Genomic DNA, 1153433 nt, shown 5'->3' on the forward strand with positions numbered 1-1153433 from the left:
TATGCATCTTTATAGAACAGTGTTTTCTATGAATCATCATTTACACTAAAACACACAATTACAAAGATTGTTTAAACATATTTTGATTGGCAATACAATGTGAACTGTATAGGGCTATATACATTGTCAGTAGGTACACGTTTAATTTTCCTACATGAATAGTACGGAAGTTAATCCATCTATGACAGTTCAATTACTGTATTTCTTCTCTTAATGAATACCTACATTTGTATGTAACAGCAATTGAGAAAAACAGAAATGCATTACTTTGAGCAATCCCATACCTGTTCCTTAAACTCAATACACTTTGTAGTTGCCAGTAATCATCTGGCGGCAGTCACTTCAATGGAATTCAAACATTGGCAAACAACGGATTTGGCTTTTTTGTAGGCATAGGATAGCCATTTACCAGGCACTGTCATAATGGGACTACCTGACCATAAGAAACAACAGCTAGAACATGGCATGATTATCTAGGCATACGAGTGCCTGGCATATGCCTATCTAAAACCTATGCACAAGCCAAAACTGTTGTGTTTGTCAATGTTTGTTTAGACCGGACTTCAGTGCAAGGAACATATATAAATCAAGTGGCTGAAGGCACACTTGTTTAAGTTTTTTTTTAAAAACCTGTAGCTGCTATTAAACCATTAACTATTATCTATCAGCACACTATTAAGAAATAACACTGACAGGCCAACATTTGATGTTACTGCTTGATAGAGCTAGATCAATGACATCGCAGGAGGATGAGTATTGGGTAGGGAAGGGAGGAGCTGGTAGTGAGTGAGAATGCCCAGGGGCACCAAAATGGCCTTGGGCAGTCAATAGGTTGTAAATGACTAAGCCACACCCTCACATTCTGTGTCCCTCCTCACATGTCTTCTCCTTCCCAGCTTTACTCGAATGCAGTACTTTCGGCTTATAAGCACCACCTAATAGCCAAAGTTAAAACTATGGTACATGCAAAGCTTGGTGGTTAGGTGTCCTTCTGGTCATCGCCCCTCTGTTGTTCTGGTGAGTCACTCTCCTCGGTCCTTGGCTCCCTTGGGGGTTGCTCCTCTGGTCCACCCCTTGTCTGGCCCTTGATTCCCTTGTGGCTGGTGAGTCAATTTAAAAATAAACTGAAGCAAAATGCTTCAATTCTCTGTGCACTGTTTCTGTTTGAAGTGCACTTTGAAAGCCTCAAGTTCCCACTCTTGCATGGCGTGTCAATGCAATCAAGTATGACATTGATTTTAGAAAGATAGGGTAACAACAGCCGCTTCAAAATTCCCATACCCCCCCTAACTGAAAATACACAATGTCACGCAACATGTGCACTGAAAAAACAGAGCTTACAAAATAGAACACACACCATTTGGATGCACGTATATGAACCAACTTGCCCTAAACACCACACAAAGCCCCCCCACTCCTTAATCCCCCCTCTGACAGACCCACTGCCAACCACACAAACATGTACCTTAGAAACCTGGAGTGCACATTACCTATTGTTCCAGAGTGCTCACAAAACAAGAAGGCGGTGCACAAGGGAGTGCTTAAGGGGGGAGGGGAAGGTTCCAGTGGTAAAAGAGTGATTGCAGAAATCAGACAAGGCTGGAGCAAGGGTGTTGATGTGGTCCTTCATGGTTTTTTAGGAGCTGAGGAGCACCTGCATTGACAAGACTTTCATAGATCGGACGTGTCTATAAACATTGTCGGGAAGGAACAGGGGTAGGAAAGAGGAGTTACGGCTGGAGAGAGGCCTGGAATGGTAGAGGGAGAGTAAGAGGAGCTAGAGGAAGAGAGAGAGGACTGGATGTCCTGAGTTTTAGTGGTGAAATGAGATGCCCAAGCCCTGCAAAGGGCCTGGGAGGAAACAGGAGAGGTAGAGACTGCAGCAGGAAAGGCCACTTCCTTGCAGATTTAAAAAAAGTTCAGCTGAGTAGTTAGAGGGTGCCGAGATGCGAGCTTGGATGTAGGCTCTCTTCTTGGAGAAGACAGATAGCCGATAGAATAGCCGTTAGAGAAGATAGGGGAGACAGACAGCACCATAGAGGGTGTGGGACAGAGAGTAAGGGGAGGGTCACACGCTTGGGGCAGACAGGAGGGAGGCACACAGGGGATCACACATAATACAGGAGGCAACAAGTACGTACACCATAGAACAAGAACACTGGAGCCTTGCAGGGCCCTAGCGTGAGTGGAGAAAACAGTGAAGGCAAAGAAATGTACACTACAATGGTACTCAAGGGCATGAGAATGTACGCATAATGCAATGTAAAGTAATAATGCAATGGTAACCCTACAAAACAAAATACGTAAACACTGGTAATCCAAGGACACCTGGAAGTAGGAAGAAATGGAAGCAATGCAGTGGAATGACAATACAAAAAGCACAGTATGAAAGGGAGTGGAATGCAGAGACACAAGCAGGGAACAATACACTGGTTGCGGCTCAGGGGAGCCTGAAGAGGAAAAAGAGAAGGGGAAACAGGCCTGAGTTACGTGGGAAGCACCGCATAGAGGGATGAGCAAGGCTGGGGGAGCGTGGACAAGTTACGTGGGGAGCAACGCAGAGAGGTATGCGCTAGGCCAGTGGACCGGGGGCGTTGCATGGGGAGCACCGCTAAGAGGGCTGCACAAGGCCGGGGGAGCGGGGACATGTTACGTGGGAAGCAGCACAGAGAGGGATGCGCTAGGCCAGTGGAGCGGGGGCAGTTGTGTGTGGAGCAACACTGAGAAGGATGCGCTAGTTCGGGGGAGTGGGGACAGGTTGCGTTGGGACAAAGATGGTGCGAAGACAGAGGAGCTGGGCCTAACTTGCAAGCGAACGCATCTGGTGCGAAGACGGGGGGGACTGGGCCTAAGTTGTGAGGGAACGCATCTGGCATGAGGACAGGGGGAACGGGCTCTAAGTTGCGAAGGTAGTGAGCATTGGGGGAAGGGAGAAGGGCAGACATGCAGGCGGGGGAAGCAGGGAACAGTTGCAGGGGGACAACGCATGTGCAAGAAGAGAGTGGGATGGATGTGCAAGGTTAGGGAGTTGCATGGCGTGCAATGCTACTCACCCTCCCCACACCTTCTTACCTTGTGGACGCAGGTGGAGGGTGAAATCGTCCATGCTCACAATCTGTGCCGCTACCCCATCACCGCCTAACACCTGTATCGCACAGCACTGCCCCGTGACCTGCGAGGGCTTAGCCACAGAGGGTCCGATCCTCAGTTCTTAAAGGCTCAGCAGCGTAGAAAGTTGTGTTGCATACCACGTGTCATCAGGCAGCGTCTCCTGCGTACCTGCATCATACAACACGGTGGCTTGTCCTGCGAGGACTTTGCTGCAGAGAGTCCGATCCTCGGCTCTTAAAGGCTCGGGAGAGTGGAAAGTTGTGTTGCGTGCTACGCGTCGTTGGCCAACGTCTCCTGCGTACCTGCATCGCACAACACCGCAGCCTTGTCCTGCGAGGGCTTTATCGTAGAGGGTTCAATCTTCAGTACTTAAAGGCTCGGGAGCGCGGAAAGTTGTGTTGCCTGCTACGTGTTGTCAGACAGCGTCTCCTGCATACCTGCGTCACCCAGCACTGCAGCCTTGTCCTGCAAGGGCTTTGCACAAAGGATCCGATCCTCGGTTCTTAAAGGCTAGGGAACGTGGAAAATTGTGTTGCATGCTACGTGTCATCGGGCAGCGTCTCCTGCGTGCCTGTGTCGCACAACACTGCAGCCTTGTCCTGCAAGGGCTGTAGATTAGTTTCTTCCTACTCATTAAATCTGTCCCATTGCAAGGGTGTCATTTTTTCAAATAGTGTGATTAAGTTCACATTATTTGAAATAAGGACTCCAATGTTTGGCGTTATTAAATCGTTTACAAGGATCACACACTTTGGTTAAACAGTGGCGCAGGGATTTTAACCCACTGTGCAAATTTGACCACACATCTTCCAAGCTTTACTTGGTACAACTATTTGAGTTTTGGATTTCAAGGCCTACAACAATACTGTCTTATAGAGTTACTTTCATACATTATAAAACCACATGACAGCATGTAAATCCTTAGAGGAACATGTTAAGCAACATTTTGGCATCTGAATTGTAAACTATAAGTCCCAGAATGCAAGATAACGCAAACCTGAAAACTCTATTTAATCTCACTGTACTTTAAGTGATTTAAGGCACGCAATAAAATAAACTGTGTACTAAACTCGGGTGTGGAGATTCTTTGTTACAAACAACCAGCTCGTCGCTATCCGAAGCATGCACGGAACGAATGAAACGCAGGCTAATTACCATAGGATGCATCTTGAGGTGTATACAACCGGCTGCGTTGTCAACGGAGACCAGGCGCCAGTGATGTTGGATAGATCTGTGTTTCGCTCGCAGATACACTACTGAGAGCGGCCATGTTGCGTTGGGAGCCATACGCCGGTAGCGGGAAAGTACGCCCGCTGGTTGCCAGGTGACCACTTCGTGGCAATAACAAACGTGGAGTGAAGAATCGGGGTGAAAGCTGGGCCTGGGGCTGGGCTATACACAACACCACCAGGTAAGCGCGAGGTATAGGAACCGCAGCTGTCGGGAAGCGCCAGACCGTGATTCCTGGGCGAGAGAACATTCGCCCCACCCCAAAAGCACAGAAGGCAGCAGTACCCAGACATAGATGCGTAGGTCCGCCCACGCATTCGGTAATTAAGAAGAAGAAGAAGACTCCAGCATAGCAGGATACATTATGCTTTCTGTCTTTGCCTGCCTCAGTGTTTTGCAAATAACATGAAAGACTTAACTTTACTAAAACGAGGGCAAACTGTATTCTCAAAAGTAAGACGTCTTTCTGGAGAATGTCTAGCCAGCACTGCAAACTGAACTGTTCGTAAAAGCTTTCAGGCATGACAGAATGGCACATTATTTTGTTTTTTTTATAGCACTTTTAATGCACTTTAATTATTCCCACATTTTGAAGAAAGCAAGCTCACAAAATAATTCTCGAATAGCAGTTAGAGACAGCTTTATTGTCTTTCAAGACAACCGAGCAACTTGTTTACTCTATCGGAACAATCTCACAAAAACCTCACCCACCCACCAGACCTCCACATGTTTAGATCGTGTTCTGTGACGCAACAAAACCAACCAAGATTCTTCTAAAAAGAATCAGGGGCACAAGACCGAAACTTGGGAGATGGGGGTGCCGTGTCGTGTCACGGTAATTGGTAGGAGAGGGCTACCTTAAAATGTTACACGATTAGTGGTTAACGATCAGTTTGTATAGTGCCCCATTCCCGTTGTCCCAAAGCAATATTTTTCTCAACTAGTGTCAAATTAACAACCAATGGTGCAATGTAATACCCATTGTGCCAGTGACATTGCCCAACAACATGATGGGTTTTAAATACAAAATGCACATTTTGATGGAAACTGCCAGCATGCTATTGTTGTGTTGTGGTGCATGGTTGCAATAGTCAGATGTTAGTTATTGATGGGTATTCAGCTGCATTGTAGTATAATCCTTTATAGGACATGAGTGTTGCTACAGTTGCTGTGGCTTGGAGGTGTCGGTGGTCAGTCAGAAGGGAGGTCCCAGGAAACTTGACTAGATACTGTGGTCACTGAAGTTGTGTCATGGCAGTGTGTCACCTGACATAGCATTCCCTAGCCTAAAAATACATCTCTTCACACAACCTCAGCAGCAAAACAACATTGATTCCACAATGGAACGTACAGCAATCAAAGACAAATCTCTACACTAAATTGCACAAACCCCACACTAACCCACCAAACGTACACTAACACAACCCTCCACACTCCATAAACACCACTCTGATAGATGCAACAGTCAACAACACAATGTCCGTTTGCAACCTGGAGTGGCAATTAACTGCTGTATAGAACTCGCAAAATAGCTTACCTGTACACACTTTCTTATTGCTTAAGATGTGCACACATCAACATTGCAACAAAGCATCATTGTCCTAAACTGTTAGTCCCCTCCCCTAGTCAAAATATCCTAAATCTCCCAAAAATTGAAAAAGAGTGAAGTGTTTCTTTGAAAAATACGCAAATATATAGTAAACCAACCCAACAATATGTAAATAATCATAGAAACATGTTGAGCCAAAAGGTTTTCATTGTACCTTTTATTTTCTGCATCCTGAATAAAATGCTACAAGTCCCAGGATGCAAAGTTGATAGACTGAAAAATAAATCTCCTTTTGTAAAGCACTGTGCTTTCAGGACTCTAACAAATGGGGGGGGGGGAGTCCTTTTACTTAAAAATGTAAATTGCACAGAGAAGACTGGCTACGTTTGCCCTTACATGCAAATGGGTCCCCTGCATGAAAGTGTGTTACATTGTGACTATGGAGTGCAAAACAAAGGTGTAAATGCAGGTATAATCTCACCTGTGCGCCTTTGTTTTTTTTGCTTTGTAGTGCAAATTGGGTAAATGCCATTTGCCATTTATGAATGGCAGGCATTGTTTGCAATGGATTTCTTTTGAATCTGCTAAGCTTTCGGCTGGTGTAAAAAGCAGGCAGATTCCAAAGCATTTGCACTTGCATGAAAATGTCATGCTTGCATAAATATTTGTCCCTTTGTATGACAGAGAAGGGGGTTGGTGAAAAAGGCAGTTCCGTTCCATGCCCCAACTCCTACCGGCACAACCTGTTCCCTCCAATCCTTGACCATAAGGAGCTGTTGGCTCCTTTCTTAACCTACTTAGTCAATGCCTCTTTTAGGGATAATCATGTTCCCGAGGTAATTAAAAAAATCACTATCACTCCATTCCCGAAAAAATCCCACATTAGCACTTTAGAACCCAGTAACCTGAGACCTATCACAAATTGCCAATTCTTCCTAAAAATCCTTGACAAATTTGCTACCACTCAGTTCCAGTCTTTCGTGGAATCTAATGGAACCCTACACAATCGACAATCTGGCTTTAGCCCTGCCTTCAGTACTGAGACTGCTCTGATCGATCTCCAGACTCAAATACTAGGGATTATGGATAGAGGAAAGGCCGGGTTGCTGATCCTATTAGACCTCTCCACGACTTTCGATGTTACTGATCATGACCATCTACTTCACCGCCTAAAAGACACAGGCCTCTGTTCCAACGAGTCCTCAAAATGGCCTCAATCCTTTCTGTCCAACGAGAATCCAGAATTCATTGGGGGTTAGAATACTCCCCTGCAGTGTCTATCCACTGTGGTGTGTCCTAAGGTGCTTCCATCTCCCCTTTGTTATTCAATCTTTACATCAGATCTCGCTGTGCCCTCCTCGACAAGCTGGGTGTCATTTTTACAAATTATGCCGATGACACCCAGATTGTCCTGGAACTCACAGGGGACTATGCCACAGATGCTAAAACTCTATCCAACATTTGCGACCACATTGATTGATGGATGTCAGAGAATTGGTTGCGCCTGAATAGTACTAAGACAGAGCTTGTGATCTTCAGCTCCAAACAGGCGAGGGGATAAAATGCCCGCAGATTACAGCGGTTATCTGCTAAAAGACAACAACATCAAGATGCAACAAAAAGTCAAAACTCTTAGGGTCCAATTGGAAGCATCCTTTAATGCAGATGCTCGCACATTTTATGTGAAACACGCATGCAATTATCACCTTCGCCTCTTAAAGGAAATCGGCCCCTATATATCCGAGTGCAACAGCACTACAATTGCAAGAGCGACCATTTTGACGAAACCTGTCTACTGTTTTTCTCTCCTTTATCGGAGTCTCCAGCTCCAACATATCAAAATGTCATGTAATTCAGAACGACACAGTCAGAATTGTGACAAATACTCTCAGAAGATCTCACATCTCAGATCACAGGCAGCGTTTGCATTGGTTACCGATGAAGGAGCAGATTGCTTTTAAAGTTGGTTCTATGGTTCATCGATGCCTCTTTGGCTTTTCCCCTGTATATCTTAAATCCCTGGCTCAGCCTTACCTACCTGCTAGATCCCTCCGCTCTTCAGGGTGGGGACTGATTCAAAGCCCAACAGTGAAATGCACCAGAGGTTGTAGTAGATCCTTCCCAGTTAAAGCTGCAAGCCTCTGGAATTACTTACCTCACGCTCTTAGACTCAACCCTGACTTTCTATCCTTTCGGAAGGCCTTAAAAACCCTTCGATTTAACTGACTGACGTCTGCCTGAGTAATTCCTTAGGGTCTTTCCTGTTGCGTTTTTAGTGTTTCTCGTCTCCTGTGTCTATGTTGCGCCTTGAAGCCTGCGGGCTAGTGGTGCATTACAAATACACACATAATAAATAAATGCCCCCTCTCCACCATACAAAATAATGAATGGTGTGGCATAAAAACGTGCGTAATACCTTTTTATGTATACCTTTTTAGACATGCTTTATATGTTATATCATATTGAAACTGACCACCACTACCTTAAAAAAAATTGTGTTAAAAGGTCACCTGGTATAGCAAATGTTTGTCACAAACTTTCAGCTTGCTGTAGTACATGATGTTATGTACATTTGATACCCACATAAAAGAAAAATCCTTTTTTGTATGTCAAGGCAGTGGATATCTTGGGTATGAACTAATCTTTAAAAGGGAGCTTTATTGTTGTATTCAATTTTATTGTATTGGAAGCAGACACTTATTTGCTGGTCATCCCGAGCTGCATGGGTATTTCAGTTGGAAATGCCCCATCGCAGGCCAATTGCCCAAAAAGTCATGCCTAAGAAAGTTACTGCTGGAACTTTCCTTTCGCGCTGACTTGGACTCCATTCATCTTCTGCATTTTGTCCTGTTCATGATGACTCTGAAGGTCAGCAGCTCCCTTCAGGAATTACCCAGAATTTCATGGAAGGGGGCAATGGAGTGGAATGGTTGGTTCCAAATTGCCCTCCCTCAACTGTCTGATTCGTAAAAGATAGGTAGACAAATCCGTCGTTTATGCAGATACCACCTGACCTGATCCTCATGCCGAATGTTTTGCCATATAAATATTTGTCAGTTGTCAAGGGCAATTTAGAGGAATTCTGGGCAATTTTGAGACGTGAATCGGAAGTCACAAAAATGGCTCAAATCTGTCTGCAATTCCTCAAAATAGCTCCTGCCTACTGGCAAATCTTTTTATTTTATTGTTTAACAAAGAAAATGACGTGACATAGAATGTGCAGTGTTTTTGATTAAGGTCCGTGGAAAGAAGAGGATGTAACGTGATAAAGCATAGAGGCGCACTCGGGGAGGGGAGGGAGGGACCATCTCCTATTGCATGCCAAGCCCCAAACTTGCACCCATCCTTTCTCTTACTAAGGCACCACAGGGAGGGGTGGGGTCACAAAAACAGTGTTTTTCAGTTCAAACTGAGGACACACTTTTTCTTCCTTTGGCAGTTTACCAGGGTTTATCGGATTCAACTTAAAACTGGAAACCCCAATCATATTTGAGCCATTAATGTTATGTTATCGAATTTATTAAGCGCAACGATCACCCAAGGGAAACTTGTCGGTAGAGACCAAAAGTAATCGGCAAAGAAAGGGTCAAATCTGATTTTCAAAAAAGAAGTCTTCAGGGAGCAGCGAAAGGGAAAATGATTATCCATTGTGCAAAGAAAAAAAAAGGGATGGAGTTCCAAGCCTTTGCTGCAGCAATGGAAGATGCACGGCCCCCAAGCTGTGGACACATTACGTTAAATGAAACACTTTGCAAGGATAACATTTATGGTTTAACAGATTGAACTTGTGCTTCATTGCACGGAACTCAACATAACATAAAATAGACACACTTGATGCATTTTGTGTTTGATTCGGGATATGCATATGAAAGTAAAAACAAATAAAGCGTACGTTATTAAAATGTATGATTAGCAAGTCCAATTTATATTAAACTCTATTGCCTTGGGCCAAGCATGTCACAAGCAAATTGAATACATTATAATATTTGATTCGAAGTATGTGCCTAAGCATTAAAACACGGTAAGACATCCATCATAGTAATAATCCCAACATCACCAGTCTATAGATTGTATCTCAGGTTCCTTGCCGATAAACATCTTCTCAGCCAGGCCCAATGGATGTATTTGGCCACATAGTAAGCCTCATTATTATTGTGCGCTAGTTTGCACATTACCATGGCGTCTTGCATGCTACGCATGTTATGCTGATTTTTAGATTGGTTTAAGATACTGATTTCTAAGATCTCTATAGGTTGGGCAGAGAAGTACAAAACGGTCTGTTGTCTCCTCTTTCTCCACAGGCTGGGCATGTGCTGCACTGTGGTTGTTTCCATGTTCTTGTGAACACTGCAACACTCAAAGTACCCTTTCTGAATTTGATGTACAACGAGCCAGCTAAATAAAATAAATAAAATCTACTCCCTCATCCAGAACTGGATGACAACGAACAGTCATTGCCTGAATGGTGAAAAGACGGAGATCCATATTGTTGGATCCCCAGCCCGACTAAAAAAAAAAAAAATTGCCCCAAGACTACACCGCCATTGATATAGATGGCATCCCTATCCCCATCTCGAACCAAGTAAAAACATTAGGGGTTTATCTTGACTCTAGCCTCACCATGAGCAAACACATCAACTTTCTTGCATCCTCCACAGCCTACACAGCCAAACTTATTTCCCTCTGCCGCCAGTTTCTCTCAACACAGAACTGTATCACACTCGCCAGAGCACTCATCATGTCTAAGTTAGACTACTGTAATATACTTTTTTTTTTTTTTTGTTTTTTAGGCACTACAAAGAAAAACCTGACCAAACTACAATTATTACAAAATAAAGCCCTCAGAGCAGCCCTAGATATAAAAAAAAAAAGGGGACCATATCTCACAGGTGAGGAGAGACGTATACTGGCTACCGATTCAAGCCAAAATTCTGCATGAAACTCTCACTACGACACATAGGGGCATTTTGGGTGATGCGTTTATCTATCTTAATGAGTGGCTCATGCGTAAAACTCCTATCAGGGTCCTGAGATCCAACACTAGTACTTGTTTGTCCCTCGCTTCAAGAACTCGAGAACTGGTGACTCCAGCTTTACTATCGCAGCCCCCAGGATTTGGAATTCTCACCCAACAAACATTAGTAATGAAATATCCCACACCCAATTCAAGAAACCTTTAAAAACCTGGCCATTCAATACATTCTAAGTCCTCTGTTTGAACCCAGTACACAATCACTGTACTGTTAAATGTTTCTGCTGTGTGTGTGTGTGTGTGTGTGTGTGTGTGTGTGTGTGTGTGTGTGTGTGTATATATATATATGTGTTTCTCCACAACTGTACCCTTTGATCTGTATTACCCCAGTTTGTTATGTATATAGGCTATTTTTCACACTGCGCTAATTTTTTGCCTTGTAGTGAAGATTTTTTTCCTTTTTTCATATTGGATCTATCATTGTACTAAATATGTATCTTCCTTCCTTAACAAATGCAACAAATAAAATAAATGGGGGTGAAACAAGATCCAGATACTCCTCATTACTGAAATCCACTTTGCATAACCAATTACAGGGTTGTTTTGATGGTCTAGCACATGATATCTCCAGCTTGGTTTTATACAAAATTATTGAACCTTTTTTTGACTAAACTGAGCTTATGGCCCTTGGAAACGTGCATCTGTTACTGGATGGGATTACAGTGGAATAATTCACCAGACCAACTCAAGAAGATAGCAAGTTTCTGTTTTATTAACAATTATCTAAAACAGGCAGGTTACAACTAACATCAACGGACGTACGCTCATTCTCTCTGTGATTTCCACATGAAATACAATTATATACTTTCTTTGTGCGTCAGAATGACATAATGCAACGTGGCAATAGTGAAAAACCTATCAAAGGTTGGGATTGGTTAAGGGACACCTCCTATATGATTGTATATCTAGGAGCTAGGTTTGTTATTGGCTGTCGGACATCTGGTGGACAACTTATGACTACCTTTTCATATGTGTCATTTAAGAAAACTTAGTTACAGTGTTTCATTGGTTTCTCAAACTTTAAGGTCCTTTGTTATATGGACTAATACAATTGGTTTGTAACGCTTGTGCCTTGTCAGGAGCAATCGATTCAATCAGAAGCACATAAGCCAAGACCCAGGTGCAAGTAGATAGGACTGCCCTACCACCCAATTAGACCAACATCTCATCAGCCATGCCTTCTGCCATGAAATTCTCTTTGTACTTTGCCTTGCAGAGTATTCTTGTCCTAGGACTGCAACGGGAGTGAGGGCACTTGCTATCCTGTTTGGAATTCCAAGTTCAAGCCCTATTTTCAGCCTCGACTCACGTGACGAGAGACCACGATTCTGTTCATTCTGCAAGCTTTTAAATGGTTTAATGATTTAAGACTTGGCATTTTCTGTGTTCTTTCTTGCACCGTAACGTGAGAGGATTCATACTCCACACACATATGCCTCTTCAGCGTAGATAGCTGACCTCGACTTCTCATTTCGACTTCAGGCCAGACAGCCTACTAACGCAGCTCCAATAACCTGGTGTTCTACTGCGAGACAATCTTTCCTTTTCTCTTCCTGTTCTTTGGCTTGATTATTTCATGATACCAATGTCCAGTTTCTGCACAATGGTGGCTCCGCCTGCATTCTATTCACTAGCTAGCCTATACAATAATGTGATCTATCTTGCGTTTCAGCATATGTACATTCATTACACTTCTGATTTCTGCAGCACTTTCTAATGTGTAATCTTGTTCTTTTACAAGGTTATTAAGGTTCACTTAATTCGTTACTTTGTCGTTTCTTCTCTAGGATTCATACTTTGTCTTCATTCAGTATTTCAGGACTTTGTGCACACTTTCCTATGATGTCATCAGTCCATTTTCTTAGCTCTTTCGTATATTCCATCAGGGGTCTCCTCCTGCAGGCATCAACTGAAGAGTTCATTCAATATGGTTGTCTTAATGGATACTGTCTTCCCGTACTCGATGAGGTATTGGTACAATAGCTGGTGTTAGACAGAGCATGGTCTTATGTCTCCAATACAGGTGAGGTAGGGGGGTAGGATCTCCATGTCTTCTCCTCTACATTCCCCCATCTGGTTGAGTTCTTGACCATCTCCTCAGGTTTTCCTGCTTCTTTAATCTTCTCTTGGAAAAAGAGTTTCTTTGGTATCTATATCTTCGACACCCCCCTCAGGGTGCTTGCATTTTTGATGTGTTCATCCACACTCCAGGTCATGTAATTGCATTCTCCCCTTGGGGTACAGAAGAACCAACATCTCGCTTAATCTTTATGATCTTTTGGGTACAGAAATGTCATTCCTTCAGGTGCCACAATACTTGCTTTTATGTGGTTTCTAATGGTACTTTCAGTCTGCGTGTTGTCCTCCGTTTCATCCTTCACATTGATCGTCATCTTCATTCCCACTGCTTTCTTTGCTGTTTTCTGCCATTGTCTTATTATCCTTATAACACAGAATCCGAACATTATCATCACAAATATTGCTCCAAGGAACGAACACATTTGCCATCCAGTTGGGAATCCATGCAAACAGAAATGAGAACCAATCGTCATCTCCAATAGCTTCTGTCTCCTCTTCCATTTTCGTGTGCAGTTTTTTCAACATAGTTATAGCATCCATCAGAGTGCCGTTCTCACCGTAATGGGATGGTATGAAAGTACTGTCAGAAGGCCCGACCTTCGTGCAAACACCTCCTTCCATTTTAATTTCAAAATATTTTTATTGGCATTACATCAGTGTCATTTCCCCCCCTTTCTGAATTTCCATCGCCTTTCCACAATTCCAAAACATATTCGATTGATTTTTGAAAAGAGACAGCAAACAAAACAACAACATATAACAAACGTGAACTGTCTTCATGTTTAAACGATTGTAGTGTCTACATTGCTTTGGGTCAAATTGGTGGCCTGTCCATATCCCTTTAGATGGGGGGCGGGTAGGGTTAACGTTCTTCCCCCTTTGTGTCGCATCTCCCTCCTTTCTTCTTTGAGCCTTGCGCCTCCTGTGGCTATACGCCGCTTACCCTTCTCATAAGTTCACGGGGGCATATCATCAGACGGTAGGAACATGTCTCTCACCACGGCTTTCCATGCCTCAAATTTAGCATTAATGTCCCCCACACCCCTGACGATCCCAGTGCCCCAAGCTTCTGTCTCGGTGCCGTCCATCGCGCCATCTCCCTTTTCCATCTTGCGTATTGTGGGCCTTTTTTTGACTTCCACGACATTGCTATCTCTCTTTTTGCCAGTACGCATGCCATATCCATCACCCGTACAATGTGTTTTATTTTGCTTAGCCTGGGGTACGTGCCCAGCAGACATTCTTTCATTGTCCACTCATATCTGCTTACTCCGCCCCTCTCGCATGCCTGTTTGATGTTAGCCCAGAGAATGCCCACTTTTGCGCACCCCCAGAACATGTGTATTAGGCCTGCTTCATCATTGGTGCACCATGGGCAGTGCGCTTCCGCTTTGCGTTTAAAGCTTGCTACCCTTTTTGGGATCATATACGTTCTATATAGGACATTTGTTTGGATTAGTCTGAACCTGGCATTTCTGGACACCGCTTTTGGGTATTTCAGAGCTCTCTCCCATTCATTGTCCGAAATCTCTTCGCCAATGTCTGTTTCCCATTTGGTCTTTACTGTGGCGCCCCGGGGGTTGGGCCTATCATTTAGTTGCGTGTAGATTGTCGACACTGGCCTCCACCCGTCACTCAGATTGTACATTTCTGTAACTAGAGGGGTCGTTGTTGGCTCCTCTGGCCAGTCGATCCATCTCACCTTAGCCTAATGTTTAAGCTTCTGGTACCATAGGAATTGCCCCATGGGTAGGCCCTCTTTCTCATGCAGTGATTCCAGCTCTCTGAATTCCCCATCCTCGTACATGTCTCCCCAGGCGTATATACCCAGTCCTTCCCATTGCCTGAGTGTGTTAATATCAGCTGGTGCCATTCTCATGTCTGCCATTATTGGCGTTTCAGGGGAGTAAAGGTTCTTCGAGTGTGTGATGGTTTTAACTCTTTCCCATACTAGTCTGCCCAGTTTAGCCAATGGGAGTGCTCTGCCGGCGCGATCCGGAGGCGCCCATATTATTTCTTTGAGGTGTATAGGTTTGATGAGATCGCTCAGTAGGCCGGTTTCGTTGGTGACTTCATCCGACAACCATTTGGTGACATGACTTAAGTTGGGCTGCCAAATAGTACCTTTCAAAGTCCGGGAGCTGTATGCCCCCTGCATCATGCGGAAGGGTTAGATTATTCAATGCCAGCCTGTGATGTGCCTTTCCCCATATGAAGTCTCTAATCTGGGCGTCTAATTTTCGGAAAAAGGGTGGTCTGATGTAGTGACAGATGGTCTGGAAGAAGTATAGGTATGGTGGCAGCATAATCATCTTTGCTATCCATGCCCTTTCCATCATTGAGAGCGGTAGCCTAGACCAGAATTTCATTGAGTTGTGAAGCCCCTGAGTTACCGTCAGTGTGTTTTGCTCGTGTGTGAGTTCAGGTGTATGTCTGATCTTGACCCTCAGGTATTTGAACATGTCCGGCTGCCACTTTATCCCAACTTGGGGTAGGTTGTCTACTCCCACCTCCCTCAAACCCGCCAGTGGAAACATGCAGGATTTCTGTCTGCTAAAATGTATCCCCGAATAACGTGCAAAGTTGTCTAGCACTTCCAAGATTGTGGGGGCATTGTTTTTTGGGTCTCTCAGATAGTTCAGGACATTGTCCGCATATAGTGAGATAATATGGTGCCCCCTACCCACTCGTATTCTAGCGTCCCAGAATTGCTTCCTAATGTAAATTGCAATTGGCTCCAACCCCAAAATATAGAGCATGGGAGACAGGGGGCAGCCCTGTCTGGTGCCTCTTTGTATGTTCCAGGCTCCTGAATCCCATTTGCCCGTCTTCACTCTGGCTGTGGTATCATTATACAGTATCTTGACCCAGCGCACAAATCCCTCCTCGAATGCCGAACTCCCTTAGCACCTCTATCAGCCACTCCCAGTAGATGGAGTTGAATGCCTTTATGGCGTCTAATGACATCACTGCCATATGCTCCTGGCCTCCCTCTGTGTGTGCTATAATGTGCTGTAGTCTACGCAAATTGGCAGATGTGTTGCGGCCGGGCACAAAGCCATTCTGGTCCTCGTGTACCAGGCTTCCTATCACTTTGGAAAATTTCTTGGCCAGTATGGTGGTCAGTATCTTACTGTCATAGTTTAGCATTGCTATTGGTCGGTAAGAATCGCATTCTTCGGGTGGTTTGTGTGGTTTGGGTATCGGGACTATTAGCGTCTCTCTCTCGGCACTTGGGTGTCATGTGCATATAATGTGGAGTAGAAGTCAGCGAATGTGGTGTTTATGGAGTGCTGGGTTGTTGTCATGTCTCTTATTGTGGTCACTGGGTGTTTAGGGTGCTCTCGCTTACATAGCCAGGCCAGTAGCCTACCTGGTTTGTCACCGTTTATGTGTGTTCTGGTGGTACGTGTTGTGTAGTCAAATTTTGCTAGCCGTCCCCACGCCTGGTGTCAATTTGTCCGTGCCTCCTGCAAATGCTCCTCTTCCTCTCTAGTTCCCGAGCTATTAACTTCCCCCTGCCTTATTTCTTCCTCCCTCTCCTCCAGCTCCCTCTTCAACATTTTCCTGATTCCCGTAGTCCCGGCTATAACCTCTCCCCTCGTTACCACCTTCAGGGCCTCCCACACCGTGCTCCAGCGCCCCACACTGCCACTGTTAGTGGTGACATACTCTACCAATTTTTCTCCCAGTTCCTCTTTAAATATTGGGTCCGTCAGTGCCTCCGTGGGCATACGCCATAACGGGATAGGGGGTCTAGGGCCCTTCAATGCCCAGTGCATTAACAGGGGGGAGTGGTCTGAGATCGATCTGCCCATGTATTGTATTGATTCTACCTGAGCTAGGTGTGTTTTGCCTATAAACATGTAGTCAATTCTCGTATGGAGGTTATGTGGGGAGGAGTAGTATGAGTATCCTCTGTCTGTGGGGTGGTGTTCCCTCCAGACGTCCACAAGGTCTAGTTGTTCCAGCAGGTTGTTCAATGCCCTGGAGGGTCTGTCCGCTCGCTTCTGCGTGGGTTCGGATCTGTCTAGGTTCAAGTCCCTCACACAGTTGAGATCCCCATCCCATATGTAAAGGCCGTCTGTGTCCCGCCAGTTTCATCTGCAGCCTTTCAAGGTAGGGCGGAATACCATGGTTTGGAAAATACGTGTTGACTATGCAGATCTCTACTTGCTCAAGCACTCCCCACAGTATCAAATACCTCCCGTCTGTGTCCGCTTCACTTCCCATCATCTGAAAGGGCACCTCAGGGTTGATCCAAGTGTACACTCCCCTAGCAAATTTGGAATATGGTGCCCCCTGTCCCTAACCCCCCCAGTACTCCTGCAGCCTAGACTGGTCCTCCACTGAGAGGTGCAATGTCTACTTTCTTCCTGCGAAGATAGGACCTGATCCTTTTCCGGCGTAGGTATGACCCCAACCCTCTCACACTCCAAGTTAGTACTCTAAGTTGCATTGCCATGCTTAGGGCGTCCACCTCCGGGGCTCTGTTTCCTTCCCGCCCTCTCACCTCCTTTCTTGCATCCTCGATTTGTTGGCCACCTTTCCCTACTCCTCGTTCTGCATGAAGACTGTAGTGTCAAACTGAAACTGCTGCGACAACGAACGCAGCTTAAACAGTTGCGCCCAGCAACTACACAACCGATGTTGTGCTCGGGTGCCTCCACACTCTCTAGCCCCTTCCGGGGCATCCAGCGTGGACTTGGATGTGCCAGCAACAGGCTGGCGTCTGTCATTCCGACGGTTGGGGCGTTGTACGCAGAGCGGTATTTGAGCTCCTCTCGGCCGTCTGTTAAGAGCACTTGTGGTTCTCTCCCAATAATTCGTTGTGCTTCCATTGGCAGCCTAGTTGTTAACGTCACTTCCATGCCCTTGTGTCTGTCTATCAGATTTCATCATTTCGGGGATCGTTGTCTTGGCCATCCGCTAAGTTGTTATGCTCTAGCCACATATTTGCCGCCGCTGGGGTTTCTAGGAATATGGCCCGCCCTTTATGGATTATCTTCAGCCGAGAGGGGTAAAGCAGCATGTACTTTAAGTACCGCAGCCTCGCTTTAATCGGGATGAAGGAGTTTCTGGCTCGTTGCACCTTTTGTGTATAGTCAGGATATATGGCTATCTTGCAATCTCCCCGCTCTATTAACCCGCCTTCTCTCGAGTGCCTGAGTATAATCTCTCTGTCCTGAAAATTGAGAATCTTAGCTATCATCAGCCCGGGGTGCGAGCCCGGTGGCAGTTTCTTCTGGAGGGCCCGGTGTGCTCTCTCCACTGCGAATCCCTGTGAGAGCTTGTCCGCGCCTATCTCTTGTTGCAGTAGGGACTCTACGTATCTTTTCGGGTTCATTCCTTCGGTCCCTTCGGGGATACCGACCAGTCTAACATTACATCTCCTGGCCCTCCCTTCTGCTTCTTCAGCTCTTGCCTCCCACATTGCCACCTTCCTCTCCAGTTCCCCCACTTTGGTCTTCAATTCAGTCATGGCCTCTGCAGTTTCTGCCACTCCAGTTTCTGTCACCGCCACTCTCTCCGCAAGGTTCCGTGCATCTTGCCTCATGAGCTGCATATCTGCTTTCATTTCATCGATTTTCGTTTCTATGGAGGTCCTTAGAGCAGCAATGGCCTCTAACACTTGCCCATCTTTGTTGTCCATTTCTGGTTCTCTTTGTGCCTCTGTTTCCGGCACGTTTCTTTGCGTTGCGGCCGTTGTTTTCTGTGCCACAAACGCGTCCATTGTCGTCATTTTCACTTTACCGCTGTCCTTGGCAGATGGCATGCTTGTGTTGGGCTTTCCTGGGTCAGGGGGTACCAAGTTCTCTGAATGCGCTACTCCTTCCACTTCCTGTCTGGGTGTGGTGCCACCCCATGTCCCCCATTCCTGCTGTCGACGGTTTTGTGTCGTTTGCGAGTCCCGATCCGTGCCTCTGGACTCGCCTTGCCACTTCTCTCACCAGTCCTCTTTCCCGGCTTCCCTCAAGTGTTGGCCTTTTCCTGTGTGCGGTTTCCAATTTGCAGCCCCTACGAATGGCACAGCGATTGATCGGGGATCGTCTGGTTCCCGCTTGTTCCAGACTTTTCACACCTGCTCCTCAGCCCTTACTGGCTGCTGGTGGTGTTCCTGGGTTCTCTAATCTGCCGAATATCGTCCCCCCAGTTTTGCGACCAGTGCTCCTCTCACTCCTCTGGGCACTAGGCCTATCAGGCCGCTTGATAGCCCTGTGGTTCAGGTGCTGCACAGTTGTGGCGTGCTGTGATGTGTCTATAATAGTTCTGCAATTGGCCCCACCACCGGCCCTGCTCCCTTGTGTTGGTGCTTCGTTGCCCTGAGTGGTGCTGTGGGTTGTTTCTTACCCCGCTTGTCCGGAGTCCGAAGTGCCCCTCTGCCTCCCTGCTCGGCTGGGTCAATGGCCCCAGGGTTGTCCCAGCGTGCTTCTGGATGCCGTCTCCTCCTCCCCGGGTGCCCGTTCCTTGCCGGGGTCTCCGGTCGTGCTAGATCCTGTGGTTGTGATACCTGCGGTGCTTCGGGGTTTCGCCTTCCTCCTCTGTCCTTCCTTCCTAGCGTCCCCCGATGGCAGGATCTCCGGTTGCACCGTGCTTCTATGCGTCAGTGTCTTGCCCCCTGCTCACAGGGCCCGCAGTCGCTGCTGGTCCTCCCACTGGGCTCCTGGCGCGGCGTCTGCTCCGGTTCCTCTCCTCCACCTTATTACGCTTCTCTGCTGCGCGTCCTTGGGCGCTGCTTCGACCCCGGAGGCCTCTCCACTTCGGTCTCCTTCGCTGCGCTAGCCTTCGCGTCACCTCCGTTCCGTGGTCCCCGCTCGGCTTCACCTGCGGGTTCTGCCGGCTGACTCCGCTGATGTTCGGTCCGGCCTCCGATCTGCCTCCACAGCCGTTGGTCCCAATCCAAGAGGTTCTCCCGTAGGCCGGGGCCTATTTCCGTCGCTGGAGCAGTCTGTTCTGGGGCCGGTCCAGTCTCCGTGCCCTTCCCCCTCCTTCCTCCTAGCTCGCGTCCGTCGCTGCCATCTTGTGCCGTCCAGGGGGGACTCGTTTCTCAGGTCTTACTGTGTCTTTCAGCATCCGATTTCTGCCAGTCCCAACACGATTCTGCTGTGGGTCGTTTTATCTTCCCGGTGGTGCGATTCTTGCCACTTATAGCTCGTTTTCTGTCTTGCTGGAGGATCAGTACTCAGGATTGCGGCCGGAGCTCAATGCCCTGCTTCCTCACTCCATGCGTGCCAGACCACGCCCCAACACCTCCTTCCATTGCTGTAATCATGTCAAGGACATACCTGCTTTGGAGGGTCATTAACGTTATGACCCTCGACTCTTCCTTTATGGCATTAAGTCCTTTTATAGTGGCATTGATTGTCTGTAACACCGCCCTCTGGTGATCTGCAACCACTTGGCATTCACTACTGCTTGGAGTCCAGGCATAAATATATATCATTATCATAGCAGTCTTGCTGCACAACTTGTGTTCATCCGGAATCTCATTGTAATCTTATATTGATTTAGCTGAGAAATAATTCTCTCTATCCGCTGGAGTGCAAGTGACCTCCTTTTTTTCAGGTGCTCATCCACTTTTCGAAATCCCCCGATATCTGGGGAATCACCAAGGCTGGAACATGGATGAGTACAATGGAACGCACTACTTTCCAGTTCCTAGGCAACTTCATATATGCTCTGGATCCACAGGCCCGATATGGATCCATTAGGACAGCAGTCCCTCTCCTCATTTCTGGGATATCAATTATGTTTGTGCACCCTTTATTCTCTCCAACTCAGACTTTACCTTTGCTTCGAAAGCACATTGTTGCATTAGTCAATGGGACTAAAGCCATTGGTCCTGATTCATCATCCACCCATGTCGGCAGTTCAGCGTTCTTGGCCCATGACTTTACGCACTCATTGTTCACTTTCTGCACCTCGTGCACTGTTTCCTTCCTTAGTAGATGAGCTGCACAGGACAGCATCCCATCTTCCCATCCTGTGGTCGTAATCACTCATTCATAGATTAACAGCCGTGAGCGCTCGCAGCATCCAGGCATTCTAGTATTTTCAGTTTTGCCAGAACAATTTATCCTCTTCATTTCTTCGATTATTACTTTTGTCTTGTCCCATAGAAGGATACACAAGCATCTTGTCTGTCCATCCAGGATTATTTTTGCCATTTGCTTTGTCTTGATATAATCCTCCTGGTATGGGAATGTCTGTCTTGATCGCCATTGCAGGGTTGCCAAGCTCCCTTGGAACAGTCCTTCGCGTCATGTGTCGGTATCCCTTTTGAAATGAATGTTCTTACTGTACTCATGACATAGGGGATGAGAGAGCAGACATAACAACTCTCATCAGATGCACTCTTAACCATCTTTTCCATATGTTGTTACCACATATTAATCCCCAAGTGAGCTGAATTATCAATATAGGTATTTATCGCCGGGTTATCTTCTCCTGAATCCCTCTTATGTCGTATGACATGCCCAAATAGGTCAAAGAAATTATCATCATTTGTACTTGTACTGGAAAAAAGCATGTGTTGTGTTTTCAATTGAAACATGAAATTGATTTAAGATACATAAAGAGGAAAAGAAAGCACATGCACAGTCTCGGGAGGATAGCTCGGGGGCAACGTGCTCGCCTTGGAAGCAAGACGACACGGAGCACCACAGGTTCGATTCCCCGGGTCCGCGCTTAGAAACCTCTGGATATTAAGCGCATTATAAATAACCTATTATAGCGTATCATCATGCATAACGGTTGAGACAAACATATTGTGTGCCACACCATTTCTTGTTGATTTGCTAGCCTTCTTGCAACTGCATTTTAATGCATGTACTCTAATCACATTCGTAGTTGCACAATCTGCTTGATTATTGCAATCAAAAGCCTCCTTATAAATGGGCTATTCTTTGGATTTTGGAGAAAGGTGTGAATATTAACATCTCTCTCCTAACAAGGGTAGTGTATGAATGAAGTATAAACACAAACTGTAACCACAACCCTATGTGTGTCACTATCGGCACGTGTCATGTGTTATTTTTGCAATACTTCTCAAAACGAATCTGGGTATTTATCTCTCAGTTTTTAATAAGGAATTGGTGCTTGGGCAAAGTGCCAATATGATTTTACTTTTTAAAAGAATCTTTAAAAAGTATGATTTTAAGCCTCCCTGCTAGTATTTTAAGGAGTATCCAATGAATTCCAGTTCAAAAGAAATGTTTTTTAATTACACACTGCTTTATCGTCGTCCTTGGTCCTCGATCACACGCAGTAATTCTTCTTCTTGTCTTGCTTCCCAATCAACGGTTACCAGAGGGAGGTTCTCACCTCTGTAGCTTTTTATGCCACCCAAATGTAACCACGCTCCTATTCCAGACACCCTAACTGCAGTAGGGGAAACTTCCGCTACTTGATATGGTCCATTGAACCTTGGGTCATGCCATCTGCGTGTAAAGTTTTTGAAAAGCACTTCATCTCCAACATACAACGTTGGTGGTGGCAATAATTCACTTGGATCAGTTACTGGGCCGTCCTCTTCCATGTTCCGCAACCCACCCCTCCGATGCTTGACTTGATCTGAAATGAAAGAAACACTGGTAGTCATACATGTCAAATAATCATGCATCTCGTCACCTAGAGTCGGCGCTACACTCTGTGCATCACTTCTAACTCTTACTAATTCATGATGGTCTGAACCTGGCTGATTTTGAAGGGCATACAATACTAGGGGTTAGGCAATATAGCCATCCCTTTTTCAAACTTAATCTAATGTTTCTATTCTTCTTTGAGGAGCCCCTTAAGCCTCTCACATATTACATTTGCTTGTGGGTGATGAGCAGAAGAAAAGAAAGGCTTTATGTCCAATAAAAGCCCTATTTGTTCAAATAGCTCATTGACAAAGTGAGGCCCATTATCGGACCTTAATACTTTGCCCACACCCCATCTCGGAAATACCTTGCGCACTTAGAACTTCGCTATGCAGGTGGCATCAGAATGTGTACAAGGACCGGCTTCGATCCATCGTGAAAAGGGACACACTACCACCAATTGATACCTATAACCTTTACATGTCTGCAGCATATCATCTTAGTCAAGCTTCTGACGCACGATGCAATTCACAATGAGCTGTGCAATGTGCTCCAATAGATTGGGAACAAACCAGTCCTCTCCAATAGTGGCAGCAATACTTTCTCGGGCTATATGCACAGGGTAATGCAGCTGCTCAAGTGTGACTTTTAGTAAAGCTGCTGGCATCACTGGCTTTCCAGTGCTTTCCTGTCTCCATAGTGCTTCTGTGGGGGATAAAGAACATCCCCTATGTCTCCATAGCTCCTGCTCTCCTTGTGGGGCTCTTCCGTCTATCTCTGTAGTTGCGTAATTGACAGCATATTCCACCCCTCTCGTACCAACAAGCTTCTATTTGATACTTCTTTAACATTTTCAGTTTCGAAACTCAAAATTTCTGAGGCATACACATTCTTTTAGCTTCTAAATCTGAGTCTTCATTTCCTTGAGTAATAAAGTCTGTTTGTTTAGTATGTGCTGCACATTCTACAACTGCTATGGCCACTGGGAGTTGTAGTGCCTTAATGAGCCTGTCCAATGAAGACGCATGTTGCACTATGTGTACCGTTGACGTCACATAGGCAGAGTCACTGTATACCGTCCGTTCCTTATCATTGTGTTTCTCGAGTGCAACAACAAAGGGCTACCAATTCTGCTGCCTGTGCTGCAGAATAGGATGGTATGGTAGTCTTGCACTCGCCACTACCTCAAATTCACCATTTTATCTTTATCTTACAACTTCAGATCATGTATGCCTCTCTCCACTAGTCTGATCGATTTTCGACGACCCATAAATTTAAAGAATCTCCCACCCGCTAAAGCATTTTCTTTCACACGTGGTATATCGTCATAAAATTCAACGTAGTTAGTACAATCGTGTACATGATCACTTTCTTCTATAGGTTCAGCTGCAAACGTGGCTGGGTTCACTATTTTACATCTCACAATTTTATAGCTGGATTAGAAATCATTACTTCATATGCAGATGCTCTTTGTGTCCTCAATGTACTTTTGGGTTTCTCTAAAATGGCAAATAATGCATACTTCACACACAGTGTCATTGCACAGCCCATAGTAATACTTGTGAACCTCTCGATCGCAAATTCAGCAGCAGCCAAAGATTGTTTGCATGGAAAATGTCGTCTTATAACTGGATCTAAAATCCCATTGTAATACGCCAAAGGTTTATATCCTAGTGTTGTTCTTTGTGCGAGTACTGCTATCATTACTGATCTATGGTGTGTGAAAACAAACAAAACTCTTCCCTATAATTGGGAATTCCTAAAACTGAAGCTGTACACATTTCTCTTTTTAATTCCTCAAATCCTTCCTCCATGTTCAGTCCATTCTATCTTTTCATTACCAACTTGTGCTTGCAAAAGTGGTTTTGTGTATGTGCTGTAGACAAACACCCAGGCCCTACAATATTGCATAGGCCCGGGAATTGCTGCATTTGCCTCACTGTGTTTGGCTTTGGTGTTTTCATGATAACCACAGCTCTCTCAGGTGTCACTTTCATTCCTTCATGTACAATTAACTCTCCTATATACAACAACTCTTCCTAGCAATACTGTAATTTATCCTTATCTACTTTGTATCCCTTGCCTGCCAATACAGACACTAACCGAACAGAGTCCTGCCTACATTCATCCTCTGTTTCAGTACGGATTATTATGTCATCTACGTACTGAATTACTGTACTTTTCAGTTCAATAGCACCTAAATCCATCTGTAGGACCCTATTAAAAACCGACGGGACTCACAGTACCCCAAGGCAAACGAGTATGTTTCAGTCTTTTTTATCTGAACATAAAGGAAGTAAGGTCTTGTGAGTCTTTGTGCAATGGGATCTAGAAAAATAGATTTTTCAAATGGATCACCGTGAAATACCTCAACTGGGATGCTACACAATATTGTCGCAGGGATTCGGAGCTAATGGAAATTCTGCTTCCACTATCTGATTAAGAGGGCGCAGGACCTGGATAAATCTCTACAACCCCCCTTTTGATTTCTTAGTTGGATACATCGCAGTATTGCATGAGGAGTCCGATGGCACTAGGATGCCCTGTTTCATCAACGCTGAGGAAGTCTTAAATATGCCGCCTTCATCAGCTTCTCAGGACATGGGGTATCTAGGCCAAGCAGGCACAGGGACCGATGTCTGGGCATGCCAGTCCCACTCGGGCTGACGATAGGTGATGGCTGGAAGGTTTAGAATGAATCTTAATCGCTGACATTACTCTGGGCAACCTTCCAGACCATCGTTCTTCACCTGCCAAGCCATTACAAAAGGGGGAAGATCATGTGCAAATCAGGCTTGATCCCACTGCCTAAACATAAACATGGCTCCTTCTCCTATCCATGTGAGTGCTCTGCATCCCATCCCAAGTATCTAGTGCTTAACAGATGATCATCCACTCTTTTTATATCCTGTCCTACTTTGTGTTTTCTTATTTTAGAAAATCTGCCTAATACGTGTCCGATTATTCATTTATTTTCATTAAAATGACTAAGGGTTAAATGAGTAATATCATGATGTGATAATTGAGGTAAAGGCTTGTAAAGCAGCAGCTTTTATTTGTATTCTTTTTGTATGTTCCCTTCCAGGCGGATCAAGGATTCTGGCTGATCTTTTTAATAGGTTTGTATGAAAAAGCTAGCTCACTTGATGTATTAGCAACCCAAAAGAAACCATCTGTAAAGTGAGAAAAGGGAACACATGCAGGCCCTTTTTAAAAAAAGATCAATACACTGTAGTAGAATCTGTATTACCTACATTGAAAATGAACTGAATTAACTTCTTTTGTTAGAAAATAACTGTCAGAAAATCATTAATTGAAAAGCTCATTTGTTTGAAAAAGCTGTTTATTGAATTTTAGTAATCCTGCCCGGTTCCATGTCTTTATAATGAACACCTAAACACCAAAATACCTTCAGTGAAAGAAAAATAACGAAAGAATTTTGCGTGTTTTTCTCTTTTTAATTTTGGGTAGGGGGGTCACCCCAAGCCCTCTGTTTCCCCGCTTTGCTATCGCCCTTCAATCCCCCCCACCCTTTTTAATACCTTACCCCGCCCCCATATATACTTTTACCAAACATTCAACATTTGTTTTCGTTATTTATTTTTCACTGAAAAAGCTATTTATTTATTTTCGTTACAAATGCTGTATACCATCCTGCCCAATGTGCTCAACCCCTCCAGATTATACACTGCAATATTTCCAGTCTCTTATCCTTACTCCAGCATACCATTTAATGGTTCCATAATACAAAGCAGAAAATATATTACATTTTAAATTTTGCTCAATATACATGCTGGATTAGGAATTGCAATGAAATGTTAAGATAATTTGTTTTTTAGTCAAAAATTCAATATGCACAATAATTCCAATTAAACAAAATTACAAAACGTGCCTATTTTTACTCATTGAAAAAAAGAGAGATTGTAGAATTGTATGCACTGTAAGTGTGCACTGGAGCTGAGAAAGGGGAAAAGGGAATGGTCAGTGCATTGCAAAAAGATGAATTTAGGGGAAGCACCTGTACTTGCAAAGACTCTGCTTTGAGCTGTGTGTATAGATTTTTCTATCCCTTTTACTTAGGTTTTCCTCATTTGTTTTTTAACAATGACCTCCTAACATGTATTTCTATGGCCCATCAAATATATTAGGCCAAAAAGAGATTGTTAGTTCATCACAAGCTGCCAACACAAAACAGGTAGATCTGTATTCCCTTGTTGTGATAATCAGTTTAATACAGAAAGTATTTTATTATATTATTTTATTTACAAAGGTGAATGCTAACCAAATTATATGTGAAATAGAATGTCTTTGTAGTGCTATGGTAACTCTCTTCGCTGTAACTATATTCTAAGATGTTATTTCTTTACATTTTCCTCTTGACAGAACTAAGATGCAAGCTAGCCCGATCTACATCCCTTCGGAGTCGATGGATGCAGATGCATACCAGCAGCCCATGTAAGGTCTTAATCAGCTATAAATAGTGCATTTTCCTTTCTAAATTGTGATACTATTTTTATACTGACATAGACACTTTTCTGAAGGAATAATCTTTTCTACTTCTTTCTGTAGATTTGGATGTTATAGACCGGTCTCATTTACAAAGGTTACCAATGTGTTAGTGCGGAGTGAGGGAGCAGCACGAAGCTCAACCTCCATATTATTATACAAGACCACTGTTTAAGCGCCTGCTCTTGCATATTCATTAGTCGTTAATCCCAACAATGGATTCCATCTGGGGAAAACAGGATCGCAGGACAGACCTTAAAGAGCTAGTAATTGGGTAGGATTTCCTTCTATGAAGAGGTTATTTTTGAAAGGTGGGAAAAAAAATATAATGAAACCGTGTTAATTGTAGACATGAACACAGCTGCTCTGCAGCTGATGGCCACACAGGAATCCCTATTGAGCACGATTTACCCCAGCAATGCACGTATGCCACATTAAAAATATCTGAACTATATTGGGGCCATGGAGTGAATAACAGCTCATTGAATGATCTTCTTGCTGCTCAGATTTGAGTTCAACTTGAAGGAACTAGTTTGAATCCTGAAAGGGTTTTCTCAGTCTTTCATGCTTCGGAAATGCAAAATTAAATTCCTTTCAATTGGATAATATTTGTTATTTACAAAGTTTGATTTGAAAAAAAATATTTTGCGCTGTTATTTACAAAGTTATGAAATGCAGAACCATGTAAAGCACATTGGTATTTTTAATCATGGATGTGAGGGCCTTGTCTCTTTTGTCTAGACCTAGTTGTCCCTCCTTTACCCCGGAGTCCCTGCTCCCCAGGTGAGTATCTACATAACAGTAACCCCTGCTCCATAAGTGCTGCCTATCTCACTTTGATGGCCTAAAGACAAATGCCATATTTATTTAATTCCCTTAAGTACTTCCTAGGAGTGACGTACACTACTTCCCAGGTTAGTTCTAGGGATTGTGGTGGAGCCTTCCATGCGCTTCAGCCTGCTCAGTCTTCCCCTCTAATGCCCTGATAATACTCTCTCTCTATGTCCTTCTTTCCTTCTCTCCCTCTCCCATTCTCCTCCTACTGTCCTCCCTCCAACTCTAACCACCTTTTCTCTCTCTCCCTCTCTCTGCTACATCATTTGTCCCTGCGATATATCTCTCACTCACCTTCCTCCACCCTGTGATTTTACTTCTGTCTATTCCCTCTCCTTCAATTACACCTCCAGGTCCCTCTATGCTCCTCCCATTACAACACTATCACTAATCTCCCCACATCCCACTACTCTCTCCTCTCTTCACTAACACTACTTTCTCTATGCTACTACTACTCCACGCCCGATTTCCTCAATCACCTCCCTTTCACCCCTCATTCACTCCCTAATATTTCCCTACCCCTCGCACTCACACACACCTTGCACTCACATTACAGTATCACTTTACCTCACCTTCTCTGCAAATCTTCTCCACACTCCTTTCCACCATCCTTCCTCCTTCTGGTCTCTTGGTCTGTCACCTTCTCCTCCTCTGACTTCACCCAAACAACCCACACGTTCCAGTTTCCTGTCCGTCATTATTATTCCTTCCGACATTGACCAAAATGGCTTCATGAAAAGCGAGTACAGTCCCAGCTCTGAAAGCTCCCATCAACAACAAATAAACTGTTGTTGGCTGAACCAGTTTGGTGGTGGGGGCAATGAATGGGAACATGCCTCATAGAAGCGTTAGAGCTGCTGCTCTAATATTATTATTATTCCATGTCCCAATATAGCAACCAAGATGATGTGGACTGCTTTCTAGACAGAGGACCTGGCCTGTGTGCCTAAGATGTATTTGGACAGCGGTCCATGGAGCATTGGCGCACCATCCTGTCCAGGATCCTAGTGAAGCAATCAACTGTGATGAATAGCTGCAGCTACCTGAATAGATGATTGTTCCTGTACACCGGGAGCCAGGCTGCAACATAGAGAAGGATGCTGTGGTCTTGGTGGTCGACCACAGAAGGCTGCATCCTTTCCTTGGGTGCTCAGGTGCGGACCCATATTGGTGAAATGGCCCATGGGGTGCGTAAGAGCTGTGGCTGCTGATGCCAACCCAGTCGGGCTAGCCTAGCAGGGAATTTCTTCACCCCGCTGATTAGAGTTGGAAGTCTGCAGCTCAGGTTAACAGATTTTGTCCCACTGGCCCGCAGGAGCTAAAGTGTTCCACTGGGATTTCTGGTGCAACTGCTACGTTTACAAAGGTAATCTTAGTGAGTGCTTCAGCACCAGTACACTGTGGGAGGTAGCATACTTAAATGTTGTGATCTTGGAGCAATCAAAAAGCCCATGAGTAACTGAATAGACATTTAAAAGGTGATCTATCCAGCCTGCTATTATTAGTGTATTGTAGTCGTGTTCTGGGGTTCAATTATGGCCTAGTTCGAGACAATTGACAACACTGCACATGCTAGAGCTCTCTATGTTCAGTGGCAGCACTGTGCATGTTGAAAAGAAAGGCCACTAAAAAGGGAACACTCTAAGCAACACCTGAAATCAAAGTTGCCCCCTCCTGAGATGGGTGATGACCACTCAATACACCTAAGTGGGGGCGTGGACTCTTCCAGCCTGCAAGAGCACTCAACAGTGACCACCTCTGCGGAATCCCCAGTGCCCCAAACCAAGCAGGATTTGTTTGCTTATATGGCATCCTTCAAAGAGGACATTGGTCAGACAATTGTTGAAATGTATGTGATCCTCAAAGCAATCAATAAAAGTTCGGACAAGTTGAACCATGAAATGGCTCCCCCCTTCTCCTGTGTCGATGAAAATTAAATTGCAGTGAAGGAATTGAAGGCTGGACTGGACGACAAATTGCAAGTTCCAATAGAAGCTTGGGAAATGGCTTCAAATGGACTTGAGGATTTAGAAAACTGTCATAGGTGTTAGAAACTGTGCCTCAAGGGTCTAATCAAAGGGACACAATTCTAAGATCTGGGCTGAGTTTAACACTTTTTTTATCCACATTGATCCTGATGAAAAAATGACCGCCCACCCAAGTAATGGCCAGAGCAAAGTGAGTGTCCCTCGCTGTGAGCGGCAGTGCTATTAACGGCCCAGTCAGCCCCCTCCAAATATCATATCACCAACGGTACCTGCACAGTTGACACAAAGGTGTTAAGGACGCTGTAAATTTAAAAAAAGGAACAGACCTGATGCAGAGGTTCCATGAAGCCGCTCCATGAAGCCGCTGCACCTGAGAAGTCCATTTTCTTAGTTGATGACGAGGAAGTCATCAAGGAAGAAAGGGGACGTAACGACTGCAGTGTTTCCATGCCTGTGTAAGGTCTGTTTTTAAAATTTAAAAAATCTAAGTGCCGTTAGGACCTGCATGTGAGTTACCCAGGTACTAAAGGTGTGGCGGAATTAGCGAATGGTTGGGGGCCGGCCGAGCAGAATCTGCAGGCTTCTACCATAGAATGCATTCCCCTTCCTGAGTTTCCTGATTAATTGGTGCCCCCCCTACAGGATGCTAATGAAGTTCGCTGCTTGTACAACTAAGGAGAGAATTCTTAGCAAAGCTCCAGGCATGCAAACAATTTATTTTCAGGGTCAGTTATTACCATTGTTCCATGCTATCTTTCCAGTTACTCTTCAAAAAATATTGGCATTCCGAACTCATTACTAAGAAATTAAGGTCAGCTAAAACGAGGGATTGGATTTTTCTGTTTACACTAACTTTCTCCTGGGAGAATAAGGCATAAACGGTCACAATGGTGATGGACACTGAACAGATCATGGGACCAATGAGCAAAGAGCCACTCCAGCGAGCGGTGGCATCTCAAAATGGATCAGATTTGGTCTGTCAGAGAGGGAAACTAGAGGTGAGAAACCCTTTCCCCATTCCAGATCATCTGTGATCCTAGATTTAATGTCTGTCTTCTTGGTGCATAACTCACTTACCCAAAATAGAAGATGAAGACTAAAAAGCACTCTTTATAAGATGTCTGTTTAGTATGACCTCACTTATAAGTGCTGTACATGTAATTTGGCTGTTGGGATTGTCACATGTCAGCTTAGTATGGGTCTCTGAAGTTGCAATCATCATCACTTGGCAGCTAAGCATGTTCATTGGAAGCATTTCCACAAGAATTCTTGGCCCTTCCCATACCTAGGAGAAAGTATACAAAGATGTATTTGTTTTGACAACAGTTTGAGTATGTTTGCTACTTGCTGGTGTGGATGAATTGTATGGAGTAGTGGGAAGCAAATGTGCAGACTCCTTATTCCATAAAGAAAACTTCACTATTAGTCAGGCAATGTGGGTAAAAAAAGCACCTACTTTTCTTAGGTTCATTGAAGAGATTCACATTTAATTTTAGGGTACCAAATACACCTCAAAAGAATATCTGCCTATTAAAGTTGCTTAGAAATATGAATATAGACGCCCTGTATTCAGCAAAAACCTTTTGTCAATGGAGATACGCATAGGCTTGTCTTTAAAATATTTCCCAATAAGGGCTTTTACTGCATATAAACCTAAAACAGAGGTCTAGAAGCATCTCGGTTGTTACTGAATCCCAACATACTTACAGGGAAGGTCACTTTATCGTCCCGAATTGTCAACTGAATGTAGAAATCTAGTCAAACGCTACAGTGCAGGGGGGGCCAGACGTGATGGCTTCCTGAGCCGCCTTCTCCCTCTCCAGGCATAAGCACATGGCAAAACACTTGATCTGAAGATAACGTTACATTAGTTACGCTTTGGATTAAGGCGCTATATAAATAACACCTCATTATCATTAATCTGACCATAGGTTTTTGTTCCAGAGGTTTTGGGGGTCCCGCCAGTGAAGTATGGAGTAAAACCTCAGCCTCACACCCAATAAATGAGACTATCTAAGAATCTCGCCTGACCGAGACACAGCAAACTTAAAATGGCGGCCTCCCGTTCTGGACTGCCTTGACTAAGAAAGACAAGTAATTGGCACTTGCAGCGGACCCATCGGAGGGAGTGGGCGGATTCGGGCTCCCCTCAGGCAGGCTCCCCCCACAACATCAGGCTTGTGCCGCCGGTTCGGAGACTGTAACAGCTCAGAGTTCACGCATAGCGCATGAACAATGGAGAGGGCTGGAGTCTTGTCTCCGCGCATCCACCATGGGCTCCGCTGCACGCAGCACAATTCCCCGAATGAGTTAGCTGGAACCGGAGCGCTGCAGGGATCGCCACTGACTGGTAAACACTGACTAGAAGCTTTTGATATCCGCTTTATAAGACCCCATAAGATATACACCAACTTTTTCTTGTGGCGTAATGTCGATCCTGTTCTGAATGTTCCTGATGGGCAGGAGTTAGCCTCAAAGCTAAGCCGGCACAGCGAGAGGTGCGGTGTGAACACAGAACCCATGCTTTCCAGAGTGCAATGTTCCCTTCCTGTCCACTCTCTGTTCTACCTACAAACACACCAACAGATTGAATACTCCATCGGGGACGACCACGGAAGTAGCATGCCTAAAGCGTCCCTTTCACGCCTAAAGCGTCCCTTTCACGCTCAGTCTCGCAAAGGTGTCCGCCCAACATACCTGACCTCTTTTGGATCTCCCAACAGACGCGCTGTTTTCTCCCCCACTGAGGCTCTGCATGCAGTAGAAGCCGATGGATCCACAATCACAGACATTGCGAGAGTTGCGTCACAAGATTCATTACAAAATCCTAAATTAGGATCGACATTGCAAGCACTGCACGACTCGGCACTGGTGCGAGAGGAAGTCAATACACTGTTTCCCGCCTTAGCAATCTGCACCTCAATTCATCACCCCTCAGAAGGCAATGACTCACAAACACAGTGCTGGTGGCGCTAGGGGCGGGAGTGAATCCGGCGCAGGCGCTTGAGGTCCACAAGCAAGAAGCACAACCAGAATAACGTGAGGGCTGGTTCCATAAAATACAGTGGTGTAGACAGGAACTCCATCCCGCTGACTCTCAACTGCAACTTTAAGGGGCATGGCAGCCCCCCACTAGACATTACAGTGGAAACCTGGGCTGGACTTAGAAACCTCTGTCCTGGAAATATTTGTTCTCAACAAGAACCTGAATCTTAAACCAACGCCGTATCCCAGCCCCAGTTGGCAGAGCTGGATCCACATACTCTTTCCAAGTTGCGTTCATTTGGCTATACTCCAAGGAACGTGGAACAAGAAGAGGTTCAGAGCTCCTCAGAAATTCCCGGGAATGACCGAGACAGTTCTACTAAATCGGATATCCGCCTTCTGCTTGGTGAGATCCGCTCAATCAAATCGAGCCTCACAGAAACTGTCTCGGACCTATAAACAAGAATGGCCAAAGTCGAGGATCGTGTGGAAGCGGTAGAGAATTACCAACATTCCCGTGACATAACAGCAATGAATTATGAGGACAGATTCCAAGACCTGGTGCAGAAACTTGACGACTTAGAGATTCAGGAACGAAGGACAAATATTTGCATTATGGGCCTAATTGAGAGACAAGATGAAACGGTTTTGGACGAAATGTCTGAAGAAAAATTACCGACCCCCACCAAAAGACCTAAAACACACACCACAAAATCTAACTACCAAAAGAACTTTTCGTGGTATGTGTTTAGGTGGTTTGGTGGGGTGGGTATGCGGCTGGGGGTGTCCCCCACAACACTCCGCTCACTACAGTGAGTGGGGGTTGCGGGGGACACTCCGCCCCCCCCCCCTGCAGTCCCCCACCAAAAAAAGAAGCTAGGGGCTGCGGGGGTGTCCCCAGCAACAACCGCTCACTATACTATACAGTATACAGTATAGTGAGCGGGTGTTGCTGGGGACACCCCTGCAGCTGGCCAGAAAAAAAGAAAAGGACCCTGCGGCACCGGTTCCCGATCACGGAAGTGAACGGGAACCGGCACTGCAGGGACACAGCACGAAGGAAGGAAAGGTAAGTAGGGTGGTGGGGGTATGTTGGGGGTGTGTTGTGGGTGTATGTATGTATGTATGTATGGTTTTCAGTAGGATGTTCACATGGGAAATGTACGAACATTTGTAGTGTGTACATTTCCCATGCAAACATTTCTGTCACGGAATTTTCCGCGATGGAAAAATCACGTAGATCCAATGAAACGCCAGTCGGCCTGGAGAACAGAGTAAAGGCACTAGTAGCATCCCTTTTTGACAACGCAACGCCTCCCGACTTGTTTTTCGATAGAGGCCACAGAGCGGGGGGGCCCCCCCCAAAGGCCCGAGGTCCACTCTCGTAAAGTGCCACTACTACAAGCAGAAGCAAGAAATTTTACAGAGAGCAAGGGAAAAGGAACCCCTAACCTTTGAGGGGTCCAGTGCGAGACTCTTTCAGGATCTCTCCGGCACCCCGTTGAACATGAGGAGGGGTTGCCACCCCCTTACAGCTTGGTTGCAGGAACGAGGGATTTGTTACCGATGGGGACACCCCTTCTCTTTGAGCTTTAAGCAGGAGGGGGAAAGCTATCCAGTGACCTCGGAGGAAGAGCCCTGGAGCATCTGCAAGCAGGCACGATGAACCCCTACGGAGACCAAGCCAGGATACCCACGGGCCCGTTGCAGAAAAACATTTCCATGTCACCCAGGAAGGGCTGTGCTCCTGGAAAATGGAAATGCAAACGACTCAAAACACCCTGAAATATGTCGCTCCTTTCGTTCCTCTTCTTCTGTAAGTCAGCGGGAATATGACGAAACTGGGGAGCGGTCGCTTTGATGTGAGGGGCAGTCTTGCCCTATATGAAGACCGAAAAAGTTGTCAGTAATGTGACTCTAAGCATACTGCCATCGTTTTCTTTTTGTTATCATGAGAAAATGTAAGTTTGTTACGAAATTTCACTGTATTTTGTTTTTGCTGTGTTAGTAGCTCCTAATATTTGACTGGAGAGATGCCCTTGATGCTTGGCCCTATTTTTCCTTTGAGGGCATCTCCATTGTTGGAAAATGCTGGTTACGGCCTCTTCTGAAGGGCTAAGTGGGATTCTCATCTAAAGGGAGGAAAATCATGATGCCACACCATGGCATTCTCGCATCCAGTTTGCCACTACACTAGTTCAGTGTAACGCTCACCTGACTCCCTCGGAGGCGCTGCTCTAGTTTAGGTTGCTGTGGCCTCTTTGAGCGTGATGCGCAGAACTCGGAACACCGACTGAACAGGACCCTCAAATCTTGTTTGTCTGGCCCGTAGGAATATCCTTCTGCAGATGAGAAAGGGGATTAACAGTCTGCAGAATAGTGTGCTTGCTCCCCCCTTCCCCCCTTCGTTCTTCTCTAACTTCCTCCGAAATCCCCGGTTGAAGCTCACCTTATGGTTTGAAAGGATGAACTCTCCATCCTTCTTCTGGTGCAGGGGCGCGTGTTTGTCCAGTTACTTCACTGGTTTTCAGAATGGCGCTGGCAAAATCCACTTGACTTTTCCGAGCGGAAAGCCGTAAGTATGAAGATTACAAAAGTTCAAGTGTTGAGCCTCCTTTTCTGTTGCCTTCCTAACCTGTGATCTGTCCTTTATTTCAGGTGCAGAATGAAGGCGATGCGTTGAGGGATTGAATTGCCGATGGTAAACTCAGGTGAGTTAGCGATGGGGGCGATCCCTCTTAATGTCTTTATATTCCCCCAGTAATGTCTTTTGTCCTTTCCCCATAGGGGCCGGGGTGCGGTACCTGCCAACGAAGCGGCGCCGACCCGAAATGAGGAATGGTCCACCAACAGAAGACCGGTAAGTGTTATGGCGGAAAATTAGGCTTTCCTCATATGTTCCTTCTGCTCACCTTTTGTCTCTTCTTCTCTCCCCTAGGCGCAGAGATGTGGGGACCGGTGCAGACAGTCGCGGTGGAGCCAGAAGAACTCCCGAGGACAGGTGAGTGAAGCGCGGCGCTGCAGCGAGCAACGCGGTGCTTTTAAATGAAAGTCTTTTCTCAGGAACGGTGGCGTGAAGGTTCCGGATGCAGGTAAGAAGTCTGATAAAATTCTTGGTTTTCACCTTTCTCTTCTCTTCTTTCCTTACAGGTGTTCCAGGATCGAGGCGGGCGTGGCTGGAGACCAGATGCAGGAGCAGACACGGTGAGCGTTCAGCTGCTTGGATGCAGAACAACGCGAAGCGTGAGCTACTGTCTGGGTGTGGCTTAAATAGCCCCCAAAGTAGTTCCAGGTAAGTATCCTTCCCTGGCCACGCCCGAGTGGCAAAATAGTCCCAATGAAAAAATAGTCCCTTTCAGGTCTCAGGGAGGCCTGAATCTTGCAGCATGGTCTGCATCAGGTAAGTGCACAAAACACCTTCCTTTATGAGCCTGGCGCCTATGGTGCCAGGACAGAGGCCAAAGAGCCCCTATAAGGGGCCGCTGGGCTTTTACCCGAGGGCATGATGCCTGCTCCCGGGGGTGCTGGGCCTGGCGCTCCGGGGGTAGGCATCATGGCATTCAGCCACTCTTCAAACATGGAGTTACCACATACTCTCAAGTACTTGTCTTTAGCGGGGTTACACAGCAGCGAAGCACATCCCAACATGATGCTACCTGATGGCATAACATTTGGGTCCCTTCATGTTAAGGGCCTCAATTCGCCGCATTAACGTTCTATGTTGGCACGTCAATTCAAATTATCGAAATTGGACATCCTGTTTGTCCAGGAAATGAAATATGCTGAAGGGAAGGAAAGCAAAATACTGAGTAGAGACATTGGAGACATGGTATGGACCTCAGGACCTGGGAAGAAAGGTGGTGTTGGTACCCTGTGTAGGAAATTGCAGGGCCTCCAAATAGAGCACATATACAGGCGTAGCCAGGGTAGGTTTGTAGCCTTGAAGGGAGCACTGAGATCGCGCACGATCACCTTATGCTCTGCTTATGCCCCAAATCAGAATCTGTCCCAGTTTAGTGAATCCCTACTCGAATTCCTGGAGGGTTGGCGGGAGGCTACACTTGTATGTGGAGGAGACCCCAGTGTTGTAGCAGACCCCAATTGACACTGGGATTCAATGACACTTAATGCTTGCCCACCAAACGGTCTTCAAGGGGAAAGATTCTTGAGCCAGCTGAGGGAACACCATCTGCTGGTGGACAGTACAACCGAATGACAAAGCTTTTACCTTTTACTCCCCTCCACATGGTATGTACTCGTGAATAGATTATTTACTTGTGGCGGCGGAAAGCGAGCACTTGATAGTCCATGCAACCATAGAGATAGTAGCATGGTCAGACCACGAACTGTGCAAGTTAGATCTCGATCTGGGCCCCCCCCATAACGCAGAACGGAGATGGGTATGCAATGACTACCTTTGCAGAGATCCCATATTCAAAGATACACTTACAGAAGCAATTAAGGATTATTTCGACATAAACGGCACAGGTGACCTGCCATTGACCACAGTTTGGGAAGTGGGGAATGCCACGATAAGAGGGATCCTAATATCAGAAGGTGCTCACAGCAAAAAAATTATGTTAAGAAGAGGAGGAGCTGAAAACTGAGATTGCGCAGCGTGAACAGAGACTCTAAGCACACCCAGAGGAGGAAGACCCAGTCCTGGATCACATCAGAGTGCTTCAGAAAGAACTGAATAACATCTGGCATGGAAGGGCCCTGACACAATTGAGGCATTTAAATCAGGAATGTTATGAAAAAGGCAGTAAGACCCACACCATGCTGGCCAATCACTTGCGTAAACAGAGAGCAGACAGGGCAATATATAAAATTAAGAACGAGCAGCTATTCAGGAGGCCTTGCTTCCGACTCTCAAACCAGAGGCGAGAGAGGGACTAGAGTCCCCGATCACTAATGAGGAAGTGGAGGAGGCCATTAAAAGCCTAAAGCCGAGCGCTCCAGTGTTACGCTCACCTGGCTCCCACAGAGGCGTCGATCTGAACTGGACAGCTGCGGTCTCCACCAATGTGACGCGTAGGGCCGAGATGACGGACTGGACTGGCCCACCTAGCTTCGTTTGCTTGGCCCGTAGGAATATTCTTCTGTAAATGGAGAAAGGGAATTAACCACCCGTGGGGTTGAGCGTAACTCCCCCCCACCCCCCGCTGTGCTCCCCACAGATCACCTTTGATGTCCCCTCATATAGTCTTACCTGATGGTTTGAAAAGATGAGCTCTCCATCCTGCAGTGAGCGCAGGGGCGCGTTGATAACCAGTTGCTTCACTGGCTCAAAGGAATTGGTGAGTTCCAGAACAATATTCACTCCGAAAAGTATGTAGTTCGTAAGAGTTCACATGTCTGACTTTCACTCTTGTCCGATTCCTTGCAGTTTGCAGCTTGACCCCAGCGAAGAGTTCCTCGTGGTAGCTGACAAAGTTCAGGTAAGGATTTGGCTTCTCCTACACAGTTCAATAAAATAAGGCCAGAATGTAACCTGTGGCTTGCTCCCTTATTCAGGTGTGGAGAGAAAATATGAAGTTCAGGGAATAATGCCTCTGGCGGTAAAATTAGGTAAGTCTATTGTGGTGAGAAGAGTTCCCATTGTTTGTCCCTTCGTCTCACCTTGTTGTCCTTTTGTTCCCCTTAGGGGCCAGGGTACGGCGAGGATGCAATGGAGACTGTGCCGACCCGTGAAGAGGAATAGTACCCCCGGCGGTAATCAGGTAAGTCTATGGGGGTAGTTACTATTGCCTCTGTTTATTCCCTTGGATCACCTTTGCTGTTCTTGTGTTCCCCTTATGTGCCAGAGTGCGGCGGGAACATGCAGAAGGATGCAGTGGATCTTGAGGATACTGCAAAGGCCGGTAAATTCAGCGCGGCGCTGCAGCAGGCATGGCGCATGTAAAATGATTTTCTTCCAGCTCGAAGGCGCGGTGGATCCGGAATTCAGGTAAGGATCGAAGGTTTTGCTCTTATTCTAACCTCTTCTCCTTCTGTTTCTCCCATTTTCTAGGAGCTGCAGACTCGAGGCGGGCGTGGCCGAAGACTGGATGCAGGTTTGCAGACACGGTGAGCGTTACGCTGCTGGATGCAGAATAACGCGAAGTGTGTGCTGCTCTTCAGGCGTGGTTTAAATAGCCGCCAAAAGTCCCAGGTAAGTATTCCTCCCCAGCCCCACCCGAGTAAAAAATAGTGCCTAGGTAAAATAGTCCCTTCCAAGCCTCATTTGGCTTGGAGCTCTGCAGCATGGTCTGCATCAGATAAGTTCTACTCTATGAGCCTGGTGCCTATGGCGCCCGGACCGCACCCAAACAGCCCCTAGCAGGGGTTTTTGGGCTTGCTCAAAATAACTTGATGCCTGCTTCCGGGGTTGCTGGACCTGGTCTGGTTCCCCGGGGGTAGGCATCATGACATCCAGGCAGGTCCTCCACACGCTTCTATAAACTCTTCCGCCCTCAATTGGTGGCCCCTCTGACCCGCCTCTTCAACTCATTTGCGGCCTCTGGCACAGTCACCCCATCGATTCAGGAGTCCATTACTGTTTTGATTCTTAAGCCTGGAAAGGATCCCCTTGGAGAATAGTTCATATAGACCCATCTCCTTGTTGAACTTGGATGCCAACATCTACTCGAAGGTCCTGGCCAACCGCCTTTCCCCCTATCCTCCCGAACATTATAGACCCAGACCAGACTGGGTTTATCCTCCACAGATCAACGAAGGACAACATCCGCAGGGCTCTAGACCTAATAGAGGTCGCCAGTCAGGACTCTCAGCAACTAGCCCTGATCGCTCTAGACACAACTAAGCTTTCGATAAAGTAGACTGGCCATATCTGTCCCTCGCCCTAGCGGCCTTTGGCTTCGGACCAACCTTCATGCGGATGACCCTGGCAAACTACCAGGCCCCGAGGACCCGGCTGAGAGTCAATGGCCGCCTGTCGGACCCGATCTCTCACATGCGGCACGCAACAGGGATGCCCGCTATCCCCCTTGCTCTTCACTCTGGCCATGGAACCGTTGGGCCAGCGAGTTCGCCGGGACCCCCTGATCTCTGGCCCGAGGATCGGCACCACCCAACACAAAATCGCCCTCTACGCGGAAGATGTGCTGCTGACCATCACAAATATCAAAGACTCCATGAGGGCAGCCCTGGCGGAAATTGGGGCCTTCGGGAGGGTCTCGGGTTTCGCTATTAACTTCCACAAATCGTCTGCCCTCGGAGTGGGCCTGCCCCCAGGCGAAAGAGAAGCCCTACAGAACCTCAGCCCGCTCCAATTGAGCACCCAAGCGATGCCGTACCCAGGGGTCCAGATCCCCGCTGACCCTGCAAAGATCTACCAGGCCAACTTCCCCCCACTTTTTGCGGAATTGGAAAAGGACTTGACCCGCTGGCAGACACAGGAGATCTCGCTGCTGGGGCGCATAACAACAAGCAAAATGAACCTCCTTCCCCGCTTCCTTTACGCGTGCGCTGCCCTCCCAACCACAATCCCCCTTCCCCCTCTGCAACGGCTCCAGAGGAAAATCATTGGCTTTATTTGGAAGGGCAAGAAAGCACGGATCCCTCGGAGAACGATGATGGCTAGCACGAAACTGGGAGGGCTGGGGGTGCCGGACCTTCAGAAATACCACATTGCAGCGCAGCTAGCCCAATTTCAAGCTTGGGATCTCGCCTCCGATCGCCCGAAATGGGTGGAGACCGAACAATCTCACCTCCCTCTCCCCCTCCGCTTCCTCCCGTTCATTCCCGCCGCAGCTGGCCTGGGGTGCTGACTGCCACGAGACAATCGTTGAAGGCATGGGAGTGGGCCCGCAGACGTGGGGGTATCCCTGGAACCTTCAGTGCATCCTCCCCGATTTTTCTCAACCCCGCTTTCACCCTGGGAGCTCGTCCGCAGAACTTTAGGAACTGGGTTGCAGGAGGCCTCGAAACTCTGGGGCAGCTCTTTGAAGGGGGCGCTCCCCTCACCTTTGAACAATGCAAAGCGACCTTCCAGGTAACAAAGGCAGATAGATTCACCTATGCCCAACTGAGGCACTGGTGCACTCGCCCCCAAACTCGAGCTGCCGCAACAAGACCCCTGGAGCTCATGATAAAAGACCTGCCTGCTCGGGGAAAGATCTCGGCTCTCTACAAACTACTGCAGGATGATCCCCTTCGCTCCAGGCCCTCCTACATGGCCCAATGACAGTCGGACCTGGGTCATGCGATCGAAGACCACACATGGGTAGACGTCTGGACTAGAACACGTACTGTGTTTCGGTGCATTACCAACCGGGAAAGCGCCCATAAACTCCTGCTGCATTGGTATTACCCCCCCCCCCATGCCTCCATCACTCCCAGCGTGCCTTGGACCCCCACTGCTGGCGCCTATGTGGCTCCCCGGGTTCCTACTTCCACGTGTGGTGGACTTGCCCTAGAGTAAGCGAATTTTGGACCCAATGCCTGGCCACCATTCGAGAGATCACTCAAGTTGAAATCCCTCTAACGCCTGAGCAGATCTCATATCCGAGAACAGGGAGGAGAGCGGCGCTGATTTCCCAATTCTTATTGGCTGCCAAAATCACAGTGACTCGCACCTGGAAGTCCGCGGAGTGTCCCCTGATGACCCTGTGGTGGCTTAAACTATGGGATATTCTGATAGCCGAAAAGGTCACGGCAGCCAAAACGGGACTGCTCCATCGATTTGCTGACATTTGGGCCCCAGTTTTGGACTACGACCGGAACTACCCGGCCCTGACCTTCAAACCACGCTTGATTGCCCGGGCCCTCTGTTCGATGGGAGAGGGCTCCCCGCCTGCTCAGGCCGAATGAGGTGTGTACTGTCACTGACCTGGGAACTTGGGGCTGGGGTTTCGGACTCCTCTGCCTGATATGCTTGTGAGATTTAATCTCTGTTAATGTCTTTGTTTCCTGTGCGCTAAGTTATTAATAAACAAATAAAAAAATTAAGAACGAGCAGGGAATAATGCTGACTGACCCCCGTGAAATCACTGACTGTTTCTCGCGATTCTACACCAGATTCTACACTGCTGAGAGAAACGGGTCAGACTCAGACATTGGAGAATTATTTATTTGGCCTGCCCTGCCCCCAATAGCGCAAGACCACCTAAACATGCTGAATGCCCCGATTTTGTCTGAAGAGGTTCAGAGTGCCATCTGCCACCTTAAAGCAGGCACGGCACCAGGACAGGATGGGTTCACACCAGCCTTCTATTAAGCTAACTGCAATGCCCTGACCCCTTATCTGACTAAATTTTTCAACTCGATTTTAGATTCAGGCAATGCCCCCCTGTCATTTGCCGAATCAAGAATAGTCGTAATTCTGAAGGACGGGAAAGATGGTTCAGAGTGTGCGTTGTACCGTCCAATTTCACTAATAAATGTGGATGCTAAACTCTACACCAGTATTCTGGTCTCCCGCCTAGCCCAGGTCCTCCCCCAACAAGTCCACACTGATCAGGTTGGCTATATAAGAGGCAGGCAAGGAGCAGATATCTTTCGTAAAACATTAGACCTTATGGCTGACCCCGATGATCATGATGACTGCCCCATCTTGATGTTCATTGATGCCGAGAAGGCATTTGATCGCGTTCAATGGCCCTTCTTAAACGCAGTTCTGAAATGGACAGGCCTGGGCATGGTATGGTCTCTGGGCGCACGAGCATTGTATCTCAACGTGTCAGCCAAAGTCCTTGTTAATGGCATCGCTTCTAGCTCCTTTGACCTAACCCGGGGCACAAGGCAGGGCTGCCTGCTCTCCCCCTTTTTGTATGTCCTAGTAATTGAACCCTTTGCGCAGAAAGTGAGATCCAATTCCCGAATTCAGGGTATCATAAGGGAGGGGGGAGAATATAAACTTCCAATGTACACGGATGATATTCTAACATACCTCACACATCCATTAGATTCTGTTCCCACACTCTTTATAAACCATGCAGGAGTATGGATTGCTCTAATTTGAGGAAGACAATAGGGCTACCCCTCCGGTCAACCTCTCACCCCAGCTTATAGCAAAGTGGGGTTTTCAACTACAAACGGAAGCTATTAGATACCTGGAGGTGGAGATCATGTCCATTTTAGCCAACTTGTTCGACGCAAACTACGTGCCCCTGTGGAACACTGTCAAAACAGACCTGAATAGATGGTCCAAGCTCCCCCTGTCCTGGACTGTGAGATTCACCTCAATTAAAATGAATGTTCTCCCTAGGTTCTTATTCCTCTTTCAGTCCCTTCCGGTTGTGGTCCCCGAAACCTTTCTAGTAGAAGTCAAGCGCTCACTGCTGGCTTTCCTGTGGGCAGACTCGAGACCTACAATTCCATATGCGACATTGATCCTGCCAAAGGACAAAGGAGGCATGGGATTCCCAGATCTTCCTGAATACTATAGGGCCTCCCAATTCCAAATTCTCTCAGATCACCTGTGGGAAAAACCCGGTGAATCAATGGGTCGCCTTAGAAAACATTCTTTGCTCCATTCACAATGGGTGAATGGTTGTGGGTTCCATGCCCCTCTAACACCCGATCTTGACTGTACTCTGGTCGTTATGGCTTCCCACGCATTCCATGAAAGGAGTTACAACGTGGCCTTCCCCTTCTTAGCTGCATTTGGTCTCCCCCCCGCCCCCAATACGCAATCACCTGAGTGAAGTACTCCGCTTCCAACCTCTATATGAAGAAGGTAGTTAGGGCTGGGCAAATGTGGAGGAAAGGGACCTATATTTCTAAAGAGAAGCTAGAAGAAGCGTTGCATGGTATCATGATAGCACCCTTACTTTACCTCCAACTGAAGAGTATCCTGCGAGACCCACGCTGAGGCAATTCCCTATGCTGTCCATCTGAAAAGCTCCTAGGAGTAAATCGAGGTTCAAGGGGACTGGTAGTGGAAATATATAATGCACTCCTCACTAGGGGCCACCTGGCACATCCCTCTTCTGAAATTAAATGGGATACTGATCTAGAATTCCACATCCAGCAAGATAAGTGGAAGGTCCTACGCAAAGCTGTGTGGAGCTACTCAATATCCATGCAATATAAAATGCACAATGTAAAATTATTGATGAGATGGCAATACACCCCTCAACGGTTATCCAAAATGTTCCCGGGGACCTCACCCCCCCCCCCACGTTCTGTTGGAGGGGATGGGGTGAGGTATGCGATTATTGGCATCAATGGTGGAAATGTTGCAAAAGTTCAGGTCTACTGGAAGAGGTGTTGGGGTGGATTTGAGCTATAGATGGTATTAATAGACCACTCTCTCCACTGTTGGTACTGTTTGGCATCGAGCTAGAGGGAGAGGATTCATACGCACCACTCGCATGTACCCGGAATCTACTGTTAGCAGCGAGAGTTGGCTTAACAATCAAATGGAAAAGTAACTCTTTACCTACAAAAAGAGAATCGATCACAAAGGCCTACTCCATATATGCGATGGAAAGTCTCCGCCCTGCAAGACTCCCGCTCGCACATAGAGGATCTGGATCCCCTTTACAGAATACTACGAATCATTGAAATGAGCAAACCAGCATTGTATATTGAGGCATTTAGAGCTGCCCACTACAAGTCCTAGCAGCTCCTATTCAGACCCTACACTCTGACTCCAACAAGAGGACAGGCGGTATTTGTCGGATGTGAGCTGGGTTTTTTGTTGTAAAGAGTGGATGCATCGGCAAAATAACTGTGGACAGTGAACTTTCTCAAGCTAAATTGAACTCCCATGTGATGAATGGGGAAGGGAGAGGGAATGGGTAAGGGTGAAACAAATTGAAAAGACGTAACAAAAATGGTTTTACAGTTTTTTAGCACTGTTCATTTAACATGCCTTGTGACCTTCACTGTGATTTTAACATGTGTTCGATGTCACTGTACCTTTTGCCGTGAAACCAATAAAAAATTATATTTAAAAAAAAAGCCACAGTGCACGCGCCTAATAATGCTCAAAATATATATTTTTCGAATTTTTCTCCCAAATATTCAAAACCTCATCACGTGCCTTTTAACTGGGGACTTTAATTTGGTTTTAGACTAAGAATTGGGCAATTTTTGTAAGGAACACTGAGGTCGTGGCCAAGCCCCTAAAGCTGCAATTGGGGCCTGGGAGGAAATGGGACTGCAACATGTTTCATGAAAAGACAGATTTACCTGTAAGGACGTCATGTTCTACTTGCATGTCCACAATTCTTAATCTCAAATTTACCTTGTGATAAATGATGAACTGATACGTTATGTCTCAAAGAATTCTCAGATAGGCCGTATGCTGCTTTCTGGCCATGGCACTCTTTACTTTGAAGTCAAGATCGGTTGATCCGGGAAAAGACCAAAGGAATGAAAGCTACCACCATGACAGTTGCATGATTCAACGTGAAATGGAAGATTGTATTAAAAATGTTTTCTCTAGATCCTGTGCGAGGGACGAGTGAAGATATCAGATAAGATGCTTTTAAAGCTGTCTTAACAGAGCATTTCATTGAGAAGCGACAAGACTTAATAAAACAGAGGCAAGTAGTAGGAAGACCTCATCAAGTAAATGGCTGTTTTATAACAAAAACACAAGTAAACTGGCTCATGTAAAAATTATCAGCAGTTGTTGGTTGTGAAAAAGCTTCAGGAATGCCAGAGGAATAAGGCAGATAGTGTGCCTTTTGGTCATAAATGTAACAAATTAGGAAACAAAACTAACATTTTATTCACCTTTCAACTGAAGGCTTCGATTGGGGCAGAAAGGGAGATCTGATTTGAAATGAAACAGGAAAACTGAAATTGTTAAGGGGATTTCTATTCCAAACTGTACTCCTGATGGAGTTTAAAACTCCTGAGGTTGGATCGGGCAATCTGAGATCGTTTGGAGACCTCAATTACCAAAGAATATATCATATCAGGAATTGGGGAACTAAAAGTAAATAAGCCCATGCAGTTGCATTCTTTAGTTCTTTAAACTCTTTCAGAAACATATGCATGCACCTATGACCTCTTTATTTATTCCATAAAGAACCTGGGGCTGTTTATGTAAATGTATGAGGAAGCAAAAATGTGCATTTTACCCAAGCTAGGGTAAATACACGTCCTTATGTTTTTCATACAAGCCGATTGCCCTCCTCAAAATATAGGCCGATAGATTTCAGAACCTGTTACCCACACTGGATGAGGACGATCATTGTGGTAGTGTTTCGAATATGCAGACCACCAATAATGTTAGGAACATAGTTTACCTGATATCATCACCCAGAGGTGGAAATATCCTAGCAGCACTTATCACGTTGGATGAGGACAAGGTGTTTAACCAGGTAGAGTAGGGCTTTCTCAGAGAAATGTTATCTAAATTTGGCTTGGGACATAGTTTCCAAAAGGCAACAAAGGCTATTTATGGGAGACCCATGGCTTGGGTTCCAGTTAGTAGTTTGTTGTTGGAACCATTTGCTTTATCATGAAGGTATCCGCCAGGAGTGCCCATCTATCGTTCTCCTTACTATTCACTCTAATAGTTAAACTTTTGGCCCAGAGACTGCAAAACAATCTCGACATATAATATGGATGGAAAGATTACAAGACCGTGTCTGGTTTGAGAAGGTCAGCAATCTGACTTGTTAAGAGAGGATAGGGACCCCTCTGAGCCTGTATGTGCTTGGTCAGTGCCACTGTGAATCATCCCATACAACTTGATAAAGATACTGGCTAACATAGACATTTTAAATGTACAGTAGCTGCTTAATTATTTTGCTTTTTAGTTTCTTGTTTCTCTCCTTACAGAGCACCTGCCAACATTGTTTTCGGTCTATTCTTTTTAACTGAAAAGTCTCCGCTTTTACAACAGGCCTGTGCACATTGCATGACACTCGCATTCTGTTTTTGTTAAAAAAAAGTCTTTCCTTCATGGCTTTTACAAATGGCATTACAATACTGTAAAATTCTCCATTGATATTTCTAGACAACTATTTAACAATTCTTGACAGTTTCTCCTTTTCATTACCATCAAGTTCTCCTGTACCTTCATAGCATTTGCAATACTCGTGCAGGTACAGTTCAGAACACGTTTTATAAGAATAATCGCACAAAAGATTCCAACCCGTGCTACTAGTGGCATCCAGATTCCATGCAATATGGATGTTCTCAAGGGCCCCTGTGATCAGAAAAGACAATCTCATGAGTACGAGCCTCAGGCTATATTACCCTGTGTAGGGTAGGGGCTGTTTTATGGCTATGAGAGGTAATGACTCCTATGTTGCTCTTGTGAACAACAATGCACATGCAACATTCATAAGCAAGTAAGGACCATACTCTTCCAGGGAAGGCTAGTATGGTATCCAAAGTCAAAGGTTCTGTAGAACCATAGTATTCAAGTCTACCTGTTCACTGCTCATCAGGGCCAGAGATATGTCAATAGCAACTTTCTCTAAGAGCCCACAGATTTGATCTCTGTTTAGCTTAATATCTAACCAGGGTGACATTTAGCCCATACCTTTGGCAATCTTGTTCCACCCAGAATGTATCTTATGTCATGGACACGTAGCATTGTGCAGTAATATCAAATGTAAAGCCAAATGTAACCAATATGAAAGGAACCTGACCAAAAGGCTGGAAGCCAATTGTAGGCATATTTTCCACGAATAAAATGTTTAATTTCATTTATAATGTAATTGGTTAATTAAAACTTTAAACACTTATACAATTACAACAAACATCTTATCAATTTATATTTCATATAACAATTTCAAATCCCAAATATAAAATCCATATTGGACTTAACACTTATACAAATATTAATACAAATATAAAAATCTTAGCAATTCGAATTTCATTTCATATATCAATTTCATTTCACAGATGCGAAATCAATATAACACCTAAACAAAGACATCAGACCTATCATATCAAATTGTCATTTCATATAACCATTTCATAACAATTTAATATCTGGAATATAAATATAAAACCAGTCTTTCTAAAGCCTAATACTCCATTGTTCTCATCAAAAGAGTCTAAAAGAGTTTCACACCATAATCCTAATTTACATTTGCAATAGTGCTATCCGGCAAATCTTCCAATTATCTTAACATTTTATTCCATATATAAAAGGCCACACCAATATACATGTTACGCTCACCTGGTTCCCACAGGGGCGTCGATCGGACCCGGACAGCTGCGGTCTCCACCAACGTGATGCGTAGTGAAGAGATGACAGTCTGGACTGGCCCGCCTAATCTTGTCTGCTGGACTCGTAGAAGTACTCTCCTTATGTTTTTAAATGATCAGCTCTCCATCCTGCATGGCATGCAGGGGCACGTAGATACCAGTTACTTCACTGGTTTGAAGGTAATGGAGGAGTTCCGGAGGAATATTGACTCCAGTGTCTATAAAGTTCAAAGAGTTCAATATGTCCGATGTTCACTCTTGTTCCATTCCCTCGTTAGGTTGCAGCTGGGTCCAAAAGAATATTGCCTGGAGGCAGCTGATGGCGTTCAGGTAAGAGTCTGTATTACTAAACACTGTCCGGTAAAAGTTGCATGAGTTTAACTTGCTGTTTTCTCTCCCTTTTATAGGTGCGGCATAGAAAGATGCGGCGAATTAAAGGATAATACCTCCGGTGGTAAAGCAGGTAAGCCTATGGTGGCAAAGAGATTGTCTTTGTCAGTTTTCTCGGCTCACCTTGTTATTCCTTTTGTTCTCCCCCCAGGTGCTGGGTTTCGACGAAGAAAATGATGGAGGCAGCGCCGAGTTGAAAGATGTGGTGGACTGGTGAGTATAACGCGGCGCTGCTGCTGGTGAAGCGACGCGTGCTGAAATAATGTCCTTTCCAGGCTCGGAGATGTGCTGGGTCCGGAATCAGTTAAGGAATCAAATAATGTCCGTTATCTAACCTCTTCTCCTTTCTTTTCCTTTTGTCTAGGAGCTCCGGATTCGAGGCGGGCGTGGCAGAAGACTGGATGCTGACTTGCAGACACGGTGAGCGTTACGCTGCTGGATGCAGAATAACACGAAGCACGAGCTGCTGTTCGGGCGTGGTTTAAATAGCCTGCAAAGTAGTCCCAGGTAAGAAGTTCCCCAGAACCACACCCGAGTAAAAAATAGTCCCTGTAATAAAATAGTCCCATCCAGGCCTCACGTTGGCTTGGACTCATTTGCAGCATGGTCTGCATAAGGGAAGTAAAGTCGATGAGCCTGGCGCCTATGGCGCCAGGACTGATTTCTATGATGAGCCTGGCGCCTAAGGGGCTGTTGGGGTTTTAATGAATATCTGGATGCCTGCTCCCGGGGCTGATGGACCCGATCCGGATGCCCGGGAGTAGGCATCATGACAGCACTACCCCCTCCTCCCTAACCCCACCCACCTCAAGCACCCCCCCCCACGCACCCCACCCCACCGCCTCAGGCCCCTCCTAAAGTTGTTCTTCCCCTTGGCCCTGGCTTGTCTGGGAAGTCCCGATGGAATTTTTCCACCAATCGAGGATCATGAACGTGGTCACTAGGTTCCCATGACCTTTCTTGTGGTCCGTAACCCTTCCAGTCGATTAAATAAAAAAGTCTTGATTTTAACCATTTTAGAGTCCAGGATGTTTTTTACCTCGAATTCAGGTTCTCCATCTATTAGGATGGGGTCAGGTGGTTTGGTTAATCTTGTCCCGGGTTGAACTGGTTTTAGAAGTGAAACATGAAAGACAGGATGAATCCGCATATTAGAGGGTAATTCTAATTTGACGGCCACCAGGTTGATAATGGCCTTAATGGTGTAAGGTCCCAAATATCTAGGATTAAAAGTCTGAGTGCCTTTTAGAGGTATATGTCTCATAGCCAGCCAAACTTGGTCTTCGATTCGATATGGTGGGGTCTCACTTCTATGTTGATCAGCATTTTTCGTGTATTTCTCTTTTGCTTGTTTCAAATGTTTTGTTGCCTCTTTAAAAGCTTGTGTAATAGTAGAATGCAGATGAGTTACTGCCGGCATTTCTAAATGCTGGGGCGAATCGAGTTCTGAGGTTTGAGGATGATGTCCATATATGGTATAAAAGGGGCTTTGTCCGGTTCCTGAATGTACAGAGTCATTGTATGCGTATTCAGAAATCCATAAAATGTCCTTCCAATTACTTTCGGTTTGGTGGAGCATACAACGTAGGTATTGTTCAAGAGTCTTGTTGGTTCTCTCCGTCTGACCATCGGTTTAGGGATGGTGACTGGTTGATAACCTTACGTCGATTTGTGCCAATTGACAACACTTCTGCCAAAATTGCGAAATGAACTGACTACCTCGGTCAGAGATCAATACGGAAGGAAATCCATGTATTCGAACAATATTTTTGAGAAATTCCTTGGCCAAGATTGAAGCAGAAGGTAATCCTTTTAAAGGAATAAAGTGGGCCATCTTTGAAAACAAGATCCACAATAACTAGCATGGTGTTGAATCCATTACATGGTGGTAGATCTGTAATAAAGTCTAAATACAAAGTGTGCCATGGTGTGGGTGGAATATCTAAAGGTTGTAAAAGACCAGCTGGTTTCTTCTTTTGACTTTTGTTCTGGGCGCAGATGCCACAAGACAGTACAAATGACTTTACATCTTTTCGCCAGGTGGGACACCAGAATTGTCTTTTAATTTTAACTTCCGTTTTTGCAATACCTGGGTGCCCTTCCATCAGAGCTTTATGGTAATTGGAGATGACTTGTTCTTGTAGTTCCTTGTGTGGTAGAAATAGACGCCCTTGATAGTAAGGTAGGTCATTGACCACTGAATAATCTGGGCCCTTTTTAACCCAGTCCTGCAGGGCTGCTGAATCGAAAAGTTGTTGGATCTTTAAATGAATATCTTCTAAGGTCTGTAGAATAGTTATCCCAAGAATTCTTTGTTCAGGAATTATTATTTTTTTAAAAAAAATAATTTTATTAATTTTCCAACACAACCAACAATACAAACCAAACACGCAGTGCAATCCACAATCCTTACATTTAACATCAATTGATCATTGTTCACTGCTCCCCTCCCCCCCCCCCCCTCCGTGAGCCCGTTTGTTCTTCACGCCCAGTATCTACCGCACATGGATGGGCTTCATTATCGTCAGATTCCTCTGAATCTAGCGTTGTTCCAAATAGGCCAGATATCAATGTTTTCCATGCCATCAGGGTACCCATTTCCTCCTCCCCAGTCGTACAACTTGCCTCTTGCCACACCACCGTTTCAGCCCCCACCCATTTCTGTAAGTCCTTCCACCACACCTCCACCCGTGGCTTGTGACACTTTTTTCCATCCCATGGCTATTCTTCGTTTTGCAAGCACGTACGCTAAGTCTTTCAATTTTCCAACATGTTTCAGCTTCCGAGGCCTGGGGAACCCTCCCAACAGACAGGCCCAGGCCGTATCAACGGCAAGCGTGACCCCTCTCTCTGCTAACTTTTGTGCAACTTCTCTTTAGAAACCCTCAATCATTGGGCACGGCCAGAACATATGTGTCATATCAGCGTTCTCTTCATCACACTTAGGGCACGCCTGTCTTCCGGCATTCCGGAATTTAGATATCCTCAGCGGGGTCATGTACGCTCTGTGTGTTACATACAACTGTACTGGCTGCAATCTGGCATTCCTAGATACTTTCTTATGGTATCCCAAGGCCCTCTCCCACATCCCATCCTCCATTTGGGCTCCCACCTCCGTTTCCCAATCCAATCTCAAATTGCGTCAATTCTCTCCCAACCTTAGTCATTACCATCTCGTATATTCTAGAGATTTCATGCCCCCCTTCAGATATGTCATATATTACCCCCATGATGGCGTCCGGCTCCTCCGCCAAAATTGTCTCAGGCCACGTTATCCGAATCTTCCGCACCAACCTGTGATACGTGACGTATTGGCCCCCATGTAGTCCCATCTCCTCCCCAAGTCCCTCAAACTCCTTAATGGCCCCCTCACGCCATATATCTCCCAACGTTACTAGTCCAACTGACTCCCAATAGGTTCTGATAATCACCCTCAGTTGCTCATCTCCCCCCGTCAAAGCAACCAGTGGCACATGCGGAGAACACGGAAGCGGATCTCCCATCATTATACATGCTCGTCGCCACATTCTCCACCCAAGCCTCATCATCCCCGGATACTCCTTTATTACCAACTCAGGCAACCAGATCATTTCTTTCAGGTAAAACGGGGCACAGTCATGCCCGAACAATCTAAGTTCCGGGGTCTCTTCATCGGAGAGCCACTTGGCCACGAATTGCAATTGACTCGCTATATAATAGGCCTCAAAATTAGGTAGCTTGACACCCCCTTTTTCATAAAAGTTCTGCAACTTCCAGAGCGCTACTCTATTCCGGGTACCATGCCACAAAAAGTCTCTACACACCCCATTTAGTTTAACAAAAAAGCTCTTAGGAATCATGTGTGGAATATTGCTAAAATAATGCAGGAGCCTAGGCAAAACCACCATCTTAAGCATCGCTCCCCGTCCCATCATCGCTAAGGGCAACTTCTCCCAAAAACTCATGCATTTGCGGATTTTCTCAACGGCCATCTCGGTGTTACGCCTGTGGTCCTCCTCCACCGTATGGCACACATCTATTCCCAGGTAGCGGAAAGAACTTACAGTCCATGGCACCTGCAACACCGGTAACCTTTCCACGGGTATTCCTCTGTAGCTGCCCAACGGGAAAATGCTCGATTTTTGGGGGTTCACTGCTATACCAGACAATCTCGCATACCTACCCATCACCTCCAGAATATACTGCAGGTTTTCTTCCGGGTATCTCAAATATAATAGCAAATCATCTGCATACAGGGATATCAGGTGCCGTTCCCCCCCCAACCTCGATACCTATTTCATCATATTGCTGCCTCAGGTACAGCGCCAGAGGTTCCAGAGCCAAAATGTACAACATCGGGGACCGGGGCACCCCTGTCTAGTGCCCCTGTTGAGTTGCCATCTCTCCGATATCACTGTACCCGTCCGCACTCTGGCCAATGGTGCACTATACAGCATCTCCGCCCATCTAATGTACCCCGGCCCCATTCCGTACTCTCCCAAAACCGCCAGCAGCCACGCCCATCTGACCAAATCGAAGGCTTTCACCGCGTCTAACGACACGATTGCCATCTCACCATCATTGTCACATCCCCATTCGATCACCCGATGGAGTCGCCTGTGGTTGTGAGTGATGTTCCTGTCCGGGACATAGCCTGTTTGGTCCGGGTGGATCAACTTGCTTATTACTTTCCGCAATCTATTCGCCAGGACAGCCGTTAATATCTTGCTGTCCTGGTTCAACATCGACAACGGCCTGTACGATCCGCATCTGTGCCCAGGCTTGTCGGGCTTAGGGAGCGGTATTATAATCGCCTCTCTGAGCGAGTCCGGCAACCGTCCCACCTCAAACGCCTCATTGAGCATTTCCAACATTGGGGGGAGCACTTCCGCCCCACATGCTTTATAAAATTTACTAGGTAATCCGTCTGCTCCCGGGGTCTTACTAGTGGGTAGCTGCCTAACCACCTCCTCCAACTCCTCTAGCGTAATTGGAGCATCTAGTGCTTCTCTTTCTTCTATGCTTATTTTGGGCAACTCGATGTCTTGTAAAGTTTCCAACATTTCGTCCCGGCTCCCTCCTCCTCCATCCCCGTATAACTCTCTATAGTAGTCTGCAAATTCCCTATTTACTCCCTCTTGGGTATCTGCACCACCCCGTCTTCTCTAGTTATTGTCCTAATCGGGGGTCTTGGGGTTTCACTTTTATATAGCCACGCCAAGAGACGGCCCGTTTTGTCTCCTCCCGCATGTTGTCTCTCAATGTACTTTTTATAATTGAGATTACAGAGCCTCTCCCAGTATTCCGTGCATTGTTGCTGTAGCTTAAGCACTAGCTCGGTGTCCATGCACTCGCTTTTTAGTTCTATCTCTAACTCGCCTTCCACTCTTTGTAAATCGGCCAGAACCCATCCTGCAGGCCTTTCGATTTAGCAATGGCCACACCCCGCACCACCACCTTGAATGCCTCCCACAGTGTCCCCGCCGAGTCAACGCTGCCTGTATTCATCTCAAAATAACTAATGATTTCTCTCTTACATCTTCGCGAAAAGCCGGGTCCTTGAGCGCCTCCGCATGGAGGCGCCACGTCGAGATCCGTGCTCTAGGGCGGCCGTATTGCCACCCCACCACCAAAGGCGAGTGATCTGATGGGACTCTCGCTTTGTATTCTATGCAAGAGATTTCTGTCATCACATCCGACGTGGCAAAGACATAATCAAGTCTGGTGTGCAGCTGTTGTGGGGCCGAGTAGTGAGAATATTGCCTCTCGTTAGGGTGCTTAGTTCTCCACACATCTACCAGCCCAAAGTCATCTAACAACGCCTGCAATGCCTGAGCCGCTGGGGCAGGCCTGACCATCTTGTCATCTGACCTATCCACTACAGGGTTCAGCACACAATTGAAATCCCCTCCCCAAATCACTGCGCCACCCACGCACCAGCTCCGGCTGGTGCACATAGCCCAGAAGTACTCTGCCGTATTGTGGTTGGGGGCGTACGTGTTTACCACGTACACCTCCTTATTCTCCACCATCCCTCTCACCATGGCCAAACGCCCCTCAGTATCCACCGATTCCTGCCTCAGCTGAAACGGGACGTGTGGTGCCACCCATACCAGCACACGTCTAGCATAGGCCGAGTATGTGGACCCCACTACAGTACCTTTCCACTTTCTCCTCACCAACTCCAGTTTATCCCGGGTCAAATGCGTTTCTTGTAATAACGCGATGTCTATTTTCTGTCTTTTCAGATACAGCATGACCTTATTCCGTTTTAGGTAACTATTGAGTCCCCTGACATTCCACGTCAGTATCTTAAGCTCCCCCATGGTTCATCAATACCCCTCTCATTTCCAACCGCTCCCATCCTCTTACGCAATCCAGATACAATGCTAGGGCTAGTCCCTTTAGGCTCGCGATTAAACTCAAACTCCCCAACACTATATACACACCAAACTCCCCCTCTAATTACCCTCCCCCCCTTACGTCCCTTCCCCTTCAACACCTTCCCCAACTGTTGCCCAGCTCCATCCCTGGATCTCAGGCACCCCCACATCTAGCCCTGTCTGATACGCTCAGAGCTCAGTAGGGTGAAGTCGCCCTAGCGGCTACTTAACTATTGATACTACACGGGGGTGTGAGGACTAGCCCTGAAAGGCTCCTTCTTAAAGCAACAGCAATAGTGCAAACCATGCATTATCTGCTCCACTCCAAGCCCGTCTACGAACAGGCCACTTCAGTGACTATAATCAAGTCCCATAGTCTCAAGCAACCCCATCTTTGATCACTGTTTACTTATCTCCTTCGCCTCTTCCTTCCGCTTGAACGTCTGGCTCCTGGGGGCAGCCCAGCGTATCTAACCATCCCATGGCTTCCTCCGGAGTGTCGAAAAAGAAAGTTCTGTTTTTATGAAAGACCTTCAGTTTTGCTGGGTAAAGTAGTATATATTTCTGCCCCGCCTCTCTGTCTCCTCTTAACCACCCCAAAGTTCATTCGGTTCCTCTGCACCATCAGGGTGTAGTCCGGGTAGGCTGTTATTTTAGCCTCCCCTCGCTCGATTGTTCCACCTTTGCGAAAATATTCCAGAATCCTCTCCCGGTCCCTGTAGTTGAGGATCTTGGCAATCACTGGCCTGGGCGGGTTGCCTGGCGGCGGCCTCCTCGTCAGTGCCCTGTGCGCCCGCTCCACAGCGAATCCCTGCGTCAAAACTCCTCCAGTGATCTCCTGTAACAGCATGTTTTCAATAAACTCCGTGGGGTTGCGGCCCTCTGCTCCCTCTGGTATGCCCACAATGCGAATGTTGTTCCTTCGGGCACGCCCTTCCGCTTCCTCCGCTCTGCTCTCTAGGTTGCCCACTCTTTGCACCAGGGCATGCAGTTCTGATTTGTGTGTGGTGCAGTCCGCCGTATTCGATCTCCCTTCTTTCTCCAGGCTCTCTGTGCGCTCCGACAGGGACCTCCCATCCTGTCGAAGTAGATTCACCTCCTCGTGCACTTCATCGACCTTAAGGTCCAACACAGTTTTTAAATCGGCCACTACTATTTCAAGCTTGGCCTCCCAGGATGCTTTCAGATCTGCTTTCAGCTCCGCAATTGCGGCAAGAACCTCTTGATTTGGACTCACGGTGGCCATGCCACCTGCAGACGGCTTATCTTTGCTCCTAACACTTTCCGGGCCCGTCTGTGTTTTGGCGAAATCGTCTAGCGTTGGTTGCTTCACTTTCTGTCTGAGAGACTTGTTAGACATGCCGCAACAGCCGTATTGCGTGGGTCCACCCACTTCTACTGCTTCACAATCAGGGGGAGAAGGGCACCCTTTCCATTTCAGTGTCCAACGTCCTATCCAAGCATGGGGGGCCACAAAACCTCAAAGCTCCACCAAACTTCTCCGCTCCACACTCTCCCAGTCGTCGTACACCTCGGCATGCAATGTGTCTCTAGTTTCCTTTCGTAGGAGTCTCGGACTCGCCCATTTCCACCTACTGTCTGAAAGCGGTGGTGCGTCCTCTCGTACAGTGCGCCCACACCCCTGTCACATAGTCCCAGAGTGGCGGTCCGTAGCTGACTTTCGTGTCTGAGGGGACCCTCACACACACGTTCTTTTGCGCAATGGATTGTGTTCTCCCACGTAGTTGGAAAGAGAAATTTCTTCGCAGGGGTACTTCCTGTCACTTGTCCCACGTGTCGCCAAAGCAATTATGCCGCTCAAAGTGCCCGCGTACTGTTCGGGATTGTAAGGCACTACTTAGTGTGCCTTTTGATTGCAGCACAGCATATTACTCTCTGTGTCCTGGTACTTTAATCTGCGCCGGCGACTGTGCAAAGTACTGCTCCTTACCCTGGGACACCACCTCAGGTGTCATTAGTGCGCAACTCCCATCCATACACTGGCTGTGCGCGGGTGACCCCCGGCTGTCGCACTCCCCAAGGACCTCTTGTTGTGCCCGTCGGTCTTTCTCCTCATTCAGCGTTGGCCTTGTCACTCCCTCGTTCCATGCCTGTATGCTGGGCTCCCATGCTCTGCATCTCCACGATAGTGTGAAGTCGGAGCGCGCGTCAGGGCTCTCCGCTACTGTGTCCTCCAGCACGGGCAATGACTGTTTTTTCCCCCCTGGCTTCACTCTGCAGTCCGGACTGCCTCTCGCAACACTGTAACAAAGCGGTGGAGCGTGGTGCCGGAGCGCTACTGTACGCGCGTCGCAGGGGCTAGCTGTAGACTAAATGTATCCTACTTCGGATACATTGCATTTCTCCAAGTTAATTCACTCAACTTGCTCTTCACCGCACCGCGGACACCGCTCAACTTCAGCTCCTCTTCTCAGTGTCCCTCTCTGCCCGTGGGCATCCACCATGTCTCCTCTCCCGTCACCATGCCGATCCTGCTTCTAAAAAGTCTCACGACTTCTGCCACACGCTTCCGACCGCAGGAAGGCAATTCCAGGCTTCTCACGCTCCGACCGCCGTCAGTCCATGCGCATATATTCTCGGTTTTCCATAAACGTAATACGCTGTGTAAATATGGTAATGGCACCCTGTCACGCTGCGGGTGTACGGAACCTGTCTGGCGCATATGTCCACATCCGGAGCACCGCCTTGTCCTTCCAGTCCGCTGTGGTCATCTCACAACTCCTCGGTCAGCCGTTTCCTTTGTCCTCGCTGTCGGGCGGCCATCTTGCCTTCTTCTATCCGGCTCACGATTTCTTCTTCTTCTTATGGGATTAACTTCTTCGCGGCGCGACCGCGGTCCCTGCAAACTTCAGCAGATACAGCCGCTCTGCTCATAAGTCCGCGCCTGGAATTATAAGCATCTACAAGCATTTATTCATGCATTTTCAGCACAGGATCAATGCAGGATCAAGGGAGCTCCTCCAGCGCACGTCTCTTCACATGGCCTTCTTGGCCACGCCCCCTGTTCAGGAATTATAGGCACCGGTTCCGGGTTTGAATATGCTTCTCCCATCCCAATTCTGGATAAAGCGTCTGCCTTACTATTCTTACAACCTGGTCGATAAGTGATCACGAAATCGAATTCGGCAAGGAATAAGGCCCATCGAAGTTGATGCGATGATTGGGCCTTGGCTGTTTTTAAATACTGCAAGTTCCTGTGATCGGTGATTACAGTAATGGTATGCCTGGCACCGAGAAGATAATGCCGCCAAGCCTTGAAGGCGGATTTGATGGTTAACAACTCTTTATCGGTAACCGCATAGTTTAATTCGGGGGCCGAAAATTTTCTGGACCAAAATGCTACTGGATGAAGTTGACCGGTTTCCGGATCCTTCTGGTTTCCGGATCCTTCTGGGACAGGACAGCCCCCATGGCTAAACTGGATGCATCGGTTTCAACTAGGTATGGGAGCTCGGGGCGTGGATGCTTTAAGACAGGTGCCGACGTGAATTTCAATTTCAGTTCTTGGAAGGCTTTTTCAGCCTCTTCGGTCCACAAGAAGCGTTTGTTTTTTCGCAAAAGTGCTGTGATGGGGTGTACAACATATGAGAAGTCGGGAATAAATCTGCGGTAGAAATTGGCAAATCCAAGCATGCTTTGCACCCCTTTAACTGAACTGGGTGATGGCCACTTGAGAATTGCGTCCACCTTTCGAGAGTCCATTCGGACTCCTTTTGGAGTCAGGATAAATCCAAGGAATTCAACTTCTGTAGCATGAAAAACACATTTTTCCAATTTTGCATATAACTTGTGCTGGTGTATTTTCTCAAGGACTGCACAAACGTGCTTAACATGGTCTGATTCTGAGGAGGAGTACACTAGAATATCGTCTATGTATACGACAACACAGACGTCAATGAGTTCATGAAGGACATCGTTCATAAAATACTGGAAGGCTGCTGGTGCATTGCACAACCCGAAGGGCATCACCTGATATTCGAATAATCCGTACTTGGTGCGAAAAGCGGTCTTCCATTCGTCGCCCTTCTTTACACGTACCAGATGATATGCCCCTCTGAGATCTAATTTAGTGTAGATGCAAGCATCCTTTACTTGGTCTAGTAGTTCCGGGATCAGAGGCAATGGATATCGGTTCTTCACCGTGATCTGGTTTAATGTGCGGTAGTCAATGCACGTTCTGAGGTCACCTTCCTTTTTGGGCACGAAGAATAAAGCTGAAGATGCGGGGGACTTAGATGGACGAATGAAGCCATTAGCAAGGTATTGGTCCAAGTATTGTCGTAGGTGACGGTTTTCGGGTTCCGTAAGGGCGTAGATCCTACTGTATGGAGGTTGTGCACCGGGTATGAGGTTGATTTGACAATCGTATGATCTATGAGGTGGTAAGGTGTTTGCCTGTTCTTTTTGGAAAACATCCTGGAATTCTTGATATTCCTGAGGTAACTGCATGACTGGATTAGCGACTGTGGCCAGGCTTTTGTTCAAGGTTTTTTCCGGGTAACAGGTGTGTGCACACTCAGGGAAGGTTACTCTCTTCTCTCGCCAATCAATACAAGGATTGTGTTTCCAACCAAGGTATCCCCAGTATTTGGAACTGCGGGGCTTTGATTAAGTCAAACACAATAGTCTCTCGATGCCCATCTTGACCCAACAGTGTCATCTCTGTGGTGGAATGAGTTACAGGCCCAGAGGAAATTTCAGTTCCATCGACTGTGGTGATAACATCCGAAGTGGTCTTTTTGCAGAGAGGTAGATTCACCCTAGAAGCCAATTCGTGGTCCACATAGTTTCCTACGGCCCAGCTATCAATGTATGCCCTAACTGCGTGCATACGTGATGGCTGCCTTGGATCAATAAGGACCATTGGTATGATTAGGTGCGAGGTCTGAGTGTCCTTCTTTAAGCTCTGCAAGCGGACCTCTACGCTTGTCGGGCGTGGTCGTTTCCCGAATCAGGCTCTGTTTGAGTTCTATCAGCAACTCCAACTACTTTCTTGGACGGTTTTATAGGGCAATCCCATAGAAAATGTCCTGAGGGCCCCACAGTACAGACACAACTGCATCTGTCGTCTCCTTTCTCTTTCTTTTGAGTTAAGGGTCCCTTAAACCCCCCCCCCCCGATCTGCATTGGTTCTGATGCATCTGTTCCTTTGGGAGTAACATTGGGTTTAACCAATACCCGATTCTCGAACTTGGCTCAATCAGCTTTTCTATTCTGAAGTCAGTGGTCTAGCTGGACCACTAAGTCTTTATATTCTGCGCAATCCTGAGGTGGGTTCACAACTTGGGCCAAAACATCTTTGAGTTCACCCCGAAGTCCACGATGAAATAATGTAATTCGCTTTACCTCTGGCCGTCTGGTTTCCACCACCAACCTATTGAAGGTTGCGATGTAAATTAGCAGGTCCTGGTTTCCTTGTCGTAGGGACAGAAGTTCGTTATCCAGGGCCTGTCCCTGTGAATGTCTGGCGAATAGTCTTTCCATGCTCAATTGAAAACCCTGAAAATCCCGAAGAAGAGGGTCATCCTGGTTGACTAATCGAATTGACCAATCCGCTGCGCTGCCACTAAGGTATGACAGTACAAAGGCTACTTTGGCTTGGTCGTTTGGAAAAGCTTCTGGTCTGCATAAAAAGTGCAAGCGGCATTGGTTCATGAACACGGCGAACCTTTTCGGGTCCCCAGCAAAGCGTTTGGGTGGAGCTAAAGGAATGCTCCCTGGTAGAACCACTTGCACAGGGCTGCTTGATGAAACGGGGGGTTGAAGTACCCCCAAGTCTAGGTAGTGGTGTTTGCCCGGCTTGGTTTTGCAGCAGTTGTCTGTCAAGATCATCAGTGCGCTCCTTTGACACAATCAGTTCTCTCCTGAGGGCATTAGTTTCTTGGCGCGCAGAGTGCACTTCTGCCCTAAATTCTCCTAACAATTGGGCTAGTTGGTCGGTTTCTGAGGTCTCCATTACGCTCGGGTGGGGATTTGTAGATAGGCTTCGTGTTCTGTTACGCTTACCTGGTTCCCACAGGGGCGTCGATCGGACCCGGACAGCTGCAGTCTCCACCAACGTGATGCGTAGTGAAGAGATAACAGTCTGGACTGGCTCGCCTAATCTTGTCTGCTGGACTCGTAGAAGTATTCTCCTTATGTTTTTAAATGATGAGCTCTCCATCCTGCATGGCATGCAGGGGCGCGTAGATACCAGTTACTTCACTGGTTTGAAGGTACTGGAGGAGTTCCGGAGGAATATTGACTCCAGTGTCTATAAAGTTCAAAGAGTTCAATATGTCCGATGTTCACTCTTGTTCCATTCCCTCGTTGGGTTGCAGCTGGGTCCAAAAGAATATTGCCTGGAGGCAGCTGATGGCGTTCAGGTAAGAGTCTGTATTACCAAACACTGTCCGGTAAAAGTTGCATGAGTTTAACTTGCTGTTTTCTCTCCCTTTTATAGGTGCGGCATAGAAAGATCCGGCGAATTAAAGGATAATACCTCAGGTGGTAAAGCAGGTAAGCCTATGGTGGCAAAGAGATTGACTTTGTCAGTTTTCTCAGCTCACCTTGTTATTCCTTTTGTTTTCCCCCCAGGTGCTGGGTTTCGACGAAGAAAATGATGGAGGCAGCGCCGAGTTGAAAGATGTGGTGGACTGGCGAGTATAACGCGGCGCTGCTGCTGGCGAAGCGACGCGTGCTGAAATAATGTCCTTTCCAAGCTCGGAGATGTGCTGGGTCCGGAATCGGGTAAGGAATCAAATAATGTCCGTGGTCTAACCTCTTGTCCTTTCTTTTCCTTTTGTCTAGGGGCTCCGGATTCGAGGCGGGCGTGGCAGAAGACTGGATGCTGACTTGCAGACACGGTGAGCATTACACTGCTGGATGCAGAATAACACGAAGCACGAGCTGCTGTTCGGGCGTGGTTTAAATAGCCTGCAAAGTAGTCCCAGGTAAGAAGTTCCCCAGAACCACACCCAAGTAAAAAATAGTCCCTGTAATAAAATAGTCCCATCCAGGCCTCACGTTGGCTTGGACTCATTTGCAGCATGGTCTGCATAAGGTAAGTAAAGTCGATGAGCCTGGCGCCTATGGCGCCAGGACTGATTTCTATGATGAGCATGGCGCCTAAGGCGCCAGGACTGAATCCAAACAGCCCCCAGCCGGGGCTGTTGGGGTTTTAATGAGTATCTGGATGCCTGCTCCCGGGGCTGATGGACTCGATCTGGATGCCCGGGGGTAGGCATCATGACAATACATCAGTGGATCTGCCGCATAAATACTTGACCAAAATTGGTCTGATGCTACCATCCTACGATTGCAAGTAAGATCTTTATACCCTCAGTGATACAATTCAAGCAATTTCTCACCATCAGTTAGGAGGTGTCTAATTGTTTCAATCTCCTTTTGACACAACCTACCTTTTTTTCTTGGTATTCCAACCAACAACATATTCGAAGCATGGTAGTATGTTAAATGTCAGCTGTATAATAAATCTAGAAAAGTCACGATTTCGTACCTTCCATAAATAACTACAGGGTTTAGATACTGCAGTGCCCTGTAAACTATATACCTCAGATCGTCGTTTCTTTCCAAGCAGCTCTAGATTTTTACAAAGGTCTCACCGGTTAGCCTTTCTCGTCATGATTTTTAAAAAAAAACTGTTTTCTTCTCATTCATTAGGCAGCTTCATATTTATATCACTTAAGAAGTTAGAGATGTATCAGTCAAATCTTTCACAGCCATATTAATAGACTTCTGTTCAACCATACCTCTAACATTTCAGTAGGCTATGTTCATTATCAATTGGCAACATAATTTTTATGTTGAACTTGCAGCACTTAATTTTCCATTGGGTGGTGAGGGATTGGAGCCCGAGTTCACTTCTTATAGCCTCTATAGGAATAGATTTTGCTAAACATTAAAGCAGTTCTCGCCATAATTTCCCTTCTACTTGGCCTAAATCTACCAAACATCTACCTGCCAGAGTTTCTAACGCATAAAAAGCCCCTGAACGATACAACTCTTATAAATCTCTGACCGCCCTTAGAGACCATATAAGATTGCATCACATTCCATTTTTTTGTTACTTTATTTTCAGTCATCTCATGACAAAAGTTGCGGGGAGGATTATCCTTACCTAACATACCCAAATAAGGGTATATTTCTACCACCTCAATCGGCTGAGATTCAATTTTCCATTTTCGTTTCAATTTTTCTTTTTCATTTTCCTGCTGCTCCCAAAAATCACAATCTTAGTTTTCGCTACATTAATACTGATATTATTCTCAATGGCATACACCTGCAGCTCATCTAAGGGTCTCTGTAAACCAATAGGAGTTTTATCCATCAATACTGTGTCGTCTGCGTATGAAATCCAGCTGATAAGGTGTTCTCTGATCTTCGGTGGATGATTATTAATATTCTCCAGCCTATCGCCGATGTCTGGAACATACAAATTATACAGGACAGGTGATGTGACACAGCCTTGCCTAACGTCCAAATTGATGATAATGGGTTGCGATGTATTTACCCCTTTATTCAAACAGATGGTAACTGTAGTGTTAATATACATTTCTCTTAACAAATGCAACACAAAGGAGCTAATTTTCCATTTTGCTAACTTACTCCACAGTCTCTCTCTAATGACACAATCAAAAGCTCTTGAGAAATCTATAAAACAAATCTATAAATTCCTATCTTTATTCTTCCGTGTTTCAGCGATAACATAATTTAGTGCCACCATGTTATCTAATGTACTAAACCCTGTTCTGAATCCCGTTTGGCAAGGTGATAGCGGCTTATTTCTGTTACTCCAATCTCTTATAATTTGCAACAAAACAGAGCAAAAGATTTTGCAGCTTGAATCTGCCATCGCCAATAAGCGATGATTATTTGGGCAGCTTCTATTTCCTTTTTAATGGATTGGGATAAAAATGGCTTTACGCCAACTCTCTGGGATTTGCCCACTTTTCCATATACATGTATAATATTCCAGCAAGATCTGTGCCCACCTCAAAGGGTTACGTTTAATGACTATGTTAGCCAATTTATCCGATCCTGGGGTTCACGAAGCTTTCATCTTCTTTATAATATTAAAAATATCCTCAATACGGAAGAGAAAGGTCCTATTCGTTCCATCGAGTCTAATCTCTCTGGTATTTTCCGGTCTATTTTCTATATAACAGTGTGGATATGAATTTAATCCATTCCTCCATAGAAATTGTATTAATGTCTGAATCTATTTCTTCTATAAGGTATTGACGATATAAATACCAATATTTTTTGGAGTCATGAGTGCGACATAAGGTTAAAATCATTCTCCAATTTGCGTTATTTATATCCCACCTATGGACCCTGAGCCAGTTTGTATATTTCGTACGAAAGCTTGCTGTAGTTTCCTCGTTTATATATATATATATAATCTTTCTTAATTGTATTAATGTCCATCTTAAGCCTCTTCTTCCTTTCATCTATCTGGCTATCGTACATGTTCTTGTGTTTTTTTTTGTTTTTTTTTTCCCCCGTCCTGTGTGTCAGGGTAATTTTACTATTTATTCTCTGTAAAATCCCCATTAAATTGCCAATAGTTTTTAAGCCATTACAGGCAATCTCCTGACCATCTTTATTTAAAATATCAAACATCTCATCAAATTTATTTAAGTTTTTATCTGTTCGACATAACCTTTTGGAAGACCCATTAACTTGGATATTCATCCTTTCACCTTTTTATATCCTTCCTGGCTTGGCTGCCATATAAGCAAATTTCAATATTTTATGATCACTGAGTGAATTAATTTTGATAAACCAGTATTTACGAACATGTAATTGAGTCTATAGCTCACCTTTCCATTAGACCACGTTGTATGGGTATCACCCTTATTATCTGGTTCTAAAAAGGATAAGCCCCAACTCTGTAAATTATTCAGCCAAGCTATCCCACTAGTGATCTGGCTAAAATGCTTTTGATCCATACCCATATTCCCTAGCACTAATGGTGGGACTATATCAAAAACGACACACCTTATCTCCCACTCTTCCATTTTTTCCCAAAGATGCACCACAATAGGAATTAAGATCACCTACCAACATGACCAAGGCTTTAGGGGATTCCATCGACCAGCCCTCGATAGAATCTGTGACAATCTTTCCCACCTCCTCAATACAACTCCCCCCCCCCCCCCCCTGGTCGGGAGTGTACATTTATCAAAAGTATCTCCTCTCGATCAACCAAATTCCCAATAATAACACACATAACATAATCCGACATACCAAATTTTCCATAATCTCTAATAGTGAGTAGACATTTGACACCAACACAGAGTCCTCCCATGGGGCGAACCCTCTCTCCAGCTATTGCAGGTTTTTTCATAATATCATAACCCTCCATGACTATTGGCCCCCTTACCCACGTCCTCCTGGAGTGCAAGAACATCACTACTTTTTAGTAATAGAGTGCCTTCTTTCAGAAAAAAAAGCGATAACCTCTGCTATTCCATGAGACGAAGGTAAGGCCAGTATTTGGTTCATTATCTCGGTAGACTGGTAGATAAAATATGTACCATAAATCGTATAGCCAGACCTGGTGAAAAAGAAACCTGCATCTAAAAAGACCAGGACACCTTTGCTTGAAATGTTCCTTGAGGTTAATCGGGTTCAATCTCATTCACGAATGTTGTCCATACATTGGGTACCATTGTTAGAATAAAAGAGGCGAACCTTAGATTGAAAGGCCAATCTAACAGTAGCCTGTTTCTTATGCAATTGAGAGGGTGGAGGGAAATGTTTTTGTTTAGTGATGCCGCACTGAGAGCCATGTCCATCGCAGTCCTTAGGACTTCAAACTCAGCTGTAAATCTCAAGTCAATACCGAAGTCCCCCTAATCGAAGGGGAGAGGTGCCATCAGAAATCCATTGTCTATATCAACGCGCAGATGTGCGTGGACGCAGCAGTCTGGTACGTTCTGGAGGCAGGCGTACAGCCAGGTAGAAAGTAGATAAATGATTCTGTTGTCAAGCCACAGATGAATGTCCGTTTCTTTGGGCTTAAGACAAGCAGTCTCAAATGTAACGGAAATCAATACTGGAAAGACAGCAATGAGATGAAGGGAAGCCATGTTGTGTAGTCGGATCCACTCAGTCAATTTTCAGTGTGCAAGATAAAAGTTCTCAACATTTTGCGGATCAGCAGCAGCAGTTCCTCATAGTGCACAAAAGATCATACAGGGAAAATACCATCCCACCAATATGAATAATGACAGGGCTAGTCATCGGAGGTAGTCATCTGGGGGTACGAGCAACAGTGCATTAGACTTGGGATCGGCCAGTATTACTGAAAACTGTGCAGAACTACAAGTAGGAGAATTCCAATAGCCAACAGAATTAGTGGTACAAAAATGTTGTCGAAATGTGGTTGAAACGGCATGAGCAGAGTTCTTTTTACAGCTCTTTCTCCTTTCTGTGGCATCTTGATCGGCATCTACAAAGACCATGATGTAAGTATGTGCTGTGCCTGCCTTCTGGCAAAATAGTCAAATCGTTCAAATTCACAGCAGTAATGCCAGCAGTTGCTTCCCAAGACGAGGACAGAGGTTATGCCTGTGCAAGGCTGTTGTCTCTGCACATCGAGCAGGGATGCGCTGGTGTTCAAACTCTTAATGTAAAGATGACGTTACTGGAGATGACATTAACACTGCAGCTGAAGTTCGTGTCAGGCCTGATCTGAGAGCTGGTCAGCAACCAGCTGAGGAGATGCGGCCACTGTAGCAGGCATCAGTGGCAGAACTGTTCTGGGCTCAGTGGGCTGGTGAGATGCAGCCACTGAAGCATGTTTCTTAAGTAAGCAGTGAGACTTCAGGAGATTGCTTCTGGAGCACCTGAGCCTCGGGCAGTGTTGAAATAGACGTGCACACAGAAGCTTGGACCCACAATGAATGTCCTTGCCACCTCACCACAGTTTTCATAGTCGGTGGCACTTGACTAGAAGGTTAGAAGCCGACTTCCTCTGGTGCATTCGGGTGTAGATCCAGTCACCAGGCGTTCATGACGGGCAGTACTTCTTTCATCTTAAAGTGCAAGTTAATAAAAGGTTTCATCAAAGATCTACAGTCATTTAGGATGTGTTTGTACACGGAGCAAGTGGAGTGTGTGTGGCCATATGCATAGGGGGCTCTGTCAGGATGTGATGTGGTGAAAACCCATGTTTGTAGTTAGCATTATTTTGAATATGAAGTAGTGCAAGTGGCAATTATTCAGACCAGCTGAGACCAGTTCCTGAATAATTCTTTGACAATCGCATCTTAATTTCGGGGGTACAGGTTATGAGTTACAAGCTAAAAAGAAACCCAGGCATCACTCACCAATGGCTATTGCTATTGCAACATGTGGCTTACTCAATTGTAAAACTAGGCACTGTACATCTGAAAGGTATGAATGAGTCTTTGCAACTTAATTGTTTTATTTAATATGTTACACTGATCTTGTATTAACACCTATACGTTAATGATATTTAGCAGTATTATTATTTGTGTTTAATGTAGCATACATTATTATTACACGTAGGGTTACTATTACCGAATTATATCTTTGAATATTTACTTGCATCCCCTAAGTTAACTATTGGTGACACTATGGAGCTCATTTTCCATGGGGCGTAACATGAATGATTGGCGTAAAAGCCATGAGTAGGGCTGTAATGCCTTTCATTCATGTCGGGCACCATTTTCAAGCATTTGTATGCTCCAGCATTTGCCCAAGCATGGATTTTCATGCCGGTGCAAATGCTTGAGATGCCTATGTTTTCCACCTACTTTATTCTCCAGCAAAAAGCAGGTGGACCCCACAGGAATCCATCGTAAGCACTGACTGCCATGTTCTCATGGCAGTCAACATTAACAATTGAACTTTAATGGTGTCTGACATGCTCACGTGTCGGACAGCGTTTAATTTCAGGTGTGAAGACTGCCTACCATGGACGCAAGATAAGCAGCCTTCACAATGCAAGCATGTCAGACATCATTTAATTTCAATTGTGAGCGCGCCTGCCATCCGAGCACCCACAATTAAAAGTAAATGCAGCATGCCGGTTAGCACTTACTCACTTTACATAGTGCAAATGATGAAAATTAGGTGAGTGGGAGCCACCTATGTTAAAGTTAACGTAACGTCTGCCTACCTTCAAATTACATTACGCTGCAAAATGAGCTCCTATGTGTAATTCTATTATGTGTATGTCATGTGTTCCTACATTTCTTTTCTTTTTCATTTTTTTTTTATAGTTCAAGGTACATTCATTCCATAAGTGTATCATGCGCGCGCACCTAATATAATGTCATACATTTTCAATTGCTGGCTTATCCTGTACTAGGCAGGTGCATAATATCATTGTGTACAGAATGGGAGCAGTTTCTGACAGTGTAGGGACATTTTTTGGGCCTGCATCCTGGGTTATTATGTCTTGCCTTTTATGTCTGTGCTACTAAAGCGTGCAATACTATTAGTAGTTCGTGTTGTGACAAGTCCGGCATCCTGGCCTTGTCATGCAGGGATAAGAGCCCCTCTTGTCAGGGGGGTGGAGAAATAGGGGGAAAGCCACGGCCCGTCCAACTGCTAAATTGGACAGTGGTGACCAAGGACATAACAGGGAGCCATACCGATCCTTCCCCAAAGATGTCACCAGGAGACTGGGTGAAACCAAAGCCCGGAACATGAAAAGGAACTCTTGCCATCATTCCAGTTGCTCTGCAATCCTGTGCTGAGAAAATTGATGCAGCTTAGCCCTCTTCTTTTGGCTTTTACTACACACAAACGCCCCGGGATGCAAAGACAGAGCCAGATTGTCCGGGGAGAGCAATCCAATCTTGGTAGAGAGCAGGGAATATATGAAGAGAATAAGTAGCAGAAGGTGTTGGTTATTCGCGTGAGGTCAGAGGTAGAGGTGGAGGACGACGAAGAGACCAGCAGGAGAGAGGAAGGTGCGGTGGACTGTGGAGGTGATTTATGAAAAATGTAAGATATTGGTTAATGTGAGTGTGTGTTAGTGTGGCATGTTGGTATGACAGATAGTGTAAGGGGTGATTGTGAAACAACTGAGTCCTGGCTGAAAGGGACCTGCAGGAAGGAGTAAGGCTGTCGAGAAGGAAGTAGGAGTGTGCAGAGGGAGTAGGAGCATGGAGAAGGGAGTGGGTGCATTGAGGAGGGAGTAGTAGTGTGGAGGAAGGAGCAGTGGTAGTAATAAGAGGAGCAACATTATAGGGTGGAAGACCTGGTAGGAGGGAAACGCAGAATGAATAGGACACTTGATGGATGAGCAAGACAAGGGACAGAGAGTTTAGAATAGGAATGGGAAAGGTGAGAGTGAGCACGATCGAAGGGCCCCGAATGCAACAGGGTAATCGCAGGGCACTAACCCAATTCTGATTAGAACACTAACCCTTGAATAGTGTTTGGCGAGCTAGGAAGTCCCTGAAGGAGCTTAGAGAGATTGAGCCAACCGCCTTTAGGTCGTCATCGCAGCTCATGCATGTTGCAACACACTTGGTAGCACTAATCGGGAGTTAAGGATGCCAGGGCTAGTTTGGAGTTTGAAGAGACTGGATGCCTTTAGGCCCCCAAAACCTTTAATAAATAATCTCGAACCTCCTCTGAGACTGGGTGGTATGCTTGATTCATCTATGACAGTGTCTGATTAAATATACAAGCATAAAGAACCTGACATTTGGAATTTGAACAGTCTCTGATAGCTATACTAGTTCTTGTGGAGACAAGATTATATGGTTGAATTTCCACCATTTTGTTTGTATTTGTATTTATTTGATTTCTAAAGCGCTTTACGCCAAAGCACTGGACTTTACATTAATAAGATATGATGACAATTCAAAAGCTAGAAAGAACAGTAAAATGAAAGCAAGACAAATATAAACCTGAAAAGAAGAAATGTAGAGATGATCCAGTTTAGCTGTAAAAATGAAGACTTCGCAAATGAAGCTAAATTTGCCAGACAGTAAGTTTAAATTAAAATGGATAAAAAGGAGGACATGGAAGGAAAGACATGGGAGTCAATGATGAAAACAGCATCACAATAACAGCAAGAGATGAGGGGCAGATGTTGAGAAGTCAGTCTGGACAGCAGTAAGATGCTAGGACAGAAAATGGAGGGCCGCTCCAACAGACTGCCCTACATCTTCATTAGTCATTAGGGTACTATTTTCAACATTTCCGGACTCCCCATCACTCCCCAGAGTCCAATACAGCTGCACAGTCCGCTATGGTTGCAGCAGCTGTTGCCAGGTCACGCTCCACATGGCAAAGGCAGCAACTCCAAGACCTCCACAGGGGCCCCTGTCAACCAGCAAAGGACTACAAGCCAACTGACAATCACAGCAGTGCCCCGAACCGTAACACGGAGCACTGGCTGGGCACACATGGGCGAGGCATAGACACCACTCCGAACTGGAACCAAACCCCACCATAACTCACCCAGGACAATGGAGGTTCTGTGTCCAGCACAGCACAGGTCTGACCGGTTCCATGGCACTACGCCGGCTACTCCGTCGAGGCCACCATTGCATCGCCCACGGCCATCAGCCACCATCTGCCAGCAGCCGCTGACGACCATGCCGCACTGTGGAGGCACCTCCGCTTCCTCCCTTGTTAGATCTGGTATGTAGATGTTCATGTACGGTTTGTGCTTGGATCTGTACCCCCATTTTCTTGTTTAAAGACCTTTATTGGAAAATTGTATGTATATGTTTTAAGTCATGTTTCCCCAATGTTTTGTATTAGCATTGAATTATGGGTAAAAGGTCTATGGAGGCTGCCATTTTCTTCGGCCTTAGTCTAGAAGGTTCCTCCAGGGGAGTCATGGGTAATACCTAGGGCTACAAATATGTTGCTGTTTTTTCAAGAACCCTTTGTGTGTTTGGCTGTGTCCAACACGGTTTGGATTGGGAAGTCGTTACCCAGCTGCAGTGAGTTGTATAATTAACTTGCTTTCTTTTCACTGCTATGCTGCTCTTAGTCTTTGTTAAAGCAGTCCTGTTGCACTAGGTATAACATTATTTTAGCCTAAGTTTAAGTATACTGTTAGGTTACATTTGGTATCATGCTTGATTTGTGGGGGGCAGTGTCTTTCCCACTTGAATGTGTGCCACTGCTAAATTATGTCTTGCCATTTCTTGATTTGGAGTAATTGCAGTGAAGTCCTGTATGAAACGTGCTTCTTCAGCGTTGTACGAGTTCAAACACCCAGTTGGCACACTTCTTCTGATAGTGGGACATACCTACAAATGTACAGTTGTGAGCTTTAACTTGAAGGCACATTGATACATTGCACTGTGTTTGGTGCGTTCTATCTTGGGTAACATGTACTTCAATTTTTAATCATGAATGTATCCTTAGTGATATGGCTGTTTGTGTTATTACAGATACTTCTGGTTTCCGGCTTCTTTCGAATATGCACCCCTCTGCCTCAATTGCACATACAATACAATACAGCTAGTAAGAGATGAGACCTTGTTGAATCATGTATGCCTATGTGCACACCGGGTGGATCCTTTTTACAAGTTTGTGTACATGTGTAAAGAAATACCCAGTGATCTATAATTTCTCTATTCTTCTATTGTGAAGTCTTCCTATGTTTAGTGATATGTGTATACTTTGAGGTCCATTTTTAAGAATGTGTACACTATAATGTATTGTTTCCACCTGTCTTTCTTTGGTTTTTTATCCATCAACTTTTTATACATCATTTTGTATGAATATTTTGACGTTTTTGCACTTTGGGTCGTCCTCCTTCGGAATCGACGCATATAATCCCATAAAGGACCATTTGGTTGGACCTTTTCAATGATGTGTTTTCACATAATTATATAAAGTGATATAATAATATGTTACCATCATTTGTTTTATACCACAGCATGTTTTAAATTGCCTTATTTTTTGTGACTTGATGCCTTAATTCATTAGGTTTGTTTTACCAATTAATCTGTTAGAATGCTATGTTTGTTGCACTATTGATCAATGTGTACAGTAGATCCATTGTGTTCTTTTACATTTTGTTAAAAATAAATGATACTTATTAAATCATGAATTGAGTAGTCCATGTCAGAGGTCAAGTCCTAAAGGAGGGGTCTTATTAACATACGCAATAGGATGCGACGTTACCGGAAATGAGCATATCAACTTGAAATATGCACATTTCATTCAGCTGACTTTGCATAGCCATACAAATTGCACAGGACGAATGGCATTTGCCTTTTTTTTTTTTAAAATGTTTCAGTTTAAGTTTAAACTTTTCATTTTATCTTATTACAATTATTTTGTTTTAAAACTTCATTTTCGTCAATTCATGTTTACAATTCTATCAAGGATCTTCTTCCAAAAATGAAAGATTATGTAAGTCATTCGTTTCTCCACCCCTGCCAGTATCCAGGCCTTTCATAAAATCAACACACACAAAAAACCAAGAGAAGATATTTTCTTGTACTAGTGTTTTGAACACGTTATAAGGTGTGCATGTTTTAAACAGCAAGAATCAATGACATTTTTTCCCCTGGAACATGCAGTCCCGAAATGTGACATTTCACCTTTTAGTTGTATGTGATCATCAGCTTATTTGGTACAGTGGTGAAGTGCCCAGCCTGCAAACCTGGCGACCACGGTTCAAATCCTATGGACAGGGTACATTTAGTCAAAATAAGACCGCCAATGCTTCTCATTTTATACAGAGCTTCTATAATAACCAGGGGGGCGTCTTCCACCCACTGAAGAAAGTGGGTGGACGGTATCCACCTGCATTTACCCTCGACCTGATCCCTGGTCCATTTTCTGAGTGGACAAACCTGAAGCTTGTGCAGTGGAGCTACCATTGATGGTTGTTGCTGGCATTTGCTGCTGGTTGTTGTTTATTCTCAAAACTCTTCTATTCTCTACCTCTTTGCCTCCCTTGCTTATTTTTCTCACTGCCGCTGAGACTGGCAGCCTGCTCCTTCATGAGTCTTACCAGGCCCTCTGCCCAGTCGACACAAGCATCCCCCCACCTCCTCAGCACTGCCCTCTGGGCCCCCAGCCGGGCTGCTGTTCATCTCTCCCCTTGGGACACCTCCGCCCTAGCTCTAAGCCAGTGGGTTCCTTCCCTCCCTTCCCTCTCTGCTGCACTTCTCATCACTGCACTTGCACATCCAAATGTCAAATGGCCTAGTAGGGCTGCAATTGTTTATTTGCTGTTTTTGCTATTGTTTATTTATTCCTGTGTTCCCTCCCCACTTGTGTCCTGTGGCGCCTGGAAACACCATTTTCTTTTATAGGCGCCTTACAAATGCTCAATAAATAAAATAAATGTGTATTTTGGTACTGCCATTAAGTGCTGTGAAGGCATCATGAAGTAGACACAGACAACAGGTTCAAGTTTGGTTCACAATGGTTTTATTAACTTAAAAAGGAGGATGGACTAAGGGCTAACTTGCCCTATGCTAAAGTGGGATTTTTCTACCTAAAGAAAACTAAGGATAATCTGTGTCAGTAAATCCAAAGCAAATGTATGTCTGTGTCCAAAACTTATACTTGCCCTCACAACGAACTCTAAATAATGTGTAGGGATGTCCGCATTAAAATGTGTAGTGTTCAAAGCTTCTTACAGCTCTTGTCTTGTAAACAGCTTTCCCGTCCCCAAGATCAAAACAGTTCACAAGATCTGGCACGCCTCATCTCCTCCTTTCCCCCCAACTTCCAGTATTATGCAAACGATACACAACACTTTTTCAAACTTCCTGCTGACCCCCTTGCACCTTCCATTATCCCTGACTGCCTTTCTGCCATCCAGTCCTGGTGCACCTCCAATGATCTCTGCCTCAACGCCTGTAATACAGACATCCTTCGGGACCTCTGTCTTCCCTTCACTCTGGTCTTCCTCCATGGGCTCTCCCCCTGCTCCTTCTTCTGAAGCCATAAACCTTGGAGTCATCTTCAACTCCTCTCTCTCTCCTTCCTCCGTCACACTCAGGACATTGCCATGAAGTCCCACTTTAGCTCTTCCTTCTCAAAGGAAATCTCCCTATTCTCACTTTCCCCCAGAGGCTCAATGTTACCCGAGCCCGGGTTGTCTCTAGGCTTCACTACTGCAATAGCCTCCTCCTGAATCTACCTTCTTCCACTCTGCAACCGCTCCAGCTAATCCAGAATAGGGCAGCAAGACTTATCCTTGGCCTTAAACCCAGGGACGCATCTCCCCTGCCCTAAAAAGTCTTCACAGGCTCCCGGTTATTGCAAGGATTCCATTCAAATCCCTCTGCATCATCTGCAAGGCTGTCTGGGCCCGGGGACCACACTATCTTTAACTTTATCTTACTAAATACTCTCCCTCCAGACCTTTACATTCCTCAGGTAGCAACTCTTTGTGTGTAAAGCGTTTTGCTAAACAGAGGGAAGAAAGTTGATCTCTTTCCTCAGCTGGATCCCTCCTATGGAACCGCCTCCCCCTCCTTCTGTGCCTTGAGCATGACTTTCCTAAATCCAGTAAGCTCCTTAAGATTTTCCTCTTTACCTCCTCTTTCCCATATTCTCTTATCTGCTAATCTCACAGTTGCTGTGATTGGTGTCCTGGGCTTTTATGCATCCTTGGGGGGGGGGGGGGGGGGGGCCTGACCTCCCACACCAAATCGCCCAAGCTTCTGTCTACTCTCAGCACTTGCCTCGGCACACGCTCCACCCTGGAGGCTCGCACTTACACCCAACACGGCTCCAGGCTGTGTAGCACTCACCACAACATGCACTTCATCTGTTGCTCACCCACGAGCACAGATACTCAAGCACCTACCCCCTCTGCACTCTCCCTTGCTGCACTTGCACTTTCTGAATACTCACAAGGCATAGTAGGTTCTTCCTTTTTCCTTTATACCTCCACTATATTTTAATATGTTGTGTTTTTTATTGTGTTTCACTCCCTTGTTCCCTCCATTTGCCCTGTGGGCGCTTTGAAACAGTATTTACTTGTATAAGCGCCTAACAAGCGAACAATAAATAAATAAATAAATAAAATGTATAAGACGTTGAGGTTCCCTTCCCCAAGAGTTTAAATCTTCCAGCTTTTTCCAAAAACAACACAGTTCCTTGGGACACTTCCCAGCTCTTTTGATATTAGTTCTTTTCACTAGTTCACATAGGCAGTTCAGTGTCTTAAATTCAAAATCACATAAGAGGTTGTTGAAACGCACAATCTTCTTTATGGATACTTTCAGTGGCTTCTCCATACAGGGGGGGGCACTTGGTCTAGGTGCAGTTGCCGAACCATGTGGTCCACCCATTACAGGTCACTCAACATTACCCCTTTATTGGCTGCTTTCCATCAACAATATTTCCATACGCTTCTCTCACACTCTTCTGACACTGTACCATGGCTTGGTTGTTGACCACGCACTTGCTACACCTAGTTGTATTCTCCTGGCTCTTGCCAATGCAGGTTTCCTCATAACAATGCAGTTCCTTGCATTCTTTTGGATTAGGCCAATACTTTTGTTCTCATACCATACCCTTCTAGGTATTCTCTTGACTTTTATTTCAGATAACACAGTTCGGGTTATCCGCTAATGTCACCACCTTTCTTTCACTGCACTCATGAGTGCTCAAAACTTGCTTTTGCTCTGTTCGGCATTCAATAACAGTTTGTTCAGTATACAAAAGTACTTGTAATTGCTCCAAAAGTACTGCTAATGACTTTCACTTCATTCAGTATCCAAAAGTGCATATTCGCCTGCCAGTCCGGTGTTTCCCAAACTCACTGGTCGGAGCTTATGGCGCTGTGAGGTCGAGCCTTTTCCATGCGGCACCTCGCTTCCACTCCTAGCGGCTTTTTGTGGTTTTTCTCCTCACCAATGCTGCAGTTCAGGATTTTTGTGACAGCTTCGTTCGGTCATGCCGGTCTCCCTCTTGTGGTCTGCTACCGGCCTCCAGCGTTCCTTAGCTTTGCTGCTTTCTGCTGCATAAACTCTGCATCTGTAAACGGGTCTTGAGCGGTCTGCTTGCCACACCGCTGATCTGGAGTTGATTTCCCAGCTACTCCCTCTCCCTCCAGAGCTGACTGCATTTCCAGAAGGATGTTGGCTTTTAAAGTTCCCACCACCATGATGAGTGCAGGAAAAACTAGACTGCTCACCATTACAATAGTGGTTCTACCTTACTCGTGCTGTCATCCTCCTCGTCCCAGAATACAGCTGAGGCGGAAATGTGTCTGTATTAACAAAATGAGGATTTGTCTTCCTAGTTGGTCTCCTCCTCGTCCCAGTGTTGAGCTGGGGTTTCTTGGGGGATGTTTGGAGGGAAGAACAGGGAAAACGCTGACAATAGCCTACAAAGGCTTAAATACATCCTGAACCATAGTTCATAACATCCTTGGTTGCCTATTGGCCTGCTGGACATTCTGTTGTATATTACAATTACATGAACATAATGATACTGAAAATAGTGCATAAACCACTTACTCAATGCAGTACAGACTAATAGTAGTACAGACTAAAAGTAAAGGTATTCTGGATTGATGAAACAATATTGTCCTTTTTTATGTAGTTAAGAGCTGAGCAGGCCAGCAGGTCTGTGCATACAATTCATGCAACACAGAGCCTAGAAAAAAAATGCTTGCAATTGTAAAGCACTGGGCCTGCTGGCATTGGCACTTTTTCATGCCAGGGACAGCAGAGAAAGTGCCAGGGTTTACAAGACGAATGTGAGGGGTGGCAGTTGATAACGCTGGAAACCCCTTAATGATGTTCATGCATTGAAGTAGTGTGTATATCTCCTTCAAGATGTTAGGGAGAATTCTCTCTTTAGGCTGAATTTCCTAACCCAGTGAGTCCCCCAGCAGCTTTGCTGGATTTCTGGAGTTTGTTTTTTTCTCCCGCCAAGAGTGAGACTCTCTTTCTCCCACTCTTTGACATGATTTATGGTGTTCCTTTGACTGTTAATGTGTTTTATGGGCTATGGGGTCCTTTACTCCATAGGGTCTCATGTGTTTTTACTATGTGTGTTACACAGCACCCTTCGTGCAGTGACACAGGGGTGTCATAGTGACACCCCACCATAGACTCCATACCCTGGGACTGACTACTGTCTCCCAGGGCATGTAAAGTCACCACTGGCTTTACTAGTCCCAAATTATTAACAGAAACCGGTACAAACCATCATATTGTGGACGTACTGGTCGGGGCAATTCGATTGCCCCGCGGTCTGTTAGTCGAGGGGGTACGTCTCCGTCCCCTCTGATCGAGTTTTGGCTGGTGGCAGTGGATACTACTTTTTATATTCGACCGCGTATAAATCCCTATGGGATTTTCCCATTGTTCGAGGCTACCAACTTTAATTATTTAATTCTCATAGCCTCGAACATACCGCCGGTTTATTTATTTAATATTAATTCGCCGGTTGGTATTTTTTGCCAGGACTCGATTCTAAAATGGCGTTTGTGTTCTCTTCTGTGACTCCAACCCAAGTCGAGCCCTTTGTTCCACTTTTTGGCGGGCTTCTCCACAGAAGCCTCCAAAAGTGGTGCCACTGTGTCTGGGTACCACAGGGGGTGTGGGAGAGGGTTTAGGCACCCTGGACTGAGTTACCTTGGTAACTCAAGTCGCACTCTTGTGTGATTGGCCCAATTGGTGAGCCGGCCGGCTCACCCCTTAGCATGTTTGATTGACAGCTAGGCTGAGTGAATGGGGGTGTGCTGCATAAAAGCAGGGCTTTGGGGACTGGAACTTCAGAAGTCGCCACAGGACCTGAGAATCCGACGAGGGAGAAGCTGAGCCGACCTACCACGACGACACCACCGGTGGAGCCCTGCGGAACCGACTCACCACTTCCCGCCGACAGAGAAGATCTCCCGGCTGGAGAGGGTTCTTCCCCTGACTGGTGGGCACAACCAGTTTACCTTCTTTTCCTCGCATCCCAGGACGTCTTGTGGTCGAATTGCCCGTGCCCAGCACCCCTGCAACCGGATAGCCACTTACCACTGGACCGCGAATAAAAGGACCGCTCCTTTTACCTGAGAACTCTGCGGCTGGTTTCTTCCCTGGCAGTGCAACAGACTCCTGTCTTCCTCCCCGACGAGATCCTCTCTTACCCTGGATGAAGCACCGACTTGCATCCGCTGCCAGGAACAACTGCTCCCGCTGGAGCTTTCTCACCACTTTAAGGTACCGTGTCCGCCAGGCCTCCCTTTCTAAAGATTGCTACAAGGTAATAATAATCCCTTAACCTTCTGGACTGGGCTGGCCGCCTTGACCATCTAACTGGTCCCTTTCTTTGGTCCAGCTCTTTCTGAACCTTTTCAAGACTTTTTGTGCACTTCAACCGTGTGACCTTGGACACATTTCGTTCTGATCCTCTTAAAGTGGATCCGGCCTTCTGAACTTTAACTTCACGGTTTTACTTTGCCTTCCTCTCTTGTTGTGTTCTTGTGAAGGTGTTGGGATCTGTTTCAATTTATACTCTGCTTTTCTCTCCCTTTTTAAAACAAATTATTAGAGTGCCATCTGCGTTAAGCGCTCACCGCTGTCTGAAAATAAGTGGGGCTTTACTTAAGAATTGTCTAGTAGTCTTTTAAGGGAGTGTATATCTTTTAGTGACCGTGTTTTTGAACTGCTTAACATTAGTGCCTGTGTGTTTTACTAGATGTGGTTTTAAATAAATAATTATATCTCTTTTACACCAAGCTCTGGTCAGTGTTTACTTGTTCTACTGTGTTCTTTTGACCTATTGTTAATACTCTGTATACTGCCCAACTCTTCTTGAGGGAAGTCTGACTGCTCAGCCACAGCTACCAAGTGAATCTGTGTGGTACAGACTGCTACCCAGTGGGTTTACTGCCAAACACCTGTAGTCTTAAATCTTTTGCAGTGGTCCCAGAGGGAACTGCACAGGTTTCTGCCTAACACAAGATATGGTGAGGCAGAGCAGAAATCGGTGGGTATTAGAGTTCCTTCAAAGTAACGATCAGGCAGCTATGAGCGAGAGAAGTGTTACAGGAATCGCAGTAGTTTGACAACTCAACATGATGGTAAGTGAAGGGCAACATTTTCCCTATTAGACACGTCAACAATTCTAGGAATTTGGAGATAGATCCCACATATTACATGCTTGCAAATTGATGGATATTCATGAGTAAAATGTCACTCATCTACTAGAAGATGGGGAAAGGTAATTGCCCAGCATCCATTTTCTGAAATTTTTCCTCAGCCAATGTTGTCCCTTTCTTTCACATGTCATTTGTATCCGATGGGCAAAGAGGTTGCCTACAATTCAGTGATCTTGGTGCATAACCATAACTTGTGTGCATGAATAGCTGGTATGCCATGTATTTTACAACAAAAGGATCTTCTTTTAGGCCGGTTTCCTAAATCTGCAGTAATATAACAATGTTAAACGAGGAGCTAGACGGTATAAATAGCAGTAGAAAAACCTACATGCTATCCTTTTTTAAAACCTGATTGGAACTGCACATTTTTAATCTGGACAATTTGTGATGAGTTCAAAGACTCTTTTAAACAAACTTCAATCTGTTGATTTCACAAACAATACAACATTCTCTTAAAGCCTCATGTCTCATCAAATAACAGTCTTTGATACATGTTGCTGTCACCCTGTTGGCTTAAGTAGTATCGGATTCTTAAAGCAAAATAATAATTGTTTCCCTTTGCTAGGCCACAAACGGCAAATACACCTTCCCTTGAAAATCCAGAGGATTCTGTGGATGATAGTACATCACGAGAAAGCTGGCGTGATAACAAGAAACCAAGACAAAAAGCCCTGTATTTGGACAATGATTCAGCTCCTGAGCACAGATTATCTCACACATTGCAACTTGTAGAAGAACTTATTAAGGAAAAAGAGGTAATTTTGAAACCTAAAATGTTTTACTACAACTCCTTTCATGTGTCTCAGCTTGTTTCCTCAACTGCCTGCACATTGAAACGCTTGTGTATAGGCGCGTTACAAATGCCATATCATATCATATAACATGTAGCCAATCGATGTGGGTTACACAAAGAAAACCTCTGGCACTCTGAGCAAACTGGGAGATGAATGCCACAAAGCCTAATCATTTGTCTAGGTCCCCAGTTTGTTAGAGGTGTAGCAACTGTATTCTGGTATGTCTACGTGACATGGTCTACTTCCTTTGAGAAAATTAATTTCCAAGAGCATTCTGAGGCATTTTGTGTATACTTAGCTCATTTTGTCATAGGGCTGATCTCATTGACCCACAAAACAGTCAAATCTTTTCAGGGTATATTTAAGGAATGTGAATGATCTACATTTAATAAAATGCATGTCTGGGGGTTAGGCTCCCAGGCACTGAGTGTTTATTTTATGTATTGGCATTTCACCAAAAGTTTGTTTTTTGGCCACTTGAAAGAACAATGAAGATTACCCAGACTAGATGAGCTCTGAGAGTCTATATTCTATTAGAGATCTGGAGGAAAGCAGTATGCTTCATTGTCTTTATTGCCACTCATTAGCTACACAATCAAAGATCATTTAATGCTTCAAACAAACCACATCTCCCTGCATCCTAGCATGCTTGATAAGTCCCAAGAAACCCTGCATTTCCTGTAGCATTGAATGCTTAGCCCATCTGGTCTCTTTCCCTGTTATATATGTTATTTCCTGCCCTCCTCCTTTTTATTTAACACTAATTTATTGTCAGCGTCTGTCCATCTAAAGTGTAAACCTTTGCTTCCAACTTCTGCTCCAAATGGCTCCAACTTCAGATTATTGATTCCTCTTCTGGTCTGTACCTGAAAAAGATTAATCATGGCTTAGCGAGGGTCTAAGTGCAACATAACGATTGCCTCAGTGCTATCGCATTACGACAAAATTTAAAAAAATGTGCACTTAGATTATGGGATAGATAATGCTTGCCTCTGTTTCTTTAATACCACTAAGACTTCCTAAACGTATATTGTCTGGGTAATCTTTATTGTATATCGAAAATGGATGCAAGCATTATGCCCGTTCAAAGCTTAACTCCCTCCAAACCTGCTACATACTACACATGAAGAGACCTTCTCCATTGGTCCAAAATAAGACTTTCTAAACGTTGCACTAGATGGCCAGTTGCCAAGTTTCATGATGGTCTCCAAAGGGGCACCATTCATGAAGGCTTTAGATGCCATAGAATCCCTTGCTGGATGTGCTCCGAATGCAGTCAAGTCTATGCCAGCTCATTTCATAACCTCTTGCATCCAGCTCTCTGGAGTTGGCGATAATACTTTTCTGTACTGTTTCCTCCAGCTGTGACATTCCTGCTAGCCTATGGCCTTGAGTTTGACTATGCTTTCTTCAGTGGTGTTACCAACTGTGACACTCCTGCCAGCCTACAGACGCGAGTGTGACTCCTTCAACCAACAAGCCATACAAAGTTGAGGTTTAGCTGAAACATGTGGATATGAAATGCATCTAGAATTAGACTTGGTGCATATAACTACTAGAAAGGTCACCCCTTCAAGGACAAAAGACCTATGCGTCACCTCAGTACACGGAGGTCTGAAATTTTTCTACATGATACTAAGCAGTTACATCACTAGTTTTCAGAACAACTGTGCAATAGACCAAACCTTGTTATGTGACCAACTGTCAAACAGCCGAAAAACTAAATCCACATCCCCAAGGATTGAATATCTTGCTTTGGGCAGCTTCACCAGTGTTATGCCTTTCGCTAGCCTGTAGACCGTGACATGCTCCCCTATTGACTTCCCATCAACCACATTGTGTCCGGCTGAATTTGCAGTCCTATACACTCCTATCTTATTGAACACTTTCCCTTCCTGCATAAAATACGCCAAAAGATAAAGTAGTCGGAAGATTAAGATATATCAGAAGATTAAGCATCGATACTTCAGGTGCAGAAATTGGTTGTAGCTCCCTCTCCGAACACCATATCTCCCATCTAAACAAGGCCTTCCAGTAACCCCTAGCTGTTGAGGATGCCCAGGAGTCTTGGATGAGTCTAGAAGCTGCTTCTGAAATGCATGCCATTCTCCAGCGTTCCCCAAATCTTTGCACCCCAGCAGGGTTTGTTTGCCCTGCTCTGTGGTACCATTTCTTGGATCGAAGTATCCTGAGATATCTTCGGCCAGTATCTGACTGATATCTCGCCCGCCTCCCAATCCAAGGGTAAGTGTACAAAAACCTTAGTTACTCTGCGTGACTTTTCTGTCCAATGATGGCCTCCTATGCGTCCCCCTCTTCTGGGAAAGATGGTCTCATGTTTATTCTGTCTCTCTCCTGCAGGATTCAGCAGCAGAGAGGGGGCCTGAGGCAAAACTAAGGGGAAATCCATAGAAAGTTCCAGAACTACTGGATCCCATGCTTGCATAGTTCACCAAGGGGCTATAACCACCTGTTAAACTTTCTCCCTCCTTATCTTCGACAGGCCTCTGGGGATCATCGCAAATGTGGGTAAAGTATACACCTGCAAACCACTTCAAATTTGGATGAAAGCATTGGTTTCCTTAGTCTCTGGATAGCCCCTCCAACTGAAAAACTGGGATAGTTGCTTGTTCAGCTTGGAAGCAAAGAGATCCACTTGTAGCGTCCCTGCAGCACATAAGGCTTCCCTTTACGAAACGCTCTGTTTCAGTTTCCAGGCTGCTTCAGGCTCTGGATATTTGAAATCAAGCACTTGCCCGACTCTGCCCTTGGTCCAGCAAGAGGCACCATGCGGGTTGACAAAAACTAGTATCCCGCCCTGAAGGAGGACACACCGTTCGAAATGCATCGGCTCGGGCGTCTGCTAGTTGAAGATTTAAATAATAAAAAATGTGGCTGAATATTCGAACAAATGCAGTGATCATTATTTGATGCAACCTAAATAGGTTGAATAGAGAAAGAACATTATAAAATGTACTACTTGGGATCAAATATAGCTGTAGTTTTCAATACAAAATGGGCGTCTCCAAGCCCATTGAGAGACTCGCTGAGCAACATTTGCCTGTGTTCCAGGAGCACCTAGTTTCCAGTCTCTGTAGTCCTGAAGGTTACTCAAATTCCAATCAGCAACTGTGTTCAAAATTCTGGGTAGGTGTTCTGCAGTGACTGACAGTTTCATTTTAGGCAGAAACTGCAGAATTCTTTCGTAAGCATTTTGGACTTTGTGTCCCTGAAGTGGTTGATGCTCATTATGCAAGACTATTTTGTTCTTGAGCAAGGATCGTATTGTGAATGACTTGGTGAAAACGTTCTAAAGAATGTACGTGTTGTAAGAGGATTCAATTCAGCACTACAGCTAAGTTAACGCCTAGTCTAGAATACTGAATGAAAACCCTTATTGATATATCTTTAGGTCCAGTTCATGCGTTCTGGATGACTACCCCTATATAACACCCCTCTCTTGGAATCCCCCTGACCCCACTGAGCCAAGAAGTAGTTCTGTTTTGCAAGTTAAAAGGTTTATTTGATAATTTAAAATATATATATATCACACTTTATAATAAATTAATAATTGAATAGCACACTTAATCTGAGATGATAAAGATCAACAACGGAGAATCTGGCACTAGCACACTTCTTATAATCAATAAGGAGTTGACATGAAATGGATAAGGTAGCACACTGGTAAATAGGTACAGAAGTATAATGTGGTAGAGAATGCTTTATAGGGTTCAAGGAAATGCAAGGTTGAATGAATGAAATGCAGTATAGAAAATACTCAATAAGATTTCAACAAAACAATGTAATCACTTTTCTCTGGCTATTCACTCCCCCCCTCTTTATGCAATGCAAGGGAATGGGAGGAAAGCACACAGTTCTCAGAAATGCAATCAATGTAATCAGTTCAATCCCCCCCAAGCTTAGACAACAGAAGTTTAAAACACAGATAGGAGTTTTGAAAACACAGGCCCAAATGCTTTGATATGTGCTAGCAATGGATGAGAAATATGCTGGAAATGCTTTTAATTCCCTTTCAGAGGTTCAGGGTGAGTGGTATCTAGTTAATATTAGTCCAGGCTCACACTGGCAATGATGCAGGGATAGTTAGCAGGTTAAACGAATTTCTGGCAAATGGAAGGCAAGCAGCAGCAGTTTTTACATGTGAAGAAATTTGCAAATCGCGGTAAAATTCGCGGATGCGCCGAGCGCTATTACAGAGGAACCACAAGGACTATCTCTATCGTTTTGGGGTCCTAGGAAAGCCTAGGATCTCAGCTTCAAAATGGAAGTTACTGCAAGTCTCTAGCACAAACGGTTGCGGAGATATGAGCGATTTAGTAGAGGTCGTTTTTAGTTTTGCAAATTTTAAACGCAACACTTTTTCAGCTTTAAAAATGATGGCAGAATAACACAATTTCTAAGCTGCAGTTCTACTTAGATTAAAATAGGATTGAATTATATTATTTTAACTAAGAGATTGGTTCTGCACAGTTTTCTAGGTACTCACACTATATTCTTGAGTGAAATGGGCCTCATCACGGATCTGGTCAGGGTTTTAGACTGGACTCTGGTCTGGTCTGGTCTGGCCTCTGCACTTCACAGTGATCTGGGTCAGCTCTCTCTGCTGGTCTGGGTCTCTCTGGGTACAGCACTGCTTTCTCTCTGGTCTGGTCTCTTAGTTCTGGATAGATTGAAGTCTCTAGTTTGGCTCTCTGGAGGTTTGATGGAGGTAAAGTCTGGATCTCTGGATGTTGTATGGTCCGGCAGAGCGCGTTGCAGCAAATGGAATTGAAGGTCCCTATCTGTCCTGTCTGTCTGCTTTTATGTGTTTAGAATGTGGGTGTGTTCTAGCATCACTGACCCTACCTCTCTCTCAGCTTCTAATTGGTCAAACTTCCATTTATCATTTGATTGGGGAATGAACTGTGAGTCAGAGTGATGTCATTTTACAGCCTGCAGAAAGTCCACTCCTCCTGTCAACTTACACACAAATCTAGATTTGAAACAAATACATATTTGCAGAGGTACATATTGTTTTAGAATCATATGCACCCATCATGCATTACAGGAGGTATCCCCTGTTCAAATTCTGCTCTTCCTGGGAGCTTGCATTCAGAAATGGCACATATTTCACTTTTTAACTGATTTTGCAATTTCTGACATTGACCCAACTTTACATACATGTGCGCAGGGAGTACGGACATTAACTGATGAAGTTTCAGATTTTTAACATGCATACAGTTAGAGTAATATCCATTTTTCCGCTAAAACCCCCCTGAACATACCACCGGTTCTAAAAACCTCTTAAACTGTGGGCAGAAAAATCACAAGAATTATGGTATCATTTATAAAATTTTCACATGTCCGCTCTATGAATGATCCATCTTTTTAAAGTTATGTTCTGGCTCCAAAGGGGTGTGGTTTACCCTCAGCACAAGATTGAATTTCTGGTTTTTCCAGTTCTGCCAAGCCAGCTTGCTCTCACAGGCAGTGCTCCTCCCCTTTCCTCAGGAGGAAGCCACTTTTTACGACCATTTACGACTCCTGCCAATAAAACCTTTGCCTGAGCCAGGACAGGGCTTTGTTCATTTTCCTGCAGAGCACAGGTAATTCAATTATCAGATAGATGGCATATCCTTAGTGTGAGCAGCAAAAGGGCAGCTAGGCCTGGGAACACAGCTGTGACTCAAGTTTCACTCCTGATGGGGGTAGTTGCCAGGCAGAATTCAGTTCCTTAAGCCAGGTTTCAGATAAAATGTCACTTTTTGTTCCCCAGTTTCTGCATTCAAATAAAACTAAACATTTTCACATATGCAGCTAGAAGGCTGATTCTAAGTTTAAAACTATGACATTTAAACAATTTCAACCTATGTGACACTCAAAAGTAGGTCACTCAGTCAATTTGAACATTTAGATTTGTAGTGTCTTTCAGTCCAAATTTACTTAAACTGCTGACTCCATAGCAGTTTTGTTATAAGCATTGTTCTGGGCTCTTCATTTCCCAGATTTTGTAGGCACACAACACTCCATTCTACCAAATGTCTGCTGGTGTCCAGTGAGTTTTTAGATGTGTTGCAATGTTTAAAATAGACAGTTTGAGCCTGCCTTCAGAGAAACACAGGGTGGTTTTAAACTGCCGGCTTTTGGATAGTGGTGAGTACTGGTACTGCACCCATTTTTGGGATTTAAGAAAATAAATTCCCAACAGTTATGGGTTTGCTTTTGGCAATCAGCATTGCCATTCCCAATGGTTTCAGACTACTGTGTGGGTAGTCCAATGGTGGTTTTAGGCAGTGTCCTTCTGTGCCCATAACATCGGCAAAAATGAGTGGCAGCCTATTCTTCATGCATTTCCCTGTGCATTTTCTGGGAAGCTCTGGCCATCATGAGGTTTTCCATGTCAGTACTGCACAGTTTTGAGGTAGGGCTCGGATGCATGGGTAAATACATCCCACAAGCCCCCCTCTTGCGATGGCCATTCTATTTCACGAATGGGACTCGCAAGACCTGGGATGTTTCCTCATCTTCTTCCAATAGATGGCACAGTTCAGCATCTTTTCCTCCATCCGGTCGGATCGATCGGTTCTCCTCGCCGGTCCTGATGGGAGTATTGGGCGGTCCACTGGGCCCATTGGATCTTCGTTCCCGGTCTCCGGATCGCCCTCCTTGGCCAGTCTCAAGGTCTTCTTTCTCCTAGGACGACAAAGGAAGAGCGGCAATACCTATTCATAGACGTTTTTCCACCACCGTTGAGATAGTGGGGCAGCATATGCATTTCATCATCACGAAACATTACATTCTTATTTTGAAAAAAAAAACAGTATAACTAAGAGACAGTTTCATGCAAATCACAGTATTTTAGAGACTAGATGTGGTATGTTTTATGATTGGAACTGAATTAGTCTGAGACAGTACCCGCTAGGATTCCAGAGGATTCCTCCAGTTGTTGCAGAGCGTGCCTGGGATGGCAACATTTCAACTGGTTTATGTGGACCCACTTGTCTTCCCCCGCTGCCAAAGGACCTTTGGGGATGTGGATTTTGTAGGCCACAGGGGAGATCTTGTCGATGATCTCAAAGGGTCCCTTCCATGTAGGCAAAAATTTGCGCTGCTTGGCCTGGTTCCTTTGGAAGTTGTATAGATAGACCCGGTCCCCCACCTGATATTCCTTCCTGGAAGTTTTCAGGTCATAATGGGTCTTCATGCTATCAGCTGATCTTTCTAGATTCCGCTGAGCGTAAGCAAAAGCATGTTGGAGGTGTTTCCTTAAATTCTCCACATACTCATGAGTAGTGGAGGCATTTATCAGTGTCTGCTCTTGGGTCCTGTAGAGCAAATGCTGAGGAAGCACCATCTTGCGCCCAGTCATCAACTCAAATGGTGACATTTTGGTTGCAGATGAAGGGGTAGATCTGATAGCCATTAGGACCAGAGGTAATCGGATATCCCAACTTGGCCCAGAATCTGCCACAAACTTCTTTAATATGCTCACAATGGTTCGGTTATATCTCTCTACTGCCCCAGAAGAAGCTGGCCGATAAGCAATATGCAACTTCCTCTTGACCCCCAGTATCTCCCACATCTTTGTCATTACTTCACTGGTGAAGTGGCTACCTCTGTCTGACTCAATCCTTTGAGGTAGACCAAAACGGGAAAAGATGTGGTTAATCCTCAAGGCAGCTGCCGTTTCTGCCTTGCAGTTTGGGGCTGGGAGACATTCCACCCACTTGGTGAACAAGCATGTCACAGTCAACATGTACTTATTCCCCCTAGCCGAGCGAATCACAGGGCCTACAAAGTCGATTTGTAAATCTGACCATGGCAGTGTCATCCCCCTCTTTTGGAGAGGCGCACAGTGTGTGAGGGATGATGGCTGAAACTGTGCACACACAAGACACCCCTTCAAGTATTGGTCGAGGTCCTGCCCCATGTGTGGCCAGTATGCAACCTCTCTTAAGATTTCCAATGTTGTGTGAAATCCCCTATGACCGGCGGTGGCCGCATCATGGGCGTGACTTAACATCAGGCTTCGGAATGAGGTAGGAACCACCCACTGATCGTGGCCAGCTTTGGATTTCCTTACCAACAAACCGTCTTGGATCCGGAACATTTTTGGACATTTCATCAACACTCTTAGGTCCTCTTTCCCAATGTAATCGGTATCCGTCAGGGGAAAGTTCTCAGGGTCCTCAAGGTGCTGGTAAAATTTACCAATTATTGGATCCCCCTTCTGAGCAGTAATCAAATCAGCATCAGGGGTCTCCTTACTCCATTGTGCAATTGAAAGGTCGTTGTGAGCATTTGTCTGGGACCTAGTGATGGCAGTGACCTGGATTTCCCCCAACAGGGACTCAATCTCAATTAGATCCCCTTGGATGGCCCCGGTTTTGGCCAGCTGATCAGCTAAGTAATTTCCAGTTTTGTCTGGTCCCTCTACTTTGGAATGACCCTTGATCTTTTTCCAATAGATGGTCATCTCATTCGATGTGACCAGATCATCAATGTTTTGGATCAACTTCCCATGTTTCAAGGGTTTGTTGTTAGCACATAACATGCCTCTGGTTTTCCAATTAACCAGGTGCTCCACGAACCCGTTCCGTACATAATCCGAATCTGTGATTATGACCAGTTCGTGGAGTTGATGTTGGACAGCAGTGAGGATGGCCTGATGCACAGCCATCAATTCTGCCACCTGACTACTTCGGGGACCAATTTTGTATCCAGCGGAGGGTTCTGGGGACTCATTCTCCCATGCATTCCCTACGCCAGCCACCAGTTCTTTCTCCCCGTCGTTGTCAACATGGTAAGAGCATCCATCCACATAGACAGTGGGCATTCCCTCACACTTGTCTTCTTCAAATACTTTGTGTGGGGAATTAAGGTATGCCTCCATGTTGTCCTTTATTTTTAGACTTTCGTCCTCGAGACAGTTTTCTCTGGCTCAATCATGCAAGTCAGCCAGACCTTGCGCGAGGGGACTCTTCTTGTTTTGGCCATATCTGACCTCCACAGGAAAGCCTTGCATTGACAGAATCCAGGAAGTAATTCGGGAATTACTCACATTTCCGGCCCGGATTCTGTCACTTTGGAGATATTGCAGAGGCTGGTGTGGAGTCTCCACTATGATGTGTTCCCCCTGGATAAACGGGCGGTAATTCTTCAATGCCCACACCGTTGCCAGGAGTGCCTTCTCACAATCGTTTAATTTTTCCTCCACAGAGGATAAAGTTTTGCTCGCATAGGAGATTACTTTATTGACCTTGTCATGCTTTTGATATAATACTGCCGTCAAGCACGCATTAGAGAACCCTGTCTCCAGGAAGAACTCCTTGTTTCTGACAGGGTAAGCTAGGCAGGGCGCTTGTGAGAGGCTTCTTTTGAGTTGTTTTACTGCCTCGGATTGTTCTGGACCCCATTCCCACTTGACCCTCCCCATTCAGGAGATGAATCAGGGGTCTGGTGATCTCTGCGTAGCCCTCAATGAACTTTCTGCTGTAATTAGTCAGTCCAAGGAGGCTCCTTAGTTCCCGCAGAGTTGTGGGGTCTTTCAGTTTCTGAAGTGCTTCCACTTTCTTTTCCTGGGGACAGAGACCCTGAGGAGTAATCTCATGCCCCAAGAAATTAACACGGGTTCTACACCACTGTGCTTTCTGAAAGGAAAGTTTTGCTCCGGCGGCCCTCAACTGTGTCAGAACATAACGGATCTCCGCTATGTGTTCCTCCACAGATGAACTTTTGATGAGGACATCATCTACATAAGCCAGGTTACCCCTCGCACCCAGGTCGGGCATGGCCTTATGTAGGAAAATGTTGAATTCATTGCCGGAGTTGAGGTATCCGAAGGGAGTCCGGGTCCATGTGTACTGCTGGCCCCCAAAGGTAAAAGCCAGTTTGTATTGGTCCTCCCTACTGACAGGCACGGTCCAGTATCCATTGGTCAGGTCTATTGCAGTGAATACCTGTGACCCCTGAATCTGGGCCAGCCCTTGGTCAATGTAGGGAAGAGGCCATCGGGAAGTATGGACCCGTTTGTTGAGCTCCCTGAGGTCGGCGCAGAGTCTCCACTGGCCGTTTGGCTTCAATATTCCCAGCACCGGATTATTGAAGGTGCTGTGGACGGGACGGATTATTCCCCGGGACTCAAGGTTCTTAATTATTTCGGTAAGGGACTCCATTGATGCGAGAGGCAAGCGATATTGCTTCACAAACACAGGAGTCATGCCAGGGTCCGTGGGGATTGTTGTTGTGTGGATGTCAGTGCGACCACAGTCATATGAGTCTACCGCAAAGAGATCTTGGAAATCCAAGAAAACTTGTTTCAACTTTTGCTTTTGTTCCAGAGTCACACAGGCATCAGCTAGGTTGACTCTCTCTTCCACCATCTGCCTGAAGCCTGGAAAGACTTCTGGTTTGGCTATCTCCGCGGCCTCCTCCAGCTGGGTGGAGAAGTCCCTGGTCAGAGTGCTGATTTGGACCGGAGGCTTCAGGTGGGAAAGGCAGCCCTCATGGACCTGGAAAATCACCTCATCCCTCCTGAAGTCACACGTCACATCTTCCTTCCCATAAGGGCAGGAAGTGTACACCAGGAAGTTCCCCCCATGCCGGGTAAAAATCCTGTCTGGTGTTGTATTGTCCTCACTGTCACTGTCAAAACAGTCCTTGGGGATTGGTCCTAACAGTTCATTTACTAAGTCGATGGAAAAATGTCGGTCATCAACCGCCATTCCAATAATGGTGCCTGCGGCTAGAGTAATACTCTTTAAGTCGCTGTTATCCACCTCTATTGGAATGGTGTCATGTTCTATGTTGACTAGTGGTGTTGGGTTTACCCCCAACCCTTGCTGTTGGAGAGAAGCATTTAGATGTATGTAAGCATCAGGGTTTTTCAACTCTTGTCCCCTTTTAACTTTCACTTCCAGGGAGAATTGTCGGGTCCTTTCTGGGATGGTGACTTCCTCTTTGATCTGAATTTCAACTGCATAAGGTAGCAATTGAGCTGACCTAAATGCTTTTTCTGGATCATCAAAGCCCATGGGATTATCCGCTAATCGGGACCAAGCTTTGAAGTTTATTAGGTCCAAACTAATGGCAAAGCGATTGAGAATGTCACTGCCTAAGTAAAAGGCGGCAGTGACGTCTCGCACGACCCAACAATTGTGGACTATGCTCTTGTTGCCAATGGAGATTTTGAGCATACACCTGCTTGGCAGGAGATGTTTGGAATTAGGTGCTTCCAGGTCCATTTCCCATTTGTCTATCAGTTTGAAGGTGGGAATGGCTGGATCTTTTGGGAGTTGGCGGAACATGGCTTCGCTGATGAAGCTCTTACCGTTGTTCACACACACTCGAGCGAGAACAGAGTCCTTCCCCTCATTTAACTGAACAGGGATGAACAACTGCTCTCCAATTTGCTGAATATCAGCCAGGCTCTGAGCTGATTTCACATCTTTCTGGACTATAGGAGTGGGAGTTTCAGATTGTGGATGAGTATAGAATTTCAGGGTGTTTCCTTCCAGTGTGGAATACCACCTTAAACTGGAAGGAAGGTTGATTTTCAGAAATAGAGAGGACCCCCCATCACCAGTCTGTTGTCCTACTGCTATTACTGTCACGTCTGGAATTTGGTTGTTCTGGAAGTGAAATTCTACTTGGTCAGATTTTTGTTCAACCATGTGGCAGGTGCCGTTTAAACTAACATGGTTGACACTCTGTTTTAATTTTATTGGTCGGCTAGTCTGGGTCCAGAGGACCTTGTTTACACAATCTATTAGGGGTGACAACCTTCTCAGGAGGTCATTCCCTAGTAAACAAGGGGTGCCCTCCGGGGTCACAACTATGACCGGGTGTTTCAGCTTGTGTCGCCCAATTTTAATGTCCAAGTCTGCAGTCCCCTCAACGGGAATTTCCTTCCCGTCAAAGTTCTGTAGTTGTCCCGGAAGAGAGGTGAGAGGAATTTGGTAATTCTCTCCCCTTCCTGCATTCAGTTCGTCAAAAGCCCTTCTGGACAGAAGGGTAGCTTGAGATCCAGTGTCCACCAGTGCCGAGATTGTACCCTGCCCCTGTACTTGTACCGGGGCATAATATCTTCCCTCCTTCTCCTCAAGGGGGCACAGATAATGTACATTTTTGGACAACTGGTGGGCTAACTTTCTGGTTTTGGACATCGATAGCGAAGAGATTTGGGCAGAATTCTGTGGAGAGTCTTGGGAATCTGAAAGAAACAGTTGGCAACTGGAGATCAGAGCCATTGTGGGTTCCCCTGGCTCCGGTTCCGGGCCGCCCCCCCCTTTTTGGAGGCAGTCACCAGGATGGGTTTGAACCAGGGGATTTTCTTGCTGTTGGTTCTGGGATGAGATGGTGGGCGGCGGTAGCTCAGTCTCCACATCTCCCCAGTCTGGATTTGCATCCCTAGGGACCCATTTTTCTTTGGGAGGAGTTCCCCCCTCTCTGAAGGAGAAGATCCTTTTCCCAGGATCCTCTGAGGATCCCTCTCCCTCAAATTGGAAGACCTGTACCTCCTCCTCAAACTGAGTCTGTTTGGGTCTTTTGTTTCTCCCACCCCCCCTCTGCTCCTTAGGGGGCAGACTTTCAGGGGCAAGAGATTTCGTTTCCGGTTCCTGGGTTTCCAGGGGCTGTTTACAAGTGAGGAAGGAAGCTTCCTCCAAGGCTTTACACCCCCCTTCCCTTTGTGCCTCCTCCCTGGGAACCGGTGTGTTATCGGGGTGCTGCCCCCGTCATTGTTCTGGAGCACCAGGTCCAGAGTTGGGTGCGTTCTGCGCCGGCACGCCCATCTGAGGGTTCTGCTGAGCCCTCAGTATGTGACCCAGGTCCCGCGCCATGTTTTGAACCTGGCGCTCTAACTGGGAAACCCGCTCAGGCTGATACGGGGCCCTGTTTTCTCCCCTGGGCTGATCCCGGGAAGGGTAGCTGTCCCTCCTCTGGTGATACCCCGGGTTGGGAAGATTTGGGTACCCCTCCACCCTTGGCCTCCCCTCTCCCGGATTCAGTGGTCTGGGCTCAGGGAATTGGGGAAAGAAGGATGGATGGTTTTGGGGCTGAAAGTCGGGTGGATATCTGGGGAAAAAGATCTGCCCAGGGTTTGGTAAATTTCTGCCCTCCTGTGGGAAGTTTGGAGGGAAGTTCCCTGGGTTACGTGCTTGGCTGGATCCCCCCCCTTGGGCTGGAGGAGTCCACACATAACCCAGGATGGGTCGATTTCCCTTGTAACGGGGACTTACATAATCCGGAGAGCGAGGGACCCCATTTGTGGGGCTGCCTCCTTGGCTCCCGGTCTGTGACTGGCCCGAGGACCTTCTGGGCCTAGCATTATTAGGTGCAGGTAGGTTTTTAGGCCCCCCCATCTCCAAATCCAAAACGGGGGTGACCTTTACCTCTGCCACCTTGGCAGCAGCAGGGGTGCTGTTGGCTTTGGGGTTTTTCTGGGCATTACTTTTGCTATCTATCGGTTTCTGCACCTCATAGATCCGGGTAGCCTCTTCAATGACCCAGTCTAAAGATCTTTTCTCGTGAAAATCCCTCACGAGCTGGGTCATGATATATTTGGGCAAGGCATGGAAAAACGTATTAATAAATTCCCTGCTATCCGTGCGCACCCTTCTTGTGGTCTGTGCAAAAGCACGCTTTAACTCCTGCACAAATTCTTGTGGGGCCTGATCCTCCCCACATTGCAAATTGTAGGCTGCCTTGCGAGCCTCTTGAGGATTTCTGTGAACAGAAAAATGTTTCAGGATGGCCGCCTTATATGTGGACCATCTTAAATGATTTTGGTCCTCCAGCCCCGCAAAGAAACTGGAGTATTCCGGGTAGAATGTCCACTTTACATATTGAATACAGCTTTGGCTGTCCTTCAAATGGAAAGTCTCCATCATTTGTTCAAACAACTCTAAGTGCTCCCAAACAGAATACTTAGCGTTCTTATGGTAAGGCGTGATGACGCTCCTGATCGCCTTAATCTGCTTTAAGGGGTCCTTAAGCAAGGCCCTTTTTGCCTTATTGGCCTTTTTGGTTCGGGTAACCCTTGTCCATTCTTCCTCGGACTCAGAGGCACTGCTCCCAGAGGTTCCCGTCTGTTCTTCCAGGTTTTCCCGGATTCTGCGAGCCTGGGAATGGCTGGCAGAATGTGGGGACCTGGTCTCCTGTGTCCTGCGCAGTTCAGAGGAGTCTTCAGATTCCTCCTTGCTGCCAGGATTTGATGGGTACCCCCTCCACTGACCTAACTGGGCAGAGGTTTTCAGGATGCCCTTAATGGGCCTACTCTCCTGGGGTTCCCCATTGAACTGTACTGTACTTGGGTGCCCATACCCGGATGCCCACCCCTCCATTCCTGAGTGGTACTGGCCTATGAGCCCCATACTCTTAGCTGGATAGTAATCTGCCATCCCTGCAGCCCTGTGCTTATGTGCGCCAGGGGACATGGGGGTGGCAGAGTCCAGGGACTGAGAGGTATGAGGGCCTCTGGTACTAGTGCTCCTGAGGTTATGCTCCGGAGTTTCCCTTTCCCAGCGAACCTCATCTCTATCCGCCCCTGCTCCCTGTTGCAATGCAAGAGCCTGCATTTGTGCTTTCAGTTCCTCTGTTAAGGCCTTACTCGACTCTATCAGTCTCTCCTGCATCGCTACCTGTTGTTGGAGCCTATCATTGTGTTGGCAGAGAGCCTCATTCTCTCTCTGTGCTTCCTGATTGGTCCTGGAGTACTGGGCCAGTCTTTGCTGCAGGATGGTTACCTCCTGGGCAATGTCCCTATTGGCCTGCTCCTTTCTTGCCAAAGCCTCTTCCACCCTCCTGGTGTGCTCTAACAAGTTCTGATTTTCTTTTTGGAGGTCACCCAGCCCCTGGAGGGACAGGTGATTTTCTTCCATTTTCCTTTTTAAATGGCAGACTTCCTGGCCTATGGCGTCTCTTTCCTGACTAAGAGCCTGCATTTGTGCCGCCAGGTCGTCCCTCTGCCTTTGGAAGGCACCAGCATTCTGGCGCTCCTGATCAAACTCTGCCTGGGTATCCAGGTCTTTCAGAATTAGTTTGTTGCTCTCTGCCTTCACTCTATCTAGGTGGCCTTGCAGGGTGACTACCTGCTCAGCACATACCCTGTTGAAGTCCAGTTGTTGCTCCAGCTTTTTCTGGTTTTGCAGTAGGGAGTCCAAACCTTCTTGGTATTCCTTCTGCAAGGCCAGAAATCTGGTATCCTGTTCTACCTTTTCCTGTTGCAGCACATCCATATCCTTCTTTATTTTAATGATGTGCTGCCTACTATCATCTTCTGACTCCTGGCTCCTCTGCAGCCTCTGCTCAGAAGAGACCAGGTCAGATTGGACCTTCTCTAACGCCATCTGTTGCCTATTTGCCAGATTTTGGCTTTCAGCACATCTATCCTGCATGTCTCCCATATATAGGTACAGGTATGCTGCTATCCTGGCAATCTTATTGTGTTCCTCTTTGGCTTTAGGAGCCATATATAGTTCACTCAGGGCCACATGTAAGGGACCCTGATCGCTATATATATCTGACCCTGTTTCAGTGACCTGTTGTGTGATGGCCTGCAACCACACATCCTGGCCCTGTTCGGTCCATTCACCTCTCACAAATAGCTTATGCAAGAGGTGCTCTCTGGCTATTTTCATGTCTACTAAGGTCGTCATTCTAGAGATTGGTCTCTGTCCTGACTTACAGAAGTTTGTATTTTATTTTTGCAGAACAGAACTTTTCTTGGAGTGTCCCTTTTGAGGAATGCTTCACAGCGTAATGCAGCGTGGTGATCCGACCGGATGTATGTATCCCGTCAGTTAGCACACTGTATTAAGCTGCACAAGTGGTAAATCTAACCCAACGTCTCGGCTCGAGCCCCCAATTTGTAAGAGGATTCAATTCAGCACTACAGCTAAGTTAACGCCTAGTCTAGAATACTGAATGAAAACCCTTATTGATATATCTTTAGGTCCAGTTCATGCGTTCTGGATGACTACCCCTATATAACACCCCTCTCTTGGAATCCCCCTGACCCCACTGAGCCAAGAAGTAGTTCTGTTTTGCAAGTTAAAAGGTTTATTTGATAATTTAAAATATATATATATCACACTTTATAATAAATTAATAATTGAATAGCACACTTAATCTGAGATGATAAAGATCAACAACGGAGAATCTGGCACTAGCACACTTCTTATAATCAATAAGGAGTTGACATGAAATGGATAAGGTAGCACACTGGTAAATAGGTACAGAAGTATAATGTGGTAGAGAATGCTTTATAGGGTTCAAGGAAATGCAAGGTTGAATGAATGAAATGCAGTATAGAAAATACTCAATATGATTTCAACAAAACAATGTAATCACTTTTCTCTGGCTATTCACTCCCCCCCTCTTTATGCAATGCAAGGGAATGGGAGGAAAGCACACAGTTCTCAGAAATGCAATCAATGTAATCAGTTCAATCCCCCCCAAGCTTAGACAACAGAAGTTTAAAACACAGATAGGAGTTTTGAAAACACAGGCCCAAATGCTTTGATATGTGCTAGCAATGGATGAGAAATATGCTGGAAATGCTTTTAATTCCCTTTCAGAGGTTCAGGGTGAGTGGTATCTAGTTAATATTAGTCCAGGCTCACACTGGCAATGATGCAGGGATAGTTAGCAGGTTAAACGAATTTCTGGCAAATGGAAGGCAAGCAGCAGCAGTTTTTACATGTGAAGAAATTTGCAAATCGCGGTAAAATTCGCGGATGCGCCGAGCGCTATTACAGAGGAACCACAAGGACTATCTCTATCGTTTTGGGGTCCTAGGAAAGCCTAGGATCTCAGCTTCAAAATGAAAGTTACTGCAAGTCTCTAGCACAAACGGTTGCGGAGATATGAGCGATTTAGTAGAGGTCGTTTTTAGTTTTGCAAATTTTAAACGCAACACTTTTTCAGCTTTAAAAATGATGGCAGAATAACACAATTTCTAAGCTGCAGTTCTACTTAGATTAAAATAGGATTGAATTATATTATTTTAACTAAGAGATTGGTTCTGCACAGTTTTCTAGGTACTCACACTATATTCTTGAGTGAAATGGGCCTCATCACGGATCTGGTCAGGGTTTTAGACTGGACTCTGGTCTGGTCTGGCCTCTGCACTTCACAGTGATCTGGGTCAGCTCTCTCTGCTGGTCTGGGTCTCTCTGGGTACAGCACTGCTTTCTCTCTGGTCTGGTCTCTTAGTTCTGGATAGATTGAAGTCTCTAGTTTGGCTCTCTGGAGGTTTGATGGAGGTGAAGTCTGGATCTCTGGATGTTGTATGGTCCGGCAGAGCGCGTTGCAGCAAATGGAATTGAAGGTCCCTATCTGTCCTGTCTGTCTGCTTTTATGTGTTTAGAATGTGGGTGTGTTCTAGCATCACTGACCCTACCTCTCTCTCAGCTTCTAATTGGTCAAACTTCCATTTATCATTTGATTGGGGAATGAACTGTGAGTCAGAGTGATGTCATTTTACAGCCTGCAGAAAGTCCACTCCTCCTGTCAACTTACACACAAATCTAGATTTGAAACAAATACATATTTGCAGAGGTACATATTGTTTTAGAATCATATGCACCCATCATGCATTACAGGAGGTATCCCCTGTTCAAACTCTGCTCTTCCTGGGAGCTTGCATTCAGAAATGGCACATATTTCACTTTTTAACTGATTTTGCAATTTCTGACATTGACCCAACTTTACATACATGTGCGCAGGGAGTACGGACATTAACTGATGAAGTTTCAGATTTTTAACATGCATACAGTTAGAGTAATATCCATTTTTCCGCTAAAACCCCCCTGAACATACCACCGGTTCTAAAAACCTCTTAAACTGTGGGCAGAAAAATCACAAGAATTATGGTATCATTTATAAAATTTTCACTTGTCCGCTCTATGAATGATCCATCTTTTTAAAGTTATGTTCTGGCTCCAAAGGGGTGTGGTTTACCCTCAGCACAAGATTGAATTTCTGGTTTTTCCAGTTCTGCCAAGCCAGCTTGCTCTCACAGGCAGTGCTCCTCCCCTTTCCTCAGGAGGAAGCCACTTTTTACGACCATTTACGACTCCTGCCAATAAAACCTTTGCCTGAGCCAGGACAGGGCTTTGTTCACTTTCCTGCAGAGCACAGGTAATTCAATTATCAGATAGATGGCATATCCTTAGTGTGAGCAGCAAAAGGGCAGCTAGGCCTGGGAACACAGCTGTGACTCAAGTTTCACTCCTGATGGGGGTAGTTGCCAGGCAGAATTCAGTTCCTTAAGCCAGGTTTCAGATAAAATGTCACTTTTTGTTCCCCAGTTTCTGCATTCAAATAAAACTAAACATTTTCACATATGCAGCTAGAAGGCTGATTCTAAGTTTAAAACTATGACATTTAAACAATTTCAACCTATGTGACACTCAAAAGTAGGTCACTCAGTCAATTTGAACATTTAGATTTGTAGTGTCTTTCAGTCCAAATTTACTTAAACTGCTGACTCCATAGCAGTTTTGTTATAAGCATTGTTCTGGGCTCTTCATTTCCCAGATTTTGTAGGCACACAACACTCCATTCTACCAAATGTCTGCTGGTGTCCAGTGAGTTTTTAGATGTGTTGCAATGTTTAAAATAGACAGTTTGAGCCTGCCTTCAGAGAAACACAGGGTGGTTTTAAACTGCCGGCTTTTGGATAGTGGTGAGTACTGGTACTGCACCCATTTTTGGGATTTAAGAAAATGAATTCCCAACAGTTATGGGTTTGCTTTTGGCAATCAGCATTGCCATTCCCAATGGTTTCAGACTACTGTGTGGGTAGTCCAATGGTGGTTTTAGGCAGTGTCCTTCTGTGCCCATAACATCGGCAAAAATGAGTGGCAGCCTATTCTTCATGCATTTCCCTGTGCATTTTCTGGGAAGCTCTGGCCATCATGAGGTTTTCCATGTCAGTACTGCACAGTTTTGAGGTAGGGCTCGGATGCATGGGTAAATACATCCCACAGTGTAGATCTAGTTCCTTCGCCCACCACCGCCCATATGTAGAGATTGTAACGCATGTTGTGCCCCATCCAGTCCTGCTGGCATCTGACTTTGCCACTATGTCTGCAACATTGCTGAAACCACTGGATGTGGTGATGATCCAGATCCGAATCCATTTCTGATATTGAAACCTATTCACCATCTCTACTCCCCCTCTTCCTTACTAGTATCTAATGTAGTGTAAAATCACCATACAACAATAATCCAATCGCAAGGTAGGTTGGAAACCATCTTTAATGGCAGTCGGTAAAGCAGCATACAACCAATCCATGGAACAGGACACAAAACCAACATACAAACTGTATACGGCGCCGCCACAACCTCCCCCACCCCCCTTCTAACACAGGTCATCTATGGAAAGGGTGAGTCATGCAACTTTTGATGACAACAATATACAATGTATTGAGGTGGTTACAGCCTTTTACTACATAATTCTCATACTCTGGTCAACAAGCATCAGTGAGGTTCTCATACCTTGGCAAATAGGTTTTGCAGCATGCATATACGACTACAGTTTTCACATAGCTCATGCAGTGCCTGGCCCATCTAGTCTTGCTAATTCTGCATGCTGAAGCCACATCGACGGGGGACGGGGGGGAGGGTCAGTGATCTAAAACACGCTTGGTTGTGCCAAACAGGAAACACGTTAGAAGCAAGCAGACTACAAAGCAGGGCTGCTTCTCGCAGCGTACCGGGTGTACATTTTGGTTAGGACATGTGCACCACTACAGTTGTTGGCAGTAAAGCACAATTTATCATGGTAGCTGTTTGTAGGGTTTTGCGCGGGCCCCGTAAACCGCGTAGGACGATTATCACGCGGGAGCCGGGCTTCGTGCAACTCTCTTTATTCTGTGCCCAACAGGAACTGACCCAACATCCCCCAGCCCCCTCCCTAGCCCAACGTCACTTCCCCTTGTCAGGGGAAATAAGACTGCAACGGCGGCCTGCCCACACAACGATGTGGGCGGGCTGCAGAGCCCTCAGGAACAACCTGACATCTCCCCCCTTTTTAGCAACCGAGGTGCTTTCTCCTCCTCACTCCATTTCTTCTACGAGTCTGTGGGGTTTGAAGCGGCTTCTCTGGGGTCGACCACTGTGACCAGGCGTCCGCTCGGCCAGGCCCTGGGGTGACGAAATGTCCTCACCTTCTAAGGCCTTCTCTCCTCTACGTAATAGCTGTCCTGAATGTGGTCGTCCTCACTGTCTACTTCTCTGTCCTGTACGTCCTCCATGTGATACCTCTTGGGTTTGAAGTACGACACATTTCGAGTGACGGAGGATTGGTCGGTTCTCTGGGCCGTGATCATCGTCCCTTTCTTGTGCGTGACCGTCAGCGGTTCCGGTGCAAACGTGGCATCCTCCTTGCGTTGCTTGGGTTGCCGCAACCACACTTGGTTTCCCAGTTCCACGTTCAACTCCTGTGCCTTTCTTTTGTGCTCAGCGTTGTTCTTCATTTTGGCTTTGGCTGTGTCGTCCTCGTGTCTGGCCTCCTGTTCCAGGGGCGTGGCCACTGCCGAGTGTGTGTCTTCCGGCAACCGTGTCTGGATTGGTCTGCGAAACATCAAGTCGGCTGGGCATATGCCCGTCGTGCTATGAGGGGTGTGACGATAGTCCTTGAGGAACTGATAGAGTGCTTGTTCGAATGGTTTATGGAGGATGGTCGCTATTTTGCAGGGTTCTTTTGATGTTGGCCATGAACCTCTCCACCATCCCGTTGGCCTGTGGCCATCTCGGAGTTATCTTCCGATGGCGGAATCCCATATATCTCGCGAAGTTCTCGAAGTCCGTGCTCATGAACGGCGCTCCGTTGTCGGATTTTATGATCCTGGGTATTCCGTATGTGGACAAAATGCGGTCCAGTACAGGGATGACACTGGAGGCTGCGGTGCTGTCTACAATTTGTGCGTCCGGGAATCTGGAGTGTTCATCTATTAGCACTAACACATAGGTGCCATTTCTGAGAGGTCCAAAGAAGTCCACCGCCAGTTCTTCCCATACGTGTTTCGGTAGTGGCGACATGTGGAGTGGGTTTGGGTGCGGAGGCGTTGCTACCTGCGCACACGTCGTGCATTGTCCTATCATTTCCTCCACCATCGTGTCCAGCCTGGGGAACCACACTTTTTCCCTTAGTAGTCTCTTGGTGGCAACCACTCCTCGGTGGCTTTCATGTGCTACTTGGATTGTTCTGGTGCGCAGTGACTTCGGGAGGAGTACTTTGCACCCTTTTAATATTACGTGATCGTCGACAATGGAGAGTTCGTCCCCGACATGGTCTATTTGTTTGATATCTTCTTGGATCTCTTCCGATTCGTGCTGCGCCTGTTGCCGCATGTGTGCCCTTCTGTCTTCCTGTATGCAGTGTCGCACAATTCGTAGAGCCGGGTCTTGTTCTGAATGTGCTATGATGTCTGTCCACCCCACTGGTAAGGTTTGCAAGTGGTGGACAACGTAATTGAGATATTCATCGGCGATGGATGGTTGAGGGTTGGCAGGGCCAGTCGGGTGGCGCGACAGATAGTCCCGCTGGGTTGTCTTCTTTTCCAGGCCGGTGTTTGCTGATGAACTTATAGTCCTGCAAGCGTAAACCCCGTCGGGCTATTCTTGGCGGCATTCTTGACTTGGGGTCTCCGTAGATTGTAAGCAGTGCCTGGTGGTCAGTAATGATGGTGAACTCCTTGCCATACACGAACAGGTGGAAGTACTCGCATGCCCATACCACCGCTAGGCTCTCCTTTTCGGCCTGGGAGTAGGCTTGTTCTGTCGGGGTTAGGCTCCTGCTGGCGTATGCGACTATGTATACTTTTGCGGGTTCATGTGGGTCAATTTGTGTTACTATGGCACCCAGACCGACGGGGCTGGCGTCCACGATTACCTTGGTGCGTCTTTTGGCGTCATAGTAGGCCATGTCCTCCGCCCTCGAAATGGTATCTCGTATCGCCTCAAAAGCTTTCTGGCAATCTGTGGACCATGTGTAGGGTTGGTCGTTGCACGTTAGAAGGCGCAGCGGGTTGCTGATGGTTGCGTAGTCCTTTAGGTATCTGGAGCAATAACTGGCCAGTCCCAGGAAGGATCGAAGCTCCGTCGTGTTCGTCGGGGGTGCAGCTGAGTTGAGCGCCGCGACTTTCTCCGGGTCTGGTCGCATCCCTTTGTCGGAGAATATGTGGCCGAAGAACCTCAGTGAGCCTTTCCCGAACTCGCATTTGGCCTTGAGTGTTAGTCCGGCCTCTTGCAGTACCGCACACACTCTGTGGAGAGCTGTGTCGTGCTCTTCTTTAGTCTTTCCAAATACGAGGACGTCGTCCGAGTAGTTCAGGCAGTTGGGCACGTGTTTGATGACTCGGTGTATTTCCTCTTGGAAGATTTCGGCTGCGGAGGATATCCCGAAGCTGAGCCGTTTATACTGGAATAAACCCAGGTGTGTAACGAATGTCGTGATGTATCTGGATTCGGGAGCGATCTCAATTTGATGATAACCTTTCGTGAGGTCCAATTTGGAGAAAACCTGTGCCCCGTGGAGGAGGTGTATCATGTCAGTGATCCTGGGCGCCTGATGCCTTTCCCTTTCAATGGCCACGTTGGCTCTCCTCATGTCGACAGACAGGCGTATCGATCCGTCCGGTGACTTTTTGGGGACGGGAACGATGGGGGACACCCATGGGGTGGGCCCCGAGACTGGTTCAATGACGTTGAGCTTAATTAGCTTGTCTAGCGCCTCTTCGACCTGGTGTTGTATGTTTACCGGAATGCCCCGATAGTGCTGAGCTACAGGCGGTACCCTCGGGTTTATATGCAGCTGTACCTTTCGATGTTTCAGTTTTCCTAGGCCTTTGAACAGCTTGGGGAATGTCTGTTCAATGGCGTCCGGTCTGGCGAAGTATTTATGGGCCATGAGCTGATATAATATGTGCACCAAACCCATCTCGACGGTGGTCTTAAAGCTGAGGATGCACCCGCTGTTGGCTTCCGTCTTCAGGATGTGTAGCGGGATCTTTGCCGCGTGCGATTTGTGCACGCACCATGCGGATATTGTCCCTTTGCAGGGTAGCGGGGTTGTAGCTCCGTAAGGGTATATGTCCACTGACGCCTTTCGTATCTTTGGGGGGGTTGGTGAGTGAGTTGTATGCCTGTTCACTTATTATGTTGACTGTCGCCCCCGTATCAATGAGGAATTCCAGAGGTGTGTTGTTGACTTGTAAGATGAGCGTCGGACTGTGTTGGGTGGCTGTGGCGTTGTTGAGTGCCCACACGTACCCGTTTTTTCGTTGATCGTCCTCTAACGACTGAGATTCACTGCCTGATGGGGATCTCATCTCAATGTACCGGACGAACCGTCTTCTTTGTGATCGCCTTGATCCGTCGGATGGCCTTCTGTCGTCTCTGGCGTAGGAGCTTCTTCGAGGTTTTTCTTCTCTCCAGGGTCCCGTCTGTTCTTCTTTTCCTCTCCCTGCTGGTGGGCTGTGTCGCGAGCTTCTGCTTCTCTCCGGTTGTCTCGGTCTGCTGGGTCCTGGTCCCGGCGGATTCTTGCAGACTGCTCTGTAGTGGTCCATTCTGCCACAGGCGGCGCACTTTTGTCCTACTGCTGGGCAGTCACCCACGTGTGGATACTCGAACCCGCATCTGTAGCACGTGGCGTCTGTGCCTTTCCCTCCCAGTGAGGGCGCAGCATATAGTCTGTTAATCGTGTCTGCATTCAGTGTCGGGTGTTGAATGGTGACCTTGCCTAGGCTGTCAAGCTGCGACTCAACTGCGGCTTCCATCCTGGCAAGTGCGAGGATTTCCTCGAGGGACCTTTGTTTCTGGAGCAGCTGCTTCCTGAAGGGCTGCGAGATGCAGCCGGCTATGACTTGGGATCGTAGAGCCTCGTCATTTGCGTACTTATGGAATTCATAGTACTTTAGCTTGATGCGTAGGCGCATCACAAAGTTATCGAGTGACTCTCCTTTTTCCTGTCTAGTAGCATGAAAGACATGGCGCTCGTAGTCAATGTTTGTATGGGGCGTGAAGTATTCTGATAGTTTCCCATGCAGTTCTCCATAGGTGACCATGTCTACGTTCATCAGTTCGCCTGCGATGTCCCTGACAGCGGGGCCTACTGTCATGGATAAGGTGTTTTTAAGCATCGCGTCATCGGTTAAGCCGATTGCCCCCGTGTAGAATTTAAAATCCCTGAGCCATATGACCCATCTGGGCCCTAGGTTGGAGGTGTCCCTGACATCGAATGGGCCCGGTAAGGGTAAGTTCTGTGAGGCGGTACCTGATGTTGGTGCCTGTTGGAGGCCATCAGCCACGGCTCCAGCTCCGTCAGAAGTGGAAGCTACTGGGCTTGCTGGGGCCGACATGTCCGCTGTGGCTGTAGTGCTCCGGTGGATGCCTGGCGCGCCTCTGCAGTCCCTTGTCGTGCTGTGCTGTAGCCCTCAGCAGTCCCTTGTCGTGCTGTGCTGTAGCCCTCAGCACGTGTTGGTGGTATGCAGCACCTTCGCGGGCTGTCGTGTGCCTTTTTTTTTTTTTTTTTTTTTTTTTCTGTTGCCTGGGTTCCTGGGTCTTCGTGGGGCCTCCCGCTGCAGGTTGATGTGAGAGGGGGGGGGCGGGACCAGCGCCCGCACCTGCCTGCGGGTCAGCCGTGTTCGCCTCTTAGAGCGCAAACGCGCCCACGTGGTGCATACGAAGGGCCGCTTCCTTCCTCGGCACTCCGTGCCTGCGGCTGATCCGGCGGGACCCCATTCACGTGAGGAGCGCCGACGCGCCACGCTGCTCGACCGCGGACCTCCGTGACTCACCCGGGCCTCCGGGGCAGAGGTGCGCCAACGCGCTGCCCCCGCTCGCCTGCTGGCCTCCTATTGATACGAGTGGGTACGATGTACCCCTCGTCGCCAGTTGTAGGGTTTTGCGCGGGCCCCGTAAACCACGTAGGACGATTATCACGCGGGAGCCGGGCTTCGCGCAACTCTCTTTATTCTGTGCCCAACAGGAACTGACCCAGCATTACAGCAGAGAGACCCCTCGCTCCCAGCCTGCATGTAGTAGTGGGGTGTGCTGGAAACTGTACGGAGTGTGCCTCTTCCCTGGTGGTGGAATGGGACAGGGCGCAGGTGCTGCAGGGGTTTGCAGTTGTAAGATGTGTGAGAGTGCCCTGCTGCCTGAGTTTAATTAATTATGTAGGCAGATATACTGGGTGGAAGAAAGCAGACCAACCTAGCACTCTAGAGGTATTTGTGCTGCTCCGAGTATTGGACACCTGTAAAAAAAACAGGCTTGGGTAGGCCTGCTCAATCGGGCATCATGCTGGATCTGCTCTTTGGGGTTAGAACATCTTTCCTATAGTGGAACTGTGCCACCCACTGGTGATCTTCACGCTCAAACACCACAAAGGAGATGCACAGGAAGAAAACGCTGGTGGCCTGGTCTTAAAAGTGCTATACTGCATCTGAATCAGTCAAGAGGGTATGTCAAGCAATACTGGGGCCCCAAGTTAAAAACCCTTCATAGTTAAAGGTACTGTCGCTGACTGGAGCACCCCTTAGGCATTTGTTGAGTTTTGAGAGAAACGGTCTTCTCTCAGTCTTCCTTGCAAATTTGGTCCTGAGGTTTAATGTGCGATTAGATTGAGGCGAGGAGACATACAAAGTTAATATGTGTAACCCATGTTATGCTTATATGGTCTATGTGTACATCATAGCTAAACTAGGCACTTCACTATTGAGGGTGCTTACCACAAGCTCACTATTGTGGCCCAAAGTCTACCTGGAAAATACATATTTTCTGCTCAGGACTACAGCAGACTTATTTGGTGTGGTGTGTTTGTTAGGGCTCTTCGCTCACCCAGTCACCCAGTCACCCTGTTACACCGCTTTTGCTCCAGGGTCAACAACAATGCCCATCATGAACTCTGGTTGTAGCCCACTCCTTTTAACATCGTATACTGCATGGTGTCCTAGTCAGCCTATATCCTCCCTCTAACTGATGTGGTGGTGGGAAGTTGGAGTGTTCCCTTCCCTTGCCTCTTGGCAAGAGCCTAGCTGTCATGCCAGGGCAAAATAAACTTTAGCTATGTATACCTCAGATATTCTTCAATACTGGTTCTTAAAACGACCATAGTTCCCATCTCACTTGGACTGTAAGTTGGTGGTCACCAGAATCTAAATTATAATGGCCACAAATTCGGCTTGCATATTCTTTTCTGTACTATTTATTAATGAATATGTCCACTATTTCTCTAAATTCATCCTATTCCTTCAACAGGTTATTTGGCCTTATTAATTATCAGTAAAGGATCTGTCATGGCCACAGGCCCCAGAACACAAAAAACACACCATCTAGTGACTGGGGCAATGGGTCACTTGACTCACTTATGTCCCTTTGGGACTCCTAAACACAGGGGCCCCGGCTGGAGTCAGTCCTGGTGCCTTTGGCGCCAGGCTCATATAGAGATTGATTGATTTAATTATTTAATTAGTGCTTTATACCAAGGCGCTGATGTCAGAAGGAACACTATTTCAGTGCAGGAGTGCTTTTATTTTACAAGAACTTTCCAGGTTCTGCAAGCCTTTATTCCAGAGAACATCCCCATGTGCTGACTCATCGGGCGTGGCTCCCTAGGCCTGGTCTTCAGGTGCTGACTCCTCGGGTGTGGCAGGGCGTGGCAGCAGGCAGGCCAGAGCTACTGGGCTTTGCCGCGAAGAAGACTATATAAACCCACCGATCCCTCAAGCAAACGCTTTGCGTTACTTTGCACCTCCATGCAACGTGACGCTCACCGTCGCCTGGACCAGCTACTTACCTTGTCATCCTGCAACAACAGCATCCTTACCTGGACCCTGGCTCAGATCTCACGGCAAGGCTTCATCTTCTTGGCAGATCCCGAATCGATGCCGCAGCACCTGCGCTCTCTGTCCCACGAAGTCGAGTCCTGAAACGAAAAAAGAAGACAAGAAAAGGTTAGCACTCCTGAAAACACCCAACGCAGGGTCGCGCTGCATTTAAAACCCAACGCGCACCCTAATGCACCATTAAAGGCTACTTACCAGCTATCAGACATCTCAGTCCCGCTCCTCTGTACCGCCGGCTCCGCTGCTTCTACCGCAGCTACCGCCAGCACCACTACACCACCTGCAAGAGGAGAGAGCAGAGAAAAGAGATCTTACATACACAGGACAGAGAACGAACTTTACAAACACAATGACAACAGTCGGAAGACAAGTGGGTAAGTGGAAGCAATGAAACACTTACCTACAAGAGAAGTGGACTGGTCGCAGCTGGCCACATTCAGGGAGAAGAGGTCTGGAGAAGGGGTCAGGGACCACAGGCTGCATACTCATACGACCCCCCCTTATATTCACGCAGGAACCGCACTGCTCATCACCGCAGTTCCCCACACAGACGCAGAGGGAGGAACAGACAAGAGGAGTTTCATCCCTGGGAGGGCTGCGACCGTGCCTAAGAGACCAGGTGAGCGTAACAGGATCTCTCGCATTGTTGACAAATGTTTCACCCTTAGTTAAGAAGGGTAATCCTAACATGGACGCCTTCTTTTCTGTTCCTAGAGAGATGCTGCACTTTATAGGCACCCCTTCGATGTTTCCCAACAATTTCCTCCTACACCATTGAGCTGTCAGGAGAAATAGTTTTGCCACCACATCACTTAATTGTGTGAGCATGTGCTGGATCTCTGCCAAGTGATCTACCATAGCTGCAGATTTAATCAGGACATAATCAACATAAGTTAAATCTCCCCCTCTGAGACATATGGCATTACCTTGTAGGGACAAATGTAGAACTTGTTCCCACTATTGATGTACCCAGAAGGAATTATTTTTGTAATATTTGCCAAGTGTTAATACCATTTGCACTTGTGTTCCCCTTCCTTAAGTCAGCAAACAGTCTCCATTATCTACTTGTTGGGCTCTAGGATACCCAGTACATGTATGTTGCTGTAGGGCATTGGGTGTTATGGGCAGAACGAGTAGTAAGCACAATGATGTAGTTCTCAAGAAGAACAAGTTTATTTGCTCAACCAAAACAGAAGAAGTGTTCTTTAAAATGAATAATCAGCAAAAATATTTTCTCTTATGAAGTTCCTGGTATTATCTCGTCCTGGCCCACTCAAATCTGTAATGAAACACTCTGGTCTTTGTCTTTGGGTTGTGGGTTGTTGGGGTTCCTCTATCCATTTCAAGAGCATTTGTGATAAAGGCCCTCTTGGGCCAACACTTCACATTTTTGTCAGAGTCTAATGCTCTCTTCCTGAGGTTTGAGATAGAGGTCAATCTTTCCCAATACCCGTCTACTTCAACAGGATTTCTGGTACACGCTTGTGTAGGTCTCTGTCAGCTGACTACCTCCCAGTCCTAGGATCTATGACTACCCCTGTTCTTCATTGAGATTACACCATCTTGAACTTCCTCTCACTGCTGAAGTCCTGTCTGAACTGATTTGGTCCACCAGAACCGCCCTGGTCTCTCTGACTAGTTTGGATGCCTGCTCTCCTGCCGCTTGCCTTTTACATCTGTTCTCCCATAGCTTCTCCTCTGTCCCACTCACCAGATGGTAATGGGTTTCTCCTTATTCCATTCCCTCATTGACTCCTCTTCAAACAATTCTCCCCCTTGAACCTCCACGATTCTCCTTTCCTGTCTCCTCAACAACTCTCCCCCAGATGCTAACCATTTCCTTCCACCCTCCTCAACAAGCCCTCCTCCCACCTCTTCATTAAATCTCTCTTCAGTTGCTGGCAATTCGCCTGGAATATAACTCCCAACCTCCAAAAGACTCTTCCCAGATCTCCTCTCAGAAAACCAATAGCTCACCCATCTTGTCCAAACACCTTCATTCAACTCCTTCATGAACAACCCATACTCTTGGACTGAACAATCCGTATAGTCTGCTCTCCCCTTCTTTGGATGGTGCTCTGATGTATATGTTAAACCTGCACAGTGTGGGTTGGGCTGGTCTGTGATTGGGCCATGTACCTGTGGGCAGGTGGGCTTAAAGAAGGTTAGCTTGAACGTATATCGAGGTCTACTGCCATCTTGGATTTACAAACTGCCCTATACTAGACATGTGGGTCTTTCCCATCCCTCTGGAGTTCTGCTGACATTGCCTGCTTTGAATTGGGCCTTTCTGTTATTTTTATTATTCTATAGTTATTATTTATTTTATTTTCTGGGTATTTGTAAAGCGCCTATACAGGAAATGGTGTTTCAAGGTGCCACAAGACAAAAAAGTGCAGGGGGTACAGGGGAGCAAACAACAATAATGGTCCTACTAGGCCTTATGTCATCGGGATCATGTAAGTAAAAAGAAGTGCAGGGGGAGGGCAGTGAGGGGAGTGCCGGTCAGGTAGAACGGGAAATGCTAGAGTGGGGAGCAGAGTGGTGGCATACAAGTGCAGGGGGAGGAAGGAGGCCCCTAGGGCTAGGAAAGTACTAAGGGGAGGCCAGGTGGGTAAGTGCCAGGGAATGCAGAGAGTGAGGACCACATGCTAAATGCGAGGACTGGGGTGGACCAGGCTCAGTAGGGAGGCACACCCGCCAGGCTAATCGGGGGGGGGGGGGACAGGACGGGCAAGTTCAGGTTATGGGGAAGGAGTCAGGGAGACTGGGGTAGACTGGGCAAGGAGGGCATGGTGCCCTGTTTGACTCAGAAGGGACCAGGCAGCTAGTCAATGCGGCAGAGGGGGCATTAGCAGGGGTGAGGGAAGGAAGAAGAGAAACAGAGGGTCTTGAGAAGCTTCTGGAAACTTAAGGAGATCCGGCTGAAGTTTGAGAGGGGCAGGGAGGCCATTCCAGAGGAAGGCTCCTGCCAAGGATCCCCCCCACCCCACTCTCTGCTTTGAAACGTGTCTGATCTGCAGAGAGTTGGAGGTAGAGGATGGAAGGGCTCTAGCAGGGAGGTATGTATGGAGAGACAGTTGGATGTAGTAGGGTCCCAGGCCCCGGAAAGCCTTGTGAATGATTCAGAGGGTCTTGAACTTAACCCTCACAGCCACTGGGAGCCAGTGGAGATATTCTAGGGCTGGAGAGATGCAGTCCCTGGGTTTGAGGCCAGGGATAAGTCTTGCAGTCCTATTCTGGATTAGTTGAAGGGGGAGAAGGGAGGATAAAGGTAGATTGAGGAAGAGGCTGTTGCAGTAGTCCAGGTTAGGGAGGACCAGAGCTCTGGAGACACTGAGTTTCTGGGGGAAGGTGAGGAAAGGGAGAATGCATCTGAGGAGGTGCAGCTGAAAGTGGTCGTTCTTGGCAAGGCCCGCAATGTGATGAGAGAGAGGAGTCGAGGTCTTTAGCCTTAGAAGTGGCTGAGCGGAATGGTCCCATGGACGGCGGCCAGAGAGTAGGAGGCAAGGAGGGAGCAGGGGTCCCAATGAGAAGGGTCTCCGTCTTACTGGCATTAAGGTAGAGATCATTAGCAGTGCAGCACCATGCCCGAATAGCAGTCAGACAGTCAGGAATGAGAGAGGAAGAAGAGGAGGAAGTAGAACAAAGCTTGACTGAGAGATGCTTGTCGTCCGCATAACACTGGAAGTGAAGAGAGAAGGTCAAAATCAGATGGGCCATAGAGGCAAGGTTGATGTTGAAGAGCCACAGCGAGAGGATAAGAACCCTGAGGGATGCCATGGTGGAGAGTTTGGTGGAGGAGAGGGCCCAATTGAACCTGGGAAGGTCACTCGGATAGGAAGGAGGACAACTAATCCAGTGCCAGCTCCGTGACGCCAAAGGTATCACAGAGCCAATTTATAAGAGTTACATGATTGACCTTGTCAAAGGCAGAGGAAAGATCGAGGAGGATGTAGGGAGAGTTGGAATCCAGATTTGAGAGCAAGTCTTCACAGGTGTTCAGGAAAACAATGTCTGTGCCTCTGGTTGCTCTGAAGCCAGGCCGGTGGTCTTGGAGACAACCACCGGCTTCAGTGTGGTGGGTCAGTTGAGGGATGATCCGCTTCCTCAAGCGTTTCCCCAGGAAGGGGGTAATGGAGATAGGGTGGTAGTGGGCCAGGCAGGAAGGGTCGGCAGAATGCTTTTTTAGTAGAGGATGCATAGGGGAGTACCTGTAGTGTAGTGGGAAGTAGCCAGTGGCAAAGAAGTGATTGCAGAAATCAGCCAAGGCTGGAGCAAGGGAGGCAATGTTGTCCTTGATAGTTCTGGAGGAGCAGGGGAGCACCTGTTTGGAGAAGACATTCATAGAGAGGACTTGTTTAGAGACCTCATGTAGTGCTATGGGTGAGAAGGAGGAGTATAAGAGGGAGGGGCAGAGGGGGGCTAAGGGAGGCCTAGAAGTGTGTGAAGGAGGAGGGAGGGGAGTAGAGGAGAGTCCTGGATTTTGGTTGTGAAGTGGGAGGCCAGTTTAGAGCAGCGGGCGTGGGATGGCAGAGGAGAATTGGAGACGGCAGTAGGATTGGCGAGTTCCTTGCAGATTTTGAACAGATTAGCCGAGTTGTTGGTGGCCCTGGAAATGCAGTCTTTGATATGGGCGCTCTTCTTCGAGTGGATGGAGAGTCTGTATTGCCTTTGGAGGAGGCAGCAGGCCAGTCTGTCAGTGAATGTGCTTGAAGCCAGCCACTGTTGCGCTCACCTGGCTCCCACAGGGGCGTCGTTCGGACCCGGACAGCTGCGGTCTCCACCCACATGATGCGTAGTGCAGCGATGACTGACTGGATCTGCCCTCCTAATCTTGTCTGCTTAAACCGTAGAAATATTCTCCTGCAAGTGGAGAGATGGATTTAGCCACTTGTGGATTCAAGTGATGGCACCCCCACAGTCCTCCCCAACTAATCACCTCCGAAATGCCCTCACAGCAATCTCACCTTATATTCTTGAAAGATGAGCTCTCCATCCTGCGTGGACTTGCAGGGGCGCGTCGATTCCAGTTACTTCACTGGTTTGACGGTTCGGGAGAGTTCCGGAGAGTATTGACTCTGAGGTTCCTGGTGAGGACCAGTAAGTATTAAGTTCATAGAGTTCAATATGTCTGATGTTCACTCTTGTTCCCCCCCTTCCTTTCTTGTCTTGCAGCTGGCTCCTGAAAAGATGCTCTTGTGGCAGCTGGTGGCGCTCAGGTAAGAGTCTGTATTACCCGGCACTGTCCGGTAAATGTTGCACGTGGAAAACGTGTTGTTTTTGTCTCTCTTTACAGATGCGGCACGTGAAAATATGGAGAATCACAAAAGGATGCCTCCGGTGGTAAATCGGGCAAGTCTAGGGTGGTAAAATTATATTTGTTGGTTCCCTCGGCTCACCTTGTGGTTTTCTTTTGTCTCCTAGGTGCCGAAGTTCGGCGAAGAAATGATGGAGGTGGCGCCGACCCGAAGGATGCTGTGAAGACTGGTGAGTATGGCGCGGCACTGCAGCTGGAGGTGCGGCACGTGCAGAAATGATGTTCTTTCCAGGTCCGGAGATGAGATGGATCCAGAATCAGGTGAGGAATAGTAATAAGTTAGTTTTCTAACCTTGTCCCTTTCTTTCCTCTTTGTTTTAGGAGCTCCGGATTCGAGGCGGGCGTGGCAGAAGACTGGATGCAGGCTGCAGGCATGGTGAGCGTTACGCTGCTGGATGCAGAATAACGCGAAGCGTGTGTTGCTGGTCGGGCGTGGTTTAAATAGCCTCAAAAGTAGTCCCAGGTAAGAAGTCCCTAGAACCACACCCGAGTAAAAAATAGTCCCTGTAGAAAAATAGTCCCTTTCAGGCTTCATGTTGGATTGGAGTCATTTGCAGCATGGTCTGCCTGAGGTAAGTAATGACTATGAGCCTGGCGCCTAAGGCGCCAGGACTGATTTCTACTATGAGCCTGGCGCCAGGACTGAACCCAGATAGCCCCTAGCCGGGGCTGCTGAGGTTTTACTAAATGTCTAGATGCCTGCTCCCGGGGCTGATGGGCTTGGTTCGGATGCCTGGGGGTAGGCATCATGACAGCCACTTCCGTTCAGCAACTCTGCACTTGCGTTTCAGAGAGGCTTGGTCTGAATCATACTAGGTATTGTGCTAGGGGGCAGGATTCATGTGGATCCTCATGACAGGAAAATGAATGTCCAGGGTGTTGGAGATGGAGAGGTGAAGATTAGCAAGGACTGTGTCAGTGTGAGAGTCAGTGGCTGGTGTGGGAGGGGGAATTAAAGTGGTGACAAAGGCAGCATCTGACACACAATTCATCGGTCGAATGACGGAGAAGGAGACTGGCAGTGCAGGTGGAGGCTTAGCCGGGGGACCCAAGAGATCCAGATGAGAGGACAGAAAAGCATGGTCAGGCCAGGAGAGCGTTGTAATGAGAGGGTTGGAGATGTGGATGTCTGCCGAGATGAGATCCAAGGTGTGTCTGGCTGAGTGGCTAAGACCGGAGGGTAGAATGGTGAGGGAAAGAGAGTGACAGAGGCTGCATAAGAGTCCAGTGGCCGCATCAGGAGAGTCAAGGTAAATCTGGAAATCTGAGGTGGAGAAGCTTGTTGTTGAAGGCCAGGAAAGATGAGGACAGACCACTCCAAAAGGGAGTGGGAGACTGGACCAGGTGTCCTGTAGATGGCGGTGAGAATTAGTGAGAGGATAGGAAAGACACCAAACCTGCAGACAAAGCATTCGAAGGAAGAGTAGGACTGAGTGGGTATGATAGTAGCCGGGACCCAATCATGGAAGATCAGGGCAACTCCGCATCCAGACCGGTTAGGCCTGGGCTTAGAGAGGATCTTGTAGCTCTTAGGGAGGAGTGGGTCAAAAACAGTGACAGATCTGGCAGCCAATCAGGTCTCAGTGAGAGCGAGGACGTCAAAGTCTTCAAGGAGGTGACAGATGGAGGGAGAGGGCAGAGAGATGGAAGGGGGGAGAGAGAGGCAGAGAAACTGCACAATGCATGATGAACTCACCAGACGGCCCTGCAGCAAGACAGCCGCGGGTGCATAATGTCACACAGGTCACCAAAACGAGGAAGGAAGGCAACTCAGGAGGGATGAACACTTCTCTGGAAAAAAGGAAAATGCCTTAAATCACCAGTAAGAAGGCGCTTCTTGTGATTGCATTGTTATGGCAACTTAAAGCTCAAGGGGCTGCGTTTGCTGGAACTGAGCCGAGCTGCTGAGTAGGCATTTACAGATTCATGTCCTGCTGATAATCCTCCATATACCAATTGAGTCGTTTCTTTATACTTGTGTTGCAGTGATACTTGGACACAAGCTTTGCTGCATTGATAACAGTACCTCTTGCCAATCAGTTGGCCAGATCTTATTTGCTCAGTTACTATATGCTTGTCTAATTTTTCCTTTTACACTTATCAATGTGAGCACATTTGACGAACGTTGCCTAGGTCACTTAGTCTCCCCGCACGCTTCACAGCTCCACTGTAGCTGTCTCCTGCATTAGGGGTTTTGCTGTCACACAGCTGAGTGCTTTAAAACTATAGAGGGAAGAACACAGTGAGGGAAGCAGAGAAAAAGGCATCTTGGAGCTAATCGGGGCAGGCAAGGGTGGGACAGCGTGTAAATCAAAATTCAGAAACTCGTTTGATAAGATATGGAAGCTGTTTGGCGTGAATGCACTGTTAATCATGTGGAAATGGTAACTTTGTAATCCCTTCAATGCTAGCGGAGCAGGAGAACAGTACGTGTTTGTTTTTGTCTGTTCGCGTGTCAGCAACATTGTTTCATTTCCCACTCACCAATATATTCTGAAAGTTGCAACTATATTTCCTTAAAGAGAAAGGCAATAATGTCAATGCTGAGTGTTTGTGTCTAGCTAGTGAATTGGAAGTGCTTTCTAGGTGTACCAAATTGTAAGGGTTGAGGTCACTTCAATAGGTTTAGTCCTGACCACATTTACATGAGGGTCATTGCTGTTGGTGGGTGTGCCCCTGTGACTGCCCAACCTTAATATGCACCAGTGGGGGTTGATTTGGGGGTCCCCCATATAACTCCTCCAGGTATAGCATTCACTTCGTTGGGTGGCTTTTGTATCCCACCCTGTTAGTCTCCATAGTCTGGGATGATATGACATTTATAGCGCTCCTATACATAAGCGTTTCATGGCGCGACGAGGCAAGGGGGGGACAAGACGACGATTTTACTAGGCCTTGTTACATTGAGATTGCGCAAGTCCAGGGTAGAGGGAAGGGAAACGTGCCTTGGAAGGGGAGTGGGAGCAAATGCAAGACAAAGGGTCAAAACCTCTAAAGCAAGAAGTGCAGCCAGCAGGTGGCAGTGCAGGGGTAAGTGCACAAAACAAGTGTTCGATAAGTCCAGGTAGGGGGACTGTAGGGTTGCAGATACAGCCCCAAGTGCAGGGTTGCCAGGAGGCAGTGCAGGTGTGCAACTCGGAGGTCAGGGACCTGGGCCCGTGGTTCAGAGGGTAGCCAGGTAACCAGTGCAGTACAAGACTGGCGATCAGCAGGGAAGAGTAAGAGAGAAGGCCGAAGCAAAGAGGAAAGTCTTGAGCAGCTTCCGATATCGGAGATGGTTCTGCTCGAGTTTCAGAGATGCAGGGAAGCTGTTCCAGAGGAAGGCGATGGCCGAAGAGAGATCTGCCCCCAACTCGTTGCTTGGAAAAGCGACTGACCCTTGGTCAGGTAGAGGAGCGAAGCACTTGAGTAAGAAGATACTGCCAAAGAGAAAGCTGCAGATATTTTGGTCCCAGGCCCCAGAAGGCCTTGTGGACCATGCAAAGGGTCTAGTACCAGTGAGACTTCATCACACAGGCAAAACACTCTTCTACATTTTAATTATCTTTACCAAGGATTTTAAAGATGGAAAGAATAGTTGATATTGATTAAAAAACACTGGTTCCATCTCGAAATCCATTGGAACAGTGGTGATTTCATAGAAATGGAAAGGTGTCAAAATTTCAAGTGCGTGCTTTGAGTGGTCTCTGCATTTAGCAAGTGGGTGGAGGCACATCCGCTTAAAGATTGCATGGCAATGAGCACAGCAAAGGTGATGTTAAAAGAATACTTCTTCCGTTTTGGCCTGCCACGTGTCATATGGTGAGATAACGGCCCGTATTTTATTGCGGCCATGACATTACAAATTTGTGCAGGTCTCCAGATTGATAAACTATTCCATTCGGCCAGACACCCGATGAGTGCTGGTCTTGTTGAGCGCCAGAACGGTATTTTGAAGAATAAAATTAGCAAAATATGCTCAGGGAGTCAGCTGAAGTGGCCTGATGCGCTGCCATTAGCTTTGCTGTGCATGCGAATGTCTGTACAGGCAAGGACTGGGCTCTCCCCATACGAAATCGTAATGGGGAGACCTGCGAATGTTTGGAGAGCTCCACAGCCTAAACGTCTAAATGAAATTGAATACCCTTTGCTCAGCACTTATTGTAAACTGTTAACTCAGAAATTGCGTTTGATTCATCAGCAGGTGCAGGAGGCTCTTCCTGTCAGATATACTAGCCTGGGACATTGTCTGCAGCCTGGAGACTAGGTGCTGAATAAGAATTTCGAGCTGAAGTCCTCACTGGCACTGAGGTGGAAGGGCCCGAACCAGGTCCTGCTGGCAACACAGACTGCAGTCCGAGTGGATGGTCGCAAGACGTGGATCCATGCGGCGCATACGAAAAGAATTCCATTCCCTTTGAAAGAGCTGCCTGATCCAAATGCTGAGAAAGAAACAGCTGCACTCGATCGAAAAGACACGATTGCCAGTTCTCTGCCAGAAGTGCTTCTTAAGCCCGAGGACAGGCCTGGGGAGATTGGAACACGGATCAAAGGGCCAAAGGTGCCTCAGCCTTGCCCGACGACTGTTGCATCATCACCCATTGCATTGCAGGCTGACACAAAGCCTGTTACTGGAAATGGAAATGCATTATTCATTGATCAGACACTACCTGGAGCAATCGGGTACAACCTACTTTCTCAAAGTCGGAAGTGATCTGATCTGCGTGTTTGTTTTGCCTCCATTCCCAACACGGATGAATTGGGAATCAGAGGCCTAGGGAAGTGGAGCGTGGGAGCTGTATCAATCTGCATCAAATTGAAAGCTCTGGAACGCGGCTTCCCGGTGCTACCTTGAACAAAAATAATAATAAAAGGAATGGCCAATGCGAGCCCGAGTGGACAAACGGGGAGGCATATGGTACCAACACAACTGATGCTTGCTGTAACGTTTTTGGAGCACTGTGCAGAGTCACAATAAGCTAGCTACTCCTTTATCAAGCAGGCTAACGAGAACTGGTCTAGACGCTTTGCTGCTTAAACGTGTGCTGCTTTGAAGAAATTATTTGCGACAAACATTGCCGAGATAAGGATTGCAGACAATGCCTATACTTACTCCCGTTCCCTCCTATACCAACGCTGATGATGTTGTCATAGAGACTGAGACTAAAATAAAAAAATACCTAGAAGAATTTGCTGTAGGAAACATATGTTAATAATTATGACATTACTTTGCATTCTGATTACACTAATCCCAATATTTTGGTATTTGGAAGCTGTGCATCCTTTAAGAAAATTTTTGCCTGCTACTAATGCTCCTGCCACAAACAGTCTGGTACATGTGCTCTCTTACACTCTCCCTCCATTATAAGAGAGACGCAGAACAGGCTATGACATTAACACATTGCTTTTGATTATGAATATGACTCACACTATCCTGTATAGAACAAATTGTTGGGTCTGCTCCCATTTACCCCAGCATGGTGGAAAAGGAATGGGTTGGTACGTACAGCCATTACCCCTTAATACGGCATGTTATGCATCCTTGAGTGCATTATTCTTTGGGAAATGGAATAAGAGTGATACAGGCCAATTGGATAGAACAAACATAGATGAGTTTGAAAGAGTGGTAATGGAACCAGTAGGTTGTTCCATATTTAACAGGGCAAGAATAATAAAACCAGTGATAAGACCAGTAGATAGACTCTTTGTGCCTTATAAATCATCTGTAATCACTTTCCACGTGAATCCAGTAGGAAACAAGGACGTTGTGCACCCCTCCTATACTATCAATTATAGTCCACGAACTGACCCATTCCTTTACGAAAGCGAGGTTCTTATTCAGTAGTAACATTCACTAGATGCATGAATATTGCAGTACTTGAGAAAAACGAAGAACCAATATATGTAGGTGATCCTGTTTATTTTATAAGTGGAGAACAAGCTTATCCCTGGTTGCCTAGAAATTGTGGAGGGTCCTGTTACTTTAGGATCCCTTTCCCTGCTGTATTCCTTTTCAGATCGAGGCCACTGCGGGAGGACATAGCAAAGTAATTTATCCCATTCTGGGGGCAAGCCATAAATTCATGGAATATAAGAAAACTGTTCAGGGCGTTAGAAAAAACGATAAATGGAACAACCGATATATTATATAACATGACATTAGAAGAAAAGGCAGTTAGATTAATGACACTTCAAAATAGAATGGCTCTTGATATAATCTTGGCCGATCGTGGAGGTGTGTGTAAAATTGTGGGGTCAGCGTGCTGTGTATTTGTAAGTGACTCCTCCCCTACGATTTTTGAAGTGATCAATAAATCGCTCCCGCTTGACGACTTCCAGACGCGGTTGAAGACCGTGAATTGCAGGAAGACTGCGAAGCGGAACGAACACGGAGTAACGTACCCCTGGAAAAACCTGTGAGTAGCAGCCGAATGGTGCCGCAGAGGAATCCCTGTTAAATACTGTGACGGATGGAAGCGTATGAAGTGAACGCGTGAAGAACATGTCTGGTCCCACTGTGTAGACGCTCACCTGGAGGCCAAAGCGAACAGCTCGCTCAAGAAGTAAAGGGACCAACACCCGAGGTAAACATATATGACTGTGGAGGACGCCAGAGTGTCACGGCTTGTGTGTTTCTCCTTACCGCTGAAGATACGAGCGAAGAGTCAAACGAAGGGGAGGGGACAAAGAGCAGAGTGAGACCCGACTTGCCTAAAAATAACAATTACAGAACTTTGGGAGGTGAGGAGGTCACGAGAATTATATATATAAAAGGTGGTAGTTCAAGAACAGTGAGTGGTTAGGAGAGGAGGTCAAGTTACACGAAGGAAGATCTTTCAGCCCATAATACAGACTGTTTGAACTGTATCCCTACTAGCCTGAAAGGACTATCACTCTAGAAGAAAAGTCGCTGGGAATCAGATCCCACTTAAAGGAAGTGAACAGAAGCACATGAAGATGCTTTGTGAAGGGAGAAAGACAGAGTGAGTCGAACTGAATAAACAAAGCAAAAAACCTTAAAAAGGCAAAGACTTACTTGGAGAGCAAGAAAAGTGGAAAGAGAAGGACTGAAGAAATTCGCAAGTGGACTATAGAGGAGAAGTGTAGAAACACAGAAAGGAGCAGAACTGTATGAATATTAAAGAAAGTAATAACTTACCTCGAACATTCCAGAGTGAACTTCCAGAATCGACATTCCCAGAGGCGCAGCTTGAAGACGTATCCTTTATCTGAGAATATAAAATAGAAAAAGAAGCTGTTAATAAAGAATTGGGTACTACTTTTATCCCCAAACAAAAAAATACTTTCTGTCTCAGTCTTTTATTTAATCTCAAAGTGCATCTCTGCTACAATTTTGGTGTCAGAGTGGGATAAAGGGAACACCATGGAAGAACTCATTAAGACACTGAGTGAGGGGCAGCAACTACTCCAACAAGCCTTACAGCTACAAAATCAACAAGCACAAGCTGATAGACAAGCGTTTCAGCAAGCGATTCAAGTCCAACAGGCCCAATTATTGGAGGCGACGGCCCTACGCAGACATGCTCAAGTCCCCGCATCAGTTCTTCAAAAATACTCCGTCGGAGAGGACCCAGCTCATTTTTTTGTTCATTTTGATCGAATAGCGCGGAATGCGCAATGGCCTAATGAAAGCTGGTGCCACTACATTGCGCCGCTCATGACAGGCGATATGCAAAGTGCCTACCAGGCAGCTAACCCCACGGGAGAGAAGATATGGAAATGAAGAGAGTGGTCCTAGAACGCTTGGGACATGATGAGGAGGCCTATAGGCTAATGTTTTGTGAGATCAAGTTGCAACCAGAAGAGACACCCCGACAGCTGTTTTATCGGGTTAAAGAATTGGGAGATAAGTGGTTGCAGACCCCGAATACCACAGTACCGGAAATGAGTGAAAAAATTGTCATGGAACAGTTAATTGAAGCCCTACCCATCCCTATGCAACGCTGGGTCCGTCAACATCATCGACCCAGCCTTGTGGAGGCAGTTAACATTGCCTCGGCTTATCAGAAGGCCGGACAGGGACGCTCCATGAATTATGTGTCCGCCAATAAGCCAAATATTACCTTAAATAATTCCTCCGCCAAAAACTTAGGCCCATCGAGATGGCCCAACTCAATGCTCAGGAAAACCGAGTGGGAACCCACCAGAGTACGACCAAGTAGTGAAAGTCCCGCCGGAATACGAGCACCAAGTGGGGTTCCAAAAGGAATACAGTGATTTGAGTGTGGGGAATGGGGGCACTTGGCGAGAATGTGCCCAAAAAGAGTCAAAACAGAACCTATGGACGTGGGAAATATGGAAGTAATCAAGGAAGGAGAAGCATCTGACCCAGCCATCGGGACAAGATCCCACTATTCCTATACATGTGAAGCGGAGGTCGATGGTAAACCAACGAGAGCTATGATAGATACTGGCAGCTTACAAACAGTTGTAAGTACTGAACTGGTAGGTGATGTGCAGCTCTTAGAAAAGAAGATTCCTATTCGCTGTGTTCATGGGGACGTGAGGTCTTATCCTACCAAAGAAATAAATGTAAAGGTGGCGGGAGAACAGCTGGAGGTCAGGGCCGCTGTAATGCCGATATTGCCAGAGCCACTTCTGATTGGGTCCGATGTACCGAAATTTACCAAGATACTGAAGAAAGTCGAGGAAAGTTGGTTACAAGATGCGCCTTTTGCTCACCAGGAAATTACACCAACCTTTACAAAAGAAAAGAAAACTAGAGCCACTATACGGAGGATGAAGAAAAACTGAGGGGCAAGAAATGTTTGTCCGATGGTGGTCGATTGGAAAATCGATGAAGGTGGGGATAGTTTTCGCACGGCCCAGGAACTGGATACATTATTGCCAAATGCTAGGGCAAGTGTTTGTGACGAAATATCAGGAAGGGGACCTTTCTTTATTAAAGAGAAGGGTCTGTACTATCGATACAGTAAAGATGCAAATGACGCTGTTACCAAACAATTATTAGTACCTAGCAAATACTTTCAAACCGTCATGGAAGTTGCACATGTACAGGTGGGCGAAGGACATTTGGGAACAGAGAAAACTGTCCAGAAAATCCTAGGGAGGTTTTACTGGCTAGGAATATATGCACAAGTAACGCGTTTCTGCCAGGCTTGCCCCGAGTGTCAGAAAATAAATCGAGCAAATGTAAAAAAAGCTCCGCTCCAACCCATGCCAATCGTGTGTGAACCCTTTAGTAGAATTGGGATGGATATTGTTGGGCCTTTAGAACCATCTTCCAGAGGACATAAATATATCCTAGTGGTCGTGGATTATGCAACTAGTATCCAGAGGCTTTTCTTCTTAGATCTACCAGCGCACAAAACATTTGTGACGTATTGATACCTTTCATCGAATCAATTAATAAAGAGATCCAAGAAATGTTGGAATTGGGGGTGATAGAACCCTCCAATAGTGAGTGGTCATCACCTATAGTTTTGGTCCCAAAAGCCAATGGAACAACTCGTTTTTGCTTAGATTTCAGGAAACTGAATGAGATCTCAAAATTCGACGCCTATCCTATGCCTCGGATCGAGGATTTACTTGATAAACTCGGAAAGGCCAAGTTTCTAATGACCATCGATCTAACGAAAGGGTATTGGCAGATACCGCTCCATCCAAAGGATAAAGAAAAAACTGCCTTTGCCTCTCCCTCGGGATTGTTTCAATTTACAGTCTTACCTTTTGGGTTACATAGGGCACCTGCAACGTTCCAAAGGCTGATGAACTCAATTATTAGAGGGCATGAAGGTTATGTTGGAGCTTATCTGGACAATATTATTGTTTTTAGTCAAACATGGGGTGATCACCTTGTACATCTGGAGGTTGTACTACGACTACTACAAAACTCAGGACTACATGTAAATCCTCAAGTCTTTCATGGCGAATTTTCATACAAAATATTTGGGGTATTTTGTTGGACAGGGCATCATAAAGAAATTGGTGGCTATAAAGAACTTACAATTTCCAGTAACACCCAGACAAGTGAGGGCTTTCCTGGGTTTTATTGGTTATTACAGAAGGTTCATACCTCACTTTTCCACGTTGGCTACACCTCTGACAAATCTTTTAAAGTCTTCTGCACCCCCCAGGAAAGAGTGGTGTACACCAGAAACGGAAAGGGCTTTTAACGACTTGAAAAATGCTCTTTCAGAAAAAGCAATTCTTCATTGCCCAGATTTCTCCGCACCATTCTATTTACATACAGATGCATCGGGTACGGGCCTTGGAGCGGTGCTATTCCAGAACATGGGGGAAGATGAAAGACCTGTGGTATTTATAAGTAGGAAGCTACTTCCCCACGAGATACATTATGCCACAATCGAAAAGGAATGCCTGGCTGTTAAGTGGGCTATAGAGGCTTTACGATATTATCTGTTAGGTCGAGAGTTCACGTTAGTGACCGACCATGCTCCTTTGGTATGGTTGGCTCGCAATAAGGACACCAATCCCAGGGTGCTTAGATGGTTTCTGGCACTTCAACCTTTTACCTTCAAGACCATCCATCTGCCTGGGAAACTGTTAGCTCAAGCAGATTTTCTATCACGCAACACTGCCCTTCCCGAGCGTAAGGGCCTAGAAGAGAGGGTGTGTAATGAATCCATTGTCGGAAACACAAGGGATGCACAATCAGAAACTGGCTCTGACAATACCAGAATATGCACGGCAACAAAGAGTTAAGAATAGCGATCAGCTGGAAGGGGATAATTGACAGCTATAACTACCAATCACTGGCAAGGATTCGTTTGTTGACTTTGTTGTGTTTTTCCTGTCGTTGCTAGGAGACGTGTGTGGGGGAGAACGAGAACGACGGTTACACATGGGCATATTGAGAAGCCTGAAGAGACGAAGCTCTTGTGTTAAGGAAGTTGCGAAGTTACGCGTAGCCAAGTTATTTTTTGTTTAATTAAAGTTGAAGCGAACGTTGTCGCTAGCTCGGAGAGCCGATCCTCCTTTGATGTGGGCGGAGATAAGGGAGAGCGGCATCGCTCCCGCTTGACGACTTACAGACGCGGTTGAAGACCGTGAATTGCAGGAAGACTGCGAAGCGGAACGAACACGGAGTAACGTACCCCTGGGAAAACCTGTGAGTAGCAGCCGAATGGTGCCGCAGAGGAATCCCCGTTAAATGCTGCATTTAGGTGAACCCTTTTGGTCGACTGTACCTGCTTGCACATGCCATTTTAGCCTTCCTGTGAATTCAGCATTTAGGTGAACCCTCTTGCTTGCACATGCCATTTTAGCCTTCCTGTGAATGCTGCATTTAGGTGAACCCTTTTGGTCGACTGTACCTGCTTGCACATGCCATTTTAGCCTTCCTGTGAATTCTGCATTTAGGTGAACTCTTCTGGTCGACTGTACCTGCTTGCACATGCCATTTTAGCCTTCCTGTGAATTCTGCATTTAGGTGAACCCTTCTGGTCGACTGTACCTGCTTGCACATGCCATCTTAGCCTTCCTGTGAATTCTGCATTTAGGTGAACCCTTTTGGTCTACGGCACCTCCTTGCACATGCATTCTGCATCTACTCACGCACCCACCTTGCCAGACTAGCTGAACCATTGCCTTTGAGCCTCCGGCGCTACTTGTACTTGTATTCACCTAGCAAACTGTACGCGGTCCAGTGCAGAACCCCCCCACATACCTTCCAGTGTTCCCCCGCTCCACTGCACAGACGGTTAGGACACTTGGCTTATGATATGCGGCCACTGCCATCTGCCAGCCACCTAATTCTTGCTACCTTAGCAGGGCTTACCATGGCCACATTGCTCTGCCCCCCCCAACCCTAGGACTGCTAAGACTAACCACTGTCACGCCACCACACTCTCTCTCACTATGCCCCTCAGCAACCCATACCTTAATGACCCCGCCTTATGGCTCCAACACTTTGCCACGAAACCTACACCTAATCAACCATGCACGCTCCAAGTCAGGAATCTCAGACTGGGATCCAGATTACCCCATGCCCCTCGTGTCGCGAGCACCCAGCACACTCACAACACTCTTACCATACAGAACATACCAGCCTCCCCATGCACCCTCTCTGCCAAAGAACTCAAGGGCGCCCTCATCAATGCCAGATCTATCACGGCCCACGCGTTGGACATTTCCGACCTTATCACCACTCAAAACCTTGACTTCTTAGCCATTACGGAAACTTGGCTACATGCTGCCTCTGGCCCACTCCTTGCCCTCGCAATCCCCATTGGTTACTCTATCATTAGAGCTGACCGTCAAACTACATCTAAAGGAAGTGGAGTCGTATTTATACACAGAAATAACATTACACTTAGAACCATCCCCAACACTGAGCTCAGTTCCGCAGAATCCCTCTCTGTGAAACTCACCCTATCTTCAACTAACACTGCCACCATCCACCTTATCTACAGACCCCCAGGACCACTTGGCTCTTTCACAGACGAGATCACGGCCATTCTGACCGTCAATACCAAACCCAACTCGAAGGTACTGCTACTAGGCGACCTTAACTTGGGCCTTCTCGACACTAAGGATCACTTGGCCTCTGAAGTAGCTAGCACATTAGCTAATCTAGGCTTCCAACAACACATTGACGAACCCACCCATATTAAGGGCAGGATGCTTGATTGGATTACCGACCTTAACTGCAATACATCTATAAGTTCCAACCTTGCCTGCGCCTGGTCCGACCATCATATTATCATCTTCCACTTACCAGCGACCAACCCCCATACTGCACCCACCATAGCTCCAGCCATCCCTACTAGGAACAAAAAAGACATCACTAAGGACAAACTCCTCCCTCTCATCCTTCCCCTCCTGAACAAATGCGTGTCCCAACACAACGACCCCACAGCTCTAGTAGACATCTTCAATCAAACACTGCTTAATGCCATTGACAATATAGCACCACTCAAATTACGGAAAGCCAAACAACAGGCCCACTTGAACTCTTGGTTCACACCGCAGCTAAGAATTCTACGCAAAGAAAAATGTAAGGCTGAATCACTTTGGAGGAGTCGCCCTTGTGACCTCAACAAAGAGCGCCTTATCATTATTACCCATAACTACAAAGAAGCGATTCTACAAGCCAAAAAGGAGAACTATAACCAACGCATCGTTCAAGCGGAATCCAACACTAAGGAATTATTTAAAATCCTTAAAGAACTGGAATCACCATCCCCTGCACCTGACACTTGCACTAAAGACAGCAAATGGTGCAATAACATCCAAAACGCCCTCCTCACCAAAATTACCACTTTGCAATCCAAAATTAACGCCAAACAAAACACCCTACTCACCAACCCCCCCCCCCCCCACCAAACCTTCTTATACTCAGACGGCCCCATTTACTCACACTCCTTTTAGTTTCACCCCACTCACCATCCTCGAGGTCGAAAATATCATCCGCAATCTAAAACCTTCTAACTGCCAAGGAGACTCCTGCCCAGCACCCATCATCAAGGAAGCAGCACATGACCTTGCTCCCTTTATCACTGCCTTCATTAACTCCTCTTTCCTAACAGGCACGGTACCTAACAACTTAAAGGACGCATGGGTCATCCCCCTCCCTCCTAAAAAAACCGACTCTAGACCCTGAAATACCTACTAACTATAGACCTATCACCACTGTACCGTTCCTCCTTAAAATACTCGACAGAGCAGCTTATCTGCAGATTCAGAATTACTTAGAAACCAATAACCTCCTCGGCTAAAGACAATCTGGCTTCAGACCTAAGCACAGGACTGAAACAGCTTTACTTGATCTCAAAACTCAAATTGATGACCTTAAAGACAACGGTAAATTGGCCCTTTTACTACTTCTGGATCTATCAGCTGCCTTTGATTTGGTCAATCACCAAATACTATGCAGGCATCTGAAGTCAGCGGCCCACTTCTCTGACAATGCATCCAACTGGATCAAGTCATTCCTTGACAATAGGCATATGAGAGTTTTCTCTCCTAACGCATCGGCCGATCCCACATCAGTCCCGTGTGGAGTTCCCAACTCTCTACAATGTCTTCACCAAATCTTTATTTGACGTGCTTCACTATCTGGGTGTCACCTACCTACACCAATTACGCGGATGACACCCAGATACTCATACCCATCACTGGTGACAACATTGCTGATTCCAAAGCCCTCAATGACATTTACCTTGTCATACAGGCTTGGATGGCCCAGCATGAATTGTGCCTCAACGATGACAAGACTGAGCTTCTCATCTTAGGCTCACAACAGAGACTTAACAAACTAAGTCACCTATTTGGCTCCTTCTACATTGATGGCAATCTGATTAAGGTATCCAAAGACACCAAAACTCTGGGTATATACTTGGACGCCTCCCTGACACTAGACAAAGTAATGCGGTGGCCTCCGCATCTGCTTAAACATGCAAATTGATCTCAGCCTGCCGACCTGTCCGCACGGCCCAGAACTGCATCACGCTGGCCAGGACCCTGGTCATGTCTAAATTGGACTACTGCAATGCATTGTACCAGGGTACCAACCAGGGTAATCTTAATAAACTCCAGACGACCCAAAATAATGCCATCAGAGCAGCCCTCAACATCCCCCGATCTGCCCACATTTCAGAAACCAGGAAGAACCTCAACTGGCTCTCTGTCGCCCAAAGGATCTCCCTGAAAGCACTTCCCTGTCCTGGCAGCCAAGCTCTGGAACACAGTACCACTTTTGATCAGAACCCTACCCTCATTCAACCAATTCAAACACAAAGCCAAGTTGTGGTTAGTTACCTCCCATTAACGACTGCTCCTCCTTACCGACTGGGCCTCCGGGACCCCACTTGCACTGTTGTTTGATGCCTGATTTGTAACGTCCTCGGCGTACGTGTTGCAATTTGTCTGGACTGCTTTGATGATATGTAATGTACTGCTCCCTTACTTGTAAATATAATGTAACTACCTTACGATGATATGCGCCCGGTTGCCCTTGGGCCTGGCTTTGCGCTATATAAATAAAATAAATACAAAAATAAATACAAAAATACAAATACTGTGACGGATGGAAGCGTATGAAGTGAACGCGTGAAGAACGTGTCTGGTCCCACTGTGTAGATGCTCGCCTGGAGGCCAAAGCGAACAACTCGCTCAAGAAGTAAAGGGACCAACACCCGAGGTAAACATATATGACTGTGGAGGACGCCAGAGTGTCACGGCTTGTGTGTTTCTCCTTACCGCTGAAGATACGAGCGAAGAGTCAAACGAAGGGGAGGGGCCAAAGAGCAGAGTGCGACCCGACTTGCCTAAAAAATAACAATTACAGAACTTTGGGAGGTGAGGAGGTCACGAGAATTATATATATAAAAGGTGGTAGTTCAAGAACAGTGAGTGGTTAGGAGAGGAGGATATGTTACACGAAGGAAGATCTTTCAGCCCATAATACAGACTGTTTGAACTGTATCCCTACTAGCCTGAAAGGACTATCGCAATAGGAGAAAAGTCGCTGGGAATCAGATCCCACTTAAAGGAAGTGAACAGAAGCACATGAAGATGCTTTGTGAAGGGAGAAAGACAAACAGAGTGAGTCGAACTGAATAAACAAAGCAAAAAACCTTAAAAAGGCAAAGACTTACTTGGAGAGCAAGAAAAGTGGAAAGAGAAGGACTAAAGAAATTCGCAAGTGGACTATAGAGGAGAAGTGTAGAAACACAGAAAGGAGCAGAACTGTATGAATATTAAAGAAAGTAATAACTTACCTCGAACATTCCAGAGTGAACTTCCAGAATCGACATTCCCAGAGGCGCAGCTTGAAGACGTATCCTTTATCTGAGAGTATAAAATAGAAAAAGAAGCCGTTAATAAAGAATTGGGTACTACTTTTATCCCCAAACAAAAAAATACTTTCTGTCTGTCTTTTATTTAATCTCAAAGTGCATCTCCGCTACACAGAGATTTTGTGTCAACAAATGGGCAAGACTCAGTGAATGGACCTAGAGTTATGAGTACTGGCTGTGACAAAGGACTAATTTGGGTACCTGCAAACCCTACTGAAACATTATTTTGCCCTGACAGTGGTATATCTGGAACCAGTTGATGGTCAATTGAACATTTCTGTGCACCTGTGTCCACTAGAAAAGTGTGCTCCCTATTCCCAACCTTCATTTCTATCTACGGCCCTTTCTGGTCTACAGGAATAGACACTGGTTCCAACCCCTATCTTGGGCTGTCCTAGTAAAATGATACATCATCAGATGTAAAGTCGCCAGAATAGTATGCATTGGCCTGATTATCGAAAACATTTCCATCTCCTGTACTATTCTGCTGCTGCTAGTTCTGGTTGTTTTAGCTTTGTGGTGCTCTCATGTTTCTATTCTGTCCTTGTGTCCCGGGGGACCTCCAGTCTGTCTTCTCGGGAAACCCCCACTCCTATTTTGTATCTGCGGGCAGTGTGCTTGCCAATGGCCTTCTTGTCTACAATAGGCACATTGATTACGTCCAATCTGACCCCCGTGCATGCTGGAAAAGTTCCCTCTTGTTTGTGCGTTCCCGCCACCTCTGTTATTGTTTGCTACTTGTTGCATCAATACCCTTGTTTTCAGATTCCCTTTGCCCCTTATTTCTTTCTCCTTCTCTGCATTTACTCTATTCTCATAATATTGGGCCATGTGTAACACTTCGCTCTGCGATTTTGCCTGCCATGCACTCTCAGATGTCATTATTACATTTTTAATTTTCGGTGACAACCCTCGTACACACTTATCAACAAACCACCTCTTCCCGGGTTCAGTACTCAAATCTTGGCCACTAAAAGCTGCGAATACTTCTTCAAATCGATTGAAATAGTCAGTAGCCGGTTCACCTTTACCTTGTACGCAAGCCGTTAATTTATCCCAGACAATTCGTTTTTCAGGTATTAATTTTTAATTTCTGTACTATTCGTGCTGGTAAGGCTAACTGTCACGACACTCGCCCAAAACCCCCTCTGGCAAACCCATTGGCCAGTTGGAGTCAGGACTCTGGCCTCTAGAGCCTGGCATCCTCTTCAAAAGCCCTCACGGGGCCAGTCCTGGCGCCTATGGCACCAGGCTCATGCACCATAAAAAACAATGTGCTTGGGAACTACTTTATTGTATTGTCAGCCAACATGGAGGCATCCACATAGCTTGGTTCCTAAAATCATACAGGGGTGGAGGGAGGATACTTACCCCAGTCGGTCAGTCTTGAACACAGTCCTCCTGTATTTTCAGGCAGAACCTTCCCCGCAGACCACATCCTCTTTTGCTCATTGCTGACTGTCTATCCGTGATTCAGGATTGGTGTGCCTCCAACGATCTCTGCCTTAATGCCAATAACACTGAGATCCTTCTCATTGGGACCCCTGCTTCTGCTGCTTACCCCCCTCTCACTCTGGCCACCCTCATAGGTCCCTCTTCCTTTGCCTTCCTGTGAGGCAAAAAATCTTGGTGTCATCTTCGACTCCATTCTCTCCTTCTCTCCGCACATCACAGACCTTGCCAAGAAGGCCCACTACCAGCTGCACCTCCTTAGAGGTATTCCTCCTTTTCTCACTTTCCCCTAGAAGCTCACTGTCCCCAGAGCCCGAGTTCTCTCTAGGCTGGACTACTGAAACAGCCCCTTTCACAATCTGCAAGGATCAAGTTCAAGACCCTCTGCATCGTCCACAAGGCTTTCTGGGGCTGGGGCCGGACTACATCCAACTCTCTCTTCCAAAATTCATTCCTTGATCGAGCCCTTCGCTCAGCTACCTCAAACTCTCTGAGGGTCAGACACATCTCCAGGCAGAGAGTGGGGGGCGGGGGGCAGTTCTCTCTCCACTGCAGGTGCCTCCCTCTGGAATGGCATCCCCTCTGAAACTTGAGCCGCAACACCTGAAATTCCTTTTTCTCCTCTGCTTGCTCTCTTTCTCTCTCGCCCGCTGACCTACCTGTCTGCTGCGCGGACTAGTTTCTTGGCTACCCTCAGATCAGTCTCCCAGCACTGCCTCCGGGCATACCATGCACTTTGGAGCTGTAACTGTTACCCTACAGTCCCCTGCCTCCTTGCACTTATCCATAGCAGTGCTGCACTTACTCCGAGCAATGCTGGCCTGATTGCACTTGCCCCTTCCCTCTCCCTGGCACTTCCCCTTGCTCCCTTCACCCTGCACTTAGTGTTGTCACACTTGCACAATCTGAATGACACAAAGCCTAGTAAAATCGTTTATCTTGTCCTCCCTATGTCTTCCCTCCCTTGTCTTGTTGCGCCTAGAAACACTTGTGTACAAGCACATTATAAACGACATATCATATCATAATCGCTACTCGAATATTGTCATGGGTCTGATGGCCCGGTATTAATCCTGTTTGATCTGCATGGATTATATGTGGAAGAATGGAGTTTAAACAGTTTCCTGATATTTTCGAATAGATTTAGGCCTCATCATTTAAAATGGCTGTTGACCTATAAGATTCACAATGTGAGGAGCTTCACCAGCAATGTGAAGTTCGTATCACTCATTGATGGGGTGGTTTCTCTGGTCCTTATAAAACTATTAAGTGATACTAGTTGTAGCAGTGTTGAAAACTGTTAATAGAAAAGAGCTGCACACCCATCTGACCCAAGGCCAATATTTATCTAAACATGATTCCCAACTCTTACTGTACATCTAGTGTGGCGAAAAAAAAGAAGAAACATCTTGGGATATAATATCTTTGATTTGGCCAGATCAGAATAATGGAGGTAGCCTTCATTGTCTGAAAGTTTATCAACTCTATTTCTAACTAAGTGTGTTATGAAATATATATGCAAGGAGGTTTGTGGCTTTATTTTATGCATTAAAATAAAACTATTTATTTCTAAGAAGTTTGAATGAAATCTCTCATTTCCAAATCGTGTTTAGCTCTGGTCTCGCAGATTGCAAGAGTGTTTACGTTTTCCTAGAGGCAGTGGCTTTGCATTAGGATTCAAATTCTGATACTAATTTCTCAATTTCATTTTGCTTAGTTGTAAGAATCTTCTGTTTTTGTGTGACCATGCTAATTAGTCCCAAATATTTCCTATAGAGGTGAATCATCAACATTCTCAATAAAGTACTGCTTGATTCTTCAGCTAACGGAATCTCTGATGGATGGATTTCGAAGCAATGAGGTATTCATGTACCAATAAAAACCATTGTGGGAATAGGTACCCTCTAGGGCCAGATAGTTACCAGGGCATGATCTGATACCGATTGTAGTTCTATTAAAGTGAAAGTAGTTAATGGTATAAGGGATTGCAATACTAAAAAATAATCAATACGAGAGAATCCCTGATGCACATGTGAGAAGTATGTGTAATGCCCTCTAGAGGAATTTAGCTGTTGCCATATCTGTGAGGTGCATATCAGATATCGCATCCGGTGTTCGACGTTTAAGAGGACTGTGTCTGAGATCTATCTTACTCAGGCTGCAGAGATGTATTAAAATCCCTCCCTATTATCAATTCCCCTTTTTATTCTAAGCTTTTCCCTCCGATAAATAATTTTTAAAAACTGTTGTTTTTGATTAGGCCCACGAATAGCGACGATGAAGAGGTGATTGGCCCTGCACTGAAGCTTAATCCCCAACATTCTGCCCTGGTCATCTTTTTTACACCCTTCTTTTGGAAGTTCAACTGATAGTTTATCAAGATGATATGTGATATGATATGGCATTTGTAACGCGCCTATACACAAGTGTTTCAAGGCTCGATGAGAGAAGGGAGCGGAAACAGAGGGAAGACGGACAACAATCCTACTAGGCCAGGTGTTATTCAGATCACGCAAGTGCATGAGAAGTGGGAAGTGGGAAAGTGCAAGGGGAAAGGGGGAAGGGACAGTGCATGACATGGGATAATTGAATAAATAAAACAATAAGTAAAAGTACGGCCAGCAGGTGGCAAGTGCAGACATCCGGTATCAAGTGCTGGTAGTGGGACTGTAGGGGTACAGAACAGACCCAAGGTGTGAGGGTTGCCAGGAAGGCAGTGCAGGAGTGCAACTGGTGGGGGACGGGACCTGGGCCCGAGATCAGAAGATGGCCAGGTAACCAGTGCAGTTTCAGTTTGAGCCAGAAAGTCAGCATGGGAGAGGAGGAGAAAAAGCAGAAGCAAAGAGAAAGGTTTTGAGGTGCTCCCGGAACCGGAGATGATACTCCTCAAGTTTCAGGGAGGCTGGGCCAGAGGGAGGCCCCAGTCAAAGAAAGAGATCTACCACCAACTCGTTGCTTGGAGAAGCGACTGACCCTGAGGGAGTTGGAGGCGGATGAGCGAAGAGCTCAAGAAGGAAGATATTTAGGAAGAGAGAGTTGAAGGTATTGAGGCCTCAGGCTCCAGAAGGCCTTGTGGACAATGCAGAGCGTTTTTAACTTAATCCTCGCAGCCACTGGGAGCCAATGGAAAGATTTCAGTTCTGGAGAGATACGATCCCTGGGCTTGAGGCCAAGGACAAGTCTCGCAGTCCTGTTCTGGATGTGTTGCAGAGGGCGGAGAGTAGAAGCAGGCAGATTTAGAAAGAGGCTGTTGCAGTAGTCCAGCCTAGAGAGAACCAGAGCTCTGGAGACAATGAGATTCTACTGGAAGGAGAGGAAAGGAAAGATGGGCATGGCAGCCTTCTTATCCAAAACAATGGTGTGGGAGGCATTTTGATTGAGGGCGCAAATAGTCCTCCTTTAAGAAGTTGCTTTCTTGCTGCAGGGTTTTAATGGCTCATTTTTCCCTCAATTGATGTAACAAGCTCTTCTGCTTCACTGGGAAATTAAGGCCCTGAACGTACAAGGAAACTATATTTTAAGGTCTGTTACAACCAGTCAGGATATCCTAGATTAGTCCATAGACAATGAACATAATGACCTGGTACTGCAGTTTTCCCCTACGTACAGAGCTGAAGCGAATGTCAAAAAGTAGGTGGCAAGCTTGAGGTTGACCAAATCTGGACGTATGATATATCAAGAAGCAAATCTTAAGATGTGCTGGAAGGTTGCCACAAGTCTGGGAGTACCTTTTAATCTTTGTGAAAAGCAAAGATATGCAGCACCAGCCTAGTTATGTTGAATGAAGTCGAAGCAAACTATTCTTCATAATGAACCATACCGAGCAAATGCATAAATAACCCATGTCTCATTGATTTGCATTGTGCAAATAAAGACATTTGAACCCCGAGAGGGGAACATATGAGAGTAATAATTTTTCAGGGAGCAAGATCTTTGGATGCACATGACAAGAAACTGTTGCTAAAGAACTTTAATGAACAACCCAAATCAATTAAAATATTATTTCAAACGTAAATGTCAGTGAGCTGCCAGGTCAGTCGCAGCCGACACGTTTGGGGCGTTGCAGAGAATCTGTGTGCACTTGTCTGTTCATGGAAGGTCTCCTGAGCTAGCAGCACCTCTGCAGTCAGTATATTTGTTGTGAGTAGTATTGCAAAGTCTTAGTTGCTTCTGGGGTCTCAGGCAGGGATATGTTGGTTGATGGAATGTCCAGAGTGTCGAGTGTGCTCGTAGCATAGAACGGCTCTGATAAAAAAACGGCTTTGATGGGGAAACCCCCCCCCCCCCCTTTTAGGAAAAAAATGCTTTTTTGTTGCAGCTAAGCAGTGAATGGCTTCATGAGGATACTAGAGCAGAGAAATATTGTCGGAGTGCTTGGCGAGTGCTGTTCTGCTGAGGACTCTGTCTTGCCTCGCAACTCTCGCTAACCACTTGATTGCTATACTGAAAAGCTGTGTTACCCGTGACTTCACATCATTTGACTCTGGTATGCTGAACATCCCTTTCATAAAACTGTTGGCATTGACTTTTAAAACATCCTCAAACTAATACGCTGTTTATTATCCTTTTGTGCTCTCAGGCCCCGCCTCCAATCCCAGCAGCCCTACAAAAATCGGACCTGCGCGCATTGGGAGTGCTTTGCGAATGCTATTCTGCTGTTCAGCTGAGCAGCAGTCGGCTCTCGCAATGCGCTGCATTCTGCTTATTTTCCCCCCTTCTGATCACCTATTGTGCCAGGTTTACTCTCATGCCCTTCTATACGCTCAAGACAGCAATGCCCTCAAACGCTGATAAACTCTCGGGAATTACACGCTCCACTTTTTCCAATGACGTAGAACTTGGTGAAACAAGATCCAAAAACAATAACAAATCAAACAAAGGCATACGCACCAAGTCTGTGGGGTCTGACATTAGACAATTTTGCCCATCCACCACGAGGGTGCAGCTGACGCAACTTTTAACGGCCCAAAGCTCAGAACCCCCCCACACGAGCTTCCAACGATCGAGTAAAAGAACGTTGCTCAACTTTGAGCTTTCCACCGTCACCTGCGGTTCTTACCCGTGATGTCGGGACAAGCCTGCAAATATCGGATGAGGACCTTTTAGCGCATCAGACTCAGGGGTTATCATCCTCCAATCTGATACCTGAAGCGACATGCCACCATCTGATTGACCCAGAAGCATCAATATTACCAACTAAGACTGATACCCTGGTTCATGCTTTAGATAACATGGGCATTCCAGTAATATACTCTCAAATAGTTAAAAAAGAAAAACTCTAAATAAATATGCATTAGAACTACCTCTAGAAGTGATCATGAATTCGAGTGACAAACTTAAGTCTTCCTCATCTCATGAAACGTCTATTGAAAATGTCACCTCTAATCAATACGGTATTAGAAACCTTACTTGCTTCAGCTAAACTCCACAAGTCTGATCTGCCTCAATCTCACATTATGTATCCGAGATCCTCTAACCCAATATCATCTGCTATCTCCTTTATTAGACCTACCCCGAGGCCATCGTTTGGTTTAAAACATTTACGCATTCCCACTTAGGAAATTACACTAGCTGCTATGAATAATGGGATTTTCAGCCTAACAAAAATGTATGAGCATCTGGAAAAGAAAATCGACCAGAATACTCTGCGATTAAATGCCATAACCTCCCAATTTGACCATATATTTGCAGAATTAAATCCGCAAAATTTGAGACTGCAAGAAATTTGCGACAGTCCCTCTTTGACAAAATCTTTGGATATATCGCCACATAAGGCATTAATACCCACTACGACCCTCGGGGTACATCACACTGCTCACACTGGTCACTGATGTTGCTGCCTATGCTAATGTTATAACATTTGAGCCCTCTAATTCAACATCTGCAGAACGCAAAAAAAACATACAACATGAAATTGAGCCTGTTGGCGAAATCACTATCGCAGAAATATAAACAACTATTGTGGAACTTGAAGTAACACAAGAACCTATATTTGAAGTAATCTTAAATTTAAGATGCAAAAGAAAAGTTAAGCAGGCAAAAGTTGTGGATGGTCAAAAGAAAACGAAAAAGCAATCAGCAAATAAAAAGTCAATCATTACAGGGGCCAAAAAATTCATCAATGGTTTAACTACCCCTCCTCCACTCTCGTCCCGCAAATCCTGTGACAAAATTGTTCCCATTACAATATCTGAACAGGGAACCCAGGACCTAGCTACTAAAATCTCATCTGGCATCAACGCCCCTTTTTCCTTGAAGACACCTATATTACAGGAACAAGAGGCAAGTGATTTGATGAATTATTCAACTTACTCAATCACTTCCTTACCCAAAGTTAGAGATGTACATACTCCCAAACATGACATCTCTGCTGATATATAACGAAATCACTCATGTATAATCCGAGCACGGAAAATGCCCCTTTTTTACATTAGAACAAAGAAGTTCGAACTTTCCTAAAAACAAGTGCGATAATATCCAGTTAAAAGCACTCAATTCCACGAAATATCCTAATAGGGAACACAGACATACTGACCACGCAGCTACAACCATAGCTATATCCCCTCATCAAGACAAGCTAAAGAATGGTGATATCACCTTAAAATTATCTGATACACTAATTCTAACAATAAGATAGATGTACTAGAGATTCTTATTCCAATCGAACAACGATATTGGCCCTCTTTAGAAAAATTACTAATCTAAAATCAATCCAAACACAGGACTTGAATCCCTTTACATCAACAAGAGTAGAATGATGGATACAGTAACTCTATTAGTTCCTTCACAAATTGTGAAACGAATCATTTTGAATGAAAAAGATAGATTATATAAAAAAGGATTTAATCTTATATTTAAAGTACAAGATATGACAACAAAAATATGAGGGAGCAAACTACTGAGAAAGCGTCCTCACAGTCTGATCAAGAACACAAGCTTCTACTTGTTAACTGCCAAGGATCTACAGGTCAGCTTAAAAGAGAAGTCTATTCTGAATACGATCCCCAATCTTCTAAAGAAACAAAATGGTCATGGCTCCAAAAAGCTGTCAAAAAAACTAATCGCAAACATAATGAATAGTGACTAATCCTTTGCTTCACACAATGAGAATGGTGCTATGGAACACCAGAGGCTTCTCACATCTTATGCATCCAATAGAGCTCATCCTCTAGATTTGTATGATCTCATTCTTCTTCAGAGAACATGGATTACCACCCAGCCCATATGGGCCAAATATGAAGTATGCTGGGTACCCGCAATAAAACCATCTAAAGGGAGACCCATGGCTGGCCTTCTTGCAGCTTTAAGATTAGACTCTGGTGGCAAACTTTCACCATGGTTGTCCCCTCACCCGTGTATACAGCTCCTTAAATTAGAGCTCAGTAATATTTTGCATCTGCTGGCCCTGCGCACCGCCATCCTCATTGTGTATTGGAACCCTGTCATATTAGCCAATGATGATTTTTTGGATCATGTAACTTTGATGCTTGATGTTTTAGCAAATGAATCGTACTTCTATACGACAATAATTGTGGGAGATCTAAATATAAGATGTCTCTCTTTAAATGACACATTACTTACACCCAAAGCCACCAGGTGGAGGAATTTGATGGCCGAAAGGAATTTGCCCTTACTTAATGGAACTATTGAAGGTGATACTCCTCCTTGTCCAACCTGGAAGAGAAACCAATCCTATGCAATACTTGATTATGTATTTATGTCAACTTGCTCAATAAATTGTGTTGCAAAATTCACCATCATTCCTACTGAAGACAGTGATCACAATAGATTAGAAACTATTTGGATTAAAAACTCATGTCCCTTGACACTGCACTATAAACCGGCCCTACAATTGTCTGAGGGAAGAAATTTAATTAAATGGACAATTCGTAAATTAAACAATCTACTGGACAAATTGCTTGAAGCAACCCCCTCCATAGATTCCCCCAATTGTTAGCAAGAATTATATACTAACACTCTATCCATTTTTCTACAAAAATCAGGTCCCGACTATCGTTCAACTTATCGCCCATCGAGTAGTCATGATCCTGACATTAGAAACACAAAAATGAAGATGAGACATGATTTAAAAAACATAAAAGCCGTTTCTTACTTGGAGTATATGAAAAAAGGCTGCCAATATTCGTACAATTTATACAAATGTTCTAATCCAACACAAAATTCTTAAGACACAAAAAGCTTATGAAAAAATGATCGAAGCACTAACGACTAAATCTAGTGCTCAAATATGGAACCTTCTTTTTTTTTAAACTTCAATTTTTATTCAGGTTTACAAAACAGTATTTGAACGTTCCCAAACCTCCCCCACCTCCATACCCCACCACCCCAACTTGTGCCCACCCCCCGACCCCGTGTCCAAACCAAGTTTGTTGATCCGGGAGACTCTTAACGTCCTCTCCCAATCTATGAATGTGATGCAGCTAGTGCCCGTAACTCCTATAGGCCTGAAGCCGCCTTGCCCCGGGTACCAGGCATCCCTGTCCTTTGTAGCACAGCTCTCGGTCTGATTCGCCCCGTTGAGTCTGAGTTCCCCATCCAAGATTCAATGGACCTCCCATCCCCAGGATTGTTGTACTCCAAACCAGTTCGTGAGGAACGAGCCAGTGTCATTGTTCACCATGGCAGTCAGTTTGTCCATCACAAACATGTTTTTTACCTTCTTCATCCAATCTTCCTTGGAAGGGGGCTCCAGGCTTTTCCATTTTTGTGCGAGGGCTACTCTACCCGCCCCCAACATTGTCTCCCACATCCTTGGGTATCGGTGTACTTCCGTTTCCTCCGGGGAGAGGCCCAGTACATCGTCAGGGGATTTAGAGGTAAGAGTTCCTCTATCACTTCCGCCATCCAGTCCCTCACTGACCCCCAGTACACTTGAGCCTTTGGACAGTGCCACCACATATGGCTCTTGGAGCCTACTTGACCACATCCCCTCGGGCACAACGGGGACACCGCCGGGAACATCTTAGATACTTTCACTTGGTCCGTATGCCACCCCTGCAGTACCTTGAAATTGTGTTCCATATCGGCGGTGAATAGGTTCCTGTGGAAGGCAATTTTGAATATTCTGGACCAGGAGTCCTCTGAAATCTCCTCTCCCGCCAGATCATTCCAGAATTTACGAAAGTTTCTCCTTCCCTGCAGGTCGTACGTGTTGAGGATTTTATACTTGCAAGATACTGCCCCCTTCCTCGAGGTCGCCGTATCTATGAGCTTCTCAAAAGGCGTTAACTGTCTACTCAGGTTGGGACCCCATGACTGGTCACATAGAATGCCCTTTAGGCGGAGGTACTCGAAGATGGATAGGGATCCCTGGCCGAGCGCGTCCCTTAGTTCCTCATAAGGCAGGAATTCACCCTCCCTGAACATCTGCCCCACCCACTCCAATCCCTTATCCGACCAGGCTTGGGAGGACCTTAACCCTTTACTACCCAGGTTGAGGGGGTGGCCCCAGAGGGAGGTCATCGGGGACAGCCATGTAGTGAGGTGCGCTGTCTGAGGCCCTTCCTTCCAAATGTCCCAGAGAACCCCCAAGGTCGGGTGGGTTTTCAAATGACTCGGGATTGTTCTTCGTGGAGCCCACAAAAGGTTGCGGACCTTCAGGGGGTGGGTGTCCATATCCTCCAGGTACGACCAGTACGTCCCCATTCCTTCCTTCATGTGTTCCAAGAATACCCGCAGCTGGGCAGCACGGAAGTACAGGTGGAAGTCCGGCAACTCAAATCCTCCCTCCCTTGGCAGCGTCAGCGTGGTCTTCCTGGTCCTCGGGGTTTTCCCCTGCCATATGAAGTCCTGGGTAGCGTTCTGTAGAACCCTGAAAGCCTGCTCTGGGACATTGGTTGGAAGGGCTGTAAAAAGGTATAAGAGTCGTGGCAATACGTTAATTTGAACCGCAGTCATCCTGCCATACCAAGAGAGGATCATCCTCCCCGCACCTCCTGAGATCTGATGTGATCCCTGTTATTATGGGGTCGTAGTTCGCAGTGGCCAGTTTAGTTAGATCCCGTGTGAGGAGAACCCCCAGGTATTGTATTTCAGCCTTCCCTATTTCAATTCCATGCAGCCTGTCTAAGGGGTCTAGCACCGGTCCCAGGGTCTCATAGGGAGCAGGACCAATTTCGAGGCGTTGACTTTCAGGCCCGAGAAGCGTCCGAACTCAGTCACCAGGTCCAGCAGAGGGAGGAGCGAGGAGCTAGGGTCTACCAGGTAGACCAGAATGTCATCTGCAAATAGGAAGAGTTTAAATTCCACCTCCCCCCTGTTGATCCCCTTAATTCCTGGATGTGATCTGATCGCTATAACCAAGGCCTCTATCGTGAGGACGTATATCAGAGGGGAGAGGGGGCACCCCTGTCTTCCCCCTCGAGAGAGAGGGGGAAGGCATATGTCAACTCCCCATTCACTTGGACCCTTGCCGTGGAAGCTCTGTAAAGGGCCGTTACCCAGCTCATAATGTGGGCCCCGAAACCCATCTTCCTCAGGAGGAGATCCATATACCGCCATTCGACCCTGTCGAACGCTTTCTCCGAATCTAAGGAGAGGACACTTGCGTTAAGCTCCGACTGTTGCGCGAAGTGGAATAGATCTATGGTCTTACGTATGTTATCCGAACCCTGCCTCCCTCTGATGAAGCCCACCTGATCCCCATGGACTAACTTCGGCAGTATTCCCTCCATCCGCCTCCCCACCACCTTGGCCAGAATCTTAACGTCGATATTTAGCAATGATATGGGGCGGTAAGATGCACACTCTGCGGGGTCCCTCCCCTCCTTAGGTAACACCGCGATGATAGCCCTCATCATGGATTTGGGGAGAGCTACCCCCTCTAGCACGGAGTTGAAAACCCTCACCAAGTAGGGGATTAAGGAGGATCGGAATCTTTTGTAAAAGTAAACGGAAAACCCGTCATCCCCGGGGGAGGTTCCCACTTTCATCCCACCTATCGCCTTGTCCACCTCTTCCTCGGTCACTGGCCCCTCCAGACCCTCGGACATCTCCCTAGACAAAGCAGGGAGTTGGATTGAGTTCAAGAAATCTTCTATCGGTGCAGTTCCCCGTCATATTCGGATGAATACAGGGTCTCATAATATCGGCAAAAGGCCTTTCCAATATGGGAAGACTCGCAACCCAGGGTTCCCTGAGCGTCCCTCACTTCCCTCACCATTCTGCTCCTCTGGACCTCCCTCAGCTTCCAGGCCAGGATCCTGTCCGCTTTGTCCCCTTTTTCGTAATACTTTTGCTTGACCATCTGAAGACTTCTCTCCGTTTTGTGGAGAAGTAAGTCCTTTAGCTGGAGCCTGTAATCCTCCAGGGCGGTCAGACGGTCGCGCTCCGGCTCCCGGTCCCCGGCTGGAGTCGGGCGATTTTTTTTCCCGCAGGGTCTTCTCCTGTGCCTCTCTCATCCTTTTTACCGATGCACCCTTTTCGATAAGAACACCCCGTAGAGTCGCCTTAAAGGCGTCCCAAAGCGTATGTGTGCCCACTTCCCCATTGTGGTTTAGCTCAAAGAATTCTCTGTTATGGCGTCAGCAATCTCTTGGGCGTGAACCTCGTCCTTTAATAAGGCATCATTGCATTTCCAATGGCCTCTGCGTTCTTTATGCCATCCCCCCGATATTGTGACCCCCACCATTTCATGGTCCGACCAGGGTACGGGATCGACCCTGTAGCCTGCAACATACGGGCAAAGGGCTTCGTCCACCAAAATATAATTATCTTTGAAAACGAGGCATGGATGGCTGAGTAATACGTAAAAGAGGGGATTCCTGTTCTGGAGGGAGTCTACCAGGCCCAGCTCTTCATTCACCCTCAGGAAGGTTCGCGCCGTGGACACATCCGCGGGTCTGGGTTTCTGGGGGCCCACCCGCTTCCTATCCAAAGATGGGTCCAGCACCATATTGAAATCCCCCCCCCCTACCACCAACATGCCCCGTACAAATAGGTTAAGCTTCTCCTTTACCTCCTCCAAGAATTGGGCCTGGCCCTCATTTGGACCATACACCACTGCCAGGATCAGGGGGGATCCTTGTAAGGTGCCCCTCACCAATAGAAAACGACCCTCAGGTTCCTGCAGGGTGGCTTCGCTAGTGAAGCGGACACCCCTGGCGACCAGGATAGCCACCCCTCTTTTCTTCCCCTTGTGGGATGCATGGAAAACCTCCCCTATGCCCCCCCTCTCATTTTGGGTTCCTTCCCCCGCGCCCAGTGTGTCTCTTGCAAAAACAGCAGGTCTAACTTTGCCCTCCCGAATTCTCGTCAAACCAGGGACCTCTTGGTGGGGGTGTTCAAGCCCTGCATATTCAGGGTGCCCACTCCCAGGGCCGGTTGGCTATCAGCCATAATCTAGTTCACCAGATCTTTTGGGCACCTGCTTAGCATCACTATTCCCTTTTCGCTCCCTTAGTCTCACTGTTTGGACATTATTTGGACCTTCCCCAAACCCCTGCCCCAACAATAAACCCCCAACTAACTTCGTCAACCCCTCCCCCCTCCCTGGCGTCCAGCCAATTAGTTCCGCCATTCCTGGCATTAGGCCGGACCACCAGACTGCCCTTCCCGATCGGGCACTCGTATCCAAGCTCTTTGTTATGAGCCCCCCTCTGTTTCTTCCCCACCGTCGCCCCCATCTTACTTGCTGCTCTGGGGGAATCTTTATTCATCCGGACCATCATTGCGTCGGATCCCGCCCCTCAAGTGGACGAGTCACCCCGATCCACAGTCCTCTGAGTCCTTGCGCTCCCCCTCCCTCACAGACAGTGGGGTATTTAGCTTCCTGTATTTTCTAGAGCCGGTTTTCCTCCTCCTGGACCCAGGGCGGTCCGAGGGTCCCTCCCCAATCGCAGCCGGGCCCACCGGCCCTCTTCTGGGGGTAGGCTCCGTCACGTAATCCTGAATGGCCCCTTTTATGTCCTCATCTGTGATTAACGATGTCCGTTGGCCGATGTATTCGAAGGTCAAGGAGAATGGGTACCCCCATCTGTAGTGCACCCTTTTATCCTTCAACAGTTGCGTGAGGGGGCGGCACATTCTCCGCTTCGCCAAGGTGTAGACGGAGAGGTCTTGAAATATTGAGATCTCTGCGTTGTTGTAGGAAATCACCCCCACTTTCCTTGCCTCCTCCAAGACCTTTGCCTTATCTGTATAATAGTGAAATCGTGCGAGGATCGAGCGGGGGCCCCCCCGCCCTTCCGCCCGCTCTGTGCACATGATCAAATGTCAGCTCCGTGGTCATCTCTTCAGCGAAAAGGAGGGTGATTATGTCTCGCACTACACAGATTAAGTCTCTCTCCGTTTCCCCCTCCACCTCGGGAACCCCAAAAAGTCTAAGATTGTTCCTCCTTTCCCTATTTTCGTAGTCGTCCATTTGTCTGGCCTTTTCTTCGTCCCTCTTTTCCAGGGCCGCCAGCCGCATATCCATTAGCACCTCCTGCGTAGCTGAGTTCGACTGATTGGTCTGCACCTGCAAGAGTCTGTCTTCCATCTTGTCCACTTTTTCCAGTTTCTGTGCAATTTCTGATCGCATATCCCGGATCTCCTGGTGTATGGTTGCAAATCCCCTCTCCATGGCTGCTGAGGAAAGAGTCGGGGCTTCCGAATGGGCCATGCTCCCGTGGTTTATAGGGTCCTCGTTGTTGTCACCAGCCCCCTCGTATCGAAAGGTTTGCAGGGTCTCCCGCCAGTTCATACGGGCATTTCACGTATCTGCTTTGTTGACCACCACTGGCTCAGGGCCAAAGGGAATGCCCCCCGGGGCCAAGTGACGGGAGCCAGAGTACGACCCGCAGATGGGCCCGTACGGCGGGAGGGGACCTTCAAGCGGGCACACGCCCCACCAGGACTGGATGGGGTCCTCACACCCGGGTCTATCTCCTTGTCCTGTTAAATCCTGGGGGACTGCAGGCGGGCACACGCCCTGCGAACTAACGCAGGGGCCTCCACCTGCCAGATGTGAGCGCCAGTTGATTCTGTTGGCTTGGCGGCGTTGCTCCTCGGTTTCTCGCCGTCGTCTGTCTCCTCCTCGGGCACAGGCCTCGAGAGGCCCGTGGGCCTTTCACTGGGGGGGGGGTAGAGGGCCACCCTGCCGCCCCGGGCGTCGCTTCGTCTCCGGTCCCGCCGCAGCCAGTTCTCCTCACCGGGGGGGTTTGTGGGACACGTGCCCAGGCTCTACCGCTATGGGAGCCCCGTCCGCGGTGCTTCTGTCCGCTCACAGGCCCGCCCGGAGGCGCGTTCTCGTCCTGCTTCGGGACCGATGTCCCAGGTCTCCGTGTCTTCCCGCGGTGGCGGGCGAAGGGCTCTCCGTGTGGGCCCAACACTCCGATGAGAGTGCCCCGCCCTGCCGGGCAACACCCACGCTTGCGGGTCCGCGGCCGCGGGGATCGCCCTTCCAGGCCCTCCCTTCGCTCTGTCACCTTGGGCCGTGAAGCCCGTTCTCCGACTTCCCGTTGCCCCCGAAGTCCGCTCTTTCGAGCAAAGGCGACTCGGGGGGGGTCCAGCAACCGATCCGACACTGCGTTGCCGCTGGGGGAGTCGGGGGGGGGGGGGGGGGCTCAATCCCCTTCAACGGCCTGTGTCGACGGAAGTGCAATGCTCAGGCTGCCATCACCTGCGTGCCCCCTGGTGGCCTCCCTGGAACCTTCTTAAAGAAGGCGCAAAAACAGGAACAGCTTTGCTTCTATTGAACGCAATAGGCAAGCAAGAATGGGTTAATCATTTCACCGCTCTATTTGCGGATCCCTATGTACCCCACTTTGCCCACCAACAAAGCAGCAATTATGCAGCTAATTTAGAAATGTATATTTTAGACAATTATATGCAAATCAAAAAACTAAGCTCGTTGAGAATACCAGGAACCGATGGGGTATCTAATGCAACCATAAAAGCACATCCGGATCAATGGTCCCAAATATTGCATGTGATATTACAAAACATAGCATGAACAGGTGCCATACCATCTTCATGGATATTGATTCCTATTTTTAAAAAGGGAAGATTGGACCAAGCCAACTAATTATAGACCATTTGCACTTCTAGATATGCCAGGGAAAATGTTCGCGAGACTACCACTTGGAGGCTTAACCAAATGGCTAAAGACAAATAACATACTAGACCCTTATCAATCTGGTTTCCTTAATGGATTGGGCACAGCTCCCAATCTGCTCTTAGTAAATAAACAACCATTATATATCGCATTTATAGACTTCAAACAAGCGTTTGATTCAATCTCTCACACTTTACTATGGAAGAAACTGAGAATAGCTGGTCCCCCCCCCCCTACATATTGAATCTGTTAAATCAGTTCTATTCTGAAACAACCATTCCAGTGAAGTTAAAGAGCAAAGTTCTGTTATCCCGTCATATCGGCACTTCTCGTGGACTTAAGCAAGGTTGCATTCTTGCATCCACTTTGTGAATGTCTTTGATGTAGAAATTAAACAAACACCTTGCTTCAGTGAGGACTTTTCCACCTAGAATGAGCATGCATCCAATAGCATGGCTGCTCTATGCTGATGACCTTATATTAGTATATCAAACCCCTACCCCCTTACATTCTAAAATTCTAACCCACCAAAGTGAAAAATAGAAAATCAAGTTTTGTATGGTCTATCAGTACAACCTCATTAATAAGCTTACATGAATACAAATAGCTAGGTTTAAACATAAATGATAAGCTGACCGTCAAACTACATCTAAAGGAAGTGGAGTCGTATTTATACACAGAAATAACATTACACTTAGAACCATCCCCAACACTGAGCTCAGTTCCGCAGAATCCCTCTCTGTGAAACTCACCCTATCTTCAACTAACACTGCCACCATCCACCTTATCTACAGACCCCCAGGACCACTTGGCTCTTTCACAGACGAGATCACGGCCATTCTGACCGTCAATACCAAACCCAACTCGAAGGTACTGCTACTAGGCGACCTTAACTTGGGCCTTCTCGACACTAAGGATCACTTGGCCTCTGAAGTAGCTAGCACATTAGCTAATCTAGGCTTCCAACAACACATTGACAAACCCACCCATATTAAGGGCAGGATGCTTGATTGGATTACCGACCTTAACTGCAATACATCTATAAGTTCCAACCTTGCCTGCGCCTGGTCCGACCATCATATTATCATCTTCCACTTACCAGCGACCAACCCCCATACTGCACCCACCATAGCTCCAGCCATCCCTACTAGGAACAAAAAAGACATCACTAAGGACAAACTCTTCCCTCTCATCCTTCCCCTCCTGAACAAATGCGTGTCCCAACACAACAACCCCACAGCTCTAGTAGACATCTTCAATCAAACACTGCTTAATGCCATTGACAATATAGCACCACTCAAATTACGGAAAGCCAAACAACAGGCCCACTTGAACTCTTGGTTCACACCGCAGCTAAGAATTCTACGCAAAGAAAAACGTAAGGCTGAATCACTTTGGAGGAGTCGCCCTTGTGACCTCAACAAAGAGCGCCTTATCATTACTACCCATAACTACAAAGAAGCGATTCTACAAGCCAAAAAGGAGAACTATAACCAACGCATCGTTCAAGCGGAATCCAACACTAAGGAATTATTTAAAATCCTTAAAGAACTGGAATCACCATCCCCTGCACCTGACACTTGCACTAAAGACAGCAAATGGTGCAATAACATCCAAAACGCCCTCCTCACCAAAATTACCACTTTGCAATCCAAAATTAACGCCAAACAAAACACCCTACTCACCAACCCCCCCCCCCACCAAACCTTCTTATACTCCGACGGCCCCATTTACTCACACTCCTTTTAGTTTCACCCCACTCACCATCCTCGAGGTCGAAAATATCATCCGCAATCTAAAACCTTCTAACTGCCAAGGAGACTCCTGCCCAGCACCCATCATCAAGGAAGCAGCACATGACCTTGCTCCCTTTATCACTGCCTTCATTAACTCCTCTTTCCTAACAGGCACGGTACCTAACAACTTAAAGGACGCATGGGTCATCCCCCTCCCTCCTAAAAAAACCGACTCTAGACCCTGAAATACCTACTAACTATAGACCTATCACCACTGTACCGTTCCTCCTTAAAATACTCGACAGAGCAGCTTATCTGCAGATTCAGAAATACTTAGAAACCAATAACCTCCTCGGCTAAAGACAATCTGGCTTCAGACCTAAGCACGGGACTGAAACAGCTTTACTTGATCTCAAAACTCAAATTGATGACCTTAAAGACAACGGTAAATTGGCCCTTTTACTACTTCTGGATCTATCAGCTGCCTTTGATTTGGTCAATCACCAAATACTATGCAGGCATCTGAAGTCAGCGGCCCACTTCTCTGACAATGCATCCAACTGGATCAAGTCATTCCTTGACAATAGGCATATGAGAGTTTTCTCTCCTAACGCATCGGCCGATCCCACATCAGTCCCGTGTGGAGTTCCCAACTCTCTACAATGTCTTCACCAAATCTTTATTTGACGTGCTTCACTATCTGGGTGTCACCTACCTACACCAATTACGCCGATGACACCCAGATACTCATACCCATCACTGGTGACAACATTGCTGATTCCAAAGCCCTCAATGACATTTACCTTGTCATACAGGCTTGGATGGCCCAGCATGAATTGTGCCTCAACGATGACAAGACTGAGCTTCTCATCTTAGGCTCACAACAGAGACTTAACAAACTAAGTCACCTATTTGGCTCCTTCTACATTGATGGCAATCTGATTAAGGTATCCAAAGACACCAAAACTCTGGGTATATACTTGGACGCCTCCCTGACACTAGACAAAGTAATGCGGTGGCCTCCGCATCTGCTTAAACATGCAAATTGATCTCAGCCTGCCGCCCTTTCCGCACGGCCCAGAACTGCATCACGCTGGCCAGGACCCTGGTCATGTCTAAATTGGACTACTGCAATGCATTGTACCAGGGTACCAACCAGGGTAATCTTAATAAACTCCAGACGACCCAAAATAATGCCATCAGAGCAGCCCTCAACATCCCCCGATCTGCCCACATTTCAGAAACCAGGAAGAACCTCAACTGGCTCTCTGTCGCCCAAAGGATCTCCCTGAAAGCACTTCCCTGTCCTGGCAGCCAAGCTCTGGAACACAGTACCACTTTTGATCAGAACCCTACCCTCATTCAACCAATTCAAACACAAAGCCAAGTTGTGGTTAGTTACCTCTCATTAACGACTGCTCCTCCTTACCGACTGGGCCTCCGGGACCCCACTTGCACTGTTGTTTGATGCCTGATTTGTAACGTCCTCGGCGTACGTGTTGCAATTTGTCTGGACTGCTTTGATGATATGTAATGTACTGCTCCCTTACTTGTAAATATAATGTAACTACCTTACGATGATATGCGCCCGGTTGCCCTTGGGCCTGGCTTTGCGCTATATAAATAAAATAAATACAAAAATAAATACAAAAATACAAATACTGTGACGGATGGAAGCGTATGAAGTGAACGCGTGAAGAACGTGTCTGGTCCCACTGTGTAGATGCTCGCCTGGAGGCCAAAGCGAACAACTCGCTCAAGAAGTAAAGGGACCAACACCCGAGGTAAACATATATGACTGTGGAGGACGCCAGAGTGTCACGGCTTGTGTGTTTCTCCTTACCGCTGAAGATACGAGCGAAGAGTCAAACGAATGGGAGGGGCCAAAGAGCAGAGTGCGACCCGACTTGCCTAAAAAATAACAATTACAGAACTTTGGGAGGTGAGGAGGTCACGAGAATTATATATATAAAAGGTGGTAGTTCAAGAACAGTGAGTGGTTAGGAGAGGAGGATATGTTACACGAAGGAAGATCTTTCAGCCCATAATACAGACTGTTTGAACTGTATCCCTACTAGCCTGAAAGGACTATCGCAATAGGAGAAAAGTCGCTGGGAATCAGATCCCACTTAAAGGAAGTGAACAGAAGCACATGAAGATGCTTTGTGAAGGGAGAAAGACAAACAGAGTGAGTCGAACTGAATAAACAAAGCAAAAAACCTTAAAAAGGCAAAGACTTACTTGGAGAGCAAGAAAAGTGGAAAGAGAAGGACTAAAGAAATTCGCAAGTGGACTATAGAGGAGAAGTGTAGAAACACAGAAAGGAGCAGAACTGTATGAATATTAAAGAAAGTAATAACTTACCTCGAACATTCCAGAGTGAACTTCCAGAATCGACATTCCCAGAGGCGCAGCTTGAAGACGTATCCTTTATCTGAGAGTATAAAATAGAAAAAGAAGCCGTTAATAAAGAATTGGGTACTACTTTTATCCCCAAACAAAAAAATACTTTCTGTCTGTCTTTTATTTAATCTCAAAGTGCATCTCCGCTACACAGAGATTTTGTGTCAACAAATGGGCAAGACTCAGTGAATGGACCTAGAGTTATGAGTACTGGCTGTGACAAAGGACTAATTTGGGTACCTGCAAACCCTACTGAAACATTATTTTGCCCTGACAGTGGTATATCTGGAACCAGTTGATGGTCAATTGAACATTTCTGTGCACCTGTGTCCACTAGAAAAGTGTGCTCCCTATTCCCAACCTTCATTTCTATCTACGGCCCTTTCTGGTCTACAGGAATAGACACTGGTTCCAACCCCTATCTTGGGCTGTCCTAGTAAAATGATACATCATCAGATGTAAAGTCGCCAGAATAGTATGCATTGGCCTGATTATCGAAAACATTTCCATCTCCTGTACTATTCTGCTGCTGCTAGTTCTGGTTGTTTTAGCTTTGTGGTGCTCTCATGTTTCTATTCTGTCCTTGTGTCCCGGGGGACCTCCAGTCTGTCTTCTCGGAAAACCCCCACTCCTATTTTGTATCTGCGGGCAGTGTGCTTGCCAATGGCCTTCTTGTCTACAATAGGCACATTGATTACGTCCAATCTGACCCCCGTGCATGCTGGAAAAGTTCCCTCTTGTTTGTGCGTTCCCGCCACCTCTGTTATTGTTTGCTACTTGTTGCATCAATACCCTTGTTTTCAGATTCCCTTTGCCCCTTATTTCTTTCTCCTTCTCTGCATTTACTCTATTCTCATAATATTGGGCCATGTGTAACACTTCGCTCTGCGATTTTGCCTGCCATGCACTCTCAGATGTCATTATTACATTTTTAATTTTCGGTGACAACCCTCGTACACACTTATCAACAAACCACCTCTTCCCGGGTTCAGTACTCAAATCTTGGCCACTAAAAGCTGCGAATACTTCTTCAAATCGATTGAAATAGTCAGTAGCCGGTTCACCTTCACCTTTACCTTGTACGCAAGCCGTTAATTTATCCCAGACAATTCGTTTTTCAGGTATTAATTTTTAATTTCTGTACTATTCGTGCTGGTAAGGCTAACTGTCACGACACTCGCCCAAAACCCCCTCTGGCAAACCCATTGGCCAGTTGGAGTCAGGACCCGGGCCTCTAGAGCCTGGCATCCTCTTCAAAAGCCCTCACGGGGCCAGTCCTGGCGCCTATGGCACCAGGCTCATGCACCATAAAAAACAATGTGCTTGGGAACTACTTTATTGTATTGTCAGCCAACATGGAGGCATCCACATAGCTTGGTTCCTAAAATCATACAGGGGTGGAGGGAGGATACTTACCCCAGTCGGTCAGTCTTGAACACAGTCCTCCTGTATTTTCAGGCAGAACCTTCCCCGCAGACCACATCCTCTTTTGCTCATTGCTGACTGTCTATCCGTGATTCAGGATTGGTGTGCCTCCAACGATCTCTGCCTTAATGCCAATAACACTGAGATCCTTCTCATTGGGACCCCTGCTTCTGCTGCTTACCCCCCTCTCACTCTGGCCACCCTCATAGGTCCCTCTTCCTTTGCCTTCCTGTGAGGCAAAAAATCTTGGTGTCATCTTCGACTCCATTCTCTCCTTCTCTCCGCACATCACAGACCTTGCCAAGAAGGCCCACTACCAGCTGCACCTCCTTAGAGGTATTCCTCCTTTTCTCACTTTCCCCTAGAAGCTCACTGTCCCCAGAGCCCGAGTTCTCTCTAGGCTGGACTACTGAAACAGCCCCTTTCACAATCTGCAAGGATCAAGTTCAAGACCCTCTGCATCGTCCACAAGGCTTTCTGGGGCTGGGGCCGGACTACATCCAACTCTCTCTTCCAAAATTCATTCCTTGATCGAGCCCTTCGCTCAGCTACCTCAAACTCTCTGAGGGTCAGACACATCTCCAGGCAGAGAGTGGGGGGCGGGGGGCAGTTCTCTCTCCACTGCAGGTGCCTCCCTCTGGAATGGCATCCCCTCTGAAACTTGAGCCGCAACACCTGAAATTCCTTTTTCTCCTCTGCTTGCTCTCTTTCTCTCTCGCCCGCTGACCTACCTGTCTGCTGCGCGGACTAGTTTCTTGGCTACCCTCAGATCAGTCTCCCAGCACTGCCTCCGGGCATACCATGCACTTTGGAGCTGTAACTGTTACCCTACAGTCCCCTGCCTCCTTGCACTTATCCATAGCAGTGCTGCACTTACTCCGAGCAATGCTGGCCTGATTGCACTTGCCCCTTCCCTCTCCCTGGCACTTCCCCTTGCTCCCTTCACCCTGCACTTAGTGTTGTCACACTTGCACAATCTGAATGACACAAAGCCTAGTAAAATCGTTTATCTTGTCCTCCCTATGTCTTCCCTCCCTTGTCTTGTTGCGCCTAGAAACACTTGTGTACAAGCACATTATAAACGACATATCATATCATAATCGCTACTCGAATATTGTCATGGGTCTGATGGCCCGGTATTAATCCTGTTTGATCTGCATGGATTATATGTGGAAGAATGGAGTTTAAACAGTTTCCTGATATTTTCGAATAGATTTAGGCCTCATCATTTAAAATGGCTGTTGACCTATAAGATTCACAATGTGAGGAGCTTCACCAGCAATGTGAAGTTCGTATCACTCATTGATGGGGTGGTTTCTCTGGTCCTTATAAAACTATTAAGTGATACTAGTTGTAGCAGTGTTGAAAACTGTTAATAGAAAAGAGCTGCACACCCATCTGACCCAAGGCCAATATTTATCTAAACATGATTCCCAACTCTTACTGTACATCTAGTGTGGCGAAAAAAAAGAAGAAACATCTTGGGATATAATATCTTTGATTTGGCCAGATCAGAATAATGGAGGTAGCCTTCATTGTCTGAAAGTTTATCAACTCTATTTCTAACTAAGTGTGTTATGAAATATATATGCAAGGAGGTTTGTGGCTTTATTTTATGCATTAAAATAAAACTATTTATTTCTAAGAAGTTTGAATGAAATCTCTCATTTCCAAATCGTGTTTAGCTCTGGTCTCGCAGATTGCAAGAGTGTTTACGTTTTCCTAGAGGCAGTGGCTTTGCATTAGGATTCAAATTCTGATACTAATTTCTCAATTTCATTTTGCTTAGTTGTAAGAATCTTCTGTTTTTGTGTGACCATGCTAATTAGTCCCAAATATTTCCTATAGAGGTGAATCATCAACATTCTCAATAAAGTACTGCTTGATTCTTCAGCTAACGGAATCTCTGATGGATGGATTTCGAAGCAATGAGGTATTCATGTACCAATAAAAACCATTGTGGGAATAGGTACCCTCTAGGGCCAGATAGTTACCAGGGCATGATCTGATACCGATTGTAGTTCTATTAAAGTGAAAGTAGTTAATGGTATAAGGGATTGCAATACTAAAAAATAATCAATACGAGAGAATCCCTGATGCACATGTGAGAAGTATGTGTAATGCCCTCTAGAGGAATTTAGCTGTTGCCATATCTGTGAGGTGCATATCAGATATCGCATCCGGTGTTCGACGTTTAAGAGGACTGTGTCTGAGATCTATCTTACTCAGGCTGCAGAGATGTATTAAAATCCCTCCCTATTATCAATTCCCCTTTTTATTCTAAGCTTTTCCCTCCGATAAATAATTTTTAAAAACTGTTGTTTTTGATTAGGCCCACGAATAGCGACGATGAAGAGGTGATTGGCCCTGCACTGAAGCTTAATCCCCAACATTCTGCCCTGGTCATCTTTTTTACACCCTTCTTTTGGAAGTTCAACTGATCGTTTATCAAGATGATATGTGATATGATATGGCATTTGTAACGCGCCTATACACAAGTGTTTCAAGGCTCGATGAGACAAGGGAGCGGAAACAGAGGGAAGACGGACAACAATCCTACTAGGCCAGGTGTTATTCAGATCACGCAAGTGCATGAGAAGTGGGAAGTGGGAAAGTGCAAGGGGAAAGGGGGAAGGGACAGTGCATGACATGGGATAATTGAATAAATAAAACAATAAGTAAAAGTACGGCCAGCAGGTGGCAAGTGCAGACATCCGGTATCAAGTGCTGGTAGTGGGACTGTAGGGGTACAGAACAGACCCAAGGTGTGAGGGTTGCCAGGAAGGCAGTGCAGGAGTGCAACTGGTGGGGGACGGGACCTGGGCCCGAGATCAGAAGATGGCCAGGTAACCAGTGCAGTTTCAGTTTGAGCCAGAAAGTCAGCATGGGAGAGGAGGAGAAAAAGCAGAAGCAAAGAGAAAGGTTTTGAGGTGCTCCCGGAACCGGAGATGATACTCCTCAAGTTTCAGGGAGGCTGGGCCAGAGGGAGGCCCCAGTCAAAGAAAGAGATCTACCACCAACTCGTTGCTTGGAGAAGCGACTGACCCTGAGGGAGTTGGAGGCGGATGAGCGAAGAGCTCAAGAAGGAAGATATTTAGGAAGAGAGAGTTGAAGGTATTGAGGCCTCAGGCTCCAGAAGGCCTTGTGGACAATGCAGAGCGTTTTTAACTTAATCCTCGCAGCCACTGGGAGCCAATGGAAAGATTTCAGTTCTGGAGAGATACGATCCCTGGGCTTGAGGCCAAGGACAAGTCTCGCAGTCCTGTTCTGGATGTGTTGCAGAGGGCGGAGAGTAGAAGCGGGCAGATTTAGAAAGAGGCTGTTGCAGTAGTCCAGCCTAGAGAGAACCAGAGCTCTGGAGACAATGAGATTCTACTGGAAGGAGAGGAAAGGAAAGATGGGCATGGCAGCCTTCTTATCCAAAACAATGGTGTGGGAGGCATTTTGATTGAGGGCGCAAATAGTCCTCCTTTAAGAAGTTGCTTTCTTGCTGCAGGGTTTTAATGGCTCATTTTTCCCTCAATTGATGTAACAAGCTCTTCTGCTTCACTGGGAAATTAAGGCCTTGAACGTACAAGGAAACTATATTTTAAGGTCTGTTACAACCAGTCAGGATATCCTAGATTAGTCCATAGACAATGAACATAATGACCTGGTACTGCAGTTTTCCCCTACGTACAGAGCTGAAGCGAATGTCAAAAAGTAGGTGGCAAGCTTGAGGTTGACCAAATCTGGACGTATGATATATCAAGAAGCAAATCTTAAGATGTGCTGGAAGGTTGCCACAAGTCTGGGAGTACCTTTTAATCTTTGTGAAAAGCAAAGATATGCAGCACCAGCCTAGTTATGTTGAATGAAGTCGAAGCAAACTATTCTTCATAATGAACCATACCCAGCAAATGCATAAATAACCCATGTCTCATTGATTTGCATTGTGCAAATAAAGACATTTGAACCCCGAGAGGGGAACATATGAGAGTAATAATTTTTCAGGGAGCAAGATCTTTGGATGCACATGACAAGAAACTGTTGCTAAAGAACTTTAATGAACAACCCAAATCAATTAAAATATTATTTCAAACGTAAATGTCAGTGAGCTGCCAGGTCAGTCGCAGCCGACACGTTTGGGGCGTTGCAGAGAATCTGTGTGCACTTGTCTGTTCATGGAAGGTCTCCTGAGCTAGCAGCACCTCTGCAGTCAGTATATTTGTTGTGAGTAGTATTGCAAAGTCTTAGTTGCTTCTGGGGTCTCAGGCAGGGATATGTTGGTTGATGGAATGTCCAGAGTGTCGAGTGTGCTCGTAGCATAGAACGGCTCTGATAAAAAAACGGCCTTGATGGGGAAACCCCCCCCCCCTTTTAGGAAAAAAATGCTTTTTTGTTGCAGCTAAGCAGTGAATGGCTTCATGAGGATACTAGAGCAGAGAAATATTGTCGGAGTGCTTGGCGAGTGCTGTTCTGCTGAGGACTCTGTCTTGCCTCGCAACTCTCGCTAACCACTTGATTGCTATACTGAAAAGCTGTGTTACCCGTGACTTCACATCATTTGACTCTGGTATGCTGAACATCCCTTTCATAAAACTGTTGGCATTGACTTTTAAAACATCCTCAAACTAATACGCTGTTTATTATCCTTTTGTGCTCTCAGGCCCCGCCTCCAATCCCAGCAGCCCTACAAAAATCGGACCTGCGCGCATTGGGAGTGCTTTGCGAATGCTATTCTGCTGTTCAGCTGAGCAGCAGTCGGCTCTCGCAATGCGCTGCATTCTGCTTATTTTCCCCCCTTCTGATCACCTATTGTGCCAGGTTTACTCTCATGCCCTTCTATACGCTCAAGACAGCAATGCCCTCAAACGCTGATAAACTCTCGGGAATTACACGCTCCACTTTTTCCAATGACGTAGAACTTGGTGAAACAAGATCCAAAAACAATAACAAATCAAACAAAGGCATACGCACCAAGTCTGTGGGGTCTGACATTAGACAATTTTGCCCATCCACCACGAGGGTGCAGCTGACGCAACTTTTAACGGCCCAAAGCTCAGAACCCCCCCCACACGAGCTTCCAACGATCGAGTAAAAGAACGTTGCTCAACTTTGAGCTTTCCACCGTCACCTGCGGTTCTTACCCGTGATGTCGGGACAAGCCTGCAAATATCGGATGAGGACCTTTTAGCGCATCAGACTCAGGGGTTATCATCCTCCAATCTGATACCTGAAGCGACATGCCACCATCTGATTGACCCAGAAGCATCAATATTACCAACTAAGACTGATACCCTGGTTCATGCTTTAGATAACATGGGCATTCCAGTAATATACTCTCAAATAGTTAAAAAAGAAAAACTCTAAATAAATATGCATTAGAACTACCTCTAGAAGTGATCATGAATTCGAGTGACAAACTTAAGTCTTCCTCATCTCATGAAACATCTATTGAAAATGTCACCTCTAATCAATACGATATTAGAAACCCAACTTGCTTCAGCTAAACTCCACAAGTCTGATCTGCCTCAATCTCACATTATGTATCCGAGATCCTCTAACCCAATATCATCTGCTATCTCCTTTATTAGACCTACCCCGAGGCCATCGTTTGGTTTAAAACATTTACGCATTCCCACTTAGGAAATTACACTAGCTGCTATGAATAATGGGATTTTCAGCCTAACAAAAATGTATGAGCATCTGGAAAAGAAAATCGACCAGAATACTCTGCGATTAAATGCCATAACCTCCCAATTTGACCATATATTTGCAGAATTAAATCCGCAAAATTTGAGACTGCAAGAAATTTGCGACAGTCCCTCTTTGACAAAATCTTTGGATATATCGCCACATAAGGCATTAATACCCACTACGACCCTCGGGGTACATCACACTGCTCACACTGGTCACTGATGTTGCTGCCTATGCTAATGTTATAACATTTGAGCCCTCTAATTCAACATCTGCAGAACGCAAAAAAACCATACAACATGAAATTGAGCCTGTTGGCGAAATCACTATCGCAGAAATATAAACAACTATTGTGGAACTTGAAGTAACACAAGAACCTATATTTGAAGTAATCTTAAATTTAAGATGCAAAAGAAAAGTTAAGCAGGCAAAAGTTGTGGATGGTCAAAAGAAAACGAAAAAGCAATCAGCAAATAAAAAGTCAATCATTACAGGGGCCAAAAAATTCATCAATGGTTTAACTACCCCTCCTCCACTCTCGTCCCGCAAATCCTGTGACAAAATTGTTCCCATTACAATATCTGAACAGGGAACCCAGGACCTAGCTACTAAAATCTCATCTGGCATCAACGCCACTTTTTCCTTGAAGACACCTATATTACAGGAACAAGAGGCAAGTGATTTGATGAATTATTCAACTTACTCAATCACTTCCTTACCCAAAGTTAGAGATGTACATACTCCCAAACATGACATCTCTGCTGATATATAACGAAATCACTCATGTATAATCCGAGCACGGAAAATGCCCCTTTTTTACATTAGAACAAAGAAGTTCGAACTTTCCTAAAAACAAGTGCGATAATATCCAGTTAAAAGCACTCCATTCCACGAAATATCCTAATAGGGAACACAGACATACTGACCACGCAGCTACAACCATAGCTATATCCCCTCATCAAGACAAGCTAAAGAATGGTGATATCACCTTAAAATTATCTGATACACTAATTCTAACAATAAGATAGATGTACTAGAGATTCTTATTCCAATCGAACAACGATATTGGCCCTCTTTAGAAAAATTACTAATCTAAAATCAATCCAAACACAGGACTTGAATCCCTTTACATCAACAAGAGTAGAATGATGGATACAGTAACTCTATTAGTTCCTTCACAAATTGTGAAACGAATCATTTTGAATGAAAAAGATAGATTATATAAAAAAGGATTTAATCTTATATTTAAAGTACAAGATATGACAACAAAAATATGAGGGAGCAAACTACTGAGAAAGCGTCCTCACAGTCTGATCAAGAAAACAAGCTTCTACTTGTTAACTGCCAAGGATCTACAGGTCAGCTTAAAAGAGAAGTCTATTCTGAATACGATCCCCAATCTTCTAAAGAAACAAAATGGTCATGGCTCCAAAAAGCTGTCAAAAAAACTAATCGCAAACATAATGAATAGTGACTAACCCTTTGCTTCACACAATGAGAATGGTGCTATGGAACACCAGAGGCTTCTCACATCTTATGCATCCAATAGAGCTCATCCTCTAGATTTGTATGATCTCATTCTTCTTCAGAGAACATGGATTACCACCCAGCCCATATGGGCCAAATATGAAGTATGCTGGGTACCCGCAATAAAACCATCTAAAGGGAGACCCATGGCTGGCCTTCTTGCAGCTTTAAGATTAGACTCTGGTGGCAAACTTTCACCATGGTTGTCCCCTCACCCGTGTATACAGCTCCTTAAATTAGAGCTCAGTAATATTTTGCATCTGCTGGCCCTGCGCACCGCCATCCTCATAGATGCAATAGAAAACGACCCTCAGGTTCCTGCAGGGTGGCTTCGCTAGTGAAGCGGACACCCCTGGCGACCAGGATAGCCACCCCTCTTTTCTTCCCCTTGTGGGATGCATGGAAAACCTCCCCTATGCCCCCCCTCTCATTTTGGGTTCCTTCCCCCGCGCCCAGTGTGTCTCTTGCAAAAACAGCAGGTCTAACTTTGCCCTCCCGAATTCTCGTCAAACCAGGGACCTCTTGGTGGGGGTGTTCAAGCCCTGCATATTCAGGGTGCCCACTCCCAGGGCCGGTTGGCTATCAGCCATAATCTAGATCTTTTGGGCACCTGCTTAGCATCACTATTCCCTTTTCGCTCCCTTAGTCTCACTGTTTGGACATTATTTGGACCTTCCCCAAACCCCTGCCCCAACAATAAACCCCCAACTAACTTCGTCAACCCCTCCCCCCTCCCTGGCGTCCAGCCAATTAGTTCCGCCATTCCTGGCATTAGGCCGGACCACCAGACTGCCCTTCCCGATCGGGCACTCGTATCCAAGCTCTTTGTTATGAGCCCCCCTCTGTTTCTTCCCCACCGTCGCCCCCATCTTACTTGCTGCTCTGGGGGAATCTTTATTCATCCGGACCATCATTGCGTCGGATCCCGCCCCTCAAGTGGACGAGTCACCCCGATCCACAGTCCTCTGAGTCCTTGCGCTCCCCCTCCCTCACAGACAGTGGGGTATTTAGCTTCCTGTATTTTCTAGAGCCGGTTTTCCTCCTCCTGGACCCAGGGCGGTCCGAGGGTCCCTCCCCAATCGCAGCCGGGCCCACCGGCCCTCTTCTGGGGGTAGGCTCCGTCACGTAATCCTGAATGGCCCCTTTTATGTCCTCATCTGTGATTGACGATGTCCGTTGGCCGATGTATTCGAAGGTCAAGGAGAATGGGTACCCCCATCTGTAGTGCACCCTTTTATCCTTCAACAGTTGCGTGAGGGGGCGGCACATTCTCCGCTTCGCCAAGGTGTAGACGGAGAGGTCTTGAAATATTGAGATCTCTGCGTTGTTGTAGGAAATCACCCCCACTTTCCTTGCCTCCTCCAAGACCTTTGCCTTATCTGTATAATAGTGAAATCGTGCGAGGATCGAGCGGGGGCCCCCCCGCCCTTCCGCCCGCTCTGTGCACATGATCAAATGTCAGCTCCGTGGTCATCTCTTCAGCGAAAAGGAGGGTGATTATGTCTCGCACTACACAGATTAAGTCTCTCTCCGTTTCCCCCTCCACCTCGGGAACCCCAAAAAGTCTAAGATTGTTCCTCCTTTCCCTATTTTCGTAGTCGTCCATTTGTCTGGCCTTTTCTTCGTCCCTCTTTTCCAGGGCCGCCAGCCGCATATCCATTAGCACCTCCTGCATAGCTGAGTTCGACTGATTGGTCTGCACCTGCAAGAGTCTGTCTTCCATCTTGTCCACTTTTTCCAGTTTCTGTGCAATTTCTGATCGCATATCCCGGATCTCCTGGTGTATGGTTGCAAATCCCCTCTCCATGGCTGCTGAGGAAAGAGTCGGGGCTTCCGAACGGGCCATGCTCCCGTGGTTTATAGGGTCCTCGTTGTTGTCACCAGCCCCCTCGTATCGAAAGGTTTGCAGGGTCTCCCGCCAGTTCATACGGGCATTTCACGTATCTGCTTTGTTGACCACCACTGGCTCAGGGCCAAAGGGAATGCCCCCCGGGGCCAAGTGACGGGAGCCAGAGTACGACCCGCAGATGGGCCCGTACGGCGGGAGGGGACCTTCAAGCGGGCACACGCCCCACCAGGACTGGATGGGATCCTCACACCCGGGTCTATCTCCTTGTCCTGTTAAATCCTGGGGGACTGCAGGCGGGCACACGCCCTGCGAACTAACGCAGGGGCCTCCACCTGCCAGATGTGAGCGCCAGTTGATTCTGTTGGCTTGGCGGCGTTGCTCCTCGGTTTCTCGCCGTCGTCTGTCTCCTCCTCGGGCACAGGCCTCGAGAGGCCCGTGGGCCTTTCACTGGGGGGGGGGGTAGAGGGCCACCCTCCCGCCCCGGGCGTCGCCTCGTCTCCGGTCCCGCCGCAGCCAGTTCTCCTCACCGGGGGGGTTTGTGGGACACGTGCCCAGGCTCTACCGCTATGGGAGCCCCGTCCGCGGTGCTTCTGTCCGCTCACGGGCCCGCCCGGAGGCGCGTTCTCGTCCTGCTTCGGGACCGATGTCCCAGGTCTCCGTGTCTTCCCGCGGTGGCGGGCGAAGGGCTCTCCGTGTGGGCCCAACACTCCGATGAGAGTGCCCCGCCCTGCCGGGCAACACCCACGCTTGCGGGTCCGCGGCCGCGGGGATCGCCCTTCCAGGCCCTCCCTTCGCTCTGTCACCTTGGGCCGTGAAGCCCGTTCTCCGACTTCCCGTTGCCCCCGAAGTCCGCTCTTTCGAGCAAAGGCGACTCGGGGGGGGGGTCCAGCAACCGATCCGACACTGCGTTGCCACTGGGGGAGTCCGGGGGGGGCTCAATCCCCTTCAACGGCCTGCGTCGACGGAAGTGCAACGCTCAGGCTGCCATCACCTGCGTGCCCCCTGGTGGCCTCCCTGGAATCTTCTTAAAGAAGGCGCAAAAACAGGAACAGCTTTGCTTCTATTGAACGCAATAGGCAAGCAAGAATGGGTTAATCATTTCACCGCTCTATTTGCGGATCCCTATGTACCCCACTTTGCCCACCAACAAAGCAGCAATTATGCAGCTAATTTAGAAATGTATATTTTAGACAATTATATGCAAATCAAAAAACTAAGCTCGTTGAGAATACCAGGAACCGATGGGGTATCTAATGCAACCATAAAAGCACATCCGGATCAATGGTCCCAAATATTGCATGTGATATTACAAAACATAGCATGAACAGGTGCCATACCATCTTCATGGATATTGATTCCTATTTTTAAAAAGGGAAGATTGGACCAAGCCAACTAATTATAGACCATTTGCACTTCTAGATATGCCAGGGAAAATGTTCCCGAGACTACCACTTGGAGGCTTAACCAAATGGCTAAAGACAAATAACATACTAGACCCTTATCAATCTGGTTTCCTTAATGGATTGGGCACAGCTCCCAATCTGCTCATAGTAAATAAACAACCATTATATATCGCATTTATAGACTTCAAACAAGCGTTTGATTCAATCTCTCACACTTTACTATGGAAGAAACTGAGAATAGCTGGTTCCCCCCCCCCCCCTACATATTGAATCTGTTAAATCAGTTCTATTCTGAAACAACCATTCCAGTGAAGTTAAAGAGCAAAGTTCTGTTATCCCGTCATATCGGCACTTCTCGTGGACTTAAGCAAGGTTGCATTCTTGCATCCACTTTGTGAATGTCTTTGATGTAGAAATTAAACAAACACCTTGCTTCAGTGAGGACTTTTCCACCTAGAATGAGCATGCATCCAATAGCATGGCTGCTCTATGCTGATGACCTTATATTAGTATATCAAACCCCTACCCCCTTACATTCTAAAATTCTAACCCACCAAAGTGAAAAATAGAAAATCAAGTTTTGTATGGTCTATCAGTACAACCTCATTAATAAGCTTACATGAATACAAATAGCTAGGTTTAAACATAAATGATAATAAATCTGATGCATCCTATACGGCCGAGATGAAATACAAATTGCAATCTCTGTGCTCACAAGCAAAAGTGGTTCATCATAAATATGGCAAGTTCTCCTGCATACTCCTTTTGACATTTTATAAGTGTAAGTAATTCCTTCATTAACATATGGTGCTCAATCCAAATTCCCGGAAAACCAGCCATACTGGGAATATCTAGAAGGCTTATTTTGGAAAACAATACTACCCTTGCCTAACAGTTTTCCAATGCAGTTATCCGCTTTGAGTTAGGTCTGACTTCATTAAAGGCAGTTGTATGCTGGAAAGACACTTTAAGATCAACTGTTCTATCATTCATTTCACACGCCATCGATAGCAAATCTAACGATATGATCAATAAATGGAAAGACAATTGCATAGTAAATTTGGAGAAAGCTGGCATAGATAAATCTAGATTGATATTGAATCCTGACCGTGCCAAGCAAACGTTTTGGTATAATGATTGGGCCGACACAGAGATAAAATGTAAGCAGTACAAAATCTTTAAATCTGGGATATTTACTCCAAAAATGATCAATCAAATCCCAAATTATTTACAAAGATTTCCTGATCCAATATGTTGCATGCAAATAATGAGGGTTCCCTTCAGTCTCTGGCCGACAAGAGCTCTAATAGCAATGAGGTCTAAAGAGAGCGACCTTATAACCGCTTGCAGATTCTGCAATCTAGAGGCACAGGTGGAAACTTTAGAACATATATTGGTGCATTGCCATGTGCTTTCTAGCTTAAGGAAATGCATTTTATTTTTCATAAATGTTTTTGCGATTATCGCATCCCTAATGCCTACCGCAATTTGGCTTATGATTCTGAATGCTCAATACGTCTCTCTAAGTATTGATAAAATTAACTTTCTTCAAAAACTAAGCTTGTAAAATTGATGTGCAGTCTGAAGCATGAACATCATGACAGCCAACCAGAGAAGTAACAAAATGTATAGTAAATAGTAAAGAATGAATGAGTTTTTACCTTGTAAAAGAAAAATTTGTGATGGTAATGCTCTTGAGAAATATGTACTGTGTATCTATATTAGTTTATTATTTTGCAAAGTTTTTATTTGAAATGTTTTTAATATTTAAAAAGTTGTAATTCCAACTAAAACAAATTAAATAAATAAAAAAAAGAAATGAGAAAGCTGAGCTGTTCCATGTTTAAAAACAATGCACAGGAAACTGAACTGGAGGAGGGCAAGTAACGAAAGCCAACAGAGGGATGGGAGAGGTGGAGAAATGTAGGAATGGGGCAAAAGCAAGTGAAAAAGATGAATGGCAGAATTAAAGACCACATTCCAAATGCGCAGCACATTTATGGGTGTCAAACGTCTGAATCAAACATATTGTAAAATAAACTATACTTTTTGTAAGCACATGCATCCACAATAATTGGGAGCACGTGCAATGCTACATGATATCAGGCCTCAAAATCTGTTCCGCCATTAGCTAATTCTAATTGACTCTTGATGCGTAAGACATTTTGTGTGGTGTGTTTGTGGAGAAATGAGGGGGCAAATGACTGTATGCCTGGCTAGTAGATTGAAACTGGAAATGATTTCCCCTTGATAACATGATGCTCCTGAATGATGTATTCAACCACAAATGAGAACTGTATGGATATGTTCATTGCAGTTTGCCCAAAGACCTACATTATGTTCACATGTTTACATTATGCCTTCATATTTTCCATGGATTCATTTTCCAAAGATGCGTAATACTTTCTGTTGATATTGCCTTTAGATTCTTGAAGCAAACAAGGAATTGATCCGGTGTGTAGCTCTCACTAGAATAATCTATGGAGATGGACACTGGAGGCTTGCACAGTCCTATGCAAATCTTGCACATGGCTACCTTACTCTCAGAGGTACTTTCCAAAGACTACGTTTAAAGCAGATCGGTGATTGAAAATGATATACATTGTTAAAGGTCTATGTATGTTTCAATCTGCGGCTGCGCTATTTAATATTGTTTCTGTAACATTAAGTATAGTGAGACACAGCTTACCACTTTATCTTGTGCACAGCAGAATTTTCAACAATACAGGATATTCTCTTTCTCTCAGTTCTGGTCTATTTTTCCACTATAAGACCTGTTTGCCTCATTAAAGCCTCAACACAAATCACCAAAACAAACTACTCACTCTTTATCTTTGCCCTTCGAGGTCAGATTGCATTGAAATACGAGAGGAGAGACTGGTTCAGTATTAAGAATGTTGAGGAAGGTTATCATTAGGAAGCATATTGTTATCCAGTGATGTATGATAACCCAAATGCATTGTGACATATTAACTACAACCGAGGAAATAGATTGACTCTCAGTGCTCATGTTGATAGTCCTGTAACCATGCCTGTTACTCTTAATGTAGAGCCAAACATTCCCTCGTCTATTGGCAACTTAAGTAGGTCATCTGAGATGGACCACATATCTAACAACGTAGAGGGTAATGGAAGGAATGGCGGACATAGAGCAGGTCGGCACATATTGGGTCATTATTGGAGGTGACTTTAATGCTGCATTGCAACGGTCCAAATAACTCTCTGATGGACTTCAACAAGGGAGATTCTCTTAATGTAAGTGCGCCTATAAATAGGTCTAAGGCAATGTAGAACTGCATTAGACTGCCTATGGATGGCTGACGCACCATTAAGAACCTAGACACTACTCGCATGTGTACAACATGCTCTTAAACTAAGAAATGATCTGATGAATTTGTGGCATAATTGGATTTTATTTCTTTTAATATCGGTGTGACCCAATATTTGCATCTCTTCTGGATATTATTGTAGTTTTTAAAATGTTTTTACTAACACTTTTGTCTTTTATACCTTGTTGTGCTCTGGTGTTATTTATATGCATTTACTTTGATGGATATTTTCCAAATAAAGTTCTTTGACTGACTGATATATTAGGAAAAGATACTTGGAATTATAAGTGGATAACTGGGTGAGAGGAATGATGAGAATAAAAGGATTTGGCTGTCCTCAGCGAATATCTGGTAGCAGAAGGCAAATTAGCAGATTATTATGCAGAGCAAGGATTTTTAAATTGTGAAAAAGAGGAGGCAAAGGACTGAATCTTGTAGAACTGCTTCTGGGCTGGGAGTAGTGGCATAGGAGAAGCCTAAGCAACAGAAAACACATTAGTGGCAATTAAACGAGTTGAAAATCAAGAAGGGGCCTAGAAATAAATGTATTCATTCTTGTAGAACTTTATAGCAAGGATATCCTATGTCAATTACCCCCTCAATTTTGTGATTCCAGCCTTCTGCAAGATTTTCAAAATGGCACTTGTGGCCATGTTCTCTTCACCACTTGAGATTCTAACAAAGGCATTAAGCAATTCAAAATTATGTATAAAGTGACTTAGCCATACAGTTTTAGTTCTGCTCAATGCCGGGCAGTTCAGCACAATATGTTCTCTATTTTGTAACACCCCTTTCTTGTTACACAGAGCACAACCAATTTGTAGCTCCCTATTCCCAGTTCTAATCACCCGTAGGGAGTACATTTAATCTGTATCTTAGGAACTGTATGGACCAGCGGGAATTTGGGAATCTTTGCCCATAATTTCAGAATAGATCCACGAGGCTTGTCGAGTGGTGATAAACCGTGGTCAAGTTTATACTGTCTCATCCTATTGATGATTAATATTCAGTCATTCCTTAACAGCAGCTTCTTCACGTTGTTCGGATAACTCATAAGGTCTCCAGCTGATGACTATTTAGGATACCGTCAGATCTTTTTCTGAAGTTCATCACGTCACCATGTGAGTAAGAGTGCAGAATACTAGCCAAGTCTTCATACAAGCAATCCCTCATAGGCACCAAAAGCCATATGTAAAACGAAAGGTTCCTCCAATCCAATAGACTGCTGAAAGAGGTTAGAGCCAAAACAAACCTTAGTGCCACAATGGGCACACAGTCCAGTAAACCTAATTCTTGCTTCCAGACCGTTGACTTGATCTTATTGTTGTTCAGCAAGTGCAATTTTTGGTTAACAGGTGTGACCCTGGCACTCCAGAACCATTAAGGTCAACATTTACTCTCTCGCTCCAGCCTTGGCCGATCCCTGAAACCACTCTTTCGCCACTGGAGTCTTCCCCTCTCCCCTCAAGCAGTCCCTTGTGCACCCCCTTCTAAAATTCTAAAAATACTTCTGGTGACTCTTCCAATCTGGCAAACTATCGCCCAATCTCTATCAATCCTTTCCTGAGGAATTGGCTATCTCCCAGCTATCCCACCACACTGAAGTTGTTGGTTGTCTCCATGACCAACACTGTGGCTTCAGAGCAGTCAGAGGCACGGAAACTGCTTTCCTGAACACCCATGAAGATTTGCTCTCTAACCTTGACACTAACTCTCCCTGTGTCCTCATTCTCCTTGACCTCTCATCTGCTTTTGACACAGTGAACCACAACATCCTGATCACCCGCCTCCGAGATGCCCTGTGCATCACAGATCATGCTCTGGCGTGACTATCCTCTTTCCTCTTGGACCAACCATGCCAGGTTAAACTTGGGCCCTTTCTCTCCTCCTTTCTCTCCTTGTGGGTGAACCCCATATTTTTTGCAAACTTGTAAAATCTCTGTCCATTGAAGGGTGACCCATTGTCCACCTTGACTGAGTCTGGGATGCCCCACTCACTGAATACCTCATCTATGACCCCAGCATCTTGGCAAAACTATGTGGATGAGGTGTGCTTGGTGATGTGGAACCTGGAGAAGTCGTCCACTATTACTAGTAAGTAGTTGCCAGGTTCAAGTCATCAGTAAAATTCCATTGCGACTCCTTGCCACACCTTCTCGGGTATCTGTGTCGGTTGCATGGGGAGTGGCGGGTCATTTCTCGTTGCACATTGACATGGTAGGCAGCTCCTTATTACATCTTCCACCATTGTGTCAATGAGTGGAAACCATTCCGATCTTGTCGGAATTGGCTCTTTGATGCTTCTACGCCCTTTTGACCCTTGTGTGCTAGCTTCACCAACTCCCCCCTGGGATGACGATGTGGCATCCTCTTATCAGCGAAACTGCCAGTTCTGAACTAATCTTTGCCATGCGTTCCATCTCCCGTCTGTTAACCCCTTCCTGATGACGCAACAGTTTTTTGTAGTCTCTCCATTTGTTGGAGGTGGAGAGTTATTTGGTCCACCTGGTGGACTGGTCAGCCTGTGTTGCTCTGGCCAGGTCCTCGTTGGTGATAGCGGGTGGCAGGGCCTTTTCCATCACATAATACAGATATTCTGTATCACCTTCCCTCAGCGGCACAGTTTCTGTCGCTGGGTGTCTCGACATAGTCAGCCGGGTTGATGTCTCCCCAGGTTTGTGCATGATGGTGTAATCGGATTCTTGGAGGCGAATGCCTAATCTCTCGATCCTGGGTGGCATCTTGGTTCTTGGATTCCCAATTAATGACACTAGAGCTTGATGATCTGTCACAAGGGTGAACCTCTTCTTGATCACAAAGTGATGGAAGTATTTGAAGGCTCACACTGCGGCAGGCTCTCTTTCTCCGCCTGGGAGTATGCGCTCTCTGTTGGGGTTAGGGATCTGCTTGCGTATGCCACAAAACAGCTTATTGTGTCTCCGGTCTCTCCCGTTGAGCCAGGATGGCCCCTAGACCCACCGGGCCGGCATCGAGTACTAGTTCCGTGTGCCACAGGGGGTTGAAATATGACAGGTGTGTGGCACTTGCTAACTCCGACTTGATTGTGTCAAACGCTTTCTGGCAGTCGTGGAACCATCAGAATGACTCGTCTTTCTTCAAGTCTCAACAGCTTGGTGGTGACAGCGTATCTCTGCAGGTATCCGGCACAGTACCCAGCTATCCCCAGAAAGGATCCGAGTTTCCCACGTGAGTGGGTTCTTGCAGTTCATTAATGGCGCACACTTTGTCCGGGTCAGGTTGCATCCCTTTTCCTGATAAAATGTGGCCATAAAATCTCAATTTGTCCTTGCTGATATTGCATTACTCATAGTACAGGGTCTGCCCTGCCTCTTTCAAGATGGTGGACACGCTCCTGAGTGCCTGGTCTTACCTCTCGGGTTGTGCCGTACACTACGATGTCGTCGGAGTAGTTGAAGCTAGCTTGACCGGGAGGAGCAGGTGTCTATTGGTCTACTGAAAGATCTCTGCGGCCGAAGATATTCCAAAGTTCAGCCGCTTGTATCGATAAAAGGCCATCACGAGTGGCAAACATTGTTATCCCCTTGCAGTTGGGGTGTTGTTCCAGCTGCTGGTACCCCTGGTTGAGGTCTAGTTTTGAAAATGTTGTGGCACAGTTCAGGTTCACAATCATGTCCTACATTTTCAGGCCTGGGTGTCGTTCTCTTTCAATAGTGGTGTTCGCCACCCTCATGTCGACACAGAGCTGAAGTGTGTTTCTTTCCTTGGGCACCACGACTAGGGGCGAGATCTACTGCGTGGCCTCTGCCGCGGCCTCTATAATTTCATTGTGCAATATCTGTTGCAGTTCTCGTGATATAGCTTGGTTATAAGTCAAAGGATCGAAAACATAGGATCGAATGCCAAAAGGGCGAATCAAAAGGACCTAAAACCAAAGGGGTCCCCCAAACCCCTGTTTTTTTGGTAAAAACCACTTTTTTTGACAAAACGAAAACCCCCAAAAATATGTATTTAAAAAAAATAAAAATTCGGCCCTTTTGTTTTAGGTCAAATTGCGTCGACCCTTTGGCATTCGATCCTTTGGTATTTCATCCTTTAACTGGACACCATATAGCTTCCTGCAGGTGGAACCCTACTCGTCTTTGATGTTGCAGGACCGGCCTGACTTGCTCATTGATGTGTAGGCGTATGACTGTCTTTCAGTTTCCCTAGTCCCTTAACAAGTTCAGGAATTGCTTCCTTGAGCATTTCCTTTTTGACCTGGGAGCCCTTTAGGTGACATATGGATTTGTTGCTGTATTGATCTCTGCTGCATATTACTACTTCGTTGTCCCGGAATTTGATATCTATCAGGTAGAGTACTTTTGCTGTGCGGTAGCTGAGTAGGCATTTTCCTCTTCTTCCTCTTGTCCAACTCCATCCTGTAACTCTTTAGTGTCCTTCACTTTCCCTCGCAACAGGCCCGCAATTATAAACACTGATAATAGTCACAGGAGTAGAAGAACAGAGTGGTGATGTTAATTGCTCAGTTCCCACCCAGTTTCTAATCACCCACTCTTTGTGCAGTATTTTGCAATATATAACAATGTAGCAATAGAGAGAGGCTGCACTCTTTGATGTCGAAAATTGATTCTGACCCCTGGGTTTCATCTGTCCTCATCGTCTCTCTCCCTTGGGTGCAGTTAAGGACAAGCGGTTTGCAAGAATGTTTGGGGACACTCTAGCTCTTACATCGATGCAGAGCTGAAGGGAGGGGCTAATGCCTTGCTGCAGTCAAACCATTCACTCAGCTGCGGCAAGAAGAAGACAGTTTATCAGATAATGCACTAAGTGATTGTTTTCAAATGAATGCAGTTTCCTTGCCCAACTGCTCATACTGCTGCTAGGGTGTTCAACTGACAGTGGTTACCTTAATTGTCTTGCAGTGATTTCCGACTCCCAGCCAAACTCACAGAATCCGTCTTCTCTGCTCCCAAACTGCTTTTCCAGTGCTTCGCGAGCTAGCCAGGGGTGTTTTCTCTCCAGACCCCTCCTTACCCCAATGGAGATGAAAAAATGACTGATACAGGAACATGGGAGACACAGAATCAATGTGCACACTGCTAAACAACTGCTTTTCCAGCGCAATGCTTTTATTCCAAGAGGTGGCAAATGAGATGTCTGGCACTTACATTCCAGGACTATGTCCAGGAAGCCAGGGAAAGTAGCAAGACAGCTGGGGAAGTGCCATTTCAGTGGAGTACTTTCTTCGGAAACCAAATTGAAGGGGGTCACAAAGGTTGTTAGGAACATTGTAGGCTGTGTTCTTGCTAGGTTGAACACCAGACATTCCTGGTATTTGTAGTAGTGAAAGGGAGGAGGGAACCATGTTGCTACTTGGCTGACACATTTATCTTTTACTAGCTGTCCCCGGCCACGCGTTGCTGTGGCTCAGTCTAGTGAAATGGAAAAGAAAGAAAAGAGTGCACGTTTGTAATATGTTTAATTTCACAATGCTTGTGGGTAGTTTTTAATGGCTCTGGTGGTTCTCCAAGTTGAGGCAGTTTAATTTTCACGGTGGCGCAACACATTACTTTCGTTTCTCCATTAAATTTCACAGCCTTCCAATAAGGACACACTTCAGTCATGGTGCCGATGAGAACATGGCGGCTCAAACTATAATCATCAGCTGGGTTGTACCGGAATGCAAGGCGATTGTAATCGCGTGATAGCTGAGCACATAGTCGTGTTTGATGCTGATCTGCTGTTTCCGTTGACGTCTTTGTTCGAAGCAGATCTGAAACTGCAGAACACGATCGCTGTGCTCGCAACCGTGCATCCTAAAGTCTGGCTGCACGTCGCTCTGCTGCTTCCTCGGCACGTATTTGAGCCAGCGTGTGTTGCTTTTATGTCCAACAGATGGTGCTGGTTTGCAGTAAAATGTTTAGTATAACGTGGGTTGCTTTTACGTCCAACAGATGTCGCTGTTTTTCAGAAAAAGCATGTTTTACCTGTCACAGGTGTGACATCTATGTATAGTAGGTATATGAAAACACGCGCCGATTCGGATGCAATGTTGTGTCAAAATTTCAAAGCAATCGGTGAAGAACTTTCAGAGATTTAAGATTTTGAACAAACTAACATTTACATTTTATTTATATAGATATAGATGGGTGGGGCCATTCGAGTGCCCTCTTCTTACAATTGGGTGGTCATTATCAAAATCAGAGCAGTTGGAGGATATACATAAGAAGTATATGTGCTTACACTCTCCAAATCTATTGAACAGGAGGGTTTGAAGCCCAGTCATTAGAGATACAGGCATCTACCCCTAATTGTCCTCTCACTTCTAAGTCCTCCCAACACCCCACCTCAGGCATTCTCAGTAAGTTGAGTAAACATTCAGAAGACAAAAGAATGTGTCCCAAAATAAAAGTCGAGAGATGCTGAGTATCAACGTAACAGCCCTGTGGAGATCACTATGTCAAAGATCATCCGGATCAGAGTAGGAGACGGGAGTGATTGCATGAGACTGCTGGCTAGTCCCATGTGCAAAACATTTCCTTGTCTTAATTGATGCTGATGTGGAGGCAATCAGTGGCAAAATGGACATGTACACCGTGGGAGGCCGTGGGTAGGCTTATTATTGACTTTCTCTAGTGCAGCCATTGACCTGATTTTGGAGAATTTAGTGTTGGCAATTGTAACACAGTGTTTCAAATGACACATACAACAAGACTCTAGTGTGTGATGATTTGTTTTTTCAGGATGGTTGTCAGCTTCTCATGGTTTTGAGTGTTTTCACACCATGATACAGTCTCTCCTGGCTGTTTGCCTGCTCACACCTCTGATTTGCTGCCTTCGTTATTTAGTACCTAGTCCAATCCACCTGGTCAGTCTACACAAGTTGTTGTCCATGCACAGCAGACAAAGCCATTATAGCTTGTCTTCTTGTAGGTGTAAGGCCTTGCCCTCACCTTCATTCCTCTCTTGCTCTGCCTCTTCCTTGGCCAAAGCGTTTGCTATACTCCTTTCTCTAAGGGCAGGGACCTGCAGCCTGCAACCCAGCAGATATTTTGGAATGCAGCTGTCACAATCCCTCACCATTAACTATGTTGGCTTAGGTTGCTGGGAGTTGTAGAGCAAATAATCTGGAGGTTGCAGACCTCTACTGGTGGGTCTGAACCTCTGTCGTTTCTCTCTCCTTCCTCATTTGGACCAGATACTCTCACCTCTTGTCATCTTTGTATTATATATTGTTCCTTTAGGTTTAGACCCCTCTTCATTCTCCAGGATGCTTTTCCTTTCAAACTCTTCATATTCTAGTCACTTTCTTCCTCAGTCTTTTGAACATGGAGCATTCTGGGTCTCAGTTTTCATTCCTTTTCCCTCCTGTTCCAATAATCTTTTCTCCCACAGAGGGTTCTTCTTTGGTTCCCCTCGTTTCATCACCTTCCCTTTCTTCACGGGGTGTGCGTTTGATGTCTTCTACCTTTCTGTAAAAGTTTCTTTCCTTCCCTCGTTCTCTTGCCTATCTTCTAAGTTATCGTCCTTTTTGTTCCTCTTTCCATTGAGTTCTACTTTAGTTTCTCCAACTCCTCTTGTTTTCCCTCACCTCACCATCCCTTTCTATTCTTTCTGCTGTCCTTCTGGTACTCCAGCTCTCCATCCTTTTGCTTCTACAAACTTCTTTCTCCCTTTTTGCTCCTGCTTTTATTTTTCCTCCGTCTTTGCTTTGTCTTGTCCTTCCTCCACAACTTTATCCCTCATCTTCCTTGTTTCGGGTATGGCTCTGTACTTGTTTCACTCCTATATTTTTTGCAATATCCCTCTGTATTCCTTTCTCTTCCTCCATTCTTGTCCCTTCACTTTCTTGTCCTCGTGTCCTCCTTTGTTTTGAATCCCACTTCTCTCCTTGTCTACTTCACTGTTTTCCCTCTCAATTTTCCTTTTACTCACTTCTCTCATGGTTCATTTTCCCCTCTCCTCCCCTGGCCTGCAGCCCCCCTCCCTTCCACTGCTCATCTTGCCTCGCTTCTTGGTTCCTCCCACTCCTTCCTTCTCTTCTTCATTCCTCCACTCCACGTTCTCCCTTCCTCTTTCTTCACTCTGCTTCCTTCTCTCCCTCTCTTCACAGTGCCCATGTTCCCCTTCCTTTTCTTTTGCTCAGCGTTCTTTTTTCTTTCCTCCCACTCTGCCACAGTTCTCCCCTCTCCTTTCCCTTCTCTCATTCCGCTACATTCATTAACCTTCCTGCCGTTGTCCCTTTGAGTGTACCACTCTCTCTCACTTAGGCGCTAGAGTTGGCCCCTTGTCTCTCCTATTAGGCTAACCCAGTTTGCCTTCACTGTATCGTCTGCACCTGCCTCCAACTACAGGGATCGAGATTATTGCCAGACAGGCTGATCCTGTGTCCATGGGAACTCTTGAACAGATGCGGCCTAGCACAGCCACTCATCTTAAGGTTTCATTTTGGGAGTTAGTCATCCTAGATCACTGAAACCCAAACAGGGATGTTTCCTGGCTCAGCTAGGAACCCCTCTATATACAACTCCCTTTGACTTCTACACATGGGCCCTTGAGGAGCAGCATTGCATATACCGGCGGCCAGAACCCTTCCTCTTCCTGCAGCCTCCACAGCTATTGCAGGACCCCCCAGCCAGGTTCACCCTTTAGGCCCACACATTTGAACCCCTTGCACTACCTCTTCTTGCGTTTTATTACACCACCTGCCTTCCGATGTACCCATCCCACCCTTTTTGCATGAGTCGCCTTACTTTCTACCATTGCTCAGAGACCTGAAAAAGAACATTTCTCCATATTTATTTCCCCTTCTGTGATTGTACAATGCAATGGAAACTTAGCAAAGCGGCATGGAGACAAAGGGATGGCCACTTAAAAGGTTTGTGACATTAAGAGTAGTAAAGAAGAATATGTTCCCAGTGCAAACCAGAGAGGTGGCCACTTGACTAAGCCATTCCCAACCACCTGTCCGAATAATGATTAGACCAACCTGACAGTCCTAGAACTCCTAGCGGTCATAGGGGCCACTGTATGGATTAGGAAAAAGAAGCTGGTAAATGTTTTTTCCATGCTTCCTACATCTTGATCCTTCTCTTAACATCAAAGATTCGGAAAGTGCCCTAGAAACATGAAAAACAATTTTGGGGAATGGATAGACTTGTTTAGTCAGATGCATAATACGATGCCCGCAGAGTGACAGTAGTGGAAGCCTGTCCCCATCCCAGATCATATCATTCTGAGCTAGTTTATTTCCTTAAAGAAATAATTAGAAGCAGTTCCTTGGCTCGTGACACTTAGCTCTTATTCTCCTTCCTCTCTTTTACCCTCAGCCTTTCCTCTTGCATCACCACCTGTTCTCTCCGCAATTCATCACTGGATATCACTCCCAGCCTCCAGCTCATCGTCCCCTTTTCCATCTCATTTCGTTCTTACCTGATTGCCTTACCCTTCCTTACAATCGCGATGTCAGGGCCCTCTTTCACAATTACCTCAAACGTTGACAGTTTATTACATCTTCTGCATCGATGGTCAACCAGTGAAAAGCCCTATACTGCATGGAACTATCCCATCTATTCTTTCAGCCCTCTCCACAAAGTACAGAGTATACTCTATGCCACCCGCCCCCTTCCTCCATACTATTAGGAGTTCATGTGTGCAGGAAAAATCACGCAAATTTGATTGGATAATTCCTGAGAAATTACACACAGTCACATGTCTACAGGCACCATCCCCAGCCTCACCCCACCAGTCCTTTTCTTTGCAACAGCCCTACTTAAGCTGAGTAAAGACGGTTTTATGCAGGGCTTGTGCTGTGAGATGCAGGTGCCCACTGCAGACAATCACTTGCTCTGCCTGAAATGCCTGGTCTGGGAGCATTGGTGGAACCGCTTCTGGTATATCAACACTTTGTTGGTGGATTCCCTCACTTGTTGGCTCCAGAAGTGGGAAGAGCTCTTCTCAAAGCCTCCTCCTCCATGACTTCCTGGAGACAAAGGAACACAAGGTACCTCAGCCAGGGGATTCCTTTTCTGGAGTCTCTTCCTCCTGGGGTGGTTGCTTTGAATCTTTGCCTACTAGAGATTGTTCCGATGTTCCCTGTTCAGAGGCTAATTCTGGGGGCAACCCGGAAGTTCTCCATTCAAGTACTAAATCAGGACAAAAACCATGCTAGTGCTTGAGAATCCCTCCTAAAGGGCTAAAAATAAAGGGGCTAATCCTCAGACTCCTCCCAAGCTGGAGAAAACACTCATTGAACTTAGAAGGATCGGTAGCTGGAATGCATTCTTTGTTGTTTGTTTGTGCCTCGTTATGTGTGCGTCCGTAAGCCCTCGGGTACCTGGAGCGTGTTAGAATTTAAAGTAAACGGGGTCACATCAGGTAAAGTTATGTTAAGCACAACAACTGCGATTCAGGAAGCTCCAGGGCCCGCAAGCCTTTGAGTTATGAGGGAGGAGGACCTCATGAGGGAGGCTTTGCCTACATCTAATCAGTGTTTCAACCCTTTTTCGCTCCAAAGGTGCAGTGGTCGGCATCTACCAGAATGTCATCCCACATTGAACTCCCACCCTACTTTTCGCCACTTGCATTTTCCAACCTATGGCTGACAAGGGGGCTGGACACTGGTGTGGGTCCCATTGTGGCAGGCTTCCTGGGGTCACCCTCCTCCACAGCAGGCTTCTTCAGAGGATAGATTGTTTGTTACATTTCAGGGGCTCATGCAGTCTAGGGAGATACTGCTTCCATAACCAGCAGTTCCATGTCATCACCACCAACAACACAGGGGTCCAGCCATCACCTTCTCCCACCTCTCTGTCTTCCTATTTCAACTTGGATGCTTTGCCCCACTTGGTTTATGGGGGGCCAGAGACATCCACCTATGTGAATGGGATGATGCATCCACCAGCATCACCACTGAAATACCCACTGCTTTTCCACATAGCCCAAGGATGACCAAACTAAGTACTGACAGAGTCCAAGATCCGTGTCTGACAGCGCTTTCCTGTCATACCAGGAAGAAGGAAGTATCAAGAAGTAAAAAGATACAAGATAAGAGGCTAGAGCTTGAGGAGAGTCTAGAACTCGAGGATAAAGAAGACAAAATTACAGAATAGAAACAACAAAGGCAAGAGACTGAGTACACAGGAGCAATAAAGTACAAATTGAGTAAAGAGAAATGTTTGCTTACCTGGATGTTGTATCTGCAATTGCAGGGAGCCACCTTTAGAACGACTTTAAGGGAAGACGACGAGTGACGACACGGGGGGACAAGGGAGGAAGAGGAGGATCTGCTAGAGCCTGCGACAGAAAGTGGAAAGGGAGAATAAAAAATGTTTCTCGACGCTGTGGCTCCGTTGGTCTTAGTGTGCATATGGATCTCTGGGTACATACACTTACGTCTCATCCTTCTGGTGTGACACTAGGTAAAACAACTGGCGAAGAGCCTCCCTTACACCGCTGCTCCTTGGTTGCAAGAGGTAAAAAATGTTGGTTAGTGTTATTTCACAAAGCTTCAGACTATTAATGCTTATTTCTACAAATGCTTACCTGGACCCCTGCAAGCATCTTCCTTCACTGCTACGGCCTCGTTACAAAAGAAAAGAAGAGACTTGTTAGAGATTTTGTCAATAATGGCCTAAGAACTATAAATTGTGGAAGCGACGGATGAAACCCTGATGGGCCCCCCTGATACTGGTCCTAGTGCTAGGTAACCACTGGGTGGGAAGGTGGCATGGAAACTACACCCTAATTACCATTTTGGTTATTCACAGAGACACTATTGAAAATATGTGGGCCCCTACATGCTAACCCTTTAGGGAAAAGAACCCTACACAAAATAATAAACCCATTTTCTCTGTGGTGCACTCTTTCCCTCTGTTTCTAATCAGTGGGTGGATGATGGCACAGATGAGTAGGGGATTGGACTTTGTGCTTGTAACGTCCCTGGACACCATAGGAACAGGTAGGCCTTTACAGAACGACTCGCCCATGAAACGCGGCTTCCCTGGACACCATGCATCATTCTGTAGGACAAGGGTTAGCAGACCTCTTACAGGATCTGCATACAGATTTACAGGCCACTGAAGCGAAAACAAATGCTTAATGCCAGGATATAATGGTAGATAGGGATGCCACAAACACGATAGCAGCAAGATTGGATGTCTTACAGGCACGATGAACTCTCAGATTTTTGATGCTCAGGACGTAGTTCAGGTGCAACATGCCCTGCCCCCACACCCTTATTCATAGTCACTCGCACACCATTTCCTTTGGCACCGACTGAGGGGTTTTATGGGGATTCCCTATACAATGGCACTTTCGAGAACCAATGCTAATTGCACTTCATGTGTAAGCCCAACACCTTCCCAAAATATTCCGCCAAAGTGGATTTCCTGCTTTCCTATCTAGGAGGAAATGCTGCATCATGTTCTGTACCTTAGGCAAGAGACGGGACCCAGTATTGCAGAACGATCAGCGGTTTAAATAAGAGTTCAAAAAACTGTTTTCCCCAAAGACTTATGCTGAAGCCTTGGATAATGAATTGTTAGGGCTAAAACAGGAAACTCAAGACCTCCTTACATACAGCACCACCTTCAAGTGTCTAATAGTAGAAACAGGTGGCTTGAAGAGAAATGTACATTTTACCGGGGCCTAAGACCCGAACTTAAGGATGTTCTGACACAAGTAGTAAACCCACCAAAAGTGCTGTGTACGTGGACTTGGTAGTACGTGTGCATCATCTCCAGGAGCAAAAGGGTGATCAGAGGTGAAAACTGTCATATTTGTCTCCCTCCCCAAATGACACCACTGGTTACTAGATCAAGTAAGAATGGGCCTGAACCAATACACATAGGATCGGTAGGAGGGCCATTGACCAAGGAATAAGTTGAAAAGAGGTGCACCCAGCAATTTTCTGTGTACTGTGGTCGTCCAGGAAATTCGATCAGAGAATGCCCAGCTCGGCCCAAATGATTCAGAAAGACACTGAGGGCTACTGATGATGTGTCAATGCCTCCACCTACAGAAACCTGAAAGGCCTGGCAGTTCCTGAGATGAACACGCCACTTCATGGGCAGTCCGCGTCTCCTCTTGAAAGACAAAAAGACTATAAAGACTTAACTTTACAGGCAATTCTTGCATCTTCCACTGGGTGAACCCAGGCTGCAGTTGGGTATATTGATTGTCGATCCACTGGTAACTATATGGAACAGATTTACGCCACTAACCTTGGTGTACCAAGCGTTTCTAAGGAGAGACCACAAGAAGTTTGTTCCGTGGGCAGCACCGGCTGACATTCGGACCGGTTAGATACTGCACAGAGCCATTGTGGTTGCAATGTTTAGATGGGCCCATGGAAACTGTGGTCTTCGATCTGATTCATGTACCACGATTCATGGTTAGGCAGGCATTACACCACACTTTCATGGAGGCATTGCACCCTATTGTTAACCTCATCAAGCTGTTTGCAGGACTGTTATCCATGAGTCATTCACAGAAAAATTGCTTGTTAGCCTACAGTGCTACATACAATCCAGAATTAGGATCCATTGATGGTCTCTCTCCAAGATTTCAGGAATGTGTCTTCATCAAAGTAATGGCAAATACTTTATTCCCCCACCGGCCAAACGACTGCCACGTAGATCTTGTACCAGGCACACAGGTGCCCTGCAGTTGTGTATACGCACTCACGGAACCAGAAGATGAGCATGTGAGGGAGTATCTATAGGAATGCCTTGCAAATGGGTTTATTCGGCCATCCAGCTATCCTGTGGCCTCGCCATTTTTCTTTGCATAGATTATCCTGTGCTGAATAAAATAACAATCAAGAACAGGTACCCCTTTCCCCTGATATCGATTATCCTCGATCATGTAAAGAAAGCTACGATCTATAACAAGTTGGATCATCGTGGAGCGTATCACCTGGTAATAGGGAAGGCTGGTGACAGACGGACGACAACCTTTCTGGACCAAGTACGGACTCAATGAATACCAGATGATGTCTTTCTGGCTGTGCAATGCAGCCGTGATGGTGCAATATTTGTTCCATGAGATCCTGCGCGAGCTATTGGACGTATGCACCATCGTCTATATTGATGATATTCTGTTTTTTTTCCCAAAGCAGAACAAAAGAACATGTATACCATGTGAGAGCAGTATCGACCCAGCTCCTTAAATACAGACTTTTTGCCAAATTGGAGAAGTGTAGTTTCCATGTCCAACAAGTGAAATTCCTGGTCTTTATCCTAACTCACAAGGGCGTTACCATGGATATGATAGGTTATTTATAACGCACTTAATACCCAGAGGTTTCTAAGCGCAGACCCGGGGATCGAACCTGTGTTGCTCTGTGATGTCTTGCTTCCAAGGCAAGCATGTTGCCGCTGAGCTATCCTCCTGAGACAAAGGAAGGGGAATCTCTCCAATAATGGACTACCCCAATGACAGTGAAAGAAATTAAATGTTTCTTGGGATTTGCAAATTTTTGCCGGCATTTTGTCACATACTTCTGAGCATTGGATAGCCCCACCACCGAACTGCTTAAGAAAGAGAAAAAGTTCAGTTGGTCAACATAGGCAGAAAAAGCCTTTCAAAGGTTAAAGGAGAAATTTGCATCAGCCCCAATGTTGAATCATGAGCTGCATAGTTGAAGTGGATACCTCTAGCGTGGCCGTGGGGATGGTCCTATCACAAAGAGACCCACAGCCAATCACCTACACACAATGGTGCTTTTGTAAAAAAAAAGTTCACTGCAGCCAAATTAAATTAGACAATCACGTAGTTGGAAAGGATGCCAATAAAGGCTGCCTTCAAGAAATTGAGGCATTACTTACTTGGGTCCAGGCATATCATGAGCATCCTGCCGGCCACCATAACCTCCAGTTCCTGTGATCTGCGAGAGCTCTCCCAGCACGCCAAATGCGATGGATGCTTATTGTTTCGGAATATGATTTTGTCATCACCTTTCGACCCAGAGTTAAAAATGGAAAAGCTGACCACCTCATCTGGGGATGGGCCTTCGACGTGGAAGAATAAAGGAAGAACCCTCTACCAATCATCCACACAGTGCGGTGTCCAGATTCTGGATATCTTTTTGTACCTCCTTAGGAAGGGACCTATAACTATCCACAGCCTCTCACCCACCAACTGATTGCCAAACTGAAATAACCAATCAGTCCCTGGAACTGTTTTTGTGGTGCCATTCTACACAGAGCGATCAAGAATGGGCAAGAGTGCTATGGGCAGCAGAGTTTGCATTTAGCAATTCTCTTCATGTGTCTATGGGATACTCTCCACTTTTTTTGCCTCTGGTGATTACACCCAAAAGCTGCCAACCTAGACTCATTCGAAGACTTCCCGCTTCCTGCAGTATCCGTTCATCATACCCGATTGAAGACGGTCCTAAAAGAGGTCAAGGAAAATGTCCAACAAGCTACACACTCCTACAAGAGAGAGGCTGATGCACACCGATGTCCTACGGAAACCCTTTTAGCCGGGAATCCAAATATGGCTTTTTACCAAGCACCTACATCTCCAAAGCCCATGTATATTAAAGCCACAATTTATAGGGCCATACCTTGTTGACACAGTGCTAGGTACCACAAGAATGTGACCCTAGTATACAAATTTGTGGAAAACAAATTAACCTTTAGACACGTAAATGATGTTTTTGTGACATAGGGTTAAACTAACTTTCAGAAAAATTATTTTAATAAATAAAATGAACACAAAAGCATCAAATGACAAACATTACATTGCTGTGAACATATATAAGCACAAAGAAAAAACCTCTTGTGTTTCTCACTGAAAATATATTGCAACATATTCAAAATAGGAACAGTTGTATATTTCTCCAACACTAATGTGTTTGTTCGGATTCCAATGCCATTGCTACGGGCTGTAACTATCAAGCTCAAGTTACCAGCCTCGTTCCGAATCCACCCAGTATTCCTTTACTAAAAGGAGCACATTGTAAGCTGCAAACTGAAACAATTTCAGCAACAGACATCCCCGATAGAAAACCACAATCTCATCCATATCTTCCATCAAAAGAATTAAGGAAACCCCAAGCCTGAGGGAGAGAATTCTTGGGGTTTGGTGGGGGCGGGAATACTGCCACGGCCATCATCACCATAGGGGTACCAGCCATCACCTCATGAACCTCCTAGGCCTTCTACATGCACTCGGGCGCTTTGCCCCACAGGTTTTATGGGGGCCCAAAAGCATACACCTAGGTGAATGGAGACAACGCATCCACCACCATAACCACGCCAATCTTCACCACTTTCCTACGGCGCCCAATGATGACCAAATATTAGTGCTGGCAGGGAGTGGCAGTTTATATAAGGCCATGCCTTGCAGTAGTCGGTGCCAATCGTTCTGGGTTACTGAAAAGAGAAGGCCTTACCTGGAACTTCTTTGCCACATCTGTATATTTTCAGCCCTGCTTTCAGAGTCCCTGCTCCAGCGTATTCTGTATCGCATTTCCTGTCATCCTGGAGGAAGGAAGCAGCAAGAAGAAGAAAAAAGACAGGAGGCTAGAGCTCGAGGAGAGGCTTGAGCACGAGCAGAAAGAAGACAAGAATACAGAAAAGAAATGACAAAGGCAAGAGACTGTGTGTATAAAGGAGGAATAAAACACAAATTGAGTAAAGAGAAACGTTTGCTTACCTGTAACAGCCTCTTTGACGCTGCAGCTGCTTGGCTGCAAGAGTGAAAAGAGGCTGATTAGTCTTATTTTGAAAGACTTCAGACTAATAACACTTATTACTGCGTATGCCTACCTTGGACACCTGGAACGATCTTCCTTCACCGTCCCAAGAAAAAAAAGAGTGGTTAAAGATTTTGTCAACACCGGTCTAAGAACTATACAGGAGCGACGTTGATAGACAGCAATAGAAGGAAATCCATGTTGGGCTTTACCAATCCTGATCGGTCATAGTAAGTTCAACTCTCAGATAGGACATGTTCTTCAGGGTAAGTAACTACGGGTGTGGTAAGGTAGCACGGAATCAATACACTAGTTACCTTTTTGGCTCTTCAGAGACACCACTGAAGCTAGTTGGATCCCTATACACTCACCCTTTGGGGAAAAGAACTCCACACAGAGAGATGCACCCCACTCCTCTGTGGTGCACTCTTTCCCTTTGTTCCTATTCCGTAGGCGGAGGATGGCACGGAGGAGAAGGGGATTGGACTTAGTATATCCATGACATCCCTAGAAGCCACAGGAACAGGTAGACCTTTGCATTACCATTGTGCATATGGCCACCTCTTTAACCACAACCGTAGCATTGCTGGTGATGACCGCTTCTTTGAGGGGTCTTCCCTGTCCCAGTGTTGCGTCCCAGTGGTTTCATAGTAGGGGTCAACAGCAGCTGTCCCAGGGCAACCATCTCCTCTGGCAGCTCCTTCTTTCCCATCAGATTCTCGTTTGACAGATGCCAACTTGGGGATCCCAGGGTTATTTTGGACAAGGAATTCACATCTTCAGCAAGAGGATATCTTGAAAAGGTTGCAGGGCTGCTTGAGTTCCTGGATATTTCTATGCCTTAAAGTACTCGGCCTAAAAACTGGGGTGCAGACCGCCATGTTATCCTCTTGCACTGAAGAAAGATCGGAAATTCTGATGCCGAAAGATGTCATGACAGAAGCCCTCAAGCGTTGGCAAAAGCCTCATTCAGGATCTGTAGTTAGTAGAAAGGTAGACGGGAGATACAAGCCTCTGCCATATGAATCCTCTTTCCTGGCCTCCCGTCCTTCAACTCTGTCCTTAGTGGTGTCCATGGGCACTATCTAGTCTAAATCTGTACCACGTACTACAGCAGCTTCAGTTTTGGGGAAAAACAAGAACTTCTTCATTCCTTTGGATGCAAGGTTTCTCAGAAGATGGCCTTGCAGCTCTGACAGTCTAATTGCTTGGCCCTCTTAACAGCTGCCAACCGGAGGCTTTGCCAGGAACTGTCAGATTATGAAAACCTTCTTCCCAAGGATAAACAGGAGGCATTCATCTAGAGCTGGCAGAGGCAAGTTGATCAAGATCTCTTATAAGCGTTTGCCGACCATCTAGCCACCTCCGCACAGGGTATTGCTGTGGGAGTAGAGAAGAGGCATCAGGCCTATCGATGGCCACCAACTTTGTCTCTAATGTCCTGGAAAAAATGATGGACCTTTCTTTTGAGGGCACTCATCTACTGATGAAGAATGGCAAAATTAGAAAACCTGCACCAAACGGATAAGGCTCTTGGCGTGTTAGCTAAAGCATCACATAAGCCCTTTTCCGCACCCAGTGTTCTTCAGAAGCCAGGTTGCGTTTCTTTGGAGGTTTCCAAGTGAGGCGGGCAAGGGAAGCTGACCATTCTCTCTTTCAACTCAGGAAGAAGCAATAGACTGGTTTGCCCTCATTTATCTCTGGTGAGGAGAGAATCTCAACCCTTCTGGAGAAATGTAAAGTCCTCACTGCTGGGTCTCCTGAACCCTGCTCCGTGAATCTGGAGAATTAGTCTTCATTGGCATCTTCTCAAAGGCTAACCTTTCAGGGGTTCTTGTGAGACATTTTTCCAAGGTCTTTCCCATGGAGGACAGGGAGCAGGACTTGATCAGTGCATGCACTTCCTTTCTGAACAACGTCTGGTGGTTTTAGATACTCCTGGGTCTTATGGCATCTTGCTACTGCATCTTGCGGTACAACTAGCTGGCATCTGTCTGGACTTAAGCCTTTCACTCACAGTCAAAATCAATGTGCTGGAACTTCAAGCCGTTTTCAATGCCTTGAAAGCCTTCCTCTCGATCATCGGAGGCTATTTCGTTCAGCTACTGACAGATAATACAACAGCTGTGTTTTCCCTGAGCAAGCGCGAAGATTTATTTATTTATTACATTTGATTAAACTCCCGAACCCTGTGGTGTCACAGCGTAGGTCTGCTAGTTTGCTTTAGCATTCAATTCCCAGTTATCTGTGGTTCCTTCACAAAGACTCTTGCTTGTCACCATTTAGGTCGCCCTGGTCTAGTGTCATGATGCCTACCCCCGGGCCTCAGGACCAAGGCCCTCAGCTCCGGGAGCAGGCATCCAGACATTTGTTTAAACCTCAGCAGCCCCGGCTAGGGGCTGTCTGGGTTGAGTCCTGGCGCCTTAGGCGCCAAGCTCATCATAGAAATCAGGCCTGGCGCCATATGCGCCAGGCTCATAGACTTTACCTACCTGATGCAGACCATGCTGCAAAAGAGTCCAAGCCTACATGAGGCCTGGATGGGACTATTTTGTTACAGGGACTATTTTTTACTCTGGCGTGGCTCTAGGGAACTTCTTACCTGGAACTACTTTGGAGGCTATTTAAACCACATCCGAACAGCAGCACATGCTTCGCGTTATTCTGCATTCAGCAGCGTGACGCTCACCGTGCCTGCAGCCAGCATCCAGTCTTCTGCCATGCCCGCGTGCCTGCAGCCAGCATCCAGTCTTCTGCCACGCCCGCCTCAAATCCGGAGCTCCTAGAATAAAGAAGAAGAAAAGGACAAGGTTAGAAAACAAACTTATTTCAAATTCCTCACCTAATTCCGGAACCATTTCATCTCCGGACCTGGAAAGTACATCAGTCCTGCACGTGTCGCTTCACCAGCTCCAGCACGGCGCCATACTCACCAGTTCTCACAGCATCTTTCGATCCGGCACTGTGTCCATCATTTCTTCGCCATAATCCGGCACCTAGGGGACACAAGAAAAAACAAGGTGAGCCAAGGGAATCAACCAATACAACCTCTTACCACCATAGACTTACCTGATATACCACCGGCGGTATTATTCCATAACTCTCCACATTTTCATATGCCGCATCTGTAAAGCGGGAGAAAAACAACACGTTAACGCATGCAATAGTTACCGGACAGCGTTGGGTAACACAGACTCTTAACTGAACGCCAGCAGCAGCTACGAGACCTTCTTCTCACGAACTCAGTTGCATCTTAAGGAAGGAAGGGGACAAGAGTGAACATCGGGCACATTGACTCTTTGAACTTGATACTTACCAATCCCGCCAGGGACTTCACAGTCAATACTTACCGGAACTCTCCCAACGCCTTCAAACCAGTGAAGTAACTGGTATCTACGCGCCCCTGCAAGACACGCAGGATGGAGAGCTCATCTTTTACGAACATAAGGTGAGGTTACTAAGGGGATATTGGAGGTGATTAGTGGGGGAGGCCATCACTAAAACCCACAGGTGGTTAATCCCTGTCTCCACTTGCAGGAAAATACTTCTTTGGGTCCAGCAGACAAGACTAGGCGGGCCAGTCCAGACAGTCATCTCTGCACTACGCATCACGTTGAAGGAGACCGCAGCTGTCCGGGTCCGATCGACACCCCTGTGGGGTCCAGGTGGGCGTAACAGAATGCAAAGCCTCTCTACAAATACCCACCCGGGTGTTATGGAAACCTCGGAAACCGACCAACTGGCCCAATTATTGGGGATACTTAGGGCGGAAGCACATGCCGCTCGCCAAGAGGCTAATGCCCTCAGGAGAGAACTGATTGTCTCAAAAGAGCGCACGGATGATCTGGCTAGGCAACTACTGCAAAACCAAGCTGGGCAAACGCCCCTACCTGTATGTGGGGGAAACCCAAACCCCGTTTCATCAAGCAATCCTGTGCAAGTGGTTTTACCAGGAAATATTCCGTCAGCTCCACCCGAACGCTTTGCTGGGGACCCTGAAAGGTTCACCGTGTTAATGAACCAATGCCGCTTGCACTTTTTATGCAGACCGGGAGCCTTTCCAAATGACCAAGCCAAAGTAGCCTTTGTATTGTCATATCTTAGAGGCAGCGCAGCGGATTGGTCCTTTCCATTAGTCAACCAGGATGATCCTCTTCTCCGGGATTTTCAGGGTTTTCAAAGGAGCATGGAAAAACTATTCGCCAGACACTCACAGGGTCAAGCCCTGGACAACAAACTTTTATCCTTACGACAAGGTAACCAGGATCTGCTAACCTATATTGCAACCTTCAATAGGTTGGTGGTGGAAACCGGGTGGCCGGAGGAAAAACGAATTACATTGTTTCATCGTGGACTTCGGGGAGAACTCAAAGATGTCTTGGCTCAAGTTGTGAACCCACCTCAGGATTGCACATAATTTATAGACTTAGTGGTCCAGCTAGACCACCGACTTCAGAACCGAAAGACTGATCGAGCTAAGTTCGAGAACCGGGTATTGGTTAAACCCAACGTTGCCCCCAAAGGAACAGATGCAACTGAACCTATGGAGATCGGGCGGTGTTAAAGGACCCTTAACTCAAAAGGAAAGAGAAAGAAGACGACAGATGCAGTTTTGTCTGTACTGTGGAACCTCAGGACATTTTCTACAGGATTGCCCTACAAAACCACCCAAGAAGGTGGTAGGAGTTGCTGATAAAAGCCACATAGAGCCTGATTCGGGAAACGACCATGCCCGACAAGCGTAGAGGTCCGCTTGCCGAGCTTAAAGAAGGACACTCAGACCTCGCATCTGATCATCACAATGGTCCTACTTGATCCCAGGCAGACATCACGTATGCATGCAGTAAGGGCATACATAGATAGCGGGGTCGTAGGAAACTATATGGACCACAAATTGGTGTCAAGGATGAATCTACCTCTTTGCAAAAAGACCACTTTGGATGTCATCACCACAGTTGATGGAACTGAGATTGCCTCAGGGCCTGTAACTCATTCTACTACAGAGATGACACTGTTGAGTCAAGATGGGCATCGAGAGACTATTGCGTTTGATCTAATCAAAGCCCCACAGTTCCAGATAATACTGGGGATGCCATGGTTGGAAACACATAATCCATGTATAGGTTGGCGAGAGAAGAGAATAACCTTCCCGGATTGTGCACACACCCGTTACCCGGAGAAAACTTTGAACAAAGGCCTGGCTACTGTCGTTAACCCAATCGTGCAGTTACCTCAGGAATACCAAGAATTTCAGGATGTTTTTCAAAAAGAACAGGCCAATACATTACCTCCTCACAGATCATACAATTGTCAAATCGACCTCCTACCCGGTGCACAACCCCCATGCAGTAGAATCTACGCCCTCACGGAACCTAAAAATCGTCACCTACGGCAATACTTGGACCAATACCTTGCTAATGGCTTTATTCGTCCTTCCAAGTCTTCTGCATCCTCAGCTTTATTCTTCGTGCCAAAAAAGGAAGGTGACCTTAGAACGTGCATAGATTACCGCGCATTAAATCAGATTACGGTAAAGTAAAAAACCAATACCCATTGCCTCTGATCCCCGAATTACTAGACCAAGTAAAGGATGCTCATATCTACACTAAGTTAGATCTCCGAGGGGCATATCATCTGGTACATGTCAAGAAAGGCGACGAATGGAAGACTGCCTTTCGCACCAAGTACGGATTATTCGAATATCAGGTGATGCCCTTCGGGTTGTGCAATGCACCAGCAGCCTTCCAGTATTTTTTGAACAATGTCCTTCGTGAACTCATTGACGTCTGTGTCGTCGTATACATAGATGATATTCTAGTGTACTCCTCCTCAGAATCAGACCATGTTAAGCACGTGCGTGCAGTCCTTGAGAAACTACGCCAGCACAAGTTATATGCAAAATTGGAAAAATGTGTTTTTCATGCTACAGAAGTTGAATTTCTTGGATTTATCCTGACTCCAAAAGGAGTCCGAATGGACTCTCGAAAGGTGGACGCAATTCTCAAGTGGCCATCACCCAGTTCAGTCAAAGGGGTACAAAGCATGCTCGGATTTGCTAATTTCTAATTTCTACCGCAGATTCATTCCGGACTTCTCCCATGTTGTACACCCCATCACAGCACTTTTGCGAAAAAACAAATGCTTCTTGTGGACCGAAGAGGCTGAAAAGGCCTTCCAAGAGCTGAAAGCAAAATTGACATCAGCACCTGTCTTAAAGCATCCACGCCCTGAGCTTCCATACATAGTAGAAACTGATGCATCCAGTTTAGCCATGGGAGCTGTCCTGTCCCAGAATGATCCTGAAACCGGTCAACTTCACACAGTAGCGTTTTGGTCCAGAAAGTTCTCAGCACCTGAGTTAAACTATGCGGTTACCGGTAAAGAGCTATTAGCCATCAAATCCGCCTTTAAGGCTTGGCGGCACTATCTTCTTGGTGCCAGGCATACTATTACCGTAATCACAGATCACCGGAACCTGCAATATCTAAAAACAGCCAAAGCCCAATCATTGCGACAACTTCGATGGGCATTGTACTTTGCCGAATTCGATTTCGTGATCACTTATCGACCAGGCTGCAAAAATGGCAAAGCAGATGCCTTATCCCGAATAGGGATGGGAGAGGCATATGCAAATCCGGAACCGGTGCCAATAATTCCCGAGCAAAGAATTCTTGGCATAACTACTCTACAGACACTAGAAGATATTAATTCAAAAATCCAAAAACTCTTCGATCCAGCAACCCTGCAGGACTGGGTAAAGAAAGGCCCGGACTACTCAGTCGTCAATGACCTACCTTACTATCAAGCACGACTATTTCTACCACACAAGGAAATACAAGAACTAGTCATTTCCAATTACCATGACACCCCGATGGAAGGGCACCCAGGTATCGCAAAAACTGAAGCGAAAATTAAGAGACAGTTCTGGTGGCCCACTTGGCGAAAAGATGTAAAGTCATTTGTGAGGTCTTGTGGCATTTGCGCCCAAAACAAAAGCCAGAAGAAAAAACCCGCTGGCCTTTTGCAACCTTTGGATATTCCACCTACACCATGGCACACCTCTTCTTTAGACTTTATTACAGATCTACCTCCATGTAATGGATTTAACACCATCCTAGTTATTGTGGATCTTTTTTCCAAGATGGCCCACTTTATTCCTTTAAAGGGGTTACCTTCTGCTTCGATTCTGGCCAAGGAGTTCCTCAAACATTGTTCGATTACACGGATTCCCTTCCGTATTGGTTTCTGACCGAGGTAGTCAATTTATCTCGCATTTTTGGAAGAAATGTTGTCAACTGGCACAAATCGACGTGAGGCTATCAACAAGTCACCATCCCCAGACCGATGGTCAGACGGAAAGGACCAACCAGACCCTTGAACAGTACTTACGCTGCATGCTACACCAGACCGAAAGCAATTGGAAAGATATTTTATGGATTTCCGAGTACGCATACAATAACTCTGTACATTCAGGAACCGGACAAAGCCCTTTTTATACCATATATGGACATCACCCTCGAACCTCAGAACTCGATTCGCCTCAGCACTTAGAAATGCCCGTAGTTAGTCATTTGCACTCTACTATTACACAAGCCTTTAAGGAAGCCACAGAACATTTGAAACAAGCAAAAGAGAAATACAAGAAAAATGCTGATCAACATAGAAGTGAAACTCCACAATACCAGATTGGGGATCAAGTTTGGCTGGCTACAAAACATATAACTCTGAAAGGAACTCAGACTTTTAATCCTAGATATTTGGGACCTTACACCATGAAGGCCATTATCAACCCGCTGGGCGTCAAATTGGAATTACCCTCTAACATGCAAATTCATCCTGTCTTTGATGTTTCACTTTTAAAACCAGTTCAACCAGGGACAAGATTAACCAAACCACCTGACCCCATCTTGATAGATGGAGAACCTGAATTCGAGGTAAAAAATATCCTGGACTCCAAGATGATTAAATCAAAACTTTTTTATTTGATCGATTGGAAGGGCTACGGACCACAAGAAAGATCATGGGAGCCTAGCGACCACGTTCATGCACCTCGGTTGGTGAAAAGATTCCATCGGAACTTCCCAGACAAACCGGGGCCAGGGGGAAGAACAACTTTAGGAAGGGCCTTGGGGGGGGGGGGGAGTGATGTCATGATGCCTACCCCCTGGCATCAGGACCAAAGCCCTCAGCTCCGGGAGCAGGCATCCAGACATTTGTTTAAACCTCAGCAGCCCCGGCTAGGGGCTGTCTGGGTTCAGTCCTGGCGCCTTAGGCGCCAGGCTCATCACGGAAATCAGGCCTGGCGCCAGGCTACTTTAATTACCTGATGCAGACCATGCTGCAAAAGAGTCCAAGCCTACATGAGGCCTGGATGGGACTATTTTGTTACAGGGACTATTTTTTACTCGGGCGTGGCTCTAGGGAACTTATTACCTGGAACTACTTTGGAGGCTATTTAAACCACACCCGAACAGCAGCACATGCTTCGCGTTATTCTGCATCCAGCAGCGTGACGCTCACCGTGCCTGCAGCCAGCATCCAGTCTTCTGCCACGCCCGCGTGCCTGCAGCCAGCATCCAGTCTTCTGCCACGCCCGCCTCGAATCCGGAGCTCCTAGAATAAAGAAGAAGAAAAGGACAAGGTTAGAAAACAAGCTTATTTCAAATTCCTCACCTAATTCCGGAACCATTTCATCTCCGGACCTGGAAAGTACATCAGTCCTGCACGCGTCGCTTCGCCAGCTCCAGCACGGCGCCATACTCACCAGTTCTCACAGCATCTTTCGATCCGGCACTGTCTCCATCATTTCTTCGACGTAATCCGGCACCTAGGGGACACAAGAAAAAACAAGGTGAGCCAAGGGAATCAACCAATACAACCTCTTACCACCATAGACTTACCTGATTTACCACCGGCGGTATTATTCCATAACTCTCCACATTTTCATATGCCGCATCTGTAAAGAGGGAGAAAAACAACATGTTAACGCATACAATAGTTACCGGACAGCGTTGGGTAACACAGACTCTTACCTGAACGCCAGCAGCAGCTACGAGACCTTCTTCTCACGAACTCAGTTGCAACTTAAGGAAGGAAGGGGACAAGAGTGAACATCGGGCACATTGAACTCTTTGAACTTGATACTTACCAATCCCGCCAGGGACTTCACAGTCAATACTTACCGGAACTCTCCCAACACCTTCAAACCAGTGAAGTAACTGGTATCTACGCGCCCCTGCAAGACACGCAGGATGGAGAGCTCATCTTTTACGAACATAAGGTGAGTTTACTAAGGGGATACCGGAGGTGATTAGTGGGGGAGAGCGAGAACAGTTGGGAGGCCATCACTAAAACCCACAGATGGTTAATCCCTGTCTCCACTTGCAGGAAAATACTTCTTTGGGTCCAGCAGACAAGACTAGGCGGGCCAGTCCAGACAGTCATCTCTGCACTACGCATCACGTTGAAGGAGACCGCAGCTGTCCGGGTCCGATCGACACCCCTGTGGGGGTCCAGGTGAGCGTAACATCTAGGTGGAGTTGTCAGACCACACCGTCTACCCATCACAGGTAGCACAACCATAAGTTCCCCCTTGTTTAACTCATTCACAGCCTCTTCCGCTTCTGAGTTTTCACACTTATATTCTTTTTAATACACGCTTGTACATCAGTATTTTGCTTTTTCCATAAACATACAGGTTTTCTCCATACCGTTTATCAACCCTTTCCAACACAAACGCTTTCCTACACCGAGACAAACAACGGACCAACACCCGGGCTGTTTACCTGACATGTCCCAATACAAGGGTCAGGCAGAGTCCGGAAATTGACTGTAACCACACACACCTGATGGACCTTTACCTTCAGAGCACAAGAGCACACTACGAGCAAGGCCAGCCGCATGAGGCAGCAGCTATTGCAAACCGGCAGTTCATACAGAGACGAAAGGTAGTGAGACTCGAAAGGCTGACAAGGAGGGACGTGCCCTTGCCCTTTTCAACCCAGACCCGCAAAGCCTCAGTGAGAGGGATCAGAAGACCGGGATTTACAGCTGGTGTGTGGCAGATGTCAATGGTGCACGGGGGCCACCCATGCTGATAACCCAGGCAGGGAGGCATGCTGGCTACCATGGTACCGTCCTTGACTCCAAAGACAAACGCCAGGCAGTTCAAAACAGCCGGTGAGTCGGAGAGAGCTGATAGTAGGCTGGATTGTGTTGAGCTGAAAGTTGCAACCAGCAACATATTGTGATTGCAAGGACTTGTGAACAAAGGACCTGTGTGTGTTTGAAATTTGGGAAAGCGCAGTGAAGGGCCAGCTACAGAGAGTGATCAGGTAACGCAAGAGTGCTCATTCAAAGGACTCTGGCTGGCCCCTTTTGTGAAACTACAAGTACCAGGAAGCCTTAGGAGAGGCTGACGTGAGGTGTCAGTGGTCCTACAAGGGTCATGTCAAATCACTTGTAAAATGGAAAGTCTCTGATCCGTTGCCGAGTGAGAGCTAGGGGAAGGGAACCCCTGCTTTCTGATGATATTGTGAATATTGTGTTAGCTTTCCCCTTGGCATCCCTCCGTCGGGTTCACATAGCCATTCTAACTAGAGTGAATTGCATACTGTGATAAAGCAAGGTGGACTGTGTATCTAGCAAATGTGAACCCGGCTGAGGGATGACTGTGAATCAGGGGTGAAGCATAAAACACCCGAGAACATGGTGCTGACAAAAGTTAACCCGACCGAGGGATGTCCACAGTGAATGATTGTTGAACTTGTGATTGAAGGGCCAGCATGAACCCGACAGAGGGAGACCAATACTGAGAAAAGGATTGAAACCCGGCAGAGGGGGATCCTAAATTGAAGGATAATCCGCCAATGTGGAAGACCTATTGAAGGAACTTTGTTGTTTTGTTAATTGACAAGATGCCACTAGGAATGCCTTATTATTATTTGATGGTCGTAGCTTGCTCACATCTTAGATTTAGGTTTAGATTAGGCATTTATCTCACCCATTATACAGTTTAATAAACACCCTTGAACTGTGATCACTTGTCTGTCTATTCTTGATACCATACCTTCCTTATACTTGGGGGCACTCGGGTGTTTCTGTGTCCTCTGACCCTCACCGGCTCTTCGTGTCTCCATTGCAGCAGTGTTAAGAGTGAGACTTCTTGAGGCAGCGGTGGTGATGAGGCAGATAAGTTCCTTTATTAAGTTACTTCAGGTTACAGTAGGAACTAGGACAGGAGCAGAGAGGTAAGCCCCACTGGCTCCCACCACCCAGGCAACATGGTATTAACTGCCGTGTATGGAAAACTCACTTATTTGCCGAACATTTTTCCACTCGTACAACATTCTACATGTGACATCACTTTCAGTCCCTGACATCATTCACTTCCTGCACTCTCTCAAGACAAGACATAACACATCTCCTTCACGCATACAAGAGCACAGCAAAAACAGGACTGAACACACCTCCTCCCGTTCATTCTCTCTCTCTCTCTCTCTGTCTCTCTCTCAACTCTTTGCATTCATCGCTGCCACAGATTAATCTTGGGGCTGCCACACCCAAGTACTAATGTGCCCACCGAGGGCCAATACGCCAGACCACCTGTTACCCCTCGCTGCCACCTCTAAGCACAACTGTCCAAGGACCCTCCACCCAGGTGATCCTCCCTCGCTTGTCCGCCTACAGGGTCGGAATCCAAAAGCGATGGCCCGTCCCTGGCCACCTGAGTAGAAGATCCCTGGGGAGTAGTTATGAGATTATCTTCAGGTTTCTCACACTTCCTATCACAAACAGATTCAGATACACACTATACAAGTGGTCCCACTCACTCAGTCATTCACAGAAGTGGAGGAAGAAAGGGCAGTTATTGGCTTGGTTCCTGATGATCTAGAGAAAATCTAGACATAATCATGGCTGCTTAAAGCTTTTCTACTAGGGCTCAAGTGTAAATGGTCTTGGTTTTGTTACTGGTACTTCAATAGGCAGATCATCCCTTTGTTCTGTGGGCTAGGTTCTGTCCTCACCTTTATATCTGACTTAGCAGCTTCACGAATTTCTGTCAAATGTTGTCGTACGTTGATGAGAACTCCTCCCTTTCGAACTCCTCCCTCTCTAACGCAGAGGTGAGGCAGCACTTTGAGGGGTTTAAATAGTTGTTCCCTACTCATCCCGATCTGAGGTTCTCATCCATACTGGGGCTTCAGTATCATTCTCACTGCTCTTGCATATTAGCCACTTGATCCATAGCCACTGTGGACATTAGTTTCTTGTCCTGTAAGGTTTCATTTTTGGTAGCCGTTACTTCGGCACACATGATCTGTGATATTCAGGCCCTCTCAGCCACCAAGCCATGTAGCACATTCCACAAGGACAAAATGGTCCTGCCAACCCATCCTTCATCTTATCCCCAAGATCTTGTCGGATTTCCACATCAACCTGGAGATCTCTTCTCCATTCCATCTTCCGAGTGGGGAAAGGGTTTTGTACAATTTAGGAATTTGCTGGGCTCTCTAGTTCTATCTGGGCATGACCTCTGAGTTTTGGTCAGTGGAGAGGCTTTTTGTTCTCTCTGGAAGCCAATCTCCTGGCCAGATGGTGCCTAGGTCCTCCAGAACCAGGTGGATAGTGTCTTTCATTTCCGAAAGTTACAAGTGCCAGGGGTTGACATCTTCAGAAGGCCTACATAAGCATGTGGTTAGAGCAAAGGCAGCGTCATTGGCCTTCAAGAGAGATGTTCCTTGGGGTCTTGTTCTCAACTTTCTGCTGATACTACTCGTTGGACTCCAGTTTTCAAGCTGAGGACAGGTTCAGGCAACAGGTACCCCTGAACCTCTTTGGTTAGTCAGTTTTATGTCCGCCTTCTGCTTCATGGGTGTCTATCTTTTGTAAACTCCCATGGGAATGGAGGAAGGGGTGCTGGATATCATTGTAAGTAAACGTTACTCACCATAGCGACTACTTTACACCTAGTTCATAGTCCATCTTTCTCAATACACCCACCCACCTTCACCGCTAAACTAAACATCAGTCAGGTACTGCCTAGGAAATGGAAAAGGACTTGCAGGCTGAGGCTGGGTGTGGCTCCTGAAGGACGTTGACTGGGTGCAAATTAAATTTGGGGGATTTTTATTTCTTCCTAAACATTACTCTGGTCTTGTCACTGTGCTTAGGAACTCCCATTAGTATGGAGGAAAGAGGACTATGGGCTAAGCACACAGTAGTCACTACGGTACATGCACCTCCCATAAGCTCTCACAATTCTCACAGAGGGTGGAACTCAAGACAAAACTACAACTTGAATGCAGCCTTCTCATATAGATCAACCCCATATCTCAGATTTGCAAAAGTGAGCAGGGGAGCAGACAATCAGTTTACTAAGAATGTGTGCTGAATCTCTGGTAAAGGCTGATATTCTGAATAAGCTATTAACTGCTCTGGCACTCCTCTGCTACTGCGCCTCACTCACCCTCAGTGCCTCCACTGCTTCCCTTCAACACTCCTTCCTCCCCACCACCTCAATACCACCTGGTCTGCGCTTGCCCCAAATGTAAACCCCTGACCTACATGGAACCTTGGCTGTTGCTACATCTCCATTTTGGCCTGGCCATGGAAATAGAATAGAAACTCTGAGAGATGTGTGATGAATCAGAGGTGATCATCCCAAATTCCCTGGCCTTGGCCCCTTCACATTTGGACAGGGAAAGGCAGACACTTGATGATCCTGACCCTGGGGTGGTATTCTGCTGAAGGATCACATGGGAGGTCAATCAGGTCAGGAGAATTGGAAGAACCCTCTAAACCACTTCTTGACCCTACGATCTTCATGGCCTACTGCAAATTCAAAATATGTGATAGAAAAGGAGAATAGGAATGTTGGGGACTTCAAGTTCTAGAATGCCATAGGTGTGGGATCGAAAAGAGGAGTTTAGAGGCACAGAACTGCAATACGCAGTCTAGTGTTCTGAACAATCTACACTTGAGCAGCAATTTTGACTATTTAAATCCCCCTCCTGTGCAGATGGAAGGAAGTAGTAGTAGTAATAGCAGCAGAAGACGGTATCTGTGGCTGTGTATGCAGCAGGGGGAGAATAAATACTCCTGCACTACCTGCCTATGGCGGTTAATGGTGCTGAGACAGTCATGAGCCAAAGAAGCCCAAGTTGCAGAGGTTGTACAGCGGGAAGTGCTGCAGTAATGAGTTATCCCGTGGGAAAGGGGTGCTCTCCGCACTCTGTGTCTGTCTCCAATGGCTGGTGAGCACCGGGACGTGAGAGGAGTGATGAGGGCTCCTGCTCGAGAAGGTGCAAGTCACGAGAGTGTAACCGGAGCTCTCAAAAGCTCCAAAGCTCAGGAGCAGAAGCGGCAGCAGAAGCAAAAGATACGGACGTTCAGGGAAAACACGTTGCGTTGTCCTCTGACAGGTGACACTGGGGCGCTTCGTTTTAAACCGCTAACCGCTTGCCAATCTTGTGAATGCCAAACTAATTAAAAGAAATGTTTTGGCCTAAAGATTATATAAAAAGGAAATAAAAGGAGAACATGTTTAACTACTTAGGAAAAGAACGATATTTAAGAAAGGCTGCAATTACAGTTACCCAAGGACAGAGGGGGTGCTATTTAAACCCCAATATAACCACCATTGGCAAACCAAAGCAGGGGCAATACCAAACCAGAACTACAACCAGCATTGCTAAAGTAAAGCAGGGGCAATCTATAAGACAGATAACAACCAGCATTGCCTAAGCCAAAGAAGAAGAATTGGAAGAAAGGGGGAAACAGTTTTCTTGGAGAGAGAAACTTAATTAAGAGCCACAATCCACAATTATTTGGTGCAATAGTGGAAACCCAAAGGTGGCAGGAATGTAGCCCTTCTTGTAGGGAATATCAAGGGTGAGAGGAGCATTTGCATCATTGCATTTGTCCAATTAAACAGTGGAACAAACAGCATCAATGAGTGTTGCATTCTTAAGGAAGAAGTTGTGAATCTTATTGTTGTTGAAAGTCAAAAGGCTTCACTGATGTTTTGAAGTAGCACACCACAGAGTACTTGTAGTGTTGATAGATTGATCCTGGCAGGAGAGTACACCAGGAAAGGGATTGTTAGTGATAGTCCTAGCAGGTTAGTGAACCAGGAAGAAGACATTGAAATACTCCATTGTGGTGAAAAGTTGTGGTGGAAAGAAAGTGGCAATGCCACAAATATGTTTGATGAACTGTGGTATCCTGACAAAACATGACTGTGTATAAAGAAGAAATGTGTAGTAATTGTCTTCTCCGGAGTAGAGAAATCCTATATGTATCTATATTTTTTTCTCCAAAAAAGCAATCTGCATTAATAAAACAAGCTTCTAAGATGCAAATTACTTCAGCTATTTAAAAAAAGATTATACACGCACGAGTCAGAGTATCATTTTATTTGGAAGATTCATGGTATTTTTCCCATTCAAAGATGGCTGCTAGCTCTGGCTTGTTTCCAGGGAGCTTCCTTGGAGACATTCATCCAAGATGGATGCCTCCATGGAAGAGCTCAGAGCTCAGAGTTCTGAGATAGGCAGGAATGGGTGGGATTAGCCATAGGGATTGGCATGGCTAGGGGCAGAGAATGGGAGGGATTGAATACCCAAACAACACCAAATACACTGTGTATCGCTCACCAAATACCAGGCTGTGTAGATGGGCACCCTCAGACCTGACCTTTACCCTGTTACCTGCTGAGTACCATAGGACTCACCCGTCTATGGATGATCTTTAATTTGTTCATGGGCCCACTGGGATGGCTTCTTGACAACCAAGACATCTTGCTACATCAGCACATGGATAACATAAACTTCTCCCATGACCGCGTCCAGAAATACTGTGCCACCATTCATTCATGGATGGCAAGGGCATACAAAACTCAACCCAACCAAAATCTAATTCATGCTCCTCGGCCACACCTCCAAACAGCACACCATCCAGGGGTGGCTGAACGAGATGCAACTGGGCGGCTTCAAACCTGTTAAGGATTTCAATCAGGCAATACACCCAGGTCTCGCCTAGCATGTAGTGCGCAAATGAAATACTATTTATTGTGGCTAAAGGTTCCGTTTTCTGAGTGATATACCATTCATATCACACCCTTCTAAAAATACCCCCCACGTCGCAGTGGACTAGGAATCAGGCTGGTTGGTAAAGGTAAATATTTATTTATTATTTAAAATTCAAATCACGCATATGTTTTAATATATATGGGGCAGCAATCGCCAATGTGGTGACAACACAAATCAGAAAAATAGGCAAGCAATTGAATTCACTTTTGAGCAGCACAGAAGATAAAACACAGGGGAAACAGTTTTGGTTTGTGAAAACAGATAGCATTTAAGTTAAGATTTCCCCTGCCAAGTTCTTAATTTGCAAAAGAGCAGTTCTACACAGATGTAACTAAACAGTAGGTATTTAGGAATGAAGAACAGTGTATATAAAGTTTGAATGCAATCTTCCCTCCCCAAACAAGAGAGAAAAGCGTTTTTGGAAATTTACACTTTTAAAATGACAGTTGAAAAATGGCTTTGTGAAACAATGAAAAGTGTGCAAAAATCCTTAAATTGATATAAATTCCTATGAGAGCAACACTGAACAGGTCCTAGCAAACATAAGCTACCATATGAGCAACAATACACACTTTAAATCTGAATAGAAGTTAAGGAAATACTTTGAATGAGAAAGCACATGTGTAAAACTTTTGCAAAATGCGAATTCGCGCTTAATTTCCGCTATGTGATTTTTAATAAAAACGGTCAAATACTCTGTTTCACAATGCGGTTTTTAGTTGTGGATGTAGCTACAGGTCTGAGGTTTAAGTGAGCGATGGAATTAAGTCTCTAGCTATAAAAATTGAAGAAGTTGAATGATAGGTGTTTTTGAAAATAAAGACGTGAAAATGAAAACAAATCAGTTTTTCCAATGACAATTATGCTGTAAACTAGGGTATTCAGGCTGGTTACCAGTTTGAAACACAGTAAGCCCCAGAGTGGTCCGCGGAAACCAACCCCAGCACCTCCGTGTCTTCCTTGGAGGACTCAGTCGGATTACCCGTTGGATGATTTTTAAGGGTTTGGGATTTTCACAGGACAACCGGATTTCCAAGAAATTATCACTAGCGCAAGAAATCAAAGCAAGGTTTCAAGACTGGTGTGGCACTATTACAAGTTCTTAGGTTCAAGAGAGGATGGATTGAGATTGGGGTAGGACAAGGCAAATATGCTATGGGTGACTATGATTCCTGTTTATACTTACCGTCCACTGTAAATTAAGATTGGACCGTCAGGTTCTGGTCATCACAGATCGGTCTACAGGCAGCAGGGCACTTCTGGCAGGATGGTCAGCTGGGCGGTTCTGGTCAATTGGACTGCACCTCAGATTGGGTTGGATTGGATTGGCCTTTATGCTCACTGGACCCTGTAGATTAGCAAAATGGCGAGTTACAGCGGGCAAGCCTTAATGGTAGCAAGCCAGACTAATTCCCTGAAGTTTTTTTGGGATGGTTTCAGGATGTGGGCCTAGCTGAAAAGAGTTCAGCAAATGCAGAGGTCTGGGTTTTGCAAAGTAGTCTGGATCAGGACAAGATGAAGAATTCTGGAACAGAATGAAGAAGTCCGGAACAAAGCGCTGCACGGTAATCAGGATGTAGTCCGGAATCAGTCTGTGTCTGTGTGTTCTGAGGTTCCCATATTTATCATGCCAAGTTTCATCACTTAGTTTATGGTAGGGGCAGAATTATAGTCCACACCCACTTGGCTGTGAGTGGTCAAATGCTCTTGCCTTTTTCTGGTTGGAAGCCAGAAAGAGCTGTCATATTGTATGATGTGACTTGGGAACTCCCACAGTGATTTGGACCAAAACTTAACTTTTCCACAAATACACATTTCTATAACTATGCCCGCTAATAAAATCGGACACATGCATTACATATTTTATGGGTTACATTTACCTCCAACCCCTACATCAGTGAGAGCTGGCTTTTTCTTTCTGTGGAATTTTGTTAATTTTAATCATAAAAATTGGACCTAACCATTCCTAATTCAGTACATATCTGTGCAATCACCACTAGAATACGAGTATACAATATTAGACCTGCAACATTAATCGTTTTGGCACAATCGGTGTTTCTTTATAACTTTTTTTCCTTATGTAGTCAGGGTTCAATCATGTCTTCAAAGAAAGAGCATAACATTAGATTTACAACCACCAACTTTTAGATGTATCCTCCTTCATGTGGCAAAGTGAAAGATATTTAAAGCTTAATTACAAATAGGCATTTAAACACAAATTCTTTCAGCAGTTTTTTTTACTTTCCTTTCACTGCCAAAAGCTGTCAAATTCCTTTGATCAGAGTGGGGGTCCAGAGGGAAGTTTCCTGCCCCTCCCCTGTGGAGGTGAGTATTCAAGGCTTGCCATTGTCTTTGCTTGTGCCACAGACGAAAAGTCTGATGAGGTCCTTTGTTCTGAGTATGCAAAACCTCCCCACAGCAATTAAACCTTCCGGCCAGCAGAGACGTGTTACCCATTCCCAGGCTGAGGCTGTCAGAGCAGAATTCAATAGTTGATTAGCTCCAGACTGGGTTTCAACTTTAAGTTACCTACATCTTTCATTACAACATATAACTTGAACACAGTTTGTAGGTGGATTTTGACATTTTAGCAATTCTTTTGACATTTCTGACAGAATTAGGCCTTTCAACAAAACATGCTTTTAAACAGGCGATGTTGCACTTTCTTCATGGAAAAAGCACATTTAAAATCTTTTACATCAGATTTCCCTCTGCAGCACACACATTTTATTCAGCATTATTTCTGTCCTTGAGTGCTGGAATTTGTCTGCAGTCTGGATGTGTGTATCCAGCCTTTGGTTGGAGTTCCTGACTGCACAGTTGAACTTGTTACATACTGCCATTTTTAGCACATTTTTCTTGTGGAACTGAAAACAATATTGCTGGGCTGACTTTTTCATGAAATACATGTCTTAGCTGCTGTCAGTCAATGAGGTCCGGCACCTCTGAGCCCCCTGGATGATCTGTAATCCTTTTAATTTCAATGATTCACTGGTAAATGAATGGATCTAGCGCCAAAACAGCACTTTGAAGGTTGCAAAACTGCATTTTAAAAGGCATTTTCGGTTTTAAGCCCAATTCTGTGGCCTTGCTTCATGATGAATGGAACAAAGCCCACTGGCATGCTCCTGCAGGGAGAATTCTGTATTCACCCCCACATTGACTGTGTGTGGCAAGGGTGTACAGCCTTTTGTGATTGTAACCCATACGCAGTTTTGCAGATTTTTGCATGCTCAGGGGTTAGCGCATCCATTTTTGGCTGTTTCTTTCCCCATTTGTAAATTGATGCAGTGTGGCATATCCGAAGGGGTCAAAATATCCCACAAACCCCAACTTGACCCATCTGCTAAATCCTTCAGGTTCATCATGGACAACATCTCCTTTCAGCACATCAACAGGAAAGCACAAGTGGTGTGGTCCCCTGCCATGCCGCTCCGCAGGGTTAAGTCCTTTCTCCCATCCTAAGAATTTCAGACTATGGTACAGGCACTTGTAATTGCACCCATTGATATGGATACGCCTTCCTCACCTACTCCACAGCCCACCTTATCACTGGTTATAAAATCAGGACCACTGTAACGCTCACCTGATTCCCACGGAGGCGCAGGTCTGGCTTAGAGTGCTGGTGCTTCTTCAATGGTGAAGCGCAGGACACTGAAGATGGACAGGAAGGGCCCCTCTACTCTGGCTTCTCTGGCTCGCAGGAATATTCCCCTGTGCGTGAAAAGGGAGTATTACCTACTGACTGAGTTATGCTCAAGCCTCCCACTCTCTTCCAACCCTCCACGATACCCTTCCACGATTCCCCGTGAAGTCTCACCTTAGGGTCAGGAAGGATGAGCTTTCCATCCTGCTTCTGATATAGCAGTATGGTCTGCATCAGGTAAGTGCACATAAAAACACTTGAACACATGTCTAGCTTTATGAGCCTGGCGCCTAAGGCGCCAGGACAGGGGTCCAACATGAGCCTGGCGCCTAAGGTGCCAGGACTGCGTCCAAAGGGCCCCAGCTTGGGCCCGCTGGCACTCCCCTGGGGGAAATGATGCCTGCCTCTGGGGTTGCTGGGTCGGACCTGGCTCCTTGGAAGTAGGCATCATGACAACCACTCCAAGGCTCCTGCAGTTCAGGAAAGGATTGAAAACCATTCTCTTCATGGAATTCCTAGGTGCAATTAAGGTTGCTTCATTGTAAACGGACCTGCTCCTTGAACTCTAGTTTAGTGCTAGGCTCTTTCTGGAAATATCAGAACACTCTATCCGTTATAATGAATATGGTCCTTCTTTGCTGCAGCCGCTCCCTTCTAACTGGGTCTCTCAAAGTGGCCAGTGGAAGGATGAAGGGCTAAGATCTGCCCAGAGGAATTCTGACCATTCACATGCCGGATACACATCCATTTCTTATTTTATTTATTTATTGTTTGCTTGTCAGGCGCTTATACAATAAGAATATACTGTTTCAAAGCGCCCACAGGGGAGGGAGAGTGGGAAATACATTACAACACGAGAGGAGGGGAAAAGAGGGAGGGGGACAAACCTACTATGACTTGTGAGTTTCCGAACGTGCAAGTGCAGAAAAGGGAGAGGGAAAGAGGGGCATGTGCTGGGGAGTTCTAGCCCATGGGAGAGCCATGGACGAAGTGCTGGGAATGTTGAGTGCTACACAGATTGGGCTGTGGGAGGTGTAAGTGATGTGAGTCTCCAGAGCGGAGGGGAAAAGAGGGAGGGGGACAGGTGGAGTGCAACTCACAGCTATTCTAAAGACAAACCGCTTGTGCACCATGCAGCTCTAATGCCCAAGCAATCTCGTTTACAGAACTATGTAATGATGTTCTGTAATGTGGCATTAGGACCACCCTCAAGAATGCCCTGTCCAGGGCCAACAAAGCTGTTACCCACAAGGACCTGCAAACCTCTCACAAAAGTGATAACCTCTTATTAAAATGTTTTTTTCTGGCTTAGCCTCTAACAATTGGCCTGACAAAATGAAAGAAGGGCGTTCGAACAAACTTGGTACATGAAAATGAGTGCAGACAGAGAATAACGATTGCACTGACAGCAAATAAGGTCTGTGGTAGAAGTAGGCAGGGAATTGTGAAGGCCCAGCACCCTTGCGTGGTTGCCCATATGCATTGGCATTGGGGATTGCCAGTTAAGGAGAACTCTGCATGTCAATTTAGTGCTACTGGCAGACCCATCCACAGGTTTCTTTGAAATGAAATCCCTCAAGGCCTTACGTTCCAAACGACAGACTCTGATTTCGGAAGCCGAGGTTACTTATTACACAACCAACGTTATGGCAGACTCTAAGGGAGCAAAGCGTTTTTACATTAGTCAAACAATGCTCAAGCTCCACAGCAGACCGATAGGTACCACAATCCCAGGTTTTGGGGCTATCAACACATTCTTTATGAACAAGTTTGTGAAAATCGGGCTCCACAATGATCCAAATTTGTGATCCCCTCTATATTCTATACCACCATCAGCCATTTAACCTTGGACCGAATTCTCTCCCCTTACTTCCTAGAAACTCTTGAATACTCTCACATCCTTAAAACCGACATGCTACACTGACTGTATCCTCCCGGCTACCATCCTTAAAAAATGTACTGGTCCTGCCTTAACATCTCTTTTTAGGATAGTCAATGCCTTCCACAGCAAGGGTACATTCCCATCATAAGTCCTGCAAACGGGGCTAATTTGCTGACCCTGGAAAGTGTCACCCTCAACCCAAAAGGCGTAGCAAATTACAGCTTAACACCAGGATCCCTTTTATTGGCAAAGTCATTGAGAATGTAGTGTGAGAAACCTGAGGGTAGATCTCGGAGTCCCTCATTCAGGTAGCCAGGGACGGGCTGGCGCTCACAGATCCCAACCCTGGGGGTGGACGAGAGAGGGAGGATCACCTGGGTAGCAGAGCCCGGGGTTACGCTTTGGGGGGGGGGGGGGAGGTGGGGAAATATCCAAGGTGAGTCGCAGTATTATGCTGAAGATAGGGCAAGGAAGTCTAGCTTCCTGAAGCTTTTAAAGGATGCTCGAATTCATCCTCCCTTTCACCTAAAAGAGCTCCCTTACTCAAATCCAACGAACCCTCCGTATCTGATAGATACCCTAGGAACCCAAACCCTGTTGCACTGAAAACCCACAATTCCCAGAATCCTTGCTTTCCTAGTTTGCACCCAAATACTCCCCATCCTTCACATCCACGTCCTTCTGGTTATTCTTTTCCAAACACCCAGTCTACTAGGACAAAACGCTACCGGTCCCACAATCCCCCTTGTTTATTTCAAAATAGTAATCCCGGTCATTCCCGTCTCTCATAAATCCTATCAATCTCACCCTTCTAAGTTTATCAAACCCCCTGGTACAAAAGATATAATTCCATATGACACCTTTTCACCATCCTACCACACAGAACATTTAGAAACTCTGCCTCTCCCCTTTTCCGACACCAACACTTTCTCCTGATATAAAAGACGACTAACCCTAAAACTGTTTACCAGACATGTCCCAATCCAAGTGTCAGGCAAAGTCCGGGTGCTGACCTGAATCACATACACCGACGGCCCTTTCTTTTCCTCACAGGGATAAAAGGTGCAGCACACAACGAGCAAGGCAGATGGCATGATGTGAGAGCTAACTCAGCAGAGGAGTTCAAGAGGAGGAGAAAGACGGCGCAGGCGGAGAGGTTGCCAAGGAGAGAAGTGACCTTGCCCTTTCCGACCAAGGTCTGTGAATCCTCCATAGAAGGAATCCTAAAACCGTAAACAATAGCCAGCGTGTATTGCAGCAGATGTCTGTTATGCAAGACCCTCCTCCGCTGATAACCAAGCCAGGGAAGGAAGCTGGTCTCAGAGATGTCAACCTTGACTCCAAAGATAAAGAAAGGCAGGTGGAGCCAAGGGGAGAATCGATAAGAAACCGAACTACGTTGGTCAAAAAGTAGCCACCGGCTAATTTGAACATTGAAAGAATTAAAGTTATGAACAATTGATGAAAGAGGGGGAAAACCAAAGGAACAGAGACGCCCGGCAACACGTGGGTGCTCATGCATGAAACTCTGGGCGATTACCCGATGGTAAGAAACTACCGTAACCAGGAGCCCTTGGGAAGAGGCGAAAAGAGGTCAAAGTGGTCATACAGGGGTCTTGTAAAATCCTCTGAACTGTCGAAAGTGTTTGACCGACAGATGATTATGAAGCTAAGGGAAGTGAATCCTGCATGGTGAAATCAGTATATGAACAGTATGTTTCATAAAAGTTTGGCAAGAGTGAACCTGGCAGAGGGTTGCTTACAAAAAGGGGCAAAGTCCCGAAGCACAGTGAACTGTTTGTAGAAGTTGGCGAAAGTGAACCCGGCAGAGGGAAGCCAACAACCAGAATGGTGTGTTGATCAAAGTGAAACCGATCAGGGGGTGTCTATAATGAACTGTCTGTAAAAGTTGGCGAGAGTGAACCTGGGAGAGGGAAGCAGACAATCCGGGACAAAGCCCGAAGAACTGTTTAAAAAGGCATTGAGATTTGTGAAAGTACGAAAAGCCACAGTGAACCTGAAGGAGGGAGGCGAATGTCTGAGAGGGGTCCGAGCCCGAAAGAGGGAGATCAGGGGTGTAAAATTATCACCCAAAGTTCATTGAAAAAGGCACTGTTCGGTTGATTGGTTGAATACGAGTTGTGAAGGGCCAACGCCCGGAAGAGGGGGACCCTGGGGTGAAGCCATCACCCAAAGTATACCTGGAACTGAACTTTTTGTTTGTTGGATACATCAGGCCTCGAAAGCAAGAGACTTTTGTTAAAAGTGACTTTACCATCGAAGAACCTGATAGCTGGAACGGAACTGTCAGCTGATGCTGAGAAAGCTTGAGCGTGTACTGTGCTAGCTGGAACGGAATTGTCGGCTCGCGCTGGAAAAGTTCAACCATGTGCTGGGCTCAGAAGTCGCATCTTGTCCCGTGCTGAAAACGTGGGGAAGGGAGACGCCTGCAATCACATGCAGACTTATTATTTGAGAACAGTTCTTTCTTTATTGAAACCCTATCCCACAATCTTTCTGTAATTAGTTGTAAGGACTTGGCAATATGTGTTTCTTAGCATAGGCCCTTTTATTTGACACAACGCCACTAGGACTGCCTTATTTTTCATTTGATGGTCGATGGTTGCTCCTGTGATTAGGTTAGGCGTTTTTCCACCCTGCTTTTCATTGTTCAATAAACACCCTTAAACTGTATTCACTTGTGTCTCTTTACTGTTGCCACCATGGGTACCTTACAGTAGTAATCAACTACTTACAAAAATCAAGCAACTCAGTCTTATCAAGTATTACCAATCGGTGTTCCACTCCAAATGCAGCACTGAAACAGCCACCATCTAGGTGGTAGACGGTACCCTTCAGATTATCGATAAAGGGCACTTGTGCCTGTTAGTCCTCCTGGACCGCTCAGCTGCGTTCAACACGGTCGACCATCATGCACAGTGCACCGTTTTTGTACACAGGGATGGGCTTCACTGGCACTGTCCTCAAATGGTTCACATTCTACCTATCTGGCAGTCACCAGGCTGTCCAGATGGGCTTCCTCAAGTCTGAATGTCACCCCATCACCTGGGGAGTCGCTCAGAGTTTAATTCTCTGCCTGGTCATCATTAACCTCTATATGAAACTGTTGGGCTCACTCTTAGACAGCTCGAACATCACGATACACCAGTGCACAGATGATACACAGTTGAACGAAAAGATCAAGGACTCGCAGGATATTGCTTGCCTTTGCTAATGCCTTTGAATAATTTAAAGTTTATTCCCACCAAAGCTCAATCTGGCCACCCCTCCAAGCCAGAACACATTCAAAGGTGGCCGGATGATATACAGGTTCGACCCTCATTTCGCCCACTCAGCAAAATCCCTATGTTTCTTTGTAGATAACAATCTATCCTCTCAACGACACAATGCAATAAAGCTTGAATGACTGCAATCAAATCTTTGTTCTCTGTAAGATCAAGCCCCTCCTCCTGCCACATAACTTCCAAACTGTGGTGCAGGCCCTAGATATCCATATCAACAGGCGTAACACCCTCCTTGCAGGGCTTGCGGCTGCTCGCCTGGCCCCACAAAATGGCCCACCATGCTGCGGCTCGCCTCATTATCCGCTCTAGGAAAATTGGACCACATCAACGACACATTTTTGCGAATTATACAGGCTCCCCTTTTCAGAAGGGATCTTGCTCAAAACTGCTTGCTACACCTACACAGCAACCACTGCCAGTATGCTGACCTACCTGACGACTAAACTAAAAACAATGAGCAGCACACGGTCCTCTCACAGTAAGAGACCTCGTTCTTTAAGGCTATATTCTATACCTGCCAATTCTAAATCCTTTCCTCTTTTTTTGGAACCTTACACGTGGAAGGAGATCCATTAGCCTCCCTTGACCTTCAGGATGCTTGCTTTCCTATACTCATCCAGAAAGAACTTCAGGAAGTCTTGAAGATGACCATAAATTATTGAGACTGCCCGTGCAAATGCCTTCCTTTTGGCCTCAATGCTACTCTAAGAGTATTACACAAGATGGGAGCAGTCTCATCTCAATGCTGTCACATCTCTGGCTTCAGGGGGTTGGTGTATTTACTTACCTTGATTGTCATTGGTGAATCTGAGCCACCACCAGGTCTTCGTCTGGACACGCGTCGGGACCTGTGTGACATACTGTTTGTTCTGGGGTTTCAATAAATCCTCTTGGTCACTGGCACAAAGAATTTGTTTTTTGGGCGCTGTTCTGAATAGATGTTGAGGTTTGTCTTTTCCTCTTTGGGAAAAAAATTGTATTCAAGAAATAATCATGTTTTTCAAGGACAAATCCAGGATGAAAGCGATTTTACACCAAAACATTCTAGTTCTCCTGGCTCCTTGTGGTGCCCTTGTCTAGCATCATAATATGAGACAGTAAGTTTTAGTTGCCTGTTAAATAGTATCTTCAAGAGACCAAACGTGCTTCTGAGGGTGTCTCTGCAGCTTCTGCATGTTCGCCAATGATGGACTTGGGAGAAGAACCTTCTTATGGAGGCAAATTTTCAAATAAAATAGTTCAGTTAACAATGATGACAGATGCTATTGAGTGCGGTTGAAGACCACACTGCATTTACCCAGAGGTTTCACTTAAGTGCACTGTGTGTGCTTGAGAACAAAAATCACAAAACTGTGTTGAAACTAAAGGTAATTTTTCTAGCCATGAAAGCTTTTTTCTTGTTCTTCGATGCAAAGGTTGTGCAATTTCAAGTACAGACAACACCCTATACTTTTCTTATCTGAACAAGCAGGTTGGCCTTTTTTCTCATTCTTCATTTTTGTGTGGCTTTTCAGTTCAGATCTGATACTGGGCCTTTGGGCGCATGAATTTCCTGCAACTTTTCTTGTCCAAGATGTAATCAACACAGCAGCAGACAGTCCTCTACAACATTCTCCTTGCGATCAGGAACTGAATCACAACTTGGCTTCTAGTAAAGATGCTTTATTCCTTTTCTTACATCTAAATAATTCACATAATTGTTCAGAAGGTCAGGCTCAGCTGGGATGCTGCAATGATTCTGGGTACTCCAAATTGGCTGTCCCATTTCTGGTATTTGGGTCTGCTTCTCTTGTGGAGTGTTTTGTCTGGCTCAACTATTTCGGGGAATGGGTTCCTACCACCACTAAACCTAAGGTTTAGTCCCTGAGGTGCTTGATTCATCTTATGAAAGGATTTCTGGAACAAACGATGGACACAATTATGTGTACGGCATTTGTCTTTGAATATGAAAAGCTATTCTTTATCTGGTTCAATAGACCACATTATGTCTTACATGTCCTGTTTGGCATACAAATTGATTCTTGTAAAGATTATTTGTCAGTATTCTGGCATAGTTGAGCAAGCGTTGCGAGAAACCTTAGGGTATTCACACTCCTACTCCCCTGGGATCCTCTGCGCAGGTGGACAGGGAAAGCCCATTGCTTATGGATCCTGACCCTGGGGGTGGAAAAGCGAGGGAGGATCACCTTGGTGGAGGGTCCTTGAAGATTGGGAGTGGCGAAACCCTTGGGGCGAGACCTGGTACCCCGCTTTTTCCATTGATGACCAACCTAACCCTCCTCCAACCTTTATGGGCTATTATAAGCCAGTGCCCCTCATGTTTCCACGCATGACATTTGACAGTACTGGGACGAGGAAGAGGTGACTAGGAGTTAGGCACACTAATATGCAGCTACACCACTTTAGTACTGAGACGAGGAAGAGGGCCTTGAGGAGTACCATTGCAAATACCAGGTATGTCTTATTAATAAACCAAACTATAGTCGGGCAATTAAGAGAAAGGACTCACATCTGCAACCCCTTTACACAACTCGGGTGTATCAAAGAGGTGTGGGCAGGAAGGTGAAAGGAGAGAGGGAGACGCTGATGGGAGCCGTGGTGGGCCGTTCTGCAGCCATAGAAGCACACTGAGGACCGAAGCAGCTGAGGGTCCGGCCAAGTGTAAAGTGGGAGCAGGAGCTCTGTGATGCAAAAGCGCGGCAAAGAAAGGAGCCCAGATGAGGTGTCATCCTTCATTCCATCCAAAGGACTGCCCATTCTCCTGTGGCGATGCAAGATCGCAAGAGTGTCGTGAGGGGCGGAGAAAGACCCCCTGGATGGAAGCCACCAAGTTTGCGGCCAGTGCGATATAGAAAAAGACTCCAAGGTGAGCCGGTGAGTTTCCCAGACCGAAAAACCCGGTGTTACTGTAACCAAGAGTCTCATGGTGTGAACCGCTATTATTAATGAGGCCAGACACTTGTACAATGTGGCTGTGTGCCTTATTAAAGGAACAAGCACGTATTTGAAATTCTTCGAACGTTATGAATCCTTCCTTCTGAACCAATTGACGTGTTGATGAAGTGATCGCAAGCCTTAAAAAGAAACATTTTCGAAAGTCTTCAACCAAGGAATGAAAGTACTGAAAATGAATGCATATTGAATAACGAAGTAAAAGGGAAATTTCACATTCAAGTAAACCAGTAAAATGCTGAACGCAAGTTGCACAACGAAGTTGAAGAAAAGCAGTAAAACGTTGAATACTGAGTGTATGTTGCACAACGAATTAACTCCGAAGTGAATGTATATTGAATACCTAACTAAAAGGGAAATGTAGCATTGAAGCAAACCAGTAAAACGCTGAATACTGAGTGCATGTTGCACAATGAATGAACTAAAATCTTGAAGCGGAATATAATTAAGAAACCTTAGACTGCATTAAACCCTGAACTGCACATGAATTATACTGCTGCATTTGAATAATACTGAATGATTGTTGCACAAGGAAGAAAGCCCAAACAGCGAACCTTAATAAGTGACTACAAGGTGCCAAGGCTACCATTTGGAAAGGGGTGGTTGGCACATGGTGGCAGAGCCACAAGGCGGTTAAGGAGAAACCAGAGGAGCCCAAGAGCACACCCTATGTTCAGAAACCAATAAAGGGAATCAAGTAAAAGTAACTTGGTGCACAGGAGTATGCACCAAGGAACCTGTGTGAGACATTGAAGTCTTGGGGAAGGGAACCCTGAGACTTGGCAGGTTTATATGTGTTGTCTTGGGATTGGAGTCTCACGACCCCCTTTCTTTGAATTGTTTTATTTGAAAATTGGGGGAAGGAAACCCCAGGAGTGATTCTGAACTACAATACTTTGCACTGGAGAAAGGTACACTTCAAGACTCTTTCATGCAACTTGCTTATGCTTGGGGAAGTGGAGCTGGGTGAAAGCTGTGAGCTGGAAGAAGCTCAGAACTTTGAGTTAAACACAGTTTCTTTTGACTTTGACATCCCTACACATTTGTTTGTTCTAGTTGTGAGGTTTTGGACACAGACGGACTATTAAGTTTAACTGTTTGACTCAGACTTTCCTTAGTTATGTTCAGGTAGGGAAATCCCACCCTTCAACCATCCTGACATTTAAGTTAATGACTATCTTTTGTTTGTACTTTTTAAAATTTATTTCTAAACATCTTTTTATTGGCATTTTGATTTATTACAATAAACAAGATGACTCGCCGACCCACTGCTTCCCCCCTGCATCCCCAATCCACTCACTCCCTCCCACCCCCAAGTGAATGTCAAGATGTGCGTGTCTGAAATGCACTTTGATTAATGGCCAAATGTTGCAGCTTGTGAGGGCAATTGTAGTCTTCATGTAGGAAGGACTGCACTAGCTCCCAATCGTTGGAGAATTTAGCTTGGTCCTCCTGTATCGAGTACGTGGTCCATTCCATGGAAACAAAGTTCCAAACCTTGACAAACCAGTCTCGTGGGTGAGGAGGTTGAATTTTAAGTCTGTTGTCTGTGTCTTGCTTCATGATGCCTTCACAGTTTGATAACATTTTTATTTTTTATATACACAATAAACCTCATTTCAATGGGTGGGTCAATTGCATCCTCCAGTTAGAGATCATCCACGTGCTTAGTGGGACTTTGAATTATGTTTTAGATTTTCTCATGAAGAAGATTTTTGTCCCTATTGAGGTTTCTTCTGCCAGGGGAGATAGCGGTTTGAAGCCTCTATCTTCCCATTTAACATAATCAAAGTTCTTTTTGCAGGCTCTATCCTTCCATTTAACAAAATGGAAGACATTTCACAGTCTTCTATTCTGCAAAATCTGTGTCAACGATCATTCCTTCCTTGGTTCATCCCCAAAGCCTTTTAGATTTCCTTTTAAACCAAGAGCCTGTCTTACTCGTGGTTCAGCCTGGGCCTCATCCGAAGGAGGCACGGCATTGTGTAGGTCGGATATTCTTATTGTTACTCATGATGCTGTTTCAGATGGGCATCATGCCACCAAGGCTTCCCTTCCCAGGCATATTGTATCCTGTTTACCTTACGCTTACATTTTGTATGGTGTTTTTCGTTTTCTGAGACACTTCATGCACTTTCTGCCAGATCCAAAACAGCACCTGTAGCTTTTCAGAGGCATTTTCCCATCTTAGCGATCTGCACAGTGGCAACATGGACGACGACCCACGTCTTTTGTTTGCATTACTCACTGGGTGTCTCCTCCAGACAGGGTGCTTCTTTTTGCTAGGAAATTCTGATCGATCGATTGTGATGCTTCTTGGCATATGTTGTCACCTCCCATTCAGTTTTTATATTCTGTTTATTTGTCACAACACATTGAGAAGGAGGGGAAGTGCAGGGCCTAAGAGTCATTCTTTGTTATCTTTAGTGTGATTCTTTGTAGCTCTCCTTCCCTCATAACTCCTGTCTTGCCATACTGCTATCGCTTTGTGAATATCCCATTGTTATTATGTTAGTTCTCGGTGTAATAATTATGGAACTGGCGAATTGGGTATTTTGGGCACTATACATAGGTCGCAAGGGCGGGGGGCAGCTTCTGCTCATGGGTATAGGGATTTCCATGCTGCCCTAGTTGATCAAGTTGTTGATGGGGGTTTGCAGTAATCGCCAAAGTACCACTAGCTCTCACCGGACTGTCAGTTTGTTCCACTGCTAAGTTGAAAGCCCTTTTGATTAAAGTTCATTCCTCCCTAACTGGCTCAACAGTGTATCCGTGGTCCCTGGTCTAGAACAGCTATTTATAGTGAAAAACATATATTTTTACTTAGAAAATGCCTGGCGCGCTCTTCATGTGCCGTTGCACGACCTAAAAAAAAAGGCCTTGGTTTCTGGGCTGTTACCACCTGGGAAAGCCTGCCTTTGGAGGTGTTATTGCTTAAGTAGGCTGACCAGGTTTCCGTGGTCCCAAGTAAACTTGCAAATGTATCAGCAGCGTTGCTGGTAGACAGGTGCATCTATAATCCTGCCAAAGGGCCCTTACAGAGTAAGCTCAGTAACTATATCTCTCTCTATAGGTAATTCAATCGCTTCTCATTTCTCAAGCTGGGAACACTTGTTTCTTTTCAACCGAAAAGATAAGATGGAGGCCATAGGCGTAACTAAAGCCTAATTTGAAGCAAGTAGCCTGCACCTGTCTCTCGTCTTTGTAGATGGTGAGCACTTAAAGCTTAGAGATTTCAGGATTATTTACATTGTCTGAATGGTTTCAATGACTTGGAACTCACCAAGCCATTTCAAAAGACACAACACCACACAAACACGAAAGGATAGGCCTTGCCAAAACAAAAAGCCATAGATTCTGGCCATCGTCCACACCTTACAAAAAAACATGAAAATAAGCAGTTGCAATGTGTTACTATGCAGTCTATGTTGCTAATTAAAAAGTGTCTGCACACAGGCATGTCTAAAGAGTGACATTAGCAATTGACATGCATTTGAATATTTTTATTAAGAAAACCTCCCAAGTACAAATACTGGCGCTCCAAGCTTTTGATGCAGCCACAGAGAAGACGCGTCCACCAACAAATGAGAGCTCGGTCCAGGGAATTCGGATGGTCAGAGGGGTTTGAGAGTGGAGTGGTCGTAGATGGGTTATAGGGAAGAAATTTAGCCTTAAGATATTCAGCCCCCTGTTTGTAGAAGGCTTTATGCACAATGCAAAGTGACTTGAACACCACCCTCTTCTTAACCGGAAGCCAGTGCAGTTGACGGAGAATAGGAGACATGTGAGCACTATGGGGGGCGAGGGGGTGGATGACAGCTCTGGAAGCCATGAAGTCGGCGTAATAGATAGGCAGGTTGTGCCAAATAGAGCACATTGCAGTAGTCAATGCTACTCGTTACCGAAGAAGAGTCTACAGGAGCATGAAAATGTGCAGGGATATAAGGAAGAACCGTACAGAGGACCATCAGCTTAAAATGACTGGATTTGCAAATTGCTGATATCTGGTTGGACATTGATAAGGTGTTAGAAATGTTTTAACACCTAGATCCTTCACCAAGGAGACAGGAGAAGGAAAAGGGCCCAAACTGGAGGGCCAAAACTCAGAGGTCCAGTACTGTGAAGGATCTGTTGTACCAACAACCAGTACCTCCGTTTTATCAGCGTTTCCTGGACATCCATTCACCCACATCCTCCAAGCAGCCCCTAAGCGGGGCGGCAGTATCGAAGCAGAAGAGATCGAGCCAAAGGAGAATCTGTGTGTCGTCGGCATAGGAGTAGCATAGGAATACATGAGCCTGGATGATACCAAGAAGAGGCTGAATGTAATCGTTGAAGAGAATAAGGGGATATTGCAGAGCCTTGAGGGGCTCCGCCCGACAGAGGGGTAGGTTTGGATTTCAAAGGGGGCAAGGAGACCGATTGGGATCGTCCTGAGAGGAAGGAGGTGAACCACCTTATCACTGAGCCAGACAGGCCAGCAGAGGAGAGGCGGGCGACTAGGGTGGGGTGGTCAACGGTGTCAAAGGCAGATGATAGATCCAAAAAGATCATTGCTTCAACCCCACTCTGGTCCACCAGCTGTGTAAGATCATCCACCACCGCCACAAGCACTGACTCAGTTCTTCTACCAGGGCAAAACCCAGACTGGAAGGGATTGAAAAAGTGAGACGTTTTTAGAAAATCACCAAGAAGTGGGGACATTAGAGATTCAAGTACCTTCACAGTGAACGGGAGAAGAGAAATGGGACGATAATTCGAGAGGACTACGGGTCCAGGGACGGCTTCTTTAGTAGGGGAATCACCAGAGTGTGTTTTTGATCATTAGGGATATGACCCGAGGCCAGGGAGTCATTAATTAACTGTTAATCAATGTTAAGTTATCCTCTTTTGCAGGTCTCCCCGCTCAGGCTGCTCAGCACGCGGAATCTGCCAAGGAAATCCTGCTGAATGGGCTTGACATGTCGAAATCTGATGAGGAAAAACAAGCAATATTAGGAACTTTGGTGACACTGTACTACACTTTAGGTGCAGCCCACCTGATTCAAAACAAATATCCTTTAATGTTTCATATGCCTACTTACTGATTTTGTGTGTGTTTGTGTGTGTGGGGAGGGAGGGATGGATGGATGGATGGAGGGAGTGAGAGAGCGGGAGATAAGGAGGGAGGGAGGGTGCTTGCTAATTTCACTGGGTGTCCTGATCTAAAAGGACGTCAACATTGCAAATTAGCACCCTGAGTTCATGAGAGTTGAGCAGGATTCAGTCCTTTTGGCCAATATTCCCCAGTATGGCTAACATTCCTGATGGCTCTAAGCAATCCGATCGCCAATAAGTTGTCTTCCACCTAAACCCCACTGCCCCCATTTACTAGAGTGTCATCACATTCGCTATTCCAGCTGCCTCCTCTTTGCACACCACCATTCCGCCTTCCAGCTCTCCCTCGATGTGCAAGAAAGGGAGAATGGGCTTCAGTTGCACTTACACTGAGCATCAGTTGCTCCACAACCTTGTTGTAACGGTTTTTATATACATATATAAACCGACCATAACTTTCTTGGTGTTGTGAAAACATGGCCAAAAGCTCCAAACCACAAGGTTGTCAGGACTATTCTGCACTGATGATCCCTAATCAGGGTGAAACCAGGTATGCAGTTGTCCTGACAGCCTTGCAAAATGTCTGTTTTGGGTTGATTAAGCTATGTATAAAATACCACTGCCCTCCTAGACAAAGACAATTTCCTGGAGAACAAGGTTTGCATTTGAGAAAATGTACATACCCACAATGCCTTGCTGTTGTGGCTCAGAACTGGAGGTGAACTTTGTGTGACTTGGCTCAAATGAACATTCCTACTTTAACATTTCGGGTTAAAGTATTTTTTTTCAAACCTTTTTAAACCCCTCATAACTTTCTTGGTGTTGTGAAAACATGGGGAAATGCTCCAACCACAAGGCTGGTTGTCCTGACAGCCTTGCAAAATGGCTGTCTTGGGTTGATTGGGCTATGTATAAAATAGCACTGCTGACAATTTCCAGGAGAAAACGATTTGCATTTGAGGTAATTTGCATACCCACAATGCCTTGCTGCTGTGGCTCAGAACTGGAGGTGAGCTTCCAGCGATGGCTACTAGGTGGGTTTTGGAATGTGACTTGGCTCAAATGAACTTTCCTGATATATATTTGTGTTTGTTAAGTAGGAGCACAGCCTAACACTATGCCCAACAGCTGGGTATTAATAGCGTCACTGCCCCATCTCTCGGGCAATGCTTGCAGTGCTCAGAGTCCTTCACATGCACTCTTGATTCAGTCTGGGCTATGCGCTTAGCCCCAGGCACATAACTCCCTGTATTGCCTATTGGCACTGGAATTAACACTGTATACTGGTTATTGACTGGCTTGCCGTCAATTAGAATGCAACCAGTAACTGCTGGTATTGGCTGCATTCTGAACGCTCTGACCCGGCTTGTGATTTAATGACCAGAAACTTCTTTTAACAGAAACAAGGATTGGAGGAGATTTAACAGGAAAAAAGAGGGGAGCATGTTGTTGGTAATGTATGCAGATCGTGATAAAGAAGCTTGAATTTGAAGAATGGGATACTTGATCTGATAAACTGTATGCTCATTGATGAAGAAAGACCAGCAAATCCGTATGGCAAAGGGAAGGAATCGGTCAGATAATCTGGGGATTTAAAGTAACCCGGACCATCATTCACTCAATCCCATTTCTAGCAATAGTAACCAACCCACCATGTGAAAATGTACAAGAGGAATATGTTGGCACGCTTGGTTAGAATACATTTCTGTAGATTATATAGATTTGAAATAAAATAAAGCCATGAGTGACCCATTTTGCATTACGTATTTTATTTTACCGCTGCTTGCCAATAAAATTATGTTCTAATTAGCATGTTGGAATTTTCCTTGATAATAAAACTGGCAGAGAATCTCTTCACAACCTTCAGAAAGTGGAGAAAATTTTGGAAGAGCTGCAGACATTGGATGGCGGAAAAGCAGTAGTGTTGAAAATCTCTGAGAAGGATCTTGCTCTCGCGCTAGGGAGGTAAATATGCATTTATGTTCCGTTATCCACCCAGCTCCCTTTTCCATCATCTCTAATCAACTGGTGTAAAGGGACACTCAACGGAATAACTCTAAACACAACACTAGTTGAATAATTATATACTTCACTGCCATATATTGATATGCTTTAATTTTGAAGTGCTGCAAACAAAATAAAAAAAACACTCGTGGCATCATCGAATTTCACTTTGTCTTCTCGGTGAAGCCCATCCAGCAGACTAACTACATTCAAGACAATTTGGGGCCCGCATTTATATTATTATAGTGTTATAGCAACACTGTAGTTAAGATTGTACCAACTTTGCAAAGGAAGCTGAGGAAACGTTTACCCTGCACCATGTTACCTCCTCCGTGCAAGTTCACCAGATTCGGCAATACACTAGACTGGCCTTGTCTGGACACTCATGGAAAGTCTGCTGAGGTTTCATGAACATTTTGCATTGGCTTTCCATAAAGGCTCAGTAAACCATTTCGGAATGCGTGTGTTCAAATTTTCACTTTCAATTTTGGAGATGTTCAGCACATACCAAGCCCTTACCTGGAACTGGTTCATGTCGTAAACAAGTTTCAAAATTAGATCGACCAAACTAGAGATATATTCACTTTTGAAAATCAAAGCATTTATATATTTGTGCCTGTAGTACGTCTTTAGTGGCAGCAAAATATGCTTACTCCCTCTGCTACATCAGCACATGATCCACTTCATCCTTGAGCCCACTGCTAGTAGACAAATTGTAGCATCATGTCCAGAATTACTATTCATCATTTGTACATCATCTATTTCATTCAGTTAGGTGAAAAAAACATAAAGTTGCATGACCTTCGCAATCGACATTCTTCGTCCACACATCATTCTTCTCATCCACTACTACCACATAAAGGAAAAGAAAAAACAGAAATGTAGCATTGTGTCCGGCATCACCTAATATCCCCCATCTCAAATTACTGGTACCACATCAAAGGAAAGGCGTGATATCAGAACGCAGCTTCAGGTTCTCTCACAAATCTGAATGCAGGTATTCGGGTGGGTCATTAGATCGTGCTCTGGAAATGTGCACAAATGACATGCGGCTCCTTTTCAGCTCCTGATACTTCCTTCCTGCCACTATGGGCAATATTTAGGCGGTGGCGTGTTTCTCTGCCTTATCCAGCTCTCACAATCTCCTACTTGGGGTACGTTCCCCTCACCAAAACATCCCCCTTTTCCCGGTTTCAGATGTTGGTCTTCTTCCTATTGGAGAATCTTGATGAATAATGCAACTTATTATTTCATAATTTATTCATTTATTTCAAAATCACTAGTCTTTGGGCTTTTTATGTATTTATTTGAAGTCTCTGGTTTAACATAAAATGTGCATTATCTTGGCTCACCACCATCTTTGATTTCCATTTCATGTTTGCGCTGGTAGTGCGCACAGAGGATCTAACCTCTACGATCTTACCAGCACATGCATTGGAAATTAACAATGCTTGTTGACACAGATTTGATTTATTCTCCACTTTTGGGCATTTTTCACACCCGCGTTGAGCCAAAACACATACCAGGCATTTTTATTTTCAATCTGTGGGGTCTTGAGAGGGGATCACCAATCTGTAACAAGGTAGGACTTGCGAGAGTGGCATTGCCAACAGTCATCTTTCTATGGCGAAGATCCCTTTCAAGGGTAGTACAATGATTCTGCTTAATGTGTGAAGTTTCTGCCCGATGACTGGAGTGTGGTATTGCAAGACAGGGGACACCTTCCTCGCTGCCCTGGGGCCCTTGGGCCAGCATAACTTAGCGGGTAACAGCCCTTAGCCCCCCATGACATTGTCACACTACCGAATCAACATTCATCATTCACATATCAGTCACATCCACTGCTTGCACATCAAAGAGGCGAGTAACAGAAATGTTGCATTACGCTTGGAATAATCATTCAGCGCCATCAGTGACGGAGTAGGCGTACAGGATTAAAGGATAGGAAATGTCCTGTGAGTGTTTGCATGGATGGATGGATGGATGGATGGATGAATGGGTGGGCAAATTGGCTGATATGTGAATGGATAGCTGGGCAAATGGATGGATGGATGGATAGATGGCTGGGCAAATGGACGGACGTATGGTTGGCTGGGAAAATGGATACATAAAAGGATGGATGTGCAAATGTATCGATTGATGGATGGCCTGGCAAAGGGATAGCTCGGCAAATTGATGGAGGTGGGTATGGACAAATACATGGATTGGTGCATAGGCAGGCACATATATGGATGTATAAGCTTGAAAATGGATGGATGCATATGTAGGCAGGTGGATATATGGATCGGCAGGAACGTGGCTGAATAGATAGGTCGGCACTTGGATGAATGGGTACGCAGGTACACAGATTTTTTTTTTTAAAACAATTTTTAATATTTTGTTAACACTCCAAACATTACAAACATTGAGGACATCCACATTTAAGTTTCACATCATTATATTTACATGTTGAACGTTTCGGTCCTCCCCCCTCCTCCGCCCCCTTAACTCGAGCCCCTGCTTCCATGTCACTGTCTTACTTGTCTCCAGGCGTGTCTACCTCAATTAACTCTCCTGTGTTGTCATCACTTAGGTCGGCCTGGGAGGGTCCCACCATCGAGGCCACCAGTTGTCTCCATGCTATCAGTGATCCTGCTTCCTCTTCCCCCCCATACTAATTGCTTCGTACCAAGCTGCCGTTTCTGCATCTGCCCACTTCATGAGGTCTGCCCACCACATCTCAATTCTAGGTCGTTGGGCTGCCTTCGAGCACATTGCAATTCTCCGTTTGGCCAGGATGTAGGCCAGATCTTTCATCTTACTGATGTGCTTCAGGTTGCGTGGTCCAGCAAAACACCCCAGCATGCATGCCCAAACTGACTCCACCTCCAGTGTGATCCTTTTTTCCGCTAGGCGTGTCTTCACCTCTGTCCAGAATCTACCCACCTCCAGGCAAGCCCAAAACATGTGTAACATCCCAGCTTCCCCCTCCCCACACCTTGGGCATTTCTGTGCCCCGAGCCTCCAAACCTGGCGATTTTTCTGGGGGTCATGTATGCCCTATGAGTAACATATAACTGAATCTGCTGTAACCTCACGTTTCGGGACACCTTGTTACGATACCTTTGAGCGGTAGGCAGGCACACAGTTGAATTGATAAGCAGTCGCATGGATGAATAAATGGTCTGTGCAGAAGGGGGAAGCAGATGCTAGATGCATGGGCGGATTGATGGGCACATGGATGGATGAATGAGTGCATGAATGAATGGATGGGCGGGTGACTGGATTGGCAGATGGGGGGGCCGATGGCTTGATGGATGGGCAAATAGCTATATGGATGGATGGGCAGATTGACAGATGAGTGGACGGTTGGATAGATGGGTGGATGGATGAACGGATTTGTGGATGAATGGATGGACAGATGGATCGATCAATGGACAGGTAGATGCCTGGACAGGTGGGTGAATGAGGTGGATAGAGGAATGAACAGGCATATAGATGGAACACCAGCAATCAATGTTAATCATTGCTAGCACATCATAGAGAAAAGTAGAAAACATAAAGTAGCATTAAAAGAGAAGAGAAACTGAAATATAGCATTACATTCAGAATCACCATTCCATATCATCAGTAATTGAGTGATAGACATCTAGACTGGCAGACAGGCACGCTGGCTGGACGAATTCGGCAGGTTCATTGATAGATGGATTTATCTATAGAATGAAGGGTGGACAGGCAGGTTATGATGAATGGATGTATTTTTGGCTAGATGGACAAGCAGATGGATCAAGTGGATAGATAGATGGAGGGCAGGCAGATAGATGGAGCACCGTACATCATCCTTTTCAATCCTTGTTGGCACATCAAAGAGATGAAGAGAAATCACAAAGTAGCATTACATCCTAAATCAACATTTGCCATCACAAGAGAAGAGAAACAGAAACATAGCATTACACTATGAATCACCATTCTGTTTCATCAGTGACTGATGCATAGTTAGCAAGGCAGACCAGATGGATGGATGGATGGATGGACAGACAGATGGGCAGTTTTCAAGAATGGGTGATGGGTTGATTGACTGGACGGTGAGGGTTACTTGTCCCACTGCCTTTACAACAATGAAGGGAAGCTGTACATATCTCTAAAAGTGCTATGAGGAAACCATAAGGCCCAGGGTATCTAACATACACACAACACAAATACCAAGGGCCAGATTATCTAACACTTGCATGGGTGCCAACAATTCAGAAAATGCCCATGGCGCCAGTTTATGTAAATGGCCCTCTGACATATTGAAGCTTCAACTGCGTCACGCAAGTAATCTGCTAATTCTGTGGTGAGGTGTTTACGAGTGTGGCTGCTCAGTGGACTGTTCACTGGCTGCTAAGATGTGCATCAATTCTTCTGTGAATCATTTCGAGAGTCAGCTTTTATTTCTGGTCACTTTCACCCTGACCGCATCCAAAACATGATATAGTACCACTTGGTGATTAACTGCTTTAAGGGTATGTGCATGGATATAAAAGTGTGTGTGTGTGTGTGTATGTATATATATTTCTGAGGCTTGTGGAATCTGCTTAGATCACATGCTGTGCATAGGCCGACATCTAGTGGAAGCTGCGGAGTATTACAGTTTGTTTTTCGAAAATCGAAAAAGGGCGTCGACACAGGGCGTGCCAGTAATACTATCCCTAGTGTGACGTCCACTGTACCCATGATCCCTCACGCGTCTAGGATCCCCAGATTGTTTTTTTCCGCCATTCTGGTCGGAAGCACTTCATCGGAGTTCCCTGGCTTTGCCATATTTACACTTAAAACTAATTCTAATTTGCCCCGTTTTGTCACCCTTACGTCGACCAGCATCTCGACGCCGAACCGGGGAGGAGATCAACGTCGAAACCCGACGGATTGGGCCTTGAGGCTTCCGCCTCGGCTCGGGCCTGGGCCGCTGGCCTCGGCCCTACAAGTAGGGAGAGTGGGGGGTGGTACACTTCCACACTCGGTTATAGACACCTTCTTACCTACACACACTTGCCCGCTGCCCACAGGCGCGTATGGAGGGTACGCCCTTTCAGTTTTGCCCCAAGTGTAATAAGAAATACCCTTGGGTAGATAAGCACGCTACGTGCAACCTTTGCCTGCCCAGAGACCACCCCGAGGCGGGTTGCAGGGCCTGTAGCAGGTTTAAGACCAAAACTCTTAAGGACCGCTCCACCAAGCGTTGGGCCCACCACGCCAAGCTAGCAGCTATGGAGGCGGAGGGTACCTTCAGCGACGGCCCACGGGGAAGGGGGTAAGCAACAAAGGAAACAACCCTTGCAATCCCCCACAACAATAGAACTGACTTCCCCGTCCAAGTCTTCTCAGGGACAGTCCATAGAGAGTTCCAGCAGGGTCACCCCAAGCTCAAAACTCTGGTCATGCGAGGACATTGCCAGAGTAATGTCAAGGATGTCCTCCTTAGCAAATTTCTTCGAAAGACACCCTGACCAACTACTAGCTTTAAACCCTCAGGAATCTTCTCCCTCAGGTTCAAGGGACCCTATCTCTTCAAATAAAAGGCCCCGGGTCGAGACACCATTAAAGGCTTCAGACCCCTTTGAGGTCCAACCCTATTCTTGCCTTTTCCCTACAGGCCAAGGAGACTCTTCCCTTATAGAGGGCCAGGATTTTGAGACACCAGAAGATCTCGCAGTGTCAGATTATTACGGGGAGGACGAAGACGAGGATGAGCCAGAAAATAGCCCAGATATTTTCAGAATGGACTCACCAGTCGAAAGGGAAGCCCCAGTGTCTGATTCCCCAATAGATAATCAGCCCCTCCTGAATGAACTGCTCTCTCGGGCAGCTAACCACTTCCACATAGACACACAAGGTGTCCAAGAAGAGAGGGACTTCGCGGAGGAACTAATAGGGGAAAGGAAGACAGTAGCCCAGACCATTCCCATCCTGAAATCTATTCAACGCAGAATAGCACCATCCCTTGTCAACCCAAACCTGACAAGACCTGTAAACCCGAGAGTAGAGAAGCTGTTTAAAGCAGCCCAGTCGGACCCTCTATATATTAGAGGCCAACTTAAGCCAGACTCTCTAGTCGTAACTAACACCCGCAAGAGAGCTGGAACCCCATTATCTTCCTCGGAGGCTCCCCCCGACAAGGAAAGTAAGAAACTCTATGGTTTTGGTAGAAAAGTAGCTTCCACGGCAGCCTACCAAACCAGAATCGCGAATTCCACCACACTGTTGGCCAGCTACAACTGCCATCAGTGGGAAGAAGTGGCAGCACTAATAGATTCCGCTCCCGAACCCCTTAAGAGCCAGCTATCTCGCATTTGTGCAGAGGGAAGAAACGTCTCAGGCTGCATTTTAAAAGCAACTTTAGACGCCGCAGACAATGCGGGTAGAATTATAGCAGAGGGGACTGTCATCAAAAGACATGCTTGGTTGAGGCAGTCGGGATTCAGAGCAGAAACACAAGCTGCACTCTTAGACAAACCAGTGGAAAGTGATCTCCTGTTTGGAAAGGCAGTCGAGGACGCACTAAAAAACGCTAAGGAGGAATTCAACACCCTCAAATCCCTTGGCCAGTTAACTACAAAACCACCTAACCAAAGAGGGAACGGCAATTTTCGTCGCCCCCGCGGCCAAAATTCCAATAGAGGAAATAGCTATTCCCACACCCAGGGTACACAGTGGAACACCAACTCACAACAGTCTACCCAGGGGTATGGTAGGGCTAGTAGAAGAGGACGTGGTAGAGGCAGAGGCAGCCCCAGTAAAGGAGGCGGCACGCCTCCACCAAAGCAGTGACGCTCATTTCAGGGTCCCTTCCCATGCAACCCCAGTAGGGGGACGAATATCCAGCTTCACCCAGGCATGGGAAGGGATAACATCCGACAGATGGGTGCTGTCGACGGTATCCAAGGGGTACTGTATAGAACTACTGCAACGTCCCCGAAACCACCCTCCAAGACAAAAAGTCCACTCTTTAGAACATCAAAAGATCCTCCTCGAGGAAATCTACAATCTGCTCCTAAAGGACGCGATAGAACTCGTCCCAGGACACCAGGTAAACAAGGGTATCTATTCAACTTACTTCCTTGTGCCAAAGAAAGATTTAACAATGCGCCCAGTATTGGACTTACGGCCTGCCAACAAATATGTCAAGCCCCTAAAATTCCGTATGACCACGCTACAAGAGGTAATCCCACTCCTAAAAAAGGGGGATTACATGGCAACCTTGGATATGAAAGATGCCTATTTTCATATTTCCATGCTCCCGGCGCACAGAAAATACTTGCGCTTCAAGGTGGACAGTCGCCACTACCAATTCAAGGTACTGCCCTTCGGGATAGCTTCAGCACCAAGGGTATTCACCAAGGTACTGGCGGTGGCAGCTGCACACCTATGCAGGGAGGCAATCCCAGTGTACCCTTATCTAGACGACTGGCTCATAACGGGGGAAACCCCAGGAATCTGCAGATCAAACATTCAGAGGACTATCGACCTCCTCCACGAATTAGGCTTCTCTATCAACGAGAAGAAGTCAAGTCTGGTGCCAAGCACCTCAAAACAGTTTCTAGGAGCTATCCTAGATACTCAGAGAGAATTGACCTTCCCTTCGGAAGAAAGAATTCGGAATATACTTCTGCAAATTCCGCATTATCAGTCAGGTCAACAGATAACAGTACGCAAAGCTATGCGGTTACTGGGCATGATGGCGTCATGCATTTACCTGGTCCCCCACGCGCGTCTGCGCATGCGTCCCATGCAGGAATGGTTGGCGAAACAGTGGTCTCAGGCAAGTGGTCAGTGGGACGATCTAGTGGTCGTTTCGCCAACACTCGTACAGAGCCTACACTGGTGGACAAGAGAGAATCTCGCAAAGGGGAAACCCTTTTACGATCCCGAAGTACAGGCAGTGGTTACTACAGATGCATGCCTGACTGGGTGGGGAGCTCACCATCTCCACCACACAGCTCAGGGTCTCTGGTCTCACTCAGTAGCCAAGAACCACATCAATCTGCTAGAGCTTCTGGCAGTATTCCGAGCGCTGCAGGCGTTCGAGCCCCATCTACTGAACTTGTCGGTGCAGATCAGGACGGACAGCACGACAGCCATGTTCTATCTGAACAAGCAAGGAGGGACTCGTTCGCCAAATCTGTCCAAGCTTGCCCAGAAAATATGGATATGGGCACTCAGACGGAACATCTTCCTGTCATCGCAACATGTTCCAGGGGAGCTCAATTCCCTAGCGGATGCTCTAAGCAGAGACCCCCTCCCAGAAGAACACGAATGGGTCCTTCACAGAGACGTAGTAGAAGATCTCTTCTCTCAGTGGGGTTTCCCCACTATAGACCTATTCGCCACAAGCGAAAACAAACAATGCCCAGGATTTGCATCCAGGTTCCCCCAAACGGACTCCCAGGGGAATGCCCTGTGGATGAACTGGTCAGGGATGTTTGCGTACGCTTTTCCACCAACTCCTCATCAGGAAGGTGGTGTACAAGATGAACAAGGAATCGATGACGCTCATCCTAGTTGCTCCCATGTGGGCGAGACAACCATGGTTTCCACACCTACGCAGGATGGCGGTGTGCGAGCCCATCAGACTCCCAGCCTGGTACAACCTTCTGTCCCAGCAACAAGGTCAAACACTGCATCAGGAACCCAACTCTATGAACCTAGCAGCATGGCTCCTGAAGTCATAGAGTTTGGACATCTCAAATTACCACAGAGGTGTATGGACATTCTAAAAGAGTCCAGGAAACCAAATACAAGACACTGTTACTTTGACAAGTGGAAAAGATTCGTTATCTGGTGCCAGAATAAACAAATCAACCCGGTTGATTGCACTCCTTCCAACGTTGTAACATACATGCTCTACCTGCTGGATGCAGGGTTGGTTTTTAACTCTCTGAAAGTACACCTGGCAGCCCTCTCGGCTTACACCACATCCCATAACAAGGTCTCGTGGTGGAAAGTACCAGTGGTTAAAGCCTTCATGGAAGGAGTAAAGAGACTTCACCCTCCTATTTCGAACCCACCGCCAGGATGGGACCTCAACGTGGTGCTAGCTAAGCTCATGGGGCCCCCCTTCGAACCCATGCATAAAAGTAGCCTCAAACACCTGACTTATAAAACGGCCTTCTTAGTAGCCATTACCTCCATAAGAAGGGTCAGTGAAATTCAGGCTCTGTCAGTGCAAGATCCTTTCTTTACTATCCACAAGGACAAACTGGTTTTACGCACACACCCTAGGTTCTCACCAAAATTCATATCCAAGTTCCATGTAAACCAGTCCATCGAGCTTCCGGCTTTCTTCCAAAACCCACAAAGCTCGGCTGAGGTGAAACTACACACCCTAGATGTGCGTAGGGCGGTCTTATACTATGTGAATAAAACCAGACCGCTAAGGAAAACAGATCAACTGTTTGTCTCCGTAGCTACAGGCAGAGAAGGGGATCGCGTCTCTAAGGGCGCTATCTCTAAGTGGATTATCAACTGTATACAGCTGTGTTACTCTCTTTCTAAAAAGACTCTGCCGTTTACACCAAGGGCCCACTCTACTAGAGGCATTGGGGCCACTCTGGCTTTCATTGCAAATGTTCCCCTCGACACCATTTGCAAAGCAGCTACTTGGAGCTCTATTCACACTTTTACTCAGCATTACTGCATTGACACTCATTCCAAGACAGATACACAAGTGGGACAAGCGGTTCTAAGACACCTGTTTGCTCATGACCCTTCTCACATCCCACCTCCTTCTTCTGGTACTGCTCGCTAATCTATGCATAGCATGTGATCTAAGCAGATTCCACAAGCCTCAGAAGGGATACATTACTCACCGTAATCGTATTTCTGATGCTTGTATCTGCTTAGATTCACATGCGACCCACCCTTCCTCCCCTCCGAGAGAAGGCGCATGGTTGCTTGTAGTCTTACCTTTCTGTCTATCTGCTTGGACTATCTGTACTCACGCTACTCCTCATGCTACCTCATGTCAGGAAAAACACAATCTGGCGATCCTAGACGCGTGAGGGATCATGGGTACAGTGGACGTCACACTAGGGATAGTATTACTGGCACGCCCTGTGTCGACGCCCTTTTTCGATTTTCGAAAAACAAACTGTAATACTCCGCAGCTTCCACTAGATGTCGGCCTATGCACAGCATGTGAATCTAAGCAGATACAAGCATCAGAAATACGATTACGGTGAGTAATGTATCCCATATATATCTCAAAAAACATTATTAAAGGGATGTTATGGTTAAGTTGTGCTACTAAAAATCTATCAAATTCAGTGGACATTTTTTTGTTAAAGGGACATTATGGTTACAAGTAAAACCGAAAAAACCCTGAAATACTCTAGTTATGGTAAGCTAAGCAACCATAACTCGCCCCACCACTATGCACTGCTAAGACTAATACCCATTATATCAAAGATGACATCACAAATGGCATTCATGACATCTCTGATGACATCACATGTCTGGCTACCCTTTCTTTGTAGTTCACTAACTTATCTAGGGAAGGTGGTTTTCTTTAGTGACAGAAAGTAAAAATGCAAAAGGTACTATGTTTGTAGACCTTTCTCTTCTCATATGTACTTACACTACTTTCTCCAGCATGGGGTCTGGCATGGATTCACATGCTCATGAATATTCCCCGTCGTCAGGCTGGGAATCATCGGTAAAGAAAAAATCGGTATCAGTTTCGTTTCTGATCTGTCTTTCGTAGTAGTAACCAATCACTGATCTCTGCGTCATACTGACCACAGCCAATGACTGCCCTCTACCTAAGCCCCGCCTCTGGCAGCCATCTTCAGGTTTTTACCGCACGTTCAAGTGTTGGGATCCTCGTGCTATTGCTCTCGAGCGTTAGTGCTATTTTTTCACGTTTTTTCTCAAAAAACGTCTATTTTTCGGTCAAAAGAGCCTCAAGCTCCACCGTTTCTTCATCTGATCAACGGGGACCCGTGTCGGATTAGTCTACGCCCCTCAAGGGTGAAGATTTCATCGAGCCACGCTTTTGGAGGACTCCAGAAGTTTCTCAGGCCCATCTCGGACATGGCCCAGGAGAAGGGAAGCTCGACGCCCGGAAAGCTGTTCAGGGTCTGCCCTGGATGCCAGCTTCAGAATGTCTTTAAGGAGGACGAACACTCCCTTTGTCTTTACTGCCTACATGAGGACAAGACGCACGTGGAGAAGGACTGTGCGTTTTGCGGCAATATGTCGGAGCGGACCATGAAGGACCGCCATCAACGTCTCGCCAACTGGCTGGAAGGGAAGAGCCCGTCAGGCGAGAAGAAGAAGAAGAAGTCCGAGCAGTCTTCTAAGACCTTTGAGGACGCCCCGGCGACGGGGGTCCAACACAAGGCCAAGCACCGCGAGACCGCTGGCACCGGGAGCGCCGAACGGTCGGGCTCTACGGGCGCCAGGCAGGGCGCATCCTCCCCGGCGCCATCAACCACGAGCCAACGCTCTGGTTCGGGTAAGAGGAAGGCCGAGCACCCGGCAAAGCTCCTGGAGAGACCCCGGTCGAGCTCGAAGGCCCCATCGGAGGGGGAGCGAGGCAGTGACCCTCCCCCCAAGGAGAAGGCGGTGAGCGCACCTAAGGTGGTGAAAGCCTTAATCCATCCGGCCAAGGCCTCTATCGAGACAGTCGCGGCGGCCCTGGCTCAGCCTGTGGAGGCTACACCAGTGGTGGCGACCTCGGGGGCTCAGAGTCTCCCTGCCACCGTGGAGGGAGTCCTCTTTTATGCCCATCGACAGGACCCCCGTGAAACCTCCGATGGAGAAGAAAAAGGGGGGGCAGGAGGTCGTCGTGGATTCGGCCTCAACCTCTGAGGAAGAGCTGATCGAAGTCTTAAGCCACGGCGTTGGCATGGAAGAAGACCAGCCCGTCGGGAGGGATCCCGACGTAGGAGACGACGATAACTTCGAGGGTGCCGACGGGGCCCCTAACCGCCCGTCGGACTCCCCTCAACCAGTGCTGCAAGACAACTCGGCGGCCATTTTGTTGGCTATACAGTCCTTATGCTCGGAGATAAGGACGAGACTGCCGTTACCACCAGCGGAGGAACTGCTCCCGACGGGGGACCCGGAGCCAGGCCCTTCTGGGAGCCCCCCCCCCTAAGAGAAGAAGGATTCATCCTCCACCTCCTTTTCAGCCATCGCGCCCTGTTCAGCCCTCCTCCTCCTCCCCGTCCACGACCCGTGGGGATGATACGGGGACTGACACGGCCACGAGGGGTACGGACGACGAGGTTTACGACGAGGATCTGCCGTCGTGACCTCCCACCCGGGCTTCCCCGCCCGACGAGATTGGATCGTTTCACTCCATGATCGCCAGGGCATCCGAGCTTTTCCAGCTCTGCCCAGAAGAGAAGAAGAAGGAAGGTTTCCTTTATCAACGGCGCGAGGCCAAGAGGAAGACGGTCCTCTCTGTACCTCTACTGGACGATATTTGGGATGAGGGCCTCGCCCTCCTCAAGAACCCATCCACGACGCCGGCTAGAAGGGATCGGTACGAGAAGAAGTACCGGGTCCCGGACGCGGCCCCCCTGTGCCTTCGGGCACAGCCGACCCCGGACTCGGTCGTCTCTGCGGCGGCCAGGAAGAAAGCGGGGGGGCGCGGCCTCTACGTCGACCTCCCCGCCAGACGGCGAGGGAAAGAAATTAGATACAATGGGACGCAGAGTCATCTCGTCTGCAGCGACGACGATTAAGGGGGCCAACGCCTTGGCTATCGTAGCCCGCTACGACAGGGAGTTGTGGTACAAACTGGCCCCCCTGCTGGACTTCCTACCGGACGACAAGAGGGCGGAAGCCCTAGAGATCTTGCAGGAAGGAGAGGTGGCGTCGGACCACGCCATTACGATTGCGACGGACATCGCTGACACTGGATTTCGCCATTTGGGCAACGGCATGTGCCTTAGGCGGCGTGGATGGCTCAAGGCTACTGACTTCCGTCAGGATGTGCAGACCATAGTCTTGGACATGCCGTTCGACGGAAACAACCTGTTTGGGAAAACAGTGGACGATTCCCTTCAAGCCATCAAGGCAGACACGGAGACGGCCCGGGCTCTTGGGGTTCTCCAGCAACGGCGGCCGCCCTTTCGGAGCGGCGGCGACAAACAGGGTGCCTCCAAAGGTTCCGGCGGCGGATTTTCCACCTACCGTCAAGCGGCCCGTTCGTCGTCGCAAGAAGCTTACAGGGGACGAGGCAAGTCAGGCGGACCCCGCCGTCGTCGCCAAGGAGGACAAGGCGGCAAAGCCTCGTCGAAGCAGGACTGAACCGGCCGTGGGGTCGGGCCCCCACCGAAGCACCCCGGTGGGAGGCCGGCTGGCGAGCTTCGTCAGCGTGTGGGTGTCCATCTCCACCGACCGTTGGATGCTGGACGCCCTAGCCCAGGGTCACGCGCTCGAGTTTCTAAAGAGGTGCCCGCGCGTCCCCCCAGTGGCCAGGAAAGAACATCACGTCCCTCAACTTCTCTTGGAGGTAAAGGCGATGCTCAAGAAGGGCGCCATCGAGCTCGTCCCAAAGAGGCTTCGGGGCTCCGGAGTTTACTCAAGATACTTCCTCGTGAAGAAGAAGACGGGAGGATGGCGTCCCATCCTGGACCTACGACGACTGAACAAATTCATCAAGGCACAGAAGTTCCGGATGCTCACCCTCCAACACGTCCTGGGTCAGCTGGAGGAGGGCGATTTCCTGTCGTTGTTGGATTTGGAGGATGCCTACTTCCATATTCCCATCCTAAAGGGACACCGAAAGTTTCTCAGGTTCGTGGTCCAAGGACGTCACCATCAGTTCAGAGCCCTTCCCTTCGGGCTGAGGTCGGCACCCAGGGTGTTCACCAAGTGCCTCGCACCGGTGGCGGCGCAGCTGCGCCGAGAGGGGATCCACGTCTACCCCTACCTGGACGACTGGCTCATCCGAGCGAAGATGAAGGAGCTCGCCGTGGAGCACACGGCAAGGACCGTCCAACTTCTCACGGACCTGGGATTCTCCATAAACTACGCCAAGTCCCACCTGGTGCCCGCGCAAGACGCACTGTTTCTGGGAGCGAAGCTCGACACAGTGTCGCTTCTGGCCTCTCTGTCGGAGGAAAGGACGAGGGCCATCTTGGGCAAGGTGCAGCGGATGCTGGTTGCGGACGCGGCCAGAGTGAGGTCCATCAAGTCCCTCCTTGGAATGATGTCTTCTTGCATTTACCTCATCCGCCTGTGCAGGCTCCGGATGCGCCCGTTGTAGGAGTTCCTGGACGCGCGCTAGATCCAGACGACGGGTAGCTTCGAGGAGAGGATCACACTCGATGAGAGTTTCCGACGAGCGATCCGGTGGTGGGGCACCCACGCGCATCTGACGGCGGGCATGGACTTCCAGACCCCCGGCCACCAGGAGACAGTGACCACGGATGCCTCCCTGGAAGGGTGGGGAGCACACACCGAAAATCTGCACGCGAGAGGCCTTTGACTCCTGACGGAGAAGTCCCTCCATATCAACCTCCTGGAGCTCCGTGCAGTGTTTTGGGCCCTCAGGTCCTTTCTTCCGTCCCTCAAGGGCAAGGTGGTGAGGATCTTCACCGACAACACCACCACCATGTTCTACATCAGGAAACAGGGCGGAACCAGGTCCCCAGCCCTGTCCAAGGAGGCGCAGGATCTGTGGCATTGGGCCGTCGCCCAAGGGATGTTTCTGGTGCCGTTTCATCTGGCAGGGATAAAAAACACCATCGCCGACTCACTCAGCAGGGAGCTGCGCTCGTGCCACGAGTGGGAACTACGACAGGATCTAGTGGACCGCCTCTTCCGACGGTGGGGGCACACCCCAGATCGATCTGTTCGCGACGGCGACGAACTCCAAGTGCCGGAGGTTCGCCAGCAGGTTTCCCTAGCCGAGGAGCATTGGCGATGCTTTCTCGTTCCCCTGGGAGGGCCTGTTTCTATATGCGTTCCCTCCATTGCCATTGCTGATCCGGCTCATCTACCAGCTCAAGAGGTCACGGTGCAGGATGATCGTCGTCGCACCTGCGTGGCCGAGGCAGATATGGTTCCCGGACCTTCTGGACTTGTCAGCGTCCCCGTCAATCAAGCTGCCATTGGATGCGGATCTTCTCTCCAGGGAAGGAGGCACCATCCTCCATCACGACCCGAAGTCGCTGAACTTGCAGGCCTGGCTCCTGCAGCGTTAGTGTTTGGAGGATACGACATACCGGCCGACTGCAGAGAGGTTCTTGCAAAGGCCAGGGCGCCCTCAACTCTTAAATGCTACGGACACAAATGGAAGAGGTTCTCTGTCTGGTGCCACGCACAGAAGATTAACCCTCTACGGATTACGGCTCCCCAAGTACTGCCGTACCTACTGACGCTGGCCAAAGCTGGACTGGCGCACGCGTCCATCAAGATTCATCTTGCTGCGATCTCCCGATGCACCAGAACCACGGGGCGGACGTCTTTGTGGTCTCATCGTCTGGTGAAAGAGTTCATGAAGGGACTGTTCAGATCGTTCCCGCCAGTGAAGGCTCCGGCCCCGGCGTGGGAGCTCAACATGGTGCTGACCAAGCTTATGGGACCTCCGTTCGAGCCTCTGCACTCGGCTCCGTTGAAGTTCTTGTGGAAAACAGCGTTTCTTGTGGCCATCACCTCCGCACGACGGGTGGGAGAGATCCAGGCCCTTTCCTGCAAGGCCCAGTACTTGACTTTTCACGACACGAGGGTAGTGCTCAGGACGCACCCCTCCTTCATGCCCAAGGTGCCGTCGGACTTCCACCTCAACGAACCCTTGGCGTTGCCTGTTTTCTTCCCGTCGACTTCGTCGCCGACTGAAAGGACTTTGCACTCGCTGGATGGGGCTAGAGCGCTGAAGTTCTACGTGGACCGCACAAAGTGTTTTCGGAAGACATCACAACTCTTTGTGAACTTTGGACCTGTCAATCAGGGGAAGGCTCTCTCGAAGGCTTCCATTTCCAGATGGCTCTCCGGCTGTATCATGTACTGTCATCGGTTGGCAAACCGACCGCTGCCTGGCCGTCCGAGAGCCCATTCCACCAGAGCGATCGCAGCTACCACGGCGTTCCTATCTGGTGTGCCCTTGCTGGACATCTGCAGGGCTGCTACGTGGAGGTCGACGCACACCTTCACGAAATTCTACTGCGTCGATCGGGATTCCTGGGAGGAGTCCAGGGTCGGCCAAGCAGTGCTGCGCAACCTGTTCGCCTAAGGTGAGCCTGGTGAGGAGGTAAGAATTGCTTAATGTTGAGCCTTTGCCACCTCCCGTGGTTGTGCATGTGTGTACTGCTATGTATTCTTTATTCATGAGCATGTGACTCAATGCCAGACCCCATGCTGGAGAAGGAACAAGTTACTTACCTGTAACTGTTGTTCTCCAGCATGGGTCTGGCATGGATTCACATGCGAACCCTCCCGCCTACCCCTCTGCGGCTCTTCACTTGGTCATACTGCCACTTCACGTGCTCCCAAATCTGAAGATGGCTGCCAGAGGCGGGGCTTAGGTAGAGGGCAGTCATTGTTTGTGGTCAATATGACGCAGAGATCATGTGATTGGTTACTACTACGAAAGACAGATCAGAAACGAAACTGATACTGATTTTTTTTTTACCGAGGATTCCCAGCCTGACGACGGGGAATATTCATGAGCATGTGAATCCATGCCAGACCCATGCTGGAGAACAACACTTACAGGTAAGTAACTTGTTCCTTCCTTAGAATCCACTCACATCATACAATACATATACATTGGGGAAGAAGCAGCCTTGAGACACATCAATCATGTCTGTGCATAAACAAACACTTTCTGGTAATGTTGCTGTTTTTTATCGCTTACTTTACTTTCCCTGTATATGCTCTGTGGTCTCTTTGTTTTGTGTGTAGTAGTACAATTATGAAGTAAGGGAGGTATGTTGGGTACTTATTAAATGTGTCCCAGTGCACAAAACTCTGAAACGAAAGGATTCATCATTTTACTATCCAACATAGTGAGGTTTCCAATATTGCAGCTCTATGGCGCATGATGCACAGAATGCCTACATTTGTATAGGAGTTTGTTCATGTATTGGAATGAAGTCAGTAGCACAATGGTGTTTATAGCAAAGCATTACCTAATGAACTAGTTGGCACATGATACTACCTCCAACGATTGCTTGAGGTTTTTCTACCAACATTATAATGACAATCGCTTGTAGAGGCTGTGCATAAAAACTAAATGCACATGTGATGTCATCAGTGATGTCATGAATGATATGTGTGATGTCATCTTTGATGTCGTGGGTATTACTCTTGGCAATGCACGGTGGTGGGGTGAGTTATGGTTGCTTAGCTTACCATACCTGGCGAATTTCAGGGGTTTTTCGGTTTTAGTTGTAACCATAACATCCCTTTTAACAACGTTTTTTCACTGAACTTGATACGTTTTTAGTAGCGCAACTTAACCATAACGTCCCTTTAACAATGTTTGTTAGTGAATTTCATAGGTTTTTAGTAGGGAACAGTAACAGGAACATTGCTATAGCATAGTGTTGGCAGTAAAGGTGGTATGTTTCTAGTACCGCACCTTCAACATAACGTCCCCTTAAGAACATTTTGTCGGTGATAGCTTGTCCGCCGTCCTCATGAACTTGTGGAAAGGCCAAATTCCCCTGTGTATGTATCCATTTGGGCTACCCCTTCCCTTGCCTAATAGTGTCGTTGTATATGACAAATTAAAGGTGTACATGTTAAGTGTTGGTGAGACTGTGCATGGTGTTTCTTTTTTTGTTAACAAAGCATGGTGATTCTGTGTCGCAAATTATTAGCCGAGATAGCTGCAGGTAAGCAACGTGGAAGTTTCCTAAGCAGACTGCACCAGGTGGGCGTATCTGGAATCACAATGCATTTTATCCGTAGGGCTGCAGTACTGGCCGCAGGGCCGCAAGTGCGGAAGCACTTTTAATAGTTTGTGGGAGCGCACATCTATCCATTGTACAACTATGTCCATGCTTAGGACATTCTCTGTATGCTGGTAAGAACGCCCCTGTCGCCAGCCCTACAGATACATATGGTAGTCTACTGCATTTTAAGTACTCCGCACGACTACGTAGGTTGTTCTGCAAACCTACCAATTTGTCCCTGCACCACGCCTGCCTGTATGAGGCCCACTTCAAAACGAGTAACCGCAACCGCAAGTGTACGCTGGGCATGCTAAATGTCACAATAGTTTGTTCGATGGGCTGCGGCCTTTCCATGACCCGTGAAACAGACACACCGTGTCTGCACTAAGCACTGTGCCGAAAAAAGTGTGAAGGGTTCGCCTGCGGGTCGTACAGTTGGAGATAACGTGAACTGCAGGTGTGACAGTTTGTAGTGATTCTGCAAAATGGCAAAGCTGTTGCGGCTTGGTCACCAAAATAGTAGTGCATGAAGTGCGTAAGCAGCACATTCTTCGAAGAGCAAACAATATTACTGTTGCTTAAAACAGTACTGTAGCTGCATGGGTCGCGCTTACGAATTACCTTCCTCCTGCACGTATTGAACCTGCGTTTCTCCTTGTAAGCATTCTTCTATTTCATAAATCAGTTATGTCAGTGCATCCTAGTCCTACAGCTAATGGCATACCATGAAGTGTCTGTACCGCATGGGACGAGAAGAGCAATGCAAGCATAAGAGGCCAGTGGGCAGGGTACTACCCTGCCAAAAATGCAGTAGGGTAATTTCATGTACAGCATTCTCCACATAGGCTGCGGCCCACAACATGGACACTCCTGTACAGCACCGGAGCTTTACAACACCCTTGTAGAGACCATATGCTGCGCTAAGGACCCTTATCTGCAAAAAAAGGCATTGCAAAGTGCATGTACTGGTACGCAGTACTCTACAGAGGGAAGTTACTTTGAAGTGCTTGGGTATACTCTGTCCGGGAGAATGTGAATGAGTGGCATCTATTGAAGTGAGGGCCATCCAACATTTTCCTCTCTGCATGTCCCCCTCTAGGTGCTGGCCCTTTCATACTGGCCGTTGCCTTTCGTTCCTTCGGTGGCGTGTGTTACAAGACCAAAAGAAATAGAAATGCAAAGGAAAAGGAAAAAAGCTAAGTAAACAAAGCTCTTTTCAGAGTTCAACAATGGAAGTGGCAATGAAGGGAGGCAGGGCGCTGCGCATCATATACCCTCCAAAGATTATGCGCTAAATAAGTCGAGCCGGGGTACTGTGGAAAACACTGCCGTGGAATCTGGTACAAATGCCTCGCTGTTAAGAGATTGTTGTGAGTGTGGCAATGCGGTTTCAAGAGCTGAAGTGCGCAACACCTTCCACAAACTTTCCTCCTATACTTCCAAAAAGGGCAACAATGCAATTTATGTAGGGCGTGCAAAATCAGAAATGCCGTAATGTTAAGAGGAATGCTATTTGTGGTGAAAAATCTTTGTGCTGTGAAACGTCAGATTCCCATTTGTAAAGTACAACATTGGCACAAGTTGTAAAAAGGCACAAATAGACTTCTTCGTAAAGTACCACGCTTTCTCCATTTTCGGACCAAATTAATAATAACGCAGCAACATGGGTGTCTGCGTAGTGGCATCAAAATTTATGCAGGAGATCAAACAGATGCATGACCTGGCCAAGCGCCTCCTTCAGTGCAAATGGCACTGAAAATTGTGTTACATGTTCTGTAATTTTCTCTCCACAATGAAGAACAATAATATGGTTGTGATCGCGTGTCACCAAAGTGTCACACAGACGAACCAAAATCAATCACTTTATTGTAGGTATTCCATACGCGTACAAATCCACATAATACAATCCACAATGACCACACTGTTTTCCATTCACTGTTAATCAATGTATTTAAAACTCACCCACAAAGCATACGCTGTGACTCATGCAACACACAGGCATAAGAGCACCCTCTGCATTTCGCTCGACAAATACAGTGTACCACAGTCTGTGCATGCCATTCACACCCAGAAACCGTATTTACCGATCCCGTGTTCTCCACAGGCCCAATGCTATGGCCGCCATCTACAAAAGGGGCGTATGTCACACGTACAACCCTGCAACTGCCACGATGTCTGCAGACTTTTCGAGCTGTGTGCGCGTGGGAGTGGGGCAATACATTTCAACCAGGGTAGGGCACCTCATCAGTAGTGGCGGCTCTGAAAAGAGCCTTTATTTTTTTGAAAGGTGCTTCCTTAGAAACACAATTTTTTTGTGATTTTTATAAGTATTTTTCTGTTTTGTACTTGAGCTCACATGCTTTTACAGTAAGGTCTTCAGTGCAGCCTGTATAATGGAAAACAAAATGATTGCCACTGGTCGACAAAGAAATTCCATTAGCATTGAAAAGGTGTATATAGCGAGACCCAATGTTGTCGTTCTCACAGGAGAACATCCCAGCAGCACTCAAGAAGTTGCACACGCTTAGTTTGATTAGAACCCTTCTGACCTCTGGCTGGTGACAACAATCGTTGGAATAGTCCCATACTATTCGTGGTGGGATACATGAGAAAAGCACTTTGGTAGTGGGAAACATGCACTTCACTGCTTTCATCAACTTCTTGAGTTGACGGTACACATGGGAACAAGGCATGGAACCCAAATGGAATGCTCCATAATGCACGATCACAGCATACACAGTTGCAAAAGTGCCCACTCGTCGACATTCTCCAATGAGACCGCCGAAATTGCGCACATCGCCAAGCACCACAAAGCGTCCACTGCTTCCAAGTCGAAATCACAATGAAAGCCTTTTTCAACAGCATACTGGAACAGATCTTCCACAAACACATCACCGACTACCAACACAATGCATCTGTCCATCTCAGCCTGCCACCCTCACTGCACAGAGTAATGGAACAAAACGTTGCCGCCCTTTCCTGTGATGCACACCCCGAGCACCTGATTGGACAAATCCCACTGTCCCATTCCCATTTGACAACTTGATGAGAAGAGAACAATGTGGCACGTGCGTTTTCCCAAAAAATCACTACGGCCGCGCCCCAGCAATGCATGAGTAGTCCTTCTTCCCTTGACACTACTATTGCTCCACCACTACCTCATTCGCTACTATTCAATCGTAACACAGGCATCCACCAATCGCATCCAAGCCACCATCATGCAACCGTGTCACTCCTGTACAACACTTCACTTGTATCGTTACACATTCACACTGCAAGTGTCGTGCCTTTCCAAAGCACGTCCCCTACAAAGTTCAGTAAATGTATGCACGATTTCTCCATCCGCATGCATCAACATGCCCACCCACAATGTGGGATGTGTAATCCTGACAGTACCACGGAATCCGCTACCTTTTCTTGATATTGAAGGGTGAGGGGGAAGCAATTTCAAGCAGGGTAGGGGATTGGATCTTCCAGCGTGGGTGTGAACTGTTTTTTTGTTGTGTTTTGTTTGTTACGTGCTTGGGAGCAATTTTTTTTCTCTTTATAACTGTTTGTTTACCTCTCCTCACAAATTACTCATGGTCTTTTGGAAGAATTATTCTTTATTTATTTTTTTCTGCTCAACACTTCTTGCACAGTGTAAAAGAAAATGGCATTGCCAATGGCGCTCAAATAAATGCCATTTCTACGAAACCACTGGATATTTTGCGACCTCATGATCTCATAGTGGGTGGCGAACATCCCAGCAGTCTGCATACATTTGCACATTCTTCTGTTTACAACACACCTTCCGACCTGTGGCTGTGGACAAATTACACCGGCATGGTTCTATACTCCTCGTGGTGTTATGCATGAGTAGACAACCTTGGCAGTAGGAAAAATATGCATCACTGCGTTCAGCAACCTCTTCAGGTAACGGATTAAACGTCCACACGACATGTAACCCAAATGTAGACTCCATAATGCACCACGATGTTCCTGGCGGAGGCCACATATCTGCAAAGGCGAACCACTCCACCGAAACTGCATGCATACTGACAGCCCCAGAGAGCATCCACTCCTTCCAACCCCAAATTACCAGCAACGCTGATTTGCACACAACTGTGCAAATGGCACACAAAGGTATCACCGATGATAAACACTGTGCATCTCTCCAGCTCTACCAACCTCACGACACAGTAGTGGCCAAGAAAGATACCGCCCCTTCCTGTCAACCACACCTTAAACACCTGATTGCCTAATTCCCACAGTTCCATTTCCATCCCCACCATGCTCATAATGGAGGGATGTGGCATGTGCGCTTACCCAGCTACCTCAAGGGCCACACCCCAGTAAATGAGACACACTACTTTTTCTCTTTCCACTGGCATTTTTCCAGCACTCCCTCATTGGGTGCTGTGAAAGTTTCACACACACATGCACCAACCATATACAAAAGCTCTGCATTGCACACTAGCATTTCTGTACACCATTCCATATTTACCCTTCAACACTCTCAATACATGTTACGTTTGCTTCCAAAGCACCTCCACCAGAACCTTCTGCTAAACCATCCACGATTTCAGCATCCACAAAGATTGTGCGCGACACCCAGCACACCTTTGGCCATGCACACATCAGTGTAGGCCTTGCCCACGCCCAGCACAGCACTATGGATCCATGCATGCGACCATGTGGGCAGCTAACATTATCCACAAACGTAACATATGTAGTGGCACTTCCACCCAACTCCCCCACACCATAACACAGCCATCCACCAAAACATATCACTGTTAGCAGAATCCACAAACATGCCACAGCTTCCACCGCCCCTAACCCTGCCATTCACAAACTATTGTGTCACTGCCAACCTACCCAGACCGTCTTCACAACATAGGATGTACTACAACAAATCTGCACTTATCACAGTAATCAAGCCCATATAAGCTGCACTTCAACCATACCCTCTTCCATACTCACATTACACAAACACTTCACCCTGTGGGCACATTGCACAACTTCTCACTGCACCATCTCCAGTCGTACATCAAATACTGTAGCATATTCCAACTATCACCTCAACCATGGAAAGAACAATGCACATTTCTGCTGCTGTTGCACGTGCTCAATGTGCTCCACAACCATCTCCAAAGATCACCACCCTCTAACTGATGCAGAGTCAAAAAGGCATTACTGCCGTGGGTGTGCTCAATCCCTAGGCTCTTGAGTGCATAGCCTATGGCCCAGGGCCTTCGGCCATGCACCCAATAGTCTAGGCCTTCAACACATCCACCGCAACGTAATGCCACCATGCATGTCATCATGTCACCAACTACTACAATCCACATACACACCACTGCCACCAGCACCCCTACCCAACCTGCACACCACAATGGAGCCATGCAGGGAAAAATGCAACAGTTACCATAATCTACAAACAAAGCGCTATCTCTGCAACCCTGTGCACTTTCCTTCACCTACTGTGGTCTTACCCACTTCCATTCACAAACTATTGTGTCACTCCCAACCTAACCACATAATGTTCACAACATTGGCCCTACTCCAACCACTGTGCACAGACAAGACTATGCAAGCACTACCCTCTACCTAATACAGAGTCAAACATGCATTGCTGCAGTGGGGGTGCACCCAATAGTCTAGTCCTTCAACACACCCACCGCAACATAATGCACACATGCATGCCACCATGTGCCCTATTACCGCACTCCACCCACATAGCACAGCCACCCGTGCTCCCACCCAAACTAGGTCTTGTGCAATTCACTCCCCTTCTCAAAATCACCTGCCACCACTGCCATACTTACCCACATTCCGTGAACAAAAAGATGTAGGAGTTTTTACGTTTTAAAAAGAAATTTACATAACAATGACATCACGAGAAAATACAAAACATACACTGTTGGCACCATTGAAGCATTCTAAAATGTACAACCCATCAAACAGCGCAACATGAAATGATGTTCAAATGTTACACATTTGAACATTTACATACATTTACATACATTTCTGCATGGTAAGTTAACACCAAATTAAATTACTTAACTTTGCAGAAGGTAATCACACAGAGCTGGTAGGCAACCTTTGCCACTGCTCTGTAGCAGCAGGCTGGCCAATGCATATGTATTGCTGCAGTACAACTTCAGCACTGAATGACATGGAGGCTGATACCCCCCTCAAGCTGATAGGCAGATGCTGTGTGATGATGGTACGCTCTGCCACTTGCCTTCACTGGTAGTTCATTACCACGGAAAGAGGTTGCCACAAACGGGTCACTGCACAAGCTATCGACCCTTTACGACAGCTGCCTCCATTCAGCACACAAGGCAGCCGCCTGTCGAGGTACCTGCCAATTGGCGCTGAACAGACACAAATACTGCAGGCACACCTCTGTCTTCTTCCACCTCATTACATATGTCACATAAACCACTTCTCACTCCCCCACCCTTTCCATCCCTTCTGACCACCAACACATAGCTATGGTATATTTCCCAGTTCCTTTTAGCGCCGCTCTGGTTTCTGATACACAATGGCGGTGGTTCCTGAAATCTTTGACGCACAGCACGCTTCCCTCCAGCCAACCAACGGCCGCGTCCAATGTTCGCCGACAGCATGGCATACCGCAGGCCAATGACACTTCGATCCGCGGAGCGAACAGGGAAATGGGTCCGCGGAGCAGACACAGATATCACTAATTTTTTGGGATGTACATTTCAGTCTGTAAGTGATTTCAATCCGGCACACACCCAAGTCAAGCCCGGCATGTAGTGCACAATTGAAACCCTTATTTATTTTTATCTATATGTTCAATATTCTGAACGATATACCACTCATATCACACCCTTCTCCTGGAACCCCCCCGGTCACACTCAACAAGGAATTGGGATAGTTTGCAAAGGTAAATATTTATTTATCTATTTAGAAATATAATCACAATATATTTTAATAGGTAAACAACAATCGCCAATGGGTTGACAGAACACTGAATAGTATCTTTAATAAACTAGGAATCAAGTAATGAGCACAAAAACAAATGCAGCACATAAAATAATACTTTTGTGTTGGTTTGGAACAGATAGCACTATGGTTAGAGGTTCCCCCTGCAACACCCCTCAACCCCCCAATAGGCAATGTAAAGAGATGGGAGGAGAGAGCAGGTATTCAGGAATAGCACAAATCAAACAGAATATCAGTCCCACCTTCCCCCTTCAAACACAAGAGAAAAACGGAATTGACTTTTCAGCTGTCAGAATGGCTTTGAAATTGTCTTTGGAATTGACTGAGCAAAAACACTAAATGTGGTTAAAACTACTTAAATTATTATAAATTCCTATGGGAGCCGCTTTGAACAGTTGCAAACAATCACAAGCAATGATTTAGGCAGAAGAAAACTTTTGAAATATCAAAGTCCAAGTGGGAAATAAATTAAAGCTATTTCACACGTGTAAAATTTCTCAGAATGTAAAAACGTGGCAAACTTTTCCTTATGCGATATTCGCAATAACGGGAGAATCACACTGTTTCTATGTATAGCTAAGGATGTTAGGTACAAGTAGGAGTTGATATTTCGCTTCTATCATAAAAATTGAGGGAGTTATAGAGGTTTTGGTGAGAGTCGTTTTTGCAAAATAGGCGCGAGAATGGAAAACAGAAATGCACTTTGAAGATGACCGATGGGTTTGCTTACACTAGATTATGACTATGAAAAAGAGGATGCCACACATGAATCTCCACAGTTACGTGGCCAGTGTAACCCTTCACGTGGTGGATACTCAAATTCTTTCTGGGTTTCACTTTAGTTTACTCAAAATAACTAATGACTTATGATTTTATAAAACAAATGAGAAAAATCAGCGCAAGAAAGGTTCTGACAATACTATGATTCTGAATTTACAGATAGGATGAGTTGAGATTGGGATCATACAATGCAGAAATATTAGGGTCACTTTTCTTCCTATTAATACTTACAAAATAAGATATTAAATTGGACCGTCAGTTCTGGTCATGGATTGGATCTGGTCTAGGAAGAAAAGCACATCAGGAACGGGGTTGGATCAGCTAGGCCGGTCACCGGATTTGCACAGGATCTGCCCTTCTTGTTTGTGGGTAGTTCAATCAGCTGGATAGCAAGTTCCTCAGGCAAGCCTAGTGGTAGCAAGCCAGAGAATTTCAGAATACTAATTCAAAAGGCCTTCTCACACCACAGCGCTTCACGGGTTTGCAAGAATAAATTTGAGGATTAGGCCATGCAGAAAGTCAATAGTTCTCTACTGCTTGCAAGAGTCTTGGCATCTGGATCTGGAAGGATGCTGGATCAAAGTGCTTCACCGGAATCAGGAAAGTGAGTGAATCGGTACATCCCTGTGCGTCCCTATGTGTTGTCAGTTGTCTCTATTTATCATTTCAAATGACATCACAAAAAGGGTGTATGGGCCGGCCTAGCTAAGCTTGCCCCTGTGCTCTGGGATTGGATCAAAACTTCATCTCCGCCTTGCATTTGAGTGATTGGATCAAGGCCGGATGATGTCACATTTTATGGTTTGCTTTACAGTTCTTAGAAACCTCCCTTTAGCTACTGGTCTCAAAATCGTATTTTATACTAAATACACATTTTTACATTGGTCACCCAAATCACACACAGAGATTCCATATTTTATGTAGCATCTGTTCCTCAAAACCCTACATCTGTGGGATCTTGTCTCAACTTTCTACAGAATTTTGTTCTTTTTGCTATGAACACAATTTCCAAACTTTATGCAAATGTTCACAAATGTGTGTGTTTAACATAGGGATGTGTGTAAATTTTCACAATTCTAGGATTAATACATCTCACATAAACCACATATATTTCCATTCCTGCCCAGAACATGTCACACAGTTCCACCGCCTCTTCAAACGTGCAGCCAAAAATGATATTAACAACTCTTTTCTTTTTTCTATTTTTCACCACTTTGAATCACAAATTATGAGTCTCTGAAAATTGTTCATTGTTCATGCTTAACAGCAAATGGTCGCTTGGCTCCACCCCTTTGTCTCTCCTGGGAGTCCAGGAGCATCCCCTCCTTGGGGAAGTTCCTTCCAGGAACCATTTACGACCCTCTCCCACCTCCGCTTCCTGGGCTGAAGGGCCTGCTATTGTTCATTCTCTTTCTGTAGACAAAAGTCTGGGTTAACCCACACTTATCATCTCCCCGTGAGTTTCAGCTGAGAGAATTTCCCTCCCCCTGGGAGAAACCTGTTTGTCCACTTCCAAAGGGTTGCAGCTCAGCCGCCAAGCTAATTTATTCTTAATTAAAGATCTAGGAGAAACCAAACTTTTTGCAGGCACATTTTTGAGTTTCAATTTCAAAGTGCTGCTTCTCCCTCTGCACTCTCTTTGCTGGTCATGGAGCCCACTGGCACATTTTCTGCAGTGTGTGCTCCATTCCACCACACATGCACCATGGGTGTCTGGTTGTGCATCCATCTTTTTGTGTGCTTGGAAACGCGGGTTTTGTAGGTTTTTGGCATGCACAAGAGTTTTGCTGCCATTGTTGCAGTTTCTTGCACCATACTATCGGAGTAATGCTGCATAGGATAGTGGAGTTGGTCAATACATCTCAAGTCCTTTGCAACAAAACTACTGGTCGGATTTCTGCCACACACACACAAGCATGCTTTCTGACCCAAGCCCCCGCTCCTGCCGCAAACCTGGAGCAAATCCATCCAGTTGTTCGGCCTGTAGTCATGCGCAAAGTTTTTTTTCCCCATTCAGTCTATGGAAAAAAAATATTTTGTGTACCCCACCCTATAACTTTGCCCCCTTCCCCCCGCACGAAACCTCACCCAACTTGGCAAAGAAATTCAGATTTGTAATTTTTTTTTTAAGTGTTATTTTCAATTTGATCAATCTCAAAACCAAGAGGTGCTTTTAGTTTGTTCTAAATTGATATTGTACCCGGTATAATCCCCCATACGGGTTCCTCTATTCTTGTTGTAAGTCATTCCGATTAGCCCACTCTCAGTTCCATGGTATTTTTTTATTTTGTTTTGTTTGGGGTGCCTACGAACCAAATTCAGTCAGCTGGACCCTGATACTTTAGACAAACACATCTGCCTGCCTATATGCACAACCTGAGACATAAAAATCAAATCTTAAATGTAAATAGGCGACTACTCCACCGACAACACAGTACTCAACAATATTTATTCCATTATCCAAGAATGGATGGCCAAACATGGCCTCTGCCTCAACGACAAGACCGAGCTTATTCTCCTAGGCTCCCAATCCAGACTCCACAACCTCGACAAACTTTACCAGACATTCACCATTGACGGCAACAACATTTCTGTCTCCAACAGCGTTAAAACTCTTGGGATTTACCTTGACTCCTCCCTTACACTGCCAAGACAAATCAACACCATCTCACCCGCCACCGCTTACACATCAAAGCTCATCAATGCCAGCAGACCTTACCTCGGACCTCTAATTGCACTACTTTAGCCAGAGCACTAGTACTCTCTAAAGTAGACTACTACAATGCTCTCTACTTGGGCACCAGCAAAAAGAACATCAAAAAGCTTCGTTATCCAAAATAACGCACTAAGAGCAGCACTGAACATACCCAAACATAAGCACATCTCTGATGCTAGACGCTCCTCAATGGCTATCCATACCTCAGAGAATCGAATATAAAACACTCTCTCTCGCACACAAATGTTTATCTAACGAAGCACCTAGATACCTCTCGGACAACTTCATGCACCACACCCCATCTCGCCCAACCAGATCAGCCCAAACACATTGCTTAAATATCCCCAAATTTAAGCTCCGAAAAGCAGGCGGCACATGCTTCCCTGTGCTTGCCGCTAAACTCTGGAACTCACTACCAGCCGATCTGATATCCACCATCCTTTCACCGCTTCAGACACAACGCCAAAACATGGCTATTAGCCAAAGAAGCCCAAAACGCCAACTTTTTACCAGACAAATGTACATACTGCCTGTATAATCTGTACACTTACAAAACCTTGTAAATACTTTAGTAATGCTTATTTACTGACCCTGTTTGTAATATTTTGGCTACTTTGTAACCATGCCAAGCGCCTTGATGCCCCAGGGCCAGGTGGTGCTATATAAATAATAAACTAAACTAAATGGACAGCTGTAAATGTAACTCACTTGTTAAACCTACTTGTAGGAAATGCAAAGCTGCAGCTAATTCAATGGTTTGTGTGCCTAACAAGTGAGGCTGCTCAGTGGACTGTTTAATGGCTACTGAGATGTCGTTCAGCTCAGCCCCACTTTATTCTGAGGGTGATAACAAAAAGGGGTGTCTTTTAGTGCTACTTTATTTCTCCCACCTGCAAAGGCAGGTGTCTGTTTTCCATTAACATGTTGCATGAAAGATACCAATCGAAGCTGATGAGCTATACAGTCAAGTGACGAAATAGTAGACAAGGTTGAAGCCCTGACTTCCCTATTCAACTAAAGTGTATGATTCATTGCAAATCGTTAAATCTCACTGTGCCTTATACATTACACATGTATTTTCTCTTGGCTTACTTATGGCAACCTTTTATAATAAAACTTGCCAAGATGCCCATGAGTAACAAAGATGTATGCTTTCTGTGGTGTCACTAACCATGATGTCAATGAAGATGTGCATAGGCAGAAGGATAAATGCAGTATTCAGGATTCAGCGTAGTGTGGAAGAAGTGGGAACAACATATTTATAGGCAACATATTTATATGGTGCTGAGGGATGCTGTATGTAATTATTTAACATTCTTTGTCAAGTTGCTTTACTATTCTGCATACTTTGCAAGTAAGTTCTATGAAACTGTATTGCTATAGATATTGAAAGAAAAAACTTAAATACTAGTACCTACTAGAGTTCTGAAGGTATGTAGTGAAGTTTCTAAATGGCAGTATGGGCATTAGAACCCTTACCCACCCTTAGAAGATATTAGGCTAGGGGCTAATGCACCATAAGCAGCGAGAAGTGTCTATTCTATAAGATAGACTAATGTACTTGGACTGAATTCATTGATCAAAGTGAGGTCTAATGTAGTGCAATGCCTCTCTTAAGCTTAAGTAGTTGTTTGTTTGAGGGCACCTATCTATAAAAAGGTTAAGAGAAGTACTCTACTGCGCTCTTCGATTTTTGCAGAAGAACATGATGCCTGTAGTTGATATAATCAAAATGTTAGAGACATTTATCAGGTGTGCAATATCATAGGTGTTGAGATCAAACTTTTACTTGAGAGGAAACTGGGGGACACCATCAGTGACTTTGGCCCTTCACCTTACGGAATGTCTGCCACTTGGCAAACAAAGGACTGTTGAAGAGAAGTTTCATCCATTTTGCTCAACAATGCATGAAAAATTGCAGTGTTGTATAGAAACATCCCAGCAGCAAACAAGGCTCTGAACACCTCTTTGTGATATGCCGCCCAAGTGCTTGGCCCCTTCCGCAAAGAAGACTTTGAAAAACATGAGTTAGTTTGTCTTCGCTTTAATGACTCTAAGGCTTTATGCACCCAGTTCAGTGCATATTTGGAAGAGCCTCTGCCTCAGACTTTTCGTCTCCAGGTACGGCAGTATTGGGTGGTAAAGCAGCAACAGTGGGCAGATTTAGCAGTTTGCATGTTGTGTTCTGGCTTTGCCAGTCTCCAGTGCAAAAATTGAATCGTTTTTTCTAAAATCAAATGTTTAATGGGAAGGAAAGAAAGGGCAATGACGGGAAAAGAAGCATTGAAAAAGTACTGCATGATTTATTACAATAAGTTTGACGTATAAAAATGTCACACACTGGTGCCCAACACATTCCCCTTTACTGTCACGGAAGTACATCTGTGTTTAGAACACTTTGGGCTTCATTATGAGTTTGGCTGCAATTCGGCGATAAATCCGCACAATTACCATCAAATTTGTGTATCATTAACTTCACTCTGACCCATGCCGTTACCACGGGATTATGAGTGGAAGGTTTTTTAAATCTCCCTTTTTGGAGCCCATAGGACTCATGGGTATTTTGGCAGAATTACTGTGAATAATTGATCGACAGTATTTCTGCAGATTTTTGGAAGAAAAGTGGAGGATTTAGCCCCAGCTTTTACCTGGGCGTGAATCCCTCACTTTTCCTCCAAACTCACTGCACTGCCGAACTCGGAATGAGGCCATTTGTCCACCATTACGCATTCTCATAACTTAACTGAGACCCTGATGCCAGGAGAACAGTGTGTAAGTCCTGTTGTCTTCTATGCCTCAGTACGCACACATTAACCTTTGAACGAAAATACTGCAACATGTTTCTGCTTGATAATTTTGCATTCTGTAATAATTCTTCCTTTGTAATTATAATTGGTTATTTATAACACGCTTAATAGCCAGAGGTTTCTAAGCACGGACCCAGGGATCGAACCTGTGTTGCTTGTCGTCTTCTTGCTTCCAAGGTGAGCGTATTGCCCGAGATATCCTCCCGATACTGTTGGACTCTATACCATTTCTGTGCCAAAAGAAAACGATAAAGGAATATGTTCTGTGCACTAAAAATAAGGGGAAATGGGAAAACGCGTATTCTGGTATTTTTTTAAAACAACTACTCTATTGTATTTCAGAGTGGTATGGTCCCACTTTTTGCCCTGTAGTAAACCAGTTAGTAGGGGTTTCTGTTTGTTTAATATTTATATTTCGCACCAAACCCTGAGGTAGCTGGGCGCTTGAGAAACTTGGGGTTACATACATGAAAAGGCAGAGACGTACACTCGGGCGTGAGTACAATAAATAAGTGGGACCCTGGTTACATAAAGGTCAGAGGAAGCAATGTATAACAGCAGAATGGTTACATACAATGAGTCAATATCCTAGATATTCAGTGAGCAAATAACAATGAAGAAGATCTTAGTTGTGAGCGGAGAGCCTGTTTTTTATACTTGCTTTGAAGGAGAGGAAGGAAGGTCCCTGTCTGAGAGGGATGGGGATGGAGTTCCAGCGTTACATGATTCTGTTATACATGCTGTGCTGCCTGGGTAACTGGCTCTTAAGAGTGCTGTAACATTGAGGGTGCCATGCTGGATGGTATAGAGTTCCAGTTATATAGGCCCCTGTAGCAGGCTGTTATGCTGCTTCATAATTCCACGGCCGATTTAAAATGTAGGAAGTATTTCATCTGGCAGCAGAGGTTAACAGATCTTTTAGCAATAATTATGGGACTTCAGTTTATATATGTTCTGATTCTTTGTGGTGAGAATGTCGTCTTAATCCTTCTGCCAGTCCATGCACTTCAGACGACGTCTTCACAAGATGTCTTAATTGAGATTACTCCTCAGAGCAGCTGATAAGTGGGCCAGGTTCCAATCCAGGGTGGCGAGACCTGTGTCTTTGGGTGGCATTGCCTTTCCGTTGTTGAAGAGCCGACAGCCTCGTCCTATCTGGTATGACAGGACTGAGTGAACACATATGGTTTGATTCCACACACTTTTATTGTATGCTCTATTTTCTAGAGAAAGTATTGGATGTACACCTATAAGATTAGGGTAAATCCTATAACCACATAGTGATTGCTCTAAACAAACAATGGTCAGGATGGGTCAACACAAAGTTCTTCCAGGCATCCAACGCTGTAGATCTTTCAACAATCAAGTTTAAAACCCAGACCTATAGGTCCTGATTTCTTTGCTCAGACAATGTGTTTATTTTTTAAATGTTGGTATAAGTCTGGGGAAATCTTTGCTATGGAGAAAATCACTTTTCTATTCACAGATTAACTTAAAAAATGTAATGCAATCGAGTCCCCATTTAGTGAATAATGCTGCAATGGTGACGGCCAACTTCCCAAACCCATTCACTAAAACAGGCCTCCATTTGTAGAAGGACCCAATCAAAACAGACCCTGGTCAAAGAGAACACAGTATTATGTAGATTTCTTTTTGCAAGGTATCGCGTGCTGGTTTACAGTTAATTTATTTTCACTCTTATTCATATGATTGTTTTCTGTTGTAATTTGGTTTCTAATACAAAATGAAAATAAAGTTGACAACAAAAAGACACTGGCCCTCATTACGAGTATGGCAGAGCAGTAAACAAGTGTCGGTAACGGAATCACTGCCACTTTTACTGCTCCGCCACATTCTAAGTTTGGCCCTGGAGTGGAGGGTTTACTTCCAGTATCATGCTGGAGGTAAATCTTCCAACTTTCTGCTTAAATATCTGCAAAATCGGCAGAATTACCGCTGGTAGTAATTCCACCTAAATAATGGCGTCCTATCGACTCCAAAAAATTGAGACTAACTCAGCCTACCACCACTTGTAATCGGGCAGTAAATCTGCTGGACCAAGTGGCGGCAATGGTAATTCCATTTGGCGGCATTCCGGTGGATTTACTGCAGGGATACCTCCAATCTCATAAAGAAGCCCAATGTATATCCATAAAACAATATTCCAACCAGGTGGCCAGCACACAGTATCAAAATCAGAAAACTTCACAAATCCTTAGCCCCCAGGCTAACCTAATCTACAAAGTAAGTGTTTTAAGATTTGGCCAACTAAGGGGTTCTTAAGCCCATATTTCAGAAGTCTATCCATAATCCATCAACTCAAAAATCCAAACAGTACCTTCTGGGAAGGCTCTGTTTTGGGTCATTCGCAGTACAGACTCCCCTCAATCTCCCTGCATTCGCCTCACGTCTAGAAGATCTCCCTCAAGTATCTGGGTCACTGGTTCATTGTCTCATGCTCCTTCTATGAAGGTTCCGTTAGGATCACAACAGCTCACTCCTAGACCTTGGCTTAACTTCATGTTCACAACTGGTCCCTCCTGGACTTTGGCATCTCTCAGTATTCATAAGTGGTCTTCCTGTTTCAGGGTTCACAGCTGGGTCTTTGTGGAGCTTGGTTTCTCTCAGGATTCACAATTATCCTTCCCTGAACCTTGTTTTCTCTCAGGAATTCCCCTTGTTCGTTCCCAGACCTTGCTTTTTCTCAAGAGTCTCAACTGGTCATTCTTGCACCTTTGTTTCTCCCAGGATACGCAACTGGTTCTTACTGAACCGTAGCTTCTTCCAGGATTCACAACTGGTCCCTCCTGTACCTTGGTTTCTTGTAGGTGTTGGTTCTTGGGTTCAATAGGTTTTCTTCCCCATATGTCGGGTCCTTTTCATGCAGTTAATGTTCTAATGCACTCCTGCCAGTGGTCTTCTGTTTAATACCCCACAGGGCCTGCAGTTGGTAGACCTATTCGCTTGAGCCTCCATTCCCCCAAGGATTTGAGAGGTGTTCCACAATCACCTTGGTTGCTTTGTCCTTTCAGGCTCTCAGGAATTGTCTTGTCTCCCTTTTTCAGCCCTCCTCCAGTGTACTAGTTTCCCCTTCCATGTGGTGAGGTTGCGCAGTGTTCCATTTTTATTTATTTATTTATTTTTTTTATTGTAAGACTTCAGTTCGGTAAATAAATAACAAACTTTTGTTAGTGTTTTATCATCCTTGACTTGAATTTTGAATTTACGCAAGTTCATGAATTGTTGTCCACTGAAGGATACAGGCGATCTGGGTGTTCGACAGGCTTGCCGTAGTTTGTGAAATTTAGTCGAGAGACTCAGCATTTAGAGGTTCAATTCACAAGATCCTATCAAGAAAGTTGATTAGACTGCATGACAACTTAATTTTTTGGCCGGCTACAACGAGCTCCGACCAATCTGATGCATCGTACATTCGTGGTTTATAAGTTCCCAAATGCAGTTCCCGCTGGATGGTCAGGGCAGGACTTTCAGTTATTAAATGTTTTAGAGTCTCGATTTTTCCTGATTCACAGAATCTGCAAAAGTTGTCAGATGTTTCCTTATTTCGACGAATCCAGAGCATTTCTTTTGTGTATAAAGCGTTTAACCTAAATCGTAGAAACTGAGATCTGTGATGGCGTGTTCAGTAGATATTTTGGTTGATTATGTAATTTCAAAGATCCGATAGAGGCTGGAAGAACGGTTTTAAGATTTAGTCGGTGCTCATTGTTTGAAATCCAATCCCAGAGTGCTAACTTTTTTTTTGGCATATTGTGGACGTTGAAGTAGTTCTTCTTGACTTATGTTAGCAGCGTCCATTATCACTTCTAATTTTAGTTTCCAGGCTCAAAAGATATTTGATTGCATCGATTCATTTCTAATATTAAAGATAGCAAATGCTGGAATTTGAGAGCCGAGATAAAGATTTCCATACAATGGTCTAATGGAGGGAATTTATTGCCGATTCGTGTCTCAGGGCCATCATTGAGATGTACTGAGGAAGCCTCAAAGCACGTCTCCAAAAATGTCCCTCTAATCATTGCCATAGATGGTAATCAAGATTCCAACCTGAGTCTGCGCCAAATGCAATTGTAGCAATGAATTTCTGAAGATAAAACATCAAGATTGGAGTAATAGAACATTTTGCATATTCTTTGTTAATCTTTGCGCCTTGTAGGCCCAATTTGGTTGATTTATTTATAAGATAAGTGATCATGGTGTTTCACAGATCGAATCGTTAAAGATTATTCCCAGATATCTAATCGATCTTACAGTACTTAGACAATTTTTTTCAATTGACCTTTTGAACTTTTTGTCTTTGTTTGAAAATCCGGTTCCAATACACATGATCTTTGTTTTTTCTGGGTTTAGAGTCAACTCGTTTGTGTGAAGAAAGTCATTGAGACGAGTCAAAAGGTGTTGCAGACCGATTTGGGTTCGATCAATCAACACTGTCATCGGCGTAAACAAGACAATTAATTGAAGTACCATTTATCTTCGGAGAAAAGCAGTGGGCTGAAGCCAACCATGTGGGCAAGTCCGCTATAGGTCCGCAGCCAAGGGACAACCTTGTTTGACTCCCTTAAACGTTGGTATAGGCGGAGTCAAGTCGCCTTGATTATTCACTCATATTTGAATGGTTGTATTAGTATGAAGGGCTTTGATGGGCCCTAAGAGTTTGACAGGACATTTCCACAATAGGAGTTTAACCCATAGTTTTTCACGGTTGATGGCATGAAACGCCTGGCGCAAGTCTACAAATGCGAAGAATATTTTTGCCTTAGACTCCACAGAATATTCAGTAGAGTGAGATTTACTTCTACACCTACTTTCGCCGTAAAGCCAGTTTGACGAGAATCTGTTAGGTTTGCTTCAGTTGCCCATGCCACCAAATTCTGACGAAGATAGGAACCATAGATATTCCCAATATCAAGTAAGGCTATAGGACGGTAATTATCTGGATCGTCTCTCCGCCCTTTTTCATAGATCGGTACCACAATTGCTTTTAGCCATGAAGAAGGAATAATCATGCTCTGTGATACCTTCTTGAAGAGACAATCAATGAATTTGGCCCATTGTTCTTTGTGTAATTTTAACATGATTTAGAAATTAAGTTTGGGCCTGCTGCTCTCAAGCTTTTTCATTTTTGGATGGCAAATTCAATATCCTTACTTGATGGAGTTATGTCCCATGCTGTCGCAGAAAGTTGCATTTTTTCCGGAACTTTGTGATTTGGATTCTCATATACTGATGTAAAATATTCAACCTAAGTCCCACTGTGGATTTCATTTGAGATGAAAGGTATGGCTTTTGAGGAACCATTGTTTAGAATCACCCAGATGGTGCTCGTATTTTTGGTGATCAACAACTTGAGCATGATTTCAGCACGATTTTGTTCACTTATCACAGCGTGAGATCTGAGCCAGTGTCGGTATTGCTGGCGTCTTTCACTTTTTTTGAGGTGAGATGCGGAAGGCACTTTGGCTTCTTTATCAGGCGTAGATCTTTTCTTAGAGCATTTTTAGCCTGCGCAATGTCATAACTAAACCGATTCGTAGGTGAATGACCTGATGTTCTAAAGTTAGCGCGTGTGGTCATGAAGTCTGTTAACAAGGGAGAATATTCAACATTAGTTGTTTGAGTAAGGCAACGGCACAATTTCTGAATAGAAGTGCCATTTGTCAAACGGTTTCCAGCTGTAGTAGTTGATAATGGGACATTGTATCTATCAGGTGGTTTGCCTCCTTCAAGTTCGCAGACTAGACGTAGCAAGCCGCGATCGCTATTTTCCATTGGAATGATGTGAAGCGAGACCACTCTTTCAAAGAGGTTTTGTGAGGCCCAAAAGTAGTCAAGATGTTTCTGCTGTGGAAGCCTCTCCAAGTTTGTTTGCAAGGCTGGTCTCCCTTGGTGTTTCCATTGACCATAAAGCAGTTCCTTGATGCAAGAGCTTGTGACCAGATGTGGCCTCTTATAGCTACTCCAGTCTTAGGTAGCTGAACATTTGTGTGGTTTTCAGAATTGTATTTGAACCAACTACAGTTAAGATCACCACAAATTAGTACCGATAAATTGGTGTGAGACAATATGGATTCATCAATTAGGTTTGTTACTGAATCAATAAAAGAGTTTGATGTGATCATTGCGGAATTCCAATATCCGTTGACCAATAATAGATGGAATGTCACGGTTGTGTTGGGGGGAATCAAGTTGTAGCAGAATTCCTTGCACAAACGGATTTGGATTAAATGAGGCAATCGGAGTCAGCCAGTTGTGAATTTTCCATAGAATGATTAAACCTGAAAAAGGACGGCCTCTCTCGTTTTTTCCTGCAGGATTTAAGAAGGTGACGAAACCGTTGCGTGACGGTGGAGCACGTAACTAGATTTTTTGTAAACCAATTGCAAGAACACCATCTGTTGATTCTGTAAAGTTATTGAATAAGTGTGTGAATCTGCGTGTGTTCCATGACAACACTGACTGTTCAGTGAAGGTCTGTGTCAGTCGTGGTTAGTGGCAAAGATCATGGGAGGATTGATTGCCTTGTCTGCGTCCACCCACTTTTTCCTGCGGTCCAAAGCCTTGCCAAGCTCCCTGAGAAAGAGTCAGCGATTTTCGCAGAGTAGCACTTCGATGTTGGTTCGCTGCTTCATCATTGATGTCAAGAGAAGGAAATTGATCGTTATGAGTGGTTAATTCAGGTTTCAAAGTAATATCGAAACCGAAAACTAATAACTCTTCGATCGCATGGACTAACAGGTTTTTTACTGCTGAGGAGCTGATGTGCAGCAGTACCTGGTCAGAGGTTATCTCTGTTGGGTATTCCACAATTTTAATATCATCAGACAAGATAGCTCGTAATTCAGGTATGCAAGCAAATAATTTCAAAACGTTTGCTCTGTTTAAGTTGACCTTGTCATCAGTCTGAATATTTTGTAAGCAGAGTTTCTTAAGCTCGAGATTTTGTTTGAACTAACGTTGCCATGTACTCTTGATCGAAAATGAACTTCCTTTTGTCGATGATTCAAAGTTTGTTTTGGATTGAGCTTGAGGCTTAGAGTTAAAGGTTGAGGCAGTGGTGCTTTGCTGTTCCGCTTGATTAAGACATCACAACTTTGATTGTCTGCTGAAGGAACTGATGAAAACTTCCGCCTTTCATCTCGTGGTAGAGGACCTCCAAGATCATGGTTATTTGTAGGAATATCAGGTAAGTCGTCTGCTTCAACCGAGTAGGTTGACAGATCACATAAGTCAACAAGATCGCCAGCAATAGAGCTAGAGATACTTTTTTCGTTGGACTCTAGGCAACAACGTTTTGTCGAGGGCTTGTTTGGTTGAAGAGACTTTTCTTTGGCCACGTTAGGCTCATGGGCTGTCTCTGAGACATTCCGGGTTCGGCCTGTGGTGCGATCAAAAAGGCCTGGTTTTTTTGGCATAGTGATGTTTCTTATACATTTGTTTCGACTTTTGCTGAACGTTCTTTTGAGGTTTATTTTTTAGTCCTTGCAATTGTGCCTTTTTGTCAGCTTTTTGCGGCACCAATGCGTTTTCAGTCGTTTGAATGGTTTTTGCAGGGCCACCAAAGATGTCAAACGAGTTTTGCGGGCCGCTGTGTTGCTTAGAACTTTCAGCGTGTGCCTGAAGCTGAATGGAGCACGGCTCCCTTGACAGGACTTGAGCGGGTGCTAAAATGACCTTGGGGGGGCAAAGAGATGCCTGTCGCAGTGACACTTGGCGGTGCGCCACTCTTGCTTGTCAGCCCCAAGACTTTATTGCTTGATGCAGCAGCGGAGTTCCAGATAGTATGTGAAGCATCATGGAGTATTACAGGATGGGTTGAAGAGGGCAAAAGCTGTGGCTCAATGGGTCTAGCGGCACTAAAGTGAGACTGGGGGCTGGGAGACCCTCCTGCATCAGTGACTGGGGCAGCTTGTAGTATGTCCGTCTTTTTTTCGCGAGTGACATTTTTTCACGTTCAGTGCACTGTCTAAAGAAGGCCTTCAATTAATGTGTCATTTTGACAGTGATGCCGAGCGGCCAAGCCACTCAAACGATCGTGCCAACGAGTGGAGGTCTATGCATCCCTTTCAATTCTCGCTTGCAGAACTCCAGTGAAAAGTTCAAGGCTTTCAATTTTTTGGACTAAATCACGCAACATTGCGCCTTGATCAATGATGGCTCCATTCAAGGATTCATACAATTTTGTGAAGGGGAGAAGGGCAATTGAGGAGGCTGCTAATACATTGCTGTGAAGCTGAGTGAGGGCTTTTACAGAGAGGCTCACCTGCGGGGCAGAGGCGGCAGAGGAAACATTTCCAATTGATGAGGAATGCGTGCAATCCAAATTGAACGGTAAAGGAGTTAAAGAAAGATTTCTGGATTGCACGGGGACCTCTGCCTCCATCTGGAGGCTTTGTGAACTGACATGTGGGATACTTGCCTTTACTAACTGAAGAGATGGGTCTTTTATCGATGAATGAATTAATTGAGACTTGAGCTCAACTACACGTTGAAGTCGTCGTGCTCTAGCAATTGAGCTTCAATCTGCATTGCCGGAACGTGAGACTGGAGTTTGGAGGCTGGATTGTGCAATCAAAGGTTTTGGGATGTCAGGGATTGGTACTGAGAGATCAGGAAGACGCAAAGCTGTCGCCACTAATGTGTCGAACTCGTTTGAAATTAGAGGTCTGGTTTCCATTTTGTCGACAATCTTAGTCAGCTCGACTGTGGCGACGCTTTGGGTCATGGACCCCTGCTTTGTTGGAGACTGCAGAGTGTTGCTTGAATAAGTAATTATAGCACAATCAGATGGCCTTTTTGCCGTGAAGTTATTTATTGAAAGTTGATCTTCAATGCTTGGCAGGCTCATTAATTCCACATCGCTGACGACTAATGAAGAAATTGTTGGGAACGATGAAATGACCGGAGGTGGTGATGTTACCAACGTCGGGCTTCCATAATATAAAAGGAACACAAAAGTTGATTCAGCAGGCGCTGCACCGCGCTGAGTGTCTGAGGCCGCTGGGGACGTTGTTAGAGTGGTCGTCCTAGATGTTGGCTCGATCAAAGGAGGCGAAGCCAGTGAGTGCGTGAAGACTGTGCTAGGAAGCAGAAGAGGAAGCTGGTGCTCAGAAAAAGAAGGTAAGGAGGCGGTTGTCACGGCGTCGGAGCCCAAGTTCATCGAGAATCCATCATTGCCCGACCTAGACTGCCTTTGCTGAATTTGTTGAACCAATTGATAAACTGCACAGTCAATAGCAATGGAGTGTTCTGGCACGAGATGGGAGCCTGCGATTTCAGGGACAGACGGTTCCGTTTCATCTGGGCAGGGCAGCAACTCGGCATGATTTTCATGGATTTCGTGCAGATCAAGGATTATTGAAGAATGCGTGGAAGGGAATGGAACTAAAGGCAAAACAAGTGGAGATTGACTGGCACACTTGCTTCCCTTAAGCTCCTCCGTACCTTTCATGGCGGTCCACGGTTGATCATCCGCCGATGTTGCAGAGTTTTCTTTCGGGTCTGGGGGCCTTCTGTAGTTAAGGTCATTTGCACGATTGGCAGAAACAATGGCAAGCAGAGTGAGGCAGTGAGCAGCGGGCGGAGGAGCGGACTGGGGCAGACTGGGACTCTGCACCTGGACTCCGCTCCGCGCAGAAATGAAGTATTTAAACAAAGGTTTAATGAAGAAAGAAACAGGACTGACACGTAGTGCAGCTCCTCTTGCCACAAACAAATCCAAGAGACTGGGGCAGACTGGGACTCTGCACCTGGACTTCCTTTCTTTTAGACACTCCCTGTATCAAGGGTCATAGACAGGCATGGCGGCTTCCTCTGGGACCGTCCCCTCTACTGGCTTTATGCACCCTATGCTAGAAAGGGGTTCCTGAAGGCTCTCCTGAGTGGTTATTTCCCATTTGGTTTTGTCTCCTTGTAGAGGATTAGTTACGTATTCCCTTTACTTCCTTCAACTATCCTCATTAGCAATTTTTTGGTCAAAACTCGACATTGGTTTATTACTTGATTAGCGTTAATCAGCGCCAGCAAAGTGTCAAGAGTGGGTTAGGTTGCACCACCTGGAATTTACATTCAGTCTTTTTGGCGATTTCACAGCCCCTCCCTTCTACTGTTATCCACTTTGCTGTCCACATTGTGATAAGTCCTGTTCACAACTGGTCCCTCGTGGACCTAGACTTCAGGCAGGATTAACAAATTGACTTTCCCAGTGGTCGAAGTGCACTAAAAGAAGTGGTGGAACTATGTTGCCTGCTGGCCTGTCCCCGTTCCCCACAAACCCCATCACCATGCCCCCTCCCATGCACAATACAAACACATGCGCCTGCTGTTTAAGGGAATGACCAGTGCAACCTCTCAAACTTCCTACACTTTTATTTTACAACTAAACCATTCCGGAATGGTTTCTTTTTAAAATAAAATTATGGGAATAGTAAAACTTAATAATAAAATGTAGAGGAGCACCGCTTCCAATCGCCTGGCCCACCTCGACCACTGGTCTTTCCCAGACCTTGGTTTCTCTCAGGGTTTGCAACTGGTCTTCCAGGACCTTAGACTCTTGCAGGTTTGGATAGTCTGATTGAATACATATTTCTCTCTCCCTTTTTGTGGTCCTTTTCAGGTAGTCAATATTGTAATGCCCTCCTGCCAGGGGCTGAGGTCTTCTGCTGAATACCTCCTAGCTAATGCAGGTCTAAGGTCTAATGGCTTGAGCTTACAGTTCTTTCAGGGATTCGAGAGTTACTCACAATCACCTTGGTTGCCTTATTTCCAGGCATTCGGAATAATGTATTTGATAATTGCCTACAATGGCACACATGGTCAGCAAGTAGCTGAGGGTGTGTTGAGCCACCGTTCCACAGGAAACCGAAAGGCACAGGTAAGGGCCAGAGTTCGAGAACTTAGGTGTGGTGGGAAAGGATTAAACTAGCCACAGATCAGCCATCAAAAGGAGGATTGTTTGCTTAAGAGAGACACAAGGGTTGCACCTATTACCAGGGTTCTTCTGATAGACAAGGGCAGCACTGGTATCCTTATGCTGTTGGATCTAAGCGCGGCTTTCGACTTGGTAGATCACCAACTCCTGCAGGAAGCACTGGCTAAAAAAGAAAAAGTTGGTGGCACGCCTAAGGCGCTGGAGTGGTTAGCATCATTTTTGAAAGACAGGAGTGCTAAGATCCACTGGGATGACTCATTCTCTGAGGCCGCCCCTATCTTGTTTGCTGTCCTCCAGGTTGCTAGCCTGTCACCGCTGCTATTTAATTTATATATGAGAAGTCTATGCAAGCTCCTGGAACAAATCGGTGTGTTCTTTACTAACTACGCCGATGACACGCAGATCATTTTTGAACTCAAGGGAGAATACAGCATCGACAGGTTTATCGCATTATTGACATTTGGATGAAACATCATTGGATGTGTCTTAATAATGCGAAAACCGAACTGATGATTTTTGGGACGCAACAGGCCAGATCCAAGTTAGGGACAGAATACCAGACCTTTCATTTCAAAAAGGCTAAAATCCCAGTGGTCCCCCACGTAAAATCCCTAGGGATGGTGTGGAAGCATCAGTAGGATCTACCTGCAAAAAAACCATGCCTACTACATGCGTTTTATGAGAGCCATAAGGCCATTTATTAATGAAGCGAATGCAGCAACTATAGCAAGAGCGGTCATTCTGTCATGCCTCGACTACGGTAACGCCTTACTGATAGGAGCCACGAAGAGGGATATACAAAAGTGCCAGGTCATGCAAAATGACGCAGTTCGAGCTACCAAGAGAATCAAAAAAAGGGAGTATGTGACTATGGGGAGAAGGTCTCTTCACTGGCGAAGAGTGGAAGAGAGAGTACACTTTAAGGCGATGACCATAGTTCACAGATGTCTGTATGGAGAAGCCCCGAGATATTTTAAGAAGCAATTTTCTTTGTACCTGCCTCAAAGACACCTTAGATCAGAGGAAAAGGCTTATCTGAATATTCTAGAGCTAAACGGGTGCAAGGGCGGGAGAAATCTTTCCCAGTGAAGGCAGCAAAATGCTGGAACAAATTGCCACTAACTCTACGACTAGAAGAGAACTACCGGAGTTTCAGGAAATCGTTGAAAACCCACCTCTTCCAATGATAACCTCATTATCTTTCCAGAGACTGCCCTCTACAGCACATAATATTAAGCGCACTGAATTACCCCGGACACTCCCATGCCCTGATGCCTGCGGGCTATCGGCGCGTTATAAACAAACACATAACCTAACATACCATAACAAGCTGATGGGATGGAGCACAGCTTTGGGGCCTAAAGGAGGCTTCTGTAGTCGGTGTAATCGCGGTGTTAGCAGGGGAGGAAGAGGTCAATGCATGTTTCTCCTCCATCCCAACAATGAAGATGGAGAAATAACCTATATCTTTGCATGTTAAGCCAAGGCATCAGATGGGTTCACCAGCGAAAGCCATAAGATGCTGCATCCCTGCCTACTGTATTGTGAATTGAAAATGGAAACAAACCTTGATACTAGCAGAACAGAAAGATCGTTGGATGATTATTTTTCTGCACCAAATGACAAGAGTTCACAAAGTCCACTCATTCGCCATTAAAGGGAAAGCAGTGAAAATACTAAACTTGGGAGCATCCTTGTGAAAACTATTTGGAATGCGGCCTAATTAAAGTGGCTTTCCAGCTCCTTACTTGTCCAGTGGAACATTCTCACTCAAACAAGAGAGAGCAGATGATAAAATAAAATTCGGGCGGAGGAAGTATCTGTCCTCCTCGGGAATACACCACTAATATTCTCAACACTCCAATCTTTCCTGACAAAGAAGTAAAAAGTCTCTCAAACGTTCCCTTTCAAAGGAAATATTTCCCAATCAGTTTAATAATGATTGCCTCAGACTAATTACTGATACTTAGACAGTGATGGAAGGCCAAAAGTATTGCACCAGTGTTTGAAACATGTCTCCTTCCCACTGTAAATAATACCACAGCTCTACAACACAAAGATTCAGGTAAAAGGCTTGAGCAAAGCAAGGGCGGTGGGAAGTTATCGCCTGGCACAGCCTGCTTTGGAAGGCCTTATTGCCATAAGCAACCGTGGCAAGAGTTTGGAGGCTACTTGCAAACCGTTTCTTTCATGAAATAAATAAGAGCTTGCAAATCTTCATTCATAAAAGAAAAAGAATGCTCAATTTAAGATGGAAAACGAGCTCAAATAAGGGAGCCCTTTTTCCATCTCTTAACAGCCCACATCTGGCAATCTGGCAGAGGAGACACCGATCCAGTAAGTGCATTGGGCCTCATTCTAAGTTTGCTGGTATCCTGGTGGAAACCCCACCAGGATACCAGCAAACGGATTTACCGTCACTGCAACTTGGTCCGACGGAATTATCGCTGGATTACAAGTGGCGGTAAGGGAGGTAAATCCCCATTCCATGGGGGTATTTGCCTCGATTACCAGCACCGGCAATACCAGTGCCAGTAATACAGGCTGTTTTTGCCTGTAAGGCACCTGACTTAACTTCAGCCCTGGGCTGGAGGTAAATCAGGTGCTCCACCGGCAAACACATGGTTGGCGGGTGCGGTAACGTTATTACTGGCACGTTATTACCTCCAGCCGAATTATAATGAGTAAGTAAAAAGTGTGGCGGAATGGGACGTATGAAAGACAGGAGATGTGTGGGCAGGTATAAGTGGGGAGCAGTTGGAGAGTAGGTCACATAAGCACAGCTCGGATTAGCATCCAGCTGTCTGCCAGCATCAGTGAGGCAGCACAATATGCAAGTTTTCACCTGTAGTTAAAGACCGCTTCTGAATTTCATACATGGCTCCCCCAATGTAGCAAGTTGCTAATAGAAAATGCAAACATGGTGGTGCCGACTGATAGCAGGGGAGACAGTGAGATACTCCATAGTGGCAGTTAAAATTTTAGAAGCAGCTTTGAAAATGATTACATCTCAAACGACGTCTGTCCAAAAGGTTGACTAAGCGGCTGCCCCCCACTTGACTAACTAGCAGAAAACTAGTGGGAAATAACAAATCCTGGTCTCCCGGACTCTAAGACATTCCATCACTTTTTCTACTCCTCGCCATTTTTCTACACGCCCTTTTACAAAGATGCTGCACAAATTGATAAGGTCCTTGTAAAAATCTTTTAGATTATAAACAAGAATTTAAAAAAAAAACAATTGCAAACACTGCTTCCTTTGTAGTCTTACAATTGTTCAGGATCCTCTAACATATTTTCGAAATTTATCAAAAACAGTATCACAAATATAAGTCAGCACGTGTCATTGTTTACTTGCCTTATATAGTTCCATTTAAAGTACATCTTATTTTGTGGTGTGAAGAAGTCGCCTGTCTTTATTATGGGGCTCGGTCAGCGTGGTGTAAGACCTTTGTATGGGTTTGCATCTGGAGTTGAACTCTATTTCCCAGTGTAACTTGCGGCGCTTAGGCATGATACTTTTTTCCGGCCGACACAGACATTAAATGGCCTTGACAGGAAACCTGTTTAGGCCCGTTTGTGGCCGGTGTGACGGTTGGCGGGAGACGCTGCCCAGGTGCTGTTGGATTTTTATTACCATTTGAATTTTGACACTTGGATTACTACTTGGTGTTTTACCTGCTTGTATACTGCTCGGTGGTTTCACATTATGACCAGTATTATGTATGACAGTAACACGCCGTTTGGCCTGATCCACTCGCTCCATGTGGTTGGTAGAATACGTGAGGTGGGGATCCAGGGGAATTATGGCTCCAATCCTAGAATTCAAATATCCCATCACGTCTTTCCTTCAAAGCTGCCAAATTGAACGTTAGATCGGCAGTGGCGCATGTTATCCATATACTTGATTTCATTGAGGAATTTGAGCTGGATATTTCGGTACAACGTTCATTCATCCACAGTTGTTTTTTTGATGTGTTTTTTGATGAGATTTTATTCTCGAAAAATAAATCGACAAATATATTGGGGCGTGGTGGGTAAGGGTATGTAAGGGGTGGGGGAATAGAGTTAAACTGCTAGGGGAGGAGGCTTGGGGGAGGGGGGAAACATCTATCCATGAATGAACATAGAACCGGATATTTTCTTTATAACAGAGACATGGTTTAAGCACACCTCCCATGCACTGTCACATTGTTTACTCCCAGAGGGATACTCATTCCAATTAATTAACCGCCCTACTACGAGAGGCGAAGCGATAGCATGAAAATCTCCCATTTTGAATCATTAAAATGGGAGGACAATACAGATTGGCCACCTGTTTTATGGGTCTCGCCTAGTAGCTCATTAAAACTATTGTCTGATTATAGGCTGCCAGGCTTGCTGGTTATTTATTGGAAAAGTTAGACCTATATTTTACGGTTTTATGTGATTTTACAAAAATCATTTTCAGAGAGGTATTTTAGAACGAAACATTTATAACGATATTCTCTGGAATGTTTTCATTAAAAAATCGCTGGAAACCAGATATTACAACTACAGGAAGTAAGTACAACGATTATCTCTGTTTCGGCGATTTAATTACTTGGCTGGATTACTGATCAGGGTCAGACTCCAATGGATTATGGGAAATCTTGGAGAATCATGATTTGACACCTCCAGTAGTATCACCATTATATACACATGGTCATTGCTTAGATTTGCAAGGGAATCTCGGTGACCAATATATTCCCAGTATCTCGGTCTGATCGTTAAGTGAGGTTGTTATGCAGAATAAGGACAAAGACAAACTTCCTAGTTCCAAATGCATGACAGTTTTTCGTAAGCCTAAAGTCTTAGAAAAAATATCAGGGCCTGATTTGAGGAGAGGCTTAGCCTCCTTCAACACCTCACTTAGAGGTGTTGATTTTTTTTTTCTTTTTAGCAAGGTGCAGTTATCATGGATAACATCTGTTCTGTGATTGCCCCACTTAGGCCAAAAACATCTATAGAGCCACCAAACGGATGTGGAGAAAATATAGGACTCCTGATTGGGCGATTAAGGTCGAATTGGACTTAAAAGAATATAAAGTAATTGAGGAATGGAGGGAGGGCTCACTAATTTGCGGGGGTGACTTTAATGTAGCTATAGATCGTGCATGTGACTGGCACTCGGCTCGACCAAATTCCCTCCCCCCAAGCACGCTCCAGGGCGACAGACTCGCAACTCAGCTTAGGGAACATCATTTAATAGACACCTGGCGGGTGACCCATCCAGGGGAAAAAGCCTTTACTTTTTATTCACCACCACATCACTCCTTCTCCAGGATAGATTACCTATTACTGGGAGCGGAAAATGAGGGCGACATCTTAAACACATCCATCCAAATTGTAGCCTGGTCAGACCACGACTTGTGTTGTCTAGAATTGGACCTGGGCCCACTCCCACCCCTGGATCGCCGGTGGAGATGTAACGACCTGCTATGCAGAGACCCAATTTTCATGGACTTCCTCTCGGAAGCCATCACAGAATTTTTTGACATCAACGACACTAACGGTATGTCACTGAACACAGTGTGGGAAGCGGGTAAAGCCACAATAAGGGGCATTCTTATATCAGAGGGAGCCGCCAAAAAGAGACTCCGGCTACTCAGGGAGAAAAAACTTAAGGAAGAAATTACCCGACTAGAACGCTCCCTTAGGGATCTCCCCACCAGTGATACTGAAACAGAAATGAAAATTAGAAAAATGAGAGAGGAATTAAAAGATATATGGAAAGGCAAAGCCCTCATCCAAATTAAATACCTTAAACAGAAGTTCTACGAAAAGGGGGACAAAGCGCACACCATGCTAGCGAACAGACTCCGCAAACAAAGGGCAGATAGGGCAGTTTATAAAGTAAACAACGAACAGGGCTCTCCGCTTACAAATTCCCAAGACATAGTGTCTCGCTTCTCCGATTTTTACGCAGACCTATACACTGCTGAGACTGATGGCACCTCCCCCGACATCAAAGAATACTTAACCAATATGTCACGCCCTCTCATCACGGAAGAGCACCTAGAAATGCTAAATGCCCCAATCTCCGCAACAGAGGTGCAGGGAGCGATTTCAGCCCTCAAGGCGGGCTCAGCCCCAGGACAGGATGGTTTCACGCCAGCCTTTTATAAGAGAAACGGCAGCACACTAGCACCCTTTCTCGCCAAACTATTCACTTCCATCTTAGAATCTGGCAAGGCTCCCGACTCCTTCACTGAATCCATCATTATAGTTATCCCCAAAGAAGGTAAAGATCCCACAGAGTGTTCATCATATCGACCGATCTCGCTCATAAATGTAGACGCAAAGATTTACTCCAGCATACTGGCCGCCCGCCTAGCCCAGATTCTCCCGCAACAAATCCACACCGACCAGGTAGGGTATGTAAGAGGCCGGCAAGGGGCAGACAACGTTAGAAAAACCCTAGACCTCATGGCAACTCTCCGAGAGGCCGGTAAGGACCCCCTCCTGTTATCAGTAGACGCCGAAAAGGCTTTTGATCGTGTAGAGTGGCCCTTTTTGACAGCTGTTTTAGAATGGGTGGGGCTGGGACCAGCATGGACACAAGGAGCGAAAGCACTATACCGATCTGCCAGGGCCAAAGTATCGATTAATGGCATCTCGTCACGAACCTTCAACCTTACTCGAGGTACAAGACAAGGCTGTCCACTCTCCCCTCTCATTTATGCCCTGGTCATTGAACCCTTTGCCCAAGCCATCAGGTCCAACCCAATCATTAGAGGAATCCCGAGAGGCAGTAGGGAATACAAACTGGCTATGTTTGCCGACGATATCCTGTTGTATCTAACTGAACCCACCACTTCTATTCCTGCCTTTTTCCAAGAGTTGTCACGATACAGTCCCCTATCGGGCTTCCGGGTCAATCTACAAAAAACCATAGCGGTCCCCTTGAAAGACAATGCCGACTTAGCATTGCGCCTAGAGACAGATTGGAACTTTAAGGTGCAAACCGACCTGGTCCGCTACCTAGGGGTTAATATAACGGTCTCCCTGCCAGACCTTTTTGATGCTAATTACACACCTCTGTGGGTAGCCATTCAAAAAGACATCTCCAGATGGTGCAAACTCTCCATGTCATGGGCGGCGCGTTTTACTGCCATCAAAATGAACATACTCCCACGTTTTCTTTTTTTATTTCAGTCCCTCCCAGTCATTGTCCCCGATTCCTTCCTGACAGAAGTAAAGCGCATACTATTAAGATTCCTATGGGCAGACAAACGAGCAAGGATCCCGTACTCCACACTTATCCAACCCAAAGAGATGGGGGGCATGAGCTTTCCAGACTTGGGAGAATATTATAGAGCGTCACAACTCCGTATACTCCCGGATCACTTGTGGGAAAACCCAGAGAAACAATGGGTGGCAATAGAGAATGACATCTTTGATCCGGTCACCCTGGGAGAGTGGTTGTGGGTCCCGAGATCAGCCATGACACAAAGGATTAAACAACACCCCATTCTGAAGGTATTATGGTCTCTTTGGCGCCCATCCCGAGCCATGCAGGGAATCACAACGTGGCCCTCTCCTTTAAGTTGCATCTGGTCTCCACCAATCCAAAACTCATTGAGAGCAGTCCAGCAGTCACAGTCTTGGTATGAGGCAGGTTTGAGTCGAGCTGGACAGCTCTGGAAAAATGAGGTGTTCACAACCCGGGAAGAATTACAGGCTGACTTGCAGGGTACAAGTGTCTCCCTTTTATCCTTCCTTCAGCTGCGAAGTGCCATGCATGACCCAAGGTGGGGTAACTTGTTAAAGCATCCCTTGACGCCATTCGAGCAGATTTTAAGCTCCCCCCAAACATCGAGAGGCCTGGTATCAAAATTGTACAGAGCACTAGTCACGAGGGGTCACAGTCCACGCCCACCCTCAGAGGCGAAATGGGAAACCGACCTATCTATGGAAACCCAAGGGGAAGTATGGAAGGGAATATACAGGGCGGTGTGGTCATCATCGGTCTCCATGCAATACAAAATGCACAATGTGCGATTACTGATGAGGTGGCATTACACTCCCCTCCGCCTGTCCAAAATGTTTCCCGGGACATCTCCCTACTGCTGGAGGGGCTGTGGAGAGCAATGTGACTACTGGCACCAGTGGTGGGGTTGCGACAGAGTCCAAGTGTACTGGCGGGAAGTGCTGGGCTGGATTCGAGACATAGATGGGATCCCCAGAAACCCAACGCCCACACTAGTTTTGTTTGGGATAGAGTCGGAAGATGACGAAACATACGAATCCCTAATGTACTTACCACGCAATCTCCTATTAGCAGCCCGAGTGTGCCTGACCGTAAAATGGAAATCGAGAATCCTTCCATCGAAAAGAGAATGGTTAATAAAGGCCCACGCTATATATGAAATGGAAAGCCTAACGGCAGCAATAAATGAATCTCGCAGAAACATCGAAATGATTTGGTTGCCCTTCCTTGAATACTACACGACATATTGGGAGCCCACAGACTAGTAACACTTGCTTATCATCTCAGCCAAGCAAAGGAACCAGGGCAATCCCCCACGCCGCTGGGCGATTGCATACTTTAAACCCTGTGTGGGCTTGCCCTCTTCTTGCAGTAGCAACTTGCAGTGCCCTAGCAATGCTGCAATGCCCAAAGTGGTCACGATTTTTCGTTTAGAGTTGTGTACAAAGCGATAATGTCGAGTGGAGGGGGGGAGGGGGGAGGCAGGGGAGGGAGTGGGAGGGGATTTAGAAACACAGGACCAAAGTTTATCATCGCTTTGCACTTCTCCCTTCTCTATGTTCCTTATATATATGTTGTATGAAAATAATACAAGGGATCCTTTTTCTTTTGTTGAAGTGACCAATACTGTAATGGTCCTGTTGTTGAAAATGATAATGAAAATAAAAACATGTTTAAAAAAAAAAAAGAATATAAAGTACCTATTTTTAAGGCCAAATCAGAATATTTTTAAATAAAAGGTTCGAGGCATTGAAAAATTACTCTAGAGAATTATTCTCTGTAATTGCTAACTTTGTTTGGCCAAACAATGTGTCATCGGTTAGGGAATCGTCACTTAAGCAGGCCTACTCCCATGTTCATTTTTTAACAAAATCAAATTAACTCAGAAACTCATCTCTCTCTCTGAACAAGCAACAGGCTTCAGACTTAGGACCCAGTAATTCTGATCAGGGAACTCTGATGGTGGTGGACTTGATTCGCAGTGGCATGCCTTTTTGATTTTAAACCTGCCCGGAGGATACTCTTCTTGCTTTGTTAAAGGCTCTTAAACCCACAAATGGATCACTTTTGTATCAGCCTGCATGTACTGCAAAACGTCTGGTGGCAGATGTTGCCCCATTTATGACTCATTTGTAAATGAGTCTTTAGCTCAAGGCTCAGTCCCTGTTGGACCTGCAAAAGTACATTTTTCACCTCTTTTCAAAAGATCAAACCTTTATCCAGACAATTTGCAAAACTACTGTCCGGTTGCAGGCCTGACAAACTTTTAGAGAAATTTGCCATGGCCCAATTGCAGGATTATGTCAAACTGGATCCTCTGCCCTAAATTTGGGACAGAGACTGTGCTTATCTTGGGATGAACTCTTCTGAGTTTCAGATTAAGTGGAACTGTCACTACTCGTAATGCTGAATCTCCCTGCAGTGTTCAATATGGTGTATCACTGTATCCTTATTAAATGACTACGGGAAATAGGAAATGTTTCCGCTGGAGCAATTGAATGATTTACCTTCTTTCCATCAGGGCATAAACAACGTGTGAGGGCAGAAGGTTACCTTTCAGACCTCCTTCCTCAGGACTGTGGAGTCCCTCAAGGGTCTTTCGTTTCCTCATTGTTATATAACCTATATCTACATCCTTTAATGGACATCTTGCGGAAGCATAAGGTCTGTTTTCAGTCTTATGCGGATGATATACAGGGGTTCATTAGACCGGGCAACGTGAAAGAGTCTTTTTCTAGGGTAGGACTCTGTCTAGAGGAAGTCCGTAGTTGGATGCCCACTAATTGACTCATACTTAATCTGAACAAATTGGAGGTTGCTTTGTTTGGACCTTAACACCTGAGATGTCCTCCCTCTCCATTTTTCCTCGGATCTGAGCTGAAGTTTGTTTCCAAGATCAAGAATCTTGGTTGCATATGATAAAATAACCTGAACAATGAAGTCCAAATTGGGGCCAATGTACAGGCCATTTTCTACTTTTTGCGACGCCTGTGGCATGTTCTCCCTTTCATTCCTATAAAGAACTATGCGGCAGTGGTGGGTGCTCTAGTAAACTCACAGCTAGATTATTGTAACAGCTTCCTAGCTAGTACTCCGGCCAAACAAATCAACTAACTCCAGAAGGCCGAGAATGTTGTGGTCAGATTGGTGTTCGGAGTAAGCAAGTCTTCAACTATTTCAGGGCTGCGCCGCTCCCTCCACTGGCTGGCAGTGGAGGATAGGATCAACTTCAAGAATTTGTGTATGATATACAATTGTCTGAATAACCTGCCCCTTTCCTACCTGACGGAGAAGTTGGGCCTATATCAACCAAACCATGCCCATTCGATCTGGGGACAAGCTGCTCTTGTCCATTCCCATCTCCTCCTGTGTATATAGAGGAGACCACAGATTTTCTGTGTATGTACCAAAGATATTGAATAATCTTCCATGAGAGATCAGAAACATTTAGTTTTTCTCCCAGTTTCGTAAAGTGGTTAAAACTCACCTTTTTAAATAAGAGAGGTGGATTTTGATAAGTACTACCTTGATAAGCTATCCTGAAATCATGTACCTTCCTTTGGTTCTTTGTGTCAACTGCCCCTAAATACGATTACGTTTTTGTTTTTGCGTTATACAACCCTCTATCAATCAACCATGCCCTGAGCATAAGACTGATAATTACTATGGCCTGCAGGTCCTTTGTCCTATCACTTTAAGAAATCCACAGCAAGAAACGGATAAGACCCAGGAAGTAATTTGTGTCCATTCACGCATATGCAGGGACACTGACTGGGGATATGCAAGTCGCAGACTGAATAGCTGTATATGTTAGTCACCGCACTAGGAGAGCACCCCTCTTACACATTGTAGGCAGGGAGCAGGAGAAGTGGCATCCCACAAAGTGCAGCTTCCTTAAGCAGGCCTTTCTTTGTGCAAGTGCAGAATAGGAAAACAAGATGGCAGACAGCGGGAGGAAGCGACAGAAATGCCACAATCTTGTTAGCCAAACTCAATCACAGTGCAAAGGTCAGAAACACACCAGGCACCAGAGGGTGGTCCCTGGGGGAGGGGGCCAGACCTCTTTGTAAGAAAAGAGTCCTGACTGAAGGGTGTAGGGTGTCTTTGTAGAAGGCTGGAGAAAAAGGAGCAGAGAGAGTTGGAGCGGAAAGCAGCAGGTTGAGGAGAGTTGTCCAAAGAGCAAGAGGTGGATAGGAGGGAAGTTAGGAAGACTAAGGAGGAAGTAGGTGAGAGAAGTAAGAAGTTGGAACACCAGGAAGAGTCAGAAGGGGGAATGTGGGAGTTATAGGTTGGAACATAACATAAGTAAGAGAGAGGAGGCGATGAGGGAAAGTGATGATGTTCGAGGCAACAGAAGGAGTGAGGAAGGGGACCTTTGGGATGGAGGAGTAAGGAGATAAATACCATGATGAAAGTGGAGGTGGAGGAGAATTATATGGAGGAGGTTGGAGTGAACATCATGAAGAATGGGAAACAAAAGAGAGAAGCTGGAGAAGTGGGCGTGTCAGGTCCTGAATGAATTTAGGTTGTTGGGGTGAGAAAGGCGAACCCATAGTCTGGGTGAGAGGTTGGAGGAATGAGCACATGTTGGAGCATAGAGGAGGTACAGGTAAAGATGGTAGTAAGGTGAGGGACAAGTAGAGTTTGCCATTGGAGCATGTGGAGAGAAGTCGATGAGGGGAGTGATAGAAGGGTGCTAGAGCAGTATCCTACTAAAATAAACCTTAAGAAGGACACTATACTATCAACAAACTGGTCGAGGATTCCTGCTGTATTGGCCTCTTAAACCTTTAAACTAAAATCCTTTGGATCATCTTTATTCTGAACTCAATTGGTATTCTATCAAGTAACAAACATCCTTTGCACAACAAAGCCTCCCTTCATCCTTTTGCAGATTATGGAATCATTTTACTGCAACAAACCTGGCTTGTGAAGCCTTTGTTTCTTCAAGTCTTTCCAACATTTCTTAAGCCTGCGAAAGTACCTGAAGGAAGACCTTGTGGAAGACTGGGTCTAGCTGTGGCTATTGATAGACATTAAGTCCCGGGAGTAGTGGTGACTACTGATAGTGATGGAGAACTGGCAGTAAAAAGGCTCTCCTTTAAAAATTGTGTTTTCAGACCTAAGTGACCATGCTTTTTAAACATGCACTTTATTATCACAGAGAAATTCATGTGAAAGAGTGGAACACCCTTCGTTGTGATAACTTTGTCAGGGAAAAACGGGTGAATATGCAGCTATCATGCAGCTATAGAGAACTTTTCTAATCTTTTAACTATTTAATTGACACTCTGAGTGACCTTACTAATATGATCCGGTCAATAGATGCTAAATATTTGTATGAAAGATAGGGGGCCTTAAAAAAAAAAAAAAATTTTAAAAAGGGCAGACGGGGCAAAACTGAGAAACCTTTTTTCTTTCTCCAAGGAAGTTTGCCTAGCGTTCCTAAGGAAAAAAAAAAAGAGTGCCCCGACAATATCATAAATTCACTGAAAGCCAAGGATTTCAAATGCATTTAAAAGACTACCAATATACACTACATACCCTGTCCTCAAAGAATTCTGTAAGCATTTGGAACCTTTGCAACATTATAATGGATTATAGAGTATGAGTAGAGGGATTGTAAACGGCGTGTGGCTGGGTGTCCTCCATTTGCGATTAGAAATACGCAGAAGAAACAAAGTTCATACTCAAAAATCCTAACTCTAAAAATGAATTCATTGTTTGAAGATTTTAGAAATATTTTGCTAGCAAAATCTGATACTTCGACAAATAATTTTGTTGACGTAAATTATTCTACACTGCAGAGTTTGGGTGTGGATCTGGCCATGCTCCTTGCAAACCCAGTCAGAGTGAAAAATAAACTCTGATTGGTATTGGGGTACCAAACACAACCATATTCAAACATAGGTATTAGTCATAGAATATGTCTGTTTGATAAAACGCAGGAATACGCTGTGTAGACGAGGTCCCAAATACAGCCCGCACTCCAACCACCCATTTTGACGTACCAGGAACGTTCACACCGAAATATGTGATGTACAATGAGCAAATAAACCAGCAGAGAACCGTAGTGGGACTCTGCCCAATGCCCATCAGAAGAACAATGGTTATTGAAGTACCAGTACCAAGGAAACCATGGACATTAAGATATCCATTGAGGAAACCCTACCAACAAATGAAATGAAATGAAGATAGTCTAAATACAGTCCCTGAAGAAACCAAAAACGTCTTAATGGAAGACGAATGGTGACATCACAAGAACTCGGACTGACTCACAATATAGAATAAATGACAACCAGAGAATGACGTAAAGAGACGAAATGCCATGAATAAGGATATTGTGAACCTAAAGTGAAAGGACAATGTCAAATGTAAGAAGCTTAAGCTGTAAGCATGACGAAGATATTCAACCAGTTTACACATGTACATATGCTTGGAACCGCAAGAAAGCAAAGAGAACCGTGTGGCTTGCTATGCTTAGTAGCCACTATACATACTCTACCTCAAAAGAAGAATGTTTTAGAAGTGTATTTCCACTTTGCACAAGAAGCAGAATCAACCCAAGGTTACTAAAGGCCACCCGAGGAAAGATTCATATTTAGCAAAATCAAGAATAGACGGCAGAAACGAAACTCTGCAGAGGCACCTCGTGCCAGAAAAGCCAAGGTCGTATCATTAGAAGAGACGAACAATAGCTACAATTAATTGAAACTAAGAACAGAATATCCTGCTTTTGAAAGGTCAAAATAAGAGGATGAGGCAGGTGGTGGGTGAAACAAAAATCAAATACACAAATTATGTGGAAAAGAGGCAAATTCACAGTGTCTGAATCATGTGACCAGCCGAGCAAGAAGCGAGAGTTTCACACCTACGCATGTCAGCAGGCCAGGTGAAGATATCAGAAGTTTTCCAGACAGGAGATGCAGTCTCGAGGCCAACCACAGTGAAATAATTGACACATAGCTACTAAAGTGATGATTGATTGTAAGAATAGTTGAAGGAAGGCTGGGGAGCCAAGGGGCACCCCGCACCTGGCCGACCATTCTGCGTGCTGCTAAGCAAAGTGGAAAAGTATGCTTGGGGTTGGTGCCAACCCAATCACAATGGACCAAGTATTCTAGGGTGCTATAGTTGGTAGTACCAATAGGACGTCGTACTTGTAGTGACGTCTGCAGTAGCCATTTTGAAGGAAGGGCTTAAATGCCCACCTGACAGTGTTTACCCAATCCCCTCACTCTGTTACCATATACAGATATAGTACCTATATTAAAGTTACCTTTCCTGAACCAATAGAATTGCATGCCAATTTTTGAGTGTTACACGTCAATGATGATGAGTTTTCAGTTTAAATGTTATGATTTTTATGAAGTTCGTTGAGTTGAAGTGAGAAGGAAGATCGCGCCACTGCTGATATTCTTAACTCCCTGTTTTTTGTACTTGTCATTAAACGGACTCCCCCTGCCAAACCGTTGAGTTGTCATTATTGATTTGGTGTTGGAGTATTAATCTGCACCCCCATCCATCTCCAGGGTGCTGCTATCTTGTGTGCTTCTGGGCAAACCCCAACTCTATGGGCCGGTTGGCGGTCCCGGAGCACAGCTCGTTAGATTTTCTTGTAACAAAATTCACACAATGTATATGAGAATTTACAGCTGTACTTGTATGGGTGTATATCAGGTCATCAGGTTTCCTTGCTTGTAGCGCTATTTAGATTTGTATCACAATTGAATGGTTTTCTAGATAACTTCTTGTAATGTTTTTTTAAAAATGTTTTTTTATACTTTTGTCTTTTATTCTCTTTTTACAACATTGATGTAAGAATGAATTTGAGAAAACGTACGCATATGAGTACGTACAAGATTTTAGAGATGATTATAGGCAGAACATCTAAACACGAGTATACCAATGTATTGTAAGTAGAAATGTGTGAATTATTTAGTATATAGTACAATTTTTGGGATATTTTATTAAATGTATGTAGAACAATAGGTATTAGCCTACTTGTTCGAAAAATATTTGACCTTTTACTTTTGACCGACTTTTGATCATTTTCTTGGTTTTAATTAATTAAATATATATATGGGTTGGGGTAAGGGAATAGAGGGGGGCTAGCAAGGGGTCTCCTCCCGTATTTTCGACCAAAAAACAACCAAAAACAATTTGGTCAAATCTGAAAAGGTCAAATATTTTCGAACAAGTAGACCTAAACCGAATAATATGTTATGTAAGGATTTTATTGTTGTTAAACCAATACACACAAAAAAGAAAGTGGCCTAGTAGATAGTAGAACCAGGACCATAAGGCATAGAGAGGGGAAGATACCCAGAATCAAGCTTGTGGCAATTGTGTAGGGGGCTCCTGTGTGGTTAGAGCTGTGGGTCTTTCATAAACTGTGGTCCAATCCAACCTACTGCTTCAGGAGACTGTCCCGCAACCAATAAGACTGATGGGGAGAATTCAAGGAAGCAGCAAGAACAGGAAAAAAGTGTGGGGTCACCCCGGGAGGAGCCTAGAAGATCATTTGGGGAACTTAATAGAACGTTTTGTAGAACCAAGAGAAATAATGTTGTAAAACTCCCCAATAAATAATCCCTTATGACTTTATTTATGTCATAAGGGATTTATGTGGTTTGTTTTTGTGGTACCTACTCACATTCATGGCAGCATGTACAGGATGAAGCATATCTAGTAAGACAAAGAGGTACATTGTGGTAGGCTAATTTAAATGTGATCCTCTTCTTTGCGAGCTTTATGATTCTGACATGTGCAAACTACTTGTATCTGTTGTGATTGCTATTTACAGCAATAGCCTACACATGAGTATGTAGGGTCTTCCGTTTGGATGAGGGCTCACAGGGTGGTGAAACACAGTAGTATACAGAGAATCTCTTCTTCTTTTTTATTTAGGGCAAGTGTACTGCAAAACAAGCTGAATTCGGCTGCAAGTTATTTTGAGAAAGTTATTGATTATGTGATTATGACTGAAGGAGATAGCACACCAGAGCTGGTAACCATTTATCAGGAGATGGCAAAAGCTGAACAATCGCGGAGCAAGCATGACCGTGCCATTGAGCATTTATTGCAGGTATGTGCAATCATTTGCGCTTTGCATGAATTTGGTGGCCATTGTGATAAACTTTCACAAAGTGCAGATTTGGTCATTTCACCTTTGTAATCAAAATGTTCTTAGAACATCCATTATCCCATTCAGATGTCATCTGTTTTGGAACATTATCAGTTTCCAAGCGTATGAAAACTTTGAGAGAAGTCTGACATCTAGACATATGGTGTATAATCCTGGGTATTCATTTTCTCAAAAAAGTAAAGTTCTAGTCGTCACTTCTTGAGCTACACTCCACATTACTAAAACATGAAATCAGGTAATTATTCGTCAGGCAGAAATTATGTTTCTTGTGAGATATAAATCCTGTTATGATTTTTCCTGAGTTGTTTTTACTCCAATAATGTATCACTTGCTTCACACCACTTGATTTGGCAAATTTTCTAATTACTATTTCTTGATTGGGTTAGATGCAATATGTTAAATATCCTTTACTATCATGGAATGCACTGAATATTGGATTTAAATATTCATGTTACAGATGATCTGTACCACTGATTCTAAAATCTTAGCAAACATACTGGCTGATAAATTGGAACGCTTGATGACTGCTTTAATGCTTTCAGATCATACATGCCTTGTACTTGCCACGAATACAGCTCAAAATGTATAACAGGGTGTTGATGTAGAGCCTGCAGTGGCCATTCTAGATGCAAAAAGGGTGATTAATGCCGTAAATTGGGGCTGGTCACATAAAGACATTACTAAAATGGGACTTGGCAACGGTTTGATTGAATAGGCATAATAGTTGTAAGCATCTCCTGCACTTTACATGCACACGAACAGAGACATATCAGGCATATTTTATTTCCACCAAAGCAACAGAAAGGTCTTTCTTTTCTCACCCTCATTTACAGTAGCTTTCCTTCATACTTTTGGGAGGTCCTGCTAAGCGGTGGCGGGTCCAGAGCCTTCTCACTGCAGAGAATGCGTCCCCTTTAAATTCGCATGCAGAGGCTGAACAAAGCATGCATGTGCACTGCGCTGCCGCTTGCATCCACTCCAAACTCCTTCTACTAAAACCGTTTTTCCACATTGGACAGGTCAGGCTTCTGACGTGCAGTATTTTTTCTTTAACCTTTTATTTCACAAAGCAGGTTTTACTGTGTGTATTTTCTTTTGTGGTGCCATGGGATTCTTGGTGGTTAACCCTCATTCATGTTGTTTGGATGTCTGGGTTCTGATCACTGTTAGGACTCCTGTGCTCTCCCTGACACCCTTTCTATTAAGTTGTTGCGCTCTTAGCAACTTCTCAGGTGGGTAGAACTCTCCAGTTCCCCAACAGATCTCCTCATAATCATTGTTGTATCAATGGCCAAAGTAGGTAAAGTTTTATTGCCTTCCACACCCAATCAGGCCATTCCTTTTTGGGAATCGACTTAGCCAGGAGGACCAGTACTGGGTCTGGCATGGTTAGCCACTGCATTACCCGGGAAAACCCCAGACTTCTTTGCCTGCTGGGACTGGTGCTTGCACCAAAGTCCTCTCAGGGTGTGTGACTGGGCGTCATCCTCTTGGGGGATTACACTGGGATTTTTCATGCACACACATCATTTGTCATGGAGGTTTTCCTATCATACATTAACTTTTTTTAAATGTTTCGCTTCATCTTCCCTGGTCCTCATACTAATTTCCTTTCGGCAAGTTTTTAGGCTGTTGCAAAATCCCTCAAAAATATAGCCCAAAAGTATTGGCACACATCTTTTTAATGTTATTAACAGATATAAGAATATGATTGATTGATATTTTATTTCTATTGCGCTCGTACCCAAGTGTTTCAGAGCGCGAAAAATATACAAACAGAACATTGAATTCATGATTGCGTATAATCTGTTTGCAGGGAGGACAGGAATGCTTCAAACAAATGGCATAGTACCTATCAAAGTTGGAAGGCCTATTTAAAAGGACCAGACTGTACAAGCAGGACATGTTCAATGCTGACCAGTCATCTAAACAATAGAAGGGTTGAGATTGTGCAACCCGAAGAGGGTGCAATAGCTAGATTATACCCCGGAAATGGGGCAATAGATTGTAAGGCTCTGATGAGGACAGAGCACAGTTTTCCTGGCAAACTTAAGAATTGGCAGGAGAATTTTTGTATCACCAAATCTCATACCAACGTGCTTGAGTTGGTTAGGAAAATATGAGCCCATGACTAAGTTCCACAGATTTATTCTGAGGAACGAAACATGTTGGTCAGATAAAGTAGGACTGTGTCTGTCTACCTGTTTAAAGATACAGTTGCATTGTTTGCATATCTAGGAGATGGGGTGAGATGCAATTTGTTATTGCATGGCAACACTTCATGTTTGCACTTTATGGTCCTTGTAGTGTAACGTTTTAATATATTTAAATGTATGTGATTTAGGATATTTATGGTTTTATAGATTTGTGCAATAGATATCTCAGGTTTAGCTCTTTGGTGATCATAATAATTATAAACCTTGTGTGAGTAATAAAGACTAGAAGTTGGATTTAATCATTCCTGCTTATCTGTATTTTTACCCTATTGGCACTAGTAGTACAGGAGGTTTTTTGTTCTTAGATGCATCTTGGAGAACCTGGTCCCGAACTGCTCCAAACTGTGACTTCTGGACTGCTACAGATTTAGGGTGAATCAGACTTTAACCTGAGTTAGAAGAGTCTCATTAGGACTGCAATGAGGGTGGCCAAAAGAGACCTGGCAGCGGGGTAGGGTAGCCCAACCCCTCCTAACATTACTACTTGGCGACAGGGCATGGACCAATGCTGCAAGGTGGAATGTAGAGTATTTCAGGAGAGAGGCTGCCCCCAAAAGCACCAGAAGCTATGGGCAAATGGCTAGCGGCCTACTGATCTTGGATGGGGCTGACGGAAGCAGTTAGTGGTGTGTACAAGAGGGTGTGATGCGGTTCTCCAGCTCCGGCGACCCTTGGTGGGGTAGAGGTTTCGGATGGGGGGGAAAAGGTAACATGCCCTGCATGTTGATGAAGTTATGAAATCTGGATTCCTACTTGACTTGTAACTTTTATTTTTTAGGGTCTTGGTATATGTGTGCTATGAAATTTCAAATCAATAAAAGTAGTTTAATTAATAAAAAATGTGCAACACTGCCTTACTCACCTGGACGTCCCTGGCACCTGTACCAGCACTGGCAGCTCCTCCCGTGGCAGGAGGCAGCAAGGATATGACCCGCGGGGGCAGCCTGGTGTTCGGTCTGGCTGTGCCTTGGAGGAAGCCTCCCCCCCAGCCTACGGCAGGTACCGCCGAGCGTCCCTGGATACACTGTGACACGGGAGCCTGAGCATTGGCCCATAAAAGCCAGTGCAGGGCTAGAGGCCGGTGCGTCTTAACGCTCCCTACCAGCTCTGCAGTTTTTCCCAGTCCTGACTGTTCTTGTGCTTCTCTTGTCTCCTCCCTGTCCAGCTTGCCTTGGTTCTCCATCTCCCCTTTTTCCTTGTCCTGCCTAATCTTCTAGCCCTCATTCGTGACTCCAGTCTCTGCTTGGTTTCTCCTATTGTTTTTCTGCCTGCCTTCTCGCTCTTGTTTCGACTGCCTCATCTTGGGATCTGATGATCTGCAAGCGGCTTCTGACATTTTCTGATATCTACTGCACTCTGTCAATTCGAAGCACTGTCCCAGTGCCAAATAAATACAGGGGACATCACATGGCAAAAACAGAAGTTGGCTTAACCACAACAATATTTTTATCCCACAAGAGGAGGAGTTTGTGCATCACAAGATTTACCCCAACTGTCTTTACCTTTCTCTAGGCTCGCTCTCTGTCACAGCGTTAACCACAAGCTCCGGTGTAGGGCAGAATAGCAAGATTTCTTGAGTCATGTGAGCAGATTACCTCACAACAGTAGGTGATGCAGATAGTCTATCTCTGAGACTGTCTCAATGTAGAAAGTTCCATCACATAAATTGGAAAGGGCTTCTAGTTAGGTTATTCATGGTGCCAAAGATAGTTCATAGATTTTGTACCATTATGAATTTTCACTGTTGAAGAAACATCTGAGCTAGGACACATTCAAGATGGTCACACCGGCACATATCTTAAAGACTGTAGCAGAAGGGCTAGATGATCTCTCTAAGATGTCCTCCAAGATGTCTCATTCTATCTACCCATCAAGGTTGATGGTACAACAGACAATGTAAAGCCAAATTATTGGTTTGGAGTCATTATTATATATCACAAAAAAGGGTCAGTGGATTAGGTTCTATAGAATGCACCTATAAAGTAGGTTGTCCAAGTGTTGCCATCCGTAATCCTTCTCACTCTCCCCTGAGACAGGTGGCCTTCCATGTGGGCCCTTTTTTTTCTTGGCAAGTTTTAGTGTCGTTAATACCATATCTTGAACTTGCCAGTATGTTTTATGTGTCCATCTGGGCTTCCGGAATACAAAGCAATACCACCTTTGGTGCCTTAAATCATCTTGACAGATGTTGAGCATCAGATTCTGAGAGAATACATTTCTACAGCTGGCCTACAGTGTGGGGATCTGTAGTGTGCACCAACAGAGTAGGTTGAACAAGGATTGCCATCCTAAGTTTGTCTCCCTCTCAGCTAAGCAGGGCGGCCTTCCTCATGATAAAGAATCACTTTTTTTCTTGGTATATTTTAGGGTCCTTCCTGTTTTTATCTTGAACTTGTTAAGATATTGTTCGGGTCCATCTAGATAGGGTCCATCTAAACTGTGGAATACCTGCCACTACCACACTGGCTGTCTTGATCACCTTGACAGAGGCTGTGCATCAATCTCTGTGAGAAATAATGTGCCTAATCTGTATAGGTTTGTTTATGTCACCCGATTGTTTTGTCTCCTGCACATTGTCACTTTAATTCAACCTTTCCCCTCCTTGCTAATTTACAGTCATTTCCAATTGGACGAATCCTGTAATATTTGTGTTTGAGCCATGATGCACATTGTTCTTTGAGCTTATTTGTATTATGTAAATGTCACTTGAGAATTAGCTAACAAGACTGTCTTGTGGCTTCTTGCCGTGAAGGGGAATGGTTCAGAAGATGGACCCTAGTATATGACGGTGGAAATTATTTGCCATGTCTAGCAGTGAATGATGGTGATTCTAGTCATTGTTCAGTGGGTACTTTCTACAAGGATCATGCCATATGATTCTTAAGAAGGGCACCTCTGTGTTGACGACACTCTTCTATCCTCTTGAACTATAGAAATAATAGTGTATGGCATTAAAAACCTTTGAAATTCAGTAAAAAAACTTTATTGAATGGACATTATTACTGTCTGTCGTGTGTCTTTTTCAGCATTCACCAGCCGGTAGGTAGTTTTAGCCCCACCAAACGTGCGGCACCCGAGACAGGACTGCCCTCTTAACTGGTGTTTTCTTCTCTAACTGTTTCTGGGTTATGCACATCATGCCCTTAAAAAATTCTATATAGATATAGTTACATTTACCTATAAATAAACATGTACCTCAGTGAAAAACCTTTGTTTAAGAGATGCTATGGTTGCAGCACAAAACAACAAAAACCATCAAATTCAAAAGTTTGCTCCTAAAGGAAACATAACTCCTCACCATTGTAAAAGAACCATAACGCGCTGTTATGAAAGATTTCCATTTCATGTGTAATTTTCCCTCCAGTTGTGAACCCCCAACTTTTTGCTTAGTTTAAACATCATAGTCTGACTTTACCAGAGGAGCACTGGAAACTGACATGCCCTTAAAAACAGTCAGTACTGGGAGACTTTGTTTCACTTAGTCCTTGCAATTGTTGCAACTTTTCTGCAACATGTTACAAGTGCACAAAGTACAGTACAGTACAGTGTGCTTGGGTCCCCTAGTCATTTCAAAGGGCCATAAACACTCTCAAGGGATTTTTTTCAGAGAAGTGTGGATGTGCCTTGGACAGGACTGGTGGCAGCTTATCTTTTCATGTATTTTTAACCCTTTCCAGCCATGCAAACCACGTTAAGCGCGTTTGGCACGAATAGGTGGCCTGGCTCCCAAATGGCCATGCCACAAGTTTCTTTGTCCTGTCCTTTGGCCATCTTGCTCCTTCACCTTCCCCAGGTCGAGTCGACCCGGGTCAGTCCTTATTTGGTCATGCATTTTCCCACAAGGCGCTCAGCTTTCACAGGCTTTTGCAGGTTTTGTGTGTGCTCCCCCAGGATGTGGGCTGGACTCTCTAGTTGCAATCCATATCCTGGGTGCCAGAGAGTCTGGTGTGCTCTGAATGCCTGAGAACAGCGTGGTCTGTGATTGGTCCACATATGGTGTGCTGTATGTGAGCAGATCTTCCATTGGGTCCTCTTAGTTTTGGCGCGAAGGAGATTCTGGATAAGAGAAGGCCCCAAACAGCCATACCATGTCCATCTCTGGAGTTCTCACTGAACGAAGGATAGGATCCAAGTATCCTGAAACTATGAAGCCGATTCGAGAAACCGCTGGTGACTCGGTGGAAGGTTGGGCACCCTGAGCCCGCTGTCGTCCCACTGGACCCCTCTGCATCTGATTGAACTAGAAGGCCTGCGGAGACGCTTCGACCCATTGGAATAGTGGGACTATTCTCTGCACCTTCATCAAACCCTGCAAGTAAGCCTTCTCGGAAGTGTCCCTGGGCCAACCAGTGGGCTGACCAGCTTGCGCAGGACCTTTGCTCTGTCTCCGCCGCCGTTTCGAGGAAGGCCCTCGAAACTTGGTATCCTGTAAGCTCTGTGTTCACGGCACTCACACTGAATTTCATACACTTGGCGTTCCCAGGTTGGAGTAAAGAGAGGGAGCCCGAACTGAAGTACACGTGGTTACTGTGTCGCCCAGCAGTGGTGACGCACTTTGCAGGTGCAATGCTGCTGTGCCCCTCTTGCCCCTGAAGCCTGCAGTGATACTGGCCTGATCCATCCACCAGGAGCGGAGAAATCACCACTGTCCCATTTGGGAATCAATGCTGCAGCTTCGCCGCTGAAAGCCGCAGAGTCGCAGAAATTGTCGCATTTGAACCTGCAACTGCTCTACTGCAGAAGTTTGGTCCGGAGTGCGCCAAGGGGCAGTGAGTACTAATGACCCTTACCGGTGGCCCCTAGCGCATCCATCCATTTTTACAGACGAGTGGCCCCGGAGGGCCCCTCTCCTTTCCACTGCTAGTGCAAACTAGCGTACTATTCTCAACTCTTGGAACCTGTTCTGCCCTGTTGGGGAGACCCTCCTTGAATAGTGGGAACCTATTCTGCCTCACCTCTTCTGCCTTCCTGAGCTGCTACAGACCCTACAAGAGACCCCGTTTCTCCCATCTGCACGACCACGTGCGCCAGCATTGCAAGTACATTTGAGCAATAGGCTCCCCTATTCTTGGGGACTGGACTGCCTTTCGGTTAGGATTTTGATTTCTGCAGAGCTGCCTAAAGACTCTTTGAACTACCTGCTTCCTTCCCTTTTGTAGGTTGTGGACCTATTTCCTGCATTTAACCCTCTAGGCCACTTGGTCTTGTATATATGTATTATGATAGGATTGTGTTGGCTTGTTAGTGTTACTGTGTGTTGAACTTCAAAGGCCTTGAATAAATGTATTGTATTTTTAATATATAAACCTGACTGGGAGTGATTTGTAAGTGTCCTTTACTCTGTGTGCTCATTGAGGTCTTTCATTCACCCTCACCCCTCCTGAAACCTAGTCTTGACTGCCGCCAATGTTACCTTTATTGGTCTGGCTTGTCCAGAAGGTTACCCTGTTCCAAGAAACTAGGCTGGCCTTCTGAACCTCTGCCCACCAGGTCAGAGTTCAGAAATCCATCTTAACACCCGCCCACCACCATGTACTGCTGATGATGCTATGTATGACAACACAGATGGCATGCACATACCCACAGTTCGTACATGACATGAGCAGCAAAAAGACATAAAGAAATACAGTAGTATCCCAAACAGGTTGGGGTAATTTTAGAGTAGCCATGAGGCTCAACACCAAAAATAGTCCAAATAACCCTTAACAAGCTGTTTTTTTTTTATTTAAGAAAGATCACTTCACATACCAAGGAGGATAACATTTTCATGAAAAATACTGATACTGAATGCAGATATTGAGGACCGAACACTGTGGCCCTGTTTATAAGTTTACCTGTACCGGCAAACAGCACTTACTGTCTCCGCCACCCGATATCCCAGTATTACGAGCTGCGGTGTGCTGGTAAGTTCCAATTGAGACTCCATGGGATGGGGTAGGATTTCCTGAAACATTGGTATCGTTACTAATGGTGCCGGTGATTTAGGCATTTGTTTGCCGCTAGGGGCCTGAACCCCTGGCAGGTTAGGCCTGCCAGGAGGTCCGTGGCCCCCACCAGCAAAGTTGAAGTGTGCCGGTACGGGAAAAATGCTGCAGCAGGAAATACTGTTAAGGCCCTTAATATCCTTTTGTGAATAACTGCCCAAAGAACCCACCAACTCCATTGCACCAACCTTCAACCTAATGGTCAACAGAACTTAGTCGCCAATACCATGGACTTCATAGCCCCCCTTTGGTCCAACCACAGCCAAAGCTTGTCTTGGTGGTCTTTTTAACCCACAGTAACAAACAAGACCACAACACACAGACACTGGACACATTTATGAGATAAAGTGAATGTACTATGTTTGCCAATCAACTGTCCCAGTACAATATGTGCTGCCACACACTAACTCTCCAGGAGACATACTACACTCCCTCCACACTGATATTCTTCAAACCACGGACCAGGTCACTCTGTTGAAAAACTCTCAGCTACAAGAAAGAACAAAGATGGTTTAATCTCGCCAGAATACAATATATTTAAAATTCATTTGTGTTACAGTAAAACTCGGATGATTTGAATGGACTCAGTCTTGATTTATGTATGAAAAACTCTTGCAGGTGTGATGGGAGTTGTGGCTTTCAAGCAATTTGTTTTTCCTAAATGTTATTTTATTCCTTTCATATATTTTAGGCCCATTCAATTGCCATAGCGTTATACAATAAAGCCAGCGTGGAGGCAGCTGAGGCTGGGTTACTGTTGGCAAAGGCATATGCAGTTTCTGGAAATTATGACGGTACGTAAAGGCGAGAATTGATGATTTTTGCTTATAGTGATTCTTGCAATAGACTAAAATACCTTTTTGCTTTTTTCTAACCAAGGAAAGGTGCTTATAAAAGCCAGGATTTTGGAATTCATGTTAATGACATTAAACCTTTGAATACATAAGAATGTATTTATGTTCTATAAAAGTGTGCTTATTTTTCCATAGGTAATATATATAACTTTCAATTTCTGGAAATTGAATAAAAAAGTTCCAGGGGACACCCCAGTGTACAATTGGTTTCGCCCCAACATAAGTATTTTGTGGTCGAGCAATCAAACGGTTAATGGGCGTCATTCCAGACATCCAACATTGTCTGTTGTCTCAGACCAATGGATCGTTAGAAGTCTTAAAAAGCAGCCAACATAAACTAGGGTGGGAGTAAGGCTTACAGCACAGGCTAACCAAATTGCCATTGAGAAGGTCCAAGGAAGACACAAATCGATAGACAAGTTGCTTCAGCCCTAATCTAGGGGAAGCCATAATCTTCATTCCAAGTGTCCTATCTACAACAATTCATTTTCAAGGGACAACCTCAAGGAATCTTATTTATCACAGTTCCTTTGGGGTAATCTAGGTCCACCACTCTCTGTAAGCATTGCAGGTTAAGGTTGTTCTTCCTGGATTTTGATCGCTATCGATGACGATGGATTTATTTCATACCTGTTCTGGGTGGAATTTCGGACCATAAGAACCCTTGAGCCAAGAGAAGATATGGTCCGGGGAGACAACTCCTCTCCATGGCATACTGACTCATTTTCCTCACAACACTTTTCCCCTCGTGGCTTTTGTCATCTCCACCAGAATCCAGACTATGGGTCACAGTTAGCTTCTTTTTCTCTCTCTTGCGATTTCCAGGCTCCTGGTCCTGCCAATGTCAAGCACTGCCCCCTTGCTTTCCACATGTTCAGGCCCACTGGTTTAACCATATGCCTCCGAGCACCCCTGGCAACCTTTGCCCCTCGGCTTGGCCAGTGTTGGGTTCTTGTTTTGGACCTCCTCAACCACTCTGGCCTTCCTCCCTCTGCAACTTTTCCCTGACCCAAAATACCTTTCTCTCTCTCTCTCTCTAGCTCTTCAGGCCAAGTCTCTATCTGGAGGTCTAACAAGCTATGCTCACCTCACATAGCTTCCCTCTCCAGGCATGGGTGGTGTTTGTTCTCTCCACTTCACTGTCCCCATTGATCTGCGGCGGCCTGCTGTTTCCCCTATGTTTGTCTTTGTGGACTCGTGATATGCGGGTGATACCTTTAAACTGTGCTTGCTCTGCACTTCTCTCCTTCGCACACTTTAAATTTAAATCACAATTGCGGACCATAGTCTCGTCTGGCAATTTTCAACCCACAAGCCTCCTCTCTCAGCAATGCCTTGGGGGTTGTACCCAAATGTACAAATATGAATCTGTGAATTTCACGGTATGAGGAAGGGTTTCAGCAGGCCATGATACAAGGCTGTGCACTTATGCGAATTCCTAGGAGATTCTCCATACCCTGCCTTTGGGATCAAGATTGCTGAGGGGGCACTTTCCCTGATTAGTGTCCCCCTTAATCCCGTCCTCTGCCCTCCATTGTAACTTTGTCACAGTGTTTGCTCAAAAGTCACATTTACCATTCTTGTTCCAGTGGTAGGAGATTTAAAGTGACCCGGCAGAAGTGGCTGGTCAGCTTGTGCCCTGAATGAATGAACAAGAACAAGAACAAGAACAGGAGAGGAGGACTAAGAAAAGGAGGCAAAGCAAAAACAGGATTAAAGCAAAATTAAAATACAATCCGCATACCAACCAAACATGGGAAAATCCACATTTCTGGTGGCAGGTGACCCTTGAAGAAAATAACATACACTCATTTATAAAGAAAGCAAATGACAAGTAGTAATGAGCGCTCATGACAATTAGGTGCTTGGGAATCTGCATACAACTGGACAATGCCCATGTCACTGAAACAAATTACTCGCTTGGTTAAGTTAACATAGACATCTTTTTGGCTGCGATTAATGACCAACTTCAGGTCAAATCAATCTATTATTTTCGAGTTAAGTATTTTTTATTACATTTTTTTAAAGTAACAATCGGATACAAACATGGCAATATATACGATTTAATTTGAAAGATAAAACATGCATATTTAACGATAATACTCCATCTACTCTAACTATAACACTCATAACATATTCATGAATAACAAGAATGAGGAGCAGTGCTTTGCTACCATAAATTGAGTGTAGAGCAGTAGATTAAAACTTTGTGTATTATAATCCAGATATAATTAAGAGTGGTGTACTCAGGATCCGGTGGCAAGCGAGGAGTGAAACAGGAAGAAGAAAAATGGGTGCTAAGTAGGAAATGGAAAGGAGTGAACATAAGTGCAAGAGGGAGAGATGTTTAAGGCAGGCAATCGTGGTTTTTTTATGGTTCCTAGTTAGATGTGGCCTAGAAGTGGGTCCTTATATCATTGATAACACCCAAGCACCTGTAAACAGGATATAATAACCTAGTATCTGGGATTGGGCGGGCAGACAGTCGGATTTCTTGAAACACAGGCTGCATTCTGCGGTAAAGATAGAAATACATGGAAGCTGTTGGCTTCTCTGCCCCACTGTGCCTACTCCGTGTGATCCTGGCCCCACTCAATCCCCCAACTCACACAAAATAAAGAAATAAAATATGTTTTATAGGGTGCTAATGGACATAATTCCTATTCTAGCAATTGGGTGCTAACTGTCTATCGCCCTTGTTAATGGCCCAAACAAGCTCGGGCAACTAGCTATTACCACCTGGTTCAGCCCACCACAGAAGACCTGTCTAAAGCATAGACATGCATAGCAAACATATTCCATAACACAAAATTTTGAAATTCAGGACATCAGCCTCGGAGAGATTGTGCTTGGCTTCCAACACAGCTGCGCATTCCGCTGTGATCTGGGAGGCCCTTGCTCAAGACCAATTCCTGCAGCCTCCTCCTTGTTGCCCAGGCCTCTTCAAACCCCCCCCCTTTGGGCAGGGAAGAAAAAGGCATTCATTACAAGTATGGCAGAGTGGTAAAAAAGTGGCGGTCACAGTATTACCGCCACTTTAAACGCTCCGCCATATTCCGAGTTTGGCCTTGGAGTAGAGGATTTACCTCCATGTTGGAGGTAAATCCTCCAATATTCTGCTGAAAAATCAGCAAAATTGACGGAATTACAGCCGGTGATAATTCCGCCTAAATCCCCTTGGAGTCCTATGGACTCCAAAAATGGGGACTAACTCCACCTGCCACCACTTGTAATCGGGTGGCAAATCCGCTGGGCCAGGTGGCGGTAACAGTAATTCCATTTGCAGTATTCAGGCGGATTTACTGCCGGAATACCGCCAAACTCATAATGAGGGCCAAAGTCCTAAGATGTCCTGTGCAAGAAGATTTGCTTAAACAATGCCCTTCACCTCAGACAGGCAAATGCTGAAGTGATCATAGCCCTCGGTAAAGCAAAATGTTTTAAGCAGATTGCAGAGATTGCCCAGGCCCTTCCTGTAAAAATGAGAGGCTAGTACCTCGCTGGTTTGTCACCTAGTAGCTCATGATATTTTGGACACGGCAGATGAACATGTAGATACTGTTGCTGGCGGCATGTGCCTCAGTTTAGATGTACACACAGGGGCCTGACTTTGAGGAGCTAAATTGATTTAGGAGGTACAGGACAAGGTAACAGCCCTTCCATTTGTCAAGTTTCCCTTTTCACCTCACCACAAAATATTATTCAAAGAAAAGGCCCTCGCTTTCACAAGGAAATCATTATCAATCATCACAGAACCCCCTCTAAAGTCTTCTTCCTTCTCTAGTCAGAAGAATGACTGCCAGAGCCCTCCAGGGTTTCCGGGGCCACCAGGGTAGAGACTAGGAGCATGTGGCAAAGTCTCCTGATTTATTATGGCGATAGTAGGCTGACCAAGGGAGTCGGGTAGCTTGGCAACCTAGCTGATGGGCCCTAGGACAGTATGGGGAGGATTTCTTGGACCCTCCCACATTTTCTTCACCGCTTAGTAATAGTCAGTCACATGGAACACAAAGCACTGGGACTTTAAAAATGTGCCCTGTGAACCTGGATCCAAGGCAAAGAACTATTTTTTGTCTGTTGAATCCAACCATTAATATGGCACAAGTGCCTCTAGCCAAATCCGACTCTGGGAGAACTCTCTCTTGAGGAGCTGTTAACTAGGGTTTGTTGGACCCGCTGCCTCTCCACTGAGTCCCAGCTGGTAGCACATGTGCAAGGCTCGCTCATTATCCAAAACCAACATGGCGGACCCACCATGTGAAAGGCCACAGAGAACTCATGCACACAAGGAGAATCATTGGCTGTCATTTGTCTATCAGATAACTACAGATACCAAGTTCCCCATGCCAAACCTGCACACCGGAACCATGTAGGCAGATGACCATTCCAGGCGGTAGACCTAAGAGAGCACAAGGCATAAGATGAATTAACCAACCTCATTAACCAACCTCTTCGCAGAACCAACATCCACACACAGCCATTTCCTATCAGGAACATGATTGGACCAAGAGGGGGGAGTCTGGCCACTATAAGTCAGCAGGGATTTGTTCATTTGTAATAGGTTGGAGAGGCAGAAGGTGCAGCTTTGGAGGAGGCTTGAGAAAGGAGCAACAATAGGTGTAGCAAGAGCCCAGGATTTGAGAGGTGGAACTGGAGAAGGAGGCAAGGCATGAGTGAGAGAAGGCCAATGATGGGAGCTGGTGAGAGGAATCGAGACTGGGAGAAAGGACTTGAAAGGAGAAAGGAGGTTGGATCTCTTTGATGATAATCAAAGAGAAGAGAAAGCAGTGAATAGAAGCATATTAAGAAGGAGAATTGGAACATGACGTGAGACTAACAGTTCAAGAGAAGGGGTCAATAAGGATCACCAGGAGTAAGGTGCCCAGGTGGGTAAAGAAAGGAGGAGGAGCTTCCAAAAGGGATTATGAAGAAGGCATAGACATAAGATAGGTAAAGCAAGGTAACAAGAGATCAATTTGCTAAAGGTGGTTAAGAAAGGAGAAGGCATTATTGGAGTAAGGACTGAATAAGGCGAGTGGAGAACCAAAGTACAATCAGGAGGGATGGAGAGTGAATTGGATCCGAAGAAGGAGGAGAGAGAGAGTGACAGAAGTAGGGAGTAGAGAAGTGTCTAGTGGGGTGAAGAAGAGAGAAATATCAGAGACAGTAAGGAGCGGAAAGGAAAATACAGAAATCGGGAGAATCGGGACGGGTTTATGTCTATATCCAACACAGGGGGTGGCTATTCCTCTTCCTGGCCACATGCTTTGGGTGCTTCCCCTATCCCAATGGCGGTTGTAAAGAACTTGGGTGTTCATCTGTCTTCATCGCTCTCTATGGCTGCCCAGTTTACTTCTGTCTGTAAAGCTGGTCATTTTCATCTAAAGGTTCTCCGCAAGGTACTGCCTTTTTTGCCAAGGTATTTGCGGCCTTTGATCGTTGCCTCTCTTGTTCTTAACCATATTGATTATTGCCACTCTCGGTTTTTAGCCCAGCCTCACTATCTATTGCGCCGGTTGCAATTACTTCAAAATCTAGCAGCTCGGATTGCCACTAACACCTCCAATGGGGCCCATATCACTGCAGTGCTCATGTCTTTACACTGGCTGCCTGTGGATAAGAGGGTTGAAATCAAGCCCCTTCGTTTGGTACATCAAGCTTACTACCGCCAAGGGGTTGAATGCTTACAGGATACGTTTGTTCCTTATCTCCCAGGGCACACCCTTTGTTCTGGCAATGCTTGCCCGATTTCTGTTCCGTGTTTTCGGGTATCCAGGATTGGAGGCTGTGCATTCTCGATGGCTGCTATCAAGTTGTGGAATGCTCTGCCACTTGTTCTTAGATGCACGGACAATCACTGAAGTACAGACGCTCATTGAAAACACTGTTATCTTAGATGCAGGGTTATTGGCCCCAGCTCTGCGTGTGGTTGTTCATGCACCAAGAGACCTTCAGGTGGATGTGCGCTCTATACATTTGTATAACATAACATATTCATCTTGTTGACCCCAACTGCTTGCCCCCTGCTATTATCTATGAGCAGTTGCATATTGGTCGACCTATGCAACTGCTCATCCCTCATAAATCTAATCCCTACCCTTTCCCTTATACCTTTTTCCCCCTCTACCCCAATACCTTCCCTGTGTTTTTCTTTTCAGAGGGCACCCCCCGCTCTCCCATTTTCTATGCCCTATTACTCCACCCGGACACCACTCCCCAGCTAACCCTGTGCTGCACCACCCCCTGTTTTCCCTGTTTCACCTTTGTAGTTACCTACCCTCCTACCTGCTCAGTTTCCCCCGCCATCCCCAGCCCTGTAGTCCCCTCACCACCTTACAAGCATAACCCCACCATGCATTCCCCCAACCCTCTTCCCACCTTACACGCACAGGCCCCACCGTGCATTCACCCCAATCCTTCTCACCTCAGCCCTCTCCTCACCTTGTAAGGTGGGGCCTTGCTCTTCATTATGTGGTAAAACAGTTGGACGTGGCAACCTCTTTAAAGGCTCAACCAGTCCAAACTGGTGTCAATTTAATGACAAGCTCTTACAGCAACAAGCAGTTGGGATCAGGCAATAGACCCAGTACCTTAGGAAGTAGTGTGGAGGGAGGAGATAATACATAAGGAGTTTATGGAGAGTGTGGAGTAGTACTGTGAGTAAGAGATTAGTAACAACATTGTGGAAAGTGGAGGAAAGTACTTTAAGAAGGACAAGTTAGCTGTAGACAGTAAGAGAAGTGGCAGTGGATGCTGGTGAGATGACATGCAGGTGTTCTGTAAGGGCAGCTGTGAGAAACTTGTTGGTGTCTCACTTACTAGTCCCCAGGGATCTCTCATCCAGGTGGCCAGGACACGGCCATCGCTATTATATCCAGTTCCTGGGGGTGGACCAGTGCGGGAGGATCACCTGGATGGGAGGTCCTCGGGGAGTGGAAGAGGGACACCGACGGGTGAGATGCGGTATCCCCCTTCTTCTAACACCTTTTCCCCATCCTACCAATTAGGATACTTAGAAACTGTACCCTCCACCCCCTTTCCGACATGAACACTTTGCACAGTACGAAAGACAAGAGGAATTAACCACCCGTGGAATTGAGTGTCAACCCACCTTCCCCACTCCCGTTGTCTTCCCACAGATCACTCTTGATGTCCCCTCCTTAGTCTCACCTGATGGTTTGGAAGGAAGAGCTCTCCATCCTGCGTCGACCGCAGGGGCGCGTTGATGACCAGTTACTTCACTGGCGTAGAGTAATTGGTGAGTTCCAGTATTGACTCTAAAGTCCAATTGTTCATAAGAGTTCAAATGTCTGATCTTCACTCTGTCCGATTCCTTGCAGGTTGCCGATTAATCCACTCGAAGATTTCCAAATGGCAGATTCAGGTAAGTCTATTGTGGTTTCCCCTTAGGGGCCGGGGTACGGCGATGAAGCAGAGTTGACTGTGCCGACCCGAGATGAGGTGAGACCCCCGTGGTAAATCAGGTAAGTTTTGTGGGGGATAACTGGTATTGTCTTTGCTTTCTCCCCTTAGGGGCTGGGGTACGGCGATGAAGCAGTTTTGGCTGTGCGGACCCGAGATGAGGTGAGTACCTCCCGTGGTAAATCAGGTAAGTCCTTGGGGGTAGCTTGTATAGCCTTAGAGAGTCCCCTTGCTCACCTTGCTGTCTTTGTCTCCTTAGGTGTCGGAGGGCGGCCGCGAGATGGAGAGAGCGTGATGGAGTGCTGAAGTACCGCCAAGCAGGTGAGTTCAGCGCAGCGGCGTAGGAATGCGAAGCAATGCTTCAAAGACTTCTGTCTTTCAGTTCCATGGCGAAATGGATCAGGATTCAGGTAAGGATTAAAGTTAAAACTCCTGTTCTAACCTTTATCCTTCTTTTCTTCTTGTTTCAGGAGTCCCAGGACTGAAGCGGGCGTGGCTGAAGACTGGAGCTGCTGAAAACACGGTGAGCGTTACGCTGCAGCAAGCAGAATAACGCGAAGCACGTATGGCTGTCCGGGCGTGGTTTAAATAGCCTTGGAAGAAGATCCAGGTAAGTATTCTTCCACAGCCCCACCCAAGTAACAAATAGTCCCTTCAGTAAAATAGTCCCTCCTAAGCCTCATTTGGCTTGAGTCTTCATGCAGCATGGTCTGCCTCAGGTGAGTATGCAGCATGGTCTGCTTCAGGTAAGTTCTCAATAATGAGCCTGGCGCCCATGGCGCCAGGACTGACTTTATCTTTATGAGCCTGGCGCCATAGGCGCCAGGAATGCACCCAAACAGCCCCTAACTGGGGCTTTTGGGCATGCTCCAAGTGGCATGATGCCTGCTTCCGGGGCTGCTGGGACTGGTCTGGTCTTCCGGGGGCAGGCATCATGACAGCACTCCCCCTCAAGGCCCCTCCTAAAGTCGTTCTCCCCCTTGGTCGTGGTTTGTCTGGAAATTCCCGATGGAACCTCTTCACTAAACGACCTTTCCTGCGGACCATAACCTTTCCAGTCAATTAGGTAAAAGAGTTTTGATCTCACTCTTTTTGAGTCCAAAATATTCTTGACTTCGAACTCGGGCTCCCTGTCTATGAGGATAGGTTCAGGTGGAGTGGTTAGCCTAGTTCCTGGTTCCACTGGCTTCAAAAGAGACACGTGGAAGACGGGATGGATTCGCATATGAGCAGGTAGGTCCAACTTGACGGCCACTGGGTTAATAATTGCCTTGACAGAAAAAGTTCCCAAATACCTGGGGTTAAAGGTCCGAGTCCCCTTGAGTGCTAAGTGTTTAGTGGCTAACCATACTTGGTCACTTATTTGGTATTGAGGAGCTTCACTTCTGTGCTGATCCGCATCCTTTTTGTATTTTTCCTTCGCCTTTTGCAAATGGCTGGTTGCTTCTTTAAAGGCTTGAGATGGTAGCGTGGAGATGGTCCGCTGCGGGCATCTCTAAATGCTGGGGTGAGTCCAAATCCGAGGTTCGAGGATGGTGCCCATAAATGGTAAAAAAGGGACTTTGTCTAGTTCCTGAGTGTACGGAATTATTGTACGCATACTCTGCGATCCACAGAATGTCTTTCCAATTCCCCTCAGACTGATGTAGCATACAACGGAGGTACTGTTCAAGAGTCTGGTTGGTCCTCTCCGTTTGACCGTCGGTCTGAGGGTGGTGACTGGTCGAAAGCCTAACATCAATCTGTGCCAGTTGGCAGCCTTTCCTCCAAAAATGTGAAATGAATTGACTGCCCCGATCTGAAATTAACACTGAAGGAAAGCCATGCAGGCGGACAACATTTTCAAGGAATTCCTAGGCCAGGATTGAAGCTGAAGGTATCCCTTTTAAAGGAATGAAGTGAGCCATTTTAGAAAAAAGATCTACAATTACTAGAATGGTATTGTAACCTTGGTATGGGGGTAGATCCGTGATAGTCCAATGACAAGGTATGCCAAGGGGTAGGTGGTATGTCTAATGGTTGCAATAATCCAGCAGGTTTTTTCTTTTGCCCTTTATTTTGTGCGCAAATGCCACAAGACATGACAAATGACTTGACATCCTTTCGCCAGGTGGGCCACCAAAATTGCTTCCTAATTTTAGCTTCGGTTTTTGCAATACCTGGATGCCCTTCTATTAAGGTGTCATGGTAATGGGAAATGACAAGTTCCTGTAGTTCTTTTTGCGGTAAAAATAGCCGGCCTTGGTAATAAGGTAAATCATCGATGACGGAGTACTCTGGACCTTTCTTTGCCCAGTCCTGTAGGGCAACGGAATCAAAGAGTTGGTGGATCTTGTTTTGAATGTCCTCCAGTGTGTATATGGATGTCAGGCCAAGGATTCTCTGTTCCGGAATTATGGGTACGGGTTCTAAAGTTATTTCTGCTTCTCCCATTCCAATCCGGGACAAGGCGTCTGCTTTACCATTCTTACAACCTGGTCGATAGGTTATTACAAAATCAAACTCGGCGAAGAACAATGCCCAACAGAGTTGGCGCGAAGATTGGGCTTTGGCTGTCTTTAGGTATTGTAAGTTGCGGTGATCGGTGATGACCGTGATGGTATGTCTGGCACCCAGTAGATAGTGCCGCCAAGCCTTGAAGGCGGACTTGATGGCCAGCAGCTCCTTGTCGGTTATGGCATAGTTTAATTCGGGGGCTGAAAATTTTCTTGACCAAAACGCCACTGGGTGAAGCTGGTTAGTTTCGGGATCCTTTTGGGAAAGGACTGCTCCCATGGCTAAACTGGATGCATCTGTTTCCACTATGTAGGGAAGCTCGGGGCGCGGGTGTCTGAATATGGGAGCAGATGTGAATTTAGCTTTTAACTCTTGGAAGGCGTTCTCGGCTTCCTCTGTCCACACAAAGCGTTTGTTTTTTCGCAATAGCGTTGCAATGGGATGTACAATGTGCGAGAAGTCCGGGATAAACCTGCAGTAGAAATTGGCAAAGCCAAGCATGCTTTGAACTCCTTTGATTGAACTTGGCGAAGGCCAATTAAGAATGGCATTCACTTTTCGTGTATCCATCCGGTCCAGGTAAGTATTCTTCCACAGCCCCACCCAAGTAACAAATAGTCCCTTCAGTAAAATAGTCCCTCCTAAGCCTCATTTGGCTTGAGTCTTCATGCAGCATGGTTTGCCTCAGGTGAGTATGCAGCATGGTCTGCTTCAGGTAAGTTATCAATAATGAGCCTGGCGCCATAGGCGCCAGGACTGCACCCAAACAGCCCCTAACTGGGGCTTTTGGGCATGCTCCAAGTGGCATGATGCCTGCTTCCGGGGCTGCTGGGCCTGGTCTGGTCTTCCGGGGGCAGGCATCATGACACATGTCCCAACACAAGGGTCGGGCAAAGTCAGGCAATCAACCGGAATCACACACACCTGCTGGCCCTTTCCCTTCCCCACAGAGATAAAAGGTGGAGCATGAGTGCACACTACGAGCAAGGTAAACCACACAAGGAGATGGCTATCCAAGCACGGCAGTTCAAGAAGAGCAGAAAGGCGGCGTCAACCGAAGGGGCGACAAGGACAGAAGCGACCTTGCCTTTTTAGATCTCAGCCAGCGAAGCCTCCCTGAAAGGAATCGTAAGACCACGAACAATAGCCAGCGTGTGTTGTAGCAGATGTCAACAGTACACAGAGCCATCCCACGTTAATAATCAGGACAGAGAGAGACGCCTGCTACCATGGTACTGACCTTGACTCCAGACGAAAGGAAAACCAAGCAGTTCATCACAGCCGGTGAGTGGTGGGTGCGCACTCGGGAGACTCTGGTTCATTCCCCTTGCTGTTGAAACTAATGAAACCAGAACGCCGTAGGAGAGCCACAAGAAAAGGTCAAAGGGGTCATACAGGGGTCTAGCAAAATCCTCTCTACAGTCGAAAGTCTTTGACTGGCAAACCATTGGAAAACTAAGGGAAGTGATTCTCGCATAGTGAGAAAGTAAAAAAGAACTGTAAGATTGGCAAGAGGGAACCTGGCAGAGGGAGGTCCACAGTTAGCTGTTTAAAAAGACATTAAAACTTGTGAATACAAAAGGTGAAATTATCTTTGAATACAAACCATAGTGAACCCGACAGAGGGGAGGCTGGCATTCGAGAGGGGTCTGAACCCGGAAGAGGGGTGCCCAGGGGTGAAAAGCTTTACCCATCGATATGTGAATGTAACAGAGAATTTTTTTTTTTTAAAAGGTCGTAGTTAACCCGACGGAGGGAGGCAGATATTTGAGAAGCGTCTGAGCCTAGAAGAGGGGAATCCGGAAGTGAAAAACTCCCCCCTATCAATAGTCATGGATTCTCACTGCAACAGGATGAGTTTTTGGCTAAAAGGCACATGCTAGACTGAAGGAATAGACATGTGTTGTCTGCTATTCAAATGAATTGTTTTGAATTTCATTTTGGATTCTAGGTCTAGCAGAAGCTTGTAAACAACCCAGTCTAGTGAGACCTTTTTGTATGTTTAGTTGTTTGGGTTTTTTCTCTTTGTTTTTTAACTGCTTCTGCTAGACCTAGAAGCCAAAATAAAATTCAAAGCAAGTCATTTGAATAGCAGACGGCACATGTCTACTCCTTCGGTCTAGCAGATCTCTGTCTTCGGCTGGGGCCTCCCTCTGGAACAGCCTCCCTGCCACTCTAAAACTTGAGAAGAACCATCTCCGGTTCCGGATGTACCCCAAGACCTTCCTCTTTTCTTCTGCCTTAAACCTAGCACTTGCAAATTGCTGGCTGTGTTACCATTGTTTGTTGCCTTTATTATTTATTTATTGTTATTTATCTGTTTCTCCTCTGCTTTGCACTTTTCCCCTCCCCCTTCTCCCATGCACTTTTCCCCTCCCCCTTCTCCCATGCACTTGCGCGTTCTCAATGTCACTGGGGCTAGTAAGATCGATGTTTTGTTCTCCCCTGTTCCCCTCCCCTCCCTTGTCGCGCTCTGAAACACTTGTGTACGAGCACGATAGAAATAAAATATCAATCAATCAATCATTTGCCCTTTAGCCAAAAACTCATCCTGTTACAGTGAGAATCCATGACTATTGATAGGGCGAGTGCTTCACTTCTAGCTGTCCCGCCACTTACTGTGATAGTTCCCACCAAGCACCCACAAACCTTATTGTTCACACCCTTCAGTATAGACCAAGAACTACCTCTCATTGCTATATATGTGGGAATACTCGAACGGGAAACATGACTGGAGCACTACAGATCACTGTTGCCGAGAAGCTGGAGACAAGCTCTAGTGTTCATAGGTGTTTGACAAGCACTGGGACATTTAAAAGGATTACACGTGACCAATGGAGGAGACAAGTCACAATTCCCAACTCCAGTCGAGGAACCTGGAGGAAGCAGACAGTCACTCTGGAGGAGATGGCTCGAAGAGACAGTGTTCTTGGAAAGCCTGACCGGAAGGCAGTCCCATGGAAGCATTGGGAGCAAGAGAAGCCAAGAAGTAGCCACAGGAACCTTAGAGCAGGAGAAACGCCAGCCACTGCCGATGATAGGGGAGAGGAAACGGAGCGAGCTGCAATAAGCTCTGTAGATGCCGAACGAAGCAGTGAGCCTGTAGCAGGGAGCTGGGACACCGGGGTGCTTTTTGTAGAGCATTGTGTAAGAAAGACAAAGCCCTAAACAAGAGAAAGCAAACCTGCAGTAGGGATTTGAGACACTGGGGCAAAAGTATATAACTAATGAATATGAGAACTGGTTGTGGACCCGATATCTGGAGAAAAGAGAAAACAGTCTGACAATTGATATAACGAGAACGGGATTATGAGTATACAAACCAAAGCCAAGTTTGCAAGTGTGTAAAGTGAATCACATGAACAGCCCTGGCAGGAGAGTATACCAGGCAAAGCCAAGTTTGCAAGTGTGTAAAGTGAAGCACATGAAAAGCCCTGGCAGGAGACTACAGCAGGCAAAGTTAAGTTTACAAGTGAGACAGTTTTATCAAAGAAGGAAGCCCTGGCAGGAGACTACAGCAGGCAAAGTTAAGTTTACAAGTGAGACAGTTTTATCAAAGAAGGAAGCCCTGGCAGGAGAGTGTATCAGGCAGAGTTAAGTGTAAATAGAGAATCCTAAGGAAGACCCATATCTTTAAGACTTGGAATGATTTTGAATGTAAAAGCCTGGCAGGAAATCATACCAGGTGATCTGCGAGTCTGGGACTCGCACCCAAGTTGCAAGACTGTGAAAATGGAATCACGAGGAAGATGCATACCCTTACATTCTGAATTGTTTAAATTGTTTGTGTTGTGCAAAGAAACCTGGGGGAAGGGAGACATCCCCTGGAACTGTGAACCTTGAACAGTACCTATTTGTGTTGTAGTTATCCAGTTTTCCTTTGAACCTGAGCATTTGTACAATTTCAAGGCCAATGACAATACCCGTAGCACATTATAGTTATTTTCCATAAGGATGGAGGAAAGGGTCTCTGGACTAGAATTATAACAGTCACTAGGGTGAGTAACTTTGTACATTTCTGCATGTATTAATACTCACTTTGTTAGTATGCTCAGTGCAGATCAGTGGGAAGTTTGTTTTCTGCGACACTCTTTCACAAAGTGCTCTTTGGACTCACCACAGAGCATCAAAGTATTTGTGGAAAAGAAGCAGGTAATTATTCCTTTCTTTTGATGCAGCACCGGCCAGGTGACTTGTTTCTAAATCACAGAACCACAATGGTGCCCTTCCTTGTGCCCTGGTACTTGCTTGGATTAATACCCATGCTTGTTTGGAGGTGCCAGAGGGGACTAAATCATGGCCTAACACAGCGGGTTGCGCTGAGCCTCTGCTACTTTGTGCGGTCACTATCCTTTGGCTGAGGTGTCAGAGGAAATAGTCTACTCATTAGGTCTATGAACCCGCTTCGAGCACTTGTTCATTAAAGAAACTGCCCTAATTGGCTACCAGCCGAAGGGTCATTCACGATTGTGACGATTCTTGTTATTGACAGGCTGTCATCACCAAACTTGCCACAGACGTGGAAACGCAAGAAGGCTTCAGAACATTCAGCATCCTTAGTGGGAGCTCCAAGTCCTCTTGCAGACTTCTTTGCAGCTAAGGAGAACAGCAATTGTCCCCTGAATGTGACAAGTAGGGGTATATATCTAGGTGATGCTTTTCTGCTTTACGCCTTCCACCATACTTTCACCATACCCCTCTCACCATATCCCTCTCACAGCCCAAATTGTCCACAATCTGAACCACTGAAAGTGCTACATGAGGCCGATATTGCCAAAATAACTCAGCATAGTTTGTCTATCAGACCTGCTGCACTTGTAATATCCTGAGTTACCAAGTGGTGAAATGCATGTAATGGCCTAATATTGTTTTTACTGTGTTTCTTACCCTGCTTTGGACGTAATGTGTTTCTTTTCACTCTTGCGTGAAAACCCTTTAAACTAATGAGTTCTACAGATCTCAAATTCCTTTCCAGGAAAATGTGTTCTGGTTGTTTTCACTCCAGCCGACAGATTAGGGGAATTACACGTTCTTTCCGCTGTAAGCATTCTTTCTGAATTGATTTATTTTTCTTTCGAGAAAACAAAATTGAACTTGTCACTCCATACCAAGTTATTACTGTCAAGCTACTGTTTCTCAGGTAGGTTTGGTGTGCAATGGAATCTCTTATGTATCGAGAAAAGGGCACAGGATATAGGAGTAAAATAATGTTGCCATTAGTAACTGCTGTACTCCTATTGCTAGTCTCCTTTGCTTCATACAGCCTGTGAAAACCAGAGGTTGTTTCACAACCTAGTCCCCGGGGATCATGTACTCAGGTGGCTAGGGAAAGGCCATCGCTGGTGGATGCCGACTCTTATTTTAGGGGAAACTACAACTTCCATAATTCCCCCCCACCTTGTCATGACAAAAGGACTGCACCAAAGAAGATGAGGAATGAGGATAGGATTACTCCCCCCCCCCCCCCCGACTTGCATTGGCCCTGTCCCAGTAATGAGGCCAAGCAGAGTCCGGCATGTAACTCTAAAAATGTACACCTGCCACTTATTAGCACTCCCTTTGAAGATAAAAGGTGGCGCGCACAGGCACACTTTGACCGAGGCTGGGTACGAGAAGGAACAATCTTACGAGGCTGATGCGAACCAGTCTGTGGAAGGTGGAAGGCCAACGGGCTGACAGACAGTTGAGAGGATCAAGAGAAAGCCAGGCATTGTTTCCATGCTTTCGGGAGGCCGTGAGCATTCGAAGAGTAGAGCCGAGCGAGCGGAGGAAAGAAACATTCAAGTTGCCAGAAAGCAGCCCGCGACCCGCACCAGGAGCAGAAGAGGCGTTGGTAGTGGTCTTTAACTGCAGGAAAGAGATGAAAGAAATCCAATTAACATAGCCGGTAAATTATCGAGGGAAACAAGTCTGGTTGATGTTAAAGGGAAAGTGACTGCAATTTTGAAAGTTGATGGTTGCATGTGTGCCGATAAAACGCGGATGAAGAGCACAATTGTTGAAAGATGAGAATACGAAGTAGCAGAGTGGCCCTTCGAAATGAAGTTGCCCTTTCGACAGTCTCTGTGAAATGTTATGAATTTTGAAAGATATTGCAAGTGGAGATGAAAGGGAACCGCGATAAGGAAAGAAAGTTGAATAAGAGGAAAGTGACATTTGTGAACTGTGAAATATGCCAAGAGGGCAAAAGTAAAATATAAGAATTTTGGAAAAAGGCCAAGAAGGCAAATTAAAGAGAATAAGAACTATGAATAGGCACTACAAGTACCAAGAGGCAATTGGTGTTGAATATGAACTTTGAAACTAAAAGAGAATAAGAACGACAAATACCAAGAGGTCTTGGTATTACAAATTCACTTTCGAAAAGGCCAAGAAAGCAGAGTAAAGAGAGTGAGAATCATAAGTAATAAGAAATATTGGTGCCACAAGATGTTATTGATTATGAATTGAAGCACTGTTGAACGAGAAGTCAAGTGGTCATGCACAGGTCTACATAAATTCCTTGCAGTCTCGAAAGCCTTCGACAGTGAAAAGATATATGAAATAACGTGGGCAAGGGAACTCCCACGAAGCAGAGACGGGCTCGAGCCCGGCAGGGGGACGTCTGTGCAGAACTGTGAGAAATTGAGAATATTCTAACTGAGTATTGGTGGCAAGGCGGGCGAAGGCTAAAGAAGTGATTGAATTACCAGACGTTGAAAGCCTAAGATTGAACTGTTGAATTGTACCAGTAAGTCAAAGTATGCAAGACTGGCAGAACTGTCTCATCTACCCATCCTTATTTTTTTTAGAGACTCTAGACCCCGTGGGGTTGAACCTGGGGAAGGGAGTTGGTGCTGAAGCCATTCTGACATTTCCTTTTGAGACACTATTTTCATTTTGTATTCCTTTAACACATTTTGTTATTCTAAGAAGGAGGGCAAGGTTAGGTTTTCTTAGTATAGGCCTTTTTATTTTGCCCAGACAGACTTGAACATGATCCAGTCCCACCTCCTTCCTGGTGACTTCATTTCCGTAAGTATGGAGTCAAGGGAACTGTTGAGTAGGTATTGGCATAATTGACCTAAAAACATTTGACCACTTTTTTTGACCTTTTTTTTCAGTCAAATTTAATTAAATATATATATGGGAGTGGGTAAGGGTATAGATTAGGTTGAGGAGAAGTGGGGGATTTGCAGGGGTTAAAAAAAGGTCAAATAAATGCAATCAAATAGACCCAAACAGTTGACTGAGTACATTAGCCACTACAATGAGTAACATTTTCTTTTTTGTTATACTAAAGAAACTAAGAATATTTTAGAGCACACTCATCTTATGTGCATTTGATTTAGATGTTGACATTGTTAGAACCAGAGACTTCCTACTCAAATACCAGTAGCCCATAGACAAATGTGCTTAAATGAACAACCATTTATCTCTGTTAACTTCCACCCATACCGATTAAGCACACAATTTGTGAGTGTCAAACTATAAACTGTCTTGCTTTAGGGTGAAAACACTTTACTAAGCCTGGAAATTAAATGTGGTAGATTGACCCCACCTAAGCATTTCCATAACTTCAGCTTTCTGAATGCTGTTCTGGGTTACTTGTTACCCCAAAAGAAAGTACTGAGGATAGCATCTAATTTAACAATAAATTAATTAAGCCAAGCAATGGGTTACCTAGCCATCCCAGATAACACAAACAGAAATGTCATAGTTTAAACAGTGCCTAGACTTCCACACAAGGATATTTCTATAACAGAGACAATTTTCTAGTGATATCTTTGATGTTATCTTTTAGGGCGGTAGTGATGAGCTTTGGAATCTAATAGCGTGTAAAGAGAACCCCAAGCAGAGCCTACTTTTGTATAGAAACTTTCTCGCTGCACAGCGTTAGCCTCTTGTTCTAATATGTGATAGCTAAGGATTTTGCTGAAGGGTGAGCGATCCAGTGTTTAATCTGGTAATATCCCATGCGGTCAGCCGTTGTTATGCCAAAGTCGTCTCAGCATTCTTGCAACAATTGAATCCAGTCATCTTTAGTCTCGACATCCCCCTTTCCACCACCCTGCAATGGTGGGAATTCTGGATTATAATAATTAGTAGTTAAGGGGAAAGGGGAAGGTAGTCAGCGTTGATCCAAGACCTGACATATCGCTCCCGTGACTTTGCTTATGTAAACATTTTCAGGTCTGTTTCCTGTCTAACCAAATCATGCTACATAGGGGACGACTTTGCCATTAAAATACTGTTCTAAGTTGAGCTGTCTCATGCTACTTTTTAAACTTGGCACAGGCTAAACCGCCCCTGTTCTTGGGTGATTTCAGAAGTTTACTAGAGATGCAAGGTATTTTTTCCTGTCCATATGATGTAAGCACGCTCTTGTCCAACTGGGTGAAAAAGGAGGTAGGCACTGAGACTGTGGGGCTTGGCACAGATACAGGATCGAAGGAAGAATATGAATTTTAAGGTATGCCACTCTACCATCCATGATATTTCGTGGGGCAACCATGAATCAGCTGCAGGAGAGGTACATTGTGCCTCATTCCGAGTATGGCGCTGTGTAAAAAGAATGTGGTAAAGCAGTGGTACCAGTGCATTACTGCATTACCGTACAGCAGGTTTCGCAGTGAGCTGGTGGATTTTCCAGCAAATGGACGGAGGTAAATCCACCTCATTACTGCCATAAATCAGCAGAATTGTCAAAATTACTACCAGCATTAATTCTGCTGAAAACCTTGTAAGGCAGCGGTGGCAGTAATTCCATTTAGTGGTATTCTGCCAGATTTATCTTCGGAATACTGCCAATTTGAGGGCCATAGGTTTGGTGAGGGCTAGCAGATATGCATCTTATGTATTGTTTCCCTGAATAGAATTCCCTTTGTAACCAGATGATTTCTAATGTTTATTGCCAGAGGTTCAATGCTGATGACAAAAAGATAGAGATGGGGAACAGCCCTGTTTTTCCCCTAGCTATTGAAAAAATATCGTATATGCCTCCATTTAACCTCAGCGCTGTAAGAGGGGCAGCATGGCAGGCCTTTATTCTATTAATACAATTTTCCCCAATCCACATCACTTGCATTGTGGAAAAAACAAAGGATCATTCAACTAGATCGAATACCTTCTCAGCATTGAGACAGACCAGGAAGGCGGGGAAGCGCTTTATGGTGCATTTCTCGATTAGGTGAATGACCCTTCTGATATTGTCAAATTGCCTGCCCTTATTGAAACCTGGTTGGCCATTGTGTATTAAGTCTGGCATTACACTTTCTATCCCTTTTTGCCAATATTTTGGTTTTCTGTTTTATATCTGTGTTCATCAAGTCTGTATGATAGTCGATGTGCTGAGCTTTCCAAGTAAGCCTTGCCTGGTTTAGCAGTTATCCTAGATTCCCCCATAGAGCTTGAAAACGATCCTGAATTTAGGAAAGAATTGAAGAATGATTTAATTTTGGGGATCAAAAGGAGAGCATATGTTTTATAGAAGAGTCCCATTAATCCATCTGGACCCAGGGCTTTTTGGGGATTTAGGGATTTAATCACCACTCGGATCTCTTCATCATCAATGGGGGAATCTAATTATTCAGCTTGGGAATAGGCGAGGTATGGCACCAAGGACGTTTAGATAAAGGAGTTGTTGCTCAGTAACCAGGGATTCAGAGGACTGTAAGTCCTTATAGAATTGAACTAATTCCACCCTGATTTCGGGATCCGTTGTGTCAACATGGCCATTTTGGCTTTAATCTCTTAATATGTTGCTTTGCCCTATGTCCCCTTATTCTGATGGTAGATAGTAATCAGCGCAATTACATTTAATATAGTCATGTTGGCGTAATGCTTGCTCTACTTTTTTAACCCTTAGTAGGTCAAGTTGACCCCCTGACTGCCGGTAACCTCCTCAAACCTCATTCATTAACACCCCTACGAAAAACGAGTCTGTCACTTCTTTTCTGCAGATAAGGATATTGTTTCCCCCTGATTGTTGCGTTAAAGGCATCCCATTTATTAGCTTGCTGGTATCAAGGGGTAAATTGTGACTAATCATTCTCCTATCCTTGTGGAGTTCTAGGTTAATCGTGGTCTGAAAGGATATTTGACCTATGTGTGAGCTTTCGACTGAGGCCAGAGCTGATGAAGTAGCTATCCGAGAATAATTGTGGTGGACAGATAATAAAAAGATGTAATCCTTTTCGCTAGGTTGCATCTGCCACCAGATGTCTTTTAATCACATATCTTCTATTTTTCATTTACTCATTTTGATGTATCCCTTGATCCCCATTAGGAGTGAGAGGATCTGTCAGCTTTCGGGTCCCATGCCAGGTTAAAGTCTCTGCATATGGCTCTTTCATCATCCAACAACATCCACCCTTTTCGCCTATATTCCATATCCTCACTTGGCTTTTCTGTTTTTGGGCTGGGTGCATGTCTGATTCTCACACTCTCCAACTCTCCAACACGGTGTTCCCCGGGGCTCGGTATTTGGTCCACTTCTATTCTCTCTCTGCACTAGTCCTCTTTCTAAACTTATTTCTTTTTTCAATCTTTCATCTCACTTTTAAGCAGACAACTCCCAAATATTCCTTTCTTTTTCTGCTTTGTCGGACAGTCTCCATGGCAATAGCTGCAGTCCATCACTGGATACATACTGATTTCCTTCACATGAATCAGTCAGAAACTGAGCTTCTTCCCTTTCCAAGCTCAGCGTTTTCTCTTTTGTTCTTCCCATCTGATATCATATTCCACCTGCTCTTCTTCCTTTCACTCTTCTACGCTAGAAAACAGTGTTATTGTCGAGTCCTCCCTTTATTTTTCTGGCCACATGTCTGCTACTGCTTTTACCTGACGTTATCACCTCTATAATATTTGTCAAGCGTGTCCCTTCCTTTCCTTTCACACAACCAAATATATTCTCTTCTCTGTGATCTTTTCCCTGCCTCTCATCTTGCCCCTCTCTGCTCAGTCTTTAATTCTGCCATTCCTCTAAGGTCCATACCTTACCTGCTCGGACTTCTATCACCCCTCACTTACAATCTGCTTCTCTCCTCTCTTTTAATAATTGTCTTTTATTCCATTTTCTCTGTTTTGTATACAAATGTATCTGCAGCCTTGACCCATCTTTCCTTGCCTCTCTTATCTCTCTTTATACCCCTTCCCGTTTTTTGTTCTAAATATATTCATCTTCTCACTGTCCCGAAAAGTCCATTGTGCCCCTTCTCGATTCCACTCTTTTCCCCTTCTTGCTCCAAAACTATGGAACTCTCCCACTCCGTAGAGCAATGTCGCTCTTTCTTTTCCATACTCTCTTAAACCGTTATTTACTTTCTACATCACCCAATGCCTAATCTTTTGTTGTTACCTGATTGATTTATCTCTTCATTTATTGTATCGTTTTACTTTATTGTACAGCACTTTGGTGAAAGCGCTCTAGGAATTCAATCAATACAAATCAGCCACAAAAGTTTCCAAAGGGTCTAGCACATCTGTTAGGAAGTTTTCCTGATCAGTATTGGGTGCACAAATATTTGCCAGGGTAATCTTCACCCCCTCCAACCACCCATTGATGAGTAGACACCCTCCTTTTGTATCAGCTATACGGTCTGCAATCTGTAATAGACTATCTCTCCATAGTGCTCTTATTACTCTGACCGTGGAGTGTAGAATGTGCGAGTAACTCTTGTTATTGAATCTGTGGGTCACTAGTATGTCTGTCTCTTGAGGTTAACAACCTGAGGATTTTCTGGAGAGCGTTACTGCCATATCTTTTTTCACTTTAAGAGGGACGAGGCCCCTTACATTAAGTGATAGGAAGGATGCCATGTCTCAGTTAAGTGTTTCTTTCCTCAGATACATGTATCCCCTTCACCCATCTACTGAAGCCATCAATATCATAATTTGTACCCTGTGGGCTAACTCCAGAGGGATTGTTTGGTATTGGGTTTGTCCCGGTCATACACATCCTGGCTCTCATCATGGTGTGTGTTTAAGTCATAAATAGTGAGAACAAAAAAAGAGGTAAAGCTAAAGCTTATGTAGGGCTAATGCAGGGCTTATCTAGGTCGAAGGCACAATGAAACCTGTAAACAGGACCGCACACGCAAGGAAAAAGTGCCCTATAGCAATAATCATCAATTAGATTCAGAGAGACATCTAATATTTGCTTTTTCTTTGTTGAAATTTATTGTAATTTACATTTTTTCAAAGAAACAACCACATTGTAAATATAAATGATTAAGACACAGTCCTAATGACAATTGCTGAATTGTCCATTATGTCTGCTGGGGGAGATCCACTCCATAAGTGTTGTCAATCTCCCTGCTTCGTAAATTTCATCTTCTCTCTAATCGGATCATCTCCTTTGCCTCAGTCGCTCCGTTCTGTCTCACCTGATGTTTTATAGATGGAGGTCGTGCTCCCCCTTTTGGGGGGTTTCAGCCCGACCATGAAGACACTGAACAGATGAGGTTCTCCAGCGAGAATAAACCTCTTTTTCTGACTCAGATTCTTCACCTGTCCTACAAGCAGGATCCCTATCAGAGCGGCTCTGTACACTCAGGGGAGCCAGGTGTTCTCTTCCATCTTTCAGGTACAGCTCGGGGTGGTTTCTGGCAGCAAGAGAAAGAGCCACCCCTAGCTTCAGGTTCAGTCTGCAGGGCCTCTTTGGTGCTCTGGGAGGAAATCCGGCTCCTTTGCTGATCCTGTGTCTGGATCTTGGAGGTCAGCCTACTTCTTTCCTGTTAAGCTCGGGTTGGGAACCGTGTTGGCCGCTACCATCTTGTGGTCATCTTCCTCACTGAGAGTTTTTAGTGCTCCTGCACGCTTGCCCTCTCATGCTTCTATGCATGCAGGTGGTCCTGGAGGCGATCTAGGGGGTGAAGTCCATACATTTTGGGGCTTTACTGCTGCTCACTGGAGCTTGCACACCCCCCCCCTCTCTGAGGATTTGAGACCCCACTGTAATGCCTTAGAGTGGAAGGATTCTCCTGGAAAGAGTGCTGTGATAGCACCCCTATTTCTAACTCATATTGGTGGTTCTTCTCCCCCAAGCAGGATCTCTAGCAGAGCAATTAGGTTCACCAAGGAGGTTGGGTGTTCCCTTCCACTTTTCAGGCACAGAGTATGGCTGGTTCCCCCCCACAAATGGGAGACCCACCTTTGCCTCAGGTTTACTTCTCAGGGCCACCTCAATTTTCTTCCTTTGCAAATATTTTGATCTGCATTCTTTCCTTTCTGGCTTAGGTTGGATCTCATCTTAGGCTTCCATTATCATGCAATCATCTTACTCGCCTATATTGGAGTCCTCTGTACCCCTGCCTTGCTTGTTTTCTCACATTTCTCTGCCTGCAGAGGGTCCAGGATACATTTAGGATGGGGGTCCATATATTTCAAGCAGCAGTGAGGGTTTGAGGGGATTTAAAGCATTAATGCGTCCGAGGGGCGGAGTGGGGCACGTGTCTGCACCTTACTCCATTGGTGTTATATCACGTCCCCAGGTTCTGATATTTGAAGACCATAAAGAAGGGCAGTATGTAACCTGCTAATTAAAAAAAAAAATAGTAAACGGCGGTCAAACTTATAATGAAAATAAATTGGAGAAGTCAAACCTGAGCTGGACTAGTTAAGGTTTGACTACATGTAGTCTCTGTTGCAGTGTATTCAGGAACAGTTTATAGTACACTAGTATCAGGGTGAAGGTACTGGTCAATTACAACCCTTCTGCACTAAACATTATTATAAATGTATTAAATAATCACATTACATTGATATCAATTCATCATTCATACATCATTCCTAAAACCAAATACAGAAATTGATATGCAAAACACCTTATTCAAAATACCCCATAAAAGCCATAATTAAGTGCTCACGTGACTCTTCTCACCCCTCTGGGTACTGTAAGGAAGGAATGATATCAACAGTAAGACAAGACAGACACAAGTGACCACAGATCAAGGGGGTTTATTGAACTTCAATTGGGTTTTAAAAAGGGCTATGTAATCCTAAATCTAAAGATGGGAGCAAGCTACGACCATCAAATAATAACGCAGTCCTCATAGTGTCTTATCAAAATAAAAGGGCCTATACTAATAAACCTATTGCCAATCCTTACCTCTAAATACAAATAGTGTGGGAAACAATGTTATGCAAAAGAAAAGTGTTCAAGAAATGATATGTCAGGAGATTCAAGCCGTTGGCTTCCTTCCCCACATTTGGAGCTTAACACAGTCTCTGGCTTCTCTAGCACGAGTGTGCAGTTCAAAACTTCAACATCATTGCCTTCTGTTCCAAAGTCTCTTTGCTGTCCAAAGCCTCTTCTTTCGGAGGGCCTTGTACAACAAACAAATAACAAGTTCCTTTCCTTCCAGGATTCTTCTACGCACACTTTTCTCAGGTGATTTACTGTTCTCCTTGGATCCCCCTTCACCGGGCTCAGCTCCATTTTAACACAAAGTTCAGATTTTCACATATAGACAACTTTCTTAGGATTTCCACGTATCAAATTTCTCTGACGATTCACGGTTCACACCAGATCCCCCTCTGCCGAGCCCAGATCCCTTCTAACACAAAATCTTCAATCAGTCTCCCTCTGCTGGGCTCAGACCAATTTATCTATTGTAATACAAACTTGCTTTAACCCAAAGCTTTCAATTGATCTCCCTCTGTCAGGCTCGGACCAACTTCCTCTACTTTGTCATTAACTTTCTTAACTGTATCAACATAGAAGACTTTCGATTGTGCACAGGATTTGGCTTGACCCATTGCAGGACCACTTCGATTCACAATCCTTTGCCACTCTTTCACTTTTGTCAACTCTCAGCTGGACACCTTACAAAGACCTTCGATTGAGCATGCATGCGGTGACGGACCACTCTGTCAAAGGTATTGGATATCTTGGTTTTAAAGTTCAATCATTCATCTGCAGTTCAACTTTACTCGCATTGGTTATCATATGCGTTTCATACAATGTTCGTTCCCGCACTTGCCATACAATGTTGCTGCTTGCAACCTTGGTTTCAACATAGACCGGTCTTGTATCTGTCTCCCCAACTCGCCGGCTGTGTTAATTTTCACTGACACTGCTTTTTTGTTGGAGCCAAGGACAGTACAACGTCAGCGGACGATTCTCCCTGCCTTCATTATCGACACGGGAGGGCCCTGGGTACTTCCGACACACAATGCAGGATTCCTCATCCCGGTTTCCTGGTCTTACGCTTTCTATTCTTGAGGCTTCATGAAAGTAACGGGTCCTTGTCGAAAAGGTCAAGGGAACTTCCCTCCTTGTGATCCCCTTTGGTTGTTCCGTCTTTCTCCTCGTGTTAAACTGCCATCTTGGAACTGCTGTTTCCTCCTGTGCTTTGCCTTGCTCCGAGTGCGCTCTCGTGCTCCATGTGGGGGAAGTTCAATGTAAGTCAAGTGTGCGTGGTGGTCAGTAATGGCCTGACCCTGCCTAACCATTGTATTGGGACACCAAAGGTATACAGCTCGGGTGTTAGTCTGTTTTTGTCTCATAGAGGGCTGTCCGTGACAAAGTGTTTCTGTTGTGAAAGAGGGGGGGTTGAGTTCCTAAGTATGCTACCTGGTTGGATGGGCTAAAGGTATTACAAGGAAGGGGATACTGTGTCTCACCATCCGATGTCCCACTCCCCGAAGGCACCTTCCCCAGGTTATCCCCCCGCACTGGTCCACCCCCAGGAACTGGATCCAAAAGCTATGGCTGTGTCCTGGCCACCTGGATGACAGATCCCTGGGGACTAGTGGGTGAGATACCTTTTGGTTTCTCACGGTACACTATCTGTCTCCAAAACTACAGATCAGGCAGTTTAATCTGGGTTGTGCAGGACTCAGTTAAATATTAATGTTCGCTTTTTATTCTTAACATGTTTCTGTTCATGTGCCCTTTAACAGTGAACATTTTTCAGGAGCTCTTCTGTGGGTCACAAGTTAATCCAGTTCTTGAACTTCTAAAAAAAACCCTTCCTTCAAAAACTATTCCCTGTCACTGCAAAAAAGACAAATGACCAACGACCAATTAGGTCTTTATGCTAATAATTCAAAAAAGGGGCTCTCTATTCCCCCTTCGATACTAACTCTATTAGCTATTGTAAAAATGTTTCGCCGTCTATTTGCTAGATCTGTGTTTGAATCACTGTAAACTCCCTTGGGATCTCCCCACCTATTGAAACAATACACATAAAAATGTGTATTAGACTCTATCTCAGGTTTGACTTTGCACCTTTCACCACACTCCTCACCTCCATACTCACCCCAACTTGGGATTCAAGAGATTTTCAATTTTGTATGTTATGCCCCGACCCTCATAGCCGGGGTCTGGACTTTATTGTAGTGCTAGGATTAGTTGCCTTTGATTTGAGATCTGCGGATAGAACACACAACATACTAGCAGGTATTCATTATTCAGCCTCAGTTTGTTGCCTAGATCAATAGCTATCCTCTGTGATGTGATTTAATTGACTCACCTACAACACCCTCTGAATATACCATACAAACAGGGTGCAGCTCTCCATGTCCATCTACAATTAGAAAATGGCTCTCAGGAATCCTTCTCTCTTCCATCTATTCTCATTCATAATGTACATCCAGTTCCATCAGTCCCTCGAGTTAGTTCAATACATTTCAAATACTGATTCACTCGGGTTTTCACAATAACTTCCCTTCCAATGGGAACTATGGTATCATCGATACACAGTGCTGGGGATGCCCTCTTTCAAACTTGGTGTTCACTTGCACACCTTTTGTCTGTTAAAGAAACAAACGCGCAATAACTGAAGCATCACGTCTTCACTTAATAAGGTAAAACGCACCCCTTGCGTTTTACATCTCGTTCTACCCGCCTCTATGTTTAAGGCGGTTCCCTTACCCTTTCGTCGCAGTGAACTCTGCATCACGTCCACATTAGTCTGTAAAGAAATGGTATACATTGATAATAATGAATTGACAATAACAAATTACTTTAGTACCGAACCTTAAATAACGAAGAAATATCACATTTTTGGGGGAAAGTTTATATGGCGGTGGGGTAACAGATTAAAAAGGGGTCAGGGGGTTGGGGTGGTGTAATAACGCAAGGGAAACAAGATGATGTTTGGGCCCCCACCCCAAATTGAAAGAAGAAAAAGCTATATTTTTTCATTATTTGAAATTCTTTATTAATGAATTAGTTATTATCACATGGAACCAAAGGAACAAATGTGTCGTCCATATAAGGCTCTTAAATAAATTGTATGTCAGGAAAAGGCTCACCTCCTTTAGCGAAATACCGGCGGCCATCTTTAAACAGATATGCACCTTCCATTTCCAACCTGTTCTTCCAAACTCTTAACTGTGACTGTTGTAATGAAACAAATTCAGCCATTTCCACTCACATCCATTTGTGTAGTGATGTAGAATACTTCTAGGACCATATAAACAACTAGCTTAGATGTACAATTTACAAACGGCTGCCTGCCCCTTCGTGTCTGTCATAGGCTCTTAAAAGCTTACCCCTATTGACGAAATGGCGGTGGGCATCTTTTAACAGATATGCTCCATGCATTTCCAATCGCTGTTATTCCAATCTCTAAACTGGGGCTGTCGGAACGAAACAAATTTAGCCATTTCCACTCACATCTATTGTGGTTTTAATGATGTACAGTATCAACACCTAACACAAATATCATATTTACTAACGGCTGCCTGCCCCCTTGGTGTCAGGAACTTCTAACACGGAGTGTCTTTCTCTATTCTCAATGTATCATGCGGTGTCATCTTCTCTTACCCTGGTATGTTTTGCAGAGAGCAAAACATTCTTTCATCATGGTTAAGATGGTGCTTTAACTTTTATTTTAGACAAGACTGTTATACCATGTATTATATAGATTTCACTTTATCTTGTGCCACTCAACCTCCTCATTGAGGCCTCTCTTATCACTTTGTGTTAGGAATATCAGTTCTTGTTCTCTCATCAGTTTAATCTTCCTATCTTTTAAGTTATTCTGTATTTTCTGTAGCACCACCCATGGTTCTTTTCCACAAAGTGTTTCACCATGGGGTGCTCGTTCAGTCCGGTTCTTAAAACCTCTGGGTATTGAACGCGTTATAAATATTTTTTTTTTTCGGTTGCTAACCAACTCCAGAGGCTTCCCTTTGTTAGTGATAATGGCTATTTCATTTGAACGTGCTGTTTATAGCCCAAAACCTCTGAAAATGGTCCAGTCTGTGCCATGAATCGTGGTACTGATTTATTGGAATTATTAATGTAAGCTAGAATATCAATAACACACACTGGCAGTTCTATTGCCCTAACACAAATTAGAACACCATTGGTTTACTCATCCTAGTATGTTCAGGAAGTAGGACAAGAGCGCTCTATGGCCTACGTTTGCTATGTGATTTACTAATTCCCTGAAATATGAACCCAGACTGTGACAATCTAGAGCTTTCCTGAGTTAGTGTCATCCCACTTGGCCTTTCTGTCATCAAGGGCCATCACTGCTCATTTTTTTCTCTGGGTATTTATCATTTGATGAAACCTGTTTAGTCGGCTTGTATCCTAAGGAGCACTTTTTACAGGCTAGTTGCTAGAATTGCTGGAATTTTTGCAAAGACGTTGGACTCACTGTTAAATAGGATGATGGGACAAAAATATGTATTGGGCATCATGCCCTTGCTTCGTTTGGCGATTACCAAGATGATGGATTCGAAAATACTACCTCCTGTGGGGCTCCCATCAATACAATTGGTGCATAATGTTAGTAGTCTTGATGCTAGCACATCTTTAAAAGTGTCGAAGAAATGAATAGTAGATGCCATCTTGACCCGGAACTTTCCCTTTGCTAGGACATCAGGATGCAATTGGGACTTAATTTAGGGCGAAGCAGAATGCTAAGGTCAAAACTTAATTTTCCAAGAGATTTCGCCTTTCTCCAACCACAAACATCAACTCTCTCATCCCCTGCATGAATAAACATGTTTTTAAGGTTATAATTATTGGGCATTTTGTTACAAATTGCATCAAAAATGCCCTTGTTAGGAAATACTTTATTATTCTCTGGCTCTTTCTGTATTTTGGAAGGGCTCCCTCTCCTCATCTCGTTCCCTTACTTAGTGCTGTGAGTTCTTAGGGGGTGGAGGGATCTACTCAGTGGTAGGGCGATTTACCCAATAGCTAGAACTTATGGTGTTTTGGGAATTTATCTTGGAGTAGCTGCTGCCTCAGACACAACAGGAGGCCATTCCATAGAAGCTGGGCAGTGGTGGTCAGTCTCTTACCTCTGCTGCAGGTTTTCCTAATATTTTACTGCTGATGCGCCTTTAAGGTCTCCCAGAGGTGTAGAGTTTGAACAATCACTTAGGTAATCAGCACCAGATTTGTTGAGGGCCTTGTGAATTAGACATATGGCCGTGTTGGCGATTTTCTGATCAAGTGTGAGCAAATTCAGGGATTCCAGGCTGGAGGAGATGTGGTCTCATTTTTTCACCTTGCAGATCAGACTGGTGGCCCGGTCCTTTTTTTATTACAGTTTCTTGATCAGGAATGTAGATATGCCTGCTAAGATGCTGTTAACAGTATTCCAGGGGAGATAGTATTTGAACTTAAACCGATTAATTTCTATGTGTGAATTCCAAGATGTGAGTAATGTTTTTATTTGGTAAATTTTGAAGCTGCCCTTTCCACTTGTAGCATTTACATGAGGTTCCAAGGAAAGCGGGCGCGGGGGGAGTCATGTTGGGTTCCTTGTCAGCAGCGTGGGCTTGGGATGGTGCACATAGCCTTTTGACCATTAGAAATGTGTCAGTAAAAAGTTCTCGAGTTCAAATGTAATTACTTGTGTTTTGTCTCCACTTAATCAAAGATGGCTCTCTGTCATAAACTCAAAGATGAGGGCAATGTACTGTGGGGTCGAGTTGAGTAGAGCAGTGTCCGAATTCAGTGAGTGGGGATTTGGAAATCATAGACCTAACATTGAAACACGGAATGTAAGGAGTCCCAGAGAGAGGCCAATGGCTACACGTAGCTGTTGAATAGCCATGGGTTGCGGGGGTGGGGGGGAGCTGATCTTTGGGGCAAACCACAGGGTTGTGGGACATATTTTGATGTGGAATCTCAGCTGCCCAAGAGAGCAGCCATTGATCAGAGCTGTGTGTGTTTTTGAAAAGTTAAATTATTGGCTGGGTTGATAATGCAGCGCTGGGCCTGCATATTTTTGCATCTAGTACATAATATTAAGGTATTTGCTACCTGCACCTTTTTTTTAAATCAGTTCTATGTTTCGCTAAAGTGTTGCTGGAATTACCCTCCCAAGTGCATAAGGAAGTGTGAATTTAATCGACTACTTTATATCCCCAAGCTCATTGGAAGGGTCACTAACAGCTTTCGCCTCTAACTTAGTCCTCTGTCTCATTTATGCAAGCTTTAACCTGAATCATTTCAAGAAGGAATTTACAAAGATCTTCGCTGTCACATTTAAACATTTAAAAATATCTTGGCCTTTATAATAAACATGAATAGTTGGCTAGGGATGTGGTTTACTGGATGTGATACCAAGACCTGATTGTGAGCTTGTATGTTGTTTGCAGTGGAACATATTTGCTACCCCATGCACGCCTAAAAGCTGTTCATTTGAGAGATGCTAATGCACTCCAGTTTTTTTCTTTGCATTCTGGGACATGTAGGCCTGGAATTATAATGGAGAATGCCAATCTGCAATTCCCATAATGTAAAACAAAACAGGACTGAATGGGCATCTGCAAAATGGCAGGGGAGTATTGGGCTGCATGCTACTGATAACAAGCATTGGCAAAACCAACACTTTGGCTTTTGTGTAAACTGATATCTTCCCTCTTCAGGCACTGCCATAAAGTTACTATCTGGCCATAAGAAGACAGCAGCAGGCCAATGGTGCTAGTACCTGGACATATAATGGCAGTGCTTGGCAAATGCCCATTCAGTGCCAAATACAAGAGCCAAAGTGTTGTCTTTGCCAGTGCTTGCTTATAAAATGGCTTCAAGGAACAGAGACAAGGGCACACATATTGCTTCTAAATCAAGTTGCTAAAGGCACACTTTGTTAAGGCAGTTCTGTTACACGTGGCGCTGGTTTATCTGGCTTACAGCAATAATTAAGCTATTTACTTTCAAAAAGGTGCTCAGAAAGCACAGAACTAATAGCCATTACTCATAATGCCTTTCCACAATATCATCCCACAATACCTTCAACATACTGCAAAAGAATTGCAGACCAGGACCAGAATATTTGCATGCAATGTGCAACATCCAAGGTACTTACTGTACCTTTATCATGTGCAGAGATATCTATAATCTTGCAATGTTTGTACTTTGACCTTGCACTGTTATCTTCATGTCTATTACTGGAGAAATCATCTCCCCTTCTGATCTGTTATTTGCGTGGCAGTGCCTAAATTGGGTTTAAGGGGTGGGTCATGATGGTGGCACCTAAACATGCAAGGCTGTACCTTAGATATGATGACTGTATCATTCATAAAGGCGATTGGGGGTCATTACAAGTCTGCCAGTCCAGAAATATGGGTGCCGGTAGCAGCGTACCGGCACCCTTTCTGGACCGTCAGATTACAACTGTGCCTTCCGGGGCCATTGCGCGCAGCAGGCCTGACCTTGCCGGGTGCAACTGCCCCAGTAGGCACAGTTGTCAAGGAAGCACCAGCACCATTACTAACGGTGCTGGTGCTTCCGAGTCCCCATTACCGTAGAATTCTGTGGGGCTCTATGGGAACGGGGACTAATATTTTCTGCTGCCTAATATCCCGGGCAGCCGGGACTTGTACATTCCCAGTGGCACCGGGATCTCAGGTGGCGGAAACGGTGTTACAGTCCGGCAGCATTAGATGACATTACTGGGGCAATTGAGGGTGCCCTTAGTATACTATGGCAGCACATTGACATGTATTGCTGTACCTGAGATTTAGGGCCTCATTACACGGACGGCGGTAAGGGTTAACGGTCACCGTTAATGGCAACGGTGACCGCTAACCCTTACCGCCGTACTACGAGGTCCCTTTGCGGATTGGAGGATTTAACGCCTGCTTCTTGCAGGCGTTAAAATCCAACCCGCTAAGGGACCTCGGAGCTAATTACGGCACCGCAAAATTGCGGTGCCGTAATTAGCACCTTCCCCAGTCCCATAGAGCCCTATGGGGCAGAAATGGGAAGGGCAATGGCGGAAAGGGGATTTACCGCCCCTCCAACCTTGGAATGGGGCGGTAAATCCCCTTTCCGCCAAGGCGGTGCCGGTATTTTACCGGCATGAGCCATGGCGCTAAAAGCGCCATGGCTCACCGCCTACCGTGTAATGAGGCCCACAGTGACTGACGGGTATACGAAGAACTAACTAGCATTATATCATAATGCTATGGTATATGAGAAAACACTTAGCATATGATGCATCACTTGGACATGTATTTCTCTGAATTACGTATGTCTATTGCGAACATAAGAGGCTTTATCTGGCATAGGATTGCATTGCTTCAGTTTCTGAAGTTGCACTTTATTACCGCTGCACCTGGACATCTGATACTAGATCTCATTACAAGTAAGACGGTGCAAAAAGTTGGAGATAAACCTTACTGCCAACAATCAGCAAAATCAGCCAAAATCCAAATCGAATCCTATGGATTGAGGATTAATTCTGCTCCACCACCAGTTATAATCCTGCAGTAAATCCGCATGATCAAGTGGTGGTAACAATAATCGAATTTGGTGGTAATTCAGAGGATTCACTGCTGTAACAAGGCCTGCCCCAGGCCTTGTCGGGGGAGGGAGGGAGCCAACCCCCAAACCCTCCCAGGGAGCCAGAATATACACAGTGAGGCCCCCTACTTAGCAGGCCAGAAGGCAGTGGCATGGGAGCCACAGCGGGTCACCCCTGTATCTCTGGAGGCACCGACACTGCAAGGAGGGACGATGGAGGCCAGACTGCTCAAGTCGGCCCAGCACAGAAGCAGCCTGTGTAACACAGGCCAATAAGGCTGCCAGTGGGACACCAGTGGTGCGGGTCAGGACACGGCCTCCTCAGTGTGGGAGAAGGAGGGGGTGATAGCACAATCTTCAAGGACCCGGTAGGAGGCCTGCGAGTCAACATGGCCTCAGGAGGACGACTGCGGTTGCAGCAGTAAGATGCTGCCGGAGCCCACTCACATGAAACCACTAAACCACCAAAGACTTTTACTGATTAGAAAAAAAGGCGTTTAGGAAGGCCACACCAATAGGTAACTCACTTGCTGGCCAGGGATATCATTATTAAAGGGCCTGTAGTAGAGGTGGAGTAGTAGTAGTAGTAGTAGTAGTAGTGCAAAGGAGTGGTATAGATGCTTCAGTAGTGAGAAGTAGAAGTGGAGTGGTGGTAAGAGCAGAAAGATAGTAGTAGCAGAGAGGAGATGCAGTAGTAGTGAGAGAGAGGGGATAGATGTAAACAAGGAGGGAGTACTAGGGTGGTAGTTGGTGGTGGAGGTAGTAGCGAGTGGAGGAATATAGAAATGAAGAAGTGAGAAAGAAATTAACACCAAAGGGTGAAGGTAGGAAGGAAGAGAGATAGCCCCGTGGTGTGGAGCCAACATGGCACATCATTGTAGGAAGGCATGGTGTGGTTGGGCATACGTGGTGAAAGAGTCAGACCGCTTAAGTGAAGGCGCCATCCCAAACCCCACCCCCTCTTAGAAGCGGGTTTAGGTAAGGGAATGTTTTGAAAATCCTAAGGGAGTCAGTTAGCTGTTGCCACAGGCAAGCCACTTCAAGTGTAAAACCAAGCTACAGACAGTAGGCATTACCGAGCCCTAGAACTATCCAGGGTTACGCACACCGGGGCAAGGGTGATGGTAGCCCAAGGGAGCTGAAGCAATGAGGGGCGGCACTAGTGCCAAACTTAACCAATAATTCGGTAGACCCTAAAGATCTATATTTTTTCAAATTTATTTACATACACATTCAGGCACTTGAGGCTTTGCATATCATAGTCCATCACATCTAAAAACAAACACAATTTAAAACAGTGCATGCTTCATAGCTACACACTTAAAAAGAGCTAGTTTAAAATATGCCTTCAGACAGGTGGCTAAGAATGTTCAAACATAAATCATAAAACTTCATGTCAAAAATGTAATTTACATCATCTCCTTTTAAAAGTTTATCCCACATTTCCTCACCATATTCAAGATCATAGGAGTTATGATATGCCTTCAAATTTTTCAGACGTTGATTCAAGCTCTCGCACTAGCATAAAATGTGTTACGCAGTTTTAATTTTTTAAACGCCACATAATCAACACCATCGATAAGATCTTATTATTACACATTTTGCTCCAACTATTTCTAAGGTTTCTGTCTTGTTAAACTTAAATAATAACAGCTGATCAGTTTGCCATCAGGAAATGCTGACACATTTTTAGGGATATCGGGACGTCCTAACCAGTATTGTATAAAATTGCCACTATTGCTCTTTGTGGCCAAATACACCATATGACGGTCTTTACCTCATGAAGAAATCACATTCTTCAATTGGCGTTTAGTTCTCGCATGAGGTTGGTTAACCCATTCCTCTACATCATCTTTGCGCATTTAGTATAGATAAGTCTAAGATATCTCAGCACAGAATGTTTGTCCCCATTCCCCATTCCACTAAACACTCTTATTAAGTCAACAATTGTACTGTCATTATTCAAGGCGTACAATTTAGCATACAACATTGCGACCTTACATTCCAACAAATCTACGCGCATCATATTTTGTTCTAATATTATATATTCACACAGGAGTGATTTAGGCATTCTGAACAGAATTTTTAGAAGTGTCCCTTTAATCTATTCAGTTCCTGAGTACATTTTTTCCCCCATATTTCTGCACCATAAAGGAGACAGGGAATGACTTTGGCGGAATACAATAATAAGACAGACCGTTTGTGCACAAATGAAGTGATTTGGTGCCATAGTTATGTTCATGCACTTAGATTTGGTCTCTAGCCATTGTTGCTTCCAGCTCAACTTATGATCTACTACAATGCCCAAGTATTTGTAGCATTCAACCCTTTCAATCAACTGTCCAGCGATAGTCCATCTCACATTAACAATATTTTGATTCTTATTTTTCCCTGTAAATGCAATGATTTTTGTATTTGTATTTATTTTATTTATATAGCGCAAAGCCGGGCCCAAGGGCAACCGGGCGCATATCATAGTAAGGCAGTTACATTATGTTTACAAGTAAGGGAGCAGTACATTACATATCATCATAGCAGTTCCGACAAATTGCAACACGAAAGCCGTGGACGTTACAAATCAGGCATCAAACACCAGTGCAAGTGGGGTCCCAGAGGCCCAGTCGGTAAGGAGGAGCAGTTGTTAGTGGGAGGTTACTAACCAGAGCTTGGCTTTGTGTTTGAATTGGTTGAATGAAGGTAGGGTTCTGATCAAAAGTGGTACGGTGTTCCAGAACTTGGCTGCCAAGACAGGGAAGCTGTTGCCTCCAGCAGATTGAAGCTTAAATCTGGGGATCGCTAGACCTTGGTGTTGTGCAGATCTGAGTGCTCGTGCTGGTGTATAACGAGTGAAGCGCGAGACTAGGTATGACGGAGACTGGTGGTTGACGCATTTGTAGGTGAGGGCAAGTGGTTTCAGGGAGATCCTTTAGGCGACTGAGAGCCAGTTGAGGTTCTTCCTGGTTTCTGAAATGTGGGCAGATCGGGGGATGTTGAGGGCTGCTCTGATGGCATTATTTTGGGTCGTCTGGAGTTTATTAAGATTACCCTGGTTGGTGCCCTGGTACAATGCATTGCAGTAGTCCAATTTAGACATGACCAGGGTCCTGGCCAGGGTGATGCAGTTCTGGACCGTGAGGAAAGGGCGGCAGGCTGAGATCAATTTGCATGTGTAAGCAGACGCGGGGGCCACCGCATTAGTTTGTCTAGTGAGTGTCAGGGAGACGTCCACGTATATACCCATAGTTTTGGTGTCTTTGGATACCTTAATCAGATTGCCATCAATGTTGAAGGAGCCAAATAGGTGACTTAGTTTGTTAAGTCTCTGTTGTGAGCCTAAGATGAGAAGCTCAGTCTTGTCATCGTTGAGGCACAATTCATGCTGGGCCATCCAAGCCTGTATGACAAGGTAAATGTCATTAAGGGCTTTGGAATCAGCAATGTAGTCACCAGTGATGGGTATGAGTATCTGGGCGTCATCCGCGTAATTAGTGTAGGTGACACCCAGATAGTCAAGCACGTCAAATAAAGGTTTGGTGAAGACATTGTAAAGAGTTGGGGAGACATAAGAGCCCTGCGGAACTCCACACGGGACTGATGTGGGATCGGCTGATGCGGTGGGAGAGAAAACTTTCATATGCCTATTGTCAAGGAATGACTTAATCCAGTTGGATGCATTGTCAGAGAAGTGGGCCGCTGACTTCAGAGGCCTGCATAGTATTTGGTGATTGACCAAGTCAAAGGCAGCTGATAGATCCAGAAGTAGTAAAAGGGCCAATTTACCGTTGTCTTTAAGGTCATCAATTTGAGTTTTGAGATCAAGTAGAGCTTTTTCAGTCCCATGCTTAGGTCTGAAGCCAGATTGTCTTGAGCCGAGGAGGTTATTGGTTTCTAAGTAATTCTGAATCTGCAGATAAGCTGCTCTGTCGAGTATTTTAAGGAGGAACGGTACAGTGGTAATAGGTCTATAGTTAGTTGGTATTTCAGGGTCTAGAGTCGTTTTTTTTAGGAGGGGGATAACCCATGCATCCTTTAAGTTGTTAGGTACCGTGCCTGTTAGGAATGAGGAGTTAATGAAGGCAGTTATAAATGGAGCAAGGTCATGTGCTGCTTTCTTGATGATGGGTGCTGGGCAGGAATCTCCTTGGCAGTTAGAAGGTTTTAGATTGCGAATGATATTTTCGACCTTGAGGATGGTGAGTGGGGTGAAACTAAAAGGAGTGTGAGTAAAAGAGGCTGTCGGAGTATAAGAAGGTTTGGTGGGGGGGTTGGTGAGTAGGGTGCTTTGTTTGGCGTTAATTTTAGCTTGCAAAGTGGTAATTTTGGTGAGGAGGGCGTTTTGGATGTTATTGCACCATTTGCTGTCTTTAGTGCAAGTGTCAGGCGCAGGGGATGGTGATTCCAATTCTTTAAGGATTTTAAATAATTCCTTAGTGTTGGATTCCGCTTGAACGATGTGTTGGTTATAGTTCTCCTTTTTGGCTTGTAGAATCGCTTCTTTGTAGTTATGGGTAGTAATAAGGCGCTCTTTGTTGAGGTCGCAAGGGTGATTCCTCCAAAGTGATTCAGCCTTACGTTTTTCTTTGCGTAGAATTCTTAGCTGTGGTGTGAACCAAGAGTTCAAGTGGGCCTGTTGTCTGGCTTTCTGTAATTTGAGTGGTGCTATATTGTCAATGGCATTAAGCAGTGTTTGATTGAAGATGTCTACTAGAACTGTGGGGTCGTTGTGTTGGGACACGCATTTGTTCAGGATAGGAAGGATGAGAGGGAGGAGTTTATCCTTAGTGATGTCTTTTTTGTTCCTAGTAGGAATGGCTGGAGCTATGGTGGGTGCAGTATGGGGGTTGGTCGCTGGTAAGTGGAAGATGATAATATGATGGTCGGACCAGGCGCAGGCAAGGTTGGAACTTATAGATGTGTTGCAGTTAAGGTCGGTAATCCAATCAAGCGTCCTGCCCTTAATATGGGTAGGTTCGTCAATGCGTTGTGGTAGCTACTTCGGAGGCCAAGTGATCCTTAGTGTCGAGAAGGCCCAAGTTGAGGTCGCCTAGTAGCAGTACCTTCGAGTTGGGTTTGGTATTGACGGTCAGAATGGCTGTGATCTCGTCTGTGAAACAGCCAAATGGTCCTGGGGGTCTGTAGATAAGGTGGATGGTGGCAGTGTTAGTTGAAGATAGGGTGAGTTTCACATAGAGGGATTCTGCGGAACTGAGCTCAATGTTGGGGATGGTTCTAAGTGTAATGTTATTTCTGTGTATAAATGCAACTCCACCTCCTTTAGATGTAGTTTGGCGGTCCGCTCTAGTGATAGAGTAACCGATGGGGATTGCGAGGGCAAGGAGTGGGCCAGAGGCAGCATGTAGCCAAGTTTCCGTAATGGCTAAGAAGTCAAGGTTTTGAGTGGTGATAAGGTCGGAAATGTCCAACGCGTGGGCCGTGATAGATCTGGCATTGATGAGGGCGCCCTTGATTTCTTTGGCAGAGAGGGTGCATGGGGAGGGTGGTATGTTCTGTATGGCGAGAGTGTTGTGAGTGTGCTGGGTTCTCGCGCCACGAGGGGCATGGGGTAATCTAGATCCCAGTCTGAGATTCCTGACTTGGAGCGTGCATGGGTGATTGGGTGTAGGTTTGGTGGCAAAGTGTTGGAGCCATAGGGCAGGGTCATTAAGGTATGGGTTGCTGAGGGGCATAATGAGAGAGTGTGTGGTGGTGTGACAGTGGTTGGTCTTAGCTGTCCTAGGGGTGGGGGGGCAGAGCAATGTGGCAATGGTAAGCCCTGCTATGGTAGCAAGAATTAGGTGGCTGGCAGATGGCAGTGGCCGCATATCGTAAGCCAAGTGTCCTAACCGTCTGTGCAATGGAGCGGGGGAACACTGGAAGGTATGTGGGGGGGGGTTCTGCACTGGACCGCGTACAGTTTGCTAGGTGAATACATGTACAAGTAGCACTGGAGGCTCAAAGGCAATGGTTCAGCTAGTCTAGCAAAGGTGGGTACATGAGCAAATGCAATCAGAGACTCGCGGCAGACGTTCAGCTAGTCTGGCAAGGTAGGTGCGTGAGTAGATGCCGAATGCATGTGCAAACAGGTACAGTCGACCAAAAGGGTTCACCTAAATGCAGAGTTCACAGTAGTGCTAAAATGGCAAGTGCAAGCAAGTACAGTCGACCAAAAGGGTTCACCTAAATGCAGAGTTCACAGTAAGGCTAAAATGGCATGTGCAAGCAGGAACAGTCGACCAAAAGGGTTCACCTAAATGCAGAGTTCACAGTAAGGCTAAAATGGCATGTGCAAGCAGGTGCAGTCGACCAAAAGGGTTCACCTAAATGCAGAGTTCACAGTAAGGCTAAAATGGCATGTGCAAGCAGGTGCAGTCGACCAAAAGGGTTCACCTAAATGCAGAGTTCACAGTAAGGCTAAAATGGCATGTGCAAGCAGGTGCAGTCGACCAAAAGGGTTCACCTAAAAGCAGGATTCATAGGTAGGCTAAAATGGCCTGTGCAAGCAGGTACAGTCGACCAAAAGGGTTCACCTAAATGCAAAGTATACACGTGATGCTGAGATTGCACACGAAAGGCAGGTATAAGATAGTTATGGTGTCAACATTTTGGTTATGGATCAGCAGGTAGAGGCGTGCACATGAGTGTTTGGTTGCCGTGTTTTTAGCACTAGCGCTTGGCATATAAAGGCGGCAGCGCAGTTAAAAATCAAGGCTAGCAAATTAGAAGTAGTGTAGAGAGTCTTACAGTTCGTATTGCAGAGGTCCAGGGGTCCAGGCTCTGGGCTTTTCCGGCTCCTGACAGGCTCCGGACAGAAGTAGCCTTATGGTGTGTGCCTTAGGGGAGGGCCGGCTTGTCGCCTGCCGGCGCGGGATTGGAGGGATAAGGGCAAAGGTGCCCAATCAGGCGAAGGGGCAGGTCTTGGCCGGAATCTGGGCCAATTCAAGGAATGAAGCTGTGTAGAGACCACTCGCGGCCATCTTGGAGTGGCGGATGCCTCGTGGCATTCAATGGTGCCTCTCCTCAAGGTGCAGGCAGCGCCGTGCAGGCGGTGCAGGGAGGCAATTCAAATAATTGCTGGCAGTCAAGAAGTACGCGTCGTAAATGTTGTGCCAATGGAACGGATCCGTGTTGCCGAGCACATCAGTGCAAGGACCGGATCCTAAATATAGGGCCGATTGCCCGGGGCCCTACCTTGCATCCGGATGATGCCCAGGTCCTCCTGGTGGCAGGGGGCTGCTCCAGCAGACGAGGGTCTCCTCTTCCTCCTTTGTCTTGCTGAGATTCATTTTGAGCCCATTTTCAAATGCGAATTGTTCCAATGCTGCTAATTTCAGTTGTGATCCCATCGGGGTATAATCGAGTAATAACCGGTCATCTGCATAACCGAGCCACCCAATTTTTAACAATTCGTATTTTATATCATTGGCAACGGTGGCATTCAAAATTGCTAAATCTGCTAGGTATACATTAAACAGGGTAGAAGCCAATATGCAACACTGTTTTAAAGCCTCTACAAGTCGGGATCATATCAGTAACTTTACCTTCTCCATCTAGCCTAAATCTCAGAGGCATTAGAATAGAGCAACCTGATCATGTGAAGCAGCCACTGTGGAATACCCCATCACTTGAGTTAATTCCACAGTTTATTTCTACTAAGGATGTTATCGAAGAAGGCACTAAAGTCTATAAATGCGCCATAGACTGGGAGCTGCTGCTTCTGCCATGCATATTCCATCACAGATACCAGAATGGTTATGTTATGCACAGTGGAAGACATTTTTGCGAAAACCAGATTGATTGGGAGGAAGAATATGGTTTTCAGTGATCCACTGATTTAATTCCTGCAATAGAACCCTAGCAAAAACCTTGGTCGGAATGGCTAGCATAGCTAGCATATGGTAATTACTGGGGTCCTTCCAGCTCCCTTTTTTGTGAATAGGTAAAATAACGTTCTCTCTCCAGGTTTTGGAAACTTGCACAAATGTACCTATCCATTGAAACAAAAGATGTAACGTGAGTGCCCAAAATATTGGGGAGAGCCTAATTAACGCATTACAGGTGCCATCTGGGCCGACTACTCTAGAAGTTGGAAGTGCTTGAATCATCAGTGAAAGATCATCAACTGAGTTCTGCCTAATCCATGGGTCCACAGAGTTCACGCATACCTAATCTATTATATCTTGTGCTCCCAAAGTCTTGCCTACATGCATAAACCAGTCATGTTCTGAAAGACTATTAATTGGCAAGGCCTTTTTTTGTTTTTTTGTTAGCGTTAACGACTTCCCAGATACCTTGGTTGTTTTTTACTCTAGCAGAAAAAGCCAGTGAGCACCAAACTTCATTGGCCACGAGACAGCTAATCTACCACGGCAGTTCATGAGGAGGAGAAAGGTGGCAAATATCGGGAGGCTAACAAGGAGAAAACCGACCTTGCCCTTTTCGATGCAGACCCACAAAACATCCACACAAGGAATGGTAAGACCGAGAACAATAGCCCACGCGTGTTGCAGCAGATGTCAACGGTACACAGAGCGTTCCTACACTGATAAGCAGGAGCGAGGGAAGCTCCTGCTACCGTGGTACCGCCTTGACTCCAGATGCAAGGAAAGTTCATCACAACCGGTGAGTCGAAAGAAGAGGCCGATAAGAACCGAACTGTGCTAAGCTAAACCCACAAAGTTGCATAATGAGATAAGTAAAACAGAGACTTTGAAACAGTAAATTGTTAAGGGGGGGGAAGACTGGCTGCAGGGGGGACCTGCACCACGTGGGTGCTGCTTTGAGAAACTCTGTAGGAGAGCCGCCAAGATAGCTCAAAGTGGTCATACAGGAGGTCAAGCAAAATCCCTGTACAGTCGAAGCCTATGACCTAAGAACTGTAGAGAAAGTAAGGGAATTGAATCCTATCTCGTGAGAAAGCAAGGGAAGAATCCTGCAAACATTGAAAGTAAAAGCAAAGGAGCAATGGCAAGAGTGACCCCGGCAGAGGGAGGCTGATACCCGAAAGGGATTAGCGCCCAGAAGAGGGGGATCCAGAGGTGAAGAGCAATCACCTAAAGTGCAATACGAAAGGAACTTTTGTTATTTGTTTTTGTAAACCTATTAGGCCTGTGAAACCAGGAGACCCAACCACTGAAGGCCCTCTTATTGATAGGAACTGTTTTGGAGATCAAAGCCCGGAAGAGGGAGATCCTGTAACGCTCACCTGACTCCCACGGAGGCGCTGGCCTGGTTCGCACTGCTGTGACCTCTTCTAAGGTGATGCGCAGGGTTCGGAAGACGGACTGGACCGGGCCCCCAAATCTGGCTTGTCTGGCTCGCAGAAGTATCCTTCTGTAGGCGAAAATAGGGGATTAACCGTCTGCGGGGTAATGCAATCGGCCTCCCACTTTCCCCTCACCCTCCTCGAAACCCTTCTGTGATTCCTCATAGCGTCTCACCTTAGGGTCTGGAAGGACGAGCTCTCCATCCTGCTTCTGATGCAGGGGCGCGTTGGTATCCAGTTACTTCACTGGATTTTCGGATTGGTGAGAACCAAACTTGCTTGGCTTCCAGGTAAGTTTTTTATAAGAGGTTCCCCTTGTGTCCATGCATTAATGTACTAATGCTAGTGTCTTTTTCCCCATAGGGGCCGGGGTACGGAATGCCGGGGAACAGGCACCGACCCGAGATGAGAGGTGAAATCCTTGTAGAAATCAGGTAAGTCTTTAATGAGCGTTTTTTGGTAATGTCTTTTCATTCGCTCATTAACACTGATGTCTCTTTTTCCCCTTAGGGGCCGGGGTCCGGAAATGCCAGGATGCGGCGCGGACCCGAAATGGAGAGGGAATTAATCAACAGGTAAGTCTTAACATGGAGATTTAGCTTTCCTTATTCCCTTCTCTCTCACCTTTTGTTCTGGTCTTTTTCTCCCTAGGCGCTGGGGCGTGACTGCGAATCCGGATGATCGCTGCTGAACATGGAGGCGCCCTGTAAAGGTGAGTGGAATGCGGCGATCGACGCAATGAGCTTTTAAATAAGTCTTCCTTTTCAGGATTGTCGGCGAGATGTCTCCGGGATGCGGTTTTAGCAGGTAAGGACTTTTCCTTCTTCTGTTCTCTTCTTCTCTTCCTTTGCAGGTGATCCAGGATGCTGGCAGGCGTGGCAGAAGTCAGGATGCAGGAGCAGACACGGTGAGCGTCCAGCTGCTAGATGCAGAACAACGCGAAGCACGTGTGGCTGTTCGGGTGGGGTTTAAATAGCCTTGGAAGAAGTTCAGGTATGTATCCTTCCTCCAATCAGGTATGCATCCTTCCCCGACCACGCCCGGATGGTAAATTAGTCCCACAGGTAAAGTAGTTCCTTTCAGGCCTCAAGGAGGCCGGGATCCTGCAGCATGGTCTGCATCAGGTAAGTGCACCCAAGCACTCCCATAATGAGCCTGGCGCCTATGACGCCAGGACTGATGTCTTTTATGAGCCTGGCGCCATAGGCGCCAGGACACTGTCCAAAGGGCCCCTATATGGGGTTGCTGGGTCCTTCCTTGGGGACTGGATGTCCGCTTTCGGGGACGCAGGGCTTGAACCGGCTCCCCGGGAGCGGGCATCATGACAGATCCAGGGGCTGAAAAAGCTATCACCCAATAACACGAGGAACAAGGATCTGCACCCAGAAGAGGGGAATCCAGGGCTGAATGATTATCACCCTAATCAAGAGCCATAGTGAACCCAGCAGAGGGAGGCTGAGATTCGAGAGGGGTCTGCGCCCAGAAGAGGGGGACCCAGGGTTGAGACCACCACCCAATGAACATTTGAACTGAATTTATTTTATTTGTTATTTTCCAATCCTCGAAGGCAAGCCACTTTCTTAAGAAAAGTGACTTGTCCATCAAGGTTCCTGGGGCGCTGAGACAGAACTGTCATCTTGTGCTGGGAGAGCTCGAGAGTGTGCTGTGCTCCAAAATCCCACCTTACCCCATGATTAAAACGTGGGGAAGGGAGACCCTAGCTACCGCATCCTGACATATTATTTGTGAACACTTATTTCTTTTCTTGAAAACTATTCCACACCCTTTTTGTATTAGTTTTAAGGATTGGCAATAGGTTTTCTTAGTATAGACCCTTTTTATTTGACACAACCCGCTAGGACTGCCTTATTTTTCATTTGATGGTCAAGGCTTGCTCCCATCTTAGATTTAGATTTAGATTAGGAGTTTCTCCAACCTGCATACAGTTTAATAAACACCCTTGAACTGTGATCACTTGTGTCTGCCTTTACTTTTGCCACCATGAGATCCTTACAGAAACAAGCCTTCCAAGCTTTGAATCCTGACGGAAAAGCCCTGTATGGTCAGCTGAAACAAGGTATTTTGGAGCAGTTCGGCCAGGATCAAAAACACTATATATAGGATGTGGTTCAGGCACGTGAGACTACAAGAAGGTGAGACACCAAGACAAATGTATTACAGAATCTGCATTTTGCTAGATAAGTGGTTGATTAATAAGACCCTTTAAGAAGTGAAAGAGGTGTTTGTCCTCGAGCAGTTTGTCGAGTCTCTTCCACCCTACCTGCAGAAGGCCATTTGGCAACTTCATGAGCCCACCTTAGAGGAAGCTATCTAAACTGCCAATGCCTATCAGATGGCTAAGACCACAAGGGAGACTGGGACCACTCCAAGGAAAGCCTTGGAAATTCAACCATCTTCTCAGCTGCATGAAGATGAAGACAGCACCCTAACGAGGAGACCACCTTGAATGTGTAACCCTTTTGGGGGCATCCCGACACAGGACGGTAACCCCAGACGAGCTGCGACCACCCAGTCTTGTTCCAGGACCTGCACCTATCTATTGTTTTGCCTGCGAGACACCTGGGCATCTAGCCAGGTTCTGTTCAGAAAAAACTAAGGACGAACCAATGGAGATCGGTGTCCTTCAAGACACTTGACCAGTGTGTACGGTTTCAAGAATGGGGCCCCGCTCCCAGAGGCTGATCCAGAATACTTGGGCAGAACAAGGCGCATGGGTCATATACACCACTGGAGAGATGAACGTCCAATTCCACATCCCAGTAAGCGTACAAGGAATCTCTTTCACGGCCCTCTTAGATTCTGGAAGCAAAAGAACAGTAATTAGGTCTGATCTACTCCTACCCGAAGATCAACAGTTTAATTACCTAAACCGAATCATCTGTGTTCATGGGGACGCAGATCTCGACCCCCAAGCCACATTTTACCTCCCGATGCTCGGGAGGGATTTGACCATACCAGCCATTGGCATGGCCGGCCTCCCTGAACAAATATGGATTGCGACAGACTTTCCCTTATTTAGCCTGTGTCTCCAGGAAAGCCAGAAAAGACAAAATGCGCAAAAAGAAATAGTAGCTCAAACAAACAAAATAAAACTCCCCAAAACCAGCCCCCAGACCCATAGGAAATATAGAAGAGAAGCAGGGACAGGTGACCTGGGTAGACAGCTGCAAAGAAAGGGTGGAGGTATGTGACAAGTCCTGCCCCATGCCTTGTAAGGGGAGTGAAGAGCCCGACCCCAAACATCCACTCAGGGTGCCAGAATGTCTGCGGACAGGCCCCCTCAGCACCCCTCCTTACCAGGAGAGAAGGTGGCTGAACGGGAGCCACAGTGGAACATCCCTGCAGAGAAGGAGGAACCGGTGCCGCAATGAGGGGCGATGAAGGCTGGGCCGCCAAAGTCGGCCTGACACAGAAGCAGCCTGTGCAACCCAGGCTGGCAAGGCTGGCAAGGCAGCCAGCGGGACACCGGCAAGGCAGCCCCCTCAACATGGGAGGAGAGGGGAGTGACACCACAATTCACGAGGATGCCGCTGAAAGACCTTGAGTCAACACAGCCTCAGGAGGAGGAGCATGGCTCCAGCATCACAATGCTGCTCTAGCACAAGATGGAACCACTAAATGGGCTCATCAGCCCTTTTGAGCTTTCTCAAGCCCTTCCCCTGTCATACCTCTTGGAGACAGGTAAGTCATTGACAGGGAGAGCTGGCCACTCCTAGAAGGGGATGAGCTATTTCAAACATAAGTTGGGAGTTGTCTGTGGTGGGTTGTATTTGGGTACGAATAGGAGGTGGAGGAGGATGTCGAAGAGCCCAGAGGAGGAGAGTGTGGATGTAATGTGGAGGTTGTTGAGAGAGGTCGTCTGTGAAGTGGTTGTGTGTGAGAGTGAAGAGTATAGTAGTGGTATAGTAGGAGTAGAGAGACATGGTCTAGTGGTTGTAAGTGGAGGTTGTGGTAGCAGGAGTAATAGAGTAGTAGTGGGAGTGAGAAGTGGTAATAGCAGTAGGGGGAGTAGTAGCAGTGCAAAGGGGTAGTGCAGAGGCAGCAACAGTGAGAAGTGGAGAAGTTATAGTGGCAAGGAAACAAAGTATAATAAAGTGAAGGGTGAGGTGGAAATGCGCTTTACACCATAACAGTAAGGCACATTGATAAAATTGTTGATGCTTTAATTGAGACAGGAACAGCCGACACGTGTTTCGACACACAGGTCGTCCTCAAGGCTGGGTAACTTTTGTAAACCCAAAACCAAATGCAAGTTGTCACGTAACAAAACAGAATTGAATATGGTCAAAGACATCAACAATTATTGACAAATCAAGATATAGATCCAAAATAATACAACAAACAGTATTAAAGGTCATACACATTACACATGAAAAATAATTGTTTCACATAATAAACAGAAAAAGCCATAACATATGAGGTGTTGTTTGGACACAATGAAGCAACAAAATATATATTGAAAAAGATATATATATATTAGCATACCATGTACCCGGGTTGGAGAGTGGAACAAGGGAAGCGAAGACAGTTGCAGGGATAAGGAAACAATATGATAAAACAAAAGAAATATAATGAATAATGGTGTATACGGTTGTGTAACCCTCAAGTATAATATCATATGTTAGGAGCTTACTGTAAATATGCATCATGAAATATATAGTGTGGGGTAGCTGAAGAAACCCCATGTGGTGCACAGATCACCAGAGCCACCACTCGTGCAAAGCAAGCACCAATCACCTTTATAGCAGTAGTGTTCATGGCTACAAAAACCACTCAAATCAAAAAAATATAGCCCTTCAAAGTCAGGTGGAACAAAAGGCGTGGACCGAACTGCCCCAGATCCAGTGTAAGCATGCATGCCAATTAAATTAGGAAAACGCTTACCAAACGTAAATCAATTGTATTAATGTATTCTTGAACGCACTCCCTGTGCAGGTAACCAAAATCGTTTAATATGAGGAACCAAGTCATAAGTCAGGACAAATCAAGAATTAGCATATTGGACAATAACATGATGAAACCACATACCTAGTGGAGCGTCAGAGTATTCAGATAGGGAGCTGGTAACCCGTATCAAAAAGTGGACGCCACAGTGGCAGTATCAAGTATATAACCTGTAGAAAATTAATATTATCATCACTTAACAAAAGGAGCCTGATAACAACAGAGTATAGACCACGGATGAATATGTTATAGCACAGAAAAAGAGAAAGAAGAAGGAGCGGAATCCGCAGCAAACTTACTCGTTAAATCGAGCGATCAATTATAAAAGGGAAATCCCAGAAAGCAAACATCCTGGTGGCGTTAGTTAGATAAATACTGCCACGTACGTCACATTAGTGACGTAGGCGGCGTCGTACGAGGAATACGTTGCATCGGTGACGTCATAGGTAAACCAATACGTGGCGCGTGAAAGTGCCGTGGAAAACGTTGCATCGATGACATCATGGGTAAACAACCATTACATGGTGCGTGAAAGTAAAACGTATACAATTGAGATAGCAAGTACACTAATTCATCCACTGATAAAATCTGTGTGCCATAGGTATATATAGAAAGGAAATACCCAAAACATACTCGGTGAGTGCACCAAAATGATGGCAAAGAAAACGATCCAAAAGAGGAGGGAGCACATGTTACTGGAATAATGCGCGATTAACAATTAGACAAGTTGAAGTGCCAAAGCATATTAAACATTGGTTACATATTAATATAATGGGAAAACCAGATAGCAAAAGGAATGACAAAAATTAAATGACATAGAAACAGGAGAAGAGACATTGTATGAGACAAAATAATAGGTGCCAATGCTTGCAAGCAGGAGCAGAGGGGGCTCCGGTGTAGTGCAACCAAACAACTGCTATGGCTTATGCTTAGTTAAGCGGCCCCATTTATAATGGACACTAGTGTGAATAGAGGAAAAATTGAGTCTACCCCTCAGTTAAATAAAGCGTCATATTACAGTAAAACAGACATCTCATGGTCAGTGTTGAGGCCTCGTGTTGTACATCGTAATAAGCAAATATGTTTAGCCTCCATTTGGCATAGTTTAAGTCGGAGGTTGCCAAGGAAACAAAGTAGTAGCAAGAGAGAGGAGAGAGTTAACCCAGGAGGGATTAGTAGGGCGGTTGTTGCAGTAGAGGTAGTAGTGAGTGGAAGAATATTGAAAGGAAGAAGTGAGAAAGAAAGTAAGATCAAAGGGTGGAGTTTGGAAGGCTTAGTGTAGCATTGGAAAGATAGCAGCATAGTGGGGAGGAGCCCAACATGGAAAATAAGTGTAGAAGGGCAAAGTGTGGTTGGGCAAACATGGTCAGACTGCATTAGTGAAGGCCCCATCCTGAACCCCCCGCCCCTCCTCCTAGAACACTATGCAGGGTTAGATAATGGAAAGTTTGGAAGATCCAGAGGGAGTCAGCTAGCCATCGCTTCAGGGAAGCCACCTCAAGATTAAGGCCAAGATACAGACAGTAGTGTACCAATCACTAGAATTAATCAGGGTTATTGACGCTTGGGCTAGGGTGCTGGCAGCCCAAAGGAGACCATGCAGCAAGGGACGACTCTTGCTCCAAATGTCCCCAAGAACCCGGTAAACCCTAAAAATCTTCAACAAAAACCTACAGCCATTCTGTCTGTATTGGACTGACAAGTCAGAGTGGTTATTTGTGGCAGACCCTGTAACGCCACCAAACTCGTAATGAAGTTCACTGTACCTTGGACACAGTGACTGACTCTGCCAGCAAATGAGGCATTAACTGACATAGAATGGAAGCCGTAGAGCATTTAAGATTTGTGACTGCACTTGCCATGTTTTTGGTATTACCTAGACATGCTAGGCATATTAAGGCTATACATGGTATATCAGGTTATTACTGGCATTAGACAACAGGGGATTGATGGCAGTGCTGGCATACGCAGGAAGTGCTGCAGACTCGAGCTGCTTGTACCCCTGGCATATCATGACCATACGGTTGGTGACTAAAATCTTTTGTCTGCTTTTGTAGGCGTTTGTTATTTTATCAACTTCCATCTTTTTTTTATTCTTTAGCATCTAAGATACAAACTTCTATGATATCATCAGTGCGAAAAGACCATCTTGTGTTACTTTTTGTGATGTAAGCAGGGGAACAGGTTGTGTGATGCCATTTTCTGTGAGGTCCTCATTGGTTGAATGATGTCACTTCCACTATGGCTGGCATTTTGGTGAATTGGTGTCCCTGTCCTCTTTCTTTGCTTAATGTAATTTGTCATTTGGATTCATAACGCGGCACTGACGGAATCAACTGCATCAAGGCGCGAGACACTGCAAACTGCTGTTACTAAATAACCTGTTAGCCAAACAGCCAGAACTTGATAGCTTTGCGAAACTGAAGAAAATGATCCATCTCACAGATATTTTGAAGAACAGAATTCCATAATACTAAGGTCGCTATAGAAAACCTGTAATTCCATAATACTAAGGCCGCTATAGAAAACCTGTAGTCACCTCTGTGAATACACTTTGATACCGGAATCACCAGAAACATCTTATCTTTAGAGTGTAGAGATCTCAATGGTGTGTACATATGGATTTTTTTATTTTTTAGATAAGATGGGGCTAATCCATGCAGACATTTGAAGGTTAGGCAGAGAATCTTGAAGTCAATCCAGCTTCTCACCGGCAGCCAGTAAAGAGCTCCACAAATACTTACAATGGTCCATTTCTACATCATTATCAGATTAAGCCACCTGGCTTGCCTGTCAATTACTCTGGATTCATGTGACCTGTGATAACAGGCTTCAAATGGAGAGACCATGCTGACTCCAACTGTGTGGGGTCTGGATGGTTGTTGGTATCAGTGAGTATGTCACTCAGTCTATTCAAATAGACAATTCTGTTCATGAAGCAATGTTCAGCTTTCGTTGGAGTATTTCCCCACTAAGGAAGGTCTGAGCATCAGCAAGAGGTAACGAGAAATGCCAAGCTGGCATCATCAAGCTTCTGAGATAGGGCCATCACCTCTTGACTCATCCCACTTCACAGTGCTTCTTTCTATTCTTCCTATACTCTCTATTGACCATATGTCCATTTACACCCTCTTCCTTGCCTCCTACCTGATTATCCCCTATCTCCTGGGGATCTTCTAACTATTAGCACTTTCTACTACACCAGCACTTAGATGTACTTGAGGCACTTCTCGACCACCAACAACTGTTAGATGACCATCTGTTAACCTCAAATCTGCCACACTTGGCCCGGAGAAACATTCTCTGACCTGTGCCTCGTGTCCACTCTGAATCTCTATGTACTGTATGCTCCCTTAACTTATATCGCAATCAATCCCCTGTGTACCTATGCTCTTCCCCCAACTCTCAGCCATTTAATGTAACCCCAAAGTGTTCTTCCCCAATTGTAGTGCCTGTCTTCCTTTCTCCCTCAGTGCTTTAAAGCGACACCCTGATGAGTTTTTCATTTCTGCATGCATTAAGAACCATAGTTCAGTCTTATTTTTTACAGTTGGACAGAGTGCGCAGATATGGATAGGATGGAAGATGACCATTTGAGGAACAAAGCCCATGTGGGAAGCTTATTCTGAGACGACTTACCCTAAGTATTTAACCAGAGAACATTAGAAAATAAACATAAATTCAAACGCAGTGAAATTAAAACATTTCCAGAAAGAGAGGGTGGCGGAGGGAGAGAGTACTTCTTTTGAGTGCCAAGGAAATTGTGAAAGTGGAAGAATGTGTTTTGAGGTCAATTTATGCAACGTCTGAGCAGAGAACCATAATGCAAAAGCTGAAGTCACAAAAGGATTATGTTCTGCTCCATTTTTTAGGTGCTATTATTTGATAACATTGTAAGCCGAAAATACACAGGTTTTATAAACTATAAGTACTTTGATGAGGCTATTTCATAAGTTAACAGGACTACATTTTTTAACAAAATCTTCAAGTTTACCATCTCACCTGTTGAAAAGGCAGTGTTTGTCTTTCTCATTTTAGATGCTGCAGAAATGTATTTTGCAGAGAGTCTAAGAGCATACCAGGCAGCTTTGGGACCAGATGAGTCTGAGACACTCAACACTTTGGTGGAATACAGCAAATGGCTGGTGCAAATTGGAAGAAATCAGGTAAGTTGTAAGATGTAATTGTATGCATATTTAGCTATCTTGTTTCCCCGAAAAAGTGTTGCTATTGGGATCAAAACCTCCCCATTAGCCTCATAGATTACGCAGGTCCTGCCTCTTTACATTTCCCACGTGTGAATGTAGAACTCACTGGCTGTCGTATATATTTACTTCTCTACGGATGTCTGTGCATTGGGGAGTCTGCATGTGCACAGACATCCCATTGAGGGCCGGATTCCCTTCTCATCCCCTCCTATTCTTAAAAGGTTGCGACCGGAAACGAGAAGCGGAGCAGCATGAGTGGTTCAGGATTTGGAACCATTTAATGCTCAGTTCAGTGTTTTGAAAAATGAAATGAGCACCTAACCCAGTGTGCATTATGCACTGAGTGATTTAAGCATAGAACCCTTTTTATCACAGAGATAGTTTGTTAAATATAAATATATTTGGTAAATTCTTATGTTCCGAAATTCCTTTTTGGTTTTTTGGTTTTATGCAAAGCAGCCAAGAACCCTTCACCTTTCTCAGTTGGGTATTTCAAAAGAGTACAGTAGGCGTGTTTGAGCTTGTCCATCTTGAAATTATAAAATTCTATCGGAAAATAATATATATGATTATTCTGGTTTTTGATAACATACTTTGAGAATATTATACTTATTCTACTGAGCAATCATTGCAAATGAGCATTGCAACATTTAAAAAAAATAACCAGTTTCAATGTTAGTAGAATGAAATTATTTCTTTTTTTTTATGTAGTTGTATTTAATTTTGTCTCGTATTACAATACACAGAACAAAGTTTGGGAGGCCCCAACATTGTACAGCCATGCGCATAAGTACATATTTCTAATATTTGGAGACCGCACCGAGGGTCCTCGCCATCTTGGGGTGGGGGAGGCCTGAAAACGAACCACTTGGACAGTCACATTGCAATTTAGCTCCTATAATTTGTTTGTTTATTCATTTATTATGTGCACCAGACCCAGGGCGCCGCAGTCAAGGTTATGCAAGGCTTAAGTTAAACACAGTTACAGAGTTAAACATGGTTACACAGTGTGGCAAGAGAAGGTGTATATATACAGGGTTACACAGGTTAAGCAGGGTTACACAGTATTACAGGAGAAGGTATATATACATGGCAATATTTTGACAAATTAATAAATACTTATGAGAACACATAACTGATATGGGTAGCTACATAAGTATATACAGACAATGGTCCAATAGGGCCAGGGGGGTCTGTAGATGAGGTGGATTGTGAAGGTCTGGGAGTTAGATAGGGGAAGTTTAACTGTAAGCACTTCACATAAATCGGTCACTAGTTGAGGTGTGATCCTCATAGCTAGGTTGGATTTTGCGATGATGGCCCTGCCTCCGCCACGCATCTTGTCCCTATCCTGTCTCAATATGGTATAGCCATCAGGGATTGCTAATGAGAGTAGGGGTCCTGCTGCTTCATGCAGCCAGAACTCTGTAATAGCAAGAAAGTCCAGGTTCTCAGTCATTATGAGGTCAGAGATATCAGCGGCATGAGCAGTCAAGGATCTGGCATTTATTTACGCTGCTTTGAGAGGGAGGGCCATTACTGTTGTATGAGTGCAAATAGGTTTTGTTTTAGAAATAAGGGATCTCGACCTCGTAGTATTGTGGGTGTTGATATTGTCCTTCTGATTATTGGTTTTTCTGTAAACTGTGTGTAGCGATCTTGCGAGAGGTTCAAAAAGTCTAGTTAGTCTCGATCTGAGTCTTCAGTTTCTACAGGCTAGGCTACAAGGATTACTTTGAGGTAGGCTTGTTAAGCTCAGTGCAGGGTGATCGATATTACTTGGATTGTCTAGAGGTCTGTTGCCAGTTTTAGTGGGGCTCGTTCTTTAGCTGTTGGGTGGCTAACAAGACGTGATAGTAGGTGATAAGCAGGAGTTAAAATGGCGCTAAGACTATCGATTATAGTGTGCATGTTGTACTATAACTAGGATGATGCCATACACTAGGTTAGGCTGCAGGCCACTGGATCGTTTCTTTAAAAAAAAAGAGGCTAGATGCCCTTTGTCTAGATAAGGCACACAGTAGTCACTAGTACAGTTAATGCACACAGTGTTCACTAATGCAATTAATACAAATAGGCCAGTTCTGTTTATCTCTGTAGGGCACACAGGGCAATTAGTCACTAGTGCAATTAATACAGGTAGGCTAGTTCCAATTATTTAGATAGGGCACACATGGCACATAGGGCACACAGTAGTCACTGATGTAATTAATACAAATAGGCTAGTTCCATTTCACTGGATAGGGAACACATAGCACATAGGGCACACAGTAGTCGATGTAATTAATACAAATAGGCTAGTTCCATTTTGAATAGATGGGTACACAAGGCATATAGTAGTCACTAATGCAGTTAGTACAGGTAGGCTACTTCCCTTTGTCTAGATTGGGCTCACAATGATTGTTAGTGCCATTGGTGTAAAAAGGCTGGTTCTAATGTCTAGATAAACTAGGCAGTAGCGCAATGTTGATTGCAAGCTGTTGTTAAAAAAAAAAGCTTGGATTGTAATAGCAGTTGAGCATCTGCTGACCGATGGGCATATGAAGCGTGTGCTGATGATTTTCACTAGAGGGTAGACATCGTGGTATTACAGTGAAGAACTTGCAAGGTGCTTTAGCATAAGGGGCACATTCAATGAGCAGCAATAAAACGAGTGAGGGTTATTTCCAGAAATATGAAAGTTACACATACTTAGAAATGCATTAGGCTGGTAATTAAAATAATCAGGTTTGCAGTGTTCCCACCGATAAAGGTGTAGCAGCAATGGTGTGGCCAGTGCATGTACTCACATAGATTAGCAGATCAGTACTTGAGAGACCGGTCAGTCGTGTCGCATTACCAATGTTCTGCAGGCTGATATGTCCGGTAGATGTTGCAAGGATATCGGGTAGCAGGGCTGGGCGCTCCCGGAGCAAACAGGGCAGTATGCCTTTATAGAGGCCTTGAATGAGGCTGCCGGCGGACGTGAGTGTTAATATCAAACACAAACATTCATTGCTAGGTAACAAGGCAGACGCATAGCCTCGTTTTCAGGCCGCATCGCGCCCGACATTTTGGAATCCTAATTTGACGGCACGTGCAATCCCGAATGCCGCTAGAACCATAAAATTAAGGGAATCTTGGTATGCTACACAGGCACGGTGTGCAGGCTGATGCCCATGCAGGGCAGGGGAGAATTCCTTCATCGATGCTGGGGTCCTGATGGTCAGCGATGCCCACGAGGCTGGATCCTGGAGAATGTGTGGGCTCCTGCCCTCTCCAGAATGGTGGTTCTGTGAGAAGGGGCAAACGGGCCGTAGGCCTTATAGAGGCCTTGAGTGTGGCCGCCGGCTCTTCCACCTGCCGGCGGAAGTGAGTGTTGATATCAAACACAAACACTCGTTGCTAGGTAAGAAGGCAGACGCATAGCCTTGTTTTCAGGCCGCATTGCGCCAGATATCTTGGAATCCTAATTTGTCGGTGCATGCAGTCCCAAATCCAGCTAGAAGCATAACATTATGGGAATCTTGGCGCTACACAGGCACGGTGTGCAGGCTTATGCCCATGCAGGGCAGGGGAGAATTCCTTCGTTGATGCTGACGCTGCTGGGGTCCTGGTGGTCGGCAATGTCCACGAGGCTGGATCCTGGAGAATGTGGGGGCTCCTGCCCTCTCCACAACAGTGGTGCTGTGCTTTACCGAGGGAAAGATGAAGTAAACAATAAATCTGTTAACTAAAGGGAGATCAACACATCCTGTCTGTTTCCCATTATTTAGATAATTAGAGGTCCCCACTCTGCCCTTTCAGAACGGGCTCAGTGCTACCGTTTCACAATTTACCCCACTCCTCAGGAATCAACTAAGTGTTCTAACTCTCCACCTACCTAACCAACCCACCAATGACCCTCCACCGCCTCAAATGTCCCAGGAGCATCGCTGGTGCATTTTCATAGAAACACTTGTGTGCAGGCATGTTATAAATGACTTATATCTTATCATACACGCCCTCATTACTGTCAACCCCACCCGCTAATACCATAGATTGGCACCAAGGATGTAGCGTTTACCTCTAAATTAAGAACTCCTTCTCTGTCCAAAAACCTCTGTTGGTCGAGCCTGGCCCTTCGTAAAGCCCATCATCCACCCTGCAGAATTTCCTCCAAAAATTGAACAAACTCTTATTAATTCTAATCACGTGTCACTACGACAACTGGACATTCCCATATCAAGAGATAAACCCATTCCATATGCCCTTGTCTCAACCACCCATCATTGTCCGCCACCAGCTGCACACTTCAGGTCTTGTCACCGGCTCTAGGCCCCTCTCCGGGGATCAATTTCAGAAGTTGCTCTTCTCCTTCAGCATCTCAAAAGATGTATTCATTTTCTTTCTGTGTCACTCTTTCCTTTGCCCCCCGGTCCAGCAACTACTTCTTTAAAGCTTTTAATCTATTTCTTCACTTCTCCGTCACTGGCGCCAGGCCCAGGAAAAAGAATCCTCTGCTGGTTGTACTCAGTTTCCCTTAGCCTTTGTCGCTGCAAAAATTCTCTCTGTCACGTTCATCCGAGACTTTAACAGTTCCGTCTTCCCCAACCTAGGGGGCATCTTAATTCAATAGCATTTGCCAACATATATGGGGTCCTCATCTGTGTTCAAGTCTAGGAGTTGGGGGATCCAGGTAGCTTCAAAGGCCACCAGGTCCTCACCCTCAACGCCAGGGGGAAGTCCTATGATCCTGATTTGCTTTGCTCGGGCCACGTTCTCCAGATACTCCAATCTGTTTCCCTGATTTCAGCCTCCAGGTCTTTCCCCAGTTGTTTCACCACTGGGAGCGTTTGTGCACACCGCTGCTCCCCTTCATTAGTTCTCTGTTCCAGGGGAGACATGCAAAATTATAACTGTGCCACCTTCTCTGCCATCTGGACAAAATTACTCTCTAGACGAGTGATTGATTTTTCAATTCTTCCCAAAGCTGCGATCACCAGGTCTCGTGTAGGGAAAGATTGCCTAGATTCTTCTAGCCCTTCGTGCCTGCTAGTGGAGCTCCGGGACATACAAAAGTCTGAGTCGGTGGGTTTCTTCTTCTCCAGCATTGGATCTTTCATGGATTCACATGCTTTGAATATTCCTTGCCGAAAGACTGGGAATCCTCTGTAACATTTTATTACAGGGTATAATAGAACTTTAAGCTCACTTTAGTAGCCAATCCATGTCCTTTTGGGTGCATTCTGCGTCAGCCAATGGGACGTCGAGTGACAAACCCCACCCAGGAGGCCCTCTTTAGATTCTATCCGCACATTGTGCTGAGGGGTCCTCCAGGCTATCTCTCCGGGAGGAAAAAGGCCAGAATCCAACATATTTCTTCACAGCTCGGAAAAAAATGCCTTCACAACTTTATGAAAACAAACAAATAAGTGCTCTTAACTTTCCCATATAGAAGAAAAACAGCAAGCTATTTTCAAGACATGCCAGTCAAGTGTAATTAAAAAATGTATATGAGGGAGACAAGATGCTGAATGCACATACTGTCTATATCCAACTCACATCCAGGAAAGTTTTGTGAAATTTGTGGCACTTTTAGCACAAAAACTTTCAAGGATAGAAAAAGGAGACTAGCTCTTTGGCTGAATGAGGGCAGGTACCCTCCTTCAGAGGCTGAATTCTCTAGAAGTGTGGCCGAGGACAAATCAGACAGGCCAAAAACCCATAAAATGGCCTGGTCAGAGTAGAGAATATCATCGTCTTCTGTGACCTTTAAAAGGAAAAAGGAAGGAAAAACAGAAAATTCCATCTGTCCATGACCTTGCAGATGAGAAACCCATCGAGGACGGGAGCTATGACGGAATCCACTGTCAGAGCTCTTTTAAAGAGCGCAACGGTCCTTGCCGTCGCCTGAAAACGACAGCCGACGGCACCACGATCGTCGACAACATACTCATCAACGACGGCTGTTAAAGCATAGTCGTCAGCTTCGTCATCATCGACGACCATTAAACTGTCGTCGTCGACTGGAAAACATGCAAAATCATTGTCAATAACAATATCGTAAACACATCCATCAACGACAACCATGCCCTCCAAGATCTCGTCGGCTGCTTCCCCGACAATGGTACCATCCACGAAAAGCCAAACATCGACGGCAGCATTGACGGTACATGGAAAGTCGCCTACACCTTTCCTGTCCACGCCGTCAACAGGGGGTGCCCCGAACAAGGAAATTAAAGCATCCTTGTCCATTGGAACGCAGAAAATATCGAAAATCAAGAAAACTGAAGGGGAATTGGAAAAATTAAGACACAAGCACAGGTCTGGAGGCAAACACATACCAGAAAAAAGGGGAAAAAAGCCAATGGTAAACTCTTCACCTGCACAACAAGGCCTGATAGTCCTTAAAATACCTGTCAGGCACCTGCACTCACCCAGTGTCGTAGACAACCGGGCCACAATACCAGGAAATGGGGAACCATCTTCACCTCAACCACCCGAGGGAAACGGTGATCATCCTATAGCATCCAAAGGCCCAGTCCTGTCTGCAATCTCGTCAATTCCTCCAGAACAGATACTGGAGCACCATATTGATTCAGAATTTGAACAGGGATACTCACCCCAGTCATCTGAGGGAGACCAATATTCGTCACGGGAAGAAACCGTGAAACCAAGGTTACAGGAGTTACCGGAACAGACACCAGCGCCCAACCGCCCCTTCAAAGCCAAGAGAACCGTTGCTCAACCCACAGTCCCTGTTATCGGTACAGGTTTTATCTACTCTCCAGTCTCTACTTCAACAACTGGATACTAGGCTACCAGTGAACCAACTCCACCCAAAGGCATTCAGTGACGCACCTTCAGGAGAATCCCACAGGTCTGACAGAACAGTAATAGGCCAGGTCAATGAACCAAGCATACAACCTCACCACAAAGGCTGCCTATCAAGCCTATGAGGCACACACAACTGAACAGGACCAGCAGCTCCACTAGAACACGAGAGGCTTCTACAAGGCCACAACATTCCCCATACAGTCAGGAAGAAGGAGATCTCCAATCCTCTACCATGGACGATGAGGGAGACCATAGTGGCACCTCTACCTCAAAATCACCACAGCTACATACCTTGGAGGGTCTAAACCAAGACTCAGAAGAACTGTTGCGTCAGTCTCCAGCTGAAGACATAACAGCATCCCACAATACAGTCCAAAAGGCTTGTGAAGAATTTGGCCTAATACCATTGGAGCAGAAAAGAGATTGTTTCCTGTTTGATTTAATGCTCAAGCTCATAGAGGCAGTAATGTCAACTCCCATTCTAGGCCATGTTTGGGAAGAAGGGCTGTTGCTTATGAAGAAACCCTTGTCGGAACCGACATTAAAAGGCTGCTTAGAGACAAAACTTAAAGTGCCTGAGGTATCCCCGAAATGCCTTGCATCCCAAACAACCCCCCACTCAGAATGCATAAAATCTAGTGTGCAAGGATGGCTCCGCTATTATAGTACTTGCCAGAAGATAAAAGAAAGCAGGCCCTAGACCTCCTGTGAGAAGGAGAAGACACCTCCAATCATGTAATTAATCAACATAGCATTCGACATTGCAGGAACAGGGTTTTAACAAATCAATAACTGCGTCATGCTATGAAGACAGGCATGGTTATAGTGCACATATTTCAGGGCAGATGTTCAGTCAAAGGTACTAGACTGTAACACTCACAAGGTATCCACGGGGATGCCACCCCATCTGGCTGGACTGCTTCTGACCTTGGACCCTCTCCCTTGGACTCTTGTTCGTTTGAGGACCAGGTCTTGGTTTTTGGTATGGTGCGCTCTCCGTCCTGCTGTTCTGTGCAGGGGTGCGTTGTGGTTGGGCGCGTCGCAACCTAGTTGCTTCACTGGTGCGGGCCCCTCAGAGTCCAGACCAGCTGCGACTCAGTTCGTCAGGTAAGTCTGCTGTTTTGACAGCTTGTCCTTTATTTGTAATTGCCCCTATTAATGTCTTAAATTCTTTTTTAGGTGCCGAAGGAGTTCTGGAGATGCTGTGCTGGCTGGGGCTGTGCACAAGATGGTAAGTGAAAGCGCGGAGCGCGGCGCTATGTGCTTTTCTTGTGCTAACCTGTTTGTTGTCCCTTTCTTGCAGGGCGCCGTGAAGTTCCGGACTGTATGTTGCCGAGAAGATGGAGAGCAGTGAGTAAGGTGTTGTTCGAACCGCCTTCTAGCGCTTATGCGTGTTGAACAGCCTTGTCTTTCTTCTTGCAGGTCGTTGAAAGGCCCGAAATGGACGTGGACCAAAATGACAAGTCAAATTCAGGTAAGCGTGCGCCTTTTGTTTGTTTTTTAAATGTGAAGAATAAACGCTTACTAATGCTGCTTCTCTATTCTCCCCATGTAGCAGCTTCCAAGAGAGAGAGAGAGAGCTAGCGTTCGCCGTGATGCTGGATGTTCAGGATTCTGGAGCGGATGACAGAAGCAGGGCTCACTAATAGGTAACCGAATACTAACGGTGTTCTTGTTTTCTTGTTCTTGCAGGTATCGGGCCCGGAATGCAGAGGAAGATCTGACAGACCATGGTTAGCGTCACGCTGCGACCAGCAGAGTAACGCAAAGCGTGTTCTCCAGCTTGGGCGTGGCTTATATAGCCTGCAGGTATCCCAGGTGCCCCCAGGCCTGACCACACCCTAAATGCTAGACCACATGGCTGAGTTCTGGAACTGAGCCATGCGGGGGCATCCATGTTGTAAAAATGCCATTGTGAGTTCCAGTTTTCCCATTTCCCATATGAGCCTAGCACCAAAGGCACCAGGACTGACTCCAAGAGAGTCTTGGGGGACATGATGGGGCCCTTGGGGCCATGATGGAAGACCGTGGTGCAGCCCATGTGGCCTGACTGCCAGGGCCAGGGGTCGGGGAGACCAACTGTTCAGTCCCAAAATTGATGATGCCCTTAAAGCTATAAAAACGGACACAGATACAGCGAGATCACTTACCACACTAACAGTGAAATGCAGTTTTCGCTCCTTCCGAGGAGCCTTAGTTCGTTCCACAGCAACAAACGGAGACTGAAAGGGATACCAGAAGGGAACCTCATATTCACATTTACTACCAGGGGTATCGCCAGGCATACCCATACAAACAAAAAGACTAAAAGCAAGCTCCAAGAAGGCGACAAACAACATCCGCCTCTAGGGGCAGGTAGGCAGCAAAAACATCGGCCAGTTGCACCCACGGTCCAACTGTAGCAACTGGGGGCAACTTGCAATACCAACTACAGCAGTGGCAACAGTTAACCACAGAAAAATGGGTGTTAGACATCATACAAAGTGAACACGTCATAGAATTCAATAGAAACCCCCCTCCGATGCCCCCAATATTACAACACAGCTGCACTTGAACATCTTAAGTGGAAAAACTACTCATAGAGAAGGCAATAAAAAAAAAGTTGTGAAGTATCAGAGGGGCAAGAGCACCTACTCAAGATTCTTAAAAACCAGACGACTCATGGAGACCAATTCTGGACCTAAGAAGTCAAACAAAAGTTCAAAATTGTCAACTTGACAGATGTCATAAAGTCGATTAAAGGAGGGTGACTACCTAACATCACTGGATCTCAAAGATGCAGATTTTCACATTCCCATTCGCAAAAGCCACAGAAAGTTCCTAAGATGTGTTGTGGGCACAAATCACTATCAATTCAAAGTCCTCCTGTTTGGTCTTCGCTCAGCACCAAAAACATTCACAAAATGTCTAGCCCCAATAGCCGCATCGTTCAGGAGAAAAGGATATCATGTGTATCCATATCTCGACTAGTGGTTTGTATGAGCACCATCGCACCGGGCAGCGAAAATAGCGATCCAGCAGGTGTCCAACACCCTCTTACGCCTTGGATGCACAATAAATTCAAGCAAACACGCTAGTGTTCCTAGGGGCACAGTTGAACACCAACCAGGGCCAAGTAAGTCCCTCTTTAGAGAGAGCAGCATCCCTACCCCATCTAGTCATGAAATTCTACCCAGGTGCCAAGATCACAGTCAGAACCTTCATGCAACTCTTAGGCACCATGTCATCCTGCATTCCCCTAATACAACATTGCAGGTTGCAAATGAGACCGCTACAAGAATTCGTAGCGGATCGGTGGTCCCAGCTAACGGGAACATGGAATGACAAGCTGACAGTACCAAAGTCACTCAGACAGCTTGCAGAGGTGGCTCACGCCATCTCACATCACCAAAGGAGTCCCATTCAGGGATCCTCCCTTTCAGGAAACTCTAATCACGGATGCCTCACTAACAGGATGGGGCGTGCATATGATATGGCATTTATAACGTGCCTGTACACAATTACACGTGAAAAACAGTTATCAGTAAAGAGCTTTTTGTTCCTGACCGAGACCTAACTCCACTTCAACATACTGGAGCTAAAGGCAGTAGCGCATGCCCTTCAATCATTCCAACCAGTGCTCAAAGACAAAGTGGGGCGAGTGTTCACGTTAACAGGACCACAATGATGTGCGAAAACAGGGGGGCACGAGTTCAAGGGAACTCTCCAGTAAAGCCCAACAGTTGTGTTACTGGCCATCTAAAACAATATGCAACTACAAGCATTTCACCTTCGGGGAAGGAAAACGCAACTGCAGATCAACTGTACAGAGTCAACGACCAGTCACACGAATGGCAACTGGCGGACAGGAAGCTCTAACAAGTGGGGAACCCCGACCATCGATTAGTTTGCCACATGGCAGAAAACGAAAAGGCCACTGTTCGCGAGCAGATAGCCACACCATCGATCGTAAGGGGATGCCTTCACAATGTCATGGGAAGGAATATTCACGCATGCGTTCCCTCGACCGCCAGTCATACACAAGGTCCTGCGAATTATTGCGACATACAAATGCACAGTCATTCTCATAGCGCCAACATGGACTAGACAACCGTGGTTCTCAGAGCTTCTTCACCTGTCCCAGGACTGTCGAATCCCTCTGGGTCAAGACCCCGACCTGCTGACTATGTGCAACCAGCAGTTATGACAACACAACCCAGGGGTGCTCAACTTAAAGGCCTGGCTCTTGACTTCAATGAGTTTGGACAAGTCCCACTCACACAGGAAGGTGAAGGTAGAGGGCCCAAGAAGGGAGGCCAGAATGAGAGATGGAAAGCGGGAGCAGGGGTACCAATGAAAAGGAACTCAGTCTTACTGGCAATAAGGAAGAGACCATTTGAGGTGCAATAATCCTGAATGGCGGATTGACACTCAGGAATGAGAGGGGGGGGAGAGGAGGCTGAATGGATAGCCTGAAAGAGAGCCGAGTGTCATCTGCACAAGACTTAGTTAGAAATGAAGGTATAGATGAAGTGGCCCATATCCTAGTTGCAGAGAAAAAAGTACATAATACGGTTAATAATGGTGTAGACTTTTTGCACATATTAAATTGAGAATATGGTGTACATTGAGTATAAAGCTATATAAAGTGGCAGAGCAGATAACATTTGACTCTAAGGAAAACAATAGTAAAAGTTGACTAACTGTTAGTTGGAAGAGCAGATGAGACGATTAGGCAAGCAATGAAAAAAGTGGATAGATGGCGATATCCCTAGTCAATTTCAGAGATGTTTTATTGGTCACTTCCACCGTTTTTATAAAGACTTCCAGATGTGGTTGTGTATGTGAATGTGTGACGTGTTTGTCACTGAAGTTTCACATGAAAATTCAATGTTAATGAAAAACAAGCAAAAAAACAGCCATGTTAGAAAAATCTATTGTGGAAAGACCAGATTAATCGGGGAAATATTAAACAAATTCTCAAGAACACATGTAAAGAGCATGCCATGTTAAAGTATAATTAAAATATAGTTTGGTAAAGACATTTGTACATAATATAAGGTGATTAAATAAAAATCGACTAATGAGTTAGTTATTTTATGGCAGCATAAGTACCTGCTGTAAATTTGTGGAGTATTGGCAAATACCTGAACAGAACTCAAAAAAATCAGGAAGACTCAAAAAGAAATGGAAGGACACGAAAGAAACTCCAATGCTGTTTGATCAGAAAAGGCTTTGTTTACATTTATGAGGAAAGAGGTGCCTTGGCATTTCCATGGAGACACGTCAGTAGATGGCGCACACAATACGTTCACATGAGACTTGCATTGGCGTTGTGAACAGGGGCATAAGCGTATAGTGGTGTCAGCTTGAGGGGTGGGTGATATGATTTAGTGCTGCAAGGGCACTTGAACGTAGGGCGATGGATCATCAGATAAGATTTCCATTAAATGGCGGTGCCCAGGTAGCCGTTTTAGCTGGTATAATAGTGAGGAAAACTAAGGTAAGGTGCATAGGAAATATTTGTAAAGATGGATCGATATACGATCGAAAACAAATGCCTGATCGATTGGGACAGTAACATTTCTGAGCAAACTACCCCTTTAACTGCTGTGGCAATCTGTTCAAAGCATGTGAATCCATGAAAGATCCAATGCTGGAGAAGGAGTATGTTACTTACCTGTAACTCCTGTTCTCCAACATTGGTATCTTTCATGGATTCCCTGGCGCCCACCTACCCCCCCCTAAGGGAGCAAGGCTGCATTACGCCAATTCTCATCCCACTGGGGTTAGAATCAGAACATGGCCTCCCGGGTGGGGCTTGTCACTTGACATCCCATTGACTGATGCAGAATACACCCAAATGGACATAGATTGGCTACTAACGTGAGCTTAAAAGCTCTATTGTAAGCTATAATAAAATGTTAGAGGATTCCTAGTCTGGCAGGGAATATTCAAAACATGTGTCTCCATGAAAGATACCAATGCTGAAGAACAGGATTTACAGGTAAGTAACATACTCGTTCCTGTCCCCATTGTGGGTACCACCCTCACACCTCTTGGTGAATTCAAGTCATCTATTCGGGACTTCTGTTCTCTTCCTTAAACATCCAGGTAGTGTTCTGACTCCACAGCACTCTTTCTGGAAAAGGTCCTGGGTTGATCACTCCTAAGCACCACAGCGGGCATCAGCAGGCATAGATATCATCACAGGGCCTCCTGAAGAAATAGCAGAGAAACATGTGTGCTTTCAGTCCCCACTGGCACACAGAGGCGGCTTACAAGCTCACCGGTGAAATCAACTGTTCTCCTCGGGTCGTCAGAGGGAGCTGCACCAGCATGGCACAGCTCACTGGTCTCCACCAGGCGGGGTCAGCAATCGTTATGCAGGCCAGCCAGCAGGGACGGCATTTGGGGGTTGCCAGAGATCGCAACTGTGACCTCTAAGTTCTCCCTTGCGACCTCTGTGGTCACCCTTGTGACCTCTAGAAGAAAAAGAGGAAAAAAAGGGATTTTTTTTCTTTTTTTTTTTTGGGTAACGTAAGCTCATGGGCTGTGGCCAGCACCAGCCGGCTCTTTAGTTCTGGAGTGGCTGGCTTTCTTGTTAAAGCCACTTTAAAAAAAGAAGAAAAAGAAGAAAGGAGTGACACAAGTCTAACACTTTCAGCACTGACCCTAAATAAAAAAGATTAGGAATACCAAATAATGTGTCTTTCTGGAATTCTATACAATAATTGCTAGACTCATTAAAGGTTTATTTCAGGCACACTTCAGGGGGTGAGTCACTGATTTAGTCTGTTCTTAAACGCCCCAACTCGGCCTTTAATCCTTGTGAGGTTGATAAATGAGTACCAACACAGGTTGGGTGATATTGGGTGTATATTTTTTCTATATAAAGCACTTAAGCGTAAGTGCTATATAATAACACATCATTATCATTTGGTCGTGGACGTCTGCTTGCATTCACATTAATTTGGTAATATGGACCTATATACACTGATCTTAACGATACATATGGCGATCCATTCTTGTATATGAAATGTACATCACATTATAGCGATATCGTAACCACATTTTTTCTATTGTACAATGCTATGTGATAGCACTTCCTGTTTTGTTAACGGTGAAAGGTTGCGTTCCATCACATCCCACGATGTCACTTTGGGGTGGGGTCAAATTACATCACTTCCTGTGATATCACCAGGGGGGTCAAGGGTCGTGTGATGTCACTTCCGCTACCCCTGGCATTTTGGTGAAATGACGTCCCTGCCAGCCGCCAATGTTCTCCCCCATCTGTGCCTCTCACAATAACAGCTGCTGAATCTCCTGAGGTGTTCCCTGATGCAGAGTCAGTGGGGCTTCGATGTGTCTGTGACCTCCTTTGCCCGGTCAGACCCTTCCGTCCACCATTTTGGTCAGCAAGGTCCATCTAATGCAGAGCACAATTCCAGCATTTAAACCTCTGACGAGGTGAGAAATCCCCGGCCTGCTCAGACCCTGGCACCATCTGGGTGTGGGTGCTCACTATCTCTGGTCTCAGCAGACGTTCCTAAGCAATGTAGAAGGTCCTCACAACTCCTGTATTGGCGAGCTCCCAGACTAACCATCCGCCATGTTCCAGCACTTGGCCACGCCTCTGGTCACTTTTTTTTTTTATAGTTACCATTTTGTCTCTCAATATGCCCTTCCTTCTTGGAAAGGGTTGCCCTTAAATTTAAACCAATGATACATTTTGTCTATGGCAATGTTTAAGTTTCATTGCTGGTCCTGGATTAGTTGGTAGTGCTGGTGAACCTTTGCATTTGTTACAGTATTCACTCCACTATACAAACACTAATAATTAATGGACAATAGAAAATAACAATTGTAGACCTTCCAAACTTCTGCTCTAATCCCTATAAAGCTTTGCCAATCCCCCTGCACAAAGTGTATCCAAATCCTGCCCACCTCACCCCATATGGACAATGCACCCTCAGTGTGATTGTGACATTCCTGCACATATGTCTTCAAATACCAGGCCAGTCTGCATCTCAGGGGTGCAACTTTCGCTGCTCCTCCCATTATACTTTTAACCATGAAAAACAATGCCCCAACCCCACAAGGGATCTGTGTTTTTTGTCCGGTAGTGTCAGTATGGGCTGAGGCGACTCTAACAAACACGTACTTGGCAAAGTGACTCAGTCACAGAAAGAGAGGTAACGAGAGACAAAGAGAGGTAGGGAAATAGAGTGGCACAGAACAGTGTGAGAAGGAGGGAGTAGAGGTGAAGAGCGAAAGGGAGATTGGGAAAGAGACTGAGCTGGCATATGATGTGCTGGACACAGCTAGCATGTGTGTAAATGGGTTGGAGTCCTCCAGTGCAATCCTTACTGTAGCCTGTGTAATAGGACTACATTTACCTACCACCCAGTTGCTCCCAACACTTCTCATACCCCTCCACACCTTACTGTACAAATATTGAAGGACTCTATAGGTCTACTTATCCTGCATAATTATTGACAAATGACTTGTTTACATTTTCTGGGAAGATACTAGGGAATGTTGCCTATTTACATCTCCAGGTCCATATGGAGCAACAACATCTTCTTTGGTTGTATCATTATGTATTTATTCATCAGCACTTTACGGAACATGCCCTTAAACAGCAGGCCATGTGTTTAGGGGTCCGTTTTGCGTGTCGGAGGGGGCTTGGTGATGGGGTTTGTGGGGACCTGGGCAGGCCAGCGGGGAACATAGTTCAACTACTTCTTTTCGTACACTTCGACCACTGGCTGAAGATTGAGCTGGTCCTCAATTTCCTTGCAACTGGCACCTACCAGCAAACTGTGGGCATTTCCTTTTCATTTGTGCTGGGGCTGGTGCTGGAAGCACTCCTGCACCATGTCTTATGCCAAATCTCCCAGCCCATTACCCCGGCACAGATTAATGACACAAAGGCACATTTCTACGCAGCAACCCATCTGCCCAATGTAATTGCTGCTCTGGTCTGCACCCATGTGGCGTTGTTGGCCCCCAGGCATCCGAAGAGGCATACCACAACAGGAAGCAGTATCACTCCATGAATGTCCAGGTCACCTCCGATGCCGACTTCATGATCACACACTGCTGTGCCTGCTGCCCGGTTTCCGCACATATTTCTATGGTCCTGCGAAACAGTACACTGCCTGTGCACATGGAGAGCCATAGAGGCCACATACTGGGTGAGTACACATGCCATCACACAAACTGATCTTGCAGCACTATTGAAATGCTATGTGAAAGGGGGTGTGAGGGCTTTTTCCACAACTCATCAATGCATTCCCTGTCAAGGCCCTGTACATGCAGGACCTGCCCTCTCAACCCGCACATGACAGCCACTAACTCACAGAACTAGGCCATGCAGGACAATGCAGTAGTATGTTTGTGATGCATATTTCCCAAACAAGTAAACAATACACACACAGAGTTCTGCAGGAACCATAATGCAAGGAAACACTTACCTACACATCGAATGTCACAGTTCAACACTGAACAAAGACTATGCAACACTGGCAGAAAGTAATGCCATGTCATTTGGTAACCATGAATGTGAAGCCATAATGCAAGGAATGCGAGGCTGCAAACATGCACAGGAACAACTAATCACCCACCAGGGCACCTGCATGATAGCAACGCACAGACCCAATACAATCAACATGCACTCTACAATGCCAATCTCAGACCATGAAAGTGACTGTGACACCCCCATATCCGTCGCCTGCTACTGAGACCACAACATTCTATGATCCCCACCGGCATTCCCAGCCTGTGATGCATGACCAGACCACAGCAACGACCAAGCACCAGAATCCCACATGGTGAGGCTAACCCTTTGCTGCATCCAGCCCCCATCGATGCCAGCAGCACCCTAATCGCCAGTTTCGCTGCATTTTGACTATTTACTGTGCATTTGCACACTACGCCATACAATCCGTTTAATTCTGTCCACATTTCCGGCCTGATGCCAAAATGGCGGGCGCAACGCTGCCCCGAAACGAGGCTGCAACTAGTTGCTAAGCAACTAGCATTCCCTTTAGCCAATCGTCACCGCCGGCATTCGGAAGAAGGCCAAGGAAAAAGGCCCTGTTTCGCCCCAGGGTGCTACGGCCTACTGCTACGACGTTGTTGAGACCCTATAGACTGTATAGAGCCTCTCTCTATCAACGGCATCCTGGACACACGATCCCTCATCAGAATATATTGTCTAACGTATGTGAGTAACACCACACAACGCCTGTCCACGTGCTATTCTCTGTTCGCCATCATGAGACTCAGACCTACCAGACCGTGTCTACGATACAGGTTTGCAGGACAATATTTGAAACTCACTTCTGCACTGCATGTTACGTTGCCTGCCCAAACCCGCTTGCAGGTCCATTTGAGGTGCCTAACTATCCTACCTGACCTATGCATGACGTCCCGACCACCCAGGTAGACCCATCAGCCTCCCGTGCGTGCACTGCTTGCTCACCTACTAACTATACGTTCTTCAAGACTTCTGCATATCATGCTTTGACTAGATGGCCTATTAGCCCACCCGTGCCAGGCATCCCATTATGATAACACCACATTATCGCTTCCATGCTGAATTGTGAGGCGATATAGCACTCTCCCTTCGTTCCTTGCTAACTGCTTCACGCTGTGCCCAGCTAGCCAAATTTCTGCTATTGTTCTGACACAGACTGCTGCGTGCCTCTTGTCCTCACGCGAATTGCGTTACATTTTGCCTTGTAATTGTGTGATTCTGTATGCAGTCTACCAGTTTCAGCGCCGCTGCGACATACCGCTTCTCACCCCTATGATCATTTGTGAATGATGAACTATGTTATGCCTAGCTTGTCAACTAATACCATAGTGCTTGACTGCTTCTTACCAGCACCCCCTGCAAACTGTTTTGTACTTTGCCATTGTGATTTTTGACACACTGCACCCAGCTTTTAGCGCTGTTGTGATTGACTGCATTTCACCTCAATGTTCCCTTTTGAATGTTATATTCTGCTACGCTATGCCCATTTAGCCTTCATTTTAATTCCATTGACCTCACTGTGATTTGTGACCTGCCCCATTCACCCTGCTTTGCATCCTACCAGCTCGTCCAATTCAAAAGATCCATCACTCATGAGCCCCAGATAGCACCCCATATTGATCGGTATTAGACTCAACCGAGCCTCCCTGTGCTATACTCGACTGTGTCCAACCAGCTTGATACTGCCCAGTCACCCATATCCACCTAGGAGGACCCATGCCAAACTGTTCAGGATCTCTCTTCTAGCCTGGCCCCTGGAGGCCTACTCTAATGCAGACACCTACCCTCCTCATGGCAGCTTTTCACAGAGTCACCCCAACATGGCTTCAATCCTCCCGCTCCTCCAATCCATCGCGCCCACAAACCTCCTCCCACCACTCCAAGCCAATAACTGCCTCACTCCCTCTATCAACTCTCATCAAAGTAACACTACCGCAAACCTACTTAGCCCCCATGAATGGATCCATCTGTACGCTACCCCCCTACACCCAGGGTCCTATGCCCCATTAACATTAGGAACTGGAGACTAGGTTCTCACTTCACCACTCATATGCAGTCCTCTAGGTTGCCATCCCATTCTTCAAAATACACCTCTAGATCTAGAGTGCACACCTTTGCCACGGCGCCCCCAGTATCCTCAGAGATACTCAATCAGCCCATCCCCACCATCACCCACACGAGAAATCCATCAGACACTGATTCACCAAGCTTGCACAATCCAAGCACTGCAGCAATGCCACCCACCATCAAAGGGGCGTTGATAAATGCACGCTCTCTAGTTGCCCATGCTCCTAACATTACAGACCTTATCTCTGAAAACAGCCTCCATTTCCTGGCCATCACAGAAACTTGGCTCCATCAGGAGGCGAGCCCTGCCCTCGCCCTAGCCCTCCCAGAGGGTTACACGATTATCAGAGCTGACAGAAACTCAGGCAGAGGAGGAGGTCTCGCCATTTATAGCTAGAACCATTTGAGCCTTGGAGATACTACACTCACTAGCAAACCTTCAGCAGAACTTCTCTCTGCTAAATTGACACTAACAGCCACTCAAACGATCCTCCTACACCTAGTCTACCGACCCCCACTCCCCATCTCCTCCTTTGAGGAAGACATCACAGGCCTCTTATCTTCAAATACAAAACTAGGCTCCCACATCATATGCCTTGTATGCCAAGGGTCGCACACCAGACTGGCTATCTGACCTGAACTGCTCCATACAAATTCTTCAGAACGAACCCATCGCCTGGACAGACCACCACTACATATCCTTTGCCATTCAGGGAACTGCACCTCCTAGTCCTACCATTGCTCCCCCTTCACTTTCCAGGAACACCCGTAACATAATTCTGGCCAATCTACACCCACTAATCAACAACATCTTGGATGATACCAACTACAAAAACCTATATCCCACTGAATTAGTCGATCTCTATAATACAACTCTGGAGTCCGCCCTGAACAGCATTGCTCCGGTCAAACTAAAAAAAGCCAAAGCAGCCGCCCACCTCAATAACTGGTTCACACCAGAACTTAAAATATTGAGGAACCTAAGAAAGAGCAGCAGAATCCACTTGATGTAAAGCACCCACCACTCAAAACAAGACACTGTTCGCCACTGCAGCAGCCACCTACAAATCCGCCATGCTCACCACCAAAAAATAAATCTATAACAGAATCCTCAAAGCCAAATCTAGGACTAAGGAGCTATTCAGCATCCTAAGGGAACTGGATCCCCACTCCGCCCTCATCGGACTGTACAAAAGATGCTGCCAGGCGCGTTGCTAGGGGGGGGGGGCTAAAGGGGCTATAGCCCCTGTTCTTTTGGTTGTAGCCCCAGATAGAATCTCAGGAGCTACAGCCAAAAGACTAGCTAGCCCCCAGTCCCAACAGTTCCGACATCAGCTTAGCCCCGGGTCTTTTCCAGACCTAGCAACTCCCCTGGATGCTGCCTGGTGCTCCAAAATTCCACAAGCCCTAGAGGACAAAATAGCTTCTCTCCAAACTAAAATAGTAGCCAAGATGAATAGCCTTGCAAACAGCTCACTCGATAAAGTCCTGCCTAAGCTTCAACTCCCTCAGTGCCCGCCATTTTCATTCTCCCCAGTCACACCCAGGGAAGTGGAAGACCTCATCAATGGCCTTAAGCCTTCAAGATGCCAAGGAGACATATGTCCGGCTCCTTTTATCAAGGATTGTGCCAAGGAATCATCTCCTTTTATCGCCACAATGATAAACTCCTCCGTCAAGACCAATCTCGTCCGCAAAAACCTCAAGGAGGCCTGGGTCATGCCTCTCCTAAAAAAGCCCAATCTAGACCCGAACACACAAATGAACTATAGGCCAATCACTACCGTCCCGTTACTCTTAAAAATTCTGAACAGAGTTGCCTACCTGCAAATCCAGAAACACCTAGAGGACAACAATCTACTTGGTCTACGGCAATCAGGTTTTCGGCCTAGGCATGGCACTGAGACCGCCCTCCTGGATCTGAAAATACAGATGGATGAGACGAGAGACAAAGAAAAAGTTGGCCTTCCTCCTCGTTAGACCTCTCCGCTGCATTTGACCTGGTTGATCACCAGATCCTCACTGAAAACTTAAACCCTGCAGCAGCCTTTTCCACGAACGCTTCCTCCTGGATTAAATCTTTATTATCTAACCGCACCACCAGAGTCTTCTCGCCTTCTGCATCCGCAGCCCCAATCCCTATCCTCTACGGGGTACCCCAAGGATCATGTATATCCCCAACATTATACAACATCTTTACGAAGCTCCTATTCGACCGCCTTGATAAAATGGGTGTCATCTACACTTACTACGCAGATGACACCCAGGTTCTCATCACGCTGTCAGGACACTACGCTGATGATACAGGCATGGATGGCAGCACATAGCCTCTGCCTTAATGATGAAAAAACAGAGCTCCTGATTGTAGGCACCCAAGCTCGCCTCAACAAACTTGACCCACAGTATATGTCTTTCAACATTGATGGAAACACAATCAAATTTGCGAAAGAGATAAAAATGTTAGGCGTCTACCTCGATTCTACCAAGTGAGCGCCATTGCCTCATCTACAGCTTACACAAACAAGCTAATCAATGTCTGTAAATCTTATTTATCCCCTACCAGCTGCATGACATTAGCTAGAGCTCTAGCACTCTCCAAATTAGATTACTGCAACACGCTCTTCTCAGGAACCTCCAAATTGAATCTTAACAGGCTACAAGTCTTACAAAACAATTCCTTAAGATCCACTCTAAACATCCCCGGATCCAGCCACATCTCCAGCCACAGACAAAATTCTAACTGGCTCCCAGTGCGTGACAGAATCTCACTTTGCACTCTGGCAATCACCCACAAATGTATCTCCAATGCCGCACCTAAATACCTTTCAGACAAGTTCTCACTACACCAAGCTACCAGACCTACCAGATCGTCTCACAGTTCCCAGATTCAACCTCAAAACTGCAGGCGGAGCCAGCTTCCTTGTACAAGCTGCCAACCGATGGAACTCGCTACCCCCCACCATCAGACTGGAACCACCCTTCAATGCCTTCAAAACCAGCATCAAACTCTGGCTTACTGACATGCCTAATAACTGATGACCCCTAGCAATCCTGCATCACAGCCTCATTGTTCTGTTAGTATTCCTGTGTTCTCATCCTAATTGTATTTATTTGATGGCTTTACCACTATGTAACCTAGGTCAACCCTTTCGCCATTGCTATGTATATCCTCTTATGTAATTATGCCTTTGTCTGTAACATTTTAAGTTCTCCAGCGCCCAGTTACCTAGGGGTTAGGTGCGCGATACAAATAATAAACAAAAACAAAAACAGAAGATGGTGGAGAGACACTCCAGGACTTCAGAGAAAAGGCCCTAGTCTTTTCTTTCAACTGCACCAGGGAATGTCCGTATGTTTTACACCCCTGGGGAAATGTAAGAGGTACTTAAATTAAGTAAAAACCTGAGCTCCAAGGATCCGACAAATATTTAAAAGGAGCCCAGGATTAAACAAGAATACAAAAAGCTAATTTTGTATTTATTTTATTTGCATTGTGCACCCAGGCCAGCGGCATCTGGGCGTATAGCTTCATAGTGTACATGGTTACAATAGCAGACATTACAGGAAATGCAGGGTGACCAATGTCAGCATGAAGGCAACAATATACAAAGGTTACAGTAGGCATAATACATATGTACATTGAGGGAGTTACAGGATACAGTCTCATAAGGTTATATACAGGTGGGGTGTTCAGAGTGTAATGGTATGATGGTAAGAGTAAGAGTTAGGCTTGTGTAGGGGCATGGTCCTGGGCAATAAAATGAATCTACAGTTGAAGCAATAGCCCAACTGGCCAACAAAAAGAGAGCCTAAGCACAGGAGGAACAAAGTGAAAAAGACCCTGCCAGCCAATCCTGTAAGCAGGGCTTTCCACCAATCGGCACCCAACAGGATGAGGAGTCTGGCTATAAGAGCAGAGTCAGTTCATTCTGAACTTATCTCAGTCAGGGATAGGTTCCCTGTACTTCTCTCTAGAAGCTGCTGCATGAAGAGGATCCATATCCCGAATGAGGAGTTGCTGCTTGGGTGAAGGGGCCTGTACTGCCCTGGAGCACTGCCTGCCTGGAAGCTGCCTGTAGAGCCTGGAGGAAGGATTGACCCTATGGGAAGAAGGAGAGTACCCCTACATCCTCACCTAAGGCAGAAAGGGTGGAAGAGCTGAACTGCCTGAGAAGCCTAAGAAGGGGCTAAGGAGACTAGCTGATCCAGCGGGAAGAAGGAGAGTACCACTGCAGCCCACCTAAGTCAGAAGGGTGGATGAACTGAACTACCTGAGGAGCCGAAGATGGAGAGTACCCCTAGAGACAGAAAGGTGAAAGAGCTGACTTGCCCGATTAGCCTGGAAAGAATCTAAGGACTAACCTTGCTAAGATTCTTGTAAAGAGAGACCAGGACAGAAGCAGGGCCCCCGAGAGGTAGTGAGGCTAAAGCAAAGATCCCCTGAAGAGGAGCAGGACAACAATCGAGATCCCCTGAGGACATGAGGGGCAAAGAATAGAGAAGGAAGATAGACTCCTGAAGGAAAGGGGAATCACGCTGAGGAAGAGAGAGGACAAATAATAGAGAACCAAAGCACAGGACCCAGCTGATCCCTCACCTAAGAGGCCCTGCACCTAAAAGGCAACCACAGGTCCCAGTTTGAGTGGTTTGCATAAGCAGCCCTGGTGTCTGTCTGAGGAAACCGTAAGAGAAAACCTCTTTTGAATTGCCAGTCCTTAGTTATTTAGGGTAGGACTTTTAAGTCAGATATGCTACACTCAATACTTTTCAACTGAGGGAAGGACTCCTATTCTTCATTGCACAATTTGATTGAGCTATTCTGACAACTCACTTTCAAGGAACTTTTGATTCAGAAAACTTTTATTTAAAGTTAAAGGATTAGTTGTGACAGCAAGTTTACATTAGGGGTTTTAGCACCTTTTTACTTAATAGGTGAAGTACACCTTCAGTATGTGTTACTCACTCAGGGGTGGACTTCTAAAGCATTTACGTTTGAACATTTTGCTTTATTCTTTAAACCCTGTTTTGGTTATAACTGATAAATAAAGTCATTTTTTGTAAAAAGACCCAAAGTCTGAGACCCTTCTGTTTGCCATGTCATCGCACACATCAAAGGGTGCAAATCGATGTGTGCCAATGGCAGCATCTGGCTCCTCGAGCACAACCACATGGTCTGGCTGTGAAGTGGCGATTTCAGCTGGCAGGGGTCCAGCACCTGCAGCTCTGTGCATTGTGCGGCCATCAGGTGCAGTGTCAGCAGGCACATGTGCACTGCTGGTGGTTGGGCCAACTGGCATAGTGCTTCCTGGCCCCGGCCCTGGTGCCTCGCTCCTGCCCTTTCTCCTGCTTTTCCAATTGCTAGGTTGGGTAGGGGTGGAGGTTGCTGTGGCTGCACCAATGGCCCTACCATGGGACATAGATGGGCCCGCATCCTCCTCCTGAGTTGAATGTGAACCCGCTGGGTGGACGATGACATGCTGTAAGTCATCATGCTACATGGTGGAAGGTTATCATACACACATGTTGTTTGATGGGCAGGGTCGATTGCAGGCCAATGTATGTGGCTAATGCAAGGTGGGGGAAGCGTCTGCTGAGGGTGTAACTTCATATGCATGAGCTCTTTGCCTGTTGGGTTGCCGATGTGGCCTGTACATGCAGTTGTGCTGGGGGTTCACTTTGGCACACACGGGTGCTGCTCATCATTGCATGGGCTAACATGCAAATTCCTATCAGTGCATGGATATGTGTACATCCGCCCACTTTCCATTTTCCTATTAATGTGGTGGTATTACCTTTGGACGCATTAGCATGTGGTTGCACATTCCCCTGCACATCGAAACCATCTATACTGAGGGACACTTGCATTGGCGGGTCATTTGCCAGTGCATTTTCATGGGAGGGGATACATTCATACTCACCAGCTTCGGCTTGACTGTTGGCTCCGACCTCGCACTCCCAACAACCTCCACCCCTTCCATATGGAGGATGCCGCTTACCTTTTCCTCCCATGGATCAGGACAAGGAGTGTTTCGACAGGAGGCTGCAGACGCTGGCCTTGAGGTAGTCCCACATTTTAGAGCAGTCCTTGCTGTCCCCTGGGACTGTGCCCACTGCCACAACCTTATAATGTATACTGGCCCAGATGGCAGCCCTCCTCTAGCCAGATGTCTTCCTGTGCCTTGAGCTATACAGCTCTTCAGCATGGGCTACAACCTCATCTGTGAGGACCTGCAGCTCAGCCTCACTAAACTGTTGCTTCTGCAGCCTAATATATAGCCTATTCCCTTTGGCTTTGTCCTGTGACATCTTCTGTCTTGCTTCTGGGTACTGATGACAATGGTAAATGGGGGATTCAGAGCGGATTTGATTTTTAGAGATGGCCGCTGCCGTGCTTCACATTCTGGTGCTAATGCTATTTCTGCCGGTAGTAATTCAACCGGCTGTAATTCTGCCAGCGATATTTCCACCAGCGGAATTAGTGCTGAATGTGGCAGCGGTAACAGTAATTCTGCTGATTCCAGGTGGAATTACCATCCGGAAATCATTTACGGCTGGAATTCCTTTGGGCAGAGTTACTGTTGCCACCAATGGGGTGTGTGCGCTCCCGACAACTTGTAATATGGTAGCAATTCCACCGGACACGATGGCGGTAACAGTAATTCCGTTGAGGCACAATTACTGACGTATTACCACCCAACTCGTAGTGAGTGCAATTGTATCTTGCAGTGAATCACTTCATGGGCTGTGGGGCCTGTCGTGAGGTGACGGGCAGTGGGCCACTGGGCTTGCTTTGCGGAGTGTAGTTTGTCCTTGGCCGTTGACCCCTCATCCTTGTCGTCCTGTGGGGGCATGTGTAGTTGGCGGTACGACTAGATGATTGGTGTCTGCCACCCAGAACAGAAGTGATCTCACTTATTCCTTGCATAAAACTGGACCAACTACATTAGAAATTGGCATATGATTGTGGAGTAGTTGGGGCTCATGACAGAATCATATTATAATGCTTTGCAATATTTTGTTCATTGGTTTGCAAATGGAGGTAGAGATATTGTTACTAACCTAATAGCTCCACTGGAGCTTTTGAGCTTGCCCCTCACTGGTAACGCGGATTGCACTGCCTTACGTCCACATGTTAGTACCCTCTTGGATGCGTGAATTAGGGCTGTTAAATTTCTAGAACACAAGAAATATACAATTTAAAATGTTCCTTCATGGAACAAGAATTTATTCTCTTGTGATTTGCATCAACTCCATGCAGCTAAGAACAGAAACCAGCATTTTCCCTGCACAATTGGTCAGTTGTATGAGGGCAGGATATATTTTTTTTTCAGGCGTCTGTCACCAATGACTATTGGGACTTGGTTCTTTTCTGCAATATGCAAGATGCGTTGCAAGTTTAGAAACATTTGGCCAGGTTTTCCACAGGACCTGAAACACATGAAATAAACAATGTTATCAATAACTTCATGGAAGGTGATAAATATAGCCGATTGTTGTATAAGGCATATTTCCCTACTAATTGTAGAGCACTATGGTATAAACATATGAGGTGAAAGAGCGATTTGGGTGAATCTTTGGAGGATGTTGTGTGGACCAGGGTTTGCTTGAACACTAAGAAGTTATCTAGGAATAAGGGGTTCAAGCTGATTCTGCAAGTATATTTAACTCCAGCCAGACTACATGAAATTGATTTGTTATGTTACTTTGCATTTATATAGTGCCTTATGTACCATTGGTATGATCTCAAGGTGCTGGTAGGTTGAACGCCCTCGGGAACCGTAGTTCAAGTCAGGGGGGGGGGGAGGAGGAGGAGGAGGAGGAGGAGGAGGAGGAGGAGGAGGAGGGAGAAAAAAAAAACACACACACACACACACATACACACACCAGGTGTGGCACTTGTATGATAGCTGCTTCTTAACGGTAGGTGAGGTGGTTGGGAGATCAGGAGAGTGTGTTCGTTCTGGCAGGGTGATACCAGTCTGATTCTGGCTGCGTTAGGCCTGAGGAGAACGCCTAGACTGGCTGGTGTCCAACCATCTGTGTTTATTTAGGATGATGTGGGTTATGTGGCAGGTGTTGGTATGAGAACAGCTATACCGAATGTGTCATAGTATCGCTGTGTTTTTAGTTGAGTGGTGGTGTATAGAAGAAAGTAAGCGTGGTGATGTGATATGGTGGTTTTCAGTAGGTGCTTGAGGTCGGGCGCCTTCATGCTCCATGCATTCCGTTCATTCTAACCGTTCCATGCTCTTTAACTGTTCCGTGTACTACAGCCGATCCATGCACTCCAGCCATTCTTGCACATTGTCCATTCCATGCCCTCTATCTTTTCCATGTATTACATCCATCACATGTACTCCCACAGATCTATGCACTCCATCTGTTCAATCAGTTCCATGCACTTCGTCCCTTCAGCCCGCTTCATCCGTTCCACCTGCTTCATCCGATCTATCCGCTTCATTGTTCGCACAGTTCGTCCGCTCCGCACAATTCGTCCACTTCGCACTCTTCCTCCGCTCCACACTCTTCCTCCGCTCCACACTCTTCCTCCACTCTGCACTCTTCCTCCACTCCGCACTCTTCCTCCGCTCTGCACTCTTCCTCCGCTCCGCACTCTTCGTCCGCTTTACCCACGCCAACTGTCCCACGCACTCCATCCGTCCCACGCACTCCATCTGTCCCATGCGCTTGATTCATCTATTCCATTTGTTCCTTTCATTCCATGCACTTTGTCATTTCATGCCATCTATCCATTCCATGCACTCTGTCTATTCCTTGCCCTCCACCTGTATCATGTACTTCTCCTTTCCATCCTCTCGTCCACTTTATTCCACTCATCTACTTCGTTCCTCGTCTATTTCATTTATTTCATCCATTTCCTTAATTTCATCGACTTCATTGTTTTCATCTACTTCACTTGTTCTATTCAATTTATCCATTTTAGTTTACATTAGTGGTTATTCGTTTTCGATTTCTCGCTTGGATCATGCTGCTGGATTGTTATTTATGATAATGCAGCTTTGGGTTAAGAACATTGATTGCTGTTATCGAGTTTTGAGTTAAGAGTCGATTTTAGGGGGAAGAGCCATGTTTTCAGTAATTTGCCTAAAGGCATGAGGTCCTCGGTGAGTCGGATTTGGGGTGGAAGTGCGTTCCACAGATTGGGGGGCCAGGGCTGAGAATGATGATCCACCTAACCTGACTGAGTTGGTTTTTGGTATGATTAGGAGACCGGCAGAGTTTGATCTTAGAGTGCATTGAGGTTGGTAGGGTTTTAGTTTGTCTTGAAGATATTGAGGTCTGATTTTTATGCATTGCTCGGTGAGAGTTGCATAAGGTTTTGAAGTTCACCCTTCGGGCAGCCGGAAGCCAGTGCAGAGTTTTGAGGGCTGGGGAGATATGATTTCTTAGGCCTAGTGCTAGTAGCAGTTTGGCAGCGGCGTTTTGTGCTCTTTGTAGTTTAGTCAGTTGGTACGCGTGGACTCTGAGGTAGAGGGGGTTAGCATAGTCTAGTCTTGACATAACAATTAATTGGACCGCGGAGAGCCTGTTGGGAAAGGAGAGGTATGGAAAAATGTGCCTAAGGGTTTTTAGGTGGTAGTGGCAGGACTTGGAGATGTTGTTGACTTGGAGCGAGGGGGGTTAGGTCTGAGTCTAGGGTGCATCTAAGGTTTTTTACTGAGTTTGATGGTGTCGGGGAATTGCCCATGGCAGATGGCCAAGGTAGCGGGTGCTGAAGAAGTTTGGTGTTGCCACATACCATGATTTCAGTTTTGGATGGATTTAGCAAGAGGTGGTTTGTGGTCATCCAGTGATCTATGTCGAGGAGGCAGGAAGCCAGGTCGGGTTGACAGTTGGGTATAGAATTCAGGAGTTTTAGGATTAGTTGTGTGTCATCGGCGTAGTTGTAGCACAGGATATTGTGCAAGCGGATGATTCGTGGGATGGTTGACATATAGAGGTTAAACAGGAGGGCCGATAGGCATGTTCCTTGTGGAACTCCAGTGTTGACTGGTCGGGCGTGGAAAGCATAGGTGGAGAGTAGGGTTATTTGGTTCCTACTGTCGAGGAAGGATGCTATCCATTTCAGAGTGTTTCCACGGATTCCCAGGGAGTGGAGGCGGTCAAGGAGGATTGAGTGGTTGATTGTGTCGAAGGCGGCAGATGGATCAAGAAGGATTAGTACGGCGCATCCCGCAGAATCAGCCGTGTTTTTAAGTTCATCCCAGATTGAGGATAGAGTGGTTTTGGTTCCGTGTCGGGCTCTGAAACCTGATTGAGCGGGGTCTAGGAGATTGTTGGCTTCGACAAAGGCATTTAGTTGGGAGTAGGTGGTTTGGTCAATGAGTTTGGCAACTGGTGTTTGAGATGGAGCGGTAGTTATGGGCTCGAGAGGGTCGAGGGTAGTTTTTTTTTTTTTTTTTTTTTTAGAAGAGGCTTGGCACGAGCCGTTTTGAATGCATCGGGAGAAAATTCTTGAGGAGAGGGAGTCGTTTATGATGGTTCTTTCGTGTTCTCCTGCGCAGGTAGATGCGAACATTTCTTTGAGGGTTGTGGTTGGGCAGGGGTCCAGCGGGGAGCCGGATGGTTTGCGGGCAGAGAGAAGTTTGAGAAATTGGTCAATTGATATTGGAATGAAGGAGTCGAAAGTCGGTTGGGTAGCAGTTGCAGGCGGTGGGATGGCAGGAACGGTGGGTGGATTGTCTGGGTGTAAGAGAGCTAGTCTGTTAGAGAGTTTGTTCTTTCGAGAGCTGTGGTGTAAAAGTGTAGAGAGAGTGAGTCGCACAGTGATTGTGATGGGGTGGGAAGGGTGGTGGTACATGATGGTTTGGTGAATTCGGCGATCATTTTGTGAAGTTCTTTGCTGGGGTTTTTACAGTTTAGGATTCTGGGGTTGTAAAGGGTTTTTTTGGTTTCCTGATTTCGGCCTTGTAGTGTCGAAGGTGCCGGGCCAAGGTGGATCTGCTCAGGGCTGTTTTGTCTTTCCGCCATTTGCGTTCTAGGGATTTATATACCTGTTTAGTGGTCTTCAGTTCTAGTGTGAACCATCTAGGAAAAAGGCCATGGCGAGGTGATGGTTTGCAAGAGGGGGTGAGCGGGATTAGTGAGGTGTTGAGCCATGAGTCAAAGGCGTCGGAGGTTAGGAGTTCATTGGGTAGGCGGGTGGGGGGAGGAGCTTGAAGGAGTGCATCCGCTACGTCAGGAAGAATTTTTTGTTTCTTCCAGCATTTGCGTAGATTCAGAGGTTCTGGTTCGGGTAAGGGGAGCGGGTTGGGTGAGCGAATGGCAAAAGAAACAATTAAGTGATCGGACCAGGTGATAAGGGCGGAAAGATTTAGATGCATCAGGTTGTGGGAGCTGAAGATGGCATCAAGTGTGTGTCCTTTATAGTGAGTCAGCCCATTTATGTGGGTATGGAGGTTAATCGCGTCTAGGTCGTCAACCAGAGAGTGGGTCATAGGGTTGGTGGGGAGGTCCAGCCAAATGTGGAAGTCTCCTGGCAGAGTCCGGTTGGGATGGTTTAGTTGGAGGGTGGCAATAGAGTCGCAGAGGTTGTTTGAGAATTGTCTATCATAGCCAGGGGGTCTGTAGATGATTAGGAAGCTGTAGGAGAACGAAGGGGGAAGGGATAGTTTTACGAGGAGAGATTCGTAGGAGGGAATGGATGGCTGGTTGTCGATGATGGAGGCGTGGAAGTGAGACTTGAAGACGTTTGCTATTCCTCCTCCTCTAGAGGGACGGTTCAGTGGGATGAGGGAATAGTATGGTGGGAAGGCTTCATTGGCAATAGTGGCGAAGTCGTCCGAGAACCAGGTTTCCTTGATAAAGACGAGGTCCGGTTTGTCAGATTCGAGGAGGTTAAAGATGCTGTCTGTTTTTTGCTACAGATCCGGCATTAAAAAGGATGCAATTTACTTCGGAACAGGAGGATGATGGGGGAGTTGCAGAGGTGGGGGGTGGGGGATGGGAAGAGTAGGCGGGCAGTTGAGTTGCTGGGCAGGGGTTGGACTGGAGTGACGGGATGATTGGATTTAGTTCGGAGGATTTGAAGGTGGGGTGCTGGGGGTTAGGAGTTTCAGTTGTGGTCGGTGAGAATTCGAGAGAGAGGGGTTTCGGGGGGGGAGGGTGGTGATGACAGAGATTGAGAGGATGAGGAGGTGGGTCAAGACAGGAGTGGTGATGAGTACTGAGAGATTGAGGGAGACCAAGTAAGTTTTCTCTTCAGTGTTTTTGTTGCGGTTGGTGTGTGAGAAAGTGTAGGGGCGTCGGAGGGGGAAAGGGAGGCGGCTACTGTTCTTGCCAGGGCGAGGCGTGCAATTTTTAGGGAGGGGAAGGAGTGGGGTCGGAGGGGGATGATGGTGGGAGTTGATGAGGGGAGTGGGGGGTGGATGGTGGGTGTGCTTGGGAGGCTAGGCAGGCCGTTAGACGGGGGAGCGGGTATGATGATAGTAGGTGGGTGGGAGGAGGGGATGGAAGTAGCAGTGGTTTTAGGATGGTTGGCTCACCATCGTGCCCCTCTGACTTGGTGTTTGGATAGGTGACGGGAAGGGGATGTGGTGGAGGGCAGGATGGTTTGGGGGAGGTTGGGATGGGAGGTAGGGCAGGCGGGAATGGAGGCGGCACGAGAGGGTCATTTTCAGCGGACATTGGTGGGTTGGGTCGACTCATGGTTTGGATTAGTTTGAACTGTGTTATAGTTGGCATTGGATGATTTCTTTCACACCATCGCACTTCAACTATACCACCGGATGTTAGTTGTATACCCTCTCTATGATTAACTGTACTATCTTTACTGATAATTCGCGCTTTTTAAATTCAACTATACCACCGGGTGAGATTATTGGGTACATGAAATGTGTTCCCCAGTTGCAATTTTTGTCCTGTGTCCTTTTTACATATGTGGTTGGACTGCATTTATTTACAAAAATTCTGTTTGAGGTGTTGGAATGTTTGGCAACATTTTCAGTGAGTCAATTGGTTCCTTCTATAAAGTTTTGTTTGCTTGGTTTAATGCCTTTCAGGAAATACGGGAGATTAATTGCTAAATGTATAAATCTGGTCCTGGGTCTTGCAAAAATGCGGATAACGATGCACCGAAAGTCTTCTAACAATGTGAATATATTTGGGTGGTATGCTGATAAGCGATAGGCTGGGGCAGAATGTGACCGTTCTATACGAAAATCAAAGAATAAGGTGATGATAATCAAATTCATTCAATATGGTATATTTTCTTACTGAACTTGGAGCATTACTCTGAATGTGCCCACCATGATGATTTTACGTTGATCCGTTATGTTATGGAATTACTATGTTAATTTTTGTGCATACTCCTTTTGTGTTTATAACTCACTGGATGTAATAGTTTAGTGATGGTTAGACAGCAGGGGTCACACTTATTTTGATTTACTTGTATCTACTTTGTGTTGTTTATACTCTGTGGTGTGGGTGGTGGGTTCTGTTAAGTGCATTGATGTTGAGGTGCAATCTATAATCATTTATTGAATATTCCTTTGTGAATTTAAAAAAAAAAGACTGAAATATGAAAAATAGCATTTCATATAACTATATACTTACAAGTTGGGGACCAGAAAGTATGACCACATTTCTCCCATCCATTAATTTTGTTGGTTATCATTTGAATCAAGTATTCAATTTAAGTTGTTGTCACAATGAGGTTGTACTAGAACACTCATAGAATAAGTTAATCACTGGGTTTTATATAAGCAAAGAGTGGGTGCAAGCAGTGAGAATCAACAAAAGCACAATACTCTTCTGGGTAGTGGCTGCCCAACATTGGAATACCCTCACACCACCTGTTGGAGCTGAAACTTCCTTCTGGACATTACAGAAATCCCTCAAAATGTTGCTCTTCTCACAAGGCCTGTAACTCAACTAGTACCTTAACCATGTGTCCACAACACATTCCCTAAGTCTTCCTATGCTTACTGCCTTTTGACTGTATCATATGTATTTTCTCTGCCTTTCTGATCTCCTAATTCGCGCTTTCTGTAACCAGCGCCTTGATGCCTCCGGGTTTGGTGCACTATACATATTTCAAAATAAAGAAAATCTCACCCCCCTGGATGGCATCACAGTTTTTTTTCTTGCTTGAAGATCCTGAGATCTGTAGTCCCCCTCCTAAAAGCTTCAAGGTGCAAGTTGGTTTATGTTATGTTATTTTGCATTTATATAGCGCCTTATAAACCATTGGTATGGTCTGAAGGCGCTGGTAGGTTGAACGCCCTTGGGAACCGAAGTTCAGATCAGTAGAGAGAGTAGAGAGAGTCAAAGGTGCATGTATGCACCGGGTATGTGTGCAACTCGTGCGATATCCGTGTAGAAGCTGCTTCTTAGCGGTAGGTGTGGTGGTTGAGAGGTCAGGAGAATGTGTTAGTTCAGGCAGATTTTATCCAGAACGGCTGCGGCTGCGTTAGGCCTGAGGAGAACGCCTGGCTGGGGGGGTGTGAGACCAGCAGTGTCAACTTAGAATGATGTGGAGTGAGCGGCGGATGTTGGTATGAGAACAGATATACCGAATGGTGTCATAGTATCTCTGTGTTCTAGTTGAGTGGTGATGTAAAGGAGAGAGTAAGCATAGTGGTGTGATATGATGAGTTATATGCTCATTCAAACGTTCTTTGCATTCTAAACCATACTATATACGTCACGCAATTTTATGCGTTCCAGTCCGTACCGTGGACACTCCAGTCTGGTTCAATACACTCTGGTCCGCCCTGCGTGGTCTAGTCTGCTCCGCGCATGCGCTCTTGTCCGCCACATGGCTGTCCACTTGTCCGCACCACGCATGCCCTCTTGTCTGCCTCAGGCATGCACTCCTGACAGCTTCATGCTCTACGCATTTAGTAGCTCAACGTACTCATCCATTCTACGCACTCATCAGTACTGGATGCGTCCGTGCTCGTAGGTTCTATGTACTCGTCGGCTCTACGCGATGCATCAGTTCACTCTGGGCACTCGATCGCTCCAATCACTCGTTCGCTCCAGGTACTCATCCGCTTTATGCTCTCACGCGTGCTATGCGTTTACCTGTTTTACGCACTTACCCCCTCTGCGCACTCATTCCTCTACGCACGCACCCCCTCTACGCACGCACCCCCTCTACGCACGCACCCCCTCTACGCACGCACCCCCTCTACGCACTCACCCCCTCTACGCACTCACCCCCTCTACGCACTCACCCTCTCTAGGCATTCATCCACTCCGCGCACTTAACCGTTCCACGCACTCATCCTCTCTGCACTCATCCGTTTTAATCACTCATGATTTTCATGCATCCAGCAGTAGTATCTTGTTCTATATATTCATCTCTACACTCACCTGTCTTATACCTTCATTTACTCTGAATATACATCCACTTCATATATTCATCCGTTCCATATGCCTAACCGCTCCATACTCCCTTTGGCTTCATACACCTAAGCTCTCCATACACCGATCTGCTGGCTGCATACACCTAACCGCTCCATACACCCATGCGTTCTATGCACCCATCCGCTCTATATAGCCATCTGCTCCATACACCATCCGTTCCATGCACACATCCGCTCCATATATCCATCCGCTCCATACACCCATCCGCTGTATACGCCCAACCGCTCTATGCACCCATCCATTCCATATATCCATCCGCTCCATATATCCATCCGCTCCATATATCCATCCGCTCCATACACCCATCCGCTGTATACGCCCAACTGCTCCAGGCACCCATCCGTTCCATACACCCATCGGTACCATACACCCATCTGTTCCATATACCCCCCCGCTCCATGCATTCATCCGCTCCATGCATTCATCCGCTCCATGCATTCATCCGCTCCATGCATTCATCCGCTCCATGCACTCATCCGCTCCATGCACTCATCCGCTCCATGCACTCATCGTTTCCATGCACTCATCCGTTTCCATGCACTCATCCGTTTCCATGCACTCATCCGTTTCCATGCACTCATCCGTTTCCATGCACTCATCCGTTTCCATGCACTCATCTGTTTCCATGCACTCATCTGTTTCCATGCACTCATCTGTTTCCATGCACTCATCTGCTCCATGCACTCATCCGCTCCATGCACTCATCCGCTCTATACACCCATCCGCTCTATACACCCATGCATTCTATACATCCATGCGTTCCATTCCACTGTCCGTTCCAAACATTCGTCCGCTGCATACACTCATCTGCTGCATACACTCATCCGTTCTATACACTGATCCATTCCCTACACTCATCCTCTCCCTACACTCATCCTCTCCCTACACTCGTCCCCTCCCTACACTCGTCCCCTCCCTTCACTCGTCCCCTCCCTACACTTGTCCACTCCCTACACTTGTCCACTCCCTACACTTATCCGGTCCATACCCTCATTCACATCCTACACTCATTCACTCCATACATTCGCCAGGTCTATACAATCGTCTGCTCAGGCGATAACACACTCTCCGCACTTCCGCATTCATCAGCTTTCCAGATTCGTTGGCTCTAGTTACTCATCCGCTCCACATTCTCATCTGTTCTACACACTCAACCTGTTTTCACTCATCCGTTCTGCACATTCATCCGGTTTGCGCATTCTTGCATTCTACTCGCTTCTCTCAAATTTACGCTCTCATCCGCGTTACGCAATCACCCCTTCTACGCACTCACCCTATGCATACACCCCCCCTGGGCACACACCCCCTTTGCGCACACACCCCTTATGTGAACTCCAACTGCTCCTAGTGGATACACTTGCAACAAAAAGAAGAAATTCATACAACAAAACTTGTCGGGATGGAATTACCTGACATCAGTGATACCTAGTCTAAAAGACCTTCTTTCCTTAGTCCATGATCTCTTACCTAGTCTAAATCCATAAACTGTGTCCATTGACGGATCAGTGTTCATCAAGTCATCTACTCTCTCGGGGGTGGTGGGTGTTTATAATGCCCAACACACTCCTTTGTCTTTGTCCTTTTATTGCATCTTGCACTGTGAGATGGTCTCTGGGTTGCTGTTGTACCTCTCATGTCTTCAGGGGATTCTCTTTACTGTAGTTCCTTCTCTTGCCCTAGGAGACCTATCTTTGTGTGTTGGAAAGATATTTTTACGCCTGTCAGGGTACTTGGAGAGGGTAGTGTTCCCTCTCCCTCATCTATGTTTGCAGAGACTTCTTTATTTGTGTTGGTGGCCTTGCTACTCCCATCAGGATCTGGACCAGTCCTCCCAGCTCACCGCTCTCACTGAGCCAGCCTTTAGGCCCAGGTCAATAGGTCATTTACTATGTATAATCCATCCCATCAAGCTGGTTTCTCACCACTTGCGTATCCAACTCCTTTTCATATTCCCTCTTTTATGTGGACCATCTTGCTTGGCCAACACATGTTCTGCTTCACTTCCTCTCCTGCTTTTCCTTTGTTCGTAAACTGTCCCTTTTGGCTTGGCCAGCTCAGGTCCTCCTGTATCCCTCCTCCTTTCAGGGTCTGGCCCTCTTGGCTTGGCCAACATAGGTTTTTCAACTCTGAATCTCCTCCTCTCCCTTCTCTGTCTGCAACACCTCTCCCTTGCTGGAACCTTAACATCCACCATAACAGCTTACAAGTAAGGCAGTGTCTACCTCCCTTTATTCAGGCGTTGATTAGTCAGCGGCAATAAGGTGACATGATTTTTTCAATGGCCATTTTACCACGGTCTTGTTCTGGGTTCTTGCTTTTCACGCACAAAAATGTAAATTAACTTCAGAATAGACATATTGACTATTGTAAGTAGGCCACAGTGGAATTTCTTTGGCAAACAAAGAAAAATGACCGTATTTTCTTACTTGATTGAAGAATCAAGGATAAAAAATGGTGGCTAATTTTCGCACTGTAATCTGAAAGGTATTTGTACTATGCTGGTGCTTCCACGTACTTTTGTTTTTAAGCGCCCATTTAATGCATTATTTGCATGCGAGTGTGTTGGGTGCTTGAAAAGTGTCCTTTTCACTACGACTTTTAAAGTGCCAATGAATGCACTTCACGGGTGTTCTTATTGTAGGCTGTATATTTTGCAACATCATTTTGTATTCACAGGCCTTGCACCTGTATTTATTATTTCAAATTAAACAATATTCACATATCTCTGCCTCCCATTTTCCCACTCTATAATGGACCTCTTTACAATTTTGGTGGTATCTTGGCAGTAAATCTGCTGAGATACCACCAAATGGTATCGTAACCACCACTTGGTCTGGCTGAATTACTGCCGGATTACAAGCAAGCAGCGTTAGTCCCCATTTGCTGAAGTCCATAGGATTTGGCCTTTTTTGGCTTTAAAGCATTCTGCTGGATGTTTTTCCTCCGCCTTGCATCCAAACCCGTAGTTTGGTGGTGTGGTAATGCGGAGGTAATGCAGTGGTAACTCTGTTTCCACTGCATTACCGAAATTCCCTTCCGCCAGCCGCGTAAGTGAAATCTTTAAGATTTAGATCTGTTTTGCCACAATCTGCCATTCCGCCACCCATGCATATCGAACAGAGCGGCACAAGGTTTCTTGTGCCGCTGCGCGAACCTAGCACGAATCAAACAAAAACCTGTGTGAAGTTTCTCGTGCTACTGTGCCAACCATGCAAAAATTGAAAAAAGCAGCACAGTGTCTTGTGCTGCTGCATGAAACTACCACGGACCGAGAAAGACCTGCGTGTAGTTTCTCGGGTCGCAAACCTAACACAGATAAAAAAAGACATGCACAAAGTTTCTCGTGTCGCTGTTGAGCACCTATCATGAATCAAAAAACTATGCACATTTTCTTGTTGCACTGCGCAAAACTACCACGGTTCGGAAAAGACGACACAAAGTTTTGCGTTTAGTAGCACGGAACTAGTATCGATGGAAAAAAAAGACCTGTGCGAAGGTTCTCGTTGCACTACACGAAACTAACATGGAAACGAAACACCACGCTCTGCCTCTGCGCAAAACCGCACAACACTGGGCGAACTTTCTGTGACGGGGACCGTAATGCTGATTTTGCTGAACGGGTGGACGGGGATTCCAATGCGGATTACGCTCTTTTCACTTCGCGGGGGAAGCTTTCACTCACACCTGGTCATGGTAAGGTAAATGTATGGAGATTAGAAGAGAAACTCTCCCCTCCTCTTCAACACATGTTCAGTTTGTCTTCGGCTTTCTGTAGGCTCCATCCATTTGTTCCCAAAATACCTTTTCTATTCTACCAAAAATGATATCAAGAATTGAAGGCCGTGAATGTGTGAAACTTTGTTTACCCACTGCCTTGTTGTAGCTTTCTTTGTGCTGCACATGGGTGCAACATTCACTAACTTCATATAGATTACCCTGTGATGAAAACCAATTGATATGCTTCAGGCTTGAGCTCTGTATATTTCATTGCTAGTCTTATGCAATTGCGCCTTATCAAACAAGTGTGTATTGAGCGTGTGTGCACTATTACTAGGCTTCTTACTGTGCACTTCTGTGGTCAAAATTGAAGTGGATTTGCATCAGAAGTTTCCAGCCCTGTGCTTTTATGCATGTGTTTGTGCATGAGTTCAACAATCTGTGTTTCGTTTTATTCGCCCTTGTAGTGAAAAAAAAGAAATAATATTGCAGTGTTCTGTAATTCGCAGTGAATAAGTACCCGTGTACTTATACATAAACATCCATATACCTTAAAGAATGTTACCAGTATTGTTTGTCATCTCATGATTCATGCTTCATCTCATGCTTCTATGTCCACTGTCAATTGTTTATAAAAAAAATGCTGGGTTGTGCTGTGATAAAAGCACTATACAAAGGCCCTCTGAGACTCAATTTAACTTTCGAGCAGTAACAGATGCTGAATTTTTAGTCATTATTAAAAAAACTGGAGCCGACCAATTGCAAAGGGGACTTGTGTCCAGATAAAGTTATTAAAGCGTGTACTCCTACACTGATCGGGGGCCTAACTTGGGAGGATAGCTCAGGGGCAATGCGCCTGCCTTGGAAGCAAGACAACATGGAGCAGCACAGGTTCGATCCCCAGGTCTGCGCTTAGAAACGTCTGGGTATTAAGTGCGTTATTATAAATAACCAATTACAACTAAATTTGTTAATGCCTCTTTTGTGGGAAACCATGTTCCAAATTAAATCAAAAGTGCATGGATTACCCCATTACAGAAAAAATCAGGTCTTTGTCGCTTTGAACTGACTAATCACAGACCTATGACGAATACTCCTGTTTTTATAGAAAATGTTCGACTGTGTGGTATATTTACAGATTTTAGAATTTCTGAATAATCAGAACATTTTCATAGAGGGCAATCTGGTTTTAGACAGGGACACGGCACAGAGACTGCACTGTTGGATTTAAAGTCTAGCCTCCTGTGGGTCATGGATGACAGACAAACAGCCATCCTTGTCTATTAGACCTGTCTGCGGCCTTCGACCTGTGGATCATGCTTTGCTGCTTCGCTCCTCTACCTCCCTCAGGGGCAGTCGTTTTTCAAAGAAACGAGCTGGGGGTAGATCTGTCTTCAGCTGGGGCCTCCCTCTGGAACAGCCTCCCTGCCACTCTAAGACAGGTATCTGTTTCTCCTCTGCTTCGCACTTTCCACTTCTCCCCCCTTCCATACACTTTTACCCTCCCATGCACTTGCGCGTTCTCAATGTCACTGGGCCTAGTAAAATCACTGTTCTGTTCTCCCCTGTTCCCCGCCCTTGCCTTGTCGCGCTCTGAAACACTTGTGTAGGAGCGCTATAGAAATAAAATATCAATATCAATACCAGGTTGAAGGAAATGGCTGCATTTTTGTATGCAGCCGGCGATTGGATAGGGTCATTTCTTTAAAACAGACTCTGTAGGGTTTGTAGTGACATTGCTGAAGCAAAGTCAACATTTATGATATCTTTTCTGTCCCACTTTTTAATCTGCTGGAAGAAAATAGTATAGGATTTACAAATTATGCCGATGACACAATGGGCCTAATTACGACTCCAGCGGTAATACTGCCGGTGCTACTGGCGGGTTGCTGCCGCACTCGTTATAGTTACCGTCGGCAACTAACTGGTGCCACGTCCCGGTGGACCGGGAACTAAGTGCTGGTAAAATATTGTTCCCCATTCCCATAGGAATCGGAACACGGAAGCACCAACACCTATGTTAACTGTGCTGGTGCTTCCGTGACTGGTCTGCCTACCATGGCCACTGTGCTCGGCAGGGTCAGACCTTTCGGGCACAGCGTTTCCAGCAGGCAGACCTGTAATATGCCGGACCGGAAACAACTGTGCCAGTAAGCCTACCAGCACCGTTGTTTCCGGACCTGCAGGGTGTATATGAGCCCTAATGTCTCCCTTGATTGGGAAGTTGGGATATACCAAGGACATTCCCTTTGATGCCACAAAGCTTGCCGGGTTGTTTGTTTTGACTCCATGCTGTGTTGCCAGGGCATGGTGGAAGAGCCCACCCCCATCAATACAAGTTTGGCTGCGTGACACTGCATTGTGGCATTATATGGAACACCCGTTTAGGCACCATTATCGTCCACACCTATTGAAATTTGGATTCCCTATACAAACGTTTTGTTGAGCAGGTCCTCCTCAAATGAAATCTGACATCTCTCTGTGGCATCCATTTTGGTTGTTGCTATGCGTAAGGTACCATGAAGTAATATTGTTATATATAGATGCTTGTTAATGTCCAAATTATTACCACATAGCATGTTGGCTGACCCAAAGCCCCAGGAAGTGATATTTCACTGGCATACTGTGAATTACCTCATCCCCTGTTGTTATGATGTTATTGATTACTATTCAATAAAAAGAGTTGGGGGCTGGGAGGGAGAAACAAAGATGTTATGCAATATGATTCATTTGGCAAATCACCAGTGAGATGCTGAGAAAGCATTTGATAGAGTAGAATAGAAGTAAATGGAAAAAGTTCTAGAACGGATGGGCTTAGGACCTGTAATGTGCAGAAAGTTTATGACCCTCTCTGACCCTCTCTGACAAGCCTAAAACGTAGGTCATAGTCCATGAAACCTCATCAAAATATTTCTGTCTGAGGTCAGTTAATGAAACCTCATCAGGATATTTCTATATAACTAGAGGCACGAGACAGGGGTTCCCACTTTCTTCAATTTAGTACTTACTCTCCTTCGAACATCTACAGATGTACATTAGAGAGAATCAATATATTCAAGGCATACATGTTAAAATCACGAATCCAGACAGATCCGTTCCTGCTCTCATGTCTGTGATCGAGGAATATGGGCACATTGCTGAATATAATGCAAATTTGGAGAAAATAGACCCTGAATGACTCTCGTATTTGCTCATAGCACATGCATCTGGTTATCTTTTGGGAAGGGAAGGAATTAAAAAATTTAAAACTTAGGCCTGCCCTCCACCCCAATACTTAAGGCAACACGTAAACTGAATATATACAGAAAATCACTGGAGGTCCAAACGCTTCTAGACCACTGATTCCCCCTAAGGCTCCCATGGTGGAGCCTTCCTGAGTCCATTAAAGGAGTTATAGCCCCTACAATCCTGTATATAATGGCACTGCTGCAGTTCCCATCTTTTTTCACACATTGACAGAATTCTAAATAATTTCCTCTGGCAATCCAAGAAACCATGCATTAAACTTTCCATCCCACCGATAGGGAAAAAAAAGACGGAGTGTACGGGGTGTACGATTTCCAAATTTTTAGGACTCATAGGGCATTCCTCATGATGCAAGCCACTATATGGGGTCCTTTTGCACCAGATCAATATTCACCTTAATGTGTGAGTGTAGAGGTAGCAGAGGTTCACTCTCCACTGCTAAATACACTTTTTCATACCAAGCACCTAGTGCACTCTTCAAGATCTGGTGATTCTAGCTACCATTGAGACGTTTAGTGCATTGGGAAACAGAGTCCGGGCTCCACAGCGAAGTCATTGCATGTCTCTCTCTAGCGCAATTCGCTCTCACAAATAGGTGGTAGGCCATTTTGTTGGAAGTCCTGGGTTGACAGATATTCTTTGTCTTTATGCCTATGGTGTAAATCAGATGGAGATTAAGAAGTTTAACATTTCAAAGTTGGATTACTCCAACTTCAAAATTGAGAGCTCAATTTTGTATTACATGCAATTTAGGAGCACCTTGACAGTTGCAACGAAAAAGAAGAAATGTTCCTTCCCAGTGCATTGTAAAACAGGCCCCATCACAGACGAAAATATCTAGCAAACAATGAAGTCTTCCGGTTGGTATACAATCCTCAGAACTAAGAACCTCTTCTCATAAAGTTCCTGCAATGGGAAATTTAATCGAGCCATAAACTGTATGACCATTAATGGGCAGTATTAAAGGTGGGGGCGGGGTGGATATAAGTTTCTAATTTCACACCATACACAAAGAATGTTCTGAGTGGGATCCAGACTACTTTGTACATCGCACAGATGTACAAGCTTTAGGTTGCCCTCCAGAGACAAATGCTGGTTCTGTGTTACCGAAACACTGACCTTACAACATGTATTGTTCTTGTGGGACTTGCTGCAGAGCACTGGGGTGCGGCATGTAAAGTGATTAGTGCTGTATTTAACTTTGAGACGCCTCTTACGTGGTTAATCGATCACTGTGGCCTGGGTGGCTCTACATAAGCCACCCAGTGAAGATTGCATCAAGCTTTTATATTTATTTCTCACCGTCATTGGTAATTGGAAAAACATAAGCGGAATCAATGAGATCTCTTGGTGGGACCTAATTTGTCACAAAAGAGCAATGGAGTGTCCACATGAGGCGGGCGTAGATCTCAGATCACCAGACAGTAGGTCATTTTGGGCACCCATTACAGAATTTCTCTTCGGTGGAGCATCTCACTGGCCTCTGCAAGATGAACCTGCAGTAAATAGTTCCCTGATTGGATCCATGCCGATGTGGTGCAGTGGGCTCTGGCGATATAACAGGACGTCAAAGGAGGATGGTAAATACTACAGTGATCTAGGCATGATATGGAGGAGTTACCGAAAATATTGAACAATTGTGAAACTTAAATATTTAATGTTGAATGTTGAATATTGAGTATGTATATCGAATATTTGCATGATGGGACTAACAAAATAATAAATTAATGTTTGGAAATAATGGGCAAATGTGCTTGTGAAACCGTATTACGAATTGAAGAGATAGGTGTTAATGAACTGATGATTTGAGGAAGTGATGAACGTGATGAGCTAAAGCTAGCCTCATACATGGGATGTTGCATGTATATGTTATCCACCCTAATACACCCCTCCAACTTAGTACCTCCTTACCCACTGTAAGGAAGGCATGGTCTCAAACAGTCAAGACAGACACAAGTGATCTCAGTTCAAGGGTGTTTTTAAAAAAATGTTGTTGCATTTACAGTTTACAAAAAACCATACACAACAAAATACAAAAAAAAAGAAAAGAAATGAAGACATAAAATACTGTTCAACAAGAAACATCTTCTAAAATCAGAGAAAAACAAACATTAAAATACAAGAAAGACTTCAGTTTACAAAATGTTATGTTTCCAATGCTAATTTTTTCTTATTCAACTCAGAAATTAAAACTATAAGAAAGCGATTCAAAGATATAACCAAAGAAATAGCAGTGCCCTACATAAAATGAAATGAAAACAAATTTCTAGACACCTCTGAGCAATCAATTGTGTTGTCCTTGAAAAACCTAGTTTGCTCTTTATCAAAGAACGTACACTCAACTACCAGGTGTTTCAGGGTTTCACGGGTGTTGCTTAGCCCACAAAACCTACAGTCCTTATCCGGTGCATTTGACTCATCCAGCCTATTCGTGCTGTTCCAACTCTTAACTTTCTGATAAACAGGTAGTTGATTAAACCTGAAATGCATGAAATTCATACGTATTACAGAGCAGGGAAACTTTTGAATATATAGAGGCAGACATTCCCTAGCATGTGTAAACCTAGAATATTCCACAAAGCTTGCATACGAATAAATACAATCGATCGTCTCAGCCCAGTCAGACCTGAACAGAATCTTTTTAACATGCCCCAGCCTAAGAATCAAATCCTCTTCAGATGCACAGATATATACCAACACAGAGCACATCCGTTCATTAAGCTCGCACAACGATGGTACAGATCCTGCTATCATAGCAACCTTAAGATTCTCGTGAAGGGAATTTTTAGGTGGAGCAATTATTCTTCTCCATACATACCGTGCCTTTAATGACACCAGACACAACTCGTGTCTAATGGCATTCGGGATAGCCATAGAGAGACCAAGTACATGCTTCCAAAATATCCCCTGAATAGTATTCAAAAGGTCACCCATATTCTGGTAGCAAAGGTCAAGTCTGTAAAGGATAGTTGCCTCAAATTTGGCTAAATAATATCGTCTCAGGGGAAGTAAAGAAAATGTACATACTTTCTGCTTTAAGAACATCATATGAGCAGTGAGTTTCTTGACTTTATCATTCAAGATGGATTTCCAATAATCAATACTAACCCTGTTAGCCAAATGATATCCCAGATAGATTACAGTCTTGACCTGCTCCACAATATCAGTTCCCATAGTCCAAGAATATTGTATGTCCTTGTTTCTTCTTGATAGAACCAGGACTTTAGATTCAAAGCATTAGGGAACAGATTATTTTCCACCGCATATTCATGGAAAAGCTGCATCTTATCTCTAAGACCTCGCGGGGTTCTATCGAACAGTATGAAATCGTCCAGAGAGGACTTCCACTCCAACCTAACACTCCCCAACCTTGCCGGTGCAATGGAGAGACCCTGCCACAGTCCCTCAGAATCGCACGTATATAGGTTGAAGAGCGTAGGGGCCAGAGTACATCCTTGCTTAACACCTGTATAGGTAGGTATCTCAGAAGAGAGAACACCATCTTCAAATAATCGTACACAGGTAGATGTTTTAGAGTGCAGTAAAGCAATCCGCTGGACCATCTTACGAGAAATGTCCAAAGAGCAGTTTATACCAAAGCCTAGATCTTATTACCCCATTGAAGGCACTAATCATATCTAACGAAGCCAGATAGACATCCTCAACATGGGAATGATGGACATAGTGTCTGAGATGAGAAAGAATAGATGCATTTAAAGAAGTACCAAGCTCAGCACGTAACCCAACCTGAAACCTACTTAAAAGGTTACGTTCCCAAATAACACAATTGAGGTCCCTTAACAGCAGAATAGAAAAAACCTTGCTAGTTGCATCCGTTAGGGCTATTGGACGGTAGTTGGACAGATCAAGTTTAGCGCCTTTTTAAAAATAGGTACAATGATTGATTTAGACCAGGAAGCAGGCATTGTATGAGACAAAAAGATGTGGTCGAACATAGATTTTAATAGCTTGACCCAAGTTACAGGATCTTCTTTACAAAACACAGGGGGGAATGCCATCAGGACCAGGGGCCCTAGATGCTTTAAGTCGGGCAATCGCCCAAGCTATATCCTCCTTGCTCCAATTGCAAAGTCCCTTCACAGGAGAGCCCAAATCAAAATCATCCAAAGCTCCAAAAGCCTCATGTAAGGCATGTTTCTTAGTGTAAAAGGAGACCCAAGAAGCAGAGTCTATGGGGCAATACTCACTCTCTTTAACATTCCCCAACAGCCTGTTAACCGTAGACCAAAAATGGCCATCTTTAGCCTTGCACAGAAGCTCCAACATGTTTTGATGGCAAAGAAAATATGCATCCATCCTAAGGGATTTGACGTAGTTCTTATGCCTCAAGATAATCGCACGTTTGAGTTTCCCATAGTCAAAGGGTTTTAATCCATCTTTTCTCAGAGGGTCAAGTTCCTTTCTTTTGCGGGCCTTGTTCAAGGGTGTTTATTGAACTTCAGTGGGTTGGTTGAACGCCTTTCTAACCTAAATCTAAGGATGAGAGCAAGCTGCGACCATCAAATAATAACGCAGTCCTAGTCGAGTCTCTCAAAATAAAAGGGCCTATACTAATAAATCTATTGCCAATAATTACTTCTAATTACAAAAGGGTGTGGGACAATAATGTATGCAACAAAGAAAAGTGTTCAAGAAATAATATATCAGGATGGTGGAACAGTTGGCTTCCCTTCCCCACGTTTTCAGCACGTGGCAGGGTGACACGTTTGAGCTTTGTACACACTATGGCTTCTCTGCCACAAGTACACAGTTCAAAGCATAGATATCAGGGCATTCAGCTAAAGTCTTTTACAAGAACAGTTCATTACTGCAGAGGGCCTGTCGTAACAAACAATTATCAAAGTTCCATTCATATCAGGACCTTCACATGCACAAGTTCTCGCTTCCAGTATTTATCATGGGTCTCCCTCCTTCAGGCCTGGACCCCTTTGTACCACAATGTTTACTATTGGCCTCCCTCGTTCGGGCTTGGACCATGGATCCCCCTCGTTCGGGCTTAGATCCTCTTGATATCAAAATCAAAGACTTTCGAATGTGTGATGGCTTTTGCTTCATTGCAGGACCACTTTGATTCACTTCACACAATATTATCATCAATTCTTTGGCTTTCGATTCTCTTTGCAGGATACCTTACAGAGACCTTTGATTGAGCACACTCTCGGTGCCGGACTGCTCTCTTAATGGTATCGTATCTTTCCTTTTCTATTTCAAACATTCATCAGCAGTTTAGCTTAACTCGCATCTTTCATCACACGTGTTTAACAATGTTAGTTCCAGCGCTTGTTCTACAATGTTGCTGCTTGCAACCTTGACTTCAACACAGACCGTTCTTGCATCGGTCTCCTCACTGGCTGTGTTGATCTCTCTGATGTTTCTTTGTTCTTGGAGCCAAGGACGATACCCTGGCAGCTGCTGCTCCTCACCACCTTGGTCGGTTGCGCGGAAGGACCTTTGTATCTCTGACACACAATGCAGGATTCTTCAGTCTGGTTTACTGGCCTTATGCTTTCTGCTTTGAAGGTTTCTTGAAAGTAATGGTTCCTTGCCGAAAAGGTCATGGGTATTTCCCTCCTTGCAAACCCTTCTTGGTTTCCCGTCTTTCTCCCCACGTTCAGCTGCCGAATTGAGTGCACGAGAGCACACTCTGAGCAAGGCAAAGCACACGAAGGAACAGCAGTTTCGAGAGAACAGCTGAACAAGAGAAGAAAAAAGGCAAAACAGAAGGGGATCGCAAGGAGGGAAATTCCCTTGACCTTTTTCGACAAGGAACCGTTACTTTCCGAAGCTCGCCTTCAAGGGAATTTAACGAAATGAGTTACAGGCAAGAACACTACTACCTCAAGGGATACTACAACCATAACAAGAGAGCAAAGACCTAGGGAATTTCTTTTTGAATTTCAAGCGATTAGCCGAACAATTAAGATGGAAAGAGAATCTAAATTTTTTTATTATTTAGGGCCTCTGCTGAAAGGTGAGCTACAGACCACCTACCAGCTACTTAACCTTGCCCAGGGGCCTACCTTTACATCCATAAATGTGGTGCTTCTAAAAAGGGTAGGGCAAACCTGTAATTTCTACCGGCAACAATTAAGGGCCATTAGACTCAACCCCGGGGAAACCCTTTTTGAATTAGGAGAACAAATTAAAAATACAGTCGCCCTCTGGATTAACAAAACAATGGAAGAATTGGTAGAAATATTTACTCTACAGCAATTCACTAATTCTTTACCACCCTTTTTACAAAAGGCAGTACTACAACTGAATCTGCCCACCCTAATCATGGCCTGCTTCTGTCTTGCTTATTGCCATCAAAACCGAAGAAGGTATTTGCGCTCAGGCATGGGCAATGCCCAATGAATTTTTACAATTGATCAAGCTAAAAGTTCACAATGAAACTTACGGTTTAATAAATGTGTATTGGAATCCGGTGGGAATATTGGACGGTTGTTTCCTTAAATCTCTGGGTGATTTTATGTAGTCTCATTGCAATGGACACAACCAAATCTCGAATTATAATCGCATAAGACTTTAATTTAGACTGCACAATTGAACAGCCTTCTATTTATAACCCACGATTGGAAAAATGGGCAGCATTTGTGTCCTCAAACAACCTGATTAGATTGAATGGTGCCTTCTCGACCGATATTCCCCACCATCCAACGTGGCATTGTGGTGGAAGTGCTTCGACGATTAACTTTATTTACGTGAACACGCATATGTTTCAAAGTGTTACTAAGTTTTGTTTTGTGGAAAACACATAGTGATCATAATCAACTCGTAACCCATTGGCAATCTACTCATGTCTCACCTACTGTACAAGTAAACCACTTGAGTGAAAAATCTGTTGGTAAACAACAGCGGTAACTGGCTATGATGGTCGGCGAAATCTCTAACATTGCTAAAAGATCAGTTGGTCTATCACGCTCGTATAGAGTGTTTTGATCTGCAGCCATGTTACTCTGACATGCTACAACATTTCCAAGGGGTTAGTTCTAGCAAAGTTGTACGCAGGTGTCATTTGCAGCGTCCTAAGCTACATGTGTATGACGCGGCTACTAGAGCCCAAAATACATAATACCATTAGCAGTTAAGAGAGCAGCCTATAAATTGTCATCTAAAGAGAGAGAGAGCACCTGTCTTGGTTCATATTAATGCAACATATAAAAATTGGCTTAGATCAACTAGAACGCAAAGATTGCAACATGATGGTGAACATATGCTGTCTGCAGTGCAGTCTAAAAATCTTGCTCTGACCTAGTCCTTGCTTAATCAGTCAACACACTATTCGCAAGATATTATGCAAGCAAATAATGTCACCGAACAAGATTGGAGTTCCCACTTCCGCGAGCGCTATGCGGCACCTCAGAATACTGTTGTCCACCTCCCATATGATCTGGGGCCCTTCTATCAAAAGTTTGACCTAGAGGATATTCTATTCTACATAAATAAGACCAGTAAAACAGGGGTGTGTGGTCCCAACGGTTTATCTAATAGAACACTTAAACATCCTGAGTTATGGTCCAAGATACTGTTTCAAATATTTACGTTAATTAATACCACTCAAACTCTTCCAGTATCGTGGACACATTCTTTAATTGTCCCGATTTATAAAAAAAAAAAGGTGACTGTTCACGTCCATCTAGTTACAGACCAATTGCGTTATTAGACGCCCCGGGAAAAATCTTCACCAGACTGTTGCTGAGACATTTTAAGGAATGGACTTGCACTAACCAGCTGCATGACCCGTTTCAAACTGGCTTTGTGGCTGGCTTGGGTACTAGTCCCAATCTGATGGTCCTGAACATGGTCAAATTAAAATATGCAACAAAGAATCAAGTGCTCTATATAGCATATATAGACTTTCAATCAGCATTTGATTCCATTCATCAGAACATCTTGTACCATAAATGTATCCAGCCAACTGTCCTCCCACTTTTCTTTCCTTGATTATGTGATTTCATACTAACACCACAGTCCAAGTAAGGTTAACTTTGCTGGGTAAACTCACTGCTAAATTGCATACATTTTGAGGGGTCAAGCAGGCATGCATATTGGCATCATCAATCTTTAACTTCTTCTTGCTTGACCTTGGTTTGATTTACGGTCTGTTCAGTGTGATCCATCCAAACTGGGGAAACACAACATTTCTCATCTTCTTTACGCTGATGACCTTATTCTTCTATCCCAAACTCCATCAGGATTACAGCTGTTGCTCAATAAGTTGAATGAGTATGTGTTGAGCAACAATTTGATTATTAATTTGCTCAAAACACAGATCATGGTGTGTGTCCCTCACATTAATACTAAATCCAAAGAGTACAAGTGGCATCTGCAAAACACGTCTTTCTAAAGTGTCACAGTATAGATACTTGTAATTAAAGTTTGCAGTGTTCACGTCTAATAAAATTAATGAACTTGACAGAGATAACAAACTTCAAACATTAATATGTCAAGCAAAAATTCTAAAAGGAAAATTTTGGAAGTTTACGTTGACTCACATAATGACCTTCTACCAACAAAAGGTCATTCCTACATCATTGTATGGAACTGACTGTCTTCTTCCCTTAAATACAAACTGGTCAAAACTAGAATCTCGGTTCTGGAAAGACCTTTTGATATTGCCTAGATCTGTGCCGCTGCCGCTTATTAGGCATGAACTAGGTTTGATATCCCTTGAAGTTCAAGTTAAGTGGAAAATGGCTGCCTTATTTATAAAAAGCATTTTAGGTTTACACGCCAGTAATCTCTTGGGAATCATGGCTGAACATCTTTTTCCGCGTGACCAATTATTTACTAAATTGTGGTACGAATATATCTTGCATGCACTAGCTGACGCATCCATAACTCTTGATCTTTTGTTGGTGAATCCAGATTGTGCAAAAGTCAAATTATATCAGCACGACTGGATAACAAATCGAAATTTGTGCTTTAGGTATACTGACTTTAGGTCGAATCCATTCTTACATAAGCGCTTTCGAATTATGGCAGACTACCTCTGCAAATGTCCAAATCCCCAACTGCGTAATCTATATCTCAGGTTTAGGATGAACCTGTGGCCAACTTGTGAAATTTTGGTGAGAAGGTGAGCTATATCAAAAGAGCTATTTTATTGTCGCTTTTGTGAAAACAAATCCCTAAAAGAAAATTTAGAGCACTGTCTAAGTGTTTTTGACCTAAATTATCAAATCTGAGGAGCATACATTTAAAAAAAAGAATGGGTAGTCTTATACAGTAGTATGGAACGAAGTATGATTTGGCATCATTTATTTAATAATCCCAAACAAACAGTTCGCATAGCGATTATTCATTGTTTCTTAGCCATCTTTCCTGATATGCTCGCTTTGTAAAAATCTGGTTTATGTGTTGATGTTCAAATGATTAATTTGTGACGTAAAACATTTTTGGATTTGTTGTTTTCTGTGATGAAATGGTATTTAAATAATTTGAAAGGATGATTTTATTATCCAATACAAATTAGTAAAAAATAAAATAAAAATCATGGCTATTGAGACTGCCCAAAACCACTCGGATGCAGTCAAACACTTCCACTTGTTACATCGAAGTGAGGAGCGAAAGGATCACAAGCTTACTCACCGCTCCCAACCCCAGGTACTAGATAGAGGGGGAGGATCCTATAAATCCAAGGAATGGATACTGAAAGAAAGAATAGAAATTAAAAGAACTGACCCAAGGGGTAGAGGGGAAAGTAAGAGAAGAACCTAAAGAAATCAAACCCTCTCCTCTTACCTGCTTTGCATGTAGAGAACATGTCCTAAAAATCTAGCGGAAGAACCCATGGAAATAGGCTGTCTAAAAGAGGAAGAGTGGGAAGAACCCGTGGAAGATCTGGAAACCTTTGGTATATGTTTATGTCCATCTTCCGCTCACTTTACGTTTGAAAAGGCCATGGTAAATGGAAAACAAGCAAAGGCATTAATCGACTCAGGTAGCAAACAGGCCGCTATAAGAGCCGATTTGGTTACAACAACAGACCTCGAGAATGCAACCCTAGTTAGAACTACATGTGTACACGGGGATAACGAAATATACCCCAAAATACCTGTATACATTAACATCAGGAGAGAGTCATATTTGGTATCACCATCCATCATTCCTGGGCTCCCCGAAGAAGTCATTGTGGGAAAGGAGTTCCCTGTGTTCTCCACTCTTGCAGGAACTTCCAACTCTCCATAGGGAATATATACCCCAAGACCATTGGCACTCCAACTGTTACTCCCAAACCTCTCCCATGTGGGAGTGGACGGAGACAGAACCCCTTGAGCTTACCATTTACCAAAAGCCATCCATGAAATACGGAGAGCACCTAATTCCAGAGTCGACCCCTTGATGCTAGTTTATGGGATGCATTCGGAAGACAAATGGGAAACCCAGTCCAAAACTCACCCTATTGCTGCCCCCTCTGACCCACTCCCTAACCCTCTTATTTCTAAAATCTAACCTCTTCTTATTCCTTACCTCAACACCTGTCTCTCCTCTGCCTCCTTCTTTTCCGCCTTCAAACATGCTACAATCATCCCTATTCTGAAAAAAACCCTCTGCCAACCCCCTCCTTGCCTCTAACTTTCGTCTATCTCTCTTCTCCCATTCCTTTCTAAGCTCCTCGAACTCATAGTCTACTCTCAACTCTCTGCTTTTGTTTCCAATTTCTCTCCTCTCCCTCCTTCTCACCTCTGTTCTCAGCTGCCTCCTTACTGCCCGCCACTCTAAGCAATCCTTTGTCCTTGTTCTCCTTGATCTCTCTGCTACCTTTGATACCGTTTATCACCGCTTACCCCTCAACACTCTCTCTTCCTTTGGCTTCAAAGGCTCTGTTCTTAACAGGCTCTCTTCCTACCACTCCAACCGTTCTTTTAATGTCTCTTAGGGTGGACGTACCTCCCCTTCCTTCCCCCTCGACTTCGGTGTTCCCCAAGGCTCTGTTCTGGGTCCTTTCCTCGTCTCTCTTTACACTGCCCTTCTCGCCCCCATCCTTTCTTCTTTCAATATCTCTCACCATTTCTATGCTGTTGACACTCAGCTCTTTCTTTCTTTCTCGTATTTCACTCCTGAAATCCACCACAATCTTGCTTTCTGTCTAACCTCTATCCAAAACTGGATTTCTTCCCACTTTCTCTCCCACAATACTGATAAGACTGAAGTCTTATTCTTTCCTTCCACTTCGCCTTCTCCACCACCTTTCATTCCCCCCCCTCTAATCTCCCTATCTCTGATCATGCTCGTAATCTTGGCCTCCATCTCGATTTCTCCCTTTCCTTTTCTCACCATATTTCTCTGACCACCCGCACCTTTCGCTTCCACCTCTTTAATATTTGCAAAAACCATCCCTCTATCACCTTCCATGCCACCAAACTCTTAATCTCCTTCCTCATCTTCTCTCGCCTTTTCTATTGCTTCACTCTCTCCTCTTTGGCCTCCCTGCCTCTCATCTTGCTCCTCTTAAATCTCTCTATCATTCTGCCATTTGTACCCTTTTGCCTCATCTCTCCTCTTGACTCTATTTCTTCTTCCCTCTCTCAACTTGGCTGGCTTCCTGTCAGGTCCTCACTCCTCTTGACAGGCGCAGAAGCTGCACAAACGCCTCCCTCCCCATTGAGTCTTGTCACCTGGGAATTTGACACCGCAGGCCTCCGCAACTCTCTGGGGAAACAGGGTTAGGGTCCGTTGAGTGGATGGGTAGAGGGAGTTCAGAATGACCGGAAAGAGGTTTGGGAAATAACTGTGGATGGGTAGGGGGAAATTAGGGTAACGTACTCCTCGACTCCTGTGCCGATCTTGCAGTTAATAGTTTGAAGGTACACCGCCCTCACACACATTCACATCCTAGTATCATACACTCAGCTCAGAGATTAATCTTTGGAAGGCTTTTGTATTGGAGCCTCTAACCAATAATCACCATTTGCTCTGGTGTTACGTTTGGTTTCTCAATGCTTGCCTAAGAAATCATGAATGGTATGCAAATCACAAGTACCCCACATTAACCCATGTGCAGGCAGCAAACAAATAACATGCACTCAAGTGCTAAAACACTTAGCTCTGGCTTCTGCGTGAGTTCGAGGTCCTTTGGCCTTTTCGTGTTGACGGGCTGTGATACGTCTCACCGGATCCGATTCAACAACAGGCTGTGAATAGTAAAACAAAGTCAATGCACGTGCGTGCGAAAAAGTTGTCCCTTAAGAACGTTCCCTGCAGAGTTTAAGATTGTTAAGTGGTGTGGTTACTTCACCGCCTAGCCCACTCCGACTTAGGGTTAGTATTCATGCTCTGCATGCAACTAGCAATCAGGTTTTCCCGTGCTTTAAATCAGCCTAGGAACTTAAGTCTTGAAGCGCGTAGCGCGTCTCCCTCCAACTGAATGAATCAGCTTGCTCTAGATAAAACGTGTACTTAGCTTTTCATGTACGCGGGGCCGGGGATGTAGCAGGCGGGCGGTGCCCCGCGTAGGCGTGCCTCCTGCAGCTCGGGAAGAACACGTCCTCTCTTGCCGGTGACCAGGATTGCGAGCGGTGCTTCTTGGGCGCGGCTCACGCATGCGCAGTAGCGCGCGCGTGGTCCTGTTGCTCCCAGCAGCGCCGTGAAGCACACGGCCTGCTGGGAGATGTAGTTTCCGGGCGGTTCTCCATCCTTGGGCCTTCTTCCTGTAAAAAGGATGGAGAACACGCCTGGACAAGCTGCTGGCACCACCAAAAGCCTTCTTATCTCCTCCCTGGCCCCCCACAACACTGCCAATAGCTCCAGCCCTGACAGTACTCCCCCTCCCTCCAGCAGGCCCTGGTTTAGTAGGGTTTAACAGGTGAAACTGGCAGAGGAGCCGAGGAGCATGAACGTTACCTGCGGGCTCCCAAGAGCGATCTTCTGGGCCGTACCCTTTCCAGTCCACCAAATACCATAGGGACCCCTACCTCCGGCGTGAATCCAGGATATTGTGCACTTCGTATTCTGGGACGCCATCTATCAAGATAGGTGGGGGTCTTTTGGATCTTATGGAGGCTGCGGCTGGTTTTAACAAAGAGATGTGAAACACTGGGTGTATCTTCATGGATGAGGGTAGGATTAGCTTCACTGCCACAGGACCAACCAGAGCCGCAATTGGGAATGGACCAATGAAACTGGGGCCGAACTTGCGAGAACCTTGTATATGTAAATTGCGTGTCGAAAGCCACACTTGATCCCCCACCTGATATTGTGGACCTGATCTTCTTTTCTTGTCAGCATGATGTTTATAAGCTGCTTTGGCGAGATTTAAGTTGTGCTGTGCAGTTCGCCAGACGTACTCCAACTGTTTCTGCCTCTCACAGGCTGCGGGTACCTCGGGTATTGATCCCTGAGGCACAGGCTGAAAGCGGGGATGATAGCCGTAGGCACAATAAAACGGGCTAACCTTGGGTGACGCATGTACTGCGTTATTGTAAGCTAGTTCGGCCAGCCAAATCACTTCTGCCCATTCGTTTTCTTTTCCTTGTGTTAGGCACCGCAAATACTGTTCCAAAGTTTGGTTTAGTCTCTCGGTTTGACCATCAGTTTCTGGGTGGTAGCTGGTAGACAACCGAATCTCTATTCCTACAGATTTGCAAAACGCTTGCCAGAATCGTGAAGTGAACTGGGGTCTCCGATCTGAAACTATCCCATAAGGTAGGCCGTGGAGTCGTACCACATGTTGTAGAAATAAGTTTGCTATTGTGCTGGCAGTGGGAGTGCCCTTGCATGGTATAAAATGAGCCATCTTGGTTAAATAGTCCACCACAACCAGGATAGCTGAAAATCCTTGACTAGGTGGCAGATCGACAATTAAATCCAAAGACACTGTATGCCACAGTGGTGGAGGAGTAGGAAGGGGTTGCAATGTACCGGCAGGTTTCTTGTGGTCGGTCTTGTTTCTCAAATAAGTGTCACATCCTGATATGTATTGTTGCACATCCTTTTGTAAGCTAGGCCACCAGAAATGGCGCATGAGTAGCTCCTTGGTTTTCAGTGCTCCAGGATGTCCCACGAAAGGAGAGTCATGGCACCACTTAATAGCTTGTTGTCGGAGTGGTATAGTAGGTAAGTATAGTGCAGACTTGTAAAATGGCAATCCTTCCTTGATTGTCTGCTCTTGACCTCCACTAGCCCATCGTACCAGATCCTGTGCAGACATAGCTTTCCGAATTTTTTCAAATATGATGTCTACCACCACACTTCCCACTACGCGGATTTGGTCCACAATTGGTTTTGGCTCTTCTAAGTTCTTTGACAGAATTGAATTTGACTCTGGATGCCGAGATAATATATCCGCCTTCTGATTTTCCACTCCAGGTCGATATGTGACGACGAAGTCATATTCTGAGAACTGCATAGCCCATCTAAGTTGTCTCGGACTAAGGGCTCTGGCGGATTTCAAGAATTGTAAATTTCGATGATCAGTATAGATGGTGATTGGATGGCGAGCTCCCATGAGGTAATGACGCCACTCGTCGAAGGCTACTTTTATAGCTAACAACTCCTTATCTGCAATTACGTAATTTTGTTCAGCTGGTAGTAATGTTCATGAATAATAAGCAACTGGGTGTAATTGTCCAGTACTGTCTCGCTGCGACAGGATAGCACCCACCGCATAACTAGATGCATCAGTTTCTATGATATAAGACTTAGCAGGGTCTGGATGCTGCAGGACAGGCGCTGTTACAAATGCTTCTTTCAAGGTTTGGAAACTAGCTTCCGCCTTTTCGTTCCACTGGAAAGGAACACCTTTTCGCAACAATTGAGTGATGGGTTGTACCTTCTTAGCGAAACCTTCGATAAACCGGCGGTAGAAATTGGCAAATCCCAATACTGTCTGCACATCTTTCACGGAACTTGGGGAGGGCCAGTTGGCGATGGCCTGCACTTTCTTTTGATCCATGGTGATTCCTTGAGGTGATAAGATAAATCCTAAAAACTCGACTGTGGTTTGGTGAAATTGGCATTTCTCAAGTTTCGCATACAACTTATGTTTACGCAACCGCTGTAAAACAGCCTTCACATGACCCTGATGTTCCGCAGCATTGTGAGGATAGATTAGGATGTCGTCGATGTATACGATGGCAAAAACATCTAGATAACCCCGTAACACCTTGTCTAAGAAGTGTTGAAATGCTGCGGGGGCATTACACAGCCCAAAGAGCATGACCTGATATTTGTACAGGCCGAACTTGGTCCGAAAGGCCGTTTTCCATTCGTCGCCCTCTCTGACGCGTACTAAATGAGGCGCGCCTCGCAAATCTAACTTCGTGTATATAGTGGATCCCCGTACCTGATCTAATAACACGGGAATCAGAGGCAGCGGGTATCGGTTCTTGATGGTGATGCGGTTGATCGCCCTATAATCAATACAAGTTCTTAGGTCTCCGTTTTTTTTTGGTATGAAGAACAAAGGAGAGGATACAGGGGATGTTGAATGCCGTATGAAACCGTTTGTCAGGTTGGTTTCGATGTAAACCTTCAGGTGTTCGTTCTCGGCTTCGGTGAGTGCATAAATACTACTACAAGGTAGCACCGCACCCGCTTCCAAGTCTATGCGACAGTCAAAAGCCCTGTGTTGTGGTAGGGTCTCAGCGGCCACCTTACTGAAGACATCCCGATACTCCTCATATTCCTCAGGTAGAACTACATCAGTACTGCCTCCTATGAAATGGGGACAACTTTCCTCCATGCTACAACTAGCCTGACAATACTCCGAGGAGAACTGTAGCGTTCCTGTGACCCAATCCACGACTGGATTATGGAGTCGTAGCCATGCTAAGCCCAAGATGAACCCAAATTGAGGTGCCGTGATCACATCGAACTCGATGATCTCTCGATGTCTTTTTCCGCACTCGAGCTCCATGGGTTGCGTGTGTTGGGTGATTGGGCCTGAAACCAATGGCGATCCGTCAACTGACTTTACTGGTTCTGGCTGTTTCTTAGTTTTCAATGGAAGTCCTAGTCTTCTCGCTACTTGGTCATCCACGAAATTACCCGTGCCCCCGGAGTCGACCATTAGCGACACTGGTATACGTTTTCCTTGCACATTCAGATGACCGGCCAGCATTATGTGAACAGACGGAGTGTGATGTACGTTTGCTAGCACCTTTGGGGTATCTTCAGGTCTGCTCGCCCTCACCCCCTTCATAGACGAGCTGCCGCGTTTCCCGACGAGGTTCCTTTGTTGGGTGGTTTATTTGTACATTCTCGGACAAAGTGGCCCGATTTACCACAATCGAGACATAATTTGTCTCTTCTTCTTCTCTCCGTCTCCTCTTTAGTCAAAGGGACTCGTACAGTTCCGATCTGCATTGGTTCTTCGGTTCCTTTTTCTGACACCTTGTTTGTCTTTTGTTGATCTAGCCGGACCATAGGTTTATTGTCCCATTTACGACGGTCCTGGCGACGTTCACTTTGTCTCTGGTCTAATCGTAGTGCTAGATCAATCATGGTAGAACAGTCTTCAGGCTGGGGTCGACTTGTGCCATCAAATCCTTCAGCTCCTCTCTTAGACCCTGATAAAATAGGGCCATTCTTTTCTCCTGAGGCTAATCGGTCTCTACTGCTAACCGATTAAAGGCTGTGACATACGTCACCAAGTCCTTGCTTCCTTGTCTAAGCTGCAACAGCTCCCGATCCTTAAGCAAGGTCGCAGCCCTGCGGTTGAATATTTTACCAAACTCTTCTAAAAATGTATCCCAGCTGTACAACAAGGCATCGTCCTTGCGAACCAAAGGTGTCGCCCATGAAGCTGCATCTCCCGTCAGGTAGGATATCACGAATGAGGTACGAGATTGAGCAGTTCTGAACACTATGGGTTTGGTCAAAAAATGTAACTGGCACTGCATGATGAACTGGTCAAAGTTCTGCCGGTCCCCATGATACCTTTCAGGGGCAGCAAGTGGCAAAGTTGGCTCCGTGGCTACCTGTACTTGTACTGGAGTTGGTGGGGGTTGTCTAGGCAAAGGCGTTGCTTGGGCCTGGGTCTGGATAGTCGGGGTATGAACTTGGCCTGCTAGATTCTTGTAATCCTGCCTGGTTGCCGCTAATTCGGCTTTCAAGTCTTGGAGAAGGGCTACTATGTCCGCCGTTATTGTGCTGCCTGGCCGCCAGAAGATACGTGGGCTCGCAATTCTGTCAGGTCCTCACTCCTCTTGACAGGCGCAGAAGCAGCACAAACGCCTCCCTCCCCATTGAGTCTTGGCACCTGGGAATTTGACACCGCAGGCCTCCGTAACTCTCTGGGGAAACAGGGTTAGGGTCCGTTGAGTGGATGGGTAGAGGGAGTTCAGGATGACCGGAAAGAGGTTTGGGAAATAACTGTGGATGGGTAGGGGGAAATTAGGGTAACGTACTCCTCGACTCCTGTGCCGATCTTGCAGGTAATCGTTTGAAGGTACACCGCCCTCACACACATTCACATCCTAGTATCATACACTCAGCTCAGAGATTAATCTTTGGAAGGCTTTTGTATTGGAGCCTCTAACCAATAATCACCATTTGCTCTGGTGTTACGTTTGGTTTCTCAATGCTTGCCTAAGAAATCATGAATGGTATGCAAATCACAAGTACCCCACATTAACCCATGTGCAGGCAGCAAACAAATAACATGCACTCAAGTGCTAAAACACTTAGCTCTGGCTTCTGCGTGAGTTCGAGGTCCTTTGGCCTTTTCGTGTTGACGGGCTGTGATACGTCTCACCGGATCCGATTCAACAACAGGCTGTGAATAGTAAAACAAAGTCAATGCACGTGCGTGCGAAAAAGTTGTCCCTTAAGAACGTTCCCTGCGGAGTTTAAGATTGTCAAGTGGTGCGGTTACTTCACCGCCTAGCCCACTCCGACTTAGGGTTAGTATTCATGCTCTGCATGCAACTAGCAATCAGGTTTTCCCGTGCTTTAAATCAGCCTAGGAACTTAAGTCTTGAAGCGCGTAGCGCGTCTCCCTCCAACTGAATGAATCAGCTTGCTCTAGATAAAACGTGTACTTAGCTTTTCATGTACGCGGGGCCGGGGATGTAGCAGGTGGGCGGTGCCCCGCGTAGGCGTGCCTCCTGGAGCTCGGGAAGAACACGTCCTCTCTTGCCGGTGACCAGGATTGCGAGCAGTGCTTCTTGGGCGCGGCTCGCGCATGCGCAGTAGCGCGCGTGTGGTCCTGTTGCTCCCAGCAGGGCCGTGAAGCACACGGCCTGCTGGGAGATGTAGTTTCCGGGCGGTTCTCCATCCTTGGGCCTTCTTCCTGTAAAAAGGATGGAGAACACGCCTGGACAAGCTGCTGGCACCACCAAAAGCCTTCTGATCTCCTCCCTGGCCCCCCCACAACACTGCCAATAGCTCCAGCCCTGACACTTCCCTTCCACTCTCAACTTAAATTTAACTTCCTTTGTCTCGTCTTTAAATATCTTCATGATCTCCCTCCTCCCTACCTTTCCTCTCTGTATCTACTCCCCTTCTCGCCCCCTCCGATCTGCTGATCTCTTCCTACTCACTGTTCCCCTGCCTCCTTGTGCCCCTTCTCGTTTCCGTTCCTTTCAGCTCCTTGCCCCCCTACACTGGAACTCTCAACCTCTCTCCATCCGCTCCATTTCCTCCTACCCCTCATTTTGTTCCTCCATGAAATCCTATTTCCTTCATTCCCCGTCCTGTTAACCTCCTCACTTTTCTCTTTCTCCCTAAGTAAATTGTTCTTTATATTGTTTTGATGGTTTGTCTAATGTTTTGCATTTATGCTTCCATTTATTCAATGTATTCGGTTGTTGTAAAGCGCTCTATAAATTCAATAAATACAAATACCTCACCTCTACCAGAATGTAGGAAAAGAAACCTGTGGACTATGTGAGAGTCCCTGGATATATTTCCTCTTGTTCTATCCTGGATCTTCAAACCGAAGCACTTAAAGGACCAAGTATATCCACCTTGCATAGGGGAAGGGCATGTGAGAAACCAGAAGGTGTCTCACCCACTAGTCCCCGGGGATCTATCATCCAGGTGGCCAGGACACGGCCCTCGCTTTTGGATCAATTTCCTGCTGGTGGACCAGTGTGGGAGGATTACCTGGGTGAGGGGTCTTCGGGGAGTGGGACCCAGGATGGTGAGGCGCGGTATCCCCTTCCCGGTAACACCTTTACCCCCATCCTACCAGGTAGAATATTTAGGAACTCTATCCCCCTCTTTTACAACATGAGTACTTTCACACTGACAGCCCGCTAGGAGAGAAAACAGGCTAACACCCCGAGCAGTATACCTGATGTGTCCCAATACAATGGTCTGGCAATTACTGACCATCACACACACCTGACTTCCATTAAGCTTCCCCACATAGATAAAAGGTGTACCACGAGAGCACACTCTGAGTGAGGCAAAGCACATGAGGAAACAGCAGTTTTTTTTTTTTGAAAATATGTTTTTATTGACATTTTGTAGGTTATTATTGCAGACATTGCACCAAGAAACAAAATTACATTTTTAGAAAGCGTACCCACCAATAACCCTTTTTTCCCTCCCACCCCCCACCCCCCTAGCCGTTTAAACAAAAATAGACTCTTGATTACGCATTTTGGAACACACTGCACAGTCCCAGAACACAGGTGGTTGGCACATTTTGGCCACTTGTCCTTGGGCTCAATCTATTAAGACCCCCTTATTGGGGGGAAAAAACATGTCCCAGTTAATGGGTACCTTTGGAGTCCCCGACTTTACAGTACAACAGTGTTCAAAGGACAGAACCAGGTCCCCCGTGAAGACTGGGCCCTTTATGCACTGCGCTCATATCTTTCAAAAAATGGGAGCCAGAGTTCTCCGATGCTGGTTTTAGACTCATCCAGGACGTGTGTAAGGAATTCCATGTCATAAATCGCTCGGACCTTGGTGACCCATTCCTTTTCCTGTGGCATGTTTGGGTTTTTCCATTTTTGGGCCAGGCAACACCTGGCCGCCACGAGCATAACCTGAAGCATGTGGCCCTGGGTATCCTCCTGATCGTCCCCAACCCCAATCCCAAAGAGAAGTAACCAGGGGCAAAGGGATCTATCTATCCCATCAACTCCCCTGATCCAGGATAGGACCTCGCCCCAATACATCTGTACCCTAGGGCATGACCACCACATATGAATATAATCCCCGGTGGTATTTCGACATTTCCAGCAGTGTGGGTCATAGCCTGGGATCATTCTGGATATTCTCTGGGGGGGGTAATGCCATCTGTGTAGGACCTTTAATGCTTGATGTCTGTATTGGAGGGACGTGGTTGAGCGATGGGCTCGGATGCACATCTTGGTCCATCTCCTATCATCTATTGCCACGCCAAGGTCTCTTTCCCATTGCGTTCGTGCTGGGGGGGGTCCCTTGGTATTGAGAACAAGAGGAGTCTGTACATCCGAGCTATCACCCCTCTGGAGCCCCGGGTGTAAATAATCATTTTCTCAAAATCTGTAAGGTCCCTCCTGAGAGTGTCCCCCCATGAGGGTTCTGAAAGGACTCCCTTAAGCTGAAGGTAACGAAATGGCGACAGCTTACCCAGACCCAGAACCTCCTCGAGATCGGGGAGGGGCATGAAAGATCCACCCACCCATAGATGGCCGGTCCTAACCAGGCCCGCCTCGTACCAACTCTGGTATGCCGCTGGTTCTGCTATTTTGGCCAGGAATGGTGGCGCCCAGATGCAACTCAACGGGGAGGGCCAGGTCGTAAGCCACCTAAAGTAGCTCCCCTCCTTCCAGATCGACCAAAGAACCCCCAACACTGGGTGTTCGTGTACCCTTCTGGGAATGCATGTTCTTGGGACCCATAACTGCTCGTCGATCGTGACTGGGGCAAGAAGTCTGTTGCCCAGAGCGACCCACTGCTTTTCCGTCCCAGGATTAAAATGGTCAACCAGGATCCTTAGCTGGGACGCCCTGTAATATGCATCAAAATCGGGAAACCCTACCCCTCCCTCCTCCTTCGGTCTTGTCAAGACATCGTAAGAGATTCTGTGTTTTTTCCCCGCCCAGAGGAATCGGAGCAATACCCGCTTCATTGAGTCGAAAAAGGGCCTCGGTACCTGGGTGGGGAGCATCTGGAAGAGGAATAAAAACTTAGGGAGTATTACCATCTTAATCAGATTGAGCCGTGCCATCCATGAGAACCCCGCCGCCGCCCACCTCTCAATATCTCTCTTGACGGTGGTCCATAGTGGGGTAAAATTGCGCGCAAAGAGGTCACCCGGAATGGATGGAATTTGGATTCCCAGGTACCGGAACCCCTCCCTCTGCAGCTGGAAGGGGAGGCTACCTACATATTGCATCTCCGATTCTGGCAACTGACCCCCCACGAATGCCACAGACTTGTCTAAGTTGACCTTGTACCTGGAGAGGTTACCATAGCGCGTCAAGGCCTGTAATAGATGAGGGATCGTCTGCGATGGTTTTGTAACGTACAGGAGAACGTCATCTGCGAACAGACTAATCTTGCAATTGGAGTCGCCCAACCGAACCCCTGTGATGGTTTCAGTGTTACGTACCGATACTGCCCAGGGTTCCATAACCAAGGCGTATATCAGGGGGGATAGTGGGCATCCCTGTCTTGTACCTCGCCCCAGGGGGAAGGGCTCTGACTTCGTCCCATTAACCACCACCCTAGCTGTTGGGGAGGAGTACAGTGCCGCCATCCAGCCCAGCCACCTCTGGCCCATCCCCACCGCAGACAAGACCTCTCCCATGAACTCCCAGCTCACCCTGTCGAAGGCCTTCTCCGCGTCTAGGGATAGGAGCAGAGCTCCCTCGTCCCGGATCTCCCTTGAGTACAGCACATGGAGAGTTTTACGCATGCTATCCGAGGCTTGTCTGTTAAGTATGAAACCCGCCTGGTCCGGGTGAACCAATCGTGGGAGGCTCTTCTCTAGGCGAGACGCCAGGATTCTAGTGAATATCTTGGCGTCAAGATTTAAGAGGGAGATGGGTCTGTAGGAGCCACAATCTCTCGGGTCCCTTCCCGGCTTCGGGATAACCGTAATGAGGGCCCGAAGAAAGGAGGGTGGGAGCGTCTCCTTGTTTCGGATCTGGTTAAAGAGCTTGGCTAGGGGCTCCACCAGCGAAGGTGAGAACTGTTTGTAAAAATCGGCTGTGTAGCCATCTTCCCCCGGTGCCTTGCCCACTCTCAGCCTCTTGATGGCTGCCTCCACCTCGTCGACCGTTATGTCCGACTCTAGTTCCTGTAGTTCCGCCTCCGTCAAGCGGGGCGGGGGGTTTTCCTCCAAGTAAGCCCGCATCTCCTCTATTGATGTTCCTCCCTGTTTTGTGTATAGTACCTTATAATAATCTGCGAAGGAGCCCACAACCTCTGCCTTAGTATTAAGCATGGAGCCCTCCTGGCCTCTGATGGGGCCAACCCTTCTCTCCAGTCGACATCCCCTGGCTCTGCGAGCTAGCAGCGTTCCCACCCTGTCTCCCCTCTCATAGTACCTCTGTCGTGTGTATCTCAACTTCTTAACCACCTCCCCTATGAGAACCGTGTGTAGGGCCTGACGTTTCTCGCTCATTTCCACTAAGATGGATTCCCTGTCCGTCCGTCCCGGTTGAGCCTCCCCCGCAAGCTTCCAAGGTCCGCCCGTATCCTGGCTTCGATGAGCCCCCTTTCCCGTTTACGTCTGGCTCCCTCCGCTATGAGGAGGCCGCGAAAGGTAGCCTTTGCTGCCTCCCACACCGTTGGCAAATCTGTTTCCCCATTATCATTTGTTTCAAAGTATGCCCCCATTTCGCCTCTCAGGAAGTCCCTAAAGACTGGGTCTCTGAGAAGCACATCATTGCACCTCCAGTGGGTTGATCGGGGGGAGATGGGGAGAAACCAGCTCGCCACTAGGAGCTCGTGATCGGACCAGGTTATCGCCTCGACTCGTGGATCCGTGGCCACCCCGCCTCCTTCCTTAGAGGTCAGGAGCAGGTCAATTCTGGTGTATGTGTAGAGTGGAGGGGAGAAAAACGTATAACCTCCCGGTTCTGGGTGTGCCGCCCGCCAAACGTCTTCCCAATAGTGTTCCCTCAGGAGAGCCTGGAATGAGATATTATCCTTGGATGTCGCCTTGGGATCAACCCCTCGGGCCGTCCACCAGTCTAGTTTGGGGTCCGCTACCAGATTGAAATCGCCCCCAAGGATCATGGCCCCCTCCGCCCACTCATCAATTACCCCCATAACTTGGGTTAGGAACCTGATCTGGCCAGAATTGGGTGCATAGAGGGTGGCCAGAGTGATACGTTCGCCCTCATGAGTGCCCTTGATTGCCAGGAACCGTCCCCCAAAGCCCCTCTTGGTTACAATATTGGAGAGATGGAATGTTTTATTCAGGAGGATCCCTACCCCCTCCTTCTTGGAGCTTCTGTGGGATGCCCAATAGTTAGATCCAATATCCCTTCCCCTTATGGGTGATTCTTTGCCCTGTCTATAGTGAGTTTCTTGGAGGAAGAGTACCATTAGTTGTTGTTTGCGAAACATGTTACTCGTCAGGGATCTCTTGTTCTGGGAGTTAAGGCCCTTGACATTAAGTGTGCCTATCTTGCCCTCAACCATTGTCGTATGGGGATGCCCCCTCTGTTTGTCCTGTGTCGCAGTGTTTTCCTATAGTCTGTTTCCGCATTGCGAGCCCTAGTTCAATTCGGCTATTCCCCCCTCCCTTCCCCAATGTTCCGCTCCCCCCCTCCCCCACCCAATCCTCCCCTTTCACCCCCTCCCCCCCTTCCCTTTTCCCTTTCATTGTAAGGCGTCCGTCCACGCCCCCCAACTGGTGTCGGGGTTGGTCAACGAACCACCAAGGACTCTTACCCCAGCCCCGGGTATTGCTTATATTAGGGATCCCCAACTCTTGTTTTTCCATCTATATCGACCCCAACCATTACCTCGGTGGGGGTAGTCAGCGCGGGAGCCAAAGAGCCCCCCGGCCCCCACACCCACCTCAAAGTTTAAACTCAGCCCCATACCCGGAAAACCACAACAAAACCATTAACATTGCATCAAACTGTTTCCCGCCCCTCAACCTGGAGGGCTAAAACTCACGCCGGCGTGGCGCCCAACCCTGGCCCGCGAGGCCAGGCCTCAATTTCCGGCTCTGCCAGAGCCTAGAACACAGGAACCTCCATAGCGATCCTCAACCCCCGAGAGAGTGCTATAGTCATGAGTTCGGGTGGTCCTCGGAAGCCGTTGATGGGTGTCTTGTTTTCTGGAATTTACGAGTACCCTTGACCTTGGACTTGCCGCTGAGCTTTCCCGGGCCGACCGGGCCCCTAGGGAGGTCCTTGGTGCCGCCCACTCTACCTCCAGAGGGAGCAGGGATGTCGCCAAGTAGGTCATCTGTGGCCCTCTGGATGTCTTCCTCCGAGATCAGATGGTACTTCTCTCCCTGCCATTCAAACGATAAACTAAAGGGGTGGCCCCAGCGGTATCTGACCCCCTTCCCCTGTAGCCATCTTGTGAGGGTGCCACATTTCTTCCTCATTAGCAGGGTGAGGGCTGAAAGGTCTTGAAATATGGACACCCTAGAGTCCCCGTATTGGATGTTGCCTAAATTCTTCGCTTTCTCTAGGATCTTGGCTTTGTCCCTGTAATGATGTAATCTAGCCAGCACCGAGCGCGGGCCCCTGCCCCCCCCGCCCGCCCGATGAACCCTATCAAATTTGATCTCGCCTCCAGCATCCTCACCCAGGGCAATCCTTATAATGTCCAACACTTTGCCCTCCAGACCTTGTGTAGTCTCGCCCTCAGATTCCGCCAGCCCAAAAATGCGTAGGTTGTTCCTCCTTTCTCTATTTTCCATATCGTCTACTTTAAACCGAAGTTCTTCCTCCCGCCGTTGCATATCCAGGAATCTGACCTCCATTTGGGTCTCAAGAAGCGCCGTGGAGAGCTGATTGTTTTCGACCCCCTCCATCCGATCCTCGAGGGTGGTGACTTTGGTGGTAAGATCCGCCAATTTGGCCCCCATATCCGTTCTCATCCCTCGAATCTCCTCTAGGATTATCTGGATATTGTTCTGTATAGCCCCCAGGTCGGGGGGAGGGGCAGAGGCGCACCCCGCCGCCATCTCGCCCTCAGAAGCCACAAATTGGTATTTGGCGAGGCTCTCCCTCCAGCTCATGGGAAGAGCACTCCGGTGGGCTGTGGTTGGTGTGACCTATCCAGCCCACAGTTTTGGTCATGGGAGGATGCAATATGTAGTTGGCAACCCCGGAGGCGGGACGGGCAGGTGCCTGGTGGGCGAATGTTCCCCCGACGACGATCCCGGGCGGCGGGGGTAGCCACGCCGAAGTTTTCGTGTGTGGAATGTGGCCTAATAGAGAAAATGGGGGTCCGGTGTCGGTGGGGTCCTCTGGTGTGCCTCCGGTGCCCTCTCTTCCCACAATGTGCTTACTGCGTTCTGGTGGGGTGGGTCTGATTAACCTCCCCCCAATAGTCCGTGGTTCCTGATACTTCTCCGTGTATCTGCCTCTTTTTCGGAGGTCTCACCTCCCCGGGTTCCACCTTGACAGTCAATCTGGGTTCACCTCCCTTTTCTGCACTCTCTCTATCATCAGAGGAGGGGGGGGAGAGCCAAAGCCGGGGCGAGAGAGAGGGCGGTGGGGGGGGTGCGCTCCAGCGTCGGCCCCCCGGTCCGTTGATGTATTGGGGGCCGCTGCAGTCCCACCTCAAGCCCCGCCTGTCCCAGATGGGGAGAGTCAAGACCGGGGGGGGCGCGCTCCTGCGTCGGCCCCCCGGGATTCACTGATGCAGTGGGGGCTAGGGCCGCCATGGACCCGCTTCGGGCCCCGTTCGTCCTCCGAGAGGCGGTGTCCCGCGTGGCACCAAAGCGGCGCCCGCCTCTCTCTCGGCCTCCCGTGTACGTAGGGGCGTTTGGGGTCGCTGTCCCACGCCGAGCCCCGTGCGTCCTCAGGCACGGAGGCTGGAGCCCCCCTGGACCTGCGGGTGCACCGAGGGCGGCCTCACCTTTCGCGCCGGGCCGACGCGCCACACTGCCGGTCCGGGCTTCAGGTTGTGTCCTCGCTTGGCCGCAGGTCCCACCTCGGGTTTCCTCTTCGGCCTCCGCACTCTCCGCGTCGGGTCCCTCCTCCTCCGGGTCCGGTGCGGCCTGCGCTGCCCACAGTCAAGCTCCGCTCCAGGGTGTGGGGGGAGGGGCCGGCCGATCTCTCGAGCGGCGTAACTCGGCGATGCCTTGACGGACGAGGGTCGGAGTTGGACCCAGTTGGTGGCCGAGGGTTCCCCACTCTTCTTTGCTGCCAACGATTACCCGGGGCTGGGTACGGAGCTCTTAGCTCAGGCGGCCATGTTGCCTGCGCCCCCTGGTGGCCTCCCGAAACAGCAGTTTTAAAGCGGCAGCTGAACAAGAAAAGAAAGACCGCAAAACAGAAGGGAATCGTAAGGAGGGAAATTCCCTTGACCTTTTTAAGAATGAATCATTACTATCCAGATCCCTCGAGAATAGAAAGCGTAAGACCAGGAACCAGGCTGAAGAATCCTGCATTCTGTATCAGAGATACCTGGGGCCCTCCCGTGTCAATAATCAAGCTGGGAGAAGCAGCAGCAGCCACTGTAGTACCGTCCTTGGCTCCAAAAACAAAGTTGCGGCAGTGAAATCAACACAGCCGATGAGTTGGGAAGACTGATACAAGACCAGTCTGTGTTGAAGCCAAAGTTGCAAGCAATAACATTATATGGCCAGTGCTGGAACGAACATTGTTAAAACCTGCGTGATAAGAGACGCAGGTAAAGTTGAACTGCTGATGAGTGGTTGTTAAAGGAATTGTATCTTGCTTTTAAAGTTCAGAGTGGTCCGGCACTGCGTGGGTGCTCAATCGAAGGTCTCTGTAAAGTATCCAGCTGAGAAGTGGCAAAAGTGAAAGTGACAAAAAGGTTGTATCGGGAAGAGAATGACTAATTGTGAATCGAAGTGGTCCTGCAACGGGTTGAGCAAATTCCTGCGCATAGTTGAAAGTCTTCAAATTTGATGAAGTAAATAAAGTTTGGAAAAGTAGATACATTTGGTCTGAGCCCGGCAGAAGGGGAACCGGGGTGAACAGAAATCACCCGAGAAGTTGTACATGTGAAATCCTAAGAAGAATACAACTTCAATGTTTGTTGTGTTGCATCAGGCCCACTGAAATAACAGACTTTGAATGGCAGAGACTTTGACCACAGACTTTTGAACTGCATCCTCGTGCTAGAGAAGCCAGAGAGTGTGCCGCCTTGTTCCGTACTGAAAACGTGGGGAACAGAAGCCAACGGCTTGAATATCCTGACATATATAATTTCTTGAACACTTTTCTTTTGCATAATATTGTTTCCCACACTATTTGTATTTAAAAGGATTGGCAATAGGTTAATTAATATAGGCCCTTTTATTTTGACAGACACGACTAGGGCTGCATTATTATTATTTGATGGTTGTAGCGTGCTCCCATCTTTAGATTTAGGATTAGATAGGTGTATTCAAATCCAATTGAAGTTCAATAAACACCCTTGAACTGTGATCACTTGTGTCTTACTATTTGATACCATGCCTTCCTTACATGGTGCACCATTCTTTGTCAGCTCTGGGGTGTGAGTTGGGGGTAACAGGGTTCTCTAGTTCTCGTAGAATGGAGACGAGTTCTTTGGAGTCAGAGCTGGCATTAGGGATTCTAGTGTTGTAGAAGTTGGCCTTGTGGGAGAACACAGTTTTCTTGAAGGTTTTGGCAGCAGTGGCAAGATGGACTTGGTTGGATTGGGGGGGGGGTTTGTTTTTATAGAGGTGTTCTAGCGATCTCTTGGTTCTGCGGAGGGAGACTAGTTCGTCTGAGAACCAGGGGTTGGTGGGCTTGTGTGCTTTGGGGATTTTGGAAGTGAGAGGGGCATGTTGGTCAAGCATGACTACGAGGAGCCTGGTGATAGCCATGAGCCAGGACCTCCGGGCATGGGCTGAACAAGGGGTGGGAAGGACCATGGAGGAAAGGGTGGGCATGAACATGTCATGTTTGAGTTTGCGGGTGTTGCGTACCAAGATCGGGTTGGGAGTAGGCCTGGTGCATAATTGACACTTGACGTGGAGGATGGAGAATTCAATGAGGCAATGATCTGACCAGGAAACTCGGAAACAGAAGTGATTTACACAGTCAGATTGTTAGTCAGGATCCAGTCGAGGATGCGTCCCTTGCAGTGGGTGGGAGAGTTGACTTGTTCAGTGAAGTTCATTTCAGTCATAGATTGGGAGAGCAAGGCAGCTTTAGTGTTGCATGGATTGTTAAGGCCCAAATGGATATTACAGAGTATGATAAACTAGTTGTAGGTTTAACAAGTGGGGTGATCATGAAAGGGATGCCCAACTCTGGATGGTTAGGGACATTTGTCAGATTGGTAGATGAGGAGGAAGTTGTAGGTGGTCTTGGGGTTGAGGGTAGGTTTCAGGAGAAGGGAGTCATAGCCGGGTACCTGGGGTGAGTCAATGTTTCTGAGAAGAAAGGCAGATTTTGCAATGAGGGCTGTCCATCCTAAAGATAGTATTGTTGGTCAGGATGGCGATGGATAACATGGGCCCTGAGGCGTCATGCAACCAAGATTCGATAACGCCCAGGATGTCTAGATCGAGGTCTGTGATGAGGTCATGGATGTCAATGGAGTGGGCATTGATGAGGGCGCATTTGAAGCAGGAGTCATCAGAGCTTGGTGTGGCGCTGAGAGGTCTAAGCAAGGTGCGGGTGGGAAGGGTGAAGGGGCCGTGCGAGAGGATATCCTGGTGTTTCTGGTCTTTCCCAGGATGGGGGCAAGGAAGTCAGTGAGTTTCTTGAGCTCAACCTGAGGTGGCGTGTTATATCAACACAGGGTCGGGAATGCAGGGAGTTCAGGTAGGCAGTTGATGAGATAGTAACTGCTGAGGAACGCTGTTGGTAAGTGCTGGAGTTGTAGTTGGGGTAAGTGAGGAGAGTTTCAGCGAAGGATGTGTTGGTCGCTGAGGGTTGACATTCCTGGTGTCCTAAAGCCTGGTAGAGGGAGAGTAGCAGTGCTGTGAGGGGCGTAGTCCGCCTTAGTTGAGCGGGGTGGAAGGATGTGTGGTTGGAAGAGGGTCTGGAGTGCAGGGAGAAAACGGGTAGGACATGGTAGCTCTAGGAAGGGAGAGGTGACAGCAGGCGCAGGCATGGTGGGGGCAAGGATACAAAAAAGGTAGCAGGCGCCCCTCTCTCGAAAGAACAAGGCATGATAACCTGTTCAGTGGTTATTAACCACATTGAGAGTTCGCAGACATTGCTTTTTGCTCACTGTACCTTCACAGATGGGAAATATCCATTTGCATATCAGTCTTTGTCCCGCCCACAAGGGCAGTCCAGCACCGAAATGCTATGGCAATTCCTCTCTGAACAAGAGGGTGGGAGGTCATAATTTCGAAAAAAAATTGTCGACATACAAAAATGTTGACAAAAAAATGTCGAAAAAAAAAATGTCGACTTCAGTTTTTTTTAATTATATATTTATTTTAGGGGTTCGGGAGTTAAAAAAAGGGAAAAATTAAAAAGAAAATCAAAAAAGGGGAACCCCCCCATTTAAAAAAAAAATGTATTGAAAAAAAAAGTCTACATTTTTTTTTTCGACATTTTGACTTTCGACATTTTTGTTGTCGAAATTATCACTGTAAACCGAACAAGAGTACCATCAGCAACCCCATACACGTGTTTAAGCCTTGTTGGGCATCATCAGTGAGGTGAAGCTGAGCCTCTCTAAGCACAGTGAGCAGGGAGTCCACGTCTGGTTGCCCCAGGTAACCTAGGGTGACCAACCCCAAGTTCCTTTCAAAAATACAAAAAAGGTAGCAGGCGCCCCTCTCTCGAAAGAACAAGGCATGATAACCTGTTCAGTGGTTATTAACCACATTGAGAGTTCGCAGCCATTGCTTGGGTGGGGGCAAGGGGTTTAGCACAGTCACTGGTGGGTGGAGGGACAGTGCTGGGCTGACCTTTGTGTAGTATGACGAGTGAGAGATGGTGAAAGGGCCAGAGGGGGGAGGTGGCATTGTAGGGGTGGAGAGAAGTTGAGCAGGAAGAGATGCAGTATAGTGGGGGAGGAGGAAGTGGACCGGGTAGTGTTGAGACCTCGCTGTCCAATTGATTAGCACTTGTGGAGCGCCAGAGTAGGGTAGGAGGGAGGAAGCGCGTAGGTAGCGACAGGTGAGATTGGCTGTATGTGTGGAGAGTGGCTGGTCGGCTGGCATGGCAGAAGCAGTAGGGTGCACAATGCAGGGTGTCATGTTGCAAGGGCGTAATGGGAGGAGGTGGAGTAAGAAGAATGAGCATGTTGGGGGTGGAGGAAACGAGCGGTTCACATGTAAAATGCTAAGGAGAGGTTTAGATACATCTCTTACCTGTTGCAGGGTGGGAGGACGCAGGAGGCAGCAATACTGGAGTAAGGAGGGCGAGCAGAACTGGGAGTGGGCAGGGTGAGTCAGGGGGGTTCCTGGAGGCTGCACGGAAGGCATAATTCTGGATACAGGGTGCCCAGAGCAGAACGTGGCAGGAGAGGGCCAGAGAGAGACTGGCTCCATCCTTGTAGTGGGTCCTTGGAGTGGGGCCGGAATCGCCTGCCGGCTCCAATGGACCCTGGTGTTTTCATCAGAAGGCATCCAATCAGTATGCAGAGTAGGGAGGTTGCCAAAGGCTGTTGACTGCAGATCAAAGATCTGCTCGAGAGCAGCCGCCATCTTAAATTGTTTTCAGAAAAGCAGACAATGGCACTAGCCCAGCAGGGCCTACCTGTATGGGCGTGTCTGGTGCACAAATGTTGGTGGGCAGAGGTCTCCATGCACTCACAGCAGTCTTCTCGTGTGAGGTCCAGAGATGGCAGTTCACTTTATACAGTTGAAAACTTGACTTTGCCTGGTATACTCTCCTGCCAGGACTTTCTTTGCACAATTCACTTTATACAGTTGCAAACATGACAGTTCTTATTTCTTACATTCACATCTGGTATTCTTCATTTTCAAATATTGCATCTCAAATCCCTTTCATTCACTTTGCTTGCACTTTTCTTTCCTTAATAGCGCTGCTGATGTGCTCCCGTGTCCCAGCCTCCCTTCCTAGGAATCACTGACTTTTCGTGGCTCTCTTCGGTCCTCTCGCGGTAAATGTGAAGCAGCTCTCTGACATCCTGTCTCACCTTCACAGGCTTCAGCTAGCGGCTTCCACATCCTTTGCGGCTCCCATGTCACTGTTGAGCCACGCTCTGTGTTCGGGTGACATTGGAACTGCTTTCTAGTTCCTATCGGGAAGACTTGTCTTTGCTTCCTGCTATGGACCCAGCACAGCAAACCTGCTTCTGCAGTCCTTCTGGCTCCATGGTCTCCACTGCGGCTCAGCGGTTTCTTGGTCAGCACCAAGAGGATGAGGCTCCTTCCAACAGCGTCTCTCTACTTCATGCTGGTTTGGAGTTTTAAATGTCCCAGCACCTATCGTGCGCTGGCAACCACTAGAGCGTGTCCTGGGCTTCTTGGGTTCCCTGATCTTCATTGCTCCGTTCAGCCTCCTCGTCCCAGTGTTTCCATACAGATGGGAATCAGGTAGTTTTGGGTATTTCATTCCCAGACTACTGAAAGATGCTATTTGCAGGTTTTATGGTTGATTAAATGGGTCTACCACAGTATGCCATAAAGGCATAAGGAATTGAGGGTATATCCCTAAAAGGAAAGGGAAGATATGTTTGTTCTTCCGATGTTGCCGGGTCATCCCGCTGAGGGCCGCCTCCCCGCAAATGGTCCTCCCTCATTTAGCTAGCCCCAGGGTCAGGGTCAGGTAGTAGCTTCCGGTCCCTGGTCCACATGGGAAGAGGCTACCTCTGGGAAAGGAGTAATAACATCATGAGATTCATCACAGCGGTGGTAGATGGGGGTTCCCTGAGGCCTCCCCAATCCTCCATTGGGCTATTTCAAGGGGTCACAACTGTCCCAGTAAGCTCAGAAATGTCACAAGCTCAAAGGACAGCTATATTGTGTGAGACAGATAACAGAGGGTCCTGACTGGTACAAAAAGGCCAGCTGCTTTCCCTGATGGCCGAAACCCCAATTAAATCATCCCCAGGACAGATGTTAAAATACGGGAAAATTGAGTGATTTGATGACAGTTTGGTTCTTGGCTGCGGCTCCATGTACGAAGCTGGACTTGACTAGCAAAGGAGAACAGGGATTGTGGGCCAGAGATCAATACGGCAACACCAAAGATGCTAAGCGAATGTTTGTGGTCAGCACAAAGTGCAGGTGACACAGCAAGACGCTGTTGAAAAGGGGAGCAGAAACACAGGCTCGGGGGCTGCCATGACAATACTGCCTGATCCGAACTTGGCAGTTACAGTCTTTGTAACTTGCAGAGAAAAGGCTTCTCACAATTATTGAAACAGACACAGCACCTGAGAACAAATGCAACACAAAGCCAAACCACTGGGGAGAGAAGGTGGACCCATCAGGAGATGACATATCACAAACAAAGTCAATAATGAGAAAAGTGACCAGAGAGAGAGAGAGAGAGCGAGAGAGAGAAAAAATAGAGGAAAGTCTACATCTGTGTTTCCAAGCTAAGAAAACATGTACAGGGAGACAAAACAGGAGTTTGGTGTGCCAAATAATCTATATCCTAAACATACCAGATTAAAGGGACAGGCTAATCTAAAGACAGTGCTAGAGATCTGGGCGCAAAGGCAGTGACCAGACCTTGAGAAAAGCAGTTAAGGAGAAGCCATCTAGAAGTTCTAGCCTTGATGTGGGTGCCTGCTGCAAGGTTGGCAGCCCAACCAAAGAAGCCTGAAACACTTGAGAAAACAGATGGTGCAGGGGGGAGACAATTCTACCCAGATGTGACCATATAAAGGGGGAGGGCGGGAATTCCTACCTTTAGTCACACACAAGAGCCCTTAAGGAAAGAGCAGGAGCTACAGTAATGCACTGGAGAAACTACTGGGGCAAGAGGGGTATGGTGCAAAGATTAACCTCCGAGCGATTTTGTGGCCAAGCCAAAGAAAAAGTTCAAGTCAAAGACCATGACCTACATGCCTTTCATATGGTGCTGATTAGAAGTAAAATATGGGCCTACAGTGCCATGCAGCAAAATTACAATAAATACATTGATTTAACATCAGTCCCAACAGACGGTTTACGATAACAGGAAGTCTAATTTTACTACCTGGCCATCAATGGAAGGAGATTCAACGTATCGGGATTAGATTGAAACCCTACGACCATGACACTACTGAATTTTCTGGGTTGTTCATATCTCACATCTGATCTTCTTAGGGATGTATGATTGCTTGAAATACGTCATTATCTTGATTTCCTCATTTCCATTCTTTTCCTAGGAAGCTTACAAGCTGATGAACAGTACATGCAGCTCCCACTTGAAGACTTCTGGAGATTTTAGTGAGACGGTGGCTGAAGTGTTCCATCTCATGGGCACCATATGTTTGGCAGAGAGTAAAATGCAGAAGGCTTATAAACTGCTTAAGAAGGTGAGTGTATCAATCTTTGTATTTAGAGGCATATGCTCATACTTTCTACCCATTTCTTTGCATATTTCAAACACAACCTTAATTTGGACGATTACTGATAACAATTAAACGCTGCATCAAAGGATTATGTATGTGTAGTTCGTGGTATCCATGTGTAGTGTAGTGTAGCATGGCCATTCATTTTCTAGTGAAAGACAATTCTATTTATTTTACTCGCGCCCATGATGGATTCCTCCCCCTTTTAACTTTGAGATAACTCAAGTTAATGGTAATTAAGTTCTTATCCTCGGAAGGAGGAAGTGTTGTGTTGGCTGTCATGCTCGCTGTATAGAGATCTCTGACGTGAAGACTTAAGTTGCTGAGCCATCAGATCAGAGCCATCAGATCAGAACCCTATGTATTAAAACGAGCTGTCAGTGTGAATACTATGCTTACTATGAATCATTCATAAACTTGTGTGAGTAAAGTCTTTAGTGTGTGTACATGAGTGTGTACATGTGGACTATCTCTTGCAATGGACACAGATCCCTCTGAGTCACCCAACTACTGGGCGAACAGATTGCTTTTGTGTGTTGCCTCCCTTAAAGCTCGTAGGCTTTGTAAAAATAGCTCAGCGAGTTAAGCACTTGCTGCTGCAATCTAGTTGTGATCTGGTAATCTGAAGGTTGCAGGTTCTAATCCTGACAAGGCCAACTTAGCCTTGCATCCTTCCAAGTATGATAAATGAGTGCCAGATTCGGTTGGGTGATATTGTATGTATATATGTTCTCAGTAAAGTGCGTCGGCGAAAAGCGCTATATAGATAAAAAATCATAATAATTATCATTATGACCTGGATCCATGTTACAGATTTTGCAGAAGATTCTTCAGGAAAACTGCATGCAGTGATGGCTATTAGTAACACAAGGGACCCACAATTGTAGATTTTTCATCTGGACATTGCATACTGCATGTAATAAAAATGATATAGGGGCGTGGCTAAGATGACAGCAGCAGTAGATGTGCTATTCGGTGCTCCAGAACCAATCTCTGCCCCGGCGCCAACTGATGCATGTAATTTTTCAATGTAAGCAACACACAGTAATGAGCTTGCCTTGTGGTTGGAGTAGACGCATAGACAGGGTAGGGCCTGAGCGGGCAAGGTCCACCCAAAATCTGTAAATGTCCACTGAGCAGCGCTGTGTGGGCATTTAAAGATGTTAATGTCACTGCAGTGGGCCAAACTACATTAGCTTCAGGTCCTACTTGTTAGACAACCCTGGCTACGCCTCTGGGGTGGAGTCGGACAACCGCAGTGTGGTCCAGGCTGTGGTGAGTGGCAGCATTGCAAGGTTTACTCTGGAGCGAATGACGCTGTGCACTGAAATAGCAGACACAACGTGGGTCTAAGGCAACGCTAATTGCAAATCGCCAACAGGAGGCTATCAGCTTGACAGAGTACAACAGCAATTGCAGAAAGAGAGATACCTTTGCTGATCTTCGATTCCCACAGTTAATAGTCAGGATCACCTTTATTTTCAACAGTAAAGGTGAGTGAGAGATGCAGTGTGGCGCAAGTTCGAGCTGGTTTGCAGCAGTCCCTGAAGAGTTTGCTTCGGCATTCACCTGTGAGCACTGGTTGATAAGTTGACAAGGAGGAAAGGCTAATAAGGAGTGCTGTGTAATACACGCATTTAAAACCCACTAATATAACTGCTCAAACAACCGCAAATCTAGCCGGAACATTGGGCCTTGGAGACTGCAGGTGCAGCACTTAAGAAGGGGAGATTTCTCTGCATGTCTTTGAAGAAACAGAATGGGGCAAGACATAGCAAAGCCCTTTGAGTCAGTAAGAACCACCGTAACTGGGGAAGCACCGCCCTCCTTTCACATCTTTCGGAGGCTCCTCATTGAGGAAAAGAAATGGAATCCTCCCCACCTGAGCTAATGGAATATCACTTCGATGCTTCACTCCTGGGGCACAAACATGATCTCATAGATATTCTAAAAGATAAGATGACAGTGAAAAAATTAGCTAACAAGGGCTGTACAAGAGAACACAAAGGAAATTGAATTCCTGGGCTGAAGGATTGCAGAGTGCGAAGCAGACCTGACTATCCTTCAGAAAGCATCTGGCCAACTAAGGAGTGGTAGGAGAGAGCTGCAGAATAAATGTGAGGACATCAAAATGCTGAAAGAGTGTTCTGAGGGTCACATCTGATCACCCAGCTGTTGGGTGACTCAATGGACACAGTCTAAGACATAGACAAAGCACATAGAATAGGTGTATTGTGTTATGATGTGCTTGTCTGAGTCTGCTGAAGCTGGTTATGTGTTTAGTGATGTCATGCCAGTGTCAAGTGGAATGTTGATGTATGAGTGTTAGAATGCTGTGTTGAGTGTTCTGTAACAGTTCAGTTGGTCCCTCCCTCCCTGGGTGATGGGTGCCGGTGATATCTGTCTTACACCTGATGTCTTAGTCATGTATCTTGTAACTTAAGAACTGGAAGTAAACTTATTGAGAAGCTGTTAAGATGAGAATCACGGGAATGCTGCGTACCTGTATTTCTGGTTGGTCTCGACGGGGCAGCCAGACTGACAAGAAGACTTGGTGACACAAGCAACCAGCCTCTCCTCCACCCTGAGTGGGAACTGGGTGAAAGATGGACCGATTCCCAATGCCACAACCTGGTTCCAGTGATGACAGATGTGCACAGTGTTGACAGAAGAAGTGGTAGGAGGGAATCCTTGAAGAGGCGAGACTCCGATGAACTGAGATGGGTGAGCACAGGAAGTCCTTAGAAGTGGAGAATCCCAAGTAGTGGGAAGGCCACTCCCGTAGCTGGCAAATGGTGCCGAGGAGTTGAGAGTCCAAAGGTGTGGGAGGCCACACCCGTAGCTGGCAATGGGTGCTGAAGAGTAGAGAGTCCAAAGGTGTGGGAGGCCACACCCGTAGCTGGCAGTGGGTGCTGAGGAGTAGAGAGTCCAAAGGTGTGGGAGGCCACACCCGTGGCTGGCAGTGGGTGCTGAAGAGTAGAGAGTCCAAAGGTGTGGGAGGCCACACCCGTAGCTTGCAGTGAGTGCTGAGGAGTAGAGAGTCCAAAGGTATGGGAGGCCACACCCGTGGCTGGCAGTGGGTGCTGAAGAGTAGAGAGTCCAAAGGTGTGGGAGGCCACACCCGTGGCTGGCAGTGGGTGCTGAGGAGTAGAGAGTCCAAAGGTGTGGGAGGCCACACCCGTGGCTGGCAGTGGGTGCTGAAGAGTAGAGAGTCCAAGGTAGCGCAGGAGAAATTCACAGGGAATAGGCCAGGCCAAGAGGTGGAGAGGGAGAAATCAGGCAGGGGGACCAGCACTGACAAGGAAGGGAACCAGGAGAGTAGGAAGCTGGACCAAGGGAGATAACCCAGGAAGAGACTTGGCCAAAGGGGAATTGGCCGGCAGCGGGCAAAAGGAAAAGGTAAGTAGGTGCAGGGAACAGGGCAGGAACTGACTGGCAGAGCGGGAGAAGGCGAGAACACGATCCGGAACAGAACGCGTTGAGACGCGATCTGTTCCCGACCGCGCTTCTCCCTTTATGGGCCGCCGGCGCCTGCGAGGCCTGGAGCGCAAGCCAGATGGTTGCCAGGCGCCGGCGGGCCCAGAATGAGGCTTGAGCAGCAAGCTGCTCCAAGCCTGGGCGACCGCCTCACGGCGCATGCGCGGGACCGTACTCGCGGTCCCCGACGCAAGCGCCAAGGAGCTGCCGCCCATGTCCCTGAAGCTCTCCCCCCGGCGCCTCCCCAAGCGCGAAAGCGCGGGTAGAGGCGCCAGGGAGGGGGAGCGCGAACAGTGAACCCCGGTCTCCCGGTAAGCGTGACATTATACCCCCTCCTAGGAAGATCCGGGGCCCCAGGCTTCCAGGGAAACCGACGATAGAACTCGCGCACAAGGCGCGGAGCGTGCACATGCCGAGAGGGTTCCCAAGTGCGATCACAGGCCGGGTACCCCTTCCAATCCACCAGGAAATGGAGCACCCCCCTGCGATAGCGGGCATCACAGATCTCCTGAACCTCGAATTCCGGAACCCCCTGTACCAGAACAGGGGCCGGACAAACACTGGAACGACCATAGGGATCCACCACATAGGGTTTCAGGAGGGAGACATGGAAAACAGGATGAACATGCCATGAACGAGGTAGCTGGAGACGAAAAGCTACAGAGGATAGGCGTTTAACAATCCTAAACGGGCCAAAGTACCGGGGAGCCAATTTAACGGGCAGGTTGCGGAGAGGCAGATTCCTAGAGGACAGCCAAACCCTGTCACCAACCTGGAAATCCGGTTCCATCCGTCTCCCACGGTCAGCCTGAGCCTTCATGCGGTCACGAGCGGCCGTCAAAGAGGTACGTGCCAATTCATGCTGCCGTTGGATTGTGGAGACCAAGGTGTCGGCGGAAGGAACCGTACTGGTTGGTACCGGGTGGAAAGGGATCAGCTTGGGATGTTGTCCCATAGAGCAATGAAAGGGGCTGGTCCCGATGGCAGAATGAAAAGAATTATTGTAGGAGACCTCAGCTAGGTCTAAATAGGTACTCCAATTGGTTTGTGTGGCATTAGCAAAACTACGGAGGTAGGCTTCCAAGGTCTGGTTCGTTCTCTCCGTGAGACCATTGGACTGTGGATGATAACCCGAGCTTAAGGCTCTATGAATGCCGAGATGACCACAAACTTTACCCCAAAAGGAAGAGAGAAACTGAGACCCTCGATCAGAAATGATCTTCTCAGGAAGACCATGTAAACGGTAGATTTCGTGAAGAAAAGCAGTGGCCATCTGGACCGCAGTGGGTATCTTTTTAAAGGGAATGAAATGGGCATATTTTGTAAAACAGTCCACTACGACCATAATACAAGTATGTCCTGCAGAAGGAGGAAGATCGACAATAAAGTCGGTAGCAATTGAGTGCCATGGGTATGGCGGCAATTCAGTAGGAGAAAGTAGCCCTAAAGGATGTTGTCTGGGAACCTTGGATTGGGCACAGATGGGACAGGCCTGTACATATTTCCGAACCTCCTCAGCCCAGCCAGGCCACCAAAACTGTCGTGATAGTAACTCTTGTGTTGCACGAATCCCACGATGACCTCCAATGGGGGAATCGTGGACTCCATGCAGAATGCCATTACGAATCTCCCCTTTAGGGATGTATAGTCTCTTCTGAAAGAATAAGAGGCCATGACTTTCAGATATTGAGGGTCGTTGGAGCAAAACTGACCTCCAAGAATCAGACCGGGTGGCGTCTGATATTGACTGTAAGAGTGGCGATACAGTCGATAGAAAACGATGAGAAGGGATCAGAGGTTGAATCTGGCTGGAGTTGTCTTCATTCTTCTCTCTCTCCAAGGACCGAGACAAGGCATCTGCTCTTATATTCGAGGATCCGGAGATGTAAGTAATATGGAACACAAACGGAGAAAAGAAGAAGGCCCACCGAGCCTGTCTGGGTGTCCGACATTGTAAGGAGCGTAAATACTGCAGGTTACGGTGATCTGTGCGGACCTCAACCGAGAAACGGGCTCCCAACAGATGGTGTCTCCATTCCTCGAAAGCTATCTTGATGGCCAATAACTCCTTCTCAATAACTGCATAGTTCCTCTCACTGGGATTCAGCTTGCGGGAGAAGTAAGCCACGGGATGTTCGACTGAAGTAGCGGGATCCTTTTGTAACAGTACAGCACCAACAGCAAAGTCCGAAGCGTCTGCTTCAACGATGAAGGGCAAGTCATCCTGTGGGTGGCATAAGATCGGAGCAGCCATAAAGGCTGATTTCAAGGCATCAAAGGCTTGTGAAGCGGAAGAGTCCCACAGAAAAACTATCTTGTTGCTTGTCAATCTAGTAAGAGGTGCGGTGATCTCAGAGAAGCGTGGAATGAATTGCCTGTAAAAGTTGGCAAATCCTAAGAAGCGTTGCAGAGACCTTACGTCATGAGGCTGCTGCCATTCTTGAATGGCCTGAACCTTCTTGGAATCCATCTCAATACCGGACTGACTTATTACAAACCCTAGGAATTCAATCCTGGGTTGATGGAAGGAACACTTCTCCGCCTTGGCAAACAGATGATTATGAAGCAGCCGATCGAGGACCTCTCGTACATGACTTATGTGTTCCTCCTTTGATCGGGAAAAGATTTAGATGTCATCCAGATAGATCCAGGCAGAGATTCCAATTATGTCCCCAAAGATATGATCCATGAGCCGTTGGAAGATCGCAGGGGCATTGTACAGACCAAAAGGCATAACCCTGTATTCGAAATGCCCAAAAGGAGTCTTAAACGCCGTCTTCCATTCATCTCCACTCTTGATTCGGACCAGATGATATGCCCCTCGAAGATCTAGTTTAGTAAAAATCTGAGCCTGATGTAAGGTCTCTAGGATACTTCGAATCAACGATAGTGGGTACCGGTCCTTGATGGTAATATCGTTTAATAGCCGGTAATCCACACAGGGTCTTAAAGAACCTTCCTTTTTCTTTACGAAAAACAGAGGAAATCCAGCGGGAGACTTGGATGGTACGATGTACCCCTTACTCAAGCAGTCCGATAAGTAATCCTGTAGTACTCGTCTCTCCTCCCGAGACAACGCGTACAGCCTGCCATGCGGAATCTCAACTCCAGGAGACAGTTCTATGGCACAATCGAACGACCGATGAGGTGGCAGGGGTATGTTACTTGGTTCGGCAAACACTTGTTCGTAGTCGGCATATTCAGGAGGAATCAGCAATGTGGAACAAAGGCGAGTCCCCTTGTCTCGGAGTTCCAATTCAGTTGAAGAAACCAGAGTCTGGACAGGCAAGCTGCATCTCGAGGTACAAGAGGTGGAGGAGAAGGACAAGGTATGAGTCCTCCAATTAATAACTGGATTGTGATGCTGGAGCCAAGGTAACCCCAAGACCAACTTGTAAGTAGGTGACCTGATGACGTCCAAAGCAAGCCTCTCCACGTGATCGGCGATCCTCAGATTTAATCCGACAGTGTGCAGACGAACCGGTCCAGAGGATAAAGGAGTACCATCGATAACCTCCACAGGAAGGACTGAGTGTCTGGGCAAAAGAGGAATCTTGTGTGTGCTAGCAAAATCCTCATCGATGTAATTGCCTGATGCTCCACTATCCAACAACCCAAAAACTTCAAGCGTCCGGCCGGGCAGTTGAATCTGAATCCTCAAGGTTAGTAGAACAGCTGGTTGCATGGGAAGAAGAATCGAGCAAAAGGCGGAAAGGTCTGAAAAAGGGGCGAGACCTGTCATTGCCTCTCCTCCACACGACAGGTCCTCTAGTTTCCCGACTTCTTCTTCTGTGGCCGTAAAGGACACATTCCCAAATAGTGTCCGGCAGCTCCACAATACAGACATAATCGTAATGTTCTTCTCCTCCTTCTTTCTTCCTCTGATAGCGGCCCTCTCACGGCACCCAACTGCATAGGTTCTGGTCCAGATTCTGTCGAACCAAAGGCCCCGGCGGGAAGACTAGCTGTTCTGGGAGCGACTCTCTCTAGCCGACGTCTCTCAGTCTTTCGTTCGGTTAGTCTCTGGTCTATGCGAAGCACCTGATTAATCAAGAGTTGGAGACTCTCAGGTTCAGGGATGTGAAGTAGTTCGTCTTTGTATTCCTCCCTAAGCCCCCGGCGAAACAAGGTCCTTTGCGTAACTTCGGGCCATTGCGAATCCGTAGCCAGCAGGCGGAAGCGACTGATGTATGTTATTATGTCTGAGCTGCCCTGTTTGATGTCCATTAACAGATTCTGCGCAGCGGCAGCCAGGTTAGGTGTCTGAAAGACCTCCAGAAATGCCTTCTCGAAAGCAGCAAAATCATTAAGAATGGGGCTGTTAGTAGCCACAAAAGGTGTCGCCCAAGCAAGGGCATTTCCGGTTAAATTTCCCAAGATATATCCGATCTTGGCCTTATCATTATTGAAATAGGTAGACCTGAAAAGGAAATGGATACGACAGTGGTTGCAAAATTCCGCCACTCGACGCGGGTCTCCATCGAACCTGATTGGGGCAGTATGGGCCAATGAACTTTCGGCCTGCGGAGCACCTCCTGTCCCCTGGGTTACCATCTGACTTAGGACTTGATTTTCTTGATGTAGGGCTGTCATCTCTGCTCTGAGGGCTTGCAACTCACTCCGCAGGTCCTGTGTGTCCTCCATTTCCAAATCGGAAGGTAGGCGTCTCAATCTGTTAAGATGAGAATCACGGGAATGCTGCGTACCTGTATTTCTGGTTGGTCTCGACGGGGCAGCCAGACTGACAAGAAGACTTGGTGACACAAGCAACCAGCCTCTCCTCCACCCTGAGTGGGAACTGGGTGAAAGATGGACCGATTCCCAATGCCACAACCTGGTTCCAGTGATGACAGATGTGCACAGTGTTGACAGAAGAAGTGGTAGGAGGGAATCCTTGAAGAGGCGAGACTCCGATGAACTGAGATGGGTGAGCACAGGAAGTCCTTAGAAGTGGAGAATCCCAAGTAGTGGGAAGGCCACTCCCGTAGCTGGCAAATGGTGCCGAGGAGTTGAGAGTCCAAAGGTGTGGGAGGCCACACCCGTAGCTGGCAATGGGTGCTGAAGAGTAGAGAGTCCAAAGGTGTGGGAGGCCACACCCGTAGCTGGCAGTGGGTGCTGAGGAGTAGAGAGTCCAAAGGTGTGGTAGGCCACACCCGTGGCTGGCAGTGGGTGCTGAAGAGTAGAGAGTCCAAAGGTGTGGGAGGCCACACCCGTAGCTTGCAGTGAGTGCTGAGGAGTAGAGAGTCCAAAGGTATGGGAGGCCACACCCGTGGCTGGCAGTGGGTGCTGAAGAGTAGAGAGTCCAAAGGTGTGGGAGGCCACACCCGTGGCTGGCAGTGGGTGCTGAGGAGTAGAGAGTCCAAAGGTGTGGGAGGCCACACCCGTGGCTGGCAGTGGGTGCTGAAGAGTAGAGAGTCCAAGGTAGCGCAGGAGAAATTCACAGGGAATAGGCCAGGCCAAGAGGTGGAGAGGGAGAAATCAGGCAGGGGGACCAGCACTGACAAGGAAGGGAACTAGGAGAGGAGAGTAGGAAGCTGGACCAAGGGAGATAACCCAGGAAGAGACTTGGCCAAAGGGGAATTGGCCGGCAGCGGGCAAAAGGAAAAGGTAAGTAGGAGCAGGGAACAGGGCAGGAACTGACTGGCAGAGCGGGAGAAGGCGAGAACACGATCCGGAACAGAACGCGTTGAGACGCGATCTGTTCCCGACCGCGCTTCTCCCTTTATGGGCCGCCGGCGCCTGCGAGGCCTGGAGCGCAAGCCAGATGGTTGCCAGGCGCCGGCGGGCCCAGAATGAGGCTTGAGCAGCAAGCTGCTCCAAGCCTGGGCGACCGCCTCACGGCGCATGCGCGGGACCGTACTCGCGGTCCCCGACGCAAGCGCCGAGGAGCTGCCGCCCATGTCCCTGAAGCTCTCCCCCCGGCGCCTCCCCAAGCGCGAAAGCGCGGGTAGAGGCGCCAGGGAGGGGGAGCGCGAACAGTGAACCCCGGTCTCCCGGTAAGCGTGACAGAAGCAACCTAAAGCTGCCTGGACTGAGCTTTATAACATATTGGCAACGGAATGGCAGGCGTATCCACAAGGCAATCTGGTGAAGCTTTGTAGCTTTCAAGCCAAAGAGCGAACCACGATAGTTGCCAGAGGCAACAAAACAATCTCCTTCTTATATAGCGATCCAGGATCCGGCGCCTTCTAGATAAGCTTGGAGAAGAGAAATGAGAACGTTTGTTAAAACCTTAAGAATGCGACAAAGGAAATACCACTGGAACTTCTGTTTGGTCTGCCTTTCAGAAACTAGTAACAATGGCGGAAGAAGTATTCGCTATCTTGGAATTCAGTTTGGCTCAAGGTGGAGAGAGACGGCAGGAAAATACAATTCCATTCTGGAACAATTGGTTCAAACCAAAGCTGTCAAGGAGGCATTGATATCTAACCACAAACGGCGAATTGGCCTTGGAAGATATTTTTGGGAGTTGGAGGAGAACGGCAGAAAACTGTAAGTCTGATATTAACTTTTGGGGATAATTCTCATTTATGTGCTAATTCCCTTCAACCTTAGAGACCTCCCAGCTCTTTTCCAGGACTTTAGGACTTTTTTAATTTTAACCCCAGAATAAATGAGACCTTTTTCTCAATCTCTCATGTGTTTTGACCTTATTTGTATTATGTGTTTCCTCTGTTTTTGGAGTCTGACAAACTCCATAGGCATCTACTTTTTATATGGCGACACACAGCACCTTCAGTGCAGTGTCACTGAGAAATCCTTTAGATTTCTCGTAAGGTTTAAATACCTTTTCTTTTGTGAACTAATGTTCCCAAGAATAGTAAAGTGAAATTGACTTTACTTACCTTTCTCTTTTGTAGGTCCAGCACACACCATCTTATGTGGAGTGCTGGGGGGGTTACCTAGTAGCCCCTTCTCCTACATCATGTAACATTTTTATGTTACCCTCACTACTTTTAAATGGCTGGAGGTAGTGGATTCATTTTCCTACCGTTGTGTTTTTCTACCGCAGGCTGAACCCTCAAGCTGCAGTACAGCACCCATGGTTGACCATTTCGTCAAAATTGCCCCGGTCTTCTTTCTTCGCCATTTTCTGTGTGTGAGGTCTTTCTTAGGCTTTACTCTGTGCATTGAGCCAAGTTTGAGCCCTTTGTCAATTTTGCCTTTGGCGGGCTTCAGCCCTGAATGCAGCCTCTGGCTCCAGTGTGTCTGGAAAGGCAGGATGTGAGGAGGTTTCTGAAACTCCCCTGTCCTTTGTCTCTAGGAATGCCTGAATGCAACTAGTCCTGATTGGCTGGCTGTCCCGATTGGCTGGCTGCCTGTCCTTTCAGGACAGCCACCCTGCTGTTTGATTGACAGCCTAGGCTGTGCATGAATGCGAGAAACCTGCTTAAAAGGCGAGGGTTTTGGGACTGGAGGCAGAGTTGACCACTGTGAAAATTACCTGATGAAGAAACCGTGAACAAAGCTTGGTGCATCCTCCTGGATGTTTGATTTGCCAGCTGAAGCCCTGCTGTGCTGAAACTCCTTTTTCAATTTGACAGAGATGCTCCGGAAGGGATGACTTCTTCCCTTGGGTTAGTGGGACCAACTAGCCCCAAGACGAACACCACTGGACCATCTTCCCTGACTGGCTTTACTTCTTCGCTGCTGCAAGAACCAAGTGCCACGGGTTGAGAAATCCATAGGTGTGTGCAACGTCTAAAATCCAGCCAGAGGCTCCAGGAGTCTAAGGACCCTCCAGAAGCAGGACGACCAGAGCCCGAGTCCTCTCACCAGAGTGCAGGACTCATGGAGTGAAGAAAGCCCAACCGGTATTCCGAGATCCGTGACGCTGCTGTTTACTAAACGCTGAAAGCGCAAAGTGCAGCTAAACCGAAAGAGCCTGTAGCTGCCGACGACCTAACTGCCACCGCAGGAGTCCTAGACATCCTCCATATTGTCACCACAACTGAGGCTCACAAACCCAGGGTCTGCATCGCTGCAACAGGACAGAATCAAGCTGGACCACTCTTCTTCCAACCAGAGGTACTGTTTAGACTTGGGCATCACTGTCCTTTAGCTGTGCTTTTCTCAGTTGGGAATCACATTAGCTTACCTTTAGAGTTGATTCCGACTCTTTGCACAAGCTTAACGGCTTGTGACCCTACAAGTGATTTCTACAAACTGTCTAACTTTGTGCAAGACTTTTTTATCTAAGAAATGCCTCAGCTCCATAGACTGTTTCAAAGTGGCTTTGGCTGTCCTGGCTCCCTGCAGACTCTTCTAGTCCATTGACTTTGATATTGTTGTCCCTCATAGGTGGTAACTTTGTTTTAGACTGTTATTGCTAGGAAAGGCTTGTCTAGATTCCATTGGAAGATTTAGTTGTCCTCACATATACGGAGAACCTGTTAAACCAAATGCCATTACTGTCCTTGTGATTGAAGTCCCCTCAGTGTGTAGGAATTGTGTAGGAAGCATATCCAAAGATTATCCACTAACTTGTTCTGAGTCTGAAAAGTTTTTTTAAAAGTATATTTACATGGTTATCCGAATTGCCTTTTCAAAGAACGCTTATTTAGAAATTGTTGTTAAATAACTATTAATAGCTGAAACCTTCAGTGTCAGTGTTACTTGGTTACTTGTATTTATGAATTTCAATGCTCCAGCTCTACAGCTCACATTTACCCCTCTTGAGCTAGGCCTGGCTGATCAGTCACGCTACCAACTTGTGTAGTACAGACCTATACCAAAAGGTGGGCTACCTAATACCAAGCAGAAAAGTGTTGTGTAGTCTCACACAGTGTGACTGCATCAATTCCTACCTAACGCTAACGAAGCCGCACAAGCTGATGTCTGACATGGCAACATTTATTGAAGCAAGCAGGTTAAGGGACTGCGGCAAGAGGGTGGAGATAGGACTGAGATTATGGACCACGCTGGTAGAGCCAAGGTACCCAGTCTTGGTATTTCAGGGTTAATTCTTGTTACGTTTGCATGGGGAGTGGAGTTCAGCAGTTGGGAAGGTGCAGCTGTAAATATCAGAGAAAGAATGAGTTGTGCTGATTGGATGTCTATGGGCCTCATTACGAGTGTGGCGGTCCGGAAAACAAGAGTGCCAGTAAGCTTACTGGCACCCTTGTTTCTGGACCGCCACACTACAAGTTTGCCTGCCTGGGCCGCTGCGCTCGTCGGGACTGACCCTGCTGGGTGCAATGGCTCCGGTAGGCAGAGTTGTCATGGAAGCACCGGCACCATTGGCAACGGTGCCAGTGCTTCCAAGTTCCCATTCCCGTGGAGACCTTTGGGACTCCACAGGAATAGGGGCTTACCGAATCCCTGCCTGACTTCCCCTCCCCCGGGACTTGTGATGTCCCGGTGGCACCGGGAAGACACGCGGCGAATCCAGTGTCATGGGTACGGCGGCAACCCGCGGGTAGCACCGGCGGGTTACAGCCATACTCGAAATGAGGCCCCATGTCTCAGATGAACAGCTATGTGAACATTACTGTCATAAAAATGTATGGTTAATATCTACACACTAAATGTGAGCAGGCTTAACTTGCAGCAGAAATGTGCTTGCTTGATGCGTGAGCTGTGGATTTGTGTCCCTGATGTCGCCTTCATTCTGGGCACGCATCTCCTAAAGAGAAACATCTCAGCTGGTATGAAGGGACCATAAGCAACGCATTTCTTTCTTTCACCATGTCTATCAGAGTGGGATTGGCAATTCTTCTAAAAAATATCACCCTTTTTCTAGTAACAGAGAGAGATCAAATATAAGGAGGGAAGATGCTTGTCACTGGTTGGTGACGTGGGAAACAAAATGAAGACTCTGATGTCCACATATGCTCCATATGCAGGGTCGGACTGTTTTCTCAAGGTCGGTCTGAAACAAATAGGGGCACGTGCCCAGGAGAAACTTATCCTGGCTGAGGACATCATTCTAGCCAGAAAGCCTGAGTTGGATAGATCCAGCATACATTTTTCCCTGGCAGTGGGAGCCTATATGATTGTTGGCCTAGTAGATGCTTGGAGGCATGAACATCCGGAACATTGAGATTACTCATTTTATTCCCATGTTCACTGCTCATCCTTTCATTTGGATGTGGTTCTTATGTCCATGAATATGATTAAAGACATCACTGTGTCAGTAATTGGACCAATATCTTGGTTTGAGCACAGACATGTCTTTATAGAGGTCAACCGAGGTGGACACTATAGATGAAGAGAGGTGCAGAGGTTTGAAAAATATCTTTTGAGGAACCTGATTATTAGAAAGGAAATTGAAGAGCCCATTAGGAATTTCTTTGAAGACAATAAAGCAGAAGATGCTTCATATTCCAATAATTGGGTCACATTTAAAGCAGTGTTTAGGGGAAAATTCATAAAACTATTGACATAGGCTAAGAGCGGCACAAAGGATAGCTATGGGGCAACATGTTTGCCTTGGAAGCATGGCGACACAGGTACAAATCCCAGTCCCGAGCTTGGAGACTTGTCTCCGGTATTAAGTGTGGTATGAAAGATTAATTAAAAGGCAACATTTGCTAGCAGAATGTAATCTAGAGAAGTGGTTGTCAGCCTTGGCGTCCCAACACAAGGCTAACCCATCTCTGGGCATCATGACGGAGCTCAAAATGACAAGAGCCCAAATGTACAAACTACCGCCCTATTGCTTTGTTAGATGCCCCGGGTGAGCTCTTCTGCAAATCAATCTTGCGTGATTTTAACACATGGACTACTGGCTCTCTTCTTTGTGACCCCCTGGAGACAGGGTTTGTGCCTGGCTTAGGCACCAGCATCAATTTATTCTGTTTGAATGCACTTAAAGCACAATGTCATCCAGTAAAACAGCAAGTTTTTTTTGCTTTTGTGGACCTTCATGCCACGTTCGATTCTGTCAGCAGGCCAATTTTATTCCCGAACTACATCGCGATCATTGTCCTTCAACAATATATGACATCATTTGTGCTCTACATACAGATACCTCCATCCAAATTCGCCTTTCTCTGGACGGGCGATTATCTCCAAGTATTCCTAAGACACGAGGGCTAAAACAAGGTTGCCTCTTAGCCTCGGCTATATTTAACTACGTTATACAAGATGTAAAACTTATCTTCGAAAATATCATCTCAGATTCGCCTAAATTTAATAATAATCCCTTTAAAGCCCTAATGTATGCAGATGATTTAGTCATCTCCAAAACTCATTCTGGCCTACAAAACCTTCTGAATGTTTTTTTTTGATTATATGCAACACAATGCTGCAAAATATTCAAATTGTGTTGTTTTCCCCAAGAAAATTTAAATCTTTGACTCATTTATGGACTATTAATCGCATTCCTTTGATAGTTGTTCCTCAATATACTTACCTTGGGATGATTTTCGAAGGCAAGTTACACGCAAGAGGCCATGTTATGCGCCTGAATGCTAAGTTAGCCACAGCAATATCTGGGCCTTCCATCATTTTGTTTAAACATGGCAGATTTTCTGTTCGTCCCGTGCTACAGTTTTGGAACATGAAAATAGTGCCTACATTACTATACGGGCTAGAAACTATTAAGGAGGATCTCTCTGCCCACTTTGTCCAATGGGAGGCGAAAATTTGGAGGCATGTACATCATCTGCCCCATTGCACTCAGTGTCCTTGGATCAGATATGAGTTGGGGCTAGTCTCGTTACAAGCTCTTTATAATTGGCGAGTTTGTGCTTTTCTAAGAAAATGTTTACTCTCGACCAAATTCTGAAGATATTGTCCAAATATATGTTTTCTGTTAAACATGTTTTTATCAACACTTGGATGTCAAAAGCATATCGTATCTTGACTTTTGCAGAGGTGTCTATTGATACCTTACTCACAAACCCAGACAAAGCCAAGTCCTAAATTTATCAAGCAGACTGGATTGTCACAAGAGATCTTTGTTTACAATACAAAGACGGCGATGGGCTTAGGTTCCCACCGAAGTAAATTCATACTGTAGCACCGTACCTGGTGCTATCACCATCTCCAAAATATTGTCTTGGTGTTCTCCGACTGAGGTTCAATCTATGGATTACCAGGGATATCCAAGCAAGACGCAAGCTCATTCCATTAACCAGTAATTTTTGTCGATTTTGCATGATCTGTCATGTACAGGAAACTTTGATCCATTTGATAACTGAATGTGTAGCACTCCGTGGAAAAAGAGAAATGCACTATTCAAGATATTGTAAATATCTAGGTGATCTGGATCCGCTAGATTGTTGGGCTATCATTTTAAATTCGTCTCACGTGGCACTACAAATTGCCACTTTTAACTATCTCAACTGTTTGAATATAGATCTACCAGACTGTTAAATTGCTATAGTCTAAAAAGTTGACTTTCATGTTTTACATGTAATTTTTCTGTGAATGTTCTTATGCTTTTTTATGTTATGTTTGTGATTTTAGCATGATGATATTTTTTTGTTTGTATTATAGTAATTAATTGTTTTAAATTTAAAAGGTTGATTAAAATCAGCCGATACAAATAAAAAAGAAAAATGTACATACTTCTTACGAATAAAGTGGAAAGTATGCTTTTTCAATCCAAACAAAAACAAATTCAGCAGGGATCCAGCTGCAGGGGTTTGCTTGCCAGACAACTACAAGCAAAAAAATAAGGCGTTCACTCCAATGATTAGGAAACCTGATGGCTCTCTGGTGGGTAAGGAGCCTGAGAAAACAGCAGAATTTGTTAACTATTACTCGTGTCTGTAAACTAAGGATGACCTACATGTAAGTGGGCACAACTTCTACTTGACAGAGGTTGAACTCTCGACTATTCTGAGGGATTATAGAGATTTTCTTGATAAACAGGTCACTTCAGAAGGTGCTATAAAGGTTGTACACACTCTGAAGTTGAGCAAAAGTGTAGGCTCAGATGGTCTCACTGGAATGTTTTAGAAGAAATTTAGCCAGCGACTACTGTCACATTTGGACACTCAATTCAATAATATAAGCATGAAGGGACAAATCACACCACCAATGGACGTGACTGATATGACAATATTCCTGAATCCCAGAAAAGACATTTCTCTTTGCTCATCCTATTGGTCAATAGCTCTAATTAACTAAGAAGCAAAGACAGTTTCCAACTGTCTGGCACCACTATGATCATTCTTCGTGGGGTCAGGTGGAATTCATCCCAGGCAGAAAAGCTGCAGATACCACCCAACGGGTGCTGCACGCTATTGACAATATGCAAAGAAATAAATGTGAGTCAGTTCTGCTAACAATGGATGCAAAAAGCAAATTCGATAGTTGATTATTGGTTGTTCCTTATGGTTCTTCCAAAATACAGATTCTGTGATCATGTCATTAAGATGGGTAAAGCAAACTATATTGCCTCAAGAGCCAGAGTAGCAATTAACTGCACTTTCTGCAGGTCATTTACACTCCACACAGCAAAGTTACCCTCTGTCACTATTATTTTTTACGTTAATGGAACCATTTGCTCTACACATCAAATCCAGAAATATATGTTATTACTTGTGGAATGAATGTCCCAAAAATGTGCCTATTTGCAGATGACATCCTTGTGGCCTTGGAGAAGCCTAAGTTATCTGTACCAGAAGTGATTACAAAATTGGAGACTGTATCAAAAATCTCAGACTTGAAGATAAACCTGGCTAAGTGTGACATATTTAATTTGCTGCTCAAAAAGGGTGAAAAGGACAAGGAAATCGATAATATACATAGGTGTTCACCTAGATGTTAAACTCTAGTAGAACAGATCAGACAAGACCTCCACAGATGGAAGAGTGTGTTACATCTTGAATGGGGACAATAGCAATAATAAAAATGAATATTGTGCACAGCTTCCTGTATTTATTCATGGTCCTTCCCTTTAATATGCCACATTTTTATTGAACGTTAGTTCAGACTCGTATCACATATCTTGCTCATGTATAAAACCTATCATATAACCTTTAACTAAATATCTCAAGTTACCAATTGAACCAATGTTCCGTTCCAACCATTTCATTCCAACTCTCCCCACCCCTACCCCTTTGCATGTCTCCTAACATAGAAAAAGCTGTCTGTTTTCCAACATATGCTTAAGTTGGAGAATAAGACATTTCAAATAAGCCATCAGTTCTAACTAGTGAATCCATGTTCCCCATAATTTATTATGCCACTCTGAGGTCAGGGTATCTCTGGGCCTTCCATTTCTGGGATGTGACCATCTTAGCTGCAAGAAGGTCCATGTCCAGCAGGACAGTTCCAACACCAGTATTGGCAACCTAGGTGCTTTTTGATGAAGTATTTCTTTTACTTCTTTAAAGATCGAGTCCCAGGCTGGCATCAGTTTTGGGCATGACCACCAGATATGGTTAAGGGAACCTGTACCCCCCACTGCCTTTCAAACAGAGAGCAGATTCACAGTGTGATAGCTTCGCTGGATTTCTAGGGTTATATAACATCTGTAGAACATCCTGAACATCTGTTCCCAATGTTGAATGCAAACCAATGACTTATGAACCTGCTTCAAACCCGTTCTATTCCTTTAGGGTAAGATCTCTTCCTTAGTGATGTAAGCCCCACAGTGCTTAACTCTTTGGAAAATAGTTGGCCATATATCCTTGATATTAATTCTCTTGCTATAGGATGGAAAAATCAGCTTTTCCTATTTTGTAAGTGCACGTGTTACTCTCTCTTGTATCTCCTTGTTATGTAGCTATTGTGTCTTAACTGCAATTCCTAAACCTTTCTTTTTTTTTAAAACTTTTATTTATTTAGCTTGACAACACACGAGAAGCGAGCAGCACATGAGGCAATTAAAGGTCGTACACATTGCATACAGTACAGGTACAGATGTTAACATACGTCATAACAATATACATGAGGATTATACACAACATTGGGAAGAGGACAGGGAGCCGGTGTTACAGGAGACAGTCATTGGGGGGAGGCAGAGGGGGAGAGGGATTCCACATCCGAAACAGTGCATGTGGGGGCCATGTAGGACTGGAACTTCGACCAGATGTCTCTGTGCTTCGAATGAGATGGCTGCTGATTAGCCCAGGATTCTTCGGTATCTGAGGCCCATGTGACCGCCGTGAGCCACTGCGCGTGAGTGGGTGGTGCGGGCCGAAGCCAGCACAATAGAATGTAGCGTACTGCGAGTAGCGTGCAAAGGCCAGCCAATTTTTTTGGAATCGCGGCGCAGCTCGGGGAAGTCATGGAACAGACAACATGTTGGAGACGGAGTGATGTTCGGATCAAGGATAGTTGACATGGTGGAGCATATTTCCTTCCAATACTGTGTGAGGCAAGGACAGGACCAAATCATGTGGATGTAACCAGCACCATCGCAGCCACACCTGTGGCATCTAGGGGAGTGGTCGTTTGACATATGGTGCAGTCTGTTCGGGGCATAATGATATCTGTGCAGTACTTTAAACTGAATCAGCTTGAAACCGGAGTTGAGCGATACATTGTGAGTGCATGCAGACATATGGGCCCAACGCTCATCAGTCATTTCCACCCCCAGGTCCTCCTACCATGCATGTTTCAGTTTAGTGAATGCAGGGGTAGATCTGGTCTGTACCAGGGAATATAGTCTAGACACCGTGCCCCTCAAGGAGTTAGAGGTGGATAGCTCCGCAACCACAGGGTCGTTGGGTGGTATCGATGGAAAATTGGGGTATTTGAGTTTAAGAGTTTTCCGTAGGGACGAATATTGGCTTCCGTCTCAGGGATAGTGGGAGATCCGGCCATTCAATAAAGTTTCACTGCTCCAAGACGTCCCAGAGCAGTTCATAGTCTGCTTCGGCCCACCGCTGCAAGGTGAGTGGCGTTACATGCGGGACCTCCAGTAGGAAGTTCCACAGTGGTAGGCCTCCTCCTAAACTGGACCTGTGGGGGTTGACCCTATGAACTCTCCCTATTATGACGCAATTCTGGGTCATTGAAAGCTGTTGAATCCATACCTCCATATTCTGACCTTCGGTGCCCTCAATGAACCCTTTCAGATGTAGGTTATTTCTTCTGTGACGACTTTCAAGGTCGTCTAGTTGCCCCATTATTGCTTTGTTGGTTTTATGAAATACTACAATGCAGCAGTCGACGTCCACCTCATCCTCTGTAGATCTTGAATCGCTGTTTTATTTGCTTCCTCCTAGCATGCATGTTTCAGTTTAGTGAATGCAGGGGTAGATCTGGTCTGTACCAGGGAATATAGTCTAGACACCGTGCCCCTCAAGGAGTTAGAGGTGGATAGCTCCGAAACCACAGGGTCGTTGGGTGGTATCGATGGAAAATTGGGGTATTTGAGTTTAAGAGTTTTCCGTAGGGACGAATATTGGCTTCCGTCTCAGGTATAGTGGGAGATCCGGCCATTCAATAAAGTTTCACTGCTCCAAGACGTCCCAGAGCAGTTCATAGTCTGCTTCGGCCCACCGCTGCAAGGTGAGTGGTGTTACATGCGGGACCTCCAGTAAGGAAGTTCCACAGTGGTAGGTCACCATGAAAAGGGTGGGTCGTGGTTAGTAGTTTTCAGGTTTTAGATAGGGCAAGGGATGTGCACACTACAGGATCAAGTGAGTCTAGGGCTACTGGCATGGGAGTGAGTGAACCACTAATCTCTCGAGCCTGACGTGTGGGGGGGGATCCAATGTATTGAACCAGTGCGAGGCAAATTGGGCCTGCGCCACCAGCCAGTATCTGAGGAAATCGGGGGCACCGAAGCCAACACACTCCATAGGGGTGGTCAACGTCCCAAGCTTGTCGAACCGCGCCTGAATGCCACAAGAGGATGTTGACGATACGAGTTAACGCCTGGAAAAAGCCCTCACCCACCCACTGGGGGATGTTAGTAAACCTGTATAGGAGTTGGGGTAGCACCACCATCTTTAGCACCCCTATCCTACCCGCAAGAGAGATAGGGAGTCTCGCCCAGCCTGATGCCTTTACCGCAAGGTTTGTGAGGTCTCAGTCTCGCGAGCTACCTCTATACCTAGATAAGTACATTTCAATTGGGCCCATGTGAACCCCATGGTGTCGGGAGGGGGACGTGTACAGTCAGTTAGCGGGAAGAGAGTGGATTTGGAGCAGTTTACCTCGAGTCTAGAGATGCGTCAGAAGTGGACTACATCTTGCAGTATCGGAGCTAGATTGGTGGCGGGGGAGCGAATGAATAGCAGGGCATCATCAGCATATAGAGAGATGATGTCCGATTGGCTGGCAGTTCGTAGGCCTCTGTGTGCATGGGATTGACGCATCATGTCCGCAAACGTTTCCATCGCTATGGCGAATATTAAAGGAGAGAAGGGGCAGCCTTGTCTTGTTCCTCTAGCATTACGAAAAAGGGGAGAACATCTGTCTTCAGTGCGGACCCTAGCTACTGGATCGGAGTATAACAGCCTAACCCAGGAGAGGAAGGTGGGACCAAATTTGCATTTTTCGAGGACCCGCCATAGGGACTTCCACGACACTGAGTTGAATGCTTTTTGCATTTCGAGCCTGGCGGCTACTGCTTGCACATTTGGGTTGATTCTACTTATTATGTTGAAGAGCCGTCTCAAGTTCAGGGAGGTGGAGCGTCCAGGGAAAAAACCTGCTTGGTCTGGGTGGATAATGTGCGGCATGTAGGCAGCTAGGCGCAGGGCTAACAGTTTGGCGTAGATTTTGACGTCACAATTAATGAGTGAGAGGGGATTCCTAAACCTTTCTAGTTCACCCACCATGAACGTCCCTTTACAGTCCTGGTAGAATCTAGCCACTCATTTGTGAACAACGGTCCTATAAATCTGCAGATCCCTTCTAGCTACATTTCAAAGGTAGAATCTTGGTTAGCTGGCATGTATCGAGGGTTCCTATAAATTGGGATGGCTGTGCTTGGAAATTAGGTGAAACCCGTTTTCACTGCTAGGTGTCCCAAACCCACAGGGAAGTCACAATGAGCAGTATCTCTTTCACTGCTAACGGTCTCTCCTTTGGATTAAGACAAAAAACATGACTAAGTGGTCTGCCTACTACATAGTCCTCAATGGCTTTCTATGCTTTAGGTGACACTAGGTTAGCCCACTCATTGAGAATTCGAACTGAGATGCTTGGTAGTATCTTAACAAATCAGGACACGCTAGGCATTCCTGCTTCCAAAGATTATATAAGGTCTTTTGAGAGAACCTTGGTTTGGTTCCCCCACAGATAAACGCACATCCTTGTAGTGATCTGAGAATCCTATCTGGAATGAGCTTTGGATAGTCTGGAAAATATATATTACTTTTTGCAGTTATTCAACCTAATTGAGTTAAGCCTGCCAATCCAAGAGATTGATAGGTGCTTCCAAGGTTTTAGATCCTCTCTAACTTTAATATATTTTATGGTAATGTTCTCTTTGTAGAGGTTTTTCAGCTCAGCTGGAATCTTAATTCCAAAATACTTACATCTCTAACCAGCACTTTGTAAAGAAGATGTTTCCATCAAGGATTTCCATTGTTCTTCAGGCAAGTTGATATTTAAAAGGTAATATTCCAAGAAATTCGCTGTGTATTCCAATGCTATCTTAAATTCATGCCGAATGCATTTAGATGCTGGCAAAGAGGTTTTAGGGTTAGTTAAAGACAACAGAATATCATCTGCAAATAAAGAGATCTTATACTTTTTGTCTCCATACGCTTGTCACTTAATCTCTGGGCAGTTCCAAATTTGCTGTGCTAGGGGCTCTACTACTGGTGCAAACAGCACGGGGGGGTAAGGGCGCCCCTGACCCATACCGCTCAAGAGTCTAGAGGATTCCACAAGGAAGCCATTTACTCGAATCTGAGCCGATGGGGCAGCATAGATGGCTATTATTGCATTCCTCATATTTGTACCTAGATCTCTTTTTTCCATTAACTGCCCTTTGGAAGTCCCACTCCAATCGATCGAAAGCTTTTTCAGCATCTAAATAAAACATGAGGGAAAGGGACATCCTCCTAGGTGCAATGTCTACAAGGTCCATCAGCTTGCAGATGTTATCAGGAGTGTGGCGCCCTTTAACAAAGCCACATTGATCTTCCTTAACTAATTTTGAAATGAACATCTCTATTCTCTTTGCTAGTATGAATGTATATGTTTTGACATCCACTTTTAGTAGCGTTATCCGAAGATAAGATACATAACTCTGGGTCCTTCGCTTGTTTTGGAAGGACTGATATGAAAGCCTCACGCATCACAGGCTTGATTGCCCCCTGTTGTATTTATCGTGTTAAAGAAGAGGTCTGTTAGCGATTGCACAAGAGGTCGCTGTATCTTTTTTTTTTATAAAACAGTTATTAATCAATCATGTCCCAGAAAGTTCAATTTGTGCATAATACCCAGATAAACCTCCTCTTTTATTATTTGCATATCTAGTTCTTCTCTTTAGGTTTGTGATAGTCTATAGCTTTTTTCTATTTTGTCCCGTTTATGTACAAGGCATCCTAGATAGTCCTAAAATGGTTTTGTTTGTCCTTTTCCTTATGAAATGTATTTTCCCAATTCGTCAATCAGCTCTCCTATTCCGTTGGTTCTTTTATGTACGTTCAACTGGTAGGCAAGAAGTCTTGTAGTTTGTTTCCCAGCTCGTACATTTTTTTTATTTTAATCTGTGAATAAAGAAATCCACCTGGTTCATCTGCAGCACAGTTATTTGTTTCTGTGTGCCTTGTAAATGAAGCAGGGTCTTCCTTGATCCCCTTGCTTTAGATCGACATAGCGTAACATAGCATCCCCTTACTTTGTGTGTTTGCTCCAAGCCTTAAGCTTCCCACTTCAACCTTTCCTCTTCTGCAGCCCTGAGTTTTTTGTACATTGTTTCCCTTTCTATGAAAAATCCTCATAAGGTTGCATTTAGTGCATCCCACACCACTAAGGGAGAAGTAGCCTTCCTTTTGTTCACTAGAAAAAAGCTATCTACCACCTGTTCTAATTCTATCAGAGGTATAGCATTGTGGCTAACATTTGCACAAAGGTGGTCTAGTTTCTTCTTCCTGCCATTCTAGTAAGTGAAGAGTAAGTGAAGACAGGGGCATGATCGTTATGCTTCTTGCTTTGGTTGCCCTAAAATGTCTATATGTGAGTATGACCATAAAGAACCGATGGCTGAAACTCGCAACTAATTGTCTGTAGGTATAGACAGTACACGTGTATACAGCATGGGAGGTAAGGCCAACAACTGCTCACTTTTACCTTATATAAATTGTAACTGTTCCATGCTGGAAGGACTTGTACGTGAGTATGTGTCATGGACGTGTTACTAGCATGGATAGTGTTTTCCCTCAGATTTTCTCCCTTCCATATGTCTCTGAAGACCATACCCTTAAAGTCCTGACTAAGATCCTCCAAAAGCTGTACCCGGCCACTTCTGTCATTCCTCAGCTGATCATTGATGTTGTTGAATCCCGCATTTAGGTCACCCATCCGCACTATGGGGCATCCTGCCATGGGCTGTAGGGTTTGGAGAAAGGATCTCAAAAACTCATTCTGACCCACATTGGGACTGTGTTCTATTGCTAAGGTTATCTCCTTTCCCTGAGAGAAGCCTCTCAGTGTCCAGTATCTACCTTCTTTTTATGTCCATTTTGCTTTAATAGTAAAAGCAGAATTCCGTCCCAAGCAGATTCACCACTCCTCCCTTCTTCACCTGACCTGATGCAAAAAACTGTATGGGAAAATATTTATAGCTGGCCTATGCGTGTCAGAGGTAAGTGAGTGAGTGAGTTTCCTGGATATCTGCTATTTGTACCTTATGGTCCCTGAGGACTTTTAAAAGCTGAATTCTTTTGTGAACAGTTGTGAATTCCTGTATATTTAACAAGGCTACAGTTAATGTTTGGCCTTTAAGGTCCATAAACACCCAACATTTTTCCTCCTGCAAGAGCAGTCTGTAGCCTTCACAAAGTTTCTAGAAATCACCTTCTCAAGCACAACCATTAGCAACCCCCGATACATCCCTTCACGTCCTCTATACCCCCATGTACCTACCATGATTAGCCACCATATCTTGGTGAGATCGGGTTGGAGAGGACATTGAAAGAACACCTGCTAATGCTACCAAAATCAAGTAGAGGCCTTCGTAGCTACCCCCTGTCGCCCCAACATCATGAAACACAAGCTTGTTTTCACTGTGTATAAGCCCGCGCGTTTGAACTATAAATAGGGTCAAATGAATGCCCCTATGAGGGACTAATTTAATTCTTGAAATTCTTCCTGCTGTATCACTCCAGAGTTGCAGACTCATTTTCCACCTATAACTTGAGCCAAACCAGCTTGTGATACGAAAGACACCACTTTACAGCTGAACTCAAGAACTTCAATGCCCATTAAAGATAGTTTTTGGATTCCATTTGCTTTGAAGATTGAAAGGGTTACAATCTCCCTCACATTTTAGATTGTTTGTAGAATATCCATGCCCCGCCCTCATCAATACCGTTCCCCTTCAGTTACCACCAGCACTTAATCAGGCCTTAATCTCTCTGGGTCTCTTTTTCTTTGTTTTCCCCATCGTTTTCTCAGTCCATTATGATGTGATTGGTGTGCCCGGGCCTGGCTTTTCCAGAGCCAATCCCAGGATTGCAGCAGCGTCCTTCGTAGATGTCACTCTATAGTTTGTGTTCCCATGAGAATCCCAAGCTAAATGGTAAGGTCCAGGATTGCATTTCTCAATTTTTCTGTGACTTTCCTGAATTCAATCCTTTTTTGTATAGTAACTTGCAACATGTCCTGGAAGATGCAGAGAGTTTGACCTTGGAGAGCTATCTTGTTTTCCTTAGCCTTTTTGAAGATGCATTCTTTTGTCTGGAATGAGTGAAATGTCATTAAAATTTCTCAGAGGCCTCCTCCTGAACTGGACCTGTGGGGGTTGACCCTATGAACTCTCCCTATTATGACGCAATTCTGGGTCATTGAAAGCTGTTGAATCCAAACCTCCATATTCTGACCTTCGGTGCCCTCTATGAACCCTTTCAGATGTAGGTTATTTCTTCTGTGAAGACTTTCAAGGTCGTCTAGTTGCCCCATTATTGCTTTGTTGGTTTTTTGAAATACCACAATGCAGCAGTCGAAGTCCACCTCATCCTCTACAGATCTTGAATCGCTGTTTTATTTGCTTCCACTCTAGCAGTCATGGAGAGAAGTTCTCGTTTAATGTCTACAATGAAATCGTTAATGGTGAGTGCAGTGGGCCAAAGTTCTTCAGTAGATTTCTTCCCGATGTCCTCATGGAAATTTTAAATACAGTTGATCTGATCTTGTCTAGTTAATGTCTGTGCCTCCCCATCCTGGTTTGCGTAGGTTTCTTGTTGTGGGCAAATCTTTTGCCATCGCTCCCATTTTTTGCATGGTCTTCTGACTGGCTCAGGCCATTTCTACTGTCGATGTCATGCGGTTCTTGCAGAGACCCTTCGAAGAAGTGAAACCTGGTGTTTTACTTTTGGCAGTTCTCTTTCTTTGGCTGACATATGGACTTGGAGGTCTTTCAGATGGCATTTAGGGGCACTTGGTACCACATTCCTTTTACCACTTTACTTGATCATTTGGGGTCTTCAGTTGCATTTTGTTCCCTAATTAGTATGTTTATCCCTGGTACATACTGCTGCTTCTCTCATTTGAGTGTATAGAGGAAGGTCACAATTCTGACATGTTTGTTGAACATATATTACAGCTGTTCTGTGGGGTTGCAGTTGCCATCCAGCTCTCCCAGATTCATCAGGTTGTCAGCTCAGAGGACTTTGATATTGCAAGGCCAGGCTGCCCTCAATCAAATGCTCCCTGTTCCGCCCCAACCAGGTCAACTATGTCCCTATACACCCGTTTTGAATACACTTTTCAGCCCTCTGCATCTTCTGGTGAGGAGGATCCCTAGCTCCAAGGTTGTTCCACAACCACACACTCTTCCACTGACCACCTGCCTCTCTGGTGTGGGTGTGATTTGTATATTTATATTTGTATATTTAAGCCAATGCTTTATCCCTCCTGAGTCAAGTGACTTCCCTGAAGAGATCTCTATCGAGAGTTCCGTCATCACCTGGTCCCTCTTCTCCAGCACTGGAGATTTCTCACATGAACGCAGTCATCTTGGGGTCAGGCAACCTCACGTGCAGCACATCTCTCCCTACTACTAAGTCCATTTTTGCTCCTGTTCAGAGCTATAATGCTGAACCGTTATGGCACTTTTAAGTGACGTAGCGCTTTATTAGATGGATGGGAATGCAGAATTTACTCAGTCGGCAAATACTAAGACTGACTCAGGAAGTTCACAAGCAAATCTGTTCTATTCTCAATTGTCTAAAACAGGGAGTACAACGGACATCAACGGACGTCGCACAGCATAATCTCCTGTGAATAGAAGGGAGTGTGAGCACGTTCCTATCTTCAAGTCTCTGTGTAACCTGCCCATTTTCTATTTTCATCCAGACCACGTGACAGGAAACCGTGTTTGAGCTCCCTTTTCTCATATTTAATGGTATTAAAGAATACAACTTGGCACTCATGGCATCCTTCCTTCGCACCTTAACGGGCTTGTCTCGCTTCTCATGTCCTTTGTACATCTTGAAGATAGATCACCAGTTCTTGGCTGCCTTAGCCCTTGACACTGGGCAAGGCATCCTTCTCGATTCTTCCTCGACCATCAGCTGTTTTTCTTTGCTGCGCCACACTTTCAGTCCTTCTGTTCATGGAGACCTGGTTTGCTAAAATGCGACGGGCAACATCCAGATTCTATATAATGACGACACCGCCTGCTGTCTATCCACTACGTATAGCCAGCCTCCATGATTACTTAGTCTACTTGCGTTGCAGCATCTGTACAGTTCTAGAATGGCTTGCATTTTCTTCAATGCTCTTTGCATGTGCAATCTTCATTTCGCACATGAAGGGTAACTCAATACTTTATTTTGTCGTCAGCTTCTATATGGTCTATTCACCTTCTCTCTTAGCATCTCTTCTTGGCGTGTCATCTTTGCTTTATGTGACGTCACCAGACCTCTCTTTCATTCATCTTTACACGTCTTCATGGATCTCCCCTAATAGACCAGCAGCTCTCCGTGAATACATGGAAAAAGGTTTTCTGAATGGATACCTTGTCTCAAAGGATTTTCGTGTTATAAGCATCATTACTGGTGTTTTACTTGTCACAATTTCCGGCTCCCAACTTATAGGCAACACTGGGGCGGAACTTCTGCAGTACAATGCAGTACAGATAACCCCTAGGACATCTCATTCTCTCTGAGCTTGTACTCCTTCCTATCGAAAGGGGGGGGGAGAAGGGTGCAGCACCGTAGCTCTGCGGTTAATCTGCCATCCTCTGCCTCATCTGGCCATCAGGTCCTTCTCATTCTTTTCCCAGGGTAGATTTGTCAATGTGGCAGAAGGAACTTAGAACTTTGTGTGGCAATGAAAGAAAACACACTTTAGAAAAAGAATACTGTGGTGATCAAGGGAATTCTGAGGTTGGGATAACCTAATATTATAGGATGCTTTAAGGCTTCCCAGCGTCATATTCTGGGAATGTGGGTACAACTAGAGTTAGATAAGTAGTGGCTGCTTACGGAATAAGCTTTGGATGCAACTATTGATTCCAAAGAGAAACAGACCCACGAGTTTGTATGTTAACCCCATTACCAGAACTGTCCTTACAATGTGAGAAATCAGCTATTACTACTTTTCCCTGACCACTCACGCCAATAGTGGATAATCCCTCATTCATGCCTGGTTTGGGAGAAGTTTAAACGCTGGAAGGAGGAAGATTTATTTTTCAAGGATGGCTCTATAAAATGTTTTCAGGATTGCAAAGATGAATTTTGGGTCCCTGGATTTGACATTACGATATGTCCAAATGAGGCATTGAGCATTTCATCATACCGTTCAAACAGGAGGCCCTGGTGAACTCTCACTCATTGAAAAGCACCTCCAACAGACATAATCTATGAAGGGTATGATCTCTAAAATATATTGCATTGTAATGCTTCCCAAGTGCTTGGTACATGATTAGCACATGGATTCATGTCAGAAAGGTCTTACAATTGAACTAGACCCAACAACCTGCCAGGAATTTGGAAAGAAAATCTCAAAAGTTTGATATGATGTGACATTTATAACGCGCCTATCCACAAGTGTTTCAAGGTGCGATGAGGTAAGGGAGGGGGAACAGAGGGAAAACGGACAAAGATCTTACTAAGACCAGTGTCATTCAGATCGCACAAGTGCATAGCACAAAAGTTTAATAACACAACATTTTGAAAATAAATGTTATAGAAGCAACCAGTAAAAATAATCAAAAAGAAGTCATGTGGTAGCAGGAGGGACACACCGGTCCCTCTGGTTTATATGAAAAAACCCTTTTTGAAAAGGGGCAGAAAGAAACCTGGTAAGACTAAGGTACCAGGGATACTTCCCCCCACATTAAAATATTAGCAAACAAATGCAAGTCTAGAGCATAACAAAAATGAAATAATGGATAGGTGGAAGGATGAGGCAGGTAGTGTCTAGAGGGCAACTAGGAAAAGAACACTATGGGCATTATTTTTACGAATTAAACCCACCAAGAAATACATTACTTTCAACCTAACATTTTAGAATTTAAAACCACAACAACGCAAAGTATACTAAAGTGTATTTTAAGTGTGGGGCATTTTGTGCAGCAGGGACTGAAGATGGTGACGTAAGACGAGAGGTCCAGCAACCTAGACATGCAAAGACATAATGTAGTCGCACTCTGAAAGTTCTTAGAATGTAAGAGGAGGTAACACCCCGATGAAGAGAACGCAGATCTTAACGTTCCTCTGCAAGGGAAAGGTATGGATGTAGCCCTTCTCCAGGAATGACATCAGTCTGATGAACATCTTAAAATGGTGAAAAGACAGAAAGGCCAGATGTTCCACAATGAGGCCACAGTAACAAAATGAGACATCACAATATTGGTAAGAGCATTTCTACCATTCACAGTGGAACACTCCTTTAAAATCTCCCAAGGAAGATAGTGGGTGGTGACCAGTACATTGAAGACACAAGAAAGCACCTGTGTATCTGCCTGTGGCCCTTAATTAAGCAGACAAGACATTCTTCAGCAAACTTTAAATGGCCCTAAAGAAGTAACAAGATCCTATCATAGTCGGGGAAGAGATTGGCGCTGCACTGGACAAATACAGTGTGGACTCAAACTAATTCCATCCGGAATTGCTCTTAAAGAGGTGGTAGATGATCTCTGCCTTGCTGACTCTCAAGGATGGATTTTGTTCTGAGGGATAAGCTAGATTCTAGAACCATCTTGGCTGCCAAGATCCTAGCAGGGGGCACCTCAAATCACACTCATTTGGTCCTGACATACGCAGTTGTGAAGGAGATGAAACTGACCGCAAAATGGAAATGCAATACATTATTGTTCAAAAATATGATTGACCAAAAGGTACTCCAAAATAGCTCATAATAGTTGCGTGTACTGCATGGCTATCGCTCTGGGTAACAGTAAAAACAGGAAAACGTACACATATAATTGTGTCAAAAAATGTGTAAATAGTCTTTTGAAAAATATTGAATGTGCTCACAGAAAAGTGCTCTATAAACATGAAAGAAAACTAAAGAAAAAGAGAAACATAAGGAACATATATATATTGCACTCTGTTGTATAGTAGTTTATTCAATAATTCATGAAGGGATCAAACACACACCAGTGTTATTTTTATTTATTAAGTTTATATAGCGCTTTACGTCAAAGCGCTTTACAGTATAACAAGAATACGTAACATATAATAAACCAGAAGCATATTTGCTAACCTGAGACAAGCCTTTAAAAAACAGTAAGTAGAACAATTTACCTAGGATAAAGAACAAGTGAGGGAGGGTGGAGGAGAGGGGGAGATGAGGGGAGGAAAGGGAATAAGAAGACCTTTCAAGTGAGCAAAGGAAGTGTGAGAGGGGGTGAGGGAGAAGTGAAAGGGAAGTAAAGAAGAAAATCAGTTCGGGGAAAGGAGAAGAGATTTTAAGGAGGCACGGAAGGAGGAGTAGGAGGTAATGGAGCGGATAGAGAGGGGTAGAGAGTTCCAGTGTAGGGGGGCAAGGAGTTGAAAGGAATGGAAACGAGAAGAGGCACAAGGGGTGGGAGGAACAGTAAGCAGGAAGTGATCTGCTGAACGGAGGGAGCGGGAGGAAGTGTAGATCATGAAGAGCTTTAAAGACGAGGCAACCCATCAGCTTTACCTACCTTGGGATAGTGGTCTCCCGCCACACATCGCAACTGCGAAGCGATAACTACCAAAATTACCTAACTAACCTGGAAATTAAAACCTCCAGCTGGACTAGGCTCCCTCTCTCACTTGCAGGCAGAATTGGAATTCTTAAAATGATTGTATTGCCCCAACTACTGTACCGTTTTACTAATTTGCCGCTGTGGCCTGGTGATAGCTTTTTCCAATCACTCCGCAGGTTATGTAACACTTTCCTCTGGCACTCCAGTGCTGTCCGTCTCAAATTGACCACACTTACCTCCCCTAAAGCCTTGGGCGGATTCGCTGCCCCCGACTTTATTGGATACTGGATAGTAGCTCAGTCACAGTTTTCTGCATACTGGTTCACCACCCCCCCCCCCACATGTCCGCCTAGAGAAGCTATCTGTATGCGACCGTGAGATTGGTTCCCTGATCCTCCAACCAGTTCCCCCAGATGTAAACTCTGCTAACCCTGTGATCAGCACATCCTTGGCTCTCACTAAACTCTGGTCCACAGTGCACACCCCTCACCCCTTCCACGGCGACTTGCCACTGTGGAATTTTCTCCCCGACGTTCCACACGTCTCACCTTCCATGGTCACCCGCTGGACCGCTGCGGGCTTCCTGAAACTACGTGATGCCTTTAACCAGGGTAACTTCATTGAATGGCCTGATCTCCCCTCGCCGCTTAGACGCCGTCTATCGGCGTGGTTACAATACTCCTCACTTCGCCAACATCTCAAAGCCAGATATACAGACTTCCCCGCTATTCCCCCCGACGAGCCCCTGCTGGAAGAGCTCTGCTCCTACATCTCCTTTAGAGGCAAGGTGTCCAGACTTTACTCCTTACTCCAGACAAAGGCGGCCCCCCATTTCACCGAACTCCGTCGCAAATGGGAGGAGGACCTTGGCTCAGATATTACTGACGAGAGATGGTCTCTGATGTGCGCCCGGACTCATGAGGTCTCTTATAACACTAAATTCAAACTTATCCAGTTCAAAGTCCTACACAGGTACCATCATACCCCTATGAGATTACATCGCATGTACAATACCTCCCCTCCCTTCTGTCCCAGATGTGGTGCTGACCAGGCCTCCTATATACACATGCTGTGGCTTTGCCCCCGACTTACCCAGTTTTGGCTAGATATCTGTGCCACATTGTCAGATGTCCTGGAACACCCCATTACTCCAACTCCACTGCACTGCTTGTTCCATGACTTCCCTCAGCTTTACCGTGACTCTAGGAGACTAGCTGGGCTGTGCATGCTCTTGGCGGTCCGCTGTATACTCCTCTGCTGGCTCCGGCCTAGACCGCCTACTTACACGCAGTGGCTCAGATCGGTCTCCTGGGCCCACGACACGGAGCAGTCCTGGAGCACGTTTCAGCATTCTCACTCCAGACCGAGGGAATTTCTGGCCGAGATTTCGTGCCTACATGTCGGCCCTAGCCACGCCATCAGTGTCTCCCTCTGCTACCCCGGGCGGCTCCCCCTAGACTGTGTCTTCCCCATCTGCCATGCCCCCCCCCTTCCCCTTTGGAGTATGTATCAATGCGTTGATTCCCTGCTCTGTTTACTAATGTGATTCACGCTAATTAATATGTATCATTTACCTCTTGCTTTGCATATACCACTCCTTGGTGCCATGTGGCCCCTCCATCTGTTTTTGTGTGCTGTCAAGTCAAATAAAAAAGATTGTTAAAAAAAAAAAAAAGACGAGGCAAAGGAAGTAAAATTTAAGTTGGGAGTGAAAGGGAAGCCATCCAAGGTAAGAGAGCGAAGAGGAAATGGAGTTGTGAGGGGCAAGAAGGCCGAGGGTACAGATGGCAGAGTGGTAGAGGGATTTAAGGGGAGTGAGATAAGAGGAGGGAAGAGCAATAGAAAAGTCGAGAGAAAATAAGGGAGGAGATTAAGAGTTTAGTTGCATGGAAGGTGAGGGAGGAACAGATTTTACGAATATTTAAGAGGTGGTAGCGACAGGCGCGAGAGGTAAGAGAAATATGGTGGGTAAAGGAGAGAGAGGAGTCGAAGTGGAGGCCTACATTGCGAGCGTGGGCAGAAATTGGAAGATTAGAAGGGGGGAAGTGAATCAAAGGAGGGGGAGAGCGAGAGGGAAGTGTGTTGAAGGGAAAGAATAGGACTTCAGTCTTATCAGAGTTGAGGGAGAGAAAGTGGGATGACATCCAGTTTTTAATAGAAGTAAGTCAAGAGGAGAGATTAAGGTGGAGGTCAGGAGTGAAGGAAGAGAAGGAGAGGAAAAGCTGGGTGTCATCAGCGTAGAAATGGTGAGAAATACAGAAGGAAGAGATGATGGGGGCAAGAAAGGAGGTGTAAAGTGAGAATAGGAAAGGGCCGAGGACAGAACCTTGGGGAACACCGTAGTCCCAAGGGAAGAGAAAAGGAGGTGCGACCGACACAAGAAACAGTGAAAGAACGATTGGAGAGATAAGAAGAAAGCCATTTGAGAACAGGGCCTTTGAAACCAAAGGATGAAAGAGTGTTGAGGAGCAAGGTGTGGTTAACGCTATCAAAGGCAGCAGAGAGGTCAAGGAGGACGAGGACAGAGGATTGTTTAGAGTAGCGAGCAGTGAGAAGGGAATTGAGAACATATGTGAGAGCAGTTTCAATTGAGTCTTTAGGGCGGAATCCAGATTGAGAAGGAGGAAGAGGAGAGAGATTGGATACGAAAACTGAGAGTTATGAATAGACCAAGCATTCAAGAAGTTGAGAAGAATGGAAATTGGATACAAGAAGGGGGTTGGCACAGGGTTTCTTCAAGATGGGGATATAGTAGCATGTTTGAAAGCTGAGGGAAAGGTGGCAGAGGAGAGACCGATATTGAGGAAAGAGGTTAAGTAGGGAATACGCAGTGGGTAGATCTTGGGAATAAAGGGGGTTGGAAGAGGAACAGAGGGGACAGCAGTAGGATGAGTTTTGGACGGGAGGAGGGAGACTTCAGAAGGAGTGACATGAGAGAAGTCAGACATGCAAGCAGAGGGGGAGGTGAGAGGAGGAGGAGGGGGGACTAGGAAGGGGAATGAAGAATGTTTTGGTGTAGAGAGAGAATTTTGAAGAAGAAAAAGTTGGTAAAGTCGGAAGGATCGAGGGAAGAGATAGCTGAGGGGTCAGGAGTAGGCCGGGAGAAAAGGCGAGAAAGGGTCTGAAAGATGCAACGAGGGTGGGAGGCTTGCGATTGGAGAAGGTTAGAAAAGTAGGAATGTTTAGCAGAGCTGAGGCAAGAGTCCTAGAGAGAGTGGTATGAGAAGTAAGAGGTTTGATTGGAAGGAGAGCGAAGTTTGAGCCAGCGTCGCTGAAGGTGATGGAGGAGATGACGCATAGACAGGAGGTGAGGAGAAAGCCAGGGTTGAGAAGGTTTGCCGGTAGGGTAGAAAGAGGAGAGGGGGTAGAGTTGATCAAGGCTGGAGGAGATAGAAGAGGAGAGGCAAGACAATGCTTCATTAGCCGAGAGAGAGGAGACATCAGGGAGAGGGGAGGGAGGAAGAGCAGGAATCGATGAATAGAGAAGGGCTAAAGTTACGGAGATCACGTCGGGAGAAGGAGATGGGGGCAGGTGAGGGAGTGAACATAGGGTGCATGGGGGGGGTGAGGGAGAAGGAGAGTGTAAAGCATGATCAGAGAGATAGTTGGGAACGGTAGAGACAGGGGAGGGCGAGAAGGTAGCACTAAATATGAGGTCGAGAGTGGAGTCAGAAGAGTGGGTAGGAGAGGTGGGGAGGGGAAAGAGGAGGTAGGAGTCAAGGATGGAAATAAGCGTTCATGATTACTTAGTCTACTTGCGTTGCAGCATCTGTACAGTTAGAGAACGGCTTGCATTTTCTTCAATGATCTTTGCACGTGCAATCTTCATTTCGCACATGAAAGGTTACTCCATTTTTTATTTTGTCATCAACTTCTATATGGTATTATAACATGAATGTAGCACAATACACAAAGGAGTCAAAGACAAATATACAATAAAGCACAATAGAATTTCTAGGAAAAGGAACAGTCAATTAATTGTGACTTGTGACATACACATTTTAAATATATGAACAGTGAAAGAATTGTAGAGTTGTATTTCCATATATAATTCGTTAATTAGTTAACATAAACATCATTCAATGATCTATATCCAATTTCATGACAGTCAATTGGTTCCAGGTAATTCTTGTACAAATATTGTGGATGGCAGAACAGAGAGATCTATTGTGCAATTCATTTCTGCCTAGACATTTAAGAAAACTAATCTCTCTTTTATACATTGTGTCTGAGTGTCCATTTTGGAGTCTGCCTACGTGGATGTATTCATCCTGACTGAGATAGTGAACCCGAATAATGGTAATGGGATTCAGCCTCGTGTTTCTGCGGGAGCCAGCAAGTTGGCAGTCAATAATGCCTTCCTCAGAGCAGGTGGGAACACCCTAGAGGGGAGCAGAAAACGAAGGGGAATGGGTTGGTGTGGCTGATGCCTGCCCGATGTACCCTACATGATTGCATCTGCCTGTACTTTGACTCCTCCCCAGGTAAACGTACCCTCTGATGGGTGTGCGGGGGGGTTCCAAAAATTAATCTCCAACGGGTGACTGCGCTGCGGTTCGAGTCGAGCCATCCTTTTTTAAGTTGATTGAGCTCGGATTCTGTTAAAATGGCACATAAAGTAAATGAAGGGGATCTATTAGTTTAGATTCCCGGTGGCTCGAGAAAAATAAATGAACGACTCGAGTGGTAGACAAAACTAACTTTGTTGCCGATTCTTGCGTGAAGGACTGGCACGATTTGCTAATGGTTTGAAAAAGAAATGGAAGTACCTTTAATTGGTAATCATTCAGAGCCAAGTCGTATGAGTTTTCATTGTGACCCTGTAGAGTAGTGTCTGACTTCAAATGTATACGTGGATAAGGAACCTACAGGTTGAGACGGCAGGGGAAAAAAAGGGGAAAATTAAAATGGTATTGATGCTGGCATTTCATATGGGAGGCCAACTAGTGCATGGAGTGAAGCAGCGCCTAGTAATTTACCTTGAATCAAAAAGTTAGAGCCTCGTATGGTAGCTGCCGTGTCTATATGTTGCTCCGCGGAGTGAACGTGGTCATAATCACCATTATGGCAACCTAGGGAACCTTCTTGATTGGGCATGTTTCAGACGGCTTGTGTGTGATGCATGGTTGCGTCTGATTGGGTGCATGCATCATCATGGTGACCACGGCACGGATGCCATGTGCTGTTTCCCAAGTATGAATAAATGCTGAGGAGCAGAGGATATTTCTGGTAAAGGCTGATGGTGGCCCTCATGCTTGCACGATCGGATAGACAGAGAATGCTCCGGTATGGTGCAGGGCAATAAATAAAGAGGGCAAAGTTGTGTGGACTAGTTCCCCCAGTCCCTCATTTGTGTTCCGTGCCTCGGACTACAGCGAATGTGCCTTGCACGCAATGGTCGGGTTATTTGTTTGTTTGTCTGTTTGTTTATTATTTATACAGCGCGCCACACCCTGAGGTATCTGGGCGCTTTATTACGACAGCTTAGTAATCATACATATATACATGTGAGACAAGCCAGTAAAGTCCAAGGTAACAATTGCTAACACAGAATTAGTCTACATAAATGCATTGGTCAGTGAGAGGCTGTCTATAATGGTAGGGTCTATGTCATCTAGATAATAGCTTCAAGCCATGCGTGCGGTGTCCTTGGAGAGGAGCCATTTTTTCGTTTTGGTCCTGAAACTCTGGAGGTTCTGGTCGGTACGTAGGTCCAGTGGGAGCACATTCCAGGCTAGTGCTGCTTGTACCGGGAAGCTAGTGCCTCCCTCTCTTATTAGGTTGTAGCGAGAGGTGCGATGATGCAATGGGAGTTAGCTGATCTCAACGGTCTAGTGGAGGTTTTAGGGACAAGTTTGTCCATCAGATATTTCAGGCCAGCATTCTGAAGACATTTGTGTGTAATGGAGACAAGTTTAAAGTAGATTCTGTCCTGGATAGAGAGCCATTTATAACCTCTTGTTTCAGAAATGTGGTCTTTCCTTGGGATGCTTAAGGCAGTTCTCAGTGCATTATTTTACAGAGTTTGGAGTTTGTTTAGTACTTGTTTGTTAGCTCCTGCATAGAGGGCGCTGCAGTAATCAAGTTTGGACAGGATTAATGCTCGTGCCAGGATCATGCAGCTGTTGGTGGAAAGATAGTTTTTACATGTGTGAATAAGTTTGCAGGTATATGCGGTAGCTGTCGCTGTGGCACTAGCTTGTTTCTTGAGGTTCAGGGCGGAATCAAGGTGGATGGCTAGGGTTTTGGTTTCCTTAGCCGTAGTAATCGGGTTGCCGTCTATATTGAACGACATGTATTTGGGGTTCAATTTTTTTAGGGAAGTGGGGACGCCTAGAATAAGAATTTCCGTCTTTTCGTCATTCAAGCACAAGCTATGGGTGGCCATCCATGCCTGAATGATAAGGTAGATTTCGTTTAGTCAGTCGTCATCATAGTTACCAGAGTGGGATAATTGTCTGGGTGTCATCTGCATAGTTAGTGTAGATAGCACCCAGACGGTCTACGATGTCGAATAAGGGTTTCGTGAACACATTGTAACCACCCTATTTGCCTGATCTTCTACCCCGTTATTTACGTTCATCCCCTACATGAATATTTGAACTGTGTACGCTTTGATGCATAACATGTGTTACATCTATGTACCCAATGCTGTAACTTATGCAAAATGTAACTAGGCCTGCTGCAAGTAACAGCACCACAATGCCCCTGGGCTGCCTGTGCGCTATACAAATGTAAAAAATAAAAATAAAATAAAAATTGTATAGTGTGGGGGAGACGCAGGAACCTTGTGGCGCCCCGCAGGTGATAGGGTCGGGGTCAGCTGCATCTGATTGTGAGAATACTCTCGTCATTCTGTCATTTAAGAAGGATATACCTATGTAGAGGCCTTTGGGAAGAGGTTTGCTGCTGAGGATAGGTTTTGGCAGAGTATATTGTGATCAACCAGATCGAAGGCAGCAGAGAGGTCTAGTAGAGGAAGTAATGCACATTGTCTGTTATTAATCAGGTCAATTTAAGTTTTCAAGTCTAGGAGGGCTGTTTCGTTTCCATGAAGGGGTCTAAATCCGGATTGTCTAAGTCCTAAGAGGTTGTAGGTCTCTAGGTAGGACTGAATTTGGAGGTAGGCTGCTTTATCAATGATTTTGAGAAGGAAAGGGACTGTGGTTATGGGCCTGTAGTTAGTCAGGATTGTAGGGTCGAGCAAGGCTTTTTTTGAGCAGGGGTAGTACCCAAGCGTCTTTTATATTGGCGGGGAACTGACATGATTTGAAAGAGGCGTTTATAGGCCTATTGATAAAAGGAGTGAGAGTTTTCACTGCATCTTTTATGATTTGCGCGGGGCAAATATCACCTTGGCAGCGTGAATGTTTCCAAGAATTTATATTTTTTCGACCTCTGTTGTGGTAACTTGAGTGAATTTGAATGCTGGTAAAGTATTCTTAAGGATAGTAGTTTCTAAGTTTTGAGTTGTATTGATGCCGTTGATCGTTGATATGAAGTCTCTTAGAGGCAATTTTCTTCTGGAGGGTTGTGATTTTGGATGCCAGTACACCAGGTTTTGTCTTTCAGGTAAGAGTCATCGGGAGCTATAGGTGATTCTAATTCCCTTAGAATTCTGAATAGTTGAGCTGGCATTTTGGATTCTGTCATTGTATGTTTCCTGTTTAGTTTTGATGATCTCTGCTTTGTATCATGCAGAAGTTTCTGTCACTATGTTTTTGTTCTCCTTGGTGGGTACGTTTTTCCAAACGGTCTCGCATTTCTTTTTTCAATCCTTAAGGATTTCAATTGTGGGGTGTACCAGGTATTAAGGTGGTTTTTCGGTTTGCTCTTATGTAATTTTAGAGGGGCAATAGTGTCAAGGAGGTGCAGTAGGCATTATTTTTGGAGCCGGACGGTTTAGCATTAATAGTAAAGGCAATGAAGGAGTGGTCAGTCCAGGATTGTGGTTCTATGGGAGTGATTACAGTAGGGCAGTTGTGGTCAGCCAACCAGTCCAGTGTTCGTCCTTTCAGGTGGGTGGGTTGGTGTATTATCTGTGTAAAGTTCATCTAATTTAGAGATTCTTCCAGGGCTTTTGCGGCCTGGTCGTTTGGGTCAGCTAGGCCCAGGTTAAAGTCACCCAGTATTAGGATTTGTGACTTTGGCTTGGTGTTTTCGGAGAGCAAGGAAATAATGGCCCTTTGAAGTCTCCAGATGGGCCGGGATGCCGATATATAAGATGGGCAGTAATTGTGCTGGAATGGGACGTTGTTATTTTGATTGTGAGCAGTGCACATGATTTAGGTGAGAAGGTGGTTCTCAACTGCAAAAGTGAATTCAAGTATTAGTAGACCTTGATAAGACCTCTATAGATGATGCTGGTGTGATGATTCAGGTTGTACGGCCTATACATGCCTACCTAGAGGGTCCATTGTAATGGATCAGTGAGGTCATGGTAGAGGATGGAATTATTCATTAAGGCCTTGTCGATGGGTATCTAATCTGTGGATCCAACGGGCTTCTTTTTCTAAGAGGCTTCTCGTTATGTTTGATGATTCTTTTACTGTGTCCAACACCCGCCATAAAATATCATTGGGTGAGTGTTGGTATTCAATGAAGTGATTGGCAAGTGGTGCCGAGAGATTTTTACACCAAATTTTCTACCTGTGTTCAGAAATCCTGATGTGTATGGGCCTGATGTTTAGGCCAACGTATCTGAGTCCACGGGGGCACTCAATGCAATAAATCACTTGTTTAGTTTTGCAATTGGTTAGGTTAGACAAAATCCAGATGCAATATCCTACATTAAAGGATTTAATCTTTTTTGTGAATTTGCATGCTATGCAGTTACCACATGGGAAATGTCCAGTGGTGGTTTGTAGATTCCAAAGACCCTGCATTGAATTTGGAATGTACCAGTTTGTACGCACGTTTGAATGCAAATCTGGGAATGGGTTCATTTGGTAGACAAAGTTTCGCCTGAGGCCAGTATTTGATCATCCGTTTTTTCACTCGGAATGTGTGAAGGCCATGTGTGATCACACGCATCTTTTTTTCTTCTTGTTCCACATTGGGAGGAGGTTTAGGGGGTGAGTAAGGTGTCTCTGTTGGTGAATCTTGCCTGTTTATCTTACCTACTTTTTGGGATAGCCCCTTTTGCTTCAATCTTGAGTCCAAATCATTGGCATGACTATAAAAGTCCGCCAGTGCTGTACAGTTTCTCTGGATGCACAGATATTGCCCATAAGGTAGATTCTCTCTGAGATTTGTTAATAAATTGTGACACCTGGAACCAATTGACTGTCATGAAATCGGATTTAGATCATTGATTGATGTTTATGTTAAGTAATTAACGTATTATATATGAAGAAAATAAATCTCCATAATTCTTTCACTGTTAATCTATTTTTAAGATGTGTATGTCACAAGTCACAATTAATTGACTGTTTGTTTTCCTTGAATATTATTGTATATTTTTCTTTGTCTACTTTTGTGTATTGTGCTACTTTCGTGTTATATAACACTGATGTGTGTTTGATCCCTTCATGAATAATTAAATAAACTACTCTAAAACAGAGTGCAGTAGATGTAGGTTCCTTATCTTTCTCTTTCCTTTTCTTTTGTTTGTGTTAATCAAGCACTTTTCTGTGAACACATTAAATATTTTTCAAAAGACTATTTACTAATTTGTTGAAACAATTATATGTGTGCGTTTTCCTGTTTTTGGTGTTACCCAGCGTGATATCCATACAGATACACGAAACCATTATGAGTAAAATTTCTTCTAAATTCAGAAGTACTCAATGTCCCCTACCACCGCTGTATTTTGGGGTAGCCTTCTTCGTCTTTGCACTCCAAAATAGCTTACAGGTATACTTTGATTTGCATGAAGGAGGGTAGGGAGTTCCGGATTTCTTTTGGGGGGCGAATCTCAGGATGTCGCTAGGGAGCTAAGCAAAGTTCAACAAGGCCAAGGCTGTTGTTAGGGGGTGGTAATTAAAGATTTTCATATGAGGAATGAAAAGTAGCAGCTGGGCCTTCTGGGTGATCCTGTAAAAACTCTGGAACAATCTTACTACCTCACATTTAAGAAATCCTGCAGAAATTGAATAAGGCCAGATACAACTTATTCAGAGAGAATACTTTGCCCATAAAAAGACAGACTGTTTATTTTAAGAACAGGGTAATGAAACAGGGAGACTCTGGGCAATCTTATTAAACATCAAAGCATATTCCAGCCATGCGAATAGCACAACGGCACATCACCACAATCAACCAAAAGATACATGATGAATTTACAGATTCATACCTTTCCCTGTATACCTCAGAATCCCATTCACGAAAGACGTAATGTGAGATGTACTTCCAACATTTAGACCTACCCAAGTTGTCAGAAGATTGTAAACATTCTGGGATACAGTTACAGAATAAGATGTCAAAGAGACTATTAGAAAATGAAAAATGTCAAAGCACCGTGCCCAGCTGGATGTAACCCTAGTTTTATGAGGTATGCAATATGTTTTGGGTCTCCACTTAACAAAATGACATACTCAAATTCTTTCTTCTGTTACTATCCCTGAAACTATAAGACACAACCATTTCTTTATAAAAAAAACATAGCCCGGGAAATACTTTACCCAATACAGAAGCTACTATTGGAAATAACTCCTCAACACAGATCTGAAATTCCCGAAACATTGCAGTTCATGTTCATACATTTATACACCAGAGTATACACATTGTTCAGATAGGTTGTATTCACAATGGGAACACCTGGCACCACATGGCACATGTGCTGCATATCATAAATGAATTCAGAACTCGGATGGGTTCTCCCACACTTGTGATTTCACATTTGCACAAAACTCGATGGAATTATTGAAGTCATGACTTTAAATCTTATCACTCTCAACCTTTGATCCTCCATTGCATTAGAGCCCTTTTGTGTGTAAGATTAGAGACACATCGTAAATGGGGGTGGGGGTATCACTGGACCCTAAACAAAGCAAAAGTATGCCTTAATAGGATAATATGGCAGGCATACATTTGCACAAGACTGAATTTATTATCCTTACGGGAAAGAAGCCTGATGTGGACCTGGAAGGAATTTTAGCAATTTTACAAATAGCCTTTACAGAGTACATGTAATATATGGGAATCACCTTGCATAATTATCTGAGGGAATTGGCAACAGAACATTTCTACGAATTATGGGAACAAATAGACAATGACTTTAGAAGATGGAGAAAGCTCACACTAACAGTCATGGCAGGGTTCGACTTTATCCCCACAGGCTTACTATTTATTTAGCAGCATTCCACCCAGCTTAAATTGACACTATTTTTGACTGTTTGACAGAATATTTCTAATTGTGAAAGAGGTCACCCTTGCATTAAACTTTTGACAATGTTTAAAGCTAGCACTATGACATCAGACTACAAACACTTAAAATGAACAAATGGACCAAATGCTTGGCTCAACTCGCTGGGGTCCAGATCACTGGGAGGGAACCACCTGCTTTCATTAGATATCGGTACTTCTTCCTCAATCCATTTAACAGATTACAATGGTTGGTGCCGATAATCCAGTCTTCTATCATTCCAGAGAGGTCTGGAAACAGATTCACAGTAAAAATAGGGCTTTCCCCACATGGGTGGGCTCCTGACTTTCATAGGTTTATAACCAGGGTATTTCCCTTCAAAGAGTGTAAAACGGCATTCAAATTAAATGAATGTGAGACATTCTGTTATTCTCAGATCCACCACTTGACCTCTAATGCGCAAGTTTGCATGCCTGGCACATACCATTGTCTTCACTGGAATTAATGCTTATGGATGATAATAAAAAAGGCAAGGTTGCCAAGCTGACACCATTGAGAAACTTCCTTATATTCTAAAATGGGGAAAAGAATTGGGGCTGAACATAGAACTTGAATCCTGCAATTACACATGGTCAAGGGCTCATAAGGCTTCCAAAGGTATCACAAATAAAGGAACTGTGTATATCATATGTGGTATATCACCCATGAATGGATCCTTAGCATTGTACCTGGCTCCTCCCCCTTGCATTGGAGGAATTGTGGAGGAGCGAGAAACCTCGCACATTTATGGTGGTCATGCCTGAAAACACAAGTACTCTTGAAAGAGATTTTAGTGAAAGTAAAAGAAATATGTGGGATTCAGATCCCCTGAACCCAGTGGTAATAGTTCTCGGCAATGTTGAGGAGGAATCTATCCAACATTGGGTACTTTGTCATCTCTCCTCACCCATTTGTCAATGGCAGCTAAACTGTCTATGGCAGGCTGCTGGATATTCTCTGATGGACACATGCTGTACATATAGTGCAAAGTTTGGGGCATCATGGAGTCTAATAAGATAAAGGCTCCCTTCTCCAACCATTCTTCATGGTATATAAAGGTCTGGTTGCCCCTTACTGATTACTGTGCATCCTTTCCACAGCTTTTATCCAGTCCCTCAATGTTTAAATATTATCAATGTTCTGGATTTTATTTTAAGATTTTGAGGGCAGACGGTGGTAAACAGTAACGATGAAAAGCAAGAACTTTGTGTTAAAGACTTGAGGACCAACTTTCTCTCCTGCGGCAAATCAAGCCCTTCATCCCACTAAACAACTTCAGACCTGTTGCCCAAGCTTTGGTCCTCTCCCACCTAGATGGTGGCAGTGCCCTTTTGGCAGGCCTTCCGGCGACTACCCTGGCACCCTTGAGATGTGTCCTGCATACTGCAGCATGACTCATAAAAGGACTCAATTCAAGCACACCACCTTGACCCTCATCGAAATGCACTGGCTCCCGCTGCAAGCCTGTATCATCTTCAAAGCCTGCTGCATCCTCTACAAGGCTGCCACCCTGAATTACCCAAGCTACTGCACAGAAAAACTCAGCGGGCCTCATTATGAATGTGGCGGAAAGGCAACAACGGCGCTGGTAGTGCTACCGGCACCGTTGTTACCTCTATGCCCCATTACGAGTTCTGCTTGTTGGTGCCAAACAGAACTCCTGATTGCACCAGCACCGTTATTAATTGTGCCGGTGCAACCATGCTCCCGAACCCCATTCTGCCCTATACCATACCGGCACCCGCAAATGGGCAATTACCGGCCTATTCATCTCGTAATGGGCCGTTAATGGCCCATTCACAGGTGCCGGGGCCGGTAGCGAGTTTGGCGGTAGACGTGCCCTTAATAAGGGCACGTCTACCGCCAAACCTGTAATGAGGCCCAGCATCTCTGAAGTAAGGACATGTGCAGACTTAAACTCCGGTACAGGAAGGAAAGAACCAGAAGGTCTTCTCTGTCTACGCACCAAGACTCTGAAACCTCCCCGACAACATCACGCCCCCTTGCTTCTACAGTTCAGGAAGGAGCTGAAGGAAGGAAGGAAGGACACCTCCCTAACGCCTAAATCCACTGACCCTCCACTCCCCATCCTGGGTGATCTGATCCCCACACTATCCTCCCTTCCCTTGTTGATTCTATATCCAAATTTCCTGCCCTCCCCAGCCCCTTTTGTTAGCACCGGACTCCCTTGTTCTTCTGCTTCCCTCATCATGTGCTCCCCGCTATGATTACAAAGTGCTCCATTGCTTCCTGGAGGTTGGTCCGTGCCCAATAAATAACCTAATAATAATAATTATTATAATAATAAAGGACTACTGCTTAAAGATGTACATACTTTTGGGAATATCCTGCGAGTTGGTAAATTCCTTTCTTGGTTTTTCATTTCTTTTAATCTCACAATATAAAATCCTACTCAGAGAATGGTCAACTCTTTCAGTAAAATAAAATGAAAAAATAGGGCTGTCATCTCGCCAGCTTTTTCTAACAGGGCTACTATATGGCACAACAAGAATTTCACGATCGAGTGGAAGCCTTTTTGCTAGAAAACCTGGGTCGGTCCTGGATTCATGCACATAGGCCACTGTATGCAGGAAGGCCAATGCATCTTCTTTGACATGCTTAAGCAAGCCTACCACATAGATATCGAGGAGGTTTGGCAGTATATACAACACAACCATTCTATTTTAGTAAAACAGACCGATCTGGCCAACCCTGATGAGAATAGACAAATATATCCACATCATGGGACAATGATGCATAGCATTTCCTGGACATACGCCACCTAACAATATGTAGGTGACACATCTTTCGCTGAAGTGGGAATCAGACCTACATGATGCAATGTTTGGACTCCCTTATGGAGTGGGATATATGTCCCGGGAACGCAAATACCAAATTCTGCTCTTTAACATTCTTCACAGAACATACTGGCAACCATCCAAATGCGCAGAAAAAGTAAATCGTACTCTACTAAATGCTGGAGAGTGTGTGGGTGTTTTATGGCTTATTTACATTGTGGCCTTTCCCAAGCTTGACACAATTTTGGTCCTGGGTGTTAGGGTTGTTAGACAGGCCATTTTTAGCACAAATCAAACTTTGGACCTAAATTAGCCCTACTGGGAGTAGATCCCTCTCCCAGCACTTTACAGGGAGTGCAGGAAAAATAGAGAGTGGTTGCGCTGGCAAACACCAGAAGGATTGTACTGGGGCACAGGAAGCAAACCGGTATTAATATGTATGAAGAATGGATGAGCTGGTGGTAACAGTGGTGATATGAAGGCATTATTTTGAATGACAGTACCTCCAAAAAACAATTTAGAGATTTTATCTGAATTACTAGTACTGCAGACCTTTAGGAGGTTTAGTCATGGTATCTGTTCGGTACTAGTAAGATGAGACCATCTGAAGCCAGTTATCTGAAGTTTGGTCAGGGGAGGGGGAAGAGCATGTGTGAAACCAAATTACATTCTATCTGCTGATTGTTTCATGTACCTGACTAACATGTTTCAATATGCCATGCTTCAAAGGTTTAGGCTTGAAAGAAAGAGAGCCTTACCCATGGAATTAAAGAGAAAGTGAGACCATGATTGGCTAAAAGGCAGGGTGAAAGAGAGAGCGAGAGAGACACAAATGGAGAATGAGACAACGAGACACCCATAGAATGTGACACAAATAGGGAACTACATAAAGCGAGGACCACAGAGTGAGATTAAAAGAAATAGATTGGGGAGCCATGGCAAAGCTGCAGCACAGGATCAGTTTTTGAACTCTACTGGGGCTTAGCCCCGGACCACTTAAAGCCTTCATTGACGAGTACCTACACTTTTTCCATTTAAAGAACTGGATATATCCCTTGGTCAAACCATTCACTCATGCATAAATTATTCCTTTTCACCGCTGACAACAGGATCTGTTGACACATTCTGCCTTAACCCTGTGTCCAGATTCTTATTGGTCTTTGTCAGCTCTCTTCCTCTTTGTTTATGACTGTATTCTCACTCACCATCCGATACACTCATCACTGACTCCACCTTAACCACTCGCGCAGCACATTTTGTGCAGTTGTAACACCAGCATCAATATCTGTACTCATACAGCCCTATTCCCAGCCCCTCGTTTGGTTTGTTTTTTCCTTCTCATATATAGGATTGATTCCAGTATACTCTCTCACACACATGCTAATAATAATGCTAATGCACTCTCTACAGCTGGGCCTACTGTTGCCCACAGCTTCCTCATCTGAGAATGGCCTCCTATGGCCTGCAGCCTTCTCATAGCTCAAACAATGGGTGCCGCCCCACTCCTTGAATATCTCCATTCTTCAAAGACGGATTGTGTTGTTGCTAAAGCTAATTTGTTTTTTATTTGGATTTTCCAAACTGAAAATATTCAGAGCATGTAAATCTATGAACAATCCAAATACTGGAGAAATATAGTTACAGTTAAGGAACCTTGTTCTTCTTCTGACAATAGAGTGTATGGTGAACTCCATCATTGCAGGCATATTGTTTCTCAAATGTATGTACAACTATTTGAGCTTTACATCGTCTCATGTCTTGTCAAATACCAATAGCTCGGCAACAGAGATGAACTAATGAGAGACATGTTTTAGCACACCTAATGCTGACTTTTATTTTCTATGGTGTGCATGAATTGGGGGGGTCATACAAGCTATGTATTAATGTTTTCTACATAAGTAGATCAGACAATAATCAACAATATTGCTGACTTAAGCCAGAGATCTTCATGAATACTCTTGTTCTCTTCTAATGTAGTGTTTGGAGATTCAGACTGCAGTGTATGGCTCTCAGCACAAGAAGACCAGACAGACACAAGAGTTGTTGAACATGTTACAAAAGTAAGTTATATGCTACCTCTTGGGAGTCATTTAGCTCTATCTGTGCTGGCAAGATAGCTCAGTGGAATGAGAACCTACCTGATGACCAGCAGTTCACATGTTATCCACCAGCGAATTGTTGTTTTTCACATAAACTCGTGCAAATCCTGCAACAAACTCAGTGGTATTTGGAAGCCTGTCAACAATGTTGGAATTCCATGGAAAGCCTTGCACGAACGGGCAGGAGATGGACTTTGCAAAAAATATTACTTCTACAGCCTGTCCCTTTTTCCCCCATAGTTATAGGTTGTACTGCTCATGAAGGGGTTGACAGGACTGTATGATGTTGCATTGCTTTAACTTACAAATGATATGCTTACTAGGGTTCTTGTACAGACATGCCTTCTGCAGTGGCCCTCCTTTGTGCATGGGGTTGGCCACAACTGCTAGTAATTATATCCACACAGACAGGGCAGGAGCATTGGCAAGCACCTGCACATGTCGCACCACAAATGATTGCTTTCACATTATGTCAAGGCTGAGGGCACAGGGTTTAGGCTGTGTTTGCAGGGCCCAACCACTGAAGACCCCTTTATTCGTGTGTGGAGCACTTTCTTTTTGATTTCGTACTGGTATGACTCCAGCGCTGCAAATTATTTTTTATCACCAGAGCTTCTAAAGTACGTCACAGGATGGTGATATTCAAGGGATGTGGGCAACTTAAAAGAAAGGGGTGGGTGGTCTCACTGAAGTTAGAGTGTTCAAATAAAACTTTATTCTTAATTCCCGGGGTCTGTTCTCTCAGCAGGTTAATTAAATAATGTACAAACTGATACTGTCCGGTTTAAGGGTTTCCTGCACATTTTTGTTTCTCATTTTATTAGGCTATCTTCTCCTCTTTTCTCAGTTCTGGCCTGAATGGGTTCACAAACCCTCCTTCTGTGGTCTTCTCAGGGTGTTTCTCCACTTGGTCTCAGGATAAGGAGTTCCTGGACCCTTCTTATCCTTCACCCTTATTCTGTATTTCACTCTGAAGTGCCTCTTCCTGAGTTTTAGTGGCAGACTGGAGCCTGTTGGTGTGCTTGGTAGTGGTAAGTGGAGCTGGCCTTCAACCAAGGTCCGGAGATGCAGGGAGAGTAGAGACTATCGTATGTTGTGGTTAGGGTACTACCTAGGTTTCCTAGTACTTGCCTTCCCATTGAAGTCCTCGTTTTCCAGCCACCTGCACCAGTCTCCCTCTTTCCCTTTATAGGATGCTGCCCTGGGCCCACTTTTCTTTGTTCTGAGTTTCTCCTGCTTCTCCTGGACATCTCATCAAAAGCTCAGCCCTCCACCTCTATCAAGTATACCCCTTGGCGTCTTATGGCCTACCACCTTCTCTTGCTAGCTACTGTTCTTCCTCCCCTAAGGTTGTCTCCCTTCTCCCCCTTAGCAATATTCCACTCCTCTGTACTTTTTCTATCCACCTTTTATCTGCTTCACTTTCCTCAACAACTGCTCCTTCTCTTTCTAGATGTTTCTCCACACCTCCACCAGTTGCAACTCTTCTACCAACGCTATATCTCTTTCCCCCTATCTCCTTTTTTCTCATCCCCCTCTCCTGGTCTGATAACTCTTCCCACCTTATGGATTTCTCTGGTCCCAACCCTCTTGGTCTTTCTCCTTGCAACCCTGTGGGTCTTTCTTCTTCTCGCACACTAAATCTTTTGCCTTCCAGTATTCTGAATCTGTCTTCCCAGCCACCTTTCTCTTCCCAGCCCCCTATACTTTTTCTTTCACAGCCTGTGTGGCCTCTTATTCCCCCGCCTCCAGGTTCTGTCTTTCCCCAGTCTTCTGGGCCTCTCCTCCAGCCTGTCTCCGGCTCTCTGCAGGCTCCAGGCCCTCCATTCCAATCTACTGCCTTCTATTCTTGCTGCAGCTTCTTCTCCAGCACTTCCGTTCACTGTTGCAGCCAAATTAGAATGAGCTTGTCATCCTAACGCCAACCACCTTTTTATAGGCCTTTGGATGTGCCTTTCAGCTTCTCATTTGTGTAATGCAAATTGCTTGCGTTTCCTTGTGTAACTGGGATAGAGTTTGTCTTATATGCCCATCCCTGGGGTTGGTTTACAGTTCTGATGTGGGACCAGGGGACGGCACACCCCTTCTCTTGGGTAGACCTCTTTCTGCTTAACACACCCTGGTCCTGCCCCCTGGATGGACACCCTATGCCTAACCAGCCTTAGCCGCAAGAATGTGGCACCTTTGGTCTGATGGATTTCTTGTGTTCTATCTCCTGGTTCAGGTTCTGCCCCCAATCCAACATCATGTGGCTTGTGTCGACACTCAATCCTCTTGGAGAGACTGCATCCATCAGCAAGGTCTGGCAGGGAAATTTATCACTGATTTACAGAGGTTTCTGCTGAGATGTAGAATTAAGAAGCTGTTCCTGATGACACAAGTTCTTTAGTTTCAAAGTTAAGTTGTTATACAACCTTGAGAATTTAACTAACACATGTTTAACTCCATCCTATAAGAGAGGATTCACTGGAAAAATAAGTTATCTTCTTCCATCAAAACAGGTTTCTGAGGGGTCCCAGAGTTCTTAAACTTACAAGCCACCACAGGGCCCCCTTCAGTTCAGACAGTTGTGGTGGCTGCAGTCCTGATCTGGGCTTCCATTGCAGCAAGACATGACTAAAAAGGCAAGAGCGGAACCAAATCCGGTGGGGAACTTGAATATTCTGCTTTCCGCATGTGTGCCTAAGCCTCTTGAATTTATGTTATCAACTCTCCACAAATTTGTTTCATGCAGAATGGTGGTCTAAACTTTAGCACAAATCTAGGAGTAAGTACATGTTACTCACCATAGTGACTACTGTGCCCCAAGTCCATACTTCTCTTTCCTCCATATGGCTCTCCCACCTCCCGCTAAAAGACCACCCCCTAAGTGATTTCTCCGGCATTGGTTATTTCATGGATTGACATGCTTTGAACACTCCCCCATCATAAGACTGGGAATCTTCAATATAATCAAATGCCATAGCAATAATGAAAAACATTTAATATATAGCCTTTACACCTTCTTCAGTACATTTTCCTCTGGGCCATTGAGGGATTAGGATTAAGTGCGATATCCTACACTAGCTGAGTCTTCTCAGCCATTTCTGAGATTGTATTGCTTTTTAAAAGTGCAAATGCAAAGCAAACTAAGTATGTTTACGTTTCGCAGGTGTTGCTAGATCTGTTAAGAACGTTGTCTTCCAGTTTCCATCCATGTTTCATCTCATTTTAACCGGCAGTGTTTTTGCTGGAACCACCCTTTATACCGTGGATGTCTGAGGTTGCAGGCAGTCATATCTGTGTTCCAGGATTGTAATTTGTAAAAAAAGGAATATATTCCTAAAAGATCCTCAGAGGAGTGCATATATTACTCACACCCTTTTAACAGGGCAGAACTGTGCAAGGTCTGAAATGAAATGGATTTTCCTCAACACCTCTGACTGACACAGGAGACTTGTTTTTTCTTTTCCTCAGTGAAGGGAGGCCCTTCTCTAATAGCGATGAATTATCTTGAACTACCCCTGAATCTTGCTCCCAAAGGGAGAACTAGGGAGAGACAACAAGCTCTTCAAGAGGAGAGTACTCTTGTAGGATAAATCTCCAGATGAAAAGAAGGCTAAGGATGTCCATATGTCTTGCCTCTCTTCTGTAAAGTTTCTTGTTTGCCTTCTCCTGCCTCTGGCTGCTACTAAATCAAATCAAAATCTGCCTCTGTCCATGTTGGGACTCATCCAAGAAAGGAGGCATATACTGAACAAGACAGACCGCATCAAAAACATCTACCTCTTGTCAACGGCACCATCACTGATACCCCTTCATCAACACCATCCGGTCCATTGACAGTTCCATCTCTGATTGCCGTTCCATCAACCAAGACAACCTGCCGATGAGGGCATAGGCACCATTGTCAACAAGAGACAGAGAGGCCACATCCTATTACACTTTGGTAATCTTGTGCTTCTTTGGATCTCATTACACCCATGTTCCCAATAATAGAGCTGTCTCTTTTGCCTGAGATTTTTCTCGACACTGCACAGTACTCTTCTTCTTTGGACTAAGAGAACAAGGCACCCTGTGGGTTTTCATTGAGCCTTCCCAGGGCCAGATGTCAGAAATTCTCCTTACGTAAGACAGAGGGCCGTATTCCGAAGGGCTGATTGGCATTTGCAGTGTGGAAGGCTGTGTACAGCCGCAGTCCTATTCCCAGAATAGAAGCCCCATAACCCTGTATGCTCACATTACGCCGCCTTCCATCACACAATGATGCGTGCGCTTGCGTGCTGACAGTTAAATACGGAGCTGGAACCTGTACTCAGTGCCCCACAACGCGTCCTGGTGTTTTCTTCCCGCTCTTTGTGTCAGGCCTACGAACTTTGGATCAGCAGTCTCTTTGCTTACCTTGTTTTGATTGGATTGCTTTTCTAATAACTTTCTTCAAGTATACTTTGGATTGTTTACTCTTGGGTCCTGGATGTATGGACTTTAACTGTGTTCAGATCATTAGATTGCTTCTTTCTCACTCGGCTGATCTTTTAATCAGTGGTGATTTCCTTATGCATTTGTTATTTTCCCTATTATAAGTCAAGGAGGATCAGCATAGCTATGTCTGTTCTTATTTATTTGTTTTTCATCTGAACTCCTGCTCTTCGTCTTGCATCTTTGAAACCTCAGGTAGTGTATTCTTTTTTATCGGTAAGTGGGTTATATGGCAGCATTTCAATACTAATTTACTAGTGTCTTGCTTGTCTGCTACTGGACACGGCGAAGAGGTGTATACCCTCCACACCTTTAGGGGCCTATCCTAGACTGTACTGTGCATATAGTACTCTAGTCTTGGGGGACCTGTTGGGGTTTATGGGGATTTGCAAAGGCCCACAAAAAGTTGGCATGCTTACGACACCCGACACCTGCTGGAGAGGAGGATGAGGCTTTTCAACCTGAGCTGATGCAGTTATGGCAACACATTCTGGATGAATGTCAGTGTCACACTGACTTGAAGACCACCTCCATTACAAGGGCTGCTGCCAGCTCAGTAGCAATCCTTAGGGAACAGCTAGCTTAACTCTGCTTCCTCCAGTGGGAGACTACCAGAATGCACCTAAATCCAGCCAGTGACTCGTCGCCACAATGTCCAGCAATGATTGACTTTAGAAGGACTGCATCCTTACCTTCTCGTCAACCTCTTAACCTTCTGCCAGTACATGAGGAAGAAGAAGGTGAAGCAAAGTACTGTGACTAGGATGACCCACAGGGTGTGAGCGCCCACGGTTGACAGAGTAAAAGAAACAGAGGAAGGCAATATAGCCTTTAACATCCAAGAACTTGTTGAATGGAAAGTCTTTATGGTGCATAAAATGGCCCCTTGAGATTTACCCCACCTGCTCTCCTGCCCTACTCTTTGATCAGATAATGTTACAAGCTTCCACTCTTTTCAACCTTCAAGAAGTGACTACTGAAAACATTAAATTACTCCTTTTTGAGAGAAGATATGAACCTTGCAAAGTTACTGCCACCATACCTACCCCCAACCCAATTCAGAAGGCAGGCACCCAGATCTCTCCTTTTCAATGCTTCCTTGGTCAGCATGGCTGATATGTTATGTAAGTGATGACGTGTCTCTCTGTCTCCAGGGCCAACTTACACCAAATTCAGTTATTTCAGTGGCTGTCCAACACTGCTCAGTTGTCTCATGCATCACTACTGATGGCCCTGGAGTCTATTATCATGCACACTACAAGCACAAAGGTTTTGGCCACAACCTCACAAAAGCACAGGCATTGGCAGACCATTGGAGCCACTTAATGCCTTGACCATAACTGCGATATGACAGGGAGATAAGGCATTTTATATTATAGTTTGTGGAACACTTGCCAGATGATATACACAATGAAATGATAGATCAGTCATCCATGAGGTAGTAGCCTCTCTTGGCTCCTGTGGCATCCCAAATCATTGGCCAAATGGGTGCTGCAAATATTCAAGCAAGGGATTATCGAATTTGAAAATATCCCACTGTGCTGTGCTCCATAACAGCAGCAGCACATTTGTCTTATGCTGCAAGTGTTCTAATCCCACTTCGAGGAAGAGGCTTCAAAGCAGGACCCCCTCTCCCTAAGTGGTCGAGGATTACATTCTAGGTGCTATCTCGTGAGAAAAAGAATAGAGGCTCGTGGCCAATTCTAGACCTATGGCACCTAAACAAGTTCACAAGAAAATTGAGTTCAAAATGGCAACCCTCAAACAAGTGATCCTGTGCATACAAATGGGAGACAATTTTGAAACTGTAGACTTGGAGGATGCCTTTTTTCACATCCATATTTGACAAGCTCAGACGTCTCCTAGTTTGTGATAGGTGGAACCCAATAGCAGTTTGCAGTGCTCCTGTTTGGACTGTGCTCAGCCCCAGAGGTCTACAAAAATGTTCTGACTCTATAGTGGCCCATCTCTGGTGGCAAGACCTAAATGTCTATAATTTCCTGGATGACTGATGTATAGGCAGGGGAGTTGCTAGGTCTGGAAAAGACCCAGGGCTATGCGGATGTCAGAACTGTTGGGACTGGGGGCTAGCTAGTCTTTTGGCTGTAGCTCCTGAGATTCTATCCGGGGCTACAACCAAAAGATCAGGGGCTATAGCCCCCTTAGCCCCCCCCTAGCAACGCCCCTGTGTATAGGGATGCGGTTCTAGTGGATTCGTCAAATGAAAATATACTAACTTTCCAAAATAAATCACTATGGCAACCAGTGTTCTCGGCAGAACTTCAAGCCCCTCATTATTTTATGTTACTTGAACATCAAGATGCTCCCGCCACCTGTATAACCTGCCTATGTCATGGATTCCTCCTCCTTTCTTCTCAGTGCCTCTTTCACTTCCTCCACTCCTCTCTCTGGCACTCTTCTGCTCCTCCTACTACTCTCTGCTGCTCCACTATGCACCAACTCACTCTCTCTATCTCCTACTTCTGGCTCCCACAATACTTGTGACTATTTGCTCCATTTTAATTGTGTGAGTCGGCCTGTTGATTGTGTAATTGTTATGTTATGTTTAGATAAGAGGTTGATTCCAGTGAGCGTCTGGAGAGGCTGTTCCATGCCAGGATTATCAAACACCCAGTTGCATCTCTTTTCCTTGCACACATTAGCTTGAGGTCACCGCTTAAGCCTTCATTGAGGCGGTTTACCATCGGGGAATTATCTTACTGGCGCTACCAGGCAGGGCACGCACAGCAGAGGCTCACGCTCCTGCTCGCAAGTGTTGGAAATCCACGAATCTTACCGATCTGGCTGAAGCTTTGTATATCATGACACTCTACTTTCGAGGACCACTGTACGTTCGGGGGATGGGTGGGGGGGGGACGTACCACAATAGATGTCTTTACTCAAACCAGTTGGTGATATTTACAGTTCTCGAGTCACGAGCATCCATGTTAGTGTGCACGCAGCATGAGGTATCTAGCAATTCTTGTTGCAAATACAAACTTCTCTTTGCACAAAGTCAAAGGCCAGGTGAATGGGAACGCTGGCCTACTGGTGGTGTTTCTATCTTTTGCACCAGGTTACCTCCTTTCATCTAGACTACCAGGTTTGCTGGTTCGGACCTCGCGCAAAACTATTAAAGAAAAGTCTGAAAGAAGGGTAGGCGCTATATCAGATAAGGATATGGGTTTGTAATTGTTTATTTGAAAAGCGCTTCCACAAAAGTGAAGTGCTACAAAGCGCTTCAAGGTGGGAAGGGAAACAAGCGAAAACAGTAGTCATTATTACAGTAGTCATTATTAGGCCTTCAAGTTTGATCGAATTTATTCGAATGATCTAACAAAATTAACTAGCATACTAGGCCTTAGGCATTTCTACTAGTGCAAGTGCATGACAGGAGGGAAGGATGGGGCAAACTATCTCGCTAGGCCTAGTGCATTCAAGGTCGTGGAAGTGCGGGGCAGGGTGAACAAGTACTCCCAGTCCATCAGGGGCCTGCGTGAAGTGCAGAGATGTTGCCCCTCTCATATTCCGAGTGCAGTAGTGCCAGGCAGAGTGCAGAGGCTCGGAGGCAAGTGTAGGGCTGGCAGGGGGAACCTGGGACCTCTGAGGCTCTGTAGGTGCATCAGGCTACCTGAGCAAAGTTGGGGAGGATAAAGGAGAAGGGAAGAAGGAGAGAAGAGAAAAGAGGTTAACAGGGGAGAGGGAGAGAGAAAGACGGAGAGCGACAGGGAGGCACCTGCAGAGGATAAAGATCTACCACCAAATATCTGTTTGTAGAAACGGCTCACCCGCAGAGAGTTGGAGGAGGCCGAGTGGAGGGCTCTAGAAGGAGAGTATTTAGGAAGAGGGTGTTGTAGGTAGTGCGGGCCACGAGACGTGTGGACTATGCAGAGGGATTTGAACTTAATCCTTTCAGCCACTGGGAGCAAGTGGATGGATTTCAGCGCTGGAGAGAGGCAGTCCTTGGGCTTGAGGTCAAAGATGAGTCTCACTGGAATGTCTGGGGGTTGGGGACCTATCAGAAGAGGAGGAGGGTGGGGGACTTCCTGAAAAGGCAAGGTATACAAGAGGCCCTATTGCAAGAGACGCATGCGAATGCAGAGATGCTGGGGAAGTTGGGGAAACTGTGGGGAGGACAGGTAAGTGACGACGTACTCAACCCAGGCTAGGGGCGTGCTTATATGGGTGGCGAGGGGTACGCCATTGAAGGTGGAGGCGGTGATGAAGGATGGGATTGGGAGAACGGTCTTCGTGCGTTGTCTGTGGGAGAATAAGCCACTTTGCTTGATTAACTAGTATGCGCCGAATGTGGATGAGGAGGAGTATTTTCCCTCGGTGCTTCGCATGATGGGGGCGTACAGGGGGGATATGATAATATGGGGGGAGATTTTAATTGCCACCTGGACGAGCGGCTGAATGGGTTGGGGAGTAGAGGGGTGCCTGCGAAGTACGTGGCGGGCTCTTTACAGGAGATAATTCGGGAACTTGATCTGGTGAAGGTGTGGAGGGAGAAGCATGGGGAGGAAAGGGGGTTAGCCTATCACTCGAGTGTGCATGGCTCGTACTCGCATTTGGATTATATAATAACGGGAAGGGAGTATTGCCAGTATTTCGGGCAGACGGAGTATCTGGAGCGCCCCTTGTCGGAGCATTCCCCCTTGGTGGCAACGCTGTTTGGATCTGGCGGGGACCCTCCACGGTGGCTGTGGCGTATTTAGAGGGAGGCGGCGTGAGATGGGGCCTTTGTGGTGGAACTTAGAGAGGAGATCAGTTCATACTTTGAGTTGAATGAGGGCTCGGTGGAAACCAAGGGAGTGCTGTGGGAGGCCTTTAAGGCGACCATAAGAGGGAAACGTCTGGCCATGACAGTAGGAATGCGCAGACATCTCGTAGACACGTTGCAGCGGACGGAAGCGCAGGTGGCGGAGCTGGATAGAGAGGCGGCGGGAGGCACGGGAGTAGGGGAGGCCTTGGCATGGGCACTGGAGCTTCACCAGAAGACCCTGATGGAACTGTCACTCTTTGACAACAATAGGCGGGATGTTAGACTCCATGGAGAAGGGAATAAGGCGGGTAAGCTGCTGATCTGGTTAATTAGCAGGGAAAATCCGAGCCGAGTAATAACCCAGTTAAGGTCAAGTACGGAGGAGGTGGTCCGGACCCAGAAGGGGATTAATGAGGCCTTCGTAACATATTATGAGGAATTATATACCAGCGAGGAAGGATATACAGACATAGAGGTGGAGGACCTCATGGAGATATTGTGTTTGCCAAAATTGGGAGAGGATCGGCGGGAGGAACTGGAGGCTCCTATAGAGGAGGGCGACATTCGTTGGGCGATCCGCACCATGAGAAGGGGCGCAGCACCGGGCAGCGACAGGCTTCCGGTGGAGTTTTATGCGGCGTTTGCTGACCTCTTGGTTCCACAGGTCCAGAAGGTCTATGAGGAGGCATTCCAGGGGGGCTACCTCCCAGAATCAATGAGGGAAGCGGTGATTACGGTGATCTTGAAGGAGGGGAAGGATCCGAGGGACTCTGCGGCATACCGGCCCATTTCCCTATTAAATGTGGGCGGGAAGATCCTAGGGAAGATCCTAGCGGCTAGTTTAGCGATGGTGGCGCCGAGTTTAATACACCCGGACGAATGCAGGTTTATCGGGGGCAGGAGTACATCGGGCAATAGTTACCGGCTGCATCATGTGATGGACCTGGTAAAGTCACAGAGGTGCGATATGGCGATAGCTTCATTCGACGGCATGAAGGCATTCGATTCCCTAGAATGGAAGTGGTTGTTTTGAGTGCTGCGGGAATTCATGTTTGGGGAGAATATGTGCAGGTGGTTGGCGCTGCTTTATAATAAACCGCTAGCAATGGTGAGGAATAATAATTGGGTGTCTGGGATGTGGGAGTTGGGAAGGGGGACAAGGCAGGGGTGTGCGGCTTTCCCGATTCTGTTTGTGTTGGCCTTGGAGCTGCTGGCGGCGTTCCTACGTCAAGAGATGATGGAGGCCGGAATTGAGGTGGGGGGGGGGGGCAAAGACATATAGTATCCGTCTATGCGGATGATTTGTTACTATATAAATATATCCAAGACATATCTCCGGAGTTTTTGGAAATATTGAGGAACTTTTGGTACATGTCGGGTTTTTGCATAAATCTGGGGAAGTCGGTTCTGTTTCCGCTGGTGGGACTGCGTGAGCGCCCGTTGAAGGAATTGCCGGAGTTGGGGATAAAATGGGAGACAAAGGGGGTGCGGGTATTCCATGAGGTGGTGGACACGTTCGTGCATAACACGGGAAGGGCACTATCCAAAATAGGGGACTCCATCCACTTCTGGAAGGCGTTACCCCTCTCCCTGATGGGCAGAGTGGCGCTATGTAAGATGGTGATCCTGCCGCGATTGCTCTACTTCTTTACTAATATACCGTATGTGGCGAAGAAAGTGTTCTTTAAAATCTTGGATGTTAAGATTAGGGAGCCGGAAGGAGAAGGGCGTCTTTTCGAATTTTGCAAAGAGCTATAGAGGAAGGGGGACAAATTACTTTGTGGCGGCGCAATTGCAATCAGTCCTGGTGTGGGATCAGTCAGAGGGGGAATCCCTAAAGGCATTGATGGGGCCCTTGCAGCCGGACCACAGGCCGGTGGAACTCCTACGGCACCCATTAGGGGGGATATGGGGAGATCGGTTGTCTTCAAGGCGGTGAGGGAGACATGGAGGAAATATGTTGGTGGTAGAGGGGTAAAGGGGCGATATGAGAGTAACCTCCCACAGGGGCTGACCAGAAGCTCCGTCAGGCGATCGGGAGGGTGGGGATACGGAGGCTGAGGGAGAAGGGATGTGAAAAGGTAGGGGACCTCTTTGAAGGTGGGACGCTCCTTACTTGTAAGGAATGGTGTGCTAAATTTGACCTGCCACAGGGTTTTTTTCTAGCATATGGGGCGGTGGTGCGTAGGTTGGCAGAGTTGTGGGAAGGGATCCCAGAGGAGCCGGAGCCATGCCCGGTGCTTCGAATATTGGTCACTCAGATGGGGGGGGGGGCGCACGTCTCACGGATCTATAAGGCCGTGGGGAAGAGGGGTGTTGCGGGTGGGGGGAGTGGAAGGTCAAGGAGAAGTGGGAGGTGGATATGGGGCGCTCTATTTCAGGTAAGGAATGGGGGCAGGTCTAGGACTTGGTTCGGAAGACGTCGAGGAATGCCCGCTTTCAGCTGATCCAATTCAATATTCTACATAGGGTATATATTACTCCGGTGGCACTTCGGGCAATGAATGGGGATTTCTCAGACGAATATCCTAGATGTAGGGTGGAACGGGCAGGGTTCTGACATATGGTATGGGAGTGTGAGATAATATCGGAATATTGGGATGAAGTTCTTATGGGAGTGAATGGGGTGCTGTGGACCAGCTTAAAGCGGTGCCCGGAGATCTGCCTGTGGGGGAAGTTGCCAGGGGGAAGCGGAATAGGATACGCAATAGAATGGGCCGGTTCCTGCTCATACTGGATAAGCACCGTATGGCAATAGCATGGAAATCTCTGCAGGGCCCAGCAGTAAACCTATGGCGGAAAGACCAGCAATAAAGCTATGTGCGGAGATGGGGTCTGGCGGAATTAACGGTGTTGCAGAATGCTGATTGGGAGGGGGAAAGGGAGGAGGTGACGATTCACTGGTCCCAACTGCTGAATGATCTGTCAAGAGACAATGACTTAAGACCACTGTGAAGGAATATGTGAATGAGAGCGAATATGAGGAGGTGACGCGAGGGGGAAAAGGCGGAGGGGCTAACTGGAGGGGAACCTGCTTGACTCTCAAGGAACAATAGACATTGGAACTCGGTGTGCTGTGACCAGTGGAGAGCGGAGTAGTCAGACGGGACATTTGGGGGCGGGAGGGGGATTTAGGGGGCTAGGGTGGGGTTGGGAAATTGTTGAACTGTTTGATTAAGGCTGTTGATGTATATGGGGGGGATATTGGGAAAGGGTGGACGGGGTTAGTTGGGAGTATTGAGTGAATTCTTATAAAATGTCAATAAAGAGTGTTTAAAAAAAAATGTGAGTCTCACAGTTCTGTTCTGGATAAGTTGAAGAGGTCGGAGAGTAAAAGGAAGATTGACAAAGAGACTGTTGCAGTAGTCCAATCTAGAGAGAACCAGGGCTCTGGAGACGGTGAGTCTCTGGGGTAAAGTGAGAAAAGGTAGAATACCTCCAAGGAGGTGCAGCTGGTAGTGGGACTTTTTAGAGATGTCCGAGATGTGAGAAGAGAGGGTGGAAGTGGAGTCAAAGATGACCCCCGGATTTTTTGCCTCACTGGTGGGTGAGGGCGTAGGACCAAGGGAGGCCAGCCAGAAAGAGATCATCCTCATTGGGACCCCTGAACCCGCTTTCCCACTGTCTTACTGGCATTAAGGCAGAGACCATTAGCAGCACACCAGGACTGAATTGCGGACAGACAGTCGGGGATGAATGAGGAGGAGGAAGAAGAGGCAGAGGGTAGCCTGAAAGAGAGCTGTATGCCATACGTATAAAACTGAAATTTGGCGGTGAAGGCAGAGATCCTGTGGGCCAAAGGGGCCATGTAGACATTGATGAACCAGGGGGATAGATTAGATCCCTCAGGAACACCACAAGTAGAGAGAGTGATAGCAGAGAGAAAGAACCACCTGTGAAGGAGGATCAGAGTGAAAGGAGGCTAACCGTGCCAGGGCCTGCTCTGTGATGCCCAGGGTATCACGCAGATGGGAGATCAGGATGTTGTGGTTTACCGTGTCGAAAGCAGAAGAGAGGTCAAGAAGGATGACGACAGAGGGAGAGTTGGAGTCAACATTTTGAAAGCAGGTCTTCACGGGTGCTCAGAAGAGTAGTGTCCGTGCCTCTGGATGCTCTAAAGCCAGACTGATGGTCATGGAGATAGCCAACAGATTCAGTGTGGAGGGTAAGCCAAGAGATAGCCAACTTCTCAGAGAGTTTGCCCAGGAAAGGATTGATAGAGATTGGGCGATAGTTTGCCGGAATGGAAGGACCAGCAGAGAGTTTTATTTAGCAGAGGGTGCACAAGAGAGTGCTTGAGAGAAGTGGGGAAAACTCCAGTGATGGAGAGGTTGCAGAGGTCTGCCAAGGCCGGAGTGAGCGAGTCAATGTTGTCCTTGATAGTTTTGGAGGGGCAGGGGTCCACCTGTTTGGAAGAGGCTTTCATAGGCTGGACTTGTTTGGAAACTCCTTAGGTCTGACAGGGGAGAGGGAGGAGAGAAGAGGGGGAGGGCTGGGGGCAGCTGAGAGGGGCCCAAGAGATGATGGTGCTTGAGTGGGTACAGCAGAAAGAGAAGACAAGATGTCCTGTGTTTGGGCGATGAAGTGTGCAGCCAGGGCTGTGCAAAGGGCCTGAGTGGGTGCAATAGGGGATGAGTCTGCAGTAGGGTTGGCCAGTTCCTTGCAGACTTTGAAAAGTTTGGCCATGTTGTTGGATGCCACAGAGATGTAGGCTTGAATATGGACTCTTTTCTTGGACCAGATGCAGAGTTTATATTGTAGGAAAAGTTGCAACTGTGCCTGCACTTATTTTCGCCAAGATAAATTACTGGTGTATTTCCTTTTGCTATGAATGAAAAATCCAAAAGTTCAGTTGTATTTGATAAAGTTTTTTATTTTGAATTTTCAGCCCCTCTTGGATGACACAACAAACGGAGTAGAGGACCTCAGTATCTCCATAGTGACCTACACACATGCGACAAAGAACCAACCACAAAAGACAAAAACCCTAAAAAGGCTAATAATCACCAAGTGACCCCGATTTGGTCACGAAGGTACAGGCCTATGATATCTCAAAAAAAGTTCCTCAATGTTAGAAAAAAGTTTATATTGCCTTTGCAGAAGGCACAGGCCAGCTTGTCAGAGGGTGCACCTGAAGATCCCCATTTCTGTTCCGCTGCCCTGCACTTACGTTTAAGGTCAGCCAAATCAGAGTCATACCAAGAGTTGCACTTTTTGGCAGGCTTCAGTTGGACCCTCATGACAGGGGCGAGCATGTTGAGAGTGTTGGAGATGGAAAGGTCAAAGTTAGAGAGGGCTGTGTCAGGGTGGGAGTCCACCGCAAGAGTAGGAGGAGGAGAGTAGGTAGAGTCAAAGGCAGCCATTGACACTCTTTTCATTGGTCGGGTAACCTTGAAAAGGTGGGAGGCAATGCAGGGTGAGCCAGTACGAAAGGTGAAGAAAGCTTCAAGTGAGAAGAGTGATCAGTCCAGGAGAGTGAGGTAGAGAGAGGGCTGTCTGTGGAGATGAGAACATCCAAGATGTGACCAGCAGTGTGCGTCGGACCAGAATATAGAATGGAGAGAGAGAGAGTCGCACAAGTTGCGGAAAGGTCCTGAAGAGTCGGGAGAGTCGAGATGGATGTTAAGATTCCCCCAGCAGGAGGAGTTGGGAGGAGGAGGAAAGGCAAGAACATGCCAGGTCAGCCCATTCCAGGAGGATGGTGGTGCACTGGCCCGGCGGCCGATAGAAGGTGGCCAGAGTAAGAGAGGAGAAAGGCAACACGGAGAGCGTGCAGACCAGGCATTCGAAGGAAGAATAGGCCTGCGTGAGAGTAATGGAAACCTCTTTCTGAATAAAGAGTTTTCCTGTTTATCGCTTGAGCTCCCCAAAGGATTAGATCATTTTTGTTGGGGCCTCCTAAAATCTGGCCAGATCCCAGTTTTACCTTACCTTATTTTAGGCCAGTCACCCCTTACCTTCCCCTTGCCCTGTCTAGTGTAGCATGCACCCTTGGGGACACCCCTACTTACGTTCACTTGAGTTCCCATTTAAGCACTAAGGGAGGAACATATAGAGGGGTGAAAGGGTGCTGCTGTTCCAAGTCGGCTAATGGATTGGGAATTCCTGCATATGTCTCCTCTAGGCCCTACATCATGGACTGGGGGGGATTGCACTATGTCCCATCCACCAGCCTATTATATGTGACCACATCACATTAGTTACACAAACATATCACAAACCTGCACTCATCTCATCAGCCAAGGACTACAAGGGATCAGGCTCATTTGGGTTGGTCTTTTTGTGACATTCAGATGGAGTCAGGCTGATACTCAAACATGCAACTGGCCATTATGTATAGAGCACACCTACCAGGGAATAAACAAGATTATACTCATTTATAAGTCCGCCCACACCCTTTAAACTAAACTGGAACAGCAAAAACCTCATCAACAAAGCAGACTAGCAAATACTCAAACACCACTAGTCAACAATCTATAGCATAATAGTTCACTTGAGCATAACAAATCTCCCCACCATCTAGCCAGCTCATATCATCTCTCCATCTTGCACTACTCACACAGCCAACCCTCACTCATTGAAGCAAGCTGCCTACAATCACCTGGCATAAACCGAGTAACACCACTACTAACTTGGCTAGCCCTATCATATCCCCTTCTGACCCACACCAGTGGCTAAATAGGTCTTCTGCAGTGCTGACTTCAGCTGAACAACCTTGGGCTCACGCATCTGGATGAAACACAAAGGCTTCTTGTCCAGTACCCGCTTCATCATAGGACATCGGAATACTGTTCCTCTACCACTTTATTCAGATGCTGGGTACACGTAGGAGCCAACTTAAATGCAGAACTGCGATCCCCCTAAAACACACAATTACCAGGATGGCCTTCTCCCAAATGCCTTTCGCACTGGATGCAGACAGATAGGCCTTCGGGTCTCTAGATCAAATATTCCAGTCCATACAGTTGTCAGGCTGTTTCTTTACCTAAACCCTTTTGTCAGTCTAAGCTTGTCTTCAGTATGCTTCTTTTCGTATACCTAGCATGAAAGGGCATCAGTGATTTCCGGATATTCACAACAGGAAGTGGAAATTTTCTTTACAATTGTCTGCCTTTTGCTATGAACATTGCCCTGCTGTTGTTCATTAAGGTCCTAGCTGTGCTTTAAGAGATTTGTTTGTACCCCATTGCAAATGATTGGCTGTTCAGAAACCCTTCCAGGACTTCCCGTTTGCAGAATGTTCAAAAGGGGCACAACATTTGGTTCTTCCTTGGATATTCGATAAGCCAGAATAAATGTAACCTGATTCTAATGCAGAGGATTCCGTTCATTTCATAAACTCAATTCTCGACTAGCTTTGGAATTTTCTTCCCATAGACAACTATTGCTATCTAAGAGGCAGCCCAGGTTCCCAGGGAAAAACCATGATGCAAGCCACTTCGCTTTAGGTAATGCTGAGCCTCATAGCCTCATGCATCCCGAACCTGTGAAAGTACAACACATGGATGGAAGTTCTGTGGTTTTAACTGTCTACAAAAAACTGTCTGAGATTTCACCACTGCTATAAAAACTACTGTTTTTGTGTTCTCAGGAGCAGCACATTCTTCTGGGAATCCCTTTTCAGTGTCATCCTGGTAGCCCCTAGTGCATCGTTGCATTTCCACCATACGCCCCACCCATCATTCCCTCTGATCTAGGTGTATCCCGAACTAGGTGGTAAGTGCAGAGTCGTTGCCGCGCAAGGAGGAGAGGGTTGGAGCCTTCTCCGCCCATCTACAGGTCCCCAGGAGAAAGTCGAGACCCCAGCTGCTCCCCCCGCTCTGAACGAGCAACGTGGGTTTATCTTCACCCACTGCCTGCTTTTGGCATCACATTTATCTGCATCTGCCCCCGACCTTGCTAAATTGCCCATTTCTTAAATTGTGACCCAGACTACCTCAGAATTGCCCAGTTGCACCACTGGCCGCCATTACTCACAACGTGGTTAATGGCCGCAACCTAGGACGACATCTAGCATCAGCAAGGAGCACAGCAGCGTTCACAGCCTGTGATTGGCTGTATCTGCAATCACCCGCCCTCCAACTCACCGATAGGCTGTAGCCGAAGGGCAAGCCAAGGGGCCTATCTTCGCATTACCCTGTGATCAATAAGTATGCTAACATACACTTGTTATTACGTACTGCTCTGCCTCTAACATGTCTGCTCTGTCTCCCCATTCACAAGGAGGGATTGTAGCAAACTCTCAAACATTATGCTAAGAAATTGCATACTGCATTGTATCACGTTGCTTCTATGCATTTCATGACCACCATGTCGGCACCTGTTGTCGCTGTTATGTAGTTCGCAACACGTGTGCGACCTTATTAATTGGCGCTCATTGTGCTTATCTGTATCAATGATATCTCCCTGAATTGCCTGCATGAGCTTTACACTTTAACTCAATAGTGCTGCAACTGTTCCTACCTCTCTGCATAGTGCTTTTTAGCCCTTATTGTGATTTTTAAATCTTGATGGACCCTGCTGCTATTAGCGCTCATGCCTCTAGCACAGTACATTTTAGCCTATACTGGGATTTTTAAACCTAGATGGACCCTGCTGCTATAATCGTTCTTGTTTGTTGGTACATTGCATTCTAGCCAAACTGTGCCTCTTAAACCTGGGTGTTCATTTGCTGCTATAATCACTTCTGCAAGTTCATGCCAGCTCTGCCTGTATCACGCCTAGCTTACCACACTCACGCATGCTATTTAGCCTATGTGTGCTAATATTTGCTATCTCACTGCCTCATTATGCCTTATAGCAATGCGACTACTGGGCCGTGCTCTGTTCGCCCACGTTAAACTATAGGCACTAGCCCCCATTTTGAGTTTACTCCTGATATTTAGTATCTGTAGCTATAGACACGCTGTACTATCTGCCATAGTTGCCTCGCCCATCTAACATTGTGACCCACTCTGATAAGCCAGCCCATGCTCATTGTCCAGTCTCGGCTACTCTAACGTACCATCTGCCTGCGCCGTATCTGCGTCATCACCTGACATAGTTGTCTCTTGCCACATTGAAATTATCCTGCCACTCTGGAATTATCAGAACACTGTGGACATGCTGCCCCTCCCTTCGGCAAGTACTCTCACATTCATCCTAGCCATCACATGGGCTTTAGCTAAGGCATATTGTGCAACGTCCACCTGCACTATCTGCATTCCTTGCAACATCTCCTGTGCATACTCCACGATAATGCATCATAGCACACCTCCACCACCCAACTCCGTCACTTACACACATTCTTCCAACCCCTACCTCAATGAACCAGCCCTGTGGCTCAAACATTTCGCAACCAAAACCACTGCGAACCAACCGTGCACACTTACACTTAGAAATGCTAGACTCGGATCCAGACTGCTTCGCATTCCGTGCGCCCAACGCCAACACACTAACACCACCCATGCCGCCACTCAGACCTCACCTAAACCATCCACAACCATACCTAAAGAATTGAAAGGAGCTCTTATCAATGCCAGATCCCTTACTACTCATGCCCTCAATATCACCGACCTCATTATTCCCAGAACCTCGACTTCATTGCTATCACAGAAACATGGCTACACGCTGCTTCTGGCCCGCTCTTGTCACTAGCCATTCCCGATGGATACTCTATCCTTAGAAATGACCGCCTATCTAACTTGTCCAAAGGTGGCGGTGTTGCCTTCATACATAGGGATAATATCAACATGAGACCGATCCCCAACATTCATTGCTGCTCAGCTGAATCACTATCAGTGAAACTTTCACTCTCACCTACCAATACAGCATCACTTCACCTCATCTACAGACCACCCGGTCCCCTCTCCTCCTTCGCAGAAGATATTACGTCTATCCTATCCAACAATACTAAGCCTAATTCACAAGTGTTGCTGCTAGGGGACCTGAATCTTGGGCTGTCTGGCCCAAGGATCTCATGGTCACAGAAGTTGCAAGCATTGTGTCAAACTTAGGCTTCCAACAACGTAACCTTGAACCTACACACAACAAAGGCAAACCGCTTGACTGGATCGTAGACTTAAATTGTAATACTACGATAAGTTCCAACTCAGTCTGTGCTTGGTCCAACCACCACGTCATTATCTTCCAACTACCAGCCACCATTCCTACTACCAAACCTACAATAGCCCACTCTATCCCCACCAGGAATAAAAAGGACATCACCAGGGACAAGCTACTCCCGCTTATCCTACCCACTCTGAACAACTATGACACATCTTATAACGACCCTACAGTCTTGGTGGACACTTTCAACCGAACACTGGCCAAAGCTATTGACACTGTAGCCCCGCTCAAACTTAGGAAAGCTAAACAACGAGCTCACCTGAACTCGTGGTTCACGCCACATCTTAGAGCTCTGCGTAAAGAAAAACGCAAGACGGAATCACTTTGGAAAAGTCTCCCTTGTGCTTCTAACAAAGATAACCTCTTCATTGCATCCCTTAGCTACATGGAAGCGATTATACAGGCAAAAAAAAGAAACGTATAACCTGCGCATCTCGCAAGCTGAATCCAACATGAAGGAGCTTTTCAAAATTCTCAAAGAATTAGAATCCCCTTCGCCTATACCAGATACTTGTAACAAAGACAGCTCTTGGTGCAATAGCATCCAAAATGCTCTCCTTTCCAAAATAACCACTTTACAAGCCAAAATCAATGGCAAACAACTCTCTCCTCTCCAAACCTCTGGCACCTAAAACACCTACCACTTTCACCCAGCCCCCATTTAGCTTCACTCCTCTTACTATCTCTGAGGTTGAAAAAAATTATCAGCAACCTTAAACCTTCCAACTGCCAAGGGGACACCTGCCCGGCCCCTATCATTAAGGAATCTGCCCACGACCTTGCTCCCTTCATTACCACCTTCATCAATTCCTCATTTCATTACGGAATTGTGCCCAACAACCTTAAGGACGCCTGGGTCATCCCACTGCTGAAAAAGCCTACACTTGTTCCGTCCATACCTACTAATTTCAGACCAATCACCACGGTCCCGTTCCTCCTAAAAATCTTAGATAGAGCGGCCCTCCTCCAGATACAGAAGTATTCGGAGACTAATAACTTACTTGGCACAAGACAATCTGGATTCAGTCCCAGGTATGGGATAGAAACAGCCTTATTAGATCTGAAAACTCAAATAGAGGACTTAAAAGACAATGGCAAATTAGCCCTACTAATACCCTTGGACCGCTCTGCGGCCTTCGATCTGGTCAATCACCAAATCCTATGCCAACACTTGAAATCTACTGCCCACTTTTCGGAAAATGCCACTAACTGGATCAGATCCTTCCTGTACAATAGACTCATGAGAGTATTCTCACCCACTGCATCTGCTGACCCATCTCCGGTCCCATGCGTAGTTCCTCAAGGATCGTGCGTATCTCCTACGCTCTACAATGTTTTCACCAAACCTTTGTTCGATGTGCTTGACTATCTGGGTGTTACCTACACCAACTACACGGATGACACCCAGATGCTCATCCCCGTCACTGGTGACTACATCGCAGACGCCAAAGCTTTGAACGACGTATACCAAGTCGTCCAAACATGGATGGCACATCACAAGCTCTGTCTCAATGATAAGACAGAGCTCCTCATCCTTGGCACCCAACAAAGACTTAGCAAGCTTGACCCGTCCTTCAGCACCTTCAAAATTGATGGTAACTGCATCAAAGTGGCTAAAGAGACCAAAACATTGGGTATCTACCTTGATTCCACACTGTCCCTTAACCGACAAACGAACTCAGTCGCCGCTGCCTCAGCCTACACTTGTAAGTTGATTACAGCCTGCCGCCCATTCCTCTCTACCCAGAACTGCATTACTCTCGCCAAGACGTTGGTTATGTCTAAACTTGATTACTGCAACGCACTTTATCAAGGTACTAACCAACGCAACCTCAACAAACTTCAGATCGCCCAAAACAATGCTATCATAGCAGCCCTCTCTATTCCTTGGTCGGCGCACATCTCTGACACCAGGAAGAGCTTACATTGGCTCTCTGTCGCCAAAAGAATTTCGCTCAAATCACTGACTCTCACTCAAAAATGTGTCAACAACCAGGCCCCTACCTACTCAACTTCCCGCTTCTCTCAATACATCCCCTCACACACTAAGATCTGCCCAATCACAATCGCTTACTATACCGAAATACAACCTGCAGACTGCCGGAGGCGTCAGCTTCCCAGTCCTCGCATCCAAACTCTGGAACTCCTTGCTACTATCCATCAGAACCCTCCCGTCTGCCACGCTTTTCAAACACAAATCCAAGCTATGGCTATCCTCTACACCTCACTTACTACCAGCCTAAGCCACCTGCTCCACTACTCACGTACTACTGGCACTTTTGCTTGAGAATTTATATTGTTTGCCTGTACCTGTAGCCATGCCACTTTTGTACCGTTGTGCCTTAAGATATGCATCTGTAAATTTAATCTTTGCCTGTAACTGTATCAATGCCATTTTTGTACCCTGTGCCTTAAAATATGCGCCTGGTTGCCCTCGGGCCTAGCGCGCTATACAAATAAATAAAATAAACAATTGGCTGGCGGGTGGAGCCGGTAGTCGGGGCGTAAAGGGCAGGGCTCTGCTCTGCAAATGCTCACAGGCTCAGATAATAAAATTGGGGAGTTTCTATGCTAAAAAGGCTTTGGTCCGGTCCCATGCGGGGAAATGCAATAGGTATGAAGCAAAGTTGTCTGTGGACTAGGAGTACAGTAGTCACTACAGTGAGTAACTTATCTTTCTTTGCATATTTTTCCTCTTTGAAAATGCATCCACATAAAGAACACACGTGTATTTACTGAAAAAAGCAGCTAACCAGAGACTGTGGTTTGTGTCCTGTAGGTCTCCAACTACAAGCGAAGGAAACAAAACCAGGTAGAAGATACAGAGCTTCAGCACCAGAGTCTGTCGACAGCCATGTCATATACACCTTTGTGCAAGAATTTATTGGAATCTGTCATTCTGAAAAGCTTTGCCAGTCTGCAGAATGTGCTTATTTCAACAGTTAATGTTTCTTGCCCGTTTACATTTGGCTATCCTTAAAACCTTTTAGGTAAAGAGACATAAGTCACTGACATCAGGCTGCTAAAATGGAGGATTCCTGAGGAATGTCCTAAAACTCCATCTACGTGTTTCTGAGGCCAATGGATCACCCCAGCCATGTTGGTACATTTATCTGCACGATAATGTACAATACGTTTTTTAATGACATTTTATCTTTTAGTGTATGAAACAAGCTAGAAAGAAAAACTCCAGACGAAAAAACAGACATTTCATTTATGTTGCTCATCAGAACTGAGAAGTCACTACATCATCAGTTTATTGACATATGCTGTGCAATTATGAACATTTGCAAGCATATGTGGTCCAGCTCTCAGAAAGCTACCCTCCAGAGCATTTGCAGTGTGACTTTGTTCTTTGGCCAGGATATTGGATAAAGTTGTCGCTATCACAGAAATCAACTGCCATGCTCAACAAAGCAGTACAGGATTTCTTGGAAGAAGCACCAGCAGTAACTATACTCAATTTATCAAGTCTATGGTGTACCACAATCCATGCTTTCTACAAGTTATACTTTCTGGGCGCCAGTTCCAATAGTTGTGCTCAATTTGAAGAACCTTTCATAATGATTGGCCTCATTCTGCCCCCATCCATCTGCCTATGAAATTCTCCTCAGCGGTTTTACAATTTAAGAAAGTGATGGAAGCGGATGTCGGCTCAAGTATACTGTTACACAGTTAATTTACAATAATCAAATGCTTTGAATCATCTCCCTCGTCAAAAAAGTAAACGTTAACGAATTAAATTTCCTATGTGCGATTTCTGTCAACATCATCCATATCCCATACGAGTACTTGGAATCCAGGTCAGCCTTTGATATTGATATTTTATTTGTATCGCGCTCGTACACAAGTGTTTCAGAGCGCGACAAGGCAAAGGAGAGGAACAAGGGAGAACAACAAAAACGATCTTACTACGCCTAGTGACATTGAGATCACGCAAGTGCACGGGAGAGGAAAGGGGAAAAGTGCATGGAAAGTGCTGAGCAAAGAAATTAAAATAAATAATAAATCAAATAAATAATAAAAATCAACAAGCAGTGGTATTGGAACCAGCAAGTGATAGGTTTAGGGCAACAGACAGTGGGTGTCTGATAAGTGCAGAAAAAAGGAGGGGGACTGTTAAAGATACAGACCCCAGTTCAAGAGATTGCCAGGAGGCAGCGTGAGCAGGTACTTGGGCCAGAAAAGGCAGAGGGTAACCAGGTGCGCAATGCCAAGACAGAACAGATCAGCAGGGGAGAAGAGGAGTTAAGGCAGAAGCAAAGAGAAAGGTCCTGAGGTGCTTCTGGAACCAGAGATGGTTCTCCTCAAGTTTCAGAATGGCAGGGAAGCTGTTCCAGAGGGAGGACCCAGCCGAAGCAAGAGATCTACCCCCAGCTTGTTTCTTTGAGAAACGACTGACCCTGAGGGAGTTAGAGTTGGAGGAGCGAAGAGCTTGGGAGGGAAGGTATTTACGGAGGGACAGCTGAAGGTAGTTTGGACCGAAGCCCCAAAAAGCCTTGTGGACAATGCAAATGATCTTAAAATTAATCCTTGCAGCCACCGGGAACTAGTGGAGAGATTTCAGGCCTGGAGAGATACGATCACAGGGCTTGAGGCCAAGGACAAGTGTTGCGTTTATGGATAAGTTGCAAAGGATGGAGAGTAGAAGCAGGTAGATTTAGAAAGAGGCTGTTGCAATAATCCAACCTAGAGAGAACCAGGGCTCGAGACACAGTGAGCTTCTGGGGGAAGGGGAGGTACATTTCCTGTTTAGTAAGCCCACAGCCCTTGAGTGGCAATGCACAATCACGATCCATGGACACTTCCCTCACTCACTTCCGCACTTGTTCCTCTGTTTGCCATCTTACAGAAACATCACATGAACTCCACTGCAATAAACTTTGAAGTTTATGAAGGACACCGCCCCCTTACCCCAAGACCATACTAAAGGGAATGGAAATATTGCTGCAGTGTCCTGTGTGCAGTCTCTGTGCATTTTTACAGTGCCATACACTTCCCTCAACATTGTCTCCACTCAGAAAACCCTTTACTGCCATGCCACATTACAGGAATAGCAACCCTTTGCATGCTATGACACCCTGGGGCTCATTAGTATGGGGTGTGGGGAAGAATTGGTGATAACGGAATTACCACCACTTTCCCCGCACGGCCATGCTATGGCCCTGGAGTTGGGGAATTTACCTCCAGCATCATTCTGGAGGTAAATCCTCCTACTGTCCACTGAAAAATTGACGGAATTACCACAGTGGTAATTTTGCCAGAGGTAATTCCACCAAAAAAGCCCCATACAATCCAACCGACTCTAAAAAAAAATGGGTACTTACTCCACCACCGCCATTTGTAATCCGGTGGTAATCCCTGCCAGAATACTGCCCAACTTGTAATGAAGCCCCATGACTGTAAACCCTGTGGCTTTTCTCCACCAACTTTACTACCCCGGGACACCACTTTGCCATCCGCATGTTGTGGAATACTAATAGCTATAACTCCCTCTGCGGGGGCTTTGCCTCATAGTAACAATGACTGTTCCCTATTCATCAACTATGTAAATGATACAAACTTTAGGAGTCAATAAAATGTTGGCAGGAGTGGTAAATTCTGTAGTTTTTTCCCAAATACTGTCTGATGTACTGTCTACCAAATTTATGGTCATGTGAAACCCCATCGGCGGTGTTCCATGGGAAAACCACTGGCGGTATTCCATAGGAATACCGCCAGTGGTATTCCAGGTGGACGTTCAGCTGAAACTCTGCCTACAGGTAAATGCAAATATTCCAAAGTGGGCTCAACATTTTTTTTCTGATGGCCCTTTCACCACCTTATCCATGGATATAGAAAAATGTACAGTAGTGATGAGAACCACTATTGTACATTAACCATTCCTACCTTGTTATTGAAGGTGGAAAGAGGTAGAAAAAAGTTTAAGAAATATCTTTTGAGGTTCCCACTGGTGTTTAAAAAATACTACCTCTCCTAAATTCAAAATTGAGCAGATATTGTGAAATACCAAAGGTGGAGGTGGTCATTGCCGACAGTGGTATTTCACAAGAAAAATCCACCCAACACCAAATGAGTTGTACATTGAGAGACAAATATCATCAGTATGTCACAGAGTCAGTTTGGCTGGAGCGCCTTATTATGCTGGAGTCCACACTTTAAAGGTCTCCCACACACGAGAAATTGACTCTGTGACTTGCTGATGATTTTTGTCTCTCATTGCCACTATTCTGAAAACAGTGGGCCTCATTCCGAGATTGGAGGCAGCCATGGTGCTGTTAGCACCATGGCTGCCTCCAATACCGGGTCCGTGTCTGGTGTGGTTGAATCGGGACATTCCGACCTGTGCGGACCCGGTAAGTCTCCATTCAACCAACCATTCCCCATTCCCATTGAGCCCCCAGAGGGCTCACTGGGAATGGGGAAGGCGCTAATTACGGGCCCGCGAATAGCCGGCACGTAATTAGCGCCCTGGTCCCTTAGCGGGACCCGTAAAGGACGTGTGGTCAGACCACACGTTCTTTGCGGTTCCCGCTAAGGGACCTCGGAATTGGGCGGTAAGGGTTTACCGGCACCTGTCTCCTTACCGGTGCCCGGTAACCCTTACCGCCCAACTCAGAATGACCCTCAGTGTCTTTGAAGAAGAAGGTGTTGTTACCTGTTTGTTTTGTATGACAAATTCAATAAGTTACCATCTATGCTATACAAAAATACAAGTCATGTACTAACCCCACCCAAAAATCTCTTTTTGAATAACACGAAATGTAATAATATGTCCTTGGTTAACATTTGATAACCAAAAGAACGTGTTTTTATTTGCCTGTATGAAATATCGAAAACATTTTCTTTCACAATTAATGTGCTTGTTATTATACAGTGTAAAATTATCAATTCACGCAGTGTTTAAGTGGACACAGGGACGAGTAACCAGTTCACCTTGTTGTTGTATAGGTTCTGCATTCTTCCCGCAATTGTACTGGTCCCTCGACAACGAAAATAGGGAAGTACCCAATCACAAACTACTGCAAAGACAGATGCTACAAAATCAAGGAAACATATGATTTGCTGTCTCCCATAAACAGTGTAAAATCTTGCATTGAAATGTATGGACTGTGCAGCGTCGCTCGCCTCACCTGCCTCTCACGGGTGCCCTACCAGGCCTCCCACACCAGCCTGGACTCTCCTCAACCTGGCCTTTCCAACTCGATGGCGTACTTGGCTCATCCACTTCTCTCTAATTCTCTGTTTCTCTCTCTGTCTCTCGTTGGCCATCTTCGGCTAGCCATGACTGCTCCTGTCTCACTGATGGTACGTACTTCTCTTCTCACTAACGTGCCTCCCTCGCTCTAAACAGTCGGGTGATTTTTTGTTATCTGCTTTATACTTATAGCAATTGGATGATTGTGGCCATAAGGGCTGTGATGTATGGGACTGTTCCCTACGCTGTCTCTTGTGCTGGAATTGGTCCTTGGCCTCTGACCCCATCTACTCGCCAAGCTGTGCATAACCCTGCTCCTTATCTCAAGATGCAGTGGTTTGCTAATAGTTTAGTTCTCCCCTGGCCCAGTCTACCACGTTAAATTCAGGCAAGCAGATCATGGTAGCTTCCTGTGGTCACTTACAAGGGAAACAGGCTTTCTTGTCCCTCAGTATTTGTGCGCTATGTGTGAATCTCCATTCCCTGGATTTCCGTCCCTTGCCAAAAGATGTGCTTTTGGCTCTGGTTTGTTATCCATGTTTTGCCTAGGCGACATACTTTAAGTTTACGATCCCACTCCATGCGTGGAACCGTGAATGAAGACTGAAGCATTCGGCGACTCTCTGTGTCATGCTGCAGCTGTTGCAAACGCTTTGGTACTTGGTCTTTTCGGGATTTCTCCCCTGTTGCTCTGGTGTCTCCTGTACGGACTACTAGCTCCTCTTTAAACCATGTTTAAGAAGTACATTTCTCTGTGGGACATCTGTGGGGCTTGCCGTGGCTGGGATGGTATCTGAACTTTATGTAAAACTAAAGGAAGACTGGAGAGTTCTGGGATGTAATATTTACTGGCTCCAGGGTTGCAGTTGCATCACAGAGGGGTTCTCTTCCACTGCTGGCTGGGACCATGTAGCTTCTTTAGAGCTGGTTAATGCTGGTTTGCCCAACATCCTCAGCTAGTTACACACTTTACCACAGCTAAGGATTTAGCCATGCCTTTTCTTAACGGAATACTGGTAGTTCTACAGGAACTGCATTGGTGTCGAATATCTGCCCTTGTGAGTGGAGAGCTGCTGGCACCTTAATTCTCACCAAATCCCCTACCTGACCATCCACCTGCTTGGCAGCCTTGTGAATCTCATAAGCTACCTTACTTTTTTATTTGTCTGCCTTCTAGTTTATCAATAATTCTAAAACCGGGGGTTATTATAGTCACCTATTGCAACCAAGAGTGGCATACCTTTGTGTTAGGTATATGCCCCCTTTAAGTTTCAAAGGTTGACACTCCAGAGGTTGAATCTTGGGTGAAACAATGTGCCATCACTGTTCCCTTCACTGCACTTACCTCGAGGTGAACTCCTTCTGCATGCTTTCCTTATCTGTACCAGGTCTTGGGAGGACTTGTGTACCATTCCAGTCTTAGAATTACACAGTGATGCTCAAATTCAGCGAAAGAATTTGAGGGTGTTGGCTCCCAGCCAGAGATTGTGTAGAAATGTGTGTTTAGGTGTTACACATTTTCCCTGTGTTCTGGTATCTCTTTATGGTAACCTATCATAGAGCGAAAACAATGTTAACACTCACCCAACATCTGTTTCTAAGAGCCATAATTGCCTACCCATGTTTGAGGAACCCTAAAGTGAAGATAGAAAGCCAATTTCTATGATAGCCACTGTCTCTATCCTTAGAATTAATGATCTCTGGGAACTAGGGATAGAAGGAAAAGCTGGTACATCCTGCACTACGGTTCTACGGTTTGTCTTTGGTTTGTTAACCAACTGTGCAAGTTCTTGAATTTGTACTATAGTCTACGTAGCTTGGTGTTAGAGTCTCAACATTACATCCTGATGATCACATGCACATTTTTCATACTGGTTAGTTTCATGCAGGATTTTTCTATGGATGGTTTAATCAGGGTCCCAGCCTTTCCCTATTGCCTACCCAATCCTTAGCCATGTTTTTCCAATAGTTCACTCTATTTTCTCTAAGGCTTCCCAATCCTTTCTTATGGCTTCCAAGGTTATCTAGCTTGTTGTGGTTTCTTAGTATTTGGAAAGTTCAAACAGTTACAATGGCTTGCATGCTTTCCTAGTCTCGAATGTGGCTGCCCAGTACAGGATTTAGATTACAAAATCACAGCTCTGCTTACAGTTCTGATGTGATTCGAGGCATTCTGAGAAATGTATTCCCAATATATGTGTGTGTGTGTGTGTGTTTTTTGCTTGTATTCTGCTGCATGTTTGTATTAATTATGGAGATGCTGGTCGTGTGTACCTTTCTTGGTCCTTAGGACTTGTCTGCTCATGTTTATTGTGCCTTCAATCTGATATTCTCATATATGTATACCAGTGGGTTGTGTACACTATATGTATAGCTTAGTCCATATGTTTACTGGTACAACCCTAGCAGCGGTCAACTTAGTCCATGTGCGTATAGGTACCATGTCAGTGATACCCACTGTGACATTGAACCTCTTAAGAGACCCATTCGTCTCAGGATGCTAATGTTACTTTAATGCACAGAGCTATTTTCCATCAACTGTCTCACTTTTCTTAGAAGTAAGTTAAACACTGCTGTCAGTAACTATGGTGTCGGGGAATCCCTCTCTTAAAAAATAGTTTATTCAGGAATTGGATTATATCCCTTGAGCAAATTTCCCAGATGTAAGCTATTTCCACCCGTCTGGTAAGAAGATTAATTAGCAGCAAGCAGTAATGCCCTTTGGTTACTCCGCAATAGCCAGACCGCTTTTAATATAGATTCTCGCACATTTTCTATTTTGTAGTTACTACTCAGGCCACCAAAAAATTCTTCTTATGTATTGCTTTGTCTTGCCGATGCCCTGGTCAAGACCCAATTCCACAATGCATGCATGGACACCCCAAGGAGTTATAAGCATGTCTCATCTTTTCACTAGCTCACTTGCTCACCCTTAACATGCAGTTCATCTTTCACCGGTCAAAGGTGTTCACAACCCATCTGCTTCATGTTGTTTTGTTTAATTGTGTAGCACGAATGGCATCTCATTTGTCATACAGAAGGAAATTCTTATGCCGCTTATACAACTAAAAATCGTGTTTCAAAGTTTACGAACTACACCTTGGATCATAAACAACACCTGCTCATTATCGCCTTTATCATCTTGCACCCTGTGCAAACATAATGGGCAGTCTTGGAATTTATTTTTTAATTAATCGTGGATGAAACTTTTTTCAAGCCTTTCAAATGCAGTGTTCCCTTCAATTGTTTATGATCAGTCCTAACCTCGAATCACACCCCTACACAAACGACCTTAAGTTCTTGATTACACATTTAACTCATAGTGTCTCCTTGTCCGAGTCCATGAATGACAACTCACCGCCCATGAGAACCTTTGATGAAAAACTACAATATGCTCCACATGTGTGTCATCCTACAGCAACACCAAACCCACATTGCTATCTAGCATATATGGTTCTGACCGTCCTAACAACGATAATAAATCAATGCAGAGTCTCCTGCTAATGCAAGTTTCACCTTTTCAAATTAATTTTCACATTCTTCACCCTACTTAAATATGCTGCCTTCTTGACTATTTGGTGCATGTTCATGGTTCTATACGTAAAGTTTGGTACAAAGAGGCCATAGTATTCTACCATCCCAAGTAATGACAGATTCCTCTTTGTTATGTAGCTCTGGGAAATCCTTGATTGTCCCTACAAGATCTTTACTTTGAATTTTCTGAAATGACATGGCCCACTTAGTGTGTCTCATTACGAAGTCGGCGGTAACGACCAGCGGGTTGCTGCTAACCTCGTAACACCGTTACTGGCACCTAGCTTCCCTTTGCCACCAGGACATTACGCGTCCTGGCGGACTGGGAAGCTAGGTGCTGGAAAATGTTAGTTCCCCATTCCCATGGAGCCCGTTAGGACTCCATGGGAATGGGTTCACGGAAGCACTGTCACTAATGGTGCCAGTGCTTCCGTGATGTGTCTGCCTACCGCGCCGCTGTGCCCACCAGGGTGAGACCTGTCGAGCGCAGTGACCCGCCAGGCAAACGTGGAGTATGGCGGTCCGCAAACAAGGGTGCCGGTAAGCTTGCCGGCACCCATCTTTTCAGACCGCTACACTCATAATGAGGCCCAGTGTGTCCCTCCTAATCGTGCACTTCTCTTCACTCCATGTCAATACTTCGTTTAAACACATCATGCTCAGCCTCGTCTTAGTAGTAGTTTATTTATCAAGCACAAAAGCAATTATCAGTAAAACTCGTTTCAAGGTGCCAAATTTAATACAAAATACTAACAAAAAACAATATAAATAACAGAAAACAGCAACATCAAGCAAGACGTTACATTCAATGTTTTATGGTACTTTCATGGTACTTTAGAACACCTGAAATATTGTTTCAGATGATGTTTGAAGCTATTTCGTGCAATGCTGTTCCTGATGTCGGTTGGTAGGTTATTCCACAAACTACAGCCGATGACGGCCAAACATTTGCCTCCCAAGGATGTTTTGTTAGGTTTTCCTCCCACCAGCATATTTTTGGCACTTGATCTGAGTGAGAGTTGGCTGATAAGCTTTCGCCATTTAGGATTAATAGACAGGCGCAATCCCCTTCACTATTTTCCAGATTAAAGTAAGTGCCCAGCTTTTTTTAGCGTATTCAATTCTCTGTTAGTAGCCTTTCCTAGCTAGATGTGTATCTATGTTATGCCTCACAGTATGATGTCTGTACATGTGTTTATCTAAAGCTGATAAGGATTGCCACCTTCATCTCTCCAATTGGCGCCATCGCCTTTTTAATTTAGCAGGGTCCAGGGAGAGCCAGTGCTTATTGGCATGGGATTTAGGCTTCACACGTTTTTCCTGTCTTTATGCTACCGCTCGTATGCACCACTGTATTCAGTTAAAAATGTATTATGTCACTTTTGGCCGCTCTGATGTATGTGTAAGCTATTTACCTCTGCCAAAAAAAAAAAATATATTAAAAAGAAAGAAAATGTGCTGAACCCTTGTCTGAGGCGTATTGTGCCCCTGCCGGGGGGAGGGGCATGGTGTGGGTCACCAGACCTTAGTCTGTGTGATGCTGTTAATTCTTTAGAGGGACAGGGCCTCCTTGTCCTTGTCCCCCTACTTCCACATTGATGTTTTTCAGTGTGTTTCTCTGCCACAAGAGTCCAGTCTTGCCCTCTGGCAGTGCAGCTCCTCTTTTTATTTTTGGTGAACAATACCCATGGGCTACCCCTATGCACTCATGAGTGGGGGTACCCCTTGGGCACCTGGTGTTTCCCCCACAGAGCCGGGTATGTACTGGTGGCAGCTACATGCTGACTTGGCAGCTGCTCTGTATCTCGCCTATTATGGTACACCCAGTCCCTGCCATAGGAATCAATGGATTCCTGAACAAAGGCAAGATGGCCACTGGAAGCTTCATGACTACCTGCTTTTCCCTCTTGCTTCTCAAAGTACTGAGAAAACCATGGCTCTTGTTTACCCTTCCCCTGATTGGATGGTGAGTGGAAGGAACATATAGGTTCTGGGGCTGCCCCTGCTAGACTGCCAGGGATTGCTCGTTTTGGATGTATGGAAAAGGGAGTCAATTCACATTATGTGTTGTGGGTGTCTGGTTTTTATTGTGTGTCACAATGCCTGTGGTCTGCCAGAGCCAGGTCTGTCTGAAACTGGAGTCAATGCAGTGTGTGCTCGGAAAGGCTTGGAGTTACCCCCAATACACATCCTCTGTTTTGAGTGTCTGGTTTAGGGTGAATTACCTGAATGCCTGTGAGACTGATTGGGTGCTGCCTGATGAATACCCTAGTGTGTGATTGGCTGACTGAGCCTAGCTCAGCTTGCGTGAATGTTGGGGCAGAAGAAGATGTGTATATATCAGAAGACACTTCACTTACCTTTGTGTCAGAAGCTTGGAATCCTCCTGTTTTAGAAGCCTGGAGTTTTCTGGAGTCATATGCTGAATCTAGCTGTAGGAAGAATTTCTGCTGCAGCAGCAACTCTTCACAAGATCCAAAGGATGCTGTGCTGATTCAAGAATTGAACAAGAGAGAACTTGGACAGGCCACCTCTTACTGTAGCTACAGGGGACATAGTGCAACTGCTGTTCTTCACCCGAAGTGTCCTGGAAGCCAATCCTGAGTGCCTGCCATCCTGCAGAGGTATCTCCGTGGGTCCAGAAGAATTGTGACTGGACATCTTGAGCCCAAGAAGTCCACCAGCATCGTCCTGTGTCCGTAGGCTGTCCATGACCAGAAGAAAGCCAGGCTGTGTATTGCCCAGAAGAGGGGTTACACTGGCATAGTGCTGCTTGATGCCCGGAGCTTGGCAAGTTCCAACTGACTGAAAAAATCTTCAAGTGGTACAGCAGTCGCAACATCTATCTACTTTTACATGGCTGAGGAAATCCAGTGTCACTGCCTGCAGAAAAGTGCCCACTGTTGGGTTTCTCGCCAATCCGGACTGAAGAACGAGTCTTGAGGGTACACATTTGGTGGTGGCCCGCAGAGAAGTCCATTGCTTGAGTCCAAGTCACAAGAAACCATCCAGCCATCCGTGCTGTGGCTGCACCACTGAAGAATCAAACGTGGCCAACCACAAAACCCAACACCTACTTTTGTCACTGCACCCATTGCCACCGAAGGCCATCGACAAAAACCAAAGGACTCATCTTCACCTAACATGCATTGTCGAGGTGCACAGTGAGTTTCAGCTTTGTGGGACATCCACAGCCGGCATAGCATCCAGACCAAGGAGACCACCGTGACAGACCTTCAAGGCCGCCTTTTTGACACTGCTTGGTTCCCTTCTCCTGTGCGTCTTCGTATACCCTTCCAGAGAGTTGATCAGGATGGAATGGTTTTGGAACACGTTCAAGGATATGAAGTACTCTTACCCACTTCAGGGCAAGACAGCACCAGCTAAACAGTACCCCTAGAAGGCTTTTGTAACAATAGCAGAAGGCAAAGGAGTGGAGGAGACATCAAGGCAGAGGTGGATATTTGTTTAGAAAGAGCGGCCAACACAACTCTAATTCTGCTTCTATCAATGGAATAATTTTGAACTATATGAGCCCAGCCGCCTTTACCCTGGTGGTCAGACTTTTTTGCTTCTCTTCAGAGGTCTATTTCAAGCTTTTACAGGCAGACGAAGAGCAACGGATTTAGATTCTTGGGCCTGTGGCTAGTGGAGTTCCTCCTCCCTCCCACTGGGTTGGTTTGCATGTAGATTGCCAGGAACAAGAGCCAAGCAATAGCTCTGAAGACCAATATCCAGGATATTCTCACAAAGAGAACTGTAGGCCTAGTTGCCAAAGAATATTAGTGCAACAGGTTTTATTTTTGGCCCCCAAAGGTTTCAATGGAATTCTGCCTGGGCCTGAACATCAAATCTATAGCCAGACATATATTCAAGATGAACACATTACATCGTATTATTCCCCCGGTGAGATGTTATGGATGCTATAGTTCTTCATGGTGCATAACATCACATCTTCATACATCCAAATGACTAGAGATTTTCCAGTTCACTGTTGCCGGCCAGTATTATCAGTTCAGGGTTTTGCCATTGGGGCTGAAAACAGTGCCAGGAATCTTTAAAAAATACTGTGGCCCCAGCCATAGAGAGCCGACATCAAGAGGGAATGCAGATCCATCTCTAGGTCAATGACTGTTTCATCCTTCATCATCGAGGGAGAAAACAACTTTAGATAAATCCACTATGTGCCAGTTGCTACAATCAGCTAGGGCTCCAGACCAATTTTAAAAAAAAATCACATCTATCACCAAGCCTATACTTGAAGTTCAAGGGGGAGGTTTTGTAGGGAGCGGGGAAGTCTGCCATCATGTTGCACAGTGAATCTACATGCCACAATACGAGACCTCTCGCTGCCTACATCTACTTTAGCTCAGCTGAAGAAAGACTCTTACCTTTGGGCCACCATTGTGTCTGGCTTTTGTGCAGCCGAGCAGCCTTCTTGTAACCAGGCAGCTCTCCAATTGGCCATTGTTGCCCACGTGCCATCCTGTAAATCCCAGCCCAGAGGTCTCCCACTGCATGGCGTCCACATCAAAGGGCTGCATTGACATGGACAGGCACAGTTTGGCCCTGTTAGGTGCTGGTAGGTAGTAGGGCTACCAGTTCTCCTGTACTTACCTCCACCATCCACTTTTACATCCATGCAGATCTACCACATATATTTATTAATTCTCTTCCTCTGCCTCCCGCTCTGTCCAAGTTTACCTCCTCATTACGAGTTGGTGGTTATATTCGGGGGTAATTCAGACGGATGGGATTACCATTACCGCTGTGGTGTCCAGTGTAATTGCTGCCAAATTACAAGGTGATGGGTCTTACCCAATGAGGGACAGTGCTGGAGAACCTTTTGGGACCCATCAATGCCAGACATCTGTCTACTGAAAGACTACAACATTGACAGAAATATGGGACAAGGTAGTGGCAGTGGCCCCTCTGCAGCGAGACAATGACAATTGCAGGAAGAGTTAAATTAGTTTATTGATATACTTACATACAACATAAAATGCATCCACAGCCAAGAATTTCAAAGATTACAAAATTACACAGTTAAATTCATGTTGATGCCGGCCTCAATGGGCCCTTAAAAATGTCTACAATTTGAGATAAAATGACACAATAACATATATTAGATTAATATCATCACCTAGCATGAAATTGCACCGTACGTCATCAATACTATTAAAATCAAGCATATTATTATAGGATTTTAAAAACCTATAGTGCAGTTTGGCAAAGCTTTCACAGACAATTATCAAATGTTTTAGTGACTCGGGCTCATCCACATAGACAACAATGGCGCTTTTCCTTCGGGACACCTAACCTTGCACCCATAGTTTCAAGTGCCATTGAGGAGTTACATTTCATTAACAAGTAGGTCCGGAAGGTGGTGACACTGGGAAATGCTAACATGTATTTCGGCAACTTTGTTCGGATGAGCCTGGATTGGCAATAGGGTCTGCTATTGCAGGAACAGGTAGAACAACCTTAAGGCGCGTGTCCGCAGTCTCATCACCACACACCCCCGCAAGACGTCTAGTAATGGAAGAGACACAGTGGGGCCACTGCAGCTCACCCCATGGGAGGAGAAAGTGGTATTCATCCTGCACATGGAAGGGATGGAGGGAGTAGGAGCAGCAGAGGTGGGAGCATAAAGTCAAGCTGGACCAGCTGAGTGCAAACGTACATCATGGGGGCAGGGATATGTGAAGGCAGTGCATGTGTCCCAGCCATCATTAGCTACACACTTAGGTGGCATTGTGGATGTTAAGTCCCTTGCTGACTCACCATCAACGTTGCCACAAGACTACAGATGACAACTCTTCATGGGAACTGGATGTTGCACCATGTGGAAAAGAATGTAAAGCAATGTGATGTAACGTAAACATCAGCATACTTGTTTCCTCATGCATCCCTGAGAGCCAGAAACACACAATACCATGACTGTCAACCCAGAGATAGCCACAGTCATGCCATATGCACCATGGCAGATTAATGTAATTACTAGGCCCCCACACATGTGCAGACATGTACAAAGGGTCACATGACACAAATGTGTGAGGAACCATGCCCTATCCATACAGTGAGTTGCATACACCACCAGAAAAGAAATCCATCCCAGGAGTCTGAGAACTGCCACAAGCACGCCAGACTACATAGAGCTGGACAGAGGTAGTCATTGAGGACTGCAGCCACCTGCACCAAAAACACGGGACACACCCTAGCCGTCACTCCAAGATAATGACAAACATGCACTCTGTATCATTCATAGAACAGCTAATTAATGTGGAAGGTGCAGTGCGAGCTTTCAGCCCCCAGTGAACTGCATAGGACAGCCAGAACACCTACATACGTAGGTGGACCCACGTCACTGGCCATTCCCTGTGTGTCTTGCCTGTACCTGCCCGAGTACACAGAACCGATTCTAGATCATTCCTCATTGTAGGCGCAAAAGGCCGCTGGGGTGGCTCCTCCACATTCCGTGCTCTTAACTGCAGCAGGAGACATCACCACCCGAGCACCTCTTCTGCCACCCCTGCATTCCAATCATCAAGCAGTCTCTGCAAGACCCCAGCCACAAAAGCAGGAACCAAGGTGTACATGGAAGCATCTGCTACCTCTATCTGCAGTCACACCTCCATAGCAACATCTGCACGACCCACCACCAAGCTACCTGCCCCCACATCAGCTGCTGCACCCATCACCACCTTAGCTGGCAATCAAACCACTACCTACCTTGCCAGTTGAACCATCCCCCACTGCCACTTCCAGCAGTGAACCTGCATCAGGTCCAGCAAACACTACAAGAAGTCAGCCTGAATCTGTCTCCAGCATAGCCTCTTTGTTACCTGTCAGTGGGGGTCCTGGAGTGGTGCTGCCCTTGTCCAGTCCCCTCCCCCCCCATTTCACCCTCGTCCAGGCCATGTGTCTCCTGTGACTACTCTGTCCCAATAGCCTATTGATGGTTACTTGCAGTGGCATACACAGTATGATGACAATGATGAGGTGTCCGACGGTGGTGATATAGCAATGGTCCACAGTCAAGTCACATGCACCCCTACAACTGTTCGCTAACCTGATTGACTGCCCAGTGATACATTATCTACCATCTGAGAGAGGCTCAAAAGAATTTAGCATCAGCAGGAGAGGATGGAACGGCTCCCAGATGCTGCTGCATCCTGCACAGGCAATGTGAGATGCTGTGGAATGGGCCTCGAGGAGAATAGCCATAGAAATGGCATGCCAGTGCCGCCACCTTACTGAGGAGACTGCGGCAAATACTGTCGTGGGCCAGCGGGTACTGGAGCACAAGTGTGGCCTGAAGTCACTCAGCTCTGCCTCCGTTAGCCTCCCCAGCCCCCACACAACGGCCACAAGTGGAGAGGCCCTTTCGCAGACCAAAGGTGCCTTCTGGCCAAGAAAAACACCATAAAAACGAATTGCCAGTCTCCAAGAGGACGTTTGGGGATGGAGGGTGGAGGGGGGGCATGGGTGTTGGGGATTGAGGGAGGTGGGAGGGCATGGGTGTTGTGGATGGAGGGTGATGGGAGAACTTGTATACAAATCTAATCACATTAACACTTGAACAGATGCAAGGACAGTCATTTTTTTGAGTGGGTGAGACAAATCTGATATGTGACTATAGACAACTGTGTGGAGTGTGTGCAAACAAATGTGCTCAAAAGAAATTCTCAGGCAGTTCTTTGCCCACAAGTTGCATGTCCATGCCTTCTTCATGGTCACTGCGTGGCGGCAAGTGGTCTGTGTGTCATCCGGGGGCGGGCTCATGTCTCCTAATGCACATGTTATGCAGCATGGAACACAGCAAGTCTGCCTTGTACATTAGGGGACCTCCTGTCCGATGGAGACACTAGAACCGTTACTTCAGAGCCTGGTCCTTATATGTGCCTTATTGTAGGCCTCTCCTGTGCTATGCGACGGTTCCCGGACAAGTGTCATCAGCTACAGCACCTAAGGACAGGGACGTCATTTCACCAAAATGCCAGGGGTAGCGGAAGTGACATGACATGACCCCTGAAGACATAACAGGAAGTGATATCATTTGACCCTGCCCGCCCCTCCCTAGTGGCATCTGGGTAGTGATGGCACATTGCCTTTCACTCCATGACAAAACAGGAACTAGCATCACATAGCATTTTTCCACAGTACACTAAGAAAATTATGGTTACGATATCACGGCAATATGTTATACAATTCATACAAGAATGGATCACCATATGTAGCATTAATATCAGTGTGTATAGGGCCATATTACCAGGGAAGGGCCATCGCTTTTGGACCCCGACCCTGGGGGTGGACAAGCGAAAGAGGATCATCTTAGTGGAGGGTCATGAGGAGGAAAATACCCAAGGGTTAGACATGGTATTCCCCCATTCCCAATAATGCCCCAACTCACTCTCCCTCAGCCTTGGTGGAGCATTTTCAATTACACCCCATCTCCCCTTTCCCATTTCCAAGAAACACTGAGACGAGGAAGATGCAACTAAGATAAATGAGGAATACCGATAGGAAAAGCATTGGGAAGCAAGACAGGGCCTACTACTACAACCTACCGCTAGGCTGTCCCACTAATAGAGTCAGGCAATGTCAGGCCCTTTATCCCAACTGTGCACACCTGACTCCACTAGACTCTTCCCTACACTATAAAAGGTGGAGTTCTGCCAGAAGCAGTGAGCGAGCTGGGGATGTTGTCTGGACCAGAGAGGCCAAGGAGCAGAGAGTAGCAGGTCCTGATGCTGGCCTGGTGTTTGTAAAGGTCTGCAGCATGGCTAGGGAGCCGTGTCTCCAAGTAGCTGGTGCGAGGCATCTTGCTCTTGGCGGTCGGAAATGTGCTTGTTCCCCTGGGACTTGTGCCTGTCCCAAGGGTGTCTTTGGGGCAGGTGGTGAGACCCTGACCTCAGCCCTGTGTATCCATAGGGACTGCTCATCAACGCGACGCTGCCTAGTGAGTTTCATGTCAGTGAGAGAGAAACTCGGGAGCGTACGATTGACTGGAGCAGAGCGGGAGAAAGACACAGTTGGTAAAGCGGCACGGAGTGGAAAAGCGAGAGAAAGCTTGTAAAGCGGCACAGAGCGCAAAAGGGAAAGAAGCGGGAGAAAGCTTGTAAAGCAGCATGGAGCAGAAAAGTGAAAAGAGATATGAGAAAAATAGAAAGCACAAGATATAAATAAGGAAAGCAACAAAAGGAAAGGGCGCTAGCGGCGCAGATTGAAAGTAAAGACATTAAGAAGGTGCAATCGTGCACGAGAAAAAAGCAAAGGAGAACAAGGAGTGCAGGAAGCATCTGAAGGTGAAAGGTTAAAAAAGGAAGAGCAAGACATAAAGAGAAGGGCTAAAGAGTAGAGTGGGCGTGCTTAGGAGGAGCAAAGAACTTGGGGTTTTCGAACGTATCTGATTCTACCCCCTGAATGGGTTATATGTGAAAGAACTGTATATGAGAAAAAGGTACATCCTGACAAGCTAAACATGTGTTTGAATCCAAGAGGGGCCTAAGCTTAAGAAAGAGAACCCTGAGAAGCTTGAAGAGGAACTGTGTATATTTCTTTTGGTTATGATTAGAACTTGGAAGAGTTAAAGCTTGGGGAAGGAAATCCCAAGGAAATTAAGACATTGAAAGTGTTTGAGACTACTGCAAGAACTGTGAAGAAGGTCTTATGAACAACCCTTTTTGATTGAACTCATTTTTGAGCAACTGATCAACATACACTTGGTGAGAAGACCACCTGAAACTAACCTTGGTTTCCTATTTTCTGTTGAACCACTATATTTTTCTTTTAAGAGACTTCCTAACACATTTTGCCAAACAATGAGGGCAAGCATAGGCTTAGACACAGACATATTTTTACTTTGGACTTTCAGACTTCAACAGCCCTTTGAAACATCAGTTAAGGGAACCATCCCTTTAGGGTTAGGACCAGTTGGGCATTACACCAACCTTAGTAAATAAAGGTTTTGAAACTAACATATTTGGGTCTGTGTCTCTCTTGATACCATGCCTGTCTCACAGTAAGCAGATGTCCAATACAACAACCTGGACTAATGCTCATCACTCAGGCTAAATTGTAAACAGACAGTGCATCTCAAAGAGGCCTAAACCCCAGAGTGCAGACATCCAGTGCCTGCCAGGTGTCGGGAAACAGCAACTGGCCAACACACGTCCAACCAGAAAAACGATGGTCTGTAGTCTTGCCCAGAGCTGTGCCGGTGGTTATGGATGATTTGAAACCTTCCAGCCATCACCTTTCTGTTTTGCTTATTTGGTAAGTAACCCATATTTCTTTTTGTTAGACAGAGGGGACATGCAGGAGGATGTGTTGCAAGTCACAGTAACTGCAGGGTTTTTTTTATTTTAAAGTGTAAGCAGCAGCTCCACACATCACCACAGAAAAGCCTGCTGGGACTAGAGGCCTAGGCTACTCCTCCCTCATGACGCCCAATGAGGCTGGAACATGTCTGGTTTGCATATGGTATTTCCCCTCCTGTAGTGACCAGTGGTTATGAATGATTTGAATGATTTGCTGTTGTGTTTATTTGGTAAGTAACCCACAGTTTTTTTTGTTTGTTGGATGGGAGACAGAGGGGAAGGATGTGTTGCAGGTCACAGTAATTGCAGGTTTTTTTTAAACGTTAAAGTGTAAACAGCAGCTTCATGACATCACCCTTAGAAAAGGCTCATTTTATTATTTTCTTTTATCCTCTATATCTTGCTTAATGCCACTGAACCTACGTTGCACTGCATCCTCTTGTCCCCAAATCAAGTGTGTTGCCCCTGAGCTATCCTTTTTGCTTGAGGAAGCAACAGATGGTTATTTCAAAGGCGGAGGGTAACTTCATGTAAATTACCTGAAGTTAACACCTTGACACCTTGAGTCTATCCACAGTCTGCCTGTGATGCAGGTCTGGCAGTTCACACAAGTACCCAGGCAGGATTGGTGGCAGAAGTCACTGGAACACAACCATCTCATCACAGGCCCAATGGCTCATTTGATATGCAAAGCAGACGAGAAACACCGAGATTTGCGTTCATGCTGGGGTGATACAGAGTACTGCGTACTGCAGACTGCTCTTAACGGTCCCCAGCTAGCTAGAGGGTTCAGAGTTCAGAGCTCCCTGCGCTCTGAACCCTCACTGACCGCCTTTCGGAAAACCCTGAAAACGACCCTGTTCATCTAACAATTACATGGCCTAGCCCTCATAATTGTATTGTATGATGTATTATGTGGTATATCTGATCACAGGTCACTGCCTCACTGTAACCCAAGGCACAACCTGCACACATTGTAACTAAGTCTTCCTTGCAAGTAACAGTGCCACAATGCCCCTGGGCTGCCTGCGTGCTATATAAATTTAATAAATAAATAAATAAAATAGACCTAGCCCCATACCCTTCCTGTTGCTACAGTACCGAGTATGAGCTGCACAGACAGCCCAGCCTCTGAACCCAACCATTCAGGCATTCTTAACTAATGGACTGCCAACCTGTTAGCGATTGTGGCTTCGTGGGTTTTCTTGCATCTCTGTTATTTCTCCAGCTAACGAGATTCCAGGTGACAAAAGCTGTCGCACATTTATCTGCATTTACAATCGCCTCGTCGTTCAGGTGCAACACAGATATTTACTCTTGGCACTGCCTCTTTGTCCAGTGACCCTTGGGTAGCAAGGACAGGTCTAGGGAGTAGCAGAGGGGGAGCCAGGGGTAGCCGAAGTCCCTGCCTAAGGATAGCTATAGTCCCATTCAAAGACAATGGGTACAGGTGTAGGTTACAGAAATATGAGCAAGTGTCACAATTGGTCATTACATATTGGTCAACATCTCTTACTATACGTATGGCACATGTGAGATAACTATGGTTGTCTATCCCTATATGAAATTATGCCTTATGCCTGGGGGGGGTGGGGGAATGGGCAGTGCCACTTGGGGAATCTCCTATTTCACTCATCATTGAACCACCGGATGGAACAGGCATACACCTTGACTGGATTTGCAATGAACATGTCTGTGAAAGTCCTGTACTGGGTTCTCATGCATGTGTTCTGATAAGCTTACTGGTAATCTTGTTTACTTTGGTAGCGTTCCTGTTCTTGGGATATTACAGTCATGTTTGCAATGTACTTGCCATAACGGCCTAGCAGTGTTGCGCTGTCATTATCACCGGAAAATGGGGCTGTTGTCTGTGTATGTATGGTTTCCCTATGCATTGTGATACCTTTAGTTTACTCTTAGTACATTTGGGATCATACATTTCTGTCATTCTCCTGTAGAGCCTTGCCTGGTGTGGTGGTGCTTCTTATGTGTTGTCAGAGGGTAGGTCCTTCCTACACTGGGTCGGGGGACATGTAAAAACGTACTTATCCAGGTTATTTGCCCACTGTGGGACTCCATAATATGCAGCCAGTGTACTGTTTGACAGGACCATGGCATCGTGGGTGGAACCTGTGAAGTGCACACAGCAGTGTGTCACAGTGAAATCTGCATCACAGGTCACCTGTACAAAAAGGGGATGTTGTTGCTTCCTGTTCACCTTGTCTGATGTCAGGGGGCAGGGGGAGGGGCACCAATGCCACATCCGTGCAGGTGCTAACGGGGGGAGGGGGCATTATGTTGTGTGGATAGAAAGAGGTTGGTCCTGTCTCATCTAAAGCCTCAGGAGTGTCGCACGTTTGATGTTTGTGTTTGTCGTATGCAAAAGAAGAGGTGTAAAACTTGCTATTGACTCATAAGGCAGATTGGTCTGTAACTTGGTTATTTCACTCGAATGTTATGGCTTATTCAGCATAAAGCAAGCAAAAAAGGATGGTCAAGCCAAAACTAATGTATGCAGACGGGGGTCTGAGGCTTATCTAGCAAAGAAACACAAAAAACGGTACCCCAGTCTGTGATTTACATTTCTTTTTAGGAATCCTGGGCCCAATCGGGTGGATGCAGGAAGAACACCATTTCAAAAAGGCAATGTAATGTACAGAAAGTATTCATTTTTAGCAAAAGAGACACCTTAAAAGAAAACCATAACAACACATCAATACCTGGCAGGCGGTTGCAGTGCTTCGTGTTGCCACCTGTGCCAGAAAAACAACAAAACGTAAACTTTATTAGATCCTCGTGAGGACACAAAAGACATGAGGTAGACAATGGACCTCACTTGGGAACCAGTCTGAGGGGAAGAAGGGTAAAGCCGCCCCACATAACCTGACATGTTTAAAAATCACATCACATTCAACGAACTAAGCAAGGAAAAAGGGAGAGAGAAAAGGGTGGGGACAAAATAAATGACATATATCCAATAAACACAGTTGTAACCCCATGTGGGCAAAAGAGTCCAAAGATTATCTACTTCACTCAGTAAGCCTAGGCCTGTGTACAATTTCCAAAGTAAATGAACAGGTCTTGCTAGTAGATTGTAGAAATTACAGTGTTCTACAAAGAAATGACAATGCGAGGAGGAACCAAATGACTGTAAAGATAAGAAAATGTCAACTCGACTTTCGGGTTGCAACTGGTCTCCGGAGCAAGCTGGGACCAGCCCTCTTCAGGCCAAAACACGTAGAAGGAGAGGGTGACTTTAATTGTTCTTGTGTGTCAGAACACAACGGAAAAAGTAGTCAATCAGAAAAAAGCTGCATTTAGATTGCACAGATGGAATCGGTCACCAACCAGTTTAGGATTTCCGGTCTTCATAAAAACTGACGGTGTCTCTGTCAGTGGCGTTTCCTAGAGAGCAACACTGAGGGGGCGAGACAGCTCTGCGTACTTCATGCAACCGGATGGTGGATCTGTTGGTGGCGTTTCCTAGAGAGCAACACTGAGGGGGCGAGGCAGCTCTGCGGTCTTCATGCAACCGGTTGGTGGATCTGTTGTTGGCGTTTCCTAGAGAGCAACACTGAGCGGGAAAGTCAGCTCTGCGGAGCTGCAGAAAACGGTCAGGAGCTGTCACCGATCAGCCCCCATTTGGGAGCAGTGAACAAGGAGCGTGTCCACCTCCTGGGTAGAGGGTCTTGCCATCTCCTTAGACATATGCAGATCTGCTCCATGGAGCATTCTTCACACCTTTTTGAATCATTATCAAGATTGGGTGGGATTGAAGTATCGGACCACTCCCGAACACTGGCCTGTTGTTCAAAACTTTTCATTGCTAAACATTGGATTAAAGATGATAAATTGCTGGGGCACAATCATTCATTGCTCTAAAATCCAACTCGGTAGAGATTACTTAGTTTTAGCCAATATGGACTCTGCCAACCTTTGTGCCACACAGGCATTATTAATACACTCTAGGAAAATAAATGTGGGGAAAAGAATAAACTGAATGCCCAGTGTAAATCTTACAAGGCATTCTCTCATTGGATTGCAAATGACCATAAACTAGAGAACATGGCGCCCAGATGGGAAAATGTTGAAGCACAATATAATTGTTTTATTTATGTGACTGAAGGTTGGTGTTGAGGTAAGAGGTTTGAACAAAATAAAATGGATTACGTATGTCCTGGAAATATTTGCTTGTGGAAACACTTGAATTCTTTAGCGCAATCTCTTTCAGTGCTTAGCCGCTCATCCTCTCACATGCAGAGCAAATCCAGTTGGTCAAATGGTGTGGTTGAGGCCATCACAAGAAAGAAGGCTGCTGAAGAGGTTGGGTTTCCCATTAAAGAACATTAGAAATAATATATGTTTTTTCAAATTTACCGTGTTTTTCCCGAAGCTGAAATGTTCAAGGAGAACAGATCGAAAGTTATTTTACCGAAAATAGCTTTAGGTTTTCTCTCCCCAAACATTTCAGACTATCCCCTTGCCCCCACTCACTCACTTACCTGTGGGTGTCACACCTCCTTGTGCGCCGCCGTCTCCCCTCGGCAGCGCTGGTTCCCTTCACTTGCATGTGTGGGAACTGGCGCTGCAAGGTACGCTTTTGCTTTTTTCTTTTTCACTTTGAGATGGGAGCAGGAGACACCCCACAATCCCCACTTACATTACAGTGAAGAAGGGTGCAGGGGACACCCCTGCAGCACTTCTTCACTGTAATGGTTTTTATGGCATACTTGTTGGACATTTTAGGCTATACGAGATTTTCGTACAGCATAAATTCAGTCAAATATGCCATAAGGTTTTGTGTATTCGGTATTATTGGCCAGTTCCATTTTTTTCAGCTTTTTATGAAGGTAATTGCACAGATATGTGAAAGGTCCAGGCCCCCCCCTCTGTCCTGGCATCAGGTCAATTGATTTCATTATTAAAAAAGGGGCACCAAATTAGAGTGGACACTGTTCTATAGGCCCATTTGGTTAATGCCACTAATAAACTCTTACGTAAAATCATCCCATATCAGGTAAGCACACATCACCATTGGCGCATGGCGAGCTGCAATTCTAATGTCTCGGGACGTTTCCTACAGTAGAGAATACTACTCTGGCAGGGTCATTTAACGACATGGCTCCCCAGACAAACGCTCTTCTGTCCTGTACATGAATTAATGCAGAAAACACTTTTCACGTGGACAGAGTGATAGGAACTGGGCAGCCATGAGTGATTATGTGGTTCCCGGAGTCTGCAGTCCAGATATATAAATGAACTACAGTTGTGGTAGTGCCAGTGAGCCTTCAGCGATGCCCATTTGCTGAACTTTGCTTCATCAATCCTTTTGCCCCGATGATTTCTTGTGGGCAGGGGATTACTCATGGGGCTGTTACGGGAGGAGATCATCTTAGCTTTACATTGACGAGACCAGTTTGCTCCCTGTATCTCATCACTGCAATCCCCAAATCATCTGAGTGAGTACCTTCATTTGGTCAGGAATCCTAGGCGCTGATTATGGGTCTAGCAAGAGTCTAGCAAGAGTCCACGTCGCTGTCCCATTATGGGCATTTAAGTGTTTGTTTGTTATTTCAATAAATGGAGGGAAAATACTCATAGCGACTACATTTTTTGTTCACATAATACACAAAAAATAGGGATAAATACAGGTGGCAATATCAGAAAACTAAATAGTCCAAACGACGCTGCAGAGCTGGCACCGTCCCCTAGCTCCATACCAAAATACTGAATGCAAAAATGCTGAAATTTGAAACCCCCGTTTTACAACATATATATATGTGAGGAGTGGGTTAAGTGAATACAAAAGGTGGAGCGGTATTGGGGGGTCTCCCCCCAAATATATTTGTGGTAAAACACGGCAATAGGCCTCAGTACGCACACAGAAACAAACAATCATGGAAGAGTCAAGAACCAGGAAAAGCATGCGTGAACAAATAGAAGCAGACTAATCCTTGGAATAGATCCGCGTCCTGTAATATGTTAAACACTTAAGAGGTCTCAGACTCCCTTATGACTGTGTAAAAACCTAATGAACACCAAAGAAGGATCCAGAGCTCAACGCTTTTGCAAAGTTAAATGACTCCTAACATAAGTGCTAAGGACATGTATGTTCGTCCTGAATTCCCATAAGGAATCGTAGGCTCTGCCCACTCCCACTTAAAAATCAATCAAGGCGGGAATTGACATTCTAAAGATACCAACTTTGACGAGTCATAATAAATTAATCATATGTTAAGGATTGGGAGGAAAATGCTGCCCAACCTAGGAGGTAAAACCTTAGCTAAAGAATACATGACATGTATACCATATTATAGGCAGAAGAAGAGATATGCAGAGAAGCTCCTAGATAAGTATTATAGAAAGCATGTGATGGGAACAAAAATGGGGGATCCCGAGAAATAAGCAAACGTGTTGGATTCATTAGCAAGGCCTCATGGGAACATTGAAACATAGCTACATAGATTGCAAATGTCTGACTAAAGGACCTTATGATTGTTTTTCTCATGTTGTCTACGATTTGGCTGCTCTGTCCAGAAAGGGAAATGAGGCACCCAGCTGCCTCTCTCTCTGGCAGTGGTGGGATTATGGCAAATACTGATACAGGTTTTGACAGTGAAATAGGATGAAAAGTTTGTATCAAAATTACCGACCCCACCAAAAGATCTAAAACACACACCACAAAAAGTTCTAACTACCAAAAGTTTGAACTTTTTGTGGTATGTGTTTAGGTCTTTCGGTGGGGTCGGTATGGGCCCTGGTGGGTATCCCCCGCAACACCCCGCTCATTACAGTGACACGACAGTGAGCAGGGTGTTGCGGGGGACACCCACTGGAACAAAAAAATAAAAAATAAATAAAAAGCTGGGGGCTGCAGTGGTGTCCCCCGCAACACCCCGCTCACTAGACTATACAGTATAGTGAGCGGGGTGTTGCGGGGGACACCCCTGCAGCTCACTCGAGCAAAAAGAAAAAAAATAAAGCCAGGGGGTGCAGAGATGTCTCCCGCAACACCCCGCTTACTATACTATACATTATAGAATAGAGGCTAGAGTTGCGGGGGACACCCCCGCAGCTCACCTTAAGTAAAAAAGAAAAGAAAAGGTCCCTGCGGCGCTGGTTCCCGATCACAGAAGTGAAACGGAACCGGCACTGCAGAGACAGTGTGTCTGAAGGAAAGGTAAGTAAGTAGTGGGGGTGAGGGTGGGGTGTATGAGTGAGTGTGTGTGTATGGGTGTCAGTTTGAATCTGTGTGATTTTAATGGATGTCCACATGGAAAATGCACAACATTTCGGTGTTGCGTACATTTTCCATTCAGACTTTTCCGTTGCGGTCCATTCCGCGACTGTAAAATCACGCAGATCCTTGACAGTAACAGCAGTATACGGATCAGCTGGTTTGAAATTGTGGATTTTATCTATTATTTTAGTAATCAATCTGTATGCTTTATACAATTATCTGGACAGCCTTGACATGATAATGCTTTTAGTGGGTTTATGAAAATGGTATGAATTTTTATTGTGCATTTCAAATGTGTGATTTAGTGAGGTTAAAGTTTGACTATGGATTGTTCAGTATCAATATAAATGTGTATTTCAGATATGTATGCATCAAGACATATTTCAATACGTGTCTGATTTATGCAATGTGTAGATTAAATATGGATTCAACTTAAAAGCCTTAATTTAAGCTAAAACATTTAAAGATCAGAAAATCATTGTATTTATTTGAATGTATAGAGGGCTTTGCGCCAAAGCGCCACACGAATTAAAAGAAGGTAGAAAATCAAGTAATGGTTGTAAATGACCTGTCCAGCTGTGCAAATAATGTTTATTTTTTTTATTTATTTGGTTTAGTTGTAAAACACATTGATTTTTTTCCTTTAGTTTTCACATCATATACAAATATATCAGCAGTTTTAGACATCAAATCTGATATATGCAGGTGTTTGAATCTTAAAACAATCTGTTCAAACAGGTTATCAAATTCACAGTTTTCATGTATACTAACAGAAAGAGAAAGCAAAAAATACCATCTAGTATATATAGGTGTTTTAATCTTAAAACAATCTATTTGAACAAATTATCACATTCAGTTTTCACTTATACTAACAGAAAAAATAAAATGAGGAAGCAAAACGACACAATATGGACAACAAAGTAATCATCCTGTGATGACAATTATTGCTTAAAATGGCATTAAACTAATTTTGCACCCAATATTACGACAGTCCTTCGCATTTTAGACCTATAATAATTGTAGATCTAGATTCCTTAAAAATCTTACAGTTGCTAAATTCACAGCAATTATCTGTGCATCAAAACCACTTCCCACATATTCCGTTTTGATAACGTATGATAATCACCAAAGAACCTAAAGTAATGTTCTCTTCTAACCTCAGTCAAATGATCACATTCCACAACTAGATGTTTCAATGTATCGGGGTGTTTGGGATTCTTACAAAAATAGCACAAGACATCAATGACAGTATAATCCCTTCTGGCATTTACAGTTTTCGTGGGCCATAGGTCCCCCCATAACAAAAAAGTGGGAAGCACCCAGACTGTACTGCATCTATAAATTAAGAGGTCAGGATGTAAAATACAGGTACAAGGCAGGACATACTGAGAGAGGTAGGTGTTAGGAGGTTTTTCAAAGCCACTACCTGGGGCAGGACTTTAGAAAAGACCACATGGGGCTAGCAAGGCTATTGACAAACCCAGCTGAGCAAAGCCACTCTCTTAAGGAGCATTGACAAAGCAGCAAGACTGAACTAAGGAGGAAGGGGCACTGTTGTATAATTAACATTGGAAGGAATAGCAAACAAAAAGACCCACGCAGGAAAGAAATAATTAAAAAAAACACTATTTATTACAATACTAAACTAAGGCTCACTTTAAATATTCAAAGGTAAGTAAAAGATTCCAGGCACATATATACAGATCACAGTTGGGTAATCCACTATGAGCTACACACTACCTTAGAACCGCAAGCAGTTCAAACAATAATCGCATTGACCAAAGTAGGGAAAAGAAATGTTATTCTCAAACCAAAACAGGCCTTATAATTATTAGGCAGTATACACTAAATATTCAGAGGGCCAGCTCTAGCCTATGCACAGTCTCTGAAGCTATTTTTGGTGTACCACAAATGTTACGGGGGGGGGTGAGAGGAGTAGTCCAGGGGCGCCCACTCAGCTAGGGCAGGTAAAGTAATGAAGTTAGTGCAGAGCAGATGCCACAAGCAAACTTTAATCTGAAGAGTCTTGAATCAAGTTGTAATAAAAGGATGACCCACGGAAGTACTGATCCGGACGCCACTGCCCTGGGACAGCTCCTAATAGCACTAAGGTAAGCAGGTAAGTCCAATGTAAATTCAATGGGGAGAGGGACGTTCAAGAGATAAGTTATTTTAGCCCCCCACACATCATCCCCATGAAAGTAAGAATTATATCAGGCAACATTAAATTGCTGGGGGGGTACATGCCTCACAGTTGTCATGCAGGGTAGTAGGTTCAAGGCCAAACACTGCTGGTTGTCTCTAGGTTCCTGTAGAGACCTCAGACTGTTAGGTGGCAACCACGTTTTGTCAAACAATGAAGGAGACCCACATGGAGGTTTTCACAGATGCATGTCTTGTATTGATATGATATGTTATTTGTAACGCGCCTATACACAAGTGTTTCAAGGCGCGACGAGGCAGGGGGAGGGAGCAAGGGAAGACAGACATCGATCCTACTAGTCCAAGTGTCATTCAGATCGTGCAAGGGTAGAGGGGAAGGGGAAGAGGGGAAAGGGAGAGGGGAAAGTGCAGTACAGGGGAAGTAGAATAACAAGATAAATAATAATAAGGGCTAGCTAGTGGCAAGTGCAAGGTAAGTGCAGACAAGTGCTGGGAAGGGGGGCTGTAGGGATACAGAGACAGTCCCGCAGTGCAGGGGTTGCCAGGGAGGCAGTGCAAGGGGAGAGTGGCTGGGCCAAGGGCCGAGATCGGTGAGAGTGGCCCAGTTGCAGATTCAGTGCAATATCAGTCAGGAATTTAGCAGGGGAGAGGGGGAGAGAAAGCAGAAGCAAAGAGGAAGGTTTTGAGGTGCTTCCGGAACCGGAGATGGTTCTCCTCAAGTTTCAGGGAGGCAGGAAGGTTGTTCCAGAGGGCCCTGGGCAGGGTCAGTGGTCACTCTGCAACACAGCAGCAGGAAATATTGTCTTCGAGAAAGCTGTATTCCTGGTGAAAGGCAGCACAGCACAGTGGATTTCCAGCATCCCAGCATAGACTCGAGGATGCACACAAACATTTCCAGCTGTTTGGCCAGCCTGAAGCCCTTTCAGTAATGAACAGCTGGATCCAGGCCTTGCCGAAATAATGCAAAGATGCATGCTCTGATGACCGAAAACAGGCATTGTACCTCAAGCAGGATAGGTGACCGCTTGGTTCCACCAGTCAGTGGAAGGAAGGCACCGCACATAGGTCTTACCTCACAATTAGAAGGTCAAGGTTTGCGACTATCATATTGGCTCAGTAAATGCTGGTTTATGTAGCAGTCCTCCGGCGCAAGAGTTTTCTTCTACTCCAGTGGTTGACTTTGTTTCTGGGTCCGGCTCGACTTCTTATATCCAAAATCTGGGCTGGGAGCACCCAGTCCTCCAGTAAGGACATTTGCAATATTCAAACTTGGAGGTGGCTGTCCAATAGTGGACAGTCAGCCTCGCAGAATCTGGCTACTAAAATGCAAGTGCCTGGAGGAATGTGCCTATGGGGCAGACAACCACCCTCTCAACTTCCTGCCAGCTCACACACATGGGAGAGTCTTTGCAGATGTCTTGAAAAAAGCAGTCAAAGTGCATGAAGAAAGGGGACCCTCCCACACCTAGCACGATAGGACAGCCAACAAAGGACAGGCCCTCTTGAACAGGACTCAAAACAGGCAGCGGTGCCATTTTGAGTATATCCTCATCTGAAGTGCATTATCATAGCTAAAAAGGCAACATGTGATAGTTAACCTGCTAAAAAAGTAGAAAGTGTAATAACAGCCAACAACGTTTTCATAGAATGTCTGGAAAGTAACAAAAAGATTACTTTAGGACAAGGAAAACAGGACATGTCCACAAAGCACTCCATGTAAAATGGCGTGTTTTACAAGGGTGAAACATACATCATAAAAAGTAGATGACTACTCCTGCACTGGTAGAGTCGAGGGCTGCCGAGCGGCCCCAAAATGACATGGAAAAAAGGGGCCCTGGCAGGACACCACATAAGGTGGGGGGTGGCGGCTGCCATAGGCTTCTCCATACAGTTGTAGAAATCTGTCCTGAGAAAACTGATTGGACGAAGACCAATGCTTTCAAGCAAACTAAAGGTGAAAAGCCAGCAGATCACCTGGAAAGGTGAAAACGTTGCTTTAATAGCAGGGGCCCCATGCAGCTGAAACAACTGGTTCATAATGAAGCTTCAGGCCAAGACTACAGATTTCATTAAAGAGGCACTCGTGGTTTGGGAAGGAACAAATTTGACTGAGGTTTAGATGCCTGTCCAGCACTTTAATGAAAAAGCAGGAAAACAAAAAAAAAGAAACCAAGACTCAATAAATGACATTACAGATTCAGCAAAAGCAACTCTCTCAAGAGAGTGGGAAAGGCCTGCACAGTAGGGGTGAGGGACGGAGGTACCAGCAGAGCCCAGAGCAGTGAAATTATTGTAATGAGTTCTTCCATTGGGATTTCCAAATAGACCAGCCCAACAGACAACCCCATACTTTCCTCGACCCCCTGTGTTTTCAGTTCTCAACAGGACAGCCGAAGGACTGGCAACATCATGGCACCGCTAATTTCACCGGATCCCTCCTCATTATGTAGAAGGACTGAGTGGAAACTAATTCTCATCTAGTTGACACTGCAGCTTTTTGCTCCACACCGAAAGCTTCTGATTTTCTGCAACCAACCGTACAAACCCATTCAGAGGCTCATACCAGTAAGACTTGCATAATTTCTCTCCATATCCAGGATCGGTTTCCTCCCGATTTCCCCCACTGTAGCACACCATTATTGTAGCACCTGCTCCATCTGTCTGACTACAACAAATCTCTAATCATAATCCAGCATCTAGTCTGTGTTTATCACCCTCAATCTAGTGGCATATTAGGAAAGATACATGGAGACATTAAAATGAGGCTCTTCAGGATTTGCCAGGAGGCTGTCCTCAAGTGGGCAGAAGCGTTGCACCTTGTCCTGTTCAACATTTGCAACAATGCCAACTGTAAGCACGGGTTCTCAGCCCATTCAATTCTGGTAAGGCGACCAATGCACATGGCCAGAACCACTCCACAAGCTCCCTGAGAAATTCACTATTTTGAAATGACATTTTGAACTACCATAAGTCTCTTGTAAAGGCTGTCGGATCCATCATTTTCAGGTGAAGGATGCCCAGCCTGAACATCCCACCGCTGCCATTCGCTCAAGTCAAGCAACTGGCTCTACAGCCATGTGCACAATAGGAAGTCCACACTTCAACCCAGGTGGTGGAGAGGCCACACACAATTCCCCTCACCACCAAGACCTCAATCAAGTGCGAGGGACATTCATTGTGGAGGCATGATGCCTCCACCTAAAGCCCCAGCATCACAAACCTTAAGGCCATCCACACCTGCTAGCATGGCTACACTACACCTAGCCTTTCTGCAACTCAGTTTCTGCATCTGCACCTGCTGTAGCAAAAGAATCCCCTTTGTCAACTCCTGTGTATACTGTCCAGCTCACAACACAAGCAGCGGTGTCGATTTCAACTATTGTTCCATCCTTATATACAGCAAGCGCATATATTGCTGAAGGAAACCCCTGCGCACACATGCTGTTTGAGTTGTTGAGACAACAGCCTCGAAAAGGTACAACCTCTGCCCTTGCCACAGATGGCAATTTGCTTGCATTATGGGATTTCAACAAAGCCATTGATTGCACAATCGAAAAAGTAACTGATGGGGAGATTGCACCATTGCTATACCCCTCTCTGCAATATAGTGCATGGAGCAAGCTATTGTTTATGGTTAGCAGCATTTCTTCATGATGGTGGGAATGTATGGTGTCTGCTCGAAGCTCTGAAGAACTGGTGTTGTTGCATCTGAGCTTGAAACTGAGCAGAAATGATCATACATCATCACTTTCTTTTATCTCATTGTTCTGCTCCCTGTACCTACGGTAGACTCCTGAGACACTACCTATTTGCCATAAGACCACAGTCACTGGTGGTCACCCATGGAATGAAAGCAAGAACAGCTTCCTACGTGCACCCTGGCAGTACACTTGTATTTAGAACCGATCCGAATGCTGGGTCTGTGCACACCTTTCCAACTACCTCCGCTCGGGATTCCCAGTGGCAATCATTCCCTTTGACTGCAGGGACATTTGCACCGATCACGAAGGCTTGTGACAGGCACTGCGCCTTACTCTGTTTCACTGGGCACTTGAACTATCCTCTACCTTCCAAACTTAAAGGAACCCTCTTCAATCAGGTCGGCCTTTTCTGCTCTAGGTCTCCTCGGTTATGCAAACAAGGGCCTGGTCGCAATGACACAGTAGACACTATACAAATGTCTACTGCCACACTACACGAAGAAAAAACAGACCATAGCTGGCCCCTTTAAGGGTGGCCTTGGTGAGCCGATTCTTCCTGCAATTCCGATGGAGGTATAGGTTTTCCTGCTGATGAAATAGTCACTCATTTGCACCCGTGCTTCTAAAGCCGAGTAGTCAGGGGAAATTGATTTTAAAACGAGTGCCAGAAGAATTCTCCAAAGGGAGCAAAGATGGTTACTTAAAAATGTCGTTTCAGCACATTTGAGTTTTGTGAAGCGGTTTCAAAGAAGCGTGAAAGGGGGGGAAACTGTGGAGGAAAAACAGAATTCAAAGTACAATATAATAATGCTTGGCGTGCTGCATCATAATAGGACCTTCTGTGCGCTCTCCCCACCCTGGTGTGGTGCAGTGCATTGCAGTGCAGATATCTCTGAAACTATGCGTCCTATGGCCTTGACACATGGTTTTCTGGGTCCCATAGGGACACTTGAGTTTTGTTTCTGATGTCAAAAGACTCTTACAATTAGTTTTGTTGAGTCCTTCTATGAGCACATTGATGTTTCGTGCATTGCGGTGCAAATTTCTCTGAAACGGTGCGTCCTACGGCTTTGAAATGTGGGTTTCAAGGTCCCATTGCTTCTCACACCCAGATGCTTGCAATGAGCTCTATCCAGTCGTTATACGACCACCTCAATGTTTCTCCACTTCCAGGCAACTCTCATGTGTGCAGGGGCTGAAATCCTGGGAACGGGTTGGGTTGTCTATATGTAACGTAGCCAGGTCTGTCCAGAGGGTCCTAACAGGTAACTGCGCAACATTTGGTGCAGATTGGTGGAACCGTGTGGAATTGTGTGAAGAACAAACATACAAGCCACAAACCAACAATATTTGACTTTTATATATATATGTGTTTTATTTGTAATTTATAAAGCGCTTAAAAGCAAAGCGCTGTATGATATGATATGATCGTTTATTTATATAGCGCATATACACAATGTGTTTCAAAGCACTTCAAGGCAAGGGAGGGGGCAAGGGAGGGAACAAGGGAAAATACAACCACATTCTTACAGGCCATGAACAGTAAGGATGTGAAATTAACTATCGTACTCGGCCTGGCAACATTTCAGATAGTGCAAGAGCTAAGACATAGATAAGGAAGGGAGGGGGAGAGTGGGAAGGAAATGGAAACAGACAGGAGACTACCGTACTAGGCCTGACAACATTTCTGGTAGAGCCGGAGAAAAACAAAAGGTGAGGGAGAGGGGTGCAGAAAGGGAGGGGAGGAACAAAACAAGCGACTATCATCCTAGGCCTGACGACATTTCAGATAGTGCTGGAGGGGTCGTATATAGAACCATATTCAGTACAATAAAATAAAATGCAAGTTACGACAAAAGACTTACCAGTCATACATCAGATTGGAGAAGATGAGTCTTCAAGGAAGTATGGAATTGAGAATATTAATTAATACCCAGCAATGGTCAATGAGCGTGTAACAAGCAAGCACATTTGCCCTCGCCGGGTCGTTACCAGCCTGACAAAAAGCCTTTGGCGGGCCGGTTGCGTCTGCGTCCTGGCTAATGCTGTTCTCGAACATGCTATTAGTGCCCCGGTACGACATTCCAGGGTAGCAATAGCTACTGGTAATGCCCCCCATCCTCCGGTTCTATTGCTTAAGTAATAGAGCAGAGAGAAAGTGGAAGAGCATTCCAAAGAAAGTAAAAGAGAGAAAAGGTGGCTGCGCACACGGCAGACGAGGTACTAAGAGTAGAAATTCAGAGCGTAGTGAACGAGCAGGACAGTAAACAAAACCAGAGAAGATAGACAGGCGCAAGGCCATAAAGAGATTTAAAGACTAGACAAGGAAAATTGAATTGAAGTCAAAAGTGGAATGAAAGGCAACCAAGAGCAGAAAGAGAGGAAACAATAGAATCACGAGAGCAGGAAGATAGAGAAGTCGAATAGAAGCATTGAAAACAGACGTAAGAGACGCAAGACGAGAGACGGGAGGTCGAAAAAGAGAAGTGGAACAATAACATTTTTATAAGGGTGGCCGTGGCCCCCTTTGGCCATCCCTTGTTGGCACCCCTGGAGGGTGCTGGAAAAAGAAGCCTAACAGTGCGATCATTTAGGACTTGCAATGTCATGGACTCGACCAGTGTTAAGCAGTTGAAAGTACCGACATACATGTGAAGGCACATGGTGCAAATCGCAATGCTGCAAGTAAGGCACCTGGAAAGGGCTTGCAATGGGCAATGTGGCTAGAGCTGGTGTAGTCATGTGTGTTGTGACACGTTGCCGTCCGGTTCATGGGGTGTCCTTACATACTTGACAAGTCTGAGTGTTTCCAATTGGAGAAACAGCGAACAAGTGCAACAGGGAAGATGGGTGATAATGAAAAGGTGGTCGGGGAAGAAAGAATGCTGCAATCGAGAATGGTGACATTCATGAAGAACTATGTCATTGCTGTCAGGATGCATTGGGGTAGAATGTTATTACTCAAGGGGATTTCAGTGCAATTCTGAACAATACTCTAGACAGCGTTTCAACCATACCCAAACCTGCAAACGAGTGGCATAAATGTTTTGACTGAAGGCATAGATTTTTGATCAGATATTTGGAGATCGCACCATCCACTGGTCCTGTGTACACAACTCAACAAGCATTGACATGGTTTGGACACATTGAGGACTGAGGCGAGGCGGCAAATGTGAAATCCTTCCACGCATTCTCCTGTGACGCTGCTGCTTAAGGGGAACGCCTTCAGGACTACACATTCGGCTGGAGGTTCAAGACAGAAGCTCTGGCACACGGGTGGATTTAACGAGGCCCTTTGCTCAGCCCATCAATGTTTTATTTTTTTAAAGTCATTTGGGGGGAATAAAGTAGACACTCAATCTGCATGGAAAGCTCTTTAGATCTACGAGAAGGTGGTATGTCGGTCATGAGGTAAAGTTCAATGCATCCAACATGAGGGGGCCCGGGCATGCAATAGCATTGGGTGACTAGGATGGATGGATGGGGACAGGACATAGTTTGATGAAACCACTGATTATGGTATACATCACTTTTGCCATTTTTTTTCTAATCGCAAACTGGTAGATGGTAAGGTATATATGGGGGTCGAAAGGGGGGGACAAATGTATCTCCCCCCTGCTGTTTGAGGAAACAGCAAATTCGGCAGGAAAAGAAATGCAGCAAAGCGTCATAGACCCCCGATTATGGAGGTCCAGCATGATCCCTGTGCTATTAATGAGGTGTTCAGGCCTTTTCTGAGCAGCTGTATGAACAGGGAATACCAGTGCTGGAGAATTAAGCAGCTGCATGTCTGGATAGGACTCACCCATCACTCTTTTCAGACCTTTTCTACCCAGGCAACTAATGTGTTTTACTCCTACCTGAAATGCCCAAATGGCTAGTAATAATTGTTTTTTATTCTGAGCAACGTTTTTCTAATCTATTGGGCATGGGCGCCTCTTTTACCCTGACCAGTGATCATGCCTCGTTAGTGATTAAATGGTTGTCTCCAGCTGAGACTCCGGCCGGTATCTGCCCAAGGTACAGGTTGGGGCAGGTAAGAATCAATTGACATAGGATGACCCTAATCTAGAAACATTGCTTTTTAGCCTGATTGTGCTATATGACAAAGCATTGCTGAATGGGATCTGGCCGATGGGGGCGTACATTGAAGTCCTGCAATTCTTCATCACTACTTCGACTTCCTCTCCAAGGGTTGAGTTTAGCCATAAACATGTATTTCATTGTAATGTAGTGGATAAAACAAGGTCGATGAGAATACAAATAAAGAAGCTGCCAAGAAAGAAAATGCAGCTGTATTTGGTCAGCTGGAACAAGATAACCGTAATCTATACATCTTGCCTGAGAAGATACAAAGCTGCCTTGACTCAACGGGATGCAGAGTCTATATGCTTGCCGCCATGGCTTCCAAAAATACAGCTGAAACATGGAGATTTATACAAAGATACACTCCTCATATGGCGCTTCTTTCCAACCCTATTTCGAACCATTCATGTGTGGCATATTTCTCTGACATATTTCAGGATGAGGATTATTAAAAGTACTGCCAAGCAAACCTTCCAGGGACGTCATTTAGGGGTCTCCCTTGCTACCCCTAAAAATGAATTTGAGGCTCCTGGGCTGTGCCAGCAGCATGTGGCTCTTTGTTTTTAGAGTGACGGGTGTTCTAATAGCTATAGCCATTAAGATAGCTCAGTGGGTTGAGCGCTCGCTGCTGCAATGTGTGTGTGATCTGCAGGTTCGACTGCCAGCAAGGTCAACTCAGCCTGTCATCCTGCTGAGGTTGATAAATGAGTACCAACAAACTGTCTCTATTCATGCCTATCATTCTTCTCGGGTAGAGCTATTTTGTGGAGTCCCTCAGTTGTCGGCTCTTTCCACTCTCCTTTTCAATTTGTATATACTGCTACTTGCTGACCTTATCACTGCAGGTGGAGTTCTCTTCTACTCCTATGCAGATGATACACATTTTATATTCCGCCTTGACTCCCTGGAGACTGCTCCCCCTGAAAGGCTACAAGATTGTCTCGAGAAAGTGGGAATTTGGATGGCAGCGAACTGGCTGCAATTAAATGGCAGTAAGACGGAGGCGCTGGTGGTGGGTCCTCAGGAGAGATGCCAGTAGTGAGAGGGCCAAAGGTGGTCTGATTCCCTTGGCCCCTGCCCCCTCCTCCCCCCCAACCCTCTTGTGCCTCTGGAGTCAAACTTCTCCCAAATGGGTCCAGAGAAGCCCAGATCTCTGCATTTGCAGTGCTGGGTTTGGGAGATTAAAGGTTCTAAGGAACATTTTTTTCCCTGCTGAAAATCGGATAATCCTGGTGACATCCACTGTAATTAGTTCATTCGACTACTGTAATGGCATCTATCTGGGTCAACCCAAGTACCAGATCCAGCTGATACAAGTTGTGGAGTACGCTGCGGCCTGCCTGGCATTTGGGGCACCCCACTTGATTCCTTCTCTGCCTTTGTTACACAGTTTGCACTGGCTTCCTGTGGCGGCTCGCATCGAGTTTAAGATTTTATGTGTATTTCACCGAGCCTTATATAATGTAGGCCCTAATTTTTTGAAATATAAATGGCAACAATACTGCATAGAAAGAAATCTGCGTTCAAATTCTCATCAGCTCCTCAGGATACCCACATTTTGTTGGAAAAGTCTAGGTGGTCAATCTTTCTGTGCTGGCACCCAGCTTATGAAATGCCCTCCCTGTTGATTTAAGAACTCTGTCGGACTACTCCTTCTTTAGGAGAGTCTTGAAGACACCTGTTCAATCGTAACCTCTCTTCCTGCTAAGTCACTGGCATCTAGTTCTTTGAGCCTGCTCCACCCGCTCCTGTTAGCACCTAGATACCCTGTTGGGCCTTAGTTGCGCTTTATACATTTTAAATAGATATATAACACAGGTCGGGTAATATTGTATTTATATTTGTTCTATATGAAGCACTTAAGCGCAATTGCTATATAATATATATTTGTTTTCATTATCGTGATCATTATAGTTTGACCTTGGACGTCTGCTTGCATTTACAGTAATTAGTCAATATGGGACTATACACACTGATATTAATGATACATATGGTGTTCCATTCTTGTTTAAATGTATATCACTTTACAGTGATATCGTAACCATATTTTCCGTAGTGTACTTAGAAACAATGCTATGTGATTCCACTTCCTGTTTGGTGAAGCAGTGAAAGGTCGTGTTCGGATGCTTCCTGTGATGTCATCAGAGGTCAAGGGTCATGTGATGTCACTTCCGCTACCCCTGGCATTTTGGTGAAATGACGTCCCTGAAACCTTTCTAGATTTAAACAGTCCTTGAAATTTGATAAAGACGAAATTGTAGAGCTAATAAAGCATAAGGAGCGTTTTTAGAATCCTGGGCCCAGATGGCCTCTCAAATGGCATGTTAAAGGCCTATCCAGAATTGTGGGCGAGTATTTTTACTTCCATCTTTGAACAGGTCTTAATTTCTCCGACAGATCACGGCCTCCTGGACAGTAGTGACCTGTCATACACATTTTTAAAAGGGGGGACAGAGCATTGATCAGGAAATTATCATCCCGTTGCGTTATTAGACCACTTCCCTCCCCCCCGAAGATATTTGAAACACTGCTTCTAACCAAGTTGAACGAATGAATTTTTTCTGCAGGAGTGTATGACTTTGATCAGTCAAGCTTTGTAAAGGGAATTGGGACCTCCTTGAAAGTTTTTTATTGACCCTTTTTAAATATCGAGTTTTTTTATACCAAAACACACCTTTTTTTGGCCTTTATCGATTTTAAGTTGGCCTTTGACAGTGTCCGCCAGATGGCCTTATGGAGAAAGCCGATGACATGGGGCTGTCCGAGATATCTATTGGAGCTAATTAAAGGTCTCTATAGCAATTCTTCAATTCGTGTTCGCTTAAATTGTCAAAGTGATTTGTCCACTTCTATTCCCACGTATAGAGGCATGAAGCAAGATTGCCCACTAGCACCAGCCCTTTTCAACTTATTCATAGCAGAGCTTAATATACATTTGGAGGAAGTACTTTCTTTTCCTCGAGTGCGGGCAGTAGCACTGTGCAATGGCTTCTCTATGCCGACGATCGTGTCCTTATAGATCGAACTCCATCGGACTACGTCAGATGAACGCTTTGCCTCAATATGCCGGTCATAACGGAAACCTTGACGTCAAATGTGCTGAGTAGCTGGCCAAATAACAGAGGCAAATAGAGCCCTAGTCCTAGATTCAAAGCCAATTTCAGTTGTGAATGAGTATCAGTATTTTGGCTTGTGCTTTAATATCATCCGAGGAGATTAGCCTAATCTTTTAAAGTTGAAATCAAAGGCTATGGCATTAGCCGCTCAAGCCTCTCTCGTGCACAAAATAATATGTCTGTCACTCGGTGTGTCCTCCATTGTTATTTTATAAACAAAACGCTGTCCCGATTCTTACATATGGCGCAGAGGCATTGAGTAATTGCAGTGAGGTAAATTGGCAATACCTTGAAGGTATCTTTCGGAAGCGCCTATTGGCTCTCCCATGCCAATAATTAGCCATTGTAAGGTGGAAACAGCTGCTTTTATTTAGGAAATGTGTATTGGCTGCTCCCACTTCTCGTTTTGTTCGAATAAAATGTGCAGTGGAAAGGGATACTGACTGCCTGATTGAAGGTCGGAAAAAAGAAGGTTTAGAGGGTTTATGGTCAAAATCTCGAATAAATAAATCTCGAAAAAAAAGGCCGAAAAAAAAAGTTGCATTTTTTTTTAATGACTTTTTTTATTCGAAATGTGGGGGTTCCCCCCTCAACCCCCTTTTTTTTTTGTTTTTACCATGTTTTTTTTAATCCCGGACCCCAAAATAAATGTATAATAAAAAAAAAAAATCGACTTTTTTTTTTTGGTCTTTTTTTTTCGACCTTATTGTCATTCGAGATTATTTTTTCGAGATTTTGACTGACCACCGGTTTAGAGATGATGGCTGTAGCAGATATCACTATAGACCTTTTGTTGAAGAATCCAGTGAAAGCCAAGAGTAAGATGTGGGTAGCTGATTGGCTTGTGACACAGCTCGCTTGTAAATATATATATATATATATATATATATATATGATCTTTGAACATTTTAAATATGAGACTAAATCTTTTAATGTGCTACCCAGATATTTGGGTACATTCCCAAGTCCCTCATACAGAAGCACTTTTTTTAAGAGTGAGATTTAACTTGCGCCTCACTAGAGAAGTCGGAGGAATCTGCTGAAAGGATGCATTTGATTGAAATTGTAGGTTTTGTAGGAATTCAATGTAAACCTTTTGGCATTTATTGACCGAGTGTAATCAATTACAGGAAGTGAGAGCCTGCTTCTTCGAAAAGTTTAAATCCCAATACAGAAGCTTATCGAGTGAAAGGTGTGTTGGAAATTTATACAGTATGTATCCCTCACCATTGCTGTAGTGAATTTTGTGAACTTTCTAAATTTGTAGGCAGTCGGGGGAATGAGACAACTGTTTTAGGGAATTTTCTTTTAATGTATCGGGCTAACATGTATGCTTTTATTCTTATTAGATTATACCCCTTGGCTGTAATGATTTATTATGAACTCTTTAATATATGTGTAAAATGTGTTTATATGATGGTATTGTAATTTTGTTATTTGGGTAAAATCTTAATAGATTGAGCTATATAGCAAATAAATAAAACAATTTTTTTAAAGTAAGGTGTTTTATAGATGCTATGTTGTGGCCAACAGTTGCTAGAGGTATACCATTGGGCGATGTGCAGCGAGGCCGTGCCTGACTCGTGAACCACTGCACCAATGGCTTGCGATCAGATCCAAGCATAAACAGCAGCTAGCAAACGAACCTTCTGAAATGCCAGCAGGCCCAACGACATGCCAAGGCTTCTCGTTCTAGGACAGCGTATCTTCTTTCAGTAAGAAGTCTAGATGCCTATACAATCATCGGCACCTCTACACCATTTTGCTGCTGGCTCAACACTGCCCCAGTACCATAACCGCAGGTATCCGCACTAATGCAGATTTCACACCCAATTTGAATCCGTGCAGCATGTGAAACTTAGTGTTTTAGGGACTCAAAACATTCAGCAGACTTCGGTCTACACAAACTTCACATGATTGTTTAATCACTCTCTCAGGGGGTTCATCTGCCCAGCGACGATCACCATGAATTCTGAATAAAACTTCACCACCTCAAGAAATTCTCACAGCTGCTCTTTGGATACTGGCTGCCTGGCTTCCATAGCTTTAAGAAGCTCAGATCTGGGCTTAATACCCTCTGCTTCCATAGAAGTAGCAAACCTCATGAACGTTTCCTTGGCATTTTTCACATCAGATTGCATACCAATTGGTGTTAACCGTTCCATTACTTAGCAAACCAATTTGACATTGCTCTTCTGACATCTGCCTGGGACTTTTACGGTGAGGTATCACTTGATCTAACACACCCTACCAAAACAATTCCACCCCAAAATTCTGGGACAAGAAATAGGTGTTTTTTATCTGAATATGTAATTTGAATCAAAATAATAAAAACAATGTTTGTTTGTGCATTTATATAGCGCTACGAACCCTTAGGTAGCTGAGCGCTGCTTATTTCCCATGGTGTGTGGTGCTCATTTATCGACTTCGGAAGGAAGAAAGGACTGAGTTTGGCCCCTCTGGGATTCGAACCTGAGTCAGCAGTCTCTGCACGGATGTCAAAGCGAGCGCTCGCTGTGCTATCTGACCAGCTGTATAGTATAATGTATAGTTGTCCCCCTAACGTTAGGCTGGGGAAATCACCCACAATATTCTTTGCAAAGTACTACAGGTAGCTTGCCTAAAGAAGGAAGACACAAACTATTTGCTTATTTCTCATTACAGGTTATTCACATTACACACAAAATATCCATTCATTTTTTTAAAAATAAGTCTAGACCAAATGTATGCAATCTTCTCAGATATGGACATTCAAATTATTAATGCTAATTCGCATCATCTCAATGAAACAAGTAACCTTGCAATACATAATGCACTTACTTCCCCCTACAACATCAAGTGCTGGCACGAGAGAACAATGTTATGATTTGCATTTCACTTGATATTCTCGAATGCCATTGAAGAGTGTTGACATCAGGGAAAAACATACATTGAATTCACGTATGAGGTTCTTATTCTGCGGACAAGTGCATGAGACTAACTTTAAGATATGACAGGAGTCAACACTTCATTTCTACTTGGCATTAGAAGTCAGCAGAATTATTTTCGGTGCGGTTATTTGAAAAAACGACAATAGAAATTTCAATTGATAGCATTTTCTTGAGAATAAAGTAGACAAATAACCTCCTTCCGTTCCCACTTTAAAACTATCTCTTTACTCAGATTTCTCTTTTTATGTAGACTATGGTTTCCACAGGTTAATAAGTTGAATCATTTCATAGAAATCTGTTGAACCCCACTTCACAAATACAGGCGTACATTATCTCAGTCAAAACTTTGGAATGCATGTGTGTGACTACTGTCAGAGAATGTCAAGTGCCCTGGACAAAAAAAACTCTGGGGTGCACAGATGTAAATACACTACCACATAGTTTCCCTTACAGCCCAGCCCCCATTTATTGGCCTACCTGATAAAGGTTTCCCCTAAAGGACTTTTAATTGCCATCAGCGGGTTAACTAGTTCTTGGGACATAACCAAGTTTACAGGGGTTTATAGTACTCACTTGAGGTTTGTCTTTCAAAGGGACAGAAAGGATCATCTATAGATCCAGGAAAACTCTGTCCTCAGGTCTGTCCCTGCTTTTAAAATCCCTCAGGCAATCCGGTTGTCTTGGGCAAGGTTAATGCATCAGACTCCTCTGGTAAAGGCCTTCCCATCAGCTACATCCAAGGTAGAATCTCACTCAGCACCTCTTCAGTCAGACAAGCCCCTTTGCCTGCTGATTTCACAGGGACTCTTTCTGTTGTCTATGTGTTTGGGTTTCAAAAAACAATCTCCACACAGCCAGCATCATTTGTTGGGATTTGTTCTCATTGGACAGAGCCTATCACTTCTCTTCAGACACTCCCAATTATCCGCCCCTTTATTTTAATTGGTCTACTGTATATGGCCATGTGACAATAGGTTCTGATCAGATTTGGACTCAAATTCCTTTTGTTACAGACTGTACCATCCTTGAGGCCCACATATTTGAAATCACACGAGTATTCTGCATCCATAGATATCCTTCACGTTCCAATGACTTGGAATATGAAAATGCTCTTGAAATAAGTTTATTAATCCAGGAGTTTGAATAGGTCTTGTTTGTATTTATATTATGGGGAATGATGCGCTGAATTCAAAACAGTGTTGGGTTTTAAGTGTTTCCAAATTATGTCCAATAATGTGATTGCATTTCTGTGCAGTTAAAAATAATATTGCAACTCGTTCCCCATCAAAGCGAATAATTAATTTAAAGGTCTGGCTTCTGCACCAATCCTTGCACAGATGATTGTTTATTATTCTGCCATGGGTTAACAAGGTCTGGGTCTGCTGTAAACCTGGTTGTTTGAGGTCTTGTGTTACTTAAGAAACAGATCTTTCCTCATGATCTAACTCGGTCATAACATTTTACATTTCCTCAATTTGAAGATATGCTCTTAATAAGCATCAGTGTCTGTTTGGCTAGGCAATGGACTATTTACTGATTGATGAGGTGTCCTTTTGTTCTGCCAGAGAGCCGAATATATACAGACCTTAGGATCCAAACTTTAAAAAGGTAGAGGCGAGGTTTACAACTGTATTTAAACATTTTTCACATGACATACAAAATAGCAAGCAAGGTTATAGTTGTAATTTGGTTTGCCCATTCAGCAGTTGATAATGCAAATTATGGTGTTACCTACCACTTTAGATTATAGTGAGGTAGGCTAGAAATAATTCAGCATCAAGATCATCTATTACAATTATTTTTTATTAAGTAGGTGCATGGTAATGCCCCTTCAGGTATGTTCAAAAGGGACCTCCAGATAATCGTGGTGAATGTTAGGGGAGTTTTCCTAAAGTCCACTTGAGGCAAGACTTCATAATCCAATGGTATACAGGTCACCAACTCCAGTCTGTAGTACTCATAGTACCTTGGTAGAGTGGCAGAGCAGTCAGGCTTTTATGAGGAAGATGTGAGCTGTAAGTAAGTACACTGAACCCAGTTAGTAAAGCAGATCAAAGAAACACACCAGTACATTCATATAAAATATATATTTATTATATTTACACAAGAGATGCCTTAGAATACTTAGATTATTAAACCAATACACATAGGATTACTTATAGATACTTTTCAAAGGCCATTGATTAGTTTGTAGTTGCTTGCGGTCACTGTTTTTACAGAGTTTGTCACTAACGACAGTTGTACCGTATTATCGGTACAACCGCACACTCGCGTAAAACAAAAGAAATACGGTAATTGTATTTAGTTAGCAAAAACACACAAGATAAATGTTTTTGGGAAGGAAAACAGTTGGTTAGTCAAACGGTAGCAGAGCTTAAGGTTTCACAGACTATTTTGGTGCAAATAAACGCTTTTAAAGTCCAATTCCTAACTAGCAGCAAAAGTCAGTTTGGAGAGGTCTTAAAGTCTTACGAAGCAGGGAAACAGAAAACATTCCTTACAATACTTCTAGTTTTTAGGAAAGGTTACTTGAAGTAGTATCACAAAGGTGGAGACCCTGTGAAAGGACTTGTAAAAGGCACACAAGCTGGCAGCTTGGGTAAGAGTGACACCCTGGACACCTCTCTGGAGTGACTTCCTGGTTGAAGGTAAGCAATACCTTTTCACCCGACAGTACCTTAGGTTGGAAGAAATGTTCGTGGCTGGATTCTTCTTGTGCAGCAGTGATCGACCCGGTCTCCGGATCCCTTGGTCTGGTGATGAAAGGCAAGACAATGAATGGGATGTCTCAGCAGTAGTCTCAAGAGAGGGCCTCAGTTTCCAGTGGTTGACTTGCCTTTCACCTTAGGAACCTCACCTTTTATTCAGTTTCAGAACACACGCCTCTGCCATCTCTCTCAACAGTTTACAGAAAGGGGCGGGAGGCTGTCCAATCAGGACAGCCAGACCCCCAGTGGGAGCTGGTTCCATTCAGGCACTCGGGCAGACAAAGGGCAGGGGAGTGAAAAACCTCTCCCCCACTTCCTGCTTGCCCAGGCACACTGGAGCCTAGGTAGGGACACCCAAGCGTTTCCAATAAAGGCAAACACACACACAGACCTCCCCCTCCCAGAATGGTAGAAGGGCTAACAAAGAGCAACCATGCTGGAAATAGCAAAAAAAAGAAAAGTGCCACCAATTTAGAACTTAGGTGAATTTATTGTGCATAACTAAGTATCCCTCAATCCTTAAGAGCTGTAGTTAAGAGGATAAAACAAATCTCAAAGGAGAACCCGAAGGGTTCCCAGCGACATTGCCCATAAGGAGCTGTGTGCTGCAAAAGTTAAACACAGATGCCTTTAAAGAGATATGGAGGAAAGTAGACTCTATATTAAAGGTAAAACACAGAACAGGGTTCTAAAATACAGAGCCCATAAGAATGAATGAGTAGAAAAGGTCTCCACTCATTCAGGATATAAAGGAAAAGATCCAAAAGTGAAGCAAAAAGTGCTGGGGGTCTCGGTAGAAGAGGGGTTGAAGCATAACAATAATAAGTCTCCCTAACAGTGAATGCCTACGAGTTCCCAGGCCCTAGATGACCAAAGAGATCTTCTGACTCAGTAAGGTAGCTATGTCTAACTTACAGGGCTTTGCGCCCAAGGAAAGCCAACTGGGATAGGGGAGTTTAAAGAGAAGTTCTCTCAACCCTCAGACTCCCAACTCGCCACACCAAAGGACATGGAATCAGTAGGCACGAGAAGGACCACTATATGCTTTGCTACAAGATACCTACAGGCTGCAGGTTCGAGGCTTCCAGCAACGGTTACGTCAGGCTCAGGCAGAGAACCCAGGACATGTATTGGTTAAGTTCCAGCAGCACAGAAGGACCTTCCAGAAGCAGCAAGTGGAAGCAGACATTGGTGTGACCCAGGACAGGGGAGGCAGGTTATCAGGGGCAGCATTGCCAGACTTTGTACTCCAGCACGCCCTTCGCCTCATGGTGAGACTGCTGGCATCCTCTGGACTCGCAACCTGCTGTAACAAAGTATCCAGTGATGAGGCAGGAAGGCGCCTGCAGCCAGTTCCAGATAGGTGCAGGGCAAATTGAGACCAGGCAATGACTCAGATTTTGGGGCAGCGATGGATGCAGTGCATGGCTTAAAGCACTGCAGAGAAAGGTATCTGGTTCAGGTATTCCCAGTAGATTTGAAGGCAAAGGTCAGAAACACAAAGGTTGACTTGGGCAAACCTGGTCACAGAAGTGATCTCCATGACAGTCTTTCAGCTTCAGAAACATGGATTTTACAGTCAACTATCTTGAATGCCTCAAATGATTTCAGACTGGGGACTGACCCAGCTCATATAGGTAAGGGACCGGCCATATTCAAACAGATGGAGGTTGTCTAATAAGAAACAGCTTGTAACCTCAAATCTGTCCAGCTACAGAACGCACCCTTGCTAAAGTCCCAAGTCCCCGTTTCAGCACGTTTACTCACACAACGCACTGACTGGCATTCCAGGGTTGTTTTCCAGAGAAAGCACATGCCAATATACAATTTGAGGTGGAAGGAAGATGGCCAAAGAACAGGGCTTGTACCACAAGGAACAGCCACTTTTGCGTATATGGTACTCAAAAAAGGCATAATTATGGTAAAAGAATAAATATATATATGTATCACAAACATTATATACCTGTAATCGTCTTTCTGATACTTGCATCTGCTTATTCACATGCTTTGCATAGGTTGTCATCTAGTGGTTGTTGCAGAGTATTACATGATTTATATTCGATTTCGAAAAGGGCAGTTGACAGGGCATTTCCTAATACTATCCTTACTGTGACATGTACCGTACCCATTACCCTCCACGAGTAGAGGTCCTCAGATTGTTATTTTTCTGATCTGAGGTTGCATGAAGTGTTTAGTGAAATATGGATGTGAAGAATTGTGTTGAAAACTGAGGAACCATGAATGTGACACGGACACAGGACTCATGGTGATTGGTATAAACCTTTAATAAAATGACAGCAGGGTTAGAAAATGCCTCACTGTGCCTACTCTAGGAGGCATATCCCTACCTCAACCAAAACAAAGGGTCTGTCAAGTGTCAAGATGTCCAAAACAAAACCTTCCTGTATCTGAAATCATATCCTAGCCCTCGCATTCTAAAATGAACTGTAAGGTGTTAAGGGTATTGTCTTTGGCTTAGAAAGTATGCAAATGTTGAAGTTCAACAAAAAGGTAGAACTGCAACAAAGATTCCAACTGGATAGTGTTCACAGTTCCAAAGGAAATGACTCCCTTCCCCAGTAGTCTCTCCACCAGAATAAGTTCAAAGAATAACCAAGTTCTTTATAGCCCAAGAGGATAACTCCCTCCTCCTGTGTTGAAATTCACTCCAGGGGGAAATTACTCACTTCCCCAGACCCTTTTCCACATTCAATACCATTCAAAGCCCAAGGGCATAGGTCTTCCTTAGGATTCTCATTCCAAGGTAACAACTTGGATGCTGGTCCCAGACTCGCAAAACACCTGGAATACTCTCCTGCCAGGTTCTCTTGTATATTTGTATGCAATTTGGGTGCGGGTACCCGACTCGCAAAGCACCTGGCTTATTACCCTGCCAGGTTCTCTTGTACAATTCCTTATGGGTGTGAATCCCAGATCCGCAATGTGTCTGGTATACTCTCTGCCTGGACCTTATGCTGCAATCTCGCTTTCTCATTCAGTACAAGGGGACATGGGTCTTCCCAAAGTTACTTTATGGTAAAGTACTGTGACTATGAAGATGACATTGATTCCAATGAAGATTGCGTTCTTCCACAATCTTGGCAACCAATTCCCTTTTTCTGGGTCTCTTTGCCTCATTTACAGGATCCCCTTTTCCCCTCTGGATTCACCAACAACATATGCGTTCTCTCACTCCAAATCGTACATACTCAGTTACTCGGCTCGGTATCTGCTGTTCTCAAGAGGCTTTCCCCAATCAGCAGCACGGAGCGTTCTTGCTCCTTGTGTCGGAACAAAGCCTGCCCTGGCTTCCAGTTCCTGCTGCAATTTCCTTATTCCTCGCCTGGTGACTCCACAGTCAACCGGCACTGCTTCACTACGCAGCCGGTAATGGAGCTCGCCTCTGCACCTCACTTCTCAATGGCAGCGCTCTGCGGACACGGCTCTCGGTCTAGTCTGTCCGACCAGCCATCAGTGTTTGGGTCGGCTCCGTCTCTATAGCTGCCTTCAGGGTTTGCTTCCAGATTGGGATGCAGTCTGTTCTACACCACAACCTGCGTCTCCCGGTGGTCTCCAAGCAGACACTTAGAAAAGGAAGCTCTTCATTCCCGACTCGCGTTGGGGATAGTGGAACTCCCACTGAAGGTTCTCTTGCCAAGCCTTCCTCTCCTTGGCCTGCTTCCCTTCCACTTCTATTTTCTCCTTCTTTGGAGCATTTAAATGTGCCAGCACTGGCTGCTATTTTCTAACCACTAGAGCGTGGCATTGACTTTCCGGCTCCAGTAATCTTAGTCACTCCAGCCCTCTTCCTCATCTCAGTATTTTCATTCAGCCAGAATGTAACCAGGTTCTTCCTCGTCTCAACCTTCTCCTTTCCTATGACAAAAGAGGGTTTGAGTTACCCGACAGGAGTAACTTAAGCAGATTATCAGCACTATCGTAAACAATAGACAGGGAAGATTGACTAACAGCTGTATACATTTTTACCCCTAGCATGTTCATAGTAACATTACAGTATGCCATGGAGGCTTGTGGAGTTACAGAGGGGTAGTTATGGGATACTATGTTTCACCTGATGTTATGTCATCCCCCTGAGTGTCGCCTCCCCAGGGTCAGGAAGAGGACCAGGTAGTAGCTGCCATCCCCTGGCCACATGAGGAGAAGCTACCTCCGGGAAAGGAGTAATATCACAAAACCCTCACATAAAATATGTTGTCTGTGGTACATGCTAATACCAACGACAGGAGGATGGGTGGACGCGTGTGATTCTAAGCCGATACAAGCATCAAAAAGAAGATTACAGGTATGGAATGTTTGTCTTCTGAGGCTTGTGGATCTGCTTAGAATCACGTGATATTGCACAGACTAGCAAGCAGTACTCGTTGAAGGTGGTGAATTGACAGAAGGAATAGAGGCAAATAAAGGTGTTATTAGCCTGCCGCACTCTACAGTCATTTCTAGCTTGTGTATTGTGAGGGGTCAGAAATGTGGACAGAAAACTTTGTGAAGGTTTTTCAAAAGATGCAATTTTATGAAACTCAGAAGGGTTTGAAAAACTCCTCACTATATCCAACAAAACAAGGATTTCCCTACCTATAAATTTAGCTAAAGGAAAAACTAACAAAAGGATTCTGTCACTTAAACTTGTTCATACAATAAACTCAATAAGGTAATGCAGAGCAGTTTAAACATAAAGATGAACAGTGGTATGTAAAACCTGGTACTTATTCCACTTTATAATCTGAGTGAATTCCCCTTCCCCAGATTCAATGAGGATCTCAGTCAATAGTTCAAAAGGATAAGGAAATCTGGTATAAGCTCAAATAAAGTTGCTTACTTTTGAATAACCAACAGTTCAACATTTTTTACAAGTTTTTGCCTCTGCGCTGGTGAGAGAGTTCCACACAACTACTTCTTAGCAACAAAGAGGTATAGTTCCGCAGTGTATCAATGTCAACAAAAAGACTTGTCAGGATGATTCTGCAACGGTTCATAATGCACTTTCATCAATAATGCTGATTAGTCAAGATAATTCCAAAACAATTAATCATGAGCTTCGTTAGTCTTGCCAATTCAGTACCTTTAATAATACCACAGTACTTTTAAAGAGTTCCACCTGGTCCACTCACCTGCCAGGTCTATACTACAATTGTCCCTTCTACTGGTGCCAGGACAATATGAAACTACTACAACAAGTACTTCCGTGGCACAGTTCTGCTTTGTACAATTTATAAAGTCTTTCACTTTCCACAACCTTAGTGTTGACTACTACTTCTGGGAAAACATGAGACAAAATGGTGCTGTTTGTTCCAAACTTTTGATTGCCACTTGCAAAGCAGGTTATGCCCCTCTCCTCCTGAACACCCTCTGGCAGAAGGGCAGCCTTCCTGCCACTCTTATTCTCACACTCTGGTTTTAACCAAGTGTTGATACTGGGTTTCTCCCACTCCTGCTCTTATTTGGCTTAGGCAATGCTTATTCAAGTCTGTTATTTCTACTGCCTCTGTTTCTCGTCTACAATAGAGTTCACACACAGCTGGTTGCTTAACTGCCCTCTTTTGACTTTGGTAATATTGGTTCTATTCAACTAGATTTGTTATCGTCCTCGGCAATAGTTGTTGGCTTTGGTTTTTAGACATATTGCCCTGGAGTGCTGGCAATTATTCTAACCTTTAAATTCACAATAATTCTACCACTTCCTCTCATTTGTATCAACATGACATTCAGAATAAATATATTTCAGCTTTACACCAGTTTGATGCCCACTCCTGCCACTTTGTTTCTTTCTCATAAATTCAGTATTCAACATGCCAGTGTTTGGCTAGCGGGTGGTCACCGAGCGCTCCAGAGTCACAGTGTGCAAATGACCTCACTGGGTTTGGCTTGTGCGTCAGCTTGCTCCACTGCCATTGGGCTCTCGGCTTCCTCTGCGTCGGGCAGACTGGAAAACTTTCTTCGTTCCACTATTTTCAAAATTGGAGAGTTTTTTGTTCCACAGGCGTTCAGGTGCTCGCCTACCACCCGAGCCTGTTCTGCCTTGAGGAGAGCGTTCCCACTTCATGCTGCACAATCTCTGCAAACATAATCCTCAGGGGGGAGGCCTTCACACAAAACGCTTCCTGCTGCGTAATCTCTGCAAACAGTGTCGGTGAGTGAAGATACCCTTGCAGAACCGGCATCCATACAGCAAAGGTCGGCAGTTCCGGCGTCTCCACTTTCCTTCTGCTACAATCTTGCTGTGGATTCACAGCAAGCCCTCTACCTTCCACTACTGCTGCTACTCTCTATGGCCTGCACCTGAGGGGGCATTTTATGTCTCTGAATCTCCCGCAGGTGTGGGTCATTAACCTTAATGGTCTGCTACGTGCAGTGCCTCTGCATCCCTCTTCTTCATCCCAGTACTTGTTGCATTGTGGGACTTGAAGTCCCCAATGTTCAATTTATTCCTTTTAAGGGAATAATTGTTACAAACTTTGTGTTTCTATCCTTAAGACCCTTTTTAAAAGGAGTATTATAAGGTGTTACTGAATGGTTTTGCGCTCTAGAGAAATGACAGAATCTAATATGGCAATATTTAAAGATTCATCTTTCATATTCCCCTGTGGAACATGGGAGCTTTTACCTCTACAATTATGCTTAACCTTGGGGACATTATTTCTACTTTCAATATAGGACTGATCAGAACAGTTATTATCACCATCAGGATAATTGGCTTTGGGAAAGAAAAGCTTCTTCTGGCAACAGGGCATAATAGACTTCAGCATTATTGCCTCTTCCTCCTCAGAGGTCCTTGGGGACCTTCTCCTCCCAGGTGATCCTCCCAGCTAACATCACCCCCACGGTCGGGATCATGTAGCGGATGTCTTTCCCTGGCCACCTGGGAGGAGACTTTAGGTAGGGTTTTTGTGAGGACTCTGCAGGATTCACCACAGTATCAACACAGTAATGTGTGAAAGGGTGCACTGAACTCCATGTGGATGCCTTGCAGATAGCCTCCAGAGGCACATTTGCAATGAATGCCAAAGTAGCCCCTGTACTATTTGTGGAGTGTGCTTTAGGAGTAAATGGCAGTGTTTTGTTTGATGTGTCCTGCTATATGCATTCTACAATCCATTTAGCAATTATAGACTTTAAAACAGGCACACAAAGAACTGTCTGTTTTTCTAAGTGGTTTATCTTTGTTGAGTGAGTACAAGACTGCCCTCCGAACGTCTAGTTTATGGAGTGCTCTTGCCCTAGAGTTCTGTGGGCCTTGAAAGAAAGCTGGCAGGTCAATTAATTGGTTGACATGGAACATGTATTTTGACAAACGGTTCTGTCACAGACAATGCCTGAAGCTCACATATCCTTCTAATAGATGTGATGGCTATAGGGAAAGCAGCTTTTAAGTGAGATCTTTGAGACTTGCTTTATGCACGGATTCAAAAGGGTGGGCCCATGAGTTTAAGACCACCTTTAATCCCCAATCTGGGGTGGGTTAGCAACTGAAGGTTAAAGCTTTTTTACTCCCTCCATAAAGGCTTTCAAGACTGGGCCCTTCCTCCATGAAACCTTGCTCTGACGTGTGTACAGATAGTGCAGCTGCATAGACTTTAAATGAAATAAAAACCAGAACTGAGTCTAACAAGTGTAATAGATTGTGCACTATATGCGATGGTGAGCAGTTAATTGGGTTGACATTTGATTTTCTACACCATACTACAAACCTTTTTCATTTGTTGAAGTAACAGTGCCTAGTGTTAGGCTTATGGATTTCCCTTAGTATTTCCCTGCATCCGTTAGGTAAATTAAGGTGTCCAAACTGTCACATCAGGAGCCAAGCTGCTAAGTTGGTTGTGGATGCAATATTAACCAGTGATTCTGTAACATGTTTTAAGGGGATGTTAGCTCATTGGTGGGCAAATGGACATTTTAGGTAGGTGTGAATACCATGTCTAACGTGCCCACATTGGAGCTTTTGGAATCAATTTCAAGTTCTCCTGGTGCATCTTGTGGATTGTTCCGTTCGAGAGTAGGTTTGGAGGAGAAGCATATGCATATATCTCCGACCAACTGATCCACAGTGCATTTCTCCTAGACCCTTTCTGCAGGAACCTACAGGACCCTTTGTGGCAAACAGGTCCCCAACGTGTAGAAAGGTTGCTTAAAGTGTCTGAGTGTAACTTCCACTCTGAGGGTTGGTATGTGTTTCTGCTTTGCGTGTCTGCTAGGCAGTTGTGTTCCCCTATGTTGAGATAGATGTGTTCCTTTGTGGAGTCTGCATTTCTAAATCGTCTGTGCCAGTATGGACAGATTTAGTGAGTGAGTCCCGCCTTGTCTGATGATGTAAAACATGTTGTGCCATTATAATCAGCACATTCTTACCGGTTACGTGATGTTGAAAAGCTTGTAGGACTTTGTCAACTGCTAGCAATTCCAGAATATATATGTGGTTTTAGGAAAGTGTGTGTCTCCACATGCCCGGTACTGTATAGTGAAGAGAACGGCCTCCCCTTCCAGAGAGAGATGAGACTGCTGTGATTGTGATGTGTGTTGGCGGGTTGACAAAAGGTTTCCTTTATCCACCACTGAAGCACTAACACTACTGTTTGCGAAACCTGCACTACATTGCCCCAAATGCCTTTCGCTTACAACCATTGTTTTCGCTAACCACTGCTGCACTGGACGCATGTGTAGCCTTGCATGTGGCACAATGAAGATGCATGATGCCATCATGCCGAGTAGGCACATTACCTTTCTGACGACCAACTGTATAACAAGGGATCTGCCCTAGTATGCTTTGGACCCTCTCTGAAGGAAAGACTAAAATGTGTCTTTTGTGTGAATTACTGCCCCTAGGAATTGCTTTTGCTGAGTGGGTATTAGGCTTGACTTCTTTCATTGTTAGAAAAGTCCAGTTCATGCAGAAGATTTATGGTCTTCTGCGTATTTTGCTGACATATTTCCAGTGTTTCTCCTGTTATTAGGCAGTCGTCCCAATACGGGTATACCAGGATACTTTCTCTGCACAGGTGCACCAGAACTACTGCTAGTACCTTTGTGAATATCCAATGGGCTGATGCGATCCCGAAGGGAAACGCCTTGAACTGGTTATGCGCCAAGCCTACCTTCAACCTTAGATAGTTTCGATGTGCCGGCAGCATTGAAATATGAAACTATGCACCTTTCATATCCAGTGCTGCCATGAAGTCTCTCTTGAGCAACGGGATGACGTCCAGCAATGTTGTCATTCTGAACCTCTGTGGTTTGACATGTGTTTTCTGATCTGAAGATGAGCACTGGGTGTTTTGTCCTTCTTTGGAACAAGAAAGTACACAACATAAATACCTTTCTTTACCTCGGATGGTGGAACAAGTTCTATGGCTCCCTTCTCTAGTAGTTTCTCTACTTTGGCTTGCAAAATCTGTTGATGCTCAAACAGTATTTTCCTGTGTCTTGGTAGGAGACCTCAAGGTTGTTCTTGAAACTTCAGAGTATCCATATTTTACTGTTGACAACACTCACTTGTCTCACGTGACCCCCTCCTATAAACGGGTATTGATGTAATGCGACCCCCTATCAGGGCAATACAGGACGAGAGCTGAAACAGGGAGTCATTGTTTTGCAGGTGTGGCCAAACCTAGAGTGGCTTGGCCTCTATCCCTGCTATGCCCCCTTCTGAATTGTCTGGGAAATGATGATTGTGGTGTGAACAGTGGCCCTGGTTGGTAAACCACGTGATAGAACCTGCACCTAGGTATAGCCAGACTCGCCTGTGGATCTAGGTAGCTTTGGCTACAAAAACCTGACCGTTGGAAAAGTACCCTCTCTGTTGATGGGGTTTATTTGAAATGTATCCCAATGTCTTAAGTGATTTGTTTTCTTATTTTGCAGTTTCAGTGCATCATATACTGCCTTACCAAATAAGACATTGTCCTCCACGGGCATGTTTAGTAGTGTGGCCAGAGTCTCCGGTCTACACCCAGAATTCCTTAGCCACACATGTATTTTAATCACAGTGCTATAAGGGTGGCAAAGAAGGATGCTGACACAAAGGTAGCATGGTTTTGGTTATTGTCTTGTACAGGAGGGCAAAGCGTCCTCTGACGGGCCATAGGTCAGAGCTCACCCTCATGTACCTTTAAGACAAGATAGCTGCACCTAGAGGATGTTGGGTTGCAGGACTCACATACTCCAACACCAGTAAATAAGGACAACTCAACGATTCAGCCCAGAGACTGTTAAGTTCACCAAGTTTTTATTTCATGCCATTGCTGACACAGTGCACACCCAGCGTCGTGGTCAAGTTCCCTGACTCAACCACCCCCAGCCCCACTCAGAGCTCACTCTTATAGCAAAATGAGAGGGAGCATTCTGCCCCCACCTTCCTTAGACAGTCTAGGCGACCTCATAGTTAAGCATTAGCTCACTGGGCAATTAATTTTTAATTGAACTAAACCTTCATAATGAAATACGCTCTAGCATGCATTTCTGACGTTTCTCCAGTGCTCTGCTCAATTATGAATGTTTCAAGTTTAAAATTACCTCATCCTACACATTCTGCTTATTTTAGCCACATTTTCGGTCACATGCATTTTCAGTAAAGGTATTTGGTAGCGCTATTTTCTGTCTGTGTACAGAAAATCTTACTGTCCATTCTGTGCCTTGCCATCTTACCACACCATAATAAGGACATTTCCGACCTTATAAACATGATGTCCTTTGAATACTAGTATATATTAACTTTATGAATACCATTTTCACATAATTACAATACCAAATTAGTCCATACGAATTTCTCTGCTTAGGTTTAAGTGGGGGGGGGGGGGCTGCACTCCACTTCATTCAGTTGTCGATTCAATATATCTTTAATTCGGGTCCTCCAGTACACTCCCCGTCTCTAAAGTTCTTTGTTTGTAAAACAACAACTTTGAACCATATACAATGTATATTCTCCTTAATATTTATCTAAAACATCTTAACACAATCTTATAATTTGGCACATACTAACATATTGTTATTTACAACAAACATGTGTATGTCATCTCCTTCCATGTAAGCCCCATTCTGTAATCATTTGCTTTTAAACTAACTGTATGCCTTAGACAATTTACAGCCATTGTGAGACTCAAGAGGTTTGGTCAAGCTTTGAGGTACCCCATGAGCCCATTGTCTTTTCGTATGTAATCCCTGGTCTGCAATTCCCACCCCAACAAAGTATAATCTCTCCTTGATCATCTTCTCCTGCCCATGCATATCGTTTCACTTTGTCCTTCCCTCTTTTCCACACTTTCCTTTTCCGTATCTTCCGTTTTACTCATCTTTTGTTTGCCATTAGTGGACCGTCTGCATCCTATCGCCTTTTCCTTTCCATTGTGCTGTTTTCACAGTCGGTCTCCTAGCTTCTGTTGATGCTTAAACCAGAAGTCCATTGTTTTTTCCTTTTCACAAGAAGTTCAATTTTTTCCAGAGTGTCTCTCTTTCAAGAGGGTTCATTGTTCAATGAGTCCACAAGAGGGGACATTTCAGCATGGGGATGCAGGGTTGGGGGGGAGGGGAGTCTTTTTGCAGACACAATTCAGCGTCAGGCTTTCACTGGGTTTCTCCCTGACCTCCCTCTTTCCTCATGCAGTTCAACGTTAATTTCCCCAGGGCATACAGGTTCCTCGACGTATACCTGTAATATGGAACGCATTGAGTTTCTTTTTTAAAATAAACATGTCTCTACTATTTAACACATTTCCTACCAACCCATTTCCTTAAAACCTCTTTTTCGCATTAGCTCTTATACCTTTTTCCCTAGAAATTGCAAGACATTCCCTCTTATTTGATACCCCTGCCTCCTAGACAAGCTACAAAACATTTTCTTTTAAATATTTCCCTTTAACAAAAATACCCCCCATTCCTAGCTCTGTGTCAGCTGACTTAGAAAATGATTTTTTTTTCAATAACAGGAAATGTACCTCGACACATTTTCCCCTTCCGGGTGCCACATGCAACCATAAGGAGACAAAACAATTAAAGAAAAGACGTCTTCTTCTTCCCTGGTCTTCCAAGCACGTCCGTACTAGATGACAGAAATGTCCTTGGGGATCCCAGTCGTCTGTAGAAAGTCAAAATAGAGACAAAAGTAATTCGAACAATGGCAAGGAGTCAGGGTTTCTTCCCGATTTTAACCCCTTTTCCTCCTTTTCTGCTAACAAAAAATACTCTCTGGGTCATTCTTCCCTATTCGTTGGTGCACATAAACAACTATTTTCCAACCACCCTGCGGGCATGGTTCTTTGCTCAGCTCAGCTGCACATTCTTCCAGATTAGCAATAAATTCTTGCTGGTTAGCTGCACATACTTCCTCAGCTCAGCAGCCATTATTCCTATTCTTTTCTTGTCGTTAGTTGGACCATGGTTGATGCTTGTGATTTGAGTTCATCCTATGGAGATAAAACAGAGGCGTCTCGCTGCACACCATCCCTGTCTAACTTGATCCAGCCTACCCCTGTCTTCCAAGACTATGGCACCAATTCTTAGTACGTGCTTCCATTTTTATCGTTTCCATTAATATTTGCCTCTTCTAATGCATGCATACCTCTATCATAACAATCCTTTTGACATTATGAACATGAAAATGATTATTCACCTTCAATTTTACTTTTCACACCTGTTGTACCTGTCTTGGGGAAAAACAGCTAACTTATGGAGACATTGTGTCTCTTACTTCCTTTTTCCCGTTACTCACCTGGATCCTCTTACCTTTAGTGTTGATCAATTGTGTGTCCACACCCTTTTGGCCTGAACTATTAGTTACATTTTTCTTTTTCTCCCTAATTTAAGGCCATGCAGACAATTCCACGCAAGAGGTCCATAGCGTTATCTGTAAAATAAATCAAAATTGTTACAGGCACTCAAAAGTTGTTTTTTATTTACCTCACTATGTTTGACTTGTGTGAGTTTCCTTTAATTGACCCAATTTTCCAGCCATGCTCCTTTCCTTGGTCTTTAGGGTCTCCGATGCTTTTTATTGCCCAATGCCACTTTTTGCTGTTGGCCAGGAAACCTCATAAGTGCCGTTTGTTTTCCACCTTTTGCTTTTTTTGCCGTTTTATGCTTTTGAGTATCCCTTATCCTTTTATTCATTTGCCCAATTGTTCCCATTTCTCAATTTTCCCTTTATTCAATTTTTTATTCAAGATAACCACGCATTTTCATTATTTCCTGATTTATTTATTTATTCCTGTAACCAATCCTTTTGCGCTTCCTCACCTCTTCTCTGACCCTACCTTCTTCCTTTCCCCTTTGTTTCTACGTTCATCTGTCCTTTGAACTTCCTTATCCCTTCTTTCACGTACCTTTTGCTTTTCTTCAAACCTCTGCTGTTTCTGTCTGTCTCGTTCATAGGCTGCTCTCTGGTTTGCAATCGAGCTGCTTTTCTTGCTCTTCGCGGTGTAGCTGTTTCCGCCTTAGCTCATCTTTCCTTCTTACCCTTTCGTCCCTTAACTCCTTCTCTTTCTTCTTTCTCTGTGCCTCATCTAACATCTTTCAGTCTCACATCATCACCTTCTTTACCATCGGGTTTCAACAATATTTATCCTCCCATCCATTCGTCCTTTGCTAATGCTATCTTATCAGTTCTGTCTTCATCTCCTTTCCAATTCTTTCCCTCTCTCTCGTTATCAAGAGGTGCACTAATCTGTGCCTGATCCTTCCCTTCATCACTGCGTCTCTCCTTGCCCCTAGAGACTGTGGAGGTGGGATTCTTCCCTTGATTTTTTCACTACTGTGTGTATGTGACTCATATGAGGGGTTGCTGTACCCTGCGGCTGCCTTAAGCTCTTGTAGTGGGTGGAGTTTCTCAGGCTTACTTCCCTCGGTTCCTGTTTCAGGCGGGGCAGGCATCGCTGTATGCATCTCACCTCCCTCAGTGCATATTTTTTTGCAACCAAGCTGCTGGAGCCTCTTCCTCCTTTCTTTGTTCTTATATTTTTCAAATTGAGAATAGCATAGCATTTTCTAAGTTCATGCTTGTATAGGTGGCATGCAAGTAAGTTGCCATGCGTTCTATAATGGCTTTAGATTGAGGCCTAATTTGTGGCCACGGCATAAACACCTTGTGGGCGGTACCTTTAACCCACTCAGTGCTAAGTGGAGTAATGTTTTTCAAGCTTAAGTCTGTTTTTAACAATATCCTTATGCCAGTCCAACACTCCCATCATTATGAGCGATCACCAAATGCTGCAAGCTCCAATCCAATCTTTTCCCGCCAAACTATTTATACCACCAATTTACTCAAGAACATCAATCCGTTTGCGATTCCCTCTCAAATATAGAATTGTGAAAAAGCCCTTACTTGATTTCAACCAACAAGGAGACAAAATTGCTTACATGTGACATACAACAGGACATGTATAACAGACACTTGACAGACTAGACAAACACCAGCTGGACTCACATATACCTGCCTTCTAATCAATACCCTGACATGGGGTCTAAACTAACCCCTTTGATGCCGTCTTTAAACTTCACCGTAGCCTAATTGTCCCCCATTATGTGGGCTCTGAGTTCACGTTTCTTCTGACCGCTGTATTAAAGTGAAGGAATAAGGCGAATCCTCTTACTTTTTCTCTCGGGTGCCCTCCCAGTAACCTTATGTTTTTCTCTCAGGTGCCCCCTGCCCCCGGTAACCTTACATTTTTCTCTCGGGGGCCCCCCCCCCGGTAACCTTACGCTTTTCTCTCTGGTGACTGCCCCCCCCCCGGAAACCACTTGTTTGAACCACTACTGTCCTTCATGATTCTTATTTCATTCTGCTTGCTCCTTAATCACCTGCTTATATTTCCCTATTTTATGGCTGCCTTTATTTTCCTGGAGGTCATCTGTTTCTACCTCGTGTCTGCAAATGTTCATAATTCGTGGCCTGCCCCCGAATTTCTAAAATCCTTCCTCTCTTTTTTGTTGTTTTTCTTCACCAGGTCATACAGCTAGCTGTACTTTACCATGCTGCCATAATAATGAAATCTTTTATTTTTCACCCAAACATTGTCATTGACCTTCTGCCGCTTTCATGCCTTAAAATCGTGCTTGTTCTCAAAATGGGGCATGTCCTACATAAAACATGCTTTCCTTGGCAATCTTAAACGCTATCATCACACTTTCACGTATTGTCATTCAAACCTTTCTTTATTCATCTAAATCCTATAATACCTGAATCACAACTGCTCGTCTCAAATCACAAAAGGGTTTTCCCTATTTGATAAAATGCCCTCCGCTCTGGCCGTCGAGGCCTCAAAATTATAAAATACCACCTGGTATGACTCCATGCAAACTGTCCTACCACTCATGGTGGAGCTCCTGGAAAAAGCTTTTACAGATGACCCAGTAACCTCCTTCTGTTTCAGGGGGCATTCTACGTCAAAAATGATAGAACACATGAATGGCAATGGACCATTCAACTACAGGGCAATGCCTGCTCCTGCCCGCATGTTGATTTAAAACCCCATGTAAAATCACTTGCTTCCCATCTCATGAAGTTTATCACTACCTCTTTTAACTCTAACACTATTTCTGTAGCTGTAAAATAACCCTTGTTCACGTCATGCCAGGTTACATTCTACACTCTGTTTTGTTGCACTTATCGTTTGAGTGTCATTGCAGGGATGTCATTTGGGGTTTACCAGGGGTCGCAGTTGCAACCCCTGAGGTATCCCTTGTTGCCCCACGGTCTCCCTTGCTACCCTAAAATAAAAAATGTTTAAAACTTTTCCTAAAGTGATGTCATCAGAGGTCAAGGGTCATGAGATGTCACTTCCGCTACCTCCATCATTTTGGTGGAGTGACGTCCCTGTGTCATTACTTCCTTTTCACTACCACATATGCTAATGCCACTGGCCCTTTTCCTTTCCCCGTCATACTTACAAAACCTGCTCATTCATTTCTCGTGCCATTATCAGTGTTAAATTGTATTTCTACACTGCCATCCTTGCAGGCATCTTACCAAAATCCTCACAGGCTCTAAAATGCGGAGTGCTGCAGTGTGCAACTCTCAGTATTTTTTGAAAGAATACACAGGACTTCGCGCCAGACGAGCTGCTCACTGGCTACCCATGGAGGAAAGGCTAATTTTACAAATCACGAGTGTATGTCCCACACAGCGCTAGTGTATTTAACTGATGCTGTTACTAGGGTCAGTTCAGCCCAGTGGCGGCAGGTGACTTTGAAAGTTGGTGGGGCGTACATATCTTGGTGGGAATTTGGGAGCGAGCTAGGCCAACTCACACCAATCAGTGTGCCGGTCGGTGGCTTCTCCCCCTGCAAAACATTTTGGAAAAATGGCTTCCAAATGTGCAATTTACTGTCCAAACCCACAGAAATATGACATCACAAATCCTGGCCTTATTATGAGTGATGCATACGAATGCAACTTTCTACAATGAAGCACCTATCAACACCACCAAAGGCAGTTCACAAAAATGGGAACACTGTGCCTCTGCCATATAACGCATATACACAATAGACTTAACAAAAGTCCACATATCAAAAATACAAAGCGATATCTGAGCCAAGGTGTCACCAAACAAAGGATATGAAAGCCAAGTGTCCAAAAAGCACACCATTGAGCAACCTGTATGAGGCTGGTGGCATTCACAGATATGCACAGACACAGATTCTGCCCTTTGAAGGATCTCTGACAGCCCAGAAAGGGGTTGAGAGCGAGGAGACCGCTAAATGAGACTATAACCTCCATTCTCTAGCTCTTTTAGAGCCACACATGCTATAGAAAGCAGCATTCACACACTGACTGCCATATTCCATTTGCCTAAGTTGCTGGCAGTCCTGCATGTATGTGCCACTGGGACTGCTGGCGCAATGACCCAGCCAATATCTTCTGTGATGCTCAGTCAGGGCCAGGTTGTCTACCTGCACCAGGCTGCTTGCCACCCCACAACACAAGGGAATAGAAATTAAGCGAAGACCTGTTTCATTGTCATCACTAGCTCCCCTATTGGGTGCGCAGGATGGTCATACACATCCTTGAATTCCCCCTCCCCATGCAAGGAATAAAATCCCAATTTAACAAGCCAATTAGGCGCGCTCACCCTGCAACTCAGTGTTAAAATTCACCACTACTGCTAGCATTCCGTCACCGTACAGCACTTAACAATATATAAACACACACACGCGTCGATGCAGGGCCTACCTAGATGAAAAGCTTTTCCGGCATGCAATACGAGAGGCAAGCACTTTTTAAATCCTGAGCTACCCCCCAGTGCTCATGGATTCCTCGTCATCAGCTGCTGTCCCCATTAACCAAAGGAGCTAATGCCACAGGGCTAAGCTCCCCCGTCTTGTCCCCGAACCATGGAATGCCTTCTCTAGCGAACTTAGAGCAGAGTCATCCCTCCTCATTTCCCGCAAAACTCTCAACCCTACTTTGGTTACCTACCTCTATCAGTTCCCCCAGCGGTGTCTGTGCTCATCCCCCTTTTGCTAAATTAACCACTATGCTGTGTTTTACTTAATATATACTCTATCCAGTGTGAGCTTAACATGCAGCTCATTCATAGTAATTACAATATATATCTATTTGTCATATAACTACAGGCGATGCTTCGTCACGCAGCCCCTAGTGTATGCCTTTTTATTGTAATCTGCAAGCCCCTTCCTTGTAATAGCACCACGATGCCTGCGGGCTTCTGTGTGCTCCATGCTACTAGGAATCGCTCATTCCTTGCCAGATGACAGTAGGCCCCAGAGACGTTTTTATTGGAGGGCAAATGGGGCACCTGCCCAGGGCCCCCCCACAATGCTGCCTGGTCTGAAGTAGCATTCCATTTTACATCAGGCTTAAATAGCGCATACCAGCAAAATTTAATTGCATGCTGCTGAGGCTCTAAACCCATTGCCTGCCTGTTTTGACAAGTACATTCTGCCTTGATCAATTAAACATGTAATGCCTTTCATTTTCATTGTGGAACACATAGTTTGGGTAGCATGATCTCTGCAGCGTTATTTCCCTTCTGTGGGAATGTTGCTGGTCGCGTGCATTAGTCAAAGTCGAAATCCATATTCGTCCATGATGGGTCAGAAGTTGGCTCAGTGTGTTAAGCACTCATTACAGAGACATGCGTTCATATGAAAGATCAGAAGGGCACATCCCAGTAAGGCTGGCTGAACCGTCTCTAAGTCTGAAGTTCATAGACATACCCGCATATTTTCTTGGTTTTGCAGCACAAGCGGTGCAATTAACAGCACACTTCCTGTACTAGTTAGAGGTTGAAATTAGTTCATTCAGATGGGCATTCTTAAAGCCTGAACAATCCCTTCAAAAGATGTGCATAAACTATTTGTCCAAGAGGTGACTAAGTATGCAAATTCAAGACTGTGCAGCCAAAGTGCTCTGACACCTTAGCTTTCAACTGTGCATTTTTCCAGCCAGCTGCTCTGATGCTAAAACATTAAAAAAAAACACCATCTTGGACCACTACATGCAACCCCATACAGACATTCTAATAAAACCATCTTATAATTCATACTTCAGATCAACATCTTCTGAATTTAGGCGCACATGCACCCTTGATTACATTTCACTAAACTCTGTTTTTGCTTTAAGAGTCTTTCAATCATTTATATTTTACACACTTCACAGGCTCACAGTTCCTAGTTTTAACCAGACCTCACATGCACTTCAAAGTTAAAAAGCATTGCCACACGGTACATACCTTTCGCTCAGCGCGCGCTTAACGCACTACAACTCAGCCATTTTAATGCGATAATCTATCAGTCTTAGAACGATTTATCAGTTATCCTGCCGGCTACGAAGAAGTTATAAATTTAACTCCATAGTTGCAGGTTCAAATTTTTTGTGTTTGCTTACAGTGCAACAGCTTTTTTACACTTATCTTGGAACTGTTTAACTTTTTTCGGGGTAAAATCACCACGAATTTCTGTGCTTTAAATCATTCCATCTGATCACCTATCTTAATGTAATTTTTCGCTATTTCAAAACTTCGCTTGACGCCAATTATTTAATTTAGCTTAAAATATCATTTTTTATGGTAGTTCCAATGTTTTTTATTCTTGTTATTGATTTTTAAATGCAGTTAATGTTTTTGGTTTGTTCCTAAATCAGGACTACCATTGCTCTCTTTCCCTGAAAAATCACCACATACATATATATATATGTTCCCCTTTCTGCTATATTGTCCTTCCTCCCCGTGTCCCTGTCTCTATCGGTTAGGACAGTTGCAGTCTGCCCTATGCCTAAATCATAGCAATTCTCCAGTTTCTTCACTCGCCTTTTGTGCTCCCGAGCCTCGCGATCACCGCCTTCTTCAGGTTTTCGTCTGGTCAGCTGCCCGTAGGAATGGGAATGGAGATGTTTATAGAAAACGGGTCCCTTCAGGCCCCGACTGCAGTCTCAATTACACTACCATTGTCTTCTGGGAGCTTCACAGTCTACTCAGCCCGAAATGGCGAAGGACTCGTGATATTGCCGAAGACCTAGAGTTACTTTGTGTCAACGGCCATTAGGTGTCTTATAATTATATAATTAATAATCGATGGCCAAAACCATCCTCACGCTACCAAGTGTACAGGAGGGCAAAGCGTCCTCTGACGGGCCCATAGGTCAGAGCTAACCCTCATGCACCTTTAAGACAAGATAGCTGCACCAAGAGGAGGTTGAGGTGCAGGACTCACACTCCAACTAACACACAAAGGGGAGTCCCCCAGATGAACCATTAACAAAATAGTTTAAAGGCCCAGTTTTTTCTACAACTTGGCCCTATTCCAATGGTTATTGAATTGCCTCAATGAACAGTACACACAGAGAATAGTATTTTTGTTGTATAAAGAATTCCATAATTTATTGCGTAGGCCATAGGTCCTACGATTACAACCTTTAAAACATCAATTAGATCTGTTTGTAATTATGTAAGTTAGTCAAAACATAAATACATGAACCAATATAAAAAATGCATGCATATACACATCAACATGTCCAATTGGAGGATGCACAGGCAAACACTATCTTACTAGCCCTATCTGTCTAATAAATCACAGACATCCTCGATTAAACAGTGTAACTTAGTTTATATTCTAAAAATCATTATTCAAGACCAAAAGCACATCCCAGGTCTACATCCTTGGTTTCGTTGTTAAGCCATGTAGCATAACTTGATGGCGCAGAGTTATGTAAAGGACGTTTCGGCAGAACATCAGATATACTGCCTTCATCAGGACCCCAAGGGAAATGGAGCACTGTGGATGTGATAGATTACATCATTACTGCCATGTGGAAAATCCATTAAAATGCAACAAAGAAAAAAAAAAAATAATAAAAATCTAAAATTGGTAAACATTTACCCTAAATTAATACCTATATGACTACAAATAGGTAAATATAAAATGTGAGGAAAAACCTCCACCAAAAACACCAAGACCGATGTGTGTAACCCATAATGTGTGACCCCACCGAAATTAGAATCCACCACCCTGGCAACGTATACCATTTTGCCCAGCTGTGCCCGCAAACATTATTTATAAAGCAAGGGAGGGAAAACAAAAAAAGGAAAGGGGAAGAGAGGGGGGAAATAAGTTAAGCCTCCCCATGTGGTCGTGTGGTAGAGGATGGAGCACCGGCATAGTCGTTTAGCTCGCCGTAAAGACCAGGCCCAAAAAGTCCACAGCGTGAGACGTCCGCACAATAGTTACACTCAATTTACTATATGGGGTAGCTGGAAGTTCCCAAACGAATTGTCACTTCAATATTGTCAGCACCATATATATACTCCTATCATTAATACATAGATCCACAGCTGATAGATTCACTACCACACTCCAACACCAGTAAATAAGGACAACTCAATGATTCAGCCCAGAGATTGTTAAGTTCACCAAGTTTTTATTTCATGCCATTGCTGACACAGTGCACACCCAGCGTCGTGGTCAAGTTTCCTGACTCAACCACCCCTGCCCCACTCAGAGCTCACTCTTATAGCAAAATGAGAGGGAGCATTCTGCCCCCACCTTCCTTACACAGTCTAGGCGACCTCATAGTTAAGCATTAGCTCACTGGGCAATTAATTTTTAATTCAACTGAACCTTCAGAATGAAATACGCTCTAGCATGCATTTCTGACGTTTCTCTGGTGCTCTGCTCAATTATAGTTGATGCAGCTGGATTCTTCAGATAAGGTTCTCGACCAGGCCCAATAAAATGTCTGGTTACTGCCTATTTGTCAACGATCTGACAGTTTGCTACCGTTGAATGTTTCAACTTTAAAATTACCTCATCCTACATATTCTGCTTATTTTAGCCACATTTTCGGTCACATGCATTTTTAATAAAGGCATTTGGCAGCACTATTTTCTGTCTGTGTACAGAAAATCTTATTGTCCATTCTGTGCCTTGCCACCTTACCACACCATAATAAGGACATTTTCGACCTTATAAGCACGATGTTCTTTGAATACTAGTATATATTAACATTATGAATACCATTTTCACATAATTACAATACCAAATTAGTCCATACAAATTTCTCTGCTTAGGTTTAAATGGGGGGGATGTCCTCCACTTCATTCAGTTGTCGATTCAATATAGCTTTAATTCGGGTCCTCAAGTACAGTCTTATGACTTTCGGTAAAAAAAGATCCTTACTATCCCAACTACTACTAGGGGTTTCCCTGCCGCAAAACAAAAACTAAAAGCGTCTGTCAGAACGTCCATCAAAGTAAATTCCACTGTACTGTGTCACAACCCATATCTGTCCCGCACACTACAACTAAAAAGGTAAACTAAAAGTTCCTATTCCTGCTTTTTGCACAGGGTTCAACAAAATGTTCTCTCCAGGCAAAAATACCAGTGGGAATGACCCTGGCTTACGGGTTTCAGTTAGTCTTTAAACAATGTTCTCCCCAGGAGAATGAGTCCCTTCCCCTGGTATGGCTTGGTACAATTTACAAGGCCAGGGTGGGAGAGGTAGGGGGGGGGGGAGCGAATGACTCCTTTCACCTGGCTTTTTCACCCCAACTCTGAGTTCAGGACCAAGAGAATGTTTTCGTTCCCTTGGTCTGCTTTGGCACAGTTCAACACAAGGCCAGGGGGAATGACTCCCTTCTCCTGGCGTTTTTATCATAATCTCTGATTTGGTACTAGGAGAATGACTCCCATATCCTGGTATTGCTTGATACAGTTCTTTCTTACTGCTTCCAGCATGATACACAGTTTGCCACTGACTGGTTTTCAACAATGTCCCAAATCTGGTTAAGATCCCAGACCCTTCTCTAGGCTCTAGTGGTCTCCTCTTGACCACTGATGAGGAAGAGTCCCTCAAGAGTTTTGCTTATTCACATTAGGGTCCCAGACCCTTCTCTTGTAACTAGTGGATTTATCTCCACCATTATAATGAGGAAGGCTTCCTCTATGCTTTGGTTTACTTCTATTGTGATCCCAGGCTCTTCTTGTATGGCCAGTGATGGTCTCTTCCCCAATGTTATGGTGGACAGGGTCACCGACCCTTCCCTAGTGGCCAGTGGGCTTCTCCTTCCCAATGTTCTGGTGGACAGGGTCACAGACCATTCCCTATTGGGCTTCTCTTCCCCACTTGTATGAGGAGGAAGGAAGAGGTTGATACACTCTCAAACCTTTGGGAGTCTGTCAGAGGTATGCCTAGTACAATGCCAGGTAAGGATTGCCTGCATGCCTCCTGCCTGCATCCCTGCATCCCCTCCAGGTTTCCCATAGCACCCTTCACCTGCTTTCAGGCTTTGGTATATCACCAGGGCTTCCAGGGATGGCGTTCCGACGTCTTGGCCTTCCCCATCTGCAGTGTCTCCAGCTGCTGGGCTGCCCAACTCTTCGTGCACGGGTCTGCTCCTGTGGAACCCTGTGAGGACTCAAGCGGCCGATCGCCGGCATCATTGGGTCAGCAACCAGACTTGGGATTTCCCACGCCAAACGCTATGTGTCTGTTGCTTCTCCCAGCAGGCATTCCCGCTGAGCTCGGCGCTGAGATTCTCCAAAACTGTTGTCCATTGTTTGTCTTTATACATCGACAGCCCGCCTCTCAAGAATGGGCTACAAAGTCCCTTGTTACTTTTGACAAGTTCATCTCTATGCCTCCTCGGGTCACCTAGTCTGAGTACCAGTTTTAGGAACAGTCTTTGTTTTTGTGTTCTTCCCCATCTTGGTGTTTGAGGCCATTTGTTTCTTTTGCATTACAGTAGTATATGGTTCCGTTTTCAACAAGAAGGTTGGGGATGAAGGATGGGTTAGAGAATGTGGAGATGTTTTATTATTCCCTGTGCTAACCCAAAGATGGTTATCCTTGTCCCCAAGACCCCAAGAAGAGAGTTCCTCCCCATGAGGTCCGCCAAAATGAAAGCACCCCTAGGGGGGGCTAGTGGGTAGCAGCCTTGCTTCCCTAGCCTCATGAGAAGAGGCTCTCCTCCCCCTCTTGGGGAGAAGTGACAACACCTTGTGAATCATCACAGTGTCTTCTGCAAGCATTCTACCGGTCGTTTCGGCGGTATTAAGTGTGTTTTTGATCATGTGTTAGCCTTTTGCTTGCCCCTTGTTTTTGTTGTAAGCATTTTGTACTTAACGGGCTCATGGACGACGCTAACAAGGGTTTTCCTTATGATCCCATTGTGCTCTAGGACAGCTTGCAATAAGAATTGTATTATTGGCAATACGCATTTGGTAAGCAGCCGATGTTGCCACCTTTTTCCCGTAGGGCATAAATCCTCTTAATCGATCAGGAAGTGCTTCTGATGTGGCCAAGGGTGCCCCAGCCCTTTTACGGTTAGTAGTAACTAGCAGTGAATCAGGTTTTAGATGGCCTCTGATAGGGGGTCTGTAGGTGCCAGCTTAACTCGAGTCGAAAGGGACGGTGTCAATCTCAGAATGCAATAAGGTAATATATTGCCCTATTTGGTTTATCTTGCTGAGCAGGTCATCAATGAAATCGACTTCTTCGGACAAGTGTTTTTGAAAAATCTCAGCTACCCTTTTTTAAGGAGATTATACAAAATGTGATATATTGAGCACAGAGGTTCTTGGAGTCGCTGAACTGCTAGCTGAGGTTACATGCCCTGCTGAAGCCTTAGTGCCTTTCGATGAATGCATCAAATGGCAGAAATGGACATTGGGTGTTTTTGTGAAGCAGTAAGCTTGTTTGTTTGGCGTTGTCAAATTGCGTGCCGAGCCCACCCCTGGTGGGTGTTTAATATGTTTGGCCTCGTCGCCAGGGGAATCCTCCATAATAAAGCGTGACGTCTACCATTCGGTGCTGGGCACTGCCATTCGTGAATCTTCAGTTTCTCTCTCAGATGTCTCTATGGTATCACTAATAAAACCGGGACGGCCCTGCTCAGCCTCGGATTCCTATTCGATGGTGGGGTATTCCGTCAATGCCTCAGCCTGCATCGTGTAGGCCGCCTAGTGACACGTTGTACTATTCCTCCAGGGAAATTTCCGGGTACATGTGGGACAAAATTAAATTGAGTTTCTCCATGGTTAAGGCTGGTGAACAGCGAGACTATATGTATTATGGGTGAAATGTGTGGAGACATTCTCCTCTGTTTTCCCCCGCTAGGACAGATTTTCTGAAGCCCAACTAAGGGCTTAGTAAAACCATTCAGCAGAGACAGTACAGAAGAAACTATTCCCTTATATATACTTTTAGAGAGCAGCGGGGGACCACCAGAGATTTAGGCCTCGAGGCCAAACTATGTGTAGGGCCTACCTCCGAGGGAGGGTACGCTACCCGCTCTGTCATTCAGCCACATCACCAGACGTCTATTTCGGTCTTTCAGGGTCTTCTGCGAGAAGCCTTTAGAAATTTCCCAATTGTCCGCCGAATGATGAGGATGGAGACAATACAGACAGTCCGTATGTCCATCTCCTTCGTACACCTTTTTTAATCCGCATGTAGCATACGGACGGAATAACGCCTTCCTAGACATTGGGAAAGAAAAACGAAAAATCAACCTTGTAAAATAGTGGATGACACGAGGTGATCCCACCACTTTGGAAGACGTTTGAAATCTGAAGGGGAAGCCTTTAGAAATTTCACAATTGTCCGCCGAATGATGAGGATGGAGACAATACAGACAGTCCGTATGTCCATCTCCTTCGTACACCTTTTTTAATCCGCATGTAGCACACGGACGGAATAACGCCTTCCCAGACATTGGGAAAGAAAAACGAAAAATCAACCTTGTAAAATAGTGGATGACACGAGGTGATCCCACTACTTTGGAAGACGTTTGAAATCTGAAGGGAGCCGTGGAGGCAGGGATATTTATACGTCTACGTCCTATTGGTGCAGGCGTAAGCGGCCCAAAACGATGTAGATAGGACACAAAAGTGTCCTATGGAAAACGTCTTTATAAATGTAGAGAGGGTTCCCAGCCTGACGACAGGGAATATTCTAAGCATGTGAATCCATGAAAGATACCAATGCTGGAGAAATGGAGCTACAGATAAGAAACTATTCCCTTATATATACTTTTAAGAATGGCACAACACACATTCAAGGTAAGAACTTTTGTAACAGTTACTAACCAACTCTTTCACAAGTAAGTAAATGTTTAAATGCTTGTTCTCCTTTCTAGGCAACAGGCCCAATCCTTATAAATAATTCCCCTTATTCTTGGAGCATGAGTGTTCTCAGTGGTAGAAGGGAAGCACTAGATCCAACAGACAGTTCAGGAAGGCACAGAAGTAGCAAAAGTCAGAGTTCCTACGGAAGACTGGACAAACAAGTAAGTATTTCACTTTAGGGTTAGTTGAGGGTCAGGGACTTCTGAGAAGGCACCCTAGGAGGATTCCAGCAGTGGGCCTTGGTGAACTGGATGAGAGGACTCCCAATCTCAAGAACACCCCAAAGCTTTACAGAAATATCACAGGCTTATGGCAAGTAAACATCCAAGCCAACACAGTACCTAAGCAAGGAAGAAGAGTTGCAGGAAGAAGAGTTGCAGCAAGAAGACTTCAGGATCTGCATCCAGAGACCTGGTCATTTAATTCCTTTATAATGAAGACAGGACACTGGAAGGACTTTTGCAGCAGAGATCACTGGGAAGGCTCTAGGCAAGAGGTTCTTCACATGGTTTACTCAGCAAAGAAGAGGAGGTTGCAACAGGGGGAGACTTCAGGATCTGCAGCCAAAAATCTGGTCGCCGAATTCCTTGTCATGAAGACTGAAGGCAGGGCACTAGCAGGGATTCTGCAGCAGGGATCCACGTGGAAGGCTCCAGGCAAGAGTTCCTTATCGGCTGGATGCGGCTATGTGGTTTTGGTGCCCTTTTCAGGAGCCAGAACACTGAATATCATTTGGTGGATTCTCATCACTTGCAAGGTCCAGCACTCTGGTGAGGGGACTTTTCAGACTCTCTTCACATCTCTGGAGGTCCAGCAGGATGTCACCAAAGTTTCAGCTCGATTTGGACTACCTTGAGGTCACAGGGTATTGGGGAATTGCAGCCCTGCAAGGTCCCAGCACGACATAGGATGTCTTGAAATGCAGGTATTCTTGAGTCTAGTGTCTCATCAGGCCCTGGGTCTGGGTAGTCTTTTTTGGAGTCCCCAGGTCACTTGGAAGGAACGGGAACAGCAGGCTGCGGTTACACAGCAGGCTCTCCGGTCGCTGGAAATCGTTACAGCCGCATTTTCCTCTTCCTTTTCGGATTCCGTTCTAGTGGTCGACTACCTCTTCAGCTTCCAGGATCATACTTTTATGCAGGAACCCATCCAATCAGACTAGCATCATTCAAACCCAGAGGGGTTGGCAGTCATTCCATGACAGCCAGCCTCCCAGTTTGGACTGGAAGACAAAGGGCTGCAGAGTTTTGGACCACTCCCTCACTTCCTGCCTGCACGGACACTGTGGAGCCTGGGAAGGCCTGACAGTAGGGAGTTTCCCACCCTGGAGGTCAGGGAAAGCAACAAGGAAAAATGAGCACCCATGGTTGCCTTTACTGGGGCTGTGGAAACAACCTGCGCTAAAGGTGCACTGAATTAGTAAAAAGGTTCACTGGCACCAACCATTAAAGGTAAGCTTGTTCCTGCAACATAAATGTTACAGTTAAAACGTGAAAGGGAACACACATTGCATCTCCCCAGCATTACACACAAGGTGGGGTGTGCTCGTCTCACCTAAATAAAGTTTAAAGAGGATAAAATATCCTTTCTTTCCTTGGGAACTGTAGTTCTCACAAGGTTAGCCAGAGAAAGTTAAAGGGGAGCCACAAGGACATTCCTACAGCAACAAAAAGGTATTTACCAAATGTCAGAGGATAAAATTAAAAAGCCACTATGGAGAGACTTACAAATTACACCCATAAAAAGAGTAAAAGATTCTGTGAGTGTGGAAAAAGGTTCCCACTCACTGAGGCATAGGGAAAAATAACCCACCAGTAAGGCAAAAAGTTCTGGTGTTTACAAGAGTCAGGAAGATGTATCGTTGCTATGAAATCTTACCCAACATCCCCCCACTCCAATTACTGTGTAGAGTGAAGCCTGAAGTTGTAGGCTGTCGTGCGCTGAGCCTCCTCAACCCATGAGAGCCCTGTGCGACCCCCGTTAATGAAAGTCGGCAGGTACCATCTAGTAGGCTCAGTGAAGGAGGTGTTACAAAGTATTATTAAATGAATCATTATAAATGCTCGATCATGAGCAATGAATCCCGACAACTAAGAACGCTGCGAAGTGTGACCAACACGATGATGGAAAAAACAATCTAAGGACCGACACGTCAAGTATCATGGGTACAGTACACGTCAGGGATGGTATTACAGAAACGCCCAGTCAATGTTGCTTTTCAAAATGACATATGAAGAAGGGCATGGTACCCAGGAGCAATGCTCCCTCTAAGCTGTGCACATGTGCGCTTGCCCAGCTTCCTTCTGGGTGCCACTCAGAAGAATTTTAGCAGCACACAGACAATTCCCACCTATTCAAATAAGATTTAATAAGGCCAAAGCAGGAACCTAATATTTGCTTTTTCTCAAAATGAAGCTAAATTATACTAACAATTCTTGATATTCTGGTGTAACCTATTCACATTGACCTACTATGCTAGCTTGACCTTAAAACTCTAAAAATAGAATACACCCAACACAACTAAATTATCTTCCCTCCCCATCCAGGATCCTATTCTTGACTCTACCACACATATACCGTATGACTCGAACTGCGCCCCAGGCCACATACAGATATTACCAGACAACCTTGACTCTGCCTGCCTTAGCTCAGCAAAAGTTTACCAGACTTAGATACAAGTCTTGGTTTATGTTATAATATGAATGACATTCAAGCACAAGAGTGTTACTCATGGTGCCTTAGTAAAAGCATTACATACATTAGGTAACCCGAGTGCCAGCTCAAATATCGGGTACTGACTAAGTAAGCAGGCTAGTAGGATATTTAACCTCATCCCATGCTTCCTATTCTTTGTTCATATGTCACATAAGCACTTTGAAAAGCCCCCCTTGCAAGTTAACACATTATCAAACTAAAATATGAATTTGCGCTCTAAGGATTTTGATTAGGCAAATGTCATGCTCAGCGTCTTCTACTTTAGCATTACTAACATTACCCTATGAGTGGAGAGCAACATTGCAAGATCATTTACTTGGCCTGTAAGGGATCATTGTTAGGGACTCTGCCTGGCATTATTCATATATAAAATTAGGGCAACAATATTCCGATAACTAGAATGGTTTTCACACAATCTGCAACTTTTCAAAATGTTCAGAGTTCCATGGGGCATAGACCTTAACAAATTATATGTTAACTCTCTGCTACACAAAAATCGTTTACTGAGTCCTTGTCGAAACCTACTGAACAATTGAAAGGTGGGGTATGTTGCAAACAATCTTCTAAGCACTTCAAAGTAATTGTGCACATGCAGATTTATGACATTTTCTTAAACTGCACATAACATCAGCATGAGGCTTTAAATTGGATGTGCTTGAAAAGTATTGTGGGTATGCAAATGTCCAAGTTAGAGTTTTACTTCTACAATCCCTCACTTTTCACAGAGCTCTGTCAACTAATATTGGAGGCTAGCACAGGAGGCGGATAGGGGAATGGGTGCAAGAGAACAGGAGAAAACTCCCTTGGGGTGAAGAACCAATCAGCAACTTTCAAAAAACAAATCTGATGTTTCTGCAGTACCATACAGTGAAGGAAAAGTGTTTGGTTGCTCAAGGCTAGGAAACTATAGTAATAGCCTAGGAAATGGCACCTTCTATTTCTTTGTATGCTCAGCTGCTGAGGGCTTTTCAATATATTCATGGGTGTGCATTTATTGCTTCTAGCAGCCCTGTGCATCTTGTTCAACTGATAACAGTGAATTTCAGAAGAGGGGTCCCTAGTTAAAGAAGAAGGTACTCGATATGTTGTAACTGTGAGCATTGCTGCTATTGACTTAAAGGGCAAATATATGTGATTTTCTTCAAGTGGCACCAGAAGAAACCTTATTGATTTTTGTCTAGGCTGTGGTGATCAAGGGTGGGCAAAACTATAGGCTGCATTATGTGCACTGTAATTTCACTTCCTATGTCAGGGTTACAATCAGGGCTCAGATACGATTTTACTCCACACTTGATTTTGCAGGGAGTAAGAAAGTAATTGGCTTTGCCAGTAGGGATATTTCATGCTTATTAAAATATGTTCGTTCCTCCTTAAAATTCCTCTTGAGGTCAGGCAGTAACATTATTCGAGTTCCTACCAATGACACTGCTCTGCTGGTCACTGAATCGAAAAGAGATCAGTGGAACCTTGTGGGTAGGAGCAGGTGGTAGATTCCTATATGGTGCATGGTTTCCCCATTTTTGTTGGGTACATTGCCCTGTTTTTAGCAAAATAGTATATGCCTCCTAGCAGTAAGGACGGGTTTGAGTAAATGTCACAACTCGCAGAACAAAATAATGTGGATAGTAAGCAGAGACCCAGGAATTCGGATCATATTGTGTGGTGGTTATTCTGATGCAATTATCATCCTTACATAAATTATGAGAGGCATTTTCTCCTGGCCCTTGAATTACTCCATTAAAGTGGCAGATGAACTCCTATTGGCATATTTTCTGACACATTCCTTTCAGTTGCAACTATTCCATTTGCAGAAATTGCATAATGTCTTATTACCGATGCTTGTTTTTTGTAAAAAAAACAGGAGTTTTTTCCCAATAGCATTCAACACTTCTGCTTGGTCTCTGAGCAGTGTTGACACATGAATAGCCACAGCTAAACCTATTGTTTGTCCTGAGCATGCAAAGCAATTTTGGCATACATGTTTCTCTCTCTGCGCAGGAGTACATTTGGTAGGTACTATGGTGGCATATCTTGAAGTCTTGGACCGGTTGATGAGCTCTCCTTATAATCAAGTATACAATATATAATTTTTTTTAGCCTATATGTTTGTAAAAAGAGTTGTAAGATGCTCCTTTTACACTGATTTGTAAAGAATTGCGGTGGTTGGGAAAGGGAAATTTCCTTCCAAACTCTTCAGAGATGGCATTGCACCAACTACGCATGCTTACAAAATGGCTTGCATCATTATTCAGTTGCGCACATGGAAAGTAATGTGCGCACAAAGGCTAATCATTTCCTTACTTGGGGAAAAATAATTAGAGGGAACATTGCCCAGGAAAAATCACCCAGGACACGGCGCACAATGGCTCGCCATTTGCAAACTGCCGAGCGGCCGTATGGCAAGCTCCAAGGACAATACCCAGACACGTCAGGCAGTGTGATTATGACCCACAAAATGGGGGAAGACACAGACCCCTTACACTACATTCAGACGATTCAAGAGCTTTGGTGCCATTAAACACAAGAACCATGGGATAAAACAGTAGCATTATTCTACCACATATTATGCCAAGGGTTGCCAGAGCATGTGCAAAATCACCTCAAGTAACTGGTGGGGCTGGAGGCAGTGCTTTGGTCAGAAATACAGCTCACAATAGTACATTATTGTAGGCTACTGCAAGAGAATGCGAGGAAAAAAAGCGAGAGGAAGCAAAGTTAGTACAGAGGAAGCTGTCTAAATATGCATGGAAGGGGCAGTATTGACGAGCACGTGATGACAAGGGGCCCCACTCACACAGTACGCACCACCACCCGCTGAGGGAGGATTTATGGGGTGGGGGAATGCGCAGCATGAGGTCTGAGGAAGAGTGGGGCCACCTAGGGGACGTGGGTACGGGCAACAGATGCAGCAGAATCAAGGGGTATGTTTAGGGGGGATCCAAGGGCAGGGGAGAGAGCTACCCGAGTGCTGGGTGTGCGTACAGATAGGACACATCGTGAGAGTGTGCAGAAGCAGGGGAGGGACACAACAGAAGCAGGGAATGCAATACCAGCCAGTATACCAAGGGGAACAGGACGAGTATTATATACAGGACCAGAAACCACAACAAGGACAGGCACTGAACACATATCCGCAGACACAGGCACTACAAATGCAAGCGCCTATGCAGCAGTATTCGCAGACATCACAGATGCATGGTAACACACAGCACGTATACATGACACAGCAAATGCCACAGATGCAGAACAGCACACAAAACGACAGGACAAAGGCTCGCAGACTCCATGACAACGATTCCGATTAAGACACAGGGGGGGTCACTGTAGTGGGGGGCCACACATTCCTAGGGACCGGGATGTCCTTATACCCACAATAAGACAGCCCAGAGACGGACTTGATGTGTACCATCCCAGCTATCACACCCAACCCTGCGGAGGAACCATGCATAGGGGTGAAAATATACAAGACTTCCTCAAGGGTACTGTGAATCACCTTCCATACTCAATAGGGTCCTTTGGGTGGACCTAGGCAACATACAGATGGAGAGCATGGTCATCCAGTACGTAGATGACATTGATTTGTAGCAAGACAGAACAGTATAGTATAGTAATGACTCCGTACACATGCTGACAGTGTTAGCAGACAAGGGATACAAAGTGGACAAGGCCAAACTACAATATTGCCAGACAAAAGTGTTATACATTGGACATATCTCTCTAAATGGCTGGCAAGTGATGCAAGGAAGGGCGAGGCCATACTCAGGACCGCCAAACCCACAATAGTCAAAGAGATGCAGCAGTTCTTGGGACTATGTAATTACTGCAGGGCATGGGGTGTTTGTTTACAGCACTTCCACTAGGCCCTTGTTAAGTGCACTGAAGGAAGCACAGAAAGGGCAATATATAATACAGTGGACGACAGAAATGACAGGCATTTAACAAGCTGAAGGAAGCCATATTCACAGCTCCAGTATTAGGGTTACCAGACTACCAAAAGGAATTGTTTCTGTTCTCCCACTCCGATGGAGAAGTGATGACAGCAGTACTGACGCAGAAGACTAGCTTGGGGCACAAGCCAATAGCTTACTATAGTGGGAAGTTAGACCCAGTAACGAAAGGACACTATCCGTGCAAACAGGCTTTTGGCTGCAGCCGCATTCGCAGTGGACAAATCAGTGAGTATTACCATGGGATGCAGCACCACTCTACGTGGAGCATGCTCTCTTTGCAATACTGGAAAGGCTAAAGAGCACACTGACAGCACAGAGGGACTACGAGGTATTATCCAACCCAAGTCTCAAGATAGTGAGATGCAGACTTGTCAACCCAGCGACGTTTCTTGCTGACGCATTAGAGGGTGAGATGCACATGAATGCACAGCAAACCTAGAAGAATTCAGTGACATTCGCAAAGTACAGGACGCAGCACTTGAGGGGGAGATAGGCTTTATATTGACGGGTTTTCCACAATCGACCAAACAAATGGGGAAAGACATACTGGGGCAGCAGTAGTGAGACAGAGCGGAAGGGACAAGTGAGGTAGTGATGAGCGCACGACTACCATCACTTTATTCAGCACAAGCAGTAGAATGAGTGGCTTTAATATTGGCATTGGACCGCAGCAAAGGGAAGGAAGGGACTATTTATTCAGATTCCGCTTATGTGACATCCACAGTGCATTCTGTGATGTCACGTTGGATGAGGAGGGGCTTCAGACGTGCTGATGGGACACTGGTGCAGCACACACTCCTATTGGGCAAACTGGTAGACATCATAGATCTCCCAGAGTGACTAGTAATCATGAAGCACCAAGCACACACAAAAGGGGAGGATCCTATCTCATGGGAAAATGAAGCAGCAGACACGGAGGCTAAATGCACTGCATACTTTGGGCACATTTTAGAAGTGGAGACTGTCGCACGCATGCCTTTATTCAAGAACACAAAGATACTCAAAGAGCGGTAGAACATATTACCAGTGACACAAATTATGGAGCTGCATCCAGGGAGGAAAAGGAACCACGGCTTAGGAGGGGATGTACAGCATCTCCAACAGACGCCCTATGGCGGCAAAACAACACAGGAAAAGTGGTAATGCCACTTGTGTTATTGCAAACAGCGCTGACAGTTACATTACCCAACCCATACAGGGAAGGAGGTGCTTGCCGCCCATATTGGAGAAACATGGTTCTGTCCTAACTTGGCGGAACATGTGGCTGAATTCATGAGTAATTGTTCTCTGCAGGTCACACATTAAGGGTAGTGAGAGGAGACATACCTCGTCCAGTTGGCCCATTCCAACATCTCCACTTGACTATGTCAATATGATCCAATTCTTCAAAGGGTACCACTACATGATAGTGGTTGTGTGTCCATTTTCCTGTTGGATCTAAGCTGGTCCTTGTTCTCATCCTGATGCCCTTACAGCGGTGAAATTCCTGGTCCGGGAAGTATTCCCACGATGGGGCATGTGCGAGGTCCTGCGGTCTGAAAATAGCCCTCACTTTGCCAATGAGATGTTTCAGCACATTACAACCTTACTGCGCATCCAACACACATTTTCCTGTGCTTATCACTCACAAGCGAACAGGGCGTGTGCGTACGCCTCAACAGCTTGCTTAAAGAAGCCATAGCCAAGACTAAGTCTAAACAAAAATTGGTTGCATTGCCTGCCCTTATCCCTGTTAGCACTGCGCAATAAGCCCGGGTCTGACCACCATTTAACCCCACACAAGGTGGTAATAGGACGGCACATGCAACTTCCTGTGGCTCCTCCCGCTAGGGCAGTTAAAGATGCTGAAAGCGCAGCAAATGTATTGGGTCAGGAAATGCATGAATATGTGACTTCCTTGATTGCTAGTGCCTCTTATTTCTCGCCAGACACGACACCAGGAGTGGCCTGGAGCCGGCGAGGAAAGCGACAGCGTCAACAGCCAAGAGGGCTTACACAGCCACCTCAATAACCAGGAAACCAGGTTCTCCTCAAATTCTTCTAGACTGTGGAATGCACCCAGGTTCACAGTTCCCTGCACAGTTGAAGCAGTGACTGAAAGAGCGGTCAAACTAAATCGGAAAGAGCGTTTGGAACCATTTGGGGGACATCAAGCCCTACAAAGTTGTAGCCTCACCTGGCAACGGCATCGACGGTGCCAACGATCCTCCTCAGCAAGAAGAGCAAAGACAATTTGGAATCAGCACTGCCAAGCTTAGCCACAACTAGAAAGAGGAGACCCATCCATCCTTGAAGTCCTCAGAGACCCTAGAATTAAGAGTGTGGGGTAACTATTCATTTTTGCCATGACAGATTATATGATCAACGGGGCTTGAACTACTACAACACTAAAAGTAACACTCAGTTTTTGCAGATTTCAGGCGGGCAACTGATATCTTCAAGCTGCACATGGATCCAAGCAGCACAAGTAATGGAAGGGGTTGTTAAAAACATGCTCATCTTGTCTTGTCTCTTATTTCCAAGTGGTGTTTTTGCACTTCTCTTTTGGCGAATATCCCTTGTATCTAGTTCTGCCGCTGTATCCGCAACGAACACTACCCCAAATCCAGCAGGTGTAATGACCATGTCAGGTGGACAGGGGAGCACTGTAAGCACAGTAAGGAGAGGTAAGCGCAGTGCTGACACTGACATAGGGGGATGGACCTATATCTCACTGACACTGCTAGAGTGTCTAACAATATGTGGTATAAACACATGACCAAAGTAGGTAAGGAAACCGCTGGGGAGAGGTGCTACCTCTGCTCATGAAGCCCCTATGCCATGAGTGCCTCCAGAACATTTATAGCAACTGAAATACCAGCATCAAGAGCACAATGCCTCATGTACCCATCCATGGTCAAAACCAGAGGAAGATTCCAAGGGAAAACAGCAACTTGGGATGGATGCCTACGGCAATGTTCCACTATAAAGACAGTTATATAAAGACTCTTGACGTGATGAACAATTACTAGCAATTAGACCAAGCTATACAATACGTAACTGATGGCCCACAGAAAAGAGACACAAAAATAATAACACTGAAAGAGTCATCATGCCCAAAGGGGGTGGGGGGGTCAAGGAAGTAGGAGGAGAACCAGGATGCTGGGAAAGACCACAGATGCATGTGTATGGCCAAGTATACATAGCAGAAGGATTGAAAGAGGGAGTAGTAGGAAGCAAAGCACACACTGTAGTACAATCACCAGTGAACACAGTGCAAGGAGAAAATGACAAGTGCCAGAAAGAATGGGATGTTCACCTGGGTAGACAATGAATATGGACCAATGCCCATAATAAACCAGAATTATATTACCAGAATGAAGGTGCAGTAAAGGTTGGAGATAACACAGAGTGTAGGTACACAGAGAAGCATCCAGAAATTAAAGTTGGCACAGCAGTATTATTGGGCGTGTGAATCCAAGGCATACGAGAAGCTGCCACCCAACTGGGGAGGAGTTTGCTCCTTGGTACACAAATATGCCAGCACTGGTAGTGCCACAGAAGGACGTGAAGATAGTATCCATATTAGGAAAGTAGTCTAAGAAGAGATCCAGAAAAGGGAAGAAAGAAGTGGTCTATAGAAATTAGTAGAGTGAAGAGAGAACTATTTCTCAGAGTCAGAATCATCACTAGAGGATGTACCACCTGAACATCGGTTATTTAGCAGGACAGAGATGTTTTTCCCGTCATTACTTCCAGCTGTACAGACATATGCACACGTGAAATGGTTGCAGATAACCCGATGGGAGCTGATGCAGGCAAACTCTACAGTTAATGGCTTCAATGCGATAAAAGAAGAGTTCCGAGCAGATATATTCTAGACCTTCTCACAGCTACGGAAGGAGGAGTTTGCACAAAGATTGGGAGTTTCTGTTGCACATTCCTGCCTGCCAATGACAGAGAGAATGGCACACTGCCAGAAGCATTGACAAGATTATCGAAGATGCACGCCAAGATGGAGGAAGAATCCAAAGGGACAGGAAAGGACCAGAGCTGGTTGTCATACATATGGTCATGTATGCCATCATCATTATGGCTAGCAGACGGACAAGTATTACTAGGGGCACTAATATTAGTACTAGTGGGACTGTGTGTGGTGAAGATCTGCATTACACAATGCCACAAAACTACTGAGAAGACAATAGCGATGAAGGTGACGGTATAATATAATTCTCTTTCTCCATACAATATGGAGAAAGAAGAAGACAAGATAGTAGAAGAAAGATAGCCTGAGAGCAAGGATAAAGGAATGTCCACTGTTCCAGACAGATAACATTCCACAATAACAGATACCAGGGGAAATGGGTATGGTGCAACCCAGAAGGAGACTAGCTATATGACCTGGAGTTTCGATGACCATGCAAATTACTATGGACATCTTGGTAGCCATATCTGTTACTCATCCAAGAGCAAGAGTGACGAAGTATGGGGGATTGGTCGACATATCGACCAGTGGGGGTACTGAAGAGAGGGTCCCCGGAATGCCCCTCCTAATCCCCTTGAACGTGACGGCCCTAAGAGTCAATAACGCATCCAGTGAATTGGATACAGGTGCTTCAGCAGTGGTCATGGATCCAAATGCCATGATAGGTGAGGTTGACTAATGCCATGAAACCGCTGTGTGATGTCATTAGTGACACCACGACATAGCCACGTTAGTCAGGAAGCACACTCGCAACCATACACAGCTTTACACAAACACATTTGTAAACATGAAGAACATGCTTACACAGTTCTGTAGAGGACTGACACATATACATACTGTCAAAGCTTGGATTATTCTTCGCGTTAACCAAGTGCAGAAACGCTGAACACAAGGCAATGAAGAGATGCAGAGCAAGCTTGCAGATGCTTAGGGCAACTAGCCCTATGGAACTACAGGACTATAAAAAGGAGCATGGCAAGACCAAATACAACTAACCTATAGGGTATATAGCACTAGATACACACATGTGTAGAAATTATAGTATAAATCTAATGAAAATCACACGAGGTCTCAAGCCGCAGGACAAGAGGGAGTATGAACCAGGCAGCACAGGGCAGGAAGGCCAGGGCTCGTAACCAAGGTCCGAGATGAACAGCACATTCCAAATCTAAAATAAGGGGCCATCTGCAGAAAAAAAGAATAAATCCTCATAATTGCAGACCGGAAGGGCTCGATTTTGTGTTCCTCAACCACATGATGCTGCCGCGATAGCCAATGGTCATTCACCGCGGTGGTAAAACGAACAGTTCTCAGCAATCCAAACGAGAAGTGAAATATGAACAAGTTAACAATGTTGCAATGTGGAGAGCACTCTCATAGGCAAAAGTGGTGTTGATACCAAATACATTGGTATCGAAATCCTTTCACATCACCTTGAAGAGGTGCACAGAGGGCTGAGAACAGAACTGGGTCCCTGGCCCAAAGAGAGCAGTTCCAGCCAATCAAGGGACAGAAACCCAGGGGTGGATGGCAGGGGGCAAGGGCCAATGTAATAGTTTCTTTGGGAGGGGGCAGGCCAACTACCTGACATGGAAGGACCGATTGAGTAAGATGTACAAGGGCAATCTATAGTGTCTACCACTCAGAGGACCCAATGAGTCAATATGATTTTTGGGGGACGGCCCAGGTGCTGACGCCATCCTGCATCAAAAAGGGGCTACACGTTTGTTGGTATTGTGATTCTGGAGATTTTTTAATGTCCTGTATGATCTCTGTCGGTTTTTGTAATAAACAGTACTAACTTGCCCTTGACCAAGTCCTCCATTCTTTCTGGGGGAAGGGTTGTTAGTCCCTTGGGAGCTGAACGGGTGAGCTCGTAGTAACCCCCAGACCTCTGGCATACTGGACATCACCAACTTACTCAAAGCCGAAGTTCAGTACTTCCCTTCTTTCTAGTTACTGGCTGACGCTTTGGTTATAGCAAATGGTTTGAGGAGTGGCCACCAGATATGAAGTACATTTGGGAAAGTGCGGGTTTGCATGAAACAAAAGTCTGCTAATCTTGGATTGTTTTGGCTACTAGACAAGAGACGCAATTTGTGTAATCTTTCAGAAGACGTGGATCGCCAAGGGGGGCCGAGGAATGGGCAAATATCTCCCTGCAGGCTGTCTGTGGGATACCAGGGGTTGATTTACAATGCGGTTTTCAATGGACCGTTTATAAATAAGTGACCATGGGGGGCAGCTCCTGCAGGGAGCGGTAAAATAGAAAAGAGGGACATGAGCAGAGAAACCATTGATGCCTAACCTGTGAGAGAACCGTCAGGAAGGGAGAGTGGGCAGGGGTTTGTTGTAGAAATGTGTGATGCACTCTAGGGTGGGAGAAGGAAGCCGGAGACGCAGTGACTGGGGGAGAAGGTGAAGAGTGCAGAGGGAGGGGGATGTCTAGTTCATTGTGATGGAGAATGAGTAAAGGGGTGAGGACAAAATGTGCTAAGTGTGCATTAAGAATGGATGTAGACATTTGTTGTTCAGGGGGAGGAGGAAGCGTAGTGATGTCCCTTGAGAGTGGCGCTACGAATAAAAAATGAACGCCATTCTGCCAAGAGCTGTTCAATGTACTAATGAAGTTCCTTTCTGCTCAGTGACGCTACACATTACAACACACGCGTCTTTCTACCTAGAGACACTAATTACCCCGCAGAGCACCTTTCTGCCTAGTGGCGCTACATACAAGTGCCTTTCTGTTTAGTGTCAATAGGTGCCAGTTGGTTACCTTGTCTGCTTGGTGGCTTCAATGAAAACTACCACAACCTAGTGGCTTGCCACCAGCATTTCCACAGTAAGGTGTACACTCGCATTTGAAGTAGAAAAACAAATGCATCTGTGAAACATATCCCATTTATTTTTCAAAATTGGAATGTGTGATAATTACAGGCTGCGTGCGTACCAGCTCTTTGTAACATTATGGCGGAGCGGGCGCAGAGTCAGGGCAGAGTCTGAGGAGCTGTGGATCCAGTGGTCCGGACTTGGTCGACTGAACAAGGGTCTGCAGCGTGCTCACAGTGTGAACTTTGCAGCACAGCTAAACAATGCATGACGGCCCACAGATCGGGTCGTTCTCTAAAACCCGCGCTCAACGCAAGCTGGAAGCGGCGGCACCTATGGAGCAAACATTTGTTTGTGTCAGGGCGCCAGACTTTGCTGTGTGCTCAGCGGCGCTGCTCGCTACGTTGCCCCCTGCGACTGCCTCCTTAACATCGACAGCCACCGTCACAGCCACTCAAGCGACAAGTAAGTGCCAATGCGGACAAAGAAGTTATAACTGCCATTAACTGTTCAGAACACTGCACAAACAACGATACATGCGTGGCGGCGCCCACCCTCGTTGCTTGCTCGAGCGCCGCGATCACACAGCCAGGCAGGGCCTGTGGGCTCCCTGTGAGTGCGGCTGGCGACGATGGAGGGGGTGTGGGCAGTGAGGCTTATCCTGCTTTGGCTGGCAAGCTCGTTGGTGCTGTGCTGGACCCTGGCTGCCTCGCGTTGCCGGATGGAAGTGCAGTCCCTTCACTGGGCAACTGGCCTGTGGGTCTGTGTGATGGGCGGAGTCTTGCTGTCCTGGTGGGGGTTAAGGGGCGGTTGCCCGGGGAACCCTGTGAACCCGCCTCTGTTGTGGACGGGACCCTGCTTTCCTCAAGCGGTCTGGCACTTGCACTCCGAACTGCCTCTAAACCCTAATGTAAACCCAGAGTCTCCAGGAAATAGGTTTTACAGTGCACTTGACACCTTAGGCACTTCTGACGACACATCAGCTTTCCCGTGCAAGGCTGCACCCATCTGTGGGGACGAAGCCGCCGTGTTCTGCACCCCACGCCAATGCGAGGGGAAGGGGGATGCCTTAGACGAAGGGGGCGCTCAGCCCCACCAACCCGCATGGAACCCCTTTAATCCTGAAATGACACATGGTTGCGAGAGAAAAAACTCGGATGTGGTCAATAAACTGCTATTTGACCTTACTCGCCTCAACAAAGAATGAGCTTTTAAAAGTACACCTAATGGTCGTCCTGTTGTGCTGAACCACGAGAAAGGTACTCCTGCTGCTGATGTCTGGCCCTCCACAACGCAGCCCCAGATGCAAACCTTGAAAGCAAGTGCCCTAAACAAACGCAGGAGGCTTGATGTGAGCACATCGCCTAGTATAAGCTGTTCACAGAACAAAAAACAAACTGCCCAATATCTCTCCTAAAAATTCCCTGGGCTCTCCAACTGTGCATCTACCACTGAGGCAAGGTACCATTGAAACCCTTTCTTCTACAAGTGATTCTTCATCCGATCAAGTCTCTACTGACTCGTCCTTAATGGATCGTCCATTCCCGAAGATCAGACGACCAGTATACCGTGGCAGGAGAGGTACACGGTTCGAAGGCAAAGATACGGAAGTATTAGGAATCACTCAACAAGCCAAAGACTTACAAGCAACCATCATGTCTATATCAATTGCACCATTTATCAAAATGTACGAGAACCTCAACGAGAACATAAAAGACCTTGCATCGGTGGTCGCTGTTATGAACAATAAACTATTGAGCATGGAAAACAAAAACTCGCATTGCAAGGAAGTGCTCCATGAGATACACAAAAAGGCAGACTTGGCTCTTGAAGCTTTAGTCTTGCTATCGCCCCCTCACAATGCTAAACTACGACATCAAAATCCTCACCACGATCCTGGCCACAAGACTGTCCAGAACCATAGACGAGATAGTGCACACTGACCAAAGCGGCTTTGTACCAGGCCGAAACACCTCTCTTAACTTAAGCAGACTCCAGCACATAATAGATCAGACTAATCAGAAAGAAAGCTCATACGCACTGCTGTCACTGGATGCCGTTAAGGCTTTCGATTCTATTTATTGGGGGTGGTTGTTCATGGTCCTTGAAGGGTTAGGTTTGGACAGGGATTCATTAGGTGGGTAAGAGTGCTTTACACAAAGCCACGAGCGCGAGTGAAGACCGGGAAATAAGTCTCTCCAGCATGGGATATAGAAAGGGGAACCAGGCAGGGATGCCCACTGTCACCCATGCTTTACATCCTGGGACTGGAACCCATTGCAATTTTTTTCAGGAAACAATTTGACGCAGGCATAAGGGTGGGGGGGCAGGACCACATAATTTCCCTGCATCCTGTACATTAGAGACCCGCACCTGAATGTACCAACCATGCTAGAGGTCTTGGACAACTACTCCAGAGTTTCTGGGATACAGTTAAGCAGGCAAAAATCATGCCCGTTTCCCCTGGCAGACCTGAGAGGACGGAACGCTGCACACCTCCCTTCAGTGGGAATACAGTGGCAAACCGAATCATTCCGCTATTTAGGGGTAAACGTCCTGCACACTCCCACACTAATGCACACCACCACCAAGGCAGCGCTCCCCGACCTGTGCAGATTGATTGGATTCTGGTCCAAGCTTCCCTTATCCGTGATGGGACAGGCATCAATCATCAAAATGATTGTCCTCCCCAGATTCCTATACGGGTTCCAGAACATGTATTACTACATCAACGCCCCCTTCTTTCACTTGCTAGATACACTGCTACGTGACTTCCTATGGGGGAAAAACAGGCACAGAATTGCACTCTCCACACTGGTCCTGCCATACAGACAAGGGGGGATACAACTGCCAGACTTGGAGAATTATTTTGCGGCACAACTCAGCCATACAACCAAATGGCTGGAAGACGACACCACATCCGAAACTATACTGCTGCGACAAATAGTCTCACCAATACAATTGAAGGAACTAATCTGGGCACCCCCACAGATCCTGCGCAGGGTACCGCTATTTGTCGAACTGGGCAGGAAAATATAGCACAGGTCTAGAACACTCTTGCACATGAAACATCCATACTCACCAGAGATCCCACTGCTGACAGATATATGCACATCCAACGCAGATCTGAGTAGCATCACACTCTGGGAAAGACTTGGGGTATACACCTGGGGGGACCTGTACGCAGGGGGCAATTTCCGGGAGTTTGCTTCACTACGAGAGGAGGAAGACATGCCGGGCGGCCAGTTCTTGTGGTACCACAGGATCCGAGAGAAACCACAGACCAAGTAGGCGACCTGGCCTGAAGAACCCGAGGCGGACCCCCTAATCACGCTGCTATACAACCTGGGGGAAGGTGGTAGGCCAGTGGCTCAAATATATGGCCAACTGAATGACACCCCAATGTTACGCTCACCTGGCTCCCACAGAGGCGTCGATCTGGACTGGACAGCTGCGGTCTCCAGCAATGTGACGCATAGGGCCGAGATGACTGACTGGACTGGCCCACCTAGCTTCGTTTGCTTGGCCCGTAGGAATATTCTTCTGTAAATGGAGAAAGGGAATTAACCACCCATGGGGTTGAGCGTAAATCCCCCCCACCCCCACTGTTTCCCCCCACAGATCACCTTTGATGTCCTCTCTTATAGTCTCACCTGATGGTTTGAAAAAATGAGCTCTCCATCCTGCATTGAGCGCAGGGGCGCGTTGATAACCAGTTGCTTCACTGGCTCGAAGGAATTGGTGAGTTCCAGAACAATATTGACTCCGAAAAGTATGTAGTTCGTAAGAGTTCACATGTCTGACTTTCACTCTTGTCCGATTCCTTGCAGTTTGCAGCTTGACCCCAGCGAAGAGTTCCTCGTGGTAGCTGGCAAAGTTCTGGTAAGGATTTGGCTTATCCTACACAGTTCAATAAAATAAGGCCAGAATGTAACCTGTGGCTTGCTTCCTTATTCAGGTGTGGAGAGAAAATATGAAGTTCGGGGAATAATGCCTCCGGCGGTAAAATTAGGTAAGTCTATTGTGGTGAGAAGAGTTCCCCTTGTTTGTCCCTTCGTCTCACCTTGTTGTCCTTTTGTTCCCCTTAGGGGCCGGGGTACAGTGAGGATGCAATGGAGACTGCGCCGACCCGTGAAGAGGAATAGTACCCCCGGCGGTATTCAGGTAAGTCTATAGGGGTAGTTACTATTGCCTCTGTTTATTCCCTTGGCTCACCTTTGCTGTTCTTGTGTTCCCCTTAGGTGCCAGAGTGTGGCGGGAACGTGCAGAAGGATGCAGTGGATCGTGAGGATGCTGCGAAGGCCGGCGAGTTCAACGCGGCGCTGCAGCAGGCGAGGCGACGCGCGTAAAATGCCTCTTTCTTCCAGCTCGAAGGCGCGGTGGATCCAGAATTCAGGTAAGGATCGAAGGTTTTGCTCTTTTTCTAACCTCTTCCCCTTCTGTTCCTCCTATTTTCTAGGAGCTGCAGACTCGAGGCGGGCGTGGCAGAAGACTGGATGCAGGCTTGCAAACACGGTGAGCGTTACGCTGCTGGATGCAGAATAACGCGAAGTGTGTGCTGCTCTTCGGGCGTGGTTTAAATAGCCTCCAAAGTAGTCCCAGGTAAGTATTCCTCCCCAGCCCCACCCGAGTAAAGAATAGTCCCTTCCAAGTCTCATTTGGCTTGGAGCTCTGCAGCATGGTCTGCATCAGGTAAATTCTACTCTATGAGCCTGGCGCCATAGGCGCCAGGACTGATTCTCCAGATGAGCCTTGCACCAAAGGTGCCAGGACTGCACCCAAACAGCCCCTAGCAGGGGTTTTTGGGCTTGCTCAAAATAACTTGATGCCTGCTTCCGGGGTTGCTGGACCTGGTCTGGTTCCTCGGGGGTAGGCATCATGACACCCAAACCCCTGCAGTGACATGCTGCGGTCTAAGTGGGAGGAAGACTTGGGAACTAAGCTGACCGACAAAGAATGGGACAGGGCGCTCATCTACCCTAAGGAGGTGTCTAGGAACTCCAGGTTCTGTTTTATACAACTAAAAAGTACTGTACGGCATATACCTAACCCCGCACAGAAAATCGAAGTTCAATAGGCAGACATCACCCAGCTGCGTGCGGTGCAATAGAGAAGATGCAGATCTATTCCACATGCTATGGGCATGCATGAAGCTACAGAACCTCGGGAGAAGGGTGGTACACGCCTGCACAACGGCGGGCGTGACGAGATACAAATGGGCGCCCAGCACATGCCTGCTAGGAACCTACGCTAGGCTGGCCAAATCTAAACACAATGAAACTCATGGACATGGCGTGTGTGCTAACCAAAAGGACAATAGCAATGGCCTGGAAACGCCCCGCTGGCCCACAGTACAACACATGGTTCAGAGAGCTGGAACGGTGGGTAGGCACAGAAACCAAAGCCTGGGAAGATAGCATTGCCAGATCCACAGACTGCACAAGTGGGGCCATGGATGCATGGAAGGAACTGACATGGACCATGCTCCACCCCTCAGATGATAAGCCCCCACGAGTGCCCCCACAAACCTGCAGCAACAGCTTGCTAACTATGAAACCGCCCGAGCAAACATGCCTTGGAAAGTTACCTGAAGCCCGATCCTATCCCCCCTGCTCCCCAGCATCCCCTCCTGAGCCGAGATAGCTCATACCGGAACACACAGTCAATATATGGAGACAGTTATTGTTGTTTATGTTATCTTTGTACCTTTCTTTCTTTTTTTTTTACTTTCTTCCTTTTATTTCTTATAACTAAATACCAGTATGCTCATGTATCTATGACAAAATGCCAATAAAGAAATTTACAAATTGAAGCCTTAGTCTAACCACGTCAAAAATGCAAACCTGGACAAAAAAATATTGGCAGAATTAGATAAAGAAGCATTCGGCCTCTTTCAACAGCAAAAAAAAAAAAAAAAAAAAAAAAGAGCATGGCTGCCCAGCGGAAGAGATCACTTGTGCAAAGGTTCACCGACAACTCTTCCCGATATGTCACTGCCATCTAGTAGCCTAGGGTGCCGGCTACGATTAACCCATCTGAGAGTGAACCAAGACCATCTAGTAGCACAGCTGATCCTAGTAAACCCATTGGATTTCCCCATGTACGAGTTGAAGGCACGCCCCAGAGCTTGGAAATCCCGGAGCCTGGTGCGTCCCTCCCAGACTCATCCAATCCCTTGGATCTCGTCTTGCTGCTTGTGTTCACTGAGAAGGACGGAAGTACCTTCACCCAACAGTACTTAAATGTCCAACTCCTGAACGTAAGTCAGACTAGCAGCCTGTTTGCTGCTGTCGTCAAGGAGAGTCAGACCGTACCTAACCTAGCACTACAAAACCCACAACAGGCCTCAACCTCGAAGATAATCATCAATCAAGAGTTGCCTGGTCGCCGAACGCCGTCAACGACAGACGTGCAGGATAATGTTCTTCCTGCTGTATATGATATATTTTCAAGGACCCAGCAGACACTCATAAGGCGACTCCAGCTAAGCCTCAAACAACGAGCGGACCAGCCAAAAAACTAAAAACCAACAAGTCAAGAAAAGTGAGACGCAGAAACGACTCTCGAAATTTCTGCGCAACATCAAAACAGTAAACGTTACTGTCAATGGCTCTATAGTCAGACAAATCCATCGACAAAATGCAGGTTGTGAACACTGATAAACCTGTTTCAACGGAACTCGAGGAGACATACCTGTATCAGCGACATCTCGGATAACCTGATGAACGTATCCATACATGAGGACGCAGAACTCACTGCTACTGACTTGCCAGCGGCACCTGTCCAGGGTGCATCCAAGCTGCCATCCATTTCATCTTCTCAGGAAGGCCAAGAAGAGCTCAATTGATCAGTACAGGGCACTGGCAAGACGCCACCTGCCACACCTCTGCAGGCTTCCCAACAGGAGCCAAACAATGTGATCCCTTCCAAGAAAACATCTAGAACCTGTCAACTGATGCAAACACTGCCCTCACCCCAAATAGAGAAAGGACAACAGGAGCCTCTCTTCTTGACTTTGGATGCTAAACGACTGATGCTGGCGGCTAAGTTTCCTACAGGGGGAGCTCTGAAAAATTTGCAAGTTGCCCAGATTTTCTGCCAGGCAACAACATGCTGCAAGCCGTGAAGCGAGTGGCACACCCTGGGCCAATCGGCGCACTAACAGACCGGAAATCAGACAACAAGCTGCCTTCAACCACAGTAAATTACCCAAAGAAGCAAACAGAGGCAGAACACAAACATACACTCCCATAACACAAACACGAAAGGGAGTAAACCACAGCCACTCATGTTACAGGCTCCCCATCGCCCGATACTAGAACGAATAGAATCCTCCAATGACTTAATTTTAAATCGTCACAATGTGCTTTGACTGCGTCACCTGATTCCCAGCTTGGCGGCGATCGAATCGGAAGATCTGAAAATTGTGGAATTTCTCAACGAAAAGAAAAACAATGCTGTGATTCTACACTTACAGTCCAAGCTCATAGCAGATGCGCTGCTCGATGCTGGACCCGTGCTGATGTCTCTGGGGTTTGACATAGCTAAAGCCGATGGAGGTGTTCGGCTTGAATCTCCTAAAGAGGGGGCCGGCAGTAAAACAGACCTTGCAGCGAGTCGGAACCTAGCACAGGAAATTGAAAAAAGACCTGTCACAGATGCAAATCAGGCTCTTGTGTCTGGAATTCACACGGGTGAACTGATAAGAATAACAGTTAACGGAATGGCAAGCCCACGTACCTCACCAGATGACGCAAAGATTAAAGACACTGACCTACAAAACCGATGACTGGTCTTGGCTGGCTGCAACATTACATATGGAACCGAAGAAGTATTGCCAGAAACCGGGGGGGAAACAGCGTCTGTATCATGGGCTCTTGGAACACCAGAGGCTTTATGCACCTGTTCGAAACAGCGTGGGCCACAAATCTAGATCTCTTGTGTTTACAAGAAACTTGGCTAACGCAAAGTCCGCTTTTGGAAGGGTTTGAAGTAGTAACTAATCCAGCGTTAAAGCAGCCGAAGGGCAGACCTATGGCTGGACGTCTCTTGGCTGTTAGACAAGCGTCTGGCCTCCGGATCCTGAACTCCCGCAACCCTTCACCATTCATTCAGGTTTCCACCATCAGTGTTCCACATAAAGGCAACAACAAGGATACACTCCTGCATATCATCAACCTATATTGGAATCATCTGTCCAATGACGAGATGATTTTTATCAATCAAGTAACAGCGCTGATCGATGAAATACTCATAAAGGACCAGCCGTTGGACTTAATCTTATGTGGAGACCTTAACATTGTCTGCATTCCAAACGTATAACGAACTGATGGTAAGAATAGGGGCGTCAGAAAACTCGAACAGGTTGCGTCCCAATGGTGTTTGGAAATGGACCTTCGTGGGTTGACAATGCTCAACGGCAACACAGCAGGCAACATCCCGGCCTGCCCTACGTGGAGACGACTTGACCAAAAATCGGTTCTCAATTACATTTTTGTATCTGAAAACATCCACAAGAGGTCATCGAAACTAGAAGTCATCAAAATGAAGCATAGCGACCACGACATGTTACAACTTTCAATTGACTACCTTATCCCCTGTGCTCTGGCATGCTGGCCGTTTGCGGCGAGCACGGTTCCGGTAGAATCCGACTAAATCTCCTGGACGCAGAAGTAACTGCCATCACAAACAACTTCCAGCAACCATCGGAGTCCCTGAAATACCATCACCTCTTGTCCAACGTCGAAGAACGCAAACACAACTTGAAACACGTCGAGTTCCGGCCAAAACATAAATTTGACGTGATCATTCTCCAACGAAAAAGATCCATGCGGCAAGAACTAAGGAAACTAAAAAGGGCCAAGCAACGCCTCTACGCGAGGGAGCAAAAGGGTGATCAAACAAAAATACAGGAACTGGCTCAAAACACACGCAGCCACTATGCTGCAAAATGACTCTGAAGACATGTTGCTAAAAATGGCTGGCAAAAACTCAGCCGATTATTGGAGACTGATAAACACCACCCTGGCTCCTCAACATGCTTTACAGGCTAATGCAGTCACAGAAGCAGAATGGGCAGAGTGCTATACAAATTTATTTTGTAGAGACGCATCAACAACAGCTTAGGAACCCACGGTGTTAAACCAATGGGACTTTGTGTTTGAGCGAGACGACATACTACACGCAATCAAAAATGTGCGTGAATCCAGAGCTCCTGGGCCCGATGGATTAACAAACCATATGCTCAATAGAAATCCAGCACTGTGGACAGACTTCTGCGTAACCCTGTTTGATAGAGTTATCACGCAGACCTCAGACAAGCTGGGTTTGTAAAAGGGGTTGGATGTGGCCTAAACTTGCTATTGCTGAACCTATTAAAGATGGAAGCAATCAGATCCAACTCTAAAATCTACTTGGCCCTGATAGACCTGTCACATGCGTTTGACAGAATAAACAGAGATGCTGTGGAAAAAACTTACTAGCTGGAACGGTCCTCCCAGCATAGTGGATGCAATTTGTGAACTACACACGGACACCTCCATCAAGATCTGTTTAGATGCGAAAGGCAAGCTGTCTGCCTCCATCAGTACACATAAGGGTGTGAAACAAGGGTGCCCTTTGGCAGCCATTATCTTCAATCTCTTCATATCCGACGTAAATAAGGTTTTCCACGGCGCAGCCATGTTTCCTCCAAAACTTCATGGTTCGGCCATTGATTACTTGGTCTACGCTGACGATCTTATCCTGATAGACTTGACTTCCATAGGCCTTCAGCGCAAACTGAACCTTCTTGACAACTATATAACAATTAACGGGCTTCACATTAATAAACAAAAATGTGAACAACAAAGTTATGGCAGAAAAAGTCACAAGTTCACAGCGCTTATACAGTGATTAAGAAAATAAACATCAAGGCTGCGGGTATCTGGGCGGTGTGGGTGTACTACCAATACACATCCACAGGAATAGTTGAAGAAAAACAAAGATGTTCCCAGTCTCACTGCGCCAAGAAATTATAATTAATTGTTTGCAATGGTAACACGAGTAGACTGAAACAAGCGGTCATTGAGCTTTCCGCAACTGCGAGGCATTTTGAGAACTGTATTTGGCATTGTCCTACTCTAAATGTGGAGTTCTTATTGCTGCAACCTAAGGCTCTGATGAAAAGCTGTACACAGCTTGAAACACGTGTCAGGCTTCTCTTCGCACAAACAATAAAGGCTTTTCTTTGCACAAACAATTAATTATAATTTCTTGGCGCAGTGAGACTGGGAACATCTTTGTTTTTCTTAAACAAAAATGTGAAATCTTAATTCTTGAGAAATTACAAGGAATTAGTGGACGAAGAAAGAAGTTCAGGTGGTACCTCGCTAATGATCAACTGCAGACTGTAAAAAACACCACATATCTAGGTATGAGGATCAGCGCCAGTAGAAATGACCCTCCATGGGTTGAAGTTGCGAAAAGTAAGTGCCGGCAGATGGCATGACAAGCATCCTTGATCAATAAAAAATGTGGGAAATTTTCACTAAAACCAATCATCATGTTCTTTGAGCAAAAAGTTGTTCCAGCCCTAATCTATGGTGATGAAAATGCTTTTGGCTTCACAAGTGACCTGCGGAACTCACTAGAAAACATATTCTGACACGAGTCTTACAGCTTCCTAAGGGTACCTCAACTGTTTGCCTACGGTACGAACTGGGTCTCATCTCAATCCATGCAAGGGTCACATGGAACCTATTGAGCTTGTTTAGAAAAACGATGTTGAAAGCTCCAGTGGCCCAATTCCAAATACTGCACAAGCCTGACAATGACAAAGCATATACCATCCTTTTCAAATGGAAACTCCTTTGTCAAGATCTTTTAAAGGAGTATGACATCAACCTTCTAACGTTAATAGAAAATCCAGACCTGGCAAAGATGAAGATTTGGAGAGCAGACTGGATTAACACCTGCAACCTAAGAGTGAAATCAAAACTGATGAATGAGGTCCCAGGAGAAGCCAAAGCCTATGGCTAGCGACATACCTATCTAACTCGCCTTCTGGAACAACACGCAGGATCACTGTACATGCGTTTCAGGTTAAACATGTTGGCAGTGAAAGAACAATTGGGTATTTCGAAGTATGTCGAACTAGAGCTCACGTGCAGATTTTGCAGTAAGAACCAGGAGACCCTAAAACATCTGATGATGTTTTGTCAGGCATTCCAGCAACAAAGAGGAATCCACTTTGGGCCGACGATCAACGAGCGTCAGTTTATGTGCGCTGAAGAATGGTGGAAAGCTCTCTTCGAGGGGTCTAACAGAGCAGTTTTATTTGCACTAACAAACTTTCTTCGAGTTCTAAAAGGGCGCTTGGATGAGCAGAAAGTAAACGTAGGGTCTAAGCAAAACTTGTGAAACCTGGTGTAGGAGTTATTGGACCTATTAACTGACTACAATGTGCTAACTAGGGTCTCAGGATCAACAGGGGGGGGGAGGGATGTAGGGAAAACGTTGTTTTGTTCTCTTTTAAAGGTTTGAATAAACCAAATAAAAAATTAAAAAAATTAAAAAACATTATGGTTCCGTAACATCTGTGACAGCACTTGTGATGCTGTGAAAAGGGGGGAGGGATGTAGGGAAAACGTTGTTTTGTTCTCTTTTAAAGGTTTGAATAAACCAAATAAAAAATTAAAAAAATTAAAAAACATTATGGTTCCGTAACATCTGTGACAGCACTTGTGATGCTGTGCAACGCTGGTGTGAGTGTACCTTATATTGTGTGAATAGTTTCCTCTCCCCTTCCCCAGCATATTTTTATGGGCTTTCTCGGGTGTTGTTCAGTCTTGGCTCTCAAGAGGGGCTTTGCTGTCACGTAAAATGGGAAGCCAGTGGAGGAGAGGGGGTAATTGCGCTATTAAAGGCACGTCTTCGTTCACAACCTTAAGGCTGTGGGGTTTCGGGTTGTCTCAGCACAGGAAGGGTGCTGCAGGTTGATGGGGAACTCAATCGGCTGGTATAAGTAAAGGTCAATCGGTTAGGTTTTAATGCTGCATGTAATTTCAGTTCTGGGCCTTGCAGTTGCTGCTAAGGAAAAGCACCTGTTTGATGCACATGCCAGGGTGCCTTACTCGACCTAGTCCTGCTTCACACGGCCTCAGCTGCCCACTTGAATGGATTTGTTGTATTACCTCAGCAGGGATGGGTGGAGTCACACCCTCCGCTAGTCGGCGTGAGAAGAAACATATGGAATTTAGTTGAAATTGGGGAGGCAGAGCTATTGTGTATGAAGGACCCAGAGAGAAAGGATGAAAGAAAATCCTCCCATGCAGAGGACAGAGGGAGGCAGGGAGGCTAGAGGACAGTGCTGGGTCCTTCAATTGAATTGCGGGGGGGGGGGGGGTCAAACAAAAAAGTGTGCCACAGTGACAACCACGAAAAGTGGGATTGGAAAACATGTCCGACGGCTCCCGGTTTACAAAACAGTAAAAACGTCATTACCACTAGCTTTAACATTAAAGCTCTAGGAGTCAGGTAAATAAAAAGCTAACTTTTTTGGAAAAGCTGGAATAAATGAACACAGAGATATGCAACGCACGGTACATCTACAAGCAGACATTTCAAATTAAGAAATCATATGGAGAAAGCAGAGAATTGGGGTAAATGCTCAACAAAAATGTTGCCTACCACAGAAGGTAAAGCAGCACAGTAGGTTAAAATATGTGCTGAAGAGATCTAGTAAATCTATATCGAGTCCTTTCCATCGGTTTTATTTTGCAGGACCAATTAATGCAATTTCCCCATGTTTATATTGCCAAATGAACATACTATATATATATATATATATATATATATATATATATATATATATATATATATATATATATATATACACACACACACACACATACACACATTTCTAGTAGTAAACCACTTTGTTCAACTCTGGCCGAATAGTAAATGTACTATTCGGTACACCCCTACTTGTATCTGCTTAGATTCACATGCTAAGCATAGCCTGACATCTAGTGGTAGCCGCAGAGTGTTACATGATTTGTTTTCAAAACTCTGAAAGGGACGCCGACTGGGCGTGTCAGTAATACTATCCCTAGTGTGAAGTCTACTGTACCCATGGTCCTTTACGCGTCGAGGTCCCTCAGATTGTTTGGTTTCTGATTGCATTTGGTGTAGCGTGAGTACAGATGTAATAAAGCAGAAAACTAGCGATAGAGCAAGAAACATCTATGCACCTTCAACACCAGGAGGCGAGTAAGGGTGAGCGCATGTAAATCTAAGAAGATACAAGCATCAGAAAGAAGATTAAGTTGAGTAACGTATGCCTTCTGAGGCTTCTGTATCTGCTTAGATCACATGCTATGCATAGATTAGTGAGCAGTATCTGGAGAAGGTGGGTTATGAGAGGTACAGCAGCAAATAGATGTTTTAGCACCGCTTGTCCCACCTGTGAACCTGCTTTAAAATGTGTGTCAATGCAGTAGTGCTGAGTAAAGGTATGCATGGAACTCCAAGTAGCTGCTTTGAAAGGTAGGGTCTTATTTGATAGTGAATGGCACAGCAGTATGCACTGGACTGTCCATCTGGAAATGGCGTTTTTTGAAATGTGATCACCTTCCCTACCAGGTGCTATGGAAACAGAACTGGTCTGTTTTCCTTAGAGGTTTCATTTTGTTTACATAGTACAAGACTACCCTCCTTACATCTAATGTATGGAGGCTTCTTTCAGCTGAATTAGATGGATTTTGGAAAGAAACCGGTAGCTCAATGGATTGGATGACATGGATCTTTGATATGAATTTGTGAAAACCTAGGATGTGTTCCAAGGACCACCTTGTCCTTGTGGATTACAAAGAAAGGGTCTTGTTCAGATAATGCCTGTAGCTCACTAATTCGACTTATCGAGGTGTTGGCTACCAGAAGGGCGGTTTTGTAGGGCGTTTTAGGCTGGCTTTGTGCATAGGCTCAAAGGAGGACCCATGAGCTTTGAGAACACAATATCAAGCTCCCAACCTGTTCAAGGGTTAGAAATGTGAGTATAGTCTCTTTATTCCCTTCATGAAAGCTTTGAGAACAGGAACTTTCTACCAAGACACTTGGTTCTGCGAAGTGGTGTAAGCGGACAGGGCTGCAAGGAGTACATTGGAGTTCAATACTAGGCCAGAGTCGAGTAGATGAAGCATGCAGTGTAGGATGGTGAGCATTCAATTGGATTTAAAGATTGTGATCTGCACCACACCACAAACCTTTTCCAATTCTTCAAGTAACAGTGTCTGGTGTTGGGTTTCTGTGCCTCCTTTATGATATCCATACACCTTTGAGGAAGGTTTAAGTGCCGAAACTGTAGGACTTCAGGAGCCAAGTTCGTAGACTGAGGATGGAGTGTTGCTCCCTTGTGCAGTGACAGCATGTTGGAGGGGCATGGAAGTTTGATTGGTTTGCACATCGTCAGTTTGAGCAGCTGTGGAACCCATAGTTGTCTTGAAGCCATCAGGATCAGCGTGGCTTGTTCCTGGTGCATCTTGTGCACTATCCTGCTGAGGAGTGGTGTTGGATGGCGGGGGGTTGTCGTAAGCAGATTTCCCTGACCAGCTCATCCACAGAGCATTCTCATTTGACTCTGGATGTGGAAAACTGGATGCAAAGTCTGGGCATAGTGCGTTTTGACGAACAAGTCTACAGGAGGATAACTACACAGGGAGAAGATTTAGTCTAGACTATATCTGTTGATTTGCCACTCGTGCCCCTCAGGTAGAGGATTACAGTTCAGTGTGTCTGCTAGAGCACAGAGTTCTGCTGGAATGTGTTGAGACTAGGAACATGTTCTGCTGGAGTGCCCACTTCCACATTTATTGTGATAGCCTGGACAGACTTGGAGTGTGTGCCGTCTGTGAGGACTTGCACTGTCTGAACTACTAGATGCTGCTGAAAAGCTTGCAGAGCCTTGAGAACTGCTAGACGTTCTAGAAGGTTGTGGTTTGTGTCCACTGGCCATGAGCTGTGTGGTGAAGGTAATGGCCTATCTGATCCGGAGAGTGAGGAGTCTGTTGGTATCGCTTGAACTGGTGGATTGCGAAAGGGTTTTCCTTTTAACAAGTTGTTCTTGGAAGACCAGCGAAGAGCCTGTACTAGGGTTAACGAAACAACCACTAGTTTGTCCCACTGACTGCTTGCTGAGACCATTGTTTTGCAAACCACTCCTGCAGTGGGCGCATGCGCAGCCGAGCATGTGGAACTCGGTAAATGCATGAGGCCATCATCCCTAGTGGGCGCGTTGCCTTGCATACCGTTATTTGGTGACTGGCTAGATAGTGAGGTATTTGCAACAGCATGCTCTGAACTCTTTCGTTTGAGGGGAAAACTAGCCCCTCCTGTTTTTTGTGATTGCTCCCAGAAATTGTTTTGTTTGACTGTGTATCCCAATTGCAACGAAGATTGATTGTTCGTTGGGCGTTGTCTTGGGAAATTGGAGGGGCCTCCCCCGTTATCAGCCAGTCATCCAGATGGACTCTGCATAGGTGCGCTGCTACCACTGCTAGCACTTCTGTTGATGCCCTTGATGCTGAGACTATGCCGAAAGGGAGCACCGTGAATTGGTAGTGTTCTCCCGCTATTTGAAAGCGTAGATACTTTGTGCGCTGGGAACTTTGAAAAATGAAAGTATGCCTCTTTCATAGCCAATGTTGCCATATGCTCCCTCGGTTTTAAGAGTAATTACCTCCTGCAGCATTCTCAAGCAGAATCTTCAAGACTCGACTTATGTGCTCACTGGGCACAGGCCTAGTACCAGGGTGCATTGTTCTGTCTGTCTTTGGCACAGGGAAGTCCTTTAATAAATCCCTGTGTTACCTGGGACAATTTCTATTGTGCCCTTTTCCAGCAGGGCTTTCACCTCCTCCAGTAATATGCACCCTTCCGCTGCTGTCTGATGCGTTTTGTTTTCCTTTCAAAGATGCTTTAGAGTGATTTTTGGGCGTGAAGGCATTTGATTCTTCTTTGTGTGCTAATGTCAATTTGTCAAAAAACGATTGTTTTTTTTTCCTTCTGGTGTTCTTGCCACTCTCCGTTTTGTTAGTAGGGACTGATAAGACCTCTTGAATCACATTTGCCTTCAGCTCCTGAGGATTGGTCATTTTTTGTTACTCTTTTTTATGGGCGTCACTTTTTAGACTCATTTTTTTTTCCCCAACATCATTTTAATTATTTTTGGCATAACAAGTCATACAGGTTCTCTGAGTGTTACATGCTTAGTAAGCTTGTTATAGCATTCGAGAGAGGAAAACACTGGATGTAACTGAGTCTTAACAAATTATGCATTTTCTTCAAAAACAAAATTGTTAATAACTGAGGATGGGGGAAGGGGAGTGAGGGACATGGAGCTCTATACACAATAGGAACAGAAGACTGCTTAGTTCAACGGTGGGGTCGTTTCAGAGGATCTGGGTGACTCTCCGGCTGGGTTAAGGGTGGGTTCTTCGAAGCAGGCTCTGCAAGTTTAGGGAGGCTAGATTGATTGGCTATCAGTGGCTCGGGTGTGGAGGCACCCAATCGTGCCTCAAGCCTAGTTTTAGTCTTGTACTTTTCAGTCCTGGGTTTCCATCCAGCGCAGAGTTGGGGGCTGTCTTGCCACCCCCGGGAATTGTTGCATATAGTCCAGGAAAGGGGCCCATATGCGTTTGAATTTGGGTTTATTGCCTAGTCTGATGGCCGTGACTTTCTCGGCTGCCACAATGTCCCAGCATTTGGACCACCACATGTGCATGGACGGGCCTTCTGGATTTTTCCAGAGTCCGGCAATGGCAATTTTGGCGGATGTGAGGAGATGCGAGCATAGGTCCGCCAGGCAGCCTGTAAGGGGGAATTGGCTGTCTCCTGTCGCCCCTAGCAGCACGATTCCTGGATCCCAGGGGATGTAAAGCCCGGTGATTGCTTTAATCTGTTCCAAAATATTCTTCCAGAATAGGGCGGCTTTTGGGCAAGACCAGAAGAGGTGGAACAGGGTTCCTAGTTCTGAGCACCCTCTCCAGCACTGGGCAGAGATCGCTGGGTTACACTTGTTTAGAATGACAGGGGTTCGGTACCATCTGTAGCAAACTTAAAATGCACTTTCTAGGTTTGTCACACATGTTGAGCTTTTTTTTTGCTCGGGACCATATATGGTGCCATTCCTCTGGTTCAATCGGTCTTCTGAGGTCTTCTTCCCATTTCAGCATATATGGTTCTTTTTAGTGGGGTCTGCTCTGTCTAGCATTTTGTACAGTGCAGAGATTTTCCCTTTCGGGGGATTTGCTGAGAGGGTGAGTTCTAATGCCGTTAGCTCTCTGCTGCAATGTTTCCTGACCTGCGGGTTCGACAGCCAGCGCCTCAGTTGCGTGTAGCGAAACCTTTCAGTTTCCGGGATCTTGAATTTTGCTTAGCACTCCTCAAAGTTTAAGGGACAGCCATTCTCGAAGAAATCTGCCATAGTTTAAGCCTCCAGCTCTCCACTCCGTGAACTGGTTTGGTGAGACTCCCGGGGAGAAGTCTGGGTTCTCCTAGATTGGTGTGAGGGGATCCATATTGCCCCTACATTTCCACCGGCGGGCTGCCGTTTTCCAGCTGGCAACCATGTTCCTTGTTGCTGGTAGGGGGGCCAAGTCTTGGGTCCCTTTAGATTCTTTGGAGTGGGGCAGACATTCTAGCGGGGCCTTACTCCAATCTTCTTCCAGTTGTAACCACCTGGGGCGGTTAACGCTGAGCTTCCAGGCGAAAGCCGGGGCCAGCTGGGCTGCTAGACAGTACCTTGCTACGTCTGGGACCCCCAGGCCACCCAGGGCGGTGCTTCTGAGCATGATGTGTTTTGGGATACAAGACTTCTTTCCTTCCCAGACGAGGTTCAAGATCTCTCCTTACAGCCTTCGCAGGGCCTTTTCCCGGATCGCCACAGGCAGTGCTTGTGCGTAATATAGCAGCCGTGGGGTTAGATTCATTTTTATCGCTGCAATTCGGCCAAACCAGGAGATTTCTTGTTTTTTCCATCGTTTGATGTCATTTTTCAGGTCCCTGAAGAGTGCCGGGAAGTTTGTCTTGTATAGCTTCTCAGTTTTGTTGGGTATCTGAACTCCTAGGTTCTTGCCCAGGGGATCCGGAACTCCTCTTCGAGATTGGATTTGGGCTTACTTGGGAAGTTGATGCCCAGTGCTACTGATTTGGAGAGGTTTATGGTAAACCCTGAGGCTGCCCTGAATTCTTCGAGAGTTTGCCATAGGGCTCTTATTGATTCTGCTGGTCGGGCGAGTGTGAGGAGCACGTCGTCCGCGTATAGGGCGATTTTGTAGGCTTCTCTTTTGAGCGTGAGGCTGTATATTGATGGATTTCGGACCCTGTCCGCAAAAGGCTCTATTGATAGGGCGAAGATAAGTGGGGAGAGTGAGCATCCTTGCCTCGTGCCCCTGGTTATGGTTATACTGCAGGATTTGGCCCCGTTAAGGCGTAGGCTCGTAGAAGGTCTTTGATAGATGGCTAGGACCCATTTTACGAAGTTTGGGCCGAAGCCAAAATGCCATAGGTTTGCCTCCACGTAGCCCCAATCGAGCATATTGAGTGCCTTATGCGCATCTAAGGAGAGGACTGCTAGCCTTGAGCCCAATCTGTTCGCGGACTATGATGTTGATGGTTATGCGGATATTGTCTTGGGTGCCCCGTCCCGGGATGAAGCCTGCTTGGTCTGGATGAATGATCTCTGGGAGGCAGGGGGTCCAGCCGGTTTGCCAGAATTAGTGAATATTTTCGCATCGTTGTTTAGGAGCGTTATGGGTCTGTATGATGCACATAGCGTTCGGTCTTTCCCCCGTTTTGGGATCAGTACTGTTATTGATTCGTTCATAGATGCGGTCCTGGAGCCACTGGAGAGAAATTGAATAGATTGGCCAGCTGCGGTGCATGCAAGCAAGTGAGCGAACTTCTTGTAGAATTTTGAGGATAGCCCGTCTGGCCCAGGCGTTGTGTTTTTCAGGTGGCAGATCGTTTAGCTAACTTCTTCCGCTGAGATTAGGCTCTCTGAGTCCGAGAGTGAGGGGGATTGCTGTGGCTTTGGGATGGGGGCCCAAGAATTGAGTAATGGCTGGGATTAACGTCGGAGGTCCTGCCATGATTTCCTTGTGGTGCTGCACCATTATCTCAAGCTTTTCAGGGTCCAGATGGTGCAAGGAGCCGTTTTTGTCCAGCAGGGCTTGGATGTGGTTCCTGGTTTGAAGCTTTTCCAGTTTGTGTACTAGGAGCCGGTTCGCTTTGTTGCTGTTAAGGTATTAGTACTGTTTAGCATAGGTTAGTGGTCTGGCGGCCCGGTCTGCCAAGTGGATCTCCAGCTCTTTTTGCTCTTTTTAGTTAGACTCGGTTGTTTTAAAAAGTTCTCCTCTTTGACAACATTTTGGCAATAAGTGCCCTAGGGGCTCCCCTTTTAACTTTCTATGGCTAACCTTGAGAGTACTACAGTTCCCAAAAGTAGAAAGGATCTTTGGATCTCTTTTGCATTTTATTAAGTGAGACCAGCCCCCCCACCTTATGTGGAGTGCTGGGGCGATACTAAGTATCCCCTTTCACATTTTAAATGTAACATTTATGTTATAAGGACAAACTTACCTTCAACGGCTGGTGGTAGCGATACTTTATTAATTTGGGGCACCTTTACCGCAGGCTGTTTGTACAACCCCGGTAAAGGCACCCATTGGTGCTCATTTAACCAAAATGGCCCCCCCGTCTTGTTTTTTTCACCATTTTAGTGTTCCTTGTCCCTTCTCACGACATCCAGGGTGGGAAATTCCTGTGTGATTTTTATCTTTGGTGGGAGTCCTATGGACTCAACGCCAAGGCTCCAGAGTGTCTGAAGGCAGGAAGCGAGTGTCTTCCAGCCTGAGTGCAAGATTCCTGTTCAAACTGGAAGGCTGGCTGTCCTGAAAGGATTACCAGCCCCCTAAGTTTGAATGTTGCAAGGCTGTTTGATTGGCTGGGTCCCTGCATAAAAGTCCAAACCTGGAAGCTGAATTAGTAGTCGACCACTGGAACCAAAAACTAAGAGGAAGATGAATAATATGTGGCTGAAACGATTTCTAGCGACCAGATAGGCTGCTGTTTAACTGGATCCTGTTGTAGCCCTTCCTTCCAATCAGCCTGGGACACCAAAATCAATAGCCCCTACTCAGAGCCTGGTGAGACCCACTAGACCCAAGACCTGCATCTTGAGCCATCCCACGCCATGCTGCGACCTTGTGGGGCTACAATACCCTGGGACCTCGAGCCATTGTGCGGTGCAAAGTCTTCCAAATATAGAATCTCACGGAAACTTCGTGGGCATCTTGCTGGATCTCCGGAGGTACAATTCTAGTCCGAAAAGTCCCCTCACCATAGTGCTGGGCCTTGCAAGCAATGAGAATCCAACCGGCAATATTCTGTCTTCTTTTGTGTTCCTGAAAAAGGGGTCAAATACAGAGCCGCATCCAGCCGCAAGGAAAACTGCTTAGCGTCTTCACTGTGATCCTTGCTGCAAATGTCCTTCCAGTGTCCTGTCTTCGGTCTTCAACAACCAGGTTTTGGGCTGCAGAACCTGAATTCCTCCTACTGCTGTGCTGAGGTACTGTGCTGGCTTGGGTTTTACTTACCTTAAGTCTCTTGTGATTCCTATGTAGTTTTGGGGTGTTTTCTGTGATTGGGAGTCCTCTCGTCCAGTACACCCAGGCCACTGTTGCAATCCTCTTAGCGGGGTCTTCTCTGAAGCCCCTGGACCCTCAACTAACTCTAAAATAAAGTTCTCACTTGTTCCAACAGTCTTCCTTAGGAACTCTGACTTTTGCTACTTAAGAACCTATCCTCAACTACCTTTTGGACACTAGACCCTAATGACCCCCCTTCTGCCACTGAGAACGCTAATGTTTCAAGAATAAGGGAAAGACTAAGGATTGGGCCTTTTGCCTACAAAAGAGAATACGTGTTTAAAAGTTACTTACTTGCAAAAGAAGTTGGTTGGTAACCACCTCTGAGAGTGAAGAGTTACAAAACGTTATTGCTAACCTTAGAAATGTCCTGCCATTCTGAAAAGTATATGTAACACCTTTCTTTCCTGAGAAACTGTTTCGGCATTCTAACAAAAAGTAGATGCAAGGGTATATTACTCACCTGTGATTTGGTTGTGCCTCTTCCCAAATGTAATGCTGTTGGTTTCACTTCACTATTCCTAGGAAGAATGTATGAGTGTCCCCCAACTGGGTCTTGCTTCCCCTGCCTTGCCGTTAGCCTGCCCAGAATAAGTCTGCCTTACATTTTACCTACCTAGAATAACCTGGAGTCATTCATAAAGTGCAACACTGGGTTTTGCTTTCCCTGGTCTTTTTTGGACAGACAAAAAAAACAGTCTTGTTTTATACCTGCCTTTAAGTTGCTTATAGCTCCTGTAAAAAGTGTATAGGTTTTACTTAACTTATTTTAGGATAACATAGTTATACCCAAGGTAAGAGTTATTGCTTCCCTTGGTCTGTGAACTGAAAAGCAACTGTAATTGAATATTACACCCCAAGGTCCAAATGCCCTAGAATAACTATTCTCCTCAGAGTTATAGGTTTGTACTGTTCCTAGAATCGGTGTTTCACCAGATCAGAAAAGACTACTGTGCAGTTGATATTACCATGTGATTTTTTGCTGAGTGTCATGGTACAACTGATAGGGTCTACTACTACCCCTATTAGTGAAAGTAATCTAAAAGTAACTATTGGTTTTGACTTCCCTAGAACTCCTGTTAGGTGTTCCAAATTTGGCGATATGCTTTGGTCTGTGTACCTTCAAGCATTGTGTTGTGTGTTTATTAATTGTGGTTATATATAATTTAAGAGTACTTATTTCCCCCCAAGATTTATCTGGGGCTACTTGCATTTAAATAAACCATTTAATTTTACAATAAATATGGGGTCAGTACAGGGTTGGCGGTAGCCGTGCCAGTAAATACTGGCGCGGCTGCCGCCGGAGTCATTTTTTTTACCGGCACCTGGCAATGGGGATGTACCGGCACATTCCAGTTCCGGCGGACCCGGTAATTCGCCTTTGCAAGATGCTGGTACCAATGGGAATGGGGAGGCCGGTAGCACCGGCACCGTTAACTGTGCCGGTGCTACCATGTAGGTCTGCTCGTGGGTGCCGTTCTGCCCGGCAGGTTATACCTGCCGGGCTGAAAGGCACCCGCTCGCAGACCTTGTAGTTTGCTGGTCCGGTAACAACGGTACCTGCAAGCTTACCGGTACCATCGTTACTGGACCGGCAACCTTGTAATGAGGCCCATAGTGTTTCTTTAGACCATTTGTATTACAATTTCATGTGTACTGATTCTACAGCCCTCTCTCCCTCCCAAGATATGCCTGGCTGCTCCGTCTAGGCTACCCTGAACTCAGGTGGTACAGCCTTATACTGCCTCAGTTTAATGGTTTTACTAAGCCATTAGTTGGATTTCAGAAACACTGTCCCAACACTGGATAACAAACTGGTTGGCCAGAATAGGACCGTACATACAGTACTGTCTCTTACTGCAGCTTTTCGTAGATGTGCACTGGTCTTTAAAGTTAGCATAACAATTTGTGGGGGTGGTAAACGGAATCCTGTTGGAGCTTAATGCCCTCTAGGTTATATTTAGTCGCTTGTGAGACTCTGGATATGGTATCCTAATCGATGTCCAGGATATAGGGAGATTCCATTGGTTGGGCAGGTTTAGTGCAAAGATAGTTGAGGATGATTTGGCGGCAGAGAAGTATGGGAATTTGTACATTACAAGCTTTTTATACCAAAATAGGCAAAGACATTTCGTTTGAGCAAAGTAGTATGGGATATGGATGCATGCAAATCTCAGACTGGCTTTCTGATTTGCAGACCATTTTCAAATCAGACAATTTCATTTATACACTTTAATTATATCTAGTCAGCCTTCGTTATATACTTCGATCATGCATTATATGCAGTTGAGTATGTGGACAACATTGACACAAACAAAATTGGTTTAAGATATTGCCCGTTTTTATGGAAGACGAACTGTTGTATGTCACATTGGGATACAACATTCCCTTTCCCTTAATATTGTATCATATGGGATTTTTCTTCAGCCTCTTCACTTTCCTGCATTTTGATTTCAGAAACTAATTGTATCCTTGCACTGGTCTTTAATCCTCCACTTCCCACCTCCACGCCACCCTCACGTAACAAGACGTTCAAAGGACATCGCAGTGACCCTGCGCCTTCCAAGTGCGCGGACCCTCAGGCATTTTAACCGCTAAAGATGGCCGTCCTGCTTAACGCACAATTCTAAAAAAAAGAAGACACGTGTAAAATACGTTCTGCATTTGTACCACAAGAACTTAGGAATTTTCCGTGTAAGTACGAGCACAGGCAGAATTTTTAAAGATGGAATTTATTATTTTCTTCTTTTAAATATTACCTTTCAGATAATATGAAGGACAAAAGTCTTCAGAGCATAGTTGAGCCAGTCACGGCTGCTGCTGCAACATTACTCAGAGCCAGTGATCTGCAACATTACTATGGTGTTTACCAGACTAGATGAAAAACATCAAGACATGTCGTCCCCACCAAATAGCTTTGAATTTGATATAAAAGGACATCATGGTTAAACAGCAGACCAATGTTTGTAGAGGTGTCATCAATTTGCACACGTTGGTACATGTGCAATGGTTTTTAGTTCGGCCTGAAAAAAAACGAGACTGATGAAAGTGCAACAGAACCCATGAATTTGTTTCAGATAGAGGCACTGTACAGCGAATGCAGTCAGAGAATAAAGAATGCTCTTCTGTAAACTTGCCGATGGCACCAACAAGGACTTCAACTGCAGAATAGATGCCGACTTTGAAACCATCTCCATGGAAAACACATTCATAGGTTTAATTAAAACAGTTTCTCAACACCCACGTAAGATGTTCAAGTGGAATGAGAAGAATTCATCTCATCCCCCAAGTCCGTGGCGTTCAAGCACGCTTCTTCATCCTCTGTCGCTTGAATTCTTTTCCTTTCTTCTTTGGTTTGATAATCCTCTCGGGCGGCGTCGTCTCGATCTGCATGGGTTTCTCATCTGCCAGCGTTTTGAAGACATCCTCGGTGGGATCTGCTGGAATAACCGCCATCACTTCATTCTGCCTCATTTTCTGCAAATCCTTCAGTTGCTGTTTCTCTTTGAATTTAGCAGCCGTGGCCAACCTTATCAACCGCCGATGCTAAGGAGAGAAACGAGAAGGAAAAAAAAGCTATAAAAAATGTATATACTAACATGCACATCCACAATTACAATTTGGAAACTTCAACGTTGCAGTGTTAGCAGTTTTTTTCTAACTGTACCTTATGAGCTAATGTTACTATTAGGGTAAATCGTTGGAAGTTTTTTTTATGGGGAAAAAACGTGTGCGTGTCCTTTAGCCTTCTCTAAGCTGAAGCAGTTGACAAGGATGGTGACGACTAAAATCTGGTGTGAGGCCTTGGGTAAGTTTCTCTTGCACCCACCACTGGTTTATTCACTTTTTACCCGATAAATCTGCATCAAAAGCTTTATTTGGGATGTGCCCTTAGAGGTCATGAGTTTCTCAGGGTTGGGATACTCCCAACAGCACCCTGTGAGAGGATTCTTCATGTACTGTTGGCTGGGAGGCCCCTACTAGTTTGTGGTAGTTTGAGAAATACATGGGGGCACAGTCTTCTGTACCCCCTCTACCCCAGCCCCCGGGTATAGCTACAATGCAGTCAAGTATTTAGTCCAACAGCTGGACATCGCATGTCAAGTGGGGATGAGTGGAATTCTGGATATTGCCATACATGGTCATGTCTAATGACTACTTTAGAGAGTGAGACTTACACTTGCCGGAATCAGATACCCAGGTTAATGAACAGTGCCTTCATTCAGATTTTATTCCAAAACCGGTGGGGGAAAAAAAAAAAAGCATGGTAGGCAGGGGGAAGGGGGGATCTGGGAGAAATGGAAGCACATGACATTTATATATGTGGAACCTACAGGGATTAAACGAATGCCAAAGTCTTGAACGGATGCAACCCTTGATAGAGAGGAGTATGCACTTCTCTCCAGATTCAACACCCAAGGAAACAGACACTCGGTTGGAATGGAAACTTTGGGGCCGAGTCCCAAAGAACAGGAGTACCACAAGTCTGAAGAGGAATCCAAAGGACGCTTTGCTGGTCTGAAAAAGAATCACTGCCAGTTATCTACAAACAAGAGAGCACAGAGGAATCAGTGATCCATTTCTCCGAACCCAGCGGGCACAGTCAGAATCAAAGTATCAAGATCCCCCTACACGCACGTAAGCTTTGTGCCCAGTCAACGTGTTGACAAAGAACAAAGGCAGAAGCACTGGGCACTGAAAATGACTGATGACCTTATAATACCAAGCCCGAATTTCAAAAGAGCAACAGACTCAAAAGTAGGCATCCTTGTACATGAACTGCCTTGACTGGTCTCCACCTGCCCGTCCTGGAACTGTACTGTCTCATAAATAGACAGCTGCACCATACCAGAGCTGCAACAGTTCTTCACCAGATGAACTGCTCCACAGTGGTGCAACTTGCATTCAGGCATTGGTCAACACTTGTAGAGCACCTCTCAACTGCCACAGTGGACCCTCATTGGCCAGTGGTTGGATATAGAAAAACATAGCCATTAGGGAGATTGTTCTAAAGTCCACCCCAAAGGACTTTAGACTCCCTACTTGGTAATATGGAGCTCCAAAGCCTACAAGTCTGTACCACTCAAGGTAATGGTAGTATGGCAGAGCAGCCAGGCTTCTCTTAGAAGGGAGAGAGGGCTGTAGGAAGGTACACGAAACTTGTAGCATACATATGGTCCAAAGAAACACTTCTACACTTACTTTCTAAAGAATTTTATAATTAAGCACTATCACAATAAGTAAACTCAATTAAAAAAAAAAACAATGGAATACTTCTGGTAAGTAAACCACAGTGTAAAAAGACTTCTAGAATGGCAGTATGCAATTCAAGCCAAGTAAAAACCACTTAATTACTTTCTAGAATAGTACACACAATCAATTCAAATGCAAGAACCTAACAATTATTTTTCAGAATGACCTTATGCAATTCAAAGGCGAGTAATAACTTTGCACGTTATTCAGTTTCAAGAATAACATGCAGGTACAGGACCACCACAAGCAGGTAAGCACTTTACAGAGCTTGTAGTTACTTTTTAGAATAGGGGAAACAGAAGTAATAACTTTGTAGTAAACTATGTAACATTCTGTTTCAGGAATAATAAATACAGTTACCATACCAACATTAGCAAGCAAGTCATTTTTACTTTATTTGGAGTTACCTTTTAGAATAGTAGACAATTCAAAGGCAAGTAAGAACTTTGTTTCAGATCCTTATGACAGAAACACCAACAACACAAGGTAAGTTAGTTAGCAATCGTTTCACAGAGCCAGAGTCCTTCCCTATCTAGTTACGAGTCTCTTTTAGGGTCAGAATGGTGGTCAAAAAGTCAGGCACAAGCTGTAGAAAAGCCGAGAGTTCCTGTGGAAATCTTCGTGAGCAGTTACTTTACAGTTCTTGTGGGTAAAAGGGTTCAGATACTTCGGAGATGGCTCCCTGTATGCGTTCCAGCATTAAACTTGGGCAAACAGATGGGTGAACTCCCAACTACACAAATGAACCCCACCCTCCCCCAGCCATACAGGAGCGACAGAATGACTCTAGGTAAATATTACCTAGAGTCCCACAGTACCTTAGAGTGATGAAGATAAAGCTGGATGCCTTCACGATGCAGCAGCTGTAGATCAGGTATCCTATTCCTCGGTCATGGTAATGAAAGGAGGGATTCTGGAGTTTCACAGCAGCAGTCAAGAGAGAGGACTCCCAGCAACGGATTCTTTGTGCTCCACCACGTGAAGAACAGTTTTCATCCGATCAATTCACCTCACTTGCTCAGTCCTGCACTCTGATGAGGGGACTTTGAGGAGTGGGATCTTGCTTCTGGAGGTCCAGTAGGAGTCCAACGTTTCAGAAGATTTGTTCCTTGGAAGACTATGCAGGTCCCAGGGTAAAGGCAGTTTTCAGCCCAGGAAGGTTGCAGCACATCGTGGGATGGCTCAAATTGCAGGTCGTCCTGGGACCGATTATGCCCACTAGTCCATGGGAGGAAGTCATCTTCTTCGGAGCTTCACTGTTGATTCAAAAACAGTCAGGACAGCAACAGTCAATTCAGCAGGCTTCACTGGTTACTGGAAGGGGCTGCAGGTGTGTCTGGTCATCATCTTCGGTTCTTCTGTTCCAGTGGTCGACTTGTCTTCAGCATCAGGATCCAGGCACCCAGCCAATCAGCACCCCTGCTACATCCAAACTTTGGGGGGTGGCTTTAGCCACCCTCCCAGTTGGAACTAGTTCCAGGAGGGCATGCCAGAAGACAAAGGACTGCAGAGTTCTTCTACTCCCTCGTTTCCGGTCTTCGCCTACCTCACAAGTCTTAGCGGGCTTCCCAAAAGATTCCCACCTTGGACAATAGAAACCAGGACCTCCCCAACCCAGGACAGCAAAAGGGCCAGGAACGAAAAAGCACACAAGAAAAGGCTGAAAAAAAATCAAATGCAGCCACCTGTGCATTACCGTGGCTGTGAACACACCCTGCGGGTAAAAATAAAGTCGGTAGCACACGTCCACTGCCACCAACCATTCAGGTATGCCTATCATTGTAACGGACATGTTACAGTAGCAGTGAGAAAGGGGATACAGTATAACACCTCATCACTCTACATGCGGGGTGGAGGGTGCTGATCTCAACAGAAAATGTAAAAAGGATCAGACGTATCCCTCTACCCAGGGGAATAGTTCACACAAGGAGAAAAGAAAATGCAATGGAAGCCCTAAGGGCTCAAAGTTGCACTGAACAAAAGGTACTGTGTGCTACTAAAGTAAATTACAGAGGCCTTATAAAATATGGAGTAAAACAAGAAAGACCCCATAAAATAAGTGCAAAAGTAATGAACTAGGGTTCACAGACAGAGCAACAGATGAGTGGGGAACAGAGCAAAACATCCATGGGTCCAGCAAAAACTGCTGGGGGTCTCACAGGTGAAGGAGATTTGGCATAGAAATGAAAAATCTACCTAAAACTACCCAACTGTGAAGTTGCCAGAGTGTGGGTTGCCATAGGAAAAGGCACCCAAGACTATCCAAAGTCAAAAACTGTGGGCCCTGCAACATTGGGGTGGAGACATTGTGCCAGTATCCTAAACCAATCATCTACCTGAACCATTCGGTCCCTCATCTTAAGGACAGACTTTACCTACTTGACCAGTGGTACAAGAAGGTAAATAAAGGAAATATTAGTGACTGCTCATCTACTTCATACATAGAACCAGTTAGCAAATGAGAACTTTACACTATAACCATGCTTGCCTTTTGAGTTCACCCATTATACCCGATCCGAGAACATTTGTATTACTAAAAATGGCCATAACAAATTCACTTTTGGTACCGATTCGTATCAGTGATTGACCTCTTGTTCAGTGGTTAGGGATGGACATCTCAAATCATTCGATTAGATTAGTTTGTCTTGGGTCATCGAAGACTTGTAATACTGTTACTATTGCCTGTATTGCTCCCCACTTATCAACTGTAATAGTATATCTAACTACTTAGATTATATAAAAAGGGAATAGGTGGGGACTGCCCAACAAAGCAAGTAGCTCTCAGAAACAGGACTTAAAGAGAAGTCATTTTAGCCATGCAAAATGCCCACACTGGCTACTTTGGGGTAAAGCCAATGGTGCAAGGTAGCTCACTGTAAAAATATCAGTGAGGTCATGCTGCCAGCCTGTCTTTGAACACAACGTGCGTGTCCAAGGTGAATCTGTAATATTTTCCCTGACGCGAGACACCAAACACTTCAGAGACGACTACAGACTCAAATGGGAATATTCCCACGTACTATATCTTGGTATTTTCATGTCCCTTAACCACCAAGACATACAGGGACAACTACGAAATTACACTGGGATCACTTCAAGATCAAATGCACAGATGGAAAACCCTTGCACTGACATTATGGGGTAGAGCCTCGTTGGTCAAAATGGGGATTCTACCGTAACCTCTCCGTTTGCCAATATTGTGGGATGTATTGACCCACTTTTGCTCTGCAATTCTGCATCACTCTGTTATGGTGGGGCCAGAAACACAAAAATGGCGTCAAAACCCTGGTGTGCGCCAAAACCCTTGAAAAGCACGCTTTTCAACGAGCAAAAAGATGGCTGCCTAATCTGCCACGCCTGTTGTCAGTGGTGCAACAGAGCTCTCACTACTGAAATGTGTCACTGGACTCCACAACAATTGAAAGTGGAGTGCAGAAGGAAAAAGCAGTGCTTTGCTAAATGAAACTCCAAATATTGCTTTAAATCACCTTTTTTTGCTGTTGAAACTTCAGAATGCCGGTACAGAACACCTTCAAATATTCAAAATTCTCGCTGGGTGCTACAATTCACTTAGTTTAAGGAATCACTGTGAGCTTACAAGGTCCTGAAAGGCTAAGAGCATAAAGAGATTTCCACAGCAAAAGTGGCCTGTCAGTGGATCTGTAAAAACATCTCTGTGCAGCAGAGGGCTACCTGTGATGACAGCCGTCAGGGGCCTTCCTGAGTAAACTTTAACATGTTCTAAACTGAAAGTCAAATGGAAACTCAAAGTGTGAAGAGGGTCGTAAATGGCCTCTGCAAGGAACAAACAAGGAGGAGCCTGCTCTTGGACTGCAGGGAGACAAAAAGAGGTGGACCCAAGCAACCATCTGTGGCTGAACATTAAGAACACTTTTTAAAAGACTTATAACTTGCTAGTCAAAATGGTGAAAAATATAAAAATGACAGTTCATTTAATTTCTGGCTGCACGTTTTAAGAGGCGGCAAAACCGTGTGACATGTTCTGGAAAGGAATGGCAAGAAATGTGATTTTACGCAAAGTGCATGACTGTTAGAATTGTAGGGGGGCGTGGCCAGCACGCATGCCGTAAGGACAGACCTCCACGGAGCTCCGTCCGCGATCCTGACAAAATCGCATAACTTTCGCTGAATCCAGGTCTACGAGACGAACTGAGGCCAGAATATTGTGGGGGAACCGATTGCCAGCACTCGGCAACAACTCTGGGTGAAATCCGAGCCCGAACGGCGGAGAACGGGAAGCCCGAACTCGAGCCCCCAGGGATTCCAAGATGGCGGCGCCCGCCGCGGAGTAGGAAAAGGCCAGCCTCGGCCCCCTGGGTCATACCACGAACCGTCGCGGCTGAGGGCGGCCGCTGTGGAGGAGCCTGTCGCCGATGAGCGTCTGAGAGCGGGGGCCGGCGCCGGTGACGACTGCGGAGGTAGGAGAAACCGCGGCGCGGGCACAGCCAGGAGGAGGTCGCGTCTGCCGCGGACACCAGAGCAGGGAACGCGGAGCAGTTCCGGCGGTGCAAGGGTGAGACCGGCCACGGGGAACAGAACGAAAGGCGGCGGGCCCCTCACCAACGCTCGAAGCGGGATCGGGTCCCCTCCACAGCGCTCCCTGACGGGACCACCCGCAATTAACTCATGCGGTTTCAGCAGACCGAGTGAGCGAGGCTCGGCCGGCCCTGGGGCCCAACACTGACTCCTGCGAGGAGGACTGGTCTGAATCTGCGGGGCCCCGCGGAACGAAGGCCCCAGCGGACGGAACCCACTCACAGCACTAAGGCCCGAGGGAGAGAAAGGAGACCAATATTCTGACTGGTGGTGGGAAGACACCTGCATGCCAGTACCCCCACTGGAGAAGCCGGCAGGAATCAGAAAGCACTAGACGTAACCTGAGGCCCCGGGCCTATTTGCACCACAACGACCTCCAGAGCAAGGCCCTTCACACAACCTGAACCTAATTGCCGGGAAACACCAGTAGCCAGAAACAACTGAATACCTGGAGTTGGATTCCTGGGATCAAAGTTCCCTAGTAGCCCACACGAAAATTTTAATACAGGGGCCGTCGACGGAACTCTGCAGGGGGCAGCACTTACAGAACATTGATCAGGAGATGTCTCCCCCCAGGACCAAGCCGAAACTAGTCACGATGGACTCCTTCACGACGGTCAAACCCCAACGGCAGTCATCTCAACAAGACCGAGAAACCCCCGAAGACCTGCCCCAACAAGTGGAAGACCTTAAGCACACGCAAGTCCTCCAAGCAATAGCTGCCCTCCGCACATCACTCGAGGGACGGCTCGAAGAGGTGAAATCTGACATGCAACTTATGCGGCAGGACGCCCGCAACCTAACGGAAAGGGTCACGGTAACGGAGACTGCCCTGCAGGAAAATGCTGAGAACACCCGAGATTTGGAGTTGGCGGTTAGAGATTTGGAACAAAAGTTAACAAGGCTAGAAGCCCGCTCAGAGGACGCGGAAGGTCGAGCGCGACGTAATAACATTCGTATACTGGGGGTCCCTGAAGATCTGGAAGGCCCGGACCCGACGACCTTCATCGAAACGCTTCTACAGCAAGAAATAGGGGCGGCAAATCTCTCCCAGGGGTTCTCCGTCGAAAGGGCCCACAGGTCTCTCCAGAGACGTCCCCCACCTGGATCGCATCCTAGGCCAATCATAGCAAAGATCTTAAATTTCAGAGACCGCAAAATCATACTGCGGTTCTCCAGAGAAGGCGGGGAGATAAAAAGAAATGGCTCCACAATAGTCATATACCCAGACTACACCCCTGCAGTACAGCGAGCCAGAAACTCTTACATTCCGATAAAAGCCCGGCTGAGAAAGCTCAACTTGAAATATATGCTCTTATACCCGTCACGGCTCAAGATTCTATATAAGGGGAAAGCAACGTTCCTGGAGACCCCAGCCGCAGCTAGTATGTGGCTTGAGCACAACAACCTGGCAGATGGCAAGGAGGATCCACCGAACTCGGATCGGGGATGACCACCCACCCCCGGGTGCATGCGGGCAGAAGGCAATCCCTGCAGCAAATAAAAGGGAAGCCACACGAATCGTAGACGACTGAACCATCATGAAAGTCCTACTATTAACCTCGCTACATCGGACGCGAGACCCGAGGAGCACACAAGTGGCGGACAAACAACCCACCCCACCAACAAAGGTGTAAGCTGTTTGCTCACACACAACCTGATCCGGAAGGCCAGGAGTGGCCTGGAAGGCTCAGGAGCCCCTGAGCGCTGCAAGTTAAAAGCAGCTGCTAGGGACAGTTTAGAAAGTTTTGTTTAGTTTTCCTCCCATTTACCACAATGGGATTCACACAAGTTCATGAATCTCCAACCCGCGAAAGACCCGGGGCCGGAACGGAAAGGCAGGCGGGGAGAAGTCCAGGACGAGATAGCAGGACACACGAGGACAACAGGGGTCGGACAACTGTGAGTGTGACTCAATTACCCTGTAATGGCGGCTAAAATGAATATAAAGATACTGACCTGGAATGTGAGAGGCTTGGGATCATACCTACGCCGAAATAGAGTCAAGTCCTATTTGAACAGAAAGAAAGTACAGATAGCGTTACTCCAAGAGACACATTGCACGGCTGAATCCTTAGCGAGGCTAAATGAACACTGGGGAGGTCAGGGGGTCGGATCTTCGTACTCTAAGTATGCAAGAGGGGTATATACTTGGATTCACCCACAACTCCCTTTCCGGGTAACCAAAACCGAGTCTGACCCAGAGGGAAGATTCGTAATAATATGGGGCAGGCTAGAACAATCAGATATTTGCATAGTGAACTCTTATCTCCCCAACACTAACATCCCATCACACCTAAACTCCATGTACACAAAGATTGCGCTAAATAGGCATGAAATCCTTTTCTGGGGGGGTGATTTCAACTGTGTCCATGATCCGATACTTGACAGGTCCTTTCCGCACCCAAAGGGGCCCTCAGCAGCTACTACAGCCCTCTCCCTACTAGTCAACAGGTTACACTTGGCAGACACCTGGAGGGAGTGTCACCCTGACGCTCGGGGGTATTCATATTTCTCCTCTCCACACGGTCTCCACACCAGACTAGACTATGTTTTCATAAGCAATGAACACCTTTCACAGATAGATGAAGCTCTATATCTGGGCAGAACCATCTCTGACCACTCGCCTCTTCTGGTGGGCTGGAATCACACTGGACCCAGACCTCCTATCCCAATGTGGAGAATGCCGATAGATGCCCTGGGCGACCCGACATTTAGGGAGGACCTACACGAATTCATAGAAGACTTCATAGAAAGAAACACAGGAAGCGTAGACCGCTTAGGTACAATGTGGGACGCCCTAAAGGTAGTGACGAGAGGAGAAATAATAGCAAAGGCAGGGGGCATTAGGAGACAACTTAGGGGCGATCTGGCCCACTGGGAGCAGGAAATAGAACAATTGGAAGCAGCCCCGGTCGACACAGAACAAAGGGAGGACAACCTCAGAGCACTTAGAACTAACTCTACCTTGGCATGGAATAGGCTCGCCAAATTTGATTATGCCACCAAAACTAATAGAATACACACGGAGGCTGACAAACCAGGCAGAATGCTCGCCTGGCTCTGCAAGAAAGAACACCCCAGGCACACAATCACTGGAGTACAGACCGAAGAGGGGGGGGGGTAGCACAGACACAACAAGCTATTAACGAAACGTTTAAGGGCTTCTATGAACACCTTTACTCTCATGATGACCAGGTCCCCCTAGAAAAAATCATGGACACCCTTGAAGAGATAGGACTCCCCAGGATGCCCCCAGGGCAATCAGAGGCCCTAGAAGCAGATATCACAACTGAGGAAATCACGGAAGCTATTAGATCACTAGCCACTTGCAAGACGCCTGGGAGCGATGGCCTACCCACAGAGTTTTATAAGACGTATGAGCCTACACTAACGCCCCTGTTACATGAGGTCTTTCGGGAAGCATATGAGACAGGAACATTACCCGATAGCATGAGAGAGACCCTCCTGATCCCGATTATTAAGCCCAATAAACCCCCTGATAGATGCGACTCTTACCGCCCGATAGCAATGCTTAACTATGACGCGAAAATCCTGACGACAGTGTTAGCTAATAGACTGGCCAGAATTATAGGGGAAGTAGTACATGAGGACCAATGCGGCTTCATACCAGCCCGAAACACAACCATGAATTTGCGCCGAGTGCAGCATGTCATCGCCCAAACTGTAGATTGCACAGAAGCGTTCGCACTGCGGTCCCTGGACGCCATCAAGGCGTTCGATTCGATCTTTTGGAAATGGCTACTGGCGGTTCTGGAGGGGTTTGGTTTTGGCCCTAGGTTCATTAGGTGGATCAAGATACTATACACGAAACCTAGAGCCAGAGTAAAAACGGGGAAGCATATTTCGGAGGTCTGGAACATATGCAGAGGAACCAGACAGGGTTGCCCCCTCTCTCCCATGCTCTACGTACTGGGCCTGGAACCCATTGCTATCTATTTTCGAAAGCAATTTTTTGATGCTGGGATCCGGCTGGGAGACATTGACCACATTATTTCTCTTTACGCGGACGACGTCCTATTATTTGTCAGGGACCCATACTATAATGTGCCCACGATGCTGGAGGTCCTAGATAATTTTGCGAAGGTCTCTGGAATAAAATTCAGCAGAACCAAATCCTGCCTCTTCCCCCTGGCGAATCTTAAGGGAATGGAAGCATCGGAGCTTCCTTCGGTGGGAATAAGATGGGAACACACCTCGTTCAAATACTTAGGCATACACATAATGCACTCCCCGGAACAAATGCATGAGCGCAACACTAAAGCGGCTCTCCCGGCCTTGAGGAAATCTATGGCCTTCTGGGCGAAACTCCCCCTATCCATGATGGGCAGGGCCTCCATAACTAAAATGATTGTCCTTCCCAGATTCTTGTATGGATTTCAGAACGTACACTTCTACATCAAAGCGCCCTTCTTTCGCCTACTGGAAAGTATGCTGAGAGACTTCCTGTGGGGGAAGGGAAGACGAAAGATTGCGCTTGCCACGTTGTCACTACCGTACACTCAGGGGGGAATCCAACTCCCAAACTTTGAAAAGTACTTCCTAGCAGCGCAGCTTGGATTTGTCACCAAATGGCTAGCAGACGATGCCACATCGGAGACGCCACTCCTGCAGCCACTGGTCTCCCCGTTATATATGAAGGAACTTCCCTGGGCCCCCACCCATTTGATAAGAAATGCCCCCTATTGGTCTCCCTTGGACGCAAAATCTGGCATAGGGCTGAATCCCTTGCACACGCCAAACACCAATACTCCCCGAACATACCGCTTGTCTCAGATCTATGCAAAACCCATCCAGATCTGCAACACCTCAGGCACTGGGAACAGAAGGGGATTTACTCATGGGGGGACTTATACACGGAGGGGGAGTTCATGGAATTTGAAACACTTCAAGAACAAAATGATGTCCACGTTGGCCAGTTTCTATGGTACCAAAAATTAAGATCCACGGCACGTGCCAGATGGCCGACATGGCCGGAGGAACCAGACACGAACCCCCTGATTACGCTACTATATGAACTAGGTGAGGGAGGGAGACCAGTGTCTCAGATCTACAGCCACCTAAATGACACCCCCAACCCACGCAGTGCCGGGCTAAAATCCAAATGGGAAGTAGACATAGGCCGAGAGTTAACGGACGGGGAATGGGAAAGGGCCCTCATATTTCCTAAAACAGTATCCAGAAATCACAGATTTAGACAAATACAATTGAACCTGCTGCATCGAACATACCTAACCCCATCCAGGCTGGCCAAACTTTATAACACTCAGAGCCCTGAATGCACCTGGTGCGAAATGGACAACGCGGACCTGCTCCACATGTTCTGGCGGTGTGCCAGGACACAATCACTGTAGTCTTTTATACAGCAGACAAGCGAAACTCTGGGGCTGACCAGATATGAATGGACTCCTGCGGAGTGCCTACTTGGCACATACCCCAGACCAGCAAAGCTGAAACACCTCACTAGATTAATGGACATTATGTGCATTCTGGCTAAGAGGACAATTGCAATGTCCTGGAAGAAACCATCGGGACCACAACAGAAAATCTGGCACAGGGAACTGAAAAGATGGGTGCAAGCCGAAACGAAAGCCTGGGAAGAAAGTGTAGCCAGATCCACAGATGCCTCGAGTATGACCCTAGAGGCCTGGAAGGGACTCACGGATTCCTTGTTTTACCCCTCCGACGATAAGCCCCCATGAACCAGCACAAACCTGCAGTAGGAAGTCCCACGGACAGGAGTGGAATTCTAGTAGAAGCCCAACCATAAGTTTATCCGAGCCCTGCTAAAGGAAGTCCCCTCACCCCCTGAAAGTCCTGATCCCCCCCCAGTGCCCCACTCGGCACCGGCTTCTCAAGAAGCAGACATTTGGAGATAGTTAAAGTTTCTATGTTAAGTTGTAAATGTTAATAATTTGAGATGCAATCTGATTTATTGTTTGGTGGCAGATCTGGCAATTTTCTTGTGCTTATAACAAATAACAAATGCCAATAAACAGATTTGAAAATAAATGACTGTTAGAATTGTGAAAAATGTACACGCATGTCCCCATGTTAAACACGCATATTTGTGGAAAGTTGCAACAAAAAAAAAAAGAAACTGTAAAGTGTGTTCATAGCGAAAAGGCCAAAATTCTGTGGAAAGCGGAGACAAGATCCCACAGCTACGGGGTTTTGAGGAATAGCTGCCATGTAAAATATGGCATCTTTATGTGTGATTTTTTAAAAGGTGACCAATGTAGAAATGTACATTTAATATGAAATCAGACTTGGAGACTAATGGCTAAAGGGAGGTCTCTGATATTAAAGCAACTCATAAAACCTGACATCACCCAGCCTTTGGCCAATCACTCAAATTGCAAGGCGGAGATGTAGCATTGACCCTATCACCGCACGAAGGGGCAAGCTTAGCTAAGCCGGCCGTCACACCCCCTGTATGATGTCATTTCATAGCATAAATAGAGACAGCTCACCAGACATGGGGACAGACAGATCCACTCACCCTCCTGATGCTAGCACAGCGCCCTGCTGCTGAAATCTACATCTTCCTTGTTCCAGACTCGAGAAACTTGGCAAAGCAAAGTCCAATTGCATAGCTGAACCATTCTCAGCTAGGCCTCAAATTCTAGAACAGAACCCCAAAAGCGCAGGGGAAGCATAATACAGCTGGGCTGTGCTGTTACTGCTTGCCTGCTGAATAAAAGAAAATCCTCAGAAGGGCAGATCTGGTGGGACCAGAGCGCCTTGCTGACCCTGTCCAGTGCCGTGCTGCGACCAGAGCGTCTTGCTGAACCGGTCCAGTCCGATTTGCCCAGCAGTCCAGAATCCTGACAGTCCAGAATCTGGACAGTCCCATTTAAAAACTTATCCAGCTAGTATAAATAGGAAGGACTGTGTCATATAGCACATGTACTTTGCATAGTCTTGTCCCTAGCTCATACCCATCCTATCTAAGCAAACGAGCAAGGGGGGGGGGGGGGTATAGGCGGAAATGGGCCAGACGGAGGAATCCGAAGGCGCAATTTGTAATCTTATAACCAACTGCATGTTAATTTGTTTAAGTTTTGAAAATACCAAAATAAAGTTTAAAGAAAACAGGAAAGCTGCCTCCCCCTGCACTACTAATCTTGAGGGTAAAAAGGTAATTTGGAAACAGTCAGAAAAAAAGCAAAGTGTCAGCAGACAGGTGTTGGGTCTCAGAATGAGGCTGAAAAAGCAGCAAAAAAGAAACAGCTCATTACTCGCTGTTGTGTCCAGACACGAACGTCTACTGAATGACAGTGGCCGGTTTGCCCTATTGTAACTGAACCTTACAGTGCACAATGCATTGTGCTATGCCTTGCTTCGAGATGGCACGTCCTTTATTCAGGTTTGCATCCAACACAGTAACTGGCTAGTTTGGCTTAAAGATGTAGGGCACTTCAGAACAGGCATCGGATTGGGTTCGAAGTGAGGCACCGACGCACCTAGCTGTCGCGGCAGCGAACTTGGGTGAGGATGCAGCAACATCAGTCTGAAGAGCTAAAGGCAGCAGGTTTTGTTACTTTAAATCCATTTAAACACAGTCGTAATGCAGGAGATCGCTACTTGGCGTCTTCAGTTTCAATGAGTCCTAATCCAAGGGCTCGGGTACAAGATAGGCCCTTTTTTCTCACTCTCCCAAACAAAGGGGAGGCTGGCAAATACCTGCAGGTGTCCTTCAACTCGAGGGCAGTCCTGTGTACTGGTGTAGATAGAGAGGCAAGTGCGGTTGTTGTGGCGCCCATGGAGCAGATCTTGCCTCTGTCTGGGATCACCAGTCTTCACCTCAAAACTAGAGAGCTTTGGAAAGGACTGTTCACTGAGCAGCGTCCAATGAATTCTTCTTGAAGTCTAGAGATGAATCAATGAAGGAGTGGGAGACACCCTCTTTTATAGGCAAAAGCACACAATTGTTTTCACAAAAGCAAGTCTGCTTTAGAGTCAAATCCCCGTCCTTGAGACGGGTGGTCTTTGCCTTCTCACATCATACCCAAAGTGCTTTGTGCTAACAGAAGTGGAGGAGACAGGAAGGAAGGGAATAGAGAGGAACGAGATGGTGGAATCTTTCTTCAAGTATATTGAGCTCCCTTTGTCTACACCAACTCTGCCGCATTCCCTTCTCCATAGCACCAAAGGCCCTTTTGGTATGCAGTACCATGGTGCGAGGTAAGACATCTTCGAATGGGTGCACCCATTGATGATTCTGGTTTCCCAGGACAGTTCCGGCTGAAGAGAGCTGCTACCACACCTCACAAAATATCAAAGGAGAGGCACGGTCATTTAGTCTCCTGCCCTGCAGGATAGCACAGCCAGGCTGTCAGACCAGAATACACACACTCCTTCCATAGCTGGCCTGGGCTCAGAGATGACACATGAAGAATATCAATCTGATGTGGCTCGTTATAGTTGTGTGAATTACTATCCACCATACCCTAAACTCTGGTATGGCTTCAGGTTTGATTTAACTGCCACCAGAATAGTAATTGCTGAGGACTATGTGGTTTTGGAACAGACTGACTTTAATGCTGCCTCTGTGCTGAAGTGACTTGGCTATCACAAGAGCTGTCAAAAGAGTACCGGTGACCTCTGGACCTGCGCTGTTCCACTGGTGAGCAGGCGCTGCAGACCAAGATACTGATTCAGCAGGGCACAGGTGTACAATACTATTGGCATGGAGTTTATGAAAGAGGGACCAGATTAGCAGGTCACCCTTTCTGAGATGGAATTACCTGCATCGTTTTTAAAGAAACAAAGCCTTCTACACCCTTGCCAGATAGCAATACCTCCCAGTCTGGTTTGAAACACCAATGCATGTTCCCTTGCCATGTTCTCTAGGACCCATCTGTATGATGTATAGAAACAGCCACTTTCTTTGAAAATTAGTCATTCTTCTATGCACAGAAGAGCTGTGAGGGCGAGGGACTGCAGCCATGCCAAGCTTCTTTAACAGGCTCTATTGAAGGGGCAAAATGAAACTTGTCCACTCCTTGGCTGGTGCTGTACTGTGGAGCATGACATGACAAAGGGCCTTCCATACACCCAGAGATACCAGGAAAGTAGCTCTCTTCTCTGAAGGTTAACCTCCGAGCTGGCGGAAAAACAAGTGAATCTGTAGGTTTATAATAAAGGTAGTCTTCAATGGATGGGTCATAATATGCCGACTATTCATGGGCGTATTAAGCAACAGATGCCCATTTAAAAAGGTTATGGTTAAACAATAGAGAATAAGAATTTTCCCATCTTCATTTTTTTGTTTGTTATATTCTTAGCCTGAGAAGTGGTACTAGGACAAGTATGACTCCATCAAAGAGAATACTGGAGATCTGTGGGAAACTGGCAAGACAACAGGGAACAAAAAGAAAGAAAAAAATAAATAAGGGGTCATACTCCCCAATGTTAAACAAAGCCAGCACAATCCATCAGAAATTTTCGCTTCAGACTTCTGTTTTTTTTCCTCCTCCTATAAAATATGCTAATGTATGGTTCAATGAGAAACTGCATAATTTCCTACTGGTCAAACGAATTTATCATGCAGAATTTAGCTATTCTACAAAATCTAAATTTTACCACTGCGATAAAAAAATATGCTCTAGAATAGGTGCCGTTAGTACACACTACAAAATGAATGGTCTATAGGCAAACGGGTGGTATGACTCATTTAGGTCGATAATGAAATCATTCAATGCCAACTGAAACCCACCTGGATCCACTTCTTCATCCTTCTCCATATTACAAAGACGGACTGTCGATGCATTCATTCACAAACGCTTACTGGCTGTGTTAGCAGAGCTTGTACTCAAGCAGCAGATCTCCTCCACCAGAGGGATATCAATGGCCAAGAATGCGGATTGATTATTAACCCTATAAGGCCAATGTGTTAGCTGTACACATTTACTGGGACCCAACGTGAAAATGAATGAAAAAGGATAGAATTCAACGGCATCACTCCTAAAATGGCTGCAGGGAAGGGAACACTAATAGTGTGCATTCCGCTCCCCCGTGACCCTTCCACGAAGCAGTACCACTGATGTGACTTGGTGGAAGTTGGATAATGCTGTCGGGGTATTGGCTTGCTGAAAAGTCATGATATATGGCCAGATGGGAACATGATCGGCACAATAGGAATCTGCTATGGAGCAGGACAGCAGAGCGAGTCTGGGCAGAGCGGAGAACACCAGCGAGGGTACCCACAGGTGGCGTGAGCAGCACCCGGCTCCACTGGGAAGCAACACCGTAGACGGATCGCAGATTCCAAGAGGACTGCGGACGCCCGCAGTTGGAGGAGGCAGCAGGCTCAGAGCTGCGCACACCAGCGCCCTTGCCGGCAGCTCCAGTTGGGGCCGGGAGCAAGAATAGTCTACCAGCAACGGGCCCAGGAGTGTGACGCACCCCACAGGGAGCTCCAGCAACTGGTTCAGATCGGAGGCACATTGCAGCGAGGACTGGATGATTTCACACGGTGAGAGCGCTGGGGTGAGGGGGCCAGCAAAGGAATAGAGCAAGTGTGGGCCGATTGGCAATTGCAGGAGCCGGCAGGCGAAGTGCGCACAGCAGGGGCCCCACAAGTGGAGGAGGGACCTGTGACACCTCCATACAAGACTGATCAGTGTCCCCCCCCTCCCCCCCATGACTATATGGTTAGCAGCAGTGAGAGGGTTCTGCAAAGTTAACACAAATGGGGGGGGGGGGGTTGCTATACAGGGGCAAACCAGGCTCCTCACAGATTGACTGTACAATGCCTCCGGAGTGGAGCGGTCATTGGAGGTTGTTATCGCCACCACATGCACACCACTATTGGTGGGGAGGGGCTGCAGAAATTACTGCGGCGGCCGGAGATGGTCCTGAGCGGCCCAAACAGCTAGGGTCCGCCACAAGCTATCAATGCACAGAAATAAACACAAGGAGGGGTTGACCCCAAAAACACAAAAACATTGCAGAGACAACAGGAATTAGCCTACAACGGTGCAGGGAACATGAGAGCAGAAGAGAGTCAAACCACCTTAGGAGAGACACAGGAAATACAAGCAGAACAAGACAACACTCTGAACATGGCGATGAGCAAGGAGGAGATGCTGCAATGCTTCCAGGACATTCAAACCAAATGGACAGTCCCGGCAAGCGCAATTCGCTGACGTGAAGGTCGTTATGAAGCAGCCCATACAGAAAGAGTAGGGACTTGGTGAGCTTGGGGGCCCAGACAGATGCCAACGAACACGCTATATAGGAATGGGTGGAAGATTAAACGAAAAATGACGAACCTCTGGAGAAACTAACAATATAGAAATACAATGTTAGGACCTGGAGAATCGCTCCACGAGGTCAATTATTCGAAGAACTACCGGACAACAATGCGGATAAGGACTTGAAGGAGTAAGTGCAAGGCGTCTTTAGGGAAATCCTGGAAGGAGGCTTGGACGGGTCGCTCCCAATGGACAGAATACATGGGTGGGCCCCACGAGGATCGAACCAGGTGCCAGTGCGAGAGACATGCTAACACAAACATCAGGAAATTGGCCCAATAAAAAGGGCCCTTATACAAAAAGTATAAATGGACATTCCCATTTGACCTCCTGTTCACCTGGAAGGGTAGACAACACTAAGTTACTGAGTTACGACTTGCGAGTAGGGGATGTCCATATACAATAGGAAGAAGAGGCCATCTAAGGGTGCTCACCGGCCGAGAGCCGAGCCCCACCCGAAGAATGGATAAAAGGTACCCCGAAAAGACGTGAGAACGGACCAGATGAGAATTCCTCAGAACATTTCAGAAGGACTCAATGTAAACTAGGGATGGAAATGCAACCTCGGCAGGGAAAAGGCTGGGATCCTCCCCGTGAAGCAACCGACACACAGAAGCAAGACACGCACCACAGGCATAGAGTGTCACCAAGTGTGAAGCCACAAAGATAACCAATATATTTACCGACTCGTCCCAGACTGCTACAGGGACGTGCAAACGTGGGGGGGGTGGGAGGGGGGTGTGCAGGGTGGGTTTTGATGGCCTTTGGCCGGGGTCTCTGGGCTAGTAGTAGGGGTTAAGTTGTTTCCTACAATATCTCTGGGTCCAACAAGCAAGCCGATTCCAGGTAAATGGTACCCCCGGTCTCGTTAGTACCATTGGCTCGTATCAAGGGGCGGGGGGGTAGAACCAGATCCACAGGTACCAAATAGGTACAACATGGGGGCAGGGGGTGGGGGGTTGCAGCATAAGTGGTCCCAAAATCCCAACACATAATGTGAGGAGGCTAAATACCCCGGGAGGACAAGTTCCTTAGATATACATTGACCGCTGGGGACCTTTGCCTCACTGGAAATAATTGTAATGGGAGACCTGAACATTGCATGGGATCCACGCAAGGATCGCAGTGCAAAGATATATCATGGCCAGGCCCCCATGAACGTCCTGAAGCGTAGAACAGACCACCAGACATTAAAGGTTGTCTGGAAATCTCAAAGGGGAAACAGATGGGTACACATACTACTCACACATACATTGTAAATTTTAAAGGATCGACTACATCTGGGCCTCTGCCGCTGCAATAGATAGGACAGATGGAGGTAGACGTTTAAATTCTCTCAGATCATGCTCCAATAGTAGCATCCATGCAACGTCATGGCCGACCCAATAATCTTTGGAGTTGGTCGTTCCCAACAGAGATACTAAAAGATAAAAAGGTCCTAGCGGGTGAAATCGGGGATAAAGTGAGAGAACACTTCACCAGAAATTACACTCCAGATATGGCAGGGGACACTTTTAAAGCTGTTCTGAGGGGGTGTCTGTTAGCAATTACGGCGACAAGAGAAAAACGTCCGAGTATGCTGGAGGAGGGATTAGAGGCCATACTAAAAAGGTCATGACACATGGCACGGGACCACAGCAGGGCAACGAAACATGATTATAGCAGTGTGCAAGGCCAAATGGATATTTCATCTGCGAGGAGAGCGGCCTCCTCGATGCCAGACAAAAATATGACTTCAAGGAGAACAAGGGAAATAGTCTACTGGCCACATATCTTTGAGGGGGAAAAGGGCCAACCGTACCATCAACCAAATCAAAAGCCAACAAGGGGAGTTGTTTACACCCAAACATAAAACTATTTCAGGAGTTTTACTACAAACTATATTCCTCAGATTTCCCAAGTCACGAGACAAAGCAAATAGCTGCATTCACTCACCCTCCACTTGCTTTGTGGACTGCAATTTCGCAGGATCTGGTAGGGAAACCACTTTGGAAGCAGCTTTAGGGGCTGGTTGATGCTCAGTGAGTAGTTGTACATTGATTGTAATCTGTTTTTGGCCTGTTCATGTACTGTAGTGGAGGGGTTTGAGTGTTTTTTCAATAGTTATTGTTGATCAGTGTGTGCTTTTGCAGTGGGTTTCTCTAGTGTTTTTGTGGCTTCTGACCCTGTTTTTCTGTGCTGGTCTGCATCTAGTGTGCAGTCCCTGGGGTGTAGTCCTCGTTTAGGTCTGGCCTTTTCGCAGTCATGCCCTCCAGCCTGCCAGTCCACCCACCTGCCCCGATTGGTACATCCACCTGGTCATGACTGCCCTTTGCAGGGCAGCCCTCTGCCCGTGCAGCCCCTGCGGCTAAGGGCAGCTCCCATATTTTGTCTGCAGGTGTCAGCAGGGGAGGCCAGTGGCCATCCGTCGACCAGAAGCAATCACCAAGGTAGGTGTGGCCTGGGTGGGGAGTAGAGCAATCACTCTACTCCAAAAGCCTTGCCACTCTACCTGCCCTCAGACGATAGACCAGGATTATTAACACTAACCTGCTTAAAAACTAGATAGAATTGTGAACATTAGCCTGAGTCACATGTAGACAGGATTGTGACGTGAATGTCGGCCAGCGCCACATCTAGACAGAATAGCGAATATTAGCCATGCCACATCTAGACTGCATTGGGAATATTACCAATGCCACATTTAGATAGATTTGTGAATGCTAGCTTGCTTCGCATCTAGACAGGATTTCGAAGGTGGGCCAGTGGCACATTTGGCTATAATTGTGAATATTGGCGTGCATCATATATAGAGAGGATTGTGAATACTAGCCAGTGCCGGATCCAGATAGATATGTAGAGATATTCACATGCCACATCTAGAAAGAATGTGGAAATTTAGCACATATCACTTCTAGATAGTGAGGCCAATAACCAACCCACTAACAATTTCACCCCTCTGCATACACCTCTCAAACTCTAACCAAACACAGCCACAACAAACCACACAAACTTCACTACACCGCAACAAAACAAACCACACAGCTTTGCACAACAGCACACAAAGGCTACCGACCAGAAAGCACCCACAAGCTCAGCGAACGGAGTTAACCGAACTGAAGATGCCAACAGCACATCACTGCTCTCTTGCACTTATCCTGCTCGTTCCCACTAATTCACCCCCCACCCACTTTACTTTTCAGGTCCGCTAGAGCACCAGGGGACCACTCCGGTGGTGATAGTGCGCAGTACAAATATCCTTTAACATTAACATAAGATAACGCTGCTAACTAGAGGACGCCTAGAGGCAGAGATAACAGAAGAAGCAGTGACCCGGGCCATCAAGGAACTACCGCTTAACAAAGCACTAGGAACAGATGGTTATACTGCAGTCTGCTACAAAACGTTCCGGGCCACACTATTTCAGAGATTGACCGCCCTCTACAACCATCTGGGGAAACTGGGCAAAATCTGTCACTATGGAATAGGCCAAAATGGTGTTATTCCCAAAAATCGAACTAAGACCCCCCACAATGCGGTCATACCGACCGACTGCACAGATTAATCTGAACGCCAAAATATATACGAAAACACTGGCGAACAAAATGGATACCATACTCCCAGACTGATCATGCCGGAAAAGTCGGGATTTATAAAGAACAGTCAAACCTTTGACAGCATTAAAGTCTGCCATTTCATAGAAAAGGTACCCAAGACTAAACGCTGAGCCGTTCCGATACCTCCTCACGTGAAGAAAGCGTTTGATCGCGTGCAATAGTCTTTTCTGTTTCTAACAATGGAACTGTAATTTGGCCCAGGCTTTATCCGCATTATCCAGGCTAATTACGTGGAGCGAAAAATAAGACTGTCAATAAATGACTCCCTGTCTTGCCCGATCAACATTAAATGAGGAACAAAACAGGGTTACCCATTTCCCCCACTGTTACATTCAATTTATCTGTAGCCCCTGTTGACAAAAATTTGAAGGACAGACCAAATCAAGGGTATCCCGTTTGGGGAGGTGGTAGGAAGGAACATAAAATCTTGGCGATTGCAGACTACTTGATTCTTTCAATTATGTACCCAGATAGGTCAATACCTGGTTTTCCCAAGAATTAGAACTGTTCATGACAGTGGCAGGGCTGAAAATTAATACAAAGATATCAGAGATGTTAAACCTATCCCTGAGTGCCGCCAAGGCGGCCACACTTCGAAGTAGTGCCTCATTCGCTATGGTAGAGGACCGACTCACATACTTAGGCATCCAGATTACCACATCTATAACCTCATGGTACGTGGCGAACTAGGTTCCTCTCCTCGTGAACGCAAGACAAATGCTGGGTAAATCGGATCCTGACGGCATCATCGTTGGGTAGAGTTAATATGATCAAAATGGTGATCCTCCCAAAGATACTGTACGCGTTTCAGGCAGGGGACGGTCAAACCCCAGCAGGCTTTCTTTATATCCCTCCATTAACTAAAATCAGAAATCAGCATTTATATGAGGGAGGGGAGTTGTAGGGGGAAAGAAACCCAAGATCTCTATGAAGGCAATGATGGCCACACAGGATAACGGGACAGGGGGAGACTGGCCCTCCTGAACTTCCACACTTACTATGAGGTATCACAGCTTTGAGTTATACAAGAGTGGCTAAAGGGAAACCCCGAGATGATCTGGTGCAGAATGGGCAGGGCAATAGTGGGGAAGCCCTTGGACGAGGTGCTTTGGCTGCCATACTCAGAAAGACATGAGTGCACAAAAGTGCACTGACGGCCCTGGTAGAGGAAATATGGGATGAACCAGTTATGAAGAAAAGGATCACCACATTCCCTATTCTACCCTGCTACTGCAGAACCCTCAATTCCCCCCAGGTGTGGAACAAGGGGCATATTGACAGTGGCAACGGCGGGGGGAATGCAAGAGACTACAGGATAAGATCCAGGGTTTAGAGATGAAGTTATTCGACCAATGCAGACTGGACTTTGGTGTACAAGAAAAAGATTCGGATATCATCAACTTCGGCAATGGCTGGTTAACCCAGAGATGAAGGCAGCGGCAAGGAGACAATTTACACTGTTCGAAAAATATATTGTCACTAATATAAGCGATCGATAATTACTATGAGACCTCTATAAATTGTCATCAGTGGACCCAGAGTCTCCAAACTGGCCATTCAGGAAGCAATGGGAAACAACCATGGGGGACCCAATATTGCCAGAACAATGAGAGAAGCTATGGTTGGACATTCCCAAATTCTCAAGAGCAATTCAGATCCGTGAGATGTGGATAAAAATGATTATGTGGCACTATACCCCGGCTAAAATGAAAAGACTCTACCCCAATGCTTCCGTGTTGGCGGAACTGTGGAGGGGTGAGAGAATGGGGCCATATCTGGTGTCCGTGCACAAAATCTAAACAATTCTGGAGGAAGGTGAATGGCAATCTGGGGGAAAGGTTTGGTACGCAGGGGGGGGGGGGGGACATGGAACGAGTGATGCTGGGTCTTCATAGTTAAGCTCAGACAGACATGACCAGAAGCCAAAGCAAGGCTTATGCGATACTGTTCCAGGCAGCACTATTGGCGATTGCACAAAGATGGAAACAAACAGACCCAACAGTGGAACAAGACTGGATTACGAAGATATGGAACTTTGTATCGATGGAGTGGCCGACATACTCCATTCAGGGAGAGCAAGCCTGCTTTAGCAAAGACTGGGGAATGGTCAGGTCATTTCTACATGGCGACTAGTGACTGTGCATCCTGGGGATAGTGTAAATCTCTACATGAAATGCATAATCTTGGCCTTGCACCCCGGGTTAGGGGGTGGGAGCAGATTACAGAAGAGGGAGGGGGGGGGGGAAAGAGCTTGGTTACACAACATTTAATACATTTAAAAAAAAAAAAAAAACTAAAATAACGGCATGTTCACATTTTCCACTGCAAGGAGGATTCTACTTTTTCTCATCTACTCTTTAATTGCTCCAGAAAATGTATACACTAAAACAGTACATCTTAGCAACATAAAAATAGAAGAACCTATGCTTCAGTCCAATTTAGAAACATCTTTATTTGATCATCTATGGGGCCTGCCTGTTTGAAGTACGAACTGGTCTACAAACATCTCAGATTAGCTCTACGTGGAACAATTTACCTACATGTATCTTGCATACTTTAGTGTGTAAAACATTTACCATATTTGGAGACTGGTAGTGGGGGTTATCATACAAAGTTGGTCCTCCAAAACTACCCTGGAAAATCTTAATGAGATTTAAAACAAAGCGAGGCCCAATTTCAACAAGGGCAGCATCTTCTTCAATTATCTACATGGAAAGAAAAAGTGTCACAAAATTACAAATGATAATACACACTTTATACGTGCTAGATACAAACAATGTACATAATCTAGATGGGGCACATCACAAGTAGCGGTTGGGAAGTCTGGAAATTCACCATGGGATACAACAGTGCTCGACATTGGCTCTTGAGCTCAGAGACAACAGTTCTAGATTACTCCAGAGTGACTGCACTACCAACCCTCAGTTACAACCAAACACAGAAATGCCAACATTTTCATGGGTAAAAAGGTAAAGTTGCAAGTTACTAGTCGGGCATAAAAAGTCACTCCCCAACTCAGCCCTCCACATGCACACAGCAACCATTTCTTACTCGCCAAGACTCTGGTAACACTTGCAAAAGGAGAGTGCTAGCTTTGAGGCCATAGCAGTACTACTTTACTTAAGGATCAAGTTGGAAGTAGCTAGTGGCATGTGCATAGTATTCCTACGACAGTTTTAAAAATAGGTGGGGGTCACTTTGGGGATAGGCACCAAGTAAATACAGCACAAAACATGTAGTGTAGTTCTTACTTTTGTTTGCAGATGGTGGAAGAAGAAGATGGGCGTGATCACTTATTACTGTGAACAGCATGTTATGGCCAATACATGTATTACACTTAACGGAGTTGCATCAAAATGAAAGTAAAATACTAAAAGCTTCACATGTCAGACTAATGAATAAAAATGTATAAAATAAACAGTTGTTCTCTTTACTTAAAATAAGAGATCATGTGGCATTCCAACAGGCAACTAAGTTCCAACTAGGAACCCTGTAATTATGTAGCACAGCAGTGTATTATTTCTGTTCTTTAGAGTCCTTCGTGAGAAGCTAACTTAAAAAGTTCTAACCAGTCCATTACGCAACGTTCAGTTCTAACAGAGCTGAACAGAAAAATCTGGAGGATGTAGGCTTGGTGTGAAATACAGTTAAGGGGAGCAACCTCTTAAAGAACAGCAGAGATGCACACAGGCAAATAAAAAGAATATACTAGATGAAGGCAATCAGGAATAAAAAAAAAAAAGAATTCACACTAGTTTTAAATCACCATTACAAATATACACAAGTTAGTTAACTCCAAAATTGGTTACTCGCCACTTAAGTGTAATACACAGTTCATAAACATACTGTTCTTAAACATGGCCCACTTCAGCCATAGTTTCACAACATAGATAGCCTAAAACTACTTCAGCAACAAGAACATACACCACTAACTTTGCTATCAGTCCATCACAAGCACGCATTTTTAACAAGCAAGTTCTTCTAAAAGACACTATAGAAAGGTCACAAGGCCTGCCCTCTTTGGAGGGGCGGACTAGCAATCTCCCAGGTCCTAGATGGCCCCGACCCAGGTTCCACTGCCTTTGGCCCGATAAGGTAGATACTTTCAACGTAATCACAGGTTAGAGTCTGGGTCGGCTTGTAATAATGCGCAAGTGCATATCTTTCATTCTCCACTGCAAGACTCTTCCAGCAGTAATCGTCATAGGACCCCCTAGGATAGCATTATGAAGAAAAAAAAAGAAACTTACCTGAAAGTTTCTAAACCAAATCCTGTTGTCTGCAACAGTGAAGGTGAATACATGATCTACAAACGGTTGGCTCTTTGGATGATAACGGGGAGTAGAAAATATCTAAAACAATAAAGTAGGATTAAAGAGATCACGCAACAAGGTTAGTTAGGCACATATCACAAAACATTCCTCAAAGACCCCCCAAGAAAGGAAACATGGGATTTTGCAGGAAACGCTGTTGGGACACCATGGTTCTTATTTTGCTTCAAATATCCTCCCTCCCAAGTCTATTTTATGATGTCCCTTAGGCTTTGCGGTAGTCTTTAATATAAAGTGAGGATTTGGACGAGAAGCCAGGCTTAGTCTAAGGAGGGCTTTAGGAGGTACACAGAACTCAGCACACAGTGGTTCAAGAAAACACCATGACACTGAAGAGTTATATAAAACAAATGGATATTTACACTAAGGCACACTGTTTCTACTTCTAGGTTTAGGGATGTGGAAAAACATTCACAGTATAAGATCACTTGCAATAGGTTTTTATTGTTTTATGACCAAATCTATGGTCTTTCACCAACAAAAATAATAATCTGGAGTGTTTCAAAGGGGGTGGAATTTTTCGGAGGGCGTGGAATGGACTAGAATGCGTGGAATGGACTAGAATGCATGCGCGACATACATGAATGGTTTGGAATACATGGAACGTTGAAAGAGCATGTAAACCATCTTACCACATTACCATGCTTAATATCTTCTCTTTACTCCACCATTCAACTAGAACAGAGATACTATGACACCATTCGGTATAGCTGTTCTCATACCAACATCAGCCTCATACTCCACATCACTAACTAATCACTGCTGGTTTAATACCCTACAGCCAGGCGTTCTCCTCAGGCCTAACGCAGCCAGAACCGGTCTGGATAAAACCTGCCAGAAAAAACATATACCCCTGATCTCTTAACCACCGCACCTACCGCTATGAAGCAGCTGTTACACAAATGCCACACCAGCTGCACACATATGCGGTGCTCACAAACACCTTTGACTCCCTCTACTCGCTCTACTGACTTGAACTTAGAGGGCGTTCAACCTACCAGCGCCTTCATACCATACCAATAGTACGTAAGGTGCTATATAAATGCAAAGTAACATAACATGAAAAACATTTACATCTTACAAAATCTTTATGAATCTTTCATGTCTCGTATCACTTGATATCAAGAATAAGAGAAAAGAAAGTCAATATCAAAATACAATTATTCACATTAAAATACAATTAGAATACATTATCCAAAATGTACATTGCATCAACTTTCTAAAATACCCATTTCATATAACATTGTCACAACTTCCGTTGCTAAAAACAGATCATGTCCTGCACTCATTCGTTGCCATACATCTATGGAGAAATATCCATTCTGACTAATGAAGCAACCCAGACGTTTAGTTTTACTTCTGCCAACGAGGTGCATTCAATTACTAGATGTTTAAGATCCTGGATATTTGCAGTGATTACAAAAGGAGTACATTTGGATCATGATCATTAGTACAAATGCATAGGATCTCTCCCGTGGGCAAGAGATTAAGCCTACATCTCTAGAATTACTCTCAAAAGGATGGAGAAGGGTACTGGGCAAGATATTTGGGCAAAACGCCCAAAGCTTTATCAACCCGTGAGAAATTAGAATGCTTTTTCACCTTTAGTGGATTTTCAATAAATTCAAACAATTCTCTTCCACTGTGTTCCAATACAGTTGTCACATATGACTCAATCATATTTAGGAATTTGGATGACTTGTCCAAAGTTGCTGCTTATAGTAACACATACAAAGTGTTTTTATCAGATGACAATTTTTCCCAGAGCGATACCACTCTCCACTGGAACCACGCTTGCAATGATATGAGGCAGAGCTAATAGCGTAATGATGGCATGGGTAACGAAGAGGGAAAGTTCAAAACCATGTTCCGCACGATGTTCCAATCTATCCCATGGCAAACCATAGGCCATTTGCTTGACCTCCAGACCATACAGCACCTTAGGTATGATCTTTCTCACATAGAATCTTAATAATTGTTTTATTGAGAATCTACTATTTTTGGTATATATTTTTCTTCATTTGAACGACTAATTTGTCTAATTTATTTTCAATTCTTTCCACCAATTCCCCCCTTTGGTTAAGATGTAAAGAAAAAGCCCAGATACACAATTTCATTCATTATACCTATTTGGATACCATCGATAGTTCATTTGGATTGCGGTCCTTTTTTCCTATGTTTATGGAAAAACGTAATACTACATTTCTATAGTTCATAACCAGTTCATTTTTTTGCATAGAAACTTGGAGCAACCAATAACTGCTGGAGTCCAATAGGTGTAATATGTAGGAGGGCAACGTCATCAGCATATGCCAGCCAACTAATTCCCTGCCCCCTCTAGTTTAGGGCTAACCAATCCCACATTAGGGAGAACCTCTTCCAAATCTGCCAAATACAAGTTGAAAAGGACGGGAGCCAATACACATCCCTGCCTTAGTCCTCTTGTTATATTAATATTTCCTCCGAGATATCCAGACAAACCTTTTATCCTTGTATTCTCATGAATACAAGAGATCGACAATAGTGATGGAGGAATATTCAGTTTTATCAATGTGCACCAGAGGATTTGCTGATTCACTGTCAAATAGCCATTTGGACACCCTCTGATCCCGGGCCCAGGTCCCTCTCCCGCCAGCGTCACACACCTGCACTGCCCACCTGGCAACCCCCGCACTTGGGGACTGTTCTGCATTCCTACAGTCCCCCTGCCAGACCTCGATAGCTGACGTCCGCACTTACCCATGCACTTGCCACATGCTGGCTGCTATTTTACTTATTGTTATTATCTATTCCTATGTACTGCACTTTCCTTCCCACGCACTTGCACAATCTGATTGACACCTGGCCTAGTAGGATCGTTGTATGTTCCCCTTGTTCCCCTCCCTTGCCTCGTCGTGCCTTGAAACACTTGTGTATAGGCGCGTTATAAATGCCATATCATTTCAAATGCTTTAGGAAAAAAAAAATAAAGGGAGGATAAACATGTTTTTTCCACCAGACCATGCCTCATCTTTCAAAGCTGATAATCACAGCATTGATTGTAGTCGCCATACCCTTTCTAAAACCAGTTTAGAATTTGGATAAGATATTTTTTTTCCCCAAATCCATCATCTTTCAAGGATCAAAGTGAAAAAGATCTTGCTATCACAATCCAACATGGCTATTGGTCTATAACTACTAATTACATGGGCCTTCCTCCTTCTCCAGCACCCCCCCTGCCAGATTCCCTTTAAGGATTGGGATTATAATAGAGTGCTTCCAATATTCTGGCATAGATCAACGTTTCAATATATCTCTCAATAGATAAGTTAACAGTGTGCACCACAACTCTTTGTTAAGTTTTAATATCATGTTAGATGATCAGTTTGGCCTGTTCAATGACACTGGATTGTACATGATCCTATTACTCCAAACTTTACCATTTATTTCAATCCAGTGGGTTCGCCAGCTACGCTCACTTACCCCACTACTTTGTGATTCATTTTTTAAATTTGTCTTGATTGTTAATTAAGGCTGAAAATCCTGGGGGTTATTCCGAGAGGGGGATGACCATCGTCTCACCGTCTAATTGGGCCATTTGGTATTTGTGATTACGGATCCATTGCTTATAATGGATATGGGTTGTTTTACCGAAGTTACGGCGGAATGGATCATAATCGATTCCGCCACAACTCCATTTGATCTTCAGTCAAACAACCCCAGTCCCTTGCCCCCGAACCAGCCCTATATTAAACCCCCCCCTTCCCCTACTTACATTCTACTTGGACGACCGGTACTCATTCCACTGCCCCGCAGCGTCAGTTCGTCCCTAAAATGTGGGCAGGAGCTGATGCCGCAGGGTCGCTTTTTTGAGTTCCCCCCCTCCCCCAAACCGAATATACCAAACATAGGGAGCAGGGGACACCCCCGCAGCCCCGTTCCTCACGTTCGGTATATTAGGCTGAAAACAAATGGTACTACCCAAGTTCGAACAAAACAACCATACAGTTTTATTTGAACAAATTGGGCAATATCCTCAAATTCTAGATCGCTCACTTTTCTTTTTGAGAAAATTCAAAATCACTTAACCGATTGTTTTAACTACCTTAATCAATGCTTGTGCATTTTATTTTGCACAATAGCTCATTATCAAACACATGAAGATGATTGGCACTTCTATATTGACCATTTTTTTGCATCTCATTTCCCACAGAAAGACTTCTATTCCTTTGTTGAGCATACTCCCATCACTTCCTCCATAATGACATTATTATTATATGCTTCAAGTTTATTCACCAGCTTAGTCCCTCCATGTAACATTTTGTATCTCATTCCCTCCAGAATTTACCACCAAATGTCCATTATTTGATTGATCACCCTTTGTGTGAAGCTCAAACGATGCTTTTAATATACTGTGATCGCTAAATGGTTTCCTTCACTAAAAGTATTATATACCAAGCATTTCTCTAGTCTAGAATATTACATAATCGAGGATTGTGCCCCCCTTTTCCATGTTGCCTTTCTCTGTAGATCTCCCTTAATATTACCATTTGCAATTATCAGATCTCACACCTGGACAATTCTCTCCATCTTCTACCATTTATGATATTTTTATCAATTCTACTTTGTTTAAACAGTCTGACTTTAGATCCCCAGCTAACATCACACGAGATTCCTCATCAATTTCCGAGATGTCATTTAGGAAAGCATCTAAACCTGCTATTGCCAAATTCCAATAGAGGTTTAGCAATAGAATAGATTATTTCATTCCATTGCTTTCCTCTATTTCAATTGCAACTGCTAAAGATACCAGGAACGCTGTCCGACAGTCCTTGAGGATTTTATTATCGATTTTCTTAATGCAGTTAAGACACACCCCGATGGCAGTCCTCCATTCGGATTAACAGCCGCTTATTGAATCACAGTGTACCCATCTATACAGATTTGCTTAGAGAGCCACGCTTCTTGGAAAAAAATGTTTTGTATCAAAGATTACATTTCCCCCCCCCCTCATTTCTCAGGAAGCTATTAAAGCCTCTAGTGTTCCAGACTGTTAGGTCACCTGCAATTTACTAAGGATAGATAAACCACCAGTATGTATGTTCATAAAAGCCTTTAGGGTAACAAATCACTTTGTCAACCAACTTGAAACATATACTTTTTCTAACTTTGACCTAAGCCCATCTTAAGAGTACAACTATCTGGTATGAGTCGCTCAAGGTTCAGATGAGTCATTGGGCCACCAGTGACCAGGGGTTAGGCAGGAAAAGGCGAAAAAGGCAAAGTACAGTGTTCAAAGAGGTAGTATCCAGCAGGATTCACTACTGTTGCAGGTAAATAAAAGCATTAGTTAAAAAAGAAGCTCAGGAAGGATTGCCTCTAGGACCAGTGTCCTAGGGCAGGTGGTTTTACTGCGAGAGCACGGTTGGTTGTCCACCCCAATGTAACTATGGGGACCTAGGAGGATGCAGATCCAAGCTATGAGCAGCCCCCAGAGTCACCAAATGAAGCAAGCAGACTCCTGGCAATGTACCCGGAATGGGACAGTACCGTCGGACGAAGAAGCACATTACAGCAGGATCCAGCGACACGACAGCAGACCTAGCCCAGGTTTCTCGGTCTTGGCAACAGGAGAAGGGGATTTCGGTGGATCTGGCGACAGCTATTGTGCAGAATAATGTCCAGCAAAGGATCTTTGCGGTTCTAGCTTGGAGCCTTTTTACAGGCTTGGTGGAGCGGCAGTTGTCGCAGCAGTCCACTCTTCTCGGTCCTCGTGAGGGGACTCTCTGGAGAGAATTAGAGTAGATGCAGGTCTAGGAGGATGCCCTCAAAGTTGCAGGCATATAACTATGCAGCATAGGACCCCGGGTATTGGGACTGCAGGCTGTGGAGGTTGCAGCTCTTCCAGGGATGGCGCAACGTAGTTCGTACTGGGACTGATTAGGCCGATCCGTACATGGGACGAAGTAGTCTTATTTGGATCTTCCCTGTTGCTTAGAAGGAGGAGGTCAGGACAGCAGCTGTTACTCAATAGGCTCTAGCGGTCGTTGGAAGTTGCTGGTAGCGTCCTGTTTCTTCTCCATCTGTTCTAGTGGTCGATTCAAAGTTTCAGCTCCAGGACTATGGAATTTTTTCCAGGACCACTGGTTGAATCCACCAATCATGTCCCATGTCCCATGCACCATTCAAACTTCAGGGGATGGTTGTCCAACGGGGACAGCTAGCCTCCCAGTCTGAACTGGTTTTAGTAAGGCATATTGCTGGACAAAGGGTAGGGGAGTTTTGGTCACCTCCTCCACTTCCAGTTCTGCCAGTCATTCAAAGACCCTTTGCGGGCTTTCCTGGGAAGCCCAGCAAAGAAAAAGGGACAAGAGGACCCTCCACAACCCCAAAAGATAGATGAAGGCATAAGAAAGGGCGTCCTCTTTGGGGGAAAGGGCGACACCTTTTGGGGAAAATGGTATTCCTTATTGCAGCTGCAAAGACAGCCTGCGATAAAATTGTGCAAAAGGGCCACTGCCACCAGCCTGCACAGTAATTTATAACAGTAACAACTTGTTACTGGAGAATCAAAAAAGGAACATACCGTCTCCTCAACACTCCACTTAAGAAGGGGATGTGCTGATCTTGAAAAATAAAAACCACAAAAAGCGGATATTCCCATGCCCTGTTAAGTTTAGGAGCTAGTCCGGGAAATAAAAAATAAAAAAAAAACAAAGGGGAATCTCTAGGATCGTCTAGCAACACTGCACAGAAGACATGGGGTGCTGCTTTTGTAAAATGTAAATGCCAAAAAGTTGGAGGGAAGCAGGACTCCAAGCAGAAGTATCAAAACCTGGACAAAAAGGTACCATACACCAGAGTAAAAAGGGAGAGACTGGGGAACATGTTTCCCTCTCAAGATAATTAGCAGAATATCCAGGTGTCCAGCCAAGCAGTGCTGGGGGGGCTCAGCGTGGAGATTTCACACAAAGAAAGAAATCTACCCTAACACACTATTGATGTATTCCTAGTCTTTTTTTAAACTCTCTTTTACCTTCCAGCCATTGCGTGGTTCTGTTACCCCAAAGGTACCCCAAAGTGTTCCAGAGAGTACTCGCTCTCTATTAGGCATGTGGATTGACTGGTGGAAGCTATTTTGCCTTGTGTAAAATTACTCTTATTGGAAACCATTTTTCCTGGCTAGGTCCTTTTGCACCCCCTTCTCCATTTCACAAAATGGTTGGTCTTTGTTTGAAGACCCGAGGGCACGGGGGTAGGGTGAAGTCACAAGACTATCCATTGTACCCGAGTGCGAGAGAGCCCTTTCCCAGAGTGCCTGGAGGGATGACCAACCTTTTGGCTAACCAACCTTCATTTTGAATATTTCTTGGTGTGGGAATGGGTACTGTGCTCCCTTTCTGCCTCCAGAGTGGGATAAAATCAAACCCCTCCCCCCTTACCCATTCACCCGGAACACAGCACCAGCATCCTTTGATGCACCACTGAATCAAGACAGCGGAGCACTGCAACTCCAGAAGGAATATACTTTGGTGTGCTCCTTCCCCCTGATCCGGGTAGCGACAACTGGATCACAGCTGTTGTTCAAAGCCCTCTGATGCTCCTTACAATGCCTGCACTGCCAATTCCAGGAGTGAAATCCTTGGGAGACTCTGCACCTTTTGGATTGGTTTCTTTATCCCAGGATGCCAGGCAAGCACCCTGGCACCACCTCCCCAGTCTAGGATCACCCAGCGGCCTGTGCTACCCTTTGTCCTGTAACCACATTACTGAACTCTCCTCCTAGTTCCTATTCCGTAGCGGTCTCCTCTCCGGTGTGATTTTGTAAGAATAGCTTCAATAATCGTTTTTCCATAGGTTGCTCACAAGCAATCCTTGCCTCAGACGGTGATGGGAGGAACACTACATCCAAGGCCGCTGCTTCTTCACCTTTCATCTTCTCTGGCTTGAACCATTGCCCAAGAAGCCGTTGGATATTGAAGAATAGTCCTTCCCCAAGAGTGTGTGGGTCCTCCCTGCATCAGTGCGTCATCACTGGAACCTTCAGCGACTGGCAACCACTAATGCACTACTCCTTTGTGCAACCAGGCTAGTGCTCACTTGCGCTGCTAGCGAGGATCATTGAAATCTTCTTTGGGTCCAGTATTAATCGTTACGGGTCTTATGTAGCTTAAATATCACCATACTCCTGAAACTGCTCCTTTGAACACTTTTGCATAAAGTAGCTGTTCCTTCAAAAGCCTGCTCAACCTGTCTCCCTTGGTGTCGTCCCAAACTCTCTGCCCCATACAAAAAAAAGAAGTCTACCAGTGATTGCATTTTCCCAATCTAGTAAAGACTCTTTATTTAACTCCTTTTGAAAGGAGTTCACCTGTTGCATTTGACCAGGTTTACTTACCTGCAAGTGCAGTGTTTATTAATGATTTTATGATGAAAAATATAGTGTGTGGACATATTCTCATTTACCATTTGTGAAACGTGTGCACTGTACCAGCTACCCAACCCACTCGACCTCTCGGGAGCAGCGTTGGCTTGAACTGCCACACAATCACGTCGAGAGCCTGGTGAGCTTGATGGAATCACTGTTTTCAAGTCATGAATACATAACTAAACACCCTGTCCACAAGGCTAAAGGAAATACTTCCCAACAGTAGCAAAGGAGGACCGCAGACTTTTATACATTATGGCCTGCCAGTTCTCTCATCTAAGATTGCATCCTAACAAGCCTTGCATTGTCCACTGATGCAGAGGCAATGGTGAATAGGTATTGCAGCATACTTCAGAAAAACAGAGGAATCAAAATGAAGTCACATGAAGGGAGGCTGAAGGTTTTCTAAAAGTAGACCAAAGCTTTGCTAGCCTCACTAGCTGAACCCCATTTCCCAGAACGGGCCAAATCGAGCCATCAATGTACAGCCAACAGATTGGAGAGGTGACTTCCAACACAGGTAACACAAATCAGCAAGATCTTTGATGCATCCCCCAGTTTATGTAACGGATCAGTGATTCCTGGCTGTCTGTCAACCCTTTTGCTACAAAAACCCAGACAACATTATGATGAGCTTGGATATACTTTGAAGCTATCACATGATGGGGCAGTATCTTTCAGGGTCGGCGGATGAGATTTTCAATAAAAGGGGTGTTAACACCTTTTTTCCATATCACGCGATTCTTAACACTATCCATGGATTGATTATAAAATTAAATACATTCCTCTCTATAGTGAAAAGCAGAATTTGCTTACATTTTCGTTCAAATGATCCAAGAAGTAAGATGAATTGCATAAACTAAAAAACGGCATGGACTCCCACTAAGTAAAAATGGGGAGGTGGGGGAGTTTTGGGTGGATGATCTATGCATACAATCTGAATGCAGGTTTCTGAATTGCTCCGGAACTTCACAACTACAGGTTCAAAAAGCAAAGGTAAAATCCTTTGACTGCCTGAAAAACCAGATTTAAAAGAAAATCCAACCCACTAAATGCATGTTCACTGGTTATGGAGTACACAAGACTGAGAAAAGAATACGCCCCGCCCCGAAAATAGTCCAACATATTTCAGTGATCAATAGGACATGCCCTTCTAGAGGTCTATACAGTAAGGACAGTATATTGTTGTTCAGGTTACTCAACAAACAATGGCATTTACTTACCATGGACAAGGTACCGAGTGCCTGTATTGGTACTAAACCAAACATAACTTATAGAAGGGCACCAATTATATGCAACAAAGTGTTCTAGCTATATGCAACCACTGAGACAAAAATTGACTTGGTTAACATCGGGTCCTCCTAATATAGGTTTTCACAAATGCATTTTATTCAGTATGTGTCCCTATGCACTTCAGAAAACACGCGTTGAAACTAGGCATATTGGGAGATATAACAATGGTCGCAGAACATTTGTTGTCTACATAATATTTATTTTGAGTGTACCATCCATGTACTGCTTATACAAATTAGGGAGAATCTGACCTCCATAGGATAGCAAAACCCAAGATTACCCCTGGCAATGCACTGTAGCACCAAACATCAAATGGACAACAAAAAAATCTATCAGATTTGTAGCTACTGATCAAGTGCAATTATCCATAAGGGAAGGCAAATCACTTGGTGGCTGGGGGGGGGGGATTGTGGCTAGCAGCCATGTGAGGCAGACATGCTCATTAGAGGCTCCATACGTTAACTATACAACTAAAAAACAACTAAGAAATAAGGAAGCGACTGCCGAGAACACCAGAGGGGCTTTCAGCTGCATGGTGAGCCCTGAAAGACTTCAAAGGGTGAAATTGAGTCGGAGGAGAGCCGCGAGTGACGAGGAGAAAACAGAAAGCCACCACCAGGTGCACTATCCAGGCCCATGATAGCCAAAGTTTTTATTATAAAGACAGAGCAAATCCTAACCTTTTCCTGGTCCTGAGGGACAATACAAAGCCTCAGCAAAGATCTCAGTATACCCAGACTACACCTTCCAAGTTCAAAAGAGAAGGGCCCAATACATCACAACGAAAGCACAGGATTGGATGGACAGTGCTCAGATCCCAGAGACTACAGAGCAGAGTCAACGTACTAAGACAAGAGCTAGAAGATAACAGACCTCCATGGCATAATTGAAGATGCTCAGATATGTACGTCAGGGAGGAGATATGCTTAGTCTATCTACATTGAGAGAGTCGCCAATAAGAAGTATGGAAGCGATATAATATTTAAAGTAATAGCAGGAGCAGTACAGAGTAACCACAGAAACCCAGTAGAGGAAATACTACGCGCAGCCCCACTACTCCCACTAAAGTTAGCTTTAGGGTTACTGAACAGTGGCCACCACTTTGGCACCAGGAGACTAGTCTGCTGACCAGGTCGAATGGAGAAGAAACAGGGAAGTCCTAGCGAGCTTAGCACAGCTGGACAAGTAGTTTGAGTTTGGTTTGGTGTTAGTTGAGGGAAGACCGACCGACAGTGAAGCGGAAAAACGCTGCATAAAATTTCTACTACAGCTTGCATCAGACTGGCAGCCCCATTAGTACCCTGGGTATGGAAATGTAATGGCTGAAACAGTTAAAATCATGACATGGAATGTCAGGGGACTAAATAACTATGTTAAACGCAGAAGAGTAAGCACGTACATAAAGAGAAATAAAAATGGGGCTAGCGTTACACATTTAGATGTACAAAAACAAAAGAAACTGGTGGGCTCCACTTTTTCATCATATCCAGGAGGTGTCCTCATTTGGGTGGACCCGGCCATACCAAAGTGTTGACGAGGACGGCCAATGAAGGTAGAATGGCTATGATACATGGTATGTTAGAGAACCAAGAACTATGCATTGTGAACACTTATGCCCAAATCATGACGATACAGTCTTCTTCAGATCGTTTTATGCTAGGACCTTACAGAGATGGAATATTGATATGGATAGGTCTGACGTTAAAAAACAAACGCCCGACCCCCACTGCCAAAGTATTAAACTAGCCTCAGAAGCACTTCCAGTTGAAAGATCTATGGAGGGCACAACATGGCGATGATAGAGAATATTCCCACTACTCGGCCCCACATACAGTCTACACAAGAATAAAATTACTTGTTCGCAGGTGATGAACATGTGACAGAATTTACAGAGGCGGAATATCTAGCTAGGATCCTGTCAGACCACTCTGCAATTACAGTAGAATGGCAGGTATTTGCCCCAAGACCACCCATACCCACAAAGTACAGTGGACTTCATTGCAATTAACGAGGGAAGCGTGCAAAAGGTGATCACGGTCTGGGAAACATACAAGGTAGTTGTCAGGGGCGAAATGATAGAGTCGGGGGGGGGGATGGGAGAAAGATTACAAAAAACTATTGTTAATGACCTGAAAAACATGGAAGAGAAATTGCTGGTGATGGAGCGGAAAGCAAATGCAAACAAGGAACAGGTAGAAGAGGTTATCAGATTGAAACAAGCATGCCTAGTGCAGTGGGACAGGTTGGTGAAATTCAATCGCGAGAGATGAGGAAAGGAGTATGCTCCATCCGGAACAGACCAAGATGAGGTAAACAGGCAGGCATAAATGAAGTCTTTTCTGAGTATTATAAAAGGCATTATACGTGGATGCCCAGATAGATGGGGAGATGGGGAGAGGGACCTACAAGATGCACTACATCTTAATGCCCTGTCACATCCAGATGCACAGCAGTCTGATGCACTGGAGGCACCCATAACCCCATAGGAGGTCGTAGCCACCATAGAACATTGCCCTCGGGGAAAGCCCCAGGCACGGATGGGCTTACAGGTGAATTTTATAAGGCCTATGTAGACACGTTGGCGCCACTCCTTGCCAAGGTGTATAACGAGGTGTACGAAGAGGATATCCTCCCTGATAGCATGAGGGAAGCCCTGATAATCCCGCTACTTAGCCGAATAAGGTAGATACAGACTGTGGATCCTACAGATCACGGTCACTGCTGAACCAAGTCAGTAAGATCCTCACAGCAATCTTGGCAAATACTCTGTAAAGTAATGCCTGCGCTGATCAATCCAGACCAGAATGGATATGTGCCAGGGAGGAATATTGCGGGGAACCCGATAAGGCTGCACCAAGTGATTTATAGCACGAGAGACAGCGCAGCACAGTGTGCGGTTGCTTCACTGAACGCGACTAAGTCATTCGATTCCGTTCACTGGAATTAGTTGTATGCCACAATGGTAAAGATGGGAATAGGGACGCAGTATGGTACAGCTTCTATACACCAAACCAATGGCCAGGGTTAGGACGTGAAGTACGTAGGGTTAGGATGGGAAGTACGTACTAAGACAAATGGCAACTATATAGGTGTATGAGACAAGGATGCCCCCTGTCCTCTATGCTGTATATTATAGCTGCTGAACCCATAGCTGCCTATTTGAGACAGGAATATAGCGACGCTGGAATTGACATAGATTGGGTGAAGCATATAGTGTCCATGTATGCTGATATGTTACTGTACCTGTGCAACCCAGAGAAATCTGCCATATGTACTGGAGGTGTTGGACAACTTTAGTATATGGACGGGGATCAGAACAATCAAGAGCAAGTCATGTCTGTTCCCACTGGCCAAGACGGCAACTGTGGCAGGGGAGGACCTGCCGGTGCTTGCCCTGCCATGGAGCAAGACCTCCCTCAGATACATGGGGGTCAACATATATCACGATTCCAAACGTGAACACTAATTCAACACATTACAAGCTAAAAATGTTTTAGTGAAATCAATTGAGTTTGAGCAAGTTAACCCGGTCTATGATGAAGAGCGGCATTGCTCTTCATCATAGACCGGTGACACTACCGAGACTCGTGCATTGTTTTGGAAATGTCCTTTATAATATTCCACTGCAATTCTTCCAAATGTTTGAAAAAATATGTAGGGGCTTCCTTTGGCAAGAAGGAACACAGAGTTGCGCTGAGTATATTTCCAAGGCCCTATGAACATGGGGTGGGGTTGAAGATACCAAACTTTGAGTTGTACTTTCTGGCGTGCCAGCAACAATACATAGTGCAATGGATGGTAGATGATCCCACGACAGAAACTGCGCTTTTACAACCAGCCATAAATAAGAGATACTTCAGGGACCCAATTTGGATTCCCACTAGAGAACAAAATATTTATCCTTACCTGGTGCAAATGGGCATTCAAATTTGGAAAAGGACCAGTTAAGTCATGGGACTACAAGACCACTCTCGCCCCAGACCCCTATAGCGGCGATAATGGCAGGTATGCCAGCCAGTGGGGCAATCACAATGGGAAATATGCAGCATAACTACGGTCGGAGACCTGCGGAACGAACAGGGGCTGATGAGATTTGCTGAGCTGCAGGAGGCTAAGGGTATACATAAAGGTCAATTTCTGTTACATAACACAGTGATTAGTGTGTTCAAGGGCACGTGGACGAACAGCAATGAGGAGACCACTGGAGTGAAGAAATAGAGACATTGCTTACCGCAGCGAAGGGTAGACATGCCATTTAAAGGATCTATGAGATATTGATAGAACGTAACTCGAGAATTGAAGTGTGGGGAGAATTGGGAAAGGGAATTGGGCAAAACGTTCGAAGATAAAGAATGGAAGAATAGAACATACCAGAAGGTGGTCTCCAGAAATGCCAGACTTCAACTGATACAACTTTACATCACGCAGAGAGCATACCTCACACCAGCTGCCATTGCAAAATACAAGGGAGCGGGCAAACAGGAATGTCCTATATGCAGGATGGAAGAGTCAGGCCTTAAACACATGTTCTGGGGATGCCCAATAGTGCAGGTGTTCTGGAGGGGAGTGGCCCATTAGTTTAGGAGGAAATATTGAGAATAAATACTGCAATATCATAATGTACACCATTGTGCGGTTTTGTTATAACAGAAAATGTAAATAAATTGGAGGTTTTTCTTTAATAATGAATGTTACACTATTGTGAGTGTTTCAACCAGCACTGTCACGGAGTAATTCACACATGAAACGCATATTTGCCCAAGGGTAATGTTTTACTTCTTTTAAGCAGGAGTGCATTTGGGAAAGGCGATTATGGACGCAAGTGCACGCATCGTACACGTACATTTGATGTCACAATATACATACTTTTTTTGCACATTTAACATACTATAAGCACTTTCTCGGTATGCGCACTAAAACCTTTACAGATGCAATGCAGCCATTGGCACACAAGCTGTTAAATCATCAACATTGACACATGAAACTTCTATTTACCCAAGGGTAATGTTTTACCTCTTAAGAATGAACACATTTGGGTGAATTTGGACGCAAGTGCACACGTCATAGACGTAAACGTGATGTCACGATTTACATTTTTTTCAGCATACTTAACATACCAGCGCAATAAGTATTTTCTTAGTATGCACTTCTAAAATGTATTTCATAAATCATACTTCATTGTTAGGGAGAATTCTCAGAAATGTGCCAATTCCCTCTACCTTAGAGACCCGCAGCAACTTTGCAGGCTTTTGAGGACTTGATTTTATTAACCTGGAGAGAGTGATGGCCTCCACCCCCCCACCCCCTCATGTATTTTAATGTGATTTTGTTGTGGAGTCTGACAAACTCCATAGGCATCATCTTTCACATTGTGTCACATAGCACCTTCAGCGCAGTGACACAGGGAAGCCTTTCAGATTTCCCAAAGGTTTAAATACCTTCTCTGGGATAAACTACTGATTCCCAGAGCAGTAAATCGAAATCGACTACTTCACTTTCTAGACCCAACACACTATCTTGCTGGAGGGGTTACTTAGTATCCCCTTTGTCCAGCTTCTCATGTAAAATTTTCATGTTACCCTTTCCTCACTGAATGACTGGTGGCAGAGGTTTACTTTTTACTACAATTATGGGATTCACAGCCGCGGTAAAGCACCCATGGTTGCAATTTATCAAAATGGCACTGGTTGTCTTTTTTCGCCATTTCTTTGTGGAAAAGTCCTTCTTGAGATTTACTCTGCGTACCAAACCAGGTTTGGTCCCTTTGTTAATTTTGCCTTTGGCGGGATTCAGAAGTGAAGCCCGCCTCTGGCTCCAGGGTGTCTGGCGGGGGCAGGAAGCAAGGGAGGTGCCCGAAACTCCATGTGCTTAGTCTCCTAGGAGACATGAATGCATTCTTAAGTGATTGGCCGGCTGGCTTTCCAGCAAGGACAGCCACCCTGCTAGGTGACGGACAGCTAGGCTGGAATAGGAGCAAGTTGCATAAAAGGCAAGGCTTTTTGGCTTGGAAGGCAGAGTCGACCACTGGACGAAGGAATCCTAAGAAGAACTTGAAGACGCCTGCTGCAACTCCAGGACCGTTGGTTTGCCCGGTGAAGTCCTGCTGCTGTGCTGAAACTCCAAATTCGTATCGACAGAGAAGCCCCTGCTACGACAACTTCTCCCTTTGAGTTTGGTCAGACTAACTCCAAAGTAAGCCACCTGGATATCCTCTCAAAGCTGGTCGAGTTTCCACTGCAGTCGCTGCTGGACCCAGATAGCCAGGGAGAGGAACACCAGTTTGTGTGTGTTGCTTTTAAGCTGGCCAAGAGCTCCAGGAAGATCCTCCGGACTCCCAGGAAGCAGGACTGACCGAGCCTGAGCCCCTCAGAGTGCGGGATCCCAGAGGCAAGGAAAGTCCATCTCGACAGCCAGGAACCGTGGTGTTGCCATTTGCGGTAGACGCAAGGAGCTGAAACACCGAAGTGCCACTTGTTGAAAGCTTGCCAGTTGCGAGCGGTGACCATACGATTGCAGTGCAGGAGTCCCCAGAAGTCCTCCCTCTTGCCTCCACGACTGAGGTCCAGGAACAGCAGCCATCTGCTGCACTTTATCTTCAACCTAAAGGTACTGTAAAGTCTAAGCGAATGTTGTGTAGCCACTTGTCCTTGTTTGAGACTTGCTTGGTTGCATTTGTAGAGTTGCTATCAGCTTCTTTACCTCACAAGCCTAATCAGCTTGTGGTCCTACTTTGATTTCTTCTAATCTACCAAGACTTTTAAAACATTGTGAAAGACTTTCTACTTACCTACAAGAAGTGCTTCGGTTCACCTTGACTTTTGTTAACTTTTATTTTTGAACAAGGCAGGGTAATAACACATTTTTTTATCAATGCCTGTTATGCATCATGGTAAAGACATGTCTTTTCACCCTCCCCACCCTCCTTGAGCTTGCTGGGCCTCTCCAAGGCCGTGCTCTTTATTCCTGTTCCTGTGGGGTATCCCCATTCTCCAAGATCCTCCTGGCCAGCTGGGGTTTGTAGGTCAGGGCTGGAAAGTCAGTCAAAGTTGAGAACAGGGTTCCAGATGTTCCGGAAGCAGTGAAGGAGACCTGCCCTGGCTGCCGTCACCTTTTCTGCTATTAGCACATCCCATAGTTTCACCCACCAGAGGGGCAAGGATGGACCCTCCACAGATTTCCATGTAGGGGCCACCACAATTCTACCAGCCAGAAGGTATTAGGACAACAGTTTGGCTTTGGCTCCTGATCTCGGTAGGTCCCGGGGACTGGGTCGCCCAAGAGAATGGGTTTGGGGTTTAAGGGAAGACTTGTTTGCGTGATTTCAGCCATGGTCGCCAAGCACAGCCTCCAAAAACGTTAGACTTTTGAGCAAGTCCACCACATGTGGAAGAATGATCCTATCTGACTGCATGGTCTCCAGCAGGCTGGGTCAAGAGTGTGGATCATATGGTGTAATCTGAGAGGGGGATAGTACCAACGCAGTAGGATTTTGTATGCGCATTCTCTGTTCGTGATGCATGCAGATGACGATTGGCTGCGGGTCCAAATGTCCACCCAAGACTGGTCCTCTATAGGCTGGCCAGGTCTGCTTTCCATTGTGCCATGGATCAGGACTTCGAGGTGAGAAAGTCCTTCTGGAGGTGTTTGTATAGCACAGAGATCTTGCCCGGAAAGAGTTAGTTCTATAAATGTGGGAGGGCGAGTTGCTGCTTGGCGTGTCTGTGGGTGGGAGCACCAATGGCGTAACTGGATGCATGTAAATCTATCCTTTTCCTGAAGTTGGAAGATTCTTTGCATTGTTCATAGGTACGTGGTTGTCCTCCTTTGAAGAGCAGCCCCCTGCAATCCAGGTTTTGAAGTTTTGGGGGTTGTTCCGGGTGAGAAGGCTGGGTTCAGGAATACCGGGGATGAGGGACTGAGTCCTCTTGGAATCCCCTTTTGCTTTAGGGCTCTGTCCCAGATGGAGATGGTGTGTTTAGTAGCCAACAGTAGACCTTGCCATTGCTGCCGTGTCGATGGAGGGATGTGCGGGAGAAAGCGCAGAGGGCGGGCATGTGTGATTGTTCCAGGTCCACCCACCTGGGACGATTAGTAATTGTTTGCCACGCCTGGATGCATGCCAATTGAGCTGCCATCTGGTATCTGTAGGTCTGGTACCCCCAAGCCGCCAAGCGTTGCGTTCCCCAGCATCGTGTCTTTAGGATTCATGGCTTTTTCCCCCTCCAAATAAATTGTAGCATCTTTCTCTGCAGGTTTCGGAGTGCTGAAGTTGGGATCGCAGCCGGGAGGGCAGAACATGCGTATAGAAATCTCGGGAGCAGATTCATTTTACACGCTGTAATCCGTCCCATTAAGGATATTTCTTGGGTCGCCCAGCATTTCAGGTCAGTTTCCAGTTCTTTAAAGAGCAGGGGGAAGTTTGCGTGGTAAATGTCTGTTGAGTTGGCCGGAACCTGAACCCCTAGATAATTAATAGCCTTCGTCTTCCATTGGATTGGGCACATTGGAATCAAGGCTTCTCGCTTTCGAGGATATCCCTATCCCCAGTGCCGCTGACTTATTGAAGTTAAAAGTGAATCCAGTGACCCTTGCATAGCTGTTTATTTACATTAAGGCGCGTGTCAAGGAGGAGCGGGGCTCTGTAATGGTCAGCAGGACGTCGTCCGCGTAGAGGGCTAGTTTGTGGTATGAGGAACCAGCTCGGAGGCCCTTGATCAAGGTATTTAGCCTAATCCGTTGGGCAAATAGCTCCATGATCAGAGCGAATAGGAGTGGGGACAGCGGACATCCTCGTCTGGTTCCAAAGGACAGCGAAATGGGAGCGGAGAGGTTGCAATTGATTCCAAGTAAAGTTTTGGGTGCTTTATAGATAGCCAGGACCATGGTGTGAAATTCCAGCCCAAACCCGAAGGCCTCCATGGTGAGCCACATGAAGGTCCAGTCCACCGTATCAAACGCTTTGGTTGCGTCAAGTGCCAGGAGTACTAATCCTTGTGAATCCCGGGAAGCTAGGTCCACCAAGTTCAAAGCTCTATGGAGGTTGTTGGCTGTAGGCCGGTTCTTAAGAAACCCGCTCTGGTGGGGATGAATTATGTCTGGTAAGATGTGAGATAGGCGTGTCGCTAGGATCTTAGAATAGATGTTGGCGTCAATGTTGAGTAGGGCGATCGATCTGTAGGAGGCCGGATTTCTCGGGTCCCCTCTAGGCTTAGGTAGGAGGACTGCAATTGAGTCTTGCACGGAGGGGGTTATAACGCCAGTGTCCCTAAAATAATGAAATATTTGCACCAATGGCGTGAGTAGTTGGGGTTTGAAAATCTTATAGAATCTGGTCGAGTAGCCATCGGGACCGGTGGCCCGGGATTTGAGAGATTGTATGGCCTAGTCTACCTCCTCGCCTGAGAGTGGAGCGTCCAAAATGTCTCGGGTTGAGTCTTGCAGTCAGGGGAAGTGCTGCCTTTCGTAAGTATTCCTTTTGTTCCTCCAGATCCAGTGGCGGGACTGTGATTACCTGTGCCAGGTGACCTGCGGCCAAGCGTTGTTTGTCCTGCTCGGCGTACTGCATTCTGCCTTGTGAGTCCCGCAGTCCATGATCGTGTTTCGTTTCGCTTTAGCAAGTTTGGCTACCAGTAATTTATTCGCTTTGTTGTTTTTGCGTAATAAAATTGCTTGGCTTTCGCCAGTTGGTGTGCCGTGTGTTCAGCGTAATGGGCTTCAACCTTTTTCTGTGCCATGCGAATGGCTCGTTGAGTTGTTGGGGACCATCCTTTTTCTTTATGGATCTTTTCCGCCTTCCGGAGGTCATCCTCGAGGACCCATCAGTCGTCTTTTCTTATGGAAAGCTACTCCCTGAGCTATCAGTTCCCCGCGTATTACCGCTTTCATGGCGTGTCAGGTGTTAGCGGGGGGGGCATCCTCAACACGGTTTTCTTTAAAGAAATTCTTAATTGTGGTTGCGATTGAGTGAGCGGCATCTCGTTAAGTATTGGATTGTAGAGCGTCCATCTGCGTTGCACGGTATGGGATGGTTCATGTACTCGGATTTCCAGAGTCACGGGGGTGTGGTCAGACAGGATCCTTGAGCCTATGGTTACGTCGTTGGCAAATGAGTGTATCTGTGGGGATACCAAGAGGAGGTCTTTTCTGAAAAATGTCCTATGAACATGGGTGTAGAAAGAAAAATCTCTTTGAGGGGTGGAGTACTCTCCAGGAGTCCACCACCTCCAGAGTTCTGAATAGCTGTAGGAGTGCCAGTGCAGAAGCAAAGTCTCCAGAGGAAGGCGGATGCGATTTGTCCTTTGTGGGGTCTGGGCCTCCGTTAAAGTCACCGCCGATAAGAAGTTGACCCTCTAAGAAGGGGGAGAGAGTGGAGCTCAGAGTCTCGTACAAGGCGGCTTGGCCTGTATTCGGGGCGTATATTGATACAAAGGAATATAGTTGTCCCAGAAGTAAGCACTTCACAACTGTAAATCGGCCATCCGGGGAGAGTTTTGTATCTAATATCTGAGGATCTCACCCCCTTACTGAAGAGAATTGCAGTGGCCCCTTTTTGGCATTTCCCGAGGCACAGAATTGCTTCAAAAAGAATTGGGAGCATAGACGCCCAAAGTCTGTAGGCAAGAGGTGCGTATCCTGAAGCATGGCCACCGCTCCATTTTCATCTTGGAGCTTTTGCAGAATTTGCGTTTGGCAGGAGAATTTAGTCCTTTAACATTCAGGGAAACAAACCGTGGGTGAGAGCCATCTGTAACAGATTTGCTGGTCCTGCAGGAAGCTAGTTAGGGGTCGAAGAGATTGTCTTTTCTGGAGGGTGAGGAGAGATAGGTCTTGAAAGATATGAAGGGCAGAGCCCTGAAAGGTTATTTCATCCCTGGTGCGACCAATTGCTGAGATGGATTATTTTGTAGTGAAGTAGAGCACTCTGGTAATTAACTTCTAGTTGGGCGTCCAATTCCATTCCGTGGCGAGGGCCCAACCTGTGTGTGCGGTCTAGGAGGAGTTGTGGCTTCTATAGTTGTGGAAGGAGAGATTGGAAAAAGTTGCCCACATATTCCGCCAAAATTTTGTTTGGGACGGAGGCTGGAACTCCTCGGATTCGGAGTTTATTACGTCGGGCCCTATTTTCCAAGTCCTCTTGTTTGAATTCTAGAATTTCACATTTATCTTTTAGTAGTCTGATTGAGCGCTGAACCTCCACCACGGCGGATGCCTGATCCTGGGTCCGGTCTTCGACTTCTCCCAATCTTTGTTCGGCCTCAGTCACCCTTTGATCTGCGTTTTCCAGCTTGGCGGTAAGTTCAGTCATGCAAGATCTGAATTCAGATTTGATGTCTGCCATGTATGCCCGTATGTCATCTTTATTTGCGAGAGACCCCTGGTCAGCTGAAGTTTCTTGTGGAGAGGAGGCAGGGGTCCAGAAGTGGGTGGGGGCACCCCAGGAGATGTCCAGCAGGGGTGGGGGCGGAGGCAGAGGAGCTGGGTAGGCAAAGTAGGTGGAATGTCGATGGCATCTGGGGCTCTACTCCTTTTTTGCTGCTGATTAGGTGTTCCAATGGGGGGGCATAAGGCCCCCTGATGAGGAGCAGGTTGGGTCCTATTGCGGTGTGTGGTGCTAGCCAGATCCCCAGGGTGAGGCTTGTGCAGGCTCGATGAGTATGGTGGGAGGAGGGCTCCAGCCCCCTCCAGCGTGATACCCCAGCTCTCCCTCACAAAGCCCAGTCGAGGGGCTCCTAAGGGCCACCAGGGTTGGTAAGGTGATGGGGCCCAGAGATGTTTGGGGGGGGGGGGCTGTCCCGCCAGCGATGGGAGGACCCCGGCAGTACAGGTCCCCACGTGTCCCCCTGTGGAGAGGGGGCAATAGGCGGAGGGTCCCCGCAGCTTAATGGAAGGTCGCCAGTAGGGCTTGGGCTGCCTTACCGTTTGAATCTTGTATCACTCGCTCACATGGAGACACTTTAATGCTGCTCCCTGGTTATCTTTTTTCTGCTCCAGTGCCGTGGGTTTTGTGGATTTAATCTGGGCGAAGGCGGAGCTGTACGGGAAGAACGAGGGAGCTCCCCGGCCTCCTCCAGGTACGGGCTCAGTGCAGCCTGCCAGGCGGGGTGTCAGCCGCCATATACGGGGGCCTTCCAATGGCAGGGGACCGCTGAGAGGCCTAAAGCGAGTGGGAGCCCCTACTCTCCTCACTCTGTCCCCAGCTGCTCTCGGGCTCCGCAGTCCCGTCCGCCATTTTGGAACCCTCGGGGCGGGGGGCGGAGAAGCAGCAGGAGATTCCTGCTTGCGCGACACAGAGTACGGGTTGGCGGCACTTGGGAATCGATTAACATGTGCCCCTTAGGTTTCATGCAGCATCGTTGGGGTTTGCTTTGTCCGGCTAAGCACTACGGTCGCATTTAATTAACGAAGCAGCGGGCATCCCACAGAGGCCATCATAAGAGCGTCTGCATAGTCGGCGCTCCAGGCCACGCCCCCGACTTTAAAATTGGCTGGCCTTGCTCCCTGAATGACTCCTCTCCTTAGTGTTTTTGCATTCCTTAAAGGAAAGGGTTAACAGGCTTTGCATTGTGAGCTTATTCAAAGTACTTGCCTGCTTAAGAATCCTTGTGTGAATACTTTTCCGATCCCTCTTTTCTTTGACACTCTCCTAACAAGGTCTGAATGCAAACAGTGATATATTAATGCAAACAGCACCCTAGCCATTGAGGTCACCTGAAGGTCTAGGTAGTGTCTGCAAGCCATCCCAAATGAGTATCTGCCGATTCAGAAAACTAAGAGGGTGTATTATTTTTTAAGTGCATTTGTGTGTTGCTTAACATTGTTCCCTTCTGAAGAAGGCTTACTATAACTGACTGGTAAATAAATTAATAATTGTTTACTCAAGAAACCTTGTGTGCAAGAGTTTATTTGAATACTCGTCACTGAATCTCTGTGCAACTCCCCTACAACTCACATTGACCCCTCCTGAGATAAGCCTGGCTACTCGACCACACTACCAACCTGTGTAGCACAGACTTATATTAGAGGTTGGGTTCCTATTGCCAGGAGGTCAGGGTTGTTGTAGTGCACCCAAAGGGTATTGCATACAATCTTGTCTAACATTCATTATCAGTTTATTACCGCATAGTCTCTGCAATACAATATGTGGGACGAACATGGCCATTTCGTATGCATGGCACGTCTTAGACTATGACATCACACCCGCAACACCATAATAATGGCAGCCGTTTGCCGTTCTGTGGACCTGACAATCTGTTGCTGGTTTACACGGAGCATAGCTTTTCTTGCAATGTTTAGAAGTTGTCTGGTAAGTGTCATGTAGATTTTTGTTAATACTGTATGATTAAATAAGGCAATACTTCTGCCCATGCATCGATATGGATTTGTAAAACAATGCCTACATGCATTTTCTTTAGAGATGGAAATCCTTGTGAATGTTAAAGGGTGATGTTATGCAGTCAAACAAATGCATAGTATTTGTGCTGCGATTTGCATAAAATCTGTGGTAAGCAACCCAAAGGCATTAGTTGCCATTAATTCTCAATTTTCTTATTTAGAACCAAATGTATGTATATATAAAAGAATAATGGACGTTTTATAATGGAGAAAGAACGGAAGTGTGGTGTACTTTTAGGAGTGAAAAGACTGTTTGCAAACTTTTGCAGCGAAAAACGCCTGTTTTTTGCTTCTTGCAGCCATATCCCATCCCATCCTCATCACCCTTCAATTCCCCAGAGATTATTTGAGAAGTTGTGTTTAATATGTTTTTACTGCGATGTCTGCGGACACTGGTCGCGAATCCAAGATGACGGGCATATCAAAAAATCTGATGCACTTCACGCTTTTCACCATACAATCAGTGGGCGCGTCCGATATCCGTGGACTCCACGTTACCCTCTAAACCAATCAGAGTCCTGTCCGCGGACTTAACACGGAAATGGGTCTGCTCACAGGACACAGATATCACTAATTTCTTTGACTTACATTTTGCTTGTTTTAATAAAAACTATTGTACAGATTTACACCAAATTAACAAATTCGGGACCAAGCCGCCACTCCTGCCGCAAATTTGGTGAAACTCCATCCAGCGGTTTGGGTTGTAGGCATGAGTAAAGTTTTTCCCCCATTAAGTCTATGGAAAAAATGTGGTACCCCCCCTTATAACTTTGCCCCCCTTGACGAAACCTCGCCAGACTTTCCATAAATATTCAGAGAGTGCCATATGCTTTTTTTTTTGCAAAGTTTGATGAGGATTCGTCGATGGGGAGCAAAGTTATAAGCCGCCCAAAAGTGCTCTTCCTATGGGTTTAGCAACTTAATCATAACTATACACACACACACGTTAGATGTACTTAATTTCTTTTCAGTTTGGAAGTAGTGCATGAGAAACCTAATTTACGATCACCGTTGGTACCACACAAATATTAGGACATGTTTTAATGAGAGTTCTGATTTTGTAGTCCTCAGCTTTACATTACAATTTGACATTACTGTATTTTGGTGTGCATACATGAGCTCTTTGAACATACAATGTATGTTCTCTTATAAAACTACCGGCACAACAATGGATTATGGTACAGTAGTTTGAAGGCAACACTGATTTTCCCAACAAATCCAGTTTGCTTAACCGATTAACCAAATTACATAACTTAGTTTGAGCCTGGCAATTGATCCATTTTCTTATGGTTCTCAATGCCTTCATTTATACATTTTCTTTTCTATAAATACACATTTTGTGACCCCCACCCCTCTCCTAAGGTTCTCCTCCCTCTTGCGCATCATTTTCTAGTTTGTCAGAACACAAGTTATTCAATGTTTCCTTAAATTTAGCTTTGAAAAAGCACATCTGGGCGAGACGGATGTTCATAAAGTAAAACTACCATAAACAGATAGCACTTTTGCTCCCATTACAATCTTTATTCTTGCAGAATGAAAACCCACACTTTTGCAACAATACAATAAATCTTTTAAAAATAAACACACACACACACTCATTGACCAGGTACCTGGTCAATGAGAATACAAATGACCAATTTCAAATAACTAGCGTACAATGGCACAGCATTCCAGGAGGACAAAGAAGCAGTTTACCAAGAACCACTCAGATCTGGACACTAAACAATTAGACATTTACAACAGACCTTTCCAAGTAATCAAAGACCAGAAGAGAACTCGCAAAGAAAACAAACTAGTGTACATAAGCTTTTGGAAAACAAAGGAAACCAGAAAAGGAGAAAAAAAAAGAAATGGAAAATCCCTTGTTCAGTCTCCCAAAAAAGGTGGGCAAGGTCTGCTTTTGAAGACAATGTGATCACATTAAAGTTACTGCACCCCTTCCCCCAGTGCCTCTTTGGTTATTTCAAAAGCTTAGGTTAAAAAGTGACTATACATCAGCTGACCCTTCAAAGCAATCCCACCACAGAATGCTGCCCTGGAAGTACACCTTATGTGCTAGTAGTTCACAAGTGACTAGATAAGCAAGCTCTTGACATAGTTTACAAGATGGAGATTTCATCATGGACATACATGGTGCCAATACAGCTCCCCGCATGAATCCGCTGCACTTGTGAAAATAGACATGAATATAGAGAAGTCCCAGCTTTGTACTAATTTGGGTAGATGCACCAAGACATGGGTCGATTAGCAAAGAATAGACACAACCACCAACCTGAATAAAGAGCTCTTTCAAAAGAGCATATTGTGGCTCCTTGTCAAAGATCTGAAAAGAAATAAAACAACATTAGAGCACTTGTTTTACCAACAGCCCAATAGGCAGGATAACCATAAAAATAAGAACCTACCGGGTCAAAAGACAGAAGAGGTCGGGAACCTTTGAGGCAGTTTCCAGTCATCTTTAGCTCCGCTAGCGTGTGAACTAGGATAACACAGAAATAGAACATTAGCCTTTGCAGGGCTCCAGCCCAGCCACAGTATTTATCTGAGTGGACCTGAAGAGGTTAACGTGAGGTGTTTGCACTTACTATTCTGAACTAGGAATTTAGCAGACGGGCCATTTGGAGAATTTGAAAACCTACAATATAAGGAGGCAAAGCATGAGTATAGTGGAGTGAATCCATAATTATTAGCTACTGACGGGAATAAATTACCAAATAGAATATCAGAAACAAGTTAAAATCACCCTGATATTTCATTAACCACTGAAAGCGGGAAGGGAAACATTTACATTCAAGTTATTGGAAATATGAACAACTGACAGCACCCGGTTTAAAAACATACAGGTCTGTGGTTGGGACCACATATGTTATAGTGCAATTCCTTTTTTGATACAAAGTACTGACAAAATAAATTAAGAGTTCACCCAGTTCAGAAATCACACTTTCAGGACATTAACTGGCACCACAGGAAGTAGCCACATAATGCCAGTGCTCAATCTCCCAATACTTACATTTTATTTGCATTGCAACCATAAAGTCATGCTATGTAAGTTACAGAAACATAACTTCAGCAGGTGCTTTTTCTCACTTTGATCACCACAAGAAGGTATAAATACTCTTGAGCAAGGTCAACAGCCGAACATTCTAAAAAACAGATCACCTGCACACTTAGGGCTTCACCCAGGAATGGTGCTGAAAGATTTGCCACTGAATATTGTTCCACATATTTTGCAGCAGCAAGTAGGACTCTGTGCCAGTTAAACACGACTCATTAACACATTCATGAGTGTAGAATAGCTGGGTAGGTGGCTGTGTGTAACTCAAGCTCCCTTCCACGCTCACATTCACACAGCACCATTGTTTGCAATCAATATACACCACACAAATACCCCATTTACTGAGCAGTGTGACAGAATGCCATCTGGTGCTGTTGGAATAGCTGGTGTAGTTTGGATTTTATGAATAAAATGATGTGGGTAGTTTGGTTTCTGAAAGGGAGGTCTTCTAATCGGATCCCCCCCCCCTCCTTCATAATGCTCCATGCCAAAATCATAGTGCACTCATGTACCCTTGCTGTGACGGTTTCCAGAAGCTGCCTTGTCATGGTGGCAGTGCAGGTTCAGAGATTCAATCCCTAAAAACTACTGTAGCACAACGTTACAGGCAGAAATGGCTTTTTGACCATCTAATAGTGTACCATTGTCTGTCTGGTGGCAGGTTAAACTAAATATAAACCATGACTGGTTATGGCATGTCAGCTACTGGGATCACACAATTATACAGTCACAGAATTTGACAGTCATGTTGTTAGCTAGTCAGTAGTGCTCCAGTCACGATAGGGCTGCTGTGTATCAGCTGACTTCCCTGGGTGTCTCCGCCAAACAACCATGTGGAAACTTGAACCAGGTAGTTTTTTTTTTTAATCTTATCACCCCGAGTTAGCCGACACCTTCCTTCAGAGTACAGGAACTATCCCCAGGAGGTCACCATGGAAACGGTATTCTAAAGACAGCCCTGACAAAGGCACTTGCACGCCATGGTAATGATCAGTGGAGTCCTTTTGAAGTAGGCAGACATGGGACAGAGGGGGGTGGTAGAGTAGCCAGAGAATAGGTTTAGGTCCAAAGAGGGATCCCACCAACCTGGAATTGCATCAAAAGGATGCTGTAGGCTTGTTTTTGACTCATCTCTGTAGCATTATGCCTTTATAGGGGGGGGGGGAGGGGGACGGCAAGGGGAAACCCTGACCTTATTGAAGTCATGTTTGGACTTCAAGACAAGGATTCAGCTAGAACTCTGCTGCGGATACAGTCTTTTCCAAAGTCCTCTGCCATGGAGGTAAAGACACAGGTTACGAAGGTAGAGGAAAGCTCTTCTCTCTACCCAACTAAGGGGCATATTTGGAGGGTCGCACTGCTGTGGACCACGGCCATTCACTGGTCACTGGAGGTGAAGGACCCACCTGTGAGTGCCAAACAATATTCTTGGAAAAGGAGGTGCAGAATAAAGAACTCATTGTTCCCGGAGACCACAGGTTGAGCCTGCCGCAACTCAAAAATCTGATAGCAGCCCAGACTGCCCAATCCAGCTGGACTGGTATTAATTTCAAGTCATCTCAGGACCCGCCGTGCTGTTTTTGGTACTCTACGATCTTCGAACCGCTTACCTGCTCTTTGCGGCATCCAGTTACTGACTTGCCTCTCGACCCAAACTTCGATCGCTGGAAGACATGCACTCTACCAGTCTTGAACACCGTTAGAGAGAATTTGCACAAATGTGCCACTTACCTTCGAGACCTCCGGCACTTTTTGCTGGACTTAAGGACTTAATTTCTCAACCTGGAGAGAGTGAGACTTTTTTCCCCCACTCTCTCATGCATTTGTCTTTAATCTGAACACTGTTCCTTTTGGTTTTGGAATCTGAGAAACTCCATAAGCATCTTTTTACATTGCGTCACACAGCACCTTGAGTGCAGTGAGACAGGGAAGTCGTTCAGATTTCCCAAAGGTTTAAATACCTTCTCTTGGTTAAACTACTGTTTCCAAGAGGAGTGAAGTGAAATTGACTTTACTTACATTTTGCAACTTTCTAGACCTAGCACACACCATCTTACAATAGGGTGCTGGAGGGATTACTTTGTATTCTCATGTAACATTTTTATGTTACTCGTTCTACAATTAATGGGCGGTGGCAGTGGTTTACATTTCCCATTGCCCATTTTGGAAAGGTCCTTCCTGACATTTACTCTGCGCGCCAAAAACCAGGTTTGGTCCCTTTGTTCATTTTGTCTTTGGCGGGATTCACTAGTGAAGCCCGCCTCTAGCTCCAGCGTGTCTGCAGGGCAGGAAGCGAGGGAGGTGTCCGAAACTCCCTGTGCTTAATCCCCTTGGTTACAGGAATGTCCCCAAAGGGGATTGGCTGGATGGCTGTCCTTGGAGGACAGCCACCCTGCTGTTTGACTGACAGCTATGCTGCGAATTAATGTGAGAAACCTAAATATAAGGCGAGGCTTTTGGCATGGAAGGCAGAGTCGACCACTGGATGAAAGAATCCAAAGAATAACTTAGCAGAGACGCTTGCTGCAACTCCTGGACCGTTGGTTTGCCCAGTGAAGCCCCGCAACGGACGACTTCTGCCCTTGGGTTCGTGTCGACCCCAAAACGTACTCGTCTGGACATCCTCTCAGAGCTGGCTCTATTTCCATTGCTGCTGCAGGAACAGATTGCCAGGGAGAGGAACACCAGGATCGAGTGCATCGTTTTTCAGTCGGACCCACGCTCCAGGAAGATCCTCCGGATTCCCATGAAGCAGGACTGACCAAGCAGGAGCCACCTTAACAGAGTGCTGGACCCCAGATGCAAAGTCCATAAAGTTATACGAGAACCGTAGTGATGCTACTTGCGAGAGCCGCGAGAAGCTGAAACCGCGAAGTGCTGCTGATCTGAAGTTTGCCCATTGCTGCTGTCGCCAACCTGCAATTTATAATGCAGGAGTGCCAGACGTCCTCCTTGTGCCCATGACCGAGGCCCAGGAACAACAGCATCTGCAGACGTACACTGGAACAGAAGCCAGCTGGAACCAATTTATTCAAACCAAAAGGTACTGTAAATTAAGGGGTTGCTTACCTCTTATTGTGTAGTCTTGCTAGCTCTCAGATGAGACTTGTCTTGGTTGCTTTTGCCGAGTTGTTTGCAGCTTTGCCCCCCACAAGCCTCCCAGCTTGTGGCCCTACAGTGATTTCATTTTCTACAAAGACTTTTAAAAACTTTGTAGAAGACTTTTGACCTACCTACAAGAAGTGCTTCAGCTCACCTAGACTTTTTCTCAATTAACATTGGCTGGCCTGGCTTCCTGAAAGATTCTTCTTACCTCTGACTTTGTGCTTCAACTATCCCTCAACAAAAGTCACACATTAGATAACTTGTATAGCTGGGAAAGGGTCATTTACTTTGCATTGGAGGGTTCAAAAAGTACTTGCCTTCTTAATAATATTTGTTAACCATTGTCATATTCCCTCATCTTTTCCTTTTGGCACAAACTTCAGTATTGCTCTAATTGTGCCAGTGCTATATCAATGTCCACAGTGTCCCAGTTATTTAAGTCACCTCAGGGTGTAGGAGTGTGTGCCATCCCAAATGGGCATCTACTGATTATTGAAACAGAGTGTATTTTTGAAGTATATTATTGTGTTACATATATTTGCTCCCTTCTAAAGAAGGCTTATTCAACCGACTTAAATAAATAATATCATGAAACCTTGAGTGCAAGCGTTTACTTGGATACCCGTCACTGTGAAACTGTTACAACCCTACAGCTCACATTGCCCCTCTTGAGATAAGCCTGGCTGCTCAGTCACACTACCAACTTGTGTAGTACGTGCTTATACCAAAGGCTGGGTTAACTATTTCAAAAAGAGGACAAGGCCGGTGCAGTCTCCCACAAGTACTGCATACAATCTTGCCTAACACTGGTGGCAGGCGGTGAGGATCTATTGTAGAGTTGTTACAATGAGTATTTGCTTTTGTTCAACTAAAAGCTTCACAAGGCTAAGCTCCATCAGAACAGCAATTATAACATGCCTAATATGGATAACTTCAGCCGGAAGCCCTGATCATTTTAACAGTAGATCTGAAAGAAATGTGTAAAGTCAGGAATCTCCCTATTAAAGGAAAGAAAAAGGAGTGGATTACAAGGTTGTTGAATCACCAAAGTTTGGGTAGTAGGCCAGCCACACCTACTAACCAAGGGAATGTGGACATTGATAATGAGGATGATAATTCAGAGTCCAACTCCAATGTCTTAGAAGAGTCAGATGAGAGAGAGAGTCAGAGGAGAGAGAGAGAGTCAGAGGAGAGAGAGAGAGTCAGAGGAGAGAGAGAGAGAGTCAGAGGAGAGAGAGAGAGAGTCAGAGGAGAGAGAGAGAGAGTCAGAGGAGAGAGAGAGAGAGTCAGAGGAGAGAGAGAGAGAGTCAGAGGAGAGAGAGAGAGTCAGAGGAGAGAGAGAGAGAGTCAGAGGAGAGAGAGAGAGAGTCAGAGGAGAGAGAGAGTGAGTCAGAGGAGAGAGAGAGTCAGAGGAGAGAGAGAGTCAGAGGAGAGAGAGAGTCAGAGGAGAGAGAGAGAGAGAGAGAGAGAGTCAGAGGAGAGAGAGAGAGAGAGAGAGAGAGTCAGAGGAGAGAGAGAGAGTCAGAGGAGAGAGAGAGAGAGAGAGAGAGTCAGAGAGAGAGTCAGAGAGAGAGTCAGAGAGAGAGTCAGAGAGAGAGTCAGAGAGAGAGTCAGAGAGAGAGTCAGAGAGAGAGAGAGAGAGAGAGAGAGAGAGAGAGAGAGAGAGAGAGAGAGAGAGAGAGAGAGAGAGAGAGAGATATCCCAGGATAGGAGCCCCTCTTTGCCTCAGCAGGACATTCTGCCTCAACCTATGTCCACTGGGACCCCACAAGGTCCATCGCTAAGTCCAGAATATGTGTCTCTTGAGAAACAGACTTGAATTGGAATTTAAAAGGTTGCAAGCTCAAGCTGAAGCCAAACATCAGGACATCAATCTCAGGAAATTGGAAATGCAACATGAAATGAAGAAATTGTCTCTTGAAACCTTCCCCCAGAGTCCTCTGTGTCTTCCAGTCCCAAGAGGCATTGCCTGCCTAAAGAAGTAGCGAGTATGTATGATATGAAACTTAATATTTTGGCTTGGTTTGGTGCATTTGAATGAAACCGTGGGATTCAGGGTGTCACAGAGAATTGGCTGAATCCTTGACTTTTCTCCAGGCTTCCCCGGGTTGCAACGGATGCTGTACTGGATGTGAGTTAACTTGAAAGACAGTAGTATGAGAATGTGAAGCTGGCTTTGATAGCCAGATTTGGGAAAACTCCTTCCCAGTACCTTAACCTTTTAACTGCCATGGGTTTCCCACCCGTGCCAAGGCTTTTTTGGTGATTTTGGTATTTCGCCATTCAATGCAGTCTAACATTTTCTGTTTCATGAACCCTTTATGTGCCAAGGACGAGGTATCGCGTCCTTGGCAACAGGGACGTAATCCCAAGGACGAGATACCTCACCCTTGGCACTTAAGGGGTTAAAAAATGTAGGACCCTCAAAAGACTGATGGTACCCCTTGTGCTACCTGGTCGTGTGAAGGTTTGAAAAGCTTAGATGGTTGGGTTGAGGGTTACAGCGCGAACTCCTTTGAAGGAATGAGTAGTGTACTTTTGTTAGAGTCCATTTTTGAGGTCTGCTCCCCTGAGCCGAGACAGCACTTGGCTGACTCAAAAGAGATTGATCCCAAGAAGTTAGCAAAAGCTGCCGACTTGTGGGTTGCCAACAGGGCCACTCACAAAGATTCTGGGGCCACTTACAAAAAGGATGAGGGGAAGCAGCACAAGAAAGATGGAAAAGATAACTCAAATTCCAACCACCCAAAAGAGGGCCACAAACAGAAGAATGGTAAACCCCATAGGAAACCAGGTCAGTCTAGTGAAACCTCTGGTGCTAAACCAGAGGGAGGTCAGCAGAAGTCCACCATTCCACAAAACAATTGTTAAATGTTATGCTTGGTGGTCAAGCATGTAAAAGGGGATCCCAGATGCAAAGGTAAACCTTCAGGGGTCCACACTGCCTCCTTAGCCTTCATCCCTGAGGAAGAAGTACATATGGCAAGTGGAAACTTATTGGCTGAAGACCCCATTGGAGTCTCAGCCAGTGTTTTAGTCTCCCTGGGTCTGTGGGAACAGCAGAATGTAGATGTGTATTACTCTATTCCGGACAACACCAAAGAATACTACAAGGACAGTGTACTTGTGAATGGAAGGAGTCCCCTGCCTTAGAGACACTGGGGCCAGCATTACAGTAGTGGATGAAACTTTTTACAAGCCGGAGGATGTTGCTAAGGCACCCAAAGGTCCCACTAAGCTTGCTGGAGGCCCACTCCAGGTGGTTCCTATACTACCAGCTCTCATCCAGTGCAACAATATGGCTGTGAGGATTCCCGTCAGTGTACAAAGTGAGGTGCCTGGGAGAGTCATGTTGGGGAGGGACTTAAAACTCTATCAAGCAAACCCCCAGGCCTCCCAGTAAAAGGAAGCAGGAGCAAACTAGATTTGCTAAGGGGGCAACTTTAGATGACTCTCAGTGGGAGGTTACAGAGGTACCCATAACTCCCAGTCCACAGGAAGGATACCCTTCTACTTCTAGGACAAAGGAGACAAAGGGGAACCCCAAGGTCTCAGGAAAGAAGAAAAGTACCACTCCAGTGCACAAAACCAGGACAGTCCAAGGTCACACCTGTGACCCATCCACCAGCTGAGGCAGAGTGTGATGAACATCCAGAGAATGGTGAATCAGCTACTGGTGAAGCAGAGCTGGAAGAAGACCTTTCCTATGTTGGAGATCTGGATCCTAAAGACCATCCCGAGCTGCAGACTTTGCTTCTAGGTTAGACTTGAGCAGAGGTCAAAGAGAGTATCCTACCTTTGAAGGACCTTGTCAACAGGCAGGTTCCCAGCTGAAAGGGCAAGTGACAGGGAAGCACAAGCTGTACTGGAAGGATGGCCTCCTTTACAGTGAGCCTATTGAGTCTACCCCCAGGGGACTACAGAATACTTGTAGTGCCTCTGGTGGCGAGACCCCAGGTTCTTTCAGTTAGCCCATGAGATTCCTCTAGCAGGTCACTTAGTTTTAAGAAGACCAAGGAAAGGATTTATCTTTATTTCTACTAGCCCAAGATGGGGTCTGGCAAAAGTGGCGCCAAGAACGTGGCACCCTTGGCGCACCTCCAAGTGGTGGGAGTTCCTTTTGAGAGGGTAGGGGATTGACATTGTTGGTCCCCTAGTCCCTCCCACATCTTCAGGCAATCGATTTATATTGGTTTTGGTAGACCGTGCTACCAAGTATCCTGAAGCCATACCTAGGAGGACTGTTACTGCTCAGGCAGTGGCTAAGGCCCTCCTTGGTATTTCTTTACCAGGGTTGGTTTTCCTAAGGAGGTTATCTCAGACAGGGCGACCAATTCTATGTCCCACTACAAGCAAACCATGTGGAAAAATGGTGACGTGACCTACAAGTCCTGAACAGCCTACCATCCCCAAACCAATGGGGTGGTGGAGAGGTTTAATAGAACTATGAAGAGCATGATTGGTGCTTTAGAGGAACCCCTTAGAAGAAAGTGGGACCTTCTACTGCCATGCCTTCTCTTTGCTTATAGAGAAGTCCCTCAGGAAGGGGTTGGTTTCAGTCCCTTTGAGCTTCTCTAGGGTCCTCCGATTAGAGGTCCATTGGCCCAAATCAAGGAAGGGTTGGAGAGTGCTCCTTCTCACTGACTATGTTTTAGGTCTCCAAAGGAGAACGACACAAAATGATGACAGAAGCTTCTGATAACTTGAAAGCAGGTCAGGCTCTGGTAAAGCATTGGCATGACCAGAAGGCGAGCATGGTGGAGTTTACTCCAGACCGGCTAGATCTAGTTATGGTGTCTACAAGGCAGAGGGCCTTACAGGACAAGTGGATTGGACCCTTCAAGAGTGTAGACAAACCTGGAGAGGTCACATAGTTAGTGGTCTTGGGCAACCCCAAGGAGGACCCTAGGGTCTAACACTAACCGTCTGAAGGTTTAGAACTAGGAGCTTTGCCACTAGCCTCTGATCAAGAGGAGGAGGAGGAAGAGGAGAGTGAGTCTCTCCCAGATCCCCTCAGGGGACAGCCTTCAGATGAGACAAATGAAGGAGTGAAACTTCAGATTTGACTCTGCAACAACATGAGGAGTGCAAGGCTCTGTTTGCCTCCCTGTTTTCACTAACACCAGGCTTGACCCCTTGGGGCCAGCATGATATGGTCACTGGTGACATGCTCCCTGTCAAAAGCAGGGGTTACAGAATGTCAGAGCTCAGGTAAAAGAGGTCAAGAAGATGTTTGATCTTGGGGTTATGGAGTTATCCACAAGTCCTTGGGCTAGTCCAGTTGTACTAGTGCCAAAAGCAGGTACCAAAGAGTTGGGATTCTGTGTGAACTATAGAGCTCTTAATGCAGTCGCCACGACGGATGCCCACCCTTTACCCAAGACAGCTGAGCTGCTGGACAAAAGTTCCTCAGTGCATTTGACCTGACCTCAGGATACTGGCAAATAGCTCTGACATACAATGCCAAGGAGAAAACTGCATTCTCCACCCCAGGAGGCATACCAGTTTAAGGTTATGCCTTTTGGACTAAAAATGCACCTGCTACATTTCAGAGGATGGTGAATCAAGTTCTGAATGGGTTACAGGACTTCTCCATGGCATACTTAGATGACATTGCAGCGTTTGGCCCCACTTGGGAAGAGCATCTTCACCACCTAGGATATGTTTTGCAGGCTCTGGAACAGGCCCGTCTGACCCGAAAGGCTAGTAAATGTGAAATTGGTCAGAGCAAAGTGGTCTAGCTTGGACATGAGGTAGGAGGAGATGAAATTAGGCCATTGCCTGACAACGTAAAAGCTGTACAACACTGGCCCACCCCCATTACTCAGACTCAAGTGAGAGCCTTCCTAGGTCTCACTGGGTATTACAGGAACTTCCTAGAGCACTATGGGACCATAGCTTCTCCCTTCAATGTGCTCTCCTCACCCTAATTCCCCCCCCCCCCCCCAAGAAGTTCAGGTGGAATGAGGAGTGCACTAAGGCTTTTGAACAAGAACTGAAGAAATCCCTTTGTCGCAAGTTTAGGCCATACTTGTATGGTTCTACTTTCATTATTCAGACAGACCACCAACCCTTGAGATGGTTAATGCACATGAAGGGGGAAAATCCAAAATTGTTGAGATGCTCAATCAGCCTCCAAGGGTTTGATTTTACCATAGAACACAGGTCAGGGTGTAATCACCAAAATGCTGATTGTCTCTCCAGAAAATATGACCGCCTGTAATAGGAGATTCATCCAGGAGTGGATTAAATCCTCCTGTTCCTTAGTGAGGGGGAGGGGAGTGTTAGGGGTAATTCTCACTTATGTGCTAATTCCCTTCAACCTTAGAGACCCCCAGCTCTTTTGCCGGACTTCAGGAATGAGTGAGGCCTTGTTCTCACTTATGTGTTTTGACCAGATTTGGATTATGTGTTTCCGCTGTTTTTTGGAGTCCGACAAACTTGATAAGCATCTACTTTTTGTATGGCGACACACAGCACCTTCAGTGCCGGGTCACAGAAAAATCCTTTAGATTTCTCATAAGGTTTAAATACCTTTTCTTGTCTGAACTACTGTTCGCAAGAATAGTAAAGTGAAATTGACTTTTATTATCTTTTCCCTTTGTAGTTCCAGCACACACCATCTTATGTGGAGTGCTGGGGAGTTACCTAGTAGCCCCTTATCCTGCATTCTCATGTAACATTTGTATATTACCCCCCCCCCATTATCTGTTTCTGAGGTCTTTCTTGGGTTTTACTCTGAGCGTCCAGGCGGATTTGAGTCCTTTGTTTGTTTTGCCTTTGGCAGGCTTCAGCCCTGGAGCCCGCCTCTGGCTGCAGTGTGTCTGGAAGGACAGGAAGTGAGGGAGGGTCCTGAAACTCCCCTGTCCTTTGTCTCTAGGAATGCAACCAGTCCAGATTAGCTGGCTGGCCCTTCAGGACAGCCACCCTGCTGTGTGATTTGACAGCCTAGGCTGTGCTTGAATGGGAGAAACCCGCTTAAAATGCGAGAAATTTTGGGAGAGAGGTAGAGTCGACCACTGGGAGAAATACCCGATGAAGAAACTGAACGAAGCTTGTTGCATCCTCCTGGACCTTTGAATTGCCCGGTGAAGCCCTGCGGCTGTGCTGAAACCTTTCAATTCGAAAGAGAAGCTCCGGAAGGGACAACTTCTTCCCTTGGATTAGTGGGACCAACTAACCCCGAGACGAACTCCACTGGACCATCTTCCCAGACTGGCTGTACTTCGCTGCTGCAAGAACCGAAACCGAATGCCAGGGGTCGACTAATCCGTAGTTGAGTGCAGCGTCTGAAAGCTCCAGGAGTTGTCTAAGGACCCTTCAGAACCAGGACGACCAGAGCTTGAGTCCCCTCACCAGAGTGCAGGACCCAAGGAGTGAAGGAAGCCCAACCTGTATCAGAGATTTACGACGGTGCTGTTTACCAAGCGCTGAAACCGCGAAGTGCCACTGAACTGAAAAGAGCCCGTACCTGCCAATGACCTCCCAAGTACCAGCGCAGGAGCCCTCCAGACATCCTTCCTCTTGTCCCCACAACTGAGGCTCAGGAACACCGGGTCTGCACCGCTGTAGCAAGACGGAATAAAGCTGGACCACTTCTTCAAACCAGAGGTACTGTTTAGACTTGGGGTACTTACCTCATCATGCTTTTCTCAGTTGAGATTTGCAGTGGCTTATTTTTAGAGCCGATTTCAACTGTTTCCCACAGGCTTAACGGCTTGTGGCCCTACAAGTGATTTTTCTACAAACTAGACTTTTATCTAAGAAGTGCCTGAGCTCCATAGACTGTTTCAAATTGACTGACTGTCCTGGCTCCCTGAAGACTTGAAGCCCATTGACTTTGATACGGTTTGTCCCTCATAGGCGGCAACTTGTTTTAGACTGTTACTGCTGGTAAAGGCTTGTCTAGATTTCATTGGGATTTAAGTGCCCTCACACATACTCAGAACCTCCAACCTTTTTCCTTCCACAAACCTTTCCTTTCTGCAACCTCAGATCTATTTATAACTGAAACCTTGGGTGTAAGTGTTATTTGGCTACCTGCATTTACGGATTTCATATGTACAGCTCTACAACTCACATTTAACCCCTCTTGAAATAGGCCTGCTCAGTCACACTACCAACTTGTGTAGTACAGACCTATCCCAAAAGGTAGGTTACCAAATTAAGTGTTGTGTAATCTCACACAGTGGGACTGCACCTATTCTTACCCAACAATACTGCAGGTGCTAATTTCTAACGTACCATGTAGCACACTGAACGTTGTGCAGTGAATTCATTAGTGTACAATTGATTTAGTTTTACACACAGGTATGGGGCTTCACCCGGTCAGGTGGTAGCAAAGACCCCACCCAACCTGGGGTATGAGGCCTACCAGGGCAATTGCCAGAACCTGTCCTACTCCAGAGGCAGGATGGAGGAGTTAGAGAGGTTGCAGTACCAGAAACCCCCCCTCCTATATGTCCCTTGATTGAAGTGACAGGTGCAACCTTTTGACACCAAATAGCACACAACCTGCACTTTAACAAGAGATCTCTTTTCGTTACAGTACTTCAAAAACCAGCATGTCCTGCCGTGGGGGAGGGATCCCAGCAGAACGTGGAAGGAAAAGAATGACACCTACAACCATGTGAATGCTCCGGGGGCAGGCTGATAAAGAGCCTCACTACTCACTGCTGCCTGAATTGAACAGAGCGTCGACACCGCTGCCAGCAGAAACTGTAACAAAGACTGTACTAAATTGTTGCAGACATGAAGGGAGGGGGCGAAAGAGGGATTTTGTATCCTCAGACAGCAGTGGTGCAACCCCAGAGGTTGCGAACAGGAATACATTTGGCCCCAGTCAGGTGGTACATGCAACCAATGGTGGGAGGAGAAAGAGTGCGTGGGGTGACCGGGTGAGTTCAGGAGGCAGGGAGCCATGGAGGATTACAGAGCGCTGAGGACACTGGAGCAGTTGGATAGGAGTGTAGGTGAAGTCGTGTGTGTGAAAAGTGGAAAGATTTCAGCTGTAAGAGTGCCTGAGAGAATGAACAGTAGTGGAGTGAGTGAGCGCAAGAGCGTAGTAGATGGCAGAAGTGCGATGGGAAGAGAGTAGGTGGGTGGGCGCAAGGCGACCGTACAAGGTTAGACCGAAGGAACACGGGGCGAGACCATGGGGGAAGAAGGGCGAGACAAGGGAACGAGCAGGAGAGAAAGAAGGGGCGAGTCTGAAGATACAGGTACTGTTCACTTGTATAGATCACTATTTGGGGGAACACTAAGAGGCCAACTCTTAGGAACTCCCACCCATGTCAGAGAGACCAATTTGGACAATGGGGTTTACTGATCTATAGTGTTATACAATATTTTGGATGTCCGGGTGGGGGAGATACGGGGAATCTGAGGGGCCAGCTAGAAGAACGCTTTAGTCACTGTCTGGCAGCCCTGACCACCACCACCCACCAGCATCACAACACTGTTAATAGTAACCCTTGAACCATTCTTTGAACTTGTGAGTTTAAGGCCATTTGTGAAAACTTGATGTTTATCGAATTTTTATTTAAGTAGTAGGCTTCTACTGAAAACCGTGCACGGCCTACGTGCAGGCAAAGAATGGAAATAGAAACATGGAAATGGTATGACCAATCCACTTCAGGAACCCATAGAGACCGACAGATGCTGGATGCATGCACTCGGGTATGAGAGGTACTCACCATGCGTAGAGATCCTGTTTTTTCTTGGCTTCGAAATAAATGCATTTATTGCAATTCTTCATTTCACAGACCTATCCAACAAAACAAAGTTGGGGAATTACTAAAATGCCTTGCAATTTAACTATACATTCCTAATATAGAACATCAACAAAACAACTGATGCTAAAGTGCTGCACAACTAATTTAAAAGTACATCAATAGGCAATTAAGAAATAAAACAGCTTAAATGAATCGTACAATAATCAACTGAAGACTTTGCACATGTAGGGAAATGTATTCAGAATTTCAACAAGAGTAGCTCAGCATGTCAACATCAACATTTTAGCAAAGGTGTGAATTTTAACTAGGGACAAGGGCGTGAGATGTGTGAGACTCGGGCTGAATTTTATTGATGCCAATATTGGGAATGCACAGAACACTTATCACTTTGCACCACGATACCACGGTTGTGGGCCGAGTTGCAATAAAACTAACATGAAACTAGCATACTAAACTGTATCCATTTAAAATAGATTCCCATATGTACTTTTAGTGCAAACCAGTCCATGCTGGTTATATAAACTTGGTGCAGATTGATGGAAATGCATTGTAGTTTGGAAATGAAAAACATGCCGGCTGAAAGCCGTGCTGTGTCTGAATGGGAACGTGACAAATCAGAAGTGTATTCCACACTAGTGTCACACTTGGTTCGGCTGCCCCATGCTCCTGGATGGGCACTCTCGTGGGCGCCGCGGGACTGGGCACAGAATTGTGGCCATTCCGCATGGTGTGCGCCGCTTTGTTGCACCATTTTTTGCAAGTTGGTGTCTTCGGCGGTAGGCAGTGAAAAAGTCGAAAACACTGTCGAAAGACAATGTAAAAAAAATAAGTGTCAGAACATTTTTTTTATGTTTTCTTTTCTTATTTACTTTTTTTGGGTTTCGCGAGTAAAAAAAAGGGGTAAAACAAACAAAAATTTAAAAAAGGGGGTTGGGGGAATTCCCCTCCCCCATTTTGAACAAAAAGCAATTAAAAAAAGACATTCCACTTTTTCCTCGACATTATGACTTTCGACATATTGTCATTCGAATGTATCACTATAAACCGTCTTCGGCGGCATTCGGTAGAGGGTGCCTGTATTGCGACTACATTACCCAAGCTGCTATGCCAGTGTCCGGTGACCTACGCCTTCAGTCAGACGTTTTCTTCGATGGAGAAACTCCGCCTACTTAAGCAGCTGTGAAACTTGCCTCGCTGCTTCTATTTGAAGTTACTCCTCAAAGTCACGTCTTCTTTGCTTTCCATGTCATCTGACTCCTGCTTTCGTTTACGGACTCCCTTGCATTACGAATCTGTCCCTGGCATTTCCAGCTTGTGTACCAGACCCTCTGCTACTCCCAAGGACCGCTTTGGATTACAAGTTTGTTATTGACATCCCAGCCCGTGTACCAAACCCTTGGTCACTCCCACGGACTGCTTTGGATTAAGTTTTTGTTATTGGCATCCCAGCTCGTGTATCAGACTTTGGAAATTGACAACTGCTATCTTCATTTACCAACAGCTGTGACTTCACTCACCTCCAGCAAACACGCCATCCGGTCTTCCGGTAATGTGAGTGTTCCTTTTCCTTTTCCAAAATTCCGATTCCTTTTAGAGGTGAATGCTCCACTCGCCTATTTTGTGACCCATTTATTGTTGCTACTGGACTGCCTATCCTAACAGCTAACTTGTACTGGCACTCATCCTGTTGGTTGTTACTACGTGCACTAGGGGACGCTACGCTGACCGTGCACCAACCTGGAACTAGAGCGCTCCTCATTTCGCCCGGGTCTAGTTTCCCTACCAATTCCCTTTTTTCTTATTTTATATCGTTTCCCCATGAAGTTGAGCCAGTACATTCATTGGTAAGAGCCGACATCTTCCTTTTGGAGTATTCCATCAAGAGTTATCATTAAGATTACAACGCCGTCATTTCTTTTCTTGTACCATTAAGTAGGAAGTCGCGCCTATGTGTTTCTAGTCACTAATCAGGGGGAGGACTCATCAGGTATACACCCGAGCGAGACTGTAGCTTATGTCCACTTACCATTCACCGGTTACTTACAGTCTTTTTTCCTTGCAGCTGGTACCGTGGCGGTATGTTCTCCCCGCTCTTTTGAGTGATCGGGTCCTTTGTACTGTTCACCAGTAGAGGGCCAGATCATTAAAAAGAACTTAATCCCTCACAGAGAGGAGGCTCGGGTGGAGACTCCAACCCGAGCTCTTCAAGCAAATCACCAACCATACAGATGTAGTCGCCAACCCAGGCCACCCCTGTACGGTGAGTGACGGAGAGATCTGTTCTGCTAAAGACATGGTTTAAAAAAAACTTTCAGACTCAACGCCACATATACTAGAATCGACTACATCCACCTCATCCCGGACCTAATTGCGGCGATGTCAATATCCACAATATCACCTATAACGTGGTCAGATAAGGACATGGTCACAGTCACTCTCAACCAAATGGTGCTTCCACACAGAAGTTCGAAATGGCGCTGCAACAAAAACGCTCTGAAAAGACCCGATATTCCGAGACCAACTCAAGAAGGACATCGACCAATACGGGCGAAGTTTCGGTGAACACGGTATGGGAGGCAGGGAAAGCCACATGGAGGGGAACACTCATCAAGGAAGGAGCAGCAAAGAAAAGAGAACGTCAACTCATAGAAAACAAGCTCAGAAATGAAATACCCCAATTAGATGACATTGCTCAGTCCACCGGCCCCGCCAGAGCCCAAAAAAAAAAAAAGAGGAAGCTAACAACGAGAGGAATTGCGTCAACTCGAGGCGGACCAAACCGTGCGCAAGCTTCAATACCTGAAACAAAAACAATATGAGAAAAGGGACAAGGCAGACGCCTTGCTTGCCGCCAGACTTAGCGGGAAGCGTAAAGAAACATGGGTGTCAGCTACAGAAAGTGAGCTCAATTCCAACGTAGACTACCCCCCACCCCTGAGCATTCCAGAGGCCTTTGCCAGCTTCTACGAAAAGCTATACACCACAGACTCCATATCACACGAGCAAGCAATTACAGAATACATGAACGAGATATCCCTCCCGAGCCTGCCCCCGGACATAGCCCAAACCATTGACGCTCCCATCACTGGCGAAGAGATAGAAGAAGCAATCAAGAGACTCCCAACAGGGAAAGCCCCCAGAAACGATGGTTATACGGCCTGGATTCTATAAAATCTTCATCAACATCCTCCTCCCTTTCATGGTCGAGCTCTTCAATAACATTCTCCAATCCGGTATCGCTCCGGAATCCTTCTCCGAGGCGCTAATTACAGTCATCTCCAAAGAAGGTAAAGACCCAAAACTGTGCGCATCCTACCGCCCTATTTCACTTCTAAACCTGGACACCAAAATCTATACGAGAGTCCTCATCGCACAGTTGGAGTCGCATTTGCCAGCTATAATCCACAACCACCAAGTGGGATTCATCCTTGGCAGACAGGGAGCGGACTCCACTCGCAAGACCCTCCATCCAATACATGAAACCAAGAAAATGCAGGTCACACCTGTACTGTTCTCAATCGACGCAGAGAAAGCGTTCGACAGTCGAATGGCACTTCCTTGAGGCCACGCTGAAGAAAATAGCTTTACGCCCTGCCCTCAGATGAGGAATCAAAGCGGTCTACACCTCACCACGCGCATCCGTTGCGGTGAACTCCCAGTACTCACGCTGGTTCCCCCTGACCAAAAGAACGAGACAGGGATGCCCCCTCTACGCCATACTATTTGCACTATCACTGGAACCACTGGCAAAGATGATCAGAATGAGCGACGGCGTTGAGGGACCAAGCGTGAGCGGCCGCAAATACAAGCTGGCCCCATACGCAGATGACATTTTGCTCCATGTGCAGAATCCAACGACGTCAGTCCCCCAGGCAATTCATCTTCTAGAGGAATACGGGGCACTATCGGGCTCCAAAATGAACAAAACCAAATCCATCCACTTCCCGCTGCACGAACCATCGCTGGATCAACGAATAGAATTGGAGCGACTGGGACTCATCATCGGCGGCCCGACATTAAGATACCTAGGTGTCAACTTGACACGAGACGTCGCGGATATATACAAAGCCAACTTCCCCAAACTCCTCGCTGCCCTAAACGCAGACCTCACAAAGTGGCAACCTCTCACAATTTCTTGGATGGGACGCCTAAACGCTGTGAAAATGGTTAGTCTCCCGTCCTTCTTGCACCGCTTTCAGGTACTCCCGGTAACAGTTCCAGACCACTACTTCAAACAAGTGAGAAGGGCAATAACTAGATTCCTATGGGCGGGGGAAAACCTAGAATACCGTACGCAACTCTAATATTACCCAAGGACCAAGGAGGAGTTGGCCTCCCCGACATTGAACGATACCATCAGGTGGCACAATTACGATTCCTCATCCCCCCCCCCCCCACCTCAGGGACAGGAAGGACCTGCAATGGGTTCAAATGGACAATGATAACCTAACCCCGGCGACCCTTGCAGAATGGATATGGGCTCCTCCGCCACAGCTCACAAGACGACTGCTCAATCATCCAATATTGGGGACAATATGGAATATATGGAAAGAAGGAAAGGGCAGGAGTAACCACATGGCCCTGCCTGAGCCACCTCTGGGCCCCAAGGATCAGAGAAGAAATACCAGAACATCCAAGATACCAAACCTGGTTTGACGCCGGACTTCAAAGAGTAGGTCAGTTATGGAGAAAAGACAAGTTCATACCAGAACTAGAGGAAGCCCTCCAGATACACCCAATATCAACTTTCTTATATCTGCGCTTGAAAGGAGTCATGTCCAAGAAGGAATGGAAAGACAAGACATGAAGAGAGCTAACGCCCTTCGAAACAATCCTCGACACGACCACCACAAACAAAGGGCTAATAGCACACATGTATAGCGTCCTAATCTGCACTGATCAAGCCTCAAGCCTCGGTCTAAAAAGAAAATAGGGAAAAAGATTTCGGCAAGGAATTTGACCAACTGACGTGGGACAAGATTTGCAGCACGCCATCCCGGATATCAATTGCCTCGCAAAACAAACTACATACCATAAAGCTACTTCACAGATGGCAAAACGACCCACTCATCGAAAATGCACCAAAACAGCTCAAAATGCTGCAGACAATGCGGAATGGAAGCCAACTACTGGCACATGTGGTGGGACTTTCCCAAAGTCTGCATATACTGGAATGAAGTTCTAGGTTGGATCAAACAGGTAGAGTACACCGAGAGGAACTCTGCTCACCTCTTATTGTGGTTTGGCCTAGAAGAAGAACAAGAAGAGCTCACTAGGGTTAAAGGATTGGTGTCACCGTTGTTGTTAGCCGCTAGAGCACGCCTGGTCATCCGATGGAAGTCCTCACACCTCCCAGTTAAGAAATCCACACAATGGAGAAAATCACAGCAGCCCTCCATGAGAAGGTGGGGCAACACGAAGAAATATGGTGCGATTTCGTCAATCAGTATATAGAAAATGAATAATCAAACGAGCCGAAAAACAAAGACAGGCGACAACAACATCACCGAACGAGAACAGAACAACCACGGTTATGTCCCAACAAAACTAGCCTGCCGCAAAACGTAAGCACAAATGAGGCACAGGAAAACAAAGTCGCACTCTTATGATAAGCATGAACTAAGCATTAGCCGACGAACTGGTAGAATCTGAAAAGCTGTCAGGGAGAGGGAGGGAATTCAACACCCAAATCCGGAAGGGGTGGTAAGGACAATAATAGTAGAATGTAAAACATTTACCCAGTGGAAGCGTCAAATTGATGCACCAAAGTGAATGTAACTTGCATGTAATCGTTTGTACTTCCCATATGATATAAAACCAATAAAACTTAAATTTAAAAAACAAAACTTTCAGAGCAGGAAAACAGCACTGAGATGTAGCTACTGCTTTTGTTTCTAAGCGATGGACACAGTTAGAACATTCTTGAATTGTCAAAAAGGGAGGTGGTTTTGAATGACTCATGAGGTCTCAGAAAAAGGCTTGCAGAAGGAAAGTGCTGTGTCATTTCTCTCACTCACTGGCTCGGGAGCTGGCAGCTGTCCAAGGAGAGGTTCCATGCGCTCTTTTCCTCTTGCTGACTTCGGGAGAAATGTGGCAGAAAGGCTGGTAGAGGGTTTGTTCCAGGCGAAAAGGGAGTGGACCAGATAAAGCGTTCTAATGTCCGACAACTAGATTGGGGCGTGAGCAGTTCAGGACACGGTAAAAGAAGTTATGCTTGGCGAGTTCAGTTAATGAGATGAGCGAGCAGAAGTGCAAATGATTTGTGATCAAACAGTAAATGAGCAACACTAACAGGCAAGTTCAAAAGAGTTCTTGGAGTTTAAAGCAGCTTTCCTAGAAGGGAATTCGCAAGAATAAAAACAAACAAATCAATCTGCCCAAATACCACACAAACCGGTTCTCCTTGGTCTCCCATGGAACATTATGGCCTACATAGGAAATCTTTGTACTGGTAACTGGGGGGACAGCCCAACTACGGCAGAACAATGGGCTGGTAATACTTGGTCAACTGAGGGGGTCTGTTCTGACATATAACGTTTTCTGGGGACTACTTATTTACTTTAGTAGGCCTAGGTTATTTCTATTATGTCAAAGAGATGGCAAGATAAATTTGCAGAAAACCAACGGTAAAACAAGATAGTGTTTGAAGAAACACTGTGTAACCACCACCTATAGTGACAAGTGATTTAGCATGTAGTTAATACATAGCAACCAAAGCAAAAGCAATAAATGAGAAAACTCTTGGTTATATGTAGGCAGGCTGGAGGGTGACCTAACACGTGGTCGACGTCTAGATATAGATCAAAGATGATGTTGGGACTAGGAGGAGTATGGGATACTGGTCGGTAAGACGTTTCGGCTGAGTGCCTTCATCTTGGGCCTGGAGTAGGTTTCACTAGGATAGAGATAGGGGGACTATTAGTGACTGAATGGAGAGTATAAAAACTATTATTTTTTTTAAAAACACAAGACATAATGTTTTCCAAGAATATGGTACACCACTTTAAAATCGGGGGCAGGGGAGACACGGGACTGACCTTTGGGGCTGCAAATCTGCATGGATCTGGAGATTGCTGTGACACCGAATTGGCGTAAGGTGCAGGTTAGATTAGGCTTGTAGGGTCTAGCAGCCAGCTGTGGATGGCTGCAGGAGTCAAAACACATGCAATACTAGGTAAGTATACTGTTGATTGCTGGAATGTGGAGACCTAAGTACACAAAATTGGCATGCGCTCACCTTGCTAGTTAACATCTGCGTGAAAATTCACAGGAAAATGCGCGGGGTGCCGGTTGAGTGGCAACTGTTCATAAGGCTGGGGACCAGCAAGAAATGGTGGCTGGGTGAGCCTCAAGACGGTTATTAACCTGTAGCTGTCCTATGAAAAAACGAAATGCGTGCGCCCGTTTAGTTAATTAGTGTGACTGGAGTCTGCATACAGTAGAGATATCAGGGTATGCGTTTACATTGGATTGAAGTCCCGAGCTTTCAGCAGGCTGGCGTGTGGGGCCGCGTTTGCAATTCGCGACTGGCGCGCCACGTATGGGAGAGGAAAATCACAGAGGAAAATGCCGAGCTGTTCACTGCTGAACTCAGTGCACATGCGCGCCGGGGGTAGTATTTTGCTGCTAACCGGCGTGTGCACGAACGCATTTCTGTGGCGTTTCTGTACGTGCGCGATGCTGTTCTCCTGCACATGTGCAATGAGAGACGCAGCAGCAGGCATGTGAGATACGGATCTGAAGGCATGTGTTTGTGAACAGGTTGACAGGTACTGCCCAGTTGAATGGGAGTAAAAATGTAGGTGCCTATTATGAAGAAGTGTGGATCCTACAAGGTGGCAGGAGCGCAAAGCGCTCGTGGGATTAAATGTGTTGTACTTGCCTGCAACTGGCTGTAGACCTATGTGGACCATGTGGAGGTATACAGGCCAGAGTCCGGCTACAGCAAACCCCATGGGGCAGTATATGCAATAAATGTGGACATGCAGGCATATATTTGTAAGCAGGTTTCTGGATGCTCCCTAGTTGAAAGGGAGTGTAGTAGTGGGTGCCTTGTTTGAAGAAAGGCGGCTCCTACAAGGTGGTAAGTGCGTGAAGTGTTAATAAAATTAAATGTGGGGGGAAGAAAACAGTAGATAAGGACCTCATTTGATGCCATCTGTGGTGGAATCTACAGTTGGCAGGAGAGGTGAAGGATGACTCAGGAAGAGGAGACGAAGACTCTTAGATGTGTGATTATCTCATTTAGCCCGTTTGTAGTGCTTTTAAGTTTAAAAATCCACCATGCTTCTTTATGGTGGAGTGAGTTGGTGGCGTTGCTTGCATTTGGTACTGAATCTGCTATCCACCACAGGATATCGTCTGGTCCATGATGGTTTTCGATGAAATGTTGTACCATTGGGGCAGTTGCAGATTTACATCGGATACGAGATCTATGTTCTCCTATCCTTTTGTGGATTTGGCGAGTTGTTTGGCCAACGTAGCAAAGACCACAAGGACATTCAATAATGTAAATTACATTTGCCGTTTTACAGTTTGTGAACTGTCTGAGGTGCCAGTCTTTTTCACCTATCCTAAATGAAGACATTTTTCTGGTAAATCGACATACTGTACAGGTACCACAGGGGTAATGCCCCCTTATTTCCCGCATGTTCCAGAGCGTTGATCTTTGTGATTTCTTCTCTAGTCTAGCATGTGATAACATGTCTTTCAGATTTTTGGATCGTTTGAGCGCCATTCTTGGTGTTTTCTCTTCTGGCAAGCTTAATTGTACCAGAGGCCAACATTTTTTCAGTATCCCTTTTAGTTTGGTTGTGTCAGGGCCAAAGGTGGAGACAAATGTGAGAGTATCCTCTTGATCTGGATTTTTAATTTTGGGTGTTGGCAGGCTTTCTCTGGGCGTGTATTTGGCTCTTTTAATAGTCCGACTGACGAGTTTTCTGGGGTATCCTCTTTCTTGTAGTTTGTTTTTTAGTTTTTTGGCATGTTCTTACATAGGAAATCTTTGGCAGGAAGAGTTTACATCTGTGAATGTGTCCCAAGGAGCAGTTTCTGGAATTCCGGTGGAGTGAAGCCCACAAGGGCCCTTGGTGGTGAAGGTCAAACCCAGAGATGGGAAAAGTGTCTGCCAGGAGTGCCATGAGAATGAGTGAGATCAGAGTTTGCCGGGGCAGAAAGAAAGAGAAAGACTACATCTGGCAATGCAGAGACAAGGCCTTGGAGCAGGATCTATGATCCAGATATTTCCAACGGACCAGGGGGCAGAAGCACTGCAGTCTTCTGGAGATCGAGAGCTTCGCCGTCTGATTTGGTGGAGTGTCAAAGACTGCTGGTGCAGAGCTGTGGTTGTTCGAGCAGCAGGCCTTGCAGAGTGAAGGTACAGCAGTAGACAAAAGTGGGTTTGTCTACTTTAATCTGAGGCAGTAAGTGAACTAAGCTCCCAATCACACACTAGGTATCATTCAAACAGAGCTTGTGGTCCACCAACGGGAGAGCATCCCTTAGAGTATACCATACACCAAGGAAGGCCTCTCGCACAAAAGAAGTGAATCTACACCAACTCAAATATGCTCCTGCATATGGCAATCGGAACTGGTTTCAGGCTCACTTCTGCTACAGTTTTTGCATACACACCACAAACCTTAATGAACAATGCCTTACCTCCATCCTGAAAATGGGCGGATGTGGCACGTATAATCCTGAAACTACCGCAGAATCCGCAGAGTTTCCGTGCTATGAAGGGGGTGGTGGTGGGGGGATTAAGGGGGGGGGATATGAGGAATGTGAAACAGGGTAGGGGATTGTGTCTTCAGTTGTCCGTCTGAAAGGTTTTGGGTTGGGGGTGGAGTTCCTTTTTTTTTTTACGTGCTTGCAAATAACCTTTTTTTGTTTTTTATCTTTCTACGAGTTTACTTGCTTCTCCTCCAATTTTTACCCATTTATGGTAACGCTTCTTGCACAGAAAATATTATTGCCAATGGTGTTCAAAGAATTGACATTTGCAATGTGTATTTTGCAACTTCATGCTCTCATAGTGGGAGGAGAACATCCGATTAGGGCACATAAATGCGGGCATGCTTCTGTTTATAACACACCTTACGAGCTCTGGCTGGAGACAAATTACACCTGCATGGTCCCATACTCCTCTTGGTCGAAAGGTTGAGGAAACAACCTTCGCAGTGGGAAAAAAAATCGGCATCACTGGATTAATCGACTTCAAGTGACGGAGCAAACGTCCACACAACGTGTAACCCAAATGTAGACCTCCATAATGCACGACAACTTGAACAGTAATAGTATAGGCCACATATCTGCAAAGGTGAACGATCCGGCCGAGACTGGCCCACAAAGCGTCCACTCCTACCAACCCAAAATTAGCAGCTATGCCTTTGCACAGATCTTGTACAAAGGTATTACCCACGATGAGCAATGCAAGTCTCTACATCTCCATCAACCACATTACACAGAGTGTATTGGGGAAAAAGTAGAACCGCCCCTTCCTATGAATCACACCCTTGACACCAGATTCCATAATCCCCACAGTTCCATTTGCATGCTCAGGATGTAGCACGTGCGCTTTCCCAGTTACAGCGAGGGCTACACCCTAGTAAAGCAGGGACAGTCCTTCTCCCCCTCCACTGTTCTTCCAGCACTCCCTCATTGAGTACTGTGAAATATTCATGCATACATGCAGCAATCGCAGCCAAGAACTCGGAATCCAACACCCCATATTTGCTGTTGAACACTCAGAGTACACGTTGCGTGTGCTTCCAAAAGCACCTTCAGTACAAAGTTCTGGAAAGAAATCCATGATTTCAGCACCCAAAATCAGCCAGAGCGGTACCCACCACACCTTCGACCATGCCCACACCCAGCACAACATAATGGAGCCATGCATGCAAGCATGTGGCTAGAAATCACAATCCACAAATGTGACATAGCCAGCAGCACTTTTACCCAATCCCAGTACCAGAACACAGCGATGCTTGGAAACATGTAACAGGTAGCAGATTCCACAAAAATACCACTGCCTCCGCCACCCCTACCCACTTCCATTCACGTAATATTGTGTTACTGCCAACCAAACCACACAATCTTCATAACATTAGGCCTACTCCCAGGAAGCTACACAAGATTCACTTCAACCCTACCCTCTTCTATACGGATAGTGGTCCAACACTGCACCCAGTGGGCACACTGCACAATCTCCAGCCATACACCGAAAACCGTAGCATGTTCTGACAATGACCGCACCCATGGAAACAATATAAAGCATGCCGGCGCACTTCTGGTGCGCTATGAAGAGTACAGTGTGCTCCACAACCAATCTGTAAAGGTGACCACCCTCTGAGAGATGCAGTCAAAACGGCATTGCTGCAGTGGGTGTGGTGAAGGCCTTGGCTTTTGTTTGCATGGCCTACGGCCTTTGGCCATGCACCCAATAGTCTAGGCCTTGGCCAACCCACCGCAACGTAATCCAGCCATTCATTGCAACATGTCACGAAGTACCACAATCTACACGTACCACAGCCACCGGCACTCCTACCTAACCACTGCACCGTTATACAGCTATGCATAGAAACATGCACCTTTTAGCAGAATCAACAAACTTAACAGTCTCCGGCACCCCTGCCCACTTTCATTCACATAGGATGGTGTTACTGCCAAACAAACAATATATGCATGTCAGCTGACATCATGGTGCTCTATGAAGACTACAATGCGCTCCGCAACCATTCGGTAAAGGTGAGCACCGTCTGACAAATGCAGTCTAAACTGCATTGCTGCAGTGGGTGTGGGTAAGGCCTAGACTATTGGGTGCATGGCCTACAGCATTAGCTGCAGCCATGGTGTAAACCCTGTAAGATGTGCTACCAAACACCACACCCATGGAATGAACAATGGATGCAATGCTGACGAACCACACAGAAGGCAACAGTGTCAAACCCAATTGCTACCACGGCACAGTTGGTGGTGCAAGGCCTCCATCCATGCATCAAATGGGCTACGGGGTTACCACATGGAACACACCGGAGTACAGGCTATATTACAATGTGCATGTCGTGTGCAATTCACTCCCCTTCTGCAATTGAGCTCCCACCAGTCACAACGGAAAGAGGTCTCCACACCAGCTATCGTGCCTTAACGAAGCCTGCCTGCATTTAGCACACATAGTAGTCGCCTGTGCTGAGACCGGCGATTTGGCGCTGTATGCACGGATACTGCAGGAACATCAACGTCCTTGTCCACCTATTGACATATCAGATGAACCACTTCTCACACCCCCACCTTTCCATCCCTTCTTCCCACCACCACATGCCGTACATTATGTTTGCCAGTCCCTTTCGGCGCCACACTGTCCTTGCGTTTCCCAAAAACGTTGCCGCACAGCACGCTTCCCTCCAGCCAACCACCGGCTGCGTCCAATGTTCGCCGACATCACGGTGTACTCCAAGCCAATCAGACCTTTGACCGCAGAGCGAACAGCGAAATGGGTCAGCGGAGCGGAGCCAGATATCGCACATTTGAGACGTACATTTCAGTTCCTTGCAACAAAAGTAGTGGTCGGATTTCCACCAAAGACACAAAAGTATGCTTTCTGAACCAAGCCCCCACTCCTGCCGCAAATTTGGGCTGCGGCGGTGCGCAAAGTTTTTGCCCATTCAGTCGATGGAGGAAAAAAAAAAAAAAAAAAGTGTGGGACCTCCTTATAACTTGCCCCCCCCCCCATGCATGAAACATCACCAAACTTCGCGAAAACATTAAGAACAAGCCATATACTTTTTTTTGCAAAGTTTGGCAAGGATTCCTCCAATGGGAACAAAGTTGTAAGCTGCCAAAAAAGTGGTCCTCCTATGGGTTTAGCAACTTAACCATAACTACATAGCTGCTACCGCGGGCTGTGTAATATATATCACAGCCTGTGGTAGCGGCCGTGTAGTATGGTTAAAATGCTCAACCCATAAGAAGAGCACTTTTTGGGCAGCTTATAACTTTGGCGCTGTTTGACGAATCCACACCAACTTTGCAAATAAAGTATATGGCCACCTCAGAATGATTTTGCAAAGTTTAGTATGGTTTCGTCCTGGGGGTGGGGGGCGTGGTTTGTCGAAGGTCGTGGTAACACCATACACATTGCACTTGTCAGACTAATAAAACAATCTCTGGTGAGGGGTGATGAGGATGGGATGTGAGATGGCCATATATCAGGCGTTTTCTTCTCCGGTGTCGGCGAACATCTCAGATGTTTGGGGACATTGCTGGGATGTTCGCGAAGATAAAAGTTAGAGGACATCCACACCGATTTCTGCATTATAAGGTCAATTTGGCAATATAATTTTAGACGCAACCCCGAATAGTTCTGCAAAATTTGATGCAGTTTCGCCCGAAAGGGGACAACATTAGAGGCGGGGTCCCAAAATATTTGAAAGGCTTATAAATTTGGTGCCGCTTGACAAATCAGCACAAAAAAAAAAAAAAAAAGAGACCCATCCTTGAAGGTTAATGCAAAGTTTAAATGGATTTTGTCATGTGGGGGCTAAGTTATATGACTATTTCTGGTACGTATATTTTGACAATTTTCGAAATATAAAGCCTGGACGGATTTGAAGCAAACTTCAGGAGCATTGGCAAGGACACGAAAGCATAAATGTGCACGCGTTTATTTTTTTTACTTGTTGCAAGGGGGTTAAAATGGGCATGGCCACCAGCGACGGCTATGTGGTACAGTTTTTCGAAATAAGGATAGGTTTGAATGGGGAAACCTAATCTGCTCGTGGCTACAGCCCGAAGTGCTGGACAGGATTGCAGCAAACTGGCGCATCAGTAAGGACCTAAAGCATGCTTTTGCAAATCTGTCCTGAGTTTTACTTCTTCCAAAGTGTCAAAATGTAAATACAAAAAATAGTCATATAACTTTGCTGCCTGGGCAGTGGGCCTTTCCCTCAGCAAGGACAAATGTCTACTCGGATTTGCTTATTGGGGGGCATGCAGTATTGCTGAAGCCCATGCCCCATGGATTATGGAGACCGACCATGGCTGCAAGCCATGAGGACTGTCACATTATGAGGGTATAGTGGACACTGAACTAGGATGCAGGATAGGTGCAGTGGATAACGGGGGTGGTTTGGTGGGGCTGGGGTCAAGGGTGAGCATCATGCCCTAGGCAATTCAACCATGACTTGCATCCCCAACCATGACTTGCATCCCCAGCATGCGCTGCTGAGAATGACAAACATCAGTATGCATTGCAAAAAATGTTTGTTGAAGGTTTATAGTATTTCATATATGTTAATAACTTACTATACAATGATGTAATATGAAACATTTTCACTCAAAAACCTATGAAATTAACTGAACAAACTGTTAAAAGAACGTTATGGTTACAAGTAAAATAAAAAAAATATGCAAGAAATTCGCTAGTTACGGTTAGCTATAAAACCATAACTCACATCACCGCCATGCACTGCTAACACCAACACCCCAGACAACAAAGACCTCACATATTACTTCTGCGTAACCATGGAAATGGAACGTCGGTATATAGGGTACCGCTTACCGTCTCATTTACACCATATCAAAGTAGTCTTGTAATAAACTACTCCATGTCCCATAAAAGGTGTTTATTGAAAAAAACTTTGTAGTGATGTTTTTGGTGAATTCAGCAATCAAATATTACATAAAGAGGAACTATGAATGCAGTATGGATCAAAGAACTAAAGTATTCTTAAGATGGTATGTTTGAACCTTTGGTGGTAGCATTGCAGGTAAGTAAAACAAATTGTAAAAAATTGCGGGGTGTCCCCTGCAACACCCCGCTCACTATACTTCACAATATATAGTGAGCGGGGGAAACCCCTGCAGCCCCCGTAGTATGTGTGTGTGTTCTCATGAGAAAGGTGCCAACTTTTGGTGGTTCGCACCTTCTCATGTGAACATTCCGGCCGCGGCTCGCACCTTTCTCATGTGAACATGCCGGCTGCGGCATAATCAGCCGCGGTCGGATCACTTAGAACCATGTTTAGGTAGTACAATGTGCCGAAATGGCATTAACTGAGAATGATTTCAGTTTTAACAACCAACTAGATCAACAGATCCATGGCACAGTTATGGGCTCTTCAGTAGCCCCCTCAGCAGCTAACGTCTAAGTGGAATCATTTGAGATACAATTCGTCTATAGCACCAAGAACCCCTTCTTTGTAAAGTTGGGTTTCTGGCGTCGCTATATTGACGATATTCTCATAGTATGGGAAGGTTCAGTAGAGGGGTAGAAGACTTTATGGCCTGGGTCAATAATCAGAATCAGTTTCTGCAATTCACTCATACCCATAGTAATGTAGAAATTAATTTTTGGGATGTCACTATTTGGGTTGATCCAAAGCGCAACATTCTGCAAGTGAGACCATTCCATAAAGCAACCGATCGGAGCTCCTTGCTTATTTTTGAGAGTTGCCAACCACGCCACACGAGAGAAAATCTACCGTTAGGGCAGTTTCTGCATCTAAAAATTAGTTCTACAAAAACCATTTTCCTTTCTGAAGCACAGAAATTAATTAACTAGAAGCAAGGCACTATCCTAGAAAAAATGTGAAGAGAGCCCTTAAAAGATCTGCATAACAACCGCGAAGCCTTGCTTGAATATCAAGATAAATCTCAAGAGAAGAAGGGGATAGTCTTTGTAAGCACGTTTTCTCCTATGTCTAATCAAATAAATAAGATGATTAAAAAACATTGGGACATCTTAAATAGTGGAGAATGCCCGTTGGAACCCCCAGTGTGTGCATTCAAAAGAGGTGCAAACTTAAAGGATCTTTTAACTAAGAATGATATTACTAAAGCGCCGCAAAAGTGAACTTTGGGGGCTGCCTAGATTGACAGGCCACTCACCATGCGGCCATTGTGTAAACTGTGGCTTAACACGTAGAAGTACATAAGTAGATTTAGGCTTGAAACAACCATGGGCACAACAAAACTTTACTAATTGCAAATCTAGCAATGTGGTATACGCAATTTGGTGTTCCGGTCAGAAAATCTATATAGGGATGACCACAAGAAAAATTTAAACAAGAATTTCAGAGCCTAGGAGTTGCATTAAGAATAAAGTTTTACTAGGACCTTTAGTGAACCATTTCCTGATGGCGGAACATACGAGCGAAGATCTGAAATGGACTGTTCTTTTGCATATGCCACCAATCTCGCAAAGAGAATCTTCAAACAGTATTTTGTATGGCAAAGAGCAACGGTTGATTTTCTTATGTGATACAACTAATACAGGGTTAAATGAACAGGTGGAGTGGCACAATCTGTCACGAAGATAGAGAACAAACCCGAGTGGCTGTGACTAAGTCGTAATTGGTGTACTTTGCACGTGTGTGAATTAGACTATTGACTAACCCAGTTTAACAGTAAGTAACGGTGGTATCCGTTTGTCCCATAGGCAACGTCAGTCCAAGAATGTTGTACACTACGAGTTGGAGTCAACACGAAGTAATACCAAGATTTATTTTTAATGCCGTCGCTGGAGCAGATCATTTGAATAAAGGTAAAAAAAAGTATTATACTCGACTTTGTTAGTACACACCACTGACCTTTCATAGATCACACACACTTTTAGGTATCTTAAGATAAGAACGGTGTTGAAGCTTGTCACTTTAAGAATTACACAAACTCTAGTCACATGACATGGAGAGGATGAACGCGGGTAGTAAGCCTATCCAATCACTAGGCCGTGCACCCGCTTCATTTAGAGTCAGCACAAGCCCTATGTGGCGTGTTGCTGATTTCGCCGTACCGCACGTTGGACGAGAGTGCAGAGATCGAGTTACGGTGCAGGTAAGTGATTAATTTAGACCAGTTGCCATTCATGTCACGTGGACCTTTATTAAGTTACGCCTACTCAATTAAATGATTTGTTTTTCTCGTTGTACGCACATTAATCCGTGCCCACAAGCACGAGAAGCAATAGGCTCGTTTTAGGAGTGCGTGTGCAGTCCTCCTTGGTGAATAGTGGATTTATGGCCATATTAAGATGCACATGACGACGTCAGGGAGTTACCGTGACCATCAGTAGTTTGTGAGCTTATGGTGTAAACTTACAGGGAATCCCGCGAGAAACTGGTGTAGTTCATTAGATTTCTACTGTGTTAACACCACGTTGATTGCACTATTAGATTTTCTAACACGGTCCTGTGGTGTTTTGAACCACATTGAGAACGGATACATGTACCAAGATCCGTGTCTTGTCCAGCCGCATGACGAATGAGTCGGATGTACTAACCTCTAGACAACTTGCAAGCAAGCTGTCTCATTCTAACTAAGATACCTGTAATTAAAGTTAACCGCAGGGGGTTACATTTTTAATAAGTGTTTGTAACACTCGCCAATGGGAACATTTATAGTCCTTGAGGCATCGACCAGTGTTGTTATGAAGTAACAACATAAGAGGGTCACCAGAATGTTTAAAACCATGCTTTAATATAAAAGATACAAACATAACTGATGAGGCCACTTAGAAAATAATATATGGCCCATAGTTAAGCATAGGGCGAGAATAGGGACCTTTTACTAAACATCCAGCCAATACCACACAGTAGCGTACATAATATTTAATAACAGTAGAGAATTTAAGAGTGGTTGACAAAGTGTACAATTTGTTTTAACAGATGGAAGTCTACTAAAAACACACTTCTACTGAACCGAAGAATTAGTGATTTAACTACATTCTGCCGGTAAGCCATGTTTGTATCAAGTGTAAAACTTCAGTAATTAGGCTCATTTGTATCGACAGCGCCACTAACAGCTGTTTGGGTGTGTTGTTATCCTTAGATGTCGAGCAAACAGTCGAGCTGTGGAACCTTTTAAAACCTGAAAGAGAGTTATCTTTTTCGTCTGCTATGTCAAGTCTCCCCTGAAGAAGTTCTTGTTAATTTTGTAATGATGTCAGAACGAAACATGTCGGCATATAAACTCTGTACCATCAACAGTGTTGTGAATTGTTGCATTTTTTGCAGTATTAGAACTTAATGGTTTTCCCATTAGGATTTAAACAACTAGCACAATTGTAATGGTGGCGATTTATTCTTGAGAAGGAGGCAATCGTCAGGTTATACCTGACCGCAGAATTCAAATTGTTCTTATAATTTAAAGCCAATTGGTTGTTTTTTTTTTTTTAACAAAATAGGGCTTTAGAATTGTTTACGAATTAGACTTGTGTGTTATATTAGGAACTGATGTCATGAATTTATTACATCTTTTATAGATTGAATTTTTTTTAGCTACTGTTTAATGATTTTTTAGATTTATATTGTCTTTTTGACTTAATAAATTTGAAATACATTTTCTATTATCAAGTGTTTTGTTGCATGTTTATGAGCTTTTGTCAAATGTTTGCGTGCAAAGCCTTGCATTGTCCTCGACTCTAAGGTTTGGCACCACACCGGCGTCTGGCATTCTCTTAGTTAAGAAACATACGCAAGTACTAATATGGGGATGAATCTCAGTGCCGTTAAACTTACCCCATCGTCTTGTATTTTGTAGGTAGTACAATGATAAAGTCTAAGCATATCACATGCTTGAGAAATGCATCATCTGCATGAGACCTGCTTCTTGTTCGATAAACTGAAAGGAAAAGAACTTCAGAATATAGCACATGTTCCAGCGCTACATGCACAGTACCTTTATAGTATGTGTATCATGGTTCAAAGTCCTCAGCTTAAAATGAATACGGTCACTGAACAAAAACAATCATCCCAGATATGTGATATCAGTGATATCATCAATGTCATCTTTGATGTACTGGGTGTTAGTAGTGCATGACGGTGGCGCGCGTTATGGTTGCATAGCTTACCATAACCAGTAATTATTTTTTTTTACTTGTAACCATCCTTTTAACAAAAAAGGTTTTCCATGAATTGGTTAGGTTTTTATTAGTGCAACTTAACCATAATGTCCCTTTAACAAAAGATATATTATTGGTTTTGATCCAGAAGAAAACAACAAGTCGATACCTTGATTAGGCTAACAGAGTAATTTATTTAGCATATTTGCAAGCTTTTGTGGAAGGTCTCAATTAATGAAATTAAGCATTTGAAAAACATTACAGCTTACATAGCCCTTCCTGTAGATGCCTAGTTGTCTGTGCCTGTCTGTAGCCAATTTGTAGTTTTGCTCCGCTCCCACACAATCCTCAAGGTCTTAAAGGTAAACAGTGTTAAGTAGGGCAGGGGTCAGGAGGGGTTGGTTAGGTGTCGGTCATTGTTTGTGCAGTGCAGTTGAAGGTCAGTATGTCATGCCAGTGTCTTTACCAGATGAGTGGTAGCACAATCATCAACATATCAGGTGTGTGCCTGTACAAGTCTGACAAAAGGGATATACAGCCAGTTTATAAGTTAGGTGTGAGGCAGAATATTCAGATTCTGTGCCAATTCCCTTGAACCTTAGAATCTGGGATCTTTTTGATTTTGAACCTCCTGAGTGGGTGGTATTTTTTGCCACCGACTCGTGTTTTTCTCCAGCTAGGATTTGTAACTGCTTAATTGAGTCTTATAAACTCCATAGGCACCTGCTTTTTGCATAATGAAATACAGCACCCTCTGTGCAGTGTCACTGAGAAGTCCCTTGGACGTCTCTTATGCTGAAGTACATTTTCTTGTGTGAACTACAGTTCCCAAGAATAGTGAGATAGCTTTTATCTTGCTTCGCTTTTCCTTCTGTGGTTCCAGCACACACCATCCTATCTGAAGTGCTAGGGGGTTTACATCCTTATCCCACTTCTCATACTAACGCACGCTGCAGTACAGCATCCATGGGAGACCATTTTCCCAAAATGGCCCGGTCTTTTTTCGCCATTTGATTGTTAATTCCTCCTGGGCTTTTACACTTGTTTAAACTAGATTCAGGTCCTTTGTGTGTTTTGCCTTTGGTGGGCTTCAGCCCTGAAGCCCGCCCAGGCTCCAGTGTGTCTGGGAAGGCAGGAAGTGAGTGAGAAGCTCGAAACATTTGTTTCTAGGCATACCTGGCCGAAACCAGTTCCAACTGGGCGGGTGGCTGTCAGAGGACAACCCTATGCCCCCCCCCCCCCCGTGTGACAGCTATAGGGCTGTGAATGAATGGGATTTCGCATTAAAGGCGAGGGTTTTGGGACTACAAGCAGAGTCGACCACCAGAAACAAATCCGAAGAAGAGGACAAGCAGAGAAGCCAGCAGCTGCTTCCAGGACCGCGGAAGCACCGGTGAAGTCTTGCAGCTGTGCTGACACAGTTTTAGTTTCGACAGGGAAGATCCGTGCAGGACGACTTCCTCCCTTGGGCTGGTGGGACCAACTAGCCTCAAGATCTGCTTCATTTGGCTCATCCACGACTTGCCGTGACTTTCCTAGGCTGCAGAATTCCAATGCCTGGGGACCCCTGAACATTATCGAGTACATAGTCTTCCCAAGAACGAATCCGGCCAAAACTTTATGGGCACCTTCAAGGACCTACTGAAGCAGGAATTCCTCATCCAGAGTCCCATCACCAGAGTCCAGGACTGAGGAAACTCCAAATGGAGCTATCAGTTTCTCTTTGGAGCTGAGAAAAAGGCTGCGAAAAGCTGCTGAAATCGTGTGGAATCCATTGCTGCAGAGTCCTTCTCCAGAGTGCTGCCACAGAAACCTGCCAGAAATCCTCCCTTTTGTCACCACAACCAAGGACCAGGAACAAGGGTCTGCATCATCAGGAAGGCATCCAGCTGGAACCACTTCTTCAATTCTAAGGTACCGTAGGGCTTGAGGTATAACTACATTTTGCCATTTGCAGTGCTCCCTGGCTTGGGAAGTACTATTTTAAACTCCCTATAGTTGACCTCAACTCACCTGTGCAGGCCTTCCAGCGTGTGCTCCATCATGTGGGCTCCCCTTGAGCTCCTGTGATTTTTCAAAGAACTCAAGACTGTTAGATAACATTTTTCTAAGAAACGCTGCATCAGAACTGGAACTGTCCCATTGACTTTGGCTGTCCTGGTCTCCTAAAGGGTCCTCTTCTGAACCCTATTGACTTTGGCAGTACTTGTTCCCTTACAGGTTTTAATTGTCAACAGCATTATTGCTGGGATAAAAGACTACCTACATCCCTCTGGGACAAGCAAACTATTGAACCAGCTAAAGTGTGTGTGTGCTTGGTTTTAAAGAATGCTTAATTTGCCTTGTGTTTATAATTTAATATAACAACTTTAAAGGCATGGTCTAGTAAAAATTGTTATTGTCCCTACGGGTCGGCCATGTTTTTTTAAGCCTAAGTGGCTCGATTTTAGAAAAAAAAAAAACTTTCCTATGGACCTTACCCGAGTTTTCGTCCATTAAACGCACGCGAAAACAAGCACCAGGGAGCCGCCATTTTCTGATAATCCTATCTTTCCCCCGATCGCCCTGGCTGACCTGCTTTTGCGGCACTCAATCAATTCCCCTGCCCCTGAGCCTGTCATCAGCAGACTCGTACCGCCCATTTCCCAACGCCAAAGCACGTCTCGTGTCAACATTCGCTGCGCTTCAGCTAATGACGTGTCGTCATGGAAATGGCAGGACGCCTCTTTCCTCAATAAGTATAAACAGACCGTTTCACAACACACAGCAGCAGATTTTCGATTCCATTCCTCTCTCTGTGTTACTTTGAGTATTCTGCGACTCGTTTCAGTGCTCTGGTCAACTACCTTCGCCGCTTGTAGCCCGTGTGAACAGTTACCAGTACCACTGCTATAAATTATTTTAGTTTGTTTAACACACAATGGCTACAATAATGCCCTACATGTACGAGCCCGAGTATACCGAGGAGGAACTACTGGAAAGGGAAGCACGCGAAAACGATGGGGATTCGGACGGCAGTTGGCAGGACAAATCAACAGATGAAGAGCCTGGGCCTAGTCGAATGGACGGCGTCTCCACCTGGTGCACATGCAATCGGTGCAAGCTAATGCCAACTGAGGACGAGAACTGCTGCTGCCGAGAAAACTCGGGATGCCTGGCCTACATTTGGGAAGGCGAGCCACGACCGCAATGCATCACCGAGCTGCCAGACTTCAGGGCAGCCTGCCTCACACGGGCCGTGTTGAGAATAATGATGGTGCTTATGCACGAACTTCGCGCAACTGTTCGTCCTCGTAATCCGAGTAACGAGTAAGTATACTCTGCTTGTCATGCCACTCCTATTTCATGATCTTCTACTGTATCCAAAATTACATCTACATATCATTGTAACGCATGTAAGTCCTTCAATAGTGTGCATTGTCTAGATAGCATTTGTCAGTGCAGAATGCCATTAGTTACAAGAATTGTCATTGACAACAAACGTTTATTAAACTTATCTTGGTCATTTAAAAACAGTTTGTTGCATTCCTTTTCACAGGTGGTACAGGCTGGTGGCCCATCGTTCCTTTACATGGTGGCTCCACGGGAGGCTTGGACACCGCGTTCGAAGCGTGATACCCGCCTGTGCCATTAGAGAAACGTTCCCGAGTGACAGCGGTCAGTACAGGGGATTTTCGCTCGCTGTGCTGCAACCTGACCTGTATAATCTTTAAAGTCTTGTATTTTTGTGTCATGAAAATAAGATACAAAATAAAACACCACATATATTTTAACAACGTTTGTTTCTATTTTTTAAATGAATCAAGTGTGTCTCCATTCAAGGATGGACGTCAGACATCTGTGCTCCGAATGGGTGAAGGTCTGGTCGCTGTGAAGCAGGGTGGTCACTATCTATCTAAGCTAACATAACATATTCTCGATAATGCATGCACTAAATAACACTTGTTCAAAGTCTTTCAGTAGGTTATGTCTCTATAAAAGTCCCACATATATCTATACTAACAATTACCATTGGATTATACAGGCCTTAGGGTCTTGACCACTATAATACACCGGTTGAAGTGTGGTTCTGTGCTCACAAGAATCTCCGGATTGTGGCATTTGTTATTGATAAGCAACGATATACTATCATTGATATAAAGGCGATATACTATATATTGATATAAAGGCGGTTCGCGCCGGTGGATGCGCGCTGGCATGGGGGGCTGTCAGGGGCGCGAAAGGCCAAGGTGCCAAACTACATGTACACTTCAAAAGGTGTCCCACGCCAAGGGGCCATTGTTCACATGGTCTCCTCAGAGGCCGTGTCTCCAGGCAGGCCGCCCCCCTGCAATCCACATAAGTGTGTCTCCATTCAGCAGTCTTCCTGTGCCTTATCTGCACGCCCCAGGCCCATCCATCCCACCCCCCTGTATCAAAAGCGGTTTGTGCCGGTGGATGCGCGCTAGCATGGGGGGCCGTCAGGGGCGCGAAAGGCCAAGGTGCCAAACTACATGTACACTTCAAAAGGTGTCCCACGCCAAGGGGCCATCGGTCACATGGCCTCCTCAGACCCCGTGTCTCCAGCCAGGCCTCCCCTTGAAGCAGGCCGCCCCCCTAATACCACGACATACATACGTCATTCATTCACAAACACACCCCAGTTTCTAATACTTTAAAAACCACTTGATATGTCTCATGAGAACATCTTTGTGCTTTGCAAGTCAACTCCTGAACGTGCTACCTGGGAACCACTGAGCTCTATGCTAATCTGCACGTCGTCGTGCTATCTGTGAACTTCTGTGACCGCTTCGAGCATACCCATCAGTGCGCTACCTGTGGCCATCCACCTTTTCTCCCACAACATACTGCTCTGCTTGCTGAATCAAACTGTTTGTTGGTCAAGGTAAGGCCATGTATCCTGGTCATATTTCGCAGATTTTTAAATTTCTATCTATTTGCGAGTAGAGTACCCAATAGTGCTATGTTCATTGGTCTCATTGCTAGTGACTTGAATTTCCATTGCTATGCTAACAATAGATCTATTTATGCAACTTATGCAAATACTAAGCCGCACATAATGAACTGGTATAGTTCCTGCGACCAAAACAAACCTTGCATTGATCATTGTATGATTCATTTACTTTTGTATCAAATCTTTATTCTTGAAGATTGTATAATGTCGATATTTACTTTTCAGATTTATCAACAATGCCTGCCTGTTCGATTAGCGGTTGCCCTTCGAAGACCCATGCGAAATCTGAAGGCACTACAATGCATGTATTCCCGAAAACTGTTGATCAAATAAGAGAATGGGTCAGACATTGCGGATATCCACTGGATGAGCTGGAAAGTAGAGTCCAACAAGTCTTAGAGGACAAGAGGGGTGATCGATACCGCATCTGCAGCCGGCACTTTTCCTTGGACATGTACACAACATCTTGGGTAACAAAGAAAAATAAACGGCGAACGACACGGAAATTGCTCGAAAACGCTATTCCCACTCTATTCGGCCACATTCCGCCACCAGTGAGTCAAGTGTCCGGATTTAGCTTTAGGCCTTGCGGTAGTGTGTAGGTATCTGAACGGATTAATTGATTTTGTAGGTGTTCTATCCCTTGTAATAATTTCGATATTGATATGATTGTATATTTTTTTGAATAATGACATTTACCAATATATTCTTCTTCGATTTCATAACCCACAAACGCAAAATATATATATATATATATAGGAACAGGGAACTGTGCTGTACTGAGCATTTTACAAGTATTCCGTCTCCTTACATGGCTATTTTTAATATTGGCCTTTCATTATCAATCATTAATTTACCTTTACAACTTCTTGACTATCCCTTGAATCTGAAGCAAGAACATTCTACATTCTTGATGTGGTCGCAGTTATCAACCACTTCTAGCGCGTATCTTACTAGGCTAATCCGCTACAGACCTGTTTTATGCATGTCAAGTAATATTTTTATTTTATCGTGTAATCATTTTACCGAATGTTTGGTTAGTGCTTTCCAATTGATATACACCTTAGTTATCGTCCACTGGTGTTTGTTTTCGGTTATAATTAGTGTTATCCATACTAATGCAAGTACTGTCTTTCAGGGAGATGCTGAAGCGTCCGCCACATCTACAACATTTCTAGATGTTCAACAGCAGGAGGTATGGATACTGACAGCTCCATCGAGCGTCATCAGAGCTGGAATTCTTGTCGCTTGATTGTTCTACACAATGTTTCATTCGTGGTTAGCCGTTGATATGTACCTGTGCTGTCGACACCAGGTGTGTGTTATGTTTTCACTATTGTAATCCTCACTAATGCAAGTACTATGTTTCAGGCAGTTGATGGAGCGTCAACCCCTGCACTTGATGCAGAGTCTGCCATTCAAGTAATTCCAGGGGAAGTGGAAGCGGGCCATGCGTATACGAATTGGCGCAACAGCTTTCGGAAGTGCGCACTACATTTGCAACATCCATAGATATTCTTCAGCAGCACGAGTTATGGATAATGACAGCTCCATCATGCGTGATCATATAACGTGATTCCATTTGCTATACTTTCTTCCCTATTAACGCAAGTGCTGTGTTTCAGGGAGACGACGAAGCTTCCACCACAATCACAACATCGCATTTAGATGATGCAGATGTAAATAATTTGTTGAAAAAAGTCGATGAAATGTGATCATATTTAGATTTTCCTTGATTCTTTTGGACAATGCATCATTTGCGGTTATCTCTTTATATGTACCTGTGCCGTCGACCCCAAGTGTGTGTTTTGTTTCCAATATTGAAAAGCATACTAATGCAAGTACTGTGTTTCAGGGAGATGCGGATGCCTCCTCTCCAATACAACCATTCATGGCAGTCCATGCAGAGCCAGAGGTATGGATACTGACAGTTCCATCTAAATAGATCATCACAGGTCGAATACTTGTCGTTTGATTGTTGCACACAATGTTTAAATCGCGTTTGGCTATTGAGATGTACCTGTGTGTTCGTCCTCACGTGTGTTTTATGCTAACAATATTTTGATACACTATGTTTCAGGGAGACGATGGAGCCTCATAAGATGTTTTTCAGCCTACCCTGAACCTATCCACTCCTGCCTACCTCAGGCTAGGTCCACCTACTCTGACTGTGTCCTCCTCCACACACAGCCACGCCCAGCATACAATCATGCCCATAGCGCCCAAGCCCAGCGCTGCCACCACCACGCTGCTCACTCTCCTCGCAACACTCATTGCTCTCAAACTCTATACTCCTATCCATCCCCCCATACACACACCACTAAGTTCACTCCCCCACCACAAGCATCTCGCTACACCAGAGATCACACTAACTATGCCACATCGCACACCCGGTGTCATAATTATGCATAGACTAGAAAGACTCAGAGCTCGCACACATACCACAGAATTTAGCACACTACCCCTTCCCACAGAATACAGAAACCATAGACTGAGTGCCCGCACCACCTCCAAATGCTGCCCCCACATGGGATACTCACTCTCCCACAGTCCACCTCCCACCAACCCCGCCACACCCTCACATAACATACCAAATACGACCACCACTCGCACTTCCACAAACAAACCACACACACCTCACATCAAATGTGCCCTCCTCAATGTCCGTTCACTCCCAGCTCATGCATCTGATATTCACAACCTCATAACCAACAATAACATTGACCTATTAGCCATCACTGAAACATGGTTACATGAAGCATCAGGCCCCGCCGTTGCACTTGCACTACCACCTGGTTTCACCATACTCAGACAAGATAGGCCAGATCGAACAGGAGGCGGAGTAGCCCTCATCTACAAAGAGAACCTCCAGCTCCAACCTGTCAGTCACCCCTCAACCAACAACTCTGACCTCCTATCAGCCAAACTCACACTGTCACCCAACAGCACCATCAACATCCACCTACTATACCGCCCCCCAAGCAACACCCCAGACCCCCAGGACAACATTATCCATATCCTCAGCAATAATATCAAAAGCTCCACCAAAACCCTTCTACTAGGAGACCTCAATCTCGGATTCAACGATACTAAGGACAAATCTGCAGCCACTCTCACCAAAGTACTCAATGACCTGGGCCTTCACCCAAAAAGTAGAACGTCCAACGCACACCAAAGGCCGCATTCTTGACTGGATTGCAGACCATAACTGCCTCTCCACTATCACCTCTAACTCCTCACTGCCCTGGACTGACCACAACTGCATCGAGTTCTCTATTCCTGTCACCAAAAACCACAAAACCCTGACCCCTGCTAGCGCTGCACAAGTCAGAAGCTCTAAAAAACTCAAAGAGAACCTGCGCCCATACCTCAATACCCCCGAGCTAGCTCCCCCATTCGCTAATGACCCCAATATCATAGCAGACATCTACAAAGATGTCATCACCAAAGCTATCAATGAAATAGCACCACTCGAATGGAAAAAAGAGAAGAAATCCCTACACACCAACTCTTGGTTTACTGAAGAACTACACTCAATGCAATCCCACAAAAGAGCAGCACTAAAAAACTGGCAATCTGACCCCTGTACCAGTACCAAAAACAAATTCAATTTAATCTCCCACCAATACAAGATAGCTATAACTGATGCCAAAGCCAACGCCTTCAACACACGTATCTCCAATGCCAAATCACACTCCAAAGAGATCATTGCCATTTTTAATGAGCTCATCTCCCCCCCTAATACACCAGATGAAATAATCAAAGATGAAGCTTGGTGTACCAGCATCCAAGCTGCCATGCTACACAAAATTGACCTTCTCCAAATGAAAATCAAAGACCATTGCAAAGCACTTCCTCTACAGACAGGAACTAAACCTACCAACACCCCACCCACCTCGTCTAAGCCCACCATACCCGACTTCTCCTTCAGAGACGTCACTGAACCAGAAGTTATTAACCTACTAAAAAAACTCAAACCCTCCCCCTGTAAAGGCGATATTTGCCCCCCTAAACTCATCAAAGACTGCGCAGACTGCTTTGCACCGCTCTTCACGGCATTCATCAACGGGTCCTTTAAAACAGGCATCATCCCAGCTAACCTCAAAGAGGCCTGGGTCCGGCCTCTCCTAAAAAAAACCTACTCTCGACCCCTTACAACCAAACAACTACAGACCAATAACCACGGTGCCTTTCCTGCTAAAACTGCTGGACAAAGCCGCACACTGCCAAATCCAACATTTTCTGGAAACCCACTCCATCCTCAGGACTAGGCAATCGGGCTTCCGGAAAGGACATGGCACAGAAACAGCCCTGGTAGATCTGAAGAGTCAGATCACCCAAATCATGGACAAAGGCAAGCCTGTTCTCCTGCTCCTTTTAGATCTCTCAGCCACCTTCGATCTGGTTGATCACAAGACTCTCACTTCACACCTCACACACTCAGCCAACTTCTCCAAAGAAGCAGCCCTCTGGATCACTTCCTTCCTAGAGGGAAGAGCCATGAAAGTCTTCTCGGACATCGCCAACGCCACTCCCACGACAATCCACTGCGGGGTCCCTCAAGGATCTTGCACTGCACCCACACTCTATAACTTGTTCACCAAGCCCCTCTTTGACAACCTTGACTCATATGGCATCACATACACGAACTACGCGGACGACATACAAGTACTTCTACCACTTACCGGATCATACAACGAAGACGCTAAGGCACTCCGCACCATCTACTCCGTCATCAAGGCATGGATGGCAATCAATGGCCTCTGCCTCAATGGTGATAAGACTGAAATCATGATATTAGGTCAACAGGACAAACTTGACAAACTTGACAAACTATACGCTAACTTCTCCATAGACAGCTCCATCATCCCCGTATCCACAGCCGTAAAGACTCTGGGAGTATACCTTGACTCCTCACTATCTATGACTAGACAAGTCAGCGCAATCACATCCGCATCCGCACACACCACCAAACTCATAAACGCCATCAAACCCTACCTCTCTAAACCCAACTGCCTCTATATAGAGAAGGCAACCATTGGAGCCAAACTGGACTACTGTTACGCACTCCTAGCAGGCACTTCAGCCAAAAACATAAACAGACTACAAGTCACGCAGAACAATGCCCTCCGGGCCGCTCTTAGTATCCCAAGAAGAGAGCATGTCACCCAGGCCAGGCACTCAGCCCAATGGCTTCCGGTAAACGAACAGATCACTCTCAAAATCCTCACCCTCACTCACAAATGCCTCTCTCTTTCCGCCCCGTCCGATCTATCTGAAACCATCCTCAAACCCTCCTCCTCCCGTCCCACCAGGACGCAATACTCCAACTTAATCTGCATCCCACGCATCAAAAAAGCCAAAGCCGGTGGTCTTAGTTTCCCCTACATTGCAGCCAAGACCTGGAACGCTCTCCCTGCAGACATCAGAGCAGAATACTCACTCCGTATTTTCCGCAGGAAACTAAAAACCTCTGTCCTTGCAAAATAATCAGGAAATTCTCAGGAATCCATGTAAATATACTGCGTTACCAATGTATATATGTCTACTGTAAATTCATTATTGTATGTAATTACTGTATCCTATGTAACCAAGACATTGTCTGTAACAAGCGCCACGATGCCCCCGGGCTGCCGTGCGCTCTACAAATCTGAATAAATAAATTATGTGCTGTCTATGCGGATACAGAAAATATAGTCGTTGCAGCGCAAGAGGAAGGGAGGACATGCGGAAACGAATCGGAGCTACAGCGTGCAGATGTTGAAGGTCGAGTCAAAAAAGTTGCAAAGAAAAAAAAACAAAAAAGGTTACAAACAGTTCATAACTTTAAAAAAATGTTTGTGCTGGGGACTATTTTATGTTCTTTTCCAGTCAATTCTACCACACTCCATCTTGTGTTTAAACTGAACATCCCTTTTCCAATCTCTCCTCCAGTTACCCGTGGGTGTCAGAACTATACACACACAGACAGTGAAGCGAATGAGAGATGTGGCTTGCCAGACCGTGTACACTATGGAGGAACTATTAATTGAGGCGAGGCGTGTTCAGGCTCGAGATGCTCATGTCCAATGGCCAGAACATGAACTGTGTTTGGAGACTACAGCAAAGTTGCATTGGACCATAGCTACAGTGCGACCGCACCACCACAAGAAGAGGTTATTGAATGTATTGAAGATAGCTCTGAAGTAGTTGCAGATCAATTTACACCCGCCAAAAATTTGCCACCAAAAAACCTGTAGACATTGTTGTGTTCTCCCATCAATGTTGAAGTAATAGATGTTGAAATGACAGAATGAACCAGCCGCAGCATCCATAGACGCATCAGAACTTGATATCAGCGATATTACTTTCCAATGTGTTGAAATCTCCACAACGTCAAAGGCCGAAACAACGTTGACGCAGGATGACAGTGTAATGAAAGAGAGCAAATACATTGTATTCGACAGTTGTTTGATGGAAATTATAAGTATGCTGAAATGTGTGCATTCCATTAGAGGGAAAGTATGTGGGAAGCCACTGATTAATGTGACTCGTCAAATAAAAGGCAGTAACGTCAAAATAAATGCCGCCTGTAGATTAAATCATAGGTTCTCATGGTCTGCACAACCGATGCTGGGGAAACTGCCAGCAGGTAATCTGTGAGCAGCTGCATCACTTTTTAGTGGCTCCAGTTTTAGAAAGTTAGAGGCTTTCTTTCAGTTTCTGGGACTCCATTTCATTTCTAAAGCGCTGTACTACATATACCAACGTGATTATCTGTTTCTGGCCATTAGTGATGCTTGGAAAATTGAACAATTGTCTCTAGCAAGTACATTCGAAGGCAAACGATTCAGGCTAGCCGGCGATGGACAGTGCGACAGCCCTGGATTTTCTGCCAAGTACTGCACCTACCACTTTCAGGGCATGGATAGTAAGAAAATTGTGAGTTCGGTGGTCGTGCAGGTAACACAATGTACATCCTCAGTGGCCATGGAGAAACTAGGTTTTATAAAATCAGTGGAATATCTACAATCAAGGGGAATGCACATCGACCTCATAGCCACGGATAGACACGTTTCAATTGCCAAGACAAAGAGAGCAGTTCCCACATATTAAACATCAATTTGACGTATGGTATCTTGCTAAATCAATCAATAAGAAAATCTCAGCTGCAGGGAAAAAAAAAGGTTTTGAAAGTATTTTGCAGTGGTCACATTCCATCACCAACCATCTTTGGTGGAGCTCAAAAACTTGAGGGGTCAGTGGAAATACTACTTGAAAAATGGCGGTCACTGATGCACCACTGTACCAACGTTCACCGCTGGACAGCAAATGAACATTTCCACCAATGTGAACATGGCCCTTTGTCCCCAGAGGAGGAACGGAAGAAGAAGTGGTTGATTCCATCTTCACCGACACACCCATTGAGAAGATTGTTTGACAAAACTCTATCAAGAGATTTGAGAGGACTGACAGAATTCTGTCACACAGGAGATTTGGAGGTGTTCCACAATATGTGCCTAAAGTACAGGCCAAAGCGCTTGCATTTTAGCTTTCGGGGCATGAAACATCGCACTCTACTAGCGGTCTTGGCCCATAACAGCAATGTCGGACGTGAACAATCTAGGACTAGGGGTAAAGTAAGGATGCCTCGCTACACTAAGGTGTTTTCAAAACGAAGTAAGCAATGGGTGACCAAACCAGTCTATGATGAAATGCAGTTCGACTTTGTGAAAGGCCTTATTGTTGCTGTGTTAGAGAAGCACAGATATGGAATTTTGGACGTTTCTGTGCAGAGCAGTGATCCATTGCCACCGAACATTGCGACTGTGCCATGCCCACCCGAAGCACAGCTGATTGTGAAGTACAAATCCCGGTTTAAATAATTGCAAAACGATTGTCTTTTTGTAAATAAATGTTATTGTACAGTGTACCTGTAAACCTAACCCCTACCTTCACCATCATGGGTGGCGAACAAGCTGGTTGTCATCTTTGAATTCTCTCTATTCACCTCACATATGTGTATGTATATATTTTTCTCATGTCTCATCTCATGTAAATGTAAATGCTGCGCACTATTAACAGAGGGGAGGCTTGCGTATTGCAAATAATAAAACAAACAAACAATAAATCTCACTTTTAACTCAACTCCTGTGGTACTTTATATTTTCCCTGACCTTCCGCCAAAAATTAAATGTCTCAATTTGGGCTGCAAAGCTCGCAAGACAACGGGGACAAAATTGGGGCACTTAGAACGTGCCAGCCAAGCGGGCCGTGGCATTTGGGAGAGAAGCCAGTTCGCATTTGCACATTGAGGCGCACTACATAGACGGATTCTAAACCAAGTTCTCACAGATGCCTATACTACGTGATGTTGCAAATAAAGAATGCGAAGGACAGCGCCCAGATGAGGCCCACAAGTCGCACTGGAAGTATAAGGGTCTATAGTTTTTTGACCTTGAGACAGTGACCATGCCGAAAGAACTACATTTGAAGGGAGTGCGCAATAACGTAAGAGACGATAAGGCAGAAAATTCAGAAACTAGACCGAGTTTCATTTTAGGTCAGTATACGAAAAATCGTTGTCAAGAGCCCGGTCTGTTTTACAGACTGCATTACGAAGAGACACAATGGAAATTTCAAATATAACGCAAGTAAATCTTTACACGCTTTTATACCGGGATGAAGAAGATTTAATGAATGGATGCATGAATAAATGAATGAATGAAGAGCTAGGAAAAGCAAGTAAAACTGTTCGTAGTGGGCACATGGGCATGCAGGTCCACTGGTCTCACCGATCTCGGTCCTTGGCCCAGCCACTTTTCCCTGCACTGCGGGACTGTCTCTGTATCCTTCAGCCCCTTCTCCCGGCATTTACCTTGCACTTGCCACCAGCTGGCCCTATTATTTAATTTGTATTCAACTAACCATGTACAGCCCTTCCCCATGTGCGATCAGAAAGACACCTGGCCTAGTAGGATCGTTGTCTGTCTGCCCTTGTTCCCCACCTGCCTCGTCACGCCTAGAAACACTTGAGTATAGGCGCGTTACAAATGCCATATCATATATCATATCATTCCTCACGCATGTAGACTGTCGTTTATCATTGTGTGTTGGCCTCGATTTATCTCGTTACTTTTCGCATTGATTTTAGAGACGAACATACTTCATTGAACTATCCTTGCAAGCAAATAGTTTCTGATCGGCCGTAATAAATAAAATGAGTAATATTAATGAAGTTCGGCTAGCGAGACTAATTATAATTTTTTTGTTTTCATAACAGGTATTTGCTCCCATTCTGCCACTGCCATCTGTTTGAGACACCGGCAGATGGATTCTTCAGCAGACACCTGCAGCTTCGTGTCAACAACTGGAGCACGATCACCATATTATGGGACGATCGCCAAGGGCCCACATGCCCTTACGCTGTACTAGTGGCTAGAAGCAACATAACAAACCTTTAGGCTGGACTAGTGCCTAGTTGATGGAACAGCCTTGCGGTTCACCCTGCTTCCAAAGTGATTCTTTTTACGAAAATGAACACCCTGTGTACCATAAAGGAACAGCGACGGAACAGTTATTGCGGATACAGATAAAAGAAAATAAATGGCTTCCGGAGTTCATATGGCAATTGCTGAATATTCTCTAAACATTTAATGTCAAATAAATGTACATTACCAAATGTACCGTGTTGCTGTTTCATTTTAAAGTACAGTTTCATATTCCGAATTGTGGCGCGCTGTGTTGTGAGTTGATCTGTGTTGGTTTCCGGGTTCTGTGTGGAGTCGCGCAGAAGACGACTGGGCGCGTTTGCCTACGCAGCACAGTAACATCACGGGGAGAGGCGGGGAATATGAATGATTTGATAATGTCAGGCTCAGGGGCGGGGGAATTGATTTAGTGCCGCAAAAGCAGGTCAGCCAGGGCGATCGGGGAAAAGATAGGATTATCAGAAAACGGCGGCTCCCTGGTGCTTGTTTTCCCGTGCGTTTAATGGACGAAAACTCGAGTAAGGTCCATAGGAAAGTTTTCTAAAATCGAGCCACTTAGGCTTAAAAAAACATGGCCGACCCGTAGGGACAATAAAAGTTTTTACTAGACCATGCCTTTAAGTGTGTAAGTGTTTACTTGGTGTCTCGCGACTACGGATTTCATTGTGCTACTCTACAGCTCACATTACCCCTGCTAAGATAAGCCTGGCTGCTCAGTCACTCAACTTTTGTAGTAAAGGCCTATATTAAGAGTTGGGTTTGCCTAATACCAAGAGATAAGTCTTGTGAAGTCACAAACCAGTTGGATTTTACAAATACTTACCTAACATTAGACCTGTGACCCATGGAGCCCATTGTGGTAACTTTGTGTCAAACATATCAGGATTGTGTTACATCCCAATCAAGATGAAAGGGTGGGGTTTGACTAGGGACAGGGACCCCCCCCCCTCTCCCCTCCCAACAGGTTTCTGGGAAGCTTTTGGCAGATGGTGCTGGGTTGGAGGGAGTCTGGCAACAATTAATTGCCTTAGAGAAGCTGGTGGGGCTGATGCAGTGCCGGTTCAATGTCTGTGAATGGCTTTGGAAAATGTTATGGAAAGTGTCAGGTTTGGATTTTATGATGCCTGTATCTCTATGAAGAAAAAGTGAAAGTCTGTTAGTTGGAATAGTGACTCATGAAACCAAGATGTCTGTACAAACCCCCTGCCAGTCTATAGAAAATGTGCATGCATTTGAATTCATAGTCTTTCTGGCTTTGTCAGCCCTGAAATTACCTCCGAGTACAGCAATCTTGAGATCATTGAGGGTATGATTATCGTCTGAGAACTGCTCACCTACTGGACTCTCATTACTAGGACATCGCTTCAAAATTTGACGATCTCAGATATGGACGAAATTCCTAACATGGCTTGGAATCCATAACCATCGAAGGATTGTGCCCACACACTGCTGATCAGCATCACAAACAATGGCATCAATAATACAGTCAACTAGTCCTAGACATGATGTTGGGTATTTTACTGACCACTAGTGAAAATACGAGACACATGACCTAAGACCTAGCTTCTTCATCGGGTCAACTGGCCAGCCCAAAAGAAAAAAAAAAAAAACACTCTGGTTTAACACCTTTGCTTAGACTCCAACTTCCCCACCGCCCCCAGTTCCCTTTATACCAAGTTAGAGGAATTATCCCAGCCAACATTATTATGTTAAGAATCACCTCATTGATCACAAACAGCTTGTCCTTGCGGTCCATTTTAGTGTCTGCAATGAAAAGAATGTACAATAATGAGTAATGTATGTTACATTAAATATATTTTTGTGCAATTAGAATACCATTTTAGTAGCAAATATTTTAAGCCCCGCTTGGAGCCAGCAAAAGTGTAAAGCTGGGTGTTGAAACACAACCAAACTAACCAATAGCCACATTTGCTCTAGTCATTGAAAGTAAATGCCACTTGATAAACATTGAACAAATTCTGGGGTCAGGGCACAGTCAAGTGAACCTTGGTCAGGGTATTTGTAAAAAGTTGCTGTTTTAGTGCATACAAGAAAACGGCACATGTGGGAGAATTTGGCTTACATTAAAAAACGAAAATCCTGAAACGACTCACATTTTATTCAACAAAAAAAAATATTGCTCAAGCACAAGAAGGTATCACACAATGCGAAACATGATTAGCGCGCGAATTAAAAAACACAGATAAATACCACTAAGGGAGGATTGTTAGGGGCTATACTATGAATGTGGCATTTTGCAGCTAAGAAGTGGGTCAATTCAGATCAGCCCATCACCCGGCAGTCTGGGGGAAGGCGGGAGGCTGGCCAGAAACAGATAATTACAATGACAAAGGTTAGACAACATCCTAGCCAAGGGGTACTGGAGCAGCGGTAAACCAAGAACTACTCCAAGTAGCTTTTGTTCACCATTGCGTAACAGGACGAGACCCTCCTTGCATCCTACTTCAAAGGCAAGGAATAGTGACAATAAGAAATTAAGGTATGCCCAACCCTGTTCTACACTGCAGTTATGAAAAAGGATACCTCAAAATTCAGCCCAAAAGGCCCATGTAGGGCGTCACCTCACCGATTTATTTGACCTGGCGTTAAGGGTCTAGTTTAACTCGAGGCATATGGAGCAGGGATCAGAAAACAGGCATCAGACCCTAGTTAAAAAAGGTATAAGTCCTAAACCCTTAAAGCAAAAGAAAATAACAGTTACCCATGGACATTGTGACAGGTGAGGGAAAGTAAAAAGTGCAATCACAATTGAAATTGAAATGGGATCAAAAAATGTGTCAAATAAAACTCCATACTGTCAAAAATAAAGACGTGGCAAAAGATTCAGAGATCAGTTTAGGAATCTTGCAGATATTGCAATTAGTCTGATCAAGCTCTGAACAAATATTTTTAATACACTTCATTGTGTGCCATCGAAAAAGTGCGACTGAGCACTAGGATTTGGGCCCCATCAGTCTTGTACAAACATACTCTGAAGTTATATAAAATAAATACGAATAAAAAATTTGGTGGGCTGCCTCGGTACGATATGTACCTGAAATCGTGTTCCAGCGAGTACAGTTTGAATTGATGAGTTCTTGAGGCATTTAAAACAAACCACTAGACAGAATTGTATAACAATGTTTGGGATTTCAAAATCTATCTATTGAGGAAGTTAGAAGCATAAACATTCGTTCGTTTACAGCCAGCCCCTTTACCTGCTTTAGAATGTGGCATTAGCATCCTCAAATCCTGCATTAAATGTCTCGTCCGAAAATTGATTCCTCTGGAAGAAAAGATAAGCACACGTTCCTTGTTTTTCCATTTTCCCTGAAAATAAAGTAACACGCACAAAAATGTTATTCTCCCCGAATACTAGACAGACATGTCAAGAGCAAATCAATCGAGGCACTCTGAAAGTCAGTTGTTGCACTAAAAATCAATGCAACCAATGAAATTGCAGTCTCACTCGACTGAGAAAAAAAACCCTCACAAAAAAGGTAGGTTTACTTTTTTTTTTCTTTTTTTTTTTTAAAGATCACCCACGTCAAAAATAACCTTTGTTAAACATTGTAGAGTTTGTAATATTGCTCACATGTGCAACTTACAATTTAGTAGGGGACATTTTAAAATGACCCAATGCAAGTATGATACCACAGTAACATTGCCAAAAATATACTATTAGAAATTCGTTTCAATCTAGGTCCAATTAACAATGGTGGTCTGAGTGAGTTTACTTCAGGTCAGAAAAATCATGCTCTCTTGCACCAAAATATTTCCCTGCCACAAATCCCTCTCCTCACTTCACAAATACCACACATTTAAATGCATACTTCACTCCACTAATTCAGCACTACCACTTCGAACATCCAGGAGTAGGTCTAGTAGGTTGCCAAGATTACAAATATTCACAATATTCAATCAAGTTACATTGTTGTGGAGGCGTCCACCTCTTCCCATTCCCATTGTCATACACTCACACAAGTGCACTGCCACGGAAATGCTAACTTTTGCTGCCTGGTTAGTTACATATAATTTATGCAACTGTGTATAGTTTACGACAAAAATCACATAAAAACCTCCGCCAGTAAATACATTTAGCCACATATAGATCTAGGAAAAGCTTTGTAAACCAGACTCTCTGGGTTCAAGGGCCAAGACACACAAATCCACAGCTAGGCAACATAGATTCCCTCAGGTTTTTGCTGAATCACCTAATGGTAACTGCGGTAGAGTCGTCACAGTTAACTACCAGATTGGGTGAACGACGGTCCAAGGTAAAGCATAACACAAACTTAAATAAGGAAATGACCACACAGAAATTGTTGAGCCCTGTGCGCATCTTTTGTGAAGCTAAGGACATTATGCACAGGATTCAGGTGAATGGACTGTCTAGATCCCCCTGACCTTTCTAGAGTGGCAGATGTTCATGTGGTAAAGGGAGCAGGTAAGAAGCATCGTCTTTGTTACATAGAATTGGGATAAAACATAATTATTAAGCATTACTGACAGGTACATGCAATATTTACAGTCACACTAATGGAATTAGGGGGTCTAGGTGACGTCAAATGACAGCAAGGATGTTAGTCACTTCCAGACAGAAGTGTGACAGCCAATTTAAATTCCTGGAGAGGGGAGTGATCTAAAGTATCAAAATGGTGGGGAATTATTCGATCAAGAGTAAAGAAGATTTGCAAGAGGAAGTCCAGATGTGCTTTAGTGTTGTTGTGTGGGGGGCTGTGCAGTTTAAGGCAATTATACAATTTACACTTGTATCCGTTCAAACAGCATCTTTTATTTGGTATCAAGGCAGAAAACAAATGCCTAAAGGGACTGGGGAAAACTACAACTACAGAGTATAAGAATGTGTCAGCATGGATGAACTAAAAGGGGATTCCTTAGTGCTCCCAAAATTCCACTTGTGATAAAACAAAGTCCACAACCTACTGTAGCAAGTACTCGCCCCTTGAGGGATGCCCTAGTCTACAATGTAAGGTCCAAACGCTATGGCCAACATAAAAAATACTCCACCTAATCTTTATAAGTCAATTTGCAACAAAACAGATTTGTTCCATGCTCTCGGGGCTTATCACCTTAAGTGATAAGCGCTGAGAGTGCTGTTCCCATCTTCATCTTGTATCCTGGCTTGCAACATTATGTGTTACTACTGACTTCTGCAATTGTATTCGCTCTCCCCTCTTGCTTCGCCACTCTTTTTGACTGATTATTCTCTGTTCTCTCCCCCCCTCCTCTCCTCCTCCCCTTACTTCTATGCACTTACTCTATCAAAATTGTCCCTGGACTAAGTATGATAGCAACCTTGCCTGTCTCCTCCCTCCTCCCTTTACTTGCCCCCCACTGCCCCCACTCCAGCACAATCTGAAATGTCGTCACGGCCTAGTACGATAGTCGCTTGTTTTGTTCCTCCCCACCTTTTCTCCACCTGTCTCTCTCACCTTTTGTTTTTCTCCGGCTCTACCCGAAATGTCATCAGGCCTAGTACGGTAGTCGCCTGTCTGTTTCCATTTCCTTCCCACTCTCCACCTCCCTTCCTTATTTATGTCCAAGTGCTATCTGAAATGTCATCAGGCCGAGTATGATAGTTAATTTCACATCCTTACTGCCCTGTAAGAAAGTCATTGTATTTTCCCTTGTTCCTTCACTTGCCTTGAAGCGCTTTGAAACACATTGCGTATAGGCGATATATAAGCAAACTATGATATCAAGTGCCAAGGACTAGCTATCTCGTCAGCGATTGCAGAAACTGAAAAGCCAACCCCCGGGCTATGTGAGGAGGAGGTTCCTCCTCACGTCCCAGGGGTTGGAATTCCTTCGGTTTCAAGTGAGCGTGTGTAATGCACACTAACGTGACACAAAGTAATTTCACTCACGAGTGACGGAGAAGGTAGATTCGGCCCTCGATTTCTGGCATTTCTATGCCGTTTTGACCGAGGGAGGCATTGTTGCAAAGGGGAGGCCCTCCCCCTTCCAACGATACCTACCAACAAGCATTGCTGGGCGCGGATCGCTCGAGCCATCCTCTACAGACTTGTACAGTCTCCCAGCTTTCTCCCTCCAGCCTTTTGTTGAATGGAGCACCAACAAATAAGTCTGCTTCCTCCAGGTCCAATTAACTCTATGATTTTGCCCAGTCCCTTCTACGCTCATAGGGCTGCAGTGTCTTTTCTGATATCGAGATCCCCTTTGGCAAACCGTTTCTGCATCTACAATTTGCCACCTTCTACTTAGGTTAAGTGCTTTGTTAGATCTCCATTTGTACTAGCTATGTGGGAAATAATCATCACATTAAGCACTAGCCTTGCAGTTTTAAATGCAAATCGTAGGAACACTTTGGATTCCCTCTTTCGCACATACACAGTTCTGTGCTGCTCTACCGCAGTGGGGGGATGCACGGAGCGTGTGGTTAAGTCCTCCGCATCCAACTGTATCGCAGATCTGTTAGAACACCATCCAAACACTCCAGTGGATAAGCAGCACCGTTCACTAGCGGGTCTCCCATTAGAATCTGCAGGTCATTTGCATCCACAGAGGTCTTTCCGGGCATGTTCTATGCCTGCAAGCTTTTATAGGCCAAAAGGTTCACCACATCTAAAAGGGATCCCATTTCCTCCACCTGCTGGGGCCCATTCCAGTTTCCCAAGGAAGCTACCATAAAAAGGGTGGTGAGCCCCTCTGACTCACCATAGGGCAATGTGCTAAATCCTGATTCCAATTTGTTTAAACAGGACACTTTCCAAGCTTTCAGAGTAGTCAGGAAGACACGAGACAACAGTCTGAAGTGTTTGGGGTCGGCAAAACTGGAAGTCAGTTGAATTAAGCCACACTCTGGCTGCACTGTTACCTGCCCTTCTTACCCCCACCTCACCTGGCACTTGTGCCCCGCCCCCACCCCTTCCCCGCACTTGCGCGATCTGAATAACACAGGGCCTACTAAGATAGTTTCGTCCTCTTTAAGTCCGCCCACCCCCTTGTCTTGTCGCACCTAAAAACACTTGTGTACAGGGGCATTATAAATGCCATAACTTCATAGTAGGATGGAAAATCCCAGTTGCAAGAGATGGTGGAGAGGGCAGAGGAAAGAAAGCAGTAAAAAAAAAAAAAAAAAAAAAAAAGACAAAGGTATTTCATTATTTGCAGCAAAAAGAAGTCCACAGGAGCGCAATAACTGGCAGCTGCCCGGATGGTGGCAGGCAGCTTGCTCAGTAGGTGAGGTTGAGGGTGGGGGGGGCGGGGTCCAAGGATTGAAGTAGTGGGGATATGATGGGGTGCAGATTAGATACAATTAGAAGGGAGGGATAAGAGGGCAGTCTGCTGAGATTTTGAAGCACATTGTGAGTCTATTGGCAGCGAGGGTTGGTTAGACGGGGTAGCATGGGAAGAGGACAGCTTACAAGAATTGGAGCGTAGACGAGGTTTGTGTGGCAGGCTGGAATGCCTTTAAATAGGTAAGATCGTGGGAATGGAACCATCAGCAGAGGTGTATCTGCATGTCTTCTGCCATCATAGCAGCGGGGTGGTAAGCCATCAATGTCACAGTTTTAGTCATAATCCTAATGGAGTGTTCTTATGCTGGAAATACCCATATTCATCGTGTTTCCTTCCACCAATAGAATGCCTTTGTCGAGCTGCTCCCCTCACAGAACGAAGCAGGGAAGGTGAGCCCCAAGAGGATGGGTGTGGGAGGGGACAGTGAAAGACCACGATGGATGGTTGCAGCAAGTAAACGGACACCCATGAAAAGAGGATTCGATTTACCCAGCCTGCGACCATCTATCAGGATCCCTGGAGTCCATGGGCCTATTGGCATTCTTGCTTGTAAGAGAATGTGACAGTGGTCGAGATCCCTCTCGCTGGGCCTTGATGGTAGATTCTCTGTTGACTGGACTGTTAGGTAAGATTTTGTAGAGTCCAACTGGTGTGGGACTTTACATGACTTATCTGATGGTTATTAGTGACCCAAATTTTAACATAGGCCTGTACTACACAAGTCGGTAGAGTGGCTGAGCAACCAGGCTCATCTTAGAAGGGGTACTGTGAGCTGTAGAGCAGTACAAAGAAATCAGTAATGACAGGTATTCAAGTAAACACTTGCACCCTTACAAGTCATATTAACATAATTTATATATACGCAAAGCAAACGAATCACACTAGGTTATGCAGCAACTAATAGTTGCTGCAAGTAGAATTTCAGAAGTTATTCAAGTAGCAATAATGCAGGAAAGTAAATTCTTTCTGCATTAAAAAATTTTCCAGCACACAGAGTGGCATCAGTTAAGGTCAGTAGTAGAACTTAAGGTTAACCATACAATATTGAGTTTGGAGGGAAGAACACTGTAGTACTTTAACAATAGTCTTTTCTCCAAGAGGCATGTATGCAGTCTGTAATAGTGTACAATAACTAAAACCTGTAAGGGAACGAGCACTGCCAAAGCCAGTAGGGATGCCTTTAGGGAGCTAGGACAGCCAGGTACAATAGGACAGTTCTAATACAATCTTCTTAGAAAAAATTAGCTGAACAGTTAGTAGTTAATTGAAGAAAAATCCAGGCGCTCAAGTGAGCCTACCTGATGTGCACAAGCTGTTAGGCCTGCGCAGGTGAATTGCAGTAATACAAAAAGATAGAAAGGCACCCGCCCCACCCTCCCGCCCCCACTAAGCTAGGATGTGCTAGATTTGGCTAGGGACGGTTAAACCAAAAGTCTCACAGTACCTTAGTATTGAAGCAGATGTTCCATCCGACTTCCTTCTTGATTCAGCGATGCAGACCCTTGTTCCTGGATCTTGGTCGTGGTGACGAAATGAAATGAAGGACGTCTGGTGGGCTTCTGCTGCAGCACTCTCGACAGGGACTCTGCAGCAACCGATTCCACTTGTTTCAAAGGCTCTTTGTTGTTTTGGCGCCTTTTTCTCAGTGGCGAAGAAGAATGAATATCCCAGGTTGGAATGTCCTCGGTTCCTCTGTCCTGAACTCTGTTGAGGGGACTCTGGATGAAGATTTCCTGCTTCTGTAAACTCGTGCCGATGCCTGAGAAGTTCCAGCATGATTCGTCCCTCGGAAGACACTGCACTCGATGGTCCAAGTAACCCGGGTATTGGGAAATTGCAGCCCAGGAAAGTCACAGAGACTCTGTGGTTGGCTCACAATGAAGAAGGTCTTGAGGCTAGATGGTCCCACCAGCCTAAGGGAGGAAGTAGTGCTTGGTGGAGCTTCCCTGCCCGATAGGAAAACTGGGTCAGCACAGCTGCAAGGCTTCATCTGTACTTTTTCGCGGTCCTGGAAGGTGCTGCTGGCTTCTCTCTGCAGCTTCTTCAGATTCGATGTTACAGTTACAGTGGTCGACTCTGCGTGTAGTCCCAAAACCCTTCCCTTATATGCAAAATCCCATTCATTCACAGCACTAAGCTATCAATCACACAGTGGAAGGGGCGTCCTATAGGACAGTCACCCACCAAGTTGGAACTGGTTAGAAACAAAGGCCAGTGAAGTTTCGGGCTCTTCCCTTACTTCCTGCCTTCTCAGGCATACTTGAGTCTGGGCGGACTTCAGGGCTGAAGCCCATAAAAGGTAAAACACACAATGGACTCAAACCTGAACTAAAGGACAGAGTAAAAGCCCAGAAGGAAATAACCAACGAGAAATGGGAAAAAAAAGAAAAGAAAAAAAAAAAGGACAGGGGCCATTGTGGTGGTATGGTGGTAAAATAGTCACCTATAGGTGCTACACTGCAGCTGAGAAATCAGCCTGCAGATACATTGCACAAAATACCACTGCCCCAGCCATTCAAGTTGGTTAGTGTAACAAAACGTTACATGATTAGTGGGATAAGGAGTTACTATGTAACCACCCAGCACTCCACATAAGGTGGTGTGTGCTGGTCCCACAAAAGAAAAAAAGTAAGAGAAAAGTTGTCCTACTATTCTTGGGAACTGTAGTTCACACAAGAAAATATATTTAACCATTTAGAGGAGTCCAGGGGACTCCTCAGTGGCACTGCACAAAGGGTGCTGTGTGTCACTATATGAAAAGCAGATGCCTATGAGTTTACAAGACTCCATTAAAACATAACGAACATAAAATCTTAGTTTGAGGAAAAAGGAATGAATGAGTGACAAAAAGGCCCACTCACTCAGGAGGTCAAAATCAAAAAGGTCCCAGATTCCAGCAAAGGGCTGGGGGTCTCCGTGATTAAAGGGAATTAGCACAGAAAATGAAAATGTTTCCAAACATGGCCCATAGGACACAGAGCTGGTTTGTCTCGCCGAAATCCCCATTTTAATATAGTAGGTTAGGGTTAGCTTGACAGCCAGCGAGTGAACAGCGCTCTATGCTGGAGAGGATGCATTGCTGAGGAAGGTTGGCAATGCAGACTATCAGGTTAAAATCTCAGGAGACTCACAGAAACTTCGGATTGGTATATAACAGGACCAAATCTCTGAAGAAGCAGGGATCCAGCTCTTCAGCTGCAAAGGCTTGTAGCTCTCCTAACCAAAGCGATGGCCACTAGCAATGCCATCTTCCAGGTAATGTACTTCATGTCCCATACTGCATCAATGCCCCATGACCTTTGGGAGAACAGCATCCTGCTCCCAGGAGGGTGTGATCTTGTGAACCATTAGAAAAGTGTGCCACTGTACAGTCCGCAAATAAAAAGGGCGAGCAGTGTCTGACCCAAGTAGACCAATGACTTAGGATAGGATGTGGTGCAGGAGATCCAGGAAGTGCTGCTGAATATCATTTGAGCACCTGATGCAGCAACTCCTCCACTTGGTCCGTCTGTAGGTTGCTTTTGAGCGAGCTCTAGCAGAGTGAAGAAGAAGTCGAAGCACAGGAGCCATGCCTTCAGGTAGAGCGATATCGGGTTGTCATGGTACACCTGTGCTTTATCCCACGACTTAATATCAAGTCTCTGATGTACGGAAGCATGGTTTTCTGGCCCAGGTCGGTGCATTCATTTGTATGGATCCAGAAGTTAGCCCCCTCCAGGAACACAGTTGCAGAATGGGTTCTGCCTTGTTTCATGATGTAGAACATCAGTGGTGGTGACCATGAGGACATATTAATCTGACCTCGGAGGAGCAGTAGAAAGCTTTGCAGGCCCAAACACATGCCCTCAACTCACTAATGTGGAGCTGGCTCTCACCAACCTACCAGTGCCATTATCACTGTAGCTTTGAAAGATGAATTGTGGAATGGATCTTCACATAGCAGGTTGCGTTTCTATACCCATCGCAGCAGGGGGACATTATCCACCCACAAATATTTTCTAATCCCATGATCCAGAAACTTGCAACCATAGATAGCTCAGATGTTCTTGGACCAGATGCATGAGAAACCTGTGTCAGAGATTTTCCTAGACCCCAAGTAAGGCTCAGGAAGACCAATCCACAAATCTCTGTTGAAGGACATTTTGGGCATATTTGCAAACTACTGAACAGTCTTCAAATAGTAGCAGAAAATCAACTTGAAATTGTATTGCCTGCAACAGCCATAAGTGCAACCTACGCGATTGCCCCCAAAGCAGTCAACAATGGGGCAGAAATTGAAAAACGCTACTACTTTTCAATTTGGATCCAATAGCGCAGTTTAGTGCCGATAGCTATAAAACAAATATTTTCTGTTTAGTAGGGAAATCGGTTTGGTTGTAATACTTATGCCTAACAAAAGGGAGCTGTGCAGCTTGTAAATAGGATTTAGGGAACTTGTACGGACGACAGTTTACAATGGTTGAATGAAATTAATTTGACCGTGAAGCTGGCAAGAGAATGTTTGAAAGCGTATGTTATGAAAAAAAATTGAACGTTTCAAAAGTTATTAATAGAATGATGCACATTGAAGAAAGAAGAGTATACAATGAAACTTAATTGTAATTAAATGTTTGTTGAACTTGGTATTAAAAATATCAATTTCTACGCTGTTATTTAATTTAATGCTAAACGATGTATGCCGCATTAACTTTGTCATTTGGTTTTATTTAACTTTAATTGATAATGGTTTGGAAACAGATTTATAAAGACATTAATGGGAAACTGTTGGTAACAGGATAACTTTACCCATGATGCCTTGAGAATGGAGCATACCAGGTTCGAAATGCGTCGGCTGGCCGTTAGGAAAAGTGATGGGACATTACACCTTATGAAGCAAAAATTGTGCAAACAACAAACTGTTCAGACTGAATATCTATACTCTGGCCTGGTGGACAGACGTATAGAAGGCCAACCTATATTGTGACAGGGACAACTCTGGGAGCTGTAGCCAAACCAGTTCAAGGTAGCAAGGTGAGTGCTCTAGGCTAAGTCTCAAGAGGTGGTGAGCTTTGCTTTAAAGGCTCTGCATACGGCAGGTCCTTAAAGGAATGGTTCGGTCAGAACATATTATCCCTATGGTTCGGCCATGTGTTTTTAACCATAAGTCTATCGATCGTACAAACATTTCCTATGCACCTTACCGTAGTTTTCGTCTCTTGAACACAATTGAAATCAGGCAGCAGGGCGTGGCCATCTTGTGATAATTTTACCACTTGCCGCAACGCCCTGGGTGACCTGCGTTTGCGGCACAATCATATCCCCCACCCCTGAGCCTGACATCACTAGACGCGTACCGCCCATTTCACAACGCCAAAGCACCTCGTGTCAAAATTCTCTGCGCTTCAGATAATGCTGTGTCACCATGGAAACCTCTTTCCACGTTAAGTATAAACAGTCCGTTTCACAACAGCAGATTTTCTTTTCCATTCCTCTCACTGTATTTCTTATAGTATTCTGTGACTCGTTTCTGTGCTCTGGTCAGCTACCTTCGTTGCCTGTAGCCCGTGTGAACAGATACCAGTAACACAGCTATAAATTATTTTCATTTGTTTACCACACAATGGCAACAACAATGCCCTACCTGTACAAGCCCGAGCATTCCGAGGAGAAATTACAGGAAAGAGAAAGCTGCGTAAACGATGGGGCTTCGGACGACAGTTGGGCGGACGTTTCAACAGATGAAGAGCCTGGGCGTAGTTGCATGGACGGTGTTTCCACCTGGAGTACCTGCAATCGGTGCGCGCTAATGCCAACCGAGGAGGAGAACTGCTGCTGCCGAGAAAACTCTGGATGCTTCTGTTACATATTGCAAGGCGATCCACAGCCGCAATGTGTTACTGAGCTGCCAGACTTCACGGCAGCCTGCCCCACGGTCCGTGTTGAGGATTTTGACGGTGCTTATGCACGAACTTCGCGCAACAGTTCACCCTCATAATCCAAGTATGTATAGTCTGGTTGTGATGTAAGTTAGGCCACTACTATTTCATGGTTGTCCCCTATATTCCCGTAACTTCAATATATCATTGTCATATCAGTTTAGTCTTGCAATTCTCTAGTAATAGTCGCATAAAAAGTCGTTCAATATTGTGCAGTGTCTAGTTAGCATTTGCCCTGGCAAAAATGCCATTGCATACAAGAATTAGGTTTAATACACTTATCTTGGTCATTTAAAAACAGTTTGTATCTTTCTCTTTCACAGGTGGTACCGGCTGGTGGCCTATCGTTCGTACACATGGTGGCTTCATGCGAGGCTTCGACACCGCGTTCGACGAGTAATACCTGCCTGTGTCGTTGGTGCCATTAGACAAACTTTACCCAGTGACAGCGGTCAGTACAGGGGATTTTCCCCTCGCCGAGCTGCAACCAGACCTTTACAATGTGTAGTATTTTTGTGCCATCAAAATAAGAAACCAAATAAAACACAACATTTTTTATCAATGGTCGTTTCAATTTTTAAGTGAATCAAGTGCATTTCCATTCAGCAGTGTTCCGGTGCCTTGTCTGCACACCCCAGGCCCATCCATCCCCCCTCCACTATCAAAGGCAGTTCGCACCAGTGGATGTGCGCTGCCAAGGGGTGCTGTCAGGGGCGCGAACAGCTAAGTGCCAAACACCATGTACACTTCAAAAGGTATCTTACGCCCAGGGGCCATTGTTCACATGGCCTCCTCAGACCCAGTGTCTCCAGGCAGGCTCCCTTTGAAGCAGGCCGCTCCCCTGCAATACACATAATACCACGACATATACACGTCATTCATTCACAAACACACCCCTTTTTGTTATTCTTTATAAACCACTTGATATTTACCATGAGAACATCTTTGAGCACTGCAAGTCAATTCGTGAAAGTGCTACTCTGACGCTTCGAGTGAACTCATCAGTGTGCTACCTGCGAACATCTCCCTGTTCTCCTGCCACCAATTACTCTGCTTGCTGAATCCAACTGTTTGTTGGTCAAGGTAAGGGCATGCATCCTAATCATCTCCTTCATTTGTAAATTTATATCTATTTCGAAGTAACGTACTCAGCAATGCTTTGTTAATTTGCCTCATTGCTATTGACTCGAGTTTTTTTGTTATGTTATCAATATATCAATTTTTATCAGTGTCAATTGGCATTGTATTGCATCCTTTGCGTAGCGTGTCTATAGTATAAGCAGGTTTCCTTTTCGTGCATGATAGAACATTCAAGGGACGAGTAACATGTTCTGATTTTCAACACATCAATGAATCGTATCCTATACATTTATACGCTGCACTGGTTTTGCTGTGGTGCCCAAAAGAAAGCGTGCAATGAACAATGTATGGTCCAATTCATTCTTTCTCACATTTCTATGCAAAATAATGTTCTAATAATGCTGACCTTTATTTTGCAGAATTTACAACAAAGCCTGCATGTTCTATTTTCGTTTGCCCTTCGAAGAACCATGACAAATCCGAAGGCATTACAATGCATGTATTCCCCAAGACTGTTGACCGAATAAGAGAATGGGTCAGATATTGCGGATATCCACAGGGGAAGAGCTTGAAATTAGAGTCAAACAAGTCTTGGAGGACAAGAGGGGTCATCGATAACGCATCTGCAGTCTGCACTTCAACCCGGATATGTACGACACATCCTTGTACATAAAGAGGAATCAACTCAGAACAACTTGGAAATAGCTCCCAAATGCTATTCCGACTTTATTCCTGAAAATACCGCCACAGGTGAGTCACACTTCCGGATTTAGCTTTACGCTTGCATTTTCGGTGTAAATGGAACTTATAATACTTGTGATTGAATAGCTTTTTAAATAATGACTATTTTGCTAAACATCAGTCCTTGTTTTTGAGAACCCACATAGAAAATTATATTATGCATTTACATGAGCATAATGTTCTCGTATTCAGTCTCCTTACATGCCACTTTTTAATGTTGGAATTTCTAAATCGAATAATACTCTCCCTTTACAACTCCATGACTATCCACCGAATATGAAGCAACAAGATTCAACATCCATGTCTTGCCTGGAGTCATCATCCACTTTGAGCGCATATCAAGTAATCTTACCTAGCTATTCTGTTCCAGACTGGTTTTATGCACGCAATTCTGGATAATGTGATCATATTTACATATCGTGTAATTGTTTTACACAATGTTTCATTCATACTTTACTATTGATATGTACCTTTGTCGTCTTTCCAAATTGTGTGTCCAGTTTCCAATATTATCGTCCTTACTAATGCAAGTACTGCGTTTCAGGGAGATGCTGGCGCGTCCTCTACAATTACATCAACCCTTGTAGTTGTTCCGGAACCAGACCTTGCAGTTGATCCGGAGCCAGAGGTATGCGTACTGACAGTACCATCTAATGAAAGAAAATCGGTCTAATTATATGTGTAATGCAAATGACTTATTTTAAATGGATACTATTTTTTGTAGGGATGTATACAAGATCCGTATATTGAACGGGAGGCACGTGGAGCTGAGTCTGTGGGCTAGCTTGCTGATGGTGATGTTAGAGTAAAGAAGGTTTCAAAGAAAAGAAATATAAAAATAAGGTTAGTTATAAACACTGTATATGTTTGGCAAATGTTTTGTGCTGAGCCCTTCGTTATATGCTTTTTTTATGTAAATTGTACAATACTCTATGTTGGATTTACACTGAACAACCCTTTTCCTATCTGTCCTGTAGTTGCCCGATGGAGTACGGACTATGCAGACACAGACAGCGATACAAATGACAGATGCTGCTTGCCAAACTGTTTTCACCAGGGAGGAACTATTAATTGAGGCACGGCGTGTTCACACGAGATGCCTATGTCCAATGGCCAGAAAATGAATTTAATATGACGGCGAATCCAGCAAAGTGTTTTTGGACCATTGCTAAAATGCGCCTGCTCCACCAAATGAAGGTGAAAGTGAATTTATAGAAGATAGTTTTACATCACTCGATGAGCACTTGACACAATGGACACCCGCCAAAAAAATGCCCCCCAAAAAAGTCCACACTGATATTTTCTCCTATCCATGGTCAAGTAACAGATTTTGAAATGACAGACTGAAGCATCAACACTATTGACTGACGAACCAGACAAAGATATCGACTATAGTATGTCAGTTTGGCTGATATGTCCACAATGGTTCATTCCGAAACAGTGTTGCCGGATGACAGTCAAAAAAAAAAAGGAGGCCAAATACATAGCATTCGACAGCAGCTTGATGGAGATTATAAAGATGCTGAAATGTGTGCATTCAGTGGGAGGGGTAGTATGTGGGAAGCCATTGGTGAGCGTGACTCGTCTAACACAAGGCAGTAACCTCAAAATACATGCCTCCTGTGAAAGGTTCCATAAAACATTTTCATGGTCCACTCAACCGATGCTGGGGAAACTGCCAGCTGGCAATCTACTGTGTGCAGCAGCTTTACTTTTCAGTGGCCCTAGTTTCACAAAGTTATCCAGTTTCTTTCAGTTCGTGGGACTCCATTTGATTTCTAAAATGCAATACTACAAATACCAGCGTGACTATCTATTCCCTGCCATTAGTGAAGCTTGGAGAATTGAACAATTGGCTATTCAACGTACATTCTCTGACAAACGGTTCAGGCTAGCCGGCGATGGACAGTGTGACAGCCCCGGATTCTCTGCTAAGTACTGCACCTACCATTTTCAGGACATGGAAAGTAAGAAAATTGTGAGTTCAGTGGTCGTGCAGGTGTCCCAATGTAAATCCTTAGCGGCCATGGAGAAACTTGGTTTTTTGAAATCACTGGAAGATCTACAATCGACCTCAGCCACGGACAGACACGTTTCAATAGCGAAGACAAAGAGAGCAGTATCCAAATATTAATCAATTTGATGTATGGCATGTTGCCAAATCAACCAAAAAAATCTCGGCGGCACGGAAAAAAAAAAAAGGTTTTGAAAGTATTTCACAATGGTCCCAGTCTTTCAGCAACCATCTTTGGTGGAGCTCCAAAACACGTGATGGTCTGTGGAAATTCTACTGGAAAAATGGCGGTCACTAATGCACCACTGTTCCAACATTCACCACCAATGTGAACATGGCCCTTTGTCCCCAGAGCAGGCACGGAAGAAGAAGTGGTTGTTCCCATCTTCACCTCCACACAAAGCCCTTGAGAAGATTGTGTTTGATAAAACTCCATCAAGAGATCTGAAGGGACTCACAGAATTCTGTCACACAGGAGATTTGAAGGTGTTCCACAATATGTGCCTAAAGTACAGGTCAAAGAGATTGCATTTCAGCATCCAAGGGATGAAATCTAGGACTTTACTAGCGGTATTAGCTCATAACGAGAATGTAGGCCGGGAACAATCTAGGACTGCAGGAAACTTAGGGATGCTTCGCTACACTATGGCCTTTACGAAAAGAAGCAAAAAATAGGTGGTCAAACCAGTATATGAGAAAAAGGAATTAGATTTTGTGAAAGATCTTATTGTTAATGTCGTAGAGCTGCATACTCATGGAATTGCGCACAAATCTGTTCAGAGCACAAGTACATTGCCACAAAACATTGCCAGCGTGCCATGTCCACCCAAAGCAGAGCTCGTTCAATTGTTCAAATCCCGGTACAAATGATTACCATCTGTTTTTATTTTTGCCAAATATGTTTTTATAAACTGTACAAATAAAGTATGCAATTTGTCTTTTGAAATCTATCCTCTTAGTCCTTTTCTTATTTTTTTTTTTTTTTTTTAAAATATTACAATTATTACTATTGCTTTCACATTTCACAGTTTAGTCGAGCTACTGTGGGACCTTCATTTTTGTGTAAATGACCAATGGATAACAGTGTGTAAGAATCTATAGTTCCCCACACAGCTGAATATCTGCTCCTGTCACAAAAGGGATTAGACCTAGGCTACAAAACATTCTAGGCACACAAGAAGTAGATGCCATGGGGTAGGCCTATTACTAGACACATTTCGACTCTGTTTTTGTGTTACATCAACTATAATTTAGGAGTAGGGGGCATTCTGTCATTGGCAAGTTTCCCCTACACCTCAGCAGCACCACGAACAATGAGCAGTGACAGCCCCCAATGTTTTCATCCCGTGCATCAAAATTCATGTTCTCATGGATGCGTGGGCATTGGATGTTGCGAAGTAAGAAAGTATGTTCATTGTGAGTGAAGGTCAACAGCTTTGAATTTTTGCCTCGGAGTTGGGAGGCCCACGCCTCCCGCACACAGTATAAGGTTCTATTGTTTTTTTACCTTCAGAGGCAGGGACCATTCCGAAAGGGATTGAATTGAAGGGGGGGTGTGTAATGACGTATGATAAGGTTGCCCATTCCTAAACTGGACCATATAAGTTCAGTTTATGAAAATTCGTTGACACGAACGGAGGAGTCTGCATTACGATCTGCATTATGCCAAGAGAATGGAAATGCTGAATATAATGTAAGTTTCTCGTTGGACGATTTTATACCAGAACTAGTCGAAATACGAATAGCTGACCGTTATTGCTGGGTCACATTGTACTTGTTTGTTCTGTGCGGCATATTGCAATGAAGTGCTAGTAGAACCTTTGTGTGCGGAGCTATCTACCGGGCACATGGGCAGGCCAGCATCGAGACGCATGTAGACCACCACTCGTTTCTCCCTGGTTCTACGCTAATAAATCATTACATTGTGCACCTCGAATTGTTGCCCCAGTTTACGCATTACGTTTAGAGCTCAACATACTCCATTGTACTATCTTCGGAAGCAAATAGCGGAGTACTTTGATATTCCACGTTGTATTCTCTCGGTTCACATTGTGTCACCTCTGCGCTAATAAAGAAAATTATTAATTGTAATAAAGATCGGCTACTGAGACACATTTCTATTTTTATGTTTTGCAAACAGGTACATCGTGCCATTCTGCGATTGTCATCTATTCCAGACCCCGACAGATGGATTCTTCAACCGCCAGCTGCAGCTACATGTCAATCACTGGATCTACTTAACCGTCTTTTGGGACGACAGACAAGGTCCAATATGCCCGTACGCGGTACCAGCGATTAGGGGCAACATAACAACCTTTACGGTTGTCTAGTGCCAAGTTCATGCACCAGTTTTGCAATTCACCGCGTGACCGAAGTGCTTCATTTAGACAAAACGAACACCCTGTGTACCAAAAAAGGAACAGTGTGTGACTCACCATAAACATTTGCGGATTTGCAGATTAAGAGCAAAGAAAAAAAGTCCCATTTTGATCGATTATGTCAGACGCCGAATGTTATCGAAACATTTAATGTGAAATAAATGTACTTTACCAATTGTACAGTCTTGCCGTTTCCTTTTAAAGTACAGTTTCATATTCCTAATTGTGACGCGCTGTGCTGTGAGACGATGTGTGTTTTCCGGGTTCCGCGTCTAGTCGCGTAGGTGACTGGGCGTGTTTGGCTACGCTGCCCAGTAACGTCACAGAGAGGCGGAGAATATAAATGATTTGGTGATGTCAGGCTCAGGGGCGGGGGGGATGTGATTTAGTGCTGCAAACGCAGGTCACCCAGGGCGATGCGGCAAGTGATAATCACAAGATGGCCGCGCCCTGCTGCCCGATTTCGCTTGTGTTCAAGAGACGAAAACTCTGGTAAGGTGCATAGGAAATGTTTGTACGATCGATCGACTTATGGTTAAAAACACATGGCCGAACCATAGGGACAATAATATTTCTGACCGCACCATTCCTTTAAGACAGAGGAGTCATTGGAAGGAACAAGACCATTGCAAGCCCAACCCATTCTTCTGCTTGCTTCGATGGGGCTGGAGACACACAGAGCGGAAACAGTCTAACTCAGTTGAGAGCTGACTAAAATGCGCAAATGTTGAAAGATTCCGGCGGGCTGCTAGTGTGATGCTTACAAAACCGGCTTCACATATCAACAGATGCCTGTGTACTAGATACAGTCATAGGTTTTCACATAGATTTGTATACCCTACCAGTACAACAGAAGTGTTCAAAGCAAAGCAGACAAGATCCTAATGGATGCAGACAGGTTTGCAACAAAAAGCGGATATTGTGTGGGTGACAAAGTCCTCAGAGAGTTTCATAGGCAATATGTTTCTAGTGAAAGGAGACACAAACTGAGTCCAGTTATCAATCTGCGAGAGCTCAACAGTTACATTATATACAGGCATTTCAAAACAGAGGGTATACACCACCTGAGACATTTTGCAATAAGGAGACTGGCTGGTCAGGATAGACCTCAGGGATGCCTTCCTAACGGTTCCTATCACGACAGAGCAACTGAAGTACTTAAGATTCCGCTCGAAGGGCCAAATATGGGAGTTCACATGTCTACCCTTTAGGCTGTCTTCAGCGCTGTGGTTATTTACCAGACTGATGAAACCGGTGGCGACGTACGCGAGGGCAAGGGATACTCCTGATCATCTACCAGGATGACATACGCATAATGTGTCAGGAGAGGGATTTGATCAAAGAGCAAGTGAAAGCCACAATAGATTTACTAATTCAGTTGGGATTTTTGGTGAACTGGGAGAAATCACTCCTGCACCCGAATCAAACCATGGAGTTTCTCAAAAATAGATCAAGAATACTCGAAAGCTGGACAAGAAGGTCTTCCAGGAGTTGATGACAAGATAGGGTCCACGTCAGAGCGACCTATTTGCAGTGAGGGTGCAGCTGCCTCAGTTTTACAGTTGGAGGCTGGATACTGAACCAACGGACGCATTTCTCCAAACTTGGGGTCCAAACAAAGACTATGCATTCCTGCTGCTTTTAATGACAGCGAGGACTTTAGCCCAAGTGAGGAGACAGCAGGTTTCTCGGATTCTAATAACTTTGGATTGGAGGCCAATCGTGGATTCCCTTTTGGAGATGCTGCACAACAACCCGACGACCGGATGGGGTAAGACCCCATGGGGGGCCGTCACCCACTGGTGAGAACGGGCAGCCTTGGTCTAATTGCATGGGCAATTTCAGGGGATCCTGGGCTAGGCCAGACTATCGAGCAAGGCTGAACGCATTATCAAGGAGTTCTAGGCACTGGGGGTGGGGGGGCATACAGATCAGCTATGCCAATTTGCCCATGTTGGTGTATGGAGAGGAACGAGCATCCCTCTAGAACAGATGTGGTGCACGTAGCGAACCTCCTAACTCAGATGGAAGAACCGTCAATACCGCACGCTCTGCGATACCAGCAGGGCATCCCCATATAAAAGGGGTTACCAGTGTGGGAGCACCCTTTAATATGCAGGTTGTTGAGAGGAATTAAATTGCTCAAAACCCCCCGCCCCCAACCCCCAAGGTGAGGTATTCACAGTTGTGGGATGTAGATCGTTTTTTGAAACTTTTCACATCATGGCCATACGATGTAAAGCGGTGACAGCCAAATTGACAATGTTGTTCTGCCTCTGGTCATGCAAGAGTTTGATGTGAGCGTTGGAATTTGAAAGGGAAAAAAATATCTCCATCAGGAGTTATTTTGTATACATCGAAGAAAACTAAGACGGTTTGAGAACAATCTTACGACTCATTCCCGGATCACCCTAAATTATGCCCAGTTCGAAGTTTAACAGCTTGCATGACAAAGGAACTGCAACTCGCAGGAGTGTCTCAATTGCTCATTGCTTTACAGAGACCCTTCAGGGCAGTGACCCCACAAACTCTGTTGAGATGGATCAAGCAGACATCGATAAAGAATGCTATTGCGCGCATTCGGTGAGGGGAGCAACGGTCGCCAAGGCTCAGAATGTATGAGGTAGTCTAGAAGACATTATGAAGTCAACAGAGAAGACTTTATTTTAAGCCGATCGAAAACGTGGCATCGTGGGTGGTAGGTAAGCTTTGAATAGGCATAATCCAATCCTCCAGGTCTTGACATAGAATTCGGATTTTCAACCCCACCCTAACAATCAGGGATCTGGATGAATGTTTATAATTTGATCATGTTGACTGTATTGTAATTGATCAATGACATGTCACGATTCCCACCCGTATACAACAGAATCCTGAGATTTGTATGTTCTAGCGTCAACAGCAAGCCTTCTGGGTCTTGGAGTGTTGGCAGGACTTTGTCAGTTCTTGTTTTCTCATTAGGAAGCAAAAGTTTATCACCGAAAGAAAGGATAGGATTTAGATGGCAACAGTGTTTATGGGACTTGGAATGAGATGAATGGTCTGGGATATCACGTGTTAAGGAAAGGCCAATAATATGTTAACTATCAAAGACTCAAACGTTTATGGGAAATTTAGTTTAAATAATTGATTGGTTTTTATGCTGCTTGAGAAGTAAAGTTTAGAGAAATCATAATCCTTGGCCTCTGTGTCTACAGTAGAATTTTGACTTTCTATAACGACCGTGTTGAAAATCTGAATAGGGGGCGTGGGCAACGGTGCGATGAGGACGTAGGTCTTCAATGCTCCCGCAACCGCCGCAGTAATCCTATTTAAATCGCCTGTTGCTGCCAACTGGGGGGTGCTAAAATAACCCCTACTCACAGCGGGCAACACTGTGTCCACCTGGACGGAAGAAATCGGCTGCCTGGTGCGGAACAGTGCCGAGGTGAAGTTGGGTGCGGGGCCGATTGGGGTGCTTCCAAGATGGCCGCCTAGACACTGCAACCCTGTCCTTGGTGCCGGCGGTGTGGAGCGGCGCTGCCTCGGCCCTCGCTGGGTCCCCCCGGACATCCGCACGGGGGAGCGTGTCATCTGCCCGGGGGCTGCTCTGGCCAGCCACCGGCCTACGACCCCGCACGAGGGAGCGAGCAGGGAGAGTCGTGTGTGTGTTGCGGCGGACTCCGAGCGGCCATCGCCATGCGGGCGAGATCCCGCCCCGGCCCTCTGGGACTGTGTGCCGGCTCCGACCGGAGCAAAAGGAACTGAGGTGAGGCCCTGCGGGTGGGTGTCCTTGCAGGCCCGTGTGCCCAGCACCGGTGGGCCCCCCGCCGCCAGGACGTGGGCGGCCCTCGGTGGGTGGCTTCAACATCTTGCAGCAGAGCCGGGGCTGGGCGTGATACGGGTGGCTCCCCAGTCCTCGGCCTGCGCCGGCCCAGGCGCATCACCCGGCGACAGCGCCCTTCCGTGGACCGGGGTACAGCCGAGACGCAGAGGGAGCCGGAGACCAGCAACGCCCTGCAATGGTCACAACAACAGCGCAGCTTCACCGAGGTGATCTCACACGGCTCCTGGGCCTCCTTTTAGGGAGACTCGGACCTACCTTGTGCCCCACAGACTGCCTTACCCGCAGCGCCCTGCAACTCATACTCTGTGCCGGTAAATGATCTCCACAGCACTAGCCCCCTTCTGAGGCGAGTGAAAGGGCTACAACACCCGCACCACTGGGTTCCACACTTGACGCTCGGACAATCGCGATCAAAGCAAGCATCCAAAAGAGGGGGTCCCTTCAGCCTTCTAACACGCAGGAAGTGGATACGGGACAGTGGATCGCCGGGTGGCCCCGGTGGGGCCGTGGGGATATGTCCAGGCCAGTAGAAATACAGCTTGCTGTACACAACACTGCAAGCACTCTAAAGCTCCAGAGCATCAATTTGCCCCCACGGATCGCCGCGGCCTGAATCAGCGGTGGTGTATAACGCCACCTGTATAATCAACGGGCTCTGCCCCCCCCCCGATCACAGCACCTTTTGTCCGGCTGAGATATACATACGCGAGGGAGCCCTAATCGCACAAGCTGGGCGGTGCAGCCAACTGCGTTTTGGACCAACTAACGCCCGAGTGCCCGGTGACGGCGGGCACACTCCACAGACAATACACTGATCTCTTTGGACAAACCTAGCACCTCTAACACCGAGGGAGGCAGGAGGAGGGCCCGGCACTGCCGCAACTGATACTTAAAAGGGCAGTTTCGCAGACCTACCACTGCGCGGCTGGGTGGTGGGACCGACCCAGCCGGCACCCACTGAGATCCCAACAGAAATACAGCTGTGACACCGCGGCTGCCGGGCCAGCGGCGACCATGGGCAAAGAAAAAATAAGAAAATCCACTATGCAGAATAGAATTGAGCAATACACTGTCTCTTCGTCACAGCTTGTGGATCCTCCACTGCAGCACCCCGATGATGCGGACACTGAACACACGCTTTCTCTCAAGGACGTTATGGCCGCCACTGCGGATTCCCACTCATCCATGGAGCAAAAGATAGACCGAAAAAGCCTAGACATCTCCCTCCTCAGACATGATCTGAAGAAATTGTCCGCACGCACTGGGGAAGCAGAGCAGCGCATCTCGACTGCGGGAGACGGCCTTCGTAATGTGCAACACCAACTCCACGGAGTCTCCGCTACACTAAAGACCCTGGAAGCCAGGGTGGAGGAGGGCGAAGGGAGGTCCAGGCGGAACAACGTCTGCATTCTTGGTATCCTCGAGAAAGAAGAGGGACCCTGCATGGAACAACTACTAGCAGACTTATTCAACCTGCAGTCCTTCTCAAAATTCTTCTCTATTGAAAGGGACATCGTATGCCTGCAGGCAGACCAACGCCCGGTGCTCCTCCACGCACTGTCATAGCGAGATTTTTAAACTACCGGGATCAGAATGCTCTGTTACAGCTTGCAAGAACCAAGGGCACGATGACCTTCAATGGGTCCAGACTGGCCTTCTTTCCCGACTACACAAAGGAGGTACAGAAGGCGAGGCAATCCTTTGGGAAGCTAAAAAAGCAATTGCAGATGCTGGGAGTCAAGTATGGGCTGCTCTTCCCCGCTCAATTGAAAATTTACCATAAAGGCACAACGGTCCACTTCGATAATCCCAGTGAGGCACAGCGCTGGGAAACACATCGAGGGGGACTGGTCCACACTCCGAGGCAACAGATACGGAAATCCCAGGTCACCGCCAGACCAGCGCCGCAGGTCGGACCGACCACCGTTGGCGGACCCACCAATGAATGGGGGAGACAAACTCCCGCCTTGACTCTTGTCCAGGGCTCAGCCTCCCGGCTGGCATCCAAACTCCCTATGGACAATACCACAGTTGGGCCTCATGGGGCCACCAATGGCGGCTCACATACATGAAGTAAGCGGAAAGTTGCTACTCTCCCACCGGGGCTTCTAAGGGGGTAGAAAACGCAACAAACTCCCCCACCCCCCCAAGTTTTCTAGTTGAACTTTAACAGGGGTTGTTTAAGCGGATGCTCTACCTTTTTTGATTGTCAGCAATGTTTGGGCGACAGGTACTTCGAGTTGGGGAGGAGTATAGGGTGGGGGTGGGAAAGTTTATTGGAAAGACTTTGTTATCCCAGGATCAGCCCTCCCAGGTATTTATCGTGGGTTGGTATGGTTCCTGGCCAGTTGGGACTGCATCACGCACAAGCAGCACTTTAACCGTCAATCTCTGTCCATCTTGCACCATGCGCACTGTCCGCCTGCCCCTCCGATAATCCTGTTAGATGCCATCTGACAAATCTCACTCGTCCATGACCATGCGCCCCAAATCCCTTAAGGCCCTCACCTGGAATGTGAACGGGTTGGGCTCAACGATTAAAAGGCGCCTGGTTAAGCAACTACTCTCCAGACACTCCCCAGATGTGGCCCTGCTTACTGAAACACACCTTGCCGGGACACAGTGCACATTTTTTCTTCGAACTAATTATAGGACCGCCTGCCCTGCAGGATACTCCATGGGGTTCAGAGGCACTCTCATCCTCATACACAAATGTGTCCCTTTTGCTTTGCAGGTACTAGAACAGGACCCTCGGGGACGCTACGTGATGGCACTGGGGACACTGTGGGGGGAAACATTTGGGTTAGTTTCGATCTACTCCCCACCTGGACTGGGGCAGGAACTTCTCGACGACCTAATCACCCTTATGGGCAAACATCAGCCGGATAAGTGGTTCCTGGGTGGCGATTTAACGATGTCATGTGTAACACCTTAGACCACTCCCACCTTAGAGAACGCAACCCGCACCTTCCCACGAAGCTGTCCAACTTTGTGTCTGCCCAGGGTCTCTGTGATGTATGGCGTAACTGCACCCGGGAACCAGGGGTTACTTGTTTCACTCCGGGGCACACGCTTCCCTCTACAGCCTCGATCACCTATTCGTACCCCACACTGATCTCTTTAGAATACTCTGTGGACCTTCTCCCCCGGGGAATCTCAGACCACTCACCCTTGTTGGTGGAGTCACGACTGCAGGGAATAAACCCTCCTAGAACGTGGCGACTGAATACCTACTATCTGGGCCTCCCGGAACTAGTTGACCACCTTACGGATGTTTCGACGGAATTCTTCGAGATTAACGACACTGGCGACAACGATCCAATAGTGTTATGGGAGGCCTACAAGACCGTGCTGCGGGGAGAGAGAATCTCCTGGACGGCAAATAGAGGGAGGGAGAGGCTCCGGAAGATAACTGAGGCGGAGCTGGAGGTAACCCACCGAGAGAATGAACACACCCTTAATTCTACCCCACAGACCCACATGTCCCTTAAACATGCCACTGAATACCTCCAAAACCTTATGCTAGACAACGCCAAACAGGCCCACTGGGAAACCAAAGCGAGGGTGTATGTGCTGGGGAATAAAGCAGGGAAGATGCTGGCGTGGTTGGAGAAGAGAGATGAGGGGCAGCGGTGTGTTCGGGAGATCATCACCCAATTGGGTGAGACATGCCGGTCAGACGCTGAGATAGCAGATGCCTTTGTCCAATTCTATGCCACAGTATACCAAGCCTCAACTCTACCCCTGGACCCGACCCTTCTAGACAGCATGGTCATCCCCACTCTGTCGGCTCAACAAAGGGAGATGCTGGACTCCGAGCTTTCAGAGGCTGAAATAACAGAAGCCCTTGGACAACTGCAGCCGGGGAAAACCCCGGGCCCGAATGGGTTCCCGGTTGAAACCTGGCAGAAATTAGGGGGTAGTAACAGCACCTCCCTTGCATCAGATGTTGTTGGCTGCCCGGGAGAGGGGTTCCCTTCCAGATGATCTGTGTAAAGCAACTATAGTGGTTATTCCCAAGCCTGATAAACCCCAGGAGCAATGTGCTTCTTATAGGCCATTCTCGCTGATTAACAGCGAAGCCAAGGTCCTGCCCAAACTCCTAGCCAACCGGCTCCAACGGGTGGCAGACACGCTGAGGCACCCGGATCAGTGTGGCTTTATGCCCCACAAATCGACCCAAATGAATTTGCGTCGACTCCACCTGGCCCTCGAACGGGCCCCTATCCTCGATGTCCTGCTTGCCCTGTTGGCAATAGACTTTGAAAAGGCATTTGATTCAATCCGGTGGGACAGCCTGTGGGAAATCATGACCCGTATGAGGTTTGGGGAGAGCTTTCTAGGCTGGGTAAAACTGTTATATACCAACATCCAAGCAGAAGTTAAGGTGAATGGGTGGACCTCCCGATCCTTTCCCCTAGGCAGAGGCACGCGACAAGGGTGCCCCCTTTCTCCCTTCCTTTTCGCCCTTGCGATTGAACCGCTAGCACTGTGGCTCCGCCAGAGCGGGGCATGGACGGGATTCAGATGGCCTGAGGGACACGAGGACTGTGTCTCTCTCTATGCTGATGACCTTCTACTATACCTGGCAGAACCAGTCCAGAATTGCCCCATAGTAACCCAAATCACATACGGGGAATTCAGTGGATTAAGAATCAACTGGAGGAAATCGGTACTTTTCCCGGTGAAGGGGGGTGGGGGATATGGGGAGAGCGCGAGTCGACTCCACGAGAGGTCCATACCGGTTTGATACACAGGGCTTTAAATACCTGGGAATCTGGATAACACCTGACCTAACCAAACATATAATGCACAACCTCCGCATTGAAACCCTCCTTAGGGAACTCATATGGGGGGAGGGGGTAGGCCAGTCACGCATAGCATTGAGCACTCTGCAGAGGTCGGTTTGGGAGGGGGGGGGGGGGGATTGGTGTGCCCCGCCTCCAGACCTACTACTGGGCTTCACAACTGGCAGTAGTTAACGATCTGCTTCATGGGGACTAGGCACTACCTCACATCCGGGCTGACGTGGAACCCATGCAGGGCACAGACCCGTTGCAGATACTATATTAATCCCCACGTAGCCCTCCCCTGCCCACAACCGAGGCCCACATCACTACCATCTGGAGACAAGCACACGTGTTCGTTGGGTGGGGAAAAAAATAATTGCAGCGCAACCCCTATGGTGAAATAGTAACCTTCAGGAAATTGGGAAATTTGAACCATGGCCGCGATGGGCAGGAATCCTGAAGGTTGGAGATGTCCTCAGAGATGGGAAAGTGACCTCATTTGAGGACATGCAGTGCAAATTCCAATTGGTCACAACTGAACGATATTTTATGCAGCTAACCCATGCCCTCCCGACCCATATACCCCTAGAAGGCACGGTCCCCGACAATACACCGATAGAACGCAATATGATCCCCACGCACATCTCCATCCATTCTCTACAAGGCCATCACATCCTTCGCTACCCCCGAGTTATCGAGACTAGCGATCAGTTGGGAAAGAGATGTGGGTGAGATAGACCCATAGGAATGGATCCAGGTCCTAATGCATCCGCGTGAGGTGGCCAACTCCTCTAGGCTCAGGCTGGTGCAACTCAAAATCCTTCATAGAGTATACTACACTCGAACCGTTTTGTATGGTTGGAAGAGGGCAACAAATCCGAACTGCCTCCGCTGAGGGGAAGAGGAAGGCACCTTCTATCATATCCTGTGGTCATGCCCCCGGATCCGCACCTACTGGAATGCCTGTTGCACGGAATTGTCCAGGGCACTCACTTGCCCCATTGAGCTTGATTCGAGAGTTCTAATTCTGGGGGTACCCGACACATCTGACCTTAACAAATGGGAAAAACTGTTATTGAACACTGCGGCGGCCCTGATGAAGTGCAACATTGCGCAAAAGTGGGGAGTGTCCGACCCTCCCCAACACTTGAACAATGTATACTTGACATGGACTCATGTGCCATGATGGAGCACTGGGTCTATGGCGCACGAGGATGCCCGGCTAAGGCATCCAAGATATGGGGGAAATGGGAAGAGACTGGACCTTGATAATCAGAGACAATGGTGATTACAGCGGGAGTGGATGGAGGAGGAGCGGGCTATGGTGGCTTCTGTTATTTAAAACATTATGTGTGTTTGCGATTGAAGGTGCTGTCCTGAAGTGCTTCTAAAGGTCTAAGTTTTTTTACTTTTATTTTTTGGGTGCTCCGTTATCACCCCTGGTTTGGGGCTGGTCTTGTTTATGTCATAAAACACAATAAAATGTTTTATCAAAAAAATCTGAACTAATCATCCCAAATTGATGCATGAACCTGGTTTTTAGGACATGTTCCAGAAAGACATTAAAGTGGACAAACTATGTAAAACGAGATCGGGCGCATTCAGGGTGGTATGGCCGTAGGCAAACTATGTAAAAGAGTGGCACTCTCAGGCACTAACGATGGGAGTAGTCTCCGCCCCCCACGCAAAATTCCTCAGCATGCGAAAAAAATAAATAACTCTTACAACAGGGACATACATACCGACCGAAGCAACCCTGGGAATGCTCACATATGATACATAGAATATTATTACAGGCTGGGAAAAATCGCATCTAGATTGAAATGGGCGATTTGGAGGGTGTTAGGTGAACCTTGAAACACCAAGAGCAAGGTAGACCAAAACATGTCCCCGCAAAGCATCACACAAACGCCAGCGTTCCAAAATGTTCTTGGGTATGTCAGAGAAGTGTGTGATAGATCACTTGAGCGTGCTCGTACAGAAGGAGTGCATCAAAACAATGTTAGGAACCCAAGGCAGACTGGAAAGAACACGCGAATAAACTACACCTGCAAAGTATCAACGTACCATGGAAACGGGGGGCGGAACGCAATGCTCCTCGCCCGGCCCCGGTGGCCCGCCGGCCGGCTGTTCATCTCCGACACGGGCCTTTTTATTGTTTTTCTTTGCTTGGAAAAAGGAGCCACGTTTCCTCTTGTAAGCAGACATCTTCCAGAGCCCGGAAAGAATCAGCGCCGTCCTCTATGTTGCCTTCTACTTGTTCGGGGGGATTGTGGTCCCGCTAGAGTTCAAAGAAACAACTGGAGCGCTAACATTCAGCCGGAGAATGTGTCAGCCCTGGACGCCACGCTGGTAGAACACGCAGGTCTGCAATACTTCACTTCTCAGGGCAGCTAGAAACGTTTGGTCCTCTGTGACTTTCTGAATTGAAGCGGCGAGGAGTCTGAGACGCATATCATGAGAAGTGTGTGGGGCGTAGTGCAAAGAGGTAAGAAAGAAATGCACATGGTAACGAAAAATGACGCTATTAATGTGTAAGAGAGAGGCACAGGCATACACCTGCTCTCATCGTACGAGTATACACAGAGCCTGAATCTACGAAAGGAATATCATGTTTGAAGGTGCAATTGAATTGCAATGAAAATCTATTGTCAAAATTCAGACGTGATTAGACCAGAGAATATGTTTTATTCCAAGTTGTACAAAGAAAACAAACATCTATCATGTGTTTCTTTAACACGACAGTTCTTTCTTGAAATGGAACAGCGTTGGCGTGTGGGTGCAGTATGGACTTACAATAGACGGAACACAATATGTATCTTTTAATATGCCTGCCAATCTTATCAGCCTTTACTTACAGTCCCTTAAAGTAGATGTCCTCCTTCTATGTCGATTGGCTTCACGAAAAGTAATCGCACGGGTTGGCTAGCCTGTTAAATGCTCCCATTGGTGTGGATGCGGCGGACATCTTGAATTCGGAGAAACTGGCTTCGCAACTCGCAAGGTGAAGGCTGTGCTTTGCTGTTCTTTGCATGGCATTGGTCTCTTGGCACTCTGACGAATAGGAAATATAAAGTTATGGCTATGAATAGGTGGGTGTGGGTGGGGGTGGATTGACTAAGTTCAGTTATTCAGGTGAAGTTCAAAAGTGCTTGCCTGCTGAGTACGGGTCTGTTTTTAGGTGGTTTGTGTTAAGAGTGCTTGAGGTATTTTGTGCCTTGGAGCAAGCATTGAGACTATGATATGTTGGTTGCTATACTGTTTTGATTTTATGTTGATTAGAAGGAACCTTTAGTTCCCATGTGCAGGTGACCATTCAGATTTTCAACACATTAGTTCCAGAAAGTCATAATTCTATTAAAGACATGGAAACAAAGTGTTGTAAAGGAGTATGCTTTCCTTTTCATTTTACTGTTCAGCATCAAAGTACAAACAAATAAAACATGACAAACAAAACTGAATAAGCTACAATAACCAGGGTTTGAGTGTTTGGTAGTTCTGTTCTTATTGGTCTTCAAACTGACCATGTGATAAATTCAACAAATCGGACTAGCCCTTGTCCATAAATCACACTGTTCTTCTACTTTACTTCCTCTTTCTTTGCTCAGTGGAGAATGCGTCCAGTGAACTTTGCAATACTGTCCATTCAATTTCCGGATTGTTTGTCGTCTGCCACCGTACCTAATAGAAACAACTGGTGATTATAAATCAAAAGAAGGTGGGACAATCACAAAATCTACCACAATTTCTATATATTATCCTTTTGTGCATTTAACCAATCTAACCCTTCAATGTATTCATCATATATCATTTCGATAACTGCAGTAAAAAACATGTAAAAACATTTCAGTACTTTTACATTCCATCACATTTATTAAGATTGAGCGCACGGAAGTGAGGAGGAAGTGTTGGGCTGTTAGGCAGTGAAGGCGAGTGGGGGTGAGCGTATTGTTAAAATCTTTACAGCACTTGTATATGTTTGTCTTGCGTCTGTCTGTAAGGTACTCCCATGGGCATGATTCAGGCTGTTTTCTATTTTTATTCTTTGTTGTTTCTGATCTCCTGCCTGCCTTGAAAGGCTATACTTATTTTCCATTGATTCTTTTGATACTATTAGCGTGTGTTTATTATTATTTAACGGAGTTTAGCTCTTTGCGCTAAATCAGTCTTTCAAGGTTTAGGGGCTCAGGTTGACATTTTTTTTTCTTGAACATAATCCGGTATGGTTTTCTTTTTTGAGTATTCAAAACAAAAATGGCAACAGTTCTAAGAAATGGAAAAAATGTCATTCTACCTACATTCCCAATAAGAGCAATGGCAGAGCCTCCATTGAGGACTTGTACTTCTCCGGTTCTAATAGTGGGACTGGTGTAGAAGTACTCAAAGAGAACCTAGAGTTTGTTGCGGCGTGGCTACAGAGCCATGCAGTGTTCCCGCGGGGCTCCTGCCGATCCTGAATGATTCTGTCATAAGATATGCTCATGCAAAGCTATCTTACATGAAATTGCATAAGCGGATGCATGAATATGCAGTGAACAAATTGTGCAGATCAATGAAGAGAATCGCGGTGTAGAAAGCGGAATCAGAACGAGGAAGAGTCGGGCAGCGTCCCCCTGCTGAAATACTAAGATGGCGGCAAGCAAAGAACAAAGGATTCCTCTGGAGGGCCCGTGTAACAGACGAAACCTGTGACACAGAGTAGCCGCCAGCGTTTCGAGCCCACACTGGTGTGCGAGGGTAAGCGCGCCGACCCTATAGCACTGAAGTTCACTTTCGCAGCCGTGGAGAGGGACGGTCGAGGAGGCGTGCCAAGAAAGACACCATCAGGACAATGGACCCGCGACAACACACCCTGGCACCGGAGGCCAGGGGTTGAATGATAACGGAAGCAGCAGTACGTGGCTGGAAGCCCCATCGGGCTGTCGGAGAATAAATGAAGACAGCTGATCGGAGCGCACCTGGCTGCAAATGGGTGAACACTGCCCGAGTCGGCTGCGGATATTTAAATAGCCGACACAGAGTGATACTGTAGCAAAGACTTGCAGCGGAGCCTGGGGCAGAGAGACAGTGGGACCCTGCATCAATCAGCGCGCAACAGTAGCAGCACAATAAAGGCTCAGGCCGGGCCCCTGGAGACTGATATTGACGCGACTGCTGGAGCCTGAGAGGGCCCTAATTACAGCGGAAGCGAGTGGCGGCACAACACAGGCGAATTCACCGCACAAAGAGAGGGGCTGCTGGGGGAGAACCCCGGCATACGCGGATTTGTGACACTATTCAGGCGGGTTTGCCAGCTCACACATGGGGGGGAGCACATAAGCACCCCCAAGACAGCAGCAGTGAAGTGGCCCGACAATAACTGGATGGAGCAGGGGCACGAAACATCACACAGCCCTACGCCGCATCCCGGGGAGCATCCAACATGCTAACACTGGATCCTTGGGAATCTGGCCCACAATAGCTAATAAGATAAGAATACTGAGGCGGCAGCAAGAGTCGGATCCCCAACCCCACCGGAACGAGGCGGGAATGTGAACCATTGTGCAAGGACACCATAGGACCGGCCGCGGAGCAAGCCCAACAAGGGAGAGGGGCACAGCGCTGCCCATATATGGTTCTAGAACATCAGGCTCAAACAAACAAGATCCCGGGGTGTATGGGATAAGACACATGTGTACAACGCCTCATGGTACACGCTGATACATGCTGGAACCTTTCCTAAATACTGCTGACCTGAGTAGCGGCCTGCTGCGGCAATAACGTTGAAATCAGTGACGGCGGGGGCGTGACCAGCAGGCTTACGATGCGGGCGTGAGCTCGCATCGCTCCCGTGCCGCCAGCCAAATCCTCCAGCAATCCTGCTTTATTTACCAACCTGTGCGGGCCAAAACCGCGTTAGCAACGCAGGAAACACTGCTGCACAGCTTTATCCGACTCTGGACTGAAATCGGAGCCGATATCCCCAGATACGAAGGCTGAAAGAGGCAGACCCACAAGGCGTACAACTAACAAAATGGCCGCTGCACACGGAGGCTGAGCGGAGGGCGCCGCACGCCTGCGTAGGATCCATCCTGAGAGGAAGAGAAGAAGCACAACAACAACGAGGCGGCAAGCGGAGAGCCGCGGTTACAGACCCTGGTGTGGGCGGTGGAGCCTGGGGCCCGCTGCCGTCGCTGCCGCCTGTTCCCTATCCGTGTGTCGGCGCGGCCCAGCAGGTGCTTCCCGCCTATGCGTACGCAGGGGGTGGGCGGTCTCCCTCCCCGTTACGAGACGGCAATAAGGAGCTGAGTGGCCCTAGTAGCGGGCGCTCTCAATCCAACGTCAGTGGCCTGCGCCTTAAAGGGCATGAACAGTCTGGCAGACACTACCTCCGAGACGGCACGAGAGGTGAGGATCCGCCACAGTTCACCCCGTGGACGGGGCCACGACGCCATTAAGCCACCGGGATCTGCAAAGGAGTTGCGAGTGCTCCGCGTAGAGCGCCTGCTGGACCCACGGAGCGACACCTGCTCACTTGCCTGCCTGCGCGGGCCTGGAGGTGTCTGACGGGAGTTGGGCTCCCCCCCACTCCCTCGCACTGGTGACACAGGACAAGGGCTTGTGGGCATGTTCACCTGCAACACCTCCATTAACCTGTATATACGGATACGCAGCAACATAAAGTGCATGAGTGATTAAAAGGAACAAATACTGTGGCTTGCACTACTGCCAGACAAGCCTTATGAACTGCCCAATCCTACTGCAGTGCGCCACTGATGGGACCACACATACAGGCACAGCTCATCACTCCAAAAGTGAGTTGTTGTTACTAGGAGTGTGAACATTCTACAGCAAATCAAAACTGCCACGCCTTAGCAGAGGGACGCTTGACCGTACGCCACACGCATCGCACGCACAGCACCACGACTACACAAGCGAGTCTTATGCCCCAATAGGCCCACCATCACAGGCCACCAAACACAGCTGGCATCAGTTTGCAATCAAAGGGAGAAGGGGAAAGAAGAACTGCAGAGTACTCGTGGGGCAAGTAAGGTAGCCACATCCAATAAGACGCACGAAAGCACATATCCCACACGGAGTCATAAGGTGGGTGGACACTCCCATCACAAGGTGGAGGCAAAATACGAAGGCTAATTCCAAACGGCCCATGCAGCAGCCGCTCCAGAGCCCAGCGCAAATTGCCTCCAGGTCTCCAGAAACCTTTTGCTTGCCTACTCCGTCACCACCTTCCCTCTCATGCACACAGAGCAAGTTCTCGAACATAACAAAACGAGTGGCAAAATGGGGAAAGACAAGCCCAGGAAAACCCCCACGCAAAGCAGAATAGAGCAATATGCAACTACGCCAATGTCTCGTTCCCCGGATAGGTCGACAGCAACGGTAACTGACTACACTGAAGACGACATCTCTCTCAGAGATGTGATGAGTGCCATAGCCAGCTCCAGAACATCAATGGAAAAGAAGATGGACAGTATCGGGGCTGACGTGTCCTTACTGCGACATGACCTACAAACGCTCACCTCCCGGACTGGGGAGGCCGATGCACGCATCTTGGAGACTGCAGACAACCTACGAGGGGTCAACCGCCATATGTCTGGCATGCTAGAATGTATCAAAATCCTGGAAGCAAGAGTGGATGACAGTGAAGGCAGATCCAGACGTAACAACATTTGCATACTCAGCCTCCCCGAGAAGGCAGAAGGGGCATGTATGGAACTATTTCTTGAAGAATGGCTGGTAGAAATATACAACACAGAATCCTTCTCCAGGTTCTTCTCCATCGAGAGGGCCCACCGCATCCCGACCGGCAGAGTCGCCCCGGGTGCACCTCCGCGTACAGTCATAGCGAGATTCCTAAACTATAGGGACAGAGACAGTGTGCTACAGCTGGCAAGATCAAAAGGGACTGTTACGTACAATGGATCCAAAATCGCCTTCTTCCCTGACTTCACCAGGGAAGTTCAGAAAGCACGCCAATCTTTCGACCCTCTCAAAAAACGCCTGCAATCAATGGGAGCCAAATATGGGCTGATCTTACCAGCCCAACTCAAAATATTCCATAAAGGCACAACGGTGCACTTCACAGACCCTAAAGAAGCATGGAATTGGGCTGAGAGACATATCGAGGGCGACTGGAGCGCCGAGGGGAGGAACAGAGGAGTACGTAACAGACCACATCCCGAGAGACCACCAGACATAGAGCCTCAACAACAGCAGCAGGAACGAACACCACAACAGGGAAATGAATAAGAAGGATAAACGACACCTACACTAATGAAACCATAGTATGCAAATCGAAGAGCCCTTGCTCTAAACTGAAACATAAATCAGGAAACACTACGGCTGGCGGCCAATCTAGCACTTGGCACTTCCCCCCACTGACGAGGTAACGACCTCACAGCACCAAAAGTGAGTGCTACTCTATCCAGCTCCAGACTCTACAAGCAAACTGTAAATCCAGTTAGCACGGAGGGGGCATATGCAAGCTAAAGTTTAATCGTTTTGTTAAAGTTCACGAAGGGACGACAGATGCTTCAGTTGGGGTTAGAGTATAGGGAGGGGGGAGTTGGGGGGCAAAGTTTTTATTCCGTATTCAGCATACAATGGCGCCTCAAACACGAAAGACAAGATGGAAAATAAATTGGATCATGCTCGAAGAATCAAGAAACACTCGCGCTCAACAAAGCACATCCGTGAAACTGATATCCAGCCAAACAATGATCCCTGACGCTGCTTCAACTAATAAACACCTAAAGCTCATGACGTGGAATGTGAATGGTCTAGGAAAAAGCTTCAAAAGGAGACTGGTACTGCAATGTATAAAGCGGCACTCGCCGGATATAGTGCTCTTTACTGAAACGCACCTTGCGGGAACGATCTGTAATCTCTTCAAGAGATCCAACTAGCTTCTCCATGGGGGCAAGAGGGGTGCTAATACTGGTTCACAAAAGACTCCCACTGGAGATCTCGCACACATTGCCGGACAGAGCTGGACGATATGCACAAATTCAAGCAACGCTCTGGAACCAAGCCCTCGCGATTATGGCCATATACTCCCCACCGTCGCTCCTGAATGGCCTGCTAACAGATATTACCCCAATCCTGGCCGCGAATACGGCTAGCACATGGGTGCTAGGCGGCGACTTCAATGAAGTTATGGACAGCACCCTAGATCGCACGCACCTGAGGGCAAGGAATCCAGCCACCACCACCCAACTGGCCGCCTTCGCGTCTGCGCTGGGGCTGCGAGACGCTTGGCGGGATCTCCACAGTGACACGCGCAAATATTCCTTCCACTCGGGAGTGCATGCTTCTATGTCCACAATAGACTATTTCTTCCTGCCAGGCCAGAATATGCACAGTGTAAGCGGTGCATCCTTCCTTCCTCGGGGGATCTCTGATCACTCCTCACTCCTACTTGAACTTGAAACGGAAAGACCGCGTCCTCCTCCCACATGGCGATTTAACTCCTACTACCTGGGGTTCCCAGACCTGCAGGAGAAGCTTGAGACAGTCACCGCCAACTACTCTGAACTTAAAACAGGCTCAGTAGAGGACCCTGGAAAGCTAAGGGAGGCATACAAACCGGTCCTAAGGGGCGGAATCCTCTCGTGGACAACAGCAAAAAAGAAGGCCCAGCGTGAACGGAGGCTGAGAAATTAGTTATGGCCAAGGAACTAGAACATATTGCCAGCAACACTCCAGAGACAAACAGAGCTCTAATACTAGCACACAAAAATTGCACAACCTATCTAGAATGTGCCAAAAAGGCGCATGGTGCCATGAAGGCGAGATTATATGAAATGGGTGAAAAAGCCGGCAAACTGCTGCCATGGTTGGAAAGAAGAGAAGAAGGCCACCAGCAGGTGAAAAGCATTAAGGGCAATGACGCAGAACCAGTCTCAACTGATGCAGGGATGGCAAAATGTTCTGCTGACTTCTATGAAGAACTTTACAAATCCCCTAATGTCGCAGTGGACAGCGCCATACTAGAGGGAGTCGATCTTCCTACGCTTACCACAGACCAAGCCAACGCGTTTGATAGTAAAATCACAGAGGATGAAATATCAGCAGCCATCGCCCAACTCGAGGTGGGCAAGACTCCAGGACCTAACGGTTTCCCAATAGATAGATCTAGGTGTTTTAACTTTTTTCATATATCTACCCACCTGCTTAACATGTTCGAACACTCCCTGGAAAAGGGCAGGCTCCCACCAGACCTACGCAAGGCCACAATCATAGTGATCCCCAAAAAAGGCAAGCCCCCGGACAAATGTAGTTCCTACAGACCCATATCCTTAATAAACAGCTAACCCAAAATACTGGCCAAAATATTAGCTACCAGACTACAAACAGTCATTACATAACTGATCCATCCGGACCAATGTGGTTTTATGCCCCAGAGATCCACGAGGATGAATATCCGCACACTATATCTAGCGCTTGAGAGAGCACCCACCAAACAGCAATCATTGGCGCTGTTGCCCATTGACTTCGAAAAAGACTTTGACTCGGTCCACTGGGAGGTTTTGTGGGTGATCATGAGGAAAATTAATTTTGGCAAACCATTCATAAAATGGGTCCAACTTCTATACAACACACCATTGGCAGAAGTGAGGGTGAATGGGTAGTCCTCTCGTAATATCCAATTGGGGAAGGGAACTAGGCAGGGCTGCCCACTTTCAGCAATACTGTTTGCATTGGTTATCGAACCGCTAGCAGTCATCCTGCGTGGCACAACGACATGGGCTGGTTTCCGCTGGAACTCAGACTTGGAAGATAAGGTATATCCCTATGCTGACGACCTGTTAGTATACCTAGGCGACCCTGCAATCCCCTGTCCCATAGTCACGCAAACACTGGTAAATGATGGGGCCTTTAGTGGCCTCAAGGTGAACTGGTCCAAATCGGGTCCCTTTCTGGTGAAAGGGATAGACTGCATACCACCACAGGGTTCCCCATACCAAATTGAACTTAATCAATTTCGAGATTTGTGCATCCAGATCACAAGTAGGCTAGATGCCTATATGACCCTAAACCTAGGGGGCGTGGCCTGGTGCTCATGGAGTGAGGACGCTGAACCCTCGTACTCCGGCCGAGCCACTGTAATCTGATCCTGAATTGGGCGTCTTGGCCCAACAGCACCGTCCACACAACGATCCAGCTGTAGCTGAGGTGGAAACCAGTGCTTCGCAGCCAGTCCCGACAGAAATCGGAGCTTCGGAGCTTCAGCCTGGCCCCCCCTCCGACCCCGTGCAGCGCACACAAGATGGCGACCGCGGTGGCCCAGCAGGCCTAAGGCGCGAACAGAACCCGGGTAGTGGCACTACCTGCGACCAGCTGGGAACATGCTCCCGCCACAGGCCGACAACACCTGGTTGGCAGCGGGTGCATCGGAGCTGTGCCGCATGGCCCATCGAAGCCCTCCAGAGAATCCGGGCGGTGGCCCCGAGGGGACTTTGGGACCACACGCTGAACGTTCATAGCGGACGTTGTTGGGCCCCGCTGACGCAGAGGAACAAGACCGTCTGTGATCGCTGCACGGTTGGGGCGGTTGGTCCGGCAACCTCAAGAGATTGGCCACTGCTGCCGCGGGCATGGGCCCCCCACGGGAGCCAGCCGCTGGGATACGAGGCGATCAGCAGAGCCCCCCGCCGGCGACTGAAACAGACCCTCCTCGGAGGGGCAGTCAAGACTCGGGGGCCAGAGAGGCGGGAGCGGTGGAACCCCCCGCGGTGAACCTGGAAGGCCGGGATCGGGAGACGGATTAGCAGTGAGGCCCCCTCCAACTCAGCAAGGTGAGCGGATGCTGGGGGTGTCGGGTGCCCGCTCTTCATGCTGGCACAACAAGGCTACAGGCGCCGCATGACTTGCGAACTTGAGACCTGCCATTGATCACTGTAAGGGCTTAAGTGGACCCTGCCGGGAGTGAGATGGCGGGCCCAGCTCCAACGCCATACTTGTCACACCCTGTCCTGGAATCCATGCTGGAGCTGCTGCAGGCGCCCCCAGGCGAGCACGGAGCCTTGTTGAGGCGCGCGTAAACGGGGCCCACGCTCCAGCCGTGAGTTGAGCCCCTGCCATTAAAACTGGGCCAACTGAAGCTGAGCCGATCAGTGCATTGTCCCATGCTCCACACAAACGCATGGGTGAATCCCCACCGCTGCCATAACACAGGAGAGGAACGTCACGCGGTCCTCCGGGACATAGAGCCGACTACCCGGCACCTGATAACACTGGAGCGACGCATTGGTGCACCCCTGGGGCGGCACGCCAACCACATAGTAGCGCATGATAACTTTGTCCCCCTCGCCCCGTCACGGTAGTCGGACCGCAGTGGAGACAGTGATAAACGGCACGAAGACACAGAGCCAAGGATCACCTGTGGCACCACAGCAGAGAGGTTGCATCTCGTTAGAACCCAGGGCTGAACTAATACAGAACGTTGCCACGGGTAACCCTGGTGAGGCAGACGGAGACAGACTGGAGAGGGCCGCACAGCAGCCCAGCGTGAATAGGCGAACTAGACGGCTCTACCAACTGAAAGGGCCCGGGGACCCCGCAATGGCCACTTCAAGGAGCAAGGTTAGAAACGCCACGATGGATCCTTTTGTCACGGCGAAGTCCAACCCCTCCGCCCAGTCCACACCGAAAGGTACAACAATGCAGGTCAGCCCAGGAGAAAGCACCAAGGACAACCAGGTGCTCAAGGCGATAGCAGCCCTAAGGACATTCATCGATACAAAAAATAGGCGAAGTGAAGGCCGACATCCAGCTCATACGACAGGACGCCCGCAACTTAACGGAACGTGTCACCATCATAGAATCCTCTCAGAAGGATATGTCAGAAGATACTGCGGACCTTAAGGCCAAGGTGGCGGATCTCAGGAGAAAGGTGGGCTTCCGGGAGGCAAGCTCTGAGGAGGCGGAAGGACGCGCTAGGCGTAATAATATCAGGATACTGGGCATCCCTGAGGAGACAGAGACTGTAGATCCGACAGCTTATGTTGAATCCTTGATACAGCAAGAGGGGTCGACAAGCTGTCGCAAGGCTTCGCCATAGAAAGGGCCCACAGATCGCTTCAGAAGAAACCTCCCCCGGGCTCCTACCCTCGCCCCATTATAGCGAAGGCCCTCAACTTCCGGAACAGGGAAGTAATCCTAAAATTCTCGAGGGAGGGCATAGAGATAGAGCAGAACAACTCAAAAATCACCATCTACCCCGACTATACACAGTCGGTACAGAGAACAAGGAACTTTTTTGTCCCAGTTAAGGCCAGACTGAGAAAATTAAACTTAAAGTACATGCTGCTATACCCCTCCAGGCTAAAGGTGATTTACAAAGGACGAGCAATATGAAACCCCGGCCGCAGCTAATAGAGCCCACCCATGAGAGCCACATTGAAGATCACAGCGGGCGATAGACAGGCGCTGTGACATCGGCGCCCTCGAAACCCGACTTGAACACTATCACGGAAAGGCACATTACTGTGGCAGAAGCGTCACAACAACACCAGTAAGCTAAATGATTACAGGGCCCGTTCGGCCTCCCCTACATGAGCATGCAGCACGAACCCACGAAAGACCAGTGCAGGCTAGTTGCCAGCACGACCCCACTTGCACCAGAAACCCGGATGGGGCTAGGCAGCGCGAGAGCACCTGAGCACTGTTCCCTTGTGGCAGAAGCTGGGTGCACCAGTTATAGTTGTTTTTTTCAAGTTATTGTTGAGACTGTCCTCCTCCTAATGATCATTGGACGAAGTGAAGATGGCCCAGGGCCAAACGCTGAAGCTGGTCAACCCAGGCAAGTGGGGCAAGACATGACACCCAACGGCGCACGATCAAGACACAGGGAAGATGAGGAGTCCCCCACGGCAACAAACAAACTCAGGGGATGGCAGCACAACTCAAAATAATCACATGGAATGTCAGAGGGATGGGCTCCTACCTATGGAGAAACCGTATTCATTCCTACTTGAAGAGGAAGAAGGTGTCAGTCGCCCTCCTACAGGAAACACACCTATTGACGGATGCCACGAACAAACTGGTGAGGCCAGGGCAGCGGTGCATCCTACTCGAGATATGCGCGAGGCGTGTACACATGGGTGAGTCCAGATACACCATTTCACCAGATGGGGGTGGAATCAGTCAAAGAAGGCAGATACGTGGTAGTGTGGGGCATGATGGAGAATTCCCAGTTATGTATTGTGAACTCATATTTCCCTCAGCATGGCATACCCTCCTACCTCAAGCAGCTATGCGCTAGAATCATGCACCACAGGGAGGACACTTTTCTATGGGGGGCAGATTTTAATTGTGTGATGAATGAGGAATGGGACAGATCCATCACACCACGCATCCTCTGCAACCCTGCCCCGCGGGCGCTCCACAGCGAGGTGGTGGACCTGCAGCTTGTCGATGCCTGGCGAGACTTACACCCTACCGACAGGTCCTACTCATTCTACTCATCCCCCCCACGGCCTGCATACCAGGATAGATTACTTTTTCATCAATAGCGAGCTTATCTCACAGGTTGAGTCTGTGGGCTACCTGGGTAGGTCGATATCGGATCACTCCCCACTATTAATGCAGCTCAGATTGAGAGGCCCCAGGCCCCCAATTCTGATGTGGCGCATGCCCGCAGAAACCTTAACAGACCCCGCATTCAAGGAAACCCTAGGAGAAAAACTGGAAGAGTACATAAAGTTTAACAAGGGATCAATTGAGAAATGGAGCACACTCTGGGAAGCCATGAAGGTTGTAACGAGGGGTGTGATAATAGCAGAAGCTGGTGGAATCAAGAGGCAACTGAAAAAGGCACTGGAGATCAAGGAGGAAGAGATCAGGCATCTTGAAAGCAATCTGCCCCCAACCATGGAGAGTGAATCCAGGTTGAGGGAAATCAGAGAGGACTGCAAATCCGCGTGGGAGAGGCTGTCCAAGTTCGACTTCTCCACGCGTACTATTTAAGCACACAAGGAAGCAGATAAGCCGGGCAGAATACTTGCCTGGTTATGTAGGAAGGAGCACCCTCACCATGCCCCCAAAGAGATCAAGGACGAAAACGGCACAACTTGCAGGACACAACAGGCAATAAACTGAGTTTTTTTCGGTCCTCTACGCCAAGCTCTATGCCCACAAGGAGCAAGTCCCTGCAGAAGCCATCAGGGACACCCTGGCCGAAGTTGGACTTCCTAAACTGAGCCTAGAACAACGGAACATGCTGGGTGAGGCTATCACGACGGAGGACATTTCAGAGGCGATTAGGTCCCTCCCCACAAGCAAGACCCCCGGACAGACGGCCTCACCCCAGAATTCTATAAGGCCTACGAGGAGATCTTAACCCCGATGCTACACAGAGTATACGAGGAGGCATATGAGACTGGTACACTGCCAGGCAGCATGAGAGAGACCCTCATAGTACCAATGCTCAAACCAGGCAAACCAGCTGACGAATGCGACTCGTACCGCCCCCTAGCAATGCTGAACTACGACAGCAAAATCCTGACAACTATACTAGCTAAAAGGCTCTCGAGAGTGATAGGGTCCCTAATACACGAGGACCAGAATGGCTTAGTCCCGGGACGCGACACCACTGCCAACTTAAGGAGGCTCCAACATATTAAGGCACAAACAGCAGAGTGCAATGAAGATCTGGCGGTACTCTCGCTCGATGCCATAAAGGCTTTTGACTCGATATTTTGGGAATGGCTGATAGAGACTCTGAGGGAGTTTGGACTTGGTGAGCACTTCATTCGATGGGTCAAGGTCCTTTATAACAACTCGGTGGCGAGAGTAAAGACTGGTGGCATGGTGTCAGGAGCTTGGGCTATCCAAAGGGGAACCAGACAGGGGTGCCCCCTGTCGCCGATGCTATATATCCTCGGCCTAGAACTGGTAGCAATCTATTTCAGGAGGCAGCTCTTTGACGCAGGTATTAGAATAGGTGGGATAGATAACATCATTTCTCTGTACGCGGCCGATGTCCTTTTATATCTGCGCAACCCTCAAGAGAATGCACCAACAGCATTTGACAGCATTGGATATCCTCGACAATTTTGCAAAAAATACTCTGGGATAAAGTTCAGCAGACTGAAATCATGCTCCTTCCCTCTCGCCGGACTCAGGGGGAAGGATACAGAAGAACTGCCTGAGATTGGGATCCGTGGCAGGTGGAGGCCTTCCGTTATCTCGGACTTACCATTATGCACACGCCCACCTCCACTCATGAATGCAACACGGAGGCAGCAATGTGCGGGGTGCGCAGGTCAATCAAATTCTGGTCGAAACTTCAGCTCTTCGTGATGGGCCGAGCAGCAATCTCCAAAATGATAATATTGCCAAGATTCCTGTATTACTTCACTAACATAACATACTACATACCTCCATCCTTCTTTAGGAAACTAGAATCCATAATCAGAGATTTCCTTTGGGGCCGGACCAGGCACAAGCTCACACTAGACATTCTCACACTTCCCTATATGGAGGGCGGCATCCAACTGCCCGATTTCCAGAGATATTACCTAGCAGCACAAATGTCGCACGTTGCCAAGTGGCTATCGGATAAACCCTCAGCCGAGAAGAGCCTCCTCCATCAGCTAACAGCACCTGTGCACCCTAGGGAGGTACTATAGAGCACACGAGTAGGGCCTCCTGACCCGCCCATGATAGTGATGCTGGGGAGACCAGTCTTGAACAAAGTCAGATCACTGCGCGGATTGCAAAACCCATACATGCCTGAAATCCCCATGCTCGCTGATGTATGCAAGCTCTCTACCGACCTGCCAACAATGAGGAGCTGGGAGAACTGCAGCCTCTATACATGGGGAGATATGTTCGATGAGGGGTCGTTCAGGGGCTTCGACTCACTACAAATGAAGTATGGGCTCGCCGCAGGCCACTTTCTATGGTACCAAAGGGTGAAACACGCAGCCAAGAGTAACTGGAGCACATGGCCCGAGGAGCTGGAAACACACTCTCTAGTGCAGGAAATATACAGCCTGAGCGATGGTTGGAGGCCAACATCGAGGTTATATACTCAAATAAATGACAGACCCAACCCTAGAGGTGCGCGCCTGAAAGAGAGATGGGAGACTGACCTGGGGACTGAAATCAGGGAGGGCGAATGGAGCAGAGCCCTGCTGTACCCAAAGGAGGTGTCACGGAACGCCAGGTTCAGGCTGATCCAGGTGAATGCCCTCTATAGGACCTACATGACGCCACACAGGATAGCTGCATTCAACAACAAGACCCCGTCAACATGCCCATGGTGTTCCTCTGAACAGGCTGACATGATCCACATGTTCTGGGCTTGTCCCAAATCGCAGAAACTCTGGTCTGCTGCTGAACAGACCTGCAGGAGAGCTGGGTTGGAAAGATACGAGTGGACACCTAAGGAGTGTCTCTTGGGCACTCACCCCAGACTGAGCAAAATTAAGCATTCAGTGAAGCTTATGGATATGGCGTGCATATTAACGAAGAGAACGATCGCAATGGCCTGGAAATCGCCTGGAGGCCCCAGGTACGAACCCTGGATCAGGGAAATGGAGAGATGGACTGCCACTGAAACCAGAGCCTGGGAGGAAGGGAATAACCGAGGAGGACATGATGTATTAAGGGGACCCCGGCGCATGCGGTAAGTGTCCTCACAAGCCACCCACCGGAAAGAAGGGAGAGCTACTCAGCACTGGGACAAGCTAAAGTAACACAATGGTGTCTAAATTCCCCCAAACTAAAGGAAAGCAAACTACGATGGAGGAATACACGAAGACCCCGCCGCCAGCGGAGGGGGCCAGACATAAAGAAAAGAACACGCAGCCGGACACTACCCCCACGCGCAATGACCAACAGATCCTAGACGCGGACGTGAAGTCGACGGTGGAGACCAAACTGGAGGCAGCCACAGCCAAACTCAAAGCAGCGTTGGAACTCAAAGTAGGCGCTGTCCAGGAGGACGTTAACCTACTTAGACAAGATGCACAGAAAATAGCGGAGCATACAGATGAACTGGAGGAAGAAACGTCCACAAACACGGTAGCACGCACATCCCACGCCTCGGAGATCCACGTACTGAAACAGCAAATGAGCAACTTAGAAAACAGAGTGGAGGAAGCCAAAGGACGCGCCCGGAGGAGCAATATACGCATAGTGGGCCTCCCGGAAGGAGCCGAAGGCCCCAACCCAACAGACTACGTCGTGACCATGTTTCTTCAGGAAATAGAGGGGCGCTCAGCCAGGGGTTTGCGGTGGAGAGGGCACACAGAGCCGTTTCAAGAAGACCTCCCCCAGGGGCACCTCCAAGACCGATAATCGCACAAATTTATGAACTACCGTGACAGAGAGAAAATACTTGAATACTTCCGGAAAGGAGGTACAATACAGAGAGCCTCTGCGACCATCCCGGCGTATCCAGATTATACACTTCTGGTGCAAAGACGGCAACCAAACTATGGGGTAGTGAAGAGAAGACTGCGGGAGGCAAGCTTCAGATATATGCTGATGTATCCGGCAAGGCTGAAGGTGTTCCATAACAACAAGGCCCTCTTCGAGACCCCAGAGGATGCAACAGAGTGGTTGGATGCCCAGAACTGTCCCATCAGGAGCAGAGGGTCGGAAGAGAAGTGAGGTGCGATACCGGAGCTGAGGTGCTGTATAAACTGTGACTTTGGGACTTGAATATAAGATAGGATAATGCAGTCACGGAAGGGTAAAGCCGCACGCCACATAAGTCGCAACGCATTATCATAAAGCGATGTTGCACAATAGCAGGAGACACGTAGGAATCACTCTTATACCCCTATAGATAGGATAGTTGGGTTGCCTCTAGTGTGGTAGCCCCCTGCTGGGTCTCTAGCACTAGCATCGCCAAATAGGTACCAAATGCGGGAAGGCCTGAGATCCAGGGATGGAGCTGGGCTACAGTTGGGAATGGGAAGGTTGGGGGCAGGGGAGGGATTTGGGAGGTGTGCAGTGGTTTTAGCTGGGGAGTTCGGGGATGGGGGGTCAGTTGGGAGGTTCATGGTTTTATTGGAAGAGGAACGGGCTTACACTCATGCCAAACAAACTCAGAGTGTAGGACAAGGAAGGAGGGGGATGAGACAAGTCAGGAACGACAATGGAAGACCTTAAAATAATAACTTGGAACGTCAGAGGCCTCAACAGCTACCTGAAAAGAAACAAGGTAATGATGTACCTGAGAAGGCAGAAGGTAGATATAGCCCTATTGCAAGAAACCCACCTCACCAAAGAGAAACAAGAAGTGGTAAAGAAAAAGTGGAAATGCACCACCATAGGAGCAACGTACTCTGCGTATGCCAGAGGGGTGATGATCTGGGTGGCACCGCATGTGCCCTTCCAGATGCTACAGGCCACTGCGGATTTAGACGGGAGGATGGTAGCGATTTGGGGGTTGGTAGAAAACAGAGAACTGTGCATTATAAATACATAGGCCCCCAACCAAGATACAGTTGCCTATTTTAAAACATTATACAGCAAAATCAGCCCCCACATGGGAGGCGCTGTCATATGGGGGGGGGGTGATTTCAATTGTATGCTGGACCCCAAAATGGATAGGTCAGATAAAAAATTAACTAGGCCCACCCCGGCAGCGAGGATACTACTAGCCCTGCTGAGAGATTTCGGGCTGGTGGACAAATGGAGGCAGCAACATCCTACCAACAGGCTCTACTCGCACTACACCGCCCCACACAACCTGTACACGAGAATGGACTACATGGTCGCCACGCCGGGACTTGCCTGGGAAATGATGGGCTCTGAATACAAGGCAAGAACATTATCGGACCACTCCCCCCCCTGCTCCTGGCATGGAGACACAAGCCTCCCAGAGCCAGAATCCCAACCTGGAGGCTCAGAACGGAGGCATTGAAGGATACACCATTCCAAGAGGACCTAAGGGAGGAGATAATCGAATACTTTGAAAATAATACGGGAAGCGTAGAGTCAGAGAGAACCTTTATGGGAAGCTTTCAAAGTGGTGGTGAGAGGTGTGGCCATATCCAAATCGAAAGGGCTCCAAGTAGGCATAGAGCGAGAGCTACAGGAGACAGAAAAGAAAATAGAAGCAATTATGAGAAAAGGGGACACCACACAAGAAGACGCCATACAGGCAAGCCAATTACAACAGACTTGCAAGGGTAACCTGAACTATAAAAAATACACGGAAAGGCAACACGTGGGGGGGGGCAACAGACCCGGGGGACAGACCCGGGAGGCTCCTAGCATGGCTATACAAGAGTGAGACACCGAGATTAGCAATCAGAGAGATAGTGGGAGAGGCAGGCCAGGTCCGGAACACCCAGGAGAGTGTGAACGAGGGATTCCTCAGATTCTATAAATGCCTCTATGAAGACAGAGGCGGAACGATAGAGCAGGAGCCCCAAGAGACACTAGAAGACATAGGTCTGCCCAAATTGAATGAAGAAGACAGGGAGGACCTAGACACCCCAATCACCATAGAAGAACTAGAGGCAGGGGTAATCCACATGCAAAGCCCCAGGGTCAGACAGGCTCCCCAGTGAATTTTATATATCATCTAGGCAAGAAGTGCACCCCCCGCTGTTGGCAATGCTCAACAAGGCCTTTGAGAAAGGGAGACTGCCGGAATCCCTTAGGGAAGCGGTGATCATCCCGCTCTTAAAACCCGACAAGCCAAGCATGGAGTGCGGGTCGTACAGACCCCTATCCATGCTAAATCAGGATAGTAAAATCCTTACATCGGTGCTGGCGAATAGGCTGAAGAGGGTCATAAATAAACTCATACACCCTGACCAAACCGGATATGTCCCAGGCAGTAGTATATCCGATAACCACAGGAGGCTCCACTATATCATTGAACAGGCGGAGGATGACCCAAGCGAAATAGCAATAGTCTCATTAGACACAGTAAAAGCTTTTGACTCGGTGAGGTGGCCATGGATGATGGCGGCCTTGAAGGAATACGGGATGGGACCGGGGTATATGCGATGAGTAAAAATTGTGTATAGTTCCCCAACAGCCAGGGTCAAGATGGGAGCGATAATTTCAGAAAAATGGCAACTCAGTAGAGGCACGAGACAGGGCTGTCCATGGTCCCCAATTGTATATATCCTGGCACTGGAACCGCTAGCGATTTGTTTGAGACAGCAGTATGAAGAAATTGGGGTCCACACTAAGGGGGGACCACACCTGATATCATTGTATGCGGATCACATGTTTCTATACCTGCGGTACCCAGAGGAAAATTTGCACTATATCCTAGCGGTGATGGAGCGCTATGCAACATTGTCGGGCATTGCGGGGAACCCCAAAAAAATCATCCATGTTCCCCCTGGGGAGGTACAGAGGAGTCCCACAGGAGAGCCTGCCTGTCCTGGAAATAGCCTGGCAGACCAGCACATTTAAATATCTGGGAATTAATATATATCATAAGGCCCTAGATGAGCATAAATATAACACGTGGAGGGCATCAAGAACAGCATGGGGTTCTGGGCGAAGCTTCCCCAAGCCATGGTAGGGAAGGCAGCCTTGCTCAAGATGGTGGTCCTACCCAGATTACTGCACTTCTTTACAAACACCCCTGCGTGTTGCCCAAACGCTTCTTTACTAAACTCCAGAGCTTGTGTAGAAGCTTCCTGTGGCACAACTCTAGAAACAGAGTAGCCCTGTTGAAACTACAGAACACGTACAACAGGGGGGGAATAAATCTGCCGAACCTTGAAATTTACCACTTGGCAGGGCAGCTACAATACGTCGTAAGGTGGCTGTCGGAAGATGAGACGGCAGAATCAAGATTGTTGAGGAGGGAATGCGACCCAACGGATATGGCTGCCCAAACCAGAGTTGTATGGGAGATCGAGGCTGTTGGAACTGGGCTGGAAGACTTGGCGCAGGGCCGTGGGAAACCCGGCCCATACTCGCCCCCCCCCACCCCCAGGCGCCTTTGGTGGCGCTATGCGGGGCAGATGAACAATTGAGGAAAGGGATCCGTAAACACTGGGAGATGGTGGGCCTGGTGACCCTGGGAGATATATGGCAGGAGGGGAAGGCACTAGACTTCCAAACGCTAGTGGATGAAATGGGGTTACACCCGGGGCAATATATCACCTACATTAGAATAATTAAACGGGCGAAAGAGAGGTGGTCCGAAATGGCACTAGCATAACAACCGGATGCCGCCATAGAAACAATGTATGACATCTCGGAGGGAGGGCACGAGGTATCCCGGATCTACGACCTGGTAATGTCTAGAGTGGGAACGGAGCTGCTCCAACTGAGGCGAGACTGGGAGGAGGAAGCAGGGATACCAATGCGAGACAGGCATTGGGAAAGGGCCCAAAGATACCATACAAAGGTGTCTAGGAATGCGAGACTGCAGCAGATCCAATTATACATCACCCACAGAGCGTACATGACTCCCCAAAGGATCGCAAGATTCGGGGGTACTGAAGCACAAAAATGTCCCAAGTGCGGGGAGGTGGACGCCGGGATGATCCATATGTTCTGGGCGTGCCCGGAGGTCGAGAAACTTTGGGAGGAAGTCAGGCTGCGCCTGTCTGATAAAGGAATTAAGCTAGATGTGGAATCAGTGTGGGCGTGCATGCTAGGGGGTTCTCCAGACCACGTAACCTGAAACATTTTTGCAAACTCAGGGACCTGGCTTACATCCTGGCAAAGCGAAGAATAGCCATGGGCTGGAAAGCAGCCCACAGACCCAGACTAGAGGCATGGTGGAATGACCTTTTCAAATGGGCAGATGCCGAGACCGCGGCATAGCATGAGGCAGCCAATACGGGAGAGGATGAGGAAGTGGGCTCTCTGATGATAGCCTAGAGACAAATGGTAGCCACATTGTTGGGATCCTCACATATGGACTCTAGTGAATATGATATGTCCGAGAACGATGAAGGGAACTTGCCCCATAGAAGGTAAGCCAAGAACTGAGGTGCAAGCCCGAGTTAAGGGAGGGAGTGGGTGGAAGACAGTAATAAAATATGTAAATGATCGCCTCAAGGTTTGTAAACGAAATGCTGAGTTTGATGGTTAATTCTTTTTTGTGTTTGCTGGGGAAAATAAACAATAAAAAATATTTAAATAAATAAAAGAGAACCTAGAGGTCCCCCAGACTGGGGAGGGAATGAAGGGGTCAAAAGAGAGTGTGGCTGTTACTAGATTGGAGGAGGGGGGTGATACAGATTGGGCTTTGAATATGGAGGAAAATAATAAAAACAAAAAAAACAGCAATTATATAGGAAGTGGACTTTCACATATATTCACTCAGGTGCATGCAAGGAGGACGGGCCATGTGTTGGAGGACGAAGATACTTGGTTTACTCCAATAGGCCTTTCATTTGATTCTCAGGTCCCTATACAGACAAGCTTCCTGAGCATACGTGAGATACCGATTCAATTGGTCTCCGAGGAGCAAATCGAGGAGACTAAGGATACAAAATTGGATGTCTCTATGATGTCCCAAACAGTGAAGCAGGAATTGAGTAAACGTGTTAGGATGTCACGAGGTCCATCTACTCCGGTCAATGCTGCATATAACGGAGTTGATAATGTAAATCTTTTTAACACCCTACCTCGCATGAGAACTTCAACACCTCATAGAATATTCTCAGCTAATGCTAAATTTCCTCTTCCATCGGCCTCAATTTTCACAGAGGCAAAAAAAAAAATGTGGGAATCGGATGAGAAAAAATAACTGGATTTGCATGAGGGGTTGGTGAACCCAGAGGAACAGGACAAATTAGTGTTACCTCTGCCTGACACTCAGTCTCTGACTCAATGGGCTTCCTTGACTAGTTCCCCAATTCCTGAAAATAATGATCACTTTGAGGAATCACTTCCAGTAATCTCCAGGATATTAAATCTCCTGGATAAGGGGCATGAGTCAACCCACTTGGAAGCGAGAGACCTCAAACAGATCGTATTGGATACACAATCTAAACTTAATAGAGTGGAAGGATTTCTAATGGGCAAAACATGGCAATGCTCCAGTCGAACTGACGGCAAATTTGCAGCTTCCTGTGATAGCTGAATCTCAAGGATCCCAGACTATAGAGGTCATAAACGACCATGCCAGCTTTAGCACAGTCGCATCCTCTTTAATTAGGCCGAATAGGACTGAGGCTCCACCAGGAAATAATCCCTCGAAATTAGAAGGAGAAGGGGAGAAACACATTTTGGAGACAATTAAAGGGGCAATTAAGGAGCTGTTGCTAAAGATTACTAGATTAGAACATGGATTATCAACCTTGGTATTGATTACTAATCTTAAAACAACTGTGGGGGAGGTGGCGCAGAGCCCCGATAAGGAAAATTGTACCCAAGAGACCCCCGATAGTCCGTCGGCCTTAACAGATATTATAGAAAATCCCATTAGCGTAAGTGAATCGGAAATTGGTAGTCAAAGTCCAGAGGATGAAACAAGCCCAGGTTGTGATGTCTACTCATTATCAAGGCGCCAAAAACGATTGGCGATGAAAGCCAAAAGGAGGCAGTTAAAGAAAATCCAGAAATCCAATAAGGCACAAACAAAAATAAAAGAATCTAAGGCTTTGATCAATGAGGTTGCACTGTCAGATTTGATAAAACTGAACGAAGAAAGTCGAGTGGCCTTGCAGCTTCATAATGTTAATGCTGACATAATTCCACCCTGTCCAGTCTTCGTAAATAAAACAAATAGAAAATCTCAAAAAAACAAAAAAAACAAAGAACAGGCGGGTGCGAGGGCATCTGCGGTTGGTAATTCAGAAATTGGGCCCGATCAGAGGACACTGCCTATAAGTATGACAGGAGGTGATACCAAAGAAGTGAAGCAACTTCAATTGTCAAACTTCTATAAAGTATTGGAAAAGTCAACTTCAAGGCAAACCTTGCCGCAGTGATTCTGCCGCAGAGGGATGATGTCCCGATGACATCTGCAGATTCTAATAGACTGGGTTTCACCTCGCAAACAGTGGATGTAAATCAAGCTCTTCTTTCCTCAAGGAAATTAGATTCCTGGGTTCTCCAGGATAAGGAGATGATAATACAAACGAATTTGGGTGAGCCCAATAAAATGGTTGATCTGGGTCAGGAATGACCGTTGCTAAAAAAAAAAAAATTCCCCAGGGGAAAATGTGCAAAACAATAGTGATTTGTCAAAGATCATCAAAAAAAACATAATGGACCTATTGCCAGATCTATCCCGGCTTAGAAATATGGGGACCCTTGAAAATTCAAATGAAAGAAATTGAATTTTTCCACATGAGCGTGTGGATGGACCCACTAACACGAATATGCAGTGTGCGATGAATCTGAAACAACATACTCAGACAACCCAGTTGGGCATCGGGGGAAAACTCGCAAAGGGGACAAGAGATCTTATCTGAACAGTCCATTAACTCACGAGCTAGCTTACAAACAAAAGAACCAGCGGAGGGTGAGGCTAGGATTTTTCAACAGTCAAGAATGCCAACCCATATTAAGGACAGTGATCTACGTAATATGATTTGGCAGAAAATAGCTTTCCCTGACTATCCAAGTATTTTATTATACAGTCTATGCGATATTGGAGGTCCCTCGTCCCTAAATAGATCATGTGTTCTCTCGTTGTTCAATGAGATCCCAAAATTGAGACTGATTTTCTTCGGCAGATATCTGCTTGGTGGATTTTATCCACCCTACGCGATTCGACCATGTGCGAATTGTTCCAAAGTCTCAACATATTTTTGATCTTATTGTACAGGAGACTGAACAGTTCAACACGATGGGGTATGACATACTTATCTTCAATAACGGCTGGGAGAATGAAAGGGATTCCACGGATCGAAAGCATATCTCTTACCCAATGTGGGAGGAGGGGCAGACTTCTAAGGAAGTCAATATTCCCATGAAGGGAGGGGATGACCAGGAGCGGAGATGGCTCGCGCTATCTCTGAGAGAGTCTAGCTGCCAAATTCAAACTATACACCAGAAACTTTAGTTGCCCAAATTTAACGCAATACTGGCAAATTCTTTCGTGGAACTCTAGGGGTCATTCGAATTTGGTGGCCTCCAATGGGTTATGAACCAAATTTAAATCTATAGACTTGATATGTATTCAAGAAACGTGGATGAGAGTCCCCCTTCATCTGGATGGCTATGATTGCAGATACCAATTTGCTAGGATGGGGCTTCGTGGTAGACCATCTGGAGGCCTTCTGATAGCCATGAAAGTAGCAATGGGTACACGATTTCTGGAATCTTTTGCGATCACATGGGGGGGTTCTGGCAATTGTACTAGAGTATATGAATGCACATCACTTGATTTTTATTTTGGTATTGAATATTTATTAGAACCCGCAAAATTCGTTGGACAATGTTATTGTGTCTATAAATACCTGCCTTTCGATCATGTTGCTCAAGTATAGAGGTCTCGATATTATAGCAGTTGGAGATCTTAATTCGGAAATCAGATACGGAATAGGGATGAATAAAAAGATGGGCTCTGCCTCAATTAGATCTATGGGGAATTTCGGGCTGATAGATGGGGCACCCTATGCAGCAACACGTAAAATCATGCATGGGCTGATCTGGTCTAAAGTTTTTTGACTCATGGGGACTTGCCATATGAATGTCGTCTTCAATACCTCTGAAAGTGAGTTCACATGGTCGAATGGGCGATATAAATCTACTATCGATCACATATTCATGTCGAACAGACTTGCGGCTACATGTGTTGAATTTTGTGTGGGTGATTGTTACATGAGTGACCATAGAACTTTAGAGGCAAAATTGAAGTGGAACTATGGTACATCAAATCAGGACTTGTTTTCAATTCCTCTAACGGTGGGATGCGGGGGTAATCGAATCAAATGGCATGATGGAAACATGGATAAATTGAATTCTGTATTTGTTTATGAACATCATTGTACGCCATTGTCTACTAGATCAATAATATTCTCGGTTCCCTACTTCTGCGATTATGTTAAATGTTTAATGGATAGGTATGTAAAACCTACAAATAGAGGAATCGCCAGACGTCTGCGTGCACATGTTTATGACCCAAAGGTAAGATAAAGAAAACTATACAAATCGTAGTATTAGAGCAATTTTGAAATCTAACTTAGACCAGGTTATAAAGTTGAAGGAAATTCATTTAATCAAACAAGCAAAAAAAAAACTGGTTAAAAAACCATAGGATGTACATGTTAGAAAAAGATAATACTGCCATGTTCTGGACGTTAATAAATTCTTTGGAAAATCTACAGGTAATGCTACAAACTGTTTGTGTTCAAGAGGATGTTTGGGCAATGCATTTCTCTACCTTATATGAGGGGAAGTTTGCGCTGACAAACCCACTTGAGCTATTTAAGAGGGGTAGCTGGTCATGTAATTTCACCATTAAAGATATTGAAAAACAGATTACGGCAGTGAATAGTTCCCGGGCAGCTTGCCCTAATGGGCTTACCAATAGTACGCTTAAGAGAAATCCTGAATTGTGGGCAAAGGCACTCTATATTCTATTCTCTGGTATTATATTGACCTATTCTATCCCGTGCTCTTGGAGGGTCTCATATATTATTCCTATATACAAAAAAAGGGGATAGAAGATGTCCGCATAATTATCATCCAATTTCCATCATGGACGTAGACTCTAAAATATTTGCGGGAATAGTCCTATGAAAAATAGTTGAATGGATTGAAACAAATCAGATCTTGTCCGTTCAACAGTTTGGTGTCCGAAAGGGTATGGGTACTGAAATAGGTGGATTACTATTTAGTCTCCTTTTGGAGAAGGCGTGTAAGAAAGCAGAAAGTCCTATATACCTAGCCTCAATTGACCTTTCCCTTGCCTTTGACGAGGTAGATCGAGTCAGACTATGGACAAAGCTGGCTTGGATGAGCATACCATCCGGACTTCTGACTATTCTCATACACTTATATGAAGATTCTGCCATCCAGATTCGACTAAATTTGTCAGGTGATCTTTCACGTCTAATTCAAATAGGCAATGGCCTGAGACAAGGGTGTCTGTTTGCACCCACACTCTTTAATTTATATATACCGGATGTGGATGGGCCTTTTAACACTTGCATGCTTAATTTAACCAAGGATAGAGGGGGGAAAATATGTTGGACTACCTATGCTGATGACATTCTTTTGCTTGATGCTACTCCGATAGGTCTTCAGCGGAAATTGGTGGCCCTGTCGACTTATATGGATAGCAATGGCCTTACCATCAATGAGAAGAAATCTGTTGTAATTTGCCTCACAAATAGGAAAAAACAACCAGTTTCAAATGTAAGATCAATTCTTGTTTTCTAACCAAGGTAAGATCCCTTTGCTATTTAGGCTTTCCGGTCTTTAGTGGATTCCATGTACTGGAATTACTATCTGGACAAAGTGGATACATTGATCTTCTAAATGAAAAAGGTTGCTGTTAAATATTGCAAATACTCAGTGACTCCTTTTAATTAGGTTTTATAATCTTAAAGTTCTCCCTAAACTCCTATATGGTTTCGAAATCTTGCCCTTTCCAACCCTTCGACTGGCAGCCAAGTTGGAGTCAAAATATGGCAAAAAATTCTATACTACTTACTGAAGGGCGTCCCAATGTATGCTATCCGTTTTGAACTGGGCCTTCTTTCTATGGATAGTAGAATCTGTTGGAGAAGACTGGCCCTTTATCGTAACCTTATCATGTCTAAAGATAATACTCTCTATGCACTTATGGGTAACAGACTAGAAAGGGCACTACGGTATCAAAGTGGTTATTGAATGTACAAATGGACTGTGTGAAGTCCCTAGATTCCATCTGTCTTACACATAAAAATCTGATCTCCAATCCTATGAGAGTGAAGAACAACCTCCAATCTAAGGACTGGTTGAAATCTATGGAAATGGTTGGGTCATCTTGGATATATAATCAGCTCATATCTGAAGGAAAGAAAATTGGTTCCCCGGAATCATATCTAGTTAAATATCCAGACCCTAGAAGGAGGGCTTTATACATGAGATTCCGATTTACCGTCTTACCGACGGGAAATATTAGAAATTCTTACAGGTGCAATACAAATATTTCCCTGTCGTTTTTGCCATAGTAGTGAAACATCAGAATCATTAAAGCACATATTGCTGGAGTGTCAGCCATTCATTTCTCAATGCCTATCAGCATTTGATAGATTTGTTCATGATCCATCCAAGGTTGATATTGAGGATTTATGGTGGAACATGTTGTATGGTAAATTGAATGCATTAAAACTGGCAGTAGTGAAATTTCTATCAGAATTGTGTGGACTGCCAGGGGAAAGTGAATATTAACAAGGTGGATTGTGGACAGTGAGTGTGGCGAAATGAAGGGACTGGGTTTTGTGGTGTTTTTTTGTTAAAAAGATCTAGGTCCGGAATACTAGACACGATTTCTTTGTAAGTACGTCGTTTAGAAGAAATGTCATTTATGTGGAAAATTTGAAATGTAAACTTCTGACAATATTGTCAAGGCTTAATTATCAGCTGAGGAGTTGTAAGTAATGAATGTGAAATAGGTTTTATTGGAGGCCACCAGGGGGCGCAGGCAATATGGCTGCCTGATCTGTCAGCTCCCCAAACGGCCTCGGGACTACTGTGGAGTAATATAAGAAAAAGGAACAAAATCCTCTTCAAATCGGAAGAACTAGTTCCTGGAACTCCTAAGGACCCCAGCGACACCCTCCCGAGCTTTGGAGGTGCATCACAACCGTAGAAATCTGACCTGAAGTGCCCGCGCTCCCTCTCCCCCCCTTTCAGGCCGGCATCACGAGCGGATCGGAGAAACGGAGCCGCGCTCCACTTCATGGCAGGTTAATCCCGAGCCGCGATTAACAGGCTGATCCTGCCCTCCGTTTTCCTGGCGGCGGCTTCGGTGGAGAGACTGCGGACCTCGCGGAGGGCCAGACCATGCTCTCTGTGATCCCTACAGCCCGCCCACCCTCTACAACTGGCGCTGCACGGAGGGGAGAGACTGCGAGGCGGCTGGCGGCGGTCTCAGGCCCCGACAGTGGTGCGCCACGTGGGAGTTGTTGCGCCTCCCGGGCCGCCGCTGGCGATCCCTTCCATTGGCTCGGGCCATCGCAGGAGCGTGCCCGAGCCACCCCCTCCTCCTCCCTCCTCCAGCTTCGATCCCCGGCACCACTGGGCTCGCAGGCAGAGTCCCCTTGGACCGCAGTGAAGGTATGGTGACTGGCAGCTGCCTCCAGAGAGGCCCAGACCGACGCGGGCACGCGCCTGGGTCCCCTCCTGACTCACTGAAGGCCCCCCACGGGGCAAATCACGGGGCAAATCATCTGGTGGGGCACGGGGCTCGCCTGGGCCAGAATAAGGGCACGTCTGCCTGGGACTGCCCCACAACAGGACCGGGCCGACGCGGGAGCGCGCCTGGGCTCCCTCTCAGCATACCGAAGGCCCCCAAAGAGCAAATTACTAGGAGGAGCGTGGAAACCACCCAGACCAGCGTAAGGGCACAGATGCCAGGGACTCCCCCCTGACAGGACCGGGCCGACGCGGGAGCGTGCCTGGTGCCCCCCTCGTCTGCAGCGCCCCCCCCCGACAGAAAGGGCGAACCATCTGGTGGTCGCCCCCTGAGGAAACCCCCTAGGAAATCAGGATACGTGGGAACCAGTCATCCCCAGAGGTGGTTGACACATCATACTCCCAGGGGTACGCCCAAGGCTGATCTACCACTCCACCTCTCCTGGAATAGAATCCCAGTTCACCACATGACCTATCGGAAACAGATGGTTCTGGGCGCTCCTTCCCTGGTGACTCTGCTGCGGATCCCCTCAGGCCCCGGAGGGCTCAACTGTAAGTACAAACAACCAATAGGGGGGAGGGGCCTTGTCTAGCCCTCCTTCCCTCCGGGCTCCAGCGCTCCCACCCCCCCTACCATACTGGGAATCCGCCATCAGGCAGGTGCCAGACCAACAAGGGACCTCTGGTACTGCATTCTGGGACACGAACGGAAATCTCCCTGAACCTCTCAATAGACTAGCACTCGAGACGCCAGAGTGTGCCCCGGGTACGGGGGTTGGCTTAAAGACGAAAAGGGGCGAGACTCAGCGGCGACCCTACAGCAGGACTCCAAACCACACGGGAGCCCTCCACAAGTGAAACAAATTGCGAGGACCTGCCCACTACACAGCATCACACACGACTGGAGTCAGAGGATGGGGAACACGCTTTCACTCCCTAAGGATACCACGGGGGACACCAGGAAATCATAGAGGTCTGAGGGCAGATACACCTTATGAGCTGGAAAGAAACCCTAGCAAAATATCAATTCTCCCCCGGGGATCCAACAATGGGGACTAGCACCTCATCCACACTGGCCCCCGACATGAACAGTATGCAGAACAATATCCAGACGATTCTGGATGAAATCAGGGGTATGAGAACGGACATGGGTGCTAAGTTGGCCGACCTCACAGCCAAAGTCACTACACTTGAGGACCGGATGGAGGGAGTGGAGAACAATCAGGCATCCAATGACCTTCTGGGAACACAGATGGAGGTAAGGTTCAGGGAGATCCAGAAACGAGAGGACGAGCTTCGTCTCAAGGTAGATGCCATGGAAAATCGCGAACGGAGAAGCAACCTGTGGATCTTTGGCCTGACGGAGGTTGAGGGCGAGACCCAGGCCGAACTGGAGAGCAAGGTACAAGAGATAATCAGAATTGTCCTGGGGACTGACTCTGGGGAAACCGTCCTAATCGACAGGGTCCATAGAGCGGGTGGAGGAGACAGAGGCCCGAGATCGGTCTTGGCAAGATTCCACTATTACAGGGACAAAGCAAGGATCCTGGAGAGAGCAAGGACTCTAAGAGACATACAATACAACAACTCCAGGGTGGCAGTCTACCAGGACCTATCCGGACTTATGCTGCAAATGAGTATAAAATGTGGGGCGATCACCAGATGGCTACAGGAGAAGGGAGTCAGGTACCGCTGGGGACACCCGTTTTATTTTGCGTTCGAATGGCAAGGTGAAAATCATCAGCTCGTGACAGAAGAGGATATCCAAAGAGCTACCGATGAACTGGTTGGAGACTCCTCAGGTCCATCGGGGTCACGGATTGAGTCAGACAGAGACCCGGGCCGAGCCCCGTGGGGCCCCGACCTAAGCCAGGGAAAACATAAAGTGAAAGGCTCGTGGAAATTCCAGAAAATTTGCCATCCCCCGACGGGCCGCGGCAGACCCACTTGATCGGAAAGGGAGGGTGGGGTAATGAAAAGAAAAAGTTGATGTTATTTCTCACAACAAGATGGCTTGCACGGCCCCCGGGGGCCCCCTGTGCTGGGGGTAGTTGTGTGTTGCCCAGGGGGGTTGCCGCTGTTGGCGAGGTTTAGGTTTAATTGACATGACAGAAAAGTTTGAGACCCATCTCATGGAGGGGTGTTGGTCTTTCCGGAAGGGAACTTGTGTTTGACCCCAGACATTGGGGAACTCCTCCCCGCCTCATATCGAATGTTACTGTACAATGGGTCCCGTGATTTGTGGGACGCAATACAAGCTGTTGGTGGAGGGAGGGGGGAGTTGAAGGGGAGACCCCATATGGGGGTCTGAATTCCAACTGTATTTGGGAATTGTTCCCTAGCAACAAGATGGAAGGTGCGTTCTGTACTAATTGATCTCCCGGGGGCCGGGTAGTGGCCATGGTGGTTCGTTTACTAATCCCGATGTTTGTCGGGCAATGGAAATGAACGCCTTACAAGGCGGGTTAGGGAAACGGGGAACAAGGGTGGGGAGGGGGGAGCGACAAGGGAAACGGAGACACCATACCATGGAATTGGAGCTTAAGCACGAGGTCCATAGTGAGGGAACTCGCTGGCACTCCACAGGGCATGAGTAGCGACGACCATGGTTGAAGGACGGATTGGTACGCTCAACGCTAAGGGCCTTAATTCACAAAACAAGCGATCTCTTACAAGTAACATGTTCCGCAAACAAAAATTGCTAATCCTCTTCCTACAAGAAACACATTATAGGAGGGGAGCAGAATAAACAATAAAGGGAAAAGAGATAGGCAGAAACTTCTGGGCATCCCACACATCTTCAAAGGTAAATCATTGCACCTCACTGATGTTGAAACAAAACGGGGCTTTGGGGGTAGATTTCTGGGGATAGGGCCTATCCCAGGGCACACGTGTGACGTTGGCCACTTTGTACGCACCGAATGTCGGCCAAATTAAGTTTATTCAGAAAATCCTCAAAGTCATGGACGTCATGGACGAATGGGCAGAGGGAGCTATGATCCTGGGTGGAGATTTCAATCTCATTCAGGATCCCCAACTAGTCTGGTGGTCTGCCAGAGGGACAGGGCCGAAAGCCCCCACTAAGGATAACCTAGCCATGAGGGACCTATTACAGGAATATTATTGGGTGGATGTGTGGCGAAAATGCTGGCAAACTCCTGGGGGTTACACGTTTTTCTCCCCTCCCCATCAAACATACACCAGAATTGACCTATTACTGATACCGGAAGAGGGAGGAGGGGTGGTTGGTAACCCCACGGTTGAATCAGTAACCTGGTCGGACTATGAGCTTCTCGTCATGGAATGGCGGTTACAAGAAACCCCAAATCATATAGGTGGCGCTGCAATGACACTCTCTTGAGACACCAGGTGTTCCGGGAATTCCTACGGAAGGAAATAGAAGCCTTCTTTGTAACAAATGATACGGGAGAGTCCCAATGGCCACAGTTTGAGAGAGGACAAAGGACACCTTCAGGGGTCTCCTTATTGCGGAGGGCTCGAGTAAAAAACGGGAGAGAGCGCTAATAGAATCTAAACTCTGGGAGGACCTATGGGTCATGAGGGCACAGTTCACAAAAGGCACTGTAGACTGTGAAAACCTCCTTAGCGAAATGAGAGACAAGAGACAGGCCCTACACACAACCCTAATTGGGGAGGTGGTCAAAAGAATGAGATATACAAAGCAGTGATACTATGAGAAAGGGGACAAGTTTTGAACACTTTTGGCACATAGGTTGAGAGGGAACAGGGTAGGTAGGTGGATAGAGAAGATCAGGGACGGGGCGGGCAATACCCAGACAACAACCAAACACATAGCCGCAGCCTTTGCAGGCTTTTACAAAGCGCTTTATACCAGACAAGACGACAAATCATCAGAAGACATCCGTAGATATCTCAAGAGCCATCCTCTACCTAAGCTCACAGACTCAGAGAGGGAGGCTCTGGAATGGGAAATAACAGAGGAGGAGATGGAGGAGGCCATTAATAGACTAAAGGTAGGCAAGGCCCCTGGGGGGGACGGGTACACAGCCGACTTTTACAAACAATATCAATCGGTACTGATGCAACCGCTGGCCAAACTCTTTAACCAAATCAAGACCTCGGAAACCAGCCCACCGACATTCCTACAGGTCATGATCACAGTAATTCCCAAGCCCGGCAGAGACCCAGGGGAATGCAGCTCGTATAGACCCATCTCGCTTCTGAACACGGACGCAAAGATCTTTACTAGGATCCTAGCAACACGCTTAGAAAAATGCCTCCCTAGGCTGATCCACCCTGACCAAGTAGGTTTTATTATGAACAGGTAGGGGGCTGACAGTATGCGCAAAACCCTGCATATACTGAGTTCAAAAGGAATTAGAACAGAAGGTGCCCTTCTCCTGTCCTTAGATGCAGAAAAGGCGTTCGACAGGGTGAGCTGGGCCTTCATGGAGGGTGTTCTATCATCTTTGGGGATGGGACCCAAATGGCGGGGGTGGATGACAGCCCTCTACTCTCACCCCTCAGCAAAAGTGGTAGTGAACCGGGGTGAATCGGAGGCCCTTCCACTGGAGAGGGGCACAAGACAAGGGTGCCCACTGTCCCCCCTCATATATGCCTTAGTGATGGAGCCTTGGGCCATAGCGATCAGGGGAAATGATAAGATTCAGGGCATCAAAATGGGGGAAACTATTTGCGGACGATGTTTTACTATATCTTTCTAACCCGTCCCAATCAGTCCCCGAGGTGCTGAATAGCCTAGAACAATACGGGGCTCTGGCGGGCTACCAGGTAAATTTAGATAAATCAGTCGCATTCCCGGTGGTCCAACTCAGCGACGCAGAAAGAATACACTAAGGGCCTCCCGTTCTGTAAACAACCCGAGGGATTTTGTCACCTGGGGATCCAGATACCATCAGACTTAGCAGATCTCTTTAAGGTAAACTACCCTCCCCTCTGGTCGGCGATCAAACGGGACCTTGAGCGTTGGTCTAAATCCGGCCTCTCATGGATGGCACGCCTTAACTCCATTAAGATGGTGATGATCCCTAAATTCCTATATCTCTTTCAGATGCTCCCAACCCAGATCCCAAAGCCATTCCTTCTAGAGATCAAGCGGACTCTCCTCCGCTACCTTTGGGTGGGAAAATCTCACAGAATTGCCTACGACACGTTGATACGGCCCAGGGATGAGGGTGGAGTCAACTTTCCGGACCTGGACACATACTATAAGGCATCACAGTTGCGAATCCTGGTGGACCACTTAGCGATGGGCCAGAAGAAACAATGGGTGGGCTTGGCCAACCTACCTTTCTCCCCGGTCACACTAGATGAGTGGTTATGGGTCCCCAAGGCAAGCATCCCCAAAATAATTTGAGGCACCCAGTTTTGGGGGTGTTATGGTCCATATGGAAAGAGGGGGGTTACCTCAGGTGGCTCACAACATGGCCCTCGCCTCTGAGCTGCATTTGGGCTCCTCCACTTTGGGAAGGAATCCATGAGCCACAGGCCTTCCAGCAATGGTACGAGGCGGGCCTGTCTAGAGCGGGACAACTTTGGAGAGATGGGGTGTTCATATCATTGGGAGACTTGAAGGACGCCCTGGGCCTCCCCAAACTCTCTCCCTTTCGCTACTTGCAGCTCAAGAGTGCCCTTACTGAGAGCAGATGGGGAGACACTCTTAGACGAGATCTAACAGATTTCGAGAAATTCCTCATCAAATTCAAATGGAGAATTGGGGCAGAATGCCTTGAGAGGATTGAAACCATTACGTACTTAGTTGTATGTGTGAATCTCGAGTATGATCGAGACCCCTTGGAGTCTGAAAATTGAGAATAAAGGCCAAACATTTGGACAACCAGGGTTTGGTATTAGACAACAAATATGGTAGATTCTAAATGGTTCTCATTGTAACTTTATATAACATGAAAGTAGTCCCAATTTTGTCATACGGTGCTGAGTCTGGACTGAATCTCCCCAGGCAAATCTGGGATATTCCAGAGAATCACCTGGAAGAAGGTTTTGTGACTCCCAAGAGGACTCCCCTTGGCACTGATTAGATTCGAATTAAGACTACAATCCCTCGATTCAGTGAGCCTCTGGAAGTCGCTAACCCTATTCTGAAAGTGCATCTTTGCCAACACATCTGCTCTATTTAAGATTTTGGGATCCATACCCAGTAAAGGATTAGAGTGGCCCCTGGATTTCTGATGGAGAAATGTATTAAATGTCTAACAAGTCTGAATGCAACATCAGAAGATCTAATTACTAACCCCTTTTGAGATGACTGAATAGCAACCCAGTACATAAGGAACTGAAATAGATTAATGAGCGACTATAAAGGAGAGTGTAGAGCCCTGAAATCTATGCCGAAATATATAATAATGTTTCCATGTAGTAGATTTAGAGACCAATTCATGAGAATACACCTAAACCTTTAATTAACTAATGTGCTGGGAGTCCGAAGGCAAATAGATAAATCCGAAATGGCTTGCAGGTTTTGTGGTAAACATGATGTGGAGTCCCTGAAGCACATAATAATCTATTGTATTGACGAATCGGCAAACATTCCACATTGGAAAATTCATAATAGAGGTGGACCCTGTCAGCTGAGGAGTGGTGGGATATGCTACTATTGGGAGAAAATCCATCACTCATCTTCGCAGTGGTAAAATTAATGACCTTTTCGACCCAGAAATGAAACTATTGAGATAGAAAGGAAATGGTAATAGAGAGTAATCCTAAAGTCGGATGCAAACTTTTGAAATGAGCTCGCTAGAATAGGATCTAATGTGGTCCGTAGCTGCGATTCGAAATTTAAAAATAGAAGGAATGAGGGAAAGATGAATGAATGAGGGAGGGTGGTTTTCAGTGGGGGTGAATAATGTCCTTTGCCTAGGCAATCTGTTGTAAATCTTGGAAGTGTGTTTGTGTTTTTTTAAAAAACCTTTTAACTGTGATGAGATGATTTTCTTGTTTTAAGAAAATGGTAATCTAAACGGAAATGTAATAAGCAGAAATTGTGCTGGCGCAACAGGAAGAAGTCAAAATTGAGTTTCCTCCAACAGCTGCCCCCACTCTTCAGGAGTCAGGACTGGATCCAGGCTTTTTGGGGCAAGCCTTTGTGCCCTACCTGACCAGGCCTGGGTACTGGCCTTTTGTCACATAGTCCAGTTCTCTTTTAGCAATATACTTCCTCCTCAGGCTTTTGGAGTCCCTCCTGGGCCGACCCATTCTTTTTACTGTGTAAGTATTTTATTTTGCAGTGCTTCCAAAAGTTCTTTTACCGTGAGCTTTAGGACATTAACGAGAATGTTACAATTGTCTTAAATTTGAGTTTCTAATCTCTTTATTGGTGACATTTCATTTTTTGAATCTCATAGTTTTACCTTCTACTGAGTGATAATTCTCCCTGATAGCTCAGATAAAAGGCTGGCATATAATTGCCCAGGATGGTAAGGTTGGGCTTGTAAAATGTATTTGAGGTTGGGCAACTGAGATTCAGCAGGAGTCTCTAGTGGAATTACATATTGGGTGTCATTTTAAAAGATGTGCAATTACATGCAGGGGCCAGAAACGCTTTGTCCCCTTGCATGCCATTTTTAAACTCTCACGAAGCGGAGTATAATTGTGAAGAGTAAATGAATGCGAAATCACCTTCATTCTTCACTTTGACTTCTTCCTTTGGAGATGGAGTAAAGCAAAGAAGAGATGCAACCTCTGCTTTGCTGCCCTCTTACACCTTGGAACAGCAGGAAAATGAGATGGAGCGCAAAATGACTGTGTAAACCTACTTTGATGCTTTCATTTTGCGCAACACTCATCTGAAAATGACCCCCCCCCCCCATTGTGTCTTTCACAACATCAGATGCTGTTACCAGTGTCTTTGACTTAGTCAGGATGGTTTGAGGGCCACAATTTCTTACTTGTTTTCCATATATCAGCACCATCTCTGCCGCTCTCCCGTCCCATTTAAATAGGTCAGTTTACAGTCTTTCAATTTCCCTCTTTTGATGCTCTACTAACTCTCTCAAATGGAGACCGGGGTTCCATGCTATATCAGACGCTGGATATTTGGACTTTTACACTGGCAATGTAGCAGCTTGTTTTGCACCAAGGAGATGTAGCCCAACCTCCCGAAGCTCTTCTGTCTTCTAATGCCTTTCTGCTTTGAGGCAGCACAAGCTAGATACTTTTCTGTTAAAAAAGAATCATCTGAGTGCCAGTGGATGCTTGCTGGTTAACAAATGCTAACTTACGTCGTACAAAAGGGAATTCGGCAATCACCCTGCCTTGCCTTGCACTTAGTAGTTTTACCATATTCTCTGGCCTTTGAACTCACAACAGCATCTGCTGATGGCAATGGGTGAGGTAATTGGCCTTGGGGTGGTGGGGTTGACGAGGCACGTGAGGGGGGAGGAGAAGTATACATTCTGTCAGCCTTCCAGTTCCCCTGCTCAATCAGGAAGTGCAACAGGGCCATGCACATAAGCACACAACCCAACTCCAGTAAAGAGACAGAGCTTGAGCAAGACAAATAATATAAAGAAATTGCACACTAGCCCGACAAAGAAATGTCTTCTGGCTTGCTTTGGCTTGCAGTTCAATTTGGAGAGATTTATGCATAGGAGTGAAGAGCATGCTATGTTATTCAAGCGCTGCATTCTTTTCAGCAGACCAGGCATGTGCTGGGGGAAGATCGAAAGGGTTGCTTTTGTTTTAGGCAGGATTTGGGACCGTACCAGTGGGATCGAATGATTTGGTGTTATGCTAACCCGATGAGGCATTTAAGTTGATGGATGATAAGGAAACAAGTACATAGTAGCTTAAATTCAATATTGTACCATTCATAAAGGTGATGAGTGTGTGTGACAGTACAAAGGTAGAATGGTGTTTCTCTTACAGAAACATGATGGGCCTCATCACGAGTTGGCCGGTATCCCGGCTGTAATACCGCCCGACTGTAATAGCCTTGGCACCCACCGGTCCGACGTTATTACCGTCGGATCACGGGTTGGGCATTAAAGGTAAATCCCCATTCCCCATTGGATCCAATAGGGCATTTTTGGCGCTAATACAGCCAGCAGTAATACCGCCGAAAACGGGGCTCTAAATGGGATTTTCACCTCCAGAAAAAAGCTGGAGGTAAAACAGCCCATTTAGCACCGAACTCGTGATAGAGCCAGCTCTTAAATGCAGCGGTAACATCGTTATCGCTGCATTTAAGGGCTACAGCCCAACTTGTGATAAGGCCCTATGTTTTGTAAAGGGGATAGATTGAAATACATTATGAGGACAAGCAGATGCGATTTTACTTCACTTGGGAGGGCTCATATGGCACATCTTTTTTAAAACTGAGCCTCATGCCAGTGGAATAATGTGCCCAGTGAGAAGTTACAGATCTGGAGGATCCTATTTGCATGCATTTTGAGTGGTAAAATAGCCAAAAGCAATTATCTAAAGATTGGTGATCAATGTAAATGAACTGCTGTGTTTTGATAAGTAGGAAGGAGTGCAGTGTTATGCGCTTCTTCTGTCGAGCTACGGATAGATAGCAGGAATTTGGTGAGGAATAACGTGAGAGGGGAGCGAGAAAACAACCTGACTGCCCAGCCTGCAGTGCAAAGGGGACATATGTCTTCTGCACTAAGTGTCAGCTTGCAGACCAGCCTTTGTGATGCCTACAGGGGTAATTTGCTACAGTATAAATGATTCCCAACATAAAAATCTTCAGCCCGGCACAGCACTCATAGTAGAAAGTTCAAGGGCAATGTTTTTGGTTAGATGGAATCGCAGGTCGACTGCCTTGGTGAGATAGCTGTAGCGCTTCTAGTGATCTGCGTGTAACCTATGGCTGTGAATGTAGACGTTACACACTCCATCTTTGAACCCCTTTAAGGTTGATAAAAATAAATACCATGGCGCTGGGAAAAAATAAACTGTTCTACTAGGTGGCAGTGTTGCAAGAATCGCACATTTTAATAATTCTTTTTCCCCTTTAGACGTGTCTACCCCTTCCCCCGCCCGAAGTAAATTAAAAAAGCTACCCCAAACAGCACACTTTTACCACCTACACATTTTAGCATTGTGTGTATATTGAAAAGCAGACAGATGGGTTTAAGCCAATGCATGTTTTTCTGTGTATCATTTTTTAATACTGTCAGTTAATTTCTTTGCAAGTTCATGAACTGTTGGCAAAGGTGGATGATGTTTTTACCCCAAGATCACCCAATTTGGTCCAGCGATAGAGGATAGATCAGAACCCAGGTCTCTTGCTTTTAAAGCCAGTATTTTAACTACTAGGCATGGTATCAGACAACACATTTACTTGATTTTATGAAGAGTGCATATGTATTAATTTTGTTAAATTTGGGTTAGCTAGAGCCTCAATCCTCTGGTACATTTATAAGATATTCTCCTTGTCTTTTACAGCGTAAATTCCAATGATGAATGCACTTCTGGGAAGACTTCCGAGGACTTTCAGAATGGGCAGTTTACAGAGACCTGTGTTTGTAGCAGTTGGACACATGGCAGGAATGTGCAGTGCCAGAAGCAGTGATTCTCGGGACTCTTCAGTCTTGAAGCACCTACTGTTTAAAATTAAGTCCACAGGCCCGATCACTGTGGCGGAATACATGAGGGAGGTCTTGAGCAATCCTGCCAAGGGCTACTATTTGCAACGGGACATGATTGGTAAAGATGGAGACTTTGTGACATCTCCTGAAATAAGTCAGATTTTTGGGGATCTGCTCGGAATCTGGTGCATCAGTGAATGGATGGCTGCTGGAAAACCCAAAACTTTACAACTGGTCGAACTGGGACCTGGCAGGGGCACACTTGCTGAAGACATACTTAGGGTCTTTGGCCAGTTTCAGTCTTTGTTAAAAGATTGTGACATATCAGTTCATTTGGTTGAGATCAGTCACAAATTGAGTGATATCCAAGCACTGAAGCTGACTGGACAAGATATACCATCTGATCACAGTAAACTATCCTATAAGAAAGGCTCTACGAAGCTGGGACTTCCAGTATCCTGGTATCAAGTCCTCCAGGATGTGCCACAGGGTTTCAGCCTTTATTTAGCACATGAATTCTTTGATGCTTTGCCTGTACATATTTTTCAGAAAACAGAACGAGGTTGGATGGAAGTACTAATTGCAGAGGACCCTAAGGTTCCTGGTACCTTGGCATTTGTTCTAGCTCCATCTGCCACACTGGCTGCAAGGACCTTGATACAGAGTGAAGAAACACGAGACCATATTGAAGTGTGTCCAGATGCTGCAGTCATAATTCAGGAGGTGGCTTCACGTATCGAAGCTGAAGGCGGAGCTGCACTGGTTGCAGATTATGGACATGATGGAAGCAAGACTGACACTTTCAGAGGATTTCGTCATCACAAACTGCATGATGTCCTAATAGATCCAGGATTAGCTGATCTGACCGCAGACGTGGATTTCAGCTACTTAAGAAGAATGTTACAAGGAAGGGTGGCTTCTCTTGGTCCCATAACCCAACAGGAATTCCTAACCAATATGGGTATTGACATCAGGCTCAAGATACTGCTGGATAATTCGAAAGACGCAACAACCCAGCAGCAACTGCTGAGTGGATATGACATGCTTGTAAATCCTCACAAAATGGGTGAACGGTTTAAATTTTTTGCATTGCTGCCACATGATAGACTTTTAACCTCTGCGCATCAAACAAAAGCCAACAAATCAGAAGCAGCTCCACTGCCTGTTGCAGGGTTTAGTGAGCTTGTATTAAAATAAACTTTAGGTTGTTCCTATCTGAAAGCACAAGGATGTGAAATGCTTTTTAAGACCACTAGCACAGCAGTCTAGCAAGTAAACAAAAGGAGTGACCCATGGTAGCCAGAGCTAATCATTCAGAAAGCCATAAAACAATTATAAAATATCCTGCTAATTAATTTGTCGTCTGTACTTTAATTACACAGATTCTCGTTTTGTATATATATATTTATGCATTGTCTAAAAAGAATTGTTTTATTTGTGTTGCAAAACAGGAATAATCAAAAGGTTTAAATCAAGCTTGTTATATTCTTTATCGACCAGTAGTATCTTTTTGAAAGAAGTAAATCCTAATTGTAATACTGTTTGGACTACTTAGTAAGTGCTGAATGTGAAATACACTGATTTCATAACTTTTTCGAAATGAAATACCTACAGCCTATCTGTCTTCTTCCCTTTCTAAAATTCATGAACGAATTGTCTCCACCTACTTTGGGTCACCTTTCCCTTCTTCCTCTACATCAATCTTGTTTTCATCCTACACACACCACTGAAACTGCTCTACTTTACGTTATTAACTTACTACTGTCTGCACGTCAATGTAAATCAGTGGTCTTCAAACTTATGCCTCCTCCCTCTCCACTGGAGAAAACAAAATACCCCCCCCCCCCCAACACCCACCTGTGTCAGTGCTTAATTGTTTTATTTACATGTGAGCTGTGGCTACTAAGTGTGTGATGCCATAATATTTAACTTATATTTTTTGGGAGGTGACAGTAATCCCTAGCAATCGGGAAAGTAGGGGGCAGAAGCCACATATCCACCAATTTGGCTTTAAAACAGAGGGGCAAGGGCCACCTGCCCCCACAAGTACATATTTTAAAATATTGAGAATGGTGGCTGCCTGACCTCAAAAAGTGCATTTAAAAAACAAAATTGGGGGCAGGTGTCTTCAGTAGAGGCCAGCTGGCCCCACAAGGACATTTTTTTACAAACTTTGGAGGCAGGTACCGTCGGTACAGCTTCCCACAAGGACATTACTTTTTTTATAACCACTGTGGGCAGGGTCCTTCAGCGGGGACTGCATGCAGTCAAAAGCATTTTCTGGCCCAGGGGCCTAGTGGGGGATGGAGGGGAATTGCACCCATTGCTGGGATTGGGTGGGCGTGGGTGACTGTGTCGAAAGCGGGGTGAAGTAGCCAATGCCTAGACTTCTAATACCTGTGCTTTCGTGGGAGAACACAGATGTTCGGGGTTTGGCTATTCGTTTTTTTTTTTTACTCGCTTTTACATGTTTCTAGACATCCTGTCCACCCCTTTTTACCCAATGCCACTGTTGGGGAGCATGAATCCAAGCACCAAACCCCACTTACACCAGTGTGTGGAAGGTTATGTGTCTGGAGCGTGGTCGAAAGCCCCCAATAGTGAGATTGTGTAACTAAAGAAAGATCATTTACCCTGATCTGTGGTCTTCGAGCCGAGATCAGGAAATAACTGCAGCCTGGCAGGCGGTTCGTCTTGCAAAGAAAACATTGTTAGGAAAGATTTCCATTTATGGGTCATTTTCCCTTACAGTTGTGAACCCCCCAACTTTTTGCTGTTGTCTGACCATCCTAGCCTGACTTTTGCCAGTGGAGCCCAGCCTTCTGCTGTACTCCGCTGGGATTTTGCTCATTTTGTTATTGGGGAAACTGACATGCTCTTAAGACAGTCAGTACTGGGAGACTTTGTTTCCCTTAGTCTTTCACTTTCTTAGTAACATTTTAACAGTGCACAAAGTACCTTACAGTACAGTGCGCTGGGGTCCATTTTTCATTTTTAAGGCCTTAGACACCCTCAAATGAGTTTTTGTGAATGTACCAGTGTGCCCAGGACAGACCTGGTGGCAGCAGTTACTTTTAAAGCATTTTTGACTCTTTTCTATGGTCCAAACAGTGTTTACCGCATTTGGCCCAGGATAGTGTACAGTGCCTAAAATAGACATGCCACAAGGTCCACGTGTGGGTGTGTGTGCGCACCCAGGATGTGGGCTGGAGCTGTCAAGTTCCAATACACATCCTGGCTGCCAGGATGTCTGGTGTTCTGGGATGACTGGGACCACCGTGGTATGTGATTGGTCCATGTCTGTGATGGTTGATTCTGAGCCGATCTCTCATTGGTTTCTCTTCGTTTTGGCGCGAAGGAGATTTTGGATAAGAGAAGGTACCTTACACCCATTCCAGGTCGATCTTCTGTGTTCACACCGAACTTAGTAAAGGAGCCAAGTATCCTGAAACAAAGAAGTAGCTCAGTGGAACCGCTGGTGACCAACTGGAAGGTTTGGCACCCTGACCCCACTGTTGTCCCGTCGGGCCCCCTGTTTCTAATTGAACTTAGAAGGCCTGCAAGGGTGCTTCGACCCATTGGAATATTCGGACCAACTATTCTCATAACCTGTAAGCAAGCCTTTTCGGAAGTGTTCCTGGACCGCCCAGTGAACTGACCAGCTCATATGGGACCTTGGCCCTGAAACCGCCGCCGTCTCGCGTTTCGACTTAAGCCTTTGGAGACTGCAGGCTTGGGACATAAGGCACTCTCCCGCCGAGTTTCGTACACCCAGCATTCCTAGGTCTGGAATTGGGAGAGTAGACCTAAACCTGAGCATACGCGGTCACTGTGTCGCCCAGCTGTGGTGACTAACTTCGTGGGTGCCTTTCTGCTGTGCCTCCCCTGTGCCGTCGGACCTGGCCTGATCCCTTCACCAGGAGCGGAGAAATCGCCATTGTCCCGCCACAGTCGATTCCGGAACGCAGCCCCTGAAAGCTGCAGAGCTGTGCAACTGCAGGATTTGAACCTGCAAACGATCTGGACTGGACTGGCTAAGTTTGGTCTAGAGTGAGCAGAGGGTCAGTAAGTACTTGCATCCCTTACCGGTGGCCCCTGGTGCATCCGTAGACTTTCATGCACAAGTGTCCCCTGAGGGCCACTCTTCTTTATCGAGGTATCCTGTGCTACCGAGCTATTCCCAATTCTTGGATCTTGCTCTGCCCTCTAGCCGAGACCCTCCTCGAACCGTGGAAACTTATTCTTCACTGCCTCACCGACCTTCCTGAGTCGCTACCACCCCTTGAAGAGACCCTGTTTTTTAACTTAACCGCACGATTGCTTGCACCAGCACCGAATGTACTTTTGAGCTCAAGGCTCCCCTCATCTTAGGGATTGTACTGCCTTGTAGTTAGGGTTTGAATTGTGAAAGCCTACAAGATATTTAAGCTGTGTGACCCCTTTGTTTGCTGGTTGTGTATCTGTACTGTGTAATATCCCTTTAGGCCACTGGTTACTGTATATATGTTTCATAGTTAGTGTTGGGTTGGTTTTATTAATAATGGGTAACTGAAGGGACTGCTCGGTTAAGTGGGAGGACTTTAAGAGCTAGTAACTTTGGAAACAAAAGGTGACGTCCTGCCACGCACATTTAACTCTTTACATAAACATTCTATGTAAAGACTTTCTATTTTTCATGCTTTGTATTACTGCAGAAAAATCTGTTTATTTGCCATCTTACAATAGTAGAAGAGCAAAGACATTATATTGAGTGCACATAGCTTTTTATTATTTAGCTAGTTATCGAACTGCAGAAATATCCCAACACTTACCTTTTTTGAAATTAAGAAAGTTTTTTTTGGGGAAATCAAAAAAAGTCTGCATTTTTGTTGTGTTCGTACTTTGTGAATTATAAAAGGAAACAAAAACCTATTCAGTACAAAACCAAGTGAACAAACAGGTACAGAAATATACAAACCTGCAATTGCCAGTACCTAGTGCCCCGACAATGAAGCACCCGGGGAGAAACGGGATGTGACAGTGGGCTTTCCATCACCCTCGCCCCTCCTGAGACCTAGTCTTGGCCGCTGCCAATGCTACCTTGATTGGTCTGGCTTGTCCAGAAGGTTACCCTGTTCCAAGAAACTAGGCTTGTCTTCTGAACCGCTGCTCACCAGGTCAGAGTTCGGAAATCCATCTTAACAAACATTTATTTCCTGGTCCCAGCTCCAAAAATGGCAGAGCCCATGAACCCTCCTTCTGTGGCCTGTCGCACTGAGCATGTGTGGCAGGGGCCATATTGGATTGGGCTGCTGCTCACTAAGTGCTGAAGCAGCAGCCCAATCCTTATTTGTTTTGAGACTGGGTACACACACCCTACATTTTGAATTAATACTGCTCTAAATTATCTCCTATCCTGGTTCTCTTGTATGGGTCTGCTGCTTTTGGCACTGCCAGCCACCCTACCCTCCTTTACCCTCTCATCTTTGGGTTCCTCTGCAATGGTTTCAGTCGTGTTTATCTGACTGCATTTTTAAGGTCTCCTGTGGTGGTAACCGAACCTTCTGACTTCCTCTTCATTTCAGGCTCCTTTGTGGTTCCCTTTGGAATTCCTCAGGGCTGTGTACTGGGTCCTGTCTGCTCTCACACTTTACTACTCCTTTCTCTGCTGTTTTAGCTGCCTTCTGTCTTTTTTTCCATGCTGATGATTCTCAGATCTCTGTCTCTTTCTCTGTTTTCTGACACCCCCACCGTAACTTTCGGCCTGTCTGTTGTCTATTCAGTCTTGGATGCACATTTGTTTCCCAAGACAGAAATTCTATTTTACCCTTCCTCTCATATTTCTCCTATTTACAAGGTTCCATGTGTTAATATCCCTGCAAAATTATTGCCATACAAGAATGGTGCCTTTTTATTGCGGCTATTTCTTTATTCATTTATGTGTTTGTAATGCGCCGAAAGCCTGTAGGCATCAGGGCGCAATAACATAGAACCAGGAGACAAAGATGAACTTGGACATAAAGAGTTCTGGATCACTTCTATCTGTGAGAGGTTTACTTGAAAAGGTGTGTCTTGAGATGCTTCCTAAAGCTTCTGTGATTTGGTTCTAGTCGGCTAGCCGGTGGAAGCTTGTTCCAGATTTCCCAGCCCCTGTCACTCGATTAACTAAAGGCACCTGTAGCCTACCATGCGCTTCTGACTTCAGTGGTCTATTGGGTGTGTATCTTGTGACCTTATTGCTGAGATACGCCGGTGTCACACCATGCAGGCATCAATGCAGTAGCGTCATAGATTTGAAGAGAATCCTGTCCTCAATCCTGAGCCAGTGTAATGCTCTCCTTCCTTCGGTCACATGATCTCTTCTGTTGATCACTTTGACGATACGTACTGTGTTATTCTCCATTATCTGGCATCTCTCAATGCCTTTCTTAGTGGCACCCAGCATCAATGATTTGCCATAGTCCAAACGCGACAAGATAATGGCCCAGGCAATAATGGCTGAATTCTTCTCACTTAGGAGGGGACGGATGGCTCTTAATAGACGAAGATAATAAGTGTTGTTTTTGTGAAGGTAATTGACCTGAGCCTCTTCGCCTACAGAAGCTTCCATTATCATCATCCCAAGTGCTTTAACCTGTGCAACTACTTTAATGTACGAGTCTTTAACAAAAAACGACTCATATTCTACTCCTAACTTGGCTCTTGCTTGGCAAGAGCCAAATATCATCAGCTTGTTTCTTTAGCTATTTAAGCACATCCAATTGCCCTCCATCCGCTTATCAATTATGCCATATATTGCCGCGATCTTGGCCTTGTCTATTTGATAGTCACCCTCTAACTCCAGCACTAGTTGTGTATCGTCGGCGTAATTGGTGAAATAAACACTAATGGTTTCTACTAGTTCGCATAGAGATTTCATGAAAAGGTTGAAGAGTAAAGGGGATAGGCTGGCTCCCTGTAGAACCCCAGCACTTATATGGGCTGCCTTAGAGACTTCTTTCCCCAGTGGACTCTTGCTACTCGATCAGCCAGAAAGGATGTCAGCTAGGCCAGTGCCGCCTTGGTGCATCCTGCCGTTTTCTCCTGGACCTGCCGTAGTAGTTGGTGGTCCACCAGATCAAATGCTGCACTCAGATCCAGAAGCATTAATATCCCTGTCTTGCCCTTATCCAATGTAGATAGCATACAAGACTGCAGATCAAGCATTGCAGTCTCCGTGCTATGTGCTGCACGGAAAACCGATTGCTGCTCATGCAAAATGTTGTTAGCTTCAACATGTGATTGAAGTTGATTCGTTGATATTTTATCCATAATTTTCAGGATAAAGTTGGTGTTAGTTATTGGATGTAAGTTGCCAGGGTCCTTGGGATCTAAGCCCGGTTTCTTGACCAGAGGTGTAATGGTAGCATTCTTAATACCTTGGGGGACGATGCCATCTTGGAAAGAGGCATTAATTATTTTTGTCAGAACTGGGGAGAACAGTTCCTTGTTTTCCAGGATTATTTTAGGGGGAATTTTCTGCGCAAGATGAAGGTTTCATTTTCGTCATCACTTTAATCATCTCTTCTTCTGAGATGGGTTGGAAGTTAAAACTCAATGATTCTTTCTGCCGCTGTTCTACAGCTATGAACAGACGGGTCTTCTTAGAGGCCTCTCTAGCCGAAATGATAGACTCTCTGGCTATCTGTATTTTATCACAGAACGCCCTTTGGACCGATCCACAGTCCTCCTCAGATGGAACATGTGTGGGGGACAATACTTTGGGGTTTTCTACCGAATTGAGAATGTAAAAAAGTTTGCTGGTCGAATTTGGTGCGGCTTCTCTCAGCTTGTTGTAATAATTGGATTTGGCCTCTAATACTCATTCTGTATTTTCTGTTTACACGACTCCAACATTCTTTGTTGTCTGCTGACTGATCTTTTTGCCCGATCCTTTCCAATCTTCTTTTCTCAGTCTTAAGCTCACAAATCTTACTGTGAAACCATCTTTGATGGTTGTTGTTCTTCCTAACCATTTTCATTTTGAGGGGTACATATTGCTCCACCACTTCTCGTATTTGGTAGGTGTATTGCTTCAGCATTTTGTCACATGAGTCACCAATTGAAAAGCTTTCAGCAATCTCTATTAGGCAGGGTCTCAGCTGGTCTGGGTCTAAGCCTTTAAAGTTTCTACTCTGTACCCTCATATGGGGGCTATGAGTTGGTTTTGGTAGGTCACGCAGGTGTACTTCGAAGGTGACTGTAAAATGATCTGACCAAATACACAGCTGGGTTACCAGATTCTGGGTATTAAGATTTTGCACAACAATCCAGTCTAACTGGTTTCCTTTCGCTGTTGTGGGGTCGCTATTTTGGACCATGAAATCGAAATTTTTCATGTTTTTCTCAAGGAGGATTGCATCTTTGTCCAAAGGGTTTCCACGCCTCCTGTTGAAATCCCCAACCAGTACCGTAGCAGCGTTAGTTGATTTCAAATTGTTCAGCTATTGTGTGATTTCACTACAGAAGTCTGAGACAAGGGAAGGAGGCCTATAAATCACAATAAAGTTAATGCATTCTTTGGGAGCGGTTATGAATTTAAGATGGAGAGATTCGCAACCAGTACTCACCAATGTTGCCTTAAACAGAGTGATTGACTCTCTTGCTATTATGGCAACTCCTCCTCCGGCCTGCTATCTTTGTTCTGATGGTATATTAAATACCCTTCTGGGACGACCTTGTCACAAACCGGCCCATAGGGTCCTTAAGCCATGTCTCTGTTAACAATAGCATATCCAAATATTTCTCCAATATAAGGTCATGGATATTAGCAGCGTGCTTGCTGAGAGCATGTATTCAAAAGGCATAGTTTTAAAACCTTTGAATCATGTTGCTTAATCAGACCATCTACTGAGGTATTCATGTTTACCCTGGGACCCACTTCCTCAACTGCTACGTGAGTAGGTGTAATGGACACCTCACTCTCCATATTATTTGCAGCTGTAGGATGTACCCGAGTGGTCCTAACTGTGTTCCCCGTCATATCATTGACCAGATCTACCCCAAATGGCACTACTGTTGGAACCTATTAACCCATGGAACCTGCCCCCATATTTTTTTTAAAGGGGGCAGGGGCCACCCCCGCACCCCTGCTCCCATGGACCCCATAACTTATCCCCATAAATAATGTTGCCTATGGCCTTTCCCGGCGAATATATTATATATATATATACTGACATTATTTATGGGGATAACAAATTACCCGATGCCCTTTACCTTCCCTATCTCGCCTTTCTTTTTCCACTTCTACATTACATGCAGAATTGCTTTTTGACTCTTCTCTTTTTTTCACATATTTTCAATATTTCTCAATCATGTTGTTTCCATCCATTGCAAATTAACACAATTAACACCACAAAATTACTAATTGTTGCAGCTCTTGTCCTCTCCCACATCTACTACCGTTCCGTGTTGCTAGAGGGACTCCCTGCCTTACTTGCTCCTCTTCGTTGTGTCTTTAACTTAGTAATTTGTAAACTCTTCTGTCTTTCTCCGGTCCTCTATTTTTTTTCTTCACTCAGATCTCTTTTCTGGCTTTTCTTTGAATGCAATTTCAATTTTATTTTATCTCCATTGTCTTTTAACTGTGTTCATGGATTAGCCACTCCGTATCGCTCTTCCTTAGAGTTGCTGTCTATTTTTCCACGTATTTTTGCATTCTTGATCCCTTTGTCCAGCAGCTAAACCGTCTTGTACCCAGTCCAGTTGCTGTCCCTTCTCCTTACTTGCTCCCAAACATTATAATTCTTTTCCCCCCCTTTATACTAGTCTTCTCCAACCGTTCTATTTTTCCACACCCGCATGCAAGCTTGCTTGTTATCTACAGTCTAATGAAAATATTAATTTGACTGAACTGGTTGTACTGTTTTTTTGTGTACAAAGCTTGGCCAAAAGAGCTCTGAATAAATACAATTAAACCACCTCTAGGTGATGGTCATGCCACTGAGAAAGCAGGAAGAGCCAGTTACTCTTTATGCACAATCGCACAGATTTCAAGTTGCTGCTTCTTTTTTTAAAATCTCTCCATGACCTAACCCCCCACTGCATGACGGAATCCAGTTGTCCCTGCTCTTTAGCCCTCACCTCTACTGCATAATGCCTCCGCACCTTTACCTTACGTGTCTTCCACCTGACAACAATGTAGTCCAGTCACAGGAACTAATAACGATGAGGGTAGAATTCCACCCACTGCACCTCCACCGCACTTTCCCACCCTCCCCCGTAACTATGTGCTCCTAACTAAACACATGTAAGTATCTAATTATGTAATTGATTGCTTAATGCCTTATTTATAGAATATTTATGTATGCCATTTCCTTAAAATGTTCTCTTTATCTTGTCTCCACATCATACACTTCCAACACCCAGCCTATCACTACTTCTGTTATGACACCCGGAAATGGGACTGCTTCTGTTGCTACTTTGTACTATGCATGGCGATTCTGGTAGAAAGTGCCAACCGAGTCCCCAAATAAATACGATTTGTTCAAAACAAAACTGCTTTTAGGGCTTATCTGAAGCCTGAGTAATCGTTCAAAAGCACAGTTCGTGAGGGATATTATTCCACAGCCACTGATGAAGGATCTTGTTTTGGGCCATCAGCTGCATATACACTGAGCTACAGCTCAGCTCCTTCATAGAATATACGGTTAAAGATGCAAATTAGCAACCATGGCCCAGTAGCGGATATGCATCAAAACCTAAGATGGATGACCTGTTACTTGGAAACATGATCTCTCTTCCTAAGAGTTTTTCACCAGTGAAAGTTTATTGGTTTGTGTCTTTGTAAGTCTTCTACATGAGATATTACAATCATTCTGGTGGGAATTTAAGCTCTCGCCACTATTTGCTTTTTATTCTTTGTGAAACTGTAAGATTCTCTGCAGTTCAAGTTGGAAATAACAATTGTCACCTAAACTTGAGGTTGAAAGTACTCCCTGTGACGGGATTGGTAATGAACTCTCCAGTCTTACCGTCGTTCTGAATTGGTATGTTTTTGTCTGTGATACTAGGCCTAGACATCATCTCAGTCTTCATTTCATCCGGAAGTATACCTCCTGAAGACCTAAGTAAGGGTTAAGCTATTGTTTTTCTGAATATTCCCTACAAGCAAAGCCAATGTGCTTATTGCAACTGCCTAATTATGCCTATAAGGGTAACAACAGAAATGTTGATAAGCAAGAGTAAGGTGGGGGGGCTTGTTTGTTTATTTGTATGGCATTTGCAACCCATGGGTATCTGGGCGCAAGACACTTAAAAATATACTTTGAGCTTGGAATTACAGATTGTTTACATATATACAGTACATAGTGACGCGGTTAAAATAATCATGAGATTGGAGGTAAGCCCCCTACGCAATGCCCTGCCGAGGGATAGAGGCACGCGGGACCTCGCCAGGAGAGCTTCCCCCTCTGGGGACAAGGACTCCCGTTCCAACAAAGTTAGAATCTGTTATTGCCAGCCAACCTCTGTGGTTTTACCTATAGAGAAACATATATGTGGTACCGAGACAAAGAAGATTATTGGAAGAGTACAGAATCTAACTAAAACACAAAAGAAGGACTTTGACACTCTGTGAGGGAAGTCCCACGGCAGAGTCATAAATCTAGGCGACAGAGACCTAAGAGGGGAGAGAGCCTGGGAAGTTCGAATCAGCTGGAAGGAACAAGCTGAGAAGAACTTGGATGCTCAACGTCCGAACGGAGAGGGAGAAGCCAGAGTGCAGCCTCCGAGATGTGGCACTGGAAAGGATGGAGGATGCGGAAGACTGAAGTGGTCACAAAGCGTCCCGATCTCGAGAGCCAAATATGTTTGAGGAACCAATATCCAAACTATATGATTTAATAGCTACAGTCACCAAGAAATACCTGGATATGCTATCTAACTGAACTGGCTGAGAAAGCTGTCATACAGGAGAAGGGAGTCATTCTCCTGTGCCTTAGTTGTTAAATTAGTGGTAGGGTCAGCGTCACTTAGTTTTGGACAGCAAACTTTCATTTGGATTTAGACTATCACCGACAACTGACGAGCACCCTAGTTAGTTTTGTTAGATAGGGAATAACCTAGCGTAGGGAAAGGTGGGAGTTTTCAACTTTCATAACTAATGTGAGATGGAAAACCAGAGTCAATGTTCTTCTTCTGACGTGTTACAGAAGCTTGCTGTTAACTTGAGCAAAACTCTTTATTAGAACTACCTCTCAATGCCTAGTAATCAGTAGCATGTGGTCTACTGTGTCAAAAGCAGTAGGCAGATGAAATGATGCCATTGTGTTAAGTCTTATGCACCATACCCATGCACCCCACATAGGGACTCTTGTACACCTTACCTGGTTCTTGGTGCCAGTATTTCCGGTAGCTCCTTACGGAGCCCACAGCCGGGTGACATGGTGCCCTGTGATTGGGTCCGGTCCTCCCGGCATCCTCTATGGCTTCCCACACACTCAGTCTCTGGGCGCCGCCATCTTACCTGGAGCGCTCATGCATGGGGACCACAGCAGTTGTTCTGCACATGTGCGCTACACAAAATCCTAGCTTTGCTGGGACAACACTTGCCGAAGCCTCGCTCTGGTGCCACGCACACATAAGAGGACTTCTGGAACAGCTCAGAGGCATCTCAAATTCTTCTGTTGTGCATGCTCCCTTGTCCTTCTCTTTCCTCTGTCTCCCAATCTGTGGAGCTCTGTTCTGCCTTGCCACTTAATCCTGTGGCTTTCCTCATTGTTTCTTACCTTGCATCTTTTGTTCTTGAAGCCTTCTGTGCCTCGTATTCCTTGTGGCTGCCCAGTTGCTCCTTCTTGGTCTTGTCATCATGATGGTGCTCCCCAGTTCAGTGTCTCACGCTGTCCAGGCGCCACGATAATCTGGGATACCGTCCGGTGGTGCAGTGAGGCTAGCCTAGCTACCCTATCCAATGCTCTTGGTCACAGTGGAGGTCCTGGATAGCTTCTTTGTAGCACCCACACTTCACCACAAATGCTCCCCAGTGACATTGTGGCGATGCCTCGGGATTCATCACCCAGGATAGCGGGTATGAAGGGCCAGCGGTCTGTGGTCCTTGATAGTTTAATGCTCTTCTCGTTTGTTTATCTTGGCTAGTAATGGGAGGCTGGCTATTCGTTTAAAATAAATGGCTCCTACAAGATTGAGCGATTTATTTTAAATTGTGTACAGTTTTGCTCATTTCTATTACTCTGGTACTATGACGGAGCTGAGAGAGGTGTTAATCTGATCACTGGCCACTGGTGCAAAAGCTTCTTCCACCTGTACTAGTGCTGTTCTCATGGAATTTTTACAGTTAAGTCTAGTCAGTTACACTGATTATGGTCAGTGTAACATTCGTTGTCTCATAAATATTTCCTGTATATTATCCCTATTCTGGTAACAGATCCGGTCCTCTATGCCTTGCACAAGACCAGTGTCCACTTTTGAAACATTTTGTGATCTGTTTTGCTTAGTAATCACAGAGTCCCTGAAGTTTGACTTTACTAACAAATCATTTCCTTAGCTTTTGAATTGGGGGTAGACCAGGATCGGTAAGCACACTGAACATTCCCCCTTGAGTTTGTTTTGAGTTTACCAGATCTTAACAGTGTAGACAATCTGTTTTCACAGAATACAGCTTTGGGATACTATCTGACTGCTTCTTTATACTTGTTTTTTAAATCTTCCTCTAATATCTCCTTCACTTGCACACCTCAATCCTGCACAAGGAACATTTTAGATCTAAAGTAGAAGCTGAGAGATGATCCAAAAGTGTCTCTTAAGTTTCTTTGAGGGACCTCCTCCATCCACACTCAAAAGAGGAACAGTCCTGAGCTGTGGAAACAAATCAAACAACACTCTCATTCATGCATGGAACATATTCTCATCCAAAACTAAAGAAAAGAGTGAACTTCTGGTGCAGGCTGATTAGTCATCCTGGTACAATTAGATAGCGGTTGGGTTGGTAGCATATACAACTGCAACCAAGTGCCAAACCCTCTTGCCCATGATGTCCCCTTTTTTTGGAATTGCTCTGCCCAAAAGGGAACCTGCTTTTTACTGCACCATCCCTAACGTCTTCTGGGTGTATAGTTCAAGAAAGCTCAATGTTAAATGCTGTCCCTCTGAATTCTGTGTTTAAACAAACAGCAGGCAGAAGCTTGAATTCCAATGGGGTACACATCTATTATTAATAAAGCAATTTAAACTGAATTATCCACTAAAAATAAGAGAAATAAGAATGGGTCCAAGCTGCTGTATGATGACTAAAGTGGAAGAATAGCACCTCAATGAGCATATCACATAGAAAATAAAAAAAATTGATTTACATTTTTTATTTTTTATACATTTTGTTACAAACTTTTCAAATATTATGCAACAATCTTTCTAATTATCACAACTCTTTCAAAGAAAGGAAAAGAGGAAAAGATACAGAATGAATCCACAAAACATCTGCAAACAGAAGTAATCAAATGCTTCACAAGATTTTAAGCACTACCGATGTGCCATGCATTAAGGTTTCCTTTCCTGGATAGTTCTGTCTACTCAGGTTTCTTGGTCTGTTAGTCTGTTTTCCATTTGTTCTAAATGAAATATTAACGCAAAGGTTAACTTTTCATCACTCCCTTCAGCCATTAAGTTCCACCACTCCTCTTCATTTAGATGTGGTCTTTTAGCAATCTCACTACCCAGATATGCAATTCTGAGGTTTCGACAGTATAACACAAGATATTTCAATGTTTCTTTCGTTGCTTCGCAGAACCTGCATTGAGAGTCTTCATTCGACTCTTCTACTCCTCAAGTTAAGGACCTCTTTAGTTCGCAATAATATATGTTTTGATTTAGTGTTCATGAAGTATTCCTTCTGATTCAAAATAACACAGTAGCACCTAGCGAAATGAACTCCATGATTTGACCTCAGAAGGATGCTAGGTTCAGATGGCCCTGCCACAGAAATCTAACTTGTGAAGTGTAGGCTGGACCCAAGTAAGAAGCCAGGACTTTGTGAGCTACCCACCCCAAGAACATTCTAAAAATCAGATTCAACCAATTGCAGATAAAGAACTACATGGTCCAGTAGAAGGCAAACGTAACATTATAACAAAGCCCACTAAGAAAGAACTTGCATATATATTAACTGGCATAGAAACATTGGTCACAGGGGTTGTACAGATGGAAGATGTAAATGCAGAAAATAGGGGGTTCATCTCACAGATGAGCATCACAATGACTCTATAATCTGGGAATCATGAGCTCATGTTTTGTTTGTACAAAACCCTCAGGAAATATAGCTCTAATGTTATTATAATTAAATTGAAAATGTTACCACAGTGTTAAGTGTGTATTGATAAAACAAATAGGATTTTAGAGCTTTATGAAATTTCCATGAATTTGGCTCTGCTCGGAATATAAAAGGTAGCTTGTTCCACAAGCTGGAACCAACAACTGGGAAACTTCTACCCCAAATATGGGGATGGGCCCCTAATCACCTTCACCCAAAGCAGCACACCACTTGCACGCTTTGTACATGAAGCAATTTATTGTACAATCGTCCGGGGAGAAGTTAAATAATGCTATAGACCAGAGGTCGCCAAATGGTCGATTGCGGGCGACTAGTAGCTCGCCTGAGCCTTATCAGTCACCCGCGCTGGAAATACCAGTATATTATTTAATGGTGCGTTTTCCGTGTTCAGAATCTGAACCCTGGTCCTAACAATTGTGGGCAGAGAGCTTAGCTGCTTTGCCACTTGGAGCTGCTTGTAAATCCACTGACAGATGTCAGTATCAGGTTCTCCTTCTGCAGGCCGCCTGTAGTACCACAGTTGGCCTCGTGTGCCCCCACGACAAGCTGCTCTTGTTTGCCAGAGATGTTGGAGGGGCTGGGGCAGGATCAGGATCATTGTGACCATGCAATGAAAATATCACACTGCCGCTCGCCTGGAAATGTTCAAAATAATATTTTTAAAATGGTGCAGTTTCTTTCATGTGGCTTCTTTCCAAACTCCACACTGTACATTTCCACTTTAAATCACTTCCATGACACAGGTACACCCACTTGTAGTACATTAAGCGATCCATAGACACGCTGTACAGTAGAAGCCTACCAGGGTAGCTCAGCAGGTTGACAGACCGATGCTGAGATGTTATACGTTTAACAACTACAGGTTGTTAATTGTATGCTTTTTGCAATGCAAAAAGTGCTATAAAATGTGTTTGGCCAGGGTATGGGTTGGGCTGGTTGCTTGCTTATATTCAGGCCAGAGGTGGGATATTTCTGCCCCTGTAGTGAAAGTCAAATGTTGGCATCCATGAACCCACAGTTTAATTTCCTAAAAACTGCTGTCAGCCTAACAGAAGCATTTATTTGTGATTAACCAGTTTGACAAGCATATAACATCTTTATAAATATAACTTGTGCTAAAACACAGATGGGCACACAAATAACAGAGTATGCGTGGTGTCTGACAAAAAAAACATTTCAAAGAAAACTCGTGAACACAAGCAGCATTTTTCAATTTGGAAATTACTTTTCTTTTTTTATGGAAGTGTGAAATGCACATTTGGGAAACAATAGTGTGCCTATCATGTAGAAAGCCTGTATAAAACGCAAAGGAAGAGGCACAAAACATACAGGATATTTGTGTGGTAGTCCAACAAATATCTGTCTTTTTGAGACAGCTACTAATAAATAAAAATGCAACAAAGAGGTTTTTGAAGTTTTTAATATAATCGTGAAGGCATATGTTATTCCATTTGTTTTACAGAGGGGAAATAATCGGGCCCAAAAAATATTGGTAAAAATTCAGAGGTTTATAAATATCCCCACCCCGATATCGCCCGCTAGTAGCTTTCCACTGTTGGCCTCCACTACAAGTTGCTCTAGATAACGTAAAGGTTGGAGACCCCTGCTATAGACTAACTAACCCAAGTCTCCCTGAACCACGTAAGTTGACACATAATATACATGTTTGCAACAATTAAAACACTTCCATATATTTTATTACAATCCACCCCCGCCCATGTGATTGGACAAGATCTATACTAAAGAATTCCAATCCTTCTCCAATTTTCCTTGGTTGTAGCTATCTTAACTACCATCTTCAGATCATATTCATAGCACAGCCCTTTTTAGAATGTGTCCATGGTAGGTCATGACATCATCATACAGTTACACATTCACATACACACATAATTCATTACAAGTCCCAGCTGATCTTAGACCTCTTAACCCTAAATATAATTACACATAGTGTGCACAGGTATTTCAAACTACATGAGGAAGAGCAGAAAAAACAAGTTCCCTTTGAATTGTCGATAACCATCTCGCCCAACCTGGCTTAATGGCATCATTGGAACATTCTAATGTATATGACTACCAATTCAACACTCATGGCCTTTGGCCACATCCTGAGAAAACAATCGAAACACAGGGAGTATCGATCACTCTGGCCTTGAGCGTCACTTCACTCCATGTTTATTTTTTGGCAGAACAAATGGCCGGATCCCTCTGCAAGCTCCCATGCACTTAAGAGATTACAGCTGGTTTCTGCAAAACTACCGGGCCATAAAAACCATGGGCTCACCATCTGCTAAGGTCATAGTTACTAATTACCCTTACTCTGGCCTCTGAAACCCTGCAAAATCAGTTGTTCCCAGATGCACAGAATTCACCCTGTGAACTCCTGGCTGCAGAGTTTAAAATGTATAAAGAGAGCACATTACATGTGGCTTTATACGTTCTCTGTGTATGTCTATTAATGTGCATGCATGTTTAATAACTATTGTCTCTTCTTCACAGTGGGTTCTTCATTACAAGCCCCCTTCCTCGTATGCACATTATTAAACTCCTCGTCACCAAGCTTCTAGGCACTTTGTAGCACACCATATCTGGATTGTGTTTATATTTCAGTTGCCGGTTTTGGCATTTAACTTTCTATGCGCATGCAAATCTAATATGTATCAATTTGAACACAAAGTAACACTTGAAGTTACACAGCCAATTCACAATTAACTACACTGAATACATATGTAATTACTACATTGCGCCAATTTTATTGCACCACCAGTCACAAATACGGCGCGTGCAACATGGACCCCTCAACATTGGGACCTTTCCTGACCACCCCAACACCAGCACAAACAAGCCTAAATCTTGGTGGAGTTCGAAGCATAAATCTGGATGTGACAATCTTCATCCTGAAATCTGTAGGCTCACGGGCAGCATTTTTACCACAAGATGCATGAAAAAACCTGTAGCGCGACTCCTCCCATCCCTTCAAAAAATGCATCGAGCCAAGTAGCACACTTAAAAGCAAAATACAATTGAGTCATCTAAAAACCCTGTAGTGGGTAATTTACATCACGTTGGAGCTACTGAGAACTAAGTCACAAGATCTCCAATACACACAGTAGAACTTGCACGTTCTGAACTGCATTTGCACGTTCTGAATACTCACAAGGCATAGTAGGTTCGCCCTTCCCTTCCCCTTCTGTATTTTTTGTATTTAATTGTACTGCTATCCCATGTTCCCTCTCTCTAGCCCTCTGGGCGTTTTGAAACATAATTTATTTCCTGTATAAGCGCCTAACAAGCAAACAATACATAAAAAAAAAAAAAATTTATCAATTTTTGTTCAATGCCGCCATTTTACCTGCAAAGCATTTGCACTATTCTCCTTTAAATCACACTTTCCTTTGTCATGCCTTTTATATTTGTATCATTTAATGCGCAATGGCAGCGCTGGACAAAAGACAAATAGGAACTTCAATGGGACCATTTAAAATCTATGCGAGTCTAAGCTCAAAAAGAAAGTCCCAATGAGTACATTTCACTGAGCTGAAGCAAGTGGGGGGATTTTTTTATCTTGCCTCAGGCAGCCTTTAGAATTTAGGGCAGTGATTTTCAGCAAGAATACACAGTTGCCTCAAGGTGACCCTCCCTCATCCCCACCCCCTCTTCTCCCATACAAGTCTGGCATTTCCTGGACTTGGAGAGATGGAAGGGGGGGCTGGTACCAGCCCGCCCTATAGCTGAAGTTAGTGGAGAGCCTTCAAACGGGCTCTTATTGTTGTAACTACTGTCATTGTGAATGCAATGTATGGCATGTTGTGCTCTGCTGGAAACCCAATGAGGTCCAGAAATACTCTACCGAATAGTTGCTTAGTGTTACAGTCAAACCAGTGACAGTTTACTGCAAAAACAAGCTTAGCATTTACAATAAGTCCGATCTAGCTCAAGAAAATCTATTGGCTGGTGTTTGTGCTTCCGTTTTCCATTAGAAATCATGAAAACAAACCACATTGAGAATGTGTGTTTTCGCTTGCATTTCCAATGTAACTTCAGGAAAAATAAAACGCTTTTTAAGTTTGCATTTTACTTGACAGTGAGATCCGCCAGACTGCTGTCTGTTTCTGAAGCAGCTTCCACATTTTTGGCGAGGGCCCCACTCCCCATGGTACACATCACGCTCTGTTGTGCCATTCATAGTACACATGCGGTCCATGCCCTGCAGACCAGAAACCAAGGATAGAGCAAGCTGGTGGATAAACAGAACCGAGTTTCTCAGACTTTTTACTGGACAGTTGTATACACATCTCCAAGAAAACTGCTAGTTTCAGCCACTTGACCATATATGCTAAATGTGCTATTCCAGGAGGAAAACGGTTTATTTAAAAATGTACTGATTTCACAGGCATTGGATCTTTAATTGCAAAGCTTCGGTAGCTTTGTTTTTGTGTGTGCTTTGTGGAATGCAAGGATTTTAATGACTGGCTCAGACTTCTTGTGAGGACTGGAAATGTGTATGTAACGTTTTGGTTGAGTGGTAGGTGAGGTGGGACAGAGCCTTCTAATGGTCATTAGTTTTAGTCGAGATTTGGTGGTGGAGGTCATCAAGTTTGGGTTCTCTGCAAAAGAGGACCACCACATTGCGAGCCTTGGTGGAATGTGCGAGAAGGTGTGCTAGAAAATACGTGGTGGGGTGTATGAGTCAGAGAGATAACTTTGCAGAGTTCAGCATCCAGTGGCTGAGACGTTCAGAAATGAATGGTAAATTGAAGGAGAAATGGAGATGATAATGAGTGTGGACGGCAAAACGGTGGCACGAGAAATGGAAGGAGGATATGAACTCGCCTACAATGGAAGCGTAGAGGGTATAGAGCAGTGGTCCAAGCACACAGCCTTGTGGAACCTCTGCATGCAATCCACATTGCAAAATGAAAAGTGTTTGAGAATGCAAGGTCACACTAGCTTCAATCTATGGCCCTAATGACAAACAAGATGACTTCCTCGCCAAGTTTTGCGGAATCTTAGCCAACTTTGCTGAGGGGGAAATCTTTCTTGGTGGAGACTTCAACTGCGTTATTGACCCGACCATGCACAAAACTCTAGCCCCTACCTCTAACGACAAGCAGACTTTCCAAGCCATGCCAACTCTGCTTAGGGAACATTCTCTTATTGAAGCATCTCGATTCTTTCACCCTGGGGAAATGGATTATACTTTATATTCAGTGTTTCATAAGGGTTTCTCTAGGCTAGACATGTTTCTCATCTCTAACACTCTCAACCCAACAGTGGTTGAGATAACTTCTGCCGAAGGCCCTCTCACACCATGCCCCCCTTAGACTCTTGCTGGATGCTAGCCAAGCCTCATTGGAGGCTAAATGACTTCCTGTTGAGAGATGCAGATCTGAAGACCCATGTATCGGAATCCATCACAAATTACTTCCCAGACACCGACACAGGTGAGCTAGGGTTTCAAACAATTTGGGATTCTGGGAAAGCGGTGATCATGGAAGTCATTATTGAGCAATCTGCAGTCTGGAAGAGGGCTCAAAAGCTGCACCTGACCCAATTAGAGGGAGTAGTGTGGGATAAGGAGGAAGAACACAAGCCAACATGGACTCGGCACTCTCTTCTTGACATCAGGATAGCCAAACAGGCCCTAGACGCACACCTTATGGGAAACGCAGCTCAGTCAATACTACTGAAGGCACGCCCTAAACGCTCACACCAGAAAAATGACAACCCACTAGGGAAAAAAGGCCAAGAGATTCTTGCAAGGATAACACGTTTTAATGATACAAAAAATAGATGTACCAGCAAAGAACTCTGCTGCTCAGGAATGTTCTGAGCAAAACAGGTGCAAGCAAGAGCTCAAAAAGGGGCACACCATCATCAGTATACAGTAAAAACCCACGTGGCGGTTGGTGGGACCTTATGCATGGTTAGCCCACTCCATAGGGGATGCCAGGGCATTGTCCCCAACCACGTCTGTTCGTCTTCCATTACGTGGGGTCAGCTGGGCTCTTGGTCTCCAGGGAACCAAAGTCAAAGATAAAATTAAATGCTAACAATGTTATTACCACAGGGCACTGTTACGCTCACCTGGTATCCACGGGGACGCCACCCAGCCGGGTTGGTTGCTGGTATCCTTCTCAGTGGTTCCCAGATGTGGCCTGCGGGGAAGGTTCTGCCTGAAAATACAGGAGGGCTGTGTTCAAGACTGGTCAACCGAGGTAAGCATCCTCCCACCACCCCGTATGACTTCAGCCTCTGTGGGCCCTCTCCTCACCTTATTGTAGAATTAGGCATGCTCTCCGTCCTGCCTTCTTGGCAGGGGTGCGTTGTCTTTCGTGGGTGTGTGCGGTCCAGTTACTTCACTGACGCCGGCCCATTTGATGTCTTTCAGGTAGGTTTTATTGCAGTTTTTTCGTATTTTGTTGTTATTCCTGCATGCCTTTCTTGGTTTAATAATGTCTCTTTTCTCCCTTAAATATGCGGAGATTCAGCATGGCGAAGTGGCTGAGTTGGGCCTCGCTGGTAAATGATGGCGCGTAATGAGTGCTATTATGCGGTAAGTAAGTGTTATGCGCAGCACTGCGATGTCTTAGATTTGCTAACCTGTTTTCCTTCTTTCCTCATAGATCGCAGTGTTCTCCCAGCGTGTGTGGAATTCCGGAGCGATGCCGGCCGAGAGGCGACCAGCCAGGTAAGCCTTTTCAGCAGTTTGTTGTTTTGTAATGTCTCTAATGCCTTCTTTAATGTTGTCGTTTCCTTCCTCTTTCAGGTCTTTCGGTCCGGGAGGCGTGCAGATCCAAAGGAAGCTGTTCACAGGAGCTCCGAGCAGTTAAAGATGGAGATTGCAGGTAAGATGCTGCTGCTAACGGTGTTCCTTTTGTCTCCTTGCAGGTTCTGTTTTTCCGAGGCTCGTGGGTATAGCTGGACACGGTGAGCATCAGGTTGCAGACTGCAAAGTAACGCGAAGCGTGTTGTCTAGTTCGTGTGTGGTTTAAATAGCCTCAACAAAGTAGTCCAGGTAAAATAGTCCCTAGGCCACCACACCCAAAACACTATACCGCATAGCTTGGTTCCTAGGAGCCAAGCTATGTGGATGCCTCCATGTTGGCTGAAAGCCTCAAATAAAGTAGTTCCCTGGACACATTTCTTTCACAGTGTATGAGCCTGGTGCCATAGGCGCCAGAAGTGGGCCCAAGAGGGCTTTGGAAGTGGATGCCAGGCCTTACTAGAGTCCCAAGTCCTCATCCCACCTGGCCAATGGGCTTGCCAGTGGGGATCTGGGATGAGGGTCGTGACAGCACTCCCCCCCCCCCCCCCCCAAGGGCCCTCACACGGTGTTCCATCTGTCTGGCCCAGGTTTAGTTGCGAAGTTCTGATGAAACTTCCTGATGAGACGTGGTGCATGAATGTTCTCACTGGGCTCCCAGGATCTATCTTTGGGTCCAAATCCCTTCCAATCGACAAGATAATATAACTTGGATCTAGAGTATTTAGAAACCAGGATACCTCTGACTTCGAATTCTGGTTCTCTGTCAATAAGTATGGGTTTTGGTGGTGTCCCAATACGTGTACCGGGTTGCATTGGTTTTAAGAGGGACACGTGAAATACCGGATGTATTTGTAGATTAGGTGGTAAATCCAGTTTTACGGCTGCTGGATTGATAATGGCCTTGATGGTATAAGGTTTTAAGTATCGAAGATGAAAGGTACGGGTTCTCTTGATGGGTACAAATCTAGCGGCCAACCAAACCTTGTCTTCAACTTGATAGTCAGGGGTTTTCTTTCGGTGTTAGTCGGCAAATTTCTTTTGTTTTTCCTTGGCATGAACGAGATGTTCCTCCGCCTTTTTGAAAGCCTGAGTGATGGTGGTGTGAAGAGTCTTCACTGCTGGCATTTCCAAGCTGGCTGGAAGGTCTAGTTCAGAGGTACGTGGATGTCTGCTATAAAGGGTATAGAAGGGTGTTTGTCCCGTGCTTGAATGCAAGGAATTGTTATATGCATACTCGGCTATGCATAGTAAGTCTTTCCAATTCCTTTGTTCGTGGTGCAGCATGCACCGTAAATATTGCTCGAGAGTCTGATTGGTCCTCTCGGTTTGGCCGTCCGTTTGGGGATGGTGACTGGTAGATAACCCGACGTCAGTCTGCGCCATTGCACAACACTTTCTCCAGAAGTTGGATACAAACTGGCTGCCTCGATCAGAGACCAGAACTGATGGGAAGCCATGTAGCTTAACAATGCCCTCCAGGAACACTTTTACTAAAGTAGATGCATCTGGGAGGCCTTTGAGAGGAATATAGTGTGCCATCTTTGAGAATAAGTCCACGACTACAAGAATGATGTTAAACCCTTGACTGAAGAAGTCGAGGGAAAGAGTGTGCCATGGAGCGGGAGGAATGTCCAATGGTTGAAGGAGACCAGATGGTTTTTGTTTCTGTGATTTATTTTGTGCGCAGACACCGCAGGACTGAATATACTGGATGATGTCCTTACGCCAGGTAGGCCACCAAAAGTTCTGTTTCACCTTAGCTAGGGTTTTGGCGATCCCAGGGTGCCCTTCGATCAGTGAATCATGATAACCTGAAATAACATGTTGTTGTAATTCCTTCTTGGGTACATATAGACGATCCCTAAAAAAGGGTAAGTGGTCTGTGATGGAATATTGTTCTCCTTGAGTTTGCCATGTAAGGAAAGCATCAGGGTTCATTGTCCGTTGAATTTCATTTCGTAGTTCTGCTTGTGTTAAGGCTGTCGTGATACCCAAGAGTTTGTCTTCAGGTATAATGGGTACTGGGTCTGGAGTTGTATATACCATTTCATCAATGCCCATACGAGATAATGCATCAGCCTTTCCATTCCTGACCCCTGGTTGAAACATGATTACATAACACACCCCACAAGACAAACCAGACTTGCTTACACCAATCGCTTACAAGTACCACGCTTTAAACTGACCACCATAGGCGGAGCTAGCTTCCCAGTCAAAGCTGCTCAATTGTGGAACGAATTACCCACTACTGCGAGGCTAGAACACTCCTTTTCCAAATTCAGGCAAATTGTAATCAACTGGCTAACGACAGCAACTGCTAATTGAACCCATGATAATGCTCACGCCTGTTTGCTACACAGTATCTGCACCATACGATTGTAAACTTGTATTGTAAACTTGCACCTGTAACTGGTAATGTCTGTAACTGGTAATGTCTGTAACTTGTAACTGTAACCTGTAACTTATGCTCTAAGCTGTACATATTCTTACTTTCTGCGCCCTTATACCCCAGGGTCCGGTGCGCACAATAAATTCTAAACAAACAAACAAACATAATCATATTCGGCAAAGAAAAGGGCCCACCGCAATTGGCGTGAGGACTGGGCCTTGGCTGTTTTAAGATATTGCAGGTTAATACATCTAGACCAATCGGGCTTTATCCCAGGAAGACAAACTCACAACAATCTTAGAAGGATCATTCATTTGGTTGAAAAAATTGGCATAAAGCAAACCCCGGCTATTCTACTAGCAGTAGATGCAGAGAAAGCTTTTGACCAGGTTGAGTGGTCCATGCTCTTTAAGACCCTGCACTCCATGGGATTTGGGGAGAACTTCATTGCAAGAATAAGAGCAAACTATATCGCCCCAACTTGCAGAGTGGCCGTCAATGGGGAGGCTACGGAAAAGGTACACATATCCCGTGGAACAAAGCAGGGATGTCCGCTCTCCCCGTTATTATACCCTATCTTTCTAGAACCCCTACTTCTGAAATTAAGAGAAGCTACACATATTAAATGGATAGACATGGCAGGCATACAACATAAGGTAACCGCATATGCGGATGATATGCTGCTAGCATTAGAAGAGCCGGGCCGAACATTGGCGGCTGCGGTGGGGGAGCTAGAAGAATTTGGGGCCATCTCAGGCTTAAAAATTAATAGGAACAAATCGGAAATTCTAATTCTGGCAGGAGACAGGGGGGAGATAGTGAGAGAAGCTAAAGCACTAAATCTCAAGATAGCAGAGGATGGCATCAAATACCTGGGAATAACACTTACACACAGGGTGGAACAGCTTTATGGTAAAAACTTTCCGCAGCTTCTTACAAGACTTCGTAGAGATTTGGAGAGATGGAACCCTCTGCTGATCTCGTGGTGGGGCAGGATCCAAGCGGTAAAGATGACCATCCTACCAAAACTCCTATATTATTTCCAGGCCCTCCCGGTAGGGGTACCCAGATTATTCTTTAAAACACTGTCTCGGGTAATCACAACCGTTGTGTGGAAGGGGAAAACGCCAAGACTGGCTAGGGCTGTCATGTCCACACCAACCAGGGAGGGGGGGGTTGGCGCTCCCTCACTTCCAGAAATACAACCAAGCGGCACAGTTAAAGGTACTACAGGAGTGGCTAGGCGATGATCCACAACCGATTTGGGCAGCACAGGACAGAGCAGTGGCACGAACCCCATTAGTGGAACTACTCTGGAAACAGAAACAGCACATACACCCCAACATAGGAATTAGCGAAATAATGAAAACAACGATGGAGGCGTGGGATATGCAAACTCGAAGGGGCTTAATGACCACCACGCTAGGCCCATTCACCCCCATTTGTAGAAACCCGAAGTTCCAACCGGGGATGGAGCAGGGGGCATATAAATGCTTGGAGGAGGCAGGAATAACGAAAATTGGGGAAATGTTCATCAACAATGAAATTAGATCATATGAATCATGCCTGCCACTCGCAGCACGCTCCACACGGGAGATATATAGACACGAACAACTCAAACACTGGTTAAGATCCCCGGACATAGCGAAGGCAGCAACGAGAGCTCTCACACCATTCGAGAAATACGTTACAACAAATTCAAGGGCAAAAAAATGGGTTTCTACTTTATATTCCTTTATAAATACACAGGATGAAGAAATTAAGTGGTCATATATGATTAAATGGAACAGAACTCTGGGGGAGGAACCAACAAGGAAACAATGGGAGGACCTTTGGACTCTGATTGCAAAAACGACCAGATCTGCACAAACAAGAGAAATGTGGATATAAATTGTTACACAGTGGCACTACACCCCCGAGAGACTTCATACAATGTTCCCAAAAACGTCAAGCCTATGTTGGAGGGAATGCAGAGAGGTGGGGACCTGGAAACACATCTGGTGGACATGCAAAGGAATAGTGCCTTTCTGGGAAGAAGTTAAGGGAGAAATGGGCAAAATATTTCCAGATGTGGGACAACTAGGGGAGGTTGTCTGGTTGTGTGGAATAAGAGATGACATGGCAAGAAGATATAATGAAGCACAATGGAGAAGCTTTATGGGACTCCTCATAGCGGCATGGACAACAATAGCCCATAGCTGGAAAAAGTAAGACACCCCACTAATTTTCGCATGGCTCCAAAGAGTCTGGGCCCAGCTGGCAATGAAAAAAGTCACACACACAATCCAGGGGACGAGAGACAGGTTTGCGAAGGAATGGGGCGGAGTCCTGGAGTACCTCCATTCAGACTTTATGGAGCTGTGGTGTCCACACAACATCAAGATCTCAGACATTTTTAATGCATAAAGTAATCCCTGAACCAAGGGGGGGACGTTGTTGTAATGTTACTGGACTGTTGATATATTGAAAATAATAAAGACAATTTAAAAAAAAAAAGATATTGCAGGTTTCGGTGGTCCGTGATAACTGTAATAGTGTGTCTGGCCCCCAGAAGGTAGTGCCGCCAGGCTTTAAACGCGGATTTGATAGCGAGGAGTTCTTTGTCAGTGATGGCGTAATTAATCTCCGGAGGTGAGAACCTTTTCGACCAGAAGGCCACAGGATATAGCTGCCCGGTTTCTGGCTCTCTCTGTGAAAGGACAGCCCCCATTGCCATACTGGAAGCATCAGTTTCCATGACATAAGGGAGGTCTGGACAAGGATGTCGCAGGATTGGAGTGGAGGTAAACCTTTGTTTAAGTTCCTGAAAAGCTTTTTCTGCTTCTTCGGTCCAAGCGAACCTTTTATTGTTTTTTCGTAACAGTACGGTGATCGGGTGCACAACCTGAGAGAAGTCTGGGATGAACCGGTGGTAGAAGTTCGCAAAGCCCAGCATGCTTTGTACCCCTTTCAGAGACGTCGGTGATGGCCATTTCAAAATGGTATCTACCTTGTGCACGTCCATTCTGATGCCTCCTGGAGTAAGGATAAAACCAAGAAACTCTACTTCGGTGACGTGAAAAAAGCATTCCTCAAGCTTTGCATATAAGTGATGTTGGCGGAGCTTGGTGAGGACTGAACGAACGTGCTTGATATGATCTTGTTTCGAGGCTGAGTACACTAAGATGTCGTCTATGTATACTAAGGCGCAGACGTCAATTCTCTCAAGACGTCATTCATGAAATATTGAAATGTTGTGGGAGCGTTGCATAACCCGAAGGGCATGACTTGATATTCATACAAGCCGTATTTGGTACGGAAGCCAGTTTTCCACTCATCTTCGCTTCTGACTCGGACCAGGTGGTTGTAACGCTCACCTGATATCCACGGGGACGTCACTCAGCCTGTTCTGACCTCTTACGACCTCAAACCCTTCCCTGGAGGCTATTCGACTGGAGACTGGGCCTGAAACACAGGATTGGTAGAGTTTAACTCCCTATTGTCCCTGTGTGCTTGAACCCCTTCTTCCCCGGGGTCCAACCCTTCCCTTTGATCCACAGCTCACCTTGTTTTCTTGGATAGTGTGCTCTATGTCCTGCTTTCAGCGCAGGGGCGCGTTGACTGATGCGGGCTCGTTGCTGCCTAGTTACTTCACTGGCAAGAGTCCGACAGGTAAGTATAATGAGTCTTTTGAACAGTTCTCTAACTTCGTTCCTTTCCTTCCTTAGATGATGGCCGGCGTCCGGGGATGGCGGCGTGCTGCTGAGATGAGTAGCGCTGAAGGTGAGTGAGAGTGCGATGCGCAATGCACGCCTTTCGTATTTGCATTGAACTGAGTTCTTTTTCTGTGTCTTTTAGGTGCTGCAACATTTTCAGCGTGGATGCCGGTTATGAAGAACAAATGCGGTGGGTAAGCGCGGTATGCAGCGTCTTTAGGTGTTTCCACTCTAACATGGAGTGTCGTTTCCCTCTTGCTGATGGATGAGAAGTTCCAGAGACAGAGTTCCCCCAGATCGGCTGGGATTCAGGTAAGCGTTTGAAGCTCGTACAGTATTTAAAAATAAGCGAAGATTTGCAGAATGCTTACTAATGCCTTTTTTCTGTTCTTTTCCCTTTTCCTTAGGAAGCGGCATGCCGGGATGGGAATGACACCGCAGAAGATGCCCGCAGAACAGAAGGAGCGATGAATGATGGGCAGAAGCACCGCAAGGTAAGGCTGTTCCCAACGGTGTTCTTGCAGGAGCTGAGCGCAGAAGAAAGATGCAGGCCTACTGGAGACCGATCCTAACACGGTGAGTGTCACGCTGCAGGTGTAGAAAACACTAAGCATGTTTCTCAGCCTTGGTGTGGCTTAAATAGTCTCTGGATATCCCAGGTGTCTCTGGGCTGAACCACACCCAAAAGACTAGACCGCACATGCAGTTCTGGGAACCAAAATATGTGGGGGCATCCATCTTGTCCCCATCAATGCACTACAAGTCCAATCCCCAATGTTATCCTATGGGAGTGAGTGAAACTGGTGCCACAAGCGCCAAGTCTGACTCCAAGTGGGTCTTTGGAGGGATGGAGAGGCCCTTGAGGGCCATGTAGGTGATCGTGGCCTGGCTCCAGCCTGACATCTTGGAGGGCTGGGGACATGAGGGGCAGGAATCATGACAGTGGTACGCTCCTCGAAGGTCCAATTTGGTATAAATCTGGGCATCTTTGACTTGGTCTAGCATTTCAGGGATAAGTGGCAAGGGGTAGCGGTTCTTCATGGTGATCTGGTTTAATGCGCGGTAGTCAATACAGGTCCTCAAGTCCCCTTCTTTCTTCGGTACGAAGAACAAAGGACTGGCTGCCAGGGACTTCGATGGGCGGATAAATCCGTTTGGCAGGTACTGGTCTAAATAGGATTTCAGAGGAAGGTTTTCTGGTTCTGTGAGAGCGTAGATTCTGCCGCAAGGGATTTTTGCGCCAGGAACAAGGTCAATTTGACAGTCATAGGGCCTGTGCGGCGGCAATGTGTTTGCTTGGTCCTTTCGGAATACATCCTGGAAATCGTGGTATTCACTTGGTAAGGTGTTAGTTAGTCCCAGGGTTGATACTGTCGCTCCGGGAGTCATGGAGATACATACGTCGGGTTTATGCTCTTGATAATAGCAGGCAGGGGAGCAGTCGCAAGGGAAGGTTAATTTCCGTGCCCGCCAGTCTATCAAAGGGTTGTGAGCAACTAACCATTGCATGCCTAGTATTAGCCGGAACTGAGGTGCCTTGATGAGATCGAACGAAATAGACTCCCGATGTCCATCCTGGCACAGCAAGGTTACCCCGGCTGTGCACTGGGTTACTGGTCCGGAAGCGATTTCTGTCCCATCCACGGTGGTTACTGTCATGATGCCTACCCCCGGGGAACCAGACCAGGTCCAGCAACCCCGGAAGCAGGCATCACGTTATTTTGAGCAAGCCCAAAAACCCCTGCTAGGGGCTGTTTGGGTGCGGTCCTGGCGCCTATGGCGCCAGGCTCATATGGAGAGTCAGTCCTGGCGCCATAGGCACCAGGCTCATAGAGTGGAACTTACCTGATGCAGACCATGCTGCAAGCTTACCTGATGCAGACCATGCTGCAGAGCTCCAAGCCAAATGAGGCATGGAAGGGACTATTTTACCCAGGGACTATTTTTTACTCGGGTGGGCCTGGGGAGGAATACTTACCTAGGTCTACTTTGGAGGCTATTTAAAGCACGCCCGAAGAGCAGCACACGCTTCGCGTTATTCTGCATCCAGCAGCGTAACGCTCACCGTGTCTGCAAGCCTGCATCCAGTCTTCTGCCACGCCCGCCTCGAGTCTGCAGCTCCTAGAAAAAGGGAGGAACAGAAGGAGAAAAGATTAGAATAAGAGCAAAACCTTCGATCCTTACCTGAAGTCCGGATCCACTGCGCCTCCGAGCTGGAAGAAAGAAGCATTATACGCGCGCCGCCTCGCCTGCTGCAGCGCCGCGCTGAACTCACCGGCCTTCGCAGCATCCTCACGATCCACTGCATCCTTCTGCACGTTCCCGCCGCACTCTGGCACCTAAGGGGAACACAAGAACCTCAAAGGTGAGCCAAGGGAATAAACAGAGGCAATAGTAACTACCCCCATAGACTTACCTGATTACCGCCGGGGGTACTATTCCTCTTCACGGGTTGGCGCAGTCTCCATTGCATCCTCGCCAACCCCGGCCCCTAAGGGGAACAAAAGGACAACAAGGTGAGACAAGAGACAAACAAGGGGAACTCTTCTCACCGCAATAGACGTGCCTAATTTTACCGCCGGAGGCATTCTTCCCCGAACTTCCTATTTTCTCTCCACACCTGAATAAGGGAGAAAGCAACAGGTTACATTCTGGCCTTATTTTATTGAACTGTGTAGGATAAGCCAAATCCTTACCTGAACTTCGTCAGCTACCACGAGGAACTCTTTGCTGGGGTCAAGCTGCAAACTGCAAGTAATCGGACTAGAGTGAAAGTCAGACATGTGAACTCTTACAAACTATCTACTTTTCAGAGTCAATATTGTTCTGGAACTCACCAATTCCTTTGAGCCAGTGAAGCAACTGGTTATCAACGCGCCCCTGCGCTCATTGCAGGATGGAGAGCTCATCTTTTCAAACCATCAAGTGAGACTATAAGAGGGGACATCAAAGGTGATCTGTGGGGAGAACAGCGGGGTGGGGGGATTTACGCTCAACTCCACGAGTGGTTAATTCCCTTTCTCCATTTGCAGAAGAATATTCCTAAGGGCCAAGCAAACAAAGCTAGGTGGGCCAGTCCAGTCTGTCATCTCGGCCCTACGCGTCACATTGGTGGAGACCGCCGCTGTCCAGTTCAGATCGACGCCTCTGTGGGAGCCAGGTGAGCGTAACAGAGTTACCTTGTCCATGGTCGGCTTGGAACATAAGGGAAGCCCCATCTATGCTGCCAGCTCTTGATCAATATAATTTCCAACTGCTCCGCTGTCGATGTATGCTTCAACGGCGACGACCGTTAGTGGTTATTAAGATCACTGGTATTGCAAAGTGCGAGGTCAGCGACTCTTTCCTCTAACTCGACAAACTGACCTCTAAGTTTGCCGAGCTTGGTAGTTTTCCGATTTCTTAACTTCATCCTTTTCTGTGGCCCCGACTATCCTCCTTGGGGGTTTTACTGGGCAGTCCTTCAGGAAATGTCCTAGTTTTCTACTAATACAAACATAGATGTTCTTGTCTTCTTTTATCCCGCTCTTGTTTTGTTAATGGAGGTCGTATCCCTCTGATCTACATGGGTTCTACAGTGTTTTCTGGCACACGAGACGTGTTGTCCTTTGGTCGAACATACACGTCCCGAGGGTCCATTTTGGACCGGTCTGCTTTTCGGTCCTGCAACCGGTGGTCTAGCTGCACGACCAAATTTATAAATTCGGTACAGTCTCTGGGGGAATCAACCACCTGGGCTAAGACGTCCTTTAATTTGCTTCGTAAGCCTCGATGAAATAACGTGGTTCTTTTGTTTTCTGGCCACCAAGGTTCGGCAACCAGTCTATTGAAGGTAGCAATGTACGTTAACAAGTCCTGATTCCCCTGTCGGAGGGATAAGAGTTTGTTGTCTACTGCTTGTTCTTGGGTATGGCGAGCAAAACTTTTTTCCATTTCTCTCTGGAACCCCCCAAAGTCATGTAACAGAGGATCATCATGGGTCACCAACGTCACTGACCAATGCGCTGCGCTACCACTCAGGTATGACAAAACAAAAGCTACCCGAGCTTGGTCGTTTGGAAATGCTCCAGGCCTACAAAGAAAGTGAAGACGACACTGATTTATGAATGCTGCATACTTCCGTGGGTCGCCTGGGAACTGTTCCAGGTAACGTGATCTGTACTGGAGTGGGGGTAGTGGATGGTAAGGTGGGATTTTGCATCATTGCATTGCTCCCAGGCAGAGGAGCCTGTCCTGCCTGTCATTGCAAGAACTGCCTACCGATCTCCTCAGTGCGATACTTGGTTGCTACTAGGTCTCTCCGGAGGGCATTAGTCTCTTGTTGGGAAGAATGAACCTTGGCACGAATTTCCCCTAACAATTGGGCCATTTGGTCAATTTCCAATGTCTCCATGGCGCTCAGGTGGATTAGTTATGGTAGGCTTCGCGTTCTGTTACACTCACCTGGTATCCACGGGGAAGCCACCCAGCCGGGTTGGTCGCTGGTATCCTTCTCAGTGGTTCCCAGATGTGGCCTGCAGGGAAGGTTCTGCCTGAAAATACAGGAGGGCTGTGTTCAAGACTGACTGACCGAGTTAAGTATCCTCCCACCACCCCGTATGACTTCAGCCCCTCTGGGCCCTCTCCTCACTTTATTGTAGAATTAGGCGTGCTCTCCATCCTGCCTTCTTGGCAGGGGCACGTTGTCTTTCGTGGGCGTGTGCAGTCCAGTTACTTCACTGACGCCGGCTCGTTTGACGTCTTTCAGGTAGGTCTTATTGCTGTTTTTTCGTATTGTGTTGTTATTCCTGAATGCCTTTCTTGGTTTAATAATGTCTCTTTTCTCCCTTAGATATGCAGAGCTTCAGCATGGCGAAGTGGCTGAGTTGGGCCTCACGAGTAAATGATGGCGCGTAATGAGCACTATGATGCGGTAAGTAAGTGCTATGAGCAGCGCTGCAATGTCTTGCCTTTGCTAACCTGTTTTCCTTCTTTTCTCGTAGATCGCGGTGTTCTCCCAGCGTATGTGGAATTCTGGAGCGATGCCGGCCGAGAGGCGACCAGTCAGTTAAGCCTTTTGAGCAGTTCGTAGTTTTGTAAGGTCTCTAATGCCTTCTTTAATGTTGTTGTTTCCTTCCTCTTTCAGGACTTTCGGTCCGGGAGGCGTGCAGATCCAAAGGAAGCTGTTCACAGGAGCTGCGAGCAGACAAAGATCGAGATTGCAGGTAAGATGCTGCTGCTAACGATGTTCCTTTTGTCTCCTTGCAGGTTCTGTTTCTCTGAGGCTCGTGGGTATAGTTGGACACGGTGAGCGTCACGTTGCAGACTGCAAAGTAACGCGAAGCGTGTTGTCTAGTTCCGGTGTGGTTTAAATAGCCTCAACAAAGTAGTCCAGGTAAAATAGTCCCTAGGCCACCACACCCAAAACACTATACCGCATAGCTTGGTTCCTAGGAGCCAAGCTATGTTGATGCCTCCATGTTGGCTGAAAGCCTCAAATAAAGTAGTTCCCTGAACACATGTCTTTCACAGTGTATGAGCCTGGTGCCATAGGCGCCAGGACTGGGCCCAAGAGGGCTTTGGAAGTGGATGCCAGGCCTTATTAGAGACCCGAGTCCTGATCCCACCTGGCCAATGGGCATCCCAGTGGGGATCTGGGATGGGGGTTGTGACAGGCACCTAGCATGATCATGGACTGATATAGGGGGAGGCTGAAGGTCACTGTGACCGGCACACATTTCACTCATCCCAGTTGCATCGTTTGGCCTGAAGGTTTCCACCCTGGCTTTTGGACTATAATCTAACTCTCCCCGCACTTCACATTACAAATCATGCCATTGTAAAGTATGGTTAGCGTGACCATTGTTTTAGATCTTTTATGGGTGTCTGGTTTATGATCAGTGGGCTGGGGCCAGCTGGTATCTTGGAATTCAGGGGTCTTGGGACTTGGTCAGTTGTAGGGGCTATAACTTGTACTTGGCGGGGTGGGGGTCGGAGGTTTGCTCTGGCCTGTTTGTGATAACACATGCAGCGAGGTGCCTAGCACCATCTCATGCCTTTGCAGGATACATTATTTCTCGAGCTAACCGTATTTGCAGCAGTTTTAGAACAAAGGAGGGTGTCTGTGGAACTTAACAGTCCGGGCCTGTCTCTCATCAGCGCTTGAGCCTACTCGGGTTTCTTCATCAGGTTTGTGGGCTTTGTCTACCACGCTGCCATGAAGGCCATAAGTTTCAGCCATAGCTACAAAATGGTGCCTGTTTATATGCACGCACTATGTCTAAGCATCTACAACTCGCATAATATTTTCGTGCAGGGTCTCTTAGCATGTCCCCCTCCCCTCTGGTTCATCACAGGTTTCTTCACAGTATTCGCCTCGCCCTAAAGCACCTAGGGGGCTGGGATAGGTTCATCTCCTTCCCAACATTCCCCCCTTTCATTACTTCTACAGTAACTAACTTCCCCATACACATGCGCTCATTCTCCCTTCTCACTGTGGCTTCATACGGTGGACTTCCTTTTATTGACATCAAGGCCCTACATACTGACTGCAAACTTTCTCCTGCTTGTGCATATTCTTCGGATGTGCATGTCATATAAATGCATCCCTGATCTCCTGCTAGATCAACCCATACTTCCTCATAATTTTCAGGGGGTGGAACAATGATGGTGTGGTATAAGCGGTCTACTTCGTCTTCATAGGGATCATTCGAGGAATGGCATGGTCTATTTGTATTTCAGAATCCTTTGTATTGCGAGCTGCTTTTGAAGCCCCAATTGAAACGCATCATCATTGCCCTACTAGGTACTGCTTTGGCACAACAACTGAGTCCTATTTGACAGGTGCAGAAGATGACCAAGATGAACACGATGATGGGTACCAGCCTTTTCACAATGGCTCCAAGCCAGGATGGAGCCCAATCAAAGGCAATGTCAAACCAATCATTCCTGGATACTAGCTTCTTTTTTCATGTGCACTCCCAGACCGTGTACTGCTGCTATTATGTGAGACAACGATCCATTCTTCGCATCCTCAGGAGGCACAAATGTGCAGCATGAATCCCTGATTCTTTGGCACATGCCTCCTTCCATTGCTGTCAGCATATCGAGGATGTAGCGGTTCTGCATCGTCATCAACCTTAGGGCGCGCAGCTCGACCTTTATGACGTTGAACCCACGCTCTGTGTCATTTGCCAACTGGACCAGTTCCCAACGTACTATCTGCAGACATTTTGCATTACCTGCTGCCTGTACCCCGGGTAGCAAGTGCAAGGCGAAGAAGGTTTCAGCTGAGCTGAACAATCTGTATTCTTCAGGGATCTCCCCAAGTAATGTGCCTATCTTTTGATAGATAGTTTGCAGATCTTTTCCTCCCTTGCAGCTTCTCATACTGGCTTTTCCCAGGTAGGATGAAGAATTCTGGTGACGGCACTGGCCTCTGTTCCTCAAACGCAGGGGAAGCTGTTGGGGCTATGTCAAGTGTCAGCCCCCATTTTCAAGTGTTCTTCTGGGATTACTAGTAGCGCTGAGTGCAGCGTGGCTAGCAAACAATAGCCCTCCCATGAGGGTGGGAGGTGCAAGTACGCCTGTTGAGCCAGTAGTAATCCATCACAGATGCCGTGCCCCTCTTCAGGTCTGGGATCAGGAGAGTCCTGTTGCACTTCTCATTCGAACCGATAAAGATAGCTCCTTCACTATGGAAGCAAAGCTCATATGTCTCTTCTTGATGCACTTTTACTGGTTTCTCTATTTCTGAAATCCATGTCAGTTTTGCAATGTTCTCTGTCCAAATTTGTGCTCAGAGTTCCTCCTCATATCCTAATAGTCCTTCTGCTAAACAAGTAAGTGTGGTTTCTTGCCACTTGCTGTTTGTATATTTTAGCCATGCAATCACTAGGTACGACTGCTGCAGGCATTTAATGTCTCTCAGGTTGTTCCATTGCAGAGAATCTGGATCGACAAACTTGAGTTGTACTCTGTGTGCCTGGAAGGTGCCTCTAATTCTACATAGCGCAAGATGAACCAGGCACTGTGCTCTATAATTGGTACTTCCTGTGGTACTAATACCTTGGGTGCCCCGACGCATGTGGGATTAGTGAACAGACGTAGCAGCTACCATTTACTGTTTGTCTCTCTACCACACTCATATCTGTGTACCAGCTGTTTGACATCTCTAGATGTCTGACATCCTCAATGGCATCAAGGCTAGGCCCATGGTATGTATGTATGTATTTATTGATTTATATTTGTAAAGCGCACAATCAGCCCTTAGGCAGCGTGGCGCTGTTGCAGAAAACTTGCTTAGTTGCAAGGGTAGTACAGAGAGAGCTGTTTACTTGACATGTCACAACAAACAGGTCAGGCAATTGACAATAACCACGCACACCTGGCGGCCCTTTACCTTCCCCACAGGGATAAAAGGTGGAGCACGACAGTACACTTAGAGCAAAGCCGAACGCACGAGGACGCAGCTACACCAAACCTGCAGTTCAAAAGGAGAAGGAAAGCGATGAGACCTGAAAGGACGACGAAGGGGGAGTAGCCCTTGCCCTTTTCACCTCAGATCCGCGATGCCTCTGAAAGGGAAGTTATAAGACCAGAAGCTGCAGCTGGCGTGCGAAGCAGCAGATGTCAAAGGTACACATGGGGCTCCCGCTTTGATAAAATAGGCGGAGAGGCAAGCTGGCTACTGTGGTACTACCCTTGACTCCAGAGAACAAATAAGCCAACAGGTTCAGCACAGCCAGTGGGTCGGAGGAAGCTGATAGTAAATCGAACTGTGTTGAGCCCAAGGTTCCAAGTGGCAACATTTTTTTTGAACGCAAGGAATCTAAAAGACAAAGAACTTGTGTATGTGAATGAACTTTAAATAAAGCCAAGTTTAGGTCCAGGTGCAGAGGGGTCTAGCACCACATGGGTGCTCATTCGAAAGACACTACCGGGATCTATTCTTTGAAACTACAAGAACCAGAAGCCCCAGGAAAGGGTGGCGTGAGGCATCAGAGTGGTGCTATAAGGGTTATGTCAAATCCCTTATACAATCAAAAGTCTCTGACCCATGGCCAGAGGAAAGCTAGGGGAAGGGAATCGCGCTTTCCATGAAGGTTGTGAACTGTGAATTGTGGCAAGTGTGAACCTGACAGAGGAATACCAAGAGAAAGCTAGGAGAAGGGAGAACCTTGCTTTCTGATGAAAATGAGCAAGGCATGAACTGTGTTAAATAAAGGCCGTAGTGAACCTGACGGAGGGAGGCCCAAACTGTGTGGAGGATCCAAGCCCGACGGAGGGAGATCCTGGGGGCGAAAAACAATCGCCCAAGGTTCAAGATCACTGAGAGAAATTTAGTTTGTTTGTCATTGTGAAACATCACAGGCCTTCTATTGCAAGAGACTTTTGCAAGAAAGAGACTTAGCCTCTGAAGGTTTTGATATTGTTGAAATGGAACTGTGGACCTCGTACTGATAAGGCCAAGGAGTGTGCTGTGCTCGAGAGTCCCACCTTGTCTCTTGCTTCAAATGTGGGGAAGGGAGACCTAGCCATAACATCCTGACTTATCATTTGGTGAACACTTCTTTCTTTTCTGGTGAACATTATCCCACACTCTTTTGTAATTTAGAAGTAAGGCTTGGGAATAGTTTTTCTTTTAGTATAAGCCCTTTTTATTTGACAAGACGCCACTAAGAGAGCCTTATTATTATTATTTGTTGGTCGTAGCTTGCTCCCATCTTAGATTTAAGTTTAGATTAGGCGTTTATCTCACCCATTAGAAAGTTCAATAAACACATTGAACTGTGATCACTTGTGTCTTTCTTTACTGTTTCCACCGTGAGTTCCTTACACATGGTGTCAGAGTGGGATCTGACTCAATTGAAACAAATTGGGGGACCCTACAATTTCAGAAATGTAGTCATCAAGCTTCTAGCCCTTCTTTTGCCACAGAACTTCTGTGTCGCGGTCTAGATCCAATAATTGAAATGGCAGGTAATCAGCTATCCATATGAGTACTCCCCTAGCAAACTTATAGTATGTAGCCCCATCGGCAGTCCCACCTCAACGGTTTATGACAACCTCCTGATCGACTGCCGTCAAATGGGTTTGCTGGAGGAGAGCTATAGATATCTGTTTACGGTGTAAGTAGGATTTCGCCCTGTTCCTATGCATGTAAGTTCTAAGATCCCTCACATTCCAGGTCAATAGTTTAATTTGTGTCATAACCAATTGTGTTCATCACTATGCAGCCATAATAGAGGACACTGTAAATACAGTTTGCTATCCAGTGGCATACCCATGGCACTCGCACTTCCATAACCAGCCTGCATGACACTACCACAATTGTGAGGGACAAGAGGTTTCTTCCACCACGGATCCCCCTATGTTCTATAATACACAGTACAAGCATCTTGTCGCAAAATGGGTATTTTAAACAAAACAAAAACAGCAACCATCTAAACACAGGGTACAAACGGTGCCCAACAGAATTATTCTGTTGAGACACACCGGTACCTGTCAAGTATGCCAACATCATCAGGCACCCGTTTAACAAGCTGACAGTCCATTTGGACTGGGGCTGTCCAGACGTCACCCAGTGGATGACAGTGCCCGCCCCCACTGGTAAACAGCTTATCTCAGCGGAAATAACAAAGCGATCACAGATCAATGCCCCAATATCCATCTTCCTATCTGTCTCCGTCTGAGTAAACATAATCTTGTGATGCTAATGCATTCAGATGTCTCTCAGGATTAGTTATGCAATACGACTGACCATCTCACAGTCCCATCTAATAACGATCAGGTTCTCTACAGGTCCCCGTAGTCTACCAGCGATCCATCTCCGGGAGGGTCGAGATCCCTCTGTTCTAGCCCTCTGCGTTTCTTTTAGTTTCCAGATTATTATGTACCATCCACATGTTCATTGCTTCTTGACTTTCAAAGGAAGTGTCTTACCATTATATAGTACCTTCAATCGTGCTGGATACATGAGCATATATTTGAGCCCTATTTGCCGAAGCCTCGCCTTGACTGGCACAAACTTATTCCTCTGTCGTTGTACCAAGGGGGTGTAGTCTGGATACATGGAAACATTAGAACTGTCTCACTGTATCTTCCCTCCTTCTCTTGAGAATTGAAGAATCACCTCCCGAACCTTAACATTTTGTATCCTGGCTATGATTGGCCAGGGGTGCAATCCGAATGGGGGCCTCTTTTGGAGCGATCGGTGGGCTCGTTCGACCGTGAAACCCTCTGACAGAGTCCCAGGGCCTACTTCCTGTAGGAACAGATTCTCGACGTAGGACGTTGGGTCCCGGTCCTTGGTGCCGTCCGTAATTCCCAGCACCCGTACGTTGTTTCTACGAGAAGGTCCCTCCGAGTCCTTGGCTCTCTGCTTCAACACAGCATTCCTTGACTCCAATGTTTCCACTTGGGTGCCCAGATCTTGGGTAGTAGCAGCAGTGTCCTTTATGTGAGAAACCTGAAGGTGTCACCCTGACTAGTCCTTGGGGATCTGTCATCCAGGTGGCCAGGACGCAGCCATTGCTATTGGATCCAGTTCCTGGGGGTGGGCCAGTGAGTGAGGATCACCTGGATGAGGGGTCCTCGGCAGAGGCTTAGCCAGGATTGTCTAGCAAATGGGGCCTGAAGCTAATGTAGTTGGGCCCACTGCATTGACAAAAATATCTGTAAATGCCCACACAGCGCTGCTGAGTGGACATTTACAGATTTTGGGTGGGCCTTGCCCCTCAGGCCCTACCCTGTCTACGCCTCTGGTCCTCGGGGACTGGAAGCGGGACACCAACGGGTGAGACCCGGTATCCCCATTCTTATAAAACCTTTTCCCCATCCTACCCGCTTTTTCTGACACACGATGAGAGAGCTAACACAGCATGGCATTTCAAGAGGAGGAGAAAGACGGCGCGAACCGAGAGGGTGACAAGGAGAGAAGCAACCCATGCAAAAGGAAACGTAAGACCGCGAACAATAGCTAGCGTGTGTTGCAGCAGATGTCAACGGTAGACACGGGCCTTCCTCCGCTGATAACCAAGCAGGGGAGAGACGTTTGACTCTGTGGTTCCAACCTTGACTCCAGAGAGAAGAATAGCCAAGCGGTTCATCACAGCCAGTGAGTCAAGGGGAGAGCCGATAAGAAACCAAACAGTGTTGAACAAAAGTAGCAAACGGCTTATTGAACTGTGAAGGAGTACAAAAACTGTTGAAACCAGAGAGGGAAAACCAGTTGCAGAGGAGTCCGGCACCACGTGGGTGCTCAGTCAAGAAACTCTGGGCGATTACCCGATTGTTGAAACTACCTTGGGGAAACGTGAGAAAAGGGGTCAAAGTGGTCATACAGGGGTCCAGTAAAGTCCTGTGTACAATCGAAAGTCTTTGACCGGCAGATGATTGTGAAGCTAAGGGAAGTGAATCCCACATTGTAAGAATTGTATTTTGATAATGTTGGCAAGAGTGAACCCGATGGAGGGATGCAGAGGAAAAGGGGGCGAAGCCTTAAAGTCCTGATAAACAGTGTGTTGACAAGAGTAAACTGTTTAAAAAGACATTACGATTCGCGAATGTCACAGATGAGATTGTGTTGAAAGCCATAGTGAACCCAACGAAGGGAGGCAAACATTCGAGGTGGATATGAGCCCGGAAGAGGGGGATTCAAGGGTGAAAAGGCACCACCCAACGTTCAAGCAGAAAGAAACTTTTGTTTATTATTTCAAAACCCATCAGGTCCACGGAGGCAAGAGGATTTTTGTAGAAAAGAGACTTAACCACTGAAGGCTTTGATAGCTGTGAGCGGAACTGTTGATTAGTGCTGGGAAAGCTCGAGCGTGTGCTGTGCTCAGGAGTCCCGCCTTGTTCCGTGCTCAAAACTTGGGGGAAGGGAGACCCCGACTTCCACATCCTGACTTATTATTTGTGAAGACTTCGTTCTTTCTTCTGAACCTTATCCCACATTCTTTGTTTGTATTTAGCGTAAGGATTGGCAATAGGTTTTTCTGAGTATAGGCCCTTTTATTTGACAAGACGCCACTAGGACTGCCTCATTATTATTTGATGGTTGTAGCTTGCTCCCATCTAAGGTTTAGATTAGGCATTTTTACAACCTGCATATACAGTTTAATAAACACCCTTGAACTGTGGTCACTTGTGTCTGTCTTTACTGTTGCCACCATGAGTTCCTTACATTTAGCAATGATTCCATCGTCGTCACTCGCTCTGCAAGTGATTGCACATCTTGACGGAGAAGTTGCACGTCTACCTTCACTTCCTCCATCTTGTTTTCCAGAGATGATCGTAGAGCCGCTATGGCCGCAAGCACTTTGTCTTCCTGAGGGTTAGGTTGCAATGTTTGCCCCCGTTCTTGTGTTGTTTCTGTGCTTGGATCTGGAATTTGTGGTTTCCACTGGCTAACAAAGGATTCCATGATTTAACCCTTTATGTTTATTCTTGGAGAGATACAACTCCAGGGTCATGTGGTGTTGAAGGCTCTTGTCACTCCAATTGGTGTAGTTTGTCAATAGGTGCTAAGGTAAACGGTTCTGATAACTTCAGGGGTGTATGGTACATATACCACCCCCCGTCCAGAGGCGATCTTGGGTCTGGTCCACATACAATAACCCAGTAAACGTGCCTCAGTCCACCTAGTAGGCCTTAGCACATGTATTAAGTTTTCAAAGTGAGTTTTACAGGTGTGACCTTACAGTTGGCCCCCAAACCGGATCAGAGTGTGTGTCAATAAGGAACGGCACCAGCAGTAATCCAATGCATACCAGCACCACTCAAGACATCGCCCAAAGTGCCTCCAGCTTATAGGTGAATGAATAAGTCTATTGAGCCCTATGTGCAGGGTGCAATAGTATAGTTATCTGGAGTCAGATCTCAGTTAGTGCACCTAAAGCCCATGTATCTGTCCATCAGCGCAGGAGTGCGACGAAGCTGTGTTGCAGTAACTCTGCGGTCTCCTCATTAATGTTATTCTGTACACTGTAGATTACAGTGGCAGTGCTCTTAGAATTAATACGTTCAATTATGAATGTCATCACCCATAAGGAAGGCACCACTCCCAGCATGCGTCACTCGCAGTCCATGGTGCTCACCTCTGCATGTCTGGTGGGGGCCCTCAATGTCCAGCCTTGCCCATGTCAAATCCGGCCGCAGCAAGCTTACCGATTTCAGATTCACAGCAGTACCGCAGCAGGCACTCTCCTGCTTCCTCCGGCTGCGGTAAGGCACAGTTACTCCAACCTCCAGTCTCCAGCGGTCACTGCTGCTGAGCTCTGTGTGGGTGGCGCATCAAAGTAGCCAAGCAATCTCTGCCTCCAATGCACATGTGGGTCGCTGGCAGTCACGCAGTCCATCCGCGCACCTCAGGTCACCAGTGTCTCTCACCTCACGGTTGCGAACAGAGGTAGCAGTCTATTCAGCGTTGCTGGGGTGATACAGCCGTCCTATTGGAGCCCGCACTCGGAGCGCGATGCCGCTTCTCCTGGGGTGAAAGGGCACCAAATTCCACCTGGCAAAAGGCACAAATCTTATTTCGGCTGTGCCTTTCTAGCAGGGATCTGCAGTAGCATCCGTTTTACTCTAAAAACACTGCGTACAGGATCATGTGCAAGGATCTCAGTGGGAGCTCAAGCAGAACACGTCCTCACTGCATGAGCCGAGGCCACGCTCCCATGGATATACCCCCTTGTGTTCTGTTCGTGTCCCACCCAAGTCTGCTTGCTGACCCCCTTCATGGATGTTCCGTGCCCCTCCCTCAGTGGAGTCTTCCACATCCTCAATCATTTTCCATAGGTCTAAAATGCCCTTTCTGTTCTGTAACTGTTTACCATTGTATTTCGCTGCTAGCAATATAGTCATATGCTCCAGAATTCCCTTATTATGGGTGCCCTGTTCTGGCTAGGAGTGTGGCATCCCCCGTTGTGTTTCTGTCAACCACTGTTTGTGGTAGTTCCAGATCTTCTCCCAGTACAAGTGCAAGGCCTTGTACATGTACTCTAAAGGTGTCTCCCCACCCATTCCAGCGGTGTATGCACTGTAAAGCATCCATTCGCTTCTATTCACGCACCCCGCACACTGCAAATATTACAATCAAAATTCAGTTTGTCCCTCATCCTCGTCAGCCCACATTACTGACGATTTTAGTGCGCACCCACTCTAGCACTCCACACACCCAAAACAAACCGCTATGTACACATTGCCCCTCCTTGTGCATCCACCCTACACAACAACAAAACACATGAAAACAATAAGCTAAAATAACAACCATTACTAAACCCGAGACCACTAATTATGTGGGGCTCCCATGCATTTCCTTTCCCTCCATTATACAATGTAAGTGGTATCATCTTCTCCACTCACTACGGGCGGCTCCTTACACTCCCGTTTTCCTTCCCCGAATATACTGCATAGATAAACAATAATAATAATAAAAGGTCAAAACCACATCCATACTACACAAACTAGTTAAGATTAAGTTGCATATTTTCACTTGACAGGAGAGTGATATACAATGGTATACAATGTTCTAAACAGATGTAGATAGAGTTCTAATATGTTACATATCTAGGCTTAGGTCCTTATGAGGCACATAGTTTAAGCATCAGTATAGGGACAGAGGTGTAGTGGCGGCATTAATTAAGCTGGGAGAAGAGCCAAGATTTTACATGGTTTCTAAAGGACGGAAAGGATGGTTCGACTCTTGGATCAGGGGGCATAGAATTCTAAGTCTTGACTGCCAGCACTGGGAAGCTAGACCCTCCGGCTTTATGCAGTTTGAATTTGGGAATGTTGAGGCAATGTAAGTAGTTGGTTCTGGTAGGTCTAGAGGATTGCTTTCTGGAGAATTTGTCAACCAGGTACTTAGGGGCTGAGTCTGACAGACATTTGCAGGTGATCATTAAGGTTCTGAATGTGATCCTGTCATGTATTGGAAGCCAGTTGGTGTTACGTCTAGCTTGTGAGATGTGGTTGGAGCGAGGAATGTTTAGGGCCAATCTGAGGGCATTGTTTTGCAACACTTGTAACTTATTTAGGTTTCGCTGGCTAGTGCCTAAGTATAAGGTGTTGCCGTAGTCCAGTTTCGAGAGTATGAGTGCTCTTGCAAGTGTGATACAGCTGTTGGTGGATAAGAAGGGTCTGCATGCGTTTAGTAATTTGGAAGTGTATGCCGCTGCGGACGCTGTTGCATTTACTTGTCTAGAGAGGGAGAGTGTGGAGTCCAGATAGACTCTTTGCGTTTTGGCATCCTTAGCCACTTTGATATTATTCCCATCAATGTTAAAAGAGTTATATTGGGGATCTAGTTTATTGAGTCGCTGCCTAGAGCCGATGAGCAGTAGCTCAGTCTTGTCGTCATTGAGACAAAGAACATGGTTGGCCATCCATGCTTGAATTGTGCTATAAATTATATGATACGCCCATGTTGTCCAAGTGGTCGAACAGAAGCTTTGTAAAGATGTTATAAAGGGTTGGGGAGACACAGGAGTGCGGGACTCCACATGTGATTTGGAGAGGGTTCTGCAGCTGCTGAGGCAGCAAACACCCTCATGGTTCTGTCTGAGAGAAAGGAATGGACCCAGGAAGCAGCTTTGGTGGAAAAGGAGGCTGCTGTGGTTCAATTAGTAGTTAGGATGTTGTGCTCGTTTAAGTCAAAAGCTGCCGATAGGTCGAGCAGGAGGAGTATGGCTGGCTTTCCATTGTCTTTAGCTTCATCCATCTGGATTTGTAAGTCCAGAAGGGCTGTCTCTGTACCATGTCTAGGTCTAAATCCGGATTGCCGGAGGCCTAGGAGATAGTTGGCTTTGAGATGGTTCTGTATTTGGATGTAAGCTGCTTTATCTAGTATTTTCAAAAGAAAAGGCACGGTTGTTATAGGTCTGTAATTGGTCGGGATGCTAGGGCTTGGATTAGGTTTTTTGATGAGAGGCATTACCCAGGCATCTAAGATTTTTAGGGACAGAGCACAAAGCAAATGATGTGTTAATGAAGGAGGTGATAAATGGAGCAAATTCCCTTTTCCCCTCCTTTATGATTGTAGCAGGGCAGATGTTGAAAGACCATAGAAATATTGAGGCTTAGTACCACAAATGAAACACCAATCACGGGCTGAAAAGATACAAGTGTCTTTTATTACTGTACAGTTTACAAAGCAAAACAGATATCTATCTGGCTCCCAACACCTCGCAGTGTGTACCAGCAGACAAATGTTACAATGTTATGCAAAGGATTAAACAAGTTTACATGTCCATGAAAATACAATGAGGCTGTAGGTTCTCGGATTCACGGTAATCCTTATTCCAAGAGTCGCTACAATGCAGCTCAGCCAAATCATACGACCACAGTTTATTTTCCATTGTCTTGGTGTTTATATGAGGATGAGGCTTGTGAGTGCAGACAACACTTGAATGACAGTTTGTATGAAATGCAAGGTTTCTTTGCATAAGTTAAACAGTCTGCTCTCGGTCAGCCTAAACATTAACGAAACTCGAAGGTTGTTCGGCTCGACTGCAAGTCGAAAGCAAAGTCCGCCATTTTAGAACATGGAACGTGAGTCAAAATCAAAATGGCGGATGAGTCTTAAAAATGGTGGCGAAGTTAACTCAAAATCGGAAATTTGCGAACGCGGTTTTCTGAGTAACGCAAATGGGCTTAGGCCAATATTCATAATAAGGATGCACTATATGATTACGGTTTAACAAACCCTCCTTTTGGCCTAAGCCAAGAGCTTTACTCAACCATTCGCTTTATTCAAAACCCCATGTCTCAATGTCCGTACATCCTAAATCATATTCTTCAGAAATATCAATCGTCATTAGCTCCTTGATAGTGATATCCTTCATTACAAAAACATTAGCCATTTTCTCGGGTGCATGTATTTTTGGTCCTAATGTACCTACAGTTTGCGCACAACATCCCCCTAACATCGAACATATAGCAGGAAGACTGTCACGACCCTCGGCCAAAACCCCCTCTCGCAAACCCATTGGCCAGGTGGAGTCAGGACTTGGGCCTTTAGAGCCTGGCATCCTCTTCAAAAGCCCTCATGGTGCCAGTGCTGGCGCCTATGGCGCTAGGCTCATACTCCATGAAAAACAATGTTTTGGGAACTACGTTATTGTATTGTCAGCCAACATGGAGGCATCCACATGGCTTGGTTCCTAAGAACCAAGCTCTGCGGTTTAGTGTTTTGGGTGTGGTAGCCTAGGGACTACTTTACCTGGACTATTTTGTTGGGCTATTTAAACCACACCCGAGCAAGACAACACGCTTCGCGTTACTTGCAGCTTGCAACGTGACGCTCTCCGTGTCCAGCTATTCCCTCGAACCTCGGAGAAGCAGAACCTGCAAGGAGACAAAAGGAACATCATTAGCAGTAGCATCTTACCTGCAGTCTTCATCTATGAACACTCGCAGCTACTGAGAACAGCTTCCTGGAATCTGCACGCCTCCCCGGACAGAACGACCTGAAAGAGGAAGATAGAGGCAACATTAAACAAAGCAGTAGAGACATTTACAAATTACGAACTGCTCAAAAGGCTTACCTGGCTGGTCGCCTCTCGGCTGGCACCACTCCGGACATTCCACTCGCGCTGAAGAACACTGCGATCTACAAGGAAGGAAGGACTTCACAGCGCTGCGCATAGCGCTTACTTACCGCATCATAGTGCTCTTAATGCGCCATCATTTACCAGCGGGCTCAACCAAGCCAGTTCGCCACGCTGAAGCTCCACATACCTAAGGGAGAAAAAAGAGACATTTTAAACAAAGAAAGGCATGCAGGATAGCAACAAAACTAAAGAACAGCAATAAGACCTACTTGAACAATATCAAACGGGCTGGCATCAGTGAAGTAACTGGACCGCACTCGCCCATGAAAGACAACGCGCCCCTGCAAAGAAGGTAGGTCGAGAGCACACCTAATTCTACCACAAGGTGAGGAGTGGGCGTCAGAGGGGCTGAAATCATATGGAGGTGGAGGGAGGATACTTACCCCAGTCGGTCAGTCTTGAACACAGTCCTCCTGTATTTTCAGGCAGAATCTTCCACGCAGACCACATCAGGGCAAAGCTGAGAAGCATACCAGCGAGTAACCCGGCTGGGTGGCGTCCCTGTGGATACCCGGTGAGCGTAACAGAACGCGAACCCTACCATAACAAATCCACCTGGGTGCCATGGAGACATCAGAAATGGACCATTTGGCCCAATTACTAGGAGAGTTTCGTGCTGAGCTTCATTCTGCTCGACAAGAGACTAATGCCCTCCGAAGAGACCTAATAGTGACCAAAGAATGCACTGAAGAGATTAGCAGGCAGTACTTGCAATCACATGCAGGACAGACGCCTCTACCTGGAAGCAATCCACGATGCAAAACCCAGCCATACCACCCATTCCGGTACAGATCACGTTACCTGGAACAGTGCCCCTGGCACCACCAGAAAGGTTCTCAGGCGACCCATGGAAGTATGCGGCATTCATCAATCAGTGCCGCCTTCATTTTCTTTGTAGGCGTGGAGCATTTCCAAACGACCAAGCTAGGGTAGCTTTTGTCTTATCATACCTGAGGATAGTGCAACAGATTGGTCGATGCCATTGGTAACCCATGACGATCCTCTATTACATGACTTTGGGGGGTTCCAGAGAGAAATGGAAAAACTTTTTGCTTGCCATACCCAGGAACAAGCAGTAGACAATGAACTCTTGTCCCTCCGAGAGGGGAATCAGGACTTGTTAACGTACATTGCTACCTTCAACAGACTGGTTGCCGAAGCTAGGTGGCCAGAAAACAAAAGAACCACGTTATTCCATTGAGGCCTACGAGGCGAATTAAAGGACGTCTTAGCCCAGGTGGTTGATACACCCAGAGACTGTGCAGAATTCATAAATCTGGTCGTGCAGCTAGACTACCGGTTGCAGGACCGAAAGGCAGACTGGTTTAAGACAGACCCTCGGACCGTGTATGTTCGACCAAGGGAAAACACACCCTGTGTACCTGAAAATGCTGTAGAACCCATGCAGATTGGAGGGATACGGCCTCCATTAACAAAACAAGAGCGGGACAAAAAGAAGACAACAACAGCTTTGTTTGTATTGTGGTAAACCAGGACATTTCCTGAAGGACTGTCCAGTAAAATCCCCAAGAAGAACAGTCGGGGCCACAGAGAAGGATGAAGCTAAGGAATCGGAAAATTACCAAGCTCGACAAACGTAAAGGTCAGTTTGTCGAGTGAGAAGAAAGAGTTGCTGACCTCGCACTTTGCAATACCAGAGATCTTAATTAACCAACAACAGTCGTCAAGAATGCATGCCGTTGAAGCATACATCGATAGCGGAGCAGTTGGAAATTATATTGATCAAGAACTGGCAGCAGAGATGGGGCTTCCTTTGTGCTCTAAGCCAACTATGGACAAGGTAACCACATGGATGGGACAGAAATCGCTTCCGGACCAGTAACCCAGTGCACAGCCAGGGTAACCTTGCTGTGCCAGGGCGGACATCGTGAGTCTATTTCATTCGATCTCATCAAGGCACCTCAGTTTAGGCTAATACTGGGGATGCCATGGTTGGTTGCTCACAACCCTTTGATAGACTGGCGGGCACGAAAATTAACCTTCCCCGGTGACTGGTCCCCTGCCTGCTATTACCAAGAGGAGACACCTGACGTATGTATCCCCATGACTCCCGGAGCGACAGTATCAACCATGGGAGCAACTAATACCTTGCCAAGTGAACACCATGATTTGCAGGATGTTTTCCGAAAGGACCAAGCCAATACATTGCCACTGCACAGGCCCTATGACTGTCAGATCGACCTTGTTCCTGGTGCACAAATCCCTTGCGGCAGGATCTACGCTCTCACAGAACCAGAAAACCTTCATTTGAAATCCTATTTAGACCAGTACCTTGCAAACGGATTTATCCGTCCTTCGAAGTCCCCCGCAGCCAGTCCTTTGTTCTTCGTACCGAAAAAGGAAGGAGACTTGAGAACCTGTATTGACTACCGCGCATTGAACCAGATCACCGTGAAGAACCGCTACCCCTTGCCACTTATCCCTGAGATGCTAGACCAAGTTAAAGATTCCCAGATTTATACCAAATTGGACCTTCGAGGAGCGTACCACCTGGTCCGAGTCAGAAAAGGAGATGAATGGAAAACCGCCTTCTGTAGTAAGTACGGCTTGTTTGAATATCAAGTCATGCCCTTCAGGTTATGCAACGCTCCTGCGGCATTCCAGTATTTCATGAATGACGCCTTAAGGGAGTTAATTGATGTGTGTGCCTTAGTGTACATAGACAACATCTTAGTATACTCAGCCTCGGAACAAGATCATGTCAGGCACGATCGTTCAGTCCTCACCAAGCTCCGTCAACATCGCTTGTTTGCAAAGCTTGAAAAATGCTTTTTTCACATCACCGAAGTAGAATTTCTTGGTTTTATCCTTACTCCAGGAGGCATCAGAATGGACGTGCACAAGGTAGATGCCATTCTGAAATGGCCATCACTGACGTCTCTGAAAGGGGTACAAAGCATGCTGGGCTTTGCAAACTTCTACCGCCGGTTCATCCAGACTTCTCTCAGGTTGTGCACCCAATCACAATACTATTACCAAAAAACAATAAAAAGTTTGCTTGGACCGAAGAAGCAGAAGAAGCCTTTCAGGAACTTAAACTAAGGTTTACCTCCGCTCCAATCCTGTGACATCCTCGTCCAGACCTCTCTTATGTCGTCAAAACTGATGCGTCCAGTCTCGCAACGGGGGCTGTCCTTTCACAGAGAGACCCGGAAACCGGCCACCTACATCCTGTGGCCTTCTGGTCGAAAAAGTTCTCACCTCCAGAGAATAATTATGCCATCACGGACAAGGAACTCCTGGCTATCAAATCCGCCTTTAAAGCCTGGAGGCACTACCTTCTGGGGGCCACACACACCATTACAGTCATCACAGACCACCGAAACCTGCAATATCTCAAAACAGCCAAGGCCCAGTCCTCGCGACAATTACGGTGGGCCCTTTTCTTTGCCAAATATGATTATGTAATCACATTTCGACCAGGAGTCAGAAACGGAAAGGCAGATGCCTTATCTCGCATGGGCATAGATGAAATAGTATATACAACTCCAGACCCAGTATCTATTATACCTGAAGACAAACTCTTGGGTATCATGACAGCCTTAACACAAGCAGAATTACGAAAAGAAATCCAACGGACAATGAATCCTGATGCCTACCTCGCATGGCAAACTCAAGGAGAACAATATACCATCAAGGACCATCTACCCTTTTTTAGGGATCGCCTATATGTACACAAGAAGGAATTACAACAGCATATTATTTCAAACTATCACGATTCACTGATCGAAGGGCATCCTGGGATCACCAAAACCCTAGCTAACGTGAAAGAGAACTTTTGGTGGCCTACCTGGCGTAAGGACATCATTCAGTATATTCAGTCCTGCGGTGTCTGCACACAAAATAAATCACAGAAACAAACACCATCTGGTCTCCTCCAACCATTGGACATTCCTCCAGTTCCATGGCACACTCTTTCCCTTGACTTCATCACTGATCTACCTCCAAGCCAATGATTCAACACCATCCTTTTAGTTGTGGACTTATTCTCGAAGATGGCCCATTTTATTCCTCTCAAAGGCCTCCCAGACACAGCCACTTTAGCAAAAGTGTTCCTGGGGGGCATGGTAAAGCTACATGGCTTCCCTTCCGCTCTGGTCTCTGATCGAGGCTGCCAGTTTGTTTCAAACTTCTGGAAAAAATGTTGTGCAAGGGCGCAGATCGACATTCGGCTATCTACCAGTCACCAACCCCAAACGGACGGCCAAACTGAGAGAACCAATCAGACACTCGAGCAATATTTACGGTGCATGCTGCACCGCGAACAAAGGAATTGGAAAGACCTACTATGGATAGCCGAATATGCATATAACAATTCTTGGCATTCAAGCACAGGATAAACGCCCTTCTATACCCTTTATGGCAGACATCCATGTACCTCTGAACTAGACCTTCCAGCCAGCTTGAAAAGGCCAGCGGTAAAGACTCTACACACAACCATTACTCAGGCTTTCAAAAGGGCAAAGGAACACCTTATTCATGCCAAAGAAAAACAAAAGAGATCCGCGACCAACACCGGAAAAAGGCCCCTGATTATCAAGTAGGAGACAAAGTTTGGTTACCAGCTAAATTCGTACTCATCAAGGGAACCCGGACCTTTCATCCCAGATTCTCAGGACCCTATACCATTAAGGCAATTATCAACCCAGCAGCCGTGAAACTGGATTTACCACCTAATCTACACATCCACCCGGTATTCCATGTGTCCCTCCTGAAACCAATGCAACCCGGCACACGGATTGGGACACCACCTAAGCCCATACTTGTTGACGGAGAACCAGAATTCGAAGTCAAAGATGTCTTGGACTCTAAATACTCTAGGGCCAAGCTATATTATCTCGTTGATTGGAAAGGATTTGGACCACAAGATAGATCCTGGGAGCCCAGTGAGAATATCCACGCACCACGTCTTATCAGGAAATTCCATCGGAACTTCCCAACCTAACCTGGGCCAGACAGAAGGAACACCATGGGAGGGGCCTTAGGGGGGAGTGCTGTCACGACCCTCCCCCAAAACCCCCTCTGGCAAACCCATTGGCCAGGTGGAGTCAGGACTCGGGCCTCTAGAGCCTGGCATCCTCTTCAAAAGCCCTCATGGGGCCAGGCTCATACACCATAAAAAACAATGTGCTTGGGAACTACTTTATTGTATTGTCAGCCAACATGGAGGCATCCACATAGCTTGGTACCTAAGAACCAAGGTATGTGGTCTAGTGTTTTGGGTGTGGTAGCCTAGGGACTACTTTACCTGGACTATTTTGTTGGGGCTATTTAAACCACACCCGAGCAAGACAACACGCTTCGCGTTACTTTGCAGCTTGCAACGTGATGCTTACCGTGTCCAGCTATTCCCTCGAACCTCGGAGAAGCAGAACCTGCAAGGAGACAAAAGGAACATCATTAGCAGCAGCATCTTACCTGCAGTCTTCATCTTTAAACACTCGCAGCTACTGAGAACAGCTTCCTCGAATCTGCACGCCTCCTGGACAGAACGACCTGAAAGTGAAAGATAGAGGCAACATTAAAGAAAGCAGTAGAGACCTTTACAAAGTACGAATTGCTCAAAAGGCTTACCTGGCTGGTCGCCTCTCGGCTGGCACCACTCCGGACATTCCACTCGCGCTGTAGAACACCGCGACCTACAAGGAAGGAAAACACAGGTTAGCAAAGGCAAGACTTTGCAGCGCTGCGCATACTGCTTACTTACCGCATCATAGTGCTCTTAATGCGCCATCATTTACCAGCAGGGCTCAACCAAGCCAGATCGCCGCGCTGAAGCTCTGCATACTTAAGGGAGAAAAAAGAGACATTTTAAACAAAGAAAGGCATGCAGGATAGCAACAAAACTAAAGAACAGCAATAAGACCTACCTGAACAATATCAAACGGGGCGGCGTCAGTGAAGTAACTGGACCGCACTCGCCCATGAAAGACAACACGCCCCTGCAAAGAAGGCAGGATGGAGAGCACGCCTAATTCTACCACAAGGTGAGGAGTGGGCGCCAGAGGGACTGAAATCATACGGGGGTGGAGGGAGGATACTTACCCCAGTCGGTCAGTCTTGAACACAGTCCTCCTGTATTTTCAGGCAGAACCTTCCCCGCAGACTACATCAGGGCAAAGCTGAGAAGCATACCAGCGAGTAACCCGGCTGGGTGGCATCCCCGTGGATACCAGGTGAGCGTAACAAAGACATTGTATACAACAACAACAGAACAATAGAATACCAAGGATTGTCACTAAGATTGAAAAGAGCTTCCATCCCCAAGACCGAAAGAAATCCCAGAACCAAGCACTGAGATCCCATACTTCCGTACTTAGGACGTGCAGATTTTGTATTGCCTTGAATTTGGTAGGGGAGGAGTCGGACACAAAAACCCAACTAGCAGATACCACCAATTTACATACTCCACCACGCTCAGCTAGGATGACGTCTAACACCATCCTGTTCTTTAGAGCCACTAATCTAATTGCTTTCTGTTCCAACGTCATATTGTATAGTATATCGGTGTTTCTGTTGATGATTCTCTCCAATACTCTTGCAAGTTTCCTAATATCCTCAGAGTTCATGATCTGTCCCCAAAATGGCACAAAGGATTTCGCTACATCACCCATGACCTGCGAAAGAGTATCACCATTCTCGTCCCGCCTTGGACAAGCTCTAGAGACCTCAGAGGTGCTGGCTACATATACCCCTGGTAGCAAGATACCCAAATAACAAGTACCCTGCCAATCTCTAGGTAGCCAAGGGTAAGCTTCATTGCCACAGACAAAATAAACAGGATCACCTACATACAAAGGTCTGTCCTCACTAGTCAGATTTGCAATGCTGGTATAACCCTCAAAAGTACCCATTGACGGAGAACCATCCCTTTGTATGCAGAAGAAAACAGAGTTGGGGCTATGGTTGATAGTGTAAGAAGAAGGCATGGCATCCCGGTTGCCTACGTGAGCCATCTTAAAAGAAATCAATGATTGGAAAGGTCTAGAAAGTCTATCGGAAGGCCTAGTAGAAGCAACTTTGAGTTTGCTCCTATTTGCAAAAAGGGAACATCCCAGAGGCGTCAGGATTCGTCTTTCAAATTCATTCAAATTAGCCCCATCGAAGTTCCCAGGGATGCTATCATTCCAACAACCAAAGAATAGTGCCCTTAGAGAGGCGTAGCATGCAGTAGTCAAAGGAAGAGGATGAATATACCAGCGAACCCTTTTTCCCCGTGCTGTGGCAAATGTGCAGCAATTTGTTCTGTTTAGAATTGCATGGGTCTCATTAATAATTAATAGAAGAGTATTATTGTGGTAACTCTGTCTGTGTTGTGAAACCCTAGAAGGTAGAGTGTGCTGATGCACGAAAGGTGAAGACATAGTAGGAACAATTTTGGTTGGTAACAAAGTCTCAAGTGGATGCACCCCCTCAATATATCAAAACCCAAGCGCAAGTACAACTGTTAGACCAGTTAACATTATCACAAGAAAATAGTAAGTCCTCAAGCACCATGGTTTTTGTTGCTCAATGTCTTTGTTAGCCACAAGACTGATAGCTTGCTCCGTACGAGTAGAATTAGAGAAGGGCATTATTCCTCAAAATCTGTTTGAAAAGTTTCTCCGTCAGACTCTTTCAGTTCGTCCGTTGGTGATCTCCTGACCACATGGCTTATCTTGCTTGAAGGTAACTTTGCCGGTCCCGGCCACTTACTTATGTTTTATTGAGAAAGTGGCAAGGGACTAGCTCAACAGTGGTTTCTTGTGGGCATAGCCGTGCTGTGCTGTAAGTCTAGTGCTGTGGACACAGATTGTACCTCAAGACTCCAGGTACTGTTACACCTCGCTGTGCACCTTATCCCAGAAGACAGGTTCGTACATCAAAGGGCACGCGCAAACCTGTTTCCCTTCCTTATGGTGTGCGGCGCTTCATTCCCCCGTTCATTTCACGATGGAGATTGCGGCGGGGAATCTAACAAACTACAATTCCCATGCCGCTCCGCTGCACTGTCATGTGCCCTGCTCCTCTAATCAACGTGCTCTGACGGCTTGCTTTCGATTTTGATAAATGCAGCATTTTCATTCAGCTCACTGCTTTTGATTGAAGTTGCGATCACCTTTGAAGTTACATCTTCATCATTCTTTTGACCTCTCGGTATTCCTGACCTTTGCCTGCCTAACGGACTGTCTTGTTTGCTGCTCTTGTCACCTCTGTCAGGTTAGTATACCAGGACTCTTATCTTGCCTTCACGACTGCCTCGCTTAACGATTTTGTACTCCTGCCGCCCGCCCGTTAACAGGACCTTTTTCCTTCCTTCATTGATTGATTTGCCTAACGTTTTGTCTCAGCTATTGCCAGCCTGTAAAAAGAAAACTGTGTATTTTCGGGTTGCTTTTTTCTTTGCAACATTTTTCTCAGATACTGCTCAGCTGCTTTCAGGCATCCCAGTTTATACCCAGCAGTTTGTAACTGCACTGGCTCTTGCCTCCTAGCCCCGGACACCACATCTAACAGTGCCTCAACCGACTTTTGTGGAAACTACCATCCGGGGATCCATTGATATTGCTACCACTTCTGAACTATAGGATATTGGGACATCCTTTACCTCTCTCCAACAAGTGCACAAGTGGACGCTGCGCAGGGTGTGCACCAACCCGGACCTAGTGCGCTCCTCGTGCCGTTCCGGTTAGAACCGTCACTAACCTTCCTGTTTATTATTTTATACTGTCTTTTTGTTCACCCTTGGATTAATCCCAATACTACTAGTGGTAAGGAGTGTTTAATTTCTATTCCAATCCATCTTAAAGTGCCCAGAACAGCCCTGATATTGATATCTGTTTTTTAGGTAGGAATATCTGTGCCTCGGTAGCAAGATAGAAAATTAGGTATAATCCATAGCAGTTTGACTATTTCTATCTGTATATTTGTCGCATAAAACTCATTCCTTCTTCTTTATTTTGCAGCTGGTATTTCGTGGCAGTGTGTTCTCCCCGCTCTTTTGAGTGATCAGGCTCTTTGTACTGTTTACTCAGTAGAGGGTCATATCATTTTAAAGATCTTTACCCTCACAGAGAGGAGGCTCGGTTGGAGGCCCCATCCGATCTCTTCAATCAAAACCCTGTGAATACCAGACCCGGTTGCATACCTATGCTCATCCTAGTCGGTGAGTAACAGGTACGGTGTGATCTGTGAACAGAGTGTAGTTGCTTCCTGATAAAAGTGGTGAAACAGAAGCAAGATTACTTAAGGGTGCAGAAAGATCCTAAGAAGAATTCAAAGACAAAGCAGCAATCTCCCCAGGCCCACGAGCTCAGGGAGAATCTCAGAGACACCCTTGGTGTTGTTCAAAACAGGCTTATCATGCAGAGAAGAACAAACAGTTTCCTTCTCTTTGTCGAGTGGCAGAGGAAAAAGTATTTTCTTGACGTGAGTCGCGTGTATCCAGTGTCGCTTTCCTGCTACTCGTATAGCAGTCTGTGTGGCCAACAGGACCTCAAAAGGTCCTCTGCAACATGGTGAGAGACAGGATGCTCTTTCGAAAGCTTTTGTGAGCACCCCCAGTCCCCAGGTCGGAGTCGATCACCTGGCCCCTTGTATTTAACTACAAGTTTTGAGTTAACTGGTCACAGTATTCAGAAAGGAGTAAATGCTCCACGTCTTTCACTCTTTTGGGTTTAGGTAGATTCCAAATATTATCTGGCCTCTCCATCACGATCTCGTAGGGGGAGAGTCCAGTTCTAGTCTGTGGGGTCGTCCGCATGGACAATCAAACTACTGGTAAGGCATCTGGCCATTTCAAGTTACTGCTAGCACAGACTTGAGCTATTTAGGATACCATTATGGCGTTCTTCAAGTCCGGCACTCTGAGCATGTCTGGCCGAATGGAACCGTTTATCGATCTCCAATCCCGCGCATACTTGCAGGATATCAGCAACAATTAAAATGTGAACCATTGTCTGACCAGATGACCCTCGGCAAACCAAACCCAGGAAAATAATCCTTAAGCATGGTTTTTGCCGTTGTCATTGCTGTGGCATCTTTCACAGGGAAGGCTTTAACCCACTTGCTAAAGGCACAAATGACTACCAGAACATACTTATAGTTGTAGCAGTGCTCCATTTCGATGAAGTCGAAATGTATTACCTCGAAGGGCACAGAGGGGGGACCAAAACTACCCCTCGGTGTCGTTGTTGCCTTCCCCACATTATGCTGTAAGCATACCATACAGTTTTGGACCAAACGCTCAGCAGTCTTTGAAATATTTACATTTACCCAAACAGGTTTTAGTAATTTACAGATTTTTCTAGCACATATATGGGTAGGACCATGAGCCATCAGAACCACAGCAGTGACATAAGCATTGAGTAGCATCCATCTTTTCCTTACATTGTCTACCCAACAACTTTCATCATCCAAACTTGCTAAACCCTCAGCCCATTGCTTAAGTTCTTCTGGAGTCGCATCAGCTTGAATATTTTTATCGAATCAATTCCTTCATTTGTTATTTGTATTTATTTTAATTTATATAGCGTTTTAATCCAAGGCGCTTTACATGAGGAACAAGAAAATACAACAAGCAATACATGACATTAAATCTAAACCAACTGAATTATTATACAGGTATTCGTAGCTTCTTTTGATACATACATTTCTGAATATAAATCAGTTGCAGTCTGTTTAGCTATCCTGTCAGCAAAAGCCTTTCCTCTCCCTACATCATCTGTTACTTTCTGATGTGCGGCGCACTTCACGATTGCTAGTTGAGTAGGAAGCGCAAGTGCTGAGAGTAGCTGAACTATCAAGGTACCATGTTGGATTTTAGTTCCGTGTGAGGTCAAGAAACCCCGTTCTGCCCATAGTCTACCGAAGTTGTGAACCACCCCAAAGGCATACTGGCTATCTGTAAATATATTTACTCTAAGCCTTCGGAAAGTTCACAAGCTCGAGTCAATGCGATAATCTCTGCTGCCTGCGCAGAGTTATGAGAAATCTTCTTGGTTTCCACAATCGTGCTTAATGTAGTGATGGCATAAGCAGCAGTGGATGTACCATCCGGAAGTTAGAAGCACGAGCCATCGCAAAACAGTTCCCCTTGTGGTTCTTTCAATCGTGTATCATTTAAGTCAATTCTGCCTTTGCTTTCTTGCTTTGTAGTATAGAGGCAGTCATGTGACATGTTGTCACTACAAGCAATGTCTTGCGGAAGAGGCAATAATTCAGCCGGATTTAATACGCGACACCTCTTAATTTGGATATGCGCAGCAAATAAAATCAGTTTGCATCTTGTTAATCGTGCGTAAGTAAGGTGTTGCATTTGCATTCTGTTTAATAGAACATCTACAGAGTCGGGTACCATCCCGGTTAAAGAGTGACCTAAAACCATGCCCTCACATAGTTTTACGGACGCAGCAGCAGCAGCGACAGCTCTCGAACATCTCGGTAAAGCGCATGCAACGGTATCAAGTGTGGAGGAAAAATAACCACACAGTCTTTTCTTCCCCCCATGTTCCTGCGTTAATATAGCCAAAGCATATCCATCACATTCATGCACATATAACACAAAGGCCTTGTCATAATTTGGTGTGCCCAAAATTGGTGCTTAACACAGTGTAGCCTTGAGCAGATCAAAAGCTTTCTGGTGTTCCAAGTTCCACGGTAATGGCAAAGAAATGCCCTCCTTTGTCAATGACAACATTGGTTTTATCACTAGTGAGAAATTAGGGATCCACTGTCTACAGTAATAAGCCATTCCGATCAAGGCTCTGACCTCTTTCTGTGTATTTTGGATGGACATGCTAGAGATGCTTTTTATCCGTTCAGGTGTCAGTCTTCTTCCATCCTTTGACAGGAGATAGACTAGATAGGCAACCTCCTGTCGACAATACTGAAACATTTTCAATGAAGCCTTATGCCCATGCTCTGCTAGATGAATAAGCAACAACACGGTACCCTCTTTGCAAGCAACTTCTGCAACAATGTACAAGTGGGAGGAAACTCAAGTGTATCGAGCTGCTCTTTCAAAGCTCTACTGTAAATTCTCGGACTCTCCATGTACCCTTGTGGCACACGAGTGAATGTAAACGAGCGTCCCCCTAGGGTGAACGCGAACAAATATCTACTACCCACGTGTACGGGAATACTAAAGAAGGCATTCTTAAGATCCACCACACTGCAATGAGTAGCAGAAGCTGGAATCATCGTTAGTATCATGGTTACATCAGGCACAATTGGGAATTGTGGAGCAATAATCTTATTGATAGCACGCAAATCAATAATAAAATGGAAAGGAATCGCATTATCCCCTTTCTTATACACAGGTAAAATCGGGCTATTGCACAAACTTCCTGCAATTTCCTTAATCACTCCACGATGAACAAAATCAGAAACTATGCTTTTTAGAGTTTGCTCACCATCAACTGAAATGTTATATTGTGTAATACGTGGCAACTTAGCTCCTGGCTTCAAAACAATTTCAACAGGTTCAATTTGCAAAATGCCGACATCATTGTCATCAACCACCCATAAACATGCCAGAACTTTACTAGATTCAGATGGTAAAGGTCTAGTCAAAAACTGTGAGGCAGAAGATTGCTCGGGTGAAATCGTCAAATGTACTCCATCCGAAGAACAATGAATTACCGCATTTAATTACTTCAACAGATTCAACCCCAACAAATTCTCACCACAATTCATTGTTAGAAGAAATGGACAGTGATCCGTGAACGGCCCCAGTACCGGCTGAGAAACCGGACTAACCACTGGCGTGCCAGAAAACCCTACAGAAATGTTATTCTGCCCTGACAGTGGAATAGCTGGAACCCGTGAATGATCAATGGAACCCTTCTGTGCTCCTGTATCTTATCAGAAATAGATGCTTCCTATCCCCCACTTTCATCTCAATGTAGGGCCCTTTCTGATCGACGAGAATAGGCACCGGTTCCAGACCCTGCTTTGTGCTGTCCTAACAAAACAATATATCATCAAAGACAAAGATCCTCAGAAAGATAGGCAGTTGAAGGATTATCAACAATATTTCTACTATCTATACTAGGTTGCTGATTATCTTGCGAGAATGACTGTGGATTTTGAGTGAACTGGCTTCTACCAGGGCCCCCTGCCCCAGGGCAGCCTCTGGATCGTCTACCCATGATACCATATGTGTTATTCGATCTCTGCTGAAGGATCGGGCATTGGGCTCGCCAATGATCCTCTTGTCTGCAATAAGCACATTGGTTCATGTGTACAGGACCCAACTGTGTATTACTTTGTGGAGCAAACTGGACTCTAAACTGTGTACTCCCACCTCTGGTTCCTCTAACTATCTGTTGCAACAATACTTTAGTTTTCAGGTCTCCCTTTTTCTTTTCTATCCTTTCTTTTGCATTATTGACTCTATTTTTGTAATACTGAGCCATATGTAATACTTCGGACTGTGATTTAGCTTGCCAAGCACTTTCGGAAGTCATGATTTGTGATTGGATATCAGGCAACAATCCACACACAAATGTATCCACAAACAACCTTTTTCCTGACTCAACACTTAAATCCTGTCTGTTAAAATCTGAAAATACTTGTTCGAACCGATTAAAGAATTGGGTAGCACCTTCAGATTTCCCTTGGGTACAAGCAGTGAGTTTGTCCCAAACAATCTTTCTCTCGGGAACCAGAGTCTTTAATTTTGTTACTATTCTGTCTGGCAATATAAGTATCACCCGCGGTGGTCTCTCACCAGCTTTCCTTTCTCTGTCTAACTGCACCAAGTTAACCCACGTGTCACCCAATCCTGCTTGATCATCTACAGTCCTTATCTGTTTCCATAAATCAGCAGGTAGGATCACGGGGAACAACAAGTCTATATCACCAGGGTGAAAACTGATGAATGCAAGACAGATTCTATTTCTTTATAAAACCCTGTTGGATTTTTCCTAATGTCTGGAATCGACTACCTAATAGTGTTCACTTCCTGTCTGAAGAACGGGACATGAACAAATTGTGAAACATAATGAGATTCAATAGTAGTGGCTGCTGCGTCTGTTGCAACATTAGCTGGAATCTGTCATGATGCCTACCCCCGGAGCACCAGGCCAGGCCCAGCACCCCCGGAAGCAGGCATCATGCCCTCAGGTAAAAGCCCAGCGGCCCCTTATTAGGGGCTCTTTGGACTCAGTCCTGGCGCCTTTGGTGCCAGGCTCATGTTGGACATCAGTCCTGGCGCCATAGGTGCCAGGCTCATAAAGGGAGGTGTTTTGTGCACTTACCTGATGCAGACCATGCTGCATGCTTCAGGCCTCCCTGAGACCTGAAAGGGACTATTTTTTCACTTGGGCGTGGCCAGGGAAGCATACATACCTAGTTGGGGAAGGATACATACCTGGGACTTCTTTGGAGGCTATTTAAGCCACGCCCAGACAGCAGCTCATGCTTCGCGTTGTTCTGCTTCCTGCAGCTTAACGCTCACCGTGTCTGCTCCTGCTCCTGGACTCCAGCCACGCCCGCCTCGAACCTGGAAGACCTGCAAGGAAGGAAGAGAAGAGAAAGGTGAAAACCAAGGACTATTTCAAACTTCTTACCTGCATCCGGAATCTTCTCGCCAGCATCCCTGAAGAAAGACTTCCATTTAAAAGCATTGCGTTGCTCGCTGCAGCGCCACGCTTCACTCACCTGTCCTCGAGACATCTCCCGGCTCCATCGCGGCTGTCCGCATCGGACACCATATCTCTGCACCTAGGGGAGAGAGGAAAAAACAAAAGGTGAGCAGAAGGAACACAGAAGGAAAGCCTGATTAACAGCCATAATACTTACCGGCTTCTCTTCCACATTTCGGGTCGGCGCCGCCCCGTTGGCAGGTACCGTACCCCGGCCCCTATGGGGAAAGGACAAGAGACATTTATGGGGAATGATAAGGACATTTAGAGGGATCGCCCTCATCACTACTCACCTCGGCAGTTTAACCCCTCGACGCATCGCCTTCATTCTGCACCTGAAATAAAGGACAGATCACAGGTTAGAAAGACAACATAAAGGGGGCCTCACTTGAACTTTCACCTTTCATACTTACGGCGCATCGCTCAGGAAAGTCAAGTGGATTTTGCCAGCGCCATTCTGAAAACCAGTGAAGTAACTGGACGAACACGCGCCCCTGCACCAGAAGCAGGATGGAGAGTTCATCTTTCCAAACCATAAGGTGAGCTTAAACCGGGGTTTGGAGGAAGTTAGAGAAGAACGAAGGGGGAAGGGGGAAAGGGGGGAGCTAGCACACTATTCTGCAGACTGTTAATCCCCTTTCTCATCTGCAGAAGGATATTCCTACGGGCCAGGCAAGCACGATTTGGAGGTCCTGTCCAATCGGTGTTCTTGGTCCTGCGCATTACGCTAGAAGAGGCCACAGCAATCCAGACTAGACCAGCGTCCCCGTGGGAACCAGGTGAGCGTTACAGAATCTCAACTTTAGAAACAAATGTCGGAGGAACCTCTCTCATAGGGAACTGAGAAGTAGGCAACTCCGAACGTTTGTTAAGCAATAGGGCTAGATCGAGCGCTTAAGTAGTCGAAGCAGTATCGGGCGCAAATGCTCTCTTATAAATAATCATCAAATCTACGGGACAACAATTCTTTTTCTTCATACATTCATCCTGCAGGTATTCTACCATTACCTGTAACACTTTCTGCTGCATTTCTGGAGTATACTGACTAAACGTATCATATACTTCTATGGGAGATCTCGACACATCCGAAATCCAGCTAAGCGCATCCCTTGTGCAAATCCGCGTCTCTTCACTTGTTGATTTATAAAGAGGAAGGAACCATTTCTGCACATGCAAAGCATCCAATCTATCACCATCTACTTCATCATTATGTAACTGTTCTAACTCCCTCCTAAACTCAAAAACCCTCTCGACATGGTCATTTACTTTCTCTGCAGTGTCCCTTGAATAAACCAAGACATTCAGATCCCTTAACCCTTGTGGGATATCCACGTCCGTCAAATTATTCCACATCATGGCCAAGTGTATTCCCATCCCCTCAATAAAAACATTCTGTTCGGGAATACTTTCTAGATCAAGAAGTGTAGCTAAAACAGCTGATTTTTCACCTTTCTCTATACATTTCTTAGCCCATGCATACACTTCTCTCTTCTTATCTGTGGAAACTGTACTACGAGTCACTACTTTTGGCTCAGCACTTGCCCCTTCATTTACTACAAGCAGAGCAGAACCGCTTGGGAAAGTGAAAGTAGACAAATTCTGTATAACAGGCAGTGGAGACACTACTGCTGGCAACAAAGACGGAATCACAGTAATAGTCGGTAAAGGTGGAGATACATAAGGAGAAGCAAGAATAGGAAGACGAGCAACAGCTGGCGGCAGAGACACAACGGGAAGAAAAGGGACAGCTACGGGAGGAGGTGCAACAGCGGGAAGAGGTAAAACAGCAGGAAGAGGTACATAAGGAGGCGGTGCAGTGGCACCATGTCATGACCACTGTGAGGGGGCACAAGTTGTGCCACAAGCAGGCTCCCACCAGAACCGTGAAGGCCTTAAAACCACTGCAAAAGGGCTCCTGGAGCCAGTCCTGGCACCTTCGGCACCAGGCTCAAATGTAGGGAGGAAGGGCTGTTCAAACTAGGTTCCATTTATGTACATGGGCCTTTAAATCCAACATGGAAGCACCCGCACAGTCTAGTTCTAAGAACCAAGCCATGTGGTCTAGTGTTTTGGGTGTGGCAGGCCTGGAACTACTTTCCCTGGTACTACTTTACCTGGGCTATATAAACCACACCCTGACCGCAGAACACGCTTCGTGTTATTCTGCAACCAGCAGCGTGACACTCACCGTGTCCAGCTCCTGGTCTTTAGCATCTTCCTGTAATCCTCCAAGAACAAGAACAAGATTATTCTGTTTTACCTGAGAAAACACCATCCAGCACTCAGCATCTCAACTGGGCTGCAATCTGTGGAAACCGAGAGAAGAAGAAACATCACTCACCTGTGAGTAGTAGCTTAAGGACTTCCGGCGAACCGCTACCACAGCTGCTGTTCGAAAATTGCGACCTGCAATAATGAGAAAGGGAAAAACAATATTAGAATGCGCGCTTCCAAAACATCGAATTCCATCAGTCTTACCTGAATTCCATTGCGCGCTACCCCACGCTTCCATCCGGAACACCACAGCAACATCTGCAAAGGAAAAGAGACATATTCAGGTTCGCTTTCAATATTAAACAACCGCACAGCGCTGTACTTACCTTAACGGATTCCGGGAGCCTGTTTTTCATTGCGCTCTCATCCAGTCGCAGCACCACAGCGGCCTGTGAGGAGAAGAAGAAGAAAACACAGGTTAGCTTTAAAAGACAATAAAGGCACTGCTCTTTGCGCTTTCTCTTAACTAGAAACGTGCCTCTCCATTCGGCACGCCAGCATCAAGACCTTCGCACCTGAAAAGAAGGATATAAAGACATTAACGAATTCCCACCATAAACAGAACAAAGACTTACAACTAACAAACCTACCTGCCTCCCAGCAGATTCAGGGTCACAGCAGGCCTGGGCCCAAGGAAGGCGTACTGCACCAGTGAAGCAACTCGGGCAGCTCGCCAACAAACGTCAAGCGCCCCTGCACAAGAAACGCAGGACGGATAGCTCACCCTACAAATAACTAAGATTCATTATTCAGCACTGGGCAACTACGCATCCAGGGTTCCAGATCTCAGAGCCTTCCAGACACCCCCGGGGATATCAGGTGAGCGTAACACCCCAGTCCTACGTTCATTTAAAAGTTTATAAATTAGTTCATCTGAGACATGAAAATCTTTAGACGGATATATTTTCTGTACACCAAGTTGGAAAACCCTATCCATGTTTCTAACAGACTCTGACTGTTTCTGTTGATCATACAATAATGCCTTTTCTGAATTAGACATATGACGATGTGCATGCTTCTCTTTACTCTTAAATTGCTGCATAGCTTCTTTTTTCCAATTCTGAATTACATCAAATGCTGCAGGCCTAGCTTTTTTCTTTAACAATGTAGACTCTAAGTACTCTATACAGGCAATCTCAAAAGTACCATGAACTGGCCACTGAAATTCGGAAGCATGTCTAGTTTGTCTGTGCCAAATATCGTTGAATACTATACTAGCAACGCTGTACTTACAGTACATAGTACATGCCGGCTACCCCTCTTGTGGCGCCGGTCGGCCAAATTCCAAAGATTGTCTGTCTCTGTGGAATAAACCCATGAAACAGGCAGACGATTTCCCAGGCAAGTCAGATCACTGGTGTTACCTGGCGTCGTTTGTGCTCATGAGGACAAAACTGCAACCAAATATCAGGATACTTGGTATCAGGGCACGCCTCACCTGATTACAAAGGACTGAGGAGGTCCGATCGGATTACAAAGGACAAAGGACCCTCGTGGTTGGTGATTTCGGCAAAACTGCCGCCTTGATATGTGGACCCTCATCAAGATGCCTTCTCGAAGCTCGTGCTCACCGTCCAGGGATCAGATTGTGCAGTACTGTTGAGGTGTCACGTCTCATACAAAGGGGCCCCCTTTTTTCTCACTCTCCGATCCCAGTCCGATGGCCGCGTCTTCTCTTCAACGAGGTGGCATCAATCTTGAGGGTCCCTATTTGGGCGCCATCTGAAAGACTAAAGAATTATTGAGCCTTGGTACCACAAATGAAATACACCAATCATGGGCTGAAAAGATACAAGTATCTTTTATTACTGTACAGTTTACAAAGCAAAACAGATAGTTATCTGGCTCCCAACATCTCGCAGTGTGTACCAGCAGACACAGTGAGAAGTGAGAGTGCTGGACATCTAAACACAGACATATTTATACCATTTTAGCAATATTGTCCAGCCGCTCTCCAAGTTAATAATTCGCAGGCTAGAGTTTGTGCCTAGTTCACATGTCGATGAAAATACAATGAGGCTGTAGGTTCTCGGATTCACGATAAGCCTTATTCCAAGAGTCGCTACAATGCAGCTCAGCCAAAGCATACAACCAGAGTTTATTTTCCATTGTCTTGGTGTTTATACGAGGATGAGGCTTGTGAGTGCAGACAACACTTGAATGACAGTTCGTATGAAGCGCAAGGTTTCTTTGCATAAGTTAAACAGTCTGCTCTCGGTCAACCTAAACATTAACGAAACTCGAAGGTCGTTCGGCTCGACTGCAAGTCGAAAACACAGTGCGCCATTGTAGAACATGGAACATGAATCAAAATCAAAATGGCGGGTGAGTCTTACAAATGGCGGCAAAGTTAACCCAAAATTGGACTTTGCGAACACAGTTTTCTGCGTAACGCAAATGGGCTTAGGCCAATATTCATAATAAGGAGGCACTATATGATTACGGTTTAACAATGTCACCTAGGCATCTAGATGGCTTAAGGCTCACAATGATAGTTTCAACCTCTTTGGATGTGACTGGGGTGAATTTGAAAAGGCTCCAAGGTTTGTAGGGTGAAGGGTGGAGTTCGCTTGATTTGGCAGTTGATGCAATGCTGAGTTGTTTTGCTTACATTTTTGATTGCAGTAATGCAATTTTGTCTAATAGGGACTTTTGGATGTTGGCACGCCTGAGGGCATCTTTACTCCACAAGTCTGGTAGGGAGATGGGTGATTCCAACTCTTTGAGGATGGAGAAGAGCTCTTTGGAGCTGGACTTTGCATTTTGAATTCTATTATTGAACGTGTCGCTTTTGGTTTTCAGAATAGCAGCTTTGTAGGCATTGGAAGCAATGTTAAAGTTTTCCTTAGTCTGGACCGACAGATTTCTTTTCCAGCTGGCTTCCGAACATCTTTTAGTTTTGCGCAAGGCTTTCAAGTCAAGTGAGAACCATTTGTTTAAGTGTGCGGAAGGCTTATCTTTTCTCAATTTGAGCAGAGCTACTTGGTCTAGAGCTTGGAGTAGGTTCTGGTTGTATAGGTCCACCAGCTTGGTAGGATCCATAGCTAGGTTCTTGGTTGGCTGGTGATAGGCTGGAGTAGGGGGAGAATATTCTCCAAGGTGATCAGGCGGTTGTTTCTTGTTAAGGCGGGGGGTACTCGTTGGTCCGTAGGTGGTGGCATTCGATCTAAAGTGTCATGAAGGCCTAGATTGAGGTCAATCAATAGCATGATTTGGGAGCTAGGTTTGGTGTTCTGGGTGAGGAGGTGTGTGATGTCTTCCTCAAACGAGGACATAGGGCCAGGTCGTCTGTACAGAAGGTGGATAAGAAGTGTGTAGGCAGCTTATAGGGGGAGTTTACAGAGAGGAGTTCTTCAGATGGGATCGGTTGACTATCAAATTTTCTGATGCCAAGTATGTTTTTGCCAATGATTGTGACTCCTCCACCTCTACTGGTGGTTCTATCAGCTCTAATGATTGAGTCGTTTTTGGGTACTGCTAGCATGAGGGAGGGTCCTGCTGCTGGATGTAGCCACATTTCTGTAACTGCTAAGAAGTCTAGGTGATTATCTGAGATGAGATCTTCTATATCTAACTCATGAGCAATCAAGGACCTGGAGATGATAAGGGCTCTTTTGATGTGAGAGGCCTCGGCGGGCAGCAAGGGTACTCGAAGGATGGGTTTAGATGCCTGAGCTGGCACAGTATTGTTTGTGCTAATGAGGTCAATGTTGACTGATATATATTTAGTCAATGGGGTCTTGTAGCGTTGGGTGTTCTTGATGGTGGTGCGGGAGCCAAGTGTAGTATTTCTGCAAGTCGTGGAGCATGGTATGTTAGGGGTAGGGCTTGTGGCATATCGTAGTAGCCATTGACTCAGAGTGAGGGGGTAGTTACTGCTTTCTGAGTGTTAGGTCTAGGCAAGTGGCTGGTCGGTATCGTCGGCTGCAGGCAGAAAGTATCACAGTGCAAAATCGTATTTAGTAATATCCAAACAGTATGAAGAGCAAAGCAGCGTAATACTGGCACAGGTGGTATAGTGTGCGCTTAAAGAATACAAACAGCATTATGAATTACGATGGTAACAAGAATGGTTAATTCACAGAAATGCATGAGGCTAGACAATAGTAGCGTTCGCCTGAAGAGCGAAGCACCGTACAGTCATGGGCTGTTTCAAACAGCAGCTATGGCTATCGGGCTCACTAGCCGGAGTGGGTTCATTACATGTAGTGATTGTATGTTCAGGAAGGCAGGAGGTAGCGATGCCCAGTATAGTCTGATTTGCTTAAGGCCACAGAGAGGATATGTATGAGGGATGGCTGGCATAAGGTAGGTGGTTAAGCTAAGGAGTGTGCACGCTATGTAGGGGTGAGGCGTACGCCAAGGAAAGGAGCTATGGACTGCACGTCTCGGGGTAGTCTCCAGTTGGGAGATACGGTAGGTGCTAGAGGCAGGGCACACAGATAGTTTGAAAGGGATGCATTTCCTGTCGAATAGGAACACTCTACCGCAAGGTATGGTGGCCACAAGATGTCTCCGGCACACACGGGAGCCTGCAAAGTTCAGTCGCTGTATCGGAAGGCAGTTCAGCATTCGAAGGGGCAGAGTGGACAGCCCACCAGTCCTACCGGCTCCAACAGGATCTGGACAGGGCCTTTTTCTAAAGCGACGCCCTACACAAAAGACCTTGGTCTCCACTTGCTCACAACCCACACTCTTTCCCATATGCCCTCCCCCTACTTGTTATCCCTTGCAAGGGTATACTCACATATGCGTGTTCACCCAAACTCCTCCGTCACTGGGTTGCAACAATGGCCTGCACTCTCTCTGGAACCATGACCTGCTTCAAAGAGCAGACAGGAATTTTGTAAAAACAGCCCCTGCAAAGCTATGGGATCAACGCGTCTGGGACTGGTCGCTGCAGGTGGGCGTGGCCCCTCTGAAGATGTGGCCTGGAAGCCTCCAACAGCGCGGGGGCCATTGGGATCACGTCTGGGTCACCAAATGAAGGCACGTCCACACCAGAAAAAATACAGCCCGATAGGGAAAAAGCCCAAGACATGCATGCAAGGATAATAAGTATTTTATTTCTACAAAATAGAAATGCATTTGCAAAGACCTCGGCTGTCGCCAAATGTTCTGCGTTCCGTAGGCATGTGCAGTACATTATAAGCACAAAAGGCGTCACTAATGTCATAATCATATATAGAACAATTCACCAATATGGATTGGAGGGAGCCTATACATGTATGGCCTGCTCCATATGGGATGCCAGCCCATTGGCCCTACTTCATCTGTCCATCAACGTTCATGTGGGTGCTGCTGGGCTTGTCATCCGTGGCGAGCTGACCTAACAAATAATTAGCTACTCAAACAATGTTATTCTAATCATGGTAACAATGCACTTGGCAGATACAAGGATGTGTCCCTGGATGGGCCCTCTTAGCATTTATTTCTCATTCAGCATCGCCTAGGGGGGTGGGAAGACCCTTTCTCCTTCCCAACATTAGCCTGCAGAATTTAGGACACTTCCTAACTGCAACCTCAGAACAAAGCACTGCAATCTTGCCTTTTCTTCTCCTTCCAAAAAATTCAAACCCACCAACTCTCTTCCAGATCTGCCATAGTGACTGGAAACCATGCAAATGGCAGTGGCGAGTGGTACAAATCCTAATATCCTAAATTGAATATAATGTCCAAAGAGACAATCATTTTCACCAACTGCTCACATAGCTTGGCCACTACTGGCTTCAGTAGGTTTTCAAAACATCGGGGAGCAGAGGACACCCTAAATGGAAGGCTGGCAGAATCCCAAATGGAGGAAGCACCTGTGAAATTGAAAGCAAGGTGCTGCTAGGTATACATCCTTAAGGTTTAGTTAAGCCAGCCATTCCCCTGGTTGAAGCAGATGCCTAAGGGCCTGCGTGCTTGAGAGATGAATGTTTTAAGATGAATGTTGTGACCTTTCAGGTTTATCACCGACCACACCTTCTCTCTCCTCCTCACAAGGAAGGCATTGTTGAGGGCGACAGCCATTGTAGGTTTATTCCTCACCAGTTCTTTTAATTCCTTGTCCATTATCTGAACCTCCTACAGAGTGAATCAGAGCGGTAGTAGGAGGGGTTGACTCTGCCTTGGTTCTGTAAGAAACTAGATGAAAGCTTAAACAGTCTGCAAAACACTGCATACCCCGTAAGCACACACTAATAGCACAATGCCAATCCACCCCTTACCAGGGGTTGAACTCTGGTGCTGATAACCTTGTGGATCTTGTAGCTGTTCATGGCCTCCTAATATCCTCCACAGATGACTTTTTTGTGTTTGCGTATTAGGTGGCTCTTTAGCACAACCTCTAAGTCAAAACAATTGTATTGGATTACAAGTAGAAGAGAAATGGATGTTAGAAGGTGGACACAGATTGTGGATCTTTGGTTACTTACCCACCCGTTCCATTCTAACCACTATGGCCATTCCCACCCGCTAACTACTGCTTACCACCCAAAAAACACCCTCCTGGAATGTCTTTGTGCTAGCTGAATCGAACTTTCACCTGCAAGTGTTATTTCTAAGCAGTCTGATAGTTGATGGCTTAGTTGCAGCTGTAAATATACTGTGGGATAAAAATGTCTTAACAAAGTATGCCTTCAAACACTTAATTTATATCTGTCCCGTGCGATTAACTCATGTTAAAAACAAGCACTGACAAAGCTAACAGTTTTGGCTTGTGTGTAGGCTTTTGCCAGGCACTGCTATCATATGTTATAACAGGGGTAAGTACCCTGCAGCTCTCCAGATGTTTTGGACTAGGATTCTTATAATCCCTCAGCCTTGACTGTGCTGGCTAGGGCTGATTGGAATTGTAGTGCAAACCATCTGGAGAACCATAGATTGCAGACCACTGTTTTATGTTATGCTCAGGTAATTACACCATTTATTATTTGTTGCCAATCTTATGGACATGTACTACCGTTTGGCAGTCCCTGGCAAATGCCTATCCCATGCCTACACAAAACCCAAATCTGTTAACTCTGCAAAACAAGCATTGCAAAGCAAGGTATCACCGGTGTGAGGGGTCAGAAATGAGAGGCGGAAACAAGGTTGTAGTATTCTCAACTTTATTAAAAGAAATGGGGTTGGCAAAAGGCCTATCGTCCCCTAACCAAAAGAGGATGTGCCTGCCTATGAAAACAAAACTAAAACAAATTGACCTTGTGTCTAAAATACATTTGACCCTCACACTAACATATAAATGAAGAAAAGGTTACAATAGAATCTCTGTTTTCACTTCATTCAATTTAGGTATTTTGAAAGATTCTGTTTCACCTAAGTTCCAACAAAGGCCATGACCATGTTGCTTTCATGGTTGTTCGTTTCAGAATAGGAAAGTATATGTTCCTTCTGTCACACAGGTTGAACTATATTCAAAAAAGTATTTTATAGTTTAAGATGTCAAATCAAAATGTTCACTCTTGCGAACAAAACCAAGATGTTCAGTCTGGGTTTTAAGATGGTAAAACAAAATAATCACTCTCAACAGTAAAGTAAAATTATTTATTTTGGTTTTGAGGATGGCAAAAAAAATAGACTTAAACCCTTGAGTGCCAAGTACGAGTATGCTCGTCCTTTTTGCATAGACTTACATAATAGCCTGGCAGTTATAACAAAGTTTGTTATCAACACAACTGTGGAATCCCTGGTTTACTCCCCTGCCACAAACTCCCTTACTGAATTGGGTATCCTGTTTTACTCTCCTGCCAGTAATATCTCCCCTCTTGATCTTTGCTTTCCAAAAAAAGGTGCAACTAAAAATTATAGATATCCTGGTTTACCCTTCTGCCAGGAATATCTTGCACTCAATTCGCACAGATTCCCTGATACACTCCCCTGCTAGGTATCTCTTTAGTATCACACAATTATACTTTCTCAGTGGCATAACTTTGCTTGACTTCAATTAATGCTTGTACCAAATGTCCCCATACAGATATCCCTTATATGAGGGTTTGGTCAAGCTCTTACTCTTATCCTTTCTGACAAAGTCTCTTGGCTCTTGGCAATGCTTGTTGCACGTTTCTCCCAACTGACATCTCATGTTAGGAGAATTGCCCAACTTTTTCTTCTTTGCTTCTCTTTACATTATAGTTTGGATTTTGACAATACTTGTTTCAAGTTTCCCCCAACTGATATCTCATGTCAGGAGATTAACACCACTTTGACTCTTTGTTTCTCTATACAATGTCTTTTGGCTTATGGCAATGCCGGTTCTAAAGTATCCACCTTAGAAACTCCCATCAGGAGAATTGTGCCACAATTGCCCTCTTGTTATTTATAAAAGTCTTTATGGCAGGGCTGGTTGCAGGTTCCCCCCAACTGACATCTCATGTCAGGAGAACTGCACCACATTTGCCTTTTTAAATTTCTATTTGGTCAGTATTCAAAACTTGCCCTTAATTGTAATTGTTCCTTTTGCAGCGCCCCGGTGTTACATCTCTCATTAGCCCAACTCACTGGTTGCTGCTGGCATATACGTATCATCTCAGGTGGCTGAGGGAAGGGCTTTGGTAAACTGTCAAACCCCCTTTCAGCTCCTTGGTCGGTATTACACCTCTTTGCCGATAAGGTTGCTGCTCTTCGGGTTGAGAATGCCGTTAACAGCTTTCCTGCAGCTGGCCTTGCATGCGTGACACTTCCTAGAAGCTCACCAGGCTCTGTCGGGTCTCCTAATACTCTGGCACGTCGGAGCGATTATCTGTAACTTGGGAGCACCTCTCCTCTTCAGCTGGGCTTCCTCACACACTTCTGATTCCCTCCACGATTCCGCTTCCTGCTCTGCATACTCTGCAGCGCCACAGGACTTCTCCTTCACATTCGGCTTCCCTCACCTGCCGGTGATTTTCAGATTTAAATGTCCCACTTGATTGATTGAAAGAATAACAACTAGACTGCACGTGCTCCTTGGCAGCACTATTGATCTTCATTAACTCTTTGCTCCTCGTCTTTGTCTCAGTATCAAAAGCTTTCTGGGATTTGGAGCCCAAGGTTTAATCATTGGTTTTTAAGTGCTTTTAAACACTTTTACCTGCATAACAACAATCATCAACCTCAGATGTCAAAAGAGTCTTAGAGGGACAATGCATATGTGAATGAGGGGGTAACGTTCTGATTAAGTAGGTTTTAAGCTCTTACAATTAAATTGTTCTGAAGAATGACAACATGCCATTAGAAATTCTGGGATTAGGGATTTTTCTTCACATGTAAGGGAAGAAAACCACGTTCCTCATGTCGGAGCCATCACCTCCCCTGACAGCCATCTCCTCCCATGTGATCCAGCATCAGGATACCACCCAAAGGGTCAGGATCAGGTAGCGGCTGCCTTCCCTTGGCCACATGGGAGGAGATTTTAGGCTGGGTATTAGCGATGACTCAGCAGGATTCATCACATACCCTTCCCCTAATGCCTCGGCCTCCTGCTCTAGGGTCATTGGATTTTAAGGAACCAATGGCCTTCCTCATATGAGGAAGAGGTTTCTGAGTTTGACTTTCCAATTTCGGTCAGGACCCTTGATGAAAATCCATCTTTCTCCCATGAATCATTCGGAGAATAAAGAAGGGATGGTTTACTGGCATGCCTTCAAAGCCTCTCAAAATTGGGAACAGCTATACCTATAATGGTCTCTTTTGGTAAATCGGGTATGATGCTAGTGTTAATTTGAGTGGCCTCACCTTGAACCATGCTAGTAACCGGAATTCTATGATAAATCTCTTCAACTCCATGTACACAGGTAACTTTAATTGGAGCTCCTTTTTTGTGACTTCTGGGAGATATTAAATCAGATCTTATAGCTGTTGGTTTACTCCCAGAATCAATTAACGCTCTCAGTGGAATCACATTTACTATGGTATATTCATGAGTTTTAAACATATCACTAGCAAGATATAAATTACTAGTCATTTCTATTTTCTCTTCATTTATTTCATCTTCCTCCTTATCCTGTCCCATCATATCTCCGATCTCCATTGGTTCTTCTTTTCTATTAGAAGGGCAATGTCAGGCTAGATGTCCAAATTGTCCACATGAGAAGCATGTTAATGTGACAGGCCTTTGTGATTTCCCTATCTCAGTTTTTATCTCACCTTTAGCTATTCCAGGTCTATTTTCTCCTCTAAAATCTTCTTCAATTATTGTTTTGGATACATTATCTTGATTTCTGTACTTAAAAGGAGGACCCAGGGAAAATTCTTTCACGTCTTTCTTACCCTCTTCTACTTCATGAAGGTTTCGAACATGGCGGTTGGCTTCTAAAAAATGTTGAGCGGTTGCAACAACTAACAGTAAACTTGGTTTATTCAACTGTAAAATAGCTTTCTGTAAATATGGAAGTCCAGAATTCACAAACTGTTCTATGTTTCGAATTTCAATTATTTCTGGTAAATGTTTCTTTCCCAACCACAGAGATAAGGTATTTAGAATCTTAGCTGATAGTTCTACTGGAGATTCATCAACATTTAACTTAATACTCCAAAGTTTTTGTTTGTAAACATTTTCAGTTTGCCCTACCTTTTTCAATAACCCTTCTTTAATTTCAGTAAAAGGGGTTGTTTCCGGTAGGATTTAACAACTGATATGAGTTTTGAACTTCCCTTCTCAATAGGGTAGCTAGATAACAAGTTTTCAAGTCATCTGCCCAGTGGAATTCTTGGGCCAACCGTTCAAAATTAACAAATTCCCCAGGTCATCCCCTTCTCTATATGGTTGTAAAATCCCCATAGGAAATACACGTCGTTGTGTGGCTACAATAAATCTATCCAAGTTTTCCTTGAATCTATTTTCTGCTTGAATCTGGTGGGCGGTTAATTGAGCAATTAAGCCTTCTAATGTCGTCATCTCGCCAGTTATCCTAAGTTCATCTTAATAAAAGATGGGTCTTGAACTAGATCAAGATTTTCAACTGGATGAATTAATATGGGAAATTCTTCACCTTCTATTTCCAACGAAAGATCCACCTCTATAGGTTCTTCTATGTCCAATGTAGGAACAGGCTTCAATAACTCTGCCTGTATTCTGAAAGTTCGAACAGGTCTTTTAAGGCTGGGAAGAACTCTTAATAGGGGGGGGGAATCAGAAGTCAAATCTATTTCTGATTGTATGACTAGCTTTATCTTGCTGTACCGTCTTATATTATAATCCAGTACCCTAAGGTTATATAACAATAGTTGACTATGAAAAAAGGTTTTGTATGGTATATGGGAAAAGCAAATTTAGTTAGGATCTTTTGCTTGATTCTTAGAATGGGGTCATGAGGATTTATCTCAAGTACACAATCCTCCTTCTCGATTTGTTGAATGGTGACTTTAATTAGGGCTTAAAGATGTTAATATTAGGTTCCCAGTTTGTATCAACAAGTTCAACATCCCACTGCTGACAACATATGTGAGGAGTCAGCAATGAGAGGCGGACACAATGCTGTAGTATTCTCAACATTAACCATATTTATTAAAAGAAATGGGGCCTCATTATAAGTGTGCCTGTTGTTTCCGGACCGGCACACTACAACTCTGCCGGGTGGGTGACATCCCGGGGACCCGTCCGCAGCGTTTTCATGGGAGCTCCGGCACGGTTATCAACGGTGCTGGTGCTCCCTTGTCCCCATTCCCATAGGACTCTATGGGAATGGGGACTAAAGAAATTACTGATGCCTGACTTCCCGGCCGCCGGACTTGGAATAGCCCAGTGGCACCGGGAAGTCAGACGCCAGTAATTTTTTACGGGTCCAGCGGCAGCCCGCCGGTAGCACCGGCAGGGTTAACGCCGGATCAGTAATGAGGCCCATGGTTTTGGAAAAAGGCCTATCTTGCCCTAACCAAAAGAGAATATGCCTGCCTATGAAACCAAAACTAAAACAAACTGACCTTGTGTCTAACATACATCTGACCCTCACACTAACATACAAAAGAAGAAAAGGGTACAATAGAATCTCGGTTTTCATTTCATTCAGTTTAGGTAATATCGTAAATATATACTATTTCAACAAAAGCAATTATTTTCTCCAAAGCGTAATTCTGCTTCCCCTGAACTATTTCAGGAAAAGGTATTTTGAAAGATTCTGTTTCACCAAAGTTCCAACAAAGGCCATGACAATGTTTCTTTCATGGTTGTTCGTTTCAGAACAGCAAAGTTAATGTTCCTTCTGTCACACAGGTTGAACTATATTGAAAGAAAGTCTTTTATAGTTTTCAAGATGGCAAAACAAAATGTTCACTCTTGGCAACAAAACCAAAATGTTTAGTTTGGGCTTGAAGATGGTAAAACAAAATATTCACTTTCAACAGTAAAGTAACATTATTCAATTTGGTTTTGAGGATGGCAAAACAAAGAAAAGAGACTTAATATAACAAAGTTCGTTATCAAAACGACTGTGGAATTCCTGGTTTACTCCCCTGCCAGGAACTCCCTTATTGAATTGGATATCCTGGTTTTCTATCCTGCCAGGAATATCTCCCCTCTTGGTCATTGTTTTCCAAAAAAAGATGCAACTGAAAATTCTAGATATCCAGGTTTACCCTCCTGCCAGGAATATCTTCCTCTCAACTCGCACAGATTCCCTGATATACTTGCCTGCTAGGTATCTCTTTAGTATCACACAATTATACTTTCTCAGTGGCATAACTTTGCCTGACTTCAATCAATGCTTGTACCAAATTTCCCCATACAGATATCCCTTATATAAGGGTTTGTTCAAGCTCTTACTCTCATTCTTTCTGACAAAGTCTCTTGGCAAAGCTTGTTGCATGTTTCTCCCAACTGACATCTCATGTTAGGAAAATTGTGCACCTTTTTCTTCTTTGCTTCTCTGTACAACATATTTTGGATTTTGACAATGCTTGTTCCTAGTTTCCCCCAACTGCTATCTCATGTCAGGAGATTAACACAACTGTGCCTCTTTGTTTCTCTAAACAATGTCTTTTGGCTTATGGCAATGCGGGTTCTAAAGTATCCCACAAAGCATCTCCCATTTGGAGAATTGTGCCACAATTGCCCTCTTGTTCTTTATAATATGACTTTATGGCAGGGTTACCCCCAACTGACATCTCATGTCAGGAGAACTGCACCACATTTGCCTTTTTGTTCTTCTATTTGGTCGGTATTCAAAACTTGCCCTTAATTGTAATTGTTCCCTTTGCAGGGCCCCGGGGGTACCTCTCTCATTAGGCCAACTCACTGGTTGCTTCTGGCATATCTGTATCGTCTCACGTTACTGAGGGAAGGGCTCTGGTAAACTGTCAAACCCCCTTTCAGCTCATTGGACAGTATTACACCTCTTTGCCAATAAGGTTGCTGCTCTTCGGGTTGACAATGCAGTTGACAGCTTTCCTGCAGCTGGCGTTGCATGCATGACACTTCCTGGAAGCTCACCAGGCTCCGTCAGTTCTCCTGACACTCCGGCACGTCGGAGCGATTCTCTGTGACTTGGCAGCATCTCTCCTCTTCAGCTGGGATTCCTCCCACACTTCTGCTTTCCTCTACAATTCTGCTTCCCTCTCTGTGTACTCTCCAGCACCACACTACTTCTCCTTCAGCTTCCCTCACCTGCAGGTCATTTTCAGATTTAAATGCCTCTTTGGGTTGATTGAAAAAGTAACAACTAGACCGCAGGTTCTTCTTGGCAGCACTATTGAACATCATTAACTTTTTGCTTCTCGTCATCCCCCCATTATCTAAAGATCTCTGGGAATTGGAGTACAAAATGTTACCAAAGATTTTTAAGTGCTTTTGTTGAACCTTTACCTACATAACAATCATTATTAACCTCCGATGTTAAGAGTTTTAGAGGGACTATGCATATGTGAATGAGCGGTAAAGTTCTGATTAAGATGTTCAACCCCATTAGGTTTCAAGCTCTTAAAATGAAATGTTCTGATGAATGACAAAAGTCTGGGATTAGGGATTCTTCTTCACATGTAAGGGAAGAATAATGCTTCTCTACTGTCGGAGCCATCAAGACAGCCATATCCTCCCATATGATCCACCCTCAGGATACCACCCCCAGGGTCAGGATCAGGTAGTGGCTGCCGTCCCCTGCCACATAGGAGGAGACCTTAGGCTGGGGATTAGCGATGTCTCTGCAGGATTTATCACACAGGGAAGCAAGAGTTGAGCGGTCCATGGGAAGCTACTCTGAAAATCCAACCCTGTTACTCAGATCTTCTGGTGCTTGTGCGGACATGACCAGATGTTAGATCAGCCTATCAAGAATCTGGTAACAGAGCAAGGGTATCTGCATAATGAAACCGGAGCAAACCTATGCAGTGCTTTTGTCAGGACTAGTGGAATTTAAGGTCTGTTGCAACAAATCGAACTATGGAACCCAGCGGGCAGGAATGAACATGAAGCACTGGAGGAGCAGAATGAATTCACAAATCTGTATGCATCAGTGTATTATCAAGCAACATAGCCAGATGGTATTGGTGAATATCTGTGCTCTGTTATGCTGCCCATGTTATAAGTTTCTGGGAAGGAAAGGCTGATTATGGCAGCTACCAAGGATGAGCTGAAGAATGTGGTAAAAAAACCTCATCCATATGACAAATCTACTGGAACCCTCTGGTGGTTTATTGGATCTTCTGGTGTTGATGGCACCCCAGAATTAGAGGTTATGCACTAGGTGTAATCTTCAGTTGTTGTGCTCTTGACTGCTGAATCTGTTGGATTCCCCAGGATTTCTCTTCTCCCTGGCCTCTTTTTCAAATGTCCATACAGACAGTTACAATATCTTTAAATAAATATGAAACTACTAAAAAGAAACAAAAAGGGCAGTGGTCCCGGAGATCAAACAATGGGGCAGTCAACTGCAGGCACAGAACAAGGTTTGTAGAACTGTGCTCTCAAAAAAGTGATTGCTTAGTTTGTTAGTACTATCTGACTACATACTATCTGACAGCCTACCGAATGCGGACCATAAGATCTATAGAAGTCACTTGCAACATGGCTGGCTGAGGTTGCCCATATACTCAGAGGCAGGGATCAGCCTTTTTATCTGGGAACAGCACAGTACAGCTTTCCAAACTGGTGCAGGTGCTTATGGGTATTTTTTCATAGTTGGGAGTCCCAGCACACACATCTAGGTTTACTGTGAATTGTTAATCAATGTATTAAGATGTCTGTAACTACGCCGTGATACCCCAGGGTCTGGGCGTATAATAAATGTAATAAATAAATAGGTTTACATATGGAGAAAGCGTTTGACTTAGTGGGTTAGGACTTCTCTGGGTAGTAATGTACAGGTTTCATATATAATTTGTTCTTTATTGCCTTCATGCAATCGGGCTCAGCGCAGCGCTCTTCTTGAGATGTAAAAGGTGGCTACCATCGCTTATCGTTTTTATTGACAAGGGACACCAGACTCATCACCCCATGCCATTATTTGGCGCAGCCGAGGCCTATTCACACTGCTACATGTGACACTTTTCAGACCCTCCTGCCACAGCTTCGGTTGCATTCTAGGACTTTGTAAGGGGTCAGAGATATCAGGAATTCCATATTGCAGTGTTGTTGGATCATGCATTCAACTCCCACTCACCAGTCCCCTCCACCTTCCTTCCACTGTCAGCATGCTTCTCTTAGTCTTCCTGCAGCCGCAGCAACCCCTTAAGGCCAAGGAATGGTGCACGCTGCTTCGTGAGGCACTTTTGAGGAATTCTCACTTCATCTTTTATCTTTTATCTTTTCTGCTGCTCATCTCATTGAGCTTGCAACCTACAACCTTGTGCAGTGTTTCAGCAACAGTCAGCCACAAAGGGCTAAAACCTTTAACAAAATAAAAACAAACTAACCAGAGACTTGTTTGGAATCATTCTTTCACGTATTTTGGTGCAAAGCAGTGCAGGCACAGGTGTGCGTTTTTTCCCAAGATTCTCAGACGGAGTAGAGGAACTCAGTGTCTCCGTGTTGGCCTACACTCATGCGACAAATATCAGTATAATAAAGAAATACATTAAGGGAGGAATCAAAAAGTACAAGGAGCATTTTCAAAATAGGTTGCGAAGGTACAAGTACATGATATCTGTACAAAAAAGTTCCTCAAAATCAAAAAACTGCATCAGATCAAACTTAATGTAACAAGTAGAATCCCCAGTATGCCCCTTTCCTTCATCTGCCATTCCCGGATATCTTGTTTCACACTGTGCACAATGGATCTACTTAAGAGAGTGAGAGAGATAGGGTTCTATAGTGGGAAAGCAAGAAAAAGGAAAGAGAAAACCGTTGGCTTCATCGGGCCAGTGGTTGAAGTGCTGTATAGCCATGTTGTGCCTTTAGTTTTATTATGTAGTTTATGAATGGTCATGTCTTGCTATATTTGACTTCTTGATTGTTTGTTGCCCTCACTAACCCAGAGCATTGATCAGCAGAGACTTTGAAGGAGCTGAAATACAGCCAGTCCACTGTTGGATCGCAACCCGTTTTTATTACCTCAGTGAGATCCCACCCAGGGCCTCTCTGGTGATGCTTTCATTGCTGAGTATCCAAGGGTCATGTGACTTTGTCATGTGACCACCCGGAACTAGCATAAATAACGTTAGGAATTACATCCGCGGTTTGGAAGCGATACGTGTGAATGGGAGAGGATTCGTCCTACTTAAATGTGAAGCGGGGAGTCTCATTAGGTAAGATCTAGTCCTTTGGGCGGTGTTTTCTCATTGGAGAGTTGCATTGCTTTAAAGGGCCATTATGTGTTTATTTTATTAGTTTCACAGTACGATTCCACAAAAGGCAGGATGCCTTACGTTAGATGCAGACTTTCCATGTTCTGAAATCATCTGAAGTCAGTGCACTGCGATAGGTTGGCAGGAATATGCTTGAGGTAAATATATCACTGTGGTGGTTTGGTTAGATTCACAAGTTTGGTCTTCCCTAAGGTTGGGTATTTTAATTTTAATCTGTAGTTTTTAGCAGAGGTGGTGGCAAAAGGTTTATTTTGATTTTGGTGGTGCACGGATGGGCTGGTGGCTTAATTTAGGTGCACTTGAATATGGTTTTAATTTAGTTATTAAGTTGTTTTAGTTTCGTTCGTTTAGTTGGTGTTCATATATGTGTTTTGGCATTTTAGAGTTCTACAATCATATCATTTTGCTGACGACTGCAGGAGTCTCCGCAGGGATCCTGGTTTCTGTGCATGTTATGCACAGAAGTACATTTAACATTCTTTGGCAATACTTTCTATACAAGGTACATAATAATGTTTTTTTACTTGGGTATATTCTTTTTGAGGTTTACTTTTGGAGTCACACCAGTTGCATTACTGTAATTAAACAACCACATGAACATGTATAACTTCTTTGGATTTGTGTGTAGACATGACATTTAATGAACAGCTTTTGTAGAATTTGTTTAGGCAGGTGACATTTTGAGTGAACCATGAGATGAGTGTTAACTCTGTATATATATTTGCAGATCTTCTGCTCCTGAAGAAGGGGTTATTCCCTGAAACGCGTAGAGCTTGAAGCTGTATTTCAAAGTTGGGAGTACATTTCTTTATCTGTTTTGCTCTGTTTTCCATGCTGGCCATATGTGAAGCCATATGATATCTGTTTTTCTTGATTCAAGCGAATATATGCTGTTATTTGCGTTCTAATCTGATATTTCTGTATATAAAAGTTTAAATGCTCTGAAAATAGACTGATTTATTTCAGCATGTAAGGTGTGCAGGGTACGGGAGTGTCTTCAAATTTAGACACTTTTAGTTTTATGTTTAACACAGGCTCCAGTGTCAGGGCGTGTATTCCTCCCCAGCACCCATAATTGTTTAAATTTATTTCCAAAACTGTGTATCTATCTTTTGTGAAATAGGTGTGCTCCGATTGATATTACTTTTTACTCCTTCAAAAGCAGCCAGAGAAGACGCTCACCCAGTGAACAAAATGGATGCATTGCTGAGGCATCTCTCCCAAACCCCAAACAGACAGCAATCTACTTCTGGGCTTGGCACAACTGTAGAGTTACCACTCAACACTCACACCAGACAAAATACAACCCACTAGGGGAAAAAGGCCTGGCACACCTCTTGCAAGGAGAGCAAGGTTTAATTTCACAAAAAAATACAAGTACGTGCCAGCAAAGACCTCTGCTGCCAAGGAGTGCTCTGACAAAAACAGCATGCGTAATAGGTTTTAAAGGTACACAGCGGCATAAGTGACATACATTGCATAGGTTACAAATCTAGGTAGCTGGTTGGTGCAACCCTATACACATATAGCCTGCTCCATACGGGATGCCAGGTGATTGGTTCCAGCATCGTCTGTCCATCTTTGTACACGTGGGGGGGGGGGGGGTCATCCTCTTTCATCATCCAGTACAAAGATGGTAATTGACAATTTGAGTACATAATTCACTAGTTTATAGCCCTGCAGTGCACCTGGTACCAAAGACATGAGCGAGGCGGGTCCAGAGGGTGAACACAGCAAGTCAAGAATACTGGAGGAAGCATGTGGCAAAGCATACATGGAATGAAGCAATAGAGAAGCCAGTGAAGGTGCAGAAACAAGAAGGATATCAACTGTGCTTCTACAATGCAGGAAATGCCTCTATAATGTACCAGTGACACAATCTCATGTCCTCCTACCAACTGTTACTCATCTCTGGATGGTGCACGTCCTCCATCATATCTACACCTCTGTACTTATACTTTTTCTTGGATTGTCTTTTAAAATGCTTTAATATTTTTGCATATTGCATTATTTGGCGCAGCTGAGGCCTATTCACACTGCTACATGTGACACTTTTCAGACCCTCCTGCCACAGCTTCCGTTGCATTCTAGGACTTTGTAAGGGGTCAGAGATATCAGGAATTCCATATTGCAGTGTTGTTGGATCATGCATTCAACTCCCACTCACCAGTCACCTCCACCTTCGTTCCACTGTCAGCATGCTTCTCTTAGTCTTCCTGCAGCCGCAGCAACCCCTTAAGGCCAAGGAATGGTGCACGCTGCTTCGTGAGGCACTTTTGAGGAATTCTCACTTCATCTTTTATCTTTTCTGCTGCTCATCTTGACTTATCTGATAATACATGTATATTAATTTTCTGTGTCATCACATTCCCATTTAGTGCTGTTTTAGTGTGAATTCCGTGGTTGTCAGTTACCATACTTATTTAAATAGGTATGTTTTTACCGCTTTGTGGAACCTAGGACTGCAGTTTCCTGATCTCCAAAGGGAGACGGTTCTATTCTTTGGGGCCAAAAACTGAAAATCTCCGGTCACCTCTGGACACACAGGATGTCGGAGGAACAGTCAGAAGAAACTTTTTTTTTTCCAAATGTTTTTATTTTATTTTAAAATCAAACAAACACACTACAATTGTTTCAAAACATTGAAAACGTCATATTCCAACACATTTTCATCAAAACTCCCCAACTCCCCCCTCCCCCCTTAAACTAGAGCCGGTTCTCACATGTCGTTTACGGGAGCATCATTGGGTAGCACAATACTTAGGCAGTCATCATCCGGGTCCTCTGTTTCGTTGTCCCCCTGGTGAGGGTTTGCCAACGAGGCCACCAATTGCCGCCAGGCCAGCAAGGGCCCTACTTCCTCCTCGCCCCCCCTGGTGACCGCTTCAAACCAGACTACAGATTCAGCTTCCGTCCACCTCAAGAGGTCCATCCACCATAACTCCACCCTAGGTCTATGGGCCGCCTTCCAACCCATAGCAATCCTACGTTTGGCCAAAACATAAGCCAAGTCCTTCATCTTGCTTATGTGTTTCAAATGCCGGGGTCTAGGGAAAAGCCCAAGCATGCATGACCAGGCCGATTCCACATCCAGCACCACCCCTCCCCCCACCAGCCAGTTTCGTCTTGACCTCGTCCCAAAATCTATGCACCTCCGGGCAAGCCCAAAATATGTGTAGCAGTCCCGCATTCACCTCCCCACACCTGGGGCATTGCTCCGTAGCTGTTCCCCAAACTTTGCAATCTTCTTGGGGGTTAAATAAGCCCTGTGGGTAACGTACAATTGAAGCTGTTGGAATCTCGCGTTTCGGGACACCTTTTTGTGGTACCTCTGGGCCCGTTCCCACTGCCCATCCGTCATGGGTCCTCCCACCTCCTCCTCCCAATCTTGTCTCAATTGGAGCAACTCCTTCCCTGCCCTTACTCTCAGGAGCTCATATATCCTCGATATTTCGTGCCCGCCCTCTGATACATCATACATGGTTTCCAGGGAGGCGTCTGGGCCTTCCGCTAGCACTGTCTCAGGCCATCTTTCTCTAGTCTTTTTCACAAACCTAGTGTAGGTTATATATTGGCCACCATGTACTCCCGTCTCTTCCTGAAAGTCCACTGCCTCCTCTTCCTGCCATATGTCCCCGAGGGTGGCTAAGCCTACCTGTTCCCAGTATCTGCGGACCGATTCCAGTAGTTGAGAGTCGCTCCCGCACAGCGCCGCCAGAGGGGCCTGCTGGGAGTACGGCTCCGAGTCCCCCCAATCTTCCATGTCCTGTGCCAGATCTTCCAGCCCAGCCTCAGTGGCAGCCCCTTGCCCACCAGTTTGTCTCTGCACAACCACACCACTTCCATCAGAAAATATGGGGCTGTATCTCCACGCAGGAGCCTGGCTTCCGCCGAGTCTTCAGCCGAGAGCCACCTGGCCACGTACTACAGCTGCCCCGCCAGGTAATAGAGTTCAAAATTAGGCAGGCCTATCCCCCCCCTGTCACATGGGTTCTGGAGCTTCCACAGAGCAACCCTATTCCTAGAGCTGCCCCACACGAAACCCCTACACACGCTATGAAGTTTCGCGATATCAGAAACGGGACGTTTACAAAGAAGTGCAAAAGTCTAGGCAGGACCACCATCTTGAGCAAGGCCGCTCTCCCCATCATGGTCAGGGGCAATCTGGATCAAAATACCATGCTGTTCTTGATCCCCTCTATCGCCTTTTCCGTGTTGTGCTTGTATTCTGCCTCGACCTTGTGGTAAATATTTATTCCCAAATACCTGAATGTCACGGGCTGCCATGGTATTGGCAGGACAGGCAGCCTCTGCACCGGGACATTCCTATATCTGCCCAAAGGGAACAGACTGGACTTTCCAGGGTTCACCGATATACCCGAGAGGATGGCGTACCGTTCTATTACCTCTAGCACGTACTGTAGGTTGTCCTCTCGGTAACGCAAATAAAGGAGCATATCATCCGCATATAATATCAGATGCTCTCCACTGGCAGTGCTTATACCCACCTCCCCATATTGTTGTCGCAGGCATATTGCCAGCGGCTCTAATGCCTATATATATAGCATGGGTGACCAGGGGCATCCCTGTCTGGTCCCCCTGCAAAGTTGCCAAGAAACTGAGACTGTGGACCCTGTCTTGACCCTCGCCATCGGGGTGCTATAAAACAGCTGGACCCATCTGAGGTATCCAGGTCCCATTCCGTACCCCTTCAGGACCACTTTCAGCCAGGGCCATCGTACCGAGTCGAAGGCCTTGACCGCGTCTAACGACACTATAGCCAGCTCGCCCTTGTCTTCCTCCATTTGGTCTATGACATGGTGTAGCCTCCTGTGGTTATTGGTGATGTTCCTACCTGGAACATACCCCGTCGGATCTGGGTGTATCAGTTTCTTAATCACCCTCTTCAGTCTGTTAGCCAGCACCGCCGTGAGTATTTTGCTGTCCTGGTTAAGCATGGACAACGGTCTGTAAGACCCGCACTCCACGGCCGGCTTGCCTGGCTTCAGGAGTGGGATGATTACAGCCTCACGGAGGGACAATGGGAGTTCTCCCTGCTCATAGGCCTCGTTGAAAGTGGCAAGCAGTGGCTGAAGCAACACTTGCTGGTATGTTTTGTAGAACTCGCTCGTCAGCCCATCTGAACCCGGCGCCTTGCAAGTGGGCAAGTTTCGAATCACTACCTCCAGCTCATCCGAGGTGACGGGTGCGTCTAACTCAGCGCACTCTAGATCATCCAAGGTGGGCAGCACAATGTCCCCCTATGTGTCCAGTATGTCTTGACACACATCCTCCCCCGTGTCCTCATACAAGTGTCTGTAAAACTTAAGGAATTCCTCATTTACCTTTTTCTGGGTGTTGCATATGCAACCTTTCTCGTCCTGAATCTCACTAATCACTGAGTGGGGGGAATCACTCTTATACAGCCAGGCCAACAGTCTGCCTGGCTTGTCGCCCCCTGCGTGTATCCTCTCAGTATATTTCCTGTAGTTGAGTCTGCACAGTCTATCCCAGAGTGCGCTGCAGGACAACTGTAGCTCCTTCTATTATCATGAGCGGTGCTCTCGCAACGCGTGAGATCCTCTAGCTCCCTTTCCACCTCCTGGAGTTCCCTTTTGACCCCCCCCTGTAGCCCCTTAGCTTGGGAAATAGCTACCCCACGCACCACCACCTTAAACGCTTCCCACAGTGTGCCCACAGAGCTTAAGCTTCCCGTATTTATATCAAAGTACTCTTCGATGGCATCCCTCAGGCCCTCCCGAAACACCTCGTCCTGCAGAGCCTCGGTCCTAAGTCTCCATGTAGGGATCCACGGTCGTGGGGGCTGGTGTCTCCAGTCTACCACCAAGAGCGAGTGGTCCGATAGTACTCGGGCCTTGTATTCCGCTCCTTCTATGTCTCTCACTATCTCGGCTGTTACAAACATATAATCTAACCTTGTGTGCAAATCATGTGGGGCTGCGTAATGTGAGTACTGTTTATCCGTGGGATGCAGCCTTCTCCACGCATCCTCTAGGCCTAGGTCTTTCAGTAAGGTACTCAGCGCTTTAGCCGCCGGTGCCGGTTTTCCTGCCCTGTCCTTGGACCTATCCATTCTGGGATCTAGGGTACAGTTAAAGTCCCCCCCCCCCCACACTACCGTACCCCCCTGCCAGGGGGCCAAGTTTACCATAGAGGGTCCTAAAGTAAGCCGCTGTATTGTTATTGGGGGTGTACAGATTTATGATGTGCACTTCTCCGTTTTCCAAGAGACCCGTTACTACCACCATTCTACCCTCCGAGTCCAACGTAGAATCAAGCACCTGAAACGGCACATGGGGCGCCACCCAAGTAATAACCCCTCTAGCATACGCCGAGTACACCGCCCCCACAACAGTGCCCTTCCATTTCCTCCTGACCACCTCCAGCCTTTCCCTAGTGAGGTGGGTCTCTTGCAGCAGGGCTACGTCTACACGCATCCTCTTTAAATACAACATCACTTTGTTACGTTTAAGGTAGCTGTTGAGGTCCCGTACATTCCAGGTCACAATTCTGAGATTACCCGATGCCATCCGGTCGGTCTATCTCCATCCCATCCCTTCCCGTAATGCTCCCCACGTAGGGTCGTTCCCTGGCTCTTTCCCTTCTATTCTCGAACAGTGGCCCCCTCCCCCTTCCCCAACTTCACACCACTGCACACAACTCCCCCCCCCTCCCCGCCAACCACCAACAATAGCCCAGCTCCATCCCTGGATCTCAGGCCTACCCGCGTCTGGACCCGTCTCGTGTCCGAGAAAGAGGACCCCGCGGGGTGTCACCAATCTAACAGTGACCTAACGAAATGTACTACTATTGGGTGCAGAGGTTGCTCCCCAGGAGCTCCCAGTCGTCTATTTAGGAGAAGTGAATTCAACGGGACCCACCGGCAGATACCGTGACTTCCCCCCCACAAGCACAATATCATACTATATTCCAGTCCCAATTTCATAACTATGGCCTCACGGGTGCCTCTGCAACTTGCTACTTATATCCAGCCGTTTCTGTCTGGGCATCCGATTCCTGAGGTCGACCTTGCATATCCAACCATTCCATCGCTTCGGTCGGCGTCTCAAAGAAGAGGGTCCTGTTCTTATGAAACACCTTTAACCTGGGGGGGTAGAGCAACATGTAGCGGTGGCCTGCTTCTCTAAGCCTCCTCTTCATCGTTCCAAAGTTCATTCGACTCCGTTGTACGAGCAGCGTATAATCCGGATACGCCGTTATATTCGCTGACCCCCATTCTATCGTGCCTCCTTTCTGGAAAAATTCGAGAATCTTCTTGCGGTCACGATAGTTCAAGATCTTCACGATCAACGGCCGCGGGGGGGCTCCTGGGGCCGGTCTCCTGGTCAGGGCCCTATGCTCCCTTTCGACCGCGAACCCCTGGGTCAGCTCCCTGCCTGTAATCTCCTGCAAGAGCATGGTTTCAACGAAATCCGTGGGGTTCGATCCTTCCATTCCCTCAGGAACCCCCACTATGCGAATGTTGTTGCGCCTGGCGCGTCCCTCTGCCTGCTCTGCTCTGTCCTCCAAATTGCCCACTCGTTGCACGAGGGCATGAAGCTCCTTGGCGTGTGTATTGCACGCCTCCGTGGTCGGGGCCAACTCCTTCTCCAGTTCCCCAGTGCGCTCCGCGATCTTTCTCACGTCCTGGCGCAACAGGTTCACCTCTTCTCGGACCGCTCCGATCTTAAGGTTTAGGCCCTCTTGCAGCTCTTTCATGGCTAGGCCCAGCTTCGTCTCCCAGGCCACCTTCAAGTCGGCAATTGCTGCCAGCACCTCCTGGATAGTACCCGGTGGGTCCATCGCCGCTGCAGGGGTTTCTTTGCTCTTGCCCCCCTCCGCGCCCGTGGGCGACCTAGCGTAGGCCTCCATCGTGGGCTGTTTGATCCGGGGTCGCACCACCTTGGAGGACATCCTGCTGCGTCGGTTGGGCCCACGCGCCCAGCTGTATCCTCGGCGCTGCAGAGTACCTCGCGGGGTTCACTCGCCGGCCCCTTCACAGCGAGGTTCTGCTGGACCCGGGTTCACTCTGCTGGCCCGCCACGATCCAGGACCTCCTCAGTAGGGGCTCGCCCTTATGCTCTTGCCTTCAGCCAGAGGTGCATGCGACACGTCTATCTGGTTGGGCTCGCCCACGTTCCGACCAACTTTGTCTTCCTCAGCTCCACGGACCATTTATGGCCCTTTGTCCACAGGCGGCCATCTTAGGTGCTGCCCTTCCATTGCGCGACCACCACCTTCTTCGAAGTCTGGTTCCGTGGATATGCAGTTTCACTGGTGGGGAGGGCGCTCACCATGTGCCCCCCACTTTCATGCGCCCTTGGATGCACCGTGGGCTCGAAAGTCCGCCAAAAACCATCACTTCTTCCCAGGATCAGGATCAGATCATCGGGAGCTCTTCCAAGGAACGTCCTCTCATGTAGCCATCAAGCCACGCCCCCCGTCAGAAGAAACTTATCCTGCGAATGGTGAGCCTGTGTTGGCAAAAAAAAGGCTTTAATTTATCAGCAAGATATGCCAGAGCCAACTTGTTCAGGCACTTATAAATCAGACAAATTATCTTAAACCTGATCCCATCCTCTACTGCTAGCCAGTGTAAAGATCACCGTAACCGAGAAATGGGAGTGGATTTCCTAACCCGGAACACCATTCAGATTCTGGTGTTTTGCACTTTTTGAAGTCGTTGAACCTGTTTTGCCAAAAGGCTATTGCAATAGTCCAACTGTGAGTTAACCATAGCGCCTACCACTACTGCGTGATCACTCACTGGGACAAACGGAAGAGCTTGTCTAAGTAGTCGCAAGGAATAAAAACGCCCTGCACTTTGGCTCCAACTTGAGCTTCACAACCAAGTCATTCTGCCATATGCAGCCGAGATTTTTTAATTCTGTGCCCAACAAGGCCAGATGCAAGGGACATCTATCCTTAGTAGAGATGTTTTGGACCTAGCAGGACAATTTCTATCTTGTTAGAATTAAGTAAAAGTGAGTTGACCGACATCCAACTGCTGATTTCGTCCAGCCAGACAGTTATCCTTGCGAATGCTTCCTCCACATGGTCAAGTCTTATGAACAGTTGCGTGTCATCAGCATATGACTGGAAGCCCACCCTATGCTTACGTATTATGTTCATAAGTGGCCTCAGGTACAGATTAAATAAAAGGTGAAAGCGAGGATCCTTGCGGCACCCCACACTCCTGTCTGATGGAATCTGACAGAAAACCTTACCTGTTGGCGACGTTCTGACAAAAATGATTCAAACGAACTAATGGTCTTGTCTGAGACTATCCCCACTTCCCTTAAACGGTTTATGAAAATAGCATGATCCACTGTGTCAAACACTGCCGACAGGTCTAACATCACCAACAGCGAGAGTTGTCCCCGATCCGCTACTCGCAGCAGATCGTCCCATACCACCACTAATGCAGTTTCTGTCCCGAATTTTGGGTGGAACACAAACTGCAGCGGGTCCAGGAGAGACTCCTTGTACATGAACTCCTGCTGACTAGTGACGATCTTCTCCAAGATTTTTGCCAGCCATGGTAAACCTGCCACTGGGTGGTAATTCTGGAAATTCTCAGCATCCAAATCTGCTTTTTTCAGTAATGGGAGATTACTGCTTTTTTAAAGTCTGCAGGAACAAATCTCTGCTCTAATGATTTGTTAACAAAACATGTAAAAAAAAATGCTAATAAAAAGTGTTTAAAAAAACAAAAAAAGGAGCGATATCTGCTCCTAGGCAGTTTGCACTCCATGCAGGTAGGTGAAAGACGACATTGTTAGTAGGTTTGAGTACTTTTACCAAAGCAAAAACGGTTTCTTCTAGCACTGGTTTAAATTCAAAACTGCCGGATTCCAAGATGGCCGCGATTCTGTGAACACCGCGCCCACCGAGCTCCCGTACCGAGGCCCTTGTACCTTGTATCCAGGCCGACTTAGCCCTCCCAGGCGGTGGTTTTTCGAGGACATAAGGCTTGGGAGCGGCTGTGATCCTTCAGCGGCGAGGCAGAGACGAAGCATAGTTGGGGAGCTACCGGCCCCGGGAATGTTGGGGGAAGTGGACTGCTGCCGGCGCGGATACCGGGCGCCCGGCTGTTGGGGTCCTCGCCGCCTGGGTGCAGGGGAGGTGCTGGAAGCCCGGCCGGATACTGGATTATGTCTTGGGGAGTGAGTGGAGCGGTGAGCCCCGTCTCCCGTCGCGGCGCTCCTTGTTTGCTGTCTGTGCAGAGAGGCGGACCCGGAGGCTGGGGCCCCGTGCCCTCGGCGGGGAGTGGAGGCCGGCGAGGGTGGCCAACACTGACACGCTCAGGGCCCGTGTGCTCAGAGGGCCATTGCCGCTTTGAGGTCCGTGCGCCCCCATCTGCTTGTGGACCTTTGGGACAGCATGGTGGCCTTGACTGCTCGGGGCGGCCATTACAGTTGACAGACTCCAGCAGAGGACCGCGAGGCGGGGGTGCTCCCCGCACTGCACTGGCACGACGAGGGAAGAAGCGAAGTACCCCCACAACGCCATTAGGAGGAACAAGCTCTATCATGCATGAATTCGACTATCTGTGCCGGACATATTGATGACGGCACGTAGGAGTTTGGGACAGCTCCCAGCAAGTTGGCAGGGTGTCTAGTGGATCTGGCCTTTACATAACCGGTGAGAAGCACTCTTATTGTCAGCGCAGTGTAAGCACCGGACCTGCTGTGCCTCAAACCTGGGCCCTCAATTATATAAATGTGCTCCGCATCCCCGCCGGCTTTTGAGAGGTTTAATCTGAGTCCTATGCCGCAGGGTGGGGTGAGGGGTGCTTATACTCTCCTGGGTCAGTTGCCCGCCACCACCCGCGGGTCCTGCTCCTCACTTGGTCCCTCTTTGGAAGTGGCGCAACGACACTGTCCCCCATATCTACAGCCCTGAGCCCACTCTGCCCTCAGAGAAGTGCACCGGCACGCATTGGACAGTATGGAGCGCCCGCTGTGTAGGGGATCTGGGAACTCAGCGTGTCACCCTCGGCGCCCTGCCCTCGGGGCACCATGTCAAAAAATAAACTTAAGGACTCGCAGTCCCTTCCGAGGTCTCTGAGGAAAGTGCAGGAGAATGCCTTGACTAAAATATGGTCCAAGGACGTTGAGGATCCACAGGCAACACCTGCTAATGGCTGCCCCCAGGGGAGGCCGCGACAGATCTGCCCTCTCTAGTACACCAACAACCATTACTCAGTCTGCGCTGGAGCTCCTGTTGGCAGACATGCTTGAGAAGATTACCGCGGCTGGTCAAAAGCAAATGGATGTTCTTAGGGAGGACCTGGCAGAGGGCCTCCAGGAGATCAAAAGGGACATTAATAAGATAGAAGAGAGGGTGGATACTAATGAGAGGGCGATTCAGGACCTAGCTGAAGATGCAAGACAGGCGGACTCCCTCCTGGAAACATTGGCTACGGCTATGCATAATCTGGAGCTCCAGATTATCCAAGTCTAGGCGCTCGAATATCCACATTATATCCCTCCCGGAGGACTCTCAGGAGCTAGACCTTCCCCAAATTGTGAAGAGCATATTCGCGGACCTCCTGGACGAGTCTGGATCCGAGGATGTCGCCTTCGATAGGATACATAGAGTGGGTCCCAAGCGTGCAGATCCAGGCGCGAGACCTATGGATGTCCTTGTGGCCTTGCATAGCTACACTGTGAAAGAGCGGATTCTTGCTGCAGAGCGAAAAGCCGGTCGTCTAACTTATAATGGGACGGAGATAGCGCTGTATCAGGACCTGCCGCAATCGACTCTAATCAAACGACGACGAATGGGTCCGGTACTGTCCCGTTTGGGAGCTCAGGACATCCGATATAGGTGGCTGCATCCCTTTGGCTTGGCGTTTGATTGGGAAGGGAAGTTGCAGAAGATCACCACCTGTGAGCAGGGTCTTGCCCAAGAGGACGCGCCGTCATGATCTACCCCGCCCCCATCCCAGGCTCCCACCCGCAGAGTGTGGGAATGGTCTACGGTCTGCTCTAAGAAATCGAAGAAAAATGGTAATAGATCGCGCCTGGGGGGCCCACCGACAGGGGATGCACATCATCTGCAGTCTTGATTGGGTTTGCACAGGTGCGGGGATCTGCAGGGGTCTTGCCCGATGGAGCCTTAATTGGAAGCCTGGGGAGGGCATATAAGCAGAAAGTATGTCTTGTTAAGGCCTTGTTCATCAGCAGTGTTTGTAACGGCTGAGGGGGGAGGGAATGGGACTCACGTTTTGGAATGGGATTGGGTGATCCCGCGTTGGAACAGTTGGGGGGCAATGCATGGGGTGACTCTCGAGGTTCAGATTCGAGGGGGGCTGAGGCCAGTCCCACATTGTCAGAGGGAAGGGGGGTGGGGAGGGTGGGGGAAGACCAGTGCTTCAGTAGCTATTAGGAGTGCTTCGCAGCGCCACAAGAAAGGGATATTCAGTGGGGCTCATTGGGCAGCTAACCAAGCTGAGTGGGAGATTTGGCTCTTTTCTGTCAAAATAACATGTCTAGTCAACGGGTACTGAGGATCTTCTCCCTCAATGTGAATGGCCTTAATTCCCCAATCAAATGCAAGAAAGTAGAGAGCTACATTAGGCGCGAACGACCAGACATCATCACGCTCCAAGAGACCCACATCCGCACAGCGGATCGGGGTAGGATTAGGTTTTGGGTCTACTCTAGATTACTACAATCTACTGAACCAGAAAAGAGAGCGGAGATCCTGTTGGCCCCTAGAGACGGGCTGGATATACATGTTGCAGGGGAAATGGTAGACGATCAAGGGAGGTTTTTGGCAGTGTCTCTGGTGAAGGAGGAGCAGCCACTCACGGTAGCAACAATATATGCCCCGAATGCAGCGCAAGATAGTTTCCTCCGAACCTCACTGGAGAAGCTTGAGAAGTTCGCCAAGTCCCCCATTATCCTTACGGGCGACTTCAACATTGCTTGGGATCCAGCGAATGACAGATCGGCAGGAGGGGTGGGATCTTTGGGGAGACCTTTGTACGACCTGAAGAAGAAAGTCAGCGATTTGGCGTTGGTGGATGTGTGGCGAGAATTACAGGGTGAGGCAGGGGGGTATACCTTCTATTCTCATGCCCACCGGTCCCATTCTAGAATAGACTATGTGTGGCTGTCAACCACTCTGCTGGGGAGGGCTTTGGATATCTTGATGGGTATTACTACTTTGTCTGACCATGCCCCCCTGACTTTATCCCTGAAAGCCATAGGTAGACCCTCGGGGCTGTGGCAATGGCATTACCCTATTTAAAGATGAAGTATTGGTGCGCGAGTTGGAGGAGGAAATGCAGCGTTTTTTTGCTGAGAACCCCGCAGGGGACACCCCCCCCTTCAGGTTAGGTGGGACGCATTCAAAGCAACCATTAGAGGGGCAATAATAGTGATCAAGGCGAGAAGGGATAGGGACCTGAGAGTAGAGGAGGCGCGTCTAGAAGAGGCTCTTAAGGGAATAATTGCTAAAATGGGGACACATCAGACCCAGGCCACTAAAAGGGAGTATAGGGCGGTGCGGGCCCAGCTGGAACTAATTCAGTCACGAGCGGCGGAGCAGAGTTTATTGCATCTCAGGCAGAAATTCTATATTAAAGCCAATGAGGCTGATCGTTTGCTCGCGAGAATGCTAAGAAAGGAGCAGAAGGAGAAGACGATATTATGAATGAAAAGGGGGGATGGCTCAACTAGCACCAACAAAGAGGACATTTTAAGGGAATATGCCCATTTTTACTCTGCCCTGTACGCGTCCGACACCCCGGCGTAGTTGCTCCAATCTCGTTATTTAGACAGGGTTACTCTTCCCTGCATTTCGCAAGAAGAGAGAGATGCATTGGAAGCAGCCATCACAGTAGATGAGGTCAGGGATGCAATTAGAGCGCTCCCTAATCTTAAATCACCGGGTCCGGAGGGTTACATCGCAGAGTTTTACAAACGCCATAAGGAAACTCTAGCTCCTATTCTAACCACGCTTTTCAACCAGATAGGACAGGATAGCGCAATCACAAGGACTATAGAGAGGCAAAAGTAGCTCTTATCCATAAAAAAGGCAAGGATCCAACCGATTGCGCCGCCTATCGCCCTATAGCGCTAATTAATGTGGACTTCAAAATATACTGTAAGATCCTGGCTAACAGATTAGACCACCTTGTCCCTGCTCTGATTCACCCGGACCAATCGGGTTTTGTAAGAGGAAGGCAGACCACTGATAACGTTAGGAGGTTGGCCCACTTAATAGAAAAAGCTCGCAAGAGGGGAATCCCCGCTCTCCTGATGGCAATTGACGCAGAGAAGTCGTTTGATCGGGTGGAGTGGGGATTTCTCTTTGCTTCAATGCTCAAGATGGGTTTTGGGCCCAAGTTTATGGGTAGGATCTGAGCAAACTACAGGAATCCGACCCTTAGTCTGGCGATTAATGGGCAGCTCTCAGATCCGGTACATGTGGAGCGAGGCACTAAGCAGGGGTGCCATTTCTCCCCAATACTGTACGCCCTCCATTTGGAACTGTTCCTCGAAGCGGTGCACTCCAATCCCCTCATAACAGGACTCCCCTTCGCCGGTGAAGAGCACAAGTTTGCAGCATTTGCTGACGATCTGATTCTGTCCTTGACTTGCCCGAGTACGGCCATTCCGGCTGTGGAGGTCGAGTTAGCACAGTTTGGTAGTGTGGCGGGCCTGAAAACAAATCCTTCCAAAAGGGAGATTCTTAATCTCACAGTCCCGTTCCCAGTGTCTCGATTCTTACAGGCCTCCTTTCCTTACAGGTGGGTGGACCATTCAATTACTTACCTGGGAATAAAACTGACCACAAAGGTGGAACAATTGTACCAGGCGAACTATCCCCCCCTTCTGGAGGAACTAAAAGGCAAGATGATAGATTGGGGTCCGCTGGCGGTTTCCTGGCTAGGGCGTATCAACACCTTAAAAATGATTGGTCTTCCCAAGCTCCAGTACTTCTTTGCCGCCCTTCCGGCGCACGTTCCCCCGGCTTTTTTCAGGTCCTTAAATAAGTCTGCCAGTAGATTTGTATGGGCTAATAGGTCTCCCAGAGTAGCGGCCAAGGTGATGAGAACCCCCACGGAGCAGGGAGGGTTGGGTCTACCGGACTTTAGAGTGTATTTTAGGGCAGCCCAGCTGAGGGTCCTTCGGCACTGGCAAAAAGATGATCGGCGGAAGGTATGGAGGTCTATGGATAGGGCGGTTCTGGGGGAGGATCTTGAAGGGGTATTGTGGAAGCCGAATCAGGACAGGCCACAACAATTGTACTGCAGCGTAATCCTGGCCTTGGTGGCCCGCACCTGGAATGAGGCGGTGCAGCAGGCCCACTTAACGACGCACGCATCCCTCTACAAACCACTACTCTCTAACCCGCAGTTCACTCCGGGTCTCGTTTTCATTGCCTTCCAAGCCTGGCACCAGGGGGGGGATGTAGAATGTTACTGGATATGTTTGGAGGGGGACAGCTAAAGCAATTTGAGCATTGTAAGTCAGATTTTGGTGTGGGTGAAAATGAAAGGTTCCGTTATTGTCAACTTCGGCACTGGCTTAGTCATCCCACCGTTAAGCATGCGGCGACCCAACAGTTGACCCCCTTTGTTCCCCGGAGCCTCCCCTTTTTGTTGGAGGCAGTGCAGAGCTGTGGGCACGTGGGCGCATATATGGTGGGAGTGTCCGCAAATTGAGAGCTACTGGGCTGGGATTGGCCTCGCGATTAATCAAGTTCTGGGCTTGGGCCAAAGGAGTAGCAAGGGCCTTGCGATACTGGACCTGGGGGGTGCACTGGCCTCCATTAAATCTAAGGCAGGCTGCAAACTTTATGTAATAATGATGATGGCACGGGCAACGATACTAGCTCGCCGATGGAAAGCAAAGGACCCCCCGCAGGACCACAAATGGGTTGCAAAGCTGTGGAGCTTGTTGGCAATGGAGTGGCTCACGTATTCTATTCAGGGGGAGCATTTAAGAGTCAGAACGGACTGGGCTTCTCTGCTGACTTATTTGATGGACGGGCTAAGGCAGCGTTGGTACCCGCGAAGCATGAGACTATTGGGGGTAATTACAGATGAGCCCGACGAGGCAGACTTCTAAAGGAGCATCCAGCTGGGGGCTAGCCCAGCTTCCAGAATCCAAAAAGGGGTCCGGGGTACCCCCGGACGGGGTGGCGCTTGTGCTCTGGTCTTCTCGAGTTTGGGGGTGGGTCTTGGGGGTTTCCGTTGCTCTTTGTTGTTTCTGTTTTTTATCTTGAAATGCCAATAAAAACTAAAGTGAAAACATTTTTTTAAAACTGCCCCACTATGGAGGGAAGTTTCCACCCCCTCCACCAATCTGATCATCCACTATTTGATCTAGCTCTGACCTCAGATGTCTATTTAAGGCAATTTTTGCTTGAATTTTGTTTTTATTTTATCGCAGAAAAATAAGTTAAAAGAATTAGCCTAGCCGAGTGAGGCATCTCTAATCCATGAGACTGATTTGGGCCTAACGAAATCGGAGATTACTGAAAACTATTCTCTAGCATGATTTTTTGCCCCCTCAATCTTGCTAGATAAATAATTCCTTTATGCATTAAAAATAGCCACTTCATATTCTCTCAGTGCTAGTTTAACCCTAGCAGTCCACTCTGGCACTACTCATGTGCACAGTCATGCTCATAAGTGGGGGGTGCATCACCGGGAGCACTTTGGACATCAAAAAGGTATACCCAATATCGCAGCTCCCGGACCTTCACCGCAAACGGAGTGGCATAGACAAAGATAAAAGGTCAATTGTATCTAGGTTCACAACACCTGCACACAAGGTTCCTTACAAACACCCAATCATAATTGAAGAGGCTATGTAGTCGTTGAAGTAGATGCAGCGCTGGTTGTTTCTTCAGACCACCATGGTGTTATCTGTTGAGGGATATATTTAATCGATCTAGGCAAAACAGTCCGGTAGTCCTTAAATTCCTCACCCAAAACAGATGCTGCCCTGTGAGCATCAGAGGCCTTCTTTTCAGGAGATAGAGGTATATGCATTCACCTGCCTGTTACCACCTCATGTGGTGGTAAATTATGATCCTGACAGGGCTGCATGCGCAAACTGAGGGAGACCGTTCACCCAGTTTCTCTGTAGGGTGACACATACCTTAGAGATTTTGGCGTTTAGCAATCCATTGATCCTCTCTACAACTACGTTGGCCTGGGGTTGGTAAATTGTGCACATCTGATGCTTGATGCATAGCAACACAGTTATCTCTTTAAAGAGAAATGTTGAAGAAATGGGTGCCATTGTCTGACCGTAGCACATCACAAACACCCCAGCGAGGAAACGCCTCTCACTAAAAACGTGGCCATGCATTTAGCATCTGGATGTGCACAAGGACCTGCCTGAACCCACCGGGAAAAGGCACATAACACAAAAATCAAATACATACACCCATTGCACCGCTCTGCCATGTCCGCATAATCAATATGGAACTCCTGAAATGGCCCAATAGGGCGGGGTAATGCACCTCGTATTGTTCTCAGGGTGTGTCTAGTACTGTACGTTTGGCATGTGATACAATTCATCACCTAATTAGTGGGAACTTCCTGGAGATTGTGAACAAACCAGGCCTCCTGTATATTTGCAGCAATATGCTGGTTTGATACAGTTTGTGCGGCATGACAACTTTACTTGTACTGTCTTGCCACCATAATAAATCGGTAGGGGATTGTGTATTTCCTCTTTTCTGCCATAACTCCTTCTCCTCCTGTGGGGCTCGACCTTGTAGTTCAATAATTTGTGCTATTGGTAGTGAAGTGTATGGTGCTGGCAACTGTTCTTGTCCCTGTACAGTTATTGGATACTGGGTAGTGGGAGGTAAGTGGCCTGTATGGCAGCCGTGTTTGCGGCGGCATTGCAGAGTGAAACTTCATCTGTGCCATTGGTATGGGCAGTGCATTTGACAAATGCACCGCTGTCATGGAGGGCTGGGAATGCGCTTCGATCAGTCGCTTCGATCAGTTTATCCAACAATGCTGCATATGGGACTGGGGACCCATCGGCCCTTCTAAAACCTCTCCTCTTCCACCGTGCAAGCAATGAATGCACCGTTGTGATGACATAAACTGAGTCCAAATAAATAGTCACCCAGGCACCCATGGGGTGCTAGAAGCACTTCAATAAGCGCTATGAGCTCCATTGCTAGAGCTGAGTATTGCATGGGCAGCCTTTTTTGTACCACCACCTTGTACTCGCGGTCCACTAGGTGGATAACTGCTGCACCAGTATGTCTCAAACCTGTCCCCTGGTCAATAGTTGCTGACCAGTCAACGAAAAGCACTCCCCCGTACCAGACCTTGAGCAGGCTGTCTTTTGCTTTTCATATGTCCGCCTCCTCCCTCCCCTCAAATGTTACACAATCATGTCCAGCACCACACTTTGTGAATGTTTGGGCTGGATAGAATAACTTCATATGTGGATGCTCGCTGTGTGGTGTGAGATGCCTGAAGGGGTCTCACCCCCTAGTCCCAGGGGATATGTCATCCAGGTGACCAGGACATGGCCATCAGTTTGAATCCAGTTCTTGGGGGGGGGGCATTGCGGGAGGATCACTTGGGTGAGGGGTTTTCGGGGAGTGGAAGTGGGACATCGGATAGCAAGACGCGGTATCCCCTTCCCTGTAACACCTTTACCCCATCCTACCAAGCAGGATACCTAGAAACTCCACCACCCTCGGCCCCCTTCCCAACACAAACATTTCCTCACGGACAGCTCACTACGGACTAACACCCGAGACGTATACCCGGCATGTCCCAATACGATGGTCAGGCAGGGTCAGGCAATCACTGACCATTACACACACACCTGACTTCCATCACACTTCCCAACACAGATAAAAGGCGGAGCACGAAAGCATACTCTGAGCAAAAAAAGCACAAGAGGAAGCAGCAGTTCCAAGATGGCAGTTTAATACAAGGCAAAAGACGGCAAAACCGAAGAGGATTGCAAGGACGGAAGTGCCCTTGACCTTTCCAACGAAAGCCTGTTAGTTAATTTAATGAACCTTCCAGAATAGGAAACGTAAGACCGGGAATCAAGGCTGAAGAATCCTGCATTGTGTGTCTGAGGTACCCGGGGTTCTCCTGCATCGATAGTCAAGGTGGGGAGAATTGTTTGCCGCTGTGGTACTGTCCTTGGCTCCTACAACAAAGCAGCGCCAGTGAAGTCACCACACCCAGTGATTCAGGGAGACCGATACCAGACCAGTCTGTGTTGAAACCAAGGTTTCAAACGGCAACACTGTATAGTGAAAACTAAAGAGAACAGCGTTTTAAGCATATGTGGCAAGTGATGTGAACACAATTAAACAGCAGTGAGTGACTGAACTTTGAAGCCAAGATACGATACCGTAGACGGAGTGGTCTGGCATCACGTGGGTGCTCATTCGAAAGTCTCCGTTAGGTAGCCAGCTGAAAGATGGCAAATGGGAAGAGTGATAAAGAATTGGGAAATTGAAGTGGTCCTGCAACGAGTCAAACAAAACGCTGTGCACATTCGAAAGTCTTCAATAATTGATGAAAACGTATATGAAGTTGGTCCAAGCCCGGCAGAGGGAGCTCAGCTAAAAGCTTTTGGTAAAAGCAAGTGTGTGTAAAGTTATATTGGAAATTGGAATCAGTCCGAGCCCGGCAGAGGGAGACTAATTGAATATTTTGTTAAAAGGGATCTGAGCATGACTGAGGGGGATCCGGGGTGAACCGCAAGTCACCCGAGAAAGAATATCCTATTAGAAATTGGATACATAAATTAATTTACGAACATTGTGTTGAGACGATCTGAGCCCGGCTGAGGGGTATCCGAGGTGAATAGTGAATCATCTAAGAAATTGAGTACTTGTGAAAATCTGAAAAATGAAAACAACTAATATATAAACTCTTTAGAGAAGTCCACTACTTTGAGAATTTGGTTCTAGCACAGTTTGTTTTAGGGTGTTATAACATATATCATCCTCGTCATTCCAATGAAGTTTCTGGAGTTTGCCATTCTTCAGTTTGTCTGTCAGCCTAGCTGTTTTGTCCAAAATGTTAGGGATAAACCTATGTTAATATCCTTTTAATCCGAGAAAGGCTCTAAGATCTCTTCTGATCTTGGGTGTGTTCTAGGACAACTTTCACCTTCTCATGTAGAGGCTGTACATTCCCATTCCCTACAAAGAAGCTGAGGTTTTTTTATGGCTGATTGGGACAGTCTGCATTTAGCTGGATTAGCAGTTAGGCAGGCCTCTCTGAGGACTTTCATGATGGTATAAAGATGGAAGAGATGGTCCTCCCAGGTCTTACTATAAATGACAATATCGTCAATATAAGCCCCACAGAAATCGGAATAAGGTTGCAGGATTTTAGGTTACGTGCCATGTGAGACAAAAGGGAGGCTTTTGAATTGAACCAGTGCTAGAGGCGTTGAAAACGCAGTCTTTTCCTTATCTAGCCCATGTACTGGAACTTGCCAGTACCCTTTGGTTAAGTCTAGGGTGGATAAAAAGGTGGCTGCTCTGAGTTTATAAATCAAGTCATTGATGCGTGGCATGGGATAGGCATCGAAGTCAGAAATGGAATTAACTTGATGGAAATCTATGCAAAATCTCCAGGAACTGTCAGGTTTAGTGACCAACACGATAGGAGAGGACCACAGACTTGACGAAGGCTCGATAAATATTGGCTTTCAACATTTTGTTGACTTCCTCAATCACCATCTGTTTACGGGCTTCAGGGAGTCTATATGGTTTTAAATGAACCACTTAACCTTTAGGTGTTCTAATATAGTGGTATGTGCCTTTTACTCTTGCTGTTTTTTTCTGAGAATACATCAGGAAATGTGGTAACTACATCTTTTAGATCTTCTTGTTGTTGGATAGATCGCTCTGGAAGAATTCACTCAAAGTTGTCTACCTCTTCTGGAACCAGACAGGTCGATATTTTGGCATGGGTGGCTGACGGGTTCTCTTTCCACTATTTCAAGAGATTTACGTGATACAAATGGACCTTCTGTTTCCTATCCGGTTGGGCTACTTTATAAGTACAGGTTACCGTTCGTTCTAATATCCATAGAGCCCATGCCACTTAGAGACAAGTTTGTTTTCTAAGGTGTGTACGAGGACCAGTACTTTCTGTCCTATAGAGAATGATCTTAAGCTCACCTTTTTGTCATAAGTGGATTTTTGTTGTGTCTGGGCCTTTTCCATTAGAGTACAGACTAGATTTCGAATCAATTTCATATTTTCTCGCAGTCTGGTGGTGGTTCACGAGATGGGAATGGGAGCCTCTTCTCGTTCTTCCCAGGTTTCACGGAGCATGTCTAGGACATCTTTAGGCTCTCTACCATAGAGCAATTCAAAAGGAAAGACACCTGTGGAGGCCTGAGGGGGTTTCCTTACTGCAAATAGTGCCCATTCGGTCTCAAGTCTTTCCCATCCTTATCTTCCATTTTCGTAGAATTTAACTTCAGAGTCTTATTGAATCTTTCTACCAAGCCATCAGTTTGGGGTTGGCGCACAGAAGTTCACAAGGTGGTAATATTGAGTAGCTCTTTGTCTTCTGCCTTAAGTGTACTCATGAAATTCGAACTCTGGTCGGTTAGTATTTCCTTGGGAAAGCCGACCCTGGGAGAATATGGTAGGAGGTGTTTAAGGGTTTGCTGTGTGGTATTTTTTCGTATTGGGAATGCTTCAGGATATCAGGTTGCATAGTCTATGATCCTAAGGACATATTTGTTGCCTAGTCTGTATGTTTCTAGAGGTCCAATTATGTCCATTCTGATCCTTGAAAAGGGGACTTCTATGATTGGCAAGGGGTTCAGAGGGGCAGGTGATGGGATGTGCGTGCTGGTCTTTTGACATATTTCGCACATTTGGATAAAGGTCTTTATATTGGTGTGATTACATGGCCAGTAAAACCTCCCACTATTATGTGCCTGGGTTTTCAATTTTCCTAAATGCCCCCCAATCAGATGGGAATGCGCAATCTCCAGTACAACCTTTCGGTGGCTCTTGGCTATTACCAACTGCGTCTTTACTAAGCCTTTCATAGATGTCTCTTCTATAAAGTAACCCTTGTTTTAGGAAGAAAAAGGGGCTTCCTTTCTCTATACCTTCTCCTTCCGCAATAGCTTGTAGAAAAGCTTAAGCGAGAACTGGATCATTTTGCTGAGCGAAGGCTAGGTCGGGATAGATGGTAGGCTCTTCTCCCTTTCTTTCTTCGATGTTACAATGTTTATCAGCTTCCCCAAAGCGTAAGGTACCCCTCTCTGTTTCATCTGGTTCACTTTCTTTAAACTGAGGAACAAAAGCCCTTTCTAAAATTCCTTGAGCAATTTGATCTCCACAACGCCCTTCAAAGGGGATCTCACCATGATCCTATAAGAGAAACTTTACAAGTCGGGATCGATGACTGCTGCTAAAACGTCTATACCGAACTTCCACGATATGCCATATTTTGGGGGCAATCTTATTTAACACCCCGCAGGGAGTATTAAAACCAGTTCTGTAGGAATCATTCCTCTTCACCTGGGGGGATAGTAGCTTCTCTGCTGCTACATATATCAAAACCTATCGATTCCTTGGTGGCAATAGAAGGGTTAGAAGCGCTCTCGCTAAGTTTCTGAAATTGTAGGGTTCCCAAATTAGTTTCAATTGCGTCACCTCCCACTACTGACACCATATGTAAGGAACTCATGGTGACAACATCAAAGACAGACACAAGTGATCACAATTCAAGGGTGTTTATTAAACTGTATAAATGGGTGAGAAAAACGCCTAATCTAAACCTAAATCTAAGATGGGAGCAAGCTACGACCATCAAATAATAATAAAGAAGTCCTAGTGGTGTCTCTTCAAATAATAAGGACCTAAACTATTGCCAATCCCTACAGCCAAGTTACAAAATAGTGTGGGATAATTCATCAAAAAAGAAAGAAGTGTTCACAAAATGATAACTCAGGATGTTATAACTGGAGTCTCCCTTGGCCACGTTTTTAGCACTGGACAAGGCGGAAATCTCGAGCACAGAGCACACTCATGGGCTTCTTCAGCACAAGCTTACAGTTAGTTTCCAAAATATCAGGGCCTTCTGTGGATAAGTCTCTTTAATACCAAGTCTATTGCCTCAGTAGGCCTGATGCACTATAAACAACAAGCAAAAAAGTTCCTTTTAGGAATCTTCCCGTCATGTGATTTCCACTCACCCGTGGATCCCCCTCAACCGGGCTCCGCCCTTTTTGTAACCTTGGCTTCTTCATACAGTTCACTTATTCATAATACCTTGCAGGATTCACTTCCCTTAGCTTTTCTAGCCCCAATCAGGCTTTCCACATTTATCGTTCATACAGCGTTTTCCCTCAGCCAGTTGCACACTCCTGTTTCACACTGTCACAACTTTGGTAATGGGCTAGGGACTTTCGATTATACAAGGGATTTTGGCTTGACCCTTGTATGACCACCTTAACTTGGTATGCCAGCCTTTCCTACGGCCTCTTGTTACTATATTATTCACAACAGAGGACCAGCCAGAGTCTTTCGAATGGACGCCCACGTGGCACTGGAAAACTGGGCAGCTGGTCTCTTTGGGTTTTAGAAGTTCAGTAGCACACAAGTTCTTTGTTCATAAGAGGTTGTCGTTTGTAACCTTTGCTCAACACCATCCGGTTTACTATCAGTTCTCCCCCCGGCTCACCGGCTGTGCTGACCTCCTTGTTGTTTCTGGTCTTTGGAGTCAAGAACAGTACCACGGTAGCAAGCGTGCCTCCCTGCCTCAGTTATAAGTGTTGGAGGGTCCTGTGCACCGTGGACATCTGTTACACCACAACGTCCGCTGTAGTTCCCGGTCTTATGATTCCTTTAACTGAGGTTTCGCAGGCTTGGGTCGAAACGTGCAAGGGCACTTGCCTCCTTGTTGTCCTGTCTGTGTTTCGCCGGCTTTCTTCTGCGTTTGAAGCACCGTCCTGGAATAGCTTCCTCCTTGTGCGTTTGTCCTTGCTCAAAGTGTGCTCTCAGGCTCTGCCTTTTATCCCTGTGGAGAAGGGAAAGAACCGTCGGGTCTTTGTAGTTATTGTCAATTGCCGGACTCTGCCTAACCCTTGTGTTGAGACACGTCAGGTAAATGGCTCTAGTGATAGTCTGTTGTCTTTCACTGTGTAAGAATGTGTTTGTTTTGGAAAAGGGAGGGGTAGAGCTTCTAAGTATCCTATGGGGTAGGATGGGCAAAAGGTATTATAAGGAAAGGGGTACCGCGTCTCACCTGTCAGTGTCCCATTTCCACTCCCCGAAGACCCTCCATCCACGTGATCCGCCCCCACTGGTCCACCCCCAGGAACTGGATCCAATAGCGATGGCTGTATCCTGGCCACTTAGATGTCAGATCTCTGGGGGCCAGTGGGTGAGACACCTCCAAGTTCCTCACATAGCCCTGCAGTGATCTTGGTACCAAGGACATGAGCGAGGCAGCTACTTTTGAGATTGTGATAATCTCTGAACTACGCGAACCCTGCTCCTTTCACAGACATGCCGGCTCCTCCACAACTTTCCCACTCGCGGCATGAATTTGTTACCTTCTCCCCTGGCACCTCGCAGCACAAATCACATGGACTGATGGTGGGGGCAAACCACCCCTGGTCTCTGATCTTCCTAATTGATGGGTCACTTTACAGATGCATGGCCAAGAGTCTTGGGCTGGTCAGTGTACTAAAATATGCGGTCTTGGCTTGGGGGTCTTGGGCCGTTATAACTTAAAAGATCTGGACTGACGAGGGCCTAGGGCCCTCGACCACCCCCGGCCCCACTTCTCATGGGAGAACTTCTTCACAGATCCATTTCGGCCCTCTCTTGGCCTTGCAGGGTACATTCCTTCTGGGTTGCATGCACTACTAATAAGCCACAATACAGAACTGTGTGTGTGTGTGCTCAAGAAATTAACCTTCTGCAGAGCTGCCAGGGCTGCAAGCAAAGAATGCACACACACCCTTCTAACCCTCGGGACGGACCATAAGTGTACTAGCATAGCCATGGCACTCGGTCTCAATATCAAGATGGTGTCTACGTTCTAAAATGGAGTTTCATTACACACGTCATACGAATGTCAAAATCCACTATAATTCCACTGCAATCCAGCTTCTATAGGTGATCCCCATCCATTCTCTGAGCTTCCCCACGGCATCTCATTCTACAATCGCCTCTTCTTGAATTGCAGAAGGGACTGGGACTTCCCAACACAACTAAGACTTCAAAAGATCTGAGGGAACCACACAAATCCCCCTCCTTTCGACTCAGTGGGCCCAGCTGGATTACTTACCTTCCGTACTTCATGGAATAGCACTTGGTGGACCCTGCGCACTTCACCTCATGGCAGGAACCCCAGAACTCCTGCAGAGGACTTGCAGTATCTCTGACCTACAACTGCCAAAGTCAGCACCTTTCCTTCTTTGAACCAGTGGGCCAATGCCTACAATTCCGGATACCATGTTTCTGCACCATAGCCTAGCATTTGGTTAATCTCTTTGTACATCAGTGTTACACATATTCAATTGCATTCGCATGCACTGTGCTCTAGCAGGCGTGTCTTCTGCCTGAATCGTTGTGCGACGGTTTCCGTTTCGCAGAAGTGGAAGTAGCCATGGAAACTATCTGCAAAGACGCTTTGTCCGTGTCATGTGGCACGTCAGCTGTTCTTGCCAGCTACGCGTACACGCAGGCCCCACCTTCTTACTGTGGCTTAAAGCCGGCGTTTGGCAGTGTTGCGGTGCTTATAATTGCAACGTTACCCAGACTTTATTACAATTGTATTATATGACTCGGCTACGTTTGCCTGACTCCTTTCCGCTTATTCCCTTGATAAGACGTACGGACTTCCTGTGATTACTCGGGCTGTTTTTGCCTCACGACTTGATCAACCGTTGCCGACCCAGCCTGCATTCAGATTCTGTGTTGCCAGTATTACGCTACTCGCAACAGTTGCTGAACAAACGGTAACCTCTGAAATCTCTCTGTTTGTTTGAATGTATGATTGTTATAACAATACCGCAGATATACAACTAAGACATGCTACCATTCAAGTGCACATCATTCTGGACACTCGCTCTTGCTTGCCTCTGAACCATCAGTGTTTCTTCTTCAACTCACTCAGTACTGGACACTCTCTGAACTTTCTGCAGGATAACAACAAGTGCACTCACAAACGCTTTGCTGCCTATTGCACCAACCCAACACTATCGCGTCCCTCGTGCCGCCCGGGTTACTCCACCTGTACTAACCTCCCTCTTTGTTATTTTATCCCTACGTTGTGTTCTGGACTAGCAAACCTCCCTTCTAATCCAACTCTTTCTATCTTGGTAAGCTAATTCCCCTTATACTACTTAGTGAGTTACTTGATATCAGTTACCCGTTGATGGTGTATTTGGTTTTCCATAGAGGTTCAGATTCCACAGGCCCTAAAAGCCAACCTAACCAGGTATTATGGTATTCATTTAAGTCCTTGTGTGTATAGTCCTGAATCAACTTGGCATTCATCCATTTTCTGTGGTTTTCTTTCAGCCTTGGTTTGGCGGGGCGTGTGTTTCTCGCTCTTGTGTGATCAACACCTTTGTCTGTCTATTGTTAGAACAGCAGAGGGGTGTATCATAAAGGAGTAGTTTCTTACCTGTAACTCCATTTCTCCAGCGTTGGTATCTAAAATGGATTGACATGCTTAGAATACTCCCCGTTGTCAGGCTGGGAACCCTTGATATATTTATAAAGACCTCTCCTATAGGAAAAATTTTTGACACTTCTGTGTCCTATCTACGTCGTTTTCGGGCTGCCTACGCTTGACCCACTAGGACGTAGGGATATAAATAGCCCCGCCCCGCGGCTCCCTTCAGATTTTAACCCCCAAAGTAGAGGTGACATATAGAGTTTGCATTCAGGGGAAGCCGGCGGGCGCATGTGAATCCATGAAAGATACCAACGCTGGAGAAGAACAAGTTACTTTCTTACCTGGTAACGTTCTTTCGATGGGATGGTCCGACGACGTATTCCATATCTATGACATGTAATCACCACAGCTGTGCTGCTTTTGAAACTTTTTTCGGCGTCTGCGTCCTGCGTCGATGACGTCGATGCGCCGTCGTCGAGGACCTCCTCCGACGTCCGACGTCATCCGATGTGATAAGTAGGACGCACGACGCCCATAGCCTCAGTTGTAGTTTTTTCCCCCAGAACGTGTAACATTAGTCAACTGCCAGTCAGACACAAAGCCTTGCGGAACGTAAGCTGCAATCGCAAAAGAAATTCTGCAGCGGGGAAGGCAGGGCGGGAGCGATATGGAATACGTCGTCGGACCATCCCATCGAAAGAACGTTACCAGGTAAGAAAGTAACTTGTTCTTCGAGGGGATTGGGTCCTCCGACGTATTCCATATCTATGACAGACTCCCAAAGCAGTACCAGAGCAAGGAAGAGGGAAAGAATTTAGAATCAAAATTTAGAATAGCCGATCAAATAGCAGAGCAAAGGACCGCCTTGCCAAAGGCCAGATCCTGTCCTCGGATGGAATCGAGGGAATAGTGACGTACAAATGTATGTACTGAAGCCCAGGTGGCTGCATCACAGATGTTGCGAATAGGAACACCCCTCTGCAGGGCAGTAGATGCAGCCATACCCCTGGTAGAATGGGCCCGCAAGCCAGCCGGTGGGTCCTTACCCGCCAAGCGGTAACACTCCTAGATGGCCAAAATAATCCAGCGAGACAAAGTCTGTTTCGTCACAGCTTGCCCCAAACGCTTTCCAGCGTAACCAATAAAGAGTTGATCGTCCACTCTGACCAGGGACATGCGTGAAACATAAAAGCTTAAAGCTCTCCTAGGATCAAGCCTATGGAGCCTCTCCTCTTCCTTACCAGGATGCGGAGGAGGATAGAATGCCGGAAGAATAACCTTCTGGGCCAAATGAAATTCCGTCACTACCTTCAGAAGAAAAGAAGGACGGACTCTAAGGACAACCCTGTCCTTATGGAAAACAGTGAAGGGAGGCTTAACTGAAAGTGCCTGTAACTCAATCACTCTGCGAGCGGAAGTAACCGCAACTAAAAACACAGTTTTCAGAGTTAACAGCCTCAAAGGGCAAGAATGTAAAGGCTCAAACGGAGCACCCATAAGAAACTTAAGAACAAGGTTTAAATCCCAACCGGGCACCAGGAAAGGTGACTGAGGGAACACATTAGTGAGCCCTTTCAGAAACTGTGAAATTAAAGGGATTTTAAAGTAAGAACACTCTTCAGACGAGCGCTTAAAGATGGACAGCGCCGCTAGGTAACCTTTAATGGTACCCACTTGCAAGCCCCTGTGGGCCAAAGAAAGTAAAAAGGACAGAACCATGGGGATGTCACATGCAAAAGGATCCACATTCTGAACTCTGCACCAGTCGCAGAACTTACGCCAACGGTACAGAGACTTTGTTGCTGGCCTTCGGGCCGAAAGCAACACCTCCATCACGTCTTCAGGGAGGTCCCAATCCTTATACCTCAACCTTTCAGAAGCCAAGCGTGAAGGTTGAGGGATCTGACCTCTGGATGGAGAACCTGACCCCCCTCCTGTGAGAGCAGATCGTCTCGGTAGGGAAGACGACGTGGAGGGCAGATGGACAAGTCGAGAAGGTCCGGGTACCACGTCCTCCGAGCCCACGCCGGAGCAATGAGGATCATCCGGGAACCGAACTTCCGTAACCTCCGCAGCACTTGCGGGATGACGGGGGACTGGAGGAAACGCGTACAGCAGCGGGAATGACCACTCCACCACGAACGCGTCTCCTAAGGCTCCTTTTGGAGGAAATTCCCGCGAGCAAAACCTTTCGCACTTCCGGTTGACACTGGAGGCGAAGAGATCCACTTGAGGGGTCCCCCAAAGGGCGAAGATCTCCAGGAGAATCTCCTGAGCCAACTCCCACTCGTGAGAGATCGCGCTCTGCCTGCTCAGAGCGTCCGCCGTCATGTTTTCGTCTCCGGCCAGATGAACTGCCGAGATCGAAACTTCCTGCTGGATGGCCCAGAACTCGAGCTGCATCGCCTCCCTGCACAGAGGAAATGACCCTGCCCCCCACCCCCCTTTTTGTTGAGGTAGTGCATGGCCACTGTGTTGTCCGTCAGGATCAGGACACTCTTTCCTCGCACAGTCGGCAGAAAAGCCTTCAGGGATAGCCTGACGGCCCTCAGCTCCAACAGATTGATATGGAGTCTGGACTCCGACGGAGACCAACGACCGCTGACTGTCAGCCCGTTGGCATGAGCTCCCCATCCCGTGAGGGATGCATCCGTCACGATCGTCACCTTCGGCCAGGGAAGCCAAAATGGAGCCCCCTTCATCAAGTTGCCTTCGACGGCCCACCACAGAAGGTCCCGGGCGACCGAGGGCGGCACCTGAACCGGGTCCGACATCCTTCCGGAGGACTGCGACCATTGCGTCTTGAGTGCCCACTGCAAAGATCTCATCCGCAGGCGAGCCTCTGGCACCAGAAGAATGCAGGATGCCATGAGGCTGAGCAACCTCAAGAACTCGAACGCTGGGAGCGTCTGGGCATGCTGAAACTTGTGCACCATCTGCTGAATGTGAAGAGCCCTCACCTGGGGAGGAAAACACTGCCCCAGGGAAGTGTCGAGCACTGCTCCAATCTACTGGAGCCGCTGTGTTGGCGTCAAATGGGACTTCTTTAAATTGAGGGAGAAGCCCAGCCTGTGAAGGGAGTGGCAGGTGACGGACAGATGATCCAGGACTTGCTCGGGAGAGCTCCCCCTGATCAACCAATCGTCCAGGTAGGGGTAGACGTGAATCCCCCCTTGCCTGAGATGCGCTGCCACCACCACCATGAGCTTGGTGAAAACCCTCGGGGCGGAGGTCAATCCGAACGGCAGGACCCGAAACTGAAAGTGCTAGTCGCCAACCGCGAACCTCAGGTACTTCTTGTGCTTGGGATGGATCGGCACATGGAAGTAAGCATCCTTGAGGTCGAGTGACACCAACCAGTCCTGAAGCTGAAGGGCCTGGAGGACTTGAGAGAGAGTAACCATCTTGAACTTGTCCTTCCTGAGGAGTTTGTTCAAACCGCGCAAGTCCATGATGGGTCTCAATCCCCCGTCTTTCTTCGAAATCAAAAAATAAGGGGAATACCATCCCTTGTTCCTCTCCGCCACAGGCACCAGTTCTATGGCGCCTTTCTCCAGCAGGGCTTGAATTTCCTGCGCAAGGAGCGGATCCGGACTCTGCAAAGAGAGGTTCCCCGGTGGATTGTCGCGAGGCCTGTGCCGAAAAGGAAGACAGTAGCCGTGGGTTATGATCTCCAGAACCCACACATCTGAAGTAATGGCTTGCCACTCTACAAGATGCTGCGCCGGCCTTCCCCGAACCGGCGAACCATGGGACATGGCCTCATGACTGAGTGGGAGCGGCTGCGGCGTTACCTGAGGGCAAAGAGGCAACTGCCCGAGCGGCCTTGGCACCACGGGTACCCTGTCGTCCACCTCTGGTACCCCTGCGTTGGCCTCTTTGACTGCCAGCTCCTCTCGCTTTACTGAAGGACGAGTAATAGCGAAAGGAACCACCCATCCACTGCTGTCCCCTAGGACGAAAAGGCGGAGGTTGGCGAACTGCAGCGCCCAACGACTTCGCTGCAGCTTTTGAGGTCTGCAACCTCTCAAGGCTCTCGTCAGCCTTGCTGCCAAAAAGGTGTTCACCGTCAAAGGGCATGTTGAGGAGCCGGGACTGCACATCAGGTGCAAACCCCGACTTCCGCAACCACGCAAACCTGCGTATCACAGTGCTCGCCGCCATGGACCTACTGACGCTTTCAGCTAAGTCCAAACCCGACTGAACGGACTCACACATGGCATCCTTACCATCCTGGACCATAGCAGCGACATGTATTTTCTGACTGACATCCTAGTGCCTGCTTTCCATTCCTTTGCCTTTTGAGTCAGGGGCCGTGGCCGCCTGCACCACTAAACTCTCCGGAGTGGGGTGCCTGGTCAAGTAGCAGGGGTCGCTACTGGCTGGACGGTATTTTCGCGACAAGGACCTGCCCACCGCCGGGAGACTCTCCGGAGCAGTCCAAGCCGCCGCCACCCTTCTCTGTAAAGCCATATGGAACGGCAGTACCGGGTCAGTTGGGGGACCAACATCAAGGATGTCCGTGAGATCATCCTGCACAAACTCCCCTGGGGGAGCAGACCATCCCAAGTACTCAGAAACCCTGGCCACAAGGCGTCGGTACGAGGAATCGGCATGAGAGCCAGGTTCAGGCCTACAAAACTCCACCTACGGAGTGGTGTCCAGTCCACTGGCATCATGCAGTGACTGCCTCAAATCGTCAAACTGACTATGGCCCGAGACAATTTCATCTGGAACCTGACTAGGAACCAGGCTATCAGAATCCTCATCCGCCTCCGAAATATATTCCAGGTGGCGAAAAGAAGGCACCCGAGAGTGCTTGCTCTTAACCAGAGCCTTCCTAGGGGGTTCCCCTAAAGGCGGCGATGGCGTCGAGCGAATCGGCGCCGAGAGAACATGCATCGGCGCCGAGAGGATCGGCGTCGACGTCAGATGCAGCGCCGCCAGCATCGGCAGCATCGACACAGCCCTCGAAGCCGGAGCCCCGAGCGTGTCCTTCGACGACCTGAGCATCGACGGCTTCGACAACTTCCTCGGAGCCTCGAGAAAGCCTGTCGACGCCCTCGGCGCGTCAGACGTCGATGTCTTCCTCGAAGACCTCACAGGTGCACACGGGCTCGAACGCGTCGAGGACCGGGACCTGGAACGGGTACGTCGAGAACGAGTCTCCTTGTCCGAACGGGACCTCTCCCGTGACGACCACTCTTGCGAGCGGTGTCTCTCGACCTCTCACGACCGACCCCACTCGGGGGCGCGGACAGCTTAGTACCCTGTGACTCGAGAATCGCCAGCATTTTCTTACCGAAGGAAGCCCATTCCTCCGGCGTCGCACGGCTGGTGGGGTAAACGACGTGCCGGGCAGAGTCCTCCGAAGAGGACCTGGAAGACGACCAGTGTCAGCGCTTCCAAGAATGCCTCGAAGAGGCTGAGGAGTGGCGAGCCCGACTCCTAGAAGGAGACCTACGAGACTTCCGACGATGACGCGGAGAGTCACCTCTCGAATCATCCGTCGAAAGCCCCGCAGACTTCGACTTCCGGGGCTTGGACACCCGACCTACCGACAACTTCTTCTTACGTTCGCGTAAGGCTTTGGACATGAGCGACTGGCAGTCGATACAGTCATCCGTGTCGTGGGCCTCCCCGAGGCACCAGAGGCAGGCGTCGTGCGAGTCCGTCACCAACATCTTGGACCCACACTCCCCGCACTTCTTGAAGCCCGGACGCGGGGTCGAAGACGAAGTAGAAGACATCTTCACACGAAGGATTTTCACAAAACAAACACGTTCGAAGAACCGAAAAGAACAGAACTCCAAAGAGTCGAGGCGTTAACCGAGATTCACGAAGCAACACGTTCGCGGAAAAAACGGAACTGAGGCTACGGGCGTCGTGCGCCTTACTTATCACATCAGATGACGTCGGAGGAGTCCTCGACGACGGCGCATCGACGCAGACGCCGAAAAAAGTTTCCGAAGCAGCACAGCTGTGGTGATTACATGTCATAGATATGGAATACGTCAGAGGACCCAATCCCCTCGAAATGGAGTTACTGGTAAGAAACTACTCCCTTCTCCAGCATTGGATCTTTGATGGATTCAAATGCTTAGAATAGATTATACAGCAGTACCCCTAACCTGGAGGTGTGCAATGCAAACAAACTATCCAAGCCACATAGGCAGTTGGGTATATGAAAAACCTCCATCAAGGTACACTGACAATAACTAAACATATGTCACAATGACAAGAGTATGTATACCCCTATATGGGGCTTACCTTACTGAAACAGATGCCGAAGTACTGCTCGCCCCATCTGCATATCTGCCGCATGTTGTTGCTCTAGGCAATAATGCCGAGTGAATGTGTGCGGCAACGACCATGATGCCGCTTGACAGATGTCCACCAATGGAATTCCAGACCATAACGCTGCCGATGACGAGGTGGATCTTGTTGAATGAGCCTTTGGCCGTCTTTCCAATGGTTTTCTTGCTTTAGAGTGACAGAAAGCGATAGTCGACGACACCCAGCGGGCCAGTCCTTGCCTAGAGATCTGTTTCCCCTTCACTGAAGGCCCATAAGCTACAAACAGTTGCCTTGAATGTCGAAAACCTTGAGTACGACTGAGATAGAACTTCAAAGCTCTTTTTACTTCCAATGTGTGGAGAGTTTTCTCTGCCGCAGAAGAAGCTGTTGCAAATAATGTTGGAAGAACAATAGAAGAATGTTTGTGGAATGAATGTCGTTGGCACCTTAGGAATGAAGTGAGGATTGTTTTGTTGCGAACACTACCTTGTCTTTGAAAAACCGCAGGTATGGAGGATCAATGACGAATGCCTGTAATTCAGAAAGCCTTCTTGCCGACGTAATGGCTACTAAAAGGCCATTTTCCATGACAAAAACTTCAACGATGACGATGACATCGGCTCAAACGGAGCTTTCATTAGTGCTGACAGTAGTAGATTCAGGCTCCAGTTTGGTGGAAATTTCTTAGCTAGCGGGAAAGTTCGAAAAAGGCCTTTCAGGAAATGCTTCACCTGTCGATCGCTGAAAAGAGGTGTTGAATGTCTTGAGTAAATCTCGAGATGGCCGCTAAATTAACCTTAATGGAGGAAAAAGCCAATCCTTGCTCCGCCAAGTGTAATAAATATGGCAGAATTTGCTCTGCTCCGACGTTTAAGGGGTCTACCCACGGATGATCCCTGCACCATATACAGAATCTTTTCCATTTACTTGCATACGAAGCGTTCGTATATGGAACTTGTGCTGCCTGTAAAATTTGCCGACACTCTGAGGGAATGTTCAAGTCCCCGAACTCGGAGAAGTCAGGAGCCAGGCCGTCAGGTTGAGTGAGTCTGGATCGTGGTGCCAAACCACTCCTTAGTCTTGAGATAGAAGGTTCGGCATCTTCTAGAACCTCAATGGCTCCGCTATCGACAGTTGCAGTAGATCTGAGAACCACGACTGTCTCGCCCAATAAGGAGCCACCACAATCACCCGACATGGGTACTTGTGAATCCACTGGAGTGTCTGCCGGATGAGTGGAAACGAGTAAGCAAACTTGTTCGTCCAAGGGAAGGCGTTCGCCTCCCCCATCGATCCGGGCTGTGGCCACCTGCTTGCAAACCGTGCGCACTTCTTGTTCTCTCGGGTCGCAAACAGATCCAGGGATGGATGACCCCATTTTCTGAAGACTTTTGCTCGTGCAGTTGGTTCAGTTCCCTGCTGAGTGAATCTGCCTGTATATTTTTTACCCCTGGAAGATGGTAAGCCATTATGGTGATATTCTGTTCAAGGGCCCAATGCCATATTTTTTTACCTTCGCTCGAGAGCGTCCTGGACTGTGTGCCCCCTTGCTTCCTGAGATAGAACATCGTTGTTGTATTGTCTGTTAGTAGTCTGACAACCAATGCTCGTATGCGCGGCAGAAAGGACTTCAGAGCCCAACGTACCGCTCTTAACTCCAGCAGGTTGATGTGAAGAGTAGACTCCGCTGGGGACCATTGACCTTGAGCTTACAGGGGCCCTAAATGAGCTCCCCATCCTTTCAGCGATGCATCCGTCACTACCGTTGCTTGAAAATCCGGCTCCTGCAGGGGCATACCCTTTGTCAGGTTTTTTCGAGAGCTGCCACCACTGAAGTGCCTGCAAAAGATCGTGGTTGATGCTCAACTTGTCTGACCACCGGCCTCATGAAGAGACGCCAATTGTTCACCAATGGAATACAAGATGCTAAGGCCCCTAGCAGCGACATGTATTTTCTGACTGACATCCTAGTGCCCGCTTTCCATTCCTTTGCCTTTTGAGTCAGTTTCTGAATTCTTTACACAGAGGGCCTCACTAGCCCTGATTGGGTTTGGAACTCCGCGCCCAGAAGTACTAAGTTTCTTGAGGTCATTAGCAAGGATTTCTCGAAGTTGATCGCAAACCCCAAGCGTTTCAGAAGTTGCATGGTGGCCTTTAGGCTTGCTTAAGCAATGCTCGGCAATGAGCCTCTTATCAGCCAATCGTCTAGATACGGGTAAACATGATGACCTTTTCTTCGCAGCCACGCTGCCACTGGAGCCAAACACTTTGTGAACGTCCTGGGAGACGACTTTAGTCCGAAAGGAAGTACTTTGAACTGGTAATGGTTCAGACCGACTACTAACCTCAGAAATGTTCTGTGTAGTCGATGCACCGGTATATGAAAATATGCATCCTGTAGATCTAACGACGCCAGAAAATCTCCCGGCTGTACTGATCGTATGACCTCCTGAAGCGTAAGCATCTTGAACTTTAAACTTTTTAGGGTCTTGTTAAGGGTCCGAAGGTCCAAAATAGGTCGCCACTTGCCGTTGGGTTTTTTGACCACGAAGTAACGAGAGTAAACTCCCTGGCCCCTCCCGGCCACTGGAACGAATTCTATAGCCCCTTTTTGCAGCATAAGCTCCACTTCTTGATGTAATATGCAAAGGTAGGGTTGCGCCGAATACAAAGGTGGAATTTATGACAGCATTTCATTGAACTGTAGAGAGTGGCCTAGTTTTATCGTGTCCAATACCCAGCAGTCTGTTGTTATACTTTCCCATTCGTCGATGCGACGAGCCACCCTTCCTCCCAGGACGTACTGTAACATGTCATTGTTGTGACTTTGACTGCCTGTGTTTCGCTGATGAATATCCTCTTCTTCTCAAAGCCTGGTAGTGTCAGCCTCTTCGCGTTGCCTGGACTGCCAGTCTATAACCTTGGGAGGCGTATGATGGCCTGCTGAAGTTTCGGTCTCTAGATGCAGTAAAACAGGAATTTCCTGATGCTCCGCGGAAGGGACGAAAAGATCGAAAAGCTCTTCCACTTTGCAGGGCTCCTAACGACCTGGCCGTATCCGTATCCTCTTTCATACCTTTCAAGGCTTCGTCGACTTTCTCTCCGAACAGTTGGTCTCCCTCACAAGGCATATCGAGTACCTTGTACTGGACTTCCGGTCTGAAGTTAGTACATTTCAGCCAGGCCTGCCTTCTCAAAACCACTCCGTTGTTTATTTGCTTAAACCCGGACTCCGCCAAATCCACAGCAATGTTAATCAAGTGGTTTGACGCTTCTTCTCCCTCCCGGACCAGTAACATGGCCGACTTTCTATGTTCCTCAGGAAGGTGTTCTAGGATAGGGGCCAAACGAAGCCACATCTCCCTATCATACTTTGCCCTAATTGCAGGCGAGTTAGCTGCTTTAACCGTCGTCGCTCCTACGTATAGAACCTTTTTTGCCAAACACGTCCTGTCTTCTAGCCTCGTTATCCGGAGGGGTAGAACATTTGTGCTGCGATCTGGCCTTCCTAGCTGCTGCAGCCGACACCACTGACTTTGGAGATGGTTGAGCGGTCAAACATTTAGGCGTAGAGTCTGGATCCTTGAACTTCTTCTCCAACCTGCCCTTTATTGCTGGTTCTGAAAATGGATGGCGCATGGTCCTCAAACCTTCTTGCCAGACGTGGTCTAGAATGTGAACTGAGAAGACTGACTTCCTTCTTTTCACCATATGGTCGAACAAGACGCACTCCTTTTCCTCTTCAGAGCTCAGACCAAACTCAATACAGGCTTTGCCCATCATCGCGTGAAAAGCGCCAATGTCGTCCGGTAGTGATGGCTGAGCCAGGCTCCTAGGTGCCTTCATCTCTGCTTCCGACTCCCATGTAGGATCCCTCGAAGGGGAGGAGGATACCTCTGAAAAAGAATCTCTAGGTTCCGACTCTGAATCTTGTAACTTCCCTTCTTCCGGGTATGGGCGTGGTGGTTCCTCGCTCACTGGTCGGGAGGATGGATTTTCCGTAACCCGCGCAGAAGGACCCGGTTCGTCGTCGGCAGGTCTCGCCGGCATCCCCGAAGGTGCGTCTACGAGGGGTAACATCTCATCCAACCGCTTCAAGAGAGACTGTAGAGTGGACAGCACTTGCAAGGATAATATAGATTGAGGGTTCAATAAAGACGACGAAGCAGGGACATTTTTCCCCCCAAAATCGTCGACAATCGTCGCCTGCAACCCCAGATCTGCTGGACCAATGATCTGTTCTCGATCCTCCTCCATGGATGATACTGAGAAGGCTGCCTCCGGCTGTAGTAAGGTCTCTGGCAGAACCGCATCGTACACCTCCGGCTGCCATGCCCTTGGAGGCTCTACCATCGACGATGTCAACGTGGATACGTCCATCATCGCCATCGTATTCACCGGGGCCACTACAGGAGTTGCCTGTGTCGACGGCAACCCTCTCGTCAACGACAGAGTCTCTGTAGACGATGGTATAGGCTGTGACGCAGAGTCTTTTGGCGATCCCACCTTTTTTGAGCCAGATTTATGCTTTGTCAAGTCTCTACTCGAGGACGACCTGTGATGGTCCCCTGAGGAGGAGGTCTTCAAAGGATCTTTCCCTTTTTTCGACGAAGATGAAGAAGACGACTTTCCTTGATGGCGATCTTGTCCATGTCTCGACGAAGATTCCTTCACCTTATGTTTTTCTGAAGGGCGTTTCTCCATAGAAGGCGGTTTCTTCGGAGGAGGCTCCGCCGACACCGACCGGCGATGGAATTCGGCCTTGGATGAATTGGGGCTCGACGCCAGGCTGCGCGCCGATCCTACCTCCGATGAAGGATAGGTTCCTTCATTCAGCCACGTCACCAGGCATCTATTCCTATCCTTTAGCGTCTTCTGTGAGAAGCCTTTGCAGATCTCAACTGTCCACCGAGTGGTGAGGGTGCAGACAGTATAAACAATCCATGTGCCCATCTCCTTCATAAACTTTTTTCAGTCCGCATGTGGCACACGGACGGAATAACACCTTTCCGGAAATTTTCATGAAGAAAAACTGTCAAGAGTAGAACTCAACCTTGTACCGAAGTAGAAACAAACACGAGGTGCTCCCGCTACTTTGGAGACGGTTGAAATCTGAAGGGAGCCGCGGGGGCGGGTCTATTTATATCTCTACGTCCTAGGGAGTCAAGCATACGCAGCCCGAAAACGACATAGATAGGACACAGAAGTATCGAAATTTTTTGCTATAGGAAAGGTCTTTATAAATATACCGAGGGTTCCCAGCCTGAAGACGGGGATTATTCTAAGCATGTGAATCCATGAAAGATCCAATGCTGGAGAAAGAAGAATTCCCTCATTCAGAGAGGGTCTTCTCGTTGTTCTACTCGCTTGACTTGAGGATGTCTGATCAACGCCCCGAGCTGTTTGGTGTGGTGAGTAACGATCAGCAATATCATCTGGGGCCCTTGCGTCGAGCTCATGGCTGGAGGGCACCGTCTGCAAACCCTGCATCTTTGTCTGTGATCTTCAACCTTGAGAGTTCCTTTCCATAATACCAAAATGCTTTCGGCTAGCACTTGTTGCACTGAATGTCATTGGCCCATAGGAAATTATTGGGTGCTAGCTGTACATAGCCACACCTTTTTCCATTTCTGCAAAACATGGACAATTCTGAACAGCTATAATCCAGGCATTTTCCCCATTGACATGAACCTGTTGGACATTGAGTTTTTCTTCATTCTCAAAATCTGAGAACACAGCATATGGTCTCAAGAACAGATTCCTGAACATTTAGGGAATTCCACGGAAGTCACTACTCTGACGCCCTTTTCTTAAAGGTTACCTAGCTGTAATACCATGCATGTTTTGCCTGCAGTCTTTCTTGAACAAACATATATTAAGAATGCACGTTTCCTAATATATTGCATGGTCAATCCCTTATGGTAGGTTGTTGCATTTGACCCTGTTTGTTTTTACCACCATGTACCTCTCCTGAGAGCACAACCATGACTGTTCTGCCACATTTACCCCTGTGAGAGACAGGAATTGAACAAAGATGCCCTACAACCTAGTTGTTGATAGCCTGAAGCAGGCTCTGCAATCCAGAAAGACATCCTACCAGGGCTTGTTGCCAGAGTAAGGTACTACCTGGAGGAACAGTGTGGGAGTCGTCTTTGCCCTCTCCTTGTTGTTTCCTCACCGTGCATTGTGACCAAATCTCTGAAGATCTCGACTATATGATATGATATGGGATTTATAACGCGACTATACACAAGTGTTTCAAGGCGCGACGAGGCAAGTTAGGGGGAACAAAGGGAAGACAAAACAACAATCCTACAAGGCCGGTATCATTCAGATCGCGCAAGTGCATGGGGAGGAGGAAGGGGAAGGGAATAAGTGCGTGGGGAAGGGAAAAAGTGCGTGGGGAAGGGAGAGGGGAAAGTGCAGTACATGGGATAGTAGAATAAAAATAGATCAATAAAACGGCCACTGGTGGCAAGTGCAAGGAAGTGCAGACATAAGTGCTGGTAGGGGGACTGTAGGGATACAGAAAACAGTCCCCAGTGCAGGGGTTGCCAGGGAGGCAGTGCAGGTGGGCAACTGGTGGGGCCTGGGCCCGAGAGTCAGAAGGGTGGCCAGGTAACCAGTGCCGTTTCAGCCAGGAATTTAACAGGGGAGCGGGGGAGAGAAAGCAGAGGCAAAAAGGAAGGTTTTGAGGTGCTTCCGGAACCGGAGATGGTTCTCCTAAAGTTTCAAGTAGGCAGGAAGGCTGTTCCAGAGGGAGGCACCTGCCGAAGAGAGAGATCTACCACCAACTCGTTGCTTGGAGAAGCGACTGACCCTGAGGCAGTTGGATGCAGATGGGCGGAGAGCTCGCAAAGGAAGATATTTAGGAAGAGCGAGTTGAAGGTATTGTGGCCCCAAGCCCCAGAAGGCCTTGTGGACAATACAGAGGGTTTTGAACTTAATCCTCGTAGCCACTGGGAGCCAGTGAAGAGATTTCAGTCCTGCAGAGATACGATCCCTGGGCTTGAGGCCAAGGACAAGTCTCGCAGTCCTGTTCTGGATCATTTGCAGGGGCGGAGAGTAGAGGCAGGCAGATTTAGATAGAGGCTGTTACAATAGTCCAGCTTAGAGAGAACCAGGGCTCTGGAGACAGTGAGCTTCTGGGGGGAAGGAGAGGAAAGGAAGTATACCTCTGAGGAGGTGCAGCTGGTAGTGTGACTTCTTAGAGACGTCAGAGATGTGAGGAGAGAAGGAGAGTGTGGAGTCGAAGATGACTCCGAGGTTTTTTGCCGTGCAGTTGGAAGCAGGAAGAGGGCCAAGAGAGGCCGGCCAGAGAGCTGCAGGGAAGGAGGGAGCGGGTGTGCCGATGAGTAGAATCTCAGTCTTACTGGCATGGCAAAGTATAGTTGCCCTGCTGCCAACGACCTGTTCCCCAGCTGTAATGGAGGTCAGACGAAGGGGTCCAAATTACAGTAAGAGCAAAATGATTAAAATTATTCAGGGTCCTGGACAAGACTAAAGGCAGGGTCCAATTTATCAGTGACGACCGACCCTCGCGTAAAATCAACGCTGAAGATTAGGGCGTAACAGGAAACCATGTGAAGAATATAAAAGAAGAATTTTATGATGCTGTTGGGCCCTACCCTCTGGGAGTGGCACAGAGAAGACTCTCCATACTAGTGAATGGGCAAAAAACTGTGATGCTTGATTCAATCCTGTCTGTAAGCAGGGGTGCCTGCAGAAACTCACCATTCACAAGATCAGATCTCCAGCACAAACTACGTCAAGGTTGTAGGAGCCAGGGAAATTTGAGAAGCCAGGGAGGAGCAGAGTGAGGAAAGGGGGGGGAGCTTACACCTGAATCAAAGATGGCCAACAAGGCTAATGAAGACTCAGGAAGCCACAACCCATAACATCTGGGGAAAATGATGGAATTAAGACACAGAACCTATCCGGCTGAATACAAAGAAAACTGGAGGGCAACTAATGCGGGCCACAGGAGTTCAGCCCTTTGGGCAGAGAGGCCTTTATAAGGCCAGAGGCAGTGAAGGAAAATAGATGAGCTCCCAGCCAAGAACCAGGGAGCTACTAAGATAGCAAACAAAGCCAAGTAAAGTTGAGGCTGAGAACAGACTGGGTAAACTAGGCCAGCTGGAAGAGCTGAAATAGCAGAGAGACCTTAAAGAGATTAGAGGCTGAAAAGCCTAAAATAACGTAAAGACTTGGGCTTGCTGAACAGCGAGTAGTGGACTATATCCATGAAGAGTGGAGTGGGCCCCATATTGCTTGGAGCAGGATAAAGCAAGAAGGGTCTCATCTCCCTTAATGGGAGAGTAGCATTGTGGCAAATAAGAGAGTTGGGCAAACTATTCCCCATACCCTGATTGTGACAAAGAAGACCGTCGTCTGATTATTTCCATTTAGATTCTGATGACTACCTAGTGTACAGAAAAAATAAACCTAAGGTAAATTACAACACTTGCTGTTTTCTTTGGGGCCCACTCCATTACTTTGCTTCGAACTCTCTACACACACGTTCTGCAAATTGTATTCACAATTGCACTATATCAGAATCGATTCTGCGGCATTGCTGTAGGCAAATTTCACAAAATGTGGCTTTATGTACCCATTTCAAAGCTGTTGGGCGGATTTAACCTTTTGTATGAATCTGTGGGAAAAGTAAATGAAAATAAAAACAATACATGAGTGAACTATTTTTCTCACTAGTGTAGCTCGGGAGCGTAAACACAATGATTAGAAACTGGACTGCTTCGAATGAGATCACACACTCTAGACACGCCTACCCCAGATACCACCTGCTGTGTAAAAAAGATGGGTGGGTGTTGGCATGAGATCCCTGTGAAAACGAGCATAGTCGCCTCAGGCTGTGTCCTTTGGACGTTTGAACTCCTTGGCATTGTAAAATTCAAGACAACACGACAATGAGCGTTTGATGTGTTCAATCACTACAATGCCCGATTGACACAAAATTGGCATCTCAGCTGTAGTAGGATGTGGTCCACTTAATTTTGTAGATTTCTGTACAATGTGCATTTCTCAAAATTGTGACTAAATATGAGTGTTAACAAAAAATTATTTTAGTATGTTTAAAAGCATTTTTATTACAAACGTACAAAACAAATTTAGTAACGAGGCGGACTATACACATTACTATAAGGTGTGATGTAGGCCAAAAGCAGCTAAAGACATACTCCAAGTGGCAAGCGGGCTCTCTACAATTTAAGAAAGAGAACAATCAGGGAGTTAAGAGAATCTTCTTGTCCTTTCAGTTCTTAAAATAAATATATGAATGGAAAGGTTGCTCTACTCCGTTTACTCTGTGATGTCTCCATAGGCGTGTTCACCAAGCAAGAGCGGCTCATCAGGCAGCCTGCAGTTCGGAAACATTATAGTTTTGATAACAGAACAGCTCCATATTTCTCAGTAGCTTCTTACCAGAGCTTAATCGAATTTCGGATAAACAAAAGGAACAGGGGGGAAAATACTCCTGAAAATCCCATAAAACACGAGTGCACTAACATACAGTGATTTATTTTTATATTCACAAATTCTAAACTAACAAAACCCCCCACTGATGCCAAATGCATTGATGAGGTCCAGTCTAGTATAAACAATAATGGCGCATGTCGCTTTGTGTCACAATCTGATAGGTCTTTTACTTGAAAGGATGTTTAAGCTTTGAGGTTAGACCTGGCTATAAATGGTATACAACAATCGTGCGAACTGCACGAGTTGCCTTCAGCTGTGTGCACACCGTGCTATGCAATCTACACCGAAAATGTAAAAAAATAAAATAATAAAAGCGTTTGTATTTTTAACCTCCTAGTCCACATCAACAGCACAATGCAATGGTTGGCTGTGTACAATTACCTTGCACGAGACTGCCCTTTAAGTGAGCATTGTAAGTGACAATAATGAAGCTCGCCAGCAGCAAAGAGGGCACTGGCAATAGTTACTACAAAGAGTCGACCACAAATGACTTGATTTAATCGATTTAGATTTCCATTTCTACCATTTCCAAGTTTTAATCCACTCCGTATGTCCTTCTGCACACGGACATCTGTAGTGCAAAGGAATGTCGGGGTAGACAAGCACGTGCTGGGTTTCGGGGATCCCTTTTTATTTTTTCACTCTTTTTAATTTCTGGATAGCTTTACACACAACCACTGGCAATGGACTCCAACCAGTCAATTTCTTCAATAGTCAAGTGTGGAGGACTGAGTAGAATAAGCCCTAGTTTTAAGTCAAATGTGATCACAATAATATTTAGTGGTGTTTTCAAAGAGCGGGGCCACCATGTCAACAGCCTAACAGTTTGTGAACATGAAAAATAGCCGAATATCCACAGTCTGTGAAATGCAACGTGCCTGTTTATTGGGCAATTATGTCTCCGATTCACCAACATCCTCATCTGGACAACAATAGTACTCCACAAAACAGATCTGGCCGTCTTCGTTCCTGATCATATATTGCAGAGAGAGGAAACCACGGTTATCTGTTCGAATTGAGACTTTGCAGGACAATGCAAGGGCTTTTGTGGAAGGTTTGAGTAAAGAGATTTTATACCTGGAAGAGACAAATAAATTCCAGTTAAATTAAGCACAATTAAACAATACAAAAAACACTGAAGCACAAATATGACCATTATCTGGGATCTACTGACGGCTCTACCGGAAGAAAGAAAATCATGCATTTTCCGAACAGCAGCGAGCGCAATATTAGCCTTATTGTAACACTATTTCCTAATTCTGTTGTACTCCATGAGTGCTGCTACCAATGAGGACTTGTATGTCTGTGAAAAGACTAACTCTTCAGCTTCAAATACAGGCTAACTGCCACACTCTATTTTTTGTTCTGAAACAAAAGAAAAAAAAGAAACTAGAGCGAACCACCAAGCTTGTAACCGGAACTTAAAAGATCTAGAGCAATATATATATATATATATATATATATGGGATACATTACTCACCGTAATCGTATTTCTGATGCTTGTATCTGCTTAGATTCACATGCTGTGCATAGGCCGACATCTAGTGGAAGCTGCGGAGTATTACAGTTTGTTTTTCGAAGTCGAAAAATGGGCGTCGACACAGGGCGTGCCAGTAAAACTATCCCTAGTGTGACGTCCCCTGTACCCATGATCCCTCACGCGTCTAGGATCCCCAGATTGTGTTTTTCCTGACATGAGGTAGCATGAGGAGTAGCGCGAGTACAGATAGTCCAAGCAGATAGACAGAAAGGTAAGACTACAAGCAACCATGCGCCTTCTCTCGGAGGGGAGGAAGGGTGGGTCGCATGTGAATCTAAGCAGATACAAGCATCAGAAATACGATTACGGTGAGTAATGTATCCCTTCTGAGGCTTGTGGAATCTGCTTAGATCACATGCTGTGCATAGATTAGCGAGCAGTACCAGAAGAAGGAGGTGGGATGTGAGAAGGGTCATGAGCAAACAGGTGTCTTAGAACCGCTTGTCCCACTTGTGTATCTGCCTTGGAATGAGTGTCAATGCTGAGTAAAAGTGTGAATAGAGCTCCAAGTAGCTGCTTTGCAAATGGTGTCAAGGGGAACATTTGCAATGAAAGCCAGAGTGGCCCCAATGCCTCTGGTAGAGTGGGCCCTTGGCGTAAAAGGCAGAGTTTTTTCAGAAAGAGAGTAACACCGCTGTATACAGTTGATAATCCACTTTGAGATAGCGCCCTTAGAGACGCGATCCCCCTCTCTGCCTGTAGCTACGGAGACAAACAGTTGATCTGTTTTCCTTAGCGGTCTGGTTTTATTTACATAGTATAAGACCGCCCTACGCACATCTAGGGTGTGTAGTTTCACCTCAGCTGAGCTTTGTGGGTTTTGGAAGAAAGCCGGAAGCTCGATGGACTGGTTTACATGGAACTTGGATATGAATTTTGGTGAGAATCTAGGGTGTGTGCGTAAAACCAGTTTGTCCTTGTGGATAGTAAAGAAAGGATCTTGCACTGACAGAGCCTGAATTTCACTGACCCTTCTTATGGAGGTAATGGCTACTAAGAAGGCCGTTTTATAAGTCAGGTGTTTGAGACTACTTTTATGCATGGGTTCGAAGGGGGGCCCCATGAGCTTAGATAGCACCACATTGAGATCCCATCCTGGCGGTGGGTTCGAGATAGGAGGGTGAAGTCTCTTTACTCCTTCCATGAAGGCTTTAACCACTGGTACTTTCCACCACGAAACCTTGTTATGGGATGTGGTGTAGGCTGAGAGGGCTGCCAGGTGTACTTTCAGAGAGTTAAAAACCAACCCTGCATCCAGCAGGTGGAGCATGTATGTTACAACGTTGGAAGGAGTGCAATCAACCGGGTTGATTTGTTTACTCTGGCACCAGATAACGAATCTTTTCCACTTGTCAAAGTAACAGTGCCTTGTATTTGGTTTCCTGGACTCTTTTAGAATGTCCATACACCTCTGTGGTAATTTGAGATGTCCAAACTCTATGACTTCAGGAGCCATGCTGCTAGGTTCATAGAGTTGGGTTCCTGATGCACTGTTTGACCCTGTTGCTGGGACAGTAGGTTGTACCAGGCTGGGAGTCTGATGGGCTCGCACACCGCCATCCTGCGTAGGTGTGGAAACCATGGTTGTCTCGCCCACATGGGAGCAACTAGGATGAGCGTCATCGATTCCTTGTTCATTTTGTACACCACTTTTCTGATGAGAGGAGTTGGTGGAAAAGCGTACGCAAACATCCCTGACCAGTTCATCCACAGGGCATTCCCTTGGGAGTCTGGCTGGGGGAACCTGGATGCAAATCCTGGGCATTGTTTGTTTTCGCTTGTGGCGAATAGGTCTATAGTGGGGAAACCCCACTGAGAGAAGAGATCTTCTACTACGTTTCTGTGAAGGACCCATTCGTGTTCTTCTGGGAGGGAGTCTCTGCTTAGAGCATCCGCTAGGGAATTGAGCTCCCCTGGAACATGTTGTGATGACAGGAAGATGTTCCGTCTGAGTGCCCATATCCATATTTTCTGGGCAAGCTTGGACAGATTTGGCGAACGAGTCCCCCCTTGCTTGTTCAGATAGAACATGGCTGTCGTGCTGTCCGTCCTGATCTGCACCGACAAGTTCAGTAGATGGGGCTCGAACGCCTTTAGCGCTCGGAATACTGCCAGAAGCTCTAGCAGATTGATGTGGTTCTTGGCTACTGAGTGAGACCAGAGACCCTGAGCTGTGTGGTGGAGATGGTGAGCTCCCCACCCAGTCAGGCATGCATCTGTAGTCACCACGGCTTGTACTTCGGGATCGTAAAAGGGTTTCCCCTTTGCGAGATTCTCTCTTGTCCACCAGTGTAGGCTCTGTACGAGTGTTGGCGAAACGACCACTAGATCGTCCCACTGACCACTTGCCTGAGACCACTGTTTCGCCAACCATTCTTGCATGGGACGCATGCGCAGACGCGCGTGGGGGACCAGGTAAATGCATGACGCCATCATGCCCAGTAACCGCATAGCTTTGCGTACTGTTATCTGTTGACCTGACTGATAATGCGGAATTTGCAGAAGTATGTTCCGAATTCTTTCTTCCGAAGGGAAGGTCAATCCTTTCTGAGTATCTAGGATAGCTCCTAGAAACTGTTTTGAGGTGCTTGGCACCAGACTTGACTTTTTCTCGTTGATGGAGAAGCCTAATTCGTGGAGGAGGTCGATGGTCCTCTGAATGTTTGACCTGCAGATTCCTGGGGTTTCCCCCGTTATGAGCCAGTCGTCCAGATAAGGGTACACTGGGATTGCCTCCCTGCGTAGGTGTGCAGCTGCCACCGCCAGTACCTTGGTGAATACCCTTGGTGCAGAAGCTATCCCGAAGGGCAGTACCTTGAATTGGTAGTGGCGACTGTCCACCTTGAAGCGCAAGTATTTTCTGTGCGCCGGGAGCATGGAAATATGAAAATAGGCATCTTTCATATCCAAGGTTGCCATGTAATCCCCCTTTTTTAGGAGTGGGATTACCTCTTGTAGTGTGGTCATACGGAATTTTTGGGGCTTGACATACTTGTTGGCAGGCCGTAAGTCCAAAACTGGGCGCATTGTTAAATCTTTCTTTGGCACAAGGAAGTAAGTTGAATAGATACCCTTGTTTACCTGGTGTCCCGGGACGAGTTCTATCGCGTCCTTTTCTAGCAGAATGGCGATCTCCTCGAGGAGGATCTTCTGATGTTGTAAAGAGTGGACTTTTTGTCTTGGAGGATGGTTTAGGGGACGTTGCAGTAGTTCTATGCAGTACCCATTGGATACTGTTGACAGCACCCATCTGTCGGATGTTATCCCTTCCCATGCCTGGGTGAAACTTGATATTCGTCCCCCTACTGGGGTTGCATGGGAAGGGACCCTGAACTGAGCGTCACTGCTTTGGTGGAGGCGTGCCTCCTCCTTTACTGGGGCTGCCTCTGCCTCTACCACGTCCTCTTTTACTACCCCTACCATACGCCTGGGTAGACTGTTGTGAGCTGGTGTTCCACTGTGTACCCTGGGTGTGGGAGTAGCTATTTCCTCTATTGGAATTTTGGCCGCGGGGGCGACGAAAATTGCCATTCCCTCTTTGGTTAGGTGGTTTGGTAGTTAACTGGCCAAGGGATTTGAGGGTGTCGAATTCTTCCTTAGCGTTTTTTAGAGCGTCCTCGACTGCCTTCCCAAACAGGAGATCACTTTCCACTGGTTTGTCTAAGAGCGCAGCTTGTGTTTCTGCTTTGAATCCCGACTGCCTCAACCAAGCATGCCTTTTGATGACAGTCCCCTCTGCTATAAGTCTACCCGCATTGTCAGCGGCGTCCAGAGTTGCTTTTACAGTGCAGCCTGACACGTTCCTTCCTTCCGCACAAATGCGAGCTAGCTGGCTTTTAAGGGGTTCGGGAGCAGAGTCTATTAGTGCTGCCACTTCTTCCCACTGGTGACAGTTGTAGCTAGCCAACAGTGTGGTGGAATTCGCGATTCTGGCTTGGTAGGCTGCCGTGGAAGCTACTTTCCTGCCAAAACCATAAAGTTTTTTACTTTCTTTGTCGGGGGGAGCCTCAGAGGAAGATAATGGTGTACCAGCTCTTTTGCGGGTGTTGGTTACTACTAGAGAGTCTGGCTTAAGTTGACCTCTAATATATAGGGGGTCCGACTGGGCTGCTTTAAACAGCTTCTCCACTCTCGGATTTACAGGTCTTGTCAGGTTTGGGTTGACAAGGGATGGTGCTATTCTGCGTTGAACAGATTTTAGGATGGGAATGGTCTGGGCTACTGGCTTCCTTTCCCCTATTAGTTCTTCCGCAAAGTCCCTTTCTTCCTGGACACCTTGTGTGTCTATGTGGAAGTGGTTAGCTGCCCGAAAGAGCAGTTCATTCAGGAGGGGCTGATTATCTATTGGGGAGTCAGACACTGGGGCTTCCCTTTCGACTGGTGAGTCCATTCTGAAAATATCTGGGCTATTTTCTGGCTCATCCTCGTCTTCGTCTTCGCCGTAATAATCTGATCCTGCAGGATCTTCTGGCGTGTCAATTTCCTGACCTTCTATAAGGGAAGAGTTTCCTTGGTCTGTAGGGAAGAGGTAAGAATAGGGTTGGACCTCGATGGGGTCTAAAGGCCTAAATGGTGTCTCGACCCGGGGTCTTTTATTTGAGGGGATAGGGTCCCTTGACCCTGAGGGAGAATCTTCCTGAGGGTTTAAAGCTAGGAGTTGTTCAGGGTGTCTTTCGAAAAAATTCGCCAAGGAAGACATCCTTGACATTACTCTGTCAATGTCCTCGCATGACCAGAGTTTTGAGCTTGGGGTGACCTTGCTGGGACTTTCTATGGATTGGCCCTGAGAAGACTTGGTCAGTTCTTTTGTAGTGGAGGACTGCAAGGGTTGTTTCCTTTGCTGTTTACCCCCTTCCCCGTGGGTGGAAGTGTGTTTCCCCTTTCCCTTATCTTTCGACGCCTGGCGTCGAGGATCGGAGGTGGAATCCCTGTCTTTCGAACTAGCCTTCGAAACTGGCCCCTCTTTACTCCCAAGTGATGTACCCTTTTCCTGGGGTGCAGGCTGGGGGTGGAAGTCGTGTTGGTCTCCGGACGATTGATCTTCCGGGATATTAATGGTCGAGGCACTCTGTGCAAGTGTGGAGGCTTGCCTGACGTCGTGCGGCGACCTCGACCGGGACCGCCCAGAGGACGTCCTTTCGGACCGCTCCTTCTGTGCCTCTTTCCGAGGTTTCGACGACGTCGAATCTCGGGTGGATTTTTTGTGTTTAGCGTGTGTATGTGTAACGCTTTTGTCGCCGGGGGACTTCCCCATAGTCGCCGGGACGGACGACCTTCCGAAGCCGGGGACGTGCGTTCGGCTGTCCTTCGACGCCTTGGTGCCCTCGCCGTCCGAAAGTTCGGCGTCGCTGAAGGTACCCTCCGCCTCCATAGCTGCTAGCTTGGCGTGGTGGGCCCAACGCTTGGTGGAGCGGTCCTTAAGAGTTTTGGCCTTAAACCTACTACAGGCCCTGCAACCCGTCTCGGGGTGGTCTCTGGGTAGGCAAAGGTTGCACGTAGCGTGCTTATCTACCCAAGGGTATTTCTTATTACACTTGGGGCAAAACTGAAAGGGCGTACCCTCCATACGCGCCTGTGGGCAGCGGGCAAGTGTGTGTAGGTAATAAGGTGTCGAGTGTGGAAGTGTACCACCCCCACTCTCCCTACTTGTAGGGCCGAGGCCAGCGGCCCAGGCCCGAGCCGAGGCGGAAGCCTCAAGGACCAATCCGTCGGGTATTCGACGTTGATCTCCTCCCCGGTTCGGCGTCGAGATGTTGATCGACGAAAGGTTGGCCAAACGGGGCAAATTAGAATTAGTTTAGAGTGAAAATATGGCAAAGCCAGGGAACTCCGATGAAGTGCTTCCGACCAGAATGGCGGAAAAAAACAATCTGGGGATCCTAGACGCGTGAGGGATCATGGGTACAGGGGACGTCACACTAGGGATAGTATTACTGGCACGCCCTGTGTCGACGCCCATTTTTCGACTTCGAAAAACAAACTGTAATACTCCGCAGCTTCCACTAGATGTCGGCCTATGCACAGCATGTGATCTAAGCAGATTCCACAAGCCTCAGAAATATATATACAGAATGTATATGGTGGTCATGCAACTAGATGTAACAAATTTACACTGGGAATGTACAACTTCTGCTTAACAGGAGCACTCCCATGCATCATCTTCTTTTTTAAAACAAAGTAACCACCAGCACCACAGCAGAGAACTGTTTACCCCAGAAAGTAGACTAAAAGGTGACAGCCATTTGTCCGAGACAAAACCCTTGCTCCAACCTAAAAATATGCTGAAATATATGGTATTATTTGCACTGAAATCTCGCTCTTTCCTACTCACTTTTTTAAAATTCAAGTTTGTTGTTATTCTCTGATGTCGTGCATATGATTAATTTTTTAGTTTTATAAATAAAATTATACATGAGAGTGCCCCTTTGAGGCAGAAAAACCAGACAGCCTTTCTATCTAAACAACTGTTCCAGACAGCACACAGAGTGAATTGTCTTTAACACCATCTTCCAGGCGACATCATTGAAAAAGGCCCAGAATCAGGGAGGGATGGTTGCACACAGAAGCAGCGATTAGGTCTTTCAATTCCGCCATTCTCCATGAATGTATATCTTGGCTTCCACTAGCAAGGCCAAAGGATGTCTTTACGCCATGGGCAGGGATGGAACACGAATGTCTGGGACATGCATTACTGCTTAACTGATGGAGAGAGTTTTTCTTTTCCCAGCATTTAGTTCCATATGCCCTCACAATGGAAAGTCGCCAATGTGCAAGTTGATCGTGCAGGCTACCTGGTGGCTGAGCACATTTGAATTTAGACAGCGACGGAACCATTACATTTTGCTGCTCAAGGTACTGGTATGATCTCTGATCTTAGGAAAGGGAGCAGCACTTTATTCTGTCTTCTATTGTTGAGCTTCGCACTAAAGGCAATAGGCTATGCCCAAATTCTTCAAGCAACCAGGATGCCAAAGTGCCAAAACCGGAGTAAGCAATTAAGTTCCACACAGTACCTAGAATGCGTACTGTAGTATTGGATATGAATCAGTCCCATTATTGCGGGGAAGACTAAAGCTAGTGACCATGGACCTCCATGATAGATCAAAGTAGCTGCTTTTAACACTGCTGTAATGGTCAGACAAGCCTAAACTCCGGGTTCCACCCATTCCGTTTCATTGATTAGTTGATCCTACTTGTGCCCCTCCTAGGGAAGCGCAGGATTCAAAAGTAATGTTTCCAGTGCTGTAACACTCTGAATCAAACCCCACCCCACACCCTTTCAATACAGGTCATGATCAAATGAAATACAACACTCAATTTCCTTTTCAGGAAGGGGCTACAAAGGCTACAAAAAAGGGGTTTGTTGCCCTCGAGTGATCCCTGGCACATTGCGTCACATTCCAATCTTATGGTAATTTCACCTTACTGAGAGAGTCTCCTAATAATACATAGCCCATTTTTTTTGCGAGATTGTAATTGTGAACACCCTACACGTTACTTGGGGGAAAACTAAAATGACAACACATCATGACGCCACAGAATTCTGTAGTAACGTCGCCATTAAAGGAAGACCTGTTTGTTTGGGTCTGGCTGCAATGGAAAGCTTCCATGAGGTCTGAATCTTTTGGATAGTCCAGGTGTGAACTTCCTGCATTTCCAAATGTGGACAATCTGAAGAAAAAAGAAACGGGAGACTTCATTAGAAGCCAATTTACGTTTTAATAAAAACATTATTTGGTTAATAAAACACCAACCTTTTACAATTTATATCACAGATGGACCATAAAAGGACAGTTGAAAATGCAATTAAAAAAAGAACAATATATTGGCCCAAATTATTTAAGTCCATAAAGTTCAGACTATGAACAAATTCTTTAAAGTGCAGAGCGCGTAATATGATTAAAGCAGGACATATTGTTACCAAGTGTTTCAAGTTCTCAGTTTATTAAAACATTTCGTTAGGAAGCAAATAATGAATAGTTTTTTTAAAAAACTTTATTTATTCGACTTGACAACACACAAAACAAAAGATCAGAGAGAGGCACAACAAGGCATCAATATACAGTAATACCAAGAGACATTTACGGTAGCATTCGGATACCAATACAATACACATGGGAAAGATGGTTCAGGATGCACTGCGATCAGGGTTAGCGAGAGGAGGGGCCATTAAGGGGATTAGGAGAGAGGAGCGGAGTCAGAGTCTGAGTTAGGGGATAGGGTGGACAGGTAGTTGTGAAAAGGACGCCAAATATCCCTAGGTCTGGAATGTGAATGTTGTAACGCCCCCCAGGTTTCCTCCGTGTCATGTGCCCAGGTGACTGCCCTAAGCCACCGCGCAGCCGTGGGTGGATTACGGTGAAGCCAGCACAGTAGTATACAGCGCGCTGCCAGCACCAGACATAGACCTGCCAATTTCCTAGAGTCCCGATGCAGCCCAGCTGGCTCGTGGAAAAGGCAGCGTACAGGAGAGGGGTCTATAGTATGGTCTAGCATGTCAGACATTATGGAGCATATCTCGCGCCAGTATTGCGTCAGGTTTGGGCATTGCCAGATCATGTGTATGTAGGTAGCTTGGTCCGCACCACATCTAGGGCAGTTAGGCGAATGTTTGTGAAACATGCAATGTAGTTTAGTAGGTGTGTGGTGGTATCTGTGCAGAACTTAAATTGCAGTAGTTTAAACCTAGAATTATAGGAAACCTCCTGGGTGTGGGCGCACATACGGGCCCAGCGCTCTTCAGTAATCTCAACTCCGAGATCCTCCTCCCATTTAAGTCTAAGTTTAGTAAAAGGGGGGGGCTCTGGTCTGTAGTAGGTTGTAGAGCCTTGATACATTACCCCTAAAGGAATCGACAGAGCAGAGTTCTGCGATTATGGGATCGTCTGGTGGAATAGCAGGGAAGTCAGGGTATCTGGCTTTAAGGTTCTTGCGAAGCAAGGAGTATTGTAGCCAGGCTGATGGTTTACGCTTAAGGGAGCTAGGGAGGTCAGACAACTCAAGGAAGTTGCCCTGTATAAAGGCATTTCGTAGTGACAAGAGACCCGCCTCCGACCACCGGGACACAATGGACTGAGGAATATACAGAACATCAGGGAAGAAATTCCAGAGCGGGAGGTCCCCATGGAACGGGTGGGGTGTGGCGACCATTGCCCATATTTTGGTGAGTGCCACGGAAGCGCTAACAACGGGGTCTGCCGAGTCAGGATCAGGGGGAACGGGCTTAAGGATAATGGATCCAATCACACGCTCGCTGACCTTCAATTTCTCAAGGCGGACGTGTGGGGGGGATCCGTGGTGATGATTCAATAGGATGCAAATTGGGATTGGGCGACCGCCCAGTACCTGAGGAAGTCGGGGGCACCGAACCCACCTAGCTCCTTAGGGGCGGTGAGTGTAGTAAGTTTGAGGCGGACAGCACCAGAATGCCAGAGAAAGGTGTTTGTTTTGCCGCGTAGTGTCTTAAAGAATTAATTGCCCGGCCATAGTGTGAGATTGGTAAATCGGTATAAGAGTTGCGGCAGCACTACCATTTTGAGTAGACCGATTCTGCCAGCTAGGGAGATGGGAAGTCTAGTCCAATTAGCGTTTTTTGTGGCCAGGTTGGTAAGGTAATTTTGATAATTGTCAGTACGCAACTTATCTGTATGTCGGGAGACCAGCACCCCCAGGTACTTAAAGCTGGTTTGAGCCCAAGTAAAACCAAACAAGTCTGATGGGGGCTGCGTGGCGTCAGTCAGTCAGTGGGAATAGGGCCGATTTTGAACAGTTACCTTTCAGCCCAGAAATATGCCCAAATCGGGCTACATCTTGCAGGATCGGAGCTAGGTTGGTTTCGGGAGAGAGGATGTACAGGAGGGCATCGTCAGCGTATGATGAGATTATGTCAGCATGACCTGCCATGCGTAAACCTCTGTGTGAGTGCGGCTGGCGCATCATGTCTGCAAAGGGTTCCATAGCTATTGCAAAAATTAGCGGTGAAAATGGGCATCCCTGACGTGTCCCCCTGGCTATCTGAAAGATGGCGGAGCATCTGTCCTCCGTACGAACCCTAGCCACTGGGCTGGTGTAGAGGAGCCTGATCCAGGCACGGAAGTTGGGGCCAAATTTACACTTCTTAAGGACTCTCCACAAATACCAGGACACCAAGTCAAATGCTTTCTGCATGTCTAAGGTGGCCGCCACCGCCTGCGTATCGGGGTTTATTCTACTAATCACATTAAAGAGTCTTCTAAGGTTGAGGGATGTGGACCTACTAGGGACAAAACCAGCCTGATGAGGGTGAATAATATGCGGCATAAGCAGAGCAAGGCGATTAGCTAGCAGTTTAGCGTAAATTTTAACATCACAGTTTATTAACGATAGGGGGCGGTAGGAACCACACTGGGTGGGGGGTTTACCTGGTTTCAGGAGGACTGTCACCACAGCCTCGCGGAGGGATGGGGGGAGTATACCTGTGTCGCATGCCTCCTCCCAGAGAGCCAATAATTGAGGGGCCAGGATGGATTTGTAGCGTTTGTAGAAGTCCATGGGGAGACCATCAGGGCCGGGGGCCTTCCCAGCTGCTAGTGACTCGATGGCCTCTGTCAGCTCTTCAGTGGTGAAGGGGGCTTCCAGGGAAGCAGAGGCGTCAGCAGACAGGCTATCCAGGTAAGAGTCGATTTTCCGAAACGCGGGGACCAATGGCCTTAGAGTATAGGGAGTTGTAAAATGTTAAGAACTCAGTATTGATATCTTGAGATGAGGTAGCCAGTGTACCATCAGTCGTTTCTATTGCTGGGATGTTAGGGGCTCCAAACTCGCGGCGTATCAGACTGGCAAGCTCACCCTCCCCGTATCGTCTAGCCGCATCAGGGCTATCTATGAATTTTACTTCGCTCCGCAAGTCTACAGAATTCCTTGAGCTCTGAGCCCAATGAAGCCAGTGTGTCGGGGGAGTGGCCCTGGGCATTTTGGGACTCCAGGTTAGCGAGGGATGATTCACACTCTGCTATTTCCCTCCAAATGTTTTTCAGGATGCCACACCCTTTAGCAATAGCAATGCCCCTGGTAAAGGCCTTGAATGATTCCCAGAGGGTAGCACGCGAGGGTACCGAATCTGTATTGAGTTCAAAGAACTCCTCAATGGAGGATTCGAGTTCGGTGGCGAAAGTATGCTCAAGTAGAGCATGGGGGCTCATTTTCCACCGTCTTGTTTTTTCGAGATAGGGTCCCCAATTCAACGATACAACCACCGGGGAGTGATCAGAAAGTGTCCTGGGGAGGATGGCCAAGTGGGACAGGGACCCAATAAGGATGTCTGATAAGAGCCATCTGTCAATCCTCGAATGCGAGTCATGGACAGAAGAGTAGAAGGAGTACGTGCGTGAATCAGGGTACATTAAGCGCCAGGTGTCAACCACTGCCAGCCGGGGGAGAGTTGTAAGAATCATGTAAGCTGCTTTTGTGAGCTGGCGGGGTCTGGAGCCAGATCTGTCTAGGTCTACGTCCAAGATCGTGTTGAAGTCGCCCCCCCCCCCATATAATCGGGATCTGGGGGTGACTCTCTAGGACCGAAGCCAAGTGAAGGAAGAATTCGGGGTCATCAATATTAGGGCTGTAAATATTGAGGATGGCTACCTCATGATTTTGCAGTTTGCCAATGACAAGCACATATCTCCTGAGGGGGTCTACTTGTGAATGGGAACAGCAAAATGTAAGGCTCCTGTGAATCAGGGTGAGAGTGCCTCGACTTTGGGTGGAGTAATTCGTATAGTACCTCTGGGGTCCCCATCGTTTAGCGAATCTATCGCAATATTCCGAACGCGCGTGGGTTTCCTGGAGGCATAAGACCTGAACACCATGGCGTTCAGCATGGAGTTGTATTTGCCACATCTTCCTATAGTTGCCCAGACCTCTTACATTCCAGCTCATGAAGACCACATCATCAACCGCCATTAGTGTGGGAGGAATGTGTGAGTGTTATCTTGTGTATGCGAGTTGGCCCATGTACTATTAAACAGGTCATATGAGTTCCCTTGTTGCTAATTTTGTGATGTGTTAGTGTGTCATGTGTGGTCTCTCTGGCGGTTGTCAAGTCTTTTTTTACATAATCAGCCACCCCTCCCACCCCCACCTACATCCCCCCCAACTTGAGGAATTAAACCCCAACCCAACCAAAACAACCACAAACTTTTCGGCATCTACGCCTGGGGGCCTGTTAGCTGGCCTAGCAGAGGCGCATCGGACTGGAGAGCATATAAGGAAATCACCACTGAAGCTGGATTAAGAATATACCCAAGGTACGTCCCCAGAACTGGTGGGTGAGTCAACAACGGTTACACTAACCGAGGATGCATTCCTGTACGGACTGGAGGGGACCCCGCCTCATTGAGGCTTCAATCAGGACCCCGGTATCCCACCCAGGATCTGGTGAAACTGTACCGAGAGCACAAGCGCTGGGAGAGCATTAAGGTGGCGGGAGTTGTTAAACACAATAGAAACATTTGACATAGGAGGATCAGTAAAATAGAAGATCAATTCGACAAGAAAAAACAAACTGTAAAAAACAGAACCCAGAGTCGTTATGACCCCGGCACAGTCTAGATTGCGAGTAAGGCTAATTTCGGGCCATCGCTGGCACAAGCTGAATTTAATGCAAATTAGCAACCGGCCGAGACCCCAACACGGCATCAGGAGGTCAGCCAGGGAAATGTTCATCAAGAAACTTGGAAGCCTCCTCCGGGATCGTGAAAAAAAAGGTTTTGTTAGAGTATTCGACCAATAACTACGCGGGGTACAGCATGGAGTATTTGACTCCCAAGTCTCGGAGCCTCTTCTTCACGGCAACACAAGTTTGATGCTCTCGCTGCACCGCCACCGAGTAGTCAGGCTAAAGGTGGATCCTAGAGGATCCCAGAAGGAGGTCTCCCTTGACTCTGGCCACACGTAAAAGGGCATCCCGGTCGCAGAAGTTCAAGATCCTGGCTATAATGGGTCGAGGTGGAGCACCAGGTCTGGGTTTTGCGGACAAGGATCGGTGTGCTCTCTCAATTGCAAATTGCGGAGAAAGTTTAGGGTTATCCAGGGGTGACATGAGGATGCGCTCGACATAGTTCTCCATGGGCACCGTGATATTGTCTTCGGGTACTCTGACGATACGTAGGTTGTTCCGTGTCGAACGGGATTCGAGATCATCATTTTTCTTCTCGACCGCGGACTCCCAGTTGATAAGTGTGGAGACTGCCGCACGGAGAGAGCCCAGTCATCCTCGGTTGCCCCCACTCTAGTTTCAAGTTCGGCAACTCGATCGTCTGTTTTTTCGATGTGGGCTTTAATAGAAGAGATGGTCCCGTTCATATCGTCCAATTTGGAGTGGAGTGTAGTGAACCCATCTCAAATGTATTCCAACATCTTTTGTGAGTCGTCTGAGGGCAAGGGGGCCGAAGTGGAGGCTGCCTCATCAGGGGCATTCGGCGCCGACCTAGACAGCGTTTTAGCGAACATGTTTAAAGAACTTTGCTTTTTACTAGCGCTGGTTCCCTTAGTCATGGCGAGGGCCGGTGCGGGGTCCCAGAGGCAGGGAGAGTGCAGGTGATTAGCAATGGAACAACAGCAGTTGGCCCAGGGATAACCAGGACAGTGATAGCGTGGGCTTCAGGTTGTTGAGTCTATTTCACGCTCAAGCCACACTCACAGGCTTCCAACCACCTGCACGCATGTGGCGTAGTAGTAGTTCATAAATATGAGCCCTTCATGGGGGCGGAGCCTGCGGGTGGATTCACTAGCAGGAATGTACAGCAGTCACAACCGCCGAGGTGATATATCCTTTAGGGTGGATTCTGTGATAGCAGACAGTAATCAAAAGGTAGGGACACGACCACAGCGGGTGGAAACGGAGACCCCTGTTACAGCGTCGCACAGAAGTCACAGCGCCTGCCAAAAGGGTCCGACTCAGCGCTAAACGAGGTCACCTTGCAGCCCCTGGGCATGGACCGTGCCAAACAGAAATCCCAGGGTTGAATTCCTCGTTGAGGGGGGGGGGGCAGCAACCAGCCGTTCCAGAAGTGGAGATGTGGCAGGGGGGGGGGGATTGCACCAAAGTCAAAAAGAACCCACGAGCCCGGATCTCCTGGATGGTTGGCCAGCAAGTGGAGGTAAGCCCTATTGGTGTTCTCTAGTGGGGGCCGCAACAAAGACAAAGGGCACCCACAAGTCTGGGTCTCATGGATGGGTAGGTAGCAAGAGGAGGCAAACCCTGTTGGTGTTATCTGGTGAGGGCTGGAGCAGTACCAGGGTATGCAGCGTGGGGGGGGGTCCGCGGCGCCCAGACCCCGGGCCGTCCCACAGCGTGCCCGGGAAAGTGGTGTCTTCAACAATGCACGCCCTGAGTTCCAGAGACACCCGTAGCGGCTCCCACCCAGGCGGGGGAGGTGGGGGACCGGGACAGGTCCACGGCAGCCTCCCCACCGAGGAAGCCGCAAGCTCGTACCTCTCACCCGGTACCCCTACCAGCCACGAGGCTCCGATGATGCAGATCGAGGGGGGGGGCAGCATGATCAGGCAGAGAAGAGCAGGCAAGCCGACGTCCACGCGGAGAGTACCGCAGCCGCGAGGAACAGCAGCAGCGATCGGACCACAGTGCAGGGCCACCAGGATCGGGAGGCCTCCATTTCCAGGAGGGGGCAGTCCGGGAGCAGTTCTTGGGAGCGGCGACCAGGAGGCCAGTGGTCGTGAGAGAGGGGAAGTGTGGGGGAGCACAGCGTGGTCTCTGCCAGGTACCTGTCGCCTGGTGCGTCGCAAGGACGAGATGCCCCTCCCCCACAGGGCTGTCAGAGCCGGGGCGCTGGGTGTCGAGGAGGCTCCGCACTGAGCGAAGCCGCGGCAGGGGGCGAGTCAGGCGTCCGTCGTCCAAACTCACGGCGGCTCACAGGGGGTCCCTCGACCCGGGAGTTGGTGAGCACGTCGCGTGCAGGCTTAGACGGAAGCCACAGTTCCTGGGGAGCATTCCGCTGCAGCTGTGAGGTATAGATAAAGGATTTGCGCTCTCGCGGTCCAGAGCCCAAAACTCAGGCAGCCATCTTGTTTTGGCGCAACAGCGCCTCCCAAATAATGAATAGTTAAAATTTCTCTGGTTGGTAACAAATTAGACCTAAAACTCATAACATATGCTTGCATGAGATTGTTTGGAAATCACTGAAGATAGGGTCCTGGAACCCCAACATTTTGTGATCAATCCTTAATTAAGCGTAAAGTACATAATTGTGAGTTGTTTAAGTGAAACACAAACTCATGCTTCACAGACAGGACCTTACAGGTGATTATAATCGTTATGGTATTGTGCCACCAACATGAGCTACTCTGTGCTGTTTTTATGTGTATTGTATTCTATTTTTGATTTATAAAGCACCTAAAAGCCATGACCCTAAGGCATCTGGTAGCTGCTCAATATAGAAAACTACTAGACAGATCCCCTTCCTAGGTAACGAGAAATGTCTTTAGAGATTTGCGAAAGGTAAGCTAGTCTGGCAGATCCGAAGAGGAGGAGGAAGAGCCTTCCACATTCTGGGAACCAGAACTGAGAATGACGCCCACCCGACCTACGGAATCTGGGAACAGTAAACAGAACCTGAGAGCCCGGCGTTAAACTCTTTAAATAGTAACACAGTTTCTGTTCAAGAAATAGAGGGTCCGATTGCTGAGCAGCTCGATGGACAATACAAAGAATCTTGAACTATGCACTGCTTCACTGGAAGCCAGTCAAGCTGGCGAAGCAGAGGCGTGGTGCTGGAAGCCTAGGAGCATTGAGTGCAAGACGTGCCGCAGAATTTTGTAATATTTGAAGGCGATGTAGCAAAACTTCTGGCTGCCCTATGTATATGCTGTTACAATAATCGATTGACTCAATAATGGAAGGTGTGACCACTGGGGAAAGAAGATGCGAGGGAATAAAAGGCAGCACTTTCCCCAAAAGTTTAAGCTTGAGAAACCCTGTGCTGCAAACCGAGGCAACCTGTGCCTCTCTAGAGCCAGATGAATGAGGTTTAAGGCAGAGGCGTTTTACTGAGGTACAAGCCACAAGGCAGTGGCCCAAAGAATCAGATAAAAAATCAGAGTGTCAGAGATTGTCAGCCTGAGAGACTACCGACAGAACCTCTGTCTTTTCTCCGTTTAACCTAAGCTAGTTTCTTGACATCCACTCCCCAATGTCAGCCAGGCATGATCTTAATTTGCCTGAAGGATGTTAAAGAGGGCGAAGATAAATATTGAAAATAGGCCAGAGTCAGGACCACTAGGGGACCCTATAAGTAATGGGCATAGATTCTGATTTAAAAGGAAACGGAGAAATAGTTGGGGAGCGCTGTAACAGATAAGACGAAACCAGGCAAGAGGAGAACTGACGATCCCAGCAGCTTCCAGGCATCCACGAAGAATAGCGAGATTGACAGTGTCAAAAGTGTGTTGAATGCATGTGCTACAACAGTGGTAAAGTATTAACCTGAAATCAATAGAGATCCAAACCGCTCATAAGCGAAGGATGCTCCACAATTCTATAACTGCCTTGAAAAATATCTTGCTTGAAACAGGCTTAGTGGTTAACACAGAAGTGGATGGACACATGTCATGCGAAGCACATCCAGTTGACCCTTTTCCTGACTGAGCTTTGCTACTAGGCTGCTCATAATCTCTAGGTTTGCTTACCGCCCCCTTACTGTTTTCGCTGGGCATTTGTTTTTATCCCCCGAACCACTCTTCTACTTGAATGTTGTTTTTCACACATTCTACACAAAAGGATGAAGGGCTGAGTCAGACTTGTCAAGATTCCGACATTGGATTTGACGTAAAACACCAGTCATGGCACCTGACTCACTGAGCTGTCTCACCACTCAAATTCTACTAAAATACCCCTTACAGCAAACCTTTATTGTTCACCACAACGGCTTAAGGGTACAGACTTTCACACAGACACTGCTAACAATTCAAAATTAGCAAAAAACAGGATATGGATGTCATTGTCAAATGAGTAAACCCATGTTGCTCTCTCAAAACTGGAGTAATGTGACACAACCTTGTGTCTTCAACGTGTGATGACGAAGTGGCTATAACCATATGGAAATGATCACTGGTAGCACAGTCTTTTGGCCTGTGCCTTGGCCACGTGTGCTCCTGCAGACTAGAACAGCGACTATGGTAGAAAAGTGAGGGAGGTGCGAGCAGTCAGAAGAGTCACAGACGAAGCTCGAGTAAGGCAAATAAATCCAGAGGATTTCATCTGGCCCCAAAGAGAGTAAACAGTAGAGATTAGGGTGAGTGAGAACCTGGAGAGGGAAAAAAAAGGTTACAGGTGTCGAAGCACCCTGAGAAGAAGCAGCAGTGGAGCGAAGTGGATCCCACAGAGAAAGGCAGAGGCACGAAACAACGTCCAACGTCCAACGTCCCAAGAGACACAGAGAAAGTGAGTGCCAAAAGAAGCCCTGTGCACTAGGACTTTGAAGTCCAAAGTCCCAAGAGACATTGAAAGAGCGAGTCCAAGTGAAACAATTACATTGTGAAGTGAAGTGTTGCTACCACTCAAAGATTGGAGCCTAGAGCACCAGACAAATAACCCGACGAAATGCAGGTTACACCTTAACTTACACCGTCATTCATTAGAGTCTCGTACAAGAGACTATTGTGGCTGCAGCAAGCTCCCCCGCTTCACAGGAGTATCAGTGATTTAGGAAGATCAGCAAGAATGGCATCCCCAGAGTAGTGTCTTAAAAGCCCAAGTGCAAGTACAATCTGTGTGACAAAAGGTTTTATTAACCACAAAGACAAAAGATGACAATTGGCTGATCTGACATTTTTGCTAATGGAAAGCCATGCCAACTTCAGAGTTTGGCCCTCAACGATCAGTTACTATAGCTGCGAGTTAAGCTCAGTGCCCAGTTTAACTAGTAACTACCAATACCTCTCAATCGCCTGAAAACACTACCATTAAGTACCGGCGGACCTCAATATAGGACAGGTAAAAGGAGTGCCATTGGCATACCAGTGCACAGGGATACTGTGCTCCTCAATGTTCGCATGTAAAGATAAACATATTGGGAGACAAGAGTAACAACTGGGTCAATAACAAATGATGCACCAAATACATAAATCAAATCAACACCACACCTGGTCTTGTACTTTATTTTGAAAAGCTACACTGTTCCAATGGAACCCATTAGACTAGTTTATTCAATTAGTGAATTGGTATGTTTAAATTGGGTTCTAGGTGATTTGGTTGAGATTATTTTAATCGAAGTAGATTTGATTGATTTTTGTGTTTTAAATGGGGGATTTTGGTGAAAATACCGGGCGGTGCGGCCCCCAACCCCTCCTTTTTCCCTCAACTGAATATTAACCTAAAGCCACCACCCACATATATTTGCGACAAAATCAGGTAAAATAAACTCAATTAAATATACTTCGAGCACATGTGCTGTAACCCCATTCCCTTAAATTGTATAACATGGTTTGTATTCATGTTTCTACGGATGTATGCCACAATCTCAAAAAAGAATCACAAATAAAAGTTAGATTGCATTGATTTAAACAAAATTAAATCCCTGGATATATTTAAAAGAAAAGTAAATTCATACATTTTATAATTTCTAGATTTAAAGTCCATAAGGTGATAATGCCTCAACGTGTTCGTAAGTAGTTCCGTAGGGCCCTCAAAGTTATCGGTTTTGTAATCTTTTTCTTTTTTCTGACCCCTGTCCGCCCACCCCACCCCCCACTTATGTGAACCGGATTGAGAGAAACCACCATTCCGCCCATGTATTGCAATCACCTTTCTCCAATTATCTCTGGCTTCTTCCCCTCTCCACCATCCCCCTCTTCACTTATCTGAACCATTGTAATGTCGCCTTCTCTCCCTTTTGCGCTCTGCTCCAGTCACCATCTTACATCCGTGTGCAGCTACCCTGCGACCGCTAGCAGGGCACCAAAAGGTAAAACAATGTCTTACTCCCATTTTATTTTCCTAGGGGCTAGAATGGTTATTTTATTTTACTGGCGGTTTCTTATATTTCACTTCAGTTTTTCTTTTCTTTTTTTAATAACCTTATATGAAGCTTGCATGGTTTATAACTAGTTGGGATGTTTACTTTCCAAAAATCCATATTTTCATAGGTCAATGTTTTTCACCCTGGAATTATGGCTGGTCATTGTATTAAAATCACATTTAACGGATTCCAAGATGGCCGCCGACACCAGGTAGTCGTGTGTCGAAGGCGCTCCTGAACCTCCACCACATTTACGCGGTTCCACCACCCCTTATGTGCCGTGGATCTCGGGAAAGCAGTGGTCTGCATTCCCCCATGCTTCTGGGCCCCCGTTGCTGTGGGCACCCGGCAGGAGAAGGAGAAGTTACCGTGGCGTGCATTGGTGCCCCGCGGCGGACAGGAGACGCATCGGGACCGCTGTGCGGAGCAGGAGAGGGAGCTGCTGCAGGCGGGACGGGATCGCGGCCACATCCCTGTCCCCCCGCTGGGCATTGGATTGTGCGGTGCGGCTGTGGAGGAGCGGGCGTTCCTGCCGACCAGCGGGCGGGGGCGTTTAGCTGAGCCTGTGTCCCTCGGGAGTGGCCTGAATCGTGGCCACCTGGGAAGAGGAAGAGACCCGGCGGCTGGACCCGAGGAGAGGAGGTGCCCTTGGGTTACATCGGCAGAGCTGACGGCCCGGCTGCGGGGTCTCGGGCTGGCGTGCTGCCTGGCAGTGGAGCATCGGACGGGGGCCGGGCACACGCCGAAGGGCCCGCACAATTCCTTTGGAGCGGCGGGGAGCTCCGAGCGAGTCGGCGGCCTGTGAAGAGGGGTGCAGCCCCAGGCGGCAAGCGGACACTAGCTACAGAGTGCGGTGAGCGGTGGGGGGGGGGGTGGGAGCAAGGCCCGGGTGACATTGACCCCCGGGGCCCCTGAGGGGAGCGGGCAGAAGTGGGGCCAGGAGGGGGGTCCCCCACGGCCTGGTGCGGCGGAGCCTCGAAGGGGAGGGGGAAACCTCATCCGGGCGCGACAGGTCTCTTCCCCGCAGCAGCATCCAGGGATTCGGCGAGCAGTGGCTCCGTAGCGCACTGGGCCATCGGGCTGACGGTGGCTCCCCCCACTGGACACGGAGCTGGACTATACATACCAGGAGGGCCCGGCCCGGGCCCACGCGGCCTCCTTGAGTTACTGCCTTAAAACATTTAACTTCACCAAGATCTAAAGTAGGGACTCAGGCCTGATCAGGAACAGCAAGGCAGGGGATTCAGGCCGGGGCAGGGGCAGCTCCCGCAGGTGGCGCTAGCAGGATCAGTGGGGACCCCCCTGTCTGGAATCCATAATTATAATGACTAAGAACAAGAGCAAAGCGAACAGAAGCGGCTTGTCTCAGGCAGACGCCCAAGGCCCCTTCGTAGCCCTCTGGGCAGGCAAGGACTCAGCCGAGGAACGCAGGGCCACACCGGTGGTGGGGGATTGGAGGGTGGAGTACGGAGAACGAGCGCGTTGAGACCCCTGATGCGTCCGCACAAATCTCCCGTCAAGATTTGCATGGGGAGCTGCTCTCACTTCAGGCATCCTTGGGGAAGACTTTTCAGGAGCAATTTCAATTAATGAGGTCTGACATCAACCAGGCGTTAGCCGAAATCAAGCACGAAGTAAGTCAGCTGGGGGAGAGGACGCACATAGTTGAGAAAGGCTTGCAGGAGGTAGGCAGAGAAGCCACAGAGAACGGGGGCGTGGCCGACGCGCATGGCTTGAAGACGGGAACTGCCAGCGCTCCTGCCGGCGATCCTACTACGGACCGTTTAACCCCGGCAAACGGCAACAAATTGCAATAAATCCTGCAGCAGCCGGAGGGGGAACCTTTTTTCGACACCCGGCGCTGCCCTTGGGGCATAAACGAACCCGCACAGTGCGGAAACGAAGTGCGTGAAGTGAAGCCCCCTGCAGTCCCCAAGATGGCGGCGCCCGTAAAGGACTAGCGGTCTTCCCTGGCAAACGGCAACAAATTGCAATAAATTCTGCTGCAGCCGGAGGGGGAACCGTTTTCCGACACCCGGTGCTGCCTTCGGGACATAAACGGACCCGCACAGTGAGGGAACGCAGTGTGCGAAGTGAAGCCCCTGCGGCCCCCAAGATGGCGGCGCCCGTAAAGGACTAGCGGCCCGTGGTGGAAGACTGCACTCAACCGAGGCAACCCGCCAAAAAGACAGAGGCGAATATGAATCCGCACCCTGGACCCAGCGGACCCCTCGAGTGGAACACGGGCGAGTAACTGAGCCCCGGATCACTAGCGACGAGCAACCAACTGGAGACCACGCGGATCAAGCTCCCCGAACTACTCGCTGTAGAGGGAGCCTCGGCAACGGAGAGGGGGGAAGCCCGCACTGTGCCTCACCGGAGGGGAGAAGAGACACAGCCTGTACAGCACAAGAGCGCCGACAGCGCGCGAGCAGCCGACCCACAGATAAGGAGGCTGCAGGACTGCAGGCCGCTCCGGACACGGACAGAGGCACAACATTAGCTGCCCCAGAGCAGGCCGCGTCGGGACGTTGGGGACATGTGTACCCCACCTGGAGGCCGAGACTTGGGCACAGCATCAACGCAGTAACACACACCAGCCTCCCAAATAACGCAGAGGGCCAGCAGAGCTGACCAAATTACTGGGCCCTAGTCGCCACCTGGACTGGCATAAGAAAATACCGGGCCACAGGGAGAACTGCACTGGGACGGCCCAAGGGCAGGAAAAGGCACCCAGCGCACCCACCAGTTAGAAGCAGAGGGGAAGCGGCGCCATGGAAGGTAGGGCGCAGTGATGACTGTGTACCCATGTGATACCACGGGCCTTGAAGGGGAGGAAGCACATCGGCCATAGTGCCCCAGACTCACTGCGGCCAGGATTGAACCAGGTGAGGGCCGCTGCCAAGACTGCTCAGTCACATAAGCAGAAGGGGCCGCCGACGGCCCAAATCACCACCGGGGCGGAAGAACAAGGCTGTGAGGTGGGGCCACACCAACGAGGTGCCAACGAGGGAAGCAACTGAACCCACAACCGGAGAACGAGTGAGTGACCCTGAAGCGAAGAGGAGAACCGAACACCTAGAGACCGGGGATGTCACCACCCAAGGGCATACTGAAAGCTGCAACGATGGACTCCTTCACAACAGTCAGGCCCAAGCAGCAGCAAGACACAGGGGCAATAGCAGAACAAACGACTCAAGAGGGAGACCCCACGAATATGCAACTACTACAAGCCATAGTGGCACTACGTACATCCCTTGAAACCAAAATAGATGAAGTAAAATCGGACATACAGCTAATCAGACAAGATGCCCGCAATCTCACTGAAAGAGTGACCACGGTGGAGACTACTCTGCAGGACAACGTAGAAAGCACGACGGAACTCAAAACCAAGGTCCAGGACCTCGAACTAAAACTGGCAAGGCTAGAGGCAAGGTCAGAAGACGCGGAGGGGAGGGCCCGCCGCAACAACATCCGAATCCTTGGGGTCCCGGAGGGAATGGAGGGCCCGGACCCAACGGAATTCATAGAGACGATGTTACAGCAGGAAATCGGGGCCGGCAACCTGTCCCAGGGATTCTCTATAGAACGGGCCCACAGGTCCCTACAGAAAAGACCCCCGCCAGGCTTGTACCCGCGCCCAATGATCGCCAAAGTCCTAAATTTCCGGGATAGAGAGACAATACTGAGATTCTCGAGAGAAGGAGGGGTGATCAAGAGACAAGATGCTAAAATAGTGGTGTACCCGGACTACACCCCCACCGTGCAGCAGACAAGGAATTCTTACATCCCGGTGAAAGCAAGATTACGAGAACTGAACCTAAAGTACATGCTGATGTGCCCGTCGCGCCTCAAGGTGATACATAAAGGAAAAGCTGTCTTCCTAGACACCCCGGCTGCAGCAAATATGTGGCTTGAACATAATAACCTTGCAGACGACAAGGAAGGAACGACTAAAGAAGCCACAGGCCACTGAACACCCGAAGAAATGGGTGGGGAAAAAAACAGATGACTGTATAACAGATTGTCGAATAAACCGAGGTACCGCACTAAGAACTACAGCATTAAGGAAGCATCATCGGGCAGGAGCACGCCAACCTACACGAGCGTCGATGACGTCGACACACCCCTCCAAGACATGTGAAGGCCTACCGCCGACACAACACCCGCACCGGGAGGCCTGGAAAGACCCAGAAGGCTCGGGAGCCCCCGAGCGCTGCAAGGTGGAAGCAACTGCTGGGGGCAGTTCAAAGTTGCACTGTTTGCTGTTTTCATTCACTAGAATAAACGTTACTACTGTTGATAAGTCTCCAAAAGTAAAAAGGGGGAGGAGAGTGGCAGAACTGAGGGAGGGGGGAATTCGCGCCTTGACCCATACAGGGAAGGGGCCTCCAACACCAGAGCTACGCCCACGGACACTTAAGAGGGAGAAGAGGAACAAACATTACACCCAATTCAAACCACCATGACTACCACGGCAATTAAAATATTGACATGGAATGTGAGAGGCCTGGGGACGTATATCCGCAGAAACAGAATCAAGACCTACCTACATAGAAAAGGGGTGATGATAGCATTACTACAGGAGACCCACTGTACAGCGGACTCAGTGGCCAAACTCCAAACACACTGGGGAGGGCAGGGATTCGGCACCGCCTACTCCAGGTATGCCAGAGGAGTATATACTTGGATACACCCGCAGCTCCCTTTTCGCCTCGCCAAATCAGAAATAGACCCGGAAGGAAGATTTGTAATGCTATGGGGTCACATAGAGCAGACAGAAATATGCATCATGAACTCCTACTTTCCTAATAGCAACATACCGGCCCACCTGAACTCACTATATCCTAAAATTGCACAACACAGAGACGGCCTGTTCATTTGGGTGGGCGACCTTAATTGCATATGCGACCCAAAACTTGATAGATCCATTCCCCACCCGAAAGGCCCATCAGCAGCAACGACAGCTCTGACCGCAATGATAGACAGGCTGGACCTGGCAGATACATGACGGGAAATGCACCCAGCAATAAGAGGATATTCATACTACTCGTCCTCGCATAACCTATACACGAGGTTGGATCACATCCTCATAGGCAGGGAGCACCTACCCCAAGTGGAGGGAGCGCAATACTTAGGAAGAACCATCTCTGACCACTCCCCACTCTTAGTAACATGGAACCACAATGGCCCCAGACCCCCGATCCCCATGTGGAAAATGCCGGCAGAAGCCCTTAAAGACCCATCCTTCAGAGAAGAACTACAAGACTCCATTGATAGCTACATAGAAATGAACGTGGGAAGCGTGGAACACAGTAGCACGGCATGGGACGCCCTAAAAACGGTGATAAGAGGGGAAACCATTGCGAAGGCAGGGGGAATCAGGAAACTGCTCAGGAAGGATTTAGATCAGTTGGAGAAGGAGAGCGAAAAGCTGGAAGCAGCCCCCACAGACACCCGGAAAAGGGAAACAGAACTCCAGAAACTCAGGGGGGAGAATGAGACAGCGTGGAATAGACTAGAGAAGTTCGACTACACGGCCAAAACGAACAGATCACACACAGAGGCGGATAGGCCGGGCAGGCTACTGGCCTGGCTATGCCGCAGGGAACACCCTAGACACTCCACCAACTCACTGCGAGACGAGGAAGGGAACATACACTACACACAGCAGAACATAAATGACACCTTTAAATGTTTCTATGCACGCCTATATTCACATGAAGATCAGGTCCCCCAAGAACAGATTACGGATACCCTGGATGAGATAGGGCTCCACAGAATGCCCCCTGAACAAGCCATGACACTAGACGCAGAAATCACGCCGGAAGACATAACTGAAGCCATTAGATCTCTGGCCACGTGCAAGGCACCTGGCACGGACGGTCTGCCCTCAGAGTTCTATAAAGCTTACGAGCCCTCCCTCACACCCCTGCTACACAAAGTATACCAAGAGGCATATGAGGCGGGGATACTGCCTGAAAGCATGAGAGAAACACTTGTAGTCCCGATCCTTAAACCAAACAAACCAGCAGATCTGTGCGATTCCTACCGCCCACTAGCAATGCTACACTATGATGTCAAAATCTTAACTACGATATTAGCCAAGCGGCTGTCCAGAATAATAGGGGACATAATACACACCGACCAGAGCGGCTTTATACCGGGCCACAACACATCAATGAACCTGCGCAGGCTGCAACACATTATAGCGCAAACTAACGAAGACAAGGGCTCATATGCACTACTATCCCTAGATGCCATAAAGGCATTTGACTCCATCTATTGGGAGTGGCTTGTGGCTGTACTCAGGGAATTTGGCTTCGGACCTGGGTTCATTAGATGGGCTCAGATACTATACACCAGACCAAGAGCAAGAGTGAAATCTGGGAAACACGTGTCAGAAGCCTGGGACATACAAAGAGGGACCAGACAAGGCTCCCCGCTATCCCCAATGCTGTACATACTGGGACTGGAACCCATAGCTATCTATTTCAGGAAGCAACTCTTTGATGCCGGCATAAGGCTAGGAGGAGTAGACCACATCATTTCGCTCTACGCGGACGACGTCCTCATATATGTCAGAGACCCACACCTCAATCTTCCTACCATGCTGGAAGTCCTGGATAATTACTCCAGAGTATCCGGGATCCAATTCAGCAAGTCAAAATCCTGCTTGTTCCCCCTAGCGGCCCTGAAACATGAGGACACGGAGGCACTCCCGGTGGTAGGGATAAGATGGCAGACCACCACATTCCGATACCTAGGAGTCCAGATATTGCACACCCCTACACTGATGCATGAACACAATACTAAGGCAGCACTCCCGGCTCTGCGCAGGTCCATGAATTTCTGGTCGAGACTCCCTCTATCGATGATGGGGAGGGCCTCAATAGTTAAAATGATTGTTTTACCGCGATTGATATATGGGTTCCAGAATGTACATTACTATATCAATAAACCCTTTTTCCGACTGCTTGAGACACTAATAAAAGAGTTTATGGGGGGGGGAAACAGACACAGGATAGCGCTGTCGACATTAGCTCTACCATACACTCAGGGCGGCAATCAGCTCCCAAATCTAGAAAAATACTATTTAGCAGCTCAACTCAGCTTTGTATCTAAATGGTTTTCCGACGAACCCACAGACGAAACACCCCTGCTACAGACCATGATCCTCCCGCTCCATTTGAAAGAATTGGTCTGGGTACCCTCGAAAATGCTGGGAGAAACACCCTTCATAGTCACCTTGGGGAGGGAAATTTGGCGCAGAGCGAGAACACTTACTCATACGCAGAATGCTTATGCACCAGAAGTACCATTGGTCGCAGATCTATACATAATGGCCACTGACCTGAAACAAATCAGATTATGGGAAAGGGAAGGGGTCTACACTTGGGGAGATCTCTATGAGGAGGGCACCTTTAAGGAGTTTACCACGCTACAGGCCAGAGAAGACATTCATGCGGGTCAGTTCCTCTGGTACCAGAGGGCCCGCGCCACAGCAAGAGGCAAATGGGAAACATGGCCCGAAGAACCGGACACAGAACCACTATTAACACTGCTATACAATATGGGGGAGAGCAGTAGACCAATAGCCCAAATATACAGACGCCTGAGTGATATACCTAACCCCCGAAGCATGGAAATGAAAAGTAAATGGGAAACAGATATAGGCAGAGAAATGACAGAGGGGGAGTGGAACAGAGCGCTCGTATTCCCCAAAGAGGTGTCAAGGAACCATAGATTCCGACAAATACAGATGAATGTGCTGCATCGAACCTACCTAACCCCAAAACAAATAGCCAAATTTAGCAAACAAGCGCAGTCAAGCTGCACCTGGTGCATGAGGGAGGAAGCAGACCTAATCCACATGATGTGGGAATGCCCCAAAACAAAGACACTGTGGGACACGGTGAAACAGACATGTGAGAAAACAGGCATGACCAGCTATAAATGGACACCCGAGGAGTGCTTACTGGGAACTTACCCCAGACTAGCCAAACTAAAGCACACAGTTAGGCTTATGGACATAACGTGCATATTGGCTAAAAGAACTATAGCCATGTCCTGGAAAAAACCTGCAGGACCACAACATAAAGTATGGCGCAGCGAAACGGAGCGATGGTTGCTGGCTGAGACCAAGGCCTGGGAGGAATGTGTGGCCAGATCTACTGATGAGTCCAGCAGAGCCCTCGAGGCATGGAAAGAACTTACTAGACATATGTTTCCCCCCTCGGATGACAAACCCCAATGAGTCAGCGATCCGAAACAGATATATATGCAAAACAGGAAAGGGCAACTGAAGAGAACTAATCGGAGATACTGTGGGTCCCAGGAAGACACCCCCCCGCACCCCCCCCTGAGCAATCCGATTGCCCCCCCTCACACCCTCCCTCCCCCGAGACGAGAGACGCTGAAACATACAACATTGCAAGGAGACAGTTATTGTTGTTTGTTATAATGTTAAAGTTAAATTGAAATGCACGATAATTGAACATGCGTAAGGCACATTTGAAAGCCATGCAACTGATATTACTGAAAATGCCAATAAACAAATAAAAAAAAAAAAAAAGCCACAGAGAACAGCGAAGCAATCGAGAGGCTCGACACGGCAACGAGAAACTTGGAAATGAGAATGGAGGACATGGAAAAAGGGCTCGGAGGATCAACATCAGACTGAAGCTCCTGCCGGAGACGGTGCAAGACAGAGACCTGAAGGAAACGGTCCAAGGGATCTTTGCGGGGATATTGGGCGAGCCCTCACCTGAGCGGATCGAGCTGGACAAGGTTCACAGAGTGGGCTTCCTCAATAGGAGCCCGAAATCTAGGCCGAGGGACGTATTAGCTGCATTCACTAGATATGCTCAAAAAGAGGCAGTGCTCAAGGCCGCTAGACAAAAAGAGCCTTAATCCTTTAACGACCAACATATTTAACTATATCAGGACCTTGCCAGCTGTACCCTGCTCAAGAGGCGGCAGTGGAGCCCCCTCACCCGGAAGCTTAAGGAAAAGGGGGTTAGATACAAGTGGACCTTCCCCTTTGGGCTTGTCTTCGAGTGGGCTGGCTCTCAAAAGCAGATAACCACGATGCAAGAAGGTGCTGACATACTTCAAATTGAACTGGACCAAGAGGTGTCTGGGGAATCGGGAGTGGTGGGCCCGAGCAGCTCCTTGGAGGCGGGAAGAGGGGTCCGAGCCAGGCCATGGGAATGGTCACTGGTCGGTGAGGGGAAAAGTAGGAGGCCCGTGCGGCGAAGGCCTCCCGGGAAGGGGACGGATATGGAACCAGCGGCGGTAGAGAATCCCGGAGCGGGGGAGAGCTGATCTGGTATTTGAATGATTTTAGGGGGTGGTGGACAAAGGCTAATTTTGATTATAAGGGGGAAAGAGGGTGCTTAGAGCAAACATCACGGGATCACTAAGGGCGAGAAAGCCTAGGAAGGGAGGGTGGGGGCGGGAAGACCTGGAGTTACGGTTCTTAGGGGTTGGGAGGGGGGCGGGGTAAGGGGAACACGGAGGGGAGGAATCCTCAGGTGCTTCCCGAGGGGCGAGCTAGAAGTGTTCCATGGTCCTGGCTAACAGGCATGGGGCATATGAGTGGGAGCGGGGAGTTGCTGGGGGGGCTTGAGTGGCGGGGGCTAGTGTCCGATTGCAATTCAATTGGTTAACGCATAATGTTAAGGGCCTCAACAACCCGCTGAAAAGGAAAAAATTGGAGCAATTCACGAAGCAGGGAAAACCAGATTTTCTGAGTTTACAAGAGACATCTGCTTCGCAAGGATCAGTGCCGCTTAAGGTTGCGAGGGTTTGCTCAGGTGTTTCAGGCATCTGGTCTCACGAAATCGGGAGTGTGGCGCTGGCCATGAGAGACACAGTGAATTTCCGGTTGAGGGACACCCTAAAGGACAAGGAGGGTAGGTTTGTGTTGGTAAGGGGCACAATCGCAGAGATGTATACAATAGGTGTTATCTATGCGCCCAATACTGGGCAGGATTCCTTCCTCTGTGATCTTATGGGGAAAATAGGGGACTGGGCGAGAGGTCATATTATCGTGATGGGGACATGAATATAGCATGGGACAAGGTTAAGGACAGGTCAGGGGGACTTACAAGCCGTGGAGGAGGGGCGGTAGCCTCGGCACGGCTGGGGGACAGAGTGGAGAGCGTTGGGTTAAGGGATGTCTGGAGGGAACTGAAAGGGGATGAGGAGGGCTACACATTCCTTTCCGAGGTTCATGAGACCCAATCCAGAATCGATTACATCTGGATCTCGGCTGATCTGGTGGGTAAAGTCACAGAGATAGAGGTTGGGCCCATGGGTATAGCGGATCATAAAATATTGTCAATGCGGCTGGTTTTGGGAGATAGGAAGAGGGGGCTGTGGGGGTGGAAACACCCGGAACACCTCCTGAGGGACCCTTTGCTAAGGGAGGAGATAGAGGGTAAGGTGAGGGAGTTCTTTGACAACAACAAGAGAGGGGACACGGGTGAGGATGTACGATGGGACGCGTTCAAGGCCACGCTGAGGGGGGAAATCATAGCAGTCGGGGCACACAGACGGAAACACCTACATGCTTTGGAGTCCCGGCTTGAGGCGGAGGTGGAGGAGGCGCGGGGCAGGGTAGCGGCAAACCCTAGTAGGTCTAATCAGAAGGATTATAGAAGGGCGGTGGGGCAATTGGGTATCCTACGGACTAAAAAAGCAGAGAGGGCCCTGCTTTTCGTGAGGCAAAAATATTACGCACAAGGGAACAAGGCGGACGCCCTGCTCGCTCGCCTCCTTCGGGGAGCTGCCTCTAGGAACTCCATCACGGCCTTAAATTCAGCTAGGGAGGAGAGGATTACTCGAATAGAGGATATTCAGGAAGCCATGGTTGACTTTTATGAGACCTTGTACACTTCACAGCACCCCTGCGGCGGGGTCCAGGAGAAATTCCTGGAAAGGGTTAACCTGCGTAAAATTGAGGGGGATGCCCAGATTAGCTTACAACAAATGATAACGGAGGAGGAAGTGTGGGGGGTTATTCGGAAGCTGCCCGCAGGTAAGGCCCCTGGCCCTGATGGGTATACTGCGTCCTTTTATAAGGCCTTTGCCGGGGTGCTGGTCCCACAGCTGACTCACTTATTCAATTATTTTCTAGGCAGTGGGCAAATCACTCCGTCCATGAAAGAAGCCAAGATCTCTGTCATGATCTCTGCTTCCAAAAGATCAGGACTTGCCCGACTCCCTTGGAAGCAGACCCATAACCCCGGTTCCGAGTGCCAGCCAGTCCCAATTGGGACCTTTTGGACCCTGTCCTGGCGCCAGTGGCACCAGGCTCATAAAGATGCCCAGTCCCAGCGCTGGAAGCGCCGGGCTCATAATGCTTGGGTGGACTTACCTGCAGCAGACCATGCTGCTTACTTACCTGCCAGTTGAACCCCTGATCCTCTTCTGTTTGGGACTACTTTTCCTGTTGGGTGGGGCAGGAGCCACTCCCTAGGTTCAGAACACTGGAACTCTTCTGGAAAGCAGGAACTCTTTTCTTACCTAGGCGTGGCTGTGGAAGGAGACACCTAAGCACTACAGGAGGCTATTTAAACCACACCCGATGGATGAATCTTGCTTTGTGTTATTCTGCATTCTCTGCAGCAGAACGCTCATCGTGTCTTCTGATCCTGGGCCTAAGGGAACAAAGGCTTACCATCCTGGAATCCAGTCTTCAGCAGCACCTGTAAAGACAAAGAAAGAACAGGTTAGCACTACGGTCTTCAGTGGCAGCACATCTCTTACCTGGTCCATCGGCTGTCACCAACGCCTCGCGCTGCATTCCGGCATCTGAAAGACAAAGGCTTACCTACTCTTTGCATGCTCCGGAGGTCTTCGCACTGCATTCCGGCATCTGAAAGACAAAAGCTTACCAGCTCTTCGCACGCTCCGGAGGCCTTAGGCGCTGCATCCCGCATCTGAAAGACAAAAGAAGGTGCGTTTAAAGACATTGGGCAACTTTATTACTCACGTGCCATTCCTCCTTCCCACGCCGAATCCAGTGGGTATTCCAGCACCCTTCAGCTTCTCTAAAGCTCCGAACTTGTACCTGCAAGATAAAAGGGACAGTTAGTGCGCATCGTGAAGCAGGCTACAAGCGCTTACTTACGTGCTTCCAGGCGCTTCTATTCCTCACGCGGGTTCGATCCTCAACTCTCATCAGCCCGCCATCCTCCATCGCCGGAACCCTGCAAAACAAGAGATATCATTACAAAAGACTTTTAAGACATTTGAAGTGCCCAGAACTTACCGTTCGTGCAGTTAACGACGGACAGCAGTCCTCTGAGGTCAAGAGGCCTGCACCCTTATCCAGTGAAGAAACTGGTTACGGCACCCTGCCCCGAGGCAGATGGAGAGCTCGGCGTTCACTTACCTAAGGTGAGGGCGTTAACCTTTGGGGTTCTACAGGAGAAGAGAAAGGGAAGAGGAGAGAGGCACCCAATAACCCCAGTTCATTAATCCCATATTTTCTATCTGCAGACATCTTACTCTTTGAGTCAGACATACAGTGCACAGAGGTCCAGCCCAAAGAGCCAACCGTGTGTTACACATCACCTTTGAAGATACGGCATTCACCCAGTCAAGACCGGCGCCTCTGCGGGAATCAGGTGAGCGTTACAGAACACAAAGCCTACCGCAAAACTCCCACCCAGGCGCTATGGAAACCTCGGATACCGACCAGCTAGCCCAGTTACTTGGGGAACTAAGAGCAGAAGTGCATGCAGCCCGTCAGGAAACGAATGCTCTAAGAAGGGAACTGATTATTTCCAAGGAGCGAACAGACAATCTCGCTAGACAATTGCTACAGTCACAAGCCGGACAAACTCCGTTACCTGCATCAGGGGCAAATCTTCCTTCAACATCCTCTACGAACCCAGTGCAGATCAACCTACCTGGGAATGTACCTCTGGCTCCGCCCGAACGATTTTCTGGTGACCCAAAGAGGTTTGCAGTATTTATTAATCAGTGCCGGTTGCACTTCTTATGCCGGCCAGCAGCCTTTCCAACTGATCAAGCTAAGGTAGCTTTCGTGCTTTCCTACCTTAGTGGCAATGCGGCAGACTGGTCGATCCCTCTAGTTAATCAAGATGATCCGGTTCTCCATGATTTTCAAGCTTTTCAGCTCAGTATGGAAAAACTGTTTGCAAGACATTCACAGGGGCAGGCCTTGGACAATGAGCTCCTATCATTGCGACAGGGTAATCAAGACCTTTTGGCTTATATTGCGTCTTTCAACAGACTGATAGTGGAAACTCGATGGCCTGAGGACAAAAGGATTACGCTGTTTTATAGAGGTCTACGTGGAGAGCTCAAAGATGTGTTAGCCCAAGTAGTGAATCCCCCGCAAGACTGTTCGGACTATATTGACTTAGTCGTTCAAATTGACCACAGACTGGAGAACAGGAAGGCCGATCGTTCCAAGTTTGATGCTCGAGTATTTTCCAAACCACCAACTCCTACCAAAGGAGTAGACTCCGGGGAACCCATGCAAATAGGGGGCCTGAAAGGACCACTAACACAAAAGGAGCGGGAAAGGAGAAAACAGCTGCAATTATGCCTCTATTGCGGAAACTCGGGACACTTTCTTCGAGACTGTCCGGTGAAACCAGCCAAGAAGGCAGTAGGAGCTGCAGTTACCAGGGTCACAAACTCCGAGCAGGGAAACGACCTCGCCCGATAAGAATAGAGGTCCTCTTGCCGAGCGTTAAAACCAGTTCCGTGACCTCGCATTTTGTGATACCTATGGTCCTCATTAGCCCTGAACATCCGGATCGATTACATGCGATTGAAGCTTACGTCGACAGCGGTGCCATCAGCAATTATGTGGATCATGAAATGGTTTTGAGGATGAATCTCTTTGTCCAAAGGCTGTAAAGGACGTCATTACTACGGTGGATGGTACGGAGATAGCCTGCGGACCAGTAACGCATACCACCCAAGAAGTGACGCTAGTAAGTCAAGATGGACACCATGAGAAGATCGTGTTTGATGTGATCAAGGCCCCTCAGTTCCAGATTATTCTAGGAATTCCTTGGTTAGAGAAGCACAATCCTCAGATCAATTGGCGAGCAAGAACGGTTCAGTTTCCAGAATGTGTCTCTACTTGTCACCCTCGACCTGGTGTTGCACTGGCAGCAATTTCCTCGGAGGCTCCCCAGTTACCTCCTGAATACTTAGAATTCCAAGATGTTTTCCGGAAGGATCAGGCTAACTCTCTACCTCCTCATAGGTCTTATGACTGCCAGATAGACCCGATACCTGGATCTACTCCTCCTTGTAGTAGAATTTATGCCCTCACCGAGCCTGAGAATCTTCACCTCCGACAATACCTGGATCAATACCTAGCGAATGGGTTTATTCGTCCTTCCAAGTCCCCTGCTTCCTCAACTTTGTTCTTCGTTCCAAAAAAAGAAGGGGTCCTTAGAACTTGTATAGATTATCGCGCCCTGAACCAGATCACCGTTAAGAATAGATATCCGTTACCTTTGATCCCTGAACTCCTGGACCAAGTCAGAAAAGCATGCATATATACAAAGCTGGATCTTAGAGGAGCCTACCACTTGGTACGAGTAAAAGAGGGCGATGAATGGAAGACGGCCTTCCGCACCAAGTATGGGCTATTTGAATATCAGGTCATGCCCTTCGGACTTTGCAATGCCCCGGCCGCCTTTCAATATTTTATGAACGATGTCCTCAGAGAGCTCATAGATGTGTGTGTTGTTGTTTACATTGACGACATCCTTGTTTATTCTTCATCGGAAACTGAACATCGGAAACACGTGAAAATGGTCCTCGAGAGATTGCGTCAACACAAACTTTTCGCTAAGTTGGAAAAATGTGTTTTCAACGTGACTGAAGTTGAATTCTTGGGATTCATATTATCACCTAGCGGAGTGCGTATGGATTCAAAGAAGGTCGATGCAATTCTCAAATGGCCATCGCCATCCTCCGTAAAAGGTGTTCAAAGCATGTTAGGCTTCGCTAACTTTTACCGCAGGTTTATCCCCAAATTCTCTCGAATAGTCCAGCCCATCACCGCCTTGTTAAAGAAAAACAAACGTTTTGAATGGTCTACCGAGGCGGAACAAGCTTTCCAGAATTTGAAGACTAGATTTATCTCTGCACCGATCTTAAAACATCCTCGCCCAGAACTCCCCTACATCGTTGAAACTGATGCTTCGAGCCTTGCCATGGGGGCAGTTCTATCACAAAAGGACCCAGTAACCAATCAGTTGCATCCCGTGGCATTTTGGTCCCGAAAATTCTCGCCTCCTGAAATCAATTACACTATTACTGATAAGGAACTTCTAGCTATCAAGTCCGCCTTTAAGGCTTGGCGGCATTATCTTCTGGGGGCCCGACACACCGTTACTGTGATTACAGATCACCGAAACCTGCAATATTTGAAAACCGCAAAAGCTCAATCCTCTAGGCAACTCCGTTGGGCACTATTCTTTGCCGAGTTTGACTTCATAATTACCTATCGACCTGGTACAAAAAACGGTAAAGCTGATGCCCTTTCTCGGATGGGAGTGGAAGAACATTTGATCAATCCTAAACCTGTACCTATCATTCCCGAACAAAGAATTCTAGGTGTAATCGCCACACAATCCATAGAGGAAGTTAAGGATAAAGCCAGGCTACTGGTAACTCCAGCAGACATACAGAATTGGCATCTGCAGGGAAAGGACTTTACGGTGAAGGACAACCTATTATATTTCCAAGAACGGTTATACCTGCCCAGCACAGATTAACAGAAAAAGGTAATCTCTTGTTATCACGATTCTTTAATGGAAGGACATCCCGGTATGACCAAGACCTCGGAAAAGATCAAGCGCTACTTCTGGTGGCCGTCTTGGAAAAAAGATATCAGAGACTTTATAATGTCCTGTGGAGTATGCGCCCAAAACAAGAGTCAAAAGGAAAAACCAGCCGGCCTCTTACGCCCTATTGACATCCCGCCTCGCCCTTGGCATACGCTTTCTATGGACTTCATCACCGATCTACCTCCATGCTCCGGATACAATACGATCCTAGTAATCGTGGACCTATTCTCCAAGATGGCGCATTTCATTCCACACTAAGGCTTACCAACAGCAGCAACTCTGGCCCGAGAATTTCTCGAAAATATCGTCCGACTGCACGGTTTTCCTTCAGTTCTAATTTCGGATCGAGGTAGTCAATTTATTTCTCATTTTTGGCGAAGTTGCTGTCGGTCGGCTCAAATTGATGTGAGACTTTCGACCAGCCACCACCCTCAAACCGACGGACAAACCGATTGGACCAATCAAACTCTGGAACAGTATTTGCGCTGCATGCTACAACAAACTGAAAAAACTTGGAAAGATATCCCTTGGATAGCCGAATATGCCTACAATAACTCTGTCCACTCGGGAACTGGGAAAACCCCGTTTTTTCTTTTATACGGTAGTCACCCTCGAACCTCGGAGTTGGATCCACTCCAAGATCTTGGAACACAAGCAGTAGACCACCTGCATTCTACAATCACCCAAGCCTTTAAGGAAGCCGTTTCTCACCTTCAAAGGGATAAAGAACAATACAAGAAAGGAGCAGACCAACATCGGAAGGAAGCCCCCCAATATCAAGTAGGAGATCAAGTCTGGTTATCCACCAAATATCTACCTCTAAAAGGACCACGCACATTCAACCCAAGATACCTTGGTCCCTATTCCATCACTACCATAGTAAATCCAGTAGCGGTCAAGTTGGACTTGCCCCCTCACATGAAGATACATCCGGTCTTCCACGTCTCTCTATTAAAACCCGTGCAACCTCAAACCCGACTAACTACATCTCCAAAACCCATTCTAGTTGATGGAGAACTCGAGTTTGAAGTCAAAAGCATCCTGGATTCCAAGATCTCCAAATCTAAACTATTTTACCTGATTGACTGGAAAGGCTACGGTCCCCAAGAAAGATCCTGGGAACCTGCAGAATATGTCCACGCGCCTCGTCTAATCAAATGATTTCATCGAACATTTCCTAACAAGCCCAAACCCCCGGAGAAGCCCGGTTTGGGAGGGGCCTGGAGGGGGGGTGCTGTCATGATCTCTGCTTCCAAAAGATCAGGACTTGCCCGACTCCCTTGGAAGCAGACCCATAACCCCGGTTCCGAGTGCCAGCCAGTCCCAATTGGGACCTTTTGGACCCTGTCCTGGCGCCAGTGGCACCAGGCTCATAAAGGTGCCCAGTCCCAGCGCTGGAAGCGCCGGGCTCATAATGCTTGGGTGGACTTACCTGCAGCAGACCATGCTGCTTACTTACCTGCCAGTTGAACCCCTGATCCTCTTCTGTTTGGGACTACTTTTCCTGTTGGGTGGGGCAGGAGCCACTCCCTAGGTTCAGAACACTGGAACTCTTCTGGAAAGCAGGAACTCTTTTCTTATTTAGGCGTGGCTGTGGAAGGAGACACCTAAGCACTACAGGAGGCTATTTAAACCACACCCGATGGATGAATCTTGCTTTGTGTTATTCTGCATTCTCTGCAGCAGAACGCTCATCGTGTCTTCTGATCCTGGGCCTAAGGGAACAAAGGCTTACCATCCTGGAATCCAGTCTTCAGCAGCACCTGTAAAGACAAAGAAAGAACAGGTTAGCACTACGGTCTTCAGTGGCAGCACATCTCTTACCTGGTCCATCGGCTGTCACCAACGCCTTGCGCTGCATTCCGGCATCTGAAAGACAAAAGCTTACCAGCTCTTCGCACGCTCCGGAGGCCTTCGGCGCTGCATCCCGCATCTGAAAGACAAAAGAAGGTGCGTTTAAAGACATTGGGCAACTTTATTACTCACGTGCCATTCCTCCTTCACACGCCGAATCCAGTGGGTATTCCAGCACCCTTCAGCTTCTCTAAAGCTCCGAACTTGTACCTGCAAGATAAAAGGGACAGTTAGTGCGCATCGTGAAGCAGGCTACAAGCGCTTACTTATGTGCTTCCAGGCGCTTCTATTCCTCACGCGGGTTCGATCCTCAACTCTCATCAGCCCGCCATCCTCCATCGCCGGAACCCTGCAAAACAAGAGATATCATTACGAAAGACTTTTAAGACATTTGAAGTGCCCAGAACTTACCGTTTGTGCAGTTAACGACGGACAGCAGTCCTCTGAGGTCAAGAGGCCTGCACCCTTATCCAGTGAAGAAACTGGTTACGGCACCCTGCCACGAGGCAGATGGAGAGCTTGGCGTTCACTTACCTAAGGTGAGGGCGTTAACCTTTGGGGTTCTACAGGAGAAGAGAAAGGGAAGAGGAGAGAGGCACCCAATAACCCCAGTTCATTAATCCCATATTTTCTATCTGCAGACATCTTACTCTTCGAGTCAGACATACAGTGCACAGAGGTCCAGCCCAAAGAGCCAACCGTGTGTTACACATCACCTTTGAAGATACGGCATTCACCCAGTCAAGACCGGCGCCTCTGCGGGAATCAGGTGAGCGTTACAATATCGCTGATGTTGAAGACGGGCAAGAGCCTCCTACAGGCCTATAGCGCTTATCAATGTAGATGCAAAATAAACACTAAAATCCTGGCGAACAGGCTCGAGGGGCTTCTCCCAGATCTGATCCATCAGGATCAGGCGGGATTCGTGAAGGGGAGGCAGACAGCGGACAATATTAGAAGGGTGGCCTATCTGGTGGAAAAGGCTGAAAAAAGACCCATACCCCAGCATTACTTCTGTCCTTAGACGCTGAAAAAGCATTCGACAGGGTGGAATGGTCCTTCCTTTTCAAGGTCATGGAAAAAATGAGGTTAGGGGGCGCTTATTTACAGATGGTCAAGGCGAACTATGCAGGTCCGCGAGCGAGGGTGGTGGGCAACGGGACCTTGTCTAGATTGTTCCAACTCCAAAGAGGAACAAAACAGGGACGCCCCTTGTCACCCCTGCTCTATGCGATCTACCTGAAGCCCATGCTGCAGGCAATTCGGGAATCTGAAGGTATACAGGGTATAACGTTTGGGGGTAGGCAGCACAAGGTGGCGGCCTTTGCCTTTGGGAAGGCATCCGGTTTACGCATTAATATGCATAAGTCCGAACTGATGGACCGGACATTGGCTAAGGAGTAGAGGGAAGAGTTAAAGGGGGCGACGCCATTAGCCTGGCGACCGGGGGGTATTACGTATTTAGGGGTGAGAATCACTCCGGCCCTTCGAGGTTGGTATGCAGCAAATGACCCCCCGCTTCTGCAAAGAATTAAAAGGGACCTCTTTAAGTGGCAGAATTTGTGGATTTCTTGGTTGGGGAGGCTGGAGGCACTTAAAATGGTTACGCTGCCGATGCTGCTTTACTTCTTCCAGGCTATCCCTCAAGCAGTCCCGTCCAGCTTCTTTAGGGAGCTCTAGGTTGTAACAAATTCATATGGGAGGGTAAAAGGGCAAGGGCGAGTAGAAACCTACTCATGGCTCAGAGGAAAGAGGGGGGATTAGCTCTTCCCAACTTCTGTCAATACTAGGAAGCGGCCCAGTTAAGGGTGATTAGGGAATGGCTGCGGGAGGGGGAAGGAATTCACTGGGTTCAGATGGCAGAGCGGTTACACAACGCAAACTGGGGGAGGTCTTGTGGCTACCCAAGCAGCATCGGCCAGGCCATATGTACTTGAGCTCTATTACCAAACTAGTTGCAGATAATTGGGACAGACTGGTCCGTTGTAAGGTAATCACGACCTACCCATCCGCCTTCACCCCTATCTTCAATAATAAAGACTTGGAAAGAGGGGCATTCCGCACTGGCGGGAGGGAGGTTGCCGTTGGATGCGGGATATCTTTACAGGAGGGGAGATCAGCACTTTTGTGGAATGTAAAAGGGATTTCGCACTGGGGGAGGGTGAAAGGCTGAGATACTCGCAGCTGCAACATTGGCTCCTTTACCCCACAAATAAGGAGGCGGCTACCAGAGCGCCGACCCCTTTTGAGAAATTCCCGATGACCAACGATGGCTCGAAAGGCCTTATTTCGCAGCTTTATAAGATCCTGGATGAGGCTACCCGGAGGCCGCAGTGGGCATATATGGGAAGATGGGAAAACATTTTGGCCAGGGAAATAGAGAAGACAGAGTGGGAAAGTTTATGGAGGAAGATCCATAAATTAGCGAGGGCCTCGCAAACCCGGGAGGCTTGGTATAAGATACTGTATGGGTGGCATTATACTCCAGCTCGGCTGCATAAGATCTACCCACAGACGCCGAGGACGTGCTGGAGGGGATGCGGCCAAGAGGGCACGGCGGAACATATGTGGTGGAGATGCCCGATAATAGCTCCGTTCTGGGGAGACTTTACACAGGCGATGGTACAAGTGTTTGGGGCAGAGGGAGGCATACCACCGGAATGGTCGCTATTAGGCCTGAGACCAGTGGAGGGGTCAGCGGGCTCAGGGGGCGGGGACAGAGCGAGGGTGATGCTTACGTTGGCAGCGATGACAGTCATCGCCCAGAGGTGGAAGAGTTCGATCATACCAATGTTTCCAGACTGGTTGCGTAAAGTCTGGGAAATGGTTGCGATTGAATGGGCCTCCTACGCAATGAATAATGCTATACAGAACTTTGCGGGCGAGTGGGGGGGGTGGAGTCCTTTCTTTTCTCAGAGACGATTTCAGGATTGGGTGGTGCCCGCAACAATTAAAACTTTTGGACCTAGAATGACCCTGAGTAAACACATTGTGATGATACGGCCTCACGGACACTTTGAGGCAGCACCAAGGAAGAGGGGCGAGGGGGAGTTGGGAGGATTGTTAATGTTGTTGGAAAATTCAATAAAGAGAATTATAAAGAAAAAAAAATCACATTTAACCTCAATGCATAAAAACAACTGACTTCACTTGATGAGTTGGTATTTCCTAGATTGGCAAGATTCATTGACTTTTAACACTGTCTTCTGGCAGTATGCTTTAAGTGGGAGAAGAAATCAAGGGGTCGGGGGCTCTAGTGCATCGTGATGTAAGATATAGGGGTGGGGCCTAAAAAGGCTCTCGCACAGCCTCAAATCCCAAATAGCTGATAAAACTTTAAGAGTGGCCTGTGTAATTAAATGAATGACCCGACAGAGGCAATCAAGTTTACTTATGTGCAGTGAAAGGGAAATAACTGACTTAAAAAGATTTATTTCAATATGGTTAATGTGTGTAATAATTGTGACCAAAATAAATATATTCACATATGAAACAGAACGTTAAATGAAAAGGGCTCAGTACACCATGCTATCCCACAGTTCTTCTAAAAGAAATCAATTATTCGTACATACTAATTAAAGTCATTCTAATGATAATACTTTAATACAATGTGTGGCAAAAATCGAACAAATGTATTCTCTTACAATTTCTCTTTCCTGTTTGAAAAGTACCCAATTTCAAATGTCTTTAACTGATGCTGTGATTGTAAACATTACTGAAGGTGACATCTACTGGCAAAAAGCAGTATTGCCACTGATATTTTTAAAGACATGTGGTAAGGGAGGTCAGTCCGTTCGGAGAGCCCTGGCTCAAAGGCAATATTTGGGGACTGCCAGGGCTGAGCCCTGGCTACTCTGGCAGTAGGAAAAACACATTATATCCATTTCATTCATTAGCGTTTATCGTTTAGGATTATGGTTCTCATCAAACTGGTATTCTGTGATTAGGCATTGCAACATCTTTACCAAGTACAGAGCTAATATCCACTATTTTCCTCCTTCCAGATAAATAAAAGTAAGTAAAATCGATTTCAGTGTCTTGACTTTAAAGGGGCTCATTACAGGTCTTGAAGTAAAGGAATTACCTTTTTAGCGACGCTGCAAAACATCTAATGAGGCCCGCCGCTGAGAACTTATTACAGACAAAAGACCACACTACATTGTACTCTACTCCCCACGCTGCGGCATCTGGCTTCGCGTCCTTGTACAGTACCTGAAATAAGGCTTATCTGGAGACATGGTTATCTGCAGAACTTCACTGCTCATATCTAGTTCTGAAAAGGCTTCACGCAGACCCTCGGACTGCAAGATGATTTTATTGATGACATTTGTGCTGCAGAAGTCAAAATCCAGTGTCTCTTCGGGTTCCTGGGTGTGAATTTTACACACAGTCACAACCCCGCCTTCTTCCAAAAACAGCGTCAGAGGGTGCCCATATCCTTGATAACACATCCGCAGGGCTGTTGATGTGCCTTGAAACAAAAGGAAACGCACGTGTTAAAAACAGAATACAGGATGACAGGTAAGAACAACACTCGCTATATCTATTTTTGGGCTACATGGACTGAACAAAAAAGTGCTTCCTGTGTGTAATGTTCTCCGAGATGGCTATGATTTTCCTCCGACAGAGTCTCATCCTTTATAACTGCTCCAGGAACAGTCTGGATCATAAAATCTGAAATCAGTAATTGGGCGGCACAGGTGAAACTCTCACGCAAACTCCAAAAAACAGTCATGGTGCAAAGCAATGGCTGAGACCATTGGCTAGAACTAACTGGAAAATCTTTTCCACCTAGTACATGTTAATGTTAAAGGATATTTGTACCGTGCACTATCACCACCGGAGTGGTGCCCTGGCGCTCTGGTGGCTCTGAAAAAAGGGAAAGGGGGGGGGGGTGAGTTAGTGGGAATAAGCTGGAAAAGTGCAAGAGAGCAGTGATGTGCTGTTGGCAGCCTCAGCCCGGTGGGTCCGTTGGCTGGGCTTGGGGTGTTTTACAGTCGGTAGTCGTTGTGTGCTGTTGTGCAAGTCTATGTGTGGTTTGTTTTGTTGTTGCAATGTAGTGAAGTTTGTGCGGATTGTTGTGTTTTAGACTTGTGGTTGTGTTTGGTTAGAGTTTGAGAGATGTATGCAGAGGGGTGAAAATGTTAGTGGATTGGTTAATTGGCATTGCTGTCCTTGCAATTATGTCTAGCTGTGATGCTTGCTATCATTCATTATTCCATCTGAGTGTGGCATTTGCTAATCCTCAATATCCTATCTAGATGTGAGGCAGGCTAGTGATCACGATTCCATTTAAGCACTTGTTAACATTCACAGTTTCATTTAAGTGTGGCGCATGCTAACATTCATATTTCTATCTGGATGTGACGCAGGCCAAAGTTAAGAACTCCATCTAAGTGTGGCACATGCTAACATTCATTATCCTATCTAGATGCAGCACAGGCTAAAGTTATGAATTCCATCTAAGTGTGGCACTTAGTAACATTCACAGTTTCATAATCCTATCTAGATGCGACACAGGCTAAAGTTAAGAATTCCATCTAAGTGTGGCAGTTAGTAACATTCACAGTTTCATTTAAGTGTGGCACATGATAACATTCACATTTCTATCTAGATGTGACGCGGGCTAAAGTTCAGAATCCCATCTCAGTGTGGCACATGCTAACTTTCACAATCCTATCTAGATGTGACAGGCTAAATTTGAGAATTCCATCTAAGTGTGGCACTTATGGTCATTCCCACCCACTTTCTTCTCCTCACTGCCCTCTGCACCCTACCTCTCCCACCCAGGGATCTCTTGGAGCGATCTCTGTGCTTTTAAGGAGTTGTTATGTTATGTTATTTGTCATTTATATAGCGCTCTATATATCATTGGTATGACCTTAAAACCATTGGTAAGTTGAACGCTCTCGGGGACCACAGTCCAGGTCAGTAGAGAGACAGAGTGTTGTATGGTGCGTGGGTGCACCGGTTATGTGTGCAGCAGATTTGGTTGTCAGATTGTAGCTGCATCCTAGCGTTAGGTGGAGAAGATATCAATTGAATTTGTGCAGTCTGGTGGGTGTACAACCAGACAGGGTTCTGGCTGCGTTAGGCCTGTAGGATGCTTATTTGAGCAGCTAGGCCAGAATGTCATGGGAGAGCTGCGGCTCATTAGAGTGAAAAGGAGTTCATGGGGTAATGTTCGTATGTGGACAACTAGGCCAAATTGATCTGGGGTATAGCTGCTTTTGAATGTGTGATGGTGTAGAGTAGAGAGCAAGCGTAATGATATGGGATGGGAGTGTGTGTGTGGGTATATGAGTTAATGCAGCAGGGCATGCTAACATTTATATTTCTATCTACATCTGACACAGGCTAGTGTTCATGATTCCATCTAAGTTTGGGACATGCTAACATTCACAATTCTATCTAGATGCGACGCAGGCTAATGTTCAGATTCTATCTAAGTGTGGGACATACTACCATTCACAGTTCCATCTAAGTGTGGGACATGTTAACATTCACAATTCCATCTAAGCGTGGGACATGCTACCATTCAAAAATTCTGTCTAAATGTGGGACATGCTACCATTCACAGTTCCGCCTACGTGTGGGACATGCTAACATTCACAACTCTATCTAATGTGGTACTTACCAACCCTCAAATTCTATCTAAGTGTGGAACTTGCTAACTTGCATGAATATGTCTAGATGTGACTCAGGGCAAATTTACAATCCTGTCTCGGATAGATGTAGGCTGATGGTCACAATTATATCTAAGAATAGATAGGCGTAGCAGTCATGTTCTGGTAAGGTAATGTAGAGTGGCAGGGCTTTCTGGAGTAGAGTGATTGCTTTACTCCCCGCCCATGCCACACTCACTTTTTTGTTGCTGTCGGTTGGCGCCCGGCTTCACTGACTTACCCTGAGGACACCTGCAGACACGATCTGGAGCCGCCTCTGTTGGAGTCGCCCTTTGCCTTGGGCCCTTAGCCACAGGGGCTGCACGGGCAGAGGGCTGCCCTGGAGAAGTCACTTAAGACCCTGGTGGAGAGCCAATCACGGCCGGAGGGTGCGATGGGGGGTGGGAGGAAGCGGGAATCGGCACTCGGGGAGATGCGGGCGTGGGGGGTGCAGAAACCTTTTAAATAATAAATCAGCCACAATGGAGCTGAGGGCACACCACTCACCTGCTTCGGGTTAAGGAAAGGCAGTGAGGCTCAAAGGCACAGGTCGCTAGACCCAAACAGGGAAGTTGTCTCTACCATAGAGGAGCAAAGGGTTGAAATGCTCACCTGAAACTCCAGCTGAAAATGGAGTTCAGGTGAAGCCAGCACAGTGATGTGCCTCGCACTAGCGAGATCGGCGGCCAATGGGGGAGGTCTATGGGCAGGGGAGAAAGACTTGCGGGGAGGGGGCTGAGCAGGGGAGAGAGCGTGCTAGAAAGCGCAGAAAAGTCCATTTCAACAGTACAGGAAGAAAAGTACAGCAAAAGGGGGACAGGGAAAGTTAAGAAAAAATCAGAGGGGAAGAAAAGGGCACCAAAAAGGGGTCGGTGTATAGGGGATATACATGCATAAATTGCCTTAATGAAAAGACTATGGTTCAACAAACGAACATCAAAAACATCCCATTTCTGGTTTAAGGCTCTCAATCGCCCGACGTGAAGGTGAAGGCTGTTGATGCTTGGATGGCGAATGAAGGATTGGATGAGATTTTCAGGAGCTAACTTGCCCAATCTGGACCAAGTCTCGTGGCTACTTTGTACTGCCTCCGGAAAGGAGAATTCCGAAGAAACAGAAAGGAAGACCTACACAAGATTGAAATGCCAATCCACAACCAGACTATACCTCCAGAGAGGTCCCCAAGGGCAAACTCCCTGGAACCACAAATAGACTGACCCATGGAGCACCCCCCCATCACGAAGAAAGTGTCCTTCATATCCTGATGAAACATGGTTGCAAGGAAGTTCTCCTTTCCCCATCAGATGGACCACTGTGAAGGAAACGCACTCTCTCAGGGACCAGAACCAGTTTTATATTGTATTTCTGCAGCAGGTGAAAGTGGGGGTGAGATCAAAGAGAGCTTCCACTGCCTGTCTTGTGGCGATAATACATCATTGTGGCATTATTATGTTATGTGGATTCATACCGCACATGCTGCCATTTGCATGCCGCTCGCGTGGTACTGTAAGAAAAGTTGAGTGGGATTGATTAGTGAGGGATAGGATAGAGGTTGTGTTCATCTGTTGACGTGTGCAGAACCAGGAGAACCTGGAGTATGTGCGTGTGAGATTTTTAGGTCTGCTATTTTATGTGCACTGTGCTTGTTGTGTCCGTAAGGGTGACATCCAGTGTCTGACTCATTTTGTTATGGGGAAACTGATCAGTACTTCAGACTATCAGTACTGGGAAACTAGGTTTCCCTTTTTGTCTTTTGACGGTTAACAATGCACACAGCATCTTACAATGTAGTTTAATGGGGAAACTTTTGTATCACGCTAGCTTTTTACACTTGGAATTTTTGGTTACTTTTATATGTACCTAAAGACAAGCTGATGACAGGAATTATATTTTTACAATGTTTGTGTTATTTCAGTGTGCTCATTCGTGTTTACTGATTTTCACTTGTTTTTTGGCCATATTGTTGTTTAGCCATCTTCCTGCCTTGTCAGGTCAGGAATTCCCATACAAGGTCATGCACTTGCCCGAGAAAGCTGCTGCTTTCGCAGGCTAGTGATGCCTTTGTGTGAGCATAGATCAGGAAGTGGGAGGGACTGTCTGGTCCCATTCCCACATTCCAGGAGCCGGAGAGTATGAGTGTGGGGCGTGAGTGAAGCCAATAGTTTTCCCTGATTAGACAACTACTGGCTGTTTGAATGGTGCAGATCCTTACCAATGGTGGGCTTTGACTTGATGCCAGACTGGATTTTGGATAAGAGAGGCTCCTGCAGCCATTTTTGGAGATAGATGTTGGAGCCAAGAATGCCATGTAGAAGAACAAACGACTAAAGATCCGAAGAAGACTCCTGAAGAGTCCCAGGATCCCTTCCTGCGTCTACCCGGTGAAGCCCTGTTGGACGACCTGATCTGCGAAGGCCCTATGCAGTGCTTCAACCCCTGGAGGTTCAATGTAAAAATGTCCCCTGGTAAAAATTTGACAGATAGGTGACTTTTACCCCCTGCACCCATAAAAGCCTTTCCCCACATATTCTAGGACGGTTACAATTTTCTATTCGAACTCCATTCCTACAATATTTTGGACCACCCAGTGCACTGACCAGCTCTCCAGTAGGCTACGCCGCTAGAACCGTTGCTGTTCTGCGTTGGCAGGTGGAACTTTGGTGGTAACCAGCGTGTGGTGAAAGTCGACGTCCTCATGAATTTCAGCCTCCCAGCTTCAAGGGATCCTGTTCTGGAAGGTCTTCAACCATGACTGGAAGGACGCCTGTCATTGTCTGTGTTTGTGGTGGCTCATCGCTAGAACTCACCTTCCCCCATCCTGTGAAGTGTCCTGAGGAGGTCCGGATCAGTGCAATCTGCATTTCTCCATCGCCAAGGGTTGCATTTTGCTCCTGGACCCGACCAGATTAATCCTTGCACCTGCAGTTCCTGGGCACCGCTCAACGTAACCAAGGGTGAGAAAACAAACCTACAGCGACCCCCAGTCGACCCATCCAGTCTTCTGGGAAAATCGAAGTCTGGGGTAAGTAAACGCAAAGCATTTGTCTCCCCCTGTCCTTTATAGGATAACATTGAGAACACATCTCTTTGTATCCCTCCATTCCACTGCTTTTTGGTCGCTGCGCTTGAGAAGTGTAACCTGAAAGAAAAGAACACATTTTTACTTACGAGTAACTTTGTTGCAGCTCGTCTCTTGAACAATCACCCAAACCAGTACTTTACCTGCATCAGATATATTCTGGGGAAAAGCATTGTGACTTTTGGGCACAAGGCCCCACTCTTTATAGGGATTGGACTTCTGAAGCTAGGGCATATATCTTGTGAGTTGGTTCCATCTTACTGTATTCACTTACCTAGCTTCTGTTGTTGATTTAAGTCACTGAATGCATTTTAAGAACCTATGTTCCTGTATAAATGTTTATTATTGAGTGTTGTGCGATATAATCAACCGCTTGTTTCATTTTTAGTGTGCGGTTGAGGCCTAGAATAAATATTGCATTTTTGTATATTCCTGTCTAAATTGAATTCTTGTGTGCTTAACTGTATGGGCGTATTGCAGACCTGTGACCCCACTCACACTCTCTGGCGAATAGCCTCGATTGCTCACCATTGCAAACTTGATTGGCCTTTGGCTAACCTCTCAGAGTTCCCCCTGTTCACTATAACTATGGTGGCCTCTGTGGTGGGTCGGAAGAAGGAGGTGGATTCTTCGGCGGACATAATAAATTAGGTTTATTCAAATAATAATGCCTAATTTTTCCTATTGCTAGAGTGGTTTCCCAGCCTTCTTCACTCAATAGTTCTCTTCTTGGGGACATCTTCAAATAGTCCGTTTCCAACTTTTTGACCAGATCTTGGAGTTCCTTTACAATGTACTTAAGCTTGTGGTAAGTATTCCACAAAACATGGTCCCATTCCTTATTACTCTTTGATTTGGGTGTAAATATTCTTTTAACTCTAGTGATTCTAGACTTCTCCTTAATGTCTTTACTTCCTCCCTTTTCTGGGGTTGTATCTCATTCTCGGGCTGATTCATAACTCTTGGGAGCAATCTGTCCCCTTTCCGCTTTAAGGCTGCTATCTGTAATGTCTCGTATATTTCACTGGGACAAGTTTCTCTTTGTGTCCACTCCTCAATAACGTCTCTTTTTCCTTATTTGTTATCCTCCTGATTACATTAACACAGTTCTACTTTAATGGCTCTGATTTTGGTACTTCGTCAATTCCACTGGGAAGAGTTTCTCTTGTCTGATAATCGTCTCTGTTCACACAAGGGGGGCCTCCCCTTTTGAGGCTAGAGTGGTGAGCCCGCTCCGTAAGACCCTTCCTAGGGGTCTAGGCAAGTGGGACTTCACTGGGACAGTCCCCCCCCTTAGGGGACAAGGACTCCCGTTCCTGTAAGGAATTCCTTAGGCAGTCCACCATCATGGCATATATGGGACTATCAGATATGAAGAATATTGCAAGGGCCAAAGACTTGGCTGAAGGTAAATCTGAAATAACATGCTATGCACAAGAAGAGACACACAAATAATGGAGACGAAGAAGCTGGAAGAGGAGAGTACGCTGAGCCAAGGCACAGTGAGAACAGAGAGAGAAGAGTGTAAGAAAAGGAAGCCCCCTTACAAGGTTACGCCTGGATGAGGTGGAACCAGAGAGCACCGCACACCCTACGACTTTTGAAAGAGTCCTGAACAGCGCAGTGAAGCGAGAGCATTCCGGTATTCCCAAGAAGCGGGCACAGGACAAGAAATGAAACAGTACACCGTGGCATGACCACAACAAATCCGTGGTGGGCAGACCACCTGTCCATCGACGCTGAAACCATCCAGTACTGAGAGGTGCCCTGCAACCCGCAGTCATATGAGGCAGCCACGAGAAAGCAGGCCGAGATATACCGAAGAGGAGGAGAAGCATGTGAGTCCGAGACCAAGAAGAGAACCCGAGCGAATGCCGAGCTTGACAGCACCCCCCTCTAAAAACAGAGGTAACAGGAGGAAAAGGGATACTGTGAGACCGCCAGGGCATCAATACCTGTGAGTCACACCTCCTAAATTCTGTCCACCAGGCCAGATTCCAGAAATCAAGCTCAACAGCTATCAGATAGGAGAAGGCAGTTCCTTTGAGTTTCCTTTTCTCATAGTAACTGCGAACCCCCTAAAATGCAAACTAGCCCAATCTGCAGTTAAACAACTTGGGTTTTTTCGTAAGTAATGGTACTGCAAAATCCCAGCAAGAAAAGATTGCGGCAGTTCTTAACACCCCAATGCCAAAACCCAAGAAAGACCTAAGAGCCTTTCTGGGGTTAATCGGCTACTACCGCCGGTTTATTCTGAACTTTTCAAGTAAGACCTCCCAACTCACTGACAACTGAAGAATGCAGAACCCCAAAAGATCAAGTGGGATGAGGAAGATGAGGTTTGTTACACCACGGTCAAACAGACCTTATGTCAAAGCCCCATTCTAAAAGTAGCATATTTCTCTAAGGAATTTATTTTACAAACCAACACTTCCATTATGGGTCCTTTCTCAAAATCATGACAGACTGGACAACCCTATATTATATGTCAGCAGAAAGTTGTTCCCTAGAGAAAAGAACTACTCAGCCATTTAACTTGAGGCCTTGGCTATTAAATGGGCTATTCTACATCTAAAGTATTATCTATTAGGCTGCAAATTCAGATTAATCACAGATCTCGCTCCCTGGGTTTGGATCAGTCGAGGCAAGGAGTCTAATCCTAGCGTTATGTGGTGGTTTCTGGACCATCAACCCTATTGTTTCACAGTGGAACACTGGAAGGGTCGAGATCAGGGCAATGTCGACTATCTCTTCCGGTTTCCCTGTGACACACCCAGGTCCTTCCGCATAGGGGAAGGGTATGCGAGGAACCTGGAGGCATCCTTTCATCTACTCCCCTTGGATCCTCCTCTCAGATGGCCAGGTAAGGCCCATCGCTTTTGGATCCCAACCCTGGGGGTGGATATGCAAGGGTGAAGGACCTTGGGGAGTGGAGGAAAGGTGCCTTTACGTGAGGCATGATAAACCCCCTTTGCCTTGTCAAAATGCATCCCCGCCCTCCCCAAACCTTCATAGGTCTTTACCACTCTTCCCCACTGTCACACACTCCAACTGTACCCCATTCAGTTCCCTTTAAGACTGGGACAAGGAAGAGGCGACTAGGAGTAATGCACACTTCCACCTGTGAACACCACTTTGGTACTGGGATGAGGAAGAGGACTGTAGAACACCATTCTTAAGGTCAGGGATGTCCCAGTGATCGAGGTAAATGTAGTCAGGCAACCCCTTAAGAGGCCACAAGGTGCATTTAAAAAGGAGTGCCCCACATGCAGGAGGGAGACCACCTGGGAGCCGTGAAGCCGGCTGGAGAGGACAAGCCGCTAAAATGGACACCGGCGGCTGCAGGAGTGGGGAGGACGCCAAGGCTGGATAGAGCCGTGAGATAGTCGGAGCACTGCTGAGCTTTGAGCTGTATGTACCCAGCAGGAGCTGGGGGGCACAGAAATCTTCACTACGCTGCAGGAGGCAGCAAGAACGTCCGGAAGCGGAGAGCGCCGAGAGCAGCGGAGAGCGCGGCTCACCAGCCCTCCCGATGTGAGAGAGGGGAGCAAGCAAGCACCAGGCGGAGCTGCCGCATACCAATGAGTGACAGGGAGAGAGCACTCAGACCGGGGATCTCCGGTGGCTTAATACAGTCCAAGGAAGTTGCCGAACAAATGAATGAACATAGTGAATGGGTCTGGACACAAAATGTACATTATTGAGTATCGAGAAAGTTGCCAAGTACTTGAACAAATATTGAATACCGAACTAAAGAAAAGCTATGAACCATAAATAAAAATACCACACAAGTGGAGAGAAAGTAATGTGCATTTACGAACGGAATGAAAATAAGGAAAAAGCATTTTTTAAACAATGTGAAAGCACAAAGCCAATTGAAAACCAGTTGAAGTTATTTTGCCTCATCAGTCTGAAAGTGACTAAAAGAGAAGGAAAGCCAAGTGAATGGTTGAAAAGCCTGAACGATTACTATTCATACAGAAAACTGATAGAGTTGAATTAACTGTGAACTGTGTTGCACTTAGGGGGAAGCAAACCACGAAGATGTTTGGAAATGTGTTGAACTTGTGGAAGGAAAACACAAGGTTGTTTTGAACTGTGTTCAACTTGGGGACGGGAACCTCAATGTTGTTTGGGACCGTGTTGAACTTGAGGGAAGATCTTTTTGCGGAACTGTTTTGAAGCAGCTGAAAATAAGCCAAGAGCTCGAATAAGCTAAGAACTTTATTTTGAACACTGTTTTTTTGGTTTCTGACATCCCTACACATTGTATAGATTTAGTTGTGAGGGCAAGCATAGGTTTTGGACACAGACAGACTTTTAAGTTGAACTTCATGACATAGACTATCCTAAGTTTCTTTAGGTAGGGAAATCCCACCTTAGCATAGGGCAAGTTAAGCCTTACTCCATCCTGACATTTGAGAAATAAAAGCTCTATTTTAGAAATGTGAATCTGTTGTCTGTGTCTTCCTTCATGATGCCTTTACATTTGACAAACTGTCGCATAACAGAAGACATTTGCTGTGCTGTCCTGACAAAGGTATTTGTCATGCGCCTGGTAGCCGTGCAACACGGCCGCTGCCGGCAGCTTTTTATTCATTCCCCTGCCAGTGGCCGGCGGCCGGCGCGTTGCAACCGCAGTTTGGTTTCCCTTTCCTGTGACATCAACACTAGTGCTTTCCTCTTGTTCCTTTTCGGAATGTGCTGTCCTGTTGCCTGCTGGTTTTCACTTTCAGGCGATTCTCTCTCTCCCTCTTTTTCTGCGGCTCTCTGCCGCACTGCCTTCCCTCTTCCTTCGTAGTCAGAGTTCCGCTGTTCGCTGTCTCCAGCGTTTACTCTCGCTCTCCTTTCGTCACCTCTCTCTGGCTCTTGTTTATTTTCGCAACACTTCTTTGTTGTACATTACGCACTGCTCGTTCCTTTTGCTTTCTGGCTCTTCGTCCTGTGTTGGCCTTACCTGCATTGTCATTCATTCTTGCTGGCATTTTCTCTTCAGTTCTCCCTTATCCTTATTTCGTTCTGGTTCCAGTGCTGCAGCGAGATTATTATTCCCTGCTTTCTGAACCTAGCAGTGCTTACCTTCCAGTTGGAGCCTTGCCCCATACGGCAGTCCTGTTGGGAAAGACTTGGTTGTGTCAACGGCTACCAGTCCATCTTCATTCTATTGGGTTTTTTAATGCCAATGAAGGCTTTTTCCCCATTCCAGCGATCCCGGAAGGGGGGAGCCTTGATTTCGCTGTCTAATCAGCGCTCACTGTGGCTTCCTTCCGGGGTAGGCCCTTACTCTACAAAAAAAAGAAGGATTACTACAGCAGAAGAAGAACTTTGAACATCAAGACCAGCTCTTCGGACTCAGGTGAGGAGGAGCTCAGTGATTCAGAGAGTGAAAGAAGGGGATTTGACATTATTCCATTGGAAGAATATTATGGTATCCTTATATCTGCTTTATATCCTGGGAATAACACTTTGTGGAGGAAAAGAAGTTTTGATTTTGAACAAGTTTTTTTATTAAAGAGACATTTACTTTGCCAAGCAGAAGAACAATTTTAATGGAAAAGACATTTTGTGTGGAACTGAATGGAACATTGTTGAATCAGAATCTTTGCAAAGGACTTCCTGAATTGATCCAGGGGAAGGGAACCAAACCCTGGTCACAAGGAGTACTTTGAGGGAATTATAAGTTTGAACTTTTGCACAGTTTTCTTGAACTGAAATCATATATATTTACCATGTACACTTTGATTATATGTATTCGTGTGAGGGTCAGATTCATTTGGACACTAGGTTATCCTTCTTTAGTTTTAGTTTGCTCGGTAGGAACATTTTCGTTAGGATCAGGACAGATAAGAGTTTATCTCACCCACTTTTAAGTTTTATAAAATGGCAAACATTGAGAAAACGAAACCTTTGTGTCTCGCACGGTAGGTACTGGAAAAGTCCACATGAGATAAGTTTGGAATCAGAGGTTATCATTAAGGAGGCTGGTCTGAGCACGGTACAAGTTGGAGACTGCCTGCCTCCAGCTATCCACGGGGAGCCAATATCTTAACTTCAAACAAGATTTGCGGTATGAAGAATACTTAGATTTTATTGTTCCTTCATTTGCACAAGCACTCTAAAATTTAGGATAAACACCCTGAGTGTGTCCAAGTTCATGAGCCCCTGGAAAGCTGAAGGAAATAGCATATTCCCGACATGCAATTCGGGCCAGGAAACAATAGCCCATTTTGCATTACTTTTCACTGGTTTTAGGTAGCTTTGATCTATATACCAATATCGTTATTTAGATATGTGAATGCTCGCAGCCTATGCCAGGCAATAAATCTGTGCAAATCGCCGCAGAATCTGAATGTTGTTTCAAAGAATTTACATCATGCCTGGCTTAGAAAGAACCATCTGATGAAGTGGGCAGCGTAGCATTGAAATGAGAACGGGTGGTATTATCTGAAAGAAAGTGCCTGTTCTAACATTGATAATGTATTGTATGCATCCTACACAGATTTTAGCTATTATCATTTTAATGTTTTATGTAATTCAATTCATGATTTTCAGAATTTTAAATTATTCACAATCATGTTTTAATTCTTTTTCTCATTTTACACACTTTCGCTGCCCAATGATTTTTATATGTAGTGATAATTTTGGGTGCTTCCATATTTTTAGTTGTTGAGGAATCAGTCCCTGACTGGGAAGAGTATAAGAGAAATATATTCGAGCAGGGACCCGATTACCCCTCTCGAAGTCAGTCTTTCTTCGGGTTAGTATCCCACTATTCAACCTTCTCAAAAATCATTTATGACCAGGTACCTCACGTATTCACCAAACCAGTTATTTCAACATCAACATTTTATTTTCTCTTTACAAACATACATAAAATCAATTAAGACTAATCATATAAAAAATGTTTTAAACAATCACTTTATCAATGTATGTGACTTTAATCCTTTTTCAACAGAAATAGTCCTTCTTAGTGATCGTGATATAGTACAATAGATGACAAACAAAAATCAATTTAGTTGTTGTACATGGTTATGTTCTATATGCGTCAGGCCTTGATGGGAGAGTTATCCAGGTCTAGACCGCCATGGTAATTCGATCTCAGCCAGGTTGTCACCATCACCAGGACCCTCGTGAAGACCTGCAGGGTCCTGGTTAGGCCAAAACGGAGGTAAATGTCTCCGCAAATGAATCAAAGGAACGACAAATCAGTGACATGGCAAGTTATTTGAAAATAAACATCCTCCATGTGCAAGGACACATAGTAGCCTTCTGAAAGGGCTTGACGAGTCGGTGCCAGAGTCACCATCTTGAAATTAAAAAAAATCCAGAATTATTTCAAAGTTATAGGACAACGACAAAACCATAGTTGGAACAATAACTACCTCTAATGCCTGCCCTTTAACCCGAGTCAAACCAACTGGCCACAAATGTGGGTCTGAGGGCAGGGAAGGGAGGGAATCGATGTGTTTTTGCTAAAACGGGAGGCGGTTTCATTTCAGCGATCTTCAGGACCCACTGGCACAGAAAATATACTGTAGTTGACTCGGGAACATTGCAAACTCTGCCCCACACAAGGAATTGATGAACACAGGCCTTCATTAAAGAAGCTTAGGGATGAATGGTCTGGAGGGCTCAGAAGAACATGTACAGGAAGAACTGATGCCTCTGTTACTGAGAATGCACTGACCAGATATAGCACAAGCTCGAAAAGGGAGGCAAGTGGGTGGGGAGGATTGTGTCCAGAACAAGAAGTATGTAAAAGGATGATTCTACTACATAGCCATGGTGGTTAACCCTAGTGACTTGGCCATAGCTCTAGATAACATACACTTTCCAGGGAGTGATCAGCCTTAGTTCCAAATAGAGGTTCTCCATCAAATAGCATATTAGTTTGCTCTGAACATCTGTTAAAAGCCCACTCCAGACTACATCCCATAAAGTACCAGGCTAAAGTGCACAAGACATTAGCAGCCCAGTAGAGTAGGCTATTAGAGGAAAACACCTTTCTTCCTTTTAGTACATTTCTTTCATTCTCTGTGCAGAGGAACGTTGAGGAAAGCATTAGGCTTGGAACCTGTGCCCAGAGGCCTGCCACCAGACCCACAGGAGTGAGCTGAATCTAGAGGAACCTAAGAGTTCCAGCATGCAGGTATGTGTGTCTTCTCAGCCTTCTTGAACACTGGGGTTGCAGAGGTTGCTCCTCGAGTGAAACTACCAGATCTCTCAAAGCCCAATGAAAGGGGATAAGGGCCGCCTGCCTGGCATAGGACCCCAAGATGCCAGTGAGCTTGTACACCATTCTAGGAGCCAAAGGGCAGTAATGGAACCTGAACATTGTCGGGGAATCCAAGATAACCGACATATCCAATATGCTGGCCTCCTGAATGCCTAAGGCCTGATCCTCTACTTCAGGGTTTGGGTCAAAAATTAAAACAGGCATATTAAGATTTTCATATTAACCTGAAGTATCCTCAAGGTGTAGGAAGCCTTAGATTATTTTAAGAAAATAGCAAAACTACATTTAAAACCAGCCAAAGCTTGTACTAACCACATCTACAATGGAGAAGAAATTGAGCTGCATAGGTTTGGATCCAAGGTCCTTATAGGGATCCTCTACTCCAGAGAGCACAACCTGCAATGCCAGATGTGGCTTTTGGCCTTAAGATAAAACTCACAGGAGTAGGATACTGGGTACAAGAACACTCTTCTGTCCAGTGAAGATGCAGTGGAGGCCTAAGGAGTAAAGTACAGTGTATTCAGCTGGAGGAGTCTACATAAGTCAGTTGGATAAGAGGTCTACGTGGGAAAGGGAACCTTGTGTTAAATTTGCTCTAGCACCAGAATCTGTTCCTCCTCTTACTCTGTTTCCAAAGAGGAGGTTCAGTGGAACTGCATCTTTTAGTTAGACGAAAAGTGGTGCCCAGAAGAAGAATTGCTTCTAGACCTAGACCTCTTCTGTGCCGTATTGTTTTTAGGCAGTTTCACAGGACCAACTCCCAGTTGTAGTGCTGTGGGGATGGGCTAGAGAGGAGGTTGTTTTGGCCTGTTAGGCATCAAGAATGACGCCTGCCTTTACATGCATAAAGCACATTGAAGGACTTTATGACCCACTCCAGGATGCATCGTCTTGGACTGCAGGCCGCGAGTTTGTTACCTACACTATGCAAACAGCGCTGACGTACATCTGCTGCTTGCAATCTTTTCAAGGCTGAACTCAAAAGCCTTTGGCATTCGTGGTTGGAGTGGGAGGGGATACATGTATCCCAATCAAATGGCAAGTTCTGGGAGCAGCATCCCTGGCATGTGGAAAAAAAGGAACTGAGACTTGGCTGCATATATCTATAGATTAGTTGCTTCAAGTCCAGCTCGAGCAATGCCCATGACACATAAACGGGGCCTGTCATACCTACATCCTTAATGGCTCTTTAATTAATACCCTATCGAAACTGTGCCTGGGTACATTTCAAATGATGAGGAAGATGGATGATAAAGCCTAGCACTCTGTGCCTTAAAGTTATCTTATATGGCATTGTGTGCAGTTAGGAAAATAATAAACACCAATTCTGAATCGACTGTTCTATGTCCGAAAAGTGATCCTTTTAAGTGCTGCATTTTCTGCCCTTTGATTTGCAGTGTATAAGGCCTATAGAAACACTGCTAAAATGTTCTTAATAAATAAACAATGCGTTAGCGGTCTTAAACTAACTCAATATTATACAGTTTTCTAATGTACGTACTTATACATTGGCTGTCTACATGGCAATAACCCCAAATGAGCCAAACATGAAACATGACTATTAGAGTTCACTCTTGATTACACTGATGGACAGATGCAAGATTTCAAACGGTACAGCATCAAAAGCCAGATTTAGGATTTAAAGAGGCATTGACAAAGCAAACAAAAGTGGCCTTGCACTATACTAAGTGATGCCTCAAATGCCCAGCTCCAAACATCATATACCCAGAGAAAGCTTGCAATGGCAGAGTACACCCATCATATGCTGTGATATACCCATAAACAGCATCACATGACCATGGGCAACGTATGCCCGATACTGCCAGTATATGTAGGGATACAACCTTATATGTTTGGATAGCGCCTTATGTTTGCAACAGTAGCACTGATGAGATTGGTCCTCTGGTGTGGGCTTAGAAAAAACAACCTGCAGTGCTAGGCAGGGTTTATCACCAAGTTAGAAGTGCCTCCCACCTTGGTAACTTCAGGCAGCAGCTAGATATATATATATATATATATTTTTTAAACTTTATTAACATTGACAGTGCAACAGAGAATACGAGCAGTATACAATCAATCGGTCGGCAAGAATACATTGAATGTTTACAGACTACAGACTGGTGACAGATCGTAGAGAACAGTGAAGGCACGTTTTGCAGTACAGTAACCAAAGGCACAGGCAACACGTTAGAAGTTCAAGTCTGAAGGCTTAAGCAGAGTTGGGGGCCGCGGACATCAGGTCACTGGCGTCATCCTCACTGTCATTAGACAAAGAGGAAATATAGGAACGAAATAGAGCCCAAATGTTCCTGAGTCTGGACTCCCCAGGCTGTGGACCAGTCCAGCTCTCTTCAATGTCCAAGGCCCAAGTAACAGCTCGGTGCCACTGGGCGTGTGTAGGGGCCCCAGAGCGAAGCCAGAGCAGCAGTGTACAGCGGGTCAGTAAAAGCAGAAATAGACCGGTCAGTTTCCTGGAGTCTCGTCCGGGTAGCTCATGGAAAAGGCAGGACAATGGTGATGGGGTAATTGTGCAATGTAACATTTCAGAGACAGTAGCACGTACCTCCTCCCAGAACAGGGAGAGGCGCGGGCAGGACCATACCATGCAAATGTAGTCTGCGTTGTCTTATCCACATCTTGGGCACCTGGGGGGATGGTCTTTCGACATATGATGTAGTCTGATCGGAGTGTAGTGGAATCTGTGTAGTACCTTAAGTTGTATCAGTTGAAATCGAGAGTTAAATGAGATTTCGTGTATACAGGCACACATGTGATCCCAGCGCTGGTCTGTCATCTCGACCCCAAAATCCTTACACCAAGTGTCCCGGAGTTTGGCGAATGAGGAGTGAGTCCCCTCCTGGAGGAGAGCATACAGTATAGAGACCTTCCCTTTAAGGGTTGTGCTATCCAGGATTCTGGAGATTATGGGATCATCAGGAGGAATCGAGGGGAAGCCCGGATACCTATTGTTGTTCCGGTATGTCAAGAAAGCCACCCTGGATGAAGACATCTCAGACAGAGCCTAGGCCCGCGTTAGACCAAAGATGTAATGTTGTGGCGTCTACCCGAGCGGATTCAGGAAAGAAGTTCCAGAGGGGAAGGTCGCCATGGAAAGGATGTAGGGTACTGGTCTGTTTCCACAGTTTACTTAGAGCTAATGCCGTGGTTCCAGTGGGATCGAGGGGTTCAAACTTGACACTGCAGGAGGGAGAATCAGAGAGTGAATATCCCAGTCACCTGTTGACAATCGTTCAAGTTTGACATGAAGGGGGGTGTTGGCGGCTTCGAACCAGTGTGATGCAAAGTGGGCTTGAGCAGCTATCCAATATCTCTCAAAGTCTGGAGCGCCAAATCTGGGGTAGTTAGTGTTTCTAGTTTCAGCCGGACAGCCCCAGAGTCCCATAAAAAGGTGTTGATGGTGTGGGTCAGTGTTTTAAAGAAATCGAGGCTTGGGCACAAGGGGACATTCAGGAATTTGTATAAGAGTTGAGCAGCATTATCATCTTAAGGATGGCGATCTTACCAGCCAGCGAAATCAGTAGTTTAGCCCAGCCCGTGCATTTACGAGTGAGGGTGGACAGGTATTTTTTGAAGTTAGCTTCGTATGAGGCGATCGAGTCACGCGTAATCACCACTCTGAGATAGGTAATCTGAGCCTGTGACCATGCAAATCCCCAGGAGTCAGGAGGGATGTGGTGGCTTCAGTCAATGGGAATAGGATGGATTTTGAGCAGTTAACTTTGAGACCCGAAAGTTCACCAAGAGTATGACGTCATTCAGGACCTGGGTTAGGTTGTGTTCGTGAGAGCAGATGAAAAGTACAGCGTCTGCGTAAAGGGAGATGATCTCGGGGGACCCAGACAATCGAATGCCCCTATGCGCGTGTCTTTGGCGAATCCTGTCCGCCAGGGGTTCAATAGCCAAGGCAAAGATTAACGGTGAAAAGGGGCACCCCTGTCTCGTGCCTCTGGCTACCTGGAATAAGACAGAATACCGGTCTCCAGTACGGACCCTGGCAACAGGGGAGGAGTACAGGAGTTTCACCCAGGACAGAAAGCGAGGACCAAAGTTACTTTTCTCCAGGACCAGCCACAGGTATTGCCAGGAAACGGAGTCGAATGCTTTCTGCATATCTAGGGTGGCTGCGACTGCCTGTGTATCTGGGTCGATTTGAGAAGTGGAGTGCCCCGGGATAAAGCCTGATTGGTCTGGATGGATAATGAAAGGCATAAATGGTGCTAGCCTCAAAGCCAGTACCTTGGCGTAGATTTTGACAATGCAGTTGATAAGGGAGAGGGGATGGTATGAGCCACATTGCGTGGGAGATTTGCCCGGTTTGAGTCAAATCGAAATCACAGCCTCCCGAAGTGAGGGAGGGAGTACGCAGGCCTCATCCCATAAGACTGTTAATTGGGGGACTAAGTAGGGCTTATAGCGCTTATAAAATTCAACAGGGAGTCCGTCGATCCAGGAGGCCAGTGCATCTATAGCCCTGCAGACCTTCTCAGGTTTAATCGGGGTGTCCAAGGCGTACCTGGTCTCGGGTGAAATGATAGAGAGCGGTAGATTGTCCAATAACGTCTCTATGTCGGCTGTGGGCGCATTGCCCGTATTGGAGTAGAGTGAATCATAAAAGGAGCGGAATTTGTCATTTATATCGCGTGACGAAAGGACCAGAGTGCCATCAATCCTCTCGATCGCCGGGATATGGGGGGCTCCATTTTCCTGATGGATCAGTCTGGCTGGAACGCAGCTGGGGGCGCTCACTCTCACCATATCTATGGGCAGACTGGGGAATCATCGAGAAATGTCCGCTCCCGCTCAGCGTGGGGGCGGGTGCGGAACGTGTCTAATGCTGTGCCTATGTCGGCCAGAGTGGTGGGCAATTGGGAGGAGGCGTATTGGGCTTCAAGTAGGGAGAGTCGGGATTCACTCTCTGCAATGGTTCGCCGGATTGCTTTAAGAATCCCTGCCTCTTTGGAGATTGCAATGCCCCTAATATAGATCTTGAATGCCTCCCAAAGGGTGGCTTGCGATTGTACAGACCAAGTGTTCAGTAGAAAGAAATCTTCTATGCTGGACCCCAGTTCAGATGCAAAAACAGTATCTAGGAGAGAATGTGGTTTTAGCCTTCATGAATGTATCCCTGTGTCATCGGTGTTCCACCCGAGGGAGACTGTCACTGGAGAGTGGTCTGAGAATGTTCTGGGAAGGATGGACATTTGGGTAATGGTTCTGATAAGCATATCTGAGATGAGCCACATGTCAATACGTGAATGCAAATTGTGCACTGAAGAATAGAATGAGAATGCCCAGGACTCAGGGTGGATCAGTCTCCATGCATCCGTAAGTTTCAGCTGAGACAGCACTATGACGGTTCTGGCTGCCTTGGAGAGTTGGCAGGGTTTGGAGCCTGATCTGTCGAGGTTAGTGTCCAAGATAGTATTGAAATCCCCACCCCAAAGTATAGGGATGAGGGGGAAAACCAGACAATAGGGAGGAGAGGTGTGCGTAAAAGTCGGGGTCATCGATGTTCGGGCCATATATATTAAGCAGTACGACCTCTCTACGTAGCAGGGACCCAAAAACTCATATTTAACGTCCTAAGGGGTCCTTGTGTGTCGCTTTATGTAGAAATTTGAGGCTTTTGTGGATCAGAATCATGACACCGCGGTTCTGTGTACAATAATCGGTTTAATAGCGCTGGGGGCCCCATGATTTCGCAAATCTCTTGCATGCGCTGGAAAGAGCCTGCGTTTCTGGTGCGTTTCTGGTAAAAAGTGTAGCTTAACTTTATGGCGTTCAACATATAGCTGCATTCTGCGCATCTTAGTTTGATTCCCCAGCCCTCTGACATTCCAACTCATACATGTGATACCATCATCCACCATTGAAATGACACCTAAGCAGCAACAAGCAAATGTCCCACACAGGAGGTGAACTATAGGGTTCGGGCCAGACGCATTAGGGCCTCAGCCAATTATCATCAATCCAGACAAATTTAGGTACTCGGACTCTCAACTGCATGTGAAGATTTTTTTTTTTAAATGAACTCCATTCCCAACCCACCCCCTCTCCGACCCCTCTGCCAATCAGAGAGGTCAAAACCCAGTAAACCATAAACCCTAGAACAAAAGGTGGCCCCATCGCCTGGGGAGCCGTGCGTCGGCCAGAAACGGCTGAAGGTCCGAAGTGGGGCATTAACAACGCATCGAGTGGTGCACAATATAAAACAATAGATAAATGATGAGGAAATGATACTTGTGGAACAGAGCTGGATGTCTGCTGATCCAAAATAGAATGGGTTGTAGGGGTATCCGTTATCCAGACCCCATTCCAGAATTGGATGTAATGAACAAAACTGCAAAGGTGAAAAGGTGAAAACGGAGGAGCCTACAGTGACAGCATCCGCCTATGGCTATCCCGGGAAGTGTTCATAAATGGACTTGGCGGCCTCCTCAGGGATGATAAAGAAGAAGACTTGATAAGAGTGTTAAATTCTAAGTTTCGCAGGGTATAGCATGGAGTATTTCACTCCCAGGTCTCGTAGGCGCTTCTTGGTAGCAAGGAAGGTTTTTTTTACATTCTTTTGGATTGCCATAGAGAAATCGGATAAAGGTGAATTCTGGAAGAGCCTAGGAAGAGATCACCTTTGGCCCCCGCCGCCCAAAGAAGAGCATCTCTATCTCAGTAATTTAGTACCCGTGCTATGATGGGGCGGGGAGGAGCACCAGGCCTGGGTTTCGCTGTCAGAGAACGGTGGGCCTTTTCTATTGCGAACTGCGGGGATAGTTTGGGGAGTCTAGGAGTGTGAGCAGGATGCGCTTGACATAGTTCTCCATGGGGCCATCGATCCTATCTCCAGGAACCCCAATGATGTGGAGGTTGTTGCGCCTGGAGCGTGATTCCAGGTCCTCATTCTTCTTGCTTACATCCTGAACTCGACTGGCCAGAGCGGTCACCTCGGTCCACAGGGCAATAATATCGTCCTCAGTCGCCCATCAGTTTTCTCCATGTGGGCTTTGATTGGGGATATGGTCTCACTCATGTCATCCAGTTTTGAATGAAGAGCAGTGAATCCATCACGCATGTAGTCCATCATTTTTTGAGCTTCAGTGGGTTCAGGGGAGGCTGACAAGGATGCCTCTACCTCAGATGGGAATTCACTGGGTTTTGGCATAGCCTTTTCATATATATTGATCAAGCTTTGCTTTTTGTTAGCACTCTTGGTCATATTCTCATCCAGAGGCGTAGGAAGCAAGGTCACAAAGCGCACCGGGGAATAGTAAGGGATAGATGTGGGTAAGGAGCTGTAGCACAGTACTTTGCGTCTGGTCGCAGGGGATGTTCACAATATTTCAGTTATGTGGCGAGGTGCAAGGCCCTGGCCCTCCAATGATTTCAGCGCAAGGAAGACCAGATGTGAAGGTACGGCCCCAGCGGTAGTGTGTTCGAGGGGTAATTAAGCAGCTGGTCATGCCTGGTAGGGTATGCTACGTCCCAAGGGGTAGTCTGAGCAAAGACAGGACCAGTTATCCAGGGCAGGATCATTAGGACTGACCCGTATCGATGGCTGTGTCCAGCGGGTCCAGTTCAGCCAGCTCGCGAATGATGTTTGACTTCCCCCATATGGTGGGGTGAAACACAGTGGAGCATGTAGGTTAGGTACTCAGTAAGCAGGTGAACTTTGATTCCAACCCACCACCATCTGAGGGAAAGTAACCTTGTCTCAGGTAGGTCATACACCACAAGTCGAGATAAAGTCTGTTATCTCGGAGAGGGGAGTTAATGAGGCGCACACGCCAAGGGCACAGGTAATGTGGAGCTCCCCAGTATCAGCAAGCCGAGTAGCACAATGTCACTTGGCGCGGAAAACATCGAGATGGTCCAATGTGCAGCGCTGGCTGACGGATTGTGCAGAGAAGCAGCTGTGGGCCGCGGGTACACAGGCAGTAATGTCTGGGAGGGTGCAGCCAGTATACTCAGGAGAGTAATGTTTCTACGGCCAGGCCACTGCGATAACGCCAGGTGCAGCGGGGTCCAGCTTGGCGGCGTCAGCCTGTGAGATACCAATTATATTCCTCGTTCGTCACTGGGGACAGCAGAGCTGCAGTAAGGCAGGTAAATGTTTATGCCAGTATAATGCGTAGCACCGCACTAGAAGGGGCTCCGTACCTTGAATTCCGAAGAGGAGAAGGTGCTGTGCACTTCAGAACCGTCCCGTGAGGGTCCATGAGACCAATGTTTTAAATCTGAGGTTTGAAGCAGCGCTGATGAAGCGGGTCCCGACTCGTGGTACAAGACGCTCTGTAGCCGTTAGTTGGAGGTAAATGTGGCCGGGCAAGCAACCCCAGCACGCCGCAGGGTTCCTGTTACGGGTCGGCGGGACGCAGCCAGATGTCTTAATGAGAGCTGGTCGTGAAAAGAGACACTGTAGGGGCCGCAGCAAGTGACCACTTTACATGGGGCTGAGAGATCTGTGCCCCCAGCCCCTCTGTCCGGGAGGGGCCGCAGTCAGAAGTACGCTGTTTCAGGCGGCGGGCGCCCCTCCCCCAAGCGGGCCCACATGCCCCGCCACTCGAGTCGGCAGGAGTCCACGCACTTGGAAGTGTGGTATGGAGCATTGCAGGGAGTCAAGATGGCAACCCTGAAGAGGGTATTTTACACAGCAACGGCTCACCCCTGAGCCACAGTAGTCAGACAGGACATACAGCAAGCCTTCAGGCATAGGTCTGTGGTTTTCCGAGATGAAACGCGGCACCAACAAGGAGAGATGAATAGTAAGGATCTTCCCCTTCACGGAGCAGCACGTTCTGGCGGCCATACTGTGTAAGCGCAACAGTGCCCTCCAGCAGCTGGATTTCAATTTGAAGCAGCCCGAAGGAGTGACATGTCGTACTCCACAAATCACCTAAATAAATAATACACATAAGCAGCATTCAGTCCATGGAAAGTAGAAATGTAAACATAAGCGGATAAGCAGACTCTACACACCCGTCCTCCCCCATTTAACCCCAAAACACCCTTCTGCCCTCTTTCATACGAAATGGTGCCAGGCTGTCATTGCCTACAAAAGTGCAGCTATTTGGTGCATCACTTTCTACTTACCCGGTCTTACTCCACATTTGCCTTTCACAGAATGCATTCTTGACTTGCCCACTACACTTAGCAGTCCCAGAATTACTATTCTAGAGTTTGTTTAGCGGAAGAAATTAAATGTATTTCTGGAAAATAAAAGCAGACACACTTCAAGGGTCCGCTTGATTAAATCTCGGGTCCATTATATGGCCACACACTTTTTTTTAGTATTACCCATCTATCTTTCTGAAAGTGCCCTCATGTAAATATTCCCTTTTCCTTCAGACACCCTAGCATTTACCCTTCTTATTTCTGCAAACCTGATGTATGATCTTTGGCTGGATTGTTGTACCCATTACCTCGCTAACGCTATCCTGCTTTAACCTGCCCAACTGTTTGAACCCTGCCATTTATTTTATCTGTACTGTGAGGGGTCAGAAATGTGAGGCGGACACATTTTGGATGATTTCTCAAAAAATGCCATTTTATTAAATCATACATTTCATCAATCGTCTCACTATTCCTACTCTTACGAGGATTTCCCAGCCTATCAAAACTAAAGGAAACACTATAAAAAAGGATATATCGCACTCACACTTAAGCATAAAGAACGCAAAAAAAAAAATATATATATATATGAGATACATTACTCACCTTAATCGTATTTCTGATGCTTGTATCTGCTTAGATTCACATGCTGAGCATAGGCCGACATCTAGTGGAAGCTACGGAGTATTACAGTTTGTCGAAAATAGGCGTTGACGCAGGGCATGGCAGTAATACTATCCCTAGTGTGATGTCCACTGTACCCATGATCCCTCACGTGTCTAAGACCTTCAGATTGTATTTTTTCTGACATGAGGTAGCATGAGGAGTAGCGTCAGTACAGATAATCCAAGCAGATAGTCCGATAGATAAGACTACAAGTATCCATGCGCCTTCTCTCAGAGGGGAGGAAGGGTGGGTTGCATGTGAATCTAAGCAGATACAAGCATCAGAAATACGATTACGGTGAGTAATGCATCTCTTCTGAGGCTTGTTGAATCTGCTTAGATCACATGCTGTGCATAGATTAGCAAGCAGTGTTAGAAGAAGGTGGGATGTGAGAAGGGTCATGAGCAAATAAATGTCTTAAAACCACTTGTCCCACTTGAGTATCTGTCTTAGAATGGGTGTCAATGCAGTAGTGCTGAGTAAAAGTGTGAATAGAGCTCCAAGTAGCTGCTTTGCAAATGGTGTCAAGGGGTACATTTGCAATGAAAGCCAGAGTGGCCCCAATGCCTCTAGTAGAGTGGGCTCTTGGTGTGAAAGGCAGAGTTTTTTCAGAAAGAGAGTAACACAGCTGGATACAGTTAACAATCCACTTAGAGATGGCACCTTTGGAGACGCAATCTCCCTCTCTGCCTGTAGCTACGGAGACAAACAGTTGATCTGTTTTTCTTAGCGGTCTGGTCTTGTTTACATAGTAGAGGACCGCCCTACGCACATCTAGGGTGTGTAGTTTCACCTCAGCCGAGCTTTGTGGGTCTTGGAAGAAAGCCGGAAGCTCGATGGACTGGTTCACGTGGAATTTAGAAATAAACTTAGGTGAGCACCTAGGGTGTGTACATAAAACCAGTTTATCTTTATGAACTGTAAAGAATGGATCCTGCACTGACAGAGCCTGAATTTCACTGACCCTTCTTATAGATGTTATTGCTACTAAGAAAGCCATTTTATAAGTCAGGTGTTTGAGACTGCTTTTATGCATGGGTTCGAATGGGGGGCCCATGAGTTTAGATAGCACCACGTTAAGGTCCCATCCTGGTGGTGGTTTTAGGAGGGTGAAGTCTCTTTACTCCTTCCATGAAAGCTTTAACCACTGGTATCTTCCACCACGACACCTTGTTATGGGATGTGGTGTATGCTGACAGCGCTGCCAGGTGTACCTTCAGCGAGTTAAATACCAGTCCTGCATCCAGCAGGTGGAGCATGTATGTTACAATTGTGGAAGGAGTGCAATCAACTGGGTTGACTTGCTTATTCTGGCACCAGATAACAAATCGTTTCCATTTGTCAAAGTAGCAGTGCCTCGTGTTTGGCTTCCTAGATTGCTTTAGGATGTCCATACACCTCTGAGATAATTTGAGATGTCCGAACTCTATGACCTCAGGAGCCATGCTGCTAGGTTCATTGAGTTGGGTTGAGGATGCACTGTTTGACGTTGGTGCTGGGACAGTAGGTTGTACCAGCCCAGGAGTTTGATGGGTTCGCACACCGCTAGTCTGCGTAGGTGTGGGAACCACGGTTGTCTCGCCCACATGGGAGCAACTAGGACGTGCGTCATTGACTCTCTGTTCATCTTGTTGACCACCTTCCTGATGAGAGGTGTTGGTGGAAAAGCGTACGCAAACATCCCTGACCAGTTCATCCACAGGGCGTTCCCCTGGGAGTCTGGCTGTGGGAACCTGGATGCAAATCCTGGGCACTGTCTGTTTTCGCTTGTGGCGAATAGGTCTATAGTGGGTAAACCCCACTGAGAGAAGATATCTTCTACGATTTCTCTGTGTAGGCACCATTCGTGTTTCTCTGGGAGGGGATCTCTGCTTAAAGCATCCGCCAGAGAATTGGGATCCCCTGGAACATGTTGAGATGACAGGAAGATCTTCCGTCTGAGTGCCCATATCCAAATTTTCTGGGCAAGCTTGGACAGATTTGGCGAACGAGTCCCTCCCTGCTTGTTTAGGTAAAACATGGCTGTAGTGCTGTCCGTCCGCATCTGCACCGAACGCTTGAAGCGCTCTGAATACTGCCAGAAGCTCTAGCAGGATGATGTGATTATTGGCCACTGAGTGAGATCAGAGACCCTGAGCTGTGTGGTGGAGGTGGTGAGCTCCCCACCCTGTCAGGCATGCATCGGTTGTGACTACCGCCTGTATCTCGGGATCGTAAAAGGGTTTCCCCTTGGACAGATTTTCTCTTGTCCACCAGTGAAGGCATTGTACCAGTGTTGGCGAAACGACCACTAGATCGTCCCACTGACCACTTGCCTGAGACCACTGTTTCGCCAACCATTCCTGCATGGGACGCAGGCGCGCGTGGGGGACCAGGTAAATACATGACGCTATCATGCCTAGCAGACGCATTGCTTTGCGTTCCGTTATCTGGCTACCGGCCTGATATTGCGGAATTTGCAGCAGTATATTCCGAATTCTTTCCTCTGATGGAAAGGTCAACCCCTCTTGCGTGTCTAGGATAGCTCCTGGGAACTGTTTGGAGGTGCTTGGCACCAGACTTGACTTCTTCTCGTTTATTGAGAACCCTAATTGGAAGAGGAGGTCGATCGTCCTGCAAATTACTGGGGTCTCCCCCGTGATGAGCCAGTCGTCCAAGTAAGGGTACACCGGGATAGCCTCCCTGCGTAGGTGTGCCGCCACCACCGCCAGTACCTTGGTGAATACCCTTGGAGCCGAGGCTATCCCGAAGGGCAGTACCTTGAACTGGTAGTGCCGACTGTCCACCTTGAAGCGCAAGCACTTTCTGTGCGCTGGGAACATGGAAATATGAAAATAGGCATCTTTCATGTCCAATGTTGCCATGTAATCCCCCTTTTTTAGGAGGGGGATTACCTCTTGGAGAGTAGTCATGCGAAATTTTTGGGGCTCGACATACTTGTTTGCAGGCTGTAAGTCCAATACTGGGCGCAAAGTAGCAGTGCCTCGTGTTTGGCTTCCTAGATTGCTTTAGGATGTCCATACACCTCTGAGATAATTTGAGATGTCCGAACTCTATGACCTCAGGAGCCATGCTGCTAGGTTCATTGAGTTGGGTTGAGGATGCACTGTTTGACGTTGGTGCTGGGACAGTAGGTTGTACCAGCCCAGGAGTTTGATGGGTTCGCACACCGCTAGTCTGCGTAGGTGTGGGAACCACGGTTGTCTCGCCCACATGGGAGCAACTAGGACGTGCGTCATTGACTCTCTGTTCATCTTGTTGACCACCTTCCTGATGAGAGGTGTTGGTGGAAAAGCGTACGCAAACATCCCTGATTGTCAAATCTCTTTTTGGCACAAGGAAGTAAGTTGAATAAATACCCTTGTTTACCTGTTGTCCCGGGGCCAGTTCTATCGCGTCCTTTGCTAGAAGATTGACAATCTCCTCGAAGAGGATCTTCTGGTGGTCCAAAGAATGTATTTTTTGTCGTGGAGGGTGGTTTTGGGGACGCTCTAACAGTTCTATGCAGTATCCTGCGGACACTGTGGACAGCAACCATCTGTCTGAAGTGATCCCTTCCCAAGCTTGGGTGAAGTTGGAAATGCGTCCCCCTACTGGGGATGTGTGAGAAGGGACCCTGAACGGAACGTCACTGTTTTGGTGGAGGCGTGCCGCCGCCTCTACTGGGGCTGCCTCTACCCTTACCACGCCCTCTCTTATTAACCCTGCCATAACCCTGGGTAGACTGCTGGCTGTTGTTGTTCCATTGTGTACCCTGCCCCTGGGAATAGTTAGACCCTCTCTGGGAATTTTGTCCGCGTGGGCAACGAAAATTGCCATTCCCTCTCGGGTTTGGGGGTTTATTGGTTAGCTGGCCTAGGGATTTGTGTGTCTCATACTCGTCCTTGACATTTTTCAGCGCGTCCACGACCGCCTTTCCAAACAATAGATCCGGCTCCACCGGTTTGTCTATCAATGAAGCCTGGGTTTCGGCTTTGAACCCAGACTGTCGCAACCAAGCATGCCTTTTGATAACAGTACCTTCTGCTATCAATCTGCCGGCGTTATCCGCGGCATCAAAGGTTGCTTTTAATATGCAACCGGACACGGCTCTTCCTTCTGCCGAAATTCGTGCCAACTGGCTTTTTAAGGGTTCAGGGGGGGAATCTATGAGTGCTGCGACTACTTCCCACTGGTGGCAGTTGTAACTCGCCAGCAGGGTGGTGGAGTTGGCAATCCTTGACTGGTAGGCGGAAGTAGAGGCTACTTTCCTGCACAAGCCATAAATCTTCTTGCTCTCCTTGGGAGGAGCTTCCGACGATGACAATGGTGTTCCCGCCCTCTTACGGGTGTTTGTAACTACCAGGGAGTCCGGTTTCAGATGCCCTCTTATGTAGAGTGGGTCTGTTTGGGCTGCCCTGAAAAGCTTCTCAACTCTGGGGTTTACCCCCGTAGTGAGATAGGGATTAACAAGGGAAGGGTCAATCCTCATTTGTATTGACTTAAGGATAGGGATGGCCTCGGCAACAGGTCTCCTTTCTCCCACTAACTCCTCGGCAAAGTCCCTCTCTTCCTCGAGCACCCTGGGTATCAATGTGGAAGTGTTCTGCCGCTCTGGACAGCACTTCATTCAAGAGAGGCTGGTTATCGACAGGGGAGTCGGTAACCGGGGGTATCTTTATCTACTGGGGAATCTAGTCTGTAGGTTTCTGGGTTGTCCTCCTCCTCCTCCTCCTCCTCCTCTTGGTCCTCGTCATCCCCATAGTAGCCCGTCCCAGTTTGTTCTTCCAACATGCCAAAATCTGGATCCTCATAAAGGGATGGATCTCCCTGATATTGAGAATAGGGCTGTATACTGAAGGGGTCTGGTTTCAGAAGTGACACATGAAAAACAGGGTGAATTCGCATACTAGCTGGTAAATCAAGTTTAACAGCCACTGGGTTAATTATTGCCGTAATAGAATAAGGTCCCAGATATTTTGGGTTAAAAGTTCGAGTGGTAAATGTCTGGTAGCTAACCACACTTGATCCCCGATCTGATACGGAGGTGCTTCACTCCGATGTAGATCAGCATTCTCCTTGTATTTTCTCTTGGCTTGTTGTAAATGCGTAGTTGCCTCTTTGAAGGCTTGGGTAATTGTAGAATGCAGATGTTCTACTGCAGGCATTCCGAGGTTCTGAGGTGAGTCAAGGTTTGAGGTTCGAGGGTGATGCCCAAACAAAGTATAAAAAGGACTGTGGCCAGTTCCAGAGTGTACCGAATTATTATATGCGTATTCGGCTACCCAAAGAATGTCTTTCCAGTTGCTTTCAGATTGCTGTAACATACACCGTAAGTATTGCTCAAGGGTCTGATTTGTCCTCTCGGTCTGACCATCGGTCTGAGGGAGGTGACTGGTCGATAATCTTACGTCGATCTGCGCCATTTGACAACATTTGCGCCAGAAGTGGGAAATGAATTGGCTTCCCCGGTCAGAGATTAGTATAGATGGGAATCCATGTAGCCGAACAATATTTTCGAGGAATTCTTTGGCTAGGACAGAAGCTGAAGGTAAACCTTTCAAAGGAATAAAGTGGGCCATTTTGGAAAACAAATCCACAATTACCAGAATAGTATTGTACCCCGAACAAGGAGGCAGGTCCGTAATAAAATCCATTGATAGGGTGTGCCAGGGTGCTGGCGGTATGTCTAGAGGTTGAAGGAGACGGGCTGGTCTTTTCTTTTGACTTTTATTTTGGGCGCAAACACCACAGGACATCACAAAAGATTTAACATCTTTTCACCAAGAGGGCCACCAAAATTGTCGTTTCACCTTTTCCTCTGTCTTGGCAATACCGGGGTGTCCCTCTATTAATGCATCATGATAACCGGAAATAACTAGTTCGTGTAATTCCTTATGTGGCAGGAATAAGCGTCCTTGAAAATAAGGTAAACCATTATCTATGGTAAAGTGTGATCCCTTTTGTATCCAATCCTGTAAGGTTGTAGGGTCCAGGAGTTGTTTCACTCTGGCTTGAATGTCCTCAAGCGTCTGTAACAAAGTCATGCCTAGAATCCTCTGTTTGGGAATTATTGGTACTGGTTCTGAGTTTGTATCAGACTCTCCCATTCCAATTTGGGATAAGGCGTCTGCTTTGCCATTCTTGCAGCCAGGGCGATAGGTAATCACGAAATCAAATTCAGCGAAAAACAAAGCCCATCGGAGCTGCCGTGATGACTGAGCCTTGGCGGTTTTCAAATACTGTAAATTCCGGTGATCAGTGATCACTGTGATGGTATGTCGAGCGCCAAGCAGATAATGCCGCCAGGCTTTAAAAGCAGACTTAATGGCTAACAGTTCTTTGTCCGTGATTGCATAATTAACCTCGGGTGCCGAGAATTTTCTGGACCAAAATGCTACGGGATGCAGTTGGTTGGTTTCGGGATCTCTTTGGGACAGGACAGCTCCCATGGCTAGGCTAGATGCGTCAGTCTCGACGACATAAGGAAGATCTGGACGCGGGTGTTTCAATATAGGTGCGGATGTAAACTTAGCTTTTAAATCCTGAAAGGCCTGCTCGGCTTCTTCAGACCATTCAAAACTTTCCTCAAGAGTGCAGTAATGGGTTGTACCACGCGTGAAAATTCCGGGATGAACCTGCGATAGAAATTGGCAAAGCCGAGCATGCTTTGAACCCCTTTTACAGACCTAGGTGATGGCCATTTGAGGATGGCATCCACTTTTCTTGAGTCCATTCGGAATCCTTTGGGTGTCAGGATGAAACCTAGAAACTCGACTTCTGTGGTATGGAAAACACATTTTTCCAATTTAGCAAATAGTTTGTGTTGGCGCAGTTTTTCAAGTACTGCCCTGACGTGTTTTCTGTGATCAGATTCCGAAGAGGAGTACACCAGAATGTTATCGATATATACGACAACACAAACATCGATGAGTTCCCGAAGGACATCATTCATGAAGTATTGGAAGGCAGCCGGCGCGTTACACAATCCGAAAGGCATCACCTGGTACTCGCATAATCCGTATTTAGTACGGAAGGCAGTTTTCCATTCGTCGCCTTCTTTAACTCGTACCAGATGATAAGCCCCCCGGAGATCTAACTTGGTGTATATGCAAGCGTCCTTCACCTGGTCAAGGAGTTCAGGGATCAGAGGCAGAGGATAACGGTTAAAAACCGTTATCTGGTTCAATGCGCGGTAATCGATACAAGTTCTAAGGTCGCCTTCTTTTTTGGGCACGAAGAACAAAGCCGAGGATGCCGGGGACTTTGACGGGCGAATAAAACCATTAGCTAGGTATTGATCCAAATATTGTCTCAAATGCAGATTATCAGGTTCGATAAGGGCATAAATCCTGCTACAAGGGGGTTGTGCACCGGGCACCAGATCGATTTGGCAATCGTACGATCTGTGAGGAGGTAACGTGTTGGCCTGTTCCTTTTGGAAGACGTCCTGAAAGTCTTGGTATTCCGGAGGTAGTTGCATGGAGGCAGAGGTTAAAGATGCTAGATTAATCTTCAGGTTTTCTGGGTAGCAGGTTTGTGTACAATCCGGGAAGGTTATTCTCTTAGCTCGCCAATCAATTCGAGGATTATGTGTCTCTAACCAAGGGATTCCAAGAATAACCTGAAACTGTGGAGCCTTGATTACATCAAACACAACACCCTCCCGATGGCCGTCGGGACCAATAAGAGTCACCTCAGTAGTGGAATGTGTTACCGGTCCAGAGGCAATTTCAGTTCCATCGACTGTGGTGATGACATCTTTGCTGGTTTTAGGACGGAGAGGGAGGTTAATCCTAGAGACCAATTCACGATCCACATAGTTTCCAATAGCCCCACTATCGATGTATGCCTTTATTGCATGCAACCGCTTAGGCTGTTCTGGATCTACGAGAACCATTGGCACATTGAAATGCGAGGTCTGAGAGTTAGTTTTCAAGCTCGGCAAGCGGACCCCTACACTTGTCGGGCGGAGTCGTTTCATGGTTTTTATCAGCGGCTCCTACCGCCTTTCGGGGCGGTTTTGCCGGGCAATCTCGTAGAAAGTGTCCAGAATTCCCACAATAAAGACATCATTTTAACTGCCGCCTCCTTTCACGTTCCTTTTGAGTTAAGGGTCCTTTAACCCCTCCAATTTGCATAGGCTCAGAGACATCAATTCCTTTGGGATTAGCATGGGTCTTGACCAACACCCGGGTCTCAAACCTGGACCGATCTGCTTTTCTGTTTTGAAGTCTGTGATCCAATTGGACCACTAAGTCTATATACTCTGTGCATTCTTGGGGCGGATTTACAACTTGGGCCAAGACATCTTTAAGTTCTCCGCGTAGGCCTCGATAAAACAACGTGACTCTTTTATCCTCTGGCCATCCAGTTTCCACAATTAGTCCATTAAAGGTTGCAATATAGGATAGGAGGTCCTGATTGCCCTGTCGCAGGGATAGAAGTTCGTCATCCAGAGCCTGCCCCTGAGAGTGTCGAGCAAATAACCTTTCCATGCTTGCTTGAAACCTTTGAAAATCACGGAGAATCGGGTCATCTTGAGTAACCAGTGGAACTGACCAATCGGCAGCGCAGCCGCTGAGATATGACAATACAAAGGCTACCTTGGTCTGATCATTAGGGAAGGCCCCAGGTCTGCATAGGAAGTGCAAACGACACTGATTCATGAATACGGCGAATCATTTGGGGACCCCAGCAAAGCGTTCGAGTGGGGCCAGCGGCATGTTTCCAGGTAGATTAATCTGCACAGGGTTACTGGAAACCACAGGAGCGGGGTTCCCTCCGGAACCGGGTAGAGGAGTTTGCCCAGCTTGACCTTGCAAAAGCTGTCTGGCCAGGTCATCAGTTCTTTCCTTTGATATTATTAATTTCCTCCTGAGGGCATTAGTCTCTTGATGAGCAGCATGTATTTCGGCCCGTAATTCCCCCAGTAATTGGGCCAACTGATCAGTCTAAAAACTTTCCATAGCGCCTGGGTGGGAATTTGTAGGAAGGCTTCGCGTTCTGTTACGCTCGCCTGACTCCCACGGAGGCGCTGGCCTGGTTTGCGCTGCTGTGACCTCTTCTAAGGTGATGCGCAGGGTTCGGAAGACGGACTGGACCGGGCCCCCAAATCTGGCTTGTCTGGCTCGCAGAAGTATCCTTCTGTAGGCGAAAATAGGGGATTAACTGTCTGCGGGGTAATGCAATCAGCCTCCCACTTTCCCCTCTCACCCTCCTCGAAACCCTTCTGTGATTCCTCGTAGCGTCTCACCTTAGGGTCTGGAAGGACGAGCTCTCCATCCTGCTTCTGATGCAGGGGCGCGTTGGTATCCAGTTACTTCACTGGATTTTCAGATTGGTGAGAACCAAACTTGCTTGGCTTCCAGGTAAGTTTTTTGATAAGAGGTTCCCCTTGCGTCCATGCATTAATGTACTAATGCTAGTGTCTTTTTCCCCATAGGTGCCGGGGTACGGAATGCCGGGGAACAGGCACCGACCCGAGATGAGAGGTGAAATCCTTGTAGAAATCTGGAAAATCTTTAATGAGCGTTTCTTGGTAATGTCATTTCATTCGCTCATTAACGCTGATGTCTCTTTTTCCCCTTAGGGGCCGGGGTCCGGAAATGCCAGGATGCGGCGCGGACCCGAAATGAAGAGGGAATGAATCAACTGGTAAGTCTTAACATGGAGATTTAGCTTTCCTTATTCCCTTCTCTCTCTCACCTTTAGTTCTGGTCTTTTTCTCCCTAGGCGCTGGGGCTTGACTGCGAATCCGGATGATCGCTGCTGAACATGGAGGCGCCCAGTAAAGGTGAGTGGAATGCGGCGCTGCAGCGATCGACGCGATGAGCTTTTAAATAAAAGTCTTCCTTTTCAGGATTGTCGGCGAGATGTCTCCGGGATGCAGATTTAGCAGGTAAGGACTTTTCCTTCTTCTGTTCTCTTCTTCTCTTCCTTTGCAGGTGATCCAGGATGCTGGCAGGCGTGGCAGAAGTCAGGATGCAGGAGCAGACACGGTGAGCGTCCAGCTGCTAGATGCAGAACAACGCGAAGCACGTGTGGCTGTTCGGGTGGGGTTTAAATAGCCTTGGAAGAAGTTCCAGGTATGTATCCTTCCTCCAATCAGGTATGTATCCTTCCCCGACCACACCCGGATGGTAAATTAGTCCCACAGGTAAAGTAGTTCCTTTCAGGCCTCAAGGAGGCCGGGATCCTGCAGCATGGTCTGCATCAGGTAAGTGCACCCAAGCACTTCCATAATGAGCCTGGCGCCATAGGCGCCAGGACACTGTCCAAAGGGCCCCTATATGGGGTTGCTGGGTCCTTCCTTGGGGACTGGATGTCCGCTTTCGGGGACGCAGGGCTTGAACCGGCTCCCCAGGAGCGGGCATCATGACACTAACACACTTCAGTGTGAGGCACTAATCATGCACTATCGGAACCATACAACAACATTCTCCCTGAAGGATCCATGATTAGTTTTCAGGGCAAGGCAATCAACCAAAGGGGAGGATCATATCATATATGGAAACTCAGTATGAAGCACTCTACCAGAGGTGGAGTACGAGGACCTTATCTTGAATAAGAAGAATAGGCTGTGGGCAAGGCCGCTGGGTCAACTCATTCCCCTGAGCTAACTCTTTCCCAGATCAGGTGCAGCTCCTGTTCACTGGACTCACAATCCTTGCAGCTCAGTGTTCAGTTCAGGGAATTCACAATGTGTGCAGATGCCCAGGTCTGCTCTCTTCCTCCCTCACAAACAGAAGCATTGCCTCGGCACAGTGCTTGATCCCGTTCAGCACAACTGTAGAAGATTCCATCACCCGTCCCTTCCAGGGCAGGACAGCCTCTGAAATACTATTCGTGCTTGCTTGGGATCCTAGGCTGTCTTAAATGCATTATGGCCTCGATTAGTCATAAAACTAGTCAGCTCTGCCCTTATATTTCTCAGCGCTCTTCTAGCTCACTGACAGGACAGCACAGACAGTTTTTAAAATTCTTAATTGAAAGTCATTCCTTTTCAACTATTTACCAAGTAGACAGTTGTTCAAATGAATTCAAGTGTAGCCATACCCGAATGAAACTGATCAATCAATGTTACAAACAGAATAATAATGGGCTGATCAAAATTGAAAGAGGGTCCTTCTATCCACCTCAGTCACAGACACACTGAAGACTTTCAATATCCTTTCTTACATTACCTGGTAATATAGGGCGCTAGAGGGCCAAACAAGATGACGGCATTGTACCGAGCTCCCGCACGGCCAGATATTAATCCTGCATAATCCTACACATTTTCGGAATTCTACCGCCCTGACCTGAGTGCGCCCAGGCTATCCAGACACTGCCATACTCTCTGGCGAAATTTGGTGAAACATCGGAGCCCCGGCGACCCCTAACGCTGTGCCCCGTGCCTACAGCCCGAGACATTCGAGTGGGCCCATCTGAAGCCGGGGCCGCGAGTAACTACCAGTGCCTGAGCAGTGATCCGGAGCAGCAGAGGCACCTACCCCCCCACTGCACCTTTAAGGAGCGGAGCCGTGCGGCGTGCCCGCAAGCAGCGGACGAGGAGCAGAGTGAGACCCTCTCCCGCCCCCTCCAGGCCGACAATCCCGCAACGCAGCACCCACGGCCGCAGCCGGAGCAGGCGACCGAAATCCACAGCTGGAGAGAGGGGGCCCAGGAAACGGTGCACGCTCCTGGTCGCAAATCAGAGGGGGTGAGGGACGGAGCACAGATCCGCGCAGCCGCCCCCTCTCCAACAACCGGACCCAGCACGGCGCGCAGCATCCCCCACCAGTCACCCAGGACAGGGGTGAAAGCCTGGAGACCATGACCCTCCCCGGCGGGAATGGGCCAGCGCAACTCGCGGAGGACAAGCTGAGTGCAGAGGCGTGCACCGTGCAACAAACTGCTTGGTACAGGTACGGTGCAAGCTGGGGGGAAAATCAGCTTTAACAGTCCTGCGATGGCCCCATACTGCTCCAGCCCAATACTGTACGCTCGAGCCTCCTCTGGCACCATGCCACACCTTGACACGCTGCGCAATACTCCAGCTCAACCCCCCCACGGGGCCCATCACTCACACTAAGACAGTGAGACAGACCCCCTGCCCCCCAGCGGGACAGTGAGTGTGGACCGCTGCTGCGACCTCATAAGGCCTAAAGGGATAAGTCACATATCGCTAGAGCAGCGGCACCCCTCCTGGCACACCCACTGCTGGACTCCCAGGCCCCCAGTGAGATCTGAATCAGCTAACTACATCAGAGCAGGGCTCTACTCTCAAACACCCACTCACCACTAGCCGTGACACACGGATACCCCCGGCAGCGCTTGTCCAATGGGGAAGACGGACAAATCCCAGAGGAAACTCGAGTCCGGAACAGGCCCTAAAACCCCTAGACTCCAAGAAGAACCCGAGTCTCCAAACGACAGTGAAAACCAAATGGCTGAAGGAAACGCTGCAACCGACATGAAGGGACTCCTGCTGGACCTGAAGGCGGGCATAGGGAGTCTGAACAACAAAATGGACGGTCTATCCTCTAAAGTTGATCTCCTCCAACACAGAATGGACACCCACACTGAGCGCCTCAACGAGGTAGAGCAGCGCGTGTCCAACCTAGACGACGGCGCAGTGAGCCTAGAAGCCAGAATCACCCAGCTCGAGACCCAGATGAAGGTCACCACCGCGAAGTGCGAAGATTTAGAAGGTCGTTCCCAAAGAAATAATATCAGGATTATCGGGGTGAGGGAACATCAGCTTGAAACAAAAATGGAAGACTTCGTTGAATCGTTATGCACCACCCTTTTCGGCCTTTTCACACCTATTTGTTGTGGAAAGAACACACAGGATCCCATCCGTCAAACCCATCCCAGGTACCCCTGCTAGGCCGATAATAGCAAAACTATTCAACTATAAAGACTGTGATGCCATCCTGCGACTGACCATGGAGAGAGGAGAGTTACACCACGATGGAGACAGGATCCACTTCTACCCAGACTTCTCTCCAGCTGTCCAGTCCCAGAGAGGATCCTTTACTGCCACAAGGCAGAGGCTGAAAGACAACCAATTTTCATACTCTATGCTCTTTCCGGCACGCCTCAGAATTCAGCATTGGGGAAAAGTCCATTTTTTCCAAACAACGGAAGAGGCTAACGCATTCCTAGATCGAGAAGGATGCCCCGGGCTAAACATCAACCATGCATGCACACAAAGAGAAAGAAGCCGCAGAAACCCATCATGACTGACTCAAGGTCATCGGCACTAAAACCCGTGGACAAAACACAGCAACCTGTCCGAAACAACATAGGAGCCAAACACTCGGAGGCCGTGCAACTTGGGAAGCCCCTAACGCCCCTTGTACAGCAAAGTTAACTCAATTGTTCATCGTTAATGGGTGGGAAAACAAGGGACGGATTTGCGCCGTTGCGGATGCCACCCCGACCAAAAGAACAAACGGGCGAGTTGGGGGTTGCCCATGTAAGGAAGGAAGTTGGAGAACTAGGTTGGGAATGCGCCCCCGGACCGCCGACCACCGTCATCCCCCCAATTCACCACGCTCTGTCACACCCCCTCTTCTGCACGCTCTGGAGACCTTCAACAGCCGGTCGCCGACGCTACCAGCAATGCCAGAAGATCCCTCATGTCAGACTTTACAGCTGCATAAATCTACACACCAAACAAATAATTCAAGGTCGCCACCTGGAACATTAGAGGGGGCAATCGCCCCTCCAAAACAAGGAAGATCCTCCAATATCTGAAGAGACATGAAGTAAATGTGGCCATGATCTAAGAAACACACCTCCTTCCCGAAAAGGAACACCAATGGTTCGGGCTGCCATAGATACTTCTCCTCGTATTCAGCCTACGCCAGAGGAATGGCGATCCTTATCAGCAGGCGATCTGGGTTTCGACTGGTAAACTCCATAAAAGACACGGAAGGCAGATCTCTCTTGGTGAGAGGAATAGTGGAAGGCAAAGAAATCACCTTAGTCAACTCATATGGCCCTGATGTGGATGGTGCAAACAACTTTGATTGGGTGCTCACACACCTCGCAACACAAGCCGCAGGGACGATCATCTGGGGAGGCGATCTCAACACTGCCCTGGACCCAGCAAAAGACAGGTCACGAAACACAACACTGTCGATCTCCAGGGCCGCCATCCAGGTACAGGAAATATGCAAAGCCTATGACCTGGTAGACGCGTGGAGGCACAGCAACTGGGAACAGCGAGACTACATGTTTCACTCGGCAGATCACAACACCAGTTCCAGAATAGACTACCTTTTCATCTCCACCGGTGGTTCGTTCCAGTGGGGGCCCTGCCAAATACTACCTAAAACCTTTTCCGATCACTCCCCGGTAACCCTCATTTGCAATCCAGCCACCTACAGGTCTCGCCTGCTACATTGCTGCAGGACCAAGTGTTCGCCTCAGAACTATGTGACGAGATCTCAGCATTCCTGGAAACCAATGTGGGCTCGGTGGCTTCAGTGAGCACGATTTGGGAGGCACTAAAGTGCTTTGTGAGAGGGGTCTGCCTGGCCAAAGAGAACGGCATCCTTAAACTGATCCGTCGGGAGCTAACCTCCACTGAAGAATGCCTAAAACTCCTTGAACTTAAACTCTCTACCACTGGACTCTGCCGTCCAGGCCGCTCTTAAAGAAGAGCTGCACGCGTTCAGGGACACAGCGGAACGAGAAATAAAATTCCTAGGCAGGAACAGTCAGATCCGACAATACGGCGAAGGCCAAAAACCTGGAGCCCTCCTGGCAAAACTAGTAAATGCCGACAGGAAGCCCACAACGGTCGAAAGAATACGTTCCAGTCAAGGCACAATCTGGACACAGACGATGAAATAGCTGAAACATTTCGATCCTTCTACCAAGAACTTTACACCTCAAAATACACCTCAAGCACCGACGCATTACACAGATACCTTGAGGACACCGAACTATTTTGGGTAGAAAGAGAACTACGAGAACCCCTCAATGAACTCATCACGTCAGATGAAATAGTCGAAGCCATCAAATCCCTCCCAAACACCAAAGCCCCAGGACCCGATGGCCTAACCGGGGAATTTTACAATGCTTTTGCAAATACCCTAGCCCCCCTTCTCGCCAAGGTTTACTGTGAAGCGCTAGAATCAGGTTCCCTCCCGCAGACTATCCGAGAGGCCAATATTATCCTTTTACACAAGTCTGGCAAACCCCCAGAGGAATGTGCGTCATATAGGCTCATTTCCCTACTTAACTTAGACAACAAAATACTGGCGAAAATACTCACTAAGAGGCTGCTACCACGGATGCTGGGTCTCGTACTTGCGGATCAGGCCGGCTTTGTGCCAGGCTGCAACACGACATTTGGCAACAGAAGGCTGTTCGGGATCATGGAGGCTCTTGACCCCGATCAACAGGCCGTTGCGGTTTTACTCGACGCCGAGAAGGCTTTCGACTCGGTAGAGTGGCCCTTCTTATTCGCAGTACTCACCCGGATGGGCCTGGGAGCCCGTTTCATTAAACACATATCCTTACTATACAACAATCCCCGGCGAGAATTTTAGTGGGCTCGGCGAGATCAACTCCTATCAAATTACAACGGGGTACCAGGCAAGGGTGCCCGTTATCAGCATTAATATTTGCTTTAATAATGGAAGCTCTTGCGTCGTCCCTGCGATCCAATCAACTTCACTCAGCATAGGCGGCCCACACAAGCTGATCATATCCTTATATGCAGACGATGTAGCACTTTTCATCCGAGACCCCGTTGAAAACCTGAACCCAGTAATGAGAGAAGTAATTAAATTTGGGACAATTTCTGGGCTAAAAATTAATAATACTAAATCAATTGTATTTCCGCTCACTCCTGCAAGTAAACCATTTACCGATGACTACCACTTCACACGGGAAACCTCACGGGTATGCTACCTAGGGATATTAATGTCACTAAACTACCACGAAGGTTTCCGTGACAACTACGAGACAGCATTAAAAACACTCCAGGAGAAAGTAAACCGTTGGAAATCCCTCCCTCTAACCCTGTGGGGAAGAGCTCACTAGTTAAAATGCTGATCTTGCCAAAACTACTATACCTTTTCTCTAATATTCCCATTCTAATCCCACAATCCTTTTTGAAGAATCTAAGAGTCTTGTTCTCGAACTCCTGTGGGCAGGCAAACCAGCCAGAGTAGCTCATTCAACCCCGATACTCCCGGTATCAAGCGGGGGACTGGCTCTCCAGGAGATATTTTTGGGCGGCACAGGCGCAGTTCCTCAGCCACTGGTACGCCACGCATTTCGTTAGACCTCACGTGCAAATAGAGCGGGCCCTGGCGACCCCAAACTTACTGATCGTAGTCAGCTCCCAGTGCCTTATAACACCATGAATGTTGTTCTCACGACCTATGGGTCTGGAAGAGACTCGCACTAAAATACAAAGTCCCGGTAAGATATTCACCCCTCCTCCCGATCAAATTTATACCAGGGATCCCTCTGACCTCTGAAAATGTCTTCCACATATGGGTAGCAAAATTGCAGTTAAACACCCTAGGCGACCTGTTCATTGAAGGAACCTTTATGACACTGCAACAGGCAACGGAGAGGGGAGGTGTTACCGCCTTGGATAAGTTTCTCTACTTCAGAACCAGATACACCCTCCAAGCACCCTTCCCCACCTTCACACGAGAACCCTTACCCTGGCAACTATTGCACAATGTGATTCAAATGCAAGGCAAAGGAAGATTAGACTCAGCATTTATAGATCCATCTTAACTGACACAGCACCCATGAACCCACGCACGAAAACAAGATGGGAAAACTCCCTGCAGTCAACAATCCCAGAGGAGGAATGGACATTCATATTACGACAAACACAAAAAATAGCGCTAAACTCACGTCTCAAGCAAAAACACTTCAACCTCCTTCACCAGACGTACTTTACCCCTGCCAAAAAGAGTAAACAATCGGACTCGCCGGCAAAGTGCGAGAGATGTGGAAACTTAACAGCCGACTTTGTACACCTCGCATGGGATTGCCCCAAGATATCACCTTTATGGACTGAAGTCCTTCAGACTACATCGACAATTATAGGAGAAGCAGCACAAGCTGTCTCGACGGTGGCACTTCTAGGGATGACGAAACAACTCTCACCAGCCATGAGGAAACTAACAGGGGTACTATTGACCCTAGCTCGCAGAAGGGTCGCCATGTCCTGGGGTCGGGGACCGGTCCCGACGGTGGCAGACTGGCGGAAAGACATCCTTTACTGCCAAGACGTTGAATCAGATTTCATCAAGACACTGCAGCAACATGCACGCCCTCCCGACACCTGGGGCCCGCTCGTGGCAGTCCTAATCAACAAAGCAGCCGAGGACACATCGTCCTCGATGAGGGAACCCGATACTCAAGGCAGAGACACATAACTGGATCAGGCAAGAACCCCGGCAAAGTGGAGGGGATGAACTATCGCGGAAGATGGCAGGCTGAGTGGGGGGGTGGAGGGTGGTGGGGAGGTCGGGCTGGCGCATGGGGAACGCACCCCAATGGGGTATGATAGTTTATGTAACAGTTTTAAAAAATGCAAAAATAAAGTTCTTAAAAAAACATTACCTGGTAATGCACTTCCTCCAAAAATGGTTAAGCAGTCTAGAAGCACAGTCAAGTTGATTCTAAAGATCACAGATGCATCATCGTCCTGTACGCTGAATTCTTGAAATATCCCTGCCTGTAGAAAAAAGCAAGATGAAACCGAATTAGCTCATCATTTTGTTACACAACTTCAATCTGTCAATTTACTAACATGCATAACTCACAAACCAGGTTTCATACTAAGTGAAAACCAATTATTACACAATAACAGGTAAAAAGGTTATTACTTTTTCTTTGGAAGAACAACCCTGCAACCTAAGAACCCCTGAACAACACTCTGTTTAAATACAGGGTTAAGACTGAACCTACTCCCAATTAAGGGAGTATTGTATTTTCGGAAACAATGTGATTGGAAAGGCAATGGGTGTAGGGTTTGCTCAAGACCTGGAATAACAGACATTGAAACATATGATAACTACTTGTCCAGCTTTGGCCGCTTTGAGAATGCTTTATCTGGGGAAATGTTGTCAAGGATGTGAATTCTTTGAATGGTGGGCTATGTTTTTAGTGGGTGGAAACTCATCTTTGGTTTTTGCAGCAATAACATTCTTAGATTAGGTTTGTAAAATGGAATAATGATATGCATGCCATTTTATGTTCACATTAGGAGTTTTCTTCTTTTAAGTAGTTAAGACTCATTTTTATATATGCTGCTTTTTGGTTTTAAAGGAATAGATGAAACGTATCCAAGATGTTTATATGTGAAAGATTTGTAGTAAACCAAACGTTAATACATTAATAAAATACGTGTTTATGGGTGGTGACAAAGCAAAACTTGAGAAGTCAGAATACCCAGCCACTGGCTGCACCTTCATGTTCTGGAAACCGGTGTCCCTCAATCGATAGAGACTTACCCAGCAGCAATGAGAAAGAGGACTTATATGGTGAAAGATGTCCTAGTGAGAATAGGGCATGGGATAAACCTCTGATGAAACACTGCAACCTGGAGCGAGTGCACAGGTGAATTGCATGTAAAAAAAATTCATTTGAAAGAACAGGTGGGCAAGTTCATATTGCAGGCCCATAGGATTAGTGATATCTGCATACATTACATTAGTACCATGAGTATGTACACTGCTCACGTCATGTGTCTCTGGTTTCCTCAGAAGTGCAAACATGATTGAAAGGTATACAAAGGAAATTGCTGTGGATGCAGGTAAAATCAATATGAATCATGTATGAGGAGAGCGCATGGGTAACAAGAACAAGTTTTATAAAATGGGCTATATAAGAAAGATTTGCATTTATTTATTCATTGTTCACTTGCTAGGCACTTATACAGGAAGCAAATACTGTTTCAAAGGGCCCACAGGGCAACAGGGATGGGACAGGGGATGATAAGCAATGTAATTAAAACACTGATAAATAATTAAGTTAATTAAATACAACAAAAAGAAGAGTGGGGAGCGGGAGACAAACCTACTATGCCTTGTGAGTGTTCTGAACGTGCAAGTGAAGAGGGGAGAGGGGTATGGGATACGTGCCGTGGTGCTCATGGCGAGCAGCAGGTGAATTGCTATGAAGAAAAGGTAAGTGCAACCTCCAATGAGGAGGATGAGTCAAAGCAAGTGCAGAGGATGGACAGTAGCTGAGATAAGAAGTGGGAGGTCAGGGCCCGGGGATGCATAAGGGCCCTGCACTTCAGTCAAGCTACTGTACGATTAGCAGGAGAGAGAGAGTGAAGGAAGAGGTGAATGCGGTCTTGAGGCTTTTTCAAAATTTAAGGGAGGTCCTGCTCAAGACTAAGAGGGAGAGGGAGGCTATTCCAAAGAAGGAAGCCCGCTGAGGAAAGCGATCGCAAGGGGTTTTCAAATGTTGCCCTGCCAGCTAGTACGAGTTATTATGTAAGATTAAGAATAATCCCAATGGACCAACAGACCGCGACTCACAGTACTGCGCTAGGTTTAAAAGATGCCAGCCCAAGTGCTTGTTACCCAAATCTTGTACAGCGCTCTGCTGTTCTCAAACTAGGACTGTGCTTTAAACAATCAAATAAAAAATTTCATTATGACGAATCAGAAATAGGAATGTGTGGAGAAGTCTTTGCCACAAATAATGCGTGCAGTGCACATTCCTAGCAAAAGACTATGCGCAAGATTTATTCTTATCAGAGTTGCACAAAAACACTTAGGTGTCTGCTGTTACCAAGGGCCTGTGCTACTGTGGACATGCACTCTTGTGTGCAATCATCACATTCTTTGAAGTGAACTTGTGAAGGGATATTTTGCAGCAGGGATCGGCAACCTCTGGCTCTCCAGATGTTTTACTCCAACTCCCATAATCCTTTACAGTGGATTATGCTGGAGTGCGCTGAATGGAGTTGCAATCCTAAACATATGGAGAGACTAAGGTTACAGACCACTGGATAGGATATCATTGACTATGTCATTTGTGGTACCATCTGTGGACTTCTGAGCTTTAAACTGTTAGTGTGATGTTGCCCAACTGACCAAGGCCTAAGGTTGTTACCTGGACAGTACTTTAAGTAATGATGTTGCAGTGTATCAGTAGCATTTTCTTTTTTTTACTGGTGTTGTAGACGCCATTTCTAGGCTGGCAACGCTGACTTCATATCAACTAAAGATTTATTTGGTGACTGCATATTAGACGACACAGTAGAACTCCATTTTCCCTGTTTAGCATGCATTTGAGAGATTTGGGCCCTCATTAGGAGTTAGCCGTTAATTGCCAGTGATTCTGTTCCCCAGTAACACCGTTTCCAGCAACCGCAATGACAGAATCACTGGCACATTACAACCTGGCGGGAGTAAGGCACAACCTGCATTGCCGGAATCAGTGTTACCGGCATGACTGAAACACTGGCAAAAAGCAAGAAATGTCTGTGTTTCTGTGACCAAAAATGCCGGTAATAACGATTCTGGCAGGAAAATCAAACCCACTTCCTGTTGGGTTTCCACTAGCCATCCAGTCACGGAAACACTGGGCACCATGGCAGGATCAGATAAAGCACGGGTTCCTGAGGTCTGTCAGCGGAAGCCATGCTTCTTGGAACCTGGGCCGACTGTGTTGACCGATACAATAGTGGCCAATGCAGATTAACTTTTTGGCACAGACAACCAGTGAACCAGGCAACGCAGAACGTTTGCAATATGAGAGGATGTGGTCCAGAAGGTCTTGGCAGTGGGCCCTTTCCCCCGCACCCCTAACATTGCCATAAAAGATGGGATGACTGTAGCATTCTGCTTATGTGGAATTCACATATGGAATATAGAGTGATGAACTTAGAATGAGAATTTGGGCAGAGCTCCAGGTCAGTTAAAATGAGCCTTTGGCAAGACCGGTGGGGCGTTCATGTGATCCAGCCTTATCACAATAAAGAAGCCATAAATCTTACCAGTGTGTGGAGGATCATTTCACTGGTGACGAGGATATCCCACAGTGACCCACTGAGTTGCTGTGGCACCGGACCAAGCGCTGTCATCCGGTCTAGCAGGCATACAGCCAAACAGGTCAGAGCATCCTTTCTGCTGCCGTGCTTTAACCATTAGATTAGTATCCCTCAATTGCGCTGATTACAAGAAGCGGGGATCCTCTGTCAGAATCCAGCACCCAACAGGAACTTGCACCGAAAAACAGAGCGCGAGCGCTGCTGTTAGACCATCGAGAGGGCCCTGCGCACGTTGCATGGTCACCCCAGCAACACTCTCCAAGAGAGACACCATACGCATTTAAAGGAAAGAATAAAGCTGACACCTTGTGACGCACAACTTAGAACAACACAGCTTCTTCGGTTTCCTGAGGTGCTAGAGGAAAACATCTAGCAAGGTCGGAATACGCTGTGCCATCTTGGTTGCTAAAGCAACCAACATAACCTGTAACGGCACCTGTTCTCGTTGAGCGAGACGCCTTATATGCAGTGTCAGACTACCATATTGGTCACTAAGACAACCTATGACAACAAACTGCAAGGGCATCTTGTTTCGTTACGCGAGCCCATTTACAAGAACATATTACGAAAGGGGAGCAATTCAATGCAATCCATTGCACGCAACGCAGCATCTCATAGAATCAAAACATACAAGCAAGGCTTTTCTGCCAGATACCCGAATGCACGAGTAACAATGCCAACACTGTTATTAAGACCGAAAACACTTACGCATCAATCAGATGACTCTACGGTTGCTACCAATAACTGTACAGAGCCTTGAAGATGTACATCAAAACGGTACAACACATTGCAAGTGTACATTAATGAAATACTGTGCCTAAAGCAGGAGGAAATATCACCAGAAGTACATAGAAGCCTCAACTGTCTTCTCATCCCCAAATGCAAGTGATTGTGCTCAATATAACTACTTCCAATCAGATCTATTGGTTTTTGAACAAACACTAGAATAAATTAATTCTCTCTTTAAGCGCAAATGGCTATACAATGTGTACCAGTGCCAAATTACTTTTTGGAAGTGCAATGGGAACCAAGCATACCCTGGAAGAGGTGAAACAAGAGGTTCGACCATTATGTATTAGCTATGCATGGTGTAAACTTTTCTGGAGAGAGGAAGAAAGGCCTTCTTATGCACTGTCTTGGTAATTATGTCCAGGAACAATTTGAAAACCTACCTCCACTATTTGAAGAGGAATCTGCAGGTCTATCAGAGTATGAGAAATGCACCAAGATGCTAGATAAACACTACGAAAAGTGCATAAGCATCATTTTGGAAAGATATCACTTTGGAAAAAGAAAACAGTCAAAAGATGAATCTGTAGAACAGTATATCATGGCGTTGAGAGGAATAGCAGCTTCATGGGAATTTGGCTGCACGTTAGAAAAGAGGCTATGAGATCAATTTATGCTTGAGTGTTGCAATGAAAAAGTAAAAGAAGCACTATGGGCCAGAAGCAATCCCAACATTGACAACGTTATAATGGTAGCAAAGGAAGTAGAGCAAACCCACAAATGGGTCAAGGAATTGGAGAAAAGAAAGAAGAAACCAGAAGAACAACAAGTTATGGCGATAGCTACTGTATAGACAAAGAAATATGAATTTTAGGAAAACAAAATGGGAAAAAAGTAGTACATAAAAAACAGAGGTAGAAAGGATGAATCCGATAAGAAGAGATTATCTTGTTGCGACAGTCCTTCTCACGTTGCAAGCAGTGACAAATGCCCAGCAATCAAAGCTCTGTGCAAAAGATGCAATAGTCCTGGTACCCCGGCTGTGTGTTTCTCAAAAGCATACATCCACTTGCTTGCCCCTCCTGATAGCGGGGGCAATAACTTTAACAAATTGGCCTTATCCATCTGAGCCCAGGGTATGTAATTCGGCCTCCCTCCTCCCCTGTGTATTAGTGGGAGCTGCAACTTTCCCTGTCGTTGTATCTGTACTCACCTTCATTCCTGATTTTCCTAACAATGCCATTTTTCCCAACCTGTTCCTTAGTCGCCCTGTCCACTCATCATCCATCGCTCTCATTGAGCATGCGCCATCCAACCCTTCGCTTCCCCCTCCAATTGCCATACTTAGCCTTTCACTTTCTTCTAAATCATCCCCTATATCACATAGTAGCTCCTCTCTGCCTCCTGTGGGCCCCTCTTCGTTATCAGTACACCCCTCTCTTTCCTCTAGTTCAATTATTCGTGTCGGTTCTTCCTGTATCCTAAAGAGTATCTCTCCTTTTTTCCACCTTTGTTCAAATGTTCTACTCTCACTCTGCACTCTGGATGCAGGCTCTGATCTATCTGTATTGAGTGCAGTCCGCTCACATATGCTTTTTATTCTCGAGAGCTTATCTTTGGCTATAGAGAGTCTTGATTCTAAATCTCCTGTTAATTTTTCTATGTCCACCCTTGGTGTGCTCACCTGTTCTCGCTCCCTATGACTCTCATATGGCGGGGGTGCTGTTGGCCCTTATGTGGTGGTAGTTGTTGTCGGTGGGGGTACATAAGTTGGGTCACTGTATCCCTCCGCGGGCACTGGCTTATTTAGTATTGGGTACAACCTAGTTACCTCTATCGGTGGCTCCTCTTCTGGCAATACTTTATCATCGTTTTGTATCATTAGTGGATTGTCAGTGGCAGATGGTAGATCAGGATCTAATTCCCTTGTCTTCAAGGGAATTAGATCTCTTCAAACAGTCTCCATAGGTCTAATATTTCTCTCCTATTATGTAGCTGCTTCCCCTTGTATTTCAAACAAATGCATGTGGCTACCATATCTAGGACACTCTTGTCAAACGATCCCCCTTCGGGCCATATCTGAGGTAACCCCTCCCCCTTCAACTCTGTGATCCACTGGTCATGATATTTCTTAATACGTTCCGCGTATCCAGGTAGGTTCTTACAAATATGTGATAAGGGTGTTTCTGCCCCCATACTTCGTGCTCACTTGATACTGATGTATCTCTATATATCTCGATATCTCAATATAAAGGTATCACCATGTGAGTTTGCGTATTTATGTCTTACTGAATAGTGGGGACCTGCGTATTTTCCCTCCCCCTGCACACCATAAGAATGGCTGCGCACAGCCTCTATTCTATCCTCTTTGGGGGCACGTACAAGAGCAAACCATCAGTAATTTCGACAATGTTACCCAACAAATCAAAAAAGTAAACACGCACTTCACCACATTACTCTCTTCTTTGTGATATTTCGTCTGGTCACACTTACCATGACCATTCCATAATTATGCATTTCTGACCACTTCTACACACTCATAACAAAATATGTTCTGACACATATGATGTTTACACACCCATAGGCAGCACTCTATTCACAGCTCAGTTTGTCCTCCCTTTCCTCCCTTGCCAGCTGTCCCTGTCCGTCTTATTCTGATATATATATATATATTTGTTTCTTAATTTTAATGTAAAATTGTCTTTCTATTTAGCTTAGGTCTTTATTTGTACTAACCCACTTTTATTTTCCCGTAAACCTAAAGAAAAGAATAGAAAGAATAGCAGTCACTAATATATTCTCCGTGTCTTCCTTTACCAGACACCTTTATCTCATTTTCCACTTCTTCATATATTCCCAGTACTAGTCAAGATAGCACTATGCGGCGCCGCCTTCCACCCCTCGCGGAGCTAGGTTCCCGTCACTTTATCTCTATTCACTTCTTAATCCTAATGGCCATATGCAAAGAAAAAGCAAAGAAAGCTTAGGATGGTCCTTAGTAGACCCAAAGTGCCCCTTTTCAACCAGCCTCGTTCCCTGTCCTATATTTCCTCCCCTACTCCCTTTATGATCGCTCGCACTCAATACTCACGTGCCCGTCTTGAACCGAGAGTCTCCGAAACTGGGTCCGTCCAGGCAGTGTTGCCGTACGCTCAACTGTCAGCCCCGGCTCCGGCGAGCGGTACTCAAACTGGATTTTTCAACCGGGATCCCGTACCCTCTCTCTGTTGGGTGCGCACTTCTGAGCGTACCGGTCGCCGTTGGCGGGCAGCCTCCCGGAGCCGGCGCACTGTGCGTATCCCTTTTTCGACCGGAGATTTTCGTGCCAAAGGGGACGGTAGCGATATATATATATATATATATATATATATATATATGTATGTTAGGAGAAAAATAATAATCACGTCGGTGTCACCACTGAAGGCGAGCGTCCCCAGCCAGCACGATCCTCCCCACAATGAGACAATAATGGACTCTCCCAGGATGGGAATAAGGCCAAGACAAAGTGCGGGTGAGCGTAAATGGGAGTTTATCAATCAAAAATAGGGCATGCAAAGAACTCTGCAAACTCCGAGAGCGCTCTGTCTGACAATAGCAAAGACAGGCGTATATATTTACAAAGAACGTCATCAGAACCTACATACTATAGGGGGCACAAGTTCGTGGGGATTGGGTGGCGACGACTAGCTATAGGTGCTGCTGCGATGTGGTTGGCTGCGGCTGGAGGACGTCACTGGTTAGCCTCGTGGGTTGGGCTGGGCCTGGCAGGTCAGCTGGGTTCATCCGGGCGGTGTTGTTGTGCCACTGTGGCCAGTGTCAGAGATGAATGTCTTTTCCTGACTTTTTGCCCTAGGCCATGCACACCGCAGTCATTCAACCATTTTCAATATTATCTTCCTTAGTAAATCTTCCAATAGGTTATTCTACAGGTTAATGCAACACAGGAGGAATGCACCTAGAGTGGGGTCTGTTGGCGATTTATCAATACATGGTTACCAGCGTCCTGTTGACCGGGTATCGTAGGTCGTGGGATTGGGTCTCGGGGCATGGGACAGGCGGTCCATGTCATCATGTCTTGTTAGAAGTCATTATGGATGTGTTGCTGTAATGTTGCCATAATATTGGATGTCCTAATTTTACAGGGGCCATTAAACTAAGGTGAGCCAGTGGGTCGTGGAGCTTAAGAAAGGGCGCCTCTGGATCTGTGTTTTCAGGCTGGGGTTTACTGCTGGGTTGTAAATAATACAGGTGGCAGGCCGTGGCCTTGGGTGCTGCAGGGGGAACTACAAATCTTTGAAGCGGCTCCAGCCGAGTTGGGGGAGGTGGAGCAGCGCGGCACAGGCCTCTGCTTTTTCGTCTGGCAGACTTCGCTGAGAGGGAGGGGGAATGGCCTTGCATGTGCTCACAAAGGTATTTTCCTCGTGTGTTGCCGATTTTAGGTGGAAGAAGCATAAACATTCAAATAATATACAATACTAATTGAGTCATTCCAAAGCTCACGTTTTAACATTGCTAGTGCCTTTCATATAGCCAATCCGAGCACATTACTTGTACACTATGTTTTTGACAACTACAACATTTTGTTATATGTTTATACATTCGCGGTAAGTGAGGTAGTAGTAAGGTTGGTGGAGCACACAGAAACAACTCGCCACTGAGACTGACGGCAGTGGCACATAGTGGGCTTGGACACACACATATGGTACATTTTCGTGCACCCTTTACGCGAGCCCTCAATATGGTTGCATTTGTCTTTCTTTGCACTCTAGCAGCATTAGTTCGGTTTTGGCGCGGGACCGTGGGGTGCAATCTTTTCAAAGACACACATAACACGAAAGCCCCCGGGACGCTTTTACTATTTGCGCATAACTGCAGGGATGTGGGTGCTTCATTCCTAATGTCGTATGAACACACATTCTGCCATATTTATACATTTTACAGGTTTTTTTAGTCAGGGAGGTTGTGGAAAGAACGCTTTCATCGCAGGTAGTTTTCTCATTAGTATTTGGGAACTTTGCTTTTGTCAAGGGACCATTTTACAGTTCTTTTTCCACCCAGGCCCTGCTGGGCCCGGTCATGCTGGGAGCAGCGATACACTGCGGAAGGTGAAATGTTACAGTGTTGGTATCTTACACTAGTTCATGTCCGTCTTGTTCGTGGGAACGGGCTCTCAGCGGATCTGCCAGAGAGCTGTGGCCATAGGGATAATTGAAACTCTCCAAGGGTGGGGGCCGCGCTGCGGTGCGCAGGGCTCAAACCATCTTCATTAGACAAAATGATTCCCGAGGCCTAGCTAAATTCGGCAGGTTTGGTCAATGTCTTCGGCTGGTGACCCATCCACCACCTGGGCCCTGGTGGTAGGGAGGGGACCCCTGACGAGCCATGGCCCTCACCGGGGGAGAGGATGCAGGGGAGGGGGGTCTTTTGGACCAATCCTCCCCTACAGCATCTCACCTTATGTTGTAGAACCAAGAGTGAAAACGTAGCCTGTCTAGATGAACTATGTGAGGACATGGAAGACTGCACTTGTCTCATTGACTTTACCTCTGATGAAGATGCCCTGTTCACGATGATGATGCTGACACTGAGAAATCCATGTCCACCATATAGCTTGAAGGGATGAAACTCGACATGGTGATAGACTCGGGGGCACAATACAGTTTGTTGCCCAAACATATTTTTGAGAAAAAAGGTTTGTTTCTTTTAATGTAGTCGACATACGGCTAGTTGTCTATGGAGGAAAGAAAATTGATTTAGAAGGATGGTTCTGGGCCATTATGAAATTCAAAGGCAAAGTATATGTCTCTAAGAAAGGGAACAAACCGCTACTAAGTTGGTCAGATCAAAAAAGGCTTAAGATAAAGCTAGATCCCAACTCTGAAGAAACTCTATATGCCATAGATGGTAGTAAAGAATGATCACATCATGCTGTATTTCAAGATGAATTAGGCAGTCTCAAAGGATGTATGCACAAAATTAGAATACAACCAAATTCCAATCCAGTTGTACAAAAACTTAGAAGTGTGCCATTAGCCATCAGGGATGCAGTAAAAGAAGAACTGTTAGTCATGGGAAAGCATGATGTTATTGAAAGAATAGAAGCAGCTGAATAGGTCTTCCCTTTAGTTGTGGTACATAAGCCGAATGGTAAACTCAGGCTGTGTATTGATGCGTAATACCTTATAGACATGACTTAAACAATATTACCGAAATGTAAGGTGCCATTAAGGAGGCTAAAGTTTTTTTTTTTTTTAAATCTCTTTATTAACTTTTATAAATGGTATACAGGTTACGTTACAGTACAGTACATAATGCATCGTCTTGCAACCCATCATAAGTCCATTTAACTCCCAACGTCCCACCCCCCCACCCCAAATTGACTCAGTATAGACTATTCAGCCTTCGGTTATAGTCCTATGCACATTAACTCTAACTCCAGCCTTATCTTGTAACTACTAGTCAGCGCATTCGCCTTTGTCCTGGCTGAACAGCATTACTGTGAGGGTAATCCACTGCAGTATGTCGGGTCCGGGTTCTTGTTTTTGCTCCCCCAGGGCCTCCTCCCACACCTCCATTTCCTCTGTTGAAAATGTTCTCAAGTCTTCCCACCATCTGTTAATACTCTGGCTTTTGTCCGCTTTCCACTGCATGGCTATGCTGCGTTTAGCCAGCACAAACATGGGGTATTTGATCTTAACCATTGCTTTCTGCTTGGCACCTCTCTTGAAGATCCCCAGTATGCATGCTTCCGGTGTTTGGATGTTCAGGTTTATGCCCGCTGGGGCAACTTTGTTTGCTATATACCTCCACAATTCCTTATGATGTTGCATTCCCAAAACATATGCATCATGCCTGCGTTCTCTTTCTTGCATTTGGGACACATCTGTTTGCTTGAACCTTTGAATTTGGCAATTTCTTTTGGCGTTAGGTATGCCCTTTGTGTTATGTATAATTGAAGCAGCTGTAGCCTAACATTCCTGGAGACTTTCTTATGGTACAAGACTATATTTTTCCATTCCTTGTCTTCAAAGTGTTTCCCCAATTCTTCCTCCCACCCTCCTCTGCACTTCAGCTCTTCACTAGAGTTGCGCTCTATCAATACCTCATGCAGTCTTGATATAGCATGCCCCCCCTCAGAGATATTTATTATAGTTTCAATTTCATCACACTCTATCATGTCTTCTGCAGCAGTTGGCCACCTCCCGTTTATTGTGCCCAATATGGCCTTCTGTAGTAAGAACTGGCCTTCGTGTATGCCCGTAGATGCCTGCAATTCCTTAAAGTCGAGGATCTTGTTCCCGCTCCACAGGTCTTCTATTGTGGCGATGCTACAGGTCTCCTAGTGTGTTTGCACCTGAGCCCGTAATCCACGTTTATCTGTCATCACCGCCTTCAGTGGTATCTGAGGCGCTATTGGGTCAATGATTACCATTGTTCTGCAGGTCCTCCGCCATATTTATATGCCTAATGCCACTTGTTGTGGGTGGACGTGCGATTGCTGTGGGGGAACCCATATCAAGTCTCTCAAGTGTAAATGTTTCAAAGCTGACTGTAGGAGCGTTGTATCTGCTGTGGGGCCATCAGCCATCCAGTTTACTACATACTGTAACTGACACGCTAGGAAGTATAGCTCGAAGTTGGGGCTCTTCAACCCTCCCTATGCATACGGTCTTTACAATGTATTTAATGGAACTCTATGCCTTCCGCCGTGCCACAAGAAACTCCTGCACTCCTTGTCTAATTCCAGGAAGAATTTCTTATGTATATTATATGGGATATTCCCAAAGCAGCTCATTAGCCTCGGTAGTGCAACCATTTTAAGTAGGGACGCTCATCCCACGACAGATAAGCCTACCCCGTCCCTTGCATTTATTGTATTATGTTCATGTTCCTGCTTAGGATCGTGGTGTATATTCACCCCCAGATATCTGAAGGAGGTTCTGCTCCACGGCAAGGCAGGACTGGCAGCTCTGTGTCGCACTTTGCCGCTCACTTTGCCAGTGAGAATATGCAGGATTTGTTCCAGTTTACACCTATCCCAGTTAATATACTGAAATTGTCCAGAACCTCTACAACATGTAGCAGGTTCTCTTCAGGGTTTTGTAGGTATAATAGGGTATCATTTGCGTACATGGACGCAATATGTTGCATTCCATCTATACCTATGCCTGCCTCGCTATATTCCTGCTTTAGGAATGCCGCTATGGGCTCTCCCGCAATTCAGCCCTGTCTGGTTCCTTTCTACAACTCCAATCTGTCTGAGAAATTGGTGCCCGTTGTGACCCTTGCCATCGGTTTGGTGTATATTAGTTTCACCCATTTCACATAGTGCGGTCGAAATCCCATTCTGACCATAGTGGCATGAAGCCAGTCCCAATGCACTGAGTCAAATGCTTTGGTTGCATCTAACGAAGCCATCGCACAGTATTCCATTGTGTCCCTAGTACTGTTTACGACATGGTGTAACCTTCTTAAGGTCCAGGAAATGTTCCTCCCTGGAACATATCCTGTTTGATCCGGGTGTATTAGCTTTGTTATTCCGAAGTCTATCGGCTAGTATTGCCGTGAGAATCTTGCTGTCTTGGTTTAGTAAAGAAAGGGGTCTATAGGATCTGCAATCTGTTGCTCTTTTGTTTTGTTTGAGAAGTGGAATGATTAAGGCTTCCCTCATACTTTCTGGGCGAATCCCTATCTCCTATGCTTCATTGTATACTCTCGCTAGGATTGGCGCCAAGTTACTAGCATATTCTTTATAGTACTCCCCAGGCAAGTCATCCGTGCCTGAAGTCTTGCCAGAGGGTAGCGATCTTATTGTGACTAGAACCTCTTCTGTGGTTATGGGCTCTTCTAGGATGCCGATTTGTAGATAGTCCAGGTGTGGTAGGGTAATGAGATCTAGCGCCTCTAGCAGCGCTTCTTCCCTAGCTGACTGGGAGTCCTTATACAGCTCACTGTAATATTCCTGAAATGCTTTATTGATGCCAGCTTGCGTATTTTCTACTTTATCTTCTACCGTTTGGATATAGTATATTGGGGAGTTCTTACTATTGCTTCTATACAGCCAAGCTAGCGTTCTGCCCGGTTTATCCCCTTGCGCATGGCTTCTCGCTAGGTATTTTGCATAATAAAATTTGCCCAGCCTGTCCCACAGGGTCAGACACTTCTGCCTCAGTCTAATTTCCTCTTCTAAGTGATCTTCCCCCGCACTATTCTTCATTTCAATTTCAGCATTTTTTTTATTCTGTTCCTTCCTTGGCTATCATCTCTCCTCTGATCACTACCTTATACGTTTCCCTTACCGTGCCCACATGTTTAACACTACCCTTGTTGACCTCCAGGAACTCTATAGTGCTTTTCGGTATGTGGTCTTTAAATATTGTATCCAGCAGCGTTTCGCTCCTGAGTCTCCAGTTGGGTGTGGGCAGACTAGATGCTGTTATTGCCCATTGGATTAGGAGTGGGGCGTGGTCAGACAGGACTCTATCTAGGTACTCTGCCTCAACAAATTCCATCATGTGGTGTTCTTCTGTGAACAGGTAGTCTAATCTTGTGTATACTGTATGGGGCAGAGTAATGAGAATAGTCCCTAACGCCATTGTGAAGAGCGCTCCATATGTCCATTAGCTGAAATTGACTCAGAAGGGTGTTTGGGACTTTCGCTGGTGGGGCCGGTGTTTTAAACTTGTCATCAAATCTGCCTATTGTGGGGTTTAAGGTACAGTTGAAGTCCCGCCCCATACCATGCCCCCATCCCTATATGGTCCTAGCCTCGCGTATAGTGACTTATTGTGGCATCATGGTTGGGTGCATAGGTGTTTAGTTTACTATACATACTTCTTTGTTCTCTAGTTTACCATGTATGATGACCATCTTACCTTCATCATCGGTCTTAGTGTGTAGAACTTTCAGGGGGAATCGATGTAGCTACCCAAATGAGTACTCCTCTGGAGTACGCTGAGTAAGTGGACCCTACGACCACCGCTCCCCACTTTTCGGATAATTTCCATTGTTTGTGTTCATTCAGATGTGTCTCTTGCAGTAGTGCGATGCCCACTTTCAGTCTTCGCAAATACGTGATTACTCTCTGCCTTTTGTCATAATTGTTTAGGCCCGGATGTTCCAGGTCATCATTTTTATGTTTCTGTCCATTGCGTATACGTTCTCGCGGGTTCTATCAGAGTCCCTAGCCAGCCTAGGTCGCTGACATTTCTCGTGTGCGGACTACATATTCTCATGTCAGGCTTCCCTCCCATTGTTATAAACAACCCCACCCCTAACATATAACAAAAATTCCCCAAACTGTAAATGTCCAGCTATGCAATGCATGCTTGGACATCCCCACTTCCGCTCCACAATTGCCCAGTAGGTAGACTTGGCTTCTGGTGCCCATGGGTAGGTACTATCCAGTACCTTAATAAGAGTGTGTGGGGTAGTAGAAGGACCTTCCCAGTTGCGTCTCCTCTACTAGACTTCTGCGTCTGTCTGGTGGCGTTCCTGCGTAATGAACCAACTACCAACAGCAGAGTCAATGCACTCTTCTTATATCTGTTTGTGATGCACATTCAGCACTTCCCAGCAGGTGCCTTACTTCGTTTCTTGACCTCGACATGAAGTCTTGACTGTTAGCTTCTAGTTCTCCATCTAGCACATGCACATGTGTTCATTGACAATGCTCCTCAGGTGCCAGAATCTGCACCCTATCCATCCAGTCTTGTTCCTCGGACGGTATTTCGAAGAACAAGGCCTTCCTATTGTGGAGGACCTTCAGTTTAGCCGGGTATATTAACATGTATTTTACCCCAGCCTTTTTGAGGCTTTCTTTTGAAGAGATGAATTGGGCTCATCTCTTTTGTACCTGAAAGGGATAGTCTGGAAATATCCCCAGTTTGGCAGAGGCTATTTGTATGTCGCCCCCTGTTCTGGAGAACGCCAGGATCTTCTCACCTGTCCTTATTATTTAGGACCTTGGTGATGATAGGCCTGGGTGGAGCACCTGGTGGCAGTTTCCCAACTAGGGAACGGTGCACATGCTCTATAGTGAACCCCTGCGTGAGGTTACAGGGCCTCTTTTGTACCTGAAAGGGATAGTCTGGAAATATCCCAGTTTGGCGGAGGCTCTTTGTATATCACCCCCTGTTCTGGAGAATGGCAGGATCTTCTCACCTGTCATTATAATTTAGGACCTTGGCCATGATAGGCCTGGGTGGAGCACCCGGTGGCAGTTTCCTAACTAGGGAACGGTGCGCATGCTCTATAGTGAATCCCTGCGTGAGGTTACAAGGGCCTGCCTATTTCTTGCGTTAGTAGATTTTCAATGTAATTGGTGGGGTAGGCTCCCTCCATTCCCTCTGGCAGGCCCACAATCCTGATGTTATTACATCACACTCGTCCCCCTGCATCTTCTGCCCTCTTTTCCAGCAATTTCACGTTCTGCTGCAGGATGTTCACTTCATTAGTAGTTTGTATTCTCACTTTGGTATTTTTTTGCACTTGTCGTAATAAGCCTACGTCAATCCTATCGTCGTACATTTTGTGTTCCAGGGTGACTTGTAGTGCTGCAATAGCATTCAGTATCTGCTGGTTCTTATCATCATTGTCCGCGGCTTCTATGCAGCACTTGGACAGTCCCACCTCACTGTCTCTGCTTCTTGCACCAGCTGGACTTTCTTGACCTTTTGCGAATGCCTCCATTGTGGTTCGTTTTCCTTTAGCTTTGCTGCCTTTTGCTGTCATCTTTCCAGTTGCCTTGTTGTCTCCTGGTCTTCTTGCCTTAGTGTGTCCAGTGATGTCTTCTTTCTGTGCTTTAGCTTCTGCCACCGACCTCGTACCTGGATTATTCTGTTAGAGGTTCAGGTGCCCCACTGTAACCTATGGTTCGCACCTTACACAGTCTTATCCTGGACCAGCTAATGTAACTTATTCACTGCCGTTAGGGGGATGGACAGTCGCTCCTATATGTGTTCGCAAGGTGTAAACCTCCTTTTTTTAGCACTTGCTCTGGGCCTTAGTTGTGTATTGCGTCAGCAGATCTTTCTGGAGTCTGTGCGATCCGTTCCAGCTGAAGTTCGCTTCCATCTTCCAGCTGTGACTGCTTCACTGGTTGCACGCGCTGTCAGGCTTGTGCGCAATATTGCACTTGGCCGCCTACTCGGGCCTGTGTTGCTACGTATCAGTCAGGGGGGCTCCCTTCCCTGCACGTCTGTTGTCGGGGTGATATGACACTAGCAATTTAGAGCGTGGGCTAGGCTGTGGCATGCCTCTTCACATTCTGTGCGTTTCCCCTCACATATGGTGTGCCCAGTAGTGGTGTTGCAGTCTTTCACATACGTATGCTCATATATCCGTAATACGGATGCCTGCCGCCTTGGTATTGTTGACCGCGCCCCCTGCAGTATATTGGGGAGCGCTTATTGTAGCTCCTGAGGCAGAGCCCAACTTCCAGCGGCGCTATTGAGGCTATTCTTTCTCATCTTGTGTGTGCTGATCAGGGGGCTCAGGGTGCAGACTATGCCCATTAAGCCCAGTCTTAACAGGGCGGTGAATAGGTGAATACAGGCTTGTCCCTCCTCCTTCTCCAGCTCCTTACCACTTCAACCGCACTTCTTCCCGATACCGCAGGCTTTGAAGGCAGTGTCCTGGTTCACTCCTCTGATGTCTTTTCTTTGGGCGACCGCGGACGTCGCTCACTCAACGGCTCGGCACATATGCGCTTATCATACGTCTCAGCCAGCCCATCTCTTCCTCCAGGTCGGGTTGGTAACTGTTGTGGGGCTCCTGCGCCCGCAGGCTGCACACTGCCCCCGCTGGCACCACTGTGTTCGTGCCCAATCATTGCTCTCTGGCCCGCACCGCCTCACCGGCACAATCTTGCCTACTGCCAGCTGCAGGGGATCACCTTCATAATCACAGATGGACGCTTGGTACTGCCTTCACAGACCCGTCCCTCACCACCTCGACAATATTCTGCCTACACCATGGTGAGGGCGGAACTTACTGCAGTAGTCTGTGTGCCGTCCCCGACGGTTTCCCTGCAGCGGTACTGGGATTCCAGCTGGACTACTCGTAGCTCGCCACCATTTTTCTCAAGGCAGAAAAAGGTGTGCGGCTCGTGTGCACAGTGTTTTTTCATGTCAAGTCGTCCCTGGGCTCATTAGATATCACGCCTTGGTTGTAGTCGGTCCACTGCTGGACAATCTTCTATTTTGGGTGCTATTTTGCTGTGAATGGGCTAATCTTCTTTCGGATCTGCAGGAGCCTCACACAGACATGGCCGCTTCACATGGCGGTTAGCCACGCCCCCATAAGGAGGCTAAAGTTATGAGCACTTTAGATTTAAAATCTGCTTATCACCAGATTGTACTTCACCCGCGTTTATTATGCCTGAAGGTTTGTTCCAATGCAAACGCATACTATTTGGTCTAATATCAGCCGCTGCAGTTTTCCAACGCATCATGCATCAGCTTTTTCATGACATGGAGGATGTATTGTGCTTCCAAGATGATGTGTTAGTATTTGGGAAAAATCATGAAGAACATGATAAGAGATTGCTGCACCAGACACCAGCCACTCTCACCATCTCAAGTGCCAGAACCACCAGATTTGTGTCCTCTCCCCCAGCCCAAATGATACTCCCGACAACACAGTATCATCCAAAGCTACAAGCTCCTCACCAACTGCGCAGCCAATCCAGGGCACAGCAACAGCTCGCGTGCAGATATGAAGGCACACCCAACCCGCTCTCCTAGCCTCACTCTCACAAAGCTGCCAGTGACAGACACCGTCACCCAAACATCACCACCCCACGGCCGCCAACATGGCCCATCCGCCACCAGCACTAGGCAACCCTCCATCCCCCTCCAATGCGCCCTCCTCATTAATGCTCGCTCCCCCTGCTCGCTTCTTTGTTGAGCTGAGCGTGGGAGAGCGGTCGCCGGTAGCCAAGAGGGAACTGCAGGCCAGGAAGCCCTGCCTGGCCCTAGCGGGCCTCTGTGAGTGATTTCTGTGTTATGTAAAAAGAATTTTGCATTTGCGCTCCGAGCGCGTTGTTGTGCCTGCTCTCCCCTCCCCTCCCACTTCCTGGTCCTCCTCTCCCTCCCGCCTCCCTGCCCCCCCTCCCCCCTTCCTCTCCTCCCTCTTCCTATTACCACCCCGCTCCTGGGCAGCCCTCTGCCCGGCAGCCCCCTGCGGCTAAGGGCCCCAAGGCCAAGGGCGACTCCTGCAGTTGTGGCTCCCTGTGTGTCTGCAGGTGTCCGCAGGGGACGCAAGGCGCAAGTAAATTTCGCCTTCTCCACCTTCTTCCTGCCCACCCCCACCCACGCCTGGCCACTGCATTCGCACGGTGTCTTCACCTCACTGTGTTCCACAGTTGTGGTAACTAGGGTTTTTCTCTCCTCGCAGGATTCTCAAACTTAGGTGGCCTCTCCACTGTGTTCCTAAAACACAATACTGTTGTTGTTCTGAAATGTGGTAACCTGTCTTGCCGTTCCTTCCTGTCTGTGGGCTCTCGCATCATCTGTCTTCCCCCTCCCACTCCATGGTGCTCTCTATCTCGCCTATCTTCTCTAACTGCTTCTCTATTGACCATCCTGCTCTCCTCACTAAATCTGGTAGGAAAAAGTTTAAAAAGGACATCCTGGTCTCCAACCCAGGCCTCCCTATCGCTGACACCTACACTAGTGCCTGCTCTAAGGAAACTCTCACCGACATCCTCTTTTTCGTGCCTTCACCTGACCTATGGACCCTTCATATGGTCTCTGTGCTCTCTCCTTTTTCCTCTTCTCCCATTAATGGTGGCACCCGTTGGGATGTCCTCTTGGCCCCCTTCCGCTCCTCTAAGGCCATCATTAATGTCTACGCTAATGGGACCGTCTTGGTCCAAGGCCCTCAGGCCAACCTTCACCTCTTTGATAGACGCTTCCCTCGCCTCATCAACTTCCTTTCCTCCCCTGCTGTCCCCCCCTGTCTTCGGCTACCTTGCCTCTACCCTCCCTCCCTGCCCCCTCTCGCACTCCCTCTTCACCTCCTTCTTCTACACCTCCGCAGGGCGTACCTCTGATCTGTACCCCTCCCCGGAAGTCCTTCAAGGATGGCAACCTTCTCCACTTTGCCACTCTTAACTCTCGCTCTGCCATCAAGCATTCCTCCGATATCTTTCGCCTTCTTGAGGAACTGGACCTTGACGTCCTCGGTCTCACTGAGACATGGTTCACAGCCAGCTCCGTCACGAGCTTTGACACACTCCCACCTGAAGGTTACAAGATCCTCTCTGTGCCCAGGCCCAACCGTGCAGGGGGGGGTGTTGCCCTTATCTTCCCTGAGTGGAATCCTGCCACTGTCACTCCTACGCCGACCTACTCTTCTTTTGAATGTCTTGTCTGCCGACTCTCTCTCTCTCCTAGCCATTCCCTTACCGTGGCTACTATCTATCGGCCACCTGGTCAAATTTCCTCCTTCCTCTCTGAGTGGGCTGACCTCTCCTCCTCACTCCTGTCCTCTACCACTCAACTCCTCTTTCTTGGTGACTTCAACATCCACCTAGATGCCTCCTGTCCCCCCACTGGGCTCTTTCGTGACCTCTGCGACTCTCTCTCACTCTCTATTCTCCCGTCTGGGCCTACTCATTCTGCAGGGCACACTCTTGATGCTCTGATCTCTTCTGACCTTCCCCTCTCTGTCCCTCTCTCCACTCCTCTCTCCTAGAGTGATCACTTTCTCCTATCCTCCCACCTCACCCTCCCTACCCCACAGGCAAAGCCACCCTCATCATTGCCACCCACCTTCTCGGTCATCCGACCCATGAAGCGCGTGTCAGTTGCGGCTTTCGCTGCCACCTTCTCGCCCCCCCTCCCCCTTCGGCTGACTCCCACCCTTACACAGCCCTCTCCTTGCTCCACTCTGCTATATCTGATACTCTTGATATCCTTGCCCCTGTCATGAAAATCCGCCTGAAGCCCAAAGCCAAATGTAACTCCTGGTATGATTCGGATCTCGTCACCCTAAAACGCAAGTGCAGGGTGGCAGAGAGGAAATGGCGTGCTTCATGTTCATCCTCTGACAAACTGGCCTGCCGCCTGCTCCAAAGGCAATACCGTCTCTCTGTTCTCACCAAGAAGAGAGCCCTTATCCAAGCCCGCATCTCTGCGGCATCTAACAACTCGGCTGAACTCTTTAAAATCTGCAAGGAGCTTGCCAACCCTGCTGCAGTCTCTACCTCTCCTGTCCCCTCCCAGGACCTCTGCACAGCACTGGCCTCCCACTTCATCTCTAAAACTCAGGACATCCTGTCCTCACTCTCCTCCTATCACCTCCCCCCCTCTCTTCCCTGCTCTTCCTCTGGCCCTTCTGCAGCCACCCCTCCTCCCTCCTTCTCTGCTTTTCCCCTTTTTTCTGCTAACGAGGTTTCCAGACAAGTCCGATCTATGAAAGTCTCGTCTAAACAGATTCACCCCTGTTCCTCCAAAACTATCAAGGACCACATCGACTCCCTGGCTCCTGCCCTGGCTGACTTTAGCAACCACTCCTTCGCCTCTGGAGTCTTCCCATCCCCCCTCAAGCACTCCCTTGTGCACCCTCTCCTTAAGAAACCCTCTGCCGACCCCTCCTGTCCAGCTAACTATCGCCCAATCTCCATCACTCCCTTCCTGGGCAAGCTCCTGGAGAAACTGGCCATCTCCCAGCTTAACCTCCATGCTGAAGCTGTTGATAGTCTCCATGACCATCAATCTGGCTTCAGAGCGGCCAGAAGCACGGAAACTGCTCTCCTGAACATCCGTGAGGACCTGCTCTTGAACCTCGACTCCAACACTCCGTGTGTTCTCATTCTGCTCGATCTCTCTTCTGCCTTTGACACTGTCAACCATGCCATCCTGCTCAACCGTCTCCGTGATAACCTGGGTATCACTGGTCAGGCTCTGGCGTGGCTGACCTCTTTCCTTTCCAATCGACCCTCCCAGGTCCAACTTGGGTCCTTCCTCTCCGACATCTTTTTCTCCGCCTGTGGCGTTCCCCAGGGATCTAATCTCTCTCCCTGGCTGTTCAACCAGTATCTGGCACTCCTTGCCCACCGCATCGCCGCCCTCTGCCCCAACTTTCAGTGCTATACGTACGATACCCAGCTCATTTTCAGGCTACCCTCGGCCTCCTCCTCTCCCTCTCTCATCTCTGACTGTCTGTCTGCTATCCAGGAATGGGGTGCTGCCAATGACCTCTGCCTTAATGCTAGTAAGACTGAGATCCTACTCACCGGCACACCCACTCCCTCCTTCCCTGCAGCTCTCTGGCCGGCCTCTCTTGGCCCTCTTCCTGCTCCTACCTGCAAGGCAAAAAACCTCGGGGTCATCTTCGACTCCACACTCTCCTTCTCTCCTCATATATCTGACGTCTCTAAGAAGTCACATTACCAGCTGCACCTCCTCAGAGGTATTCTTCCCTTCCTCACCTTCCCCCAGAAGCTCACTGTCTCCCGAGCCCTGGTTCTCTCAAAGCTGGACTACTGTAACAGCCTCTATCTTAATCTGCCTGCCTCCACTCTCCGCCCTCTGCAACTCATCCAGAACAGAACTGCGAGACTTGTCCTTGGCCTCAAGCCCAGGGACCGTATCTCTCCAGGACAGATTCTCTACCCTGGCTCCCAGTGGCTGCGAGGATTAAGTTCAAAACCCTCTGCATTGTCCACAAGGCCTTCTGGGGCCTGGGGCCTAAATACCTTCAACTCTCTCTTCCTAAATATCTTCCTTCCCGAGCCCTACGCTCATCCGTCTCCAACTCCCTCAGGGTCAGCCGCTTCTCGAAGCAACAAGCTGGGGGTAGATCTCTCTCCGCGGCAGGGGCCTCCCTCTGGAACAGCCTTCCTGCCTCCCTGAAACTTGAGGAGAACCATCTCCGGTTCCGGAAGCACCTCACAACCTTCCTCTTCACTTCTGCTTTCTCTCTCCCTCTCCCCTGCTAAATTCTTCACCAAAACTGCACCGATTCTGCAACTGGGCCACTCTCACCGACCTCAGTCCTGGGCCCAGTCACTCTTCACTTGCACTGCCTCCCTGGCAACCCCTGCACTGTGGGACTGTCTCTGTATCCCTACAGCCCCCCCCCCCCAGCACTTGTCTGCACTGCACTTACCTTGCACTTGCCACCAGCTGGCCCTATTTATTTATTATTTTATTTCTATTCTACTTATTTGTACTGCACTCTCCCCCCTCCCCCTTCCCCTTGCACTTTTTCCCTTCCCCCTACCCCTGCACTTGCGCGGTCTGAATGACACCTGGCCTAGTAGGATCGTTGTCTGTCTTCCCCTTGTTCCCCCCTCCCTGCCTCGTCGCGCCTTGAAACACTTGTGTATAGGCGCGTTACAAATGCCATATCATATCATGCCAGCTAATGCCACAGAGATTCAGGACTTTCTCACCAACCGCAACCTAGACCTCCTAGCAATCATGGAAACATGGCTCCACGAAGCATCTGGTACCGCTATTTCCTTAGCGCTCCCCTAATTATACACCATCTTTCGGCAGGACCACCAGCACACAAAGGGGGGGGGGGGGTTGCCCTTATAGCCAAGGAATCCCTACAGCTCAGGAAAATGCCTTCCTAAAAAGCTAACGTGTATGCATGAATAAGCGCTGGGCTCGGCTGGAAACAGCCACTGTTTCACCAAACCGCAGGTGTCTGTCAGAGAGGGCTGCCACCACTTTATCGGGAGACCAGTGTCCCTGAAAGCTTTCCAGACAGCCGATTTTGCAGACGCCGATACCGGGGGAAGTGAAGCGAGTGAAGTGAGGTGAAGTGAAGCAGGAGCCGGCTCGGTACGGGACACGGGACAACATCTATCCAGTCCCCTTATTAGAGAAACGTGGAGGCTAGGCAACGCGAGGTAACGCGCTTGCCCCTGATGATTGGCACATCAGGAAGGTGAGGTGAGACTGGGATTCTTGCACACCGCTTGGTATACTCGTGAATGGCCACCACATCATTCTGGGGTATGCCCACTCTGCAATCAAGCTGATGAAACTGGAGCCCTCAAATCATCCTCAAATCATCTGTCACTTACCGTGTCTGCCTCGCTCGAGACCCAACACCGGACGAAGCAGAGCTCCCGGTCGACCTCCCGACCTTGGCCCTTGCCGTCACACAAGCCGCGCAGGAAGGAGTGGTGAGACTGGGAACGTCATCGGAACAGAGGCGGACGGCGGTTATGTTCCACGCCTCCGAGGACGCGGCTCCGCCCCAGGCGAACGCGGAGCCAAGAGGGGCTCGGAAAAAAACAAACTGGAAATGTCAGAAAGGACAAAGCCACGAGCCTCATTTTTGGAATCAAACGTCCAAACAGACGGCGATATCGAAGAACTGGAGACCATGGAGTCTTCTACCTCGCTTTCTGCGACTTCGCCTCCAAAGAAAAATAAAATTGCAAATCTAGACCTGGGTTTAAGGAGACACACTCAGCAGTGTTAAAAAAATCAAAATCCACCCAGCAAAACACCCAGAACAATAAAAAAAAAAAAAAAAAAAAACATCCGCCTTGAAGTCCTTGTCTAAAACAGTGCTATGTAATTCCCTGAAGGAATACTTTGTCAGCCAAGGGAAAAGAAAATATGATGTCCTACAAGAACTCACGGACGCTGTGATACTTGAAGTTACCTTTGAGCATTCTACAGCTCAAACCCAAAATACGTCAGTCCTAATAGGCTTCAACCAGCCTAATAAAACAAATAGTTCGCCTACTTTGCCGTGCGAAGGAGATGTTAATAAGACATTACCATCACAAACAACCCCACCAGTCCTGGAAATGCCAACAACTCCGAAGAAGTCCACGGACCATATGTAAAACTGTGGGGACCGACACTCAGAATTTACCTAGACTGTCTCCTTTGTCATTGCCTTTCCCGACTCCACTGTTGCTGCTGCAACCCCTTTCGCCCAACAAGGGCCAAGCAGAGAGAGCAAGCGCCCCTCTAGCTGAAAATGATCCTTTCTCCGCGTCCCCTAATCAGGGCAAAGCAACGGGAAACCAGTCAAGCTCTCCCATAAGCTTCCCTCCACAATCAGCAAACTTATCTCCAATTGACAAGGATTTAAGTTGGAGAGAAAGGGAGAAGAGACGGGAGCAAAATCCGACCCCCACCCTGACACCGCCCCGAGCTACACCAAGAAGAAACAGCAATTTAGGAGACCTTAATCAAGATGAAACTCAGAAAGAATCACCTCCCAAGCGATTAGACATAACTCTCATGTCCGCGATCACCATCGCTTTAGCCCGGTTTGGCAAGCTATACGAGGCAATAAGTGACTCTCTAAAAGACCAAACAACCTTGCTCGCAATGACCCACACGAAACTGATTTATCTGGAAGGGTATATCGCAGCAAAAGAAAAGTTAGACTCCGAACTTTTCAACAAGATTCTGCTCTTGTCTTCTAGACCACCCTCTACACCGAAGCTGTCAAAGCAGAGACCCATCGAGATCAGAGACTCAACCGATCAAGGATCCCAAACAGAAACTGCCTTCCTATTTGGGCAACAGCTGACATCTAATCAACAAGTGCTGGAAAACAAGTCGTCTTCAACCAACTCATCTGCTCCTCAAAACAAACAAAAAAAAAGCCAGCTCTTGCCTGTGCTCCCGGCCACATCCACCGTACCTTTGACGGAAAAAGGAGCTTGGGGGTCCCAGTACCCAGCAACAACCAAAAGGACAACCAGCAAAATTGGAGGAATTCAGGAACCATTCGAAAACCAGGGAAGAGGTACCAACGCCCTCAAACAGGGTCGATGCAGCAAAGGCGCCGCTGCAGTCCGACAAAGACATAGAATCCCGTACACAAAGAGACTCACAGCCCATGTTGATCCAAACGGGCCCTTCAGTCAGGCCAAAAACAAAAGCCCACAAGGTAAACACATCGCAGAGACCTATACCATCGGATGCTCAACAGACGGTAACTTCTATCCCGGTAAATCCATGTAAGTCCCCAATTACAATGGAAGGCTTCTTGAGAGATGATAACTTTATGAATTTAACTACCCACTCATCACCGTCGAACGCAGCAGATCCACAGAACTGGCACTTTGAAAAACAAAAAAAGCCTACCAAAGGCATTATGCCTAAATCCCCACTCTCAAAAAAACACAGGCGTCAGAGTGGACTTCGGGAGGAAGAGTCACAAGTTAACTCCCTTAGAATTCCGAGAGGCCCACAAGAAATGAGAAACCGTCCATCTTCAACAAAAGACCATCACAAAGAGGCGGAAGTAAGGGACTTCGACTACCGGAATCCAAGAAGCAGAAGAAGTCCGGACAGCTCAAGAAGACGGAATAAGCCAAACAGTCCTAACAGACAGAAATTCTCTTCACGAGTCCACAGACCACAGCAAAACTTTCCTCCGTCTATTATATTCAAGATCGAACAGATCCCACAAAATTCAGAAGCAATAACATTAAACAGAGGAACGGTTTTAAAAATTCTGAAACACTCCAAAAACCTAAAACACTTGACTACGTCAGATCTAACGCTAGTGGAACCTTACCACAAAGACCGCAGAGCCAAGGCATTCCTCCATGTCAAAGTGCATGCGGTAAAGAGAGGTTCAAGCGACGACTTTAGCGACCTCCGAAAATGCGGGTATACCATCATAGAATGGTCCAGCTCAGCGGAAAAGGATCATAACCACGCGACGAAGACGGAGTACGCCAAAAATCAGTCTGCAAAAAAACCAAACTGGAATTCTCGCGACCCTGTCAAATCTACAAGCCAACAGACTGCTCCTTCACATGACTCAGCCAAAGAGGGCCTAGGCACAAAAAGAAAAGAAAGCCATACCTCATTGGCGATAGAAAGAGAAGAATGCACCACAAGCCATACTTCAAAAGGCCTACCTAAACCCCCAAGAAACTTCAAGAGCGCCACTACAAACGAAGAGACGAGCTCAGTCACCCTCACAATCATCAAATATTTCGTCCTCATTTGCTCCCATAAAACAATTATTAGCGTGGCTACCCAAAGCACCAAAGTCCTCAGCGAAAAAATAGCAACCAAACCCAGGTGAGCCTGCCAACCAGAGACACAATGCAACTCTCACTTTTAGCAGCTTCACACCACACAAAGTCTAAAGTTTGCTCTGATATCACAATGATGTCCTGGAATACAAGAGGATTCAATCACCTTACCAGACCAGGCGAAGTGAACATCGCCGAATACGACATCATTACACTTCAAGAAACATGGCTCCTCGACAAACCTGGAATCGATGGTTTTTCCGTCATGGTCGCGGTAGCTAGTAAGGGTCGGCTGGGTCGCCCGTCCTCTGGACTTTTGGTGGCAGTTCGGAACGGAACCGGTCTCACAATTAAGAAGCGTCTGGCTGCAAGTCAAAACCACCTAGCGGTGCTTGTGGAATGGGCTCCCCCTTCTGAAGCCAGGTCAGAGAAACATAAAATTGGAAAAGAAAACCAAAAGGAGACCAAACTGCTGGCCATAATCACCACGTACTGGAACCCACAGTCCATCACCGATGAGAAATTCCTCAATATCATCGAAACAGAGATTGACGGAATCCTATCATCATACGAAGAAGCACAAATCATAATAAGTGGCGACCTGAAAGCGACCTGTCCAAAAAAGGGACAAAAAACCATCAACCTGAGAGAAAAAACCAAGGCCGTGTCCCGTGGGGAAAAATGGCAGACACTTATGAATACCAGAAACCGCCACAACATTGAGGAAGCTCTCCTACCAGAAAATCCCATCCCGTCCTGGGAAAGAGGTGCACAAAAGGGGACTATAGATTACATCTACACATCTGAGGCCATGCTAGCACGGTTGGGTTCATTTGAAACATTGCGAACAACTGAGAGCGATCACAACATCTTGAAAATCAGCTGGCCATCGGAGAACAGCACAAGAATACTCCTGTCTGAAGTCACAGAACCCACTGCCCAAGGAAACCGACTCAGACTCACAAGTGAAAGGATTAGAGAACTGACGAGAAATTCCGAACGGCAGGAATACAGAGAATCTGTAGGTACAACTTATGTAGCAGACTACCAACCGCTGCTGATTCCATATTACTCAAAAGCACAGAAAAAAAGGAAGGCTGCAACAAACCCACTGCACGAGTACAACTTAGATCTAGTACTCAAAAGGCGAGAACTCAGGAAACTGAAGAGACAAGCGGCAGATTTAAAAACGAGCGACGCAGATAAAATCTACTTGCTAGAGCAAAAAAACTACAAATCCTGGCTAAGATTCCACTGATCAGCTTTATACCAGAAAGACGCCGAAGAAATGCTAAAGAAACTAGCAGACAAAAATTCCAGAGCTTTTTGGCAACTGATAAAAAAAAGAACGACAACAAGACGTCGTCCTCGACATCAAACTGTGTCGCAGAGGCTGCCTGGATAGCTCACTTCTCGTCCACTTTCAAACTTCCCGAGGGAATTGCTCCCAAAACAGTTGCACCATTAGACCTTACTCCTTGGGCAGACTTCTCTGATATTGAAGACATTACGGCAGCAATAAAAAGGCTAAAACCATCAAGAGCTCCGGGTCCCGACGGAATCACAAACATCGACTTGAAAAACCACCCGTCTGAATGGGCGACCTTTATTAGTCAAGTCTTCCAAAACTGTACCTTGTCCAGATCAATCCCAGTCTCTTGGTCTACCTCAGTTGTTGCCCCCATTTACAAGAAAGGTGACAGGTCGGCTCCGGCAAACTACCGCCCAATCGCTTTGTTGGATACCATTGGAAAGATCTATGGCTCGCTCATACAAAGGAACTTTCAAACCTGGGCTAAATCGGCCGAATGCAACGACCCTTTTCAAGCGGGCTTCATGAAAAACTGCGGAACCCAAGTCAACATTCTGATCCTCAGCATCTTGAAGAGCAAACTTATGGAAGGCCCTGGAAGAGTCTTCTTAGCCTTCATAGACCTGACCCAGGCCTTTGACCAAGTCGACAGAGAGTTACTATGGTCCAAACTGTCTGCCTGGAACTGCCCGGGGTCCCTACTGCAGCCCATCAAAGCTCTCCATACAAAAACCTCCATAAGAGTTAAACTGAACCATCAAGGTCTACTCTCTGAAGTCATTCCAACATTCAGAGGGGTTAAGCAGGGATGCCCCCTGGCACCTGCTTTGTTCATCTCTTTTTTGGGGGACTATAAAGAAAGCGCAAACCAAACAAGATCGTTCCCTCCAAAAATCGGCCAAACGCCTCTAGCTCGACTTCTTTATGCCGATGATATAATCCTCCTCGACCAGACAGAAATTGGTCTACAAAGACAACTAGACAATCTGGCTTCCTACATATCCACAAACAACCTGGAGATTAATAAGGAAAAGACGAAAATTCTGATACTGGAAAAACCATCCGGGAAGAGGCAAAAAAAGAAGCCGATCTGGCACATTGAAAAAGCTGCATTAGAGGTCGTAAAACACTTTAAATATTTTGGTGTGATGATGGATAGCTCCAAATCAGAAGTCGCAGCGCAAAAGCATCTGTGGGAAAAAACTTGTAAACTGACAACACAGGCAAGGATCATCGACAGAAAGTATGGACGGTTTTCTCTGTTACCAGTCCTGAAATTTTACAAAGGAAAGGTGGTCCCCTGCCTGGTCTACGGAGGAGAAGCACAACCCACTCTCCCCACTGCGATATGGGCCAAACTGGAGGGATACTTCTGGCGGAAGGTCCTCCAATTACCGGATTCAACACCAATCGCAGGCATTAGACGCGAACTAGGCCTCCGATCTTTGAAAGCAGCAAAAGAGGCAGGAGAAATGTCACTCTTCAGGAAAATACTCATGCAGGAATCCCCCCCACTTTACAACTTGATAAATACTGAAATGCTCAACGGTACGTGCAAGATGCTGACCACATGGACATTTAAACAAAGAGCCACCCTGGACAACATCGCCTGCTCAGAAGAGACACTGATCGGCAACCCTACCAAAGTGAAAAAGAAAATGGACCAAGAAGACTGGATTGAAACCCACACTACGGCTGAAAAAAACAAACTTCTAAACCACCTGTCTCCTCAACCTAAAAAACTGGATGCCACGCTCGAAATATTCAAAAGATTTCTGGACAAAGCTCTACGTTCAACCCTACTTAGGTCAAGGTTGAACTTACTCCCAACCAACGAAATCCGGGCGATAAGGGGCCTTTCTGCCACAAATCAATGTCGCTTGTGCAAAAGCGAATCTGAAAAGGAGTCAGTGAAACACCTTCTCTTAAAATGCCCAAAGACCACCAAATGGAGAAAAGCTTTTCTTGGCCCCCTACTTGAACCTTTCTCCCAATACGACGAAGAAGTGTGGTGGGCCCGCTTAATGAGTGGGTCAAGAACTTCGTGGTCCATAGCAACGACAAAATTTTTAAAAGCTGCACTGGATGAATGCACAAAAAACGACATAAAACGTCTCCACTGAAACTAAAGTACATAGAAGTGAAGAGAATGAAGTAAACCACTTTACAAAATCATAAAATTGATAAACGCAAAAAAAAAAAAAAAAAAAAAAAAAATAATTAACTCTCCTCTAGACGGGAACATAGACTATCACCCTCAAGCTCTCCGTATCGCCCAGCTGCACCATCTCAATCCACATCATTTACTGACCTCCTGGGGCAACCTACTACACCTCATTGGAAATAAGCTAAAAGCCTATTCCAAATCCATTTTCCTTGGCGAACTCAACCTGGGATTCAATGATCCTAAAGACCCACATGCCAACTCTCTCGCTAAAGCCCTAAGTACCATGGGGTTCCTACAACTAGTCAACAGCCCCACTCACTCAAAAGGCTGCATTCTAGACTGGATCGCGGACCACAACTGCTCCGCCTCAGTCAACTCTCTCTCTCCTTGTCCCTGGACAGGCCACCATGTTATCCTCTTCTCCATCCCTAAACCAATTAAAAGAAAAACGCACACCCTACCATTACCACTCACCTTTGCTAGGAGCTCCTGCAAACTAACCAAAGAGAACCTCCTACCATATCTCGACTCTCCGGTCTTCAGACCCCCGTTCTCAAATGACCTCATTTTGTTAGCTCAAAGCTAAACCATCACACTCAAGCATGCCGTTGAATCCATAGCCCCACTATCTCTAAAAAAAGAAAAATCAGTAAGACATGCCAACTCATGGTTCACCGCGGAACTTCTTGAACTACGTGCCTTGAAGTGCACTGCGCTCTCCAAATGGCAAACAAACCCCCAATAATCCACCAAAAGAGATTTCAACGAGATAGCTATTCAATACAAAAAAACCATCATCCTTGCCAAAGCCACCTATTTCAACACCAGAATTACTAATGCGAAATCAGAATCTAAGGAGATGTTGGCTATCTTTAGAGAACTAGCGACACTGGCTCCCATCACGCAAGTCATCTCTAAAGACGAACCGTGGTGCTCTAGCATACAATCGGACATGCTCAACAACATAAACCTGACCAAAATCAGAACTAGCCAAAAAAAACCTACCTCTCCCATACCCATTACTACCACCACTAACACTCCCACCTAGGTCAAATCATGCTTCTCATTCAAAGGCGTTATAGACCTGGAAGTTCTCACACTCCTCAAACACATCAAACCCTCCAACTGTATAGGTGATATCTGCCCTGCCAATATCATCAAAGACTGTGCCACCACCCTAGCCCCATTCACCACTGCATTCATAAATGCTTCATTTGCATCAGGGATGGTCCCCCCATGCCTGAAAGAAGCTAGAGTATGCCTGCTTCTAAAATAAACATCCCTAGACCCAACCTCCTCCAACAACTACCGTCCCATCACCACAGTACCATTCTATTAATTCTGGAGAAAGCAGCCTACATTCAGGTCCAGCAGTTCCTAAAAACAAACTGCATGCTAGGTAAGTGTCAATCGGGCTTCTGCCCGGGTCATGGCACCGAATCTGCCTTACTGGACTTAATACATCAACTATGCGAAATCATTGATGAAGGGAAGCCAGCACTACTCGTCCTCTGACCTATCTGCTGCATTTGACTTAGTGGACCATAAGACCCTTTGCAGACACCTCACTACCGCAGCTCAGTTTTCCCATAAAGCCACTGCCTGGATTTCCTCCTTCCTCGAAGAAGAGCAATGAGAGTGTTCTCAGACCAGGCTTCCGCAACACCCACCACCATTCACTGTGGAGTCCCACAGGGTTCTTGTATCTTTACCACCCTTTACAATATTTTTACCAAGCCACTCTTTGACATCCTGGACGTGTTCGGCATAGCCTACACCAACTATGCCGACGACATGTAGGCCCCCCCCTTCTCAGGCACCACCGACTCGGATGCTAAAGCACTAGACATCGTCTACCCGACCATCCAAGCCTGGATGGCGGCCAATGGCTTCTGCCTAAACAGGGACAAAACCAAAATCCTTTTAGTTGGTCCCAAGGAAACCCTCAATAAACTCAACAGTCAGTACACCTCCTTCATTGTCGACAACACTCAGATTCCTGTCTCAACCTCTGTTAAGACACTTGGTGTATACCTTGACTCAACACTCTCCATGTCACGCCAAGTAAACGCGATCGCTTCCTCAGCAGCTGACTCAACCAAGCTGATCAATGCAGTCAAACCCTTCCTATCTACCCAGAACTTTATCTCCATTGCCAGAGCCACTATAGGGTCAAAACTGCAACGTCCTACTAGCAGGCACTGCAGAAAAAAATGAAAACCGACTTCAAAATAACGCTCTCCGCGCTGCCCTCAACATACCCAAGAGGGAACACATCTCAGCTGCTAGACGCGCTGCACATTGGCTCCCCATCAAAGAACGCATCCTCTTCAAGGCACTTGCCATCATACACAAGTGCCTCACGCACCTTACCCTTCATATCTATCTGCGAAACTAGTCAGAGATGGCTCCTCCAGGCCCAATAGATCACACTACGCCAACCAACTCTGCAGCCCACTTGGCTAAGCGTGCCGAGGCTGGCGGGGCCAACGTCCCCTTCATCGCCTCTAGACAATAGAACACCTTGCCACTCGCACTTAGAAATGAACCTTCTCATAGTGCCTTCTGCAAAGCCCTGAAAACGAGGCTATTCACCTAAACCACACTCACACACCAGCACCACTTGCCAGCTCTTACCTGAGGGTGCAATATGATACATTACTAGTAGTAGCAGGTTCACCAGTAACCCTTGAACCACCTACAGCGCCATGCTCAGTTTCTCATTCCACTGTAACCAGCAACTCTTGTACATGTACTTGTCAGTACCAGGTTGCCCTGTAACCCTTACAAACCTCGGACTGGCTATTTCTGGTCATTCTTGCGCAACTTAGTAAGCCTCCTTGTAACAGCGCTGCAATGCATAAGGGCTGCTTTGGGCGCTTTATAAATGTAAAAAATTTAAATAAATAAAAAGAAACATAAATAACTAAAAAAATCAAAGTAAATAGCTATGCTCGAGCAGCCAGGCTTTATCTAGGAGGGAGAAATTCTGTAGTTGAGTTCACCCCCCCTTTTTTTTTTAAAAACAATTTGTATTAATTCCAACTTGATAACCATACAGTATAACAGCAAGTATGTATTTCAATTCTCATGTACAGTGTCATGTTGTTTTCTCCCCCCCCCTGCCCATCCCCCCTTCCCGAGCCTACCACACACTCAGCCTTCCACAACCCCTTACATGGGCATCTGTCCTTCCTCTCCCATGAAGGGTTTTCTTCCTCTAGGCTTGCCCGGTCGGACCCAGACAGTGTAGCTGCTATTTGCTTCCAGGCTATCAATGTGTCCACTTCTTCCTCCCCACCTCTGTTTGCTGCTTCATTCCACGCCACTGTTTCAGCATCCGCCCATTTCTGGAAATCGTGCCACCAGGCTTCCGCTTTCGGTCTTCTACTTGCTTTCCAGCTCATTGCTATCCTACGTTTGGCAAGTATGTACGCCAGGTCCTTGAGTTTACTCACGTGTTTGAGTTTGCGTGGCCTGGGGAACCCCCCCTAACATGCACGCCCATAGGGAGTTTACATCCATATGTATTTCTTTCCCCGCCATTAGGTGGGCCACCTCCCTCCCTATTTCAAGGCATGGCCGAACATATGTACCATTCATGCGTTCAACTCCCCACATTTTAAACATGTTTGTGTTCCAGCGTTTTTAGAGTTGAAACACCTTTGTAACTGTAATTGTTTATTAATTTATAGTGCGAACTGGGCCTGTGGCATCTGGGCGCAGAGCAGGTTACAAAGTTACATATGACAGGACATCAATATACAGATATATACAGAAATATACAGGTGAATGTGGCATCAATGTACATATATACAATAGATAGATTCCCCTAGAATCAGTAGTTACTGTTTCTTATATAGGTGTCGTCTGCAGAGAGAAGTACCAGGAAACAGGCAAAGGGGTCATCGGTCTAGGGAGTGCAGCCACTTCTTGACGTTAGTCTTAAAGCAGTGGAAGGTAGATATGGCTCTTAGTGAGTCAGGGATAGAGTTCCATACCCTCGAGCACACTTCTGGTCAAGGAAATACTCACTGTAGTTCTATAAAACTATGGTTATGTATTATACATACTAGGACAATGTTAAAATCACTACTGGTTCAGTAAGTAAAAATAGTTAACAGACAGACATATACATTAAATACTTTCTGTTACAATACTCAGTTCAATAGTTGACCTTTAGATGATAAACAGGTAATTGCTTCAGGTAAGCAAATCATTCATCATCCCACTTTTACTTTATTAGCAATACTGGTAGGTAGGCGGCTTTAGGAAAACCTTATCTTTAGGATTCCAACCCTATCTGGGGAATGAGTGTCTCAAAGGTCAGATTGGGACACTGGGGGACAATTCACTCTTGGGCGGTAGAATAAAGGAAGGCAGAAGCTGTCAAAGTTGTCAAACATCAGAAGGGTGTTCGTAAAAAAGTAAATAATGGAATTGGATTCAAAGGGTGCAGGGGGGCTAAATAGGCCCCCTGAAGGATTTCAGCCTCCAGGACGGAGGTCCTCAGGCCCGTGAGAAGATTTTTGGGTCGTCTACCCCAATGTGACTCAGGAAGCTCACAGGAGTGAACAGCAACACAACAACTGCCCAGGTAAGTACCCAGAAAACAGACAGTACCTTCCATGATGAGGAACAATTATGTCACTGGCAGGTCCCCACTGGAAGAAGACAGCAGCTCTGGTTCGGGTCTCTTCCCTTGGTGGCTGGGGGAGGAACTTTTGGCAAGAACAAATGGTCAGACTAGGTCACAGGGATGCCCAGCAGACTATCTTCGCGGAACTTGGTTGTGGAGGCTCAAGAGTTTTGTAGCAGTGACGGTTGTCACCCAGCAGATTTTCTTCCTTCCCTCGGTCCTCGACTCTTCTGAGGGGACTTCTACAATCAGGATGCAGCCTCTGTAGGCCCAGACAGATGCCCATGAGTTTGCAGCCCGAACTGCGCTGGACTAGACAATGCAACGCAGCAGTGCCAGAGGTCCAAGGGTATTCAGATATTATAGGCCCGGAAGGTCGCAGCACTTCCTGGGATGGCTCAAACTGTAGCTGGTCTCGACTCAGGTTAGGCCCACCAGTCCAGGGGAGGAAGTCATCCAGTATGGATCTTACCTGTTGCACAGAAGAGAGGGTTGGGGCAGCAGCGGTCCCTCAGTCGGCTTTGCCGGTCGCTGGAGGTAGCTGAAGAAGTATCTTTCTTCTTTGGAATGGATTTTCCAGGGGTCGACTCTGTATGATATGATATTTATAACGCGCTTAATACCCAGAGGTTTCTAAGCGTGGACCCGGGAATCGAACCTTTGATGCTCTGTGTTGTCTTGCTTCCAAGGCAAGCACGTTCCCCCTGAGCTATCCTTCCGAGACCCTCACCTTTTATGCACGAACCCAGCCAGTCAGCATGCATGCAACATTCAAACTTTAGGCACCCGCTCAGAACTGGATCTAAGCAGACATACTGGAGGAGTTTCTGTGTCCTCCCAGGCACACTGGCGCCTCTGTGTGGGCTTCTCAATGGAAGCCCGTCGAAGACAAAGGAGTGAGCATGACTTCCCCCACCCAGGTTAGCAGAGGAAGACTTAAGAAAGGGCAATCCATCATGATTTGGCAAAAAAAAGAAGACGGGCACTATTTTATCAATGGTGACCCATGTGTCCCTTACCGCAGTTGCGACACCAGACTGCAAGTCAAATTCACAAACGTCGGTAGAAAATATTCACTGCCACCAGCCACTCAGACATACCACTACAACTAGACAATTACAGTAGAAGTGAGAAAAGGGATACGATGTGTCCCCTCAGCACTGCACATAAGGTGGTGTGTACTGATCTCACAAAAGAAAAACATTGGTAGTATAAAAAATAACCCCCTATTCTGGTAACAGTATGTTATCACAGGAATTTAAAAGAGAACCAAAGAGGGAGGCTCAAGGAGCTCCCAGCAACACTGCACAGACAGTGCTGTGTACTGAAATAATACATTGCAGATGTCTTAACGTTGGAGGAAAGCATGACCCCAAAAAGATACAAACAAAAAAGTTGGAAATGTTCTCAAAGGTAGAGTAAAAGACTGAGTGAGTGTGGAAAAAGGTTCCCACTCACTCAGGAGAGCTGGTAAAAAAATCCAAGAGTCCAGCTAAAAGTACCGGGGGACTCACTAGTGGGGAAGATTACACCCAAAAAGGAAATTCTACCCAACAACCCGTAACATTAAAATGAGGATGTCTGGAAATATGCTCTGAGCTGGCTGCATTTCAATGGAATAATAACATAATTTGGTTATTTGTGAAGGCAGGAAAGGGGTGAGTGTGAAGTGACAATGCCGTCTGGATAGGCCAGCAGAAACCAGACTGGATTTTACCATGGAGACGCCAGTGAAGCTACCTATTTTCTCTCAGTTCTTCCCACTGCTTACCTTAACATCCCTTTGAGCAACTTTGGATGCTTGCTCTTTTTTCATGGGCCTGTAGGAATCTCAACAGGATATGGCTATACCTTGCTCCACATTTGGGTAAGAGAAAGGCTTTGGGGGAACAATGTATATAACAACTAAAGAGTGCCACCCTAAATCTGAACCCCCCCCTACCCACCCATTGTTCTACAAGGCAAATCTCTGTGCTGCTGTCTCTCGAGTACTGCTTATGCCCTGTGGAAGATATCCGTCTGGTCGTGTTAGAAAGGAGCTGGACCACAAGTGGGTGTGATACCTTCTACTAAGCCAATGAAAGAAGCAGCCCAAATTGTAGCAGGTGCAACATTGTTCCCCTTCTAAGAAAAGAACTGGCTGTAAATGTGTCGCCTCTCCTCTTGCACAACGGCACACTCTAACTCAGTCAGTGCCACATAGACCTTTTGGCAAAAACGGTTTGCACAGGTCCCTAGGGAGAAAGCTCTGAGCTTTCTTTGGACAAAGCCCAAATAATTGTATTTGCTACGAGGAAGTCTGCGAATCTATCTCTGGATCAAGCCAGGTGACTTGTTGGAGAGATAACACGCAAGGTACCCAGCTCATCTAACCTTCTTATTGAAAGTCCTGCCTCTTCATGCGAGGTCTGGCAACCTAGAGACAGATCATCTTGGCTGGATTGGCTTCCCTTTTCGCTTGATACCATTTGCAGTTCCCTTGATCCCAGATGTTTCGGGTAAAGGAGCCAAAAGTTTCTTATCTGAAAATCTTTAGAACCACTGAGTGCCATTGTGATACCTAAAAGAGATTTAAAAAGAGACTTTGACCTTTCAATCCCTTCGGGAGCTAAAGACATCCCCCTCAGTAGTTAAAGAGAGTCTTTGCTTAAAATGCACAAACCTCTTCTGCATCAAACCGGTTTGATAGCTCCGCCAGTCAAGCACTCTCTTCAGAGATCTTTAAGCCTCCTTTGAATGCTAGCAGGGCAGACTCATTACTGTATTCATACATGCTTAATACAAATAGTACTGTTCGGTAACACCACCAACTATTGCAGTGCTTGGAACCAGGAGGAATCTGGCATGAAGCAATATATCAAACAAATGTGATGATATCAACACAAGCCCAATTGGCGATCGATTCAATAAGGATCTATGGTGGACGTTTGAAAAGTCCCCTTATGTTACTTAAGGGGAAAGTTACACATTCACTTATGAGAAAATCTCTTCACATAGTAATAAAACATTTTTAAGACCAGTAATTAATGGATACATTCAAATAAATAAATATGTTTTTTGATAATAGCTTCTTGGAAATAACGAATGGCTTAAAAAACAAATTTACACCTAAATTCAATTGCCTCAACTAAAACAAATTCTACTTTTAATCACAATTCAGCATACCAATTTAACTAATTGCGAACTAGATAATGGGCCTTATCACGAGTTGGGCGGTAACCCTTAAATCCGGCGGTAACAGTATTGGCACCGCCAATAAAGCTCAGCTGGATCACGAGTACAAATACCGCCAGCGCTATTACAGCCGACGCAAACACAGTAAAAGAACAAAGGAGACAGAAAAAAGTGTCCAGGTGAAACCGATGCAAATCAGAGGCCCACAAAGGACCCACCCATGAACAACACACACTTCCAAACACCATACTACTATTTGGAGCCAGGAGCCTTGATGTGGACATCTACCTGCTGCACCTCGAGCTACAGAGGCCAGGGCCCTGGGAACACAGGGGGTGGTGGGGATGAGAAGGAGAAGGAGAGCATTACCAGCAAGGTGGCCAGTCATCCCTAGGGTCAGGCCAACACCCTGGGCCCTGATTGATGGGCAGTTGGTGACCGAGTATAGGCTGGACAGGGCAACCATCACCCAGTTGCTGGACACAATTCATGCTGACATAGGGAGCCATATAGCTATCAGCACTACAGTACCCCCGCTCGTTAAGCTTGTGTCTGTGCTACAACACCTTGGGACTGGCAGATACCAACACACTGTTGCCATGATGCATGGCATGGCCCAGTCCACCTTCTGTGCCGTGCTGGGACAGGTGCTGGATGCACTGCAGCTCCATGTGAATGAGCACATTGCATTGCCAGTCACACAGGCACTGGTGAACCACCTGAAGGGCCAGTTCCAAGCCATCACCCAAGTTCCAAACGTCATAGCAGCCCTGGACTGCACACATGTAGCACTAGTGCCACCCCGGGCAGATGAGGAAGCCTACAGAAACTGTAAGAATGTCCATTCCATGAACGTGCAGATGACATGTAGCCCTGACCTAACCTTCAGCCACTGCTGCGCCCGCTATCCAGGATCCACCCACAACTCCATGGTCCTGTGCAATAGTACCCTGCCAGAGTACATGGAAAGGCACCAAGGCCAAAACACATGGATGCTGGGTGAGTACAAATGTAGTCCGAAATGCATGTAAAATTACATCTGATGGGGGTGGGCATACACAGTGAACCCCTGCATGCCAGCAACAGACATAGGCAGCACCAGCACTGCAACATTCCCATGCATGTACCTCGCATGTGAACCCTTGGACATGTGCAACACAGCAGAACACACCTGAATGGCAAAGACATGTGGGAGCACAGTCACATATGGAAGCCCAACTACCACAAAGCCTCCTGTGTGTGTCGCAGTGTTGCTTCTCACCCTGACACATCCGAGACATCCCACCCTGGCCATTCGACAGTCATGCCAATGGTGCCCAAAAGTAGCAACATCCACAAAAGCACTAAACACAAGTAGTTTGATTCACGACAATGTACATCCCTGAAACACTGACCCCTGATTGGCCAATCACATGCCTGGAGAACTGTACATAATTGTGGCAATTAGTAAACGCAACAGCAACCAAAGGGAATGTCAATGACACATGGGCTAACAACATGTTGCATGCACAAGCAGATACAAGGGTCCCCTCATCCAGTGACAAGGGACGGAGTACTGTTACATTTAGACACACGGGTGGTGCTAGTAGTAAGTAGTGCATGTCCCGGAAGGAGAAGGGTGTATGCCAACATTGCAATGAGATAGCATGACCTCTTAAATACAAACTTGATTCTGCAGCCAATGTCACTGATGACTGAGCCTTGTGCACCTACTGAACCAACCTTGTCCTCATACCTGCATTCTCTCCCCTGCAGGTGATTCTGGATATCCCAGTACACATGGCTCATGACCCCTGTGCGTCATCCACACACTCCACCTGAAAAGTTTGGCAAAATCGTACTTACATGTGCCATGCTGCACAACATTTGCTGTCGCAGGAATGTGCCACTACCCCCCCTCCCCAATGCTGATGTGCAGCCACCTGGGGATGGGAGTGAAGATGATGATGTGCCAGAAGCTGGTGCACGTGTAAACATGGATGGGGTGAGGGAGGGGAGGTTGGCCAGACAGGGCTTGATTGAGAATTATTTTTGATACGGGTGATGGGTACATTTGACACATATCACTTGAACATTAAAGAGCACTTTATCACAATCATGACTGTCCATGCTTTGTATGATTTTTGAACGTGATTTGTTATATGTTCCACAATCCCCCCTACCCCCAGTGAACTGCCCAGCACACAATGCCCCCTCCCCCTGAGAACTGCCCAGCACACAATCCCCCCTCCCCCTGAGAACTCCCCAGCACAAAATCCCCCCTCCCCCCAGTGAACTCCCCAGCACACAATCCTCCCTCCCCCCTGAGAACTCCCCAAAATAGTGCAGGTAAGTTGTGAAGGATTCCAATCGGCCGTCACACACCGGACTAGGACCTTCACCCTCAGCCTTAGATGTAGCGCGCGATTATAATGCTTTTTCTTTATTTTCAACAAATTTAAGTAGAAGGGAGAAACACTGGGACAGCCCCACACCCCATAAACACCTTTACTCACTGACTAGCCCAACCGTCAATACTAGAACTCTTGAACCTACACATTCCACACAATGACACCCTCATCATTCCACTAGCTCATAAGCCTACATTATAACAAATTCATCTTAGAACTCCAGTCCATCTATTACATTTTAACTACACCCACCTACACACACCATGGTTCCATGGCATGAACGTTATGGTACCAACCAGGGACCTGTGCGATTTTAAAGAATATCTGCCTTCCATGGGAACGGAATAAAGTTGAAATAATGTTTCATTTGGAAGACAGTCTTTTCTGAAACAAAGGCAACAAAACGTAACTAAATAATGTTCTCTCCTAAAAGTTATTAAAAAACAAGATCATCCGAGTCAAAATGTGGGATTATTAAATAATGATGTACATATGTTTTATCACAGTGGGCCTCATTACGACCCAGGCGGTAAGTTACCGCCTGGGCCGTGACTTTACCACCATGGCGTAAACTACGTTTACGCCATGGTGGTTGGCGGACTTACCGCCCCATTCCGAGGTCGGCGGGGCGGTAAGTCCCCAATCCCCATTTACCCTTCCCCATTCCCATTTTTGCCCCATAGGGCATAATGGGAGTGGGGAAGGCGTTAATTACGCCACCGTAAATTACGGTGGCGTAATTAACTCCATGGTCCCTTAGCGCCATGGATTTTAACACCTGCTAAAAGCAGGTGTTAAAAGCGCCATGGCGCTAAGGGACCTCGTAGTTGGCGGTAAGGGGTCGGCGCAGCTAACGCTGGCGTTAACCCCTTACCGCCAGGGTCGTAATGAGGCCCAGTATCAGGGATGTTATATCACTAGCAACTATAAAGGTAAGGTATCACAAAAGGCATACAGTTCTCAATTTTAACCTGCTTTGTGAACACAGTGCAGTCAAATCACACATGGAAAAGTTGCATTTTTCTCTTTTTCAGCTTTAAATGTCAATTTTTTTTATTTTTTATTTTTAAACGGATGAAAAACACATAATCGGAATGTGGTTTTTAGGCTGGGTGATAGATGCACATTACAGGGACCGTATGGAAGTGAAAGAGTGACGATAGCTGAAGAATTGAATGAGATTTCCAAGGTGGAATGAGGTTCGATTTTAGCAGAGCAATTAAAAAGAGAAAATATGTTTTAAAAAGGGAAAGGCAAGTTTTACTTAAACTAAATTATCTAGACTATATTGTTAAAGAAAGACACAGTACGTTCCAAGATTGATTCGCGACGTCAACCTTTTCACCCCGCGTTCAGCTTTATGTGGGAATTAATTTGGTTGTTCCAAATATGACTAAGGACTTATGATCTATGCAAGACAGATGAATAGAAACGTGGTGCTAACGCTTGGAGATAAATGACAAGATGCACAAAGAATTCTAACCGTCTTAAACAAGGAATCAAGGTATGAATAGGATTACTTAGAAAGTAGGACCAAGACAAGGTATCAAGAGGGGTAGACTAGGTGTTGCTATGGGATGCGGAAATACTCACAATCAGCGCTGAAGTGTGGAATTTGGGAGAGCCAACCGGGTTCTGGATTCAAAAGGTTCTGATCACAGGAAGGCACCTCTCCTAACAGCAAACAGCTGGGCAAGTCTAGTCACTGGATGATGGCAAGGATACAGCATGCATGCAGGGAGTGGGCGAAAAGTCGGTCTGGTCACAGGATGCTTCCCAAAAGGGTACCACAGCTTTTACCCTTTGTTATTGGGATTTTAGTGGAATTTCTGGATCAATGGCCTTGCTGGGATAGGATCAGCTGTGCTTTGGCCTTGCATTAGAGTCTGGAATCTTGCAAAGGTGGATCTGGAATGTCAGGATACGCAGGTGCTGGAAATTCAGGAGAGAGCCTGTCCCTGTGAGCTCCCACCCTTTATATAACAGCGGGTGACATCACCAGGTTTATTGTTGGGCAGAACTGAGCTAGACCTACCCCCAAGAACTGGATAGGTCAGCCAATGTTGGTTGCCTCCTCTAGGAGGGGACTCAGATATGGGGTTGTGTTTTTATGAGGTAAAAAGCCTTCCCACATTCCTTTTTGCCTAAATCAATCTTAACATAAATTACACATTTGTACAGTTGCGGCACGTTTGCAAATTACATAAGCAGATTACATATTTTATACAGAGCAGGGTGTTCCCCCTCCCAGGTCTGTACGCCATTGTTTCCCCCTTCTAATACTTTTTCGCGATTTTAGTTAGAACTTCTTCACCCAAAATCCCACAATTTTAGGTGTGTGTGCTTATTATCATAGGGCATATTTCTATTAATTTTTAACGTTCCACCATATATACTTTCCCCATTATTTACATTCTCCTGGTCTTTGTGTCCCATACATGCTATGGACGGCCACAATAACTTGTTTAGAAGCCATGAAAATCACATTTAGACTGTACAACTTTTACATTTCTGCACTGTCCGGTTACAACATTAACAGTCTTAAAAGGTTATTCTTCAAATAGTATTTTGAGACAGATGGGGCTGCCTTTGTCTTCCAAATATTGTCATGTCTTTCCAGGCTATCACCAACTTCAGTTCAGCCCAGGATGGCCATGAGGTTTTTCCAGTTGGATTGAATGTTTATTGCCGCTTCCCCCACTTCACACATAGGTGTCCCAGAATCTATTGTCTCAGCCTGGAGCACAGACAAAAGTCTGACGAGTGTGTGATCTTTCTTTCTCTTTGTCATGTACAGTTTCCAAAGGTAGCAATTAACATGCATATGTCCCAGAAGTTTATGGTGGCTCCTTTTGGGGGAAGGCCTCAGTTTAGCTAGCAGAAAACCTGTTCTGGAGCTTCCTCAGTCAAACCAATGCATTTAATTCCTTATTTTATTTTGTTCTGAATCAGAAGCAGGCCTATTGAAATAAAACATCCCATATATGTTTCCCAGCAAAAACCCCTTTACATTGCTAGGCCAAGTTAGAGCCTTATCCAACATACACTTTTAAAGCAGGTATTTTTCTCATTTGCAAAAGCGCATTTTAACCCATGGTGAAGTCTGCAGGGCTGACCATTTCAAAAGGTTTTCTCTTCCTCTGACTTCCCAACAGTGTTTTGCCCTAGTTAGTTTCTCTCATACAGCAATCTGTTTAAGACACAGATCCACTGAAATTCACATATGCCCTTAGAGCTAGGGTTTCTTTTGAAGCAGTGATTTTTGACATTTTGTAGCCCAAAAGTCAAGTGTTTTTCCATGCAGCTGAAAGGAAAGCTTCTGTTGATTTCCCAGACTTGGTCTGACACAGCTTGCCATTCAGGAATAATGCTCTTTTCTGATGGAGCACAATCTGAATATGGATGGGTATGGCAGGGCCTCACTGATAAAAGCAGAGTAATGTAGAACAGATGAAAAGAGCATCACAGCGGCATCATTTTAAATGTAAAATATTTCCCTTTTTCCATGGGAAACTTTGGGGTAGTAGCAAAGCAGCGCAGCTTTTCACTTCGCTTCTTTATTACACACAAGAACACACTCTGGCAGCCTTTCGTAGGGTGCTCCCTGTTCCAACTTGCCCAATGGTATTTGGCAAAACAGTGCAGCCATCCTTTTGTAGCTGCAAAACGCAGTTTTGATGTGAGGCAGTGATGCTCAAAGGGGCCATCGCAGCCATTTTGCTGGTTCTGCTGAAGTACAGCTTGGTTAAGGATGGGAATTCTGCTGAGTGGGTCAATGTATCCCACAAGGTGCATGTGTCCGAGGCCTGCCACTACTGTGACATGTCCATCTGCGAGGGATCCCTCGGTGGGCGTAGTCGAGGTTGATGGAATGGCGCGGGTAACCTGCAGCTGCTGGTGGAGCACATTGTTTGACTCCTTCATCTACTCTGCATGCGTAGATAGGCCCTCGCACAACTCCCGTACCCTCTGCCCGAAACCTGTCAGTGCCGCTGTGCATCCCTCCACCACTTTACGGGTCTGTGCATTGTCACGGGCCATTCTCTTAGATGTGTTTCCTATGGTACGGCTGATGGCTTCGATGTGGGTGCTGTGCACTGTGGACATGGCCTCAATTCGCATCGGTCTGGCCTCAATGACATTCAGACACCCCATCACTGCAGCTCCTGTGATGAGTGGTACTTCAGGTGTGCCGGGGTTCGGGCTGACAGCTCTGCGCTGCCTGGGAGGGGGACTGCAGGGGGACATGTTGCCACGTTGGGTGTGAATGCCGAGGTTAAAGTGTCTATCCTCAGGGGTACCATAGGACGGTGTATCCACGTCTGGCAAAGGTGTGCGGACACGACGCACATGTGGAGTGTGTGCATCCTTTTCCACTGGCTCCGGGCTTCCCTGGGGTGTGCCTATTCCATCTGTGACACTGAGGCTTGGGGAGGTCAACAGTGCAGTGTCACATGCAGCTGTTGATGTGTGTTCCACATCAGGCTCGGACCCACTGGTGGCTCCCTCAACATCCAGGATTTCCATGGTGGCTGGTGGTGTATGAGGCGCTGGCCCCCTGAGGCCTTGTGGACGCTGCACCCGTGGGCTACGGTGGGGTGATGGTGGATGCGTCCGGCGGCGTGTTGTTACTGACCGGCCCCGTTGTGGGGTGGCAGTGCTGGTGGATGTTGTAGCCTCCTCACCATCATCATCGGCCTGTGATGGGTGCTTTGTGCCTGTGGGGTGTTGTATGAGTTGAGGGCAGCTTAGATTTGTATCATACATATCATGCATATCATGCATATCATGCCTTACAGTGGGATTGGACAAAATATCAATCATGCTACGCCATTGCATTTTGTTGATTCCCCATGTTGTGATTGGTGCAACGTGTTACTGGGGAGGGACACTGCTTGGACATGTTGGCGTGACATCTTCAGATGACTGGTGGGGATGCTCGGCGACCATATTGCTGGGGGGCATTCATGCACACTCACACATGTTGCTGTGCCATGGCCATGGATGTCTATCCCCTGGGCCTTGTGTTCATGCAGTGTACGTACTCGGGGGACTAGGGGGCGTTATGGTACGGTGGTATGAGGGGTCGGTCATAGGTGGCTGCGGTGCCTCATGCACATTGCATGCACATACATTCACTCAGGGCCTGGAGGAGTGGCACTTACAGGTTCATGCAAGTTTAGGGGGAGGGATCTCACCTGCAACTTCCTGGGTACCGCCACCAGCCTCCGCTCCTCCGACTCCCTCAATGGTGGACATAGCAATGAGCGTTGTCATCTGCTCCTCCCAAGGGGTGAGCTTGGGTGGTGGTGGTGCTGGCCCTCCTCCAGTTGCCATGCTTGCACACCTGTGCTGGGAGAGTAGGCCACGTACTCGAACCCGCAAGTCATTGAGGCGCTTGCGGTAGTCTTCACCATCCCGGGGCACGCGGCCCACCAGAGATACCCTCTGGCTGATGTTCCCCCATATCTGCGCTCGACGCTGGCCATTTGTCTTGCGCTGCAGTGCACCGTACAGCTCTTCATGGAGGGCCACTGCCGGCTCCACCAGTATGGCTAACTCCTGGTCATTGAACTTCGGTTTTATAACCCTGTCCAAAGCTGACTTGCCCCCTGGTGCGTTCCTGAGACATTTTGCGATGCTCACAGAGGTGGATGACTTGCAGGGGCTGTGATTTTCAGTGGATTGTGATTTCCAAAATGGTAGCCGCTTTATTTCCCATTCCGGCGGCGAAGCGTTTCCCGCGCGCTATTAGCTATTAGCGCTGCGGCTCGGCGATAGCATAGAGTGCGATGGATTTACGGGTTCCTGGCCAATTTTTACGCCAAGCGCCAGTTGCGTTAATGCCATGTCCCTATGTGCGTGCTCTGGCGTACTTTCCACCAGGCAGCATGGCCTTAGCACAAATAGTGCTTGACGGGAAATCCGCCGGAATACCGCCAGACTCGTGATGAGGCCCAATGTATGATAAAAAAAATGTATTTCAAAATGATTTCACAATACTCTTATCACAAACATTTTCCATGAAATGTGTGTCACACGAAAGTGTTATGATATTCTTTGTATTTAAAATTCCTCACATCTGTAGTTCTCGTCAGTTACTGACTTTACCAAAATCCCAGAAAAGCTACTGGAGTTCAAAACTCAACGTGTTTCGTGTCCTTACAAGACTCTTCCTCAAGAATAGACAGTCTGCCTTCCTACTACTTTAAAATATGTCCAAACTATACTCATTTTGTTCACTGATATTGTTCTTCCTTTAAAATATTGAATTAAATGCATTTTTGTTACATACCTCCCTCTTTCATTAGAATTGTAATAAATTCTCTTAACATAGCGATTCAAACTTCAAGTCTCTGCATGGGGGGCAGGGATTATGAAGCCCTATAGTAGGCATGATGCATATTTCTCTGCTACCATCCCAAGGGTCCCAAAAAGCTTTGGTGGCTACTGGAACTGCAAGGCCCAAGTTAAAAAATTCTCCAAGGAATTCAGAATTAGGATGGACCGAGGAAGAAGGGCCCTGAGGAAACAAGGAAAGTGAAGGGCTGAACCAAAGTCATGGAAGAAGAAATCCCCTGAAGAAGTGGAAACCAGCACCTTCTCTGCCATGCTACTATGACGGGCCTCCCAGCGTACCTCGAGAAGTAACCTGGATTGGGGACAAAGCTTGCTATGAAGCCGTTAAGGAGAGCCTGAGAGGAGCTCCTGGGGCGGATCCGCGGACTGATCCTTTGCGCCTGCATTTTAGCAGGATCCGCACCACTAGAGGGTGGGTGAAGGTCTGGTGGCCACCCCTACGAAATATGGAGCAAATCGGAGGCTCTGTTCCTCTTTAACACACGGGAATCGGCTAACAAAGAGAAGGCAAGATGGCGACGACTCCCCACGGAGGCTCTTCTGGCCGAAGTGAGGGGCATGAGGGAGAGATGCGCTAAGCACCCCTGCTGTGCACACAGACGCTCGTGGGCACCACACAGCCATCTGGTCAACTCAGAGGCGATCCAGCGGGGCCCCAACGGGTCACCGCAGTTGACGGAAGAGGCCGAGCGGGAGGACTTCAGAAAGAACGACTGTGCCATCACTTGCGGAAGGCAAGACTCCCGTTCTCCCGTGGCACCGCTCCACTAAGGAGCGTGAGTTTGCTGCTAGCTGATCACCTGACTCGTGCGGTGGATGCAAAGTGTTGATGGCAGAGTACTCGTATGCGGCCCATATCAGAACACCGAGGTCACAAGGTATGAACCCCTTCCTGCCCCGACTACCCCGTTGCTGAGGGGGAGGCACACAGAAGGGGGAGTGCGGCCCACATGCAGAGCTGCTGATTGCGATGAATGTTGGGACAAGTGTGTGGGCTGCAGGAGCAGGGACTGCAGCAGATGATGACACCGGCAGTAATCTTTTTACTGTGCAGGCTGAACCCTCTGCATGGCTGACGGCCAGGAGGCTGGAAACAATAACATTAAAAGTTACACTTTTAAAAATAAGAAAATTGGGAATGCATGCACAAGGCAAGGAACTTGGAGATCAGCTGGGCCATCTGTTGTAGCCCACTAGAACTGCGCAGAAGTGCAGGAGCAACTGGGGAGGGGAGAACTCCTGTAACATTGGGCGCATGCCTGCCCAGGGTGACCAGGCTGCTGCCTGTCACTGCAGGACAGGGGTACTGCACAGCTCACGTGAAGGACTTCTGGGCTCCCTGAAATTGAATCCGGTAATTGGGGGAGGCTGTCTTATAGGAGATTAGACGTGGTCCTCAGGGCACGCACTATCTGGGCTGTGGCTCTGGGCTGACTGGTCTAGGCTGGCGCCTGGAGGCTTGGCATCCTGATGAGTGGGCAAAGCGCAAGTACAGGACCCCCCCAGATACAGGAAAGGCAGTGTCGCCGTTGTCCGCTCCCTGCGGGAGCCCAAGATCATACTCCCAGAACGCTTAGGCACATACACCACTACGCCCATAATGGGGCAATGTCACTGCTCCTGTGGCGAGGATTGCGGTACAGTGGGTACCAGGGCACTCTGCACGTGCTACACTACGCTAAGGTAACGCTGCTTATGAGGGGTCTTCCACCAATCTAGATCATTATTAATGCAATGTTTACAAAATGTACCCAAGGCTAACACACTTTGTCGGTGATCCCTGTAATAGTTAGCCCCTCAAACAGAATAGAGAATGCTGTTAGTCCTACCTTGATAGCTGAAGGCTTCTCTGTGGCATGAGTCCACTATGTTCAGGGAATGGTGGGACTTGCTGTCCCTTGTCTGTATATGCATTGACTGTTTCTTTACATGGAACATAAAGATGACACATTTCTGGGGGGGATGGTGAACCTACAGAATCCCTCTTGTGCCCCTCTGGAAGGTACAGCCAGTACTGTCTGGACCAGCCCAGTGATCTGTGACTTAGTTCCCTCATAGAAAATAATGGGGGAGTTCCTCCAACTCCTCGCGCTGGAAGGTGCCTGAGGTGATCAAAATATAATTCTGGTGCCACATACAGGACCAGGTATATGCTGCAAGTAATGGACACTGTACCCCTTTGTTGACAAAATGTGATGGGATGAAGTGTCTGTCTGCTGAAGAAATACTCACAGCACAGTGCAAGGAACTGTGTGGACTCAATTAAGTCACCCCCTCTCCCACACAGCACCCACTGAATAACTTGTGAGCATACTGTACCACTGGAGCCAGTAGTAGGCTTGCTTGGCTATGGATACATCAACATGGGAACCCCAGTGGGACAACCAAACTACCTGGTGAAACCCCACACATCAGGAAATACTCACCTGCCAAATGAGATGTCCATGACACAGCACCTCGTTACGGCTCTCAAAGATTCTCGGCACCCCCCTCGAACAGACTCCCAAGATCAAGCTACACTAACCATCTAGCCATCCCAAAAAGCCTCAAGGCAGGTGGCTCAAGCTTCCCAGTGATAGCAGCCACCAACTGGAACCTGCTCCCTCCCACAATCAGAAGCATTGAGTCCCACACGGCCTTCAGAAAAACAATCAAAACAGTACTGTTTGTATAACATCTAAGACAGGATATCGGCACTTCATCTGCCTTGCATGTCTAAACTACCACTGTACTGTACAATATCTCAAGTATCTCCCGTTTGTTTTTCATGTCCACCCTGTAAGGCACATGCCACTTGTAACCCATGCATTGCCTTGTACTTTTTGTAACCAAGACACCTTCTTGAAACAGCGCCTCAATGCCGCGAAGCGCTTTACAAATACTATATATGTGTATATATATATATATATATATATATATATATATATATATATATATATAGATAGATATAGATATATAGATATATAGATATATAGTAACCCAGCCCTGACAAATGCCCAAGTATCTCTCTGGGCGGGGAGCATGTCCTGTTGCTCTCATTCCATATCACAGAGGCACTGAGGAAAATCTGGATGCCTCCAAAGGCAGCCAAACTAAAGGCCTCCCAGACGACTCTGGACACGTATGCTAAGAGCCTGCAGCAAGCACCGGAGGTTCACACAGCATCCTCGCAGGAGAAGGAAGGGGATGCCATGGAGATGCATAAACAGGTGATGAAAGACATTGCAGATCTAAAAGCTACACTGGGCACCCAAATAAATGCATTCCCCTGCATTGACACGGTCTCCCTTGAAGACAAGGACCAGGCCACTAACAGAGGTTACAGTTTCCTCTGGGATTCTTCTCGTTTCTGCTCTCTCCCCTTTTTTTGTTTTGTTGTTGCTGTTTGTTTTTTCTATTTGTTGGGGTACTTGTTATTTGCATCCACCCACTGCGCATAAGCCTCCGGTGTACGTCCCAGAGGCGGCTGCGAGAGGCAGATACGCCCGAGCATGAGACAAAATGCTGGGCTGGTGTTTTCAGTTGGGGAAGTTGGGGTATTTAATCAGGGGTATTTTTTGCTGGTACAAAAGCTAGAGAAGAACCTCAGGGCAGTTACTCTGCTGCAATTGCCATCCGAAGAAGACATGGGTCACTTGTGTGGCTTGAGAGGGAGGCCTTGCTTGCTATACACGAACGCACATGGCTTGCACCGTCAACATACTTATCTAGAATGTCCAGGGTTTAAATAACTATGTCAAAAGAAACAGGGTTACTCCTACTTGAGGAGAGGTAAAATTGATGTGTCCTTGCTGCAGGAGACGCACTTGACGGCCGAAAAACAAGATTTGCTGGCCAGTAAATGGAGGGGGAGGGTGTTTGGTTCACCTTACTCCGCATATGCAAGGGGAGTCTTGATTTAGATATTGCCCACAGTGCCATTTATGGTCACATAGGTTAAGACGGACAACGAAGGTAGAATGGTGCTCATACAGGGGCTCTTAGAAGACACTGACACATGCTTGATAAACACTTACACTCCCAACCACAATACGGCAGGCTTCTTCCAGACACTATGGGAGGCGACTTTAATTGTACCCTGAATCCATTGCTGGACAGATTGGACAGTAGATTTCACAGGCATGCCCCACCTGCTAGGACTGTGCAGACGCTCCTGACATCATTCGACTTGCTAGACATATGGAGGACACTGAATGCTGACGCTAGGCACTTCTTCCACTTCTCTGCGCCACACGCAGTTTGCACCTGGTTGGATTACTTTTTCGTAGGTCAGGAAACTGCAGACAGCTTTATAGTCGCTGAATACAAATGTAGAGTCTTATCAGACCATGCACCCCTCTGACTGGTGTGGTAGTATTTGCCCCCACACACCCAATACCAACGCAGAGGCTTAGGAGCGAATCTTTGCGTGACATTCAATTCCAAGAGCACAGTAAGAAAAGCATTGAGGAGTATGTCACGCTTAATACGGGCAGTGTACCCAGTGCAGGAACCCTATGGGAGGCTCTTAAAATCGTCATTAGGGGCACTGCCATCGCAAAATCCAGTAGCGTTTAGACTTTGATACACAGGGAACCGGCCTCCGCGGAGGAACAGTTACAATCAAGACAATAAGATACTGATGGCTACATTGGCGAACCGACTAAAGAAGGTGATTCAAACGATTATACATTCCGACCAGACTGATTACCTGTGCGCAATAGCAACGCTTGATGCCGTGAAGGCGTTTGATTCTGTGAGATGGGACTGGCTCTCTGCAATGCTACAAGGGTTTGGCTTTGGGCAACAAAAGTATATAGGATGGGTACGGTTGATTTACACACAACCAGTGGCTAAGGTTCGGACAGGCAAGCACATTTCGGACTCATGGGACCTGGAAAAGGGTGCTAGGCAGGGGGGCCCTCTGTCCCCATTACTTTACATCTTGGCAATGGAGCCGATAGCGCAATACATAAGGTCTGAATATCTTGCAGCAGGCATAGTCATAGACGGGGTAAGTCATTTGATCTCCATGTACGCGGATGATACCTTATTATATATTCAAAATCCAGAGGAGAACAGAGTTGATAACGGAAACCTTAGCGCTGTTTGCTGAATTATCAGGGATCTTGATTAGCAAATACAAGTCCTCTCACCGGCTGTGCTGAACTCGTTGGTATTTTTCTTGCCGCTGGAGTCAAAGACGGTACCACGATGGTAACCACGTCTCGATGCCCTGGCCATCAGTGCGCAAGGGTTCCATGTAACACTGACATCCGTCACACAATTCGCCAGCTGCGATTCCCGGTCTTCTTGTTCCTTTGTCAGAGGATCCACGGGTCTGGGTTGAAAAAGGCAAGGGCAACTGCCTCCTCAACATCCTCTCGCCACCTTTCTCCTCCGCTTGAACTGCCATCCTGGAATAACTGTTTCCTTGTGCTTTCAGCCTTGGTCAGAGTGTGCTCTCGTGCTCCGCCTTTTATCCTGGTGAGAAAGGGAAATGGTGGTCAGGTGTGTGTAGTTGTTAATTGCCTGACCGTTGTGTTGGGACAAGTCAGATAAACGGCTTGGGTCTTAGTCCGTTGTCGCTCATGGTGTGAGAAAGTCATGGTGTGAGAAAGTGTTTGTGTTGGAAAAAAGGGGGGGTACAGTTTCTAAATATCCTAAGGATGGGGAAAAGGTGTAATAAGGAAGGGGATAGCGCGTCTCACCCTTTGGTGTTCCACTTCCACTCCCCAAGGACCCCTCATCCAGGTGATCCTCCCTCATTGGTCCACCCCCAGGAACTGGGTCCAATAGTGATGACCGTGTCCTGGCCACCTGGATGACAGATTCCCGGGGACATGTGAGTGAGACACCTTCAGGTTTCTCACAGTGCCTACAACAAAGGGTTGTAATGCAGTATCCTCTCCTGAGCAGGCAAGACATCTGCCTCCTCACTAAACTTAAGAAGAATAAAAAGAAAGAATGATTGGACAATCTTGTCTGTCAGAAAGAAAGGAACAGGTGGTGGTCTGGATGGAGTGTTGTCTTATCCACCGAGATGGAAGCGAGGTAGAGCCTATGCTAAGAAAGGTATGTAAAAAAGATTTATTTTATTTATTTGAACAACGTAGTTTCCTGCCTGGGAAATGGGTCTTTAATTCTTGAGTACTGGGACCTGAGAGGGTAAGGGCCTGAGGTCATAACATGGCCTTCGACCTAGCTCTACTGTACTATACTGCATTGTGAACAGTGAAGGGCACATGGAGCACAGGGCATGGTCTTGTTTTCAACAGTAACCCTAGTATCACCTCCACAAGTTTTTTTTCATTGAACCCCAGTTGTTCATGAGCATGTATTTATTTTATATAGAATATAAACAGGGAAGATTGCCATGTCAGAATAGGCCTGCAACAAGGAAAAATAAAAATAACAAACCTACAGAAATTTACCAAAAGACCCGGTATTTCCAAAAATGCCAATAATTCAAGACGTAAATAAACCAAACGGCGATTCAGTTTCCTTTCCAAATTGCTTTCCTATTAAAAAAAGCCTATTTATTGTTCACATACCATCATTCATGTTAGAAAGATGCTAAAACTGGGCATTGGAAAACGTGCGGACCAGGTGAGGTTGAGATTAAGCCTGCTAACACCGCAGCCAGAGGGATTCATGAGCGTCAGAAGAGTGGAATATGCCAAACATATGAAAGGAGGAGAGCCAGCAACCACCACAGCGACCTGGTAACTAAGAAGGGGAGTTGAGTGAAGAAGCTGATTTGGGAAATTGGGTTCCGAGTACCCTAAGTCCTGCAGAGCCTGTCCAACATAAGAGAAGAGCTAACCAAAAACTAGTGGCGAGAATGGTATGGAAACAGGAGAGAACTATGAAATGCAAGATGTGGAATGGAAAGCAGATAGGGTAGTACAAGGTGTAGAACCAGAAGAGTCCAGTGAATGGTCTGAGGGGGTCAAAAAAACTGTGAAACCAATTGATGCTGTTAGACAATTGAAGTTCAGTACCATGGTCACACATACCAATTAGAGCAACGAAAACAGCAAGCGAGAGAGTATGGATTCATACTACCTATAGCAAGGGCAACGGTCCAACACCTAGAGCAATGTTAACAGATAATAAAGCTGAGAGTTGAACACTTAAATACATGTTGGGAAAAGGAATTGAATATCCCATGATAAGACTAATGACTATTATTAGAGAAAGATTGAATGCATTCTGAGACAGACAGTTCATAGTCAGTGCAAAAGAATTAATACATACGTACGAGGAAATGAGTCCAATTATTTAGTTAAAGAAATTATAATCACATAGAGTAAAGCTGAATGTATACTGGGAAACAAAGTGCAGTTTCCATTCAAGGTCCAATGAACATTGAGAATGTACATTTTTAATGCATGCTGGGAAATGCAATCTCTACAAAGTGCAATGACCACTAAGAAAGTTTGATCATAATTTAGAGAGAAAATGTGATGCATGACGTAGAACAAAGTCTGTTCAAAGCCTAACAATCAATGGGAGAGCAAAGTCTGATGCATGCTCGGAAACTAAATCTGATGGTTAATTCAAAGCCTAATAATCATTGGGAGTGCAAGGTTTGATGCATGCTGTGATACTCCCACAGACACTAAATAGATGGCATTGTTTGGTGGATTTCTTTTCTTTATGTCAGAGGCCTAAACAAAAGAGGAAATGTGACAGCTATGCTTGGAGCCTGATATTGAAATGTGGTCTATGAAACACTGAAATTTGAGGAGCTTTTTTTTCTCATGCGTCACAACTATATTTGAAGGTTGGAAATGTAGAGAAATTTTGTTTGTGCAACTATGAGAAAACAATACACACATTGTCCCCTCTTCCCTTTGTCTGAAACATGGCAATGATGCAACATTATAATTTACTGATAGATTGATCTTCATGTCCCATCTTGAATTTAAACATGGAGAGAAGACTTATCTAGAATTAATGGATTGATAACCCTGTGATGATATTGTTGAGCCACATTCTGTTCTGTCCAAAGACATTAATTGGGCACCAAATAAAAACAATAAAAACAAAAAGAATTCTTGAATTGGAATGATTCATTGTAAAATAGCTGTGTCCAAAATATTTTGGCCCAAAGAGGGTTACATTAAGGTTAGATTATATGTCTTTTTATGCTTGGTCCTGGTCCTTGGTCTACGTCAAACCAGCTTCCGCCCAGGGCATGGCACAAAATCAGCCCTACTTGACTTAAAAAACCAATTGGACGAAATTAAGGATGCAGGTAAACCAGCTCTACTCCTCCTCCTAGACTCATCAGCTGCATTCAAACTAGTAGACCATAAAACCCTTTGTCATCATCTCTCCACCTCAGCTTTTTCTCACCCAATGCGACAGTCTGGATCACCTCACTCCTCGAGGCAGAGCCGTGACAGTGTTCTCAGACCAGGCATGCGCCGCCCCAGCCACCATCCAGTGCAGAGTTCCACAGGGATCCTGTATCTCTCCCACTCTTTATAACATCTTTACTAGACCACTCTTTGACATCCTGGCCTCCATCGGCATAGCCTACACCAGGGGTGCACAACTAATTTTGACAGAGGGCTGAAAGTACCTTACATGAGGGCTATAGTGGGCCGAAAAGTAAATGTGGGCAAGGCGGTAGGCGTGGCGTGGCCGGAGGCTTTTTCAACCCCAATTTATATTAAACACATGGAAAAAGAATATGTTTTTGAGGGGTAACGATTTTTATTGCATTTCAAACTTACATTTTGTACTACACATTTTCCATTGTTATAATTTATTTCGATTTAGTTATTGTATATGGTCTGTTTAATTAAATTATATATATTTTATTGACCCTTGATTGGACATTCCGTTATTTTGGACTGCTATAGTTTGCTGTTTGGGTTGCCCAAAAGGAGTATGGCCTTCGTTGAGTCAGGTTTCCTCAAAAAAGCTAAGGATGTACATCTCCTAACTGTGCCTGTTTTAGCTTTATTATTGGGTTCACTCTTGGAGTGCAACACTATGCCCCATGTCCCCCACCCCCAACCAAACACTATGCCCCCTGACCCCCTCACCCCAACAAAACACCATTCCCCATGGCTCCCACCCCCAACCAAACACTATGCCCCATGGCCCCCACACCCCCAACCAAACACTATGCCCCATGGCCCCCTCAAACCCAACCAAACACTATGCCCCATGCCCATGTCCACCACCCCCAACCAAACACTATACCCCATGGCCCCCTCACCCCCAACCAAACACTATGCCCCATGGCCCCCTCACCCCAACCAAACACTATGCCCCATGTCCCCCACCCCCAACCAAACATTATGCCCCATGGCCCCCTCACCCCAACCAAACACTATGCCCCATGGCCCCCTCACCCCCAACCAAACACTATGCCCCATGCCCATGTCCCCCCACCCCCAACCAAACACTATGCCCCATGGCCCATGGCCCCCTCACACCCAACCAAACACTATGCCCCATGGCCCCTCATCCCCAACCAAACACTATGCCCCATGTCCCTCACCCCCAACCAAACACTATGCCCCATGGCTCCCACCCCCAACCAAACACTATGCCCCATGGCCTCCTCACCCCCAACCAAACACTATGCCCCATGGCCCCCTCACCCCCAACCAAACACTATGCCCCATGTCCCTCACCCCCAACCAAACACTATGCCCCAAACACACTCTCAAGCATGCACCCATACAGACCCGAACCTCCCCACCCCCCAACTCAGCACACACACTCTCAAGCATGCACCCATACAGACCCAAACCCCCCACCCCCAACTCAGCACACACACTCTCAAGCATGCACCCATACAGACCCAAACCCCCCACCCCCAACTCAGCACTCACATTCTCAAGCATGCACCCATACAGACCCAAACCCCCCACCCCCCAACTCAGCACACACACTCTCAAGCATGCACCCATACAGACCTGAAGCCCCCCAACTCAGCAAACACATTCTCAAGCATGCACCCATACAGACCCAAACCCCCCAACCCCCATCTCAACATACACAACACAAACACTCAAAAACAAACATTCATGCACATCCGACACCCCATCTCAACATACATAACACAAACACTCAAAAACAAACATTCATGCACATCCGACACCCCCCATCTCAACATACATAACACAAACACTCAAAAACAAACATTCATACACATCCGACACCCCCCCATCTCAACATACACAACACAAACATTCAAAAACAAGCATTCATATACATCCAACAACCCCCCCATGCCAGCGTCTCAACATACACAACATAAACATTCAAAAACAAACATTCATGCACATCCGACACCCCCACCCCCGCAACTCAACATACGCAACACAAACATTCAAAAACAAACATTCATGCACATCCGACGGCCCCCCACCCACCCATCTCAACATACACAACACAAACATACAGCAGAACAGACCCGACACACAAACACAAACAAACAGACCACTTACCGGACGTGCTGGAAGGCAGGTAAGCTGGAACGCTGGCGAGGTAAGTGGAGTGGTACAACGGCTGGCGTGGCCAGCAAGTCTGAAATGCCTTCCGGCATCAAGCCTTACTGGCCGTAGTGCTGGCCCTCCATTGGTGCAGCACACACGCACTACGTGGCTCGTAGGAGCAACGTGGTGCGTGTGTTCTGAGCCAATGACGGCCAGTGTTTTGTCCGGCCTGGAAGACAACAAAGACTTTCCTAATGGAGGGCGGCCGATGCTGCTTGCGGGCCGCCCTCCATTAGGAAAGTGTTTGTGCCTCGCGGGCCGGACAAAACAGCATGGCAGGCCGCAACTGGCCCGCAAGACGTATGTTGTGCAACCATGGCCTACACCAACTATGCCGACGATACTCAAGTCCTCCTCCCCCTCTCATGAAACTATGAAGCAGACCCCATAGCCCTCAACACAGCCTATTCCACCATTCAGGCCTAGATGGCATCTAACTGGCTCCGCCTCAATGGAGGGAAATGGAACTCCTGCTGGTAGGAGTCCAAGAAACCCTAAAAAAAAAAAAACTCAAAAGCCAATACTCATCATTTACAAATCAACAACATATAAATCCATGTCTCATGCTCGGTGAAGACCCTAGGAGTCCACCTAGACGCCACCCTTTCTATATCACGGCAAGTCAGCGCCATCGCTTCCTCTGCAGCCTACTCCACTAAGCTACTCAGCGCAGCAAAACATTCCTGACCACCGAGAACTGCCTATCCATCGCCAGAGCGATGCATTATTTTATGTATTGTGAAAGATATACGATGCAGCCAGTGTGCTCCAGCATATTGGAGGGATGTGCACAGTGAACTGTTTAAAAAGACATTAAGATTTGTGAAGGTCATAAGTGAAATTGATTAGACAAAAGCCGCAGTGAACCCGACAGAGAGAGGCAAACAATCGAGAAGTCTGAGCCCGGAAGAGGAGGATCCAGGGGTGAAAAGCCATCACCAATCGGAAAAAGGCCATAGTGAACCCGACAGAGGGAGGCAAACAATCGAGAAGTCTGAGCCCCGGAAGTGGGGGATCCAGGTGTGAAAAACCATCACCCCACCGACATATGAATGCAACAGAGAAATCTTTTGAATACAAAATAGAGTAAACCCGACGGAGGGAGGCTGATATTTCAGAGGGGTCTGTCTGAACGCGGAAGAGGGGGACCCAGGGGTGAAGAATCAGCACCCAAGTACAATCAGAAAGGAACTGTTGTTTTTGAATTTGAACATACCAGGCCATCGGAAGCAAGATATTTAACCACCGAAGGTCCTGATATCGCTAGGAACTTTTTGTGGTTCTGAACCCGGAAGAGGGGGATACAGGGGTGAAAAGGCATCACCCAACCTACTAGCGGAAAGGACATTTTGTTTATTATTTGGAACTCATCAGACCCTCAGAGGCAGGTGACTTTGGGTAGAAAAGAGACTTAACTACCGAAGGTCCTGATAGCTGAAAGCGGAACTGTAGTCTCTTGCTGGGAAAGCTTGAGCGTGTGCTGTGCTCAGGAGCCCCGCCTTGTCTCATGGTCAAAACGTGGGGAGGGGAGACCACCCGGCTACCACATCTTGACTTATCGTTTGTGAACACTTCTTTCTTTCTTGTGAACATTATCCCACACTCTTGTGTATTTAGTTGTAAGGATTGGGAATAGGTTTTTCTTAGTATAGGCCCTTTTATTTGACAAGACGCCACGAAGATGCCCTTATTATTATTGTTATCATCTTAGATTTGGGTTTTGATTAGGCGTTTTTCCAACCCACATATACAGTTCAATAAACACCCATGACCTGTGATCACTTGTGTCTGTCTTTACTGTTGCCACCATGAGTTCCTTACAGCATAGGGATATGAATGTCCGATAAAATATCAATATTCATTCAAAGTTCTGAGAAAGCTGAATGAGGAATGGATTAATGGGTTCGATACCAGTCTGCAGAAGACCGAGACCTCATTGTTCCAAGTTCTTGAAAGAAGAGCAAGATGGCAATAGCCAAGTCTGTGAGAAGCAGGAAGAATGGAACCATGGGTTATAAATCTGTTAAACTGAGAGCAAAATGTTTGTCCCAAGTCGCTGATAGACTGAAAAGGCAATTGACCCATTGGCTGACAGCCAACTAAAGATTGAGGGGAAAATCATGGTTCTGAAACTTGAAAGACCAAGAAAGACGTTGACTCAATTACTGCCTGAAGGAGTCAAATTTTTTTTGTTTATGGTTTAAACAAAAAAAAGTAGACATTAGAAAATATAAAGAATTCAAAAAGATAGAGAGAGAAAAAAATAAAAGAAATCCATAGGATAGCATATATACATATATACATTCATTTGATAAAACAGAATTTTCCCAATAATAAGAAAAACAGCAATCGACAACCAAGCAAAAGGAAACAAAAAAAAAAGAACGTGAAAGTTATAAGCTCAATAGGCACAAACAGTTTGCTTGAAAACAACAAGACTGTCCATCTTAGACATCCAATTTAAGGCTCATAAGGAACCCAGAAATTGCTATGGCCTTTCGATTATTTTGTACATTTAAGCAATGTTTCCAAACCAAGTCAGTGGAAGAGCATGGGTGAGCATCCTTCAAAGGGCCCAAAAAGGTCTTTCGCATATCAGCCAATTGTACAGAACTGAGAATTAGATGTTTTTGCAGTTTCCTGCTTCGAGTGACAGAATCTACAAAAAGACTCCCCCATATTTACTTGCTTTCTTATAAGTAAAATGTCCTTGGTCGGGAGGATGTTACTTATTTTTTTGAATTCATGAAGTTGTTTCACCAAAGCACTTTACTCAACTTTTAACAAGTGGTTACAAAATAAAAAGTAAATACAAATGACAACTGGGGCGTGGCTTGATGGCTACGTGAGAGGACGTTCCTTGGAGGAGCTTCCGATGATCCGATACTGATCCTGGGAAGGAGTGAAGGTTTTTGGCGGACTTTCGAGCCCACGGTGTAACCAAAGGCGTATGAAAGTGGGGGGCACATGGTGAGTGCCCTCCCCACCAGCGAGACTGCATATCCACGGAACTAGACTCTGAAGAAGGTGGCGGTCGCGCAAAGGAAGGGGAGCACCCAAGATGGCCGTCTGTGGACAAAGGGCCATAAATGGTCCGATGAGCTGAGGAAGTTGGTCGGAACGTGGGCAAGCCCAACCAGACAGACGGGTCGCATGCGCCTCTGGCAGAAGGCAAAAACATAAGGGCGAGCCCACACTGAAGAGGCCCTGGATCGTGGTGGGCTAGCAGAGTGAACCCGGGTCCAGCGGAACCTCGCTGTGAAGAGGCCGGCGAGCGAACCCCGCGAGGATACAGCTGGGCGCGTGGGCCCAACCGACGCCGCAGGATGTCCTCCAAGGTGGTGCGACCCCGGATCAAACAGCCCACGATGGAGACCTACGTTAGGTCGCCCTCGGGCGCGGAGGGGGCAAGAGCAAAGAAACCCCCGCGGCGGCGACAGACCCACCGGGTACTATCCAGGAGGTGCTGGCAGCAATTGCCGACTTGAAGGTGGCCTGGGAGACGAAGCTGGGCCTGGCCATAAAAGAGCTGCAAGAGGGCCTAAACCTTAAGATAGGAGCGGTCCGAGAAGAGGTGAACCTGTTGCGCCAGGATGTGCGAACGATCGCGGAGCGCACTGGGGAACTGGAGAAGGAGTTGGCCCCGACCACGGAGGCATGCAACACACACGCCAAGGAGCTTCATGCCCTCGTGTAACGAATGGGCAATTTGGAGGACAGAGCAGAGCAGGCATAGGGGCGCGCCAGGCGCAACAATATTCGCATAGTGGGGGTACCGGAGGGAATGGAAGGATCGAACCCCACGGATTTTGTTGAAACCATGCTTTTGCAGGAGATTACAGGCGGGGAGCTGACCCAGGGGTTCGCGGTCGAAAGGGCGCACAGGGCCCTGACCAGGAGACCGGCCCCAGGAGCCCCCCTGCGGCCGTTGATCGCGAAGATCTTGAACTATCGTGACCGTGAGAAGATTCTCGAATTTTTCCTGAAAGGAGGCACGATAGAAAGGGGGTCAGCGAATATAACGGCGTATCCGGATTATACGCTGCTCGTACAACGGAGTCGAATGAACTTTGGAACGGTGAAGAGGAGGCTTAGAGAAGCAGGCCACCGCTACATGTTGCTTTACCCCGCCAGGTTAAAGGTGTTTTATAAGAACAGACCCCTCTTCTTTGAGACGCCGAGCGAAGCGATGGAATGGTTGGATATGCAAGGTCGACCTCAGGAATCGGATGCCCAGACAGAAGCGGCTGGAGATAAGTAGCACGTGGCAGAGGCACCCGTGAGGCCATAGCTACGACATTGGGACTGGAATATAGTTTGATATTGTGCTTGTGTGGAGGAAGTCACGGCATCTGCAGGCGGGTCTCGTTGAATTCACTTCTCCTAAATAGATGAATGGGAGCTCCTGGGGAGCAACCTCTGCACCCGATGATAGTATATTTAGTTAGGTCACTGTTAGATTGGTGACACCCCGTGGGGTCCTTGTTCTTGGTCACGAGACGGGTCCAGACGTGGGTAGGCCTGAGATCCAGGGATGGAGCTGGGCTATTGTTGGGGGTGTGGGGGGGGGGGGAGTTATGTGCAGTGGTGTGAGGTTGGGGAAGGGGGAGGGGGGCACTGTTCGTGAATAGAAGGGAAAGAGCCAGGAAACGACCCTACGTGGGGAACATTATGGGAAGGGGCGGGATGGAGATAGACCGACCGGATGGCATCGGGTAATCTCAGAATCGTGACCTGGAATGTACGGGGCCTCAACAGCTACCTTAAATGTAACAAAGTGATGTATTTAAAGAGGATGCGCATAGACATAGCCCTGCTGCAAGAGACCCACCTCACTAGGGAAAGGCTGGAGGTGGTCAGGAGGAAATGGAAGGGCACTGTTGTGGGGGCGGCGTACTCGGCGTATGCCAGAGGGGTTGTCACCTGGGTGGCGCCCCACGTGCCATTTCGGGTGCTTGATTCTAAGGTGGACCCGGAGGGTAGAATGGTGGTGGTGACGGGTCTCTTGGAAAACAGAGAAGTGCACATCATAAATTTGTATGCCCCCAATAACGGTACAGCGGCTTACTTTAGGACCCTCTACGGTAAACTTGGCCCCCTGGCAGGGGGTACGGTAGTGTGGGGTGGGAATTTAACTGTACCGTAGACCCCAGAATGGACAGGTCCAAGGACAGGGCAGGAAAAACTGCACCGGCGGCTAAAGCGCTGAGTACCTTACTGAAAGACCTAGGCCTAGAGGATGCGTGGAGAAGGCTACATCCCACGGATAGACAGTACTCACACTACACAGCGCCACATGATTTGTACACAAGGTTAGACTACGTGTTTGTAACAGCCGAGATAGTGAGAGATACAAGGCCCGAGTGCTGTCGGACCACTCGCCCTTGGTGGTAGACTGGAGACACCAGCCCCCACGACCGCGGATCCCTACATGGAGACTTAGGACCGAGGCTCTGCAGGATGAGGGGTTTCGGGAGGGCCTGAGGGATGCCATTGAAGAATACTTTGATACAAATACGTGAATCGTAGGCTCTGTGGGCACACTGTGGGAAGCGTTTAAGGTGGTGGTGCGTGGGGTAGCCATTTCCCAAGCTAAGGGGCTACAGGGGGGGTCGAAAGGGAGCTCCGGGAGGCGGAAAGGGAGCTAGAGGAGCTCACGCGTTGCGAGAGCACCGCTTATGATAACAGAACCAAAGTAGAGGAGCTACAGTTGTCCTGCAGCGCACTCTGGGATAGACTGTGCAGACTCAGCTACAGGAAATATACGGAGAGGATACATGCAGGGGGCGACAAGCCGGGCAGACTGCTGGCTTGGCTGTATAAGAGTGAGACTCCCCCTCGGTGATTAGTGAGATTCAGGGCGAGGGAGGTTGCATATGCAACAGCCAGAAAGAGGTAAATGAGGAATTCCTTAAGTTTTACAGACACTTGTATGAGGACACGGGGGAGGATATGGGTCAAGACATACTGGACACATTGGGGGACATTGAGCTGCCCACCTTAGATGATCTAGAACGTTCTGAGTTAGACGCACCCGTCACCTCGGACGAGCTGGAGATAGTGATTCGAAACTTGCCCACTTGCAAGGCCCCGGGTTCGGATGGGCTGCCCAGCGAGTTCTACAAAACATACCAGCAAGAGTTGCTTCTGCCACTGCTTGCTACTTTCAACGAGGCCTATGAGCAGGGAGAACTCCCGTTGTCCCTCCGTGAGGCTGTAATCATCCCACTCCTGAAACCAGGCAAACCGGCCATGGAGCACGGGTCTTACAGACCGTTGTCCATGCTTAACCAGGACAGCAAAATACTCACGGCGGTGCTGGCTAATAGACTGAACAGGGTGATTAAGAAACTGATACACCCAGATCAGACGGGATATGTTCCAGGTAGGAACATCACCGATAACCACAGGAGGCTACAGCATGTCATAGACCAAACTGAGGAAGACACGGGCGAGCTGGCTATAGTGTCGTTAGACGCGGTCAAGGCCTTCGACTCGGTACGATGGCCCTGGCTGAAAGTGGTCCTGAAGGGGTACGGAATGGGACCTGGATACCTCAGATGGGTCCAGTTGTTTTATAGCACCCCGACGGCGAGGGTCAAGACAGGGTCCATAGTCTCAGATTCTTGGCAACTAGGCAGGGGGACCAGACAGGGATGCCCCTGGTCACCCATGCTATATATACTGGCATTGGAGCCTCTGGCAATATGCCTGCGACAACAATATGGGGAGGTGGGCATAAACACTGCCAGTGGAGAGCATCTGATATCATTATATGCGGATGATATGCTCCTTTATTTGCGCTACCCAGAGGAAAACCTACAGTACGTGCTAGAGGTAATAGAAAGGTACGCCATCCTCTCGGGAATATCGGTGAACCCTGGAAAGTCCAGTCTGTTCCCCTTGGGCAGATATAGGAATGTCCCGGTGCAGAGGCTGCCTGTCCTGCCAATACCATGGCAGTCCGTGTCATTTAGGTATTTGGGAATAAATATTTACCACAAGGTCAAGGCAGAACACAAGCACAACACAGAAATGGCGATTGAGGGTATCAAGAACAGCATGGTATTCTGGTCCAGATTGCCCCTGACCATGATGGGGAGGGCAGCCTTGCTCAAGATGGTGGTCCTGCCTAGACTTTTGCACTTCTTCGTAAACGTCCCGTTTCTGATACCCAGGAGCCTATTCGCGAAACTTCACAGCGTGTGTAGGGGTTTCGTGTGGGGCAGCTCTAGGAATAGGGTGGCTCTGTGGAAGCTCCAGAACCCGTGTGACGGGGGGGATAGGCCTGCCTAATTTCGAACTCTATTACCTGGCGGGGCAGCTGCAGTACGTGGCCAGGTGGCTCTCGGCTGAAGACTCGGCGGAAGCCAGGCTCCTGCGTGGAGATACAGCCCCATACTTTCTGATGGAAGTGGTGTGGTTGGGCAGAGACAAACTGGTGGGCAAGGGGCGGCTACTGAGGCTGGGCTGGGAGATCTGGCACAGGACATGGAAGATTGGGGGGGACTCGGAGCCGTACTCCCCGCAGGCCCCTTTGGCGGCGCTGTGCGGGAGCGACCCCCAACTACTTGAATCGGTCTGCAGATACTGGGAACAGGTAGGCCTAGCCACCCTCTGAGACATATGGCAGGAAGGGGAGGCAGTGGACTTTCAGAGGTTGCAAGAAGAGACGGGAGTACATGGTGGCCAATATATAACCTACACTAGGCTTGTGAAAAAGACTAGAGAAAGATGGCCTGAGACAGTGCTAGCGGAAGACCCAGACGCCTCCCTGGAAACCATGTATGATGTATCCGAGGGCGGGCACGAAATACCGAGGATATATGAGCTCCTGCGAGTAAGGGCAGGGAAGGAGTTGCTCCAATTGAGACAAGATTGGGAGGAGGAGGTGGGAGGATCCATGACGGATTGGCAGTGGGAACGGGCTCAGAGGTACCACAAAAAGGTGTCCCGGAACGCGAGATTCCAACAGCTTCAACTGTATGTTACCCACAGGGCATATTTAACCCCCGGGAAGATTGCAAAGTTTGGGGGCTCAGCTATGCAGCAATGCCCCAGGTGTGGGGAGGTGAATGCGGGATTGCTACACATGTTCTGGGCTTGCCCGGGGTCATAGATTTTGGGACTAGGTCAAGACGAAACTGGCCGGCGGGGGGGTGGTGCTGGATGTGGAATCCGCCTGGTCATGCATGCCTGGGCTTTTCCCTAGACCCCGGCATTTTAACACATAAGCAAGATAAAGGACCTGGCTTATGTCTTGGCCAAACGTAGGATTGCCATGGGCTGGAAGGCGGCCCACAGACCTAGGGTGGAGTTATGGTGGACAGATCTCTTGAGGTGGGCGGAAGCTGAATCCGTAGTCTGGTTTGAAGCGGTCACTAGGGGGGGCGAGGAGGAAGTAGGGCCCTTGCTGGCTTGGCGGCAATTGGTGGCCTCGTTGGCAAACCCTCAACAGGGTGACAACGAAACAGAGGACCCGGATGATGGCTGCCTAAGTATTGTGCCACCCAATGATGTTCCCGTAAACGACATGTGAGAACCGGCTCTAGTTTAAGGGGGGAGGGGGGAGTTGGGGAGTTTGAAAATGTGTTGGAATATGATGCTTTCTATGTTTTGAAACAGTTGTAGTGTGTTTGTTTGATTTTATAAAATAAAATAAAAAATATTAAAAAAAAAAAAATAAAAAAAAAATATACAAATGACAACCGATTACGAGGGAGGGAAGAAAGTAAAAGTCTTATGAAGAGAACTAAAAAGAGAAAGGGGGAAATGGAGGGCATGGCAGTTCCTAAGAGCTAGCAAAGAAAAAAAGATTACACGTGATTCAGTTCTTAGGGGACAAAGAGCAGCTAAAGAAGATGTTGATAAGAAGAAAATGAGGAGTATAAGGGAAGACAAACGAGAGGGTGAGCACATTTAAAAGCAACGCACAGATAATGAAAGGGGAGCAAGTAAAGAGAAGCCAGAGAAGAGATGTGGGAATGCCGAGGGAGATGCAAGAGTAACCATAGTTAAAGATCATCTATTAAGGGAAAGAGCATCTGCAGGGCGGCCAAGCCAGTGGGAGAAAAGATGGAAGAAGTGTCCTCGTGGGCCTGAAAGAAAAGGTTGAATAGACGGTGCAAGCAAGACAAGAGGTAAGAGAACCAAAAGACAACTAAGGATAAAAAAAAAAACATTGGAGGTAATGGGCAGAGGAAGACAGAGTCATGGAGTGTAGGGAAAAACCAAAAACTCAGGAGAGGGAAAACATGAATAGGGAGAAAGCGCAACAAAAAACTGAATTTCAGTTTTGAATAAACTGAGTGAAAAAGCATCCAATATTTAACAGTGGAAAGATAGTCAAAGACTGTAGCATAGAGAGCGAAAACTGCATTTTCTGCTGGAAAGCGAAGACTGTGATTCTGGTTTGAGAATAACTAAAACTGTTCAATCATGTGAAGGAATTGTCACACAGTGGGGGGGAAAATGTCAGAATACCCAGTTCAGACCAAGTCCAAAGAGGACCAAGACTGAAATGCAAAAGCATGGTAGGAAATGTTAGCATATCTATTACAAAGCCAACAGGAGACAGATGGAGGTGAGAGTAACCTCTTGGATCCAAATTAAAGAGATGAAGAGGTCTGATCCATCTGATGCGCAATATAAGCCCTTTTGACTTTAATTTATCAAGTGAGCAAAGTCTTTTTTCTTCCCCAATTGGCAGAGAATCGTCACACTGCACAATTACAGAAACACCTACAGCCCTTAACGGCTACATTTAGCATCATATTACAAAGAAAGAATAAACATTTAAACATTATATTTATGAATTGTACAATGTTAACTTCAACTTTGGGGTTGAACAATGCAACCTAACACTGTAGAAAGAATAGAAAAGGAAAGTAACTGTGGATCAAACGTTAATCCTACTTATTCATGTAGGAATCTGTACAAAAAAAAGGAAAATGCTCTACATTACTTTTGGCGCGGTCTTGCAGTAATTTCATGCAGATGCCTTCGAAAATATATCTACTTATGTGGGTTACGATAGCAATGCACTCTACTGGGACACTTCTGCCTTCACAACTTACAACCCAGAACCACACCAAGAAGCACGACTCATCTGCCGATTCAGATGCGTCACCAACGGTCTTAACTCAGACCATGAACTCAACGTCTTTCTGTAATCAATAAGTTCTATGTAATACGGTGTAGCATGCAATCCACCTGTACAACAGGATTTGTTGACACTGACACGGTACTGCCTACCTAGATGACACATTCAACATGTTGAGGGGCCGAGCTTGACCACACAAGCCCACTTTGTTGATCAGTACAGACCCATCACCAAGCTCAGACCCCGAGCCAGGGACAGTGACATCATATGGACACCGTGCAACATCAAGCACAGGCACCATATCAACCTTCCAAATGCCCTATCTGCAGTTAGCCGAACGGCTCTCACCCGGAGCTATCGATGCACGAAAAGGACAAACACATATAACCACTGCTACTTATAACAAACCACCTGTCAGTGCCGATTCTGAGCTAAATCCTACCACAATCAGGGAACAAGATTTACACCACAAGTGACTCTGATGAGTCCACTTGGACCTCGCTGGTAGCGCAGGCACTAGGACCACAGGACAGATGGATTAGAAGAATCACCTTAGCAATCAGGACACATGCACTTCGGGCCCCAGGACGTCACTAGTTTAGCTACTAGCCCAAATCAAAACAGTCCAGTACACGCTAGGACTCGGAGCACATGCATGCACGTGCCTGTTGAACCACCGCCACCTGTTCATCCCCCCCCTCGCCCACAAAATTGACCATTGTCTCAAGGTACAGGAGCCCATCGCGCATGCGTGGAGTGGCCCAGCCAATTGTTTCACAATCAAACCCAATTCACATCCCCCGATTTAGGGATCAAGTCTCATTGCACCGGGCACAGCACATAAGAATAATATGTGTATCACCTCAAACGTGTAGAATCAAACTAGGAGCATGTGCGCTATGAGGACATTACAAGGCCTCAATTGTGCACATGCGCAAAAAGAAATAGTGTCTGGGGAACTAGGGCATTACCACGCAGGCTTGTAAGGGATTCGCATCCCTTGACTACAAGTCATCATGACTTGCAAAGCACAGACTTGTGCACATGCGCGGAAAAGCAGTCCCATGTCTTAAAATCGCAGCAAAAATGGCCGTGAATACAAAATATCGCAGCAAAAATTCTGTGGTTTTTTGCGCCACAATCATGTAAAGGATGCCGGGGACACCCCCGGACCCATTATACATTTAAGGAGAGCGGGGGGACACCCCCGCAACCCCTGCTCCCCTTAAATGGTATAATGGGGTACACCTTTACCGGGTCAAACCACAGCATTTTTGCCGCCATTTCTTTTACCAGCGACATTTTTGCCGCGCTTTTATTACCTGAAACCCAGAAAAGCAGTGTCTTAACCATAAGGCCCCATTGGTTGGTGTGGGAAACCAGAAGGTGCCTCACCCACTAGTCCCCGGGGATATGTCATCCAGGTGGCCCGAACAAGGCCATAGCTTTTGGATCCAGTTCCTGGGGGTGGACCTGTGCGGGAGGATCACCTGGGTGAGGGATCTTCGGGGAGTGGGACACCAGATGGTGAGATGCAGTATCCCCTTCCTTGTAACACCTTTACCCCATTCTACCCGGTAGGATATTTATGAACTCTACCCCCACCCCCTTTACAACATGAACACATTCTCAATGACAACCTGCTCTAAGGGAAAACAGACTAACACCCGAGCCGTGTATCTTACATGTCCCAATACTATGATAAGGCGAGGTCAGGCAATCATCGACAATCACTCACACATGACTTCCATTACACTTCCCCACACGGATAAAAGGTGGAGCATAAGAGCACACTCTGAGCGAGGCAAAACACACGAGGAAACAGCAGTTCCGAGATGGCAGTTTAACGAGAGAAGAAAGATGGCGAAACAGAAAGGTATTGCAAGGAGGGAAGTACCCTTGACCTTTTCGACAAGGAACTGTTGCTTTCATGAGTCCTCGAGATTAGAAAGCACAAGAACAGGAAAACAGGCTAAAGAATCCTGCATTGTGTGTCGGACATTCCCGGGACCCTCCTGCGTCAATAATCAAGGCGGGTAGAATCTCCAGCCACAGTGGGACTGTCCTTTGCTCCAAGAACAAAGCAGCGTCAGTGAAATCAACACAGCCGGTGAGTTGGGGAGACCGATGCAAGACTGGTCTGCGTTGAAGCCAAGGTTGCAAGCAGCAACATTGTATGGTGAGTGCTGGAATGAACATTATTAAAACACGTCTGATAAGAGACGCGAGTGAAGTTAAACTGCCGATGAATGATTGAACTTTAAAGCAAGTGACAGAGTGGTCCGGCACCGTGTGGGTGCTCAATCGAAGGTCTCTATAAGGTATACAGCTGAGGAGCAAAAAAAGTACATACATTTGATCCGAGCCCGGCAGAGGGAGATCATTTGAAAGTTAACAAATAAATGTGAATCTAAGTGGTCTTGCGATGGGTCAAGCAAAATCCTGCGCACAGGCTTAAGTCTTCGATTTTGATGAAATAGAGAAAGCTTGGAAAAATACATGAGTCTGGTCCAAGCTCGGCAGAGGGAGACCAACTGAAGATTTTGTGTTGAAGTGGTTCCGAGCCCGGCAGAGGGGAACCCGGGGTGAACAGTGAATCACCCAAGAGGGTTTTGTATTAAAGTGAGTCTGAGCCCGGCCGAGGGGGACCCGGAGTGAATCGAAAATCACCCAAGAAGTTGTACATCCTGAGGAGAAAGGAACTTTTGAATGTTTTGTTTGTCATATCAGGCCCTCTGAAGTAAGAGGCTTTGAATGGCAAAGAGACTTTGGTACAGAAAGCCCCGATGCTGACATCTGAACTGCAGCCTTGTGCTAGAGAAGCCACAGACGGTGCTAAGATCGAGTGTGCCGCCTTGTCCCTGTTAGGCAGAATCCTGGGCAGTGCCCTTAGGGACCACTACACAAGATTAAGACTACAGGTTGTAGTACAATTTCACCTTTGGTACAGGCCTGTACTACACAGTTAGAGTGGTAGCAGTAGCGGAGCAGCCAGACTTATCTCAAGAGCAAATGAGCAGTAGTAGAGATTACACAAAGGACTACAATTACTGTGACTCAAGCAAACCCTGACTCAAGGTTTCTGGTTAAAAAGTAAAAGTACATTTATTTTTAGACCATCTGTTCACAAAACACTTCACTTCTATTAAATTAAAACCACACTTCAAAATACACTACACACAACCAATTCCCCTTGTACAGAACAATTCAAGGCAAGTACCTTTGGATTTGGCAGACCGGTGTTGTGAAACAAAGACGTTACCGGGGGATCACGCAATCACTTTTTGACAGTAATGACAGTTCAGTTTTACGAAAGAGAAGCGTACCCGCGAACAGGAATGTTACCGTAGTCAAACACACTTAGCACATGAATTAACACAAGAGAGTTGGGGATAAAAACCATAGGCAATACTTTTGTCAAGGCAGATAGAATCAAGAGACACTTTCTAAAACGTAGATAAAAGTCAATAGGCCTGCGCCAGTGTCAATGGGACAGGGGTCCTGTTGTCGAGGATCTCAAGGTTAGAAGAGTTCACGATTCGAGATTGCCAGGAGTACTTCGATATTGTCAAAAGGGAAGCAAAAGTTATAAGAGGGAAGGAAGATAAGGAAAAGCCTTTGGTGAGGAGAAAAGGGTTCACCCTAGTTCCTCGAAGTGGGACACAGTACCTTATTCGTATGAAGAAGAGCTGGTGCCACGGCAGTTGTTCCTGGTAGTTCCTGCAGACTCACGGTTCCTGAAGCTTCAGTGGTGGGGACAAGGAGGACGACGTCTGGAGCAATCTGCACTACCCAGGGATGAAGCCAGAAGCAGCAAAAGCAACAGTGAATAAAAGGTGAGCTCCTTTAAAACAGGAGAGGCTCTTCAGATGGCTATCCAGATCACAGCTGTGTGCAGCGATTTCGACCAAGAAGAGGATCCTCTGCCTGTGGAAGGTGAGCTGGTTGATCCCACCAGGCTCAAGGGAAGAAGACTCCGGACTGGATCTTCTCTTGTCGTTGAAGGGTAGATAGCTCAGGACTGCAGCAGGGCTTCACCGAGACTCGGGAGTTGCAGCAGCAGTCTTCTTCTGCGCTTCTCTTCGGTTCTTTGCAGTTCCAGTGGCGACTCCAACTTCCAGCTCAAGAGTCCTGCCTTTTATGCCAAAATCCCCCATTCACACAGCCTGGCTGTCAATCACTCAACAGGGGGGATGTCCGGCCCGGACAACCACCTCAGCCAATCAAGACAAAGTGGGACTTGGGTCTCCAAGGATAACCTGTGCAGGGATGACTACACCCCTTCCTCACTTTCAGCCCACCTAGACACCCAGATGCCAAAGGAGGGCTTCTGGACAGAAGCCCGCCAAAGGTCGGCGAACAAAGGAGGCAAACCTGGTTTGCCGCGCAAAGTAAAACACAAGAAGGACTTTAACAAAAAGAAATGGAGATAAAATCCAACCGGAGCCGAAATAAAATGTATTTGGTCAAGCGGGTTTAAGTTCGAGGCTAATATAATAGCCTAAAACAGTACCACGTTTATATAGTATAATCGCGGTAGAAAAGTTAGGGTAGATACCACTACCACCAGCCAAGTCTTAGTATTAAGAGAGCAAAATAAAGCTCAGAGAGGTACAGACAAAAAGGAATAGGAATTAACCCTTTCCAGTACTCCATGTAAAATGGGGTGTACTGGGTCTGTAGTTTTAAATGACTACATAAAGTAAATGGCAACTTTACCCGTTTCTGGGGGACAGTAGTCAGCCCCAGAAAATGGAGTCAGAGGGAAGTCTCAAAGACAACCCTGTGTCACTGCACGGAAGGTGCAGTATAACACACACATACGTGGGGCTCATGGAGAGGTGTATCTCCAGAGCCCAAGATCACACAAACAGTAGAAATACACATGGCAAAACACATGTAAGAGTGGGGAAAAAGGGCTCACACTCTTACCAGGTGGAAAAAATAAACCCCTGAAATCCAGCAAAGCTGCCGAGGGACTCACTAGGTGAGGGAAATTGGCCATAAATTAAAATTCTCCCTAGCAGTCCCGAGCTGAAAACGTGGGGAAGCCAACAGCTTGAATATCCTGACATACCATTTCTTGCACACTTTTCTTTTGCACAACATTGCTTCCCAGACTATTTGTATTTAGAAGTAATGATTGGCAATAGGTTTATTAGTATAAGCCCTTATATTTTGACAAGACACCACTAGGTCTGCGTTATTATTATTTGATGGTCGTAGCTTGCTCCCATCTTTAGATTTAGGATCAGATAGGCATTTTTCAAACCCAGTTGAATTCAATAAACACCCCTGAACTGTGATCACTTGGGTCTGTCTTACTGTTTGATGCCATGCCTTCCTTACAATGGACAGGATCATATAGTATCGCCGGCAACCCTCACCCCACACTGCCAACCGGAAGCATCGAAGCAACACCAGGCCAACTGGCCAGGTAACTCAAACAGCAAAGGCTGTATAAAAAGTCCATATTCACAGATTGCACTGGTTCCCATAATAGGTAATCCCAATGCAATTCAGCCCCAGTGAGCTCACCCCTGGACAACCACCCAAGCCAATAATATTTACTTGTGGGCCAACTTCCACTATCCCTCCCAATATGATTCATCCCCTCATGGAGATGAATATGGGCTCAATCAACAGAGTTGCACTAGAAATAATGTGCACTTCCCCCACCTTGAACCAGCACCAGGTCTAACGATTACACCCACGGTCAACCAGCCACTAGTGCCCAACACTTGTGGCATCCAAAGCCTTAATCACAACAAAGGCTGTGTTTCATTAGGTGATATCAACCCAAACAATGACCAAGTGAGGATTTGCACAACCACTATCCCCCAGAAAATAGGACCATCAACTCGTAGTTGCTTGCAAATAATGTGGAAATTACTATGCCATTGTAAATAAAATATAATGTTCATGTTTTCATATTAAAATATACCAATCACGGGATATGCTAACGACTGACACAATGCATCACCAAATGTTGCACAAATTGTTCTAAATGTATTAATTCAGCCTTGATAAAGACCCTGAGAGGTCGAAACACGTGTTGGCTGACCACCTAAATCACCCTAATAAAATGCATAAAACCCACGGCAAATAATAGTGAAGACACCCCTTTTGAGGGTAGGGAGGTGAGGCTGCTAAGCAAGACCCTCCCTAGGGGTATGGGAAAGTGTGACCTCACGGGGAATTATTTCCCTCTTGGGGACAAGGACTCCCAGCCTCCTCTAAGGAACTCTCTGTCCAGAATACATTGTGGGCCTACATGGGAATCAGAAAGACTGTTACATTTGTTTTGGATTCACCAAACAGTGACATTTCTTCAATCTCTTTGCTTCAGGTACTGCTGGATCCCTCCTGAACTCCACAGTGAAAGAGGAACGACGCACCCCCTTTATTTATTTTTAATGTGTTACAGTTAAAATCTTTACACATATAATCCATACATTTAAATTTGTACATAATTTAAACAGATAAAGTCATGTGCCATACACTATATACTAAAACCCAAGATAAAATTAGCAATGTTAAAACTTGATCATTTCATTTTATATCGTGCATATCCAGATTTTTGGTAACAATCAGCCATGTTCTATAAAGTGCCAACTCCTACTCTTTGTGTTCATACACGTCTGCCAGAATGCAGTACTTATAATTGTCTCCGGATTATGAACAAACGTGCCCAAATGTGAGATGTATACTGGCCCAAGACTTATACATTCTGTCAGCACATGCCTTGCTGACTCAAATATCTCCTCATGCATACACGCACGACAGAACCTTTTATCTATTGGTAATTTCCATGTCGGGCCAGTTACAGCCAACACCGGAAGGCGATTTAAACACAGGAGCAGCATACATTAGCGTAGGTTCGGAGAGGGACATAGAACCAAACACAAAAGTGGGCATTTTTATACATATATATCATCTGTGATATAGGAGTATAATATTTTAATCTTCCCAAATGCGAAAAAGTTAGAACACCAGTCCCATTGTTCTAGTTTATACTCAAACGCCTTCTTTTGCTCATAATAGTCCACTTTCCAGTTTGGACACCAGTCGATAATTGAAAACGTCTCCAAAACAGCCTTTACAAACTTCACTGTCCCCCACTGCAGCACTTCCTTTCCCAGGGTTTGTAATAAAGGGCATTTGGGGTTTGTCATGGCCTTCATGCAAAGTAATCCATGTTTCTTAATAACCATAGCCTCCGTGGAGATAAGACCCAATTCAGTCGCAGTATCTCCATGGGGACACAGGTAGGAAGACTCAGCATTTTTCGCCAGAACTGACTCTCTGTTTTCCGCCGCCATGAGAATGTGTGAATGGAGAGGCATTCCAGCCCATATAGTACTGCAAGGCAGAAACACTGCTTGAATAAACGGACTGTACCATCAAACGTAAAAAAAAAGGCTGGCCAAAAAATATAGCTGTAAGCGCTGTAAACTGAGACGTTTTTCTGCCGCCAGTGTTGTTACATTCAGAATAGCCTGAATAGCCTGAACACCGCTCCATCTCCACTCCCAGGTATTTATAGCATTCAGCATATGCCAGCTCACAAACCCCTATTGATAATCTGGGCCTTCTTACTTTTACATTACTAAACAGGATCACCTGAGTTTTATCCCCATTTATTACTAAGTGATTTGCCTCAGAGTACCGCCATAACTCATTGATTGATTTCATTAGACCCAAGAAAGTGTGGTCCAAGATCACAAGATCATCGCTGTATGCTAGGCAAGCCAAGTGTCTAGATGCAATTTTGGGGGACATCTAGACACCTTTAATAGACACTGAGGCAAGTCAGCCAGGTACAGATTGAAAAGTAGGGGGACGAGGACACAGTCCTGTTTCACCCTCGTCACAATTGGGATGGGACACGCCAGTGCTCCCCACCCCCCAATCAAGCCTAACCTGTACCATATTGCCCTCATGGAAAAGCTTCATGTAGTGTATAATATATTCTGGGCATCCAAGGGCCTCTAATTTCACCCACAATTTCGTTCTACAAAATGTATCAAATACTGATTGGAAACCAACTAAGAGTGCATATATTATGGGGTTATTTTTTGTTTTTGCTCTCTCTGCTAACAAATCCATCAACCTTAAAGTATGTAAGGATGACGACCCTGGTCTGAATCTTGTTTGGAAACCGTCTACCGACTTTACCGATTTATGTAATTCACTGAATATTAAAGACGCAAACTTTTTCCTCGTCACAGCCAACATAGACAAAATTATATAGTTGCCGGGTACCACACGGTCACCTTTTTTGAAGACCAGTATTAAGATTGCTGTCTTTCAGGTCAGGGGGATTTTTCCAGTTTCTAACACTTTATCAAGCAGGATTTCCATAATTGCATTCCAGGTCTCAGGTTCGTGTTTCTTGTGAGTGGATTCTCCTGTACTTCTTGGATGGGGGTCACACTTCGATTTCCTTCCACCGAGCTTCCTTCACTGGGTTCAGAATCTTTATATTTTTATTACCCTTGGCCTCACCCAGAATGTTCCATATATTTCTGGAATGTCTAGAGTTCAGGGCTACTAGCAGTCTTTGCCATCAAGCACTTCAGGATGATGACCACCATCAGCTAACCCAATGTATGTACTTGTTTTTAATATTTTTAACCAAGACAGGAACCGTATGGAAATCGCAACCACTTCTCATAGTACAACGGACTTCGCCACGCATTTGCCTCCTCTGGTCCCTTATTGCTTTATCAAATACATTTATCTTATCTTCGCATATAATAGCAGAAAACCTGTGCACTGCGATCTCACTAGAGAATTGTTAGAACCACTTCTCAATGCCATCCATGCCCACTGATTTAATTTTCATTATCAAACAAGTCCCCTCTCAAACGTTACGTCTACTAGCTCTAGCTACATTTTTAACTGACCAATAAATGCTGTTGCCAGCATGATTTGATTCAATAGCGCCAATTCTTTGAGTCATGCTTTTATTCCCATTAAAGTCCAGAGAAATGTTAACTGTGGAATGGTCAGTGAACCTATTGGGTTCTATGTCCATTCTTGCAATCACCTGCAGACTAGGGAGATTGTTACGATTTCCCGTCGGCACAGGATTTTCCAGCGCTTTTCTCTGTGGCGCTGCTGGCGTCACGTTACTAATCTCCAAGTAGCTACTCCCAAGATGGCCGCTGTTTCTCAGAGCATTGGTCCAGAGGATCGGGAGACGGGAGAACCGACTCCGCCCATCCTTGAACCGAAAGTACTTCTGGCGCCCGACACAGAACGGCTTCGCGTTGCTTCTGCTATCAGAGACTGCACTCCGGTTACATCCCGCGCGATCGTGAATCTCTCCCCTCTCTCCCAGGATCTACGTTATCCAGCCCACTCACCTGATTCCGCTCTACTAGGTAAACACGGTACAACCCTTGTTCCCTTCCAACTATCTGCCAATCCTTGCACTCATTCAATCTGCTTTCCCTGTCTCTCAGCACTCGCCACGTTGAGTCAATATCGAACTACAACACCCAGACAACCCTTCTTCCTGGACGCAGATTCCTCTTTCCTTCACGTCTCTCCCGTTGGACATTGAGCAAACCTGTTCGGCTTCCTACTAGCCTTCCTGGGTAGACCCTCCCTCTTATTTTCGCATTTACCCTTTCTTGTGATTTCTGTCCCCATTACTAACTGTTACTTCTTGTTCTAACTACAGACTTCTGACACCCCACAGACAACTTAACAGAGAACATCTCATCTCATTAGAAGTCCACAGAAGACAGCACACTTCCGATTCTTCATCACCTCCATTTCGTGGGTTTTCTTCCCCTAGAGGGTTTCCCCGGCATTTTCACACAGTGTCGAATTTTACCGACGCTGTGAGAGAGCGCCGGGTGGATTACTCATATCACTTGAAAGCGAGAGTTGAATAACAGGTAGGATTTCGCTCTTTATACCTGTGTGCATATTGAGGGGGTGATTGAGACGTATCGAATCCACCAGGGGAATAGTTTTAACAGAGATAAATATAAAAAATAATCTAATGTAGCCTTATTACCACCTGAAAACAAAGTATAGTTCCCAGGACAATTCCCCCTACCGCGCCGGTTCAGGATGCACAAGTCCCATTCCTCCATATAGTTGATTCAGTTCCTACCCTGAACATTAAGTTTATTCTTCCTCATGATACTGCTTTCTACATTTGCAAATTTCACCTCCCAGTATGATGTGATCACCATTTTCACCAACAATCCATCCCACCTGTAAATCATTCAGAGTCTCAAATTTGGCAGCAACATAAACATTTACTACTAGCATTCGCCTCGTGTCATCAGCTACAATGCCCTTCACTTCAAATGCTAGAACGTAATCCTGACATTGTGAAGTATCTATCCTGTAGGCTGACAAGGAGTGTCTAACTGCTGTCAGCAGGCCACCTTACAGTCTGCCCACCTCCCTTTTTTTGCCATAATTTAAAAAGTATGTTAGCCAGAGGGGATTCCCCCAGAAAACCTGGTCTGGGACCCTTTTCATGCGGCCAGGTAAAGGCAGACACTTCCTCATCCTGACCCTGAGAGTGGTGTTCTGCGGGAGGATCACATGAGGGGGGAAAGAGAGGAGCACCGGAGAGCCTGTGGAGCTAGGAGCGCTTCCGTTCTGACAAGCACGGGCTGCGGAAACCCAAGAGAAGCAGTTTGCCACACCGCGCAGAGAAGCAGAAGCAGAAGACCTGGAGGCAGCGGAATGAGCGGACGCTCACACAAGACCCTGTGAGTTCACTAGTGGATTGTGACACCGGAGCGCTCCGTGACTGCCCACTGACCAAGTCTAGGTGCATTAAATACAGAACCGATAAAGAGTGTGAAGTGGCAAAACAAACAGTATTATGAATACCAAACTGATGTAAAGCTGAATAATCCTTTTGAAAACCAAACCGGACTCAAACAGGAGAGCTTGGCAGAATAAGAACTTGACAAGCAGACCAGAAAGGTGCGATTGTGTTTATGTGGGTGTGAATAATTGCTAGCAACAAGAGTGGGCAATATTCCGGCAAACTAATACAAACAACTATTGCCAAAGCCAAACGAGAGAACTATCAAGCCAAATTAAAAAAACAACATTGCCAAAGTAAAGAGAGGGCAATTAAGAATCCAAGTGTTTGTGAATCCTATTGCCAGTATGTAGAATAAGCTATAAGAGGAACTGGCCTAAACTCACATTGCCAAAGAAGTGTAAGAGTGAGAGAATACCATTATCAGCATTTAGTTAATACAAGAATGGGGAAACAAGAGTGGCAGGAAAGCTGCCTTGTGACAGAAGATATTCAGGAGGAGAGGAGCATAACCTGCATTGCGTGCAGCAATCACAAGTGTGTAACAGCACCAATGTGTTTCTTGTCTTCCTAAGAGAAGAAGTCAAACTTGACACTGCTGAAAAGCAAAAGACATTGCTAAATTGTTTGAAGCAAACCTATACCATATTAGTACTTGTAGTAGTTAATCGTTTCATTAGCCCAGGAGAGTAGACCAGGGCAAAGGAACCTTGTAGTGGTAGACCTGGCAGGTGAGTGGACAAGGTGTATATCATTGAAGTACGCTGGTGTGGTTAAAAGTATTGACAATGAAGTGACAGAATTGCTTTTGTATTTTGTGAACTGTTGCAGAATCATCCTGACAAAGACATTTTTGTTGATCTTAAAGAAGTGTGGAAGTATTCTTGTTTTCTACATGAGTTCTTGTGAACTCTTTATCACAAGTGGAGGGATGAAAACTTGTTGAACATTGTGAACTGTTGGTGGATTCAAGTTGGAACAAAACAAACTTTATTGGAACTTTGTTGAAAGACATGATATCCTTATCCATTTGGAAATATTGATTGCGATCCTGTTTGAATAAGGAGAAGGGGAACTCACCCAGGTTACACGCTCGCACAAGTACAGGATAAGTACTGTTGGCTGAGGCTGTGTCCGCTGTGCTTGTTTCAAGCCCGACCGATTTTCGCATGGAGGAAGTCTGAGGCTGCAACACCACATCATTGCCTGACCTTGCAGGAAGAAGGCAGCATTTCCCCACTTGAAACCCCACCTTCTGTGTGGGCTACGCCTCTTCCTGACCCATATAATCTTACCCACCAGCGCACCGCGCGCGCACCGCCAAGTACAGGATAAGTACTGTTGGCTGAGGCTGTGTCCGCTGTGCTTGTTTCAAGCCCGACCGATTTTCGCATGGAGGAAGTCTGAGGCTGCAACACCACATCATTGCCTGACCTTGCAGGAAGAAGGTGACTGTTTTGTACAAACATCCGTAGAGCCGTGCTACGGGCTGTGATTTAAACGTGGACTTACACGCTCGCACATGCCAGGCTCTCAATAGCGTGTGCTTTTATCGTATCAGTGTGCCTAATTCTTTACTAACATAGGTCTAACTAAAATAGCGTGTGCTCTTTGTAGTTCTGTTATATGTTTCAATTAGTATTCAGCTGTAAGTAAATTCACCATTTCTTTGTCTTGTGTTTAGGCAGCATTTCCCCACTTGAAACCCCGCATTCTGTGTGGGCTACGCCTCTTCCTGACCCATATAATCTTACCCACCAGCGCACCGCCAAGTACAGGATAAGTACTGTTGGCTGTTCGCTGTGCGGCTCGCGGGTACTGGCTCTCTGCTTTTGCCAGTAGTGAACTTGGGGTAGGAAATTGATTATTCTTCCCGTTTAAGCCACGTGGTTAATTATTCCAGTTCTGTGTTACTCAGAAGTAGATATTACTGTTGTATTATGGATTTGGCTTTAAGAAATGGGAAAAAGAGGGAGTGTTCCTCTAAAACCCTTCCCTCCGCCGACTCTCCAAAAAATGTAAACAAAAAGAAAACATTTAGCCCTGTAACATCACAATGGTAAACAATCGCTTCTTTCCATGTCAAATCATGACGATGTGCTGAAACCATTTGTTGAAGTTGACATCATGTCTGAAAAACTAATTTTACCCGTAGGGTCTGATGTAGTTTGTTCGTTAAAAAAAGCAAACGATAATATAACTAATGATCCTTTTGATACAGAGGAACACACCCGCAACGTTCAAAATATAATTGCTGATATCCATGACAATAGATATTTACTGATCTCTGACATTTCTATGCTTGCACCTGTAATTATGTCAGACTTAGACAAAAGAGTGCGCTTATCACTCGGCCCCTCCACTCCAGTGTCTACTCAAGGCATGCGGATGGAGCACATACACTTTCACAAATCTAACATCAAAGAGTCCAATTATCAGTGTACAGACTCAGGAAATATTATGGAGAAAATTGGTGCGCAATTTCCGTCTACCAGTTCGCCTTCAAAGATATCTGTGTCTAATCCACTCACACAAAGCCCACTCTTTGAGCAAAAGAATACTTCGGTTCCTGTGTTTAACCTTTCCAATGTGCCCGTCATGCCACAGACTCAAGAAACCATTGAGGAGGACTGTTTCGAACAAAAAATCAATGATCTACCTATCTTCATGAAAATTTTAAACTTGTTGGATCGTGGTCATGAATACACGCATCTTCTTTTGCAAGAGCTTCAAAGGGAAATGAAAAAAAACACTTCCCACATCACCAAAATTGAAGGTTACATCTTGGCGCAAGAAGCATGGCAGGGTTTTCACATGAGCTGTAAAGTGAAGGATGCCGCAGAAATTAACATCCCGCTGGTTGAAAAAAAACAAATGGGTACGCAAACCTCTGATGAACCTGTGCTATTAAACGGTGTACCAGTGCCTTTTGCACAAATAGTGCAGTGCAAGGTCGAAACAGTAGAAAAAGAAGAGGACAAGGAGTCCTCGTTGAAACCTATTAAAATTGATTACCTAGAAGTTGCTAAATTGCAACATGAAAGATTGACACAAGTCGAGAACATCTTGGTCCAGATGAACTCCAAAAATAATATTCTAGACATGCTAAAAGAGGATCAAACCCCCAATTTGCTAGAATTTGCACCGGACAGCCCTACGATTTTGATAGATTTAATGGATAACGCCACGGCCAAAGAAGAGCAGCAAGAAAGCGCTGAATCTCAAGCAAAGTTCTATCATACCTCACGAAGATCCAAGAAAAATCACTTAAAAGCTTTAAAAAGACGACACAAAAATAAAGGAACTTCCCTCAAAGACGAGAAAAAAATGCATGATCTGTCTAAAGAACTTTCTTCTGGAAACAAAGAATCCATAAGCACCATTTTAGGTGCAGCTTTGGTGAGCTCTCCGGAACAAAAATTAAACTTAAATGAGTTAAATGAGGAGAGCAAAAATGCCCTGCAATTGAAACCATCTCCCATTCATGAAATTTCTCTGAAGCAATTGGTTACTCAACAAAAAAAAAAACACAGAAGCAGCTCGTAAAACGTTCAAATGTGGAAGAGGTTGACATCAAAGGAAAAACTCATACGGAAACTGAATCTAAGGTGCAGTCTGAGTTGATGGTCCAACCCCATTTAACATCATTTTTCACCGACATTTCCTCAAAAAAATCGGATGGGTTCACTAGAAACTTAACACTCAAAAGTAAAGAGGACAGTTATGGAGAGACTGCGATTACTGCGGTTGAAGAAGAAAAACATTCAAAAACCATGCATAGCAAAGAAGTGTTAGAAAAAAATCGCCCTATTACTAGAATCAATTCCCAAAGAAGACAGCTCTTGCATAGATATTCACTTCATGCAAGGTCAATTGATTGAAAAGGTTCTGCAGACGAAGGGTCCTAGTCAATCTATATCTGATTCTACAGTAACTACCCTCGTTAATAACATCCTTCCAGAAGCAATCATACAACAAGATCAAGATGGTCAAACAGGGGCTGAACCTAGAACAATAAATTATCATGCTGGGGGTGACTTGCCCGAAGAATTGAAAGAGAGCGCTGATGAGACCTTCCAACAAGAGTGTCCTAATGAAGTAGAAGAGAATCAAACCATCCAGCAATTCCAGAATATCCCCTCTGAAATGAAAAACACTATTGGATGGATCAGTGACGTCAAAACCAATGGGACAGCTCGCATTAACAGATCATTCCTTATGAACGCCCTATATAAAATTCCTCCACTCAGAAATTTGGTTACAAATGACAGAGTGGATTAGATTGCCTAACATGAATAACAACAGGATGCTTGGTCTGGCCATGGTTGGTTTTCCACAAATAAAAATTGCTATGGACTTTCTGGAATACCAACCACCTCCTCCGAAACTAAACAGTGACTCTACAGATTCCCCATCTGTAGACAATGCATTGAACAAAAACATGTCGGAACAACTTTCTGCCTTGACTAATGCCCTAAATGGGCTCAAATGGCTGGAGCCTCTCAAAGTCTGCTGTCAATATAAGTTCATCTACAGCCTCCTCATAAAGTCATGATCTTACCATTGTGTTGTGGAACTGTTGTGGGCTACTTAACTTACTGAAATGGAGAAGAGCGGCAGAACATAAAATCTTACCTAACATTTTATTTATTCAATAGTCTATGGCCATGAAGGATGTCCAATTTGATGGCTATAAAACTTATTCCCACCATGCTAAGAAAGGGTTGAAAGGGAGACCTACTGGTGGCATTGCGATCTTGATTGATACCCGATTAAATTTTACCATCAATAATATATATGAATCGGATATGTTCATCATGTTGGACATTTCCTTTATGGTCCAAACGAACAAAAATCTATTGTTGGTCTCCCTTTATTGGAATCCCGCTCAACTTCAAATTGAAAAAGCGGTTGAGATTTTGGGTGATGCCCTTAACCTTGCACTCTGCAAAGCTCCATATGCAGAAATTCTTATCGGAGGAGATTTTAATTCCCATATGGGACACCATGGCATCTCTAGGAGTTCCCACTCATACCATCACCATGCCTCTAGTCTAAAAGGAAAGATTTGGTGTAAATTCCTCAAAACCTGGAATATACACTTAATTGACTACACAGATACTCATTCTAATGTCACTTGGAAAAGGGGTAACGCAAGTTCATGGATCGATCACATATTTGCCTCAAATGGACTTTCTCGTTCTATGACTAAAACAAATACCCTTAGGACTGATATGGGAGATCATGTGATGATCACCACCTCAATTCGGAATTATTTCACTTCGTGTCCTTCAGTAGCTCAGTTAGCACTAATTCAAAGTCACAGACCAGGTGCTTCAATCAACTGGTCTCCTGCTACATGCAGAGATTTCACATTTATTGTCAACAGAGATCTCTGGAAAGATAAAGCACAAAATGGCATGTTTAATTCTGCAATCCTAAAATGGAATTGTGAAATGATTGCCACACATTTGGCGAAAGGTGTTTTTCGCAAGTCTGAGCAACTCTTCGATGAATATAACAGAGATGACTTTTGTGCCAAGATAGCAGTTCTAAAAAGTAAGAAAAACGCTCACATACGGATGTTAAAGAAGTCTACGTGGTGCTCCAATGCCGAGTATTTTGCGCTAAAAAAAAAGGTTCTATTTTCATATAAAAAAGCAGTAAAGGAGATTAATGATGCTAACAAACTGCTTCAAAATCAAAAAATAGTAACTCTTCTTTGTAATTGCAAGACTAAAGACATATTGAATACGATAAGATCTCTATATAAAGAACCATCGCGTGAGTTTGTCTCTGGCCTTGACAGTGCAACCTGGACTTCTTTTTTTCTTGGCAAATATGCTCTCCCAAAAATGTTTTGCGTGCTTGATACTCCACCTGATTGCCATCTACTTCCTAATGTTTGTCCTTGGGGAAAGAATGACATACTTGGGGCTATTCAGAAACTAAAAAGCTCTAAATGTGCAGGTCCTGATGGACTCCCTCCTTGTTTAATAAAGGATGATCCTTTATTTTGGGCCCCTTTCTTTCTTACGATCTTCCAAGAGATATTCAAATCCAAAAAGATACCGGAGTCTTGGCTTACTTCTATTATCATTCCTTTACACAAAAAAGGCTCAATTGAAGACCCAAACAATTATCGTCCTATAGCGATTATTGATGTCGTTGCGAAAATATTTGCCTCTTTAATTCTACAAGAGCTTGAAATATTTGCACGCAACCACTATTCTTTGTGTTCTTCGCAAGTGGGTTTTTGCAAAGGGATGGGAACCCCCCTTAATGCGTGTTTGATGGCTCATATTATATCTTATGCCACATGCCCGTCTCATGGCCCCGTCTTTGTTGCCTCCTTAGATCTGAAAGCTGCGTTTGATGGGGTTATTAGGAGCATACCATGGGAAAAATTGCGGAAAGCAAAATTCCCCCAATACCTCATTATTCTTACTCAAATGTTGCACTTTAAAACTAATTTCAAAGTTAGAATTAACAGGGAAGGCTCACTAACCCAAGCTATTCCATCGTTTACAGGTGTTAAAAAAGGGTGTAACTTAGCAGCGATACTATTTAATCTCCATCTACGAGATATAGAAGATCTATGGAATGCTAAGAAGTCATTTGCTGGTTAGCGTACGCTGACGACATCTTATTTTTTGATCGGACTCAGTCAGGCCTTCAAGCTAAACTAGATTGCTTCATGCAATATTGTAACTCTAATAATTTGGTAGTCAATCCTCAAAAATCTAACATTATTATCTTTTCAAATAAGAAAAAAGTACGTAAGTTTGTATGGAAAATTGGTCACCAATTACAATTAGCCCCACTTTACCGTACTTAGGATTGAGTCTCTCTAAGAATATCTCCTATAAATTCATGAAAGAACAATTGATTGCGAAAAGTTCTCCATTAAAATGCCAAATGAAAATTCTACTAAAGAAAATTTGCAAATTTTCTCTATTGCCACTATTGGAATTTTATTAAAAAAAAGTTGAAGCCATTCTACTATACGGAGCTGAACTTACCTTACATGATCTAGGGCCATTATTGGACCAACTTCAAGGGCAGATTTGGAAAGATGTATTAGGCTTACCCTCATCAATGCCTAATGTTGTGATAAGACATGAGTTGGGGATTAACTCCCTCTCCTCCAGATACAATTGGCGCATGTTAAACAATTTTGCTAAAATATTATTTCCCATTAGAAATTCGCTCTACATAGGGCTAAACAGAATGTTAATAGATAACAACCCTCCCTCTATGGTGAAATTTAAAGAACGCATGCTAACCCTACTGGATAAGATCAATCTCCCAATGGAAGATCTGGAACTTTTTCAAGAGAAAATCAAGAAGAAATTACTGTTACAGGATTGGGGCGATACCTGTACGACAATGGAAATTTACCCTTCTTGTGCGGAATATTGCAAATTTATACACAAGCAGAAACCACGCATGTCTTATTTAACATTTTGCCCCTGTTCTAAGGTCCGTCGCACTTTTATGCGCTTCAGGCTAGATTTAATTCACACTCAATCTAGAACGAAATACTGGTCTAAAGAAACATTGGCTCACTCTAACGAGGTATGTCGTTTTTGTAATCAAGCTGTGGAGACTTTAAAACATCTGTTCTTATATTGCTGTTACTTTGAAAATGTACGATGCATTCTTATAAAGTCCTTTATGAAAGCTAATACGATTCTAGCTAGAGAGTGGATTTGGACTAAATGTATGTGGGGATCAACAGATACCTCTGTAGTAAAAACAACGAACTTTGTAAATATCATTGAGAAAGAACTAGAAAATGCATCGCGACCTTAGAGAACTAATGAATGTTGAGAATTGATGGTGCTTAAATCTAGTGTACTCTTGTACAAATCTTAATTTATGAATTTGATATTTTTATGTTCAACATGTCATATCGATTGTGTTCATACCATAATATTTTATGGTGTCTGATTTTAACAATTTTGTATTGTCTGAAAGAATCACAAATTATTTGTAAGGTCTATTTTTTTGACTAAAAACAAATAAAGTTTAAAAAAAATTAAAAAAAATAAACCTGTTATTTCTGTTATATTTGAACCGCCGCATATTGCTTTGTTAAGTTTGTTGTATGTACAAGTGTGAGGGACAGAAACCTTTTGAGTGTTTCCTTTAGTTTATTTTGACATAGGCAGGGAAATCCTCGCTAGGATAGGGATAGTGAGGCATTTATCAAACCTTTTGAGTTAATAAAATGGCCTCTTTTGAAAAACCTTCACAAAGTTGTCCGCCTCACGTTTCTAAACCCACACACCATCAACATGCAACATCCAATCCAACTCTCTTGCAGCATAAATATCTGATTGCATAACAATATTTGAAAGGATTATTTTGACCCAAAATGATGCCTGAAGCCACGGGTGTTCCATGAGATAACATCAAAACTTTAATGCATGTTGTATTGGCCGGGAGCGATTCCGCCTGCCATTTCAGGACACTCTGTACTTCTTCCAGTTTTGCACCCTACCCTCCCTGACTAGTCTTGTTACCACGTAATTGTTGGCCAGTTGCGTCTGGGTAGGATACACTCGCTCTGAGATTGGGATCAGGATCACAGGTCTCGGGTTACACATTCAATCCCACATCCAAATCTAGGCGCGATCATTGAGGCAGTTCCATTTCATAGTTCTTATAATGGATCTTGGTAGTATTTGGATTAATACACCCCAGTGGTTGCACAAATTCAAAGTCCTCTCACCAGTACACACAGTGGAGGAATTTTCTTCATAGTTAGTTAAAAAAAGCAGACCCATTTATCCTTTTGTTACTAGTTTTCTTTCTTTTTAAAACAAATATTGTATTTACATTTTCAAGAATAAGTAATAAACAGCAGAGTAAATGCAATGCAATACTCTACAATATTAAAAAATTCATACTAAGGGAAGGGTACACAGAGAACTACAATTAAACTAATCCATATATAATAAATAGAGACCCATCCCAACAGACTCAACATAAAAAAGTAATATATATATATATATATCAAAACTGCGTGCCTAAGTACGTTGGTGGACTGCACTCCTGGGAGCAGCAAAGCAGTGACCAATCCACTAGTCTGCATAAAAAAAGAGACACTAAGAAGTCTGCAGCAAAAAATGACTTTGTTGTAAGTGTGGTGGAGAGAAAAAGGCAGGCAATGACGCGTTTCGTGGTTAAAATGCTAAATCACATTTGTGACAAACAACATAAACATAGGACTTAAATGATGTCACAACTCTATGGTTAGACATGACATATTGTCGTAAACTCTATGCTATATCCACTGTTTGCTGTGCAGTTGTCCGACATCTTGTAATATCTGAATTAATGAAAACTCTATACAGCGGCTAATAACGAAAGTAGCATTAGTATGCAATGAATTGCGGTGCATATGTCATAGAAAAATCAATGTATGGGAGGCCACCAGGGGGCTGTTATGCTTGAGCTAAAACATGGCGCTGATGCGCAGTGCATTCTGGGAGCGCTCAGAGCCATGATGGATATTTACTTCATGCCGCAGTGAAAAGCTGCACTCATTTTGCTGAGAGCTAGACTCACGATGCTGAAGAAAACATGCTTTCCAAACCTGGTATGCAGTCAAGGACATTTCTGCTGGGAAAGCTAACTTTGTTATGTCTTGTTATGAGCTATGGGACTGTTTTCCATGGTGCTTGTTTTTAGAGGAGGGAGGCACTTTGCTCCTTGAGGGTACTGTCAGTTGACCCAGATGGCAACCAACGGCTGCTCATCAATGCGCACGTGCGTTGCCAGGAGGTTCGAGAAATCGCCACCCCTTTTTGAAGGGTGCATATATGCGGAACCCCTGAGCGGTCAGGTGAGACTTCAGCCGGAGGGGGGACGCTTCTGTCCGGCACACCTGTGGGCTGTTGTGCTCTCGGCCTGGCTGTTATAGGGGTCTTCCAGCCGCTTCTGGCGAGATGAGGAATCCAGTTACGCTCACAGTGATGTATTTTATTTTGAATTCTCTGTTTCTTCTGTGATTTATTTCTATGTTATCACTGGTTGCTTCTAAGCTTTGAATAAATAGCCGTATAAGTGCTCATTATTTTCTAAGAGTGTGTGGTTGCAAGTTATTGCGTCTTCCTGCGTTCAAAGTATTGGCTCCGTAATTGTACTGGTGATTTATGACTGTCCGTGCACTTTGGGAGAGCAATACATTTTTGGCGTCACGAACAGGATATATGTGATGAATTGTTCCAAATATTCAAGAATCTGTTTGAACGTAGATAGGCTTCGGTTACCTTGCAAGTGAAAGTAATTTGGCAGTGAGTGTTCAACTGTGTTAAGCTGTTTTTTTTCCCCTTTGCCGGTGTGTGCGTGCTTGTGGGAGTGATTGCAGTGTGGAAAGAAAAAAAAATAGATATAAAGAGGTTTTGTTTTGTTTGCAGTAATGAGTAGTTTGTTCAGGAAAAAGAGTGTTACCGCTGGAGGTGAATGTTCTGATGTTATCATTCCAGGCTGGACTAAGAGTCCATATGATAAATTGGCCCAGGCGTGGGCATGCGGCGCAGGGCTAAGTGAAACATGGGATCAGGGATTGGGAGATGCTGATCCATCTGATGTAATGGTGTGCTTGCAACAAGTTCCAGTGGAACGTGGCAGAGAATGCACTGCATTAGGTAGGCGAGGTTGGGTTCTTTTGCATGCTTATAGGAAAATACATCAAAAGAATTTGGAAATTAAAATGAGGTTTTGCGATTAGAAAGAGAGCTGGCTGCAGAAAAGCAGACTGCGTTAATGCAGCAGATTCAAATGAAACTTTTTAAAGATAAGGCTGACACATATCAGGCTTATGGCCGAGAGGGCAGCAGTCAGAGTAGCCCGGTATAAGTATAGGAAAAGACGGGGAGGGGGTCAACAAAAGAAAGGTGTCAGCTGTAATCGCTACCGCCGGTGTGGACTGGGACCCGGATAAGTGGGATGGTGATATTTTGACTCCACCAGTCCAGAGAGTAGTTCCGCAAATGTGTCCGACCCCACGATGGAAATTAAGCAGAAAAAAGTGGCGGCTAAGCCCGTTTGAAGACGGCGAGCCGGACCCCACCCGCAGAATCCGGCAGGCGGAGTGGTGGATTTAACCATGCTGGAGGATTACACCCAGCAGGAGGTTGGGGAAATTATTACCCGTTTGAGGAAAAAAATCAGGGGAACCTTTATTGACATGGATGGTGAGATTGCTAGTTGGGGGCGCTGCAGGGTTGTTGGTAGATTCCACAGACTCACCGCGTTTTCTACCCTTGTCAACGGACACCAATGTACAGGAGGTCTTAAGGGCAGGGCCGCCCCTTGATGACAATGTCTTTGCTTCACCTAGCAGCCCAAGAATGTAACCGTAAATACCCCATTACCACAGATTGGCCGAGTGAGGAAACAAAGTGGTATACTTTGAGAGAGGCAATTCAAAAAGTCAGAGAGCATGCTATGAAAGAGGCAATTCACGTAGATACTCCAGGACACATGGGGCCCGTGCCGCTCTCAGTTTCAACTCGAAACATGGTGATTAGAACTGCGGCACCTGCATACAAGAGTGTCATTATGACTTTGCTCGTAGGTATGACGGGCAAACCCACTGATGAGGTAGTGGATGCCATTCGGCAACTGGCAGATTTAGGGGAGTGGGACAAGAGTGATGACAAGCCACGGGAGAGAGAGGGGCGTAGTGAGAGAAGAACCGAAGGCAGGAGGCAAGATAGTAGAGACTCCCGATTGTCCCGAAAGGACATGTTTCTGGCTTTGTTAAAAGATGGTGTGCCACGAGAAGAAATTGATGGCATTGAAACCAGAGTAATGTATGAATTATACAAAAAAAGAGGACTTGCAGCCAAAGAGCGCTATAAACAGGTCAAGAAACAGGTAGTAACCAAGCCACAGGGGGACACCTCACCTTACGCTCCTCCTGCAGAAGAACAAGAAGAAGGGTCTATGGGGACACCTTCCCCGTACCAGCCAACATACGCTGATTTGAGGAAGGTGGTGAGTGCAATGTTAGAGGCGGAGTCTAGTCACACTCATTCGAAATTTGACTAGGGCTACGGCCAAGCTCCGGCAGCATCTGCTCGCATAAAAGTTGATAGGCGGCCCCATGTTGATGTTAAGATTTTTTGGGGGCCAGGAAATACGCAAGGGGTGCGAGCATTGATAGACACCGGGGCGGAGGCCTCTCTGATTCATGGCAATCCAGCACGATTTAAAGGCAAACAATTTACTATTACAGGTCTCGGGGGAAAGGAGACCCCCGCAGTACAAACGAAAGTGGAAATGAAAATAGGCAATTTGAATAGGCAGAAACACCAAATGTTGATTGTCCCGATACCTGAATATATAATTGGCTTTGACATTCTGGAAGGGTTGACTTTGGGACTTGGAGGTAAAACGTACCAGTTTGGGGTGAGTGCATTGACCTGTACACCCATTACCATAGGCAAATTGAAGATGCCCCCAGTACAAGTGCCTGTGGCAACCAAGCGGGTAGCAATGAAGCAATACCGCATTCCTGGGGGGCACAAGGAAATTTCAGACACCATCAAAGAGTAAGTGGAGGCGGGTGTGTTACGCCGCATGGAACAATCCTCTCTGCCCTATTAAAAAGGGGGATGGGTCGTGGAGGATGAAGGTGGATTACCGTGAGTTGAATAAACACACTCCTCCCTTAGTGCCCGCGGTCCCAGATGCCATTACCTTGATTGAGAATGTCTAAAAGTTTGAAGGGACTTGGTATGCAGTGATCGATTTAGCCAATGCATTTTTCTCTGTGCCAATTGCTAAAGAGTGTCAAGAGTAGTTTGCATTTTCTTGGAGCGGGCGTCAGTACACCTTTACAAGGTTACCTATGGGGTACATACATAGCCCGACTATCTGTCACCGGCTGGTGGCAGAGCACGTAGACAAGATACCGTGTAAACCTGACATACAAATCTCTCACTACATTGATGATATTTTGATTCAGGGCAAGGATGAGCACAGTGTGCAAAGTCAGTTAAATGTCATAATGGAAGGATTGAAGAAGGAAGGGTGGGAGATTAACTCGAATAAAATTCAAGGCCCAGCTGAAACAGTGATATTCCTAGGGATTCAGTGCCATCATGGGCATCGAGAAATGGTGCCAAAAGCCCGACAGAAAATACTTGAATTCACCACTCCAATGAACAAAAAGCAAGCTCAGCAGTTTATAGGGCTGTTTGGGTTTTGGAGACAGCACATTCCCCATTTAGGGCAGATATTGGCCCCTCTCTACAAAGTGACACGCAAGAAATATGAGTTTCAGTGGGGGGAAGAGCAGCAGAAAGCATTTGAATTGGCGAAAGACAACGTGCAGCAGGTGCTTGATTTATGGCCATTGAAGGAAGGCTGTCAGGAAAAAACCTAAAACAGACCAGACAAAATGGACACAAGGTGCAAAAGGGATTCAGGGAGGTAAATATGTGTGTGGGGTGCATCATGGGTTATGTTTTGATAATAAACAGTCAGTAAAATCCAGCATGAGAAAGGTTCTGCCCTACAGGAGGCTGTTTTGTCCTCTCTGCAGGGCAAAGGGACATCTGAACTACATTGCCCAGCATGCTTGGCGCAGGAGCAGCCAATCAGGGAGCGGTTCGGGTGTGGCCCACAGCAACGCGCAAGCGCGAGGACTCCAGCACGAGGCTTGTGCTCGAGAGTCCCGAGGAGGAGGACGTGCTTTGAAGAGCTCCAGCAAAAGGCTCACTCGAGGGGCCCCGCCCCACCAGATTCTGAATCCGGCCCCTCGCCAACCTACAGATAAGTTTCCACACGCAGTGGAGGGTTTGGGGACGCACAGCACAGACAGTCAACAAAGCCCGCAGAGGGAGTTGGGGAAAGCGCAGGTGGCACTCAGCCTCAACCCATACCATTCGCCCCTGCGCAGGCACAGTAAGCTAAGTAGCGCCACAGGGGGTGTTGCATGCAATTGTTGACCTTGCCTCCACGCTCCGGAGGCTGTCGCACCGCGTGTAATAACGCGAGTAACTGTCTTTAAAAAGAACGCAGCGCTGGTGTCATTAAGGACCAAGTTAGACGCCTCAAGCCACGCGCGGCGAAGTTCGTGCAGGCATTTGTAAACAACTTAGTTTCGGGACAAGCCCTCACAGTTCGTGGGAAGCTACCTCTCTGGTCTAAGCCTGGGGAAAAGATGAAAGAGTGTGCATGTACGGATGTGGCATGAGAATGAATGACCACATGAGTGCATTCAAAGAATAACATGTTATTCTTTCTTGTAGCGTGACCTCGACCGCACAACCATCAAGGCGCAGTTCAACGTCGACGTCTACCGACTGGTGACAACAAGGACCACGTTTAAGGACTGGACAATGAAACAGAGCTAAGTGTGACATGCATGAATAATCTATGTCAATGGTCTCTCACGTTTGTTGGTATTATTGAGGTTGCATAGGCTCTCCAACCTTACTATTTGTGTGAAGTTAACATGTTTTAAGGAACCCAAAAGAGCACAACTGGGGAATCATTTGTCAGTTCATGAGCAGGGAATGCCATGAAGGTGTGCAGCAGTTAAGCCTTTCCCCATCTCCCCATACCTGTCCACAACCTCTACCTTATCCTTTTCCCGGTTTTCCTAATCTCCCCTACCTATCCAATCAGCGAGACCCTAACCCTCTTTCCCTGCCCTGGTCGCGAACACCTGCGTAAGCCTTGACTTGCAGGTCTCAAGACCAGTGTGGGGGTGGTTGGTTAAATCAACTCCTGCGCCTGAGATCGAAGTGCCCCTGACAAAGGCGAAGTGGAATTGAATGTGTCTGTACAAGACAATTATGCTAACTGGAGTGTGTGGCAGAAACAGGACAGGAAACGTGTGCCATTGGGGTTTTGGAGTCGTAAGTTGCCCGATGCTGGTAACTCATACACTCCCGTTTGAGAAGCAGTTGCTGGCATGTTATTGGGCTCTTGTTGATACCGAGCAAATGACGGTGGGCCATGATGTATTAATGAGGCCAGAAATACCAATCATGCAATGGGTACTGAGCCCTCCTAAAACGCATAGAATAGGACATGCTCAAGAAGCCAGCATAATTAAATGGAAATGGTACATTCAAGACAGAGCCAAATCAGGGAAGGGTGGAGTTGCGAAATTACATGAGCAAGTAGCCAACATACCGCCCTCAGATTACATACCACCGGAAGTGCCTGAAAAACGTGAGTCTCACGTGAAATGGGGAGTACCTTACAGCGATTTGACCGTGGAGCAAACAGAGCATGCCTGGTTCACGGATGGCTCCGCTCGATATGTGGGAACTGAGCGATACTGGAAAGCAGTGTCGTACAATCCCAAAACAACAAAGATGGCGACAACGTCAGGGAAAGGGAAGAGCAGTCAGTTTGCAGAGCTTTACGCAGTTTACCAAGCATTGAAAAAAGAGACCCCTGGTCGATGTCATGTGTACACGGATTCATGGTCAGTGGCGAATGGATTGGCGGTGTGGTTGCCAACCTGGCAAAAGAATGGGTGGAAGATTCATTCAAAAGAGTTGTGGGGAAAAGAACTGTGGCAAGATATTGCAGAAATGTTATCACAAAGTGAAGTCACTGTGTATCATGTGGACGCGCATTGTGCCACAGACTCATTAGAACGTTGGTTTAATTCTGTAGCAGACGAACATACCAAGATTTCATCTGTGGATGCGGAGGCTCAGGAAGACGATTTGGAGGGTTTGGCCAAGTGGGCTCACCAGAAATGTGGGCACCTTGGAGAAAAGGCTACTATCAGGTGGGCACAAGCTCGAGGAATCGGTATTCCTTTAGAGATAGTGAAAATAATCATTTTGCAATGTCCAGTGTGCCAACACCAACAGCATAGACCTATCCCTCAGATTGTTCGGGGTACATTGCAAAGAGGAAAACTACCAGGTCAAATTTGGCAGATTGATTATATCGGTCCCCTGCCAATCAGCAAAGGTTGCCAGTATGCATGCACTATTGTGGATACATATTCAGGATACATGATGGTTTTGCCGTGCAAGCGTGCAACACAACTGAAAACCATCAGGTTGTTAGATCAGATCATGTTACGTTACGGAGTGCCATTGCAGATTCAAAGTGCTAATGGGTCACATTTCAAAGGCAAACTAATACAGGAGTATTGTCAGGAAAAGAGCATTGAGTGGCTTTACCATGTGCCTTATTACCCTGCCGCTTCAGGGCTGATTGAACGAATGAATGGGTTGTTGAAAGAACAGCTGCGCAAATCTGGAGATGGCAATTTGGCAGGCTGGCATGATTGTGTGTTTGATGCGGTGCAAGTATTAAACAATAGGCCTGTGAATGAGCATGAAACTCCTTTGATGCGGCAAATGACTCCTACTTTACAGATTCAACCCAATTCAGTCAGAGAAACCCTATTGTACTGGGAAATTACCCCGGGTTCTTTAGCTCCCTATCGGGCGACTCCAGAGTCAGCAGGGGTAGACTTGCATTCCCATGAAGAAATCAGATTAGACCCAAGAGGGATTGTTGTAATTGAAACGGGGATTGGAGTACAAATTCCCCCAGAGCATATGGGATGGATTGCCCCTAGATCTGGCCTAGCATTGAAGGGAGTTCAAGTGTTGGGAGGGGTAATTGATGCTGATTACCAAGGCGAGATCAAAGTCATCCTGATGAATAGTGGGGACCAATTGTTACCGATCCACAAGGGTGATCGGGTGGCCCAATTGATTATCATTCCCGTTAAGTTGACCATGATTAAGAAGGGGGAGCCTCTTACAGTGTTAACTACCCGTGGGGATCGTGGTTTTGGCTCTTCAGACAGTATGGTACCGGGTGCGAAGGTGTGGGTGGAAAGGCCAAGTGGCCCACCAGTGCCCGCAGATGTCACTGCATCAGGCAAAGACCAAGTAGTTTTAGTAATGGTGCCCGGTAGAAAGAAATGGCAATATGTGCCCGCAGACAAATGTTACCTGAGAGAGTGATGTACAACACTGATATCTCTTTTCTGGGTTTGCCTTGTAGATCCTGCGTCTGGCTGGTGTAATTGTGGTACTAAATGGACTCCATTTGGGAGAGTTAAACGGCATGCTGCTACCAATGAAAAATGTCACATCTGTGCCAGTGATCAAGGGGATACTGATAATGATGAGTAATGCTGTCCAAAAGTAGCCTTATGCCGAAAAGCCAGCCAGACCGAAGACATGGATTCGTGAAATGCGGCAAACACGTCAGGAGCAAGTGAAAACAACCTTGATGCCAGTACTGCGAGAGGCATCTTCAGGACGGCGAAAACATTCTCCCTTGATTACACAAACGGAAAATATGTGGATATACCTGGCACAACAGGTGCTCAACATTACGCACTTTTGCCTTACTGATGTGCCCAATGCGGAAGCCTTATTGACTACGTGCTTAGTAGCAGCGCCGACGCCAGTTCCAGTTTTAAAGCATATTTTCGGCGTCACACACAATGATTCTTTGGTTCAAGATTTCGATATTAGGCAATCTTTTTCCGTCTATGAGTACTGCAGATTTTGCCAGGAGACAGATCGCAAATGGAGAAATTTGACACGTGTTATAACCTATAATACAACCCAAGGCGATGTGTGCTACCTTATGACATGCAATGTAAAAGAAATTGGCAAATGCCAACAGCTCGATTTAACCAAACAGCAAAATCATAGGGTGTTTGAGCAACAATTATGTTCGCGAGTGCCACGCACATGTACCAGCATGAATAACACTATGTCTTGTAATAATACAGTGATAGCTGCCAGTCATTTGAATCATGCGAAACTTCCAACAGGATGGCTCTTTTCATGTGGCAACATCACATACACTTATATTCCAGCTAACATTTCCGGAGGTCCATGTGCCTTAACTCGATTAGGACTAATGATGTTTCCTTTACACCCAGCGATAACTCGAGGCAAAAGGTCAACTTTTGAGTCTATGGGTCTATCCCCCAATTGTGATTCAAATGTGCATTTGTTATCAGAAGCTGAAGTTCTAGCATTAACCCTTTCATTAGTGGGAGTTTGGGGTTTAGCTGCTGGGGGTTACAAATCTTTGATTAAATTAGCATGTTTAGTAGTCAAAGGACTTAATCATACTTCTCAGGCATTAGAATTACTCGATAAGTCAAGTTATTAGAAAAGCAACTTTGCAAAACAGAGCTGCTGTTGATGATCTATTGCTAAAGCATAATTTAGGTTGTAACGCAGTTGAAGGTATGTATTGTTTCAATTTAAGTGACCATTCACGATCCATTAAAGTCATATTCGAGGTTTGAGGATCTCATTTCTCAAGTGTCCCAAGATCATACTGGGAATTGGTGGGATTGGTTATTTGCATGGATTCCTGATGTTGGGGGTACACTACGTTACGCTTTTGCTTGCATTTGCATTATATTAGCTATCATAATAGCTTGTTGTTGTTGTATTCAATGCATTTCTAATTTAGTTTTAATATTTCATCGGTTTCAGAGACCGGCTCCTCTGCCACTGGGCTATGGAAGATAAATATCCAAGGGTGGAATTGTTATGCTTGAGCTAAAACATGGCGCTGATGCGCAGTGCATTCTGGGAGCGCTCGGAGCCATGATGGATATTTACTTCATGCCGCCGTGAAAAGCTGCACTCATTTTGCTGAGAGCTAGATTCACGATGCTGAAGAAAACATGCTTTCCAAACCTGGTATGCAGTCAAGGACATTTCTGTGGGAAAGCTAACTTTGTTATGTCTTGTTATGAGCTATGGGACTGTTTTCTGTGGTGCTTGTTTTTAGAGGAGGGAGGCACTTTGCTCCTTGAGGGTACTGTCGGTTGACCCAGCTGGCAACCAACGGCTGCTCATCAATGCGCACGTGCGTTGCCAGAAGGTTCGAGAAATCGCTACCCCTTTTTGAAGGGTGCATATATGCGGAACCCCTGAACGGTCAGGTGAGACTTCAGACGGAGGGGGGACGCTTCTGTCTGGCATACCTGTGGGCTGTTGTGCTCTCGGCCTGGCTGTTATTGGGGTCTTCCAGCCGCTTCTGGCGAGATGAGGAATCCAGTTACGCTCACTGTGATATATTTTCTTTTGAATTCGCTGTTTCTTCTGTGATTTATTTCTATGTTATCACTGGTTGCTTCTAAGCTTTGAATAAATAGCCGTATAAGTGCTCATTATTTTCTAAGAGTATGTGGTTGCAAGTTATTGCATCTTCCTGCGTTCAAAGTATTGGCTCCGTAATTGTACTGGTGATTTATGACTGTCTGTGGACTTTGGGAGAGCAATACAGCGGCGCAGGCAAGATGGCTGCCTGAGCACAGAGTTCCCGTCCAAGGCCCGGGAACTTTGCGGAGACAGAGGAGAAGGAAAGCCCCAGCCCACTCATGGGGCCAAGAAAAAACTTTCAGAACCGTAGCCCAACACAACGTTCGAAGTCCGGAGCTCCCCCAGGGCCTGAGTTACACGGCAGGGAGTGCGGGCGCGCCTCCCCCTTCAGGCCACGCCACAGAGCAGCCTATCGGGAGCTGCAACGGACGAGTCGCCGGAGTCCCGCCAGGCGCGCCGCATCTGAAGCTGCGGCCTGGATGGCACCCCTCCTCCCCACGGATGCGCATCACCAGCAGCAAGGTGCGTAACGGGATGTAGCAGCCCCCGCACACCACCGCCGAGGCGTGCACTGAGAGGGACCGCAGAGGGGAGGTGGGGGCGATGTTGCTGAAGGCAGCGCCACTGCCCTCCCTCTCGGTGGCCGCCTGCTCCCCGAGCCCATCACCAGCAACTGTTTCCGGGGCCTGGGTGGGTGAGCAACCGCACCGCGATCCGCAGGGGGAGCTGCCAGGAGTGAGGGCCCGGACGAGAACACGAGGAGCACCTCAGGGGGAAGCCCCCAGTGAACGACAGCAGCGCCCACGGTCCGCGTGGGGGGCCCACCGTGCCACAACTGGGGGACCGCTGTGAGGGATAAAGGGCACACGCCCGGAAGATCCCAAGTGCCCACAAATTCTGGAAGCCAGGCCTGAGGAATCAAACGCCCTCGGGACACCCCCCCACCCCAACCTGGGCCGACGCGGGAGGGAAGTGCGCCCGAACGTTGGCTGGTGGGTGTCCCAACTCTGCAGGGACATGAGTAACAAGGTGAGGAGGCATCATGGAGGGGGCCCCCGAGCAAGTAACACCAACCCCCATCACCCAAGCAAGTGGGACTAGCCAGCCACAGGGCCCACAGCACCGACCACCGCAGAGCCATTCATAGGTGCCCAGCGCTACCAAGAGAGGGCGCGCTAACCCCAGCAGGACCCCCTTCCAGCCTGGGCCAACGCGGGAGCGCGCCCTTCTACACAGCGGGTGTGGAAAATACGGGAGGGGTCCCGACGGCTGGCCACCATCCAAGTGGTCACCCTAGAAGCTAAGCCACATAGAGAAGCACCATCTACCCCGCAAAAGCCCCTGGGCCCAAGCTTACCCTACACAAAGCCCACTCTCACCACGGACAAGGCCCACACACCGGGCCCCAGCGCTCCTCAGACCCTGGGCTGCCCTGCCCCAGGCCCGGGGGGACCAAGAGATCCCTGGAAAGAGACCCTGAAACAGGGGCAAAGCGAGCTAACAACGACCTGCCCACGAACCTACCCATCCGCGGACCCACTGACCATGGGCAGTACAGCCCGACCACTTAAGCCTCTGAAACACTGGCTAGGAGGCACATTGGAGTGGGTCGGGTAGACAGCGACCACCACACAAGTTCCGCAGGGCCGTCCACACGCCCGACCTTGGCACGATCTACATGAGCTGGAAGGAAGCTCTTTCCAAATTCCAATTCCGAGCCGACGAGAACGAAATGGCGTCCAGAGGCCCACCCGCCACGGCCCCGGGCGCTATCCAGAACAACATCCAGATGATCTTAGAAGAGATACGGGGGATAATAATAGACATGGGGGCCAAGCTGGCTGACCTCACCACAAAAGTGACAACTCTGGAGGACCGCATTGAAGGGGTCGAAAACAACCAACTCTCCACTGCACTCCTAGAGACTCAAATGGAAGCCAGATTCATGGAGGTCCAGCGGCGCAAAGAGGAACTAAGATTCAAGGTCGACGACATGGAAAACAGGGAAAGGAGAAACAATTTACGCATTTTCAGCCTGGTGGAATCGGAGGGAGAGAGCCCGTTTGCCTTGAGTGCAAGATACTCGACATCATACGGATCATTCTGGGCACAGAAGCTGCTGAAGACATCAAAATGGACAGAGTGCATCGCGCCGGACGTGGTGGTAAGGGCCCTTGCTCGGTCCTAGCGAGATTACATTATTACAGAGACAAGGATAGGATCTTGGAGAAGGCTAGGACACTTGGGAACATACAATACGGAGACTCCAAGGTGGCCGTCTACCAAGACCTCTCGGCCCTCACCCTGCTGATGCGGAAGAAATGCGGCAACCTCACTAAATGGCTCCAGGAGAGGGGGGTTAGATACCATTGGGGCCACCCCTTCTGCTTAGCATTTGAATGGAAAGGAGAGAAGCACCACCTTGTATCTGAAGAAGATATTCAGAGGGTCACGGAAGAATTATTGAACGACCGGGCCGGCCCCTCAGCCGGCCGTGATGGAGACACGCAGGACCCGGGTCGCGGCGCTAGCGGACCAGACAGTTTTAGAGGCAAGACAAAAGTGATAGGGGTCCGCAAGTTTCAGAAAACCAGATACCCCTTCTCGGCATCTAAGAGACACCTGAAATGAACCAGATGCCGCAACATAGCTTTCAGTCGGCCACACACTAATCCATCAGAGTAGTCGAGGACCGAGGTGCCTAGACACTAAGTTCACATGCCACATTGGCACCAGGTTAGCTCCTGAGTTAGAGGAGCCAGTTTGAAGTTCGCCACCGAGGGCCGGGACGTGGTTGACCCTACAGCCCTGCCAAGGAAATACTAGTGAGATGGGAGGCGGGAAGGGGGCAGCTCCGAGAAGATCGGAGTGCGAGGCCCTCTGACAAACCTAAATGGGCAATGGCTCCGACACGAAGTTGTGGCTGGGCAATCCAGATAAACTATGACACCCGGGGCTGGGAAAGAAGCCCTGGTGGTTCGTTGACCAATCCCGACAACCGTCGTGGGATGAAGACGAACGCCTCAACAACCGGGAAAGAGGGGAGGAAACCGGGGAGGGGGAGGGATTAGGGGGGGGACAAGCCTACAAGGTTTGAGGGGAATGGGATCAGCCAGATCGAGCTGGGGCTTCTAGCTTCACAACGGGCTCCACATCCAGGGGGAATAGCTCAGCGGCAACATGCTTGCCTTGGAATGAAGACGACACGAAGCAACACAGGTTTGATCGCCGGGTCCGTGCTTAAAAACCTCTGGGTATTAAGCGCGTTATAAATATGAAACTAAGAGACATATTCCTGCAACAGTGCCGCGATGCCCCCGGGCTGTGTGAGCGCTTTAAAAATGTAAACAAATAAACAAACATCGGAAACAAATAATGGAGCACAAAGAAAACACGATCAAGGACGACAATGGTTGAAGGCAGAATAGGCACGCTCAATGTCAAGGGCTTAAACTCTCAAAATAAAAGATCACTGACCAGCAACATGTTCCGCAAACAACAGCTGATGGTACTCTTCCTACAAGAAACCCACTACAAACAGGGGAAAGAGTCGTCGATTAAAGGAAAAGAAATTGGGAGCAACTTCTGGGCCTCCCATAGAAGTTCAAAGAAGGAAGGGGTGGGCATTCTCCTGAACAAGTCTCTCCACCTCACAAATATAGAAACCAAGAGGGGTTTTGGGGGGTCCATTCCTGGGGATCAAGGGTACTTGTGAGGGCAAGCGTGTTACGCTGGCCACCCTATACGTGCCCAACTCTGGTCAGATATGGTTCCTGACCCAGATCTTCAGGCTAATGGATGAATGGGCAGAGGGGGCCATGATACTAGGAGGTGATTTCAACCTTATAATGGACCCCAAACTGGACTGGTGGATGGCAAGAGGAGCGGGGCCAAGGGGGGTTACCAAAGACAATCTAGCTCTACAAACTCTCCTAAGGGAACACTACTGGGCAGACGTGTGGCGCAAGGCATGGCCAGGCCTGGGGGGATACACCTTCTCTCCCCCACACTACACCTATACGAGAATCGACCTGCTTTTAATCTCAGAGGAAGGGAGAGGGGTGGCTTCGCACCACAGGGTGGAGGCAATAACATGGTCTGACCACGAACTGCTGGTGGCAAACTGGTCGCTGCCCTTGTCCCCGAGATCCACCCGATGGCGCTGCAATGACACACGCCTGAGAGACCCAGTCTTCAGAGACTTCCTAAGAAATGAGATGGTAGCCTACTTTGAGACAAAAGATAATGGGGAATCCGACATGGTGATGGTGTGGGAAGCCGCAAAGGCCACCTTCCGGGGTCTCTTGATAGCCGAGGGCTCCAGGCGCAAGCGAGAGCGAGGACTCATTGAAAGCAAACTCAGAAGAAATAAAGGCCCTGCACGCACGGCTCGGTCTCGATGGGGAAGACAGGGAAGCCCTCCTGATAAAGATGCAAGGGAAGAGACAGGCACTCCATACAGTCCTCATTGGGGAAGTAGTTAAGAAACTGAGATACACACGACAAAGGTACTACGAAAGGGGGGCTAGAGTGTGAACTCTCCTAGCTCGTAGAGCCAGGGGATGTAGAATGGAAAGGAGGGTGGGACCCACCAGAGACAAAGGGGGCAACGAGTGCAACAAGAAGGAGCAAATAGCAGAATGCTTCGCTGACTTTTACAGGGAACTCTACACAAAACAAGGGGGGTGGGAAATCAGTGGAGGGGATCCGGGCATACCTAGCGGAACTCCCATTGCCCCGACTGACCGAGCTAGAGCTACAGGGGCTGGAGGGGGAAATATCAGTCGAGGAGTTGAAAGGCGCCATTAAGAGGCTTAAAGTGGGAAAGGCCCGGGTGGGGGGAGGGTGGTTGGGTATACGGCAGATTTTTATAAACAATGTCAAGCCATTCTAGCGGAACCCATGGACAAATTGTTCAATCAAATTAGAAACCGAGACACAATCCCACCCACCTTCCTACAGGCCCTCATCACTTTGATACCCAAACCGGGCAGTGATCCGGCAGACTGCGGATCATACAGGCCTATTTCCATCCTAAACCTGGACACTAAGATCTTTGCCAGAATCCTAGCTACCCGACTAGAGAGATGCCTCCCCCGTCTGATCCACCCAGATCCGGCGGGATTTATCCTTAATAGACAAGGCTCCGACAGCATGCGCAAAACCCTCCATGTACTAAATTCGAAGGCGGTCCGGGACGAAGGGGCTCTGCTGCTGGCTCTCGACGCAGAGAAGGCCTTCGGCAGGGTCAGTTGGGGATTCATGGGGGAGGTTTTCTCTGCGGTGGGAATGGGGCCTGGATGGTTGGGCTGGATGGCGGCGTTGTACTCCACGACCTCAGCCAATGTGGTTGTTAACGGGACATAATCAGGGGCCTTCCTCCCCCTAGAGAGAGGTACGAGACAGGGCTGCCCACTATCCCCTCTAATATACCGGTTGGTCATGGAGCCTTGGGCGGTCTCAGTCCGGAAGGATGAGGCAATCAATGGTGTACTGGTAGGAGACTCCCACTGTAAAATTAGCCTAGTCGCAGACGATGCGCTCCTCTACATTACCAAACCATCCCAGACGGTTCCTCATGTGCTGCAGAGCCTGACACGTTACAGAGAACTCTCGGGATTCAAGGTTAACCTGGGGAAGTCGGTGGCTTTCATTGGGGGAAAATCTATCAGAGACCGAGACAAAGTATGTGGGTGAGCGCCCCTTCCGACTCCAGAGGGATGGGTTCCGTTATCTGGAAGTCCAAGTCACAGGGGACCCAACATGCCTCTTCCCCAATAACTTCACACCACTCTGGATAGAAGTCAAGAGGGATGTAGAGAGATGGGCAAGCTCGGGGCTCTCGTGGATTGCGCGCCTTAATCTGATTAAAATGGTGGTCCTCCCTAAATTCCTATTCCTGTTCCAGATGCTCCCCATCCAGGTGCCCAAGACCTTCCTAACGGAAATAAAAAGAACCCTTTTGAGATTCCTCTGGGCTGGCGAGAAGCACAGAATTTCATACAAGGTCCTAACAAAGCCCAAGGAAGACGGAGGGGTGGGGTTCCCGGACCTCGAAATATACTACAAAGCAGCCCAGTTGAGGGTCCTTGCAGAACACTTTAACCCTGGGACGGAAAAGCAGTGGGTGGCAATGGACAACAAGATACTAGCCCCGGTCACGGTGGATGAATGGTTGTGGGTCCCAAGATCGCATATCCCAAGACGGGTCCTACAACACCTGGTGCTGGGGGTCCTGTGGTCGGTCTGGAGGGAAGGAGATTATTCCAGATGGCTCACCACATGGCCCTTTCCGCTGAGTTGCATTTGGGCTCCCCCGTTTATAGATAAAATAGCGGAACCGGCCGCGTTCCAGCAATGGTATGAGGCGGGTCTCACTAGAACAGGACACCTCTGGGTGGGGGGATCCTTCCTACCCCTACTGGACCTGGAGGAGGCCCTGGGGTTGGGCAAACTTTCCCCGTTCCGCTACCTCCAGCTCAAGGGAGTCCTCACCGAACCTTCATGGGGAGACACCCTTAGGAGAGACCTGACAGAATTCGAGAAACTACTAACCCGGGGCTCCAGAGGGGTCATATCTCGCCTCTACAAACTCCTCTTACACTCAGCCCTCGGGGAACCCCCGCCAGCCCGGATACAGTGGGAAAGGGACCTGGGAGGGGCGATTGATGATAAGAGATGGTCCAAAATGTGCATTCGAGCTAATCGATCAACGACCTCGCTTCAATACCGACACCAGGCCCTGAAGATACTGCATAGGTGGCACTATCCCCCCTCAGAGGATCGCTAGGATGAGGGTGGGATACGACCCACACTGTTGGAAATGCCGGAAAGAAAAAGGCGACTACATACATGTGGTGGAAATGCCCCATGGTTCAAACATACTGGGGAGAAGTGTTATCATGGATTAAAGGGGTTGATGGCGTGGTCAGATCTTTGTGCCCCTGGCTTCTCCTCTTTGGGATGGATATAGGAGACGACAACGAGGATACCCAGGATCACATGCTACAGGTCATGTCGGTGGCGGCCAGGTGCTGCCTGGCCCAAAAGTGGAAGAGCCCACACATGCCAGGAGAAAAAGACTGGGTCAACAAGGTTCGGGCCATCTACGACATGGAGTTCCTGACACAAGAACACTGGCTCCCCTTTTTTGAGAAGTATGAGTGCCTGGCCTGAAGTGACAATAGCATACCCGGGGCTGGATCCAGACACTAATGACTACTAGTGATATCGCCCCCATACACTACATTAATAACCACCCCACAAAGACTGTAAAAAGCTGAGCCCAAGACATTAGTGCACAAGGAGCAGACAGATTGTGCCTTGAAAAGTTTTCCATGAGCTCGCCGGATGAACTAGATACCAGCTTCTGATTCATGGCAGAGGGTTAGCGGGGGGAGGGGCAGGGGTTATTGTTAAAATGTTTGAAGGCGAATATTGATGACATTTGATGTATGAGGTGATAACCAAACAATGCCAATAAAACACGATTAAAAAAAAAAATCAATGTATGCAAATGCAAGTACATGAATCGTCTATTAAGCACAATGCGTGATGCATGATATACGTCTCGCATGTTTGCCGTTTCTCCCCCATATGTTTATTATGCTGGTAGCTCTCTAATTCGCATCAGGTAAGTTTAAACGTAAATCTGAAAGCATGGCAGCGTAGCTGTCAATTGTTTGTGAGCCAGAGCAGATGATTAAAGCAAAGTTACGGAGGATATGGCCATGAAGGTCAACGGTCTCAATTACAGTGACATACACACTTCATTCTAGTGCAACTGTACAAACTGCAGCAAAGTGCATGATGCATAATTTGTGTAAATAAGCCAAAGAATGCAAAATGTGCAATGCTCTGCAAAAGTGCCTGATGCAGTAATATATGTGCAAAATTGCAATAGTATAAAGGAGCTTAGTGCATGCATTAAAGTCCTCAGCAATCCGTACAAATGGATAACGCTGTTCAATCATGCCGCAAAGGTATTCTACACTAATAAATCAGAAATTGCGTTACAGTGCTGACAAGCGTAATGCGTAATTGATGTACAAAATATGCAAGTCTTAGCAGAATGCTAGATATGTTGTGTACGTACAATGTCACAACATTATAATGTGCTTCGTGCAAAAAACATCCACATTATTGGTAGACCAGTGATGAAATCCACCAACAAGATAAAAGAGTACAAAACCCAAGTCTAACATTGATGGCACCTGAGAATAAACTATGCTGTATCCGATAATATAAGTGCACCTTTGAGTTAAGTGTTTAATGCAAAAGTTCAAATATAAAAATGCACACATACTAAAACACAAACGCAGATTAGCAATGCAAATTATCAATAGTAAAATACAGAGTATAAAATGCTCACTAACATACTGAATGCATAAAATATGTGCAAATCGCAACCTGAAAAAGTGCTTTGTACATACAGTATGATTCACAAGATGTATACATTTGCAAAAGCATATAGTCATGTTACAAAAAGACACTCAATACAAATGTGATAAGAATGCACCATTGGGATGACCAATGCTATGTCCAAAACTACAAAGCTTTCCGAGAATAAAATATGAAATGCAGATGGTCCAACCAATCTAAACATATCAGAGTATGTACATATGTTTCCCACAAAGAGAACAGATCTTAAAAATTAAATTGAAAATAAAAAGAAATTTGAATAAACTCCAATTGTGTAGAATAACATAAAAAGCAAACGCACCTCTATGTCCTCAGAATATTCAATGAAAATACAACCAACCATCACCTAAACACCTAATTAATGTCATATAAATGACTTTCTGTAAATAGCAGCTCTTCAAATGTACGCCATGTTAGTTTCATGCCTGGACAGGTGCCAGATCTAGCTAGACATCCATGAAGAATCCAAAGGATATTATATTAAAGAAAAATGCAAAATCAAGATAGTCCCATAAAGATCAATAATAATACCAAAATAGAAATAAAAGAATGCAAATTAACAAATATATGTGAAATATAAATGAAGTATGGATATAACAAATAAAGAGAGAACCGGAGAAAACAGAAAATAACAGAAAAAAGCAAAGAGAGGAGAGAATAAGATCATTATAAAGTGAGGGGAGAAAGCCATGTTGGACACAAAGGGCAACACCTCATTGATCTATTGAAGAACCAAACAGCACTGATATAAAAAAAAAAAGACAATAACTCAAGTGCCCAAAAAGGTGTTTTGTTCTTCATCCAGGTTATGTCCCCTGGGTTTTTTTGTTTCCAAATCCAATATACATTTGGTCTCCAATTGTCTCAGTTGCAGTTCTCCATTGCCTCCTCTAGGCGATTCAGGAAACGAATGTATGCCAATAAATGCAAAACCATCCAATTTGCCTGCATGGGCATCGACATTCTTGATGTCACGCATATTTTGGATCACTCTAAGTTTGAGTTTGCCAAAAGTGCTCCCAACATACCATTTTCTGGAAGGACAATTAAGTACACAGACCACATAAACAGTTTTGCAAGCAATCCTAGACATGATCTTAATATCAGTAGCCAAAACAGGATGGCAGTAGCTCGTTGTATTAGTAGCATTTTGGCATGCCTTGCATGTCATACATCTATGAAAATCTGGAATGCTTCTGCTAAACCAAGAATCAGTCATGATGTTAACATTCGGCTCATATAGCTTGATAACAGGCTATCTTTGAGTGACATAGATTTGCGAAAAGTGATGTTGATCTTTTCGGCCAAGGTGTTACCTAAATGTTCATCTAATTTGAGCACATGCCAATGTTTATTAATTATTTGGCGATTGTCATTCGACCCATTACCACAAGTTAGAATCAAACATGTGTGTCTCTTCTTGAGCCGCACTCAAAATTTGATTGGCTATTAGAAGAGAATTCCAATCTTTCCCTCAGGCTTTAATGAAGGCCCTTTCGAGAACTTTTTTGTAGTATTCACAATTCTGGAATCTTTTGCCCATCAGTGCAAATTCTGTGTTAAAAGTTTCAATTTTTGAGCAATTCACGAATTCTAATAAACTCCCCATATGGTATACTCCACTTAAGGGCCGGGGGTGGTTGCTCGTTGCATGCAAAGGTAGATTGGAACATGTGGGTTTTCTGTAGAGTTCCGTTATGAGTTCACCTTGTTCCACTTTGACAAGAATATCCAAAAATATGATAGCAGTCTTGTTGTGGCTTTCTGTGAACTTCAAATTCAACTGGTTCATATTTAAGATTTTCACAAAAAACAGCCATTCTTCAGGGTTTATGGTGATAAAATCGAAAACAAAAAGGTTGCTTTTTTTTAATTATGTTTTTATTCAAAATGGGGGGTTTCCCCCATTTCTGATTTTATTTTTTGATTTACCCATTTTTTTTTTTTTATTCCCGGACCCCAAAATAAATATCTAATTAAAAAAAAGATATTTGACTTTTTTTTCCGGCTTTTTTTTTGATATTATGACTTTCGACATTTTTGTGTCGAAATTTTGACTGCACACCATTCTTCAGCAGTCCCTTGAATAAATCATTTGTATTTGTATTTTACGGAATTTATATAGCCCTTTAATCCAAAGTGCTTTACATGAGAACAAGCAAAATACAACAAGCATAAGACGGCAATTGAATCACAACTCGAAAACAGTAGATAGAACAATTTACAATATTGCAGAGGTGAGGAGGGAGTACGGAGGGGCAGAGGTGTGTGAGGGAATGGTAGGTGTTAGTGGAGGTAAGAGCAGGAGTAAGAGGGAATGCAAGAATGTGTGAGGAAGAAGAGAGGAAATAGTAAGACTAGATGAGAGCAGGGGGTGGGGAGGAAGGAGGTAGAGAGGATGGAGAGGGTAAGGAAGAGCAGTAGTAGGAGGTGAGGAATGAGGGGGAGGGAGAAGAACGAAAGGAAATGAAGGATGCTAGGGAGGTCAGTGAAAAAGATAAGATTTTAGAGAAGAGCGAAAGGAAGGGTAGGAGGGGGAAGAGCAGATGTGAAGGGGGAGGCGGTTCCAGTGGAAGGGAGCAAGGCGTTGAAAAGAGCGGACGCGGGAGGGGACGCAGGGAGGTGGAGGAGGAGAGAGTAGGAAAAGATTAGCAGAGCGGAGGGAACGAGAAGGGGTATAGAAAGTAAGAAGGGAGGAGAGGTGGGGGTGAGGAAAGAACATAGAGGGATTTGAAAACAAGACAGAGGAACTTGAATTTGAGCTAGGAGTGAAAAGAGAGCCAACCTAGAGAGGTGAGAGAAGGCAGAGGGAGCGGATGGCAGAGTGGTAGATAGATTTGAGTGGGGAGAGATGAGAGGAGGGGAGTCCAAAGAGAAGGGAGGAACAGTAGAAGAGTCTGGAGAAGATGTGGGAGGTAATTAAACGTTTAGTAGCGTGGAAGGTAAGGAGGGGTCGAATTTTACGTATGTTGTAGAGGTGAAAGCGACAAGACTTGGCAGTAAGAGAAATGTGGTGAGATAGAGTGAGGTGAGGGTCAATATGAAGACCAAGGTTACGGGCATGGGGAGAGAAGGAGAGCTGGGAGGCGGAAAGAGAATGTAAGCGGGAGGGGAGGGTGGAGGAAGAGTGTTGGCGGTTTATAGTCAAAATGTCGAAAAAAAAATGTCGACACGCAAAAAAGTCGAAAAAAAAATGTCGAAAACAATAATGTCGACATCCTATACATACAATGGAGGAAGTCAATTTTTCGAAAAAAAAATGTTGACAAAAAAATGGTCTATTATCATAGACAATAACCCGAAATAATTATTGGGGGGGTCCCCCCCCCAACCCCCCAACCTCACCCTACATCACGAACCATCCCAGCACCCCCTCCCCTTCCCTTCGTCCGTAATCACCCACTTGTCTGTTACACTAGATAAAGATAGGTTACGAAATGGTTCACACACTAGATAACATCGCTGAGTAAAGCACCTTGTTTTTGATAGCAGGAAACCAGTAACGGCTGTGGAAAACCGTCATTACCTGACAGAACATCTCTTGAGAGGTTACTTCGGGCAATTGATTACACTTCTTTCGTACTTATAACAGGAGAAAAGGTAAGACGCACTACCATTATAAAAAATAACGTGTACAATAAAACACATAGTATAAAATACCACAAAAAAACTAATTTTATGTATCATTTCAGGTGATAAAATGGAAAACAAAGTAGAATTTATAGAAAGCCAAAAGGGAGGAAAGCAGTTAATTTGGAATGGATACATATTCTTTAAAGAGCTTCAGCGAAAAGAGAGAATTTACTGGCGCTGCACAGAATATGCGAAAAATAAATGTACAGCCCGCGCAGTAACAGTGGGAACAGAAGTAAAGGGAAAAGCTGAACACAATCATATGCCTGATCAGACAAATATAATAATCAGGAAAACATTAACGGAACTAAAAAGAAAAGCAATAGAACATGAGGGGGGAAACTAGTGGATCTGTACTCAGAGAAGTTTGTGGCCAATTACCAACACATGTAACAGCGCAATTACCAGCTGAAAAATTAATGCAGCGCACTATTAACCGAGCCAAACATACTAGTGAAAACCTACCCCCTCCACCTACATCCTTTGAAAATATAACTATTCCGGATATTTTTAAGGTTACAGCACGAGGAGAAAATTTTTACTGTGGCTCAATTGGAATAAACAATGACAAAATCTTGGTGTTCGCTACCGCACAAAACTTTCAACATCTAAGTCAAAGCAAAAATTGGCAGAGTGACGCAACTTTTAAGGTATGCCCTCACCCGTTTTTTCAATTTTATACCGTACATGGAACAATCAATGACAAAATATTACCACTGATTTACTTTTTGATGCCAAAAAAAACAGAGGACGCATACAAAATCATATACAATAAAATTAAGGAAACTACACCAGATTCGCAACCAGAGACAATAATCATGGATTATGAAACAGCACAAATCAAGGGTTTTTCTAGCGTGTACAAAGAAACTAGAATAAAAGGATGTTTTTTTCATTTCACACAAAGTGTTTGGAGAAAAATACAAAAATTAGGTTTGGGATCAAAATATACGGAGGACAGTTACTTTCAGATTAACGTTAAGAAACTTTTTGCATTGGCTTTTGTACCGGAAAATCATGTTATTACTTATTACGAACATTTAATTGAAAGTCAGTACTATAAAAATCATGAGGATGAATGTACACATTTACTGGACTACTTCGAGAATACCTGGATAGGCCAATTAACTAGGAGTGGCAACAGACGCAGACCGAAATACGCAATTGAATTGTGGAACTGCTACCAGTCTACCATGGACAACAAACCAAGAACAAATAACGCGTTAGAAGGCTGGCATAGCCGCATAAATAAAAATTTCAACACCCTACATCCAAATTTATGGCATTTCTTAAGAGACTTAAAATTAGAGGAACACCACCAGGAATTGAGAATTTCACAAACAATTTCTTTGGCAAATCAAGCACCGAAAACAAAAAAATACAGAGACTATGATAATAAATTAGTGCAACTAGTACAAGCATTCACAATAGAGAACAAGGACATTTACTTAGATTCTATTGCATTTAACTTAAAATGTTAAGAAGAACACTTACAGTTTATGGTCGTCAAAAATCCGTGTTGACAAAGTTGAAAAATCCCAAATAAAACCATAAATCCAGGTGCAAAAGGACATTGCATTAACCATGAAAAAGTGCCGATAGGTAAAAAATCCCAAAAAAAACCATAAATCCAGGTGCAAAAGGACGTTGCATTAACCATGAAAAAGTGCCGATTCCAGGCTAAAATCCACAGCTTGAGTAAAAAAAAGTATCCAAAGTCCACGTAAAGTATCCAAAATCCACATTTATCCAAGATCCAAAAATCCGTTCCAGGTAAACTCGCTGCTCCATGAAAAAAAAGACTACCAAGAAAGCCATATCCCAAAAAAATGAAAACATCCAGGAATGCAAAATCCAACATCCATACGGGAAAATCCATGGAATCGAAGTATACCCGGTCCATCCGATGAAAAACCAAGAAATAAATGATGAAAACCCAAAAAAAAAAAACAATCCAAGGACCGAACGGACGAAGACGCGACCGCGGTAGAAACAAGTCGATAGTGAGCTTTAAAAATGGCGCTCACGTTTACGTTGTACTTCGTACCGTGCGTAGAAAGTCAAAACAAATATACGTTAATAATTATAAACATACATTTTTAACTCGCTAGCGCCATCTACTGGTTGTTTAGTATATAACATGTTGAACTGCATTACAAACAGTTGTTGCATTTATTTATTTATTTAACTGAAAAGAAGCATTGTTATGTTTATTTATTTATTTAATACAATACGTTGCACAGTTATGTTTGCATTAAGTATTACCTATAAATACTTTTTTAGATTTAATAAACATAAAGATGAAACTAAATTATTGTCCGAGTTGTTTATTTTATATAGAATGTATTTATGTATTTATTTATGAGTCGAAAAATTAATGTCGAAAATATATGTCGACATTTTTGTATGTCGACATTATAGATTTTCGACATTAATTTGTCGACATTTTGACTGTCGACATTATTGATGTCGACATTATGACTGCACACCAGTGTTGGCAGGGAAGAAGAGGAGTTCAGTTTTTTCAGTATTGAGAGTAAGGAAGTGAGAGGACATCCAGGATTTGAAAGAAGAAAGGCAAGAAGAGAGTTCAGCATGAATGTCGGGAGAGAAGGAGGAGAAGGAGAGGAAAAGCTGGGTATCATCCGCATAGAAATAATCAATGTAACATAGCCAAAGTGCTACTTTATCTGTGTATCTACTGTTATCTGGGTGCCATGCCACATACTTCTCCCACCGACCCATGGTGAGGTTAGCATAGGAGGGGGCAAATGTAGTGCCCATGTCCGTCCCTTGGAGTTGGATGTAAAACTCATACAGAAAGATGTTATTCGTGAGGCAGAGATGGATCATCTCCAAAATCATTTTCCCATGTTTTAGATAATTCATGGATCTTGCATTGAAGAAGTACTCGCAAGCTTGTAGACCGTTGACATGTTTGATTGACATATAAAAGGGACACCACATCTAATGTAAACAAAAGAAAAGAAGATTCCCACAGTATGCCATTTATTTTGTTTAGAAAGTCCTTAGTGTCCCTCAAATATGAAGGTAATGAAGTCACAAAGAAAACCAAGGTTTCATCCACCAATTTCGAAATGTTTTCTAGCAGGGCTCCACAAAGAGTAACAATGGGTCTGCCCATTGGTTGTCTTATGCTCTTATGCAGTTTGGGCAAAAAATAGATGATCAGCATAGTAGGAAATCTGGGTTGGAGGAATCTACACGTGTATTCATCTAGAATGCCTTGGACTTTCCAGTTTGGGAGAAAATCAGAGAGTTTTATGTTCTTGTCCTCTGAAGGATCACCATCCAGTTTTTCATAACGTTCTCTGTCTTTCAGCTTCCAAGATGTAGTTGTGCCGATTCAGGATAACAATACTGGTACCCTTATCTGGAGGTTTGATGATACAGTAAGACAATGTGTGCAAGACAATGGACCTCATCATGAGTTTGGCGGTAACCCTTAAATGTGGCAGTAACGCTATTTAAGGGTCCGCCAAATCATGGCCTTGGCCGATTTCCTCCCAGCTCTGAGCTGGGGGGAAATCCGCTGAAAATTTGCTGATTTTCGGTGCTATTACCGCCGGCGGGAAATCCGCCGGCAGTAATAGCGTGAAAATTCCCCCATGAGGAATTCCCGAATGGGCCCAATGGAGAATGGGCACTAACTGTTCCGCCAAACCCGTGATCCGGCGCTAATAGTGCCGGGGGTTTGGCGGTAGGGCTATTAGTGCCGGCGGTAACACCGCCGGCGTTACCGCCCAACTCGTGATGAGGCCTACTGTGTGCAATGTCATCAAAGTCTCTTGTTCATGGAAGGTCAAATTCGTTTTTTTGTGTTGTTTTTTCCTCCTAATATTTTTCATATCATTGACGACAACATTAGAGTCATGCGCAAACATAGTTAAGAACCATTAAACAATCAACCATCAGATTCACCATATAAATCATTAAAGCATGTCCAAATATTGACAATCCTCACAGCATTCTCTTCTAGTTTTCTGCTGTACATTTTTTAACTGTTATTTTACTCTCTGACACACTCGTACAGCACACAGCTGGCTTTACCTTAGCCGGAACCACTAGCTCTTTAACCTTTTAACTGTCATGGGTTTCCCCCCCCAGTGCCAAGGCCTTTTTTGGTGATTTTGGTATTTCGCCATTCAATGCCTTCTAACGTTTTCTGTTTCATTAAGACCAAGTGCTTTTACTCTTTCAGAGGTAGAGCTGAATTCAGTGCCCGTGGGTCCAGTTATTGGTGGCACAATATTCTGCATTGAAACACCCATTTCATCTTCAGTGTTAATGTTGTCCACAGATATGTCACCATTTACCAGCCAGCTAGTTAATGTGGCAGCGTTTTTTGATTTGCGTCTGTTTCCTTGATAGATTCATTCTAACTTTCTTAGTAATTTTCCCCGCTACATGTGCTATATCCACTATGTGTGATATATCCTGTGCTTTGGTAAGATTCAAGCTAGATTGAGCTTTATTGGCGTTTGCTCTTTTTCATAATGCCTTTCTTTTTTGTCTGCATGTCAAGTAGATACCAGAGGAGTAAGCAGATTTGTGATCAACCACTACATCAGGGCTTGGAGCTGTAGATTTATCATGTGCAAACTCCCTATCCACAACAGGAGTTGGTGCAATTATGGGGCCCTCATGGATGGTAACAATTTCAGGTATCGTAGTTTTAGGCTGGAGAGCAGTGTGGTTTTGAGCAACATATAGATTGACATTATAGTGAATCTTGCCACATGAATTTAAAAGTATTTATAGGGCAACCTTTGTTGTTGCCACAGAGGACTGGTTTTATGCATATGGATGTGAACTTTAGTCGACGACCTCTTCAGAAATGAAGTCCATGTGTGTGAATAGATTAGGGAATGCTGATAGTCTATTTGGCTCTTTATTAGCGTGAACAGCCCCTTCTTCAATTATTGCTGTTGTCGTGGTTAATACCCCACTATGTATTGTGGGTCTGTCAGCCATTGCAGCTATGCTTTCCCAGAGGGAACAGCACAATTCCAGTAAATAGTTATTGGGCCTCATTACGGATCCGGCAGTAACCCTGCCAGTGCTACAGGCGGGTTTTCCGCCAGACCCGTAAAGAATTACTGACGCCCGACTTCCCGGTGCCACCGGGTTTAATGCTTGTGAGAAATGCGAGCTAAAACAACATGGCATCGGTGCGCAGCCATTTTGGACACTCATCTCCCATTACGGTAATAAAAAGTCTGTGTCTCCACGGGCCTCAGATAATAAACAAGCCTTTCAGTAGCGAAAGCAGAGCAAGGTGACAGAGCAAGGTGACATAGCTACATAAATATTATTGCAGAGTGGACTTACTGTGGAGAATAGTTATTATATTGTCCACTGAAGGACGAATACGAGGAGGGAGTCGGAGCGTCCTGCAGGTGCATGATATGGGGTTCTGCGAAAGAATGAGAGGAGAGGGGCGCTGGGTTTTTCCACTTCTGACTTTTTTCCACCCTCTGTCCCTTCGACTTGTGATCTGCTCTTCAGCCAAGGGCAGACACAACTAAGAAGGGCGGGGATATGCCCCCATAAAGTAGAGGGCATTGTGTGGCAGAGTTAGTTAGATTTTGGACCCCGGGTGATGCAGTCTGGTTGAGTGGGAGGACGCTCCGCCTCAGACCCCGTTAGCACGAGTGATCTCTTCGCCTACCTACTGAGGGACTAAGCAGTGTTGTAGTGGCCAAGATGAAGGGGTCTTCTGCTGCCTTGTTAACAGTGATACAATTTATATCCATCTATATATCTAAGTGTATGTTTGTTTATGTATGCCAAGTCCATAAATACCTATATTGTGTGAATAAAGGGCCTGCAACGAGCCATTTGTTTTATTATAACGATTAGCCTATGTGTGATTTCTTGCATGTCTGAGTCCAATAACTTGTTTTGCCAGGGGACGGGGAAACATAAGTGTAGGTGTTCTCCTCACATGGCCAAGCAAAAGCAAAACACTGGGCTATTCCAAGTCCGGTAGCCGGGAAGTCAGGCGCCGGTAATTGGTAAATTGACAAAACGTTTAAAAACCTTCTTTGGAAAGAGATCCCAGTAGTTGGGCCAAGCAAAGCCCAATGATAGAGGCTGTAGATCTGGATCTGGCCTATTTTTGTTACGTTTTTATAAGTGGTAGGGCCAGGTAGTAAGTAGGTTTTGGGCTAAGGAATATTTCTTTGGGACATTTAATGAGCATCTTTAGTTTAGTTTGTTAGGTAGGGAATTACCCTAATAGCGGTAGGTCTAGATAGCCCTTTTTTAATTATTTCAATAAACACCCTTGAACATGTTACATCTTAGACTGGCTCCTTCTTCTGGTTCGCCACATTACTTACCCTAAAGGTGAGAAAAAAAACTGGTAATTTTTTGTACAAGTCAGATCCATATAGGTAAGTGGAGGCCAAAGAGATAGGTCTCCTAAAAAGTGTTTTCCCTACAAAAGTGAAGTTACACTTGGTTGTCTACAATGGTCTATAGTCCATCTTCAAGGTGATACTGACCAATCTATGAGTCAAATGCTAGTAGGTTTGCACATTCTAAATTTCACTAAAACTGGTTTGGCCATTGATAAAGTTTAAAAGAGTACGTTCAGACTGGACGCTTGCATGCTGTGCAAGGACTGCAATCAGCCCTACAGATAAAAGAAGTATTGGCCACTTTTACTCCTTAAAATAGGCAAATACTCCCAATAAATAAAAATGGAGAGTAAAACTGCTCCCAACAAAAAATAGGAAACAGACACTGTGAACCTTGATCCCCTGCTTTCATCCACGCAGCTCCACGGATGTGTTTGTACCAGTAGTGCACGTGGTACCACAGGGAGAAACTACTAATCTTACTGCCTGATAGGAAGAAATACACATGTATCTTTTAATGTGAATGAGTAACTCGGTGCAAAGGAATAAGTATTACAAATATATTTCTGTTTTTCAGTTAAAACATATTTTTACTCACATATAAAATACTCCCAGTGGGACTTGGACCTACATTTTTACTCCCCAAAACATCGTTTTACTGCCAACTTTCAAATATAGGGAGTGAAATACTCTCACTTCACAATCTTATCTGGAGGACTGACTGCAATGTTGCATCACACTAAATTGTATCCGCGAGTCCAATTTACATACACGCTTGCAGTGAAACAAAATGAAAGAGGCATGAATATATTTGGTTTAAATGAGATGCCCTAAAGAACACAAGGTCAAACAGTTAAGCAGTGGTCAAAGTGTATGAAAAGAAGTAGTGGAACTATGTTCCTAGCCTGCCCCACTCCCCACAAACCCCATCGCTACGCCCCTCCCACGCACAATACTAACCCCCAAACAAATGAGCCTGCTGTTTAAGGTGCAGTGCACCGAAGTGCAAGTTAAAACTGCCTCCTACACTTTTATTTTAAAACAAAACCATTCCAGGATGCTTTCTTTTTAAAATAAAAGTATAGGAACAGTAAAACATCATTTTAAAAAGTAGAGGAGCACCGCTCACGCCCACTTCGACCACTGCAGTTAAGCCTATTTGTACTCTCCCCTACCCAAACAACATGACAAGGGGTAAAGCAGAGTTGTAAATACCTGTATAAATGCGTTTGCCTGCAAACACTTTGCATTTTCTACAGTCACTTTGAGTCCATTCTTGGTCGCAAAACATGTGGCATGGTCCTTAAAGTGTATAGCTTTGAGGATGTTGGAGAGATTTCTGACATTGTCAAGACACGCAGTTAAGACATATGCGTCTTGTCCAGATTCAGGCTGTGTCGAGAAGGGCATTATAATCGCTTTCAGGTACCACCATGAAAAGACAGTCCTGAAACAAGGCAATCTGCGAAGACAAGATAGGTATATTAATGCAATGGTAAGGAAAAGCAATGTATTAAAAAAACTATTGTAGAGATTTTGTCAAAATACAAGTGGAACTAAGAACCATCAATTATAAATAGAATAGCAAATAATGCGTCCCAATCAGAGCTACATCAAATGCATGATATTGTACCAGGGGCCTTTATCCTGGTCAACCATAATCTAATAATTGAATTATTGAATAGTAAAAATTGTAATGCATCCAATCATTGACCAGCCTAGGTCCCTTCTTCAGCCTGCCTCAGTATGAAGGCCAGCACAAAGGGCATGGGTCCTCAACCAGTTGCCGGATGCAGCACCTATAACTCCCATCTGGGATGTCCATTCTTCACAACAGACTGTGTGGGCGTTGAAGTGTTTTCCTGAACTGAAAGTACACCCGTAGCAGCACTAAAAATAAAACAATGAGGTGCTGATTTGTTGAGAGATTGCACTGCCACACACTGTTTTCAACTCCTTGCCTGAAAGCAGGGAATCGGTATAGAGCATTACAGCTAGCGCTCCAGATCACATTTTAATGTGATAGTAATTTACCATCTACTTTTTAAAATTGGAAGTAAATTGATTTTTAGTGAGTAAAAAACTCCCATTCCCCATGGGAGTATTTAAGTGAGTATACATGTTTGAACTGTAAAACATAAATACCCATCATAAAGCCTTTTGCCAATCCAATATCCCGCAAGCTATTGAGCAGCTACTCCCCCCACTACTCCAAAATCATTCAATTTGAAAGCATAGTTTTCAATCTGATAACCTGATTCAGTGAACGTCTTGGTGACTCCATCCAATCCAGATTAGTAGCTGAAAGTCCACAAATCCATGTCGCCAACTTCCTAACCACCACCCACCCCTAGAATCATTCATCTGTTCTCATCCTTATTGCGCTCGCTGTAGCCTTCAACACTGCTATACAATACTCTCTCTTCCAAACACACTGAGCTTTGGAATCTGGACACTGCACAGGTCTGGATTACCTGCTACCTCTCTAACCGATCTTCCTTACAATCTCTTGAAACCTCAAAACCGGATTCCAAGATGGCCGCCGGCACTGAGTAGCTGTGCCGACGGCGCTCCCGGGACCTGTCTGTTGGGAAGGTGCCCACCACCCCCTCAACGGACCCGTGCTGGCATTGTTGGGGCCCCCGCGAACCTCAAGGGGGCTGGAGTGAGTTGCCGGCGAGTTGGGAGCCGGAGACGCTGCAGCTAGCGGGAGTGGGCCGCCGTGCCCAGCGAGTGGAGGAGTCGTCGCCGGGGTGGCTACTGCGGGCCGGAGACGCTGCAGCTAGCGGGAGTAGACCGCCTTGTCCGGCGAGTGGAGGAGGAGTCGCCGGGGCGGCTACTGCGGGCCCACTCGTGTGCGGCGTTGATGAGCCGGAGCCTCGGGAGTGCCGTGCCGCATCGTAGGGAGTCACCGAGGACCTGCCCCCGGGGTAAGCACCGTCGCGGGGCTCGATCCGGGGAGGAGCGTCTCCGGCCCTGCGCGGCCCTCCCGCCTTCTCTACTAGCGGCCTCCAGTGCGGCCGGGAGGCTGCGGGGCCCATCGCTCCCCGGAGGGAGAGGTCGGAGAGTGGTGGCGGCCAGAGGAGGACGAAGCCAACGGCAAATCCGGTGGGGTGCGCCCCTCGGCCAAGGGCTGCGTGGCGGGACGTAGGAGGTTCGCCTGAGGAGGATAGCCCGGGGGCGGCGGTGAGCGGAGCCTCCCATACCCGCCCCCCCCCCGAGGGCGAGACCCGGGAGACGAGGACGCAGTCGGAGGCAGACCCGGTGGCCTGGGCCTGTGCGGAGATCGGAGGCTGGAAGGTGAGAGCCCCGGGGCTGAGTTGGGAGGCGGCGTACTCCTGGGACGTTGAGGAGTGAGGACGGTCATCAGTTGCCCTGCCTGCTTCGCTCCACGGGGGAACTTAAGACTCGCTTCACCCTGCCCCGCGGGCGGAAGAGGGGCCCGGGAAGCATTGCTCGCCCCGGGGGACTGGCGGCGTTCTGGAGGTCCTGCGTATGGCCACTGAGTGCAAGTTCAGCGCGGCGAGTACCACCCCACTCCCCTAATGAGGCGTTGAGCAGCATCTGGGTGCGGGGGCAGGGGATCGGACTTTGTGGGTCCCCTAGAAATTGGGGGATGAATTTTGGCTCCGGGGGCGGTCCTGGGGCCAGCTTTTGTTCGTGGATAAGGTCCCAGGAAGAAGTCAGGGAAGGATCGGAGCCGCCCATCTGGAGGAGAAGTGACCGGCATGACCACGAGGCTCAAAGGCAGAAGGGGAAAGCACTTACAGACCTCTGGACACAGCACGGGTACCCTCCACGCCATGTGGTCGGCACAGAACTCGAAGGAGCGGTCCGGGGCCTCGGGAGGCCCGACAGGAGAAGAATCCGTGTCAAGGCAAGCAGAGGACTTGGCAAATATGCCCAGACAGGAGTTCATTGGAGAATTGCATTCCCTGCAAGCAAACCTGGCTAAGACCTTTCAAGAGCAGTTTCAGTTAATGCGCGCAGATTTGAGCGAAGCTGTAGGGGAGTTAAAGCAGGAGATGCGTCAACTGGGGGAGAGGACTGACATCCTGGAGAAAGGTCTTCAAGAAGCGGATAGAGAAAATGCAGCAAATAGTGAAGCTATAGAGAGGCTGGATGTCGCCACCAGGAATCTCGAACTCCAAGTGGAAGACCTGGAAAACAGGTCCCGTAGGGTCAACATCCGGGTCAAAATGCTGCCTGAATCTGTGACCGATATGTCCTTGAAAGAGGTGCTCCACGGTATCTTCGCAGACATATTGGCTACGGGCAGTCCAGAATCGGTGGAGCTAGATCGAGTGCACAGAACCGGTCGCCTGACCAAAGGCCAGGAGGCGAGGCCAAGGGATGCCCTAGCTGCTTTCACTCGATATGCCCAGAAAGAAGCGGTTCTCAGAGCGGCGAGATTACGAGAGCCAATTATGTTCGAGGGTCAGCGGATCGCCCTCTTTCAAGACTTGGCGAGCAGTACTCCCCTAAAGAGGCGACAAATGGGCCCGGTGGTAAATGTTCTTAAGGAGATATCGATTCGTTACAGGTGGACCTTCCCCTTTGGCTTGCTCTTCGACTGGGAGGGGTCCCAGAGACGAATCACATCCCTTCAAGAAGGGGCTGCCCTTCTTCATATCGAGCTGGAGGAACCCCCCCCGGCGCGGGTCCTCCGGGCACGAGTGGTCGCTCTGGGTCAAGGCCTTGGGTCTGGACGATGGTTCGAGAAAGGAGGAGAAGGGGCCCCAGGGGAAATAGTCACCGAAGGGAGGGTACACCTGGTGAAGCCAGAAGTACCTCTCCCGTGCAGCCTTGATTCGGCACATGATGACAGGGGTGGTGGGCCTCTATAGGGTGCCTTAGTCCACAGGGTCTTAGGCGGTGCAACCATGTTGGAAGCAGAAAGGGCGAAGATGCCCGAGTTTGGTGGGAAGAGAGGGCGGGAAGGTATTGGCCTTCACGGGAGAGGGGGGAGGGTTTGGGTGGGTGGTAACGAGCAAAAGCATGCAGGTCAAGGGGGACACGACACCCCCTGCTTTTAGCGATCGTCCTCTGCTGGGGGTTCCCTTAAGTGGCTAACGCATAATGTGCGGGGGTTGAATACCCCCCTTAAAAGGAAAAAATTGGAGCACTTCACACAGAAGGAGAAGCCGGATATTATGGGCCTCCAAGAGACGCACCTACTTCATAGGGATCAGGGCAGGTTGAAACTGCGGGGCTTTGACCAGATTCTGCACGCCTCGAGCCACTGCAAGGCTAGGGGGGTAGCCCTGGCAATCAGGAACACGGTAGATTTCAAACCCAACGGGGTGCTTAGGGACAAGGAAGGGAGGTATAATGGTTCATGGTTCGCAATCCAGAATTGATTATATATGGGTCTCAGTTGCCCTAGTAGGAGCTATTCGGGAGGTATGCACGGGCCCGATAGGGATTGCAGATCATAAGATAGTCTCTCTAGAGATGGATGTGGGTCAGAGAAGGAGCCATCTTGAGGGACCCTGTAATCAGAAAAGATATTGAAGAGAAGATTAAGTTCTTTTTTGATACCAACAAGAGGGAGGACACGGGGGAAGACGTGAGGTGGGATGCCTTTAAGGCCACCCTCAGGGGAGAATTAATAGCGATATCCGCCCACCGAGTGAAACAATTGCAAGTGTTGGAATCGCAGTTAGAGGCTGAAGTGGAGGCGGCTAGACAGGCGGTGGGTGACACCCCTTCTCGAAGAGCAATGCGGGAATATAGAAGGGCGGTTGGGCAGCTGGAACTCCTGCGCACTAAGAAGGCGGAAGGGGCCTTGCTGTCCGTGCGACAACAGTATTATGCAAAGGCTAATAGAACTGGCCCCTTGTTGGCGCGGTTACTGAGAGGTAAAAGGTCGAGAAATGCGATCACGGCATTGAGGTCGCCAATGGGGGAGCGGGTCACTGACCATGTGGGAGTGCAGGAGGCCTTTGCTGAATACTATGAGTCACTCTATACCTCCCAACGCCCTTCAGGTGATAAGCAGGAGGATTTCCTCAAAAAAATCCACTTAGGGGAACTTAGCAGTGAGATGCGTGAAGTCTTCAATCGAGAAATTACCGAGGAGGAGGTGCGGAGGGTGATAGGGGCTCTGCCACCAGGTAGGGCTCCAGGTCCGGACGGCTATACGGCCGCCTTTTATAAGTTGTTCAGCGTGCAGCTAACCCCGCATCTCACCTCGTTATTTAACTCATTTCGCCTCTCGGGCTGGATTACGCCCTCTATGGAGGAGGCTAAAAAGTCACCCTAATCTTGAAACCAAATAAAAATCCGGAAGACAGAGCTTCCTACCGCCCTATAGCTTTGATTAATCTGGATGCTAAGATTTTCACCAAGATCCTGGCCAACAGGCTTGACTCCATCCTCCCGGATCTGATACATCCTGACCAAGCTGAGTTTATCAGGGGCAGACAAACCGCGGACAATATCCGCCGAGTGGCCCATATAGTCGAAAAGGTCCAGAAAACGCACACTCCCGCAGTCCTGGTGGCGTTGGACGCGGAAAAGGCTTTTGACCGCGTGGAGTGGCCCTTCCTCTTTCGGGTAATGGAAAAGATGGGTTTTGGGGGGGGACTTTCTGGCGATGGTCAAGGCCAACTATCAGGCGCCCTCCATTAGAGTGATGGTGAATGGAATCGCCTCTAGGAAGATATCCTTGCAGAGGGGGACAAAGCAGGGCTGTCCCCTTTCCCCAATACTGTATGCGATTTATTTGGAACCGCTACTTCAGGCCTTCCGGGAGGCAGGGGGAATTCAGGGTGTCCCATTTGGAGGTGAGCAGCATAAAGGTAGCTGCCTTCGCTGATGATATGCTGCTCATGCTCACAACCCCACGGAAATCATTGCAAGCTAGTGTGGCCCTCTTGGAGGCTTTTGGGGCGGCTTCAGGGCTGAAAATCAATGCCAACAAATCTGAGGTTCTGAATTCAACGCTTGGTCCAGCGGAAAGGGAGAATCTGCAGGTGGCGACTGGCTTCCTGTGGAGCTCGGGAGGGATTTGTTACCTAGGGGCGAGAATTACGGCAACTCTGGCAGGATGGTTTCCGGAAAATTACCCCCCGCTTCTTAAAGAAATTAAGAGGGATTTCTTGAGGTGGAGAGAGCTGAGGGTGTCATGGTTGGGGCGGATAGCCACGGTTAAAATGGTTACTCTTGTATCTATTCCAGGCGGTTCCTCAGCCAGTGCCGGCGAGCTTCTTCAAGGAGCTGGAAACCCTAACCAAGGGATTCATTTGGGAAGGGAAAATGCCTAGGGTGGGAGCCAGAAGAGGGAGGGAGGGCGGGCTTGCATTGCCGAATTTTTGACAATATTACGAGGCAACTCAGCTGCAAATTCTTAGGGAATGGTTGAAGGGGGAGGAAGGATCGCGGGACAAATTGTGGTTACGGATGGATAGGGCCGTGGCGCACCGAAACCTAGCAGAAGTACTGTGGCTCCCGAAACAACACAGACCTGGCCACCTCCACGAGAGTTCCATCACCAAACTGATGGCCGACGTTTGGGACAGACTGGCGGGTTCTGAAGGGATCACCACATTCCCGTCTCCCTTCACCCCCATCTTTGGCAACAGGGACTTCTCCCCGGGCGTGCAGAGAGGAGCCTTCACAAATTGGCAGGAGGGTGGCTGTCGGAAACTATGCGATATGTTTTCGGGAGGGCAATGGCTATCGTTTAATGATTGTAAGAGGCATTTTGCAGTGCAAGAAAAAGAGAGGTTGAGGTATGCCCAGATTCGCCATTGGGTTCTCCATCCAGGGGTCAAGAAGGCTGCCACAAGGGACCCAACACCCTTTGAAAAATTCCTGCTCACGAATTACGGGGCGAGAGGCCTCATCTCCAACATCTAATAAGATTCTGACTGGCTCTAACGCGGGGGTCCAATGGGCATACATGCGGGAATGGGAGTGGTTCTTGTGTCGCGGGGTCAGTAGGATGGCCTGGGGAAAATTGTGGAGGAAAATTCCAAAACTGGTCAAGGCACCTCATCTACAAGAGGCATGGTATAAGATTATGTTTAGGTGGCATTATACCCCTGTCCGGCTCAATAGGTATTACACTAACATGTCGGGGATTTGCTGGAGGGGATGACGGGCTCCGCGGAGCATATCTGGTGGGATTGCCCAAAGCTTGCACCGTTCTGGGGGGAGGTGCGGGAGGCACAGGGGCTGGCCTTCAGGCTGGGAGATGGGAGGACTCCAGCGCAAATTCTCTTGGGCATCCGGGAGGAATCTGGGGCAGGTGAACCCAGAGGAAGGGAAAAAGCTATAGTTATTACGACTCTTGCCGCTATGCAGTTAATAGCCCAGAGATGGAAAGGCCCAGAGGTACCTATGATTCAAGACTGGTTCCGAAAGCTATGGGAGATAGTGGCCCTGGAATGGGCGACTTACGCCATGGATAATAAGGCCCAGAGCTTCGCAGCAGACTGGGGGGAATTACTGAAGGTTCTTAAAGATGATTTTAAGGTGATGTGGTGCCCACAGCGACTGAGGCTGCTGGATTTGCAATGACTGTAGAATCTTATTAGAATGGTTGATGGGTGAAGTTGGATCAGCTTGTTGCCGGAAGGGAGGGATAGGGGTGGGGGAGGGGAATGTTTGTTATGTTATGAAAATCAATAAAAAGAGTTTTCAAAAAAAAAAAAAGAAACCTCAAAACCTCTGACTGTACCCAGCCCTTACAGGAGCGTATCATGTCTCCATTCTGGTTCCACAACTCTTGAGCTTCTACATATACTCTCTGGGCAAGTTCACCTCTTTCCACTTTTTCTATAACCTCTTGTGGAAGACAATCAAATCTTTTTCTTATGTTCTACCTTTGCCACAGACCTTTCCTTACATATCTCTAACCGCCTCTTGGCAATCCACCACCGACTGACGCGTTGCAGTCTTATCCTCATCTATCTCGCTGCCAAACTGACCTCACTTCCCTAACTTCCATCACCCATCTCTTTTCACCCTAACCTACTCATGGCATTACCCAAAGCTTGGTTCATTAGGGTCGTCTCTGATGGCCATCTCAACCGTTATCAGTTTCTCACCATCACTGAAAGCGCTGCTCGAATGAACCTTCAGAACATCAGAAATAACTGCAACCTTCTCACATGCCACTCCACTACACCTCCTATCTACCCTAGTACTAAGTATCCTTGACTGCCGTGGTAGCCGCCTTCTGGGTCTACCTTGCTCTGCCTTTACCCACCTTAATAGAAATCCTGAACTACTCTCAATATACACCTTCCCCACCTCCACTCACTGCACCGATGTTGGTTGGCTCTCAATCCAATACAGATATCTTTTAAAATTCATATTACTCCTCTTTAAATCCATGCCCAGTATATCCCGACATACCTCTCGATAACCCACTACTCCCCCCTACTCGCATTCTGTGTTCCTGCACAACACAAACCTGGGCCTATTTGTCCACTCTATATTGCCTCTTGACAACAGCTCTTTTGCCTAGATGCCCCCTTTCTGGGAACTTCTTCCCAACTGTCATGTAAAATACTACCAATATTCCTGCATTCCTGCATTCAAAGCTGCAATCAAACATCACCTCCTCTTCTTAAAGAGCCTTACCAGTGCAAATCATCTCCCTTCTCTCACTTATCTGCACACACCATTGAACCCATCCCACTATACAGTTGTATAAACTAAAATTACAGTTTATTTTTTAGGTTGTGTGATGGCCACTGTATTTTCTGTTCCAATTTTATGTGTCTAATACTTCTATCAGTATAACTGGATCTCGACCAAATATTACATTACTTTTGTAAAGCACCCATGGTTATGACTGTTCTGTTACTGTTGCTACTCTGAAGTAAAGCGGTTTTCTGTTTAAAACGCTAATCCAGTGGACACCAATAGATTCAACTTTAAATTCCCATTACCTCTAGTACAGGCCATCACTAAAACATAACTCTCTCCATGGCACACTTGCTGTTCTCCACATTGTTCATGCAAATGGCTCTCACTGCCCTAGACTAACTAAACTAAGTGAAGGTGTCGGCTTCAAGACTTGTCCAACTTGAACCATCCGACCATTTTTTTTTTTTTTTTTGAGTACTTTGAGCACAATGCTGCCCCTGTACTACTCATCTACTGGCCCCCTGACACACAGAGAGTATTGACCTCTTCCTTTTAATCACAGAGGCCTCGATTATGCCAACGTGTGACTGCAATCATCCAAACATTTGAAACGTCTAGACCTGGACTTCACCTCCCTCTGACCACTCTCTAGTTGCTCTTCATAAACTACCTACCCAGGACCGAAAAAACTCACTTGGCCTCCTCTTCCTCTTATACCCTCACCATCTGATCACTTCCTTCTCTATTTGCCACCCCATCTCTACTCCCCTCACCTCTACCCCACTACAAAACACACATTTAAATTGTATGTCCGGTCCTTACGACCCTGGCTGACCCAATTCAAAGACTTCATCTTGTTCGGAACGTGCGGTCCACATTTCTTTGGTAAGTTTATCATTGTTTTGAGCTTCCACATCTGTAATGGATGTCACTACGCATTTATCATTTTAAGAGAATGTTTATTTTTATTGGGTATCTGGATAAGCGTTCCGCCTGTTTGTTGTTCCATCCAGGTAACAACTTCACTTGAAAGGGGAGTGCTTGCAATTTTGCTTCTAGCCAGACCAATCTTGGTGCAGCGGTCTTTGTTCCTTGAGGGCTGGAAAGGTCCATATGTTATTTGGGATCTGTGCCGAGTCGAAACTTTGCTCCATAGGTCTGATTGGAAGTAGGACGCAAGATGTAACCCAGGGAATGCCAGCATCTAAGACAGAAGAATTCTGATGAGGCCAGGGTTGTTAAGGCATATGTGAAATATAGATGCTCCACGCCAGAGGTAGGACAACAACTTGTTTGTTGGCTATAAGTCCATATGAAGCAGCCCCCAACAATCCAGTACCCAACCATGTCACTGCCAACTGCTTGTACTAACTAGAACCCTTCCCCCATTACCAACGACAGACACACACGTTTCATCAGCCCTCACATGCTCACAGAAGCAGAAACACCAAGACATTAGACACCTCCCTTCCTTCTATGCCATTTACACACCTGGGGCTTCACACCTTTGCCACCCTTCCTAAATTCCACACTTGTCTTCCTCGGATTCATTTAGCCACTTACACTGCCTTGCTATACGAAGGATCACCTTTTCTCACCACACCGCTCTTTATCCTTACCCAATCCCCAACCCTTATATCAGTAACTTTGCAACATTTCTTATCATGGGCGTGCCTCAATAATTCCTCTTTCCTCCCGTCTACTCTCCACCAACCTCAGATGCTCTCCCCCTTTCTAACCACGGGAGACAAACTCTTCTATTTCCCTTCCTCCCCCTCATCATCTCAAACGGGCTCACTCCCGTCATTGTGTGGGGTGACATCCTACCTGCACATATCCACTCCTTCACTGCCTCCTTCTTACTGATGCCACACACACCAGCCAGCCTTATTGCACCCATAATGCATCAGTTTATCCCTTCCACAGCTCCATTACTCTCAGGATGATATAGAGCCGTCCTCTTGTGGAGAATGCCACACTTTTTCCAATACTCTCTCATAACCTTTCCCAAAAATTGACTCCCATTATAAGTGAGAACACTCCCTGGATATCCTTCCCTTTGAAAAACCTCTTCTACGAAATCAATCACCTTAGACGCACATGCTTTTGTGAACAAACTGTGGATGCATCCCCTTCTCCCCTAGCGGGAGACCTTTACCATGGGGCCAGGGCCGTGCATCCACAGTGCATTAGTGCCCGTGGGGGTGGTGCACTGGGGAGGATCAAATGGCAGAGGAAGCCGCTTATGGGATCAGGGACGAACATCCCCTGAGAACGCGGTATCCTTGCCAATCACCTGACCCTAGACCCCTCCCCCTTCCTACAAACCTAAGAACAACCCCGTTCCTAATAGGCTCATGAGTTGTTGTCACCCTACCATTCCCCTAAAAATGTACGGAGCCGTGGACAAATAGGAATTACCTAAGTGAAGATCCCTTTCGCAGTACTGTGACAAAGAAGAACCCCAGTGACTCACAAGGGAGTCATAATATCAGTGCGGAAGCATGAGAATTACCTATAGGAACCAAATTGAGCAATGTAGCGTTTCCCCAAAACCCATTGACCAGAGCCAGTACAAAAAGGGAAGAGAGACTCAGGAAGTGAGACAGGGGCCCTCCCCGTGGAAACTATGTGGAAGGAGTGAAGCCAGTCCAGAGAAGCCATAGAAGCCAGACAAGGGAAGACCAAGACGCTTACCTAGAGGCAGTGAGTGCCCTGGCAAACCCATGGAGGAGAGACTGGCCCAACAGAAGGAGGGACAGCCACCCAGCTGAGCAGGAAAGCTGGGGCTCACAGTCTGTTGAACTCGTACAGACCCAAGGAGAAATCCATCCTCGGCGAGGAAGCCCGGGAGACGCTGACCCGGTTAACAGGGGACTGCAGCAGGAGACGCTGTGCATGGAGGCAAACAGGATCGCAAAGGTAGTCCAAGGAAAAGGAGCTCCTTTCCTTGCTGCCGGAACAAACCTCTGGGCTCTCCCAAATCCGGTAAACGGCTGGAAGGCAAACCCCATCCAGAGAAAGGAACAGAGACTGGCAGAGCGACCACCAACGGAAGAATAACCTGAATGCAAATTGACCGGCGGGGATACCACTGACTGCAGAGAGCGCCCATGCGCTACCGTGCCTCAGAAGGAAGCACCGGTGCTCGTAGGACGTGGTCACAGAAACAGGTATGTGGGTGGACCGAGAAGTGCTGGAGCGCTGGGAGGAAGTGGGGAACAGAGGCAGAACGCGAGATAAGAGGGTCTGGGACCTGCAATCACATAAGTGCCAAAGTATATGAGGGTCTGGGACCCTGAGAGAAGCCGGATACGTTGCAGAAAGAATCCCATGACTGGCAGGAGAGTAAAACAGGCTATTACAGCAGCGCATTGCAAAAGGGTCTGGGACCCTGAAAGAAAAAGAAACAGACCAGAAGAAAGCCTGTGCTTGGCAGGAGAGTATAACAAGCTGTCATAACAAAGCATTGCAAGTCTGGGGCGTGCAACCAAAGGAGAATTTAAGAACACAATGAAGTTCATCTAAGAGGATACAGGATCTGGGACCCAAACCCCAAATCCTTGGAATAGTACATTGGCGAAAAAATGTTTTGACCATCTGAGACTTTGGGAACTTTTATGTTGGCAAGAACTGTCATTACCACTTTAGTTTGGAAGAGAATATCCCTGCACGTTAGATTTGGGTTATTAGTGTTAAGTTCAGAAATAGGGTTTTGGGAGGCGACAGTGGCAAACTCTTTATTTGACATCCTGACGTTTTCACTAGTTTTGTTTGAGGCACGGAACCCTCCCATAGCTTTAGGGACAAAAAGGCAGTTTTGTCAACCCTTTTCTTGGTTATAATAGTTTATAATCAAAAACATTTATTTAATCGTATTTTTAAAGTGCACACCAGCCCTAGGGCATTGTGGAGCTGTTACAGATATACATTGCTGGTTGCAGAAGAAGGCTCAGAGGTTACATTGAAATGTGCATTTACGGTTAGTCTTACAGTTACATAGACATTGTGGATTGCGGAGTAACTTAGGGTTAAGCAGGGCTGGGAGTGTGGAGAGGCTGAGGGTGTAATGTGAGATTATGTGAAGAGTGTGGTTTTGAGGGATTTGCAGAAAGAATAAAGAGGGTTCTGCTATGAGTGCGTTGGGGAGGGCATTCCAGAGTTTAGGTGCTATGTGAGGGAAGCTGATGCCGCCAGCGTTGGCTCTTTTTATGGAGGGAATGCAGAGTTGGTTAGCATGGTGGCTCCTTTTTGGACGGGCAGAGACGTTATGGTTTCTGATAGGTAGGATGGGGCGGAGAGATTGATGCATTCATGCGTAAGGGTGAGGATTTTGAAGTTGATCCTTTTCTTGACTGGGAGCCAGTGGGCATCACGTCTGGCCTGAGATATATGGTCACTTTTGGGAATGTGTAGTGCGGCTCGGAGCGCGTTATTTTGTATTATTTGGAGCCTGTTTATGTTTTTAGTTGAGGTACCTGCCAAAAGGGCATTGCAGTAATCAAGTCTGGCTCCTATTGTGGCTCAGGCGATGGATAAGCAGTTTTGAGTGGTCAGAAAGGGTTTTATGCCAACTAGAAGTTTGGTGGTGAGAGCAGAGGCAGACGCAATGGCGCTGATCTGTCTTGTCATAGAGAGTGTTGAGCCCAAGTAGACTCCAAGGGTGTTAACTGATGTGGATACTGGATATTAGTGTTGTCGATGGTGGAGTGAGTGTATATGGGGCTGAGTTTTGGAGAGTATTTCTTTGGGGCCTAGAATGATAACCTCGGTTTTGTCCCTGTTCAGACAGAGACCATGGATTGCCATGCAGGTTTGTATGGTGGCATATATCTGGAGGAGGGCTTCTATGTCATGGTCGTGTTCTCCAGTAAGGGGGAATAGGACCTGGGTATCATCGGCATAGTTCATGTATGCTATGACGAGCGCGTCCAGCATGTCAAAGAGAGGTTTGGTGAAAAGATTATAGAGGGTGGGTGTAGTACATGAGCCCTGGGGTCTCCACAGTTGATGGTGGTGGGAGCTGCATTGGCCGGATCAGAGTATACTTTCATGGCCCTACCTTCTAGGAAAGAGGTTATCCAGGAGGTGGCTTTTTGAGGAAAATGGGCTACATTGGACAGCTGGGAGGTGAGGATATCATGGTCAACAAGATCAAACGCGGCAGAGAAATCGAGGGGGAGCAGGAGGGCAGGTTTGTCGTTATCCATTATTTTAGTGATTTGGTTAAGTCTAGGAGGGCGGTTTCTGTGCCATGGCCTTTGCGGAAGCCCGATTGTCTTCTGATAGCATTGGATTCCAGATACTGCTGGATATGGTTGTGGGCGGCTTTGTCTAAGATTTTGAGGAGGTAGGGGACGTTGGTGATGAGGCGGTAGTTGTTGGGGCAGGCGGGGTCTAGGGTGGTTTTTTTTTTATGAATGGGTAAACCCAAGCTTCTTTTAAGCTTTGAGTTAAGATTCCAGTAGAGAAAGAGAATACTAAATGCTGTGTTGATAGGGTTCAGTGAGTCTGCGCATTCTCAGATGATGGTTGGGGGACACATGTCCCCTTTGCATGTAGAGGGTCTGATGTATTTGAGGAGGTCGGTAACCTCAGTTTCTGCGACGTCTCTTAAGACAAAGGGAGGTATTTGAGAGAGAGGATTAAGTGGGTGGGGGGATGAATGTGGACTGTCCCGATTCGGGAGAGCTTTGCTTTGGGCTGTTATTTCTTCTTGGAGAATTTTAACTTTGTTGATAAGAGCATCCTGGATGCTGGAACACCAGGCTACGTCTTTGATGATTTGATTGATTTGATGACATCCTGGCTGGTGGCAGGGGTGGAGAGATCTTTGAAGATGGAGAATACTTCCCTACATTTTGAGTTAACTTCGGAGATTCTTTGGTTGAATGATTCTGATTTGGCTAGGAATATGGCTTTTTTATACAAGGATGATATCTCTTTCAATTCATTTGGAGAGGATTGGTTAGGTGAGGATTGCCACTTGGCTAGAGTTCAGCGTTTATTGGAGCATAGTGTGGATAGTTCTTCTTTGAACCATGAGTGCATGGATTTTTTTTTCTTTTTTGGTTTCTAAGTGAGCTATGGACTCACTGGCTTGGGTGAGGACGTGGGAATAGGTGTTGGCCAGGGAGATGGGTCGTTGTTAAATGGGGGTTTGAGTTCGGGGTCGTTGTTAAATGGGGGTTTGAGTTCAGGGATATCGAATAGGGGTGCGATGTTGATCTTGGTTAGTTTTTTTGAACTTCTGACTTTAGTGGATGGGGCATACAAGAGCAATGTGCGAGTGGGAGTGGTGGGAATAGTGAATTGGATAAAGTGGTGATCTGTCCATGGGAGGGCTGAGATGTTAGTAATAGATGAGGAGCAGTTGTGGTCTGCGATCCAGTCAATGGATCAGCCTTTACAATGAGTTGGTGCTATGATTTTATGGTCAAACCCCATGTGCGTGAGTTCTTGGACTAGGGAGGCGGCTGCTTTGTCCTTAGGGTCATGCAGGCATAGGTTAAGGTCACCGAGCAAGATGGTTTTAGTTGAGCTTTTTTGATTGTTTCCTACGATTTGGAGGAGGTGCTTTTGGTCGTCAGGGGGAGAGCCTGGTGGCCTGTAGGTGATTAAGATGTTTATGGTGCAATTGGGGGATAGTGATAGTTTAACAATGAGTAGATCAGCGTGGTTTTCTCATTGTTGGTTTGAGAGTCTCATGGAGAGGGTGTCCTTGAAGATGAGGGCTACTCCTCCACCTTTGGATGTTTTGCGGTCCTGTCTCAGGATAGTTTATCCTTGAGGGAGGGCAAGAGAGATGGATGGACCTGATGCTTCATGGAGCCAAGTTTCAGATATGGCTAGTAAGTCAAGTTTATGGGAGGTGATGAGGTCATTTATCTCAAGAGCATGTGCTGGGAGGGGGCGGGCGTTGATAAGCGCGCATTTCAGTTTGGTGTTGGGCAGTCTATGTGGTCTTTTGTCGTGTCCATTGGATAGCGGAACGGGGGTGCAGTGAGTGAATGGTTGGAGGGTTGAGAGGGATTGGAGCTGGGCATGGTGCATTGGATGCGGGGAAAGGTGTTGGGTAGCAGGTGGTGTAGGGGATGCGTGCGTGTTGGTAGTGAGGAAGTGCGAGAGCTGAGTCTGATGTTTCTCAGGTAGGTGGTGGGCAGGGTGCTGCAGCGATTGATGAGCAGCTTAATGCGTGTTCTGAGTCTATGGAGCCTGGAGTGGAGGATAGATCGGTCCTCGAGCTTCATGGTGCATGGGCTGGATTGTACGCTCTGTAAGGGGCTAGACGTGGCACGATTGTGGACAAGTGGAGGTGAAGTAAGGTCTGTGTACGTGAGGGACATGTTGCAGGAAGACCAAAGGGCGAATGTGATGAGTGAAGTGGCGACGAGGGTGAGGTGAAGTGTGGTGCGCTGGGGTAGTGGCGCTGTCGAGCGGGTCATAGGAGGATACATTTGTGCAATACAATGACAGTAATATGTCTAAGGTTAATGCAGATTCAGCTAGGCAGTTTCAATAAAACATTGTGGCATAGTTCATGCAGTCATAAGTGGGCACATAAAGACAGGTAATCAAGCAGTAAAATCATAGATACAGTATGTTGAAAGCAAGGCTCCTAGGTACTAGAGGCAGCAGAATAACAAAATACAGTATGCATAAAACAGTTCTTGCGTGTCAATGCTGGAGGAGAGAAGCACTATAACTATACTGCAGTATAAGACGATTAGACAGCACTTTCTGGTATTTTTTAAAGTACACCTAGGCATGTATTCATGGGCATTTGATTATAAGATGTTAATGCATAGTAGTCTAACATGTCTGTTTACTATATTTACCAACGGGGGCTAACGACAATCATCTCCTGTGACGGCAGAGGGTGCTAGATAAAACACATGGTGGTGTTTGCTATGAACATATAGCAATAGGTAAACTGGACACAGAAATAATAAGTTTATGATCACGGCGCAGCAAAGGCATATGCGCTGGATGTCCAAGCAATTTTACTAGCGCACCAGCAGTTCAATCCGTGTGTACGGCGGATAGCAATTTAGAGCACATGGTCAGCTCGTAGATATATCGGCAACGTAGGTAGAGAGTCACGTATGGAGGTATGTCTAGTGGCGGTAGCAATGATGAGGAGATTTATATGATAATACATGAAGTATACACTACTCACAAGTAGCATGGCAGAGCCGGGTTAGGTCAGGGTGGAGAGAGTTTTTGAATGTTATGGCTCACAGAAAGGCAAACAGGGGGCAAACAGGGGCCTTTGTATGCGCCTTCGTGTGAGGTCACCGGCGCTTCTACCCGGCGGCGGATGTTGCTTGTTCAAAAGGCAGCTAGTATCTTAGCAATGAGGCAACTCCCTCGATATGGCACCGCGCTGTGCCCGGCATCAAGGGTTCAGGCAAGGCAAGGTCAGGCAATAGGAAATCGTTGTGGCTGGTGCAGGGCTCGCACAATTGGGCCGTGCAATTAGGATTTTAGAATGCAGGCATGGGTGATCATGGGCAGAGGAGCCTTACCAAAGAGGATGGCCCACAAGGATACTGCGGTGCAGCTGGATGCCGTGGTAGAGATGGGCGCGGCACGCATCAGGATCCGGCTGCTGGCTGTTTGCTGCTGTCGTAGGGGAGAAAGGGCTCCTGTCCTCTCCCAGGGTAACTGCTGGCCGACTGGGGCTCGAGGGGCAAACAGGGGCCTTTGTATGGACCTTCGTGTGAGGCCATGTTGCCTGTTCAAAAGGCAGCTAGGATACCAGCCTCGATATGGCGCCGTGCTGCGCCCGGCATCAAGGGGTCAGGCAAGGCAATAGCAAATCGTCATCGCTGTTGCAGGGCTCGCACAAGTGGGCCGTGCAATTAGGATTTTAGAATGCAGGCAGGGGCGATTATGGGCAGAGGAGCCTTACCACAGAGGATGGCACACTAGGATATCACATGCCACCTGTGTGTCCGAGCCTTACTTTTGTACCCTTACACTTCCGTCAAAATGTTTAATTCGATCCACTTTGACAATAAATCAAAACACCACCACAATTAATTCCATGGCCACATTCTACATCCAATGGAACTAACACATCCATTGCTAATTCATCCCATACACCTTTCGGCACGCATGCCTTTATGAGGGGCTGTGAAATGGCCCTCACTGAAACCCTGCTTAAAGTCTCCTCCAGGTGGCCAGGGGAGGGCAGAGGATTCCTGATCCCAAACCTGGGTGGAGACAGGGCACAGGGTAGTGAGGAGATTCCGTGGGATGAGACACAGTATTTTTCCTCTGACAGGGAAATTCTTACCACTATGCCAGAAGAGGTTATGGCTCATTGTCATTTTAATATCTGTTAAATCTAAGGTGGTAAAACCTAAGATTGTGACAGCCAACCCCATTATGCTAAAATAAAGAATCCTTTTGGTTTCTAAAAGCAAATGTCTTCCTCAATCCCAAGGGTACACTTCAAGGAATAGCGAAAGTGTTGCCTTCTCTACACCATCTTCCTCTAATAAAGTGAAAACCTACAGCCCCTCTGTTAAAATTACTAAGGGAATTAAACCTACCCTTAAGAATGCACAAGCAGTAGAAAGACCTGACTTTGAGACAATAAACTACATATCCCAGAATCCCATAGGGACTGAGACGAAGAAGAGGGCTGAAGAAGCATGTATATTTAGAAGACAGACAATTAGGCCTAACAGCCTTTGCTAGGGTCAGGCAATTAACATTAATGGTTTGCACCTGAAACCAATTGCCCCACCTACGAGGCATAAAAGGCTACATCAGTGGAGGGAAGGAGCTGGAGCAGGAACTGGAAAGCTGGCAGTAGTATCAGAAGCAAAAGAGCACAGGCTGGCAGTTCATTAGGAAGTGTGATCACCTAAAATACGCTTAGACGTGGTGAGAGCAGATTTCACCTGCAAGTTCTCGGAGGGCCCTGTGTTCACAAACCCTGCCTTGCTGTGGCTGCACTGAGAAAGACGTGCTGAGAGTGAAGGTTTTACCAGGTGCGCCTAGTGGCTGTAATTGCAGACCCGTGACCATGCTGAAGCCCAGGGCCGATGGCAGAAAGCAAGCTGAGGGACAGAGGAGTGAACAGGACTCCCAGTTGGCGTAGCGAGACCTGAAACACCTGTGCTGCAGAAGGGTGCAGGTCCCAAGTGTGCCCAAAGTCATAGTAGAAGTGGAAGAAGTCACATACTTGCCAAACGCAGAATAGCCGTGGGATGGAAGGCATGTAACAGACCTAGAATAGAAACCTGGCGAAGTGACCTACAAAAATGGACTCAAGCTGAAACAGCAGTATGGCACGAAACGGGAACAGAGGGGGTAGGGAAGAGGCAGAAACCCTGACAGCCTGGAAACACCTAGTGGCTACAATATGGGGACCTGCCCATGACCACTCAGACGACCAGGATTTGGAGGAGGACACCGAAATGGAAATCCCCTTAGCAGAAGCAGGCGCAGCGCAAGAAACGAAGTAGGCTCGGATGGGAGGCGGGGAGGGGTGGGCAGTAGACTAGAAAATGCAAAGTAGATCTTGAAATGTTACAATGTGAGCTGTAGGTCTGTGGCATTTTGTTTTGGTTGTAATAAAAAAAATGTTTTAAGAAAAAATGAAGTGGAAGAAGTCGGGGAGGTGAAGAAGTGCTTGGCGTTCAGGGTCACTCTGAGAACCTTGCTGGTAACGGTTACTAGTTCTAACGTGGCTTGCGCAAGAATAGAAGCGAGTATAAACTGTATATCATTGTGAAAAGTATTGCGAACAATGGAAATGTATCACTCGCACTTCTAGTAAAAGTCGTAGTGCTCGCGTAAGTAAAAAAGCATCTTGTTTGCCACTCATGAACTACTAACGTTGCCGAAGTGGTTGCGTGTCTCTAATTAAAGAGGGAACGTTTGCTTATTCCAAAAACCCTAACGTTGACTTTCCCAATTTTCAAAGGAAGGTTGCATGTGGCCAATTGTGATTCCCGACAGGAGCAAGAAAGCATCTCCATGATAATACATGGGAATACAAGCATTTGCAGTTATTTAAAGTTAAAGATCTACCTTAAAAAGTGATTGCGTGTGCCTAAACCTGTTTCTCCTTTGCAGACTGAACATTGTAACATTAAGAACAAGTACTCTTTAAACCTACAAGTTGTTGTACTAACTTTACCTAAGCCAAGAGTCAAACCTTTTCTATAGTGAAGCAAGGTCTGTTTAAATCTATCGACCTGATTTGCGAAGTTGCAAAAGTCCAGTGTACTCCGATATGAGTGTGACATTGTTACCCGAAGTTGAAGTGTGGCAATACAGCTTCAGGGTGGCTACTGGAACCAGGAAGGTGTGAATAAAGCTGGGTAAGGGGGCTGGGTGCTTGCAAGAAGATTAAGAAAATAATCTGTAATGGTGAGATTGCTGAAGTTGAGAGAGAGTTAGTCTTGAAGCAGAGGCTGGTTATACTTGTTTCAGTAAGACAGACTGAAGAGGCTGCCCTTTTCTTGGAGTATAGGAAAGATGAGTGCCTTGCCTACCAGTAGAGGTTGGAGAGTCTTGTCTTTAAATGCCTAAAAGACCTGAAGTACAAAGTTGAAGCAGAAATACCAGACCAGAACTGTGGTTGTATGTAAAACTGTCAGTGGTGTTATATTGAAGTTGGTTAAAGTAGTGGCATAATGAGAAATAAAGGAGGCTGTTCCCACGGTAACAGTAGTAGAAGGGTGGTTGTCAAGAGGAAAGCAACTATCCAAGAAGAAGCATCCTGACAATACTATATACACTGCAGAGGTCATAACCACTTGTGAACTTGTAGAAGGAAGTTGTTAATCTATTCTTTCGAAATGTGGCAAAACAATCTTGGAAACAGGATTTCCAGGATTACCATTAGTGCCATTTTCTTGGCTGGAATTGGAAGAGGATCTTTTCAACTGAAAGTTGAAGAAGTGTTCCCAGTGGATTTTTGTTTGATGAACTATTGTCTTATTTTGAACTTAAAAGAACTGGTTCAAGACTTTACTTTTTCTTTTGAACATTTGGGGAAGTTGACTTTAGACATTCCTGGGGAAGGGATTTACCCAGGACAGCTGAAAGTCATCCAAATACTGGTAAATTGTTGTTTACTCTTTTATATTGTTTATGAATTACTTTGAATGTTTTGTTGTTTAGTGTGAGGGCCAGCTTGTATAGGTTTTCCTTTAGCCTTTAGACTCGGTAGGGAATGCCCTGATAGGGTAGGATTAGCGAGGAATTGTTGGAACCCTTTTTCTTTAATAAAATGTTTAATTGTGAAAAAACCAGAAGCAGTTGTCTGCCTCGCATTACTGACCCCTCACACTATCCCATTGGTAAAGTTATCCTCCTCTACACTTAGTACTTCTCTCACCTCCCAAAACGCTCTCTCCTCCCTCTAATATCCATTTCTGCAGCTACCCAGACTCCACTCTGTGTACCGCACACAATAATCAAATGGAAAATGTTGCTGCATTAATGCAAACCTTGCGGCACAAAATTGTATTTCTTGCCGCATTTTCGCTGCACATTTTTTCACTGATGGGTGCAAGATTGACACATTGCAGAAAAGGTGCAGTGTGCAAGGCAACATTTTTCATTTCCTGCCGCGATATCCTGGAGGTTTTGCAATATGCCCATATAATCATTCCTAACCTGTTTCCAATCCAACCTTCCAATAACACCTTCATGCTTCACATACACTTTATCCATTATCGCTTCACTCCCCAAATCTTCCCTGCCGCCTAACAAACACAAGAGATCTGCCAAACCGTTTTTCTGTTCCTGAATCACTTCCATTACAAAAGCATGATCCTGAATTCTTTATCTAAACCCTTCGATTCAAATACTTCATTTAAGGGCCTACGATCTGTTCTCAGGATAAACTCTGCACCCCATATAACATTTCAAATGTTATCAACAGCCCAATAGCACTCTAATGCTTCCTTCTCCAAAACCAAATCTCTCTTTTCTGGACCTCACAAGACCCTTGAAGCATGGGCAATCAACTTCTCTTCACCATCACTAACAATCTGCACCAGTGCTGCTCTAATGCCCACATCACTGCATCTACTGTTATTATAGATGTCCTACCGGTGTCAAACTGTTCCAATACCTTTGCCGTATCAATTTCACTCTTTATTTCTCAAAACTCCCTTTCACATCTACTGTTCCATACAAATGCCTCTCCTTTCCTCAATAACTTCCTCATTTCAGCCACTTTATCTGAAAAGTTCTTCACACATTTCTGGTAAAATTCCATCATTTCTAGAAATTACTGCAATTCCCCTTTAGGATTTGTAGTCTCAATCTTACTAATGTCATCTACCATTTCTTTCTAAATATTCCACAGATTCCTATCGAAAAACACGCCTTTCCTTTCTCAGCGTCATTCCTCTCTCCTCCAATATGTCCAGAACCCTTCCTAGCGCTCTCTCATGCTCCTCCATTGCCTCTCCACTAATCAAAATGTCGTCCTGGAAACAGTCAACCCACTTTATTCCATCAAACAATGCACACATTACTTTCTGAAATAAAGACAACGCGTACACCAAACCAAAAGACATCCTACTTAACTGAAATATCCCCCAATATGTCACAAACGCTGTAGTTTTCACGGCTGTGGTTACAATTCCTGCTAAGCAGAGGCTAGGTCTAGCTTTGTACTAACCTTCCCTCTCCCCATCATCAACAACATCTCAGACATATTTGGCAAAGGGTGCACTACCAACTCAACACTATTGGCCCTTTCTCGTATGCCCATAGTGCATCGTTTGTTCAATTCATCCTTTACTCCTTCACGCAAAATAAATAGAATTGGGTGTCATTTTGCCGCAACCGGCATACTTCCCTACTTTAAAACAATTTAAGGTCTCATCACTTTAACTTTTCCCACTCGGCACAAAAACAGACCCATAGCGTTACATATCTCTTATGCCAGTCCTTGGGCCCACAAGGAGAACCTGATCATTGGTATTCGGAACCAACCTTATGAACAGCTTCTTTTGCCCAAGCCACTCCAACAATGTCTCTCCTTTCATAGTCACATACACCTTCCACACTGCCTTTCTACCCTTGAACTTCAAATCTGCCATAAAATAACCCAAAAGATCTATTTTATCCGGGTTATAGCCTCCTGGCTTTATGTGCGGAGGAAGTCTCCACCCTTCCCAGTATCACTCTTTCAAAGACATCCCTTGACATAAGAGATACCTTTGCACCAGAGTCTGCCATCGTCTTCATCATAGTTAACTGTGATCATATCAATATTCTCATTACAATCCCCTTCAGAAGATTCATACCCTTTTCCATTTACACACAGTACACTTTTTCTAGAAGAACCAAAGCTCCCTTAAAAGGTCATGCAACAATTTGCAAAGTGTCCCCATCTGTTGCACTTGGAGCACTTCCTTCCTCAGAATATTGCAGCGGCGGACAAATGGTTTTTGCTTCCACACCTAAAGCACAAACGATCCTCGCCCAAATTTCCCTTTTCCCTTTTTGGCACGGGACATTTCATCGTGGCATCCCCCACATCCTTTTGTGCATATGCCCCCCTTTATTCTCTGGTTGTACCCTCAGAAATGTGGCAGATCTCCTGGAGGCAATGCACGGAGGCGTGTGTGGGGGCCTCTGCAAGGGATTTGCTCGTCGCCAGTGAAATAAAGACGCTCCATGAGAGAGGTAGGACAACAACTTGTTTATTGGCTAGAAGTCCATATGAAGCAGCCCTCAGACATCCAGTACCCATTTGTGTCATCACCACTGCTTCTCCCACACCGATAACACACACTCCACGTTCCACCAGCCCTCACATAAGCAGGCACACTAAGATACTACAATATGCTGCCATTTGTTATTTTCACACTCAGCTCTTTCACTTCAACCCCAGATCAGAGCATGACTTGGCCACTATAGTCAAGGGCCTCAAACTGTCCCGATGCAAAGGGGACATTTGCCCCGCCACACTGATCAAATGCCTAGCTCCTCCCGCCCCACTTATCACTGCCATAATCAACACCTCCTTCGCTGCCAATACCGTCCCTCTCTCCCTCAAAGAATTGTGGTTTACCCCCTTCCTGAAAAAAACCCTCAATTGACCCAACCATCCACGCAAACTACTCACCCATCACCATGGTCCCGTTGCTACAGAAAATCCTTGACAGAGTGGCTTACACCCAAATACAAGCATTCTTGGAAGACGACCTCATCCTCATCCCTCACCAATCTGGCTTCCACTCAGAAACAGCCCTCCAAAAGCTAAAAAAATCAACTAGATGAAGCCAATGGTACCAGGAATCTTCATCTCCTCCTACTACTACTCAATGTCTCAGCAGCTTTTGATCTTGTAGACCACAGAACCTTATACCATCACCTTAAATCTGTGGCTAGATTCTCCCAGGAAACTGCCAGCTGGATTGCCTCCTTCCTTGACAACAGACCATCTAGACTCTTTGTTGGTGAGGCAGCAGCATCCCCAACACCCAAAACATGTGGTGTCTCACAAGGCTACTGCGTCTCCCCTGCCCTCTACAATATCTATACAAAACCCCTCTTCGACCACCTTGACACACTAGGCAGTTCCTTCACCAACTACGCAGACAACACACACATTCCTATTCCCCGAACAGGTGTTTATGCCCAAGATTGCCCCACTGTGAACTCGGTCTATGAAATAATCCAAACCTGGGTGGCCCAGCACAGCCTGTGCCTGTGCAATGAGAAGACGGATCTCCTTCTAGTTGGCTCGCCACCCTGTCTCGCCAGTCTTGGTGCAACCTACCAGATTTTCGACATAGACGGCCACAAAATCCTGGTTTCCACCTCAGTAAAAACACTGGGAGTCTACCTGGATGCATCTCTGAATATGACCAGTCAAATAAACAATATCACTTCTGCAACGGCCTACACTATTAAACTAATATGGGCAAGTAGACCGTTCCTTTCCACCTCCAACTGCCTTATTGTGGCCTGAGCCCTTGTAGGGTCCAAACTGCACTACTGTAATGCCCTACTCTGTGAACCTCTGAAAAGAATCTGAGCAGTTGGCAAATAATCCAAAACAATGGCCTCCGAGCTGCACTGGACTTAAATAAAACTGATCACATCTCGGAACAAGGAGAAATGACCATTGGCTTCCTGCCCGGGACCAAATCAAATTCAAGTCCCTAATAACTGCCCACCGCTGTCTATCAAATGACACCCCTGCTTACCTAGCCCAGAGGATCACCAAATACACACCAGCAAGACCACTCAGATCCTCGCAAAGTCATATCCTACTTTCCCCGAGATTCAGACGGAAACAAGCTGGGGGCTCCCGTTTCCCTGTGGTGGTGGCCAACCTCTAGAACAACTTGCCACTACACCTACGTTCCGAAACCTGCTACCAGCCAATCATAAAAAAGTAAAAACACACCTGTTCAACTTAACTACGACTTGTACCCTCCTGCCATTGACTATACTGCACTATCCTATCTATAACCATTGACGGTATTGCATTACCCTGTATTTAACAAGCGCCTAGATGCCCGAGGGCTTTGTGCGCTTCTATAAATGTAATAATAATAATAATAATAATATCCTAGTTTGCGTGTCCTTCCTGGCCCTCATGAGCAGTTGCCTAGTGTTCTATTCTCGTACAAACATTCATGATCAACTTGGTATTAAATTCTAGGAGACCTAAAAGGACTTTAACTGATCTTTGTTCATAGGTCTCTGTGAATTTACAACAACTGCTACTAAGCAGTGTTTGGGCATTATGTGTGCCCTAGAAACAGTGTAGTCTAAGCAATCGGCTTGTTTCTCATAGAACTGGCAATTCTCTTTCCAAAGTTTTAATACTGCAGTATTCTGAGACCAATGTCATCCTGTGCGCACAGGGGGTTTCTCCGTATATACAAGTACATTATGCTGCAAATATATCACTTTATTTATTTATATTTATATAGCGCGCAAGAAGCCCAGGGGCATTGAGGCGCTGTTACTTGCAATAACTTAGTTACATGGTACAGGCATGAAAGCGATTGATAACACATTATGAATACTACAAGATATCATACTGTTGTTACAGATATTGCATTGGGACATCATGCAGTAGATGGTGCATCATTGTTTGGAATATCGATGCTGTCGGTGGCAGTCTGAACAGCATTCTGTTGAAGTAGAGTAATGAATGCTGTCAAATGCTTCAAAGGCTCATGTAGCTTAACCTGGTTTTAGGCATTGCGCAGGTCTAATTTAGTGAAGAATTTGACCTTTCCTAACATTAGGAGTATTTCTGATATCTTTGTCAGGGGTTAGTTATCTATGATGATTTCTTTGTTTAAACTATGCAAGTCTATGTAGAGCTTACCGGTATCAATCTTTCTTTTTTATACAGGCTACTGGGCTAAGCCATTCGGATACCTCCACAGTCTTAATTGTACTATCCTTGACCATTTGGTACAGTAATTCTTGAGTTTCCTTTTTTGCAGATATGAGAACAGGTTTTACTTTAGGTTTTATTTGAATGGTTCTTGACTTACGTTTACTTCAGTGTGTGTAGCTCCTCACGCACACCATGTTTTTCCTGAGCATTACTGTTTTTTTCCTACGTTTTCCCAATCTTCACGGTTTACAGTGTACACTATTCTGAATGGCAAGGGACCAATTTCATCTTTCTTGTCCTTTGCCCACGCCATACTAAAAAGGCAATGCATTTGTCCATGATGGATTTTATTTTTGTATACATCGTGCATATCTCGGAAGGAGCCTGGCAGCGAGCGGCATCTGGGCGCAGATGAGATATCAAATGTCTGGAAAGTTCATAGAATTTCCCTGACACATACAAGAACCTCACCAACTGATGTACACTACCCACATAGAACAGCCAGTGGACAGGATCTTATTTAAAATAATACATTAGGAAGATCCTAAGGGGTAGACTAATAAATGTAATGTTTAACTTTTTTTCCTCCGGACGATTCTCGAGAGCCACACACTCCGAATGACGTTGTTCGTGCATGCGCGCACTGACGTCACCATGAGGACCGTGAAAACGGAACAAAGAGTGTTTCTTTGGGTATCTTTATCCCACAGACATTAAATATTTAGATGCAGATGCATTATTGAATGGTATAGACGAATTACGCTACCTCCATCAGGATTTCGATTTACACTGGTAGATGACGTCATTCGCGCATGCACGGAATGACGTCATCACGGTGTTACTAGATAAATAAAAGCTGCAATACCCATGAGCGGTAGGTGCAGCGCAGGACTCGCGGTCCCACATGATTCCAGACGTCTATCCGGTTCCTAAGAAAACTTGCAAGTAAGTTATCAAGGCGCTGCCACTGGTGATGACCAATTGGTAGGCTAATTTCTATAACAATGTTTTTATTTTAATTTCTTTCCATCTCCCTCCACATTAGAATACTAGCTCGGTCCTGACTTCCATGAGAAGAGGAGGGAGCTGTCCTTCCGACATTATCCTTGACTTGGTTCTACTTACTATTATCAGTATACTTTGTGTCTTTGCATATTCCATATTTCATTTTCCTGTTTCACACGTTTTCACTATAGAATTGTTCTTCAGCTGTGTATTTTCCTGTTTAATTGCCGATGGTAGTTCCGCTTTTACTTACCTTGCCGGCACGTACGGTTACCTACGTTTCAAATCACGTGCTATAGTCACATGATCGCTAACTAGTGCTAAATAGAACTCTCTCGGTTGCAATGTTCAGAGCTGTTCGAGCCGTGACGTGCGACCCCTTCATATTTCGCGGTGAGTGTTTAGAGACAGAAGGGCCTCATTTATTTATTGTGGTGAACTTTAATCTGAGTTGAATATCTGCACTCAGGGGTTGTCTTTGGTAATAGGTTTTTTTCACTTATCTTTAATTTAGCTTCTTAAGCATTTGGTTCATCAATTCCCCGATTGAATGGAGTGCATGTTTTTTTTGTGTTTTTTACCCTTGGGAGTTTAGCCTTAGGTGTATTCTGCACTTGGAGCTCGTCATGTTTATTTAGTCTCCTGATTATTTTACTTGAATGACTTCTCCCTTGGCTATCGACTTGTTAGCCATTTAAATAGTTGGATTACATGATTTTTTCAATGGTTGCTTTCTTACTTTTTTTCGATACATGTAGTGGTGTATTTGTCTTCACTCGTCCAACCTTGGCATTTCCCTGGTACCTCCTGTAGTTACATCTGAATCTCTTGGGATTTGATTTACATCTTATCTGGTGGCCCCAGTTGGATCCTCTAGTACTTCATCACGGTTACAGTGACTTTGGCTCTAATTAGTGGTAAGTAGTTTCTCTTGAGTTTGTTTAATGTGTTTTTGATTTCTTTATCCATGAGGTTCACCAAATACATATCTTGCTACATACATACTTTTATTCATTTTTCCACAATATGACAATGACTTTGAATTTGTCCATATGTACTTTAGCAGCAATTGGATCATTTAACTCGTCAGATATTTCTACACATTGCTACTGTCAACCCAATATGTACGCCCGCTCTCCCCACAGGTATTTTGCATTCCATTTCATTTCCTTTTTTTGACTATTTTGGTATACTTTAATGCCCATTTGAGGCCTATCCTTGTTCCACTTCTTTGGCGTCACACCCAGGGGTAGTCTGACTGTTATGTTTACATAATTATTTTTGGTTTGATTGCAACTACGTAAATGTGGATGCCTGTGTGCATTCTAAATTAGGCAACATTTGTTATATTTCATGTTTTGGATTTCTCAAGTTTTGTGTACACTAACAATATTACATCGTATATATGATACTGATGTTTGTTTTCAATGTATATAATTTCAGATCACTTTGCTCCTGAAGAAGGGGGTGTTCCCCGAAACGCGTAGAGCACCTGAGCATCTGAGTTGATTACAAGAATATTACTTGGCTTTGCCCATTGTAATTTATATTACACATCATTGTTTCATTTGCTTTTTCTATACTTTTCTCGTTCTATTAATGGCCTTATTGAATTTATTGGATGTTTGTACTTTTCCATGCTAACCAGAAGTGTTTTGGTAACGACAGTGCTAAGAACTGCTTGTTTTATCCAAGTCTTATTTTTTTACCAGTAAAAAACTTTTTACTACTATTGACTGATTGTGTATCAGCTTTAATGGTGTGCAGGGGACGGGAGTGTCTTTATATTTAGACACTTTTTTCTGTTCTTGGTTCTACTTACAACCATGGTGAATGTAAGGGTGATTTTAAACGTTATCCCAAACAGATAAAGCTTGCTGCCTCCAAAGACCCTAGCGGCTCTAACTAACTCAGACGCCTCTCTATACCATTTAGGGTTATCAACACTGTCCAAGAGTGACATTGAAGTCCCATTCCACCACCCACCATTAATTGACCAGAAGGCGGAGCCCTACTTATCGCACTAAGCGCCTGTATCACTTACCATTTAGAAGGTAAGATGCGTGACTTGGAATTGATTTCTTTTTATCTAGCCACCAGACACAGTACACTGACAGAGTTATTATTTTTTTACTCCACAGCAATTCTGTTGAATTGTTAGATTCGGCTAAGAATCAGAAGGAAGGCTTTCATCTCTTCCCGATTACCAAGTTCTTCACTTCACAAGGTTAGCCTTCTAGGCTTCTATATTTCCCAGCTAGCTTTTACAATATAGCCCCTTCATTCAAAGGGGTTTACTGATTTACAAATGCCAACAATCACCATGCATGCTGATTATGTTGAAGTTGAAAACGTGGATGTATGTTTTACAATAATAATCAAGTTATGAGAGGTCACTGGTCACGACATTCTGAGCTAAAAATGAATGTATTCACTCTGAAGATATAAAGATGCATATTGGAATAGTTACTACACATAGGCAATTTGCACACAACTGGGATATAATCTATATATAGATTTTTAAATATATTTTTTGAAACCTTAATGGTGGAATTGATGATCTGGATTGTAAAGACGCCTTTCTCTTGGTTTAGAATTGCTGTATTAGAGGGGGCGTGGCCTAGAGCGCCGGCGATGAGGCAGCTCCTTTGATGGGCTCCGCATGGGCCCGCGGCTAAGCCCTATTATGCCTGCTTCCAGTCAGGTTTTTTATATGGAATGGCGAGATTCCGGCTTCGGAGGTCCTGGGGCGCCGATAGCACTTTGAGAGCATAACGCTCTCGCGAACTGCCAAAACGCGGCGAGGAGAACTGTCGTCCGCGGCTGTAGCTCGTCCCAAAATGGCGGCCGCATCTCTGCGACTCTCCCTCGGCTGGCGGCTAGCAACCCTCACCAGCTCTTGAGCCGCGTCGGGTGGTGGGGTGCCTACCTGCGAGGCTTGATTGGATCTGCACACTGTGCCCCAGAGGCTGTGCTCTGGAGCCGTGTGACACCCAGCCTGCCCTCTGACAGGACCCGTCTCTACGAGCCTTTTTTCGCCAGCGCGACCCGGCACCTCATCGGGGGGAGTCGGCTCCCTGCACCCCCATTCCCCCTCGAGGGCCTGGATTGGAGCCTGCACAGCGCTGCCGCATACGCCTGGGAGGGCGGGCATACCTGGAACCGGCCTCCGGGAGCGAGAGGGGACCCGCCAACACAGCACCATCGCCCACTGCCTGGGGAGCGGGCGCACCTGGGGCCGTCCTCCGGGAGCGGGACACTCCATTGACATCTGCTGCCCTTGGGCCCCCAGGGGCTCGGACATATTTACTGGACCGAAATGGCGGTACCCTCGCTGATCTGAGCCCCGGTGGCCTTCAGGGGGGGCCCAGCATGCCTGGACCCGACAACGCCACGCAAGACCATCCTGCACAAAGGCCCCACCACCCACCCTCCCCCCCCCTGGCTTCCTGGGGGGCCCAGGCCCACGTCCTGCCCACATCTGCTGAAGGGGCCTATCCCTCCGGTGGCCACTACATTAAAGGCTTGGACCTGCGCCGGGGCCGGCGGCCCGCTCACCGTCAGCCCACAACAATGCCCCTCACCTGAACTCCAGCAGCCTTCACCATCCACTTGATCGCCGGTGACCACGGCGCTATAAGCTTTGTTAATCTATAGCTTTGTTAAGTTATAAGCTTTGGACCGGCCTCGAGGGCGGTGGCCCACTCACCGTGAGCCTGCAACAACGGCTCCCACCTGAATTTCAGCAGCCCTCACGGATCCTCCGCTGACGCCTACTTCTGCCCTGCACTACCGCCTTCTTCAGCTTCCTGGGGCGCCCCTGCCCACCTCCTGCTTATTGGTGCTGGGGGGGACCCTGGCTCCCCCGTCTACCTCCGGAGCTCACGACAAGGGGTGAGTTAAAAGTGCATCACCTCTGCACCATTGTGGCCCCGTATCTACCTTTTACCCCATTCTATTGGCGCCACCGCCACCCATCTACAGCTGGGGGGCTGCCTCGCCTGCTGGCTCTGGGGGGCCCCGGCCCACAGCATCTCCCTTCATCTGCTGCTCCCCTTGCCCCTTTGGCCCTGCTGACCTCACGGACACTCCGGGGTCACCAGTGGATCAACTAGCACCCCACATGTCCCCCCCCACCTGGAACGATGGCCAAGGCGTTGAAACCACCGAAATCCGCTGACATCTCCACCATGCTGCTGGCAACGGAAAAGGGAAAGAAATCAGAACCCCCCAAACTCACACCAAATAAGGCTATGGAGGACAAGGGGTCCCTCGCAACCAAAGATGATCTCTTAGCCTTCATGTCAGACATTAAGTCGGAATTCAGGTCCTGTATGACGGAACTCACCGTGAAATTAGAACAAACGGAGCAGAGAGTTAGCAACATCGAACACAGGTTGGGGGAGGCCGATGATTTGGCCCTCGAGCACTCCAACTCTTTAGCGGAGGTCCAACGCACCATTCAGGCCCTAATGGATAGAACCGAGATCCTAGAATTTAAACAGGAGGACAAGGAAAATCGTTCCCGGCGCAATAATCTACGCATCCAAGGGGTGCCAACAGCGATCTCAGACAAGGAGCTCCCAGAGTACGTGGGCAACTTATTCCAAGCCCTGCTGCCAAATCTGGATGAGGCCCAGCTCTTGCTGGATCGCACTCATAGGCTTCGCCCCCGTCGAGGAGCCGATTCACCCCCTGACGTTATCACGAGAGTCCACTTTTACACTACCAAAGAAGCCATCTTGGCGATTGGTCGCTCACGCGACAAACTATCCTTTTAGGGCTCCCCACTACAAATTTTCCAGGATCTCTCCCCTCTAACCTTGCAGAAGAGCAGAATGCTACGGCCAATTACACTCTTCCTCCGAGACCAGCACATTTCCTACCGATGGCTATTTCCTACAGCGCTACAATTTACGCATAAGGGCACCCCACACACCATCAGCCAACTGGACGATGCGGCTTCAATCCTACGCCCTGGCTCCCCTGGGACCGTGGGGACCTCCCCACCCGACGAGGTGGGTTCGTGCCCGGACACATCTTCCCCCAAGCCGAGCGCGCCCCCTGGACCAGAGTGCAGAGAAACCGCAACCCGAAATGACCCCCTAAAATGAGGCCTTAAAACCTGTTGGACGACGGAACTATTGAAGCTTTCAGAAGCCTGCCGCGGACCTCATGTTGTCTACACCCTCCTCCAAGGTGGAATGCATCATGTTACCCTTGGAGAGAAGGCCAACTGGATTGGCTAGTGGTTGTTTGGTGGAGTGGGGACTCACTGATAGTTCAAAATCGGTCCCCCGTGCCACAATGTTGGCCCCTCGTTGGAGGCCCAAGTTAGTAATTCGTTCCTCCCGTTGGAGGCCATTTAAATATCCTCAGCCGCAGGAGAACCCAATGCACCTCACCCCCTATGATCATGGCTGACGGCACCCCCCATCCAGCCTCCCCTAACAAATGGAAAGCGTGGGGAGCTTACCCCTGCATTGGAAGCTGAAGTTTATTACTCTTAGTGTCAGAGGCCTTAATTCCCCCCCCCCCCGAAGAGGAAATCTATCTTGCAAATGTTGCGGGATGAGGGATCCTCTGTGGCATTTGTACAAGAGACCCACCTGATACCAACTGACTTCACCCGCCTATGCAGCAGACTCTTCCCCGTACAATTCCTGGCGTCTAATGGCACCAAGAAGGGCGGTACGGCCATTCTCTTCGCGAAGGACCTGAAACCACAGATTTTAGACACGCTACGATGTCAGGAGGGTCGGTTCATCGCAATCAAGTGCATCATTTTGGTCCAACTGTACACACTCATCTCAGCCTACGCCCCAAACACCCACCAGGAAGGATTTTATCAGGATCTAGAGGAGGCCCTCCTTCCATTTGTCGAGGGACAAATCGTCATTGGGGGAGACTTCAATGGAGCACCGGATCCTCTTAGAGATAGATCACACCCCCCCTCCCAACGGGACTTCTAATTAGCACAGGGCTTGCTTCATCTGTTTCGAGCGCTAAACGTCGTCGACACCTGGAGGGTGCTGCACCCGGAAGAGAGGGACTTCTCTTTCTATTCATATGTGCACCGCACTTTCTCTAGAATCGACTTACTACTGGCTTCCCCCCAGCTCCTGACCTTTACGGACGAGGTCTCCATCGGCTCTAGGTCTCATTGGGTATGCGAGCCCATAATCCAGACCCCCCCTCCTCGCTGCCAGTGGAACCTCTACGACCCCATCCTGAATGATATGGCGGTGAGAGATTCTATCGCCAAATCGATTCAGAACTTCTTCAAGGAGAACCGGGAAGAGGACACCTCACCAGCCACTAACTGGGATGCCAAAAAGGCGGGGCTCCGAGAGGAACTGATCGCCCAAGGCGCGGCCTTCCATAAACGAAACTGGGCGACCCGCGCCACTCTGGAGGCGGAGGTTCAGGAAGCGGAAACCGTCCAGAAACGTAAGGGCTGGTCCCCCAGAACATACAGGGCCCTACAGGTGGCAAGGAAACGACTGAAGCACACTACGCCGATGCCACGGGGAACTTATTGACCAGGACAAAACAGTGGTACTACATCAACAGCAACAAGGCCAACAAGTTGTTGGTTAGCAAATTGGCCAAAGTCAAGAGACGAAATGCCATCCTGGGCCTTTGCGACTCCAAAGGAGTGACCCAATTTGCAGAACACGAGAAATTGCGCCTGGCAGTGGCCCACCTATCGGAAATAATGACGCTCAAGAGACTCAGGCGAACAGCAGGCATATATCAAAGAGGCAGTTCTCCCGCCCCTCGCATCTACAACAAGCGAAGGACTGGAAGTCTCTATCACAGGCGAGGAAGTCGACGAAGCCATCAAAAACCTGAAACCCAGAGCCCCAGGCCCAGATGGATTTTCTTCCCGCTTTTATAAGCTATTCCGACCGCAATACGTGGCGCCGTTAACCCGACGATTTAACTTGTTTGCCACAAGCGGGACCATCACTCCAACCATGCAGGAGTCCACCACAGTCCTCATTCTCAAACCGGGGAAAGACCCGGAGGACATCAGCTCATACAGGCCGGTCTCTTTACTAAAGCTGGACGCTAACATATACTCCAAGGTCCTGGCTAACCGCCTAGCGCCTATCCTTCCTAAAATCATAGATCTGACCAAACAGGATTTATTTCCCATAGAGCGACGAAAAACAACATCCGGAGGGCCTTGGACTTGATAGAGATTGCCAAACATGAAAAGCAACCACTAGCCCTGCTGGCCCTTGATGCAACCAAGGCCTTTGACAAGGTGGACTGGGGTTACCTATGCCTCACCCTTGACGCTTTTGGCTTCGGCCCAACCTTTCGCAGAATGATTCTAGCAAATTACCAAACCCCCAAGACCCGGCTGAGAGTCAACCGTCTCCATTCAGATCCGACCCTGCTCACATAAGGAACCAGACAGGGCTGTCCCCCGTCTCCTCTACTCTACGCTTTAGCCATGGAGCCCTTGGCCCAGCGGATTCGCAGAAGCCACCAGATTAGAGGCCTAACACAAAATTGCGCTCTACGCAGATGATGTGCTACTGACTGTCACCGATATCGCGGCTTCCATGCAGAAGGCCTTCACGGAGATCCAGAACTTTGGGAGAGTGGCAGGGTTTGAGATCGAGTTTGGGAAATCGGTGGCCCTGGGGGTGGGACTGAGCCTGGAGCAAAGGGCAACCTTGGAGCAACAAAGTCCACTCCAATGGAAGACAGAATCTACCCCATACCTGGGGGTTTAGATCCCCGCCCACCCAGCAAAAACGTTTCAAACGAACTTCCCCGCCCCCCCTCTTCGCGAAAATGGAACGGGACCTCAAACGCTGGCAGGCACAGGAAATCTCCCTCTTGGGCCGTATTACGGCATGCAAGATGAACCTGCTCCCACGATTCCTCTATGCATGCTCGGCTCTTCCCGTCTCGATCCCACTCGCCCCACTTTAGAGGCTGCAATGGAAGATAACTGACTTTGTCTGGAAGGGAAAGAAAGCATGCATCCCGCGAAGGACAATGATGGGCAGTGTGAAACTGGTTGGCCTCGGTGTGCCAGACCTTCGCAAATACCAATCCGCAGCTCAGCTGGCCCACCTTCAGGCATGGGGAATCGCCCAGGGGTGAAAGTGGGTAGGAATTGAACGATCTCGCCTCCCGCTCCCCCTCTGCTTCTTACCGTTCATCCCCCCCGCCCCACACTAGGCTTGGCCAGATCTGCTGTCCTCCACCAAACACTCCATCAAGGCTTGGGACCGGGCCTGCAGGCACAAAAGTATTCCAGGGAACCTGAGCCCGCTGTCACCCGTCTTCCTGAACCTGGCCTTCTCCCCGGGCATTCATCCAAGAAACTTTCGAAACTGGGTAGCGGGCGGCCTGGAGTCACTGGGCCAGCTCTTCGTGGGAGGGCTCCCTCTCACCTTTGAACAATGTAAACAAACCTTCCAATTGGCAGAAACAGACAGGTTCACCTACGCCAAGCTGAGGCACTGTTGTTCCTACCCGGTAACCCGAGAGGCTGCCACCCGAACCCTCGCCACGCTGGAATTGACAATAAATGACCTGCCGCCTCGAGGGAAGATTACAACCCTTTCCAGACTACTACAGGAGGACCCCCTCCGTGCCAGGCCCTCGTATATGGCACAATGGGAGGCGGACCTGGGTCACGTCGTAGAGGACCATTCCTGGATGGACATCTGGCCCAGGACACGCACGGCCTCCCCATGCGTTACTAATCAGGAATGCGCCAACAAACTACTGCTGCGCTGGTACTTCCCTCCTCTGCCTTCACCACTTCCAGCGGGCACTGGACCCACTATGCTGCCGCTGTTGCGGCCACCCAGGAACCTATTTCCATATGTGGTGGACTTGCCCCAAGGTAAGAGAGTTCTGGTCCCAATGCCTCGCTACAATAAAGGACATCACCCAAACGGTAATGCCACTGGCCCCTGAGCAGGTCTTACTGGGGATCCCGATCCCAGACGTTTACCCGGGAACAGGCCGGAAGGCAGCATTAATAACTCAACTGCTGCTAGCAACCAAAATCACGATAGCATGCACCTGGAAAACCGAGGAGGGGCCCCTGACTACCCTGTGGTGGATTAAAATCTGGGACATTCTTATAGCTGCAAAGGTCACGGCAGCCAAGGCGGGCTTACTCCACCGCTTTATGAACATCTGGACTCCGCTACTTGACTATGATCAGAGCTATCCGGCCCTGACCCACAAGCCACGCCTCATCACGAGAGCCCTCCACTCACCCGGCCAGGGCACGGAGGCAGCCTCGCCTTAACAGGACTGAGGGATACGACCCAGCGGGGAACACGGACAAAGGGGGTGGGATCAGGGCAGGGTTAGCCTGGGGTGCAATTTCAAGGGGTTTGAATCAAAGTCAAGATATGTCAATGTATATGTTCTCTGTTGTGCTTGTGTTGAGTTATAAATAAATTGTTTTTAAAAAATTGCTGTATTAGTTTTAAAAGTTTTTTTCCCTAAGAAATATATATACACTAAAATGATCCTATATGTATTCTCTCTATAGAATCATTTACGCCCCTGATGAAGAGTGACCCACACTCGAAACGCGTTGGGCCTACTTAACATCATCATGAGTAAAATAAGATTTTTGTGATACGACGTTGATCGACTATCATTCTTTTATGATTGGTTCAATTCTTGAAATGTACACATTGTTAACATTGTCCTAAAACACTAAGATTGCCAAGATTAGCATCATTAGAACAACTGTTCAAATTTTTGGTCTGGATCTCCAGACATTGGATAGTGTGCAGGGGACGCGAGTTCCCTAACATGGAACTTTCTCTTTGTTCATATATGTCATACAACCTAGATGTCAAGGTTGGTTTTCTCTCCTCTGCACCTTATATAACATTTAAATTAACTACGCTTGCTTTATTAATACCACTTAATTATACAGAGTACTATATTTGTTGAAACAAGGGTGTGCATTTAGTTTAAATAGTTTTTGGTTCGCAGATGACATATTAATCAGATGAAGTATAGATTACCTGTACCAGATGACCCAGAAAAATAATTACCTGAATAGATACGTTTTTAGTTGTTTCCTAAAAATGGTTGCAGTGTCAATTTGCCGTAGATGTAAAGGAAGGGAGTTCCAGGAACAAGGACCTACTGAGGAAAACCGTCTATCACCCCAGGTGGTAGTTCTAGAAGATGGAATTACTAAAAAGCCCTTTTCATGGATCACAAAGCCCGAGTGAGGCAGTGAGTTACGATCTTTGAGGTCAGTTAGGCTGGGACAAGACCGTGAATACATTTAAAAACAAGACACAAAATCTTGAACTGTATTCGCTGCTGCACTGGAAGCCAGTGATGACCTTTTCGAAACTCTGAGATCGATTTCCTTCGTGGTAGGGAGAAAATCAGTTGCACCGCAGAGTTTTGAGTAACCTGGAAATGCTGAAGTTGGTATTTAAGTATACCAGGCAGTAGGGTATTACAGTAATTCAATTTAGTGTTAGTAAGGGCTCCTACCACCAATGAACAATCTTTCTCAGAGATAAGCGGAAGCAGAGGTTTTAATAGTTTCATTTGGAAGTAGCATACTTTGATGATTTGGTTAACCTGTAGTTTACAGCTCATACTGGACTGCCAAATGCAGCACAGATTATTTCATGTTTGTGGGCAATTAGTAGCTGCTCCGAACAGAGTTGGACAGGGAACCAGTTCCAACACATTTTTCAGTTTCTTTTTTGGACCAAGGTATAAGGCACTCATGGTGGCCACAGTAAAGACAGACACAAGTGATCACAGTTCCAGGGTGTTTATTAAAATGTAAAGGTAGGTTGGAGAAATGCCTAATCTAAACCTAAATCTAAGGTCGGAGCAAGCTTCGACCATCCAACAAAAATAAGGCAGTCCTTGAGGCTTCCTGTCAAATTAAAGGGCTTATACTAAGAAAAACATATTGCCAAGCCTTACGCTAAATACAAAAAGAAGTCTGGGATAATGTTCATAAGAAAGAAGGAAGTGTTCACAAATAATAGGTCAGGATGCTGTAGTCAGGTTCTCCCTTCCCCAAGTGTTAAGCATGGGACAATGTAGGATTGAGGAGCACAGCACACGCTCGAGCTTTCTCAGCATGAGCTAACAGTACAGTTCTTAGAAATCAGGGCCTTCGGTGGTTATGTCTCTTTTCGACAAAAAGTCTCTTGCCACCGTGGACCTGATGTATTTCAAAATGACAAAAGTTCCTTTCTGCTTGCACGTTGGGTGATGCATTTCACCCATTGATCCCCCTCTTCCAGGCGCTGATCCCTACAAAGTTCCTCAATGATACCAGGACTCTGATAGTTGTGTTTTCTTGCGTTTGAGGGCCTGATAGGTTCGAAGTAAATGTTTCAACAAAAAGTTCTATAGCTCTTCTTGTGTTTTTATTTGGGTGACAGTTCTTCATCCCTGGGTTCTCCCGCTTCCGGGTTCAGACCCCTCTCGAATGTTAGCTTTTCTTTGACTTCTCTCACTCTGGCATTGCATTCACAAGGCTTTCCCTTTTGTACCTTGCTTTGTGGCATTCACAGGTCGCAGGATGTTAGCTTCTTACCCTTGGATTCCCCTCTTCTGGGTTCAGATCCGGCTGGACTGTTCGTGTCACAACCACTGGCTCTATGGTGGAACCCTACCCAAACTCCTGCATAACTGCACACATATCTAACACCCCCATTTGGCCACCTGGACCTCAAAAGCATTATTGGGGAGTTCATGCCAGTCCATGCAGCTACTGGGAACAAGCCTGTCGCGATTGGCACCGCACCCATTGTTCAGTGGTTAAGGGTTGAGGAACAACCACTTCCTGTTTCTTCCAACATGGGGGAGGGCCGAACCAAACAACACTGATGTGCTTCAGGCCAGCTTTTGGGTGTATCTGGGAGTCTCTGGGCGTGGTTGGGTGTGGCTGGTTATATAAGCCACACCCAGGCCAGCAGCCCTCGCTTCGCGTTACTCTACTTTGCAGCGTGACGCTCACAGGCACCAGCTCCTGCAAGGAAGGAGAGAAAACATTATTCAGAGGACTCGATCATGGTTTCCCGCAATACTTACCTGAGCTTCAATAAATCCTCTAAGCAACTATTCCGGTGCAACTCCGGTCCATTGCGACCAGCCGAACCTTCAGAGAAACAAGAAAGAAAGAACAGTAAGTGCAAGCAACTACTCCGGTGCAGCTCCGGTCCATCGCGGTCACCCAAACCTGCAGAGAGAGCGAGAAAGAACGAACAAAGTGCCGCGCACATGAAAAGCAGCGCATATTAAGCCAAAAAGGAACGCGCATATAAGACTGCCATTACAAAGGCACGAAAGCCACATGAACAAAAGGGACACAGAAGAAAAGGCACAGAAACCCTGCACAAGAAAGGAAAAGCACAGTAGCCACGTGCCAAAGCCGCCAAGAGAAAAGCTCACACGCAAGAAAGAAGAAAAGCACGGAAAGGGCAAAGACAGTCAAGCAAGCAGCGTGCTCCGCGCATGAGCATGCATAAAGACATTAGTGCATCAACCAACATTAACAAAAGGAGTAACAACTGGACATTTAAGGAAGCAGCGCGCACAGTACTGAAGCACGCATAAGACATTGGCAAGTTGGAGCTGCGACCATTCAATCCAGAACAGCAATCCACGCAGCAGCTGGTCTGGGCTGGAGTCAAACCTTTCAACTAGTGACGTAACTGGTTTCCTACACGCACCCCTGCTTGGAGAAGTGGCAGGATGGAGAGCTCCCTTTTCATATAAAGAAGGTGAGCGCAGTCCCTAGGGTCTTGGGTTCCAGGAAGGGGCATGGTGGTGGGTGCACTCTGTTACACTGTCCCTAATCCTAGTCTGTATTCTTAACAGAGGCAGTTCCAGGGCACCAATCACAGTCCTAGAAGGTCCCTGCACAGATTACGGAGGGAGGTTCCTGGTGCTCCTGCAGAGCTAAGGTGAGCTTAACAGTTCGCCTCCCTCGATCTGGTTCACTATGGCTTTCAATGCAATTTTCTGGTGCCTTCACGAATCTAAAAGTCTTTTTATACACCTCACTGTGGAAATCCCTCGGCCGGGTTCACTTTTGTCAACACACTGAATTTCGGAACTTCGCCCCCTCTTCATCGGCATCCCTCGTTCGGGTTCACTCTTTCCCATCTGGCCAATCGTACCTTTTTTGTATTCAACTGTTATGATGCAGAATTCACTTCCCTTAGCTTCACAATCATCTGTCGGTCAAAGACTCGACTGTTCAGAGGATTTTACAAGACCCCTGTATGACCACTTTGACCCCTTCTTGCCTTGGTTGGAAAGGGCAAGGTCGCTTCTCTCCTTGTCACCCTCTCGGTATGCACCGTCTTTCTCCTCTTCCTGAACTGCTTTGCTGAGTTAGCCCTCACATTGTGCGGTCTGCCTTGCATGCATTGCATTCTTGTGCTCCATCTTTTATCCCAGTGGGGAAGGGGAAGGACCGTCAGGTGTGTGCTGTTGTGGTCAATTGCCTGATCTTGCCTGGCCCTAAATAGCTTGAGTGTTAGTCTGTCGTCCTTTGTGTCGGGAAAGAGTGTTAGTATTAGAAAAGGAGGGTGATAAGAGTTTCCAAATATCCTATAGGCTCGGAAAGGAAAAAGTTGTTATATGGAATTATAACTCTCGTACTAGGGGGGTTAGTAAACTCAGAGGGGTAAGATTGGTAGGGTTTGGGAAACAAACGGGAATGACCGGGCTTGCTGGCTGCAATGAACAGGGGGGATTGTGGGAACGGTAGTGTTTTGTCAATGTCGATTGAGAGTTTGGAAAATAATGACCAGAGGGACGTGGAAAAGAATGACCAGGATCATTTTGGTAGGACATCGGAAAATAGGGATTCCTGGAGAGATCGTTTCTGGGTGAAACAGGGTTTGAGATCCTAGGGGATTTACCCAGTATCGAGGGATCATTGGAGTTAAATAAGGGAGATTCGCACTGAGGAAGGGAGAAAAAGGTGGTACAACCTACAAAGGTAGGGATTTCGTCCTCTTCTCCTTCTTCCTTGGTATAATACTGCATCTCCCCTTGGTTACTTCCCCAAGCACAACCCCGGGCTCCCCTACCTAGGTGATCTTTCCCCACTCATCTGTCCTTAGGGTCGGGATAAGAGAGGGCCAGTTCTACTCAGGCCATGTTTACCAGAATGAATGAGGTGAAAACGGCGGATATGTCGAGGGGCATGTATATTGGTAATGGGCTCCCAAGAAGGTTCACTGGGAGGATATCCTTTCCAATCAACCAGGTATTGTAGGCGTCCTCTCCTATATCTCGAATCACATATCCTAGACACCTCGTATTTCAGTTGGTGATCATCAGCAATGACTGGAGGAGGAATGTTAGTTTTTCTTGTAGACGGATGATATGGCTTGAGTAGAGCAGTGTGAAACACGGGGTAGATGTGCTTCCAAGTAGCTGGAGACAAAATGCCACAGGGTTGATCATGATCACAGAAAAGGGACCATAAAAACCTGGTGACAACTTGTTAGGTCGCAAATGCCAGGGGAAGGTATTTGGAGGATAACCAAACCATATCACTTATGGCATACAGAACAGACGGACGTCGTCTACGGTCTGCATACTTCTTGGTGTACTACCTGGCTCTCAATAGATGTACCTTAACCTTCTAATGGGTGGTTTGTAAATCGTTAACCCAGATGTCCAAGGAGGGTACAGGACTGAATCCTACAGCATCAACAGGCAATATAGAAGGATGAAAGCCAAAGTTGCAGAAAAAGGGACTGATCGAGGTATGATCAGAGTTGTTATATGCAAATCCGGCTACCGGAAGCAAAGATACCCAATCGTTCTGGACTTGAGTTGAAAAACAACATAAGTACTGCTGTAGGGTTTGAATAACCCGTTCTGTTATCCCATTGCTCTGGGGATGGTAACCAGAAGACAAGGGTCTCTGTACTCCGAGAAGTCTGCAAAGTTGAAACCAAAAACGAGAGCTATACTGAAACCCCATGTCTGACAAAATGGTAGATGGTAATCCTTGAAGATGGAAAATCTCCAAAAGGAAGACATTAGCTATCTCACAAACGGTGAGTACGTTACAAAGCGGACTGAAGTGAGCCATACGAGTATAGAGATCAATAGTGACCATAATGGTGGTACATCCTTTAGACGGTGGTAACTCCACAATGAAATCAGTGGCGATAACTTGCCAGGGTCAAGATGGAAGTTTGGGTTGTAACAGTAACCCAGATGGCTGTCGGTTATCGTATTTGCTCTGGGCACAGATAGAACAAGACTGTAAGTATGACAGTACATCTTAGGCCACCGAAAGTACCTTTTAAGGTTTGGAAGGGTAATCTTGACTCCTCAGTGCCCGGAAAAGGTGGTATCATGGCAGAGATTCATCACCGACTCTCAAAGTTTTAGATGGTAGATAAAAGACAGTCCTTTTGAAGAGCTTCCATTCTTTTTTTGTTAGGCCAAAGAGGATGTCATGAGGAGGCTCTAGCCATTCCTCACAGGATGTTGTCTCTTGCAGTACTCTTTCAATGAAATCATCAATGTGACTGATGAAAATGGTGTCCGGAAACATCCTGGGTAGTGACAAGGAGTAGTTTTTGACATAATCAGGAAGTCGCGAAAGAGCATCTGCTAGTACATTGAGGGTACCAGGAATATAGGTGATTCGAAACTGGTACTGGGTCAAGAAATAGGCCCAACAAGCTTGTCTGCTATTTCTGCATTCCATTTATTGCCACACCTGGAGGTTCCGATGGTCTGTTCTGACTTGAACAGGAAATACTGCTCCTAACAAGAGGTCACCATGCCACAAAGGTTTGACGTATGGCCAATAGTTCCTTTTCCAGGACATTATAATGTGTTTCGCGGTCAGAGAGGGTCCTGGACAGGTAAGCAATAGAATGTTCACAGCCGTCTTCTTGTTCTTGCTTGAGCACTGCTCCGATAGCGAAATAGGAGTCATCAGTTTCCACAAAGAAAGGTTTAGAAACGTCTGGTTGGCAAAGTATGGGACCTTCCGAGAATCTTTTCTATAACAGTTTGAAGGCTGAATCTTGGGCAAGTGACCAGACAAAAGAAATATCCTTAATTAGTAAGGCAATTATGGGTGTACAATGGTGGAAGAAATTGGAATTCATTTTCTATAGAAATTATCTAATCCAAGGAAGAACTGGTTTGTTTTACTGAAGTGGGTATTGACCAGGACGTGACAGCAGATACCTTATTGGGATCCATGGAAACACCCTGGAGGCTTAACCAAATCCGAGCAGCTGCTGATCCCATACAAGTTTCATGCGGTGTCCCCCAAGGATCATGTGTATCTCCAACGTTGTATAACATCTTCACTAAGCCCCTGTTCGACAAGCTGGATAGACTGGGTGTCATCTACACTAATTACGCTGATGACACGCAGATCCTTATTCCCCTCTCAGGCAACTTCTTGGCGGACACAGCCTTAGTGAACAAGATATATCTCCTCATTCAGGCATGGATGGCATCTCACGGCCTCTGCCTGAACGACGACAAAACTGAGCTACTGATCCTCGGCTCAGAGCTGGCCATCAAAAAACTGGACCCTAATTATGCCTCATTTAACATAGACAATAATATCATTAAAGTGATGCCTGCAGTTAAGACTCTCGGGGTCCATCTTGACTCAGCGCTCAACTTCAAGAAACAAACTAACTCACTAGCATCCTCCACTGCATACACCTGTAAACTGATCCGAGCATGCAGACCTTTCCTAACGGAAGCTAGTTGCATTACCCTAGCGAACGCACTCATCATATCCAAGCTGGATTACTGCAATGCCTTATACGCTGGCTCCAACAAATACATCCATGACAAGCTCCAAACGCTCCAAAACAACGCTATCAGAGCAGCTTTAAACATTCCTAACAGAGTTCATATCTCCACCGCTAGGAAGAACATTCACTGGCTAAAAATCAAAGACAGGATTGCGCTCAAGACCTTATCCCTTACCTCCAAATGCCTCAACCACATAGCGCCCCCCTACCTGGTAAACAGAATCAACAAGAGAATCTCAAACCGACCCACCAGAACGACGAATGCCTACACACTAGTGGTGCCCAGATACAAAAAGAGCACAGCGGGCGGCTCTAGCTTCCCGGTCATAGCTGCTCAAACCTGGAACAAACTCCCCCTTGACCTCAGAATAGACCAACCATACACCAGCTTCAGGCGCAAAGCCCTCTCCTGGATTCGCTCCCTCGACACTTAGCCCGTCCGTCCACCTCACCGCCACTTTTCCCGGATGTGCATAACTCGATTACAGGTCGCTAGACTACCTGCTCTATCTACAGTTCTGTATTTTGTACTGCCTGTATATGCTTTCCTCTCATCTGTATAACCTTTTCTTGTATTGCAACTAAGTTCTCAAGTATCCTTGTACTGCCTGCGCCCAGTTACCCTCGCGGGTTTGGCTTCTGCGCTATACCAAATAAACAAACAAACAAACATGTCAGAAAAGATCTGATCCATGAAGCGCTGAAAAATCGCTGGTACATTAGACAGGCCAAAGGGCATCACCAGATATTCGAAATGCCCAAAGGGGGTCCAAAAGGCAGTCTTCCACTCGTCTCCTGCCCTTCATCGAATAAGGTGGTAAGCCCCCTGAAGGTCTAACCTAGAAAACAACACTGCCCCTTGAAGGGCCTCCAGAATGTCCGAAATGCAGGGTAAAGGATAACTATCCTTTAGGTTAACCAGACTAAGACGTCTATTATCCAAACAGGGGCGCAACTCTGTGGTGTCCTTCTTGGGGACAAAAAATAGAGACGCTCCAGCTGGAGATTTAGACAGATGAATAGTACCATTTTCCAAGTTCGTCGGAATAGGTTGTATCTCAGGCACTGATGAGAAAGGCTAGAGCTACACAGATCCATAAACCTTTCATCGGCCTAAAATGTTGCCAGCCTTCGCGCCCCCGGACGAATGTGCCATGCAATGTCATGGGATGAGAGCTGAGCGTCTTTGTACTATACGATCCCACGAGAAGGAGGGCACGGGCCTCCGACCCCACCTGTCCCAGTTCCAAGTTATAGCACCCAAATGCCCAGACTGTAGGACCTTTGAATTCCAATGTATTAGCCAGCATTAGACCACTGACCATAAACCTGTTGGGCCCCTGATCGATCAAAAAGATCAGAAAGCCGAGCCTTCCTGCCTTCACTTCTAGACCACGTAATTTGTGCTGCGAGTGAAGAAATTATAGCCCAGAACAAGGGTAAAGACCTGGGAGAGAGTAAATTGGTTGAGTTAGGATGACCTCAGCTTCACCCCAGCCCCTCACCCCCCTCCCCACGTGGAAGATGTACAGGGCTGGTGCCAATGGCATGGCATCCCCTATGGAGCAGGTGACCTATGTGTAGGGCCACACCAACCAGCCACGCGGGTTTGTACTGTATGTAATGTCACTGATGACGCGATGTACCCTTATAATGTGTTGCACATGCTGATGTTGCCAGAACGTTCTGCGTCAGCAGAGTTCTCTGTTGGTGATTTTTCGTTTTTGTATGGAAATAAACCTGGTTATCCTTGCAAGAGGTGTATTGGGCCTTTTTCCCTGGTGGGTTCTATTTTTTCTGGTTTGAGCGCCCAGGGGTTTTCCTACACACCAACCCAGCGAGAATGCATAATAAGGACAAACTGATAGCCAAAAGTGTATTGGATAAACACAGAAATCCTCTCCTCTCACTGCTCCCACAAGGTTTTGAGCTGCTTGGGTAAGAAAGCAAGCAGATTTATTGCTAGGCCAAGACTGTAATGCTAGTCCATGAGCCTACCAATTCAGCCCTTTGCAAATGTTTCCAAATTATGATATTTTATGCTTGCTTCAATAATTTGGAGGTAAAGCTAAATTACAAAACCCAACTACCTTGAAAACAAGCAGCAAACAGTTTTCAAATGCCTTCATCCTTAGACAGTAAACTGTTTATGGGGCTAAAAATTGGCCTTTGCCAATTTGTTCAAATTCTAACTTTTTGACTGTTTCCATATTTTGGGGGGCTAAAATAATAAATTTTTACCCATTTCTGAAACATATATTTTTAATTTTGATAGTAGTACCACAGTCTATTTTTGTTAACGCTAGCCTTTCAACTTTCTCTGTGATGGTGAAACACTGCGTTAAGCGTGGGAGAATTTTAGCAGTGTCCATATATAAACTTAGCGTGGCCCTTTCGTACATTTTTGGCCAGGAAAAGGGAAACCATCAAAACACAGGCGAGGGGCAGGCGAGCGGAATTGTTACAGCAGGCTTTTCCTCCAATTCATTTGATCCATGGCTGTCGATCACGTTTGGGTAGTTCTTAGTTGACTGCCCATAAAAGCCCTGGACATTTTGACAAAGTTTTGTACCCTTTCCGCCTACTGGATTATCAAAAGGTTGGTCTCTTTAACCTCACCTGTCCACTGGCTTGCCAATCCACAGCATCACAATTGTGAGTATGATTTTATGTTTTACTAAGCCACAATGGACACACACAACACACATTGTTGATTGGTTCTAGATTGTTTTAACATGTTAAAGGTGAACAGAAGAGTAACATGCTGGGTATCTACTCAACTAATGTATTGCTAATATTAGAAACTGAATACTATTTGATTATTCTATTTTTCACAAGCGGATATACATAAATGCCAACCAAAAGAGTGACAGAGTAGAAAAGAGAATATATTGCAAGTGCAAACACTTGTTGGGTTAGTAATACATCTCTGTAGGGATGATATGGATCGCATCTAATGCTTATCATACAACCAAGGGTAATAAACATGGATACATAGTCACCCAAAGGTAGACCCACAACAATATTGTTGTGGCACACAAACTTGCATGGGCATCGACCAGAAACTCTTACTTAGCAAGGTCCCAGAGAGTTTATTTTATTTTATTATTTATAGAGCGCACCTAACCCTGAGATATCTGGGCGCTTGAGCAAGTGGTCAGGGTGATGATGGCAATAATCGACAAAACAGGGGATGAGACAGACAAGTTACAGTTCTGAATACATAGTGATCGAAGTAGTTAGGTGAAGAGCCATTCTTTTACTTTAGATCTGAAGGCCCAGAAAGGAGGTTTGGATCCGATAGCTGTTGGGAGAGTTTTCCAGCATTTGGCTGCCAGCACTGGGAAACGCGACCCCTTTAAACTTGGGTATATTGAGGCAGTGCAGGTAGGCAGGTCTGGTGGATTGGTGCCTAGAGAATTTGTCTGATAGATATTGTGGAGCTATGTTGGTCAGGCATTTGTGTGTAATGACGAGTGTGCAATGTTTAATTCTGTCACATACTGGTAGCCAGTGAGAATCGCGTCTGGTGGACGAGATATGGCTCGAGCGTGGTATGTTCAAGGCGCAGCACAGGGCGTTGTTCTGAAGAACTTTTAATCTACTCAAATTGTGCTCAGAGGAACCTAGGAATAGGGTGTTACAATAGTCCAATTTGGACAAGATCAAGGCCCTGGCTAGTGTGAGGCAACTATTAGAGGACAGAAAAGGTTTGCAGGCATTGATAAGTTTATTGGTGTATGCAGTGGTGGAAGCTGTGAAATTTACCTGTTTAAGTGAGAGGGTGGAATCTAAATAAACACCAAGGGTTTTAACTTCTTTGGCAACTTTGATGATGTTGCCATCAATGTTAAAGGAATTGTACTTGTGGTCTAGTTTATTAAGACAGACTTGGGGGCCGACGATCAAGAGCCCTGTCTTGTCGTCATTTAAGCAGAGGATGTGTGTGGCCATCCAGGTCTGTATTTCACAATAGTTTTCATTCAGCTTTTCAGAGTCTATCTCATAGCAACCAGTGAGGGTGATGAGGACCCGAGTGTCATCTGCATAGTTTGTGTAGGTGACACCCAGGTTGTCAAGACGATCAAAGAGGAGCTTAGTAAATATATTTTAAAGCGTAGGAGAAACACAGGCGCCTTGGGGGACTCCACAGTGGATGGGTACAGACTCGGCGGCTGCAGTGGGAGCGAAGACTCTGGTTGTTGTAAGGAAGGAATGGATCCAACTGGTGGTATTTGGGGAAAATGCTGCTGCAGAAGAGAGATGTTCAGTCAAGATTTGGTGGTCCACAAGTTCAAACGCTGCTGATAGGTCCAGTAGGAGCAGGAGGGGCAGTTTGCCATTGTCTTTGGCTTCGTCCATCGGGATCGATTTTTAGATCCAGGAGGGCTGTTTCTGTTCTATGTCTGGGTCTAAGGCCAGATTGACGCAGGCCAAGGTTATCTTCCAGATGCTTTTTAATTTGGAGATATGCCACTCTATTATCTTTAGCAGGAAAGGGACCATTGTTATGGGTCTGTAATTAGTAGGTATATTTGGACCTAGGTTGGGTTTTTTGAAGAGAGGCATTGCCCATGCATCATTGAGGTTTTTAGGGACTACGCAGTTTTTAAAGGAGAAGTTGATCAGAGCCGTGATAAAGGAGCTAATTCTTTTGCACGTTCCTTAATGACTGAAGCAGGGCATGTGTCAACCTTGCAGTTCGACGGATTGAGGCCTGAAATTATCTTAGCCACTTCTTTGCTGGATACTGGGGAGAAGTGGAAAGGTGGACATGGGGTTTGTTGTGCAGTAAGCAAATTGGGTGAATGGGTATTGAGGGCGAGACTATTCTTCTTTGTCTCAATTTTGTTTTGTAGTAAGACTAATTTATTTGATAAAGCTTTCTGGATGTTCGCACACCAGGCTTTGTCTTTAGTGCATATCTTCGGTGGGAGGTGCTGGAGACTCTAGTTCTCTTATGATGCAGAAGAGCTCTTTGGTACCAGATTTAACGTTCTGAATCCTGGTATTGTAGATCTCTCTTTTAGTATTGGTGATGGCAGTTTTGTAAGTGGCCGCTGCTGAGGCGAAGCTTTCCTTGTTAGGGGCAGACAGAAATGTTCTCCAATTGGCTTTGGATATTCTTTTGACGTTACGCAATGCTTTTAGTCGGCAGTAAACCATTTGTTTAAATGGGCCGCCAGTTTAGCCTTTCTCAGTTTCAAAGGTGCGATTTGATTTAGAGTGTGTTCAATGGTACTGTTATACAAGTCAACCTAGGAAGAGCGATCCAGGTTAGAGTTGTGAGGAAGATTAGTGATGGGTTGTAGCAGTGGTAGAAAGTTGTCTAGTGTTAGATTACGTTTGTTCCTCGAAAGAGATTGTGGGGCGAGGTCGGCCTGGGTGGTGGTATCAATGTCTTTCAGGATGGAGAAGGTGATGCAGTGATGGTCGGACCACGCACACGGGGCATTGTTAAGAATAGTTGTGGAGCAGTTAAAGTCAGCCATCCAATCTAGAGTTCTACCTTTACAGTGGGTAGGTTCGTTGATGCGCTGTTTAAATCCCAGTTGTCTAATGGCGCTGTCTAGTGTGGAGGCATTGGTATCATTAGCGTCATATAGGCCTAAACTTATGTCTCCCAGGATAATGATTTGCAAACCCAATTTGGTATTTTGTGTAAGGAGGTGGGTGATATCTTCTTCAAAGGAGGAGATAGCACCTAGGGGTCGATAGATGAGATGAAATAAGATGGTGCGGGCGTTGGAGAGTGGAAGTTTCACTGAAAGGAGTTACGCGGAGGGTAGGCCTAGGTTAGAGAATTCTCTGAAGTTCAGATGGGATTTGGCTATAAAGGCCACTCCGCCACCTTTACCGGAACCTCTGTCTGCACGGATGATGGTGTAGTTGTCTGGGATGGCCAAAGTGAGGGAAGGACCAGCTGCCGGATGGAGCCAGGTTTCTGTTACAGCAAGGAAGTCCAGATTGTTAGTTGAGATGAGGTCAGCAATGTCCAATGCGTGGGCGACCAGAGAACGTGTATTGACAAGGGCACCTTTAAGGGAAGGAGTGTCAGTGGCTACGGCACCCCGAATATGACTGGCATGATCAGTGGGGCCGGCGTTTTTGCACAGGTTGGTTGGCAGAGGGGTTGTTGTTTGGGAATTAGTCAACCTGTTGTTGTCAGGAGAGTCTAGTGCTTTATGAGAGATCTTGCTTGTTGGAAAGCGAGAACCTAATCTTGCGTTTCTCACACTAAGCAGGCAGGGAACCAAGGGTGTCGGAGGTGTGGCAAAGCGGGTGATCCATTCCAGTGGGGAGATGGAGGTTGCATTGCAAGTGGGGGCTGTTAGCATGATGGCTGAGGAGCTTGGAAGTTTGGTCTGTAAAGAAGGTGGGAATTTGGTGGGAGTTATGGAGTGAAAAAGTGGTAAGAGGGTTGCCATGGTGAGCATAAAACTCTGTGTATGAAAGCCATGAAGGAGGTATACCTCCTAGGTAGAGGTTTGATGAGTACTCAGTGCGGTGGCACTGAAAATCTGGAGATCACTGAAATGCTAGAAGCAGTGCAGATGGCTGTGTGCATGGTAGAGGTAGGTCTGAGCAGCACCTTAGATTAAGGCTAGGTGCAAGGAACACTGGAGTAATGGGCTACAGTCACAGATAAACAGGTGCTCACTGCTGTGCTGGGGACAGTGCAGTGGGCAGTTTGTTAGTAAGGCAAATCTAAGCATAATTTAGGGCAATGGAATACACAGGGTACAGGCGACACAGTTATAGAATGGGCAACATGATTGAGCAATAGGGTACACATGGTGCAGGCAACACAGTGCAGGCAACATAAATGTTCTAAAGATTATGTGCCAGCGACACACTAATATCAAGTAGGCTCAGTTCAGGCTGTAGAACAGCAAGGGCCAGGTATTATGTGCTAGTAATGTAGGCCCCTGAAAGTTGGCCTTAGAAGAAAGCGATGAGTACAGAGTGAGTTCAGCGTAGGGCTAACACACACACACACAATGCGTAGACGATAGAGTCGTAATGACTAAGTAATGCAAGGCTATGTTGGAGTACTCAGGAAATAGCAAATGCCAAGATAAATGTAGAACAATATAATGGGCAAGTGTCACGGTGGTGTCACGGTGGTATCACGAGAGCGGGAGTAGTCATATGATCTCAAACAACGGTAAGTAGAGGTCCTTGTAGTTGCGTGCAGAAATGAAGGCGGTAATTGATGTATGGGTCGCACAGATCAACTATGAAGTGTAGTCTGCTGAGAGATGACGAATATGGGCACAGTGACAATAATGTGCACAAGGTAGTAAACCATAGGTTGTCGAGGTCCTACCTTCTAGAGTACAAGCAAAGGGAGGTGCCGGACCGGACCTGTGCTCCAGAGCGCGAACAGGGCCTTCTTCTGCAGCCTACGCCGGCAGGCAGAAGCCGGCACGAAGACAGATATAATTGGGTAACATGCAGCTTCAGTTGCTTGGCAACGTGGAAGCAGCCTCGATGTGGGGCCGCGTTGGGCCCGCCATTTTGGGATCAGGCGGTTCCCGCAATAACAAATAGATCAAGCACGTTGCAGCCAAAATACAAGTGCAAAATGCTGCTGTTAAGGGCAGAACCCTTTCAGGATGGTCTCACCGTAACTAAAGGGCTGCAGCTAGATAAGGGAAGTGATGGTGGTCACTGTGTTGCTGCAGTGGTCGCACGGCTGTTCCTGTTGGTGGCTTCTACAGCGGGGGGGAAGGAGGGCTCCTGCCCTTTCCTCCATGAGGATGTGCGAGAGGCTGCACATTCGAGATTGCAGTGCCATTGGAATGCCAACTGTATTCGCAAACCACCCCCTAAGCCACCTCAATGCCTTTAGGCCAAGGTGCTGCACTTTTGAGGACTCCACATGCCCCTTTGTATCATTCCTGCTCTCCTTGTTTCATTGTGAATAACCCCCTGATGGGTTGCAGCATCACTCTGATACCAAAGTCCTGGTGCTTCCTCAGAACCTGGTGAGTTGGGTTCAGGGGAAATGTAATTTGGCCTGTGTGAGAAGAGTTTTGGGGCATGTGGGACACAGCAGGGTAGACCCCTAGGATGAACGGGCCCTGCCCAGACCACCTGACAAATTCCTCCTTGCCCTGCCTAAGACTGGCACAGGAAGTTAATCCGTCTACGACAGGCGATGCCTTATGTTAATTTAAAAATTATTACTGAATCCGTTTCTCCTAAATACTTTTATGTATATTGGTTATTGAGCAAAACAGAAATTCAATACTTCATGCAAGCCCGTAACCCCTACCTAAAACTCACTTTGTAGTTGCCAGTAACCATCTGGCTGCAGTCACATACAAGCATTGGTAAAGACAACGTTGTTGGCTTTTGTGTAGGCATTTGCCAGGCACTGCCACAACGGTACTGCCTGGCCATAAGATGGCAACAGCTGGAAACTGGTGTGATTATCTGGGCCTACTACATAGGTGCCTGGCATATGCCTAGCTATTATATACACAATCCAAATATGTTGACTTTGTCAATGCTTGTTTAAACCGCACCCGAGTTCAAGGAACAGATAATAATGAAGTGTTTGCAGGGACACTGTTACATTTTTATTATACCAGTAGTGCGTTTACAGCTGCAATCAAGTCATTAACTCTCAGCAGACTAATTACAAATAACACTGGCAGGCCAAAGTTTGATACAACTGCTTGGTAGAGCTACCGCAAAGTAATCTCGGGAGGATGGATTTTGGGCAGGAAGGCCATAGGGATTAGCATGGCCAGCCAATGGGTTGGTACATAGTTACACAACACCTTTAAGCTGTGTGTACCTCCTCACATGTCATCTCCCTCTTAGCTGTTATCTAATCCAATATTTTCAGCTAATAGTCAAAACCAGAAATAGATTGAAGCCAATGTAAAATCAAAGCTCTCTGTTCAGTTACCCCTCTGCTTCTCTGGTGAGTCACTCGACTCTGGTCTTTGGCTCCTTGGTGAGTCGCAGGTAAAAACAACCGGAAACAAAACAATTACATTTTCTGTGTACTCTGTCTGCTTAGAGTGCATTTTTAAAGCCCCAAATAACCATTCTTACATGGCGTGACCATGCATTCTAATTTGGCATTGATTGGAGAAAGATATGGTAACAATAACCCCTTCACAAATCATCTACTTCCCAGCCTAACTGACTAGACATTATGGCACATAACCCATCCACCGAAACATTATGGCACATAACCCATCCACCGAAACACATATAGCACAATAGACCATACACCATCCAAAGGCACTTGCCACCACTAAATTTCCGTTGACAAAACTACCAGTGCAGCTCTGCAAACTCCTTAAGATGCTCCCTGACACACTTTAGGCAATCACACAAAGAAGTACGTTAGCAACATACAGCACACATTAACCACTGCTCCAGACGACTCCCAAAATACCTAATACTTACACTGTGCAGAGAGCACTATCTTTTAAGATCTGCACACATCAATGTTTTAACAAAGCAATCTTGCCCTGACCCACCTGCTATTCCATTAGCACCCTACCGCATCCCTTGCAGATCCTGAAGCTTCTAGATAGTGTGAAAGGGTCTGTCATTGTACAATGCAGAGAAAGAAAACCTTCCCATCTCTGTTTGGGGGATGGAAATGCAAGTGACACAGCCGTGGTTTGAAAAGCGGCCGTTACACTTAAAAAAAGAAATCATGACAAGGTCAGAAATTACCCTGTCATGATCTGCACCTTCCCCCCTTTGCCCGTTTCAAAAGGAGCAGGGGGATCACCCTCATTTGAGGGCATTTAAAAGCACACATAATTGTGCATTTGGGATGCTCTTTTAAATGCCCTTACTTGCACAAGGGGAAGGTTTTGAGAATCTGGCTCCTATGTGCCTACCTGTCAAATCAAGTGAAATGGGACTGAGGGAGGGATAGTGCAACAATAATGCAATTCCTAGGCGAAGAACTTAGGACAACTAATAGAGGAGAACCAGGGTACGGCATTGATATGATATGGCATTTATAACGCGCCTATACACAAGTGTTTCGAGGCGCGACGAGGCAAGGGAGGGGAACAGAGGGAAGACAGACAGCGATCCTACTAGGCTAGGTGTCATTCAGATCGCGCAAGTGCCTGGGAAGCGGGAACGGGAAAAGTGCGTGGGTGAAGGGAAGAGGGGAAAAGTGCAGTATATGGGAATAGTAGAATAAATAAAATAAATAAACGGCCAGATGGTGGCAAATGCAAGGTAAGAGCAGAACATAAGTGCTAGTAGGGGGTCTGTTGGGATACAGAATAACAGTCCCCAGTTGCGGGGGTTGCCAGGGTGACAGTGCAGGTTTGCAAATGGCAGGGCCTGGGCCCAAGATCAGAAAAGAAAATAACCTGTGCAGTTTCAACCAGGAATTCAGCAGAGGAGAGGGGGAGAGAAAGCAGAAGCAAAGAGGAGGGTTTTGAGGTGCTACCAGAACCGGAGATGGTTCTCCTCACGTTTCAGGGAGGCAGGAAGGCTGTTCCAGAGGGAGGCCCCCACCGAAGAGAGAGATCTACCACCAACTTGTTTCTTGGAGAAGCGAGATGACAGACTGGACTGGCCCACCTAGCTTCATTTGCTTGGCCCGTAGGAGTATTCTTCTGCAAATGGAGAAAGGGAATTAACCACCCGTGGAGTTGAGCGTTAACCCCCACCCCCGCTGTTCTCCCCACTGATCACCTTTAATGTCCCCTCTTATAGTCTCACCTGATGGTTTGGAAAGATGAGCTCTCCATCCTGCATTGAGCGCAGGGGCGTGTAGTTAACCAGTTGCTTCACTGGTTCGAAGGAATAGGTGAGTTCCAGAACAATATTGACTCTTGAGATTTCCGGCAAGACGCTGTAGGTATATAGTTCGTAAGAGTTCAAATGTCTGACTTTCACTCTTGTCCGATTGCTTGCAGGTTGCAGCTTGACCCTAGCGAAGAGTTCCTCGTGGCAACCGATAACATTCAGGTAAGGATTTGTATTATCCAACACAGTTCGATAAAATAATGTCAGTATGTAACCTGTTGCTTTCTCCCTTATTCAGGTGCTGAGAGAAATTATGAAGTCTCAGGGAATAATGCCTCCAGCGGTAAAATTAGGTAAGTCTATTGTGGTGAGGAGGATTCCCCTTGTTTGTCCCTTTGTTTCACCTTGCTGTCCTTTTTTTCCCCTTAGGGGCCGGGGTACGGCGAAGATGCGGTGGAGGCTGCGCCGACCCGTGAAGAGGAATAGTACCCCCGGCGGTAAAATCAGGTAAGTCTATGGGGGTAACTAATATTGCCTCTGCTTATTCCCTTGGCTCACCTTGCTGTTCTTGTGTTCCCCTTAGGTGCCGGAGTGCGGCGGGAACATGCAGAAGGATGCGGTGAATAGTGAAGATGCTGCGAAAGCCGGTGAGTTCAGCGCGGCGCTGCAGCAGGCGAGGCGACGCGCATTAATTAACTTCTTTCTTCCAGCTCGAAGGTGCGGTGGATCGGGAATTCAGGTAAGGATCAACGGTATTGCTCTTGTTCTAACCTTTTCTCCTTCTTTCTCCCTTTTTCTAGGAGCTCCAGACTCGAGGCGGGCGTGGCAGAAGACTGGATGCAGACTTGCAGGCACAGTGAGCGTTATGCTGCTGGATGCAGAATAATGCGAAGCGTGTGCTGCTCTTCGGGCGTGGTTTAAATAGCCTCCAAAGTAGTCCCAGGTAAGTATTCCTCCCCGACCCCACCCGAGTAAAAAATAGTCCCTAGGTAAAGTAGCCCCTTCCAAGCCTCTTTTGGCTTGGATCTCTGCAGCATGGTCTGCATCAGGTAAGTTTGCAGCATGGTCTGCATCAGGTAAGTTTTAATCTATGAGCCTGGCGCCTATGGCGCCAGGACTGACTCTCCATATGAGCCTGGCGCCATAGATGCCAGGACTGCACCCACATGGCCCCTAGCAGGGGTTGTTGGGCTTGCTTGGAATAACTTGATGCCTGCTTCATGACAGAAGAATACATCTGAGGAGGTGTAGCTGATAGTGTGACTTCTTAGAGACGTCAGAGATGTGAGGAGAGAAGGAGAGTGTGGAGTCGAAGATTACCCCGAGGTTTTTAGCCTTGCAGGTGGGAGCAGGAAGAGGGCCAAGAGAGGCCGGCCAGAGAGCTGCAGAAAAGGAGGGAGTGGGTGTGCCGATGAGTAAAATCTCAGTTTTACTGGCATTAAGGCAGAGGTCATTGGCAGCACACCACTCCTGGATAGCAGAAAGACAGTCAGAGATGAGGGAAGGAGAGGAGGAGGCCGAGGGTAGCCTGAAAGTTAGCTTGGTATCATCCGCATAGCACTGAAAATTGGGGCAGAGAGTGGCAATGCGGTGGGCTAGGAGAGCCAGGTATTGGTTGAACAGCCAGGGAGAGAGGTTAGATCCCTGGGGGACACCACAGGTAGAGAAAAAGATATCGGAGAGGAAGGACCCAAGTTGGACCTAGGAGGGTCGGTCGGAGAGGAAAGAGGTCAGCCACACCAGAGCCTGACCAGTGATACCCAGGTTATCACGGAGACGGTTGAGCAGGATGGCATGGTTGACAGTATCAAAGGCGGAAGAGAGGTCAAGCAAGATGAGGACACATGGGGTGTTGGAGTCAAGGTTGGAGAGCAGGTCTTCACGGATGTTCAGGAGAGCAGTTTCTGTGCTTCTGGCAGCTCTGAAGCCAGACTGATGGTCATGAAGCCAGCCAACAGATTCAGTGTGGAGATTAAGCTGGGAAATGGCCAGTTTCTCCAGGAGCTTGCCCAGGAAGGGAGTGATGGAGATTGGGTGATAGTTAGCCGGGCAGGAGTTGTATCTCTAAACTCATTAAATCTATCTCATTGTAAAATTGTGAACTTCATCACTTATAAGCACTCCAATTTCTGCAGTTAAGTGAGGGTGAGATTAAATTATTTTGCCTAGGATCACATACTTCCGCTAAACAGAGTAACAGTGATTTGAACCCTCTCTGCAATTTAGGAACTTGACCATATACTTGGAACAACTCTATAGTCAAACCTTTCTTGGTACAAACGTTTTTGGAATGCCAAGGCTACAATACCACCGTTTCATAATTTACTTGCAAAATACACACATTGCATTGTAAAGCAACATGACAACATGTAAATCCTTATACCAACATGTTAAGCAAAAATAATGTAATTGTAGTTTTCCTTTCCACATCCTGATGAGAAAAAACTATTTCTTAATATGCAAAATGCTGCAAGCATTTTAACACACAAAATTAAAGAAGTTATGTAATAAACTGTTTTGGAAGTTATGCATGATAAGTACACTCGACTATGACATAAAAGCAAACTATTTTTGCAACATTGTGGACATAAAAGCTTTCAACGATGCTTTGTGTTGCTGGCTTTACATTTCACAGATTTGCACGTTGTTGTGTTCTATGCAAGGCCTTTCCGTTGGAAATGACCCAATAACCCACCATTCATAAGAAAGGCTCTGCTGCTGAGAACAAAAGAAAAATGTTGGGTGAGTTAAATTGCTGGCTGCAGAGTCAAGATGCTGTCTGTGTTTCTCAGAGGGTCTCCGACTTGGGAAATGTGCAGTACTTGATCCTCCGAGCCTAGCTTATTGTACATTTAGCTCGGGGAAAAAACAAATGCGCACAGGACGCTTTTTAGTATCATTTGAATGAAGGGTATGCACTTTAAAAAATAAATGTACTAGTGGAACGACGTAGCAATGATTTATATGACACTTCCATCTCCATCTTTAGATCCATCACGCTCTCCCACATCAACGGCTAAACAGATTCAAAGCGATGTAGTCTATCAGCTTGGACTTTTCCCTTTGGATAACATACTTCAAAGTTTCCCCACCAACCCCATAAAAAGCAGAGTGGGACACAGGAACCAGGTATATTGGACCTGCACTCATCAACACCACAGGTTTCGTACCTTCCACTCCCATTGTCCCACCAATGACCCACATCTCCATTTTCTTACAGAGCCAAGCACACAAAGGCCATCAAAAGTGGCAGAAGGGCACTATATAAGACCACTTACAATAGTAAGCGGTCAGGTGCTCAGGGGTATAGAGACCAAACTTTCTCCAGAGCCTTGTTCGGGTGCATAATTATTTTCTACAGCAAGTGGGCATTTATACCACCTTTGGGGTAGAGGGTAGGCTACGACATGTAGGGTACTATATAAGCAATGACAATTTGATGACTAATTAAAAGTGCCAGACAAAGGGCTAAAATAAGGGGAGGGGTATATGATATAGGAAGGCTGGCAGGAATTAGGTCATTCGAGTCTGAAATAATAGCCTGAGATAAGGCTATAACAACGACCACGAGGTAACTACATCCTTGGTAAAGCAGCGTCCTGAATCCAGCGCGCCTTTTCATTTCGCTACATCGCATGCGGCAGCAGAACACCCGAAGCAGGACACGGCGTGACGGACACGCCGTTCCCGAGTACCGTGCTGCCCATGGTCCCGGAGGATCAACTCCACTGCGCTCTGCATACCAACACAAGACGGATTCCTTTAACAGTCGACCATTGCTCCACCACGGGGGAATTTCACATCGCGTACAAACAGCAACCCTCCAGCACAGGTTCCCGAGCACCACCACGGAGTAAAGATTAAATCATTGTGTGCCGGCACGCAAGAGCATCGCCCCACATCAAAATCACATAGTTCCTGAGCGGCAAGATTCATTTGCCGGCATTTTCCTCTCATTCCGCAGTGTAGTGTACACAAGGCTCACCACGCGCCAAGAAGGCCCCATTCACGGTGCTGAGGCCATCCAGCCACCTGCAACAGTGGACATCAGACGCAAACCAAAACCATCTGCCCAGGTGAGAGCTTAAAAACCCTGTGCACCAGGCAAAGCCCTGCCGTCATGTCCAGCAATGAGGCTGACAGCAGTCTACAGAGCCCTGAGTCCAGCTCCACGCCGATTTCCAATCTGTCTGCAGGAACATTAAATTCTTTCAATCAGCAGAAACGAGCAGAGAGATCAGGAAACAAGATGGCCGCTACTCAAGGCGGGAAAGCCTGTGACCGAAAACGCAGCATTCTCCCACCACTAGCAGGAGTAGCTCCCACAGTACCTCAAGGGAGTCATCACGCAGTGACAGATGGCGCACAGAACAAAGAGATCATCCAAGTCGTCAGAGGAGCAGACAAAACTCACGGAAATGGCACCAACGCCACAAGATTGGATACCTGGAAGAATCTCTGCGACGTCGACGTGGGACTGTGATGCTGGAAATGCATCGGAGGGACAGGGCCTCCGTATCCTTGTCCTTTACTGCTTTTTATTGTGTGTTCTGTTGCGTTTTCCACGCAGGTGTTCATGTGGGACTCCTGGCGGTGTAGCTCTCTCCTTTGGTTTTGGTGAACAGACCCATGGGATTCCCTTATGGCACCCATGGGTGGGGGTACAACCCTGTGCCCCTAGTGTATGTTGATGGGCACCTGTGTGTGGCCCACAGAGCAGAGTAAGGGCTGGTGGCAGCTCTGTGCTGAAATGTCTGGTGCCCTGAGCGTCCTCCATTTTGGGATGCCCAGGCCCTGTCATTGGAATCGGTAGATTCCTGATGGAGACAAGATGGCCCCCATGGCCTCTTGCCTTCCATCGGCTGTTACGTTGATCTTCCTGAAGTCCCGGGAAGCCCTGACTCTGTCCCTTCCCCCTAACTGGCTGTTGGGTGGAAGTTCCATATATGGTAGTGTGGGGAAGTGCCGCCCAGACTGACTGGAGCCTTCCCAACGACCATATGTTGTGGGTACACCTGTGGGTGGGACCTGGGTAAATGGAGTGTGTGCCGAATACGCATTCTGCGTTGTGGATGTCTAGTTTCTGGTGTTTGACACAATGGGCCTCATTACACGGAAGGCGGTAAGGGTTAGCGGTCACCGGTAATGGTACCGGTGACCGTTAACCCTTACTGCCTTACTACGAGGTCCCTTTGCGGCTAGGTACTTTAACGCCTGCTGTTTAGCAGGCGTTAAAAACCAACCCGCAAAGGGACCAGGGTGCTAATTACGGTACCGCAATTTGCGGCACCGTAATTAGCACCTTCCCCATTCCCATAGAGCCCTATGGGGCAAAAATGGGAATGGGGAAGGGCAATGGGGGGCAAGGGGGAATTACCGCCCCGCCAACCTTGGAATAGGGCGATAATTCCCCTTTCCACCAAGGCGGTGCCGGTATTTTACCGGCATGGACCAAGGTGCTAATAACACCTTGGTCCTCCGCCTACCGTGTAATGAGCCCCAATGACTGAGACAGCCCTGCCCGAAACTGGTATGAATGCAGTGTGTAGTGTTGAATGGCGTGGTACTTGTCCGAATCCACATTCTGTGTTATGAGTGTCTGGATGGAGAAGAATGGCCTGAATGTACTGTGCACCTGTTTGGCTGACAGACTGCTGAATGCCCTTCGTACTGATTGGATGCTTGAATGTGATACAGCGGAATGAAGGGAGATCAACAGTATATCTGGGGACCGCTTACTGCTAGGAATCGTGTTTAGAAGTGTTCATAGCTGAAGCCCAAACTACGAAAGAGTAACTGGAGTGAAAATGCCCCTTGAAACCCTGCTAGAAGAGAAGAATTGCTGTTGCTCTCCATCATTCAGAAAGCTGTTGTGTCTCCAAGGACTAACCCACAGAGGACCTGGTAAGGCGCCCTCTTCCTGAGCTACGAGGGATAATTGTGCACCAGCTGATCTTTGCCAAAGCTCTCTGGTAGACAGACCTTCGATAGGCTGCCGACCCGAGACGGGGACTGCTGCGAAATCCCAAGGAGAAGTGCCTGGACTTGATCTGCTGTGCTCCCGTTTGCCTAAGAACTTTTGATCCAAGCATGCTCTCGCCTGCATCATCGCCCGGCTGATCCCGCTGGAGTAGGCCAGGCCGTCGACGCGCCGAGGAGCATCCGCCCGTGGGTTTCCCACCACCCAAAGACCACAGACACACCGACGACACAACGCCCTTGCTGGGCCACAGTTCTTCAAACTCTTTGCGGTCCAGAACTATCGACATCGAGGTGCCACGCACACCTCTTCCTTCCAGGACGTTCACGCTTCCCCGTCGATGAGCACTGCTAGGAAAGAAGCTGCCACTTCACCGTTGTAGCTCACCCTGTTCTCCGTCGGACGTTCGATGACCCGTGACTCCTGACTTAAAGGGAGGGCACTCAAGAAGGGCCGTTGATTCCCCAACGAGGAACGCTACAACGCCAGGTACTTTGGGGTTGCAGAACTATCGGAAAGTCTCTTGTGAACAATATATGGACTTGGCTTGTGATACATCTTTATGCTACAGCTTTTCCAGGTGGGGAGGTGAGAGGGGGTCTCCACACAGAACCGTGTCTCGGTAGCAGAGCAGTATTCTGCCAATTGTTCTAACCAACTGCTTTCCTCTTATATCCATTGTTGGTTTCCTTTACGAACTGATTTGTGTGACATTTAACCGTACAGTTGATGCACTTTAAAGAGATCTAATAGTAATTGTGGTACCACGTAGAACTGTATATTTGCCATTATAGATAACCAAGTTATCGTGAGATTGTACATAACCTTGAATATTCATTATATAAAGACTGTGTTTTAACTAATACAGTGTGCGGACATTCCTTTGTGGGTGCTTGGTGACTACACTGTACTTAAGAACCAGCCCGCATCACCTCCTGAGAAGCTAGGCCTTGATTGCTCGCCCACGTACCAATAATAGAGAATCTTGGCAGGAGTCCTCTGTGCCTCTCCTCTACCAAGTAGAGAGCGGAAGTACAGACCCCCCCCCCTCCGGTCCTTCACAGGGACTCATACATATAGTGTTCCAGAACATGTCTGCATACCTCGTCAGCCCAAAGGACATGATACAGAAAATGTTCCCGACATTATTCAAAGGGCTGGGAAAGCGCAAAGAAAAACAGATCAAACTGCACATAATACTCAGATCCAACCGACGGCTCAACACTAGAGAGGCATTCCTCTCAATATCCAAAAACATGTAGAAGATGAATTACAATCCCTGTTAGAACAAGACATAATGGAACTTGCGTCAGGACCCACACTGTGGGTGTCCCCGATAGTGCCCGTACCCAAAAAGGAGACCAAGACCAGCATCTGCATCTGTGTAGACATGAGGGATCCAAATGTAGCGATAGAAAGAGAACATCATCTCGCACCCAGGATAATGGACATGATGAATCTCTTACACAGGGCAAAACTATTCTCGAAATTGGACTTAAATAAGGGCTATCACAAGCTTGAACTGCATCCGTCCTCCAGGTACATCACCATGTTTTCTACGCACCTGGGACTATTCAGGTACAAAAGACGCAGCTTTGGAGTGTCATCAGCAGCCGAAATATTCCAAAATGAGATTCAAGTTATTAAGCACATTCCAAATTGTCTGAACTATAGTGATGACATTTTAATTTTCAGCGCCAACACAAGAAATTCATGATGACACACTAATAAGAGTATGCATGGCTCTCGAGGATGCTCACCTCACGCTCAACTCTGACAAGTGTTAACTTAGCAAGTCGACCTTAACATTTTTCGGGCACATATTTTAAAGTGACGGTCTACAACCAGACCCGCAAAAGGTACAAGCACTGGAGGAGGCTCCAAAACCCACCTATGTGTCTGCAGTAAGATCATTCCTGGGAATGGCGAGTTACTGTACGGGTAACATTCAAGATTTTGTGTCTGTGAGCACGTCCCTCCGACTACTCATGGGAAAACATCAAGAATTCTACTGGTCTGATGCGTGTGAGGAAGCCTTCCGGGAGATTAAGAAACACATTGCGTCAACTTCCTGCATGGCATACTATGACCCCGACGTCGACACAGAGTTGACAGTGGATGCTAGCCCGGTGGGGCTAGGGGCAATACTGGCTGAGTCCAAGCCAGGATCCTCACCCGAGGTGCATTGTAGCGTATGCAAGCCGAAGCCTCTCAGCAACTGGGTGTGCGTACTCACAACCGGAGAAGGACAGCCTGGCAGTTGTATGGGCATGTGAACATTACCACGTATTACCTGTATGGCCCTCCATTTACAATCATCACTGACCATCAAGTCCTCACCACAATCTATGGCAAACCAACAGCAAATATGCCACCACGCATCGCAAGATGGGGGACTGAGATTACATGAATACTCCTTTAAAATCATACACCACCCGGGGGAAGGACAACAACCCAGCAGACTTCTTGTCCAGGTACCCGCTGCAGCCTCATGACAACAGTTCATCAAGGCGAATCAATACATACACTATTTAATAAGCAATGCACTCCCCAAGTCCAACACAAGTGCTCAACTAACATATGCACTGATGACGGACCACTTACTTTAAAATAAAATGCGAATGCCGGAGGTAAAACCAGTGGCATGCCAAAGTCGACCATGGACATCCTCTATCCCCGACCGAAGAGAGACACTTCTGTACATTCAAGCTCATTCGGCACACGCTGTCCACGTCACCAGAGGGCCTGCTACTGAAAGAAAATAGACTTGTCATCCCTGCAAGTTTGCAAGAGCAAGTACTTGCACTAGCACATTCGGGACACAGGGGAATAGTATTGACGAAATGTCAACTCAGAACCAAGGTGTGGTTTCCCCAGATGGATGAGAACAGCGCATAGCATGCAAGGCAGTTGCCCCACGCATATTTCCAAAGCCCATCAAGATGTCCTTGATGCCGTTTCAAGTATGGGATGAGGTGGCCATTGACATGTTCGGCCGCTGGCAAATGGCAAGTACGTGCTGGTGATCATCATTGAAAGGTCCAGATTCCCGGAAGTGCACCTCATTCACTCCAACAGCGCCCAAGAAGTAATACCAGCTTTAGACAAGAATTTTGCAGACTTGGAATCCCGTCCATCGTCAAATCGGACAATGGCCCACCATTCAGCAGACATGATTTCGCCATGTTCGTGGAACATCTTGGCTTTCAACACCGTAAGATCACGCCACTGTGGCCAAAGGCCAATGGAACTGTAGAGAGATTTATGGGAAACCTGAAACGCTCCCTCCAAGTTTGCTCCATTGCTAACAGATCATTCAAGCAGGCAATCTGCACTCTGTTAAGGGACTACAGAAACACCCCACACAGCTCGACAGGGGAATGTCCATCTGCACTGATGTTCGGACGAGTACTAAGAACAACACTGCCACACAATCCAAAGGCATCCCTTCCTGACACGTATGTCGAAACTGCAAGAACAAAGGACAAGGAGAGTAAAACAAGGATGAAAAACTATGCTTACCAGAGGAGAACAAAACCCAGCCACATCCAGATAAGAGGATGTCCAGTCAAAGTTTCAAATACATAGTTTTGAAATACAATACTTTTGAAACAAAAGGATCGGGAAAAAAAATGTTCGAATGCATTTTTTTAATGTCATTTTTTTGGGGGTTTCGTATAGTAAAAATCCTGGACCCCCCCAAAAAAAAACTAAAAAACGTGCATTTTTTTTTTTTTTTGTCGATGCTTTTGAGTCGAAACTTTGACTATAAACCAGATAGGAGATCTGGTCTTGGTAAAGCAGTCCCAAGATGCTAAAGACGTCCCTCCGTTTAAGCCTGACCCAAGGACTGTGACACACATACAAGGGTCAATGATAACTGCAGCAAGCCACCGGGGCACCATCACACGGAACTCATCATTCTTCTGAAATTTTGAAGGTGATAGAAGGCATGAAAACACGACCCAGCGAGGGAAGAGGGCTCCTCAGATATAGACTCTGAATAGAGAGAAAAGGACAGGGACGGTTATGATAGCTCCAGTGACTGCACCATAAGAAAGATTCCACATGCACGCAGCCCCTCGCGAATAGTGGTACGTAAGCCGTCAAGGTGGATAGAAGAAATGAACTAAGGAACCCCAATCTCCATAATAAGGAAGGGGGAGATTTAACATCCTATTTCTATTGTGGCAGAAAGGAGCCGTGTCTCCTTTCCTTTGTTCATGAGTTGTAATCCACGTGGTGTTATGTGGGCAGGGGCCTGCGCCCAAGCCCCAGTTGATACTACATTGAACGGCCCCTTGTTTAATTGTATCTACGCTTTCACTAGAGTCTGAAATAATAGCCGGAGATAAGGCTATAACACAAATTAGAAGCATTAGGTTGAACAAGAATAAAAAGCTTTACGCAAGGTCTAGTCTAAGAAAGACAAACTGCCTATGTATAATGCACCCTGAACAATTATGATTGAGGTGCATCCTGGAAATGTAGAGCAATACAATGGAAGCTATTCAGACTTATCGGTCTTAGACATTGATTACTCAATGTAAAAGTATATACGAAGAACCTGTTTGTTCCCCACTCGTTACGCGATACAGATTCCTCCCGATTTTTCAGATTTTTATCCTCGATGCAATCCTAAAAAAAAAAAAAAGAAATTTCATTTCTGCCACTTTCTGTGGCAAAATGCTCCAGAATGTTGGCATGTACAGCCCATAACTTGTTGCGAAATCTCATAATCTACGCCAAAAATCCCCATTCCCTTTTTGTAGGGTATATCAGTTGTGGAAGCGCTCTTGTAGACAGTGTTACACGAAAACCGTTCTTTGCCTATTTTTTCCAGTTTTTGGCATTTGCCATTAAGACGCAGCACCAATAAAATAGGCACTTACCAGATTGAACTCTCTCCGAACTCGTCCCTGATGCGCACCACTTTGGTACGGAGGGTGGTAACTAATCATCAATGATGTTACTCATCTGAGAATAGTCGTAAAAAGCCGCTTTGGAACACGCAAAAAGGACCATCAATACTTGGACTAAATCCTCTCAGTATTTATTTAGATACAGTTTCTAGGTGATTATGACCAAACAACCACTACTTTTTAAAAAAATCATTACAATATTGTGCTTAATAGAAATTACACATCTTTATGGAAAATCTTCAAGATAAAACAACTATATCGCATGCTTAAAATACTAAACACTGTAATATAACACTGCAATCTGTTGGTGAAAACAGCGCATTTCATCAGTTAAATGATAAGTCAGTCAATACTTCTCAATGTACGCGGCCAGGTTAATATGGCTCCCAAGCAGTTTCCCCGGGTACTCGTTTTTTTAATGCCTTTCTAGGACCCGAGTGGCGAGTCCGGAATAATCATAGAAGTGTAGAGAAAACGTGCATATGAGACATGCTTGATCAATTGGATAAAACGGCGGCCATCTTGCAATGTACCTTGCTTCCACATGAAAGGCGGCTAACAATCTGTCAAAATACCCGTTGCATGTTTCAATCAAGGGCTGATTGGTACATTTAGTATGTTTTACGTGAAAAGCTGACGAATTGCATATAATATTTAAAAGTTCAAAGTATTATTGAATGTGTTATCTATTCGAAATCAATCCTTGTTATCCTAAAATATTCAGTAGTTAGAAATATATACGGCTAAGCTCTTGTAAGCACTCCCTGGCCCCACCGTGATTGCCATTTCTCTGAGTGTGACTGGCGTCTTTGTGGCTAGCGTTGCCGGGTTCGTCACACCAGTTATTTGTCCCGCCCCCTCCCTGCTGCTACCTCTTTCTACTCCAACACGGAGCCGGCCCCTGTACTACTGTCAGGATGAAGTGTCATTATGAGGCACTTGGGGTGCGCAGGGACGCTACGGACGACGACCTCAAAAAAGCTTACCGTCGGCTAGCGCTTCGGTGGCATCCAGGTACCTGAGATAGTACTCTCTGCCTGTCATTATTAGCAAACAACTGGGGAGCTGCAACTAAGTACATGGACCATCCATCCCATCATCCATTCTTCTTACTTCTTAGAGTTACCAGATATGGATGCCACTGGTGGCACTATGTTCAATGGCTAAACTTTTAACAGGCGAATCATGCCTTTTGGGAATTGTGGCCTTGTACAGTGGTGAAAATGGACAAGGTTTAAAGGGGGATACCACAAGGGACGGTGTGGGGCGGAGTTTGGAGGAGGGGCTCCGAGGAGGCGGAGCTCAGAGGGGGCGGAGCTGGAGTTAAGCTCCCATCAAAAAGGACATGTTTAAAAATGGTGCAATTTCTTTCATGCTGCTTATTTCTGCTGGAAAAATATAAAAGGTTCTCACCTTTTAAACCAGGCAATCTATAGTGCAATTTTCCCATGAAAGCAAAATATCCAACTATGAGACGTGCTTTGATGACAATTTTGTGTGGTCTTGTGAGGTAAGCGTCAACACTGGGAATGTGCAAACTGGGTGAAATCCTGGTAGCCAAACACTTGAGCAAGATTGCCAGCCTTAAAAACACCCAGTGGGTGCTGTGTCTGCCCTCATGTAGCCTTTACTTGTGTTCCGAAAAGGAGCCCAGGGCCACAATCGGGGAAAATAACTGCCCCAGTCTCCAGGATTGTAAACTCTCTTGCCACATGACATCCTGGGCAAATATTCACGACTCACTTGCACTTTCATCTCTCCTCATCCCCCTGTTTGGCTTTTAACAATTGCTCTGCTTTATAAAAGATGGCCTGAAAAGTATGCAAACCATTGTAAGGTATGCACACAAATATAAGAAGTTATATATTTGTGTGTGTACCTTACTATGGTTTGTGTACTTTTAAAGTAATCTTTTATAAACATAAGGAGAAATCTAGTAGACACACCGTGTACAATTGTGACATTCCCCCCATTTTGACTGAGAGACTACAAATACAAGAATCCTTGTTGGCATATGAGCCCCCAGCTTCGCATGTGTACCCTCTGTGAAGCTGAGTGCTCGCTAATGGGATCTGCTCTGTCTGCGCTCGCTCGAACAGAGTAAATTTGATCACTGAGCCGCCAGGCCGTGGGAGGCAGGCCGGGTCTTGATATCCAGCCAGACATTTGATGCCGGATCTCGGACCTGGAAAGTGGTGGCCCATTGGTCAGGGCTGGTTTTGTGAGTATGCACCAATGTGACTAAAGCACCAGGTCACCCCTCGCCGTGTACCTGCCCCCTTGTTGTCCCTCCCTGTGTGCTAGCTGCCCCTGCCCACATGCCTGCCCCCTTGCCTCCCCTGCCTGAATGCCTTCTTCCTTGTCGCACCTGTCCTTATGCGTGCCCTTTTGTCCCCCTGCCCGCATGCCTGCCTCTTTGTCCCCCTGCCCGTGTGCCTGCCCCTTATCACTCCTACCTGCGTGTCGGCTTCCTCTTTGTCACTCCTGCATGCCTGCCCACTCCTTGTCGCTCCCCCACATGCCTGCCACCTTCACCACTGCGTGCGCCTGCTCGTCTTCCACTCCCCTCCCCTCGAATGTGCCTGCCCGTCTTCCCCCTTGAGCCTTGCCTATCGTATCCCCCTGCATGCCTTACTTATCATCACACCCTGCGTGCCTACCCTGATGTGCCTTCCCTATCGTCATCAGTCATTCCTTTGCCCTGTATGCAGTTGGTTATTCCACACCCGCTGCCTTCCAGCCCAGTCATCGAATAACCCCCCCCACCCGATGCCAGTTCATCGTCTGCCATTCCTTCTCCTGCGCCTGTCAGCCCAGTGATTGGTTACTCCATCCCGTGGCTGCCCATCATCAGTCCCTTCCAGTGCATTCCTTTTAGTCTTTGGTCTCAGCCGCACACCTCCCTTTCCACCATCATCCCTCACCCATTGGTTACTTCCCTTTTACCCTCATACTGCCTGTTTTATTTCTGCTCCTCCCCCTTGTCTGTCAGCAGCCACTCTTCCCCCTCTCACCTTGTACATCCGTTGTGGCTCTAATGCCCTACCCACTCCCTTCACCCATTAGTCTTAGTTCTCCCCACCTTGCCTGTTGGATGTGCTTTTCCCATTCCGACACCCTTCCTGTCGGTCGGAGCTCTTCCCGCCTCGCTTGTTACTCCAACTAAACCTCCCCGAACTGGGTCTGTGTAGGTTTTATTCCCGGTAATATGCTGCTTAGTTAGATCATTGGCTTGGTGGTTACATACCTAATCCTAGACAAACAGGCTATCCCTATGTTTCTTTGGCTTAAATGATGGCAGCTGTGCTCTAGTGATCAAGGCTGCTCTCAGGAGGGGCGCATGTTAGACATGAACGCGGGGTAACACATGGTACTTAGCACTAAAGTGTCCTTGTAGAGCTATCTTGGAAATGTATCTTATATCTTGTAAAATTAAAGTAAAGGTGTTGGTGATGGTAAGTAGCTTGGGTTCAGAAAGTTTCTAGGGCCATCCTTGAATTTTGAACCTCTTTGTTGGGTCAACTACTAAGTGTAAGGAGCGCATGGTGGCAATAGTAGGACAGACATAACTGACGACAGTTGAAGGGTGTTTATTGAACTTTTGCAAGGGTGTGACAAACGCCTATCTAAACCAAAATCTACAGATGGGAGCAAACTACGACCATCAAATAATAATAATGCAGTCCTAGTGGAGTCTTGTCAAATTAAAAGGGCCTATATTAAAAAAAACCTATTGCCAATCCTTACTACTAAGTTACAAAATAATGTGAGGTAATGGTCATTAAAAAGAAAGAAGTGTTCACAAAATAATATGTCAGGGTGCTCGGGCCGTTGGAATCCCTCCCCCACGTTTTCAGCATGGGACAAGGCGGGTCACTCGAGCAAAGCAGTAACTGGCTTCTGCGGCACAAGGATACAGTTCCATTTTCTCAGTTCATGACCTTCTGTGTCCAAGTCTCTTTGCTTCTCACAAGTTTCTTGACGCAGAGGGTCTGCTGCACCAGAAACAACACATACATGTTCTCTTCAATATTCAACTTGATTGTTAATCCTGGATCCCCCTCAAGCGGGCTCAAATCCTTTTCATAAGCAAAAGAAAGTTCTACGTCGGATCCCCCTCTGGTGTGCTCAGATCCCTTTCAAATAAGGTTCAATTAGTCTCCCTCAGCCGGGCTCGGACCAATTTGTATTTACTTTAAACTATCGAAGACTTTCGAATGTGCACAGGGTTTAGCTTGACCTGTTGCAGCACCACTTTGATCTCTCTCCCACTCAGCATCAGTTTGATACCTAACAGAGACATTTGAATGAGCACCCACGTGGTGCCGGACCACTTTACTTCATTATAATTATTTTGTGCAGTGCTGACCTGAAGGCTTAAGGGCGCCAAACATAACAAACAGACAGAAAAAGAAGGGAAATGACACCATCTCTGGGCAAGATACAGATGCACTTACAAAGGGCTGGTTGGCCAATGGATAGTGCAATTGTTGTTAACTATCTAAATAGAAAAGTCTTTAGTCTTTTCCTAAACAGGGCGGTTGATCTCTCTTGCCTGATGTCTGGCGTAATGGCATTCCGCTTCATAAATACGCTCCTTTTTTTTTTACCTGGGTCATCCTATGGGCTGTTATTGGATCTGAGATTGCGTACATTTGATTTTATTTCCAGCACTTCGCTCAGATATAATGACGACAATCCTGTCAGGCACTTATGTGTTATTATGAGAAGGCGAATGTCAATTCTGGGTAGCCAGTGCAGACTCCTTCTTGCCTCTGATACATGATCCCTTCTTTTGAGATCCATGATAGTTCGGACTGCATTATTCTGTATACCTTGAAGCCGGTCCGGCCTATGTCGGACTTTGATAGACCCGCAAGCAGACTGCTACAATAATCAAGCCTGGAACCAATTATGGTCTTGGCCAATATCTCACGGTTTGCTTTTGAAATAAAAGGGCATGCTTGTGTCAGCAGTTTGATATAATAAGAAGCTGAGGACACCAAACTGCCGACCTGTGCCTTCATGTTGAGGTTACAATCAAAAAGGACCCCTAGAGTTTTCACTTTATTTTTGGTTTCTATGTCACAGCCATCGATTTGACCATCTTTCGGGTTTTAACCTCAATGCCTAACACCATCAGTTCAGTTTTTCAGGTATTCAGGGCTAGCCCATTGTTACACACCCACCGTTGGATCAGTCCGTGGATCCGATTGATGGTTTTCTCATCCTCTACATAATTACCAGAAAAAGGGATAACGCATTGTGTACCATCTGCGTAATTAGTGAATTCAATCTTATTTTCTTCTAGGAGGTCAAGCAATGGAACAGTAAAGATGTTATAAAATGAGTGACACAGACCTGCCCCTTGGAGAACCCTGTGTGTAAGCAGGACAGGCTACACCTGCCGATGCACTGCTGACTCTGCACCATCGGTTACTAAGAAAAGATTCAACCCAACGGGTAGCTGACCCCGAAAACCCTGCCACCTCACTCAGCCTGGAGATCAACAGTGCATGATCTACCATGTCGAAGGCGGCAGAGAGGTCCAGCAACAACAGCAGGACTGTCGGCCCATTGTCCATGACACAGAGAAGTCTGGACTTCAGATCCAGAAGAGCAATCTATGTGCCATGGTTTTCCCTGAATCCTGATTGCGATTTGTTAAAAATCTTGTTGATCAAGAATCTTCAGCAAGAAAGGGGAGTTAGAAATAGGCCTATAGTTCAGACGATTTAAAGGGCAAAGACCTGGCTTCTTGAACAGGGGCGTAATCCTTGTGTTTTTAATGCCCACAGGGACATGGCTTTCACTCAATGAAGCATTGACAAACTTGCACAAGGTACTGATCAGCATGGGGAGCATGTTTCTATAACCATAGCAGGGCACACATTCCCTTGCAGGATGATGCCAGTACTGACTCTGACACTGGTTTAAAGTAGAACTGTTAATCTTGCCCTCCTAGCTTCCGGGTGATATTGCCAGTTATCTCGGCACTAGGTGCTGTAGCTTTTTCGGCAGATTCGATGAAGTTCAATTGTATTTAATTTACCAAACATGGCTCCCTGGATGGATGTGCACCATTCAGCATCCCTAGTGATAATCTGTTTTGCAGTGAACTGGGTGTTCATTCCTTAAGGATTTTAAACAGCTCCCTTGACTGGGATTGCGCTTTGTCAATTCTATCGTCAAGAGAGACTTTTTTGCTATTATGACGGCTTCCTTAAATCTTTTGGCTGCACACCTATAACCCTCTTTGTTCGTCTGTGTATGTTCTCTGTTCTTGCTTTCCCAAAGTTCAGTTACAAAGTTCAACTCTTTCTGTTCAACTGTTTCTTTTGGCTGTCAATTGTATTTGCGTCGCTTATCCCAAACGCTTCACACACTGTTCTCCTTATACAATGTTGCTGCTTGCAACCTTGGTTCAAAACACAAGGTTCATGAAAGTAATGGTATTTATAGGTCAAGTGTGTTTCCCTCCTTGCAACTCTTTCCGGTCTCGCCGTCTTTCTCCTTGTATGAAACTGCCCTCTTGGAACTGCTGTTTCCTCGTGTGTTTTGCCTCACTCAGAGTGTGCTTTCTTGCTCAGCCTTTTATCCATGTGGGGACGTGTGATGGAAGTCAGGTGTGTGTAATGATCTGTAATTGTCTTACCTTGCCGGACCATGGTGTTGGGACATGTCAGATATACGGCTCTGGTGTTAATCTGTTGTTGCTTACGGTGAACAGTTCAGTGAGAAAGTGTTTTTGTCAGGAAAGGGTGGGTGGTTAGGTTCCTAGATATCTGTGATGCTGGAAATGCATCGGAGGGACAGGGCCTTCGTATCCTTGTCCTTTACTGCTTTTCATCGTGTGTTCTGTCGTGTTTTCCGCGCAGGAGTTCATGTGGGACTCCTGGCGGTGCAGCTCTCTTTCTTTTGGTTTGGTGAACGGACCCGTGGGATACCCTTATGGCACCCATGGGTGGGGGTACAACCCTGTGCCCCTAGTGTATGTTTTTCGGCACCTGTGGGTGGCCCACAGATCAGGGTATGGGCTGGTGGCAGCTCCATGCTGAATGTGACAGGTGCGCGGCGTATCCTCCATTTTGGGATACCCCGGCCCTGCCATTGGGATCAGTTGATTCCTGATGGAAAACAAGATGGCCCCGGTGGCCTCTTGCTTTCTATTACCCATTACCTTGTTTTCCCAAAGTCCTGGTAAGCCCTGACTCTGTCCCTTCCCCCTGACTTGCTGTTGGATGGGAGTGCCATATATGGTGTTGTTGTGAAGGCCCAGTCAGACTAGCTGGAGCCTTCCTGGTGATGTATGTTGTGGGTACCTCCTGTGGGTGGGACCTGGGTGAATAGAGTGTGTGACGAATATGCATTCTGTGTTGTGGGTGTCTAGTATCTGGTGGTTGACACAATGACTGAGACAACCCTGCCCGAAACCGGTATGAATGCAGCTTGGAGTGTTGAATGGCTAAGTATTTGTCCCAATACACATAACTTGTTGTGAGTGTCTGGAGAGAAGTGAATGGCCTGAATACCTCGTGTGCCTGATTGGCTGCCTGCCTGCATGAATGCCCGTAGTCGTGATTGGATGCTTGAGTGTGACCCAGTGGAATGAATGGGAGATCAACAGTATATCTGGGGACCTCTCACTGCTAGGAATCGTGTTCAGAAGCTGAAGTCCACTACGACGAGTAACTGGATTAACTGACGCTTGACCTTGAAGCCCTGCTGGACGAGAAGAATTGCTGTTGCTCTACTTCACAATCTGAAAGCTGCTGTGCCCCCAAGGACTGACCCAGAGAGGACCTGGTAAGGCACCCTCTTCCCGAGCTACGAGGGACCATCGTGCACAGCTGATCTTTGCCAACGCTCCCTGGTAGACAGACCTTCGACAGGCTGTCGACCCGATACGGGGACTGCTGCGGAACTCCAAGGAGAAGCGCCTGGACTGTTGTCCGCCACTGTCGACGACCGCCGTCGCCGACCGGAGCCGCCGTGCTCCCGTTTGCCTAAAGACTTCAACTGATCATCGGACGCTCTCGTCTGCATCGGCATCCGCTTGTCTCCCGCTGGAGAAGGTCCGACCGTCGACGCGCCGAGGAGCATCCACCGGTGGGTTTCCCGCCACCTACAGACCGCAGCGACGTCGACGACTCGACGCCCTTGCTGGGCCACAGTTCTTCATCATCTCTTTGCGGTCCAGAACTATTGTCACCGAGGTGCCCCGGACGCCTCCTCCTTGCAGGACGCCAACGCTCTGTCGTCGACGAGCACCGCTAGGAACGAAGCTGCCACTTCCCTGCCATAGTTCACCCTGTTCACCGTCGGACGTTCGACGACCCGTGACTCCTGCCTTAAAGGCAGGGCACTCAAGAAGGGCCGTCGATTCCCCGACACTGAACGCCAAGTTCCCCGACACCTCTCGACGATCCGTGGCTCCCGCCTGAAAGGGAGGCACTCAAGAAGGATCGGTCGGCGCATCGTCGGAGAACTCTACTCCACCAGGTACATTGGGGGGTAAAACCTAAACAGGAAGAAGTAAGACTATTGAACATTTGGACTGGGCTTGTGCTATATATCTTTATTTACAGGTTGCCCAGGTGAGGGGATCTCCACACAGAACTGTGCCTAGTGGTAGGGGTCAGTATTCTGCCTATTGTTTCAACCATCTTGCGGTCCTGCCTATCTCTATTGCTGGTTTACTCGTCTTGATCTGTGTGACATTTTAACCGTATAGTTGATGCACTTTAATGAGATTTGATAACATTAGTGGTACCACTCTAGATGTGTATATATTTATCATTATTGACTTCCAAGTACAAAGTGCGTTATTGTGATCGTGTACATACCTTTGAATATTAATTTATGTAAAGACTGTGTTTTCAGTAATACAGTATGTGGACATTCCTTTGTGGGGGTTCAGGGACTACACTGTACTTAAGAACCCGCCCGCATCACCTCCTGAGAAGCTAGGCCTTGATTGCTCGTCCATTGCTACCGAATAGAGAATCTTGGCTGGGGTCCGCTGTGCCTCTCCTCTACCATATAGAGAGCGGAAGTACAGACACCCCCTACCAGTCTTTACAGTATCCTACTTGGTAGGATTGGGAAATGGTGTAACAAGGAAAGGGATACGGCGTCTCACCCTCCGGTGTCCCACTTCCACTCCCAGCAGACCCCTTTATTCAGGTGATCTTCCAGCACAGATCCCCGGGGACCAGGGAATGAGCTACTTTCAGGTTTCTCACATAAGTCACAAGTTAACCAAGACCTTTGGATGCCAAGTTCGGCAGGTCATACTCCGAGGATACCTTGGACTTGTATAGGCCCTTTCCTGGATTCATTGTTTCATAGGCAATAACAGAACAGATGGAGCAAATTCTCCTTGGCTTTGTAGGATACTGGACCATATGCAGCATGGCCCCTAATGGCAGGTATAGGACCGCGTGTTAAAGATCGTACTATCCTTCTGAGTCACTGAAGTGCATTTTCAAATGTCAGTGGTCGGGTCCTCCCAATGTGAGCGGTGAAGGCACACCCACAAACGCGCACACCAGAAAAAATACAACCCACTATGGAAAAAAAGGCAAGCTATTCTTGCAAGCATAACGAGTTTTAATTGCACAACAAATAGGTTTACCAGCAAAGAACTCTGCTGCTCAAGAACACTCTGTTGAAAAACTGTACAAATAGAATGTTATAAGGAAGCAAATTGTCATCCGTGACATAAACATATACAGGAAAAACCCACGCAGCAGGTTGGTGAGACCTTATGCATGGTCAGCCTGCTGTATAGGAGATGCCAGGCCATTGACCCCAGCCCCGTTCGTTAGTCTTCCATCACGTGGGGTCTGCTGGGCTCATCATCTCCAGGGAACCAAGTTCGAGTTCGCAATTAGTTACAATGTAAGACAATGCTACTCATCATTATGGCGTGCACCTGGGAGGCTCGCAGGACTGGCACAGGGGGAGGCTTAAGATCAGACTGACCCACACATTCTTCACTCATTCTGTATCGCACTATCCTCCAAATTTATGACTAAAGATGGAAAAAAGATAGGTTGCTTACCCCGATACAAAAATTTCCAGACAAAACTGCGAGAAATAACTTTCTAAGACTCAGGCTAAACATAGCCCACACTGGGGAAATATTGGCAAGAAGGAATCGGTGGACCCGGCAAAAAAAACTCTGTGGACAATGCGAATCTCCCAGTAAACAATCCTAAAGACACTTATTAATGGAGTGCGAAGGCACTTGGGAAGCCAGATTGTTGTTGTTTAGGAGATTCGTGGCCAAAGAGGAGGGCCTAATATCAGAGTTTTTTTGGGACAGAATGATAGCTGGACATGAGACCATGTTAACTGCAACAATAGTACAAGTCTTGAAAATAAGTTTGATCCTAACATAAAAGGAAGACATCTGCATTATGAAAGACTGCTGTCACGTTATGACTGGCTCCCCTTGTGGCCCTATGGTCTCTTTTCTTTTCTCGCTTGTTTTGACATTTCTTTTTTTCTTGTTTTCTTCTTTTTCTTATCTTTTTTTTCTTTTCCTTTTTGTGGCTAGTGTGTGATGTTTTTTGTAAAGGTTTTGTTTTTTAAAACCAAAACAAATAAAAAAAATAGTTACATAAAAAGTATCGCACTATCCGCAGCCATGGTTTTCCACCCTTGCTTTGGACTATAATTTATTCCACCCTGTACCTCGCATTACAAATCTTGTCGTTAGGAAATAAGGTGGAATGGTCGTGTTCTTTTAGATGTTTTATGGCCAGTGGGTTTATGGTTGGTCTGGCGTCAATTACTATTGGAGAATTCAGGGGTCTTGGACTAGGACAGTTGTGGGTGCTATTACTCATAGTTGGCTGGGTCGGAGGCCTGCTTTGGCCTGGCTGTGATGAACGTGCACTGTGAGGTGTCTGGCACTGTCTCGCAGCCATGCAAGGCACCTTTCTTCTCGAGATAACGCGTATTGACGACAGTTGTGGAACCAGGAGAGTTTCTGTGGAGGCAAACAGCATGGGTCTCTCTATCATCAGCACTTGGGCCTATTCAGGTTTCTTTGATAGGTTTGTGGTCTGTGTCGACCGCGCAGCCATGCAGGCCCGATTGTTTCTACCATAACTAGAAAACGTCACCTGTTTATATGCGTGCACTAAGTCTAAGCATCTACATTTCACATAGTATTTTGTTTGTGCAGGGTCTCTTAATACGCCCTCCACCCCCTTTGTACATCACACTTGTATTTATGGGATTCGCCTTACCCCAAGTACCTGGGGGGGGGGGGTGGGATAAGTTTATCTCCTTGCAAACATTCCCCCCTTTCGTTACTTCTACAGTAACGAATTCCTCTGCATACACGCGTTCATTTTCCCTTCTCACTGCAGCCTCATATGGTGGGGTTCTCTTTATTGGCATCCAAGCTCTACATACTGACTGCAAACGTTCTCCTGCTTGTGCATATTCTTCGGGTGTGCATGTCATATAAATATATCCCCTACCTTCTGCTTGGTTGACCTATACTTTCTCATAGTTTCGGGGTCAAAGGATGGAACAATTTTGGTGTGTTATAGGCAGCGTACCTCATCTCCATAGGGTGTAGGGACCATTGGAGGGATGGGGTGGTCGGTTTCTATTTCAATCTCTTTTGTATTGCCAGGTACTTTTGAAACACCAATTGATACCATCATCATTGCGCTACTAGGCACGGCTTTGGCACAACACCGGAGTCCCATTTGGCAGGTGCAGATGATGACCAAAATAAACCCGATGACTGGTGCCAGCATCTTCACAATCGCGCCTAACCAAGAAGGTGCCCACTAAAAGGCCAGATCAAACTAGTCTCCCCCCGTATTTCTCCTTCTTTCTTCATGCAAACTCCTAATCCATGCACTGCTGCGATTTTGAAATAGTGACCCATTGTCTGCATCTTCTGGGGGCACGAATTTTGCGGCAATCCTTGTGGCAAACACCACCTTCCATCGCCGTCAGCATGTTGAGCACATGCCTATTCTGCATCGTCATCAGTCTTAGTGCTCTCAGTTCGACCTCTGACATTGAATCTGCGTTCAGTATCATTTGGCAGCTGGTCCAGTTGCCAGTGCACAATTTGCAGCCACTTGGCGTTGGTGGCTGCTTGTCACCGGGTAGCAGGAGTGAAGCGAAGAATGTCTCTGCCGAACGGAAAAGTCGGTATTTATCTGGTATCTCGGCGAGCAGTTCAGATGAGTCTTTCGAAAAAGTAGTTCAACCTCTTTCTTTTCATTTTCCAGTATTGCTCCCTTCCGGGTAGGACACGGAACTCAGGCGATCGGTTTTGTTATTTGAATGTTGAATGAACGGTTGGGGTGGTATCTGGGATTGGCCCCCCTTTCAGGTGTTCTTCTGGGACTACTAATAGTGGTGAGTGCAGCGTGGCCAGTGAACAATAGCCCTTCCATGATGGTGGGAGGTGCAAGTGCGCTTGTTGGTCACAGACCAGGTAATAGTTCATCACTGCCGCTGTGCCCCTTTTCAAGTCTGGAATCAATTCTGTTACATTGTTCGTTGGAGCCGATAAAGAGAGTTTCTTCACTGGGGACTCTCGGTGCACTTTCGCTGGCTTTTCAATTGCCGCAATCCATGTTAATTTCGTAATGCGCTCTGTCCATATTTGTGCACAGGTTCTTTGCGCTCTGTCCGTATTTGTGCACAGGTTCTTTCCACTAAAGCCAGTACTTCTTCCTCATACTCCAGAAGTCCTTCCGCTAGGCAGCTGAGGGTTGTTTCTTGACATTTGTTGTTTATGTGTTTCAGTCAATCATTAACTTAAAATGGTTGCTGTAAGCAATTGAGGTTTCTTGGGTTGTCGTTGCATTGCAGGGGATCTGGATCGACAAGCTCTAGTCGCACGCTGTGTGCCTGGAAGGTGCCTTTTATTCTACAAAGCGCAAGATGAACAAGGCATTGTACTTATATAATTGGAACTTCCTGTGGGACTGAAACCTTGGGTTCCCCAGATGCGTGCAGTATTAATGAGCATACACAGCATCTGCCATTGGTTGTTTGTGTTGCTACTGCACTCATATCAGTGTACCAGCTATTGTATAGCTCAGGGTGTCTAATATTTTAAATAGCATCCAGGCCTAGACCATGGTATGCATCATAGTTTGGGCCTACGCGCTTGCCTTCTCGTTCTATCATGCCTTGATATATATCCTTTCATTAGTGTACTACTGCTAACATTGCTACTGGTATTTGTGTTGCAGAAAATGTTTCTCAAAATGGTAGGAAAGAGATTTTCTAATTACTCACACTCAGTCCAGATACATTTGCTTGTGTGTCAACCATGGGAAATGTTATAAATATTTACAGTGGTGTTGCTGGTTCTGTTTAACAGTACACTTCCCTTTATGTTACCCCTCCCCTGCTTTTAGATGGCTTGCCTAGATAAAAGATGTACCCCAATAAATGCCTAACATAAACATTAAGATGGTAAATAGGGCGGTAACGTGTAACCCACATGTGCATAAATATAATCATCTAGAATTAAGATTATACTTCGTTTTTTATCATACAATGAATCCTTTGTCGTTGAGGGTTCCATGTTCTTCACTCTGGGAGAGGGGGAGAGAGAGAGAGAGGGAGAAAAAAAAAAAAAAAAACACACAAAAAAAACCACAAAAAAAGCTGATGAACGTTCTAGCGTGTGTCAAAGGTACACTGCGCCCTCCCGCATTGATAGCCAAGGCGGGGAGAAGCGATTGCCACTGTGGTACTGTCCTTGACCCAGAGAGCAAGGTAACACCAACGAGTTCAGCACAGCTGGTGAGATGGAGAAACTGAAAGCAGACCGGACTGTGTTATGCTCAAGGTTGCAAACGGCAACATTGTATGAAGGAAGAGAACTTGTATACAATTGAACTTTGTGAAAAACCAAGATAGGTACCAGATATAGAGTGTTCCGGCGCTACGTGTGTGCTCACTCGAAGGTCTCTGTTTGGTGCCCCTCCCTTAACGGGAAAGAAGTATTGAACTGTGTAATCGAAGTGGTCCTGCAGCGGATAACTTTAAATCCTGTGCACATTTGAAAGTCTTCGATTGTCTAGAAATTGAAATTGGTTTGAGCCCGATTAATTGTAGCAAAGGGGTCTGAGCGCGGAAGAGGGGGATCCTGAATAGTGAAAGACAACCAAGATTGTTGTGGCAAATGGGAACCTGATTGAGGGATGCCTAAACATTGAAATTGGGCTGAACCCGACTGAGGGAGGCTAATGGTGATGAAGGATCGGAGCCTAGCTGAAGGGAATCCAGGGTGAAGAGTAAATCGCCTGAAGTGAATATTG

General features: G+C 46.3%; 5 protein-coding genes across 13 annotated transcripts in view; 3 read left to right on the forward strand and 2 right to left on the reverse strand.

Annotated features, from left to right (window-relative positions):
- The first annotated feature begins 4318 nt into the window (after positions 1-4318).
- TTC23L (tetratricopeptide repeat domain 23 like) lies at positions 4319-486468 on the forward strand. Of its 2 annotated transcripts, none has more exons than XM_069627102.1 (12): positions 4319-4522; positions 26969-27040; positions 79460-79649; positions 162600-162723; positions 212963-213119; positions 215003-215128; positions 273393-273570; positions 282522-282624; positions 333576-333703; positions 407832-407981; positions 454828-454910; positions 477059-486468. In XM_069627102.1, exons 2-12 carry the CDS (start codon positions 26976-26978, stop codon positions 477093-477095), a joined length of 1341 nt encoding a protein of 446 aa, XP_069483203.1. In that variant the 5' UTR covers positions 4319-4522; positions 26969-26975; the 3' UTR covers positions 477096-486468. The 2 variants fall into 2 exon arrangements, with proteins under 2 accessions (XP_069483203.1, XP_069483204.1); XM_069627103.1 differs by lacking the exon at positions 4319-4522 and adding an exon at positions 10707-10779.
- A 97248-nt stretch (positions 486469-583716) lies between these two features.
- On the reverse strand, positions 583717-712800 carry BRIX1 (biogenesis of ribosomes BRX1). The gene is made up of 10 exons (XM_069627106.1): positions 712363-712800; positions 685483-685594; positions 683985-684028; positions 648967-649037; positions 635697-635746; positions 635517-635590; positions 635384-635434; positions 609939-610040; positions 608265-608393; positions 583717-584546 (listed from the first exon to the last, which is right to left on the reverse strand). The coding sequence occupies exons 1-10, from the start codon at positions 712501-712503 to the stop codon at positions 584301-584303; spliced, it is 1020 nt and encodes a 339-aa protein (XP_069483207.1). The 5' UTR covers positions 712504-712800; the 3' UTR covers positions 583717-584300.
- NDUFAF7 (NADH:ubiquinone oxidoreductase complex assembly factor 7) lies at positions 712654-752578 on the forward strand. Of its 2 annotated transcripts, none has more exons than XM_069627104.1 (2): positions 712654-712783; positions 750961-752458. In XM_069627104.1, the coding sequence occupies exon 2, from the start codon at positions 750972-750974 to the stop codon at positions 752298-752300; it is 1329 nt and encodes a 442-aa protein (XP_069483205.1). In that variant the 5' UTR covers positions 712654-712783; positions 750961-750971; the 3' UTR covers positions 752301-752458. The 2 variants fall into 2 exon arrangements, with proteins under 2 accessions (XP_069483205.1, XP_069483206.1); XM_069627105.1 differs by lacking the exon at positions 712654-712783 and adding an exon at positions 713227-713299 and having other exon boundaries at positions 750961-752578.
- A 120929-nt stretch (positions 752579-873507) lies between these two features.
- RAD1 (RAD1 checkpoint DNA exonuclease) lies at positions 873508-1139643 on the reverse strand. Of its 4 annotated transcripts, XM_069627108.1 has the most exons (7): positions 1139083-1139150; positions 1112729-1112795; positions 1073899-1074145; positions 957532-957646; positions 916398-916656; positions 883037-883135; positions 873508-875001 (listed from the first exon to the last, which is right to left on the reverse strand). In XM_069627108.1, exons 3-7 carry the CDS (start codon positions 1074091-1074093, stop codon positions 874818-874820), a joined length of 852 nt encoding a protein of 283 aa, XP_069483209.1. In that variant the 5' UTR covers positions 1074094-1074145; positions 1112729-1112795; positions 1139083-1139150; the 3' UTR covers positions 873508-874817. The 4 variants fall into 4 exon arrangements, with proteins under 4 accessions (XP_069483209.1, XP_069483210.1, XP_069483208.1 ...); XM_069627109.1 differs by lacking the exons at positions 1112729-1112795; positions 1139083-1139150 and adding an exon at positions 1139466-1139643; XM_069627107.1 differs by lacking the exon at positions 1112729-1112795 and having other exon boundaries at positions 1139083-1139219.
- Positions 1139644-1139962: 319 nt separating this feature from the next.
- The window catches only part of DNAJC21 (DnaJ heat shock protein family (Hsp40) member C21), a 705789-nt gene continuing 692318 nt past the window's right edge, over positions 1139963-1153433 (forward strand). For 3 of the 4 annotated variants that reach the window (XM_069627112.1, XM_069627113.1, XM_069627114.1), the window contains exon 1: positions 1139967-1140126. In XM_069627112.1, the coding sequence (XP_069483213.1) occupies positions 1140030-1140126 (97 nt within the window). In that variant the 5' untranslated portion in view covers positions 1139967-1140029. Of the gene's footprint in view, positions 1140127-1153433 lie in introns of all 4 variants that reach the window. The other variant, XM_069627111.1, reaches the window with a different exon arrangement.

Source organism: Ambystoma mexicanum, chromosome 6p (genome assembly GCF_040938575.1).
Source record: "Ambystoma mexicanum isolate Mex_15411 chromosome 6p, UKY_AmexF1_1, whole genome shotgun sequence".
In the NCBI taxonomy this organism is placed as follows: Eukaryota; Metazoa; Chordata; class Amphibia; order Caudata; family Ambystomatidae; genus Ambystoma; species Ambystoma mexicanum.

Excerpts from the sequence above, each read along its gene's own strand:
- TTC23L (XM_069627102.1), top strand. The coding sequence starts at position 26,976 with ATGCAAGCTAGCCCGATCTACATCCCTTCGGAGTCGATGGATGCAGAT. Across the intron at positions 27,041-79,459 it reads GATGCATACCAGCAGCCCAT|GCCACAAACGGCAAATACAC; the intron begins GTAAGGTCTTAA and ends TCCCTTTGCTAG. Across the intron at positions 79,650-162,599 it reads AACTTATTAAGGAAAAAGAG|ATTCTTGAAGCAAACAAGGA; the intron begins GTAATTTTGAAA and ends TATTGCCTTTAG.
- BRIX1 (XM_069627106.1), bottom strand. The coding sequence starts at position 712,503 with ATGTCTGCTTACAAGAGGAAACGTGGCTCCTTTTTCCAAGCAAAGAAA. Across the intron at positions 635,591-635,696 it reads TAAATTCCTAGTTCAGAATA|TTCACACGCTAGCGGAGCTA; the intron begins GTAAGTGCAAAC and ends GTGTTATCCTAG. Across the intron at positions 584,547-608,264 it reads ACTACCAGTCTCCAAATATG|CATCGGCGGTTGATAAGGTT; the intron begins GTAAATGTTTTA and ends TTCTCTCCTTAG.
- RAD1 (XM_069627109.1), bottom strand. The coding sequence starts at position 1,074,093 with ATGCCCTTCTCGACACAGCCTGAATCTGGACAAGACGCATATGTCTTA. Across the intron at positions 957,647-1,073,898 it reads AGGCAAACGCATTTATACAG|GCAGGGATATTTCAAGAATT; the intron begins GTATTTACAACT and ends TTTTTTCTACAG. Across the intron at positions 875,002-883,036 it reads AGCCAGACCCAAACAAACAG|GTATAAAATCTCTTTACTCA; the intron begins GTCTTCCTTTAA and ends TGTCTCTTCCAG.
- NDUFAF7 (XM_069627104.1), top strand. The coding sequence starts at position 750,972 with ATGATGAATGCACTTCTGGGAAGACTTCCGAGGACTTTCAGAATGGGC.